The sequence below is a fragment of the Caretta caretta genome, chromosome 1 (genome assembly GCF_965140235.1).
Source record: "Caretta caretta isolate rCarCar2 chromosome 1, rCarCar1.hap1, whole genome shotgun sequence".
NCBI lineage: Eukaryota > Metazoa > Chordata > Testudines > Cheloniidae > Caretta > Caretta caretta.
Genome location: NC_134206.1, coordinates 314,056,453 through 315,085,879, shown reverse-complemented (window position 1 = coordinate 315,085,879; position 1,029,427 = coordinate 314,056,453). Strand labels below are relative to the sequence as shown.

The window sequence follows — 1,029,427 nt, the reverse complement described above, 5'->3', positions numbered from 1 at the left end:
AGGATGGGGCGGAAACTCGCCGCAGGCTACGCGTTCCCTTGGGCGATCTTCTGCTCACAGGGGCTCTCCTAGGCTAAGCACGATCTACTTGGATCAAGGCGGGGGTGGGAGATGGGCTAGGGCCCCCCGTTCTGAAAAGTGCTGAGGGAGCAGGATACAGCCCGAGAGAGCCGGTAAGGGCTTAAGAGTTTGGGCTATTTAAGATGTGTTAATTAATCATAAAAAGAAAAGGAGGACTTGTGGCACCTTAGAGAGGAACCAATTTATTTGAGCATAAGCTTTCCTGAGCTACAGCTCACTTCATCGGATGAAGTGAGCTGTAGCTAACAAAAGCTTATGCTCAAATAAATTGGTTCCTCTCTAAGGTGCCACAAGTCCTCCTTTTCTTTTTGCAAATACAGACTAACAGGGCTGCTACTCTGAAACCTGACCTTAATTAATCATGTTTATTATGGAAGTGCCTGAGGGCCCACCAAGGACAGTACATTGATACTCCACCACAGTCACTGGGTACACTCAAGGGCCCGTGTCCTAGGCATGCTACCAACAAAGTGGTGACAAAGTGGTGCCCAAAGGAGCTTACAATCTAAACAAACAAGACAAAGGCAAACAGATGGTGCGGGAAAAGCTAGAACACCCAAGCAGAGTGACCAATGTACTGGCAACAAACAGCATGTTAGTTCCACAGATCTTGGGGGGGAGGAGGAAGTTACTTTGGAGGAAATAAGCTTTATTTGAATGGATTATGAGTAACAGAGAAGAGGCTAATTACCATGAGACACGCCCAGTATAAGGACAGATGCAATAGCCACCAAGCCAGGGTCTTGCAACTCTAAGGGGAGTACGGTGGGAGTTGCCCACCTTGGCCCACTTCTCATCCTTTTCATACCATAATGTCAATAGATCATCTCTTTCTCCCAGTCCACTGGGGCCCATCTCATCGTCCAAGAGCTCCTCATGGAATTCCAACCCTCTTTTTTCCTTTTCCAGCTATGCCTTTCTTGGTGAGCCTCCAACAGGGTCTGCTCTACCTTTGTCAAAAGAAAAGGAGGACTTGTGGCACCTTAGAGACTAATTTCAGAGTTCAGAGTAACAGCCGTATTAGTCTGTATTCGCAAAAAGAAAAGGAGGACTTGTAGCACCTTAGAGACTAACCAATTTATTTGAGCATAAGCTTTCGTGAGCTACAGACTATTGGTTAGTCTCTAAGGTGCCACAAGTACTTCTTTTCTTTTTAGAGACTAACAAATTCATTTGAGCATAAGCTTTCGTGAGCTACAGCTCACTTCATTGGATGCATTCAGTGGAAAAAAAATTTTCCACTGAATGCATCCGATGAAGTGAGCTGTCCACTGAATGCATCCGATGAAGTGAGCTGTAGCTCACAAAAGTTTATGCTCAAATAAATTTGTTAGTCTCTAAGATGCCACAAGTCCTTCTTTTCTTTTTGCGGATACAGACTAACACAGCTGCTACTCTGAAATCTATCTTTGTCAGCTTTTCCTGTACCTTGGTTGTTTCTATCACTGCTTTCTCAATCACCATCCCCTTAAATACGCTTGCTGGCTGGGCCTTTGGATTGTTCAGACAACTTCTCATCCTATCCCTGGCTTGAGTGCCTCCTGTACCTCCCCCATCTGCTGGTGCTCTCCTGCCATCAAAATCCCTTCTGCTTCTGGCAGGGGGGGCTGGTTTGTATCCCCACAGTAAATTATTCCAGCCCTGGTTTTTGTGGAATTTCCTGCCACCTGAAACATAGCTAGCTGCTGTTTGAACCCTTGGCACCATTGCTTGTCATGCTCCAATTCCACCGTTGTCCAATCCAAATCCTGCTCTAGCTTTGCTGCATGCCTTGTAATTTTCTGATGGGAGGCATTTTCTTCTGCCAGCTCCTGATTAGCTTCTTGTAGATGTTCCTCCAAGCAGGGAAGACATCTCAGAGTTTCTTCTCTAGTTTCCTCAGCATTCTCCAGGCAATCGAACAAGTCCATCCAGTCCACTTCTGTGTGCCCATAACGGCTGAGCAACGCTCCAGGACCTTGAATAGATTTCTCCTCTACTGGCTCAGGTACTGCCCTCTGCTGCATCAGGGCTGGGAATCCTTGCCAGTCTCTGCCCAGAATCATGGACCAGGGAAGGCTCCTCACTACTCTGATTTTTATTCAGCCTTGTACTTCTAACTCCACCACAGCCACTGGGTACGCTCAAGTCTCTCCATACACAAAGGATATGTGGACTAACAGCTGCTAGTTTATCTGACCAGATGGAAGTTTGCCCACAACCCAAGCCCACTAACCTGTTTTCCCAGTTTGATTGTTCCACGTGTGGTGGGTTTAAGGAGCATCCCAAGCCACAAACCTGGTTATAAACAACAGCCCACATAGTCACACTCCATCAGGGGACACTCTTGTCTCATATGTCCTGATCAGTCACAGCTCCCAGCTACCTCCCAAAGTGCTTCCACTGGGCTTGGGAAAAGACTGGGGTGCCAATAGCTCTTCTGGACCTCAAAACTTAGAGCCACCCAGGAATTTCTCCCCTTGTAATCTCCTCCAGCCTCTGGAGACCAGGGTTTTATATCTTCCTGCCTTTCTGGTGGTGATCTTCTCAGTCTGGCCTGCTGGTCAGATCGCTTAGTACCATCTGCCTCTAAATAGGCCTCTGATCTTTCCACTGCAGTGCTAGTAGAAACTTTGGGCCCCAGCTGGCAGAACCTGCAAAAATTGTTCTAGGATGATTTGATCCACAGTTCTCACTACAGGTTTCAGAGTAGCACCCATGTTAGTCTGTATTCGCAAAAAGAAAAGGAGTACTTGTGGCACCTTAGAGACTAACAAATTTATTTGAGCATCTCTGGCCATAGCCCATGCAATGCCAGGCCTCGGAGTCACTGAGATACCCACCCCCCCCGGACCATACTCCTCAGCAGAATGGTTCCATTCTAAAGCAGTGTTGATAGGCTTCAGTTGTGAGCCCCAACTGATCTAAAATAGCTTCTTTGACCATCAGATATTATTTTGCCTACTCATCAGATAGGACCCCTGACAGAAACAGGGCCATCCCAGCTGCCCAGGATGCTGCACTTGCTACCGACTCAAAAACATGTAAGAAAGCCTTTAGGTCATCATCTGGCCCTAACTTTGCTTGGGGTCTTCTTCCCAGGGAGCTGCTCCATTCCCTGGGGCCCATTTTTCCATACATTACAGGAAATATTCCTGCTGCAGCTGCTGTGTTTCCTATTGCTCTTGTTGTCCTTGCAGCAGCTGCAGGGGGAGAACCTGGGTCTGGTCCCGCTGCGCTGCCATCAGGCAGACTACTTCCTCCATTTTTCTGCTTTTCCTTATCTCTGAGGGGGTCTCAGTAGATCCCGGATGACGCTCCCTGTGTGGCAAAGTGGCAGCCCCAACACATCCCCTCCTGGCTGGCTGTGGCACTGCAGCAACTTTTGCCTAAGTTTTTCCCCACTATCCTTCGGCCTACTCCAGCTGCAGGAGTCAGACTGCTTTACTGAGTCCAGCCCCTTCTGGGGCCTCAGAAGTGAGGGAGGGGTAAATAATGAAGAGGGCAGCTCACTGATTCAGAGCCATCTAGATCACTTGGTAAACTGACCACAAGCAAATTATGACGGTGCACCCCATAAAGCTCTCTGGAATTATGCTTATGAATGTATATTTGGGACATAACTGGAATATGGTTTACGCATGTAACATATCTCTGTAAAGGTTATGATCTACTGAATCTATTCCTCCTATCTGTGTGCCTGTATCATTTTTGTAGTTGAAGTTATGAATATAGCCTTAGTAAGAAGCATTTGGTCAGCTTCTTGAGAAAGGAATGTGCAAGTTAAGTGCCCAATCAAGAAGCACTTAACAGTGGAGACACCAATCCACATCTGAGCTTTCCCAGGAATGTGGCTTGACTGGTAAGGAACTCAGTCTTGCAGGGACATGTGACTTGCCCATGTGACTCCAGAACTCCATGTTGAAGTTGGACTTTGCATAGGAAAGAGGAGGGGGTCTCTACCCACAAGAGAAAGTCCATTTAAGCCCGTGAGAGACCCCTCCATTATGTCTTCAGCTGACTAAGGAGATAGCTTCTCCACCCCCAACGGTACCTGAAAGAAACTGGAACAAAAGATGGTAACTACAGAGGGTGTGAGTGATTGCTGGACCTGGACTAAAAAGAGAGTAGTCTGTAAAAGGAAGCAAAAAGAAAAGGAGTACTTGTGGCACCTTAGAGACTAACCAATTTATCTGAGCATAAGCTTTCGTGAGCTACAGCTCACTTCATCGGAAAGCTTATGCTCAAATAAATTGGTTAGTCTCTAAGGTGCCACAAGTACTCCTTTTCTTTTTGCGAATACAGACTAACACGGCTGTTACTCTGAAACCTGTAAAAGGAAGCTTACTGGAACTGGTGAGGTTTTGTCTGTATTCAGTTTTATTAGACATAGGCTTGCGGGTTTTATTTTATTTTGCTTGGTAATTCACTTTGTTCTGTCTGTTACTACTTGGAACCACTTAAATCCTGCTTTCTGTATTTAATAAAATCACTTTTTACTTATTAATTAACCCAGAGTATGTATTAATACTGGGGGGGGGGGGGGCAAACAGCTGTGCATATCTCTCTATCAGTGTTATAGAGGGCAATCAATTTATGATTTATTTGGGGTTTGGACCCCATTGGGAGTTTGGCCATCTGAGTGTTAAAGATGGGAACACTTCTGCAAGCTGCTTTCAGTTAAGCCTACAGCTGTTAGGGCACATGATTCAGACCTGGGTCTGGGTTTGCAGCAGGCTAATGGCTCCGGCTCAAACCAGGCAGGGTGCTGGAGTCCTAAGCTGGCAGGGCAGGAAAGCAGGAGCAGAAGTAGTCTTGGCACATCAGGTGGCAGCTCTCAGGGGGTTTCTGTGATCCAACCCGTCACAGTATGTATCTAGGAACAAAGAATGTAGGTCATACTTATAGGATGGGAGACTATATTCTGGGAAGAAGTGACTCTGAAAAAGATTTGGGGGTCATGGTGGATAATCAGCTGAACATGAGCTCCCAGCCTGATGCTGTGACAAAAGGAGCTAATGAGATCCTGGGATGCATGAACAAAGGAATCTTGAGTAGGAGTCAAAAGGTTATTTTATCTCTGTATTTGGCATGGATGCAACCATTGCTGGAATACTGTGTCCAGTTCTGGTGCCCACAGTTCAATAAGGATGTTAATAAATTGGAGAGGGTTCAGAGAAGAGCCAAGAGAATAATTTCAGGATTAGAAAACATGCCTTATAGTGATAGACTCAGGGAGCTCAATCTATTTAGCTTGACAAAGAGAAGGTTAAAGGGTGCCCTGACTGCAGTACCTACATGGGCAACATATTAAATAATGGGCTCTTGAGTCTAGCAGAGAAAGGTATAACACCATCCAATAGCTGGCAGTAGAAGCTAGACAAATTCAAACTGGAAATAAGGCGTACGTTGTTAACAGAGTAATTAACCATTGAAACAATTTACCAAGGGTCATGGTGGATTCTCAATCACTGAGAATTTTTAAATCAAGATTGGATGTTTTATTAAAAGATAAGCTCCAGGAATTATTTTGGAATTTCTATGGCCTGTGTTATACAGGAGGTCAGACTAGATGGTCACAATGGTCCCTCCTGGCCTTAGAATCTCTGGGCAAAAATATCAAACCTTCAGCTCATCTAGGCTCAGCAGGCCCCGCCTCTACCTTACTGGCATGCCTCAGCTGTTACAGTTTTTTCCCCATACCTCATTGCCTTTGGCACCTTGTGCTTCCAAAGACACCACTGTCCAGGGGCTGGCCCACTCCTCTCCTCACTCAGGGCTTCACGCAGGTTCCATTTTATCTTTTGATTGCTAGGAAGAGTTCCAAGATCCAATATGAGCATTGTAAATGACTAGCTGAGGTTTGTTTTATGATGGAGCCTAATCAATAAAGCATGTGTCATTTATTGTGGTTCTGCATGTCATATTGTTACATTTCAGTGTCCATATTTACAGTGTTTCAGTGTTTTTTGTTGTACCTTTCTACCTCATTAGCCTTGTGTTTTTTTGTTTGTTTGGTTGGTTGGGTTTTTTTGAGTGGTTATTCTTGGGTCACAGTAACTGGGAAAAGATCACGTCTATCTGTTTCTGCCAAAAGAAGGAAGTGGAATGAAGTAATCAATGGGAAATGTCACGTACTTAACATCGTTTGCTGCTCTTTATCGCTTTGCTAGTGAATCTTCTCCTCAGGAGCGATGCACAAAGTCAACACACTGCCTTTTTGGTAAAACATGTGGATACCTTGTTGCTCTTGAGAGATGGTAACTTGATGACTGTTTTTGAATGCCACATTTGACATCCACAAATCAAGAGCTTTGTACTGGTTTCTGGGATGTCTAAATCAGTATGAAAAGGACATTTAATGGACAAGCATCTGTAAAAGAACTACTAAAAGAATTTCCAGTCACTTGCCATTCTGTACTCCTTCCCCCAGAATTTCAAAGCAGTCTTGTTCTGCTACTAAAAAATGAGCACAAGTTGTGACCCAGAGATCCCTTGTTGCCAACTGGCAGAGGGCATAAGAGGTGCGTAGGGGTTTACAAGTATCCCCTGTGTCCAATATCTACATAGTAGTGCACCAGAGGGTGGGATGTGAGGTCTCTACCCACAGCCAGTAACATATTGGTCATACTAATGACTGTGGGATGTATACTGGATGGTATTTAAGGAGTTATGTATCTATATTGGAAATTATATTCATACAGCATTGAAATTAAAAGCAAGTCATCAGCAGGTGACAGGCCTTGGACAGATTCTGTTCAGGCAGGGGCTAGGAGATATTCACTCTCTGTTTGGTCAGGTGTGTATTGTGCCTATCTGCATGCAAAATCTGCAAGAAAGAATCCTTTAGGAAAAAACAATTGAGGGAGGGACATCCTGTTTGAGTAAAGACAGTGAATTCCTGGAATATATCTCAGGGTACCTGGGTGTACCTCGTATCCTTCACTTAGGGGACAAGCTACCAATGTGCTTTTCTTATGAATGGAGGGTCAACACTGACTGGATCTTTAATATCGGGAGAGAGACTTTGGGTGAGCCAACATTTATAAGATTGAAAAAGTTTTATTAGTTCCGTGTAGGCTCTAGAAAGCATGTTGTGGGTTTATTTTATATATAACAATTTGTTTCCATTAATTCTACTTGTTTAGTTTTGAATCTCTATTCTTTGTTAAACAAATTTATACTTCGACTATAAACATATCTAAGGGCTGTGAGTTGCGTGAAGCGGTGATGCTGAGGTGTAACCAGTAATCTGGGGCGTGCTGCTCCTTTGGGAATAGTGGGTCTGTGAATTTTGTGAGTGTCCAGTGGAGCAGAGCCTGGGCACTTCAGGGGGATACTTGGGGATTGGACTGTGCCTCTTGCTAACCTGCAGAGCGACAACAGAGACTGCATGGGATAAGAGGGCACTGCTTGTGTTGCCTGTGGCTGGTGGAGTCATGGAGCTGACCCCTGGCAGGCACAGATGAGGCTTCCTCTTGCTTAGGGCAGGTGGTAGTGAGAAGCCTTATACCTCTGGGTACCTCAGGAGGCATCACACAAGCCACTGGGTAAAATAAAAGACTAATTAAGGTTCTAGTTGGTATGATTCAGACAACAGTATTGTAGTTCCAAACTATTAACCTTGATTGTTATCTTCCACTCAGTCACTAACCACATTCTGAGTGGAATAAGAAATTCCAAGGAGAGTGGGACTGTTTGTGATATGGTCACAGCTCTGACCTGTGTAATCACTTGGGTCTTGTCTTTAGAGGGAAAATTTCTGAGCATTTTTCTCCACCAATGCAACCACTATGGAAGCGGAAGTGTAAGCAGTTTTGACACTAACCAATTTATTTGAGCATAAGCTTTCGTGAGCTACAGCTCACTTCGTCGGATACATGTAGCTCATGAAAGCTTATGCTCAAATAAATTGGTTAGTCTCTAAGGTGCCACAAGTCCTCCTTTTCTTTTTGCGAATACAGACTAACACGGCTGTTACTCTGAAACCTGTCATTTTTGACACTGTTATCTAACTCTGCATTAAACAGTATAACAGACTGTGCTGACCCCTGTAAGAGCAGGTGCTGCCAGACTGCCTGTTACTGGGACTTTTAAGGCCAAGCATTTAGGATGGTTGTGGCTGCTACAGAGATATTGAGATTAAGAGGGAACCGTGTGACTGTGGATGGAGCTATCTACATGAGAATTATATCACATTAACTAGACAGGTATAACGAAAGTGGCATGGACTTCTTCTCCCTCCCCCGCCTTGTGTGTGGAAACAGTTGTATTAGTATAAAGTTGCTTATACCACTACAGCTTATTTACGTGAATTTAGGAGTAAAAAATACAACACTCCTTACAGAAAGAATGTTTCATGTTTTTACTGTAGAGGTTAGCCAAAACTTGGGGGTCTTGTGGGCTTTTTCCATTAGGAAGAGAAATTGGTGATGGAGTCTGGTGTTTCTTTGGTGCAATCCTGTTACTTTACAAAGAATGCACAAAGTCCTGTTTCCCAGAACACAGTAGGAATCAAAGAATAGGAGATAGTTTCTTTGCTCATATTTCCAATTTCCAATTCATATTTTGAGCCACCAAGCAGCCCAAAAAGCTCTCTCTCGCCAAGCTTTTCTCAGGACCTTGTTCCGGCTGTTCCTTTAGTTTTTCTGCCCCTGCTATCTTCTCTCTCAGCTTCTCTGGTTCTTACTGCCTCTCTTTCACAGACATACAAAACAATAGCCAGCAGAAATCCTTCCGCTTACATGGGTAATGCCTGTGCCCTTGTTTTGGGTGGTGACATAGGTATAGTAGTACATACCAAGTCTCAGATTGAAAGGAGATCTGCGGGAAGTATTCTGTAGAGAGACCAGACCTCGTCTGGGGCTCTCCTCGGAGTCAGTTGGGGAAGCACTGAGACTTGGAGGAGGCTGTAGAAAATGTAGAAGGCTAGGGGAAGCACACAACTACTGAACATTGTGCAACTTTTGTGTATTATTCCTCTGCAGTGTTAGCTCTTTGCCAGTCTTTCCTGAGAGATAAGGTTTCCAAAACTCTTTCTAGCTGTTAGTATGGAAAAATCATTATTAATGAAGTACAGATTAATTGCACTAGTAGCATACAGGTTTGTCCTTTGTAGTCCTGAGTTTTCTTTTAGTATTGCTGTTACCCATCCCTTTTTCTCCTTCTGTGATTTAAGTTGATGGACAAGTTTAATAAACAATATTACAAATGACATTTTTGTTTTACTTTTTATTTTCCTCGGAGAAAAGGAATCCCATACTTTACTGTGAAGAACCATTTTTTTCTGTCCTCAATAATCTGTGCTTTTGTTGTTTGTTTATTTTATAGTCAATAATGCAGTTGAAATATTCATACAGTGAGATTTCTTCACACCAGCTACAGCAGAGTGTAAGAGCTCAGTGTACAACCACCTGCAGCCATCTGCCCCTGTTCCCATGAGTTAAAAGGGAACAGAGGCAGCAGATGGGCCAGCACAAACCGGAAAGAGTGGAACATGGGAAATAGCAAGAGAATTGTAACTGAGAAACAGAGGGCTGTGAAGAGGCAAATAAGGCCTCCTTTCAGATTGCCTTATTGGGATCCTATCATGCCTTCTACAATGACAAGCATATTATCTAAGCAATGCTATAGGACCAAGTGCAGTGTCCGGTTATACCAGATACCCGAATATCTCTAGTATGTTTGATTTCTAATAACCAAGAAGTGTAGATGTTCTGCACTTCCACAGGAAGTACAGTGATTATCATTAAGAAGTCAACATTTGCCAACCATAGCTATTTCCTATTCTAAGCATAAGGAAATTATATGATAACTATAAGCAAAGGATGCCTTTTTTAATAGCAGCCACTGTACAGCAATGTGTGTTATTAGTCATTGAGCACGTTTAGCCATGAGGTGAATCCACTTTTTTTAGACTTGTGGATTACTGAAGAGTTTGCCTTTGTTACTCAGTGAATCTCAAATACTGCAGAAGTGGAGACTAGTGGAAAGGAGTTTAGGGCTGGAGCTGGAATAGCAGGAGGGAGTATCAACGAGTTATGAGGCTTTGTTGTAGCTGGGAACTGCGTCATACTTGAAATGACTGCCAATACTTGGGGCAATGGTGTATTTTAAGTGTTGAGGATTCATATTTAGTATTTCAAAGGGTGGTTACACAGCATATTTTAAAGGGGTGTTTATATCTAGTCTTTTTTAAAAAAAATTGAAAAATAGTTTCAAGTACTACACCTGCTCCTGAATCTCCTGCCAATATTTGTAATTTACAATCACACTTTTCTATTTTTAAAAAAGTTTGTTTTTCTGTCCCCCGTTGCTTTGTGAAAAACCCATATAAATGGGGGCCATCTGCCCCCGAGCTGACCGCACAGGAAAATTTACGTTAATCGAGGTGCTGTCAAATACAGCAACAAACTGAAAAAAATAAAGAAATATTTTGTTTCTCTAATCGTTTAATGTTAGTTGCTTTGGGCATTATTTGCAACAATAGTAGATAAAATAAAATAAAACTTGACTGAAATTTTTTTTAAGTTTGTGTCCCTTTAAGTGTTTTTAATTCTCTGGCTTAGTGTATCTTCCTACTCTAGTGGCTGGTACCCAAGCAGAATAAGGCTATGATCTTGCAAACGCTTACACATGTGCTTAACTTTAAATACATTTGGAGTACAAATTGAAGTACTCTTATGTGTCTGTGGATACACACACATGTAAGGGCTTGTCTTCACTACCAGGGAGATCAACGCTAGTGAAGACCTGTTAAATCGATGGCAGGGAGCTCTCCAGTACTCCAGCTCCCAAAGAAGAATAAGGTAAGTCAACCAGAGAGCGTCTCCTGCAGACACAGCGCAGTTAAGACACCGGGGTAAATTGACCTAAGCTACATCGACTCCAGCTACGTTGTTCATATGGCTGGAGTAGTGTAACTTAGGTCGCCTGAACTCAGTAGTGAAGACAAGCCCTAAGTGTTGGCAGGGTTGGGCCCTATGAGCCTACTACTGCTACCAGCTTATGGAGTTGTCCCTTTAACTCAAGTGGTGGAGGCCTGTGCTTTTGTTACTGAAGGTAGAATCTACACTGACCACTGATGAGTGGTTGTGTAGTAAAATTTGTTTACAGACTCAGCTTCACTGAATATGAAGACCTTTAAACATGAATACTTTGCATCGGTCTTCACTGCAGAGGGTCTTTACATTGGTTTTCACTGCAGAGGATGTGAGGGAGATTCCCACACCTGAGCAATTCTTTTTAGGTGACAAATCTAAGGATCTGTCCCAGATCGAGGTGTTAATAGAGGAGGTTTTGGAACAAATTGATAACTTCAACAGTAAGAAGTCACCAGGACTGTATGGTATTCACCCAAGAGTTCTGAAGGAACTGAAATACGACATTGCAGAACTACTAACTGTGGTATGTTTCAGAGTAACAGCCGTGTTAGTCTGTATTCGCAAAAAGAAAAGGAGTACTTGTGGCACCTTAGAGACTAACCAATTTATTTGAGCATGAGCTTTCGTGAGCTACAGCTCACTTCATCGGATGCATACCGTGGAAACTGCAGCAGACTTTATATACATTTATATATATTTCTTTATATATATTTATATATATTTCTCTGTGTGTATATAAAGTCTGCTGCAGTTTCCACGGTATGCATCCGATGAAGTGAGCTGTAGCTCACGAAAGCTCATGCTCAAATAAATTGGTTAGTCTCTAAGGTGCCACAAGTACTCCTTTTCTTTTAACTGTGGTATGTGAGCAATCACTCTAAATCAGCGTCTGTACCATATGACTGCAGGATAGCTAACGTGACACCAATTTTTTTAAAAGGCTGCAGAGGTGATCCTTGCAATTACAGGCCAGTAAGCCTAACTTCAATACCTGGCAAATCAGTTGAAACTATAATAAAGAACAGAACTATCAGACACGTAGATGAACATGATTTGTTGGGGAAGAGTCAATGCAGTTTTTGTAAAAGGAAATCATGCCTCACCAATCTATAAGAATTCTTTTGGGGAGGAGCCAACAAACATGTGGACGAGGGTGATCCCTTGGATATAGTGTACCTGGACTTTCAGAAAGCCTTTGACAAAGTCCCTCACCAAAGGTTTTTAAGCAAAGTAGGCAGTCATGGGATAAGAGGGACGGTCCTCTCATGGATCAGAAATTGGTTAAAAGATGGGAAACAAAGGGTAGAAATAAATGGTCATTTCAGAATGGAGAGAAGTAAATAATGGTGTCCCGCAGGGATCTGTATTGGGACCAGAGCTGTTCAACATATTAAGAAATGATCTGGAAATAGGGATAAACAGTGAAGTGGCAACATTTGCAGACAATACAAAATTACTCAGGTTAGTTAAGTCCAAAGCGGACTGCAAGGCATTACAAAGGGATCTCACAAAACTGGGTGATTGGACAACAAAATGGCAGAAGAAATCCAATGTTGATAAATGCAAAGTAATGCACATTGGACAACATAATCCTATCTATACATACAAAATTAGCTGTTTCCTCTCAAGAAAGAGATTGTGGAATCACTGTGGATAGTTCTCTGAAAACATCCATTCAGTCTGCAGTGGCAGTAAAAAAAAGTTAACAGAATATTAGGAACCATTAGGAAAGGGATAGACAATAAGACAGTAAATATCACCATGCTACTACATAAATCGATGGTATGTCCACACCTTGAATACTACATGCAGTTCTGATCATCCTATCTCAAAACAGATATATTAGAATTGGGAAAAATACAGAGAAGGGGAACAAAAATCATTAGGCGTATGGAACAGCTTCCATCTAAGGAGAGATTAAAAAGACTGGACATGGGACAACTAAGGGGGGGGAATAATAGTGGTCTATAAAATTATGAAGAGTGTGGAAAGGGTGAAAAAAAAGTGTTATTTACTCCTCATAACACAAGAACCAGTGGTCACCCATTGAAATTAATAGGCAGCAAGTTTAAAACAAACAAAAGGAAGTACTTCTTAACACAACGCACAGTCAACCTGTGGAATTCATTACCAGGGTAACAAAACTACAACTGGGTTCAAAAAAGAATAAGATAAGTTCATGATGGTCCATCAATAGCTATTCGCCAAAATGATCAGGGATGCAACCCTATGCTCTGGGGGTCCCTCTGACTGCCTGAAGCTGTCTGTGAACAACAGGAGATGGATCACTCTATAGATGCTCTGTTCTGTTCATTCCCTCTAAAGCACTTGGCGTGGGCCAGACAGGATACTGGGCTACATGGAGCATTCGTCTGACCCAGTATGCCAGTTCTTATGTTCTTATATTCTTCAGTGTGTAGAGCAGCATGTGAATAGGACTCATTGCCGCTCTGAAATGTTTGCTATAAAGTTACATAAAGAAAAGCAAAACATCTTATAGTGAAAGATAATTTTTAAGCAAAAAAGGCATCCATTAAAAATATATTTTTCAGTGTTAACGCTAAATTTTAGCAACCTTTTGTACCCCACGCTTGCAGACAAGGAGAGAAAGTTTCTCTCTTCCCAGCAAGAAAATTGCCCACATAATGTGCCTCTGAGGCAGGGTGGGAAGACTGGAGAGGAAATGAGTGCTGCTGCTTTCACATCATTTTGTTCCTTTCTAGCCTGCGAACCAGCCAGTGAAAGCAGTTAATGCTTTTTCTGGCTAGTCTCTTTGTGCATCAGGCAGAGGGGGATAACAGCCTGCTACAAAGGAAAAGAACAGAAATCACTGAAATTCTCTTATCCTAGCCCTAGACAATCAAGCAAAGGAACAACAGCTAGACACAATGTGAAGTGTTGGCAATAGACCAGAGCAGACGTGGAACAATTGAGTGAGACAGCCTCCATCTGTAATCAATGCATAGTTAAGTATTCACACCTGAGTCAAAATAGAAAAACAAGGTCCTAGGTAAACAATTTGGGGGTGGGGGGGGGAGAAGGGAAAGTATTTTTTTCTTTTGTCACCTGGATATCTGTCCATTAGAACTAGAATTAGACAATCAATTCACATCACCAAATTGCTTTTGGATGGTACTCACTAGTAATCACTTTCAATCTCTGGTAGAATGGTCTGAAATAAAAATATTTTATCAGAATTTCCCCTCACTGCCACTAAACCTGTGAATGAAATGGAAGCTGGATCTAAAGCATACTTGCTTTTGATTCTACAATATTAAACCACAGCCTTCTCTAGTCTTTAGGGGCTGACTAGCATTGACTTCGATGAACTTTGGATCAGGCTCTCGCTTTTGGGTTGGATTCGAAGCAGAGACCTAGAAGAAAGAAACTATTTATTACCAATCCCCTGAGGCAGCCAGTTAACCAGAGTCTAATTATCTATAGAAACAAAACACGTAGTTAGACTACTCTATATTCCCTAATACATAGATTAGGAGAAAAATCAATGATGGCAAGAGAACTTAGCTCAGAGGTGAGTTCTGCTCTAATAAAAATACAGAGGCAACTCTGCTAGCATTCACCAATATTGTCATTCATTAACCAATAATCCTTCTCCTTGTCATCCTCAAAGCACATTCACTTCAGTCCGGATGTTTAAATACCAAAGCAATCATCTGTGCAGAGATATTGGCAGTCCATTTAGTTAACAGTGCTCCTTCTTAAAGGACAGCATTGTACAAAAGCTGCAAGAGAAGTCTGTTAAACTCCAGGCCAGCAAAAAGGTCTCATTCCCATATAATTGATTGGGCTCTTCTCAAACATCTAAAGACTTGGTGTGATGGGGTGTATAAAGACTGAAGGGATTAAGGAGCAATTCTGAGACCAGGGGATTCTGTGAGGCTGGCAGGCCAGATGCCAGCTCTTGCCCAGGCTGCAGGCATTAACTAAGAACAGACAATCTCATAGCTGGAGACCAGACCAGGTCACCTGAATGTAAGTTTTGTTCAAAATAGGTATTAGTCTCATAAGAATGTATGTAGTGTTTAGACTCTGTGAAATGCTTGTAAATTGCTTCATGCATTAATCTCACTTGTCCTGGCTGCATTTCATGCTATAAGAAAATATGTATTTGCTTTATAACTTTGAAAATGTTTGTTCTGAACTTGTGAACTCAGGCACAGGAATCATCCTCCCCACCCATCCAAAAGGACTATCAAAATCGGATGGGTCATCAAGGATCATTGCAATATCAAGGTTTCAGAGTAACAGCCATGTTAGACTGTATTTGCAAAAAGAAAAGGAGTACTTGTGGCACCTTAGAGACTAACCAATTTATTTGAGGATAAGCTTTTGTGAGCTGCAGCTCACTTCATCGGATGCATCCGATGAAGTGAGCTGTAGCTCACGAAAGCTTATCCTCAAATAAATTGGTTAGTCTCTAAGGTGCCACAAGTACTCCTTTTCTTTTTGCAATATCAAGGATTGGTTAATGGCCCTGTCCTGGGAAATGTTACGTGCAAGGAAGCTCATCCTGTGAGCTTGGAAATGAAGGAAATGAAACAAAGTCACAGGACAATTTTCCATCTTTTTGCCTGTTTGAACTTTGAAGGACCAGAGACTCTAAACTGAAGCCAGAGATCTCCAGGGTCTGCCTCCTAGGTCTGCCCTGAAAGACACTTTGAATTGACAGATCACTGCAGCTCTGTCACTCTTAGGATTTACATGGTAACTCATTTGTGCAATATGCTTGCTTGCTTTAACCTATACATAACTCTTATTTCTTTTTCCTAGTTAATAAATCTTTAGACAGTTTATTACAGGACTGGTTACAGGCATTGCCTTTGGTGTAAGATCTAGTATACCGACTGATCTGGGGTAAGTGACTGGTGACCTGAATGCAGTGTGATTTTTGGAGTAAGTGACCATTTATCACAATGTCCAGTTTATCTAGGTGGCAAGATAAACTGGAGAGTCTAAGGGGACCGTCTGTGACTCAATGGTAAAACTATTACAGTGATCCAACAGTTCATATTTGTTACTGACTTGGTGAAATCTAATTAGAGAACACACCACCAGTTTGGGGTGTCTGCAGAGGAGAAAGTAAGCCGGTCCAGTCCGGACCAGCTTCCCCAGCAGTGATTTAAAGGGCCGAGTGCTCCTGCCACTGCAGGGAGCCATGGGCCCTTTAAATCCCCTCCGGAGCTCGGGGAGCGGGGCTTGGGCGGCGCTTTAAATGGCCCAGGGCTCTCCACAGTGGCAGGCCCTTTAAAGCATGCCGGAGCCCAGCTGCCGGAGCGGGGCTCAGGCAGGGATTTAAAGGGCCCGGGGCTCCGGCCACTGCACGGAGCCCAAGGCCCTTTAAAGCACCACCAGAGCTCTGGCAGGGGGGCTCTGGTGGGGGCTCCCCGCAGTGTCTGGAGCACCAGGCCCTTTAAATCCCAGCCTGAGCCCGGCTACCGGAGCCCCAGGGCTCTGGCACCCAGGCTCCAGCAGGGATTTAAAATGCCCAGAGCTCTGTGACAGCCGGAGCCCTTTAATTCATCCCTGAGCCCCAGGGCTCCCAGCTGTCTCTGCAGCGGGGTGATTTAAAGGCCCCAGAGCTCCCAGCTAGAGCCCTGGGGCCTTTATATCTCCTCTTCTGGTTGAGGCCATGCCCCCACTCAGGCGTCGGTGTACTGGCAAGTCCTTTAAGTTACTTTCACCTCTGGGTGTCTGCCCTGTTTTTGACAGCCTGCTCTGAAGCAGGCACTCACCGTCATGAGACATTCCAGACAGCGTGACAGACTCCACTCCTCAACACTTGTAGAACCTGCTCCAGGTGTGGGAGGAGCTTACAAGTTTGCCAGAGAACTCAGAAGGAAGCAGACAGGAGAGGAGGACAGGCCTATCCTGAGGACAGAAGCCTTTGCTATCAGAGAGAGACTACCAGTTGAACCCAGATGGACTGAAGGTTCAGTTAGTTCAGTGGTTCCGAAACTAGGGGTGCCGCTTGTTCAGGGAAAGCCCCTGGCGGGCTGAGTCAGTTTGTTTACCTGCTGCGTCCTCAAGTTTGGCCGATCGCAGCTCCCAGTGGCGGCGGTTCGCTATTCTCGGTGAATGGCAGCTGCGGGAAGTGGCATGGGCTGAGAGATGTGCTGGCTGCCCTTCCCGCAGCTCCCATTGGCCTGGAGCAGCAAACTGCAGCCAGTGGGAGCTGCAATTGGCCGAACCTGTGGTTGCGGCAGGTAAAAAAAACAGCCCGGTCCACCAGGGGCTTTCCCTGAACAAGTGGTGCCCTTAGTTTGGAAACCACTAGTTAGTTTTCTATCTTATGTTGAACTTTGAGACTTCTGGGGGAGGCGAATGGTAGGAAGTGGCCCAGGGAGGCAGTTTACAGGCTCTCCAGGGTGCTTGATATTGTTGCTTCTCACAGGGCCTTGGGTTGGAGCCCAGTCAAGTGGGTGGATCTGGGCTTCTCAAACCACCCCTGTTGTGTGGGGGCATAAACCTTGCTTTCACACTCCCCCTCTCAGAACTAAAGAGAAGCTGAAGGCCCTGAGGTGAAGGCAAGTGACCTGCAGGGATCAGGAGATGGACTTGAGGACCTCCCTGCTGCAAGGATGTGGGACTCCATAGATTTCTTTGGACTCTGTTACCCTGGAAGGGGATGAACTAAATCGGTGACTTGGCTGGAGGGCTGAGTTGCCACCCACCCAGAAGCAGGCTGTCACAGTGTTGGAGTCATTGCTGGAAAGAGGCAGCAGAGATGGGAAGAGGGGGAGGAGAGGAAGTGGAAACCAGCAACCTAACCACTAGGCAATACCACCAGTAAGTCCAACTTCCTCTGTCACAACTTGGTGGAGAATATAGGGAGTGTCCCAGGTCTGCTGTAAGAAAAAGAAAAGAAGAAAAAAATGATCACAAGGGGAAAGGAGAGAAAGAAAAGGAGATGGATGTAGAGAAATTGTTAAAGTGGCTGATGGACAGCCAACAACAGGCAACCCTACAGCAACAGCAGCAGAACCAGATGTTACAACAAATGGCCACATAGCAGCAGCTCGCTCGGCAGTTATCATGCAGCAACAACGCCTGGTCCAACAAATGGTGACTCTTTTACAACCACCGGGGGTGAACACAAACTTGTGGCAGGGCCCCTGAACCCTACTCTAGACCCAGACATTCTGATAATTCACAAAGATGGGGCCCAGAGATGACCCAAAAGCCTTCCTTGTCACCTTCAAGTAGGTCATCACTGTGGCCACCTGAACACTGTGTTATTTTGTTGACATCCTACATGACATGGCTAGCCCAAGCTCTGTATCAGGGCTTCAACACTGTAGCCACACAAGATGATACAGAGATCAAGAGCCATCTGAGATGTCTTCAACATCACAGCTGAGACCCAGTGATAGTGTTTTTTCTGGGAAAGATCCCCACCGGGTCCTGACCTTGAGCAGTGGCCCAAAGCCTTAAAGAACATTGTTCGCAATGGCTCCAACCTGAGAAGCGAACCAAGCAGCTCAAACTAGAACAATTTACACAGACACTTCCTGTTGGGGGATGAGAGTGGGTATTCCAGCATAGGCCCAAGATATTGGCTGACGGGAAAATTGTATGCCAGTCATAGATTCAGCCATTGGAACGCCAAGATTTGAAGTTGCTTGTCCCAAGGGATCACTGCCTACAGATTTATGGTCCAGGCAAGAAGGGTGGCCTCTGGGAAACCATAATACCTAGCCCAACTCCTTGGACTATCAGAAGCTATAGCAAGGCTATGGAGCCTGTTCCCACGTGAACCAAAAGGCTGAGGAAAAGCCTGAACCCAAGAGAAAGTGTTTTTCAAGCGCTCAGCTCGCCCTGAGTTAGTCAGGGGATGGGGTGGTTTCCTTGAACAGAAGCTGTTTTTCATGTGGACAATGGGGTCATTTCCACCACAACTGCCCCCTCACTGAGTGCAAGTATAGGCAAGTATGGACAGTGGACACCAGGGCTTGGAAAAGAGGTCCAGCAAAGATGTTGGTGCCAGTGCGGGTCAATGGGGTAGAAGTGCTTGGACTAACAGACTCAGGCGGCAGCCAAATATTGATTAGGGAACAACTACCAGGCCCAGGAGGCACCATCTACCTTCAGCATGTACATGGGGGTGTACACCCATATCCCACAAAGAAAATACCATTAACTGTGGGAAATTGCACAGGTACAGGATAAGTGAGTTTGGCTGTGTCTCTAGCTTAGCCAGTGAATCAGGGCTGAGATTGAAAGTTTTTCAGAGTCATAAAATCATGGGGTGAATATCTGGAAAGGACTGACCATCCCATAGAGGCCCCTGTGTCATAAGAACCAGTAGAGTTAGCTGGGGTTGGAGAGACAGAAGACCCTTGTGGAGGGACCTCCTGGCTGGAATCAATTCCCCCCCGCCCTGGTAATCAGGAAGCTGAGGGGACCTTGCAACCCCTGGACCTAGGTCTGTTTGCAGCCTTGTAAGCTAAAAGAAGTATGATCTGACTCTGGTTGGACCCTGAATTGTACGAACAACAATTGATTACGTTGTGTGGCAAAGTAATCAAGCCACAACTGATGAAGCAGTCGTCGCCCCAGTTTGAACTGAGAGGATTGGCTGTACCAGGTGGCAAAGAGCCTCCAAAACCGAGAAGTGAGGGTACAACTCTTGGTTCCAAAGAAGTTCCTCAGGAAAGTATTACAGCTGGCCCATGCAATACCTTGTGGGGGACAATTGGGGAAAAAGAAGACCTTTTGAAAGGGTGTCCCTCAGGTTTTATGGTCTTGGGCATACATAAAGAAGTTACAGACTACTGTGTGTCATGCCCTAAATGTCAGTAGGTAGGCCCAAGAAGACTCCCAAAGGCCTCACTAGTACCTCTCCTGATGGTAGGAATATTCTTTGAGAGGATTGGTATGGATCTGGTGGGAGTGCTGGAAAAGAGTGTAGTTGGATATCAACACACATTGGTGATACGCCCACTCCCTGTGTGGCAGCTGCTGGAACCAGTGAGCTGAGCCCTGTGGGGAGAGGCAGGAACAACAGCTGGGAGCTGCTGGGAGGGGCCAGTGGTTTCCATGAGGGAAGACTGAGGGTAAGGGAGGGATTGCTTGAGGGGGCCATGACTTGAGTTGTTCCAGGGGCGGCTGAACCTTTAAATTGTGCTCCCCCCACACTATCGGCACGTACGGGTCATCTCTGATCATGCCACATGGTACTATAAGGCCATCCTTCTTCTTTCAACCACTGCAGTGACCATCGCTCCCGTACTGATACGTTGCTCGGGTGGGAATACCAAAGGAAATACTGACTGACCACTTCACTTCAGGTAACAAAAGAATTGTGCAGTCTTTTGTAAATCAAAGCTGTAAAGACATTGGTTTATCACCCTCACACAAATGGGCTGGTTGATCACTTCAGTAAGATTCTGAAAGAGATGGTAAGGAGGTTTGGTGGCCTCAGATTCCCATCCCTGAGACCAATTGCTCCTATGCCTCCTGTTTGCCTTCTGTGAAGTGCCGCAGGCATCTATGGGTTTCTCCCCATTCAAACTACTGTATGGGAGATAGCGACCCGGGATCCTCAATCTCCTCTGTGAGATGTGGCAACATCAAAGCCCCAAAACAACCAACATGTAAAATACATGATCCATTTGTGGGAAAATTTAGAGATATTGGGGGCTTTTGCAAGGAAGAAAATCTGCTGTAGTTACAAGAGAGCCAGGAATGAGCCTACAATAGAGGAGCCAGTAGGTAAAAATTTAAGCCCGGGGACAGGGTATTATTATTGCTACCACTTCCTCACCTTTAGAATGGGGGTAATAATACTGCCCCACCTATGTCTGAGAATTTTAGGCTACATGTGACCCAGTGTGCCTGGGGCAGCCCTCACTGAAAATGCCATTGGCAGGGCGGGCTGCAAAAAGAGAGCAGATTCTCCCAAAACTGGTGGTTAACCTGAAGTTAGACTCACCAACCAGTCACAAACTGTGCTCCTGATCCCCCACACTGGTTATCAAGAAGCTAAAAAAGGGATCCCACAGCCCCTTTGATTGCATTCCAGTTCTCTGGCTCCCAATCAGCACATAGGTCCAGTACAGTGAGAAGCTATTTGAAACTCTGCTCACTACACAAAATGTTCTTCTGACCCCAAAGGGCCAGCCACATTGCCAGGCTGGATCTTACCCAAAATACCACGCTGCAAGCCAATCCTTTAGTGTCTAAAACTAAAGGTTCTATTATAAAGAAAAAAGAAAGGACAAGAAGGGAGTTGTTAAATGGTAAAGCACGCAGATACACATATGGAGACTTCAGAGTCCATATATCAGGTTCTTAGCAATATTGGTGAGTTTGCTGGCTTGAAAGTCCCTCTGTAACACATCCACATCTTGGATGAGTCATTCAGTCCTTTGTTTGAAGAAAAGTTACTCCAGAGGTATGGAGCAGGAATGAAGACAAGATGGAGATGATGCAGCTGCCTTTTATATTCCTTTTGCCATGTGGCTTGTACTTCCTGTGTCCCAAACACAAGCTGCCCAGCACATGGCATGGAGAAGCCTTAGAGTTCTCTGTCCAAGGCCTACCACATGCCTTGCTGACTCGTAAGGTGTATTCCCTAATTCCTTTCAATGGGTTCACTCTACAGTTGATGGCCCTTGGTGGGCCATTGAACAGGCTAGGCAGTGCTGATGCAAATCTTTCTGGGGGTGCCACCCAGAAACACAGCACAAGTCTGGAAATACAGATATACCATATAGATCTATAACTCACAATACAAAGGTGATACAAACACAGAAATAAGATTATCATACTTGGCAAATTGTAACATTTTTGCAGACATCTTACACAGCATATCTGGTCAGATTCCTTTCAATTTTATAACATTGGTGTCAACAATATCATAAAGTGTCTCCCAGATGCCATACAGTGTCATACTACAATAATCAGGAAATGTGAAATATTCTAGTTCCCACAGCAACATTAACTGAGTCACATTGTAATATCTTCTGCCTAGGTACTTATATGGTCCCAATCAGGTGAGCACCTCAGTCTCATCATTTCATTATGAAATATATTATTTACAGAATTAAAAATAAGTACAGTTCTCAACATCTTGGTGATTCAACCTTCCCTTGGTTTTATAACTTCTGCATTTCTTCACAGAAACAACATCCTTTCTCTGTTTAGACATGAACTGTAGCCCACAGAACATCACAAACACAGTCAATTTTTCCCTCTGCAGCTCAGGAGAAATAATGCAAACAGTTGGATTTGTAGCTATTGATTCCAAATGGTGGACAACACGACCATGACATTTCTGTTTTTCAATCCTATAGCTGTCCTCTTAGGGATTAATGGCCAAATCCTGCTGTCTTTATACAGGCCAAACTCCTAAGAACAGCAATATTCACCCCTTACTTTATTGTTTAAATACAATGGAAGATCTTGGCTATTCAATACAGATTTGTGTATGCTTTGCTCCTTGCCCACAATGTCCCCTCTGACACAGGAGGGGTGTATGTGGCTCTCTCCACAGAAGATTGTTGCTCTATGAGTTTACAAGTGTTACTAGTGATTGCTTCACCTGCATAGACCCCCTCCCTCAACATCTAAAGCCCCATTCTGTAAGGTGCTGAGTGTCTCCTGTCAGTGGTAAGCCCTTTCAACTCCCATGGTTCTGAGATGTGCTATGTATACTTCACAGGAGGTACCTCACAGAATCAGTCCCTCAATGTTTTGCCTCTTCAGTGTTCCCCATTGACTCAGGACCTGAATTTGAACCTCCACATGGTGGTATTATTCCAGCCCTTCTGCCCAATAGAGTTGCTGTCCCTACAATGATATTTTGAATGATGTCAGTATATACAGCTCATGATTACATTTTGAATGTCCCTTTAAACAAGTTGCCTAGTGATCACTGATATACGCATTCCACAATTAAAGTGATTTGCCTTGCCACAGAGCTCCTCTCTAGGATGGAATGAGTCAGATGAATTTCTTGAACAGAGACTGACTCCTTAGGCTGGGCCTCAAGAGAGCAACTTCAGTAGTGATATAATTGCATTATATCAGTGGAGTTGACATGTAAAGTAAGTAATAATTCTACCACTGCAGACAACTGATATTTCAAGGATTATCTAATAGAAGCAAGAAATTCAAGGATTACCTAAAATAAACTAAAGAGTCTTGAAGTATTTTGTCAGATTAAAAAATTTAATGTACTGATGATCTACCAGGGAAATAATTTTAATTTGTTTATACAGGAACATGAAAGACTGTAAAATCCAAAATATGCAGTCAACAGTGAGTCAGAAAACTTTCACTTCCTCGAATTTCAGGTTTTCTTCATTCTATCAGGGAAAATTTATCTATAACAAGCCAGTCACACGATGGTTGGGTTAAAGCCCTATTGAGGGTGATGAGTGTGAACTCTTGCTTCAGTTAACTTAACTGTAATATAAGCCGCACCTAAAACAAAAAGTGTATGTGAACCCACCCAGGAGCTTTTGGGCTGAGTACTGTTTTGGTAGGTGTGTGTTAGGTGAGTGAGAGAACATACATAGACTGAAGCCTTGTCTACACTACAAAGTTTTGTCAACAAAAGGCAGCTTTTGTCGACAAAACAGTGGAAGCGTACACACTGCAATGCGACTTTTGGTGGAGAAAATGCCCTGTTTTGATGACAAAATAAAACCACCCCGAAGAGGGACATAAGGCTTTTTGAGCAAAATGTTTGTCGACAAAGTGCCAGTGTAGACACCACACTTGATTTTACTGCTTTAATTGGCCTCCGGGAGGTGTCCCGCAATGCCCATTGTGACTGTTCTGGTCAGCAGTTTGAACTCTACTGCCTTGCAGCTAGGTAAACAACCATCCTCCCCTCCCCCTTAAAAGCCCTGGGAATTTTTGAAATTCCATTTCCTGTTTGCTCAGCGTGGAGAGGTCTCAGCGCATCTTCCCAGGTGACCATGGCAGGTTATTGCAGCAAACGCTCTCCTGATTGGACCACTGCGGAGATGCTGGATCTGCTCAGTATATGGGGAGAGGAGGCTGTGCAGCCCCAGCTGCCCTTGAACCGTAGGAATTTTGATATCTAGGGGCAGATTTCTTGAGGCTTGTGTGAAAAAGGCTATGGTCAGGACATGCTGCAGTGCAGAGCAAAGATAAAGGAGCTGAGGCAGGCGTACCATAAAGCGAGGGAGGCAAACCGTCGCACCAGTGCTGCACCTAAGACCTGCCGGTTCTATAAAGAGCTGGATGCTATCCTCTGTGGCAACCCCACCTCCACCATCAAGAGCCTCAGGGATACTTCGGTAGCCCTGGAGGTGACAGAAAGAGGACCTAACCCAGAGGATGAAGTTATGGATGAAGAGGTGGAGTTAGACAATGATGTGGAACTCCCAGCAGGGTCACACGGTGGGGCAGGCAGCCAGGAACTGTTCACTACTCCAGAGGTGTCTAGCCCATCGCAGAAGTTGTTCTCCGGCGAGCAAGAAGCAGGAGAGGAGACGCCTGGTAAGTGGCTGTGGTTTGTGTAGTGCGGAGGTGGGTTCAGGGTATAGAAATGTGCAAGGCTGGCTGTGTTTCTGTTGAACATTGCCCTGTGTAGCTAATCAGTACTGTGGAACAAGGTGTTGATGCACACCAAGATCTCACGGGAATCCTCCAGAGAGATCTCTAGGAAAGTTTCCTGGAGGTACTCGGTAATCGTCTGCTGAAGGTTCCATGGCAGAGGAGCTTTGTTCCTTCCCCTATTGTAGGAAACTTTGCCAAATGGTGCAGGAATCACCTGTGCAGGGACCAAAGTGGCACACAGGCGAGCAGTATAGGGACCAGGACGGAAGCCACAAGCATGTAGTAGATGTACCCTCGCTTCCCTGCTTACCCTCAGCCATGAGATATCTATTATAATGACTCCCTCCTGTGGCAAATTGTAGGAGAATGTTAGAAAAATCAGGTGTTTGTTAAGGATGCTACTGAGTGGATGATTAAAGTCACGAAGGAGCAAACACAGATACTGAAGTCCTTAATAATACTGCAGACTGAGCAGATCAGTGCCCATCATCCCCTGCAGCACATTCAGATCTCTTTTCCATGCCCCCCTTCAAATTCTGCCCCCACCGTCATTTCCACTTTCCCGGACTTCTCGGTTTCCCCTTCACTCCACCCCCTCAGACAACTTTCAAAATGACAGCTGGACCTAAACACAGCTCTGAAAGTCTGCCCTTCCCTGGTTCCGCCTTTCCCACAAAGCATCTTTGTGTGTGTGTGTGTGTTGTTTCTTGTGCAATAAAAGCAAAGGTTTTGAATGGTATCTCATCTTTATTTGTATCCTACTGATTGAGATACCAGGCACTACCAATACATGCACAGGCAGTTTAATCATTAGCTTACTGGACTGTAAGGCCCCAGATGTTGTCATTGCTTCCTAGGAAATCTACATGTAATGTAACATTGCAGCACCAATCACAGAAATATATGTTACTAGTTCTCATTTCCAAAGTGTTGCTTCAAAGCCTCCCTGATTCGAATTGCCCCCCTCTGGGCTCCTCTGACAGCCCTGGTATCTGGCTGCTCAAAAATCAGCAGCCAAGGGGTCTGCCTCAACACTCCACCCCTGAGCAAACCTTTCACCCTTAGTGTCAGAAAGATTATGCAACATGCAGCTATGACCATGGGAATATTACCCTAATTGAAGTCTAACCTGCCATAAAGGCATCGCAAGCACGCCTTTAATCTGCCAAAGGCACATTCCACGGTCATCCGGCACCTACTCAGCCTGTTGTTGAACCACTCCTTACTGCTGTCCAGGTTTCCTGTGTAAGGTTTCATGAATCACGGCTGTAAGGGGTACGGTGGGTCTCCCAGGATTACTATTTCAACATCCCCCACTGTAATCTTCTGGTCCGGAAAGAAAGTCCCTGCTTGTAGCTTTCTATAGAGGCTGGTGTTCCTAAAGATGCATGCATCATGTACCTTCCCAGACCACCCCACATTGATGTCAGTAAAATGCCCATGGTGATCGACAAGTAACACCATGGAGAAGTACCCCTTCCTATTGATATAATCCATCGCAAGGTGGTCTGGTACCAAAATTGGAATATGCGTGCCATCTATCGCCCCTCCACAGTTAGGGAAACCCATTTCTACAAAGCCATTCACTATTTCACGCACATTTCCCAGAGTCACAGTCCTTCGTAGCAGGATGTGACTAATTGCCCTGCACACTTGCTTGAACGCAGCCCTAACAGTCGACTTCCTAACTCCAAATTGATTTGCGACCAACCAGTAGCAGTCTGGAGTCGCCAGCTTCCACACAGTGATTGCCACACACTTCTCTACCGATAGGGCAGCTCCCATTCTGGTGTCCTTGCACTGCAGTGCTGGGTTGAGCGCCTCACACAGTTCCAGGAAGGTGGCTTTCTGCATCCGAAAGTTCTGTAGCCACTGCTCATCCCATACCTGCATGACAATACAATCCCATCATTCAGTGCTTGTTTCCTGAGCCCAAAAGCAACGGTCCACCCTCTGCAGCTGTTCTGTGAATGCCAAAGCAATCTAAAGTTGCTCCTATCCATGTCACACAGCATGTCAGGCAATTGGAAGTCTTCTTCCATTAGGAACTTCACGATTAACTGCACTGCCATCCACGATGTCTTCATGACAGTTATTAGAGCATAGGAGAGCAGTGCGGGATCCATCCCTTCTCACAAAGATGCCGGCGTGCACAGCAAACAAGGGCCATTGAAAAATGCTGTGAAAGAAATCCGGAAGCCCGTGGAATGCTGGGACAGAAAGCAATGAATCATGCGACATTGAGCCCTGTCCCAAGATGTGCTGTGATCCGGTCCGCCTTCCCACAAGACCTAGCGGCAGAACATGTCAAGCTGGACTATAGGATAGGTACCCACATTGCACTGCTCACACTGTGGATGCTGGTACCCCAAGTGTGGATGCACTCTGCTGACAGAGGGAGTGAGTGTGAACATGCAATACCGATTTTTATGATAGTGCTTTTTGAGTGTCGATAACTTTTGTCGACAAAACTCTGTAGTGTAGACAAGGCTTGAGTGAGAGAGACAGGCTGAAGGAGCAGCTGAAAGCATGTGCCTGACCCTGGAAGAAACCTGGGGAGAGGTTTTTTGCATCGGGGTGCAGGGTGTAAAGGCTGCTCTTTGTGCAGTGAGCAAAAGAAGCTGTTTCCTGCTATTTGATTCCCTCTGTATTCAGAGACAGGATTTTACACATTCTTTATAAATAAACAAAACTCTATCAAAGAAATACCTACCACTAATTTCTACCCCCAGCTGGCACACCCCCAGGGCTCCAAACTTTGCCCAGCTGCTTGGGTTGAAAAGGGACAACAATACTGGGAGGCTCTGGGGTTCAACCCAGACCACTAAAGGGTTTTTTCACCACCTGCCCTGTAACTCTGGTGTCTTCTGTGCTGTGTAGCTTTGGCACCAACAGGGTGCTCACAGCACAATAACCTCCCCCTGGCTTCTACCAGCTGGTTACTCCTTGCAGGGTGATACTAACACCCTCCCAGTAACCCCAACACTGTTTTCCTCTGCAGTGCTCAGCCCCAGCAGCTACAAAATCTTATCAAGTTTGCTACTCCTTTAAAGAGACAATACACAGCACCAGCTTTTTAGCTGGGTTGAGGATTTTAATCTTCAGTTTGAAACACTGCACTGAGAGGGCTGTGGAGGAAAACAAGATTAATTTTATGAACAAAGAACAGACAGCTAAGCAATACCAGGTAGAAGTAATTGGGACAGAAATGGCTGCAAACCAACAAAAATAAAAATACACTTCTAAGACTAAAACTTAATTTCAGCAAGTTATAATCTTTGCTTAAGTAGTTCTCTCTCCTATTCTCAGTTCCCACAGACTTCAACCTCCTTGGCTGAAGGATCCATCATTCTGTGATTTCAAGGGCTCTGGCCTCTTTAGTTCCTCAAGTGGTGGATAACTCGAATGTCTTTTTGACCCCCTTGTATCATCCCAGAGTTCATTGTCTCTGTTTCAAGAGCCAGGAAGGCTTCTTTATTTTAATTCCACTCTTTTTAATTTACATTGGAGACAGGTATATAGCTGCCTTCCCTCCTTTCTGAAAGAAAACCTATTTGTCCCTTTCTTTGGTCACAGACTTTAAAGTATAATATCAGTAAGAATCCATAACTCCACATACACATACCTTTTCCAATTACATTAATCATCAGTGTCACCAGCTTTCATAAAACAGCTTAGTCAATACACTTTTATAGTGCTGTAATGTCATATGCAATCACTTCATTCAATTGCTTACTCTTTGGGGATCAGACCCTTTGTTTTCCCCCTGAGGTGTCTGGACCATGATTGTCACAAATATCTTTACAATCTGGCTGAATGTAAATTGGTGGAATGACTCAGCGAAAAAATCACAGTCAGCAAGGTCTGTTCCTCAAGGATTAGCACAGATAAAAATAAAATAACTAACTCCCCAGCCTGGTGTTCAGCCAAGTCATGAGACGTAGAGTATACATCCTCCCAAATGGTATTCTCTTCATTCTGTGTTCTAAACAGCAATTCTTGTAGTCTTCTCCTTGATCATGTGAACAACGGGAAGAAGTTGAGCAGGGATAATCCCTGTGTTTGCTTCATCTGTCACCCACAATGGCCATCTATTGCACAATATTCCCTTGGGGATAACTAAAGAGCCTATGTCTTGACTCTGTTTATAAAAGCAACATTCTTTTTATTACTTTGTTTTATAGAGTCCCCTAGGTTTGCACAGCATTTTACAGATACAGAAACAGGCACTTTTCCTGCCCTGAAGAGCTTGCAATGTTAAAAAACAAAAGAGAGAGAGAGAGAGAACAAAAACAAACACAATGTAAGACACAGGACAGCAGTTCAGGGGGGAAAAATGTGGGATTATTGATGAAGGGAGGAGGGACTGTTTGGAGAGGCAGGTTTCAGAGAGATTTGAAAGAAGAGAAATGGGGGTTTGATGTTTGAGGACAGGTTCAAGGTGCAGGGGCAAAAAGATGAGTGGGGAAAATGAGGTGAAAAGAACCATAACACAAAGAATTTAGAAGGGCAGGACGGGGCAGAAAAGAAAATGAAAGCAGAGATGTAGGTAGGATCAAGTTTATAGGGCTTTATTGGTGACTTTATGCATAAAGACTGGGAGCAAATAGAGAATCAGACAGGGGATGACATCAGGTTGGTACGGATGTAGAAGGAAAAGGTTAAGGAGTGAGCCAAATTCCCTAACCTCTCAGGCTCATTTGCTGGGTATAAATAGGAGAAGGAAACAAGTACTGAGGCTGGCTAGGTCATTCTGGGGAAGACTGACTCTGCAGTAACAGAAAGGAAATCTGAGTACTATAGCGATATGAGCCCTATAAGTATCTAGATAGATATGGTAGCAACTGAGGCTTAACTACTCAGGGGTATCATGAGACCCAAAGAGGTCGCATCCTGTGACATAATTCAATACAATGGAAACTCAAAGCTATGAACACCAGAGTGACTGACTGGTCAACCGGACACCATGTGAAAATGGAAGTGACCAACAAGGCAGCAGCAGAGAGCAAAAAAAAGCTAATACTGTACTCTGCCTGTATTGAATCTTAATGATAGGCACATCTGGGCTGCCTGTCCCCACCCCACCCCCCACACACAGGACAGCCACTTACAGCTAGGAGGAGAAGACACTGGGGCTACCATCCCAACACAGCCAGAGCTAACAGAGCAGGAGCAGCGCTGGGGTCAGTGCCACTTTCACCCCTCCCTACCACCAGGAGGGGAACACACTGTTTTTACCCCCCCACCTACGGCTGGAAGGGGGACAAGCTTGAAAACACAGTCTGACCTAGGGAAAGAAGCTGCCAGCGCTGAGGAGGGAGCTCAGCTGCCGCTGGAGCCTGGCCTGGAGTGTCAGCTGCTGGATCTGAAGCCCAAACGGTGCTTTTTTCAGAGTTACGAACATTTCACAGTTATGGACAACCTCCATTCCCGAGGTGAAACCATGCTGCCTCTGGTGGGACACAACTGAGAGTATCAATTCAGGACAAATTGCTTAGAGCAGGGCAGTCACAGCCCCAGGCTGGTGGTTCTCCACCTCTAAGGCACACCAAACCAGCCAAACAGAGAGGACTTCGGTCTCACCCCGCTGGCTAACCATAAATCATACAAGCAATTCCCTTAGACACTCCAGTTTTCCAGTATCACCACCAGTGCTACTCGTTATGGGGACGAATGGTTATGAAAACCAATATCCCCAGTAAAAGAAAAAAGGTTCTCCCGATCCCAAAGGACCAAACCCCATACCCAGGTTAATATACAAGTTAGATCTTATCCACAAATCACACTGTTGCCAATCCTTTAGAATCTAAAATCTAAAGGTTTATTCATAAAAAGAAATATAGATGAGAGTTAAAATTGGTTAAATGGAATCAATTACATACAGTAATGGCAAAGTTCTTGGTTCAGGCTTGTAGCAGTGATGGAATAAACTGCAGATTCAAATTAAGTCTCTGGAGTACATCCGCAGCTGGGATGGGTCATTCAGTCCTTTTTTCAGAGCTTTAGCTTGTAGCAAAGTTCCTCCAGAGGCAAAAAGCAGGATTAAAAACAAGATGGAGTGGTTTCCGGGCCTTTTATATTCTCTGCCCATGGAAGGACACCCCTTTGTTCTTACCGTGGAAAATCACAGCAGCAAGATGGAGTCTGGAGTCATATGGGCAAGTCAGATGTCCATGCAGGACTCAGTTTGCAGGCCATGCCATTGTTTACATGTTACTTTGAAGGTTCTCAGGAAAACTCAAATGTGGATTGGCGTCTCCCAAAATCCATTGTCAATTAAGTTTTTCTTGATTGGGCATTTACTGAGAATAGTCCTTTCACAAGAAGCTGACCAAATGCTTCACTGAGGCTACTTTGAATCAAATATATTTGAGATACAAGTACATAGCCCATATTCATAACTTCAAATACAAAAATGATACACACACAAAGCTTACATAATTAAAACCAGCAAATCATAACCTCTTCATAGACACCTCACATGACAATCTTTGTACAATACTTGCTGCAAATATATAACAGTGGTTGCAACAATGATCTATATGGTCACAGTTTATGTCAATAACATCACACGAGGTGTCCGTAACGCTGATCATGCTCATACACCCAGGCCTTCCCTCTCTGGAGTCTTTTCCTGAAGACTCAGGATTCCTTGCTGGAGTCCATCAGGACAAGTCTTTAATACATACTTCTTTCCTGCACCTGAAACTCCACTTAGAAGGGTTCTTCTTCCTTTCTTGTACTGGTTGGGCACACATCTTAAAGGAGTCTCCTGCTTTGGTATATTGCTCAGCTTTCTTTTCATTTACATTTTTATCATTCTTAAGGGGGCAGACCCTCTCGATGTGCCCCAGCTCTCCACATTTAAAACACTTCAATGGGCCCTTCCAGTGCCTCTTCCCCAGTGCTCATATTGCCATCTGGGACACTCAAATCACTTGTGTCCAGGCTCCCCACACTTAAAACACAACAGGACCTTCCTCACCTGCTGGCAACTGTGGTCTCCCTGCCATTGTTGCTGTGTCTTCTCAAGCTGGACCACCTCACTGTCCCACTGGGTCTGCAGGAGTTGGAGATAAACTGCCTGAGTCCACTGCATGTCTCTCATCTTGACTTCTGCTCCTTCAGCTTCTGAACCACTTCCCTTTCCCTCCTTGGGGGGAAGGGAGGCTTGAAATATTGCCAACTGTGCCACTGTCATAGGGGGTTGCCTCCCGGGGCTACCCTGAGACCAGGAGGGGGCAGGAGAGGCAGCCTCCTGATGACAAGAATACACTTGAGCCGTGTTTTCAAATATTTCTCTGAAACCAGAAAGGCTAGAAATTTACTCTTTAATGGAAACTGAGATATATTTTATCAAATAGAATAAAACACTAAATTTAAAAAATATTAAAAAGTCAAAATCAAAGCTAAATATTTTGATTTTATAAAAAGAAAAAGTTGTGATTGACCAAAATGATTTTTTGGAGGAAATTTTGTTTTGTGAGAAATTTCAAGTCTTCACTCTGATTGGGAATGAATTATTATTAAATAATTATTATTACTGATAATTAATGAATTATCAAAATGTCAGAATTTCCCTTTGAATGGAAATTCTGAGTTTTGACCTGCTCCAAAACATACCAAATATTGCAAAACTCATGATAAAACACTAAGGTGGCTGTAAGGTCTGCGGCCTTTGTCTACAGCCATATTAAGAGAGCAGCAGCCATTAGCTAAGACGCAGGAAGTCACATCATCACATTCCATCTAAATTACATTAAAACAAACAATGTAATAGACTTAAGAAGGTTTCAGAGTAGCAGCCGTGTTAGTCTGTATTCGCAAAAAGAAAAGGAGGACTTGTGGCACCTTAGAGACTAACCAATTTATTTGAGCATAAGCTTTCGTGAGCTACAACTCACTTCATCAGATGCAACGGTTAAGAAGGAGATCCTGTCCTAATGGCACCCACTATCACCAGATAAAGAAATAGATTTTAAGATGGTTAAAGAAAATTTAGTTTGATAGCATTCTGTCTGGCAAGAAACAACTGACCAATAGTTGTGGTTGTGAACTCCTCATTTCTTTATTGTTTTATCTTTATAGTCCCACTTTCCTATTGTTTGTCTGTATGAGCTCTGTCTGGTTCTTTAATTGTTTGTGTCTGTTACATAATTAATTTTGCTAGGTGTAAATTAATTAAGGTGGTGGGGTATGATTGGTTAGATAATTTTGTTACAATATGTTAGGATTGGTTAGTAAAATTTGAGTAAAATGATTGATTAAGGTACAGCTAAGCAAGACTCAAGTTTTGCTATACAAACTGGGGCCCAAAAGGAAGTTCTTTGGGAACTAACTCTAGGACACAGTTCCAGGAACAGAGCTGCCAGACCTCAGCACTCTGCCAATGACACCATGTAGAAACTGGAGTCCCCCAGATGACCTGATTCTGACTGGCCATCAAGAAAAGTTCATCTGTCTTATTGGGAGTGGTGAACATTGTATGTGTAGCGTGTGCATTCTGTTTTGGTGATTGTTAATAAATAGAGGTTAAGTAGGATATTACTGTGTAAGGCTCTTTCACTGGTAAAAGACCCTGTAAACCTGCAAAAGATTAAGCCCTGAGTCCAGAGGGAATGGGTGTTTACCCATGGCCTGGAGGAGTAGAGCCCAGAGCCAATGGAGGGGTAAAGTTAGAGTGTAAGGTTATGCGTGAGCCCTAGGAATGGGGTAAGGGTGGGTGTCTAAATTAAGAGGCTTACGCCTTGAGCCTTAGAAACTAGGTAGAGGTGGGTGCCCTAGAGTGTGCAAGTGACAGAGAATTTTGTTCAGATAACAAAGCTGGCCACCTTTCCAGCCTATGTCTAACACCAGCTTTTCTCTGTGAAAAGAAGCTATTGCAATGTTCTTCGACTGCTCCAACTGTTTGAGCTCTTTAGCACATTGAGATTAATAAATTGAGACTATTGGACACAAATAAAATTTTAGGCCTCAGTTGGGTTGATTCATTTTTGTATACTTTTGTATACTTTTGTCTTCTGCCCATTTCTCCAATTTTTTATAGTTATAATCTCTATAGATGTTATTGTAACAAAAATATGTTAAAAAATCAGATTTGAGATTATGTTGGCAGTATCCCTTTAACAGCAGAATATTTTCATCTGTCACGTTTTGAAAAATTATCACGTTCAAATATCAGTTTAATTAGGAAATGTGAAAATTAACTCTTTGGCAATATGTTTGGATTGTGCACACTTCCAGTACGCTTCCAACATTTAATACAGTCTAATAGCCACATTCTGTCCCCATTATTGCCGAGTGCAACCCCAATGAGGTAAGAAACAACAACAAGGAGTCCAGTGGCACCTTAAAGACTAACAGATTTATTTGAGCATAAGCTTCCGTGGGTAAAAAACCACTTCTTCAGATGCATGGAGTGAAAATTACAGATGCAAGCATTATATAATGATACATGAAGAGAAGGGAGCTACCTCACAAGTGCAGAACCAGTGCTGACAGGGCCAATTCGATCAGGGTGGATGTAGTCCACTCCCAATAATAGATGAGGAGGTGTCAACTCCAGGAGAGGCAAAGCTGCTTTTGTAATGAGCCAGCCACTTCCAGTCCTTATTCAAGCCCAAATTAATGTTGTTAAATTTGCAAATGAATTTTAGTTCTGCTGTTTCTCTTTGAAGTCTGTTTCTGAAGTTTTTTTGTTCAAGTATAGCTACTTATAAAGCTGTTATAGAATGTCCAGGAAGATTGAAGTGTTCTCCTCTTGGCTTTTGTATGTTACCATTCCTGATGTCCAATTTGTGTCCATTTATTCTTTTACATAGGGACTGTCCAGTTTGACCAATGTACATGGCAGAGGGGCATTGCTGGCACATGATGGCACATATAACATTAGTAGATGTGCAGGTGAAAGAGCCTCTGAAAGTGTGGCTGATGTGATTAGGCCCTATGATGGTGTCCCCTGAATAGATATGTGGACAGAGTTGGCAATGGGCTTTGTTGCAAGGATAGGTTCCTGGGTTAGTGTTTCTGTGGTGTGGTGTGTAGTTGCTGGTGAGTATTTGCTTCAAGTTGTGGGGCTGTCTGTAAGCGAGGACTGGCCTGCCTCCCAAGGTCTGTGAGAGTGAAAGATCATTTTCCAGGATAGGTTGTAGATCGCTGACAATGTGCTGGAGAGGTTTTAGCTGGGTCAAGGTTCCTCCCCCACTCTGAACTCTAGGGTACAGATGTGGGGACCTGCATGAAAAAACCTCCTAAGCTTATCTTTACCAGCTTAGGTCAAAACTTCCCCAAGGTACAAAATATTCCCCCCCGTTGTCCTTGGACTGGCCGCTACCACCACCAAACTAATACTGGTTACTGGGGAAGAGCTGTTTGGACGCGTCTTTCCCCCCCAAATACTTCCCAAAACCTTGCACCCCACTTCCTGGACAAGGTTTGGTAAAAAGCCTCACCAATTTGCCTAGGTGACTACAGACCCAGACCCTTGGATCTTAAGAACAATGAACAATCCTCCCAACACTTGCACCCCCCCTTTCCTGGGAAATGTTGGATAAAAAGCCTCACCAATTTGCATAGGTGACCACAGACCCAAACCCTTGGATCTGAGAACAATGAAAAAGCATTCAGTTTTTTACAAGAAGACTTTTAATAAAAAATAGAGGTAAATAGAAATAAAGAAATTCCCCCTGTAAAATCAGGATGGTAGATATCTTACAGGGTAATTAGATTCAAAAACATAGAGAACCCCTCTAGGCAAAACCTTAAGTTACAAAAAAGATATACAGACAGAAATAGTTATTCTATTCAGCACAATTCTTTTCTCAGCCATTTAAAGAAATCATAATCTAACACATACCTAGCTAGATTACTTACTAAAAGTTCTAAGACTCCATTCCTGGTCTATCCCCGGCCAAGACCAGCATATAGACAGACACACAGACCCTTTGTTTCTCTCCCTCCTCCCAGCTTTTGAAAGTATCTCGTCTCCTCATTGGTCATTTTGGTCAGGTGCCAGCGAGGTTACCTTTAGCTTCTTAACCCTTTACAGGTGAGAGGAGCTTTCCCCTGGCCAGGAGGGATTTCAAAGGGGTTTACCCTTCCCTTTATATTTATGACAGCTGGGGGCTGTATGTGATGGCCAGTGGTGTTCTGTTATTTTCCTTGTTGGGCCTGTCCTGTAGTAGGTGATTTCTGGGTTCCCGTCTCGCTCTGTCAATCTGTTTCCTCACTTCCCCAGGTGGGTATTGTAGTTTTAAGAATGCTTGATAAAGATCTTGTAGGTGTTTGTCTCTGTCTGAGGGATTGGAGCAAATTCGGTTGTATCTTAGGGCTTGGCTGTAGACAATGGATCGTGTGATGTGTCCTGGATGGAAGCTGGAGACATGTAGGTAAGTATAGCAGTCAGTAGGTTTCCGGTATAGGGTGGTGTTTATGTGACCATTGTTTATTAGCACTGTAGTGTCCAGGAAGTGGATCTCTTGTGTGGACTGGTCCAGGCTGAGGTTGATGGTGGGGTGGAAATTGTTGAAATCCAGGTGGAATTCTTCAAGGGCCTCCTTCCCATGGGTGCAGATGATGAAGATATCATCAATGTAGTGCAAGTAGAGGAGTGGCAGTAGGGGACGAGAGCTGAGGAAGCGTTGTTCTAAGTCAGCCCTAAAAATGTTGGCATACTGTGGGGCCATGAGGGTACCCATAGCAGTGCCGCTGACTTGAAGGTATAAGTTGTCCCCAAATCTGAAATGGTTGTGGGTGAGGACAAAGTCACAAAGCTCAGCAACCAGGTGTGCCGTGGCCTCATCAGGGATACTGTTCTTGACAGTTTGTAGTCCATCCTCATGTGGAATATTGGTGTAAAGAGCTTCTATATCCATGGTGGACAGGATGGTGTTTTCAGGAAGATCACCAATGTATTGTAGTTTCCTCAGGAAGTCAGTGGTATCTCGATGATAGCTAGGAGTGCCGGTAGCGTAGGGTCTGAGGAGAGAGTCCAAATAGCCAGATAATCCTGCTGTAAGAATGCCGATGCCTGAGATGATGGGGCGTCCAGGGTTTCCAGGTTTATGGATCTTGGGTAGCAGATAGAATACCCCTGGCTGGGGCTCTGGGGGGTGTGTCCTTGTAGATTTGTTCCCGTGCTATAGCAGGTTTTTTTTAAAAAAAATTAAATTTTTGTGGATACAGACTAACATGGCTACACCTGATACTTGACCCAATGAGGTCAATATCTGACTCTAAGAATTCCCTTTCAGATACCGGATGATGCACAGTTCTGAGTAATAACTGCAGGTCCTTTTTGAAAAAGCTGTTGTCTAAAGTCCACCACTAATGTACCTTGTCATCACTAGAATTTACTTTATTGCTGGATTTCTCTTCTTGAGTCATCTTGAGAAATGTGATGGGGATATTTATTTCCAGTTCGCTTCCTGAGTCTTAATAAGCAATACAGAAGCAGTGAGGTTCAGGCTGTTCCTTTGATAGAAGTCCCAGTGTGGTATGAAAAGAAAAACACTTGCAAAATCTCATTTTATTGCTATTTACAACACAGGCAGCTGCTTTTTAATGTGAAATATTGTGACACTTATTAACAAAGGCTAGCGCAAACTATTTCTTGGAAGAGCCTGTGACTAGTGTGAAATTTGCAGTAAACATAAGGAGGCCCCACTGGCTGCTTCACAAAATGTTATTGTGTTCAGGCATGGTTGCAAGGAACTGCATTAGTGAACACCATGCTGAATATAACTGATTGGTCAGTCTAGTCCAGGGCAGATTATATTCATTGCTATGTCGCTTACCCTGCTTAAGCTTATATGATCATTCTTAACTTCACTCTTTGCTATCATGTGAGAACATAACATTTGTAATATAGATATCATGCTTGATTCCTTCAGATCATTGGACAAATACTACCATTTCTTTTGCCTGTATCTTTCTCACTTTCAGATAACCCCAAATTTTCAAATTAATTATAACAATTTATACATAGAGTCTCATCTAATAAAAGTCTAGGGTGGATTTGGATTTATCTTGTTACAGAAAATGCATAAACCCTTGTGAAAGGTGCTCTATTGACAGTGCTTGGAAACCAAACCCGCTATTATCCACTCAACAGGCATAGTAGATAACAAATACTGCTTTGCTCTACCAATGTGCTCCAACCCTGACTTGGAGGGACCATCTGCAGAGAAGAGAGGGTAATTCACTCTCCTTCCCATAATGGTTTCATGACATAAGATTGTTTGTAATGTGGACACCACTCAGTTGCAAATGGCCTGAGGCTATACGTTTATTTTACATAAGCCACGGAGAAGCAACCCCCACCAAAAAAACAAAACAAAAACATTCAGTAACTACCAACATGGATTGGATAACAAAGTGGTGACTTGGGTGAGAAAAGCTTCATTTCACACTAAGTATTGCAAAATGATGGGAGGGGAAAGCTTGAGAAACCAGCAGGAGCAGTTACTCACAAAGCCAAAAACCAACCAAACAAAACAACAAAACAGCCACCTAAACCAGCCCATTTTTTATGTTGTGGCTTTCTTGTTGTAATATAGAATAAAAAAAATAAAGTTCCTGTCCTACACTTATTCTTGCAATAAACGGCTTGTTGGTTACAGGAGCACAGATAGAGAAGACCTGTTCGCTATATAATGCTATATAACAGGGAATGCTCAGGCAATATTCTAATGACTATATACTCCCCCTCTTCCTGCACCTCAGCTTAACTCTTTGCTGAAGCACAGGCCAGAGTTCTCTTTTCAGGACTTTTCAGAAAGCATTTCACTGAGTTAAACCTCAGGGGTGTTCTGTGTAAAACCCGATAAATAGATGTTAATAATTCCCAGTCAACTTCAAAGAAAGAGAACCATACACTTTCTTAGTCAAACAAACATTTATCGCACACAAAACACACTGTAATTAGTATAAAATATCGTAAATAGTATTGGAATACTATGAATAACATTTAAACAAAAGCTATTAGTAAATTTATTGGTGAAGTGTATACAGATTGTCTCCCCCTTTTTTACTGTTACAAAACATTCAAATATATTAAAAGTTTCAACATGACATATTCCATACTTTATCATGCACACATCAAAACACTTTTCGCTCTCATTTTCTCTCAGAGATGGTTTCTCAGTCTTTATAGTGTGTGTATGTGTGTGTGTGAGAGAGAGAGAGACAGAGACAGAGAGAGAGAGAGACCAGGACTCTTCAGAGCTTCAGAAATGGCAGCATCTCAATCCTTTCAAGCACTTCAGAACCCTGTTGGCAAACAAACAGTCTGGGGATCTCCGCACTCCTGCCCTGGGGGTAAGAGCTGATTGCTCCTCTCAGTTGCTGGTGAAACAGAACTCTGCAGCCTGTATTCAGGGTGGTACAGTCAGGGATGGGATCAGCATATAAAATATCCATTCCCTGGATCTCTATAAGGGATCTCCCACTCTACAGGGAACTATCTTCTCCACAAAAGCCCAGATAAGTCAAGCAAGAATTCAAACCCTCATCTCACTAAGTGCTGCCCCCATTCTCTCTCTTTCAAAGAGACAGAGTAGCAGTCTCTAAGGTGCCACTAGTACTCCTTTTCTTTTTTCAGAGAGACAGAACCCCAGTTTGGAGCAGTGAGCTGATGGCTAACTGTAAGTACCACAGCCTCTGTAGCATCCAGGGGTAACAAATGCTCCCCTTCCTTCCTCCCTCCCTCCCTCCCGGCCCACAAACCACACCATGGTGGACTAAACGCTATCCTAATGGAGGGCTTCCCTACTAAGTAAAGCTGGAATAGCACTGACTGTATCCAAAGTGGTAGAGGGATTGTGACCCAGCCATCACAATAGCCACATCTCTTGGTCCTGTGTTGATCAGCCGCTGAGTCTAAAGCGCTGTGTAAAACGCCTGTATTTATAACCTTCCCATTTGTACTCTGATGGGCTCAGCTCTCAGAGGGTGACTGGATGGGACCTGCCAGGTGGATTGTCCACAACGAAAATTTTTACACAGCCTCAGAAACAGCTACTGATTATGTCTAGTAACTGCCACACCCTATTTCTGGAAGTTTCTGTGTCCTTCTAAGTTGTTCTGCCCTGCTCTCTGCACATGTGCAAAGACACACAGTATCCAACTAAACTCCATGTCCCCTCCCACGGAGAAACAAAGTCAAATGCTGCAGTGGGTCACATCTTCAACTGAAGGAAATAGGATCAGGTGTGTGTATCTTACAAAATCTACCAGATGATTCCCCTTTAAACCCTACAGGGAGGGGCATCATTTGCTATGGACCAAGGGGGGACAATCGACCCCCAACCTTTTCATAGGTCCATATGCTCCATTATGTCTTCCACTTTTCCTCCCCACCTTGCCATGACCTTGCAGGATATAATATAATCACATATAATATTGTATATGCTTACACAATCCCCACGCCCCCCATCCTCTGAATTTTTCTGGAATGATGCCCCTGCCTACAGGAAGTAAAAACTCTACTAATGTTTCTGCCAGTAGGCCCCTAGGAAAACATTTATACTTGACCCCAAATTAGATTATTGATTTAACCCAGTGCATGTGAGCAAGAATTTCCATTAAAACATTTAATATGATTGGTGTTACTTCCTAGGTGAACTTTTTCATTTCTAATCCACCACCCAAAGAAGGGCTGCTATTTAATTATAAAAAGCGAAAGAAGATACTAGCTGCACGTCCATGAATTCATGATGAATCCAAGTTATGAATCCATCTTCTGGACCCCAGTGCTTGGAGTGTCTGAACTGTTGTCTATGTTTGCTTAGATTGTAATGTTGTCAGGGTTCATGCAGCTGCCATGTTCTGGACAGTGCTGAGCATGCAGCCTGTAGTCACCAAGTAATAAATAAAGGTAGTATTCAAGTATCTGGCCAGTCCTCTTTTGAATCCTAGCATGATGATTTCCCCTGCTACATCTTTCACCAGAGAAGTAATGTGCCAAAACAGCAGTCCTGGAGATCTTTGGCCATCACCCCTTGCAGGCATGCTGCTGCTTCTGGGCAGCTAGTAACATTCCAAATAAACACCTTCCTTCAACCATCACTGGTCAGCTGAATGCCTAGGATGGACTGCTCAGGTGCTCCACCCAGCTGGCTCTTGGTCAAATCTCTCTGCCTGTTTGTTTTCACATATTTCAACCATCCCATCCCTTGTAGTCACCCTGCTTCCACCTACCCGCCCCACCTCTCCCCTGCTGTTCTTTTCTCTGCCTATTTTCCACCAAAAGCTTGTAATCCCCACTTCCTTCCTGTATCTTCTCTGGTTCCTCCTCTTACCTCTGTTCCTGGTCCCTCTATTTTCAATGCATGAGTACTTCCATCCCACCTTCTTCCCACTATTCTCTCTTCCAATCTTCTCCCTGAGGTGCTCCGATTAAGAATCGGCCACCAAGTCATTACCCACCTGATCATCTAACTTGGCAAACCTACTCATTCACCTCCCAGTTTCATTCCTCTTCTCTCCAAAATTCGCAGAAAAGAGGAATGAAGGTGTTAACAATCTGTTTTTTCTCATTCATTTCCAGTTGTGCCCATATGTTCAGTTGCTTCTAATAATTGTTCTTCTAATTCTTCTTCTTACCCATCTGTCCTCCCATAAGCACTTATACACTGCTTTGTTTCAGCAGTTAATCACCTGCCAAAGACATTGATTGTCTTGTATAATCTTCAGACATTAATATAACTCCTTAAACATAACTTCCCAGTCCCTTCCACTTGTGCGGGATCCCCTGATTTACATTATTTATAGTTACCTCCTATGTGAATAAATTGCACTGCCAATGTAAGAGCATTCCAGTGGGATGGCTTATTTTTTTTTTTTTTTTGGCAAGAAATAGTAGCATGTAGTAAGACAGACACAAACTCTGGGTGATCAGTCTTCAAGAACAGGTAGTAATTAAGGGAAATAATAAAGGTAGAAAAAGAGAAAACAAAGCAATTGCTATATTTTTGTTGAGTTAAGCAAGCAGCAGGGCTGAACTGGATTTTGCAGTCAAACAAGCTCACACAAATATAACAGCTCCTCCCTCCATGTTAGGTTTCAGAGGAACATGTTAGTTACACTCCTTGGCTCTTTCCATCCTCAAGTATGTACTGCATTTAGTCTTTAACCTATTCGACTAGCATTAGAAACAAAGAGATATGTAAGAAGGCACCAGAAAAAGGCAAAAGAAAGGAACAATGTTGGTAAGAGATCTGATTCTGCAAAACATAGAACTATCTGAAAAGTTCTAAAGAACTTAAAACTTCTGAGGTTCAATTTCTGTTTGGCTCTGGCAAAAATGTGAGTTCAAGGCAGCTGTTTACTGTTTAAAATTTTATTTTCTGAGTTGTACTAGAAGTAGGAGAAGAAATTATTTCAAACCAGTTTTCATTTGCTTAGAATTGCAAGGTTTTTGTTTTTGTTTTGTTTTTTTTTAAAGTCAGTTAGGTACTCTGGTGATGGGCACTACAGAAAAACCTAAATATTTCCCCCAAGAGAAATCTGTAGTTTAAATGAAGGAGGAGATTATATATAAGGATTGGGAAACCCCAAACATAAAAATTCTAAACTTTTCACAAAATCCAAAATTCTATTAGATTCATCCATTCCTGGGCTCATGTGAATTAGCTACTAAAGTAGAGAAGAAAAAAGAAAACACTCCTAAAATACAGAACAGACTGCATTTCCCATTTTTTTAATTTACCCATTAACACATCTGACTTTCATAGCCATCAGTCGATATCCCAACCTTGGGTCAGAACCTTTCAGTCTTTACTCAGGCAAAACTTCCATTGAAGTATTAAGAATTTTGCTGGAGTAAGAACCTCAGACACTGGGGTCTTGCAAGATTTTTCACTTTTTATGTCACAATAAAGATTCTCCGTTCTGTTGTATGCTTGTGTAAATTCCATTGGAAATCAATGACACCGCTGATGCAAGGGTGAGGAGAAACAAGGCTGCTGTATCTTGGAATAGCATAATATACTGTATAATACGTCTTTGGTAGACTTGGATGAGTGAGTAGGATTCAGCAACAAATAAAATTAGATAGTTGATGATGGATTTTAGTACAAGAAAATAAAAGCTCAAATACAGTAAGAGGATTTACTTTTTTTGTTTGCTCTCCATAATCTTAGAGAGGCAATGTTTTCTGGTGTGTTGACTTACTGCCAGTTCACAAGTGTCGACATGAGGCTGAGAGATGGAATATCAGAGCCTTGCACATGAAATGTTCTTTTTAGTTGTGTTTATATCACCTAGATATTATTAGGAGCCTTGCTGCACACCACTGAAGTTGATGGCAAAACTCCCATTGAATTCAGGTGCAGGATCAGCCCTTAGAAACTGATGGAGATGGGAGGGAGATAGAGATTATATGACCAGACAGGCAATAAAAGGTGATAAAATAATTAAGCTTCTGTTGTAAATAATCTGTTCATTTGTAGAACATATACAAGCTCTGATCCTGCAGCTGGAATCATGAGGCTTTGCCTGTACAGGGCCCCACTAAAATCAATAAACACATAAGAAGGACTGCTCATGTGTGCAGTAGTCTGCTCTAGTGCTGTCATTGTAGGACGGGGGAATCAGAGAGTGAATAACAAATAAATACACATTTTAGGCCCAATTAAGACCTGGTGTAAACAGGTGCAAGCTGTTGGCTGTAGATCTTAATGTTGTTTCAACACATTAACTCTGACTGCTCTATTTGATAAAAGTGAGAGGCATTTAGTAATAATTTATATCAAAGGTTTTCATTTCTTTCACCTTACTGTGTAGGAACACTTGCCAAAAAGGTACAAAAGTGCAGAAATAACTCAGGGATTTAAACCAGGAACAGATTTTTTTTTCCCCCTGGACCACAAAACAGTGGACAAAAGTTGTTAGGAGCAAGGTATGTTTTATTTGTGTTTGTTTTTGTTTTCACAGTTTTCAAGAGGTGATCAGATTTCTACACTGAGTTTACACAATTAGGTAAGAAGTCCAGTGCTTGAATGGGGGGGAAAGAGAGAAGTTGTACACAGGGATGTCATTACAGAAAAATTAAGTAGGGACAAAGTTATGTCAGCATATAGAACATTACCTATAGTGAATAATTTATATCCTGCAAAGTCGGTGTGGGGGAGAAGGGGAAGTGAAGTATAAAGACATCAGAAAAGTATGGGGGTAGAGGCAACTGACCTCCTTGCTCATAGCAAATTATGCCCCTGGCTATATATGATGTAGTTATAACTGCATCATACTTGGTATTACTCAATCCATGCACAGGAGCATTTTGCAAGAGAGGTTCAATGTCTATTCGACATTGGTGAGGCCTCATCTGGAGTACTGTGTCCAGTTTTGGGCCCCACACTTCAAGAAGGATGTGGATAAATTGGAGAGAGTCCAGCGAAGGGCAACAAAAATGATTAGGGGTCTGGAACACATGAGTTATGAGGAGAGGCTGAGGGAGCTGGGATTGTTTAGCCTGCAGAAGAGAAGAATGAGGGGGGATTTGATAGCTGCTTTCAACTACCTGAAAGGGGGTTCCAAAGAGGATGGCTCTAGACTGTTCTCAATGGTAGCAGATGACAGAACGAGGAGTAATGGTCTCAAGTTGCAGTGGGGGAGGTTTAGATTGGATATTAGGAAAAACTTTTTCACTAAGAGGGTGGTGAAACACTGGAATGCGTTACCTAGGGAGGTGGTAGAATCTCCTTCCTTAGAGGTTTTTAAGGTCAGGCTTGACAAAGCCCTGGCTGGGATGATTTAACTGGGATTTGGTCCTGCTTCGAGCAGGGGGTTGGACTAGATGACCTTCTGGGGTCCCTTCCAACCCTTATATTCTATGATTCTATGATTCTTACATAAAATTAACTCAGGTGCTTGAAAATTCAGTCGCAATTGTGGTGTCAGGTTGTAGTCTTCCACAATCACATTCTGTGCTTTTCTTTATTATCAGCTATAATGGAAGGTCTTGAAATTAGCTTGATTTTTTTTAAATAAACTATTTTTAAAGTAATTCAGTCTTTTGATAGAGAACCCTTCAGATAGCATGTCTTGAATCTTTATTTTTACATTTTAAACATTTTTCAAGTGTTTTTTCCTTTCTCTCCTTTTGCTCTTTAGAGGGGGCTTGACGGTGGGCCCACGAGGAATGCCAAACATGCTCAGTCCTGCTCCTTGCCCCATTCCCTTTCCTCCCTATGCTCACTATCACCTCTTCAACCTTGCAGCTGCTGTTACTGCTAAAAATTCTCTTGCAGGGCCTGAGGAAGAGTGTACACTTGAGTTGCCCCAGAGCATTACATGGAAGTAATGCTATCACACTAGGGTATGAGATAGGATGTGAAACTGACTATTCACAAAGTGCTACCAAATGGACAAAGTAAACAAGCTGAAAAAATAGAGCAGAACACTCGTCTTTTCCAGCTGTTGTAATCTTACAGGTAACAGCAGTAACTACAACATTTAAAGATAGAAACGTGACTTTCAAATTGGTAGTGTTCCTTAAAATGTGTACTTTCTTCTGATGCCCTTTAACCTCTCTGAAGAGGGCTTTTAAAGAGGTACTTCCATCCTCCACCATGGTGCACATTCAGCATTTGTTTAATCTGATGAAGTAAACAAAGTAGATTCTTCACCAGACTGTAGATTCCTTACATTTTGTGTCTCTGTAAATAAATAGTAAAATGCTGCTAACAATCCTGTGAGGATCACTGAGGTTCGTATGTATCAGCTAGCCGGGGAAATCAGCCCTGGCACCCTCTGGCATCAGAGCGAGTGTTTTTAAATGTGTATGTGCTGTGCTAATTATTTGTCTATAAAGAACTGCAAATCAGTATCTAGTGTAATTGAAAGCATTTGAACTTCAACTATTAAAAACTGACTTCCTTTGCAAAGGAAAAAAAAGTGTAAGGGATGCCCCCAGAAATCTTGGACTGCATTTATTCCATTGTCAGATAAACAAACATACAGAAATGTGCTTGATTTGTTCTGATGTTTTATTAAAAAACAAAAAATTGTCCAATTTTACAATTTCACCTCACTGGCATCTTTTGCTACAGAAGCAGGGGCAGTCGCTTCCAGGAAAAGAGGCAAAGTCACAGTCAGAGAAAATATGAAGACTAAAAGCTTTGGAATGATGGTAAGTGTTAGTAAGGTCAGATGCAACTAGAAAAGACATTCTACCTTCCCCAGCCCTCTGGAGGCTCATATTGAACTGAATAATGTCCACAACACAACTGGGCCACTAACAGCTCGGCAGTGTCATGTAGCCAGCTTTTCATTATTCCTGCAAAGTTGGGCTTCATCCATAATAAAGTCATGGATGAGCAAGAATTTAAGTATCCTTATCAACTGATATCCTGGGTTGATGGGAACAGCAGCCAAGATCTGTGGGTCTGACATTAAAACCACACATCTAGCCTGTGCTTTACAAATAATTTTAGCTTTGTTTCCCTGTCATGCCCGTCCTGGCAGGGATTGAAGGACATGACTGTAAGAATAAACTAACATAGATTGTGTGTGTGAGAGAGAGATAACTTCATACTTTTGTGAAGATTTGTACAGTCTTTGAAACAAGAAATATTCAAAAAGTTTTCCTTTAAGCCATTGCAATGGTGCGATTTTAGTAATAAACTCTTAAGCTATGCATGTGATATAATCACTTAGAAAGGGAGTGTGGGAGGTACTTAGCATCTTGCAAGACTAGGTTCTGGTTCAGATGGTGTCTCAGTAATGGGCAATCTGTCTGATGTAATAAGCTGGCCATGAGAGTATCTGGCATTCCCAGCTATTTACCTTATTCTTTGCTATTCTGGAAAATAACAGTTTTGTTCAGGCTTCTTTGGCTTTTACAACTGCATTAGTAAACACATAGTGACAGCTTCAAGCTGTTTGCCCAGAATAGCCAAATGGTCAGCCTAATGGTGTCTGTCACATTAGTAAGGAAATATTGTATTACCTTATTGAGTTATCATTTCAGATAATGAAATCCTGCCCTGTTTACTGTAAACAACAGTATCACAGGAAGAGAAATTGGCACAAACACATTTAAAAGAATGTGTGCCATTAGCTAAAGACAGCTGACATCACAGAACTGTACAAAATACACAGTTAACCAGGCTCATGAGAATGTGACTAATGTTATCAAATGCAATTTAAATGTCTAGAAGCAACAACAAAAAATGAAATTATCAGAACAGCATTAGCATTTTGAAGAAAGATTTTGGTGACCTGAAGCAAAGCTGTCTCCATGAGATGAGCTGTTACAGAATGTAAATGAAAATTTGGTAAGTCAGTGCCTCATAAATCATCCTTTATTACCTGTGCAAAAGGACTCTCTCAACAAGACTGGAAATAGAAGAATCATTGTTGGCCTATATCACATTCAACAAGAGGAAAAACGGAGATTCCTTTCTAACATATGGGCAATACAGTCTTCTTGGGGAGAATGAAAAGTGTTAAAAGAAAGTGTGACAGTGATCAGAGAGATGAACATAATGAAAAAATTAAGGGAAACATTCCCATATGAATTTCATGAGTATTGGCATGAAGTGTGAATGAAAATAATTGACAGAACTTCCCTTTTTAAACACTGTGGCTGGATAACAAGACAGAAATTAAAGTGTTGTTTTTTTAAAAAAACAAGCATCTCTGGTCTACTTCAGCTCCCAATGAGTGGAGGAAAGAGGACATACAGTGTGAAATTTAGAATAGAGAGGAGAGCAGACTGCAAATGCCTGAGTAATAGAGTGTCAGGTAACAGCAGGAGGTTTAAAAACTGTGTTAATAACTGAAGATAAATGGGAAGTTATGTTAACTAAGAATACCAAAGGGTAAGATGCTTGAGGGGAAGGGGTGCTTCTTCAGGAACAAAAGTGAAAACAAGTTCTTGTCTGTAACCAAATTTAGGAAGTCTAATGAAAGTATTGCGGTTTGTGGGGCTTCTAATCTCTTTCCCATTTCTGGTTCTTTCTTTTCTCTTGTGTAAAGGACATCTCATGCTCTGATGCTTTCTTGTTTGTGTAAAGATTTTGACCATGTCCAGTGTAATGGGTGAACTGGGAGCTATCTACATTATTTCACTGAAATCACCGGTGAGTCAATTTCCCTGTTCAATTTTGTAGAGCTGCTTGCCTGTACAAATAGGGTTAAATCAAAGGAGGCTGTAAAAGGGTATTACAGAACTGAACAGGAAAGGTAAAACAATGACAGATAAGACAGCCTCAGGTAGCAACTTCCAAGGAGTTAAGATAACAGTGGCTAGGTGGCCAACAGTTAGGAGAGAGACTGTCCAAGATGTAGCAATGAAAAAGCTGACAGGCTGGGCGTGCAGGGGAAGGTTAACAGAGTCCAACAAAACATATACAAATCTAATGTCCCCTCAGAAGGAAAGAGTCTTCAGCCCACCGTGCAGGCCTCTGTAGACTGTGCACCCTTGCATCAGGGTTTACAATGTCACTATCCCCATTAGCTTCAGGGGTGAAGGGCTTTGTGCCCCATTTGTGGGAGGGGAGCCTGCACCATCCCTCTCCATCAGGCTTTGGCCCAGAGCCCTACTAGAGGCAGCAATATCAAATACCAAGGAGTGCTTCAGAGCTGCCTTCCAGGGCCACCTGCTACCCCTTACCCAACCAGTCCAGGGGTGGTGAGAAGGCATCACAAATGATCTATCAGACAATGCACTGAAGGGTTCCCTAGGGCTAGGGAAAGGCTGGTTGCTCCTCTCGGGATTGAGGTAGCTGCTGCTTGCAGACTTCTCTCCTATAGCCAGGGCTCCAGCTGAGCCTTTACTCAGCAGCTTTTTGTACTCTGATGCTGACTGCCCTTTTCTGAGCTGACTAGCTCTCTTTCAAGTTCTTCCAGCTGGAGCAGAGCCAGAACTGCTCCTTAACCCCTTCTGTCCCAGTGTGGGCTGTATACACCCCATCACAGGGAGGAAAAGTGATCACTAGAGCTAGAGAACAGTACTGACAGCACCCATCTCACTTCTAGGACTGGTCACAAAACAAAAATTCCACTCTGAGATTTCAAAGAAACTGCTTTTTTTTTTTTTCTCCAATGGCAAAACTATCCACATTTCTCTGCTGACCTCTACTCATTCCATTATGGACATATGTTATACTGAATCAGTTTCTGAGGTGTGGCATGAATAGGAAGCTATTCTGCCACGAACTTCCTTATTCATAATGGAGCTCAAAGTGTGGTTCTGCTTTGAAAAGTGACTGTAGAAAAACTAGCTTACTCAGCAGACCCACTCCCTGTTTGAACTTAGAGCTCCATCAGCTGACTTTCATGAAAAAAGCAATTATTTACTATTTCTAACTATAATCAACCCTGCAAAATCTGGGAGGGCGAATCACATTCTTTTCTGGCTCATGCATCAATAGAAGTAAATTCCATGTGCCCCCTTTTGTCTTCAAGTTATACCCTCAGCTACACCTTTACTATCTCACAGAAGGCATTTGATTACACAGGTGCATATGGGGGAAGGATTTGATCTGTAGCATCTCACCACAGATGATGATGCTTGGGCCACTAGCTATCTCGGCATTTATCACACCAGAGGAAGATTCAGCTTACCTTTCCAAGCTCAGATACAGTGATCAGAGCTGGAGATTCCCCCATGAACTCACTCATCTTTTTACTTGCAAACTGAACAAATTTGATATGAAAATATCAGTCACACAATAAATGTAGGATCCAATAACATTGTTTTTACAAAGTCACTTAAACACTCATGTAAGGATTTAAAACACATATCTAAAATGAATTTCTTTTAGCCACACAATTGTAAAGCCTTGCATATGTGCATAAGGTAAAACTAGGCTGGCAGATAAAATATTATGTCAGTGTTCAGATCTATATCAAATGGAAATTTGCAGGAATCTCTGATCTATAAAATCTCTCTGATTAAAATGTGGTTCTATGCAGAAAACTGAGTACATAAAGATGGCACCTGCTTATGCAACAAATCTGTTTGCTTCAGTGATAAAGTTTTCACAACAATCTTTCTGTACCTCAGAGCCAACTCAGCTACAGAAGAGTGACTTGGATTTTATGCTGGCACCTATATCATCAGAACTGTTAATTAAGTTCCAAATGCAGGGCAATACTTTGCCCTCAGTTGTTGCTGTTGCTATTTATTTGTATTGCAGTGGCTGCTAGAGGTCCTAAATAAGTATCAGGGCTCCATTGTGCTAGTCCGTTGCCTGAATTGCTCACAGTATAAACAGACAGTTGAGACACAGGGTGAGAGGTGAAACAGAGGCACAGGCAGATCAAATGATTTGCCTAGAGTCACGCCGCTGCTCAATTGCAGAACTAGAAATATAAATCAGATTTCCTGACTTCCAACCCAGTGACCTATCCACTGTGCAACACTGCCTTCTGCATATGTGTAATCAAATATGTGAGTATACTCCTACCCCCAAACGTCTTACAATCTAAGCATAGGACAAGAGAAAAGAGGTGGGGTAGGGGTAGACACACAGTAGTGGTACAATTGTTTGGATCTTGGCACACTCATTGCCTAGTCCCTGGCATGAAGTGAAGACCATGGGATTGCAGAGGTGAAAGACTCCCATTCAGGAAATCATTCAAGCACATGGTTAAACCCATCAATGTTCAGGACAGCACTTGTGCACATGGTTAACTTTAAGCACATGCTCAAGTCCCGTTAGACTTGAATCATAGCATCATAGACTAGAATCATAGAATCACAGAATATCAGGGTTGGAAGGGACCTCAGGAGGTCATCTAGTCCAACCCCCTGCTCAAAGCAGGACCAATCCCCAACCAAATCATCCCAGGCAATGTTTAAGCGCTCCTATGAACAAGGATGCTTTCCCTGAATCGAGGCCTAAAAAGGGCATGAATGCAACCAAGAATTATTACTACTAGTGATGATGTGTGAGAATGAAAAGAGCCAAGTTTTACTTTCAGATCCAAGATGAGGCTGCAGATACGGCAGTCTGTTATAGCTTCTTGTAAAATGTGCATATTTAATCTGGAAGTCACTAAGCTGTACTGCCATTGAACCCACCATACCGTTTTTACAGTTACTTTTTACAACATATAAGCAGTTTAAAGGTATTCTGTCCACCTCTAAAGGATTCTGATTAGTGGGGAGTTACAGCTTCTATGTTCAAGGCAAGTGGCCAGTGGCTGGTGCAGAGAAATATCTGCATTGCTCTTGTCCTCAGGTTTAACCTGATGCATACAGTGAGAGTATAAATTGGGCAGCTGAGAAAGCAACTGGGAAATTTTCTTGAACTGACAAACTATGTGGCAGCTGAGGAAATAAGCTTTTTATACAGAGGGAAGCAAGTGTCAAACAAGAAACCACACAATGCTTATTAAAATCTTATTGAGTGTTGGCAGTGACTAAGTGCAGATGGCTTTTTGAAAGCTATTTCCTGATAGTTCAAGAGAAAGGAAGGTTAAAATAAAATAAAACAACAAAAAACCAGTCAGAATACTAACATGATTGTGGAGAGATAACTGACGGGAGATGGACAAATAGAAAATTCTGAGTGTCAGGAAAAGGATGGGGGAGGCCATGCATTTCGGCAAATCTGCATCTTATAAGGTCTTTGTGGCCACCTAGTAGATGAAAATAGTGCACACCTGGCTAATAAACTGGATTTGTTCTTGTTTGCTGGATTATTAGTGGTGTTGGCTGAACATGAGCTCTGAAAACAATCTAGCAGCTTTCACAGCAAACAGCACAAGAAGCCAAATGAGGCAACTCTACTTGCTTAATGACAGGTTTCAGAGTAGCAGCCATGTTAGTCTGTATCTGCAAAAAGAAAAGGAGTACTTGTGGCACCTTAGAAACTAACAATTTTATTTGAGCATAAGCTTTCGTGAGCTACAGCTCACTTCATCAGATGCATGTAGTGGAAAATACAGTGGGGAGATTTTATATGCACAGAGAACATGAAACAATGGGTGTTACCATGCAGACTATAACAAGAGTGATCACGTAAGGTGAGCTATTACCAGCAACCTATACTGAAGGACGACCCATCACTCTCACAGATCTTGGGAGACAGGCCAGTCCTTGCTTACAGACAGCCCCCCAACCTGAAGCAAATACTCACCAGCAACCACACACCACACAACAAAAACACTAACCCAGGAACCTATCCTTGCAACAAAGCCCATTGCCAACTCTGTCCACATATCTATTAATGGGACACCATCATAAGGCCTAATCACATCAGCCACACTTTCAGAGGCTTGTTCAGCTGCACATCTACCAATGTGATATATGCCATCATGAGCCAGCAATGCCCCTCTGCCATGTACATTGGTCAAACTGGACAGTCTCCACGTAAAAGAATCAATGGACACAAATCAGACATCAAGAATTATAACATTCAAAAACCAGTCAGAGAACACTTCAATTTCTTTGGTACCTTGATTACAGACCTAAAAGTGGCAATTCTTCAACAAAAAAAACTTCAAAAACAGACTCCAACGAGAGACTGCTGAACTGGAATTAATTTGCAAACTGGATACAATTAACTTAGACTTGAATAAAGACTGGGAGTGGATGTGTCATTACACAAAGTAAAACTATTTCCCCATGTTTATTCCCCACCCCCACCCCCGCTCTCCTGCTGGTAATAGCTCACCTTACCTGATCACTCTTGTTACAGTCTGTATGGTAACACCCATTGTTTCATGTTCTCTGTGTATATACAATCTCCCCATTGTATTTTCTATTACATGCATCTGATGAAGTGAGCTGTAGCTCACAAAAGCTTTTGCTCAAATAAATTTGTTAGTCTCTAAGGTGCCACAAGTACTCCTTTTCTTTCTACTTGCTTCGGTTGTTTCTCTTTCTTCAGACTTTTGACTGGATATGTTCCTGTATATTCCTCAAGTCTTCAGGATCTATACTAGCTCAACCTTGACAGATCCAATAGATATGTGATGTTCTCATGAGCTCCCAACATCCCCAAAGACTCCCAATGATATAGGAACTCCCTATGTCGCTCAACACCTCCCTAACTCTCTTCCTCCAGAAGTGAAAAGACTCCATTTATGAATGTTCATATTCCTCAAATAAAATCCTGGTTCAGTTCGATATCCCCTCTGACAAAATCAGAGTTGACAGCTAAGAGTGGTGGAAAGCAGGTATGGTAAACCCTCGCAATATAATATCCTTCGTAATAGCAAACCTTGGGCTCTATTGAATGTGGTTCCTGGATCCCACCTTCAGTCCTGCCTGCTGTGGTGGGGTCTGAGAGCTCCTTAGGCCCCTGGGCTCCAAGGGGCAGGGGGCTGACAGCACCTCCAGCCCAGTGCTGCAACTGGGGGCAGAGTGCTCCTCCGGCTCTGGGGCCTTGGCGGGGGGCCGAGTGCTCCTCTCACTCCAGAGCCACTGCCAGGACAGTGTGACCTGTCCCAGTGGCAGCCCCGGGGCCAGAGGAGTACTTTTTCCTGGCAGTGGCCTTGAGGCTGGAGGGTGGCTCTGTCAGCTCCTGCAGCGACCCCTGGGCTGGAGGACCACTCTACCCTGGCCCCGGGGCTGGAGTATCTGTCCCCCCACCCCTCACTATAACAACCTCCTGGCTATATCGAACAAATGGCTAAGATCCTCAGGGGTTCAATATAGCAAGGGTGTACTGTATCTCAGGCCTAGAATGGTAAAGCCCCTTTCCCTACAAACTGAAGAGGTTATCTCAGGTTAACTCAAGACACCTGAGTCCAATTAAGGGCTGATGATGATTTTTAAACCCCCCGCCCTCCGCTGCCTCTTCTAGTGAGAGAGAGAGATAGATGGCGGGACAGGGACAGGAAGGATGAGAAACAAGCTGCAGCAGAGTTAATGGCAGCAGGGAGAAAAGGCTTCTAGATGGAAGGTCGCACTCCTCCCTTTAGGAGAAACAATCAGATTAACTTCTGTGTGGGGAAGGACTGGCAACCAGAAGCCACTGTCATAAGACAAAGCTCTGGGAAGGGGACAGGGAAATACATTTCTTTCATGCTGTGAGCATAGATAGTGCATGCCTTCTGATACTGGGGGGGGCCCAATATAAAGGTGGGGGGAATATGACCGCCCCACAGTGTTGCATCTGGGAGGAACTTCCAGCCCCACCTCCCTGAGCCAAGGCAGCCAATCCCTCCGGCTCTTGAGGGGCTGGGACCACAGGAGCGGGGAGTATGTGCCTCTGGGGCCAGCTCTGGCCTGGGGAGACTCATGGAACCAGTGTCTCCCTGGAGCTCATGGATACCTCAGCAGGGGAGGCGTGGGGTGTGGCCAATGTCCCTACCGCTGGCTGAGCAGAGGCCAGGAAACCTGTTCCCAGCGCTTTCCCTAGGGATCCCCCAGCTTTGGAACTGCCATGCTCTCCCTGCCTCACCAAAGTTACCTTCTGGGAGTGGGTGGGGGTGGGGGTGGTGGAGACTCTGTCCTGCTGCTGCACCTCCTCCCTGGCATGTTTGGCCCTTGTCCCTGGCAGTCGGGCTGGGTGGGGAGCAGGAGGGAACCGCTTCTCATACTGGCTGAAAGTGGCAGTTCCAGGTTGCGGCAGCTGTCATGCTGCACAGAGATCTGAGAGAGAGCCTGACTGGGGAGGCAGCGGCGGCCCACTCCCTCAGCTTCCCAACTGAACCCAGCTGCTGGGAACAGGGGCTGAGCAAACTGGAAATGTGCTAAGGGGTGGGAGGGCTCTAGCTTGCTTCGCCCCTGTTCCCAGCATCCAGGCCTGGGTGGGGAGCAGAGGGGGTGAGCATAGGTGCTGGAACTAGGGGTGCTGGGGTTGCTGCTGCACCCCCTGGCTTGAAGTGGTTTCTATCATATACAAGGTTTAGAGTTTGGTTCAATGGCTCTCAGCACCCATACTATAAAAACGGTTGCCGCACCCCTGGGAAAATCACCACCATCTTCACAGCTGGGTTCTCGCAGGCAGCTGCCGCGCTTCACAGAGCAGCAACCCAGAGTGACCATCCTCAGCTGGCGTGAGAAGCAGCTGGTCCTGCCCCTTCTGCTCCCGATTCAGGCCCGGCTGCCAGGGACAGGGGCTGAATGTGCCTGGTGGAAGGCACAGTGGGAGAAGGACAGAAACTATTTCCATCCCCGCCCCCGGCACGCCGAGCAGAAATCTTGGGAGGCACTTGACTCCGCATGCCATCCCCCCAAGCATCCTTATGGTTGTGAGTTTGTTTTTGCTTAAGAGGACTCCTTTTAAATATTGAAAAATAAACCAAAGCTAAGAATTAAAAGAACCTTCAGAGTAGGACTGATTTGCTCCTGGATCCCCACCACCAAAGGGAGAAATGCTGAGGCTGACAAGAAGAAGGAGGTGCCACACCCCCTTGACCCTCTTACACCCTCAGTAGATAGACCTTTGATACATGCTCACACCCCCTCTTTACAGATTCCAGCATGCTATTCCTATAGCTCCATTATGTTCACATCACTTGATTCACTCCCACTTCTCTGCATGGATTCTCCACTCTGCTCCTTCTCTCCCCAACCAGGCTCTTCATATTTTCATGCCAAATTGTACAATCGGACATGTGTCATACGGTGTAAATGCTGAAGTCAGCATATTGAATATCCTGTGTGTTGTCAACAAAGTCCACCACTTTTCTACCAACAAATATCTTTTTTTTTCCTTCCCAGACTCAGCATATGCTCTTTACTTTATATTTTATGAGAATACATTTTAACTAGGTGAAAGTTAAGGAGTTTTATTGCTGTTGGTGTGGTGCTTCTGTCCCAGCTGGAAAGGTAGAAGTGTAAGTATAATAAATATGTCTTTGCTGGAGTTCTGTGTGCCAATCACAGCTGCTACACTTGCAATGCAGAGGTTCTAGCATCCTGGTGAGTAACAGCCCCAGTGCCCCACTCAGTGTAGCACATGCTCCAATAGCAACATTCTCCATAGCAGCAGCAGCAGCGAAATTTAAGGAACTGTGCCTGCAACCAAGCTGTTTACTAAGTGCAGAGTTAAGGGGCATTCTTGGTGAGTGTAGTTAATTAATGAGTACACTGTGGGTCAGGAGGGTTAGAGTACAGACTGGGTTTTAATATGTCTAGACAGCACCTAGCATATAGTGGGCTCCACCAAAATACCATAATAAAAATTATAGGGCTCCATGTAAAATGTTGACCTTGCATGTGGCACTGGTGAACTACCATCTCTGTGAGGGGTTAGCTTTGTGCACATTCAACCCACTTTGAACTAATCAGTCTCAATTCAATTATGAATCGTTGATCAAGGCTGGTTCAGACAATGCTGCCAAACCTGCACCCCTAGCCCACCCAGGTCAGAAGCTTGCAAGAGATAGGCTTTATTCTGCATCTTGCTCCAACTGGCTGTACATAACAGCAACAAGAGCTTCACAGAGCCCTGCCCAGACTTTGTTGGGGAAGCTCAGCTCTTAAAGGCACAGCCCCTAATGGCACAATAAAGACCTCATGGTTCAGTGCTTATGCTAGTGTAAAAGGAAGAGAACCGAGACAGTGCAATATTCCGGCTTTATTCCTTCCTTCACACACACTATGCTCTCTCATCAAGCCCTTCCTGAAAGTGGAGGAGTTCTCTTTCCTCTACATATACTATAGCTTCCCCATTACTGGTGTGATATTTATTATTTATTATTCATGGCCCAGTACTGCGTGGCATGATATACGGGCTACTTCATGCCACTGCAGCTCTACAGTAACAACTTGAGCCCTTTGGGGAATCGGTGAGAGTCCCTTTTTATCGTGACCGTAACAGTGACACAATGGAGGTACCCATGCTTCCTGTATAATAGGAAAACTCAATGTGATGGGTTCCCCCCCGGATGCTGCCAGGACCTGGGGTACCACTAAGCCCTCTGCCCACCAGCCTAGGATCCTTCTCTCACTGTTCTGCTGTGACAAATTGCAGACCCGCTTCCGGTCCTACACTTCCACCAGCATTCACACAGGTAGGGACACACCCAGCTCTAGTTACATGCAGGCTCTTTGACTAGCCACTGCACAAACCATAGAAAGGCTAAAGCCAAGGTAACTCTCAGCTCCCCAAGCATGCTCTCCTTCTGTAGCATGAATCCATGTCATAAAAATAAAGGGAAGGGTAACCACTTTCTTGTATACAGTGCTATAAAATCCCTCCTGACCAGAGGCAAAACCCTTTCACCTGTAAAGGGTTAAGAAGCTAAGATAATCTTGCTGGCACCTGACCAAAATGACTAATGAGGAGACAAGATACTTTCAAAGCTGGAGCAGGGGAAACAAAGGGTCTGTCTGTCTGTGTGATGCTTTTGCCGGGAACAGATCAGGAATGCAGCCTTACAACTCCTGTTAAGTTAGTAAGTAGTCTAGCTAGAAATGCATAAGATTTCCTTTTGTTTAATGGCTGGTAAAATAAGCTGAGCTGGATGGAATGTATATTCCTGTTTTTGTGTCATTTTGTATCTTAAGGTTTTGCCTAGAGGGATTCTCTATGTTTTGAATCTGATTACCCTGTAAGGTATTTACCATCCTGATTTTACAGAGGTGATTCTTTTACCTTTTCTTTAATTAAAATTCTTCTTTTAAGAACCGGATTGATTTTTCATTGTTCTTAAGATCCAAGGTTTGGGTCTGTGTTCACCTGTACAAATTGGTGAGGATTCTTATCAAGCCTTCCCCAGAAAAGGGGGTGTAGGGTTTGGGGGGATATTTTGGGAGAAGACGTCTCCAATTAAGCTCTTTCCCTGTTCTTTGTTTAACACGCTTGGTGGTGGCAGCATAGGGTTCACGGACAAGGCAAAGTTTGCACTTTGAGGAAGTTTTTACCTAAGCTGGTAAGAATAAGCTCAGTGGGTCTTTCATGCCTCTCCCCACACCTGTACCCTAGAGTTCAGAGTGGGGAAGGAACCTTGACAACCCAAAATATACCATCTTGCATTGCACAGGGAACTGTACAGCATAAGCTCCTAGAGTTCGTCCCCTCTTTACCTTTTCCCCTTGAGCTACGATTTCCCATGCACTTCACTCCAACTCACTGGTTTACATAAAGCAAAAATAAGTTTATTAACTATAAAAGATAGATTTTAAGTGATTGTAAGTGATAGCAAACAGATCATCTAGCAAATAAACAAAAACACAACCTAAGTCTCATAGACAGGCTAGAAATCCCTTGAGCCTGGGTCCAGCACTTCCCCCAGTTCAGTCTTTGTTTCTTGGGTGTTTTCAGAAGTCTTGTGTGGGGAGTGAAGAACAATAGACCATTTATGTCACTCCCTGCCTTATATAGCTTTAGCATATGGCGGGAACCCTTTGTTTCAGAACTTGGTTCCCAGATTGGTTTGTGGAAAAATACTGACATCCCAAGATGGAGTCCAGAGACATGTGGTCTGGTTGTAGGTCCTTGCAGTGTTATAGCAGCCATTGCTTACAGGCTGGCCAAAACACCCACAGGAAGGTTATGTTATTCCACAGTCCATTGCCTTTGCTGATGGGCCATCAACCTCATCAGGCTTCTTCATCGTTGTACCTGAAAGGCTGGCTGTGGGTGTTTTCCAGAGTAAGCCCATTTGAAATACAGATCCTTAGTCAATATTCATAACTTCAGATATAAAAATGATACATGTATACTAATACGATAATCATATTCAGGAAATCATAATTTTTCCAATGACACTTTACGTGCTCTGTCTTGTACAAAATGCATCATAATTATATCATAATCATACAACTATGAAGAATATGGGGTGCAGTGTCGCACTCAATTTGCTATTCTTTACCAAATCTTCATCCCAAAGGGACCGAACACCTGTCCCTCCCTCTTTCTGACCATGCATGGCATAGGCATTTGGGCCAGGCAGAGGAAGTCCCACTGAATGTTAGACTTTGCAGATAGATGCCACAATCATAGACAGCTTTGCAAGAGGTCCCAGATCTGCTTGCCTCAATCCTATTAGTAAAGATTTCAACACACACTTCAAACGATTTTTATAAAGTCATAGGTCCATCAAAAATAATCTCTTCGAGCTGTGGTCTCAGGCTATTGACAAAAACTAAAAAGTTCTAAATCAGACTGTTACACCGACTTCCCACAAAGATGTTCTAACTTTCAAGCCTGATGTGATCAATTTAACTTGAAATGTTCTTGCTTAGTATAGCTGGCAGCACATATCTGCAAAGGATCAATAAGCACTAACACAGAGCAATGCCATCCTGTTGGGTGCTATGTCAGGCAGACAGGAGCCTATTGTGTTTGCAGAACAGAATCCTGGGGATAAAAAAGAAAAGAAAAAAGAATTAGGGTTATTGACTTTGCTCCTTTGACTCATTTGCTGTGCATTTATACTTCATTTTTCACTATGCAGCTAGGTAACCATGTATGCCTGTGCCACAGTCCAAATGCTGCTAAAATTTTCATACCTGTAGTGTGAACTCACCAAAATGCTGTACTCAGAGGCTAATTACCAAGTCAAATCAAACTGAATGAATAGTCCACTGGACTATTCAAGAGCACTTTTCCTCAAGGAGGACCATTCCCACGCCAAATTTAAACTTTTGAGTCTCAGCTATTGCAGGACTAGACCTGTTCAGTTATAGGTTTAAGGATTTTTTTTTAATTTGGAAATTTCCTTCTTCCTCCACTGTTCTGTTTCAAAAAGGCTAGCTGATTTTTGCTGAAACAAATACATCTGTGTATATTCAGGCAGGTCACTGTTCCAAGGCTGGAAAATTTCAGTCCCAAAGGTAAGATTTTCAGAAAGTTATAAGTACTGAATATAGCGATTTGGAATAGAAACACGTAAGCAACATCTATGACACTAGTGGCTACAGCTTGGATACAGTCAAAAGAAGGGGGAAAACATCACCCCATAAAATAATGAATTGGCAAAAGAGAGGAAAGTTGGGAGACAGTGGGAGGCAGAGAAAAAGAGCCCACAAAGAATAAAAAATGGTTGCATATTGTGATTTGTCTGACATCGCTATACAGCAGTGGATCATTAAAATATGCATGCAAAACTGAAAGGCCTTATTTTTTTCAAATTGTTCTTTCCATAAATATAAAGGGAAGGGTAACCACCTTTTCTGTATACAGTGCTATAAAATCCCTCCTGACCAGAGGCAAAACCCTTTCACCTGTAAAGGGTTAAGAAGCTAAGATAACCTCGCTGGCACCTGACCCAAAAAGACCAATGAGGGGACAAGATACTTTCAAAGCTGGAGGGGAGGAACAAAGGGTTTGTCTGTCTGTATGATGCTTTTGCTGGGAACAGATCAGGAATGCAGCCTTACAACTCCTGTTAAGTTAGTAAGTAATCTAGCTAGAAATGCATTAGATTTCCTTTTGTTTAATGGCTGGTAAAATAAGCTGTGCTGGATGGAATGTATATTACTGTTTTGTGCCCTTTTGTAACTTAAGATTTTGCCTAGAGGAATTCTCTATGTTTTGAATCTGATTACCCTGTAAGGTGTTTACCATCCTGATTTTACAGAGGTGATTCTTTTACCTTTTCTTTAATTAAAATTCTTCTTTTAAGAACCAGATTGATTTTTCATTGTTCTTAAGATCCAACGGTTTGGGTCTGTGTTCACCTGTACAAATTGGTGAGGATTCTTATCAAGTCTTCCCCAGGAAAGGGGGTATAGGGCTTGGGGGGATATTTTGGGGGAAGACGTCTCCAAGTGGGCTCTTTCCTTTGTGACAGGGTCAGGCCAGATGGCTACAGGAGAGTAAAAGAAGGCAGATATATTAGCCCCAGGTTAAGTAGGTCCCTTTTCCCTGGGTAAGGTAACAGGGAAGGTTCCAGAAGAATCAGGAATCTTCTGGAGACAATTAAGACAGACAGGCTGATTAGAACACCTGCAGTCAATCAAGAAGCTGCTAGAATCAATTAAGGCAGGCTAATCAGGGCACCTGGGTTTAAAAAGGAGCTCACTTCAGTTTGTGGTGCTGGGAGCTGGGAGCAAGAGGCACTAGGAGTGAGAATGCACTGTTGGAGGACTGAGGAGTAGAAGCATTATCAGACACCAGGAGGAAGGTCCTATGGTGAGGATAAAGAAGGTGTGGGGAGGAGGCCATGGGGAAGTATCCCAGGGAGTTGTAGCTGTCGCATAGCTGTTCCAGGAGGCACTCTAGACAGCTGCATTCCACAGGGCCCTGGGCTGGAACCCGGAGTAGAGGGCGGGCCCGGGTTCCCCCCAAACCTCCCAACTCCTGGTCAGACACAGGAGGAGTTGACCTGGACTGTGGGTTCACGAAAACGGCCAAACTAAGGGCTGCTGTGAAGCTCCAAGGCGAGCAAATCCACCAATAAGAGCAAGACCCACCAAGGTAGAGGAGGAAGTTTGTCACACCCTGTTCTTTGTTTAAAACTCTTGGTGGTGACAGCATACGGTTCAAGGAGAAGGCAAAGTTTTTAACCTAAGCTGGAAAGAATAAGTTTATGGGGTCTTTCATGCAAGTCTCCACATCTGTACCCTAGAGTTCAGAGTGGGGAAGGAACCTTGACAGTTCTGGAAAAGCTTTTAACATTATATACTGCATTAACATCTGGATGATAAACTGGAGGCTTTCCAACTTACTAGATCATGAGGAGCAATGCCGAAGGAAGGAAAAATAGAAGCCCATTTCAGATCACAGAGACACAAGTGAGCATCTTGCTAGCAGTCAGGGAAGAGATTCAAAGACTCCCAGATTCTCAGCTGCAGCTGAGGAGTGCACAGAACATTTTATGGGAGGTGGCTTCAAATGTGGAGCAAGTCTGATGGAGTCACTAGGCCCTGTCTAGATTAGGATTTCAAGTGTGATGATAGTACATGTTAGCTGACATATGCTAACATCGAACCTCTAAAGCCTGGCCTAGGCAAAAGAAGAATTTGGTACTTTTATAGGTTGATATGTTTCTGAACAAGACCATTCAAGATCTTATCAGATAAATGCAAGTGTATTCCAGTGACCTCAAGACTAGTGTAGAATATGCCCCCCAAAACAAGTAACAATGGATTGTTTTCATATGGTGCCATGGTTACCCTAGTATTCTTGCCATTCTCTGAATTAACCCAATTTTTCTGAGTCAAGTTTCTGTACAGATAGGGGTATTTGTTTATCCACCACACATCAAAGCTAAAAAAAAGTTTTATTCCATAGTTTTGTAAACCTGACTCATATCATGGTTATGATTCAAAGTCACTGTTTATTCTCTTCTCTTTTTTATCTTTTGAAGTCTAACCAAGCACCACAACAAGAAATGCTTCTTTATACTATGGTGCTGATGAATCAGCTGAAAGAAAATAGGATTTTTCCTTATCCTGTTAAAAACTAGCAGTCACCAGAAACAGTTTGATAGAAAATACAGGATTTAGTTCAAATTTAAATCCTCACTTTCCTAGGAAAAATCTTCCTGACATATTGCATGAGCACAAATTTGCAATTTAATACACTATTTTTGATTTACTAACTCTATTTCTCTTCCATCTATTATACCTACACAGGAAAGAGCAAATACATTCTCACTTTAATATACAGTGGACAGAGTAATCAGAAAAAAAAACCTATGTAAAAAAGGATTTGACAGTATAGCTGGATTTTGCTATATCTCCAGCTTGATAACAGGTGTTGGAATCCTTGAGAGAGCAGGTGAGGCTCATTAAACTCCACCCTGCATGTAAAGGAAGTGAGAATAAAGAAAAGGAGGACTTGTGGCACCTTAGAGACTAACCAATTTATTTGAGCATAAGCTTTCGTGAGCTACAGCTCACTTGAGCTGTAGCTCACGAAAGCTTATGCTCAAATAAATTGGTTAGTCTCTAAGGTGCCACAAGTCCTCCTTTTCTTTTTGCGAATACAGACTAACACGGCTGTTACTCTGAAGTGAGAATAGTTTTCTAGAGAGGAGGTTAGGGTTTGGGATACATAGATCCTAAGGGACAAATTCTAGGGCAGCCAAAACTGGGGAGATGGCTTAGGCTGGAATTTATGTTTTTGTTTAAGTTAGAATCATAGAATCATAGAATATCAGGGTTGGAAGGGACCTCAGGAGGTCATCTCAAAAGCAGGACCCATCCCCAATTAAATCATCCCAGCCAGGGCTTTGTCAAGCCTGACCTTAAAAACTTCTAAGGAAGGAGATTCCACCACCTCCCTAGGCAACGCATTCCAGTGTTTCACCACCCTCCTAGTGAAAAAGTTTTTCCTAATATCCAACCTAAACCTCCCCCACTGCAACTTGAGACCATTACTCCTTGTCCTGTCCTCTTCAACCACTGAGAATAGTCTAGAACCATCCTCTCTGGAACCACCTCTCAGGTAGTTGAAAGCAGCTATCAAATCCCCCCTCATTCTTCTCTTCCGCAGACTAAACAATCCCAGTTCCCTCAGCCTCTCCTCATAAGTCATGTGTTCCAGACCCCTAATAATTTTTGTTGCCCTTCGCTGGACTCTTTCCAATTTATCCACATCCTTCTTATAGTGTGGGGCCCAAAACTGGACACAGTACTCCAGATGAGGCCTCACCAATGTCGAATAGAGGGGGACGATCACGTCCCTTGATCTGCTCGCTATGCCCCTACTTATACATCTCAAAATGCCATTGGCCTTCTTGGCAACAAGGGCACACTGCTGACTCATATCCAGCTTCTCGTCCACTGTCACCCCTAGGTCCTTTTCCGCAGAACTGCTGCCTAGCCATTCGGTCCCTAGTCTGGAGCGGTGCATTGGGTTCTTCCGTCCTAAGTGCAGGACCCTGCACTTATACTTATTGAACCTCATCAGATTTCTTTTGGCCCAATCCTCCAATTTGTCTAGGTCCCTCTGTATCCTATCCCTGCCCTCCAGCGTATCTACCACTCCTCCCAGTTTAGTATCATCCGCAGATTTGCTGAGAGTGCAATCCACACCATCCTCCAGATCATTTATGAAGATATTGAACAAAACCGGCCCCAGGACCGACCCCTGGGGCACTCCACTTGACACCGGCTGCCAACTAGACATGGAGCCATTGATCACTACCCATTGAGCCTGACAATCTAGCCAACTTTCTACCCACCTTATAGTGCATTCATCCAGCCCGTATTTCTTTAACTTGCTGACAAGAATACTGTGGGAGACAGTGTCAAAAGCTTTGCTAAAGTCAAGATACAATACATCCACTGCTTTCCCTTCATCCACAGAACCAGTAATCTCATCATAGAAGGCAATTAGATTAGTCAGGCATGACCTTCCCTTGGTGAATCCATGCTGACTGTTCCTGATCACTTTCCTCTCATGTAAGTGCTTCAGGATTGATTCTTTGAGGACCTGCTCCATGATTTTTCCGGGGACTGATGTGAGGCTGACTGGCCTGTAGTTCCCAGGATCCTCCTTCTTCCCTTTTTTAAAGATTGGCACTACATTAGCCTTTTTCCAGTCATCCGGGACTTCCCCCGTTCGCCACGAGTTTTCAAAGATAATGGCCAATGGCTCTGCAATCACAGCCGCCAGTTCCTTTAGCTGTTAGCAGTTCCTTAAGTTGTTTTTGGTAATCAATCCAAGCCCCATGGTAACTTTTGACTCTATAAGTGTACGTATATTTTGGATGTAGCAAGTAGGGTTGCCAACTGTCTAATCACACAAACCCAAACACCCTTGTCCTGCCTCCTGCCCCGCCCCTTACCGGAGGCCTTGCCCCTGCCTGCCTCTTCTCCGAGGCCCTGTCCCACTCACTCCATCCCCCCCCCCCCATTGCTTGCTCACCCCCACCCTCACTCACTTCCACTGGGCTGGGGCAGGGGATTGGGGTGTGGGATCTGGGCTGGGGCCAAGAGGTTCAGAGTATGGGAGGGGGCTCTGAGCTGAGCCTGGGGCAGGGGGTTGTGGTGTACGAGGGGGTGAGGGGTTCAAGCTCTGGGAGGGAGTTTGGGTGCTGGAGGGGACTCAGGGCTGGGGCAGAGGGTTGGGGTGTAGGGAGGGGTACAGGCTTTGGCCAGACGGTGCTTATCTCAGGCGGCTCCTGGTTGACAGCACAGCAGGGCTAAGGCAGGCTCCCTGTCTGCCCTAGCTCAGTGCTGCTCCCGGAATTGGTTGGCACGTCCCTGCAGCTCTGGTGGGCGGGGCCAGGGGTCTCCGTGCTCTGCCTGTGCCCTGAACACCAACTCTACAGCTTCCACTGGCCGGGAACTGTGGACAATGGAAGCTGAGGGGGCAGAGCCTGCCTTAGCTCTGCTGTGCTGCTGACAGGGAGTTGCCTGAGGTAAGCGGGGCCAGGGGGCTCTGCATGCTGCCCCCTCTGCGTGCCGCTCCCAGCACATCCCTGCAGCCCCTGGGGGTGGGGGGCACGGGGTTCCGCACGCTGCCCGCACCTGCAGGCACCACCCCCACAGCTCCCATCGGCCGGGAATTGTGACAAATGGGAGCTGGGGAGTAGGCGCTTGGAGCGGGGGCAGTGTGCGGAGACCCCTGCCCCTTCCCGCAGCGGCCGCAGGGACATGCTGTCCTCTTCTAGGAGCAGTACGCAGAGGGGGCAGTGTGCTGGACTTTTAATGGCCTAAAATCTCCCGGTTTGGCTTCAGTAGCCACTGGGAGATAGAGCCCAATTCTGGAAGACTCCTGATGAAACTGAGAGGGTTGGCAACCCTAGTAACAAGGTAGGGACACTGGGATAATAAGCCTGATCTAAAACCAGTTTAAATCAATTAGCGTTTTTCCATTGACCTCAGTGGGCTTTGGATCAGGCCTATGGGGAGTTTCATATGAATTATCAGTCGCGAAAGACTTGCAAATTCTCATGTAAAACATTTGTATTAGTTATGTCAATTGTAGCAACCTGCTGCAAACCAAACTTTCAGTTCCATAGGCCCAATGGGATGAAAAAACAATTCTTCTGACTTCCCACCCTTCTTTCTACTCTTTAATCAGGGAATATATCCCACATTTACAGAGCAAGGCTTCCCTCACTGAAATCAAATACTTATATGGGAGCACAGTTAAGTCCACAATATCCTAAATGCTACTCTTGCAATCGATGCGGTGGATCTGTGATATCCCAATGCGCTATGGGCAATGTTGTAGAGGAAGGTCCATGAAGTACAGTACCTACTTTGTATATTTGGAAGAATATAAGACTAGTACACATTTCCTGGCAGCTGTGGATGCTGCTAAGAAATGTGTAATGTGCTGTGGATGAGCTGGAGAAAAGGTTTAAATTACATAGATTCTACTCTGTTTTAATACAACTTCATTTGAGAAAAAATGACTCAGTAAAACTCCCAGCTGGAGCCTTGAGAAAATGTCAAATCTTCTGCTATCATTGTGAAGTGAGGACAACAATCCTAATCCCACTCCCAGAACGCTACTCTTCAGACACAATGGATATCGACTAGCAGCCTGATAAACTATCCAAGAGGGCTACCCCACGCTGTGGGAGAGTTCTTACTTCTTGATTGTTCTTTTACTGGTTATACTGAAGCAGGAGTGCTTGTAGAGAAATTGATCAAATCCAGCCTCCCAGTTAGAACATCTTTGTGGGGTTTCTGAATGCAGTAATCTGATTTTAATTTTTTTAAGATGTTTAAGTCAAATTTCCTCAGTCCACAGCTGGAAGACATTATTTCTGAGAGATTTCTGGAAAGCCATTTTGTCCATTTGTATGTCTGAAATTGTCGCTGGCTCATAAACAACAAGAGAAGACGAGGCCTATACATAGTAATTTCCTAGGACATTCAGCTGATTGGCTGGAGATGTGGACAGTGGTACCACAGAGTGCACTCAACATAATGTTCAATATACCCACTCCTAAAATTGCTACCTCAGTACGGGTTACAGTTACCAAACCCAAAGAGGAAACTGACTCCAACTCCTCACAGTTGGAGATTTATTCTCCAATTATTTCTGCATTTTGGAGTTGCAGTGATGGCCTAGATTCCTTTGCCTCTTAAGGAAAAACACCAGGCTGTCTGTTGGCAGGAAGCATGTGGCAAGAAGAGGAGGCAACATAAAAAAGCCGACTTTGTCTCCTCTAAAACTGATGTTCTGGGATGAGGAATGATCTGTGTGACACATTTCAGAGTAACAGCCGTGTTAGTCTGTATTCGCAAAAAGAAAAGGAGGACTTGTGGCACCTTAGAGACTAACCAATTTATTTGAGCATGAGCTTTCGTGAGCTACAGCTCACTTCATCGGATGCATACCGTGGAAACTGCAGCAGACTTTATATACACACAGAGATCATAAAACAATACCTCCTCCCACCCCACTGTCCTGCTGGTAATAGCTTATCTAAAGTGATCATCAAGTTGGGCTACTGATAAAATGGGTGAGATATTGCCTTAGCCACCTTGTCTCTTTAACATCCTGGGACCGACACAGCTGCAAGCTACACTGCATACAACATATGCTAACTGTCTTCCATCAAAATCTGTTGAAGATTCAGAGAGTTATAAATAGCATCTACTACATAGGTTGAGATTGCAAAGATTTCAAGCACCAGGTGTAGGGATTTCTAAAATAATGTGAAAAGAAAGATCACTCTCAGTAGAGCTGACATGTTCTTGAGAGTCTGAGAACCACAAGGTTTCAGAGTAGCAGCCATGTTAGTCTGTATTCGCAAAAAGAAAAGGAGTACTTGTGGCACCTTAGAGACTAACCAATTTATTTGAGCATAAGCTTTCGTGAGCTACAGCTCACTTCATCAGATGCATGAAGCTGTAGCTCATGCTCAAATAAATTGGTTAGACTCTAAGGTGCCACAAGTACTCCTTTTCTTTTTGAGAACCACAAATCACTCTATTTGTCGTAGTAGACTAGACTGTAGTCCTTACTTTGACAAAAGCAAGGCAGGGAGAAAGGAAGCAGGCATCATATGTTGACTCTTGTAATGGTTCCTTAGAATCTTATTTCTGATGCTGAAATAATTCTGCATATGTGAACCCACTGTTAAATTGATATCATTGGGAAAATGTGTGCCAGGAATTGAATCTAGTGTGTAGCAATGCTGGATTCTTGATGGCTATGACACCTGATCTGAACATTAATAACTTTCTTCCCTGTAAATTAACAACCTGACAGAAGAAACAGTAAACACTATTTAAAATCAGCTTCGTCATGAACATCTGTTGCCAACCAAGCAACGTTAATGCCAGTAAGCAGATTTTTTTCACCTTGTGCTGAGCGAGATTCAGTCATAACACAGCTCAAACTTCATAGCCACAGTCATACAGAAAAGGTAAAGCCCAGAAAAGTTCTACAATAAACACTCTAAACACATTCAGGGTTGTGACTACGAGCTCTACTCCAAACATCAATCTGATCTGTAGCCTAGAGAGATGTCATGTCTGTAGCACACACAAGGAAGTCTTAGCATAGCAACAGAAATGTAACAAAGTCCTGCCTGTCTGTTGAGCAATGATTTTTTTGAGGAAGGGAAAAATAATAGGAGTTATGTTAATGGTAACCGAAGAGGAAGATAACACAGTGATGGAACTTCTAAACCTTGGCAGTTTGGATTTGGTTTGAATAAGTATTCAAACATAGCTCAGTGGTTTGAGCATTGGCCTGCTAAACCCAGGGTTGTGAGTTCAATCCTTCAGGGGTCCATTTAGGGATCTGGGGCAAAAATTGGGGATTGGTCTTGCTTTGAGCAGGGGGTTGGACTAGATGACCTTGAGGTCCCTTCCAACTCTGATATTCTATGATGATTATAGATGCTTATCTGATTCCAAACCATTGCAGGCTTTCCCTCCTCGTCCCAATCAGAATCTAAGATTCTATTTTTTAAACCGTTCTAGCCTTTATGGTTGCAAAGAAAACCTTTAAAATGTGAACCAAAAGTGACTGATGCTGTGATATTAGAGTCTGAAGACAGAAAGCTTGAAAAAATAACTGAGGAGGCATAATCTACCTAATGTAATCTAGATTTGCAGTTATACCACACTTTTCATTGTGGTATCCAAGCATCTTAAAATTTCTAAAAACAAACACAAAGTGTCCCTAACGTTCTCTTCCCCTATTCACCAGGTTGATGCAGAGTTTTTGCAGTTTTCTTCATTTTGTTCTGTTGTGGGAAGGTTTACCACAAACCTCAGCACATTTTGAGCTGAAGGTGCTGAGGTTTGTGGTAGTTCCAAGAATTGGTTGCCAAGAAAGCTTGGTATCCTAAGGACACCAGTTTTACTTCTGAGGTTGACATCCATAGTTTCAGATGAACACGGCTGTTTTAGAAGGTCAAGATCTTGATGAGTGAGGTAGCCAAGAGCCAATACAAGAGCCAGAGCACTTGGGTTAGGGTGTGTGCTCTTAGCTTTGTTCAAAGGGCAAAGCAGTGGAGAATCAGGCTCAGTGAATCTTTTTGTATAGTGTCAGTACCCAAATACTTACCAGTTTGACCTTAAATAAGTTTCTCTCAGCAGCTGAAATATTCCCTTGTACTTTCTTCTACTTTCTACTGGGAATACCTTGAATACTGCAATGATTCAGGGTAAAAAAAAAAAAATAACTAAAAGTCTTATTAACTTAAGGCAGTGGGCAAGTTTTTCTGTATCACTCTAAGTGGCCCTAGCTGGCAGCATGACTGGAAAAAAAAATGGAACCAGCAAGGCTCCTTTTTAGAATTTTCTCTGTTAAATTAAAAATAAATGTTTTCAAATACTAGAAAAAGTGGGTGGGTGGGGGGGTCACAATTCACGGTGACTGTACCTATATCCCCCCTCCCCCCCTTGTGGTCCATCAAGAGCAGCCACTGTAAGCTCCCAGCTCTGTAGCTGTCACCTCTCTTGAGCAGGGACCCACGTCACTCTCCCTCCTGACCGGGGGATCTTTAAAGCTGCACAGTTTCTTCCCTACATGGATATCCCCCACCAAGCCAGACTTCCAAAACAGGCCAGCACCTGGGCTTTGCTTTCTCTCTGAAGGCTATAAGGGCTCTTTCTAAGCAAGCACATTTATTCTTGGTGAATTACAGAGAAAACATAATAAAAGAATCTACACATATGCTAAGAAGGTCCAGCCTCAGGCTCTGGTATGACTGGGTCCCTCCTTGAACAGAAGGTCCTGTCCATTGGCTGGATCAGAAAGAAGGCCCTGATTCCGTTTAAACTCAAGCTTTTAAAACCAAAAGCCCTTTGTTTTTTTGTGTCTGGAAACTCAGTTTGACCCAATATATGTGAACCTCCCCAGGGGGTGGTACCTCTCTGGAGGTGTTTACAAGATGAGTAATTCATCTTAATTAACCCTCCCCTCCACACACACTGTTTTTAGTTCCTGGAGGAGCTGTAGTAACCCTCCCCACTGGAACTGCAACAATCCCTGGCCCACAATGATACATAAACCACTAATACACTTAATACAATATGGTCCCCAAAGATACGGCGGGCGGTTGCAATATCTGTCATATCTCTCCCATAAAGAAGTGAATGTAACTAGGATGCTTGACCAGTGAACTAGGGAACCCACAGGTTTATTCTCTGCATGGTGTGACAATCAATACCTTTTACAATTTCAGATTACAATAGTTCACATAATAAAAATTCTTCCTCATAGCCCAGTTCCTTTCTCTATCCCACACACTTAGGATCCCTGTGGCAGAACCTTGTTTTCTCTGAGGGGAAGAGGAAGAAGATAGAACATCTCCTCCTGCCCAGAGACACAGCTGGCCTGGCCTACAGCCCCCCGCTCCCTCCCCCCCCACATACTGAGTCAAGGTGAGCAGCAGTTCCTCCCTCATCCAGCTCAGTGTACTTTACTTTTTCACAGACCAGCAGGTAGTCACACTGGTGTGGAGGGAGAAGTTGCCCTTCCTTTCTGGATATCTCGGGTATTAATTTCTTTGTTACCTGCAGGGGGGCTCTATTTGTATTCTGGCTGACACCTCCCTCTGCATGTCTGGAGCCCACTGCAGGAGTCTGATTCACCCTTTCCACCTCTCTCAGAGAAAAAGCTGCATTTGGTTTTAAAGCCCCAGTTTTGTTTCCCAAAAATAACACCTCACAAGACATAGAATCCCATATTTCCACAGTCAGGCTCCCAGAGCCTTTTTGGTGTCCATATTGATTCAGGCCACAGGCAGATCGCTGGGGTTCATCACACCCCTGCATAGATGCTGACTCTGTGGGAGCTCTGGGCTCAAGCACGCACCGAAAAAAATAGGGGGTGCTCAGCACCACCCTGTCACAGTGGTTCTGCGGCCCCCGAGGCTGGCTGCCGATCAGCTAGCGGCTGACGGGAGGTGCTTGGGGGAGGGGTGGGGTGGAGAGGAGCAAGCAGCGGGCAGGGGAGCTTTGGGGGAGTGGCGGAGCTGGGGCAGGAAGAGGAGGTGCAAGGGCGGGGCCTTATGGTAGAGTGGTGGTGAAGCACCCATCAGGAAACAGAAAAGTCGGCACCTGTGCGACCCATGCCTGTTTGCCTGCCAGTTCCTGATTAGGTATACCTTCACATCGGTCCTCCAGGGTCCATGGGCATCAGTTGACCCTCTTCTCCTGTGCCAGTCCATGGGGCTTGTCTTGGCCAGAAAGCTTCTCATGCTTCAGCTATACCTCCAGTTCCATCTGTCTCTCTGCATAAGCAGCATTTCCACTCCACATCTCTGGACCTCTAGCTACTGCCTCTACCTCTGCTGGACCATCTGTGGCATTATCTCCTAAGTCCCCTGCATGCCCTGTAGGAGGAAAAGGGAGCTCTCCTGGTCCCCTATCTGGAGGGAGTGTCCCATCCCGCCTCAGACTGAGCACAGCATAGCTTACCATCTCCAATCTCTTCACCTCAGCAGCAGACAAATCTTAGCGTTCAGACAAGTTCAACAGCTGCTGTTTCTTAAGTGGTTCCTAATTCCTGCTCCTGTCTTTTTTCGCTTTTTTTTTTTTCAAAAAAGACTATGGGACACTTTTTTCTCTGTGCTTTTCCCTTCTGCTGTTGGCACTTATAGCAATTCACAACTGTCACATATCCCATTGCTGACATCATAAATGTCACAAAGTGTGTAGGGGTTATTTATTTATTTAAAAATAGCTTTCATAAATCATTGTGTAGAGATGTAATTTTTGTGGAGTTAAAATGTGTTTATTTTTTTTCTTTCTTTCTGGCAAATAACTTTCCTTTCATAAAGAAAGATTTTGCTTTCCTTTAAGATAATAAATGTGAACTCTGGTGCCCACAAGATCATTGTTTTTAGATTGGGAATACAGTGGTTTGGCAGCATGGTTTTTCAATTGGAAACTGAACCTTTGGGTTGATCTCAACGATTATAGCTTGTCAGAAGTATTAGATAGCCTGCAATTTATTCTTTTATAAAGATGCAACTAATCTACCCCAACTGCAAAATCCCAGATCCTCTATTACAGCCTACATTATCTTCAGGAGGTGGTGTGAAGACCCACCTTCTTCCTGGCATCTTCAGAGGGGAATACATTGAATCATAGAAGTATAGGACTGGGAGGGACCTCAATAGGTCATCTAGTTCAGTCCCCTGCACTCAAGACAGGATCAACTCCATCATCCTCTAATTCTCTGGAGGTCTGACTCCCCCACACCAACATCACAGGGCACCCAACATGCCACTTCTCCTTACCAGGAGGTCAACAAAGGCTTCCTTAGATTTTTCGGAGCAGACCTCATTTTCTCCCTCTTTTCAGGGGTCAGCCAGCCAGCTTCTTCCCATTCTCTCTTGCAGCTGGTCTCTTCTGCACCACCTTCAGGTAGCATGATGATGGGCCTTATCTCCCATAATCCAGTCTGGGAAGATGGCTAGAAATATTGCAAGGACAGGCTTTCTTCAAACATGCCGGGTAGAGTCTAGGTACAGTCCTGCCTGAAAATCAGAAGCAACGAGAACTTATCTGTACACTTCAGGACCTCTTAAAAAGGTTCCAGTGTATATTCAGTTCTTATACTGAGTGAAACCTTAGTGTTGAGGTGGCAGTGGGTTTCCTTATTTTAGCTGAATCAGTTTGCCCATCTCTAGCCCACACAACTGCAACAGACCCAATACAATTGACCAGTGCCATAACACTTGTTTGTCTCAGGGATAAATACATTGTGAATCATAGAATCATAGAATCATAGAATATCAGGGTTGGAAGGGACCCCAGAAGGTCATCTAGTCCAACCCCCTGCTTGAAGCAGGACCAATTCCCAGTTAAATCATCCCAGCCAGGGCTTTGTCAAGCCTGACCTTAAAAACCTCTAAGGAAGGAGATTCTACCACCTCCCTAGGTAACGCATTCCAGTGTTTCACCACCCTCTTAGTGTGTTGGATCATATTAAAGAAGTTCTGTATTAAAATCACAAATGAGTTTGATTCCCCAGAGTTTAAATTCCAGGGTATTACTAATTAAGAGGTCTCTTGGTTTTTGGTACTGTTTCTCTCCCTCTATGTGTGAAACTTGCAAGCTGCTAACTGTGTTAGTACATTCTAAGACAGAGTCTGTTCTCAAAGCAATTCACAGAGAGAGAGACTCAAAGCAATACTCTAACAACAGAAACAGCACCCAGAGACTCCCCGCCCTTTTGTTGTATTAACAATTGTGATTAAAATAGAGATAGAGGATGTATGTGGATGGATGCTTGGTGTGGATAATAACTGAATGATCAGGGAGGTGCCAGCCTAAGAATCCAGTGTCCATCGGCTGAAGAAGGCGTCAAGTGGAAATAACCAGAGGACCCCCCGGAGGGCAGACTGGAATCCACCCAACAGCCTCAAGAATGGGAGAACCAAAGAACAAGATAACATCTTGGAGCCGTCAGGAATGTGCTATCTGCTGATTGATTCAGAAACAGCATGATGAAGCAATTCCCATAGACTGGCATAGGAAGAAATTCCTATAAAAATAGACTCTAAAAAGTGAGAACTTTGGGGGTCTGATTCTGCAAACCAACTTCCAGGAGCATCAGATGAGCATCTGACAAGGCCCTGCTCCCTCCTCATGTCCAGGCCACCTGGCCAGTGGCTTGGCATGAGCAACTCTAAGGCTGGTAACTATGATAACAACCTTGCAGAACCTGTGTGTGTGTGTGTGTGTGTTTGTATGAATGAATGTATGAATAAATATGAGATTGAATGGAATGTTATAACTAGAACTAACTGCTTTCTATGATTCTTTCTGTATTCACAATAAATGTGGTATTTTGCCTTTTTCCCTTTAATAAGATCCTGCTGGTTTTTATTTTATTGGTACAACAAGTGAAAAAGTTTTTCCTAATATCCAATCTAAACCTCCCCCACTGCAACTTGAGACCATTACTCCTCGTTCTGTCATCTGCTACCATTGAGAACAGTCTAGAGCCATCCTCTCTGGAACCCCCTCTCAGGTAGTTGAAAGCAGCTATCAAATCCCCCCTCATTCTTCTCTTCCGCAGACTAAACAATCCCAGTTCCCTCAGCCTCTCCTCATAAGTCATGTGTTCCAGACCCCTAATAATTTTTGTTGCCCTTCGCTGGACTCTTTCCAATTTATCCACATCCTTCTTGTAGTGTGGGGCCCAAAACTGGACACAGTACTCCAGATGAGGCCTCACCAATGTCGAATAGAGGGGGACGATCACGTCCCTTGATCTGCTCGCTATGCCCCTACTTATACATCTCAAAATGCCATTGGCCTTCTTGGCAACAAGGGCACACTGCTGACTCATATCCAGCTTCTCGTCCACTGTCACCCCTAGGTCCTTTTCCGCAGAACTGCTGCCTAGCCATTCGGTCCCTAGTCTGGAGCGGTGCATTGGGTTCTTCCGTCCTAAGTGCAGGACCCTGCACTTATCCTTATTGAACCTCATCAGATTTCTTTTGGCCCAATCCTCCAATTTGTCTAGGTCCTTCTGTATCCTATCCCTCCCCTCCAGCGTATCTACCACTCCTACCAGTTTAGTATCATCCGCAAATTTGCTGAGAGTGCAATCCACACCATCCTCCAGATCATTTAGGAAGATATTGAACAAAACCGGCCCCAGGACCGACCCTTGGGGCACTCCACTTGATACCGGCTGCCAACTAGACATGGAGCTATTGATCACTACCCGTTGAGCCCGACAATCTAGCCAGCTTTCTACCCACCTTATAGTGCATTCATCCAGCCCATACTTCCTTAACTTGCTGACAAGAATACTGTGGTAGACCGTGTCAAAAGCTTTGCTAAAGTCAAGAAACAATACATCCACTGCTTTCCCTTCATCCACAGAACCAGTAATCTCATCATAAAAGGCGATTAGATTAGTCAGGCATGACCTTCCCTTGGTGAATCCATGCTGGCTGTTCCTGATCACTTTCCTCTCATGCAAGTGCTTCAGGATTGATTGTGAAGTTGGAATAAGGCAGACACCAACTACTTGGGTGCTCCGGAGCTCAAGCACCCACTGGAAAAAAAAAAAGGGGGGGGTGCTCAGCACCCATAGGGCTGGATTAAACTTTTGTGAGTCCTGTTGCCCGGACCGTGGCCCCACTCCTCCCGCACTTTGCCCCGAAGCCCTGCCCCTGTCCTTGCTTGGACTCTTCCCCCCAAGGCCCCGCCCACCACTCCACCCCAAGGCCCTGCCTGCTGCTCACCTGGGGGGAAAGGGTGGAGAGAAGCAGCCTCTAGCAAAAACAAAAGTCAGCACCTGCGGAATGAGGCACTCCCTGCTCCTTCCCGCCATCGCAGAGCGGGTGCTAAGCATAAGCAGACTAAGCAATTGCTTAGGGTCCCAAGCTGCTCAAGGGGGACCTCTATTAATTATTAGTATGTGTTGTGGGGGGACACCCCCCAAATATTCCTGCTTTAGGCCCCCAATGGGCTAGCACTCGCACTGCCTCCATGAGTCTGTTAGGGCCGCACATTGAGATATTTGCTCTTCCCACAGCTGCAGACAGACAAGCACACAGGTTTCTAGCAGAGCCACCTCTTTAGAGCATTGACATAATATCTGCAGCCCAGAAGAAGTGGGAGGAACATCATTAGCTCAAGTAAATGGAGTGGAGACATTAGCTAAATATTTTCGGTCTGGGCTCCAAAAGGGATGGTAGCACGCTGCATTGTGAGCAAACCCACAAGAAACCACAGTAGGCGTGGGACCATATCCTCCTCTGGTGTAACCTGGCATAGCTCCATTCACCTCAACGGAGATAGAGGAACAAGCCCATCATGTACACTCTCAAACTCGAGCTTAATGGCACTGGACTGGATTGCTGGCATTTCCGGCACAGATTGGGTGGGGAAAGGACAGAATGAATCAAAGTCAGGACAGCTGATTTTTTTAAATTACACTTGTTTGTTTGTTTGTTTGTTTGCATGTGGTGGGTGTGTATGATAATCAAGTTGGGCCATTTCCAGCACATTGTAAGGAGAGTGATCACTTTAGATAAGCTATTACCAGCAGGAGAGTGGGGTGGGAGGAGATATTTTTTCATGCTTTATGTGTATAAAAAGATCTTCTACACTTTCCACAGTATGCATCCGATGAAGTGAGCTGTAGCTCACAAAAGCTTATGCTCAAATAAATGTGTTAGTCTCTAAGGTGCCACAAGTACTCCTTTTCTTTTTGTGAATACAGACTAATACGGCTGCTACTCTGAAACCTATGGAGACTCAGCTGCAAACAAGTGTTGCCTTCCCCTGAAGGTGGTGGTAGATGGCCCCCAATAGTGAACCCCTTCTCCCAGATGTACAGCCTGTCTCACTAGTGTCAGAAGCAGCAATTTCTGACCCAGCACAAACTGGTACAAATGCACCTCGAGGAATGAGGGCCAGGCTCAATCTGAAGCACGTGGGTGCAGTTCCCGTACTTTCAGAAGAGTTATGCCCACATGCCTCTGGCTAAATATTCAGGGATGCTATTTGGTGAAGAATCTGAGAACAATACACTGGGTGCACAGGGCTCTCATGTTAGGGCATAGATTTCTTCCAGATCCTCTCTTCTACTCAGGCTCTGGACGCTGAATTTCTGGCTGTGTTAGTTATTTGGAATTGTCCCACTATGGCAGATAAGATGCAGATGGTAGCCAGATGGCTATTGTGTGAATCTGTGGAAACACTTCAGCACAGCAGAAAGGAGAATTCAAAGTGTAAGTCTGTCAGCATATTCCTTTCTTTCACATAACATCTATTAATGGCAGTGAACATAGGTTAGTGCACTGTAGCCCCTTTGCGTGGTTGCAGGTTTTGGGGATTTGCAGATTGGTTTCCCCTTAAAACAGAAATTTGTGACATGGTGTCTTGGTATTTTGTTAGTGCAACTTGTTTTCTTACTTTATATACACCAGTCTCTGAACAAAGGTGGTCACAAATAGCATGCAGGAAAACCTCTCTCTCAGGAATCTCAGCTCATACATCAATGTCTAGTTTCCAGGAAACAACTGTGCCCCGAGAATTGACTCCAGTTAGAGTGATTGAAGGAGAAAGCAAACTCTCTGTTTGCAAGAGCTCCCCTGAAGAAAGTGAATCACAATCTAACAATACAGCATTTCTTCAAAGACTGGACACCACTTACAGGCTAAGAAAAATAACTTTTAAGATGATGTTTAACATCACCAGCTGCTCATTCCTGCTATAACCGTATTTTCTGGTTGCATTTAAAGATAAGGGGCTGATTCTGTTGCTTCTTCCAGCTACCCTGGCTGGGAACTTGTGGTTTGGGAAGACTATAGATTCTTTTTTTTCAGTTATCCAACCACCAGACATTGCTCTAAATGTAAGAAAAAGACTTTTACTAGGCAGAAGTTTAGCATCGCCTACAGTGCTAGGTCTCCTCCTTCTCACACAGATTGCAGTCAGTGGAGACACGCCATGGTAAATGCAGTGAGTGTGGGAGGGGAATGGGGCCCTAGCACTGATGTATCCTTGGTCTAATATTACTACGGTGGCATTCATTAGAAGTTAAACATTTTCCAGTTCCTAGTGGTGTGGAGTTACCACATATATGCAATGAGTTCCTTTTCAATGAATTCAGGAGACCATATGTGGCTCCAGAATGGATTACACTGTCTCACTCTACAAACAATATTTCATACCCTGGGTCAGCATTTTACCACAAAACTCCTGGCTTACCTTAATTTTGAGATTCCCTATCACAGTCATCACTGCTGTAATTTAAAAGACAACAGAATGTCTTCATACTGATACGTGACGTGCAACATATCCAAGTTTAACTGCAGTGGTTCTTGGGAGTATCAGACAGTTGTTGATCTATGACTCATAAATGAAACTAGCTGAGCTTTATGCACAGGAAACAGGTGGTATTTGCTCATAGTCTTGCACATTTGATATACGTTAGGGCCAAAAAAGAGTTTACATTGGATAATGTTTGTATATATGGACTGGGGAGGCAGTGGGACAGAAGGGAGGCAATATGCAGAGAGATGTGGACTATTCAGACAGGAGAAGGAATGATTCCCATTGAGTATCAAATAATTTTTTAAAATAATCTCTGTTATTTTAAGGGAGAAGAGGTCATGCAGAATTATATTCACTGCATCCTACAGTTTTCCTAGGAGTTCACTAAGGTCTCTTTGAATACTAATATTTTTCTGATCAGATAGCTTGAAAATGTATATTCTATTAAATAACCTTTGACAAATTGTTCATTATTTAATCATTACGTTATTTTTAATATTGCATGGTTTAATGATTTTTCCTCCTTTCTGAATACTTGCCCTCTGGGGGTTTTCCTTAGAAACCCATCCTGAATATTAATTTTGTTGTGATTTTAAATGATAAAATTTATTATTAAAAATGCAATCAAATAAAGAGTAGAGAAGTTCCAATGTAGCTCTGGAAAGTCTGTCTGGAATTTTTTTCCTGTTTCCACACTGCCATCTAGTGTAACTATATTAATCTTTGATCCCAATTCTTTATTTAGTCTTGTACCCGGCACAGTTATCTTATACCTGTAAAAATAGGCGTAGCACTTTATATGCACAGGTGTAAATGATTACAAAAGATGCAGGGCAGGGGAGAATCAGGCCATTTATGATTATCTTTCAAGACTGCAGCAAAGTGATGCGGAACAGATAGAAATCTAATCTTCAAAAGGGTGAATACTCTTAATGTGTATGCAGAATGGCATTTAACAGGTGCTTTGAGAGGAGACTAGACATCATGGGCTAGATGCTCAGCTGAGGTTCAATTGGTTTTAAAGGAGTTATACTGACTTACACCAGATGATTTGGTTCTGTAAGAACTTCTTGCATTTCTTCAGAAGTATGTAATGAAAAATCTTAAACTATTTATTTGCCTAAAACAAAAAGTCCTGATTGTGACAAATAGATGTTCCCATTTTCACCAGACACCAGGAAAACATTTGAGATGAAGCCATGAAGTGTGACCCTAGGCACCCCTATGTTTACATCCTACTGAAATAATAGTTGTACAAAATATGCCATGTGAGGTATCATATGAAAGCTAATAATGTGCTGTTTATTAATATAATTGTAAAATGCATGTTAACCTTACATGTGAAGTTATGAATTCCCTCTGCATAATGTTGCTAGAACATGCTTAAAATAAAGACAGTCTAGATAAAAGTAATAAAGAAGTTTGTCCTAAACAAAGGAATGTGGGTTGACCTCAATTTACATTTGCCATAACCAAAGCTATCAAGCTAAATCAGTGGAGTTCTCTTGAGTCTGAACTTCAGAGACAGAATTAACATGGGCTCCTTCACGCCAGAGAGATACAGGAAGCTGAATTCCCAGGTGGCCTTCCTGACTTGTAAGACAAAGACAATCCCTTTGGAATGTAAGGAACAGAGAGAGACTCCATCTTTATCCTTCACATTAAGGAGACAAAAAAACCCAAGTGATCTGATGTCTATGATGGGTACTGGCCAGGTCAGCTAGTAACAAGCTGGAAAGATGACTGTGTGTGAGAGGAAAGCCATCTTGAATACAGACTATCTTGCTCGATTAAGTTTTAGGTTTTTAGATCATGTTTTCACTTTTATTTGTTTGTAACCATTCCTGACTTTATTCCTTATACTTGAACTCACTTAAAAACCTCCCTCTTTTTTATTAAAGAAACTTGTTTTACTTGTATTCTAAATCAACCTACTACTGTGTTTGAATTGATTATTAACTCTAGCTGCCATGCTTTTGTCTCTTTAAAGGAGCCTGTAGCGGGGTAGTCACCCCAATCCAGTTAGGAAGGGGTTAAAAGCAGTCAGGGGAGGCTGGTTGGGTAAACAGCCACAGGTGTGGCCACACCCAATTAGGGCACAGCTGACTCTGATAAAAAGGGCAGGCTGGGGGAGTAAGAGGAGACTCTTACTCAAGCTGAGGAGCAGAGAGGACCAGGCTGCCTGGAAGAGCAAGTGGGGTACCTGAGGCAGAGCTGGGGAGCTCTGGCCTGGTGAGCCCCCAGGCTGAAGCCTTGCTAAAGGCCAGGGGAGGTATTAGGGCTGTGGGGAGGCAGGGAGAAAGGCAGCAGGTCCAAACCCCCTTGCTGATGATGAGTGGCCACTTCAGACTGCAGTTTGCCCCAGAGGGAAGGGGCTAGATGAGGACTGGCAGTGGGTCGGTGAGATGAGGTGGGCTTAGGGGATTGGGGTTCCCTGGGGAGGACCCAAAGTGTGGGGGCACTGCTGTGGGGCAGCACCCCAAGGTAAAAGGCACCAGGGTCTGGGAGGGACATGGGGCCTGATGTGCTGCAAGTGGTGAAGAATAGGTACTGGTAGGAAGATACCAACCAGCAGGAGGCACTCTGAGGCTGCACGAGCTAATTCCTGGACTGACCAGCAGGAGGTGCTGTGGTGGTGAGTGCCCACTGTGCTGCAGAGCCTCAGAGCTCAACACTTCTCTCCTGGATGTTCAGGAGTGGGCTGGATATTTCAGGGTGGACTGTTTCGCAGAAGTTCCGGAGTAGGGGTGTGTTGGTGTCACTTGGCTAGTAGTAACCAAGACTGGTGGAGACCAGAGTGTGGCTGTGGTATAACAAGCCAGCTGCTGGAGTCAGAGTTGCTGAACCAGGGCTGCTTATTGCACAGACACCCAGGGCACGCTTGTATGCAGGGTGTTAGTGCCCAGACAGAGCTACAGCAGCAGAACATTTTAAGGCACTTGGGGTTACAGGACAAGTGGTGACACAACCTCCCAATTGGTCTGGGTTGGACCCAACCATGTGACATGGAGAGTTTATTTTCCACTGTCTTCCACAATTAAGAACAGATTCCTAAAACGATAATAATAATTTTAGCATGCAGATGTTCAACATTTTCACATCTCCCTCTTCCCACAAAATTAAATCCTACTCCTATTTTGCCATTGGTTTCAATGGACTAGGCCGGGTCAATCCCATCATCACTGGCCTACATTTTCCAACTTAGACAGTGATTTAGGGTGCCCAACTTGAGAGTGCCTTAAAAGGGTCTGATTTTCAGAAAGTGAGTACTCACTCCTCTGAAAGTCAGGTATAGTTAAGGTGCATATGAGGCTGTACAGGGGTTGGTCACAATGATAGCTCCTGAATGCCATGATGTTTCTCCTCTGCCTAGCACATCCTTGATGCATTTTGCACATATCTGGAAGGAGAAAAGCCTTTCCTACATGCACAAGGGTACTTCAAAACCCAGTGTTGGACCCTGGCTTTTTTCCTCCTGATAGGCCATAAAGTAAGGGCCTTCAACAGGGCCTTCCCAATGGGAGAACGATAAAAATGATCTATATTGTACATCCTAATAACTATGATTGCTGTAACAAAATGACCTCAATTTCTGATCCACGGAGCTGTCCAATAAATCGGATTTGCACCCTTATGCCAGAATATGTCCACTAGAAGACAAAACAAAGAAAGAGACCCAAACCTTTAACACACCATTCAGTTATCACAGTTCAAGCAAATGGCATCAGACAAAATATTTACACAGCTAAAGGCAAGAACAATTAAACCATATTCAGAGTGATAAACACTGAATGTAAGGTTAATTCATATTCCAGGTGTCTACATCTCTAGCAAACTACCAAATTTTTTAAATAAAAAAATAACTGGAAACTTCCAAAGGAAAAAATGAAAGATGTGACCTCTGATTTCCACTCACTTTGGCTTTGTGGAGCATTAAGATGTTCAGTTCCATCTCTCAATCAAAACCTTTTCTTTACCTAATCTTAAGAGATGCAAGAAACAGTTTAGCAAAACCCAAATTATTTTTCTGCCTGGCTACTTTAAGCATTTTGTTCTTGTCTGAAGCACTGTCACAAGTAATTGAACTTTACACGGACAGTTATCGGAGTAGATTACTTTGCAGGAGAGCCTGACAGGCTACATCAATATGAGGTACCATATCAAAGATCTGTCAAAGCTTTCCATTGACTGACACAATACTGGTAGCAATGGCTTCCAAGAGGAAGTTAACATGTATCATTAAAAAATCATTGGTGCCAAGATTGAGGGATGAGTGGGGAAGGGTCAAGCTATGGCACATTTCATGTATCTTGACATCCATAGCACTGCTTGAAATGAGACTGCCCATTAATAATCTCTGGTCCTACTTTCCCCTCCCCCACGAAACTGTCATCCTGTCTACTTCAACTATTGCATAAAGAGAACTTAGTCTAGAAGCAACATGCTCAGGAGAGCTCCCTCTCCCCGCTATATAATAATCAAAAAGAAAGTTCTGAATCAGATTAACAATTTATGACAACTACTCTAATGAGTATTTGTCCTAAAGGGCACTGAATCTGGAATTCATTCTTGTCGTTTGCAGATTGCGGCTGTGAAGTAGCAAAAGCTGATCTTCAGGACAGAAGTGAATTGCCACATGGCACCTGCAAGGAGCATTGTCCCAAGAATCCAATCAGCCAAGTAAGGACAGACACAGTCCTCAGAAAGCATTACAATTTTAAAATAGTCCGTGGGGAGAAGATACCTGTCTTATTCCACAATAAAACTCTTTGGGTTCTTTTTAGGCTTGCTTTTGAACTGTACAGTGTCAAATGAGATTAATGTGTATTTAATAGGTATCTAGTCACATCAGGATGGATCTGACTATGATTGCAGAATTAAGGAATGTTCCCCCCTCCAAAAAAAAAAGTCGTGTAGCACTCAAATATGAGAGCTGTGTTAGGTGGTAGAAATATGTGTGCACAAACGTGGATAGAACTCAACTTTTATTTAGGCACTTAATGAAGTGGCCAGGTTTTCAAATATGCCACACACCTTGTAACTTCCATTGCTCCTGCGGATGCTGAGCATTTATGAAAATCTGGCAGCCTTTTACAAACCCACAATGGTAGCTATTGGGGAGTGAGCTCTCTTGAAAAATCTGGTCCCAAATTTCCAGGGATAATCCTCGGTCACTGACTCTTCCTCATTTATTTACTAAAACCGCCGCCTGTCATGTTGGCCAGTATTGTTTCATCATTTACTTGTACTCACCTGTCAGTCTGTCTGGATCCATCTGTTGTCTCCTGTTTTATACTCAGATTGTTAGCTCTTTGTGTCTAGGACCATATTTTTGTTCTGTGTTTGTATAGCACCTAGCAAAATGGGGTTCTTATCTATGATTAAAGCATCTATGTGCTACCATAGTACAAATAAGAAATTATCTCACACGTACAGCTAAGAAAAACAAAAAAATGTTTAGCAAAGGAAAAACATTAAGCACCACCTCGAACATTTAAACACATGACACATGCATATTTAGGGTCTCATTCTCATCTCTTTCCATCTGGTTTTACACCAGTGCTCTCTGAAGAGTTGCTCCACATTTACATCAGTGTAAGTGAAGGTAAACTCAGGCCCTATTAGTCTTATTCCGGTTCTTATACCATACCCATCTCTATGTTATCTGAGCATTTGGTCTGCCAAGCTTTAACATTACTAGTTTTGTTGCTTCTCAGCCACACATGATTTAGCAAGCTGTCTCTGGGACACAACTGATGAGTTCATGTGCCAGACTGGTTCCACAGCAAAGATCCCCCCTGCCCCACTCTTGTACATGAGTTTATACTGGGACTTGGCTGAACTATTGTACACAATAGCCAGGCTTGCACACCGAATGAAAACAGGGTGGGGAGGGTCTCTGGTCATACACCATATGTTACAGTGTGGGAACACAATTCTTTAAAGGCCAAGTTCAGCCAGAGAGGGAGAGCAGAAATGTAGCCGGGTGAATCCTCTGGCACAGGGAAAGCAGGGCACTGCAATCTGGGGGTCATAATTGTGATGGTTCTTGGGGTACCCAAAACTGAAAGTCACCTTATCATCCCCCTGCCTCCCAGTGAGAGGGAGACTTGCTTGTGCTTAACTGGATGTCAGCTCCTTGACACCACCAGCCTGTTAGCCACCCAAACAATCTCCTGTCAGTTATGCCATCCCTCCCTTTGCCTTGGAGGTTAATAACTGGTGTATGCTAGTCCCAGAGTCCCTTTGAAGACCCTCTCCACTGAACGCTCACAGAAAAATCCCAGGGAACATCAGCTTGTACGTGTAAGGGACTGGGGCATAGGCTGTCTGGCCTAGCGGTCACAGCTGGGCTGAGGTCTGCCCACCAGGGATGAGAGTCACCAGGCAGGAGTTGGAGGAATCACAAGACCAGGTCCTGTAGACCAGAGTCAGTGTCTGGGTCACAGTCGAGCCAGGGTCAAAGACCAGAGCCAGGTAAGAATCAGGGTTGGAGTCAGAGACTAGAGAGCGTGAGACAAGGCAAAGTCTGGCATTGCAGCAGCCCAAAGTCTGTCTGATTGCCCAGACAACTTCCAGGGCTAACCCCTGAGATTAAGTGGGGGCACTTGGCCAATCAGAGGGCTGCAGGGTACTGTCACTCAGTCTCATGGGCAGCACATCCTGTGGCACCTACTCTCCACAGTGCTTCCTGGCTCTACCTCTGCATAGCCTCCTGGTGGCACTGTGAGAATATCAGCACCCCCAGCCTGTGCAGAGCTGGGTTCTTACACTATAATTCAACTCAGAATCAGCCCTTTGCTTAATATCACAGCACTGAGACATTTACAGTGAAAACAACAATACATTTATTATCAAAGATTCAAGAGAGAGTGAGTAAGGCTAAGGGAAGCAAAAGGGTTACTGTACTGGGGCAGCTGTGCCACTTCCACAGAACAGGGGTTAAAAGCAGCCCTGGGAGGGCTGTGGCTGGGAAATGAGTGAGAACAGCTGGGGGAAGCTGAGTGACTAGCTGACTACAGGTGTGGCCAGCTCAATCAGAGCCCAGCTGATCCTGATAAGAGGGCTGTAGCCCAGGAGCTGAAGGAGTCTTACTCCAGCCCTAGAGGGAGAAGGGCTGGCTGCTAGGGAGTAAGGTACCTGAAGCGGAGCAGTGTTGGGGAAGGGCGGAAGGAGCTAGGGTGCTCCAGCCTGGTAAACCCCAGGCTGCAGGCCTTGTTGAACGCCTATGAAGGTACTGGGGCTGCAGGGGAACAGCCCGGGGTTAGGCAAAGGCAGCAGGTCCTAACCCCTTGCTAATGATGAGTGGCCATTACAGACTGCAGTCTGCCCCAGTGAAAGGGGGCTAGATGATGACTGGCAGTAGCCACTGAGGTGAGGTGGGTTTAGAGGCTTGGGGGTTCCCCTGGGAGGGGAGACCCAGAGTGTGGGCGTACTGCAGGGGAAGAAACCAGAGGTAAAGGGCACTGTGATCTGGGAGGAATATGGGGCCTGAGGCACGCAAGACACTGGCCACCAGGAGGTGCTCTGAGGCTGAAGAGCTAATTCCCAAGATGACCAGCGGGAGGTGCCGCAGCAGTGAGTCCTCGCCTTGCTACAGTTACCTACACAACAAAATAACACTTTCTGGAGACTAAACTTAATATACCAGGCTAACCTCCTGTCTAAAGAGCTTTTATCTCACCCTCAATGTGCTTTGTAGCGTTGCAACCAAGGCTGGTTGGGATCCTATTTGCACGAATGTAAATGCACTGCCCATTTATTTCCTAGGTGCAGGCTAAGAGGGTACCTTCCTTGCCTTCTACTTATGCCCCCTCCCCAACTCATTGTCTGTACTCAGAGACAGTATAACCCCTGGTGGCTTGTTTTTCTGTGTGCTGCTGCTGTGTTGATTTCACATTCCTTCAATAATTTCATATGTAAATAGGCATCCATTGTGTTTGGTTTACAATGCAAATTTACAGCTGACAGAGACACATCTGACAGGAAACCTGTTTCTCCACCTCTGCTGTGATATAGATTCCAAGACCATTTTTTCAGTACACATACAGAACTCCGTAAACAGTATGTGTACATACATTTCACAGCAATTGCAATGACCAGTGTGACCCTGGCTTTTATTTAAGACCTCAAATGACATTCTTTGTAAATACCAGAATCAGGAGATTCTTGTAACTCTCTTGCCAGCTGGCACTGAGGTGCTCTTAGGATCATAATATTGCATGCCACTTTGCCTACAGACCACACTCTTTTGGCAATACAGTACTCAGGTTAGTCATCAGCTGAGCCCACCTGATAGAGAACTCAGGTGGGGAGACCCTGACCAGATGCCTTGGATGGGGGATGGAGAACAAGATCTCCTGAACCTTCTTCCCTATGTTATACACTAGCATAGAACAGGACAGGTCTGATCCTTAAGCGTGGAACATGTTGGAATCTAGAGTTGGGGGCAGGCAGAGGGAGAGCACAAACAAGTGCATACAAGCCTGGCATACTTCATAGCCCAAAGATTAGGGTACTTACCCAGGATGTAGGAGATCCAGGTTCAAAACCCTGCTCCAATTTAGGCAGACTAGTCAGATCAACCCAAATCCTACATTCCAGGTGAGTGCCCTATCCACCAGGCTATTGACTATTCCATGTTTTTCTGATAAAGGTCCCTAATGCAAATGGGAAACGAAACTGAAATCTTGAAAATTTTCATAGGATTCCTGCCTAGCTCTATTGGAATCTGCCAGAGGGTCACTGGTCCTCTGAGATCTTTTATTAAACACTCCAACCATCAAAACAACAAATCCGAAACAACATAACAAAAACAGAACAACATATAAAGGCCAAAACAGAGACCACACTGATGCAAGACAACCCAACCCTCTTCTTCCTTCCAATGTCTGATATTCCCTTTACAGGAAAACCTCAACACTAAAGACTTGCCCAGTTCTCCAAATACAGTCCAGTTGGTGTTCAAAGTCTAATCTAAGAAGAAATCAACCATGACCAGTTGTATTTACTTAATCCCAGAACAGGTGCTTCATCCCTCCATACAGACGCCATTGTGTATGCTGAAAATTCTACTTCTGGGGTCCTTCCAAAACGTGGATGTGAACACAGCTCCTTATTGCACAGAAACATGTCCCTCCATGAAACACAGAAGACAGAGAAAGACAAAGGAAAACAATCATAGCCTGGTATCGGGGTAGCTGTGTTAGTTTGTATCCACAAAAACAACAAGGAGTCCGGTGGCACCTTAAAGACTAACAGATTTATTTGGGCACACGCTTTCGTGGGGTAAAAAAAACCACTTCTTCAGATGGCACCTTAGAGACTAACCAATTTATTTCAGCATAACCTTTCGTGAGCTACAGCTCACTTCATCGGATGCATACTGTGGAATGCATCCGATGAAGTGAGCTGTAGCTCACGAAAGCTTATGCTCAAATAAATTGGTTAGTCTCTCAGGTGCCACAAGTCCTCCTGTTCTTTTTGTGAATACAGACTAACACGGCTGTTACTCTGAAACTTCTTCAGATGCAACTGAAGAAGTGGTTTTTTTACCTATGAAAGCTTATGCCTAAATAAATCTGTTAAACATAGCCTACAGCATTAGCAAAATCCTCAGTCATTGCATAAAACTGACTGAACATAATTGGTCCAACATAATTTCCCCCACCCTATACAATAATCTCTTTCCAGTTCCTACCATCTCAGGAGCAAAAAACTCCCCAAAACACTCTCCAACATCCTTATTCCTTCACACTTTTGCCCCGAACTTATGCCTAAAGGCCTCTGGACCTATACACCAGGGTCCTACCCCCCCCTCCAAGGAGAAAGGCCCACCCCAAACTCAGCCCATGTTAAATTTGGATATGCCTCCACCACTTCCCCTCCTTCTCCAGGCCTCGCTTCCCCTCCTCATGCCCGAGTACCCCCAGCAACTTCCCGATTGTGTGCACCAGCTCCTCTGAGAAAGCCACGTCAGAGGTTTCTTCTGAAACTCCATCTCGCACCTTGCCTTCCAAAGGAACATACATATGATCTCATTGATGAGATAAAGGGTTTTCCCCTCCCACTGGTGATATGCCAGCCCTGAAAAATCCCCATGTCCTCATTGGGCCCTCTTTTGTACTAAAATAACTGGCACTTTCAGCATTCTTGCTAATCCCACATGCACATTCTGAGCCCATGGGCACTCCTCCAATGGGTGCTCCAGAGTCTTCTGAAACCTGTCCCTCCCAAGCCCCGAACACAGCAATTGCTGGGGACACACCCAGTCTTGGTTTTTTTACGAGGTTTTCCATACTTCCTGCATGTCCACTTTACCATGGCAAAGCCTCCAGGCCATCTCTTCATTTATTTGAAGCACTGCACCTTTGAGCAACCTCCTACAAGGTGTTCCTCAGACCTACATCTGTAACAGGTGCGGAGCTGCCCCACATAGTTAATATAATCCCTTTGCCCTATCAGCTCCACCAAACTGGGCAAGTGTACTAAGCTATTATCTTCCAAGCTGCTCCTCAATATAACCCTAAAAATGTATTTCCCTGTCCAACTTCCCAGCCATCTGTAACTCTTGTCTCCCCTTGGCAGTATTGTTGTTTCCCACCTTAACCAATCCTCAATCAATTCATAAGGAACTATGTTGTTTCTAAAAAGAATTGTTACTTTCTTTATGTCAGGAGCTGTTAAAGAAACAGCCACCACATGCTGCCAATCTCCTTTACTTCGTACCTTCTCATAGTGCTTCCAAAAACTCTCCATCAGAGAGTTTTTATGAAAACTGAGGTCGACCTCCCTTGACCCTGGCAGCTGAATTGCCACTAGGAGGTACAAAGGCACAAACCCCACACCTTTCAATAAAATAGTCTCTATTAAGAGATCTCAGTCTGGCACTGGTGTTGTTAGGGAAACGTATCGCAAACGGACCACGTAGCTCCTTGCCTTTCTCCAATTAGTTGTCCCTGTACCCCCACTTCCCTTCCTCTCTATCCCTTGTTTCGGTCCCATCCCACCTCTCAAACTTAGCCTCCTGCCCTAACTGTTGGCCACCATCCCTTCTTCCGGATCACTTTAAGGCATGTGCATAAAATACCACTGACCTCACAGCACCCCACTCAGTAGTGGCAAACACAATGTCTGATTGCATCCCCTTAGTTGTCATCGTCCTTTTCCATGCTAGAGGTCTTAGCTCCTGAGAAGACCCAGGCAGTTCCTTACTCTGCTGCTGTTGTGTCCATTCCACACCAACCTCTGTAGCTGTCCCACTGACCAGAGAGTCCGAGAAGGAGAATTGCCTGTCTCATCCGCATCTTCTTGAGTCCTTAGCTTTTTAGTAATCCTCCACTTTCACTTGGGAAACTCTTGTTCCCCAGTGAGGAAGATTATCCTGTTTGTCCAGTTCTTCTTCAAACAATCTTCTCCAGTCGTCCTCCTTCCTCCTCCTCCACTTCTGTATCCACTCTGGTTCATCCTAACTCGCTCACTTTCCTCTGCTCCATGTCCACATCCAAATCCCACCTTGGTGCAGCCCTCAATCCAAGTGCCATATAAGTAGTGACTGTCTTCACCATCACCCCCATACGAGGCTCTCCCCTAGTCTCCGCTGACTCATTGGGCACTTGCGGTGCTGTTCGCTGCACCCCAGGCCTCTGCCTTTCCTCTGGCACCATAAACCAGTCTCATCTGCCACTTCCACGCCTGCTGATTCCTCCATCATCCACATCAGCTGCTACTACCAGACTCAATCTCCACCACCAGGGGTGAGAGAGAGAGGCCTGGTTCATGCCCCTGTCCTTCCACCCTCCCTAGCTCTACCTGGTTCTGTTGCTTTTCCTTCTCCTCTATGGAATTCACTACAGCCACCATGCTGAATAATGCCTGCCCAGTCCTGAGGCTGTTACTGCTCTGCAGTTCTTTGCCTTCTCCTGGTCTTTTCACCAACCTCTCCAAACTGCTGGCCCTCCTGAACCCCAACATCCTCCCCTGTCCTGTTCACTGCTCTCAGGAGTCTTCTAGTTTATTGGGTGCAAGAACTCCTCCTGATGTGGCAGGATCCCCAGAGAAGCCCTTCTCCCCACCCCCAGACTTGGGAGACAGGTCCCTTTTCTCCTGCTTCAGCCCTACTGGACCATCCCAACCTGCTCTCCATAACCTCCTCTTTGGACCCCTCCACTACTATAGCCCCTCCCAATGCCTCCTTTTTTCCTTTTCCCTTTTTCTTCCTTCTCTTGAATGAGAGCTTTGCAGAAGAGACTCAGACCTTCCTTGCAAATCCCCCGTGCCTCCACTCTGGAGCTGTGGAATAGCTGCCGGCTCTCCTGACTCAGCAGCTATATTGCTCCTCTCACGCAACTCCACATCTAGCTCTCTTAGGGGGCCAGAGGCCCAGCCTATCTCTGATGGGCTCCACAAGGGAGAATGAGGCAACTCAGGTTCACCTGGGACTAATTAACTCCCTCAGTAACTGGAAGGCATTTAATTAGGCAGGGAAACACCTGGGTATGATAAAAGGCAGCTACTCCCAGGGGTGCTGGGCTGCAGAATAGAGGCCTGTGAATAAGAGAAGCTCTGAAAGGCAGGAGCTATGAATGCCTAGTTTTGGTGTAACCTAACCCCAATGGAAGGACTTCCCCAGGTAGCTGCAGAAGCCCCTGACCAGAGGAATTATATGCTGTTCCGAGGAAGGGTGGTGCAGTTTGACATCAGTGGGGGCCCTTGACCCTGGAGGAGACACCCTTTCCCAGTTGATGAGTTGATGGCTCCAGAAGAGGGTCCTGGGCCTAGAAAGCCTTACTAGTAAGGAACCTGGACATAAGTTGATATACCTGGACATACGGTTAACTTATCTCCTTCCTCCAGCTAGAGATACTGGAGTGGAAGCATATTTCTATGATGTTTTACATCTGAGTTAAATAAACTAGACCCCTGAAGGGGGGTTGTTCAATATACATTGTCCTCACTGGACTTATTGAAGCCCACTGGGAAAACTGAGGCAGATATGTAATTGCAATGCTACTTCTGGCTACCGGGAGGGTACCAGGGATGCGTGCACCACCCCAGAATCCCAGTAATTTAAGAGACTTTATCACTAGATGACTAGATTGGCATTCTCCAAATGTGTACAACAGATAAAGTAGTCCCCTTACAGGAAGAAAAGCCACACCTAGAGGAAAAGGGGGTGATGGAATTGAAGAACAAGCCTTTTATGGCTAAATTGACTTTTGGGAGATGCTGGCTTCTAGCTTCCTCTGCAAGTTTAAATCACGGCACAGGGCTCCCTTTAGCAGAAAATCTGCCAAGGGGAGGCTGCACTGGTAAGAGGCCACAACAGCATAAATGGGCAGTTGAGACCTTCTACCAAGGACCTTCAGATTTGGTCCAGCCTGCAAAGAAATACCTTGGGATGCACTAGGACTGAATACACTAGGACTTGGATGCCCTTCAGGGCTAAGTAGCGGCAGATGAAAAACAAGATCCTATTTGTGATGGGTCCCCCCCTGAGGTGCAACCTGAAACTGGGGTACCGTTGAGCCCTCTTTCTCACCACCTTGGGCTCCCTCTCACACTGTGCTGCTGTGACAAGCTGCAAATGGCTCCTAGTTCTTTACTCACACCAGCATTCACACAGACAGGGACACACCCAACTACAGTTACATGAATGCTTCTCCTAAGCCACTCAAGCACGGAGTGACAACAGAGTGAGGCTCCAGCCAAAATACCCCCAGCTCTTCAACCTAGGACCCCAGAGCTGTACTGTCCTGTCCTGGTCAAAAGCCTGACCAGGATATGAGTGATTACCCAGTCCGCAAGAGGGGGGCAGACTCTTACTGGGTGGCGCTTACCTTGGGCAGCGGCGCAGCAGGGCTAAGCCAGGCTCCCTGCCTTCCCAGCCTCACACTGCTCCTGGAAGCTGCTGGCATGTCCCTGGGGCCCGTGGGGGTGGGAGTCACGTGGCTCCTTGTGTTGCCCCTCCCTGCAGGCACCGGCCCCGCAGCTCCCATTGGCTGCAGTTCCCTGTTCCCTATCATTTACAGTAAGATTTGTTGACAGCAAGAATGGCTGTATCCAAGTAAAGGAACGCTTTATCTGTTTCTGGTTTGTGGATGATTCTACTGGAAAAGGCCTAACTGGCCTGTTTAGGAACGTTTTGAATGATAATAAAATAAAACTTCAGGACTGCTGTGGCCAAGGCTATGACAACGGCGTGAACCTGAAGGGAAGAAACAGTGGTATCCAGGGAAGGATCCTTGTGCTGAATTCAAGAGCTTTCTTTGTGCCTTGTGGTTCCCATTCCCCTAACCTGGTTGTGTGAGATGTAGCATCTTCTTCTTTACACTAAGTATTTCTCTTCTGAGTACTGTAAAGGGTATACGTCCTGTTTTCAGCATCAACTATCAGGAGGAAGATCCACATGGACAATGTTATAAATCTGACCATGAAGCCACCAAGTGACACTCGCTGGGAAAGCTGCATTGACAGCGTAAGGCCAGTGAGGTGCCAAGTGACTGAGGTTTATGATGCCCTGATGGAACTGGCACAGCTGAGTAAAATTGAGGCCAGAATCTGACATGGGGCACAAAGGTGGGCAAACCAGATCACTGACTTCAAATTTCTGGTCTCAATTGTGGTTTGGTACAATATTTTGTTCCAAGTTAATGTTACAAGCAAGGCATTACAGACTCAGTTGATGGACATCACGTCCTACTTTGATAAGAAGCTTCCTTGATTTTATTGTAGGCTACAGACAATGGATTTGAAGATGCCATCACTGCTGTCAAAGAAATCATGGAACTTAGGACCTGAGCCTGCCTTCAAGGAAACTCCTATTCATCTGAAAAAGAGACAGTTTGGTTTCAAGGGCAGAGATGAGGATGGGAAGCTTGGAAGAAAAATTCAAGAGGGAGTTTTTCTGCTCGCTCATTGACATTGCTCGAGTGTCCATCAAAGAAAGTTATGGATAAATGAAACACCACGAAAAGACCTGGGTTTTTTTGTACGACCTTAGTAAGCTACTGGCGGACAGGAAAACACTCTTGAACAATTTATAGACTTCACTGGATGCTGACACATGGGGAATGTTCAGACGTCAATGATAAAAACGATAAAATGATAAATTGGACAACATCTGTTATATTTTGCCACACCGGAAGCATTCTCCACTCCACGTTCTCCAATTCATTCATGATGCACAGCTGACAGACACTTTTTTGCTTATTTGTGGATAGCTCTGAGGATCCTGCTCACACTGCCAGTCACAGTCGCGAGTAGTGAGTGCAGATATTTGACGCTCATTAAAACATATCTTCAGTCAACAATATCTGAGGAAAGACTGACATCGCTTGCTATTTTACTGCTTGAAAATGCCATTGGCCAGTCTTTGGATCTCTCTGACGCTGGGCTTCAGCTCGCGAGGGCAAAGGTGAGAAAAGTGACCTTTTGAACTACAGGACTACAGTTAACATTCTAAGGCTGTCACCTACGGTCACACTATTTAATACTGGTCCACCCAATGGTGGTGCACAGTTCAATTTCTTGATGTTAGTACATTTCAGTTATTCTTAAAATTAAAAAGTTTCTATGAGCTTAGAGGAAATGAGGTTTTCTTTGTTGGGATAGTTTAGGGTTAAGTATAACAATAAGCTGCTAATGTGCTGACATGGTATTAGGGGTCAAAGGCATATGTAGACAATATTTTTGTGTCTAATACATAAGTTGCAAATTCTTCAGTATTTCTTTGTCTAAAATATAAGTTGCCAGATTCTTCCCTTCTCTGTTGCTCATAAAGATTGATAAGGATGCGGCTGCAGAAGAAATGCCCTTTGTGTAAAAGAAGGTAAAAGGAATGTTATCTTCCTCTCCCTCCCTTTCCCAGATACATAAACCAGCCCTGGCTTAGGGCTCCTTCCCCCCTCCCCTGAGAACTGTTCACAGCCCTTCCTCCCTCCCCTGGGAACTGCTAAAGAGGAAGATTTATGGCAACAAATTGTTACAAAGAAATGTATCTTCAAGGTAAAAGTGTGTGTAATGCTATCTGCAATAGACAGAGGTGGGTTAATTAACAGTGGGTGTTTCTATTAGGGTTTTTGGGGTGTTGTAACGGATATAGGTGTGTACATACTAACCTAAACAAAAAGAGTGTGCTGTAACTAATTCAGTGCTTACTGGACAATTGGGTCCAGGGGAACAAGTATCGCAATAAAGAAGCCTGTACTCATATCTGCTTCTGGGTCAACCTGCTCCTTTTTCTTCTAAAATTCCTTATTTGCTTATATGGCACGAATAAATACAGATTTACAGATTCTAGCATGCAAATTTATCGTCTTATATGACAGGGATAAATAGTGCATGCAAATCGTGCATCAAAGTCGTGAAATGGGCTACAAATGCAATAAAAAACAAGGCATTCAAAGTTTAACAAATGGAAGGGGGGGGGTGTGCCGAAGATGCTCCTCACCTGGAGTGCCGTTTGATCTAGGTCCAGCCCTGCTAATGAGCACGCCTAGTGCCCCGCAGACCCAATTTCTGGATGATTCTGACCCAGGCAGCAGAGCCACTCTGCCTGCTCTGGCAAGTCTGGAGTCCCCCAAAACAAAACCAAGAGCTATGTATTCTCCTCACTTTCCCTTCCCTTATTTACACCACTGTGCTACAATGCATGCATGTGGGTTACGCATGCATCAGTTGTGATTATGAACCTAAAAATGTGGGTGAAAGTTCAAAAACTGTTACAATTACCTATAAGTTTTGCCTAATTGGAAATTAACTGTGAAAAATAGGTTGTTTTTAATAAGTGAATATTATAAACAAGTGCAAGAAGACCAGACAAAGAAGCTGGATTAGTCCAAACAAAAAGGACCTGTTGATATGATTCATGGACTGTTGAAATCATGCTTGGTTAAAAACAGAAGATGTGGAACCAGCAGTTAAAACATCAAAATTGGCGTGATGGATATTAGGCCTAACTGGTGGACAAAATAATGAGAGGGATAAACTATGCTGCCCATTTCCCCCCTTGTTGAGTTTCTTAAAAATAAACGGTGGGGAAAAAAATCTCTCTCTCTTCTCTCATCCCATCTTGCATCAGAGCTCCTCTCATCTTCTCCAACCCCAAGATAGAAGAAGCAGACCAGACCAAAGACTTTCTTCCAGGAGGAAGGTCAGCTGGCCTCCCTGTTGTTTAAGGAATGTCATATTCACCTACAAGTGATGAAAATCACCATGACATCCAGTCCTCCTAATTGCCAGCCCTGCAGAGACACATCAGATCCTTTTTTGCCTTCTTTCCCTGTTATGTTACTTTCTGTCCCTCTATTTTTTTCCCTCCTATCGTATCTCCCTCTCTCTCTTTTCTCTGGCTTTTCATGCAATCTGAAAATGAATTAAACACCCACCGAAGCCTGTCCCATGTAAACAGAAAGGACCCAGGCAGATTTCCCAGACTGCAAAGTGAACCAGAGTCCAAGCAACAAGAGCTGTGGTTGACCCACAAGCCAAGGCATCCATTCATGACTGACCAGTCATCCAGTAGCTAAAGACATCAACAGAAGCCTTATTTCCCTCACCTGTTCTATCCTCTCTCTCCTCCACCTTGTGTCTGTTTATTCGAAACAGGAGAGGTAAATATCTGTAACACATCAGGACTAAAAGTAAAATTAACTCTTTTTCCTTTTCATCAGAGAAAGGCTGTTTTGAAAATAAGAGACTGATATTTTGCTTCTGAAAGGAGAGAGACTTTACGGGTTTTGAGTTTGTTTTATACAATCACATCCGATGAAGTGAGCTGTAGCTTACGAAAGCTTATGGTCAAATAAATTGGTTAGTCTCTAAGGTGCCACTAGTACTCCTTTTCTTTTTACTCAATTTCAGTTGCAATGTAAATGCTTGCTTTAACTTCTTGTTTGTTCTTGTGTTTGATCAATAAACTTTCAACTTTAGAATGAGTGCTCTTGTGTTTGCCAAGCAATGGAGTAAAGCAAGGTCTCTGCAGAGGAAAATAAACAAACAAAAAATCCCTGGACCTCTTTGTATTGCTGCTCTTAGGTGGGACAATAAAATAGTTTATAATACCCTTAAATCTTTTGGCCCTTCAAATTAGTACTACACAACTCCCTGCACAAGCCAGTGATTTTGGGTTTGCAGAATTTGCTTTTCTTCCTTCTCTTGTAATCAGCACCAACAGCACAAGAAATCAGATGGCCAATTAAAAGGAGTGAAAAATCAAATACAATTATGGTAGAGCTGATTGAATAGCTATAAAAATGTAAATATTACAAAAGATTGCCAAATTCAGTACATAGTCACATTGGTTATTTAAAATGTTTTGGACAACTGGCAGCTTTTTGTTAAATTTTCTGTGACTATTTGTTTGATACTTTGAAGGAATTATCTTTAAATGTGCCCTCACCTCATTTCTTGCTTTCCGAATGTTCTGAAGAGTAAGTTTGCAGAAACAGTGTATTTTAAAGAAATATTGGAGAATATTTGTGGAATATTTTGACTCAAACACAAGAATTTGCACCAAAGACCTGATGTACCACTTATTCTCATCCAATCTGACCAGAAATATTTAATCTCTGTGCCCAAACAAAACCAGTCAACACAGACCCAATTTGAAAAATGCAATACTTGACAACACATGGTGATTCCTGACTGTACTGTGTATTAGATGCCACTAGGTGGTATTGTGGGGCTCCCTTTCAGATCCAGCCAGAGTGAAGTGGCTGCCTCTAATCCTTCACAGCCAAGGTATTCAATGTGGGTATCCTGAAGTGACCCTCCAGCTACCCCCAGGAACCAGCATACTGGGCACTTGCTTTAGGACCCAGTCTATCCCTGCTATTAGAGACTCACCTAGCCTAGCTAATATTCTGTGAGTGACAGAGCGTAAAGCCAAACATATTTTCTATATATTTCCTCATGAACCAGGAATGAATATGGGTCAGTGTTGTGGCATTTACCATTAATCCACCTCTACTGTAGTAGGTCCTTCTGTGGTTTCTCCCAGCCTCCTCTAGTCTCCACTAATCTAAATAAGTTTGTGTCATTCCCCACATTTTGCAACTGCAGCTCCATAATGTGTTAAAATAAACACTGGTTCTAAAAATATTAATCTACGTCCATGTTGATGATGGATTATATGGCCCTCCTCTCCTTGCTTTAAGTTCGTCTCTTTCTGGGTAGTATTCACTTACCCCAGCTGAGTCCAGTCTATAATGTTAGGTAAGATATGTGTGCTTAGGCAGTTTGACATAGCCATAGAGCACTCTTGTCAGAGGGCATGGCAGCAGACTGTCTCTGGATACCCCACAGCAATCCCTCTAATTTTTCCCACCCATATGCAGAATGAATTTTGTTATGTGCACCAATATGGAGGTGATGTGTCACACATCACCTCCATATTGGTGCACATAACAAAATTCATTTGATGGGGGTGGGACTGAGGGGTTCTTGTGGGAGGGGACTCAGGGCTGGGGCAGAGGGTTGCGGTGCAGGGATCTGAAGGCTTCAGCTGGGGGTGTGGGCTTTGGCATGGGGGTGGGGCCAGGCATGAGGGGCTCAGGACTGGGGCAGAGGGTTGGGGTGCAGGGGTGTGAGGGCTCTGGCTGGCGGTGCAGGCTCTTGGGTGGGGCTGGGGATGAAGGGTTTGGGGTGCAGGAGGGTGCTCTGGGGCTACTGTGGGGAGCGAGGACTCCCCATAGCGCTCTGTCCCTGCAGCAGCACCTGGACTGGGGTGGGAGAGGTGCCTGTCCCCGTTACGGGAGCCCTGGGGCTGGGGCTGGGGCTGCAGGATAGGCGCCCCACCCCTGGCCCTAGCAGGTCTGGGCCGGGGAGGGCTCCCCAGGCTGCACCTGCGGCTGGCCACAGCTGGGTCCGGGTTGCTTCAGGGTCAGGCCAGGCTGCACTGCCTTGGCTGCGCCTGAGCCTAATCCAGCCACAGCTAGGTCCATGCTGCTCCAGCTGCACAACCCCGGCCGTGCCTGGGGCCATGCCCCCAATCTGGCTGCGGCTGGGTCCTGGCCGCAGGGTGAGTTGGGGCGTCCCGTGGCAGGTTGAGGTCCAGGCTAGGCGGGGGTTGGAGGAGGGGCACCCCTCCCCCGGCTGCTGCAGGTCCCCAGGTGGGTTCCCTAAGCGCCTATGCGGCACTAAATAGGCTGTTGCACGGCTGCACAGCTTACAGGGAACTTAGAATCTAACCCAGATGTCTCCAGTCCTTAATGTGAGGTAAGTGTGTACATATATGTTGTGATGAACAGGGGGCGGTGTCTGGGCCACTGCTGAATTGTGGATGATTTTATGGAATTGTATAATGAAATTACTGTGTCATGAAAAGCCTCTATGGATGTGGATCCCCCATGAGTTAACAGGGCTTGTTCATTGTCTCTGCCAGGCCAGAGCCTAGGGTGAGTGATCAGTACTCAATCATCTGTCAATTTACCGTACCCTTTCTTCACACACACACACACACACACACACACACACACACACACACACACACACACACACACATCATTTGAAAGCTTGCTATGCCTACTTTAAGATGAGGTCTGATGTAAAGCTGTCAAGTGGTGCCATTACCATAGGAATAGGGATAAACAATGACACCATCAACATTAAAAACACCACTTTGAAATATTTGCATTCATTTCTATTAGCTTAATGACTCTATCTATTATTTCAGGACATGAAATCGGATTACTTTGTGACCTGAAAGTAACAACAGTCTAAGGGTAAAACAAAATCTAATGATACATCTGTACAGGTATCATTGAAACATAATAGCACTGGTGTCATGTCTAGTCAACATCATCTTCATCATTACGATCTCTGTCAAGAGTGCAATGGATTACGACAGCATTCGTTGGCTTAGCATGTACACAGTTCTGTGCAGGAAAGATTGTTCTGACTACAGACACATTTAAACATACAATGACCCCATAGCAGTACAGGCACAAATAAGGTCGTGTAGAAGTGCAGATGCCATTGGGCCTTTGAAGAATACAGGAACGAATTCATCATCCACACTTTCCCATCCATGTTGCAATGGTGATATACTATCTGGTTTACCTTTGTGCCAAGTTATCCAACTCTTTGTTTTCGAAGATGCTCTTTTGACATGCTCTTCAAAACTGTCCTCACATGGTGGGAGTTTGGCCAGCCATTTGTCCTTTTTGATGGCCGGACTGAGGTACATGCAATTCAGATCTCTGTGGTCCTCCTCTTCTTTCTCACTCCAGTCACACAGAACTGCTACCAGCTTCCTTACAGCAGTAATTGCGGCTTGTCCATCACTCTCTTCCAATCTGACAAGATCTCTGAAGCAGTAAGCTCTCATTGCTTTGATAACATTAAACATGTGTCTCCCCTCCCCCCCCCAGTATGAACTAAGGATGACAGAGAATCACATCCAATTAATGCGTGTACAGCAGGAAGTAGATTGCAGAAGTCAGTAGTGAGTGTGTCACAAGTTGCATGCACAGGAATAAAGTGACGCTTGTTGGGTGTGCTGGTAATGATGCCTGATTCAATCCTCGTTATGTGTGTGTTCCATTTTTGGAAAGTAGTGAACAGCAAGGACCAAAACATCTGTAATCAGGTGACTTAATTACTATGGTTCTTTGACACCAAGAGAACCAAAAGTCATATTGGCACATACAGCATGCAGAAGCATCCTTATCTCTGCTTCCTCTTGAATACTATACAAATCTTGGACTTCTTTAATCCCTCTACCGGTGATGAGTGTTGCTACTTCAACATTGGAAAAGCTTCCTGCAAGAAGGAGAGTTTGTGCTGGGTGTGCTTCAACATTCACAGGTGCGTATTGACCCATATATTCACAGAAGAAATTTACAAGTGACTGCTTATGGAATCCCAGATTTAGGACCCTTTTCCATGGAGGCACAGGGTGTCCTCCAATCATCTGGTATTTCTTGCATCCAGCCTTAGATCCTGTCTGGTTTTCTCTTCATGCAGTTGTCCTAGAATTACTGTTGTTATATTTAAGGCTGTGATTCTGTCATGGAAGTTGTGGAAAATCACGGTTTCCGGGACTTTCAGTGACCTCCGTGACTTCCCTAGCTGAAGTGGCCAGTGTGGCTTGCCCTGGGGAGTGCCCGAGCAGGAGTCCCCGGGGGAGGGAGGGAGGGGCAGGAAGTACCCGAGCAGCGTTCCCAGGGGTTGCCCTGGGGCCAGTCGCACTGGCTGCTGCTGGAGCAACCCTGGGGCCAGCTGCACTGGCCACTGCTCAGGTAGCCCTGGGGACCACCTGAGCAGCAGCTGGTGTGGCTGGCCTCAGGGAGCACCCGAGCAGTGGTGAGCACCTCTGGATGTGATTCAGGGTCAAATGGGTTTGTCGTATTGGTTGGTAAGAGCTGTAATATGCTCTTCATCCCTCCTCAGTGGAGGTGTGAGGACTTGTTTGTGCACTTTGTCTTTACTAGCTTGTTAGGCCACTTCTTTCTCTCCTAGGTTTTGCATATTCATAATGTGAAGCTGTGTATTGTCATCTCTAACACTAATACTGATCTGTGCATAAGTGTCACTGAATTAAAAAGATAGTTTCTAGAATATTTCAAAGACCAGCACCGCATGCATAGGCAATTACAAAGCAAAATCTTCTACCAGGCAGACTAGGTGCTGCATTGTGTATACAAAAGCTTACAAATAGAGAAGCATTACATTAAGAATTCACGTACATTTATATCTACCCACTATGCAGTACAAACTATGGACATCCAATTTGCTGCTACTGGTGCACAACCGTCAGCGTGAGACTGACTTGATCAGCAAATTTCAGTTGAAAATATAGAAAACTATTATCACTCGTGAGATACTTTGATCATTAAGAATAGATGATGTGAAAACATTTCATGTTAGTATATCACAAAATGTTGATATTTGGCATTTTTGCCACATGCTTTATCATTTTTTAAATAAAATATTTGTCCATGCAAAACCAATAAAAATCTTTTAATACATTGTCCCTTGGTGGCTTTGACCAATAAACACCACTTTAAGGTGTTGAAATTAACTTAGACAGTAAAAACTGTAGTCATAGTCCTGTGGCAGGGTTTCTGCAACTGTGCAAATAACGGTGCCTTCTCGTTTTGGTACCATTGTTTCTCCTGGCCCATAGGCTTATGGCACCACTTGACAGCTCCACCTCAGACCTCATCTAAATGTATATAAAATAAACTTTCAAGTGATGTGAGTGTAGGGTGGGTACATTAAACTCCAAAAATATAGCTTTTTGTGAAGTATTGCACCCTGCTGAGTCTGATCTCATTCATCCCCTGAGTCCTGCGTTTATTCTTTATTCATAGGCTAGGCAGTCCTTCCTGCCTCCTCCCTCTCTCTCTCCTCCCCCTCCCCCCTTAGCCTAATCTTCTGGCAGGAGGCAGTGGCTGGCCTGTCCTCACAGGCAGCACTCCCTCTTAGTCTCTGACCCCTTTGGCCAAGTGCCCATACTGAGGAACTCCAGATCCTTCCCCCAGCCAGGCTTCCGTGTAGAGAGTTCACTATTCTTGTAGATGGGCCAGGTGGTGAGAGACAATCAGTGCTGATGGCCCTAGATGGTTCTGTTATAGCTTGTATGTAGTGGTGTTGTAGCTGTGTTGGTACCAGGGTATTAGGGAGACAAGGTGGGAGAGGTCCAATAAAATATATTACCCACCTTGTCTCTGTGATAGCTTCTGAGACATAACCATTTGGATAGATGCCAAGCCTCCACTACAAAATGGATGCTGTAATCCATACTGGAGGTTGCGATGTGCCATGAGGATCATAATGCAAAGTGGAGACCCTGAAACAAAATGGTATTCACAAACAAAACGGGTTCACAATCTGATGCAGCTATATCTCCCTCTGTCACACTTAGCATTTACATTGAGAAGAAGTGTTCTTCCTCTTTTGGCTTTTTACTGAAAACTATGCTCTGGGTCTGGGCTGCAGCGAAGATCTCACTTGCCTTCTCTTCAAGGGACTGTGAAGTGAAGGCCGCAGAGCATCTGGTAGCCCATGCAGTGGTGACTACCTCAGGTTTGGATGGTTCAGGCAAGATAGCCTGAGCTGCTGGTGGATAATAACCTGGGAATATGGAAATGGTGTGGAAGAGTGGAGTGAGGAAGGTTTTCCCAGTGAGATGACTCCTTCTTAGAAGAAATCTTCCTAGAAGAGAATGGACTGCCAAGAGAACCTGTAGATGCATGGTGTCCCCTGACCCTCTCTTGGTTGGACTCCTCCTTGGAGTCAGGAGCCAGTGCCTGGCAGGGCAGTTACATAGTATCAGAGAAATGTAGGACTGGAAGGGCTCTTGATAGATCACCTCATCTTCTCCCCTGCACTGAGGCAGGACTATTATCTATACCATCCCTGATAGGTGTTTGTCTAACCTGTAAAAATACCTGTCTTGGTACTTGCCTGTATGAGAGACTGCCTCTCTCCCTGTTCATTATTGCTGGAATCAGAGGAGGTGTTCAGATTAGAGCCCTCTCACTTTAAAAAACAGGGAGATAATGGCAAAGCATTTTCTATGAAGGGCTCTGAACACTGGTATCTGCTTCCCCTGGTCTGAACATCAATATCACTGCAAAACTAGTTCCTTTCCCCAGGTTTTTATGGGGCAGAGATGTGCTGGGGATAGGGATGTAGGTGCTGGAGGCTTGTATTTGTGGATGGGATGGTTTGTTTATTTCTTGCTAGTTTGGAGGAGACTGCAGGTTTTTTTGTAGCAGGAGCATTACAATTTTAATGTATGGTAAAGGCTCCAACAGCTCTAGGTAAAAGCTTTTATTCAATGTCTGGTATAGCTCTAGAGCAGTGTCTCTTAACCTTTTTGTGTTGGCAAAATCTTTTTGTTTTACGTAGAAACAAACTATAATTTCACTTTTTACAAATTACGAGTCTTATGGAGCCCTTCAAAGATACATGTGCTTGTTTTGTAACAGCTAATTTTTTATGTTGGGTTGAATTGAAGAAACACTTAACAGCAGGTCATTCTCCACAGATAATTGATTTCATTGCTTTATTTTAATCACATCCATCTATAAGAATCCCAATTCACGTAAGCATGACATCGTGAACGGGATTAAAACTTTCAAAGTTTCAGTAACAAGTTCAGGTTACTCATACCTCTGCGCCATCCAAAACGTGCACATGTCTTCTGAAGGAAATGAACAACATTGAAGTGTTTTATCAGAGGAAAGCTCGATTAGTTTACCTTACAGGCTTCCTGTAAGTTTGGCAGACTCGACTACTCTTTTGTTGAATGGAATAATTATCCAGCTCTTGCCAAGTTTTTTGTTGTCAGGCAGAAAGCAATCCTGGAGCTGTTTTTTAAGTTTAAGTATATGTTCAATCATAATGTTTTTTAATTGTTTAATGTCCATACTCTTGTCATCGGCAATCAATTTCATGAACTCACAGCTCAGACGGAATGACTCAAAGTTTCCACTCTGAAGCCAAGCAGACCAGGCTCCAAGCTTCTTTCCAAAGGCTCTCACTTTGTCTCCCAACACAATTATGTTTTTGTGTCATCCTTAAAAACTCATGTTCAGGTCATTCAGATGATTGAAAACATCTGCTAAGTAAGCCAACTGAAGAAGCCATGATGGATCGCTGAATGATTTAGCAAAAGGAGTCCCTTGATCCTATAGGAACATAAGCACTTCAGCTCGTAATTAAAAAAATCTGCTTAATGCTTTTCCCTTTTCCCTCACTTCAGTGCGCAAAACTTGACTTTTCTGAAGTGCACCTATTTCATCACATAAAACTGCAAACAGACAAGCTGATAGAGGCCAACTTTTATGAAATTCACAACTTTTACAGATTCATCAAGCACCTGACACAACTCAGAAGACATTCCTTTTTCAGTGAGTGCTTGCCGATGTAAGAAGCAATGGGTCCAAATTGTATGTGGCATAATGGTTTTTAATCTTGCAACAAGCCCGCTGTTCTTTCCAATCATTGCTTTGGCACCATCACTGCATATAGCAATACCTTTTTGCCAATCAATTTCCAAATATTCGGTAGCTTCAACAAACATGTTAAATAGACATTCACCAGTCGTGTGGCTAGGCAGTGCTTTACAGAAGAGCATGTTTTCCTCAACAGAAGCATCTGAATTATATTGACCAAAAACTAAGAACTGTGCTGAGCCTGATGAGCCATCAAACTGAACAGCTAGGAATCGTTTTAACTTTTCTTTCAACTGCTCATGAATATCATCAGCCATGTCATTAATACACCTAGAAACAGTATAATTTGATAAAGGAATAGCTTTAAGCTTATTTGCCTCTCCACGGCCAAGCATGCCTATAACCATGGCTAATACCACACCAACTATGAGAGTCTCAGCTATTGTATGTACCTTACATGTTTGGGCAATAAAAAGTGACACGAGATATGAAGTTTCAAGAGCATTCTTGTATTCCACATCAGGATTTGCTGGCTATTCAAGCGGTTCAGTTTTCTCTTGAAGAACCCAAGAGGCTTGTTCTCTAATTGTGGATGTTTACTTTCCAAATGCTGAATTAATTTGGCAAATTACATGCACTTAGCACTTCACCACACAACACGATGAGGTTTATTTTCGATTCTGGTAAAACCATACATCAAATAGCTGCGATCGTATTTTTTGCACTTCACTTTCTTTACTCCTTCATTCTGTGAAGTACTTGGTTGAGCTCTCTTTAAACATTTATCCATTGCACAAGAAGACCTTGTTGAAAAGTGTGCATATAGTACGACTTGCTAACTGCGAAAAACAACCACACTGTTTGGACAGGAAGCAGCAGTAAACTGATGTGGTTCTGTGAAGTCACGTGCCGGCCTGAAGCAGGACCAGCCTTAGACTCACTGGGGCCCCACTGAAGGTGCATGCAACTGTCTTTGGAGGTGGATCCAGTGCTGGGTGCCAACGCATTTTGACCTACAGGCGGGGTGGCCTGCTGAGGTGAGTCAGAGGGTGGAGATCGTGATCCCTCCCCAAGCCCACCACCTGAAACCAAAGCCTAGCTGCTGGGGTTGTGGCCCAAGCCTGAGCCCCGCTACAGTGGGTGGGTGGGTGGGAGGGGCTCAAGCTGAAGTGATGCTGCAGGGGGCTCAAACTCGAGCCCAAGCCCTCTTGAATGCCCTGAATCCAGCCTTGGGGCTGACAGTCTAAGCCCAATCCCCACTACCCAGAGCTGACAGCCCTGTGCCTGGCCATAGTGGGGCTCAAGCCAAAGCCCAAGCCCCACCGCGGGGAGCTGACAGCCCTGAACCCAGCCATGGGATGCTCAAGCATGTAAATTAGCTTTGCGCAGGCCCCTGGGGCCTGGGACCATGCCAGCCCTGCACATGCGACCCTCCCATAAGCTATCCCATGAACCCCCTGGGGGTCCTGACCCCCAGGTTGAGAAACAGTGCTCTAGAGAAATATTACTTTGCTTGGGTATTCCTGCAGCACTCAGTCATGTGTACACCACTGCCTGAGAATACTTGTCCTAGGGCACTTAGCTCCGTGAGTGTACACACTGCCACTGTCTGGCACTATGCTTCCCCTGTGGCAGCCAGCAGAGAGAGACGTGCTGAGCTACGCTATAGAGTTGGGCAAGATATTTCAGGTGAATGGTTCATTCACCAAAAAATGCAGTAGTGGTCAACCTGAAACTATTCACAAAGTGTTTTGGCCAAGACCATTGGGGGGGCGGGGGGCTAAATTCACAAGGGGTCTTAGGTGCTATTCACAAAGCAGGGGAGGTAGTGTCCACCTTTCAACCATTAGTCCTGTGGTGAGGGCACTCACCTGGGATGTGGGAGACCTATGTTCAAATCCTTTCCCTAGTGTGAGTGCCCTAAGCACCAGCTTACAGGGTGCTCTGAGGTGAGGCTTTCCCAATCTCTTCTGCTGAGGCTGTTCCATTTTGTATAATTAAATATTCATTGGAGCAGGGACTTGAACTTGGGCATCCCACGTTAGTGACCTAACCACTGGGCTATAGAGTCAGTCTCGCTCTCTCCAAAGCAGGGATTGAAACCCAGGTCTCCCACATCTCAACTGACTGGCCAGATCACTTGGCTAAAAAGTTTTCGGGGGGAATAGCTCTCACTCCCCCTTCTCTGTATTTAGCCCTTTAAAAATGTCTGGAAACAAGAGGTTTGGGGTGAAACAAACCATTTGTTTAGCCCAAAATGGATTTGTCAACTTTTTCAATTCACCAAAAGTTCTCCAAACCTTCATATTTGTTTTGGGTGAAACCAAATTTTCCCCCCATATTTTTCCAAACTGCCAATGAACCAACTCCCCCCCCACCAATTATTTTCCCAGCTGCACTGCTGTACGGAATGGGTCTGGCCAATTTGGAGGCAGCTCTGTGCTTCTCAGGGAGCTTGTGGGTAAGAAATGATCAGATGGTTCATTCAATAAATGTCTGGACCCTTGACTTTCTTTCAGTATGTCAGCTAGGAAAAACAATTTTGCATACAGAAGCTCGGACACCACAGGGTTGGATGCAGTATAAGAACCTGTCAAGGTTCCTCCCCCACTCTGAACTCTAGGGTACAGATGTGGGGACCTGCATGAAAAAACCTCCTAAGCTTATCTTTACCAGCTTAGGTCAAAACTTCCCCAAGGTACAAAATATTCCCCCCGTTGTCCTTGGACTGGCCACTACCACCACCAAACTAATACTGGTTACTGGGGAAGAGCTGTTTGGACGCGTCTTTCCCCCCAAAATACTTCCCAAAACCCTGCACCCCACTTCCTGGACAAGGTTTGGTAAAAAGCCTCACCAATTTGCCTAGGTGACTACAGACCCAGACCCTTGGATCTTAAGAACAATGAACAATCCTCCCAACACTTGCACCCCCCCTTTCCTGGGAAATGTTGGATAAAAAGCCTCACCAATTTGCATAGGTGACCACAGACCCAAACCCTTGGATCTGAGAACAATGAAAAAGCATTCAGTTTTTTACAAGAAGACTTTTAATAAAAAATAGAAGTAAATAGAAATAAAGAAATCCCCCCTGTAAAATAAGGATGGTAGATATCTTACAGGGTAATTAGATTCAAAAACATAGAGAACCCCTCTAGGCAAAACCTTAAGTTACAAAAAAGATACACAGACAGAAATAGTTATTCTATTCAGCACAATGCTTTTCTCAGCCATTTAAAGAAATCATAATCTAACACATACCTAGCTAGATTACTTACTAAAAGTTCTAAGACTCCATTCCTGGTCTATCCCCGGCCAAGACGACTACAGACAGACACAGACCCTTTGTTTCTCTCCCTCCTCCCAGATTTTGAAAGTATCTTGTCTCCTCATTGGTCATTTTGGTCAGGTGCCAGCGAGGTTACCTTTAGCTTCTTAACCCTTTACAGGTGAGAGGAGCTTTCCCCTGGCCAGGAGGGATTTCAAAGGGGTTTACCCTTCCCTTTATATTTATGACAGAACCTAACCAGAACAAAAATCCCTACGAAGACAACTGAGATTGTTCTTGGGGACAGTCAAAGAATAAGCTAGCAGTAAGTCAAAGCAATGGATGTTGTTCAGCTGGATTGTCTTGTCTAGTTAAACTGTAAATGTATAAGGACTAGCCTGGACTGTAGTGTCAGTCTCCAAAAAATAAAGGCAAAGCACCTCAAAAAGAAAAACAGACCACTGTGTCTTTAAGCCCCAGCCTGGTACCTCTGGTCATTATATAGAAAAAGAAAACCAGGACTTTCCTCAGCTTGATTCCCCAGTGGAATTCACTGCCAGCTGTGATTGGCGCACTTCAGCCACAAACAATCAAAATCAAGGCTAATAGCTGAAGCTGTTTGGGGACAGTTAGTCTGTTCCACAATTGCTCATACCTCCTGTTCACAGCTTGGCCTCAGAGCCTCTAGTTCTGCTGCCTCCTGGATTGGGGGAGCAAAATGCAATGCGTGGGTATAAACAAAGTGGTGGGGTTCAAGTTCTCTGTCCCTTTTGTTTGGCCATGGTCTGGTAGTCTTCCTTGTCTTTCTAAGTTACATAAGGATAGGGAGAAATATTTCTCGGGGTGACTACACAGTCTGTGTCTAAGAATCTGCTGCCCCACTGGTCAGGATTGGACCTGATCATCTTCGTCCCTTTCCTCTTCTTCAATAACCTTTATCCTAACAGTTAGGGAAGTCACTTGGGATGTAGAAGACCTGGGTTTGAATCCCTGCTATGGAGAGAGTGACTCAAAAGCCTAGTGCTTATGTCAGTCATGTGGGGGACTCGTTCACAAAGACCTGCTCTGAGGAGCTCAGATGGCACCTAAAAGATGAAAATTTCAGCCACCTCTGTAGAAATTCCCTCTTGCTAGCCAGAAGGTCTTCTGTCTGAGCTCTCTTTGAAGGGAGTTAATCCCTTCCCTACCGGGATGAGTAACCCAGGCTTCCTGATTTGTCACCTCAGCTCCGCCTCTAGATGCACCTGAATGGATCAAGAAGTGGAGACTCGAAGGGAGATTCACTCATGTGACTTGCTTTGTTTTGGCTAGACGGCCCCTGGGAGGGAGGGTTAGGATCAAAGAGGGGATGGGATAGGAGGCCACTGGCATCCATTTTAGGAGACTTTCCAGAGAGGGGCTGTTAAGGGAAAGCTGGGTAGAGGAGTCACACTGTGTTTGCATCAGCACCACCAGGCATCACCAAGGTACCTATACAGTGCCAGATCCCATAGTATCTGACCACCTCACAATCTTCCATGGAATTATGCTCACTCCAGGCAGGGAGATGCTCTGATCCCTATTTCATAGGTGGAGAACCAAGAGACAAAGGCACTTTGCCAAGGGCACACATGAAGCCTATGGTGGAGAAGGAAATTGACTTTGTGTCCCCCAAATCCAGCGATCAGTCTAGCCACTGGATGATCCTTCCTCGTTCATTGTCTCTGGCTACTGCTGTATTTTGACAAGCTGCATCTGAGGGTCCTGCCTGGGGTCCTGCTGTAGTTTGTTTGCCACACTGGTTATTCATTTCATTTGCTGTACATATCCTTTAACACAACCCTATTTCCAGTTTAATATTCTCCCTCTCAGGGATTAAAATAATGGGGAAATGTTGGGATAAGGTGAAGGAGGGAGTGAAAGCATAGTGCCCTTCCCCCACCCTTTGTTAAAAACAGAGGGCAGCTCCCACTTCTCACCCTGACTTGGGCATGCAGTCTCCCCACAACTCTCTCTCCTCCTTGGCTGGTGCAGTGAGAGGTTCCCCTTCCTGTTTCAATGTACTTTAACCACTGTCTGTCCCCTGTTCCTCTCACATTTCCTACCAATGTGACACCGCAAAACTCCTGAGTTTCACTAGTTCTGCAGCAGCCCTAGATATTGTTTATTTCCTGGAGATTTCCAGGTGGAGGTAGCAGACTCCAAGTTAGATTGAACCCAGAAATCATACACCAAGACTGCCATATTAATCACCGTAACATAGTAGCGTGGGTGTAAGGGATATTCCATCACAAAATTCCTTTTGACAGAGGCCATCTGCCTGGTATATTCTGGGCAGTATAACAAATAAATAATAATAAGGAAATTGCACATGTTGTATGGTGGCTTATACCTAACAACTAGAAATTTCATATGAGAACAGAGTTAGTAGTTTCAGAAGTTTACTTAGTGAAGTATACTTCGACCCCTGATATCTCTGGCCTGAACAGATGACCACATATCTCAGGTGACTTTCTGTTCTGATTGCTGTGATTGAAGACACAAGGCTATTAAAAGTCTACAGGGTGACAAACTCAAAGAAATTGGTGCAAGTTTACCTTTTGTAAAGCAGTGGACTTTGTTGATTTTTTAGATGTTTGGGCTTTCGCAAAATACAGAAGTATATACAGAGCCAGTCAGAGGAAACTGCAAGATTTTGAGACCAGGAAATCTAATTTTCTAAAAAGAACTGCTAGAGTAACAATTGAAAAGAAATGAAATAATGAGCATCCCCAGCACAGATAATCAAAGTTCACAAGATCAGGATGAATTTAGTGCCCTGAAGTTGCTGGATCTTTGGAAAGCATGAATTAAATCAGGCTAAAATTACTAGATTTGAGAACAAAGTAGGCCTGAATCAGATCCATGTGTAGCAGTGTAATTCAACTGAGTTCAAATTCCTGATTTGCACTGGTGTAAGATCAGACTCAGGCCCAGTCACTTGCTTTTTAGCATGCACACTGTCTGGAAAATACCCAATCAAAGGAAAACCCCACACTGTCACCCATCTTTTCAATTTTCTCTCAATCTACTATCCTATTCTATCATACAATCTGAAAAATCACTCAGTTAACCTGGACAGCACAGAGCACAGGTGTTCGAGCCTCATGTGCGTGCAATTAAAGGCTAGAAAAGTCTGATGTTTCTATTACTGATCTTTTCTGAGCAAATACAGGAGAGATCATCTTCAAGCTACGGGGAAAAGAAAGTGCAGTGTCCAGCATCTTGCAGAGACCTTCTGAAGCCAGTAAGAGGTACCCTAATTAACCACTAAGACGCCAATTCTGCCAACCCTTATGCACATGCGTAACTTTACTTTTGTTAGTAGTCCCAGCAGGTTGTAATAAAGTTAAGCATGTGAGTGTTTGCAGGACGGGGGCCCAATTCTGTAGGAATTAAAAAAATCATCAAAAATGCCTCAATTTTATATTTTGCCTGGATGTAAACCACTCCTGTGGCCGTTAGTGCTCTGACTCTTGTAGTAATTCATATACCATTTGATTGAGGAACAGCCAGAAAAAAAATATGGAAATTATTGTATTTTATACTTATTTTAAAGAAAAGTGCAGCCTCTTATGTGAGGGTTTTTTTTTTTTACTGCATTTCGTAAAACTTTTTGCAGGGATCTGACAGACATAAGTAACATAAACAACTGCAGGGATACACAGCAGTTTAAATATATATATTTAAATGAGTCTTTATAGCTTTTTAAACACTCTAATTCAGCCCAACTACCTGCACAGCAACACATCCCTAACTACAAATGTGCCATTTGTTTCCCATTGTAACCACAACTATTTAAAAAATAAAACTATTTTAATGTTACATTTACTCTTCTTCTCCTCTTGTCCCCAACATCACCCACACAAGCTGATGTTGTTATAACTCAAAGAAAGAAGTCAGGGCCAGCAATTAAATAGTAGTCAGGGTGTCACAAAAACGTACGCATTAACTAACCTTAAATATATTGCAAATAATTTCAAGGCCATTTTTCATTGTATGAGCTATTTAGTAGCAATTCTCTATTGGAACATGGCATTTATGGTCTCAAAAGATTAATACAACACAAATCACTTATTTTATGAAGTGAAAAAATGTCAGATAATATCAAGTAAACTTACTCAGTAAAGCTTAAAAAGCCAAAGATTGGTTGGAAATGGCTAACTAAAACTTTAGCCACCTCCATGTGACAGCCAATAACTTTAATATTTGCTGCAGCTGCTAAGTTTCCAGCAGGTCTCTCTTGGCTCTATGTGTCCGTTAAGAGGCAATGGCACACATTGCTTCACACATTTGGTGGCTCTACCTTTGTGCAGCAGTCCTTCCCTCTGCAAAATGTTCTTCTCAGTACACAAAAGCAGCTGCTGAAGAAACAGCTTCGGAGTGAGAGTGAGAGAACCAAGGACAGCAAGCAACCTCCGATAGAGACAGAGAGAGAGAGAGACAGATAACCGTGCTCAGATATCCAAAGGAGCTTCTGTAAGAGACAAAAACACCAGCTTGGCTCACCTCAGCTTTATTCTGACCTCCAGACCCCCAGGTGAGATTATAAAACCATTAGAGCTAATTTGGCTGTAGGAATATGGGCCTACATTATGCTTAACTTGAGAGCCTTCACCTTGAACTTTGAAATAGGTTATTTTATAAAAATGATGGCAGCAGCCTTTTTTTTCCTTTGTCATGCTGAATTTTTTTTGCTGTTTAGTGACTAAAATATGCCCAGGGAGGTGTGGAGAGGGATCTGTACCTACTTGGAACTTTATTGAAAATGTTTCAGTTAATTCAGTAAAAATTCCAGTGCATAAAGACTTCAGAAACATCTACAACTGGCTAGGTAACCCATACAATGCATCAAACTGCTTCTTGTACATAGTGGCAGAAAGCCTGATGTGCACAAACTGATGCTTGCTACTTAGTTTTTGAGTCTGTCTTTAAATATATTTCATTCTAATCATTTGTAAGAGGAGCTTTATGCTGGAAGATCCCAAAAGGCTCCATATGAGCCATGCATAGTTATTTCTGTCTGTGCTCAAGCTTTATTTCAGTTGTTTTTTTGCACTGTGCTTGCCATGCAGCGATCTGTAAAGGGAACCTACTCTGATACAGTTTGAAAAGTGCATTTTGTACTTGGCTCTCCCTTTGATCGAATTAATCTGGGCTTTTTTGTAGTCCTAAATGAGGCCTATGGGCTGACAATGTAGCTGTTTAAAGGGGATTTTAGGGGATAATAGCCAATGCAAATAGTGCCATGAGAATGGCAACTTGCTTTTGCACTTTCAATCACATAATAACAGCAAAGAAAGCTTTTAAAATGAATTGAAATTTTGTGGCATGCCATCTGGGATTATTTGGGGAAACAGTTCTGAAGACTGTGGCTGTGTAAAAGAATGGTACTATGGGCCACTCTTAAGCTGACATGTTTCAGATGGCAACCTTATGCTAACTGCTGCAAAGTTGGCTAGCATTTTTTTTTATTATTTTCTTTCTCTTGGATTATCTGCAAAAAATTCTCTTTGCTGGTATTTGGGCCTGAAAAACTTTTCTATTGTTAAAGAATTCAATTCAGCCCCCTTGCAGCTGCTGATCCCTTTATTGTTCCAATCGTTATGTATACGCGTCTCAGATGAATGTATCCAAGCCTTTTAGTGCCTTAATAGGTGTCTGTATAAAGGTCATTTATTCTGTAGTACTTGTTTTAACAAAAGTTTATACACAAACAACAACTACAGCTAAAACATTCACATTAATCAACGCTCCTTGCACTGCAAAATGCACAAGGAAAAAAAGCCAGCTTAGAGGAAGTGTGTCCAAAGCATGAGAATTATTTTCTGCGCAATACTGTGAAGCAGCAAATACTTTAAGACATCATCATCAAAGGCTGTATGAAAATTATTTCATAGCTGTTGCTAGGGCAGATGATTGCAGAGATTTCTCAGCACAAGCACAGCTTTGACGTGGTTTCTGGAAGTTTTAATAGACAAGAATGGAAGGAAACTAGAAAACGATGATTTTTCTAGGTTCTTTCCCCCCTCATATTAGTTTTGGGGATGGGCTGGATGCTAGAAAACACCTTGACCTTTTGGTTGACATAGCTGCCTTCTTCTCTTTCCTTCTCCTCTTCCTCTTTGCCCCAGCTCCATCTGATTAGCTATTACAAACACTTATTGAGAAATTAGGGTGTATGTAAGTCAGATTTTTGAGTTGTGAGATCTTGGATAAACCTGTCTAGCGAGCTAGCTTGACTTTTTAAAAGAAATATTAAAATCCACCCCTGAGCCCTACAAACCTAAGTCAATTCACGAAGAATTTAAAAAAGAAGCACGTAAATCATAAGAACTATGGGCCAAATTCTAATCTTGGTTCCATCTGTGTAAACCTAAAGTGGTTCCATTAACTTTGGCAGTGTTATCCCTGTTTACACACATTACTGAGCTCTGAATTTGGCATTCTAATAATAAATACTAGCTCAGCAGAAAATAAATTCAAGAGAAGCCAGAGGGGCCAAATGCCAGTTATCAGTTACATGAGGAATGAGATTTGTCAAGAACAGGGAATATTATGTGGGAACTACGATGCAACATGGGGAGGGGGCTGGGGCGAGCATCCACTTACTCGACTTCTAACGAAGAGCAAATATATGCAGAACAGGCTGTGCTTGCTCATTTGCTGGTTAATATTTTTGCCAGCAGTAGCTCCTTCTCCCATCCCTCAATGTTATCCAGTTTAAAATAATGAAGCGATTACCACTGTTGCTAGGGGCATTACACCACATTAACTCTCACACCCTAAGTTAAGCAGTATAAATAGATCACAATTGCCCAGTATACAAAGCCCAACAATCAATTGTTGCAGCAGAGGTCTGAGAAAATTGATGTGCATTCCACTGCGCCCTAGTGATGAACAGACTTGGGCTCTGTTAGATCTAGGAGGAAGTTCCACTATGGAGGACTCCGCTGAGAACGCCCTGTCATTCAGATCTAGGGATTGTGAGCTGGAGCAATTCAGTTATCTGACAGTCAGAGAGGCAGTCTCTCTAGCAGGCAGGACTTTACAGAGCAATGACACCACCACTGAACCCATATGCAATGGAGGATCAGTGCGGTGTTGGAGTGTGCTCCCTGAAGCTGATGCTGCTAAGTTGGTGGGCAGCCACATACCGTGCTTACTGTAGCTTCCAGGTGGTCTTCACAACTAGCCACATGTGTAGTGCATTGTAGTAATCCAATTTGGAGACCACATAGGCATGGCTAACTGTGGCAAGGTCCACAGCCAAGTGAAAGGATTGCGATCTTCTTGCCAATGCAAATGAAAAAACGTGTATTTGACCATTGACGTTACTTGCAAATCTGGGAGCAAATAGGGATTTAAAAGCAGCTCCTAACTGTAAGCAAGCCTCACTAATAATAATCCATAGATATCAAAGTGCTTTACCAAAAGAGATAAAAATCCTTATCCACATTTGACAGACAGGAAAATTGAGGTGTAGACAGCACTGTGTCAACGAGAAGCTACTGCTTCTTTCAGAGGTGGATTAACTACACCCCCCCCCCCCAGTATCTTCACTGAACCGCTGCAGTATTTTATGCATAGATCTGCCACGAATAATATTCCTAGACCTGAAGAAGAGCTTTGTGTAAGCTCAAAAGCTTATCTCTGTCACCAACAGAAGTTGGTCTAATAAAAGATATTACCTCATCCACCTTGTCTCTCAATTTCAAGTCAGGAGGTTACTTAATCAGCACTGACAGTTTTAAATATCCAGTTCCTAAATTCTATCAAATCACTAGACAGCTTTTGGACATCCCCAAACAAATGGCTTTCACAATGCACCTACAGCCAATTATTTATTTTTATTAAAAATATTTTTAATATTGTTCTTTTTCATATTGTGAGTCAATGTCAGAACTACTTACAAAAATCTGTTGTCTTTTCCACCATGGCTGGTCCCTCTAAATCCATTAGTACTAATTTCTAATATTGTAATGAATGCAAATTAAGCTATTGTATCAAGTTAATTTTCCAATGCTGCACAATACAACAGGTGCAAGCATCGTATAACTCTATGATAATGCCCAGGCATCACCTGCCTGTTGCCTGTTTCACTACCCTGAAAATCAGGTTGTACTGTAGATGGTTGAATAACAGACCAAAGAATATAAAACATTAATTTTACATTTTGCAATACTGAATCAAATGGAAATCTAGGAGAACACAATAGTTCAAAACTGACTTGGGACACAAAGATGGGTCAGATGAATAAAGGTTTCAAATAAGTAAGGTTAAAAATGCAGATAAATATTCAGCAGTACAAAGGTCTACTGATCTGCGGCAACTCTTTAATTTCCTGTACTATTAATTTTTAAACATGTTGCATATTTTTGCATTGATTCATCCAATAACATTAGTTTTTGAGTACATTATCTCTTTACTAGTGTACTGAAGCTGGTAATTATAATATGTAAAAATAGCTAAATAACAAGGGTAGATGTAATAATTATGTCACTCACAATCAGTGATTTTGGTTGAGTATGATGTATGCATCTTACCCCTCACATAATATAAGTATTAAAGGAAAAATAGCAGCAGAAATGTATGTTAAAAACCATTATGTAAAAGGCTGAAATGTAATAATCTGTAGAATTTGGAGGTTTGGGGGCAGCTCAGGGGGCTGGCAATAGATTATTTAAAATTTATTACACTAATGCCCAGAGGCTTCAATCCGGATCATGGACATATTGTGCTAGATGCTTCACAAACATGTGGGAATAAGTGCTCCTGACCCTGAAGAGCTTCTGAGCCAGCTACAGATGGCAGGGTTCTTCTGTTGTCCCACCAGGTTAGCAGGCTAAGCAGGACACAGGCAGCTCTGCCAGGGAGATGCTGACTGATTTTTGCCGCTTCACTGTGACATGTGCAGATTGTGAACTCTGTTCTGAATATAAGGAATATAGGAGTGCCTCTCTGGGCAAAGGAAAGTAGGGTCTAGGACAGAGAGGTCTTTGCAGGAGATCCTTAGGCACAGCCAAGCATGAGACAAAGCTTGGGCTAAACTTTACATTTTGATATTGTTCCGAGTTATGTGTAAAGCCAGCCCCCGAAAGGGGGTAAATTTGGACTAAATATAATGGGGCTGCTTTTGGCTCCTGCTTTGGCCCCTTTATGCCATCACAGTGGTGTGCAAGGGCCATTACAAGAGCCACTAAAGGCTGAAGCGAATTCCTCTCTCACTGGAACTATGTAGGGCTGATGTAAACAGCTCTACACTGCTTCTGTTTTCAAGCCATAGCACAGGGACTGTGCCAAGGGCAAAGTGGAGCTGTAGGTTGATTGGAGGTGGGATGAGCCATGCATATTACTCTATAGGTAGCCCTGGAGAGGCTGCTATAATTTAGAACAGCTTGAGGCTGCTCCAACTTACACCAGAGTTCACTTCACCCCCACAGTATCCTAGAATTTTGCCACCTTTGCCCCCCGCCCCTTGTGCTGCCCCCTCAGATGATAGAGCACCAGATCTAGACCACTGAGTGTAATTTCAGTTCAGAGCAAGGTGGGAACTCCACCTCTTTACAGAGTTTTAGACCTCAAGATCACTGGATCTAACATGCACTAGTGATTAGGCAGAGTGCCAAATTAATTTCGCCTTGTGATTTAGACCACACTTGATGCACTTTCACAAGAAGATATGCTAGTTTATTAATCTACTGGGTCATGCAATCTAACAATATTAAATGTCAATCCATTGTGTAGTGTCAGTCACAAACACAATACTCCATGGCACTAAAATAGTCTGAATCATAGCAAAAAAATATGATTTTGGTTATTTTTCTTTCAGGTAATAAAATGTTATATATTTTATGCTTTGGATATGCTATGCACAATGACTGACATGTTTAATTTCCCCCAGATAACTCAAACACATTGGAAGTCAATGGAATTACACTATGGGTGAATTTGGCCCACTAATTTACCAGTTCATTTTTGGATGTATCCTGGACAAATTCTAGTTTGAGCACTTATATTCTACCTACCTAAACGCCTCTCTGCAGATTCAAGTACTTAGGACTTTCTTGCTGGGTCACATGCTCTCTTTTCTATATAATGTCCTGATCCATCACCCATTGAAGTCCATGGAAAGCCTCTGAATCACAAAGAAGGAACACTGACCTTTGCAGCTGCAGGGCAGCTTTTGGAGAGATGGCGTTCCAACACAACTTCCTCTTAGGGCTGGTGTTGACGAGGAAAAGGCAGAGGGTGTGTGGCCAGCATATCTTGTGTAGGCTAGAGAGGCATGGGTACTGATTGAAGATCTGTATATATCAGGCAATCTATAGAGTTCTGTTACAGGGCAAGCTGGCCTATTAAGGACCAGCCCCAGCAGACGACATTCCGGGGACTGTAGTTCCCAGGGGGTCTGATTATCATCTGTAGGCTGAAGCAAGAAATGCTGGTCACAGGCACTGACTTTTCAAACTGCCAGGGGGTGCTTGACCCCTGGCTCTGCCCCAGGCCCCACCCCTTTTCCCCAGGTCCCATCCTGCCCGCCTCTTCCCACCCAGTTATGCCCCCTCCCCCGAGCATGCGGAGTCCTCGCTTCTCCCCCTCCCTCCCAGCCTCTCTGCATGCTGTGAAACAGCTGTTCGCGGCGGGCGGGAGGCACGGGGAGGGAGGGGGAAGGCGCTGAGCCATGGGGACACTGGTGGGTGGGAGCTGATTGGGGGACTGCCGGTGGGTACTCCACACCCACTGTTTTTTCCCCAGGGGTGCTCCAGCCCCAGAGCACCCACGTAGTCAGCGCCTATGCTGCTGGGAAAGGCAGCAGGGCTTTAAATAAAGTCCCTTCCCTTACTGTCGTGGGGTAGGTACACACTGTCATGGGTGCCAGGTCACGTATGGTGAGAAGAAGGAAAAAACTGTATAGCAGCCGGTTAGGTTCCTCGTTTGTGACCCTGACTATCAAATGTTGTAGTACGGCCTAGTGGCCAGTGTCAATAAAGCGGCCCTTCTTCCCAGGGCAGTGTGGCTCAATGGCTAGAGTCAATAAAGTGGCCCTTCTACTCGGGGCAGCATGGCCTAATGGCCAGAGTCAATAATTGGCCCTTCTACTCAGGGCAGCATGGCCTAATGGCCAGAGTCAATAATTGGCCCTTCTACTCAGGGCAGCATGGCCTAATGGCCAGCGTCAATAAGCAGCCCTTCCACCAGGGCACTGTGGCCTAATGGCTGGAGTCAATAGAGTAGCCCACTTCTGTGGGATTGTGTGGCTTATTGGCCTGTTGAGGAAGTGGGGCACCACTCAGCAGGCTGTGACACCGAGGGTAGGGTGACTTGGGCCCTCCCTGCTCCTCCGAGTCCCAGCCCAGGGCTCTGGAGGTGGCGGGGATGCTCACCACTGAGTCAGCTAGGAGCCTCCTGAAACACACTGACTGGTGCTCTGGTTCACTCACTGGAAAAGAGTCTAAGTCCCCTGGGCTGCTTCCTACCCTTTCTCCCTCAGTGATGCTCCACAGTTCCCCTGGGTCTCTGGGGTCCTCAGATGGCGTAGCTCCTGCCGGCGTGGTCTCTTCTCCGGGCTCGTCAGGGCAGCCTGGAGTCCATCTGCAACTCTGTGTGCTGTGGCACTGAAGTCGGAGGCTGTAGCAGCTCCCTGGAGAGAGCCTGCAGTCTGTGTCCTCCCCCTTCAGCAGCCTGCCCAGACTGAGTTGGGCTGTGTGGCCTTTTATTTTAAGTGAATTTTGTAAAGTGGCATTATACCACCGTGGGTTCGGCACTGGTGGCTACAGTTTCAAGTTTAACAGAGTGAAAGTCACCTCTGCTACTTGCTTCAGAGTTAGAGTCTCTAGGAACATATAGAGGTAGTGACCACACAGACATTCACAAGTACAAGGTCTAGACCGGGGTGGCCAACCTGAGCCTGAGAAAGAGCCATAATTTACCAATGTACATTGCCGAAGAACCACGGTAATAGGTCAGCAGCCCCCCATCTGCTTCCCCATCCCTACTTCCAGAGCCTCCCACCCACCGGCAGACCCACCGATCAGCACTTCCCTCTCCCTCCCCACTCCTCCCAATCAGCTGTTTCATGGCCTGCAGGAGGCTTGGGGGGAAGAGCGAGGGCACGGCAGGCTATGGGTGGGGGCGGTGGGAAGGGGTGGAGCGGGGGCAGGGCCTGTGGCAGAGCCAGGGGTTGAGCAGTGAGCAGCCCCCCCCCCCCCCCGGCACACTGGAAAGTTGGTGCCTGTAGCTCCAACCCCGGAGTCGGTGCCTATACAAGGAGCTGCACATTAACTTCTGAAGAGCTGCATGTGGCTCCGGAGCCACAGGTTGGCCATTCCTTGTCTAGACTGTTTTACAAGTTTTATTAAAGTTACAATTAAAGTTATGATTACCCAAGCATACAGAAATTCTATACAGACCGAGGCACAAGTTACAAACATAGTTATACTCACATCCTTAACAACAGTGTTCGGATCTGATGGGTCTCTCGTGGCTTGATCATCACGAGAGGGATGGTTCCTGCTGGAGTCTCCCATAGGGAGCTCAATTTTCTGGGCATCCCATTTTTATAATGAGATTCTGTCTATACCTACATTCTGCGTATGTTCTTCAGAGTGTCAACCCTCCTCTCTCTTATTGGTCTGTGTCCCCTGGAAACTTTAAGGGATCCCAATTTTCTATAGGATGTTTAAGTTCCCTTTATTCTCATTAGCACTGATACACAGCCTGTATCCTGTGGCTAAGACACATGTTGGAGACAGATGCGCCTTTACAGTATTTTTATGCTCTATATTTATCTTCTGGGTAATTTTGTGCAATATGACCTCTCGGTACCTCTTTTCCCATAGTCTTAGGGCATCAGGTTATTTTCCAATCACTTATGTCATCATTTCTTGTCTCCAAGGCCTAAAATAGCTTAAGCAGAATCTTGCAGACCTCAGCCTACAAGCCTTGCATTCCAGCTTGTCTTACTCATGTCTAATACTTGGTTCTTCTCAATACTGATCAATCTTATACTTTTGTAATCCTACAAATTCATTCTAATTAACATACAATGAATATATGCAACATATTGATTAATCTTAACATCACACAATAAATGGATAATAAACTAAAATCATGGGTTACAGCAGCTTCCTTTTATACTCTGCCTCCAAGTTGAGCATGCCCAGCAGAGTCGGAGGGGTGGGGCTTCTTCAGCTTGCAAAGCACAGTTAACCCTGTCGGGGCTGGTGCGGGGTAGGTGCACCCCGTCACACTTACACTGAAGGATTCCTACAGAAAGCAGCAGCCTGCTGCTAGGATTGTGACTGAGGTCAAGGCAGGATCTGCCTGGATGCTCACAACTGAGAGGAAGCAGGGAAGGAACTTGAAAAGTACTGTGCTGAAGAAGTCTGTGGAAGGACTAGGGAGGAGCCCTAAGAGGCAGGCTGGCATAGGTGGTATCTTTGGGGGAAAGGTGTAGTGAACATCTAAGTCTGGAATGGACTTTAGGGTTTCAGAGCTGGAGTTTGGGGTAAAAGGAGGGCATTGTGGGGCCGTACATGTTGATGGCCCCCTTTCATAAAGTGTCGACCCCTGTAACCAAGGGAAGAAGTTCACACAGACCCCAAGTAGAGGGCTACGGCCTAGGTAATGCAACTGGTTGAAGACTTTTTGTCTGAACTCTTGTTTACCCAGGAAGGGGTGGAGTATTTTTAATGCAGCCAAGGGCTAAATTTACCTGTCGCATGACGGGGAGGCTAGTGATTAGCAGGGGAGCTAAGACAAGGCTGCATTGTGACAGGAAGAGGTAAGAGAACCTGCTCTAAGTTCCCTTGCAGCTCTCTTCTGTTGGTGCTCCTTCCCCTTCCCCTACAAGCTATGGCAGCATGACTGACATAATTGCAATATTGCCATTGGTTCCCCCATGCCAGCAGCTTTCTGTGACTCTGTGCAATGGGAATCATAGAGCAAAAAATAACACACTGCTGCTCCGGTCAATAGCGGTTCATATGGCAGTTGTTAATGTAACCCATTGGCTAAGAGTCTTGTTTTCCTTCTTGGAGAATCATCATGGGGAGTGATTGAACGTGGAACCATCAACTCTAAAATCATAGGTCACTACCTCCTTGAGTAATTCCGGTAGTACTAGTAGAAGGTTTTTATCTTTCATGTGGACCAGATTCAACAGGGGAACAAGAAACATTGTTATATTAGTTTACCAGAAGTACTTGCTGCATAGCATGGCATTTGACCTCTGTAGCTGGTTATATCCCTCAATTTCTTATGTTACTCTTAAAGTGTTCATGTGGAGGAACTAGCTACTTCTGTATGTGGTGGAAGGAATATCACTGCACATAGCTTTATTCTTTGTGTATCCCAGCTAACCCATTTATACTCTGCTTCTGCAAGTTTGTTCCTATGCAGGCTGGGAGGGAGAGGAGAAGTCATGGCACCAGGGCCATGCACAGGAATAAAAATGTGGCCGCTTTTGGAGGGGCACTTTCTGTGCCCCCCAAGGCTAAAGGAGCTGGCTCTCCCTGCCAGAGGAGTTCTGTGCCCCCCACTGACTGGGGGGGCCTGTTTCACTGATGATGTTCTGTTAAACAGCTATCATTGCTGTTGAGCTGAGCAGCAGTGTTGTGTTTCCACTTTCCACCATATAGTGTCGAAAGATAAAATTAAGTCATGGTAGTCACCACTATCATGGAACCGGAGAATTTTGCCATTTATTTCAGCTCTTCTGCTACAGCAGTGACCTCTCATGATTTTGTGAATTTTGCCATTTTGCCCTGCTCCTGCACATTAACAATTTGGACTAGATCAAAGCGAAACTTACAGTTTCAAAGGGGACTAGATCAAAGTAAACTAATCAACTGTTAATCCATGGCAGCAGGGTCCACACTGGTATTCTGACCATAGCATCAAATTATTGATTGATTTTTTTTTTTTTAAACTGACTGTGCCAGGAATTAGGCATAATTTTGCTGTGACAAAATTGTATCCATAGTGATGGGAGTACTTTAAGAATGTTTGTCAGTGCTTTGCTGGGTCAGGGCCCTGGTGCAATGAAATGCTATATTAAATAACTCTGAGAACAAATAATTTATATGACTGACATATACTCTGATCTGTTGTAACTGGGGATAGACCATAGTTGCAAAGCTTAGATAAGGATCTAAATCTTCCTGAAAGTTCAGGTGATTCAATGTTCTGATTTTGGTTTGTATCTAGCATTTTCTCAAAATGAGAGATGACACAGATGTGGAGATCTAGGTATTAATTTTAGGCTGAGGTAGAATGTATTTTAATGGTTAAAAGTAGAATTTTAAAGAAATTGTTACAGCTCAGCACATGCCTAACCAACAGGTGTCAGCCTTGCAGTACATTTTTAATTTTTAGGATCTGTTCCTTCTATGCCTTGCTATAAATTTTTGCTTTGAATTAGTGAATATTACAAAACACACACAAATAAATTAGAATTAAAGCATTGCACTGCCTGAAAGTAAAGAACACTTTTTCTTGTGAACTAGGAGATGAAACAAATTAGAATCATCATTCAGAACTATAACCCTGCTGCAAATTGCAAAATGAAACAAAGCTCATCTCCTACAGCAGATAATGAAAGTGTTTTGGGATGGAAATGAAGAGTATAAAATAATGATGGAAAACTCTTTAGCTACTAGCACTGATACTTTGTGTTTACATTACCTCTTTTTTTAAAAAAAACTAGTCTTCTCTTTTATAGGGTTCAGGACAGATCCTTCACAGGATAGTGGCTAAATAATTCTCACATTTTAAAACATAATGAAAAAACTGCATTTGTATCTTGTGTTTATTAGTGTTTGAATATTAACAAATATTTTTATTGATAAATACATCTTTTCAACATGTATATCAAACTAGTATGGCATATGTAACCAATTCTTTTTGAATGGGATTTTATGAATCACCCCAAAATATTAAAGTCAAAATTTACAAACCTATGTGCTTAAAATTCGGCTTTTGAGTCCATACTTTGGCACCTAAACAAAAGTGGCCTGATTTTTTTAATGCTGATGAGACCCTCCAGCTCCATTTGAACAGCAATTGTATGTGCTCAGCAAATCTGAAAGTCAGGCCACTTTAATTGAAATGCTTAAATATGGACTTAAGAGCATACTTTTAGGTATCCAGGTTTGAAAAGTTTGGCCCAGATCTCTTTTCCTATCCTAAAAATAGGCTGACTGAAAGATTGACATAAATTTTGTCAATGTAGCTCTGCCTATAGCTACAGTTGACCAACACTCCTACTCCTACACTCCCTATGGTTTTCAGTTGCTTATATATTTACCAAATTTTAACCATTGGGGCTGAAATCTTCCATGATCGGTGTCTGCGTTGGGTGGATTATTTTTTCTAAAGTTTCAGCAAAAATGGTTGATTTGTTTCCAAGAATGAGATTCATGAAAAATATATCAGGCGATGCCATGATGACAGTGATGTGCCTTTTGTTATCTCTGTGAAAAAAACACCCAAATTTAGCCAAGTTAAAAGCCTTTGAAAAATCTCAGTTTGCACATGTTCCTTTGAGACTTGTTATTATCTAGCAACTAAATTCTCTAAAGATTCTGACTGCACTGAGCATGCTTCAGCCTACAGCTGCAGAGGTAGAGCAAGAGATTCCTTGCAATTGATTCTTCCAGTAGTTGCATGCCACTGCGGTGCCAGAGACCAGAGCTGAGAGCAGCAAGGCTTCGCTCCTATGCTCTCAGTGCTCCCTATGCTGATGCCTTAACACAGTGGTTCTCAAACTGTGGGTCGGGATCCCAAAGTAGGTTGTGACCCCATTTTAAGGGGTGAATAGGGCCAGAGTTAGACTTGCTGGGACCCGGGGCTGAAGCTGAAGCCTGATCTCCACCCTCACCTGGTGCAGCAGGGCTTGGGTTCCAGCCTGATCTCCACACACCAGGGTTGGTGGGTCTGAGGCTCCGTCCCTCCCCCCAGGGTTATGTAGTAATTTTGTTGTCAGAAGGGGGTCAAGGTGCAATGAAGTTTGAGAACTGCTGCCTTAGCAGTATGGAGGACTAAGCCTCCTAACTTGACTGCAGATTGGACAAGAGCCAGATCTGGAGGGAGAGGACAGTGGAGGGAATAGATTGAGAGAAAGAGTCTGGATAAGGAGGAGACTTGGACTGGCCGGGCAGAGAGACTGGGGGAGACTTGGACTAGTTAGGTGAAGAGACTGGGATGGGGAGTGGGGACTGGGGGAAGAGACAGGATTATAATGGCAAGGTGGTAGGAGGGGGAGCTTTGGGGGGAACAGAGACAGAAGGGTCCAGTGTAGGGCCTCGCTGGCCAGTGCCCTTTTCTGGGGGCTCCACTTGGGACAGGAATTGGCCCAGCTTCTTAACTGCATCCCAGTTCTAATCTCTCCTCTCCTCAACCTTTACAACTGATTCAACAGCTCCCAGGTACAGGGGAGGCTGCTGCTGTCCCTCCTCCTGCTTCTTTGGTGGCGGCATAAGCCCAGCACTTGGGAATGTTGCTGTGCCTAGTTGTTTGGACATGCTGCTAACATTTTCCTCGGGAATGTGAGGAAAAGGGTGATTTTAAATAGTTTCTATACCAGCAATATTGAATAGAATTCCATGGGACAAGGAAAAGGACTTCCCTGGGCCAAGGGCATTCTCACTGCCAAATATCGGAGGTCTGCTACAGACATTGGAGGTATTAAATGGATGATAGGTCACAAGAATCCTTTATAATGGAAAATGTTAGTCAATCTAACTACAGGGAGAGGTGTTAGTGGCCCCTGTAATTTATATATTTCATATCTGCAACAGCAAATAATCTGCTGGATTTTTTCTCTCCTGGGGTGAAGATGATGCCCACTTCCTTTGGCAGAGTTTGGAGGATACGTCTCCATTTCCCCCCACCACCACCCTTTTACTCCCATCTTCAAAGTCCTGTGTGACAGTCAGCACACTTCTGGCAGAGGGGCACAGGACGGCATTCGTATTCCTCGTTACATCACTGACTGGAAGGGTCGCTCTGGAGTAACACAAGGCATCCTGTCCTTTTGAGGATAAGCACACAGCTTTTGCAAAACTCCTAGCCAAAGAACCAAGAGCACGACAGGGACTGAGCCTGGCTCTCCTGCATGGAGATAATGTGGGTAGTATCGCAGCACCAGACAGTGTTTTGTTTGTGTGGGTGTGACCGGTAGGTGAGAGCTGTACCTCAGAATGAGTCTGACAATCAGAGAAAGATTTAACTAGGTCGGACATAGTTGACTGGTGATCTGATCAACTTCTACAGCATGTCTTCATTGTTATAGACAGAGTTGCTATGTGAGACAGGATAGCAATACGGCCAGCCCCAGACATTCAAAGACCATGACTCAGACTCAAAATAATGAAATTGGCTTAAAAGCCATGACTTTAAGAAAAATAAAATAAAATGGGTTTCTTTTTGTCCACTCAGGTCATTTTTGCAAGCTCTTTATTGTAACCAAGAAGATATTCCAAACTATGACATTGTGCAGGGCACACAGAATCTTTCATTTCCACCTTAAAATTATTGGTCAAGTCTTAAACGCTTACACAAACTACAAAAGGTCTTTACTATTATGTTACAGTTAAGAACAAGTTGTTATCACTGCGGAGCACAGCTGCCGACTCCATGAGACTATGTAGCTCATTGATGCCACACACTGGGGACAGGAGGCCTGGTATGATGCCTTATAATACCCAGTTAATAATATAAAAGCACTATTTCTTCTTAAATCATGTCAGTTCACTACAGATTGTTCTATAGCACTGGCATAGTATTGAAAGGAAATCCTATAAAGTGTGTGTGTGGGTGGGTGAGAGAGAAATCCTGCATTCAGTACCGTAGGTTATTATGAAAAGGCTACATAGGAAAATGAAAGTTAACTGCAAATTGGAATTTTCATTGCATTGCTTGTGATAGATGTTTGAAAAGAAATATGTGGAATAAGCAGATCTATATTGCTGATGTTGGTGCAGAGCATACTTGCCCTAAACAGTTTAAGAACAGTTAACCCTCATTATGTTACCAAGGTCAGCAAGAGTTTGAATGATTGGCCATGTAAGTGCTGGTTTTATGGACTAGATATAGCTGTGGGCTGGTTTGAACATACATAAACACAACACTTTCTAAAAAGCAGAGTATTAGCTTCTTTGCTCTTGTTGGCTTCCTTTACTATTTCTATCTACTTTTGGAACTTCTCTCGACATGTAGCTGAATGTACTACTGGGTGCAAAAGCATTTTTACTGACACTCCATGTTACGTATTACTGAGGTAAACAGCTTAGTAAAGTTCAAAATGGGAAAGATACTTATAAAGCATAGCATCTACAGTTACACTAGCAAGTATAAAAAATATAAGGGTTATCAGTACTAGTTGTTTAGGGCATGAACAGACCTTCAAAGAGGGTTAGAAGAAGACTGATCCCTTTACACATAGTTGATAGAATATTGTATGTTGGTTGGGAACATTTTACATGTAAACATCTGGCACTGGTCACTGTCAGAGTGGACCCCCTGTATAGACTAAATATTGGTTTGTTCCGTAAGACGTATCTTCTGTTCTTATCTGAATTTGAATCTTTCCTGCACCATCAGCTGTCACTTGGGTTCTTATGAATAGTAGTAATTCCATAAAACATGTTGAAGTAAATGTAACTCAGTGCTATTTCACTTTTATTAAAGAAAAAAAAAGAACAGTGAAGAATGTGGAACAACACTTGCAATACGTACTATACAGTTACTGGTTTACTGGTTGCTTTTAACTGATACATAAAAGTAAATCAAATATCATATTATGACCTCAGACTTCATATCAATTCTCTTTGACATCAATAAGAGTTACATATGTACATCACAGGGACATCTAACTTAATTTAATACATTACTCTGAAAAGATGATTATGCCATCAGAAGTCTATACTTTTTACAGTTAATATTTTCTGTCCAATGTATGTATTGAATACTAATAATCATACTAATCTAAGGTGCCACAAGTACTCCTTTTCTTTTTGCTAAATACTTGTATGGCTCTTGCTACAGTAGTGTCTGAATGTTATAAATACTATTACCAAATATCATTTTCTTTGTACAAAAATATATATCTGAGCAAATAATGTGAACAAATATATGTATGTTATTGTTCTAAATACGTGACACCAAAATTTCAATGAGTTACACCAGAGATGAATCTGATCTGTCCTCTTCCTAAAAGTGATATATTCTGAGGAACACTTTCAAGGCTGTCAGGCTTAAAATGCAATCTCACCTAGCCTCCACTTCAGAAAAGCATCTTTATTAAGGAAAACACTTCCACACATGTTTAACCGTGAGATTTTACCACATGCTTTAAAGTAAAGCATGTGTTCAAGTGTTTTCCTAAATTGAGGCCCTAATGTTTTTGTAACCCCTCTCAACACTATAAAAATTATCTTTAATCATACTTAATACTGTATAGAGAAAGTGGTTCACATTTTTTACAGAACTGTCCAAATATTAACAAATGACTCTTCCTAAAACAAGGGCTATAATACTGTTAAAATCCCACCGCCACCACCACTATAGCTCTGTGGAAGTAATACAAAATGTGTTTTATTGAAATTTATTCAAAGTAATTGAAATTGAATGCCGTTGGTGTCATTTTTGTGGTCACGTTCTGTGAATATTCTAGAAAGAGTTTACTGGCACGAACCCAGAGAGAGACTTTAAAGTGAGCATTGCAGAATATTAATAGAAAGCGAATGTGAAATCTGTAGTTTCAAGCTACAGGTTGGAAACCTGGTTCTAAGAGTTATGCTCATCCAATTAGGGAACAGAAACATTGCATGAGAGTGTCCAAGTGTCCAATCAGTATATCTCAGAGTTCAAATATTAAATGGTCTCCGTGTATAAGAATTATTAGCAGAAATAATTTGGCAAATAATTTTGAACAAATGAAAGAAAATTGTGATCTGATCTCACATGGTTCATGAACCAAAACAGGAGAAATAATCAAATTATTTGTTATGAATTATTTGCCCAATTATATTTTTGACCCTGTGAAAATGGGTTTTGGAGGAAAAAAAGATACTATTCCTTTAAGGGACAGGCTGGAGCCTACAGCCTAGGATAATCAAGGAGTCCCTGCCCTGCCTTGCAGGTTGAGTTATATAAACAAACAGGAACAGAAAGCAGAGTGGAGAGAAGGTAGGCAGGCTGCAGTAGATGGAAGTTGCTCTCTCTGGCACCCAGAGATGAGCCTGACCTGATTCAGAGACTCAGGGCATGGACTCTACGTTTTGTGAGCCCTAAACCAAAGTTCTTGTGAACAGTTGTAACAACGATTTCTGTTGTGAAAGCTGACTGAAAGGGGACATAGTATTTTGCTAATAGTATGTTAGCTTATCTTAGCCCTGGATGGTTAAAGTGGTATCTGTTTGGAAATTAATGTGGGCCACACCTGCCGTGCCACACAGGTCTGCCATGGAGTGCTCAGGGGTTGGCTGCATCTTCATAGACACATTCTCACAAACAACTAGATCACTGTGTTAGTTATGACAGTGGAAGCACTGTGCCATTCCTTTGTTCATTCGGCCTGCTCCATACTTCTGACTCTCCAGGGTATTGATTGGTAGAGGAATGTGAAGCAAAGGTTTATTGCAGCTGTATGACTGTATGACATAATCGTTGTATGACTAGTAAGCTCAAAGATTAGCATGGCTTTAGCAGATTTGCTAGTCCAATATACCCCTTTGGAAATCAGTAAAAATTCTACTCACAGCGTAGTCTTACATGTAATCCATGTCTATTGATATAATATTTGCTTGTAATAGTGTTCCAGGACCTTGTACTAAGGGTTTGTTGTTGGGCCAATCTGCCTGGGAGCTGAAATTTGAACACTATGGCAGCTCTCATTTTGGAAGGCTGATTGTCCCCTTCCTATTGTAAAAACTTTTCAAAAATCGTAGGGAGATACTTTGTAGCCTTATCAGTCACAGTGTCCCTTTAACAGTATTTCCATCTTAGATGTTCATCACTGAGCCACTGAGGTGTCTTTCATTGTTTAGTCTTTAGGTATGGCACCATAACTGGCATGCTCTGTGTAGAAAAGAACATCTGTATCCCCCAAGGAAAGACTTATCTGAGAAGTAGAAGAAAACATGTTTACTTTTTTATCAATACCCAGTACTAGGGCACAATTTTTCTAATAGAGATAAAACAGAAGTCTAAACATTTTCACCAAGACTTTTGAAATTCAGTGTTCATGTAATTTAAATAGGCTAGGGGCTGTTAATTATTCTGGCAAGTTTTCAGTTGCTTTTTTATGACTTGCCCTAGAATGTAAATGCAATATGAGGAACCTAACTCATTATTTGTCAAATCTGGTTTTTATTTGATTTATTTCTTTGAGTCTTGTTTGCCTCTTAGATTAAGCATGGTTTGTACCAAGTATTTCAACTAGTTTTGCTCTGTTAATGCAACATTTCTTCATATTTTTCTAGAGCAACATTCAAAATTAAATTGTCCAAATGAAAGTGAGAAAAAATTATTCTGTAACCCAAAATGAAATATTAACAAAGCATTTCACTATAATGAATGCCTGCTCTAGGATACAACATAGTGCAGTCACTATCCCGAGATAAATTACATATTTTGTTCTTTCAGTGACTTTATTTACATTAATACAAGAAAAATGTTGCAACAAATTTTTATTTGTCAAGTTAGTAGATGTTTTTGTTCTGGGTTTCTGTTATTCCTGTGATTTTTAAAAATATATATCTTACAACTAACAGCCATCAGAAAACGTTATTTTAGCTCCTGTTATGTGTTCATCTTGATACTACTGAAATTATTTAGAAATAGAAGGAATTGAATAAACCATGATTGTTGTTAATTGAGATTTATATAACCCTCATCCAAAGATTAAAAAATATTAGACAAGTTGTGTGTATGTACACAAATATGATCACTTTATTCATCATATAAATGATTATTTCTAGGGTGAAGGCACAGAAGCACCATACACAAACACTATCTTGAATAGAAAAGAATGCTTATCCGAGTGAAACAAGTACATTTCATCAGGTGGCTAGAAATGTAGTTGTTCATTTGCAATTTAGCAAAGATACCACTATTAATATTCTTGCAAAGTAGAACTGTTCTCTTTCAAAGAGAACTGTTCTCTGACAGTTTGATATACTGGGCTTCAGCCTACTCTCCTTGAAATCAGTGGAACATTTACCACTGAATTCAATGGGACAAGAAACAGGACCCTTGCTTGACCTTAACACCATCCCATGCTAACGCACAATGACCTATAGGGATGAAAGTCACTTACTGAATCACTAAGCCCTGGTCTACACTAGGACTTTAGGTCGAATTTAGCAGCATTAAATCGATGTAAACCGGCACCCATCCACATGATGAAGCCCTTTATTTCGACTTAAAGGGCTCTTAAAATCGATTTCCTTACTCCACCCCTGACAAGTGGATTAGCGCTTAAATCGGCCTTGCCGGCTCGAATTTGGGGTACTGTGGACACAATTCGACGGTATTGGCCTCCGGGAGCTATCCCAGAGTGTTCCATTGTGACCACTCTGGACAGCACTCTCAACTCTGATGCACTGGCCAGGTAGACAGGAAAAGAACCGCGAACTTTTGAATCTCATTTCCTGTTTGGCCAGCGTGGCAAGCTGCAGGTGACCATGCAGAGCTCATCAGCAGATGTGACCATGATGGAGTCCCAGAATCACAAAAGAGCTCCAGCATGGACCGAACGGGAGGTACGGGATCTGATTGCTGTTTGGGGAGAGGAATCCGTGCTATCAGAACTCCGTTCCAGTTTTCGAAATGCCAAAACCTTTGTCAAAATCTCCCAGGGCATGAAGGACAGAGGCCATAACAGGGACCTGAAGCAGTGCCGCATGAAACTGAAGGAGCTGAGGCAAGCTTACCAGAAAACCAGAGAGGCGAACGGCCGTGATCCGGGTCAGAGCCCCAAACATGCCACTTCTATGATGAGCTGCATGCCATTTTAGGGGGTTCAGCCACCACTACCCCAGCCGTGTTGTTTGACTCCTTCAATGGAGATGGAGGCAATACGGAAGCAGGTTTTGGGGACGAAGAAGATGATGATGATGAGGTTGTAGATAGCTCACAGCAAGCAAGCGGAGAAACCCAGTTTTCCCGACAGCCAGGAACTGTTTCTCACCCTGGACCTGGAGCCAGTACCCCCCGAACCCACCCAAGGCTGCCTCCTGGACCCAGCAGGTGGAGAAGGGACCTCTGGTGAGTGTACCTTTTAAAATACTCCACCTGGTTTAAAAGCAAGCATGTGAAAGGATTACTTTGCCCTGGCATTCGCGGTTCTCCTGGATGTACTCCCAAAGCCTTTGCAAAAGGTTTCTGGGGAGGGCAACCTTATTGCATCCTTCATGGTAGGACACTTTACCACTCCAGGCCAGTAACACGTACTCGGGAATCATTGTAGAACAAAGCATTGCAGTGTATGTTTGCTGGCATTCAAACAACATCTGTTCTTTATCTCTCTGTGTTATCCTCAGGAGAGTGAGATATAATTCATGGTCACCTGGTTGAAATAGAGTGCTTTTCTTCAGGGGACACTCAGAGGAGCCCATTCCTGCTCGGCTGTTTGCCTGTGGCTAAACAGAAATGTTCCCCGCTGTTAGCCACGGGGAGGGAGGAGGGTTGAGGGGGTAGCCACGCGGTGGGGGGAGGCAAAATGCGACCTTGTAACGAAAGCACATGTGCTATGTATGTAATGTTAACAGCAAGGTTTACCCTGAAAGAGTGTAGCCACTGTTTTATAAAATGTGTCTTTTTAAATACCGCTGTCCCTTTTTTTTTCTCCACCAGCTGCATGTGTTTCAATGATTACAGGATCTTCTCCTTCCCAGAGGCTAGTGAAGCTTAGAAAGAAAAAAAAACGCACTCGCGATGAAATGTTCTCCGAGCTCATGCTGTCCTCCCACACTGACAGAGCACAGACGAATGCGTGGAGGCAAATAATGTCAGAGTGCAGGAAAGCACAAAATGACCGGGAGGAGAGGTGGTGGGCTGAAGAGAGTAAGTGGCGGGCTGAAGAGAGGGCTGAAGCTCAAATGTGTCGGCAGCGTGATGAGAGGAGGCAGGATTCAATGCTGAGGCTGCTGGAGGACCAAACCAGTATGCTCCAGTGTATGGTTGAGCTGCAGGAAAGGCAGCTGGAGCACAGACTGCCACTACAGCCCCTGTGTAACCAACCGCCCTCCTCCCCAAGTTCCATAGCCTCCACACCCAGATGCCCAAGAACGCGGTGGGGGGGCCTCCGGCTAACCAGCCACTCCACCACAGAGGATTGCCCAAAAAAAGAAGGCTGTCATTCAATAAATTTTAAAGTTGTAAACTTTTAAAGTGCTGTGCTTAAAGTGCTGTGTGGCATTTTCCTTCCCTCCTCCACCACCCCTCCTGGGCTACCTTGGTAGTCATCCCCCTATTTGTGTGATGAATGAATAAAGAATGCATGAATGTGAAGCAACAATGACTTTATTGCCTCTGCAAGCGGTGATTGAAGGGAGATGGGGCGGGTGGTTAGCTTACAGGGAAGTAGAGTGAACCAAGGGGCGGGGGGTTTCATCAAGGAGAAACAAACAGAACTTTCACACCGTAGCCTGGCCAGTCATGAAACCGGTTTTCAAAGCTTCTCTGATGCGTACCATGCCCTCCTGTGCTCTTTTAACCTCCCTGGTGTCTGGCTGCGCGTAACCAGCAGCCAGGCGATTTGCCTCAACCTCCCACCCCGCCATAAAAGTCTCCCCCTTACTCTCACAGATATTGTGGAGCACACAGCAAGCAGTAATAACAGTGGGAATATTGGTTTCGCTGAGGTCTAAGCGAGTCAGTAAACTGCGCCAGCGCACCTTTAAACGTCCAAATGCACATTCTATCACCATTCTGCACTTGCTCAGCCTGTAGTTGAACAGCTCCTGCCTACTGTCCAGGCTGCCTGTGTACGGCTTCATGAGCCATGGCATTAAGGGGTAGGCTGGGTCCCCAAGGATACATATAGGCATTTCAACATCCCCAACAGTTATTTTCTGGTCTGGGAATAAAGTCCCTTCCTGCAGCTTTTGAAACAGACCAGAGTTCCTGAAGATGCGAGCGTCATGTACCTTTCCCGACCATCCCACGTTGATGTTGGTGAAACGTCCCTTGTGATCCACCAGAGCTTGCAGCACTATCGAAAAGTACCCCTTGCGGTTTATGTACTCGGCGGCTTGGTGCTCCGGTGCCAAGATAGGGATATGGGTTCCGTCTATGGCCCCACCACAGTTAGGGAATCCCATTGCAGCAAAGCCATCCACTATGACCTGCACATTTCCCAGGGTCACTACCCTTGATATCAGCAGATCTTTGATTGCGTGGGCTACTTGCATCACAGCAGCCTCAACAGTAGATTTGCCCACTCCAAATTGATTCCCAACTGACTGGTAGCTGTCTGGCGTTGCAAGCTTCCACAGGGCTATCGCCACTCGCTTCTCAACTGTGAGGGCTGCTCTCATCTTGGTATTCATGCGCCTCAGGGCAGGGGAAAGCAAGTCACAAAGTTCCATGAAAGTGCCCTTACGCATGCGAAAGTTTCGCAGCCACTGGGAATCGTCCCAGACCTGCAACACTATGCGGTCCCACCAGTCTGTGCTTGTTTCCCGAGCCCAGAATCGGCATTCCACAGCATGAACCTGCCCCATTAGCACCATGATGCATGCATTGGCAGGGCCCATGCTTTCAGAGAAATCTGTGTCCATGTCCTGATCACTCACGTGACCGCGCTGACGTCGCCTCCTCGCCCGGTATCGCTTTGCCAGGTTCTGGTGCTGCCTATACTGCTGGATAATGCGTGTGGTGTTTAATGTGCTCCTAATTGCCAAAGTGAGCTGAGCGGCCTCCATGCTTGCCTTGGTATGGCGTCCGCACAGAAAAAAGGCGCGGAACGATTGTCTGCCGTTGCTCTGATGGAGGGAGGGGCGACTGACGACACGGCTTACAGGGTTGGCTTCAGGGAGCTAAAATCAACAAAGGGGGTATCTTTACATCAAGGAGTATTTCAGGCAGGACTTCACGGAGGGTTCCAATAAGAAATGGTGCACCTAAGTTATCGTTTTTATTGGAACGAGAAGGTTAGCCTGGCCTCTGATTGATACATGGCTAGATTTACCTCGCTGCACCTTCTCTGTGAGTGACTGCAGTGTGACCTAGAGGAATGAGTCCCCTAGACAGGGGAGGAGGCAAATGAGTACAAAACAAATCTGGTCTATTTCTTGTTTTGATCCACTCCATCTATCTTTTACATCTTTGGCTGGCAGCAGACGGTGCAGAAGGACTGCATGCCATCCACATCTCATGGCTGCTCGGCAGAAGATGGTACAGTACGACTGCTAGTCATCCTCATCTCTTGCCTGCCCAGCAGAAGATGGTACAGTACTACTGCTAGCAATCTGTATCGCCTGCCTGCTCACCATAAGACGGTTCAATAGGACTGACTGCAGGACTAAAGAGAATGACCTGGTCAAGTCACTCCAAATTTAGTCCCTGCGCCCATGTCTGCCCAGGCGCTCCCAGCCGACGTGGCCAGGAGCACCTCGGACACGACGAGGACGGCTACCAGTCGTACTGCACCGTCTGCTGCCAGAAGGCAATGGGTTGCTGCTACTGTGTAGCAAAGCCGTACCGCGTCTGCCAGGACCCAGGAGACATAGGGTGACGGTTACCTGAGCGGGCTCCATGCTTGCCGTGGTATGGCGTCTGCACAGGTAACTCAGGAAAAAAGGCGCGAAACGATTGTCTGCCCTTGCTTTCACAGAGGGAGGGAGGGAATGGGGGCCTGATGATATGTACCCAGAACCACCCGCGACAATGTTTTAGCCCCATCAGGCATTGGGATCTCAACCCAGAATTCCAATGGGCAGTGGAGACTGCGGGAACTGTGGGATAGCTATCCACAGTGCAATGCTCCGGAAGTCGACTCTAGCCTCGGTACTGTGGAAGCACTCTGCCGAGTTAATGCACTTAATGCACTTAGAGCATTTTCTGTGGGGACACACACACTCGAATATATAAAACCGATTTCTAAAAAATCGACTTCTATAAATTCGACCTTATTCCGTAGTGTAGACATACCCCAAGACAACTTTCTGTAGCACCTAGTTTTTCCTTGGTCTCCTCTCCTAGACGTGATCAACCTGATGTTGCTTTGGTTAAGAGTCCTAACAAGATCCCTGCTTGAAGGTGATGCCTGAAATACAAAGGGTGATTTACATGCTTGTCGTTTATTTCCAACCTATAACACAATACAGCTCTTTTTTTGCCTCTTGAACCAACATAGAATACAGGGATTCACATTTTGAACCAAAACACAATGGAAAACAGTTTCTTCAGTCTGTATTTATAACGTACAACAAAACTAACTGCAAACTCTATAATGTTTTTAAAAGTCAAACACTCAAAACTTTTTTCCCCAAAAAGTTGGGAAACCCCAGATTTACGGCTGCCCATAGAACCTTAATAGAAGTCATGTGTTAAAAACTAACTAGCTGACAGCAGGAGATCCAAGGAGAGAGAGGGGCTTGAACAATTTGTATAGTGGGGGTGCTGAGAGCCATTGAACCAAACTGTAAACCTTGTATATGATGGAAACCACTTCAAGCCAGGGGGTGCTGCTGCACCCTCAGTTCCAGCACCCCTTCAAGGAGAATGGGTTGCTGGTACCAGGGTCTGGGTCCAGACAGGTGGTTGGAAGTTGCTTGGCCCACCGTGGCTCTCCCTCTTTCCCCCCATCCAGGAAGGGGAGCACTCCTGCCTATGTGCTGACCTAGAGGAAGGATGGGCTCTTGGGGCCACGTGCTGGATCTGGGGCAGGATGCAGTCAGGGAGGGGTTAGACCTGGCTCTCTCTCACCTTACGCCTGCCACTAAAGCTTCCAGGCCTTTCCGGAGCAGCATGTGCTGCAGTTCTTTGGCAGTGGCTGTTGGCACAGCTTTTTAGAAAGTTCTTGTTCAGTTACTAATTTGGCATATTGCCCATTTTGCTGAGGAATGCGAGCAAAACAAGGGAAATGGCAATTTTCAATAGTTTCTACCTCAGCCAAATCTGAATAGAATTTCATGGCTTTCCCTGCTGAAATTCAAAGGCCTCCTGCAAACAAGAATATTTTATAAAGGGAAGTGTTAGGAAACTTAAAATAGGGGTTGCTATCAACTGCCCCAGTAACAACACATCAGTCACCTGGGCATCTGAGTACAACCAAAATTATCACTAGCAAATCAATCAATCCAAAGGACTACAGTCCTCCCTCTTGACTCACACTGCAGACCTGGTCCATAGCCCATCGAAATCAAAGAGAGATTTTCCATTTACTTCAGTTGATGTTGGATTGGGCTCTGAGAGTCTGTAGTAAAGGTTGTGCATGTTTGGAGAGGTGTTAAATTCCTATTCACAATCAAACCTTGTCGGAGATGTTATTGTGGGAAAGTTAATGTAAATAGGTAGCTCTTACAAAGATAAAATCTGTGGTCATTCTAATATCATGTAGAAGAGTTCTGTAGTCATGTTCCAAAGGGCCAGTTCCATGCACTTGTGAGCAGAGCTGGTTCTGACAGCGATATTTCCAGGCTGCCCAGTTCCCTGCCTTCACTGTGCATTTTCCAGCACAGACAGGTTGACCAAGGACACCTGCTTGCTTTCTCTTCAAAGGCAGTTAACAGGTGTAACTGCTACAGTTATAAATACCACACAGCTCTTTCTATACAAGCTTATGGTATTCTGAAGGTAAAAAGTATTACAGAAAAAACGTATTAAAAACAATAAATGAACCTATGTGCAGGCCAATAAGCTTACCAGAATCAACCCCAACCCTAACATGGATTCTGGCTCGTCCAGTCCTTCAGCCTCCCCACCACAGGGAAATCCTTGTGGTTACCAGTTTATCACAGCTTCAGCTCAAAACAACCACCCAGTCTTAGGGGACCTCAGTAAGGTAACCAGGTATCCAGTTTTTGACCAGAACACCTGGTCAAAAAGGGACTCTGACGGCTCTGGTCAGCACTGCTGACCGGGTGTTAAAAGCCCAGTCAGCAGTGCAGAGCTAAGGCAGGTTAGTCCCTACCTGTCCTGGAGCACTGTGCTGTACCCTGGAAGTGGCCAGTAGGTCCGGCTCCTAGGCAGCGGGGCCACGGGGCTCCACGTGCTGCCCGAGCACTGGTTCTGCACTCCAGGGGGGGTGGTGGTGCCTGTGGCTGAGAGCTGCGTGCGCTGGGGAGCCTCCCCCCCCCACCTAGGAGCTGGATCCGGGCCTGCTGGCCACTTCCGGGGCACAGCACGGTGCCCCAGAACAGGCAGGCAGCCTGCCTTAGCTCTGCTGCGCCGCTGAATGGGAGCTGCTCGAGGTAAGCCCGCGCCCCAACCTTGAGCCCCAGCCCTGAGCCCCCCCCAAAATCTGGAGCCCCCTCCCACAGCCTGAACCCCTCATCCCCAGCCCCACTCCAGAGCCCGCACGTCCTGCTGGAGCATTCACTCTGTCCCGCACCCCAACTCCCTGCCCGCATTTCTGGCCCCACCCCAGAGCCCACACCCCCATTTAGAGCTGTCACACACTCCTGCACTCCAACCCCCTGCCCCAGTGAAAGTGAGTGAGGGTGGGGGAGAGCGAGCCACTGAGGGAGGGGGAATGTAGTGAGCGGGGGGTCAGGGTTTCAGGGAAGGGGCGGGGCTAGGGTGTTCAGTTTTGTGCAATTAGAAAGTTGGCAACTCTAGGCCACAGTAGGCCCAGTCCTTCCAACCCTATACTAAGGATTGAGGTCGTCTGTGGACCCAGTGGTCCTATCCATTTGATGAATCAGGAAGAAGGCTCTGATCTAGTTTAAAATCGGGCTGTTTATCCAAAAACACTTGCTTTGTCTGTTGGCCCTGGAAAGTCCCCTTCGAACTAGTATATGCAAACCTCGTCAGGCGGTGGCTTCCTTTTACAACCTGATTGAATTTGCTTAATTGCCCTATGCTATTCTCTTATTTACCTTTCCCATGGAAATACATACAATTCCACAATAAAGGATGCACAATTATCTCAATAGAATGGAACCCAAAGATGTTTTTCAGTAAGGTTTAACTTATTTCACAATGTGCATTCAGGAAACTGTCAATCTCTCGCACCTGTAATGTTTTCTGCCTGAGAAACTGTCAGCTCTCGTGAACTTCTTTTTCCCTAGATTTTTTTCTCATGGGACCTTACCTACCTCCTCTGAGTGCAGTAAAGTCTGCTTATTTGAAGTTCATTGCCCCTTTTCTTCTGCTTTCACTCCTTCCTTTCCTTAGAATAATGAAATCTATCATGTCATCATCACTTTCACACACACTGCCTTCAGATTCGCAACCAATTCTTCCCCGTTAGTCAGAATCAAGTCTAAAATGGCAGTTGCCTAGTTACTTCCTCCACCTTCTGAAACCGGAAGTTATCCCCAATACATTAAAAAAAAACTTACTGGAGATTTTGTGTTTTGCCATATTACCTTTTCATCAATTGTCTGTGTAATTAATCTCCCATTATCACCAGGTCTTTTAAAAAGATATATATTTTTGTTATTTCTTCTAGAAATTCTCATTTACCTCCTCCTCCTGATTTAGTGGTCTTTCATTGACCCCCTACCATGATGTTGCCCCATTAGTCACCCCCTCCCTGCCTTTTTATCTTCACCCAAAGACTTTCAACTGGTCTGCCTCTTATCTCCTTCTGGACCTCACAATGCATATATATATTTTCTTGATGTATAAGACATCCTCCCTTTTTTCCTGCCTGTCCTTCCTGAATAAGCTATACCACTTGTCACGGGGTCACTCACCATACTGGAACCTCCTGCTGGGCATTTCAGGAATTAACTCAGTCCCAGTGGGTATGCCCTCACGAGGTGGTGGTTCTCCCATTCTCACCTCTGCCTGCAGACCCATTGTGGCTCCTTTCTCTCGGCGTCTGCTTCTTGGCACAGCCCTCCGGCCGTGTCACCCTCCGGTTCCCCGCCTTCCAAGGGACTCTTCCAACAAGAGTCCAGCCATTCCTCACAGCTGCTTGGCAGTCCATAGCCAGGCTGCTCCTTCAGTGGTGGGCCCAGGCCTGCCCACTACTCCAGGCCCCAGCCCAGGGACCCTGCAAACAGCAGCTTCCTGCTGCCTCTTCCTTCCAGCTCACTGTCTCTATTTCCTAGGCCACTTCCCCACAGCCTCAGTTCCCTCTGCTCCTGCACCCTCTTCCCTGGACCTCAAGCCTGTAAGTCCTGGTGTACATTGACAGACCCCAGTCGTCAGTGGGCAGGATTGAACCAGTGACCTCTGGAGCTTAGGGAATGAGCCTCTACGGCATAAGCTGAGAGCCAACTGGCTGTAGAGCAGACTCATTTTATATCTCTCTCTAAGTGGTCTTGGTGCCACTAAATGGGACAAAACAGGTGTGTGGGTTACATACTTCCCCTTGCTGAGGGGGCATGTCCTGAGCTTCGGAGACTTCCCAGTTGAAATCCCAGATGAGCCCCCACTTGTAATGCTGACAGACCCTGGGCATCGGCAGGCAGGATTGAACCAGGGACCTCCAGAGCTCAGTGCATGAGCCTCTACCACGTGAGCTAAAGGTCAACTGGCTGTTAGCTAAGGCTGTAAAGCAGACTCTTTTTAGCTCTCTCTCTAAGTGGTCTCGGTGCCACTCGATGGGACAGAACACCACACCCAGGAGGTGTGTGGGTTACACTGGCAGCCCATCAGAAACTCTCCCTAGCTCCCCTGGTCCCTGCTAGCACCTGCCCTTCCCCAGGTGCGGGTCTCTCTGTAGCCCTCTAGGAAGCCAGTCTTCTCCCTAGGGCTCATTGCATCAGACCAACCTGCTCTGGTCTGCAGCTTTCTTTTAGATGGGCGGCTGGGCCCTGATTGGCTGCAACTGCCGCCCTAATTGGCTGTTTCTCCTGCAGCCACTCCTTTGGCTGCCTGCTGCTCAGCCTCCCAAGGCTGGTTTTAACCCTCTCAGGGACAATGCAAGGCAGGCCCCCTGTCACACCAATATTCAAGTTATGAGATTTATCTCAGCAAGTCTCAGTGATGCCAGTTTAGTCATAATGAAGGCTCTGATTTAGTCACGGGTATTTTTAGTAAAAGTCATGGACGTGTCACGGGCAATAAATCTTATGTAACCCTTCTGCCCATCAGAGTTGGCAGCAACAAGGGCCGGGTTCAATATCTAGGGGATCCATTCCAATAACACAATGCAAACCAGCTCGAACCCCCACCCAGTGACCTGGGACAAATATATACCACCCCTGCTGGGTGCCTCCAAGAGGCAATACTTCCCCTCTCGCAAGCACATAGTCTGAGTGTAGCAAAAAGCCTTTTAATAACAGAGAGAAACAATGTGGCATTATGTTGGGGAAACACCACCAACAGGATTCATAACACAACCCATGAGCAAAAAACCCACCCCAAGCAAATTGGGGCATGCCCTTTCCCTTTTGTTCTTGAGTCTAGCAACCCCAAATCACCCAAAGTCCCAAAAGTCCAATGACCCAAAAGTCTCTGTCCCTGGTCAGGGCAGCCCCAGAGTTCAAAAGTTTATCTACAGAGCTTTACCTCCCAACCTGGGTGGAGATGGGGGCGGAGGTAAGAGGCACCTTACATGATCTGAAGCTGACCACCCCACAGCTCCATAGGCCTTTGCTTCGCTCCGCTCCGCCAGCCGCCCCACAAACTGCTTCACTCAGCTCCACTCTGTGGCCCACACGCAGCTCCCGCCCTCCCACAAACTGCTCCACCAGCCGATCCACGAACTGCTCCGCGTCCCACCAGCAGTTCCCGCCGTCCTATGAACTGCTCCACCAGCCTGTCCACAAGGCACTCCAACCGTCCCACAAACTGCTCCACAATATATCTTCAGGCTCCCCCCCTACTTAACACAACACTCAGTGATTTCAGCTCTTAGTCAGTTCAGCTCTTTGGTGAATTCAGCTTGTAGTAGGGGAGCCTCAGTGCTGGTGTACTATTAGCCCAAAGTGAGCTCAGCAGCCTTCAACTAGACTTCTAATGAAATCAAAATTAGCTCTAATATTCCACAGTGGACAGAGGAAGAAGTGCAATTAGCATATAAAGCCCTCACCAAGGGACCCATACCACCAAGTATCAATACTTGTCCCCAGCCTCTCTCAATTCACAGAGTTTTGGAACCTATGACCCTTGCCTAGCGAGTGCTACTTAGTTGATGGTGAGTCCCTCCATCATAACAAAAGGCCAAGTACAGTTCCAAGCACAGTTCCCATAATCAGGGTAATAACAATTTATTCTTCCTGCCCCAATAACAGAGACACTGGGGATCCCACAGCAGCCAAAGTGACCATTTGGGCAGCTATGGCCTCATTCTAGGCGGGGTGGGTGTGCCTATGCAAATGAGATCAGCCCCTAAAGTTCTTTTCCACAACTTGCCACACCTCACCACCAGATGTCAGGGTGGAGCTCATCCTGACGCTGCTTACACTTAGGTGCTTGGGGAGGAGGGGCGCTCCTGCTCTGGGGGTGGAATGCTGCTGCTCTGAGGGGGATGCTCTGGCGGTCGCTGCTGCACCTGAGGGGGGGCATCCCGGGGCCCCACCATTGCTCCTGGGAGGGTGCAGTCTGGGGCCCCACTGTCACTGCTGCTGCTCCTGGGGGTGGGTGGCCTGGGGCCCTACTGCCTCTGCTTCTCCTTCAAGGGGAGGGCATCCCAGGGCCCTGCCACTGCTGCTCCTCCTCTGGGCTGAGGGCAGCCTGGGGCCCACCACCACTGCTCCTTCTCTGTGTGGGTGGGTGGCCCAGGGCCCCGCCACCGCTGCTTCTCCTCCAGGTGGGGGGCAGACTGGGACCCCTGTGTGGAGGGGGTGGTGGCCCGGGGCGCCACTGCTGCTCCAGGGCAGTGCCTGGGACCAGCTGTCTGCTGCTGCCCATGGGCTGGCCCCAGGGCTGCCCCAGCTGCACCTGTGGAAGTCATGGAGGTCCTGGAAAGTCACCAAATCTGTGACTTCCATGACCTCTGTTAGCTTACGTACTAAGACTTCGAATTTATTCCCCATACATTTGTATGTAAACATTTAAGATGTTGAGCTGCTTCCCCCACTGTTTCCCTCTTGTTGCTCCTGTGACCTTATTTGATAGTAGCTGATGCCAAAAAAATGGGTGTGAAGGGAAATGTATTATTTTAATAGAAGTTCTGCATGGCAGTCTTAAGGGGTTAATGAGGACACAGCACTCATTGCTGAGGTATCTCTGATTCACTTTTATTCTTCATTTCATAGGAAAAAGTGGTAGCTCAACCTGGACAAGGCAAACACATCAAACTTTATCCTCAAATACTTGCTCAAATAAAAATTGATTTGTTTTACTTGTGTTTACGCTTCTTTTGTGTTTTCTTTCTGTAGGGTTCTAGCTAATGAGTTTGCAGGCAAGAATATTTGCAGAGCTGCTGAATTTGAAGCAAAAATGTTGGAGAAAATGTGTCAAAAGCTGTCTTTTTGTAAACAAAAATATTCACATTACAATCTTGATTCTAAGAGTTACTTACTCATGTAGTAAGGAATCTGAAACAATAGCATATGACAGTTCAGATTTCAGATATTAGACACTCTGTTGACAAGCAAGTAGTTCATACTATCTTCAGAGCAAGAATTGTTCTGCTGAATTCTCCAATAAGTATCTCTGAATGACAAATACACTCGAGTTAACCTCAACAATTCTTGAACAGAAAGATGGTAAATTTACCAAATTATTTACAATTTACTTGCTTGGCTATCATAGTAATGGTACCCGCAGAGGTTCCCTATGGCAAAATTGCATTACCATTATATTATGGTCCTATTCCATGAGCTTACTCATGAAAAACTTTCACTGACATCCATGGGCCTTTTGTGCAATGACTGCAGATCAGATCTTTCTGAGCTTGTGTCACAGAGATGTTAAAATTATCTGGAGTGGCAAAAAGTCTTTAGAACTTTTAGCCCTGTATTTCCCTGGGCTGTTGTGATGGTAGTTAAAAACCCAAAGAACACTGAAAGATGTTGTCTGTACAGTGACAGGCTTATGTTGTCTTGCTTTACTCCTTGCCATCCCTCACCCCCATTAGCACACAGGCTATTTTTGTGGATGTAGATGCAACTTTTAAAAGTGGTTGTGCGTCCTTAGCATAGTTTTGTCAAATTCCTGCACTTTTCAAATAAGGTATGTCTTGGAAGTTGCTAGCTCCCTTCTCGATGTATGCCATTAAGAAAGAAAACATGGTCAGGATTGCCTAGCTCCCACAAGTATATCTGCGTGGGCACATCCCTGCAGCCAGGCAGACCCACGGGTGAAGGATGTAGCACTTATGATGCCTGGGTTATGTCCCTGCTCTGCCATAGCTTTGCTGCCAATCCCTTTAAACTACAGGTTCCCCACCTGAACTGTTCAACTATTCATAGGTCAGCATTCTGACATAAGTGTATTCACTCTTCCCATGGGTGGCACGTCTAATAAGGCAGGGGAAGGTTGTGCCTCCCCAAACAGGCCTGTGTGGCCCCACCCATGCTCCATCCAGAGGCCCCCTCCTGCTGCTAGTTGGCTCCAGCCCAGGCAGGCTGCTTCTCTTCTGGGAAGGGATGCCTACTGGGTCTGGGTCTAGGGTGGCTGGGATTTGGGATAGCTGGGGCTGCCCAGTGCTGGGGGGCTCCCTGGCACTGGGACCATACTGCCCAGTGCTCCAAGGCTGGAGGTGGAGGGGGGGTCTATGCACCACCCGCCGCTCCGGGGCTGAGGGGCTGTGCGCCATCCGTTGCTCAGGGTGGGGGGCACGCTGTGCACCCACCCAATTCTACAGGGCTGAGGGGGGCCACACAGTCCTGGTGCTCTGGGGGGCTGTGTAGAGGTCACCCACCGCCCGCCCAGTGCTTTGCGGGGGCCACGCTCCCGCCCAGTTGTCTGGGAAGCCATGCGCCACCCGGTGCTCTAGGGGGCTGGGTGGGGGCCATGCATCGCCTACCCAGTGCTCTGGAGCTGTGGGGCGCGGGCATGTGTATCCCACCTGCCTGGTGCTCCGGGTTTGGGAGGGGGCGCATGCAACCCGGTGCTCTGGGCCTGGGGGGGGAGGGGTGGGCCTGAGGCGGAAGGGCTGGTCCAGGCCGGGGGCTAGTCTCCCCTAGCCAGTGGTTCACCATGACTCTTCCATCTTTTGTTCCTCTTATGGTACAGATTCTGGCCCACAGGGGGTCAAGGCCCTTAACCATTTAGTTTCTTCAGTTTTCAAGAGTTCATATGTCAGTGACTTATTTTCTCATCCATTTTCTCTGTCCTCATGATTCCAACATGGTATCCCCAAACTATATACACTTCAATCTGGACAGTGTAGTCTCTTTAATTGTTCTCACTGTATTGTGGCCTTCATAAAAGCACAATGCACTTGGTAAGATAAAGAAGCTCTTCATATTAAGAAGCCAAAAGAAGTTAACTTCATGCTGAAAATTCTGTCAAATATACCAATTAGATTTATAATTAGATATTCTGTATTGACATAAGTGATTCTTTAACTAGCAAAAGATCAATAATGTTCAAAAGAATGTAAGTAATATCATATGAAATATACTTATATATATTTATATATAAGTATATATATTATATAATAAATATATTATATAATAATAAATGTGTAAACATATAAACATATACAAAATATACTTTTATTGAGCAGGCCTTTTTCTCTAAGTAATATAAAATGGAAATATATTACAAATATGTATGAAGTATGACTACATTTGCATTGAGTGATATAGCTGGGATCCAGACTGATTTGTTTGACTATGTAAGGTAAGCATTTGAAGTACTTTTTCAGTGGAAAAAAAAATACATGAGAAATAAGGAAATGTCATTCCACAATATAATCCATATATCCTTTCCCTCTTGGAAGTCACAGAGTGGAGTTTAGTGTGTACCAATGAGGAGAAGCTTCCACGTTGAAAACATATGCGCAATGTCAACAATATCAAGGAGTGTGAAGAAATCCTTGCTTTTACGATGGACAGAAGGTAGCAAGAAACAAGAGTCCAGGTCCAAATCTTTTAACCCCTGAGTACTGATTCTAGGCTATTTTAAGACCTACTGGTATAGGGCTGAATCATGAGGTAGGTGATCCATTTTTTATCTGTATGAATTTTTATTTTTGATCTTTGTAATTCTTGATCTCTATTTCTACTTCTTTTTTAGAAACATTGTAAAATAAAGAAGACATGTGGCGTTCAAGCAACCCAGCCAGTGCCCAGCACATAGTCTGGCCAAGATGAAAACACATTAAGGAGAAGAGGAAGAGAAGACTCTGAAGAGAGAAATGTTTAACAAGGACACTCTTACACAGCAAACTCATGAAATGTCACTGTAATGAAAACTTTTAAAATAAAATGTTTCTTATATACAATATTATTTTAGAGAGAGCAGTAGAAGTCTGGTGTGTGATGGATAAATTATCTCCACCAAAACACATGTTCTTTACTATGTGATTATTCTTTAAAATAATTTATTTGTGCTATTATAGCAGTGGTGCCCAAACTTTTCCTGTTGCGCGCCAGCCCTTACCAGTAATGGAATCTGTCCATGCCCTATCCATTACTGCACAGATGGCTCCGCACAGGAGCTTGGGCTGAAGGTGGATCTGGGGGCAGAACTGGGGGTGGGAGAGGTGCTGGGGCTAGAGGCAGAGCTGGCCTGAGGGCAGAGAGGGAATGAGGGCAGAGCTGGGCTGGGGATGGAATGGAGCTAGGACTGGAGCTGGACTGGAGGCAAACTGGGGCTGGGTGGTGCTTCTTCCCCATTCCCCTGTGGGTCCTGGCCCACACCCCACCGCACCCCCTCCCAAATGTACCTCCATGCCCCTAGGGCATGTGTGCCCCACAGTTTACTATATTATAGTTAGAAATATTTGTGTTTGAAGAATCAGAGGGGCTGTTTTAAACCTCAGTTTTACACCAGTGTCTCTCTGACTTCAGTGGAATTACTATTGATCTCATTTACACCACTGTAAAATCAGGATCAGGATCAGGCCCAAAGTTCTGAGAATTGTTCAAAGTGCTGTCTTTTCTGGAGTTTGTTGGACTCGTTTCTTGCAAAACAAGGAAACCTAGTAGTATTTCTTTTATTTTGTGCCAATCTGATTGAATGCTGATAAAATCCAGACTGATGTAAGATTCTAAGTATAGTTTAGTAATTAAGGGGCTGACGATGTGACAAGATGTTTGCTTTACCAGGGAACTAATTCTTTGATACCTATGTGACTGGAACCACAAACTGCATTAAGTAACAGCCTTGCATGGATGTAGGGTGAGGCAAAACTTACTACTTGATCTGGAACATATTAGTGAATCTCTCAGCTCCTTCTGGATTTTGATCATACATTCTCAGCAGAAAATAATTGTAGACTCACAGATTACTCACATACTCCACAAAACTTTCTAGCTGCACTGACCGCACTCCACTCTGTGTTCACCTATATGGCACTTATTCATATCCTTTTGGACCCACTTGTTCCTTAGTGCTGGATTCTTTGCTGTCATCAATTGGTGTGGCTTCACTGCAGTCAATGGAGGTAGGCTGATTGTGACTAAGGGCTAGGTACTCAATCTCCCTGGGGCAGGAGATTTGTTCAGGCCAATGGTGCCCTTCTAAATAAAAAAGTACTTATGGGAGAATAGTGGCCCAGATCCTCCAAAGGGTTTAGGCTGCTAACTCCCATTGAAATTAATAAGACTTGGGGGCCTAAATACTGTGGAGGATCTGAGTCAGTGTTGTCTTGAAAACAAATGGTCTCTGCAGCAGAAGTTTTGGAAATAAGCAACTCATGCCCCAAATCACTGGGATTGGGTAGTAACACAAAGGCTCACGGGTCCTTCTTCTCTCGGCCTGGGAGAGAGTATGGATCTCTGCCTCATTCCACAGGCAGGACCTCTCTACGTTCTGCTTGAAAGAATGATTTACAGTATCCTAGTGCTTACCATCTACTCCAGCTAGGCGGGTTACTACAACTACAAAGATCTAATAGTGTACACAGTGTGATTGTGCCTGTGGCCATAGCTATGAGGAGGCTGCCTCTTTGTGCTACCAGAGTTCGCTCTCTGTGTCATGTTCTGAAAACCAATATGCAGGGTTGGCCAGTAATACTGGCAGGTGTCATTGCTGCAGTTCAGTAGTTACTGCTTCCATCTCTTTCACTCCCCCTGTGTGTTTCCCAGCAGGACAGGCTATGCCCCAGGGCACCCCTTCATCTACCCTGTGAGTACCACAGCGTAGCCTGTTCTTGGGGTCTCCTTCCATCTTAGTTTCAAAGCATATCAGAAGGAACTACAGATATATGTGTTGTCTTGTGGATTCATGTGGAGGAGGCTCAGGCTGCACTCTTACATGTAAGGATTTATTCAAACTAGAAAACTGAGTTACATAAGACAAAGGTGAGCCATGTGCTCCTAACTGTGAATCTGGTGAAGCTGGACTCTTTCCAACCAGGTTCTCTCTCACATGTGCTTGGCTCTTAAAGGAACAGAGCCAGAAGAGTTCCCAGAAGTTACCTACTACAGAACAGGCCCAACAAAGAAAATAACAGAATGCCACTAGCTATCACCTTCAGCCCCCAACGAAAACCTCTCCAATGCATCATCAAGGATCTACAACCTATCCTGAAGGATGACCCATCACTCTCACAGATCTTGGGAGACAGGCAAGTCCTTGCTTACAGACAGCCCCCCAACCTGAAGCAAATACTCACCAGCAACCACACACCACACAACAGAACCACTAACCCAGGAATCTATCCTTGCAACAAAGCCTGTTGCCAACTGTGTCCACATATCTATTTAGGGGACACCATCATAGGGCCTAATCACATCAGCCACACTATCAGAGGCTCATACACCTGCACATCTACCAATGTGATATATGCCATCATGTGCCAGCAATGCCCCTCTGCCATGTACATTGGCCAAACTGGACAGTCTCTACGTAAAAGAATAAATGGACACAAATCAGATGTCAAGAATTATAACATTCAAAAATCAGTCAGAGAACACTTCAATCTCTTTGGTCACTCGATTACAGACCTAAAAGTGACAATTCTTCAACAAAAAACTTCAAAAACAGACTCCAATGAGAGACTGCTGAATTGGAATTAATTTGCAAACTGGATACAATTAACTTAGACTTGAATAAAGACTGGGAGTGGATGTGTCATTACACAAAGTAAAACTATTTCCCCATGTTTATTCCCCTCCCCCCCCCCCACTGTTCCTCAGACGTTCTTGTCAACTGCTGTAAATGGCCCACCTTGATTATCACTACAAAAGGTTTTTCCGCCCCCCCACCCCCGCTCTCCTGCTGGTAATAGCTCACCTTACCTGATCACTCATTACAGTGTGTATGGTAACACCCATTGTTTCATGTTCTCAGTGTATATAAATCTCCCCACTATATTTTCCACTGAATGCATCCGATGAAGTGAGCTGTAGCTCACGAAAGCTTATGCTCAAATAAATGTGTTAGTCTCCAAGGTGCCACAAGTCCTCCTTTTCTTTTCGCGGATACAGATTAACACGGCTGCTACTCTGAAAACAGTACATATCCTAACAGTGTACAGCAGGAGGCCACTTCCACAGAGCTTTCTCTCCCGTTCCTGGCTCACTCTGTGAGCCTCTCCTTACTGCCAGTTCCTCCCAATTACTAAGTCAATTGCCTCATTAGCCCATCAACTGCCACCCAAGTGTCAGTAATCCCCGACAGAAACTGGTTAATTGACTTCAGTTAAGTTTGCAGTCTTCCCAGTACTGTAGCAACTTCAGTGACCAGGCTGCTACAGATACCACCCTGTCACATACCACTTCCACTTATTTCAGCTGAGACCTTTACTTGCCTCCAGAAGAGGTCTTCTTTGCTACCCACAGCCTACCCTCTTTATGGGGTTGGGGTTCTACTTGGGTTTACCGTGTCCTTTGAGACTGGCCTTCCATGGACCATCAGTAAGGGACTCCTGCCTTCTATCTGCACACCTCCACCTCGGCCCATAGATCACCACACCAATTGGGGAGCCTGAAAGCAGACCCCAGCCAATGTCCCCACTCTGCAGGCTCCGTGCCCAGGGAAGATGGAGGGTTCGGGGCTCACCATAGCTGCCTGTGCTGCTCTTACACTGCTGACCCAGCTCTGGCTGCTGGCCTGGCCTGGGGGCGGGGCCTCAGGGCCAAAAAAGCTGCTGATGAGCCATGGTAAGAGCCACCCAGGCAGCTGTGGGAAGCTGCAGACGCTCCATCTGCCCTGGGTGGGGAACCTGGGGGAGCGGGGACATGGCCTGAGGGCTGCTGTTGGGCCCCCTGACCCCAGGCAGGTGGAGGGTCGCAGCTTCCCACAGCTGCCTGGGCTGGGCTCCAGCTTCTGGCCTGGCTCAGGGCAGGGCGTCCGGGGGAAGAGGAGGGGCATGGGGCGGGCTCGTGGTGGAAAGTGGGTGGGCCAGTCCTGTTCACTTTCAAAAGCGGGAGGGCCATGGTCCCTTGGTCCCCTCTATTCTGGTGCTCCTGATCCCAGGTCCCCCTTTTATGTCTGTTCCTCCACACAATTCCACAAACCCACAGTCCATGTAGGGACATTCTGTCTTTATATGACCTTTACCCCCTCACTGGTAACAAACCACTGAGCAGGCAATTTGGGCACCCTTATTTGTTTCTTGCATCCAATTCCTGGACTTTCGTGAATGAGGTTCCTCAAGTTTTCTTCCCCATCCCTTGCTGTAGGGGGACAGAGTTTTCTCTGTGGAAAGTCTACTTCCACATCCTCTGTTAATTTTACAGCGACTTCTGACAATTCCAGCAGATTCCTCCAGACCCAGATGCCCGTAGCCTCAGGGAGTCTCTGTATAAACTGTTCAAGAAAAATTGAGTTTGTAACGGTTTTGATATTCTAACTATCTGGCCTGAACCACTGAATGGTCCAGTCTGACAATTTCTGTGCAAAAGTCCTGGGACATATCCCACCACTCCAGCTGGCTGCTCTGAACTTGTGGCAGTTTTTCTCCATCGACAGGCCCATCCTGTCCAAAATAGCAGCCTTCAGTGTCTCATAGCCTGGTGCTCACTCAGAGCTATATAAGCTGCCTGAGCCTTGCTGGTCAGGCCAGGGGCTAGCCGAAGTGTCCATACATCCTTCTCTCATACAGCACTAGTAGCCACTCTGCTCAAAGGTTAACAAAAAGGTACTGGAGTCATCCCCCAGGGCCATCTTACATAGTCCTTGCCCACCACCTGATTTCCAGTTCCCTCATTGGAACTCACCAGCCTCTTTAGGAGCTGGTGCTGTACCTGGGATTGCTTCCTTAATGAACCCTTGCCATGTCCACTGCAGCTTCGCCTGCCAACCCGGAAGTGCATGCTCCTTCACCTGCTGAGTTTTCTGCATCTCTATTTCTTGTTCCACCAGCTAGTGCAGTATCTCGTCCATTGTGCCTGGATCTCCTGCCTTGGCACAGGTCACCCCGCAAGACTCCTTACCGCAGCTGAGAGGGTTAATATCTCAGACCTTATCCCAAATATCTTGGACCTTCAGCTACCCTCTGAGTACTACTAAGTAGCCTATTCTTAGTGGTCTCCCAGCCACAAACACAGGTTCCCTTTTACCATGTGTGCTTTTAATCTTCAATTTCAAAGCATATCAGAAGGAACCATAGGTATCCAGCAGGAGACTTCTACACAGCTTTCTATCCTCTCCCCAGCTCACTCCCTTACTTCCCAGTTCATCCTAATTATATCCTCCCAGTTACTCAGCCAATTGCCTCATTAGTCCATTGATTGCCACCCATGTATTAGTAATGCCCAACAGAAACTAGTTACCGTAATTGACTTCAGTTGAGCTTGTGTGCAGTGTTGCTATCTATACCTGTGCTGGTCCCAGAATGTTAGACAGACAAGGTGGGTGTGATACTATCTCTTACTGGACCAACTTACACAGAGCTCTTCTTTAGGTCTGGGAAACTTACTCAGAGTGTCCCAGCTAAACACAAAGTGGAACAGATTGTTTAGCATAAGTAGTTAACACACATTTCCAGGGACCATTGAAGTAGCCCATTAACAGCTCTCCAGTCATAGGGGGTAAAGGAAAAAAATGTGTATCTGTCAGGAATTTAGTGGGTTATAGATTGTTCTACTAAGCCATAAATCCAGTGACCCTTTTGGGTCCATGATTTTTAGTATCTAGCAAAGTTATGAATTTTAAGCTCCCAGGCTTGTCTTTTGAAGGCGTTGTGCAGATTTCCGTTGACAATGAGGACTGCTTGCTTCTGATGATGAGGTTGGAGAGGTTGAGGGGGGTTGTCTGAAGGCCAGAAGAGAGAATTCAGGAGTTCTCTTTCAGGATGTGGTCTCTCTTGAGTATGGGCTGTAATTGTTTGATGGTACCTTATATGGGTTCCAGCGTGGGGTGGTAGGTGACAATGGGAGGGGTGCGGTCTGAGGGGGTTTTATTTCTATACTGAAGCAGGTTCTCTCAGAGTATTCGGGTGCTCGGTTCCATGATGTGATCTACTTTGGTGGAGTGCCCTTGTTTGGTGAAAATGATTTTTCAGTGTGTTAAATGTATAAGGGATGATTTAGTTGGTGTTGGTCCTGCTTTGAGCAGGGGGTTGGACTAGATGACCTCCTGAGGTCTCTTCCAACCCTAATCTTCTATGATTCTATATCCTGGACTTCCTTCTTGGAGCATATTCTGTGGTATCTAAGTGCCTGACTGTGGATAACAGATTTATTAGTGTGTTTGGGATGGTTACTGGCAGTGTTCCCTCTAATTTTTTATGTCCATGTGCGGAATGAATTTTGTTATGTGCACCAATATGGACGTGATGTGTGACATATTGAGGAGCCAGCCTAGTACCCAGGGCTGTTCCCATGGTTTGGATAAAGTGTTTATAGTTGAATGTAAAATTGCTATGAGTGAGGATGAAATGGATGAGTTTGGTGATGTATTTGGGGTGGATATCTGAGGGCTGTCCATTATCTTGTAAATATTTAAGGCAGGCTGTGATGCTGTCATTGTGATGGATGTTGGTGTATAGGGAGGTTATATACCTCGTGGCAAGAATGGTTTTCTAAGGGAGGTTGTTAATGTTGTGGAGTTTCTGGAGAAGTCGGTTGTGTCCTGGAGGAAGTTGTGTGGTGAGTGGTTTGAGGATGGTTTCTATCAACGGGGACACAGCTCCTCTGTCTGATAAACGATTGGTACACACAAGAGTGCTTTCACCCCCAAATCCTTTTAATTAGGTCTGAAGCATACATCAAGCCTATCAATAGTCTAGAAGCATCCCAGATATAATTACCCAAAGTCTGAGGTGGTATTGAGTGACAGCAGCAGGACTCCGGTAGCCAGCCTTGCTGCTGGAGAGAGAGAGATGTCAGTGTCCTCTTGCTTGTGTAACCCAAACAGCTCCTGGGTGTGGTGCTCTGTTCCCTTTAATGGCACCAAGTCCACTTAGAGATTAATGAATCTGCTACAACCTTAGCTTACAGCCATGCGTCTTTTAGCTCAAGCAGTAGAGACTCATGCACTAAGCTTCAGAGGTCCCAGGTTTGATGCCGACGACTGGGGTCTGTTGATGTTACACTTGCAGCAATCCAAACTTCTCCAAAGTGCCTTTTCTGATTAAACTTTGTATAGGTAACTTAAGACAAAGCAACGACTCCTAATAACCCCTACTGGGCTGACTACTCCCTAGCAACAGTAAAAAAAAACCCTCTTAATTTCTACTTATCAGTAAAGTAGCTGCTCAGCAAAACTTATAATCAAAGGCATGCAGATTCAAGGTCAGCTCTCCATTCTCCCTTCCATTCCAATGAATCTGTCACTTCACCTTATCTAACCTTGTTAGCAAACACTGAAGCTACAGCTGTGCAGTTGTTATGTCTGCCTAAGCAAGGCCAAATTTTTACTATGTGGCGTCCAGCTTCTGATAGTTAGCTGAGTACACAAGACGGTTGTCAGTCATGTCAAATCCAAGCTGCAGTTATGTTAAGGCCAGTTCTCTCGTCACATCAGGTCAAGACAAACTGAGAAATCAGATTCTGCTTCCTTTAGATAGTGCAGCAATAAGCGATAGCTGAACCTAGTCATATTTTCACTTCTCCACCTCTCCATTGTTTGGTTCCTCACTGGTCCAAGTGCACAAGGTGAGAGGCCTGCTGTAATTTTTCCGATTCCCTGGTACCAAATGGTCAGGATCCCCATCACAGCGCTGTTATGTATTAGGGATGAAAAGCAACCCTCGCCAATGCCCTGTGTCGAGAGGTAAAGTAGGTGGTTGTGCTAATTCTCCCCACTGTAGGACAGCTGAAGCTTTTGAAAACATTGAGACACTATAAAAGCAACCACGTGGAGGCAATATACATTTGTGTTCTGACAATATAGGTATACTTGACTCACCACCAGGTTGCTTTACTCTTTAATAACGAATAGGAAGGCACTTTGCGGGCAGGCCTATACTACGGGGTTAAGTCGACCTAAATCATGCAACTCCAGCTCTGTGACTAATGTGTCTGGAGTTGACGTACCTTAGGTCGACTTATTGCAGTGTCTACACCATGCTGGGTCGACAGGAGAAACTCTCCCGTTGACTTACCTTATGCTGCTTGTTCCGGTGGAGTCCTGGAGTCGACAGGAAAGCGATCGGCTGCCGGTGGATCGATCGCCAGTGTTGATCCACGATAAGTGGAGACAAGCCCTAAGAATTGCCAGATCAGATAGTACTTATGCTACAAAGTAACTCTATCAAGAAGCATTGACACATGCTACATTTTTTCAGTGCTTTCTTGGGAAAAATGCATTTTTAATAAACAAATCTATATATTAATTTTTTTTTGCCACTGTGGCGCTCTAGCACATCTTGTGGGCAAGTCTCACTCTTATTTTGAGGTCTCTGCTTTTTTAAAAATTATTCCTTGTAAATCAGCTGGATAGCAACCAACTATTCCTGAACAGTAAAATCTATCAAAATTACACAATTTGGAAAAGTTCAATCCTCTTTAATGTCAGTGAAACTACAGGACAGGCCTAACAAAGAAAATAACAGAACGCCACTAGCGGTCACCTTCAGCCCCCAACTAAAACCCCTCCAACGCATTATTAAGGATCTACAACCTATCCTAAAGGATGACCCAACACTCTCACAAGTCTTGGGAGACAGGCCAGTCCTTGCCTACAGACAGCCCCGCAACCTGAAGCAAATACTCACCAACAACCACATACCACACAACAGAACCACTAACCCAGGAACTTATCCTTGCAACAAAGCCCGTTGCCAATTGTGCCCACATATCTATTCAGGGGACACCATCACAGGACCTAATAACATCAGCCACACTATCAGAGGCTCGTTCACCTGCACATCCACCAATGTGATATATGCCATCATGTGCCAGCAATGCCCCTCTGCCATGTACATTGGTCAAACTGGACAGTCTCTACGTAAAAGAATAAATGGACACAAATCAGATGTCAAGAATTATAACATTCATAAACCAGTCGGAGAACACTTCAATCTCTCTGGTCACGCAATCACAGACATGAAGGTCGCTATCTTAAAACAAAAAAACTTCAAATCCAGACTCCAGCGAGAAACTGCTGAATTGGAATTCATTTGCAAATTGGATACTATTAATTTAGGCTTAAATAGAGACTGGGAGTGGCTAAGTCATTATGCAAGGTAGCCTGTTTCCTCTTGTTTTTTCCTACCCCCCCCCCCCAGATGTTCTGGTTTAACTTGGATTTAAACTTGGAGAGTGGTCAGTTTAGATGAGCTATTACCAGCAGGAGAGTGAGTTTGTGTGTGTATGGGGGTGGGGGGGATGTGAGAAAACCTGGATTTATGCAGGAAATAGCCCGACTTGATTATGTAAAGAGTTGTCACTTTGGATGGGCTAGCACCAGCAGGAGAGTGAATTTGTGTGGGGGGGTGGAGGGTGAGAAAACCTGGATTTGTGCTGGAAATGGCCCACCTGATGATCACTTTAGATAAGCTATTACCAGCAGGGCAGTGGGGTGGGAGGAGGTATTGTTTCATGATCTCTGTGTGTGTATAAAGTCTGCTGCAGTTTCCACGGTATACATCTGATGAAGTGAGCTGTAGCTCACGAAAGCTCATGCTCAAATAAATTGGTTAGTCTCTAAGGTGCTACAAGTACTCCTTTTCTTTTAGTGAAACTAGCGACTCTTATTGTCCCCAAGTTTCCACTCTCTGAAACAAAGCTCTGAAAACTACTTAAATAATTTCCAATAGAGCATGTAATTTTTGTTCCTGATATGAACTAAAGATTAGATGCCAGCTCTATTACTAGCTACTGGAATTACCATATAACAAAGGTCACATTTGAAACTACGAGCATTGTTCATTTGTTAATTTAGCTACATTGAAACATCAGTCATTTTGGTAATAGGTTTGTGGATTAATTCACTTTACAGACATTTCTTATCTATCTTTAAGTATCTACTTACTGTAATTTACTTTGTAAGTAAGGATTTTGTTGGAAGATTCACTGTTTACAACAATTTCCGGGCATATAACTGAGAAGTGATTGTTGTATTTTATATGGTTTTGATGATTACGGCTGCGATTCAAGGAAGGTACTTAAGCACATATGTAAACTTGAGCGCATGAGTAGTTTAACTCAGAGGGACTGCTCAAGTAATTAAACTAAATGCACATACTAAGTACCTTTTCCTGAACTGGGGCCTAGTTCAGCTCATTTATGCTTGACTTCTTACTTTCTGGCTGTGTAACTTATTATTATAATTGTGTTGCAGCAGCAAAGTTTTGAGTAAAATGGCACTTTCCTTCTGAACCTTTGTTTTCAGTAGTTATATCTTCTCCTAAAGGGACCAGTTAAGCTGAAACTTCTCATATTTGTTCACTCCAATGTGAACATTTTTTAAATGTTTAAAGGAAATCAATTCAGGCATTCTTGAATTACCTGAATATCATGAGAACCCTGTGGTTTTTATTCTTTCAGCGAATTGTTCAGATTTTATTTGATTTGGATGACTCAAAACTGGTTTGGATTTAACACTTCAGACTCAGCATGTATATAATTATTGAGTAGAAATATGTGTTTTATTAAGTTTAAATAAAAATGGTGAATAGCTAAAGCTGTGAACAAGTGTAAATGGTGTACTGCATATCCTCAGTATGCAATTTTCCTTGGCAATTTCAGGACCTGATCATGCATTGACTTAAGTAACTTTGCTGCTTAAGTCTTTGCAGGATTGGGTCAGAATTGTGCATGAAGAGGCATATCCTAGACCCAGGATCTAGCTTGGGCAGAAGTGCAAGAAGGAAGATCTGCTCTTCACACGCCAGTCCCACGATTACAATAGTCTCTGCAGGCTACTCATCTGGCCTCTGTATGGGTCAAAAGAAGAAAGGACCTGCACAACAGAGCCTCTCTTTGTTATGTAGAACTAGGAAGCAAGAGTTTTAGCTGATTAAAGGTGTAAGAAATCTGTCCAATATGTTTCCAAAATGAAACTCAGATTCTTTTCACAGAGTAACAGACACTGTATGTACCGAAGGTGGAGTTCTCCTCTGTATCTTCCTTCTTATTTTTATGATTTGTAGAAAAATCACAAAGCTCTCCAAATATTATTACTCAGAAAATGAAAAAGAGGTTGAATATTCCTAGATATAAATTTCCTGTGACCTACTTCAGAAGATTTTCTGGTGTGTTTAAGGGGCTGGGTGAAGGGACAAACCATCTTCTCAGAAAATTCTGAAAGTAATTCCCTTAGATGAGTCATATGTGGGATACAATCTTCTTGTAGCCAAGTTGGTCCCAGGATATTAGAGAGACAAGTTTGTCCAATAAAAGATATTACCTCACCCATCTTGTCTCTCTTATATGTGGAATCACATTTGGAATTGACATAGAGGACATGCTCCAGAGAAACTGTATCCAAAGTAGTGCTTTGTTTGGAATCTGTGGGTTGTTAGTCCAAACAGTCAGAACTATAAGCATTGTTCAGAAAGCCAGAGAGAAGTTGTAATAGTTGGCCTCATAGTCAAATGATTCATTTCAAATAATATTCACCCAGCCAGATTCTGAGACCATTACACACATTGAATGGCACTTTTAAGTAGTGTGCATCGATAGGTCCATTGATTTCAATGAAACTGCTTAGGTACTGCTCTGCCTCAGGAAGAGTGGCAAAAACTGGCACACAGTGAAAAACATGCTATAAATATAAACCTTTTTGTCTGTTGTTGAATAATTTGCCATCTGATCCTGATTTCTGCTAATGTATTTATTATTTGCCAAATGGCTTGGTTGAACAATTTTTAGCCTATGGGCTATTTATAATCTACTAACTCTGACCATTTGCTATTTACTGTCGGGTACTTGTGGTGTGTAAATGATCACTTTAGTCACATTATTGTGTCTGTGCCATGATGTCAACTTTTTCATTATTCTAGAAGAGCAAATACCGAATGCCCTTGTTTGTGTATAACTACAGTAATCTTATGAAGAATGGCCTCTCCCCAAACATTTGTGTAAATGAAAATCTATTTGTGTGAATGCTTACAAATAAGGAGCAATAAGGGGCACTAAATGGTCAAAAAACCCACGTTTGGAATTCCAATGAGGGCACATGAACTCAGTGTGGTGTCAGACATATTACTTCAGGGCAAGGAACAGCAGACAATGGGTTCATGTTCATTAGCGCTAATTACAGTTTTATAGTACTACTGGGCTCTATTCTCTTGACATGAGCATGTAATCCATTTAACAGAAATAAGAACTGCACATTTGTATGTGAAAAAATAATCTCTTCACTTAGCAAATGCAGATACAAACCTCTCTTTTGTTTTGAGAAAGTACGTTTGTGTGGTACAATGAATAGGCTCCATTGATCCCGATAGGCACTGACCCACAGTGGGAGGGATGGAGAGCTACCTGCCTCTAATGCATTCTGCCACAATGGCTGCCGGAGAACTGTGGTGTGCTGGAGATCTGTGGTGTGGCTGCTCCTATACACCTTAGTTTGCACGCCTCTCTCTGCTGGCCAACATGGAGCGGGGGCAGGATCTTCCCCCCCCCCCCCCCGCTGCTTTGCCACTTTTGATCCTAGCATCACTATCTAACTCAAAACAACCCTTCTGTTCAGGGGAGTATAGAGGCTGCTCTTGTGACTAGCCCAGTATGCAAGGGGTATGCAAGGGGGGAAAGGATCCTCCCTTGTGCTCCTACACAAGGGCTAGACAGAATCCATACCTATATTATTTTCATGCTACAATGTCCTGTCTGTGTGGGGGATAAAGATGTTCACATCTGATCTGCCCTTCACCGTGGGATGTCTGAGTAATCCCGCTGAAGAGTTCTGGGAGGGTTGGTGAATGAGGTGAGGAGCGGAATGACTTTTGGATGAATAGTTTCTCTTATCATTGCTGTTCTATGCTTGTGCACACTCCTGCCTCTGCAGAGTTTTAGAGGAGGTACACTATGGACATGCTCGCGCATTTTATGATTTGTGATCACAGTCTAACAACAGAATGAATCAAAACAAAATGCAGCTATTGAATGGCCCCTTTCCCATCCGTCTTTCTCCCATGTAATTTGGTTTTCACATCTTTCTTTTAATAAGATTGGGAAAATGTTACCTTTCTCTTTGGAATGTGCGTAGCTGACAGCCATTAGGTTTTCGGTGTTCTAGTAAAAACATATGTACCCTGTTAAATCTGACTTTTCCCAATTGTCTGAGAAGGAGTTAGATTGTGTAATTATCAAACAACATCTTCATCTACCATTAGGAAAAACAGTTACAAAATAACTGACTAAGTGTAATAATGCACTCTGGTGTGGGTGGTTACAAAGGCGTCATTTTCAGGAGCTGGAATCATCCGGCTTTCAGCTTCATGCATCACATGAATCACCTTTCAGCTCGGGTGTGCTCATTTAGGTCCTGGTCATACAAGTCAGTCTGCTAGTGCTAGTGCCTAAGACCCCATCGTAATACTGGTTTTTGAAGACGGTGAGTCAAGTGTGCCGATTTCTTTAACGACTTGTAATATTATTTATGTAGTGCATTAGACTCACTGCATAAATAATACTACAAGGACCACTTGCCACATCTTACAAAAAAGACTGTTTACAGCTTACGATCATTTCACACCTTTGTATTGTGTGTACAAACTAAACACATACTTTGACTTTTTATAACAATACTTAACATAATAAAATCTGACCTGACTTGATACTACTCACCTTATCAAAGCCAAGTTCCAGGTGAAATCTTGATACTACTCACAACTCACTTCCAGCTGAAGTCCGTGGGAAGTTTGGCCTGAGTCAGATATGTAGGATCAAGCCCGTAATGCTTGCTTGGCGGGTCACAATTGTTTTAATTATTAGGGGGAGGTTTTCCAAAGCATGTAAAGGATTTAGGAGCACAAATTTCATGGAATTTGTGCTCTTAAATTCCTTAGATGCTTTTGAAACCCAGTCCCTTTATTAGTTTTAAATAACTGTTTGCAGTACTGAAATTTTATGTAATGGGGTGCCACTCATCATTATCACTCCAATCTTACACCCATGTAACTCCACTGATACTGACTATGTTTCTCTAACATCTCCTTGTGGATGTCCAGCCATCAGTTTAAGCTTAACATGGCCAGCACAGAACTCTTAATTTTTCCTGCCAAGCCTTCCCCCCAGCCTCTTCTTTCTTAGTCACTATGGAGAACACCATCCCCTCCTTGTCCCTCAGGCCCATAACCTGGTTGTCATCTTCGACTCTGCTTTCTCTCTATATCTTTGTGTCCAGACCATGTCTAAATCTTGCTGATTTCTTCCTGCTGAACATCTCCTAGTTGTGGCCTTTCCTATCCTAGCTAAAACTCTCATCCAAGTGCTCATGATCTCATATCTCGATTACTGCAACGTCATTTTCTCTGGGCTTGACAAATCCCATCTTGTTTTACTTAGATCCATTCAGCTGCAAAGATCCTTTTCCCAATCCATTGGATTCATTTGACCCTGTCACCCCTCTCTTTGAATCACTTAACTTGCTCCCCCTTCCCTATGACATCAAAAACAAGCTATTTGTCTTCACTTTCAAGGCCCTTCCTGGCCTGTTCCCACCCTACCGACCATCTCATTCACCACTGAGATGTTGACCCCCACCTCTGATTGGCTCACAATGCCAGCCTTCATTGGCCACTTGTTGAATTCTCAAACAAGCACATTTGTGCTTTCTCCTATGCTGCTCTCATGCTTGGGAGGAATTTCCTGTTAACACCTGCAAAGCCACCACATTGGGCTCTTTCAAATCCCTTCTTAAAGGGAAAAAAAAAATACAAAAAACTTGACAACAGTTAGGTGGCTGGTGTGCTGAGACCACTGCTTGTCATGTTAATACTGTCTCATTGTTTCCTTGTGCTTCTCCATCTGTATCCACTGGTTGTCTCTTGTCTTATACTTAGATTTGAAGTATCTGTAGGGCAGGGCCTACCTTTTTCTTCTGTGTTTGTGCAGCACCTAGCACAATGGGGGCCTGGTCCATGACTGAGGCTACTAGGTGCCACTGCAATACAAATAAATAATAATGATGACTAATACTTGAACAGCTCTACTGATCTAGAGTCTCCTTCCTTGGAAGCCTCTGTCTGTAATTTCTGGTGCTATTTTTCTGTTCACAAAACAGTGGCTCGAAATTCTTCTGAAAACTTAGGCCAAAAGCAAGGCTGTGAAGAGTGCAACCTAGAAATGGAAAACATTCACCATCTGTCATTGGGAAGGCTTCCAAGAACATGCTGTAACAGAACAAAAAAAAATAAAATCTTAAGCAAAGATTTGCCCACTGATCCATTTGTAAAAATAAAACACAAATAAATCCTTTAAAAAAAAAAGAAAAAAAAGGAAATTCCATAGGACTTCTTTTGATTTAAGATGAAACTCCTAGAATAATGAGGAATTCAACTGAATACAAATGACATTAGCGGATTGCCTGGGGCATGATAGCTGCTGGAGCTGCCATCTGCCTGATTTCAAACTCAGAGATCTGAGTCCTTTTGTGATTTTTGGTCCTTCAGTTTTCACTGTGTGATCAGAACTGAATTCCTTTAGTGTCACTACTATTATTTTGCAATTCCATAGACTCCCTTCTATCCAAGGATCTCAAAGCACTCTACAAACCTTTATAAACTAACACTCCTGTATAGATGGTATTATTATCCCTCCCTATCCCTAGGGGAAGTTAACTGACTTGCCCAAGGTGATGCAGGAAGTTTGCTGCAGAAGCAAGACTCGAATCCATCTCCTGAGGCCTGTGATTTAACCAGAAGACCATTTTCCTTCTCTCTCTCTGAGAAGGCAAATTCCTTTATAAAGTGGTTTGCAAAAAGAATAAAAAAGTAAACAAGCTGGAGCAGAAAAAGAAATGAATTCAAAGGAACGCCTCCTTCTTCCCAACATGGCTAGACAGCAATTATCTCCATGTGATGAGAGAAAAATCAAACAATTTTAAACTTAAAACTGGTGTCTGCCTGACTATTCAAAGACTTGATCCACTGGTCCTAATTCAGAGAAACCTCATCCTTGAAATCAATGCTTACACCACGTCTCAATCTGGGCTATAGACTAAATGGATTAGCAGTATGAACCATATGCACAAGAGGACAATACAAATTCTAGTAAAACTATGGACATGCACAGTACAAGCAGCAGTCCCCAAATCTGAAGCTTTCATTAATAAAACATTTCCTCTCCTTTGGGTTGTTGACAATATCAAGAAAGTTTCAATTGATGCAAAAAAGAAACACATGAACTACATGAGCATTTTCCTGCACATATGTGGCAATATTCCTAAAGAAGGGTGGCTTTTAAGATCAGTTTTTATACAGATTATTAATTCACAGAGATTAATTTTAAGGCCAAGATTTTCAAGATTTTAGATGCCTAAACAAGTAATCTGGTTTCAAAAGTACTGATCAACCAATTATTTTAATCAGAGCTGATAGATCTTCAACATTTTTTTAATATCAGGCCACTCCTAAATTCGGATTTAGAGTTGGAACATTCAAAAGTACCTAAGTGACTTAGGAGCACAAGGACCATTTAAATTGAGGGGACTTGTGCTCCTAAATCAGCAGAGCAATGATGAGACTTAGAAATCTTGGATTCCATTGCACATTAAATAATGTTTGTAAAGCACTCAATACTATAGTGATGTCCTCGAAAGGAAATAAATAATTTGGGCATCGAATCAGGATTTGAATAGTGTGCAGAAAATAAGGCCTAGGGTCACACGTTGAACAATGGGGGGAAAACAAAATATTGAAGCTCTCCTCATTAAATGACCATCCTGAGTACTGAATGAGTTCTTGAATTTGAAACATGAATAATGTTCTTTTCATACAGTTTGTGTGTCATAGCATCAAATACTAGTGTTAGACAATCCCAGCAGGATGAGTTAAGGGCTAAATTTTAGTCATGACTCTGGGATAACGATATTTTTTTATACAACTTTTTTTTTAAATTGCAGGCTAAGCAAGAGGAATCTGTGGAAATTACAAGAGTTAATTCCACAAACTACACGACTGTGTAAACACTGATGACTTCTTTACTGACACTAGTGCAATGAAGTTCTTAACTACAGTTTGTGAATTTCCCACAGTCATCACCACCAATCCCTACCTTTTACTATGGCACCACTGGTTGCAACCAATTGGTAGCAACTGTATGGGACTTCTATTCCAGAGTGAATGGAACACTCAACCCCCTAAATGGCTGTTACTCCAACTCAATTGGGGAACAATGAATAATTCTGGGTAATCATAGGAATTTTTAGCATACGTAATAAACACTGGGAGAGATGGTCAGATTTCAGGTTACAGGGAGTTTTGGATAATTGAGGTTCTGATAACTGAGATTGACACATACATCATGTGTTTACCATAGTAAGTTAAAAGAATGAGGATGAGGAAATGTGTTTTATTGGACCAACTTCTGTTGTAAGAGAGCCAAGCTTTCAAGCTTGCAGGACTGAAGAAAAGCTCTGTGTAAGCTGGAAAGCTTGTCTCTCTCACCAACAGAAGTTGGTCCAATAAGATACTACCTCACCCACTTTGTCTCTCTAATTTCCTGGCTACAACAACACTGCATATAGGAAATTCAAAGTCAGAAGTGTGTGGGAATATTTCCTCTCTTTTCTGGTATGTGCCTGGAAACCGAGAACAAAAACTTCCATTGTAAATGTATTTGAATAGGATAGCATGATTCCAGGTCTTCTGGGAATGTGGACACGATTTGGCTAATATTTATATATCGTTTATAATTTTATTTGGTTGAAGCCAGCTGATAAGTTCAGAACATTCAGACTGATATCTTTAGGCTGTCTAGCCTAATTACTAGAGCTATACAGGACTCCAGAATTGCAAGTTCAAGACCACAGAATGCTCATTTTTTGGTTTTAATTGCAGGTTACCACCTCATAACCTTTATTGGAGAGGTCAGAGCTTCCACCTGAAGGCAGAAAGGTCTAATAGTTATGGCTATAGCTCTATTATGTTTAAGGTTTCAGGCCCAATACTGAAGTATGTTTATTACATTTGATAACACTATAAATGCCTCTCTAATTTGAATTAAATCCCAAACCTTGGACTCTCTGGCTCTACAAGTTTTAATCATTAAGACATGTATATATTTATCCTAACCTTGGTTTTTCTTCTACTTATCCAATGGATTTTACAAAATAGGTTAAAAAGCCCCTCAAGTGCTATTAAATAAACAAAATAAATTAGCATTCTTGGTGCCCTTTCACCCAAGCAAAGTGACACCATACCAATTCTCCTCTTGCAAAGTGAACACTCTGGCACAGTTCATGGCTACTGGTACGTGACTACAAATTTTACCCTCCTTGTGCCAGCAGGGGCAGCTTGTGCTGTAAGCCTAGGGACTCATCCCCAAGGTAGGGCAGGGAATGTTTGCACTAACTCCCTTCCCTAAAAATGACAGGTTTCAGAGTAACAGCCGTGTTAGTCTGTATTCGCAAAAAGAAAAGGAGTACTTGTGGCACCTTAGAGACTAACCAATTTATTTGAGCATGAGCTTTCGTGAGCTACAGCTCATTTCCACGGTATGCATCTGATGAAGTGAGCTGTAGCTCACGAAAGCTTATGCTCAAATAAATTGGTTAGTCTCTAAGGTGCCACAAGTACTCCTTTTGTTTTTCCCTAAAAATGTTCAGCTCGGAGAAAGCAACTTAGCCCAGGGTTCCATACAAGATTTGTTGACAGAAACTGCCTGTCAGATGCACCAAGCTGCCCATGCCACATCTCCTGCCAGATAACGCCATCCACTTTTGATGCTGCACTCTCTGTCAGCAGGTCCCCTAACAGATTGGGGGCTGTCATCACCTTGTATCACTGCAATTACCCACAGCCCACTTGCTGATGTTGGCCCTTATCCTACCATAGATTATTTGGACAGAAGCTGGCATTATCCAAGCAGAGTCAAACCCTTGCTAGCTGCCTGACTCTCTGTCCCTGATTCCACTGTCACTCCACCACGTGACCTTTCATTCACCATCCTCTTTCTGAGTCCTCCTCTCTAAAAAACTCCCATGCCCCTGATTTTAGTCATTTATTTATTTTGTTCTACTAAGAGACTTGGATGGCATATTTTCCACAATACAAGGAGTCTACCAAGCCTGCTCGTCACTTAAAAGTAAGCTAGCTGTCAGGCCCAGATCTTGTGCTGGTGATTGAGATTAAAATTTGTTTGAGTATATTTTCTACCAGTTACACATGTGAAACTCTGTTTGGCTGCATGTAAATTTGGCTAAAATGGGGTTGCATGAGCATATGCAGAGGGATTAAGGTACAAACCCTTTTCATTGTCAGATGCTAAAAGCATAACTAGAAGTTTTAAACTCAGGATTCAGAGTAAGGAAGGGATTTGCAATGGAGTCATTGCTCATAGCAATAATTCCCTGAATTTTCTTTTTTAATGACACAGAATCCAGCCCTTTATTTTGCAAAGGAGAAATGGGGTTTGGTTCCAATTTTTCTTTCCTTCTTTTTTTTTTTTTTTTTGCACTTTCATGGAGTTCAGGTTACTTTTATTTCTCAGTTCAGTATAGCAGGTTGTCTGTTTGAAGGCCCGAAGTCCAGACAAAGATGTCCTGGACACTTTCAACAAAAATGTAAAGTACCATTTAGTATAGCATAGTAGTGTCCTTGGTGGGTTACGTGGCCTAGTGGTTAGCATACCTACTCCTCACCTGGCTCCTCCCGGTGAGTATGTCTTACAGTCCTGGTCCTCCTTTACTCAGAGGTGTGGTGAGGTGGGCAGGTGGTTCGGGGTCCCTCTTGTAGTAGAGGCAGTGGTAGAGGAGCCCGGGCCCACGCTCTCATCTGGGCTCTGACCCAGGGCCCTAGGAGGGCCAAGTGTGTCTGGCATCTGAAGATGTCCTCTGAGTTACCCTCCCTGGCTCACTTCCTAACTGCTGCTGTTCTCTCCCAGCTTCCAGTACCAGATAAGGTGAAAAGAAAAAGGTAACCAAACCATCAGCCCCAACAGGGCTCAGCATATAGCCTTATTCCCTCATGGAGACTTCTCCGGCACCCTGGTCGGGACCCTTCAGGGTAGGTCTGTCCTCCTCACCAGCCTTCCTCCTTCTGAGCTAGATTGCTCCCTTTTCAATCCCCTCTCCAGCTGGAGCAGGCTCTACAAAGCTGGAAGGGCCGGGCTTCCTGGTGCAGTAATGTCCTTTAACCCGTTCCGGCCCAGTGTGCGGTTTGTATACCCCATCACAACAGCATCAGACTATGTAACAGAATGTTCACATATAAAAATGCAGATCAAGCGGTGAATACTTTGTAGGTGTGAGTTATGGTGAGATCATTTTCTTTCCTTGGATATCTCTTGTGCTAGCTATCTTCCAAAAATCAAATAGAACGCAGAGGACCACCTCTACATCAGTGGAGTGATGCTAATTTATGCCAATTGAAGAACTGGCTCAGAATAGCTGAGATAAAAGAATCCTTTACCTATTCTATACATTACTTAAATATGACCTGCAAAGGGGAAAATTGGACCTGGGCCATTTTTGCTTTTTTATGATCGCTAAAGAAAGCCTAAATGTCTTTCTCGCATTCTCTTTTAAAAAAAAAAAAGTTTTTAATTTCTGTTTACAACTTGGGTAGCTGGGAAAGCTCTATAGAGACAAGCAAAGAAACAAAGTTATATCATGGGGTTGAGACTGAAAATTGAGCAGCTGAGGGGAAAAGGATTTTTAATCAGACTATTTAAAACTCTGTTTTTATTAACCCCTAGTTACTTATCTCCACTGATGAATGATCATTTTGGATAAAGATACAGGACTGCCAACCCTTCAAGTAGGGTTTGAGAGCTTTGAAACCCCCAGGAGGCTCCTTCAGCATAACCAAGCAACATGAGATTTCTGTTATTTGCATGTTAAATCCAAGCAGGATTTAAAAACAAAACACCTTTCAGGGTTTCTTTAACACATTGTAATAAAACAATAAGGGGAACAAATACAATTAAAAAAAACCTTTTGTATGTCACCTTTGAGGTTGCAACATCAAGCTAAGAAATCATTTAAGGGGAAGCAGAGTAAATCACTTTTATTTGCTAGCTATTTGATTTATTTTTGGGTAGCTGAGTATCCTTCTAGTTTGCATGAGCGTATAATCAGGGCATTACAGACAGTTGCACGGGTCAACTCTTTAAGAAAACTATCTTCTGAAACAGTCTAGTACAGCATGACAAGAAGGGATGCCATAAAACGCTAAGAGACATCTAAAGGAAATTGAAAGAAAGCCTTTTTTTTTTTAAAGGATGAAAACAATAGCGCTAAATAAACCACATTTACCAGAATCAAAGAGAAGAGAATCAAAGACCTTGATCTTAGCTGGCTACAAGAAGGAGTGAATTACTAAAACATTAAACCTTTTTTGGCACAACAATATCACTGCCAATCATCAAAAAGGAGTAACAGCACATGTAATCAACGAACATTAAGCATAGCAAAGGATTATTCACATTGAGTGGGAGGATTAAAAAGGAGTCCTTCTGATTCTCAAGTGTATTTTTCACTGGAGTGTTAAAAGATTCAAACTTGGCCTGTTCACTCATGATCCTGATAAAGTCAGCCTTGCCTTGTCTCAGTCTATTCCATCAGCCATGAATGATTCTTCCCGTGATCTATTCTGCGCTTCTCTGACACATGTTGGCTTACTTTAAAAGGAAAGAAGAACTGACACACTCCCTTGTCCAATCCTTTTTTTATTTAAAGTACTTGCATCTCATGTCTCTACTTTCCTTCCTTTGTGAATGAAGAGCTTGCCCACAGCTCCTTTGGCTGCTGGACTGGAGCTGGGTGCAGAATGTGAAGTAAGCCAAGAGGAGTTGCATAAGGCAGGGATGGAGCACCTTGAAACCTTTCTCCAGCTAAGACAAATGGTATGTGTGACATTAGAACTAATCTGTTCATAGTGGAATCAGTACAGTAATGGTACCCACCGTTAACCCCTACACAGAAGAATGAACTTGCAACGTACATGCCAATTTGTAATGACAGCACTAATTGCTCAGTCCCCTAATTCTGCAAAGCATTCTGAGTGGGTGGTTCCCTGGGGCTGTGCTGAGCTGACTGCAGGATCAAGACCTTGTATTGCATCAATACATAAAGATTGCCCAAGGTGATTTTGGATGCCTCAATTTTTGGGGAAATACGTTACATGAGCCTGTTTTTCAGGGTGCAGAAGCTCAGCACTTTCTGCAAATCAGGCCCCACCTTTAAAAGAAAAAGAGAACAAACTACTATTGGCCCTTTAAGAGAGGAAAGGGTTTAAAATGGAGTGAGATAAAAGGCAGTGAAAAAAATCTTGCTAGAGAGTGCCAAGCAAATGGCAAAGGAATTTGACTGAGTGTGAGGAACTGTTGCTGAGAACATAAATAAAACTAGTTGGGGTGTATGGGTGGCCAGAGAAAGAGAGAGAGAAAAAACCCAAACATATGCAATACAATGTACAGAGTGTGACTGGGAATCAGCATGTAAGCAGTCAGCTCCATTGCATGTCTGAGCTCCAGGCAGTCCCTAAGATGGAACAAGAAGAAGCATTGGAAAAAAGAAGAGTTAGAAGAGCCTTGAGTAATCAAGGCTACCATCCCCCCTGCCCAGGAAACTGTTCCAAGTGATTTCTAGATTGCCCCAACTTCCACCCATGCATTGCAGCCAAAAAAAGCTCCAGTGAGCTAGCCTTTTGTGAATTTACCAGGGTGGCATGAGGCATTTTGGAAGTAGAGTTCTAGAGATGAGTACGACTCAAGGCCAGGGTGTGTGATCAAATGTGACCAGCAAAGAGGCTGTGTTAGTATACAGACCAGGTGGAATCCTGGGAGGCAGACCTAGGTGTGATGAAGATCCAAAAAGTGAGAGGACTAAGCGAGATACTGGGATTAAGTGTGAAATGCAGCCTAGAGATGCTTTGAAAGGGCCCATGAATATTGCTTTCAGCAACCATGTGGATCAAATGAGAAACAAAAGATTGAGAAGAGAGGGGAGCTTGTGGATTTGGTATTTTTATGGTTCATTAAACACATAAATCTCAGACTCCACTTGCCAGCTTCCCCTTAAATGTGATATGGACATGATCATTATGATAATTCCCGAGGTCATGGAGGGTTAAGGCACCTCACCACCACCTTCCCATAGAAAAAAGAAGTCTTGTCTATGCCTGCTGTGGATCAGCCCCCTGACTCCACCAGCTTCTGGCAACATAAGCACTGCCTTCCAGGCCTCCATAGGCCACCTTGCTCTCGCTGTTCAGGCTAGTGACAGATACACACCACCCCCTGAGTCTCAGGGCGTTCCCTGTAGCATTCAGCCCCTTTTCCACTGAATGCTCATGGAGATATCAGGCCTGCGGTTCCCAAAGAAACAGCGTACACAATAGCTCGTAAGTGTCAGCTCAGGACTTAACACCACAGCACACCACAGCACAGAGATATATTTACAGTGAAAACAAGTATTATCAAATACTTTGATAGGTATTATCAAAGAACAGAGATTCAAGTGATAGTGAGTAAGAATATTGGAAACAAATGGATACATACAAAACAGAATCATAACTGCTTTCTAGAGACTAAACTTAACTAATAAGTTATCCTCTTGGCTAAAGAAGCTTAACTCATCCAAAGTTCTCTCCAGCCTTTTCAGTCAAGCGTGGTTGAGACCCCTCTTTCATGAATCAAATTTGCTGTCCATTTGCTTCCTCAGTGAAGGGTGGCAGGGCGTCCTCTTTGTCCCTGCAATATAGTAAAGAACACCTTTGATGTGCACCTCAAGATAAGGTTCTCTTCCCCCCACCCCAGTGTTTTCCTCTTCCTGTTACTTTTCTCTCTTTGAGGCTTTACAGTCCTTCATTGATATTTAGTTCAGACTGGTGAAAGGAGACCCACTGTGAACCATCCAATACTTAATTTACATGTAAACATCCAAATAGATAAACACTTATTGTCTGAAACAAAATCTGCTTTCACCTTTGCTGGCGACCAGTCCCTAGCCACAAACGTTAAGAATATATTTTCAGTATACGCACTGCTCCTTAGGTAGTGTCTGTATATACATTCCACAATGAGAATGATGACTAATGTGACACAGGCTTTTATTAGAGACCGCACAGGACACTCTTTTGGTGAGCCAGAAAGTACATACCAGACTCAGGAGATTTCTGTAACCCCTGTGCACCCCCTCTGTACACCTTGCCAGTTGGCACTACAAGGTTCCTGGATCACAATAATAAAATCAGTCAAAATAACTATTAAGTACTTTTGATATATAACCACTGTCTTACTTTGGGATAGGATGGGGCAACCCTTTGTGAGCTACAGTTGACGAGGTGGTTCTGCTATCTGAGCGGAGAGGGGGAGCCATAGCCTGGCCCTACACACATCACCTGCCACCTTAGCAGTGTGAATCGGGGGTGGGGTGGTATTCAGGGGGCTAGTGAAAGATAAAATTCACTAATCTCTTCGTAACTATTCTCTAATAATGATCTTACTAATAATAAGTTTAGTAATGATCCTGTATTACCTGCTACTAGAATTGGCAATCACTACCATTATTATCACAATTTCTTTCAAAGATTAAAGTTAGCTTGAAAAAGAGAAAAGTAAATGAAGCATCTAATAAAAACAAAATCTTAAAATATGGTTCGACTCTGGAAAAAATTAGCCTCTAAAAAGGTCATTGTGGGGTTCCCTGTTTCTTGAGTCTCACTGATTCCATTTCAAATTTGGTTCGATTACAAATACATGTGGTTTTACTTATTGTCAGCTTGCAAATTCACCCTGGGATCTGAAAATCAACCTATGCTTTTCCGTTCTGATGCATCATCCCCAGTAATAAAGATTCTACAAGCCTAATTATCCCTCAGTTACTCTTATCCAATTCCAATGGCTTCAAATTATGCTGTCAGTAGTCATCTGTACTTTATACAACAGCTCGATGGCCCCTTAAGGTACGAGGGAGTGCACTTGCTGTTCCACGACTCTGAGGCAAGTGCTGTAGCTCTGAGGCCCTATAGTCTCCAGCCCTCATGGGTGCCATGAAGCATGCAGACATATGGCCCCAAAGAAGCCATATTTGACTAGGACTGGCAGCAAATGGAAAGGTTGAAAATACAGCTGACTGGAAAATGGAAATTGGGGAAAATGTCATGTTTTTTTGGAGGGGGGACGGTGGGGAAAGGGTCCCTAATTGAAGTGAAAGTTCAAAACTGTAAATTTTTGCAAGGGGAGGGATTTCTGGGAAAATTCTTTTTTGTGAGAACTGAAAGACTTTTCTGGTTTCTGTCTGCCTAGAACGCTCTTGTCCATTTAACTTTATTCCTACAGGCAGAAAGTAAAACTGACAAGAGCTTTCTAGGCTAGCTGCTGGAGGCCAAGCCACCTAGATTTTCCACCTCAGAAATCTCCACTGCCCTGGGCCTCCACCTCATCCTAACCCTGCCAGCAGAGAGCCAGAGTGTATAGCCTCCCAGCCTCTCTCCCCAGCCTGGCTACTGAAGAACTGGGGCACTCAGTCTTCTCACCTATCTCATGGCCCAGTTGCCAGAGAGGCAGTCATCTTTCTTACACTACCATGGCTTTTGGACATTGGAGTAGAAAGTACTGCTCTGTCTCAATCTCTTCTGACACATTGGTTGCACGATCTCTCTTCTCCAGGGTTGTGTTGTGCCTCCTGATTTGCACCTCCAGCTTATATTATGTGCCTCCTGATTTGCACCTCCAGCTTATATATGATTCTATATTTGGTGAGAGTCTGTCTTATTTTGCACACTTCATTGTGGTGAGGTAATATGCTAGTCTATATCAAACATGCCACATATTACAGTCTAATGCAGTGATGGGCAACCTGTGGCCATCAGGGTGATCTGATTGTGGGCCATGAGACATTTTGCTGACGTTGACTGTCCGCAGGCACATCCCCCTGCAGCTCCCAGTGGCCACTGTTTGCTGTTCCCAGCCAATGGAAGCTCAGGGAAACGGCGGGCCACAGGGACGTGCTGGCTGCCATTTTGCGCAGCTCCCATTGGCCTGGAATGGCGAACCGTGGCCACTGGGAGCTGCAGGAGGCTGTGCCTGCGGATGGTCAACGTCAGCAAAATGTCTCACGGCCCGCAATCAGATCACCCTGATGGGTTGCATCCAGCCCATGGGCCGCAGGATGCTCACCACTGGTGTAATGCATTCAAGAGGCAAATCTAATCACACAGTATATATGCACACTGTATTGGTTTTAACATAGTGGGAATCAACTCTCTATTTGACTAAACCTTATAGAATGTAACTTAATGTCTCCCCTTTTTTACATCTTTCATTTTCTCTCTCTGTATTCCTACTAAAGTTCTTGACAGCTCTTTTGTCTGCATTGTTCTCAGTCTGTTGTCCTTTATTCCTTCTCTCTCCCTACATCTTCTTATAGCCCTTCTTCTTTGTTTCTCTTTCCTCTCCAACTTTTCTCCCTAAATCTCTTACTTAGCTCTACCTCTCAGTCCCCCACTTACCTAATTTATCCCACCCCTACACTTCTAACCATTCATCCACCAGCTTCATCCAACTGCCTGTTCATCCCACCCCCATCCTGTACACTCACACAAACTCTTCAGTCTGCTTCTCCCTTCCTTCCATTGAAAGGAACAGTGGCTCTTTTACCTCCTCTTTTTATCCCTCCCAATCACTGAAAGGAACAACTGTTCCTCTGTCTCCTCAGCTCCCTGTAGTGAAAGATGCAGCATCAGTTTCATGCCTCCCCCGCCCTTCATTGACCTCACAGATAGGAGGCAGAGTTGTGAGTGAGCTGTGCAGGAGATGAAGTGGCCACCCAGTAGGCCAGCAGGCCAATCCAGGCTTGCATTCTGCCTTACAAAGGCACTTCCAGGCACCACTACTGAGGTGGAGCACCTCCCCCACTCCCTAACGTGACTCAGCTTCTGCGTAAGAGTAACAGAGTCCTTAATATATATGCCGTTCTCAGTAAAATTAATGTGAAACAATTCTGGAGTCATGTAACTCATTTTGACAAATCACTTACATAAGAACAGACATATTGGGTCAGACCAATGGTCCATCTTCTGGCAGTTGGAAATTTAGGGACACCCAGAACATAGGGTTGTGTCCCTGACCACCTTGGCTACTAGCCATTGATGGCCCTTCCTCCATGAACTTATCTAATTATTTTTTTAACCCAATTGTAGTTTTGGCCTTCACAACATCACCTGGCAATGTGTTCCACAGGTTGATTGTGCATTGAGTAAGAAGTACTTCCTTCTGTTTGTTTTAAACTAGCTGCCTATTAATTTCATTGGGTGACCCCTAGTTCTTGTGTTATGTGAAGGAGAAAATAATACTTCCCTATTCATTTGACCCCACCATTCATGATTTGATAGACCTCTATCATACTCCCCCGTTGTCTGTTTTCTAAGCTGAACACTCCCAGTCTTTATAATCTCTCCTTGTACAGAAGCTGTTCCATACCCAAGTCATTTTCATTGCCCTTCTCTGCACCTTTCCAATTCTAATATATCTTTTTTGAGATGGGGTGACTAGAACTGCATGCAATATTCAAGGTGTGGGCATATCATGGATTTATATAGTGATTATGATATTTTCTGTGTTACTATCTATCCCTTTCCTAAAGGTTCCGAACATTCTGTTAGCTTTTTTTATTGCCACTGCACATTGAGTGGATGTTTTCAAAGAACTATCTACAATGACTCCAAGATCTCTTTCTTGAGTGATACCAGCTAATTTAGACCCATCATTGTGTATGTCTAGTTGTCATTATTTTTTCCAATGTGCATTACTTTGCACTTATTAACACAGAATTTTATCTGCTATTTTGTCACGCAGTCACCTAGTTTAGTAAGATGCCTTTGTAACTCTACACAGTCAGCTTTGGACCTAATTATCTTGAGTAACTTTGTATTGTCTGCAAATTTTGTCACCTCACTGTTCACCCTATTTTCCAGATCATTTATGAATATGTTGAACAGCACTGGTCTTAGTACAGATCCTTGGGGAGCCTCACTATTTACCTTTCTCTATTGTGAAAACTTTTGTTTCCTGTCTTTAACCAGTTATTGATCCATGAGGGGACCTTACCTCTTATCCCATGACTGCTTACTTTGCTTAAGAGCCTTTGGTGAGGGACCTTGACAAAGGTTTTCTAAAAGTCCAAGTCCACTATATTGACTGGATCACTTGTCCACATGCTTGTTGAGTCCCTCAAATATTGGTGAGGCAATTTCCCTTTAGAACAGCTCTGTTGACTCTTCCCCAATATATTGTGTTTATCTATGTGTCTGATCATTTTGTTCTTCACTACAGTTTCAAGCATTTTGCCTGATGCTGAAGTTAGGCTTACCAGCCTGTAATTGCTAGGATTACCTCTACAGCCATTTTATTAAATAGACATTAAGTTAGCTGCCTTCCAGTTATCTCATACAGAAGCTGATTTGAGTGATAGGTTACATTCCACAGTTAGTAGTTCTGTAGTTTCATATTTGAAATCTTTTAAAACTCTTGGGTGAATACCATCTGGTCCTGGTGACTTATTACTGTTTAATTTATTAATTTGTTCCAAAACCTCCTCTATTGACACCTCAATCTGGGACGGTTCCTTTAATGTGTCACCTAAAAAGCATGGTTTGGGAGTGGAGAGCTTCCCCACATCCTCTGCAGTGAAGACTGATGCAAAGCATTCACTTGGCTTCTCTGTAACAGCCTTGTCTTCCCCAAATGCTCCTTTAGCACCTTGATCGTTCAGTGGCCCCACTGAGTGTTTGCCAGGCTTCCTGTTTCTGATTAATTTTAAAAAAATTGCTGTTAGTGTTTTTGTCCTTAGTTAATTGCTCTGCAAATTCTTTCTTGGCCTGACTTATACTTTTACACTTGACTTGCCAGAGCTTAGGCTCCTTTCTATTCTCTAACATTTGACTCCCAATTTTTAAAGTATGCCTTTTTTGCCTCTAAATACCTCCTTTACTCTGTTGTTTAGCCATGGTAACATTTTTTTTAATCCTCTTACTGTTTTTTTATTCCCATTTGGGGTGTATATTTAGTTTGAGCCTCTTTTATGGAGTTTTTAAATAGTCTCTGTGCAGTTTCTAGCTTCCTCATTTTTGTGTAGTTCTCTTTTTTGAAGTTAAATGCTGTGGTGGTGATGGATTTCTCTGGCATTTTTTCCCCTACAAGGATGTTAAATGTAATTACATTATGGTCACTATTACCGAGCGGTTCAGCTACATTCACCTCTTGGACCAGATCCTGTGCTCCACTGAGGACTAAATCAAGAAATGTTTCTCCCCTTGTGGGTTCCAGGACAAGCTGTTGCAAGAAGCAGTCCTTGAGTGTTTAGACATTTTATCTTTGCATCCCTTCCTGAGACTTAGTCAATATGGGGATTGTTGAAATACCCCAATACATTTTCTGCCTTTGTACCTTTCTGATTTCTCTGAGCATTTCACGGTGACTTGGTCAGATGGTCAGTAGTACATTCCTACTGCCATATTCTTATTGTTCAAGCATGGAATTTCTATCCACAGAGATTCTATGGTAAAATTTGATTCATTTAAGATTTTTACTTTATTTGACTCTATGCTTTCTTTTGCATCTCGCCACTCCCCCACTGGCACATCCTACTTTGTCATTCCTATATATTTTGCATACTGATATTGCCACATCCCATTGATTATCCTCATTCCACCAAGTTTCCACAATGACTATTATATCAATATCCTCATTTAATATCAGGCAGTCTAGTTTACTCAATTCCATGCCTCAGTTTCCCCATCTGTAAAATGTGGATAATGATATTGACCTCCTTTGTAAAGCATTTTGAGATCCACTGACAAAAAGTGCTATACTAGAGGTAGGTATTATTCTGGTACATATTTAGTCACTATTTTATAAGACATATATAAATCAGTTTTGAGAACATGAATTAAAGCAATATTTTTCTATATTCATTTTGTAGGTAGATTGTACAGGAGAAAAAACACTCTGTGTACTGAACTGAACATCTGACTGCTGTAAGAAGATGACAATTTAAGTTATAATTTTGTAAGTGTCTCTAATTGTTACTCAAACCATTTTGATTTTCCATAATAGATTTCACTGTAGGCCGTTTGAATGTAAAAAAACTTATCTGTAAAAATTAATCCTGATAAGTTTTTTTGTCAAACCTAGGTAGGCAACAGGGACATATAATAAAAACAGAAAAATATTTATGTGGAAGGATGCCTTTTTTAAAAGGAAATTATGTTAAATAAATTATTTTACGCTGCAAATTATGATTTGTATGTTAGAAAAACCTCAAATGTTTCACTGTGTAATCCTTGAGATAAAGATGAGAACACACTCTTCAAACTGATGCAAAAGTATGCACGGCTAAAATGAGGCAGCAGCCACTGGGACCAAGAGTCTAATAGCAAGGCTAAAATAGAGGATCATCAGCTGATGCCTAGATTCTAATTGCAGGGCAGAAATGGAGGACCAGCAGCTGAAGCTGCTGGGTTTCATCAACAATCATCCTCCCTCTCAGACTGATGAACATCAGGGGAAGCTCCACTAAATCAAAGGAACTAAACTGCTCTAAAATGGGTGTAAAACGAGAGTTGGGTACAATTATTCTAACTGCATGGATGGGGAAGTGGAAAGCAGCAGAAGGCTTTATTTCATGGAGAAACAAGAAAGTCTTGGCTCCAGTTGCATGGTTTATGTGGAGATGACAAGCAGCCAAGGTCTAGGCTATAATTATGTGGTTTATTGGGCAAGAAGAAGCTGAAGCCTTGGTTCTAATTTCAGATATTCATCTACATATTGAAGAGTATTGTGATTACTTCAAATGAACAAGCTAATGCAGTAGGAAGTTTCTCTCAGCACACAGTGCTTGCCATCATATCTGAGATTATAATCAAGCCCTTCAAATGAACCTAAAAAGCCAAAGAAATGAATATGCAGTGTTGTCGTAGCCGTGTTGGTTACAGGATATTAGAAAGATATGGTGGGTGAAGTAATATCTTTTATTGGACCAACTTCTGTTAGTGAGAGAGACAAGCTTTCAAGCTTACACAGAGCTCATCTTCAGGTCTGAAGAAGAGCTCTGTATCGCTCAAAGCGTGTCTCTGTCACCAACGAAGCTGGTCTAATAAAAGATATTATCTCACCAATCTTGTCTCTGTAAAGAAAGAAATGCCAGATAAAGAGGACTGGAATTAATGTGGACACTGTGCATAAAATTATTCTAAAATGAAGTTAGTTTATCTTAAGGTTGTGTAGAACACCAAATTCTGTAGCATCTAAGGGCTTGCCATGTTAATTATGTCAGCACAGTGAGGTCTTCGTGTTGTTTTCAGCTTTTCCCTCTTCTGTGGTTATGGAAAGCTCTGCTTAGGGTCTATTTTTTTCCACTTGCATTTGTTAATCTCATTCCAGTTATTGTGGAAAAAGAGGGAGGTCTTGCAGTGTGTCTTGAAGCCAGCCTCCATTATACCGAATTACAGTAATCCAGTCTGGAGGTGACAAATGCAAGGATCTTTACAGCCTGGTCCTTGTCCAAGAGGAAGAGGCAGAGTTTCATAGCAAACTGCAGGTGAAAGGCATTTTTTGCCACAGACATTCTGTAAACAGTATGGCACTGCCCACAGTGCTGCCCAGTGATCAGGCAGGAGTTTCTAGCTCTCCCCTCCTGCACTGAGATAGCGGGGGCTGAGACTTTGAATAATCAAGGTCTGCTCTAATAAGCCTCAGGCAAAGGCTGCTCTTGTTGTGCTATCTGCTGTGCGGGATGGGGAGCGCAGGCCCACCCTCTCCACCAACTCCTGATCCAGGGTCCAACAGTGGGCAGCTACAATTGGCCCTTTGGGGTACCAGGCCTCCATCCTCCCTGGACCACTTCCTATCCCAGCCCCTGCCAATTGCACCTGCATAAAACCCTTCTTTTGAGTCTCTGACCTGCACACTCTGTCACTGCTCTCTTTTGTAGGTTTTCGTTAGGTCCATGCAGGGAGACCTCAGGCAAGGTGCCCCTGGGGTAATACTTTGACCCACAGACTTCAGAGCCACCCTTTGCTCCCTTCCACTTCCTGCCCCTCAACTGAGCTGCTCTTCTTTTTTAAGCCCTGCCTGCAGGTGTGGCTGAGTGGGCTAAGAGCTGCTCTTTAATCTCCTACTCTCCCGTGTGTAATCTGTAAACCCATCACATATTTCCTTACTATTACAGTTCAGTGATGGAGTTAAACAGGACTGCTTAGACTCCTGCACTTTAACAAATTGGGCAGTGCGATGGGGGGAGGTTGATACCTTTGATGGACAGGGCGGACAGTGTCCCAGCTCGTTCTCCAAAGCCTTTTCTCCCTTCTGACCAGTACCACTTCAATTTTGCCTGTATTGAATTTAAGACAGCCGCTCTGCCTACAGGAGATCAGATCCCAGATGAAATCTGACATTTTAGCAGTAGCTTTGATTGCATCTGTGGACAATGAGAGATATCTTATTATAATGCTGTCTCATCATCTTTCCAAATAGACTCATATAGATAATTTGCAGAGAAGGGGATACAACATGAGTGTTGGATCTCCAGGGTCCTTGAGGAAGAGGAGCAATTACCACTCTCTGTTTCCTATTGGAAAGGAATGATAGAGCAGTTTATGTGCTATGCCATCAAATCCAGCTACCTGCATGTCCCAAAGTGGACTTACCTCCTTTTTGAGTATCATTAGTTTGTAACACCAGTATTAATTTGTTTGAAGTTATTTCATAACTTCAACAGTGGCACTAGTACAATAAGGTATTTAATAGTTTAATACTCTGCTGCGTGGACTGAAAATTGGCTGACTATACACAAAAGTTTATCTAAACAAGTTGAAGGATCATAAACCAGGGGTTATAACAAATTGGCAACTGGAATGTAAACAAAGGATTTGTTAAAAGGCAAAGTGTCAGATTGAGCGAAAGTATCTAGTGGAGGAATATCCTCATTCATGAAGTAGAAGAGGGAATAAACAGAATATTAATAAACCTCAGAGATGATATAAATTAGGAGGAGTTGCAAATATCAATGAAGACAGAGAAATAATAAAAAGAAACCTAGAGAGAAGGAGCAGAGGCCCAAAATACAAGAGCAACCACTGGATGGGTAGAAACTGGTATAGCCTGCCCTGCAGATTGTGGCTTTAAAGCACAACTGAAACCTTTATGTTTATTTATATTTCTAAAGTATTATATCCATATATGATAGCAACATCTATAGTTAACGTTGCCTAACACTTTTCATTGTAAGCCCTTTTTCAGTTGCTTATCACTTTGCCAAACTTTTACTGTTGGGGCTGAAATTTTCCCTGCTTGTTCTTTGCTTCAGGCTGAAATGATTAGGAAAGTTTCATTGATAACAATTAAGCCATTTCAGAAATGAGGGAAAGATATGTAGTTTTGAGAATCTTAAATTTTCTCCAAAACATTTCTGAGTAGAACTCTTGTGTCTCAGGGCTTTGGAGCAGGAAGTAGAGATTTATAGAGTTTAAGGGAGCATCAGATCATCTAGTTTGACCTCCTGTATGTTGCAGGCCATTATGTTTCACCCAGTAAGCCCTGTATTGAGCTTAGGGTGACCAGATAGCAAGTGTGAAAAATCAGGATGGGGGTGGAGGGCAATAGGCACCTATATAAGAAAAAGCCCCAAATATCAGGACTGTCCCTATAAAATTGGGACATCTGGTCACCCTAGTTGAGCCCGGTAACTTTGGCTCAAGCATATTTTCCAGAAAGGCATCCAATCTTGATTCAAAGACCTGAAGAGATGGGGAATCTACCACTTCCCTTGGTGTTTGTGCCAGTGGTTAATAACCCTCAGTTTTAAAAAGTTGTGCCTGATTTATAATTTGAATTGTCTGAGTTCAGCTTCCAGCCTGTCAAGTTTCCTCCCCCACTCTGAACTCTAGGGTACAGATGTGGGGACCTGCATGAAAAACCTCCTAAGCTTATCTTTACCAGCTTAGGTCAAAACTTCCCCAAGGTACAAAATATTCCACCCTTTGTCCTTGGATTGGCCGCTACCACCACCAAACTAATACTGGTTACTGGGGAAGAGCTGTTTGGACGTGTCTTTCCCCCCCAAAATATTCCCAAAACCTTGCACCCCACTTCCTGGACAAGGTTTGGTAAAAAGCCTCACCAATTTGCCTAGATGGCCACAGACCCAAACCCTTGGATCTGAGAACAATGAAAAAGCATTCAGTTTTCTTACAAGAAGACTTTTAATAAAAATAGAAGTAAAGAAATCCCCCCTGTAAAATCAGGATGGTAGATACCTTACAGGGTAATTAGATTCAAAACATAGAGAAGCCCTCTAGGCAAAACCTTAAGTTACAAAAAAGATACACAGACAGAAATAGTTATTCTATTCAGCACAGTTCTTTCCTCAGCCATTTAAAGAAATCATAATCTAACACGTACCTAGCTAGATTACTTACTAAAAGTTCTAAGACTCCATTCCTGGTCTATCCCTGGCCAAGACAGAATATAGACAGACACACAGACCCTTTGTTTCTCTCCCTCCTCCCAGCTTTTGAAAGTATCTTGTCTCCTCATTGGTCATTTTGGTCAGGTGCCAGCGAGGTTACCTTTAGCTTCTTAACCCTTTACAGGTGAGAGGAGCTTTCCCCTAGCCAGGAGGGATTTCAAAGGGGTTTACCCTTCCCTTTATATTTATGACACAGCCATTGATCCTTGTGATGCCTTTCTCTGCTAGATTAAAGAGCCCTTTAGTACCCAGTATTTTCTCCCCATAAAGATGCTTATATATTGTAACTAAGTCTCCCCTCAGTCTTCTTTTTGATAAGCTAAATAAATTGAGCTCTTTAAGTCTCCCACTGAAGATCATTTTCTCCAACCATCAAATCATTTTTGTGGCTCTTTTCTGCACCCTCTCCAATTTTTCAACATCCTTTTAAAAATGTGGTCACCAGAACTAGACATAGTATTTCAGTATTGGTCTCACAAAGGCTGTATGCAGAGGTAAAATCATCTCCACTCATGCCCGGATTAACTAATGTACACTTGGTGTATTTGCGCAGGGCCCTCATTTTACAGGGGACCCCGATCACCAGTGAGGGGAAACACACACCCCAACCCAGGACCAGGAAAGGGTAAAGGCCCCACCTGCACGCTGTGGAATGAGACAATGGGCCAGGGGGAAGTTGAGCCATCCACTTTGGGTTGAGTGTGAGGTGGTCTTGCTCTCTAATGACCCCCTGCAGACAGGGAAAGTGGGAGGGCCCCAAGTGTCATAGTGCACAATTAAAATTCTTTAATTTAGCCTTTCTCCCTACCCTTGCTCACTGCTCCCCAATTTATACATCCAAAGATTGCATTGGCCTTTTTTGCCATGGTATCACACAGTTCTTAAGACACTTACTGTGTGATTTTTAAATAATGTATAGTTGAAATTTTCAATCAGAATGTTGTGTGGTAATAAGTCAAACACTTTACAAAAGTCTAGGTGTAGTAGTACATCTATGCAGTTGTCTTTATCAGCCAAACTTGCAATATCATCAAAGAATGAAATCAGATTTGTTTGACAAGAGCAATTTTCCATAAAATCATGTTGACTCTCTTTTAATTATATTTCCATCTTTTAGTTCATTATCAATTGAATCCTATATCAGTTTTTCCATTATTTTGCTCAGGATTGATGTAAGGCTAAGTAGTCTATAGTTATTCAGGTCATCCCAGCTGCCCTTTTTGAATAGTGGCAGAAACTGCACTTTTCCAGTCTTCTTGAATTTCCCCCTATATTCCAACATTGATTAACAATTAACATGAGCGGGCCAGAGAGCTCCTACGCCAACTCTTTTAGGACTCTTGGGTGCAAGTTATCCAAGCCTGCTGATTTAAAAAGGTTTATCCCTAATAGATATTGTTTAACACTTTCCTCAGTTACTACTGGACAAGAAAGTACTTAATCTTCATGTGATATGAGTACCTCATACTGCTTCTCTCCAAAAATAGAACATAAATATATATTGACCGCCTCTGCCTTTTCTGTATTATTAACAATTTTACCATCCCCATTTAGTAGTGGGCCTATACCATTGCTAGCATTTATTTTAGTTCTAATATACTTTAAAACATCTTTGTTCTTGGTCCTGCCAGCTATGGATTTTTACCTGATGTCCTTCCCTTCCCTTATCAATTTTCTGTATTTCATGACTTCTCATTTATACTAACTGAGAGCTATTCCCCCCTTTTCCATTTGTTATATATATATAATTTCTAATTGTTGCCTTCACTTCGCCCTTGAACCAGTGTGAACTCTTAGCCAAAGTTGTCCTCTTCTTGATTGTGGAACTGTGGCTTTTTGGCTATCTAATAAATTCTTCTTAAAGAACTCTCAATTTTCATAACATTTTTCTGTCTAAATTTTTCCTTCTGATCAATGTTGCTTATATTTTTCCTCAACTTTGCAAAATTATCCCTTTGAAAGCACCAAATATATATATTATTGATTGGGACTGTCCTCTGTTTGCCCATATTGAATGGAATCATGCCATGATCACAGGTTCACAGGCAACCACCAACTTCTAGTCTTGTGATTAATTCATCGTTATCCATCAAAATGAGGTCCAAAATAGTGTTACCTCATGTTGAGTGCAATAACGTCTGTGTTAAAAATTATCATCTCTAATTCAGCAGAGGGTTGTTCTTTGGCTGTCCATATAAAAAAATCATCCAGATTTGATTAATTTGTAAGTCTTGGAAAATTGTTATTTGCCCACGTTCAGTAGAGCTTATAAAATACTTGCTGCTAAAATCTCTGGACATACTATTTGCATTAGGCATTCTTCAGCCCCATAGATCTCTCTATATGTGCAATGAAGTAAGCATGGCGTGAGCCTACTTTAGAGCTCTGGTTGGGATGTGAAAGAATGCAAACCTTCCCTGCACCTTTGGCTAAGAGAAAATGCATTGGGCCGAAAGCCAAGGGGAGACTATGAATTCTAGTCTCATCTCTTCCACTGAGTGGTGTTAAAGCTGTTCACTTCATAGCCCTTATTCAGTATTGCCAATCCCAAATGTTAAAGAACCATACAAGAGTGACTTAAAAACTTTTAAAAATAATAATTTTAGGGTTCTTTTTATTTGTGTTCTTGGTTTTAAGTCTGTACGTTCAAGTTTCCAAGCTTTTCTCCACCACCATGAGGACAAGAAACATACTTTCCTTTCTTAATGAAAGCTGAGATTCTCAGGTAATAAACTGATTCCATCAGCTGAACACCACCTCTCCCAAATCCTAAGACTTGTGATTAAAATAATGAGTGTTGGCAACACTGCTTAGTATTGAGCATGATCTCATTCACGTCTTAGTGTATTTCAGAAAGAATGTAGGAACGTACCCTATCTGAGCCACTACACAGCTGCTCAGAAAAGACACCAATCCCTTCTTCCCCCACAAAATTTCATAAAAATTAAAATACTGAAATATTTTGGCCACCATCCGAAATATTTCCATTCAGAAATGATGCCACGGTGCCTCATGGGAAATGTAGTCCTAGCTCAGGAGCCCACCTCACAGAGGAGAGTAAGGACATGAGGCAACCAAACTTTTACGCCTGTGAGGCCCCGAGGCAGCATATTCAAATAAAAATATTTGAGTTTTGGGGTGTTATTTTTTCAATGAAAAACCAAAAATTTCCACTGAAATTGAGAAATTTCAGGGGAAAAAAAAATCTGTAATCAAAAATCTTATTTTCCTTCAAAAAAGCATTCTCATGGAAAGTTTTTGGCTAGCCTTAAACCATTACATCACACTGCTCTCCACAATGAGGAATGGGACCCAATATTACTAAATCCCATCATTTCTCTGCTGTCTAGCAAATAGTTGTGCTGTCAAAATATGTGTTGCATCCCCTTCTCATCCACATAAAGTTTAACAGCCTACTACTACTACTAGTTTCTTCTTGATCTTCTGTAGTAAATGTCTCTATTGTACATCTAAAGGTTCCAGGTTCCAGCCCTATTGATGATCCATATAGGGTGGGGAGGGGTCAATATGGTTCCACCTGATTAAATTTTGGGGTTGGGGCAGTTTTATTAAAAAAAAACAACAAGCAAATTACAAGCAACTTTGTTAAAAGACTATTAAAATTGATAAGCTGTGCACTCAGAAGATAGTAAATGCTATAATTAAGGTTGTCTGTGCAGCTGTATACGTTACCTCTTCTGTATCTCTTGCTGTCTCTCAGTACAGGTTATACAAATGGCCCAGGTTAAGGTGATACAGTTAAAGGTTGGCTGCTAGAATTTTTCCCACTTAGATCCACTGTGAACCCTCTTTATTCATTTCGACAAATATGGGCTCTCTTTGTCTTGATTTTTCTTGAGAAGAAAATCCTGTAGGGATGGTTCAGCTACAGTGTTAGCTTTAGGTATGAGTTAAAGATATTATCTCTGCAGTACTAGTTATGTTACTGAGGGATGAAAGCCTTCAATCTCTAAAACACTTAGCGCTCCTGTAGTTAGCATCCAGGTTGCAGAAAAAAACAGAAACTGACTGGTAGACCTGAAAAGCGTTCTGTGCGACCAAAACATTAATGATTTTCCTACTTTTACTGACTACTGCCTTTGTTTGGCTAGTGGTTCTATAGTGTCTGAACCGGTTGAGAAAAGTTAACGTCTGGTTCCTTATGAGCAAATGTCCCACTCTGTCTCTCTCATTCTACTCTCATCACTTTATTATTGGACATTGAACATAAATGTCATCCAGCAAAATTGAGCCCAACGTTTGGGTGGCCATATCCCTTGTATGAAGGATTATTCAAAAACACACTGACCTGAATCATGGTGAGTGTCCTAGGGCTTCTCTTTCCCCTCTCACATGTTGTTCTGAATGGGGATAAAATATGGCCCAATAAGAGAAGCCACTGTCCCTCATCCCAATCTTAGTTAAAGAACTGACACACAGTCCTTTTCTTCTGTCCCTACATAGATGGAATCTCAAGTGCATTGCTTCTTCATGCATATTCCAGCAATCCATGAATCTCGAGGAGCAGCAAAAGCAGTTACATCCCATCCAATACAAGCACAGACCCTGGATTTAGCACTTACTTATCATGTGTCTGTGGCACATAATAGTTTAGTCTCCTGTGGGCTGTAATACTTTGGTCTAATTTGGGTTGTTGGGTTTGGTGTACAGGTGCTGGGTGATGTTAATGCCCTGTGATATACAGGAGGGCAGACTAGATGATCTGGTTATCTCTTCTGGCCTTGAACTCTATGACTTATACCACTAACAAATGGAGCATTGCATTATTGCTCAGCCTACGAAGCTGAAAGCAGTGCTGATAATTCCTGCACCTAGGTGTCAACATGTTTTAGCATTACATGTTAAGTCAGGTATCAGAAAGAACACTAAAACTACTGGTTTTGCAAGGCTCACTCCTATTAGAGGCTATTCAGCCTAAGTATGAAGGGAGAAAGCAACCCTCTGGAATTTTGCTTCTGAGCTATTAAGAACTGCCCCTCACCCCAAAAGCTAAATTAACTCTTTCTTTAGCTGGGAGGACCTGCTTACTAGTTTTTTTGGGGGGTTAACTTCTTATTGTAAGTCTTGTAATTCTTGTTATCCACATAAATGTCCAGTCCTTTTTGGTGATGAATGCTTGGTCTCGCTGAGCTCTTTTGGCAATCAGTTCCACAGGCTTTATTGTGCATTGTGTGAAAAATCATTTCCTTTTGTTACTTTAAAATTTGCTGCCTTTCAGTTTTTTTGAATGTCACCGTGTTTTCAAATTGAGAGGAAAGCAGAAGAGAAGTACCTTCTCTATACCATTTATTATTTTGTATGGCTTTATCGTGTCCCCTACACAGAAAACAAAAGCCAACACTGTTTATTTCAACACTATATAGTCGAGGGTAAAATCTTTTATGATTAGCACCCACCAATTTTTCAGATTGATGCAGGCAGTTGGGGTTTTTTAATATTGTGAAACTTCATCTTCTGTGTTTTGGTTTTAAAAAACAAACTCAAAAGGGTTTGATAAAAAACAAACTCAAAAATCCAGGTTCCTTTATCCAAGCTATCTCTTTTTTGGTCATTGTTGGGGTTGGCAGTAGTTAGGAGGAAATATGGGTTCAGAAGGAAAGTTTTAGTTTTCTACAGTTTCTATCATGCCTCAGCAGAAATACCAGGAAATGTGAGGATGTTCTGCTTTTTGCAAAACAACCTCAGTCAGGTTTCAGTTTTGCTTAAATAAAAATAACATTTAGGGTGGTTCAGACATAGGTTTCATTTTGTCTGAACTACCAAATATGGGCAAAGAGGAGACCAAAAGTTTTAGGTTCTGGCTTATCTCCAAAAGATTTATATTTGATTTAGGAAGTGTGATGCCATTTACATTGGCATCAGTAGCATTTATATATGGTCACTTTGCACCATGCTGTGATCCCGGCACTTAGGAGAATATTTGATTCAGTTTATAGACGACCTTGTTTTTTCTCAGACCTTTTCCCCTTCTTCCTTGTCCACATATACAGTCTGTGACAGGGTGAATCAGGCAGGAATGGGTTAAGGGCAATCTGACTGTCATGTCTCAGCAGGGTATTTAAGGAAGGGCCGGGCATGTCCTCTTTCTGGGGCTGAGAGAAAGGCCTCTGGCAACTGCAGTCTAGTTGGGACAAAGGAATAGCTTTTGATGATGTTACTGCATGAGTTTATGTGCTTGAGTAACAATAAATTGTGCTCTGAGGCAAGGGCCAAAAATGGGCTTGAGTTTGGCACTGGCTCTTTCTTGGGCTGGTGAGAGAGCCCAACACCTTACATCTGGGGGAGAATATGGTCAGTCGCCACAGCCTGAATATACGACTGGATCCAGAGGCGCTGTTCAAATGGCTGAGGGAACATCAGCAGCAGCAGCTGCAGCAACAACAGCTACAATTACAGCAACAGCCGTTCCAGCAGAAACAAGAAAACTATCAGCAGTTTCCGCTGCAACTATTGGATCAGGATGGCTGAGACTCACAAATTGATGCGGTGCCTTAGGGTATGTCTACCTTGCACTGTAAGTCCAGGGTTAGCAGGACTTGAGTCAGCTGACCCATGTTAAACAACCCTGGGTTTGAGCGTCTATACTGATTCTTAACCCTATCCTAAGACTTTTCTAAGCAAGGCCTGAATCTGGGGTTCTGGCATCCACACTGCAGCCTGCGGACCTGAGTCAATCCAACCATATCCCAGAGTCCCTAGTGCCCTCCTGCAATGTGGCCGCTGTAGCCCTTTGACCATGAAGCACAGTGGGAAAACTTTGCTGCCCACCCTGCATGTGACAGGAAATTTGAACAGCCTGCTAACACAGCCTGCTGAGCAATCATTTTGGTCTGTGTGCTCCCAGCAACCAGAGCCAGCAACATGGAGGAGGTGCGTTCTGAAGAACTTCCCTTCCTTGCGTTTTCACTCCTGTGTCAGGAAATGGGCAGAGCTTCTCTGAGGTGCTGGTGGACATTTTGGCAGTGTTTTCTGACCCACCAAAGGTACCTGATGGATTTCATGATGGAGCAGACGGAGAAGGCAGAAAAGGAAGAGTACCCTGGCATGGCAGACTCACATTGGCGACGCTGCTCAGTACAGTCAGCATAGCTCTTGATGTCCCCTATGTAGACCAGCGTTTCTGGCACAGGGCCACAAACACAGACGTGTGGGACCACATCATCACATACACCTGGGATGACCAGCAGTGAGTCCAGAACTTTTGCATGAAGCAAGCCACGTTTCTGGAGCTTTGTAAGCTGCTTACCCCACCAACTAGCATAAAGATACATGCAGGAGGTCACCCTTGCCGCTCCAGAAGCACATTGCTATAACTGCCTGGAAGCTGGCTACCTGAGACTACTACAGGTCCACTGCCAACCAGTTTGGTGTTTGGAATTCAACAGTGGGTAAAGTGGTGGCAGAGGATTCTGAGGCAACCAGGCATGTGATTTTCCCCAAGGTGGTGGGCATTAAAGATATTCCTGAAATAACTGCTGGCTTTGAGAGAATGTGATTTCCTAACTGCTCTGGAGCCATTGATGGGACCTATGTGACCATACTATGCGCTCCTCGAGGAGCGCATGAGTACATAAACCGTAAACGGTACTACTTCATTGTTATGTGGGTCCTTGTGGACCACAGAGGCTGATTTATGTATGTCAGTGTGAGCTGTATTGGAAAAGTTCCTGATGCAAGAGTTTTTCCACCGCTTGGGAGTATTCATGGACAGGCTGGGACATTATTCCCATCAAATGACATTGTCATAAATGGAGTTACTGTCCCCACCATTATTCTGGGGGACCCTGTGTACTCCCTTTTGCCTTGGCTTATAAAACTGTGTCCTGATTTCAGAGGCCCTGTCAAAAGAAGGTTGGATGCCAGTGTCATCAATGCTGTTTACATTACTGTGGCTTGCTGTGCTCTTTGCAATCTTTGTGAAACCAGAGTTGAGCCATTTCCCCCTGAAGGGCCTCTGAATCGGTACCCTCTGTCAGAAAGTGAACCTACCTCAGTTGGAGCTGGCTGCACCCATGCAACAGAAGTCAGGGATGTTTTGTGTTCTCACACTATGGACTTGCCTGGCCCAATGCAAGAGGAGGACTAGTACCTGTAAGAATGTGCTTATGGGGGAAAAGGAAGTAATGGATTTGGGGGGAGGGTCTGATGCTTGGGATGGGTGTTGGCTTGATAGCCATGCAACATACTTATGAATGACATAGTGAATAATGAATTGCAGGGTGAGGGGGAGGGCGAAGGAGGGGTGAATCACAGTATGGGTTCATATAAGGAAGTTATTGCAGTGTGAATTGCTGTACCTAACAGCTTAGAGAAATAGTGTTTGCCCAGGAATGTATAATTGCTCCTGATCATGTTTTTAACTTTATTATCTCAAGTCATGATTGTATGATGTGATGCACTGATAGCATCAAACTTTCTTGATGACATAAAAGGCTTTATTTGTAAACATGTGTTAAAACAGTACAACAGTCACCCATTGCTAGGCAGGCCTGCTGCCATTACAACACCCCAAAACAACAACAGAAGAACATTTCCAAAACAAAAACAAACAAAAAATAAATAAAGAAAAGTGCAGGAACCAGTGCAAACATGACACAACCCCCCTACCACTGCTTGTCCTCCGCCCCCACATTCTCCTTTCCCCATTTTCCATGCACTTGGTGCCGGGGTAGGGGGATAAAGGTATCCACATGAGAAGGTTTCAAGAAGAAAGGCTGCATGGGGTTTAGTTGCCCTGCCCAGCCCAGCCACTCATGGGGCTTCAATGCTGCCACGAACAATGACACTGAATTATCCAAGCTACTTCTGGACTGAGGGTATGGTGCAGAGGCATCAGGCCATGGTGTGGGAGAGGCAGCAGGAGCTGGTTCTTTACCAGCCATGATGAAGATGAGTCACTCAAACAGTTCTCCTTGTTGCGCTCTGTCACCTCCTTAGCTGCCATTCCTGTTCCAGGAACTGCATTGCAAGTGCCTGCTCCCTCTCTGAAACCCTGTCCTCCAGTTGCGCAGCAAGACTCACCCTTTTCTCACGACTCTCAGCATGCCAGTGCTTCAGTCTTAAGTCCCTCTGCTTCTGGTAATGGACCTGCATGTCAGCCCTCTCAAGAACTTAGACCAAAACTTCATCACGGAAACCCTTCCACTTGGGATAATCTGTGAAGGTACGTTGGGCCAGGGCTCAAGTTCTGGATGTACACCAGCTAGTGGAAGCCGAGGGTCCTGAAATAGGATAATAAACAGAGGGTTGTTGTCTCAAACAGCTCAGTGGAGGAGCACAGAATTAGTTCTTGTGGAATCTCAAGGACATAAAATGTTACATTTCAAAATTGAACCAAAATATATGGGGAAAGGGATGCTTCAATCCACAGAGGGATTCTCTCTGAACACGGCTTGGTTAATTGCAGTTACAAAAATGCAGAGACAATGGTAAGTTTAAAATTTGTAAGATTTTTCTGTTTTATAAACATTGCATAGGTATTTGGGTTGTTGGGGTGTGTGGCGAGTGGCCTTGCAACAAAAGGCTTTTTCTATCATTTCAGGCCTTTCACATTATGGGAGGACATAAATATTCTTGTGGTGTCTGATTGACAAAGGGAGATGTTATTCCAAGCTGCTGGTTTGGACCCCTGAAACGTATACACCTGAAGTATTCAAACTTAGTGACTGAAGAAGCACATCTGTGAATGGAGTCGGCTGATCAGCTAGTGAGGTGGCCCTAGAAAATACGATCTTCCCTGAAATGTGACTATCTGGAATTCCTGATTCAGGAAAAGTTTTCAGCTATCAGCAACCAGGATTGGGTCAGAATCCATGAGGGAACTAACAAGATGCTGAATTAGCTTCCACATGGCTTAGCCTGTTATGGCTGCATGCAAACACGCAGAACTCCACAGCCTTCCTCCTCCCTGATGATGGCACATTTCTGGAGAAAAATCAACACCCCAGTTGTACTTGGGAGAAATGATTTTGTTACCTGCCTACTACATGGACTACCTCTACCAGAAAAGGACTGGATTTGGAAATGGAACACAGTTTCCAAAACACACACTGAGTTCACTGTTTCCAGGCAGCTCCATAGACAGTTGAGCAGTTACAGAATGGCATATGTACAGGCATGGCAATGTAAGATTATTATTTTTAAACAGGAATGGCCCTAGCAAAAGTTTGGGCCTTTCAAGTAAAAATACTCTTTAAAGCTATTCTTTATTGTTTGTATTTCCTGATCGCCATTTTGAACTCCATGTGGTGGGGAGGGGAGGGGAGGAGAGGAGATGCCAAGGCCCTGGGATACAATCTACCATGAGAGGATATACACTGGTAGCAGGGCTTCTTATAACTGTTGCATTGGTTCTTAGAGCAGAAAACCCTGCTGTCATAAATATAAAGGGAAGGGTAAACCCCTTTGAAATCCTTCCTGGCCAGGGGAAAGCTCCTCTCACCTGTAAAGGGTTAAGAAGCTAAAGGTAACCTCGCTGGCACCTGACCAAAATGACCAATGAGGAGACAAGATACTTTCAAAAGCTGGGAGGAGGGAGAGAAACAAAGGGTCTGTGTGTCTGTCTATATGCTGGTCTTTGTCGGGGATAGACCAGGAATGGAGTCTTAGAACTTTTAGTAAGTAATCTAGCTAGGTATGTGTTAGATTATGATTTCTTTAAATGGCTGAGAAAAGAATTGTGCTGAATAGAATAACTATTTCTGTCTGTGTGTCTTTTTTGTAACTTAAGGTTTTGCCTAGAGGGGTTCTCTATGTTTTTCAATCTAATTACCCTGTAAGATATCTACCATCCTGATTTTACAGGGGGGATTTCTTCATTTCTATTTACTTCTATTTTTATTAAAAAAGTCTTCTTGTAAGAAACTGAATGCTTTTTCATTGTTCTCAGATCCAAGGGTTTGGGTCTGTGGTCACCTATGCAAATTGGTGAGGCTTTTTATCCAACATTTCCCAGGAAAGGGGGGGTGCAAGTGTTGGGAGGATTGTTCATTGTTCTTAAGATCCAAGGGTCTGGGTCTGTTGTCACCTAGGCAAATTGGTGAGGCTTTTTACCAAACCTTGTCCAGGAAGTGGGGTGCAAGGTTTTGGGAAGTATTTGGGGGGGAAAGACGCATCCAAACAGCTCTTCCCCAGTAACCAGTATTAGTTTGGTGGTGGTAGCGGCCAGTCCAAGGACAACGGGTGGAATATTTTGTACCTTGGGGAAGTTTTGACCTAAGCTGGTAAAGATAAGCTTAAGAGGTTTTTCATGCAGGTCCCCACATCTGTACCCTAGAGTTCAGAGTGGGGGAGGAACCTTGACACCTGCCATTACTGTCGTAATAAACTTTATATTGGAGTCAGAAAATTACCAGGTTCGGGGGCAGCTTCTGTCTCCTCTAGTTTTCTGCAGGCTCGGCAGCATGGCAGAGGACATCAAAGAGCTCTTCTGAGTATGGGATCCAGAATTTGCTGTTGATCCTGTCCCACAGCTTGCTTGGTACTGGTTTAAGAAACAGAGTCACTTTCTGCTCCTCAATTGAAGTCAGTTCCCATGATAGATTCAGGGGTCACCTTGGCACCATCTTGGCTGACCAGGTCATCATGCACCCTGGCTGGCTCGCTCTGTGCTGGGTGCAGTGCCCAGCACCTGGTCAAACTCCTCATAGGAAGGGCATGAGATTGGTGAATTGCCTGAGGTGTGGTTCTGGTCCCTGGTCCTCACTCTTGAGCTGCTTAATCCACTCCATGCACTGGTCCCCAGTCTGGAAAATTTGTAAAGCTGCCAGCTTTTTAGCTGTTAGTATGCATGGTCATTGCTGGTATTTTTTGCTAAAGTTCACAGTTTTACTGACCTCACACCGGAAATTTACCAAAATCTGGCTGTGCTCCTGTGACTATGAAGCAGCGAACTTTGCAAGAGGCTTGTTCTGTTCAATCTCCATTGCAAACACAGAACGATCTCTGATGGTATGCTTGCAGCTCAGTGACCAGAAGACAATGGAATGGTTAATGCTGAGTGACTCATTGAGCTGCTGCTGTACACCAAGAGAGTTGACTTCCATTTTCAATTGAGTTGATCAGAGATGACTAAGGAAGTTAGTCCATAGGATTGTGGGATACTTCTGCTGCACTTCCAGGATACGAGTCAAATGGGATTGTGTCTATACTGCAAAGCAGTAGGGCTCGAATCCTATGTCCTGGCTTGACTCAAGCTCGGACCCTCCATCCCCAGAGGGTCCTGGGACCCTGGGTCTGAGCCCTGGGTTAGTGTGATTTGTATATAGATGGAAGAGGGGTTAGGCTTGAGCCAAAGTTTGATCCTGGGTTTATATTGCAGTGTAGACATACTCTTAGTTACCTCTGGATGAAGGAGGATTTCTCACTAAGATGGGGACAGAGGCCTTTCTAGAGACCTTGGAACAGGTGACAACTGTTCACCAATTGCCCCAAGAAATATGGACTATCAAGATAGCTGCATGCTTGACAGCAGTGTCCCCGGCTGCCTATTGTGCTTTGGGACCTTTGCAAAGGACTAGGGTGTGCTGAAAAAGCAGATATCTGGAGCTATTTGGGGCTCATCGGGGAAGGAAAACCAGTTTAGATGGGAACAGTTTTCCCTAGATTCTTGGACTCAAGCAGTGGCGATGGTTATGGGATTTCTGCCCTTGATGGCAAAGGAGGATGTACAGTGCTCTGAGGAAATAGCGGAGGTGATGGCACTGGACTGTTTTGTCAGATCCTACCAGGAGGGCCCAAAAAGTGGATCTGCCACCACCAGGTAACACACCTGAAGGAGGCATTATGACTCATACAGAACGTCGTGGTGGCAGAACTGGACTATGGGATGATTGAGAGACCTTTGAAACAGGTCCTCCTTTTGAGAGTGAGGCCAGCAGTGGCTGAGACTGAGGCTGTGGCCAGGAGATACACAGGCTTCCACTGAGAAGGTCCCAGTGGGTCATAAGGCCAGGTTACAACCCCCAGGAAGGTAAAGACCAGGGAATGAATTCCCCTGGGTGCAATCTGGTCTGTTGAACCCATAGGTGCTGGAACTAGGGATGCTGGGGGTGTTGCTGCACCCCCTGGCTTGAAGAGGTTTCCATCATATTCAGGGTTTACAGCTTGGTTCAGTTGCTCTCAGAACCCCCACTGTACAAATTGTTCCAGCACCTCTGGTTGAACCACTGTGTCCCTTTAATTCTCCAGCCCAGCATGTCTTTTACAATGCTTTGCCAGTGAATAGCAAACCCCTCCAGGCTCTGTTCACTCACAGCCACCAGCAAGCACAGTCACACCCAGCTTAGTTACATGAATGTTCTCCCAGACACTCATGAACTACACAAAGGACAACACCCACAAATTCCCCAACCTCAGCATTGCACCCCAGAAATGTGCGCCTTACACTGCTCAGGACCCCCTGCTCCAAACAGTGTAAGCTCATTAAAAGTTTGTCATTCCATCAAAGAGTAATGAATATGCAACAGCCTTTGTTAACCTGAGTAGAGAGCCCCCAAACACATTAGTTTACATAAAAGATTGAAACAAGTTCATTAGCTAGAGAAAGATAGATTAAGTGATTATAAGGGATATAGGCATAAAAGTCAGAATTGGTTACTAAAGAAATAAAAGACAAAACTGCAATCTAATTCCTAAACTTTACCATGCTAAACAAGATTAGAAAGCAAAATGGTGTCTCTTACCCAAATACTTTCAGCAGACCATACTAACTGAAAAGCTAAAAAAGGTAAAGTAATAAAGTTTTAGAGACATTGATAAAATGGTAAATACCGTTTTTTGGCGTACAAGATGCTTTCTTATTTAAGATGCACCCCTTAAAATTTTTTTAAATTTAAAAAAAAAAAGACTTGTTATATTTTGTTGCTTCATGCTACTATGAGCCTTCTTCTTCGCCAGGACAATTATGGATTTTAACTGCAGTATTTGCAGTCTATCCACATCCTGGCTTTCTAGCCACTTAAGACCAATTTCTAACCCTACAACCACATCAGCAGCTTTGGGCGGTGGCTCTGAGGGTTCTTCGTCACTATCCTCAGGGTTAGACACATTTTCTGAGGCACCAGGTGGTTGAGGGGCAACATTATGAATTACATCTATATCTGTAAGTCGTTCATAAGTTGGACACATAGCATCCACCTCCATCCATTCTTGAACATCAGCTATCCCACTCTGAGCCATAAGTTCCCTGTAGACTCATTCTGCCTCCATGGCCTCTTCTTCTGTAAAACCTTCAAAGTTGTTTTCATCTTCGTCTTCCTCATCTTGGTTGTCATTGCTTTCAGTGACAAAAGCACTTTTGAGACCACGATGCCAACATTTCTCCATCATTGATGGAGTGATTCCTAGCCAGGCTGTCTCGCCTAAGTTAAATACATCCAGCAAATTCAATTTCTTGATTACATCTGTTATGCTACTGTTGTCCTCAACAATTTTCTTTACTAAGGCTTTAGGATAGTTCATTTTAAATGTGGCTATAATGCCTTGATCGAGGGGCTGTATTTTGGATGTTGTGTTCTTAACGAAGGTAGCTCACCTTTATCTTCCCGTCTTTGCTGGTTAAGGTCTCAGCTGGGGGGGTGGACGGGACAGTTGTCAAGTAGGAGCATTGCCTTTGGCTTCAGGTTTTGTCTGCGTAGGTGGCTCCGGACAGCTGGTACAAAATATTTATTAAACCATTCCTCGAAAATATCCAATTTCATCGAGGCATTTTTTGAATGGTGATAAATTAATGAAAGCCAATCTATGTTCTTATGGTGGAAAGCCCTAGGTGACCTGGATTTGCCTATGCACAGAGGTTTAAGTTTATGTAAACTGGTTTTATTTACGCAGAAAAGTATTCTCACTCTCTCTTTTATCACCTTAAAACCTTTGGCCTTTTGTTCTTTGGTCCTTGAAGCAAGCGTTCTATCCAGCAGCATACGGTAACATAAGTCGGTTTCATCAGCGTTAGAGATTTGTTCTGGAGCATAGCCACCCTCGATGGTGATCTCTTGTAACTTTAGCGGGTATTCGTCACAAGCTTTTATATCTGCGTAGCGAGTCTCTCCTGAAATTGTGACTTGCTGAATGCCATGACGTTTTAAAAAATGATTAAGCCATCCGCTGCTAGCTTTAAATTCATTACCTTGATGTGCAGAAGTGTCCTCGCCCGAGCGTTTAAAATCGAGATCCTTCTTCAGTTTCTCCGCTTGTTCCCTTGTTTCACTGGAAATTGGCGTGCCATCAGAGTGTTCTTGGGTAAACCACGTAAATACTGCTCTATCTAGTTGGTTATCCTGAGCAGTTTTTAGGAGCTTCCTTTCCAAGCCTTCACTTTCATCCAGTTCAACTAGCATTTTTCCTCTTCTTTGATCCACCCTCTTAATGTTGATTCCCCCGCTCCTACCTCTTTTGAGACCTTCGCTTGGCTCATTCCTGATTTCAGTCTGTCCAAAGCTTCCAATTTTTCTTTGACTATCCATGCCTTTTGTTTCCATGGCTGTGAACTACTTGCCATGACACCAATGGTATTTTAATATTAATGTGAACAATTTTTTAAAATTGTTTAGAAAATGTCAGCACAGAGTTACAATGTTTCCAAAATACAACCAGTGAAACAACTTAAGCTTAGTCTATACTGCACACAATTTAGAAACGAGATTAAAATAGGTGGGAGAGATGAGAATGCCAAATGGGACCATGGGCAGGCAACATATGTTTACCCCTGCCTTCTCATTGTTGCACATTCGTTCCACCACTTTGATACATGCACATTTGGACAGACAATGTACTGTATCTATGTAATTTGATAGAAGCCACATTTTAAGAGCCGAGGCACTGACCATGGATGGTTTTGTAACAACTTTAAACTGGCAAGGCGGCAGCAGGTTAGTCAACAACAAAGTTAGACTGAACTCTCCTTTTTGATAAATTAGTCGTGGTTATATATACCAAAGGCGATTTTTATTATAACAGCCATTGAAAATTAGCTACCACCTCACACATGGTTTTGTTGTCTGCAAAACAAATTTAAACTTTCAATGGTTTTAAACTATCAGTGGATTTAAACTGTCAACATTATAACTTTAATTAAGACTTGCAGACAAGACTGTTTTTTATGCAATGAAGATCAGAGCAAAAGTTTAAAAATGCTGTAAATGCACTCAGCTTTGTGTTTCGACTTTCGATCCAAGGCAGACTTGTAAAAACATACATACTGAATGTGTACACGGTAATCATTGTGACAAAATACCTTGTTCGCCTCAGTAGGCTCAGTCCTATTTAGCCTTGGAGACTCAGGTTTGGGGTAAGGCGAATCCTTATAGGTGGCACAGGGTCCTGCTACTCCTCTCCTCAGTCAGTCCCTTGTGTTTGTTTTCCTTCCCTTCTGGGGAGCGAGTGCAGCCTCCCTACTAGGAAGGTCTGGGGTCTTGCTGCAAACAGCCTACTAGCAACTGCCTACTCCTCTCACTCCCTGACTCTTCCCCTCCTACCACCCAGGGGAGGGTTTAAAAAGGTCCCAAGTAGTTGGACTCCGCTGAACCTAATTGGTTCCCTAGCAACCCCTTTTCCAGCTGAACCTTATTGCCCTGTGGATAGGGAGGGGCCTTTTAATCCCCTGGGACTAATTACTACCCCCCTTTTGTAGCTGTTTGTCCTGGGTTTACCACATCATTAAATGTATAAACTGGGATTAAACAGAATAAAAGTACTGTATGTTGTAGACGAGACAGAAAACCAATTTTGCTTTACTGCGTTATATCTGAATTCGTGTTATATTGGATCACGTTATATCCGGATAGAGGTGTACCACACTATCATTGTTTTTTTACCCGCAACTGAAATACCCCTAGGGTCCCAAACTTTGACTAGTCGCCTGGGTTGAAAAAAGGAACAATACATTGACTCCCAGTTTGTGCAAATGCTTTTGGGGAGTTCAAACAGCTCCTGTGCAGTGAATGATGCTGTGAAGTCCAGATTTATGAGGAGTTCATCCTGCAGACAGATGTCTCTGAGCAGGATCTTGGAGCCATTCTCTAGCAGGGGCAAGAGAATGGAGAGCAGAACGTCCTACATCAATTCTACAATGTTCCACAGAAAATTCCTGCCCTCAGAGAGAAACTGTTTGGTAACAGAGGAGGAGATCTTAGCAATAAATTAGGCAGTCAAGGCCATTAGATTTTATCTGCGTGGGGCACCTTTTGCACTGGTTACTACCCCAGGTCCCTCTGACATGGCTGCTTACACAATCAAAACACAAATTTACACTCAATCCCCCAGCGTCAGAGTAGGTGATAGATTACATGACCCATTGGTTTTATGAAAAGCATAAAATTGGGCTTCTATTATATTGACTCCCTAACCAAGAGATCCTAGGCACAATAATCCAGTCAAGATTCTAGAGTCTATGCCTTCATACCATATTCCATAAGATATTTCCCATTTTTTGCAACTTGATTAAAATACAGATATTTATGATGGAAAATAAAGAACTTCAACCACTTTTGAGACACTAATGCCTTTACCAGCAGCTTAGAAAATCTGTTTGAAGCTATGACGAAGGAACATGCTCATTAATCTGACATTAGAAAAGCACAATATTTACTGTAGATTCATCTATAAAAAATCTTGCGTACAACTGTTAAGCAGAATTTATTTGGAAATGAGGTTTAAAATTAGTGCTAAATAATTTAGAGAGGAGACAAATAATAGGGGATCTGACAAATTTATAATAAATGATATAGGAAAGGCCCTATTTGTATTTTCTCAAAATAAGAGAACAATGTAAACTGCAAGGAAATGTGAGATCTGAATGCACAACAACCAGTGGAGATTGGGAGCCTTAGTAGTGGGAATCTTGGGAATGTGGGGTCCAAGAAACTGGATGGACAAAGGAAAATGGGAGCAGGGACCTGGAATCTGAAGAGCAGGGACCTAAAGTCTTATGGAGAGGGAACTGTTGGGGACTGAGGGCTTGGTGAGGGGGGCCAGAAGCTGGGCCGGGAGCTAGAGAGCAGTAGTTTCAGTATAGGAGTTAGTGAGGTGTGAGGGCTTGGAGCTTTGGGGAATGGGAGCCTAGAGATGTGAAGAGGAGAGAGAAGCCCTAGGTGGGATGCACAGGGAGCATATACAAATCAAGGCACCTGGTCACTTTTGTAAATCCTAATAAAATTTCTTTAAATAATAATTTGGTGAAAAACTAATGTCTACATTTTTAAAAGTAGAATTTAGTTGTATAAAATATATTGGCCAGAGATAGATACAAGAGCTGTTTACTATCCCATCTGATTTGAAGAATGGCACTACTAAACAACATATAATTTTATTATTGTGTTGGCATTGAATATGACTCCAGAACTTGGTTTATGACCTTGAGCCCTACCATGAACTTCTACCCAGGAAGTGACTGAGCCACTAACCAAGCCAATTGTCTGAGAGATGGTTTCCTTTTTTAATATTGTCCCTTTTTAACCAATATTTGTCTCTTTTCTAGTGGTGTGGAGAGCAGGTTGTTTATTGTACACATTTTCTCATCAAAGCCAGAAATGGCAGCAAAGGGTGCACACAAAGAGAACTTTCTGTTGATTTGCTCATTTAATTTCCTTTTGGCAGAAACAGAGGGAATTTGATTTTCTCATTTACTGTGAGGTGAAAATAATAACCTGTAAATTGCACTAAGGAGGTTGAGAATGGTACACCTACAGAAAAACACACAAACACCTACAGTTAAACAACAAACTGAAGAGATATGACTGGATATGAATCACAAACCGGCAAAATTATTTGTTACAATCCATCAGATTGGTCCTCCCACTATTTATTTTAATACAACTGGCAGCAACGTCCAGCCCCATAAGGGCAGTCTACAATTTTCTCATCGTTGAGAGCAGTAGTATTGTCCTGCCAATGGTGCATTTACCACTGCCATTTTACCTTGCTCAGAGCAGCCCTAGATGTCACAAGGGTAGAAATACCAGCTGTCAGGCTACACTCACTCTTCCACCATTTCTTGTACAGGTGGAGCTGCCCCTGGTGTTTGCACAAGCATGGGAGAATTTCAGCAAATTGTAGATAAGGCAAGGCTCAGAACTAGAGAGAGACTTTGGATAGGGTTGAAGAAGAGCTCTTCTTGTCGCTCTCACCAACAGAAGCTGGTCCAATAAAATATATGACCTCATCCACCTTATCTCTGCCTTTAAGACATGCAGCCCACAGTGAGGCAAGTGGCAATGGGGGGAGAAGTGTTGAGGCAGCTGCTACCTCCGTTTTTGCCGAGGAGACATTCACAACTCCTCTTAGTACGAAGTGTTGCTGCTGTACGTAGTGTAGTGTATTATAGTGCAATGACGGACTGTGCCACAGAGTAATTGTACAGTCTATTGCAGCTGTGCAGGAGGCCGGGGTACAGGGGTGCGGGGTGTCACAAGCGTGCACACTAGAGTGCGTGCACAGAGTGCAAGAGGCAGCGTGCCCTGTATCGACTGTGCACTTTATGCTGCCACCAAGCATCCTGCAGCGGTGCGTCGGCGGCTTTATTCCCACTGGGCACTGCGCAGCCAGCGGGCTGCTCGGCAATGCTGCGACAGGCTGCAGCGGTGCCCAGCAGCGCGGGGGCAGGAGACAAGCAGCTCGTGACTCGCCCACGTGGGTGGCCGCCCAGCCGCGAGCCCGGCTTCCTCCTGCCAGCGACAGCGCGCCCCGCCCGCGCGCCGGACAGGCACCTGTGCGTGTGGGCGGGGCGAGGGGAAGCCGGGTGCGGCGCTTGCGCAGTGCGCCGCCCGGAGTCGCCGCAGCCGCAGTCACTTCCTGCCCCCGTGCCCATCCGGCTCCGGGGTCAGTGGTCGCCGCTCCTGCTGCGCCGGCGGGACACGGGACGGTGAAGTTGAGTTCGGAGGCGCGGGGGGGGGAAGAGTCCGCCCGGCGGAGGCTGGTGCGGCGGCTCCCTGCGCGGGCGCAGCGTCCCGCCCCGCTCCGCTCCCTGCCTCCGCGCTGCTTTGGCGCCCGCTGTCACCTGCCGGCTCCGCGCGGGACCCGCTTGACTCAGCCCCGGCCGCCGCCCGCTCCCCGCGGGGCTCGTGGGTGAGCCGCGCCGCCCGGGACGGGAGCTGGCGGCTGCCCCGCACTCCGTCCCCGGGAGCCTCCGTAAGTGCAGCCCGGGCGGCCGGGAGCCCTGGGCCCCGCGGGGCTGCGGCAGCTGCCGCCGCCGCCCAGGAAGACGGGGACGGCGCAAGCTGCCCCGTGTGCGGGGCGGGCTCTCCCAGCTCAGGCGCCCGGCGGTCCCGCTCTCCCCGCGGGCTGCGCGCTGCTCCGGTTCGGGGGGAAAGAGCAGGGCCGGGTCCCCCCAGGGGGCGGCGGGGAGGGGGTCAGGGCCGGGTTCCTGGGGGGAGCGCGGGGTATGTGTCAGGGCCAGGTTCGTGGAAGGGGTGGTGGACAGGGCTGGGTTCATGGGGTGGGGGGGCTGGACAAGGTTGGGTTGGGGGGTGGCTGGGCAGGGCTGGGTTCCTGGGGGGGCAGGGCAAGGTTGGGTTTGTGTGGGGGGCAGGGCTGAGTTCCTGGGGGGTGTGGTGGGGGGCGTCAGGGCACGGTGGTGTGGGGGGGGCTGGGCTGGGTTCCTGGGGGGAGAGGGTAGGGGGCAGGGCAGGGTTCCTGTTGGGGGCGCCGTGGGGTCGGGAGGGCAGGGCAGGGTTCCTGTTGTTGTTGGGGCAGAGGGGTGGGGCAGGTTTCTGGAGGTATTTTAGGGCAGGGTTTTCCTGTCCCTAGTCTGGAGGCGAAAAAAGTTCGGGGGGGGGGGCATTCATGAAGTAACATACAGTATATGGGGCCTCAGTCACACTTCAGTACCTGGCACAGAGCAGCTATGGAGCTGAACATTTGACAGCTGTGTGGGTCAATATTGTTAATAGGAGTTATAGTTGGGTTTTCACAACTTTATGGATGCTTGTTGTTATTGGGGGATGAGTCGTGTGAATCTCATCAACCAGTAGGGTCTTGGTGGGTTTTAACAATTGTGGGTGCTATGGTAGTACAAACAAGAATAACTGAAAGATAGGTTAAGTCCCTACAGTTAGGCAAAGTGGTGTTGACAAACATAAGGGACCCCAAAACCATGGATCTGTGTGCAGCCTTATGTTTTACACATGCCTAACATTGGTTCTTGTAGGAGCCAGGGATCCAAAATGTTGGTTATGTTGTCATTTTATTTAGGGACATGACTGGAGTTTAGGAGGAACAAGGGTTTCCTTGATTCTATAACTCTTAAAGCGTTTGCCCTTCATTGAAATGCACTGAAGTAAACAGATTTTTTAGATTTGAAAATAGTTGATAAATAATATAGACTTTCCATCTTAAAAAAGGCACAGTTGACCTCTGAGCGAGTTCAGTGCTGTTTTAGTCTTAAGGATGTGGGGGTATGATGCTAGTGTTGTTTAAGTCTTATGGTCTGGGAGGTGACAGAGAATTTGCTTATTTTAGCAGAAACAAGCTGCTGGATGTAGAAGGAAAGTAGGTCGTGCACACAGAAAATGCCTCTAAGGGATAAGTGTTGTCAGACTGACCATCATCACCATGGGTGCTGTGAACCAGGTATAGTGCTTTGTAATACTTTGTTTTTTTAATTGATTCTGTCCTCTAAGAGGCTTTCAGAAACTAGCTGTACAGAAATATGCTGTAATAATGAAGCCATTACTTCGGCAAATATGAAGTTTCCTAATTTCAGTTTTAAAATGTTTTTTAAATATCCTAAAACTGTCACAGTAAATTACTTCAGGAAGATCAATTTCTTAGTTCTTACAGGGTGCATAATAACCCCCAAGCTCACATGGGCATTGTGTGCACTGAACTGAGGGGAAGGCGAGATACCAAGAGCAGTCACCTTGTATCTGCATTTTTAAAAATTGTAGTGTTCTGATTTTTTTCTAGTCTGTATGTTCTTTTGCATTCTGTTATGCCCAAATATAAGAGGATGGATTTACTTTATATCATATCTGTTAAATATTGACAAAGTCATAGTATTTGTTTTTGAGACCTTCCCCCCCCCCCCCAGCCCCAAACTACCACTTGCTTGTTTGAAATTAGGTTTGTATAATAACATGGAAAATGTCATATATAAAGGTGGAAGTGTGCACTGTGGAGTCCAACTATCTTTTTGTTAAGAGACTTCTCATTAATGTTTATAGTTGTAAGTTTCAAACAGAAATGTTTCCTCACCAATTTCTTCTTCTTTTTGTCTATTGCTTTGTTGTGGTAATGCTGTTTATGAGGAGGTTTCCTCTTCTTTTTTAATCTCTTCCCCCCCATCCTCCTTTTTTAAAGTATGAATGGCATGAATGTTTGGGACTAATAGGAGGAAAGTGTTGTCTACCAACTCTGAAAGTGTATCTGTAGCTTGGCTAAAGGTAGTTTTGAGAAATAAATTGAATAGTCTCAACAATAAACCTTTCTATCTAAATAGAAAGTTTTGAGTTGTTCTAATTTTAAAAAAAATAGATTGAATATACAATTCTTGCCTTACAACCATACATTTTGTCCAGTTCACACATGAAGCTCCCCTTGATGTCACGTGGAAGTAGCACATGTATATCGGAGGCAGTATTTAGTCCAAAGTGTACTTTTTTTTGTTTTTATTTTTCGAAGAATGGCAAGTAGGTTAGTAGGATACAATATGTCATTGTGCTAGATATCACCAAGCAATTAGATGATTTATAATGGTTGTTACATATGTTTGTGTTTTAACAGTGTTTATGGTATGGGCATAGTTGGATAGAATAAAAAGTACACCATTCTATAGGCTGTTTTTTCCTAAAGTAATCATTGCATTTTGAATTTGTTTATATTTGCTCATATTCTAGGGCAGTATTGCCCTTTGTCTTTGAAACTTGTCTAAATTATTTTTGTTAATGTTCAAAAATGGTTTTATCTTATGCATTGACCCCTTTAATACAAATATATGTGGTTTAATTGCGATGTAGACATCTTGGGAGCCTCCTATCTCGCAGATCCTAGAGCCCAGGTGCCAGTCTAAGCCCAGACATCTACATTTCAGTTAAGCAGCCTGAGCCATGCAAGCCCAAGTCAGCTGGCATAGGTCCAGCTGCAGGTGTCTAATTGCAGTGTAGAAATACCTAAGGAGATCTGAGCCCTGACTTTGCAGACACTTACAGAAGTAACTTTGCATTTGAGTAGCCTCATTGAGTTAAATGGGGCTATTCCTGTGTGTAAAATGATTCATCTGTGTAAGTGTTTGCAGGGTAAGGGTTATGGTGTCCGTATCAATATGGATATTTTCTATACACCAGTATATCCCACTTAAAATAGGACTCTCTTGACCACTGGGGATGTCTTAGCTTTTTAGTTACATGTCACTAGAGTTTATAAATATATTTTAATATTGTTTACAAAGAATGGGAGGTGAATCTAAATCAGATTTAGAAAAAGTGTCATTTTAGGTGAGATCATTTCTGAAGTTTGCTTGATTAAAAAATGCTTGAATATAAAATGAATAAGAATTGAAATATATAATTTGCAGTAAACATTAACTAGATATGTTCATACTTATTTAGTACATTTGTTCTAAATAATAGTTCTTTTGAGGGCACAGTCAACCCTTGAATATAAATCTGTACCTTCGATTAAAGTCACTGGGATCTGCCCATATGCATGCAGATGTTGAATTTGGCATTTTCATTTTTTTCCTCACAAACTTATTTTGTTTTTGCTTGCACCAAAAAATGAGACTAGGATTTTGAGATGGCACAAGGTGTCTTGAGTAATGCCAATCTAACAGGCAATTCTATGAACTGAATAGTCTAAGCTGGCAGAGACCACTGAGTTATCTACAGTTCTCTTTTTTTTTGTGTACGTACATCCTCATATCCATGTTTATGAAACATCATACACAGGACTATATGAATATACATTTAAAAAAACTAATCAATCACAACATATTGCCTGAAATAAATAGCTTTGATAGAAAATCTGTCACTCTTCAAATTAATTTCAACAGCAAGGAGGTGAGAGTGCAAAATTCCAAATGCCATCCCTAAGCCCTTTTTATTATTACAAGGAATAGGGCTAGTCACCTTTATTAGCTCTCAACTTCAATGAAAAAGGGAACAAAATTTTTCCTGATGACTTTGTCCTGTTTTTCAACCAGCCTCAAATATTAAAATATATCTACATATATATACGTGTCTGTGTGTCCTCTCTAACTGTCATCCTTGATGTCTTGCAGTGTATTTGTTAGAACCTGGTGATCCTCCTTTGTTACAGCAACCTCTGCAGATGTCAAAATCTGGTATTCAACAAATTATTGAGTGTTTTCGATCAGGTATGAGTATTTGGTTTTTTTTTAATTATTTCCTTCTAACTGTGTGATAATACAAGTGTGTCAGTAAGGTTACTGATTCCATAAAACCAATTTTCTACACATAATTGCAAAATGTTTGGCTGAGTTTTAAGCTCTGTTCTTGTGAGATCATCAGTTCCTTTAGGAAGTATTTTTATACAAGGTGATGAAAAGATAGTCCCAATTACATTATGCTATATTCTTAAAACCACTTCATTTTTAAAGTTGCTAAGTTCAGACAGTTTCAAGGAATTTTGCTTTTGTGGCACAGTTGTCATTATCTCAGTTACAATTTCTGCTAAGGGTCCATGCCTGTGTGTCACCTTTTCTTGATGTTTTTTCCTCAAACTTTAAAAAGAGAATTAAAAAAAATTTAGTGTCTGTCTTGCACTGTTATATAGATAGTAGTATAACAGCACTGCTATTACAATACTAGGATTTTTTTGTCTTCTCCAGTGCTGTCAAGGGTTGGCTGTGTATTCTGGTTCGGTAGCATCACCTAATGGTGTTATTCCGGAGCATAGCATCTAGCAGCAAAATTCCAAGGGTCAATTTCCCTGGCAGTTACAGTTTCAGGCAGTGTCGCCCACTGACGAGAGTTCAAAGGCTGCTTTGCCTAATGCAGTGATTCTCAACCTGCGGCTCGCAGGCAGCTTGTGGCCCAGTTAGCGCATACCTATGACCCAGCTGTGTGCTAAAAAAAATTCAAAGTTTGCTGCTCCCCGGTCCTGGCAAGGGCGGGGCTGGCTGAGGAGGAGATGGTGCCATGGAGCCCTGCTGTAGTGCTCCCTGCCAGCAGGGAAGACAAAGCAGCCCTCTGTGGTAGGGGAGGAGCTCCCATGCTGTAGGGACACACTGTAGGGTTGCCAGGGTAGGGGGAGGCCCTGGGTCGTCAACTCTCACCACCCAGGTGTAGTTTGGAGGGGCATTGCTCCCTCTCCTCCCACCCCGATTTCTGCAAGCGCCGAGCAGGGCTTGCTCTGCTCAGCCTGTGTAGGGTGGGTGGGGGGGGAAGGTTCTGTCCTTCCCATGCTGCGCCAACTCGCTCAGCACCTCTCCCTGGCTGAGCTGGCAACTCCGAGACACTACCTCCTGGTTCCTAGTGCCTGTTGTCATCCTCTTCTATGTGTTCTGGGTCTTGTTTCTGTATAATGGTTAGTGCCCATGTGGGGGCAGGATGAGGTAGTGGGGAAGGAAGAGGGCTGGGATAGGGCGAAGAGAAGGGGATAGGGGAATAGTGCAGGATGGAGCGGGGCAGGGGACAGTGTGAAGAGGAAAGAGGATGTGGTGGGGAGAGGAAAAGGGAGGGGGAAGAGAGGGATGGGAGAGGGAGAAGAGAAGGGAATGACTGAGAGGGCCATTGCTGGGGTGAGAACTGCCTCCTTGCTTCTGGGCGTGCATGCCAGAGGTGTCTGGAGAAATCGGAACGGGAGTGGGGGAACACGTCCCCTCATTAGCCATAGCTGTGTGTCACCTTTGGGGAGGGGGGGGAGCATGCTCCAGGCTGCACCCTGACCTGCCTGTACCAGATAGTGCCCGCCTGCCGGTCCCCTGCTGGTCATGTCCTGACATGGAGCTCACAGTCAGAGCAGGAGGCTGCCCTGTAAGTCCCATCTCGGGGGGAGAGCTGGTGCAGGGTGGAAATGTGTCCCATGGGTAGCTTCCCAGCCAGGGTCCCCCATGGCTTGGTGGGTGGGATCAGCCCTGCCCTTGACAGTCTGGGAGCAGGCATCGAGAGACATGTGCCTGACTGGCCAGCCACAGCTGACAGGGTGATATATATATTGTGTGGATGTGGCCCACTTAACAGATAGAGAGCTGCATATGCGGTCCACAATGGTAAATAGTTTGAGAATCGCTGGCCTATTGGCTATTGTTCAGGGTAGTGTTACCCACTGATGAGTGGGTAGGGAAACTGGGCCCATCCTACTCCTCTGGAATCTGACCTTTGAAACAGTGGTCCTTACACAGGGCTCAGGGCCTGAGATCTCCAAGTGCACTCTCTGGATCACTTCCTTCACTTGTTTCAGTTCCACCGACGACATCACAGGTTGGACATGAGGTCGCTCCTGTGTTCTCTGATCTGTCTCCAGAGTCTCTTCTGTTGGCCCTAATGAGTCGCCACCCTCGGCTCCTGCGGTCAGCTAGCTTCCAGCGGCTTGGTGATGAGACTCTGTCCTGGTGGTGTAGAGCCTCGGTGGCTTTCCAGCAGGAGGCTGCTGCACCTCACTGCTCTCCTCCTTAGTCAGCCCAGACTGAGCTGAGTTGCTCCCTTTTAAATGCTCCCTCCACTGGGATCATGCCCAACAGAGGGAAGGGGGTGTAGCGTCTTAGGCCTAGATCAGCTCTTTAACCCTTTCCCTCCAGTGCGAGGTTGGTACACCCCATCACAAGTGCCAGTACATGACAATGAATATATGTATCTGACAGTAAAAACTGAGTTTTGGTTGAGCATGCTCAGTATAGGTAATGTTAGAAAGCTTTGACCAAGTACAAGGGCAGACCCATTTGAAATGTACTAAAGTACATTTTTATTTCCATAGTTCACAGCATAAAAACAGAGATTCAGTAGCAGTGTTAAAGTTTTGGGAGATTTCTTTAATGCTAAAATCTAAATTTATTTAGAGATTTTCCTTTTAGATCTGTGGCAACATAGCTATGTGTGTGATTGAAAGACTTGTGAATCATCTCTCTTACTATATAACTTCCAAGCAATATGGCTGTGCTAGCTCCTGCAGATCTTTGTGATCATCGTTGGCTATCCGCGGTATGAGGATGTTGTCGTCTGCTGGGGGGGAAAAGTCGTTGATGAGACTTCTGTATTCTCCCTTCATTTGCATTTAAGAAACATATAATACAGTGACCAGAGGGAAAATGGGATGTGAGATACGTCATCTGTGACCTTTTATAAGAAGATGGAACATTTGGATGGAATTGCCTAAGGCCTCAAATTTGTGTGTGCCTTTCTCCCACCTGAAGCAGATTATCTGGAGTCTCCTTGGGTAGCAGAGTGACCTAATTTCAAGTAATTTGTACCCAGGCCATTCCAGAATATCTTTACTGGCATGTCATATAAATTCATGGCTTACTTCGCTCTCTTTTCTCATTTGCATCAAGACAGTTGGTCAGAAAGAAAAACAACTTTTGACTAGGGTTTTACTAGTTACCACTTTTGAACAAATGACATTTCATTATGGAAGAAACCTTTGATCCTTTCAAAAAGAAAAGGAGTACTTGTGGCACCTTTGAGACTAACAGATTTATTTGAGCACAACCTTTTGTGAGCTACAGCTCACTTCATCAGAAATTGGGCAAGAGAGCAGGATGTTTTTACCCTCTAAGCAATTCCAATAGTTTTTCATAATCTAATATTACATTTAAAAATACATATGGCTTTGTCCTCATTGTTATAAGGGTATGCATGCTGAATGCTATTATACCAGGAGAACAAATTGCTGAAGTTTTGAATGATAAAATTGCATATGTGATACACAAACATTGTGATTCTTAGGACTACTGCAGTGCTTCTTGTCAGTGGGGTAGCTGCACTAGCTGAAGTCCTGCCAGTCTTCTATAAGCTTCATGATGAGTTAGTTTCGTAGTCTCAGAATGTTACTGGGACTTGATAAGCTGACAATTGCGTACTATCCAAAAATAAATATAAAAGATGGAGATGCTTCAGTGGAATTGAGAGGCTTCCTCCTCCTGAGAAGCCTAGTGGTCATTGCATCCATCTGCATTTCCCATAAAGCTGGATGAGATCTTTTCTCTTCCCCTGCAGTGTGCCCACAACAGCAAGGAAGTTGTCTCTGTTCTGTTGACAGTTTCCAAAAATGTTACAGTTAAACTCACAAGAATCTGGTTATTTTCACTCTTATATAGTACATATTTGGGCAGTAGTATCAGTGAAATTGACTATTTCCTTGTAAATTTCATTCCACTGCTGCTAGTGTGGTAGAAGCATGCTACCTTCACTGAGCAGAAAATCTTTTGTCAGGTGCCATTAACAAATTGGAAAACCCCCCCGCTCCCCACGCTAATTAGTGCACTTAGTGGAATTTTGTATGTAGGAAATCTTCAAATATGTTTAGGTATGTTTCCTCAATGGTTCTACTTTGTGCAAAAATTCAGCTGTTTCTGGATGAGATCCAGGTAAACAGCTTGCCCTCAGAAAGGATTCTTTGCACATTTCTCTCTAGTTCGAAGTTGCTATGAACTCTCTCTGAGTTGGTATTGTTTTTTAAACAAGTCTCACCAATCTTCCATACCTTTTCCCCAAAATGCTTACGTGATGGCAGAAAAAAATCATTGCTATTACAAATATATAATGGGTATATCAAAAATATTTAAGTATTTGAAGAAATTTGATTCAAGGGATTCTAACTTAGAACTGTTATTTGAAGGGAACCCATCTGTGAAGTGTTACGGTGGGCCATGGTTAATTTTTTTGGCGTTCTAGGTCAGCTTGAAGAATATCTTGATGATACAGATGTGACGATAACACCTGTCTGACTACATCAATATTTTTGACTTGGGATTCTGAAATTAACTATAGCATATATTTTTCTGAGATATTGCATTGTATGACAAATGATCCTGGAGTATGGTGCCTTACTACACCAACAGTTTAAGTAAATTCATATTTTTTTCCACTGGATGTTTTATGTGAACTGTTTACTTGTGGATAAAGTGCAGATATCTTAGGTACTCGAATGGCCCCTGTTACCATAGACTCTGAGCATCTCACACTTTTTAATATATTTATCCTCCCAACACCCCTGTGAGGTAGGGAAATATTATGGGGAACTGTGTCACAGAGAAATTAAGTGACTTGCCCAACATCACACAGGAATTCTGATGGAGCAGAGAATTGAACCCAGGTCTTCCATGCCCCAGGCTAGTACTGTCACCCAGCGATTCTCAAATTCAGCAACCTGAGGACCCCCATTTTAATTTTAATTTTTTTGGGGACCCCCAAGCTCCCTGTTCAGACCCAAGCCCTGCCCCCATGCCACCCCTTCCCCCCCAAGGCCCCACCCCACCTGTTCCCTCCCCCCTCACTCCATTCCCCCTACTTCACTCACTCTCCCCCACCCTCATTCACTTTCACCAGGCTGGGACAGGAGGTTGGGGTGCAGGAGGGGGTGCGGGCTCTGTGAGGGAGTTTGGATGCAGGAGGGGCTGTGGGCTGGGGCAGTGGGTTGGGGTGTGGGAGGGAGTTTGGGGTGTAGCGCTTACCTTGGGTGGCTCCTGAAAGTGACTGGCACATCTCTCTGGTAGTAGTTCCTAGGCGGGAGGGGCCAGGTGCGCTTCCCCTGCCTGCAGACACCACCTCTGAAGCTCCCATTGACCACAGTTCCCAGCCAATGGGAGCTGCGGAGTCAGTGCTCGGGCGCTGGCAGTTCATGGAGACCCCTCTGTCCCCACCCCAAGGGGCCTCAGGGACGTGCTGGCTGTTTCCATGAGTGGCGCGGAGCCAGGGCAGGCAGGGAGCCTGCCTTAGTCCCGCTGTACCTCTGGAGGGAGAGGAGTTTGATGAGTGGGGCCTGCGGACCATCTGGAGTACCTTCAGGGACCTCCAGGGTCTGCGGACCCCAGTTTGTGAAATGCTGCTCTAACCTATGGGCCAGTCTTCCCCGACGCCAAAGACCAAAAAAAGTCTCCAGATAGTCCCTAACTAATATACTCATCTTTAATTAAGAGTCTCTATATGTTTTATTTGGGTTTTTTTAAATTGTATTCTTTTAAAGTACCTGAGTAAATCGCCACAGTAGATTAATCTTTATAGTTTCTTTGATTTTTATAAAGTTGTTTATATTTTATAAAAATATGTAAAATCACGTGCACTTTCTTGAAAGATTATTTTCATTTTTCAGCTGTCTCTTTACAAGAAAACTCACATTATAATTAATAGGGTTTGTCTTAAACTCTCTAAAAGCTAATATACTGGGAAATAATGCTTCCATTTTTAACTCAGCCTCTTGTGCCTAGTTACTGGTGGTGGTGCTCAGAAGGCTGCAGCACAGCACCATTACCCAGTTCCTTCAAATAGTATTGCTACCTGCCTGATAAATGTTACAGAGGTGGACAGGGACAAAACATCTGAAGGGGAGGTGAAGAAGAAATGGCAATACTGCAAACAGTAGATCATGACTCCTGGGTAGATCATGCGAGTTTCAGACCAAACCACAGTACTTGTGACCAGGTTCTGACACTCACTACCTACGCTGAGAGTAGCTTCTAGGCCAGGCAGAAACAGGCACGAGTGCAGTAGAACCCTGTTTATCCAACCCGCCATTATCCAGCTCTGTATTAACTGAACAACCAGCGTACACAGGTCCAGAAGCTGATGATCACTCCTGTGGCCGCTAGATGGTGCTGCAGCCTTACACTTTCCCATTCTCTAGATTATCCAAATTTTTGATTGTCCGATCTGGCCCCGGCCCTAGTCCCAATTAGATTGGATAAACAGGGTTCTGCTGTATTCCTATTTTCAAGCTTCAAATGTAGCTAATACCTATCATGACAAATCCAACAGCCCAGCATCCTGGTTTTGATCTTTCATGCCATCTTGGGGTAAAGCTCAGCTGCTTCAGATGTAGTTATTAGCAGCACATTTGACCATTCCACAAGTGGGGACCTTTGACTCCATGCTTTGTTGTAGTAGGCAGTTTAGACCATGTACTTGTGGGTTGCGCCAATCGGCAAGAGCTATCTGGTTTCCCTCATGGATGTGCATAATGCCCTTCCCTTACCTGTTGAATGGTTAAGACAAAGATTAACCTGTGTGATTTGATTGTCTACGTAGATGCAATTGCAATGTGTATGTATGGTGTTGACTGGGGACTTCAACAATGAGTGACCCTAGTACATTTCATATGAACTGCAGTATATAGGCAGAGGTGATCTCCAGATACAATGCCAGCCTTGATATTAAGTGTTGTGGTTTAGATCAGCGTTTCCCAAACTTTTTTGGTCACGAACACTTTTTAGCCTATTACAGAACACTTATGATATTATTTTGTAGTCATTTGGTTTTCAAATTAAAAAATTGCATTTATTTATGCTCAAATATATTTTACTTTACAAAACAAAGCAAAAATACAAATTTAAAATAACTTGAACTAACAATTTCTAACTGGAAAGCGTGTATAAAGTAGTACAAAAATGAAGTGCAAGAGTCAAAATTAAATTCTAGATTCTTTCATGGAACACTTATTCACATCATGTGGAACACCAGTGTTCCACGGAACACAGTTTGGGAAACGCTGGTTTAGATAGTTTAAGGTAGAAAACAGAAGTTTTATGAGAATACTAAAATCATAATATCCTAGTGTAAAGTTAATAATTGTGTGCATAATGCCAGGTCCACAATCTCTTAGGGTCAAAGGGAGCCTTTCCTTTGACTTTGAGCTTTGAGTTACGATCACACAGTCTTTGTCTCAATTCTCAAAGCACTTAGATATTATGGTACATGTAGTACTATCTACTTTTAACTTCTGTTAAGAATATCTTTAAAATCTTATGGTCAAAACACTGTCAAGATATACTTTTCAATTCATATTAAAAAAAAAACCTTGTTTTTATCAAACACTGTAAAATTTAAAAATCAACATAACTTTAAAATCTTGCATTTCGGATGTTTTGGTTTTTTGTGTTTTACTGAAGTTGGATAATCTGGGCTCACAACTCCGCAGAAGAATCTTTGAGTCAAAAATATTTTTGGGTATTTTCAGTCAGTTAATGAAGATATTTGTATTTCTGCTAAATTGTGGGACTATAGCAAGTTTCTTTTCTAGTTCCATAATTGTCAGAAGATATGTAAACCACACAAAAACTTGTATATTATCTTATTTTCAGCTGTTCAATTTTATAGACTGTTACAAATAATTGGATTATACTAAATCTAGAGGAAATACTGTTGAGTTCTTGACTTCCAATGCAGAAAGCAAGGGTTAAATTTATCTTTTGTTTTGTTTTAAGTATGTATATCAAAGTTAGTCTTTCAGTGACTATTATAGGTTTCACTTTTTGTGTTTATGGCAGCTATTTTATTATTTTAGTTCAACTGCTCAAAGCTGCTATAGATGCTATAGATCTTTGCATCTGATCTCTGTATATTCTGTATAAATTAATACTAAGTTTTATATTTTCAGAAGAGGTAGTAATATTAATGTTTAAAGTTAAATTTTCACGAGTTAAGAGGGAAGGTACTGTACATCTGGGGTCAGCCTTGGGTTATAAGGGATTATAAGTATCGGTTACAAGGTTCACAAGATACATACATAGTACATAACCAGCATAGACCCAGACTGGGGTGTGGGAGTTTTTAAAATGTCAGTGGATAAGTGATCTTGGGTATGCCACCCATAGAATGTATTGAGAGTCCAAGTCAGTATTGCTGTAGTGAATAAGTACATGGGTGGGGTGCGTCCCTTGGTTCGTATCTACACCTCCAGTTGTTTTTAACAGGAGGATTCCCACTTAGTGAGCTAAAATCTCTTAACCCACAATCCTTGGGTCGAGTGCTGTAGCTATCTTTAGAAATCTGATATTAGAATCTTCTTTGTGTGTTGTCAGATCTGCTGTGAAAGTGTTCTTAAATCAAATAACCATATGCTGGGTCGTCATCCAAGACTACCATAACACAAAATATGTGGCAGGATGCGGGTAAAACCATGGAGCAGTAGATGTAAAATTCTCCTCCAAGGAGTTCAGTCACAAATTTAATTAACGCTTTTTTTTTTTTAAACGAGCAGCATCAGCATGTCCTCTGGAATAGTGGTCGAAGCATGAAGAGGCGTATGAATGTTTAGCATATCTGGCACGTAAATACCTTGCAATGATGGCTTCAAAAGTGCCATGTGAATGTCTGTTCTCACTTTCAGGTGACATTGTAAATAAGAAGTGGATGGCATTATGTCTTCATAAAGGGGAGAGGGAGAGATAGCTCAGTGGTTTGAGTATTGGCATGCTAAACCCAGGGTTGTGAGTTCAATACTTGAGGGGGCCATTTAGGGATCTGCGGCAAAAAAAATTGGGGATTGGTCCTGCTTTGAGCAGTGGGTTGGACTAGATGATTTCCTGAGGTCCTTCCAACTCTGATATTCTATGATTCTATGAAATGTAAACAAGCTTGTTTATCTTATCTTTATCTTGTTTATCTTGGCTGAACAAGAAGTAGGACTGAGTGGACTTGTAGACGCTAAAGTTTTACATTGTTTTGTTATGGAGTGCAGTTATGTAACAAAAAAAATCTACATTTGTAAATTACACTTTCACGATAGAGATTGCACTACTGTACTAGTATAAGGTGAATTGAAAAATACTATTTCTTTATCATTTTTACAGTGCAACTATTTGTAATAGAAAGTGAGTACTGTACATTTTGTATTCTGTGTTGTCATTGAAATCAATATATTTGAAAATGTAGAAAAACATCCAAAATATTTAATAAATGTCAATTGGTATTGTTTAATAGTGCGATTAAAACTGCAATTAATTGAGATTAATTTTTTGAGTTAATCATGTGAGTTAACTGTGATGAATCAACAGCGCAAGTAATCATGTAAAGTTTTTATCGTTTTACGTCTAATAGATTGACATTAACTGGTAATCTTGTTCCAGTTCATGGGTTTTCTTTTTGTTTATTTGTTCAGGTATTTTTTTTTAACTTCTCTCTTAATGACCTGGCATATTAAAGAAATTTGAAATAATAACTCAGTTAAGCCCCATCTTGATTTACCAGTGTCTCACTAAAATCTGTAGTGGACAAGTCTCCATATTACAAAGCCCACCATCACTATATGCACTCTTGTTAGCAGTTTCAACACAGAGGCCAGTGAAGGAATGGATTTAGAGCATGAACTATTCTCTCACCACTTTAGTTGGCTCTTCAGGAAAAGTCAGGGTTGGAGCACATTAGCAAGGCACGTCTGCACTTTATGTATGTGGTTTTTAAACTAAAGTGTAACATTTGCATGCTTATAAACACAAATTCTACGCTTGACACAATGTGCTAATTCAAAACTGATCTTAAATTTTGTATTTTTCTTCAGCGAGGAAGACAATAGGCAGACTAAAGATATGGGTCCAAATTCTGCTCTCTAATATAAGTGCAACTACATTGATCTCTGGTACCCTCATGTAAAAGTCTAGAATTTGTCTACTCTTCTCTTTTCATTTTGTTATGTTCTTTACAATTTTCTGCCCTGTTTGACAGTCTTTCTGAGTGAACGTGTTTTGTTGTACATCCTCAGAGCTGTCTGAGGAGCTTGAAAAGGTGCTAAATAATGATTTAAATGACTAGGTGGCTGTTCTTTCCTTCCACCTGATAGGCAATTATAACTCATTAACCAAAAACTCCCTTTCTGAATTTAGCTGTTGGTTTTAATCTTACAGTTTATAGTCCTTTTACTTTTCACAATATCTGTAATCTTGATTTTTTTCTTCTTCAGCCTAGTCTTTATGTAATAATCCAGAACGTGTGTAGCTGATTTACAAATGACAATGATAATGGCATTTTGTCTTGTATTATTTGCTGCTTTAGCACTGAAATTTATTTGACTTGAAAATATTTTTGCTTTAATGAGATAGTGACTTTTAAAAAAAGTACCTTATTTTAAGTGTAAAATTTCTTTTGTTCCAGGAACTAAACAACTTAAACATATCTTGTTAAAAGACGTGGACACCATTTTTGAATGTAAAATATGCCGCAGTCTCTTCAGAGGATTACCAAACTTAATTACTCATAAAAAGTTCTATTGTCCTCCAAGTCTCCAGATGGATGACAGTAAGTTTTATTCACTGAAATATTTAATCAAACAACCTAGAATTGAGGAAATTTTCCCTTCTATATTATATGTAAAAACACCATCAGAAACAAGATGTAACTAATCTACCAGGTAAATTAGAGGATCAGTGAAGCAATGAAGTACTTCACTTTTATTAGCTTGTCACTTTCAGACTCATTTTTTTCAATCTGTCTGAAAATCTCCTGTGTCAAATGGGAGTTTTTTATGCAGAGAACGAGGTCAAATGATGCTCCAAAGATATTAATTTGGGCCACATGGCAACTTAAGGCCTTGATTCTGCAAAGGATGAGTAAAGTTATGAAAGTGTTCAGTTTTTTGCAGAATCATGAGCCAAGTCATGAAATTCAATGTAGTTGAAAACTCCTGTATTTCCACAGGAAAAAAGAGTGAGAAAATATAAAAGAGGTTAGGTCTTGTATGTGATGATTTTGAAGATTTCTCCTTTAGGGATCTAGAGCCAGGGTATTGTGATGTGCCATACAGTATTAGGTAATTTTTCATGTTGGCCTTGATATATTATTGAACAAGTAGTGGTATTTTATTAATAATTTTAAAAGGACACTTTCAAGATCTAAAAGTTGGTCACCTTTATTTTTACAAATGCCTTTTGTTAGCATATTGTTGCTTGAACTCTTAAGATTTTTGTTATTTTCCTTCAACCAATCCTTTGTGCAGTGAGGAAAAACACAAGATTATTGATGGACCTGACACATAATTTGCTGTTAAAAATGATTAGTATATTATGACAAAATATACCCTAATTTAAAATAATGTATACCCAGATGACAACCTGAATTTGGTTTTGTTCTTATGGAGGTGGAGGAGACAAACTTACAAATGTGATAGACTTAGAACTTAGATTGGCATAGGCTAAGACCCTTGACACAGTACCTCTGAGTATAGGCAAGTTTTAAATCACTTTGTTTAGTGACCTGTAGGGAAAGGGAAAAGATCAACATTAAAAAAACCTTTTAGTTAGAAATAGTAGTAATGTGTATTACAGTAGCACCCAGAGGCCCGAGCTGAGATCAGGTCTTTGTTCTAGGTGCTACAAAACTCCTAAAGCTAAGAGATGTTAATCTAAATATTCCAGACAGACAAAGCATGGAAGGGGCAGTGAAGGCATAGAGGGGTAAATAGCCTTGCCTGGTGTTATGCTATAGGTTAGTGACAGCTGGGAATAGAACCCGGGTTTCCTAATGGTATGTCTACACTTAAAATGCTGCTGTGGAGCTGCTGTAACGTGTCAGTGTAGATGCTACCCGTGCTGACAAGGGCTTCTCCCCTTGGCGTAGGTCATCTGCTTCCTCGAGAGGCAGTAGCTAAGTCGACGGAAGAATTCTTCCATTGAGCTAGTGCTGATCTATGCTGAGCGTTAGGTTGGCATAGCTACCCCTCTCAGGTATGTGGATTTTTCACACTTCTGAGATGTAGCTATACCAAAGCGATAGCTATAAATTCCTAATGTAGACCAGGCTTAAGTCTTTGCCTTATGCCTTACCTATTGGCCTACAGTGCCTTTTTGACTAGCTAATGGTCTACTTCCTCATTCCCATCTTACTTTAAAGTTATATTCATGCACAGAGGTTTTATTTGTGCCTGCTGCTCCATTAAAGTAACAAGGATGGGTTGATGTTATTCTAATAAAGTTCATTTAGTAACTGAAGATATGGGTAAAGCATTTCTGTTATTACCATGCAAGTGTATGGCATTAACTTTCTCTCATACTTTCTGGACTGAACTAGAAAAAAATAGACAAAAATAAAGGGAGGAGGGTGAAAAGTTTAGGAAAGAACATATTTTGGACTCGTCCATCTAATTTTTGTATTCTGTGCAACTTCTATCCATAGGATTATATGGAATTGAGCTATTAAAATTTTGTAGCTCATGTGTCTAACAGTTTATTAAAACCTTTTGGGAAAGGACCATATCTACACTCTCTACAGCAGTGAAAACATTGGCAGTTAATCAGTTTTTAAAATATATTTTACCGAGCATGCTTTTAAACCATGTTATCAAGAGTTTCTGATCTGAAATTGAAAACGCATTGAGCAAATGCAATTGGCAGTATTCCTGGATTACATTTTTTTTCTGTTGCACTTATCCATCTTGCTGAATTAGATGTAATGGGCAAATATTTTGTAGATATTAAATTTTAGAGGAGCATAATATTAGATGTACTCAAATTTGAGCATGCTGGAGCCGTGAAATTAACAAGAAAGCCAGGCAGCTAGAGCCCAGCTGTCCCCTAAGCAGGAAGGCAAGAAGCTTAGGTGGCTGCTGCCCACTCCTGACAGGGAGATGAGAAGCCCTGGTGGCTGTCTCCAACTCTCAGAGATGAGAACCCAGGGGGCAGCTTGGCTCCTGGAGGAGAGCTGTGTGAAGAGCTCTCAGGCCCCCACACTGCCCCTCTTGAGTCAGTAGAAGCACTCCTGGTGTGGATGCGCACCACGGACAGAAGGAGGGTAGTGTGGACATCAGCCACCTCAGTAATTACTGTTGTGTAGATATGCCCTTAGGGATTGCTTTTCTGTTCCTCTAGAATATTTTTCTATGCAGGGTTGGATGCTTCAAAAACATGTAGATATTTGAAAATATTCTTCAAAGCTTAGAATCCTTTTCCAATAGCCCCTTTTATGCTAGATTGTCACAGTCCGTATTTGTTGACTCTATAAGGAAGTGAGGAATAAGGCCTCCTTTACTAGTCCCTGTTCGGATTGTGGCTGAGGAAGTTAAGAAGCTTGTGGTGACTGCTTGTCTGATACTCCTCTCCCCACAAGAAGGGGGTGAGGAGGAGCAGCCTTGGCTCCCCACTTAAATTATTGGCCAAAGTAGTTGGTCAGTCACATGGGTTGAATAAGCTTTTCCATGAAAAGGGATGAAGTAACTTACTTCCTCCTCTGAGTAAGAGACAAATGGTGACCCTAAGTCATCATTAGTTTTCTGGTCTGCTCTGAGATGCAGCTATTCACCACTCTTTATTCAGGGTAGATTATAAAGCTATAGTTGAGCCCTTGGTGTTTTGTCCTCTATTTAACTGCGGGTGGGGAGGGGGGTTAGTCTTGACATCTATTATGTTATATGAATAAAGGCATATGAAAGACCCCTATTGTGCACCAACTAAAAATAATTTTCTGTCCTAATGCAGAAACTAATTTCACGATGTTTGGACAGTGTCTACAATGTTACTTAAATTCATGTGCAGAGATCTTCATAAACTGACAAATTTCTTAATCTGAGTCCTTGCATGCAAGTGAAAAATCAGTGAGAAAGTATGAGAAGAAAAGTATACATCAGTAAGATACAGTATTTTAAATTTTCTCTTGACCTATCAATACCGAGGAAGTCAGCATGTGTAAGGTTTTTGTGATAGTGTTGATTTTAATGTTAGAAAAGTGTAAATCAGATTAACTTTAATTTTATCTCTGCCATTCTATCTACAACTGTTTGTTATCCCACTGAAACAAAACAAACTGTCCAAGCAAAAGACTACCACACTTACTGTCCAAGGAAAAGCAAGCGCTATTGACAACCTTTTTTGTGTAGTATATTTAACTCTATTAAATAGATTGAGTCCCTGTTTCGTTTTATAGGTATACATATGAACAGCCTCAATTTTTAAACAAACTTTAAAAGCTGCTGTTGTGAGTATGAAGGTATAATAAAAATGCAAAGCATCTGTGAACCTTCAACCAGCTATTTTAAAAATCTGTTCATTTACAAAGTTTTAATGAGTTTACAAATCCTTGCCATGCAAATATCAGAAACAAAACAATCATTACAACAATTAGCTTTTGTTTAATGAGGAATATAGTCATCAGATCTTTCTGTTTAACGGGGTGTTACTGCGTTACAGATTGAGCATCGTTGCAACACCTGTTTGTTGATTCTCATGGTTTGATCAAACTGAGTGAAATCTCTGTACACATATAACAGACCAGGCTTGTCTAGCAAATGTTACTATTTAAAAAAAAAAAATCGGCAGGAGTGCTGTTTTTCGTTTTTGTTTTTTTTAATGTACTTGAAATATTGAATAAAATGTAACCAGATATCTAAATATTCATCTGTCTCCCCCCCCCCTCTTCTCTTGCTGGGTACATAATGGTGTGTTAACTTTTCCATAAACACAACCTCCCTTATTTTTTTTTTTAAACCATTCCTCTATGGTTGAGCTATTTTTCTTTTTCCAGTAAGAGGCTACCAGTAGCCAAGCAGCTATTAGAAGATGAGAGATTAATTCTTCATTTTCTCTTTTGTCACCATTTTCATTAGGAAGCCCTAGGAGGATTACCAAAGGATTATTTGGTAATAAATATCCAACACTTCATGATATTTAGTTATGGATAGGGGTCTACCAAATTTTCAGCCATGAAAATCGTGTCACGGACTGTGAAATATGGTCTCCCCCGTGAAATCTGATCTCCAGCCACCCAGCTCTGAAGGCCGTGCCACTTGCCTGCAGCAGGGAGAGAAGTAAGGGTGACGATACCGTGACCCCTTAAAAGGGTCGGGGCCCCTAACTTGAGAAATGCTGAAGAGAAATGACATGTTTTTCGTGGGTTGGTCATGCATAAATAGCAAATTTTATGGATGTGTAACACACTTTCAAAATTTGCCATTTATGCCATGACCAACCTCTGAAGACTGTGATTTCTTTGCAATTTAAGTGGTCCTGCTTAGGGACTGAATCCCAGTACTTTCTAATGACTGGACATGTTGACCATATATGCATAAATATCTCCCCTTTCATCACAGTTTCTACATTAATCACCATTCAGTCAATATTCATTTTTGAACCTGAGCGGTGTGAAATAGTACCTTAAAGACATTTTCTTTTTTTGTGTTACAGACTGAGGTTGTCTTGTCCTCTTTTCCAGATCAAACACCATTTCTCTGTGGTAATTTTTTTCTAAACTGGTCCTTCTCCTAGCTGTCATATATGAACTTTTTTTTGGTTGGGAAAGATGTCTGCAAAGATTGATAGAAATTAGTTATGTGTTTTGCTTTCTATTGACCAGATGTCATTAAAGTTCACTTTCTTGAAAACCTGTTTTATACAGAAAGTTAGAATGCCTGACTTAAAAGTACTGGTACCAGGGGAGAGCAGACCAGTTAAAGTTAGTTTTGATCTCTAAATAAGTTAGTTTCTTTACTGTGTAGCTGGCCAACCGTGTGTATTCCATGGCTTCTCCAATTTTTGAAGTTCTCTGATTTGCGATGTGGATTAAGATCAGGATTATTTGCAAGGAGTGTCATTGGCAAGGGAAAATAATTTCTTACCTCTAATTCTAGTCCAAACCTGTAGAGTAACCTTTGCTAAAGAATGTGTATACATTTCTGGAAGGTGTGGTTTTTTTCATTAAGCCAGGGAGCCTAGCGATGTCTACACTGCTGCAATTTTCTTGTTCAATAAAGACCCAGTGTTGGCTGGGTTAAAGCGTCCCCAGTCCATTACTGCTTTGCGCTGGCCGGCTCGATAGTACTGTAGATTATTTGGGACAGGTAGTCCACCCTGTTTAATGTAACTGTATAAAGTATCTTACTCTTTGGTCTGTTCTTATTCCATATAAATTCTAACATCCTGTAAAAGAAAAAGAGTACTTGTGGCACCTTAGAGACTAACAAATTTATTTGAGCATAAGCTTTCGTAAGCTATAGCTCACTTCATCGGATGCATTCAGTGGAAACTACAGTGGGGAGATTTGTATACATAGAGAACATGAAACAATGGGTATTACCATACACACTGTAACGAGAGTGATCACTTAAGGTGAGCTATTACAAGCTGGGGGGGGGGGAACCTTTTGTAGTGATGATCAAGGTGGGCCGTTTCCAGCAGTTGACAAGAACGTCTGAGGAACAGTGGGGGGTAGGGGGGTGAGGGGATAAACCTGGGGAAATAGTTTTACTTTGTGTAATGACCCATCCACTCCCAGTCTCTATTCAAGCCTAAGTTAATTGTATCCAGTTTGCAAATTAATTCCAGTTCAGCATTCTCTTGTTGGAGTCTATTTTTGAAGTTTTTTTTGTTGAAGAATTGCTACTTTTAGGTCTGTAATCGAGTGACCAGAAAGATTGAAGTGTTCTCCAACTCGTTTTTGAATGTGTTAATTCTTGACGTCTGATTTGTGTCCATTTATTCTTTTACGTAGAGACTGTCCAGTTTGACCAATGTACATGGCAGAGGGGCATAGCTGGCACGTGATGGCATATATTACATTGGTAGATGTGCAGGTGAACGAGCCTCTGGTAGTGTGGCTGATGTGATTAGGCCTATGATGGTGTCCCCCTGAATAGATATGTGGACACAGCTGGCAACGGGCTTTGTTGCAAGGATAGGTTCCTGGGTTAGTGGTTGTGGTGTGTGGTTGCTGGTGAGTATTTGCTTCAGGTTGCGGGGCTGCCTGTAAGCAAGGACTGGCCTGTCTTCCAAGATCTGTGAGAGTGAGGGATCATCCTTGAGGATAGGTTGTAGATCCTTGATGATGTGTTGTAGGGGTTTTAGTTGGGGGCTGAAGGTGATGGCTAGTGGCGTTCTGTTGTTGTCTTTGTTGGGCCTGTCCTGTAGTAGGTGACTTCTGGGTACTCTTCTGGCTCTGTCAGTCTGTTTGTTCACTTCAGCAGGTGGGTATTGTAGTTGTAAGAATGCTTGATAGAGCATTTTTCCTGAGGAAACTACAGTCCATCGGTGATCTTCCTGAAAACACCATCCTGGCCGCTATGGATGTAGAAACCCTCTACACCAACGTTCCACACAAATATTTTATAGCATTTGTTGTCCATTTGTACCTACATGTTTTCTGGAGGTGTGACTTTTCAGAGTCTGGCAAATTTGTTTTAAATCCAGATGCTTTCCCAAAGTCCTGGACTTTGTTAGAGACTAATTTTAGGGAAATATTTGGTTTAAATAAAATTATTACATCTGCATAGTGTTATTTTATTATGTGCTCCTGCAGGTTTCATTCGTGCAGTGAATTCCGTGTTTCTTATCCGCTGAGCAAAAGACTCGATGGCCAGTGCAAAAATTACAGGTGGAGACTAAGCAATTTTTTAATTCAATGGGAGATTTAACCCCATTACTTGCACAGCTGCTCTTCTGCTGGTGTAAAGAGCAGTTATCCATTTAAGGAACTGGGGGTCCTTTACAGGACAGGACTTGAAACAGAAAGTTGTTCAAGGAGCGTCCCTGTGGGGCTCCACTTCAGGTGAATATGCATCCCTGCACCTTTGGGTTTGTCTACACTACTGCTTAAGTTGATGCAACTTATGTTGCTCAGGGGTGTGAAAAAACCACCCAGCACATCCCTCGGCCCATGCCGCTTCCCGAAGCCCCCATTGGCCTGGAGCAGCAAACCACTGCCAGTGGGAGCTGCGATCAGCCAAACCTGCGGATGCGGAAGGTAAAGAAACCGGCCTGTCCCGCTAGGGACTTACCCTGATGGGCTGTGTGCCAAAGGTTGCTGAACCCTGCCCTAGCCCCACCACTCCGCCACAGGGCAGAAGCCCCAAGCTTTGCTCCCAGTCTATTAGGTGGAAAATGTGGGGGTGGGGGGGACTCCACAAGCCGCACTTTTACTGTAAAAGAGCCAAATAGGGCTCACAAGCCGTGGTTTGTCCACTCCTGGTCTGTTTTAAAATGCAGAACACAGCTATTACTGATCATCCCAATTAAAGCATACTTCATACTGTTTTCTTTGTAATGTTAACATAATTACTGTTCAATTGGTCATTCCTGGTGACTCCCAGGAAATCGGGTTAGTCTTTAGGTTACTCCTCTAGTATCAGAGTTCTTTTGTTCAGTTTCACTTCTGCCATTGCCAGTATGGTCTCTAGAGTCGTATGTTTTTTCTTTTCCTAATTCCCTTTTCCTGGGTTTTACTATTTGCCAAGGGTTTTTCAGTGACTTATCTGTAGTTACAACCTCTGGAGAAAGAAAAGGAGTACTTGTGGCACCTTAGAGACTAACCAATTTATTTGAGCATAAGCTTTCGTGAGCTACAGGTGCCACAAGTCCTCCTTTTCTTTTTGCGAATACAGCCTAACACGGCTGTTACTCTGATACCTCTGGAGAGTCGTCTTGTACATTTGAGATTTGGATTTCTATCCCAAGCATCTTGAATGTACTTTCTCCTTGTTTAAAGTCTTATAATACTGATTTTTGAAAGCCAAGTGGGAATCACCTTTTGCAGTGGATATCTGCCCTGCTAAGTGCTGCTGTAATTTTTTCCAGTGCTGTTTTTTTTCTTTTTTAAAGTTAGGGCAGAGAGATCATGGCCCTTGAGTTTGAACTCTGAATGCTCTGACTTCTTTTCATAATTAAATTTTTCTGCTGATAATTGCGACATTTCAGCATTAGGTCTCTGGGTTTATTATTTATTATGAGGCCTGTGGGGGGAAGGGCAGGAAGGGAGGCATAGTGCCCTGTGTGCTTTCTCCACCTTTACCTCTTACAGACAGCTCAGCTGTAATGACTCCACAATTAACCTTTTTACATACCAGATTGGGTTTCCTCCTTCCGCATTTTCAGGCAGTTCCTTAATTCTGATGATCCTTCTCACTCTGTTTTCTGTGTAATCCACTATAAGCAGAATAACTCTCTGCTCTAGCTCTGCCCTCTGTGTATGTCTACGCTGCATTTAGACATCCGTGGCTAGCCCACACCAGCTGGCTTGGGCTTAGGGGCTCTTTAATTGCAGCTTAGACTTTTGGCCTTGGGCTGCAGCCCAAGGTCTTGGACCCTGCAACCTTGCAGGGTCCTAGAGCCCAGGATCCAGCCTGAGCCCAGAAGTCTATTCAGCACTTAAACAGCCCCTTAGTCTGAGTCAGCTGGCACAGGCCAGCCATGTGTGGGTATCTAATCGCACTATAGACCTACTCTCACTTGCTTCTCTTAGGCCAGTCTCTAGCATAGGGCTCACTATTCCAAGTCCGTAACTTCCTTCTTGACTGCAAGAAGCTTGGTTGTGATACCATCTCTGATGGAATTCTACTCTGAGGTCATCTCCAGAATGTCTGCTTCGGAAGCAATTTGATTTTTTTTCAGCCCTCGCATTTCTGCCTGATTTGGCTGCCATGTGTCCCACCACACTGCCAGAAACAGTCTTCTGAGTGAGGTATCTTTACATTTTCGGATTTTCTTAGAGAATCCATCCTCTGCAACTTTGATCTGTTTTTTGCGGGTGGAGCTTAGTAGGTTTCGGGAATTGATGGAGGCAAGCTGCTCTGCTATTACTTCAGAGAGCCATTTCATTCTGGTCTCTTTTCATAACCAGCCATTTTAGCCAATAGATTGACTGATTGTTTTTAGGAAAGGTGTTAGCTAGTCAATAGATTTGAGAGAGACCGAGAAATGTAGTATTGGTTTAATGTTCACATTTATATCAAGAACTGTAACTTGCATCTTCTCTGGATGATCTAATAGAGCTTTATCTCTAGTTAACTGTAAGGTTATTGACAACTCTTTTTAAAAACATCTTTAGAGGTAGTTTATAATATATTCTAATATACTGTCATATGCAGATATTAATATATCCTGAAAATAATAGAATTGCAGGGAAAATGTGTCCCAGTTCTTAATTTAGTTTTGGTGATTCAGTAAGACTTTCAGGATAATGGATTTTGAGGAACATACGAGGAGTATTTTGTTAATTGGTTGAGGGCTCATAAATTGAACATATAACTAATTTCACTTGGAGGGGTGGATCAATAATTATCCTTTCAGTCTGTCATAAATATCTACAAACAAAATTTCATCTGAGCTTAAAACACCTTATGCTGCCTTGACCTTTCCATTGCAAGTTATTTTAATATTAATATAGCTGTTTAAAATTGAAACATTTAAAGTAAAATTTAAAGTAGCTTATTAAAACAATTTTTGATTTGTTTACACAGATTTAAATGATCTGAACGCTAATCATATTAAGGTTATTTTGAAAAGTGCTGATCGAATTTCTGTTTTATGTATATCTATTTCAATTTACCCATCTAGCACTCTAGGCACTACCCATTTTATAAAAAGTTCTTTCTGCCAATGAAACTTCCAACCCACCACAAATGAAATTCTCCTTTCATCCTCGTACCCTATTTATGTTGTTCCCTTATGGAAAGCTTGTGGTTGTATAGGCCTTGTAGTGTGTCCTAAAAGGTCAGTACATCTGGGATCTGACGGACAAAGTTGTGGGGTGAAGGGAGGCAGGGAGAAGTAACATCCAGAGTTGCAGGTCCTTCATTGAGACTACTCTACCTCTAGCCCCAGAAAAAGTTTTCCCTAATGATATTGTACACTAGGTAACACTCATGAAGAACAAGGTCAGGTGTTGCATCTTGATAATTTTGACTTTGGCCAGTAGTTGGTTTGTTGTTTTCCTAGAAAAGAAATTCATTACAGATACAAAGGACATCTTAAACTGGGGGGCTGCCAGTTTAAGTGTAGCAGAAGGAGTTAATCTCTGAGGTAAACTAAGTTCCTTAATAATTCTAAGGACATTTATCCTGATGTAATAAAAATATTTGTTGATTATCCAGAGAAAATCCACTACTGGAAATGGTAACTGGTGGTTCAATTGGCAAATTAAGCAAGATTTCTCCCCAGTTAGGCTGGATGTAATTATAGCAATTGTTGGAAGGTAGTACAAACATGAACTTTGAGTTAAAAACAAAATTCGTGGGCACATAATTCAATGATTGGGCCAAAATTCAAACAATTTGAGATTTCTAGATGATTAAACAATAACCTTTTGTTTTTACAGACCTCCCAGATGTCAATGATAAACAAAGCCAAGCTGTAAATAATCTCCTGGAAGCCATTTATCCTAGAGTGGACAAACAAGAATATGTAATTAAGCTAGAACCTATAGAAACAAATCAGAATGCTGTGTTTCAGTATGTTTCAAGGACTGACCATCCAGAAGAGAATATTGAGATTAGCAGTAGTCCTGATCAAGATCCATTACAAATACAGGAACCTACCACTGAGCAGCCCAAAACTGTTTCAACTCCCGATACAGAAACTTTAGAGTCGCCACCTGCTGATGCTGTAATAAATGTAATGCCTGCTCCTGACGAACAACCTCCAGCATTAAATCCTGAATTGGACTCTTCTGATAATTCTGATTTTGGCCACCAGTTGATTTGTTGTCTGTGTAGAAAAGAATTTCATTCCAGACGAAGTGTACGTCGGCACATTAGAAAAGTACACAAAAAAAAGATGGAAGAACTAAAGAAGTACATAGAAACGAAAAAGAAACCAAATCAGCGCTCCACAAAAGGACGAAATAAGAATGTGCTTGTAACATTAGGTAGAAGTTGTCCTGTATGTTATAAATCATTTGCTACAAAAGCCAATGTAAGGAGGCATTTTGACGAAGTTCATAGGGGGTTAAGGAGGGATTCCATTACTCCTGATATAGCTACAAAGCCTGGGCAACCTTTGTTCTTGGATACAGTTTCTGCTAAAAAATCTTTTAAGACCCGAAAACAAAAGTCTTCGTCAAAGGCTGAATACAATTTAACTGCATGCAAATGCCTTCTGTGCAAGAGAAAATATAGTTCACAAATAATGCTTAAAAGGCACATGCAAATTGTTCACAAGATAACGCTTTCCGGAAAGAACTCTAAAAGAGAGAAAGGACCCAATAATACTGCCAACGGCACGGAAATAAAAGTAAAAGTTGAACCAGCAGATTCTGTAGAATCTTCAACCCCTTCCATAACCCTTTCTCCACAGAATGAATTAAAGGGAACAAGTCATTCAAATGAGAAAAAGAACACACCGGCAGCACAGAAAAATAAAGTTAAACGAGACCTTGAAACCCCTAAATCAACCAATCCATCTGCTGTAGGTGGCCAGCAAAAAACAAGGAAGCCAAAACTTTCAGCTGGCTTTGACTTCAAGCAGCTTTACTGTAAACTGTGTAAACGTCAATTTACTTCTAAACAGAACTTGACAAAACACATTGAGTTGCACACAGATGGAAATAACATTTATGTTAAATTCTACAGGTGTCCTCTCTGCACTTACGAAACACGTCGCAAACGTGATGTGATAAGGCATATAACTGTAGTTCATAAAAAGTCATCACGTTACCTTGGTAAAATAACTGCAAGTTTAGAAATCAGAGCAATAAAAAAGCCTATTGATTTTGTTCTAAATAAGGTGGCAAAAAGAGGCCCTCAGAGGGATGAAGCAAGACAGATTGGTTCAAAACAGGATGTCACCTGTAACTCACCGAGTAAAAAGTTTGAAGGAGCTGATGTTGGCATAGAAGTAAAAGTCACAAAAAACTTTTCTCTTCACAGATGCAATAAATGTGGAAAGGCATTTGCCAAAAAGACCTTTCTAGAACATCATAAGAAAACTCACAAGGCAAATGCATCTCATTCACCAGAAGAAAACAAAACCAAAGGCAGAAGTACAAGATCAAAAGCTCTTGTCTGGTGAGAAACAACTAGTGTTTTGCCTTTATTTAAAAACAAACAAAACAAAAACACGCCCCCCTCCCCCCCAATTTTATTATTTTGTTGCCTGAACAGATACTTTTCAATAGACTTGATGGTGTGGGAGATAGCCACATTACTTTTGTATCTCATTTGCCTCTTCAGTAAAACGTTTTCAGTGGCTTGGAGACAAGTCAATTTCTAAATTTTTTTCTTCAGGAAGTTGCAACCTAATACAGTTAGGCTGTACAGTTCTTCTAAACTGTTTTAATATTATAAAAATCAATGTATATTGGCTTATGTTTACAGTAGACATTTTACAATTAGTTTTGCACTTGTTTGGTACTTGTTCACATGGTTTGTCCTGCTAATGTACACATTTGTAGGATAGTTACAAAAATATTATGGGACATTTATAGCTGATGTAAAAGTAAATTACAGCAGAGTAAATAAATCTCTACATCTAACTTGGAATGATCAGCCAGCAGTAAACTGTATTATTTTTCTTTTAACTTACTCTATTAAGTTTCCTTCACCTTCCCAACATCTTGGTATAATCCTAAAAACATCTCTTTGCATGAGTAAGAGTTTCCAGGATAGGGCCTTAAATTTGGATGGTTTTTTTTTTTTTATCGTGATGACTTACTGTTTTTCTGAAGTCCTGCTTCAAAGAAAAAATGGTGACACAGAGGTAGTCTTCTAATAAAATATTGTATCTTAGTTAAATGGAAATAACCTATAGATGGCCATTTTAGATTTCAGAATCATTATAGTTTTTACCTGAAGGCTTTTTGGATATTGCAGAGATTTGTAATAAAAACAGGCATGCCGGGCGGGGGGGTGGAGAGGAGTAGTCTTTAAATTATTACTTTGGAACTCTCTCCTTATAACAAATACCTGTTAAGTGAAAATAAGGCTAAATACATATGCCTTGTCCTGTACCTGCTATTGACCTCAACTCAGAAGTGCTCTCTTCCCGAAGGCAACTCTGTCTTGGTTCACCTTCTGCAGTGGATTACCAGTCAGGCATACGTAGGTGGGTTTTCAGTGGTTTAGTAACCACTTTCTGCTAAAGAAAATGCAACTTAATAATGAGCTGGGTTCTCTTAAAATTACAGTAATCTTGTCTGAGGAAGAGAGCGTTTTTAAATTTTTTGTTTGTGGTAAATTTTAGGTACCACCTTGTGTTTAAAAATGATTTCACTGTTGTATAACTAGAAAACAAGTTGTATTGGTAAACTCAAAATATTAATTTATTCCCATTTCTCCTCAGATAACTTCAAGTGATGTACGGAAAGTTTGGAGTTCATTTGAGTGGAAAGACTTTAATTTGGTGTTAGAACCACTAATATCTTGAAAATGGTACCATAAGAAAAATGAGGAAATACTTTCATAAACTATTGTTTGCTTACTAAATTAATACCTATTCTCATGGCTTGTTATATGACAGTGCCTCATTCCAACACTGTCAGGTAACTGTTGACTTGCAATGCACAACATGCATCTATAGACTAGTTAACTACCCTTGTCTCTATGCAGTTCAGCAAAGTTATCAATAGAAAGTGAACTTTTTGTGCTTCAAAAATAAAAAAACTCTTTACAAAAAGCATTTTGGAGAAGAAAACTTATTTTCATTTAGGAAATCAACTTGAGAGGTCACCACAGATACTGGCCTTAGTACTGCTAATGCTGATGAACCAATTCTGTGACTTATGTGGTATTCTACTTGGCTGGCAAACCTTTGCTTTGTTATGTACTGTTTTAAATTTATTACAAATGAATGTATAAGAGCAAACACCATATTAGTGTATATTGGCTGAATTGTTCTAATTTTTAGAAATTGTCATAACTTCAGTTTGTTCAGTTTGACTAATTTCCCAACTTTGGGGTATACTGAATTTCACTGTACTAAAGTTGCTGCAGAGATATTGCCAATACTTTATTTTTCCATGCATGGTTCACAGGACAGCATTTCATTTGTAAACATTTAGGAAGTTTACAGAAACACCACATTCCCTATTCCATATTCTTTAATTTTGTGTTTAAATTTTATACACAAGCACTTTAATGATAGTTGCAGTTAATTTTTCAGTTATTGTTTTAAAAAAACACACTAATGTTAATATGAAGGTAGTGAATATTTTCTGATGTTTTATAGACACAGACAATCCATGCACAACCACTTCTTATAATGCTAGTTTTATTTCTTTAAATATTAATAAAAGGGAAGATAGTGTGAGAGAAACTCAGAATATTTTTTTCTCGCAAGATCTTAAATGACCACTTTAGGTAGCACTTGACTTTATTGTAGGATTTGCAAAATGCTTACTGATCCTTTTGTCTATTTTATTTTATAATCAAGATTTTAGCAAAACAGTAGCACACCTACCATTATGAAAATCTTGGCAGGCTTCTGTGCATCAATGTTTTTTTACTTTTTAGAAGATACTTTGTTTAGTGATTTGTGTCAAATTGCCACAATTTGAAAGGTACTGTACATCAGAAGAAATACCATGTTTTTATATAGGTTCACTCTCTTGCTTAGGGAGGTGCCTTGTCATATATACTTTTTGTATTAAAAAAAATCTAAAAATGTTGATCACAAGGTCATGAATTAAAAAAAAATGCTTTTATGGATAAAAAATGTTTGGCCTTTTTAGTGCTTTGCACTAAAAAAAAAATACACTGTGAATGGGAACTGGACTGTAACTGTTGCTGGAAATGTTCTATATTGAATGTACATGCTCTTGTTTGGATAAATGTACTGTATTTGGAAATAAATCAGACTGGAAGTTACTTTAACAAAGTGTGCTTAGACAAAAGGTGTATTCTAGTGAAACTGGAATGCTTTTCTTCAGTCAAACAAATTCAGTTACTACCAGCAGCTACGCTTCAACATCTGCATTTCTATAAACTTTATTTCTCTATCATTGGGTCTGGTTTGTTGTATTATTCCACTGGAATTAAAAATACTTTTTGCCTTATGAGAAACTTAGCAGTTGGAGTGAACCCTTTTCTTCTACACGAAAGCTCATGCTCAAATAAATTGGTTAGTCTCTAAGGTGCCACAAGTACTCCTTTTCTTTTTGCGAATACAGACTAACACGGCTGTTCCTCTGAAACTTATAATGATGTCCATTATGTAATTAAGAAATCATTGTCTAATCTTAGTTTTTACAAGTGACAAAAAACTATCCTTGTCTTGATTTTAGTTAAGCAAAATTTAATGTTATAGTCCTTGTTAATAGTGTTGTGACTCAAATACTGGTGCTCAGGAAGCTGAATATAATTTTTTTTAAGATCCTTATTTTTATATTAAAGAATGACAGAGGCTTTTGTAACCGTTATCAGAGGGGTTGCCGTGTTAGTCTGGATCTGTAGAAGAGGCGCAGAGAGTCCTGTGGCACCTTATAGACTAACGGATGTATTGGAGCATAAGCTTTCATGGGTGAATACTCACTTCGTCGGATGCATGTGGGTATTTTGTAACAGTTACCCATTTTCATTTGGTTAGAATGTGCACAGAGAACCCCTACTGTTTGCTTATGATTTTAATAAATTAAAAAGTTGGTTGCCCTTACGTGTCCAGCTCCCTAGCACCTATTCTTAGATCTCTCTGTGTTGAGATTAGGAAAATAAAATGCAGGAGTGATGGTAGGTAGGTGGGGGTTACTCAGCTAACTCTAGTATTTCTACTGACTCCATCGTGGCTAAATTTAAAGTCTGCTGCTGAGATACTTGAAAGTGGAATTACATCTTTTCTAAAGGTAAGCCACACGTAACAGATTTCCACCCTTGGTCCATATATATGGTAGGTCAAAATGGCCCTAGCTCATAGGTGATTTACTGAATTGCTCTCTACTTGGTGGTGTTTCTACTTACAGATGAGGTTTAATAGCCAGCAACTGCCTCAACAGTTGGTTCCTTTTTATCTTGTGGTGGGGTGAGGTCTATTGTTTGGCTCTTTCTGAAGCTCAAGTCTCCTTTTCCTTCTGATTACATAGAGGTGTTTTTTACCTCCTTTATTTCAAACAAAGAAAATAAACAAGTTTGTCTAGATGTATAAAAGATTTGTTGCACTTACTGAATCTTGAGTTTATATTGCCACTAAAGATTTTGGGAGAGATGGAAGGTCACAAAATTTGTCTTGTTTGTCTAGGTATTTTTTTCCTTCTCAATGTTGAAATAGCAACCCAGCGCTTTTAATAATGCTGCCTTGAATATGATCAATAGCCATTGTGGATATTTATCGCTGTCTGTGGTGTCTTGAGATAGTCATTGCCGGGTCTAGATGTGAGTTATGGATGAGGCTGTTGCCTTGTACAGGTCTAGTCCTAGGTACAGTATATCTCATTTTGGATTTTGCCTGGTCTTGATTGAAATAACCTATGAACACAAATCTAAATTTGCCTATTTTGGTTCTGGTTGGATTTTATAGATCCCATAGCAAAACTTTAGTATCTTCTAATCATTCTGCGTGCAAATTCCCTACATGTTAGAGCCAGTGCGTTGTAGTGAGGCTTTGTGGCCATCTAAATATTAATTCAGGGCCCCTGTGGGACTCAAATTTATTCTGAAGTGAAAGAAAACCATCACAAAGTGCAGACAGAAGTCTTCAGAAGTAGCAGTGTTAGACTTAATGAAGCTTCCAGTTTAAAGTGTGGAGTGGCATCACATTTTTCTAACTTCAAATTGTAGAACACTAGATAATCTTTATATAAATGGTCAATATTTTAAACTAGTGGTGTTTAAAAAAAAATAAAAAAACCAACAACCTATTTTTACCATTGCAAAATGCATATTGAATTCAGAGGGGGGATTTATCAGAGGAAGGAGTGCAGGACTGGGCCCCAAGTCTTTCAGATATTAACTGTTGTGTTCCAGGATAACCAGTTCCTCCTGGAACCTTTAATTATGTTCGTTACAGTGCAGTCTTTTTTTTTCCAATTAGTGTTTTGAAACAAACCAATAATAGTTTACTCTCTCGTTTGAGGTAGACAGCTCCTTTTTAACGTACAGCCCCTTCACTGCTTCTCACTCGTGCTCTAAACATTGTATTATTTCAGGGCTTCTGCTGTGCTTTACTGTGCTATGTACTTCATGTCTGCCTTAGGAAAAAAAAAATTGAAGTCTTCATAAAGATTTTATAGATCTTGTGTTGCTTTTTTAACATGCACTTTAATACTGGAAACTCTGTGTTAAGTGCCATTTTATTTGGTAAATAACTGGACCTTAACAAAAGGACCTTGAAATATAATAGATTTTAAATTATCCAAAGGCATAGACCTTTTTTTTTACATATTTCTTTTGCTTATATAACAGGATCTATTATCCCAGAGCCTACTTCCAGTACAGTTTCTCTCTTCTATACCATTGATATCTCAATTCTTCTCCTTGCCTTTCCTGGTATCTTGTTCTGATTCCAAGTGACTTAAAAGTATCAGTATTCTCAGAACTATTTGTACTATTCAGGAGATTACTTCGTAAATATTTTTCCAATTCACCTAACTCATTTTATAAGTTTAAACCTAATCAAATCATTAACTTCTAGAATTAGCTAGGCAGTTACTTTTTAAAAAAGGTATTAATAGTGGATCATTTATGTTGAGGGATTTAGATGGAGGAAAAGTAGTATGCTGTATATGTGGTTTTTCATTTTTTTTTGTTCCTTCCCCCCCCCCACCTCCCCCTGTTGGGTTGAGAGGCCAGCAGGATAAGAAATCATTAAGGTAAGACTCCCTTGGTGAGATACCTATGGGTCTAAACTCTGGCAGGGACGCCGGTTATAGGTGGTGATGAGATCAGAAATGTGAGTAGCCAGGAGGTGTCATAAACTTGAGTGCAGTCTGTCTTTTTGAGAATGAGTCTTGAAATTTGAGAGGATGGATGAAAGGGTTTGTACCATTGAGAACAAGTTTTTGGGGTTATGGGGTGGGGATGATCTTGAATTCTCTCAGCTAATTTCATGGAAGTGGGACTGGTTGGACTGGGATGCAGAGACAATGGGAGTGGGTGATTGTGTTGATGTTGCTTTCCATATTTGGCAATAGCAACAGAGTGACGATACACACATTCATAGACCTGCCAGGGATCAGTGCACCAGCCACAGTGACCATGGGTGATGGTATTGTAGTGAAGATCCTACAAATCCATGAATCTCTGGAGAAGACCTCCCAGGTGGCTCTGTATAGCTGCTTCAAGTCTGCCTGTAGGAGGGTCCAAGTTTCTGACCTTTCTAACAATGCAGGTAGTACACAGGTTTGATCCTGAACTTTGTCTCAGCGCAAAGACTTTTGCATCCATAGGCGAGACTTCATACAAGAGGCAGCAAGACCTATTTGCTGAAGAACATCCGGCTTGCTACTACTATTTGAACTCTCATCAGTGCTCTCCATGGTACTCGATCCCACCTGCACTGGGGTTCTGGTAGCCCAGCTCTGAGGTTCTGGACCTGATCTATTGCCATGAGATTGTCAACCCCATAGTGCAGGTGGTGTCTTGGAGGGCAGGGCTGAAATTCAGTCTGACTTTTCCACAAGCAGGGTGACATCACTGGCGTAGTCTCGGTTGGTAAACACTTCTTGACTAGCCTTGGTTCCAATGTGTGGCATGGCAAGTCCTAATATCCAGTCAATAGCTTGACAGAACAGTGCCACGGTGAGAGTGCATCCCTGCTGCATGCCTGAGATTGTGCAGTAACATGTCAAAAGCTGTGAATTGGTACTGGTGTGAAAGTTGTGCTCGAGAGTTAGCGCAACATTTTGAACACTAACTCTTTTTGGCATAAGCTAAAGTGGAGACCTGTCAACTGAACCAAAAGCTGCTTTGACGTTGATGTGTGCCACATGAAAGAGCAGTTAAATTCTCGGCGCAGCTGAGTCGGAAACCAGAGGGTAAAGTACTAGCAGAATGGAAAGATGGCATTATAGTTTCCTTGTACAAGCCAAATGATCTCACACCAAGTGTAACAGGTTTCACTGCAGGGCAGTCAACAATGGGCAGTATCCTTACTCGCTGGCTTCTGGCTGAGCTGCACTGAGTGTGACTATGGTGGGGAGAGACAACAGGTTGTAATGATGAGGGGGATTTATGTTTTGAGAGGGATGGCATTATAGGGTGTGGGGGGCCCTAAGATGTAAGAGACTGTCAGTGTGAAGTAGTGAGTTGTGGTGCAAAGTAATGATGGATTAGGAAGAGATTAAGATGTCTTTTACAGCTAGCCTTGGGGCTTGCTGTTTGGGGTACCTAGTTGCAGCGACTGAATTCCTTTAGAGGTTACTGTCAAATGGACAAAATCACAGAACAGTGCTGCTGTATGCTGGAATATGGAAGCCCAGGATGGGGTATGGTTGCAGGGCTTGATTCCTTGATCTCAGTGACAATTGGGGTGGGGGAGTAATAATTTTGTAAGGAGATGGTGTAAGACAGAAACAACATATTTAATTTCTGTTTATTTTTGGTGTCGCCTCAGGAGGCTTAATTGTCAAGAGACAAGGTTCCTGGTCTTCAGTTCCTGATGATGAAAACCCTTAGAGGGAAATAAATCATCAACAATCTGTGTTTTAATAAAAGCTTAAACTCCCAATCCTGTGTATCACTGAAATCAAGATGAATGATTCTGCTAGTCTAGGGATAGCACAGTTAACACCACCTGTGGGACATTTGGTACATTATAAACCTAGTAGGACTCGGCAGGGAGGAGGTATGGCCATGCTGATTGCATCCAGCCTAATGAGGGCATCTTCTCCAAAACTGGATCTGATAGTATGTTCACTTAGTAGGAAAGTCCCAGGTTGGGATTAAGATAGGACTGGTTTCAGTTTGTTGCTTGACCTGTTGCACTACTATGCCATTTTGAACTGACTAAACTGATTGCTACAGTGGCAAAATTTAATAGTTTTCTGATTTCAATTTGCATGTAGATGATGACTATTCTTGGGTAGCTCAGGATTTCCTGGTCACTATGACCTTGTTCCAGGTAGTTACTGACTCTGTTCATATAGCTGGCCACACTTTGGTTCCAGTTTTTGGGTTGAGATCGGAGTTTAGACAATTGGCTGTTAAGCTTGTGTCAAGGACCAACAATTAACTCTTGTGGTTTGAGGTTGGAGCTCATCTCCTGTCAAGGTGAAGGATCTGTTTCGATGATTTGTCCTCAGATTAATGGAACAAGAAAAGATCCAGATTGCTCTGAAGGAGAATCTGGTTTCACTAAAACACCCTCCCTGGGGTCTGGTAGAACAATATGCTTTTTGTCCTCCACCATTAGTGAGGTGACCCCTCGGTGTTCTCTTTGCTGACTTCATTTTCATAGGTCATCTTGTTTGTGGCTGTTCAGTGATGAATTGAGAGACAAGGTAGCTAGCGTGCTGGTGGTGGAAGTCTCATAATAAGGCTGATCAGTTGCAGCATAAAGATTTTTTTAAAACTCTTATATGGCTGTTTAGGAGGCAAATAAAAATTATTTTTTTCTCTACCACAATATCCACAAAATCTGAGTACAGATTTGTTTCAGATGGTAGATAATCTGGTGAATCCAGACAATCTCAGTTCAGTCACTAGTCTGACTGCCCCCCATTGTAAGCAAATTGCTAGTCATTTTGTAGAAAAAATTAATCAGATTATGGATGGGCTGTCTGCGTCTGTGGTGGCAGAGCAAAATCTTGAAGGAACAAGGGCAGCATCTTGCCTGCTAGAGTTTCAACTGGTGCTCCCTGAGGCACTGGAGATGTTGAGAGAACTTTGTCCCTCAGTTTTTGAAGCAATGCCTTTCCTAGCTGGTGAATTATTGGGTCCCTTGCTTGTGGAGATAATCAGCACCACCTACTGTATTGAAAGAAGCATTAAACAGTAACCTAGTCCCCTTTTTAGAAGGTTGAGACCTTTCCTTTCTGATGTGGTCATTGCCATTGTTCCAGTTTTTGTTACCTCAAGGCTGGACTATTGCAATGGGCTCTACGTGGACTATACCCTTAAGCCATTCAAAAACGGAAGCGGGTGCAGAAAACATTAGCTGGCTTACTGAGTAGGGCATCTTGCTAGGAGCATATAACACCAGTGCTCTGAGATCTGCACTGGCTGCCTGTTGATTTCTGGGTGGCGTTTAAGGTGTTATGACCTATAAATCCTTAATGCCTGTGACTGGCCTACTGGATGGACTGCCTCACCCATGGTATAATACCATAGCTGTAGTCAGCAGGGGTGCCTGAATAGGATTCTCCTTGTTACAAAAGAGAGGGTGTGACTGGCAGCATGCTCTAAGAACTCTAATCTATGTCTACACTGCACACCCCTGGCAGCTGCACACCCCTGGCAGGGCAGTGGCATGCGTAGTTACATGCTGCAGTGAAAGGCTCTGGCAGTGGGAGACAGTGGGGAAAGGCTCTGGCACTGGGACATTACTCTCCTAAAAACAGTTTAGATGGGGAGGTGCTGCTTGGGCATGTACAGAACCCTGTAGGGTACTGGGTTCAGGCATGTCTCTACTTGTTCACGCAGTGTCATCTACACTGCTACTTATGCCTGTGCCGGGGGAACGGGGCATGCAGTGTATGTACTCTCCACACCACCGTAAGTGTGTAGTGTAGATGTGCCCTGAGACTCTGGAACTTGCTTCCCCATTTGTCTGAAATAGCCCAAAAAGGCACCCTGCAAAAGACATCTGTTTGTTTAGGGATTTTGGATAGAGTTGAGGGTATGCTTTCCATAATGGTAAAGGATTTCTAAACACCCTTACTATTCTAAAAGCCCAAACAAAACAAATTGTTTGATATTGTGGATTCTTAAGTGAGAATTTTTGCATAATTGCTGTGGAGGTCAGGTAAAATATATGCTTGGAACTTGTAACAAATTGTAGCAAATGGGAAAATTACTAACTCTTCCAGTCTTCACAAGCAGTCCACTCTTTCACACTTTAAAGATTTAATGGACTGTATTGTTTTATTGCGAGAGTGCCTAGAGGTGCCAATCAAGGATTAGGGCTCCATTTTGCTAGGCTCTGTTGCATGCTGTCAAATTGCAAACACCTCATAAATTGTACTTAATGTTACTCTGTCAGTGTTCCAAGATACTCAGTTTAATTAGTAAAAAGAAAAGGAGTACTTGTGGCACCTTAGAGACTAACAAATTTATTTGAGCATAAGCTTTCGTGGGCTACAGCTCACTTCATTGGATGTATTCAGTGGAAAATACAGTGGGGAGATTTATATACATAGAGAACATGAAACAATTGGTGTAACCAGAGTGATCACTTAAGGTGAGCTATTACCAGCAGGAGAGCTGCGGGAGGTGGGGGGACCTTTTTGTAGTGATAATCAAGGTGGGCCATTTCCAGCAGTTGACAAGAACGTCTTTGGAAAGTGGGGGGTGGGGATAAACATGGGGAAATAGTTTTACTTTGTGTAATGACCCATCCACTCCCAGTCTCTATTCAAGCCTAAGTTAATTGTATCCAGTTTGCAAATTAATTCCAATTCAGCAGTCTCTCCTTGGAGTCTGTTTTTGAAGTTTTTGTTGTTGAAGTATTGCCAGTTTTAGGTCTGTAATCGAGTGACCAGAGAGATTGAAGTGTTCTCTAACTGGTTTTTGAATGTTATAATTCTTGACGTCTGATTTGTGTCCATTTATTCTTTTACGTAGAGACTGTCCAGTTTGACCAATGTACATGGCAGAGGGACATAGCTGGCACATGATGGCATATCACATTGGTAGATGTGCAGGTGAACGAGCCTCTGATATCGTGGCTTATGTGATTAGGCCCTATGATGGTGAATAGATATGTGGACACAGCTGGCAATGGGCTTTGTTGCAAGGATAGGTTCCTGAGTTAGTGGTTCTGTTGTGTGGTTGCTGGTGACTATTTGCTTCAGGTTGGGGGGCTGTCCTGTAAGCAAGGACTGGCCTGTCTCCCAAGATCTGTGAGAGAGGGATCGTCCTTCAGGATAGATTGTAGATCCTTGATGATGCGTTGGGGGCTGAAGGTTGACAGAGCCAGAAGAGTACCCAGAAGTCACCTACTACAGTACAGGCCCAACAAAGAAAATAACAGAACGCCACTAGCCACCACCTTCAGCCCCCAACTAAAACCTCTCCGACACATCATCGAGGATCTACAACCTATCCTGAAGGACGACGTTCCTCAGACGTTCTTGTCAACTGCTGGAAATGGCCCACCTTGATTATCACTACAAAAGGTCCCCCCCCCCCCTGCTCTCCTGCTGGTAATCGCTCACCTTAAGTGATCACTCTGGTTACACCCATTGTTTCATGTTCTCTATGTATATAAATCTCCCCGATGAATTCATCCGATGAAGTGAGCTGTAGCTCACGAAAGCTTATGCTCAAATAAATTGGTTAATCTCTAAGGTGCCACAAGTACTCCTTTTCTTTATACGAATACAGACTAACACGGCTGCTACTCTGAAACCAGTTTAATTAGTACTACTGTTTCAGTCCTAATTTTATAAGACTTGCTTCATCTATGCTACCTTGCTACTTGAGATTATTTTGGAGTCAAATTTCTAGTAGTTTGGCAATTTTTGTTCAAATTTTAGCTTTTGAAAAAAGTGTTCTCATGGTAGTCAGTTGCTTACCAGCTGCAATTATATTGAAGTGTGTAATTTCTCCTACACAATTCCCTTGTCCTCTGTTGTGTTTTGAATTTCAATGAGAGGCAACTGGCTGGTTGCAACAATGTGGCGTCAGGTAATCACATGGAGAGAGTTGGGTCACCTTTAAAAGAAATTCCATATTGCAAAGGGAGTTATACCCTGGAAAGTGCTGGGTTATTTCTTTTAAACTATTCCGAGTATACTTGGCTGAAGGCTATGGATTTAAATACTGCAGAAATTGGCCAGTGAACAAAGCAGCAGTTAGCATCCTTGACATTAAAATGGCTTAAAACTTGAACACAGAGAAACGAGTTTTTTTTAAATATCTTGGAACCACTTATGTAATCTCAGTGTGTTGGTAACTGAAATACGATGTTGGAGTCTAGGCCAAGTTTCAGCATTGTGTGAACAATGGATAAGTTAAACCCTGGAAACATGAGGCTATAACAGAAATGCTGACTGTCCTTTGCTGTAGTATAGCTGTATTAAAACACTTCTCTGTTCCCCACTGCAGTCGAAAATATCTTTCAAAAAGTTCTATGTAAGATTTTTTTGAAAATGCTTAGTTTGCCAAGTTTTTATGCTTTTCAATTTTAAATTAGTCATGAATTGGCATATGAGACTTTAGTACATAATAGCAAAAAGGTACAATAAACTCTAAAAGTAATAGAATCTTGTTTTGTTTTGAGATTAAACACTTATTTTTCAGCTGATGAATGAGATTTGTTTTTACAAAAATTGAAATATTTTTTCAGGTGTAATTGCCATTAAAACACTACAGTTGTACTGAGCAAATGTACTACACTTTTGTTTACAATTCCCAAGAGTTGAAGTCTCTATCAATGTTACTGTGACAGATTTATGAATACTGTGTGCTAGCCTGTTTGTTGGGGTGTTTTCTGTATGACTATATTGGGATAGCTCATCAAGACTGAGAATGCTGAGAGCTGGCTTATCTTCAGTCAATACTTACGTTGTTAAGGGACAATGCCACAACTACTAGCTTTGATTTCCCCTTCTATCAAGTCAACCTACAAATTGGTTTGGACCAGAACAGGAGAAAACTTGGAAATATAGAACAAAAGAACTCCCATGGGCTTGAAAGGGAGTAATTGTTTCCTGAACCTCACTAGTGTTTCTGGAAAAGTTAGACCTGCCTAAGTCGTCGTCAAAGGATGGGTAGGGTAAGGTAGACACGTGTGTAGACTTTTCTCAAAAGCCTTGGTTTCTACTGTTGAAATAAAGAGTATTATATTTTGTCTGATCACTCTCCATGACTGGTCACAGACACTCTAAAGAAAAACTTCTGGTGTCCAAACTCAGACCTGCAGGATAAGAACAATTAATATTCAGGGTATTGTAGTCCAGCACCTGGTAATGGAGTAGGAGAATCTCAAAGTGTGAGATAATCTGGGCTTGGACAAGAATTTTGGCTCTGTGAATACATCACATCTTGGAGCTGTTGTGCAGAAAAAGTGGCAAGATTTAGAAGTGACCTGCATGCATGATCGAAAGAGGGCTGAGTGAAAGATGAAGCCAGTATTATGGACTTGCGTGACAATGAGACAAGTGACAATTGAGAGAACCTTTGAATGCTGCTATCCTGTAAATTCCTATAGTAGTCTTCTGTACAACTAATTCACATAAAACATTTACTAATGCATGTCATGCTTTTATACATCCAAAAGGTGGCAGCACTCATTATTTTTATCAGACATGTAATTCCTATAGGTTTCAGAGTAACAGCCGTGTTAGTCTGTATTCGCAAAAAGAAAAGGAGTACTTGTAGCACCTTAGAGACTAACCAATTTATTTGAGCATGAGCTTTCGTGAGCTACAGCTCACTTCATCAGATGTATACCGTGGAAACTGCAGCAGACTTTATATACACACAGAGATCATGAAACAATACCTCCTCCCACCCCACTGTCCTGCTGGTAATAGCTTATCTAAAGTGATCATCAGGTGGGCCATTTCCAGCACAAATCCAGGTTTTCCCCTATAGATTTTTCCCCATCCGTTTATATATATATATATATATATATATATGTATGTATAAAACTTGCACTTTCTTAAAAGTAAGATTAGCAACCTAAAAGGGAAGAAAACTTACATTAGAAAGGTCAATGGTGCTTGAGTCTGACAAACAAGTTAGTCATTAATGTGTTTATGGAAAACACTTTCTAGATTGTGACATTTGAAATTCATGACTAATGTCTCTCCAAGAATCAAGATTTTTGGGATGGGATGTTTGGCAGGCCTTAACAGCATTCATTCTGTCATCAGTGCTGTAGTTCAGTTTAAGGACAGTGGTGCTGCATAATTCCTTAGTGAATAGCAACATATGAATTGCACTTTATCAATGTCTGTTACCAGCTCCAAGCGTCATTTACCTTTTATCTCTGCATTTTAAAATAGGAAAATACTTAGTGGCAGCAAAATTACATCTCTCTTTCAAAATGCAGAGGTTTTTCCTTTTTGGGGGGGGGGGGGATCTCAACTAGAAACTTCCACTTTTTTGCCCTAAAAGCCAACTAGAGGTACTCTACACATGAGTATCTCTTTCCCAGCAACACCTAGTAAAAGAGCCAGTGCTTCCTTTCAGTCCTCCTGCCTGTGACAAGCTAATGTCTATCTGCCCACAGACCTACCAGGTTGGAGCTAGAACCATCTGCTCCCCCAGTCCAGTTGCTCATTGTTTCTAATAAGATGGACGGTCCTGCTCAGTGGCAGTTAGCTGTGTCCCACAGTAAGGAGCAGTGCTTAATTTGTAATGAAAGAGGTGTCAGGGCTCAAGCAATTTTTAAATTTTTTTACACTTTCATAACGGACGAGCCCAGAGGTGTTGGGGCTAGGAACTGCCACGCGGTGCTGAGGCTCAGCCCTGGCACACGTTAAACACTGGTAAGGAGTACATAGATTGCTGCAAAGGGCAAGTTACTTCCTGAGGAGCCTAGGAGTTTTCTGGGTAACAATATTTAGCAACTTTTTTCTAAGAGCACTTGAAGTGCATGGCATTGAGAAAGCCAACTGACATTCTCCACCCTGGTAGAAGGGAGAGTAATTCTGACGCACGAATAGGAATGTAAGCAGAAATTTCACAAGAAAGGGAGATTCAGCTGCATAATTGTGGGATAGAGAGGGCCTTGAGATACTGTAACTATTGAACTGTCATTGCATCACCTGCTTATCTGTTGTACACTTGTGAGTTAATTGGTAATGTATTTACTGTGGTTGCCATTAAGAAGTTGACCCTTGCCAAGAAATACTAGGCACTTATTACCATTTGCTATTCTAAGGATGGGGAAAACCTGTGGTATCTCAGCCTATTGGCAAATGCTTGCTTTTTTTTTTATGGTGATCATTTTATCTGCAGTATAGGAAACCTGTGTTCACAGCTAGCTGTGTGATTAACTCCCACTCTCTAACCTATAAAAAATATAGTTCACCTTACATGATAGTGAAGTATAGATTTTTATATAGCCTGGGTGTAACTTTCACCAATCTTTCCATTTCATTTTGTCTCCCCTCTATATTATTTTGCACCCTCTGATTTAATTGGACTGGGAAGATGGTTTTAATAACTGAGTGAAACAATTTAAATATTACAAGTTTGTGGTATTCAGAGGGGCATTGTTGACTACCGCATGGTCTTTTCTTCTTTTGGTTTTTGATTGCCCCTGTGTCCACTCTTTTCTGTTGACTTCATACTCTTCCTACCCTATCTGAAAAGGCTCTGCCTGTACTTGCCCATGGGGTAGCTATACCAGTGCAAAGCTCAGGTGCACATGCAATATGCCAGTGTATAATGGGGACTGTACCAGTCTAACTGATTCTCTAGTGACTTACTGGGGAGTCAGACCAGTGGAAGCCGTGTTCTGTATTTGGTGTAGTGTGGTTAAATTAGGGGTTTTCACCAGTGTACATTATGCTTCCCTAGTGTAGTCAAGCTCTCGTTTTCTTGTACACTAGCTTCATGCTTTCAAATCCTTTGGGCTTGTCTACACGAAATGCTACAGTGATACAGCTGCTGTAGCATCTACAGTAAAACGCTGATGGGAGGGGTTCTCCCATAGATGTAGGTAAGGCACCTCCCCAAGTGGTGGTAGCTAGGTTGACAAAAGAATTTTAGTGCTGTCTACCTGGACTTTTTGCACCTTTGGGTGACGTAGTCAAGCTGACCTAATTTTCTAGTGCAGACAAGGCCTGAGTTTCTCTCCTTATATTGTGTACTGATATTTAATTCCTTCTATCTACACTTAGCAACAGCCTATTCTCCTTCCAATTACTACCTCTGTTTTTATTGGCCAAGTGAAGCTGGGTCTGAGTTCAACTTGATGGCATTTCTTTATTTGCTGTTTTGGTTATAACGTGACAACTTTTGTATGCTGCATCCAGTCACTTCCAAAAATTGAGGCAATGATCAACGCACCAGTCATTAATACCTACCACTGTAACAATACCCCCATCTACACTCTGCCCATCGCTCCACAGCAGTTCAACATGTTGATGCCCTGAATGATTATCTCCCAGGTAGACAAGAAATAATAATGGGGAAGAGGGAGGAGAACATACAGGACCCTGGTATCAGGGAATTGGGGGGGCAGGTAATACAGTGCCCTTGGCAGGAATGGGGAAGGGAGTGGGTTACACAGATCCTGGAAGGGGGAGAATGGGGACCCCAGTATGGGTAAAAGGTGAAATGGGGGGGATACAGCTCCTGGCATGGGGGTAATAGGAGGGAAGGGGAAAAATACTCCCTTGTATACAGGTGGAGGAGAGGATGGAGGGGGACACATGGAGCCCCGGTATATGGCAAAGCAGGCAATTGAGGGAGTGGGAGAGATCCAGAGAGTCCCTGAAATAAAGGGAAAAGGGAGTTTGACCCACATAGAGCTTGTGGGGTGGAAAGGAGGAACGTAAGAGCCTATGGCATGTGCAAAGAGCTCAGCTGACAGAAGCTACAAAATGTGAGACCCCCTAGTTTTATCATGGTGACATAACTCTAGCTGTTCATGCTTTTGTCATCATTTCTTGATTTATGCCTTACTTTAACCTTCACTTCTGTTTTCACATAGATACTTTTAAATCTTTTCCACTCCTATAGATTTTAAGGCCAGAAAGGACCATTATGATTATCCTAGTCCTGCATAACACAATTATAGAATTTCACAAAAGTGAATCCTGCATCAACTCCATAGCTTTTGGCTGAGCTAGAACATATTTTTCAGAAAAACATCCAACCTGGATTTAAAGACTAATCTTTCCATTGTTCTCATTTTCCAGCTTTCTATTATATTCTTTTTACCACCCTCCTGCACCTCTTGTCCTTTTCCATCATCCGCCATACCTTTTGGAGTTCCCTTAATCTTTAGTTACTTTGCTGTTCTCATAAGGTCTGAATTTTTTTTTTCCAGTGTGGAAATAGGATTGTGTGTGTGTTAGCCTTGGTGTGTGTGTTTAGAGAGAAAACATCCATTATTCTCTGTACTGAGACTTTAAGAATCCTACATTTAAGATATGTTATAAGTCAAACATACAGGAAGCTGTTATAAACCACAATCACATTAAAATTATTTTCCATACCAGGCACTATGCTTCCATTCGAAGCTGAAAAATGAGGGCTGGTGGCCTACTATGATGACCTTGCATTGCAAGAAACCTGGCTTTGATTTCTGGTCCTGTTTCCTGCTTCTCTAATAGTACCCATTGTCCCTGCCCACTGAAAATTTAAAATAAATAAAAGTGGAAATGTTAGTGTCTAGAATTTGCTTAAATTATTTAGCTGTATGGTATTTACATTTTGAATTATATATGTTGCTTCTAAAATATTTTAGATGGGTAAGTAATATACCATTCCACATAGGAGGAAGAGTAAGGTTACATGCTCTATGGACCAACGGCAGTTAACAAAAACCAAAAACAAACAAATCTGTAAATGATTATTGGTGACATGTCTTGTAAATAAACTCTTCTCAGATATTGAAAAGATGACATTAGTTAACATTTTTCTGATTAGCTTCTGTGATGCAGAGTAGTTCTCTTTAAGTTTATATCTTCTCTCTTGGGCAGCAGCAGGAAAAGAATGACTGTTTTGTCATCCACAAAAAGCAGCTATCATGGTAGAACCTTACTCACCACACCAGTTTCTTTGTGGCACTAGTATCTTGCAGAAGGGCCCTCCAGAAAAACAAAAGGGATGCAAACTAAGATGCTGAATGGTGTTGCTTTCCTGGGATTATGGAAGAGAAATATAATACTTAAAAAGAAAAGGAGTACTTGTGGCACCTTAGAGACTAACCAATTTATTTGAGCATGAGCTTCCGTGAGCTACAGCTCACTTCATCGGATGCATACCGTGGAAACTGCAGCAGACTTTATATACACACAGAGAATATGAAACAATACCTCCTCCTACCCCACTGTCCTGCTGGTAATAGCTTATCTAAAGTGATCATCAGGTTGGGCCATTTCCAGCACAAATCCAGGTTTTCTCACCCTCCACCCCCCCACACAAATTCACTCTCCTGCTGGTGATAGCCCGTCCAAAGTGACAACTCTTTACACAATGTGCATAATAATCAAGTTGGGCCATTTCCTGCACAAATCCAGGTTCTCTTAGGCTTAAATAGAGACTGGGAGTGGCTAAGTCATTATGCAAGGTAGCCTATTTCCCCTTGTTTTTTCCTACTCCCCCCCCCCCCCGATGTTCTGGTTTAACTTGGATTTAAACTTGGAGAGTGGTCAGTTTGGATGAGCTATTACCAGCAGGAGAGTGAGTTTGTGTGTGTGGTTTTTGGGGAGGGGGTGAGAGAACCTGGATTTGTGCAGGAAATGGCCCAACTTGATTATCATGCACACTGTGTAAAGAGTTGTCACTTTGGATGGGCTATCACCAGCAGGAGAGTGAATTTGTGTGGGGGGGTGGAGGGTGAGAAAACCTGGATTTGTGCTGGAAATGGCCCAACCTGATGATCACTTTAGATAAGCTATTACCAGCAGGACAGTGGGGTAGGAGGAGGTATTGTTTCATATTCTCTGTGTGTATATAAAGTCTGCTGCAGTTTCCACGGTATGCATCCGATGAAGTGAGCTGTAGCTCACGAAAGCTCATGCTCAAATAAATTGGTTAGTCTCTAAGGTGCCACAAGTACTCCTTTTCTTTTTGCGAATACAGACTAACACGGCTGTTACTCTGAAACCTGTCATAATACTTAAAGAACGTTATACTCTCTCTTAAACTGTCCCCAAGGACTATGGAATTATTTATTTATGGCAGTGCCCACAATCTACTGAACACTTTTCAGACATTCAGGAGGAAACTCGGGCTGTCAATTAATCGCAGTTAACTCACGCAATTAACTCAAAAAAATTAATCGCAATTAATTGCACTTATACCAATTTAAATTTATTAAATATTTTTGATTTTCTACATTTTAAATATTTATTTCAATTACAACAGAGTACAAAGTGAACAGTGCTCACTTTATATTTTTTATTACAAATATTTGCACTGTAAAAATTATAAAACGAGAAATAGTATTTTTCAATTCAATGTACTGAAGTGCAATCTCTTTATTGTAAAAATGTAACTTACAAATGCAGATTATTTTGGTTACATAACTGCACTCAAAAACAAAACTGTAAACTTCAGAGCCTACAAGTCCACTCAGTCCTACTTCTTATTCTTCCAATTGCTAAGACAAACACGTTTGTTTACATTGACGGGAGACACTGTTGCTTGCTGCTTATTTACAATGTTGCCTGAAAGTGACAACAGGTGTTCGCATGGCACTTTTGGAGCCAGGCATTGAAAGGTATTTACATGCCAGATACGCTAAACATTCGTATGCCCCTTCCATGCCTCGTCCCCCATTCCAGAGGACATGCTTCCATGCTGATGCTAGTTTAAAAAAAAAAAATCGGTCAATTAAATTTGTGACTGTACTCCTTGGGGGGAGAACTGTATGTCTCCTGCTCCGTTTTACCTGCATTCTGCATATATTTCATGTTATAGAAGTCTCGGATGATGACCCAGCACATGTACATTTTAAGAACACTTTCACAGCAGATTTGACAAAACACAAAGAAGGTTTAAGACTCTGAAGTGCCGTTCAAAATCTGAGAGGGACAAGGTGTGGAGCATGCTTTTAGAAGTCTTTAAAGAGCAACATTCTGATGTGGAAACTACAGAACCCAAACCACCAAAAAAGAAAATCAACCTTCTGCTGGTGGCATCTGACTCAGATCATGAAAATGAACATGCGTCAGTCTGCATTGCTTTGGATCGTTGTCAAACAGAACCCATCAACCGCATGGCAGCATGTCCTCTGGAATGGTGATTAAAGCATGAAAGAACACATGAATCTTTAGCGCATCTGGCACATAAATATCTTGTAACGCCAGCTACAACAGTGCCATTTGAATGCTTGTTCTCACTTTTAGGTGACGTAAACAAGAAGCAGGCAGCATTATCTCTTGCAAATTGTAACCAACCTTGTTTGTTTGAGTTATTGGCTGACCAAAAAGTAGAACTGAGTGGACTTGTAGGCGCTAAAGTTTTACATTGTTTTGTTTTTTGAATGCAGTTTTTTGTACATAAGTCTACATTTGTAAGTTCAACTTTCATGATAGAGATTGCACTACAGTACTTGTATGAGGTGAATATAAATACTTGCACTGTGAAAAACAAAATTGTATTTTTCAAAAGTGAGCACTGTACACTTTGTATTCTGTGTTGTAATTGAAATTAATGTATTTGAAAATGTAGTAAACATCAAAAAATATTTAAAATAAATGGTATTCTATTGTTGTTTAACAGTGTGATTAAGTTTTTTAATCGTTTGACAGCCCTAGAAGGAACAGTCCCTGCTGAGGAGCTCACAGACTCTGGTCAGACAAGAGAAGTAGACTGAGATTAAGTATCTTTACTGAATTTTAGCTAGGTCTAAAAGAAGGCTTGCTTACCTGGTATTTGAAATGCAAAAGTCTGTTTATGCCTAATCTGTTTAAGAACAGTTTTTGCTGGAAATTAGAGACCGTTTACTTATGATTTGCCACACAACACTTCTCAAAAGATAGATTTATTACTATCCTCTATTTCAGAACCAGAATGTACATTCTAGTGAGTAATTTGAATATATTTAAAAATCTAGGAAAACTTCACTATGAAATATATTAAAGTGGAGTTAAGATTAACACTGTAGGCTTGTTTAAGAAGATCAGAAAGCCAGAAATTTCAAGCTTACTGTTATACTTAAATAAAAAGTCTGACTTATATAGAGCAAGTGACTGTACAAAGTGGGACCTGGGAGAAAGAATGCGGATATCAGGGGGGATGTACTCTTTTGCTGGATGTTTACTGCTTGCTGTGTTTTGGTTTAAGAATGCAGTTCTTAATCTCCCTCCTCCCCAGTCGCCCAGCATACTGCTGAGATGCTGACTTGAATCTTTCCAGCCACCTGGCCCTTTTTGGAGGGCTGCTCTTAGGATTTGATGTATGAACATTTAAAAAAAGTATTGCTGACCATTTTTCATTGACTGCTGGGGTATAACCCCCCAATTTTACCTACACTACCTTCCTGTAGACCTAATGTTGCCCCTATTTCAGATTCTCCTCTCCTACACAGCTTGTCTTTAATCTCTTTTCTAGCTGACCCTTTCATTGCAAAGCCAAAGACTTCCCTATCTTATCCTTTTCATTTGAAGTGGGGGAAGAAATGGAGAGCTATTGGTTTGTTCCTTTTTGCCCCACACATACTGGGTTTCTGGGATAGTGCTATCCCCATTCCATCTCCTCTGAGCCTTCAGAAGTCTGGGTGGCAGTAGGGTCTTTAGAAACCTGCCTTCAAGATTGTTTGAGAGGCAGGATGTGTTGATTTCCTAAATCTTACATTCATTGATCCTAAGGCTGTGAAGAACTAGTATGATTATCTAGTTCAGGGGTTCTCAGAGAAAATTTTTGGTGGCCTCAGTGTGTGGCCACCAACTCTTGCTAGTGGCCGCTCTCACACTAAAATACTTTGTTAGCTTTAAGAAAAACAAATAAATATGCACATATACATGTCAAAATCATTATAATTTGTTTATTGCTAGCTAGTAAGTCTGTTGTAAAAAGTGATATTCACAAACAAAGTGTCACTTTTCACAGAAGACTTACTCAGCCCTGGCAAGCCTGGGGACAAATTAAGCCCTGGATGGGGGGTCAGTGTAGGCAGTAGGGGCCAGGGGCGGTGGAGTTGTGGGGGTGTGTGTGGGGGAGATTGGGGGTCCAGGGCTCAAAGACCCATGGCCAGGGGATGGGGATGGAGCCTGAAGTCAGAGCCTGACACTCCACCACCCCAGAGGTGAAGCCCAAAGCCTAAGCCCCACCACCCCTGCTATGATGGGGAACTCACCAGTTGTCTGCTCCTCCAGGGTTGTGCCCCAGCTGTCTCCAGAGGGGGGCAGGGCCCAACCCCTACTTGCAGCCCCAGCAGACATCACCAAGGCAGTGCATCCAGGAGCAACAGGGAGAGGGATGGGCTGCTGTTTTGCGCCACACTGCCCTTCCCCCCACGTCCTCCCAATTGTAGCCCAGGAGGCTGTGGTTGTAAGAAAAGTGGCCGTATCTGAGAAACGCTGATCTAGTTTGATCTCCTACATAGAACAAGCCATAAAATTTCACCCAGTAAAATCCTCCATCAAGCCCATGAGTTCTAGCTGAGTTGCAGCATCTCTTTTAGGAAAACATCCACTCTTAAATACTTCAAGTGATGGAGAATCCAGCATATCCCTCGGTAAGTTTTTTCCAGTGGTTAATTCCTCTCTGTGTGAAAAATCTTATTTCTAGTCTGAATTTTTCGAGCTGCAACTTCCTGGTGTGGGATTCTATTTTGCTAGATTAGAGCCATCTTCTTTCAGAAATCATGCCATGTAGAATTTTAAAGGCAAAGACCAAGTCACCTCTTAAATCTTCTCCAGGATACACCAGATCTCAGCTCTATTCTAAACCTTTCCAGTTTTTCAACATCCTCCTTGAAATGTGGACTCTCACTTCCAGTATTCCAGTAATGATCTCATTAATAGCTGGGTGGAAAACAGTTTCCCCTTCTTGTAAGAATAAGATTTTCAGGTTTTTTTTTCCCTCCATCAATCTCAAATGTTCAGGAAGTGATCACTGGGAAAATGTCTGATTTGGGTAAATGAAAATGTTTCATACCTATCGTGTTGAAATATTTAATTTAGATTTCAACCTTTAAAAAAAAAAGCTTTAGTATAATTAAAATAGTGAAATGAAAAGGAGTTTCAAACCAGAAAGTGAAACTGTTTAGAAAATATCACAACAGGATGTTTTGACAACTTACACTTTTTTTTTTCAAATTGGGAGATTGTTCCTGGGAATGGACTGGTTTTGAAGAGTTTTGATTTCAACAAGTCATTATTTTCTAATGATACTCCCCAGCCAGTACCATTCATTAATGCTGAATACAGAGGTCATATCACCTCCCTGCTTCCACACAATATTCACCTATTTACACATCCAAGGTTCTCGATCGTCCTCCTAACTACAGCATTATCCTGGGAGCTCATGTTCAGTTGGCTATCCACTGTGAACTTAAATCCTTTTCACTGGTTTATAGAAAAGGATCTGAGTGTGTGACCTACATTCTGTTTCTAGATTTGACTTGCCATTTGCCTGTATTAAAACACCTGTTCTAATGAGCCCAGCTCACCAAGCAATCGAGATAGCTGTGTTCACCTGCCTTGTCCTTATTATTTACCACTCCACCATTTTTTGTCACTGCATACTCGTGATAGTTGTGATTTTATATCCAGATCATTAATAGGGATATTGAATACCATTGGGTCAAGAACAGATTGCTGTAGGACCCCACTAAAAACACTTAAATAGACGGTGATTCCCCATTTAACAGTCACTTTCTGAGATCTGTCATTTTTTAATCCATTTCATATGTGCTACAGTGATTTTTGCATAATGTTAACTGTTTAATCAGAAAGTCATGCAGTACTAAATTAAATATCTTACCAAAGTCTAAGTAATTATATTGTCAGGTACCTTTACCCAAATTTTTAATCTCATCAAAAAATGATGTGTGTGTGTGTGACATCTGTTTTCCATAATCCTCATTGAATGGCATTAATTATGCCACAGGCCTTTAATTTTTTACTGATTTGAATCCATATCAGCCTTCCCATGCTTTTTTTCCCAGGAGCAAGGTCAAGCTCACCAGCTTATGTATCCATTTTAATTAGCAAACTTAGCTTTCCCCAGTCTATCAGTCCTTCCCTACTGTTTCAAGATTTGTTAAAAAACAGCATCATTCCTCCCCTAAAACGTTTCTGCTCCCTGAATGAGCTCAAGAAAAGACGCTTCTAAATCCATAAGGAACCTCAAGGCCTTATGAATTGTTCTCAGGTTTTATTATCAGATGCTGAGTAACCTTTTGACAGGTAGTTGCATATCAGTCAATCATACACAGTACAGAAATGTGGTCCAGGTAAAACTTTCCTATGGCTGTGGAACTAAACTCGATTGACTGTAATTTGAAGAAGTGAAGCGGGCTCTAATATCTTTAACTTCCTGAAGTGATCTTGGCAGGACTGCCCACCATCACTTCATGTTCAAACTAGTGCTTGAGAACTGACAGATATAAGAAAAATAAAAAGGGGTAACATAAGGGAGGCAGCATGGTTGAGTTCTTAGAGCAGGGCCCAAAGCCTGGCCACGTGGGCTCAAATTCCAACTCTTTCACCGGCTCAGTGTGTGACCTTGTGCAAGTCCTTTAACCTTTCTGTTTCCCTCGTGGAACAATAAAGGATAATGCTTCTCTCTTTTGAAAGATGCTGAATTCCTCAGAGGGCCCTGTAACAGGATATTATGTTAAAGGCATGCCTATTTCCTTATAGAAGCATTCTCAACCTTTACAGGTTGCTTATCCCTGATCTGAAGTAAAAGATGTTCAGCCTCCCTCCTGCCCTGCCATTTACTATAGAAGTATAAATGGTAACCATATGTAACTTGTTTCTGCTTTGAGAAGTTGACAAAGAATACTGGATCTTGAAGGGCAGGGGAGGGAGGATAATACAAAGGATTTTGAGCTGCTTTATTTTGTTTCTTAAGCACAGCACTGGAAAACATTGATCTGCCGCCATTAACTGAAAAGAGGGGTTTGACTGGGGTCCCTCAATTAGGGTGCATTGTAAAGAATGGGGCAGGCAATCCCCAAAGCTGGTGGATATTCCAATACTTAGATTTACCAAGCTAGCATAAAACAGCTTCTATAATACCTCACTGGTTACCCAGAAGCCAACAACACAGTTCCCTCAAAGTAACCCAGCATTAGGCTTCTATCCGGACACCCAAGTCAAATATGATGAGGATTACTGAAAATCTTATTCATCATATAAAAAAGTTCTACCAATCCCAAAGGATCAGACATATTACCTCCCAGGGTAATGAATATTCCAGATCTTACCCAAATACATGCTTATAGCCAATTCTTATTAACTAAACTAAAATTTATTAAAGTAAAGAGAGAGGGTATTAGTTAAAAGATCAGCATAGATACAGACACGAGTACAATTCTTTGAGATTCAGATTAATAGCAGAGATGGTGAGCTTTGTAGTTGCAAAGAGTTCTTTCAGAATTAGTTCATAGGTTATAGCCCAAATGTTTATATTCAGGGTGGTCCAGTCAGGACTGGCCTCTCAGCTTTGTGGCTTAAGCTACCCCTGCCTGAAGCATCATGCAGATCTGAGATAAAAAGAATTGGGACCCAAGGTATCTTTATACAGTTTGCTAGCAGCAACTTGACCATACACTCCTGGGTGAACAATAGGCTTTTGATGTAACCTTCAGTTTCCCAAACCTCACCGGTAATTAACTACATGCATTCATATAAGATACTTGATCCGTTAAAAGAAAAGGAGTACGTGTGGCACCTTAGAGACTAACCAATTTATTTGAGCATGAGCTTTCGTGAGCTACAGCTCACTTCATCAGATTGGTTAGTCTCTAAGGTGCCACACGTACTCCTTTTCTTTTTGCGAATACAGACTAACACGGCTGTTCCTCTGAAACGTATCCGTTAAGCAGTCTATCACAAACTTTAAAGAGACATATAGACAAAGATGTTATTTCACCCAAGATTCATCTAAATGTTAGTATTCTCTTTTGATCTCTGAATTAATAGCTATAATGACAGGAGCTGTCTGTTTACATGGTTAATCAATAAGCAAGATAAGTAAACACATACAATTAGTATTTCATACAAATATTTCTAACTATATGGGTTTGCATTTCAAAGTTCTATCCTAACATGGAATGGCCCTAATTACCATTTACATACCTTTCTAACATGTCCCTAAAGGTTGACTCTGGGTCAATTAGCCTGCAAGCTGCTTAATCCTTTCTGGCTATGTGTCACAAGGGGAAAAAATGAAGTAAAGTTAATTAAAGTGGTAGGAAATGGGGTGGCAGCAGTAGACCACAAGGTGCATAAGTTAACAATTAAGCATATACTAAAGAAATAAGATTATGGTTTGCAGTTTAAATGTTTGGTAATTTACGTGTGTGTACAATGTTGGCACACAGCTAAGGATAGTGAGATGGCAGATTAAGCAGTTTAACCTATGGCCAGTGTGTTGATAGGCAGAGTGTGGACTGAGGTTAGGAAGAGGTCACTCCAAAAACTGCAGGGATGGGTCAGTTAGGCATCCTCAGTCCAAAACTAGGTGAGGCTCAACATCCCATAATAGTAAACAGTCCATAACATTAAAACTTGTTGTGCAACAGCTTTGATTGACAGATTTAGCCCTTGTGATTGGGCTATAAATATGGACCAATCAGCGAAGGACTGAAGGTGATTGGGGGATAGGCATGCTAATACGAACAATGAAAAATAAGCCAATCAGAACAGGCCAAAAACTGTATATAAGGCAGAGAGCAAACAGACAAAAGTCAGTCCAGTTAGGAGCAAGAGAAGAAGAAGGAGAAACAGAAAAAGATCAGAAGAAACCTAAAAGAGCAGTGGAATCAGAAGCAGCAGCAGAAGAGGTGTTGCTGGGACGAGCAGAAGGACCCTGACAGAACAGAGGGAGAGGAGAGTACAGAGAGTAAGCATGCTAGTCATAGCATAGGATATAGAATAGAAATAGAGTTAATGAATGTGTATGCTTGGGATAATAAAGATGAGTGTCTGTGGTGTGTTATTATGTATAAAGTTTAGGGTTTATAAGATTGCTGTCAGTGTCCTGCATATGACTGATCACCATGTGCAGAACATAATAACTTAAGCCATTCCAACTGTATGACACCACAGTCTTGGATATTGTAACTTGTATACCTCTGGTAAGGGATTTATGTTTGTTTTTATTTAGGTTTAGACAAATTGTATCAGGAAAGGTTGGTTACACTAAATAAAGAAAATACCTTGTTTTGGAAAAGTACTGCCTGGGTGTCAATCCTTTGAGCGGAAGGCTGTACCCATATCCTCCCAGGGTGAACAGATCTAGTCTGTTCTGGTGAGTTTCTGGAAGGGCATAGGGAGATCCTTGGTAAATACTGGCAATTCTACAGGCCCCCCTCTTTGGTCTTGCAGGAACAGATTAATAGGCCAACATCTTGGGAACCCGGAAGTAAGCAATAGGTGGGCTACTCTGGGATTTCTGAGTCTGTTCTTGTGGTAACAGGGAAACAAGATTTCTTTGCTTTTGACTGTAATCAAACTTAATCCTTGCAACACCCCCTGATTGTCATTTGTGACCTCCCCAAGGGGGTCGCAACCTATTGGTTGAGAAATGCTGGAGAGGCCATATATATATTGCTATGTGTTGATGAACTTTATTGTGGATTGGAGATCCAGAAACATCTTCCACAATTTATTAATGTTCTTGTAGAAGTTATATTCTGTGATTATAAAATGACTGATTTTAAATCTGAGATGATGCTCTTTAGCTCTGCCTCCCTTACTCATGTTCTCTTCATGGAATTTGAAGTAGATACCCAAAATCATAGGGATCCTTATTCTCAGTTCTGTTAAGGCCCTTTGATACTGTTCTAGCAGTGCCTTAATGTAATTAAGAATCTGGTCCATTTTATGTAGAAATGAAAACAAAAAAGGTCCAGATGACATAATTGAAGATAATAGGCTAGATTGTCAGTAAATCTGAAGAGCTCTAGGATTGATCTGAAAATGGGGTTAAATGTTTGTGCTGATTTGAAACACTCTTCTTTGGAAGTAAATCGGTATTGACTTTGGCCTGATTTACTTCCAGCTATAAAACACACTAGGGAAGAGCTGGAGCAATGATCCACAATAAATTTTAACATGAGAGGAAGAATAAACATGATTAAAATCAAATCAACATCTGTTTAAAATCTGTCATAGTTATTTCTATTGACCATATCCAAACTGTATTTCTCTCAGATAAGAAAATATTTTAATTTACTTGAAACAAAAAGAAACCTCAAATATTTATTTAAAATATAAAAATGACAAATCTATAATAAAAATCACTACTTCCATTCAAAATGCAGCTCTTCCATGAAGCTTCCTGTGTTAAAACTGTAAGAAGGAAGGAGAGTTATGGTTCATAAAAGACAATAACAAAACTTTTGCATTACTAAGTATTTCTACCAAATGGTCATACAGTGCTGTGTCCATTTGGCCTCCTGCACAATAGATATCTCAGGGCAAGGATTATTTCCTCTGTTTCTATGCACTGGGGCAGAATTGGCATTCACTAATTATTAATATTCCAAATAAGTCCTGTTAAAAATGGACACATTGCCAAAAATCTAAAACTCTTTATCAGATCATATTTGTTCTGTCTCTTTTTCATGCTGTATAATGAACGAGACTATCTTTTGGATGACAGTTGAACAACACACTGAATTTATGTGCACATGAGGTATTTGTTTTATGAAGCGACAGGTTTAAATATTGATATATCCAATACTCCAAAAACAGGATCAAATTCTTCCTTCGGTAAACATCTGTGCAATCCCACAGAAGACCATGGGAAAAAGTAATTATAAGTGAAGTGTTAGTTGCTTCTTGTTTTCCTTTACCTAAAGATGATCTATTAGTTTAAATAAACAAAATTCCCATTGGTTTCAAGTTGAGGTGTTGAGATCATTTTTTCATAGTTCCAATGCTGGAAGGGACCACTGTGGTCATCTAATCTGACCTATTGTATAACACAGGCCATAGAACTTCCCCAAAATAATTCCTAGAGCATAGCTTTTAGAAAAACACCCAAACTTGATTTAAAAATTGTTAATTATGCACAATCCACCAAGACTCTTGGTAAATTGTTCTTATGGTTAATGATTCTCACCATTAAAATTTTACACTTTATTTCCGGTCTGAATTTGTCTAGCTTCAGCTTTCAGCCTTTGGGTCGTGTTATACCTTTCTCTGATAGACTGAAGAGTCAATTATTAAATATTTATTTCATATATATATACACACTCCTAGACCATAATCAAGTCACCTCATAACCTTCTCTTTGTTAAGCTAAATAGGTTGAGCTTCCTGAGTCTATCACTATAAGGCATGTTTTCCTTTAATCATTCTTGTGGTTCTTCTCTGAACACTCTCCAATTTATCAACATCCTTCTCAAATTATGGGCACCTGAACTGGACACAGTATTCCAGCAGAGGTCACATCAGTGCCAAATACAGAGGTAAAATAACCTCTCTGTTCCTACTCTAAATTACCTTATTTATATATCCCAGGATTGCATTAGCTCTTTTAGCCACTGCATCAGACTGGAAGCTCGTCTTCAACTAATTATCCACCATGATGTCTAAATCTTTTTCAGAGTCACTGCTTCCCAGGATAGAGTCCCCCATTCTGAAAGTATGGCCTACATTCTTTGTTCCTAGATGTGGACATTTACATTTAACCATATTAAAATGCATATTGTTTGCTTGCTCCCAGTTTACCAAATGATCCAGATCACTCTGAATCAGTGACCTGTCCTCTTCATTATTTACCACTCCCTCAATTTTTGTATCCTCTGCAAACTTTATCAGTGATGATTTTATGCCTTCTTCCAGGTCACTGATAATGTTAAATAGAGTAGGGCCAAGAAATAATCCCTGCAGGACCTCACCGTAAACACACGCACTCAATGGCCATTCCCATTTACAATTACATTTTAAGACACATCAGTTAGCCAGTTTTAATCCATGTAATGTGTGCCATGATTAATTTTATATTCTAGTTTTTTAATCACAGTGTCATGATGTACCAAGTAAAATGCCTTCAAAAAGTCTAAATATATGACATCAACGCTATTACCTTTTTCAACCAAGCTTGCCAGCTCAAAAATGATATCTGGTTAGTTGGACTGGATCTATATTCCATAAACCCATGTTGATTTGCATTAATTACATTACCATCCTTTATTAATGTAGTGCCATAACTGCCACTCCATTGTCTTGCCTGGGATCAATATCAGGCTGACAGATCTATAATTATTAGGTCATCCTGTTTACCCTTTTTAAAAAATGGGCACAAGACTAGCTTTCTTCCAGTCTCCTGGAACTTTCCCAGTGCTCCAAGATTGATTGAAAAATCAACATTAATCTTCCACTAAGGAGGTCAGCCAGCTCTTTTGAAACTCTTGGATGTAAGTTATCTGGAGCTTCTGATTTAAAAATGTCTAACTTAAGTAGCTTCTATTTAACATCCTCCAGAGATACCAATGGAATGGAAACAGAGTTATCATTACCATGTGAAATTATATCATCGTTTTCCCCCCAAACACAGAAACAGCAATATTTAAACACTTGTGCCTTTTCTGCATTATTATTGATAATTCTACCATTTCCATCTAATAAATGGACCAATACCATTGTCAAGATTTTTTTGTTGTTGTTCCTCATATACTTAAAATAACTACTTATTGCCCTTAACTCTGTTGGATTTCTCCTTCTGTCACTTTGCTTTCCTTATGAATTGTTATTCTGTTTATTCTGCCCCAGAACTAAAATTTAATGTTTACTATTCTGTTTTATGATTGGATTTCACTTCAGAGGGAGGATCACCTGTGGTAAAACTCTTAGATCAGCACACACAGAAGAAAAGAAGAAATATCAGAATTCCCAACTATACAACTTTGTATAACTTCATCTGGGACTTCACTACCAATGTAATTTATTTGTGAAAGGAGTATAAATACCACATACCTATTCTTTATGGTGATATTTCTGGCTGGATGCATTGAGGGCAATGGAATACAGAATTACAGATGACTCAGACTACTAAAATTCAATACTTTGGACTCCATACAAAATGTACAGATTAGGGCTGAACTCTGGGACATGTTAGACATGCCTTCTTGAAAATTACCTGTCACATGCTCTCTAAGCAAACCAACAATGAGCAAAGGCCTCGATCATCAGGAGTCCAACACTGCTGACCTGCTTTCAGGGTTGAGGGCACAGAAGTTTTAAACCCAATCCCAAAATGTTTTGATTTATTTGTAAATCTGGCCAGCCAGAGCCTTGTTCAGGAATTACTGTTTTCCCCCAGTATCAGAAGGGTAGCCGTGTTAGTCTGGATCTGTAAAAGCGGCAAAGAGTCCTGTGGCACCTTATAGACTAACAGACATATAGGCTTTCGTGGGTGAATACCTACTTCATCAGATGCAAGTAGTTTTTCCCCAGGAACATCCAAGAAAGGCGATTTCTCCAGCTTTATGGCTGTACAATCTTGTGTGGCCTGCATGGGCACCAAGGGGGTAAAGGAGTGGGTGGCAGATTGGCATAATTTCTCCTTCCTTCCACCGCTAACTCTATAACATGCAGCTGCAGAGCTAGAATTGTTTTCACTGTGATTTGGCATGGGCAGCTTTCCACGTCGTGTATAGCTTGGGATATCCTGGTTGTTTTCAGCTGGCTCTGGACCCTGCTTAAGTAATCTATATGTGCTATAACTTGCAATAGTTTCTTTCTTCCTGCTCCTCAGTGCACCATAGACTAAACACATGAAATATAAAATAACAATTCATCCATTTAAAGTTTCTAATTATCAAATTATCTAATTTGTAATTGGACACCATGTAAAGCTGACCAGAGGAGCAGGTAAATTGCAGTGTTAGCAATCCTCAATATTTTATTGGGAGCATCAATATATATTTGGTGCCTTTCTTAAAGCACCAGTTACTGGATTAATTTAATTATGTGAGAATCCCAGCTTTCATTTTTTTTAAAAGTAAGTTTCTAGCCTTCATGGTTGCAGAGAACAGCTTGAAAATGTGACCTGAGTATATCTAAAAGGCTCAGAAACCAGATGACAAATAAAATGAACTCCCAATTTAAAAAAAAACCCTCGTAATTTTAAAACCTCTCATGATATTTGACCGACTCTGGTTGGCAATTCTGAAACTTTACTGAGTACCGGATGTGGAAAATGATGGCTTAAACAAATCATGCCAGAATCAGCTCAGTTCTTCAGCCTCCCGAGATATTGCAGCCAACTTGAGTACTATGAAGTTCAACATTTGCTGGTGTTTCAACTAAATTGTTAGGAAAAGGTAAGATCCTTTCTTCTCTGTGGGAACATTCTGATAATTTTCAGAAGAATGAGTGTCTTCAGACCAAGTTCTCCCTTTCGCCACATTTTTGTACACTATGCTGGTGTAATGCCTCCTTACACCCAAGAAGTTATGTATACTAAGTGCTTTGACATAAAAGATAAGGTGTGGATGTATAGTAATGGTATTAGCTGCCTGGCATTTTGACAATAGCTGCTGATTGTAAATTAATTTTTTATTGCTAAAAATAGCAATAGCACCCCTGTAGCTATTATCACACCAAGTATTGCCATCAGATGAAAACATGCTATTCTAGGAAAGTAATCTCTGAAAGAAGGCATTAATAAATGTGAATATAACCCAGATCTTATTTTACATTTTTAATGAGTCACATGTAGTCTAAAGATTCATTCAAGCCATTATTATTTTATATGGGATTCTTATGAAAAGTCCTTACGCAAACAGCAGAAGTATGAGGGGGGAAAAGTCTGAATGGCGATATTAGCTGTACATTGAATCAAAAAATTAAAATGGCCTCCACGAAGTAAAGATTATCCAAATTAACCCAATTATCTTATTTTGGGGCTTTAATATGGATTATAATGGGTATATTTTAAAAAGACAATATCAGATTAATTTTCTTTCAGTAATTTTTTTTAAAAATATCAAACTTTATTTCATTTAATTAGGTTCTGTTTCATGGTCCATGTGGCATGACTTTAAGTACTACATCTTGTAAATACAAGCATTTTAGAGTCCTGATTTTAATACTCTAGTGAAATTGTTAGAATTATGAACATCAGACATGAAAACCCTACAAGAACTGATTCATGGGAAGTACTAGAGAGATCCCACGCTTTGGGAATCCTCTAGGAACCCTAGAGGAAAATTCAGCCTCTCAGATGCTTGTACTTGTACTGTCAAGCGTCTGGAGATTTAAGAGCGTGAGCCACTTATGTCAGCTTGCTTAAATTTCAATTTTGTTATTAGGTTTGAGTACAGAGAAATTTTCACAGGCCTGGTGTAAAGTATAAAAAAAAAAGGGGAGGTACAGACAAGTAGTTAATTTTTATACAAGTAGTGAGGTCTTCATAATCAAAACTTACGAGCAAAGAATACGACTTCTGTGTGGAATAAAGGTAGCAGTTTGTTCCCAGTGCAAAGCTGGATGCTGTTCCTCTTCCCTGGCCTGGTAGAAAGATCTTCCTTTCCATGGGCTATGTTGCTACTACAGCTCTGAGGCTGTAAGAATTTCTATACCCTTGCTGGATTTGTCTAGATCAAGGGCTGCTCTACACAGAAAACTTACATCAGCATAGCTATGTCTTTCAGGGATGTGAAAAATCCACCCCCTGACAGACACAGCTACGTTCCGTTGATCTAGCTACTGCCTCCTGGGCGGTGAATTACCAGCACCAGTAGTTCTCAAACTTTTGTATTGGTGGCTCCTTTCAGACAGCAAGCCTCTGAGTGAGAGCCCCCTTATAAATCAGAAAACACTTGTTTTTTTACATTTAACACTATTATAAATGCTGGAGGCCAAGCTGAGTTTGGGGTGGGGGCTGACAGCTTGTGACCCCCCCCACGTAATAACCTCACAACCCTCTGAGGAGTCACAACCCTACAGTTTGAGAACCCCTGTGCTGCACTCAGGCCCGGCTCCAGGCACCAGCTTTCCAAGCAGGTGCTTGGGGCGGCATTCAGAATGGGGCGGCTCTTCCTGCCGCCGCGGCTTTTGGGCGGCAGCTCTGCCGCTGTTGCGGTGGCGGCAATTCGGCGGCGACTGCTTGGGGTGGCAAAATGGGTAGAGCCGCCCCTGTCTACGCTTGTGGGAAAACCCCTCCTGTCGCTGTAGTGACTGTCTACACTGAAGTGCTACAGCAGTGCAGCTGTAGTGTTTTAAGTGTAAACAAAGCCTAAGGCAAGTGATTGAGGTTAGGTTGGGGCTAGTTAACATAGGTACGACCCACGCTAACATGGGGTGGCTCATTTCTTCCCTACTGGTTTGACCACATAGAAAGGTTTATGGATCTGCTACTGCCGTTGAGCTAATGCTAGTTTGGCCAGTAGAGGCTCCCTCTCTAAACCTCTACATCTGGTCTAATTAACATTTGTTGACTAACCCTGACCTCTTTTTCTAAATTAGAGAACCCCACTCTGTGTGGGGCAATGGCTGGTGGACCTTAGTTCCCACCTAAGCAGTCTTTGCTTTCGGCAATGATTCAGGCCTTCAACATTTAAAATAAATCACTGACGTGTTTGTCTGGATGCCATAACCCCTTTTTTTTTAAAAAAATAGCGTATTGTCGCGGTTACTCCTCCCTTTCCTGCTCATTCAATGGTAAATTCACACCGAGCGTATTTGTGTGTCAGTGCTGCTTGAGCTGTGAAATCAGAAATCCTCCTCCCCTGCTCTAGCTTACTCCAGCCTTCTTCCGGCTCCTCCTCAGAGACGCTCAGGAGTGACAGACATTGTGTGGTGGGACAGCATCGCCTGTTTCCCTTGACTTTCAAACTGTCATTCTTATTTGGTCACAACAGGTAAGAGGAAGGATGGTCCAGTCATTAGGGTGGTAGCCTGGGGCTAGGGCAGGGATGGGCAAACTACAGCCTGGGGGCTGCATCCAGCCCTTCAGATGTTTTCATCAGGCCCTCAAGCTCCTGCTTGAGTCAAGAAAAGAAGCCCTTGAGGAATTCCACCACGATTTCAACAATTTCCATCCCACCATCAACCTCAGCCTGGTCCAGTCCACACAAGAGGTCCACTTCCTGGAAACTACAGTGCTAATAAATGATGGTCACATAAACACCACCCTATACTGGAAACCTACTGACCACTATTCCTACCTACATGCCTCCAGCTTTCACCCTGACCACACCACATGATCCATTGTCTACAGCCAAGCTCTGCGATACAACCGCATTTGCTCCAACCCCTCAGACAGAGACAAACACCTACAAGATCTCTATCAAGCATTCTTACAACTACAGTACCCACCTGCGGAAGTGAAGAATCAGATTGATAGAGCCAGAAGAGTTCCCAGAAGTCACCTACTACAGGACAGGCCTAACAAAGAAAATAACAGAACGCCACTAGCCGTCACCTTCAGCCCCCACCTAAAACCCCTCCAATGCATTATTAAGGATCTACAACCTATCCTGAAGGATGACCCAACACTCTCACAAATCTTGGGAGACAGGCCAGTCCTTGCCTACAGACAGCCCCCCAACCTGAAGCAAATACTCACCAGCAACCACACACCACACAACAGAACCACTAACCCAGGAACCTATCCTTGCAACAAAGCCCGTTGCCAACTGCGCCCACAAATCTATTCAGGGGACACCATCACAGGGCCTAATAACATCAGCCACACTATCAGAGGCTCGTTCACCTGCACATCCACCAATGTGATATATGCCATCATGTGCCAGCAATGCCCCTCTGCCATGTACATTGGTCAAACTGGAATCACAAAGCTGTCAGCCCCCACCCCAAACTCCCAGGTGAGGCCCTGCCCAAAATGGGGTGTGTGTGTTGGGGTGTCTGTACATAAAAGAATAAATGGACACAAATCAGATGTCAAGAATTATAACATTCATAAACCAGTCAGAGAACACTTCAATCTCTCTGGTCACGTGATTACAGACATGAAAGTTGCGATATTACAACAAAAAAACTTCAAAACCAGACTTCAGAGAGAGACTGTTGAATTGGAATTCATTTGCAAATTGGATACAATTAACTTAGGCTGGAATAGCGACTGGGAGTGGCTAAGTCATTACGCAAGGTAACCTATTTCCCCTTGTTTTTTCCTCCCCCCTCCCCCCAGACGTTCTTGTTAAACCCTGGATTTGTGCTGGAAATGGCCCACCTTGATTATCATACACATTGTAAGGAGAGTGATCACTTTAGATAAGCTATTACCAGCAGGAGAGTGGGGTGGCGGGAGAGAAAACCTTTTGTAGTGGTAAACACCCATTTTTTCATGCTTTGTGTGTATAAAAAGATCTTCTATACTTTCCACAGTATGCATCCGATGAAGTGAGCTGTAGCTCATGAGAGCTTACGCTCAAATAGATTGGTTAGTCTCTAAGGTGCCACAAGTACTCCTTTTCTTTTTGCTAACCCTTGAGGTGCCTCAGTTCCATAAGTGCTTAAATTTTGGCTGATAAAGTCCCCAATGCACTTAAAAATCTGCCAGAGAACATACCTGTGGCCACCTAAATCCTGCCACTTATTGCCTATCTCACACTTAGGCTTCATCATCACACTCTACAGGCTGGGCATCCCTCCATCTATCTCCCCTGCAGAGCCCCATATGGAAGGTCCTGCTTTGAGCAGGGGGTTGGACTAGAGGATCTCCTGAGGTCTCTTCCAACCCTGATATTCTATGAAGGCATTCTCAGAGGCCACCTCCCAGGTGAGGCCCTGCCCAAAATGGGGTGTGTGTGTTGGGGTGGCGGCACCCCCTTTTAACCTTTACTCTGGCTGTTAGAGCACTAACCCAGGATGTGGGAGACCAAGCTTCAAATCCCTCCTATGCCTGATTTGGAGCACAGATTTTAACCCACCTCTCAGGAGAGTGCCCTGACCACCGGGCTTTGAGATATTCTGGGGTGTGTTTCCTATTGAAGCTGTTGCACTCTGCACAAACAATAAAACAGTCACTGGAACTGGGACATGAACTTGGGTCTCCCACAGCCTGAGTAACTGCGCTAGCCACTGGGCTAAAGGTTATAAAGGGGACAGAGGCATTTTTTGGCGAGAAAGGGCTTAGGCACCTAACTCCAAGAGAGGGTTCATGGCCGTGAAAACCAAGTTCAGATAGGTGCCTCCCTTCAATCTGGACTTAGGTGTCTTAAGTCCCTTTAAGGGCATGGCGTAGGCCACACCCCTCTCCTTGGCATCTGCTATTGGCTAGCTTAGACAGTTCCCCACTCAGCAGGTTGGCATTTGTGGATCATGTTCTTAGGTTGCTAACTCTCCTCATGCATTACGTGGGGAGTCTGCGCAGCTAACTAAGGGGCTGTGGTTTCCAGTAAGTGGCATGGAGCCTCAAGTTAGCAACACGTTGAGCCCAAGTCACCTTTATGGATCTAGTCCTGAGAGGCTAAAAATGATCATATACTAAACTTGCCAATGACTGATGTAATTTAGGCTTTAATCTTCATTGTGACTCCTAGTTAAGGCCAAATTCTTCACCAACTTGCTCTGCGTGCAATTCTATTAGCATTAATGGAACTGAACAGCGAATGAGTACAGAATATGTCCCTTAGCATATTTCAACCTCCCAGTTTCTCCATTCCTCTGTTCGTCCTCCAGGCTTATAGTTACAACAATTGTAACACTACATATCTATTTTTTAGAGAATTGCACCATTTGCAAACCTTTTCTCCTTTCTGATTCTCTTAATTGATGCAAGGTACCTTACAATATTATGGGTCTTTTAAGGGGGATAATACGTTTTCTGTCAAAACGGTAATATCAATACTTGATAAGAGATTAGTTTCTTATATAATCAAAATGCAAATAGCAATCCCTTAAAAAACCCCACAACAATAAACTACTAGGCTCTTCTAAATGTGTTAGGGGATCAAAAATTACCTTTACATGTGTCCAAGAACTACAGGAGATTCAAACACCTTCCATAAAACAAATTGTGCATTTACAAATGTTTTAAAAATGAATATATTTGTGATTTCTCCTCCGATGACTTATCATTTAATCAAACGTATTATTTTTTTCTTTACAGAAAACCTGCATTTAAGCAGCAGTACAAACTCCATTTTTATCTCATTAATAGAGTCAGAATAGCAGCTGAGTATAATAATGAATTATGGCCAGCTCCCTGACCGTATCTGGCATTTCCTCATCATTCTGGTCGAATCTCTCACGTAAACAAATACAGGTATATTGCAGGTAGGTGTGTGCACACATGCGTGAGAAAGAGATCTTAACAGCACCATTTTCTGCCACCATCCCTATCCCACACCATTCTCAAAACCTAGCAGGAGCCTTTGTGCAAGTCCAGGGCCACAACAGAGGGAAGAGATGACCAGCCAAGTCTTTGAGGTAATTGTGGTCAGGAGCAGCTGTGGCATTATGGCTCCAATGGAAGAAGTGGGGAGTGGGAAGGCTAGGGTAGAGACATAGCCCACCTGGGGGGCTGTGGCTTCCTGCATATACTTTGAGATCCACAAGTTTGTGTTATGTGGGAGCCTGGTAACTTCTTGAGTGAGGGGTCAAGCTCAGCCCCGAATGGGATATGAGGGGAATCTCTGGGAAGGGATGCAAGCTTGGGAGTTGCAATGCACTGGAGGAGCCAAGGGCAGTTACACAAGCTCTGATCAGGTCCACAGCTTTCCATTTTGGAGCTGTCTTTTCCCTTCTAATGCATGGAATGGGCTTTTCCCTTTTCCCTGGATAGTATACGTAGAAAGCAATGCAAAACTATTGTCTGGCACCTCTGCAGCTAATGAATTGCTAAAATCAGTGCATATGTATAAAAGAATCAGAACTTGGACCAAGATAGTCCATAAATCTCTATTTTCTGCATGTAGGTTGCTAGACAAAGTACTGGTAAAAATTTATTTTAAAAATCTAAATATGGTTAGTCTCTAAGGTGCCACAAGTACTCCTTTTCTTTTTATAAACTCAGAGACTTTAAGGCCAGAAGGGAACATCATGATCATCTAGTCTGCCCCCCTACTCATCTCCTGCCTCAGACCCTCACCTCCCCACTCCTGAAATAGGCCTACATAACCTCTGGCTCAGTTACTGAGACTCCAAGTAACAGAGAATCCACCATTTACTCTAGTAAACCTATGTCCTATGCTGCAGAGGAAGGTGAAACCTCCCAGGATCTCTGTCAATTTGGCCTGGGGGAAAATTCCTTTCTGACCCCAAAAATGGCGATCAGTTAGGAGACCCACCCGAGACACGCCTGGGAAAGAATTCACTATAGTAACTCAGAGCCCTCCACATGTAGTGTCCCATCTTTGGCCATTGGAGATATTTGTTAATAGCAGACACGGATGGGTCAAATGCCACTGTATGCAACCTCATCATATCATCCCCTCCATAAACGTATCAAACTCAGTCTTGAAACAAGTTGGATTTTTTTGCTCCCACTACTCCCCTGCCATCTGTACCTGGTTCCGGGTCTTCAGTGGCTCAGCCTTCAGGCCAAGTCGCATAAGGTTCACACCCTTCGGAGTAGGAAGCTTAGAGATAATGGGAGCTTTTTTAGCCCCCCCTAAAGGAGCAAAGGGGGATATTGGAAGGGCATCTAGCTTCTTGGAGGTTTAATTTGTAAAATTATGGCTTGCGTCAATACAATATCCTCATAAAGTGTTTAAAATTGTATTACTTGGAGTGTCTTTCTGTTCATAGGAATGTGTGTTAAATTGGTTATGTAACTAAACATATGGAGAACATTGGACATCCGGATTTCATAGCCCATGGACTCAGACTGGATAGCTGAACAAGTTCAACAGTTAAAAGAGAGAATGGAGACTCTCACCAAGAGTCTTGCTTTGCTGTGGACTCTCAGTCCAGCAAGAAAGGTCCAAGCCATAATCCTGCACTACACTGGGGATGAAATTCAAACATTCCACTAGTGTTGACTGTCACAGTTTCAAGGTAACAGCACTTGTAGTCTCCTGTAGTCCTTTGAGGGCAACCACTTAAAGGTTTCTGGCTTCCAGTTGTCACCTCTCCTGGGCAGAGACCTGTGCCTCACTCCCTCATGACTGGGAGTTTTAAGGCTGCACAATCCAGTGCCTTGCAGCATGATATCCCCAGCTAGCCAGTTGGCCTAAAACATCAGCACCTGTGCTTTGCTTTTCCTCCAAGGGCTATGACTAGTGTATTGCCAGCAATTACAAGTTACCATGTAGCTCTTTCTAAGCAAGCATACTTATTTGTCAGGTAAAAAGCATTACAGAAAAAACATACAGAAAACAATAAATATTCCTATGTGCATGTTAAAAGCTCAACAGAAGTTACCCATCAGCCTTATGGGGCCTGGGAGGGGGAACGTTCACCCTTGGAGCACCCCCTTTGCATCTGTGCATCAATGGTATGCTCAACTCTGGCACCTCCTGCAAGCCATCTGCAGCTGGTTCTGGGTCTTCTGTGGCTCAGCTTTCTGGCCAAGTTATGTAAGTTTCAAATCCCCTCTAGGGTATCATGAAAAATTCCAAACTAATCTGAGTAATTCTGGGGCTACTAAAGTCTTCTGTTTCTACTTCAAACCCTAACTCAGGGCCTCCCAGCATAGGAGCCTACTCTCCTCTGTAGGGGGGCCCTGGATCCCACTCACTTTCCAGGGCCCACCATGTAGGCATAGATCTTGTTGGCCATTGAGTAAACTTACCTAAAGGATGATGTGAGTGCAAAATTAAACTGTAAACAGGGGTCTGACAGGCAGCTTGATTTGAGTGCAAGGTTAAACTGTAAACAACAGTGTGAAAGGCTGTGTGCTTGAGACAGTGTTTTTGGACTCATTAAGTGGGAAAACCCTGAACGGATAAACTTGACATAAGTGATTGGTCCTTACATGATCCATATGACGTCAAAGGCAATTACATTCAAGAAGTATAGGTGTCAGTAGCTAAGAAAAATGTATACACACTGTGTAGCATGTGACGTGATGTGGAATTGCTGTATCAGCCTGTACCAAAACGCCCTGTGCTTGCGCCAGGCCAGTTTGGGCGCAGTGTTGCTGTATGCCAAATAAAGGTACCCGAGTGACAAATTCCAGAGTCAAACTGAATTTTTGGAAACCGAACGGAAGAGGGTCTCAAGGGAGCCCAACACATATAGTGATCAATTCTTTCCCACCAGCCTTCCTCAATCTCTGCCTACCCCAAAGGGGACTTTCTCTGCCTTTTCTGGCGAGGAGGCAATTAATCACTCTTTTTTCTGCTTTGGTGGTGCCCTATCTATGCAGACACTGATTAATGTGTTGGCCATGTCGTCTGGCCAAATGGACTGTGATGATGGACTGATTGTAGGAACATTAATAGAACATGAATTTCCATTTTATCAGACTCCTATCTTAGATATTTCTAGGGGTCTCATTATCATAGTATAGTGTCTCTCAACACCTCTGTAATAGGGGAAAATAGGGAACTGCTGCTAGCCCCATTTTATGTTTGACTTGCCTGAGGTCACACATGAGGTATAGGAGCAGGGTTTTTTCCAATCTGACGCTAGCATTCCTACCGCTGGACCATCCTTCAGTGTCAACTTGAAACTGCTTTGGACATTTCTGACCATTTTTGGCAACATCAATCCACTTGCTAACTCAAATAAATTATTTTTATAAGTCTTACTAAGAGGTTTATTTCTGACAAGCAATCTGATAACATTCTTGTGACTCACTCTTTCAGTATCACTATAATGTATGCTGTCATTCGTACAGGAAATAATCAGGTTAAATAATGTGTCAAGCAGAATAAAAAAATAGAACTGTTTTGTTTTAATTGTAGGGCATGTGTTCATTTCGGTGCTAGGCTGAGTGGCATGTGAGTATAGACTTGCAGCCATACCACCGTGGGTTCTGATCCTGCAGTGAGCAACGTGTGGTTGCATAGGGCTGCCTACACAAAACTCATTACTGGCTCAGGGCTGGTTATGCCCCTTTGGCTAGTTGCTGCACAGTTGGCTAGCTGCATTTTTTTCATCACCTACTTTTAAGTACAGGCTGTACAGGCCCTTTACGCCCTACTCTTACAGCATATCAGTCCCTTTAAGGTCAGGATTTCAGAGCACTTTTAGTTTTAAGAGACGGCCTCTGATTGAGTGGGAACATGTGACTGGGTGCTCTCAGTGTGTGTGAGGAGGGGATTTGGAGGGGAATAGCAGACAGCTGGAAGATATCAGAGCATGACAGGGGGCAGGGTTTGAAGAGGACCAGCTCTGGGTTTATGGCTGGGAGGGAGCTGGAGAAAGAGGCTTGTGACAGAGCTGGGGTAAGAAGCCTTCCTGAAATGAAAAGAGAAGTAGTAGATGGAAGCCAGAGCAGATGGCTGCTTCTCTACATAAAGCCTGGAGTAAAGGGAGGGTTTGGATTCCCTTATTTGCAATAATGAACCTTGTCATGGAATGGGAAGTGGAAAACTTATCTTCACACTATCTCCCATTGTCCAGGAGTCTATTGGTTGAGTGTCTGCAGTGTAAGTACTGGTCAAACCTTTAATTACAAAATATTGACCAAAAGAGGTGTGTGTGTGTGTGTGTGTGTGTGGGGGGGGGGGAATGCAGACTTCTTCCCTTCTCATCCATTCCCTGGCCTAGTTTTCAGTCAGCACTAATGGGCAGGAAGTAGGAACCTTATGAAGTGTCATTATTATGTGCTCATGCCGGCCCATTATTCAGCCATGCCTCCAGAAGTTCCATGCTTTCCTCCAGTAAGAGCACTCATAAACCAGTCAGGAAAAAGCACTAAGAGGCATCCCCATGATGATGCTTCAATCTCTTCTTCCTCTTCAGCAGGAGTCAAACAAGGCTGGCTTATGGCACTTCAGTAAATTGTTTTTTGGGGGACAATGAAGGGAGTGGGGGTGGGGAAGAGGCTATCCATTTGTGCTCCAGAGTCTAAGCTTGCATTTAAAACAAGTCTCTTGCTCTACTCTCTAGTCCTTAGTATAGCAATGATAACCTTCAGAATGTGCGCCAAGTGGAAACTGGTGCAGTGACGCCTTTCACCCATGATTTGGCGACTGAGAATATAGGCACAAATGGGGATCTTGAGGGAGGTCCTCCTGAAATTACTCCTTGTGGTGAGATGATAGCATGATGAATATTTTTTTCTGAAGCGCAAGAATAAAGGACACATACATCAATTATTTAATCAACTGATTGATTGCTGATTCCCCCTCATGGTTAAGTAGATTATTTGTAAACAGGTCTAATCCACTGCATGGCTCTCTTCTCATTTCATAAAGAGTAAAAAATAAAATGAAATATTTCAATGCAAATTTCATTTAAAATGTCAATGCAGGAAAATAGAAAGCTTTCAATAAAATACTTGTTCAAAAAATTTCATTCAGCTCTAATAATTTAGTCCAGACAATCATTGTAACCTTAACCTACAAATTTCCTTGAACAACACATTTGATTCCTGTAGTGGGGCGGTCACCCTGCTCCGGTTAGGAAGAGGCGGGCTGAGCTGGGGAGCTCAGGCCTGGTGACCTCCCAGGCTGAGGCCTGACAGAAAGGCCTAAGGAGGTAGTGGGGCTGCAGGGAAAGGCAGCAGGTCCAACCCCCTAGCCAATGATGAGTGGCCATTCCAGAATGCAGTTTGCCCCTGAGTAAAGGGGCTAGATGAGGACTGGCAGTAGGTCACTGAGGTGAAGTGGGTTTAGGGGATTGGAGTTCCCCGGGGAGGGGAGATCCAGATTGTGGGGGCATTGCTGTGGGGCAGCACCCCAAAGTAAGGGGGTCCGAGAGGGGCACGGGACCTGAAGTACTATAAGTGGTGTAGATCAGGAGGAAGCAGGCACCGGTAGGAAGACACCGGCCAGCAGGAGGTGCTCCGAGGCTGGAACTGAGCTAATTCCCGGAAAACCAGCAGGAGGCACTGAGGCGGTGAGTGCCCTCCGTGCTACAATTCCATTCACCATTCTTTTTCTTCACATACACCTATACGAATTAGAAGCCTGCATATTTTTGCGCATTTCAAAGATCTTTCAGCCATTTCAAAAGAACTCTTTGAACCCATTTAAGGGAGGAGACCTTTCAGGTGCGTACAAAATTGTCAAACTTTCTAAGGATCCCCTACCTCCCTTTTTGGGTCTGAGTGGATGGCCTACTTGGAGTTATTTCTGTTAGCATGTTGATGAACACTTTACCCAAGGGGTTCTCTTTGTTTCCTAGCTAAATACAATTTGGAATGCTAAAGTACATAGAAAAAAAACATAAATCTAACCTACTGCTATAGCAGATAGAGTTCATCTCAAACAGCAACACATCAACTGTCAGTCACAAACTGTCCCATTAGGATGACAGATGATAATAATTAATAATAGTTAATAATTGTTAATGTTTCCACCACAGAAGAGTTCCTGTTCAGTAAATAGCTGGTCTAAATGCTGTCTTTAATTATACTAATCGGTGATTACCATTTTTTAGCCCACAGTTAAGCAATGAAACACAATAAGGCAAGAATCATTAGCCTTAATACCAGCCACAAGAGTGAGTGGCTTTTAAACGTCCTTGGTGAGTTTGTTAGAAGAAAAAATGCCTGCATTGTCGCAATTTATTACAATTGACCATTGATTGGTTTGTATTTAAAGCAAAGTTTAACTACAAAACCATCAGCTTAATGAATTCACCATATCGTTCACAAATGAGAGTAATCGAAGAGTTTTGTGGATAAGAGCATAAATTGAACAGGGAACTATTTTGTGGCTCGGAGATGAGTCTTGCCTCATTATGGGCCTGCTCCTGCTCCCACCAAGTCCATGGTAAAACTTCTATTTATTTCAGTAGTGCACGATCAGACCACTGAGGAGATGGGGGCGCATGTGTGTGTGTGTATATGCATTTTCAAATCAACAGTAAATGTCAAGTGTGACAATGAATAAGTGAAATGAATGTCCCTTGTGACTGTAATAAAGAAGGATTAAGATAGATGGGATCATACTATCCCTTCAGTAGCAATAATATGTAGCTCTCTTAGAGCATTCTTCATCCATAGACCTCAAAGGGCTTTACAAAGGAGATGGGAAACTGAAGCACAGAGAGGTGAAGTGACTTGCCCAAGGTCATTCAGCAGCTAGTCAGTGGCAGAGCTGGGAATAGAAATCAGATCTTGAGTCCCAGTCCTGTGCTCCATTACGCTATGTGGCTTCTCTCTATGTAGAAATTACATGGGAAGAATGACATTATTTGTTTGAAGAAAAGAGGTTTACATTGATACATGACTCTCCCTTTCTCTTGTAGATAGAACAAGAATAATTATGGGCAAGGATGCATTGTATAGACCCTCCTATCTGGTTGGAAAAGGTTTTAAAGTGTTGTTATCCCCGAGCAAGGGAATCTCAAGGGAGAGAAAAAAGTTAGCTTAGAAATTATTTGCTTTCTCTGTAGAGACTGTGGAGACTGGGAATGGGACTGACCTCAGGTGGAGATGATTGTTCCCTTAAGTAAGAGGATTTTGAGCTTTAAAAGAGAGGCTCTGAAAGTCACTGGCTCTAGAGTTTCAAGGAACAGGGAACAAACAAGTGAGACTCACTCACTTGAAGGCAAGAAAAAGCCATTTGTTTTGCAAGAGAGACAAGTGGATGAAGTAAAATCTTTGATTGGACCAATTTCTGTTGGTGAGAGACAAGCTTTCGAGCTTCACAGAGCTCTTACTCAGGTCTGGGAAATAAACTGTCACAGCTAAATACAAGATGGAACAGATTGTTTAGCACAGTAGTTAACACATATTTCAAAGGACCATTCAAGGTGAAGTGGCCTGTTAACAATTCTCCAGTCACACGGGGAAATGAGGATGAGGAAAAGGTGTGGGTGTGTGCGTGTGCGGCAAGGGGAGGAGGGCGGTTTAGCGGGTTACAGATTGTTGTAATGAGCCATAAATCCAGTGTCTCTATTCAGTCCATGTTTTTTAGTGTCTAGAAAAGATTTTTGTTTTGCAAGTAATTTGGCCCATAGGAAGACTAGTTTTTGCTGTGGTTGCTGGTCAGTGAACTGGTCAGTTCCAGCTGGGGTCTGTCTGTAAACTTACACAAATGTTTTTTCAAAGATTTTTCTCTTTCAATATCTAACCCTATTGCTCTCAGGTATAATGGGTTTGATGTTGGCTTTATGCACAAATATTATAAAATTTTATTTGGGGTGCGAATAAGAAACAAGAGACAATATGAAAAGAGAAGAGGACATGCCAATTAGCCTGTGCCAATGTGGTGACCTCTGCTCCTAGGTGAATGTCTTAGTGGTCTCCTATGATGAGACCCAGTTGAGTAGGAAGTCTGGAGGGGAAAAGTTGTCCACAGTCTCCGAGGCCCTCCACTGCCCATCTGGAGGTAAGTCTTTCCTTTGTGGCAGGACATGTGTGGTCTGCTCTGATATTTGGCATTGTTGCAAGAAATAACTTTTCCTTCTTAAAAAAAATTCACCCCATCTTCTAGGCTGAGCACTAATACGGTTTATTCAGATCACAATAATGTCTGTTTCCCTCATTCCAGTCAGCTGTTCTTATTGAGCCTCTGCATGAAAGATGAAGAGCCAGTGACTGCAGCTTGCCTTGTGTGTGTGACACAAACGTGGTGTCCAGACACCTCTCCTACTAAGGTTTGGCTATGGAAGACCTTGTTAAGTTATGGAGGAAAGGTACTGAACTTCAAAAGAGATCTTGGAATCTAAATCGATATAGTGAGACTGTATTACTTATAGCTAGAGAAGTTTAGAAACTAGTAAAAGACGTGAGGCTGTTCTAGCTTATGCCAGGGACAAGGCCGGTCTCTGGTTAGCCTCAAGATCCTGGGATGTAAAGATGATGTAAATATTGCAACTCAGATATAGCCCAGGATCGGGGCCGATATCGTAAGTCAGCCTAAGTATTGGCACCTGCATTTGCACACATGCTCACGTAAGCAATATGTGTAGCTGAGGAAAAGCACCTAAGTTTTAAATATACCTCCCAACGAAGGGCTTGTGAACACTGTTGCAATGGTGCAGCTGCAGTGCTTCAGTGAAGACATTACCTACCCCAATGGGAGGGTTCTCCCTTCCACACAGGTACTCCACCTCCCCGAGAGGTAGCAGCTAGGCTGACAGGAGGAGTCTCCCATTGACCTAGTGCTGTCTACACTGGGGGTTAGGTTGGTTTAACTGTGTCACTCAGTGGATTTTTCACACCCCTCAGCAACGTTGTTATACTGGCCTAATTTCCTAGTGTAGGCCTAAGAAGCTAAGAGATGTTCACACCTCAATACAACTGTGATCTAAGGTGACTGGGATCTGTGCTGTTTAACTATAAATCACTTTCTCTACAGTATTTTATTACTTTAAATGGAGTCTGAATTCCTGAGTTGGAATTATACCTGAAATTACATTTCTACTGCTTGTGTGAAAATCCATGAAAACCCAGTGGTTTTGTAGCTGTGTCAGTCCCAGGATATTGAAAAGACAAGGTGCGTGAGGCAGTATCTTTTACTGAAAAAAGAAAAGGAGTACTTGTGGCACCTTAGAGACTAACCAATTTATTTGAGCATGAGCTTTCGTGAGCGACAGCTCACTTCATTGGATGCATACCGTGGAAACTGCAGAAGACATTATATACACACAGAGACCATGAAACAATACCTCCTCCCACCCCACTGTCCTGCTGGTAATAGCTTATCTAAAGTGATCATCAAGTTGGGCCATTTCCAGCACAAATCCAGGTTTTCTCACCCTCCGCCCCCACACACAAACTCACTCTCCTGCTGGTAATAGCCCATCCAAAGTGACCACTCTCTTCACAATGTGTACGATAATCAAGGTGGGCCATTTCCTGCACAAATCCAGGTTCTCTCACTCCCTCACCCCCCTCCAAAAACCACACTAACAAACTCACTCTCCTGCTGGTAATAGCTTATCCAAAGTGACCACTCTCCCTACAATGTGCATGATAATCAAGGTGGGCCATTTCCAGCACAAAACCTGGATTTGTGTTGGAAATGGCCCAACTTGATGATCACTTTAGATAAGCTATTACCAGCAGGAGAGTGAGTTTGTGTGTGTATGGGGGTGTGTGTGTGTGTGTGTGTGAGAAAACCTGGATTTGTGCTGGAAATGGCCCACCTTGATTATCATGCACATTGTAGGGAGAGTGGTCACTTTGGATAAGCTATTACCAGCAGGAGAGTGAGTTTGTGTGTGTGTGGTTTTTGGAGGGGGGTGAGGGAGTGAGAGAACCTGGATTTGTGCAGGAAATGGCCCACCTTGATTATCATACACATTGTGAAGAGAGTGGTCACTTTGGATGGGCTATTACCAGCAGGAGAGTGAGTTTGTGTGTGTCGGGGGGCAGAGGGTGAGAGAACCTGGATTTGTGCTGGAAATGGCCCAACTTGATGATCACTTTAGATAAGCTATTACCAGCAGGACAGTGGGGTGGGAGGAGGTATTGTTTCATGGTCTCTGTGTGTATATAATGTCTTCTGCAGTTTCCACGGTATGCATCCGATGAAGTGAGCTGTAGCTCACGAAAGCTCATGCTCAAATAAATTGGTTAGTCTCTAAGGTGCCACAAGTACTCCTTTTCTTTTTGCGAATACAGACTAACACGGCTGTTACTCTGAAACCTATCTTTTATTGGACCAGCTTCTGTTGGTGAAAGAGACAAACTACTGAGCTTACTGTAAGCTGGTCCAATAAAAGATATTACCTCACCCACCTAAGCCACGAAAAGTAATGTTTGGTTTTGCAGTGTAGTGCATCGCAGTGTACTTGACAGATTTATGTTAGATTTCTTGCCATTGAATAGGCAGCAATAAAAGTAGAACCTAGTTTATCTCCGGATGAGCTAAGTACACTTTCCACTCTGAAAGTACATGGCATTTTGTACAGCTAGTGTAGCAAACAATCTTCTGATAAATTCTGTTATGTACACGATTTACAAGAATGAAAGGCTTGAATATTAGGTAGTTTCATGCCCTTACAAACCAAATTCTCTTCCTAACCTCAGTGGGAATACTAGGGCACATAAGCCAATCTGAGGTCATATCCTAAGAGGCAGCTGGAACCACTGAGGGTCAGTGACTCTCTGGCAGAATTTGGTGGGAGGGAAGAGGCTCACAAGTCTTCAGCTGAAGCGCATGTTAGATGAGAAAATCAGCGAAGGGTAGCAATCTATAGTGACTTTCTTTTGGGCAGGGAATGGAGGGCTGCCCACCTGATGCCATGTACAAGTTAAGGTTAGACTTCACATGTGGGGAAAAATAATGTGGCTTTATTCTCTGAGTTATAAATTGTTGCTGAGTCTCACCTCAAGGATGGCTGCAGTTCAGTGGTGAGTGAAACTCTCTCTAGTTTTATATCATTTTGTGAAGTGCTCAGGGATGAAAATCACTATATCAACATTTCCTTTTTTCACGAATATAAAAACAAAATGGGAGACTCTTTTCAGAAGCTGGTACATACACAGAGAAGTTATTAAATATATATAGAACCACATCGGCACCATCCTAGAAGGAACTGGACTGGAGAGTCGCTGTGAAATAGGTATAATATGTACTACTTGGGTGTTGCAATGCTTAATTAATTAGGGCTGGATTCTGATCCTCTTACTGAATAGCGCCCAATTCTACAGGGGTTCTCAACCTTTTGCTTTCTGAGGCCCCCCAGTGTGCTATTAAAAACTCCATGGCCCACCTGTGCCACAACAACCGTTTTTCTGCATATCCAGTAGATTAAAAGCCAGGGCTGATATTAGGGGGTAGCAAGAAGGGCAACTGCGCGGGGCCCCACACCACAAGGAGCCATGCAAAGCTAATTTGCTCAGGCTTCGGCCTCAGCTCCAAGAGACGGGGCTCGGGCTTCGGCTTTCTGTCCTGGGTCCCAGCAACTCTAACGCCAGCCCTGCTCTCTAGTTTATTTTGACAGACCACCTGAAACCTGCTTATGGCCTCCCATAGGGCCACGGACCCCTGGTTGAGAACCTCTGCAATTCTCCATGTGTCCCCATTGATTTCAATAGGACCACTTAAGGAGTAAGGTAGTATTTAAGAGAAATAAGCGTATCAAAATCTGGCTCTCATTTCATTAGTAATTATAGGGGTTAAAATAAAAGTGCAGAGTTCTGGCTTGTGTTGGAGAGGATTTAACTAGTTCGCAACACTCCCATTTTCTGGAAGGATCAGGTTTGATCCATAAACTTCATGCATCTTTCACTTGAATTCATATGAGCCCACTGTATTCTACTTCTGGAGGGGTCACTCCTTCAGATTTAAACCATATGGAGAGGCATATGTTTCAAATCCTCACTTTTATAGCAAGAAAATGCATCGAGTTATGTCACAGTACTCAAGATGGCAAGTCTGACTCTAGTGATGTGCATTTGAAACAAACCAAAACCCAGAGATCCTTGAATGGATATATTCCAGTATACATCAGAATCTCAAAACCCGTTTACTGAATGGTGGGCTCGAGTGTATTTTTGCTTTTTCTAACAGAGGGGTAGTTTCCAATAGCTGAAACCTTTAAAAAGCTGTGGATTGTAGGCTATTTAAGTTTGAGAGTTAGGCACTAAAAATATTCTGTTTCATTAAAGTATCTTGATTCAGCTATGTGGTGCTCAGCACCTCTGCGACCTGATGACTATTTCCCTGCTTTACACTCCCAACTCTGGTATCTCAGCCATCTCTGAAAAAATTATCTGCAATAGTCCCAATCAAGGTTTTCTAGATGTATATTCTATCTTAGAAGATTGTCTGCTTCCAGATACTACACTCTGGGTATAGATCCCATTCTATTTCCTCTCTCTCTCTCTTTTTTTCCCCCCACTTTTAAATTCTTAAACATTTTTTTATTGTTATGCTTCATCTCATAGAAAACCTTAATTTGTTAGAATACATAACACACAAGTGTTGAGCCTGCAAATGTTGCGACCTCTCTACTCAAATAATGATATTTGCTTGAAAAATTAAATCTCATAAAAGATACTCAAGAGGGGGTTAATATCAGCAAGCACATCTCAATTTCTAAAAATCAGCCATAGTAATAATTACCACTGAGGTCCTTATAATAATAGTATTATTATTTTATAAGCGTAAACTGATCAGTACTAACTGTACCACTATGATGTAAGTAGGTATGATACCTATTTTATAGAACAGTAAATAGAGGCACAAAGTAATTAAGGGCCTTCTTGGAGTTAAATGTGCTCAAAAGTAATGCTTAAGTGGAATGTAGGCCTTGTGTTAGTCATCAACCCAGAAATGGATTTCACCCAGGTGTTTAGCCAATTTACCCAGGATGGGTTAGTCCCCTGCACTAATAATTAGAGCAGGGCATATAGTTGACATTTCAGTTTGGCCAGCAAACTGAAAAATCAGGGGAAATATTTGGTTCAGTTCGGAAAACATAGGTGCTGGAACTAGGAGTGCTGGGGATGCTGCAGCACCCCCTGGCCTGAAGTGGTTTCCATTATATACAGGGTTTACAATTTGGTTCAATGGCTCTCAGCACCCCCACTATAAAAATAGTTCCAGCACCTCTGCCTGAAAATGTTTGGAACGTCAGCAAATCAGAAAGTTCAATTCTTAAAAGGTTTGGAACTTGTCAGCCAATCGGAAAAGTCTGTCTTGGGCTTCAGAAAACTGTGTCCATGGTTGTGTCTATTATAACCTTTAATCATGTGGTTAGGGCACCTGCCCGGGATGGGGGAGACCCAGCTTTGAATCCCTACTGTGCAGCAGGGATACACACTCAGATGTCCCCCTTCCAGATGAGTATCCTATACACCAGACTCTCACAGGCTAGTCTGAGGTGGTTTGCTTTCAGGGTATTTCTACACTATATGTGCTTCAGTGGCAATGCTGTAGCTACGATGCCGCAGTGTAAACACTTGCTATAGCAATGGAAGGGGGTTTTCCATCAATGTAGTAAATCCAACCCCTCAAGAGTGGGTAGCTAGATAGATGGTAAAATTATTTTTCCACCTAGCAGTGTCTGTACCAGGGATTAGTTCAGTTTAACAACATTTCCCAGGGGTGTGAATTTTTCACACTCTAGAGCGATGTAGCTAGGTTGACCTACATTTTAGGTGCAGACCAGGTCTTAGTCACTCCTGTTGAAGCTGTTCTAATTTACCAATCTACTAGAATTCTTTGAGGGGGTCAACAAGCATGTGGACAAGGGGGATCCAGTGGATATAGTGTACTTAGATTTTCAGAAAGTCTTTGACAAGGTCCTTCTCCAAAGGCTCTTAAGCAAAGTAAGCTCTCATGGGATAAGAGGGAAGGTCCTCTCATGGATCAGTAACTGGTTAAAAGAAAACAAAGGGTAGGAATAAATGGTCAGTTTTCAGAGTGGAGAGAAGTAAATAGTGGTGTCCCCCAGGGGTCTGTACTGGGACCAGTACTATTCAACGTATTCATAAATGATCTGGAAAAAGGGATAAACAACGAGGTGGCAAAATTTGCCGATGATACAAAACTACTCAAGATGGTTAATTCCAAAGCAGACTGCAAATAGTTACAAAGGGATCTCACAAAATGGGGGTGACTGGACAACTGAAATGAAATGAAATTCATGAATGAAATGCAGATGAAATTCAATGCTGATAAATGCAAAGTCATGCACATTGGAAAACATAATCCCAACTATACATATACAATGATGCGGTCTAAATTAGCTGTTATCACTCAAGAAAGATTTTGGAGTCATTGTGGCTAGTTCTCTGAAAACATCCACTCAATGTGCAGAGGCAGTCAAAAAAGTGAACAGAATGTTGGGAATCATTAGGAAAGGGATAGAAAATATCATATTGCCTCTCTATAAGTCCATGGTACGCTTACATCTTGAATACTGCGTGCAGTCCTGGTCGCCCCATCGCAAAAAGATATATTGGCATTGGAATTGGAACAGGTACAGAACAGGGCAACAAAAATTATTAGGAGTATGGAACAGCTTCCGTATGAGGAGAGATTAATAAGACTTGGACTTTTCATCTTGGGAAAGAGATGACTAAGGGGGATATGACAGAGGTCTATAAAAGCATGACTGGTGTGGAAAAAGTAAATAAGGAAGTGTTATTTACTCCTTCTCATAACACAAGAACTAGGGGTCACCAAATGAAATTAACAGGCACAGGTTTAAAACAAACAAAAGGAAGTATTTCTTCACACAATGCACAATCAACTTGTGGAACTCTTTGCCAGAGAATGTTGTCATGGCCAAGACTATAACAGAATTCAAAAAAGAACTAGATAAGTTCATGGAGGATAGATCCATCATTGTCTATTAGCCAGGATGGGCAGGGATGGTGTCCCTAGAAATCTCTGTTTGCCAGAAACTGGGCATGGGTGACTGGGAATGAATGGATCACTAGGTGGTTACCTGTTCTGTTCATTCCTTCTGGGGCATCTGGCATTGGTCACTGTCAGAAGACAGGATACTGAGCTAGATGGACCGTTAGGCTGACCCAGTATGGCCATTCTTATGTTCTTGTATAAACACATTGGCCAAAAGGCGAGAGGGAGAATGACATTATAGCTGGGTGATTAAGGCACTCACCTGGGAGATAAGAGATGTGGATTCAAATCCCTCCTTTGAATCAGGCAAAGAGAAGATTTGCTCAAATGTACTAATAACAAAGGGCTTGCTCCAATTGTCATTAGCTGCAATAGAAGCGGGATGAGGGTGTCTGTGTGTGTGTGTGTGTCTAAATAGTTAGAGATACAAAAGGCAGAATTTATCATTCAACCTCACTGAACAAAACCATTGTAACTTATTTTTTTCTGAAAAATAGAAGGTAGGAAACCTTATATTCTGTGCCTCTACTTGTGAGAAATCTAGTACACAGCTCTGTACTTGCACATTTGCTTATTACAGTGGTTAGGTCAGTCATTGAGGTCTGGGAAACCTATGTTCCCTTCTCCTCACCTGGCAGAGGGGTAACTGAGCTGGAGCCTCTCACATCCTGGAGAAGTTCCTTAACAACTGGGCTAAAAGTTATAAGGGCAAGGGCACTGGAACACTTTTTATAGTGGGGATACTGAGAGCCACTGAACCAAACTGTAAACCCTGCATACGATGGAAACCACTTCAACCCCTATACCATGCCACCCTTACTTCTGTACTGCTGCTGGCGGCGGCTCTGCCTTCAGAGCTGAGCTCCCGTCCGGCAGCCGCCATTCTCCAGCCACCCAGCTCTGAGGGCAGCAGCCCAGAAGTAAGGGTGGCAATACCGCTGTTGACTGGTTTTAGGATGGCCGGAGACCAGCCAAGAGATTCGTCTCCCTACCCGCATCTATCATTGGGGTTTAAGCTTTCCCCCCCAAAAGAGTGCAGGAGTAAAACTCAGGTACATTTATTAGACTAACAACAGTTCAACAAGGTAAGTAAACTGGGTATGCTATAAAGGGCTCCCAACACAGGTAAGTAAAGTAAATTGGCAAAGGCGACACTATAACTATACTGACTGTGACCAAAAGGGTTTACTCCCTCCCCGAGACGGGTCCCAGGTAAGGGGTATGGAGGACTCAAAAGGTCTCTACCATATCTTGCAGCTTGTCTGGAGCCTCCTGACCTCATGGCACCCAGGTCCAGGACCGACCAGGTGACTTGGCAGGGTGAGAAGTGGACCTCAGGCAACAGGTACGTGGTAACTCTGCTTAGTGCTGGTGATTCTTCTTCCTTCTTCCCTGCGGCATCATACGGATGAGAGGGTGGCAGCTAGCAGCTCTCCTTTGCGTGCAAGTGTGTTAAATCCTCCCACAAACGTAAGGCGCGGTGTTCTGTCTTTCGCACCTGAGTACAGCACTCTGCCACTCAGATGGGCAGCACTCTCCCTTAGATGCGCTAACCCTTATATGCCCTGCTGTTACTGGGCAGATCGCATGTCACATGGTTGCCCGGTTTCCTGCCTTTCGGCAAAAAGGGCAGGTAACTGTCCCTAAGGAGGGGGAAGAAAGTCAGCCAAGTTGGATTCCTAGTTGTTGTTGATAGGAATTCAAGATGGCGCGTGGGTATTAACAACTAGAACAGAAATACGAAAATTCTCCCCCTACACCGTGACCCCCCTACCATAGCTTTGTTCACCCCTTTTGGGTCAGGACCCAAGTTTGAGAAATGCTACTTTAGCCCACATAAGCGTGTCCTAGATTTCTAACACACGACATCACTAACAGAAGCTAGCCCAGCACCCCGATTTTCTCATTGTTAGCGAATGGATTAACACCCTCCCCGACACCCAAATCCTCAATGCACAACATATTCACGATAACAGTGCACGAAGTCTCCAGGGAAGATATTTGTGAACCATTACAGGATAGCAACTGCAGGCTCAGAAGACCCAGCAAGGGCTGGCAGTGCCCTCCCGCTTGCCTGGGGCAGGCCATTACTGCACAAGGCCGAGCAGTAACAAACAACAAAGCCCAGGATGACAGCGCCAGCTGGCCTCATTACAGCTCATTACATTATATGTACCCCTCCTCCCCCAGCCCCGCCATGCACAGCGCGCAAGACCACCCTGGACCGGAGCCCTGCAGCTCGTTCCCAGCACGTGCACCAGCATTTCATAACGGTTTCTTGCTCCTCACTTGCGCTCAAAGGGGAGGAGGGCGGTAATTAATTCCACCGGCCCATTGCACCGCTGCCTGTCCTGTGGCCACAAGCCCCCTGAGCTGCCCCCCGGCTCAGCCCTGCTCTTTCATTTCCGTGGTGCCCTGTCCCGCTGCCTCCTTCCCCTTTGCAGCCCTGCCGCTGCCCCCTCCCGTGTGCGTGGCCGCCTCAGGCTCGGTGCAGGGAGGGACCTTCCCTGCGTCACATTCCCCCAGAAAGTCCGGCCGGCCAGCTCCCGGGCGCGCAATTCCCAGCCGCTGCCTCCAGATGGCGCCCGTTCACCAGGCCCGGCCCGGCCGGCTCAGCGGGAGCCAAGAGAAGACCCCGCAGCGCGCAGTGCGGGGAGCAACCTGGCGCGGGGCTTCCAGGGGACGCATCCCGAGCCGCCCGACGCCCACCCCCCGGGAACGCTGAAATCCGCAAAGCAAAGCTGGGGCGTCCCGCTACTGCCCGTCAGCCCCCAAACGGGCACAAGCACCAGGGGCGGGGGGCCGCGATACAAGATAGAGAACCCCGCCCCTGTGTCCCAGCCAGCACCTTCCTCCCCGTCCCGTTGGAGCCCCCTCCCCGCTAACGCTGGTGCTGGAGAAAAGCCCCCCCTGCCCTGCGGAGCCTCGGGTACAGACCAAGAGGCGGCCACTCAAGGCACCTGCAAACTTTGATGGGCAACTAAGGGGAGAGCAGCGCTGCTCTGACAGTGGCCTGCGGCCAGCTGCTTGTCAATTTCCACGCGCGGGCCACGTGTTCATCGATGGCCCGGTGAGTGTTATTTATTGATCACAGACCAGCACCACCCGCAGCCTCAGGAGTGCCCCGCCCAAAGGGTTCCCTCGCTGTGTCTGAATGACTTAACAGCTCTTCCCTGGGCTGAAGCTAGGAGGGTGACTAGACAGCAAATGTGAAAAATCAGGAGGGGGGGGGGTAATAGGAGCTTATATAGGAAAAAGACCCCCCAAATCGGGACTGTACCTATCAAATCGGGACAGCTGGTCACCCTAGCTGGAGCTAACAGCCATGTTCCTTAGGAGCCCATATGTTTCCCCCGCCTTATCTCCCTCCCTTCCCCCCCAGCCGTAATTGGCTTTCACTGCAAATCAAACCTGATAGAAACACTTGTTTACCTGAACGTTGTGGTCTCAGGCCGCTGCCCTGGGGAAGGAAGGGTGTGTGTGTGTGTGTGTGTGTGTGTGTGTGTGTGTGTTAACTGCAGTGTGTGCAAAAGGAGGCGAAAGCTTGTAAGGGAGGCCGGGTACCTCAATCTGAGCCTTCATAGCCAGATCCAGGGGGCTTCCTACCGGTGGGGTTGGTTTAGTCTGCATCCCAGATGTGATTTGCTTGGCGCTAAACGGCGGGGATTAGCCTGCGAGTTCCCGAGCAGGGAAAGCTCCCTTTGCCCCTGGCCAGGCTGAGTGCCTGATAAGCAGTGGATTAGGAGGAGAGTTAGACAGACCAATAGCGGCTGCCAGTGGGTGTATTTGTTATTCACATGGAAGAGACTTCGCGTCGTGCTCTGGAATCGCTGCCTCTTTCAGCACCAAGAACAGCTACAAGGGCAGCTCCTCTGGCGCCGGCATGCACTGACATGGGGCCGAGAGCCCCGAGCCGGCTCCTTTCCACCAGCTTCTTCCGGAGCCAGGGTAAGACCCCGGGGGGGAGCGTGTGTGCGTAGGGAGCCAAAGCCCCCGCTAGGCTAGGAGCGCGGGGGCTGCAGCTATTTGTCCAAGTGTTGGATGCATCAAGTTGGCCCGTTCTTGGAGTTTGGTGATTTGATGTACTGCGAGGGGGAGGGAATTAATTGGTGTATCCAAACACAGGCTGGAGACTGGGGAGAGTAGATCAATGGTCCTTTGCTTAGGTTTATTTCAAATGCCAAGAGGAGGCAACCCAGAGCTCAGCAAAGCAGTTGGGCTAAGAGATCGGCACTGAGGTTTACACTACAAGCGGTCCCCTAAAAGTTTTTTTCCTGGGGTGTTTTTGGGGGGCGAGGAGGCTGGTTTTGCTTGGCTGCTCGACAGTGTTCTGCAGCAGCATGGAAATCGCTCTCCGGGCTACCTGTCCCGGTCTGAGCTCCTGCCCCTTCAGCTGACGTTCCCGGGAAAGATAGCTGAGACTCGGATTGTAGAGAAACTACCGAATGCTATTTCCCAACGGTAGGTTAGGGCAGCTTTGATTAATTCCGGGGACTCCTTCCACCGTTTCTCAGCAATACGGATATGCAACTATTTTTCATCGATTGGAGGCTCAAGGTACTTGTACCGGGGTTTTTTTTGGTGGGGGCGGGGGAAGGAGAGAGGGAAGTCAACAAATAACCGTCAATGCAAGTTTTGTCCTAGTTAATATCTTCTGCTAGAAGAGACTCGTATCTGCCTGATTTGTGGGGCTTGAAATAGCCCGGACTTTTATTGTCAATTTCCTCCTAAAGCCAGCTCGAATCAAACGGCACGTTAAAAAGACAATGAGCAAAGAACCATCCTAACAAGGACATTTGTAACCCTGAATTTCAAGATTCCACCCCCCTTCCTCCTTTAAATGTAGCCTATTATAAACCACAAAGAGGGGCAATTTTCCCTTACAAGCACCTGATCTTTCCAGCTCCTTATTTGCTTCAGTTTCTGCGCGCTGGGCGGATAAAATCACATTAAGTATTTAACCTGTTTATTCAGTGCGTAGTAATAAACGTTGGGTGAGTGCAGGAAGCTTCTGCCACAAACTTCGATTCTAGCAGGGTGGGAATATGCAGGGCTGGGACGCGTAGGTGAGGGCACCAAGGATTCCCTTCTTTCTGTTATTTTCAGTAGCTTTCCCCCCCCCCCCCTTTTTTTAAAGCAGCCTGATGCTGTCCCCTTTCCCCAGCGTTAGGTAATTCGAATCCCAGGCACCACCAGAAAGGAGCGGGGCGCAATGTTTGCTAGAAGACAGAAAGCCCCCTTAGCAATACTGAACCCAAATCCATCTGCTCAGCGAAACAGTACGAAGATCCTTCGCAGCTTGTTCAAAGCTGCTGAAAATATATACTAGAGCCCCACAAGATACTGGCTGGCTGACAAGTGCCGGCTTGTGTCAATGAAACAGCCACCAAACTGCGCAAGATATGACAGAACCCCCCTGAGAGCCAGCACGAATTACTTCAATCCGGTTGCAAGCGTTTATTTGGGGGGGGGGTGGATAGATATCTGAGGGGGCACGATGGGGGGGGAATCCCTCTGCTCCCTTGATGTTTCGCACAATACTCAACCCAAAATAAGGCTGTTAATAGAGAGGAATCTGCACCTCTCCAAAGTAATCTCACCTCTGTTTCTGAAGTGTTAGCTCTCCCACTGGATGATGAGTCTTTTCACAGCATTGTGCATGTGTTTAATGTGAGAGTCATAAAGTGTTTGCAAGGGCTGCATGGATAACACATTAACCGCCTCCCCCCCCATGAAAATCGATTACCGATCCGAATTGCATGCAGACCCGACACCGCATTGACATTTGGCTTTGGAAAGCTTCTGACCTTTGGGGTTGTGGGATTCGTTAAAAGAATATTTGCTTTCCCCTCAATAATAACCTAGCCCATTAAAAGGGACCACTTAATTTAAGGAGAAAATGAAATCGTCTGTAGCTGTGCAGAGAGGCTAGTGATCATGTATAACCAAATGGCGGAAAGTTTATTTCACGTTAGATTTTTTTTTTAATTAACTGTAATGAACAACAGGAGCCTTCGGTTCTAATCTGGTCATTTGCATAACTACCTTGCACGCGATTATTTAGGTTCCAAGGAAGATTGGTGGGTAGTAAAATAGTTAAAATACTACAGCCGCTAATGATAATGAAAGACGCCGGAGTAGTGGGGATAGCTTAGTTTAGTGTGTTAATAGAATTCCTCAATAACAGAAGCCAATTGGTATGGTCGACGTGAGCGTGGGAAGATAAAAATGGCTTAGTTTAGTAAAAGTAGAGAACAATAGAGGGCTCCCTGCTAAGAAGGCTCACACCCTAGGTAGTGGTTGATGTGTGTGTCATTTAGCAGGAAAAATCGGTGAAACGCAGCTTATCCTATTCCGCGGCTGAAAGGGTTACTGGACCTTTTCACTGGGCAGTAGAGGACCCTTCCAGGTGGAACAAGTCTAAAAGACCGAGTTTATGTTTAAGCACGGTGAGGTGGAATCTCCTTCCTTAGAAGTTTTTAAGGTCAGGCTTGACAAAGCCCTGGCTGGGATGATTTAATTGGGGATCGGTCCTGCTTTGAGCAGGGGGTTGGACTAGATGACCTCCTGAGGTCCCTTCCAACCCTGATATTCTATGATTCTAGGTGCTGGGATGACAAAAGCTACAGAAGTACCCAGTATCGCTATTCATATAAAGGCAGCCAGGAAAGAAGAGGGAAAGGAAAGATCTGCCACAAAGAAAGCAAATGAGGATGCTGGATGTTTCAGCTGAGATATTGGCTGTGCAAAGTGAAGCTGCTGATAGACAGCTTTGACTGCGTCTTGGCACTTGCGCAGCCAGTAACCCAAGTTGGCAATGACCGTGGCAGTGTGAGGATGGTAATCTTTATGTTGGGATGTCATGATTCTTGAGCGATATGGGAAGTCCCTTAGGCACAAGCAGATTTTCCTTTTAATATTAACTTTCCTGTGCCACCAAATTATTTTTCGTGGACAAATATATTTCTCAGAGCTGTTGCGGGGAAAAAAAAAATCCTATTCTGCACTTACATTTGAGTTCCCCACTGTCCCTGTTAGGGTGTTCCAGATCCTCGATGAAGCACAGAATCTTGCTCTAAACTACAGCAACAGCTGGTGGCCAGAGATTTGAACTCTGGTGAAGAAACTCCTCTAGGCTGACCTGGAAAATCTCCCTGCTCTTCTTCACCTGTTAGACCAGGGGTGAAAAATCAAGTCTGAAAGGTGTGAATATTGATCGAGTTTGTTCAGTTGTAAGACCAGTCAGGGACAGAGAGACGTGCTTACTATGATTTTCCTTTGGAAGATTTATCTATTAGCTTTAAACTTATATTAGGCCCACACTTCCAGAGGATTTGTTTTGACTTTTAAAGATAGCTTGTTTAAAAGATGGAGATTCACAGGGTAGGATGTGAAGGCAGAAGCTCTGGCGGTACTTGAAGTTGCCTTGAAAAGAGTCTGAAATAGACTGATCTGAGACATTTCTCCCATGCCGTACAATGAAAAAATCCAGTCATGTGGACTGGATGCTGATGGTGACTTGCCTTGTTTTTTTTATTGTGTAAAGGGTTCCCTCAGCAGGAAGAAGTGATACATCCTTTCCCATAGGACTGAAGTAAATGGGACTACCATAAATAAGGAGTACTCCTCAGGGGTGCTGGAACAATTTGTGTAGTAGGGGTGCTGAGGGTCATGGAACCAAACTGTAAACCCTGTATATGATGGAAACCACTTTAAGCTGGGGGTGCAGCAGCACCTCTAGTTCCAGGACCTAAGGTACTCCTTTAAGTTAGCGTTTTCAGAGTCCGGGCCTAAGACTTCCACAATCCACTTACATTGATTCTTTTTGTTAACAATCTGCTTTTATATGAAATTAGAATTGTAGTGTTCAACTGGCAACACCTTTACGTGATATTCACATATTTTCTCATCACTGATTATAGTACAGTACAAAAGAAAATATTTCCCAGGAAAATGAGTGTTAGCATAAAAAGGAGGAAGATAACAGTCTGTTACTGTACAAATCTTATTTTCATATTATAAAGAGGGAAGTCAAAAATACTTGCAAGACCCTCTCCCCAAAATTTTGGAAAGGAAGGTTTTTATATTTTCATTTCATTTCAGGTTCTCATAAATCTGAACAATTTTGTGGGTTATCACTTGAAAAGAAGGTAAATTTGAGCGCAAAAAGCCTCTCCTTTTCTCAAAAAATATTCTTTTTTAAAAACAAAATTTTGATATAACAGTTTTATTCTGATGTAGATCAAATTTCCCATTAAAATATGCAAAATTCCATATGACTTAATGAAAACCTCATCAACTCTTCAAAATGCTGTGAAAAGTGAAATCAGGGAAATGTGAAATAGCCTCAAACATAATTGCCAATATTTTCTAATAGAAAAAAATTGCTCTTTTCACACAGTCCCAGTAGAGTCATGTCTGTTAAACTGTCTAACAGGTCATCGAGATAAAGATCCATGAAACTAGAGCAGTGGTTTTCAAACTGCAGGTTGTGACCCAGAACTGGGTCATGGAATGTAAGGCACTGGGTCGCGGTGGCTCTGGTCAGCACCACCGACCAGGCCGTTAAAAGTCCCATCGGCGATGCTGCCTGGATAAAGCAGGCTAGTCCCTACCTGTTCTGACACCATGCCGTGCTCCGCAAGCAGCCAGCAGCAGGTCCAACTCCTAGGCGGGGGAGCCACGGGGCTCGGCGCGCTGCCCCTGCCCCGAGCACTGGCCAGTGGGAGCTAGGGAGTGGGGTGGTGCCTGCGGCTGAGAGCCATGCAGAGCCACTTGCATACCTCCACCTAGGACCCGGACCTGGTGCTGGCTGCTTCCGGGGCGCAATGCAGTCTGTGATGCCAGGACACGCAGGAAGCCTGCCTTAGCACTCCCGCTGCCCCGCTGACCAGGAGCTGCCTGAGGTAATCCTGCGCCCCAACTCTGCCCCAGCCCTGAGCCCCCCGCCAAACTAGGAGCCCCTTCCTGCACCCCAAAGCCTTCATTCCCAGACCCATCCCACAGCCCTTACCCCAACCCTCTGCTCTGAGCCCCTCCTACACCCCAAACCCCTCATCCCCAGCTCCGTTGGGTCGTGGGCATCAACAATTTTCTTCAACTGGGTGAGCAGAAAAAAAGTTTGAAAACCACTGTACTAGAGGAAACATATTTCCCTATTTGTAATGCATAGAGTGCTACTTGAAATCACAGCATGGGCATAAATGATTTTAAGAATATTTTTTGTGGGAGGATCTCTTCATGATATTTGTATTCATTTTAGCTGACACTACTGTAAATTAAAGGTCACTCTTTCAGTAGTTTTGTTTCCAAAATATAGCCACTTCATTATTAACCCATTTCATTATTTATCATTTCAGCTCATTATTTAGAGTTCATTAATATAAAGAACTCCAGTAACGAGACTGACTAGTGTAGAAGTAATGAGTTTGTGATCAGAATAATGAACAGTCCTATTACATAATATGCATGCGCACACACTGTCATTGTAGTATTCATGAGACCTTGCTTAGAACAAGAGTGAACTCCAGTATGTACTGAGCCTAAATCTTCTTTAACCATGCTTTACCAAACAAGAAATAGTAATATTCTTAAAGATCTGGGTGATTGCTGAAGGAATTACTTTCAGAAGTTAAACATTATCCTAGTTCCATTATAAAAGCTTCCACCTCCCCCCCTTCACCCTAACCCCACCTATTTATGTATTAAAATGAATGTACATGATAATCTATAGAAATTTGTACTGTAAACTTTGCTTTAAAAAGGACTTAAATTCAGTTACTACCAGATACAATTTTAAGGGAATTAAGAGCAAGCAACCTGTGATCTTTTATGTTGACTTGAAGTGAAGTTCCATGATGCACTTCCTCTTGAATCTATATGCTCAGTGCTGAGGAGATGTGTACATTTCTTCTCTGAAGTTATTTCCCAGTGAGCACTGACTACCACTATAAAAAACCTGGTAAATTGGGAACACATTTGGATTAATCCAGATTTATGGTCATACAGAAAGGGATTATATTGTACTTTGAATGGAAACGCTGAACATGAAACACAATTGTGTGGATTTATGGCACAGAAGGTCAATATTTTTCATATAACTAAAAAGCATTGATAAAAATGACATGAATTTAGATAAAACTTTCAACTTAGCTATACAGGCTCACAAAACATAGTTGTAAAACTTTATCAATATAGCCAAAGTGATTTGATACAAATAAATTAAGCAATATAATACAAGCTTTGATTTCTTAGAAGACATACAATAAGACTAAATCTATTAAAGTTTAAAATTAATGCTTTATGAAGAATGTCCCTTCCATTTTATAGGTAAGTTATGGCATTAACATCATGAAATATACATTTCTTTTTGAAAATTAACAACATCTAGCGATAGAATGCATGATGACTAATACTCAAGTATTACATAATATTGCAAAATGCTGCTTATGAGATTTCTTTAACCTTCGAATTATTCTAAACTTACTCATCCTAGATAAGCTACTGGGCCCACTTGTACTCCCAAAAATCCTTTAGAAGTCAAGCCCACTGTGTTTGACCTACCACTGTACATGTTTATAAGGATTGATACCTATTTTCAAAGCTTCCATTTCTGAGTAGAATATTCTTCATTAGAAATGGACTTTGGTCTAACCATCCCACCAAACGGCACACGGAAAAAAAGCAGCAGTTTTCTTATCAATATTCTGAGACATTTTAAATTCTCTACTCTTGCCTCCAAAATTTCAGCATATTGTTAAATATGAGCTGTTTTAAATGTTGTTAATTCAAAGAACTGATTCTGAAATCCTTGAAAAGTGGTGCTAGTATGTCTAGTCTAAAGACTTGGCTGTTCAAAATGAACAAGGGATCAGTAAAAAAGTATCTCTGTAGATTACTTTAGATGTAGAGAAGCTCTTTTCTCTGGATGGTTAAGATGATCAGTTCCGATTGGTTAATGGTGCTCTTGTACTCATCAATATATTTTGAGCCAATTTCTGCCCTCAGTTATTCTGATGTAAATCAGGATCAACACAACTGAAGCTGATGCAGATTTGTACTTGGGTAACTGAGCGCAAATTTTGTCCTTCCATCTTTACAGCTGGAAGTAAACTCATTGGGCTAAAGCCTGCACTCATTTATACCTTGTATGTTTACAGAGAGGCCAATGAGATTATGTCAATCAGCACAGATTTTGATCCATTTAGATTCAATCCCCAACTAAACTCAAACAAACTAAATATTTAGAGGCATTGAAAGTCTTGTGCTTCATACACTTCGGCACTTTAATATTCCCAATGGCAGTGCTTTTATTCACACCAATTATACATAGTTCAATTTCAAGTCTTTGTTTTGTTACCGGATCATGGGGAGATACGTCTACGTAGGTGACACTCCACAACCAATCTTTTTCACAGGCCTTCAAACATCCATTATTTTAGAATTCTTCTGTAGCTTCTGTGATTTGAGTAAAATTTGTTTTGAGAAAATTGGGGAACAAAATAATATTTAGTGGAAGATGATCCGTTAAAGGGATTATAGAATCACATTTTGAATTATAATATATTATAGCACGTCATATTAAGACAAAGGGGGCTTAACCCCTCCCCCCCAAATATGATATCATTGGTACTTGTAACAAAATGCATTTGGAGCTAGACTTTTTAAAATACGGGTGCTAATTAGGTAATTTAAATGTCTAACTTTGTTAACTTGATTGTGTTAGTTTTTTAGTTACTGGTGCTTAATACCAAGATAATAGGTACCTTAGAAATATTTAAGATAGTGTCGCTCTGATTTTTAGATATAGGGTGAATTCCTGGCCCCATTCAAATCAGTGGGAGTTTTTCAATTAATGTTAGTGAAGGAAGGATTTCACCCCAATTTTGCACACACAAACTGCAAGCACAAAATGGAGGCCCTGATAATGTTGGGGCTCAAATTAAGTAAAATATATACCTTATCTGGTAAAATATAGTGTGAAACTTTTGCTTGGGAACTCTATTATTTTTCCATTAAATATATTCAGAGTTTGAAATTATTATTGTTTATGGAGCACTATAGATATACATGGACCTGAACAGAAAGTGAGTTGTGCCAGAGAAGTAACACAGTTACTATCAAGTGCTGCAAAAACTCAAGTGTGTGCTTAACTTTATGCACATTAGTAGGCTGCTGAATTCAATGAGACTAGTAAGTGTAAATCTTTGCAGGGGAAGAGCCTTAGACTGTAATAGAATGAATGGGTCCAATACAATATATTATTTAATATATTGCAGAATAAAACCCAAAGAGGTATATAGTCTTTGTATCTAAATGTTTCATGCAGTGCAATTGTAAATAAATATTACTGATCTGACTGAGCATCAAGCTAGGTTTTGTTACCTCAGTGTTGCTTCTGCTTTGCTGGTATCATCAATCTCTCAGCTTTTAGTACAGTACAACCAGGTGTTCAAATTCACAGTGGGCCAAGAATGAGTCCCTTACATAATGTGGAAAGTAAAACCTAGGCAATGTAACTCATATTCCAAAGTAAATACTGTTGACAAGAGCAAAACTGCTGAACTTAATAATATTTTTCACTGATTTTTCAGGAGTACCTCAGCTGCAGGGCAAAATGCAAGGACATGAGTCGTTGACTTCCTCCCAGCGTCAGAGCCATAGATATTAATCTGTATTTCAACATCAATCTACAATAGCTGAAAACACCTCACCACAAAACAAATTAACCCATGGTACTGATGGACATTTTTTGTAAAACATATTTTAAGAACTTTTGTTGAGATCTATTTTCTACTTGTGGCACAGTTCTATATTGTTACTTATTGGGCACTGATGGTAGCTTTCAGAAGGTGCTGCTTCAAATGGTCCACCTCCTCTTTTAGCAAGAAGGAACTTCGGGTCTTGGATAGCAACAACATCTTCAGGAAAAATGGTATACGAAGGAAAGCGGCTCGTCTCCTGCCATTGTTTCTTCCTAGTAACAGCCAAATTCTACTGGATACTCAGTATGATGCAAAGAACTCATGGCCAGGAATATGCCCACTCTATTCGATTGGATGGGGACATCATCTTGGGAGGACTGTTCCCTGTCCATGCAAAAGGGGATAGAGGGGTGCCTTGTGGGGAGCTGAAGAAGGAGAAGGGGATCCACAGACTAGAGGCAATGCTATATGCAATAGATCAGATCAATAAGGACCCTGATCTTCTTGCCAATATCACTTTAGGTGTCCGGATCCTAGATACTTGTTCCAGGGACACTTATGCATTGGAGCAGTCCTTAACGTTTGTGCAAGCTTTGATAGAGAAAGATGGTTCAGATGTGAAATGTGCTAATGGAGACCCACCTATTTTCACTAAGCCAGACAAGATATCAGCTGTAATAGGTGCTGCTGCAAGTTCTGTATCCATCATGGTTGCTAATATTTTAAGACTTTTTAAGGTAGGTAAAGTTTTCTACTCTTCATTTAAATACCAACCATCATGATGATAAGTAATATGACTGTGGTATTTCCATTTTCAAAAATAAAGGGCCAAAATTAGAAGTTCTTTCTTAGTTATTTCTCAGACAAAACATCGAGCAATGACAGAAGGCACATTCTTCTAGATGCAGGGTGCCTCTTGCGAAGTGCTAAGCACCCTTAACTCTCGTTGGCTACACTAGGCATTGCGAGTTCTCAGCATCTTGCACGAATCACTCAGTACATCAGCCCTGAGCAAACACAATGGAATTTCACTCAAACTGTGTACTTGTTAATATCATGACTGCCCTACTGTTTAGTCCAGGGGACAGATTACATGTATAGCACCTCTGACTGCAATAGAGCAAAAGGGGCTACTCGTGTGTAAGATGCCTAGGATTGTCAATGTTTGCTTCATAACTTAGTATTTTCAAGGGTCTAGAACTCAGTAGTTAAATTTCATCTCGGGGAAACTGTTTTCTTAGAAGGAAAAATTCTGCCAGGAGTTAAACCCATATATAGAGTCTCATCTAATCTGCTAGGAGTTAGGAACATTATTAAATATATGATCTTTCTAAAAGAAAACAGAGTTGTCCTTTTAAGAATTTCTTCTATCCTGGGGGGAGTATCTGGCAAGTAACTAGACCATAAATCAGGCTAATCATGCTGGATACTTTGAAAACAAAAATTCTAAGGGTATGAAGTTTTATAAATTGGCTATCACACCTGTATTATTTTACCATCAGATCTGAGAGCTGAAAGGCATAACAGGGAATCCCTGGGATACTCTCACAGGCCAGTGTTTTATATTGGATGTGTACCTGCTCCACACTTGGACAAATGGACCCTCATCTAGGAAGAGTTTTGAATAAAAAAGGGGACAATTGTCGCATGTTGCCCCACTAGTTGAGAACTCACTGTTCAAAGCCTGGGATAAATGTTAGGCCAGTTCACTTGAAGCATTTACTTATCGTCCTCAGCTGGAGTGTAGTTACTGTAAATGTTGCATACCTGTATCTGCAGACATGCATTTGTTAAAGTAAAGGTTTTAATTTAAACACAAGCAGTTGTCGTCAAGAATGGAAGACAGACTTGGCACATACTCTTGAGTACTTCAGTTCCATATAGTTTTTTGGGGAGCAGTTTGAGACAGATGTAGTCACATCCTCGTATGTCATGCTATTTAAAGTGGTATCATACAGTTTATTAAAATCTACTGTGCTAAAAATTCCAAATGGAAGAAGCATCTCTTGGCGTAAACATACTTTTATATAAAAATGAGGTATGCACTATGGCCTTACTCAGAAAAGCACTTAAAGTGATTAAGGTCTGAAGTTTTATTGACATTTTATTGACATTTAACATATACTTAAAGTTAATAGTGAATAGATGTCAGATTTCTTACATGTTTAAACATGTGCTGAAGTGCCTTGCTGAATTAGGAACTGTGCCTTTTTAGCTTCAATGAGATATGCCACATGCTAGTGATTAATGTGACCCCTTCTCACATGAGGCCTATTCCAAAGTCCACTGATGTCATCAACTTGTGAAGTTTCACAAATGTTGGATGAACATAATGGGTCCAATTTTTGTTTAACTAGTTACGGACTATACTTTCCAGATTCCTCCTTGGTTTAACTCCCCTGACTTAAATGGAATTACACCATGGATGAAATTGACTCAGAAAGTCTGAAAATATAACAGGCTATACAGTATTCATGCAAAATGAGCCTGCCTCCATGGCTTTCAAAGGGTTTGGGTCAGGCCCAATATGCAAAGAGGGTACATATCTTCACCTAATGGGATACAATAACCTTTCTAGAAATATTTTCAGTTTGGTCTTAGTGAAAAAAGGAGGTTAAATATAAAAATAACATGAAAATTATACTTGGGCCAGATTCACTCTTGCTTTGAACCTTGTGGCATTATTTATGTATGTGCAAAGTGGTTGTAAAATGCTACCATTCTGATGTGATACCATTTTACACTCACTCTACACATGTATAAATGACTATGCAAAGTTGCAAGACAATAGACCATCAGGCCCATTATCTCTTACTGTGACAAGCACCCCCAAAACATTACAAGTAGTTCTTTGTCAATAAGATGATTATGACTGAAAATAGTCTGTTGGAATGAGGAGAGAATGGCATGTTGGCCATACATTTTAATTCTTTATTTTTTGTCATTGCTCATCTTTTTTCTGTATTTAATTCTATGTTCTTCAGTACTAGAATTGACCCACTCTGCATATTTCCAAGACAAACAAATGAAAGGTTTAAATATAAATCCATTTGTAGGAGGACCAGATTATTACAAGTATATTTTCTCATTTAGAGAAATTAACTAGTGATTTGATTTGCATGTCTAGTCAAATGAAGTGTAGCGAAGCATCGTCTCTTCTCTTGAAATCTTAATCTTCCCGGTAAATTTCACAAGGTGATACCTTTTCCATTCAGACTAGTTACCAGTTTTGGTGGATCACTTCAATCCAAGAGTTGTGTTGACATACTATTCTTTGTCTTCATTGTGCTTCATTATGTTCTACAGTATAAACAGTTGAAAGGTGAGCCTGCCACATCTACACTTGTCAATTTGGATGGACGGATGAATGAATTCTAATCAATAAACTCAGCTGGAACTGATTGGGCAGCTAACATTTAATTTTAAAGTCTGCTTGATGGTAAATAGATAATGGTAAATTGAACGCTAAATGCTTCCAGTACACACAATGGCTGTAGTGTATGTCTGAAACTGTTACTGTCCCATTGCCTGTTAATAGTCATGCTGATTCCTTCCATTAAAACATCTTATCTCATTTCCTTAGGACTTGGTGCCCATTGAAACGCATGATAAACCCATTGAGTTCAGTGGTGCAGGAACAGGCACTTGCATGTTATCGAGACTATTGAGCTCAAATGTTTACGCCGCAGTTATATATCCCTGCAGCCAGGTGACCTGGACCAATGTGGCTGTGGTGCAGGTCTTTTATCACAACGTAGACATGCCCCAAAGCCTGTGATACTCTGGGTTATAAAATTGCAGTGTAGACATTTGGGCTCAGGCTGGAGCCTGGGGCTCTGGGGCTCTCCCCACTTTGAGTACCTTTCCCAGACCCAAAGAAGAGTTCCATGCAGCTTGAAAGCATGTCTCTCTCACCAACAGAGGTTGGTCCAATAAAAGATATGACCTCACCCACCTTGTCCCTCTAATATCCTGGGACCAACATGGCTACAACAATTTGCTTACTATAGCAATTTTGAAAATGATTATCTTCCTTGTTATTTATTAATTTTGGTGCATGTTTGATTGTTGAAAAAATCATAAGGAAGGAAAAAAGAAAAGGAGTACTTGTGGCACCTTAGAGACTAACAAATTTATTTGAGTATAAGCTTTCGTGAGCTACAGCTCACTTCATCAGATGCATTCAGGAAGGAAGGAATTTGAGTAGAACTTAGGATGACCAGCTAGCAAGTGTGAAAAATCAGGACAAGGTGTGTGTGTGTGTGAGTGGGATAAGAGGCGCCTATGTAAGACAAAGCCCCAAATATCGTGACTGTCCCTATAAATTGGTTTCAGAGTAACAGCCGTGTTAGTCTGTATTCGCAAAAAGAAAAGGAGTACTTGTGGCACCTTAGAGACTAACCAATTTATTTGAGCATGAGCTTTCGTGAGCTACAGCTCACTTCATCGGATGCATACCGTGGAAACTGCAGCAGACTTTATATATACACAGAGAATATGAAACAATACCTCCTCCCACCCCACTGTCCTGCTGGTAATAGCTTATCTAAAGTGATCATCAGGTTGGGCCATTTCCAGCACAAATCCAGGTTTTCTCACCCTCCACCCCCCCACACACAAATTCACTCTCCTGCTGGTGATAGCCCATCCAAAGTGACAACTCTTTACACAATGTGCATGATAATCAAGTTGGGCCATTTCCTGCACAAATCCAGGTTTTCTCACATCCCCCCCACCCCCATACACACACAAACCGAGTGAGTTTGTGTGTGTATGGGGGTGGGGGGGATGTGAGAAAACCTGGATTTGTGCAGGAAATAGCCCAACTTGATTATCATGCACATTGTGTAAAGAGTTGTCACTTTGGATGGGCTATCACCAGCAGGAGAGTGAATTTGTGTGTGGGGGGGTGGAGGGTGAGAAAACCTGGATTTGTGCTGGAAATGGCCCAACCTGATGATCACTTTAGATAAGCTATTACCAGCAGGACAGTGGGGTGGGAGGAGGTATTGTTTCATATTCTCTGTGTATATATAAAGTCTGCTGCAGTTTCCACGGTATGCATCCGATGAAGTGAGCTGTAGCTCACGAAAGCTCATGCTCAAATAAATTGGTTAGTCTCTAAGGTGCCACAAGTACTCCTTTTCTTTTTCCTATAAAATTGGGACATCTGGTCACCCTAGTAGAACTTGATTGTCTTTTTGAGCCACTCTGAAACCAGAGTAGAAGTATGTTTTCAATCATTTTAAGGGGGATTTCTTTCTGTCCTTTCTTCTAGCTTTACACTTCAGCTGAGAAGCAGCCTGTGCACTGGAGACTGGTTAAGTCTGTGTTGTAGGCAATTGGTTGATCGCAGGCCACGGTCACTATGAAAATTTGAGAGCGTGAGACTTAGACCCATCAAATTATTAGCTAGCTCTGAAAGTCAAGGTACACACAACACAAATGAGATTTTAAAATGTTCTATATTGATAGCAGTCTTTTGAGTTATGCCTGGTTGAATTCCTGTCTTTACTGGCAATAATCACACTGGCTGCTGAATGGACGTCTTTTTAATTGATGCCCTTTTTGAAGTTGTTAACCTATTAAATAATGCATAGCTCTGAAGTAATGGTCACTTTAATGCCTTTCTTAATGCAGAGTCACCTAGATTACCACTTCCACTCTTTGTTACTATTGAAGACAGTGTAGTAGACTAATTTAAGAAACTAAGCCTTGTAAGACATGCATTAGCTGTGAATTGAGAACAGCAAGAAGGAAAGAAGCCTATGAATTGTCTCAGATGCCACTAATTTGTCTTCTGAAGCCATGACAGCTAACTCCTGATTTCCATTATGCAATAAGATTGCAAATAACGTTCCGCTGCAGTCTTAATCAATATAGCATCACATGGCACCCCTCTGGGGAAAGCTCCTATTTACCCATTTAATTGATATAACACAGTTGCTGCTGAAAGAAGGAGACATCTCTCTTACGTTTAATTATAGACCCTGCACAAGTACCCTTAATGTACAAATTACATAGGATGATTTTTAATGTTTGCATGTTGGACTGGACTCAAAAGGTCTGATTCTGCAACCCTTACATGAGTAGGCCCATTGACATGAGTAGGACAACTTGCTTGATTAAAGGCGTCAGGATCAGACTCTATTTCAGTGCCACTTTAGGAAATATTCCCACTGATTTTATGCAAGCAGAAGAGAAAAATAATAATTATTAATATTTAACATTAATATAACACCATAGGGGTTGGTGATACTTTACAGGAAGACTTGGGGGTAGATTCTCAGTTGGTGAAAATCAACATAGCTCCAGAGCTGAGGATAAGGCCCATAGTCCTTGCCCCAAGAAGTTTGTGTTCTAGATAAGAAATTAGTGCTCAATAAATGTCACTACATATGGGGCCAGATGCTCAGCTGATGAAATCTATGTAGCTTTATTAAAGTCAGTGATCACCATCATACAAATCTGTGTTCCACACTATTTTCAAGATACATGTTATTCACCCATATTCCAACCATAACAGTTCTATTTAACAGCTTGAACCTGTAGTCTGAAGTCCAATATTACCTTAATGTGCACTCTGGAACTACTAAATGCAAGGACTGCATACTTTGCTAGATCTGCATGTGCAACTTATCAAGTGGAAATCTGTGATGAAATTATGGGTCATATATTAGATAGTTCAAGTATGAATATACGTATAAAGTGGTTACAAAAAGATTCTGAACAGTAGCTGCGTTTTTTTTATGCTGCTGTTGGTCAATTAAAAAAAAATTGATTCAACGACACAAAACACACGGGTCGATAAGCCTAGCTGATAAGCTGGTTGGCAACATAAACTGATTGATATTCATAGGATCCTTCTGTCTCAGTTTCTTTGCAAGAATTAAGCAGATTGGGGACCAAAGAGAGAGGCCCTGATCCTTGGCCAGTTTCCTGAAAAATTAGCCAAGTTACAGTTCTGGGTTTTTATGTTTATATATCTCCACCAACATCATATGGAGGTGGGTTTTTTTTCTTTTTCTTTTCTGTCAGCTGTTTGTCCAAGGGACTAGGTGTTAGATCACAGCTGTTGCAATGAGGCTGCTTGTTGTTACACTCTATACTACTCGAGGTGCTTGGTGCAAACTTTGTCTTGTCTTTATCTTTGTAGGAAGGGAAGGGAGAGGATGTGAAAGATGATGTTTAGATACATAGGGTACATCTACACTTCAAGCTGGGGATGTGATTTCCAGACCAAGGAGCCATTCTTGTGCCAGTTTGCTGAGAGCTACCAGGAATATGTCATCTCAAGCTGTGAATTATACCCCCAGCTTAAAGTGTAGACATATTCATAGATTCCAAGGCCAGAAAGGATCACTGATTGCATCTGACCTCCTATATATCACAGACCACAGAACTTCCCAAAAATAACTCCTTTTTGAACGAGAGCTTAACTTTTTAAAGAAAAATATCCATTTGGGATTTAAAAAATTGCCAGTGATGGAGAATCCATCAGGACCCTGGCAAATTGTTCCAATGGTTCACTACCCTCACTGTTAAAAATTTGTGCCTTTATTGCCAGCCCAAATTTATCAAGCTTCAACTTCCAACTGTTACATGCTTGACTTTAATAACAATGTGAGATGTCAAAAATAACAGGCTCAGATGGAATTATTAATCAAAGATTAATAGAGCACTACGCAGGACACAGAAAGAAAACATATTTCACCACCTTCTGTGAATGGTGAAAGGATGGCATTCTGTTCCTTCCCTATGTAACTGGAGGAATTCTGTCAGTGTTCATTTCCAATCTCACTCTCCAAACCTCTTTCCTTTTATAGGGTATGAGACAAAGAAATTCCTGTTGGAGAAAAAAATTACTTTCCCTTAATAGTTACTGTTTTCAATATCTCAGTTGACTTAATTATTAATGGAATTTCTTTTGTGATATCTTAGCTTATGTGATTGATAGGCTAAAGGATTTCCAGTTCCATTACTATTCAAAACACCTGTTGTGTTAAGACCTCCTACCATTTTGCAATGGGTCATTACTTCAGAAAACATCTGTGGTAACAAATAGCCCTTATCAATTACAAAGGATAATTGAGTTATAAGCACCTTCTTATTTATTACCCAGTCTAGTTTACTGTAATATAATTTTGTAGGTCCCTTCATTAGTTTTGAGGTGCTCTTTCTCTGGATGTGTGGACTCTCACAGACTTAGAGGTTTAGGAGATATTTAGGTACAACCCAGTACTTAACTACATGTATTCCTGAGCATTTTCATGTTCTAAGTTCAGTTTAAGGACAGCACTTTTTAGCGTCATAAATTCAGGGGACTAAATATATAGATACACAACATAAAAAGGATTTGGTTAACATATACAAGAATTCTGGGAGCTTAACATATAAAAATAATAAAGGTTAATATTTATTAACATAACCTTTGGATCTTATCGTGCCTTCATTTGCTAGATTAAAGCCCATTATCAAATATTTTTTCTCCACGTAGGTACTTACAGAATGTGATCAAGTCACCCCTTAATTGTCTCTTTGTTATGTAAATATAGTGATAGACCCAAGAAGCACAATCTAAGGCATGTTTTCTAATCCTTTAATCATTCTCTTAGCTCTTCTCTGAACTCCCTCCAATATATTAACATCCTTCTTAGCCCAGGGTTAATTGTTGTCTATTTTTCAGTTCCTGAAAGTGGCTGGAGATTTCACAGTACAAATAAGACATGGGGTGAGATTCTAAACTGCATCTTTGAGAACTCACAGCCCAGGGGGAGGTGGCCTAAAATGGATTTAAGTCACCTATGCACCCTCTGGATTGTAGGCTACTCTGGCTCTTTTACTTGATATAAAATGTCTGGAACAGTGGCGAAGATCTCGCCCATGATTCTTGCCCCAAAAAGCTTGCAATCTAATTCTGGACATAACAAAGAGGGATAATGAACATTAGAGAGGATTTTTTTTTTTTTGGTGGGGAAAAGAAGGGTGGATTACAAAATATGATGTCATAGCTCCTGAGTGAAGGCTAGGGCATAGTGTGCATTTATTTTTTATTTCAAGGTTTAGGGTTTCTAGTGGTAAGGGTAGATCTTATTACTGGCTACAGGTATAAGGCAGGTGCTTCTACCTTATAGCATAGCATCCCCTATTCTTCCAACAGAGAAAGTGTGGGTTCTGCATCTCTGTTGAGAATTTCTAATGTGGGGTATCTAGGTGTCAACTCAATTTTTATACTGAAAGAAAACAAATTTGCACAGAGTTTAAAAACTTTACCAGCCAAAGGTAGGGAGATGCAAATGGTGAGCTCCTACCATCCACAGCTGCTGAGTAAGGGTATTGGACTTTCTCTGTGGCTGCTGTCCAGCATCCTGCATGGAGGCTCCAGCTCCCATAGCAACCTCTGGCTGGTCAGTATTGGAAACACTTGAAGCTCCATCTCATTCTTGCTGCTGTAAAGCAGAAAGAGCTTTCTGTTCCTTCTCCCACCTCCAGACTCTTCTGGCTGTCGTGAGGACAGAGGATCTTCAATAGCCTACCCCTCTCCCCGAGCCTCCTCGCTGCTGAGAGGTACTCTATCACTCCATCTCTGGGCAAGCCATAGGGAACTTATATAACATTGTGAATCTTGAAGCGCGTCAGCATGCCTGTTTGCAATTATTACTTACACACAGGCGGCCAAATTCTGGGCCTGGTTTCCATGGTAATAAGGAGTTTGATAGCTCCATACGGCTGCGTAAACTGATGCTGGGGATGTTCTGTTTGTGAACACAGTGGGGAAAGGAGACAACCTGTAGTGGCAGACAATAGAGTAAATGAGCTGCACAGCTACCTACTCCTCTGGATTCCAGTGCAGGCGTTCCCCAGCTGAGGCTGCCACCAGAGCTCCTGCAGCTCTAGAATAACTTTTTTTGCAGCTCCCATGAGTAGTGGCTCGAGAAACTGGGGAGATGGGATGAGACCAGGGCCCTTCCATTGTTCTGGTGGGTCAAAGGTCACTCGTTCCTCTGGTTAATGGGAGGAGAGATCTCTGAGCGCATTGTTTCTTCCAGGCCAAAATCTCCATTTCTCAGCTGTCTCCCACGGAGACTTCTGTGCAGTCTGTAAAGACCATTTAGTGTCTGTGTCTCTCCTGGGCTGACTGCCAGTTGGCGGGGGGGTGGGGGGGAGACTCAGCTTTTGTTGGAACATCTAGAAGAAACCGCTCACGCTGTGCCTCCCCTGACTTTGCCTCTCTAAGAGCTTGGCTGCCATATATGGCAATCAGGCTGGGCTGAGTCATGGCCTTTGACTCCGGAAGTATCACATGAGGGCAGCTCTTATTCCTCAAGCTACGCTCACTTTCTCAGGACTGGGCGCCGAGGAAACAGTAGGTTTAATCTTTCAGCTCAGCTCACCTCCTTGTGTTTCCATGCATTTAAGACTAGTCTTAAAATGTCTGAATCTATGTTAAATGGTTAAAGTCTGCTGGAAAATAGAGACATTTGCCTACACTGGTTTCCTCCCATCTAAAAATCTCAAGCTATCCCTAATCATCTCAGCGCCATTCCATCTGTCACTTTCACACATGTCCTAGTCAATGTCACAGTGGGAGCAGCCCAGGGACAATGGTTTGCGTGTGAATCAAGACGGGTGAACAATATGCTTGGAGAACTGGGATGTTAGGCTTTCTATTTTTTTGCCAAAATATACCTTTAAAATATTTTTGTTTACACAATGGAAGCCTTATTTACCCTGTATGGCCAAATTCTCCTTGTTACACTAGTGCAACCCTACTGACTTCAGCTGCCTCTTGTATGAGAGGAATTTGGCCCATAATATTTACTTAATACTGTCATAAATATAAAAGGAAGGGTAAACACCTTTAAATCCCTCCTGGCCAGAGGCAAAACCCTTTCACCTGTGAAGGGTTAAGAAGCTAGGATAACCTCGCTGGCACCTGACCAAAATGACAAATGAGGAGACAAGATACTTTCAAAGCTGGGGGGTGGAAAACAAAGGTTCTCTCTGTCTGTGTGATGCTTTTGCCAAGAACAGAAAAGGAATGGAGTCTTAGAACTTAGTAAGTAATCTAGCTAGATATGCGTTAGATTCTGTTTTGTTTAAATGGCTGATAAAATAAGCTGTGCTGAATGGAATGTATATTCCTGTTTTTGTGTCTTTTTGTAACTTAAGGTTTTGCCTAGAGGGATTCTCTATGTTTTGAATCTGATTATCCTGTAAGGTATTTACCATCCTGATTTTACAGAGGTGATTCTTTTACTTTTTCTTCAATTAAAATTCTTCTTTTAAGAACCTGATTGCTTTTTCATTGTTCTTAAGATCCAAGGGTTTGGGTCTGTGTTCACCTATGCAAATTGGTGAGGATTTTTATCAAGTCTTCCCCAGGAAAGGGGGTATAGGGTTTGGGGAGGATTTTGGGGGGAAAGACGTTTCCAAGCGGGCTCTTTCCCTGTTATATATTTGTTAGACGCTTGGTGGTGGCAGCAATAAAGTCCAAGGGCAAAACGTAAAATAGTTTGTACCTTGGGGAAGTTTTAACCTAAACTGGTAAAAATAAGCTTAGGGGATTTTTCATGCAGGTCCCCACATCTGAACCCTAGAGTTCAGAGTGGGGAAGGAACCTTGACAAATACACGTTTACCTTATGTGGATTATATGCATACATATCGATAAAATGCAGGTGGTTTTCAGGAGCTTCTGTTTTGGTTTTACATATGATTGTCCAGAAATTCAGGGGGTATTTTTTTGCAAATAATCACAAAGCTTGAAATTGCAGTTCTCCAAGCATGTTCTGGCAATTTCTTTGCCTTGTGTTGTTTTGCATGAATACCCTCAGCTGTCAGCCTTGTGCTGCTCCTACTGTGACGTTGATTAAGACATGCATGATATGTGAGTGTGTGTGTATTTAAATGACTCGTTTGACTTTTTAACACATGCCTGCACTGGGCACATAGCTGCAGTGGGAACAATAATCAGGACAGGTTTCAGAGTAGCAGCCGTGTTAGTCTGTATTCACAAAAAGAAAAGGAGTATTTGTGGCACCTTAGAGACTAACAAATTTATTTGAGCATAAGCTTTCGAAAGCTTATGCTCAAATAAATTTGTTAGTCTCTAAGGTGCCACAAGTACTCCTTTTTCTTTTTGTGAATAATCAGGACAGTGTCTCAATCCCTACCTGATTGCCCAGGCAGGCATCCCAACAATTGATAGGAAGGAGCAGTTCCTGAACTAAATGGAACATAGGGACTGCACCTGTATAGAGACCTGCCCAATAGGGCCCCCATATCAGTACATCTGGATGTCCTGTGTGTATGTTCTCCATGATCAGAAGTTGGTGTGAAGAAAATATATGCACTTTGGTGGCAATTTGAATTGTGTGGGCCCTGATCCTGAATCCACAGGGGGGTTATTTGTGTCCTTGTGAAGTCTCATTGACTTCAGAGACTACTTGTAGGTGCCAGACCCACCCAAACCTGACTACAATATTAAGGCCATGGTTTCTGAAATTTATAAAAGGCCTACTTCTCTTGTCAATGAGAGTTTGGCCATTAACTTTGATGGGAGTAAGAGCAAGCTCTAGAAATCTACCCAAGACATTGGCATACTCATCAAAATGTGGTGATGAAACCATACCAGTGTTTAGTTTACTATATCATCCTATATTTGTCATTAATATTTTCTGCAGCAGGATAATTGAAATAATTAGCTACTTAAAATTAATTAGGATGAGATTATTTCCCCCCCCCCGTAGTTAAAACCAAGCTGGAAAAAATCTTATCTGAGGTGTGAGAAAAATGATCTTTATTCCCCCCATTTAAAAAAAAAAGGTTTTAAAATCAACTTTTTAAAATGAACAGACTTGTTTTCAGTTGTTTTCTAGATATTTTCAATTTCTGAAAATATTTAATTATAAAAGGAAGCCATAGCCAACATATCTCATTTATGTTTACAGTATTTTCTCTACCTTATTACAAGCCCATATCTATTTAGTGCCTGAACATCTTGCCTGTTATTAGTTAGAACATGCCATTGAAAACCATTTGATTTTTTCCCCCCTTGTTTTGACAGCTCTGCTGCCATTACATAAAACAGCTTTTATATCTCTTTATGTTTCTATGGTAATAGATACCTGGATCACCTTAGAAAACTCTAAGATTCAACTATGAGTATGCTGTCCGTGACAGGTTTAAGTGTCATGGGTGAGAAATAAAATGCCAGGGCAACAGTACAGATAACTGAAGTGTACAGCAAATACTTTACAACTATCAATAATGAAATAGTTTGGAAATATTTTAACTGCCACCAGAGGAAATAATGGATTTCCAGATTCCATGAAAACTGTTCAGAGTGATTAGCATCAATTTTAATTTGTGCTAAGATGCTCAAGGTGAGGGAGTGCAAAATCAACCTGATACATTGTGTTTTACAGTATATTAGTAATTTAAATATGCTTCTAAAGTAGTAATGACTAGGGGCTACAGGAAAGGCCTAGCAGTCAGGCATTTTGGATTATATTCCAGGTCTGCCACTGATTTGCTATGTGACCATGGGCAAATTACTCAGTCTCTTTGTGCCTCACTTTCCTAATCTTTATAATAGTTAATACTATAGAAAGGTCATGTGAGGCTCAATTAATTTTTATAAAATGGTTTTGTTGTTGTTGTAAATAAATCTAAGTTGGTTAGGTTTTTATATCATTCCATAACCTGTGTATCTGAACATTTTACAAAGAGGAAAGGCCAATGGTCTAATTTCCTTCCGACTCCTCCTGGGCAAATGGGACAATGTGGTTTGTTTTGTTTTTCTTTTCTCAGATGAAGGGCTCTGCATACGTGGAAAGTGCTCTTTTACCCTGTGACAGGGTAGACTAGGCCCAAAGGCCCCCTGCTGGAAGGCTCAGAGTCTTGCCACATCCATCCCAAGAAAGAAACAGTGGAGAGGTCATCCAAGCAGGCTAGAGTTGCTGCAGGGGAAGCAGCCAATCAGAGAGACTTCAGGAAGCAGCCAATGAGGGCCTAGCAGGCTCATATAAAAGGAGCTACAGGGCTAGCGTGAGTTCAGTCTGCTAGCAGCAAGAGGTGCTTCTGGCAGGCTGCATGGGTTAAGGTAGGTAGTTACTGGCATGGACCGGGGAAGCAAGGGGATAGCTTCTGGCTGACTGTCAGGACTCTATTAATCTGGGCTATGGGGAAGTGGCCCAGGGAAAAGCAGTTAGTTAAAGGGACATGGCCCATGGCTGCTACTTAGAGGGTCCCTAGGCTGGGTCCCGGAGTAGTGGGTGGGCCTGCATCCTGTCACTTCCAACAGCCGTTGGGGAAGTGGCTGTGCTTGAGAGAAGGGAGTTTAGACAGGTCCAGGGAAGTGACTGCTTGTGGACCTATTAGTCCCCTTCCAGGGGGATGAACTGAGACTTGCAGAGCTGGGATCAGAGGACTAAAGGGCAGGTGAAAAGCCTCTGGAAGGAAGCCCTGGGGGATGCTGCTCCACCCGGGAGCAGGATGCACCTAAGCTGTGAGCTAGGATACTGAGATAGGTCCTGTTGGTCAGATTGAGGATTGGAGCCTGGGGAGAGCTAAAGAGATGTTGCCAACAGAGGGGTACCATGATGGACCCAGTTGGACTGTTAAAGGACTGAGCCCAGGGAAGGCTGCAGGACATTTTAGAGAATGTACTCCAGGAGGGGTTTGTTTGCACATGGACTGTGGGTGCCTTGGCCAGAGGACTGAGTCACTGAAGACCCACCTGACAAGCGCAGTGGCTGACAAGGGGCATGGTGAGCTGAGAAATTGAGAAAACTGCAGGCATGCACACAGTCCACCAGGGAGCGCTCGTGAGAGGTCGGTGCCACCCCATTACGTACTCTTTTAAAGCTGACTTTTTTTCCCCCTGTCCATAATAATAAAAATACATAGATACAGCACAATTCACTGAATTATTTCCCCTGTCACTTATATTTTCTGTAACAGTGCAAATAAATGCTAGGTTCACAAAGAATTCCAAAAACAAGGCCCAAAGGCTAAGGTACACAGTCCACTAAGGGGAAGTTTCTGAACTGGAACATGCATCCCATGGTGGAAGCTTTTTAAGAGACACTGTATTCTATTGACAGATTTTCTCAGTATAGAGGTCTCCTGCTGCTACGTAAATGTGAGGTGAAGTCAAGACATTTATTTTTAAAGGAGACCTTGATCCTGTGACAGTGTTTTAGTGCAATGATTTTATTTTTATTAGCCCAAATGATATAGATGAAGCCTTATTTTTCTGAAGGATGTCCGCTGTAGTAGAGCGACAGTTGTGCAATATTATTACTGACCTCCTGCGTTCTGACAGTCATTGGAGAACAAGAACTACTGTGTGCTACAGCCAACTAGTAAAATAACTGAGCGTGGGTTTTTTTTTCTGAAGCACACTGTGCGTTTAGCAATAAACTGGCTTCTAACTAGCTAAATGTTTCTTCTTTTGGTAGCATTTATCAGTGAACAATAGTCAGCCATACAAGAGCCTTACTGAAAGGCACAATTTCTACTTGGGTTAATTGAACAATGAACATCAAAATGCTTCTCTGGGCTATAATCTGCATATGGACCCTGATCAGAAAAGCTTTATACTGTTTGAGAGGAGAATGGAAGTTTCTTCTACTTGCTCCCCTCCCCACACAACTTCTTCACGCATGGAGGGCTTGAACAGAGCCTGAGATTCCATACCATAAAAGGCAAAGAAGGTCTTAGATATATTTACTGGAAGGTTATGTATTGATATGGGGGGCATGTGCCTGTTTCTTAATCCAGCCTTCTTTTCCTCCCTCAGAAGATTCTTGTTGGTCCCTCTTCCATCATCTTCCTATTTTTTTAAAAGAAAATCTTACTTTATCACCACCATTCCCAGCACCTTCACAAGAGAATATTCCAGTCAACATTCTCCAATCACATTCAGGCAAATGTTCCCTGGCCCTGCTCTGATAAATAGGTGAGGCTCTACCTCAGGAGTGGGCAAACTATGGCCTGAGAGCTGCATCCGGCTCTTCAGACCTTTTAATCCGGCTCTCGAGATCCCCCTGGGAAACAGGGTCGGGGCTTGACCTGCTCCGTGGAGCTCCCGGAAGCAGCGGCATGTCCCCCCTCTGGCTCCTATGTGTAGGGGCAGCCAGGGGGCTCTGCATGCTGCCTCCACCCCAAGCGCTGGCTCTGCAGCTCCCATTGGCTGGGAATAGAGTGACCAGATGTCCCATTTTTATATGGACAGTCCCGATTTTTGGGTCTTTTTCTTGTATAGGCTCCTATTACCCCCCCACACACACCCTGTGTCCTGATTTTTCACACTTGCTGTCTGGTCACCCTATCTGGGAACCGTGGCTAATGGGAGCTGTAGGGGTGGTGCCTGCAGATGGGGCAGCGCATGGAGTTGCTTGGCTGGCGCCACGCCTCTGCATAGGAACCAGAGATGAGACAGGCCACTGCTTCTGGGAGCTACTTGAGGTAAGCGCCGCCTGGAGCCTGCACCCCGACCTCCTCCAGCGCTTCAGCCCTGATCCCCCTCCCACCTTCTGAACCCCTTGGTCCCAGCCCAGAGCACCCTCCTTCACCCCAAAGCCCCTCATCCCAGCCCCCCCCCGCACACCAACCTCTTACCCCCTCCCACAGCCCAACCCCCAATTTCGTGAGCATATATGGCCTGCCATACAATTTCCATACCCAGATGTGGCCCTCAGGCCAAAAAGTTTGCCCACCCTTGTTCTACTTCATCTCAGCTTGTGGAGGAAGCCAGGTGTTGAATCTCAGAAGGAGGAACTGGAATTTGGGTAACGAGGGGGACCACATATGTGCTGTGGTCAAGGGCTGAGAGCTGAGTATACTGGGAAGGCAACCTCATGGGGGTGATGGAAAATACTAATGCTTGTTGAGGAGATTGAACCCTCATGGAACAGAGAGGTAAAAGATTTTCACTTAGGTCTGCCATGAGGAGGTGGGTCAGAATGATACTGCTAATGGGGAGGAGGGAGAAATCTGACTTTTTCTTGTCTGCAACTTCATTTTACTCTAACACTCACCAGAAGAGAATTGCTTTTAGCTGGGGCTTCTGAGATATAGCAAAACAGTTTGGGTGAGTGTTAGGGAAATAGCACTTACTATACCTCATCTTCCATTGTCTCATGCACTGTCTCCTACTTCCTAACCCAGAATGGTGGAATAGGAGCGGAACTGACTCCTCTCTACTCCACAGGAGGAGCAGCTTGCCCCTATCCACCTGGCAATCAGTTTTCTCTTCCCTGCCTGCTGCTGTATCAGAACTTCTCTGCTGGGCTGCCAATCCAGCCTTACACTACAAAAGAGGCACCTCGCAGAGTAGCTGGCTTGTCTGCAGTAGCAGGCAGCTAGCATAAAAAATTCAGCTCCTCCTTGGCTGGATAGAACAGTAATTTCTTAAATTCCGGTTAGTCAAAACAAATATGGAGTCTGAGTCTCTTTTCAATCAGGAGTAACCTCAAGGAAGCCAATGGAATTATACTGATGTAAAATTGGATTTGAGAGAAAAATCAGGATAACAGAGTCAAGTTGTATAAGTATGAAAAATAGCACTCAACTTCTACTGCTTTCAGTGGGACTACTGGCATAGTCAGGTTCTACTCCATGTGAATAAGTGCAGCAAGAGCAGAAGTAGTCCCTTCATTATTTCATCATGCTACGATCTGATGATCCTCTTTTTATCTTAGGCTGAGAGGGATACAGATGCCTCCCTTGGGAGCAGAAGATGATGATTTATTTCTGAAGGTCAGCTGTTGGTCCTGTAAGAGTAGTATGACTAGTGTATACTTCAAGGACATATCACCTCAGAAATGGCTTTTGTACTCCTGGCAAGATAGAAGATGTGTGGGCTATATTCTGATCTCATTTATTTCATAGGGAGTTCCATCTGTGTTTCAGAGCAAAATTGAACTCACCTCAATCTAATTGTGTGTGTGTGTGTGTGTGTGCACGTACTCTCTCTCTCTAATGTGTTTGCATTGGTCCATATGAATATTTGAAGGGTATAATCCTAAAAAGGAAGAAGAATCAGTGTAGAATATATGCGGTGACTAGGAGTAAACTGTACACAAGTTAAGAAAGAATTTTGGGCTGAATATCAGGGAACATGTGCCAGGATGTTCCCTATTATGCATTGTCTAGGGCTTTCTTAATTTGCAATAGCTTGTGTGAAAGTCCTCCAGGAGAAGAGGTGGGAACCTATTTGCTTAGAATCTTTAAAATTAGACTAGGCAAAAGTACAAAAATGCCAGGTAAGGAACATTCCTGGAAAGTGGACTAGATGAGTGACTGTTCTGTTCCACTTCTAACTTGGATTCTGAATGAGAGTCTTTTCATAACAAAGCCCAGGACTTAAAAGTTACCAGCTGCAATATTTACTTGCCAAAGTCTGAAGGCAATACATATTGTCTGGAGGATTAAAGGACTGATTCTCTTTGTGCTCTGCTGAGGCAGAACTGAAATGTTTATAATGAAAGTAAAAGCTATTATAAAGCATGAAGGAAGAAACCAGTCTGTAAATCCTCTTTGCTGGCTAGAATATGATAGTACCCTTTGAACATTTAAGTGTATACATTGATCTCATTAACAATGTGTCTTTGTCTTTCTCAGTGTTACAAAAAAAGGGCTATATTCTTTTTTCAGTTACACCTCTGCAACCTCACTGAAGTTAATGGTGTTGGATCAACTTACAGGGAACAACTTGGCCAACTATATCTAGAAATTTCTGAAAAACATCATTCTTTATCATTCTGGGGAGAAGGGACGCTGTCTCTAGCACCAACTGAACAACAATATGAAAAACAGATACACAGGAGACTCAAGACAAATTGACTAGTAACCTGAGGAAAAAAATATATGGTTTGGAATGTGTGTATAATGGGAAGATTTTTCAGTGTTTTGTGGTGGAAGTTATGCCTGGGGCTGCTCTTGGAAAATGTCAAAATGTAACTAGAACTGTCATTAGAGTACAGAGGGGATGGTTAATCATAGAACTTGGGAGGGGAAGAATCACAAAAGACCTGCCCATTTGGAATGTCATAAAAATGTCCTGAAATCAAGGTATCACTGATTGGAAAGGCCAATTAATATACATATAACACTTACTGTCAATAATGAAGGACTTACACTTTGGTGATAAGCATCTGAAATTCACAGTTCAAGCTTTACTTATTTTATTTCCTCATCAATTTATAGTTGAAAACTTTTTGTATCTGGTAAAGAGGAGTGATTGGGAAGGCGCGGTGGGGGTGCCCACAAGGAAACACAGGGTCATCCTGCTGATAGCCCATGGCTCCTAAAGGACCCAGTTTCTTTGGGGGCAGGCCCTGCAGCCTTTTCTCTGGGTGGGGCAAACCACCACCTCCTTGGTGGGATGGTGTATGCATGGGTACCTGGAGAGGAAGGATGATATGGGTCTGGATGGTTAGGGTGCTAGTCTAGGACTCGGAAGACTCAGGTTCAATTCCTTCCTTCATCACACAGTCACCTAGCCTCTCTCTGTGCTTCAGTTTCCCATCTGTAAAATAGAGGTAACATTTCCCAACCTGACAGTAGTGTTATGAGCATTAATACATTAAAGAATGTTGGGTACTCTGATAACTATGGTGATGGGTGCCATATAAGTACCTAAAATAGACAGAAAGCTCTTGATAAGAGACTCCTAACTGAGATTCCTCCGCCATAGCCCTGACTGCCATGGGTTTTCCTGTGGGAAAGGATGATCTGACCCACTATAGGGTGTTAAAGTGCAAATTATCAGTTGCTGTAAGCAAATTTTGAAATCCCACATGAACTGTAATTACAGATTGTATATCCCCAAGAGAAAAGCATGACAGTCAAAGAAAAAGAGCTCAACTGACAGGAAAAAAATATTCAGATTACTGCCCCTGAAAAATTAAAACTGTTTAATATAGACATCAGCACTGAGATTTAAGTCACTGGAAGAACAAATGGCTGTCATTACTACAACAAAGCATGATATTAAATACTATGTGATAAAAGAAGATTAAGATAGGTGTAGCGGAATTTACATTAATTCTACCTAGCCAAGTGGATTCTTTTTTTCCTTAAATGCTTGAGAAAAATGACAGTCAAATAGGATTTGAAAATGACTTGCATGACAATTATTCAAGTTCACTCTTGTGCCTTCGGAAACATTTAAAAAAATATTTTGTTTTCACTAAAAGTGTTTGCTTTTCTGTATCTGGGGAATGAATCCCTATAAGGCATAGCCCCTGGAAGTCAAATGACTGACTGATCTAGTCAGAATGGAATGTATCAGTAACTAGAGCCTGGTCTACATGAGGAAATTAGGTCGATATAACGACATCACTCCGGTGTGAAAAATCCACCTCCCTCAGCAATGCAGTTTAACTGACTTAATCTTCGGCTTTGAGAACCACTGGTCTACACTGGTCTGCCACTTGTTCAAGGAAAGGTCCTGGCGGGCTGGGCTGGTTTGTTTACCTGCCGCGTCTGCAGATTCGGCTGATTGCGGCTCTCACTGGCCGTGGTTCGCTGCTCCAGGCCAGTGGGGGCTGCGGGAAGGGCGGCCAGCACATCCCTCGGCCCACACCGCTTCCTGCAGCCCCTGGAGTGGCGAACCACGGCCGGTGGGAGCTGCAATTGGCCGAACCTGTGATTGCGGCAGGTAAACAAACCAGCCCGGCCCACTAGGGGCTTTCTCTGAACAAGTGGCGGACTGGCTTTGAGAACCACTGGTGTAGACCCTGCTAGGCTGACATTTGTTGGGAAGGTGAAGTATCTATACCGATGGGAGAGTCCCTCCCATCAGCATAGGCAGCATCTTCACTGAAGTGCTACAGTGGTGTAGCTGCCCCATGACAGTGTTTTAAGCCCTAAGACTAACTCTGATACATTCTAGAAAATATAGCTTCATATATTTACTTTTCTGCTATTTCTATTGTTACCAAGAATTAAAAAGCATCACTGCAATATTATGAGCAAATATGAGGTACAGTTCTTTTTTTACTTACGCTGGTGTAACTCCTTTCCCTTTTATATAGCTCAAGCTATTCAACATAACAAATATATTTCTACTGAAACAGTCAGTGTTCAGTCTACTAAGAATAACCAATAACACTGTGTGGAAAAGGAGAGACTAATCCAGAACTACTACATGATCAATGTCAGATTCACTATATAGTTCTTTTGGCTATTAATTATACATTTGGGAAAGTATTGTACATCAACTAAGGAACAGTTCAGAGCTTGGTTCCATATTCACACCTTGAGAAAAGCCCTGTGCCTATTATTCTAGCTAAGTATTGGGTGAACTGGTAGAACTGAAGGGGCAGTTGATAACAATATGGTAGATTACAAGAGGATTCTGTTTTAGGGTCTGATTAAAAGCCCGCTGAGCTCAATGAGGCTCTTTCAGTTGATTTGGTTTGATGGCTTTGGATCAGGCCTGCAAAAATCTAGTGGGTTCAGAATAAAGCCAGCTCCTCCATCCCCGCAAAAGCCAGTGTTCACAGTTTGTTTCAGAAATTCCCTCCCTTTTTCTAATTGTTGAATGTCTATAGCTGTTGGAAAAATGGGGGGGGGGGAAATTAATGGGAAAATTGTTTGGAAAAGTTCTGAATTAAAAAACAAATTTTGGCAAAATTTCAAAATTCAAGAAATGTTGACCCGCTCTAGTCAGGCTACTAAAGGGCAATCCTTAAACATTATCTGAACCATCTGAAATTTTTGCATCTGCAAAACTAGACTGGAAGAACCCTGAGAATAACCTTTCTTGCCTTATTTTCGCACTTTTGCCTGACAGAACTGAGGACAGTGTCAATATAAAGTAATGGAGAAAACCGCTTCAAAATTTTCCACAAACCTCAAAGAAAAAAACCCCAGTTAGGAATCACATTTTGAACAAAGGTTTTGTTTGGTTGCTGAACATGAGTGTCCAACCTAACCCTTGAGTAGAGCTGTGTAAAAGCAACAGATTCAATTCAGAAGAGCCAGTGTAAATCTTTTCTTCAATTTCAGTTGGTGGAATTTGCACCTCTTGAATTTTATTTAGAGTTTGAGGTTTAAATGCAACCAGAAATTCAAAATGAAACTCTATTGAAATTGCTAAGTTTTTCTTTCAGTTTCATATGGAAAATGTAAGTTGGCCCAGGTTTGCTCAAATGATTGGAGGACCATAATAAACATTCAAAACCAAGCTCTCCATGGAAATTTCCATTGAAGTCAATGGTTCTGTGCCCATTTATACCAGCAGAAAATGTGGTTCTTAGATTAAAATAGTTGGTGGTGTGAGGTTTTTAAAGAAATCTGAAACCAGGTGAGCGTACCATGGTTTCAAGCTTCATAACAAAATTCCAGCATCTTAGTTCTTTTTGTCCTATATAGGGTCTCATTACACAAGTCTTTTGTGCACAGAATGTTTATTGAATCAGATGGGAGTTCTTCACTCAGAGCTGTTGCAAGATCAGGCCCTTAATCATATACCATTCAGAGCGAGAAAACTGGGAAATAGCTTTCAAAAGAGCAGGTGCACAACTTTAAAGCTGCTGTATATGTTGCCATTGCTAGGTGAGGGGGCCCTTTACAACGTTGGCTGCTAATTGTCAGTGTGCTTTCAGGATATGAACGTTATACTCTATCCATGCTGAAGAACAATGTGAATGCTTTCCTCAGAAAAATAAAAGCCTGACTGTTCTATTTTTTCTTGTTTCACCATTTATAACTATCTTAAGGGATCTGTCCTATGATAATTGAACTTTAATTGCAAAATCTAATAACTGACACAAGAAACCACCCTACTTTAAAAATCTGTCACCGATGTTTTAAGCAGGAATATTGGGAGGAATTGAGAGCTGGTGTAAGTGGGTTCAATTCTATAGACTTCAATTAGCCAGAATTCCTCCTGGGGGCTCCAAATGAGTGTGTAGCAGAAAAATCATTCTGCATATACCTGGATATGTCACTTCATCCATGACCCCCCCTATTCCTACTGTTGAGGAGGCTAGAGACACTGGCAGCATTATCTGAGTACGGTACCTGAATTCCCCAGGTTCACCATCATTTTGTCCATGTGTATGAATCTAAGGAGGAGGAAGATTTGTGTACCTTCATATGACCAGCTGGAATCTGTCCATAAGATCATAACCATCTGTCACAGTTTCAGCATAACTGAACCTGTATTCACCTTTTGTGTTCCCTTGAGGCACCCACTTAAAGTTCTGGCTCCAAGTTATCACCTTTCCTGGAGGGAGATCTGTGTGTGTCTCTATCTCCTGATCAGAGGTTTTTAAAGCTGCACAGCTCCCTGCCTTACGTTGTGGTATCTCCAGCAAGCCAGTCTTCCTAAAAGGAACTTTTATTGTTTTTATATGCATGCTAAAAGCTTACCAGAAGTCACCCATCGGTCTTGTGGGACCCTAGTAGGCCAAGATCTTTACAACACTTCTGCAAGTGTTGGTCCTCCTTTAGACAGAAAGTCCTGTCTGTCTGTTGAATCAGAAAAAAATGCCCTGAGTCAGTTCAGATGCCATCTTTTTATGCCAAAATGTCCTTTCTTTGTCTTTTGGCCTCTGAAAACCCAGCTCAGGCCTGTATAATCAAGCATCCCCAGAGGATGATACCCCTCTGGAGGTGTTTACAATGTGAGTGCTTCACCTTAATTCCCCGCCCGTCCCCTGTTCTTAGTTCCTGATAGAGATGTGGTGATTCTCCCTCACTGGAGTGGCATAGATTCCCTGGGTCACAGTGATACATAAGCCATTGGTACACTTAATATAATATGGTTCCCAAAGCTACTGTGTGCAGTCATCTAGAAGGCTCTGATACAGCTAAGTCATGATTTGGTAGACCGATTTTTTGAACATGAATGAGGCTGGTTTTTGAAAAGGAAACTAAAAGGCTAATTAACCTGAAAAATGCCTAATACAGTATTAATAGTCTCTGGTCAGAAAATACTCAGAACTGGAAAAGAAAGAGTGGGTGCAGACAACGAATAAGATGAGTGATAGCAAGAAAATTTTCTCATTGCTATGTGACCTAAATGGTCGTTTTCTTTAGTTCAGCTTATTATTTTTAACTATACTCCCTTGTATGCTACATCCTAAATGATTTTTCTTCATCCTTGGTGTGTACACACTTCGAGGAGTTGTAGATTATTGTCATCTCCCTATCCAGTTGCTGCTTAGCTAAGCAATCTCTCTAGATCTTTTTTGGCAAACCAACTCTCCACATTTCACCCATTCAAAAACAAGCCAGTATTTTTTAAAAAAGAAGAGACTAGTGATTTTGGGTGTCACAAGAGCTAAACAATGTGAGAATCAGGCCCTTTTAAGTGGGGAATCCAAAATCACTCATTTTTGAAAAAGTTCACCATAATATTTTATGCTCAAACAGTAACTGCACCCCCAAACTGTAAATAAATAAAAATTAACAGTTGTGGATATATTGTAAAATGTTCTTTTTTTGTTTCTTTAAAAAGGGTTTTGGAACTTGCAACATCCCTTTTTAGATCAGTTTTGGGCTTTGGCTCTGATGAAGTTCCACGTGGATGTAAAATCTGCTTGCATGGATTGTAGGATTGGGGCCCTAGTCTCCTGTGCCTCATTTCTCCTTCTGTAGCTTGTGTGTGTGCACGTGTGTTAAGATAAACTCATGAGTGCATGAGAGGTATTCAGGTACTGTAGTGACAAGAACCATTGAAAACCCTCTACATAAAAGAAATCCAACTAATTGATTGCCCGTAGGAGATTCTGGGAGTTCAACACTTCTGGAGATCAGGGCACTTGATATTCACATATTTAGATGCCTAACTATGGATTTATGAGACTATCTTTTGGTATTCAGGTGAAAATGTTGAAAAAAATGTCTGAAGACCACAGTTTATGTAAGGGGTTTGATCCTGGTTCTGAGCATTCTGGTCCCAATCAAAGAAAGCACTAAAGCACTTGCTTAACTGTAAGATTGTGTGTAGTTCCATGGCTTCAGTGGACCTATGCATGTGCTGATATGCTTTGCTGGATAATGGCCAGAGTGCTCAGCACCTTGCATTGTTGACCCATAGGTACATAACTACCCCCTCCATAAATGTAGATGCTGCTTATTCTCAGGATAAGACTCTAAAGTTTCTTGGCTTTGTTTTTTTATATACAGCTTTCTATAAGGACCATAAAGATTTCTCCATTTACAGTTTGCAATATTATAGAATAGACAGGCTATTGCTCCTCCTTTCTTTAGGATATTGTGACTTCTCTTGGTACTGAAGTCACTTAGGTGGACTAATGTAATAATGGTAATAAATAATGCTACATTTTATTTGATGATGCCTATCTGCTGCAGCACTCCAGGCACTTCCAAGTAATGTAGTTTAAACCATTAAAACGTTAAAACAGAGAGCCAGTGAACCATAAATAATAATGCCACATGGATAAATAAAATAATTGGGCTGTGCCAAAAGCTTTTTCACATAAAAGATGCTTATCTCTCTCTCTCTAAACAGCACAAGTCTGGCATTTCTTAACTTTGGGGGCAGCATGACACAGAGACATGGAGAGGCAAACATACTCCCTGTAACTAACATCTTCTTGTAAGCCCTAATGAAATACTATAGTAGTTATGAATTTAATTGGCATACTTTTTCAGGCCCAGTGACTAAAAACGTGTTACATGTCAATATTAATGAATCTCACGGATGTTACTAAAAGCTCCTATTGAAAAGATTAAGGAAAAGACTTTGCTAAGAAATGCTACATACATAGCTTTTACCAAGTAGGAATAAATAACTGCTGTCCTTGCTTGCACTGGGGCACACACTGGGAAAGAGGGAACATCATAGTGATCGTCCCAAATGAGCACCCAAGCAGTGCTGTACCCAGTTTCTGCTGCCACCCAGAATCCCTTGAGAGAGCACTAGGAGAAATAGCTGGCAAGATGGTGAGCCCATGGCCTGAGGCGTGGTGGTCATGGGGAAAACTGTGATATCCGAGGCCGTAAATCGGTCTATGCATATGCTACGTTAGCAGCAAATATTGTCTGGCAGAATATCAAATACGGACATTGCTACCATTCCGAGAAGTAGCAATATATGCCCTTTGATATGTTGCGCTGCCCATCCTAAGACAACATGTTGGAAACTGCCCATCCTACTGACAATGGCAGGCTGTCTTCTGTGCCAGCCAAGCCTCCAGCACTATACCACTGGATTTGCTCAGAGCAAGATTTTGCTCTGAGTATTTTGAGCCTAGTTCTGCTCTTGAAGGCATTTAAACAACTCCCATGGAAATCAGTGAGAACTTCTGAAGTGGGTCTGAGGGACGAATGTGGTCCATTAAGACGTACTGCCGTCCATGTGTGCAGATTGGTTCTTCATTTGGTTACTGTTAGAAAGTAATTGACAAAAGAGTTCTAGAATGATGTAAATTAAGAAATAACCTTTTGCATCTGACCTAGTACTTAAAGAAATACAGTAAAGTCTGGATGAAATTCATCCTCTGTATTAGGAGAACACAAGACCTATACACTGCTTAATTCAACATAAAACCTAAATAGGGTTGACTTTCGTTTTCCGAGAACTGAAAAATTCATTTAAAAGCAAGTGAACAGATATTGAAACTGACAGCGTCACTAAGACAAGTTCACCATACTTAGGAAAATATCCAGCTATAAACTTGGCCTAGAAAGGCTCAGGAATATTGTATTTTTTTAAGTATGGGAGTATCAAATAGACACTAGCAGTAGTTTAACATTATACTGTCATACAATTCTCTTGCTAGTAAAGAGTTGGAAAGCAGACAGTAACAATAGTTCCATACATCTCTGACCATTTTACAGAGCTACATGTGTTTGTCCCTTATCTGAAAGCATTACACTAAATGTCATTGAACTGGCTATCTATCATGGAGTTCACTCTAAAGTACTTACAAATTTAACACCCAGAATGATCAGGGTAATTACTTGTTCCTGAAACATATGCCATAATTTATGAATATTAAACAACATAAGCAAGAGATCAGATCCTGGTGTGAGCAGACATCCAAGCAATCATCTTGACATTTACTCCATTAGAACCTTTCTTTCACTAAGACAGTGAGAACATACTTATGTAACCATATAAATCAATGTAACAAGAGGCATAGGTAGATAGATATCAATTATTATACATTAGCACAGCAAAGAAATAAGTATATAAACACAATGTGTGCACTTGGATTTCAATTACATTTTGCAAATGTTATGATGCAGGGTTTTATCATGCTTTTTTATTACTCACCAGAGAGGAATACGTGGAACATAAATAATAAGGTTCTTTTTCCCGTCATTTATGCCCTACACATTTCAATGTTCAGTGTAATTTAGTTGAGAAAACTGTGTACTCTGAATTAAACTGCTAAAAACTGGTGTTCTGTCATCCTACAATATTTTGACCCAGATTCTTTCTAATACTGGGATCCAGTAGGTGCAGGAACAAAGAGGAGGGTAGCACCTGTTATGGTTCCCTGGGCTTATGGTTTGATCTGCACTAGCTCAAACTGCTCTAACGCATGCAAATTGGCTGTAGTCCCCAAATGAGCGAGCACCAGTGGGAGATTGCTGGAGCGTAGCATGCTCAGGTTGCATCACTTCCCCACCTCTCCTCATTCCACCAACATGTGGGGCATAGGAGCAGACCGTACTGGCTCTATGCTCACTTGGAAGTCCTCCATGTGGAAAGAATCTCCATTTGGGAGTTTCAGGAGCTTCCACTCCTTTTGTGATGCAGGAGTGGTGGAAAGAGGCAGAGTCAGGCACTACTCAGTAATTTTTTGTAATTTATGGATTTTTGTTTCTACTCCCCATTGTCTATTACCCGCTGAGGACCCGAATCTGCCTCCTTTACTCTGGCTGAGTATTAGCTTACTTCAGAAATGGTTCAGCTGAAGTCAGACAAGTGGAAGAAAGCCAGTAGTATATAGACATGGTAAAAGGAATGACTTAGATACAGATAAGCTGGTTAGCTTGACATCCGTCCTGGGCAAAATAATAAAACAGATGATATAAGATGCTATCCTTAAAGGATGGGAATTTAATGAATGCCGGTCAACATGGATGTTTGGAATGTAGTTCTTGTCAGATGAACTATTTATACTTCTGGTTGTAAAGGTGTTGATGTGAAACATTTAGACTTCTTTTATGGCATTGTTAGTACCACACGGCATTCTGTGAAGTGCTGAGCTAATCCTAAGCCTTGCTGCTTTAAGGGCTCTCAGAACCTTGCTGAAAACCCCTACCCCTATTTTATTCAGTTCTTAGCAATGGGGTCAATGATGGCTTTAGGGTTTAGCTGAATAAGCTTCTGCTTGGGGGGGGACACACTGAAAAATCCTCTACTCTGAATTTCTGCTGCCATTGCTCCTGTGCCAATATCTTCCTGAACTTTAACAAGAGGATGCCTCCACCTGATCTGAGAGACTCACAGGGTTCATTCTTGGGTCTTCTGGATGCCATTCCCCAATATTCATGCCAGCTGGTGTTTTGGGGTTTGAGATAGAAGCCAGGAATCCTGGCTTCTATCTATTTTATCTAGCTTAGATATTTCAAAGTTACTTATCAATTTGCTATATCAGCAAGGGAGATTATACAAAAAATTAGCAACGCAGGGGCAGACAGTGGGGTCTGCCTGTAGCTGTGTGCCAGCAGGAGCCTCTTCCCATGGATATGGGGCTGGAGTAGATGATGTACTCTACGCAGATTATCCTCTAAACCAGTGGTTTTCAAACTTTTGTATTGGTGACTCCTTTCACACAGCAAGCCTCTGAGTGTGCCCCCCCCATAAATAAAAAAGATTTTTTTAAAAAAATATTTAACACTATTAAAAATGCTGGAGGTGAAATGGGGTTTGGGGTGGAGACTGTCAGCTTGCGCCCCTCATGTAATCTTGTGACCCCCTGAGGGGTCACAACTCCCAGTCTGAGAACCCCAGCTCTAATCTTTCCCGGAATGTGTCCCTGGGGACTGGAACAGGGAGGACAACTGGCGTGGGGCTGAGTGCTGAAGGAGACTGGCATCTTGCTTGCAAATCCCTTGTGTCTGCTGAAAACATGCAGAAAGAGAGAGAATATAATCAGGAGTAGACTGAGGGAACCATGGGAGAATGGAAAAAATAAGTTTTCTTCATCGCTCAAGCTGCAAAACCCAGAAAAATAGGAGCAGTGAGTCTAACAAAGCCAATCCAGTTCTGCTGAAGATAGTGAAGAGCAAAAAGAACTTTGAAAAACATAAAAAAATAATATAAAATATTACAGTTCCCCCACTGTGAATAGGAGGAATACATTTGTGGTATCCTTTTGGTTATCTGCAGTATTATAATTTGCAGAACATGTAGCTAACCTACAAATGCTCCAGACTCATGCATTTCATTTCAAATATAAGCATAACAATTCATTAAAAAGTGCTCATTTTCTATCTCATGTAATCTATGAAACCAGCTCTGAAAAGTGCACATTAGCTAAGGGCATCATCTATCAGTGTCACTGTCTGCCCAAACTTTAATGAAGAAATTACACACATGACAAATTTGGAATGGATGGAATATTATTTTTTAACATATTATCATTGTGTTTTTCAAAAGGGTCTAACTTCAAGTTATATGTATAAAAAACCATTTTTTCCTCCTCTATCTCTGAAGTCAAAATTATCAAGTCAGGTATTCATTGTTTTTGTTATTCTAAGTCTTTCCCTTTGGTTGGTTATAAAACCCAGAAACAATATTTTCTTCCATCAGGAGCATCTGTATCCTTGGCAGAATCCTCAGGCACTTTTGTTGGCATTCTGTAGTTGCTTGATGGTGGGCTATGTGGTTAAGCTATAGATTTACTGTCTGAACTGCCTTGTCCTCTATTTGACTCACTGTTAATGCAAAAGTGCACTCTACTTCTTATTTTCCATATGATTGTAACAGATACTTGGTATCAACATAGGAAGCTATTCCCCAACATGTATTACATTGTTTGAATTTGTTGTCTCCCAGGTTTGAGTCCAGTGGGCTGAGTTTTCTGAATTGTTTCAAGAAAGAAACACCCTATCTATCTGAGGAAATGGGATTTATGAGTTGGGAGTATTTATGCAATGCCAGTGCAGGGGGTGTATGCAGCTGAACATAGTATAATGACTTAGCTATATTACTTGTATTTCAAAAAAAATTGATCAAGCAAAAGCAGGCTTTACGGGAAGGATAGTGCTCAAATTGTCCTCTAGAGAGCTCATCCAAAAAACGTGATAGTTTTATCAAGAGATTAGGAGATTATCTACTGCTTAGTTCATGCTTTGACCCTAAAGGTCAATAGGAAATACAAGGTTGGGGAAGAATAGTCAGGAGGTAGATTTGAGACTTAGTCTTTTTTCATAGAAAATATTCTTGAAAGACAGGCAGGGAAGAAGGAGCAGAGAAAGAAGGATGGTATGGTGAAAATGGCTATTAGCACTATTTGAACAGTGGGCTGTAATTACAGTTCTAAATTTCCTATTAAATATAGATGCATTTTCAGTCAAGATATATAACATGACCTCATGGTACCTCAGTATCACAATAATAGGGTCATGCAGGTTTCCAATCTGTAGCGCCTATTAAAGGATTAATTGGCCATAATGTGTCTGTTACCTGAAATCCTACCTTTGCTGTCTTGACTCTTGGACTGATAAAACCTATGTTTCTCAGCACTTGAAATGTCTCAGAAAAGGCTTTTCAGGCTGGGAACACTGTATTTCCAGAAGTGTACCAAAGCTGTGCTTATTTATTGTCAAACATAATATTATGAAGAACCACAGGGAATGGACAGACATGAACATACACACTTAATGTTTCCAGCAAACACTGTCCACGTTACATTTTTGGGCAGATGTATTACTTCACTGAAAATTAGTTGCCTTGAAAGTATCTACTGGAAGAATCAGTGGCATTCCTCTGAGGTGTTGTTTTTATTGTTATTCACTTTACTTGGGAGATTTTGGACTATGTTATGTAAAATTGGGGATTAAATCACATCTGGCCCCCATGGGACGTTTTACAAGCATTGGGATATTATTAATTGCACTGTCCTAACCCTAACCTAATTCAGTATGAGTAATTACATAGGGCCTGATGTAGCACCCAGTGGAGTCAAAGGACCCTTACAAATTTGTATCCACAGTTTTAATGGAAGGTATTTATACTTCTTAACTTTTCTAAAAGCTGTTGTGTTGTAAAGCACCATGGGCAACTCTAGAGGCAGCTGCATATCACAGGAGGATGAAGCATCCAGCTGACACATTAATTATTTTCTAAAGCACTTTGTGATCCCTCTGGAAGACCGATACAATATACGTGCAATATCTGTTATGATTATTTATTACTTTTAGCACAGGCACCAGGCAATCGCTAGGTTCATCTAACCGTACTGAAAACACCCGCGGAGAATGAGATCATGATATAGTGATCTTGTTCAGAAAGTGACCTTACAGTTCAGCAGCTCCACTGGCCCTTGTTCTTGATAAAGTCTGAAATTTCCCTTGGTTTGCTTCCCTTGTTTTATGCTGCTCTTCATTTTGAGCCCTCAATGGACTCATTGAGACTCATGATAATCAGTGAACCTGCTGGGTAAAAAGCTGATAGGTCACTGACTAAAGCTCATGAGCTCTCAGGGCTCAGTTTTGCTATAGTTCGTATCAGCTCTGGGAAAAAAGGATAAAACAAAATGAATGACCAGACAACCAAAAACCAACACACTGGACTTGTTCTGTCAGCTATGCAGCCCTTTTTACAGGAATTTGCAAAGGAAGAAAAGTTAGGGGTGAGATTTAAATGCACCTGGCACTGGCCACTGTTGGAAGACAGGATACTGGGCTAGACTGACCTTTGGTCTGACCCATTATGGCTGTTCTTATGTTCTTAAATGAAACTCCAGTTCTTTAAATTTGTCAGCCATTCAAAATAATGTTGCAGTTTGCCAGCAAAGACATATTTTCCTCTCTTATGTATTGATGCTTTGTAAATCTTTACTTGGGAGTAGAAAAAGACACTTCACAGAAATATTGTGTGCCCCAGATAGCATTTCACAATCTGGATCATTTGTATAGCTTTCTACATTGCTTTGCTTAGCATGTCCGATAATACCAGGAGCAGTGGTTAAATAATCATTGTTTTTAAGTGTGTCTTAAAATAAGCAAAACAAAACACATATTTGATCAGTTTGTTTATGGAAATTTTAACAGGGATGAAAAAGTAGAAATTTCGGTGTATGTGACACTAATAAATTTAGCAGCTCGTGTTCTAGAGAGGAATGGAAAATTGCAGCCTTAAATCAATGTTATGTGGTAACAAACCAAAACAACAGATTGTTTGGGGTTCTTGAGGAAACCACTTCTCCCTGGTAATATATGGTTGTCAGTATCACTTAGCAACACATTCTTTTTTAAGTTTATAGTGAGAATACCTGACACAGGCAGGTGAGGAATTAGTTTTAAGGCTGATGTCCTTTTGGTGGCTCATGCTGAGAATTATATTATTTATATTAACTGGCAAAATAGCCGGGAAGCACACAAGCAATTACCTCAATTTTATGTTTAGTGCTCTGCTCATAAATCTGTGTAATGATGGCATCTCTGTTATGAGACTATATTAACTTATTGGTTGTGGTAATTGTATTGAACAAGTAATTGTCCACTATGAGAGGAAGATACCAGGGTTATGATATCTGCAGTAAGTTATTGGTTAAAATATAAATAGGAAGAACAGATTAGGGCTTTTTAAGAAACACAATTAATTGAAAAATTGCCTAATTAATTACAGTTTGAACAATGATCCTTTTTATTATGTATGTTTATGTTTTCTTGGAAGATACGGTCTCAAGAAGGCTAAAGGCACAGGAAGTTGAAATTCTCCATTTATTCACATACTTTTCCCCTCGTGTGCAGTGGAATCAGTGTTTAAAGCCATTGGATGAGATGAAATTATATGTGGAGCGGTCTCCTCTTTTGTTTGGTCAGAAGAGATTTCTTTTTTCTAATACCTTACTCTGAGCTTTCCTCCTAAGTAAATCTAACTGCATGAATTTTTGCCTGGTGGCTGGGGTTTGGGACTGAGCTGGAATTCAGTATCTATATACTCAAGACTTCAGGCCATACTTAAATCACAGCCCCAGCTGCAAAAATATTGAGCTTCATCCAATAAACTAGTGTCTTCATAGAAAATCATTAAAACATGGGCTTTTGATTCCCATTTACTCAAGTCAAATAAGAAAACCTGACATCACTTCAAATATTCTTTTATCTGTTAAGAAAGATGAATTGTAGTCTGTATTGTTTTAATTTTGTCTTAATATAAGTTGCAAAAATACTTCCCCCTTTAGCAAGCCCAGAAGTTGATTTTTAATGTGCTATCCTTGGCCCAGCACATTTAAAACACATGTGCTGAAGTAAAAACAGCTTCTGAATTGGCCACTTCTTAGAAGAAATTACCCATTTTGAGAGGTTACTAGACCTGCTAAGTATCTGCAAAAAATTCTCTCTGGTGTTTTCTGTGCAAAGTGGTTTACTACCTGACAGCAACTGTGTGTTCAGGGCTGTCAGCAGGAGTTAGAACAGGGGTGGGCAAACTTTCTGGGCCGAGGGCCACATCTGGGTGAGGAAATTGTATGCAGGACTGGGGCAGGGGGTTGGAGTGTGGGGTGTGGGAGGGGGTGCGGTGTGCAGGAACAGGCTTAGGGCAAGGGATTGGGGGAGAGGAGGGGTGTGGGGTGTATGAGCGGGCTTAGGGAAGGGGGTTGGGGTGCAGGAGGAGTGCGGGTGCAGGAGGGGTGCAGAGTGCAGGAGAGGGCTCAGGGCAGGGCGTTAGGGTGAAGGAGGGGCACGGGGTGTGGCAGGGGCTCAGGGCAGAGGGTTGGGGTGCATGGGGTGCAGGGTGCAGCAGGGGGCTCAGGGCAGGGGGTTGAGGTGCAGGAGGAGTGTGGGGTGAGGCAGGGGGCTCAGGGCAGGGGTTGGGGTGCAGCAGGGGGCACAGGGTAGGGGATTGGGGTGCAGGAGGGGTGCGGCGGGGGGCTTAGGGCAGGGAGTTGGGGTGCGGGCTTCGGCCCAGCGCCGCTTACCTAAAGCAGCTCCGGGGTGGCAGTGGTGTGCACTGGGGCTAGGGCTCCGCGCGCTGCCTTTGCCACGCCTCCAGGTACCTCCTCTGAAGCTCACACTGACCGCTGTTCCCGGCCAATGGGAGCTGCAGGGGTCAGTGCCTGGAGGCAAAGGCAATGCAGGGAGCCCTCTAAGCTCTCCCCTCCCCGGGGCCCCAGGGACGTGGTGCTGGCTGCTTCTGAGAGCTGTGCTGGGCCTGCGGCACCATGGGGAGCAATCCCGCGGGCCGGATCCAAAGCCCTGAAAGGCCAGATCTGGCTCGCGGGCCATAGTTTGCCCACCCCTGAGTTAGAAGAACATATTAGGAAAATTAGAAAAGTATCCATTGCAGGGTGTTTGTCCGCTACTCATGTGTACTCAAATCACTGCAGAATGAAGCAACAGAATCAGACTTGCCAGAGAAAGGGGATGAGACAGAATGTCATAGTCCTTCCTTATTGACTTGAAAATAAGCCCCCTCCTTCTAGGCTGATTCTAAATGAAGTGATTTTGGTGTTTGGAGATGAGTCATCAGGTACACAGATCTAGGGTTAGCAGATAGCAACTGTGGAAAAAACAGGATGGGAGTGAAGGGTAATAGGTGCCTATATAAGAAAAACTCCCGCAAAACAGGACTGTCCCTTTAAAAATGGGACATCTGGTCACCCTACACAGATCGGGCATTGAGAATTACCATTGTTTATGGAGAACATCACCAGCAGCAAGGTTTTGGGGTCTCTTGCAGTTAATAAACAAACCAATTTGTAGAGATGAGTCAGAAAATAGCCACTACTTGCTGATGTCCGCAGGTACCTTTAAAATGCCACTGCTGAGGCCACTGCTCAGGGATGATGTCATAAAGTCAGCGAGCGGTTCCTGTAAGCGCCATATTATTTCCAAGTATTATTCCACGAGCACTGGCAATTTTGGAAATGAGGTGGAAATTTGGTGATTCAGCTCATGTAGGAGTTACAAAGTACTTGCTCTCAGCCACTTTCAACCTAATGTTCATAGGATGATTTAAGAAAAAGCACAAGTCAAAGACAGCTTGCCTCTTTAGAGACGTGGGAATACTTAGGGCTTTTAGCTGTTGGATGAGTACAGAGCTGAAATCCTAGCTGTTACAGATTACTTGCTGAGTAGCAACTGGCAGGAAAGGGTGAATGTCACAAGACCAGCCCTAAGGGTTTTGATGGGTATTTTCTTGGCAAGGTAGATTGAAATAAGTAGCGAGGGGAAGAGAGATGGGAATGATGAGATAGATAGTGCAGTAAAGAGAAATAGAGTGATTTCCAGTCTGCAAATGTTAAGAAAAATAAGGTTATTTTTGGTTTACTTCCTTCTGATAATAATAATAAAAATGATATTAGAATTCTGACATCAGTGGTAGGCGTGTTGCTCTGATCCTTCATATAGTCAAAGAGCACAGGTCTGAAATTAAAATGACTGACTGCTGTGACATGAGTATATTTTTCCCTTAAAAAGTATCTTTCTGAAAATAGATTTGTCTCTGCTAAGCAAAAAGCAGATGAAATGTACCAAAGCATTCAGGAGAGACTGTTATAATAATAACATGTATCATTTCATTGTGAAATGTTATTCCACTGAACTGTCTGGGTCTCTTTTTGTCAAAAGAATTTCTCTCTGAACTAGCAGCACTGTGTTACTCCACAGTCTCTACTTTACATAATGGCTGGTTCATTCCCTGGTTTGTCTCCATCTCAAATAAACCAATTATATTTATCTCCCTCATCATTTAAAAAAGGCCTTACTGAACTTTTCTCATAGATCCCTGCCCATAATAGTGCTCATGATAGCCCCAAACACCATACATTACTCAGATAGCTGGGTTTTGGGCCATGTTACTGCATACGGATCTGTCTTGAGTCTGCAGATCTGATGTACTTTCATTGTTAGTTAGGTCTCTTTGGAGTTTTTTTATTTTACAGGTATATTTAGCATTCATTTGTACTTACAAGGCCTGATCTAAAGCCAATTGAAGATAATGGAAAGACTCTCATAGATTTCAGTGGAATTTGGATCAGGCCAATATACTGTACAAATAGGAGGATTACCCACTATGCATTTAAGGGAAGTATTTTATTGGATGCTTAAAAGCCTCCATTAAACAGCTACCTACAAGCATTTGATCAGATAAAATGGATGTTGTTTTCAGCAACAGATGTGCTTTCGTACCACAACTAAAACACAGGGGAGCAAAAGAATGTTCTAACAAGACTTGAACCCATCCTCACCCTGATCACGACACTTGTATATTGCCCCACTTTCTCTGGACCCTTGTCTAGCCAGGGAAGTCCTGTAGGTGCTTCTCTTGTAGAAATAACTAATAGACCTCAGATTGTTATCTTTCTCACCTAAGGTGCACAGGATGCATGTCAGGACCGAGGGCCTGCAGCTGCACCTGTTCAGTCATCAGGCAGCCAACAAATGTAGTTGTGCCACAGGAGAACTCCCTGAATGGCTAAAGCAGTTAGGTGGCTTGCTCTTAAGCCCAGCACCTGCAGAGGGTCAGTGGCTGCTCAACGCATACACTTGTGGATTCTGTACCTCCCTGTGCTTGCTTCACTTCAGACCCTGCACCCAGCCTTGCTCCTGCCCTGCATCCAGAAAGACAGGCCATTAATAAATGAGGAGGATGTAATTAATGGTGACCCCAAAATAACCAAGATATTGAACTGTTTTTCTTATTCTGTCTTTAACAAGAAAGATTAAAAAAAGAGGTTTAGATAGCCAATTTACAAGGCATTCATGATTTCCTATTGTTAAAAAGCAGGGAAACACATACTTGGAAAATTTAAATAGATGCAAAACAATCATTCCTGGTTACACGAATGTAGCATGTTAGGGAATTAGCAAACAAACTCTCTAAACATCTCAATGTTTTGAAAAGTCACTAAGAACGTAGGTGGTATCATAGATTGAAAAAAAAATATAATCCCCTCAAGACAAAGAAAGAAGAGCGATAATGGCAATTACTACCCAATAAGGACAGCTAATTAGACATAAGATTGCGATGTGATAAAACAGCAGAAAACAGCCAGTGTGATTTTTAGTCTATATGCAAAGTCATTACACTACACAGCAAGAAGGTAACCATTCCTGTGTCTATACTTTTGTATAATTATTCATATATATTTTGTTCGGAATATCAGAAAGATATTGAAAAATTGGAGGGAAATCAAAGAACAAGAAGACTGATCAGAGGTCTAGAGGGACAGACTTATGAGGAAAGATTAAAAGAGCTAAATATGTATACCTTCGTTAAGTGAGACTAAATGGGAGGAATACAATAACAGACTTTGTTTATTTAAAAGATGTAAAAACAGAAGAGGACATGTTTAGAATGAGACACCAGCTGAGAAACCGTTTCCAAAGGGACGTGGAGAAAGTTCAGTTGCTTGGTACTCATTAGGCCAGAGAAAACACCAAACCCCCCCCCCCGCCCCACAAAAAAAACAAAAACAAAAACAAAAACAAAAAACCACCCCACCCCAACCAGACAAAAAACCACGCTGTTGTAACTTTCTGTATCGGCAGGGAGATGGACGGGATAATCCAACAGGTCTTTTCCAGCTCTAACTTCCATGGGCTTGATTCACTACTCTGTTACTCCAGTTTCACAGGCATGCGGCATCATTGATTTCAGTAGAGGCATGAATGGGTAAGAGAATGATGAATAAGACCCCTATGATTCTATCTCTTGGGAAAATATTGGAACAAATAGTAAGAGAAGAAATTTCTAAGGCCCAAATCCTATCTCCAGTTTTGGAGCATAAGAGGGTCCTAGACTAGCAGAACCATCAGAACTAGTATGATACTAACCCAAAGGAACTGTAGACAGGATTTGTACACCCCATGCCTCAGCAGGATGCACAGTCCCTATTCCATGGGGAAGGTCTGTGTCCCAGCATGAAGGACAGGAATAGGGCCGGGCAGCTGTATCTCCATCTAAACAGATCCACCATCCATTCATTCAGTTCCCATCCTCCCTGAGACAGAAGTAGCAGCCCTGTGCACGCTATGGAGGCAGATTCCTTCCACCCAGCACCCATTGAGACTCCCACTGCATAGCCTGGCTACCCCAACTGAGCAGTGGAATCTAAAGTTTAGCTCTAAATAGCTAGAAGATTATTGGTCCAGGAGCAATTTACTGCTCAGGTTAATAAAAACAACAACAACCCCCCCCCCCCAATCCCAAGAATTGCCACATAAAGCTGATTGCTGTTTTTGATAGAATTGCACAATGAGGATGAAGAGAATTTGGCACAATGTGTTTGGATGCTAGTAAACCATTTTGTCCAATGTCCCATGAAATCTTACTTTCAAAGCAAATTCAAGATGGCATGGAGTCATGAGAACTGGCATGTAGACTTATCTGCTATACCATAAACAAAAGGCAATAATAATTGGCAATGTAATGAATTGAGGAGTTGTCTAGCAGAATGCCACAAGGAATGGTATTAAACCCTATCTTATGTAACATCTCCATCAATATCTAGAAGAGGGGACAAACAGCAAACTAATAACATTTTCAGATGATGCTAATAAATGGAAGAAGAGAATGTAGAGAACAAGAAGAGAGAGATAAGAAGGAATAGTAGGAAAATGCAGAGAAGAGAGAATGTCAGCTGGGTTGTGGGCAGGCAGACCTAGTAGTCAGAGTCAGAGTCCACAGTCACAAGACAGGAGTCAGGTGGGTCAGTATACCAAGAGGTCAGAGTCAGGAGAAAAACAGGAGATCAGAACCACAAATCAGATGCCAGGAGTCATGCCAGGTCAGGTTGCCAGAAAATCAAGCTAGGGGAGCTAGAGTAGGAAGCACAAGGCACACAGTTCAGTACAGGGTGTAGCCCTATTGTTCAGACAGCTTCCTGTTCCTGTTGCTGGCTTAAGTAGGGCCAGCAGGCCAATTGGCTGCCCTGGGACTCCGCCAATAGGACTGCAGGGGTGGAGCCTCAAACTGGGGCTAGACTTCATTGATCCCAGGTGAGCAGGATGCCAGATGGAGCATTGGAGGGAGCCTGTTCCTGGAGACCCACATTTGAGACCCCTGGATCATGACAGAGGGATGGAAATAAAAACTCAAAGAAAAATAAAACAAACAAGAAATAAAATAGAAACATTTGTGGAACTAGGTAGGAGAATTGTGCTGCAGGACATTTCTAGATTTGGGAGGCACTCAGATATCACAATAATTGTCACTGTAATAAATACCAATAGCTAGACAAGAGTTAAAGATGGCTGAAAAATACATTTTTTCCCAACAAAAATGTGCACAAAACCCTGACACTTTAAAAATGAAAACAGACATTTTGTCCATGAATTTTTCTATTTAGTCAGAAAAGCCATTTTCTGTCAAAAATAATAAACAAGTTTTGATGGGAACTTCTTGACAAGCCCTAAAGGTAAGTTTTACAAACATCACTGATAGAAAAATAATGCAAGTGGACCTAGAAAGTCTTGATTTAATTGGTGAAAATGAAATGTGAGTAATTTGGTAAAAAAGCAAATTAGCTCATTTCAGGGAATATGTTCAAATGTACAAATATTCCATAGGGGGAGAGAAACCTAGAAAGGTTTCAGGTGGAAAAAGATCCAGGCTGACAGTGGACAGCAAATCTGATGTGAGTTTGCAGTGTGGTGAGGGAGCGAAAAAGGCCAGTGCAGTTTGGGACTGAATGTGCAGTGGCACCAAGTCACAGAGCAGGGAAATAATAATTCCATTTCTATATTGTGATGCTACTGCAAATGCAATATTGCCTTCAGTTCAGGGCACCTCTGACCCCCCAAAGCTATTTTCAGATAAGGAACAATTCAGAGAAGAGTAGCAGAAATTTGTATAAAAGTTATAAAAAAAGATTAAAAGTTAATGGCCCCAGTTCACTCCTGGTATCAGCCATACTGTTGCACAGAAGGAAAATGTGTTATGCCGGGGCTGAATTTAGCCCATTATCTGTAATTTGGCAAGGTGATAACATTGGGGAAGGGTGAGAGAGGATGATAGTCTAATATTTGAAAGCTGTAAACACAAAGGTGGGCAGGGGAGGAGAGAATTTTTTAAAAAAGATAATTACAAAATGAGATATTGGGTGAAATCCTGGCTCCGTTGAGGTCAATGGGAATTTCTGCATTGACTTCAGTGGAGACAGGATTCCACCCATTATGTATTTGGATATAACCTACTGTTATTTAATGTGGTAGGGGGTTTATAATGAGACAAAATTCAGAAATGGAATATTGACCTTGAATATCAAGCAAATTATCTTAATACTGTGATGTTATTAGTGGGAAATTAGTTTCCCAAACAGAGCATGGAAATCCCCTCTCTTGACATATCTACAACTATACTGAACAAAGCACTAGAGGTTGTACTGTAGGGAATAATCCTATAGTGGTAGGGGGATGGACTGGATAGTAATAATACTTATTATTATTAAAGATGGACATTTTTCATCTTTAATTTCTATGTGTCTGATTCTACAATTCAATATGATACTTCTGTTGAAGTTGGTGGGTATTGTACCTGCATATCTGAGGACAGACTCAGCTCCTACAATTCTATTCTGCTTCCCTCATTCAGTTCAGGCATGTTTCCTCAGTATTTAGGGTGTTTATACTCAATCATGCTCAAGCACATCCTTCTCATCTTTTATGTAAACAATTTCAAGTCTTAAAGGGCTAGATTCAAAAGAGGAAGGCTTGTGAATCTGCTTCCAGCAAGGACAATGTATCGAACAGGAAATGAAAATGAGCTAAGCTTTCATTCTGTGAAAATAAACCACTTCTTTAAAATGCTTTTCACTGGATGCCTCTGCATCTGAAATCAGCATGACAAGCGCTAATCTATTTGAGAGCATTTGTCCTGGGCTCTTGTTCATGTTACAGTCTCCCAGCACACCTACAGCAGTTTCTTACAGAAGGTATGTGCATGTCTGTAGTGGATTAGAGAAGAAGTCATGATGAGGGGAAAGAGACTGTTGACTCTGCACTTCTGTTTGTTTAATGACCCAGTATATAGAGCTGTGGACGAAACATAAGGTCTGGAAGACTCCTATTGTTTATCAGCTTTGCTGTGAGTTTGTTCATCTTGCTAACAAAATAGAGATTTTTATCAGAGATGAATGAAATAGTATTCTATATGTAAATTTAAAGAAAGAGACTGGAAGGTATAGCTGGAGAGTTTATTGCTTGATAATTCACATTATGAATTGTGCTGATTTTTTTTATCAGAGGGTACATTTATTTGAGTTGTTGGGGTAGTGTCAAAGCAGAGAGAGTCTAAATTTATATGGTCTTAAGAAGTTAAACCTTAAGAAGTTAATTCTTAAGAAGTTAATACCTAAGCCTTTTACATTTCCTAATCTGAGTGGCTTGAGGCTCTACATATAATAAAAAAGCTAATGAAAAAGAGAGGATGTGAATAGAAGCATATCCATCGATCACAGCAGATTCCGAAAAAGGAGGGAAGGAGCTCCAACTCTCAGTTGTTCGAGCAATCTTACCCTACAACTTCCTGAATGCTGATTTACAAGCAGGAATATCTTCTCAGAGAAGTAAGACAGGTGACACTCTAGTCCCATATACTAAAAGCAGGGTATATACTTCCTTCTAAAAGAGCCTCTTAAGCTCTTCCAAATCAAATACTGGCTTTGCTTTTTGTGTGGAGCTGAAAACTTAGGCAAAAGTTGAATTATCTTTCTGTTCAAGTCACTTAGTTCAGAGATAAAGTATTGCATTGCTCAGTGGCTATAACTGAAGGCACAGGAAACCTTCACTTAGAGATTGGAAACCCCATCTGTGGATATTCTAAAGCATGCACCTCATTTAACTTCTTTTATGCCCTAACTCAGGAGTGGGGGCATTTGGTCAGACTGCAGGGAGAATGTATTGTCCCTGGAAAGGAAGTGTGTGTGAGGGAGGAGAGCTGGTACTTGAAAAATGCCTTTCCTCTGCTACATCGGGTCAGGGGATTGCTGTGGGTTGGGCCAAGAAAGGAGATATGCTGCTCCCAGGAAGGAGAGGATAGGAAAGTAGAATAGCACATGCAGAAGTCACCCTCCCACTCAAGTATCAGTGCATCTCATTGGCCAGCCAAGGAAGAAGGATGGTCGCTGATTGGTTCCCACTCTCCTATTTCCCCCACCAATAATTTAAATCTTTCCTTGTGCTGCTCCGTCTCTTGCCTTTTTAGCTGCCTTGTCCTCTCTTCCTGTAGCTATAGGCAGTGAGCTGTAGTTTCCAGGATGTTGTGGGCCTGACAGATCATCGGTTTTGCAAGATCAGGAAGGAATTTTTCCCACTGGGTCAAATTGGCTGAAGTCTGATGGATTTTTGTGCCTTCCTCACAGCATTGGTGTAAAGAAGAATAGGATTTAGAAGCCTAATATGAGAGCATATGAGAATGTTTTTAGTTTGTCACAACTTGTGGCCAGTGTTGAATTCAATTAAAGGCTAAAAGGACCAGCCTGCAGAGATAAATGTGTACCTTGTGCACATAAGAGGAGTCCTGAAGTCTTTGCAGACTGGGATCTCCCTCAGTACACTCTATTTACATGGTGTGGGGGGCAGAGCTCGAGGACTTGGATGTGAGCTGAGTCCTGGGGCAGTAGGCCGGGGAGGGTCTATTGTGAGATATTGGTTATATGCTAGGGGCCCTGTAAACCTGCGCTGGAACCAGTGAAATGCCTAGTAAGTGAGATGGGTATGCATATACTGCCTCTGCCCAACATTCAGTTAGTAAAGTTGTGGCCTGCTGCAGTGTCTGACTTTCATTTACCTGCATGTCCTGAGCAAATATTTCTGAGAACTGTGTTCCTTCAATGACATCAGATATAGCCAGTGCATCCAGATGTCCCATAATATGAAATGCACTTTAAACCTCAGAACTGCTGCTGCAGAGACACTTGCAAATTTGGCTAGCTAAAAGGGTCTGGATTGCTTGGATTGGCTAAACTCATAGTCTGTTGTCTAAGAAACAGTCTCCCAGGGAACTCCTTGTGCGACATTTTGAACAAAACTTTATAAAGAACAGATTACATTACATTACAGATTACAACTAAAAATCTGTTCGTAATAAAGGGCAAAGAACAACTACCAATTCAGCATAACTCTTAATGACTCAGCCGGAGGGTTACCACTGTGTCATCTGTGAGTGCCACCTGCTGTGGTCCACACACATCCGAGCTGGAGTCTCAGCTACAGTAATGCACTGGACCCTTGCTTAAAGGCCTAACATTGCCCTTGTTGTTCAGGGTAAAATTTCATTTCAATGGGAGATTTGCCTGAGGAAGGAGGACAGGATTGGGGGCTTAGTGTGTTCGGACACTGAATGCTGTACTTCAAGTCCTCTCTAGCATCATCATTGTATCACTTTTAAAGAAGGATGCATTGGTATTCACAGCAGCTTAGGCTAGATAATTCCAGCAATAATTCTGAAGGAAACTCCCAGACCAAAACTTCAAGAGATTCCACAGGAGGCTGTAAGCTTTTCAGGGCAGAAATCTGCTCTTTTCTGTGTTTGTACAGTACCAAGCACAAATGGGGCCCTGACTCTGATTGGAGCTTAGGGCGGGGCTACCATAATGTATTTATTACTACTACAACCTACTCATCCAAGGGTCGGGTACAAAGCACAGTGAAGTCAGTTTGAGTCTTTTCAAAGCATTTTCAAATCTTTGCATCAGGCCAGAAACAAGGAAGGCTTTTACAGGTATTCATTGATGTAGTAAGTATTTGAAGGTGACTGTGTCCATATATCCTTCAGAAAGATAGTCTCCCAAAAGTGACCTCTGTGTATGGCTGCTGTATTTAATGAAAAATGTCATCTCCGCTCTGTCAGGAAGAATAAAGTCTTAAGTGGTTCTTTGAATTTGCATCTGCCACTCCCCCTTTTTCTGAGTTTTAGGGAAAATGATTCATTATGGGGGGGAAAATACTGATTTAAAATCTGCATCAGCCCTCAGTAAAGACACTTGTTTGGACATTTTGAGAAACATTTATATTAATATAGACATTTCAAAAAATCCCATTAATTGGGCCAAATCCTAAAGTCCTTACTCATTTTTTTTTTACCCATTGGAGTTTTGTCTGAACAGGAACTGAACAAACACTAAGGGCCTCATTGTGATACCCTTACTCCCAATGAGTAGTACCTTACATCATGTGTAGTCTTGTTGATGTCAGTGGAACTGCTTGTGGAATAGAAGCTTGTAGAGCATGCACCTTTGACAACCTCAACTTATAGAGTAGAAATGCAACTAGGGTATCTGAATCTGGCACTAAGTAACAACTTCAGGATTTATTTTAATTTTTTAAATTAATTACAGAATAATTATACTTTTTTCTGTAAAGGATATATTGAAACTAAAATGGGGACTTCTATTGCTATTGGGAAATATAAAAATAAAGAACATTTGTAAACAAAGGATGAGGATTTATTAGCATCAAATGAAACAAAACTACTTGTGAATAAATACAGAAGTCTTCTGTTTTTGCATACATAGAATAGGATAACAAATTTCTATAAATTCAAGAAATGACTGCAAGAAAGAGTAGCAAATGCTGCTGAATTCAGCAGACTCAAAGTTCTCAAAATGTTCATTGTTTCCAGGAGTCTAATCCTGATTCCACTGAAGTCAATGGAAAATGTGCCTCTGTCTTTGGGTTGATCTCAAGAAAGTATTATCAAATAGCCAAGTTTCTTAACTGGCTATGCCCTGCCTGTGGAATCATCTCTTATGCTCCAGAATAAAGAGAGAACCATCTGAAGTAAGCAGTATTGAACTGTTAAATCATCTGGGAACCAGTTTTTAGCTACAAAAATGATTTGTATGTTTTATTATATCGACTATTTTATTTAGCTTATCAATCTATATATTCCATTTGTATTAGTTCAGGGCTTCTGCTCTGATTAACAGACCAGTAGCTGCAGGATGGCAGAGTTTAGTTCCTAGAGTACTAGACTGAGTTACACACATGAATGTTTATTCTTATTGTCACAGCTCATGCTCAATCTGCTGTACAGTATTCAGTTCTTTGCAGGCACAGTTAAAGTATATCCTTTTTGCTGAAATGACAGAAGAAAATAATAAGTCATGCAGTGGTAAGATATTAAAAACTGCATTTCAAAGTAAAATAGTTCTCCTCCTCTAATGTAATGAATGGCACTGAAAGATGACAATTATAATATTTTATCCAATGCTCAGCTGAATGCAAGATCATTCATTTGTTATAGACACTGAAAGTTCACAAAACTTACCTACTTTATGCCATTCTGTTTTTACTCCTAGGCTATTCATGGCTCTTTTAAAAAGTAGTTGCATCTAGAGAGACATAACTCTGATTTAAAATATTTTTCATGCACAAAAGTCCATGAGTCAGATCTCCATCTGGTACAAATTGATGTATTAGTTGCTGATTTACACCAGCTGAGGATCTTGGACCCAAGTTAAATAAACAAGCAGTTCATCCATATAGTGACAAAAGCAGCCATATTAAAAAAAAGTTAGCTGTTTAAATGGAAAAAATTAAAAACAATAGGGATTAACATATAAACCATTCCTGCAAATCTTACTCAAAAGAGCAATCCCACTGAGTAATTAGGCTACTTTTGAGAATAAGCACGAAGCTTGGAGGATAGACATTTAGTTTCCCTTGGAAGAGGGAGATCCTATTTCAATCTATTTTAACCACTGCAGTTGGTAGCTTGGAACAGAAGAGAAAAGACTGCCTTTAGCCCTAATTGTGTCTTGTTGAATTTGACTTTTGAAATGACTAACCCTGTTCTAACACAGGTGCTTTTCTAGATTAGCCCATTTTTGTGTATCTGAATTGTTGTTTCTCTGAACTGGATTTTTTTTAAACTTACAAAATGTTTTTGTTTAACTGTCATTTCTATTCTTTGTTTAAAATAATGGCAAAGATCTGTAATTGCAATGATGGAGAAAAGGTAAGAGAATGCAATGAAATGACATCAAAAATGGCAAAGCCCATTTAGGTCTGTGAATAAAATTAATATATTTATACTGACAAAAATAAGCGCTGGCTATAGAGTTCATAGAGTTAGGGTTTAGTTGACTCCTCAAGCACAACCCTGTAATGTGGAAATACAGAGCACCACTGACCCAGCAGGAGCTTCTGGAGGCTCTGTATCTGATTTAGACCCAACGGACCTGATCCAAAGCCCAATGGAAAGACTTCCAAAGACTTCAGCTGGCTGTTGATGAAACCCCATGCCTGCCTCTATGAACTCGAGGGAACACATGATGGACAATAGCTGCCGTTTCCAAGAGTGCAGTGTCTGCTTCCCCGCCTCTCCCCCGATAAAGGGCAAGTTCCATGGTCCACTGTGTTGGATGGGAGGTGGTGGTGGGGAGCCAGAGAGTGGGGCTGGCTGCACCCCCAGCCTCTATGGAAAGACTAATACTTCTTTTCCACAGCAGACTGCACCCTCTAGTCCTCTAAGTCTAGAGTAGTTGGCACAAAGGCCAGCATACAGAACAATGCAAAACCACACGACCTGTAGGGAAGCACAAGGACACCATGTACCTCAGAAGGCACAGTCTTTCCTCAAGCTTCTAGGTAGAGCTGTGTGAATAACTTTTTTTTCCCTTTGGAACTGACAATGAACCAAAAAAATTGACGTTTCAGGTCAAATAAAACATTTAGATTTTCCAGGCTAGATTCACAAGGAGACTTAGGCACCATTCACAAAATGCTGTGTGACAAAGTTCCTCCTCTACCTTGGTGGGTCTTGCGCTTATTGGCTGATTTGCTCACCTCGGAGATTCATGGCAGCTCTCAGTTTGGCTGTTTTCGTGAACTCACAGTTCAGGTCAACTCCTCCTGTGTCTGACCAGGAGTTGGGAGGTTTGAGGGGAACCCGGGCCCACCCTCCAGGTTCCAGCCCAGGGCCCTGTGAAATGCAGCTGTCTAGAGTGCCTCCTGGAACAGCTGTGCGACAGCTATAACTCCCTAGGCTACTTCCCCATGGCCTCCTCCCAACACCTTCTTTATCCTCACCATAGGACCTTCCTCCTGGTGTCTGGTAATGCTTGTACTCCTCAGTCCTCCAACAGTATGCGTTCTCACGCTCAGCTTCTAGTGCCTCTTGCTCCCAGCTCCTCACACGCACCCCACAAACTGAAGTGAGGTCCTTTTTAAACTCAGGTGCCCTGATTAGCCAGCCTTAATTGATTCTAGCAGCTTCTTGATTGGCTGCAGTTGTTCTAATCAGCCTGTCTGTCTTAATTGTTTCCAGAAATTTCCTGATTGTTCTGGAACTTTCCCTGTTGCCTTACCCAGGGAAAAGGGACCTACTCAACCTGGGGCTAATATATCTGACTTCTGTCACTCTCCTGTGGCCATCTGGCCTGACCCTGTCACAGCTGATATGGCAGTGGATAGTGCAGAATGAACTTACTGGGGATGCGAGAGACCTACATTTCAATCTCTGCTCAGGAGATGAATGCTCTAACCACTGGGTTATGAGGAATGGGTCTCTCTCAATCCCTCCTGTGGAAGTTGTTCCACTTTGTATTAATAATTAACTATTAATTGGAGCAGGGACTAGATCCTGGGTGTTACCTTTCATTGGGGAGTGCCCTATATCCCAAACTATAGAGTCATTCTCACTCTCTTTATCTGGACCAATGGATATCTAAGTATTACTACCAAGTGGTGGTGAAGGCACTCACCCGGCACGTGAAAGACTTGGATGGCATTGATTGTTCCTCACAGTAGAGCACAGCATGTCATACTCCTGGCCCCATTTCAAGCAATTTGCTTTCTGGGGGTAGGAAGGGCTGAGCAGTATGTTACATCACAGGGACAGCTAATGTGATTGGCCCTTGTCCATGGAATATGGAGGGAGGTGCAAATACTATTTGCGTGACCATCACTGGTGGAAGAGCCATTCACAATCTGGCCATTCTTTAAATACACATTCCTAATCAATCATTTGTTTTTTTCCCTTTGGAAAATATCAACAGTCTAAGGATTAATATCAACAAATATTGCTTCTTTTAAATTAAGAGTATTTTTGATGGTAGAGATAATTAAGTACTGAAAATATGCTTTGCACTTTGTGTTGAGAGGAGATAGGTTGCAGGTGTTTTTATGTTTTGTGTGTGTGTGTGTAACATACACATTCCAGCTGGATTTGAACGGTAGAGCCCTAAATCTGCCTCAGTCACATGGGTGCCATCCCTGTATTTTACTAAATGAGAGCTGCACACATGTAATTGAGGGCAGAATTAGGTCCAATACTTGGAAATATAAGAGATTCTTCTATCATTTACATCAGCTGTTAATCCAGAATAACAACTCTGATGTCAATATAGTTACTCTACCTTTATACTGATGTAACAGGGCAGAAACTGGCCCTATATATGCTAGACCAGTGGTTTTCAACCTGTGGTCCGCAGACCCCTGGGGATTCACAGACTAGTCTAAGATTTCCAAAGGGATCTGCACCTCCATTCAAAAATTTTTATGAGTCCACAAATGAAAAAAGGCTGAAAACCACTCTGCTAGACTAACGGATTACAGTTCAAATCCACAAGAATTTAAAGGTACTATTTTGCCACCAGAGGGTGTCCATATTGTTCTAGGAATGCGTAGACATTGACTGAGAATTATAAGGAAATGTTAATAAATCCCCTGGATGTTTTAGGGCTTTGTTATGGGACATAGACACTTTCACCTCTAAATTCTAATTCAGCTCATTTCAGTTGTGAATGAAAGTTCTTAGCCTTAGGCTATTTGGTGGCATATATGAAATGAGTTTGGTAATCTCGGTCCAATTTTCAAGGGGACACATTGGCACCCTGTTGGCAGTCTCAGCAGCAGTCAAATTCACATGAAAACATTGTGGGGCAAAGGAAAATATAATTTTTTAATAAAATATATAAGGACTAGAAAATGCTCTCTAGAGTATACAAGGAGACTTAAGCATGGTTCACAAAATGCTGATATGGAGTGGAATACCCTATAGCCCAGTGGATAGTGCACTCCCCTGGGATATGGGAGACCTACATCTTATGAAAATGATATTGTAATGGATTTTGCTTTTTTATCCTGAAGCTAAGAGGAAGGTGTTACAAAACAATTTTCCTATAATTTATTTACTAATAGAGTATCTATAAAAATGATTTTCATATGTGATGTCTGAATGAATGTGTACTAAGTTCTAGGGGTTGGAATGATCAGTGTAATGGACCAGATGACCCATTACCTTATTTTTCTAACTTGAGTTTGAGGACCTATTATGTTTCAGTTGAATTTTGTCAGGACTGCAATAAGAGTTATACAAGAAAAAAAACCCAAAGATATGATTTGTCTTGTAAACAAATCTCATGCTAGCATCAAGATTTAGGAGACAAGCTGCCACAGAGAAGTATCTCACAAATGAGCTCCTAGAGATAGCAGTGAATAACTATGGTCAGCAGATTTGTAACCTTCTGGGATATTTTAAAGTATTTTTAGATGAAACCCAGATAAAAGAAAAAGAGACTCATAAAACATTTCTGACTGATGGCTTTATCCTATCTGGTTATACATCCCGGCCTGATTTTTTTTCAGAGGTACTGAGTGCACACAACTCCCACTGAAGTGGTAAGTGCTCAGTATCCATGAAAATCAGGTCCCATTTGTCTTAAATGAAATACATATACTGATGCCCTTTGCAGCAGGCCATTTTCACCATTCTAGAGGAGTAGTAATTTCTGTTGTATGGAGCAAACCCAATTCCATAGTCCATACTGGGGTGCTCAATACTAAATCAGTCCTTATGCCAACCTTATGTGCTTCCAAACTACTATAACCTACACAGACAGAAAAGATAATGTATTTGGGGTTGGGTTCAAGAGCAGATACCCAGCATTCTATGCTACCCAAAGTGGCTGGCCATCAGCCCGAGCCTGCATCATGAATAGGTTGGAATATGAAGGAGAGTCTGCTAGGCAGCTCTCTAACACCACATTCTACAGGTCATTACCTTCTGATCCCACTGAGGGTTACCAAAAGAAACTACACCATTTACTCAAGAAACTCCCTGAAAAAGCACAGGAACAAATCTGCACAGACACACCCCTAGAGCCTCGAGCAGGGGTATTCTATCTGCTACCCAAGATCCATAAACCTGGAAATCCTGGATGCCCCATCATCTCAGGTATTGGCACCCTGACAGCAGGATTGTCTGGCTATGTAGACTCCCTCCTCAGGCCCTACGCTACCAGCATTCCTAGCTATCTTCGAGACATCACTGACTTCCTGAGGAAACTACAATCTATTGGTGATCTTCCAGAAAACACCATCCTGGCCACTATGGATGTAGAAGCCCTCTACACCAACATTCCACACAAAGATGGACTCCAAGCAGTCAGGAACAGTATCCCCGATAATGTGACAGCAAACCTGGTGGCTGAACTTTGTGACTTTGTCCTCACCCACAACTATTTCACATTTGGGGACAATGTATACCTTCAAGCTATGGGTACCCACATGGCCCCACAGTATGCCAACATTTTTATGGCTGACTTAGAACAACACTTCCTCAGCTCTCATCTCCTAACACGCCTACTCTACTTGCGCTACATTGATGACATCTTCATCATCTGGACCCATGGAAAAGAAGCCCTTGAAGAATTCCATGATTTCAACAATTTCCATCCCACCATCAACCTCAGCCTGGACCAATCCACACAAGAGATCCACTTCCTGGACACTACAGTACTAATAAGCGATGGTCACATAAATACTACTCTATACTGGAAACCTACTGACTGCTATATTTACCTACATGCCTCCAGCTTTCATCCAGACCACACCACACGATCCATTGTTTACAGCCAAGCTCTAAGATACAACTGCATTTGTTCCAACTCCTCAGACAGAGACAAACACCTACAAGATCTCTATCAAGCGTTCTTACAACTACAATACCCACCTGCTGAAGTGAAGAAACGAGATTGACGGAGCCAGAAGAGTACCCAGAAGTTTCCTACTACAGGACAGGCCCAACAAAGAAAGTAACAGAACGCCACTAGCCATCACCTTCAGTCCCCAACTAAAACCTCTCCAGCGCACCATCAAGGATCTACAACTTATCCTGAAGGACGACCCCTCACTTTCACAGATCTTGGGAGACAGGCCAGTCCTTGCTCACAGACAGCCCCCCAACCTGAAGCAAATACTCACCAGCAACCAAAAGCCACACAACAAAAACACTAACCCAGGAACCTATCCTTGTGCAACAAAGCCCATTGCCAACTCTGTCCACATATCTATTCATGGGACACCATCATAAGGCCTAATCACATCAGCCACACTATCAGAGGCTCATTCAGCTGCACATCTACCAATGTGATATATGCCATCATGAGCCAGCAATGCCCCTCTGCCATGTACATTGGTCAAACTGGACAGTCTCTACGTAAAAGAATAAATGGACACAAATCAGACGTCAAGAATTATAACGTTCAAAAACCAGTCAGAGAACACTTCAACCACCCTGGTCACACAATTACAGACCTAAAAGTCACAATACTCCAACAAAAAAACTTCAAAAACAGACTCCAATGAGAAACTGCAGAATTGGAATTAATTTTCAAACTGGACACCATTAAATTAGGCTTGAATGAAGACTGGGAGTGGTGGGTCATTACACAAAGTAAAACTATTTCCTCATGCTAATTTTTCCCCTACGGTTACTCACACCTTCTTGTCAGCTGTTGGAAATGCGCCATCCTGATTATCACTACAAATTGTTTTTTTTTCTCCTGCTGATAATAGCCCACCTTAATTGATTAGTCTCATTATAGTTGGTATGGCAACACCCATTTTTTCATGTTCTCTGTTTGTGTATATATATATCTTCCTACTGTATTTTCCACTGCATGCATCCGATGAAGTGGGTTTTAGCCCACAAAAGCTTATGCCCAAATAAATTTGTTAGTCTCTAAAGTGCCACAAGTATTCCTCATTCTTTTTGCTGATACAGACTAACACGGCTACTACTCTGAAACCTTAGTCCTACTCAGTATTTGGAATGTGTCACTATGCAACAGCAGCAGGTGCTGAGACACCTGCGGAGCAGTGGCCAGAAAACAAGAGACTCATGCTGGACAATCACATGTCCCTTATTTCTTTCTGTGTATGCGTTCAAGGTTCATGTAGAACAGACTGGACATCATAGGGAGATTTTATGTATATAATACACACACACACACACACACACACTACTTCAGCTGGACCTAAGCTAAGCCTGACTCTGAAAAAGATTTTGTGGTCGTGGAGGATAATCAGTTGAACATAAGCTCCTAGTGCAACATAGGGCCAAAAAGGGTTTAATGGGATCTTTGTATGCATAAATGGGAATCTTGAGTAGAAGAAGAAAAGTTATTTACCTCATTATATGGGGCACTGGTGTGACCCCTGCTGGAATACTGTATCCAGTTTTGGTATTCACAGTTCAAGAAGGATTTTAATAAATTGGAGAGGACTCAGAGAAGAGCCATGAGAATGATTAAAGGATTAGAAAACATGCCTTATCGGTATAGACTCAAGGAGTTCAATCTGTTTGTTTTAGCAAAGAGAAGGTTAAGATATGCCAGTCACAGTTTATAAGTATCTACATGGGGAATAACTATTTGATATTGTTCTCTTCTGACATAACAGAGAAAGGTATAACAGCTGGAAGCTGAAGCTAGACAAATTCAGACTGGAAATAAGGTGTTAATTTTTAACAGTGAGAGTAATTAACCAAGGGTTGTGGTCAATTCTCCATTGATTCTCCATCACTGGCATTTCTAAACCAAGATTAGATATTTGGCTAAAATAAATGCTCTAGGAATTATTTTTGGGAGGTTCTATGGCCTGTGCTATAGAGGAGGTCAGACGAGATGATCACAGTGGTCTCTTCTGACCTTAGAATCTATGAATCTACTTGAGTGGAGTGTTCTGTTTTGAAAAATAATGGGATGGCATCAGGTTTGAAATATTTAGCCTCTTTGGTGCCCCTGGTTGAAATGTTGGCAAGTGTGGTTCATTCCTTCATCTTTGAGAAAGAGAGAGTGAATTCTGTGCAATTTACTGTGTGAGGTTTTCCAAATAAGGGGCTAGACTTTACACCACTCAAGCAGTGTAAAAGGAGTGGGACCCTGGCTGCAAGTATCCTAATGGGGATTCCCCAGGCATGGGGCAGTCCCCAGCAAGGGTAGAGCTGGCTTCTATGCCCCCTGCCTTCATCCGCTGTTAATGTCACCACAGGGCAAAAACTCAAACTCAAACGCCAAAAACTAAATTTGAAGAAAATTGGTTCAGTTGTTTTTAAATTATTAAATTAATTGGTTCAGTTGTTTTTAAATTATGGAAATTAAAGTTATCAACTTGAAATTTTTTTCATAATCCTTTTAAAATTGATTCAAAACTATTGTGAATAACAAATTCTGGCCTGTCTCAAACTCTGGATTATATCAAATTTGAGAGCCCTCCTTTGGGCCAATCTTAATCTATGACACCTCAGAAGTAGAAGTTTGTCACAAAACAGAGATCATTTTCTTATAGTTGGGAATCTCAAATTCAGGAGGGCCTTAGTCTCTGGGCCATTCAACTGCAAACATTCTTACCTTTGAAAATACAGATACTTGAAATCTGGCTTGTTCCACAGATTGCACTGTCTCTGACATAAAATCAAGGTAAAAAAATGTCACCATTAGAAGCCTAAATACACATATAGGTACCTAAATAAAACCTGTCTAATTTTCTGAGGTGCTCTGCACTCCTAACTCATAATAGCTGTGGGTCCTCAACATTTCTGCAAATCAGGGCACTTTTATATAGGTTCCTTAGCATGTATTTAGATGCCTAGTTTTGTGCACACAAGTTTGAAAATGTGGGTCCAAGCAACTACTTGAAGACTGTATGTACCATAACTTAATGATGTATTACATTATATATAGTCTTACTTAGCAAAAGGAGAGCATATTTTAAGAGATCGGCACACAGAAGGAGAGTTAAGGTTACATTTTGAACTTTAGCTGTGCATTTACATACTTTTGAGTACTTGATTTTTAAGTCTTAATAATGCATATTCCTTTACATTAGCTATTCCTTTACAAAAAATTGTTTTCGTTCCACTGAAGGATAATACCGTTTGTTTGGCCTCTTTCACATGCCAGGATAAATGGATGGACTTAACTGACAGCTGTTTGCAATACCCAGCAATTTTCAACTATCTATGGACATTCATATTATTCTTGCTGTGATTTTGGCATATCAATCACATTGTTTATAATTTTGTGCCAGTGGCTTGCATGAAAGAGGTTTGATGTCCTTGCAAACCAGCCTTGCTGTCTTTGTAAATAAAACATGAGATTAATTCTATACTTAATAAATGAATGAAATGGAAAATCTGTGAGTGATTTTTGGAATGGTGTCCTAATATTATACTAACTACACACTGTTTTCTACTAGGGTCTAATATGTTGTCTTTATATAGCACACCCTTTAATAGGTTCATTTTGATCTTGTGATTATATTGGTTTGATGTGCACAGTGGGATAAGGGTTTCTCAAGTAAACTAATCCCATGCCTTTTTTTTTTTTACAAGAATTATAAGGGGAGATCTTATTAGGTTGTGAGCTATTAAATTGACTGTCTAATTAGTTAGCTATAATGAGCGAGTACCAGAGATTGAAATCACCTGAAATTTAATTTTGATTGACAAATGATCCCTTTGCATTAACAATTTAAAAAAAAAAGAGTATTGTATCAACAGTAGGATACCAGCACCTGATGTAGAGGTATTTATATGCACAAGCCTGAAAATATTTTATTCATTGTCTCCAATGTGGGGAATTTTCCTTAAGGGTCTTTTAATTGTCTTCAACTTTCATCAGCTGTATTTCTAATTGCACAGATTTCTGTGTTTCTAATTTCTGCACCCACAACAGAAAGGAACTGCACAACAAAAACAAATGAAAATCAGACTCTCTAATTCAAATGCCATGTGTAGGAACAGTACTCTTTGTAACTGTACCAGGAAATATAGTTTTTAAAACTTGATGGGGAAAAAAATCAAAGTATCTTGCTTTACCAAAAAAATAATGTTTTCAAAGATATAAACCTTTGGAAGAAAGAGGCATCTGAATGAGAGCTGGTTGCATTTTTTCATTGGAAAAATGGTCTTTTTGCAAAACTGGAAGTTTCTGTGGGAGGAGATTTACATTTTACTGCCAGCTCTAATTTGAATATAGAGGCTGCTATTAAATATAATGTATAGGCATAGTTTATATTATTAAACTGAAATTCACTCTCCTTAGCTACATGGAATACCAGGATACTTAATTGTTACTGTCCTGCTTATTTCTCATTTCTGCAAAGCACTGAACTCTGACTGGTTGAGGAGGTTTGATTTGCCTAAGTAATAACTAAATGGTATTTTCTGGACAGTTATAGAGTGCATATACCCTGGACTCAGAACTCTTTCTTACATGCCCATGATAAACATGGCCCTCTCCAATTTCTGACTCCCTCTCCACTCTGTGTTCTTACCTAGCCCCAGATATTATGTATAATTTGAATTTTAAAAAGGAATTACTCTTCGGCTTTTTCATTGGGGCAGGAGGGAAGTGGTTAGAGAAGACGAACTGCTGAAGGCTGACAATGTTTGTTGTGGGGCATATGAATTGTAATTCTGAGGCCAGTACACCTATTAACAGGCATATTTATGAGAGCTAATGAAAGCAGAGATGAAAGGAACAAGAGTGCATATCAGTACAAGAGTAACTAGGATTTGTCCAGTCAACTCAGCTTTATACTGTAATAGTAGTGTCTCAACCAGTCAGAGCCCAAGGTTACTATACAGTTATCGATGCATAACATTTATGCAAATCCCTGCAGCCAGACTGGCTGAAGGGGGTCTGATTTGCATAATTGCTGCATGATTATTTCTCAATAACTCTACTGTATGTAAATCCCTTAATTCTGATAGTTATTTGCCATTATTAGCCAATCAGAGCCCAGGTATTTGCATAATCACGTTCGGGTTATTGCTGAATAACCCTAACGTGACTATGGAAATCACTTGCTTGATTGGCTGCTGTAATCATAGTGGCAGACTAGTCACCAATGATTACAGTAGTCAAACAGACTGAGAGAGCATCTGGGTCTATTTTTGATTTGTTGGGCCCCGCTGAGATGGCATATTACTATTAGGCAGGCTTTGTTCAGTGATGGGCTGTTGGGGATCTGCTTGCAATGATGAAAGGCTTACTCTGGGAGGTCAGAGAGCTAACACAGGTTTTGTCAAGAGAGGCATCCCTCAGAAACATTTTACCAAGAGCATTTTGCCGGAGGCATTTTACTTAGCAGGAGATTTGTTTAGGGAGGCATTCCCTAGAAGCATTTTCTCTTTCAGGGGTTTGTCTGCATTCCCCGAGGCTTTCTTCCCTAGCAGGGGACTCATTTATGGCATAATATCTTTGTTTTCAAAGCATGTTCTGTTTTTGTATGATATGTGTCATGCTTTTTCTGCAAGAAAAATGCTGCAGCACAGAATAGTTATAGCCTGAAAGTGCCTATTTACCACATGCCACACTGGGGTGCTCTGGCTTCCTTCTCTACTTAGTTGCGTGCAGTGGTGTTGTAGCCATGTTGGTCTCAGGATATTACCTTACCCACCTTGTCTCTCTAGTATCTTTTATTGGACCAACTTCTGTTGGAGAGAGAGACAGCGTCAAGCTTACAAAGAGCCTTTCTTCAGAGTCTTTTATCATTTTCTTGTGTGTGTTCATTCGAGGGTGTAGTGATTATCCTGTTTCACCCATATAGTTGTTGTTGGGGCGTATAGTGCACTGGAGGAGGTACTCCACAAGACCCATGGATCTTGAAAAGTGTGTGGTGGGGATATGTAACAGTGGAGATATGTCTGCAGGTTTTGCTTCTGTCGTTCTGGCAGGGTCTGGTGCAGCTTTGAGTTGGTCGGTCCTGGTCTGGGGGGAGCTTGCTTCTTCTGATGAGCTTGGAGAGTTTGAAGGCAAGAAGAGGGGGTTCAGGAAAGATTTATTTCAGGATATGGTCCCCATCGAGCATGGGTTTTTGTTGTTTGGCACCCTGCATGGGCTCCAGTGTGGAGTAGTAGGTGACAACTAGGGGTGTGCAGTTCAAGGAGGTTTTTATTTCTGTATTGAAGCAAGGAAAGCCCATGTGTAAGCCTGAAAGCTTGTCTCCGTCACCAAAAGAGGTTGGTCCAACAAAAGATATTACCTCACCCACCTTGTCTCCTCTACTTAGGATTTTTAACTGTGTACCAGCAACAAAAATGGTCATGTCAGTTCATCAATTCTTTCAACTGAATCAGAACCGCCCCCCTCCAAACAGCATATATTTTATGAGTGCAGTATTTAATTACTCCTCCTGCAGTGCACATGCATCACTCTCATTACCGCTAATGGGAGTTTTGCATATAATCAAGGCAGGAGCATATCACTGTATATTTGGCTCTTTTGACCAGGGGAACACAAATTAGATCAATGTTCCCACTTTTTGGCTTCCTATTTCTCTGGTGCTAGCTGGTGAAATGCTCAATTACATTTTACAGTATTACTAAATTTGTCAGTCACTTTTTAGTGAGTATGAAAATTCACTGCTTCCTTTCTAGCATTCAGTACTGTCCAGAAAAATTGCACGGTTTGTTGACAATTCTTACTAAACAAAACATGTGTGTAAGTGCATTCTTATTGATTTTCCTCTCATACTGATCTTACGTCCCCTGACTTCAATAGAGTAATTTCTGATTTAAACCAATATGAATGAAGAATCAAGCCAAGGTCTTTAGACCAGTGGTTCCCAAACTTGTTCCGCCGCTTGTGCAGGGAAAGCCCCTGGTGGGCCGGGCTGGTTTGTTTACCTGCTGCGTCCACAGGTTCGGCTGATTGCGGCTCCCAGTGGCTGTGGTTCGCTGCTCCAGGCTAATGGGAGCTGCTGGAAGCGGCGCAGGCTGAGGGATGTACTGGCCGCTGCTTCCAGGAGCTCCCATTGGCTGGGAGCAGCGAACCACGGCCACTGGGAGCTGCGATCAGCCGAACCTGCAGACGCGGCAGGTGAAGAAACCGGCCTGGCCCACCAGAGGCTTTCCCTGCACAAGCGGCAGAACAAGTTTGGGAATCACTGTTTTAGAAGTAGGAAACTAGTGCATCCACACACTTCTGCTGGCTGACTAAACTGTCTTTTAAGCTCTGATTCAAGTTAAGTATTTCAGCATGTGAAGTCAATGGGACTACTTATGTGCTCAGAGTTAAACATGTGCTTTGCTGGATTGGGGCCTTAAAGAGCAGTATTTTCACCTCTTACTGGAACAGCCACCAGGAGGTAATCCTTTTATTAACGGATAGAGTAAAGTCAAAATCAGGGAATTTAACAATATATTCTATGAGTGTTGAGTTTCAGGCAGCTGCAGGCTTCATTGCTGCTACAGCATTTACTATAGTCTCTCTCAGGATTCTCTTGTCCTATTTTCAGAACTTGGCCTTGAAGTACTCCTGCTTTTCTGAGGCTTCAAATACTATGTGATATGAATATGATTCGCCTGATGTTTGTATTGTCTTGTTATCACTGGTTAGTATGACTGTACAGCTGTTCAGCAATTATTTACTTTGGAGACAAACAGAAACTACAAAACTGAAGCTGTTCATAGAAAGTTTGGTAATTGCTCAAACCTGGCCCAAACCATGACTCAAATGCTACAAAAATGGAAACGCTTTCTGTAAATGTTGCACTGGCTTTGAATGTCATTGTTTTTGAAGTAATATCTACATGGCTAGCATTGAAATCAGCAATGTTTTCTCCAGTAGAGAAAATTAATTTAAAATGTCATCTGTTTAATTATTGTTTGTTATGCTTAATTAAGAATGGTAATTTATTAGCTTTATTTGTAGCATACTTAATATGTTGATTTGTGGAAAAAAATTACAAGAAAGTTGTTTTCTAGTGTCAAAGTTTTGGGAGCTCTTTAAACATATCTTACGAAGTGTCTTTACTATGAGTCAAATTAGGGTCATGTGGGCAACATGGGTGCGGGCAGGGCACAGTTATCATTCCTAAGGGATGTGCAAGGGGGAAGGAGGTATTATGTCTGCATAAAAAGTGCTACTGGTGGACAGAATGGTGAATGCTAGCTCTTGCGCACCTTTAAAGAGATATAGCACTCTGTGCTTCACAGTGCAGACTTGCCAGTGCCTCCTAATGTTCAGGGTGGATGGAGCCACAGCAATGCCCGTGTTCCAACAAGACACATTTTTATAGTGCTAGTAAGTGCTGGTGGCAGAGCTGTTTCATCTCCCTTTGTACTACTCAGGGCGTGCAGCCAAGTTATGGGTCCCACTCCAATGCACCTGGGCAAAATCAGCCATAATTTACTCCCTTTAGTGTCAATTAAAAGGAACACATTTCTAACTATAGAGGATTTGAAAGACTGTAGATGTCCATCTATCGATGGCATTGATATGTGGCTTGAATGTCTCGATGCATGGAACTGGATCAATACTTGTTCCGGAACAGGAACAACAAAGGCTGCTGTGAGGAAGCGGAATAAAACTGAAAAATAAATATATAGTCTTCATTAAGCGCAGAATGCTAATGAAAGTTAATCAAATGCAAAAAGTTCTCTGAAAGATGTTTAATGTAGCTTTATTCAGGAAAAGAAATTGATTAGAAGGGATGGGCTTTGTGAAAGGGAGCCATCTTCAAAAATCTGTGGGAAAGGGCAGAAATGTAGATAAGGTTTTTCATCATTCTCTGCTGAAGTGACATTGACCTTTTTAGCTGTTTAATGGAACAGATGTCCATTTTAGATATTCTGTTACAGATATGTAAGGAATATATATTGCCAAAATGTCTTGAATTCTCTGGAAGGCAAGAGCCCTAATTCTCAGGATATCCATATCTGTGCTGAGCACAGAGGGATTAGGAAAGGTGGGTTTGTGTTTCTAGAAGCCCCCAGTGTCATTTAGAGCAGTAATTCTCAAAGCCGGTCTGCCGCTTGTTCAGGGAAAGCCCCTGGCGGGCCGGGTCGGTTTGTTTACCTGTTGAGTCCACAGGTCTGGCTGATCGTGGCTCCCACTGGCCGCAGTTCGCTGCTCCAGGCCAATGGGGGCTGCGGGAAGCGGCGCGGGCTGAGGGATGTGCTGGCTGCCCTTCCTGCAGCCCCCATTGGCCTGGAGAGGCAAACCACGGCCAGTGGGAGCCATGATCAGCCGAACCTGTGGATATGGCAGGTAAACAAACTGGCCCGCCCCGCCAGGGGCTTTCCCCGAACAAGCGGCGGACCGGCTTTGAGAACCACTGATTTAGAGTAACCTCAGGGCTGTGGGCCTAAAGATGCAGAGACTAGCAGAGTGCAATGTGCCTCTGGCCTGCCCCAATATGCTCCTTGTGCTGGGAATAAGGAGTAGGGCTGGTAAAGGTCTGCCTCAATATCTGTACATTGGCGAAGAAGAGCACTTACACAGGGAACGTTCCCTGGGTATTATATTAATATTGTGTAATTCTGTCCTCTTCTATGAGCCTTTGTATCACCAGAGTATTGTAAAGGGGGCTTAGCGCAATGGAGAATTGGACCCCAGTTCTCACTGTTCCCTTTCTCTCTGTCCTGTGTCTGTGTGTGCATGCACACACCCACCTTTCAGTTCATGAACATTTTTACTTGGAGGAATGCAAAGCAGATCTACTGTGCTAATTCAGGATGAGTTTCTTACACACTCTGCTGAGTAGTTCCCAATTTTTTTTCATGGAGTACATGGCCTTTTTTGATGTGTAACTTTTTTTAGGTGTAACTGGTGCATAATGCAACTTGGCAGCATTTTGTGACTCTCTCCTCTAGAACTTCCGTGCTTTGCTGAACGAAAATGTACTTGCTCTTCTTTGTACGGAAAGACTTAAAGAAAATACCCTTATAAACCAAACGCAAGAATGAAGGATGCCACAACTGCAGCTTCCTCCGTTGGCACAGATCCTGCTGATGCACTGAATCTAGTATGTTTAACATTGACTAAGACATATTGTCTATTGTAAAGACTTAGAAAACTTCCAAAGTTAAATCGGGTGACTCCTGCTTACTTCTTAAAATTTAAACTCAAGTATGAATTCAGCCAGATATTGGCTGGCTTGTGGTATATGCCTGAATATTTGAGAGGTTCTGTGTAGAAAGTGAGTCCACCAGCTCTATATTGATACAATTACAACATATAAATAATACCCTGCAAAAGACCTACTATTGATATGCCAGTTTCTGTAATAGGATTGCATTTTCTAGGACTCTACATAGGAATGCAAGGCTTCCTGTTGATTCAGATTAATAAATTTTTAAAGCGGGATCATGGCAGGGTGAAAGTAAGCCAGTATGGGCTGGTATGGCATACTGGTAAAAAATGGCCGCCGGTACCGGCCGGTATGCAGCCAAAGTTAAAGTGCTGCTGCGGCCGCACTTTAACGTCGCTGCCACTTTTTGCCCCCCATCGCCAGTCCTGCTGGGTCTTAAAGTGCTGTCATGGCAAAGGACCCTGCTTAAAGCACAAGCCCCTCCCCCCCCCGCCCCGGCTGCCGATGTGGGGGGGAGGGGGAAATGAGCAGCTACCCTGGGGCCGGCGATTTAAAAGGGCCCAGGGCTCCGGCTGCCACTACTGCAGCAGTGGCCGGAGCCCTGGGCCCTTTAAATTGCTGCTGGAGCCCCGAGTGGCATGGGTCAGGCAGCGCAGATGGGCTGGCCGGGGGATGCTGACCCCCCCAGCCCCTCCCCTCCCGCATGAGGCCCCGCCCCTTTTCAAAAAATTGCAACTTCTATTCTGAATTTTTCTACCTTTATCTTCCAGCCATTGGATCTTTTCATGATTTTGGCTGCTAGATTAAAGAGCCCTCTACTGTCAAAAATCTTGTTCCCCTCTAAGTGCATATAAGCAGCAATCAAATCACCGCGTAACCTTCTCTTGAATTCACCCCCAGCTCAGGTGCTAGAAACCTCCATAAAAAGAGCGGGCATTAACTGGTGCAAGCAGGTGGGACTCATTAACTCAACTGGGATATAACAAATTTTGTGGACTTTCAAGGCAGAAGTAACTAGATAATGTGACAGAGGAAACCCTATGTGAGGAAACCCTATGAATAGCCAAGTTTGGGGAGAAAGCTGAAGCTTATATTTTATTCTTATTGTCTGCATTAACAATAAAGCCAAAACCTAAGGAGCAAGTAAGTTTGGACTCTAAACAATGTATGTAGACTGTTACCAAAGCAGGAATAGTCCACCTTGTAACAGTTCTTTGGATAATCAATCGAAGGGATATCAAATATTAAATCTTTGTCAGAATGTAAAAATTATGTTATTATTTCACCTGATGCTTTCTGAGTCTGGAGTAACAAGAATAGAATTACTAAATTCATGATATGTAGGCAAAACTGGTGATTGCTTGGTAGGTTTTGACATATAATTTTATTTTTTGGCTTCTTAGATTTCATTCCAGCGGTAGTATGAACAAGAAGCGAGATGAGATGGGGGAATTGATGCAATTTTGTGTTTTGATGCAGTGTGAGAAGAATCTCAAGTGGCTTTTGTTTCCTGAGAACATGGGGGAGTGTGTTTAGAAGTAAGAATAAATAAATAAAACAAAGATGATACTGTGAATTCAGCTTTTACGTCTATTATGACAGAGTCAGAAGATCAAATTTCTGATGATCTATTTGATCTATTTGGGTAACAAAATGTCAGATGAAATTTAATGTTGATAAATGCAAAGTAATACACATTGGAAAGCATAATCCCAACTATACATATAAAATGATGGGGGTCTAAATTAGCTGTTACTATTCAAGAAACAGATCTTGGAGTCATTGTGGATAGTTCTCTGAAAACATCCACTCAATGTGCAGCAGCAGTCAAAAAAGCAAACAGAATGCTGGGAATAATTAAGAAAGGGATAGATAATAGGACAGAAGATATCATGTTGCCTCTATATAAATCCATGGTACGTCCACATCTTGAATACTGTGTGCAGACTTGGTTGCCCCATCTCAAAAAGATATATTGGAATTGGCAAAGGTTCAGAAAACAGCAACAAAAATGATTAGGGGTGTGGAATGGCTTCCATATGAGGAGAGATTAATAAGACTGGGACTTTTCAACTTGGAAAAGAGACAGCTTGGCAGAGATATGATTGAGGTCTATAATATCATGACTGGTGTAGAGAAAGTAGACAAGAAAGTGTTGTTTACTACTTCTCATAACACAAGAACTAGGGGTCACCAAATGAAATTAATAGGCAGCAGGTTTAAAACAAATAAAAGGAAATATTTCTTCACACAACGCACAGTCAACCTATGGAATTGCTTGCCGGAGGATGTTGTGAAGGCTAAGACCATAACAGCGTTCAAAAAAAGAACTAGATAAATTCATGGAGGATAGGCCCATTAATGGCTATTAGCCAGAATGGGCAGGAATGATGTCCCTAGCCTCTGTTTGCCTGTAGCTGAGAATGAGCGCCAGGGGATAGATCACTTGATGATTACCTGTTCTGTTCATTCCCTCTGGGGCACATGGCATTGGCCACTGTTTGTAGACAGGATACTGGGCTAGATAAACCTTTGGTCTGACCCAGTAGGGCCATTCTTATGTTCTATTCTGAGCCTTCTAGTGTTCTATGAAGGTGGAATTCTTTGCCTGCAGGGAGCCCCATTGATTTCACTGGTGCTTTTCACTTTTGTCTGCCCACGCAGAACAACTTGCAGAATGGGGTCCTTGGACCTCATATTTTCTAAGTATTCATACTGTGTAATGTGAATTTACATGACATCAGAAATATGATGTTTAAATTCAATAAAGTGATGATGGCATGTAACCTGAATATTAGCCAAGACTTTCCTTTTTATCTGTCTCTTATAACTTCCCCAAATATTCACCTTGAGATTTTCCAGCTTTGCCCCCCTGGAAATCATTGCAAAGCTTCTGTTGGTTTCCATGTGGACAGGATTACTCACCTTAATATCTGCTCAAAGGCAGATTATTGTTTCAAAGTTTGAGCAGAATCTAGTCAAGGAGTGTAAGGTGGGGGGTGGGAAATAGTCTCACGTTATTAAAAAGACAAATTCTCGTAACCTTTTTTGAACAGTTTTAGTGCTGAAATTGCTACAGACAGAGTTAAAATCTAGCATGGAAACAGCTTTGATTGAGGGGAAATGGCCTCAAGTATTTCAGAAACACCTGCTTTATTGTGACTAGTTAAGGCCTGTGGAAGAGAATATTGTATTCTACGTATGTATCAAAGAAAAGCTACATTGTGCATGCAGTGTGGTTACTTTAGATGCACAGTGAAAAGTGTAGTGATGGAGTGCAGTGAATGAAGTGAGGGCTTCCATGAAATCTTGAAAGCCTTAACTCATTTATTGCATGTCTTGCAATTTAAAAGCTGCAGGCCTTCTAAGGCTCTCTTCTGTGAACCTCATTAGATATTTGATATAGGGTGTTCTGGTGATGGCTAGCTAAATAGTACCGCAGAGTAATTATTTTCCTCTTAAAGAAAATCTAGGAAATTCCATTTAAAATAACTGTTGGGAAAATGCATGCACAGCCTTAATTCTTCCCCCTTGCACATATGCCCTACAATTCATTTTATTACATGTTCACATACTATTTCTTAAATATTACAGTATATCATTAAAAATATCTACATTCTTAATACATATGTGAAGCTTCTTGTAATACTATTTACCACTGCATGTCTGTCAGATACATTGCATTAAAATTGTGTATGTGAAGAGTACATGGTGTACTGTTCTTACCCAATACACTGCATAGTAGGTATATAATATAGAATAATGGTGAAAACTTGCTGGCATAGGAAGATCACCAAAATTGTTGGTAAGTTATTTTTGTGGCTAATTGCCTCATCTCCTAAGGATGGCCATGCTGCTGATTGAAATGAATTTGTACAATACATGGCTCCTGTCTCAGTGGCAGATAGTGGCCAGTGTCTCTATGGGTGGACAAGAAGTATAGAGTAAAAAGCGTTTCTTCTGTTCTTTTAGCTCACCCTTTCCCCCTGGGCTACAGCTGTATTCCTTCTGCTAATCTGTATGAAAGGACTGGGCAGGGTTAGTACCACTAGGCTACCATCTAAGAAGGAGAGATGGGACCATAGCCTTGTGCCACTCAAAACATTTGCTGGCAATACTGCTGCAAGGCAAAACTGAGAGCTATGTTATTAAAATACATACCTTAGCGCAAAGAGAGAGAGAGTATCCTAATAACCCTAATGCCAACACATTCAAAACCTGGAGGATATAAAGTTAGGATCTTAAATCCATAATTATGTGCCTAAATATAAGTGATTTTATTTTCAAAGCTTCTCACCTCTTGCAGCCCTCATTGATTTCTGTGGGATTTATGGGTACTCTTCTACTTTTTAAAATGAGGCCATGTATACATTGGAACACCAGGTTTGAAAAATTGACCTAGGTCAATAAAGATACTTTGTACCATTATGGCAATAAAAATAAAGTAAATACAAAAGAATGAAAAAAATGCTAAACGTGCGAATCTAAGGTAGTAGAAAAGAATTATATGAAGCTCTATTGTAATATATGACCAATGTGATAATGTAATTAACAACTATTTCATAATACTTATATACTTCACCTATCCATAGCTCTCGAAAGAGATCTGGGCAGAATCAAGATTGCATTGGCAACTTAAACTCTGTAAATTTCTGACACTTTATGTGTGTAAACATGCAACCGTTACATTTGCTTATCATAGCTCTTTTCAGATGGAATTAAATACCAGTTTTTGGGGAATAAAGTATATATATTTTTCTTCTATTCTTAATAGATACTTATGAATACCTGTAGATGTAAATGTAAAGAACTCTTAAATTTCCACCACAGAAAAAAAACTCTGTGACAGAAACCTAGTTAAAAAGCTTTTCCATGAACTGAGGAAATTGGAATCACAATGCTATGACAATTAGGTGTAAGGAAATGTATTTTAAATATCTACATGACAGAGTAATTTATTCATCTTTCGAAGACCATTTAGTGTAGCAAGCAACTGAGTGAATGGAATGAGATTATTGCTACACAGCCCTGATTTTATTCTCATGTCTGGCACACTGTATTCATCCGTTAAACTGAATGCGAAGAGTATGTTTGAAGCCAGCCAGTCTTTTTGTTAGTATCCGACTGTTGTGACATCTGCTTCTATAAAGCCAACATTTTCATTTTTCCTCAGTAATTTTATTGTTAATAGTTGTTTCAGTATACTGCAGCCAAATGAAGCCTATTTGAAGGATATGTATTATGGAGTGTGAAAAGACTTGCATCAGCAGTAGCATACATTTATAAAGACTGAGTGACATAAAAGTCTATAGAAAACAACTTCATTCATGAATGGCTAGGCTTGCTAGTGTAGGTTGATGACTAGAGTTGATTGACTGGAGCTAGAATTTCCTTTATGCGGGAAATTCTGACATTTCGAAATTTCCTCTTGTCCTGAGTTGGAACAAAAGATCAAAATTTTGAAACTTCCTGCAAAATGAAAATTCTAAAATGTTTCGTTTCAAATATATTGAAGTGGCCTTATTGAGCCTTTCAGTTTTGATAAGGTTGAAGTGCTTCATTGAGGCTTTTCTATTATTATTTATAATATAAAAAATCAAACAAAGAAGTCAAAATGAAGCACATCAATAATTTTTTGATCTTGTCAGATCAGGATTTTCTGATGGAAAACTTTCTTCTGAAAAATTTCAACCAGTTTTATGGTGACCACTGAAAATGGATAAGTGAAACTAACATGTAAAAATGCATTTGGGACTAATTTATATTAGCAAGTGAAAATCAAATTGTATGTGCATCAACACAGGTTGTCTTGGCATTACTAATCCGACTTGTCCTCAGAAGCTACCACTTCGGTTTTTGATGTTTCCAATATTTATTCAATGCAGTTGGCACATTTCAATTTGGTTTGGTGTAATCTTGTTTATTATGAGTTCTTTTAGCATATGCAGCCACAGACTGAAGGAAGAGCATTTCAAAATAAAAGATGTTCGTTCATCAAAATCTGCTGTGATAGTCATAAATGATACAGCATAGAGTCCCTAATACAAATCAACTGTGCACTGTGTACAGAAATACTTCTTTAGAGAGAGGAAGATTGTTGGCATAGAGAGATGCAGATTGTTGGCATGGTGTATCTACTAGCAAAGTCAGACATAAGCTATTCTGTCTGAGGTCTCTTTACAGAGAGTGATGATAAAATTGTGTTTAGAAATCTGGAATTTCTTCATCCATCAAAACCTTTAGCAGGTTGTTAAAGCATGTTGTAGACTCCTGCAGGTTTAAATCATAGCAGGGTCAGAACAGCTCCTTGTTCTACAAAAGTAGAGAAAAGGAATTCCATAAAGTTTACTGTGTGGATATCCTGAAACCAATCTCAAACAATGAGGTTCTGTCTTCTCTGAGTGATCAGGAAAATGCTCATGATACTTTTTTATCGGGGTAGGGTTTGCGTGGAGGTCCCCGACCAACATTCCTTCTCACTCCTCTGATATGCTATGCTACATGTTCTGGTCATCTGCCTGGCTACAAACTTCCGTCCCAAAGGTGGTTGCATTTCAGAGATGTGATTTCCTTTATGTGTATGATTTACAGAATTCTTGGGATCCTCTGGGATGAAAGACAAAATGTGTCGTATGTTTCCATCTTGCCTAAGAGGAGTGGAGGGAGGCAAGATTTGCCAACATATACACACAAAAGCAAGACAGAGGAGATTTGACAGACTATTTCTTCAGAGCAAAGGACATTCAGGTTATCACAATGAGTAGTGCCCATGGCTACTGGAACACAAACATGCATCCCATGTGGGTGCGTCTGAGCTTCATAAGTACTGCTTTGTGCTTTCCAGCAAAGCCAGACTGGCAGGATCAGGCTAACTTGACAAAATGTTTAAAGAAGCCCTCAAAAGTGCACCTGAATCACCTGACTGGAAAGCTGTTTTTTGTGCGTGTGCTTTAACATGCATACGTATATGGGAATCACAGCTAAGGAGGAAACCTTTGGCCTACTGCTCAGGCTGAGCCTCACACTTAAGCAGAAGTCTATCTGAAGGGTGATAAATGTAGTTTGACTTTGGTTTAAACTGGTTTGGAATTCTTTGAATGAAAATAGGGGAAAGGGGAATTTTATAGAAATTCTGTGAGCTGGTCTGAACATATGGTACTACTTCCTTCCTGCACTGCATATTGTTCTCTCTGGTATCATGAAGGCACTCCCAGTACAGGCAGACAGCATGAGCATGTGTGCATGGAGAAGCTGCCTTAGCCAGTAGTCCATTGGAGAGTGGCCCTGTCCAGGCTTATCTTTCAGCAGCAGCACAGCAGAATCCCTCTGGCCTTCATGCTGGTTCCAGTGAAAACACTGAGCATCCGTGAATGGGAGATGGGAAGCAGTGAAGCACATGTCAACACCTCAGCACTAGCCACTGTTCTTTATTACTTCAACCTGTTGTCACTGAGAAAGGAGCACCGAGGGGAAAGTGATGAAGGGTGTGGGAGACCAGGAGTCAGGAATGGAGGGAGAAGTTAAAAGGAGGAGAGAACACATTATTACCTGGGGTTCTTTCAACTCAAAGCTCTTGGTAACTTTTACTCTGTGCGAGGTGGTGTCAGGAAATAAATCAAGGGAGACTGATAGATGGCTCGCACAAACAGGACAACACGAGTGCTTTCACTTAAAGCTAAACTTTACTTAGTCTCAAGCACTTGCACACATCTGCAACAGGTTAGTAAAACACCCCCAACCCCCGATAATTACCAAAGCTGAGTGTGGCTTTCGAGTGGCACCATAACAGGCTTCAGCTGGCCAGGCCTCTATCTGCCAGTGGGGACCCAGAGGGAGCGTCCCTGAAGAGCACCTCCTGAGAAGTCCAATTGCCTCAAACTTTCCCCCTAATTTATACATTAGTAATACAATGACATATCCCTTAAAGAAAACTTGTTAAGCAAGCAGTTTTTAAAGCTCAAGCAAGAGATTTTCTTATGGTAATCAATTTACCAGATATGTTTTTTTTTTTCCTCCAGAACGTCCATGCCTTAGGTCCCTGACAAACATTCCTGGGGGCACATATAGACAGACTTCCTGTTTTTCTAAAATACATAGATCAACAAGTTCCATATTCTCAGCAGGAAGGACGCGGGGTTGATCTGCCCTGCCTGTGGCACCCCAAACCCCCTCCCCTCCTGTCTTGGTTACGCTGAGGCCTTTGCATGACCAATTTACGACCTGCTGACTTGCTACTTTTAGCAAGAAGCAAGAATGGTTCAGTATGGCCTGCTAACTTGACTACAGTTAGCAACACACAATAGTGGTTCAGTACAGCCTGCTAACGTGGCTACTGTTAGCAACAAGTGATAGTGGTTTAGGCACTTTACTGGTTTGCCAAAATCTCACAGAACAAGATGGCAGGATGGAAGAAGGAGTGATGATGGAGCTACGGTTAAAGAGGGATGAAAATAGAGGCAACAGATGTGAAGAACGGCGGGTAAAATGTAGCATGTGGTTAGTCAATATATATATGGGCACACCCCACTAATATGTGTTACGGGCACAATATTAATATTGTATACATTATACCATATATGAACATAAGTTACAGTCATTGTGTTAACTGAATTCTATTATGCTTTCCCCACAATGCTGTTTATTCCCACTCACCCATGCCCAGATATGGATCCCACAACACTTTGCATAGCTGAATTCAGATCTTGGCACAGGCAAATACTAAATCTGTCAGAGACAAGATACATTCATTCTACATCCTGTACAAGCAGGGAACAAGGCTTCACAGACCCTTGGCGCCTAGAAAGTGGTATCCAAAGCAGAGATAAGAAAGGAGCAAGCTGATACAGAAAAACATGAGGCAAAGCTGATTGGTGGGTTTAGAGCCTTGAGTGACATATAGAATGTTCTTTTAACTTGTAAACACAGCCATGCTATATATGAACAGCTAGTTCTGAATACATATAGCGAGTCTCTGCTATCCAGACTGGATTGGTAAATATTAACTCTTTCCTTTCTGTACAGTTCTTGTCACAGAGTAGCTGTAATCATTTCCCCAGGGCACAGTGAGTGCAAACTGTGTGTGAAATGCTGCCATTCTTATTTGGTGGTAGGTTGTTGGTTTTTGTTTTTTTTTAAATTTGGTGTTTACTTCTCACTGGTGAGAAGCAGGGATTTTTCAAAGAGGCAAAAAACTTTGAAAAAGTCACAGAAAAGTTTTGAATTCCACAAAAGAAACCAAAATGTTTCAGTTTTTGGGTGTAATATACTAATTTTTTTGACTGTAAGTGTGCTACAGCTCCCAGTTAGCAGACTTGAAGCCAAATTTACAAAGGTATTTAGGCATCTGAAGATAGGCATGTCTGAAAATCTCCCTACTCATCTAAGTGAGTTAAGTACTTAACTCTTATTGAAGTCAATGGGAGTTAGGCACTTACCCTGCTTAGTGCCTAGTGGGATTTACTGCAGTTGCTATCTGAATCTTTAGGTGCCTAAATAGCTGTCCCTATTAGACCTGTACCTCAAACCGTAGAAGCTCAGACTTTAGCTCTTCAATCCATGGCGACAGCCAAGATGATGGTTGTTACATCTGTGTACAAGTGCTAGCTGGGGAAGCTAGGAGGCAACTACAGTGCATTGAAGGGAGTATATTGTCCCTTAAAGTTTCAAACACTTCTTTAAAAGTGAGCGATCTGACTTGATTTAATACTAACACCTCATTTATGTTTTTCACCCTCACTTGTAATTCTCTCCCACCTCCCTCAGTTATATTTTCCTCAATATTACTGTACCACAACAACTGCCACCTAGCCAATACTTCATGATCAACAGTGTGTGAAAATGATACAAAATCTGTTTTCACTTCTATAGGGTAGAAGGAGAGGTGAGGGCTGGGGAAGAGAAAGGACAATCATCCTAATGGTTATTTCCAGAAATTTTCCAGTCTCTGAAGGGGATCTGGTGGCAGCAAGAGGGTCAATACATCAACTTAAGTCACTGGCATAAGTGTGTGTGACTCCTACTGACTTCAGTGGAGATTCCCTTGCTACTGCAGAGCTGAATTTGGCCCCTAGTCAACAGAACCACCAGGGCAGCTCATTCTCCTATTGACTAAAAGAAACAGAAATGCCTATAAATCAAGGGATTTCCCACTTCTTCAGGAAGTTCTCTTAAGTCGATAAACTGCCGGCGGACAATCCGAGATCCTAAATCCCTTAAATTACTAGCTATAGACTCTATAGTACTAATTAGCAAATGAATTTCAAAAGAGAGAGCCGACTGGAGTCGAATCCAGTTTTCCAGCTACCACATTACTTTATTGTCCCTGAATTAGAAAAGCAGCAGTGCTAGCTCATCCTGAGACTGATCTCTTTTTATATATTCTCATAATTCATCACAAGCAATTATACTTCTTGAAAAAGTGGGTAGCTTGACAGACCCTAATGAAGTAAATACAGCTGAGAGGGCTTTGAAATATCAGAGCTCACACTGAGCTCAGAGTTCTGAGCAAGATGAACAAACCGATACACATAATTAAATCCCCCCCACACACACCCAATAAGTAGAAAAAGGAATTTGAATGGGTTAAGAAGTCCCTAAGGCTGTCTGGCCATTCTTAGTTTCCTGTTTGATCTACTCATTGGAGAATGTGTGAAATGGCAAAAGAAGAATTAAGTCATTCCCAAGCTCAAATCTCCTCCCCATGTGCTCTGATTTCAGCATGAATATTATCCATTTGATCTACAGTTTCTTCATTTCATCATACAGAGGCTGGGTTTAAACCTCAGTTGGATTTAAAATATTTAGAAAGTTGCTTTCAGATGGAAGGATAACTTAATGTAGCTGGTTTTCAGAGAGGCAAGAGACATGATGTAAAGTGATGTGAATATATCAGTGGAGCTCCCTTACTGGGAAAATGCCACCGTTAAACATTTATCAATAGATTTTTTTGTTGCATAGAACACTGACAGTTCCTGTCCTTAGATGGATTTTCATCCTCCTGGAGTTCCCATAGCAGTGCACAGTGTGACAATATTTGCTTCAGATGTAAAAATGTGCATAATACATAAGTACCTTTTTAATGTTTTCCCCTTAAGTACATCACAGTGCATAGAGACATGTGTGATGGGTTCAGTCACAGAGACCCCCATGGGACTGTCACCTGATGTGCTGAAACTACCTCTGAGCCCATTTTCCCTGCCAGCTTGGGACTCCAGAACCCTGCCTTGTTGAGCCAGAAATACTAGCCTGATGCATCACAGACTCAGGGTCTGGGCCATACCTCCAAAGCTGCAGTCTTTAACCCAAAACAGCTCAGCAGGTCACCTCTCCAGCACCCAGACACCCAGTTCCCAATGGGATCCAAACTCCAAATAAATCCATTTTACTCTGTATAAAGCTTATACAGGGTAAATTCATAAATTGTCCAGCCTCTATAACACTGATAGAGAGAGATGCACAGCTGTTTGCTTCCCCAGGTATTAATCACTTACTTTGGATTCATTAATAAACAAAGGTGATTTTATTAAGTATAAAAAGTAGGATTTAAGTGGTTTAAGTAATAACAGACAGAACAAAGTAAGTCCCCACGCAAAATAAAGCAAAAACATGCAAGTCTAAGCCTAATACATTAAGAAACTGATTACAGGTAATATCTCACTCTCAGAGATATTCCAATCAGCTTCTTTCACAGACTAGACTCCTTCCTTTTCTGGGCCCAATCCTTTCCCCTGGTACAGTCCTTGTTAGTTCCAGCAGACATCTTAGGTGGAAAACAGGGGTTTTCTCATGACTGGCCACCCCTTTGTCCTGCTCCACCCCCTTTTATGGCTTTGGCACAAGGCCAGAATCTTTTGTCTCTCTGGGTCTCTACCCCTCCTTCTAAATAGAAAAGTACCAGATTTAAGATGGATTTCATAATCAGGTGACATGGTCACATGCCACTGTAAGACTCCTAGTCTCCATTCCGCATCGGCTGACCCACACATACACAGGAAGGTTTTCAAGTAACTATGGCCATTTACAACTGATTGTTTCTGGAGCACCCTTAATGGTCTCCACTTAATATGTTTACATCAGTGATACAAGTTTATATTTTATTCTCTGAACTCCAGACATAGAAATAATACATGCAAACAAGTCAGGTGAACACACTCTGTAGATTATAAGCTTTGTAATGAGACCTTTTGCATAAAGCATATTCCAGTTACATCATATTCACATTCATAAGCATATTTTCATAAAGTGTATGGAGTTCAACGTCATAACATGTATGTTTCAGGATTGGTTGATTTGTTTTGTAGATGCTGCGTCTTACATAGGATTCAAGATTCTGGTATCAAATTATATTCCTTTGTGGTATTCCTTGTGAGTAATTACAAATAATGACTTCTAATGAGTCCCTGACCTACTTCAACCCATTAGAAAAAAACTACTTTCCAAATTTTTAACACTTCACATTGTACAAGATAACCCTCTTGATTATATCCTATTATACCATGTTGGCACAGCGGATGATGAAAACTAACATGCCTTGCCGTAATGTCACTTATTAAACTTTAAAAAAAAGTACTTTCTAGCTAATGGATAAAACTCAGGTGGTGCTAAGTATCTTAATTTCTGCTATCCACAGCCTGCAAAACAATTACCCATGTTAAATTCAGTAAGTTTATCTTAATTTTATTAAGAGCCTGATCTGGCAGACCATTATCTATTTGAGTAAACCTACTGATGTGAGTAAGGATGTGGATGATTGGCCTTATGCATGTAAGGTCTTTTGGGTAGGGACTATGTTTTCACTTTTGTTCTGTGATGTTCCATGGACATCTATAGAAATAATAACACTGTTATCAGCAAACAACCATTAATAGTCTTAATTCTGCTCTGTGCTCATGAATACAGCAGTGTTGCATCTAGAAACTGACACCTGCTCAGGTTCAGGGACACCTGGGTTAGCCATTAGTCAAGACAGCTGGAGGGAGGCCAGGCAAGAGAATAGATAATGAAAAGAAATGTAGTAATGATATACGCTTCCGACCTCAAAAACATATAAGATGTGACAGAGCATGATATACATCTTCATGATGCCTGCACAAGTGATGCCAACAACATGTATACACATGCACACAAATGCCCTGCCCCACCAAACTACCCACGAGCCTTTACTGAATTTTTTGCTGTCACTTATGTCCTGAAACTCATGGGACTAACAGAGCTGTAAGGTGCTATTCAACATGAATAAAGGTGCAAAAATTGGACCATAGAGGAGATGATAAAGGAGGAGGGCAACAGAACAATAAGAAGAGGCTAATGCATAATTAATGGCACTAATAGCAAGGTATGGTACATGAGTGAGGAAAGAGGGATCAGGTCCTTACATGGAAACTCTTCAGGGCAGGAACCTCATTGCCTTCTGTGTACTGTGAGGTACCTAGCACATTAAAACTGTTCTTCTCCCATGGGAGTGTCCAAGTGCAAACTGACAAATTTTATTGGAGTTTCAAAATAAACTGTTATGAATCATATCCTCATTTTTTAGAGAAAAATGTTTTTGTTCTACCGATAAGGAGCAAAGGTTTAATTGCCTGACATTCTGTATTAGCATAAACGTTATTTTTACACAGCAACACTTAAGTGCATAGGGACCTTCCAGAGGACCTGAAAGTAGCTGACCATTAACTACTGATGTAGAAGATATTACTGTTCACAGGAAACAGGGCAGTGTGTATTGCTAACCAGTGGGAATCAGAGTGATTTAGAACCAGCTAATGGCAGCATATAGATTATACTTTTGTACTTCACTTTTCAAATACTAAACTTTATTTTTTCTAACCAAAATGGGTTTTAAACTGCAGTCATTTAGATGCATAAATGGGGCATAACTTTTTTTGCTCTAGCTAATATTGGTAAAATATTTTTCATAGTAAATGTATAACGACTTCTTGAACCAGATGCATTATTGGACACCCAAATTACTTCTGTGGTTGATGGGTATCCTGCCAGTTATGTCACACACCTCAATTTAAATGAACAGCCAATATCTGTACTTCTAAAATGTACGTATAAATGCTCTACCAACAGGGAATCCATCGCTAAAAAATCTTTGGGACAGATTACCTGCTCCCGCTGTAAAACCCATAAAAGGAGACCAGAAGTGTGGACGTGTCTCTTAATGGGAGGAAGGTTTTGTGGTCCCTGGAGTTTGCAGGGGGCCATACTTCTCAACATTACAGATCATAGATGTCTATGGAGCAGGACATGCCAGGCATCCTAGAGGGAAGGCTCTATGTTGATGCTCTGGTCACACTTTTTTCCAGTGGTACTACCACTGACTGCTTCGCTGATCTACCTCAGCCCCATACCTATGGGTGTGTGGAGCCCTAAGAGAGTGGCCTTATCCTGGGCAGGGGACATTACTCCTGACAAAGCTCTCATGTGAGCAAAGAGACTCTTCAGCCCCTTTCAGAAAGATGTAAAAGGGCATCGCAAGTCAAATTTGGCTCCTCTCTAAGTTTCAGACACACTGGCATCTACAAACCCTAAAGCGCATAGAAGAGTGTGTTCTCCTTTCAGCACTGAGAAAGTCAAGGGGAAGAGCCCTGAAAACTGTAGCCCACTGTGGGCTCAGGGACTGCTTTTGTTTTAGATGTTTTGCCTAAGTTTTGTATTTGAAGAATACAACTGTGCCTGGAAAGAGACTTGGTCTGAGAAGGTTGGGGGATCCAACCTGAATGAGAGGTTAGCCTGAAGCCAGACTGGGTAGGCAGCACGGCTACAATCAATTTTTCTTTAATTTCTGTGGAAACTGATTTAAAAACCAAAGCAAACCCCCACCCTTTCAATGTTTACAATTCAAGCAATGGAGCACTGATAATGTTATATTGCGTGAGAAACAAAAGATGACTACACAGCAGTGACACTGGTAAGACTATTTTTCAGGCTGAGTGAAAGGCCCAAACACAACATGAAAAGTAAATCAGGCCAGTACAATTATTTTAGCTTTTAAAAATCAGAAGTGTCATGAGTAACACAGGTAAGGTCTTTCTAAAATACAATTTTTAACCTGACACGAGATCTTTAATGACAGAGGTGAAACGATCATGAAGCAGGTATCAATGGCTATTGGTAGGTGAGTACAGATGGTTTAAAAGCCTGTGTAGGCATTGGTTTTTCATTTTTTTTTCATTCAGTCCCTCTGAGGGTTTTTAGTCTCCTTTTTAAGGAAAGGATCTCAGGGATGTTTATTTTCCGGCCTGTGAAAGCTTTAGTCTCCCTCTAAAAACAGAAGATCCAGAAACTGCTTGTGCTATGCTTTGGGAGCTTTGCTTTACTCCAGGGTGATCCGCTTCAGGAAGAGGGAATGTGTTTGTAGGAATGACGGAATCTTTGGAATCCAGGAGAGTTTAGAGGGACAACCTAGATTATTGCTTTGCTCCAGGGCCAGAGATTGCATTACTAAAGTGTGGGATGGTGTGATGGGGTGTACAAACTTCCCACTGGACAACAAGCTGTTAAGGAACTTCTGTGGGTTCAGCCAGCCCTGCCCTGGCCCACCACACCTGCAAGCCATGCACAGGCTGGAGGAGGAGTTAAAAGGGGAGAAAAACAGCTCATTTGTGGCCAGACCAGGGAAGAGACCACACCTTCATCCCTCAGCTGCTGAGGAAAGCCAGGAGCTTCCCCAACAACTGCCTGAAGGTCTCTCCCTAAAGGAAGGGATGCCCTAATCCTGATACACCCTGAGAGGGAGGCATTCTCCTCTCTATCACTAACTCAGTTTGTTTGTGTTAATTTCCCTTGCTTTTTGTCTATGGACTACCCAGAATGGGCGTGTAGAGATATGTTTGTAGAAGATTATAATTTAGAGATGCTCCCTCATAATGGACAGTATTATGAACATAGGAATTTGGAGATGTGCCCTGGAGGCAGGATTTGGGAACACCACACGGCTGTGTGCAGCAGTTTACTACAGTCTGTTTTATTAGAGTTTTATTCCTTTCCCATTCACTGGTTTGTACTTTAATGAACATCAAGATTGTTACAAGGAGAGACTTGGCCAATGGGAGCTGCGGGGCTGGTGCCTGCAGGGGAGGCAGCATGCAGAGCTGCTTGGCCACGCCTCCAGGCTCTCAAAGCATGCCCATATCCAGCCACGAAAAAGCGAGTCTGAAGGTTTTTGCGGCTCACAGGCTGCTACTGCTGATTTGTTCCTGGGTTTCTAACAGTAGCAACCCCTCTCACAGACCTGATTAAGGACAGGTGCCCCAAGAAGGTGCACTGGTCAAGGCCTGTGAAAAGGCCTTTCAGATGTTGAAAGACCTTTTATGTAAAGAGTCTGTCCTGTTCAGTTCCGTCTCCTCGAGAGTTCATTTTACAAGCTGATGCCTCAGAAGTGGTGAGCCGACCCCTTCACAGATGGGTTAGGATTGCCTTCTTTCCCTGCTACCAAGCTATAGCAGCAAGTGAGATGACCCTGTTGCAGCTGCACAGGGAGACTGGTTTACTACTGTCTGAGTGGGAAGAATGTCCCCTACTGAATCACTAGTAAAACTTACTGCATCTCCAAAATGCTGATTTGAGATCTCTGATCAAAGTAGTAAAACAACACACAACCCTGCTGACCTTGTTTGATCACCGCATGAGATAGTATTAGCACAGATCAAACACTTGAGTCTTGATTATCCATACCAAGTGAATTTAACTCTACTTTACCATGGAAGCTTTTATTCAGTGAAGGCAGACTAAGATGATGATCTGAGGGATGGCAATTTGCAGATGTGACTAATAGCTGGAAGACAGTGACCTCGGCTCTCATCCAGCAAGTGTTCAATATCTAGGCCCTAAGGATCTATTTCACTTCACTGAGGCTTTTGTGCTCACAAAGCTCTTCTGTACAGAAGAGGTGGTAATAATTTTGAAAAGACAAGGCTTTTAATGATTAATGATAGACATAAAACATGAGAAATCACCAACATGAAAATGTTTGACGATGCAAACTTCTATCTAAGCATTTGTACTCCTTAGCAAAATTGTTTTGTTTATTAGTAGGTAGCAAAATGCCAGTTGAAATTGAACTGTTGCCAACAATGTTAGCTATAATAACTATTTTTTAATGTGTCATTGCTGAAATACTGAGGACAGGATGGAAGTCGGCTGCATCAGTGACTATTTTAGCTATGTCAGTGTAACTCCTCATCAACAACTTTTAAGATTCTTGGCTTAAGATTCTGTTTATAGGATCATTCTATCTCAACTCACTTCCCTATATCTGGTAAACTGCTCACAAGTCATCTGTCTTTGCCTGAAAGGATCTAGAGAGATTTCATATGAAAGCTTTGGCTAATACCGTATTTTAAATTGACAAATCTAGTGGGCAAGAACCCATTGAACGTTTGTCCAAGACTTGAACTGAACAGGTGCAGAGGGGAAGGACTTTTAGGAGCAACTTGGACACTTACCCTTAATTCTGTGCTTCTCCAGTGCCATGCAGTTTTCCATACTATTCTTCTCTATCCTGGGCCTCCCTTAGGTTAGTCTGGACCCTATGTTGGGAACACCAGAATAAATCCGTTAGTAACATTCGCTATTCAGTGGTCCCTGGATCAGAAAGTGGTGAATCTTCCTTCAGTGGAGGACACTAGATGTGGATCACCACTTGCCTGAAAATAAATAAAAGGCACTGGTCTTTTGCTTCTGGCACTAAGGAGAGGCTCCTTTTTTCACATGTGTCTTCTTCATCTAATGGGATAAGACCTTTCACTGGTATCTCTGATAGATGCCTGAGGCATTAATGTTGTCCTACCCATGCTGATGTGAGGGTGGCTGGTATTTCCAGGAGGAGTAGGTCAGCATTTTGCAGGATCAAGACCTAAGACCATACATACTAAAACCTGTGGATCTTTCAAAACGGTACACTATAGCTTTAAGCGACAGAGCACTAAGGAATGAACATAGAAATATATGTAGTTAAATAACTTTAAGGCTGTGGCATAAACCAGCCCAAGCTATTAAATTCAATAGGAAGGCTCCCCCATGTGTGTCTCCTTCTTTCAGAGGGCTCAGTTCTGTCACCATTATGCACATTGAATATTACCCCATTCTCCAAGTAAAAGTGGCAGAATCTGACTCACTGTAAATCGGGATGGGGCAGGCAGATGGGGGTGGCGTGCGGGAACTATCCCATCAGTTAGGATGGGAGCATGAATCCTCATGTTAAAAAGTATAGCTTTTGGCAGTTTGTAAAACAGCTGACTTCAGCGTAGTTATGCAGTCATTTATTCATTTTTTTTTCTTAAAAAGCAAAGCAAAAACAAACTATTGCCCCACAATTATTAGGACTGCATATTGTATGAATACAATGTTGATATTATTACATGTATTTGTGTTTAATTTTAAAGGACAATAAAGGATAAATATACGAAAAAATCCCCATAGGTCTCTTTCAAAACACTACTTGTAACTAGGGTAAAAATCTGTATCTATAGTGTAGATACAGACCATATTTAGGAAGTTTTGAAAATATATATTACTGAATTGATAGACCATAACAACTCCTTTGCATAGGAAGCATTGTGCTTTGTCATGTAAAAATGTTGTAGGGATATGTAAAATATGGTTTATTAAATCTACAGTCCATAACCAGAGTTGTTACAATTAAAGTATAAATTCTTAGTTCATGGTTTATTGATCCAGTGCATTCTAACAACTTGCCTGCATGCTAAACATTCTTTTGAATTTTGTTGAAAAAGAGTTAGTGTGTCTTTTTAGCTACTTTTTTTCTCTTTTAACATCCCCCAAACCTCAGACCTCTTAATTCTGTATTTGAAAGCACCTGAGCTGTCTAGCCACATTCATGGATTTCCTGCATACAAAAGTTCAGGTTATAAGAAACAAAGAGTTTGTTTCCTTCTGAAAATAAGAGTGTGAAGCTACACATTTAATTATTTCATCCTGGTAACTTCAAAATACCAAAATAGGCTTTTATTAAGGAAAATCTACAATATAGTCCTGGATAGAGATTATGAACTTTTGGGGAGAAGAAAATTGAATAATAGCTTTGTTCAGGGGCTCCGTCCTGAGAGGTCAATAGAAAAAGAAACAGGGGAGACATCTAATGATTCAGGAAAAGAGTTCTAAGAGTGTTTTATTTAAGTGTTCTTGACTTTTAGGCTGTTCTTTGTCTCATGGCTAAGTGGCTAGAGTAAGCATAGTTCTCCCTTGCCGTTGAGCTGTCATAGTTACTTACATCTGTGTAAAGTTGGCACTAAAACACTGCCAAATCAAAATGGTGGCATTTTACACCCACTTTGCACCATTGTAAATGGGTACGCACGATGTAAAACAGTGGAGAATCAAGCTCATTAAGTATATCTGTTGGTGCAACACTGCACTGTACTCTTCTGTGTCAGACAATGAGCATGGGGCCCATTTCAATGCTTATTAAAATCCATAGAAAGATTTCTGTTGACTTCAGCCAATGTTGGTTCAGGTTCTTCGTGGCCAAAGTATATTCATTTCAGTTCATTATTCATGTATGTTTTCTTTACAGTCTCATAATTTTCTTAGTCTAGCCCCCTTTTCTAAAATAAATTCTATTAGGTGTTGGAAAATGGTTGGTGGTTCTGGCTTTTCCAGTGGCTCAATCAGGGATGCACAAAGCATACCTCTGTTGTCTGGGCTGAAACCTCATGTCACTGCATGACACCATCAGCTCCCAAACAAACATGTTGTTAGGATTTGACACTTGCCTTATATCTGAAGGGAAACCAGAACTGAGGAAATTAATGGCAATAAGTGGTATGGGTCCTACTCCTAGGATTTGTAACAACAAAGTCATCGCTAGGTTAAAATTACCAGCGGTTACTAATGTTGGTGCTATGATGAATACCACTGAGTAACTGTTCACTGAAGAAGCCTCCCCTGAGGATTTGCAAGGTGGCATTCTGAGATCCAACATGAGGAAACCAATGATTAAGGCTGTATTTCCCCTTTTCCTTCCCCCCCTCCCATGGATAAATGTAACTTTTCACAGAGCAAAATGGCAAATATAACAAGCATGTTTACAAGCGGGTATCTACCTATTGCTTTTTAAAGTGCTAGAAATGTTTCAGAATATCCCATGAAGGAATTTGTATTTCCTTTCAGTTGATGGAGCTTTGCATTGTTGACAGTAGCATTTTCTTTGAGAGATCACCCGTATCTTATATTTTTGAGATTATTTTGTCCTTCTGCCCATCTTCTAAATGGCTTTGTTCCCCCTCAGTCAGCTGAAACTAGTAACCTGCCTTTCAGACTAGACCTTAAAAGCAGCAGAGGGAAGGGAAGGCTAACTTAAGTAAGAAGCGATTTAGTAACTTGCTCAAAGTTACAAAAAGCCTCTGACAGAGCTGGGATAAGAAACCAGATTTCCTAAATCCCATTCCTTTTGCCTTAATCATGAAATCATCTTTCCTTCTTGTGCTAATGACACAATATTTCATTGGGCCTCAGACAATAATTTTGGGGTAATTAGCTGGTATTCCACATTCCCCACTCAAAGTATTTTCTGGTAACTTTCATGACTAGTTGGTGAATATTTCAAGTGTATCCCATCACCACTGTTTTCAAATCATACTCATTATAAAATATCAAAAACATTAATTATCATTTTTTCATCAAAGAAATATTTATGCAACAGAATTGACAATAAACGTTACCTCTAGACAATAACTTCTTAACCTTCCCAAACTTTACTTAGTTCAGCAAGCAAAGTTATGACTGAACCCTTTCTAGATGCATAAAAGCAAGGTTTCTTTAAATATTTTAACTAGTCCTCAGAAATAGCATAACCATATTGCTTTGCACTTATTGAAAATCTCTTCTGCTCTCTGCATGCAAAATAATTCTGATAACAGGCTGTATAAAGTCACTAAGGCCCTATTTTTTCCTATATCTATTTCCTAAAAGCTAATATCTTTTTTTAAAAGATCTTCATGCATAACCCAATTACTTAGGCTTTGTATTCTTGTGTGATGCTATGAATGATGCCGTGTTAAATCATGAAAAATCAAAACAAAACGTGAACAAGACAAACCTTATGAAATAGGGAAAATAATCTAACATTTATAGTTGGAAGAAATTTAACATTTAAACATTAAGCTCCTCAAAGATGTGACCTTTTTTCTTGATTTGTGAATTGTACAAGTCCTCCTTTCTTCCTTCACTTTTGCATCAGTTCTTAATATGGCTGGAATGGGGAAAAATGTTGTTCTGGTGTGTCATCAGGAGTCATGACTCATGACATCTGGGGAACAGCAGAATTCATTATTCACTGGGGAAAAAAAACTTTAATGAAAATGAAACTTAACTGACATTTTACAATATCTGAAATGGTTTCTGATTAGTTGCTTTAATTATGACAAGATATTCAGATCTGTGCTGCTCCTGTGCATAATCTATTTTAAACTGAAAATTATTTTAGATTGGCTTGAATTACTTGTCATTTTGTTTGCAGATACCTCAAGTCAGCTATGCATCTACAGCTCCAGAATTAAGTGATAACACCAGGTATGACTTTTTCTCTCGAGTGGTTCCACCTGACTCATATCAAGCCCAAGCCATGGTCGATATTGTGACAGCACTTGGATGGAACTACGTGTCAACACTGGCTTCAGAGGGAAACTATGGAGAGAGTGGTGTAGAAGCATTTACTCAGATCTCGAGGGAAATTGGTAAGCGTACATTTATCAGATTTTGTATTTATAGCTGACAGGTTACAAAGTCTGAGCATCCTGAAACACTGTCTGGTCTATGTGGGATAATTAGAGCTCCTACAGATGCATGACCTAGACTGTATTCTTGAGAGAAGTGGAGAATATTATGAATGATTTTGCTGTTCATGGGTTTGTCAAGGTGACACTTTGGGGCTTATTTAGGAAGGAGAGCTCCTGACAAAGGCAAGAAATACAAAAAGATCACCCACTTTGAAAAGGAGACGCTCTTTGACAAATTAGAGACTCTACAGGTTTGATAAATGGCTATAATATGGTCATTTTAGATTGAAACTTATGTTAGCAAATTGTCATCCTTTTTTAAAAAATGGCAGCTGGACTCTAGCCAGAGAGGTTATGATCGAGTTGTTTTTAGAAAATCCTAATCTTGTGACCCCAAAGTCCTGGCAAATCTTTCTCACTGTTGTTCATGGAGTTTTTAATCTTGCTGCTCTAAAAATTCTATAAAGTACAAAGACATACCCTGGTTGTTTTTATTTCAGCATGAAATGTGTTATATAAACATTGGCATATGATGAGGAGTATTTTTAAGGTCTGTTTCATCTTTCCTCAGTGCAGTAGTTATTTCTGGCCTGCAAAATTGGCTGTTTTTCAGGAGCAATGGATTTTAGACTCCATGGAGGGGAGTAATAGGTGGTATGAAGGAGAGAGTAGTAGATGTCTGGTATTGATATTTCACCAACTAAACCAATGTTAACTAACACAGATAACACCCCTTCTGTACAAAAACCTCAAACAGCTTTGCTATTCCTCCCCATATGGCGTGGATTAATTTATTGGGCTTGTAGCATGCCTTGAAGCTCAACAAACTCTGACTTTGTCAGGACAAATTCGTGGTGGGACGGGGAGAAGAGAATTCTAGAGCAGGAGTTCCAGCCTGTCCCCAACTTCCACATACAGATTTAGAGACCATCAGCTTGAATTTCCCAGCTGTCTAGATAAGGCACAGAGGGAGAGGCATCTCCTAGCTACCCAGGGCTCAAACCATAGAGGGCCTTATGGATCAACAACCTGAAATGTGTTGGATCTATACAGTATATAATGATCCATGTGAGAACCATCAGTAAGTAACTACACCACTTTCATTGAGTATACTCTGAAGTTTCCAAGTGGTCTTCATATGTCAACCCAAATAAAGTACCTTCCAATTATTTGATCAGGAGGGGACCAAGGCATGGTTGACTTTGGTGACGTCGGCTTTCAAAAGACAACACTGCAATTTTCACACGAAGCACTAATATTAGAACATTCTTTGCCAGTGATGCAATGTGGATTTCCATTAGCACCTGAAAATGCGGCAGGATCCCCACATGAGAGAACCTTTGCATCTCATAATCACTTAATACATCCTATTGGAAAGAATAGTACAGAGTGACTCAGGCTGTATTGTGTATCTGCCAGGGACCACAGGCGCATTAACAGCAACTCTCTCTGTCAGTGGTTTCAAAGGGAGTTGCTAGATCTAAGTGAAACAGTATGGGTGTTTTACCTACATCCCGTGTGTGTGTATTAGATAGAAGTGCAGTCTCCCTGCCATGTACTAGTATAAAACTAGTTTGAAAGGAAATTCATTGACTCTCTGGATCGACAGAATAACTTTCTCAGTCTTCCTTTACATGACTTTATATTTGTCCATCCCAAGTATAGCTCTACCACCACAGAGGCCAACAAATCATTCCTAGTTCAGGATATCTTGTTTGCAGAGTATACAGAAATCTCTTGCTGATAAACATTTGTCTCTATAACCAAGTGAAGATTCATCAGGTTGTTTACCACCTAGTACAGTTCTGTTGATCAAGACTTCATAGATGCTGTGATGGAGAAGAAATCATTCTTGGTTTCCAACATAACCACAGCACAAGAGTTCAAAAATTCTTTGTCAAAATCTATTCAATTTGGAATATAAATACTGCCTAGAGCTAGTCAAAAAATGTCCCATGGAACATTTTTCTGTGAGAAAATGCTGATTGGACAAAATCTAAACATTTCATGAAAATGTATTGATTTTTGTCCAAATTTTCAATGGGAAATCATGGAAATGTTTTGTTTTGATAAGCTGGACACATGTTGTTATGTTATAATTTATAAAATTCAAAATGATAAAGTTGAAACATTTTGTTTTGGCTTTATGAGCCTGAAATATTTAGATAAGGTCAGTGGAATCTATCAAATATTTCATTTTATGACTAATTACATGATTTTAAAACTTTTAAATATTGGAATTCCCAGAAGATATAAATACCTCTGCCTTGACACCTCTACCTCTCCCACTGACATTGGCTTTTCTCTGTAACCATAGAATCATTTTTGTTTAAAAATGAAAACATAACTGCTCACATAATCACTGGGCTTCAGGACCTTGAGCTATAAGAAAACTACTAAATATGAGACACTCCAGATAATAGTGAAGGTTGGCAACACTATAATAATAATCCTTCTACGGTGACACTCAAAGGCCCGAATTAGAAGTGGGATCCTGCAATAGGGTGGCCTGCAACTTTAAGGGCAGGAGACATTCGACCAGCCAGCACTGTTAAATTAGCCCTGCCCCACCTGTGCAGGATGTGGAATTTAAAAGAAAGAAAGTGCATCAGCTGAGGGCTGTATACAGGTGGATAAAGGATTTCTTAAGTAAAAGAACTATGCAGGTCACAGTAGGGAAATCCAACTCTATACACATTCACAAATGGCACTCCTCTGCAGAATGCTATCAGCCCTACTTCATTCAATGTAAAGATAAATGATTTCCTAAAAAGGATGAGTGCAGAAGTAGGCTTTTCCTTGTTTGCAGATGACTGTGCCGAAGGGACTAAAAACAGAAACCAGGAAATAACTGAAAAGTGAATTAATTAAGCACTTAGGAAAAGTGTGGAATGGGGAAACAGGAGGGCATTTACATTTTCAATAAGCAAAACTAAAGGAATGATATTCAGTAAAATGAAAATTTAAAAAGATTGGAAACTGTTTCTCTATGGACAGCAAATAGGCATAGTTAAAAGCTACAAATTCCTGGGTGTGACGTTTGATAACAAACTAACATGGAAGGATCAAACTGAAAATATTGTAGATAAATGTAATCGTAAACTCGGTCTATTTAACACTGTCTCTGGAATCACCTGAGGCACTGATAAGAAAGCAATGGTAATGCTTTATAGAGCATCAATAAGACCAAACATTGAGCATGGATGCCACATGTTTAGATCAGCATCAAAAATGCACCCAGGAAGCTAGACTCACTCAAAGTCCAGGCATTGCCTCATCACAACATTTGTGTGTGTAATGAAGATAGGAGTTGGTGAAGTGCCTGTTGTGTTAAGAATGAAGTTACTGGACTTCATCTTTTACCCAAAAGGTCACAGGGAAGATGGAAACACTAGACAAATGTATGAAGAATACTGGGAATTCAGTGGACAACATTGGGTGTGGGGGGGACTCCAAAATACTTCACGTGAAGAGAATTAAAGTATAGACAAAGGAACTAAGAGAAAAGAAAGACCTAAAAGAAATGAGCAAATAATGCATTTTCCATGGCTCTCTGGATGTAAAATTGTACCCCCAATATAAATGTGGAACTATATAATGAAATTAAAAGGAGAGCTAAATGTATTAAATTTAGCAAATCTCTCTCTCTATGTAAAATGATACATGGGGCAAACATTGCTAAATATTTACAGATGGGTCTAAAGAGGGGAAAAAACAGGAGAGTGGGGCCAGCATTCTCTGTCCTAACACTTGAAATAAAGGAATCCATAAGAGTATCAAATTTTGTAACCACTAGGGTGGCCAAACTGGCAAGAATAATGCTGGCATTATACTGGATACTAGATGTGTGACCTACCTCAGTTGTCATCTTATCGGATTCACTATCAGGACTAGTGGCTGTGAAAAATTGGATTCCGATAGTAGAAATGGTATTACTAACAGAACTGGCAGAGATGGGTATAAACACTGAAATAGTATGTTGGGATATCAGAAAAAGACATGGCTGAAAAAGTAGCAAAAAATGCTGTAAAAACAAAAAAAATTGACAGAGATTCCTCTAAGTAAACAGGCAACTAAAAATCTAATTAAAATGAACTAAGAGAGGAGTTGCAGGAAGTATGGACAAAAGAAACAAGGGGGAAAAGATGTTATGAAGTATGCCCTAGAATTAAAAATGCTGACATTTTGCAAGCACCTGAGAGAAAGAATGAGACAGCTTTACTCTGAGTACAGTGACTTAAACAGTAACTTGGACTTAATTAACCGATACAATGATGGGATATGTGAGACATACAAGGTCAAAGAAATAGTTGATCACAACCTCTGGGGTTGTAATGAGTGCAATAGCAATAGGGGGATTTTGTATGAGAAACTCAAATACCTAAAAGTGACAAAGTTCACACTAAAATACCTGGTTAATAGCATTAGGAATATGGGGCACCATTCAGAAAGCAATATTACAATTTTTTAAAAATACTGTGAAAAGAGAGAGTTTGTAACAATACATAATGAAATCCCGCCCTTGGTGGTCATAGAATGTGAGTCTGCTACACCATTAAATACAAGAAGTAGTAGTAGTAGAAGAAGCAGCGGAAGGCTGGTTGACTAGAGCCTAGAGACCTATTAGTGGGTAGACAGGCCATTGCAGCTGGGGTCTGCCTGGAAAGAAGGGGGTTGGATACTGATCCCATTTGAATCCTTTGGTTTTGGAATTTTGTTGGATTTCATTTAGAGGACTCCATTGCCCCAGAAGGGATGGAACTCTCTAAAGCAGTGTGACTGGAGAGTCAAGTCATCTTTGTGACTGGAGTTGGCCAAAAAGTGTGGTGAGGAAGCTGTCAGAGCAACTGCAGTGCCACACTGTGCTGCAAGAGGGCACTCTGGGATAGTGACTCTTGTACAGACCCTTTATGCTGGGTGATGTATGAATTCAGAAAGACACAATTCCTACCTGGAATAATTTACATACTAACTTAAAACTGGTGAGTGTCACTAACAGCAGGAGGCAAAGTGGGCATATGGACACAAAAGGTGGTAATAGTAATAAGGCTATTATCAGTAGTGGAAAATTATTAATTTGTGGAAAGAACGTGAGACAAATTGTTGTCTTCATTACTGTTAGAAGTTCAGCACCAGAGGGAATGTGTGAGATTGTAGTCATCAAACTCTAAACTAGAATGAGTTCCCATCTTTTTAATAAAACTTTCTCCAGTCTGATAGGAATTACTATAATGAGAATGGAGTTAGGAAGTGCTGTGTGCTTGGTGTTTTTTTTTTTTAGTCCTCTTAAAATAGAAAATATTTTCAGTGCCTTGTATATCTGTTGGTTAGAACAGTGTTTGGTTTGTCGCTGTGTTACCTGGGGTTTTGCTGAACCCAAAGCTCTTGGTAACTTTAATCTTTTTGCAAAGTAGTGGCAGGAAATAAATCAATGGGGACATGGAACATTCAGCCAACAGATAGTTGATGCAAGCAGGCAAACAAAAGTGCTTTCACTCAAAGCTTCAACTTTATTTAGTCTCTAGCACTTACACATGTCCGCAGTAGGTTAGTAGAGCACCCCAAATTAACCCCAGATTAATATTTACCCAAGGTCTTGAGGAGGTCTTCAGTGGATATCTGTAGACTGCCAGTGGCCAGCCTTCCATCTGCAGAGGAACTCAAGAGGAGTCCAAGAAATGTCCAAAGCGTCCCAAGTGTTCCAGAGTTCAGATCCCCAACCCCCCGCTTTTTTTACCCTATTTGTTTTTATTACATAGCTTGTTCATCAAAAACAAAACAAAAACTTCTGCTCAGCAGTTGGGATAAATGTGGAATTTTCCAGCCTGTCAGGCAGGGAATTTCCCATCCATTAACCCGATATTTTACATAGCAATAGTTAGCTCTTGCCAGACTTCCCATTTACACAACTGCATGCTTCAGCAAAAAGCTCAAGTCAAGAGTGCACGGGGTCATGTTTATTCCTCATGGTCACTCACTTCCCCCTCCCAACCTGGTCTGCTAGTCATGCTAAGATCTCAGAAATGACTTTTCTAGCTGCTTTAGCAATGAGCATAACAATTGGTATTCCAGCAGCTGGCAGTGGTTTAAGCATGTTACTGGGCTTTGGGCTACCAAAAATCACCCGCTCTTACAGTTAGTTTATTTTTTTTATTTTCAAATTTGATTGGCTGTCCATTCAGTTTCTGCTCCATAGTCACTAACTTGCGCAGACAGGGAGTAATGGCCTCTCAGTTGAAATGAAGAATAATGAAAATGTCAAAGTGGTACCACACTAATATGCCACAGAATATAGTAAGTATCAAAATTGTCTCTCATTTTAAAGACAAATATAACATCTGGTACAAAACATAGATGAAAATTAAATATTTTACATGACAATGATTGGAATGGGAAATGGTCGTAATTCTAACTCTCTTTTACTGTACTTTTATCATCTGAAGGCAATGTATTAGATTTTTATTATTTGGTTCTCATATCACAAAGTTTCCCAATGATATTATTATCATTTAGGTGTTGAGTTCAGTTCATGTCAGTATATTTGCCCCAAGAATGAACTGATATAAAATATAATGCTTAAGAAATCACTGATTTGCTCAAGGCAACTTTACAAAAGCAAACATATTTTACCAAGTTCCCATTAAGCTGTGAAGCACAGTACTTCTTTTTTTGTATTTCCTTTCTCATCAGTGCTGCTTCCCAAAATGTTTGTTGGTAAATCAAGGTTTTTTTCTCTCTAATAAGCTTCATCTTTCTGCTCGATTCACTCAGGCATAGTGTATTCCTAGTCAGACCACAAATTCACCACCAGAGAGGCAACTGTGTGTGTGTGTGTGGGGCTTTTATTTTCCAGGGTATGGCAATACACTGTGGAAACTGATTAAAGAAAAGTCTCTTTTGGGGTCAGATTTCTTGCTTGGTTTAGCTAGTGCCCTGTTTATATTGCAAAACCTCCTCAGATGCCTTAATGGGATGTGGAATGCTGGAGGATATGTTTACCCCACTAGTGGCCAATGAAGCATCAGCATGCATCCTGATAGGAAGTAGCTGTTTCTTACGGCAGACTATTAAAGGAGACAATAAAAATGATAAAAGCAGAAAACTGTAGCTTATTAAGGACAGATGAAAACATTTAGCATTTTGTCCCTTTTGCTCATAAGTCTGAAAAATAGCATATATATCCTGCCAGGAAGAGAAGGCAGAGAAGCAGTGAGAGACAGAGAAGTGTAGGGCCAAACATGGGCAGTGCGTGACTCCTCTAGTTGGGAGTCCCATCCTGAGGCCCACCCCATCTCAGCCTCCTCCTGCTGAAGCCCTGCCCATGCTTCAACCTGTCCCTCTCAGCTCTCTCTCCTGAGGCCTCCCTGCCCACCTCTCACGCCTCTTCCCATGAAGGCCCCCCTGCCCATGCCTTTTCACTTCATCCCCCAGATCCCCAGCCACTCGCTGGTCAGCCAGCTGGCTGCTCACCACTTGCATTTCTTCACTTCCTCCCTCAGGCCCCCCTCACCCTTCCTGCCCGCCGGCCAGCCAGACACTCACCGCTCCCTTGCACCTCTTTGCCCCTGCTCGCCAGCTGGCTGCTCACCACTCCTATGTGCATCTTCACCCTCTCCCCCAGGCCACCCCTGCCCACACATCAGCCAGCCACTCACCATTCCCGCATGCCTCTTTGTCCCCTCCACCCTCCCGCTAGCCAGCTGGCCTCTCATCACTTGCATGCACCTCTTTGCCCCCTCCCCTGAGACTCCCATGTGGGTGGAGAGGGGACAGAAAGAGGTGGAGGGAGTGCAGGGTCTTGGGGGGAAAAGGACGAGTGGGAGCAGGGCCTCGGGCTTGAGCATGGGTGGGGCCACATCCAAGGTGCCCTTTTGGTGATGATGCTCTCCAGAGGCAGTGGGTCAGCTGTTTGGGGAGACTTAGCCTCTCCTGGACTCTTATACCTGCCACTGATGGGGTCAAATCATCGCTGGGATAAATAGATGTAACTCCACTGAACTGAATACAGCTATGTAGATTTACCCCAACTGCCCTTTGTTCTGATGGGTACCCCATTCATTTGGTTTTAAGACTGGATTCTGGTGGTGGAATTTTTATCTACTCCCGTCATCTTGATAGATTCTTGTGCTCAAATAACATTCTTCTGTGAGGGACCTCAGTGACTGGACAGTGGTCCTTCATATAATAATTTTTTACCACAAAAAATGGTGTCATGATAATCACACCGATCACTGTACATATTTAATGAATGGATGACACTACAGTTTTTGTGTATTTTAAAATTTTGATATGTACATTTTATGTAATTTCAAAGACCGACTGACATAGATGAGTTATCACATTTTCCTAATCTTAATGAATGGCCTATTGAAAAAAAAGATATGCACATAAATTGTTGGATCATCTGTCTTTTGCAAATGGTTTATATGGCCCTGTGAATACATTGTATCTTTGCTTTGTAAATATTTCTAAACCACTACATTGTCAGCTGCCTTTTAACATCTCTTGGACTCGAACAGCCCTCCTTAAAAAATGAAGGTACAAAGTTTAATGAATCTCTCTCTAGAAATACACACAAACACACACCCTGTCAAACTATTTAAATTGTCATCTGATCTGTGAAACTGTTTGGTATCCAAATAATAGGGCAAAGAAAACCAACCCTTCCCTTCCACTTAGAAGATTCTTATTGCCCTTAGCTCCAGGGCAACAGATGCCTTTGAAATAAACAAGACCGCTCACACTCACATTTCCTGCAGTTATCTTTTAATTTCAAGGTTTTTTTGGTCTTGGAAAGTATGTGGCTGACTTTATACTAAAAAAACAGTGCAAAGACAAAGAGGTTACATTTCACATTGTATTATTTCTTCTCAGAGAATTTTCCTGTTTTAAAAATGGATTCAAGCTTAACAAATTAATTTGATAAAACTAACAATATTCTAACATGCTGTCACAAAAGGGAAATATTTTAATTCAATTGTGAATTTTTTGTTTATATATATTATGCAGCTGAACTCTATTGATAATACTGCATTTGAATTTGCAAACTGTAGTACTAACACCATATAATTGTCAACAAAAACTTGTAATGTTTGGAAAATTGCAATATCAAACTGTAGGTGCATTAATATTGCAATCTTTAAAAAGATTCTAGAATTTTTAAAATAATTTTACACAACTTTTAGAGAACCTTTACAGATAAAGTACAGCATAATTTTAAGGGCTTATTATGAAGGTCCCATTTTAATTCTTTATCTTCACTGGTGCTAATAAATATGTGTTTTTTCTCTTAACTGTATTAAGTTGGGCATATTACTTCACTATTAAAACAATATCACAACATTTTTGTGTCCAACTTAATTGGATTTCTACCTACATTCTGTGAATGTTATATTATGGCTAAGATTTTAGAAGTTGACTAAGGGATTTAGAGACCCAAATACCATTAATTGTGGGAAGCATTAATTCCTGTGCTGAATGTGTATTCCTTATGTTCCAGCTCTAGAGAAAATGATGTATATTATCCATTCAAAAATATATTTTTTTGCTTGTTTGATGTGTTTTGTTTTGATAAATGTGGCACAAGATGCTATGCTGCAAGCAGTCTATATGTAGTGCTCCCATTAACTACAATCGGAGCTTGTTAGACTGTTTTTATACTCCCCCAAACAGAAAATTGTGAAGCGTACTTTACTGATAAAGGCAACATAACTAACCCTGCACCTCCCATTCCCTCTGTCCATGTAAACAAAGAAAAGACACAAAATGAACTTTCAAGCTTGTGAACATGTCCTAGAACATTATGTTCAGTTTAAAGTGCTTAATTCTTTCCAAGCAACTTAATACATTTCCAATTAAGCAGCAATATCTGGTTTCTGGAGATTACACGAGAAGATAGATGTCTCACCAATAATAAAACTCCAAAGACACTGGTTTGATGGTATGATGGAATAACATGGTTTTGGTAATTAAATATTCATGGTAAATAGGCCCAGGGGCCTGTGATGGGATATTAGATGGGGTGGGATCTGAGTTACCCAGGAAAGAATTTTCTGTAGTATCTGGCTGGTGAATCTTGCCCATATGCTCAGGGTTTAGCTGATCGCCATATTTGGGGTTGGGAAGGAATTTTCCTCCAGGGCAGATTGGAAGAGGCCCTGGAGATTTTTTGCCTTCCTCTGTAGCATGGGGCCCGGGTCACTTGCTGGAGGATTCTCTGCTCCTTGAAGTCTTTAAACCACGATCTGAGGACTTCAATCGCTCAGACATAGGTGAGAGGCTTTTCGCAGGAGTGGTGGGTGAAATTCTGTGGCCTACATTGTGCAGGAGCTCAGACTACATGATCATAATGGTCCCTTCTGACCTGAACATCTATGAATCTATGGTTTACAAGCTTATTAGGGTTTCTCATGGGCTCTTTACCTAAGGAAAACATAGTATTATGACATATTTTAAAACTGTTTATATACATTTTTTCCCATTGTCCTGTGTTATCTTCCATCTTCTGCGTGGTACGACACCATAGGGATGTCCTTCCAAGTGACGCTCTAAATATATATTAATTTTAGAGTGAATTCGGTGGTCATGAAAGCTGACAGAGTGGGTACCCTGGAGACTTAGTCCTCACAGAATATGTACAGCAGAGGAATCAGCAGTGCAAGCTCCCTTGCTTCCCCACCACTGGGTTTCGTTCCTGTTCATTTTGGGGGAGAAAAAAAGTAATTGAGACCCTGATTCAGGAAAACATCCCTATTCAAGAAAGCACTTGAATACATGCTTACAATGGGACTTCAGCATGTACTTAAGTGCTTTCCTGGATTGTGGGCCTTTGTCTTCATTTGTATTTAATCATTGGCCTGTCTTGTGAGACTGCGCACAAGGATACCAGCTGTGATGTGGACAGTGGTCAAATCTGAGACCACCAACTAATTTCACATTGGCCCCCTGAACCCCAGCGGATGCCACTGACTTCCAATTTCTCCTATACCATATTGGATTTGAACCTGGCTTCATATTTTAAGTTACTGTGAACTTCCATCAAGTGTGAAGTAGACCTGATATGAGAAATATAAGCTATTTGGAGTGAGGACTCTTACTGTGTTTGTACGGTCCTTTGCACAATGAAGTGCAACCTGGTTGTGGCCTTTTGGCGCTCTCACAATATAAATGTTAAATGATGATGATATATAGGCCCCCACTCCTGCAAAAACTTATGCATTTCTTTAACTTGACTCATGTAAGTAGACCCAGAGCTGCAGCTATTCACTTGAGTAAGTTAAGCATGTATGTGTTTGCAGGATAAAGGCAATAGTTTTTCTTTTTAATTCACTTGAACATCAGATCGTACAATGATGATAACTAATGCAAATGCAACAGAGAGGTCAAATGGAAAGAAAGCAAACATTTATTTTAGCAGTACTTTAAATGCAATATCTTGTTGGTACATCATTAAGAATTTTGAACTAGTTAACAGATAAATTATAATCTTAATTGCACTAAATTAACCATATATTAATGTTAATTTTAAGCAAATACTGCCATTAGATTAAAAGTGTGGTTTAGCTGAAATATAGTGTGTAGGTATTTAATACTGAACGTGTTCATAAAATGGTTTTGAAAACGAAGGGCTCATTAATGTAGTAGACAAAGAATTGAGAATACAAGATTCAGTGTCTGTATATTGAAGTCAGCAATTCAAACTGGAAATAAGATGTACATTTATAACATTTAGGATAACTAACCATTGGAACAAATTATTAAGAGATGTGATTTATTCATTGCTTGTGGTCTTTAAATCAAGACTGGAGATCTTTTTAAAATATATGCTCTACTTAAGTTACAAAATGTTGAGCTAGATGCAGGAATCACTGGTTAAACTTTATGGCTAGGGCCCTCCAAATTCGTGGCCATGAAAAACACGTCACCGATCATGAAATCTTGTCTCTACTGTGAAATCTGATCTTTTGTGTGCTTTTACCCCATACTATACATATTTCATAGGGGAGACTAGTGTTTCTCAAACTGGTGGTCTTGAGCCAAAGAGGGGTTCTGTGTGTATGTGTGTGGGGGGGAGTTTGCAAGGTTATTGTAGGGGGGTTGTGGTATTGCTACTCTTACTTCTGCATTGCTTTCAGAGCTGGGTGGCCAGAGAGTGGTGGCTGCCTGTCAAGGGCCCAGCTCTGAAGGCTGCAGCACAGAAGTAAGGGTAGCAATAATATACCCTGCCATCCTTACTTCTGTACTGCTGCTGGCATTGGCATGGCCTTCTGAGCTGGGCTCCTGGCAAGCAGCTGCTACTCTCCAGCCACCTAGCTCTGAGGGCAGTGCCATCACCAGCAGCAGCACAGAAGGTAGGGTGGCAATATCATGAACCCCCCCAATAATCTTGGGACCCCCCCCACTATCCCCTTTTGGGTCACGACCCCTACAGTTACAGCACTTTGAAATTTCAGATTTAAATATCTGAAATCATGAAATTCATTATTTTTTAAATCCTATGACCGTGAAATTGACCAAAATGCACCATGAATTTGGTAGGGCCCTATCTATGGCATATGTTATGCAGGAGATCAGACTAGATGATCAAAATGGTCCCTTCTAGCTTTAAAATATATTATAATAAAGTAATATTAATACCTAGGTATTTAAGTCAGGTCTTAATCATAATAGAAATTAAGTTTCTCCATTGTTATTTTCACCTAGGAGTAGAACTGGGTGAATAACTGATTTCCTTTTTTTTTTGGTTCATTGGCAGTTCCAAAAAGTTAAAGAAAAGAGCAATCGGTTTGACTTGAACCAAAACCAAAAGTGCTAAAAAAAAAATTCACCGAATCTAAAAAATCTGACAAATTTCATTTTGGGTTGAACGAAACTCTATTTTTCTGCAAATAAATTATTTGTGCAAAAGTTTTTGCCCAGCTCTCCATAGAAGCCCCCCTGAAGGGTTGAGATCTTCTTGTGCTAGGCACTGCATGCGCATGTGCACTCACACTCATTCTCACTCTGGATGGACACGCCTTGTTCCAAAGAGCTTCAGTGTCTAGAAGCAAATGTCATTCTTTTAGGTGATTATGGACAAACTGCATCTTAAAAATGAAAGCCTGTCAGGACACTGGATTACCGCCATGTTGATCTGAGTAGATGTTCCTATCACAAGTTGAGAGACTCACAGACAGAACACTGCAGGGCAAAGCATCAAGGGATAACAATATAACAGTTACAATATTAGAAATGTAAGCGGGGGAAAAGTCCCGCTCTTGTGCGGAACTTTCCTGGCTTCTGCACTACCTCGGTGAAGTGGGCTAGCAAAAGGATCTGAGTCCTCGCTTCCACTTCCTTTACCCAGTGGCCTCCCTACCCTTGAGGACTCCCCTTCCACTCTCCTGTCTGGCAGAGTCCTCGTAACCCCAACAAGGCTGGGCCCAGGATTCCTGGGGGGCTCGACCCCCAGCCCTGCTGTGGTCACCTAGGACAGGGGCCAGGGTGTCCCCACTCCGGGATACTCTCTCTGCACTGGGCACTTCTCTGACCCACTGACCATTGCATACTAGTTAAAGCAAATGCAAGTCATTTAATCAACAATTCATTTAAAAAAGAATAAGGAAAAATGGGAAAGGTTAAAGGAAACACATCAACCTTCTCTGTGGCAGGGAACATCACAAACAGTGTCTCGTGAATGTTAGGGCAGTTCACAGTCTGTTCCTTGTAAGTCTCAAACCTTCTTCTCAGGCCCTGGCTGTTCTGCAGGGATGCTGTGGGTTGGACACTTGCTCTGGTGGTGGCCAAGCTCTCAGGCTCTAAGTGGTAGGACCCTTATTCCAAGTGTCGCCCCCGCCCTGTCGGGGTTATGATCCAAGCCTGGCCTGCAGAGCCTCTTGGCTGAGGCGTCTCCCTGTGCTGGGCCCGCTGCCCAGGGCCCCCCTCGCTCTCCCGAGCTGCTCACCACACCCAGCTCCGGACTGCTCCAGCCCCAGCTCCACCACTCTGTCTCTGCACTGCTGCTGCTCTGCCTCCAGCTCCCTGGCTGCTTCTCTGGCCCCTCTGCCTCTGGTTGCTGCAGCTCTGCTCCCAGGACATGTCTGCTCTGCAGGCTGCTTCTGTGACTCTGCTCCCAGCACTGACCTGCTTCCTGGGCTGCTTTTCTGGCCCCTCTGGCTCTGGTTTCTGCAACTCTGATCCCAGGGCAAGTCTGCTCTCTCTGGGCTGTGCCTGGCTTTGGGGCTGCAGCTCTGCTCCCAGGACAGTGTCTGCCCTTTCTGGGCTGCTTTTCTGGTCCCTTTGCATCTGGCACAGCTCTGCTTCCCGGCTTAGCTTGGGCCCCTGCTTTCTCCTTAGCTCAGCCCCACTCTGTCTCACCCAGGCAAATCCAGCTCACATGGAGGACGGGACCTCCCTGGCCTCCTGACTCCCTGATTAGCCTGCTCGCCCTGTCATTCAGGCTGACCTGGAGCATTGGCCTCTCCCCATTGTTCTTGGGGGCTGTCAGTCTCAGGGTCCTGATTCCCCATCGACCCTTCCCCCTTTTTAGTACTGGGAACTAGCCAACCAAAACACCCCCACTGCCTGTTAGTAAGGGGGCAACAGTCCCCTTACAGAAAGGCTGCTTGTGTCTTGTTTTCATCATTCCACAAGGCTGGTGATGCAGGGGATACAGGACTTTGCCATATGCACCGACAGCTCAGTCTCCACAGTGGTTGTAGGTTGATCAGAGATTCCAGGAATAACTAGTCCCAACAGCTCCACAGACTTGTACTACTTCCTAAGTGAGATTTGTTTCCCTTCATCAAGGGCTTGCAAACAGCTCCTTTGTCTTTGTCCCCCAGACAAAGTTTCAATATGGCGCCTTTTGTATTGTTCAAGTATGAACGATCACTGAAGCGGTACATCTTAAATTAAGGCTCAGATACACAAGCCACTGTGGCCTTCTTCAGACTCAGTGTGACTGAACCTGTCCAATATAGCCTCTAATATTTTAGCTTTCGTAGCATGTAAGTCTTTGTCAGGTGCGTCTGTGGTTAAGTGCATTCTCAGAGCACAGACAACAGGAAGGACCATAAAGACACTGGCTTGGTTTGCATTTACATTAATTATATCTTTTGTTAACTCCTCAGAGGATTCCAAGTATTACAATCTCAGCTAGATTCCACTAACCTGGGGCCTGTGGGTAGGTGTACCAAAAAAGTCTCATCTGTGGATAAATTTATTATATGTCATGCCTCTTGCTCCTGTGCAGAACACTTTTGCTCTTGGTTTAAAAAAAAGAATAGGGCCAGTGTTGTGCTTCGTAGTTTTACAGCTTTGCTATCCAACCAATGTCATGATCAAATCAGGAAAATACCTGCTTTTATATATTATAAGCAAGACAAGATTTCTTGACTAAAGTATTAGTATGAGTAATTTGTTCTTGCTAATTGCATTTTAGTTATCAATATCTACAACTATACATTGGGATGTGGGAATTAACAAATTGAACTAGACCATCTAGATCAGTGTCTTGTCTCCAATGGTGGCCACAACTAAATGCAAGAGGACAGTGCAATCTCAATAATGGACAGTTAAAGGATCTGCCCATAGTGTTTTATTAACTTATTCCCAAATGCACAAGAGTTTATATCCCTGACATATTTTGATCCTCTCTAATAAAAGTGTGGAAGTTCATATTAACCATATACATGTCTAGCCTCTCTTTGAACCCTGCAGCAATGATTCCATAGGCAGTGGTGGATTAGCCACTGGGCCCACGGGGTCTCTGCCCAGAGGCCCCGGCCAACTGGGGTGCCCCAGCTTCCAATGCCCGGCAGGTCAGGAAGGGGAAGCCCCTGCAGCCCCAGACCCCCTCCTTGGCAGAAGCCAGGGGAAGCCCCCACAGCATCCCCCTGTCAGAAGCCGTGGGACAGGGGAAGCACCCTCAGTAGTTCCCCCCGACCCCATCCCCGGCAGAAGCCACAGAGCAGGGGAAGCCCCCCACAGCCCCTTCCCACAGAGGAAACCTCCGGTGCCCCCACCTGTCCCTGGCAGAAGCCGCAAGGTAGCAGGGGAAGCCCCTATGCCCGACCCCGCTCTCCGGCAGAAGCACTGAGCGGGTGGGGTGGGAAAAGCCCCAGCACTCCGATCCTGGTCCCCTGCAGAAGCGCCGGGGTGTTGGGAGAAGCCCCAGCACCCAGACACCTGCTGCAGCCCTGGGACTGCAGGAGCTTTTACTGCCCGCTGTTGCCCTGGGGCCATGATGTGGGGACAGAATCACAGAATCATAGAAGATCAGGGTTGGAAGGGACCTCAGGAGGACATCTAGTCTAACCCCCTGCTCAAAGCAGGACCGATCCCCGACTAAATCATCCCAGCCAGGGCTTTGTCAAGCCTGACCTTAAAAACTTCTAGGGAAGGAGATTCCACCACCTCCCTAGGTAACGCATTCCAGTGTTTCACCACCCTCATAGTGAAAAAGTTTTTTCCTAATTTCCAACCTAAATCTCCCCCACTGCAACTTGAGACCATTACTCTTGTTCTGTCATCTGCTACCACTGAGAACAGTCTAGAGCCATCATCTTTGGAACCCCCTTTCAGGTAGTTGAAAGCAGCTATCAAATCCCCCCTCATTCTTCTCTTCTGAAGACTAAACAATCCCAGCTCCCTCAGCCTCTCCTCATAAGTCATGTGTTCCAGTCCCCTAATCATTTTTGTTGCCCTCCGCTGGACTCTTTCCAATTTTTCCACATCCTTCTTGTAGTGTGGGGCCCAAAACTGGACACAGTACTCCAGATGAGGCCTCACCAATGTCGAATAGAGGAACGGTCACGTCCCTCGATCTGCTGGCAATGCCCCTACTTATACATCCCAAAATGCCATTGGCCTTCTTGGCAACAAGGGCACACTGTTGACTCATATCCAGCTTCTCATCCACTGTAACCCCTAGGTCCTTTTCTGCAGAACTGCTGCCGAGCCATTCGGTCCCTAGTCTGTAGCGGTGCATTGGATTCTTCTGTCCTAAGTGCAGGACTCTGCACTTGTCCTTGTTGAACCTCATCAGATTTCTTTTGGACCAATCCTCCAATTTGTCTAGGTCCCTCTGGATCCTATCCCTACCCTCCAGCGTATCTACCACTCCTCCCAGTTTAGTGTCATCTGCAAACTTGCTGAGAGTGCAATCCACACCATCCTCCAGATCATTTATGAAGGTATTGAACAAAACCGGCCCCAGGACCAACCCTTGGGGCACTCCACTTGATACCGGCTGCCAACTAGACATGGAGCCATTGATCACTACCCGTTGAGCCTGACAATCTAGCCAGAGTTTCTTTGGTGTTGGGGCTGCAGTCGGGGAGGGCGGGGGGGGCGCTCAGAAAGGAGCAAAAGGGTTGTGGGGTGGGTGGAATGTGGGAGGACCCTGGTTGGAACAGAGGTGGGTCCCTGGAGAAGGGGCAGAAAAGTGTGGGGCTGTGGGTAGGGCCACAGGCAGAAAGGGCAGAATGGGGGTGGGCCTGCAGGTGGAAGGGGTGGGGAGGGCCCCCCCCCCGCTCTGACCCAGGACCCCAGGAGATCTTAATCCACCTCTGTCCATAGGTTAGTTATGCATTAGCCACAGCAATATTTCATCAGTTTCAAATGTTATCACCTTTCGGTTTCATTGATTGTCCCCTTGTTCTGGTATTATGGGACAGGGTTAATTAGGAGTGCCCATTTACCTTCTCCATAACACTCCTTCCTATTTGCCTTCATTCTAAAGTAAACTGTCCCAACCTTTTCAGTCTCTCCACAGACCGTACTTTTCTCCATACCGCTAATAATTTTCATTATCTGTCTTTTGGACCCCTTCTGTTTTCCAGTTCTCTCTTTTGAGATAAAGTGACCAGAACTGAAACGAGTACTCAGTACTCAGTGACACAGTACTCAAAACGAGGCCAGACCATTGATTTATATAATGCTATTATAATCTCATATTTATTTTCCATTCCGTTTTTATACATGCTAACTCTTTGCTAGCTTTTTGATGACTACTGAGCCCTGAGCAAAGGATTTCGTTGAGCTGTTTGCAATAGCACTCATCTTTTTTGCTGAATGCCTACAGATAATTTAGAAGTTAGTGATGTGTATGAATAGTTCTGTTTTCCTTCTGATGTGTTCTGTCCAGTATTTGTCAATAGTAAATTTTATCTGCCATCATTTGCCCATTCACCTAGTTTGTGAATGTTCTTTAGAGTTTTTCACTCTTCTCTTCTTGTAAATCCTATATAATCTTGTGCAATCTGCAGATGTGGCCACCTCACTGCTCTGTTCTTGATCAACAGCACTAATCATAGCATGGATCCTCGGGGCACTGTTAACCTTTTCCCATGTTAAAATCCACCATTTCTTCCTATGCTCTGTTTTCTAAATTCTACATTGTGTTGGTGGGGCTGGGGTGGAGGGTAGTGGAGGCAAAATCCCATCACGTAAAGACAACTTCACTTATTGTATCTTCTGTTTAAATTCTGATTACGTAATTTACAATTGAATTTGATTCAGTTCTATTCTAATTCAAAACAACTTGCATTATATATCTATCTTGGGTATTTATAGGGCACCATTAGCATAGTATCTGAGCACTTCACAGTCTTAAATGCATTTGTCATCACAACACCCACATGAGGTAGCAAGTGCTGTTATCCCAAAATTTCTGACCAGCCCTAACCACTGGATCATCCTTCCTCTCCATGTCCCGGGCAAAATTATGTTCTTAGAATGATGAATAAATCTGGTGTGTGGCTCTAGCATGTCATTCCATCTTAAGTACAAAACTACTAGTTTTAAGAGCTGGGAAGCTGTTAATTCAGATAATTATTTATCCTCAAAAGGTAACTATAACAAAAAAGGAAATATACCTATAAGCTTGCTTGGCTGTCCGTCACTGTCAATCTCCAAGGGCAGCCATGCCTCTTTGCTGTCATGCACCTGGAATGGCAATCTGTACAAGGGGGAAATTAGCTGTCTCTAGGGCTCCACCCTGTAATCAGGGTAGAGCAGCAAACAGTTCAGGGGCCTAGGCCCTTAGGCAGGGTGGGGCACCAAAGTGTCTAGAGCTCCAACCCTCAGGCAGGGTAGAACAGTGCACAGTTCAGGTGCCCAGGCCATCAGACTGGGCGGGGCACCTTGCAGTCTAGTGCTCCAGCCCTTGGGCAGGGGCAAGCACCAAGCAGTCGAGGGGCCAACCCAAGACTACGTGCCAACCACAGTCTATGGGGCTCAGGCACAGGTGTCTGAGGACAGCAGGCGGGAGTACTGCCACCCTAGGGGGTGGGGTGGTAGAGGAGACGCGGGCCCACCCAGCTCCACCGTGTCCCAGCCCAGGGCCCTAACAGTGGCAGAGTGGTCTGTCACTGGGTCAGCGGGGAATCCACCCACAACATGCTGACCGTGTCTCCGGCAGCTCCACAGCCAGATGGTAGTCTGGTTTCTCTAGGCTGCTTCCTATACTCCCCCTCAGGTGTATCTGCTTCCAAGGGTTGTCCTCCGTCTTCCCAGGATACACTGCAAGCGGCAGTCCCAGCAACTCCTCAGTGTCAGGTGGGTCTGGCCATTCGGGTAGCTCGGGAGCCTCCTTGGGACAGCAGAAGTCTTGTGCGGGTTCCCGCATCAGCAGTGGGAAGAATGCATCCATTTCCTTTGGCAGCTGCTCCCCAACTGAGCTACAGGACCCCTCTTTTATACTTCCTGTTCCTGTCCCATCCCTCTGCTTCTGGCGAGGAGAGCGTGACCTTCCTGGTTCCGCCCACCAAGGAGCATCTGGCCATCTGTCACTGTCAATCTCTGGGGATGGTCACGCCTCTCTGCTACAGTACTGATGTGGGTTAGTTGCATAATATGGCATGTGACGTTACACTCGTTACAATGTGGCAAGCGCTGTGACATATGGCTATGTCCTCTTTAGCAGGATGTACCATAGCCAAACTGCTGCAGCCTGCAGTGTCTGAGTTGCTTGGCAGCTGCCTCAAGACTGAACGAATCTATTGGCACATGCCAAATTTAGCATCCCGATTAGTTCACTAGTGTTCTTTAATCTGACAGATAAGGACTGATAGTGTAAATAAAAACAAAACAATAATACCCCATGATCTAGTAAAAGGTCATAACTATCGCTGCTCTTCCTTAATGTACTGATAAAGGCCCACAGTGTTGCAAGCCTTGTCACTGGGATCCTCACTCCTAGTTTTACAGAACTGAACTTGTTTCTTTATGGCTCTCTCCACTCCTTCTGACATTTTCTCTCTCTCTTCTTTTTACAGTAGATGAGAATCTAGGGCCTGTAGGGATTAGCGGAAATTTTTCACTGATTGTTATTTTTAATATTGTATGCTAATACAAGACACTTCAGTTTTGCTCATCTGCTTGATATAGAACGGTTGAATGAGTTGAATGCTACAATGATGACAATGCTCTTGTAAAATTACAAGATTAGAGTGTTTGGTTGGAAATGTCAAAACAACATTGTTTTCCATTTCATTTCTTTTATTTTCTTATTTTCTTAAGGGCGAGGGGCCAACTTCTGCTTTGGGTCAGAGTGGGCACAAGTCTGCTATAGAAGTCTATGGGAGCTACCCCCTTCCACTAATAGAAGAATTCAGCTGTGTGTGGTTGTGACAGGATTGCCTGTTTGATCAGCACTCTTAGTGGTTGGGGCCTGCTGCCCCAGTCTTTTAGTTCTGTGTGTCTGGGTCGCCCAGAACAGGGTTCAGCTGGATCAGTTTCCTTGTTGATAACCCTCTTTTCCTGCCCATCCCAGGGCTTGGCGTAGGGGAATCTGGGGTGGGTGTGGGGACCTGGGCCCTCCGGCTCCACCAGATCCTGGCCCAGGGTCCTGAACGTGTGACTTCATGGGATGGCCTACCTCCTGCTCATCTTCCCCTGCATCACATCCTACCCCACCCATGCCTCAGTTTGGAAGTGGTTGCTGTTCAATTATAGCCCTTGGCTCCAAATGCCCAGAGTCTCGGGGCTGATGCAGGTAACCCTCTGGTGCCCTGGATGGTTCCTCCCACCCTTGGGCTGATGTCTCAAAGGTGAGAGACTCACAGCCAGGCCTTCTCCTCCTGTATGTGGCTTCTTTCCTCTGCCTCCTGGGCTGTGGAGCTGTCTTTATACAGTTCCTTTCCTCAAGAGCATGGTCATCAGTGCCAGAAGGGTGGAGCTTTCTGGGTCCAGAACTTCTCCAGCCTTTCCCCTCAGTTGGCCTTAGTGTGCGGCTTGTAAACACCATTGCACTCTCTCTCTCTCTCACACACACACACAGAAAGAGAGAGAGAGAGACTTGGTATAACCTATTTATTTACCCACATGTCCCTTAATTTTCCATTACCTAGTTAACTGTACATGGAACTTCAGAGAATTATGGCTAATTCTAAAATAATTGCATCACTTATCATTACTCACTCAGGAAAAATGGGCAGTTGTGTGTGCTTCAGTAATATTTGGAAAGACTGCTACACCTATTTTTTTAAAAAGATGCCTGATTTAAATGCAAATTACAAGCTGTGATACCATCACTATAAATTGGGATGGCAGCAGTATGCATATTTTGTAGAACTTAAAAAAAAAAAGAGAGAGAGAGAGCGAGTTTTTATCCCTTGCTAGGATACAAATGATTTTTTTAGTCAAAAAATCCTTTCTCTTTTAGTCTTTCTGCTGTGGCCATTCTGTTTGTTCTCTCTCTTTAGTGTCTCATTAATATGGAATGATTACACTTCTGATTTCTGTTTTGAAGAAATTCAACTGGAACTAATTGTTTCAACTGCTGAAATTCTACCAAAAAAATATTGGCCTGTCTCTTTTACATCCAATAACCCAAGCAGGACCTTTGGACTGGTAGAATTAATTAATCAAGAACTGGAGTTATAAAATAATATCCATGAACAGCAGTGGTTATCAATCAGATAAGTCCCCATGCATTATTGGAGACTATACGACTAGAAAGCAGCCTAATATATATTGATTATATGTAACAAGTACTGTACTTTTAAGTGATTTTGTATTGCTGCTTCTTCATGGCTCCCTTACAAAAATATGTGTCCCATGAGGCCGAGCAAATTTTAAGTACATAAGTGATGGCAACAAGGAAATCGCTTATTTCTAAAGTGAGACATTTCACTGAATTCCCCATGCGGAGGCAGACTATGGAATTACAGCAAATGGAAAAAATAGATGTCCAGTCACTTCCAGAAATAAGAATAAGGCCCTGATCCTGCAAACTCTTGTGTTTGCTTTCACATGTGTGACGTCTCATTGACGTCAATATGCTTAAAGTTAAGCATGTGCATATGTGTTTGTAGGCTCAACCTCTAAGTAAAGTAAGAACGTAAACAAAATGACCTAATTATTTTGCTAAGAAACCCATGTTATAATTAGGATTAGAAGAAGAGCCCCCAACTACCCTCTCACCAGTACAAGTCCACCATTTTAAAGAGTCCTTTTTTACCCACAGTGTTATCTGAGACACCACGTTTTAACAGATGTGTTATCTCAGCTACTTGGTACTATATTATGTTTCTGTGTTGGTATTTCTGTCTCCTTCTCTTTCCCCCCTTTTTTCACAGTCTTAATATTTCTCCTGTGCTCAGCCAGCGCTCTGCACCATTTTCTCCTTAATTTGTCACTGATTTTGTAAATCTCTCCTAAGCAATATGTGAACCCACTAACCTCTGAAATAGAGTCAAACTTTCATATCTATAATGTTTGAGAGAACTAAATTCAAACTGTGTTCAAACTGAGGGTCACCCATAACTACTTGAGATATAGAGAAACAGACAATGGTAATCTTCCTGGAAAGGTCCCTGAAGGATGAAAGAAGAGTATATTTTGTGGTCCAAAGAAATGAAAAGCCTTAGTTTTATTAAACTTAGAGCTCAGACATGGCATGGATACTGTGAACCAAGAAAACTACGTCTTGAAAAATGGAATGCGAGATAATGTAACAAATCCTCAATTTCTAGGCCTTCGTAGTTGTGGCTGTTGCAAGTAATGGCTATTTGGATCTTCCCAGGGACAGCAGGGATAGAACACAAATCCCTGTCCTTCAAAACCACAAGTGCCTAGCAATTGAGCAGTTCTGATTCTAGCCATTAAAGGAAAGTCTATCTAATAGGCAGACAATAGCTGGGTCATTGTAATACTTTTTACTTAGCATATGAGATCTCTAACTAGATGTGTTACAGCATGTGGTAAGTCCAGTAAATTGGACAAAAAAAGTGAACATCATTCTGGGATGTATTAGCAGGCGTGTTGTAAGCAAGACATGAGAAGTAATTCTTCTGCTCTACTCCATGCTGATTAGGCCACAACTGGAGTGTTGTGTCCAGTTCTGCATGCCACATTTCAGGAATTGTGTGGACAAATTGGAGAAAGTCCAGAGAACAGCAACAAAAATGATTAAAGGTCTAGAAAACATTACCTATGAGGGAAGATTGAAAAACCTGGGTTTGTTTAGTCTGGAAAAGAGAAGACAGAAAGGGGACATAACAGTTTTCAAGTACATAAAAGGTTGTTACAAGGAGGAAGGAGAGAATTTGTTGTTCTTACCCGCTGACGATAGGACAAGAAGCAATGGGCTTAAATTGCAGCAAGGGAGGTTTAGGCTGGACATTAGGAAAAACTTCCTAACTGTCAGGATAGTTAAGCACTGGAATAAATTGCCTAGAGAGGTTGTGGAATATCCATCACTGGAGATTTTTAAGAGGAGGTTAGACAAACACCTGTCAGGGATGGTTTAGATCAGTGGTTCCCAAACTTGTTCTGCTGCTAGTGCAGGGAAAGCCCCTGGCGGGCTGGGCCAGTTTGTTTACCTGCCGCATCCGCAGGTTCGGCAAATCGCGGCTCCCAGTGGCCGTGGTTCGCTGTTCCAGGCCAATGGGAGCTGCTGGAAGCAGTGGCCAGTATGTCCCTCGGCCTGCACAGCTTCTAGCAGCTCCCATTGGCCTGGAGCAGTGAACCGCAGCCACTGGGAGCCACGATCGGCCGAACCTGTGGATGCGGCAGGTAAACCGGCTCGGCCTGCCAGGGGCTTTCCCTGCACAAGTGACGGAACAAGTTTGGGAATCACTGGTCTAGATAATACTTAGTCCTGCCTCAGTGCAGTGGACTGGACTAGATGACCTCTCAAGGTCCCTTCCAGTCCTATGATTCTATGATTCCAGGAGAACTAATTAAAAGGGTAACAATTTTCTGCAAAGGGAAGCTGTTTGTCTTCAGGAAACATGTTGATGATGGAAGGGCACAAGTAGGATTTGTGAATGTATGCTTCCTGCAGGCTCAGCTAACTCTTGAAAATTCCCAATGGTTTACACGTTTTAGGTCACTCTTGGGGATATCAAAAGTAATTCAAAGACTTTGCATTTGACAGGAAGCCACTTCTATCTTCTTCTGAATTAACTTTTCTTCCATCCTTTTTATTTGGATATATTTATTGTATTGAAATAATAGACACACACAGACAGTTTCCGAAGGAAAAAAACTCACATTACATACAAATAGCTTTTCAAAATTACAGTGAATCTAGTCAAAATTACAGTGAATCTAAAAAGAAGATAAAAGAAAACAGAGGAAAGAAAGGGGAGGGAGAAAGAGGACTTAAATAAGGAGAAAATGCCAGGATCAATCTTCTTATGACCTACCGCAGCACCTAATTATAATTTGTGTTTAGCATTTTAGAAACACTTCCTGGAATGTTGGCTACATTTTCTGAGAGAATGATGTTCTAAAGATAGTTTTTCTGAGCAGTAGGTAAATTCCTTATCTCTCCCCTATATTCATTTTGACAATGTGGTTCTACTCTGGTATCATGAGGTTCACCAGTCATTGGCTCTCAATAACTCCAGATCAAGTATGCTCTCTTTTCAAGTACATATAGTTAATCTTTGGTCAACTTTGCAAACTCTGAGAAACAAGCTTGGTTCATTCATTCTTGCCTATCTCCACCACTAACCCATTATACCCTTTGTTAAACCTATGAATCGCACTCCTTTCATATTATGTCCTTGTTGATTCCAGTGGGTTATCTCAGACGTAACTGACTGGAATTTAGGAAATAGTCCTTCTGGTGATGCACAAGGAGAACCTGATTCCAGCTCACTTTCTCTTAGTTGTTGTTGGCTCTGTGGCGGCAATAGCAGTAAAACACAGAAAAAATGTGTTTTTGTCATTTCTAGCATTTGCAGTGCTTGCCAAGCCACCCAACAGCAGCTTCGTTGGCACAATGAAGGGTCCTAAGGCCACCATGAAATCTAGCCAGTTGCCACTTGTTGACATGCGGCATTGACTGACGGAAACCACAGTGACAAAGTGGATCATCACACAGACCCCATGTGTAGAGGTTGGCTGCCCATATTCCTTGGCCAGTTTGGAACCTGTTCAGCAGAGTCCAAAGATGATGTGGCAGGTGAAAATCAAGCAATTGAATGGTCAGATCAGTGACAAGGAAACAATTCCAAACTTCTTTAGCTGACTACTCACCACACCATAGGGTTGCTGCTGGCAGACTCCAGTCTGGCAGTTGAGACCACAATGGATACCTTGACATAAGCCATGCTCTGGGGTGAATGGAAATGTCCGTGTATAGTGGGAGACCTGGGTTGGCACATAGCTTTTCCACTAGTCTGGCTGTAGATTCTCTATGATGAATTTGTGGAGGGGCTATGTTGCTCAGAACTGGTAGCTATGGAATAGGAATGTGATGCAGGGTATCTATGATGATACACATTGTCGAGTTCAGTTCAACATGAACCAATTTAATCTGAGGCAAATGACATTTCAGGGGGCACAGTATTCCACTGAGGAATAACACAGCACCAAAGCCGATGTGCAAAGTGTCTCTGCTCCTGTGCCCCATGATGAACTGGGTAATTTCCTGATTAGATTATTCCTGTTCCTGACTTTGGAAGCAGTCTTTTTTAGTTAATCATGGAAAGTCGGAGTAATACCAAGCTAGACCAGTTTTGCCTCATGTTTCAGTCATTTTCCATTGAGGAAGACATCTAAGTCACATTTAGCATTTGCATTGTAGAGGTGGTAGACTTTCGAAACTGTCTTAATCATGCTTGGTTGGAATCACTAAGTGCTACAGTCAACTGCTGTCTTGACCAGGTCGGCATTCAAGATGTTCTCCAATTTGGTGAAAGAGTTTCACTGCAGCAGGTGTCATCGGGCATAGATAAACTGGCATGACTGAGTCAGGTCATTTGTGTACAGATTGAACAGGGTGGGCACAAGCACATAGCCTTGGGGTAAGCTGTTGGATTGTGTTCTTCATGAACTTGTTCTGTCTCTCATATGTACCTGAAAATGCCTGTCACAAAGTAGAATTTCAACAATTCCACCATCATGCTGGGAGAGCTCTCAACAGTTTTACCAGAAGACCAGTATGCCATACTGTATCGTAGGCTACTGTCAGGTCCAAGAAAACAGCTCCTGTCTTCAAGTTCTGTTGAAACCCATTTTCTACATATGTAGGCAAGGGCTAGGACTTGGTTGTGTGTGCTTCAACCCTTCTGAAAGCCAGCTTGGTTGATGCTGAGAGTTGTCTCCGCCTCTGGAGATACACGTTGGAGGACAAGCTGCTTATAGACTTTGAAGACCACAGATAGCAGAGAGATTGGTTGGTAGCTTGCCGCATTGTGTGGGTCCTTTCTGGATTTTAGAAAGGTGGTCCTTGACATCCTCCAGATCCTTGGCAGGTTACCCTCATTAACAACCCGCATTAGGTATTTGGATAGCCGTTGATGGGCATTGATTCCAAGGTGTTTCATGAACTCTGGTGAAATATTGTGATATGCTCCTGCCATTCTGGGTTTGATGCTGCTCAGTACAGTGTCTAATTCAGTGCTTGTGACGGGTGCTATGCACTGACAAAGCAGATTATATCATCTGAATTGCCACCACTCATTGCAAATCTGCTGTTTTATGAGATTATTCAGAGGAACCTTTGCAACCTGAAGGAAGTGACTAGCAACTTGGTTTGGAGTGACAGAAGGACAGGGCAGCACTGGTGGTTGTTGTGCCAGAAGGTTCCAGGATTTCCATCTGGAATGGGTGAAATTTGTATTCCCTGTTGTTTCCTCCCATCTTGCTCATCTCACAGCATCGAATGACTCTAAGTGGTCAGCAATATCTGGATTTCCAGACAGTTATACAGCTTCAACAGTTCTGAACATATAGCATCTAAACAAGGAATGTAGACAAGGCGATAACCTGGACACACAGGCTGCCTTGATGATGACTCAGTGGAAATGGTTGTAGGCTTCATTGATTGGGATGGAATGTGATGGGATGGTAATGGTACTTCATTCCAGAGTTTCACTGAATGTCTCCCTATTAGTTTTCCTGAAATTCCATCATCTTTTTCTAAAGTTTCTAACAATCGGCAGCTGTCAGGGATGAGTGATGGTCTATGTTGTCTATGTGAAAAGTTGTCCAGGACCACACACAATGCTGGTTGGGGGTGACCATTTAGTGATGTCACCCAGCAGAGGTCAGATGAGTAAGCATGTGACCATGTAGCTGAGTGAAATGTACCCATTGTTTTGGGTCAAGGTTGTTGTTTGATGCCCAATCCACCAGTCCTTTGCCGTCTGCATCTGGCTCTAACTAACCCCAGTCAGTGTGGTGGCTGTTGAAATCACCCACATATGCATCTGGGTGAGTGAGAGTGGTAACACTGGCGCACTGGTTGGCTGTGTCACTGAAATGAGGAGATGAGAACCGGGAATATAACCCAGGAGCAGATCTGTTGAGTTACAAGGTGCCTTTCTGATTCAGTCACTTTTTAGTGAAGAATTGATCTTTATAATACAAATAATAGCATTTTCTTATTGAGATTAATGCAGTTACATGGAATGTAGGATAAATCAAATTTTGTCCCAGAATGCTCTGTTGAATTACCTGTTAATCTCTGCTAAATTTTTTAAACCTAGAAAACAGCTCATTGGTGTTATAGAGGGTTACTTAGTACACTACTTTTTTCACCTCTGGGAGTGGGTTCAAATCCCATTTGGGTGACAAATCAAGAGGTTTTGGTGCTCTACAAGCCTTACGGGTGCATTGGATAGTTGCTCTGGTAATAAAATCACTGCACAATTCAGCATGGTTAGCAATCTGTGGTGTGCATTATTGAAGGTGTTGTGGGAAAGTTTATATGCTACCTATCCTTTCAGCATATTTAACATTGTTAATGCCCTGTTTCCATAAGCATTGATCAAACTGAGGAGAAAGCAATCAGTCCATGGTATAGCCAGCCTCAGAGGGCTGATGACAGTATAATTTTTGTACTAAATACTTATAACCCTAATATAGATGAGCCCTGCTCCTGTATTCAGGTCCCTAGATAATAAGGTGATGGGCACATTAGAAATGCTGAAATAGATTAGAGTCAATTCTAATTTTGATTGCATTTAGATTTATTATAAAATGTCAGTTTTGTCTAACTGCATTTTCAGTTGCTGGCATCTAATCATAGAAGCATAGAACTGAAAGGGACCTCGAGAGATCATCTAGTCCAGTCCCCTGCACTCGAGGTAGGACTACATAATAACTAGAACATTCCTGGCGGGTGTTTGTCTAACCTGTTCTGAAAAACCGCCAATGATGGAGATTCCACAACCTCCCTAGGCAATTTGTTCCAGGCCTTAACTATCCTGATAGTTAGTTAGCTAGTGAAATTAGATTTTATTACAGCATCCTCTGCAAGTTATTCTAAGATAGTTAGTAAGGTTTTTTTTTCATTGTAGACTACTGGCATCCTCTGTTAGTTACTCTAAGCCCTTGATTTTTTTATAAAGTAACTTTTGATTTTTTTATAGAACAAGATGCTTTCAGATAATGATTTAGATGCATTGTCACTATTGCAGAAATCATTAAAATTAATGGGGTTGGGGGTTGGGAATGGCACCTGTTGAGACTAGATGCAGAGCTCCTAATCCCATGAATGATGAAAAAAAAACCCTGGGGAAATTGCAGTACCACTGATGGTGTATAATACTATATGCCTACCATTAGGTTCTTGGGTAAATTAAAGCTTTTGTTGCTGAGAGAGCTGCTTATTGAATTATTTCAGACAAAACGAAGATGGCGGTTTGGGTCACAGGAAGGAGAGAGGAATAAGGACAAAAGAGAGAAAATAGATGATTTAGGATTAGAAACTATATGAACTCCATGCTAGAATAAGAAATTTTGATGATAGCCCTTCCTCTAGGAATTGTAGCTGAGTCCACTGAAAAAAATATCATTTAACATCATATATATGAATACAGAATACCAGAAATTATATTGTTTTAAAAGTACAGTGATGCTAAATACCTAAGCTATTTTTTCACAGGTGATTATATAACATGTTTGAAAGGGATGTGTTAAGTGAAAGATCATTTTGATAAGAAAAATCATCAGGTATTTTCACTGGCTCCTGAGACAGAGCAGATACATGGCTTGGGGTTTCCTAAACTGCTGATTTCTATTTCTGAACATGAAAATAAAACCAATTAAGGTAATCAATGTGTGCAAAGGACAATGTCAAAATCCACCTTGCAGTGCTAAATGAACAGCCCCTTTTTTATCCATTTTCTCCCCCAAGTCAGAACTGTTCAGTAGAAAATGAAAGATTGATTCAAAATGTTCACTGCTCTTTTTTCTCTTGGAAGTCAAGGTTTGTTTAGGGAAGAAAAAGAGACTAATTCCTCTTCCCAAACTTAACAGATAAAGAAAGGATAGAGGAACCTAATTTAGGATTTGACTATCATGAATTATGCACCATATATACCTTGAGCTTCGTTACAGTCATATTTGGTGCATTGCAGTATTTACCTTCCCCATAGTATTTGTGGTGTTCCTTATACTCAGAATGTGGCATACTGTAAATGCGACAGTAACTTTACCTACTGTCAGGTTTTAGAGTAGCAGCCGTGTTAGTCTGTATCCGCAAAAAGAAAAGGAGTACTTGTGGCACCTTAGAGACTAACAAATTTATTTGAGCATAAGCTTTCGTAAGCTACAGCTCACTTCATCTGATGCATTCAGTGGAAAATACAGTGGGGAGATTTATATACACAGAGAACATGAAACAGTGGGTGTTACCATACACACTGTAATGAGAGTGATCACTTAAGGTGAGCTATTACCAGCAGGAGAGCGCGGGGGGGGGGGGCGGGGGGGGGGCGGGGCGGACCTTTTGTAGTGATAATCAAGGTGGGCCATTTCCAGCAGTTGACAAGAAAGTCTGAGGAACAGTGGGGGGTGGGAATAAACATGGGGAAATAGTTTTACTTTGTGTAATGACCCATCCACTCCCAGTCTTTATTCAAGCCTAAGTTAATTGTATCCAGTTTGCAAATTAATTCCAATTCAGCAGTCTCTCATTTGCAAACTGGATACAATTAACTTAGGCTTGAATAAAGATTGGGAGTGGATGGGTCATTACACAAAGTAAAACTATTTGCCCATGTTTATTCCCCCGCCCCCACCCCCCACTGTTCCTCAGACGTTCTTGTCAACTGCTGGAAATGGCCCAACTTCATTATCACTACAAAAGGTTCCTCCCCCCCTTCCCCCCCACTCTCCTGCTGGTAATAGCTTACCTTAAGTGATCACTGTCCTTACAGTGTGTATGGTAATACCCATTGTTTCATGTACTCTATATAAATCTCCCCACTGTATTTTCTACTGAATGCATCCAATAAAGTGAGCTGTAGCTCACGAAAGCTTATGCTCAAATAAATTTGTTAGTCTCTTAGGTGCCACAAGTACTCCTTTTCTTTTTACCTACTGTATGTGGTAAATGTCAAGTTTTAATTGCACCCACAATACCATGGGTTTTCTATAGCTTGTTTGGGACAGGCATGTAATTAGCATCTCCCCAGGAAGTTATATGACGAAGGGATTTGTCAACATAGTTTACCTGATGTTGTTCAATGTATGAAGTAGTTAGTTGGTGGTAGCTTTGGGATATGCAACAAGGAATGTGGGGTAGAGAATGAGGAAAAAGAAGAGGAGAAATGGTTTTCGGTGGTAATGTCACTCCCGCAAGTGCAGAAGTATAATAACAGCACAGTTGAATAAATTGTCACTGCTGCAATGTAATTTGAAATATTATGATTTTCTTCTTATTATGCTCAAAGTCTTCAGGATACAAATATAATGTTTTTATAAATGCATTTGTCAAAGACTTCAAATGCACACAAATATTAAAGGTGCTTAAAATACTGAGAAATATATAATATATATACTGGGCACCTGCTTTGTTAATCTGTTGGCTTCAGTGGAATTGCAGAATTTTAAGAGAGAGCAGAATTTGGACCAGGACAAGTTTGACTGACTCCTCCATTATTAGTTCTAACAGATGCAGCACTGTTTATGTAGAAGCTAAGGTAACACATGTCTTGAAGAGATGGGACATATTTTTCATGAGGATAACACTGTCCTGGAAAAATTTCAGCAACGGGTTAAGTACAGCCCGGGCACCCTTTCTCACCAGTTTAGTTATGCATGTTTGATTCAGCCACTATTTTATTGAGCAAATATATTAATCAGTGAGGCCCATGCAAGAGAAACTGGGATTCACTTTTGTTTGTATTAGTGTTTACCTCCCTCCTATTGCAGCACAGATTATTGATGAAGAATCAGAATTGTCTTCCGTCCAGATCATTCTTGTAGGATACCTTTCCCACCTGCCTTTAATTCTCCAGTATTATAGAGAAAAACTGTACTTCTGCAGCACTGCTAAGTCCATTTCCAAAACTGCACTTCATATCTCCTTCATTTTCCTTCTTTGCCCTGGGTTCTGGAGGGCACAAAACACAATCTGCTCTCTCTCCTCTCTGCTTACCACCTGCCTGTTGAGTGTTAATCCCAAAGGCAAGATGTAACCAAGTGGTTTTATTTACTTCTATTTCACTACATGAAATATTGTAATGAGCGGCTACTATTTTTGCAATGGTCTGACCCTCATACTTTCACGAGATACGATGTTGCACAAACCAATAAACAGAATTGAGCTGCATTGTCTTCCGTACGTCATGAAGCCCCAATACTGGCCTTAGTGAAGTAGCAGCAATTTTCCTGGGCAAGCGTGAGAGATTTGGCCAGAAATACCGGCGTCATTGGGATTTCTCAGGAGAAATCTGTTTGTTTCAGGTGAGTCAAAGAAATATTGATGACCTCAATCAGTTTTCTCAAGTCAGCATTTTAAAGAGGTTTTTATCCCTTTTTAAGTGATGTTATTACTACTTTTGCACACCACTTAATTGTATTATATGTTACCTAGCTGCAATCAGAAAATATGCTGAGATTTTAAAATGGATGAAAATAACCAACTCTTTGCCTCTTTTCTTACTAATTTGTTCTACAGTGTCATGCAGAAGATGCAGGTTCTGTTTTCAGTTACATCAGAGGATGGCCAGATGTTCCTCATGGAAGAGGGTGTTTGTGTCTTTGGCCAACTAAATGTAAGCCTCAGAGTTAGAAGGCTTTAAAGGAAGAAGAACTTTACTCTCCATGTAGGAAGAAAGAAAGTGGCTAGGCTTCATTTATATGAACTACAATTGTGCCCTAGGGCATTTTTGAACTGTCTCTTGTTGTATAGTTAGTAGAGCTGGTTGAAACTTGGAATTTGAATTTTTTAGGAAATTCTGAAGCTTTGAAAAGGTTTTTCATTCTGATTTGGAATGAAAACTTGAACATTTGAAATATTCTGTAGGAAGGAAATGCTGGAAAAAATCATTTTGGAAAAATCAAAAGGTTTTCAATATATTTTTCAAAAATGAAAAGGAGAAGGAGGCTGTCCCCACTCCTGAGGAGTCTCCAGGAGTCAGGAGAGTCCTCCACTGCAGAACAGGGAGTGTAGAAACCCTGAGAACCCTAGGTCTGGCTGGGGCTCTGAGGGCTTTCAGTCTCCTGGGAACTGGGTACTGGTCCTAAAAGGGACTCCAGGGCAATCTGCATGCCATGGCTGCCCCAGAGCCACCGACCCTGGAAGCCTGGTTTCCTTAGCAGCCTGCCAAGTGAGCTGGCAGGGAACCCTGCCAGTGTTTCAGTGGAAGTCCCTCAAAACCAAAAGGTTTCCACAAAACATGTCAGCTTCAACGAATCAGCACTTTCTAACTAAAAATCCATTTTGTCAGAAATTTACCCACCAGTTCTAAAGGTTAGGAGTGAATTTGTCTGGTTTTGGAAATCTATGGTATATGGCAAGTGTGCAAGTGGGGAAATTAGGTCACCTTTTGCTGACAAGTAATGGACTCAAGTTGGATAGGGAATTCATATTTAACAACAAGGCATCTCTGTTGCAAAGACATGGGCTTCTCTTTGGGGTCTTGTTTTGCTCTGGGTTTTCTATCCAGAGACTGAGTTCTGTGTACAGCTGCCTCAGAAGGACCAAACTTGACCAACAGCAGAGCTGATTTTGCAAGACCAGACCAGTGGTGACAGAAATGACTTCACAAGACCAGACTAGAGCGGGCAGCAGCTGAGCTGGTGGAGCTGGACCATGTAGCCACGAGTTTGAAACAGGATCTGGTGGTATGGGCTTCCCTGGCTTGGAGCAGACAGGCAGAGGGGATCAACCCACTGATGCCCACTTGACCGCCACTGAGTCCGTTTTGGATTCTTCAGTGGGATTTTAGAGGGGTGGGGATTGTCTTGTGAATAAGAACTCCGTTGCCTCAAAAAGCCAGGCAGTTAATAATTGGGATTGGGATGTCAACCATCCACTCGAAACACTGTTTCAGTTCTGTCATCTATTTCTATGTAGAAGTGCTGCTAGTAAGTGTGCTCTGCCCAGTACATCTAGTGGCATTATGCTTGTAGAAATCAAGTGTAGGCCCTGGGCATTACCATAAAATAACCAGTGCTGCTCCTACTCTTACCCTCCAGGGCTCAAACTCGCCAGGCTTGATTATCCTCTTACTTCATAGTGTACAGGAATATGGGGTAACCCTTGAAATAATTTGTGAGCCCGGCAACGGCACTTATTGTGTCCTATGTTTTAGCAGTTGCCAAAAACCAGTTATAGCAGCAGTATGTACGTAGCTAGGCTTTGCATGATTGGGACCCAGCTCTGCCAATATGGTATCTTCATATCTGCCCCAAAACGAAGAGATCCACTGAGTTCATGAGAGGAGAGGTCTTTCTGAACCCATTAGTGAGAATAAAAAATGGAGAGGTTTTGGAGTATTTCATGACTAGTGCCATGCATACCTTTGAGATAAGACATGTCCCATAACTGCTTCTCAGATACAATGGGGAACAAGCTAGGAATGACATCACTTAACTTGGTATCAGCCAAAAAGGGGCATATGACATTAATTTTCCTTCCCATTTATGTTCATATCAAAATTCAGATGCCTATATTGCTTTGTTTTCAAATATGACATCTTGATGACAGTAAGAATGACATGAAGGACAATTCAGTAAAGGAGTTATCACATATTGAAAGTGGGCCATTTTGGAAACATTTTATCTCAAAGAACATTGAATAATCTGTCCATTCTGTCTGCCTGTTGAAACCCTGGTGTTCTGATACTTGCAGTGAACTGCTCATGAGCAAGCTGTCCATTGAGAATTATTCACAGAAAACAATTGAGTACATAATTTTGAACAATAAGTCAGAGAACTGCGATCTAATGGTGTCTGTATTCAAACATAAAAAGAGGCAAAATTCAGTGAATAAATGATTCCTTATAATTGTTTAGATTGTGGTAGCACTCAAAATGTACTAGGTGCTTTCTAAACATAGAAGAAGAAACAGTCCCTGTCCCAAAGAGAATCCAGTATAAAAAGCCAAAGTCACACAAAAGAGAAAGAGGCATAACACACAGGCAACACAATCAGGGTGATAGGCATGTACCTTATTTGCTACACATTTGCTGATAGGTTACTTTTACAAGTTGAATTTACTCAATTCTCCTCCCCACTCACTCCTGTCATAATTAATTTCTCTCCATTTGTTTCCCCACACCAATGCCCAGCATGGGGCACCTCCAGTGTTCTTACACATCTTAATCCTCCTTCCTGGATTCATAGATGTGGGCAGTTCATCTACAGGATAAATAAATGCACTTGTAAATAGATCACTGTGTAGGCTAGCTTCTTGTTGGTGTGGAAGAAGAAATCAATCTTCAAGAATTGAGTTATTCAAGAGTTATTTGTCCAGATCTACTGATGAACATAATGTTAGGATGTAGTTATCACAACATGCTGTCAGAACACTGTGATTTAATTATTTTGTGGCTTCCTGAGGATTAATTCAATGACACATATTGTGACTGTTACAGTTTCAGTTCGATTTATATAATTACTGCTGTGGGGGCACCCCAAATTAGTTAAACTATGGGTTGTGTGAGGCAATACTGCTCCAGAACAGAGAGGTGCAGAGCTGCAGAACTAAATAAATTGCAAATTCCAACCATTTCATTGCATTTAATGCTTCTGTCATTCATACAAATGGTCAATTATACAAATTGCGAATTTGTGCCATTTCTTAGCATTTATTCTTCTTGTGGGCAATTACAGTAGTCAGCATACACTTTTCCATCATGTGCAGCAGCTGTCACATGGAGTCACTGAGAACAAATTCTCTTTTGACTACAGAGCATGAACTGGGACTAAATTTCAACATAGAACTGAAACAGAATCTGGAAAAATACAAACTGTAATAAATTGACACCTCTTGGCAGTCAAACAAATAGCACACATCTTGATACCCGGTGATGAAAATGCTGGCACAAACATGAATTAAGACTGAAATGGTTTCCTAGCATGTGCTTTGTGCAGATGCAATTTTAATTTTTATTATTTTACTGTTTCTATCATAGTAGTGCCTAGAAACACGAGTCAGGGATCAGGGCCCCATTGTGCTACACACTAGACAAACAGTCCTTGCCCCACAAGCCTATAATGCTAATGCTAAGTTAAAGCAACATGGTTTAGATGCAAAGAACAAAATGGAGATGATGAATAGGAAGTCTTGATTGGGGCTAACTTATAACTGAGCCATAAAAACATCTCTGTGTAGATGATGGTATGATCAAGAACTATGCATTCTGGTGAGCTTGAAAAGATATTAAAGATTCAGTTGGACTATATCTGAACCAAGTCTGGCCTTGAGCTGTTGGGTTTTGTGGAAGTTGTTAGAACTAAAGGGATCATTAAAAAACACTGTATTATTGTAGAGGCTGGCCTGATCTGAACCTCCGCTGAGATCCAAGTTTGCTCTCCCAGAACCTATATATTGAGTAAAAACCCGCACACAGAATCTGAACACACAGAAATTTGGGAGAGTTAAGATTCAGATCTTGATTTCAAACACCCAAATTCATGTCTAGGCGCTGTGATTTTGCCCACTGTCAGCAGTTCTGAAGCATCTGTAAGCGTAATATCTAGATGTCACTACATGATAAGAATCAGAGCAAGTTCTGCCTAAAGTGAAACCAAAATTGTCCACTCACCCATTGTTCAGTTTGCTGGTTACTGTGACAAGCTCTTTATCCTCTCTGTTATTTGGGGAATGCTTTTGAAAAGTGACGAGATCAGCAATTCACACATCCAAGGTAAGTATTATGTTGCAGGTGTTAACACTCTGATGTTGGCATAACTCACCCTTGATTTTGTGGCAAGACATGTGTCAAGGTTCCTCCCCCACTCTGAACTCTAGGGTACAGATGTGGGGACCTGCATGAAAAACCTCCTAAGCTTATCTTTACCAGCTTAGGTCAAAACTTCCCCAAGGTACAAAATATTACACCCGTTATCCTTGGAATGGCCGCTACCACCACCAAACTAATACTGGTTACTGGGGAAGAGCTGTTTGGACGCGTCTTTCCCCCCAAAATACTTCCCAAAACCTTGCACCCCACTTCCTGGACAAGGTTTAGTAAAAAGCCTCACCAATTTGCCTAGGTGACTACAGACCCAGACCCTTGGATCTTAAGAACAATGAACAATCCTCCCAACACTTGCACCCCCCCTTTCCTGGGAAATGTTGGATAAAAAGCCTCACCAATTTGCATAGGTGACCACAGACCCAAACCCTTGGATCTGAGAACAATGAAAAAGCATTCAGTTTTACAAGAAGACTTTTAATAAAAAATAGAAGTAAATAGAAATAAAGAAATCCCCCCTGTAAAATCAGGATGTAGATATCTTACAGGGTAATTAGATTCAAAAACATAGAGAACCCCTCTAGGCAAAACCTTAAGTTACAAAAAAGATACACAGACAGAAATAGTTATTCTATTCAGCACAATTCTTTTCTCAGCCATTTAAAGAAATCATAATCTAACACATACCTAGCTAGATTACTTACTAAAAGTTCTAAGACTCCATTCCTGTTCTGTCCCTGGCAAGAGCAGCATACAGAGAGACACAAAACCTTTGTTTGTCTCCCTCCTCCCAGCTTTTGAAAGTATCCTGTCTCCTCATTGGTCATTTTGGTCAGGTGCCAGCGAGGTTACCTTTAGCTTCTTAACCCTTTACAGGTGAGAGGAGCTTTCCCCTGGCCAGGAGGGATTTCAAAGGGGTTTACCCTTCCCTTTATATTTATGACAACATGGCTCTTCTGTGCAGATAAGGTGAGTTGCAAGGACCCACGGGGAGTCATGGCAAGATCAGTACCCAGAAACATGTCTTTCCCGCATCCTCTCTCTTGTGTGATAGGAACTATTCTGCACTGCTGTTTGTACTGGTTGGTGGGAAGGGAAAAGTTCCTTTATGCCCCCATCTAGCACATTCAAAGGTAGGATCCTGCCCATGGCAGTTCTCTGGGTATCATATAGTTTCTGTGACCTCCTTTTTCTGTTTCTGTATTGCCCTGCATCTGATGTAGAGAAAAGTAAGAGCAGAACATTTAAAAGGTTAAGTCATCTGAATTCAACAACAAGCCAAGATGGCTAGGCCATAGACAAAGTGGAGCCACTCAATCTGGAGTCCCATTGCTATAGAAGAGGGGGACAGCTGGCAAGATGTTCTCTATGGGAGCCTTTAGACTTTGCAATTCTCTCTCTCCTTGTTTCAAAGGGATTGCTTCCAAGACTTTCTCTGGCTTTCAGAGATGTCTGTGTGGAGGATGGTAGGGAAAGAAGGTTCAAGGACTGAGTGCAGTGAATGGTGGAGCTTATTTATTTATTTATTTATTGCCTGACCATATGGGGCATCGGTGAAACAAATAATTGTAGGTGAAATCCAGGCTCCACTTAAGTTGTTGGGAGTTTTTCCTTTGTTTTCTACGGAAGCTAAGATTTCATCCTTTGGATTTAAATAATGCCCAAAGTTCCTGGAAGCATGGGTGGATGCATTGTTATTTTTTTGATGTCAAGATAAATGACAAATAATTATATTTGTTGAAAGGAGACTTCTAAGAGAAAAAATATTGGAGGCAGTTTCTTGCAATTGGAAAAAATACTTCCCTCTTTCCCTGAAAAGTCTCTGAGGGACTGACTGTGTGTTTGTTATTACTGTGTCCCACCTGTTGGTGCAACATTTATTCATCTGAAGAGACCCATACAAAAAATATATTGTCTGAAACTGCAATCTGGAGTTTTCTGAAACTTAGTGCAATTCATTATTAACTGAGATTGCCCTCCCTAAACAAAGGCTAGCCAAGGTCTTTGTTTAAACCTAACATAACTTTTGCTGTTTGCCAATCTTCACTAGCTTTATTTATGCTCTTTTTCTTAAAATATATTTGAGAACACAAACCATGTAATTCCCATTTTCATGATGTATTATTAGTTCCCTTCACTATCACCAAGACCGTTGTAAACAAGAGAGCTATTAAAGCAGACAGCTGGACAATGAATAAGGGCTACAAAGATTGGATCAGACGTGCAAAGAAAACCCTGGGTGACTATGGGATTTCTTGTTTTAGCATGTAAGTAATGTTATATTAAAGCCACATGGGTTTAAGAAGTGAATAGCGGAGTTGTACAGGTTTGGATAGTGAAATGGCATACAGCTTTAATTGAAAATGGACTTGACATGTCAAAATATTTGGGCATCTCTAAACATAACCTTGTCTGTCTAGATCAAGAGGATATCTTACTATTCCGAGTGTTTCCTACTCTGCTACTACATCTGTTGGCGTGGATTATGTGCATTAACTAGCACTAGAAGAACTTTGTACAAAAGACGCTTTGAAAAGCTCAGAAGTAAAGCTGGGTGGAAATTTTTGGCAAACTTCGGTGGGTTTTTTTGAGAAAAATGGAGATTGTGACACAAACATTTCATGAATTTCTGTTGGTTTCACTGAATTGTTCACTTTGAGGAAAATTAAAAATCAAAATATTTCATTTTAACGTTCTTGAAATAAAATATTTTGATTTCTTTCAGTTTAAAATTACTTCTTTTCTCATAATTTCCTTTAAAAAATTCAAAAATGCTCAATCAAAATGAAATGTTTTGTCTGACCTGAAACATTTTTCTTTTACTTTTTGATTTGTGAAAAGTTTTAACATTATTTTTTTTAATTGCCCATGAATTGGAAAATCAGTTATTTGCCTTGGGTTTCTACTCAGAAGTAAGAAAAACCAAATAACAAACTTTCTAAAAGGTTTCTTTTTTGTTGGATATCTATACGTGGTGGTCTTCTAGCTGCCTAAGATGAATATTATTACAAACAGCAATATATAAAATCTTACCTTTATAAAGCTCTCTTCATCCTAAAAGAGCTTCAGCACTCTTTAAAGTGCATGTCTGAGAGAGATGTATTTATATACACAAACACACACAAAGGAACCAATTCATCTATCACTAAAATGCAGCCACTTCTAGGGTGGAGCATAACAACAGTTTTATAGTTCCCACCAACACTATACAGGAGTTTAGGGGAAAAAACATACCACATTCAGCTGGAAGTGAAAAAATTTAGTTAGGCAGGGTGAAATTACGCAGAGTAAACTTTGTTCCAGACATGGCCACATCACCAGTTCAGTTGATGCCACTTAAAAGTGCAGTTACACAGCCTGGCTTCTATGCCATCAGTGTATCTCTGGACAAATATTTCTCATTTTGGTGTCTCAGTGGCTTCTTGAAGTCTAGTTATACTTTAATACAAAGTAAAGGCGAAAGAGGAATATATTATTTTTATCGAGTGTTTGTTTTTTAAAGGTCTGTGGTATATAGGCACACTGGGCAACTTGGTGCACTGGCAACTACCATTAATTTCAGTCACATATGAAGTTAGTAACAGAGAAAGCAAAGAAGAAATAAACATTTTGGCACTGTCTGAAAGTTCTTAACCATCTGTATGCTTTGTCCACGGTTGGAGATTTTATTTCCATCTCACTGCACTAACAGTACAGTAAAACCCTTCATTGTGAAGGGAGCAAAGAAAAATGTGGAATTGAAATAAGACATTGTTACCATGGGTGGCGGGAATTTAAGCACCCTGGGGACCATTGCTCCATTTCCACCCACACTGAGAGCACAGACACATCCTTAAGAAAGTGCTTAAGGCACAGAATATCCAATATGTTTTAAAATGTTCTTCTCAGTGCTCTGGCACGGCTGGCTCCTGATTCACTGCAGTGGAGCATCAAAAGCTTCACCGTCGCTGTACTCAGTTCTCCTGGAGCCAGCCCCTGGGAGCAGCAGGGAAAGACCCAGTTCGGCCTCCCTACCCCCTGAGGACATGGATATTAGAAATGGGACCCCTTGTTATGTAGGTTCCCTATGCAGGGGCTCTGTTCACAGCAACTCCCCTGCTCCCAGCCACGTGGGCTAGGGAAGCAGAGCCTTCACAGTTCGGCTGTTGTCAGTGGACTGCTTTTGTACAATTTCAATGCTAGAAATTATGCCTGCTGGTTGGTTGGTGGTTTGCCCCAGCCTGTGCCCACCTCCCTCTCCTCCACAATCCCTTTCTACGCTCCTCTCCATCCATCTCTCCCTCTTCTCTCCATTCTTTCCTCTCCCTCAGTGTCCCTCTACCCCTTTCGTCTTTTTTCCTACTCCCTTGTTCTGACTCCAATACAAACAATACATAATTAAATAAAACCAAGTTTCTTATATAAAACAAACATGAGGGCTATCCGCACACCAGTCTTTGCATGCATATTCTACCCTCGCTCCCCACCCTTTGCCTGTTGTGGTTTGTTTTTTTGTCTTAGATAATAGGGTCAGTGGGGCAGAGATCATGTTAAAATATACGTTTTGTATATATGCCATGGTACAGTGACAGCACGCCCAGGGCACTGCCAAAATGGGAATAATTCCTTGAGCACCTACTGACTTTAGAAAACTGCAGTGCAATGTGAGTTTATGATGATGATCCAGATGGCTTTCCTGATGATGATATTTTAGATGTGCAGGTTATTCCACATACCATTGAAATGGGTTAAAAAAAAAAGCAATATAATGTACCACCCTTCCATGCCTGTGGCTCCTAGGTGCTACAGTGATACACATAAATAATAATAATTCCTTTCCATACCATATACAACAACCATTCCCTTCTCTGCTTAAAGGGACACATAACCATGAGCATTTGCACAAGTAAAGCCCACATCGGTTACATATACAAATAGAGTAGTTAGACATGTAATTACCTGATTTGCTCATACATTTGGAAACATATGCAAAATCTGCAGGCCTAATTTTAGAGTTCAGCTTGAAAATTTGGCCCTGGGAGTTTGGTTACCCCCCTTCAGAGTGGCCTCATTTCACTCAAATTATTTTGCAACATGAGACTGAGCACTTTGTGGTCCGTACAGGATCATCAGTTGAAGTTGTACAGTATGACACTAAGGCTATGTGGTTCCCTGCTCGTGTACACATACTCAATGAGAACTCACCTGAGTATAGCATGACTGCAGCGGCATGGCTTAGCTGGGCCGAATGAAAACCCAGCTCAACCCTGTGGATATGCACTCGGCATGGCAAAGCTGTGCCATCGCTGCCCATGTTCCAGTGGCTACGCCACTATTTAAACGGGCACCAGCATGAGAACGTGTACGTGAGCGGGGAATCACACCTCTCGCTCGTAGTATAGAGGTAGCTTAGGGCTCTCACTGCTGAGTTAGTGTGGCCTGGGAACAGGCTCATGCTCATCATCCAGGTAAAGCTGCTTTGAGTGATGCATCCTGCAGGCAATAGACCTCTGTTACCATGTAATGAAAAACGTAATTCTTCCTCTAATGAAGTCTAGAGAGCAAAAGTGTAAGCCCATTTTAAAAAAAAAACTAGACCTTTTAAAATATACTTAGAAAAAATGAATTACAGGCGAAACAGATTTTGCCTAGGAGTCCCTGTTGTGAAGTTTTAAAAGTAATAGTTTCATCATTTGTATGGGCAGTGTTGCCTGGGGGATGGAAAAGATTGGTTGAGAGGCTACATATAACTCTGTAGTTTAAAATATATATTTTAGAAAGAGGTAGCCAGACCTGGGTCCAGCTCTATATTTTGCAAAGGGAATGTACCTTCATCTTACAGGGGTAAAACTCCAGATCTGTAACATTTTGTGACTTGAGTTATGTCAGTGGGAGTTGCAGGTGCCCAGCACGTCTGAAATTCAGGCCCTGTGTGTATCGTAATTGTCAACCATTTTTTTTATGACCACCTGCAGGGTTTCTTCTTTGAACAACGACTGTGACAGGGCTCTGTGTAAGGCATAGCAGGGGCTCTGTTGCAGAAAGAGCCAGTTATGGAAAACTCCAAGACACTGATGTGGCCTAGCATGCCTATTCTTAGAATAGTGGCTATTATTCCTAGGTTATCCTAGGCAATTGAGGCCATCTGGTAGATTTGTCCCAAGGTTACTCCTGAGAACACAGTGCTCCCATCTGTGCTGTCACATCCACACAAAGTTTCTGAATTTTACCTGTCAGGGGAGATGATATTCCTCAGGAACCTTCACATAGGTATCCAGATTATTATATTTTTATCATGAGGGTGGTGTAACATCCTAGCAGATCTCTTAGATTAGATACCAAAGTGGCATTTTTAGTTACTGATGGTCTGGTTCTCTGCTGTGTTACTCCAATTCTACACTGCTGAAATTCGATTGGTTTCAATGTCGTGGTAAATCAGGGAACATAGTGGAAAATCAGGCCCTGAGGTTAAAGATGTGTTAAAAATACTTAAAATAGCTAGCAGGACACTAGAATAGTAAATAGCAAATACTAATGCTGCTACCCTACTTGTTCTGGTTTGGGAGTTATTGAAAAACTTCTTGTGCCATCCCTGAGACTTTGGTTGGAAGTAGGGTCAGAAATCAACATTTCATGTTAATCAAAATGGAACGGTGTGAAGGAGGATGGAGAGGAAAAGACTAGTGCTGCAGTGAGAGACCAAAAGGGAATGGAACTTCTTCATAAACTCCCCTTCTGCTTCCAACCTATTCTGGGCTGTCCTCTGAACTGGCCATGACGAAGAAAGGAGTTCTGTGTCTATTGTTCCTTATCAGCCCATCTTAGAACCTTAGGGTATGTCTACACTACGAAATTAGGTCAATTTTATAGATGTCAATTTTATATAGTTGATTGCGTATGTCCACACTAAGGGCATTAAGTCGGCGGAGTGCGTCCTCACTACCATGGCTAGCATTGACTTATGGAGCGGTGCACTGTGGGTAGCTATCCCACAGTTCCTGCAGTCTCCGCCACCCACTGGAATTCTGGGTTAAGCTCCCAGTGCCTGATGGGGAAAAAACATTGTCACAGGTGGTTTTGGGTACATGTCATCAGTTGCCCCTCCCTCCGTGAAAGCAATGGCAGACAATCGTTTCACGCCTTTTTTCCTGGGTTACCCGTGCAGACGCCATACCACGGCAAGTATGGAGACTGCTCAGCTCACCGTCACAGCTGCTGTTGCAGCAGACGGTGCAGTAGGACTGGTAGCCGTCCTCGTTGGACATGTAGCATGGCCGGGGGTTCTGGGAACATCTTCCCTGCCCGGCTCCTAGCAACCTCCAGGGCATGGTGTACGGCTCCACTGCTTCCGCTGCAACTCTGCTCTCCTGCTCTTTTGCAAGCTGGAGGCTTCTGCCTCAGGCTGCTCTCCCAGCCGGCAGCACCACATGGTCGCACCTACTCCTTGCTCCCGTGGCTCATGAAGTCTGGACAGTAGTAAGAAGCACTTCAACTATAGGCTGAGCAAGTGCAGAATGGTGGTAGAACGTGCCTTTGAACATTTAAAAGCTCGCTGGCGCTTTTTGCTGACTAGGTCAGACCTCAGCGCAACCAACATTCCCATTGTTATTGCTGCTTGCTGTGTGCTCCATAATATCTGTGAGAGTAAGGGGGAGATGGTTATGGCGGGGTGGGAGGTTGAGGCAAATCACCTGGTGTCTGATTTTGAGCAGCCAGACACCAGGGTGATTAGACAAGCACAGCAAGGTGCGCTGCACATCAGAGAGGCTTTGAAAACCAGTTTCATGACTGGCCAGGCTTCGGTGTGAAAGTTGTGTGTGTTTCTCCTTGATGCAAACCAGCCCCCTTTGTTGATTTTAATTTCCTGTAAGCCAACCACCCTCCCCCCTTCAAAATAAAGTAACTATTGGTTTGAAACCATGCATTCTTTCTTTATTAATTAAAAAAAATGAGATAACGGACAAGGTAGCCTGGGTGGTATGGGGGAGGAAGGAAGGACAAGGCCACATTGCTTATTGTAGCCACACTAAAAATCATATTGTTTGAATGACAGCCTTCTGTTGCTTAAGCCATCCTCTGGAGTGGAGTGGCTGGGTGCCCGGAACCTCCCCACGCCGTGTTCTTTGGTGTCTGGGTGAGGAGGCTATGGAACATGGGGAGGAGGGTAGGTGGTTATACAGTGGATGCAGTGGGGGTCTGTGCCCTTGTTGGCTTTCCTGCAGCTCCAACAGATGCTTCATCATGTCCATTTGCTCCCCCAAAAGATGCTTCATCATGTTCATTTGCTCCCCCATTAGCCTCAGCATCACGTCCTGCCTCCTCTCTTTGTGCTCACTTAATTCTTTCCTGGCCTCTGCCACTGAATGCCTCCATGCATTAAGCTGTACCCTATCAGTGCAGGAGGACTGCATGAGCTCGGAAAACATGTCATCGTGAGTGCGGTTTTTTCGCCTTCAAATCTGCGATAACCTCAGGGATGGAGATGATAGGGGGAATCATAGAATCATAGAATATCAGGGTTGGAAGGGACCTCAGGAGGTCATCTAGTCCAACCTCCTGCTCAAAGCAGGACCAATCCCCAACTAAATCATCCCAGCCAGGGCTTCGTCAAGCCTGACTTTAACAACCTCAAAGGAAGGGGATTCCACCATCTCCCTAGGTAACCCATTCCAGTGTTTCACCACTTTTCTAGTGAAAAAGTTTTTCCTAAATTCGACCTAACCCTGTAGTGCGTCAATCAATTCAGTCCTTTTCTTAGACTGTTTTATAATAGTATAATTGTACCTTGTTGCATTTCAGTTCTGTAAAGGAGTTATAGTATTATAGTTAATAGTGCCCAAGGGGCTCAATCAAGATTGGCCTCTTCTCATACTAGTCACATTCACAGATGGAGCTCCTGCCCCAAGAGCTTCCAGTTTCTCTTGAAACAAGATAAAAGACGTGAGTATAACAAATGGGGAAGGTATAATGGCAAGGGAAGGGCAGAGGAGGAAAATGAAATGAAGGCTATGTAGCCTATCTGCATGAAACTGTAACTATATGCACAACTTGATTGTTCTAAATAATATGAATGTTTTAAAAATAACAATATAAAATCATCTGGTCCCCAACGGCTGCCCAGCCAAGACATCCCTGGCTGGCAGATTTCTCAAGTCGTAGTAGAGTGAAAATGAGTTTTGGGGAGGGACTTGAAGGAAGAGAGGAAGGAGCCACCTTACGGGGTTTTTTTTATATCAGGGATGGTGTCCCATGAGCCAGGGAGGTATGGAAGATAATAGAATAAAAAATGTCCTCTCTATTTTCTTTTTTTAATGGAAGCCACTTGAAAGCAGTCTGCAGAGACTGAGTTTCTCACAGTATTTGAGCCAATATTATTAACAAAATTTAATACCAATCTTCCATATGGAACAGACTGTGCTCCCTTTACACTGAGTCGTACCTTATTTGACATAAGTGAGTCACAATCTGGCCTAATATTATTATTAAATTATTTAAAATGATTCGAATCATAACAGAGACCCCACAATGGAAATCTGTATGAAAACTACTCACACTAGATTTTTATACTGCTTTGTAAGTCACAATCTTGGGCATTAGAAATACAATTGCCTCTGTAAGGTTCTGAAACCTTGTTACTGAAAAATAACTTCTAGGTCACAAAGGAAAATGAAAAATGGAAATAAAGGCGAAAAGATTAACCTTTTTGTTCAAGTCACACTTACGGGGATGTTAGAATAGGAAGTTTTCAAAATAAGATCGATGCACCACAGTATTGACCACAATAATACTCTGATAAAGTTCCATTGCCACAACCAGCAACAGATTAAATAAACCCCATAAAACCCATTTCTTGCACTATACAGGTACTGTGTTTTGTAAAAATGCACAGCTACAAGATGTGTAGAGTATGTAGTTCAACAGCTAAATAACATTCAAAGAATGTTCCTCAGCATCAAAAATGCAACTCTGATTTAACATTGTCATATAATATCAGGTATCCATGGAAATTTTGACAAATGAAAGACCAGATCGTGCCATCTTTACTCCCATGGAGCATGGTATTAGTTTACAGGGGTAATGGGATGGGGTATAGTAAGCTGCTGTGTACAGGATGTGAGAATAGATGATCTGATTGTCCCTTCTGCCTTTAAATTCTATCATTCTGTGCTACACCTGGAGTAATTCCCATGATTTCAGCTGAACTACTTGAAGAATAAGGATCACTTGCTTTGAGTAAGGATGGCAAAAGCTGGCACCAAATCAGTCTTTTATCCCAGTTGCTACTGTTGTAACAGCTAATCATCTTTATTTTTCATGCACAGAACTAAAAAATAAAAATTTTAAACAGCAGTGAGTTGGGTAGAGAGAATGTGGAGTGGTCATGTAGTATAATTGATACAGTGCTTCATATTATTTTATGCAGTCTTAGAGAGGCTTTGAAATATGGGCAGGAAATGAAATAAGATTGATTATGTCAAGGGAAAAATAATCCCAAACACATATATTCAACTGGAAGAAGATTAATGGAAATCAATAACATGGAAGAAAGTCCTATAGGCAATAAAAGACAATTAGATATAAGGTTGCTATGCAATATAGCAATAAAAAGCCAGTGCAGGCTAGAGATGCAGCATATTTAGAGGATTATGTTTTAGGACAGGGAGATGATCTTTCCCTTCTCTGTGTGGTCCTGGTAAAACTACACATAATAAAATGCATACAGTCCTGGGCATCTTTATATCAAAAATATGAAAACAAACTAGGTTCAAGGAAGAGAAAAAAAATGAATGAGGTGTTAAGGGAATGGCTTAGGAGGAAAGAATAAAATAACCAAACTCATCGATTGTTAGAGCTGGTCAAAGGTTTTGGGGTTTTTTTGGATGGAACAGGTTTTGATGGAACAAAATGCAGCTGTGTCGAAACTGAAATATTTTCATTGTCAATTTTGATGGAAAAGCCTCAGAACTGAAATGGAGTATCTTCTTCCTACTTTCTTGTTTCGTTTGGATTTTTTTCATTTTTGTTTTGACTTCCTCATTTAGTTTCATTTTATTTAGACTTTTATATTACCACATTAATTTTAAAATATATACATATAGTCTATTGTAATGTTTAAACATTATCTAAATGAAATGTTTTGACAAGATCATTTGCCTTTCCCACATAGATTTTTTTTTCTTTTCAGAATTTCCATTCTTTGAAACAGTTTGATTTTTTTTATCCCAATTCAGGATGAAAACAAATTTTGTAAGGTTGGAATTCCATTTTTCCAGCCATTTCTATCTGTGAGGTGAATTTAACTGAAATTGTGTATAAAACTGAGGGTGCAGAATTGATTAATATGCCCTAAAAGGGGTAAGCTAAAAAGCACTCAGGTAACAAAACATAGGAAAATCTAGGCTGATTTTTAGGGAAACATTTCCTACAGTGAGGCCTCCTATGCTAGACTGTCAAACTTACTCTTACTGGAAGTGGTAGAAGCCCCAGTCATCTGAATCTTCTAAATCTATGCACAACATACACAGATACCTATATATAGCATTTTTTACTATTTCATTCCCCCGTGTAAGCCCAACAGTCAAAACAAGTTTTTTTTATAGAAGATGAGCAGTTAATGAGGTAGGGCTTCAAATATACAAAGTAAACCATACAAGGTGTACGTTGAACAGGGCCGAACTCCCCAGGGATATTCAGAGTGCACCATACAAAAAAGTGCACTTTAAAGTTTTACCTGAGGAAATCGTTCTTTCCTACATTGTACGGTTGCCAACCTTACTATAAAAGTGCACGATCTGATACATACTTACATGGGCCAAGGGGGACTGATCCAATGCTGGTTGAAATCAATAGAATGAACAGGATCAGAACAAGGAAAGGCTCATATGGAGCCCTAGTTCATTCCATATATATATATGTACAGTATAACCTTTGTCTCTCCAAAACTGTACCACTTATTGCAAAAGCATGAGGTCTGATTTTGATTTCTGTCTAATCATATCCAATTTTTGCTGGAACAATGTAAACATAGTGCCCATCTTTAAAAAGGAGGAAAAGGAGGAGCCAGGGATCTATAGACCGGTCAGCCTGACTTTGATACCAGGAAGCTACTAGAGCAATGAATAAAACATTCAATTTGCGAATACCTGGAGGATGAAGGGGTAATCACTAGCAGCCAGCATGGATTTACCAAGAACAAACCATGACAAACCAGCTTGATTTTCTTTTTTGACAGGGTAACTGGTTTGGTGGATGGGGAAAAGCAGTGGACTTAATATACCTCTACTTTTGACACAGTCCCACCATTCTGATAAATAAACTGGAGAAATGTGGCTCGACAGAACTACCATTAAGTGGATACATAACTGGTTAAACAACCGCAAACAAAGAGTAACTATTAATGGAATGATTAGAGGTTGGAGGGAGGTCTCAAGTGGGTTCCACAGGGATCTGATCTGGGTCCAGTGTTGGTTAACATCTTTATTAATGACCTGGATGTAGGAATAGAGAGCATAATAATCAAATTTGCAGGTGAACAAAGCTGGGGTATGGGTTTGCCAACACTTTGGAAGAGAGAGGTAAGATTCAGAGGGATCTTGTAAATTGGAGAACTGGGCTATTGACAACAAAATGAAATTCAGCAAAGACAAATGTAAGGTGCTACACTTAGGGAAGAAAAATCAAATGCACAAATGCAGAATGGGGGGAAGCTGGCTTGGCGGCAGCACTACTGAGAATGATCTGGGAGTTGTAGTAGATCACAACCTCAACATGAGTCAGTAATGCAATGCTGTTGCAAAAAAAGCAAATGCAGTTTTAGGTTCCCTTAATAGTGGCATGGCATGCAAGTCACAGGCAGTGATAGTAATGCTCTACTCAGTGCTGGTTAGGTGTCAGCTGGAGTGCTGTGTCCAGTTTTGGTCACCAACGTATAGAAAGAATGTAGGAGACTGGAAATGATCCAAAGGAGAGTGACAAAGATGATCGAAAGGATGGAAGGCCAGCCATATGAGCAAAGGCTGAAGGAACTTGGTATGTTTAGTTTGGAAAAGAGGATTTGAATGGGGGACATGATACTTTTATCGTAATGCATATAAACAAGAGATCAGAGTTAAGTGCTCAACTGTGTGTAAGCAGGGGAATGATCCCGCTATTGTGGGTAACTTTCCTGGCTTATACACTACCCTGGTGAAGTGGGCTAGCGAAAGGATCTGACTCCTTGCTCCCACTTCCTTTACCCAGAGACCTGCCTGACCTCAAGGGCTCCCCTTCAACCCTCCTGTCTGGCAGAGTCCTCATAATCCCAACAAGGCTGAGCCCAGGATTCCTGGGGGGCTTGACCTCCAACCTTGTCGTGGACACTTAGGGCAGGGGCTAGGGTGTCCCCACGCCGGAGTACTCTCTCTGCACTGGATGCTTCCCTGACCCACTGATCATTACATACAGTTCAAAGCAAATGCAATTTATTAAACAGCAATCAATTAAAAATATTAGGAAAAAATCGGAAAGGTTAAAGGAAAACCTGTCACCCTGCTCTGTGGCACGGGGACATCACAACCAGCATCTCTGGAATGTAAGGGAAATTCAGTTTTTTCCTCACAAGTCCCAGACCACCTCCTCAGGCCCTGGCTGTGCCGCAGAGATGCTGCGGGTCAGATGCTTGTTCTGGCAGTGGCCACATGTCCTCAGGCTCTAGATGGATGGACCCTTCTTCCCAGTGTCACCCCTCCAAGAGTGGCCTGCACAGCTTCTTGGCTGGGGGCATCTCCCTACACTGGGCCTGCTGCCCAGGGTCCCCCTCGCTCTCCTCAGTTGCTCACCGCACCCAGCTCCAGACTGCTCCAGTCCCAGCTCCAGCTCCACTCTGCCTCAGCACAGCCGGCAGACCTGGAGCATTGGCCTCTCCCCATTGTTCCTGGGGACTGTCAGTCTCAGGGTCCTGATTTCCCATCAACCCTTCCCCCTTTCTTTTGGTACTGGGAGCTAGCCAACCAAACCCCCAATGAGTTTTAGTAAGGACAATAGTCCCCTTACATGTGCAATCTAAAGAATTTTTCATGTCACTTTTTGATGAATCAGTAATACTGCTGACTGATTCACAGTACAAAAGTTAGTATTCTGGCTAAATGGAAGTGAGTATACAAACCTCCTAGTGTTAACATATTTGTAACATCCTAACCATGCCAGAAGATTGCAACTTACTTATCAAGGTATTAGTGGAAGCCCAGGCATCAGTAAAGGGTTTCTCAGTACACTGAGGCCATATAATATATCCAGATTTGTTAAGAAAGTTGTTTGGAGTTACTGTTTTTCAGCATAACAATCAGATACTTTCTCTCCCCACTCCGAATCAGAGCTCAGAAATGTATGGAATTGCCTACAAGGCAAAGTTGTCAATTAAAAACACTAGCTTCATTGAAAAAACTGGACAGCATCAAGGGAAAACATATATTGAAAATGAAGTAAGATGTAGTGAGCCAAATTGCCTTTACATATTTGCTTAAATTTCTTGGGTTCATACATACTTAAAGACCTGGACCACTTATCTGTAGTGGGAATTAAGATTGTTATTGATTTTTTTAAAGTATAGCCAAAATTAAGGTACTAAATGAACATTAACAGAGTATAGAGTTTAATTGTCATTAAAGTACTAAAATAGCAAGATTACAAGAGTGTTTTTAGCCCACATAATGTATAATTGCTGTGTTATCTGTAGACCAAATGCCACCCACCTGCATTAATGGATGAGGGAACCTGATGGGGCTGGTGGTGAAAGTGGGACAGTCCGAGAAGCAAGGGAGGGAGATACTTGCTAAGGACAATAGGTAGCTCCTCCCCCTGGGAGTCTCTGGCACCCACTGGCCACTTGGGGGAAAGGAGTGCTGATTGGTCAGCATTCCCCAGTTCCCAGGATTTAACCCAGTGTGGGAGCCATGTGGACTCTCTTTCGTCTCCATTCCAGCAGACCACCCGAACTAGGAATGGGAACCCAGCCTGACAGATACTGCAGGTATAGCTGATTACCTGTTTACGAGGTCAGGAAGGAATTTTTTCTATCATTGGCCAATTGGCAGAGGAGTAGGGCCTTTTTTGCCTTCCTCACAACATCTTCAAGCCACTGTGGGTTAAGTAGGAACAAGCTTAGTACCTAACTGAGGTGTTGGGGTGTTGGTGTTTTGTTCATCGCAACTCGTGGGCAGTTTCCAGTGCAGTAAAATGGAAATGTCTTTACTAGCATTTCCAAAAGCAACATATTTAGTATAGGGCAAAAGTTGAAATTGATAACAGCAAGATTAGGGATGAAGCATGTCAGGAGATGCAGGAAACTCCTGTGCATTGTGCATCCTGGAATGTACTACTGTTTTTTAAAAGTGGTTATTTAGAAGTGTGCGCAAGTGAATAAAACTTAAAATTTGTTGTGTGTGTTAAAGAAAGTTAGTTTTTATACAGTCAGCAGTATTGCCCCATAAAAGGTATTATTTTTTACCTTTTCTGATTATTTTTCCCTTCTATATTTCTATTTACAGTTGTTTACGTTCAGTTTGTTAGCTCTGTATATCCACATAAGAGGCTGCAGCGGAGTCACTGGCCAATCCTACAGAGTGCTGAGCATTTCTGTCAAGGTGCTGAGCATCATCAACTCCCATTGACTTCAGTGAGAGTTGAGGATGTTCATCAGCTCACAGGAGGTGCTTGGCCCCTTGCAGGATTGAGCTTTCATACTGCAATTGCTTTCCACAATCTGAATTGCTCTGATGAGGCAAGTTGGCAGGCTGTTCAAAATCACAGGTGTTTTCAGAAGTGTCTTTATTTCAGAAAACTACATAATCGCTTAATAAGTGCTTTCAGATTTAGCTTTGAATCAACAAATGCTCTTATTTTGAAAAGCCATTTCCAGTGCTCCTGTAGGACCTACAAAAATAAAATGTTCTCCTGGGTGTGCTCTGTTGGCTGTCCAGCAATACTTAACCAATACACACAGAGCTGTGCAAACATTAATGAGATATAAACACGAGTAATAAATATGGAACCTTTGACAGCCAACCAGTTTATTTGCTCTCTCTTCCTAAATTCAGTTTAACAGTTTTTCACTTGATGAAATAATCAAAGCCGATGGCTGCTGAGCTAGAGTTGCTTTGAAATGCTAAATTAATAATTTGAAACTTAAAGGGTTCATGGACATGACTTTAGACCCCACACATGATCACTTGTTACTGTGTATCTGATGGTGAAAGTCCACAGACCCTGAATAGCTAGCGTTGTTATTTTTTAAATCTACCACTCTAGTGGTAAGGCTTTTCTTTTAAAATAGCAGCTGAATCTGCACCCATCATTCAGATGACATGCCCACTGAATTCAAAGAATGTTTTGGCTCAGGAAGGAATGCAGAAATATACCCAGTTTTACAAAAACTCTAGGGGGCACAGGTGAGATGTAGCCACCCGCCTGATTGAGCAGTGCAGAACTGCATAAAGCCATGGATACTTCAGAGAGGGCTAGTTTCTCCCAAAGCACACCAAGAGTATAGACCTTGCATTCCCTTGGAAGAGGGACTGCAGTTGTGGCAGACCTTTGTGAAAGCCCTACAAGAGGAAGCATGCTGTTTGCATGCTTCTCTCCTGTCCACCTGTGTAAGGGCCTATTGAAGTCTAGTCCTATATTGCATCTCTGGCTAGCTGTCCAGTAGCAGAAGAGCTGTGCTGGCATCACCTGATGATGCTTTGTCATAATGTATGTAAACTGAAGGACCAAATCCAAGCCGCTCGGGTGAATAGTCCCAATAAAGTCAGGAAGTTGTTGTTGCTTTTTTAAAGAGCCACTTTAATTTCATAGAATCATAGAATACCAGGGTTGGAAGGGACGTCAGGAGGTCATCTAGTCTAACCCCCTGCTCAAAGCAGGATCAAGCCCCAATTTTTGCCCCAGATCCCTAAATGGCCCCCTCAAGGAGTGAATTCACAACCCTGGGTTTAGCAGACCAATGCTCAAACCGCTGAGCTATCCCTCCCCCCGATAGTTTCAGTTGCACTGGAAAAAGAGAAGAAAAATACTTGCCAAATGTAGAAGGAAAAAATGGTTTATTTTGAAACTTCTGAGTTGGAAGGCTGATAAAATTTGAGGGTGACACAAAGATGGGTGGAGTGGTCAATATTGATTAGTACAGCTCAATTCTACAAAATTATCTGGATCACATGGTTCAGACGGGCACAATCACACAACATACATCCTTTGTTCCTAGATATGTGACCTTGCATTTGGCTAAATTAAAATGCAAGTCACATTTATGAGAAGAAGGACTGTATCAAATAAACCAGTGACTCTGAAAAGGACTTTGGGATCCTGGTAAATAACCAACTGAACACAAGCTGTGAATGAAATGCTAAGGCTAAATGGGCTAATGTGATCCTTGTATGTATAAAGGGAGTAACACTGTGTAGGAAGAGCAAGGGGGGTTTACTTCTGCATATGGCACTGATGAGACCATGACAGAAATACTGTGTTCAGTTTTTGTGTCCACGGTGAAAAACAGATGTTGAAAAATTGGAGCGAATTCAGAGGTGAGAACGATTTTAAAGTCTGGAAAATATGTGTTACAATGAGAGACTTAAGGAGCTGAATCTACTTAGCTTATTGAAGAGAAGGTTAAGAGGCAACTTGATCATTGTCTGTAAGTACCTACACAAGGAGAAGATCTCTTTTACTAGAAAAAACCCAAGGAGTCTCTAAGGTGCCACAAGGACTCCTCGTATTTTTTGCTGATACAGACTAACACAGCTACCACTCTGAAATCTTTTACTAGAGTGCTCTTTAATCTAGCAAAGCATAACAAAATCCAATGGCTGGAAGTTGGTGCTCGCCCAATTAATTATAGAGGGAAAAAGCACATTTTTTACATGTGAGGGTAGTTAACCACTGAAACAACTTACTAAGGGAAATAATATTCTCACTTGCTTGAAGTTTTTAAAGTCAAAATTGGATATCTTTCTAAAAAAAAATTCTGTGTCTGAACAAAAAGATATGGGCTTAATGCAGAAATTACTGGGTGAAATTCTTTGGTATATATTATACAGGCAGTTGAGTTTTGCTTTTACATCTCTGAATTTTAAACTATTAAGAATAAAACCCAAAATGATAAAAATATGTCTCTCGGGGATTTTTCTCCTTCTGAGACATCTGGTATTGAGCATTGCCAGAAGCAGGAGACCAGCCTTGATGGACAAATGATCTAATCTGGTTGTCCAAACCAAAAATTCCCAAAATATTAGGACCAATTCTCAGCTGCTATTAATTGTCATAGCTCCATTGAAATAAATGGAGCTATGACAATTTATATCAGCTGAGGAGCTGTTCCATACTCTGTTTAATTACGACTGTGTGGAACCATTTCATCCATGAAATGAAGGTGGAAGATTCTGGCTTCTTGCTATATTTTCAAAAAGCCAAAATAAAAGTCACTTTTCACAGGTGTAGTTTTGCTTGTCTTCACCAGCAGCTTTTGCAAGCACTGTGTCTGTAATTGCTATGTATATAATTTTCTCTAATTGGTTTAGTCTCTTCATCTTGGCCCCCTACCTGTCACTTGTTTTCTTTTTCATTATGATGAACAGGGTTGTGCTTAAATGCTTATGTGAAGACACTGACTGGTTCTTCCTTTTGCAATATTGAACGCCCAAGAGCAACATTGTTAATACGAAATTTCTGTGGGGGTGGGTAAATTTTCTATCAAGCCTTTCTCCATCCTCTGTTCACATTGTGCATGCACAAGCTTCCACTTGCTAAAAATTCTAGCTCTGTCCTTGCCCTCCTAAATAGTACCTGTGCAGGAGAATGTGTTAGAACTTTCACCTGAAAAATCATGTAGGTCCTTAATGGGTATAGAAGTAGAAATGTTACCATCTGCACAATTGCAAGGCAAGTATGATCGGAACATACAGATGTTAGTGTATGCAAGTGTTTGAAACTGCAACATGCAGGTGCATGTTTGCATATATACAATTCATGGTATGAAGAAATGATGGATGGGGGCTGAAAAATCTGGCCCTCCATGTTTCACTTTGTAAAATGAAATTGCAAAATTGAGAAATCTTTGGGTATGTCTACACAGCAAAGAAAAGCTCACTGCTGGCCTGTGCCAGCTGACTCAGGCTTGTGAGGCTTGGGCTGCAGGCCTGGTTCATTGCAGTGTAGACTTCCAGGCTCAGGCTGCAGACCGGTCTCTAGGACCCTGTGGGGTGGGAGGGTCCAGGAGCTCGGGCTCCAGCTTGAGCCTGGAAGCCTACACAGCAATGAAACAGCCCCGCAGCCCAAGCCTGAGTCAGTTGGCATGGGCTAGCCTCAGGTTTTTCTTTGCTGTGTAGATATAACCCTTATGACTAAGGAATAGTGGCCTAATGGCAATGCGGGAGGCCGTGTCACAGAAACATTTAAAGGCAGAGTGGATAAAACAGTAGGAAATATGTTACAGGGAGCAATTATACAGTGGTAAAAGGATGCAGTAGGTGACCTAATTATCTTTTCCACCTCTTTTTTTTTTCTCTGAATATATGAAATTTCAGAAATCTTAAGAAATTCCTATAATCTTCATGGAAAGAATTGTATTTTTGTAAGGTACAAGACTAAGAGCAAGGAGCCTTGGATTATAGTCACTCCCAGCTCCACACAGACTTCTTGTGTGACCACACATAAGTCATTAAAACATTCAGTGCCTTGGTTTCTGCATCAGTTAATAAGGGTCAAAAATACTCACCTCACAGTGTTGTTCTGAGTCTTAACTAATTCATGTTTCAAAGAAGGTTGAGATCCTCAGACAGATGGCATCATAGAAGTGCAAGGTATTATAAGCTCCTGTGCATCTCTTTGATGTTTCACCCAGCTCTATCCTTAAGGCTTCCTCTGTTATTCATGCTATCACTAGTCCAGCCTTCAGTGATCTAATTGTCTATGAAATTATGCACATTCAGTTAGAGAAGACAATAAATTAGCTATCTGATCCACTGAGGTGCTGAGCACTTCTTAGAATCTGCTGAGGAACTTTAACTTCCAGGGAAACTAATGAGAGCTGAGGGTATGCTTCTAGGAAGTGCTTAGTCCCTGGCAGGATCAGGCCCTTCTTCAAGAAACCTCTCTGCAATATCCCAATACAATTTGACAATAAATTAATATTATAGTTGGATTTTAGTAATTTGTTTCCTAGTCAGGAAAATCAGAACCATTAAGTGCTGTTTTAATATGCTGCCAAGTATTAATTGCTCAAACATCAGCGCATAGAGTCTGACCAGATATTGTGTCATTAGCATTCATTCCCACTGCAGTAAACTGAAGGGAAAAAACAGAAGCAAGGAAAGGAGACAAATGGAACAAGAGAACAATGAGATGAATAAATACATGCTGCAGATGCTACTGGGCCTGGTTCTATTTTCACTTATGCCTAGAGCTGGGTGAAATATTTTGCATGAATAGCTTACAGTATTTGCCAAAAAAAAAAAAAAAAAAAACAGTTTGGTCAACCCAAAACTAGTCATGAATTTGCCAGATAGTCATGGAGGAGGCTGCTTTGCTTGATGAGGAGAGAGGCTTTGAACTTGGGTTCCTCTACATTGTAAGAGAGTGTCTTAGCTACAGAGCTATAGGGAAGCCTGGGGAGGTGTTGCTAAATCTCTCTTGTTGAAGTTGTTCCACTTTGTATAAAATACTTGAATAGTCACTGAGACTGACAGAAAGAGCGTGTGGTGGGTAAGGCACACACCTGGGATGTGGCAGACCCTGGGTCCAGTCTGTGCTTCAATGAATATTTAATTACTTTCACAAAGTGAAACAGCTCTTTAACAGGAGAGAGATGCCCTGGACTATCTTACAGCCCAGGGTTTAGGGTGTACTCCTGCTATGGAGGAGACCACAGTCCAAATCCCTTGTCCATATGAGAGAGAAGAGAGAACTGAACCCAGGCTTCCCACAACCTGGGTGAGTTGCCTGCTACTGGGTTATCAGGGGAGGAGGTGTCTCTTCCTCCAAAGATTATTTGAATCTAGACCTTTGAAAATGCCGAGAATGAAATATTTCAGGTTGACTGACATGTTTTGTTTGCTCTGAACTTTTTTGATTCACTGTTGGATTTTGAAATTTTCAGTTCAACCCAAATTGACTTTTATTATTATTATTATTTATTTATTCAGAACTGCCAGTGAACCAAAAAAATCAGTTCTTCACCCAGCTCTACTTACACCTGAATTTCACTGAAGCAATTCAATTGCCTTTAGTGGCATTACTTTTTAGTTTACAAGAACGTAAGTGAAAGGAGAAACCAGGACTCTGTGAACCTCTATCCCAACATGTGCTATGGGGATCAGCAATAACACATACATGGTATCGTTGTGCATATGTGGGACATGGATGATTGGTTTTAACATTGCTATCTTGCCAGCAGTCATATGTTTAGGTGGTAGTAGCAGGTTGAGGAAAATCATCCATAGATGTTGCCTAGACGAGAGAATCTGTAACTTAACTTACAGCACAGATAATCAGTCATGTGCTCGGTGTTTTCATGTGTAACACTTGCTATAAGTTCTTCAGTGCTTTTTACCTCAACAGCACCTCTTTATCATTCACTCTTTTTTGCTTAGCTGAGGAGAGGGATTGAGGATCAATAAACTCTTGGTTATCTCAGATTGTCAAGGGGCCATGTATTTCTATGGGCTGTTATATCACTAGATGTAGTGCTGGTAGATGGCATCTGAAGATGGGTGCATAAGGATTGCAGATCTTGTTTCCTTTTTCAAAAATTGCCTGTAACGTTTCCGAAAGTCAGAGGCTGCTACGAATAATACAGGCGCTTTTACTGATGCATGTAACACAGCTGCTTGCTTCCGCCTCTACTGTGCTGATGAACATGCTATGTAATTTTCTTCAGGCACAACTCTGTGTGTTTATCTCACTTGGAAAGTCTGGTATTCAAATTGGAAGTTTCCTCTGACTAAGAGCTGACAGCAATTATTGTAATCGTTACTGTGATTGCTTAGGGTGGTCACAAAATTGGGTGACAGGAATTTCAAAAGGATTGAAAGACCAGTGATGACGAGGCCTCTAAATAACAGGACAAATTAGGTGTGAGATTGTAACTTACCCTAGGTGCCCACACAGGAGAGCAAGGGGGACGGCTCCTCAGCACCTGTCTCATGCTGCCTGCAACCCTATGCAAGTGAGACAATGGGGGTGATTCTCATTTAGACTAAGCCCTCTTACTTTGCTCTGGCAGCGGAAGGGTATGTCTTCAATGCACAGTTAAAGCAGACCCTTACCCAGGTTTTAGTCCAAGCTCACTCCCCCCACTACCCCCAAAATTCACATACAAAAAACTCTGTCTTAATCTGGGAGGTGCTGCAAACCCAGTGTATTTTACCTGGCTGGGGATATAGATTAGTACCCATGCTCCAGTTTAACTTGGGCTGCAACATGCCCACTTTTGTTGTGAAGATGCAGGCTAAATCACTCGAGTGCTGATAGTCCACCAATAGCTTTCTCACAATTCCCATTGAAGGACCAACAAGTTTTCCATAACTGTCACAGTTGACTCCAACCTCGAGTGTCTCAGCACCCAGAACCATGAGATATACACCGAGACACACGTGGTTGAGTGCAGAAACAGTGAAGAGAGAGTAAGGTGGGTAGGGCTTGGCTGTGGGATGCTCGCACCAAGCCTAGGTTTACTGGTCATCCTGGTTAACTGTGCAGTGAAGACTTAGCCTAAAGGGCTCTAAAGTGGGTGTAACTTCCTTTTATACCCACTTTAAAGACTGCTTTACTGGCCTTACTGGAAATGAAAACAAGGCCCTCTCACTATTGAACTTCAAAAAGTTCAGAGAAGGGGAAGTATGATGATGAAAGGTTAGGCCAGGTTTATATCTGAGGACAGATTAAAGAGATTTGGATCATTTAGTTTAGAGAGGACACTAAAAGGTGACATGATAGAAATAGTTTGAAACAATGAAGGGCTTAGTTAAGACTGATTACTTATTCCCCTTCATTCAGTCTCATAATATACTAGTGGACATTCATTGACATTGATTTGTAGCAAATTTAGCACAGACAAATTTAGAAAAGATACTTCTTTACACAACATAATTAATGGGTGGAATTCACTTCCATGCGGAAATAGAATCAAATAGTTTAATGGGAGCTGGATGGATGTGTGAATTACAACAGTATAAGCAGTTAAACCGAGACCCTAGGTTAGTTCAGCACGATAATGGAGCACAGCCATTCTGCTTTAGGGCTTAAGATGATTACATGAAGGAGTTGGGAAAGAATTTCTCCCTCAGATAAAATCAGTTGCTTAAATTCAGTTATGGCATTTTCTGCCTTCTTCTAAAATCAAATACAGGGCACTGTTGGAGGCAGGATATTTAGCTCGATGGACCCATACATTCCTATGTGTCAAATATACAAATATTTTATTAAATGATTATGTATGAATATATACAATGTGTTCTTGTAATTTCATAAATGTCCAGTATGGACTAAACTAAGGCTCCAATCCAGCAAAGCACATGTAGTTAATAGGACTATTCAAGTGCTTAAAATTAAGCACAGAACTATTATAAATGGTGTGCTGAATAGGATGCCAGTATTATTACATTAGTATTTTATTTTTTGTTTCACTTTCAAAATGCAAGGCTGAAATTATTTTTGGTTTGGTTTCTAAAACAGTTGATATGATATTGTTAAAACTGACAGTTACATGATTTTTAATTGCAACTAAATATACAAAAAATACCACTAAAATTGAGAACATTCCAGAAATCAAAAGAATTTGTCATTTACGATGATGTAAGGAATTTGTGTCAGGCTAGAACACTAAACAACAAGGTGCAAGTTTTTAAAAGGTCACTTATAATTTCAAATTAATATTTCATATTTTAAAAGGAAATTTTCTATACAGGTAGAAAGTAAAAGTGCCCTGTATTAGTATTTTCTGCCTTGAAGTTTGATATCTTCAAGACAGATTTAATAAAGTAAATAGATAAAATGGCAGCTCTCTAGCACTGTTCGCGGTGGCAATTATATAACTAACTCAGGAATGAGCTAGCTTTTATAGGATTTATAAATAATATGTAAGAAATCACATATCTGGTCTAAACAAAGCAATGGAATATCTACAGTAAACCTTTGAAAGTAACTATCGGAATCCTATTCACATTGTCTTGCTATTTTACGAGAAGGTTTCCCCAAACAGCAAATTCTTCAGGAAATACAATTTGTAGGAGTAATTAATAATTATAGTGTAGGATTTGTATTGTAAAAGGAAGTATTTTTGCCAAGTAAGGTCCTACTCCTGTGTGATGTTCAATAACTCTTCTGAATTCTTCAACACTCTCAAGTACCTTCGTAGATGAGAGCGCTCAGGACCTCACAGGACAGAAGCTGAAATTGACGGTCCTTCTGTCCTTGATTAGTTTGTGCAAATTCTTCTCTGGTTTCAACCACTGAAACATTATTAGCCCAGCTGCTGCTTACTTTACACTATAGCAGTCTTCTTTTGCTATCAGTTAAGTAGATATTTCTGGACCAAAGACTCTGAGGCAGGGATGTCCAATTTTTGAGCAGTATTGTACCTATTACACATTTTTAACCAGTATTGGACCTAAACCCAAACTAAACCCAAACATTCAGACATATATTGTATGGTTGGGATTTTCCAAAGCAGCTATCAGGCACCCAAGTCCCAGAAGGAGCCTTGCAAAGCATTTACAGTATGGCACATGGAGTTATATTTTTTACTGAGAAAATTACTTTCTTCTCCAGCAATGTGTATGGAATAATTTGTGTTTTCTTTGTGTTTGTTTTCCTTATTTGTAGAAAGAGGAGATTCTGAGAGAACTTTTCATGTTAACTGAGACTGCTTAATTTTTGATGCCCAAGTATTTATCCCTCTCATAAAAGATGCTTTACCTGTGGGTTTCCAGCTTCAAGCCTTTGGTTATTATTGCAAACTGTAGTAAAATGGAAACAACATAAGTTATGTTAGATGGAGGACCTGATACTATTATTATTGAGATATGATATATCATGAAGGATGAGAGTGACTATAGCTTTCTGTACAAGAGTGATTTTTGACCCTCCCCAAAGTAAAGTAATCCTCCTGAAATTTCTCCAATATAGTTATGGGACACTGGAATATTTTAATCCAGGAATTTACTGTAATCAGTCAAGGAAATATAAAAGTAATAAATCAGAAAAGTATTTCAGTTCCCTAACATTAATGAGGATAGGGTGCAAACATATTGATGAGGGCTATATTCTGAAATGCAGATCAGAGTTTAGCACAGACTAAAGAGTGGTGGCAATAGTGTTTAATATTCACGGAAGAGATTTTCATGTTCCATAATACATTTTTTGTAAGGAAGGGAAAAAACTGGAAACTGAAGTGGGTATTTATTACACAAGGATTTTGGGATGGAATACGAAGCAGCAGCAGTTTATTGCTAGCATGTTAAGGAGCTACTGCTTTGGGCTGTATAAACAATCAATGCTCTTCGAAAGGGCACTGTCAAGGGTTGCAATGGACTGGCTCACAAAGAACAAACCAAAATAAAGAAGCCAACCAACACACCAAAACAATTTGTACGCATGAACTGATGATCACTGCATTGATGTGTACACGAATCTGCAGATTGACTGAAACTGTAGCTAGGGTTGCCAGGTGTCCGGTGTCTTGACCGGAACGTCGAGTCGAAAAGGGACCCTGCAGGCTCTGGTCAGCACTGCCGACCGGGCTGTTAAAAGTGCAGTTGGCGGTGTTGTAGGTCTAAGGCAGGCTAGTCCCTACTTGTCCTGGCACCATGCTGCGCCCGGAAGTGGCAGCAGGTCTGGTTCCTAGGCAGGGGGCTATGGGGCTCTGCGCACTGCCCCTGCCCCGAACACCAGCTCCACATTCCCATTGGCCAGGAACCACGGTCAGTGGGAGCTGCGGGGGGGCAGTGCTTGTGGGCGAGAGCAGCGCGCAGAGTCTCCTGGTCCCCCCGCCTAGTAGTTGGACCTGCTGCTGGCTGCTTCCGGGGTGCAGCATGGTGCCAGGACAGGCAGGGAGCCTGCATTAGCCTGCTGCGCCACTGACTGGGAGCAGCCCGAGGTAAGTACCGTGCCCCAACCCCGAGCCCCAACCCCCTGCCCCAGCCCTGAGCCCCCCCTAAATCCGAAGCCCCCCTCCTGTACCCCCAGCCAGAGCAATCATACCCCCCCGCACCCTAACCCCCTACCTCAATCCACAGCCGCTCCTGCACTCCAAATTTCTCGGCCTCACCCCACTCCTGAACCCCAAACCCCGCATCACCAGCCCCACCCAGAGTGCTCACCCCTGCGCACACCTCAACTCCCTGCCCCAGCCTGGAGCCCCCTCTTGCACCCTGAGCCCCTCATTCCCACAGTATTCTTGTCAGCAAGTTAAGGAAGTATGGGCTGGATGAATACACTACAAGGTGGGTAGAAAGCTGGCTAGATTGTCGGGCTCAACGGGTAGTGATCAATGGCTCCATATCTAGTTGGCAGCCGGTATCAAGTGGAGTACCCCAAGGGTCGGTCCTGGAACCGGTTTTGTTCAATATCTTCATAAACGATCTGGAGGATGGTGTGGATTGCACTCTTAGCAAATTTGCGGATGATACTAAACTGGGAGGAGTGGTAGATACGCTGGAGGGGAGGGATAGGATACAGAAAGACCTAGACAAATTGGAGGATTGGTCCAAAAGAAATCTGATGAGGTTCAATAAGGATAAGTGCAGGGTCCTGCACTTAGGACGGAAGAACCCAATGCACAGCTACAGACTAGGGACCGAATGCCTAGGCAGCAGTTCTGCAGAAAAGGACCAAAGGGTGACAGTGGACGAGAAGCTGGATATGAGTCAGCAGTGTGCCCTTGTTGCCAAGAAGGCCAATGGCATTTTGGGATGTATAAGTAGGGGCATAGCGAGCAGATCGAGGGACGTGATCGTTCCCCTCTATTCGACATTGGTGAGGCCTCATCTGGAGTACTGTGTCCAGTTTTGGGCCCCACACTTCAAGAAGGATGTGGATAAATTGGAGAGAGTCCAGCGAAGGGCAACAAAAATGATTAGGGGACTGGAACACATGAGTTATGAGGAGAGGCTGAGGGAGCTGGGATTGTTTAGCCTGCAGAAGAGAAGAATGAGGGGGGATTTGATAGCTGCTTTCAACTACCTGAAAGGGGGTTCCAAAGAGGATGGCTCTAGACTGTTCTCAATTGTAGCAGATGACAGAACGAGGAGTAATGGTCTCAAGTTGCAGTGGGGGAGGTTTAGATTGGATATTAGGAAAAACTTTTTCACTAAGAGGGTGGTGAAACACTGGAATGGGTTACCTAGGGAGGTGGTAGAATCTCCTTCCTTAGAGGTTTTTAAGGTCAGGCTTGACAGAGCCCTGGCTGGGATGATTTAACTGGGAATTGGTCCTGCTTTTGAGCAGGAGGTTGGACTAGATGACCTTCTGGGGTCCCTTCCAACCCTGATATTCTATGATTCTATGATTCTATGATTTCTGGCCCCATGCTGGAGCCCACACCCCCAGTTAGAGCCCTCCCCCCTTTCTGCAGCCCAACCCCCTACCCCAGCCCAGTGAAAGTGAGTGAGGATGGGGGAGCCACCAAGGGAGAGGGAATGTAATGAGTGGGGGCGGGACCTCGGGGAACGGGTGGGGGTGGGGCCTCAGGAAAGGGGCAGAGCTGGGGTGTTTGGTTTTGTGCAACCCTACTATAGCTCTGAGAAAGGTGTCAACTGCTCTTATTCATCTTGATGGGGTGTGATCTCTGAATCCTGATGATAATGATTTAAATGTCAGCATTCTTATGTATTTCACTGCTGATCAAACACACACACACACAAATATAGGATTAAGAACTTCACGATCTACTATTTGTGCCATTTCATTTTGGAGTCCTGAGAGGGTGGAGTTTGGGAAAGTACCACCACTTATTTTGTTCCAATCTAATCCCAAAACAGTATTGAAGTCTAAATTATACAAGTGGTGAGAAATAACAAACAAAAATATCTAGATGTTTGTTTTACAGTAAGATATGTAACCAATGAGTCAAGAATGGTCTACACAGTTCACAAAAGTAAGGAGGAAGAATGGTAGTTCCAGAGAATACTGACTGGTCCCAGTAGGCTATTTGAAATAGTAGAAACTATATATAATCCCTCCTTCCAACTAATTAATTAAAGTAAAAAGTGGAATCGTTCTCAGAATATGGTCTATACAGCACAGGTCTATTCCAGGATGCCTGCAGAGTGCTCCTTTCACATATCAGTCTTCAAGCAGTGATGCTTCCCGCAAATCTAAGCGTAACTTAGGTTTTCCAGTCTTTCTTGTGATTACTTAACTCCCTCCCCCCTCAAATCAGGAACCTCTTCTTCACCCTGCATGACTGCTGCATGTCTATCTTTGTCTAGTGTTTCGGTATATGTTCAGCTGTGTTAACCCCTCCACTTTTATTTTCATCACACACGTTAGCGGCAGGAAGGAGGTAATGGTGAGGGATTTCATATGTTTTCTGTATGTATCACAACACACAAAAATAATGCAAGATTGAGATGTATGCACAGACCTCAGCAACACTAAATCGCCCAAATGCGTCCCAATTAAGCAGGGTTACTGTCCCCATTAAGAAGCAGTCATTGTCGATAAGTATCACTGGGCTTAAATGTGTCTGCTTGAGAGACATCCTGAGTTAAGCAGATTTCCTAATAAAGTGCATCTTGATTAAAGGGTGTATCTGATACTAGACAGATATTTATAACAGGTCACTGACTTAATTACAATATATTTCTATATTTCTACTGAGTTAGAACGTTGACATTTGGTATACACAGGATATGTCTACTGTACTAAGCCCAGGGGGCTGGATGCGCTCCATCCGAGAGTGCTAAAGGAGTTGGCGGATGTGATTGCAGAGCCATTGGCCGTTATCTCTGAAAACGCATGGCGATCGGGAGAGGTCCCAGACGACTGGAAAAAGGCTAATGTAGTGCCCATCTTTAAAAAAGGGAAGAAGGAGGATCCGGGGAACTACAGGCCAGTCAGCCTCACCACAGTCCCTGGAAAAATCATGGAGCAGGTCCTCAAGGAATCAATTCTGAAGCACTTAGAGGAGAGGAAAGTGATCAGGAACAGTCAGCATGGATTCACCAAGGGCAAGTCATGCCTGACTAACCTAATTGCCTTCTATGACAAGATAACTGGCTCTGTGGATGAAGGGAAAGCAGTGGACATGTTATTCCTTGACTTTAGCAAAGCTTTTGACACGGTCTTCCACAGTATTCTTGCCAGCAAGTTAAAGAAGTCTGGGCTGGATGAATGGATGATAAGGTGGATAGAAAGCTGGCTAGATTGTCGGGCTCAACGGGTAGTGATGAATGGCTCCATGTCTAGTTGGCAGCCGGTATCAAGTGGAGTGCCCCAAGGGTTGGTCCTGGGGCCGGTTTTGTTCAATATCTTCATTAATGATCTGGAGGATGGCGTGGACTGCACCCTCAGCAAGTTTGCAGATGACACTAAACTGGGAGGAGAGGTAGATATGCTGGAGGGTAGGGATAGAATCCAGAGGGACCTAGACAAATTAGAGGATTGGGCCAAAAGAAATCTGATGAGGTTCAACAAGGACAAGTGCAGAGTCCTGCACTTAGGATGGAGGAATCCCATGCACCACTACAGACTGGGGACCGAATGGCTCGGCAGCAGTTCTGCAGAAAAGGACCTAGGGATTACAGTGGACAAGAAGCTGGATATGAGTCAACAGTGTGCCCTTGTTGCCAAGAAGGCCAATGGCATTTTGGGATGTATAAGTAGGGGCATTGCCAGCAGATTGAGGGATGTGATCATTCCCCTCTATTTGACATTGGTGAGGCCTCATCTGGAGTACTGTGTCCAGTTTTGGGCCCCACACTACAAGAAGGATGTGGAAAAATTGGAAAGAGTCCAGTGGAGGGCAACAAAAATGATTAGGGGACTGGAACACATGAGTTATGAGGAGAGGCTGAGGGAGCTGGGATTGTTTAGTCTGCGGAAGAGAAGAATGAGGGGGGATTTGATAGCTGCTTTCAACTACCTGAAAGGGGGTTCCAAAGAGGATAGATCTAGACTGTTCTCAGTGGTAGCAGATGACAGAACAAGGAGTAATGGTCTCAAGTTGCAGCGGGAGAGGTTTAGGTTGGATATTAGGAAAAACTTTTTCACTAGGAGGGTGGTGAAACACTGGAATGGGTTACATAGGGAGGAGGTGGAATCTCCTTCCTTAGAGGTTTTTAAGGTCAGGCTTGAGAAAGCCCTGGCTGGGATGATTTAGCTGGGGATTGGTCCTGCTTTGAGCAGGGGGTTGGACTAGATGACCTTCAGGGGTCCCTTCCAACCCTGATATTCTATGATTCTATGATAATATATAGTTATGGCACAGTAGCTATGGTGTCATAACCCCATGGAAGAAAGTCTACACTGATGGAATGGGTTTTTCTGTCACTGTAGGAACACAATGTCCTCAAATGACTCTATCTAGGTTGACAGAAGCATTCTTCTATCAACCTAGCTGCATCTACACTGTGGGTTAGGTCACCGTAATAACGGTGCTCAGAACTGTAGTTTGTTTTTTTCATTCCAGATTTAAAATTTTGACATTTCAAGTGGATGCCTTAATGTTTTATTGGTTTTAATCCATTCAAGTATCTTTGTATGGGAACTAGGGAGCATGAGATCTCCTGTTTGAAGATGGGAAGATGACTAGAGGCCACCTATTCTGGTTTCCGGATTCTAGTCAAGTAAATTGCTGAAAGACAAGTTCGTGTGCTCCTGGTGCCATGTTTACCCAAAGGATGGAATACTCTTACTTAGTGCTTAAATATTGCTGCAGCATGTATATATTAAACATGCCAAATAAGACAATTGTTTCATTCAATTATTTAGATTATAGCAAATAGTATGACAATAAAATCCCATGAAAGAGGCAGATTCATGAGCAATAGTCTTGAAAAACTACGGGAGTGATAACTCTCCTATATTTTGCAATAATCAGTATATATCACAACTGTCTGTTTCTAGTAGCTATTTTCAACACTTTTTGGCTATCTTCTCTCTGTGACATGAAGCTGGTACTTTGAATAATTCTGGATGAGAAGAAAAGGAGAACAATGAATTATGGGAAAGATGAGCTATAGAGGGCAGCAGTTACAATTTTTTTTTTGCAACAGTGAGAAAGTCTTAGCTTCAAGCACCTCCCAACTTGAGTCTGTGGGAAGCGGGGCGGGGGGGGGGGGGGGAGGAGTAAGTTTAGCACCGAAGAGGATCGGTTAAGTAAGAAAAAGAGTTGAATTGAAATGAGAGAGAGAGAGAGAAACAGGGGGATACAATAGATGAAGTAAAAAAGAGAAAAAGGAGAGGAAGGAAAGAACAAAACAATAAAACACCTCACCCAGTCTAAGCCTTTGAACGAAGTCCAATTTATAGTTTCTTTTCTTGTGGAAATTGAGGATGCTGAAAGGGATAGAATCCTTACCTCATAACCTGTATGGTGCACCCACACAACTACCTTCTACATGGGGAAGAATAGAGGGCATGGCTGGCTGCTCTTTCCCTATGTCTATTTTGTTGTCATGGGTCTCTTCATGGATGGACCCACTTGCCATGCCCCTTTCTGCAACCTCAAAATGTCCGCATTCCTTCCTACTCCACAAAATGCTGTATAGATCTCCATCATGTACAAAAAGAATGTAGAATCCACTGCATGGGATCTTAGCTGTTCCCCCCCTTCCCTGGTCCAACAGTCCCACATTTTTTCAAGCTTCCATGAGCATGCTTGGGCCCTCAGGATTTGGTACTAGAATAGTAATAATGTGAATAAATGTTTATTTTTAATAGGTTCAACTCCGTCGGCTTCTGAGAATTGCATAAAATTTATAATGACACAGAAAATTTCTAAAAGGCAATAATGCCCAATAACCAATGACGAATTTAAAAGACAGATGGGAAGGTAAAGAGGGAAAGAAAATGCACTGTCTGATATATATGATTTCAGTGCACAACAAGCTGCTGCCACATAATGAAGCTCTTAATTTTTACCATTTGAACATCTGCCACATAGCTGCTTTTACCTCCCAAGACTCACAATTCTCATTTTTGGTAAGGATTTATTGTTTTCTATGGTTACTTTAATATTTTCCCTTGAAAGAACCATGGAGCAATGGCAAAAATTCTGGCCTCTTGAGAATTCAAGTTGTGCCATTTTGTAGAATGAAAAAGCAACATTAGCCTTGGCCAGCAGAACATTTTTCACTGCTTATCAACCAGGTGTTTAATGAAAACAGTCTTTTTGGCATTGGCATGCACACACATCCACAGATTTCTCTTTTAAGAAACACTATCTTATAAATTAGAGCTGGCAAACTTTTTTAAAAAAAGGCTTCCATAACTTCATGTTCAACTTTGTCTGCACAACACTTAAATATGCATTTTCAGCATTCTCACCATGTATATGACAGGGGGAAGTATTTGCATGTACACAAATGGAGACCAAGTCAAGGTCACTTGAAAATCTTTTTATAGGATCATATCCATTTCTCTCCCACAGCAACACTGCTTTGTTTAGTGTAATTTCAAGCAGCTCAAGACATGCTGCTTCTGCTAGTTCTCTCAGGAGACCATTCTACAATTTATTACCTCCCTGTGTTATGAAATCTTTCCTGACATTCAACCTACATTTCTTTTAATGTTACCCTATTAATCCCCATTTGGACCATCCTAAATAATATCTCTCTTCTCGCTATTTCTCCGTTAACATACTAGTAGACAGTTAGTCATATACCATCCCATTCTCTGTATCTGATTATCATTAAGGTCTGTGGGGAATTTTGCTAAATTCTCTGTAATTATACTGCACCCCAAATTCCTTGATAATGTTTGTAAATTCACTCAAAACATAAACTAAGAATGTGGGGTTGGGTTATTGATTACGTTTACCCTATGTTTTGGGGTTTGGGTTTGATGCCCTATCAGATCTAGGATTCAGATTTAAGTTTATTTTTGGATCAGATCCAGAATTCATAGGCAAGGTGGATCCAAGGATTTGATTCTGAACTTTTCCAAAACTTGATGCGACTAAGATCCAATGTTCCTATTTTAGCTCATCTCCAATTAAACTCTTAAAGGTATATTCTGCAACTCTTGCTTACATTCAATGGTATTTATTCATACAAGTAATTCCACTGAACTTCCACTAACTTCAGTAGAACCCTAAGATCAGGCCCTAAGTGAATGAAATGAACAGCTACTCCATGTCGCACCATTTCAAAAAGGGAAAAGGAAAAGTGAGGGAAACCAAAATAGGTGTGAAATGATTTCTGACAGATGCATTTGCTTGGGTGAGAACATGAGCAAGCAAATTACCTAGCTTTTGGTCAAATCTGCCATAAATGTAATGGAAAAAATTATTTTTCAAAAGCATACCAGTTACACAGTTAAGCTGAGAATGTCCATGTGGTATTTGAAACAATGGTGTATGGACTAATTGCTCATTTGTTCACTTAGGGCCAAATCTAGTTCCCACTAATTAGTTAAGATATACATAGTTAGTTCTTTTATGGGGATACAATTCTCTTACCATTTAATATGTTTTCAAATGAAGAGCATCCCTCATAGTGTACTCTGCACATTGTATTATTGTATAGATACTTAGCTAAATTGAGACAGGAATGCTGAAGTAGTCTGACCATGTCCTTTATTTAAAAAAACCCTCTGCACAGGTTAGTGTGAAGATATTGTATATGTTGAACAAGGAGTTGGTCGACACACAAAGGTGAAATTCTCCATTGTGCAGAGACCCAGCACAAGCCCAATGTACCACTTAAGCCCTATTCTGGTGACTTAAGTGGGGCTTAATTGTACCTAGACTTTGGACTGATCCTCTGCACAGGGAGAAATTTCACCCCTAAATGACTAAATATATGCATTGGTATAGGTATTGGTTAAACCATATGTGCCAGAAGCATGGATATGGGCATGTAACTTGCAATTAGACTGGCGAAAATTCAAAGGATAGGATACTATATAACTTTTTCCTGCTCTCGTAGCCTGCAGAGATCAGCAGAAATTTTTCTTATATGCATTTTTTTCAAAAGGGCAGAATTTCGCTCTCCATAAGGTAGGTAACATAAGCAGAATAGACTCTGGCTTGAAATGTGATGTGGCATTTCTTGAGCTGCCCTTAATTTTAAGTACTTGTGGTTTGATTCTGAATAGCATGTCTCCCATATTCAGCGGTAGCCCAATTAAATTTAAATTCTTCATCACCCATCTTTAATCTAATAATTTTTATAATTGAAAAGCTAACATTTAATTATGGAGGTTAACATTAAAGTATCCTATACCGGAGCATTCTACAAATCCCTTTTGTGCAGCTTTGAAGAACAGTATCTCTTGCTTCTTTTGTGATTGATATCAAAACACTCTTGCTAACTTCCTTGTAGATGTAAAGCAGATGACGTGGCCCTGGGCATTTCTCACAGAAAAAAATTAGTGGCCCCCATCTTTTATAAACTTTGTAATATTTCCCAGGTTATGCTGCAGTCTGAAAATAGAATGAAAATTCACGGGGGACAAAGCAGTGTTTTTAAGATGGCAGAAGTTGAGAGTAAGTTGGAGGAATAAAAGAATTGTAATCAAAAATAGAGGAGGAGGATGGGTAGGATGGAAAAATAAAGATGACTCATTTCAGTGGGGATAGAAATTTATATTAGCTTGTTCAGAGAAAAAAGGTTGCAAGAAACCAAGTACTAAACAGTCAAAAATATTCTGCTAAGGGATATTTCATAGAAGTGATTCCTCTAAAGGGAATGAAAGCAAGGCAGCCTTTCCATGCTTGTAGAGACAGTGTAAGCTAAAATATTCCTGGGGTAGAGAGTTACTTCAGTACTGTAGCCTCCTCATATCTAGGGGCATGAGGTATTTAGGAAGTTTCATCTTGCTTTGTTTAATTTCATATGTTTTTTGACAGCCAAGCGCTTAGCTAATGGTATGAAGAAGATCACCAGAGGAGATCAGACTGGAGGTGGAAGAAAGAAGTGAAAGATGAATTTAGTATCAGTTCTAGCACATGATTTATCTTTTTTCCTCTCCTTTTGGAAGTATTAGTTCCCTTGGTACAAGCTTTCTGTTAGCAGGCATTCAGAGAATTAAACAAGGTGCAGGCGAGAGATGGAATTCAAATAATAAATCAGATAACAGGATAAGCTGTTTTTTAGCCCAAAGGTTGAACATGACACTGACCCTGCCACCTCTATATAAATGTCACTATATCTGTAAGATTTTTTGGATAGCATTGAATTTCTATTATATTACTCATTTTTGTGAATTACCAGAGATATGTACGCTTTTTAAGAATGACTACCTAGATTCCAAGGGATTATTGATGTAAATGTAAAACAAACAAACGGAATCAGTAGGATAGGTACCTGCTAAAACCAGGCTTATATGGCCATTTCATTATAAGGAAAGCCAATGGAAATGAAAACCTCAGTTTCTGTCTTTCAGAAGTCTGGCTGATTACTGATATTATTAAAAAGACCTTACAGTGGGCCAATTTTTTCAAAATTTTGCTGGTATAAATTTGTGCAGATTCACTGAAGTCAAGAAGAAAATAGTATGGTCCATTATTTTTGATTACAACAGAGAAATAAATGGATGCTGATAAACCAGCAAAATTTATAAGATAGAAAAACAAACAAACAAAATAACATTTCAGATTCCCAGGTTAGTGAATGGATAAATACATGTCTGATGCTTTTACATTCCAGAAACTATACACTTCATCATTCTGTTCCAGCACTGGAAGAAATAATTTTATTACTTATGGGCAGAAAATTTCTGAATAAACTGCAGTCTACACTTGATCATATGTGAGTATAGGCAGATATGAAGTAGTAATCCATTTTTAAAAGTCAGTCTTAAAAATCAAACTTATGCCCTCATAGACTGAACTGCAGGGCCATGTAAATAAGCCCTGGGTATTTACACCCATTTGGCACTTATTCTATCCAGTGAGACTTCCAGCAAGGATGCTTCCTTTCCCATTTAGTCTATTCCTTCCTAACTAAACCCACCCCAACCAAAAAAATAATTATGGAACTGACAATACATTTGCCACCATCCTACTATTCATTCCACTTGTGTGATCTGCCCCACACTATGTCTGTATTTTTTATTTAGATTGTAAGCTCTTTGGGACATGGGCTGTCTCCTATCCTGTGTTTGTATGATGCCTAGCACAATGGGCCCCTGTTCTTCGTTGGCCCCAGGCACAGCTATAAAAATATGATTAATAATAGTGATGGTGGGGGTGTTGTGTGACGTGATGTGTTCATGAAGCACTAAATTGGAAATACCAACTCATTTTACACAGTCACCACATGGTAATTGCTTTCAGGCACTGCAGATCAGGGCTAGATTTAAGACAATGATTCAAAGCTGCAATAACCCATTACTATTCTTCTGAGTTATCCTCTCGCTATCTATTTCTTGATGGCAACACAGGCTACTTTCATCTAGATCAGCTTTACCTAAATCTGTCATTTCCTTACTCCCCACTCACAATAGTTGGCCTTCTTGGCAAATAGACTGTTGCTTCTGTTATCTGTAAGGAATGAAACTGACTAACCTGGTTCAACAGGAGCAAACTGGAGAAGGAAAGGTTTGTCACTTTAGCTCTGGATGCAAGACAGGATCTAAGGAAATAACATGAGCCTCACAGGAAAAAGAAGAATAGGAAAAAATCAGTGATGGAGTAATCTCATTAGCAATACCCATTGGTTGAGGGATCATAGAGATTCTCGGACCCTCTTCTATTCTGTTGAACTATTGTGTAGCTAAAGGTTGAAAGGCTGTTCATTAAATAGCACTGTTCCATTATTGCCTTGGGACTGGTAGGTTGCAAGCTGCTGTATTTGTGAGCTCTCCCATACAGTGTCACAGCGATTTTCCTGTGAAGGCTGAAAATAGTCTGTGAAAGTATTTTTCCTCCCCACTATTTCTGCATTTTCTGCTGATGTGACATATTGCGTTTGACGTCCCTTGCTACATAACATCATAATGTCATGGGCATTGACATTACATTGCAGAAAAAAATGTGGAAGTTTGCAATTGTTTACTTGCTGTGGGTGTTGGATAGAAAATCTCAGCTGGGGTAATTCACTCGGTTAGCTGTGGCTCACATTTAATCTGAAACGTTTTATGCAGGTGTGCCGGCAATACTTCAGCCAAGGGAGATTCAGACTTCCCTAGTGTGAAATGAAATAATTAATTTCTGAAAATATTCTAATATGAAGAACTGATGTAACCTTCCTTAATAGGTTTTTGGTATGCATTTTCTGGGCTGGAGGAGGGGGATCCCTGAACCAATTTGTGAAAACCTCACTTTATAAAATCCCGTGGGAGCTCACACCTTAAGAATGGTGCTGAAATCAGTAGCTATGAACAGTGTGGGAATCTTTCTGCTGTGCAGCTCTGTTCTAATACAGTGCTGACAAATGTGTTCAACATATTTCCATATTGCCCTATATTTAGTGATTCTCTGTAGTATTTGCATCCAGTCGATGTTTGCCTTTAGATTTGCTGTACAGAAAAGAAAGGAAAATATGCAAATCATAAGCCTTGAGAGAAAAAAAATCGTTATTTTAAAGCAGATTTTGTTAATGGAACAGTCAGATTTTTATATGGGCACTGGAGCAAATGATAAGGGTGTAGTACAGTAAGATACTCCTTTCCTCAGCAATTCTTCTCTCTCCCTCCCACCCCACCCCGGCCGAGATGAACCCTCCTTCTAAATATGTTTGCCATTTTAATTAATAAAGCTAGTAACTGAATACTGTTAAAGTTCTCCTACACGTCCCCCTGGGCATTCAGTTCCCTGTCATGGTGAATCAGCATGTATAGAAACATTTCTGTCTCTAACAAGCATTGTCATTGGAGATAGTGCTGATTCAGCAGGATCCGAGGTAGGAAGCCTAGCAGCCTCAGTAGGGAACCATTCACACCCAAATCCAATATTTCCAGATGCATTGAGTTACTGTAATGACTTGGGCATTTGGCAAAGCTGCTTCCCATCCAAAATGCAAAGGGTAAATCTTAACTCTGAACCCCCGTCTTCCAAACCCAGACATTGACAGGGCTTGTGGCATCCAAATGTGTGTGACGACTCTATCCTCAAAATGAAGGGCTGTGCTCTAAGAACATTAAGAATCAATATGTTTTGTTAGTGTATCAGGGAGAGAGATGGGACTGCTCTGAAAGAATCACAAGGGTGTTGCTGACATTGACCAGGCCTTTATTAATGTAGAAATCAATGGGTATAAAAGAACAGATTAATAAAAACATGAAAAATATATTGACATGTTGATAACAGTGATAATTAAGAGTATCCATCAGCACTGAAAGGACTCCTCACATTACTGTAGCTCAATGGGTACGCTCTCTAGCCTTTATGATGTATAAGTTCAAAAGAGTGCAAGCTGCTAAAAATAAGATGATTCCATTTCTTAGTATCAGAGAATCATAGAAATCTAAGTCTGGAAGGGACCTCAAGAAGTCATTTAGTCCCATCCCCCTATGGTCCTCTAATTGATAACTCTGTTATGTGGCATATATATTATAGGCTTGCATATCGTGCTCTATCAGCTCTCCTATTGAATGTGTTGGTTAGCTTACAATTATATAAGTAATCAGTGGGAGTTTGAGTGTAAGAAGTAGAGATAGACAAATACCAGAGTGAGAAAACTGTTTTATAAGTGTTTCAGAGAATTAGGAAATACATTTTGGTTTGCCAAATTTGTCCCCCCTTTGTGTTTGCTTTTGGCAAACTTTCATATGAATGGAGCTTTGCTTTTATGAATTTTTACCAAAAAATGAATTTCAGGCCCATCATCAAAATTAGTTTTGCGATGAAAGCTGAAGTAGCATGCTGGACATCTGTCATTTAATTTATTGGCCTTATTTATTGGGGGTGATTTAGTGAAAAAAATCAATACACTTAGCTCACAGGCTTGTGGCAGTCATAGTGGGTGTCCTCGGACTCTTTGGGAAGAACTAGTGGAATTGGTATAATATGGAGTGTGATTTGCTGGGATGACTAATTCTTGGTTGCAAGAAGGATGTAAACAAGGTCTGAATGAGCTCCCCCCTGATATCTAGTGATGAACTCGGGGGGAGAGATTTTAGATATGCTTACTTACTTAGGTATGCAGCAGATGGAGCTGCTTTGCCAAAATAATCAATTTTGGCTGATTTGGGGCTACACATCCCGGTAGTATTTGAATGCAGGAGTAATAGTTGCTGTTGTTATCCTTATTGTTTGGGTAAAGGGCAACAGAACTGAGCTTAGCATGCTCTGACTGAGGGGGTCACCCTAAATCAGTGGAGCCGCAGCCAGGCTGGGAGCCAGAGGTCAGCAGCTGGCGCCGGAGCAGAGCTGGGGGCAGAGTGGGGCTGGGTGGTGCTCCCTCCCTGCCCCCTGTGGGGGCTGGCCTGGCTCCCCCTGAATGTTTCTCTGTGCCCCCCTAGAAGGGCGTGCCCCACAGTTTGGGGACCACTGCCCAAACTACTGACCACTAAACTGAACCTCACTTGCTAAGCAGGGGGTAGGGGGATGCCGAAGCTCAGTGAAGATGAGACTGGGTGGGAGCAGGTGTTTCTACTCTGGGTCTTTGCTAACCAAGGACAGCCAATGGTGAGTGAGATGCAGTGGAGGGAGAGGGGAGTGATGTGTTAAAGAGACATTTGTTCATCAGAGTTTCCCACCTTGTGGTGGGAAACTGCAGGAAAGAACACTGGCCAATGCACTGTGGGAATGGGCATGCTTATGCTTTTGAATATGGTTGTGTTGTTTTTCCCAAATTAATACTTGGCTCCCTATCCCTTTCATTAAAAGTTCTCGTTATACACAGATTCAGTGCTTGCCAGTGGGGAAGTATTGCCTCTTCTAGGTGCCCAGGAGTGGTGTTAAGTTTTCCCAGGTTACGGGGTGTTGGCTTGAGTCAGTTCTATTTTGTATGATTAAGAGGAAGCCCTAGATATTGAATCTGGCCCTTGTTGCTACTGACTCCACTTGGCAGAAGGGTTACAAAATGTTTAAATGTGAATAGAAATAATCACCCATACTTGCTGTCTCTGTGGAGAGATTGTGATTTATGTGGGAACTAGAGTGGCCTCGGGCATGGGGTAGGGGCTGAAATCAGAAGAAACACACACAATTAGTTAAGCTACAACTAAACTTGTTTGTGATTCTTTTGTTTTTGTTAGTGAGCAGAATAATTTAGCAGCAAAAGCCTTTTATTTATATTTATGTGGGAGAGAGAAGGTTGAAGAGAAACTGGAGAGACAGAAATTTATTAGAAAAATATTCCAAAAGGTGTTTTTTCAGCTGAAGGAGCTGAAATTAGTGTAGATACATCCCACATTTCCATTGTTATCCTACAAATTTCCAACAATTGCAGATGCAAAGGAATCTGTCTGTGCATCAGCTCAAAGAAGAGATACAGTAGGTGCTAACCAGATGGAATTCCACCAGCTCTGCCTTGAGTGACTCTGAACAATAGACCTATGCAGGCTATTAATGACCTTTTGCACTGATACAGAATAATGAAGAGGCACTTTCACTCTGACACCCACAGTAGGGATCTTGCAGAAAACCCGGGTAGCATCCTGACACCTTATGATGAGGCCACAGAAAGCACAAAATGACAATCCTGGTTTAATACAAAATTTCTCTCATTTGCCTGAAAAGATGTGACACCATTTTGAAGCAACTATACACTGTATGCTGCATTTGGTTGGCAGTGGGTTTTTCCCATGCTAATTTAATGTAGAGTTTTAGTTTACTGATTTCTTGGCATGTGAGAGGGTGAGAAAGATGCAGTGTCTTGTATTTCTGTGTGATTTCTTTTTTATTATTTCCTTCACATCTCAAAATATTTTTACTTCCTGTTTTTTTTTAAAGCCACCCTATTGTTGGGTTTTTGCCTATTGTTGGGTGTGATTTTCCAGAGTTCTTGGGGTATGTGTGCACTGCAGTTAGGAGGTGTGATTGCAGCATGTGTAGGCTTACTTGGCCTAGCTTCAATGGAGCTAGCTCTCAAAAATAGCAGTGTAGTCACAGTGGCACAGGCGGTGGCATGAGATAGCCACCTGGACACAATCACCTCTGGGTGTGTACGTGGATGTCTAGCCACACTGCTATGGCTACATTGCTTTATTTAGTGAGCAGGTTTGATCAAAGTTAGCTTGGGTATACCTATCCATGCTGCAATTCTGATTATAGTGTAGACATATCTTCATTGTTAGCCTAACTCTGCTTCCTGTGAAGTTGATAGGAATTTTACTTTTGACTGCAGTGCGAACAGAGTTTGACCAAAGCCGGGCACTTCTGGAAATCCCACCCTAGAGCTTTATTTGTTTTTCTTTAATTTCTCTTCTATTGTTTTGACCAATCTGTTTTATCTCCTGTGTTTCTATTGCATTCACCACCATAGTACTTGGTCATCTGAAACAAATATTTGACTTGTGTATGTGTATAAAGGGATCTGCTCCCTGCTGTCAGAAACTGGGACATGGGCAGTCATGTCTAGTGATTAAAGCTGTAGGTGATCAGGCCTGAGGTCTTGAGCCAGAGTTGGTAGCTGGGGTCTAGAATCAGTAGCTAGGAACCAGAGGGCAGGGTAAGGAGGCAGGAGCAAGGGAGGGCCTATTTCAGCAACTGGTCAGGGATCTGTCTTTTTACACAGACCTGCTACACCAGTTACCTCTAGTTACCTGTAGTTACCTGCTACACCTGCTACACCAGGTCTGGGAGGGGCTGCCAGTCATCTATGGTGTGGATGGCACTTCCTACAGTGATTGGTCTCCCAGGAAGTATGGTACATTGATGGTAGCACTGCCAAGGCTGCCTTGTGACAGTGTGGATTCCCCACCCACCTGGAGTCCTGCAGCTTCAGGTCCCATGAATCCCCACATCTATCTTCAGATCAGCCATTCTTTCTTGGATTTTTTAAATTATTTTTTTCCAGCCTTTGTTCTGGCTTGTGAAAAGGCTGAGACATTGACAAAGGCCAGGTGCTTTTGGAGTTTGGTGATCAACACACTGTGAGTCTCCCTAGGAAAGAGAGATTGACGACTAAATGATCGACGATGAGATTGTTGGCATCAGGTTTCGGTTTCAGATGTACTGTTGTTTGTTGCAGGGTGGTATGTGGATTCCCTTTTGTGAAAGAAGGGACAATGATTATCTGAGGGCAGTGATGGGCCTGATTGTTATTACCTGGCTTTCACAAGCTGAAAGTGGCTGAAATCTTTCATGGCTATTGGATCAGACCTCTCTCAAAGCCTCCAGGGTCTCCGTTTTTTAAACGGGGCAACACACCTATGTTTTGATTATTTGAAGAGGTATTTCCTGTACATCGTGAGCCTGATGTTTGAGGCGTGCTGAGCACCTATAAATCCAATGTAAGTCCATGGAAGCTGCAAGTGCTCAGCATCTCTGAACAATCAGGCCCATAATAAGGAATTCCAATGGAATCTTTAAGTCTCTCAAATGGTCAGAAATATTGTAAGTGTGACTAGTGTGGTGCTAATCCTATAGATCAAAAAGCAAAACTACAGTGTAATTGCATGGCAGTTGCAGTGTAACTACATTGTAACTAACATCACTATGTCATAAAAGATTAACCCACTTCTAAGTATTATTATGAACTTTCTGTTAAGCAGTTGTCTGGCTTTTTGCTTGGCTTCCTTCAGTGTCCTGTGGAAGAGAGATTGTAGGAGCTTTCTTTTGGGCTTCCAGAAGTGTGAATAAGGAAAGGCCAATAATTTAGGCCTTTGTCCTTCAGTCAAAGTTGCTCAGGCAGATCCCTGTCAATGGGAGTTCATGCAGGCGCAGGGACCTGCCTGCTTAGATTTAACTGCAGTGTTGAGGCCATGAAATGCATGTAAGCTTTCAAATGAACCTGATGTACAAAACAGATGCTTTGAGATTGGATTAAAATATGATCTAGATCGGGGTTCCCAAACTTGGTTAGCAGCTTGTTCAGGGTAAGCCCTTGGCAGGCCGTGAGACGCTTTGTTTACCTGAGCGTCCACAGGTTCCCGCAGCTCCCACTGGCTGGGAATGGCAAACCACGGCCACTGGGAACTGCGAGCGACCGTACCTGCGGATGCTCAGGTAAACAAAGTGTCTCGTGGCCCGACAGGGGCTTACCCTGAACAAGCTGTGAACCAAGTTTGGGAACCCCTGACCTAGATGCTGTCAATTAGAGGAAGTGACCAAGAAATTTTATGAGAGTTTTGGAAGGATGTTGCTGATATTGTAGGGCAGATCTTAGGGTCCAGTCTTTCTGCACCTAGAGCAGCTCAGGATAGGGCAGATGAAAACCACCTTTGATCGGTCCTTGTCATAAATATAAAGGGAAGGGTAAACCCCTTTGAAATCCCTCCTGGCCAGGGGAAAGCTCCTCTCACCTGTAAAGGGTTAAGAAGCTAAAGGTAACCTCGCTGGCACCTGACCAAAATGACCAATGAGGAGACAAGATACTTTCAAAAGCTGGGAGGAGGGAGAGAAACAAAGGGTCTGTGTCTGTCGGTATGCTGGTTTCTGCCAGGGATAGACCAGGAATGGAGTCTTAGAACTTTTAGTAAGTAATCTAGCTAGGTATGTGTTAGATTATGATTTCTTTAAATGGCTGAGAAAAGAATTGTGCTGAATAGAATAACTATTTCTGTCTGTGCATCTTTTTTGTAACTTAAGGTTTTGCCTAGAGGGGTTCTCTATGTTTTTGAATCTAATTACCCTGTAAGATATCTACCATCCTGATTTTACAGGGGGGATTTCTTTATTTCTATTTACTTCTATTTTTTATTAAAAGTCTTCTTGTAAAAACTGAATGCTTTTTCATTGTTCTCAGATCCAAGGGTTTGGGTCTGTGGTCACCTATGCAAATTGGTGAGGCTTTTTATCCAACATTTCCCAGGAGAGGGGGGGTGCAAGTGTTGGGAGGATTGTTCATTGTTCTTAAGATCCAAGGGTCTGGGTCTGTAGTCACCTAGGCAAATTGGTGAGGCTTTTTACCAAACCTTGTCCAGGAAGTGGGGTGCAAGGTTTTGGGAAGTATTTTGGGGGGAAAGACGCGTCCAAACAGCTCTTCCCCAGTAACCAGTATTAGTTTGGTGGTGGTAGCGGCCATTCCAAGGATAACGGGTGTAATATTTTGTACCTTGGGGAAGTTTTGACCTAAGCTGGTAAAGATAAGCTTAGGAGGTTTTTTTTCATGCAGGTCCCCACATCTGTACCCTAGAGTTCAGAGTGTGGGAGGAACCTTGACAGTCCTGAAACTCAGGTCTCTGGACACTACTCCTCTAGCATAATGTAGAGCCTGAAACGGCTGTTTTGGTTGCCAGAGAGCACCAGTCACATCCCCTTTCCTCTAGCCATACTCTTTCCAGAAAGGGAGTGGGGCTGGATTCGCATAGCAGAATCCTCAGGTTTAAGGCTTCTTTATACCAATGGAGCCATGCAAAGCAGCTTTAGCAGGGTGAGGATCTGGCTTTGTGAATCTGGAGTTGGGTTGGAACTGAAATCCCAGATGCAAATACCCCTGAACTCTGAGGAAGCTCTGACACAGATCTGGAACATAACAGATTGTCTCCTATGTCTATACTGGACCAAAATTCTGAACCCAGATGCTTATATGTTGGGGAAGTTTGAATCTAAATCTGTGTGGCCTGATTCTCCACTGCCTTAACCCTTGTGTAGTCCTCCACATCTGTGCAAATTTGCAGAAGGCTACCATTCTGATTTACACTCATTTTGTACAGGCATGTCTATGAAATACACAAGGCAGTGGAGAAACCGGCCACAGTGATGCAGCTCTGTAAAGCCTTACATCTTCATAGTTAGACAGGAGTCTATTATCAGAACTCTGAACACCCAACTGACCACCTGTTTCCCTTCAAGGGGATCAACAGGGACCAATTTTTATATATGGGCGCTTTAATAGGCTATGTACATTCTGCATTTGGATGATCAGCCTGGCACTTCAGTTCTGGAATCTATACACTTAAGAATCAATTGTAGCATTGAAATGTAAGCTTTGAATGTTTTATTAAGGACCCATGTTTGAAAATTGGGCTGATTAGGACTAATGCAATAATATTCTCAGTGATTCAGGGCACTGGAAGTTACAACAGTTGGCTGAACAGAGCTTGAGAGCATTCACTATTAAAACTCCACATTCTGATCTATTCCTTTGAGCCAAAATCTGCCCTTAGATGCATGTCTGAATAATCTAGTGACTTCAGTGGCAGCCACATACACTAGCATCTGATGACAAAGATGACAAAATTTGATGATTGGAGATTACAGGAAGGCTTTGATCCTATACTGTAGGATTTTAAAAAACACTCATTTTGGCTGACCTCTGTTACCATTGAAGTCAATGGAAATTTGGTCTTTGACTGCCATGGGAGCAGAGTTAGGCCAGTGCGGAGCGTCTCTGAAAATCCCACCAGTAAGTTTCAATTTATTTTTTTCAAGCAAAAAGCTGGAAGCTCCAGCCCAGTCTCCACCATTTGCCTACCTTGTAAAAGAAGAGGTTCAGCCCATCTCAATATGTACCACCCACCATTTCAACCAGATTGAATGCACACCTCTTACACCACTTGACCATGAACATATTCCTGTTCAGAAAACATTGTGCATTATGTAAATGAAAAGAAGCTTTTAATTTATAAGGCTTGCTGTTGATGTGATACATGCGACATAGTACAATCTTTAACAAGACAGCCATAATTGTAGGTGTATTTTTTCTAATTGTATTGTAATTTCTAAGTAAACAGTACAGGGCAGTGTTCACCTTAGAGATTAAAATCTTCCCTCAGAAACACACACACACTCACAAAGGTTCCAGTGGTAGCTTTGTACCCCTCTAATGGCTGGATTTGGCCTATATCTACCACTGTGAATAAAAGACCCTAAACATGGGGGCCCAAATTTTCAAATGGATATGTGTGCAAGTGTGTGAATGTGCTTTTTACTCACAGTCATTCTAGATTCATGTATGTTGCCCAGAGTTGTGCATACACATTGTCATAGACATCCCAAACTGGTGGTATATTATGCAGTTAGTTTTCACCAAGTCAATAGCAAAGGTGAACTCCTGGATCACTGTACCAGTCTTACCATGGAATCATAGACAGTCCCTTTAGACTCTCCAGTTTATTTTGCCAGCCGGACAATCTGGACTTCGTGATAAAAAGGTTATATAAATCAAAAATGACACCACATCAGGTTACTCCCAATCCCAAAGGATCATCACTCATCCCAGGACAATTTGGTACTTTGGATCTCACACCAAAAACAACACTGGCAGCCAATTTTCTAGTAAACTAACTGTAGGTTTATTAGCTAAGAAAAGAGAATGAGAGTTATTGAGAGGTTAAAACAGGTAAAATATAAGAACAGGTGAGTCAAAGTTTGTAAGTCCAAAATAATAGCAGTTGATGTAATACACTGCTAGTTTCCCAAAAGTTTTTTCAGGGAATCCAGACGTTTCTGGGGATCTCTATTTTGCATTTGGTATCTTCCCAATCTTAAGAGTCCAAACAGTCGAAGATAAAGGATCTGTCTTTGAATCACCTTCCTCTCCAGACAACAATCTGATAAGTGTTTTTACTCACAATGACCAATTGCTTTAAACTTAGCATACTTCTTCATTTACATTTCCAAGGCTCCAATTGTGTTTGATGGGTAATTTTAATTACAGGGATATACACAGTGTAAAAGGTAATGTAATAGCAAACAACAATCCTTCATTAGTTTTCATGAAGTTTATATATCAAGTACATTCTCATCTTAACACTAACACACACTTTTGATCTAACAAGTTACTGGCATATACATAATGGAATTTGATAGCAATCAACAGGTTATAGATAAGTGAAGACAATACCATTAACATTTCCTTTAAACTAAACTAACACACAATAACTGGCCTGATTACACTACAATACCTTTTGACACAGCTTTGATTTCTATTAGCATACAAGTGAATTAGTCTGTATGGCCATTAATACACTTCAGACTTCTTTGATATTCACATACCAGTGAACTGGCCTACGTCTTTGGCTTGAGCTGATATGTCAGCATCACACCCATAACTGCACAAGTCCAGTTTGAATGTGCACTGAGGAAGATGTGCACCTACGTCAGGTTGACGTTATTGTATCATAGGCTAATGCTCACAAGAACTCTAGAATAACAAGGAAAAATACATTCTCAGAATAATAAACGTTACCTCTAAAATATGTGTGTTGGCCTGGTCAAAGATAATGGTGATAGAATCTCAAGAGGTTCAGAGTTTGGGTTGAATTTAGATAACCTCAGAAACAGTGGATGATAATCTTAGTTAACTAAACTTTTTGAGCCTCTGTGATTGAGCTGGACATCCCATGAGGAGAGACTTTCTCATGAGACTTCCAGCATGCCTGTTCCAGTCATGGGCAGAATTACAACAATAAGTCTTTCTTGTAGAATTTCATTTCTTCTGGTTCTGACCTTGACAGGGAATCGGAAGCAGGAGGAAAAATAACACAACCCTTAACTAAATATTTCAGAATCTTATAAAAAGTTTAGTTTGATTTTGCTTCTACGAATAACAAAAGTTCAGTGTGAGTTTTTATTTATTTTTATTTTCTAAATGATTCTCCTACCTGTACTTAAATGTAGCTCACTCAGGTGAAGCTTGGTGGTTACAAATGTATGAGAGAGAAGGGCAAATCTTTAATATAGTAAGGAATTGTTTGTGCTCAATTTCTCCTCAACTTTGAGCTTGTTTAGGATAGGTTTCAGTTAGAAAGTAGAGTCTTTTACAAGGTCAGACACATTTTTTCACCTTTCTTGCTTAGCCTTTTGTATATAGTGGAGGTCTGTGCTCCTCACTTTCATTCGGTATCAATAGAACAAAAAGAGATTCAAGTGAATGCTTATTTAGTCTGGTATATTAAATTGTAGTAAGGCAAAAAAGCGGTCAAAACAAAACTGTGATACATATCTCCAAAAAACAAAGAAATTCAGGGAGCAAAAAGCTGCTGTGAAGAGTTATAATGAATATCTGATGTATAATGTGCTTATTCTGCTGCTTAAATAGTTTTTTTTAAAAAACAATTGTCCGTTGGAGCTACAAAAGAAGGATTTAGATATATAGATTTAAAACACGTGCCTGGAGTTTTATGCAAAATAATGGAGGCTATTTATTTGCATAATGAACCGAGTTCTGCACAATAGCTGTCAGTGCACCTAAAAATTAGATACTCTTGACTACGTTTTTACATTTCTTTCATCAATGCATAGAACTGCTTTTGTAAACCACCTGGGCATTATATATTAAGTAATAGTTGATATGTTGTATAAATATAGAACCTATTAAGTTTATTTGATTGCTGTCTCACATGTTGTAATACTCAGATAATGCCATATTTGCTAGGTTGACTGTACTTTTGGTTGCTTAATAATGAGTACAATTGCATTTGCTCAAATGTGTTTTAATTATGGTTCCCAGTAGGCCAAACTGCAGTATCAAAATATAGCAGGCTTTCATGTTTTTTGTATAATGAGCAAAGGCAAAGTCTTTAGCACAAATGGATTACAATTCCCAAAACTGGATAAAAATGCTTTAGAACTGCAGTATGCTTTCTTCTGTTTGACAATCTCTTGACCTTAGTGTTTTTCTAATCCTATTAATTCCTTTCTTCGGAAGTATAGAGTACAGTATCTGTATCCCTAAGAGGACAGGACATACTGACAAGATCACTGGCTGCATTACTCTGTGTTGAGAGATTGTTTAAATCCTACATTTGTAATGCAGATGGTAATAAACAGTTTCTGAACAAAAGCTGATTAAAGAATTTAGTCAGAATTTTGTAGCACAAAGAAAGTGCTTACTTAAGCAGAATAAAAAAGTTGATAGCGCTCACACGATTAAGGAAAAAAGTGATGAATTCTTCAAGGTGCTGAATGCTCTGTATTCCACTTGTTAGCAGTGAGTGTTTTGCGTGCTCAGGACAAGCACCTCTCAGGAGGCAAGCAGCACTTAATAGAACTGGGCCCAAGGTAAATGACTTTCGATTCTAAAAAGGAAAAAAATCCTATTGTGAGAATTACTGTAGCAAACTACAAAGGAGGACACTTTTCCAACATAACCACTGTGCAAGTGATTGTGGAAAGGATTTGCTCCCTGCAGTTACCACCATGCACACTTTTAAACTCTGGTTTCAGAGTAGCAGCCGAGTTAGTCTATATCCGCAAAAAAACAAACAAACAAAAACAAAAGAAAACCAGGAGTACTTGTGGCACCTTAGAGACTAACAAATCTATTAGAGCATAAGCTTTTTAAATTCTGATGCTAATTGGAGATGGGCTTGAACCAAAAACACTAGATCCTTGAACTTTTGTGAAGGGGGAGGGGAGTTTGGAATTTAGACCTAGATTGATCTATGCATTTTTAGCTGACCTTAATTTCTTTGCTGGGATGTTTGAAATCCAGACCCAGCTGTGGGTCTGGACCATTTCTAGTCTGAATAATTATCTGTTATATATAACATTGTGTAAGTGCACATTGTCCCATTCTGTTCTGGAGACTATTGAATGCAGCATATTTTTCCTGCATTCCCCAAGGCTTTCCCTTGCTTGCCAGTTGCCACCCATCTATAAGCTTTCTTTAAAAACATCTTGGCCTTTCATATTGAAGTTGTCTAATTTAGAACTATCCTTTGAAACACCCCAGTGGGATTCATATTGTACTTCTGCTTCTACAATAAACCAGGTTTCAGACTGAGCCTACTGTTAAAATAAGAAGTTTAACACTAGAGCCATTCTATAAATTTTAAGCTAACAAGCTGGATGTACAATATTCTCAATGAGGTATAAAAAACAAGCTAAATGAATAAAATGCAACAAGACTGTTGACCTATAGAAAAAAAAAGAGAGGGATAGGGACTACTGAATATAGTCACAGAACTAATATTTAAACATTACTTATTGGTCGATATTTATTTTGTACCCAAGAAGTATAACAAAATCCACTGACAGTATTGAATATCAGTTTTCTTCAATAAGTCTTTTACTGATCTCAGTTTATATTTTGTTATTATTTTTGTTGTGGTGCCATTCATCCCAAATCACCCACCACTAGGTAAAACACAACTGGCATTTAACAAAATACAACAACACTAGCTAACATTTGGGAAGGAAATGAAGAAGTAGGGCACTTTTGGGAACTAATGGGATATTAGATGGGGTGGGATCTGAGTTACCCAGGAAAGAATTTACTGTAGTATCTGGCTAGTGAATCTTGCCCATATGCTCAGGGTTTAGCTGATTGCCATATTTGGGGTTGGGAAGGAATTTTCCTCCAGGGCAGATTGGAAAAGGCTCTGGAGGTTTTTTGCCTTCCTCTGTAGCATGGGGCACAGGTCACTTGCTGGAGGATTCTCTGCTCCTTGAAGTCTTTAAACCATGACTTGAGGATTTCAATAGCTCAGACATAGGTGAGAGGTTTTTTGCAGGAGTGGTGGGTGAAATTCTGTGGCCTGCGTTGTGCAGGAGGTCAGACTAGATGATCATAATGGTCCCTTCTGACCTAAATATCTATGAATCTATGAAGAAGTATACAGAACCTAACTGTGAAGATACAGGATGAATTTAGGTGGGGGTAAAGTATTAACTATCAAAATAGGAATTTGGCCAGGACAGCAAACAATTAAAAAAGTACCATAGGATCTTTAATGATTTCATATGGGCAGAACTTTAGTTTTACATCTACATGTCTGATGCAATATGGGACTTGTGTCTAAGGTACTTATATGGCCTCCATTACAACAGTATTTGAATACCTCACAATCTTCCGTACATTTATCCTCACAACACCTTATGAGGTAGGGAAGACTATTTCCTTTTTACAGCTAGGGGGACCTGAGGTTCAGAGAAACTAAGTGCCTTGCCTATGGTCACATAGCGAACATGTGGTAGAGCATGGAACCGACCCAAGTTTCTCAAATCCCAAGATAGCACCTTTTAAGCACTGGGCCAAGCGTCCTCTTCTACCTCCACTTGCAGCTTCAAACAGCCTCCTAGATCTGTGGCAGGGTATTCCTGATTTCTTAATATTACTTAGGGACAAATTCTGGTACTCCAAGCAGTTTTGGTGACCTTAATAGGATTGATTTCCTGAGGTTTAACTCGGTGAGAATTTGTGCCTGAGTATTTCTGGAGATATTTTCTCTTCAAAGCCCTTTGCAAACATTCATTAATTCTCACAACACCCCATATGCTACCCCTATGAAGCACATAGGCCCCCATGCCTTCACCACTAGGAAGTTCCAGAAGGATTCCCTCCAAATTTGACCCCAGCGATCCTGCTTATTTTCTGAGAGGTAACAAAATCACAGCAGGAGGTGGCTTGGGCGCAAGAAGTATCAGTTATTTTTCTGTTTATTATCGTGATTGTCCCAAACGAATACTGGGAAGTAATTGTAAAGCCAATGGCCAAGATTTTAAGAAGTAACCGGTGATTTTGGGTGTCTCAGTTTTCAAGCCCTTTTTAGGACGTCTCAAAATAAAGCAACACAGGTGCCCCCAAATCACTTCTGAAAATCTTGACCAATACAAGCCACTGCATAGTTTAAAAAAAATATTGGCCCAGATCCTCAACTAGTGTGAACTAATGTAGCTGTGTTAACTTCAATACAATTATGCTGATTTATACCAGTTGAGGTTTTGGCCTCTTAGTTCCTAAAAAGTCTCACCAAGGGGAGTTTGCTTGATGTTTAAATCCTTTTTTGCACATGGAGTGAGGTAATTCCAGCACAGTGCCCTTTCTGTGCAGCTGACCTGCAGAAAGCACGGGTATCGAAGGGTTAATAGGAGACACTGAACATTTTGCAGCCATCTTTTTTGGCTTTGATGACAGTGTCAAAGCTTTACATCTTTTTTAGCCTCCCATTAATAACTAGAGTGTATTTATCCTGCCCCTAAATGTTTGACTATCATAAAAAGAAAATGTGGTAGTGAAAAGGGAACATGACACACAGAACACATAAATCTCTAATCTGCTTTTGGCGATGAACATATTAAATGGCACTGAGGTCTTATACCTTGCACCGCCTGCTGCTGGCAGTGGTTATTTTAAGTTTAATCAGTATCGCTGGAAAAATAAATATGATAAAAAATGATTCGTTATAGACGTAGGTATAAGAGCTATACTGTAGAGAAGATTTATTGCAAATATGTGATACAGAACTGTAAAGCCAGAGTAATTTACAAGGTATTTTCCCTGAGAACTATGTTTGCTTGATTATGATTTCTTAGTTTAACTCTCTGGATGTTGGTATGAAGATATTTCATTCAATAGAGAGCAATACAACATGAGCAGTACTGTTAGGTCTTGATTTGGATCCCACATATGCCTTGCGGTGCATAAGAAGCTGAAGCAATTGATATGAAGAGGCAGTGTAATGACAGCCTATCTTAAATTATGCAGCACGAGTATTCTCTCTCCTAGATTTTGTGTGCATGTCAAGTAACTTGCCAACTGAGCAAAAGGAGAATGGGATGATTGAGGTGGGGTGGGTGGGAATAAAACATTAAAAAGGAATGGAAGAAAAGAATGGGGGGAGGGGAAGGGGAGAGGAAAGTGGCCCATGAAAATAAATCTGATATTTTGAGAAAAACTGATGTGCAAATTAACCATTTTAGAGACGGCTTTTACAGGTGTATGGCCACCACCAAGTGAGCCAAAGACCACAGTCCAAATCCTGACACAAAACTCCCATCTAACTACAGTGGGAATTTTGCATGGATAGGGTGAGCAATATTTAGCCCCCTAAGCCTTATCACTTGGATCTTCAGAAATCATTTTCATATGGCGGGGCTGGTTTTGAATAAGTCTCCAATTAATTAGGAAGCCAATACTTCTATTTAACACTGAGCAGACATGTCTTTTCCCCTTCTTCTTTAACACAGTCATTAATGATCATGTAAGCAAAACACTATTGCCCTTGTTGTATTTCCTTCCCTCTCAAAATATCCAAGACCTGTAATAATGGAGAACAGACTCTGACTCCTCATTTCTGTCTTCTTTTGGGATGATCTCCCTTTAGGATTACTGTAGTGGTTGTGGCTGTTGTCTAGGAAAGAAGTTCTGTTCTTTTAGTGGAAGGTGGATTGTCCTCATGGCCAGAAGACCCTATTTCCCAAGAGTTTTGACTGCCACTTGCAGCACAGCGTATGAAGGCAACGGCTTGTCGGGATCAGAAATGGCTGCCCCAGGAGCATTGGAGTCTGCAGGCTGTACTAGAACAGTTTGGCCTGCACATTTCCGGTGACTCCCATAGGTTCACGAATGCTTTTTACACGTGCCACAGATCCTAGTGAGTGCCCCTTCCTGGCCACCCACTAGGACTGCTTTGAGGGGAGCCTTTGTGCTGGGGTCCCTGGGGTTTCCAGCTCCTGGAGTCTGAATGGAGTCCAGCCACTGACCCCATCTCAGGGTCCTTAGGCACACTCTCAGGGTGCACACCATCTGTCTGCCAGTGAGTGTTGTTCAGCCATGTAGCCCCTCTGGTCACAGCACAGAGCCTTCAGATTCCCCAGTACTTAACCACACCCCTCTCCCACAGCTCCACCCAAAGCTTCTGGTTTACAGCTTAACTCTCTCAAGGATATGCAACATGTGCGGACACACACACACACACACACACTTTGCACAATCTAACAACTTTATGCTCTTTACTTAACAGATAAAGCACAGCAGAGTACCGACCATACAAAACAGTAAAGTATCCTCAAAGCAATGTCCCTCACTAATTCACTCTTCCCTTGGGCTTCTTTGGCGAACCATCTGGGTCCAGGAAAGCAGGCAGGCAAGGAATCCCCTCTTTATGCAGGCTGTTGCCTGCTAGTTGGTCTCGCTCCCTCATGCACCTTCTGACCCAGCTTTATGATATCACTCTATCCTGCCTCACATTTCCTGCCCCTGTCCCTACGTATGCCTCCTAATCACCTGATCACTCTTGTCCTGGTGGGTTTCCATTACTCCCCAAGCTCCCCTTCAGGCAAGAGGAGGGAACATCTTTTCCTAGCGAATGCAAACCTGTTGTCCCAAGAGTAGACAATCATTGAGTGCTGATCACTCACTGTTGTTTCTGACCTGGCAGAAACTTGACACAACTCTGCTAAGTCAGAGTGGATCCACATCCATATAGACTTTCCAGGAAACTGTCATTTGATTAAATCATCCACAGTTCAGAAGGGGTGCAGACAAAAAACCCAGTTCATTACAACATGATACCCTGTAAAATGTCTGTTCCTTTTTATGATATGAGCTTTATATAGTCAAAAAGGTGTCACCCATATTCCTGTACAAAGCACTCATTTGAAATAGTTTCCCCAGATCTAATATAGAACATGAGGATGCAATCCTGCTCCCTTTGAAATCACTGGCAAAGCTTGCGTTGAGTTAGTTGGGAGCAGATCAGGCCCTTATATTGTGTAGCATCTTTACAATGTGTTTTGTAGTGCAGCTTATATGAGAGTAGATGCTACAACTAAGAGAGAGAACAGTGATAGACATGGGGGGAAATGAAATTTGAGAAGAAATAGCAAGTTAATGAGGTTATGAGATAAGATATCTATTCCACATGGCAGAAATACGAGAAGGCACTTGTTCCCAAAAGTGCTAAGACAGTGTTAGAACAGCAGAGGGAACTGTCAGGGAATTAGTAATACTTTGGCCAAATTCACTCTTGGTATATGCAGGGACAACTCCATTTAAATCAAGGGACCAGGTTCACCAGTATGCTTTGCGTTGCTCAGGTGATGTAAACAGCCATCAACCAGGCTCATCTAATCAATTTCTCTAGTGATTCAAAGCAGCTGGAGCATAGTGATGACTCTGGGCAAAGATCTGCAGAGCAGATTTGAGAAAGCGTATGAAGGGTTTTAAAAACATAGCAGTCAGTTTTGTACTGAATTCTCATATTCATTATTCTTTTGTAGATCTTCATAGCTATAATGTCAGAAATTGTCACAAACTTTAAGGCATTAACCTTCATAGCACCCCTGTGAAGTCATAAATACATATTACATCCATTTTACAGATGGAAGCACTGAAGCTGATAGAAGTTGTGATGTCTGGAATAACTCAGGACGTGTATGGCAGAGCTAAAAATACAGCCCAGATCGCCTGAGTGTCAGGCCTTTGTCTTGAACACAAAACATCCATCCTCCCTCAAAAGTCATTACATCTGATAGCCCTGCCTGCCAAATGAAGAACCAGAAATGTTGTTAGAAGACAGGTTTTGCTTGTGGCTGCTCTTCCTTTTAATATGAGAGAAGGTGGGAAGCAGCACTTCACATATGCTGGAGTCTGTAAAGGTGGGACTTGCTGAAGCCATAGCAAAAGGAGTTTTAATAGTGAAGATTAGCGGAGATGAAGGCATGTTTCAGGATTTCAACGCAAATCAGGTCAAGGCAGTGTCATTCAAAGAATATGTTGCAGATTTAGGCACATGCAGCAAGGTACATGAGTATATACATAACTTTGAGCACACTAGTAGTCCCAGTGAAGTTAATGGGACTATTCACCTGCTTAGTTATATTCCATATTAATACATAGGGAGAGCTGGGAAGAGGAGCTGAGTTCAGGATCTTGGATAATGCCAACATTATGGACAACAGAGGTAAATGGGAATCTGAGCAGACAGCTGCGATAAAGTTGATTGATAATGCAGTGAATGCCTGTATTGTGTGTTTTGGACATTCTTTCTGTAGAATACTTTGTAGTCTACTGTGTAATGAACACAACTGCATTTCCTTACCTGCCGAATCCATGAAGTGGGGTAGAGATGATACACATGGTTTAAATGAGGACATTTACTGTAGGGCTGAGCTTAGCCAGTTACTGTAGATAGCATGATTTTTTCTTATGACAGGTATTCAAAAATTATTATTATGTTCTGAGCAAACACTTATTAAAGAAGACTTGGTTGCAATAGGAATTCGTGAGTTATTAAAACACAGTATGTGTAAAACAATTATTCTAAAAAACATTATGACATTACCAACAGCCTTCTAGAAGCAGACCTACTGTATTGGACTTCCTTTGTGTATTATGACAATGTAAAACTTAGCAACTTAAGTCTGGGTTATATGTGGCTCCAATAATTATTTTGTTTGCTGTGGAACAAATTCAGAGATAAATGGATTGTGAATCAATATACTTTTTGAGCTGCAGTCTGTTTATTTATTCTCAAGATCTTTCTCTCCGTGTACTGTACATTTCCCAGGATTGTGACTATTGTGGAATAAAAAGAGGTTGCAAACTTCAATTATTTTGTTCGGTGTGATTTGTAAGATGAATCCCAGTTAACTTAACAAGTGGCATGTCTGTACCTGCCTATGCATCTTTGGGAGGTAAAGAGAAATCATCTTCCTTCCAACCTGTGAAACACAACACAAGGTACCTGATTTTTGATAAAATAGTGGTGGTCATGTTGATTATATATAATGCCTGTTGTTGGGCTAGCTGTATGTTGGATTTAAGGGGTCAACACCAGTACTGTAGGAATGTCAAAGAAAAGATAGGGGGAAAGGACTTCAATGAGCCCTTCATTACATAAAATAAGAAATTATTTAATCTGCCATCATCCTGTTCCTTCACCTACCCCCAGAACCTTCTCTAGTCTTGACTACTCTAATCATTTTTATCTTCAAATTTTGCCTCAACACTATGTATCCCCATTCCCTATTATCTGTAATAATTATTGTAAACAAAACTGATCTTACTAAAGATCCTTGGGACACCTTGCTGAAAAGCCTCTAAAATACTACTCTGTGAGTAAGGACTACTCATGGACAAATGTCCCTCTCAATGCAAATAAAGGTGGAAGAATCAGGCCTTAAATAAGTAGACCTATGGCTGCAGGCTGCTTATGCTGGGACAGTGGGTAGTTACTCACAAAGACAGCTAAGGTACATATCAGGGTCACTTGGCTATTTCAGAAACAGAGCTGTTTCAAGAACTGGAACATGTTGGCCAGCCCCACAGGCAAAGATTGCTTCAGCACCCAAAGGAATTAAATCCATGTTCTATACGTTAGCAATATTTTTTTTTCTCTCTCAGCAATACAGGCAGAACTTCTGTGAACTGGCACAGAACCTCTGTATTTAAGTGCTAGCGAGGAGTTTATGCTTTGGGGCCCATTAAAATGGTGTCCTTTTCTTTTCTCCTTCCCCAGTGTGGAGAGAGCATTGATTGAAGGGACAGTAGGATGAGGCAGAGGCTGAAAAAAATTCTCTGTCAACTCTCCTCGTTCTGCTTCCAGACTGTTCGGCTGTGTTGTTCTTTTTCTTATGGCCCACTCTTCCTCCCGCAACCTCCCACTTAGCTTGCTTTTCCTGAGGGAAATGGAAGGAGCAACAGGCTCCAAGAGCAGATGGATCCACTTTCAGCTGCCACTTTCTCCTAGTACACAGGACTTCACTTCAATTCAGGATCTTTGATTTTAATGGTGCTGGGTGAGGCGCTTTCATCTTACTGTTGTGTGCAGCCTGCAGAGATTCACGCTAGTGTTTAAGACTGTTCTCCATGTAGCAATCTATTCAGTTCTTATACCATGCTCATCCCTAGAGTATCTGAATGCTAGCACCAGTCTGCAGTGTCTCACACAGGAGTGAAACACATCCAAAGGGGAGTGACTTAGGAAATTCAATGATATATTCACAAAGAAGTTGGTGTGAAGATCTAAGGGTGTTAAACAGTGATGTACATGTACTGTAAATTTCACTAAAACAAATCAAAAGAACTTTTGAATTAAAAATGACAGCCCGACTAATGAATATTTTTGAAACAATTAAACCTGGAATTCTGTAATGGCCCTTTGAGCCGCATCTACAGTGAATGACAGATTTTGCGTCTTCCAATAGTTTCTTTGCAAAGCATATTAAAAGCAAACTTGATAATCTTACATGTTTTATATGCTTAATCTTTTTACATTTAAAAAGGATTTCCCTTATCTTCATTTAATACAAGCCTTGGATAATTTAGCTCAATATAGTTTGACATTGCACATTTCCATGCTTTGGATCAATGATACAAATATCGAAGTCAACATGCAAATGAAGGAGAAAGATAATTTACAGTCTTACTTTTAGCTGGTGCAGCATGATGGTGTGTCTTGGGTTCAAAGAATAATGGAAGAATGTACCTGATTGCTTAAGAAAATGAGAACAAAACTGTCATTTTGCCTTTAAGAAATGGGAGGAGGTGTGAAATTCAATGAACTGATGTGCAGCAGTAAAACCCTGTTGGAGAGTGCGAAGTATGTGGAAAAGATTATGATTAGCTGAACTGATTGATACCTGAGCCTGCAAAGAAGCCTAGGTGGAGTCTGGATGTGGATGGAGAGAGAACACAGCATGTAGCAGAGTGCTGGGAACCATAATGTAGGCAGTCAGCTTCATGGGATGTTTGAGCTCCGGAGCAGGCATATGGGCATAGAAATTGCAATACCAAATCAGAGCAGTAGTTTTCCTGGTCCAGTATCTTGTCTCTAATAGCAGAAAATACTGCAGAGGAAGATATAGTAAAGATTTTGAAATTTAGTAGTGTTCAGTTTTGAAATACTTTGCCTGTGAGTGAAGTTTTTTCCTAAATCCATCAATCAGTGCAGAGGCCCCCAAACTGTGGGCACGCCCCCCGAGGGGAAGGCACGGAGGAATGTTTGTGGGGGTGTGGTGGGGGCCGGGTCAGCCTCCATAGGGTGCAGGGAGGGAGCACCACCAAGCCCGGCTCCCTTCCCCGGCTCCCAACCCCAGCCCCGCTCCCAGCCTCAGTCCCTGGCTGCGGCTCCTTTCCCAGCCCCAGACACAACCCCAGCTGGGGCCCCAGCCTTGCCCACCTTACCCCTGTCCATATCCCCTCTCCCAGCCCTGGCTTGGGGGGGGAGCGCAGACAGGAGTAAGGGGGAGCAACCCTGAAAAGTTTGGGGACCACTGAGTTAATGGTTGGCTTATGCCCTGAATTGTAGAATCATAGGACTGGAAGTGACCTTGAGAGGTCATCTAGTCCAATCCCCTGCACTCATGGCAGGACTAAGTATTAGCTAGACCATTCCTGACAGGTGTTTATCTAACTTGCTCCTAAAAATCTCCAGTGATGGAGATTCCATAACTTCCATAGGCTATTTATTTCAGTGCATAACCACCCTGACAGGAAGTTTTTCCTAATGTCCAACTTAAACCTCCCTTTCTGCAATTTAAGCCCATTGCTTCTTGTCCTATCCTCAGATGTTAACACTAGCATTTTTTCTCCCCTTTTATGTACTTGAAAACTGTTATGTCCCCTCTCGGTTTTCTCTTTTCCAGATTAAACAAACCCAGTTTTTTTCAATCTTCGCTCATAGATTGTGTTTTCTAGACCTTTAGTCATTTTTGTTGCTCTTCTCTAGACTTTCTCCAATTTGTCCACATCTTTCCTGAAATGTGGCATGCAGCACTAGACACAATACTCCAGCTGAGGCCTAATCAGCACAGAGTAGAGCAGAAGAATTACTTTTCGTGTGCTGCTTACAACACTCCTGCTAATACATCCCAGAATGATGTTTGCTTTTTTTGCAACAGCGTTACACTGTTCACTCATATTTAGCTTGTGCTCCACTATGACCCACAGATCCCTTTCTGCGGTACTCCTACCTAGGCAGTCATTTCCCATTTTGTATGTGTGCAACTGATTGTTCCTTCCTAAGTGGAATACTTTGCATTTGTCCTTATTGAATTTCATCCTATTTACTTCAGACCATTTCTCCAGTTTGTCCAGATCATTTTGAATTATAATCCTATCCTCCAAAGCACTTGCAACCCCTCCCAGCTTGGTATGGTCCGCAAACTTTATAAGTGTACTTTCTATGCCATTATCTAAATCATTGATGAAAATATTGAATGGAATTTTCAGAATAAACAGTTTTTTATGAGAAGGTCATGAAAGAAAGTATCAGAAGCTTTACTAAAGTCAAGATATACCATGTCTACCGCTTCCCTGCTATCCAAAAGCTATCAGATTGGTTTGACACAATTTGTTTTTGACAAATCCATGCTGACAGTTACCTTATTATCTTATTACCTTCTAGATGTTTCCAAATTGATTGCTTAATTACTTGCTCCATTATCTTTCTGGGTACAGAAATTAAGCTGTTTGGTCTGTAATTCCCCAGGTTGTTCTTATTTCCCTTTTTATAGATTGGTACTATATTTGCCCTTTTCCAGTCTTCTGGAATCTCTCCTGTCTTCCATGACTTTTCAAAGATAATCGCTAGTGGCTCAGATATCTCATCAGTCAGCTTCTTGAGTATTCTAGGATGCATTTCATCATGCCCTGGTGACTTGAAGAAATCTAACTTGTCTAAGTAATTTTTAACTTGTCCTTTCCCTATTTTAGCCTCTGATCCTACCTCATTTTCACTGGCATTCACTACGTTAGATGTTCAATCAGCACCAACCTTCTTGGTGAAAACCAAAACAAAGAAGTCATTTCCACATTTTCTGTTGTTGTCTCCTCCCACCCACCCTTGAGTAATGGGCCTCCCCTGTCCTTGATCTTCCTCTTACTTCTAATGTATTTGTAGAATGTTTTCTAGTTACCCTTTATGTCCCTAGCTAGTTTGATCTCGTTTTGTGCCTTGGCCTTTCTAATTTTGTCCCTACATAGTTGTGTTATTTGTTTGTATTCATCCTTTGCAATTTGATCTAATTTGCACTTTTTGTAGGACTTTTTTTGAAAGATCATTGAAGATTTCCCGGTTAAGCCAGGGTGGGCTCTTACTATACTTCTTATCTTTCCTACACAGTGGGATAGTTTGCTCTTGTGCCCTTAATAAAGTCTCTTTGAAAAACTGCCAATTGTCTTCAATTGTTTTTCCCCTTAGACTTGCTTCCCATGGGATCTTACCCACCAGCTCCCTGAGTTTGCTAAAGTCTGCCTTCTTGAAATCCAATGTCTTTATTTTGCTGTTCTCCTTCTTACCATTCCTTAGAATCATGATCACTTTAACCCAAGCTGCCTTCCACTTTCAAGTTCTCAACCAGTTCCTCCCTATTTGTCAAAATCAAATCTAGAACAGCCTTTCCTCTAGTAGCTGTCTCCATCTTCTGAAATGAAAAAAAGTCTCCAGTATATTCCAAGAACTTGTTGCATAACCTGTGCCCTGCTGTGTTGTTTTCCCAACAGATGTCTGAGTAGTTGAAGTCCCCCATCACCACCAAGTCCTGTTCATTGGATGATTGTTAGTTGTTTAAAAAAAGCCTCATCTACCTCTTCTTCCTGGGTCGGGGCGGTCTGTAGTATGAGATTTTAATGCCCAATAAAACTATTTTTATCCTATCTAACGTAGCAATGAATATTCTGTTTTTTCATGTAGGTGCCTAATAAGGAAAATCAAGCCTTTTAAATGATCTCAGTGGAACTACTCACATTGCATGGTGGAAAAATATGGTCCCTACTACAGATGGCTGAAAAAAAGGAACCCTTTATGGCAAAAAATTGTGCTTTTTTTTTTTTCAAATGATCCTGAACTGGGATTAATTGCCAAAACTTTCTTTCTTTCTTTATTGCAAAAAATGAATTAAAAAAAATTATTTGCAGGAGAACCTAAATAGACTTTTTTTAGTTTCCTGGCTGCCCACCAGGATTGCTGCCAACTGGAAGGCTTTAGTCACTGTCATTCGTGAAATTGACAAGAGCCTTCCAGTCCCCTGCTGTGGAAGGCCCAAGCACTCAGCCTCACCATGCAGCACTGGGAGCTAAAGAGGCAGAGAGCCTGAATGTCCAGGCTCTTTTTCTCTCCATCCCCTGGAGCTGAAATGGAGGCTGAGCACTCTGGCTGTTGGCTTTGCCATCCTGGAGCTAACCATCCAGGAAAGTTTTTGTCAGTTTTACTGGCAGAAAATGAAATTCACAAGAATATTCCAGGCAGGCAGCCAGAGAGTCACCAGTATGATTTTTCCCAATGGAAAATTGATTTTTTTTTTCAGCAAAATTTTCTCATGGAAAATTTTGGTTTTGTAAAAAGATCATTGTTGCCAGAATATCATTTTGATGAAAAAAAATTACAACCAGCCCTAGTCCCTAGTAACAAGCTTTTGATAAATTTGATAATTTGCCTATACAATTACCTGGCACGTAGACCGGAAAACTATTTCACCTTCTGCTGTTGATAGTTACAGATGTAGTCAGCTCCCATCTAGAGGGGAGAGGATACCAAACATGTATCATATGAGAACTATATAAAGAGCACAGTTGTTGTAGATAGGTACAGGAAAGTAGATTTTTGCAGGAAATAGATAAGCATTTGTAAAGTTAATAGAAATCGAAGGAAATAGAAAGAGGCTGGCCACTGTCGGAAGCAGCATTGACTCTGAGTTGGACTATCCTTAATACACTCGGTAGAATAGCTCTGAATCCATTCTAGGATTGTTATTTTCAGGCGTCTATAAAAATATGGTTCTCCCACTTCTTTAATGTTGTGCTAGAGCACCAAATTTTCTGACTACCATAGTAGATCACTCCATATATGTTGTCTACTCGACTGTAAAAGGCCAGTATTTTACAAGAACTTCCATCCAGCCTTTAAAGCTTTAAGCATACCTCTGAATTCAAATTTTTGCTCGTGCTGTTTTTCATGGCCAGTTTTTTTGTAGGGGGGAGGCATGAAAAAGCTATGCATGAACACACATCACACCACCACTGAGAATACGGTTAGACGGTGAAGGTCTGTAGTGCTGAGTGTCCATGACTACAGTTTGTGTGTCTAAGAGTTCCACAGGATTATTATTAATCTGGTGCAGCCCTGCATCTTCAGGGCTCGATGTGTGGGGATTTTGTTCCTGAGGTGGGCAACATGAACAAAAAGAGCCAGCCAGTGGTGGCCAGTGATGACTTCAGTCCGCTCAAAGCCCTTTCTCAATGATAGGTCCCCTCTCACATTACTGATAAAGTAAAACCATTTTATACCCAGTAGTTGCTGCTGGAAATCCACAGAAAATGCCTGCAGCCCCCTTATATCTTGTTTATGCAGTGTCTGTGTTTCAAATCCATATGAGGATTGGAAGTACAGAAGTTTGATAAATCTGTACTTTCGTTTATAGTTCTTTTGGCTCCAGATCCTATGCAGGTCTTTCATGGCTGAGGCTGCTAAGCCAATTCTTCTTAAGATGTCCGGCTGGCTGCTTCCATTTGTTGACCATTTACTGCCTAGTAGATGAAGTTATCCATTACTTCCACAGTTTGTCTGGAAGCACAGACATCTTGTATCACAACTTTTGAGCCGACACTATGAATTTTTGTGTTTTGCACAAGAAACCCTTAGCCTAAGGGCAGCTGCTTCATGCTGGAAGCTTTCTAATGCAGCTTTGAGATCATTTGCATCTTGCCCAAAGAGGATAACATCATAGGCATAATCCAGGTTGGTAAAAGAGGTTGAACTGGTGGTTATACCAATATTTCCAGAGATATATTCAAAGAGCCAATCCACTGTGGGGGAGAACAGGGCTGAGGCCAGGACACATTTGTGTTTCACCTCGGATCTAGCATAAAACCTGTCAGCCATATGGGTCTCCCAATGTACCCATGCCCGTGAGTCATTGTGTAGATCTTGAATTAATCTCAGGAAGATGTTGGGAACACTGATACTCCATAGAGCATTCCACAAGGCAGCTCTATCAACAGAATCAAAGACTGCTTTAAGGTCTACGTATGCTACTAGCAAAGGCTGGCTAAATTTATGATGGACTCAGATCAAAGACAGAGAGAGCAAGTATAGCGTCCATTGTGGATCACCTGGCTGTGAAGCCTGATTGCTCTGGCAGATGGTGTTTCACAAGGGGAGGCTAGAGCTGGGTGAGTAGGATATGTGTGAAGACTTTTCCAGGAACAGAAAGCAGAGTTACTGGCCTGTAGTTACTGCACTTGGTTTATGAGCCTTTCCCTTTAGAGCAGGATAATTGATTCCTTCCTTCCACGCCATTGGTATCTTCCAGTAGTCCAAGTGTGGGCAAAAAGTTGGTGTAATGCTACACTTGTGGGCTCTGTGGAGCAACTGAGAAGTTGGGATTTTATGCCGTTGGATATGGCAGTACACCCACTTTGCAGGTTCTTTATGGCAGAGTGAACCTCTTCCAACATAGCTGCATCTATACATGTTTTGGGTTCAGGTGTTGTATCTACTGCTAAAGCATCCAGAGCTGGACATAGAATCACTTCAAGATGGTTAAGTGTGGACTCATAATATTCTTTGCATCTTTTCAGGACTTCTTGGTCAAGCATGTTTTACCATCAGCCTTGTTTATCGGCACAGACCCTGTGCAAAGTCCAGTTTGGGATCAAAGCGATTAAATAGCTTTGAATCTAGGTCATAATTTATTAGATCTTATTCCCTCTTCTGCCTCATTTACCATGTTCTCACAAATGCATGCACAAAATTATGCTCCCATTTTTAGACATACGCAGATACTTTGATGAGGCAATCCACAGAAATGCTTCCAGATATATACATTTTGCAGATGTGCTCGCTAAAGGAAATATATATAATGCATATATGCGGCATGCATGGGATACCATCTTTGTTACAAGAGAGAGCTGAAAACTGTCTGCCAGAATTGACAGACCTGATCACTGACTGACTGAGCGGAGTTAAACTTTGACTGACAGCCGCTGAGTAGAAAATTATAATAATGGAGAAAGCCAGGAGAAAATATATCTTTAAAGACTGCCTGATTCAGAGTTTTGTGATATGGAATGAAAACTTGAGTGTTTTGAAACATTCAAGTCTGGAGCATCCCTGCCAGAATGGAATGGAGTTTTGTCAGGAAGATTGAACTAAACTGACATCACTCACAGAACTGTTGGGCTCAAATATGTTACAACAACCAATCTGAGTGGAAACATGTTGCCAAAATCCTATGATGAGACTCAACAAGAAAACAAGCATGGATTACACAGAAAAGCTGCCAACTCTTGAAAAATGCCTTGTGTGAAGAGAGTCACTAGTGAGGGAACAGAAATCTTCTGTCCTGTGTCCTTCTGTCCAGTGGTCTGTGTCGTGCTCTTTTAACAGAAGGGAAAAGTTTTCAATAGTCAGGCTTTTACCAAGAACGACTCTGAAGCTGTGGTTCTGTACTAGAGGAGGGTAAACAATTTGCAACAAATAATTTATTCAGTGAATTTACCCTTATTTTGGCATGCAAATTATCCACAAACAGGTTCTGATGTTTATAAATTTGTTCGGTATTCATAATCGGTCAATCAATCTTTGGTAAAAATAATTTCCAGCCAAGGGGGGGTTTCTCTCAAACTGTCTCTCAGCTGTTGTTATTTGCTATGCATCAGCTTTTACATATAATGCTTGTTTCAACTAGATCCTTCTCTCTTTCATTTAATAGTTTCTTTTCTGGGGCTTTGGCCAGCCGGTATTCTCCCTTATCAGATACAGCAACAATGCACATATTTCGGATATGGATCGAATCCACTGGCTTTGATTTAAATCACACTATTACTGCCTATTTGTCAGGGCCCAGCTCAAAATTCCAAGCAGAGACATGCAACTCAGAAAGAAGTGCAAGGGTAGCATCACAGTGGTAATTAAGACTGGGGAGGACCCTGTGTGAAAGTCTCTAGCACTTTGGCCTTGATGCTGCTGTCCTCTCTCCTGGAGGACTGAGCTGAAGCTAGAGGCTGCACAGATGGTGGATGGATATCTGTAGGACACTATTGTTATATCTTCCAATACAGATCCATTACTGTATTGGCAACTCAAGAAGGATCTATGGCTGGTTCTGTTTCACATAGTTTTGTAATGCAGGCTGTACTCCACATCTCTTTCCCCCCCCACATAAAGGTTTACTCAGACCTCAGTGGTTCAGGAGCCAAATTAGCTATCAACATTACCCAAAAGAGCCACAATAGTGTGAATTCATTGTTTTATTTACTATGATACTATATATTCATTTTAAACAGTATGACAGGAAATATTTAGGTTATATTTATATATATATATATATATATATATATATATATATACACACTTTGTCAGACAGTTTGCTGTGAGAATTTTTTATATATATATATATATAAAATTCTCACACAAACTGTCTGATCAAGTATTATTATTTTATCAACTGCAATTGGTTAATAACATAGTAAAAGCATCCTGATTGGTTAATAACTTCGATTGGTTAATAATTAAACCACAGTATTTTATTATCATGTACTTCAATGAGCCACAGGAGACACATTAAAGCTTATGCTCAAATAAATTTGTTAGTCTCTAAGGTGCCACAAGTCCTCCTTTTCTTTTTGCGGTTACAGACTAACACGGCTGCTGCTCTGAAAAGAGCCATTTGTGAGCCTCAGTCTGAGGATCACTGCGCCAAACACTTTTTTAGCGTAGCAGATATTGTAGTCTCCAACAGGCATACCTGCCAGTCCATAGGCAATGGGGAGTGGTTGGGCTTCATTAGAATGAATGAACACCTGACTCCATCAATAACTGAATGCCAAATCATATGATTAGCAGTGACAGGGAAGACCACAACAACATAGAAGATGGGTTAAAGGAGGAGGTTAACATAGAGCACTGATAACTTCGTAAGCCAAAATATGTTTCTTGGTGAAAACCTGCCAGTTTTATTTACGTTGGGTTACATTCACCCCTGTGCAGGGGGCCATCACAAGCCTGTAATCCATTATGTCTTCAAGAAGAGGGGTCACTAAAGTGGTGTGTAGACCTTATGTTGGTCCTCTGCACAGTGGTGAAATAGAGAATCCAGACTGCCTTTTTCCTGGAGACCATTTATTTGTTTGATTACACAGTAATTAGATTCCTCTGTGTCAGTGGTGGGCAACTTGCGGCCCACGGGATTGTTGCGGCCCATCAGAGAAATCCACTGGCAGGCTGCCAGACAGTTTGTTTACATTTGCAGCTCCAAGTGGCCACAGTTCGCCGTTCCCAGCCAATGGGAGCTGTGGGAAGCGGCAGCCAGTATGTCTCTGTGGTCCGTGCCGGTTCCCGCAGCTCCCATTGGCCAGGAACGGTGAACCCTGGCCAAACTGGTGGCCTGCCAGAGGATTACCTTGACAGGCCACGTGTGGCCCACGGGCTGCAGGTTGCCACCACTGCTCTGTGTATATGATCTAAAAAAAGGATGGGTGAGAATAATCTCCTCTCCTCACTGCTTTTTCTCATTTTTAATTTTGAAAAATGCTGTCTCCTGGTCCTCTGTGGTGGCCTGATTCCTCCCTTGCCCTTCCATCTTCCAACCCACAAAGAGCTCTCAAAATGTCTACACGAGCGCTTCAGATGAGAATACTCTTGAATATTATTTCACGGGCGTGTGTGTGCATGTTCCACTGTTGGAGAGTGCCCTTGCATGTTGAGCTGCTTTGAAAAATGGGGAAGGAATTTTGTGTGTGTTTTGTTTGCATCAACATTCAAAATTTGGATGGGATTTCAAGGAAAATTTTCTAAATTCAGAACATTTCCACTAACTTGACCTGAAAATAAAAGAAATTTCTAACTCAAATGTTCCTGAGTAAGGAAGCAAAAAAAAAAAAAAAAAAAAGTCACAAATATCAACAAAGTGACCAGGCAAGTTTTAGCTGTATTGGTGAATGCCCTTGTGCAGTGCTCAACTCTCTCTACTGTGCTTTGTACAAATTTGTTGGCGTTATTGTATGGAACTACTTGAACAAGCAAAGGGAGAAAGTTATGTAGAATTTTTTGAGAACAAGGTGACTCAGTCCAACTAATATTTTTTCCACTTCAAAATCTGACAGTGATTAAGGTTAAGGCATTGCAAACAAATGCATAATATTTCAAATGGTAATATTTTAGTTTGGAATGCTAAGCAATTGGTGAAGGTTTTATTTTAGGACCAGTGCTTTATTTGTGCATTATTCAGAACATTGAAAGCTCTGGCTTTTTTTATTTCTTTTGTTATCTTCATTTTTCATCTCCACCCCCTAACTTCATCTAGTAAGGTAGGATAGACTTTTATTACTGTTTGCAACAAGGAACTTCTTTCTCATGAGTCTACTGTGCTAATCATATTTCTTTATTCAAAGAATTATACCTGGCAAATTGAAGTACCTTATTATTTCTTCCATTACCTCTATGCCAAGGATGAAAGGATAATATGTTTGTAGAATTAATAATGCTGAAAACATGTACATATCTGCAGGGGGGCTGGAACAATTTGTGTAGTGTAGGGGGCGCTGAGAGCCATTGAACCAAACTGTAAACCTTGTAGATGATGGAAACCACTTCAAGCCAGGGGGTGCGGCAGCACTCCCAGTTCCAGCTCCTCTGCAGATCAGCTTTTTTTTGAGTTGATAATGATCAGAATGTACATGCTCCATGTACAATAGACCTCCGTGTAGTATTATTTTTTTCTTTAAAAATAAGAATGTTTGACAAGTGTTATGTGTAATAGAGAGGGAGAGATGTCAAATTACTGTTACCAGCTGAGCAGCCTGGTAGCATGGATGGAGAATCATCTATCCATCAGATGATGAGTATAAAAGAGGTGAGTAGTTGGTAAAAAGATCTACCTGGAGATTAGGTTCACAGTAAAATAGGCTTTTATTTCAGCATCAATTTCATGAATTCACAGGGTTCACATTCTGTTTTAAAAGTAATTGTATACCTAGTGATTGCAGGCTTTTCAGATCCTTAGCTCATCTCTGGGTGCATTGTCTGCAGAGTGTGGTGGTTCTGGTTAGCGGTTTATTAAATGCAGCAGACCAATCACTGGTCACACCAAGATTCTTTGCTGTTACACCACTGCTACTTTTCCAGCCGATAGCCTATCCCAGAGCAGCCACACAAACTGCTGCCTTGCTCTCTTCCTACTGATAGATGTGCCTTCTAGAATGGTTGTCATTTGCATGGAGGGAGCAGGGCACTTGCAACTCTCCTGCCTGTCTCTGTAAGTTTAACAAATTAAAATCCATGCAAAAATCGAGGCTGGAGACAATTTCAGAATTACACCTCTACTGTGTTAGTCAATTGTTCTTGTGCGTTTGAAAGACCTACCTATTGTATTTTCACAATAAAAATAATACCACTGAGCTAAATTCTGCTTGCAGTTCCTCACATTCACCTGAGGTCACTGAATTGGTTTGGTAGGATTCCCCTGAGATCAGGGCTAAACCAACCACTGTCAGCAGAGGTCCATAAACAGCAGTTTGGCCTAGCTGGGTTGAAACTCTTCTTCTTTCCTCCTTCCCTCTAAGTCACCTTCTAAGTCATCCCTTTTTACCTTTGCTATCTTCTTGGGGAGGTGAGCCGAGTCCTCTCCTGTAACCTCATGGGCCCAGGTTGTTACCTCCTCAATATCTTCCTGGCTGGTAAGTGGCAAGCTCTCCCCACATCTTCCTTCTTTGGGGTTGGAGTCTGTGTCATGTAGAGTCACTGCTCCCTTGAGTGTATCTTGCTTTGAGTTACTCCAGACTTACACTGCTACATTTAAGAGTAGAAACTGAATGACGCTTTGTCTGAGTAAACACTGCTACATTTGCCCCATTCTATTTTGCACTTCTACAGTTTGGCCCAGATTCACAAAAGTATTTAGGCTCCTAACTTCCACTGATTTAGAATCTGAGTGTTAGTGCTTTTCATCCAGGGATAGATGTGATTCACTGGGAAACTTGATCTAAACCCGCCTTTTTCCTAAAATGGCACTTCATGGCTTAAAGCACACTACCATGTGTTACCTCCAGTCTACAAGCTCTCTCAAAGATACCATGCTTAGAGTTCCTGAACACTTTTCTGCTAATGCATTTGCCTCCAAGTCATGGAAATCACAATAGTCTTCCAAAAACACATTTCCGCTTTCACCATATTTCAACTAGTGCCTCCAACTCTTAGGGCTTTATTAATTAAGCTAATCATTCATTGCAACAAGACACAATTCAGTCTAATTAGTGGATCCACTCAGTTCTAAACTTCTTCCCCAGGGATATTTCACCTCCTCATACTAAACATGTAAAGCTTGTCTACACTGCCCCAGCAGTTTGGATTACAAGGGTGGGAATAGCAGTGCGTAACAAAGTCTGCACTGTAACTTCCCTGTGTGAATGCTGCAGGTGGGAGCCAAAAGGTTCCCAGTTCATGTTAATGTAGTACTCTTCAAACAGGACTACATTAGTGCAAAATAGGAATCTTTTAGTTTATGCCCACAGAGTGCACACAGGGGAGTTACAGTGCTACAGTGCAGCACTCTGGTGTGCATTGCTATTTACACCCCTGTAGTCCAAACTACACGGCAGTGTAGACATAGGCCTTGTCTACACTAGGGAGGTAAGTCGACATAAATTATGCAACTCCAGATATGTGAACAATGTAGCTGGAGTCGGTGTACCTTAGGTCGACTTACTGTGGTGTCTACTCTGCATCAACAGGAGATGCTCTCCCATCGACTTACCTTACATTTCTCTATCTGGTGGAGTACCGTAGTCAATGGGAGAGTGATCTGCGATCAATTTAGTGGGTCTTCACTAGACCTGCAAAATCAACCCCCAGTGAATTGATTGCAGCAGTGTCGATCCCCGATAAGTGTAGACATGCCCATAGCCTTGGAGACACCAAACCCACTCACAAACTTTATTCTCTGAACCAAAAGTCATAACAAAGCCCTACCAGCTTCTTTTAAACCTGCAGTATGATGAAGTCTGCTCCAAGTTGATTATGTATTTAAAATTACGGTTAGGCTTCAGTAGGATTATTTAGGTGAAAGGGTACTGAATGCCTCCTTTACCCACTCAGTAACTCATTCCTCTCTTTTGCTGTTGTGTTATGGAAGAAGTATTGCTGTTTCTTAATATCATTAGATTCTCAGATAGTGCCTAGAAATATAAAGAAATGAAGCAATACACCAGATTTAGTTTTATTCTCTTCATATTTCATAACTAACAATAGGAAGAAATGGGCAAATGAAAATTCACTAACATGTTTAGATTCAAGGGGTTATTCTTACCCAAATTTTCAGCTCAGAAAGTTTTATAAACTGAAGTAAAGTATAGCCTGGTGTTCACACTTCAGAAATTTTAGAAAAGAGCTTAAAGAATGATCTGAAGGCTGGAAAACCTGCTTTCAGTTTCTTTTAGTTGCTAACTGTAATCTATTGAGTTTATCCAAGAAAAAAAATAGGTGATTTGATCACACTCTACAAGTAACTCTGCAGGGAATAGATTTCTGAGATTGCTCTTTAAACTAGAAGAAAAAAGTATAATGAGAACCAATGCTTGGAACCTGAATCTCGAAAAATTCAAACTAGAAATAAAGGACAATTTTTTAACAGTGAGGGTTAACAACCATTGGAACATCTTATATAGGAATGTGGTAGACTTTCTATCCCTTGGAGTTTTTTTTTTTTATCATGGCTGGGTATCTTTCTAAAATATATATTTAGAACTCAAATAGAAGTTATGAGTTTGATGCAGAAATTATTGGGTGAGGCTTTTTGCCTTGTGCTGTTTTATAGGACTGGTTGGAAAATAGAATTTCCATTGCACAGAAAATTCTGACCTTACAGAAAAAATTGTTCCAAATCAAAATGAAAAACTGACATTTCATAATTTTCTGTGAAATGAAAATTCCCCAAAAATGTCATTTGAGATACTTGAAATGTTTTGTTTAGATAATGTCTAATAATTTCATTCTGATCATGTCAAAGTGTTTAGTTTTGATAATTTTGAAACTTAATATGAAGTAAATATATTAATATTTTAATAGAATATAAAAGTCTAAATATGAATCAAAATGAAGACAAATTGAAACATTTTTACTTAAGTGAAACTTTTCAGCATTGTTGAAACAAAACAAGAATGGCAAAAAAATCATTTTGACATTTTCCATTGTCTTTTTTTTGAAAACACATTTTAATGAAATATTTCAGTATCAGTGAAACTGCATTTTCCAAGGAAAATTTCTCAACTCTTCAACCTATTCAGGTCAGGTTATAGGATCACACTACTCCTATCTGGTCTTAAAATCTATGAATTTATTAATCTAATAAGTGAACAGAGAACCACACTTTTGTCTTAAATGTTAGCACTGCTGGAGATAAATATGACATGCAAGAGCAATTAGGGCTTGATCCTGTCTGACAACAACATCAGTGAAAGCATATTGAATCCTTTGGGTACAAGCCTGTGAGTGAGCATACTAGGAACGCTACTCGGAGAAACCATATACTGGCAGCAGTTAGCCTCACATTAAATGTTTTACAGCAGACCTTGCAACGATGTGAAATTTGCCTTGCTGGTAACAGATTTCATTACAAATTCAAATCAAATCCAGGGTTGTGAAAGGATTTTGCAATCACTTGTGGACCTTCTTTATGATGAAGAGGTCTGATGATTTGGAGTAACTATGACACAAAGTTTTGTTTTTGTACGATTTTGACAGAAAACCAGATGAAACTGAGTGGTTTTTACTGAGTTTTACTTTGAGATTTGGAATGTCGTTTGAACTCCAATGAAACTCAGTGAAAACACAAACTTATACTTATTGAAGTGAAAGGAAATGTTTATGTGCACAAAACCAAACCATCTATTTAAACCCAATTCAAATATTGACACAAAGCATTTTAAACTGCATCAATCCTTGCTTGGACCATTTTTTATATGACTTGCTGGGATTGAATTGCTTGGATAAGAACACACAGAAAGAAAATCTTTGCCAGTTAGTAGCCTGGATGATGGTAATGGGAAGAAAAGATTTTTTAAAATTCCTATAAACCAATTATTTATTTTAATTAGGGCTGTTAATAGTGATTAAATTCACTATTAAAAAAGTTAATAGTGTTTAATTGTGCTGTTAAACAATAATAGCATACCATTTATTTAAATATTTATGGATGTTTTCTACATTTTCAAATATTGATTTCAATTACAACACACAAAGTGTACAGTGCTCACGTTATATTTATTTTTTTTTCAAATGTTTGCACTGTAAAAAATGAAATAGTATTTTTCAATTCACCTAATAAAAGTACCATAGTGCCATCTGTTTATCATGAAAACAGAATTTACAAATGTAGAATTATGTAAAAAAAACCTGCATTCAAAAATAAAACAATGTAAAACTTTAGATAATAAAAGTCCACTCAGTCCTTCTTCAGTCAATTGCTCAGACAAACAAGTTTGGTTACAATTTGCAGGAGATAATGCTACCTGCTTCTAGTTTACAATGTCACCTGAAAGTGAGAACAGGCATTCGCATGGCACTGTTGTAGCTGGTGTCGCAAGATATTTACACGCCAGATGCGCTAAAGATTCATATGTCCCCTCATGCTTCAACCACCATTCCAGAGAACATGTATCCACGCTGATGACGGGTTCTGCTTGATAACGATCCAAAGCAGAGCGGACCGATGCATGTTCATTTTCATCATCTGAATCAGATGCCACCAGCAGAAGACTGATTTTCATTTTTGGTGGTTTGGGTTCTATAGTTTCCACATCAGAGTGTTGCTCTTTTAAGACTTCTGAAAGCATGCTCCACACCTTGTCCCTCTCAGATTTTGGATGGCACTTCAGATTCATAAACCTTGGGTCAAGCGCTGTAGCTATTTTTAGAAATCTCTCATTGGTACCTTTCCTTGCATTTTGTCAAATCTGCTGTGAAAGTGTTCTTAAAAGAAAGATGTGTTGGGACATCATCTGAGACTGCTATAACATGAAATATATTGCAGAATGCCGGTAAAGCGGAACAGGAGACATAACAATTCTCTTCCAAGGAGTTCAGTCACAAATTTAATTAACACATTATTTTTTAAACGAGCATCATTAGCATGGAAGCATGTCATCTGGAATGGTGGTTGAAGCATGAAGGGACATATGAATATTTAGCGCATCTGGCATGTAAATACCTTGCAATGCCAGCTACAAAAGTGCCATGCGAATGCCTGTTCTCACTTTCAGGTGACATTGTAAATAAGAAGCCGCAGCAACATCTCCCGTAAATTTAAACAAACTTGTTTGTTTTGGTGATTGGCTGAACAAGAAGTAGGACTGAGTGGACCTGTAGGCTCTAACTTTTTAGATTGTTTTAGTTTTGAGTGCAGTTACGTAACAAAATCTGCATTTCTAAATTACACTTTCAAGATAAGGATATTGTACTACAGTACTTGTATGAGGTGAATTGAAAAATACGATTTCTTTTATCATTTTGACAGTGCAAATATTTGTAATCAAAAATATAAAGTAGCACTGTACAGGTTGTATTGTGTTGTAATAGAAATCAATATATTTGAAAATGTAGAAAAATATCCCAAATATTTAATAAACAATACAATACCAATTGAAATTTAACAGTGTGATTAATTGTGATTAATTTCTTTAATCACAATTAATTTTTTCAGTTAATCACATGAGTTAACTGCGATTAATCAACAGTCCTACTGTTAATATTTCACCACTTGTGACTCCAGCAATGCACACCCTCAAGCCAGATAGAGACAGAGGGTCTGATCTTGCATTTTTGCATGCCAGAAATGACTGATCGGGAACTGGACCAAGTGAGACAGAAGGGCCTTTTTTGCTATACTTTAAACCCACTATAAGCAATGCATCTGTTACAGTCCTGCTATTTTAGGAAGGGCAGAAGCAAGGCCATGGGGACTGAGCGCTCGGTGGTTGGAGTCCCTGGTGGTTGTTACTTAAAGGAAGCCACAGGCTGCGAAAAACAGGCCAAACAGATCCAAAACAAGAAGTTATTTTTGTTAAAAGCATCAGAAAAAACAGGTCTGGGATGACTGAAAAAAATACGAAATACAACAGGCAATTTGAGGTCAGTCTCTGATCATCACAACAGCAAGAAGCAGCATGCAGGAAAAATGGGTCGCCAGGGAGCCATTGATAACACACAGTCTAGAGACTTTAAGCAACAAAGCCCTCATGTATAACTGATTAAATATTAAAAATAAAACAAAGGGCAGGGGATGGAAATGAAACTTAAAAAATGTTAAACCAAAGCTTCCTGCCGGGGATGGATTAGCCTAGAGGAGGGAAAGGAGTACATTTTTATAACTAAAGGCTTTGGGCAAAATCCAGCCATTTCCCAAGTAGGGGCCGCTTTCCTTCCCAAACCACATACAAACAGCTCTATGAATACTAGAAGCCCCTGTGTCAGGCCTATGATACCAATTGTGCATGTTCTATCAGCCAGAGGCCTGTCAAGCCCCATCAATCAGCTTGTATGTATGCTGAGGAATGTACAGTAGCCAGTGGAGGTGATATGATACTGACCCCATGTGACAGGGATATATTCACCTAGTCCCATGTCATGTAAGTAGGACCAGATAAAAAAAAAGTGTCTGAAATAAATGAAAACTGAGAAAATGGAGCATGTGGAGTCATCTGCTCTGATTGCCTCTATACTTGGAGATGGATTTAAAACAAAAACAAACAAACAAAAAAACCAAACAAAACCAAACAAACAGACAACCACACACACACACAGGCTTGGAAATGATTTTTTTCTTCACCTGGACCATGTTCTCTGTAACAGGTTAAATCAAAATCCTGGATCTGAACTCCCTGAAACTTTGGGACAGTTTGGATCCAGATCTGATTTTTATAACTTAGACACATCTCTTGTAATAATCATAAAGGTGTGGGGAGGAGTGGAAAAGAAAGGGCCTGATCATTACACAACTGAACAATGATTTAAATTAATAAGAAGATGTTTCATACATTTCCAAAGGCCTTATTTTGAGCTGATTTGATTATACCAGGTTTGAACCCAATACATTTTGCAAACCTTTTAAATTTAGGGGGATTTGAAATCCCTACTGTCCACAACTTCCCTACCCCCTAAAAAACAAACCAACCACATTCTCCCTTCTTTACTAAAAAATGACCAGTGTCCAATAAGAAAGTGGTACCACAAATAGTGGCATTGTCCCTTTATTTACACGCTGTATTCAAATACAACATGTTCTCCAATTTCCAAATGTACTCGCAGTAGAAAGTACCACTTATCCTGAGGAGGAGACATTCAGATCAGCTATTATGTCTACAAAAAACAAAGGGACTCAAAAATTACAACAAATGAATAGCAATTGTAACTGAAAACAAATTCCAATCAGAATTTATTGGCCACAGACTGTGCCTGAGTTTGACATAGCATCCTGTGTCCACTTTCGTCCACCTATGTAGCTATTGCAGACCCTGATTCATAGTTGTAGGGAAAATTCCAAGCCCACAACCTCGCAACCCTTTGAAAAACCCATTTATTCAGTCTTTTGGCAGGTAATGAGATATTCACCCATTCATAAGTATTCTTACTGTAGATGAGCTCTTCTCTCAGCCTCTCACTTCCAGGACTATAAAAGCTGGCTTTCATTTTCACAAATAGCAGTGAAGAGTCAAAGCAAGAATGAAAAATGTGTTGCTTTTTTTGCAAACCTGCAAAAATGAGATTTTTTGTTAGTTTCACTTATGGTGCTAAAATCCCTTGAAGTTATTTCTCTTCTGGTGTCGGGGTGGATAATGGTGCTGGTCACACTTTTCAATACTGCTGCTGTAGAAACTTTTGCTATTCAAAATAAAAGTACAAAGAAAACCACTTTCCTTTTCTTCAGGTTATATTAGAGCTTGATTCTGCTCACTGAAGTCAATGGCCAGTTGTCTATGGGAGCAAGGCTGAGCCTTTTCTTCCCCCCCTCCTTTCTTTAAATATTGCTTTAAAACTGGTTTTGCCTATTATTTTATATCTAGATAAATAGATATCTACAGCTATAGATATCTGGGTTTCTGGTTTCTTATTCACACCTATCAGAAATATGGATGCTCTTTGATGACCACATGCAATTTAAGCAAATACATTTTTAAACATTTCCAATGCCACAAGTCATAAGATAGTATGGAAAAGCTGATAAGTCATCCTTAAAAGACCATCTACTGAAACAATAAGAGAGAGTAATTGACACAAGCTTTGACCTCACTGTTGTTGTTAGCCACGAGTAGGGGAGCTAATGACTTCATGTAGGTATTGAACACACTAGCATTCAGCTATTAAAGATTTCTGCAAAAGAATATGTGCATTCTCACTAAACCCCAGAAACTTGTGGGTCTAAACATGCCCCCCTTTCTGGCTTTTAATAGATCACAACCAAATTACATATCATCCATCAAAACATAATATGTTTTAGTATATTAGACACTGAGTACTGCTTGAAGCTTTCAAAGCGAAGTATTATAAATTATTAAATGTTTTTCTTTCTATTACCTACATCAAAGAACATGGCCATGTTGGACTGCAGAATCAGCTAATGTCGTAGCCATCTGCTGGGGTATTGTGCAGGAATTTGTGGGAATGATAAGCCACAAGATTTTTGGTTTTACAAGAAGATAAACACTTACTTTGAAAAACAAGCCTATAAACTTTAATCTTTAGTTTGTAAGTTTACCTACCTAAACTTGAACTGCAAATGTCAATTACAATAGCAAATGGTTGGAGTTAGTGAAGATAGATACAAGCAGCTGATTTTTAGCCAAGTGGTTGCAACTTAAATGACCATAAGACAATTCCTAAAGGTACTCTGCCCTGGTAGCAGTGCAAGCAGGAGAATAGCTGCTACCCTGAACTGTCACTTGCCTGCCCTCCTTCCAATATCAAATTCTAAGCATCCTCACTGTTCAAGATCTGAACAGCCTCCTTAAACTGAAGGCCTTCAGTGTAGGGTGACCATATTTCCTTATGCTGAATATAGGACACCTGGTAAAATTACTTGTATTCAAGTGAGTTCAACAGCAATCAGAACTATGCAGTACAAACATTCAAATTATCACATTGACTGAGCCCCTGTTAAAAAGAAATACTGTGGAGTTGGATTCTTTTTATTTACCTTATCTTTAAGGCTCATACAGGGAGGGGTTACACACACACACACGCACACACACACACACACCCCTCCCATGCTTGGGGAGAGGTGACACACATTCCCGTACACCTCTCTCACATGAGGGATGACTGACCTGACCCTCCCTGTCCAGAGCTGTCTGCCCTCCATGCCTTTTTGGGCCCCCAGGACAGACCCACCTCTCCTGGTATCTGGTGCCATGTCTTCCTGAGGCAACACGTGTGTGTGTTGGGGGGGGGGGTGACATGTAGGGTCACATGCTCCCCCTCCCCAGATTTCTGACAGGGTTCACACCAAAATGTGGCCAGCAGCAGCCTTTCCACACTGTGTGGGAGGGAAGGGATGGGAGCTGCTTCCAGCTACAGAGGAGGCAGGAGGAAGGGATGACCTGGCCCATGCTTTTGCAGGACAATTTGCCCGTTTTTAAGAAAAAGTTAGGACACCTGCAGGAGGGCTTAAATACTGGACTGTCCCTTTAAAATGGGACATCTGGTCACCCTACTTCAAGGGCCCATGCAGTTCAAGATCATTTCCTAGGGTAACACCAAGGCTTGCCATAACAGCTTCGGTGTTCCTGCAGGTCTGACCCTGTTTGACCTAAAAATAGGTACATGTGTAATCTTGCTGGGAAATGGATTTGGTCCTGTCAAGGCTGAATCCCCACTCTGGTACTTGGAGTGCAGAAGGTGGGGGCCCGCAAGGATTTTAAAAATACTGGCCACTCCAGGCTTGTATTACACTCCAGGCTTGATTTATACTCCTGGCTTGGTAAATGCTGCCACCACCCAAATGCAAAAAACCCCCTTGAACCCAGGAAGGAGCACTTGGGAATTCCTCCCTGTGGGATACCCTCAAGCCCTTTCACCCCCCTCCAGAGAAGAGCAGAGAAAAAAAACAAAGGAAATTAGCTGTTGCCACCAGCTAATTAAACATATGCACAAACCTCTTAAGACACCCAAAATCCAATTCTGTTCTTAAAAAAGGTAAATTTTATGAAAGTAAACCACCACAGCTGCTGTTAAGCACTGATCTTAGCTTGCATACCCCGCCAGCAAATCAATTCTCAATCCAGTTGTTCTTTCTATCCAGGATTCAGAACATCTGGGTTCAGTTCCTGGCTCTGCTGTGGACTTCTTGTCTGACTGTGGGAGAGTCATTTAATCTGTGTCACAATTCCTCATTCGGATAATAATCCTTCATTTCTCCCATCTTTTTTGGTCTCTGTAAATCACCATCCTGCTACCTCTCTGTGGGCATACTCTGTGCCTACATGCAATCTTATTGAGTTCATGTTGCCCCAAATCTTCACCATTCAATGAGGTCTAGTGAAAAGCCTTCAGCATAAGGGACCAGTTGTCTCCGAAAATGGTGCCTGGCTGAAGCTTATTCGGAGTCCCTGCTGCCAGTTCCCCAATTTGGAACAAGGACTTTGGAATCTGACTTTATATATTTATGAAGAGTGCACTGGAGACTATCCATACATATGTATTAAGAATTTATTAACTTCTTTTGCCTACTGCTATGCAGATTCTATGATCTGTAAATTTTAGAAACAAAAAGGAGTAATTGAGAGCAGTTGAGGGCAAAGAATGGCCATACAAAGGCAGGATTGCCCTTAATAATGCTTCTGTTATTTTCTAGTGAGTCTGTAAGAAAAAATATGGATTACTACAAAGATGTTGTGAAAAAACTATGTCATAAGTGATGATTGAGGGATGAGACAAATGCCTCTATTTCCTGAGAAACAAAGTTATGTCAAAGCAAGTACAGACCTTGATCTATGCTTTTTCATTTTTACAGTGTTACCGTTGACTGAATAAATGGGAAAATAAAATAGTTTAAAAAGCTAAGTAGTTCTGAGCTGGGTGCTTATGGTCCCAAAACTGAATAAGCTTGAACTTCAGGCCTATATTCTTCCACCCTTAACTGGAGCAATACTTTATTCCCATTGATCTCAATGCTGTTGGTCTAAAATGTGCAGTGCTTAGGTACTACTGAGAGTGGTAGAATGTGCCCCTTAGTCAGTCATTCTGCTTGTTCCCTGTGTCCTGTTCATTTTTGCAGTCACAGGTTTACAACAGTGTCTGCTATTATTTTCTAAATACCCATTTAGTATCACTTCCACCAACATCCACTTCTACTTTCTTGAATATTTGTTTACAGTGAGAATTCCACCTTGTGAATTATCCACGAGAGCTAAAAGTATTTACCATTCTAACACACAATAAGATTAACCTCCAAAATGACATAAGCATTTTATTACCATTTTATCAGAGTTTTGCCCTTGTTATTGAAGCACAAAGGAAGGCAAAAGCTATTGATCCCAAGTACTGCTGTTATCTTCCAAATCTACAATACTCAAAGTATCTCACAAACATGCATTGCCGGCTTCATATCATGTTTCCCACAGCTGTTATACATAGTACCTGTAAACTGGCCAAGTCTGACACTGAAAATTTGTTTAGGACATGATTTTTAATCACAACAAAACAAAACTAAACAATGCATTGTTTGTAAATACAGGTCTAACTGTATCCTATGTTTAAAAGCGCACAGATTATTAGCTGTTAAGTGAAAGACAAAATGAGAAAGTAATTATCACTTACATAGCACTGTTCAAACATTAACCAGCTATAATCTTCACAACTAGAGCTGGCTGGAAATTCTCCAACACAGTTTCTTCAGAAAGTGCCAATTCATTGAACCCAAAATGATTTTGAACAATATGGGCTCAACAATCCCTGAGAGGATCCCTGTCTGGTTCCCTGCCGTTTCCCCTGGCAGGCTTCTGGACAGCCCAGGCTTCTAGAGTCCTTGGCTCCAGGGCAGCCTTGTCATGTGGACTGCCCCAGGCCAGGGGAGTCAGGGACCCCTGCCTGTAGTTGAGGCTCACAGGGCTTCTGGGCTCCCTGATGCTGATTTGGGAGTCTGGTACATTCTCAGGCTTGCTGGCTCCTTAGACTGCCTGAGTCTCTAGGCTTCCAGACTTCCTAGGCTGCCAGACTGGGGAGTCAGCTGGCCCCTGTTGGTAGTGCTGGAATCCCTGGAGCTGCTGAGTGAAATTGACATGATTCTTGTCAGTTTCACTCCCGCCCACCTCTCAGGAACAGTGAGTGGTTCAGCTTCTGCCAGATATTATGGGGAGTATATTTTGTTTCAGAAACCCCATGTTTTCGTGGTTTTGAAGTGAACTTTTTTGGAATCTCCATTTTTCAGGAAATTTCAGATTTGCAAAAAAAAAAAAAAATTACTGAAACCAAAAAGTCAAAATTTCCTGTGAAACAAAACCCTGTCTGGGTAGTTAAGTATTATCCCCATTTTACAGATGGGGAAACAGAAAGAGAGAGTACGTGGAGGGATGGAGGCATCTCTTCTCTCTCTTCAAGGGAGCACAGGGACTGCTCTTTCTCATACTCCCATGGAGGCACATAATGCACCAAGGATGAGTCATGTTTTCTGCAGTACAAACTGTGTGCATCTGTATAGGTCTATCAGTGCAACCCTGTATAAAGCCTTCTTGTATAGCAACTTCATTGATCATTTTTAATAACACTGGTTTTAAAATCAGAAGATGATTAGAAGACGGGAAGAATTCATTTATTAGATGTTGGGTTTAGTGCTCTTTATTTAGAAATGAAATATTCTGAACACAGTATGTATTGTTTGATTATATATTAATATTATGAAAGGAGAGAGAGAGAGAGAGAGAGATCAGTGGTAATGTTTTAGCCAATTTTAGTCTCCAGCTGAACTGTGGTTTGTATCCAGGGCCCTGGTTCTGCAAACACTTATACAGTTGTTTAACTTCAAACACCCAAGAAGCCCTATGGACATTAATTTACTACTCATGGGAGTACAGTCAAGCACATGTGCAAATGATTGCGGGATAGGGGGACTAGATTTGAAAATACATGTGAACACATTTACCGCTAGAACTGGGTAAAATTTATTGCCTGAGATTTTTTGTTGACAAAAATATGTATCCAGTGACAACAAAATCTTTTGCACATTTGTCTTGGTTTTGCTGAATTGTTCATTTTGGGGAAAAAGACGAATTCCAAACAGCCATAATAGGTTGTTTCAGCAAATTTGAAATGAAACCTTTCAATTTTTCAGTTCAAATAGACTTTTCATTTCTAAATTTCCTACAGTGTATATAGTATACATATATTATACCCTAAAACATGTTCAAAATCCAATTAAAAAGATTCCAAACAATTTTAACATTGAGTCACAGAAAACTGATAAATTTTGTTTTTGATTTGACCTGAAACAGTTTTTTCCAGAATTGCCAGCAAACCCAAATCTGTTATTCACCCAGCCATATTTACAGCCAACTACAGTATGTCAAGAGGCATCACAGTTTTGTTCCATTACCAAGGCCAAATTGTAAATCATATTTGTCATGGTATGTTGTAAATTTAATTAAAATAGAACTCTCTCTCAAGAGAAATGAGAATTTCTGTGCAGGAGGAATTCTTGGGTAAAGAGAGTGCTTAAACATAAGGATATACAAGTAATCAGCCTGTGTCATGAAAGAAACATGATTTGTATGCCTTGTATAAAGGTCTCCTCCTGAGTATGGCAGGCAGTAATTGTAACTGTTCAGCTTTTGTGCACAAATGCTTTTAATAAATACAAGATGGGAAGATAAGTCATTGGTTTAGACATTTTAGGTAGCAGCTACATAACTCACAATAGTTAGCGAATGGGAGAGGAAGGCCCAGATCCACAAAGGTATTTAGGCTTCAGTTGAAATCAATGGAAGAGAGGCGCCTAAATAGCTTTATGGATCTGGGCTTGTAAGTGACCAAGTTGCTCACATGCCCATAAGAGCTATAATTCACTGACCATACTGAGAGTTCTCACAGATTGTAGTTTGGCATTTCTTTATTAAGTTACCAGTCCTGCACTGAGAACCTTTAGGGTCGTTCTGTTGACTTCACTGGGTCTCTGCTTGGATCCTCTTGTGCAGTTCTCATTGCAGGATTGAGGCGTAAATATGCATGCCTGAAATGACTCCTCGAGCTGGTTAGATAATTTGCTCCTTTGGCTTTTTCCTCAATAGCAGAAACCAGTTTAGAATCTGATCTTACAGGGGGTGAGCACCTGAAACTCAATTTCAGGGTCTAGTTTCTGTCTGGCGACTGTTGGTTAGGAAAAACCAAGAGACGTGTGCATTTTAATAATTGTAGTTTGAATTCTTGTCTAGGGCACATGCAGGTGAGTACGCATTCTTTTAGCTTTCTGAGCATGTGCTTATCTAAATCTAAGGAAATCAAATAAGTAAACTTCCATTTTACAGCAATAGGACTTGTGGACACTCAGTGAAGACTGCCTTACATGAAATCACCCCAGGCGTCTGGCAATTCGTCCATTACGAGATTGATATTTTCAGATTTTCATAATTAAAGGATACTAAAAAACAAAACATAAGAAACACAAAAATACTACACTGATCTAATGTTGTTTTGGACTTAAATCAATGAAGTATGGATATTTGCATTTTAGGATCAAATCTGCAATACCTATACACAATTGGGTGTCACCTTAATGTTGTTCTGTTATACTTTTTTCCACTGAATTCATCCGATGAAGTGAGCTGTAGCTCACGAAAGCTTATGCTCAAATAAATTGGTTAGTCTCTAAGGTGCCACAAGTACTCCTTTTCTTTTTGCGGATACAGACTGACACGGCTGCTACTCTGAAACCTGACTTTAGAAACTGGAGATTTGATCATTAATTGTAAATTGATATGCTGTTACTTGTTTGTCACAATAATATAAGTAATAAGTTGATATGGATATACACAAAATGTTTTATATATCAGAAGATAGCTTCCAGAAATTATAAATGTAACAATAAGGTTGAAGTGTATCTTGTTTTGTTCATAATAGATCTTCAGTGTAGAGATGTTAAGTTGCACTGTGAAGTCATGATTAAATTTAATGCTATAATGATGGAAAGGTGTTTTTGCTATACCATTTGGACTCTAGGAAAATAACTTTTCATCTCCTGTAGTTTTTCATTCCTTGATATCCATTCCATGTAGATGGCAATATGCACTATATAATATATATGCATTGTAATATTTGAGGTTGCATTTCATGTAGAGAGAATGTTTTTTTCCCCAAAGAGCCACTGCATGAGTAGAAAGGGTTCAAAATTATGCTCAAGCAATGTATGAGGTAACAAATTATTATTATGTGTCATTTTTCATTCCCATGCCTGGATGACTTTGGGTACTGTTGAGAGCTTAATGTTCTTTTTCAAGCCTTTACTTTTTTAAAACCAGAGAACGGTTATTACTTAAATGACAGAAATGTACAGTATATCTGTTAAAATTTTTTTAGCATTTGTTGTCAGGTGTGCAAAACTGTTAACTCAGAAATAGCTTAGAATGAGGGATTATTTTCTGGTTGTACGTTAGAATAGGTTAGCTTATTTTTAGAAATATGCCAAACATTTTCATAGCAACTTGTCATTTATATCACCATTGGATCATCATAAATACCTGGTAGATATTAGGATCACCTAATATTTGTTCTCACTTGTTACTGACAAAATAGCAGTCTTTTGTGGAGAACCTGGTTATTAATACAGCTATGAGAGAAAAAATTGTTGTCAGCAAAAATGGTAACATCCCACTGGAAACAAATAGAATAAATTGTAAATTACTACATCTTTACCCTCTGTGACAAAGCTCCGAGCCTATACTGGTGGGTCCCGTGCTTCCAGACAGATTCAGTGGCCTCAGAAGCTTCCTTAGGCCCTCAATATGACCTCCCTTTTCTCAGTATAGCGGCAAAGGTCACAGCTTATTGAGCTACTTTCATCACAGGCAAGTATGGGAGGTGGGAAGATGGAATACCCCCAGTCTCTGTTGCTCTTTAGAGCTCAGTAGGTGCAGTTTGGCCTCCTGCCTGGACCAAAGTCTGCTTCCCCTCTCAAGGGAATCTCTGTAAAGCATGTGGGGAAAGGGGAGAACCGAGGTCCACCCTCTACTCCAGGTTCCAGCCCAGGGACCCTAATGGTAGCAGCTGTTAGCAGTTTTCCCTTTACCACTGATGCTGCTTTGATTCCCTGGGCCAGTTCCCCATGGTCCCCTTTTCCTAGCCTCACCCTTACCTCAGGATTCAGCCATGCTTCCTCTCTTCCCACTCCTTTCACCTGGGCTTCCCCTGAGGGAACTGGAAAGGAGAGTTTTTAAGCAGTATGAGTGAGACCTTGATTGATTCCACCTGTCTCCGTTAACCTAATGGCCTTAACTGGTTAATTGATGTCAGGTGTCTTGATTAGCCTGGAGTAGCCTTTGTTTGGCTATCCAGGGAACAGGGACCTGCTCATTCTGAAGCTTCTACTACTCTCTTATATCCTTCTGGTCTAAGTCTGTTACACTTCTATACAAACATTGTTTTTGCAGTAAAATGGCAGGTGTTTTCACTTGCAAAAATGTGTTTTTGTTTTCATGTGAAATAGAGAAAAGTTGAAGGTAAAACACGGTGTTTTGCTTTCACCAAACTGGTGAAATTACGATTGTTGTCATAAAGAAGTTCATGACCAGTGGTGAAAAAGGTGACATTTTTGTCTTTGACCAAATCCAGCGATTTTCATAAGAACTTTAAAAAAAAATCATATTTATTTATGACAATTGATAGTTTCATACTGTTTCAAACTGCGTTAGCTGCTAGTGACTTGCTTAAATCCTGACCCTGCGCTGTGATCTACCTGAGTGGAGAACAATTGAGATCAATGGGATTGTGCATAGTATAATGGTATGTGGTCCAAATATAAATCTATATTTGAGCAAAAAACACCAGGTCATAACCTATTTTTAAGGTCTAAAAGTTATTCTTTTAAACTCCCTAACATGAGAAAACCTTAGCTGTCACTGTCTGGATCCTGCACCTCTTCAGATTCCATTACTCATGGACTGTACCACCTTCACAATGAAGTGCTTCAGAAGATCTAGGACTGGATTGAAGGATATTAGGGAGCTAGTTCTTAAGGAGAAAGTAATTATTGTAAATAATATTTTAACCCCCCGCAACAAAACCCTAAGGGCTGAATACCCTGAGGTACAATGATTTGGTGCTCTTCCTGACTAAGTGTGCCATAAGACAGGCTCTCAGTGAATTTCTTGCCTGGTATTCTCAAAATGTGTATAACCCTGGTGTCGCAAAATTCCACCTGTGCTGCAGAGAGTTTCCCAACCTACAGGATTTATTCCATTGGATAACACTGAGTTTAAGGATCCTTTCCTGCAGCACCGTTAAAATGTAAAGGTTCTAATTATCTCCAGTTCTGCTCCTGTCGGGGAAAAAACCCATAAATATTGCCTCTGAGTTTGTGTTTATTCAGCGATTAATAATTTAGACTTTCCATTGGCAACACAGGTGGTTAAATGATTAAGACAACTTAATTAAAAATGCTGTAATAGCAATTGGAAAAATTCAGTGTATGGTTCCCTTGAAAGGACTACAAGTTCGCTATGTCATTCCTCTAACCATAATATTTACTGTTAATCATTGCCCAGCTTACCCACCCCTGGAAAAGAAGTTCTGAATGCAGGATAACTGTCAACCCACAGGTATTTTCCTAGGCTAAATGCAATCCTGTGACAAAATGAGCCAGATTCTCAACAGGTACATATCACTGCTTTGCTGATTTACCCCAGTTGAGGATCTGGCTTGATATGTCCTTTTAAGTTTTGGATACAGTGAATGATAAACACATACGTAACTTGCACCAGGTGTCATCATGTTTAAGCTTTTCGTTGCATGTAATCGTTGCTGATTTTTGGTTAGATGAGTTAGACACTCCCTCTGGACATGATAAACATGATAAAGTTTTTTTGGCTGAACTGTCTCCTCCAATCAAACTGGTATCTTGTTTTCCTTGTCTGTTTTGCCATGGGTTTATTAAGTTAAATATTAATAAACAGTTCAGAGTTTCACCTCAATTAATTAGTTTTGCTTTTTTTGTGTGTGTGTGCATGCAGGTGGCGTTTGCATTGCTCAGTCGCTAAAAATCCCCCGTGAACCGAGACTGGGAGAATTTGACAAGATCGTCAAGCGCTTGTTGGAAACTCCTAATGCTCGAGCAGTGATTATGTTTGCAAATGAGGATGATATTAGGTGCTTGTTTTCGTAATTTTTTATGTTGAAGAAGTTACCTCTTTGCAGAAAGTCCCCTTCTGGGAGCCCGTGTCTGATTTCCTAACAGATTTCAGATTTCAGTCCAATGTAAGGTTACCATTATACCCTATGCTATGCCACTGCTCCACAGAGACCCCAAACTTCCTAAGAATGAAGATGGTGTATATTGTAACTTGAGGACGGAAAAAGATGAAGCAAATTAGAATGATAGACAGAATAATATGTTTAAGGGTAAGGATGAGGCAAATTAATATTTACCGTACTGTAGCTCGAGTGCTGAACTCTGTCTTTTGAGAAATATGCTTTAGACTGTCAGAACAATTGACCAATTGGTTAAAGACAGGCTATTTATGTATAACCAGAACCAATGCTGCAGGGGGACTCTAGTCAGTAACATTTCTTGATAAATGCATTATATCTAATTAGTCGTTTGTTTATTTGCAGGCGAATATTAGAAGCAGCCAAAAAAACTAATCAAACTGGACATTTTCTTTGGATTGGCTCAGATAGTTGGGGGTCAAAAATTTCACCCGTTTACCAACAGGAAGAGATTGCAGAAGGAGCAGTCACCATTCTGCCCAAAAGAGCTTCGATCGATGGTAAGAACTTATAGTAATGACACAAAAGATACACTTTAAGAGTTACATTTAGTTGATGAGAATCTCCTATTTACTTCATGCAGTATTGAATGCAATGCAGACCTCCATGGGAATTGAGGGCACTTGGCACCTTGCAAGATCGGGCCTTTACTGTATATTGATGTTGAATTGGCGGGTTTATTGACCACCTGCATTGAATTTTTTTCAGCTGTAGTATTTCACAGCAGCCGTATCGATTGGGTTTCATCAAATAATTGCTATAGCAGTTTCAAGAACAGCTTTCTAAAACAAATATTAATAGCAAATGTAGTTATTTTTATATTCCCAAATACCACTTTATTCTTTAAAAAAATCTGTACCTAGGTAGCTTATCATAGAATCATAGAATATAAGGGTTGGAAGGGACCCCAGAAGGTCATCTAGTCCAACCCCCTGCTCGAAGCAGGACCAATTCCCAGTTAAATCATCCCAGCCAGGGCTTTGTCAAGCCTGACCTTAAAAACCTCTAAGGAAGGAGATTCTACCACCTCCCTAGGTAACGCATTCCAGTGTTTCACCACCCTCTTAGTGAAAAAGTTTTTCCTAATATCCAATCTAAACCTCCCCCACTGCAGCTTGAGCTTATATCCCTATGCAATGGAGATATGCATTGCATTTTTGTTATGCAAACCAAACAGATCCACCAAAAACTTGTAAATGTATTCTTCTGCATCCTGTGTCATATTTGTATGCGTTTTTTTCTTTTTTGTTTAATTTTAGGATTTGATAGATATTTTCGGAGCCGCACCTTGGCTAATAATCGAAGAAATGTGTGGTTTGCAGAATTTTGGGAGGAGAATTTTGGATGCAAGTTAGGATCACATGGAAAAAGAAACAGCAATATTAAGAAATGCACAGGTAACACACTAGAATAAAATACTTTCTTCAAATTCTTTGTAATCTATTACAAGACAGACTGGTAAGGAACTTGTTTTGTCCCTTGAGAGGTTGCTTAAGACAAATTTCACTATATTCTTATACCAATCTCATTCCACCTTGAAATATAAATTCTGATACCTTCTTGTCTATACTGGAGGGTGCAAACTCTTATTAGGGTGTTGCTTTAGTCACATGTTTGTTAGACAGCCTTATAGCATGTCTCACTTTAAGAGAGTACCATATCTTTTACCCTGTGGAACTTACAAGATTTGAAGACTGCGCCAACAGCGATTGCTACACCTGCAAAGAAAATGTGATGAGTTTCAGCAAAGGCAAAAGGAGGCCTGTTGGGGAGCAAAAGGGGGTATTTAATTTATCCACATCTAAAGATGGTTCAGGTTTGGGTAAATATTTGGACTGAAGTTCAGACTGGGTCTTATTTTTCACTGAACTACTGTTTCAAACTATATGCAAATGAATACAAAACTGATGTTCTTTTCACTCTTGACACATGTAAGCTATGAGTGAGATTACTTGTCGTCTTCACTCTGGGTCAGATCCTGAAGTCCTTACTCAGTTTATATACTGTGTTTAAGGACTGAATAAGAACTGAATAAAGAGCTCCCTGTGGGAAGGAAATAGTCATTTTCTGACATACTCTTGTGAACACTGAACAAAAAGCTTGATACATCTAGTGCATGGTTCTAATTTTAACCAGGGACTATTAGCTCAGGTGTCCCAGCTCATCACATTTATGAATTTGAAGCACCACGAGTTGGTGTCTGAGATGCACACGATACAAGCTATACATGTCTTTATAAATTCAAATTAACACTTTCAATTGCAAATGGAAACAAATTGGGAGCCAGTGCAGTTTATGGAGCACACTTGTAATGTGCTCCATGTGTGAATTATTGCTACGGAACCTCACATTCTGCATTCTAACAGAAAAAGTGAGAGCCTCTTTGCTAAGCAAAAGGTGGAATGAAGTATTCTTGGACACCAATATTGTCTGCGCATCCTGAAACAGAAAAAGATCTAACCGGGCCCCTAGACTAGGGACATTTAGTTATAACTCCTGGTTATGCATATGAAGGAGCAGAAATCTCCTCTTTGGCCAGACACTGGGACTGCTGAATGACCAGTCCATCTGGATCTGATGAATCACAGAACAGCTTCCTGGTGGCACTGCAGCACACACTATTTCATTCTCTCATTATGGCCTCCCATGCACAATGCAAAAAAAGTATGATTGTCAAGGTTCCTCCCCCACTCTGAACTCTAGGGTACAGATGTGGGGACCTGCATGAAAAACCTCCTAAGCTTATCTTTACCAGCTTAGGTCAAAACTTCCCCAAGGTACAAAATATTACACCCGTTATCCTTGGAATGTCCGCTACCACCACCAAACTAATACTGGTTACTGGGGAAGAGCTGTTTGGACGCGTCTTTCCCCCCAAAATACTTCCCAAAACCTTGCACCCCACTTCCTGGACAAGGTTTGGTAAAAAGCCTCACCAATTTGCCTAGGTGACTACAGACCCAGACCCTTGGATCTCAAGAACAATGAACAATCCTCCCAACACTTGCACCCCCCCTTTCCTGGGAAATGTTGGATAAAAAGCCTCACCAATTTGCATAGGTGACCACAGACCCAAACTCTTGGATCTGAGAACAATGAAAAAGCATTCAGTTTTTACAAGAAGACTTTTAATAAAAAATAGAAGTAAATAGAAATAAAGAAATCCCCCCTGTAAAATCAGGATGGTAGATATCTTACAGGGTAATTAGATTCAAAAACATAGAGAACCCCTCTAGGCAAAACCTTAAGTTACAAAAAAGATGCACAGACAGAAATAGTTATTCTATTCAGCACAATTCTTTTCTCAGCCATTTAAAGGAATCATAATCTAACACATACCTAGCTAGATTACTTACTAAAAGTTCTAAGACTCCATTCCTGTTCTGTCTCTGGCAAGAGCAGCACACAGACAGACCCAAACCCTTTGTTTGTCTCCCTCCTCCCAGCTTTTGAAAGTATCTTGTCTCCTCATTGGTCATTTTGGTCAGGTGCCAGCGAGGTTACCTTTAGCTTCTTAACCCTTTACGGGTGAGAGGAGCTTTCCCCTGGCCAGGAGGGATTTCAAAGGGGTTTACCCTTCCCTTTATATTTATGACACGCCCCCCAAATCTCAGCTAGGGTGAAACACTGGCTGGGATTTCTTCCTGGAGCTCTAGGAAAAACAGAGTTAATAAGACACATGCATCTCTAAACATACTACCAAGTACATAAAGACTAACAATATTTTCCACATCTCAAGGACGATTTTAACCAGTTGATTCTGGGAAACTTTCACGGGAGAGTGCATCAGCCACTTTGTTAGAAGCTCCTGAGATGTGTTGGACGTCGAAATCAAAATCTTGGAGAGCTAAACTCCACCGAAGAAGTTTTTTGTTAGTTTCCTTGACGGTGTGAAGCCACTTCAGTGCAGCATGGTCGGTTTGCAGGTGGAAACGCCGTCCCCAAACATATGGGCGTAGCTTTTCCAGAGCGTAGACAATGGCATAACATTCTTTTTCAGTGACTGACCAGTTGCTTTCCCTCTCAGACAGTTTTTTGCTGAGAAACACTACAGGGTGGAATTCTTGATCAGGTCCTTTCTGCATTAAAACTGCTCCCACACCACGCTCGGATGCATCTGTGGTTACTAGGAACGGTTTGTCAAAGTCTGGGGCCCTTAGTACAGGGTCAGACATGAGTGTCGCTTTAAGCTTGTTAAAGGCCTTCTGACACTTTCCGGTCCACTGAACAGCATTTGGCTGTTTCTTTTTGGTTAGGTCTGTCAGTGGGGCAGCGATTTGGCTGTAGTGCGGTACAAATCGTCTGTAATAACCGGCCAAGCCTAAGAAGGATTGAACCTGTTTCTTTGACTTTGGGACAGGCCACTTTTGGATAGCATCCACTTTGGCCTGTAGGGGGCTGATAGTTCCTTGACCCACCTGGTGTCCAAGGTAAGTCACTCTGTTTAGGCCTATTTGACACTTCTTAGCCTTAACAGTTAGTCCTGCCTCCCTTATGCGCTCAAGGACTTTTTGTAGATGTTCCAGGTGGTCTGCCCAGGAATCCGAAAATATGGCCACGTCGTCAAGGTAGGCGACTGCATATTCTCCTAATCCCGCTAGGAGACCATCTACAAGTCTTTGGAAAGTGGCGGGTGCATTTCGCAGCCCGAAAGGGAGTACATTAAATTCATACAGCCCGAGATGTGTGATGAAGGCTGACCTTTCCTTGGCAGATTCATCTAGCGGTACCTGCCAGTACCCCTTGGTTAAGTCCAAGGTAGAGATGAACTGGGCCCGTCCCAGTTTCTCTAATAGTTCATCTGTGCGTGGCATTGGATAGTTGTCTGGGCGAGTTACAGCATTTAGCTTACGGTAGTCCACGCAAAAACGTATTTCCCCATCTGGTTTGGGAACTAGAACCACTGGAGATGCCCATGCACTTTCAGAGGGGCGGATTACCCCCATCTGTAACATATCCTGGATCTCCCGTTCTATAGCAGTTTTAGCTTGAGGAGACACCCGGTAAGGTTGGACCCTAATTGGGTGAGCATTACCTGTGTCAATGGAGTGGTATGCCCGTTCAGTCAGTCCTGGGGTGGCTGAGAACGTTGGTGCGTAGCTAGTGCACAGCTCCTGGATCTGCTGTCGCTGCATACGCCCAAGGGTCATGGAGAGGTTCACCTCTTCCACACCACCAGCACTTTTCCCTTCGTAGTAGACACCTTCAGGCCACTCAGCGTCGTCTCCTCCCTGGGCTGGAAACTGACAAACCTTTAATTCTCTGGAATAAAAGGGCTTTAGAGAATTAATATGGTACACCTTAGGCTTCCGGTTGGAGGTGGGGAATGCTATGAGATAATTAACAGCTCCCAGGCGCTCCTGGACCGTGAATGGCCCTTCCCACGATGCTTCCATTTTATGGGCCTGGAGCGCCCTTAAGACCATGACCTGGTCTCCTACTTTGAAGGAACGCTCTCTGGCATGTTTATCATACCAGGCTTTTTGCTCTTTTTGAGCATCCTGTAAGTTTTCTCTAGCAAGGGCTAAAGAGGTTCGGAGGGTGTTTTGTAGGTTGGTTACAAAGTCCAGAATGTTAGTTCCTGGAGAAGGTGTAAATCCCTCCCATTGCTGCTTCACCAACTGCAATGGCCCCTTAACCTCATGGCCATATACAAGTTCAAATGGGGAAAACCCTAAACTGGGATGTGGTACAGCTCTGTAGGCAAAGAGCAACTGCTGCAACACTAGGTCCCAATCATTGGAGTGCTCATTTACAAATTTACGTATCATGGCCCCCAAAGTTCCATTAAACTTCTCCACCATGCCATTTGTTTGATGGTGGTAAGGAGTGGCAACCAAGTGATTTACCCCATGAGCTTCCCAAAGGTTTTTCATAGTTCCTGCCAGGAAATTAGTCCCTGCATCTGTGAGGATGTCGGAGGGCCAACCTACCCTGGCAAAAATGTCTGCTAGTGCCTGGCACACACTTTTAGCCCTGGTGTTGCTTAGAGCTACTGCTTCTGGCCATCGGGTGGCAAAATCCATGAAAGTCAGTATGTACTGCTTTCCTCTGGGTGTCTTTTTCGGAAAAGGACCCAGAATATCCACAGCTACTCGCTGAAATGGAACTTCAATGATGGGGAGTGGCTGGAGAGGGGCTTTGACCTGGTCTTGGGGTTTTCCCACTCTTTGGCACACCTCACAAGACTGGACATAGGTAGAAACATCCTTGCCCATTCCCTCCCAGTGGAATGACCCCCCCAAACGGTCTTTGGTCCTGTTCACCCCAGCATGGCCACTAGGGTGATCATGGGCTAAGCTCAAGAGCTTGGCCCGGTATTTAGTTGGAACTACCAACTGTCTCTGAGGATGCCAGTCTTCCTGGTGTCCACCAGAAAGAGTTTCCTTGTATAAAAGTCCTCTTTCTATAACAAACCTGGATCGATTAGAAGAGCTGAGAGGCGGTGGGTTGCTCCGTGCCGCCGTCCAAGCTCTCTGGAGGCTTTCATCTGCTTCCTGTTCGGTCTGGAACTGTTCCCTTGATGCTGGGGACATCAGTTCCTCATTGGATTGTGGACCTAGGCTTGGTCCCTCTGGAAGCGATATAGGGGATGGAGCTGTTTCTGTTGACTGTGAACCGCTCTCCGCTGGTGCACTATGTTGGGATTCAGGCTCCGGCTGAGCCTCTTATGTAGGGTTATCGGCTGCTGCCAGTTCAGGTTCAGTGGGGCCCTCTGGTGTTGAGGTTGCAAGTACTGGATTCAGTGATGGCACGGGGTCTGGTGTTGGTTGTTTGGCTGGTTCCGGTTCTGGGACTGGTTCCGTCTGGGTCTCTGGGACTGGATCCACTACTGCTGTTGCAGACATTGGCCTGGGGTCCGGGTCCATCACCTCTGACTGGGTCCTGATAGAAGTTTCCGGAACAGAGCTAGGCCTCACGGCTTGTTTAGCTTGGCTGCGGGTGACCATTCCCACCCTCTTGGCCTGCTTCACATGATTGGCCAAGTCTTCCCCCAACAGCATGGGGATGGGATAATCATCATAGACTGCAAAAGTCCACATTCCTGACCAGCCCTTGTACTGGACAGGCAACTTGGCTGTAGGCAAATTGAAAGAGTTGGACTTGAAGGGTTGAATCGTCACTTGGATCTCTGGGTTGATTAAATTGGGGTCCACTAAGGAAGCATGGATAGCTGACACTTGTGCTCCGGTGTCCCTCCACGCGGTGACCTTCTTCCCGCCCACACTCACAGTTTCCCTCCGCTCCAAGGGTATCTGGGAGGTATCTGGGCCTGTGGACCTCTGGTGTGATTCCGGTGCAATGAACTGTAATCTGTTGGGGTTCTTGGGGCAGTTGGCCTTTACATGCCCCAGCTCGTTACACTTAAAACATCGTCCAGCTGACGGGTCACTGGGGCGAGGAGGGTTGCTGGAGAACGGGGTGGTGGGACGATAAGGGGTCTGGAGGGTTCTTTGGGAGGTAGGTGGGGCTTTGGGCGGCCCCCGGTAATAGGGTGTGGTCTGGGGTGGTCCCTTCTGGTCTCCGCTCCAACTGCGACCAGTTTTCTTCTTCTCTGCCACCTCCACCCATCTGGCTCCAATCTCTCCTGCCTCAATTACAGTTTTGGGTTTCCCATCTAGGATGTATCTTTCTATTTCCTCAGGAACACCCTCTAAGAATTGTTCCATTTGCATTAGGAAGGGCAAATTTACTGGAGATTCAACACTTGCTCCTGATATCCAGGCATCCCAATGTTTCACAATGTGGTAGGCATGTCGGGTAAATGACATGTCAGGTTTCCACCTTAGGGCTCTGAACCTCCGACGAGACTGCTCGGGTGTTATCCCCATTCTGACTCTCGCCTTGGATTTAAACAGTTCATACTTGTTCATGTGTTCTTTAGGCATTTCAGCTGCCACCTCAGCTAAGGGTCCACTGAGCTGCGGCCTCAGCTCTACCATGTATTGGTCAGTAGAGATGTTGTACCCAAGGCAGGCCCTTTCGAAGTTTTCTAGGAAGGCCTCAGTATCATCGCCTGCCTTGTAGGTGGGGAACTTTCTGGGATGGGAAGTGGTACTTGGAGAAGGATTACTAGGGTTTGTTGGGATATTCTGCTGAGCCTTTATCTTCTCCATCTCCTCCATATACTTCCTCTCTTTGTCCTTCTCCTCCAGTTCTTTGTCCCTCGCTTCCATAGCTCTCCTGTGAGCAGCCGCTTGGTGTTGTTCTGCCTCCCTTTCTTGTTCCTTCTTCAGCCGCATGAGTTCTATCTGTCTTTCATGTTCCCTCTGTCTTTCCTCAGCCTGAAATTTGGCTAATTCGAGCTGTAGTCGAGCCGCGGATTTTGCCATTCTAACGTCTCTGTTTTTAACTAACTTTACACCCGAGGTTTAGAAATAAACAAACAAACTTGGCTGTAAAATTTTGCTGTGCTGGAATAGAATACCTATTCTCTGATAGTGATTGTCAGCCTACAGAAAAAGACAATTCCCTTGTCTCTGCTCTGGGCCCAAATTAAAGCAAAAAACCTCCAACTACTTGGAAACCTGCTTACCCAGCCCAAAGAAAAAAAAATCCTTTTCAAACCTGTGCTCCTTGTAAAACAAAAAAATCAAAATCCTAAAAAAAAAACCCTGCCACTTTTGTCTCCAGGCAAATGGGTAGAGCACACCCCCCCCTATTTACTTTTAGGAAGAAAAGAAAAAAAAACCTCTGGGTTGGAAGACTGTGAATTTCCCTGCAGGAGTTAAGTACCCTGCCTCCAGGCAAAGAAAACCTGCAATTCACAAAGATAATCCCCTTTTGTCTCTGCTTGGCCACAAAGCAGTGAAAAACCAAGCTGCTTTCAGTTTCAAAGCTTTCTGGACTTCCTTTCCAAAGGAAAAAAAAATTCCTTTTTAAAATCTGTATTTCTAGTTCAATAAATCTCAACTGGATCTCAAAATAATTTCAGGTTAATCCCACCACTATGCCACCATGTCAAGGTTCCTCCCCCACTCTGAACTCTAGGGTACAGATGCGGGGACCTGCATGAAAAAACCTCCTAAGCTTATCTTTACCAGCTTAGGTCAAAACTTCCCCAAGGTACAAAATATTCCCCCCGTTGTCCTTGGACTGGCCGCTACCACCACCAAACTAATACTGGTTACTGGGGAAGAGCTGTTTGGACGCGTCTTTCCCCCCAAAATACTTCCCAAAACCCTGCACCCCACTTCCTGGACAAGGTTTGGTAAAAAGCCTCACCAATTTGCCTAGGTGACTACAGACCCAGACCCTTGGATCTTAAGAACAATGAACAATCCTCCCAACACTTGCACCCCCCCTTTCCTGGGAAATGTTGGATAAAAAGCCTCACCAATTTGCATAGGTGACCACAGACCCAAACCCTTGGATCTGAGAACAATGAAAAAGCATTCAGTTTTTTACAAGAAGACTTTTAATAAAAAATAGAAGTAAATAGAAATAAAGAAATCCCCCCTGTAAAATCAGGATGGTAGATATCTTACAGGGTAATTAGATTCCAAAACATAGAGAACCCCTCTAGGCAAAACCTTAAGTTACAAAAAAGATGCACAGACAGAAATAGTTATTCTATTCAGCACAATTCTTTTCTCAGCCATTTAAAGAAATCATAATCTAACACATACCTAGCTAGATTACTTACTAAAAGTTCTAAGACTCCATTCCTGTTCTGTCCCTGGCAAGAGCAGCATATAGACAGCCACACAGACCCTTTGTTTCTCTCCCTCCTCCCAGCTTTTGAAAGTATCTTGTCTCCTCATTGGTCATTTTGGTCAGGTGCCAGCGAGGTTACCTTTAGCTTCTTAACCCTTTACAGGTGAGAGGAGCTTTCCCCTGGCCAGGAGGGATTTCAAAGGGGTTTACCCTTCCCTTTATATTTATGACAAGCTGCTGATGTCCTAACCAAGGACATTGATTTTAGAATCAGAATATCAAAGGAAAATGTATGAATACAACTTTTGCAAAACTTCAATTTTGAAAATCTTAGGATAGCTTTCACTTAGATCCCTTGTCCCTCCCTCCCTCCCTCAGCCCCAAGTTAGGATTTCAGTTTCTTCCCTTTGGAACTATTGCGTCTGCAATTGCATGTTCACATTAGTCTTCTATAGAAACTTTTCCTCTCTTTTTTTCTGCTAGCTGTCCCTTTAAATTTGAGACAAGCAAATGCAGCTGCAGTTTGCCATATTGCAAATGTAGGCTGTCCGTATGTGATCTCTGTCTACTATCCACCAAAGGGACTAGCCCAATCTCTGTGCCATGCCAATGCCAAAGGGATGGGCCAAGTAAATCTGAGGGCTCCAGATATAGCCAGTGGTGCCTCCACACAACCCTCTCAATAATCTTCCTCGACAAAGAAATTTACTGGCAGGGTGATAATTGTCAAGTTTATCAGCCTCAGAAGATGGTTTTGTTACCAGGCCTTTGCTCATTCTCTCTTTTAAGAGATGTGGGTGCTTCGTTCTTCTGAGGGGAAGCATCTATATTCTCCACCAATAATGAAATAAATGTTCCCACACTATTTTAACGACCCACGTGGGGTGTGGCCCTGTTATCAGCTCATAGCCTGAAGTACCTAGAGACAGAGACGCGGACTTTTTAATGTGCCAGGGGGTGCTTGACCCTGCTCTGCCCCAGACCCTGCCCCCACTCCATCCCTTCCCTCAAGACCCCACCCCTGCACTGCCTCTTCCCGCCTCTGCTGCACGCCTGCCATGCCTCTTCCTGCCCCATTCTGCCCCTCACCCAAGTGTGCCCCACCCTCTCTCCTCCCCCTCTGAGCTGATCTATGTGCTGGGAGGGAGGGAGAGGCGCTGATTGCTGGGGCCAGCAGTGGGTGCTCAGCACCTGCCTTTTTTTTTTCCCCTCGGTGCTCCAGCCCCAGAGCACCCATGAAGTTGGCACCTATGCCTCTAGAGTGAGTGAAACTGGATGGAATTCAAATAAGGCTTCAGATTTTTATTACATCGGTCTGCTACCAAGGCCTCTGCCAATCTAATCCAAATAGTTTGATCCATGAAGTTAATAGAAACCACTTTAGAGTGAAAAAAGCTCAACTGTAATCCAGAAAAAGACAAACTGGGTTCACCAGGTTTCTACCATTGGAACAGTTCTCCTGATCAGGATTTGCCCTACATCACAATAGTGGTATATAGAGCTGGGCGAAGTATTTCAGACAGGGTTCAGATCCCTGCTCTAGAGTGGAGATTTGGAGCTGGGTGTCTCATTTCCTAGGTGAGCATCCTAACTACTGTGCTACAGGTTATAAGAAGGTGAAGGAGGCTCCTCCTTCACCACCTGTTCTCCTATTTTGTGAATGTAGACCTTCATTAAATGCCTGGGAACAAAATATTTTGGGTCAAATATTTTTTTCAAGTTGCTGAAAATTCAAAAAAATTGGATTCAGTTTGACTCGAAACAAATTATTGTAGATTTTTTTTAGAACTGTCAGCAAACTGAAAAATCAGATGTCCATTCAGGTCTAGAGAGAGGATATTTTAAAAGACTATATACCGCTCAGAGTGCTTCGTGCTTCCCTCAGGCCTCTAACAATATTAATTATTCTTATTAATTATAGTTATGGTTCACTAGATCATACTCTGTTTAATGAAAATTGCATTCTTAAAAAGCAGCCTTTGTTTTCAAGCCTTTGTTTTGTACTTCACTATTTAGACATGTTTGTTATTGCTTTCTTACCTTTTAAACATTTTAGGCTTCTGAGCTGAGTGAAATTAGTGGAGTTTTCCTTTCAAGTTTTCCTGATAATATACTGCCCTTTTTTGGCCAACTCACATTCAGCAATCATTCTCCGAGATCAGGGATTGGCAACCTTTCGCACGCTGCTTCCCGCAGCCCCCATTGGCCTGGAGCGGCGAACCGCAGCCAGTGGGGGCTGCGATCGGCCGAACCTGCAGACGCAGCAAGTAAACAAACCGGCCCTGCCCTCCAGGGGGCTTACCCTGGAGGGCCTCGTGCCAAAGGTTGCTGATCCCTGGCCTCGATACTGCAAAAAATATTTATTTTTTCTTGCTGTTAACTTTAGCAACAGGACTCTGAGTGTTTGTATGTATGAATCAAGTGATAGTGAATAGAATGGTATATTGAAGGATATGAGGTTGTTCTTGTGAAAACCTTCCTGGAATAAAAAGTTATCAAATCAGACCATTAACTTAGCATGGATGGAACAATAATTACAAAATTATCCGTAAATCCTTTCATTGAAAGAAGGAAAAATCATGCATAAAGATGGTTCTCTCTGTTGCTGTAATTTAATGTGCAGGAGTGGTGCAATTCACAGTTTTGACCCACACATGAAGGCTATCTGGAGACCATTTTGCATATTCATTAAGGTAGCAGAGCTTTTCCTTCCTAGCAAGTCAATATTTTGGAAGGGACGATTCTGTCAGAGAAGCTTGGCAGCTGTTTCTCCTGCACATAGGAGACTTAATTTGCGAGGGTGGAATGAGGGAAAGCTCCTCTATCATTATCAATACTAATGCACAAAAGACAGAAGTGATCAATTAATATTTCTGTTTTGTATTTGGAAAAAAAACCAGATGATATGGTCACATTATATGATAACATTATTTCCATTTCACTAGTTTCTCAAGACAATATTAAACAGCAGCCACTAAAATTAGCACTTTTAAATAAGCAAGACTGGATAACTGGCATCGAAGAGTTGTAAAAGAGCTGGCTGAGGAACTGTCTGGACCATTAATGTTGATTTTTAAGAAGTATTGGAACACTGGGGTTGTTCCAGAAGACAGGAAAAAATCAAATGTTGTGCCAATATTTAAAAACTATAAATGGGATGGCCTGGAAAATTATAGCCCTGTCTGTCTGAAACTGATCTTGGGCAAGATAATGGAGAGGCTGATATGGGAATCAATTAATAAAGAATAAAAGGAGGATAATATAATGAATACCAGTCAACATAGGTTTATGGAAAATAGATTCTGTCAAACTAACTTGACATCTTTTTTTTTGCTGAGATTACTAGTTTGGTCGATAAAGGTAATAATGTTGTTGTAATATACTTAAATTTCAGTAAGCATTTGACTTGGTACCACATTATATTTTGATTAAAAACCTGGAAAGGTATAAAGTTAACCTGGCACACGTTAAATGGAATAAAAGCTGGCTAATGGACTGGTCCTAAAATGTAACTGTAAATGGGGAATCCTCATCTAGCAAGATCCCATAGGGACTAGTTCTAGGCCCTACACTATTTAACATTTTTATCAATTACCTGGCAGAAAAATTAAATCATCACTGAAAGTTCACAGATGACATAAAAATTGGGGAGTGGTAAATAATAAAGAAGATAGGTCACTGAAACAGAGCGATCTGGATTGCTTGGTAAACTGGGTGCAAGCAAACAATATGCATTTCAATATGGCTAAATGTAAATGTATACATCTAGGAACAAATAATATAGGCTGCACTTGGTGGACTCTATCCTGGGAAGCAATCACTCTGAATGTTGTGGTATATAATCAGCTGAACGTAAACTTCCAGTGCAATGCTGAGGCCAAAAGGGCTAATGCGATCCTTGGATGCAAAAACAGGGGGATCTCAAGGAGTAGAGAGGTTATTTTACCTCTGTGTTTGGCACTGGTGTGACTGATGTTAGAATATTATGTCCAGTTCTGGTGTCCACAATTCAAGAAGGATGTTGATAAATTGGAAAGGGTTCAGAGAAGAGCCACGAGAATGATAAAAGGATTAGAGAACCTACCTTCTAGAGAGAGACCCAATGAGCTCATAGATTATATGGCCAGAAAGGACCATTGTGATCATCTAGTCTCACCTTTGGTTTAGCACACGTCACAGAACTTCCCAACGTAGGTACTTGTAGACTGCAATAAAGTTACCTCTTACCCTTTTCTTTTTTATTCTAAATAGATTGAATGCTAAATAGATGTTAATAAAATTAACAGGGGACCCATTAAATGGATTAAAAATTGGCTAACTGATAGATCTCAAAATGTAACTTTAAACAGGTTATCTTTTTTAGGGTAGAGAGGCTTTGAGACCCTCCTCTCACCCACATCCTTCAGGAGGAAAGCTTTGTGCCTCCCCACAACAGTAGCAGAAAGTGGCAGAGGTAATGGGCCTCTTGCCCCACTTTTGAATACTACAATCTGGAGCTTTTCCAACCGAAATACCTGGAAGGCGACAAGTTTATGGAGAAATTCCAGGTAACTGAAGACTTAGGATAACTTGGGAGCAATGTGTATTGTGAGGTGTCTGATGTTGGCAATTTAATGTTAAGTGTCATGAAATTTGAAATTTTGCTTAAAACCTCAGCTCCTGGAGTCATGTTATTACTTGAAAATCTCAGCTTTCATTTAAAAAAAAAGTTTCTAACTGCCATGGTGGCTGCTGAAGCTTGAAAACATGAATTTAAAGGACCCAAACCCAGAAGGCAATAAAAATATCCAAATTTTATTATTTTTAATCTTACCATTTTGAATCCAGTCTCATGATTTTGGGGGACCTGTCTCGTGATTTTTGAATGCTCAGGGTTGGTTGCCCTGGAGTCACTAATGAGGAAGATGTGAAGTGCAACAGCAGAGGATACTACCATTAAAGGTTGAAAGGGCTGAGGTAAGGGATTGGGGTTAACTGAAATTGATGTTTAGACTTGATGGAGTTCTAGGGATGGAGAGAAGTTTGTCAAGGTTATTACTTTAACTGAAACCATTAGTACATATATCCAGCAATTTAATGTAGGCTAACGTAAAGGGCAGTGTATTATGTTTCAATGGATCAAATTGTAGAGCCAAATTCATACATGACATAAGAGGTTGCAACTCCATTGAGATTCAAGGTCTGAATTTGCCTCATAATGTCCCTTCCAGGCCTGCATTTAACATAGTACTTTAAGTCTTTTTGAATAGAGAAATCTGGTTCTCTAAAACATATCTCAACAGCAATGTTAATTAAAAGGGTTCTTTCATGCATAACTTTTACTGTTAGAGAAGAAATATCTTTCTGTTTCTGGTTAGCATTTTGTTTAACTATTCTGCAAACCTAATCAGCCTTTAAATACCTATAATGACTGACTGCACTGCTAAAAATAGAGATGGGAGAAAAGATTCCAGAAGCATATAGAGACCTGTGAAAATTAGGCAAATTTGAATTTGTTCTATCAAACTGGGTTATTTGTTTCACTGAAAATTCACAGTGTAGTATAACAGATTTTAAATCTATTTATTGCATATTTGTGAACTTTAGACATGCATTAGTTAAATTCTCCTTGCTTTTAACTAAGTTCTATTTGAACGCAATTGCAAGCTGAAAATATTAAGGGAAAAGAAACAGATTTACTCATTGGTATCACAGTCCTGAACCATGATCTGAGAAATTTGTAGGACACATTAGAAAGTTCACTAACAGAATGTAAACGTTCTTAGTGCACAGTTGCTGCCTATTTAACTTGGGTAATAGTCCCAATCCTATTTAATGTACTCTTCTTAAGTATGCTTTTCAATGGAATGAAAACCACCCAGGATGTGAAAAGCACCATATAGTAGCTCAGGGAGGACTACATTGTGTGTAACTTGCACAGTGGTCTTGCCCAAGAGGCATTATAGCTCAGGAGGTTCTCCCTCTCAGCTTTCTGGCATACAGAAGGATGGTGCACAGGCTTCCCTGCTTTGCCTGACTTCACTCTGTGCCTGGCTAATATGATCATTTTTTGTATCTGCCCTTACTCCTCCTCCTCTGCTATTCTTTGTCATCCTCTTGGGTATCATGTCTGACATTCAGCTTGTAAGTTCTTTGTGGATAGGACCACTCTTTCTGTATTGCTCTGAAAAAATATCTGTTGCACCTTTGTGTGCTGTGAAGTAATACTAAATTATAGTCGTCATAGCTATCACTGTATCACAATAAGCAGGATTTGGGGGACTATTTGGCGTATTTGTTGGATTCATCTGAATTGCCCGCTACTCTAGTTTTGATATTATCTCAGACTTCTTAAAAAAAAATAGGTGTTAGAGGCACTTACAGTGCAGAGGTCCCATGCTGTCTAATGTAACACTAAATCAAATGACTAATGTAAAATATGTCCTTAAGTAATTTATAGAGCTGGAGAGCATTTAACTTTGCCTTTTCTACAACAGATCATGTCCCAGGTGGCCCTGCCAACCCTTCTGATAATCTAATTAGAGCCTAATCTGTTTACTGCATTATATTTTGGGTCATAAATTCACCAGGTTGGCAGATGTTGTCTGGCTCCCAATTTCAGAAGCCTGGGCAGTAAACTCCAGATGAAAAGTTGCTGTCCAACTGTGAAGGCTGACATTTAAGAACGTGGCATTCTGTCAAAATAAAAAAAGGATTGTAATGTGGACTCCCTGTGCCCCATTTCAGATCAGAATGTTTGTTTAGCTGGTTTTCTCTCATGATGGTGGGGAGTTAAACTGCAGAATTCAGACACATAGGTTTTCATCATCTTTCTTCTGTAAAAGCCTTAATAGAATAGAATGCATTGAAATACACCATATTAAATTAGAACATACTTGTTCCACTGTAAATGCGTATTTGACACAAAGTCAGTCACAAATAGTACACCATCAAACCTCTGCTCTGAGTGGCAAATCCTAAGCATGAATGTGCAAACCTTACCCATGTTGAGTAGTATTTAATACTGGGGACAGCTAGTGTGAGTTAAGTACAACATGATGCCCTGAGAAATGTTGAACATTTACAGCTGTCATGGACCTCACCTCTCAGTATTCAGCCCACATTTTACTGGCCTCCTTTTTGGCACTATAGTGCATGGGGCTAGTTGGAAAAAGGTTGCCTAGCTTTGGTCCAATATATATTCATTGTAAGACACAGTATTCAAGCCTCAGAAACAGTTACAAATAACATTTCAAAAAGTTGCTTATTATAATATGTTAAAACAAAACAAAGGGTTGCTGTTTGTTTCTGTGTAATTTGTATTCAGGATCAAGAATTCAAGCCTGTTTGTCAGTAAAAGTATCATTTTTAGATTTGTAATTTCCCCCTCTGTTATGAGCCATGCCCCATTACACAAGCATTTGGAAAACAGCTGATCCTACCCATTTAAAACTGATATTCTTACTGACAAATTGTGGCTTGAATACTTGGAACATGTATGTATACAGTGCTTCATAAAGACAGCTGTACTCTTCAGAGATGGTCTGCAAGACTGGTGAAAGCTGGGCCAATTGTTACTTTAAGCACAGCGCTGAGCAAAGGCTGTAAGTGTAACATCTCAGGCATAGCCCTGGGAAGTATTGTAATTCAGACACATCTCACAACGCCTCCCTTTCTCACTCCTTGTTCCTGGGGGTAAGTAGTAAATTGCTCCCTCACCTGCAGTATGCTCTCAGCTACACTGACAAGGTGCTAATAGGAGGGAAGGAGCCCCAGGCCCAGACCATTCCTAACCCATCCTCACATACTTTCTACCCACCCCTCTGGAATAACTATAATTTACTCCTTCATGCCTGGACCCAAGGTGCACATAAGGTATGTCTGTATTGCAATAAAACACCTGAGGCTGGCCTGTGTCAGATGACTCAGACTCATGAGGCTCAGGCTGTGGGGCTATTGCAGTGTAGACATTGGGGCCCGGGATCCCAGAGCCCAGGCTCCAGCCTGAGCCCTGTGAGCCTGAATCAGCTGACATGGGCCAGCCACAGGTGTGTTATTGCAGTGTAGACCTTCTGTTACCCCAGAATTTGACATTCCTGCACGTACTCCAGAATTTGACAGTACTGCAGTCAGCCATTTTGTATGTTCAGCCACTGCCAGCTGAAAAAACAAACATCACATAGCTAGGAAAATCTTAGGACTTTGTGAGGCAAGGTCTGACAGCTGCATACTTGCAGTTTATTAATCAGAATGGGAAGATGGAACAGAAAGTTAACAGTATGGAAGAGAGCGAGTGAATAGCCACCTTGGTTTTAAGTGCCCTGACACGTTGTTATGACTAGAAATATTTTGATAAGAGATGAGTAGTTTTGCTAAAATTAGGAGAATTGGTGACCCCCTAGGAGTCACTACAGGTTATGTGCTTTGTTTGAAGTTAGCTATAAAAGATTAGGTGAAATAATATGCTTTGGAGCAGCCCAAGGAAGCTTTCTTTGGGCAAGGATTTGATAGCTAAGTTCCCCAGCAGCTAAACAGAAGGCAGGGCCCTCCAGAAGCCTGGCTGCTGATCCCTTGGAACCATTTTTTAACTTTGGGTATCTATAAAAGTTTTGAAATGCTCTAACCCTACTGTGACAACATGTGTGCGTGAGATCTAATAAAAAAGTAGTTTTAGATGAAAGCACTTCTGGTTTGTATCAGTTATTTATCAGACAGCTGAGCTGTGCCCCCCATTGATTTATTCCTGATGCTGCCTAGAAAGAAACAGTTAAGTTACCACTGCTTTGCGTTCTGAGAAACCCAAGGTAACAATATCTGTAAGGTTTAAGGAAGATTCTTACTCTGTATTTCTCCTCTGGGGGGGTATGTAGTCAGGATCACAATCTAGCCACATGAGAGGAACTGGTAAACTGTTATACTATTTAATTTCATTTATTTACATGGTATTGTCCAAGAATTCCAGGTTCCAGTCTATATATAAAATATTATGTTTATTATGTATTCATGACATACCACCCACCTTCACTAGCTACACCCTTAGAATAAGGGTTAATCATACAGTCATAGGATGCCTGCCTCTTTTCATCAATAGATCTCAAAGCATTTGACAAAGGAGGTATTATTCTCCCCATTTTACAGATGGGGAAACTGAGGCCCAGATAGGTAAAGTGACTTGCAGGCCAGTAGCTGAGCTGGGACTATAAGCCAGGGCTTTTGACCCCCACTCCAGTGCTTGTTCCACTAAACCGCAGCATATAGCAACATGAAACATAGACTAAAAGGCAATGAAAGTCTCTGAAAATGATCATTATCTACGTATTTTCCAGTATCTGGCATAAAGGCCACAATTGTTCCATGTCTTAGACATGTGCACTTGGGAGTGTCTTACTGTCCTACTTCCCTAAAGGACTATGTACTTGGAAGGTTCCAGAATGGTGGGGGAGAGCAGCCTCCGGCGGCTACTACTCTCCATTCTGCACAAGTAGGCATTGGGACACAGAGACTGGGTGGAACCCTGGCTCTGGTGCCCGCCAACATGCCAGCCGTGCAACCTGAACCAGTGTGGCAGGGGAAGTAATCTACTAGGTATAGTTCAATAGCAGATTACTTCTCTTCTGGAACAAGTCAGGAGCCACAATTCTCTCCTTGATCTGCTCTTGTGATGGAACACTTGTCCTTGGTCCTTTACTCCTGGCAGATTGTCAACTAGCCCTATATTATTCCATTGACTAACTGTTCTGAGAAAAATAAGCCATTTAATATTCTGTTCAACCTCTGTAGAGTAATATTTTCTTAATATTCTGGCAGTATGAGATGATTCAAGATACATATTCAAATCTGTCAATGCAATTTTAGTAATAGATACAGGAAAAAGCAGCTTGGTCTTTCTCAGTTCCCCTTATGTAACTATAAAGAAAACCAAGGCATTTCACATATAAATTAAGTTACAGATTCAATTACACCATAAATATTTGAGGCACATCTAAGAAACTTCATATTGTACAACATTTTCTTTATTAATCATTTTTTTACTTGCAGGATGTCAACTACTCTAAAATATGATTCACTAAAGAAAAAAGATAATTCTTTAAGCTTCTTATTACCTATTTTTCTTGACATTTTGAAAACAAACATTTTTCCATATTCAGATTTATGTTTCATTTTAGACACCACTGATATCCAAAGAATATCCATATTTAAATTACACTTGTAATAATATTTAGTACAGATTTCAATGAGACTGAAATGATGAATTATTACTCACCCCTGAGGGTGAAGGTTTCACAGTGGTCCTTTGTAAACAGTAATACAAGTTTTCTAACCCTCAGCATGAGTAGCACTTTACTGCATGAGCAGTCCCATTAAAATTAGTAGGACAGTGTGCATAGAATCATAGAACTTCCTAATGTCTAACCTAAATCTCCCTAGCTGCAATTGAAGCTCATTTCTTCTTGTCCTGTCCTCAGTGGTTAAGGAGAACAATGTCTCACCCTCCTCTTTATGTACATAAAGACTATTGTCATTTCCCCAATCAGTCTTCTCTTCACCAGACTAAACAAACTCATTTTTTTAAATCTTTCCTCATAGGTTATGCTTTTAAATTCTTTAATTATTTTTGTTGCTCTCCTTTGGACTTTCTCTAATTTGTCCACCTCTGCCCTGAGGTGTGGTGCCCAGAACTGGACACAATACTCCAGCTGAGTCCTTATCTTTGCTGAGTAAAGTGGAAGAATTATTTCTCATGTCTTGCTTATAACATTCCCATTAATACATCTCAGAATTATGTTTTTTTATCATTGACTACTAATTAGTTTGTGATCCATTATAACTCCCAGATCCTTTTCTGCAGTACTCATTCCTAAGCAGTCATTTCCCATTTTGTATTTGTGCAGTTGACTATTCCTTCCTCCGTATAGTGCTTTGCATATGTCCTTATTGAGTTTCATCCTTTTTATTTTAGACCATTTCTCCAGTTTGTCCAGATCATTTTGAATTCTAATCCTGACCTCTAAAGTGCTTGCAACCCCTCCCAGCTTGGTATTGTCCGCAAACTACTCTCGATGCCATTATCCAAATCATTTATGAAATTATCAAAAAAATGGACCCAGTACATATCCCCGTGGGATCCCACTCAATACGCTTTTCCAGTGTAGATAACTACTTACTGAGTATGGTTTTCCAACCAGATGTGCACCCACCTTTAGTAGATTCATCTAGGCTAAATTTCCCTACTTTGTTTATGAGAAAGTCAAAAGCCTTTCTAAAAGTAAGGCATTCTAAAGTGCTACTCAGTATGAGAAAGGGTGTCAGAATTTTGCCCTTAATGGATCACTAATGAACTATTCTTCAATATTTCAAAAATTGTTCCAAATAATATTTGAATAAAACATTTGAAACAGGCAACTTAAGCTTTTAAACTACTTAGCAACTGAAACACGATAGTACAGTCTCAATAGAAAAGCTCAGATTGGAAGTTCCTGGGTGCCCTCAAATCAGAATCCTGGGGAAATGTCTGAGGTGTCTTCTGGGTTGATGATTACATAGATTCAAAGTACATAGATTTAGGGTGGCCAATAGTGGAACTTGCAACCCCATTTGTAGTGCTGCAACAGTAGCAGTTCAGGGCCTGTCTAACTATCTCATGCCCAGCTTATGAGTTAGGATACAGTTCATTCCCCAACCCAAGTTTTATCTGAAGAAGGGTGTATTTAGTCAAAATACTTTTTTACTTCATTAGCTATGTGGTCACTATTCTCCAGCACATTATCATCAAGATTTATAATGTTACTTATTTTGTCAAACTTTCTCATAGTGTGGGCTGCATGTTAGTAGAGAGATTGTCTTGTCAACACCAACCCCTGCCATTCATGATTAGATGGATCACCACTCTGCTAATACAGCGGGCCCTCTCCTGACCCACTTGTGATGACATAACATCCCCATGGGAACTACAGCAATTGCCTCCGTGGAAGGGTAACATCAGAAAACTATTTAATGCAATTAAATAGCTGGAAACAAGGAGAAGAGCCAACACCATATGACAGCAGAGAGTTTGAGAATGTGGGTTTAGATGACTATTTCAAAAAATAGTTCAGCATGTATCATTTTAGTGGAATACCCTAAAAGTTTCCAGTGGATGTGAATTTTCAAGTGTTAATTTGGATTGCCACATTCATTATAATATTAATAGATTCTAAGATGAAGGGTTTTGTGTTCCCAGCTGTGGTCACTTTACCCAGTGATGAGAGAAACCAAGGAGGTAAACAAAATAAGACTTTTAAGACTTTGATATGCCTGTGTAATGTATGTAGTCTGCCACTTAGATAAGAAAAGCTACTGTTCTGACCTCATATGTTTCATATCTTGCAAAGAGTAACTCACTTTCAGATTTATTAAAGTGACATTGTAATAACTTCAGCAGCACTCTAATAAACAATAGGTGGCTTATGTCACTTGGTTCTACAACTGCAACTTCTCTTAAAGTGGAGGTAGTCAAGAAAAGTGTTAGTGGTTTGTTACTTTTCCATGGATTCACCCCTTCTGTGAAGAAGGACACTGCAGAACTATGCAACACTTAAGCTCCACTTGAGCCTTCAACATAGTTTTTAAATTGGATGTAAGTAGTCCATAGGTTACAGGCCTACAAATAACTCAGTAGTGATTAGACAGCTGGTGTGCTGAGACTATTGCTTGTCATGCTGACCAATATTTGCCTCATTTTTCCCTTTGCTTCTATGTTTGTTGTCTGTATCCATCTGTTGTTCCTTGTCTGACACTTAAACTGTAAGTAATCCCATTGGGGCAGGGAAGATGTGTTTCTTCTGTGTTTGTACACCACCTAGCACATTGGGGTCTTGGTCCATGACTGGAGCTCCTAGGTGCTACCACAGTGCAAATGAATGATGTTAATAATTTGTTGACCCTCTATACAAATGCTTTTAAAATCTATTTTAGGGGTCAAATGGGACTGAAGCGATGCATAGGTCTTGTGCTGGCCATCTCCATCAGGATGTATTTCACTCTCACTGCTCAGTTTTGGCTCTTGGTAAAAAAATTTCTTGTGCCATATCCTCAACAGAGCAGTTCTTTAAGGAATACCATCTAGACAAAGAGCAAGAAGTATTCTCTTATGTTGAGGTGAGAAATTCACTTCTATCAGCAGCTGCAGCAGTGCCTCAAGGTGGCATTATTGAATTATTTGTTTATTATGTCTTCTCCCATGGCTTTTGGTTGTCTCTGATAAATTTGTTTCTAGTTCAGTAGTCTGATGTATTCCCATTAAGTCATCAAGGGGTACTGAAGAGCATAAAAACAGTAGTATTTAGGAATGTCACAATATGAGCATTGCCTTGGAGAGTATAAAATAAGCTTTGCAATTCACAGTGCTCTCTTGCAAAATATATAACCTACAACACCTGAAAATATGAAAAACAAAGAGCTTTGCAGGCTTTTGTGGAATTTTTTACACTGCAGGAAGCAAGTGGCATTGTCATAAAAGGTGATGTATCCTGCACAATTCCCCTGCATACTGGGTCATTCTCATTGTCCCCATGGTCAGTCACTCTGTCATGGGGGAACCTCTCACCACTGGGCTGACACCTCCTCCTGATCACTCTGGGGATTTGTTTGATGCCAACACCCCCATCTGCTATTTGCACACCTGGCCCATAGCCCCTCTCTCAGACACTTTCTCTTCATGACCCAGCCCTCCAGCTAGGTCACTCTGTTTTTCTCCCTTCCTGGGAGTGTGGTGGGTATTACTGTCCAATAGTCCAGCCACTTCCTCAGTGGTGAGTGGGGGGGATCCGGGCCTGCCCACTACTCTGAGTCCCAACCAAAGGACCCTATAGATAGCAGCCTCTTGCTGCAACTCTTTAACTTCTCCCAAATGCTGCGGTGTCTCCCTGGGCTACTTCCCCACAGCCCCAGCACCTTCTTCACCCTTGCCTCAGGGCATGCAACTACTCAGTCCCAACAATCACCCAGGAGCTCCCTCTTGCTCCCCCAGTTCCTACCAGCAGGTCTCTCAGATTGCTAGAGACACAGTCCTCACTCCTTAAGTTCCCAGCAGCAACTGCCTCCATTCTGCACTGCAACTCTTCTTATTTGGGTTTGCCGATCCTGGATTGGCTGCTTTCTGCAGCACTTCTCTGATTGGCTGCACTCCATGCAGTCTTTCTGTGCTGCTTGGAGGACTCACCTCCACTGCTCCTTTCTGGGGCAGGGTATGGTAGGACCGTGGGGCCTGCCTTTACCTCTTCCACTTGCGTATGGGGTAAACACCCCATCATACCCTTGTTGAGCTGTCCTTGAGGCAGTGTGGCACTGCATTCCTCTTTATTTGTGCCAATGATCACATGCCACAGTTTGAAAAAGTTTCAGTTTGAATTTTGGTTGATGGTTCAGAATGGTTTTCAGGTTACTCAATCCCTAAATGAAATCTTTATTCTTAAAATGTATTTAATGAGCACTGACGGTGTGCTCAGAGCTCTAGCCCAAGGAATTTGTAATCTAGTTCAGACATTTTAATGGACAGATCCTTAGCTGGTGTAAATTGGTGTGGCTCTATTGACATCAATGAATCTGTGATGGTTAACCACAGCTGAGGCTATGGCCCCAACAAATGATGATACTAACTTGAGTTGGTACAAAAATCATTATGAGGCCATTGCTGAAAGTCCGAATAAAAGCAGTTTGCTTAAAGGAATGATAGGAAGGAGTCCTAAGTGGTATGGCAGTTCAGCAGAGAGAGATAGTTTCTGAATTAGACAGTGCTAAGGAAGAAAGCACAATGATGAGAATGGGAGAAGGTAACTGAGGCTCACAAAAAAATAATTTTTTACATGATCATTGCATAAAATATTCCCAGAGTGTGTGACCTTGTGGGTGTTTATATATCAAATAAATACACATAGATGATGATAATACTGTAATAATATATATCTATATAAACACACACGTGTATATATATATTATACACTTTTAAATTATGATTAATCACATGCAAAAAGTTGATACACCAATTAATTTTGAAAGTCTCAAGTCCATAGATCTACATTTCAATGAATCGTTAGCCATTTTTAAAATAAGAAAATACCTAATTCATTTATTTAATCAGTTCCTATAAATAAAAAAGTGAGAGTACTGAGGAGTATCATGTCAGGGAAGGGGTAGCAATGCACATAAGTTAATACATGTATGTTTCCTTACATCCAGTTATGTCTGTAACAAAGGGAGGTTGGGACACACTGGGAACATTTTTATTTATTACCAAAAATTTCTGCATCAGTGCCTTTCCTCTTGCCTGGGTTCTATTAACCCCAGGAAAAAATAGTGCAGGAAAACTATGACAAATCATTGTAGCTAAATCACAGAGATGACTTACCATGCATTTCTGAGAGACTGTATTGTCACTTCAGCAGGTCCCTTTACACGAAAAGGGCATTTCTGATTCTACACTGGCTGTTACTGAGACATGTTCATCAGAAAAAACATGCTTTTCCTGGTTTATTTTTATTTCTTAGTGCAATCTAAGGCATTATCAATAATAATGGGGGATTTCAACTATCCTCATATTGACTGGATAAATATTACCTTAGGACGGGATGTAGAGATAAAGTTTCTTGACACCTTAAATTATTGCTTCTTGGAGTAGCTAGTCCTGGAACCCACAAGAGGAGAGGCACTTCTTGATTTAGTCCTAAGTGGAGGCCAAGATCAGGTCCAAGAGGTGATTATAGCTGGACCGCTTGGTAGTAGTGACCATAATATAATTAAATTTAACATCCCGGTGGTGGGGAAAACACCACAGTGGCCCAACTTTGTAGTGTTTACTTTCAGAAAGGGAAACTACACAAAAATGAGGAGGTTAGTGAAACAGAAATTAAAAGGTACAGTGCCAAAAGTGAAATCCCAACAAGGTGCATGGAAACTTTTTAAAGACACCATAATAGAGGCTCAACTTAAATGTATACCCCAAATTAAAAAACATAGTAAGAGAACCAAAATAGAGCCACCATGGCTAAACGACAAAGTAAAAGAAACAGTGAGAGTCAAAAAGACATCCTTAAAAAACTGGAAGTTAAATCCTAGTGAAGGTAATAGAAAAGAGCATAAACGCTGGCAAATGACATGTAAAAATATAATTAGGAAGGCCAAAAAAGAATTTGAAGAACAGCTAGCCAAAGACTCCAAAAGTACTAGCATTTTTTTTTCAAGTACATCAGATGCAGGAAGCCTGCCTAAACAATCAGTAGGGACGATCGAGATGCTGAAGGAGCACCCAAGGACAGTAAGGCCATTGCGGAAAAACTAAACAAATTCTTTGCATTGGTCTTCACGGTTGAGGATGTGAGGGAAATTCCCAAACCTGAGCCATTCTTTTTAGGTGACAAATCTGAGAAACTGTCCCAGATTGACGTGTCATTAGAGGAGGTTTTGGAACAAATTGATAAACTAAACAGTAATAAGTCACCAGGACCAGATGGTATTCACCAAAGAGTTCTGAAGGAACTCAAATGTGAAATTGCAGGGCCATTAACTGTCATCTGTAACCTATCATTTAAATCAGCTTCTGTACCAAATGACTGGAGGATAGCTAATGTGTCACCAATTTTTAAAAAGGCTCCAGAGGAGACCCCGGAAATCACAGGCCGGTAAACCTGACTTCAGTACCGGGCAAACTGGTTGAAACTATAGTAAAGAACAAAATTGTCAGACACATAGATGAACATAATTTGTTGGGGAATAATCAACATGGTTTTTGTAAAGGGAACTCATGCCTCACCAATCTACTAGAATTCTTTGAGGGGGTCAACAAGCATGTGGACAAGGGGGATCCAGTGGGTATAGTGTATTTAGATTTTCAGAAAGCCTTTGACAAGGTACCTCACCAAAGGCTCTTAAGCAAAGTAAGCAGTCATGGATAAGAAGGAAGGTTCTCTCATGGACTGGTAACTTGTTAAAAGATAGGAAACAAAGGGTAGGAATAAATGGTCGGTTTTCAGAATGGAGAGAGGTAAATAGTGGTGTCCGCCAGAGGTCTGTACTGGAACCAGTCCTATTCAACATATTCATAAATGATCTGGAAAAGGGGGTAAACAGTGAGGTGGCAAAATTTGCGGATGATACAGAACTACTCAAGATAGTTAAGTCCTAGGCAGACTGGGAAGAGCTACAAAAGGATCTTGCAAAACTGGGTGACAGGGCAACAAAATGGCAGACGAAATTCAATTTTGATAAATGCAAAGTAATGCACATTGGAAAACATAATTTCAACTATACATATAAAATTATGAGGTTTAAATGAGCTGTTACCACTCACGAAAGAGATCCTGGAGTCATTGTGGCTAGTTCTCTGAAAACATCCACTCAATGTGTGGTGGCAGTCAAAAGAGTGAAAAGAATGTGGGAATCATTAAGAAGGGGATAGATAATAAGACAGAAAATATCATATTGCCTCTATCTAAAACCATAGTGCGCCCACATCTTGAATACTGCATGCAGTGGTGGTCAGCCCATCTCAAAAATATATATTGGACTTGGAAAAGGTTCAGAAAAGGGGAACAAAAATGATTAGGGGTATGGAATGGCTTCCATATGAGGAGAGATTAAAAAGACTGGGACTTTTCAGCTTGGAAAAGAGATGACTAAGGGGGAATATGATAGAGGTCTATAAAATCATGGCTGATGTGGAGAAAGTAAATAAGGAAGTGTTATTTAGTCCTTCTCATAAAACAAGAACTAGGGGCCACCAAATGAAATTAATAGGCAGCAGGTTTAAAACAAACAAAAGGAAATATTTTTTCACGCAATGCACAGTCAACCTGTGGAACTCCTTGTAAGAGGATGTTGTGAAGGCCAAGATTGTAACAGGGTTCAAAAAAGAACTAGATAAGTTCATGGAGGATAGGTCCATCAATGGCTATTAGCCAGGATGGGCAGGGATGGTGTCCCTAGCTTCTGTTTGCCAGAAGCTGGGAATGGATGACAGGGGATGGATCACTTGATGATTACTTGTTCTGTTCATTCCCTCTGGGGCACCTGGCATTGGATATTGTTGGAAGACAGGATACTGGACTAGATGGGCCTTTGGTCTGACCCAGTATAGCCATTCTTATGTTCTTATTGTTTGGAAGATCCCTCAATCTTCTCTCTTCATTTTGTAAACACACAAAATTGCTTTGTTTTGTCAGTTAGCAAAAACCAGCCCTTCACATTTATGGAGAGCCTTTTTGTGACAGGTTACTCCAAACATTAGAATCTGCCTCTCTCTCATGCAATGGACACTGGAAAATTTTCTTTCTTCAAAAAATAAATTTTCTTTCTTCAACAGTTGTAACATACCCTGGGGAAAATAAGAGATTGGTTTTCAGTAGCTTAGTGAACAACAAAGTTCTCATGCTATGCAACAGACAAATTCACAAAATTCACATAATTCATGTGTTACCCCAAGTAATAATTTATTCAGTTTGATGGGCATAGTTTTCATCATAGCTGTGAAATTATTTCAGTTGGCAGGCTTTTCAGTGGAAGTGGAGTAACCAGTGATTGACAGAGCTGACAAGTTGGGGCAAGACCATAGTCAGGTCAGTGTGGACTTTGCTACCTTAAGAAGGGAGGTTTTGGGAGTAAGCACATATAAAATTTATGCACTGTAGTCATACATTTGTTCCAGTGTAACTTCAGTTATTTGATTATTAAGATGCAGGCATTCCCTCAAGATTACAAAGTGACAGCAGATTTATAGAGTGCTACTAAAAGAGATGCCCAAAATGGAAATATTTTAGGGCATGATATTTATTAAGGTAATTACTTGTACCAGTACAGTTCGACAGATACATCAGCCCACTCATTATAGAGTGCGGCTCATTAATAATTTTTTTGCAGATCAGAAAGAGGATATTTTACTTTCTAAATCAGGCATATCCAGTCCCTTCCAGTGGCTGTCTCCCTTATCACTTCCCCACTGAGTGTAGGGGTCGATTAAAACTATGTGTAACCCATGCCTGCTGGGCATGGTGCTCTGTCCCCCTCTAGTGGCACTAGACCACCTAGAGATTGATGAGTCTGCTACAGCCTTGGCTAAGGCTATGGCTTTTAGCTCATGCAGCAGTGGCTTGTACACAAGCTTCAGAGGTCCCAGGTTTCATCCTGACAACGATTGGGGTCTGTCGGCATTACAAATACACGGACTCAATCCCTATCTCTTATGCTTCCAGACAATGAGTAATGGACAGTTCTCGTGCTGATTGAGTCAGACTCATATAATGTCCTTTCTCTGTCTCTTCCCTTAGGCCATGTTAGTTAGATTAATTAATCTTTGTGAAGTGATTTGAAAGTACAAAGCATCATATAAACGCTAACTATGTTATTAAGTCATGAGGTGGCCTGAGAGAGCACCATGGACTCAGTGGTGAGCTGGAGCTGGTTCGCACCAGTTCACTAGAACCGGTTGTTAAATTTAGAAGCCCTTTTAGAATCGGTTGTCCCTCATGGGACAACCGGTTCTAAAAGGGCTTCTAAATTTAACAACTGGCCAAAAGTGGTGCCTTAGGCGCTGACTCCATGGGGGCTTTACAGAGTGCCCACGGGGAAAATTTGATGGGTGCAGAACATCCACTGGCAGCTCCCTGTTCCGCCCCGCCCCTGCCCAGCCCCCAGATCACCTCTGCCTCCTCCCCTGAACGCGCTGCCCCGCTCTGCTTCTCTGCCCCCTCTCCCCCGTCGGCTTCCTGCGAATCAGCTGTTTGTGCAGGAAGCTGGGGAGGGCTGAGAAGCAAGTGGCGGCTTCGCGCTCAGGCCCAGGGAGGCGGAGGCAGAGCGGAGGTGAGCTGGGACGGGGGGGGGGGGAGCGTGAGGAGGGCTGCCCACGTCGCAGCAGGTAACCCGGGGTCGGGGGGCAGGGGAACCGCTCCCCACTCCAGCTCACCTCCGCATCCCTGGGCCTGAGTGTGAAGCTGCCGCCTGCTTCTCAGCCCTCTCAGGCTTCCTGCGCGAACAGCTGATTCGCGGGAAGCCAGGGGAGGGGGCGGAGAAGAAAAGCGGGGCAGCGCGTTCAGGGGAGGAGGCGGAGCGGAGGTGATCTGGGGCCAGGCGCGGGGAACTGCCGGTGGGTGCTCTGCACCCACCAAATTTTCCCCATGGGTGCTTCAGCCCCAGAGCACCCAGGGAGTTGGCACCTAAGGCACCACTTTTGATGTGATTAGTGGAGGTAGCTACGCTTCCCCGCTCCTAGGAGCCAGAGGGACCTGCCGGATGCTTCCTGGGAGCTGCCCCAGGTAAGCTCCACTGGGACTCCCCGCCTCGCCCCCGAGCAGGTCCCTCTGGCTCTTAGGGGCAGGGTGGGCACCCACTATGGTGGCCCATGAGACCCTCCTGCCCAGTTCTGGGGGCAGTCAGGGGACAGGGGAGTGGGGTGGATGGGGCAGGGGTCCAGAGGGGGGTGTCAAGGAACACGGGAGGTTGGATGGGGCAGGAGTCCCCGGGGGGCAGGGGTGGGCCACGACCCCCTCGTGGGGTGAGGAAGGAACTGGTTGTTAAGATTTTGGCAGCTCATCACTGCATGGACTTACCAGCAGATGCCTGGCCTATAGTGTTCAGTTTTGTGCCATGTTGCCTGTTGCTCATTGCAATGACAAGTCCCTTCAACCTCAGGCACTGGGTCTTCCTTTGACTGAGAAGAGCTATATCCCTAGCCACACTGAATTGTCATTATCCTAGGATGAAGAGATGATGTTAGCAAGTGAGTTCTACAATGACAAAGCACTTTAGATAATTTAAGATGTGCCAGAAGTTAACTCAGAACCTGAATTTATCTACATGAACATATCCTTTCTGAGATATTAAAAGTTGGTTAAGTTTTGAAAAGGTTTTTCATGGTCTCACGTCTCTGAAGTTCCTACTGTTGAGCAGCACTGGATTTGGAATAGCCAAATGTTATGAGGGAAGCTCTTCTTGTAGTGTTCATAGCTCAATGAGCAGCTGGATGTGAGAGTGGAAATTTAGCCTCCTGGAGGCAGATAAAGGGAAAGGATCTTGTGAAAACAGGTTGTGGGAAGAAGAGGGACATAACCTGGGGTCAAAGATGAGAAGTGGGAAAGAAAGAACCCAGCCTCATCTTGGAGTGGAAGATTTGTGTGGAGTAGAGTGGGTTGGCCCTGACATGGATAGGGCAGAGGTTTACCATCCTATAAACTTTATGGAAAAGAAGAGAGAAAGAAAGAAGTAATAACTATAGAAGAAAGCACAATAGGTGTGAACTTTTCTATTGCTTTATTTTTTATTTTATTAAGGTAGCAAGGGAAAATGTTTCTTGGCAATCATTACTGCCATTTCTCCTATTTCTTCCCCTTTGGCATTTTTTCTTTTATTGTTCTTTCTTTTCCCCCATAACTTCCTTTTCTGCTCCTTTTCTCCATCACTGCCTTTTTCTTTAGAGCTGGTTGAGATGTGGCTCTGTCAGGAGCTTTGGCCTTGGGCTAGATCCGCTCTGTCACACACCATATAAACTGTGTACCATGGTCACAGTGTACTTCTACGTGCAATAATGCATCGTTGAAATGAATACGTTGCACCAGTTTTCTTTGTATCTATTTTCCGAGGAAACAGCCTCCTACACAGATCTAGAAGGCTGCATATTTTTGCCTGTTTCCACTTACAGATGTCACTAGCTAATGTATGGGGTATGTTTGATCAGTTGAGTCTCATTCTTCTTTGCAGCTTGACTGTGTGACTAATTCCCATTAACTCTGCCAGTGTGTTTAGAATTGCGGATTTGATTCCCTTATACAGCAACTCGATATTAAAATGTATTAATAAATACTTTTAGCAATACTAATAGTAGTTATGCAGGCTGTAACAAACATTCAGGGTGTAGGGTAATAGTACCATGGATTTGGCAAGAAATCACATAGGAATATGCTTAATTGCTATGCTGTGCTAAATTCCTTGTGGAATGCTGAGTGCATTAGAATCCATAGTAACAGTACTTGGGTATAAGCCCTTATTACTGAGATGTTGATAATAGAAGTCCATTTAACAAGAACCAAATGCCAGGGTTCTAAGAGTAGCAGGTGGCACTATTTGTGCCTGAAGTAAACACAAACACAGTGCTTTTGTTTAAAAACAGAGATAAAATAAAGGCTTTTTTGTAGTGTTTGTTGTAGTTGGTTTGTTTGTTTCTTTTTTTACTGTCTGAAGGTAGATAACTGTTTGAACTCCATGCACCAGAAATAAAATTGCTAACTTATCAATGTTAATTCCAAAGGACCTAGCTTACAATATTGAATGTTCTGTGTTTGAGTCCTGCTAGGGCAAAGACATTAAATTATATGGTCTTTGGAGTAGGGGTAGGGTGACCAGATGTCCTGATATTATTGGGACCATCCTGATATTAGGGGTTTTGTCTTATATGTGCAACTGTAATCCCCGCCCCCCCCATAAAAAAAAAGTCCTGATTTTTCACACTTTCTATCTGGTCACCCTAAGCAGTGACTATGTTTTCCCTGTGTTTGGAAGGCACCTAGTACATTTAAATAACAAGGGCCAGATTCTTTCTGCCTTTGACTTCAATAGAAGTTAGGCATCTAACTGGTTTAGGTACTTTTGAAAATCCTATTAGATACTACCTTCATCTTTATGTGCCTAAATGCCTTTGAAAATCTGGCCTTAAGTCACTTCTGAAAATGGAATTTAGGCTCTTTTGAAAATGTTACCTATTACCTGGCACTTGAACTAAAACAAAATAACAAGCTTATCACTTCCCGTGAACTGTGCAATGTACATAGTGTGTGTCTGTACATACTTTCAGTAACACCAAATCTCATATATTTAAAAAGAACCATAAATTAATAGTAAATGATAATTACACTTCCTAATCTCCCACTCACATGTCTTATTCAGACAATATTTACTATGGGTGATACGTTTGCCATAAAACAATTTTAGGGGGTGGGAGTTGATCTCTACCTCCGCAGTTGTTATTTTCCTGAAAATTTGCAGGGATGATATAAAGGGGCTGACCTCATGATTGAGCATGAGATTAAAAATAATTAATTTCTAACATGAAAGTCTGTTGTTTCCCATCAGGATTTTATAGATTTGATACCGATATTTTCTTTAGTTCAGACCATGAAAAATGTTCCGTGTCAAAGATCTTGTACACAGGAAGGTTGTACACAAACAAAGGAAGTTCCCACCTAGAAATTTTCTGTCCTTCTGGGATGAAGTTCATTTGGAAATATTTAATGTTTCTCTTGTTTTATTACACCACTGCTCATAGTCCCCCCAGAAGTATCTCAGTATCCTGTCTCTTCCATCTGCATTACATCTGGCATAGGGAAAGCAGAAGAGCTCAGTGAGAGGTTTGAGACCTAAGGAGCAGCATTAACCAGAAGAGAAATGGAAGATACTTTGACAATGTGAACATGTCTCTTAGACATGATGGACATAACTGGGAGTGGTTTTAGTTTAATGAACTTTATCTTGGGAAATCAAAGTAAAAACTGGTGTCCAGGTCATATATTATACACTCAGATTTGCTGGGTGTGGAAAAAAATGATCTAACGTCTTAGCTAGAAGGGCATATAGACAACTGCAGTAACTACGGAGCCTAGAGTTCAGTCTGAGGTCCTAAATGTAGTTATCTTCCTATATTAACTCTATTTTTAAAGGAGGGCACTACATTTAATGGGGAGTACCACTCGCTGCTGGCCACACAATGAATTTGAGAGTCTCAAGTAAGGAAAGGCCCAACACTGAACTGATGTACAAGATGAGTCGATTTTCAGTCTAGAGGGTGGTCACTAGGGTAAATGACAGAAGGCTGTAGCATACAATATGGATTACATACTCTGTGCTTCCAGTAAAGCCTGGCTAATCACACTTTATGGGGAAAACTACATCAGGGCCAGGGCATGGGGCTGCAGCTGCTTTTTCATCTCATTCCTGCAGGTGGGAAAGTAAGCACCCCGTTCACGGGCCGAGAGTGCTACGATAATTGGAACTATATAGTTGTAGATGCTATGTCGTCTCTCCTCACCTGTCTTTCAGCCTACCCTCCACATTGGCATATGTGGACTGCCATGGAGATCAGGGATTCAGAGGGCTTCCCCTCATGTGCAGCCACCCATCTGCACCTTGGAGATTAAGTGGCTTTTGGATACTGTAGTGGTAGGTCCCTTAGAAAACTGATAGGGAAATAGGTAGACAGGTAGATCAATGGTGTAAAGGACTTTGAATGGGATATCCACACCTCTGTAAATATCACCCAGTATGACTCCATAGATAATTACTGCAAACAAAAGGCTTTGTTTTCATGCATTGCAGTATTCTTAATCTTCTCACACATGAATATTCACTAAAAATGATATATACCTTATATATTAAATTTCTAAGCTCTTCCTCTGAAATTGCTTGGTTGATCTGGTGGCTAATACATAAATAAGACTTGTAATTCCATTTATAATATAAAATTAGTGTGCTTTCTTACATTATAGAAGTGTAAAGAAAAAAATTGCAAAACACTTATTAGATAGGCTGTCTTTTAGCCCCTTTCATTTATAATATGAAAATGGAAAATGTTTTTTTATGGCAATTTACTTATGGGAGAGAGTCTGCGGTGAGGAATTTTTAAAGTATTTACTAGATGAAACCCAATTTTTTCAGCAATTAATTGAAAAAAGCAGAAAAAGGCATTTTAATAGAATGACTGTCTACCAGATCTACAAGTGCAGAACATATTGTACAGAGGAAAAATACATATTGAAAATAGGATGCACCCAACCCTCCCCCCAAAAAGATGAAGGCACTAAGCTAAGTCATAAGAAAATATATTAAAAACAGCCTTTCCAAAAATAACGACTTACTCATCTCTATAGTCATAGAGAAGCACAAGGAACCAACTAGTTTAAGAAATAAATTATCAAGATAGACTAAAAAAGCAAACAAATCTATTTTTTCATAATAAAATATAACTATTCATGAGAAAGCAAATATTTAAATATGGAATAATTTAAAAATACTACTTAAAATAATATTCAAGAAAACAGCCTTCAGCACAAAATAGAAATTGATTTAATAAGGAAAAAGTCACTCATTATTGGTATTTGTTTAATATGTTGTAATAGTTGACTTGCTCATATTGAGTTAGTTCATTAGTGTGCGATATAGCCTCTAGGAAGGGGCAGCGCATTATTGTTCTGTTGTTCCATGACACGGAAAGTCACAATCTCATTCCCTGACTCCCTTTGATTTGGGGAAGGAGTAAACTGCAACAGGCATATATTTGTTACAGTGTAGGATCCCTGATGTGCTTATGTAATGCTGACACACTCCAGTTGTCGTCGGCTGGGATCAAACCTGGGACCACTGAAGCTTTATGCATGAGCCTTTACTTTATGAGCTAAAAGATACATGTCAGTAAACCACGGCTGTAGCATGCTCATCAATCTCTAGAGCAGAGGTGGGCAACCTGCAGGCCACATGCAGCCCACCAGGGTAATCTGCAGGCCGCGAGACATTTTGCTGACATTGACCATCCGCAGGCACGGCCCCCCGCAGTTCCCAGTGGCCGCGGTTTTCCGTTCCTGGCCAATGGGAGCTGCGGCCTGCCACTTCCCACAGCTCCTATTTGGCCGGGAACAGTGAACCGTGGCCACTGGGAGCTGTTGGAGGCCGTGCCTGGGGACGGTCAATGTCAGCAAAATGTCTCACGGCCCACAATCTGGATTACCCTGATGGGCTGCATGCGGCCCACAGGTTGCCCATCACTGCTCTAGAGTTTAGGTGCCACTAGAGGGGGACAGAGAGCCACACCAAGCAGGCATGAGTTACACTTACAGAACTCCTAACCCACTCTTTGCCCCCTTCTGCTCCCTTGTGCAAGGGTAGGATGCCATGGCTTTGCAGGGCCTGCTAGGCGCCAAGCCCAGGGACCAGCAGTAGGATGCACTGGCATAAGGGAATAAGGGACACCTTGTGCCCTTTTAGTCCCTTGTGGTTGCGTGAAGGATAACATAGGAACATAAGAATGTGCTTTTGCCCACTCACCATTTTAGGGCCAGATTCTGATTTCTCGCTCATATTAAATACTCTACCAACTGTCCCATTGAAGTCCATGGGATTATTATTGGAGTATGATTCTACCCTGTGTGAGTAAGGTGATCAGATCAGAGTCTGTAAGCTGGAGGTGCTGAGGAAAGCGAGCTATTAAACTTTATCAAAAGCATCTTTTTGCCTGTTCTAGGGGTAAATATCTTTTAAAATATGTATACAGAACTTTCCGTTAGTCTTAGTCCAAGAGGCTTGTGTGCACATCAAGAAGAGAAAAAAGCCTCCCTAATATAGAAATAAAAGTTTTAGAGCTTTGATGTTGTGTAGGCAGCCCACCAGAAAGCGCGAACAGTAATCATTTCCTCTGCTTATATGCTGGTAATAGTGTCTGAGAATCATGCAGGATTTTTAGGCTGATGAAGAATAATCTTTTAGATTTGTCTGTTGCAAGAAGCTGTCTGTAAATTATCATGGTATCTTTTGTATGCATATACAAATCCATGCATATACAGGATTATGCCTCCATAATAAGACATTAAAAGGCACCATAGCACAATACCAGAATACAAAAAAGATCTTTGAAGCAATTCACTGTGTTTGCATTTACTCTGTTGGTTATTTTCTGGAGTCACCTGGGCACATGTAGTATTGCAATGATCATTCTGTCATGATTTCTACCTGGTAACTGTTATCTTTTACATTCCATTAGAGATAGCCTTCACCATAGGTGCTGAAACTCAGGGTGCAGGGGCTGCTGCAGCACCCCCTAACTAGAAGTGGTTTCCATTATGTACAGGATTTACAGTTTGGTTCAATGTCTCACAGCACCCCCACTACAGAAACTGTTCCAGCGCCCCGCCCTTCACGGTTCCTTTTCTTTAAGAGAGTTGGCTCCCTTTGCAGATTTTTAAATATGGCCCTGTGGGTCTTTGATTTTCTGCAAAACTGCTTGAAAGATGGAGATGTCAAGCTGGTTGACAGCTAATGAACTGAATGTTCAATAGTTCATCACCTGCTTTTATCAGAAGCCATTCAGGATCAGGTGTGCAATAATTGTCCTCTGGCAGAATGAGATTGCTTGACTTTTTAAAGCAACATCCGGCACTAGTCAGAACATGTAGGGTATGTCTACACTGCAGTAAAAGACCCACAGAAAGGCCATGGCTGGTCTGGGTCAGCTGACCTGGGCTTGTGGGTCTGAGGCTTTAGGGCTATAAAATTACAGTGTTGACATTTGGGCTTGGGCCCGAGCCTGAATGTCTACACATTGCACGTTTTAGTCCCACCTCCAGAGCTCCACAAACCCAAATCAGCTGACCTGGTCTCTGACATTCAGTGCTGCAGGATTTTTATTGCAGTGTAGATGGACCCATGTAAGCAATGTAAGCAAAGGGGTAGTAGAACTTGAGTTAGCAGCCTTGGGTTTGTCAACCTTGGGCTTGAGAATCTACACTTATTTGTAACTCCAGTTTAGGAGCTGCTGTACACTGGATCCCAACCTGAAGCTGCAGCATCAACACTGCATTATACAGGCCTGAGTCCACCCACCCATGTTCCAAACTCCCTGGCACCCTCCCAAAATGTGACTGCTTTAGCCCTTTGTATTGCATTGTGGGAAAACTTGACTGTCCCCCAAACTTGACAGTCCAGAAGACAAATAAAGTAGGCTCATAGGATTGTGGAAATGCTGGCAGACTCCTAGAGTATGAGTGTAGTGAGGCTGCATCTACAATGCAAAGCAATAGGGCTTGAACCCTGGGTTCCAGCTTGACTCATGCTCAGCCCCTGCCCCTCCGTAGGGTCCTGGAACAGTGGGTCTAAACTATGGATTAGCATGATTTGTATGTAGATGGAAGGAGGAGTAAGGCTTGAGCCTGAGTTCCAACCCAGGATTTACCCTGCAGCATAGACATGCCCTAAATATTGAGGAAAAGGCAAATACAATCTTTGTGTCACAAAGCATTCTACCAAAAAAGTAGTTCCATTGTTAGAACAGGCATTTGTAAATAATGTGTGAAGATCTCTGCAGCTGCTGAAAATGGCTTGCCCGAGTTGAAGAAATGGGTGTATTTCAAAGAAGTTTCCTTGTCAAGTATCTTTTCAGTATGAGGGGAAGTTACACTTTTTTTTCAGGCAGCAATTGGAGAATAGACCTTTTTGTTAGATACATTTTGAAATTTCCGTTTAAATTAAATTAAAAATTTTAAGTAACTAGTGAGTTATTAGGGGTTTTCAGATAAGTGCTTTGTCCATTAACATCCCAGTTCAACAAGGTACTTAAGTAGGTGAGTGGTCCTATTGACTTCAGTGGGACTACTACTATCCTTAATGTTTGGCACATGCTTAAGCACTTTACTGAATCTATGCCTACATGAGAAACTGAACGATAATTCTGTATTGATCCATCTAAGACAGGTCGGTGGAATAACAGTTACGAAAGAATTTGACACAAAGCTCAATAATTATTGTTGGAGGGCTGCAATCTGACACTGGGCATGTGAGCAGGTGCTTTTTCCAGCTTTCTTTCTAACACTTCACACACTGTGTAGAGTCCAACTCAGCTTATTCCTAGGGAGTTCGTTTATCACAATTGGAATTAACAAATAAGATAAAATTCTGCTCAAACCTTTTATCCAGGCTTGTCTGCTCCTTGGACTGCTCAATCCACACCTTCGATCCTCTTTGTGTAGACAACTACTGCCACATCCCCTATATCTAAATGGGGTAACAATGACCTGCCTTAGTATGTGAGTAGAACCTACTTATAATTCTCCCTTGAGTCAACATCTGCTAACAGGGTAGACTCTTTCAGCCTGGACGAAGATGTAGTGCTGACATTAGAGCGCATCATAAAATGTTGTTTTTTCCCATGAAACATTTTGATTTATTGGTAAAAATTGAAAATAGAAATGTTTCACCTAAAACCAGAAATATATTGATAGAGAGATGCCACTTTGATGTCTCATGGGAATTGTCGTTTGGGTGCCTCATACTCCCATTCTCCTGTATGTGTTGAGCTCTTGGTTGGACTCTTGGCAAGGAGAGGCAGTGTAGCCTGGGATTTGCATGGCCATGGTGGTGCATCATGGGAGATGATGTATAGCTGGGTAGCTCACTCCATAGAGGAGAAGGGGAACATGAGGCAGTTGAACTACAGCTCCCAGGAGGCACCACAGCAGCACATCAACATTTGGGGCCTGTGCATTTAGATTTTCAGATATTTGTTTTTTCAGTGAAAAATGAAACTTTGCCACAAGAAGACACTTTCAACAAAAAATTTCATTCAGTGAAAACTCCAATTTCCCACCAAAAAAACAATTTTGATGGAAAATTTTTGCCTAGCCCTTTCTGATGTGGAAAACATTCCAAGAGACGATTACTATTTTAAAAAGTGTTAGTCCATAGAATTCTAATGAATTCAAGCACTGATTTGGAATGTCTGCTGCTTTTACAAATGCTATCCCCTTAGCAAAGTGATAACAGCTCCACAAGGAAACCTCTTGTTTGAAATCCACTTCTTCCATAACAAAATATGTTTAGCAACTGGAAGATCAAAAGTTATGAACTCAGTGGAATTAGATGAGAAAAAAAAATAGTCCCTTGTGCCTTTCCATTTTTGTTTGTATCCTAAGGATTTATTGTTTCCTTTCCTATGGCTATGGGACAGTATTCATATCTCATTAACAAGCAACCTAACATGGGTACCATAGTACGTATTTTCAAAATTATTTTTATATACCAAACTCTAAAATAATAGTGATATTTATTGGATAAATAGAATCCTCACTATTTCATTGTTTTAAAAGCTATTTTAATTTTAAATTCTTTTAGCCAATGTCCTATTTTCTATTACCTAACCAGTCAGACAGATAATAATTTTCTAGTACCATTATCTGATGGGCTTCCTTTTCATTTTTTGAGTGTATTGAAATAGGAACAGCTCACAGAAAACCTTTTCTATAGAACTAATCTTTGGTTCTCACACTGGCTTCCATTTTTAAGGACACCACTGAAGAACAACTAGCTTACCTCTGTATGTACTGAACAATTGTTTTTATTTAATTGATCTGCTTTCTAAAACATGGTTAAGTGCAGGGAAAGACCTAACTATTTTAATAATGAGTAGTACTACAAATAAAACTATTCACTTTGGATTTACTTTAAACAACAGCCATTTCAGCCACTCAGATTTGAAGGGCAACTTGAACTCTTCCCAGGAAAGTACACAAAGAGCTTGGAAGCTACTTCAGTTTTCTCCAGATGCACTGTGATCTCAATTGAGGTTTCAGTATTCTACCATTGTAAAATACAATATTAGATTACAGTCATTATATCTGAAGAAAACCTATCAACTTCATTTAATGTTAAGATTAGAATGGTTAGTGCTATGAAGGGACCCTGCTGCAACGAAGATGAAGAATGTATTTGTGAGCATAATGTGTTATTGGGGGATAATTCAATTACTACTTGTCCGCTGGACTGTATTCAAAGTTATATCATTCCTTTTGTTTAATGCAATATAATATGGTTGCATTCATTTGTTTGAATTGCCTGCAGACAATGTTTGGAAGAGAGACTAACCTGATAGATTAAAATGTAATTTTTTTAAGACAGCCCTGCAAAAACAAAGCAGCTATCCTTTCAAATTACAGTCCTCACAGCAAAGGTTCTGTTTGCCTGTCACTTATGACCAGTGATAGCAAAACATTCGTAATAAAATGTGGTTGATATTGTTTTGGTTGGAACATGCATATCTTCAAGTTCACAAATCTTTCATTTTCACAAAACGTCTTTAACCACTTTTGCCCAAGCTGTAATTATGATTTCTAGGGCATGACTTTTTAATGTAATGTAAAGAAAGGGAAGGATTCAGTGCTACTCAATATTTTCATTAATGGCTTGGATATTGGAGTGGAGAGTATACTATTAAATTTATGGATGATACCAAGTGGTGGGGGGTAGGGAGGGGGTTGCAAGCACTTTGGAGGATAGGATTAGAATTCAAAAAGACATTGATAAATTGGAGAATTGGTCTGAAATCAAGATAAAATTCAATAAGGACAGGTCCAAAGCCCTACACTCAGGAAGGAAAAATCAATTGCATCAATCCAAAATGGTGAATAATTGGCTAAGCAGTACTACCCTGAAAATGATCCGGGGGTTGTACTAAGAGATTTTTTGGGGGGTGATTATTAATTTCCTTTTCAGGGGGTTATTTTTAGCAATATTTGAAGTTTATGTAGATGTCCAAAAGTTGGGTTTTTGAGTCTTTCTCTTTACATACTTTTTATAATATATATTACTCGTTACTGTCCTATGCACTGTAATGAGTAATCTCTTTGTAATGGTCCCCAGTGCACTTTAACATATTTCAAATAGCACTGTGTTAAAATGCACTGGGGAATCTTTAATGCACACAAGAAGGGTCTTGTAGGGCTGTTAATGCACAACATATTAGTTCTCTTTAAAAATCACACACCTGTATATTATTGCTCTGTGTGGAAAAGCCCTTAGATACAAGTAACCATTTTCAGTGTTTTTCTGGTGTTTATTGGATAAATGCTGATTTCTTTTTTTTTTGAATTGAGGGTGTTTTATCCGAGTTTGTGGTTAAAACTGAACATGAGAAACCCTAATTATAATGGATCACATATTGAATATAAGTAAAACATGTGATACCATTTCAAAAAAAGGCAAATATCTTTCTTGGATTTACTAACAAGACCTTCACATATAAGACATAGAAGGGGTTTGTTCCGCTCTACTTGTCACCGGTAAGGCCTCAGCTTGAGTACTGTGTAGTTTTGGGTGCCACACTTAAAGATGTGGACAAATTGGAGAGAGTCTAGAGCAGCTTTTCCAATGACTGGTCCATGGACAGGCGCCAGTCTCTGAGATCTCGCTGACATAGTTTAGGAAGGCAGAAGGGACTTGACGACAGTCTTCAAATAGAGGAGGTGATCAATTGTTCTGTATGTCCATTGAGTACAGGAGAAGAAGTTATCTTCTTAGTCTGCAGCAGGGGAGATTTAGGTTAGATATTAGGAAAAACTTTCTAACTATAAGGACAGTTAAGCACTGGAATAGGTTTCCAAGGGATGTTGTGGAATCCCTGTCATTGGTGGTTTTTAAGAACAGGTTGGACAAACACCTGTCAAGGGTGGTCTAGGTATATTAGCTCCTGCCTGAGTAAAAGGGACTCTCAAGGTCCCTTTCAGCCCTACATTTCTATAGTTCTATAACATTTTGGACGGAATCCTGGTTGTACTGAAGTCAATGGTAACATTTCTATTGAACTCAATGGATTGAGCGTTACCCCCTCTGTCTCTTATTGAAAATGACTTGTAATTTATATTTGCCAGATATGCCACTTCTTTGTCCAGGTTCAGATTACATGGACAAATTTTCAGTCAATACAGCCATTAATCCCCTTGTTTGATGTTTCCTGGGTGAAATTGAGAGGTGGATCTGTTCCACTGTATATCAAAAGGGGATGTGGGTTACATTCTACATATGTTTCTGCAACCAAAAGAAGTGTAACCTCCCAACCTACTCTACTATTTTGTTGACTTGTTTCACTGAGTCAGGTCTGATTGTAAACTATTAATACAGGGACCATGTCTTTTTATATGTGGTTTCTAGCAAATGTTTGATGGCTGTAAAATAATCAATAATGATTCAGGCAAATTAAGCTTATTTTTCCTTCAAAAACCCATTAAAAATAAATACATCTACTTATATGAGCAGATAAATGAAAAATTGAATTAATGCCCCTTGTCCTGAGCAGGCAGCAACCTTAATTTGGTGTATCTCATTGCTTTACAATGAATGCTAACACAAAACTAATATTGCTTTCCTTTTGATATAATTTTGTGTTGCTTGAATAAATAGCTGCTTGGGAAAATCAGCCCTTCCAGAGGGCTTTCCTATTAGTTTATAATGAAAAGAACTCACACATCCAGACCATCAAAGAGCTCATGTGTAAACAGTTTCCTAGCTTTAGGCAAGAGGGGAAGGAAGCTTAATGGACATTGTGCATTCTTGAGGTTTCTTTGGTTTCATTCTCTTGATTTTGCTTATTATTGATTTTAAATTGTCCCAGTGATTCGGTCAGTTATAAGGAATAGCAGTTAAGTTAAATCTTCATGGATCAAATTCAGTCCACCTGCATAAATGGCAAGTATTCAGGCTCTCTGTAGTTAGAATGTGGTAGGGCTGGACAGGTGGAATCTCCCCACACAAGGGGGATTATATGAGGTGTTGGAACCTTTGGGTGCTGTAAATATGGATCTCATTGATCCTCCCTTGGTCAGTCTTTCTCTATCATGGCCTTTTGTTCTGGCTCATGTGAAGTTACCACGAAAACTCTTTCTGTGATGTAGAGGAGAGGAGCTGTTACCCCCATGTGGCTGCTTTGCTCACTTCCCTTATATAGTGCTTATTTGGGACTAAAATTGTGCAGAGTTCCCTGCATTGGAGGTGTGATCCTGCCCTCATTCATCATGTGGCATTCCCACCAATGTCAGTAATAGTTTTGGGTATCAGTGGCAAGTCAGGCTCTAATTAGTTTATCACTAATGACAGTTTGTCACTCCTTAATGAATCAAACTAACTTTGTGTTTTATGAGGTTATACATGCAGAATTGGGAGAGGCGTGTTTGTCTTTGTTTCTGTCTCTGGTTAGTACACTTTCTTCTTGGACCCAATTTCTTCTCTTTTCTATTTTTTTTTTCAAAGCACATCTAAGATCATCTGAGGTGAATGGGTGCACCTTCCAGAGGGCTCACAAAAGTTCATTAGCAATGAATGCTGAAGTTTAATGTCATACGTAATCAGGGTCCTCTGCAGAGCCGGTCTTGAAGCATGGTCTGCAGCTGGCCTGTAGTAGGCTGCCTGATTGGCTTTGCTGCCTGATTAGTTGGAAGGGTCAGCAGACCAGCTCTTAAACCCAGCAGCAGTAGCAGTCCAGTGGGTGCTCAGAACATTTTCCCATGGGTGTGATAGCGCCTATATCAACTTGTTCCCAGCTTTGCTCTCGCCTTGCACCCAGCCTTGCCCTTGTCTTGGCACACCTAGTCTTGACCCTTAGCTCTGATTTCTGACTTTGTCTCTGACCCTTCACTCTGCAATTTGGCCTCTGACTCTGGTTCTGATGCTGGACTCTGATTCCTGACTCATGACTCCTGCTCAAACCACTAGGCACAACCAGCATGTCCCAGTCACTGACATACACCAGCATCTCAAATATCATACAGCATCTCAAATATTGTGCAGGTGAGACAGGCCTGTTGACCCAATGATGCTTAGACATTTCCTCCTACACATTCCAGAGTAACAGCCGTGTTTGTCTGCATTCGCAAAAAAGAAAAGGAGTACTTGTGGCACCTTAGAGACTAACCAATTTATCTGAGCATAAGCTTTCGTGAGCTACAGCTCACTTCATCTGATGAATTGGTTAGTTTCTAAGGTGCCACAAGTACTCCTTTTCTTCTTCCTACACATTGTTTCGTTAGTGCTTTACTTTCCCTGATGCATTAGTGAACATGTATGAATTAGAACCAATCTTTGTTTCCAGGGAATTGCGTGGGGCTTAGCTACCCTGCCCTGCAAAGATCTGTGCACATGCTTAACTTCCTGCTCTGTAAATAATCCCATTGGCTTCAGTGGGTCTACTCACGGTATGGAAAATTAAGCACATGTGCAAGGCTGTTAATGGCTGAGGCCTTAGTTGCATGGTTAAATCTCATAAAATTCTGATCATCTTTGCCACCACTTAGTATCCAAGGCACTACTAAAAGTGGAAATATTCCTTGAGCTTTTTTCATTAAAAATCATTTTTACAAGTTTTGTTTAGACATTATTTTTGAAACTGGAGGAAAATTCAAGTGAAAATTGTGGAATTACAGTACCAGGTAAAACGATGATAGCCAGTCCCATTCAGTTTGCAAACATAGATAAATGTCATTATCTGGGTCAGTTTGGTGCATTTTGTCATGCTGTGATTCAGAATAAGGACAGAAGTTACTGCTGATAACACATTTTCACCTGCTGCTTGTTCTTTTTGTTAGACCTCGGGCACTTTGGGACTTGAGGAATTTATTTTATTCTCCCATTGTTGTTTCTATCTTCTTTAGTTCTTTGCCCCTGTTCACTGTGTGGGATTCTTTTCTTTTTCTCTACCATCCCACAACTTTCACTTTCCCTTCTATCCACAATACCATAACTTCCTTCTCTCCCAAAACAACAGAAAGAATATAGTGTTTTTAAAGCATACTCATTCCCCAACTCAGCTATAACATGTAGAAATCAACAGGTATGCAGCTGAGAAAGAGAGAGGAGAAGGAAGTGTGCTTGGAGAATCAGAACGCTGAAAATAGCACTTCAAGTGCAATTACTATTATAAAAGCGGAGATACAGAGATCATGAAGACGGAGGTAAGAATGGACTGAATTCAGAATAACTCATTTAGGCAGGACCAAATTAAGACAATCCAAGGCTCTAAGCACCCTTTACGGTGGGCTCCCAAAGCTCTTCCCCAGCTTTGCATGAACCGACTCTCCTGGGCATGGCCCTGTTTCTCTTTGGGGCAGGTACTGATTTCAATGTTAAAATGAATGAATTGGTTCACACACTATTCACACTATGGAGCTATTATTCCAGGCTATCTGCAGACTCAGTCACTTGAGTAATTGTTTTCAAGCTTTTCTTTGCATCCATGAAGACTAAAAACAAGGTTTTTAATGAAAGCTAGGATTCTGATCTCATTATGTGATTCCGAAGTCTGGGGCACTAGGCACAGACCTATAGTTCCTAGCCTTGATCCAAGTCTGCTCAATGAAGTTATGTTTTTGTCTTCAATGTTTATTTGTTTCTTAAAGGACCAGATTCTGTAAGATGTGCAGCACCCTGACGTCCCAATGACCTTAATTGTATTCACACCTATAACTGTCTATCTAAAACCTCTAGCTAATGTGCAATGACAGTCTCAGCTCCTCACAGGAGATGCTCCGCACCTTGCAGTCTTGGGCCTAGAAGCAGCAAAGGTAGCAAAATATACGTCAACACAAAATAAAGTTCAGAAAACAAAGTAAAATCCTCCCCTCAGATAATCTTATTTTGACATGCCAATGGTTTGTGAGCCTCAAAAAAGCTCTCATTAGTGGTTATTTTATTTGTGTAAATTGATTTTAATTATCATTCCTTCAGCTCAGAAATTTGAGGACCTTTTAAAAATAAGCTCTGCCATCAGGAGTTTTTTGATGTGGCTCAGTAATGAAAAGGGGTTTGACAAGTTTACACAGCTCTGCAGCTTTTTCATTTTAAAGCTTCCTGCTTCCGTGGCCTGATTTTTATCAGCCTGTACCACTTATTTTTTTTATATTTGAATTGAATGTTTCATCTGCTACAATGTCTATCTGGTAAAATCATAAACAATAAATCAAAGAACCTGTCTTTCCCCCTGAAATTTGGCTGTTTTCTAAAACGCTAGAAAATAATATCACTTGCCTTCTTGGCTGTGATCCTGGATCCTTGTTTAAAAATGAACACACAAACGGAATGAGAAATACTAAGACCTACTACATTTGTTCATGTCTAGGATCTGTCCTGTATACAGTGATCCAGGCGAGTAACTTGACTGGACGGTCTCCCTTGAACTCAATGGGACTAGCCAGATCGGTACAGTTCATAGAATCATAGAATATCAGGGTTGGAAGGGACCTCAGGAGGTCATCTAGTCCAACCCTCTGCTCAAAGCAGGACCAATCACCAAGTTCTTCCCATTGAGAAGCAGCAGGTCCAATGGATAGGACTCTGGGCTGGAACTCAAGATAGCTGAGTTCTTTTCTGGTTTTCACATCACTGTTTGGCCTTGGCCAAGTCACTGCCTTTCTATTTCCCCTCCAACCCTTTGTCTGCCTTGTCTATTTAACCTGTTAGCTCTGTAGCATAAGGATTGTAACTCACCAAGTGTTTGAACATTGCTTAGCACAATGGGGCCCTTGGGTAACATTTTCCAAAGGGGTCTAATGCAGGTAAGCATGTAGGGGAATTTTCAAAAGCCACCCATTGGGAGTTAGGCACCTAGGTACTTTTGAAAATCCCAGTGTGCATCTATTTGCATCATTAGGCATATAAATACTTTAAAAACTCTGGCCCTAACTGCCTAAGTCCCTTTTGAAAATGGGACTTAGGCTCCAAAGTCATTTAGGCAATTTAAGTCTTGCTCTTGTTTGGGGTCTCCCGGTATTATTGTAATACAAATAATAAATAAATAAATAATAACGACCAAGGCCTTAATCGTGAGCAACTGTTCCTAGTCAATGCCATTCTATTATTTTCCTGTTCTAGTCATTGTACAAAGCAGAATAGTAAAGTGCCATTGCTTGACGCAGTCACTCAATGCTTTACATGGAATTACAACACAGTACTAATGTTCCTCTTGTTTATTTTATATAATGCATAGATTCAAGTCAATACCTGGAACCATGCCCTTCAAAAGCTTGCAACTTTCCCCCTTTTTGCTACTTCATTTGACCTTCATCCATTCATTACTGCTGCTCCTACTCCTCTCATCCCCATGCCCATGCCCTTCCCCCATTGACCCTGCTCTTTCCCTTCTCTTCTGTCCCCTGATGCCTTGTACCCCAAAGCTGATCCTCTTCTCCTCAGATGCTGCTACCCCTAGTTAGATTTGCCCCTCTTGAACTCTGGATCAGCCCTTCCCTTCTGACAATCTCTTCCAATTTGCCTGATATTGTTTTCCTGAGTGCTTCAAAAGCCACCATTCAGTATAGGTGGAATATCACTGAAATGCTCTTGTGGTATTTATTGGTGCTATGTTGTAATTCATGGGCAAGATAAATCATGTATGGGTTATCAGGGATTAAATTTATGTGGATTGCAGTGTGGACAGAGGTAGGATGGTCAGGTGTTAGCTTAACTGAGATAGTCTAAGGTATTAATAGACTGCTCCCTTGGCCAGACAGTTTCTAACATGATGATCTCTGGTTTCATTTCTCTTTTTCTGGTAGAAGGTTTTGAAACTTTATCCTACTTCCTTTGTACCTTCTGCTTAAATCATCATATGCAGTGAAGGCAGAGAAGGTTACAACAACAATCATGCTCAGTGATGCAAAGAGACAGAGCTAGCCCAGTGGTTTTTTAAAATAAATTGTCACTTTGAATTCCTAAATGTAAAGTATTTGGGCACTAGTGCTGATAGTACCAGGTGCCAAGGGGATCAGCACTTCTTGTTTGACCTTCAGATATTGTAACAGTCAGGATTTCACCATTGCCATCTCTTTTTGCAGTATTTTATCTGCAAATTATCGTTTTCTGGACCTCATATTTTTTCCATTTTATCTTTGTTCCCTTTTTCCTTTGGTGAATCAACTTATGATCTTACATAGTAATGTAAAGGTGACACAATGAATTGTTTCAGTGCCTATCTCACTGAAATGACAGATTGAGACTGAGGCTCTGAGGAGCAGGGTAGATTCACTGTGTCTATTCCTCTTCCTTTTGTAATGTTCATTTAAAAATACACCCCTTTATTCATCTCCTTTGTTGAAATTTCAGAGTAACAGCCGTGTTAGTCTGTATTCGCAAAAAGAAAAGGAGTACTTGTAGCACCTTAGAGACTTGAGACTATGCTCAAATAAATTGGTTAGTCTCTAAGGTGCTACAAGTACTCCTTTTCTTTTTGTTGAAATTCAATCTTTTAAACATTCATTTCCATTAGTTTGTGTTGAAGCTACAGTAATGATCCATCGCAAGTACAGAATGGGCATGCTGGAAATACCATGCGCTATTACTATCTGTGGTTTATGGCTGAGATTTTAAAAGCTATTTTGGAGATTTGAATATCCAATCCCCATTAAAATGTATGGCAATAGGGCATCTATATTCCATAGATTGTTTTGCAAGTCTCAGCCTACTTCCTTTATTAGTTGAGATGCAGAGTGACATTGCAGTCAAATGCATTACTTTAACAGTGGAATATAGTGTCTGGAACTGTACAAACAATGAAAAATAGTGTTCACCCTCCAAACAGCTTACAGTCTAAGGACTTGATCTTACTCATATTAAAGTCAGTCTGAGTTTTTTCACTAGCTTTACAATGGAGCATGATCTAGTCCTGAGTTAAGAAAACATTACACTAAAAGAACTGGTTATAAACACTCAGGAGAAGGGGAAAGGGAGGACAAGGTAAGAAGATGATGTTGATTGGTTACCAATGCATGTATCCTGGGAGGTTATTTCTTTATGTATGCATGTTATGATGCTGTTTCAGGAGAATTAAGGGAACTAGGGCTTATGAGTCCTTTAGGGAGAAGCATGCTATTAGGAGGAATCACATGTGACTGGGTCTGAAAGGGAGTTCCAACCATGGTAGGGAAAGGGGATCAAATATAAGATGACAATAATAATGAGAGGGGGAGAGAGCTAAAGGGATGGTTAGGTGCCTGGCTTGGGCAGAGTGGAGGGGACGAGGAACAGATTGAAAAGAGACAAAGCCTTTATGTGCAAGTGGTGACACTTTGAGCATTCCCGCCATTTTGAAAAATTATACCAGAGATTCCGTATGCTTCAAATGCCAATACCTCTGTAACTGGGGATAATTCTCAAGGAGGAAGAGACTTTTCAGCTTGAGCACTATGTGCCTCTGTTTAAAGGACACATTTCAGCATTGTACATTCTCCATATTCTGTCGCCAAGTGACTATAATCTCCATGGAAATTCTATTTGGGGATCAAGTGCAGAATGTGCAATAAGGTCCACACTGCACATGAAAGATCCTCAGGTCAGATCCCAGGAAATAATTTTGTTCTAAATCATGGCCCAATCCACTTCCCATCTAAGTCAGAGTCAAAACTTCAATGGGAGCAGGACTGGGTCCTTAGTAAGCAGATTAACAAAACAGGAGTCTATTATATTTCATGACTAAAGGAAAAAATGCCTTATTAGGATCTAATAACTGGATTATTACACCACAAAGGTTGAAACTGGAAAACAGTGAATACACAATGACTGGATGATGAAGTTGATAGGAATTTTGCATGTGAAAGGACCTGGTCCTTCATGTACAATGCACACTGTATCAAAAGCAATTTAAACGTTTGCATAGTTTAACAGAAACTTGAGGCATTTTACAATAATAATAATAACAATAATTAATAATAAATAAATAATAAATACAGTTGAAAATGAACCCTCCCTGCAGGATGCTAATTAAATAATTTAAAAGCTGATGAGAATAAATCTGCCTTTAGTTTAAATAAGGGAAAGGTAGTTAGTTAGTAGGCAATGAGTTCTCCTTGAGAAATAACTGTAATAATCTTGCATTGGCAGGGGGGTGGGCAGGTGACCTAATGTGCCTTTTCCAAGCTATACTATCAATGGTTCTAATATCATTATGGACAGCCACCCAAAATGATACATTTCAGAAATAAAGATACAAGGAGGCTTGGATGAGTTGACAACAAGATGAGCAAGAGTCAATAATTCACAAAGCTAAACTGAATTCTGTTTTTGAAGGGCCTTATAGGTCAACACAACACTTTATAACTAATGAAAAACATGACTGAAGTTAGGGTCACATAACTGAACTTCTTAGAGTCAGAGAGATAAGGTGGGTGAGGTAATATCTTTTATTGGACCAATTTCTGTTGGTGAGAGAGACAAGCTTTTGAGTTTACACAAAGCTCTTCTTCAAGTCTGGGAAACTTACTCAGATTTTCAAAACCGTCTGTGCCACGTCTGTGTGCCTGTCACAATTTCTAGAATGTGCATTACATTATCAGAGTGAGCATACTAATTTACCATATTTTATGTGAAAAAGCCACTATGATGATTTAAGATATCGATCTGTATAATTCATGAATTCAAGACGATGTACTCAGGCTCATTGTCATTGAGCTAGTGCACTAAATATAATAGTGTAGCCAGGGAAACATGGGCAGTGGTGAGCAGTGTCATAGGCTAGTTGCCTGATGTACAAACTCACCAGGATCCTTGGGGGGGGGGGGAATTTGAGGGGAGGTATGTATTCTGGGCAGCTAGTCTGCACCACAGCTGTACACTAGAGTGAAGGGCGTTGTGTTCAGGATGTTTCTACATTATCTGTGCTCTGTTGTGCTTTATCTGTTAAGTAAAAAACAATGGTTTTAGAATTCTGTGCAGAGTGTCTTTATGAGATATGTTACACTTAACACATGGCCAACCAGATAAACCAGAAGCTTCACATGTTTAGGTAGAGTTCTGGAGAGGGTGTGTTTAAGCTACAAAGGTATCTTGGAGGTTACTGCTGGTTCTGAGGGCTAAAGGGAATAAACTGTGTGTTGGTTTGCAGAAAATGTGCCAGGGAGGAAACAGTGGTTCAGCCTGCTGAGACCCAGGGAAGCTTACCTGTGACAACCATGTTGCTTTCCCCTCATCCCCATTCCTCAAAAATATCCTTACCCTTGACATACTGGGAAGAATAGCACACTAGTTAGAGTTTTATGTTTTTCTTTTTAATGGCAATTGAAAAATTTAATTGACACCAACAGAATAAAAAGTGGTCGAGTGAAAATAAGCGAGCAAGGGTTGCCCTTTGTATGTCATTTATACTCCTTTGGTCCTGGTAAATCTTTCAAAGACCCATTGTTATCAACTTTACTAAGATAATTGAGCACTAAGCTTACATCACATAGCAAATTATATTTAGATCTAATTGATTTAATGACCTGACATTGCTCTAAGGATCTAAAATTATTCTTCCCGGGATTTAATGGAGGAAAAGGTTTACCTAGGGCAAAGCTGTGAAAATTGAGAAATCCCTGGTAATCTTAACTTTGACTAATGTTATGTGTCAAGCAGTTAATAATTGAAGTCTCTCTTTTCTGAGAGGAATCTCTCTCTCCTGCTTTTTTTCTCATTCTCTCTTATTCTTTTTGGACCAAAGAAGTCGAACTCCCCCAAGGTTTTGTCAGAAGATTTGGAGGGCTGGAAGCTGAAAATACTTGAGCAAAAATTCAGGACCATCTGAATTACCTGCTGATTAGCACGGTTATTTGCTATAAGGCATGCAAAGGACTGAATCTGATGTTTAGTGTACTGTAGACGATGGAAGGGAACTGTGTCAAAAAGAAAGTCAGGGGAAAGTGCAACTGATGAGCCAAGTAAATAATCTCAACATAGTTGCACTATATCCTTTCAAGAAGGCACTTTGCTTACCTCAGTAAAATGAAATCTTTCATTATGAGGAGAAATGCGAAGGAGCATAGTAAACAACCCCCCTGAATGCCTGTCTTTAGAAATCCAGTTCTCGTGATTGAGTTCTCAGGAGTTGGCAGACATGGAACGTATAGCAGGAAGGGACCACTAGTGTTATGCCACCTTCAGGATATATTCTGATTTACCAAGAAATAGTAAGGGACCGCTTCTGGCCACAGCTATGCCAGTAGAAATCCATTTACTTCAATAGAATTACTCTGGCTTTATATTTGTGTAACTGGAGTCAGCATCTGGCCCCTGAATTCTACACAGACAAACTACAAATCTTAATAATATGCTGTTTAGACAGGAAAAAACAGTCCTCAACTGGTAAATTCTTTCCTTCACAGGAACATTTTGGAACACAATTATTCATTGGGATACTTAAGCAAAACATTGATTAAATCTACTTTTTCATAAATAACCATTTTGAGATCTTTCAGACTATCAGTTCAGAATAATTTTTGCTACATGAAAGAAGTTTAGTGCTTTTAAATGTAACAAGATTAAATACATCTTCTGCTTTAGTACTGCAGCTAATATATTATTTGATCCTGCAACTCATAAACATGCTAACCTCCATTTACTGTAGTGGGAGTTATATACATCTAACCAAATTTGCTCACTTTGGTGTCAAGGAATTACAGTTATATGAGTTCCTGAATAAGCTCTACTTCTGTTTCTGGCTTGACCAACCTTTTGACTTAGCCTTCAGGACAAAACAAACAAACAAACAAACAAAAAGCTTAATTGAATTGGGTTCCTTCAAACTGGAAGTATTAATTTGAGTGTCATAACAAAGGTGAGAGGAAAGCTCACCATGAGTTATAATGATGAGCATTCTAAGAGGAATATAATTGGACTGGGATGCTTATTAAAGGCTAAAAATTCGTACACATCGCACCTACTGGATTAGGTGACACAGGTGGCTAGTAAAGTACGTGTTGCTGTGATTTCAACTGCTGTGTTGCCTGATCCATGACAGAAGCACTATACCAGCTTGGCTGTGAGCTTGTTAGGTTCCATACTGATGCACGGCAGAGACTAGGCAGCACTTTGATGTGATTAGGACCAGCAAGGAAAACCCCAGGTGGTGCAAGGCTTCACAATTTCTCCCTCCTAATATTTTGGAAAGCTAAGATCATGCTAGTTCCAAAACTTTACTGGCCAGATATAAACTTTCTCAGCCAGCCTAAGGAGATGATTCAGCCATGTGGGGGTGTTGGTGCCCAAATCATTTCATTAGTCTGGTTGAGAAATTTTAGGTCTCTTGCAAAATGTATCAATCTCTTTATATTCCCCAGAAATTATGTGTGTGTGTGGGGGGGGGGGAGTGTTGGGGGAGAAGGGGAATGATGGCCCATGAAGGTTGCACAGGCATCTTCTTTCACTGGGGCATTGTGTGGATTGTTAAATATATCTTTCAGTATATCATCATTTTCTCTTAAGGTCAGATGTCTTGAATAAATTGTCCCTTGACATGTTTGTAATGATGCTAGGTTTTGGCTTGGACAATATTCTGTAGACTGTGGTTTTTTAAGGAGCCTTTTAGTTCTAATATTGGCATGTTTTCAATGAGTTTCCACTCCAATACTAAGAGATTGTTCATAGGTTTCAGAAAGGTGAGAAATCTGGATTCAGCAATTCCAAATATAGCGCTTCTGCTTAAAAGGATGCTGCCAAGTTCAGACCAAAAATTGGGTTCTGTATACTTTAAAAAGTTCTGGAACATAGACCAGACATATTTAAACTTAACATCCTACTTCATATGGCCACAATGCTAATAATAGGATTTATGATTTCCTTTTCATAGCAATGCACAAATGTGTAATAAAACAACTTTGTTTTGTTTAACTGATCATCAGCATACACACTTTTAACATCCTTCATGTCAAATATGTTTGTCATTTTCTATCTGTTGTAAGCAATGGTGATATTAACTAAATAATGATAGACCAACTCATTGCGGGCTATTGGTAAATAAATCAAATGCTTTTTCCATCCATGGTCTGATTTTGCTAACAGATAATTCTCCCATTAAGATATGTGGGAGGATGCCACTTAGGTTTCATTGGGATTAATTCCTCCAGACTTTAGTCATATAATGTCTATAGACCGTAGTCCAGCAAATGGCTTTGCAAATATATTTAATTCGCCTGGTAGACCAGTTGAAAATATTATTAACCCTGTTTAAATGACATGCCTTTCTTAGAGTTATGACACTGAAGGAGTTAATATCATCGACAGAAAATGGCAGTATGTCCTTTCCATTTTAACTTGACTGAATGAGTTGCAATACCTGATTGTTGCTGTTGTTAATTTCATCTGGTGAAAAACATTTTTCATTTTATTCAGGCTTGTTAGATGTCACGTACTACATAGGAAATCTCTTTTTTCTTCATGCTTTGCTAGATATATATGTTTAAAAAAGTGTGGTGTTTGTTATATTCCATGCAGTTTTTTTTGATAAATTAGCTTCTCCAGAACATTAACCTGTACATCTGGATGCTGTTACTAATGAAGAGAGCACTAGACCCCAAACTGCAGATTTCCAGTTGCCTCTGAGGGCAATGAAGATAAAGAGTCTAAAGAGACTATACATTTATAGCATGGAAGCTGGCTGGTACTTTCTATCAGTGTCTTTGTGTTGCCTAGTTTGGAGGACTGTAATTATAAACTGATTACAACTAGGAAAAATGTCTCAGTTGTTCTTGACCCTGAATAGTAATTACTGTTTCAGAGTAACAGCCGTGTTAGTCTGTATTCGCAAAAAGAAAAGGAGTACTTGTGGCACCTTACAGACTAACCAATTTATTTGAGCATGAGCTTTCGTGAGCTACAGCTCACTTCATCGGATGCATACTGTGGAAAATACAGAAGATGTTTGTTTTTATACACAGAAATCATGAAAAAATGGGTTTTATCACTACAAAAGGTTTTCTCTCCCCCCACCCCACTCTCCTGCTGGTAATAGCTTATGTAAAGTGATCACTCTCCTTACAATTTGTATGACAATCAAGGTGGGCCATTTCCAGCACAAATCCAGGTTTTCTCCCCCCCCCCAAACAAACCCACTCTCCTGTTGGTAATAGCTGACATTTGACATTGGTCAAACTGGACAGTCTCTACATAAAAGAATAAATGGACACAAATCAGATGTCAAGAATTATAACATTCATAAACCAGTCGGAGAACACTTCAATCTCTCTGGTCACGCGATTACAGACATGAAAGTTGCGATATTAGAACAGAAAAACTTCAAATCCAGACTCCAGTGAGAGACTGCTGAATTGGAATTCATTTATAAATTGGATACAATTAACTTAGGCTTGAATAGAAACTGGGAGTGGCTAAGTCATTATGCAAGGTAACCTATTTCCCCTTAAAAAGAAAAGGAGTACTTGTGGCACCTTAGAGACTAACCAATTTATTTGAGCATGAGCTTTCGTGAGCCACAGCTCACTTCATCAGATGTGTACCGTGGAAACTGCAGCAGACTTTATATACACACAGAGAATATGAAACAATACCTCCTCCCACCCCACTGTCCTGCTGGTAATAGCTTATCTAAAGTGATCAACAGGTGGGCCATTTCCAGCACAAATCCAGGTTTTCTCACCCTCCACCCCCCCACACAAATTCACTCTCCTGCTGGTGCTAGCCCATCCAAAGTGACAACTCTTTACATAATCAAGTCGGGCTATTTCCTGCATAGATCCAGGTTTTCTCACTTCCCCCCCACCCCCATACACACACAAACTCACTCTCCTGCTGGTAATAGCTCATCTAAACTGACCACTCTCCAAGTTTAAATCCAAGTTAAACCAGAACATCTGGGGGGGGGGGGTAGGAAAAAACAAGAGGAAACAGGCTACCTTGCATAATGACTTAGCCACTCCCAGTCTCTATTTAAGCCTAAATTAATAGTATCCAATTTGCAAATGAATTCCAATTCAGCAGTTTCTCGCTGGAGTCTGGATTTGAAGTTTTTTTGTTTTAAGATAGCGACCTTCATGTCTGTGATTGCGTGACCAGAGAGATTGAAGTGTTCTCCGACTGGTTTATGAATGTTATAATTCTTGACATCTGATTTGTGTCCATTTATTCTTTTACGTAGAGACTGTCCAGTTTGACCAATGTACATGGCAGAGGGGCATTGCTGGCACATGATGGCATATATCACATTGGTGGATGTGCAGGTGAACGAGCCTCTGATAGTGTGGCTGATGTTAACATCTCTACGTAAAAGAATAAATGGACACAAATCAGATGTCAAGAATTATAACATTCATAAACCAGTCGGAGAACACTTCAATCTCTCTGGTCACGCAATCACAGACATGAAGGTCGCTATCTTAAAACAAAAAAACTTCAAATCCAGACTCCAGCGAGAAACTGCTGAATTGGAATTCATTTGCAAATTGGATACTATTAATTTAGGCTTAAATAGAGACTGGGTGTGGCTAAGTCATTATGCAAGGTAGCCTGTTTCCTCTTGTTTTTTCCTACCCCCCCCCCCCCAGATGTTCTGGTTTAACTTGGATTTAAACTTGGAGAGTGGTCAGTTTAGATGAGCTATTACCAGCAGGAGAGTGAGTTTGTGTGTGTATGGGGGTGGGGGGGGAAGTGAGAAAACCTGGATCTATGCAGGAAATAGCCCGACTTGATTATGTAAAGAGTTGTCACTTTGGATGGGCTAGCACCAGCAGGAGAGTGAATTTGTGTGGGGGGGTGGAGGGTGAGAAAACCTGGATTTGTGCTGGAAATGGCCCACCTGTTGATCACTTTAGATAAGCTATTACCAGCAGGACAGTGGGGTGGGAGGAGGTATTGTTTCATATTCTCTGTGTGTATATAAAGTCTGCTGCAGTTTCCACGGTACACATCTGATGAAGTGAGCTGTGGCTCACGAAAGCTCATGCTCAAATAAATTGGTTAGTCTCTAAGGTGCCACAAGTACTCCTTTTCTTTTTGCGAATACAGACTAACACGGCTGTTCCTCTGAAACCTATTTCCCCTTGTTTTCCTACCCCGCCCCCCCTCCTCAGACGTTCTTGTTAAACCCTGGATTTGTGCTGGAAATGGCCCACCTTGATTATCATACACATTGTAAGGAGAGTGATCACTTTACATAAGCTATTACCAGCAGGAGAGTGGGGTGGGGGGAGAGAAAACCTTTTGTAGTGATAAACACCCATTTTTTCATGATTTGTGTGTATAAAAACAAACATCTTCTGTATTTTCCACAGTATGCATCCGATGAAGTGAGCTGTAGCTCACAAAAGCATATGCTCAAATAAATTGGTTAGTCTCTAAGGTGCCACAAGTACTCCTTTTCTTTTTAGTAATTACTGTGTTATTGTGTTTCACTTCCATACCTTTCTGCTGTTCTTTCTGAACATTACTAGACCTATTTTGGCCTTTACTATAGCTTTCAGGAAACTGAAATGACAAAATAAGTATAATCTGGCTGACATGTTTACAATGATGATTGTATCGTGAATTACATATTTGTTATATATCTATATCTAAACATACATATACATTAGAATTGAGGGTGTTAAGTGAGAGAGTCACCAAAACTTCTCTGAGCTACCCTATTTCTAGGGTTTTTTTAATTGTATTTGAATTTATTTGAATTTCCATCACATCTCTGGGCCTCTGATTTAAAAACAAACACTCAAGAAAATGAAGAAATTGTTCCACTGTCTTGCATTGCAAGAGAAGGCAGTTACTTCATCTCTTCTGAAAATTAAAGTTCTCAATATAACATTCCAGGCATGGTTACAATAGTGCAATCCGAGAGGTATGAGGACAGATCCACAGCTGGCGTAAATCAGTCCAGGACTATTGACTTCAATGGAGCTGGGCTGATTTACTCCAGCTGAAGAGCTTTGCCTTGACAAATATAGATGTTCAAAGATCATGAATAAGATCCTCAAAAAAAATCCTTCTGTTTTTTAATTTCTCTCTTCTCACCGAGATGGAGTAATTATGCCAATGGGAGAGCACTCTTTTGTCGGCATAGTGCATCTTCACCAGACGCGCCATAGTGGAGCAGCATAGTGTAGACTTGCCTCTAGTTGTCTTTTTCTCTTACTTTCATTTGTCTGTCTAACTCTTGCCACCTGTATTGCTAAGCCCCAGGGCCTGTTTTCCAAAGCTGGATTAGCTATCCTGGCTGAGAATACTTTGCTTCTTTCTATCACAGCAGGTGTAGGGCTTAAAGTCAGCATGCTCCTGATGCGACAGACAGGAACAAAGAATTCTGGGGCATAGCAGTGGCAGCTGGCCAGTAGAAGAAAACAAGCTTAGGATTTCTCTGGTTGCTAGAGACAGCTGGAATAGGTGATCCCGCAGTGGGAGTTCAGGGAGCAGGACCAAACAGGATGGAAGGTTAGAATGATGGGAAGTAAAGTGACAGGTGAAAAGTGAAGGTTGGAAATGAGATAAAGTTTCACTTGCTGAATTGGAACATGAACTGTACAAGGTGACATTATTTTACTGAAGAGTTCTACAAAAGACTATTAGTAGAAGTAAAATGCATTACATGAAAGTGGCAAGAGAAATTCAAAATGAGATCGGGAACAAGCTGAAAGTTGACTTTTAACCAGCTTTTCCTTAGTGTATAGTATCAGACTGACTATAACAAGCTGTCTTTTCCTTCAAACATAAGCATCAGAAAGTCTAAAGTGACATGTCCTTTTTCATTTGATTTCTCCATGTATCAGAAAAACCCAGTAGATTGAAGCTGTCCATAAGCTAAGATTGTATGTTTGCCTCAAGTTTATTGTGATATGTACAAGCCACTAAAGATTAGCCTTTTGGGTTCATACTAGCTCTAGAAATCATTGATAAAAATACAGCTCTAATCCAATAATGCACTGCATACTGGTATAACAGTTTAAAATGGTGCAGCTGGCTAGAACTCCTTCTACAAGTATTGTTGGTATCAATATGCAAAATGTAACACTGTGGGTATATTGCATCAAGTGAATGATCATACTTCATTTAACAGTATTCTGTGTATTGCACTGATTATTATTATTTACTATTAATAATGTATTTATTTGTCAGACCCCTGTTTTGTTAGGCATTAAACAAACCCAGAACTAAAAGACCATCCCTGCTACATACATCTGGGTAATTTAGTTGGATAACTGGAATCAACACCTGTAAATAACCCAGATGTTTCCCTCTGCCAACCTTGCATTTCCCCATTTACACTTAAGGTAAGGTAAGATTAAACAGAAGCCTCTTGCATCACATTCAGATAGTCACCAAACTTAGCCTCTGGTAGACTGCTTAAAGTAGTTGATCCCAGACCACAGAGCCCTCTCTCAAGAACGCAGTACTGGCAAAGAGCATACCAGTGAGTTTCAATACTGTTTAATTTTAGTAGCAATGCATAAGAGGTGGAAATGCAGTAACAGGGTACAGTGAGGTACAGTTTTAAGTGTTCAAATCATGTGTTATTTGAAGACTTGTTGATTAGCCATGATCATCTTATTCAGCGCTGCCTAATTCAGTGTGTCTCAGACAAATCATACTAAAATTTGCTGCAAGCACTCTGCCGGCACATCATCACCAGCCCTGAGAAACACCAACTCGCTCTCTCTATCATAAACTACATTGTTTCTAGATAATGAGCCTGATTCATCCTCATGGGAACCGTGGGTGAAAACTGACCCTCTGTGCCTGAAAGGGAGAGCTGTGCCAATGAAGGGAATTCTATACAGCTTAATTTTATAGCCAAGGCTCCATAAGAGCTCTGCCAGGGGAAACTGCAGGAGATGCACTGAATCAGCGCATCTCCTGCTTGCCCTAGCCCTAAACACTTCCCAGTCAGTCCTAATCACTTTCTGAGCAGTGTTAGCTGGCTCCAGGCCCTTTGGCAGAGCAGCATTTGTGGGTGGTTTGCACCAATATGCACCCATCTGAGCAAAATTTCTTCCACCAGAGGCATGCAGTCTGTGGCATTGACTCAAGTCCATTAGATTTAAGCCAAAAGTATAACTTTAAATAGAGATGAAAAAAATAACTCTAATTAGAGCTGCAGAGAAATTACAGATTTTCACTTTGTGAATATTCACATGTGAAAAACTGCCTATTTCAAAGTTTTTTTGTGAAGATGTGTTCATTTGGATTAGAGATGAGCGACATTTCTCCATTTCCAGCAAGGCAGATGTATTTATTTTGGCTGCAATAAATGATGAAAGCATACCCTGGAATCGTTCACAGCTTTTGTTACAAAGTTTCCCATTTTGGCCTTCAAAAATTGCCTTCCTCTGTTAAACTCCCCCCCCCCCCCCCCCCCAAAAAAAAAAAGCCCTCAGGTGAAAAGGTAGAATATTTAAATTTTCACAAACCTGTATGGGCTTTTTAAATTATTTTTATTTTTTATTAGTTGCAACAGTGATGCTGATTTTTTTTCGCTAAGCTCCAGTTTTTATAAAATATTAAGGTCCTAGAATCAGGAGTGGGAAGATTCTGGTGCATAGAAAAGTTATCTTATAATTATGTTTCCAAATTATTCTACATAAATATTTGTAATATAATAATTTCCATAATTAAGATACCAGCACCAAATGCTTCTGTTTGTCTCCTGACAAGCACCCATCCTTCGTACTCCCATGTTCTCCCAGAGAAACCCTGGAGGGGAGAAGGGGGACCAAAAGGGACAGTTTGCCCAGGTTCTCCATTTGAGAAAGCCCCCAAGCATGTGGAATTTGAGTTAATGGCTTTGCGACCTGGTGCAGAATCACTCAGGTTTGGCCCTCTGTCGACCTGAGTGGCGCTGTGCTTGGTCACAATGCCACTCACTCAAATGTCAGAGGGGTGGCTGGGCCAAACCTGCGTGGCTGGAGCAGGGAGCCAGGCCCAGCCCTGTTGGACAGGAGACACTGCTGCGGGGTGAGTGTGAGACAGATTCACTTTCAAACCCACCCTATTCCTGAGTCTTTCATTGCCATGGCAACTTTTTGGGAAGGATAAGGATCCTCAGTTTCAGATTCTGCCCCAGTCCTCCAAAACCTCTTTGTGGCCCTGCTTGCAGCTGACCATTTCTTCTTCCTCCTCCCTTTGCTTCCTCCTGACAAAAGTACCTTTAATCCTCAAGTGCTTAACTCTCTCACTGCCATTTCTTTCCTGCCAAGTTGCTGAATGCAGCCATTTGACTGGTGCCTTTCTCCTGGAGACCAGGTACCTTTGTATTGACTAAGCATTTATTTTAAGACAGACAGATCAGTGACCAAATTTAGTTGTATACCCAGGGTGAGATGCTATTCTGTTCTATTTTGGCTCTTTCATGGCAATTTTTGCTGAGATCCTTTGTAACAAGTTGCATTAATCACAAGCCATTGTCTCCATAACAACAGTGTGCAGTCCTGAAAATCAATACAAACACTACGGACACTATTTTCTCATGGTAACCACACAATTAGCATGTGTAACTATACATGTGTATACCATCGTCTCCTTTTGGATTTGAATCTCTATCCTATTAAGCGAAGGAAGCAGACGCCAGTATGCAGTAGTATAGCACAGCTGAATGCAACGAAAAAAAACATAAAAACCATTGTGGCGAACAGAATAAGACAATGAAATTAGTGCTCCCTCAATCACTCCCAGTAGTTAGAGCACTCCACTGGGATGTGGGAGTCTCATGGTTGAAGTCCCCCCTCCACCTGAGGGGGAAAAGGGATTTGTACAGGGCTTTGCTATCACTCAGGTGAGTGCCCTAACCATTGGAACTATGGGGTATTCTGATGTGGGACTTCTTCAGTTTCTCCTGTTGAAGCTTTTGCACTGTGTGACTTGGTAGCTTGGGCATTAGAGCACTCACCTGGGAGGTGGGAGAAGCAGGATCCAGCCCCCTGCTCAACTGAGAGGAGGGTTTATGAATCCCTGTGGGTCTGATTCTGGGATTTAGGTGCCTAGAGTGGCAGGTAGGCACTTAAGTTCTTTTGTGAATCTAGCTCAGCAGTACCTTAGCTGGATTTCTACAAAGGGGATGATCTATGTGTAGCTTTGCCTTATCTGTTCAAGGTGAACAATATATATGTGCATTTTGTGCCTAAAATAGGGAGGAAATACAAGGAGTCTGGCATAACTTATTTCACTCACAGTGAGAAATGGACCCCAAACTACTGAGTAGTTGGTGGGAAGGCACCAGATTTATAGTGAAGTACTGTTAGTCCAGGTGGAACTTAGCATTAAAGCCCACCTGAAGCTTCTGTCCAGAGTCTCTGCAAAACATACAATTGCCTCAGCCAGGCATAGTCTACTTCTCTAGGGTTTACCAGTCAGACTAAAGAGTGTGCCTAACCCACACAATCCCCTAATTACCAACCTCTGCCATTACTGTAGCCAAATTTCTTTGGTGAAATCTCTCTACATTTTATCCTTTCTCTGGGGGTCTTTAATCAACTTCTTTTTGCTCCTGAGCAGTGTTAGTAAACGAGTTTAGTAAACCAGGTTTACTTTCTTGCTTCCTTTCTGTTGTTTGCTATAAAGTGTGTGTGTGTGTGGGGGGGGGGGGGGGATATAGCTTTGAGCTATTATTAATTAAGGCAGAATCTATTTTTAGATTGTCATGATTCAAGAGCTCCTTGGTCATTTCACTTCATCTTTGGTTAAAAAAATTGCCTCACTCCCAGGCCAAACCAACTAATTTTGAGACCAATATTCCAATTTTTTTGGTAGCTATTAGGGAAGGGAGATTCAACTTGAGGCTTATAATAGAAACTCAGTTACAGCAACCTAAGTATAGAGTGATTGCTGCTACTCCATAATATTCTTAAATATGACAGTTGTGAAACTTGATTCAGTGTTTATTTAAATTTATAACCCTGGGTTGAACTTTTATGTTCATAGAAGTTGCAGCAGTGATAACTGGAGGGCTAAAGAACTGTAGCACCATGATAATATAGATCCACATCAGTTATATTCACTCAATGTGCATTAAGCCCTGGAATAAAGAAAGAATGAAAGAGGCCATGAATCATTAACACTCTTCTAAATGTCCTGTGATATAAAATCTGCAAGACCAAGGCCCTTAATCAGAATGGAAATACAAATCTCTGGTTTAAGTGTCTTTTTTTTCGAGCTCAGGAATGGAGGAAACAAGATGCGATTCGGTGATGTTTAAGTGATTATGTAAATGGTTAAGAAAGCTGCAAAGGGCATGGACTGAATTACAAATACATTTTCACCAGATTTGATGATAGTTAGCTCTTTGGCATAATAACTGGATAAAAACTGTAAATGTCCTCTATGGTCTCAGATTTATTTTAGTGCTATGACTCCCTTCCATGTAACCCAACTTCTTCTTTACTTTATAACCCACTCCTGCAATGTCTCCTATGGCTTCTGTACAAATTTTTGGAGTGAATATGCTGTATCAGGCACAAAGTACAGTATTTCCTACCCTAGAAGTAAACAGTAGAAATATATTGATAAACTCCAGGGTCACATTATGAGGAATCTATTGAAGGTATCTTTAGCTATTGATCTACAGGCAAAGTGCTACAATTTACTGAGAACAAGTACAATTTCATTATTACCAGTTTTATGTACAGGGAAAGATTCTGCTGTTCTTACTCTCAATGGGTAAGTAGTACTCCGTGAGTAGTTTCCTTGAAGAAAACAGACTGCTGACTGCTAATCAATGTGAATAAGAGTGGCATAGTCTGACCCACTGTAATTTCAGCAACAGACAATTTATGTGTAATGCACTTCATAGATTGATTTACAATTGTTCATGCTCAAGACATTGTATCAAACAGATACTGTGATGATAGACTATTATTTGAACACATTTATTATTACTAGAAATAGCATATGCATCATAGTGAATTTCCAATTTACTGATCACTCTTCTTCACTGCATTTTCAAAAGTTGGAGGATATGATAGATGCAGGGGTTCAGAACACACCAAGGGTTATATTCTCATTTATTATGATTAAGGCTAATTTTTTTGCATGTGAACATGAACAGGTCACGGGCAATAAACAAAACTTCACGAAGCCCGTGACTTGTCCGTTACTTCACTAAAAATAACCGGGGACCAGGCTAGGTTGGGGGAAGAAATAGAGTCCCATGAAGACGGGGGGAAGGACTGACAGGCTGAGCCCCCCACCATGGCAGGGGGCACAGCACTGACTCCAGTGGCCACAGCAAGGGTTGCAGCCAAGGGGGGGGGGAGACAGCCCTTGCTCCAGAGCTGGCCCATCTATGGGACAGGGGTGCGTGGCCACAGGGATGCCATGGGACTGGAGTGCATGGCCCTGGCTGCAGCCCTGCCAAGCCCAGGACACTGCGGGGCTGGGGCATGCGGCCCCGGCTGCAGTCCCACCAAGCCCGGGACGCTGCAGGGCTAGGGCGCATGGCCCTGGCTGTAGCCCCCGCCAAGCCCAGGACAACACCGGGCAGGGGTGCACAGTCCCAGCTGCAGTCCCTGGTGGAAGCCAGGGGGATGAGGCGCTTAGCCCCAGCTGCATCCTCTGCCAAGCCTGGGAAACCGGGTGGCTCGGGCGCATGCCCTGGCTGCAGCCCCTAGCCTGGCTGCAGCCCCCAGAGGAAGCCACGGGGCTGAGGATGCAGGGTCCTGATTCCAGCCAGCCCAGTGGCAGGGCAGGGGCGCACAGTCCCATCTCCTCCTCCTGAAGCCCTAGAAGTCATGGAAGCCAGGCAAAGTCACGGAATCCATGACCACCGTGATCTCCATGACTAAATCGTAGCCTCAGTTATGATCAATCTAATCAGTGGTTTTGGGGGCTGCAATGAACAATGAAGGCAGATAACTAGAAAAGGGGAAACCTTCTGAAATCCACATTAGAAAATTCAATGTGTCTTCAGAGAGTCTTAGAAAATGAAGAGAACCTGAAAAAATAAATGATCACATGTCAGTGATGAGACTTTAATTCCTGTGGGTGTCTACATGATTACAAAATGTGAAACTGTTAATAATGTCACATACAGTATTAAAAACAATAAAAGCTATGTGTCTAGAAGTACGCTATGTTAACTAAACTTCTGTATATACTGCTAACTAGAACTGATCAAGAATTTTTCAACAGGACTTTTTTTTGGAATATGCTAATTTATCAAAATGAAAACTTTTTGAAGGAAAGGTTGGTTTTGATGAATTTTTCAGCTTGAAGTTTTAAAATGGTTGAAACATTTCATTTTGACAGTTTTTGAAATGAAAAAATCTGTTTTTCTGATTTCAAATGACATTTTGTTTTGAAATGTAAGCTAATTATAGTACCAAAATAAAAATAAAAAAATAGTCAAAATAGAAATGAAAAGTTTCAAAATTACCCAAGGGAAACATTTTGCTTGACTTGAACTGATTTTATTATTTGGTTCATACGTATTTTTGAGATTTTGACTTTTTGTCCTTATTCAGAATAGGGAAAATGTTTGAAATCTCAAAAATGTTCACAGGATGGGAAAACCATTTCCTGTCCTGCTCTGCTGTGAAGTATTCTCACAGTCCATTATTTTGTAAAGTAGCACAAGCAGGCACAATCCCTACCAAAAAAAAAAGTTACAGCAGACACAAGTTCATTAAATCAAAGAATGGCATCTATTGATTGATGGAAAATACTCAGTCCGTTCACATCCTTCTGCTTGCATTGATGTTATTTTCCCAATTTTCCCTCTCAACGAGTCAGGAAAAGACAAATTCAACCCTTAACTTCTTCTCAGAATTGCTTCTTATTTGGCATCTTTCCTGTGTGAAGCACTTTTAGAGGCTATTTGTGAACTTAGTCACCCACTCAGCCAACATACTAACTCTGTTATGATATATTTCGTTAGAAAAAAATAACAAAATTATCATCACCTTAATATCTGAACAACTTAATATGCTAGCCAACATTATATTATTTTGTCCAAGATGTATTTACATTGTTGTCTCTATGAAGATAAAATTCTGCAGTCCTCTTGAGTGCGATGGGAATTTTGCCTGAATATACAGTGCAAGATCACAAACTGTGGAGCTCGTTAATGAAATCTTTAAAAAATTCTGCTGCAAGATTTATAGTGTTGTATTCTTTCATTAAGGCTCTATTATATGTAGAAAGATGCCCTGTAGACCTTAGTTTCTAGCTATAAATGAAAATGTTGTAACTTGATACCCATGGCTTAATAAAAACAATGTTTGATAATAATGACGACTAAAGGTGTGACTTTTTTGTGAGTGGTTACCATATTTATAGCATTGACGATATGCACCATTTTACAGCTATACATTAATATTTACTTTGGGAAATACAGCGTAGTCAAATTTTACAGCCAATTTAAGTTGATGAGTCACTGTCATCTTTGTAAATTACTGTTTTAGATGTTTGAGAATGCTAGAAAGAGAAAACTGGTGAAAATCTCAAGAAGAATGACCTGCACATAAACATGATTTGCAGTTTTCCTGTTGCGCTTAATCATGGAAAGCATAGATCTTTGGTGTCAAATATTTGGTTTAAGAGCTACTTGCTAAAGGTCTTTAGCATCTTTGAAACAGAGTAATCCTGTTATGTCATTCTCCCACCTTTAATTAAGAAAATGCGTACAGTACTACTAAAATAATAAAACTGTTTCTAAATTTATGGTGGTAAAGTGATTTATGACCACATATTTTTGAGGAATAAAAATGAAAGATTATAGCAAATAGGGGCTGGGTATATAAATCCCATGTGCACGGATAAGAAACTAGATTTCTGAATAATGAGCATTCATAATCTAAGATAGGGGAATTGGACTACGTATTTTTCTTTAACTGTTTAGCAAAAAGAAAGTTTGCTGTTTGCACATTTGTGCCATTGATTTAGTTTCATAAATGTTTGTGAATTTCAATGTTTTATGCCCTAATATTTATTTCTAGAGCATAAATTTTAAATGTGCATGCTTGAGTATTTGCAAGGAAGAGCTTGTAAACTCATCCAGTCAGAGAACAGGTGCAGTACCATGTGATTTACCCCCCAATCACTAAGTAACACAGCTTGGAAAGTGTCTATCCGATTGCTTACAATCAATCCAAAACGTGCCCAAAATGTATGTTATTTCAAAGAACTAGTACCTTTGAAGAAACTGCAATGTTCTCACTAATATTCCATTAGTAGATAAAGAAGGTAGTGAGCTGGTTTTCAGAGGTACTGGGTATCCACATTTCCCACAGAAGTCTATAGGACAAGCAGGCCCTCAGCACCACTGATTGTCAAATTATAAATTTGTCCAGCTCTACAGAGTCATCTAATCTTCTCTGTGTTCTGTGTACCATAGGAAAATTGCATTGCAGGCCTGTGGGATTAATAGAATAAATGCTTGCAGGTATAATCCCTGGCTATTTTTCAGTTAATCTTTGTTTACGTGATGTATCTTTACAACTAAAAAGAAAATGATTCAACACAGAGATATGGCAGGTCTGAGAGACCTTATGCTCAATGTATTAACAGACATAAATAATATACTTGTTTTCTTTAAGATAAAATGGAACAAAATAGATATTTTCAAGAAATGTTTTTCTGTTTAGAAAATTGAATATAGTGGGCAAAATAAGTGGAAAGAAATCAATGATGCAGGAAGTAACCTTTGTTGTTTTGAAAACACTCTTGAAAGAATTTGAATGGAATGGTGGCTGACTGAATATGCTGGTAATTAACAGATCTGTGAATGAAATCTTGGCCCCATTGAAGTCAGCAGGAGTGTTGCCACTGATGTCAGTGATCCAGGATTTCACCCTGGTATTTGGAGAAATTTTAATTCCTTTGATGTCAAAGGCAAAATTTCAATAAACTTCATGATATCTTGATATCTACTTACATTAACTAATTTTCCCTTCCATATTTTGCTAATTCTTGCTTAAAATATCAATCTCTGTCTAAGACATAAAAATCATAGAAATGTAGGACTTGAAGGGACCCCAATAGATCATCTAGTTCTGTCCACTGCATTGAGTCAGGACTAAGTATTATCTAGACCATCCATGACAGGTGTTTGTCTATTCTGTTCTTAAAAACCTCCAATGACGGAGATTCCACAACTTCCCTAGGTAATTTGTTCCAATGCTTAACTACCCTTACAGTTAGAAATTTTTTCCTAATGTCTAACCTAAATCTCCCTTGCTGCAGTTTCAGCTCATTACTTCTTGTCCTGTGCTCAGTGGTTAAGGAGAACAATTTATCATGCACTTCTTTATAATAACCATTTACACATTTGAAGACTGTTATCACATCCCCCTTCAGTCTTCTCATCTCCAGACTAAACAAACCCAGGATTTTTCATTTTTTCCTCATTGGTCATATTTTTAGACCTTTAATAATTTGTGTTGCTCTCCTCTGGAATTTCTTGAATTTGTCGATATCTTTTCTGAAACGTGGTGCCCAGAACTGGACAAAATACTCCAGTTGAGACCTTATCATTGTTGAGTGGAGTGGAAGAATTCATTCTTGTGTCTTGCTTACAACATTCCTGTTAAAATATTACAGAATGTTGTCTGGTGTTTTTTTGCAACAGTATTACACTGTTGATTCATATTTAGTTTGTGATCCATTATAAACTTCAAATCTTTTTCTGCACTACTCCTGCCTAGGCAGTCATTTCCCATTTTGTATTTGTGCAATTGAGTATTCCTTCCTAACAGTAGTACTTTGCGTTGTCCTTATTGAATTTCATCGTATTTATTACAGATCATTTCTCCAGTTTGTCAAGATAATTTTGAATTCTAATCCTGCCCTCCAAAGTGCTTGCAACCCCTCCCAGCTTGGTATCACTCACAAACTTTATACGTGTACGCTCTATGCCATTATACAAATAATTTATGAAGCTATTGAATTTCGGACAGATCCCTCCAGGACCCCACTCAATATTCCCTTCCAGCTTAATTTTGAACCATTGATAACTACACTCAGTGTATGGTTTTCCAACCAGTTGCACACCTACCTCATAGTAGGTTTGTTTAGGCTATATTTCTCTCGTTTGTTGATGAGAAGGTCATGTGACACAATATCGAAAGCCTTACTAAAGTTGAGCTATATCACATCTGCTGCTTCTTCCCATCCACGAGGCTTGTTATCTTGTCAAAGAAGGATATTAGGTTGGTTTGACGTGATTTGTTCTTGAAAAACGCATGTTGACTGTTACTTATCACCTTATTTTTTCTAGGTGCTTAGAAATTGATTGTTTCCTCCGTTATCTTTCTGGGTACCAAAGTTAAGATGACTGTTCTATAATTCCCTGGATTGTCGTTATTCCCCATTTTATAGATAGGTACTATGTTTGCCCTTTTCCAGTCCTCTGGGATCTTTCTCATCCTCTGTGAGTTCTCAGAGATAATCGCTAATGGCTCAGAAATCTCTTCAGCCAGTTCCTTAGGTATTCTAGGGTGAATTTCATCAGCCCTTGCATATTTTAAGACATATAACTTGTCTAAGTAATTCTTAATTTGTTCTTTTCCTGTTTTAGCCTTGGATGCTATCCCATTTACACTGATGTTCACTATGTTAGTTGTCAGATCACTGCTAACTTTTCTGGTAAAAATTGAAACAAAAATGGCATTTAACACTTTGGCCATTGCTGCATTTTCTGTTATTGTCTTTCCCTCCTCACTGAATAATGGGCCTACCCTGTCCTTGGTCTTCCTCTTGTTTCTAATGCATTTATAGAATCTTTTCTTGTTACCCTTTATATTCCTTGCTAGTTTAATCTCATTTTGTGCCTTGGTCTTTCTAACTTTATCCCTACTTGCTTGTTTTGTTTTTTTTATATATATTCATCCTTTGTATTTTGACCTAGTTTCAGTTTTTGTATGACTCTTTTTTGAGTTTCAGGTCACTGAAGATTTTTTGGTTAAGTCAGTGTGGTCTCTGACCATACTTCCTACCTTTCCTTCTCATTGGGATAGTTTGCTCTTATGCACTTAATAATATCTCTTTAAAAACCAGCCAGTTCTCCTAAATTCTTTTTTCCCTTAGAGTTGCTTCGCATGGACTCTTACCTACTAATTCTCTGAGTTTGCTATAGTCGGTCTTCTTGAAGTCCATTCTCTTTATTTTGTTGTTTTCCCTCCTACCATTCCTTAGAGCAGGGGTGCTGGAACAGTTTGTATAGTGGGGCTTCTGAGTGCCATTGAACCAAACTGTAAACTCTGTATATGATGGAAACCACTTCAAGCCACGGGGTGCGGCAGCACCCCTTGTTCTTGCACCTATGTCTTAGAGTCGTGAACTCTATCACTTCATGATCAATTTCACCCAAGCTGCCTTCCACTTGCAAATTTTCAACCAGTTCCTCCCTGTTTGTCAGAATCAAATCTAGAAAAGCCTCTCCTCTAGTTGCTTTTTCCACCTTCTGAAATAAAAAAAATATTTCCAGTCCATTCCAAGAACTTGTTGGATGCTCTGCTGTATTATTTTCCCCACAGATGTCTCAGTCGCTGAAGTCCCCCATCACCACCAAGTCCTGTGTTTTGGATGATTTTGTTAGTTATTTAAATAAAACTTCATCCACCTCTTCTTCTTGGTTAAGTGTCCTCTGCCCATCCTAACCACCCATACCTCAAGCTACTTCATGTGACCCATGTGCGCACTCATTTGGTCTGAATTTTTTTCTATGGAAAATAAAGGCTTTATGAGAAAAAGAAGCAAATAAATTAGAATAAGATACAGGATTCTCAATTTGAGAAATAACTTAGTGTTAAATATAGGGAAAAGACTTCAAAATAGGCATTCTTAAACAGAGAAACAGATGGTAGCAGCACTTGGCAAATATTCACCTTCTTTTCAACATGGTTAAATAATGTTTATCAAACAATAGATGTAGATAAAAATCAAGGTATTCACTAAATTTCATTTAAACCAGAATGGCAGGCTGCTGTAAAAGTGTCCTATAAATAACAGTAACCAACTGTTCAATGGGAGTCAGTAAGCCAGAAAGAGAGATTTTGGAAATACAAATCTACTTTTTTTTTTCTATTTTTCTTGTAATCAAATATTTTCTCCTCTTTCCCAGCCCAGAACTCAATATACAGTTTATAAACCTGGCTTAATGTATAATGATTAGAGGTGAAACCAGATGGCCATATTTTATCTTGTTTAATTTGTTCCACTGATGGATATCTGGGCCCTAATTTGATCTATCAATTGACTCTAATTGTTTTTGATGAACTCTAGGAATGCACATAGGATTATGCACATACGCACAAAGTGATCTGACTCTTTTTTTTCTTTCTTTTCCATAGGCTTGGAAAGAATTGCTAGAGATTCAGCCTATGAGCAAGAAGGAAAGGTCCAGTTTGTAATTGATGCTGTATATTCCATGGCCTATGCACTACATAGCATGCATAAAGATCTCTGTCCTGGCTATATTGGTCTGTGTCCAAGGATGAGCACGATTGATGGTAAAGAGCTACTTAGTTATATCCGGGCTGTAAACTTTAACGGTAAGTTATAAGCATTTTTTTCTTCTTCTCTAAATGCTTCAGAAGTGACAGGATTTCTTCTATATATAGGACACTTTCAGGCACAGTGGAAAACACAGGATTAGAAGCAGTTCTCTTTTTAATCAGAAGTGTGAATTTTCCCACCTGCTTTGAAACCCCATCGTAACATTAAGCTGCCGCTAAAAGAGGCAGACGTTTAAAAATAAGAATCTGTCAATCAAACTATTCTGGTGGAAAACTGCTATTATAGAAACAACTAGAGGACTCATGCAGTCCTACTGGCAGATTAAATTCCTGTGATGGTGCTTGTCTGTGCATTTGTTAAGGAATGAATTGTGGAAAATGCCTTTTTGCAAATTATTTTATTTTAAAATCAGTTTAATGATTTTCCTACAATAGTGAATAATTTGGAGGTTGCTTTGTATTTACATATTTAAAACTTGATTAAATAATTTCTAACCCTTCTAGGTTCTGTTCTGTGTCATTGGTTTTGATTCAGTGATGTAGTCAATTTTAAGCCATGCACGGTGTTAAAAAAACAAACCAAAAAATCCCAACAAAAACCACCACCACAACAACCTACACTGCATAAGCTTCTGTTCAGCTGGGATCTGCCTGCTGGAGAAATATAGTTATGGATGCTTATGCCACTGTCAGAAGAGGCTGCTAAAGAATATACTTAATTTATAGGTATTCAATTTAAAAGAACAGAATATACTTCATGGCAAAACAAAGTTACTGGCAATGTATGTTCTTTCATGAAAGTCATAATTGTTGTAATTACATCTGTCATTATTTTTAAATGAATTGATATGGTGTTCTTCACTGGATTCCCCCCGCACACCCACATTTGGCTGTAATCCACATAACAGACATGCCTCCTAACCATACACAGAGTAGCACTGTCTATCACAATATACTCCAATGACCTCAGCTGCCAGCCTTTTATAAAACAGCACAAGGTCATTTTCAATTTAGCTTCCAAGTGGAAGCTGTTTTTGCTTCAGGTAATAAACCAGACCATTTGGTTGATATGAACATTGTCCATAGTTTGCAATATATTTATTCTTTCCTAAAAGATTTTTCTTTTTTCGTCCTCTGAAATTTCCTTGTACAGGGAATCCTTGTCTCATTCAAGTGGGTTTGAATGATTCTTTAATGATTGTAAAGAAAACCTTGAGCAAAATAGGTAACTCACAAATGGGGAGTGTTATGATGACAAAGTATGCAGGATATTGAAAGGTTTGCCATGATGTTTCCAATAAATATTCTTTTGAATCTAAGTTGCTAAGGCATAAAGAAAGTGATCCATTTTCATTTGGTTGGTGTAGAAGTTTAGCATAAAAACATAAGCTGTACAGTTTATTTCAAACCACTCTTACCCTAAAGATTGATGTATATGATTAATACCTGTTGTGATTTCTCTGGTCTGCTGTAACTGTTGCTGTAAATACAAGGAGATGAAATGTGGCGTGTTTTATAAGTATCATGATGGACACTGATGAGAACATTTTATCTTTTTTTTACATTAGTGATTTATCAGAAGTGGAAAAAAATGCAGATGAGGTCAGTTTTTCAAACCCTAAGAAATAATTGTGTTAATTAATCCCTTATATTGGTTTAGTCCACATACTCTATTAAAGGTAAACTGCGCTTTTCAGCCCTTTGGTCTGTGGAACTCATACTGAGGTCAGACAAATAGTGTGCAGGAGAATTTGAGGACCAAATTCAGCCTCTTCTCTAAGTGTAGAGGTTCCCTAGGAAGTGGAATTGATGTGGTTCTGAGGGTACTGTGCAGGGGAAAAGTGGACACAAGGCTGTCTGGGCCAGGACCAGAAGACTTATATGAATCTTTCCATCATTTAACTGTTGTGGTGGTGGTAGTAGGGGAAGCTGAATAAGGGCCTTAAGCAGCTACAGCCATTGGTCTGGAGAAGATATGGGGAAAGCAGTGGACGTGGTATACCTTGACTTTAGCAAAGCTTTTGATACGGTCTCCCACAGTATTTGTGCCAGCAAGCTAAAGAAGTATGGGCTGGATGAATGGACTATAAGGTGGATAGAAAGCTGGTTAGATCGTCGGGCTCAATGGGTGGTGATCAATGGCTCCATGTCTAGTTGGCAGCCGGTATCAAATGGAGTACCCCAGGGTCAGTCCTGGGGTCAGTTTTGTTCAACAACTTCATTAACGATCTGGAGGATGGGATGGATTTCACCCTCAGCAAGTTCGCGAATGACAGTAAGCTGTGGAGAGAGGTAGATACGCTGGAGGGTAGGGATAGGGTCCAGAGGGACCTAGACAAATTGGAGGATTGGACCAAAAGAAATCGGATGAGGTTCAACAAGGACAAGTGCAGAGTCCTGCACTTAGGATGGAAGAATCTCATGCACTGCTACAGGCTGGGGACCGACTGGCTAAGCAGCAGTTCTGCAGAAAAGGACCTGGGGATTACAGAGGATGAGAAACTGGATATGAGTCAACAGTGTGCCCTTGTTGCCAAGAAGGCTAACGGAATATTGGGCTGCATTAGTAGGAGCATTGCCGGCAGATTGAGGGAAGTGATTATTCCCCTCTATTTGGCACTGGTGAGGCTACATCTGGAGTATTGCATCCAGTTTTGGGGGCCCCACTACACAAGGGATGTGGACAAATTGGAGAGAGTCCAGCAGAGGGCAACAAAAATTATTAGGGGCTGGGGCACATGACTTCTGAAGAACGGCTGAGAGAACTGGGGTTATTTAGTGTGCAGAAGAGAAGAGTGAGGGGGGATTGATAGCAGTCTTCAACTACCTGAAGGGGGGTTCCAAGGAGGATGGAGCTAGGCTGTTCTCAGTGGTGGCAGATGACAGAACAAGGAGCAATGGTCACAAGTTGCAGTGGGGGAGGTGTAGGTTGGATATTAGGAAAAACTATTTCACTAGGAGGGTAGTGAAACACTGGAATGGGCTACTTAGGGAGGTGGTAGAATCTCCACTCTTAGAGGTTTTTAAGACCTGCCTTGACCAAGCCCTCGCTGGGATGATTTAGTTGGGGTTGGTCCTGCTTTGAGCAGGGGGTTGGTCCTGCTTTGAGCAGGGGGTTGGGCTAGATGACCTCCTGAAGTCTCTTCCAACCCTAATGTTCTATGATTCTATGAGTCTCAGTCGCTGGAAAAGCTCCAGAGACTCTGTAGAAAGTACCTGGATCTGCCCTACATGCATGTAGGATGCTGAGCTCTCACTTTGGCCAGTAACACATTTCAAAAAGAACGAGGAGTACTTGTGGCACCTTAGAGACTAACAAATTTATTTGAGCATAAGCTTTCGTGGACTAAAACCCACTTCATCGGATGCATGCAGTGGAAAATACAGTAGAAGATATATATATATATATATATATATATATATATATATATATGTGTGTGTGTGTGTGTGTGTGTATATATATATATATATATACACACACACACACAGATCATGAAAAAATGGGTGTTCCCATACCCACTATAAGAAGAGTGATCAGTTAAGGTGAGCTATTACCAGCTGGAGAAAAAAAACTTTTGTAGTGATAATCAGGATGGCCCATTTCCAACAGTTGACAAGAAGGTATGAGTTACAGTAGGGGGAAAAATAAGCATGTGGAAATAGTTTTACTTTGTGTAATGACCCATCCACTCCCAGTCTTTATTCAAGCCTAATTTAATGGTGTCCAGTTTGAAAATTAATTCCAATTCAGCAGTTTTTCATTGGAGTCTGTTTTTGAAGTTTTTTGTTGTAAGATTGCGACTTTTAGGTCTGTACTCAAGTGCCCAGGGAGATTGAAGTGTTCTCCAACTGGTTTTTGAATGTTATAATTCTTGATGTCTGATTTGTGTCCATTTATTCTTTTACGTAGAGACTGTAAAAGACCTGCACATCTACCAATGTGATATATGCCATCATGTGCCAGCATTGCCCCTCTGCCATGTACATTGGCCAAACCGGACAGTCTTTACGCAAAAGAATAAATGGACACAAATCAGACGTCAAGAATTATAACGTTCAAAAACCAGTCAGAGAACACTTCAGTCTCGCTGGGCACTCGATTACAGACCTAAAAGTCTCAATACTACAACTAAAAAACTTCAAAAACAGACTCCAACGAGAAACTGCTGTATTGGAATTAATATTCAAACTGGACACCATTAAATTAGGCTTGAATAAAGACTGGGAGTGGATGGGTCATTACACAAAGTAAAACCATTTCCCCATTTGCTCCTCCTCCCCGGCTGTTACTCACACCTTCTTGTCAACTGTTGGAAGTGGGCCATCCTGATTATCTCTACAAAAAGTTTTTTTTTCTTCTGCTGATAATAGCTCACCTTAACTGATCAGTCTCGTTATAGTGGGTATGGCAACACCCATTTTTTCATGTTCTCTGTGTATATATATATATATATATATATATATATATATATTCCTACTGTATTTTCCACTTCAGGCATCTGATGAAGTTGGTTTTAACCCACAAAAGCTTATGCTCAAATAAATTTGTTTGTCTCTAAGATGCCACAAGTACTCCTCGTTCTTTTTGCAGAAACAGACTAACACGGCTACCTCTCTGAAACCTAACACATCTCAGACACCTTCATGGACCTTCTGTTGTGGCTGAGATATGTACATGTGAAATATTATAGTCTGAACTACAAGAATTTAAATGTAACAAAGTGCCCATGCCAGTAAATGCAAAATAAATTTGCATGTGCACTTCCATTGGAACTGCTGTATTAAAGCTCTTGATTCTAGAAAGCTTAGAAACAAATGCTGGGGTTGGTCATAGGGAACGCACTCTGCCTTAAAAAGTCCTTAAATATTTTAATAAGGAAATGGGTGGAAAAGGGGAAAAAAGGGGATGGCACATATCTCCAAGGGATTTTGCTAGCCTCTTATCTGAGAGAAGGTCACTTGTGATGGTGGCTGCAGTGTGGGGAAGTACCTTTCACATTCAGACAAAATACAGTCTATAAAATACTAAGGAAATAATCTGCAGAGATGTGTTCCTGTGACCCACAAGCATAAAAGGTGGTATTTTAGTTACTTTCATAAAAATTGCCAGTATTCTTGTTGGTAAATAGTACATAAATATACTGAAAGCAACATTAGGGGGGAAAAAGGCAGAAAGTTAGAGCCTGATCTTGCAAGCTCTCCGATGTAGAGCTCACACTGATTTCAGATGGCTCTTCCTGCTGTGAAGGCTGACAGAATCAGGCCCAGTTTTGCAAGAATGTAGCAATTTTCAATATCCAGGGATGATGGGCATTTTACCATCTATGTAGATTATTTTTTGGTTTGACTTGAGAGTATCCCTGTTCTGTTATGTCCAGACTGTTTAGATGTTGGGTCACTTTCTCCTCTCTATTACTCCCATGCAACCATATTGACCTCAGTGGGATATCCTGGTGTAACTGCTATTAGTATATTGTCACACTGAGTCCTATAGATATGGGTTTGTTAAAATTGATTAAACATAATGAATTATGTGAAGAATACCTTCAAAGCACACAGAAAGCTTTGATGAACAGGGAAGAATATAACTTTCTGTTACCTGGAGATAATTATTCGGCTTTTGAATGCAGGTAATCAGTCTTAAAAGTGTTTATTTTTGACGCCTCTTTGTTTACTTATATTTATATTGCAAAGAAGATTTTATTCCCCTGAAGGATTCATCCATGTAATATTCTGTGACACTTTCATGACAGCAGGGTCATCATAATCTCCAGAGCACAGTGTATTGATGTAATTGATATGACATTAGTTTCTGCTTAGATGAACTTCCACAAGTTATATTTTAAACCCAGAATATCACATAGCAGAATGTGATCGTAACGGGGATAGCACCTTTACACTTGTAATGGGAATGAGGAAATTTGATGGATGTGTCAGCTTGGCATATGAATCCACTTTAATGAATTGTTCAACCTTTTCTGGAATGCATGAGTGGGTATTTGTTGTTCTTCTTCTTATTATTATTGTATTTGGTTCTTGGGACACCTACCAGTCAAACAAAACAAGCTATATTGAAAGAAAAATCAATTGCTTTTCATATATAGTGGAAGTTTAGTAGTTAATTTGGTTTGATAGGGAACCTTGAACAGCTATATTTTTACAGCATTTTGTAGTGTCATCGGAAAATGCAGAGTTTGAGAAAGCTGGGAAATCCTAAGAGCCTTGTTTTATCTGCAGGCCAAAACTATGGCAGTATTGCCAATTCTTGTGAATTTTTTGACTAGTGATGGATTTTGGAGGGTTCTGGAACGTGTCTCACGATAACATGAAAAGCTCTAGCCTTTTAAGAAGAAACTTGGGCCCTCAACCCCACTTGACCGCTTAGGCTGAAAAGCCCAAGCTCCAGCCTAAGCTGGAATATTCACATTGCTTTTTTTTTTGCTTTTTTTTTTTTTTTGCACACTAGTTCAAACCCTGAAGTGTGAGTCTGTCTATCTGGGCTGGAAGGCTTGCTCCCATCCCAGTGTAGACATACCCTCAGTGGCTATCTAAAAGGGTGAAAGAGGGTGGTGGCTGGGCTCTGTGGTCACTGTCCCCTTCGCAATCCTCAATTCCTATACTAGGGATCAGCAACCTTTGGCGAGAAGCGGCGCGGATCGAGGGATGTGCTGGCTGCCACTTCTCACAGCCCCCATTGGCCTAGAGTGGCAAACCGCAGCCAGTGGGAGCTGTGATCCGCTGAACCTGTGGATGTGGCAGATAAACAAACCGGCCCGGCCAGCCACTGGGCTTAACCTGTCGTGCCACGTGCCAAAGGTTGCCGATCCCTGTCCTACACATAAATTTGGGAGGGAAATAATACAACTCCAAGTTATACAATATATATCCCCTTTGTTGGCTGGTATTATACAAAATAGAGAGACAAGATGGGTGAGGTAATATCTTTTATTGTAACAACTTCTATTGGTGAGACAGAAGTTGGTCCAATAAAAGACATTACCTCACCCACCTTGTCTCCCTGGGACGAACATGGCTACAACAGCACTTCATTATACAAAATAAACAGAGGAATTTGAAGGGCACAATCCTGTGACATACTTAGTGCTTCTTGCAAGGAGCTAAACTCCCATTGAAGTCAGGAGGAGGCAATCACAACCTTGCCAGATCATACACATTTCTGAGGACATTTTGAAACATTTTTTAGAAAGTGATTAATCTGTGAACCTCCTGCCATACGTATAGGAAAAGCAGGAGGTGGATGCAATGGATATTTCCTTTGGGCAATGATAAAACATACACACATAGTATAGATCAGATTGTCCTCTTTCATTGCTGTTCCTCTGCAAAAATAAAGCTAGAATTATGTAGCTGTCACCCTAAAGGTAAAGGTCATAATTCCCAATTTTCACATAACTTCTTTAATTATCAGGTTGAAGAATAGAATAATGTTCAGTCTTCCTTTAGCTTCATAGTTAGTGTGTTGTTATTATGTGGACCACCTGAACTGTTCTTTGCTAACCACCTTAATTTAAGTGTTCACATATTCAGTGCAGAAAACTACATTTCAAGAATGTTACATTTACATGGTTAAGCACTCAGGAAATGCCAAAACTATGGCTGCACCTTAACTCAATCCATTTTCCAAACCTTACAATACAGTGTTTAATTACACAATCATTAAGGGTAAGGTCGTGACGTGACCTGCATGCTCACGCATGGGAGTTCAGGAATGCAAGGTGTCATAAATATAAAGGGAAGGGTAAACCCCTTTGAAATCCCTCCTGGCCAGGGGAAAGCTCCTCTCACCTGTAAAGGGTTAAGAAGCTAAAGGTAACCTCGCTGGCACCTGACCAAAATGACCAATGAGGAGACAAGATACTTTCAAAAGCTGGGAGGAGGGAGAGAAACAAAGGGTCTGTGTCTGTCTGTATGCTGCTCTTGCCAGAGACAGAACAGGAATGGAGTCTTAGAACTTTTAGTAAGTAATCTAGCTAGGTATGTGTTAGATTATGATTTCTTTAAATGGCTGAGAAAAGAATTGTGCTGAATAGAATAACTATTTCTGTCTGTGTATCTTTTTGTAACTTAAGGTTTTGCCTAGAGGGGTTCTCTATGTTTTTGAATCTAATTACCCTGTAAGATATCTACCATCCTGATTTTACAGGGGGGATTTCTTTATTTCTATTTACTTCTATTTTTTATTAAAAGTCTTCTTGTAAAAAACTGAATGCTTTTTCATTGTTCTCAGATCCAAGGGTTTGGGTCTGTGGTCACCTATGGAAATTGGTGAGGCTTTTTATCCAACATTTCCCAGGAGAGGGGGGGTGCAAGTGTTGGGAGGATTGTTCATTGTTCTTAAGATCCAAGGGTCTGGGTCTGTAGTCACCTAGGCAAATTGGTGAGGCTTTTTACCAAACCTTGTCCAGGAAGTGGGGTGCAGGGTTTTGGGAAGTATTTTGGGGGGAAAGACGCGTCCAAACAGCTCTTCCCCAGTAACCAGTATTAGTTTGGTGGTGGTAGCGGCCCGTCCAAGGACAACGGGGGGAATATTTTGTACCTTGGGGAAGTTTTGACCTAAGCTGGTAAAGATAAGCTTAGGAGGTTTTTTTTCATGCAGGTCCCCACATCTGTACCCTAGAGTTCAGAGTGGGGGAGGAACCTTGACACAAGGATATTCCTTACTCTCCTGCATAGGCTAATGGCCCCAGGGGTCATGGCATGGGTGGAGATCAGCCTCCAAAGAACAGCGACTTTGCCTCCTTCACAGGTGGAATAGGAATAGGTCAGAAGGAAAAGAGAATGGGAGGAGCATTGACTCTGCCAACAGAGCAAGCTGAGCCAGTTCATAAGGAAAGAGTAATTGGCTACTAGTACAGTGCAATACCATACGACAGTTTTTTATAATACAACCTTAGATAACCAATTGTAGAATCTTGTAACATTTCTTTATTCTTTTTATACTTGAACTAATTTCTTAGTTATAGTTGGCCAGCATATCTTTATTGACTTAGATTTTGTAATATGGTAAATTATTTTTTGTCTGAGGTATTTATTTAATTAATTTTGTCAGCAAATGCACAAAAGATCATCCTTTGTTAAAAAAAACAAACATGGAAAATTTCATTCTGAAACGTTAAAATGGTGAGCGACTGAAGGCAAGAATGGACATGAATATTCAAACCCACATATAATTGCAGCTGCTATCATGGAATTAATTTTTTTAAAAAGTAATTATATAAAGTATTTTTAGAAAAAATAAAGTAAATATTCATCTACAGAAGACAAATTTTAATGAATGAAGACAGAAATTTCAGAAAGGATTTTGAACCAACAAGTGAGCCATAACCATAGCATGAGCTGTTTGCATAATTCATATGCCACTCCAATTACTTCCAGTTACTATTAGATTGACCTGAATCTTGAAATTCATTCAGTGTTAATATGCAGATCACACTTCATATCAAAACTTTTCTCAGATAAATCTTCACCCTCCATTGCTCTCCTCAAGTATACTCAAAACATGATGTTTCATTTGCAAATTGTTTTCCAATATTTGTGTTTTTATTAGGCATGAAAATATACTCTTGGCTTAAAACTCAGAAACTTTGAAAATCCAAGTCAAGTTTCATTTTCTCATGCATCAAATTGTTAATACATACTGTAGGAAGATTCATTGGATTCATTAAGGATCTACAACCTATCCTGAAGGACGACCCATCACTCTCACAGATCTTGGGAGACGGGCCAGTCCTTGCTTACAGACAGCCCCCCAACCTGAAGCAAATGATCACCAGCAACCACACACCACACAACAAAAGCACTAACCCAGGAACCTATCCTTGCAACAAAGCCCATTGCCAACAGTGTCCACATATCTATTTGGGAGACACCAACATAGAGCCTAATCACATCAGCCACACTACCAGAGGCTCATTCACCTACTCATCTATGAATGTGATATATGCTATCATGTGCCAACAATGCCCCTCTGCCATGTACATTGGCCAGACTGGACAGTCTCTACGTAAAAGAATAAATGGACACAAATCAGACGTCAAGAATTATAACATTCAAAAACCAGTTGGAGAACACTTCAATCTCTTTGGTCACTCGATTACAGACCTAAAAGTGGCAATTCTTCAACAAAAAAAACTTCAAAAACAGACTCCAATGAGAGACTGCTGAATTGGAATTAATTTGCAAACTGGATACAATTAACTTAGGCTTGAATAAAAACTGGGAGTGGATGGGTCATTACACAAAGTAAAACTATTTCCCCATGCTTATTTCCCCCCCCCCCCCCGCTGTTACTCACACCTTCTTGTCAACTGCTGGAAATGGCCCACCTTGATTATCACTACAAAAGGTCTGTCCCCTGTCGTCGTCCCCCATCCACTCTCCTGTTGGTAATTGCTCACCTTACCTGATCACTCTTGTTACAGTCTATATTGTAACAGTCATTGTTTCATGTTCTCTGTGTATATAAAATCTCCCCACTGTATTTTCCACTGTATACATCCGATGAAGTGAGCTGTAGCTCACGAAAGCTTATGCTCAAATAAATTTGTTAGTCTCTAAGGTGCCACAAGTCCTCCTTTTCTTTTTTGCGGATACAGACTAACACAGCCGCTACTCTGAATTCAGTTAATACTGGAGTTTACTTTCTACATACACAGATGTTAGTTCTGGGAAAGTGCATCAACAGACATATACATACACACAAGTGAACATGAACAAGTTGAGGCTGGGACTGAAATCAGGCTCTAATGTGAAAAAGACACCACTGAAAAAAAGAAATATTGAGGAAATCATGGTTTTAAATCAACACAGTTCATACACTGATTTTTAAAGAAGAAAACCTAGCACAATGGAAGAATTAATCCACATGATGTTTGGGGCCCAGTTCTGCAGGATGCCAGGTGCCTTCTGGAGGTGCTGAGTAATCTTAGCTCCCAGTAAAATTAGTGTGAGAAGAGGATACTTAGCATTTCATACGACTGGACTCTGTGATGGGATTTTCAAAACCATGTAGGTGATTTAGGAATACAAGTTCCACTGAAAATCGCTGTGCTCCCAACTCACTTAGGCACTTTTGAAAATCCAACTCCAAAGAGTTACTACTACAGAAATAAAGGTTTGCTGTGGCAGCTCAAGACACCGAGAGTCTATATTTTCGAAAAAAAAAATATTCGTATTGCTGTTATTAAGTTGTAGTTCATTGGTTCCTACTGCCCACAGCCCTATTATGTTAGACACTGAAAAGCTTATAATCTAAGTATAAAATGAGAGACCACAGGTGGGTACAATAGGCAGATGGGAGAGCACAAGGTAACAGGGAAAAGGATCATCCATATTGTTCTTGCTGGCTTGTGCCAAACATCAGCTGAATCAATCAGTACCCTGGATATTGGACAAGCAAAGGGAAACCTGAGGACCGCAGGATGGCGAAGCAGCAGAAGAGGAAAGCCTATTAGCAGTGATACTAACACTTGTGATGTTATCACCAGTCTTGTGGTGATCTGTGTTCTTTTATAGCCCCAGCTCCGGAATCTGTTGATTACATAAGAAACTTAACTTTAGGGGTGTTTTTGTTTTTTGGTTTATTTTTAAGTTTCTAGCCATTATGGTTGCAGAGAAATGTTGGAAAGTATGACTGGTGTGTAAACGGAAAGCACAAAAACCAGAGGGCAAATAAAAAGGACCCCAAATTTATTATTTTAAATCTCATTGTTTTTTTGGGGGGAAAGGGTTGTCTGACTTTAGATTTTTGAGTGCTTGAGACAGGCAATTCTGTATCAGCCTTTCCTTTTCACTATATAAGAGCAAGGTGGTATTATTATAATTATTAGCTTGTATCACAGAAACCTGATGTCCAGTTTTTCTGTCCTTCTGTGGTAAACTGGACAAGGATTAGATCTCTTAAAACCTTATTGGGAATGTAGCAGGGGGTGACTCCAAATAAATTCAGTTCTAACATGCTAATTACTGTAATGGAATTAATCCAGCTGGATATAATATTGTTCAGTGGTCTGAATCCCTCTTGCCGCTTTTATATAACGTGTGGTTTTAAGATTTTACAGTGGACATAGTTTGGAGACACCGTGATTCTTAGATACCTAATGAACCTAGATGACTAGAATGATAGGTTGTGATAGAGTGGCACAGCATAAAACATTTTATTAACTCTTAAGGATGGATATGAAAAGCAGCATTGATTATATGCAGAATTATCTATCAATTCTAATCTAATCTAATCTAATTTACCTAATATTCCACATGATATTTCATGCCATAGAGGAACAGCATCAAACTCTCTCAGCAGCTGTTTAATACTTGATGCATAAAGGAGAGGTGATATAGGACAGTCCTTATTGTTTCCAATGTGCATGCAAAACCTGAAATGCAACCATTAGTCATCACTGGGGATGCAGCCAGGTTAAAATACATTGTCCCTATGTGATCACCAGAAGGACTAAAGCCCCGCATTTTTGAAGAGCAATGAATATTAATCCCCACCTCATATGGAGAGAAGATTTCTGAGCACCAAAGAAGTGCATCCGGAATGACATCTTTTTCTTAGGCAAATTTAAGAAGTGTCTTATTCAGGCTGGGTACAGTTCTTTTAGGTGCTAAGTGCTTTACAGATGTTGAGCACCCTGCATGCTTAGATGAGGGTCCTCAAGATGTTTCAGGACCAAACTTATTGTTAGCAAAATGCCTGAGAGATAGAGTAAGTTGGAAGAATCTTCTCAAACAATCAACTCTGATTCCATGAATCAAGCAAGCAGGGATTATGCAGTATGTTTCTCTTTTCATATATTTGTCTAAGTCCTAACATAAGAACAGCCATACTGGGTCAGACCAATGATCCATCTAGCCCAGTTTTAATTTCATTTGGTGAACCCTAGTTCTTGTGTTATGAGAAGCAGTAAATAAGACTTCCTTATTTACTTTCTCCACACCAGTCATGATTGTATAGGCCTTTGTCATATCCCCCATCTATCATATCCCCATTTGGGAAGGCAACACTTGCTCAAGTCAGGAGGGTGATCACAAGTGAAATGCACATTTTCAGTATCTATATCTCTTTATGTAGCAGAGTGGGCCTTTTTCATGGTCTAAAAATAACCCTCACTTATGAATTAAAATAGGGATATGGATCTTAGCCTTCATCTATAGGTCATTTTATGTAAAAATCTTACTGATTAACTGACAAGTGACCAGTTCAACAAAAATGAAAAGCCATCCTTTAAGGAGGTCACCAACAGTGAAATAAACTTGACACGTCTTCTCAGATTTCCTTCTGAAGAGGAAAATAGCAGCTTCTCAATCTTAAAGTGAATGACAGAGAAATCAGGTAGACTTAATTCTCTAGAGCAACAATTACAGAGGGAACTAGAAGAAATGTATGATTAATAGACATTGCCTATATTATTAGACATTGTTTAATTTTAACTTCTCTAGTGGAGTTCAGTATTTCCTAGCAGTTAATTGAGTTTCATGCTAGTAATCAAAACAATATTGGGTAAGACAGCAAGATAGAAATGGGTCAGACCTGTAGCTGGGCAAAATTTTTCAGAAAAATAATTTATTCATGCAGTTTCGGTTGACCCAAAACTAGTCATGACTTTGACACAGGTTCATCAAATAGTTTTGGCCAAATTTTTTTGTGGGAGGCTAGATTTGCCAGGGACCTTAGGATGTAGCTACACAGCAAAGAAAAACCTGTGTTTGCCCCATGCCAGCCGACTCGGGCTTGCAGGGCTGTTTCATTGCTGTGTAGACTTCTGGACTCTAGGACTCTGCGGGATGAGAGGACTCCAGAGCTTGGGCTCCAGCCCAAGCCTGGAAGTCTACATAGTAATGAAACAGCCCTACAGACCAAGCCCTGCAAGCCCAGTCACCCCAGCCATGTGGTTTTCTTTGCTGTATATACATACCCTTGGGCACTACACTCAACACAGAGAGGAGGAGGTAGTTCACCCCCTCATAACTCTTAGTCCTGTGATTGGGTCATTCATCTGGGATGCAGGAGAGCCAGTTGAATCCCCACACAGGGGCAGGATTTGAACTCAGGTTTTCCTCTCCCAGGTAAGTGTCCTAACCATTGGGCATAGGGTAGTCCAGGATGGGTCTCCTTGAATTTCTCTTGTTGAAGCTCTTCCACTTTGTGTTAAATACCTGAATAGTCACTGGCGCAGAGAGAGCAAGTGAGAGTGAGAATGACTATCTAGCCTGCTGGTTAGGGCACGGATGTGGGACACCCAAGTTCAAGTCCCTGATCCAATGTATATTAAATTATTTATATAAAGTGAAACACCTTCAACTGGAGAGAGTGACATTTTTTTCAACCTGAAACTGACTTTTTTCAATTAACTGAAAATTCTGAAAAAATGTTAGAATCAGTTCAGATTGAACTGAATTATTTGTTTCCCTTTTTTGGGACTGCCAGCAAACTGAAAAATCAGTTATTCACCCAGCTTTAGCTAACCTTGTTACCAGGTGTGATCTCAAGTGAGACCAAATGAAGAGAACTTAACCAAACAACCTGGCTCACCCAGGAAACACAGGTAACATTTTCAAAAGCTCCTAAGTGACTTAAGGGCTTTTGAAAATCCCCCCCCAAGAGTCCAGCAGTCAGATCTAGGTTTACACTGAATCTGATTATTATTTATCTGGTGTCAGAAAGGAGTCTGAAAGCTGGCGTCTGGGGCCCCTTGAGGATTCCTCTAAGATAAGAGAACTCCCCTAGTGTAAGAGACCTAGAATTCTATGCCTAGTGTCCTAAGTGGGGAGAATTAGTATAGGTGGCCTGATGCTGCTGCCACCCTCTTCACAGCACTTTCCAGTGGTGTGGCCAGAATGTTGCTTTGCTCTGGCAGTCGTACTTGTTGAAGTAGCTACATGGGGTCTGTTGTAACTGAAGGTAAGTTAGGATATCTTCGAATCTGCTCTAATTTATTTCATGGGAGAAATCATCCCTTGTTGTACCCCATGACTAGGGGCTCATAAACTTGGTATCCAGACATCTTTGCCAACCCTCCAGCTTAGGAACTGTACTGAGCATAGCTTGACTGGACCTGAAGACTGGGCACCAGAGATTTAGGCAAGCCTGATCATCTTAACATGAAATAAAAATTCTATGCTGCAGAAAGTCCTTGAAGCTTCCTATTTCAGTTAGTGAGGAGATTTCTCTCTGAGTTCTTCTATTACTGCCTTAATCAAATGTTACATGACATGATGAAAAGTGAAATCATCCTGAAGCAAGAATTTGGTTGTAATTCTATAACCTCTATGGGTAGTAGAACATGATCAGGATGATTATGCACTAGAGAGTTTCACTTCAGCATGACTCAATCTATGCTAATTTCTTAAGGTTATTAACTTTTATAATTATGTTCAAGTTTAATTAATAAATTAGTTTGAAATGTGGGAAATACAGAGGCCTCTTCACTAGCAGTTATAGTTGCAGGCCCAAAGTCTTCCAAACTCCGCCCTAGAAGCCTGCATAGCTGGGTGAATTTGAAAAGGATGCTTCTCCTTGTTAGTTACAACTCAGCTAATGAGTGGCAATATTGTCAATTTGACTGTTAGAATACTACAGCTACTTTGATTTGCTAGTAGTTGGACTTATTTGTAAAGATAAGATTATCAGAGGAATAAAACAGGTTTTATAATGCTGACTTCTGTGACTCTGCCTTACAAACCTCAAGGATACCATTCCTTGCACCAGGGTGCAAACCTTTAAACTAGTGTGTCAAACTCTAAAAACTCACAATTACCCCTCTTCTGTGTTCACCGATTACCATAGCTGCAAGTTCAGAAATGGCCGAAAGGAAAATTGCCATTTCAGAAATAATAGTGCTTCTTCAAGCGCTTGGCCCCATGTGTGGTGCTCTTCAGCTTGCACATGCACCCCAGGACCAGAGAATTCTTCCTTGTAGTGTCTGCTCAGTCCACACATGTGCCCCTGCTTTCGTTCTGCTCCACTCCAAAGTATAAAGGGGACTACCAGATCACCACCATTTCACTTCCTCCTCACTGCTCATGGTCTGGAACCAAGCCCAATCTCAAGGGCACCTATTTCCACATAGACATCCATCCAGCACACAGGAGATTCCTGATGCTTGTCACTAGCTAGAAGTACTTACCAGTGTCAGGTTCTCCCCTTCGGCCACTCTGCTGTGCTAAGGGTATTCACCAACATGCTCTTGGTGGTGACAATGCACTGTCACTGGCAGGATGCAGTAATTGACCCCAACTCGGAGGATTGGCTCCTAAAAGGATGATCTTGCCAGAAGGCACGGGGGCAACAGCCATGCTCCTAGGCTTTTCTGAGAGACTGGGTCTCGGGTGAACCTGGACAAGTCTATCCTGGAACTCACTCAACTATAGAGTTAATTGAGGTGCATCTGGATGCAATGTTAGCCAAGGAATACTTGCCAGACAACCTCTTTCTAGCCATAAGCGGACTAATAGAGCAAATGGCCCTTTTGGGTTATGTGGGCACAAGCACTTTCATGGCCCTGTTAGTGAGGCTCCACTTCAGATTCCTGCAAACATGGTTACGGGCTGTGTATGCCCTGGGCAGACAGCCTCAACTTGCTAGTTTTGCTTCCCCAAAGGGTCCTGGACTTTGGCTTGTGGGAGGACAGTTCTATTCAGTTTCTCGCTCCCGATAAGAACTATGAACATGGATGTATCCCTCGTAGGCTGGGGAGTCCACAAGTAGGGGTTAGTGGCCCAAGGGACATCGACCCATCAGGAATCAATGTTCCACATCAGCATGCTGGAATTCAGGTGATTCGGCTGGCGTGTTTCATCCTGACTCTGCTAATGCTACTTTAAACTATCCAATTTTGAACATGATGTCATCTTTCTTTCTTGCTAAAATAGAGCATAATTGGTCCATAAATTTTTCCACAAACCTAAAGTAGAAATGTTTGTGAAAATAAGATTAAATTCAGGGCCCTTAGCTGAAGTCCTTACTTTGGGAAAACTCACATATAATTTAGTGTGACCAATGATTACAAGCCTGAGCCCTTAGAACTATATCCTCAGAAGGGCTTAGTCATGTAACTGCCACTTAGACACTTCAGTTCAACATTTGGGTGGCACTGATATCCTTAAAACCTCTGCTAAGCTGCTGCCTAACTCAGCTGCTGCCTAACTCTCTAGGTGCTTAAATTCTGTAGGTGCCTACGTTTCCAGGGGATGAGACGTTCAGGAGATTTTGGGGCTGGCTGGCTGGCTGGCTGTGTGTGTTCCAGGACAGTGGCTCTCAACCTTTCCAGACTATTGTACCCCTTTCAGGCGTCTGATTTGTCGTACGTACCCCCAAGTTTCACCACACTTAAAACTACTTGCTTACAAAATCAGACATAAAAATACAAATGTGTCAAAGTACCTTATTACTGAAAAATTGCTTACTTTCTCATTTTTTCCATACAATTATAAAATAAATCAGTTGGAATATAAATATTGTATGTACATTTCATTTCAAAAGTCATTGGCTGTATGAAATTTTAGTTTGTACTGACTTTGCTAGTGCTTTTTATGTAGCCTGTTGTAAAACTAGGCAAATATCTAGATGAGTTGATGTGTCTCCTGGAAGACCTCTGCGTACCCCCTGGGGTACACGTACCCCTGGATGAGGACCACTGTTCCAGCATATCCAATAGGAAGGTGGTTATAGCACAAACCTGGGATGTGGGAGTCCTGTTTTCAAGTTCCTTTTGTCAAAGCAGAACATCTCAGAGATTGAGAGATCCTTTCCGGAAAATCCAATAGCCTGGTGGTCAGGAAAATCATTCTGGGATATGGGAGATGCAACTTCAAGTCCCTCCTCCAAATGTGGCAGAGAGAGGAGAATCAAAAAGATTCCTACCACATCCCAGCCGAGTGCCATAACTACTGGGCTATAATGAGGTAGGTATTTCTCTCTGGTTTTTCCATAAGTAAGTGACCTAGCTTCAGCACCTATCTCCAGTGGGGAGGTTCATGCCTGTGAATCGTGAGCAGAGACAGGTAACTGGCTACTGCTGTGTTTCCTACTGGCTATCTTAGGACAGCTCCCTGCTTATCTTTCTGGCTTCTGATAATCCCTTTCTTAGGCACCTAACTCTTCCCATGCATTGTATGGGAGCCGGGGTGCCTAACTCACGACTCTACACCAACATTCCACACAAAGATGGACTACAAGCTATCAGGAACAGTATCCCTGATAATGTCATGGCAAACCTGGTAGCTGAACTTTGTGACTTTGTCCTCACGCATAACTATTTCACATTTGGGGACAATGTATTACCTTCAAATCAGCGGCACTGCTATGGGTACCCGCATGGCCCCACAGTATGCCAACATTTTTATGGCTGACTTAGAACAACGCTTCCTCAGCTCTTGTCCCCTAATGCCCCACTCAACTAGCACTACATTGATGACATCTTCATCATCTGGACCAATGGAAAAGAAGCCCTTGAGGAATTCCACCATGATTTCAACAATTTCCATCCCACCATCAACCTTAGCCTGGACCAGTCCACACAATAGATCCACTTCCTGGACACAACAGTGCTAATAAGCGATGGTCACATAAACACCACCCTATACCGGAAACCTATTGACCGCTATGCCTACCTACATGCCTCCAGCTTTCATCCAGACCACACCACACGATCCATTGTCTACAGCCACGCTCTATGATAAAACCGCATTTGCTCTAACCCCTCAGACAAACACTTACAAGATCTCTATCAAGCATTCTTACAACTACAGTACCCACCTTCTGAAGTGAAGAAACAGATTGACAGAACCAGAAGAGTACCCAGAAGTTACCTACTACAGGACAGGCCCAACAAAGAAAATAACAGAACGCCACTAGCCATCACCTTCAGCCCCCAACTAAAACCTCTCCAACGCATCATCAAGGATCTACAACCTATCCTGAAGGATGGCCCATCACTCTCACAGATCTTGGGAGACAGGCCAGTCCTTGCTTACAGACAGCCCCCCAACCTGAAGCAAATACTCACCAGCAACCACACACAACACAACAGAACCACTAACCCAGGAACCTATCCTTGCAACAAAGCCTGTTGCCAACTGTGTCCACATATCTATTCAGGGGACACCATCATAAGGCCTAATCACATCAGCCACAATATCAGAGGCTCGTTCACCTGCACATCTACCAATGTGATATATGCCATCATGTGCCAGCAATGCCCCTCTGCCATGTACGTTGGCCAGACTGGACACTCTCTACGTAAAAGAATAAATGGACACAAATCAGACGTCAAGAATTATAACATTCAAAAACCAGTTGGAGAACACTTCAATCTCTTTGGTCACTCGATTACAGACCTAAAAGTGGCAATTCTTCAACAAAAAAACTTCAAAAAAAGACTCCAACGAGAGACTGCTGAATTGGAATTAATTTGCAAACTGGATACAATTAACTTAGGCTCGAATAAAGACTGGGAGTGGATGGGTCATTTCACAAAATAAAACTATTTCCCCATGTTTATTCCCCCCCACCTTACTGTTTCTCTGACATTCTTGTCAACTGCTGAAAATGGCCCACCTTGATTATCGCTACAAAAAGTCCCCTCTCCACCCCCGCTCTCCTGCTAGTAATAGCTCACCTTACCTGATCACTCTCATTACAGTGTGTATGATAACACCCATTGTTTCATGTTCTCTGTGTATATAATCTCCCCACTGTATTTTCCACTGAATGCATCCGATGAAGTGAGCTGTAGCTCACAAAAGCTTATGCTCAGATACATTTGTTAGTCTCTAAGGTGTCACAAGTCCTCCTTTTCTTTTTGCGGATACAGACTAACACGGCTGCTACTCTGAAATAACTCATGACTGAGGATTCCACTAGGTGGCAGAGCAACTAAAAGTTAGGCATTGCAACACCTAGGTCCCTTTGTGGATTTAGCCAGTTAGTGACCCTAGCCAAGACTGCCAATTGATTAACCTTATTTCAGAAACTGGGGGGAAAGAGAGGAGGCACAGAAAAATGTGACTCTGTGTTATGAAGATGTTTGGGGACTATACTGTCAACGAACGGCATTTTAAATTCTGTGAAAGCAGAATCAGAGCAAAGGTGATCAGTACAATTCCATCCCCACCTTCCCACCCCCAGCCAACATAAAAATAAAATATGTAAGTTCACAGACATCTGGTGAAAAAATATCTTTCACCTGCCTTGTGCAGAAGTAAGGGTGAACTAACTGCCATTTGTGCATGAGACTGGCTCCAGGGGTGGTTGGATTTTATTGCAATAGTTTTGATGCATGTTCACTATAAACAATGAGTGAAGTGCTCTTAAATTTCAGTATGTAAAAATAAAGAACAAAAAAAGCCAATGAAGCCTGTAATATTTTGGGTTTACAATCAAATTAAAATATGTAATTTACATTTACAGCAGTAGAATTACATCAGGACGTGCTGTAGCCTGGGAATGGGTCAGCACTATGTTTAAATGATTTGAGGATCTAATGTAGTTTATATATATGGTATTTTGCCCTGTCCCACAGGAAAATTTAATTCAGTCAAAATGAAATAAAATAAAATGACTGTGTTTCGAAGTTACTATAATACACCCTCTCAATGTGTGGAATACAGCTTGATTAGTTAGCACTGTGATCAAAAGAATGTTCACAGTTTTCTGGTGAACATATAATCAGAAATAGAAGTCATTAGTTAAGTCCATTTTTGTGAAGATCACTGGAAAAGTGAATTGTAAGGAGCTCTGTTTATTTTGCACTGTATATGAAACAGCAGTTGCAGGACTTCTTTGTTCTTGCAAGTGGAACTCACTCTATGCTTTTGTTACCTCTTCATTGTAGCTTTTCCCCAAGTGATTTAATTTATTTTAAATATTGGAGGATTTTTAATTTCTTTTTTAAAAAATTGCATTCTGCATTCCTCAGTACTATCAGATACAAACAACATAAAAGGAAAAATGATTTTACTCAGTCACAAGTATTTGTGAAAATGTTTGCAAATCTTATGAGTGTCACAGATTTTAACAAGAATGCTTATTTGTCTGAAAATCATACCCAAACTGTGTTATTTGTTGTTTGATTAACAAGCTTTCTTCATCCAGTCAGGGAAATGACACAATACCATTTAATTTACCTGACCAATAACACTCTGGGTGAAATCCTGGCAGCACTAAAGTCAGCGGAAGGTTTGCTGTTAACTTTCTTGGTTCAAGATATCACCCACTATGAATAATTTACAGACAAAGTAAATAAACCATAGTCTAAAGATAATTTGTTCCAGCTATTTGGTCAAATATTGCTAATGAATTAATTCAAAGAAAATCAAGGTCAGTTGCTAACCAAACAAGGGGAAAATTTATAATATTACTCATAATTAGTAGTTCACCTGCCTTTAGTCTTCTAGCTCTAGCTGTAATTTCACTATTGGAATTAATGCTTAGACAAATCAGTACAAGAATGTCATTCACACTGGACTGGAAATGATCAGAGAGGTGTAATAATTACCTGACCTATCTGTGGGCTTCAGAACATGCCTGTGTTCAGAGATTTGCTCTGTGTCACACATTAGTGGTATTTGTTATTTGTGATCTGGTAGTGTGTAGTGGGCACAATCTGTATTTGGGTCCCATTGTTCTTGGTGCTGTTAAAGACATAGTCTTTGCTATTCACTAGGTACATTCCTTTGGGAGCTGAATGTTTTAGCTGGAAAACCCTCCACTTTTTGAAGATCTCGGTTTGGCTTTGTATGGCATAGTGTCAGTACAGATTCAGTGGATGGAAAAATGATGCATCATTTCCTGCTGCCCTGTGGGTGTTTATTTCCTTGGAGGTCTGCCATATATTCCTGACCACACCTTTTAAATAGAAATTCTAGTCTGTCTGTGTTTGATAAAATGATAACACTAGGACTTTACTAATGCATTACTTACATTTTACAGGAAGGCTAACCAAATAGGAATAACCACTGAAGAAACACTACTGCACACCGAGCTCCATTTGGATCAGCATTTGATTCCTCTTGTTTGGCTCTGAAGCCATTTTAGGACTTCCCTGAATTGGCTTCAATGCAGCCTAATCCTGAGTCAGGAGCCAAAAGTTTATTGACACTGTTTCTATGCCATCCCTAATCAAAATTTTTGAAAAGATGCATTACACACTTTCTTGTTTCTCTTGTGGTAATGTCCCTTCAGTGGAAAATGTACAGTATATCTTGAGCCAAATATTCAGACGCTTTGTTTGGATAAACAAAAGTTTGAATACTTCTCTAAACCTTACTCAAAGTATCCGAACCCCTCTAGCCTACTAAACTAAGTAGGAGATCTCATGAGAAAAGACTCATTGGAAAGTTTGTAGAGCTTTTTTAATTGTTATCTGGAAAGTAATGTGAGAAGAATCATAGAATATAAGGGTTGGAAGGGACCCCAGAAGGTCATCTAGTCCAACCCCCTGCTCGAAGCAGGACCAATTCCCAGTTAAATCATCCCAGCCAGGGCTTTGTCAAGCCTGACCTTAAAAACCTCTAAGGAAGGAGATTCTACCACCTCCCTAGGTAACGCATTCCAGTGTTTCACCACCCTCTTAGTGAAAAAGTTTTTCCTAATATCCAATCTAAACCTCCCCCACTGCAGCTTGAGACCATTACTCCTCGTTCTGTCATCTGCTACCATTGAGAACAGTCTAGAGCCATCCTCTTTGGAACCCCCTTTCAGGTAGTTGAAAGCAGCTATCAAATCCCCCCTCATTCTTCTCTTCTGCAGGCTAAACAATCCCAGCTCCCTCAGCCTCTCCTCATAAGTCATGTGTTCCAGACCCCTAATCATTTTTGTTGCCCTTCGCTGGACTCTCTCCAATTTATCCACATCCTTCTTGAAGTGTGGGGCCCAAAACTGGACACAGTACTCCAGATGAGGCCTCACCAATGTCGAACAGAGGGGAACGATCACGTCCCTCGATCTGCTCGCTATGCCCCTACTTATACATCCCAAAATGCCATTGGCCTTCTTGGCAACAAGGGCACACTGCTGACTCATATCCAGCTTCTCGTCCACTGTCACCCCTAGGTCCTTTTCCGCAGAACTGCTGCCTAGCCATTCGGTCCCTAGTCCGTAGCTGTGCATTGGGTTCTTCCGTCCTAAGTGCAGGACCCTGCACTTATCCTTATTGAACCTCATCAGATTTCTTTTGGCCCAATCCTCCAATTTGTCTAGGTCCTTCTGTATCCTATCCCTACCCTCCAGCGTATCTACCACTCCTCCCAGTTTAGTATCATCCGCAAATTTGCTGAGAGTGCAATCCACACCATCTTCCAGATCATTTATGAAGATATTGAACAAAACCGGCCCCAGGACCGACCCTTGGGGCACTCCACTTGATACCGGCTGCCAACTAGACATGGAGCCATTGATAACTACCCGTTGAGCCCGACAATCTAGCCAGCTTTCTACCCACCTTATAGTGCATTCTTCCAGCCCATACTTCCTTAACTTGCTGACAAGAATACTGTGGGAGACTGTGTCCAAAGCTTTGCTAAAGTCAAGAAACAATACATCCACTGCTTTCCCTTCATCCACAGAACCAGTAATCTCATCATAAAAGGCGATTAGATTAGTCAGGCATGACCTTCCCTTGGTGAATCCATGCTGGCTGTTCCTGATCACTTTCCTCTCATGCAAGTGCTTCAGGATTGATTCTTTGAGGACCTGCTCCATGATTTTTCCAGGGACTGAGGTGAGGCTGACTGGCCTGTAGTTCCCAGGATCCTCCTTCTTCCCTTTTTTAAAGATTGGCACTACATTAGCCTTTTTCCAGTCATCCGGGACTTCCCTCGTTCGCCACGAGTTTTCAAAGATAATGGCCAATGGCTCTGCAATCACAGCCGCCAATTCCTTCAGCACTCTTGGATGCAACTCGTCCGGCCCCATGGACTTGTGCACGTCCAGCTTTTCTAAATAGTCCCTAACCACCTCTATCTCCACAGAGGGCTGGCCATCTCTTCCCCATTTTGCGATGCCCAGCGCAGCAGTCTGGGAGCTGACCTTGTTAGTGAAAACAGAGGCAAAAAAAGCATTGAGTACATTAGCTTTTTCCACATCCTCGGTCACTAGGTTGCCTCCCTCATTCAGTAAGGGGCCCACACTTTCCTTGGCTTTCTTCTTGTTGCCAACATACCTGAAGAAACCCTTCTTGTTACTCTTGACATCTCTGGCTAGCTGCAGCTCTAGGTGCGATTTGGCCCTCCTGATATCATTCCTACATGCCCGAGCAATATTTTTATACTCTGAAGAAGAGCCCTTGTCGGAGTATTTTCATGATTACCCTCCCAATCCAGAGGAATCAAGAAGTAGAGAGGCACCTGAAAAAAGAAAACACCACCACCACAATATTCAGGCAATTTTTCTATAACCTCTAATAAATGTGGTTCCAGTTATGGTTGCATGGGGTTCAGGTGGTTTCTTATTTTATCTGCTTTGCTCCATAGCTAATCCTGAACTTTGTGAGATTCACTATTATTTCTTTGAGGTTCAGTTGGTCTCCTGGTGATTCTGTGTCATTGGATTACTGTCACACTATCACACTACTTCATTTTAATTATATTTTGACACTCCTCAAGACAACCCCATAGCTTTTCAAGGCAGCCTCAGGTGCTGCAGGCTCTTCAGCTGATTAATCACAGGTGCCCATAAGTGCTATGGGCTCAGATCTCAGGTCTGTCTAAGCTCCACTTGGTGCAGTACATGAAGGGTTGAGGCATAGGTGGCTGTATGCCTCCTGTCCTTCCCCAGTCCTTGGGCCAGCCAGACCATTTCAAGCTATCCCCAGCTGCAACAGATGCCAATGGGTCTCTTATTATTATTTTTTATTTATATTACAGTAAAGGCGTCAATCAGAGGTGATGCTAGGTGCTGTACAAACATGTAGTAAAAAGGAAATCCCTGACATAAAGAGTTAATAGTCCAAATTCTGCTGTGCTCACCAAGAAGGAGTGGTATTGGGATGGCTATGCTTTCTCTTCAGCATTGGAGGATAACCCTACACCAGGAAAATCCTCAGGTGGCCTTTTAATCTGCTTTGCAACTCTTGAGCAGCAAAGTAGATTTAACAGGGCCAGACTAAGAACTAGTCTGCATCAGTTTAATTTGGTAATTTTGAAAATTAATGCACCACTTTAACTGAATCGATTTTAAATCAATCCCCTAATGTGGATGGATTTTAACCATTTAACCCTTCCTTAAATTGACGTAGTTAAAGCAGTGAATTGCTGAATTACATTAAACTGATTTAAAGCAGCTTAAGGGCATCTACATTGAGGGATTTACATTGGTGTAAGTAGGCTCAGTTAAAGTAGTTCAAGTTCTCTTATGTAGACCAACCCCTAACAGGAGTGGCCAGGCATTCCTTTTTAGCACATAAATATCAAACGTTTAAATCCAGTGCCAGAAGAAAAGTATGACAGGTTTCAGAGTAGCAACCATGTTAGTCTGTATTCGCAAAAAGAACAGGAGTACTTGTGGCACCTTAGAGACTATCCAATTTATTTGAGCATAAGCTTTCGTGAGCTACAGCTCACTTCAAGTAGAAGCAATGTTTCCAAATGGGCATAAAGAAAAGACTTGATGTAACAGAAATAACATTTGTATTGATATGTAAGCAGCCCATTTACCCCAGAACTGCATGACTCTTGTATCTCATGGCAAGGGTCTGAGAAATGTATGAGTGACTATAATGCCATGTGAACAGAGAATGTGCAGCCAAGAGACCACATATATGCTTCTAATGCATTTTGTTGAAGTCAGGTTTGCTAGCAGAGGATACCCAAAAAGCTGTCTTTCCTGAGCTTTCATGCCTGTGGTTTATGGGATTTTCCATTATTAACACTCTTCTGAAGTCCATTAGTTTTCAATAATAAAAATGGTTCTATTACCGTGTAAGAAATTATGATGTGATTCAAATCTAATAAAATGTTGGTCAGAGCATACAGACTCATTGTAATGAAATCTCCTCATTCATTTTATCTCTTCCAGAGCACCCCTTTTTCCTTCATAATATACAAATAAATATATACTATGTTCACAGCAGGAATGAAAATAAATTACTACAAATGTCTAAATGGTATTGCATCCATCTGTATAATATATTGATTACTAGGCTTGAGATGCCTATGACCATGTGGAAAATGCATATGCAGTTCTAAATCTGACTTGTTCGTGCATGCAAGTTGTATTTGAATTTGCAAATTGCTAGTGAAATGACTAAATGGCAATTTGTACATGCAATTATGTAATTTCACATTTAGATTAGGCATGCATCTGCGCATGTGTTTTTCCGTGTGACCCTGGGCTTCTCAGGTTTTAAAAACAAGCCCCTAAATATCTTGTACTCCATTTTTATGGTAAAGATTGCAGCTAGAAAATAAATGACCACACACAATAATCCTTTGCTATGACAAAGATTGCAATCAATTATATTGGCTGAGCTCACGACACTCAAATCTTTCGTCTACTGAAAAAAATCTCCAAGCATAGTTATTGCCTTTTTTGCTGCAGCCTAAGCCCCCTACCAGTGGAATTACATTGGCATAATGGCAATGTGTACATGCACTGATGTTTCAGCTTTAAACCAGTCTTCTTTAAACCAGACCTGATTATAATCCGTAAACTTCATTATCAGTCAGTAGCCAGTGTAATATCTACATATGCCACTTTTTAAAAAAAGAGGCTTAATTTTTATTTGCTAACTGTTTGACATAGGTTAAAACTGAGAAACCACCTCTGGTTTGTTTGGGAAACTATTCACGGTGAACTTAGTATTCATATTCAGAGAAAGAGCAGAGCCAGGGTGATCCAGTAGTTGAGGCACTAGACTAGGAGTTAGGAGACCTGTATTTGTGTCCCTGTTCTGCCACTTGATTTTGGGCAAGTCACCTGGCCTCCCTGTGCCTCAGTCCCCAATCTGTATAATGACAATAATATTACTACCCACCTCCCAGGAGTATTAGTGAGGCTCAATACATTAAAGACGGTGGACAATGTTCCCTCTAATTTTTGACAGGCTGTGTCCACAAAAAATTTCCTCTGCAAATTGTTGGGCTGTGCAAATTTTTGTGCACGCAGCGTTTCGCCATGTGCGTGGGGTTTAGGATCTGTGTGCACGCGCACACACCCACAGCTTAGAGGGAACAGTGATGGTGAGGCGCTCAGATACTCTGGATATGGGGACCATAAAAGTCTTGAAGATAAATAGATTGTGCCTAATGTAGTGGCCATGTGAGGGAATAATTATTGTGAGGTACATTGCCTGCTGGGGCTACCCTGAGGGTGATGCAGCAATGCACTATCCTTTACTGAGGGCTGTGCGGAAAAGCACATTTAGCCCTGTTTATATTAACTTCAACTTAAATATCTTCCAGACTGACTTTATACATCTGCTACTCCTCTTGTGTTGTACAGCTGTTGTAAAAATTATGTATGCTTTTTTGGTACAGCCACAATTGCTTCTTTATCATCCTGTACTTCCTTGGAGATCATTCTGGCACAACCCATAACATCTAGAGCAGTGACAGAATATTTTTGAAAATGTAAAATATATTGTGTTGGTGGCCATGACTTACTAGTGACTTGTAATGGAATGTTTAATAGAAGTGAGCACAGGCCTTGGTCTGAATTGCCAGGATGATATTTAATAATCAGGGGCCAGATCACTGAGGATGAGAGCAAATGAGCATGACTTGCATAGAGCAGGGTTAGAGGCTGGTACCTGACTTACATGATTCATTGCAGAAAAGTATAAAGTAGTAAGGCTAGGCACAAACACCAAGGGGAGGGATTATACCTTCAGCAAGTAACATACGACAAATGGTGAACACTTGATAGATCTGGGGTAAATCTTGGCTGAAACTCTAAAGCTTTATTCACAATGCTTAACAGAACAAACAATATTCAGATGCATAAACAAAGATAGAGGCTGTAAGGCTTAGTTTATTCTAGGATTGTGAAACATCTTATCTGGAGTACTCTGAGCGGTTCTGTTCACCTTGTTATAAAAAGGATATTATAAAAAGTATAAGGCACAATAGAGGGCAACCAGAAAGACACAGGGACATGAGGATCTTAGTTATTCATAAAGATTAGAGAAACTATTCTTTGGGGGTGGGAGGTGGGGAAGGAGATTAAGCAGAGATGTCATTGAGGTACACAGCACACTGAAGGGAATAGAGAGTATTGATATTCTAAGACATCTGAGTTAACTGCTACATAAAAGATAAAAGGGGCATGAACTTAAGCTAAGGAATGAACAGACACAAGAAGAATATAGAATAGGTTAATATAAGAATCAAATTATTGAGAGGAGTAACTAGCATAAATTAGTTAAACATGGAGTTAGTCTAGTATTTAACGGGAAAAATATTTGATGGTACAAATTGCTGCTTTAAAAGAAGTGAAAGAGAGATGGGTTTGCTCTCTGTATGGGTTTTCTCTCTCTTTCTCTTGCTCTTTCTCTCACACATACTCAGTTCTTTCCTAAAAATTCACATTCTTACAATGTGTTAATTTTAACTAAAATATATTTGAACAATATAGTATCATGAGAGATAGGCTGCTGACACTGCAACAACATCAATGCTGACTAAGATATAGTGTGTTGGTTAAAAATTATTTTAAATGGTAGCAGTGCGAACATGCCTTTTAGAGCCTCTAAAAAGTTAGATGGAGTTTGTAAAGGTTAAACACAAGAAAAGCACCAAGGAGGAGGTGAGAAAGGACCAATCTTAAAAGGTTAATATAAAATTATATCCTTGAAAAGAGCCCGTAAAAGGACAAAGGGTAGAGCAGGATGTGTGTGTGTGGGGGGGGGGAACCCTGTAAATGCAGTGGGTCTTTGCAGAAAAGATACAATAACTACTGGAATAAGTTAAGCAATAAATTGTAGGTATTGATGAGACTGCAGAAATAAAGGTAGGAAAAGGGGAGGTAGGTTATGGAATCTAGTGTTAGTATTTGTCAGATTATTTGTAATTCAGGAACTTCATATATTAAGGATATTATTTGAGAAACAGAATGAGAGGGTGGTAGAAATGCTCTTCATTTAATTCTGGAGGCTATTAGGAAACCAAAGGGATGATACATTAATTTTTTAGTTGTCAGCATCTTGACAGTTGTCAACATATTGCCGAGGAAGAGAGAAATCCTGAAAACTATGGCTATTGAAGTGAGATGAAAATATATAGTTCACTGTTCTGTAGTATTCACCGACTCTATCATAATAGCATCTGTCTGTCAAGTCTAAATGGTTGGGCATTTCCTAGAGAGAACAAAATATATTATGAGAAAAGTATGTAAAATCCCTTGATATAGAAAATGTGTGTAAGTCTGAAAGCTAGTTTTAGGAGAGATGAATTTACTGCTTTAGTAAGAGGTTGTCTGGCATGACTTAGTTCAGTGGCTGATTAGGAAATTGATGTACCACTACATCAAAATGCTTCCAAGACTAAGTGCTCTAGCTGAAGGAGGAGAGTTTGTAAAGTAAATTTGGATATGCTGATAAAATAAAGAAGTCCCGAGTAATTATCAAATACAGAGACAAATATAAAGGAGAAAGACTTTGACATACTTAAGGCAATAAGTAATAAGTTCTTAATGTGCCTGAATGAAAGAGGCTGTGAATGGATGTTTTTATGGATACCTTGAATATCCAAGAAGGATGGAATGAAAGAAGATAATAGTACAGTACAGTAAAGAGAGGGATAATATGGGATTTAAAAACTTCTTGAGATTATGGTGGGTTTCTTTGCTGCCAGGGTAATTTCCTTACAATCTTCATTGTAGCTTTTGTGAAGAACAAGCATGGTCTCCTGAAAAGACTGAAGGAACAGTTGCTTAATCCAGTCCAGTGTGTCAGAAAATCTGGACCTGGTGGATTTTTTTAAATAGTTGGGTGTCACATTGTGAGTGCAATCCAGATAGTAAAGGCTTATGATACTGCCTTGTAACCTTGGTTGCCTCACAATGCTTTGCTGTTGTAGCTCCCATTTTGGACCACTCAGAAAAAGTCTGCCAGCTTGCAGGTCACACTCCGGGTGTCTGTGTATATTTGCAGCCTGGTCCAGAAGTGCTGATCACAGCAGCCAGTCAGCAACACACCAGCGACACTCTGGATTCCACCAGCCCTGGTTACTATTTTCAGAGTGACTGCAACATACTTGCAAATTTCCCCAAAAGCATGTGTTACGCAATGTCCAGCCCTCTCCCGGACAGTTCAGATATTAAGGTTTGTTGCTCTGTACAGAGTCAATATTCAACAGTTTTTTACTGTATCTGGAGTTACCAAACAGTTCAGTTTAAAAACAGCACCAGAGTGGTTTAGATTAAAAATATAAAACAAGTTTATTAACAAGAGAAGACAGGATTTTAAGTGAATTCAGGTATAAGAAAGAAAGTTGGAAAAGCAAATAAAAGTGAAAACATACATCTAAAAGTCTAAAACTTAATCTAGCAACTTTTGGTTCAAGGCTTTGTTTAAAATGGCCTTTCTTAACCTCAGACTCCCAGCAAGATGGTGACTGACCTTTTCCTTGGTCAGAATCTTCCCAGAGGCACAAATGTGCTGGTACCATTGTCTTTTTAGGTGAAATAGAGATAATTTGGGATTTTCTGCCCCTCTCTTTTGTAGTACAGTGAACCTTTGAAGTGGATTCTGAGTGTTAGCCTTCAAAATAAAGTTTATTCAAGCAGTAAAGAGGGTGACATGGAGTCTGGTGGTGAGGGAGGCTCCATGTTCTTTTGCCTCACCCACGTTTGCTGAAATGCAAATTTGATTAGTCTCCTGCCATCTCCCTCCTTGCTGTCTTGAGGACCCTCCTTACTACTTCTATGTAAACTAAGGTAAACACACATTCCTTTGTTTAGGACAGACCCGTTTACCACCTTTTGCTTGGGCTGGGCTGTGGTAGTTTTGAACATGTGCTAATAGCATCGTCAGGTGGATTTCATAACTTCACATATAATATTGCTATATACATATACCCATGGCGGCTGTGATTGCAGAGCCATTGGCCATTATCTTTGAAAACTCGTGGCGAACGGGGGAAGTCCCGGATGACTGGAAAAAGGCTAATGTAGTGCCAATCTTTAAAAAAGGGAAGAAGGAGGATCCTGGGAACTACAGGCCAGTCAGCCTCACTTCAGTCCCTGGAAAAATCATGGAGCAGGTCCTCAAAGAATCAATCCTGAAGCACTTACATGAGAGGAAAGTGATCAGGAACAGACAGCATGGATTCACCAAGGGAAGGTCATGCCTGACTAATCTAATCGCCTTCTATGATGAGATTACTGGTTCTGTGGATGAAGGGAAAGCAGTGGATGTATTGTTTCTTGACTTTAGCAAAGCTTTGGACACGGTCTCCCACAGTATTCTTGTCAGCAAGTTAAAGAAGTATGGGCTGGATGAATGCACTATAAGGTGGGTAGAAAGTTGGCTAGATTGTTGGGCTCAACGGGTAGTGATCAATGGCTCCATGTCTAGTTGGCAGCCAGTGTCAAGTGGAGTGCCCCAGGGGTTGGTCCTGGGGCCGGTTTTGTTCAATATCTTCATAAATGATCTGGAGGATGGTGTGGATTGCACTCTCAGCAAATTTGCGGATGATACTAAACTGGGAGGAGTGGTAGATACACTGGAGGGTAGGGATAGGATCCAGAGGGACCTAGACAAATTGGAGGATTGGGCCAAAAGAAATCTGATGAGGTTCAATAAGGATAAGTGCAGGGTCCTGCACTTAGGACGGAAGAACCCAATGCACAGCTACGGACTAGGGACCGAATGGCTAGGCAGCAGTTCTGCGGAAAAGGACCTAGGGGTGACAGTGGACGAGAAGCTGGATATGAGTCAGCAGTGTGCCCTTGTTGCCAAGAAGGCCAATGGCATTTTGGGATGTATAAGTAGGGGCATAGCGAGCAGATCGAGGGACGTGATCGTCCCCCTCTATTCAACATTGGTGAGGCCTCATCTGGAGTACTGTGTCCAGTTTTGGGCCCCACACTACAAGAAGGATGTGGATAAATTGGAGAGAGTCCAGCGAAGGGCAACAAAAATGATTAGGGGTCTGGAACACATGACTTATGAGGAGAGGCTGAGGGAACTGGGATTGTTTAGTCTGCAGAAGAGAAGAATGAGGGGGGATTTGATAGCTGCTTTCAACTACCTGAGAGGTAGTTCCAGAGAGGATGGTTCTAGACTATTCTCAGTGGTGGAAGAGGACAGGACAAGGAGTAATGGTCTCAAGTTGCAGTGGGGGAGGTTTAGGTTGGATATTAGGAAAAACTTTTTCACTAGGAGGGTGGTGAAACACTGGAATGCGTTACCTAGGGAGGTGGTGGAATCTCCTTCCTTAGAAGTTTTTAAGGTCAGGCTTGACAAAGCCTTGGCTGGGATGATTTAATTGGGGATGGGTCCTGCTTTTGAGCAGGGGGTTGGACTAGATGACCTCCTGAGGTCCCTTCCAACCCTGATATTCTATGATTCTATGATGTACTTTTTATCACATAGGGCAGTTGCCAAGATTTGCGAAAAGCACTAATTTCAGAGCTGGCACTGGTTGTTGGCAAACTGGATTAAATTTGTGTTATCTGGAGACATTTTAATGAATTTCATATTAACACTAGAGTCACAATTAGTACGGTAAGTAAAAAATAATTCCTTGTTAAGCAGTGGCAAAACTTAATCTGAGATTTAGATTTCTGTTGCAGTAATAATATCCAGTGGGGGTTGTAATTAATTTCTAAATTAATGCTGAAAGCACCGTTTAGTACAAACAAGAGAAGGCACTATTACAGTAATACTTGATAGCCATCAGCACTCGATAGTCCCCAAAGAGGTACAATTGAACTTGCAATATAATCCTACTGTCAGTGGCATTGGAACAATTTTTATAGTGGGGATGCTGAAAGCCACTGAACAAAACTGTAAACTCTGTATATGATGGAAACCACTTCAAGCCAAGGGGTACTGCTGCACCCCTAGCTGCCGTAGTTCCAGAACCCTGCTTGTTGTACTGAACTGTGCCATTATTCCCAAATCTAAAAGGTATAATCATTTCTGACAATGTACTAATATTCCTGAAAGTACTATGTGGTATTTAGGGCCAGTGTATCAAGGAAAGGTAAGGAAGATATAGTTCTCTATTTATTTTTATAACAGATATAGTGTTGGGAGTGGCAGCAAAGATTTCTCACTCTGTGCTTATAATATGTCTCAAACCTTACTTGCAAGGATCAGCCCTATATGTGAGATGTTAGCTCAGTGTTTTTGTGTATTCATTCATTGGCCTCTGCTGAAATTGCCCATGAGCATGCCAGTTAGTTCCAGTTGTGTTAAAGTATTTCTGATGTCCACGGATGAAGACCACCAGCTAATTTCACATGGATTGGCACATTGCCATCACATGGTAAGGATGTTTGATCACTACCAGCCTGGTCTAGACTTGAAATTGTTAGAGAGGTGAAAGGACTTGTTTCTTTGTACTAGTCCTCTGAGCTATCCCGTCCTCCATACTAATTATGCTTGTTTTTAAAGCAGAAACATCACTTGTAGCCATGCCAGAAAGATCATGTATGAATATGCAAGAGTGTCCTTAAGTAGCTGTGATACATGTACTACACCCTGAGTAACTGATCCGTGTTAAGATTTTTAATAGAGAGCTGGTTAGTGCAGGGGTTCTTAAACTTTTCTACAATGTAGGCAATATCTTAACAGAGAGTGTTTTGTAGGCCACTTCCTTTCCCATTCATGATTATGTAAACCACATTGAATTGCCATTTATAATTACAAAACATCCTCATACACCAGCGATTCATATGGAAAAGTAATGGTTTGAACCCTCAGCTGCCCTGAGTTTAGGATTCAGCAGCTGAAAGGCAAGGTGGCTCTAAGCCACTTTTTTCCGCTCTACTCCTGGGGCCATATTGGCCACTGGCACATGTTTTTGTAGCCACATGTCTGCTCTTACTTATGCCAAGTGGGATGGTCATCTCAGGACTCTTCCAGCAGCTCCAGATCACTGAAGCATATACTTCTGTCCTGCCAGTCTCCTGCCCTGAATTGCCTCTTCTTAACCCCTTCCCACTCTTGATATGCCCCTTACTCTGAAGGGAGGTGGGAATCCATGCCAGGGGAATACTTATCTACCCATTTAGGGCTGGTTGAAGGATTCTTTATGTTCCTGCCACTGCTTTTAAAAATATTTGAAGTATTGAAATAATAATAATCGCAACATAATCACATCAGCATGTCACAGGAAATTGTTATATGGATTTTGTATTCACATGGGATCAGATTAGTCCACTCTTACATATGGTGAATACTACTGTGCTCACTGATTTCAATAGAACTAATTGCTAAGTAAAGTGCTACTCAGAGATCATCGGGGTGGCAGAATCTGGCCCTTATTTTTCCTCACAAAGTAATTATATTTCAATATAAAATGTGAGGGAACTGAGATTTGTTAAAATAATGCATTGATATTAAATTGGATCTATTGGTAAAATACTTTATAGGCCCAATCCTGGATTTATTCAAGCAAAACCTCATTGGTCCTGAGGTTTGTAGAGAGAATGGAGTTTGTTGCGAGTTTGTTTGTGGAGAGAATGGAGCTCCAGTTTGTTTGTGGAGAGAATGGAGGGAGGATTCTATGTGTAATATTGTTTTACCTACAATTTAAAAGAGAAAAGAAAAACCACTCACATGATATTATTACCTACCAGCACTTCCTGGGCAATCCTTGAGTCTGATACCATTGTCTCTTAAAATCATTTGTACAACAGCATTTGTGAATAGCTTAAACGTTCAATGCTGTGCAAAATGAACTGGAAGGTAATATTAAACAAGATTTAGAAGCCGAGTTTATAGACCCTGATCCAGCAAAGCACTGAAATACCTGCATACAGTGTAATCATGCAAGTAATTCCATTGACTCATTGAACATACTTAACATTACACATGTTCTCAAGTGCTTCATTGGATCCAGTCCTCAGTGCTACTGTATGTTAGCATTCAAGGGGTGAGCTTGTTAGCAACTCCTGAAAAATCCATCTTAACTAGTATTGTAATAAGTGATGACATAGGATATGTGGAAAAAGTTCTGGAAATAATTAAGGCTTCCCTATATGTTTCTAGAAGTAGTCACCTGAAGACTCACCTGAAACATTTAAATAACAAAAGATGTGTGAATCAACAGCAATAGCTAGGGTTTACAAGTGTGCATACACACACCCACAGACTGGTGGGAATAAATGGAGACTGATAATACTTTCAAATGATCTTATTTATTATTTAAACAGACTACCTAGCAAACAAAAATATATTTTGCCTTGGATTCACGCAAACATATGCACATTACTTTACTAGGAGTTCACACAAACTTAAAGGTACACCTGTAATGTTCCAGTTGCAGCATCGGGGTCTTGGAATGTAAGATCCTGATCCTTGTAAGAGAATTGCATGAGCAGGCCTCTGTGCCCCTGCAGAGTCCCACTGAAGTAGACTGGGGTCTTTGGGCGGTCCTCTAATACAAATACTTTAATATAATTATTATTAATGGAAAAGCAGTTTGAAGCCCATTACAAAATCTGGATGCATAAAGCAGGGACATGAATTTTGAAAGGCCTCAAATGCACAGATTTTAGCCTTAAATTCCACCACAAAGGAAAGGCAGTGCTCGGTCAGAGTAACATATTTTCCCTGGACTCAGCTCACACATTGAAGCATTTGGGTTTTCAATGTGATTATGATTGAAGTCTAATCCAGGATCATTTTTAAAACTTGTCAGAGAGGCTTCTGCTGGGTATGAAGTGAAAAGTGGAACATTTTAATAGCACATGTATTGCAAATCAATCTCCATTTTGGGCACATTACATTGTGAGTCTCCAAATATTTAAAACTGAAAATAGCTGATATTTTTTCATTGGATCAGAATTACAGCACATTAGGCTGTAATGTATGACTCTAACTGTAAGGGAGAATGACTTTTTTTAACTGCCATGTTATATCCTTTAGCAGAAATACCTGCTGTATATGCTCCTGGGTTCAAATGGTTACCCCAGAGTCTATTTTTTATATTAAAAATTCAGGTACTCATTTTGTATCTTTCATTTGTTCATACTATCAGCAAATACCCTTGTTGTCAAGTATCAGCAGGTAGCTGGGCATAGTTTTTAGTAAAGAGGCCAAATAGTTTTTCGAGAAAGGTCTCAAAAATAGGTTGCTTTCCTTGCTGTCCTTTGTGGTCTTCTGCTAGAGCTGTTGTTCATATAGTGATATATAGTCAATGGACAGTACTGAATGATATAGCTTCACAATGCAAGATACTGTTAGTAGCCTAATTGTGCAGCGTTATCAATATAATTTCAAAAATCTGTATGTTGGTGCCAGAGGGTTTTGCGCAGAATATATATAATTTGCATTTACTTGTTTAGAAATGCTTCAGTTCGGGTATAGTTACCTTATTTATGTACTCTTCTGAGTAATGTTTGGTTGTATATATAAATATTATATAGTTGCCAACTAATAAAAAGTTTTTTCATGTGTCTAATTCAGAAGAATTGATATACATAGTGAATGGTTTGAAAATGCTTAAGATTTGTATAGAAAATATTTATGTTTTAAACTTCTTTAAAGAATCCTAGAAGAAACAGTGGTGGGGAAGGCATAGTAGTTGTCAAGGTTCCTCCCCCACTCTGAACTCTAGGGTACAGATGTGGGGACCTGCATGAAAAACCTCCTAAGCTTATCTTTACCAGCTTAGGTCAAAACTTCCCCAAGGTACAAAATATTACACCCGTTATCCTTGGAATGGCCGCTACCACCACCAAACTAATACTGGTTACTGGGGAAGAGCTGTTTGGACGCGTCCTTCCCCCCAAAATACTTCCCAAAACCTTGCACCCCACTTCCTGGACAAGGTTTGGTAAAAAGCCTCACCAATTTGCCTAGGTGACTACAGACCCAGACCCTTGGATCTTAAGAACAATGAACAATCCTCCCAACACTTGCACCCCCCCTCTCCTGGGAAATGTTGGATAAAAAGCCTCACCAATTTGCATAGGTGACCACAGACCCAAACCCTTGGATCTGAGAACAATGAAAAAGCATTCAGTCTTTTACAAGAAGACTTTTAATAAAAAATAGAAGTAAATAGAAATAAAGAAATCCCCCCTGTAAAATCAGGATGGTAGATATCTTACAGGGTAATTAGATTCCAAAACATAGAGAACCCCTCTAGGCAAAACCTTAAGTTACAAAAAAGATGCACAGACAGAAATAGTTATTCTATTCAGCACAATGCTTTTCTCAGCCATTTAAAGAAATCATAATCTAACACATACCTAGCTAGATTACTTACTAAAAGTTCTAAGACTCCATTCCTGTTCTGTCCCTGGCAAGAAGCAGCATACAGACAGACACAGACCCTTTGTTTCTCTCCCTCCTCCCAGCTTTTGAAAGTATCTTGTCTCCTCATTGGTCATTTTGGTCAGGTGCCAGCGAGGTTACCTTTAGCTTCTTAACCCTTTACAGGTGAGAGGAGCTTTCCCCTGGCCAGGAGGGATTTCAAAGGGGTTTACCCTTCCCTTTATATTTATGACAGTAGTCATCTGCAGTGCCGAAGATTATATAGTTAGGGCCTGATTGTCTGACGTGCAGAACTCCTGTTGCTTCCACTGAATTCAGATGGAGTTGTGGTTGCTCAGGACTTCTGAAAACAGACCTTTAGAGCAAAAGTTCCCACTATAGTCTGCCCAGACTATCTTAATATTGGCATTCTGTTCCCCCTGCTTAAATAGATCTCCCAGAATATTAGAGTCAAGATCTAGAGTCAAGTGCAGAACTGAGAACAAATTTTAACCCCTGGCATGACCCACTTATTTTCAAGGACTCACATTACTGATGCCATCTAATTAAAAAGAAGTATGTATTTTTTGTACAGGTGATTTTGTACAGGTGTACATTTTATATAGGAAATGCTTTCTACAATTTGAACTACAATTTGAATCAAGTTGCAGTGGGGGAGGTTTAGATTGGATATTAGGAAAAACTTTTTCACTAAGAGGGTGGTGAAACACTGGAATGCGTTACCTAGGGAGGTGGTAGAATCTCCTTCCTTAGAGGTTTTTAAGGTCAGGCTTGACAAAGCCCTGGCTGGGATGATTTAACTGGGAATTGGTCCTGCTTCGAGCAGGGGGTTGGACTAGATGACCTTCTGGGGTCCCTTCCAACCCTTATATTCTATGATTCTATGATAACTGTTAGCAGAGTCAATAGGAAACACTTCTATGTTAAGTCACCAAGATCAAACTCTATGTCTTAAGGTTGGTTAAAATCATTCCACCACAAAGAACATAGAATGCATTGACAAATAGCCTAAAAATACTCTCAACATTCAAAGTTTATTCAGCTTAAATATGAAACCAAATCCATAGAAGCCCATACTATTATAGCTATATACAGTATCAACTGTCCTGAACTGGAATTCTCCAGCTAGAAGTTAGCAGCAAGAAAAAATGGAACCCTTATGTTTCCTAAGCCCACCGTTCGTTTTTTACTCTGGAATATAATTACAAGGCAAATATATATTGCAGCTTGATAGTGACATAAAATTGTATTTCATTACCGAGCAAGGTGGCTAACATGTATCTATTCCAGGTTTGTAAATTTCCCTGATGGTCCACCATTCAGTAATGAAAGGTCCTTCACTTGTAACTTCCTATACTTTTCATATCTCATTTAATGTATGTGGAGTAATGAAGGACCATCACTGAGTTGGGGTGGAAAAAGAAGGCTGAAATGAAAAAAAGCAAAATGATTTTAAATTTCACAGCTATCAGGGTTACCATCATTAAAGCCAATCCACCTGTCAAAACCACTTCAAGTTGAATATTGACAATCTCTGTAACAGGAGAATTTTAATGCACTCAACAAAGCTCTAAATGTGCACATGTGTGAGGGAGGGGAAGAGAAAGAGAAATGTGAAGTGACACTCATCCATCAGTTTAACAAAACTCACAATGACTAGACAGAGGTAAATGATTGTGTCCATAATAGCATTTTTATTTGTCTAGATTTTGCTTGACCAGCATTTCCTCTGAGTACATAGCACCAGAACATTTGGAGAGTTTGCAACAAGAGAAATTAAGACTGAGTTCTCTGTGAGATCACCCTTTTGAAACATTTCTTTGGACCTCATCCTGATAATGCTGATGCACTGGCAAATATAATCATGCATGGTTTCCCTTCTATACAGTACAACAGATTGTCTTTAATATACTGTATTATATAGGGTGACCAGATAGCAACTGTGAAAAAACGGGACAGGAGGTGGGGGGTGATAGGCGCCTATATAAGAAAAGGTCCCCATAGGTCTGTCCCTATAAAAACGGGACATCTGGTCACCCTAGTATTATAACATCATTAAAAGATAACTTCAGTCTTGACAGCATGTGATAAATTTTATAAACATGTTCATTCTAGGAAGGTAGCATTAAAAACAAAGAAGAAAGAAACAAAAAGTCTTAGTTAATTGCAAGAAAATTATGTCATATATCCTTGAAGCATCAGTTGTTCTTAGGTGGACAGTTTAAGAGACTTTTGCTTTTACTCTGCAGAGATAGAGACAGACTTACTTAAATAAAATAACATATTGGATTTCTGTAGGGAGTACTTTCCAACAGATGCACTTTATTGTTAGGCTGCCATCACCATTAATAATCTTCTTTATTGCCTTTCTTTTTTTTTGTGCTCTATAGTTTTTACAGGATTTATTGCATTTTTTATTACAAAAACCTAGTTTATTGAGAGTATATGTAGATAGGACTTCAAGGAGAATAAAAATTCAGGCCTAAGCATGTGTCCTTACCCTTCATGAAAATAGTTGAAGTGTATCTGAAAAATAGATCTGCATTTGCTGTAATTACATCCACATTATAATGATGGATAGTGGGCAATCATTGTTAGTGTTTTAATTTGAATGGGATTCTTTTCTATCCACCAATCTTAAATGTGGGCTCAGAAAATGTAGGAAGGTGTTTGGACTTGGAAGCACGTGGTCAGTCTCTTTGCCAGGAGTTAATATTAGATTTTAATAAAAATATATATTTAGATGCATGGAGAACAAAATTGAAGGTCCAACGTAGGTGGCACATTTAAAACACTTTTTTTAAGTTGCATAGTCACATGGGGTCATACTTCTGATGGCATCTTCTAATTCTTACAACCTCAGAAATGCATCCATCTTTTGCATGGGGAAAATCTAGACTTGAGGATTTAGAAGGGCAAGAATTTGTGTGTCCCGACTGGGAAATGTGACACACACTTACCAAATTTACATACACATCTGTTCCCACAAAATCTGTGTGCATAAACTCAAAGGCTGTTTTTGAGGATGACTGAAAATTGGGCCTTTTAAAGACATTAAGAAGAATAGGGTGACTGTATTTCCAAAGTGAAAAATCAGGAGACCTGTCATGGAGGGTAGAGACGGGTGAAAGGTGGAAAAGATGAAGTCTGACTTTATTTTGCTAACAGACTAGTGTGTGTTTCATATCAAAACATATATACTTCACACCTATTTTGCACTGAATCCACATGTATTTCACATTGATAAATTGAGGCTCAAATGGCCTTACTCAGATCTCATTTACATTGGAATAAATCTGGAGTAACTCTCCTAAATTCAGGAATGCAGTCTAGATCTCCACAGTGCCAATTGTATTTCATCTGACCATGTCTCCTCCAGAAACGCATTAAATTAGATGAATTTTTTTCTGATTTTCAGGTTGCTGTTACTCTCCCCTCCCTCTCTCTGATGGAGAAGTTATGCTCTTGGGTAAAAATCATGTGTGTTGTCAAGGCTTACGGTTAATTAATGTCATTAGTTCACTGCATTGAAAGTAAAGTCCCTCGTTCTCTGATATACAAGGTGAGGTCACTGGAGTGATTACTAAGCATTTTTAAAAGACAAAGTGAATGCTGTAATGGCTATTGATTGCACACATTGTTTATTAAATGAAGCTGTGGATATTATCACAAATTGATGCTGAGATAGCAATGAAGATAATTCTATGAATGAATCACCATCCGGACGCCTGAAGTTTAAGATTCCTAGGATTAGAGCGCTCGGGGGAGGAGGAGACATTTTTGGCAACACTGGAAGAAAAAGCATGTTTTGCCTGAATTTTTCTCAGGCATGAGATTGCCTTTTATCTTAGCAGCTGCTATTGGAAAAGCTACATCCCCTCCGTAGATATTCGCTTATCTGCTTTCAAGTTCCATACTTCCTGGTGATCTAGTAATATGTGAGGCATCCCTGCAGCACTGAGTTGGCCAGGACAGTGCTACCGTGTTACAGAGAAAATACAGATTGGCCTGCTTCTGATCTTGGACCACCGTAAACCAGGAGTAATGCTGGTGAAGTCAATGCAGTTACTCCAGTTTAAAGTATAGGTTGCTGCCTGTGGTATTATTTTGGGGACTGAACCTGTAGTACTTTCACACATGACTTTAATGGGAATTGTGTGCACATACCATAGAATCAGGTCTAATTAAGCAGCTTTCTGCCTGATTCTTGTCCTGTATTTTAGGTTGTGTTCTACCATTCAAAGAACTGCCAAGGTCTCTAAGATACAAGCATTTTCCTATGGCAGAAATGACAAACACTTTATTCACCTCATGTCAAGGTTCCTCCCCCACTCTGAACTCTAGGGTACAGATGTGGGGACCTGCATGAAAAACCTCCTAAGCTTCTCTTTACCAGCTTAGGTCAAAACTTCCCCAAGGTACAAAATATTACACCCGTTATCCTTGGAATGGCCACTACCACCACCAAACTAATACTGGTTACTGGGGAAGAGCTGTTTGGACGCGTCCTTCCCCCCAAAATACTTCCCAAAACCTTGCACCCCACTTCCTGGACAAGGTTTGGTAAAAAGCCTCACCAATTTGCCTAGGTGACTACAGACCCAGACCCTTGGATCTTAAGAACAATGAACAATCCTCCCAACACTTGCACCCCCCCTTTCCTGGGAAATGTTGGATAAAAAGCCTCACCAATTTGCATAGGTGACCACAGACCCAAACCCTTGGATCTGAGAACAATGAAAAAGCATTCAGTTTTTACAAGAAGACTTTTAATAAAAAATAGCAGTAAATAGAAATAAAGAAATCCCCCCCTGTAAAATCAGGATGGTAGATATCTTACAGGGTAATTAGATTCAAAAACATAGAGAACCCCTCTAGGCAAAACCTTAAGTTACAAAAAAGATGCACAGACAGAAATAGTTATTCTATTCAGCACAATGCTTTTCTCAGCCATTTAAAGGAATCATAATCTAACACATACCTAGCTAGATTACTTACTAAAAGTTCTAAGACTCCATTCCTGTTCTGTCTCTGGCAAGAGCAGCATACAGACAGACACAGACCCTCTGTTTCTCTCCCTCCTCCCAGCTTTTGAAAGTATCTTGTCTCCTCATTGGTCATTTTGGTCAGGTGCCAGCGAGGTTACCTTTAGCTTCTTAACCCTTTACAGGTGAGAGGAGCTTTCCCCTGGCCAGGAGGGATTTCAAAGGGGTTTACCCTTCCCTTTATATTTATGACACGCCCCCCAAATCTCAGCTAGGGTGAAACACTGGCTGGGATTTCTTCCTGGAGCTCTAGGAAAAACAGAGTTAATAAGACACATGCATCTCTAAATATACTACCAAGTACATAAAGACTAACAATATTTTCCACATCTCAAGGACGATTTTAACCAGTTGATTCTGGGAAACTTTCACGGGAGAGTGCATCAGCCACTTTGTTAGAGGCTCCTGAGATGTGTTGGACGTCGAAATCAAAATCTTGGAGAGCTAAACTCCACCGAAGAAGTTTTTTGTTAGTTTCCTTGACGGTGTGAAGCCACTTCAGTGCAACATGGTCGGTTTGCAGGTGGAAACGCCGTCCCCAAACATATGGGCGTAGCTTTTCCAGAGCGTAGACAATGGCGTAACATTCTTTTTCAGTGACTGACCAGTTGCTTTCCCTCTCAGACAGTTTTTTGCTGAGAAACACTACAGGGTGGAATTCTTGATCAGGTCCTTTCTGCATTAAAACTGCTCCCACACCACGCTCGGATGCATCTGTGGTTACTAGGAACGGTTTGTCAAAGTCTGGGGCCCTTAGTACAGGGTCAGACATGAGTGTCGCTTTAAGCTTGTTAAAGGCCTTCTGACACTTTCCGGTCCACTGAACAGCATTTGGCTGTTTCTTTTTGGTTAGGTCTGTCAGTGGGGCAGCGATTTGGCTGTAGTGCGGTACAAATCGTCTGTAATAACCGGCTAAGCCGAAGAAGGATTGAACCTGTTTCTTTGACTTTGGGACAGGCCACTTTTGGATAGCATCCACTTTGGCCTGTAGGGGGCTGATAGTTCCTTGACCCACCTGGTGTCCAAGGTAAGTCACTCTGTTTAGGCCTATTTGACACTTCTTAGCCTTAACAGTTAGTCCTGCCTCCCTTATGCGCTCAAGGACTTTTTGTAGATGTTCCAGGTGGTCTGCCCAGGAATCCGAAAATATGGCCACATCGTCAAGGTAGGCGACTGCATATTCTCCTAATCCCGCTAGGAGACCATCTACAAGTCTTTGGAAAGTGGCGGGTGCATTTCGCAGCCCGAAAGGGAGTACATTAAATTCATACAGCCAGAGATGTGTGATGAAGGCTGACCTTTCCTTGGCAGATTCATCTAGCGGTACCTGCCAGTACCCCTTGGTTAAGTCCAAGGTAGAGATGAACTGGGCCCGTCCCAGTTTCTCTAATAGTTCATCTGTGCGTGGCATGGGATAGTTGTCTGGGCGAGTTACAGCATTTAGCTTACGGTAGTCCACGCAAAAACGTATTTCCCCATCTGGTTTGGGAACTAGAACCACTGGAGATGCCCATGCACTTTCAGAGGGGCGGATTACACCCATCTGTAACATATCCTGGATCTCCCGTTCTATAGCAGTTTTAGCTTGAGGAGACACCCGGTAAGGTTGGACCCTAATTGGGTGAGCATTACCTGTGTCAATGGAGTGGTATGCCCGTTCAGTCAGTCCTGGGGTGGCTGAGAACGTTGGCGCGTAGCTAGTGCACAGCTCCTGGATCTGCTGTCGCTGCATACGCCCAAGGGTCATGGAGAGGTTCACCTCTTCCACACCACCAGCACATTTCCCTTCGTAGTAAACACCTTCAGGCCACTCAGCGTCGTCTCCTCCCTGGGCTGTAAACTGACAAACCTTTAATTCTCTGGAATAAAAGGGCTTTAGAGAATTAATATGGTACACCTTAGGCTTTCGGTTGGAGGTGGGGAATGCTATGAGATAATTAACAGCTCCCAGGCGCTCCTGGACCGTGAATGGCCCTTCCCACGATGCTTCCATTTTATGGGCCTGGAGCGCCTTTAAGACCATGACCTGGTCTCCTACTTTGAAGGAACGCTCTCTGGCATGTTTATCATACCAGGCTTTTTGCTCTTTTTGAGCATCCTGTAAGTTTTCTCTAGCAAGGGCTAAAGAGGTTCGGAGGGTGTTTTGTAGGTTGGTTACAAAGTCCAGAATGTTAGTTCCTGGAGAAGGTGTAAATCCCTCCCATTGCTGCTTCACCAACTGCAATGGCCCCTTAACCTCACGGCCATATACAAGTTCAAATGGGGAAAACCCTAAACTGGGATGTGGTACAGCTCTGTAGGCAAAGAGCAACTGCTGCAACACTAGGTCCCAATCATTGGAGTGCTCATTTACAAATTTACGTATCATGGCCCCCAAAGTTCCATTAAACTTCTCCACCATGCCATTTGTTTGATGGTGGTAAGGAGTGGCAACCAAGTGATTTACCCCATGAGCTTCCCAAAGGTTTTTCATAGTTCCTGCCAGGAAATTAGTCCCTGCATCGGTGAGGATGTCGGAGGGCCAACCTACCCTGGCAAAAATGTCCGCTAGTGCCTGGCACACACTTTTAGCCCTGGTGTTGCTTAGAGCTACTGCTTCCGGCCATCGGGTGGCAAAATCCATGAAAGTCAGTATGTACTGCTTTCCTCTGGGTGTCTTTTTCGGAAAAGGACCCAGAATATCCACAGCTACTTGCTGAAATGGAACTTCAATGATGGGGAGTGGCTGGAGAGGGGCTTTGACCTGGTCTTGGGGTTTTCCCACTCTTTGGCACACCTCACAAGACTGGACATAGGTAGAAACATCCTTGCCCATTCCCTCCCAGTGGAATGACCCCCCCAAACGGTCTTTGGTCCTGTTCACCCCAGCATGGCCACTAGGGTGATCGTGGGCTAAGCTCAAGAGCTTGGCCTGGTATTTAGTTGGAACTACCAACTGTTTCTGAGGATGCCAGTCTTCCTGGTGTCCGCCAGAAAGAGTTTCCTTGTATAAAAGTCCTCTTTCTATAACAAACCTGGATCGATTAGAAGAGCTGAGAGGCGGTGGGTTGCTCCATGCCGCCATCCAAGCTCTCTGGAGGCTTTCATCTGCTTCCTGTTCGGTCTGGAACTGTTCCCTTGATGCTGGAGACATCAGTTCCTCATGGGATTGTGGACCTAGGCTTGGTCCCTCTGGAAGCGATATAGGGGATGGAGCTGTTTCTGTTGACTGTGAACCGCTCTCCGCTGGTGCACTATGTTGGGATTCAGGCTCCGGCTGAGCCTCTTGGGTCGGGTTATCGGCTGCTGCCAGTTCAGGTTCGGTGGGGCCCTCTGGTGTTGAGGTTGCAAGTACTGGATTCAGTGCTGACACGGGGTCTGGTGTTGGTTGTTCGGCTGGTTCCGGTTCTGGGACTGGTTCCGTCTGGGTCTCTGGGACTGGATCCACTACTGCTGTTGCAGACATTGGCCTGGGGTCCGGGTCCATCACCTCTGACTGGGTCCTGATAGAAGTTTCCGGAACAGAGCTAGGCCTCACGGCTTGTTTAGCCTGGCTGCGGGTGACCATTCCCACCCTCTTGGCCTGCTTCACATGATTGGCCAAGTCTTCCCCCAACAGCATGGGGATGGGATAATCATCATAGACTGCAAAAGTCCACATTCCTGACCAGCCCTTGTACTGGACAGGCAACTTGGCTGTAGGCAAATTGAAAGAGTTGGACTTGAAGGGTTGAATCGTCACTTGGATCTCTGGGTTGATTAAATTGGGGTCCACTAAGGAAGCATGGATAGCTGACACTTGTGCTCCGGTGTCCCTCCACGCGGTGACCTTCTTCCCGCCCACACTCACAGTTTCCCTCCGCTCCAAGGGTATCTGGGAGGTATCTGGGCCTGTGGACCTCTGGTGTGATTCCGGTGCAATGAACTGTAATCTGTTGGGGTTCTTGGGGCAGTTGGCCTTTACATGCCCCAGCTCGTTACACTTAAAACATCGTCCAGCTGACGGGTCACTGGGACGAGGAGGGTTGCTGGAGAACGGGGTGGTGGGACGATAAGGGGTCTGGAGGGTTCTTTGGGAGGTAGGTGGGGCTTTGGGCGGCCCCCGGTAATAGGGTGTGGTCTGGGGTGGTCCCTTCTGGTCTCCGCTCCAACTGCGACCAGTTTTCTTCTTCTCTGCCACCTCCACCCATCTGGCTCCAATCTCTCCTGCCTCAATTACAGTTTTGGGTTTCCCATCTAGGATGTATCTTTCTATTTCCTCAGGAACACCCTCTAAGAATTGTTCCATTTGCATTAGGAAGGGCAAATTTACTGGAGATTCAACACTTGCTCCTGATATCCAGGCATCCCAATGTTTCACAATGTGGTAGGCATGTCGGGTAAATGACATGTCTGGTTTCCACCTTAGGGCTCTGAACCTCCGACGAGACTGCTCGGGTGTTATCCCCATTCTGACTCTCGCCTTGGATTTAAACAGTTCATACTTGTTCATGTGTTCTTTAGGCATTTCAGCTGCCACCTCAGCTAAGGGTCCACTGAGCTGCGGCCTCAGCTCTACCATGTATTGGTCAGTAGAGATGTTGTACCCAAGGCAGGCCCTTTCGAAGTTCTCTAAGAAGGCCTCAGTATCATCACCTGCCTTGTAGGTGGGGAACTTTCTGGGATGGGAAGTGGTACCTGGAGAAGGATTGCTAGGGTTTGTTGGTATATTCTGCTGGGCCTTTATCCTCTCCATCTCCTCCACATGCTTCCTCTCTTTTTCCCTCTCCTCCTCCACATGCTTCCTTGCCTCCATTTCTTGTTCCTTCTTCAGCTGCATGAGTTCTATCTGTCTTTCATGTTCCCTTTGTCTTTCCTCAGCCTGAAATTTGGCTAATTCCAGCTGTAGTCGAGCTGAGGATTTGGTCATTCTAACCTCTCTGTTTTTAACTAACTTTACACCCGAGATTTAGAAATAAACAAACAAAACTTGGCTGTAAAATTTTGCTGTGCTGGAATAGAATACCTATTCTCTGATAGTGATTGTCAGCCTACAGAAAAAGACAATTCCCTTGTCTCTGCTCTGGGCCCAAATTAAAGCAAAAAACCTCCAACTGCTTGGAAACCTGCTTACCCAGCCCAAAGAAAAAGCAAATGGGTAGAACACACACCCCCTATTTACTTTTAGGAAGAAAAGAAAAAAAAAAAACAATGGGTTGGAAGACTGTGAATTTCCCTGCAGGAGTTAAGTACCCTGCCTCCAGGCAAAAAAACCTGCAATTCACAAGATAATCCCCTTTTGTCTCTGCTTGGCCACAAAGCAGAGAAAAACCAAGCTGCTGTAAAGATAAGCTTAGGGGGTTTTTTCATGCAGGTCCCCACATCTGTACCCTAGTGTTCAGAGTGGGGGAGGAACCTTGACATGGTGGCACAGTGGTGGGATTAACCTGAAATCATCTGAGATCCAGTTGAGATTTTTTGAACTAGAAATACAGATTTTAAAAAGGAAATTTTTTTTTCTTTGGAAAGAAAGTCCAGAAAGCAGCTTTGAAACTGAAAGCAGCTTGGTTTCTCTCTGCTTTGTGGCCAAGCAGAGACAAAAGGGGATTATCTTGTGAATTGCAGGTTTTCTTTGCCTGGAGGCAGGGTACTTAACTCCTGCAGGGAAGTCTTCCAACCCAGAGGTTTTTTTTTTCTTTTCTTCCTAAAAGTAAATAGGGGGTGTGTGTTCTACCCATTTGCTTTTTCTTTGGGCTGGGTAAGCAGGTTTCTAAGTAGTTGGAGGTTTTTTGCTTTAATTTGGGCCCAGAGCAGAGACAAGGGAATTGTCTTTTTCTGTAGGCTGACAGTCACTATCAGAGAATAGGTATTCTATTCCAGCACAGCAAAATTTTACAGCCAAGTTGTGTTTGTTTATTTCTAAACCTCGGGTGTAAAGTTAGTAAAAACAGAGAGGTTAGAATGGCAAAATCCGCGGCTCGACTACAGCTCGAATCAGCCAAATTTCAGGCTGAGGAAAGACAAAGGGAACATGAAAGACAGATAGAACTCATGCAGCTGAAGAAGGAACAAGAAAGGGAGGCAGAACAACACCAAGAGGCTGCCCACAAGAGGGAAATGGAGGCAAGGAAGCATGTGGAGGAGGAGAGGGAAAAAGAGAGGAAGCATGTGGAGGAGATGGAGAGGATAAAGGCCCAGCAGAATATACCAACAAACCCTAGCAATCCTTCTCCAGGTACCACTTCCCATCCCAGAAAGTTCCCCACCTACAAGGCAGGTGATGATACTGAGGCCTTCTTAGAAAACTTCGAAAGGGCCTGCCTTGGGTACAACATCTCTACTGACCAATACATGGTAGAGCTGAGGCCGCAGCTCAGTGGACCCTTAGCTGAGGTGGCAGCTGAAATGCCTAAAGAACACATGAACAAGTATGAACTGTTTAAATCCAAGGCGAGAGTAAGAATGGGGATAACACCCGAGCAGTCTCGTCGGAGGTTCAGAGCCCTAAGGTGGAAACCAGACATGTCATTTACCCGACATGCCTACCACATTGTGAAACATTGGGATGCCTGGATATCAGGAGCAAGTGTTGAATCTCCAGTAAATTTGCCCTTCCTAATGCAAATGGAACAATTCTTAGAGGGTGTTCCTGAGGAAATAGAAAGATACATCCTAGATGGGAAACCCAAAACTGTAATTGAGGCAGGAGAGATTGGAGCCAGATGGGTGGAGGTGGCAGAGAAGAAGAAAACTGGTCGCAGTTGGAGCGGAGACCAGAAGGGACCACCCCAGACCACACCCTATTACCGGGGGCCGCCCAAAGCCCCACCTACCTCCCAAAGAACCCTCCAGACCCCTTATTGTCCCACCACCCCGTTCTCCAGCAACCCTCCTCGCCCCAGTGACCCGTCAGCTGGACGATGTTTTAAGTGTAACGAGCTGGGGCATGTAAAGGCCAACTGCCCCAAGAACCCCAACAGATTACAGTTCATTGCACCGGAATCACACCAGAGGTCCACAGGCCCAGATACCTCCCAGATACCCTTGGAGCGGAGGGAAACTGTGAGTGTGGGCGGGAAGAAGGTCACCGCGTGGAGGGACACCGGAGCACAAGTGTCAGCTATCCATGCTTCCTTAGTGGACCCCAATTTAATCAACCCAGAGATCCAAGTGACGATTCAACCCTTCAAGTCCAACTCTTTCAATTTGCCTACAGCCAAGTTGCCTGTCCAGTACAAGGGCTGGTCAGGAATGTGGACTTTTGCAGTCTATGATGATTATCCCATCCCCATGCTGTTGGGGGAAGACTTGGCCAATCATGTGAAGCAGGCCAAGAGGGTGGGAATGGTCACCCGCAGCCAGGCTAAACAAGCCGTGAGGCCTAGCTCTGTTCCGGAAACTTCTATCAGGACCCAGTCAGAGGTGATGGACCCGGACCCCAGGCCAATGTCTGCAACAGCAGTAGTGGATCCAGTCCCAGAGACCCAGACGGAACCAGTCCCAGAACCGGAACCAGCCGAACAACCAACACCAGACCCCGTGTCAGCACTGAATCCAGTACTTGCAACCTCAACACCAGAGGGCCCCACCGAACCTGAACTGGCAGCAGCCGATAACCCGACCCAAGAGGCTCAGCCGGAGCCTGAATCCCAACATAGTGCACCAGCGGAGAGCGGTTCACAGTCAACAGAAACAGCTCCATCCCCTATATCGCTTCCAGAGGGACCAAGCCTAGGTCCACAATCCCATGAGGAACTGATGTCTCCAGCATCAAGGGAACAGTTCCAGACCGAACAGGAAGCAGATGAAAGCCTCCAGAGAGCTTGCACGGCGGCACGGAGCAACCCACCGCCTCTCAGCTCTTCTAATCGATCCAGGTTTGTTGTAGAAAGAGGACTTTTATACAAGGAAACTCTTTCTGGTGGACACCAGGAAGACTGGCATCCTCAGAGACAGTTGGTAGTTCCAACTAAATACCGGGCCAAGCTCTTGAGCTTAGCCCATGATCACCCTAGTGGCCATGCTGGGGTGAACAGGACCAAAGACCGTTTGGGGGGGTCATTCCACTGGGAGGGAATGGGCAAGGATGTTTCTACCTATGTCCAGTCTTGTGAGGTGTGCCAAAGAGTGGGAAAACCCCAAGACCAGGTCAAAGCCCCTCTCCAGCCACTCCCCATCATTGAAGTTCCATTTCAGCGAGTAGCTGTGGATATTCTGGGTCCTTTTCCGAAAAAGACACCCAGAGGAAAGCAGTACATACTGACTTTCATGGATTTTGCCACCTGATGGCCGGAAGCAGTAGCTCTAAGCAACACCAGGGCTAAAAGTGTGTGCCAGGCACTAGCGGACATTTTTGCCAGGGTAGGTTGGCCCTCCGACATCCTCACCGATGCAGGGACTAATTTCCTGGCAGGAACTATGAAAAACCTTTGGGAAGCTCATGGGGTAAATCACTTGGTTGCCACTCCTTACCATCATCAAACAAATGGCATGGTGGAGAAGTTTAATGGAACTTTGGGGGCCATGATACGTAAATTCGTAAATGAGCACTCCAATGATTGGGACCTAGTGTTGCAGCAGTTGCTCTTTGCCGACAGAGCTGTACCACATCCCAGTTTAGGGTTTTCCCCATTTGAACTTGTATATGGCCGTGAGGTTAAGGGGCCATTGCAGTTGGTGAAGCAGCAATGGGAGGGATTTACACCTTCTCGAGGAACTAACATTCTGGACTTTGTAACCAACCTACAAAACACCCTCCGAACCTCTTTAGCCCTTGCTAGAGAAAACTTACAGGATGCTCAAAAAGAGCAAAAAGCCTGGTATGATAAACATGCCAGAGAGCGTTCCTTCAAAGTAGGAGACCAGGTCATGGTCTTAAAGGCGCTCCAGGCCCATAAAATGGAAGCATCGTGGGAAGGGCCATTCACGGTCCAGGAGCGCCTGGGAGCTGTTAATTATCTCATAGCATTCCCCACCTCCAACCGAAAGCCTAAGGTGTACCATATTAATTCTCTAAAGCCCTTTTATTCCAGAGAATTAAAGGTTTGTCAGTTTACAGCCCAGGGAGGAGACGACGCTGAGTGGCCCAAAGGTGTCTACTACGAAGGGAAATGTGGTGGTGGTGTGGAAGAGGTGAACCTCTCCATGACCCTTGGGCGTATGCAGCGACAGCAGATCCAGGAGCTGTGCACTAGCTACGCGCCAACGTTCTCATCCACCCCAGGACTGACTGAACGGGCATACCACTCCATTGACACAGGTAATGCTCACCCAATTAGGGTTCAACCTTACCGGGTGTCTCCTCAAGCTAAAACTGCTATAGAACGGGAGATCCATGATATGTTACAGATGGGGGTAATCCGCCCCTCTGAAAGTGCATGGGCATCTCCAGTGGTTCTAGTTCCCAAACCAGATGGGGAAATACGTTTTTGCGTGGACTACCGTAAGCTAAATGCTGTAACTCGCCCAGACAACTATCCCATGCCACGCACAGATGAACTATTAGAGAAACTGGGACGGGCCCAGTTCATCTCTACCTTGGACTTAACCAAGGGGTACTGGCAGGTACCGCTAGACGAATCTGCCAAGGAAAGGTCAGCCTTCATCACACATCTCGGGCTGTATGAATTTAATGTACTCCCTTTCGGGCTGCGAAATGCACCCGCCACTTTCCAAAGACTTGTAGATGGTCTCCTAGCGGGATTAGGAGAATATGCAGTCGCCTACCTTGACGATGTGGCCATATTTTCGGATTCCTGGGCAGACCACCTGGAACATCTACAAAAAGTCCTTGAGCGCATAAGGGAGGCAGGACTAACTGTTAAGGCCAAGAAGTGTCAAATAGGCCTAAACAGAGTGACTTACCTTGGACACCAGTTGGGTCAAGGAACTATCAGCCCCCTACAGGCCAAAGTGGATGCTATCCAAAAGTGGCCTGTCCCAAAGTCAAAGAAACAGGTTCAATCCTTCTTAGGCTTGGCCGGTTATTACAGACGATTTGTACCGCACTACAGCCAAATCGCTGCCCCACTGACAGACCTAACCAAAAAGAAACAGCCAAATGCTGTTCAGTGGACCGGAAAGTGTCAGAAGGCCTTTAACAAGCTTAAAGCGACACTCATGTCTGACCCTGTACTAAGGGCCCCAGACTTTGACAAACCGTTCCTAGTAACCACAGATGCATCCGAGCGTGGTGTGGGAGCAGTTTTAATGCAGAAAGGACCTGATCAAGAATTCCACCCTGTAGTGTTTCTCAGCAAAAAACTGTCTGAGAGGGAAAGCAACTGGTCAGTCACTGAAAAAGAATGTTACGCCATTGTCTACGCTCTGGAAAAGCTACGCCCATATGTTTGGGGACGGCGTTTCCACCTGCAAACCGACCATGTTGCACTGAAGTGGCTTCACACCGTCAAGGAAACTAACAAAAAACTTCTTCGGTGGAGTTTAGCTCTCCAAGATTTTGATTTCGACGTCCAACACATCTCAGGAGCTTCTAACAAAGTGGCTGATGCACTCTCCCGTGAAAGTTTCCCAGAATCAACTGGTTAAAATCGTCCTTGAGATGTGGAAAATATTGTTAGTCTTTATGTACTTGGTAGTATATTTAGAGATGCATGTGTCTTATTAACTCTGTTTTCCTAGAGCTCCAGGAAGAAATCCCAGCCAGTGTTTCACCCTAGCTGAGATTTGGGGGGCGTGTCATAAATATAAAGGGAAGGGTAAACCCCTTTGAAATCCCTCCTGGCCAGGGGAAAGCTCCTCTCACCTGTAAAGGGTTAAGAAGCTAAAGGTAACCTCGCTGGCACCTGACCAAAATGACCAATGAGGAGACAAGATACTTTCAAAAGCTGGGAGGAGGGAGAGGAACAAAGGGTCGGTCTGTGTGCTGCTCTTGCCAGAGACAGAACAGGAATGGAGTCTTAGAACTTTTAGTAAGTAATCTAGCTAGGTATGTGTTAGATTGATTTCTTTAAATGGCTGAGAAAAGCATTGTGCTGAATAGAATAACTATTTCTGTCTGTGTACTTTTTTTGTAACTTAAGGTTTTGCCTAGAGGGGTTCTCTATGTTTTGAATCTAATTACCCTGTAAGATATCTACCATCCTGATTTTACAGGGGGAATTTCTTTATTTCTATTTACTGCTATTTTTTATTAAAAGTCTTCTTTTAAAAAACTGAATGCTTTTTCATTGTTCTCAGATCCAAGGGTTTGGGTCTGTGGTCACCTATGCAAATTGGTGAGGCTTTTTATCCAACATTTCCCAAGAGAGGGGGGGGTGCAAGTGTTGGGAGGATTGTTCATTGTTCTTAAGATCCAAGGGTCTGGGTCTGTAGTCACCTAGGCAAATTGGTGAGGCTTTTTACCAAACCTTGTCCAGGAAGTGGGGTGCAAGGTTTTGGGAAGTATTTTGGGGGGAAAGACGCGTCCAAACAGCTCTTCCCCAGTAACCAGTATTAGTTTGGTGGTGGTAGCGGCCATTCCAAGGATAACGGGTGTAATATTTTGTACCTTGGGGAAGTTTTGACCTAAGCTGGTAAAGATAAGCTTAGGGGGTTTTTTCATGCAGGTCCCCACATCTGTACCCTAGAGTTCAGAGTGGGGGAGGAACCTTGACAACACCTCAGGTGTGTAAACTTAACAAGATATCATAGCACACAAAGGCAGAGCTGGGCCAGAACATTTCCTGTAATCAGCAGATTGGATATGGAAATACCTGACTTGTTGTACAAGAGCTGCAACTTGGCTATTGTCCCTGGATATTCAAATTAATAGCAAGATGCTAGATGCAGTTTTATTGATATGGATAGCTGTTTTAATGACCTCAAATCATATTTGGGATACTGAGTAGGGGAATTTAGAGTAGTTAAGATTCTGATGCTCCCTAGACAAAAAATAGCTCCTATATGATTCACTCTTCGCAATATTGTGTAGGTTCAGTAATAAAACAGCAAAGTATTTATGAGTCACATTTAGTTCTTGCTGTCTTTAAATTATGATGTTCTCTAAATATGAAGTTTAATATACTCTTCTTGGTAGCATGGTGAGTTTCAACCAAAAGGGGTTAAGAAGCCAAAATCATCAGATGTTTCCTGCAAGCTGCTGCCTCCCACAAAGAATACTTTAAATGGCATTAAAATTAGGATCAATGCTGTGTTTTCTTCCTCTATTTTAAATAATGGTCTTTTTATCTACATTTTATCTTCCAGTGATAAATTTAATGGTTACTTTGGGCTGCTCCACTTGCTTCAGATTTAAAAGCCAGACATCTTGATAAAACTTAAAGTGTTTCAGATTAATACATAGGAAATTTACACTGGTAATCGTGATTTGGTTTCTTAATACACTGACATTTCTTTTAAACTGGTATATTTAATGCAACCTCAATAGAGCAGGATTGAGCAAATGTAATACATGGCACCAGTTTTAAGATTTTTGTGCAAAAGTTCACATGGATAATTTGTGTGAGTAATGATCATGATTGTGCAGTAATTCTTTGAAAAAGGGTACACAATGACCAATTAGTTGTGGATTTAAACATCCCTTTTGTAACACTTCCTATCCCAAGAACACTCTCCCTTCCCACCACGCCCATACATTCCTGGGAGTCCCCTTTCTCTTATCCCAGAACATCTTCCCCTCCTACAATCACCTTCCCATATATAACTGCAGGACCCTTCCTCTCCTCATGCAAGACCAAATCACCCATTGCTTACCTTTGGATATCTCCTAGCCGCCCCCCACCCCGCCCAAACACACATTGGGGACATTTACTTTTACCCACTTTCCCATTCAAGCTTTGAGGGTAGCCTTCTGCTATGTGCTACTGTCCACTATAATCCTAAGAAATTCTTTTGTGTGATGTCTGTCGAAAAAAGCACCAATACTCTTTTGCTACATTGCTTGTATCTATCTAGTTAGGTTCACTATATGTGAAGTAAAACCGCTATTGTAAACCTCTGGTGTTAATATTGGTGTTCACGTGATGTCATAACACGCCTTATGTACCAGTCATTTCCCTCCCCACACAGTCTAATCTGTTTCCTCGCACTAGTCAACTCAGATGATATGATGTATGCAAAACATCTTTCTGTCTCTGGGCCGAATTAGATCAAGTGTATGTGATAAGCATATTTTCCATTACTTACTGCTGTGGCATCATATTTATTATTGCTCCTTATAATGCATAACGTAAAAACTAAAAAAGCTACAATCTCTGGTTATCAAACCCTTTGTGGACTTACTGCCATTGGCACGGCAGGATTGCTTTTCCTCTCAAGCCTGGAGAAGCATGTTAGTTAAAATCATGATGACGACAGAGCCTAAAGAGACAATGAAAATTGTGCTCTTGAGCCAGAAGCAAATTCATATTGCTCCAAGCACAGAAACCAACCAAGATGGTGAACTGTAAAAGGAATAGTCAGAGTAACATACAAGGAGCAGAAAAAGATGAAACAGGACAGAAGAGGAGGGCAAGAGCTGACCACCAAAATAGCAATTTTGATAAACTTTGGGAGATCTGTGTGTCATTTGCCTTTCATATATCTGAACCAAATGAAGGAGAAGAAAAGACAAGTGCAACATCTCTTCAAAATGCTTTAATATTTTGTTCTTAGAAATTTATTTAGATTTGTTATTTATATATAGTTAATGGAGGACACTAATGTGAGCTTCAGATAAAAACTGTGGTATTATTCATTGGATTCAGCAGGTACTGTGTAATAGTAACACAATCACAATTAATGTGGCATATGGACTACAAAATAAAAAAAAGTTAAAGCCCTGTGATTATAAATAAATACCTTCACTGAGATCAGGAGAAAGTGAGACATCCTTGTACCACAATGGGATGCCATACAAAAGTAAAGATAAAAGAAAGAGGTGAGCAAACCTGAAGATTACATCAGAAATTCTCCATCAGGTTAGTATTTATAAAGGAATTTACACAGGATCCCAGGCACTAATCAGTGAAGAGAGAGAGGAAAAAAAAACTGAGTATGCAACATTCATCTTTACAAAATTCAACGTGTGCTCTCAGGCGATAAAAAATAGATGAAAGCAAATATACTTTCTAATGGATTAACCAAGAAAGGAAGAAAAAAAACCTCATAGCATTTTTATTTCTCAAGGCTACTCTGGATTACTCCTCAACAAGTTATGACAAAGGTAAAGTAGTCATCTCTCTGGGAGGCTTCTTTGCTAATGGCCTAAATGCCTATCCTGTCTCAGTGTCGTTGTCTTCATATAACTTTTCAGGATTGGGTGAAGCACAAAAAGAAACAACAGAGAACTTTGATCATATACTAATGGAACAAAAGGTCAATAATAGTCATTTGGGTGACAGTATTTCCATGTATAATTGAGTTATCTGGACACTGTTGTTATGTCTGCAATAAAACACCCGTGGCTGGTCCATGTCAGCGGGCTCAGGCATCTAGGGTTCAGACTGCAGGGTGTAAAACTGCAGTACAGACATTCTGGCTCAGGCTAGAACCCAGAATCTGAGACCATTCCCCTTCACGGGGTCCGAGAGCCTGGGCTCCATCCTGAGCCCGGGTTCCATCCTGAGCTCAAACATCTGCACTGCAGCCTTATGAACCCAAGTCAGCTGACACAGGCCAGACACCATGTTTAATTGCAGTGTAGACATACCCTGTAAATACTCTTGTTCTTTGGATCTGTTATAAATTCAGTATACCTGGTAAATATGCCTGTTCAGGTAATATTCCTCCCCACCGCCTGTTCTGGATAGCAATCCTGCCTGCTGAATTGCTGTATCAATTTGTCATTGGAAATGTGGGTACCCCAAAAAATTGCTTTGATGCCTAATATTTCCAGAAAGAATATTGCAGTCACAGTTTAGCTATGTGATCATTTTCTTTGATCAAAAGGGACAAAGTATTACAGGCTTTGGTGTATGAATAATGTAAGGAAGACTTTTGAACAATCCTAATCCCCAGGTATAGAGTAGACCAATATCTATATTGCCTGGATGGTGTAACTTTTTTTATAGTAGACATACTGTAGTCACTGAGATGTATTTGCCATATCCGTGGTTCTCAACTTTTCCAGACTACTGTACCCCTTTCAGAAGTCTGAGTTGTCTTGCATACTCCCAAGTTGCACCTCACTTTAAAAACTACTTGCTTACAAAATCAGACATAAAAATACAATTGTGTCTCAGCCACACTATTACTGAAAAATTTGCGTACTTTCTCATTTTACCATATAATTATAAAATAAATCAATTAGAATATAAATATTGTACTTACATTTCAGTGTATGGTATAAAGAGCAGTATAAACAAGTCATTGTCTGTATGAAATTTTAGTTTGTACTGACTTTGCTAGTGCTTTTGATGTCACCTGTTGTAAAACTAGGCAAATATCTAAATGAGTTGGTGTACCCCCTGGAACACCGCTGCATCCCCCCCGCGGTATATGTACCCCTGGTTGAGAACCACTGGTCTATGTGGTCAGATGCTTTTAGTTTACCCTGTACTTCTAAGCCTAAATTTCTTCTGGTTTGGGGTTTTTCATCTATTTTTAGTGTGGGATTTTCAAAAGTATCTAGGGCAGTGGTTCTCAAAGCTGTTCTGCCGCTTGTTCAGGGAAAGCCCCTGGCGGGCTGGGCCGGTTTCTTTACCTGCCGCGTCTGCAGGTTCGGCCGACTGCGGCTCCCACTGGCTGTGGTTTGCTGCTCCAAGCCAATGGGGGCTGTGAGAAGAGCGGCCAGCACATCCCTCAGCCTGTGCCACTTCCTGCAGCCCCCATTGGCCTGGAGCAGTGAACCGCGGCCAGTGGGAGCCACGATTGGCTGAACCTGCGGACGTGGCAGGTAAACAAACCGGCCGAGCCCACCAGGGGGCTTACCCTGAACAAGCAGCGGGACCGGCTTTGAGAACCACTGATCTAGGGGATTTGGATGGCCAATTCTCATTGATTTCTAATAGGGATTGGAGAGCCAAATCCCAGAAGGTGCCTTTGAAACTCCCAACATTATATTACTTTTACCTCATTAAAAAATAAAACAAAAAGCCAAAAAACAAAACAAAACAAAAACTAACTAACCAAACAAACAAAGAAACAAAAAAATCCACAACCAAAACTTGACAATATTTAAAGTTTTTTTTTTTTTTTTTATGAATAGACAATTTGCTGACATGCAACTCCAAATGTGATTGCTGTTTGCCAGTAAAGCACATGAGAAAACATCGTGGTGGAACTCTGTGGTGAAAGATTACTTTAAAGCTGCATGAAATCTAACCTTTGCCTGGATCCTAAAAGAATTTGGATCTGGAGCCTTGATAATAAATGATTGCAGCTGTTGAAATTAATGTCTTCTTAGGGAGGAGATTTTCATCACATCTGGGAATGCTGATAAAGAGAGACCAGGCTTCCTTATTCAGTAGGTCTGACATTCATATTTATTAGTATTTCTTATTCAGAAAGCAAGGATTTAAAAATAGTATAAAGTTCATAAAGAAAGAAGATCATGATACAACGTGACATTTTAATTAATGTTGGGCTAAGAGGGGTTGAGGATTATCACTGGCTGTATCAAAGCTGAGCCTAGTTTTAGTCCACAGATGAGTGCAGTGTAGCAAAAATAATCAAAATTATCAGAAAGCAGAAAAAGCTTACTCCCACCAACCCAACAGGCAAAACAAAAACAATACGGAAGAGTGAAACTGCTGATCTTTGAAATACCTGGCTTGGCCGTTGCTATGGGCAGTAACAGCTGATTGCTAATCTACTGGCACTGCTTTACTGCTTTGACAATCCATTCAAGGGTCTTCTCATACAAAATAAAATAAACATGAGAACGGATAGAAATATAGCACTAACATCACTTGAACAGCCTTCCCTCTGTCCTTGTAAAACCTGCTATCTCCTCATATCCCAAATGAAAAAAGAAGCAGTGTTAGATGTTTGTGGTTGTTATTGGCTTCACCGTGAAGAAAGTTTGTCTTTTTCATAGAGTAATCTGTTCTTGTGAACAAAATGCACTTCTTTTTTTCACATGTGAAAAATACCATTTATTTTATACAAGGCAGTGTAAATATTTGAGGGGAAACTGCAAAATTGAAGGATAAAAACAATTTGCCGACACCATGATAATGGGATTTTCCACCAGTTTTTACAGATATTAGAATATTTTCACATAACTCTAGCTACTTATACTGTCAGAGGTGGTGAAATAGATTCTCATACTGATGAGGAAAGAGAGTGTGTCATTTCAGTTCAAAATAAATACCTAAGATGAAATCCTCTGAAAAGGAGTCCAAAGATATAAGAACAGAATTAAAGAACTCTATCCTTCCTGAGAGGGATATGCCACAATATACAGAAAAGATAATGGACAGAATAAACTAACTTCAAAATAACTGTTTGTTCCAACCAAAGGTCCATTTGTTTGTTTTTCCACCATCTAGATGAGTTTTATTTCATACAGACAAGATGATAATGACTAGATTAAGGGACACAATGGGAAATCAAAGAAACACACAAGATCTTGTAATATTTTTGCCTTTCTTCCCACAGTGTCAAGCACCAGATTTTAATACACAAGCTTTCGTAGCAATCCATTCTACACTCTCAGCAGAAAATTCCTTTTCCAATGACCCCCCAGCCCAATACACATATTCTAAAGCCAGGTTTCCTAAGAATAGTTTCCATTTGCCTTTTCTTACCTTTAACATATTCCACCCTTTTAATCAATGATCATTAACATCTGATCCTTTTGACTTCTCCTGGACAACTTTCAAATGCATTAGTAGACATTTTCCCCCATTTCTTACTACTTGAATTTTCTTCTCACTTTGAAATCCTTCATTGACTGTAATTAAACTTGCCCTAGGCTTGGAAATCTATGAAACTTTTTTAAAGAGCTGACTTCCCAACTTGCCCTGGTATAAAAATAGCATGGTTATATGAATATACTGTATATAGTACATTAAATGAATCTATAGTGGAAGGTTACATGATATAAAATGTTGAATAATCTGGTTATTTAAAATGTTTTATTACACTGAAATGATCCCAATCTGTTTCATGGTGATTATAAGCTACTGTAAAACTTTACAGAACAATTATATTACATTAGAGGTATCAATATCAGTTAAACCTATTAACATTAAACATCTGTATAATGTTGGAATTATTATTATTGCTTTTTTGAAGTAAAGCAAACAGAATTATCACTGTCAAAAATAGCAATATTCTTCTTGGTTTTTTTTTTATTTCTATAAAATACTTATTGTGCATCTTGTGGAGACACAAGTTGCCCAGGTAAGCCAGGAAACGTGATTAAACATTTTCCATACTATGATATAAAGGCTTTAAAAAGCATTTTTAAAGGGTAAGGAGCTGATCTAAAACCCATTGGGTATGACCTTTGGACTGGGCCCTAAATGAATAAATAAATTAACCACCCCCGCACTCCTGGAAAAAAAATGCATTAAGGATGTGGGACTGCATCCTGGAGAGAAGTGACTCAGAAACTGACTTAGAGGTCATGGTGGATAACTAACTGAGCACGAGCTCCCAGTGCGATGTTGTTGCTAAGAGAACAAAAGTGATCCTTTAGTGTATAAAGAGGGAAATATTGATTAAAAGTAGAAAGGTGTTAATATCACTGTATACAGCATTAGTGAGCCCATGACTGGAGTACTGCATTCAGTTCTGTTTAAAATAATGTTAACATATTGGAAAGAGTTCAGGAAAGAGCTACAACAATGATTAGCGGTCTGGAAAACTTTCCTTACAGTGAGAGACTTAAGAAACTCAATCTATGTAGTTTATTCAAGAGAAAATTAAGAGGTTACTTGATCATTGTCTGTAAATAGATACATGGGAGAAGATTTCTGAGATGGAGGGCTCCTTAATTTCATAGGCAAAGACATGACAAGATCCAATGGGTGGAAGCTAAAGCTAGACACATGCAGACTAGAAATAAGGTGTACATTTTTAAGTGAGTGTAATTATACATTAAATTACCGAGGGGTCTGGTGGATTCTCTATCACTTGAAGTCTTTAAATCAAGATTGATTTCTTTCTAAAAGTTACTCTTTAGCTCAGCCAGAAGTTATAGACTTGATAAAGGAATCACTTGATGAAAGTGTATGGCCTGTGTTATGCAGGAGATCAGACTAACCATCTATCTTCATTGCGTACCTCCATTACCATACCATCTCAGCTCCTCACAGTCTTTCAGTGTACTTATTTAGATTAGATGGTTACAGTGGTCACTTTTGCCCTTAAAATCACTGAATCTATAAAACATGCAGTGTGACATGTCTATTACTATCTGCCTATCTAGCTAGTGATGATGTACCACATGCATCACTCAAATATCTGAGTGTCGTGCCAGTTTCAGAGAACAAAATAACAATATCTTTGTCGTGGATTGGGGCAGCTTGCACCCTGTTGCCTTTTCTGTGGTCTGTCTGAGTGCCCCACCTCAGATGTTAGATGTCATGACTCCACCTGACTTGGGATGGAATTTCACAACTGTTCCACTTTTAGACCAGGATCTGGATACAATAACCCATCTACTCCAATCACTTATACCATGTAGGTCTGACTGGACACCTAAATAAAGTTATAGAGTCGTATAGTTTAAGGCCAGTAGGACCACCAGATCATCTGGTCTGACATCCTACATATTACAGGCTACCAACACCACCTAGAACCCCCACACTAAACCCAGGACTGAAATTAAACCAAAGTAGTACAGATCATAGAAGATCAGGGTTGGAAGAGACCTCAGGAGGTCATCTAGTCCAACCCCCTGCTCAAAGCATGACCAATCCCCAATTTTTGCCCCAGATCCCTAAGTGGCCCCCTCAAGGATTGAACTCACAACCCTGGGTTTAGCAGGCCAATGCTCAAACCACTGAGCTATCCCTCCCCCCCTTAGATCACAAGAGACTAAACTATTCTGTGCCTCAGGGAGAGAATCGGAGGGACTGAGGTGCAACAATGCCTGAGGCTCCTGCAATGGCAGGGAAATGATTAAGTGATATATACCCAGATAATCCTGGCAAGTGACCCCCACTCACACACTGCAGAGGAATGTGAAAACCCATCAAGGTCACTGCCAATCTTACCTGTGGGGAAATTCCTTCCTGACACTACATATGGCACTCAGTTCAAACCTGAGCATGTGAGGAAGAACCACTCAGCTGAGCACCTGAAAGAGACCATTCTTGGTGCCACTTCAGAGCCACGTCCCTTGCTGTCCAATGTCCTGTCTACAACCGTGGTTACCCCTGATGTTTCAAGGAAGGAGACAAAAAATCCCACCCTAAAATACACTGGGGAAAGAAATCCCTTCCTGTCCCCGTAGGGGCCAGCTGAAACCCTGAAGCATGAGATTCTAGGAACATAAGACATAAACTAGAAAACGAGCCCTGGGGCTGCTGAGCCTTTCCCCCTAACCATGCACAACTTCATCATACAAATGCACTCATAAATTTGTCCAGCTCTCTCTTAAAACTAATTAAGTTGTCTGCCCCCATAAATCCTACTAGGAGGCTGTTCCACAATTTCATCCCTGTGATGGTTAGAAACTTTTCAGTTAATTTCTAATTTGCTCATGGCCAGTTTATATCCATTTGTTTTTGTGCCAACATTGTCCTTTATCTTAGATAGCTCTTCACCCTCCTGCTGTTTACCCCTCTGTTTTTACAGAGACTCATATTCCCTCTGTCTTCTTTTTGCAATGCTAAAGAAGCCCACCTCTTCCAGTCTTCTCTCATAAGCTAAACGCTCCATTCCCCAATCATACTAATAGCTCATCTCTGCTCCTGTTCCAGTCTGAATTCATCTTTCTTGAACATGGGTGACCAAAATTGTACACAACATTCCAAATGAGGTGTCAAGTTTCCTTCCCCACGCTGAACTCTAGGGTACAGATGTGGGGACCTGCATGAAAAACCCCTAAGCTTATTTTTCCAGCTTAGGTTAAAAGTTCCCCAAGGTACAAACTATTTTACCTTTTACCCTTGGACTTTATTGCTGCCACCACCAAGCGTCTAACAGATATATAACAGGAAAGAGCCCGCTTGGAAATGTCTTTCCCCCCAAAAGCCTCCCCAAACCCTACACCCCCTTTCCTGGGGAAGACTTGATAAAAATCCTCACCAGTTTGCATAGGTGAACACAGACGCAAACCCTTGGATCTTAAAAACAATAAAAAAGCAATCAGGTTCTTAAAAGAAGAATTTTAATTGAAGAAAAAAAGTAAAAGAATCACCTCTGTAAAATCAGGATGGTAAATACCTTGCAGGGTAATCAGATTCAAAACAGAGAGAATCCCTCTAGGCAAAACCTTAAGTTACAAAAAGACACAAAAACAGGAATATACATTCCATTCAGCACAGCTATTTTATCAGCCATTTAAACAAAACAGACTCTAACGCATATCTAGCTAGATTACTTACTAAGTTCTTAGACTCCATTCCTTTTCTGTTCCTGGCAAAAGCATCACACAGACAGAGAGAACCTTTGTTCCCCCCCCACCTCCAGCTTTGAAAGTAACTTGTCTCCTCATTGGTCATTTTGGTCAGGTGCCAGCAAGGTTATCCTAGCTTCTTCACCCTTTACAGGTGAAAGGGTTTTGCCTCTGGTCAGGAGAGATTTTATAGTTCTGTATACAGAATGGTGGTTACCCTTCCCTGTATATTTATGACATGAGGTTTTACCAGTTCCTTGTACAATGACATTAAAACTTCCCTATTGAGAGTGGAAATGTCTCGCCTGATACATCCTAGGATTGCATTTGCCTTTGTCGCAGCCACATCACATTGGTGGCTTCTATGAACCACCCATACACCCATGTCTCTCTCCTCCTTTGTCACTTCCAAGTGATGAGCCCACAGTGCATAGCTGAAGTTCTTATTATTAGACACAGAGCGCATGACCTTTCACTTTGCACTATTGATTTTTATCCCATTTCTGTCATTCCAGTCTTCATGGTCATCCAGACTTTCCTGTGTGCTGTTCTGATCCTCCTCTGTATTGTCAATGCCTCTCAACTTTGTATCATCAGCTAATTTCATTTCAGGAAATGTATCCTACTTTTTGAGCACAGATCATTAATAAAAATAATGAATACATGTATTATTTATACATTAAACATATGAACACATATTTATTTATATAGATAATAAATGTAGGAATTGCCTTTGGAAAGCAATAATGTATTCTTCAAACATTTAGGGCAAACATTTACTGTCAATTAGAAATATTCCTCTGTTCTTGCAAGTAATAGAACCACCCATAGTGTACAAGAATTACAGACTAGCAACATTAGAAGGATTTCACTTCTCCAGTTCATGGATGACATATTGTCTACAAAACAACTTTATCTCAGAGCAGGGGATAGAGTATGTGATGTGACATCCCCTCAGAAGCCTAAGAGAACCTTTCTGTAGGTCAGAGGTTCTCCAACTGGGGGTCGGGACCCTTCAGGGGGTTGCAAGCTGTCAGCCTCCACCCCAAACCCTGCATTTCCTCCAGCATTTATAATGGTGTTAAATATATAAAAATGTGTTTTTAATGTATGGGGGGGGAGGGGATCGCACTCCTAGGCTTGCTATGTGAAAGGGGTCACCAGTACAAAAGTTTGAGAACCACTACTGTAGGTGTATCTTTTGTGTAGAAAATGTGTTTCCCTTGATGTAAATGCAAATTTAATTAGCTTGAATAGATTTACTCAATTATGGACTGATAAAGAAAAGCTCAAACCATCCATACACTAAATTACGCTCAGCAGTGGCTGGCCCAAGTTCACAGAAAGTTTGCTGTTACCACTGGAGATAAGGATTTTACTTATCTAATCTGCAGTCCCAATGTTCCTTCAAGATAGATAAGGCCAAACCAGAAGTTTGGGTTCAGAACTGTGTTAACTACAAATGCTCAGACAAAGCCTTTTTTTTATGTCTGTGTCCCAGAGTCAGGCTCCTTCAGCATGAAACTTCTTGGGTGACATCTTCTCTATGTTTGACAGCAATGACATTTCTCTTTACCAAATATGAGTTTGCAATAATCTGGGATTAGTTTGGGAGACATGAATACATGGTGTTTCAGTGGGTTCAGATTTTCATCTGAATCCCCAGTGAAATTGAGATTTCAAACTGGAGATTTCAGATTCTCAGCCTGAGATTACAAATTGTATCATCCAGTTTCACTTTATTAAGCAGACAAATATGCCCTGCAAATGCAATATGACCAGAGGAGAACATAGGGAAAAGGAAAACAGCCTATCTGGTATGATAGAATGTATGTTTAAGACATTCATAACTTGGTTTTCTGCTAATATGACTGCATTAATTAATATTGTTTTTGCTTTCAAATTAAATTTACATGATTCCAAGAAGTACTGTGAGGAATTAGCACAAGTGATTGGTGGCCACATCTCTCTGAATGGAAACAGCAACATTAGTTTTCCACATTATTTAGCACCGATAGGTTCATTTCACTTCTGCACAATGCAACTGCAAATATATTAAGTATATGTATTTCAAAATGCCTAGTGTTAAAACTGGCCATGGGAGGCAGGCTTTTGAAGGGCTGCAATCCAGAACGTTTGGTATAAACGACATATTTAAATGATAATAAGACACTGGTGTTAGCTGGTTTCTACTAAGAGCTGACCAATTTCCCCCCCAAATTTGGAGCTTTTGTAGACTCTTTTCATTGTAGATTGATTTTTGATGATTTATAGATTTCAAGGCCAGAGGGACCATTGTGATAATCTAATCTAGCCTCCTGTATAACACAGATGTTAGAACTTCCCCCAAATAATTCCTGTTTGAAATAGAGTGTATGTTTAAAAAAAATCCAATTTTAATTTAAAAGTTGCCTATAATGGAGAATCCACAACAACCTTTGGTAAATTCTTCCTCTAGTTAATTATCTTCACTGTTATAAATGTACAACTGATTTCCAATCTGAATTTGTCTAGCTTCAACTTTCAACCCCCCAGTGATGATTTCAGCCAAACATTGAGAAGCTGGGAACTGGTGTTTATGTTATTGCATGTACCTCCAACTGTATTGGAAAGTATTGGGTAGACATATTAAAGAAATTCAATATACTATTATACTGTTTTGTTATCTCATGTGTTTTCTGTAACGTTTCTGTGCATCATGTAAATGAAACACTGGCCTACGTTTTTCAGCCGTGTTGCTCAGTGTGGTCGGTGAAAGTCCAACAAACGAGACCCAGAGTTCAGAGGTACATTCATGTGAGTTCCCCTCCTATCCTAGGGGAACGGGGAATTGCTGAGCAACGCCTCAGTTGCTACCGCTGCGGTTGTTCATTCTGACAGCGCCCTCTGCTACCACTGTGTTGCTGCTGCGACATCACAGTCTGAGGGTCCACCATTTAATCCAGCTCTCAGTGATTTCAGCAGGTAGTGGGCAACCTCACTACTAGTGCAGGCTGTGCAATGTCTTTCACTACAACACTATCCCATACCAGGTCTAAGGCTCAGCACCTGGTCCCAGGTCTAGTGATCACTGAACAAAACAAGGACTCTCAGCTGAATACAATCAGCTCTGTCTTTAAACAATGGAGTGGGTCAGATTGGTGCATCTAGGACTCCTTAGGCAGAACCCTCAGCACCAGGTAGGAATGCATGGCCCCCCACCCTTTCTCTTCTCTCTTCTTTAGTGAGAGTTGGCATCGCTAGTCCCTGCTTAGTAAGTGAGGTTCCATTTAGGGGGACCCCCGCAATCAGGGCACGCGAAGTAAAGTTCTGCTGCCCTTTATTCATACAATAAGGATAACAACATTTCATTACCCTGCACTCAATTCTAAAGTTATTTGTAACCCAACACCGGCCAAAAGTGGTTATTTTGGCAAAGCAGCTCCATCATTCTGCGCACCTAGGCAGAATCAGTGTGTCTATGCAAATACAGTCCGTTCCTGAAATCTTTTCCCCCAGCTCATCACTAGATGTCACGGGAGAGCTCATTCAGACCCTGCTTAAGTGCTATTAAATAGTTTAGATCAGGGATCGGCAACCTTTGCACGCGGCCCGTCAGGGAAATCCACTGGCAGGCCGGGCCAGTTTGTTTCCCGGCAGCGTCCGCAGGTTCGGCCAATTGCAGCTCCCACTGGCCATGGTTCACTGTTCCATGCCACTGGGGGGCTGTGGGAAGCAGCGGCCAGCACATCCCTTGGCCTACACTGCTTCCTGCAGCCCCCATTGGCCTGGAATGGCAAACCGCGGCCAGTGGGAGCTGCAATTGGCCAATGGGAGCCGCGGCCAGTGGGAGCTGCAATCAGCCAAACCTGTGGTGCTTCAGGTAAACAAACCTTCCCAGTAAACAAACCTGCAGCGGATTTCCCTGATGGGCCGCATGCCGAAGGTTGCCAATCCCTGGTTTAGATAAACATTATTTTAAAACATTTATATGAGTCATCTCAAAATGGTTCCATAACAAAAAACCTTAAAATTAATTGAATATTTTGTCATGATCTTTAAAATATTACTTTTGTATTTTTGCTATGACAAAGCTAAAGGTTTTTGTATTTTCCTATTTACAAGAATGATTAAAGGATTGGAAAACATGCCTTATTGTGGTAGACTCAATCTATTTAGCTTAACATAGAGAAGGTTAAGGGGGACTTGATTGCAGTCAATAAATAACTACATGGGGAACAAATATTTAACAATGGGCTCGTCAGTCTAGTAGAGAAAAGGTATAACGTGACCAATGTGTAGCCCATAGTGCTAGCTTGCCTTTATTATATTCACTGCTTTGTGTTCATTGATTTCTGCCTTTGTTATATTCAGCAGTAATGCAAGGAACCTACAGGTTTGTATCCTGTAAGACATTAGCTTCAGCAACTTAGCATAAAGCTTGAGGCCTATGAACTTGGAACAGATATATGGCCCAATGGAAAACCCCAAGTATTAGGGAGCTGAAAATAGAGTGTTCAAGGGGAACTTTTGACCATAGGAACATGAGACCAATCACAAGAGGGCCATGGCAACAAATTAACATATATGATAATAAGTTGAGATAATTGATATACTAACCTAGAGGAGAAGGGCACTCCAACCTTGGTAAGGTGAGGAAATACAAATAAGGAAAAAGGGAAAACCCGCTACTGAATATGCATCCGACAGCATAAAAATATTATAAAAATGGCATCCCAGCCTAGGGGCAGTAGGAGAGAGAGAGATACAGTGCTGGGGAGGTGCCAGAATGATGGCCAGTGGTGATGAGGGAGAAGATGATGGTGATTAAAAAGATGGCTAATATTTCAGATTGGGATGGTGTGAGTATATGGATGTACAGATGTACATTCTGTAGTACCTCGATCTACCTTACTGAGTTGGGGTGTTTCTGACTATGATAAATATATTAATAAAATATTTGTAAGAAGAGTTCCTATAATGTGCGTGTTGCAGCTGTGTACATCGGGGTTCCGAACTATATAATAATTTGAATAATACTGGGCCTGATCTTGGGACAAGAACCTGTCAACCCTCAAAGTAATAACAGGGAATTCTTAAGTAATCAGTATAATAATTATATGTTTCAGAGTAACAGCCATGTTAGTCTGTATTTGCAAAAAGAAAAGGAGTACTTGTGGCACCTTAGAGACTAACCAATTTATTTGAGCATAAACTTTCGTGAGCTACAGCTCACTTCATCGGATGCATACTGTGGAAAATACAGAAGATGTTTGCTTTTATACACACAAATCATGAAAAAATGGGTGTTTATCACTACAAAAGGTTTTCTCTCCCCCCACCCCACTCTCCTGCTGGTAATAGCTTATCTAAAGTGATCACTCTCCTTACAATGTGTATGATAATCAAGGTGGGCCATTTCCAGCACAAATCCAGGGTTTAACAAGAATGTCCGAGGAACAGTGGGGGGGGGCAATAATAAACAAGGGGAAATAGGTTACTTTGGATGTAGAAGCCCTCTACACCAACATTCCACACAAAGATGGACTACAAGCCATCAAGAACACTATCCCCGATAATGTCACGGCTAACCTGGTGGCTGAACTTTGTGACATTGTCCTTACCCATAACTATTTTACATTTGCCCCTCTGCCATGTACATTGGTCAAACTGGACAGTCTCTACGTAAAAGAATAAATGGACACAAATCAGATGTCAAGAATTATAACATTCATAAACCAGCCGGAGAACACTTCAATCTCTCTGGTCACTCAATTTCTGATCTCAAAGTGACTATCCTTCAACAAAAAAACTTCGAAAACAGACTCCAACGAGAGACTGTTGAATTGGAATTAATTTATAAATTGGATACAATTAACTTAGGCTTGAACAGAGACTGGGAATGGTTGAGTCATTATAAAAAGTAACCTATTTCCCCTTGTTTATTATCCCCCCCCTCCCCACACTGTTCCTCAGACGTTCTTATTAAACCCTGGATTTGTGCTGGAAATGGCCCACCTTGATTATCATACACATTGTAAGGAGAGTGATCACTTTAGATAAGCTATTACCAACAGGAGAGTGGGTTTGTGTGTCGGGGGGTGGGGGGGTGGGAGGGAGAGAAAACCTGGATTTGTGCTGGAAATGGTCCACCTTGATTATCATACAATTGTAAGGAGAGTGATCATTTTAGATAAACTATTACCAGCAGGAGAGTAGGGTGGGGGGAGAGAAAACCTTTTGTAGTGATAAACACCCATTTTTTCATGGTTTGTGTGTATAAAAAGATCTTCTGTACTTTCCACAGTATGCATCCGATGAAGTGAGCTGTAGCTCACGAAAGCTTATGCTCAAATAAATTGGTTAGTCTCTGAGGTGCCACAAGTACTCCTTTTCTTTTTATAATAATTATGTAAGCTGTATATCAGGTTACAAATGGATGCAAGACAAATTCCGACTTGAAATAAGGCTTACATTTTTAGCAGTGAGAGTAATTAACCATTGGAACAATTTACCAACCATCATGGTGTATTCTCCATCTTTGACCATTTTAAAAACAAGATTTGAGGTTTTTCTAAAAGATATGCTCTAGGGATTATTTTGAGAAAGTTCTGTGGCCTGTGTTATACATGATGTCAGACTAAATAATCATATTCCTTCTGGCCTCGGAATCAATGAATCTACAACTCTGTTTTCTGACATGATAAAGATCCAGCTTAATGACATTGAAATGGTTAATAGCATGCCCCTCATCCTATAGTAACAGTTTAGATTTCAGGCAAAGATGCAAGCTGAGAAGCACAAAGAAAAGCAATAGTTCAGGAAGCTTAAAACAGTGTGGGAATAATTCCTTTGGTATAGAAAAACTTTTTCTTTGACCTCAGTTCCAAGTTTCATCATTAGTAATATAAATAATTTCACTGAAGACATTAGAGATGGAAAGACCTATTAGATCATCCTGTCCATTTCCCTGCCAATTTGCCATTATAGAACTGAGATAACAGCAGTTTGCGTGGGACAAAAGTAATTGTGGCTATAAAATGACAGATAGAAGCAGTTAGAAGCTGTTGAGACATACAGTAAACTCTGAAATATTTTTGTAAAGTTATTTTTACTCTTCAGAGCTTTAATATCACTTTAAACGCATAGTATTCTTTCCCTTCCTGTTTGTCTTTTCTTGTATAGCACCTTGAAATTGTACTGTGTAGCAAACTGTGGGTTAATATTAACTCAATAGCAAACTTTAGATTTTTCTTATGTTCCTTAAAAGCACAAACCAACATGGCTTTCTTACATTCTTTCATTTCTAAATTATAATGATTTGACTCTGTACCATTATTACAATGGTATCAACAAAGCTATCCTGCAACAGAAAGCCCAATCCTCTGGCCCAGCTAAAGTGCTCTTGGTGCAGGATTTGATATAAGAATTGGGGTGGGGGCGAGATAGGAAGATGACTGTACATCACCTTACTCCCTCTCTGAACTTGAGTCTGTCTGGAAACTGATTTGGTCTTTGGGGCTACTCAGAACAGCCTCAGGGCTACTCTATGTTACACATGGGTGTAGCAGCTGCCTGAGTGCTCTGGGTAAGCTGTTTGACTGCTCTGAGTTATACTGGTAACCATTTTGGCTCCATCAGCATCCTAACATCTGGGCAGTCCAAAAATGTCACAAAGCAACCTTTCTCCCTCTCCTCCTGGTCTGCACCTTCTGTGCAGCGTCTCTCTGAAGATGCAGCCAAAAATCAAGATCTATATGTTGATGACAAACACATTTTTTATCTATGCCATCAATAACACTTTTAATCACTATGGGTCTAATTGTGGTATTTAGCCACTGGCCTGTGCTGGGGGTGGGAGGGTTAGCGTATAGTGTGGCACCAGAGTACCCCATTTAGAGCTTGGGGCACAATTCACTCCTTCCCCTAAGCCCCTCCCCCCCCACAAGTGATGTGCGGAGTTGCACCATCCTTGCACTCCCCTTCTACCACATGCACCTGTGTAAAAGCCCATCACAATCTGACCCTAAAGGAAGATGATTTTTTAAAAAAATCCAACGTTCCTGTCTTTATTTGTTTGTATTTCTTTCAGTGCTGAACAATGAAAAACAATAGTTCCATTTTGTTTAGTTAGTTCATTTGCAAGCTTTTAATACTGAAATGTTTGGGTTTCAGACACTGCAAGGGAATGTTTATTTGTTTAAGTGTAAAAAAATATGGAAACATTTATATTGGTCTTCTTTTTTACAGTACATATTTTCAACCAAATTTAAGTTCCCAGTGACCCATGAAGTATAGATCTCCATGCACTTTTCCTATACTGAAACTGTTAATCAGTAAATGTCAATCAAAATTCCACCAACTTCCCCCCCCCCCAAGATGTTTATCTTCGGAGTAATGTGCAAATGTCATATATTCTTTCCTGAATGGGTGGGCCAGTCTCTCACACACTGGAGGCGGATAGCAAGTGTATAAATCTGAAATCTAGGCCATAGGTGGTAAATTAACCCAGTAGTACTCGAAGTCCACAAGTCTCTGTTGCAGCATTCAGTAATGAATATTGCCAGGAATTGTCCTGAGCTGTGAGTTTAATTGACAGATAGTTTTACTGATCTAAAATTTGTGATAGATCTAAAATTGAATCTGATAAGGCAACTGAATAAATATCTTGAAATGATATGGCTCTCTATCTGGTTTTGTAAAAATTTCACCTTTCTGAATACATTTAATGAGTTTAAGTTCCCACCTCCATGAGTCTAAGTATAAAGTAATAAGCATTAAGTGAGTCAATTTCTCTTTGGTTTATCTGAAGAGTCACACTTCAACTGCCCTAACTTTTTTGCTGTGTGATAATCAACTTCTTTATTATTTATAAAGGATACTCCTTGATGCTGATGGTTAGCAACCATCTTTTGTTCTATTGCAATGAAATCTACACTGGTAAATAAATAAAAATAATATAAACTGATTTATTTTATTGGTGTTTATAAAAAATCAAATCAAACCAAAACTTGAGTTTTTTTGATGATTTAGTATTTTTCTGAAACCGACTATATGTTACATCTGCTTAAGGCATGTATAGTTTGTACAGTCATATCATTACAATTTTCAACATATTCAGATCAGTTCTAGCCTCATGCAATGTGTTATGTCTCCGAAGAGCTGTGGGTCAATCACAAGGGTGTTGGTCAGCATGATGTAGACTGTGTTTAAGAACCAATAGTTTTCTCCTGGAAATTCATAATGTTTCACTGCGCTCCTCTCATTCAGACTGAACAGCATCCTAGTCTCAGTTTTTAGAGTAACAGCCGTGTTTGTCTGTATTCGCAAAAAGAAAAGGAGTACTTGTGGCACCTTAGAGACTAACCAATTTATTTGAGCATGAGCTTTCGTGAGCTGCAGCTCACTTCATTGAAAGCTTATGCTCAAATAAATTGGTTAGTCTCTAAGGTGCCACAAGTTCTCCTTTTCTTTTTGCGAATACAGACTAACATGGCTGTTACTCTGAAAACTGCATATAATGAAGGTACTAAAGATTCTTCCTTAAATTGGATTTCTCAATTAAAATTCCATATGATGGCTATTACTTCAATTTATGAATGTCCTATTTCCATATTCTGAAGCAGAGTGATTTGTTTGAGCCACTTCTAAAAACATTTCACACATTTCCTGTGCTGTTTCAATCTCCACCACACTAGGATAATACTAGAAATTTATTTTTTTGACCTCTTACAGAAGTACTGTACATATGACATCCTTGTTACTATAAAGTGAGTTAATGTAGCAAGTCATAACAAGCATACCGTAATGGTCCATTAATACCTACCTTGGAGGTATGTATGAGCCTGATAAATATGGCTTCATGCCTTCAACCATCTGAGGTATGTATTAATGGGCTGGGAAAACCATACCCTAAAGCACCTTAATGCTATTAGAATTACTAATACATAAACCTCTAAAAATGAAGGTATCATATTTGGTTCAACTAAGCTTCAAAAGGTCCTGCTGCTTCACTAGCGCTTATCCAAACCTCTATATTTTGAAAAACTGTATGGAAATCTTGAGAGAAAAGGCTTTTTTTTAAAAGGTTCCCAACAATTTCACTTCTATTTATGGCCACAAAGTGGAAGTGAAATATCCAAACATTTTTAGAATTTAAAAAGGGCTTATTTACTGTTTGTTTCTAGAAATGTACATATACTGGGGGAAACGGGGCTCTGATTTGTTTTTCTTAACCAGCCTCCCCAACCATCAATCATGAAGCTTTAATTATAATTTTAAATAGATGGATTTACTTGAACTTTTTTAAAAAAAGGTTTGTTAAAAAAATAATAGATTTTTTCTGGTTTTCATCGAAAAACCAAAAGGTAAAAATGTTCAGTTTTTTTTCCAAAAAGTGAATGTGTATTGTGAATAAAACATTGAATACCAGTAAACAATGCGGATGCAGTTGTGAAAAAAGGCTAATATCATTCTAGAGTGTATTAACAGAAGAGTCATATGTAAGATATGCAAAGTAATTGTCCTGCTCAACTGGGCATTGGTGAGGCCTCAGCAGGAGCACTAGGTCCAATTCTTGGTGCCACACGTTAAGAAAGATGTGGATAAATTGGAGAAAGTCCGGAGGGGAGAAAAAAGGATAAAAAGTTTAGAAAACTTGACCTATGAGGAAAAGTTTTTTAAAAAAACTAGTCATGTTCAGTCTTGAGAAAAGAAGACTGAGGGGGGACCTGATAAGTCTTCAAATATATTAAGGACTGTTACAAGAGGATAGTGATCAGTTGTTCTTCATTTCTACTGAAGCTAGGACAAGAAGTAATGGACTTAATCTGGAGCAAGGGAGATTGAGGTTAGATATTAGGAAAAACTTTCTAACTATAAGGGTAGTTAAGCTCTGGAATAGGCTTTGAGGGAAGGTTATGGAATCCCTATTATGGGAGGTTTTTAAGAATAGGTTGGACAAACAGCTGCTAAGGATGGTCTAGGTTTACTTGGTCCTGCCTCAGCACAGGGTGCTGGATTTGATAACCTCTCAAGATCCCTTCCAGAACTACATTTCTATGATTGTATTAATTTGATCCAATTTGTCCATCAGCATCAAGCCATCAAACATTGTTTCTCTTTGATTCAGCTCTTTTTAAGTGAATCTCATGTGCACACTGTAAATTGGAGAAAGAAGCTTAGGGAACTGAGGCATTAAAATATTTCCCTTATTTTACAATTCCTCTTTGATGAGAAAGTAAGGTTCTAGCACAGATTTGAACTAGAGCTTTCTGAGAAAATACTTCAGTGGCCTAAGTATAAACTACTACCCTGGATTTCCACCCCACATCTCTCAAGGGGATGATCATTCTTTAATAATTGTGTAAAATAACCCCATCAATAAATCCCTTCTGAAGTTTCATCTACAGTGCCTTGAAACTCCAGCATTTTCTTAAAGATGGGGTATGCCATCTTCATTTAGTTGCAATCTTCAGCTTAGCTGAGTGAAATTGACGACTATAAGTGTGACATGGTGTGACTCACCACTGTGGTGCCTCCTGCTGCCTGTCCTGGGGATTAGCTCTGCTAGCCAGGGCACCCTCCTCTGGTGGTGCCTTGCCATCATCACTTTTGTTCCAGGACCTGCACCACTCCCAAGACTGCAGCATCCTCTTCAGTGACACCACTCTCTGGCTCTGCCACACTCTGTGTTCTCCCCTTCTGGGGGACCTGCAGTCTGTGTCCAGCCACTACCTCAGTAGCAATTACAGTCCTTTGTCTCCATGTGGCTCCTGCACCCTTTTCTGCCCTTACCTCAGGGTCTCTCTCTAGCTCCCCCGGTCCCTGCTTGCAGAATTGAATTGTTCCAGGTGCTGGGGCTTCTTCCTTTTGCTAGGAGCCTGGCCTTCTCCCCTCAAGCTCCAGTCAGCTACTGACCTCTGCTCTGCCCTGCATCCCTTCTCATATGAGCCTTCCAGGCCATGATTGGCTACTCTTCTCAGCCACTTTCTAATTGGCTCCGTCTGGCTCAGCCTCCCTCGTGCTTTTAACCCCTTTTCTGACAGTCAGGGGCAGCCTCCCCATCACACAGAGCCATACTGTACTTGCAAAACCATCTTGCTATTCTTAGATATTATGGTAGCTCACGATCTGAGACAATACCCACTGAAGCCAATGCAAAAACTTTCACTGACTTCAGTGGGAGCTGAACTGGAGCCATAAGCAAATAGTTCTAAAGTTAAAAATAGGCTTTTAACTAAATTATATAGCACAATGGATCCCAAACTTTTGTACTGGTGACCCCTTTCACATAGCAAGCCTCTGAGTGTGACCCCCCCTTATAAATTAAAAACACTTTTTTTTTATTTAACACTATTATAAATGCTGAAGGTGAAGCAGGGTTTGGGGGCTGAGAGCTCATGACCCCCCCCTCCAAGTAATAACCTCACAATCCCCTGAGGGGTCATGACCCCCAGTTTGAGAACCCACTGATATAGCATATAGAGAGAATAAGTATCACACACTCCATAGAAGGAGTCTTGTAAGAAGATACACACACCAGTATGCCATTGCTTTTTCGCTCCTCAGTTTTGGTCACTGGAAATACTCAATAATTCTGGTAAGAAATGCAATCAAACATCCTACCGGACACCAAGCTTATAAATATCTGCCTTTCAGACCTTGGCCTGGTCTACACTAGGAAATTAGGCTGGTATAACAATGTCACTCAGAGATGTGACAAATCCACACCCCTGAGCTCTGCGGTTAAACTGATCTATTCCCAGTGTAGACAGTGCTAGGTAGACAGGAGAATTCTCTCATCAACCTTGATTATCACTACAAAAGGTTTCTCCCCCCTGCCCCCGCTCTCCTGCTGGTAATAGCAGGAGAATGTTAATAAATGTGTTAGTCTCTAAGGTGCCACAAGTCCTCCTACCTATAAAGGTAAGACAGAGGCAGAAAGGAGCTGAATACTTTAAAATCTGTCTAGCTACAGAGGAGGCAGAGACCTGCTTTCTAAAGGGCATAATTATTAATCAGCGGTCATAAAGAAGTCATGACAATAGCAACTCTGGGAATAAATCACAAATGCAAGTAAACCTTGAGAAGGAATATGAATGGCTTGTGCAAAGCCTACAGTATACACTGAAGACTAACAGTTGAATGTCAAAGCCAGAGTAGTGCAGAGCAGTGACCAACCAAATCAATATTATGCTTGGGAAAGTGACACTTTACTGAGGTTGTGCTGATGTACAAGTTAAGACATGTAAGTGAAAAGAGCACGGCGAATAGCCAGAAAGGACTCATATACCACCACTCTACTGAGATTAATTGCTGTCCTGAGGATGGCTGTCAAGGTCCTTACTGGTCATCATTTTCTTACAGGAGCTCAGTGTAGACATCTTTTCAAAGTCATCAGTTTCAAACATTGGCTGCTGCCAACCCTCTCTCCCTCTCCCATGCACAAATACAAATAGCTACAGTAAAGCTCTAAGAACAGGAGGACTTGTGGCACCTTAGAGACTAACAAATTTATTTGAGCATAAGCTTTTGTGAGCTACAGCTCACTTCATTGGATGCATATAGTGAAAAATACAGTAGGGGGATTTTATATACACAGAGAATATGAAACAACGGGTGTTATCATACACACTGTAATGAGAGTGATCAGGTAAGGTGAGCTATTACCAGCAGGAGAGAAAAAAAACCCTTTTGTAGCGATAATCAAGGTGGGCCATTTCCAGCAGTTGACAAGAACGTGTGAGGAACAGTAGCAGCTGGGGGGGGGGCAGGGGAGGGAATAAACATGGGGAAATAGTTTTACTTTGTGGAATGACACATCCACTCCCAGTCTTTATTCAAGCCTAAGTTAATGGTGTCCAGTTTGAAAATTAATTCCAATTCAGCAGTTTCTCATTGGAGTCTGTTTTTGAAGGGGTTTTTTTTTGTAATATTGCGACGTTTAGATCTGTAATCAAGTGACCAGAGAGATTGAAGTGTTCTCTGACTGGTTTTTGAATGTTATAATTCTTGACGTCTGATTTGTGTCCATTTATTCTTTTACGTAGAGACTGTCTGGTTTGGCCAATGTACATTGCAGAGGGGCATTGCTGGCACATGATGGCATATATCACATTGGTAGATGTGCAGATGAACGAGGCTCTGATAGTGTGGCTGATGTGATTAGGCCCTATGATGGTGTCCCCTGAATAGATATGTGGACGTTCTTGTCAACTGCTGGAAATGGCCCACCTTGATTATCACTAGAAAAGGGTTTTTTTCTCTCTCCTGCTGGTAATAGCTCACCTTACCTGATCACTCTCATTACAGTGTGTATGGTAACACCCGTTGTTTCATGTTCTCTGTATATATAAAATCTCCCCACTGTATTTTCCACTGAATGCATCCAATGAAGTGAGCTGTAGCTCACGAAAGCTTATGTTCAAATAAATTTGTTAGTCTCTAAGGTGCCACAAGTCCTCCTTTTCTTTTTGCAGATACAGACCAACACGGCTGCTTCTCTGAAACCCGTAAAGCTCGAGAAATTTGTGGATCTGGGAATTTGAAAAAGCTTTACAGTATTTTGTTGGACTGGAATTCAGCCTATCTTGCTTCCATTTATCTGAGGGTGATTGGCTATGATAGACAGTGATTGGCTATGATGGATATATTTGTGTCAGGGCTATGTGATGTGAGGGAGGAGGACAGCAACTTTTTAGACTGTTATGCTAGAAGGTGTTAATGGCTGTCATCAAGCGGGTCTTTGATCTATAGATAATCACAGGCCTGGTTTAAAGTCAATGGGTGGGCTAACCACTCTTCATTCAGTTCAAAGGAAGGAGCAATTCAGCCCCTCTATGCAGAGAGATACATGGAAACAATAGAAGCCTCTGCCCAAGACACAAGCTAAGCTAAAAGAAAAGGAGTACTTGTGGCACCTTAGAGACTAACCAATTTATTTGAGCATGAGCTTTCGTGAGCTACAGCTCACTTCATCGGATGCATACCGTGGAAACTGCAGCAGACTTTATATATACACAGAGAATATGAAACAATACCTCCTCCCACCCCACTGTCCTGCTGGTAATAGCTTATCTAAAGTGATCATCAGGTTGGGCCATTTCCAGCACAAATCCAGGTTTTCTCACCCTCCACCCCCCCACACAAATTCACTCTCCTGCTGGTGATAGCCCATCCAAAGTGACAACTCTTTACACAATGTGCATGATAATCAAGTTGGGCCATTTCCTGATTTCCTGGCCCAACTTGATTATCATGCACATTGTGTAAAGAGTTGTCACTTTGGATGGGCTATCACCAGCAGGAGAGTGAATTTGTGTGGGGGGGTGGAGGGTGAGAAAACCTGGATTTGTGCTGGAAATGGCCCAACCTGATGATCACTTTAGATAAGCTATTACCAGCAGGACAGTGGGGTGGGAGGAGGTATTGTTTCATATTCTCTGTGTATATATAAAGTCTGCTGCAGTTTCCACGGTATGCATCCGATGAAGTGAGCTGTAGCTCACGAAAGCTCATGCTCAAATAAATTGGTTAGTCTCTAAGGTGCCACAAGTACTCCTTTTCTTTTTACGAATACAGACTAACACGGCTGTTACTCTGAAAGCTAAGCTAAGTGAGTTGAGGGGTTCCCTGGTTGTAAGCGAAGGTGCTAGGGTGTTGTTTGGCAAGCTGTGTGTCTGCATTAGAGAGGGGAAAATGTGAGCACACAGTGAGAGAAGCAGTCATGAGTATGGCCCTGTGAAGGAGTAGAGTCAGAAACTTGGGGCACAGAACTGACTGGAGGGACAGACTTGGAAACTGTGAGCAGCAAGGAGACTGCCTGCTGTTGTTTGTCTATTGTGTTAAGGGAAACAGGACCTTGTGTAAATTATTTGAAATATGTGACTCATATAATCAATTTATCTTTCAAATGGAAACAAACCTGTAAGGTTGTGAATACTGGCTAACTGCTCAGGCAGTTTGAGATTTGAGGAATTTGAAAAAAGCTTTTTATATTTAATTGAACTGGAATTCGGCTTTTATTTCTTTTGTTTATTTGAGGATAAGAGATAATGATTGGCTATTACAGATATATTTGTGCTGGGGACAGGGACTAATGCAGGAGGACTGCAATGTTTTAGTAGGCTGTGGAGCTCGGATGGGGTCTTGTCAGTAACTAAAAGCAACTCTCCACAGCTGAGAAACTGAAAGAAAGGTGACAGCATCACTGTCTTCTCTTCTTAAGGGTTTGCCCCTCCTTGGGTCAGGCTCATGCAGGGAGGTGCAAATTACCTTTCTAATTGCCAGCTTCAACAAAATTGGCTCCCAGGCTTTAATCCTTTCAGGATACTATGTGGAGTTAATTACCTTGTGGCTATCATTTTATAAAGGCAGCTCAAGAATATTAGTCTTCTCAAGTGCTGATGTAATATTGCATTCATAAAGTTTCATGAAATACATACACAGCAGGATCAACAAATCGTAAATCTTGAGCTCTTTGGGCTTAATTCTGTCCCCAGAAAAAACAGTGCAATTGTGATTGAAGTCAGTGGATATCTGGGAACAGTACTGGGCCCTGCATATTGGAAAAGACCAGTCCCATTGCATTTGTCCTATTTCTTGGTCTATAGAAACACCTAATGATGATCATATTTTATTTTTTATGGTGTCTTCTAAAGTGCACCTGAAAGAGCCCAGGTTGATTTTACTTTTTATAACAGGAGTTGGTCTATTCTGAAGAAAGACATCTGCAGAGGCAAAGATCTGAGCTGTATCTGTTCTGCCCATGTGTGGGATCTACTTCCTCAAAGGTAGAGAGCAAGAGGGTTTAAGAATGTATATGGGATCCTTCCTATTTAGGACTATAAAGTTATAACCAAAATTATATGTTCAGTTTGTGACCTGAGAGAGAGCCAGCCCAGAAGGAAACAGTAGGGAAGTTGTGTGCATGCATAATCCCCTCTACATACCCCTGAGAATAATCACACTGGTGTATCCTGATATGCCTACAGGTGACAGGTCAGCTTCTTGGGTAGCCTCAAAAGAGCTTGCTGTAGTAATGAAATCTTGATATTGCATTAGAGTTACCAGGAAAGGAGGGTCTACATTCCAGTGACATTTTTAAAACACAAAATTATGTTGACCATGGCCAACACACAATGCTGAAATATTAGTCATAAGTTATGGACCTCACCACTCTTTAAACTGGCCTTCTGAAACAACACCTGATCAAAGATTGTGAAACCCAGTAAAAATATTTCTCTGTTCATGCTTCTGTTCATACTCAAACTAATCTACAAGATACCTACAAGATCTCTATCAAGCATTCTTACAACTACAATACCCACCTGCGGAAGTGAAGAAACAGATTGATAGAGCCAGAAGAGTTCCCAGAAGTCACCTACTACAGGACAGGCCTAACAAAGAAAATAAAAGAACGCCACTAGCCGTCACCTTCAGCCCCCAACTAAAACCCCTCCAATGCATTATCAAGGATCTACAACCTATCCTGAAGGATGACCCAACACTCTCACAAATCTTGGGAGACAGGCCAGTCCTTGCCTACAGACAGCTCCCCAACCTGAAGCGAATACTCACCAGCAACCACATACCACACAGCAGAACCGCTAACCTATCCTTGCAACAAAGCCTGTTGCCAACTGTGCCCACATATCTATTCAGGGGACACCATCTCAGGGCCTAATAACATCAGCCACACTATCAGAGGCTCGTTCACCTGCACATCTACCACTGTGATATATGCCATCATGTGCCAGCAGTGCCCCTCTACCATGTACATTGGTCAAACTGGACAGTCTCTACGTAAAAGAATAAATGGACACAAATCAGATGTCAAGAATTATAACATTCATAAACCAGTCGGAGAACACTTCAATCTATCTGGTCACGCGATTACAGACATGAAAGTTGCCTTCATATTACAACAGAAAAACTTCAAATCCAGACTCCAGCGAGAGACTGTTGAATTGGAATTAATTTGCAAATTGGATACAATTAACTTAGGCTTGAATAGAGACTGGGAGTGGCTAAGTCACTATGCAAGGTAACCTATTTCCCCTTGTTTTTTCCTACCCCCCCACCCCTTCCTCAGACCTTCTTGTTAAACCCTGGATTTGTGCTGGAAATGGCCCACCTTGATTATCATACACATTGTAAGGAGAGTGAGCACTTTAGATAAGCTATTACCAACAGGAGAGTGGGTTTGGGGGTGGGGGGGTCGGGAGAAAACCTGGATTTGTGCTGGAAATGGCCCACCTTGATTATCATACACATTATAAGGAGAGTGATCACTTTAGATAAGCTATTACCAGCAGGAGAGTGGGGTGGGGAGAGAGAAAACACTTTGTAGTGATAAACACCCATTTTTTCATGGTTTGTGTGTATAAAAACATCTTCTGTATTTTCCACAGTATGCATCCGATGAAGTGAGCTGTAGCTCACGAAAGCTTATGCTCAAATAAATTGGTTAGTCTCTAAGGTGCCACAAGTACTCCTTTTCTTTTTGCGAATACAGACTAACACGGCTGTTACTCTGAAACCAAACTAATCTACTTACTTTGTTTGCTAGGATTCAATCTTAGCCAGTTCCTAGACATCTCATCTCAGCGATGTAGACTTTTAGGTACAATATATTGCTCTCAGACTCTGAAGATAAAGAAATATTTGTCTGAGTATTATCTGCATACATTCCTAATAGCAGTATATTCTTGAAAAGTAGGGTATCATATCTATATCTTTAGCTTGTGATTTTGTGTGTATATAATATAATATAATATAATATAATATAATATAATATAATATAATATATAATATTTTCTGAAAAGCACCAGAACCAAAACAGACTCATATTATCAAGTATCACTGACTGGAACTCTTCTGTCAGGTATGATCGTACCCAGTTCAACACATTTGATCTGCTCCTTAGGCAATTCAACTACCTTATAATCCTATGTATTGGAAGCTTCAGATAGACCTAAAGCAACATGTATGTCAGCTGAAACATATCTATTGTGAAAAGTGGGTCATGAGGGCAGTGTCATTGCTATGTATGTGCTTAAACTCAGACAGTAATGATATATATTATCACTGTACAGATGTTCCTTCAGTTGTTGTGATAACACTTTTTTTAGGACTTGGGACAAATATGACAGAATTAAATATATATATTATTATTATCCGAGATGACTGTGCCAAATTTGGAAATTTGGAATTGTAGTAACATATGACATTCACTGTACAGTGGAAGGATGTAAGGACTTCATCTGTCTGTGAAGTTTTAGGATGCAAATCATGATGGCAAACCTGACCTATAAATACATTAAGTAGTCTCTTAATTTAGAAAATAAACATTTACCTTCAATATCCAATATTGTGCTGCAGATATTGTAAACTAGAGAATAATCATGATACTTAAAAAAACATTTTGGACTCATTTTATTTGTGTTCTATTTTTTGTCTTCAGTATACATGTGGGTCAATTTTTTAAGCTTTTCTCTGCAACGATGAAGGCTAGAAACATTTTTTTACATGAAAACTCAGATTGTCAGAAATTCACATGATTTCAGGACCTGGGACTATCAGACAAATACCAAATATTATGCAACTAGCAATAAAATTGCATGGTATGTTAACACTGTTGGCTTCTTATTCCTTCTGATAACTCCATTTGTATATGACTGTCTAAATCAAAAGGTTAAATTGGGGGTAGTGTAGAGACTAAGATTAGTAGTGTATAACTCCTGAACTCGCAGTCTCTGTCTTTAGTGCCTTAGCAATGTGACATATGTTGACGGCAAAGCAAAGTACATTCGGATATTGTAAACTGAGTTAGTGAAAGAACCTTATTCAGCTAGTTCCATTGAATGGCAATCTACAGACTGTTGTTGACAGGTATTCAGAGGCACAGTCATCCGTCTGTTTGCTGTTCAAAAACAGTTCTGTGCATTTGTCATAGATGGAAGCAGATTACCTCCCCATGTATCTCTCCTTCTGGTGTGCTGCATGCCCTTCAGTATATATACACCAACTCCAAATGGTAACACCTGTATAGGCTTCTCCAAACTTAGCTCTAAAGACTTCATTTCACAAAGGAACATGATGATCTCCAAAGCTGGAGTTCCTTCTTCCCCACTACCTCTTCGTCCCCCCATAAAGGTTGGAGGTGAGGAAGTGAGTCTGTAGCTGATAGAAGTATAAAACAATCACCATTCCAAATTTGTCAGTTCATAAATAGAGCTGTAACCAATAATATACTTCCAAATCCTTGTAAATTAAAATGCTGTCTTAATGTTTTATAGATGGGTTGAATATTGCTTGATGCCTTTGAGAATTACCAATACAGCCTGAAATAACCCGTAAATTAGCACTTGTTACACTGACCAATTATTCATGGACAGTTGCAGTAATTGCAAGGAAACAAGATTATTAAAACCAGAAATGATTTGTTATTCTTAGTCTCTAATTTATAAATTATTAGCTGTAAAGAGGGACAAACCAGCCCTACTTTAATGCAGTAACTGCTGAGAGACTATGACATTTCAGGGTTTTTATTTTTATAATTACTTTTGTTTATTACTTTTGAATGCAGTACCTCAAACGTCTCAACATCTGCTCCTGTGGTGCCTGCCCTGTCTATATGACACAAGTAATACTACTTAGAATTAATAAAAGGTATTAATTCTGAATAACTTTAGAAAACTTAACATTTCTGAAACATCTACAACAAGACATGACAAGGACATGTGGCAGTGAGAGAACATAATGCCTTGGATACTTTGAGAGAAATGAAGCACTGATTCAAACAGGGACATCTCAGCATGACACTTCTTTATATGCTTCTTGGTAACTAAGGAGTAACCTTAAAGTTAGTTTTTAAAAAAGTTCGTTTCTTTAAGGCATAGATTTTATAAAGGAAAAACAGGTTCTGATATAGAACATTATTCCAGTGCAAAATGCTTTGCTAAGATGGTGTTAAGAGTGTGGGTACATAGTTCTTCAAGGTTCTTCCTCATTCTTCCTGGACATAAGAGTTTAAATTCTCCAACTGAAAAGTTGGAGAAACAGAAAAGGTTGAGCTAATATCCTATGCAAAATCCATGCTAGAACATTAGAGACAAAATGAAATCTAAAATAATACACAGAAAACTGGAAAAGGCAGAGTTAAAAGTTACAATTCACAAAGAAGATGCAAGATTCATTCTTTGGAGAGTGACTGAACTGCACATTAAGTGGTTGAGGCCATTGTCTGGCTTGTAGGAAAAGCATTGGGTCCCTTTAAGGGCTAAGCCAGAGAGAGACTTGCAAAACATAAGAATGGCCGTACTGGGTCACATCAGTGGTCCACCTAGCCTAGTATTCTGTCTTCTGACAATGGCCAGTGCCAGATGCTTCAAAGGGAATAAACAGAACAGGGCAATTTATAGAGTGATCAATCCCTTGTTATCCAGTCCCACTTCTGGCCGCCCACCCCCACTTTTCCAGCCTGCAGTGGTAGAAGCAGGCACCTGGCAACAGAGAAGGGAGTTTCAAACTCATCTTGGGGCCATAGCAGATTGGTGAGAACAGGGAGGTGGGGAAGTCTCCCACCCACCCTTCCAGCCCACAGTGGCAGAAGCAGGTATTTTGTAGCAAAAGAGGAAAACGGGAGGCCTTTTCAAACTCATTGGTGTGGGACCATAGCAAACCAGTGAAAAAGGGTATCCCTCTCCTTCCAGCAAGCCATAGAAGGTGTGTTAGAGCAGATGGGGAGGGAGTTCCAAACCCAGCTGAGTGGGGTTCGAGGGGCCCTGGGAGACTAGAGGATAGGATCCTCGTCACATGGGCAAGGAGTTGGTCACAGGACCATGATGGGCAGATCCCAGGCTACTCTATCTGTCTGCCAAATGCTTTCCCTCAAATGGGAAGTAAGCTGGATCATGGGGAACCAAACTCTCTTGGTGGTGAGCCAGCTGCATTTGGTGGTAGGGGAGCCAGGAGAGAATTTATTCAAGTAATCTGGGAAGTTGTTTTTGTAATTGTTACTGCAGCACTACAAGGCTTACAAGGTGTAGTGTGTCAACCAGAGCCAGGACAGTTGAATGAACAGATTGCAGGATAGGAGAGTGACATGGCTAGCAGGGGGGAGTGTACCCAGCACCAGATGAAGGTTGCAGGGGCAGGGTGTGAAAGTGATTCTCTTCCATCCAGTGCTGAAATAGGTGTCTGAAGGATGACGTTGGTGGGGTTCAGGGAACTTGCCCACATTTTCTCTTGGAGGACCTAAGTGAGGGAAGGGGAGGGTGGTCACTTACCCCTCCCCACATGGAATGCAGGAGACATTGAACCTAACAGTAGCAGAACTAGCAAGTAGGCTAAGGGGTGTGGGGGTAGTTGAGTAAGAATCTGGTGTTCTAGGACCTGTGTTGGAGTTGTCTGGGCTACACACACCTTTTACAGAAGCTAATGGCATTATATGGCGTTTGCAAGCTAAGTTGTTGCAGCAGCTGGGAGCTTCAATGGGTACTGTGGTGGGGTCTGAAAGTGGTAATAATGGAAATCCAGCCTGGGCTTGAATTTAGGAAACAGACAATAGTCAAGTGGGGCAAATCTCTCACCAGGGGCGATAGCCCTTAATGTGAGCGTGGGGGTGACTTATGAGCACCCTACGACTCAGCCACTGGTAGGGAATGTGAATTTGTGGGATAGAATTGCTGCCCCAGGGATAGCTGGGGGGCAACAGAGCACAGAGGGTGCCCCAATGGTCAGTTTGATTGTGAGTATGCTGGGATGGCTGACCCAATGGGAATTCACCTTCACAGTACTACTAAGATAACATTTTGAGAGGTGAATATGTAGACATATTGTCACTGTTGCACAGGGAGCTGATGACAGAGAGTAAGTCGGGACAGAGCAAGCAGGGCAATGAAATGCCCAACTAGGCCAGGGAGGTTAGAACATCAGAAAATGTGGAAGCTGCCTTGCTGATCTAGGAAGGTGTTATTGCAGAAGCCTATCCAGACCGAAGCCCAGTGTTGTTCAAATATATGCATATAATGCATTTGGGGACCTGGCTTGGGTTAGCTATGACAAACCGTTTAAATTGAGAGTGGCATCACAAACCGGGATCCGGTGGCACAAACCACATTACACACTGTGATTAGAGTGGATGACACGATAGGAGCTTGGTATCCATACTGATAGTGTCCTGTTCATTCTGCAGGAAGCCTGCCAGAGGCCCGAGGCTCATAATGACATTTGCTGGGCATTTAATGGAAGTTGTTTTCACGGCATGTGCAAATGTAGGCCTGAGTGTGAAATGTGCTTTGGGGAGCATACAGCCAGCAATTGCCACAGCAACTTGGGAAGGCCTCAGGGGGGAAACGTAAAGAGGGATAAGTCAGGCACTTCCCACAGATCCATGGGATCAGGAGCAGGGTATGAGGGCCAAGACAAAGAAAGCGATGGAGGGTGAACTGAAACGGGGGGCTGGACAAGAGTACTATCTCCAGTTAAGGTGGAGGTGTTAAGGGTGCTATTGTGGGATTACCCTGATGAGATGAAAGGGGTATATTTGTGGGATGGGTTCACTGCAGGATTTAGGATCCTCTTTATGGGGGAAAGAAGTCATGTGATGTACAAATAATTGATATCCTTAGTGGGAATGGTTGGGGTAAAGAAAAAGATTACACAAGAAATAAAGTAGAATAGGGTAGCATGGCCATGCAGTCATCTACCTATGCAGAACTTGCAGGATTCTCCTTTGGCTTGGTCCCTAGAAAGCTCTGGGAGAAAACTGCTTAATTCACCACTTGTCACACCAACAGGGTAGATCAGTTAACGATGGAATAGACCCAGCCTTGTGTTTATCCATTGATGAGGCTGCGCGTATGGTTTAGTTTTTGTCGCCCAGGGGCGCTGATAGCCAAGTGTGATATCAAGTCTGCTTTTCCACTGCTGCCGGTGCATATTGACTTTAACCTTTTGGATTTCTCTGTTGAAGGACAATTTTATTTTGATAAAACGGTGTCCATGGAATCTGTTCAGCATCTGAGAAATTTAGTACAATGCTACACTAGGCAGTGATGCGAGAAGTTGGTTTACGGCAGGTAGTTCATTACTTAGATGATTTCTTGTTTGCGGGCAGAGTGAATTCATATAATCATAGCCTCATAGAAGATTAGGGTTGGAAGAGATCTCAGGAGGTCATCTAGTCCATCCCCCTGCTCACATCGCAACCAACCCCAACTAAATCATCCCAGCCAGGGCTTGGTCACGCCAGGCCTTAAAATCCTCTAAGGATGGAGATTCTACCACCTCCCTAGATAACCCATTCCAGTGCTTCACCACCCTCCTAGTGAAATAGTGTTTCCTAATATCCAACCTATACCGTCCCCACTGCAACTGGAGACCATTGCTCCTTGTTCTGTCATCTGCCACGACTGAGAACAGCCTAGCTCCATCCTCTTTGGACTCCCCCTACAAGTAGTTGAAGGCTGCTATCAAATCCCCCCTCACTTTTCTCTTCTGCAGACTAAATAAGCCCAGTTCCCTCAGCCTCTTCTCAGAAGTCATGTGCTCCAACCCCCTGATCATTTTTGTTGCCCTCCACTGGACTCTCTCCAATTTGTCCACATCCTTTCTGTAGTGGGGGGCCCAAAACTGGACGCAATACTCCAGATGTAGCTCACTAGTGCCAAATAGAGGAGAATAATAACTTCCCTGGATCTGCTGGCAATGCTCCTACTAATGCAGCCCAATATGCTGTTGGCCTTCTTGGAAACAAGGGACATTGTTGACTCATATCCAGCTTCTTGTCCACTGTAATCCCCAGGTCCTTTTCTGCAGAACTGCTGCTTAGCCAGTCGGTCCGCAGCCTGTAGCAGTGCATGGGGATTCTCCCATCCTAAGTACAAGACTCTGCACTTGTCTGTGTTGAACCTCATCAGATTTCTTTTGGCCCAATCCTCCAATTTGTCTAGGTCCCTCTGGATCCTATCCCTACCGTCCAGTGTATCTACCTCTCCCCCAGCTTAAGTGTCATCCGTGAACTTGCTGAGGGTGCAATCCATCCCATCATCCAGATCATTAATGAATGTTGAATGAAGCCAGCCCCAGGACCAACCCCTGGGGCACTCTGCTTGATACCGGCTGCCAACGAGACATTGAGCCATTGGTCACTACACGTTGAGCCCGATGATCTAGCCAGCTTTCTATCCACCTTATAGTCCATTCATCCAATCCATACTTTTTTAACTTGCTGGCATGAATACTGTGGGAGACCCTATCAAAAGCTCTGCTAATGTCAAGGTATATCACATCCACCACTTTCCCCATATCCACAGAGCCAGTTATCTCATCATAGAAGGCAATCAGGTTGGTCAGGCATGACTTGTCCTTGTTGAATCCATGCTGACCATTCCTGATCACTTTCCTCTCCTCTAAGTGCTTCAAAATGGATTCCTTGAGGACCTGCTCCTTGATTTTTCCAGGGACTGAGCTGAGGCTGACTGGTCTGCAGTTCCCAGGATTCTCCTTCTTCCCCTTTTTAAAGATGGACACTATATTTGCCTTTTTCCAATCGTATGTGACATCCCCCAATTGCTATGGGTTTTCAAAGATAATGGCCAATGGCTCTGCAGTCGCATTAGCCAACTGCCTCAGCAACCTTGGATGCATTGCATCTAGCCCCATGGACTTGTGCATGTCCGACTGTTCTAAATAGTCTTAACTTGTTCTTTCACCACTGTGGGCTGCTCACCTTCTCCCCAGACTGTGCTGCCCAGGGCAGCAGTCTGGGAGCTGACCTTATCTGTGAAGACCAAGGCAAAAAATGCATTGAGTACTTCAGTTTTTTCCACATCATCTGTCACTAAGTTGCCTCCCCCATTCAGTAAGGGTCCCACACTTTCCCTGACCTTGTTCTTGTTGCTAACATACCTGTAGAAACCCTTCTTGTTAACTTTCACATCCCTTGCTAGCTGCAACTCCAGTTGTGCTTTGGCCTTCCTCATTACACCCCTGCATGCTGAAGCAATATATTTATACTCCTCCCTAGTCATCTGTCCAAGTTTCCACTTCTTGTAAGCTTCCTTTTTTGTGTTTAAGCTCATTGAAGATTTCTCTGTTAAACCAAGATGGTTGCCTGCCATATTTGCTATTCTTTCTGCACATCGGGATGGTTTGTTCCTGCGCCCTCAATAAGGCTCCTTTAAAATACAGCCAGCTCTCCTGGACTCCTTTCCCCCTCATATTAGCCCCTCAGGGGGTCTGCCCATCAGTTCCCTGAGAGAGTCAAAGTCTGCTTTTCTGAAGTCTAGGGTCCATATTCTGCTGCTTTTCAGATAAGTGTGTTAGCCTGATGGATCTCTTTCTGACCCTGGGCAAAAAATTGCAGGTACGCCTAGCAAAGGAAAAACAGAGGAGCCTTCCACAACTCTTACCTACCTGGGGACTGAACTAGGCACACTAATGGGTATATCACGACTCCCTCAGGATAAGCTTCAAGAGCTCCCAGGCTTGATTAGGAGAGGCAGAGCATCTAGGAAAGTTACACTTTGGGAGCTCAATCCATTATTGGGCTTCTTAATTTTGCCTACTGGATGGTAGCCCTGGGGCAACTTGTGATGAGTTTCTAGAAGGGTGAAGGAGGATTTGGGGGTGTGGGAGCAGTCTCTGAGCCATTTTGGTGGAATGTCTATTGTGGGGAGGGAGGAATGGATACTTGAGGCTGATTTAAAGATCCACTCACATGCTTCAGGAGGTATGGGTTTGGGGGTATTTTACCAAGGGAGGTAATGTGCCCAGAGATGGCGCTCCACCTGGATACAAAAATAGTGCAGGATTTAACATTTCTGGATTTTTTTTCCCCATTTTGGTCATTTGGGAAATAGAGTTAGCTAATAAAAAGGTATGTTTCTGACGGGACAACATGGCCGTGATACATGTTATCAATAGCCAGTTGTCCAGATCAAACAGAGTTATGAGATTAGTGGTAGGGCATTTATGCTACAATGTTTAAGCTTTGACATCTTTTCTCTTCCAAACATGTGCCTGGGGTTGATAATGGCATAGCAGATGCTCACTGTCATAAATATAAAGGGAAGGGTAAACACCTTTAAATCCCTCCTGGCCAGAGGCAAAACGCTTTCACCTGTAAAGGGTTAAGAAGCAAAGACAACCTCGCTGGCACCTGACCAAAATGAGCAATGAGGAGACAAGATACTTTCAAAGCTGGAATGGGGGGAGAGAAACAAAGGCTCTCTCGGTCTGTGTGTTGCCTTTGCCGGGACCAGAGCAGGAATGCAGGTCAGAACTCCTGTGAAGGGTTAATAAGCAATCTAGCTAGATATGCGTTAGAGTCTGTTTTGTTTAAATGGCTGATAAAACAAGCTGTGCTGAATGGAATGTATATTCCTGTTTTTGGATCTTTTTGTAACTTAAGGTTTTGCTTAGAGGAATTTTCTATGTTTTGAGTCTGATTACCCTGTAAGGTATTTACCATCCTGATTTTACAGAGGTGATTCTTTTACTTTTGTGTTCTGTGTTGTGTTGTGTCTGTGTTCACCTATGCAAATTGGAGAGGATTTTTATCAAGCTTTCCCCAGGAAAGGGGGTGTAGAGTTTGGGGAGGATTTTGGGGTGGGGGGAAAGATGTTTCCAAGTGGGCTCTTTCCCTGTAATATATTTGTTAGACGCTTGGTGGTGGCAGCAATAAAGTCCAAGGGCAAAAGGTAAAATAGTTCATACCGTGGGGAAGTTTTAACCTAAGCTGGTAAAAATAAGCTTAGGGGGTTTTTCATGCACGTCGCCACATCTGAACCCTAGAGTTCAGAGTGGGGAAGGAACCTTGACAATTTGTCTCATTTTCAGATGGGCAGATTCTGGGAGCCGGAATCAGGAGCTAGCAAGGAACCTGAATGGATGCCACTAGCACTGTGGAAACTTGGAATATGATGGCTGTCAGGGTAGTGCGGAGATCAGTGGCTCCATAAACATTGTGGAGTTATGAGAGAAGTTTTAATGATTTTGTGCAATTTTGGGAGTGGGAGGGCCTGTCACCGATATAGCCCATTATGGAGGAATGGGGGCTGCAGTACATCCCTTTAGCAACCTGACAACCATCTCCACTTGCCTAGCAGCCCTTACATTTGCCAGTAGGCTGAATGATTACCCAGATCCTACTAATGGGTTTTTAGTTCAGAGATTTCTAACAGGGTGGTCTAGAGGCACCAGCCCTATAGAAGATACCCATCCCATCCCAGGTAATATGCTCAGGGATATGGTATGGATTCTAGAGCCGTGTGTTATTGTGAACAAGACGCAACCTTGTTTGGGGTGGCATTTCTGGTAGTGTTTTTTTGAGCTTTTAGGATCAGCGAACTAGTACCTGGGTCCTGTAGGGACTCTCCTGGATGGGCTTTGGAACTGAGGGATACATATTGGGAGAGGCAATCTGTGATATTAACCTCAAGAAGGTGAAATACGGGGGTGCATCCATTATTCTACAGGAGGCTTGGGTGCATCCATTATTCTACAGGAGGGTGGTGAGCTTGGGATGTGCCCTGTGGAGACTGTGAGGGCATATATGGAAATAAGTCAGGGTGTGATGGGCCCTTCTTGATTTACCAGGATGGGAGTCCCCTCACAACATACCAGTTTGTTACAGTTTTAAGACGGGGACTGATCAAGTTGGGGCTTCCAGCGCATGAATTTGGTTCCCACTCATTCAGAAGCGACTAAGCTGGTTCTGGGGGTTAGTGCAATTCAGGCAATTGGGCGTTGACATAAAGCATGCTGAATGCATGTGAGACCACAGTTGGGGAATCAGCATTCCTTTTCCTTTGTGCTTTCATTCCAGATGCTGGCACATGGGCCTGGCTGATGGTGTGGATTTGCGGTCACACTGTTGTTTACTGGGCACATAGGTAGGCTTCCAGGTTGTCGGGAGGTTCACTGCTGGGCCTCATGGTGAAGCAGTCTTGAGCTGGTGTGGGAGGAAGGGCATGTTATGAGACAAGCTCTTGCCCCTTCTGTACACCATTATGGCCCCTGAGCCTACAGCAGATATGATTGTGATTCACCTCAGGGAAAATAATTTGGGAACATTTAAAGTGGTGTACTTAATGATTAGAGCTCAGAAGGACTTGGGGCAGATCCTGGAACTTTTCCTAGGAGTAAAAATTATTTGGTTGGACATGATGGGTGTGGCAGGCAGTTGTGAAGTCCCCTCAGGTTGACAAGGCTAGGAGGTATGTAAATAGGGAGGTGGCCAAATTTACAGTTGGCAAAGTCGGGGGAGGGGCGAGCTGGTAATTTTTCATCTGGACATAGCATACAGGGCACCAGAATTATTCAGGGAGGATGGGGTCCACTTGTCAGACTTTGGAGCTGACTTCTTTTTGGTCCATATTAAAGAGGGCACTTAGTAGAAGTCTGGAAACCCAGCTAGGTATGGGGGGGGGGGGGCTGAGGGAGGATGGCAGCCAACTAATTGCTGGTGCCTCCTTGTGGTGAAGGTCCAGTTCATGTCCTTTGTAGGGAATAGATACAGTGGTCACATAACATGGATTGGTAAAGGATTTAAAGGAGGTATTCCTTAAAGGAGTAGAAACATGAGGGGTTTGGGGCTCCTCTGATTGATATGGCAGGGAGCCAAACTCTCCTTCCTTTATAGCTCCCTTAACCCTCATTTAAGAGGGTATGGTGAGGTCCCATCGGCGTGTTGACTGGAGACCAGGATGGGTAAAGAGGGAGGGCTGACAGAAGACCTCTAGGTATATTCAAATGATTATGGAATTACCTGCATAGTACACTTTTATTGGCTGGACACTTCCTGACACTTAGGCTATGTCTACACTACCGCAGGATCGATGCTGCTGCAATCAATGCACCGGGGATCAATTAAGTGGGTCTAGTGAAGACCCATTGAATCGACAGCAGAGCACTCTCCGGTTGACTCTGGTACTCCATCGAGAGCAAGAGGAGTAAGGTAAGTCCATGGGAGAGCGTTTCTTGTCAACCCAGTGTAGTACAGACACTGCAGTAAGTCAACCTAAGCTATGTCAACTCCATCTATGTTATTCACGTAGGCTATGTTTACACTACCGGAGTAAGTAGACCTAAGTTACACTACTCCAGCTATGTAAATAATGTAGCTGGAGTAGACATAGCTTGGGTCAACTTACTGCGGTGTTTACACCATGCTGGGTAGATGGGAGACACTCTCCCATCGACTCACCTTACTCCTCTCATTCCCAGTGGAATACCGGAGTCAACTGGAGAGTGCTCTGCAATCAATTTAGCGGGTCCTCACTAGAGCCACTAAATCGACCCCTGGTGTATCGATCACAGCAGCATCAGTCCTGCAGTAGTGTAGACATAGCCGTAGCTGGAGCAGCATAACTTATGTTGATTTACCCTGGAAGTGTAGACAAAGCCTTGGGAATAAAGTTGTGGCCTAATTAAACAACATCCAGTGTCTCTTTTCCTCCTTCCAGCATAGTTAGAAAATGAAGCCTTTTGTGACCTGTGTCAATTACTGGAAAATCATATGAGGAGATTTCCTAATGTATTGTTAGCCTGTTTAATTATTGCACAGCTTATTGTACAGCTAGAAACAAGAATCATAGAATCACAGAATATCAGGGTTAGAAGGGACCTCAGGAGGTCATCTAGTCCAACCCCCTGCTCAAAGCAGGACCGATCCCCGACTAAATCATCCCAGCCAGGGCTTTGTCAAGCCTGACCTTAAAAACTTCTAGGGAAGGAGATTCCACCACCTCCCTAGGTAACACATTCCAGTGTTTCACCACCCTCCTAGTGAAAAAGTTTTTCCTAATATCCAACCTAAATCTCTCCCACTGCAACTTGAGACCATTACTCCTTGTTCTGTCATCTGCTACCACTGAGAACAGTCTAGATCCATCCTCTTTGGAACCCCCTTTCAGGTAGTTGAAAGCAGCTATCAAATCCCCCCTCATGCTTCTCTTCCGCAGACTAAACAATCCCAGTTCCCTCAGCCTCTCCTCATAAGTCATGTGTTCCAGTCCCCCAATAATTTTTGTTGCCCTCCGCTGGACTCTTTCCAATTTTTCCACATCCTTCTTGTAGTGTGAGGCCCAAAACTGGACACAGTACTCCAATGTCGAATAGAGGGGAACGATCACATCCCTCGATCTGCTGGCAATGCCCCTACTTATACATCCCAAAATGCCATTGGCCTTCGTGGCAACAACGGCACACTGTTGACTCATATCCAGCTTCTTGTCCACTGTAACCCCTAGGTCCTTTTCTGCAGAACTGCTGCCTAGCCATTCGGTCCCTAGTCTGTAGCGGTGCATGGGATTCTTCCGTCCTAAGTGCAGGACTCTGCACTTGTCCTTATTGAACCTCTTCAGATTTCTTTTGGCCCAATCCTCCAATTTGTCTAGGTCCCTCTGTATCCTATCCATACCCTCCAATGTATCTACCTCTCCCCCAGCTTAAGTGTCATCCGCGAACTTGCTGAGGGTGCAATCCATCCCATCATCCAGATCATTAATGAATGTTGAATAAAGCCAGCCCCAGGACCAACCCCTGGCGCACTCCGCTTGATACCGGCTGCCAACTAGACAGGGAGCCATTGATCACTACCTGTTGAGCCTGACAATCTAGCCAGCTTTCTATCCACCTTATAGTCCATTCATCCAATCCATACTTCTTTAACTTGCTGGCAAGAATACTGTGGGAAGAAGAGAGAGCTCAGTGTGTCTAATGTGATCTTGCTGAACCATAACTAGTTGATCTATGGATTAATGGTATTACATTGTTCTTATTTGGGATCCTGTTGTATTGCATGAACAGGAGTCCTCAACTGGAATTGTGTTGGACATACAGAAAAATGATGTTTGTTACAATGGGCTAAGTTGATGTGATGTTCTGATTTCCTACTAGCATTCCTAAGGGGGAGGAATTAAGGCTACATCTGTGTCTTGTTTGAGAAGAATAAAACTTTCTCTTCATTTCTTGTTTTTCTCACATTTCTCACATTTTCAAAAAACAAAAATCTCTAAAACTTTTTGCAGGACTGGTGCAAGGGAAGATAAATATTTCCTGATTTGTCCTAACATTTCAAGGATTTAAACTAGCATTGAGGAAGGTCATGATGGCCAAAACCTCAACTTCATTGTAACATAATTTTGGAGAGTTGCAATTTCCCTAGTGATTTTTTTTTTACTCCTGACAGTGTAATTTTTGAGAGGAGTGACAGGACAGAGAGAGTAAATATGCCATCAAATATATGCTTCCTTGAACGTAAGTACTAACAAAATTATGAAATTAAAGTATTGTGTACAGACTTCAAAGGGTGTGGTCATGGTTTAGGAGAGCCTAATGGCTCTGACAGAGTTTCAGTTATTAGTTTCTCCCCTCCAACTCACTCCTCCATGCCCTTTATTTTGGTTGGAAGGGGCAGAGGAGAGGAGGAGCCTGATAGCTGAAGGTTTGTCAAAACCCCAGCTACCACCAGCTGTCCCATAGGCTGGCAGATAAAAGTAGAAATTTGCTGAAGAACTGGTTCATCAGACTGGATCATCTGGCAGGGAGGTTGAAGACCTGGACTCACAGGCAGTGGGTATCACTGGAGACTGGGTAGAAGCTCAAGTCGTGGGAATGAGGCACATTAGGGGGACATTTAAGTCCTCCCAGTAATGCTACGTTAACAGTCCGCCAGACTCCAAAGGTGCTCACTGCTCCTCACACAGGTGTTGTTCTGAACCATAGTAGCTTCTCCCTCTAACAAACCACCATGATTCACCAGAGAGCAGCTATGCTCTGGCAAGCCTCCAGGAGTCCATGAGCCTGGAAGTTCTACTCAGGAGTCTGAATCTCATCTCTGGGCAATACCACGTGGCTATAGATAGCTCTGTGGATTTCATCTCATCTACAACTTTCCCACCCAGTTCAACTCCCTGTTGAGCCCCTTGTACTGTGCTGTGACGCTATGCATGATCCAACTCCGTGCTTATGCCCTCCACTGAGCCCTTCATGTACTCCCATATCTCTGCTCCCCTCCCACTCCCTCACAACACACACTGTCATTTCCCTGGCTCCCCATGGCCATGCTTTCTGGAATCAGAAGAAGAAATCTCTTCTTCCAGTGATTGTGCAATAACTTCCTGTTTGCTGACATTTCCAAAGGTTGTTCCCCAAAATAATCTGAATGAATTCTGTGTTTTTATTGGTCTGATACTGGCACTAGTGTGTGCCCAAAGGGAGTCCTCCGATAGGTGTGTGTTATGTCTGCACCACCTCTAATATTGGAATTATGAGTGAGCAAAAAAAGAGAGAAGAATTTTCAAACTATAGGCACCCCCTGTATTTGAAGAGACAGTAATTCCAGAACCCCTCCTCCCCACTTTCAGTATCTCGGTAAATTGGTAGGAAATATTCTACCTTGGCCCAAGAAGCATTCTACCAATTTTCAGCTCAATAAGTCTTTATTTGCAAAGTTAAGGGTGTGTGCACATGTCGAAAATAGGGTGTAGTATGGAAGTGACATTGAAAGCATCCTTGTGGAATACAACCCACCGCAAGGGCTCAGTTCAGAGGAAACAATCCAGATACCAATGGGAGATGAAGAAGTCTTATAAAATCATGAGTTGCACATTTAACTTCATATAGAGCCCTTTGTAAGGTCCACGCTTATGCCCCCTCCTTTTAACTTTTTCATTTATTTATTTACTTTGCAATGAGACCACTGCTCCAGAATATCTTGGGCTATAAATTAAGTCATCAGGGTATCATGTTTACCTCCTGATTAGTACCAAGTGTTCTAGGGAGAATTCACCTGCTGTGCTGCCGAACAGGAATGTCCTAATGGAATGACAACGTAGCAAAGGGCAATGGAGGGCCAGCAGTGAAGAAGTAATTATGGTACAATAAGTATATCTTTCTAGGTAAGTGGGGTGGATCTGCATGAAAGAAAACAGTGGAAAAGTGAAGGTTGGTAATGGGACCTGGGAGGAGGAAGGTGGCTCAGGAAAAATGAGTGTGAGAGGATGGTAGAGGAGTGAGAGCTAGGGAGGATATGTGATTTCTGAGGGGAGGGAGTCAGTGACAACTATACTGTTCTCTTGAGCTTTATGTACTATTTTGCTGACACTACTGCAAATGAAGTTCAGTTATATTTGTGACAGAGGCTCCCTAGCAGTTCTCGACTCACTCAGTTCCCGGCATTCATTTAAGGCAAAAGAGCTCTCATTTTCCCTCTGCAGAACATCAGGACCATTAGCTGTTCTGAGAAGGACTGTGAAAAATACACCAGCTACTGTTGAAGGTGCAAGATATGTTAAAAAAACCCCAACTTTTAAAATCATTGTGTATTTGTTTACATTTTTAAAAAATGAATTTTATCTGCCCACTGACATTTTGATAGACTCCAGCCCATTCTTTCACACAAATGCAACATTGTGTCTCTGATGCATCCTAGTGCTGTGGTTGCTGCACAAAAACTGATTTTTTTCTGATGTCTCACTGTATCCATGTGATTTGCCAACAGTCACATGGTAGGTGAGATTACCGCTGTTTTTCTATATAAATAGAATAGGAGTTATGTGGGTAGGAAAATGTTGACTTTTTAATGGATTCTTCTGTACGTTTCCATTTTCATAGGAATACAGCGATGTACTTACTGTGTGACTCTAGTAGTTCTCCGTTAACTTACTGTGCAGTCCAGCTGTAAGCCAGATAAGCTTCTCTGATACACTTCCTGATTATGTAGAGAACTGGCAGAATGCCTCAAGGTTTGCTGGGAGAAGGAAGCACATGTGGATCAGCCCCTGCGTGCACATAGGGTGCAGAGTGCTCGTCCCAGTATTAGCTCTGATATAGCTGATAGTGCATGAGGCAGTGAAGCCGTAGCTCTAGTCTGCTCCCTTCTGGACATCTGTTATCACTCATGGCACTAACACTTCCCCTTTGTGCATAGGAATACAAGGTGTGGGATTCTGGCTGTCTCTTGTGCAGAAATGTAATGGGCAGCAGGTTTATAATGAATCCATATGCTGCAGGCAACAGACACCAGACAAATTACACCACCTCTGTGGAATCAGAACTAGAATCATCCAGCACCTCCTAAAATAGGCTTCTACAATATGAACTGTAGTACCTGGGCCCCTTATCTTCTCTGTGAGCCAGCCACTTGGCAACAGTATCATCTCACATGATAAGGGAGAATGGTTCACTGGCTTCATACAGACTAACACAGCTGCTACTTTGAAACAGCTCATGATCAAAAAGAAAAGGAGTACTTGTGGCACCTTAGAGACTAACCAATTTATTTGAGCATGAGCTTTCGTGAGCTACAGCTCACTTCATCAGATGTTTACCGAAAGCTCATGCTCAAATAAATTGGTTAGTCTCTAAGGTGCCACAAGTACTCCTTTTCTTTTTGCGAATACAGACTAACACGGCTGTTCCTCTGAAACAGCTCATGATCAGTAATTCTAGAGTGCTGTTATCAAAGATCTTTGTTTGAAAATGCAAATTTTAATAGCTGTAGAACAATAATTGTTTGCTATTTTAGAGACCATATTGTTCATTGTTTGAATATGATCTTCTGTATGGAGATTGCGTAGATAATAGCTGCATTTATAACTGAACCTTACATAACTGGATACAGTGCATATTGCTCTTTTGTCTTCCAGCCTAACATTCGCAAATTAGACTCCCTCAGTTCTACCTAATTGTTGATAATTCTTTGCCGTTTCTGTCCCTTAACCAAGTATAAAATGTTTTAACAACTCCTCTTTTTTCTCTGAGTTGATTTCATTTAACCCTTCTATTTTCTTCTGTCTTGTTGAAATGCATATCAGTGACAAATAGTTCCTTTTAAATGTTAAAGATACTTCCTTCCCTTTTGGGATTTCTAAGTATTGTCAGTTCAAATATGAGCTTTTCCTTTGCTACTCTCCCAATCACATTTTAATTAATGTACATCAGACATTCTCTTTGTTGTTTTTAACAGTTAAGTAAAAAGAGAAGCTATATAAAAATCCTTAGCACTCAAAACTGATTATATTATTAATCATAATGACTGATGATCCTATAAACTGCCACACTCTTCCAATATGTCTTAATTCTAACACATTTTTTAAGCTATAGTACATTCTGAGATTTTCTCTGTAGACCAGTCTATTGTCTATATTTGAATGCATCAGAAGGACTCAGTCCTGTACGCTGATCTACCTGGGCATACCCCCACAATGAGACTTCATTTTCAGTGGGACTTCCAGTGGAAAAAAGGATCCACCCACATGGATCAGCTTCCAGGATTAAGGTTTCAATAATGAGGCTTTTCTGTATTAACACTTACTTTAAGAAAATAAAAGGAGTGCTTGTGGCACCTTAGAGACTAACAAATTTATTTGAGCATAAGCTTTCGTGAGCTACAGCTCACTTCATTGGATGCATTCAGTTTTTCCACTGAATGCATCCGATGAAGTGAGCTGTAGCTCACGAAAGCTTATGCTCAAATAAATTTGTTAGTCTCTAAGGTGCCACAAGTACTCCTTTTCTTTTTGTGAATACAGACTAACACGGCTACTACTCTGAAACCTGTCTTTAAGAAAATAGATACAGTTTGATATGCTGGCATGATAAGAATGGCAAGGTGTTGAGATTTGATGGAATATTATGGAAATCGTTGTACTGAATCTGCTGCAGGAGAGTTTGGAATTGTTGGTATGTGGCCCTGATTCAGCCTATCATCACAGCCATTTTTTTTTTAGCATTTACACCAAGTTCCTGAAGCATTAAACATTTCTATATGAGGAATCCCAGGACTATGATAGAAATTAGCATTTTTCCTCTCTCAAAAAGCCAATTACATATCTAAAAGGCTGACCACTGCACTAATTTTAAGGTCCTTTACTGGGGAATCAATGCCTGTCTATCAGAGTCAACCACTATCTCAGTATCTGCTTTTCTTGCTGTTCAGAGTCCTCCACACACAACACCACACACATTCATTTTCATTAAGGACTCTTTAATTCCTCTCAGATTCAGTAATATTAACACCGAATGTGTTACAGGATGTGTTGTCATACATTATATTCAGCTAGCTGTATCATGCTTGTGGATCTGTGATATTTTACACTTTCACTGACTTTATGTTTCATGTCTAAGGAATCTCTTGTGAAACAATTGTTTACCATAAAGAATCCTTCTTGCCAAAAGGTTTAAAAAAATCAAACACTTCTATAATATTAGCTTCCTTTTGCTCCCCTCTCTCATACATACACCTCATTTATGGGTTTTTTGTTTTTGTTTTTGTTTTTCCTGAATCACAGTGTTGGCCTTGTTTAAACGACCTCAGTTTTGAAGGGTTCACCTATGATTGGGTCAGAAGGCCATTATTTAATACTGTTTAGCTAATACGCTAGTTGACCACAAAAAGTCATTTGCTGCTACCCAGGGTGGATGGGATTTTTCAGTACTAGATTATTACTTCAAATTATGATAAGGAAATATGACTTTAGCCTTAATAAATGGTAATCTTTCCCTTTATTTTGTGTTGAACTGTCTGATATACATTGCCTTCAGCTGGATGCAATCAGAACTACCCAGCTATGTGTCATGTTAAGAAAGAGTCTCTTCTTGTTCAGGTGGGAGGAGGTGGTTCTGAGTTCTAGCCCCACTGCGCCTGTAGAGCTCTGAGGACGTTAGGAGGCCACAGAATACTTACAATATGCATTGTCAATCACAGAAACTCCCTTTAAAAGGATGCTAAAAATTGAAAAATGCACACCTAAAAAGGACTATGTTAGTGATGTGCAAAGTTCAGGGGACTGGTTCAGATATCCAGCCCATCTGCTTGTCCTTCTGTATGACTCTTTAGGGCTATATCACGATTGAACTACAGTCCTACAGAAGGGATGGTGCACTGCTGCACCCCCAGGGGGAGTATTGGGAAGTATTGATGTTGCGCTGAGAAGAATATAATTTGCTGCACTTCTTTGAAGGTTCAGCATAGTCACCCCACTCACTTTTGGTTGGCATGTGGGGGAGACTGGTTAGAGTAATGTTTCCACATACTTCCCATTTGGGCTTTTTAAAATGGTCTGGAGACCTTATGAATAGAGATTGAAGTACTTCCTGATTCCAGGCAGGCTAGAAATACAGACTTTCTTGAAATATTTTGATACTTTTGGTTCTGAAAGTGAGTAAGAAATGGACAACAAGAAACATAAATGCATTTGAGCCTCAGAAAAAGTTTGGTTTGAGGGTCAGGTGAAGGTCCAGCTAAGCTCTAAGTTTATCCAAACCAGTTCTCTCATTCCTAAGATTTCTACCATATACCTTCTGTTGTGAAGCACTCAATATAGTTACAATGGTGACATGTTGCATATAAGTACCTGCATCAATCATAGGTTAAAATAATAGATTGCAGCATAACTACACTATAAGTGGATAAAACATGGAAAGCCTCCATTTACTTACTTTTAAAATACAGTGTTAAATGGTTGCTGACAAATGATCATAAAATGAATTTGAACTTATAACAATTGTTTGTAGTTTGAACAGAATGTCTAGAGATTTTTGGTATGAGCTTTGCGTAGACTGCATAGACTGTCGGTCCTTCATCAGTTGAGACTGAGCCGACCACAACACGTCTTCCAATCTTCTCTTATTCTGGCCATCCTTCACCATGCTTGTCCATATCTCTTTGTTAGGAAATCATCCCACCTCTTTGGAGGCCGACCACATGGCCGTTTCTGTTCTCACGGATACCACTCGGAAAAAGCTGCGGTCTATCTGTTGTCGCTGAGTCAGGCCACATGTCCCACCCACTGCTTTTTGCTGAGCCTACTTTCAACAACAACGTCTCGCACTCCAGACTGCTGCCTAATTATTTCACTGGGGATGTGATCGCGGAGCGAAATGTCCAGAAATCTTTGTTTCATTGCCCTCTGTGTGACAGACAGTTGATATTCTTCAGTCTTTGTCAGTGACCATGTTTCGCTGCCCTATAACATCGCTGGAAGCACGGTTGAGTTAAAAAGATTTGCACAAGTTGTTTTGCTGATCTTTCCTTGGAGGATGTCCTTGATGTTATTGAATGTGCACCATCCAGCTTTTTTTCTGCACGACAGTTCGCCTTTCTGATCGTGGCGCATGTTGACTTCCTGGCCCAAATAAACATATTTATCAACCTCTTGGATCTGCTCTCCTCCAAGAGTTATTTGGGTTCTTGGCAGAACATCTGATCTCATGTATTTTGTTTTTGACTAGTTCATTTTTAATCCAACTTGACTACTTTTCGCATTCAGTTCTTTAAGCATTCTCTCAAGCTGGGCTATATTTTCGGCTATCAGCACTATATCATCTGTGAACCTGAGATGATTTAGCCGCTCGCCGTTGATATTAATCCAGCCTTTCAAGTCTGCTAGTTGAAAAAACAATTCGAGACAGGCTGTGAATAATTTTGGTGAAACAGTATCTCCTTGTTTCACACCTTTCTTGATGGGGATTCGGAGGGGAGTATCGAACAGCGATATGTCCGTGCTGCAGCCAGAGTTTGCTTCCTTTAGTAATGTGATATATTTCATGCTGATGCACTGTTCTGAAAGAGCTTCAAGAATGGCGTTAGTCTCTATGCTGTCGAAAGCCTTCTTGTATTCCACGAAGGCAATGCACAAAGGGAACTTGTATTCCCTTGAATGCTCTAGTAGTTGGTTTAGAGTGAAGATGTGGTCTCTCATGCTGTAATTCCTTCAAAAGCCGGCCTGCTCTCTAGGTTGCTGTTCATCCAGGTTTCGTGACAGTCAATTTGTTATTATTTTAGTGAACAACTTATAGATATGCGAAAGCAGGCAGATTGGGTGATAGTTCTTTAGATTTTCTCGATCGCCTTTCTTATGGAACAAGACGGTATTGAACTCTTTCCAACTGGACGTTATCTTCTGGATTCCCAGGTAGCAGCTAAACCTTTGGGTGAGAGCTTTCCAAAGTTCCTGACTTCCCGCCTTATGCACTTCTGCTGTCAGACCATCCTTGCCCGGAGCCTTCCCCTCTTTATTTTGATGGACTGCATGACGGACTTTGCTGATGAGAACCGGGAGTATGTGTTCATTGGTTTGGTGAAGTGATGGCCTTGGTACATCTATATGGGATGCAAACAGCTGGGTATAGAAATTGCCTCCACCTCTGTTCAATTGGTTACTGATTCTCCGTCCCTGTTCTTCAAAGCCGATAATGATGACCTTACAACTCCAGTTCCCATTTGCATTTTTTGAGACTTTTGTGATCTTCAGCAGCCTTTAGGAGCTTTTCAGTTCAAAATTTCTCAAAGTCTTCCTTCAACTTCATTCATATGAGCTTGCAGAGAGGGGAGTACTCAAGCCTGTCACTGCCATTTCTTTTCATTTTCCTCCTCTTGTCCAATAAAGTCTTTGTATTCTCCGAGATTCTTCCGCTAGCTCTTCTTGGTCTTTCATGCTCAGCTGATTTCACACACCATTTCAGTCTCTTACTGAAGTTCTCATAATAATCGTTGCAGTCGTCCAGGAGGCTCCAATCTTCCCTAGAAATGTTTTCCTTCAAGATTGCCTCATCGAAAGCTACTGGTTGGCACCTTCTGTTTACCATACACAGCGCTCTTTTCTCCACCTTCACAGTGAACGTGAGTCTGGCTCTCAGTAGGCGATGATCGCTACCAATATTGAATGATGGCACTACTGATATATCCTGCACGATGCATCATCTATCGATCAGAAAGTAATTGATTTCATTTTTTGTCATCGCGTTTGGTGCAATCCAGGTCCATCTTCTGTTGACCTTCTTTCAGAACCAGGTGTTACCAATGAACATTTTCCTCGTCTCTGCCAATATAGCTAGTCATTCTCTTTGCATGTTTCATTCTCCGATACCATACCTTCCTATGAACTTTTCACCCTCTCTCCCTCTTCCAACCTTGGCATTAAAATCTCCCATTACAATAGTTTATGTGGAACTCTGAACGAGGGTTTCCTCCAGTTGCTGATAGAATCCTTCCACATCATCGTCTTCTCATGCACTTGTGGGACCATAGATCTGGATGATTTTGAGGGTACTATTTCGGTTCAATCGGAGGTAAAGCACCCCGATACACAATGACTTAAAATGACATGAGACAATTTTCAAAGACCATTCCTTGTTTATGATGAATCTGACTCCTCCAACTGTCCTCGTGCCTTCTCCTTTTCCTAGAATGTTATGCTTCCATCCCTCCAGCTGACCTCCATCTCCTTCTTTCCTCATGTTTCGCAAACACCCAGCACATCGCATGCTGTTTTTGCCTTTTCCTCCATGAGATGGTTTATCGATTCCTCCCTCGTCAGTGTTCTGCAGTTATAAGTGCACACTGAGAGTTGTCCAGTTTCCTTTTGGCAACCTGGCACCTGAAATTCTTTGCAGCCTCTCATCGTTTGAATGCCTCGCTGCCTCCGGAGTGGGGATAGAGGAACGTGCAGAGAACTGAGACTTGGTTTTCCATGTTGTTTTAGCCATTGTTTTCAGCCACCAGAGCTTTGCAATATTGCAAAATTTTCACAAAACCAACCCAAGTCATTTCACACAGGTAGGTCCACCAAAAGGCAACTCCCAGATGTGGATCTCCAACCTCATCCTCCGCTGAAGATATTCTAGATATTCTAGCTAAGTCATGATACAGGCCCCCAAAGTCTTTTAACATTATACCATAGCAAGTAGCTACTCACTTCCACAAGTGGAATCCCACATTGCTTTCTTCCTCCAACACTTTGACTGTTCTCTCATTTTCTAATTTTCAGGGTGGAGGGAGTTGGAATTCGCCACACCTTCAGTACACCACTCCTGACAATTGTAATTGCTGAGAAACTCTGGGCTTTATTCGTCACTGAGTTACACCTGTTCTATGCTGGTTTAACTCTATGCCAGTTGGCAATTGTCCCAAAGTGACTGTTCACTAGCTGAGACCAGCCAGAGTCCAGTAGCACTCCAGCAAAACCCTTTGCTGCTGTTAGCATGCCCCATATGATGGGCCTTGGGGTGTGTGGTGCAAGACCAGGCTATGCCAGCTTAGCTGAGAGCTCCCCTATGCCTGTGGAACTCTCAGCTGACCAGACACAGCCTGACTATTGCCTGCACTTTTGTTACACTGTACTCAGTCCTGAGGTGAAGTTTTGACCCCCATTGAAGTCAGTGTGAGTTTTGCCATTGACTTCAACAAGGCCAGGATTTTATCCCTGCTTCTTAAAATAGCCATCTAATGTTAATCAGTATTAAACATTTAACTGAACATTTACCTTTGTAATTTGGTTTGATTAATTTTACATAGGTTAGCTGGCACTGACGGACAGTTTATATTGTGATGCAAGTAATAACGTCCTTTCAATGGCCTTTCTCTACAAGTAACAATGGCCTTTCTCTACAAGTTTTTTAGGTTTATTATAATGCTGGCAACATTGCATGAAAACTTGCTTGATGTAATTATATCATATTGTCTCATTTTTTCCAGCACATGTTAAAGAAAAAAAATAGAAGCTAAAGTAGATTTATGAGAATATTTTTGGAGGAACTTTATATCAATTGTTGTTCAACTGTTTTGTAGGGAGTGCTGGAACGCCTGTTATTTTCAATGAAAATGGAGATGCACCTGGGCGCTATGATATATTTCAGTATCAAATGACCAACAAAAGTGCAGAATACAAAGTAATTGGTCACTGGACAAATCAACTTCACCTAACTGTAAGTAGCAGGCTGATTACATAGTTCTCATTAATGAGAAGTTAGAGCATTTGAGCTTTCATTTAAAAAACATATATTATTTTTTATAATTGTCAGCAGCAAGAAAATTCCCATTTTTCTCCTAAGCAAGGGAGCTAAAACAATATCTTGTATTTTAGCACAGATTTCCCCTTGTGTTCCTCTGTTCTGTTAAACTGTATTGTAGAATCTTCTCTATAGCCAGGTAGGGGTAATGGAAGTTTCTTCTTCATAAGTAGGCTATTACACAAAAAGATTGGATGTACACCACTCATGTCCTTGATGCAAATGGATGCAATGTCCTTGAAGTCAAGAGGCAGATTTGTCCAGCAATCACTCCTGACTTCAGATCACCCACATGAAAACGAAGTACAGGGCTACTGTGCCGCCAGACCAATAAAATGTTAATTTCTGAACATAAAAAAGGGAGAGGCTGGAATGAAGTTATGGCTATATATTTATACTGTTAATTTGGATAACACTTCAACAAGAACAATAAATAGCCCAGATTCATGCGTTAAGGTGCCATGAAATGAAAATATACATTTCTACTGTGGTTAGCTGTTGTACATAGTGTTCATTTGGGCTGTGGAAACATTTCACATCAAAACCTGAAAGCGAGCAGTTTTACCAGATCCTGGGTTTTAGTATGAATCCAAACCACTGTTCAGGCTTTAGGGAACATCAAAGAAGAATTGAGCTGACTGGGGATCCTCCTTCCCAAAAGAAATCTGATGAGGTTCAATAAGGATAAGTGCAGGGTCCTACACTTAGGACAGAAGAATCCAATGCACCGCTACAGACTAGGGGCCGAATGGCTAGGCAGCAGTTCTGCGGAAAAGGACCTAGGGGTGACAGTGGATGAGAAGCTGGATATGAGTCAGCAGTGTGCACTTGTTGCCAAGAAGGCCAATGGCATTTTGAGATGTATAAGTAGGGGCATAGCGAGCAGATCGAGGGACGTGATCGTTCCCCTCTATTCGACATTGGTGAGGCCTCATCTGGAGTACTGTGTCCAGTTTTGGGCCCCACACTACAAGAAGGATGTGGATAAATTGGAGAGAGTCCAGCAGAGGGCAACAAAAAGGATTAGGGGTCTGGAACACATGACTTATGAGGAGAGGCTGAGGAAGCTGGGATTGTTTAGTGTGCAGAAGAGAAGAATGAGGGGGGATTTGATAGCTGCTTTCAACTACCTGAAAGGGGGTTCCAAAGAGGATGGCTCTAGACTGTTCTCAATGGTAGTAGATGACAGAACGAGGAGTAATGGTCTCAAGTTGCAGTGGGGGAGGTTTAGATTGGATATTAGGAAAAACTTTTTCACTATGAGGGTGGTGAAACACTGGAATGCGTTACCTAGGGAGGTGGTAGAATCTCCTTCCTTAGAGGTTTTTAAAGTCAGGCTTGACAAAGCCCTGGCTGGGATGATTTAACTGGGAATTGATCCTGCTTCGAGCAGGGGGTTGGACTAGATGACCTTCTGGGGTCCCTTCCAACCCTGATATTCTATGATTCTATGATTCCCCTTCACAGAATGCTGTTCTCCTCATTATATCCACCCTCCCAATAGATACCAAATCCCTTCATACCCTTCATGCACCCTGCTTAATTCAGGTAGTCCCAAAACCGTCCCTACCTGGTGGTCTCTGCTGGTGAAGAAAAGGCCAACAATCCTTTCCCCATGCCATCAGATCTTCAGGAAATGGCTGGCTGGCTGGTCTGCTCCCCATCTAGCATGTTTTTTGTTTGGTTGGGTTTTTTTGAGTGGAAATCTAAGTCTAATCCATAAAATGCAGGTGAATTGGCAGCCAATTCTGTCACCATCAGTAGTTAAACTTGGAATTGCTCTTAAGATCCATTGCTGCCTCACTGAAGACACTTTACCTCCCTCTGGAGTATATTTTCAGCAGAAAACACCATATCAAATGGGGAATCCCTGCAACAAGGGATAGGGCCAGCTATGCACACCCCAAAGATGCAGATAGCTACAACCTAAAGGGGAGAGGCCATGGAACATCACCTTTCCTTTAGAAAATAGCACAATGTAAGGAGGAGGGGAAATTATGATCATAGGAGGAGGGTGCTGAAATTCACCAGGTTCAGTGTAAACCCCCAAAAAACTTACAGGGTTTGGTGTGAGGTTGGTTTGGAGTCTCTGTAGTGCTTAATTTGTGCCAGGGCTCGCGAGGGCTGAGCCCCAGCACCTCTAAACTTGACCGTTCATAGCCCCAGCACCCCTGGGCTTGCTGCATCAGTTATGAATGTAAAAAAAATTGCTTGAGCTCCAGTACCTCTTTCATTACAAATTAAGCTCTGGGTCTCTGCAAACCTGAAACACAAAATGAACTTAAGGAATTGTGAACCTTGATGACTGGATCCACCCATTGGATCCTGATATCATGCAAACCTCAAAGAGTTGGTTTCACACAGTTCTGGTTTTCAGTATAACAGGTACATAAATAATAACAAAAACAAAGCTATAAGTATTTACAAATTATTGTTCCTTTGAGACTACTTTGCAGTAATTATCAGAGTGCTACCAATATTATAGCTTCCCCTTTTCAGCCACAGCTCTGATAAATCACCTTACCATATCTACTATTAAGTTTCTATTGCTGCTTGGCCAGACACTATTGGTTTATTTTTGGGGCCCAAATAGAAGCCTACAAATATGCAGCCTTTGACAACAGGTTATGTGCCTGTATTATCTCCTTCCTGTAGTCTTCTATGAAAGGGAGAGTTCCTCTTTGTATCAGTCTGCTGAGCAGTGTAAGAGAAATAGGAGACGTGAAAGAGAAGTGCTCAACAACATAAGGAGAAATGTACTAGCCAGGTCCTGAACACATGAGAACAAGAACTTGAAACTAAATTTGTGTTCCTTACAGTTTTGGGATAGATTCCATATTCCATGATATGCTACAGTTTTGGTAGCATGATATAGCTTGTCGGTGAAGAGAAATATTTCTATTTAAATATTTACACTTTTCATAATTATGTGTGCTTTGTTCTGTTTGATTTAGTTGTAACTGCATTCATGTTTTCTTCCAAAAAAAGATGACTAAAGCTCCCATTCAGTCTTTTAGCTTTTCAGTCCTGTTGCTGCTGGTTGTTTGTTCTTTTCTATATTGCGCCTGTATGTCATTGTCATATGGTAATTATGATGGTGTGTGAAATATAAGGTGAGGCTGGCAAGTACCAGGGAGTACTGAAAACACTGTTACACGTGAAAACACTGAATACAAGCACACCTGTGTCTGCTACAATCTTGTCCTCCCATCTCTTTCTCTCCTACTTCCTCTCCTATTTATTTCTTATTCACCTGCCACATATTGTCTAAATTTTAGATTATAAACTCTCTGGGGCAGGGACTGTTTCCGTGTAATCGTGTTTGCAAAGTGCCTAGTGCAATGGGTCCTAATCCCTGTTTGGATCCTTAGCCACTCGCACAATAGAAATAAATTAATTATTGATGATGATGATAGATTTTGTTTAGGCCCTATTTCCTTTTTCACCAAGCTTAGTTCATGTGTGGGTGTTATTTTATCTACTGATTACCTATTGTAACAAAATAATATATTTCTTTCACTAGACAACATTTATTGGGCACTGGGTAACTTTTACTGATAATTACCAGCACTGTTAATCATCACACTGCAAACCATATTATAGTCTTTGATCCCCAGTGGAATTTCCATTGATGGCAATGGGTGTATCAAAGGCAATATACTGGTGTAAGATAATAGACCAACTTTTTACATTACTGACCTACAAAGGACAGGCCTTTTTATTTCAATATCTTTCTCACCCTCCAGAGTGGATACCTTCCTTTTAATGAAGCTACATTACATACCCAGTTGTTAAATGACTGCGATTTTTAATGAATATTAACCAAATATCATCTATAATACCTAACACTAATTTTTTTCATCAGTAGATTTCAAAGTGCTTTACAAAGGAGGTAAGTACAGTATCATCACCCCCATTTTACAGAAGGAATACTGCCCAAGGGGACCCAGCAGGCCAGAAACTAGAACTCAGGTCCCTGCTGTGCCACTCTAACGTTTGATGCATGATGCTACACTTCTGTTCATATGGTCTATTCCAGCTTCTGCCGACATTTTCATTTCAAACTGCTTTATAAGCTAACACACTTTTCTCATAAATCTACTTTATTCAGTAAATGCCATACTTCAGTGAACTATATTTTTTTGAGCAGGATAGTGAAACTTCATAAAAGTTTTGTGTCTATTCTTAGGGCTTTCTCTGTGAACAATCAATAGCCACTGTTAAGTTTAGCTAAGGATTAGTACATTTCTCTGTTGTGGAGTATTGAACTAGAAATTTTTTTCAGGATTGTCCCCGATATTTTTTCTATCAGATTTTGGCTGCAGTGCATCAGACTACCCTCTTGTCTGGTCCTGACTCTAAGCCAGACCTTCAGGATTTGTGTGCTGGGACCTTTGGTTCTTCAAAAGTTTTCACTGGTTCCTCAGGGTCTCATTGGCAACTTGTCCCTCTTTTTGTGTGATATTGGCTTTCACATGGTGCAGAAAATACTAACACTGGTATTTAGATAGAGTATTTAGATAAAGACTCTATATCGAATCCCTAAAGGTTTGTTTGTCAGCAGACTTGACCGGCTTCAGAGCTTCTTCTAGCTATGATATGGGTTTCTTCCTTTAATCTTCAGCTTTCCTTCAGGCTGACTGACCTTTCAGATTCCCTCTGCAGCAGCTATAGCTTCCAGAATCAGGGTTTATGATTACTGCTCAACACTGAACCAACAAGAATAAACACTTTAACCTGACAATGCTAATATGGAAGCAAAACATCTGGCAAACACAATATAGAAGTCAAAATATAAAAAAGCATAGTTAGCTCCTATATATACACTTGAACACAAGAACAGAATTTTCTTTGGCTTGGAGACATCAGACACTTGACCTTTAGCAGACCAATCTGAATGCAGATGCTTAAAGCTGTCAAATGAATATCACAAACCCAAAGAGCCTGATTCTCATTCACAATAAGGCCATGTTTTACCGCTGTGGCAGTGTACATTTACACCCACTTTAAAATCCCTTTACACTCCCAGACTCCTGTAAAAGGGGCTCAGTATAAATAATAACCAGACACAAAGCACTTGATTTTTATATTATGATGACAGAAATTTAGGGCTATTATAAAGTATGATCTTTGACAATAAGTTAAGTGTCTGTTTGTGATTTCCATTTCTTTATTACTAGTAGCAGGCAAGGTATTTCAGAGCAAACATTGAAAGAAGTAATATTTGCATAAAAAGGTGCTCATATTCATAACAAATAAGAAACACATAAAGGACGGGAGTTTTATTTCCACCAGAAAATCATGTTTTATTCATTTAGCTACAGTACTCTGCATACCAGGTCAGATGTAGTACTTCCCAACAAATGTGTGGGTTTAGCAAATTTGAGCCCTCAGCCATGTAATCTCCACAGGAGGAAAGCTGTTAAAAACAAGCTAGCAGTCCTTGGCATTTATGAATTGGCAAATGTACTTCCTTCTATGATTAATAATGAATCCCCTTTTAGAACTTGTGTCACTTAGTAGTATGTGTTGTAACATGAGTGCTAGCTAGAAATGCTTACTGACCGCTTCTCTCAACTGCAGTAACTAGACAAATTCCTGAGCCAGGAAGATCAGATTCAAATCTGAACTTGAAGTTGGTCATGTTGACCTGGGCTTTGGTTTGACCCAGAATTTAGAACAGCTAATATTTGGGGCTTGGTTGAGGCTATGAAAAGCTGAAGCAAAGGCACACTGGAATTATCACCGTCTTTGAGATGCAAGACAAGAAGACATCTAAACATAATAAAACTTTTCAGTGAAACACAGGGAGGTTTATGAAAAACTGTACTTAACATTAGATTTCTTTCCTCCTACACTGAATAGAAGTTGGGGAAGAAAAAGAAGCATCACAGATTTACAAGATTGTTTTAGCAGTAAGAAGAAGCCTGGTCACTCAGATTATCAGAGACTGTATACAAGAATGTTAAGTGACTTGTTTATGGCTTTTATTCTGTGGCTGCATCTTAATTTGCAGTGCTTTTCAGCTAAGAAAGGGTTAAATTAAACCTTTGTGGATATGAAGATCTAGCAGAGATAGTCGTAATCATAAGAAGACAGTGCTGACCTGAAGCACAAGCTTTGGTGAACAGTTGAACACTGGAAATCCTAGAGAGCAGACAGAACTTACCTTCTGGCAGTAGTGTCACCAGAGGAGGTGAGTCATTGCTCAGTCTCTGTCCAGTGGCTAGAGGCTTCACAAATTATAAGCCTAGCCCTGTAGGAGAGGATCAGAATTGAGATCCCTCAATTTTTATGAGTCAGAATTAAAACTATACTGACTTCTTGTCTACCTGCAGCAAAAGCAAATGATATAAGATGGTCATGATGTTTTCTCTACCTGTAGTAAACATGATTCAGGACTTGCTCTAGGCCATTACATTTCATTAAAGGACCCAAAGAATCTATTTTCCTCTGATGGCTAATATAAATTTGATTTTATAGAACATTGCTGAATCCAAACTCGAAGTATAACATTGGAAAAATTTAAAAAACAAAACAAGAATTCCTAGTAGGAGCACCTAATGGAAGATAATAAAAAGTTGGACCACTCGTCATCATCCTAATATATTTTACTATATGGTGACCAGGATAGTTGATGGGTGTGCTTTTGCATGCAAATAATCTCATAGCAATACAGTTCAGCCTTGCTTTCCAACAATGCAAATGATCATGACATTGGTCAGGATGTCTTAAGAATAATACTGAATGGATGGACGAAGAAGTGAATTTTCTCTACTGTTCCTGAAAAAGTTCCATTGACTTTCTCTGTAGTATATGGTAGCTCAAAGCCAGGCAGGAAAAGACCACTAGATAATGCTGGGGAGAGTTGCTAGGCTCCACTAAAATAGACCTGGGTGTTCAATAGAATTGACAGATGAGTATGACTCATGTTCTCCTTCACTAACAATCTGAATACATCAGGGAGCCTCTTCGCAGGAAGTGCAGATGCCAGACTTAACAGCCCAATCAATAACAGCAGACAATGAATGTAGTCTGTGGGACAGTCTGTGAAATAGGTAGGTTGGGCCAAAAAGAGATTATTTTTAAAAGTAGCACTTCTGTGAGTGCCTAATTAGGAAAAAAGCAGGAAAATGGAACATTTGTAGCATTGGGAGACTGCACATCCCAATGTTATTAAACATTTTACCTTTGAAGAAAAAAGAAAAAAGAATATAGATGTAGAAAAGACAGCAGTTGGTTTGGAGAAGTACTTCTATTAGATTAGGAAGCATATAGTACATTATTGAACACCTGAACAGACCTTTGATTCAGGGTTCAATGAATAGAAAGATACATAAAAAGAACATATCTTCTCCTCGAAAGCTTACTGTGTGACAGAATTAATAGTCTTTTTTTCCCCCAATGAAATAGAAGTCAGGCTTCCATGAAATGCTATGTACAGGGGAAACAAAGTGAGATGCAGAGGAAATGCCCTGGACTTGGATAACCATTTGTTCATCATTAGAAAGATGCCACATTGCCAATAAAACTGCCTCTGCTCCAGAGCTAAGACAAATAGAGATTTTTCCCACCTTGTCCGGGTCAGTGAAAGTCAGATTTCTCCAGTGAAGTATGGGGTTGCTTACACAGTAAAACACTGGGAAGTGTGATGAAAAACTTGACTATGAATTTGTCACAAGCCTCTTGCTTCAGCAGTAAGTATTCTATCATTTTTGTGATCCTTACATACAGGAACAAATATGCTTTGAAAGAACTACACTTTAAATAGCCATAGCATGAGGGATTGCAGATTATTTTTATGTACTTCTGATCATTTCAAGAAATATAAAGAGCCCCTATGACATATGATAAATTAAATAATCTTATTCGGTTTTTAAATAAGTAATTCCTCTTTCACACGTAAGGCCACTGTACAATGATAGAGCAACTAAGAGCCATCGAGTGTTGGGTAAGTTGCTCTATGGAACTTGTCAATGTGATTAAATTTGACACAGAGAAACATCTATTCAGGTATAACAAGTAGTTCAGTGAATGGGTTGCCAACAGTATGTATGCAGCAAATTGTGAGGCAGTGTGGAACATGGGGCAAAAAGTAGGCTAAGGCCACCAGCATTGGTTGGTTGTTTTTGTCGCTGAAAATTAAACTGTACTTTAAATCTGGAGGTATAATGTTTATTGTTAACAGCCAGGGTAGTTGATTAAATTACCTTTAATTTTTGTGCATTTGCTTTAAATAACTGAACTCTACTACTAAATGAAAAATCATTAAATTAAAGAAAACATTCTGGAATAGAATTTTCAGGGGATAGAGTCTTGTAAAAGAGAACCACCATCACGTGGCAGCTCATTTACTAATTCATATTTCTTTCTGTTTACTTTATCATACTTTCTGTCCTGGCTTGTTATGTCCCTCACAATAGTATTAACTAATTTATAGCACAAAATATTGTTAATGTTTGTATATTTATATAGCGTCTTTCATCCAGATCAATCTCAAAGCAAATTTTATTAACTGATATGGAAAGTAATCCCTTTGAGTATTTCTGGAAACCACCCAACATTGGGAAAAATAGAGTTACTAATTAACAGTTTATACACCATTACAGTTTAGAGTAGGAAGTGAAGACAGAATACCAAATTGCACTGAAACTTTAGCTGAATTTAGGAAAGTCTTTTTAGGAAGTGTTCTGAGGTCACTGGGGTGTAGGGAAATAGGGGATGGTATTGAACTATGGGGCAATTTGGGGTATGGTTGCAGCTGTACGTGGATGACACTTAGTTTTGCTGTGCTGAAGTCAACACAGGGAATTCTATATTTGACCTGGTCCTAACAGATAAACATGAACTGATCCCATGATTAAAAATTAATAGTAGCTTGTATACAAGTGCTCATGGATCAATTTATAATGTGCAAGCAAAATAAAGTCCAGACCAGTTTTATACATACTTGGTACTTTAATAGCGCCAGTTTCACAAAGTTGAAGACAATTATGAGACAAATCAGCTGTGAGGAAGAATTTAATCAGAAAAATGTGAATGATAATTGGGAATCATTTAAGAACACCTTATTAGATTCCCCAAACCCCACAATCTTACAACTGAGGAAGAGCCCTTGTGGTGGTTAAAAAAACAACAACGACAAAAGACCTGATTTAGAGGGAAGTGAAGGCAGTTTGTAAAAAATAATATATATAACAAACAGAAGAAAGGGGAAGTAATGATAGTAATGAATATAAATCAGAAGTTAGAAAATGTAGATTAGTGATAAGGAAGCCAAGGGACACAAGGAGAAATCTATGACCAGAAGACTTAAGGACAATAAGAAGTTTTTAAAAATACATTAGGAACAAAAAGAATCCTGACAATGATATCTATCTGCTACTAGATGGAAATGGTAGAATTATCAATAATAATGCAAAAAAGGCAGAACTGTTCAATACATATTTCTGTTCTGTATTTGTGGGAAAACAAATGATATAGTTTCATCATATGCTAGTGATAACACTCTTTTCATTCCACAAGGTTAAACAGGAGCTACTAAAGTTAGACATGTTTAAATCAGCAGGTCCATTTAAGTTGCATCGAAGAATTTTTTAAAAGCTGGCTGAGGAACTGGCTTGACTGTTAATGTTGCTCTTCAGTAAGTCTTGGAGCACTAGGGAAGTTCCAGAAGACTGGAATAAAGCTATTGTTGTGCCAATTTTAAAAAGGATAAATGGGATGATCGGGGTAGTTATAGGCCTGTCAGCCTGACATTAATCCCAGGCAAGAATAATGGAGCAACTGATACAGGACTTGGTTAATAAAGAGCTAAAGAAGGATAATGTAATTAATACAAATCAACCTGGGTTTATGGAAAATAGATCCACTCAAACTAACTTGGTATTTTTTTTTTATGAGATTACAAATTTGGTTGGTAAAGGTAATAGTGTTGTCATAATATATAAGGGCTTTTGGCTGGTACCACACAATAGTTCCATAAATAAACTAGAACAATAGAACATTAACATGGAATACATTAAATAGATTAAAAACTGTCTAACTGATAGGTCTTAAAATGTAACTGTGATTGAGGAATCATCATCAACCTCTCAGGGACTGGTTCTTGGGTCTACACCATTTAACACTTTTTCTATGACCTGGAAGAAAACATAAAATCATCACTGATAAAGGTTGCAGATGACATAAAAACCGGGGGAGTGATATGTAATGAAGAGGACAGGTCACTGATTCAGAGCAATCTGGATCGCTTGGAAACTGGGTGTAAGCAAACGTGCACGTTAATTTGGCCAATTGTAAATGCATACATTTTATTATTACTGTATATATCTAGGAATAAAGAACATACTTACAGATGGACAACTCTAGTCTGGGAAGCAGTGACTCTGAAAAAGATTTGAGGGTCATGGTGGATAATCAGCTGAACATGAGCTCCCAGTGTAACACGGTGGCCAAAAGAACTAATGTGATCCTGGAATGCATAAATAGGGGAATCTTGAGTAGGAGGAGAGAGATTATTTTACTCCTGTATTTGGCTCTAGTGTGACAGCTGCTGGAATACTGTGTACAGTTTTTGTGCCCACAATTCAAGAAGGATGTTGATAAACTGGAAAGGGTTCTGAGAAGAGCCATGTGAATGATTAAAGGATTGGAAAACATGCCTTATAGTGATAAACTAAAAGGGTTCAATCTATTTAACTTTACAAAGAGGTTTAAGGTATAATGTGATAGGGGCCTTTGGTGACTGGGTGGCCTAGTGGCTATACCATTGGTCAGAGGGATTGGAGGGGGACCTGGACCCTCCCCAGGGCCCTGTGTAGTTCAACCCCTTAATAGGAGAGATGGGTCTGCCTCTTGGCCGGGGTGTGTGTTCAAGACCCATTTCCTTGGGCTACATCCAATTAAAGTCTCTTTAATCTGGGTCCTGGCCCCGCTAATTCAATTACCCTGCAGTTGGGGCATACCTGCAGGCTCCCCTTGGCAGGGGAAGGCTTATTTGCCACCAGTGGCTGTGTTGGCTTCAGGCAGGCAAACAGAGAGCTCCTGCCTCCTTGCCAGTCAGCCCCCAATTGAGCCAGGCTCCCTTCTCTTCTCCCTGCTCCAGGCCTGGCATCCACTGTATGTATACTGGGGTGGGGCTAGCTGAGCACACACGTTTTCTCTAACCCCTGTTGTGCCAGGTGGCAGTTCCTCTGCTCCCTCACAGATGACTTGATTACAGTCAATAAGTACCTACATGGGGAATAAATATTTAATAATGGGCTCTTCAATCTAGCAGAGAAAAGTATAACATGATCCAATGGCTCGAAGTTCAAGCTGGATTAATTGAGACTGGAAATAAGGCATACATTTTTAATGGCGAGAGTAATTAAACATTTGAACAATTTACTAAGGGTTGTGGGTGTATTCTCAATCACTGACCATTTTTAAATCAAGACAGGATGTTCTATTAAAAAGCTCTAGGAATTATTTTGGGACAGTTCTATTGCCTGTGTCATACAAGAAGTCAGACTAGATGTCACAATGGTCCCTTCTGGCCTTAGAATCTATGAATCTCTCCAGATTAGTACTTGAATGATAGTGAAGTTGAAGCTCAGTCTGGATATGAGGGAGGTGATGTTCGTGGTGTGGAGGAAGCATTTGACAGGGCTGTTATAGTAGAGAAGATTAATGCCTTCAATATTGAGGCTGTTTTCCATTCTTTGCACTATGCATTCACTAACTTGCAGTACACCTGATGCCACTTCAGAGGGTTTCAGTAGTGAAATGTGCCTTTTAGATCTGTTCCTTGCTAGATGCATAAGATCTTTACATTCAGACACAGAATTCACCATGGTAACCCATGCCTTTATTACCTCTGGACTGGATTTTGCTCCTTCACGTGGGACAATATATGAAGCCCACTTAATTATTTTCCAAACTGAAATATGTCCATGACACACATGTTGATGCATTTCCCCTCATTTGTGGGTGGGATGTAGGTACACAGCTTACCCCAAAAACCATGCCTACAATCTGGGGCCCTTCTCATTTACTTTGAGCCCTTCCTTTGCTTTCCCTCACAGCAGCACTTTCCCTCTGGATAACTGGGATGAATCCAGCATCTCTACTTTTGATATCTCTAATGCTGTATAATCAGGTGGCTGGGAAATCATGAGGAATGGTGTGATCATCAGCAATCCCCTCTTATTTTCCCCCCTTGGAAACAAAATTTTCAATCTCTGTGATATATCTGGTCTTTAGTGTCCCAGCAGTCAGATCCTGAAACCTTTTAACTGGGGGTCTCCAATGTGACATCAAATGTTTTACTTTTACTACTGTTTCTCTTTATTTAATTTTTATTGCAGCTCAAAATGTTTTATGCTTTGAGTCTTCTCTACTTTTTTGTTCATGTTTGTCTTTTATCCCTAGCAAAAAGATATTTCTTCTAGTAAATCTTCTTGACAGTATTTTCTGTAGCTTAAATTTGTTTCTCTTGCTTGTTTTCTGTGTTCGCAGCTCACTAAGTCCAAGTGTAGAATTTTCAAATTATGTATTGACTCTTCATATAAGTGGCAAAACAGACCTGAAAACAAGCTTTTCCTTTGCAGCTTGACGTCTCAAAATACAAACAAACATTTGTCTCACAGTTCTGAACCAGTTCAGGTTTTCAGATGTTTGGATCCAGTTTATTCACCCAGCACTGGAATCATGTTTAAAACGCCGATGTGATTTTCTTTTGTCTATGTAGAACTGACATATCAGGAGCTAATTACAGTAGGAAGATCTGACTTTTCCCTAAAAAGAACTGGCATGTAGTTAAAAAAAGAAATATGACTTATTATAGTGACAGCTGATAGCACTTAAAGTAATATCAATATATAAATCTCTGGATTTAGCAAGGTGAAATGCTTCAAGTTCATAGAATCATAATCATAGAATATCAGGGTTGGAAGGGACCTCAGGAGGTCATCTAGTCCAACCCGCTGCTCAAAGCAGGACCAATCCCCAATTTTTGTCCCAGATCCCTAAATGTCCCACTCAAGGATTGAACTCACAGTCCTGGCTTTAGCAGGCCAATGCTCAAACCGCTGAGCTATCCCTCCCCCCTAAAATTTTCCCCTCTTTTCTTTTTGCCCCAGATCCCTAAATGGCCCCCTCGAGGATTGAAAATGGAAAAACATATTATATAAATAAATAGCTCAATTCCCTCCTTTGACTCCACTCCATCCTCCCCCCCCCTCCCCAAAAAAAAAAGTACAAAAAAGAAAGATGGTATAGTAGCTGGTTAGTTCAGCTGGTGGTGAAAGTTAAGTATTAATGTGTTGTAGCCTTCTCCTTTAAACATCTGAAAATGATCTGGGTCTCTCTGTTCTATTTAGGTTCTCCTACCATATCTATCACTGTGGTATATGGTGGGGATGTTATGAGCCTAAATTCACTAATGTTTGAAAAGTATCTTAAGATGGTCGCATGGAAGGTACTATAGAAATGCAAAGAATAATTAAAGTTAGCTGTGTTTCCCCGACACAAATTTGTCACCAATTTTAATATGAATTACAAGAAATGAATATGAATTCTCAAGAAAATCCGAGAAGCATCGTTGCTGGAACTAGGGGTGCTGGGGGTGCTGCCACACTCCCTGGTTTGGAGTGGTTTCCATTATATACAGGGTTTACAGTGTGGTTCAATGGCTCTCAGCACCCCCACTATGCAAATTGTTTCAGCGCCCCTGCCCACAAGTATAATAGAAAAGATGCGGTCATTCTTGCAATTACTCTCTATGATTCATTTGCTGTCATATATTTTCTTTGAGAACACTCCACGGGAAATGTGTTATGTACTAACTTAAAGTCTCTTGAGAGCAACTTGAGTAGCATACTTCTGGGGCATAAAAACTTTAAGTAGAAGAGGGTAATTTTTTTTATTTCCCTTGAAAGTGAAGAGCCTTTCTCCCGCTCTAGGTGCTTTTATGGCAATTAAAATTTACAACTTCAAAAATATAAATCATACACAAACACAGAAAAATGCATCCTGGAATGCCATAAAAATCCACAGTAATACTTATCTGCAGCAATGTCAGTAACCCCTTATCTGACAGCCCACCAGACTACACTGCACCCTCCCCTTTCCCCATAAGCCTGAGGGGGAAAGATGATCCTTGCAGCCTCCCTTGGTGGTTTACAAATCTGGCCTCTGGCTTCTGGCAGACTGAAGAAGGGAATGCATTCCAAAAGTGAGATCTGTCCCAGAAAATTATTATTATTACCAGCGCCTACCTTTTAAACCAAGAGGGTGTTAGTTCAAGAGCTTTTGTTGCTCACTTAGCTGTTTCCCTCTCACATGAGGAGAGAAGCAGGCTCTTATGTAATCAGGTCCCAAGCCATTCAGTTTAAAACCAACAATTTCTACCTGGGAGCTAATAGGCAAACAGTGCAGATTATGGTGCAGTGATATGATGCGCTCCCGTGTAAAATGTCCATGATGTGTCCCACTTTATAAGTGTGCAGCTACCATGAGTTTCATTGCTTACGATTGAAGGACTGGGCCCTGGGGGTGAAATCCTGCTCCACGGCAGTTATAAGCAAATTCCATTGACTTCAGTAGGGCCAGGATTCCATCGTAAGCGTTTAGGGGTGTGAGAGATATACATCCACCGACTCACATTAATTCCTTTCTGTTCACTACATTTTCTTCCTCCACTCTAGTCTCCCTTTTAACTCTAGTTTTCTTCTTTCATCAAAATCATTTTTTATTATGAACATAAGATAAGCAGCACTCCAATATAGCTTTATTAATCCTAGTGGATACTGAGCGCAAGGGAAGTGGAGAGGATAAGAGTCTTTCTGATCAGAACAGAAGCTAATATGCTGTGTACAGTGTTTTTTGGTTTCTGGTGTTTATTTTTTGAGAAATTGTTGCTCATGTTTTAAGAGTTTAAATAATTGGTTTCTTTGAATTATGAAAGCTGCATGTCACCAGCAATGTGTTTCCAGTGATCACAGAAAAATTTTAATGCATGGTTCTTAGGGCTTGCCAGCCTGCCACACACATAATTATCAAACCTGCAAATATTTGACATTTGCTGGGTTTCTGTGTCTATTTTATGAAGCCCCATTCTCAAATGCTTGCTTCAGTGTGAAGTTATCAGACTAATCAGGTTTCACTACAAATGTGCAAGCCATAACTCTGGAAATGTTCACTCCAAACTTGGCCAAGGTTTGCCAGAAGTTCCAATGAGAACTAGGTAATGTACTTCCCTGCTTTCTTTTCTCCAGACTCTTCCTCCCAGTTTATGCTGGAGCGGTGGGGCAATTACTTTACATTGCCAAAATCTAGCTTGAATACCAAGAAGCAGCAGAAAACAACCTTCAAAGTAATATCTCAAGGGGTCAAAATATGAATAAAATAAAATAAAAAAGTAATATAAGCCTCATTGATCTGGAGTCTTCTCCTGGTGGTTCTCTATCTAGGCATCTCACCCCTTCCCCTTAATTTCTCTGGGTGGTTACCCTCTCCTGTTTGTTCACTCTCCTTAGTAGTTACTTACCCTTCTTTGCCTTCTTGGTAGCTGTTCTCATCTTTGGCAACACCTATCTTCCTGATAGCAGTTTTGACCTCCTTTTCCCTTTCCCTGGCCACTCCTCCTCGTTCTTGACTTTCTTCTCTATGCCATTACTGCCTGATCCTAATATTTCTTCACTCCTTCTCCTACCACTTTGATGCACCTATGAGCATTGGGGAAACTGAAACCAATCCACATCCCTGTTGATCACAGGAGGAAGAGCAGGCAGTGGTTAGGGCATGTCATAAATATAAAGGGAAGGGTAAACCCCTTTAATATCCCTCCTGGCCAGGGAAAAGCTCCTTTCACCTGTAAAGGGTTAAGAAGCTAAAGGTAACCTCACTGGCACCTGACCAAAATGACCAATGAGGAGACAAGATACTTTCAAAAGCTGGGAGGAGGGAGAGAAACAAAGGGTCTGTGTCTCTGTCTATATGTTGTTTCTGCTGGGGATAGACCAGGAATGGAGTCTTAGAACTTTTAGTAAGTAATCTAGCTAGGTATGTGTTAGATTATGATTTCTTTAAATGGCTGAGAAAAGAACTGTGCTGAATAGAATAACTATTTCTGTCTGTGTATCTTTTTTGTAACTTAAGGTTTTGCCTAGAGGGCTTCTCTATGTTTTAAATCTAATTACCCTGTAAGGTATCTACCATCCTGATTTTACAGGGGGAATTTCTTTATTTCTATTTACTCCTATTTCTATTAAAAGTCTTCTTGTAAGAAACCTGAATGCTTTTTCATTGTTCTCAGATCCAAGGGTTTGGGTCTGTGATCACCTATGCAAATTCGTGAGGCTTTTTATCCAACATTTCCCTGGAAAGGGGGGGTGCAAGTGTTGGGAGGATTGTTCATTGTTCTTAAGATCCAAGGGTCTGGGTCTGTAGTCACCTAGGCAAATTGGTGAGGCTTTTTACCAAACCTTGTCCAGAAAGTGGGGTGCAAGGTTTGGTAAGTTCCCTTTTTAAGCTCTGTCCTGGAAGTCATGACTTTTTTTGGCAAAACTGGGCATTTGTTCCATTTAGTCTTGCTCTGGGGGGGCACGGAGCAATGTTCAGGCAAGAGCAAACAGGACAAATGTCCAGTTTTGCCAAAAAAGTTGTGGCATCCGTGATGTCAGCTCCAGCGAGTGGTGACACCAGCCCCAGGCAGCAGGACTCAGGCAAACTGCGATGCCAAGTATCTCAGCTCAGGCAAGCATCAACACAAGGGCTTAGGCCAGCACCTGAACATTGACCATCTTTTACCCTGTGTCTCGTTTTCAGCACAGGGAAATACGGTCAACCTAGAAATCTATAAAATCATGAATGGTATGAAAAGAGTAAGTTGGGAATTATTATTTACCCCCTTCACATAACACAAGAACTGAGGGATCAACTGCTGAAATTAACAGACAGCAGGTTTAAATAAACAAAAGCAAGTACTTCACTCAGCACACAGAGAACCTCTGAAACTCATTGCCATTGGATGTTATGAAGCCCAAAATTATAACTGGGTTGAAAAAAGAATTAAATAAGTTCATGGAGGATAGGTCCATCACCGTCGATTAGCCAAGAGATTCAGGGATGCAAGTCCATGCCCTGGGTTTCCCTAAATTTCCAACTACCAGAGGGTGGAACAAGACGACAGGGGATGGATCACGCAAAATTGTCCTGTTCTGTTCATCCTCTTTGAAACATCTGGCACTGGCTGCTGTCAGAAGACAGGATCCGGGGTAGATGGAACATTGGTGTGGCCCAATGTGGTCATTCTGATGAAGAGTCATGCCTACTTTTTCCTGTAGTCCATTATAACTTCTAGGAAAAAAGTTATCTTTCACAGGTTATTTTCAACAAAATGAGTTGCCTTTTGAGTTGCTGATTTCTAAGCAAGGGTTTCAAACACAATGGAAATACAGTGTCAAGTGGAATGCATGAGAATATATTCATTGTATACTTGCAGGCAGTTATTTTGCTGTGGGAGGAATGAATATAGAGATTTTTTCACCCACATAAATGTAACTTTAAAACAAACAGCAACAAAGGAAAAACAACTAGCAGGAGCATTTAGTACTTTAACATGATGTAAAGCATATTATTTTTTCTAACTGATGGATCTATTGAAAAGATTAAGCCACACAAATACCAACAACCAAAAACAATTTACCCCTTATATCCTCTAGTAACATGCCATATAGCTGATGAATATATGTGTCAAATGAATACACTCAATTATCATTCTGATTCGATATCATAGAATTATAGAATATCAGGGTTGGAAGGGACCTCAGGAGGTCATCTAGTCCAACCCCCTGCTCGAAGCAGGACCAATCCCCAACTAAATCATCCCAGCCAGGGCTTTGTCAAGCCTGACCTTAAAAATATCTAAGGAAGGAGATTCCACAACCTCCCTAGGTAACGCATTTCAGTTTTTCACCCCCTCCTAGTGACAAAGTTTTTCCTAATATCCAACCTAAACCTCCCCCACTGCAACTTGAGACCATTACTCCTTGTTCTGTCATCTGCTACCACTGAGAACAGTCTAGAGCCATCCTCTTTGGAACCCCCTTTCAGGTAGTTGAAAGCAGCTATCAAATCCCCCCTCATTCTTCTCTTCTGCAGACTAAACAATCCCAGTTCCCTCATCCTCTCCTCATAAGTCATGTGTTCCAGTCCCCTAATCCTTTTTGTTGCCCTCTGCTGGACTCCTTCCAATTTTTCCACATCCTTCTTGTAGTGTGGGGCCCAAAACTGGACACAGTACTCCAGATGAGGCCTCACCAATGTCGAATAGAGGGGGACAATCACGTCCCTCGATCTGCTGGCAATGCTCCTACTTATACATCCCAAAATGCCATTGGCCTTCTTGGCAACAAGGGCACACTGTTGACTCATATTCAGCTTCTCGTCCACTGTAACCCCTAGGTCCTTTTCTGCAGAACTGCTGCCTAACCATTCGGTCCCTAGTCTGTAGCAGTGCATTGGATTCTTCCGTCCTACATGCAGGACTCTGCACTTGTCCTTGTTGAACCTCTTCAGATTTCTTTTGGCCCAATCCTCTAATTTGTCTAGGGCCCTCTGTATCCTATCCCTACCCTCCAGCGTATCTACCTCTCCTTCCAGTTTAGTGTCATCTGCAAACTTGCTGAGGGTGCAATCCACACCATCCTCCAGATCATTTTTGAAGATATTGAACAAAACCGGCCCGAGGACCGACCCTTGGGGCACTCCACTTGATACCGGCTGCCAACTAGTGAGCCATTGATCACTACTCGTTGAGCCTGATAATCTAGCCAACTTTCTATCCACCTTATCTTCCATTCATCCAGCCCAGACTTCTTTAACTTGCTGGCAAGAATACTGTGGGAGACCGTGTCAAAAGCTTTGCTAAAGTCAAGGAACAACACATCCACGGCTTTCCCTTCATCCACAGAGCCAGTTATCTTGTCATAGAAGGCAATTAGATTAGTCAGGCGTGACTTGCCCTTGGTGAATCCATGCTGACTGTTCCTGATCACTTTCCTCTCCTCTAAGTGCTTCAGAATTGATTCCTTGAGGACCTCTTCCATGATTTTTCCAGGGACTGAGGTGAGGCTGACTGGCCTATAGTTCCCAGGATCCTCCTTCTTCCCTTTTTTAAAGATGGGCACTACATTAGCCTTTTTCCAGTCGTCCGGGACCTCCCCCGATCACCATGAGTTTTCAAAGATAATGGCCAATGGCTCTGCAATCACATCCGCCAACTCCTTTAGCACTCTCAGATACAGCGCATCTGGCCCCGTGGACTTGTGCTCGTCCAGCTTTTCTAAATAGTCCCTAACCACCTCTTTCTCCACAGAGGGCTGGTCACCTCCTCCCCATGCTGTGCTGCCCAGTGCAGCAGTCTGGGAGCTGACCTTGTTTGTGAAGACAGAGGCAAAAAAAGCATTGAGTACATTAGCTTTTTCCACATCCTCTGTCACTAGGTTGCCTCCCTCATTCAGTAAGGGGCCCACACTTTCCTTGACTTTCTTCTTGTTGCTAACATACCTGAAGAAACCCTTCTTGTTACTCTTAACATCTCTTGCTAGCTGCAACTCTAGGTGTGATTTGGCCTTCCTGATTTCACTCCTGCATGCCCGAGCAATATTTTTATACTCTTCCCTGGTCATTTGTCCAATCTTCCACTTTTTGTAAGCTTCTTTTTTGTGTTTAAGATCAGCAAGGATTTCACTGTTAAGCCAAGCTGGTCGCCTGCCATATTTACTGTTCTTTCTACACATCAGGATGGTTTGTCCCTGTAACCTCAGTAAGGATTCTTTAAAATACAGCCAGCTCTCCTGGACTCCTTTACCCCTCAAGTTATTCTCCCAGGGGATCCTGTCCATCAGTTCCCTGGGGGAGTCAAAGTCTGCTTTTCTGAAGTCCAGGGTCTGTATTCTGCTGCTCTCCTTTCTTCCCTGTGTCAGGATCCTGAACTCGACCATCTCATGGTCATTGCCTCCCAGGTTGCCATCCACTTTAGCTTCCCCTCCTAATTCTTCCCGGTTTGTGAGCAGCAGGTCAAGAAGAGCTCTGCCCCTAATTGGTTCCTCCAGCACTTGCACCAGGAAATTGTCCCCTACATTTTCCAAAAAACTTCCTGGATTGTCTGTGAACTGCTGTATTGCTCTCCCAACAGATATCAGGGTGATTGAAGTCTTCCATGAGAACCAGGGTCTGCAATCTAGTAACTTCTGTGAGTAGCCGGAAGAAAGCCTTGTCCACCTCATCCCCCTGGTCTGGTGGTCTATAGCAGACTCCCACCATGACATCACCCTTGTTGCTCACACTTGTAAACTTAATCCAGAGACACTCAGGTTCTTCTGCAGTTTCATCCTTGAGCTCTGCGCAGTCATACTGCTCTCTTACATACAGTGCAACTCCCCCACCTTTTCTGCCCTGCCTGTCCTTCCTGAACAGTTTATATCCCTCTATGACAGTACTGCAGTCATGTGAGTTATCCCACCAAGTATCTATTATTCCAATCACATCATAATTCCTTGACTGTGCCAGGACTTCCAGTTCCTGTCAGCAGCTTCAATACCACAACTGTCCTTATCTACCCAAGCTGCTTTTGTGGTAATATTGGGAGAAATATTTCTTACACAAACTCATGTTTGTTGTTGTTGTTACATTTTTTTTCTGTTTATCAGTAAAAAAAAAAAGTGTGTGAAATTGGAGCATTTAAAATAATCAATGTTTATTTCAAAATTTCATGCACATTATTTTTACTCTATTGGAATGCTTGAGAAAGATTGAAAATCATTTTTGTTCTGAAAATACAGAAATAGTTTTGTAAAAAGACAAGATAACATGGTGGTCTCGAGAGGCCTTGGGGTCTAATGTATTAAACACACAACTGTGAGTCACGTTGTGCAGAATTACTCTATCCCTGTCAGGCTTTAATAGTACTTTGTTCTGATATAGAACTTTACAGATATTTTTTAGTCAAGTTGGTAGATGTTGTTATTTATATGGACACAGCAACAATAAGAGACAGACATCATAATATGGTTAAATGCAGAGGCCACAACTTTATTTAAAACTATTATCTACCTGAGGTTATCACCCCAAAGTACCCAGAAGGGTTGTTCCAATGCAGATGTCAATGGGCACCAATGGCTTTGGTGGATTATAAACCTGAGGGTTGGTTTGCAGGCCATGTTCCCTTGCACCCTCAGATCTTCCCAGTGAATTACCAAGCAAAATAAGATAAAACACACAAGTCTATGCCAGTAAGAAAACTGAATACAGGTAAAACCTCACCCACAAAGGTGTTCCAGTAAGCTTCCTTTTACAGACTAGTCTCCTTCTAGTCTGGATCCAGCAATCACTCACACCCCCTGTAGTTACTGTCCTTTGTACCAGTTTCTTTAAGGTATCCTTTGGGGTGGAGCTGCTACCTCTTGAGCCAGCTGAAGACCAAATAGAGGAGTCTCCCAGGGGTTTAAATAGACTTTCTCTTGTGGGTGGACACCCCTCCCTCCCACTGTGTAGAATCCAGCTACAAAATGGAGTTTTGGAGTCACATGGGCAAGTCACATGTCCATGCATGATTCAGAACTTACAGGCAGCAGCCATGGTTCACATGCTACCTTGAATGTCCTCAAGTAGTCTTCTTATGTGGATTAGAGCCTTCCAAGATCCATTGTCCGTTAAGTGTTTCTTGACTGGGCACTTAACTTGCAAATTCCTTTCTAAAGAAGCTGCCGAAATGCCTTACTAAGGTTACTTAAAATCAAACCAGTACAGAGCCAATATTCATAACTTTGAATACAAAAATGATACATGCATACAAATAGGATGAATAGATTCAGTAAATCATAACCTTTACAGAGATAGGTTACATGGCATATGTAGCATAAAATATATTCCAGTTAGGTCACATATACATTCATAAGCATATTTCCATAAAGCCTTATAGGGTTCAACATCACACTAGTATCACACAACCAGGCCTATTGACTGTCAGTCCTATACAAATTCCTTTAGAACACATTATTGTCAGTTCATCTTTCTGTATCTTTCTTCCCAAATAATGGGGATAATTGACCTACCTACATGTAATTGGGGATATCTTAAATCTTATATATTTTCAGGGTTTCAGATATGGTAAATATCATTGCCCCATCTTACAACTAGTGAAACTGAGAGGTAGTAGCGTCTGTCTACACTTTGAGCTGGAGGTGTAGACAAACTTGAGGAGACATACCCACACTAGTGCTGATTGAGCTAGTGTGCTTAAAAATACAGTGGCACAAGCGGACAAGCCACCCTGAGTACATGCCTAGCATTCCAGACGAGACTGTACTATGGGCAGCTAGTCTCTCCTGCAGCTTGTGCTGCCATGGCTACACTCTGTTTTTAAAATGCTAGCTCAGTCAGACCTACTGCAAGTATGCCTCCTTGAGCTGGAATATACAGCTGCAGCACAAAATGTAGATGTACCCATAGAGAGGTTCAGTGGTTTGCCTAGGAAGGATTGTGGTCTAGTGGGTTAAGAGGAGTCTTAATCTCTCATCCTGATTCTAACAGAGATTCAGTATGTAATGACTTAGCTTTTCCATGCCTCTCTTTTCCCTGATTTAAAATGGAGATAATGACATTTCTCACAACATTCCAAGCTGGTGCATTAGTGATAATTATATTTGATTCTGTTATTCAGAATCTTCATCCAGTCTGCTTCATTTAGGATTGGATTATTTTATAACTGATTGTAGTAAAGTAAAAAGAAAAGGAGTACTTGTGGCACCTTAGAGACTAACCAATTTATTTGAGCATGAGCTTTCGTGAGCTACAGCTCACTTGAAGTGAGCTGTAGCTCACGAAAGCTCATGCTCAAATAAATTGGTTAGTCTCTAAGGTGCCACAAGTACTCCTTTTCTTTTTGCGAATACAGACTAACACGGCTGTTACTCTGAAACCTGTAGTAAAGTAGAAGACCTTGTCAAGCTTTAGGCAGATGTCTAAACCTGGGCATCCAGGAAATGACAATCAATATTCAATGTGCAGGAAAACATCAGGCAGTGCGGTCAGGGGCTTACATTTCACAGCAAACATGATGAAGTTAGTAATGAAACTGACTTGACACTGCCATTGGCAAACCAGATTCCTGACAGTTTTTATCTCTGACTCTGTTTGCTTTCTGATGGATTGGTTGCCCTTGACTTGTTTCCTGTCTAAACATCCATAGTTAAATATTTGTAATTTCAGCCTGTAAGTACACCAGCCTGTCTTGGGAGCTATAAAAACTGGCTAGCAGGCCAAATCCAATGATCATCATATTTAGGCTTGTAATGAATAACATTCACTTTTGGTGAGTCAGTTTCAGTTTAATTTCTGAACGTAATGGTTCAAATTACTTGGTTGGACAAGGTACATGAGAGTTTAACTTGTACTTTGGGAGTTATAGATACGTTATAGAATGCAAAAGGCTAAATATTAGACTAAATTGTATTATATCATGCTGTTGTTTTGCTTCAGTGATGAACCTTTAGTCAGAAAAGACATAATTGTAGGGATCTGTGACAGAACTAAGCAAAACTCTTGGAAAGAGCTGTGGGTAACATTTTAGTTCTTGGTCATTTTTATAAATCAGGATTAGAATATGTTTTAAAAGCCATATTAACTGATACTCAGAAGTCTTGATGCTTCTGAAGAACTGAGTTGCCTGACTCTAAATGAAAACATTAGCCTGTTTGTTCAATTAATGCCACCAGAATACACCATTTATATCCTAGAGAGATACTACTGATTGATGACTTCCTCTGTCTATAGCTAGTATTATTCAGCTCATTACAGCATTATCCTTAAAGAAATATCTTTCTGTTATTGAATTGTCATTGAGTAAATATCAGGTTCTGAACTAATGTTTTAAAAAGTTGAAATACAAGGTAATTTCCTAATGATAAGTTATAATATTATATATCTTGAAGCAATTTTATGGGCCTTGCAATAATATTTAGTTAGAGCCCTGATGAACACCTATAAAACCATGATTTATTCTTCAGATTCTGTCCTTCCCAGGAAAGTCAGTGGGGTTGCCCCAGCAATAAGATCAATCTGTTTCTCTCTCTCTCTCTCTCTCTCTCTCTCTCTCTCTCTCTCTCGTCCAGGTTCTGATATTGTCATTGGTTACTGTAATATTTGAGGGAGGGCAGAATTTGGCCCTCCCTCAAATACTATTGTCATTAATAATGGAAAGTCTGCTTCAAAAAACCTGTTATGGAACCTATTAAGAACATTAATGGTTGGTCTGCTTTAGTGTCTAAGAGCACTGCTAATTAAATTAGTTGCTGAGTAGCTAAAGGAACGTAGGTGCTGGATTGCGAATATGCCTGCTGTATGCTGTACTGCGGCATGTACAGATCATGCCTTGTATTAACCCAGCTCTCCCAGCGTTATTTTTTAGTTTTGTTATTAGAGGTTAAAGAACAAATATAGTTGTACTGTTCATAAAAGGCTGGCACTATTTACTCAGCGTTGTTATGAAACGGCATTCAGTCTATGTTATATATATCAGTTAGCTGATATAATGAGTTTTAGGGCTGTAAATCTGAACAAATTACAACTCCATCAGGCATACATCTCCTACATAGTTGATTTTTATGATGGTTATTCCGGATTAAATAGCAAGGAAGGCACATTCTCTCTGTCCGGACAAATTAGTGCTAAAACGAACAAATATTGTAATTTAAGGAAATTATTATAAACTCTGTTTTTGGTTATTATGCGGATAATCATTAAGAGAGTGGAAAATGGCAGCTCATCATCTAATGCCTTTTTTGCTAAGGGAACTTTAGACACATCTTGGTAGCACATAATTCCATCAAGGAGTTTGGTTTGAAAATTCAGAGGAGCCACTGAAATAAAATTGATAATCAGGTTTAAACTATTACCAATAATAAAATCTGAGCTAGCCTATTCTGTACTCACCTAACCTGGGCAACAGATTAGGATGGATTTAAAATAGTAATTTGCCTGGTTTTGTGCTGATGTTGTAGTTGAGAGCACAAAGAAGCTGGCACACACAAACGTAAGTAACAAAAATGAGCCTACCAGAAATAAAGTTTACCAAGGACTATCAAATAATCTGAGTGACCTCAGCCAGCTTTAGCAGAGTCTGAGCAACAGAAGGTCTGCCTCTTGTTCACCCTGGGTAAAATAGTCCCAGAAGTGATACAATAATTATTATTTTTTCTTACTGGGACTTTCTCTTCTTTCTCCTCTCTCCTATCTTATTTTTGTCTTATTTTTATTTTTATTCTTCTAAACCAAGTTTTTAAAAAATAGGTGTGTAAAGTTAAGCTCCTAAATCACTTTTTGTGAGATTTTTAAAGGCATTTAGGCATCTAAAAATGCAGATAGGACCCATGAGGGAGTTTCCAAAGCACCCAAGCATGTAAGGAGACTAACTTGCATTTAAATCAATGAATTGAATTAAATGTATTCCATTAGGCACTTTTGAAAATTCTGCCCCTAAATCCATATTTACACACCAACATAAATGACCTGATTACCAAAAGTGCTGAGCATCCAGCAGCTCCCTTTGACTTCAGTGGAAGTTATGGACATTCAACACTTCTGAAAATTAGACCATTTATTTTAGTGCCTCAGTGTGGATTTAGGAACCTAGCTTTAGGCAAACAATTGTGAAAGTCTTGTCCCATGTCTTCTTCCCTCTCCTTTTCGTATCTTACTATCCTTTCTTATAACCAGTGGGTCTCCAGTTAAATTCAGAGAAAAATGCAATCCTGTCAATTTACGGGTTGATTATGCCTTGAGATTTGGGGTGCTTAATCCATTTTTATATTGTTCACTTTATGTTAGAAAAACTGCAAGGGCTTTTGAGAGTGTTGTAAAAGACTCTGGCCATTGTGAAATGTACTGAGTTACTTCAATACATTCATATTAAGTAAAATAAAGTTTTTAAAACATATGAAGTGCATAGCATACTGGAAGTTTATAGGTACGTGGGGGTTCAGCTAGATGACCTACAGCAACATGTCTTTCCAGTCTTTAATTTATGTGAGTTGGATTGCCGCTTCCCTTTCTGCGAGTAAAGGGGACCTCTAGCAGGTCTGGGGACACCAAAGAAAAGTAACGCTTGCTCTGTGGTATCATCCTGCTCTCACTCTGCCTCCATGGGAGTGGTCTCTGAGTGATCTGCAGGGATCCCTAGCAGTGGAGGTTGGGGGAAGAGGGTGGTAGAGTGGGATGGAGCAAAGCTGGGGGAACAGTTGCTTTCTGCAGCATTGTACCCTTCCCCAGACCCAAAGGAATATCCAAGTATAGAAGAAGTGCTGAATGTGAAACTCTGTGAAGGGAAAACAACTTTGAAGATTACTGGGTGTCCTTGGATTTAGAAAGCCCAGTTGCTTACTACTTCTTCTTTCTCCTAAGGTTTAATGATGCAATGAAAATCCCATAAGCAGGGACTCACAGAATTTCCTGTCTGCTAGGGACCTTTTTTCCATGTCTGGGGCAATCTGGATCTATGAATCTAATAATCAGATTAGCCTTAAAAAAAATTGGGAGAAATAAAGTGAAATAGGGGAATAAAACATTCCAACCCACCTCAAATATTGAATATTTCCTATTTTTACATACATTTTCTGAGCCTTGAAAGATCACTCTGTTTTAGATAATTCTAGGCTTAGAAGACTAAAATGAAAAGGAGTACTTGTGGCACCTTAGAGACTAACCACTTTATTTGAGCATGAGCTTTCGTGAGCTACAGCTCAGTGAGCTGTAGCTCACGAAAGCTCATGCTCAAATAAATTGGTTAGTCTCTAAGGTGCCACAAGTACTCCTTTTCTTTTTGCGAATACAGACTAACACGGCTGTTACTCTGAAACAAGACTAAAATGATTACTTTTTTTTTTAAAAAAAATAAGAAGCAAGTTTGCTCTTCTGGGAAGTTTTTCCAATATTTGTAACGTTATATTGTCATAATATGAATTATGTGGTACATATTTTGTGTGCCAGATCTACTGGAATGAAAACTATAATGTGAATCATTACTACTGACCTTCTCAAGATGGGCATTTATTACCTCTGTTGTCACTGGATCATGTAACTTGTGAGACATTCAAGTGTTTTTACCAACCACAAGAGTTTTGAGGGACATTCAAGAACAAATACTGCATAGTAGTAGATTAAAATAAACCATGCCCATTTTGCCTAGTTGAACAAGAGAAACACTCAGAAGTACCCGAGTGATTTATATAATATGAATGATGTATTTGTATGCCCCCCCATTACCTTACTATTATGTAAGAACATTAGAATGGCCCTACTGGGTCAGACCAAAGGTCCATCTAGCCCAGTATCCTGTCTTCTGACAGTGGCCAGTGCCAGGTGCCCTAAAAGGAATGAACAGAACAGATAATCATCAAGTGATCCATCTCCTGTCACTCATTCCCAGCTTCTGGCAAACAGAGGCTAGAGACACCATTTTTGGCCCATCCTGGCTCATAGCCATTGATGGACCTATCCTCCATGAATATATCTAGTTCTTTTTTGAACCCTGTTATGGTCTTGGCCTTCAGAACATCCTCTGGCAAGGAGTTTCACAGGTTGACTGTGCATTGTGTGAAGAAAAACTTTCTTTTATTTGTTTTAAACCTGCTGCCTATTAATTTCATTTGGTGACCCCTTGTTCTTGTATTTTGAGAAGGAGTAAACAACATTTTCTTATCTACTTTCTCTACACCAGTCATGATTTTATAGACTTCAATCATATCTCCCCTTAGCCGTCTCTTTTCCAAGCTGAAAAGACCCAGTCTTATTAATCTCTCCTCATATGGAAGCCATTCCATACTCCTAATCATTTTTGTTGCCGTTTTCTGAACCTTTTCCAATTCTAATATATCTTTTTTGCGATGGGGCGCCACATCTGCACACAGTATTCAAGACGTCGGCGTACCATGGATTTATATAGAGGCAACATGATATTTTCTGTCCTATTATCTATCCCTTTCTTAATTATTCCCAGCATTCTGATCGCTTTTTTGACTGTTGTTACACATAGAGTTGATGTTTTCAGAGAGCTATCCACAATGACTCCAAGATCTCTTTCGTGAGTGGTAACAGCTAATTTGGACTCCATCATTTTATATGTATAGTTGGAATTATGCTTTCCAATGTGCATTACTTTGCATTTATCAGCATTAAATTTAATCTGCCATTTTGTTGACCAGTCACCCAGTTTTGAGAGATCCTTTTGTAGCTCTTTGCAGTCTCCCTGGGTCTTAACTACTTTTAGTAATTTTGTATCATCTACAACACCTCACTGTTTACCCCCTTTTTCAGATCATTTATGATTATGTTGAATAGTACTGGTCCCAGTACAGACACCTGGGGGACACCACTATTTACTTCCCTCCATTCTTAAAACTGACCATTTATACCTACCCTTTGTTTCCTATCTTTTAACCCGTTACCAATCCATGAAAGCACCTTCCCTTATCCCGTGGCAGCTTATTTTGCATAAGAGCCTTTGGTGAGGGACATGGTCAAAGGCTTTCTAAAAATCTAAGTACACTATATCCACTGGATCTCCTTGGTCCACATGCTTGTTGACCCCTCAAAGAATTCTACCCACAGTCTTTAATGTATTTATCTTCATAGCACCGATGTGAGGGAAAAGTGCTAATACTGTACTTATCATTCAGAATCATAGCAACACTTTTCCTTCATTCCTATTGGATGAATTAGGTTGCTCAAAATAGTATGATTGCTGGTCTTGAGAATCAAGAGGACTGTAGAATAGCTTAAGACTCCACGGTTATGTCTACTCTGTGATAAAACACCCATGGCTGGCCCATGTTGGTTGGCATATGTCAGCTGACTCAGACTCGTGTGGCTCGGGCTGTGGGGCTATAACACTGCAGTGTAGACGTTTGGGCTTGGCCTACAGCCCAGGCTCTGGGACTCTCCCCACTTTTGGGGTCCCAGAACCCGGGTTCCAACCTGAGCCCAAAGGACTACACTGCAATTTTACAGCCCTGTAGCCTAAGCCTCATTACCTAAGTTCCCTCTAAGCTGCACAGCTGCCTATTAAGCCCCACGCAAGGGCTCAGGACTGTGGTGGAGAAAGATGCCTCTCCCCCAGCACGGACCTGCCATGGTGGGGAGAGGCACCTCTTTCTGCCAGCCCCAGCAGGGACCTGCCGTGACGGGGGAGGTGCCTCTCCCCACCGTGCCCCAGCATGTACCTGCCACAGCCAGGGGAGAGGTGCCTCTCCCCTTGCCAGCCCAGGTGCTTCTGTGGGGAGAAAGAGCTGGGGGGAGTCCTCTCTCCCTGCTGTAGCCCCTGGGCAGCCTGCATCCCAAACCCCTCATCCCCAGCCCCACTCCAGAACCTGCACCCCCAGGCAGAGCCCTCACCTCCTCCCTGCACCCCAAACCTCTGCCCCAGTCCTGAGTCCCTCACCCTCCCCACCGCACCCAAATCCTCTGCTTTTGTCCTGAGCCCCCCTCCCACACTCCAAACCCCTTGGCCCCACCCCCACCACATGAATTTTGTTATGTGCACCAATATGGAGGTGATGTGTGACATAACAAAATTCATTCCATACATGTGTGGGAAAAATTAGAGGGAACACTGCTCATGACCTTGAGTAAGCTGACACTAGGGTTGCAAAGCATCCAGTTTTTGATCAGAACACCCAGTCAAAAAGGGCCACTGGTGGCTCTGGTCAGCACTGCTGACCGGGATGTTAAAAGTCCAGTCAGCAGCGCAGTGGGGCTGAGGCAGGCTGGGGCTGCAGCTCCCATTGGCCAGGATGTGGTGGGGCAGGGCCTCAGAGAAGGGGCAGGGCAGGAGGCTGGGCCAAGCGTGTTTGGTTTTGTGCAATTAGAAAGCTGGCAACCCTAGCTGACACAGTTTAGCTACAGCTGTTTTATTCCAGTGTAGACATACTCCTATAGACTTGAGTGAGCTTTGCATCAGGCCCTTAGACCCAGATCATCAAAGATATTTAAGTACCTAAACTCCCATTGATTGTAATGGGAGTTAGATGCCGAAATCCCTTTGAAGATTTAGGCCTTAGAGACTTGACTTTATGAGTGTGTTTATGTTTGACACATCATTATAATTGGGCACTTTTGCTGTGAAGAATAAAATGAACCAGAAGGTCACCTATGGCACAGAAGAAGGGAATGGAGGCTCCACTGTCACGTCAACATGGCTGTATGGTTGGTGCTTGGCTGCTTGGAGGCAGGGGAGTGGGGCTGTGAAGCAGCTGCCTTACATGGTGTGCTGCTCTCTGAAATTTGTGGTAACACTGCTGGAACTGCTAAGGCCAAAATGATCACCTTTGCCAACCTGGCCTTACTCTGTCCTCTGCCAGTGGGAGGTGAAAACACCCATGCCACACAAAGGTTTATTATTGCTGTTTTATTTATAAATCCAGAACTGTGCTAGGCACTTTACAGGCAAGGATCAAGACACAGTCCCTGCACTTAAGAGCTTACAATCTAATTAAATAATGTACACATGAAGGATGGGGCATGGATGCAGCACAAAGAAAAGGGCCAGATTCTGCCATACTTGCAATAATACCTTATTCTGTAAGTAGCTCTATTTAAAGCAGTGGGATCCCTTGTGGAACAAAATGCTACTCAACCTGCGTAAAGGTGGCAGAATCTGGGCCAAGATGCAGAAGTTAAGCAAGAATCTTGTTAGATCTGTTAGTTTTCTTTATAGATTTTATTTTATTTTTTGTGGGGGAGACTTCCTATTTTGTTATATGTCATTGTGGAGAGATCCAGGATTGATGGCCCCTTTGAAACAAGGTTGCACTGCGTGTATGAATTTTAAACTATAAAAAAAAATTGGAATTTTTAAACCAGGAGGACTGAAGTGCAGCTGTGACATCTCTTTAAATTATTAATTATATTGTGGTGTATACACATTTTTACCTACTAGAAGTGGGAAAAAAAGATATTCTTATGCATTTTGAGCAAAAGTTGAAGGATGAAAACATATGAACAGATAACAGGTTCTTCTTGGAAGAGATAGCATTATGTCTAAATGGAAGTGGATCCTTCCCTGGTCCTTTTTATTCTGTCAGAGTTGATGCATGGAGATTTTAATCTGTCCTTTTGCTGTACCAGAAATTAATTCAAAACCCACATCATCCACATTTCCTAATTAAATGTTGGAATACTACTGGTATTTATACTTGCATGTGATTAGTTTATACACTTCTTTCTGTAGGACATTTTGCCTTTAAACTAGCCTGGAGTCAATAAATCTCTTTACAGATGTCAATTTGGTCGGCAGTAAAGAGGTAAATAGAAACAAATGACACTCATCAAGCCCATGGCATGAATGATTTATTGGGCACGATCATTTAACACTTTCATAAAGTCAATATAAGGGAAAGAAACAGGTTGCTTATTATGGTAAACTGTATTTGTACTGTCAGCAAACCATGATTTATAACAAACCTGTGGCCAGGATTAGGATATTATAAATGAAGGAAAATGGAAGGCTCATTAATTTTTTATACCCATAGGTAGAAGACATGCAGTGGGCTAACAGAGATCATACACATCCAGCTTCTGTTTGCAGCCTGCCCTGTAAACCTGGGGAAAGAAAGAAAACAGTAAAAGGAGTGCCTTGCTGTTGGCACTGTGAACGCTGTGAAGGGTACCATTATCAAGTGGATGAGCTCACCTGTGAACTGTGCCCATTTAATAAGCGACCAAATGCCAACCGCACAGATTGCCAGCTTATCCCAATAATCAAACTGGAGTGGCATTCTCCCTGGGCCATCGTGCCTGTGTTCATAGCTATTCTCGGAATTATTGCAACCACCTTTGTCATCGTGACATTTGTCCGCTACAATGATACACCCATCGTCAGAGCATCGGGCCGCGAACTCAGCTATGTGCTATTGACTGGGATTTTTCTCTGTTACTCTATCACTTTTTTAATGATCGCCGCTCCGGACACAGTGATCTGCTCATTTCGACGGCTCTTTTTAGGACTCGGCATGTGCTTCAGTTACTCTGCCTTGCTCACAAAAACTAATAGAATCCACAGAATATTTGAGCAAGGTAAAAAATCTGTCACAGCTCCAAAGTTTATTAGCCCAGCTTCCCAGTTGGTGATCACTTTCAGCCTCATATCCATGCAGCTTCTTGGAGTCTTCATCTGGTTTGCTGTTGATCCACCACATATCGTAGTAGACTATGGAGAGCAGAGGACACTAGATCCTGAAAATGCCAGGGGAGTTCTCAAATGTGACATTTCTGATCTTTCTCTCATTTGTTCCCTTGGATACAGTATTCTCTTGATGGTCACATGCACTGTGTATGCTATTAAAACAAGAGGGGTTCCAGAGACCTTCAATGAAGCAAAACCCATTGGATTTACTATGTACACCACCTGCATAATTTGGTTAGCTTTTATTCCAATCTTTTTTGGTACTGCGCAGTCCACAGAGAAGGTAAGTGACAATAAAATTAAGAATCAAATGTTAACCTGCCTTTTTCCATTACAATATTTGTAACATTACATGAATTCAGTCTTATAAATTACTAATTCTGAATGTGAACACAAATTGCTAGAATATTAAGAAATGGAAGGTAATGGCATGTGTCTTTGGAGAGGTACATTTCCTGGGATTTGTAACAAGATCTGGGATCTGATTATGACATGACTGCCATAACTGCCATGATTGCCAAAATGACCAAGTTATTTTCTGGATACATCTTTTCCTTAAATGACTGCTTCCACTAATGGGTGTTGTTATTATTCATGATGCTCCAGTCTGTTATACAAAATGCTTGCTGCCTAGCACAGAACTGATGTAAATAGATATATTTCAAAACTCCACCGAGATCTACTTACACTTGTCAAAAATAATGAAGAAGAATGTTTGGGTAGAATGAAAGTCATTACCTTTACCTGTCAGCCACACATACAAATAAATAAATAAATAAATACAAATATGGAGAGAAAAATACCCAGTAAATTGAATATTTATCTCATTTAAAACTTTACATAAGGGCTCAGTTAATTAATTAATAGCGCCTTGAGGAAATTACAGGTTTCAGAGTAGCAGCTGTGTTAGTGAGCTGTAGCTCACGAAAGCTTATGCTCAAATAAATTTGTTAGTCTCTAAGGTGCCACAAGTCCTCCTTTTCTTTTTGAGGAAATTAGGCTCAGGAAAATGAGCTCTTTTGATGAGAGATTCAGTCTAACATGTTCAGAGGTCAGTTCTTCCTTGTTCAGTTGACAAGATCCTTTCGTAATATCAGTCAGCGAGAACCATATACCATATCTCAGACATTTAACTCTCTCTCTCTTGCTTCTAATGGGAAGACAGAGACACATGTCAGCTATGTGAGTTTGTCTCCAGCTGACATTGGGAAAGATGGCAAATCTGCCAGGAAAGAGCAATAAAACACAGATCAATCGCCAAGACGGTTTGGAAAATCTTGAAAAGCAGAAATGTAGGGTATGAATCTCTGAACCAGAGCCTCCCCCCACTCCCATTCCTAATGGGTGATTTTTTTAAAAAATATTTTTTAAATTATCCAAAATATTTTTTCAGAAAATGGACTACAGAATCTATCCCCATTAATGTATATGCAAAACGGCCACATGCTTTCGGCTGGCATAACCCCCTTGGCTTCAAAATTCAAAAAGTGGTAATGTGTGACTAAATAAAACACCTGCTGATTCAGTCATAAAAGTTTTCAGGGGGAGCAGAGCTCATTAGTATGATCTTTTTCATTTCCATAGATCAATGTGGTTTTCACCTAGATTTCTTAAAAAAAAAAAAAAAAAGTACTAAGCACACTCACTGCTGAATAGGTCAGGCTGCCACAAAGCCAAGATCTGTGACCTGTCATGACTTGCATAGCCTTGTTCAGAATGAAAGGCCATTAATATTTTATGGAGAATTAAACCCTAAGGTAGTGGCACAGCATAGGTGAAGTAAGTAAAGCTGAAGAATTCTGACACTTATAATTGGAACAGGGAAATACTTTTAGCTGATAATCGTATGTGTGAACAGAGTTTAAATGCTGATGCTTTTATGTATAGGTTTAAGTCAGTAAAAACTTGTGTGGCTAGGGATGCAATACTTATTATTTGAAAGAGAATGTTTTACCATTCAGGGCATGCTGAGTTTAGCAAGGCATGGTATTTGTGACTAAACACATGTATTTCTGGATAATGGAAAATGCTATTGGCCGGTGGTTCCGCAATGACTTTTAATTTACACAATAGGTTCTCATTTATTTGACGCAAGAGATAACACGCTCTCCACTTCGAAAGAAGAGAATAATAAACCCCTCTGTTTGGTTTCTTATGTGAACTCCCAAAGTGGACAAATGAACATAACTAAATCTCCTGGGTTCTGGCACTAAACTCTGTTATTTAGTTGTTGCATTTTTAAAAAAAATGATCAGTTATTCTTGTTCTTCATATAATGACTTTCAGGAGGGAAAAAACAAATTAAAATGTTAATACAGTAGTTTTGCAATTCAAATAATTCTTTCAGCCCTTCTGCTTCTTGTTGTAAATAAAAACATGTTTCCACACTGAGCCTTATGGACATCATCACAATAGCTCAAGCATGCATGCAATTAAATTATTTCTCTAAATGGGACAAAAATGTAATGATTAGTGCTCACACATATAATAAGTCTCTGAATATACTTAGGCAAAGTTACTTGTAGTTTTCTCAGTTAATATAGAACTTCTAAAGACGCATGTTCTAAGGAAAGCTAATACACTATAAAATCTGGTAATTGGAATTGCTTTTTGTACACCTATTTTTATCTGATAAGGAAATAATGGGATAAATTAAATGAAGTGGTGGTTTCTGAGATGCTCATCACCCTGGACCTTATCTGCAGTTGATTTTAGAGCCCTTATATTATTTGGCTATATGGCTTGAGCTTGTTCAAAGGGAATCTAGCTATAAATTGGGGAATTTAAAGGACAGAATAAGAGCAAGGGTTGCATTCTTGAAATGCTGAAGGGAATAAAATTGAGCAAGGCAGTCTTTACATCCCAAATCTATTCCCAACTGGTATTTTACAGCATCTGTATCTCTAGACATGTTCCTATTAATAATAATAATAATTAATAATTAATAATAAATCATAATAATAAATAGTTAAAACATCTCTGAAAGTGTTCTGGGGCACTGTCAGAACTGGGGCGTGAGCAGGAATCAGGGGCCTAGTGGCCTGAGCAGGAGTCTGAGCTGGAGTCAGAAGTCAGGAATTGGAGTCAAGGGTCAGAACCAGTTAACCTGGAGTGAGGCAAGACAGGCAAGGCTGGGTCCAAGACTGAAACAGGCCCAGAGCAGGGCTGCGGGCAAGGAGGCACAGGAGCTTTTGCAGCCATGGGATACACTTTGAGCAGTCACTGTGGTGCTATTGATGGTGGTGCTTCTACGGGGATTAAGAGCCGGTCTGCTGACTTTTCCAGCCAATCAGGCGGTGTAGCAATTCAGGCAGCCTACTACAGGCCAGCTGTACTGGGGCAGGTTGCCGAGAGACGGGCTCTGCTGCAGGCCCTGCTTCCTGATGGGCACTTCTTTGTCCCCTAAATGTTACTGATACCCACAACAAGCAGCAGAAACCAATATATTTTCTGGAAGGATCATATACACAATTGCCCATTCCAAGAACTAATGAGCACCCAATTTAGGTAGAAAATGTTTTAGTATCTCCTGTTGTTCTTCCACTCCCAAGATATTTATACTGATAAACAGAGAGACAAGGTAATTTAAACAGCTTGCTATTTGAAACTAACAGAAGGCCTGATCCAAAGTCAATTAATGTATGGAAAGATGCCCATTGACTTTCATGGTATTTGAAGAAATCCTAGAAGACATAAGAGTCCAGTGAGATTTTGGACAGGATGAAGCTGAGTTTGAATGTACAACTATTACAAAAACTTTGGACCCTGATTAATTAAGTCAACAATTAAGCACCGATGTTAATAGGACTCAAACACATGCCGAAAGTTAAGAATGTGGTTAAGTGTTTTGCTGAATTTGCTGCATCAGTGTCTTAATGAACAAGATGCTGGATTGGACTTTAGACATATGTAAGGGACACTGGAGATTGAGGAAAAGAAAAGGCTTATGTGGGTATTCAAGATTATAATTACTAGGCCAAATCCTCAGCTGGTGGAAATTAGCGTAACTTCACTGAAGTCAATAGGGCTAGGCTGATTACCCCCGCTCAGGTTCAGGCCCAACGTATGTAGTTTGTTATTAATAGTCCCATTATGATCGTTTTTCTACTCACCTTCCGGTTATCTGTAATTATGTAGGTGTAAAAATAAAACATAGTTGGGAGGATTTAGAAACATATGAGAAAAAAAAGTAAATTTAAAGTAGCAAATAAGCAAAGGCACAAAAAAACCTTCTGAACCTCCCTTCATCCTAGTCTGATGGTTTTTATAAATTTCCAGACACTTCAGTTATCTTGAATCTCAACAAGCAGAACATCAAACCAACATACATGCCTAAGAAAGCCTTTCTTCTGATTATTATTTCTGTAGCATTTCAGTTTGTGGTTGTTGCTACTCGTGGGATTCAAAAGATGTAGATGAGAACAGTATGCAGGTTTTGTTCATCAGCAGATTCCATCATCAGCCTAAGTGTAAGAGCAAAAAAGGGCAATGACTCTGCTGAGTATTTTTGGACTAATTTTCTCTTTCTTATTTTGTCACTTCATGATTATGCTGTTGTCTTCTACTATAAAAAAAAGGAAACCTACTAAAAGCATTGAAAGATATTTCGAAGCTATATGGGGATAATGGGAGAAAATTTACCTCAAGACATAAAACACTATATCCTTTGCACAGAAGTAAATGTCACTGAGGTGCTTGAAGTGGAAAGTGGCAAAACTGTACAAGATAGCATTCCAGCCTGCATATCCTTTGACCTCACATTTGCATGGCAGAGTGTTAAAGTACTGGGATTTTCTGAAATAGAGATCTCTTAAAATGTCATGATGGTTGGAATGCTGTAGAATAAAAAGTGAAGTTGGCTGAATGATTAAAACAGATGTTTTATGAACCACTGGGTAAAATTATGTTACAACGGCAGACTGCACAAGAATTGGCAGAGGATAAATGACTGTCTAAAATACATCTCTATTCAATGAAAAGATCTACTTAATTTCCTTGCATTACTTGTTTTACAAGTTTTGACAGGTGGATGAATCATGTTCATTCAGATAATGAAGATATAATTTATTATATTAGCCTAGTACTTTTCTGTTTTGAGTGAACATACGAATACTTGTTTTCCATTTTGCAAAAGAAAGGAGGCTGAACTTTTTGATAAGGAAAAAGGACCCATAGAAAACACTAAGTCATTCTCCCCCCTTCCTGTTCTTCTCCCCATTCTGGAAGCAGTGAAATAACCAAAAGGGGAAATTTAAAGAGACAGGAATATTTCAGCATATTTCCAAACTCTGCCTACAACTTTGATCTTTTCTCCAACAAGTGGAGTAAAGGCAAATTAAAAAGTATGGCATAAACAGATCATATGAGTGTTACAATACATCATTATTCTTGCGGCTTTACTAGTCTCACAGTTCTTAGGCTCTTGTACATAGACTCAAGGTGACTGAGGGAGCAATAGCTGGGAGTGGGTAGAGAACTTGCTGGTCACATAACATGGCTCTCCTATTTGTTACCAGCTGCTAAGTCACTTAAAAGAAGATACAAATACATCTGATCATTTCATAATACTAATTGTCCATGCAAACTGTTGCTGTACTTGTAATAAGGATATTATTCAATTTCCAATGGGAGGGAGAGGCGACCACAGGAGACTATCTGTTAAAATGTGGTCCAAACGATGAAAAAGCTTGAAAACTCTGGTGCAGGTAAATTCCCTCTGCTCCCCCTACATTTCTGGAGATGTTGGTCAAATTTTTTTCTTCTAATTTTTATTTCACTTACGATGAATTCAAAATGATTTGAAGGTGACATTAAGAAAACAAAATGTCTGATAATGCTTCAGACTTTGTTACTGAACCAGCCTGCACTGAGAGTTTTCTTCATCTCAAAGTATCATCCCCCTAGTTCAGATGATATTCAGAGATGTGTCTCTGAAGGTTGTCCATCATGTACACATCACAGCACCAAAGAAAGAAAGCAGATCTTGAGAAAAGGAACTCATCATGTTAACATTTATTTCATTTTGTTCATAATGTCTGTATTGAGTTTAATTGAATCCTTTGTTCCAGTGTAACAAACCACATAAGAATTCAGCTAGCGGTGATGAACACTTTTTTGGTAGACCCATCAGTGTACAGTGCTCGGGTGTGCACACTTAGCAGACTGTGGGATTGATATTCCTCTAACTTTCACTATTTTTGCTCCAGTTGAACTCAGTTGATTTCAGTGGCATTACTCTTGATTTGCACCAGTATAAGTGAGAAGAGAATCAGGCCCTAAGTTTTTTTATTGTTCCAAAAAGTGTTTTATTAATTAAATTAGTTCTTCAGTTTTAAACTTTTTCTAGTAATCTCAAATAAATCATGACATTTGATATCTTCAAAGGGCTGAGCAAGGGACCGTGTGTTTTTTACGATGCTCCAGGAGCAGAATGGGAACTACGGTCTGACTCAGAATCTAGGCTCCGTGAGGTCTGTGGGGGAAGTACCCTGCTCCAGGTCCATACCTGGAGCAGCACACTTCCCGCTATGTGTCAGACAGTGAAGTTCCCCTGTGCAGTTGTGGACCACTTCTGTCCACATGTTCAACTAGTGAATGCAGAAGTACTGCAAGGCTATTATCCCTTTCTTTCCCACCCACAATCCAGATAACCAGTGAAAGTCAGTAAGGGAGTGCTTATGCTCCATATGAACTTGGAACAGTTAAGTTTGCACCTGCAGTGTCCACAGTGGGAATTACAGAGTGGAACTTTGGTGTGCACTGCTGTTCACACGCTCTTCGTCCAAACTGTGGAGTGTAGACATATCCGTAGTGGGATGTATATGGTGCATAGGCCATGTGCTGGTCCTCTGCATAGACAAGAATTTCACCCTATCTGCATACACTCGAGGCCCTGATTCCTGTGCAGTATATATTATTCCTTTCACTGTGCTCTTTAAACGAATGGTGTGGTTTTCTTCAAGTCTTTGTTGATCAAAAGTGTGGAATTCACCTCAAATGACATCTTTTTGTCTTAGGCACCAGCTTCTCAGGTCTCTGCAGATAGCTTCTGAGAAAGCAGGGCTATTGGGGCAGCTTGAGGCTTGAGAAATTTTGTCTTTCAGAGGTGTTAAAAGCCCCCCCACCCCCAAAAGACAAAAGTTTTGCTGACGACAAGCGATGCTGTGGACATCTCCACCCTCATTTTATCTCTTCATAAGAGGGCTCCAAGGAAACTATTAAAACGTAAGCTTCATTGAGCCCAGTTACACTTTTTTTTTGTTTCTTGGAGGGTTGCCAAATATGGATTGGAACTACAGCCTCTTGGGCATTTTAAAGGCACAGACTCTTTTTTCTCTAGTAACAGAGAAAAGAGTCTGTCTATTTTGACCACAATAGTGTAATGAGAAGTGTAAAATAGAAAACAAATATATTCAGTGGTAGCAATTTAATAGTAACTATATTCCTGAAAATAATTTTGTATTTTAATAGTAAATATTAAGCCCAGACAGCGAGAGTGTAAATCAGATTTCTTTCATTATCTGACTCTCAATGTTACCATCTTTATAATGAGTGTGAGATGTCATTTTAATGCCTAATATCCTCCATAACAGACTATAATATTTGACTAGATTTGTAAAATCTGGACTAAAATACAGTATCGCCAATACCCAATGAAGCTCCAAGGATATATCTTGTATTTTAATTGGCTTCCTGCTTCCTGCTTTAGCTCTTGCGGCTTCTTGAACATATAAACAGGGATGAATAGAAAGTCTCAAATAATCAAACTGCACAATATTGACAAAATCTGGGTAGGCTAGGTCAGTGTTACAAAGCATATATAGAATTAGCGTTCTTACTAGGGGTGGATAAAAATAAAAAATAACCTGAATCTCCATGCAAAATTCAGACAAAAGCTTTCTTTAATGTGTGAACCTTTTTCTCTTTTGCATTTTTTTACATGTGCTTCTCTACTTATGACCAAAGTACAAATACTGTGATGCCACAAGAAAGGCTATTTCTGTTCTATTTCCAACTCAGCAGGAACTAAGAAGTACCAGGAATCTCACAAGAAAGGCTGTTCCAGCAAGATTTCCATCCTGATTTCTACACAATAGTTTCTTTTAGGTTTGCCAATTACTAAAGCCATATTTTCAGGACAAAAAGCTGTTAACAGGATTAAAAGTGGCGCAAAATAAACCTATTCTTATCAAGACAAAGAAGAATATGAAAGAACATAGTGCACATAGGCCAAATCTTAAATCTACCCCTAAACATGACTGGCGGGAAGAGAATCCTTCCCTCAGGCAATGAAGTAGCTTTGCAGAACACTCTGCACAGGTGTCATGAGAATCATAGAATATCAGGGTTGGAAGGGACCCCTGAAGGTCATCTAGTCCAACCCCCTGCTCGAAGCAGGACCAATTCCCAGTTAAATCATCCCAGCCAGGGCTTTGTCAAGCCTGACCTTAAAAACCTCTAAGGAGACAATGTATGAAGTGCAACATCCTGCTTTGGTCCCAACACACTTCCTCTAAGGGAGAGCTGGAGGATTTACATGAACATGAACACTGCCCAACAGGGAGCCTCTGTGGAGATGGGCTCTGTGCTATGTTGCTGGATACAAACACACCTCCACACACATCTAGTGCTTGCCTCACATAACAGAACTGCACTGCTTCTACTACCAAGAGGTGGGGCCTGGATTTGCCCTTTAATCCATTTTCTTGACCTATGATACACACTTTACCAGGATCACCTTGACATTGATCAGTGCACACATTGAGGCTAGGCTTGTAAATGAGCAAGGGAAACCCACATTTACTAAACTGTTAGAATTGCTGAAGATCCTTCTCAGATGCAGTGTGCAAGGAGGGCGTGTTTGTCATGCCAAGACCACTGGAGCACAAAGTGATTGAAGATGAAGAGTGAGGTGTACTGTCTGGACCATAGCCTGCCATTACTTTTTATGCAAAACTATCAGTGGCTTTGTTGGCCATTCTGCTCAGAATAATGATAAGAGTACAGAAACACCTATCGCAGCCAACATGGTTGTGCAGCTCGACACAATGTTATTACAACGGTTAAAGTTTTTACAAACCACTCAAGACTAAGCAGTGACCTAGTTGTTACTGTAAAAAAACCAATTCATTCACATATGTTGCCACAAAATGTTCGTCTGTACTTTCGACAGCTTTTGACTTTGTTTCGCACTTCACTCAGGCTATGTCTACACTACGCAGCTTTTAGTGACATGGCTGTGCTGCTACAGCCATGCCGCTAAAAGGTGTGCAGTGTAGCCGCTGTTTGTCGGCAAGAGAGAGCTCTCCTACAGACAAAAAACTTCCACCCCCAACGAGCAGCATTAGTGTTGTCGGCAGGAGAGCGCTCGTGCCAACAGAGTGCTGTTCACACCGTCTCTGTGAGGGACTTGTTTGTACCATATGTTTCCTTTAAAGTTGAACTGCTGAAGTGATGATGCAGAAATAGAAATCTTACACATGCAATGCTAGGTACAATATGGTCAGATAAAACTCAATATAATGGGCTTACATCCTCCAAAATGGTTTGTCTTATACCTTTTTGAATTGCTATGATAAGCTTTCACTTTGCAACAAAAGTCATCCAACTTCATAAAAGTTTCTAGATTTCCTACTTACAGATTAAGTTGCTATTTTCTCTGCATTGTCCTTGCAGTCAGGGAGACTTGTCAACTCTCTTTCTCCCAAATGCCAAAGCCCTGATCCATGCTCTCATTACCCCTCACCTCAGTTTCTCTAATATCCTCCTCTCTTGTCTCCAGTCCACTTCATTTTAGTTTATCCAAAATACCACCATTAATTAACCTTCCTCTGCTGTTGTCCTAACCATGTCAGCCAATGGCTTCCACATCTTTCCCCTTCATATCCAAAAACCTAATCCTCACCTTTAAAACTTTACATGCACTGCCTACTATCCAGCTCTTCTTTCATCCTACTCTCCCTCATGGACACTATGCTCTGCTCAATGTTCTCTCCTTAATGTTCCTTTTATTCCCAACTCCCACTCCTAACCTCATGCCTAGTCTTATGCTATTGTTAAAACAATTTCCATTCCTTCCATCAACTATCATCACCATCATCGCGTCATAGCAAATCCCATAGGCAAATCAAATGCCACCCAGATCAGTGTGTGACAAGTTGCTTAAGGTGGTTTATTTGTATATTCAGCTTGTGTTCATCGTTGGCAATCTTGTTGAACCCCTGAAGCTTTTGGCATGCCACTGATCACTTAGCACCCATCATTTCCATGGTCAAATCTATCCAAGACCCACTTCTTTTTGTTTAGCCTTTCATGGTTGACAAGACTATGAGTGAAATCCTGGCCCCAGTGAAGCCAATGGAAATTTTACCATTGACGTAGGTCACTGCCCTATCTCTTCCTACCAGTGCCCTGAATCCTTTCATTGTTTGCAAAACATCCATCCCATTTAGATTACAAGCTGTTTGAGGCAAGGATCTATCTAAATTATGTGCTAGCATTTTGCACACCAATGGCACTATACTAGAAACAATTAACAATGAAAAGTTTGAATTTGTTGTTGTATTTTTCATTGTTTATCTAGCATGAAAGTAAAAATCCAAGAGCTTGAATCTGATTTAACCAAACTTTACCAATAGCTGCTTTGCAGAATATTCTACCATACTTTTTTGCGTGTTTCCAATAAATACACTGCAACCTTCTGTAGTTCTTCTCACAATTAGTATACTATAACTAGTATACACCTTGAGAAAAGAAGAAATGAAATAAAAATTACTCTCCAGGCAGGTTTGGTCTCCTAAAGATCCCTACTAGTAAAGAGTACTAAATGTGTCCTATCCTTAAAATATAGAGTTTCCTACATCTCTCCAGTTTACAAATGGAGGGCAGCCTAAACCTCTGTTTGAGATGGGAGACACACAGAAGTAGGAAAGCGGGTTTCATGGTACGCTCCCTGTTCCTTCTCTTAGATCCTATGGCAACCCCTTCATAAGAGGTCCAAGGGAAACCATATCTGCAGGTTGGGATGAGGTGGCAAGAGGCAAGTCTTGGGGAATGGCTGTTCTTCGGGCCATGCTTTCCCTTTACACACATGCTGCCAAGAAACATTGACTCTTGTGGTGCTTGTATGGGTTTCCTCTTTGGACTCTGGAACACCTCTTCTGGGCAGTATAGTCAGGTAAGCCACTGGTGGTATGGCTCCCGATGGAGCTGACATATCTAGCTGCTGTAGGGAGCCAGAGACTCTCTATAGCAATGCAGGGTCTAAGGGGAGTGTGGATGGCCCATACCACTGGTGGATTTCCCAAGAGCACCATGGTTTAAAAGGAGCTGCATGTCTGGGGGGGCAAACTAGCCTCTCCTGTATGATGGAAGATAGAGGAGGATATTCACATAGTTTCTACTCCAGTCTGTGGGAATCACCATTACTGAAGAGCATGGGGGGATATTATTCTTAGTGCTTCAAGAGAGCTGCAGTAATTAGAGATTAGCTATGTGCAAAGATAGATCAGCTACTGCAGCATATAAGATAAAAGTTAATAAATGCAGAGTTTTATGTAGATTTTATCACACAGAATACACTAATACTATATGGAAAATGCTAATCTTACTGTTTAACTATGAGCCTAAATAATGATTTCTATCTATTGTGCATGCCTGAAATAAAAGCTTTTATAAAATTATACTAGACTTTTTATTTATACAGTGGAAATTATAAATTCAGCCTTATTAATTATGCTACCTGAATCTACCTGAATACTAAAGTGAGCTCTTTGGGGTCTCTTTGCCCATGGACGCACTCACACACACAGAGAATAGATGCCTATGACTGCAAAATGAAACACTGGGCACCTCTCCAACACATGTAATGCCTAAAAGTCGATGCCAAGACCTATTTTTACAGCAGTTAGCACTAGCATGCTGTTTAAAATGACAGTGTGTAAGCAAGTAAGTTAGATCTAGCCTGTCAGGTTAGCCAGCAGCTATGCATTTCAGTGCACCAGTGTTCTTCTTTCTCCTCGAGCCTTCCCCTCCCCCCGCTTGTCAACCCTGCTAAGCAATACTCTTTTCCCTCCTACAAAACCATCCATTTGGGTGAAGAATATTTTCATAGAAGCCCCATGGTCAATGCCTTATTGCCTTCTTGTTGAAATTGCATTTCATCCATGTTTCAATTTATATACTTTTTTTTGTTTTTCAGAGCCTTTAATTTATTTTGGAGAACGAGTGCACTTTTGTTCTTCAGAGATTTTAGATGTGACAATCTGTTTTTATATTCATGTTATAGGACTATGCATTTTGCACTCAAGCAGTTTTTGAAGAAAAATACATGAGTGATGGCTGGACTAAGTCTAAAAAAAAGATAATGTCACTTCTGAAAAGTCTAAAATACTTATTTTTATCATAGAGTATTAAAGGACCTCTACAGTGCAAGGATGTTTCTAAGCCAAATCTTGCAGTTCTTAGTTTTTTTCCTCAGGCAAAGCACCCATAATTATACTGTATTAAAATAATGCAGTTGTCTGCAGCTATCTAGTCATGTCTACTTATTTTCAGATGAAAATACTAGGGAGTGCAGTTCCTTCAGAGAGCAAGAAGAAGAGGAGATGACAGGGTTGGCTGCATCAACTGGCAGGAAGTTTTAAACCCCAAGCGCCGACTCTGCAGCTCCCACTGGCTGGGAACTGCAGACAACGGGAGCTGCGAGGGTGGTGCCTGCAGGCAGGGGCAGTGCATGGATCCCCTTGGATCCCCTCTCAGGGGCTGCAGGGACATGCTGGCTGCTTCCGGGAGCGGCACGGAGCCAAGGCTGACAGGGGGCCTGCCTTAGCTCCACTGTGCCGCCGACTGGGAGCCACCTGAGGTAAATGCTGCCCAGCTGGAGCCTGCACCCCTCACCCCCTCCTGTACCCCAAACCCCTGCCCCAGCCCAGATCCCCCTCCCACACGCTGAACCCCTTGACCCCAACCCAGAGCCTGCACTCCAACTCCCTGCCCCAGCCTGGTTAAAGTGAGTGAGGGTGGGGGACAGTGAGCGATGGAGGGAGGGGGGATTGAGTGAACAGGCTGGGGCCTTGGGGAAGGGGCGGGGCATGGGGCTGGGCAAGGGAGTTTGGGTTTGTGTGATTAGACAGTTGGCAACCCTAATGGGGCAGGTCCTGTGCGGGAGATGGTTTTGTGGGATGAGAACAGGAAGAGAAGGCATGGAAAGGAGCTAGTGGCTTCAGTTTTGTTAAGGCCAGAAGGATAGACATTCACAATGCTAATTTTCACTTTAAAAAAAAAATTGTGATTAGAGTGAAATCCGATGAACTCATTTCTCACTCTGTGGGGCCTCTGTGGAGGCACATCCTTATGGAAAACTTCTAGTCAATTGAATACAATATCTAACTAAAACAGATAATTTTTTATAGGTGATTTTGACTGTCCTGGGGAATTTAATACAGGATGCTAGCCGTGCTATAGAATTCTACAGGACAAGTTATAACACCTGTGGAAAGGATCTCATTCCCTATTAAGGTGTATAGGATTTTACAGTAATTTCTATAGAGCTCTTTTAAATGTATCTAAAATTCTAAGTTTCATCTCTATTATAGATACTTTAGGACATTTTGATAAGGGAAGAGATTTCCATCGGCAACATGCCTCCCAATGTACTTGGTTTCAGGGGCATAACAAGACCCCAGAAGACCCGGTTGCAAAAATAGGTTAGGGGCCCCCTTCTTGATTCCAAAATCTAAAATTTTGCTTCCTTTCACCATGTTGGAAATTCAGAATATATCCATCTTATCCACACCTACACAAACATGATATGCAGGTTCTGTCTATACATTTTTGCAGGCTATCTACACATGTAGTGCCAGAACCCTGCAGAATTGATCTCAAGTTGGTCATTCTGTCACGTGAGACATAGATATGTGTGATGTCATCATAAGATAAAACACCCATACTCACAACGTAACTAACGTTTGTCCAGTAAAAGTTAGCTAATTGAAAATCTGCACAACAGCAATTATGAAATTTTACATATTAGTAATAAATACACATATTGTACCAACATAAAACATGCATAACTCAGTGTTTATATGCCAAACTTTAAACCAAGTAGCAAGGCACATCCAGAGTACACGTCATTAGTCAAAAAGTCCAAGGGCTTGAGCCTTCATGATGATAGAATCATAGAATCATAGAATATCAGGGTTGGAAGGGACCTCAGAAGGTCATCTAGTCCAACCCCCTGCTCAAAAGCAGGACCAATCCCCAATTAAATCATCCCAGCCAGGGCTTTGTCAAGCCTGACCTTAAAAACTTCTAAGGAAGGAGATTCCACCACCTCCCTAGGCAACACATTCCAGTGTTTCACCACCCTCCTAGTGAAAAAGTTTTTCCTAATATCCAACCTAAACCTCCCCCACTGCAACTTGAGACCACTACTCCTTGTCCTGTCATCTTCTACCACTGAGAATAGTCTAGAACCATCCTCTCTGGAATCACCTCTCAGGTAGTTGAAAGCAGCTATCAAATCCCCCCTCATTCTTCTCTTCTGCAGACTAAACAATCCCAGTTCCCTCAGCCTCTCCTCATAAGTCATGTGTTCCAGACCCCTAATCATTTTTGTTGCCCTTCGCTGGACTCTTTCCAATTTATCCACATCCTTCTTGTAGTGTGGGGCCCAAAACTGGACCCAGTACTCCAGATGAGGCCTCACCAATGTCGAATAGAGGGGGACAATCACGTCCCTCGATCTGCTTGCTATGCCCCTACTTATACATCCCAAAATGCCATTGGCCTTCTTGGCAACAAGGGCACACTGCTGACTCATATCCAGCTTCTCGTCCACTGTCACCCCTAGGTCCTTTTCTGCAGAACTGCTGCCTAGCCATTCGGTCCCTAATCTGTAGCTGTGCATTGGGTTCTTCCTTCCTAAGTGTAGGACCCTGCACTTATCCTTATTGAACCTCATCAGATTTCTTTTGGCCCAATCCTCCAATTTGTCTAGGTCCCTCTGTATCCTATCCCTGCCCTCCAGCGTATCTACCACTCCTCCCAGTTTAGTATCATCCGCAAATTTGCTGAGAGTGCAATCCACACCATCTTCCAGATCATTTATGAAGATATTGAACAAAACCGGCCCCAGGACCAACCCCTGGGGCACTCCACTTGACACCGGCTGCCAACTAGACATGGAGCCATTGATCACTACCCGTTGAGCCCGACAATCTAGCCAACTTTCTACCCACCTTATAGTGCATTCATCCAGCCCGTACTTCTTTAACTTGCTGACAAGAATACTGTGGGAGACCGTGTCCAAAGCTTTGCTAAAGTCAAGAAACAATACATCCACTGCTTTCCCTTCATCCACAGAACCAGTAATCTCATCATAGAAGGTGATTAGATTAGTCAGGCATGACCTTCCCTTGGTGAATTCATGCTGACTGTTCCTGATCACTTTCCTCTAATGTAAGTGCTTCAGGATTGATTCTTTGAGGACCTGCTCCATGATTTTTCCAGGGACTGAAGTGAAGCTGACTGGCCTGTAGTTCCCAGGATCCTCCTTCTTCCCTTTTTTAAAGATTGGCACTACATTAGCCTTTTTCCAGTCATCCAGGACTTCCCCCGTTCGCCACGAGTTTTCAAAGATAATGGCCAATGGCTCTGCAATCACAGCCGCCAGTTCCTTTAGCACTCTCGGGTGCAACTTGTCCGGCCCCATGGACTTGTGCACGTCCAGCTTTTCTAAATAGTCCCTAACCACCTCTTTCTCCACAGAGGGCTGGCCATCTATTACCCATGTTGTGATGCCCAGTGCAGCAGTCTGGGAGCTGACCTTGTTCGTGAAAACAGAGGCAAAAAAAGCATTGAGTACATTAGCTTTTTCCACATCCTCTGTCACTAGGTTGCCTCCCTCATTCATTAAGGGGCCCACACTTTCCTTGGCTTTCTTCTTCTTGCCAACATACCTGAAGAAACCCTTCTTGTTACTCCTAACATCTCTCGCTAGCTGCAGCTCCAGGTGCGATTTGGCCCTCCTGATTTCATTCCTACATGCTCGAGCAATATTTTCATACTCTTCCCTGGTTATATGTCCAACCTTCCACTTCTTGTAAGCTTCTTTTTTTATGTTTAAGATCCGCTAGGATTTCACCGTTAAGCCAAGCTGGTCGCCTGCCATATTTACTATTCTTTCGACACATCGGGATGGTTTGTCCCTGTAACCTCAACAGGGATTCCTTGAAATACAGCCAGCTCTCCTGGACTCCTTTCCCCTTCATGTAGTCCCCCAGGGGATCCTACCCATCCGTTCCCTGAGGGAGTCAAAGTCTGCTTTCCTGAAGTCCAAGGTCCGTATCCTGCTGCTTACCTTTCTTCCCTGTGTCAGGATCCTGAACTCAACCAACTCATGGTCACTGCCTCCCAGATTCCCATCCACTTTTGCTTCCCCTACTAATTCTTCCCGGTTTGTGAGCAGCAGGTCAAGAAAAGCTCCCCCCCAGTTGGCTCCTCTAGCACTTGCACCAGGAAATTGTCCCCTACGCTTTCCAAAAACTTCCTGGATTGTCTATGCACCGCTATATTGCTCTCCCAGCACATATCAGGAAAATTAAAGTCACCCATGACAACCAGGGCATGCGGTCTAGTAGCTTCTGCGAGCTGCCGGAAGAAAGCCTCATCCACCTCATCCCCCAGTCCGGTGGTCTATAGCAGACTCCCACCACTACATCACTCTTGTCGCTCACGCTTCTAAACTTAATCCAGAGACACTCAGGTTTTTCTGCAGTTTCGTACCGGAGCTCTGAGCAGTCATACTGCTCCCTTACATACAGTGCTACTCCCCCACCTTTTCTGCCCTGCCTGTCCTTCCTGAACAGTTTATAACCATCCATGACAGTACTCCAGTCATGTGAGTTATCCCACCAAGTCTCTGTTATTCCAATCACATCATAATTCCTTGACATCACCAGGACCTCCAGTTCTCCCTGCTTGTTTCCAAGGCTTTGTGCATTCATATATAAGCACTTGAGATAACCTGCTGATCGCCCCTCATTCTCAGTATGAGGCAGGAGCCCTCCCCTCACAGACATTCCTGCCTGTGCTTCCTCCTGGTATCCCGCTTTCCCACTTACCTCAGGGCTTTGGTCTCCTTCCCCCGGTGAACTTAGTTTAAAGCCCTCCTCACTAGGTTAGCCAGTCTGCTCGCAAAGGTGCTCTTCCCTCTCTTCATAAGGTGGAGCCCATCTCTGCCTAGCACTCCTCCTTCATGGAACACCATCCCATGGTCAAAGAATCCAAAGCCTTCTTTCTGACACCACCTGCGTAGCCATTCGTTGACTTCCACAATTCGACGGTCCCTACCCAGGTCTTTTTCTTCCACGGGGAGGATGGACGAGAACACCACTTGCGCCTCAAACTCCTTTATCCTTCTTCCCAGAGCCACGTAGATACTCCAGTTTCAAGTTGGTGCATCTCTAATGGACCTACAGCTGTAAAAGGAAGTAATGCAATGGGGAATCAAGCCTCAAAACTTTATAACTGAACCCATAATTTTGCTATGGAAAAATTTGCAATTTGTTTTGCATTTGCAAAACCGCATTTGTTTTGCATTCACCAGTCATGAGCCTGGGCACCAAAAGCAAGCAAGTGTTGTCACAAATAGACAGACCATTTTTGAAAATGTGGTCTCTGTGTCTCAGAAACCAAACACAGGAATCCATGGCGCCATGAAAATAAAACAAAGCAGAACAAAAACCTCTTAAAAGAACTCTATCGTCAGCACTTTTCAAAGATCACGACACCTCGTCCATTTTATGTTACTTAGGTCTTGTCTACGTGAACAATTAGACTGTGGCAAGCTGGCATGTGAATCTACCCTGCGTTAGCCTGACGTGGGTTAACAGTTTGCTGGAGAGCTTTGATCTAGTCTTCTTAGAAACAGGACTTGATTAAAAGCACATTAGCAGACTGCTAGTGTGCACCAGCAAGGTGCACCCACCCAAACAGTTAGTCTGCAGCAGGCTAATGTGGGCTCAATTCACACTGTAGCTTACTGTGAACTAAATGCTTGGGTAGAGAAGCCCTAAATCAGGGACTTATGGTATGTCTGCTTCCATAACATAGAAATGTTACCTGAGCTGGATAAAAAGCCAGTCCTCAGCACCATCTGTTACATTTAAGTACCACTAAGACACACATGCTGTTCAGATAAGGTTTGATCCTACCCCATATGGGGCAAGATTCACTGGTATGCTCCAGCTATTTTTGAGCCACTCCATAAACTCAATTTACCTGGCTGATCAGACAATGGTTTTCTATTGTCAAAATGTTGCATAGGAACTAGAGTGCCCTAGTGAATCTAGCCTGATTAGGAGAAACATATTCTAACAAACAAAAGAGATTAATTCTGACCGGGGCCACTCCCCCGGCCTTATCCTCCACCCCCCAGGATTGGGAACCCCCCCCCATCGGCCCCTCCGAACCCTCTCCAAGCCTCCTCTACCCCCAGGGCTGGGCACTTACTCCCCATCCACAACCCCCCCACTGGAGCTGCTCAGCTCAATTGCAACAGGACCCAGGCCCCCTCACCCTGCACTCAGCATCCCCAAATGCCCCCCTCCCCCAAAGCCCCCAACAGTGGTAGAGTTAGGGGCATGCTCTCCTTGTGCACCTGGGAACTCTGGGAGGCACTGATTATGGAGAAACACTCAGAATCTAGCTAGGGTTTTCTATAGTTCTTTTCCCCACAAAAGAGATTTGCCCAGCCCTACTACTTACTGTCAGAAGTTACAACTTTGCCACAACCCCACATGCTACAAGTACAGCTACTAGCAGGGCAGTTTGCTTTGTAAAACATGACTGTAATTTAAAGCAGATGACCTTAGAATGTGAATATGATTATTTTTGATTTCCAGATTGACCCAGCCTATAATACGAGGCTGGGTGGTTTCACTTCTATAAATTCTGTGCAAGGGGAGAGTGCAGCAGTCAAGTGAGTTGGCGTTCTTACTAGGATTTCATTCAGGGCCTCTCTTTTTTCCTCTCTTACAATCCTCCTCCAAGGCCATTGTGCGTATACTATTCTCCAGATGAGCTAAAGGAGAGACAACCAGCCTCTGGCTACAGTCAGTAGTGAGTGTTGACCCATGACTAAAATGTAGCAAACACATAAGATCAGCACAGGTCCTTCGCCTAGAGAGAAAGGCTGTCAGCACTGCAATTATCCCTGCCTTTGCATCCTGGAGACACTTTAGCAAGTATTATGATACTACTGTTTATCTCATTCATTTCACACCACGTTTCACTAATCATCCTTGCAACACGCTTGTGGACACGCTGCAGGATCAGTAGTGACACATTTCTTTGTATTATGGAGAGAGAGAGAAAGAGAGAGAGAGCGCGCAGTCTCACTATGGTTAAGAATGGAGCCAGCTTACTGTTACAAGCTGGACATTGACCTTCCACTCCTCTGTCTTCACCAAAACTGACCAAGATTGTCTGAAAATTACAAGGTATACTCCTCTAGCAGAGGCAATTGTCTGAAAACCTATGGGATAATAGGACAAGCTGTTTGTGAGATAAGACCAATGAAACAGTCTGAAGAATGAATGGTTTCAGAGCAGCAGCCGTGTTAGTCTGTATCCGCAAAAAGAACAGGAGGACTTGTGGCACCTTAGAGACTAACAAATTTATTTGAGCATAAGCTTTCGTGAGCTACAGCTCACTTCATCGGTGAGCTGTAGCTCATGAAAGCTTGTGCTCAAATAAATTTGTTAGTCTCTAAGGTGCCACAAGTTCTCCTTTTCTTTTTGAAGAATGAATGTTATCTCTTCTTAAATTACACCTCTTTGCATCTAAGAAGGATCTAACCCTTCTTTAGAGTTTCTGTGAAACGGGGACAGCTCCAAAATTCATGGCTGGCTCCGTAGGAGACTTGCCACAGCAGAGGCTGGTGAGGTGATGCATAGATTAATTGCATCCTTTGACATCCAACAACACCTATTATTTGGGCTACCTGTATCCTTGTAGCGATGCAGATTGTATGCCTCTATTGCCAAGCAATTAAGGCTTTATCAGCCAGAGTCCAGGACTATAGAAAGATAAAAAATACAGGGCCAGATTCTCAGCTAGAGTAAATCATGGTAGTTCAGGAGCTGGCCTTCATTGTTGTAGAGTGAAATATGTTTTTTTGTGCACCCAGAGTCTGAGTATGCTGCTGCTGCAATAATCCTTGATCCTGACAGCTGAGGAGTGAGGGACTGAGCTCAAATTCTTAATTCTAATGCCCATCATAATAGCATTTTATACTGCTGCTAAAACACTGGGTAGGCCCCCAAAACAAAGTTATGTCATTTGAGAATTATACAAAAAATGAACTCCTGCCCCACTTGATGAGAATTCAGCATAATTCAAAGAGGGACTAAATTTAAATTAATAACAATACCAGTTCATATTTGTTAATGCTAGTGCAAATTTTGGAAGGGATATAAAACATCATGCTTCAGACCTTAATGCACTCTTTAGAATATTAGTGATTAGGATGAAAACTTCACCATCAGCCTACTGTGGGGTTTCTTGCATCTTCCTCTGAAGAGTCCAGCACTGCCCATGGTCAGAGATAGCACACGGGATTAGATGGACCATGTGTCTGATCCAATTTGACATTTCCTATGCCGATACATTCTTAAACATTTTAAGGACAAAATATTTTATGTGTTTTTTTTCCCCAGAAGAAACAGCAGCTGTTAAAAATAAATTAGTCTGGATACTGTAATATTTTTTTCTCTTATGTCTCTGGCCTCTCCCCCTTCATAGTATGGCATTCCTAGGATCTACCTCTAAGGCAGTTTTCTTTCAGTTCTTGAGCTTCTGAGACTGTCTTTTGATGTGCAACCTTGTAAATTTGTGCACCATCTGTTTTTTCCATTTATTCTGTATGTGAGAGATCTGGTCATTTATTCTGTGTGAAAGATAAAGTGCTGCAAAAATCCCTCGTTAAGTGTCTCTGGTTATAACAAGAAAGGTGTTTCTCTATGTATAGTGGTTGTCCCTGAAGGTTTTAAATACATTTGTATTCATGCAGCTAAGTAAATCTGCATCTATAATCCTGCTGTGATATTCCACTTGCATACCAACAGTGTACTTCTTAAAGAGAAATACTGCAGGTTTGTGTCTTGATTTCTCCTCATTACCAAGTTCTTTTCATCTGATAATGCAAGTCACAATGTTTAATACCTTCTAAGTGCATAATGTGTGACTTTTCATCCTAACAGAGGCTTTTGCATTTCACACAGTTAGTGAGATTCCCTAATTTGACATAATTGTTAAGGCATCAGCCGTTTACAGAATACCTCTTCACATAGATGAGGCTACCTGTGTATAGTTCTGTTCTGAGCTACTCCTTTCTCCTCTTCCTGTCATTTTAAATGAGGAGAAAGCACCGCTGTGTTTACTAATGAGCTGCCTAGTTGCAAGTTTGGAAGTAAAGACTGCAGAAGGAAAAGATTGTCCTTCCTCTTCTCTTTCTTCTGAACACTCCTGTGAAATGGCATGGCACTCAGCACATGGTTGGTCTGAATTTATATTGGATAATTTGTTATTATATTGGATAATTGGATATATTGGATAATATAAATTCAGACGATTAGTGAAAACATAATGATACTGCACCAACAATTACACTGAGTTCCATAACATAGCTCACAGGGCAACCTGGGACTTGTTTTGAAATGTAATTTATGAGCATTATTGCTGAGCCTGAATAGATTGTATCATAGTGCTGATACCTCCACTAAAACTCATTGCAATTTGCATGTGATTTTTTTTCTTTTAAAATTGAAGCACCTTTAACTTCAGTTCATGGGCCATGTTTCAATTTTGTTTTTAATAAATTGAGAATGTCCTCCAAACAAATCAGAGTAAAGAGATGGTAGTTTTCAGAAAAAACAACAAAACACTTGTAAATTACTTTCCATCTATACTTTAGTTGAAAAACGAATATAGGAATATTACAAGTGTGTGGGAGGTGGGGGACTGTGTGTTGTGTACATAATTATGAATTGCCTCATATTTCTATTATGGTAGGACTTAGAGGCTATAACCAAAGCTGGAGCCCTGTTGTGCTAGGCACTGGGCAAACACATAGTAAGAGATGGTCCTGGCTGCAAAGAGTTTCCAATCTAAATAGAAAAGACAGGCAAAGGATGGGAATGGAAGCGGAGGCAGAAAGAGTAGAAAAGACTTGTTTCTTTTGGGCTACAAAGTAGAATGGCTTCAACAGAAGAGACTGAGAATACCCTACTGCAGAATACCCAGTGGCCTAGTGGTTAAGGTAGTCCTGGGGAAAGTGGGAGATGTGAGTTCAAGTCTATGCTCCCCATTAGCAGAGGGGTGGATTGAATGGGTCTCTCACATCCTGGGCAAGTGCTCTGCTCACTGGGGTAAAGGTGATATGGGCAGCAGCAACTCCTCCCCTTGTTTTGTGTGGGGCCCAATCTGTTAGATGACATCTGAGAATTGGGCCCTGAAGGTGAGATAGGAGGAGGAATGCCTAGTCTGAGGAGCGTGCTTCATTTTAGTAATAGGATAGATAGCCTGGGTTTTCAGGAATGTGGTGGCTGTGTGTATGTCCACTAGCAGACTTTTAGGCACCTAAGGAGCTTTATCAATGGGAACTTGGGTGCCAAATGGACGTTAGGCACCTACAGGATTAGGCAGTTGCTGAGTGGCGATTTTGAAGTTCTACATTTTTGGCACTAAAATGGCAGATAGGCATCTAAATCCCTGTGGATCTAACCCTTAGAATATGTTATTATTATGATCACAAAAGCTAATGGGGAATGATGTTCTAACGTAATAGTTTGATTTTTATTGAAATTTTTGCCAGTTTAACTTGCCATGAAACATCTCTGGCCTGATGTATTTCAACATGGATGTTTCTGCATTTTACTGATGCAACTCCTAACAACACTTTTTAAGTTGGCAAATTAAAAAAAAAAATCAGTTCCAGCAGCGCAGCGAGAAACAAGAAAACAAAGTTCAATAGCATGGTAAAATGTTGATTTAAGAAAATGCTGGCAGGCCAGATTCGTCCCTGGTATAGTATCAGCATAGTAACACTAATTCCACAATCCTTCAAAATGCCACACTCATACACCAGCAATGAAAGAGGATTCATAATCAAAGGACAGAGGAAAACAGCTCCAATATGAGCATAACACCCAGGACACACATACTGTTACTTTGAGCCAAAATGCTAGCTCTAACACTTTTCTCCACTTTCATTCGCTCTTCCCTCACTCTACTTTGCACTCCACTTCTGCATAAATGCTCCTTTTCCTCACTTGTGGCCAGTGTCTGGAAGGATACAGCAGAGCAATAATGCAGCAACCTAGGTATCTGGCAAGCTACTAGTACACAAGAACTTATATATGCTGGCCACTTCTCTTCCAATATACTTCAGTGTCTTTGTCTTTGGTAGAAGGAACTGGCCCAGCAACAGTAGTAAGAACAAATTCAGGCATCTGAAACAACCCCTTTAAAATAAAATATCAACTACAACAAGCCCAATGTAAGATTCATAGATTCCAAGGCCATAAAGGACCATTGTGATCATCTAGTCTGACCTCCTGTGTAACAGAGACCATAGAACTTCCCCAAAATAATTCCTAGAAAAACATTTTTTGTAAGAACATCCAATCTTGTTTTAAAAATTGAGAGTGATGAAGAATTCACATTGGTCTAGTAGTTAATTATTTGTACTGTTAAAAATTTATGCCTTATTTCCAGTTTGAATTAGTCTAGATTCAACTTCTAGCCATTGGATAGTTTTATACCTTTTTCTGCTAGATTGAAGAGCCCATTGTTAAATATTTGTTTCCTGTGTAGATATTTATAGACTGTAATAAAATCACCCATTAACCTTTTCTCTGTTAAACTATAGTCTATCACTATAAGGCATGTTTTCTATTCCTTTAATCATTCTCATGGCTCTTCTCTGAACTCTCCCCAATTTATCAACCTCCTTCTTGAATTGTGGACACCAAAACTGGACACAGTATTTCAGCAGTGGCCACACCAATGCCAAATATAGAGGTAAATTAACCTCTCTATTCTTACTCAGGATTCCCCTATTTATGCATCCCAGGATTGCATTAGCTCTTTTAGGATCCCACTGGTAGCTCATGTTCACCTGATTATCCACTATGACCCCCAACTGTTTTTCAGTCCCTGCTTCCCATGGATGGAGTCTCCATCCTGTAAGTATGGCCTACATTCTTCATTCCAGGATGTATACATTTACATTTAGCCATATTAAAAGTGCATATTGTTTGTTTGCACCCAGTTTATCAAGCAATCCAGATTGATCAGTGACTTGTCCCCTTCATTATTTACCACTCCCCCAATTTTTGTATCACCTGCAAACTTTATCAGTGATTATTTTGTTTTCTTCTTTGATAAAAAATGTTAAATAGCATAGGGCCAAGAACCAATCCTTGTGTGGTCCCACTGGAAACACACCCACTCAATCATTCTAGTTTACAGTTACATTTTGAGACCTATCAATTTGCCAGTTTTTAATCCATTTTGTGTGTGCCATATGACTTTATGAGAAAGCCAAGGTGGGTAAGATAATGTCTTTTGTTGGACAAACTTCTGTCAGTGGAAGAGACAGAGACAAACTTTCCAGCTACATGGAGCTCTCCTTCAGGTCTGGGGAAAGTAATCAGAATGTTATAGCTAACACAGTGTGGGGCATTGGTCACTTGCAGGTTTACAGTAGTGTAAATGATTCTCTGTATCTTGATGTCTTTAAATCATGATTTGAGGACTTCCGTAACTCAGCCAGAGGTTATGAGTCTATTACAGGAGTGGGTGGGTGAGGTTCTGTGGCTTGCAATGTGCAGGAGGTCAGACTGGATGATCATGATGGTCCCTTCTGGCCTTAAAGTCTATGTCTATAAATACATGCATAGGAGTTAACACATTGTAAGGGACCATACAAATTGAAGTGGGCCATTAACACTTCTGCAGTCCTAAGACAAGGGAGGGTTAGTAGGTTACAGATTGCTGCAAGGAGATATAAAACCAGTATCTCTGCTGAGTGCATGATTTTTAGGGTCAAGCAAAGTTATGCATTTAAGCTCCCAGGCTCATCTTTTGAAGGTATTCTTCAGGTTTCCTTTGAAGGTGAAGCCTGAGAGGTCAGATATGGTGTGATTGTTTTGTTGATTGTTAGTGATAGGGTGATTTTGTCTTTTATCATTTTCCTCTGTGAGTTCATTAAAGAGCAGAGTGATTGTCTAGTTTCACCCACATAGCATTTGATGCACTGGATGAGTTACACGACATGTTGTGATAGGCCTGTGTAAGACCCACGGATTTTGAAAGTGTGTTGTTGGGATTGTTGATCATCATAGCAGCAGAGATATATCTCTTTCTCTTCCACCCACAGAAGTTGGTCTGATAAAAGATATTATCTCACCCACCTTGTCTCTCTCATATCCTGGGACCCCAACATGGCTACAACATTGAAAACAAAAATATTAATTTTATATTGTTCCAGTTTTTCAATAACATGTGTGGTACAAGTCAAATACTTTACAGAAGTCTAAGTGTACTACATCAACACTATTACCTTTATCAACCAAACTTGTAATCTCATCTAAAAATATATCAAGTTGCTTTGAAGGGACCTATTTTCCATAAACCCAGGTTGAGTTGCATTAATTACATTACCCTCTGTTTAATTCCTTATTAACTGAGTCCTGTAGCAGCTGCTCCACTTTCTTCCTGGATTGATGTCAGGCTGACAGGCCTATAAGTACCCAGGTCATCCCATTTAGCCTTTTAAAAAGTTGGCACAGCATTAGCTTTCTTCCAGTCTTTTGTTACTTCCCTAGTGCTCCAAGACTTACTGAAAATCAACATTAATGGTCCAGAAAGCCCCTCAGCGATCACTTTTAAAACTCCTGGATGCAAGTAATCTGGACCTGCTGATTTAAAATGTCTATCTTCAGTAGCTTCTGTATAACAGCCTCCAGCAATACTACCGGAATTGAAAGAGTATTATCAGCAGCATACGATAAGGCTTCGTAATTTGTTTTTTTCCCAGATACAGAACAGAAATATTTAATAAACATTCTGTCTTTCCTGCATTATTATTGATTATTTTTGTATTTCCATCTTGTAATGGACTAATACCAACACCAACCCAGCTTGTATCAGAAAGGACCCCACAAAAAACAATGTCCTGCAAGTCAGTTTACTTAATTTATGAATCATTGAAAAGGCCAACACTGGAGAAATGGTCTACAGGCTACCACAGAAACTGTTTTCTAGAAAAGCTAACAAGGGTCTGCAATGGTCAGAGAATCCCCAAAACTCATCTCTGAGAGACTTTAATAGCCATGTTGACCATGACAATACGCAGGACACTCCCCTGCCCCACATTTCCATCCAAACCCCTATGAGATTTTTTCAGATGTTTTCTGTTCCCAGCCACACAAAACACACAGTAGATTGAATCTCCACCCTAGATGTGGACACAAGGGCCACAAAAATGACACCACTTCTCTGGTCAGAAACTACCTTCTCCAAGCACAAATCAGGACTCGAAAACTACATGTTATATTGTGGAATTCCATCTTTGACCATCCCTAGAAGATGTTCACATTTACCAGTGTCATGAATGTGTATATTGCATTGACTCTTGTCTCTGTATTTGCAGCATATGGAAACTTTCAACCACAATTATTAACTTTTGTCAGCGTAGCAGCAGGAGATTTCTCTGTGATGCATGAGTAAATACATGGCAGTTCTTTGTTGCACAAGGAAAAAACAGAAAATAAAACGTGCTGTAACTGCACATATAAAGCATTTCAGTGGTGTATAAATAGAGAATACTTCAGCAAGTGAAATCTCACTGCTGCAGCACTTCAGTGTAGACACTACCTATGCTAATGGAAGGAGTTTTGCTGTTGGCGTAGGTAATCCACCTTCCTGAGAGGTGATAGCTAGGTTGATGGAAGAATTCTTCTGTTGACCTAGAGCTGTCCACACTGGGAGTTAGGTCAGTTTAACTAAGCCGCTCACATCCCTGAGCAACATAGTTAATCTGACTTAATTTTCTAGTGTAGACCAAGCAAATTACGGTACCACACAATCTTTCCCTAAACACTTCTAATGTCAAACCAATTCTGTTCACTTATGTTAGTCATAAACTTTGGGTTCTGTAGGTTTTACATTTGAAGGCAATGTTAGCATGATTTACAGTAATTTTTCTAAGAAGAAATAGAACACATTTCGTGTTAGACACTATATGTTCATTTTCTTGCTCCATTGACATAATTTCCTTGTAGGACTGTGGTCTGCTATGTTAATTTGGCATGATAAAGAAAGCTTTTTTTTTCAAATGAGTTTGTTACTGTTCCTTTTCATTAAATTAAATTACTTTACTACTACTACAACAACAAAAGAATTTGCCGCAAGACTTCGCAGAATGATTTTCTTAGGGAAAAAAATCTTCAGAAGTATTTTAACTTACAAAGTTTTGGCTGAGAAGCAAGAAGGAGACAAGTGTGAAATTAAAATATATTGCCACCCATGATTAGACTTTAAAGAGTTCTACTAAAATATAAACTAATCCTTTAATGGTTTGAAGATACATAGCTAAAATAAATGCTGCCTGTTTTTGCTCATTTTAAATTTATTTCACCATTTGGCTAACTAGTATAAATAAAAATCTATTTTACTTTTATTTTACTTTTATTTTTGTACCATCAGGTAATCAGGCAAAGATATCTGTTATTTTGGGAGATTGTGAGTCAAGAATTTCAGAAAGTTCATAGGTGATTTTATGTTATTGCAATAATAAGGGGTTTTGGGGAGGGTTGAAGAGGGTGCTGCTCTTTTGTTTGTTTTGGGGTGTATTTTTTATGATTTATTTTTTTGAATGGTGGTGGAAAAAAGAGTGGATTTAGACAGGACCATGATTTTCATGGGGCCCTGTGAACACTGAGAAACTATTAGCGGCCTTGCAATATGAGACCATGTCTGAAGTTAAACAGCTTCTGTACATATTTGATTGACCCATGATATGAAGAACATGATATAGAATCATAGAATCATAGAATATCAGAGTTGGAAGGGACCTCAGGAGGTCATCTAGTCCAACCCCCTGCTCAAAGCAGGACCAGTCCCCAATTTTTGCCCCAGATCCTTAAATGGCCCCCTCAAGGTTTGAACTCACAACCCTGGATGAATTAGTCCAGGGCCTGAATTAGATTTGTGTAGAGGGGCCTAAATCTAACAGGCAAGCTGTGAGTTACATTTAAAATCCACATTTTCTCCAGTAAAAGATTAGAACCTCAGGAATCTCCAGGCACTTTGATACAGCAGTAATGGGTGCCAATATAAGAATCTAGGTAGAAGGGCTTCCTCCCTCATTATAGACCAGTGGTGGGCAACCACACGGCCCGTCAGGGTAATCCGTTGGCAGGTCGCAAGACAGTTTGTTTACATTGACTGTCCGCAGACACAGCCACCCGCAGCTCCTAGTGGCCGCGGTTCACCGTTCCCGGCCAATGTAAACAACCTGTCTCGTGGCCCGCCAGCGGATTACCCTGATGGGCCACAGGTTGCCTACCACTGTTATAGACCATATATAGTGCCTTTAAAGTACTACCGCAAGTTGAGGGTGGTGTGGAGTTGGAATACCGTAGGAGCTATAGATGGCCTTTTAGTAGAAGGCCTCTCATAGTACCCCTGTATGCAAAGGTAGTAAATCTGCTTTAATGGGTGCAAAGGCTGCTTCTCTCTGCAGTTGGTAATCTGTGCTGGCCACAGTGGAGATAGAGAGGTGGTCCATGGCTCCAGCATCTCCCCATGCCACCCCTTTCGGTAACAGCATTCAGTGGGACATGCCCTCTTGCTCAGGAGAATACAAATGCAACACATGTTTGCATAGTTTTTAGTGGTGTAAATAAGGGACAGAACAGTAGGGAATGTTATATTTGGACCCAGCAGAGAAGGAGACAGACACAAACACAGAGGGAGGTGATAGAAACACAGCTCTCTGCTGTGATGGTTCACTATATTGTTCAGGCAGCAGAACTGAAATTAACATAAAAGGGAGGCTTTGCAGTGGGGAGGGAGAAGTGCTTAAAGGTGCAGGACATCGCAGGGAGAATACATAGTTCTTGGTTCTTTGTTTTGGGGGACTTTGTGTGCCTGCAGACTTGTTGGAGCCAGGGAGGGAATTGACTCCGCTGTATGAGCTAGAATCATCCAGAAAGTGGATAGAGAAGCTCATTAGTTGTTTAAAACTGCTTAGTTGATTTCCATTGTGGGCAAGCAGAGTGACAGAACACATCCAGAATCACTCTCTGAGAGTGGAATGAATGGGAACTCAAGGAGAGAGGGGGGAGCTTATAAATGGGAGTGGGAGCCTGACTGGAACACTCAGCAGTGGAGCAGTGCAACAAGGATCAGAAGGGTCTGTTGTCCGGATTGTGTTCCAGGGACTTTGCCAGTTTGCTGATTTAAACTGCAGATTCCCTCACCCCATGAGAGAAGATGACAACTAGAATTGCTTCAGGCTGTCACTACAGAGACTCAAAGGGAGTGTGAAGGAGTAGTGGGACTATCATTTGTTTCCAAGACTTTAAGGAGCTTGTGCATTCCACAGAGCCTTAGACAGTAAATCCTCCCAGAGAAGAGCCCTGGGAAAGTAGGCGTATGCATAATTATATTTTGCATTTGAATTCGTGATAATAACAAGTACTATAAATTGGGAGGACCCCTTCCCCAAAACATTGTCTTTCAAAGAGTTGTTATTGATGATATTCACAGATGTTTCAAGATACAAGTAAACTCTTACATATTCAAAGAGAGAGAGACAGTGAGTGAGTGATTTAGTAAACAGTTTCCTTTAGAGAGTTTGGGTCTCTCTCCTTCTAACAGAAATTTAATTCTCTATAATATAGACAGATAGATATCAAAGTCCTGAAAAGACTAAACTCTGGCCTGTACCGTAGCAGAAAGGTAAGCTGAGGTACAAGAAGGGGAAAAAGTACGATACCTGATGATAGCATATTGTCTCCCCCAAACCTAATGCACAAGGGCTGCAGTTTTAGCTGTATAGCAGATGCAATACAGAAAGTATGCTCCTTATACACTCCCACTTTCCTCCTTAGTGCACCCATGCAGAGACTGACTACAGTCCAGTCTATGAAACCTGGAACTGAACACCCATTGTTTAAACCAACAAATTTAAATGCTATTCCATTTCTGTCATATACTGTAGTAATTGTGGGTAAGGTTTTCAATATTACACTTATAAACTGGGAGGCCTGTCAGCAACAAATACATAATCTGGGGTTTGGTCTCACACTAATTCACTTTTGCATTTGTATCGAGTTGCAGTGTTTACAGTGAAAGGAAAGACACAGCAAATCATTGCAATCAATACTTAAATAGTAAATATAGATTTAAAATTGTGAAATGTGTTTTCCAGTCTTGCTGGGCCAAGACAAAGAAGCACATATGTTGAGGAAAACCACTTGCTGTTGGGAGACCCCTGCAATCCCTAAACACAGGGAGGAGCAATTTAGCATTAACTGTCACTTTCTTCTGTTGGTTCAGTGTAAGTCAAATACAAGAGACAGAGGAGGGTAGATTTAGAGAAAAGATGGGATTTCCAATCTTATGCGACAAAATGTTATTTGCTAAGAGACTTAAAGATGGGTGAATAATAGAAAAATGTATTTCTGATTGTATTCACTTAATCTGATTTTTGATTTGATTCAAACACCTTTATACTCTTTTTTTTTAAATATCACTTTTTTTCCCAAACATCTGTTTTTTTTATTTAAGTGCATTTGTGATGAAACAAATAGTCACGTAAATATGGGTTTTCAACTCAGCATCCTACCACGCCTGCTCCTGTACACATTTGCTTTACATATTTGTGAGTCAGGGCATAAGAGAAAGGGATGAGACAAGAAGGCTATTTTAAAATCACTGGTGTTCTCAACCAAATCAAGGCATCATCAGCATGAGCACTAGTAAGTAGGAGAGGGAAAAATGTGGGTGAAGGGAACGAAAATATGAGCAGCAGAAAGGTCCCTTGCCTAGAGACACTTACATGAGGTCCAGCCTCAAGACAATGTGGTCAAAAATGGATTATCCCCTGCATCTACCATGGTCCAGGGAGAAGTATATCAACTTTCAGCAAGATCGTCACCCATCACCACAATGTCAAAGGGGAGGAAAATCAATCCCACTGCCGTCGCCAGTGAGAAATGGGAAGCTGCTCCTGTTTATATAAAGCTGCTCCTGTTTATATAAATTAAGTATTCCAATCAGGGAAAGACAATACCATTCCATATAACTTAGGTGCCCAGTCTCATGCCTTGAATATCAAATTACAAATATAAAATACTCTAAAAGAATTGGGGAAACAGACAGCAAGGTGAGGAAATAAAGAGAGAAGGGGGAGCAAGAGAAGGGAAATGGTGTGGACACCAGAGGATTTAATGTAGGAAGGAAATTTAATAAAGGAGGAGTCAAGAGAATATGGCATGAGTCAGGTGAACATGTTGTCTGAGTGAGGAGAAAGGGGTGGCTGTGGGAAGCTGCTGGATGAAGGGGGTTAAACTTTTGAATTTTGCTTTGGGGCCAACCATGTATTATTATGCCTCTCAACTGAAACTCAGTAGACTGAACACAGTATGCTTATTATCTGTGTTACACCACAGATATATTTTACCTCAAGTTATCATGGTACTTCTCTCTGAAATATTGCCTCGCAGTAGTACAGCCTGTCACTCTGCGCAATTTACTCAAACCACCACTGTTTGCTATCAGTAGTGTGCTAAATTCCACAGTGGACTGTTACGACTTCAAGCCAGATTATTTATACTGTGATAAAGTTGAAGAAGAATAAAATAATAGTTTACATCTGATTGTGCCATGAATATTTCCTGCTTGCTGTTTATGCCGATTGCAGAGCATGAAACAAAACCCATCTTTTCCTCAGAAGACTAATGTTGGGGTTTTCTGCTGCACAGTCCAAATTTATTAGCCATTAATCTAAAAAATCCTTCAGGTTTAATAAGAATGAGAGGTGGAAATGTTGTAAAATTCCAACCAGAGTCAGGCAGGAATTTGATGAGATTCTGCAGGAGAGAACTCAGTGTGAGCTATCATCTGTTTTCACTACTTCAGTGGTCCCATTACCTTCATATCTGAGCACCACAGAATCTTTTAATTTATCCCTACACCCCTGCGAGATGCTATCCCATTTTACAGATGGCAAACTGAGCCACAGAGAGACTAAGAGACAGGTTTTTTAGGCAGATATTTAAGCACCAAAAAATGCAGCTAGGCATCTAACTTCCATTGGGTGTTAGGAGACTTGCTTAAGGTCACACACAGAACTGAACCCAGGTATTGGGCTAGCAACCTCATCACTGCACTATCCTTCCTCCCTGATATATGTACAGCATTTTCCAGCTGAAACAAGCTCACAGTGACCTCTACTGGCAGGGAAAGGCACCTTTATTCTCACATAATCAAGCCAAGGCCTATGGACCCTGAAAGTCCACATTTAAGCCTGGGCGACAGTAACAGGCAAATCCATCACATGGGTTTCCATTATTGTCATGTTTTGGAGGCATCGTTTTTAACATTCTCAATACTGCACTTACAAATTGTGGCCTGTCAGCTAAGAAAAATGTGTTTGGGTGAGTCCTGTGACGGGTTGGAGGAACTGGCTAATTGGTGAGATTGGCTCCATTATCTGGCCACCAGTTTGCAGTCTTGAGACTCTGCATTCCAATTCCTTGAGTGAAATGCACTCATGGGGAAGCAGCTAGATTTTCTCATTAGTTTGAAAGAAAAGGTTGGTCTTGTGTTCCTCATTTAGCTGCTTTGGAACTGTAACTAATAATTCTAGAGATGACTGTTAATAGTCTATAATGATAGAAAATAATTATTTAGTAAATAGTAATTGGGATATTGTACAACTGGTAGCATGCAACAGTTCCCTATACATTCAGTAATATAATGAGAAGTGTTCATTAAAGTTTGAAAACAATACATTTGTTCGTCTCTAAGGTGCCACACGTACTCCTTTTCTTTTTGCAAATAAATAGGGAGAAGAAATGTCAATTATTTCTAAAAATGAGTGTGTGGGGACGACGGGGGAGAAATGTACCCATTAGCCTGCTAGCACATCTGAACCGGTGTTTCCTTGAGAGGTGGAGTGTCTTCTTATTTAATCATTACAACAGATTTGTAGAGGCACTCCGAATAGTCTGAAAAATCATAATCAAGAGGTTTGTCTGTCAGGTTTAAAGCTTTGCCATCACTTTGAAAATGAGCAATCTGTTGTGTATTGGATTTAAATCCAGCATAGGAATCATAGCACCATAGAAAACGGTTTATCTAAGATTAATGATTAATATTTATAGTAGGGCTGTCAAGCGATTAAAAAACTTAGTCGTGATTAATCCCGCTGTTAAACAAGAATAGAATACCTTTTATTTAAATAATTTTGGATGTTTTCTACATTTTCAAATATATTGATTTCAATTACAACACGGAATACAAAGTGTACCATGCTCACTTCATATTCATTTTTGATTACAAATATTTGCACTGTAAAAAGCAAAACAAATAGTATTTTTAAATTCACTTAATACAAGTACTGCAGTGCAATCTCTTTATCACAGTGGTGGGAAACCTGTAACGCGCAGGCCGCACGCGGCCCATCAGGGTAATCCGCTGGCAGGCTGCGAGACATTTTGTTAACATTGACCGTCTGCAGGCACAGCCACCCGCAACTCCCAGTTGCCACGGTTCGCTGTTCCACAGCTCCCATTGGCCAGAATGGCGAACTGCGGCCACTTGGAGCTGCGGGCGGCCGTACCTGTGGATGGTCAATGTAAACAAACTGTCTCACGGCCTGCCAGAAGATTACCCTGATGGGCCACGTGCAGCCCATGGGCCGCAGGTTGCCCACCACAGCTTTATCATAAAATTTAAACTTACAAATGTAGAATTATGTACAAAAAATAACTGCATTCAAAAATAAAACAATGTAAAACTTTAGAGCGTAAAACGGAGTCCTACTTCAGCCAATCACTCAGACAAACAAGTCTGGTTACAATTTGCAGGAGATAATGCTGTCTGCTTCTTGTTTCCAATGTCACCTGAAAGTGAGAACAGGCATTCACATGACACTGGTGTAGCCAGCGTTACAAAATATTTATGTGCCAGATGTGGTAAAGATTTATATGTCCCTTCATACTTCAACAACCATTCCAGAGGACACGCATCTATGCTGATGATGGATTCTGCTCGATAACGATCCAAAGCAGAGCGGACCAGCGCATGTTCATTTTCATCATCTTAGTCAGATGCCACCAGCAGAAGGTTAATTTTATTTTTTGGTGGTTAGGGTTCCGTAGTTTCCGCATCTGGGACGTAAAGGCCCTGGAGGTTTTTCGCCTTCCTCTGTAGCATGGGGCATGGGTCACTTGCTGGAGGATTCTCTGCTCCTTGAGGTCTTCAAACTACAATTTGAGGACTTCAATAGCACAGATATAGGTGTGAGGTCTTTTTTAGGAGTGGTGGGTGAAATTCTGTGGCCTGCATTGTGCAGGAGGTCAGACTAGATGATCATAATGGTCCCTTCTGGCCTAAATATCTATGAATCTATGAATACCTTGCAACGCGGGCTACAAAAGTGCTATGCGAATGCCTGTTCTCACTTTCAGGTGACATTGTAAATAAGAAGCAGGCAGCAGTATCTCCCATAAATATAAACACACTTGTTTGTCTGAGTGGTTGGCTGAACAAGAAGTAGGACTGAGTGGACTTGAAGGCTCTAAAGTTTTACATTGTTTTGTTGTTGAGTGCAGTTCTGTAACAAACAAAAAAATCTACATTTGTAAGTTACACTTTCATGATAAAGAGATTGCTCTATAGTACTTGTATGAAGTGAATTGAAAAATACTATTTCTTTTGTTCATTTTTACAGTGCAAATATTTGTAATAAAAATAATAATATAAAGTGAGCAGTGTACACTTTGTATTCTGTGTTGTATAGAAATCAATATATTTGAAAATGTGAAAAAACATCCAAAAATATTTAATACATTTCAATTGGTATTCTATTGTTTAACAGTGGGATTAATTAAAATTAATTTTTTTACTCGCAATTACTTTTTTTAGTTAATCGCATGAGTTAACTGCGATTAATTGACAGCCCTAATTTATAGAGTACCTTCTGGGATAGGACTTTTTCATAGAATCATAGAATCATAGAATATCAGGGTTGGAAGGGACCTCAGGAGGTCATCTAGTCCAACCCCCTGCTCAAAGCAGGACCAATCCCCAATTTTTGCCCCATCCCTAAATGGCCCCCTCAAGGATTGAACTCACAACCCTGGGTTTAGCAGGCCAATGCTCAAACCACTGAGCTTAGACCTTTGTGCAAGGTCTAAAATGTGCCATATAAATACAAAATATTATATTAGGCAGGCCTAAACTGTATGTATATTATATAGGTGGAACCAAAATTTAGCACTTAAGGTTGAATACTATTTTTAAATTATTGCTACTAGTTATTGTATATTTGATTACTCAAAAATGTGCTAGGCGTCTCACAAAAACAAATGAAAATATGCTCCCTGCCCCGAAGTGCTTATATTCTCAATTCAAGAAGACACAAGGGAGGTTTAAAGACTAGACTGTCGGAAAAGGAAAAAGAAGGCCAAAGCCGACAATAGTAAGACCATGTGATAACTCAGTAACACATCTTGATAGTTCCAGTCAATGATCATGACTCATTATTATTATCATAACCTTTCCTTCCTGCTAACTTCTTGTCGGTGACATAGCATAACTGTATTTTTATGAGGGATTTACACAAGCAGAGGGAGGTGGCTCAGTGAATAGATTTGAATTGAATGTCCCCAGCAGAAGCATGGAAGAAGGCACAGAGGTATTTGTGAGAGAAGGAGATGAAAGAGAGATTGGCTAGAAGTGGTCAGAATTTTTTGACTCAATTTTCTTGTCAGAAATTGCCAGTTTTTCAAAATTGAAACTGTTCATGGAAAAAAGTCAGTTTTGATGAAGTTCCCATTTCAAACATGTTTTGAAAAAAAACTCAAAACTGTCAAAATGTCCCAGTGTGACCTCTTTGAAATGAACAGTTCCATTTTTTTGTTTGAAACAACTTTCTTTTTAGTTAATTTATAGTTAAAAAAAAAGTAAAATAAATCAAAAAGTTGAAATGGAAATGAAACATTTTGAAATTATCGAAAGGAAATGTTTTAGCTCAATTGATCCAAACTGCATTTTTTGGGTGGATTTTTGGTTTTCCAAAAATTGAGATTTCAATTATTCATGCCATTTGTGCTGAGAAACATTTTTTTAAATCTCAGAAATTCCCATGGAATGGGAAAATGCTCACTTCTTAAGACTAATGTCATTGATGGAGCAACGTGTATGGCAGGGGCTGAATGTGAAATCAGATGGGTTTTATGTAATCTTTTTGTAATAATTGAGGCCACAGAAAAGTTTGTACAATAAATGACAAGGTAATGCAGCAGAGCTACAAAGGTGGACCCTCATATAAAACTTGTTCGCTTTACCATCATACCTATGATGATTGTTTTTGAGAAATGTATAAATATTACATGCAACATATTCTAAATACTTTCATCAAGCCCTGCCAACCTGAATACATCTAATTTATCTACATATTCTCTCACTCAGGGGTCCCCAACGTGGTGCCCGTGGGCGCCATGGTGCCCACCGGGGCATTTTTGCATGCCCACAGGACACCCTGCAGCCGAAATGCTGCCAAGAAGCGTTGCCGTTTCTCGGAGGCATTTCAGCAGTGACGCTTCTTCCCACTGTCGCTTTTTGCGGCGGCATTTCGGCAGCAGGGTGTCCAGCGCCCGCCACAGTCTTCTGGGAATAGCAATATGCTATTCCCACTGCTCTAACTGTTCTTTCCCTCTTTTGGCTTGCATTCCATCCCCCTTGTTGTTGGTATTAATTGTGTTGATAATCTGGTCACTAATGTCTTTTTTAGTAAAGACTGAAGCAAACTAAGTATTAAACATCTCAGCCTTCTTGATGTCATCAGTTATTAGCTCCTCTTCCCTGCTAAGTAGAGGACCTGCACTTTCCTTCATCTTTTTCTTCTAATGTATTTAAAGAACTTCATATTGCCTTTTATGTTCCTTACTAGGTATAACTCATTTTGCACTTTAGCCTTTATGATTTTGTCCCTACATGCTTGTGCTATTCTGTTGTACTCATCCTTAGCAATTTGTCCACATTTCCAGTTTTTGTAGGATTCCTTTTTGATTTTCTGCCATAAATCCATCGTGGACATAGTTTCGTCTAATTATGACCATTTAAATTGCAGCTTGCTTATTTTCCTTCTAAAAGGTGGGAGAGGACAGTTGTGAAAAATATGCTAATTACCCCTATAATCAGTGGACCTCAATTGGTGCCGCTTTCTAATTTAATTGAAGTCTATAAACTATATCAATTTACAGCAGCTGAGGAGCGCTCTTATTGTCACTAAACTTCAGCCGACATAAGAAATTGACTCTACTAACATTTGCAAATAAGGGTAGTACTTCTGTAAGATTTTCATGTACTAATTGCAATTTAAATGCATGCTGAGGTCTAAAGGGATTTGTTTGATTGTTTGATTTTCTTTTTGCCTTTCCATTTTAGCTGTTTCCTTGCTTATTACATTGTGTCCATTAGCATAGTACATTATTTGTGTTTGCACAGATTTTCTTGCGAATGGCTGCCCTGCAGCTGTACAGCCATTGGGGTAACCAGCTGTTACTTACGTAAGCCTCAATCATTTTGTATGACACAGTATCTTAATTATGCCCTGCTTAAAGATGCTAAATAAAATTATCTTCCGAACAAATGTACTTCACTTAATATTTTTCTGTCAAGTACTTGAACTCTGTCACTTGTGCCATATGCGTTAAAATAAATAAAAACATTTTAAAGCCAAACCTACTAGCAGGTTAATTATTATAGAATCAGAGGTTGTTTTATATCAGAGTGGTAGCCGTGTTAGTCTGTATCCACAAAAACAACAAGGAGTCCGGTGACACCTTAAAGACTAACAGATTTGTTTGGGCATAAGCTTTTGTGGGTAAAAACCCACTTCTTCAAATGCATGGAGTTAAAATTACGGTACAGATACAGGCATAGATGTACTGGCACATGAAGAGGAGGGAGTTACCTTACAAGTGGAGAACCAATGATAACAAGGCCAATTCAGTCAGGGTGGATGTGGTCCACTCCCAATAACTGATGAGGAGGTGTCAATACCAAGAGAGGGAAAATTGCTTTTGTCAGCCACTCCCAGTCCCTATTCAAGCCCAAATTAATGGTGTTAAGTTTGCAAATGAATTGTAGTTCTGCAGTCTCTCTTTGAAGTCTGTTTTTGAAGACTGTTTTGTTTTCACTCCATACATCTGAAGAAGTGGGTTTTTACCCATGAAAGCTTATGCCCAAATAAATCTGTTAGTCTTTAAGGTGCCACCGGACTCCAGATTGTTTTATAGTATTTGTAGTGCTCTCCATTATTTGTTTAGTGAAGTTATATTGCAGGTTAGGTGTTTCAGAAATTAGAAAGTGAAATGTAATGAATAGCATTATGCATCAGCAGGATTAATAATTCTTTTCTGTGTCTTTCAGACATGGAAATGGAACTCCACTACTGTTGGTTAGGTCATTTAGCAAATATATGCAGAACAGGAACATTCTTTATGTTTCATAATTGAACAAGAAATTATAATCTTTGCTGTTCAGCTAGAATACTGCAGATCAAAGGTTGTGCCAGTCAATTAAAGGGTCAGTTTATGCTGTGGGAAACCACTCATTTTTAAAATCATGAAAATGGAGAAATCAATTTCAATCCACATTTCTTCACTTAGCTCATATCTCTGTAATTCTCCTTAAATCAACATTTTTTTCTTTTCCATTACAAGACAATCATGCATATGAAATTGACAACTTTGGTATTGCCAACTGGCTTCTTGAGTTTTGAATGTTCCAAAATGTCATCTCCCATATTTTCAAAGGGATTATAATTGAAGATGTGCCAATGTACATGAATTTATTTTGAATAGTTGCCCATCTGCCACTTTTGCTAGTTGGTTTAGCTTTTGGACAGCTATTACATTTTGCATTGAGAGAAGATACCTGCAAACTGAATTAACTACAGACTAGCATCTTCTCTAAAAGGATGTTTTTCTGCAAAATTCCAAAAGAGCAAATATAAAATGATTCTTTAAATCATGTTGTGTTCTGTTTAGCTTTATCTATCCACGTGGATAGTGTAAGTATGAACAAGACAGAACAGAAGATAGCGTGTTTCAAGTCTTTGAAAAGAGGTTGGAAATGTGTTGTGAACTTGAACATATCTGTACAGGAAAGTCTCTAGCATTGACTGTGAAAGGACAACTGGAAATATGAAAGGTGAAATTCACACCCATGTAGGAAGCCAGCACAAGGCTTAAAGTACTGCTTACTTCCCAGCCTCAGGAGTGAATTTCAACCACTGTGAATATCTGAAATTCACAAAAAGAAAAGGAGTACTGATGAAGTGAGCTGTAGATCACAAAAGCTTATGCTCAAATAAATTGGTTAGTCTCTAAGGTGCCACAAGTCCTCCTTTTCTTTTTGCGAATACAGACTAACACGGCTGCTACTCTGAAACCTGAAATTCACAGTGTCTTAAGACAGAGAATAACCCTCAATTGCATGTAAGAGAGTTTGTTAGTTTAAAAATGTATATCATTGTGCATTGCTGAGGCAGCAGGGCCACTATAATCTTTACATCTTTCCCCTGTATCCCTTTTCCCAAAAAGGCTTCAGTTGGAAATAATTAAGGTTGTGAATATATGTCTTTTATAGATGATGCAAATAAAATGCAATTGGGATAAAAGTAAAACTTAAATGTTCAATACCAAAGAAACTCCTCACTCTTATAGAACTCTGCCCTCTTCCCACAAAGCACCCCTCACTTAATGGTAGGATTTTCTGCCTTTTAGCACATATGTTCTTCCTTTTTTTTTAACTATATAACTTGCACCAACCGTTCTGGCCTGTAGTGCCTGCAGATCTCAATCCAATAATGCAATGGTGCGACTAGTGTTTGGAGATTTTTACCCCAGAGTGGCTTGATTTTTCAGAGGTGGTGAGCATTGCAGAGTATTTTTTGGATGGGGTGAATCACAGCTCCCACTGTGTGTAATTTAAGGTTTGGGAGCGTATTACTTCTGAGTATCAGGATCTTTGTGTAGAATGGGAATTTTAGAGATTGATCTCGAACCAGTGTGTACACAGCAGGGCCTCTTCACAATACGGATTGTGGGGTGAATGGATTACAGTAGGATGGACAACCCACAGTGGTGTAATGGATGGAAGTGGTGCGGTGCATGGAATGTAGTCTGTGAGATGCTGTTGTGTCCGATCTGTGTCAGGAGAAGGGAGAATAGTCAAACCTTCCACCTAGTAGTAATAAGTGAGTCTGGAGTTTTGCAAGCTAATCTGAAGAGTTCTCTCTGAGTGTGTGGGGTGAGCTTGCATTTGAATGTTAGAGAGGATGGACCAAGCTGCAGGGCAAGATTTAAGGTAGTTGTAGAAGGAACTTAAACTTTAAGTAGCTTTACTTTCAAACATTTGTTATTTTCTAAGTAAAACATAATAACCATTGTAAATTAAACAAATCTGAACCATAACTGTTTTAACCTAGCTTTTTTTCTGGGGATTTCCAATGATCACAGCATTTGATAGCACAACATTTGATGTCTCTTACTAATTTTCCCCACATGTTGCAATACAATATTTTAAGTACAGCTTCCTTTACCATAGGTTACCTACCAGGCCGCAGGCTCGGTCTCCAGAGGTTACAATGTCTGTAACAAAAAGAAGGGGAAAACGTCTTTTCTGGGGTTTCGTTATGAAAGCAACTCATGAAAAGTGGGCTGAGTTTCCACTGAGTTTGGGGCAATTTTCATGCTGCTGTGTACTTTGTCTCCCTGCACAGCCTTCCTCTTAGAGGCCCAGACTCCCCTTTACCTTATTTGTTTTCAGGGTTAGAGAAATCCAAGTGGCCTGCTATCCCTCCTTTCCTTTGATGCATTAGAAGGTGTCCAGATGGCCCCTTTACTGGAAATGGAGTAGAGAAAGCAAGGTACAGGTGGTAGTGTATGAAGTGAGGGAATTTGTAGGGGGCACTGGATGACCATGACTGGGCAGAGAGGAACAGGGAAAGGGGTGCTGCCGGGTAGTCATGACTGGATATTTGGGACTAGGTGAGGGAACTGGAGTTCACTTGTCCCTCATTGAGTGGGTTCCGGGAGGTATGTTTGTTTGGACTAGAGTTGTCCTACTCTGAAGTTTGGGTTCCTCTTCATTAGAAACTGTCTCCGGAAGCTACCCTGGGTATGTCTATACAGCAGCTGGAAGGTGTAATTCCCATCTTGTAGGCTCTGCTTCTGCTAGATAGCATCTTAAAAATAGCCATGTGGCTGCGGCTGTGCAGGTGGTGGCTTGGGCTAGCTGTCTGAATGAGATTCTAGGTACGCATTCAGGTGGTTAACTCAAGCTGCTGCTCATGCTGCTGCGGCCACACTTCTAGCTTTAGCCCGCAAGCTTGAGCAGAGTTGGTGCATGTACATCTACCCAAACTGGGAATTACACATCCAAGATGCAGAGTAGATGTACCCAGAGTTTGTGGCAGGCTGAAGTGGGAAAAACCCTCTGCGACTTGTTTTAGCTAGCTTGAGAGCCCCATCATATAATAGCTTCAGGCACCTGGGGGGAAAGCATTTTTGGTAACATACTGGCAATTAATAGTAGTTGTTACTTAGTATATGAATCACCTATGTAATATTTGTCATCTACAATTACTGGACATACAGCCTTCCAAGAGTGGGTTGCAAATTCGAGCCCTTGATATTGTTACGTTATTTAAAATAACAAATAAAATATGAAAAGAAAATAAAGAAGCCATTCAGAAGCTATTCCCTTGTCACAACAGAAGAATTTTTAGATAAAAATGGGATGCTTATAGACATATGACTTAAATGAAAAATATCTGGACAGTGGAGCCGTTACCATCAGTAATTTTGGGGAGCGCAGGTACACATGGGCTCCAGTGAGGCTATAGGTTTCCATAGCTCTCATGATGTCACCTCACCTTTATACCAAGTCATGCATTCATACACATTTAATTTCAAATCTACCCTCAGATCTTTCCTTCCCCTTAAAATCTGAAAGCTACTGAAATGTACAGCTAAGGAGCCAGAATTGGTTTTCCCAATCTTCTGTGCAGTACACAGAATCAAATCTGTGTTTACTGTTAATGATAATAAGCAAATGAACATGGTGGGAGAGATTTCATTTTTCTCACAGCCTGATTTTAATTGATAGGTTTGGTAAAAGATTATTAAATAAGGATCAAAAAAATATTTGATTAGTGCCCCATATTTTCTAACCCACAAAGAAGTTTGAAGCAAAATCTTGTCCACGGACACTGGCTTTGTATTTTTATGTATCTTTGGGCAAAATAATGAAAATCATGATATCTTTAAATGTAATGGGTACACTTGTAATGCCTTCTTTTAAGCAAAGCTGGATCTTGCTTTCGCAGTACCATGAACCGTGTATGTGTGGACTTTGGAAGGGGCTTTGCTGGACAAAAGGGGTGTAGTTTGGGAGGGGTCTAAAGGGCTAGGCTACACTACACGTGCTACATTGGCGCAGCTATGCTGCTGTAGTACGTCTGGTGAAGAAATTCTATGCCGATGGGAGAGAGCTCTCCCGTCGGTATAATAAATCCACCTGTGTGAGAGGCAGTAGCTATGTCGGCGGGAGAGCTTCTGTGGAGCACTGTCCACACCGGTGCTTGGGTCGGTGTAACTTATGTCGCTCAGGAGGGTGACTTATTCACACCCCTGAGTGATGTAAGTTATACTGAAGTAAGTGGTAGTGTAGACCGGCCTAAGTGTGTGTGTAGTTCTTTTAAACTTACCCCAGTGGTGGCAGCCTAGCTCCTAGACTTCTATATCTTAAGGTTAGCTACCACTGTGAGACACATGGAGGATCATTCAGTATTTGCTAGCTTATTAAACTAAACTGTCTTTGCTGCTGTTCATTTATTTTATTGATTTTTAGTGCAGCTCTTGCTGTAGCAGCCAGCCATTTATTTACACAGAAGGATAAAACTACCCACAATGCATAGCAATTAAAAAACCACTATCTTTTTGTCAGGAATAAAATCAAACAGAAGATAAGAGTCAGACAAAAGTTAAACCAAATACATAATGCTCTGCAGTTCACTAGAGCTGGGCTCTGGCAGGGTGCCAAAGGAGTGAATTCTAAAGATTGAAAAGACCATCATAAGAGAAAAGTCTGTCACTAGACATGGAGAGGCTCTTTTCCCATTGCCCTTCATCTTGTGTAGTCATTTGCACTTGCTTTGCATTAGTATAAATGATGGTACAAGGTGCAGAAGAACAGAGAATCAGGCCCGGAGTGTTTAAGCACAGGGGCTGTCAGACTTTCTCCTAGCGGAGCTGAATGCTGCAATGGGAGTATGCAGTAAAGTGATCAAGAGACTGCCTTTACAAGTCTAGCAAGTTGTTCAGTGCCCTCGGCTCCAGTTGGCTTCAGCAGGAGTTGGTGCTTATCACCTTGCAGGGTTGGACCTGCAAAGAACAGGACACCTCAGCAATGTCTTTCTTGAAGTCAGCCAGACACTAATTGGAAGCCAGCGCAATGCTCAAATCATGGGTACAACATACTTGTTCACAGGGGATTCCTCCACTCAGGGCTCCAGGCAGTTTTCTCTGTTAGTGGAATAAGTTTTAGATGCTAGAAAACACCACCTTTACCCCAACATTAGCCAAATAATCAAATGATGTCATTAAAAATCATTTGCTGTTTCCATAATCAAAACATGAAACCTTTTTATTAATGGGACATGAGAATTTGACAGATATGTTCAGCAGCACTGTATTAATCACAGCATCTCAATGTTCCTGGTAAAATAATTAGCAGTAAAATGCTTGACAATCTCAGCATTTAAGTAGCCATAATTAAGTTTCAGAGGCAATGCACCATTAAGAACAATAGGCTATGGTCACACCTATTTTAGTGCTAATGTTTCAGTATGCCTGGTGTCTGATTCAAAAACACAACAGTCATTATAAATACTTCATTGTTAAAACTTATCTTTGCAACCTGAAAGGCAAAAGCTTTTTTTTCAATTGAAGCTTAGATTAGCATAATCCAGAGAAAATTTGCAGGTAGATACAATTTTAGCAACAGATACATCTTATAAGAGGGCCTGATCCAAACCCTTTGAAGACACTGGGGTTGCATTAGGCCCAACGTTTGGGATCTGGGTTTGTTTCATCTGGAATGGAGAACAACATCAGTGACACAGTAGAGAGCAAGTGCAATCGAATCAGTGATAGCAGCTCCCAGCAGCAGCGTTCTTTATGAGACAAACAGAAAGTAGCACAATAGAAAAATTCTTTTTGTGACAAGGATGGTAATAAGAATGGGAACTGGTGCAAGCACTATCCATTCTCATTACATGCAAAAACCAGTTTTCTGATGGTCTTTGGTTGCAGTAACAGAGGGCTATTTGCAAAAAGAAAAGGAGTACTTGTGGCACCTTAGAGATAATAGCTTAATTATCTTAGAGGTAATAGCTTAGAGGTAATAGCTTAATTACCAGCAGGACAGTGGGGTGGGAGGAGGTATTGTTTTATGATCTCTGTGTGTATATAAAGTCTGCTGCAGTTTCCACGGTATGCATCCGATGAAGTGAGCTGTAGCTCACGAAAGCTCATGCTCAAATAAATTGGTTAGTCTCTAAGGTGCCACAAGTACTCCTTTTCTTTTTGCGAATACAGACTAACACGGCTGTTACTCTGAAACCTGTCAGAGGGCTATTTATTTTTCCTTCTTTCACCATATCTAAATGTTCTTTACTTATTGTAGAACTGGTTGGGCTAATTGGGTTATGAAGTACTGTAGAGATGAGTGATATAAGACAAGACGGGCCCCAGTTACAAAGTTTGGATCCACCCTTCTCCAAACCTAGGATATCTTTGTAGCCTGCATTTTGGTTTGGGCCTCTCTCTAAATGTAAGGAGAACCGTGCAAAATTAGGTGGCTCCATTTTTGTGGGTTCATGCAACATTGTCTTTGGTCCTGCTCTGTGCACATTTGCATCCCCTGAGTTTCACTTTGAGTTTCAGGCTGGAATAAACCTAGAAGTTTAAGGTAAAACTCAGTGAAAAGGTCCAAGTTTCACCTAGTTCCACAGGGAAACTGTGTGAAACTAAAACTGCCTGATTTCAATCCACAGATGAGGCCCAGTTTTGAACAAACCTTAGTCACAGTTAAGCTTTGGATGAATCAGGAGCTAATTTCAAACTATGTGAGAATGTTTAACTGGGGATTGGTCCTGCAGGGGGTTGGACTAGATGACCTCTTGAGGTCTCTTCCAACCCTGATATTCTATGATTCTGTGAATGTGAAATTAAGTTTAACATATTTTGTGTTTTACTGCAAATGTTTTCTAAAGCTGCAGTTTTAAGTAATAATATACAGGCAGGTTTTATCTGGCCCTCGCACCACCATACAAGGAAAAGAGAACTGTTCTCTCCCTGAGGATAAACACTTCCCTCCAAAAGTTGTGGAGAAACGGGAAGGTGTCAGGCATAGTTTGGATGGTGCAGCCTGAACACCCACACTGTGTACTTGGGAACTCAGGGAAGAAATTGGCTACCTGAGGCACATTTCATCCTGAGTTTCCCCTTTCTCATTGCAGGGCTGTGTCTAAGTGGCGCAATGTAATCCACAGTAATAAGATCCTTGGAGTGTAAATTATAACTCTTTGGGTTTAAATTATGCCAACAATGGGTTTAAACTTATTCCAGCAATGAATGCAATCCCCTTTCCCTCAGTCGGTAAAACACTGGGCATATTAGTTACACCAAATAAATGGAACCTGAAAGGACTAACAATTGTTAGCTGCTGAATAGTCCTACTGGTAGGAAAGGTGTCTGTAATGTGCTTTGTCTTCAGATTATATTCACTATTTATAAAAAGAAAAGGAGTACTTGTGGCACCTTAGAGACTAACCAATTTATTGATGAAATGAGCTGTAGCTTACGAAAGCTTATGCTCAAATAAATTGGTTAGTCGCTAAGGTGCCACAAGTACTCCTTTTCTTTTTGCGAATACAGACTACACGGCTGTTACTCTGAAACCATTCACTATTTAAAGCAGCCAACAGGCATTGATGCCATTTGTATGTAAAATATGCATTTCATGTATGTGCAAACATCTTTCCATATAAGGTTGGAAAAACCTTCCAGTTACTTTAAGGTTACCTTCCATATAAGGTTACCTGGACAAATCTTAAGGCATTCTGTGGGCCAGACTCTGCTCTTAGTTACACCAATGTAAATCCAGATCAACTGGATTGAAATCAGTAGCGTTATTCCAGATTTATACTGGTGTGAGTACACAATTGGGGTTTATCCACTTTTGGAGCTATTATAGTGATGTATTATTTAAATGAAGGAATTGCTGCATACCACTTTCAGTAACAAAATGTGAAATCCTTTGGACCTTATTATCCTGACAGTTGCATGCAGACAACTCCGTGGAGAGTGACAACTCTACATTTAGTATGCTTAGTGTTGTCAGGTTTAAAAGTGCCAGATCTCTACTCAAGTGGTAAATTGCACAGGGCACTCTTGGCTTTTTGGTGAGATTTTACACATTATCTATAGAATAACACAGATAGTTTGTGGAGTATCCCCATGGTGTGAGTTCACACCACTTAAGCAAATCTGTTACACTTTTCATGTAATGGTGTTTTAAGTGATAGCACTGTTTGTGATCTCTAAGGGTAAAGTAGCTAATGGAAAAACGTTGTTCATGAGTTGAAGAATACTCAAAATGTGCTTTTGTTTGGACTATTCTAGGCCAGTTTATTATATCATTAGTTTTCTGCTTAGGGCCGATTTACTGAGGGATTGGCTGTAGTGAAAACAGGTGATTTGGAGATTGACATTATTGACAGATTCTTAGTACTGTATCTCATGATGATAGTCGCTATGCCATAAAAACACACCCCACACTGAGATTAAATGTTAGTGAAGCTCTGTTAGGAGGTGGAATAGGTTTTATTCTGTCCCATAGAGTGGGCTCAGTGTTCCTTCTGATACAGTCACAGTATTGCTGAGCTAGAAGGAGAAATTGGAGTAAACCATGCAGAATTGTACGTAAAATTCTTGTTTAATAATATAAAATCCTCTATGAGAGGTAAATGTTGAACAAAGCCACAATGAGTATTTTAATGTGCTTTTTTGAATAAATATTTGCACTCGGTGTTTATTACCATGGAGCCATCATCACCTTTTCTTCCCAGGCAGCAGGAAAAGATCAGAATAGCTTGGTTTTCAAAGTAATAAGTGATAGACAGAACACTCCCTTTGAAATGGTAATTCTTTCTGTTTGTCTATAGGGGATAGAGGTCTATTTCAAACTGGTTCCCTGGAGACACTATATTCCAATTTCCTATTTACAAAGTCCATAGCATATAAGAGTATTTGTTATGTGCCACATAATAGTATGATTAGAATTCGACTGTAATGTACAAATGTTAAAGGAAATGGTATTCAGGCTTTACTGTGGAGAAACTCATTTTCTTCAAGGCACAGGAGTCAAACAGTAAATCAAATGTTTCTCATTAGATTCTGTGTTAAGCATGTTGCCAGTTGAACAGTATTGCATGCACTGGTGCATCAGGGAATGGTACATTATGTCAGAAGTTTCAGTTTATTAGAATAGATGATACAGGGCTAACCTTGTTGTCAGCTTTGTTGTATATTATGTCTGCACAGACACATTTGTTTATAATCTGAAAATGGAGGTGGTTCAGAGGCTTAATTATTTTTAGGGGAATGGAGTTTAATAAGCATTAGCTGCTTCTACCACCCACTCTTTAGTGGAAGAAAGAAGAACGCTTGACTATAATTAAAGACAATCTGAGTGAAGCTTCCTTCTAATGTATACACAGTCAAGTGACAGCATGATACCATTTCCATGTTCAGTTAGTACTTTTAAGATAATTACTGCATTTGCCTATGTATTTTCTATCAGTCTTACAAACATTGTTTTTTATGTTGTTTTCCCCCCCACAGATGTACATCCAGACAACAACACTTACTGTCTCCATGAGTTTAAGTGCTTCAGTATCTCTGGGCATGCTGTACATGCCCAAGGTTTATATTATCATTTTTCATCCAGAGCAGAATGTTCAAAAACGGAAGAGGAGCTTCAAGGCTGTTGTGACAGCTGCCACAATGCAAAGCAAACTGATCCAAAAAGGAAACGACAGACCAAATGGCGAGGTCAAAACTGAACTGTGTGAAAGTCTTGACACCAACAGTAAGTCATCTGTAGACTTTCCCATGGTCAAGAGTGGGAACACTTCCTAATAGATGTACGTTCACAAGAATGCACTCACTTTTAATTGTAAACGTTATTCTTTTCTTTGCTTGTCCTGCATGAATGCAGAGACGTGTCAGAATTCAAGTACCTTTGAGCACAGAAATGCCTACGGTTTGCCTACATGCAAATCTTTTTTAGGGGTGACAACTGGTGATTAAAAAAATGAACACATTTTGAAAAAACTACATCTTTTTAAATGATCTGGCCTAGCAAGCACTAATTTGTTGCATCGGATTTTACTATGGCAGTCTCATTATATACTGATGCTTCTTAGGATATATTTAGCTGCCTGCCTCCACCTTGTGAGGACTTTTGGGAGAAAGTACCGCATGATCCCATCACCCAAATCTTTGCTGTAGTTTTTCATTTTGTACAAACAGTACTGGATCTCTTTTTAAGTTTACAAAAATTTAACATAAGTATCTATGTTCCAAGTGTTCATGCACATATAGATTAGGCACTATATTTTTAGAGTTAACAAAGGATAGAAGTGGGAAGAGAGTATTTTCCACATCTGGAAGGTCTTTGAATCCTGGCACATCTCTTAGGAATTGATAAATTATTATAACTTCCAGACAGCAGCATGTCATAAATAGAGCTGAGTGAATGTTTTCTGTACTTGGCCTTTTTCAGTCACAATCGCAGATTCAGTGACACCAAAACATTTAGTGAATTCATATTGGCTTTGCCAAAATTGTTTTGGAAATTAAAAAAATTTCCACAAAACCCAAACTGTTTTATTTTGACATTTTCTTTTGATTTTTTAGTTTGAAATGACTTTTCATTTGAACATTTCCTTTAATTGTACGTTTAAAAAATCAAAACCATATAAAATGGTCAAAACTGAAATGAAACGTTTCAATTTGATGAAAACAAAATGTTTCATTCAGCTCCAAACAAATTTTATTTTACTCTTTGATTCACCAAAAATGTTGTTGTTGGGTCAACCTAAAATATTGTTTTAAAGATTTTTTTTTACATTTTTTGGAATTGCCAGCAAATTGAAAAATCAATGTTTTGCCCAACTCTAGTAATAAAGCCTGATTAACTGTACTTCTGAACAAAAAATAATAAAAAAGTTTTGAATAAAGCTAATGAATCCCCTTTCCCAAATCCAGTGGTAATAGAACATAAGTTTCTATTCCCTGACCTACACGAGGGGGAATCAATCAAAGTTACGCAACTTCAGCTACGTGAATAACGTAGCTGAAGTTGACGTACTTAGATCAACTTACCGTGGTGTCTTCACTGTGGTGAGTTGACTGCTGCCACTCCCCCGTTGACTCTGCCTGCACCTCTTGAGGCCCTGGAGTACAGGAGTCGATGGGAGAGTGCTCGGGGGTCGATTTATCACGTCCAGACTAGACGCGATAAATTGATCCCTGCTGGATTGATTGCTGCCCGCAGATCCGGCGGGTAGTGAAGACATACCCTATGTTATAGTTAGAGCTTCAGTGAAATGGTAGTTCCTGTTATAGTTAAGGACTAATTCCTGCCATTATGCTGCAAATGGATCCTCTAGAGTTTTCTGAATTATTACTACTCCTGAGGTTGAAGGAAAGTTGAATAATAATATTTTGCTTGTACATGCAGACAAACCACTGCACGTATGATTGTGAAAGTTACTCCTGCACGTTACCACTGCATGTATGATTGTGAAAGTTACTCCTACATGTTACCACTGCATGTATGATTGTGAAAGTTACTCCTTTCACATGGAACTCCTAATGAATTCAGTCAGAGTTCACCAGAGTGAAGTACAGTGTAAAAAGTGAGTGAGGATCTTAGATTTGTTCCATAACTCACTTGTTGGAGGATACTGGGTACAGATTATCTTTTAAAAATTCAATAATTCGCCTGCAAAACTTATGGTCATTCAAAAGTGTGTAACTACCAGATGAAGCAATGGAGCCACTGCCCTTTGGATTTCGATAGGTTCATACTACAACCTATGACAGGGGACAGAGGGAGAAATCATGATGAAATTCTCTGTAGATCAGATGTCAGCCTGTAAATACGAAAACCCCTACATCTTTTACAATTCTTCAGAAGTCACCAAAAGAAAATAGAGAGGGAGGAGGGAGAAAGAGAGTTTCCTTGCTGAGTTGGCAAAATGATCAACATCAGAGAAAAAGGTCAAATATAGTTCCACAATGGGGTACATAGGAAGATGGTAAGAAAGTCCTGTGTACCTGAGATTTATCAGCTGTACCTAATGAAGAAGAAATGCTGTGTCTGGTATTCTTTTAACTATGACTATGCATAATTCATGAAAACAGCTGCCACTAGAAGCAAATATGCTTTCTCCAGCAGTGTGACGCAGGCAGGGAAGTATCAATTTACCATATTCTAAACCTGATTTAACACTAGCACACCTATAATTTTCAAGTGCCTCAGTAGTACATCTCTTCAAGGCTTTGATCCATGTACTGTTATACTCCATAGGCAAGTGTTCAAAAAAATCAACAAATCCCTATTCTAGAGAGCTAGCCCCATGTAATTGAGCTGGCTTGGCTAAAAGAATGGGCTGTTAGGTTTTCAAAAATATACTATATCCATTAGATTTTGTTAACTTTTCTCTTTTCTGCTGAAATAATTATTGTCAACAAGTTTTTGAGGCTGTAGTGAAGGACACATTAAAATAAATCTGTTCCCCTAGATCTGCTGTAATAACCCAAAAAATACAGAAAAATGTCTCTTCGAACTGACACCTGTAACCCAGTCTCAAATTGTTATTAGGTGATCACAGTTCCAGCATGTAAGTCTTACCTAGAGAATAGCAGGGTGTCACTCACACTCCAAAAATGGAGAAAGTTACAGAATATACAAAATCAGGGTATCACTAGCACTCCAGAAATGGAGAGAGAAGTTTCCCGCCCCTTACCCCGACGATGCTGATACTGATGACAACAACCACAATTTACCACCAAAGCACAAACAGGAAGAAGTGAATTTGTTTGCTGATTTTTGGGAGGCATCAATGGTGCATTCTGGGATTTCTTATTTAAAGATATGCAGCCAAATTCTGATTCCATTTATATATACCTGTATATGCTAAAGTAAAGGGAGCTGTGTGCATGTGTCTGAGGACAAAATTTGCCACTTGAAGAGGCAGGAGGGCAAGAGAGAGTAATCAGTAGGCGTGATACATCAGGATAACTACAACAGGATTGTATACTCAACTGCTGTAAAACATGGACTTTGATGGAGCTATACCAATTTATACCAGTTCAAGATCTGGCCCAGAAGGCTTGGTTCAACAGCCTAGATGCAGAAGTAATTCCTGTTGAAATCAAAAGAAGATTTTTCTTTCAAAAGGTCTGCAAGATCAGGTCCAAAGCAGGGATCAGGTGTGCCTGATCGGTCACCAGCAGAGAGTGAGCAGACAGGGCAGAGTGAAAGTCAGCATGTGGTCAAGTGAACACTAGGCAATAAACAGAGTGACAAGGAGGTTAAAACCAGACAGTCACCAAATTTGGTTTTCTTCTCTCCTACCCATCTCATTCTGATGATTCCTCTGACATGATCTGTATTATTCTTGCTGTCTTTCTCAGGTGCCTTTTTGTTTTTTTCATTGTCATATATATTTTGATTTTTCCATAGTCCACCTTTTCATTGTTCTGTTCTCTGTCATTCCTTGCTCTCTGCCTTTTTCTTTTTCTTAGTGTCTTTGTTTCTGGTGCATTTTCTTCCCCCCGACCCCCTTTTTGGTGCTTTGCAATTCCTTACTCACTCTCCTCCACACACTTTTTCTCTCTTTAAATTATTCTTCTTCCTATGCTTTTTATATACTGAGTGTTTTATTTTTTATTTTCCCTTCCTATTCTTTGTCTTCTGTCCTGTTTGTTTATATTTTACTCACTACAGCCATTTACTCTTTTGTTATTTTTCCTTTTTGGCTGCCCTTATTCTGTGCTTTAGGTCTGTCCTTTATATCTTTTTTTTTTTTTTTTTTTTTTTTTTTTTTTTACATTTCTTGGGTCCATCTCTTTTAATCTGTTCCCCTACACTCCTGTGCTTGACCATTCACAAATCATTTTTTTTCTGTCAAAATCTTCTAGGCACATGGACTGAAATCCTGGCCCTGTTGAAGTCAATGGCAAAACTCACAGATTTCAGTGAGGCCAGGATTTCACCCATTTGCCATTTGCTTCAGACAGCAGAGAAAAAAATGCAAGATAAATTACACACAACTCTTGAGATCTGGGAGTAGAACCCTTATCCTTCAGTTCTACAAAGGAGAAACCACACTGCTTGAGCTAAATGAGATCTCTCTGTGGTCATGTACAAAATTCATATATTACAGCATCACTCACTGCAGTTTAGTTGTTACTGCCTAACAGGACGCCTCAAGTGGCTTGATTAAAGAGGAGTTCTTAGTCTTCATTCAACCTCCATTCATCGAAATTCACCAGACCTTTGCAGAGAGCAAGGGATGACCTAGGGGCTTAAACAATTTCTGTTGAAGCTTCCATGCTACTCCCACTCAGGGCAGGCCAAGCAGTCCTCTACTTTAGCGTCTTTTGGGCTGGGATCAAACACATTATACCTAACAGAGCACTCTACATGGCTCATATCAGAATCTTCTTCTCCCACAACAGGTAGTAGTGAATCTCAGTGCCCCTCACCCCTTGTCCTCTTTCCAGGCACCAAGGGACCAGGTATTCTAGCCCTTTCCGATGCTGATTGTTTCCATTAGCTTCTCTGTTCCCAGTCACATGCGTCAACTGATTCACTGTCATGTTCTCTGTTAGTTTTCCCCCCATTCTTTTGTGTTTCCTTTCTTTGTTTCTTTCTTCATGTTTGTTTACTTCTCTGCCCTCTCTGTTTGATGTTTGTGATTTCACTCTCTGTTTTTATTTTGTGTTGGATTATGACCCAAAACTCTATCTTCTGTTTTGTTTGTGTTTGCAACAAGCTCTTTCTGTCCTTCTAGAAGTTGCAGTGAGCTGAAGCAAGCTATGGGAATCAATATGGGCCCATCAATAACTTGGTATTCAGTAGAGAACTATTGAGACAAAGCCACTAATATATTCCCAGTCTATTTTCACAAAGCTAATCCTGAATATTCAATGCTAATTTCCATAATTGGCATTGCCTGGTAAAACTGGAAGAAAAAAATACTCAAACAAGTATGAAGGAGTTTCCTGTGCCTTTTTTTTTATCCTAATGATGCCACTGATAAACATCTAGTAAGAAGAAGAAATGTGGAGGTTTTGTAATACAGTATGAAAATAAAATAAATGATAGCACCATATCTCTATGTAGTAACTTTCATCCAAGACAACTTAATCACAGATGCTTTATATGCTAAATCATAGGTAGAGACGGTTAAAAAAACCCGACTTTCACTGAATTATTGTACAAAAATTGCATAACAAACTCAATATTTGGAGAATCTTGGCCAGCTGTAATAAATGGACTAAACACAATCTTCCTTTGGTTTTAATAAAATATAGGTTTTAAATTGCTTTCCAAATAATATTGTGGTTCTCATAGGTAACCACAACTGTACATTTATTCCTCTCTACTATGAAACTCTTATGCAAATATATGTTCCGACAGATATCTTTTATCTTTTTTTATTTTTTTAAGTTGTCATTAAGGTTCAAGCACATATCAATGGTTTGACTACATTTTACTTTTCGAAAGAGTTAAAACATTCAAAACCTGGGAAATGCAGAAGTGAAATTGCATTTCTCAAACAGGGCACTTAGACTTCCAAATCTCTGAACTCATGCTAATATTAGCCTACCATTGTTCCTTATTTGCATGTAGGGGAAGGAAAATGTGCACCACAGGATGCTGGTTTTATACTTTGTTTCACTAATAGATGTCTCTACACCAAGGCACTGATCCTGCAAGCTATTTCATGTGGGCACATCTCCACACCCGGGGGGTTCCACAGGAGTGCAGGGACTGAACCACATTGGGACGCATGCAACTTTAGGGCCTCGATGTGCTGCTTTGTCATTACTAAGGCTACGATTTAATCATTGGTATTTTTAGTAAAAGTCATGGACAGGTCATGGACAAGAAATAAAAAAAATCACAGCCTGTGACCTGTCCATGACTTACACCATAAATACCCCTGATTGAATCCTGGGGTAGTTTTATCCTTCTGTGTAAATAAATGTCTGGCTGCTACAGCAAGAGCTGCTCTAAAAATCAATAAAATAAATGAATAACAGCAAATGTAACTCCTGCCACTTGTGCCACCATGTCTACACAATATTTTTAGCATGCTAGCTCCACCAAAGCTAGTATGTCTCCTCCAGATGGGAATCACGCCCTCAGCTCAAAGTGAGGACATACCATTGGACTCTGCAAACTGGTTTTGTAGACTCCTAAGGACCAGATTGGCTCCTGAGCCCCAAATGAACCTCAATCAGTTTATAATTCCTCTGCTAGGGATTGATCCAAAACAGGCTTGGCAGGGGACAAGATAAGGCTTTTGGGGGTTTGGGTGTGGTCCTAATGAGGCATTTAAAGTTCGGTGGTGGTGGGTTAAATCTTCGTGCTTAGGCAGGTCTTATCAAACATCCTGCTGCTCGTAAGGAAGGGGCAAGAGACACTGGGAATCTCCTCCCAGCATACCTCAGTAAATTTACAGAAAGTAGGAGACAGGGGTCAGAAGTCCTTTAATCTCCCATGCAAGGCCCCTGTTCTCTACATCCCCTCCATCCCAGCTCCATTTCACCCTCATTGAAACACAGGTCCTTGTTGAGTGGAGTATGGTGCACATTTACCAGTGTCAAACAAATTAGACAGCTGTCTAGGACAGGAAGTGAAGAAAAAAAGATGTGCAGATGGGTCAACCGAAGAAACAACTATGTCACCTATTTTAAATATGTACAGGACATTTCATGATAGTGTTTCTATACAACTCTAAATCCTTTTGTTTTGGTTTACTTCTGTTGTCTCATTCCAAGAGCAGAGTAATAAATGGGCCTTGAAAAGGCTATTTTCAGGAGCATGAAAAGTCAAATTTGTTGCCCTCCCTGGCCAGATAAGCTTGCTGAGTGTGGTCTATGCAACAACTCTGAAATGTTCACAGTCTTAAAGACCAAGAAACTAGATGTTGAGGCTCTTAAATTCCAAACAGGAGCTGCAGGCTCATTAGCATAAACTGTGTAGATATGTAAGGTATTAATCAAATAAAAAGAGAAAAGCTGAATATGCCGGGGGTCTGATTTTTCCAGTCTGGCAGTATGAACTACTATATAAACCCCCCATGGGAATACTTTGGAATAAATCTGATTTTATTTTCAAAGTCATACTGTAAGGAATACACTTATTTATTGATTTTTACTTTCTTCTTCTTGACTCATCCAACACTAGATGCATCAAAGCTATGTATTCAGACTGGCAGATAATTCAACATTACTTCCTTCCCCACACACAAAAAAGAAACCTGTCCAATTTGAGTACGTGTGCTTTATTTACTCATGTTTTACTGCGAAAAAAATCACTTTATGTTCTAAAGAAATTGGTCCAGTTTCAGCAATCCTATTATATTCCCAGATGGGAGAATGCAGGGCAGAGTGAGAACAGTCTCCTCACCAATCCAGCTGTGGGAGCGTGAGAGCGAGCTCACAAAGGAGTCTCGTGTCCCATGCGAAAGTTCTGAAAAAACATGAATTTGCCTATACTTGCTTAAAGAGTCCTGGTACTCCAAAAGCAGGGCTATTTCCTCTCAGGAATGCGGTACTCTGATGCTTAGGCAGAGTCATATGAAGGCCTTGCCCAGCACCTGCTCAGAGTAGTCTTCTCTTGAACTTGGATGGCCACTGGTCTCTTATTTTTGTAAGCAACACAATTTGCTTGACAGTTTCCACTGAGCTGAGTTTTAGAATTCACATTCATTTTCTCAGATCCAAACCTTCCCAGGGGTCATACTTCTGAAACTCCAAAACTGGAGGTACCTGTATGTGTGGTGATAAACAACAAGCTCTTTGACAGTTTCTTTGATGTGTGTGTTCTCATGATTATGCATTCCAATATCCTAATGAAAAAAGTCAAATCCGATTTGAATTTCAGTGGGCTGGTTCCCTGGTATCTTCCAAAGCTGCAACTGCAGGATTAGAGTCACATTCCCTAGAAATCTTACAATAACACGGTTCTGTACATAATGTAGTGGAACTGGGGATTGGGCCAGAGAAGATTCAGGGGGTAGCAGTGTTAGTCTGTATCTGCAAAAACAAGGAGTCTGGTGGTACCTTAAAGACTAACAGATTTATTTGGGCATAAGCTTTTATGGGTAAAACTCCACTTCCTCATCTGAAGAAGTGATGTTTTACCCATGAAAGTTTATACCCAGGGAAGATTTTATTTCCCTGCTTCTGTATTTCTGTTCTTCCACCATCACCCTCAGATTCCCAGGTCAGGTTTAGACAGTGTGAGGATTTCTTTTACTATTTCAGTTATGTAAAAACATCAGTGGATTCCTATCCAATAAAACATAGCAAAGGACTGTCTTGAGAGAGAGAGAGAGCGAGAGCGAGAGCAAAAAAGCTTGATTGATACTGTGTTAGCCTTGATTCTGAGCTCACACCAGTTTACACTGGTGTAACTTCATTGACCTCAATGGAGTTATAGATTTAGGCCTGATCCTGCGCTACTTAACTTTAAGCATATGAGCCATCCAAATGAAGACAATGTGACTACTCGTGGCCTAAGTCTTTGGAGAATTGCAGTCTTATGGAGAAGTGACGTCAGTGCAGTTACTCATGATTTAAATTGGCGTGCGTATAGAATTATATGGGCCAGATTCCCTAGACCACTACGTTCATTTTGTGCTGCCAGCTGCCTCCACCCACTGGGGTAAATGGAGTATGTCAGAGGCAGGCTAGAGGCAGAAAGGGGTGTGCTGAAGCCGAGTCCCTCTGCACCTGATGCCGTACAGACTTTATAACAGTGGTGGAAGATACAGTCAGCACCCTACTGCTCTAAGTTCTGCTGGGTCCATGCAGCTGGGGATCAGAGAGCTCCCGGTGGCTCTCTGAAGCCACCACTGCCCACTCTATCTGAACACGTAATGGAGAACTGGCTACATCTCTAACAACAATAAGGGACAGTGGCTGCCATGTAGAAATGCCCAGTACTATATTTAGGTTCAGAGACTTGTCACCATTTTACCTTAATAGTAGTCCAGGAGTTGACTCATCCTCACATATTGCACCTTTCTGAACAAGCAGGAGAATATCTGCCCGAAGGGGAAATTCACTTGTAAGAAAGGGTGGTGCTGTTGATGCTGTTAATCTGCCTGAGGAATATCACCACAGGAGGGCAGTTTTAAAGTACAGTCTGAGCTTTCTAGTAAACATGCCTGTGGACACTTCCTGGAAGAGAGATGTTCTATGTCAGAGCATCTCCTGAAGATGCTGGTCACATACCTTCATCAGCCAGCATTGCCACTTTCGGGGCTGCATCAGCCACCTTTGGCCTCTTTCCCCTCATATAACAGGTGTTGTGGATGTCTTGTATGCCTGTAACTCCCTCCTAGGTCTCCGTTCCACCAGTGGATGCCTAGCCGGCCTCAGTCAGTGGAAATTGGAGCTTGACTCAAGCCCCAGATGTGCCAGCAATTGTTTTGCTAATTTGTTTTTTTTTTAAATTAGCCAAATAAAATGTTGAAACTAAGGTACAGCACACTATATTTAAAAAAAAACACAACTAGCCAGCAAGAGATATGAAATATGCCGAATAGCTTGTAGAATAAAGAGCTGTGTGTCTTTTTCTCACCCAGCAGCCATCATATTACCCCTAAAGCACACACAAATAAAATGTCATCAAAAGCACAGTATTTGGGCCCTGTTTCCAGCAAGCTATTTAGAAAAGCACTTAAACATATGGTTCAAGTCAAGAATATGCTCATGTGATTTCTTGAATTGGAACCTTGGTGAAGTTGATTATACAGCTGAATGCTGACTAAATACTAAATTAATTTCATTGCAACACAGGTTTCAGAGTAGCAGCTGTGTTAGTCTGTATCCACAAAAAGAACAGGAGTACTTGTGGCACCTTAGAGACTAACAAATTTATTAGCGCATAAGCTTTTGTGGGCTACAGCCCACTTCATTGGATGCATAGAATGGAACATATAGTAAGATATAGATATATATATATATAGAGAGAGAGACAGATAAGTTGGAAGTTACCATACAAACTGTGAGAGACTAATTAGTTAAGATGAGCTATTATCAGCAGAAGAAAAAAACTTTTATAGTGATAATCAAGATGGCCCATTTAGACAGTTGACAAGAAGGTGTGAGGATACTTAACTTGTGAGGATACTTAACTTAGGGAAATAGATTCAATATGTGTAATGACCCAGCCACTCCCAGTCTCTATTCAAACCCAAGTTAATGGTATCTAGTTTGCATATCAATTCAAGCTCAGCAGTTTCTAGTTGGAGTCTATTTTTGAAGCTTTTCTGTTGCAAAATTGCCACCCTTAAATTTTTTACTGAGTGGCCAGCGAGGTTGAGGTGTTCTCCTACTGGTTTTTGCATGTTATGATTCCTGATGTCAGATTTGTGTCCATTTATTACTTTGCATAGAGACTGTCCGGTTTGGCCAATGTACATGGCAGAGGGACATTGCTGGCATATGATGGCATCTATCACATTGGTAGATGTGGAGGTGAATGAGCCCCTGATGGCATGGCTAATGTGATTAAGTCCTATGATGGTGTCACTTGAATAAATATGTGGACACAGTTGGCATCGGGCTTTGTTGCAAGGATAGGTTCTTGGGTTAGTGTTTTTGTTGTGTGGTGAGTGGTTGCTGGTGAGTATTTGCTTCAGGTTGGGGGGCTGTCTGAAAGCAAGGACTGGTCTGTCTGATCCCTCACTCTCACAGATCTTGGGAGACAGATCAGTCCTTGCTTACAGACAGCCCCCCAACCTGAAGCAAATACTCACCAGCAACCACACACCACACAACATTTATTATGCTCTAATAAATTTGTTAGTCTCTAAGGTGCCACAAGTACAACTGTTCTTATTGCTACACAAAGTGCTTTATGTTGATTCCAAAACCTGAAATGTAACTTTGTTCTTTTCTTTTCTTCTTCTTCTTTTTTGCTTTGCAGCTTCCTCTACCAAGACAACGTATGTCAGCTACAGCAATCATGCAAACTGAGCAGGGAAATGAAATGCACCTGAAGTATGTGAAAATAAAAAAAAAATAAACAATGAATTTACTACCACCAAAACCTCGGTCTTGGAAAGAGCTGTAGACTACAATTGAATCAATAGTCAGTCTCTTAATGGACAAAGATTAACCACGAGCCAAAAGCAGGAAGGGTGGGGAAGGAAAAAGCTCAGTTTTATACACTTCAGACCGAATGTCAAACTTCTGAACTGTTTACTCACAAAAGGAAGTAAATGTTAGCTTGTGAAAAAAAATGCTGTTGAAATAAACCATGTCTGATGTTATACTTGTAAGTACTTTTTTGTGATTGTGAGAATTTCCATTCCTGTCCCACATTGTTGAACTTGTATAAGAAGATGAGTTTGTTTCTTGTGATGACTGACTGAATTGAAGCCCTGGGTTGTGCTAAAATAAGTGCAATGATTGACGCATGCAAATTTTTATACAAAATAATTTATTTCTAATAATAAAGGAATGTTTTGCAAATGTTCAGACTTGTTTCGTTGCAGTTTTAAGGAAGGAAAAACAAATAATATTTTAAGTCCGGACAGTATTGTCTATTGTTTGTTTAGAATGTGCAGTAAAGGGGGGAGCAGATATAAATAAAACAATAATAACGGTGTCAGAAGAATGCAGTGTAAAGTCGAAGCATGTTGACGGGGGTGTCCGTGTGTGTGTGTGTGTGTGTGTGTGTGTGTGTACTCTCCGAGGTGGGTGACTTTATTTGTTTTAAAAATTGTGATTATTTTAAAATTGCTGATGGGAGTTTTTCCCAAAGTAAATACATTTTATAAGATTTTGTGAAATGAAGGATTTCTGATGTTGTGCTCACCATTTATGATTCAGCAACTGGTTTTTTTCTTTTGAAAAAATTATCAGACAATTATAGCAAAGATGATAAAAATGAAAAACTCAGATTTCTTATAGTAATCAGAACCAGCAAACTGAAATAAAAGGTTAATCTTATTATCCTGTACAATGGTATTATGTTGCTGATACTCCCCCATCAGCTATGATGACGTGCCATTGCTGGCAATCACATCTTATTGATGAATGCCTTAGAAATAACATGGAAAGGAATCAGTAGAATATTTGGAAAGCAGTAAAGTGGATATATGAACTAACTTATCAAACCTTTCAAAATCAAAGGAAATGGCTATTCGAGTACAATTCTGATGTCTTCTAATTTTCAGAATTAAATTATTCAGTAGTTAATGGTGCCATGCCATTAGAAATGGTTGTACCAAAGACAGAGAGAAAACAAGAGAGATTGGAACCAGTGTAGAGATCTATCATGTTAATAAGCCACTCTAGACAAGTTAAAAGCAGACTGCTAGAGGCTTTCAGCTCTGTCACCAATGTCTATGATGCGCTTTGAGACTTTTTCTACTCTATACAATATCTGCCATTCATCAAGTCAATGGGTCTTCGCAATCAGTTTGTTATTAAATGTTCTTTCTGCTGATTTAGCCTGGACGGCTCATTGTTCTTCTTTCCAATAGGCGCTATCTCTTTGTAACATACCTTCTCCAAGGAGGCTGCAGTGGACCCTGGATTACATTATTGAATAAGGGAAGGCTAATTTATTTGAAACTGAATCTCCTACATGTTACAGTTCTGTACTTTACCCTCTTGTGCAGCCAGCAAACTGTTTTCAGTCAACTATCGCCTCAGTGAATGTCCATGTTCCAAAGCACTTTGACAAAGTACAGTTAGGAAGGATCTATCCCAATATTTGGACGCCTGAGTTACTGATGATGTATCATTCACTATAGTGTAATTGAAATGTTTATGACTGACCACTCACCAAACTACAAAATAATTATAAATGAAAAAATAAAGAACCAGGGATTAATTACTTTTTCTATTGACTATGCTTGAAAGCCATTAAGCATACTATGGTCCCTACCCTACAGACATACATACACTTAGTATTATGGACGACTAGTGCCGTTGCTGTCAATGGGCAGTATTCACACGTTTAAAGTTCAGTAGAGCTGCTTGGAAACTTTTTGATGAAATGTTTAGTTGCAGAGAATGCCACTGTGTCCAAACCAAAATTTATCAGTTTTGATTAAGGTTTCAATGGGACAGTTTCTCAAGTTCAGGGGGATGTGAGAGAGAAAGTCAGAGAGACCTGACGTTTTCTAACTGTAAACAGGCATTTCAACACAATTGCAGTTTGCAAAAACCTTTAAAAGGTTTTGATTTCATTCCAGTGCAGAATGAAAACAAATGCTGAAAGTTGTCATGAAATGGAATTGTTGTCTTCCGGCCTGTTCAAAAGATCTGCATGAGTGTTTGCTGGGTGAAGCCCTTAATCAGTAATGGGCCTGATCCTGAAGTTGTTCTCTGCATGTGACGCTGATTGAAGCTAGTGAATTTTCAGGTAAAGTAAGAAATAGCCCATTAATCTGTTGTGAAGAAGAACACTAAGAGGCAATGTTGTTATGATGAATGAGCCTACAATCCATTACCCACAGTGGAATTACTCTTGTGAGTAGGGATTTGCAGGATCAGGCCAAATATGTTAACGTCAGAGATGTGAAAAAAGCCAATCTTATGGCTGGGATGCGCACCGCAGGTGGGGTGGGGGAGTGAAGGCAGCCCCTTTATAACTTTTAGCCCAGTGGTCAGGGCATACTCCGGCAATGCGGAAGACCCAAATTCAAATCACTCCTCCACATCAGGGAGAAGCAGGGAATTGAACTAGCATCACCCACATACTAGGTGAGTGTCCTGTCCCCCGGACTAAAAGTTATAAAAATGGGGGGGGGGGGAAGCATCAACATCATTCTTGCAAAAAATGGCTTAGGTGCCTGACTCCAGGAGTGGATTCATGGCTGCAAATCCCAAGTGGAAATAGGCACCTCCTTCCAGCCCTTTGAGGGGCGGGACGTAGATCACACCCCTCTCCTTGCCATTTCCTATTGGCTACCTTAGGCACCTCTCTGCTCATCATGCTGGCTTTTGTGAATCCCATTCTTAGGTGCCTAGCTGTCCCCATGCAATGTATAGGGAGCCTGAGCACCTCACTCAGGGTTGTGAAGTCCACTAGTCATCAGTGTACCTAAAAATAAGTCCCTTTGTGAATCTAGCCTGCAATGTCTAACTTACACTACTGATGTATTGGTTTCACTTCAACAGGCTATTTACACACATGCCTAACTTTCAGAATGTGAGGAGTCCCGTTGACTTCACGAACTTTTAAGTTATGCTTTTGTTTATGTACCTTGTTGAATGGGGGGGGGGGGTGTCACAGTAGTTAGGAAGGAACTTCTTTGTTCGCTCATATTAGCACTGTGTCAGTCAAAAACACAGGGTACCATACATTATTAAGATATATTGGTCCAGATCCTGCTTACCTCAGCATGCAGAACACACAGTGATGTTACTGGAATTTTTGTACTGCAGCAAGAGCACCACAACTTTCTCAGAGATATGCCAGCGTTACTAGTAAACTAACTCAAAACAGAAGAAAGGTTTTTTGGGTTTTTTTGCAATGGCCATGGTGTAACACCTATTTTGTTTCAGAGTAACAGCCGTGTTAGTCTGTCTTTGCAAAAAGAAAAGGAGTACTTGTGGCACCTTAGAGACTAACCAATTTATTTGAGCATAAGCTTTCATGAGCTACAGCTCACTTGCATCCGATGAAGTGAGCTGTAGCTCACGAAAGCTCATGCTCAAATAAATTGGTTAGTCTCTAAGGTGCCACAAGTCCTCCTTTTCTTTTTACCTATTTTGTTCTTACCTTATTTGGTTCTTTCTCCCCAATTTAACCACTATAAAAATTCTGCTCCTAAAAAGAGAGGTGTCAGAGTAGCAGCCGTGTTAATCTGTATCCACAAAAAGAACAGGAGGACTTGTGGCACCTTAGAGACTAACCAATAAAAATAAAACAATAAAAAGAGCAATGTCATGACAGGGTTGGAGAAAAAATTTCTACAATTGGAGCATGGGAATATAATGGAATGAGCTTTGGAAAAATGACTTCTGCTATACTTTTTACTTTACATTACCAGGTCCCTTTTTATCAGGAGGTTGGACAGCAATAAGAGAAAATCCCGTAGTATCTGTGCTTATTGTGTCTGTGAATACTCAGGAAGCTTCTTAATTTCTCCCACACATTCTCCCTCTCTCTTGGAATTAACCATCACTCGTTCCTTTTTTACAGGAAACACATTGCTTTTTTCACAACCTTCTTCTCTCGATCTAGCCCATTCTACTCTTTCGTTTATAGCCTTGCCAGTCATTAAGCTGTAGTTAAACCTGTCAGCATTTTTCATTATAAATTCTACTTTTTAACACAGCCTTACAAAGACGCTGCAGGATGAAACTTGCCATGTATAGTCTAAGAATGGGTCTGAAATACTCTCTTCAAAAACATCATCATCGTTTTTTCCATTGAAGTTTTATGTAGGTTAAAAATGAAAAGCTTATACATTGAACGTATCTCCCAAACACATATAACTGAAGGGCGGTAGCAATTTAAAACCTGAATGTTGGCCAATGATTATCGCATAAAGTCTTCCAATTGCTTGTGCTACAGTTTGAAGAATTAGGTTTACACAGTATGTAAAAGACACATACTAAGCTATAATCCTCCACCCATCTTCAGTGTATGTTTTTTTCTTTGTTTAAGGGTCCATAAAAGCTTCCCCATTGATTTCAATAGGGTTTGGATTTGGCTCCATGTGATTTAATCAATAATGTAGGTCACTGCTTTCTCACCTAGTAACACTGTGTAAACCGATGTGAGCAGAGTTATGCTGAGAGCTACATTAAATATTATGTGTGCATTCTTAGGAGCTGATCCCACCATCACTAATGCACATGAGCAATTCAGGTGCATAAATTGTGTGTGTTTACAAGGCATTTGCTTACATGTGAATTAGTGTTTAATGGGTACTAAGCATCTTATATGGGCCAGATTTTCAGAGGCATAGCACCCTTTCAGATCCCATTGGCTTCACTAGGCTCTGCAGGTGCTTCGTCTTGAAAATCAGGCTGCTAGGGAATTGGTTTAGCTGACCCAATGGCGGGGGAGGGGGGAGCAGAGACAAAAGCTCAGTCCTCAAAGGTACTTCGGCCTTGCTCCACAGCAGCACTGCAATGCCTAACCCACAGTCAGCTGATGCCTAGTGGAATCCCCAGCCCTAAGCTAAGTGCCCAGGTTCCCATACAATGTATGGGGAGCATAAGGCACCTAAGAAAGGCATCCTTAGAAGCCAGCAAGCCAAACAGGAAGCTGCCTAATTAGCCAGGATTGAAATGTCGAGACGTGCAAGGACAGGAGAGAGAAGAGGAGCAAGCAGCATGGGCACCTAAGTCTCTGACCAGTGGTGCTGGGATGATGGGCTGGAAATCAGTACCTGCCTCCATTCAAGATCCTCATCCTTGAACCCTCTCCTGGAGTTAGGCACTCTGGTTAGGTACCGCTGCTCTAGCAGTCAAACCACCCCACCTCTCTCTCTCTCCTGCTTATACTCAATATCTGTCTCTTGCTCACCCTATATTTCACTGTGCCCTTGGCTATCTTTTGCATGGATGCTGTGTTGACCTCCATGCCATCTATGGGCTGCATCCAGCCCTCCTGTTGCAGGGTCTGATAGGTATCAGCTCTCAGTTGTGCTCACAGCATGTCTACAGGATTGGGCTCCACTGCTGAGATAGGCGTTCCCCTGCCTAGTTTGAGACAGTAGTGGAGTAAATGCGGGGCAGGGTGATGTTTAGTATGTGTAGTGCCTTTTCACATGGGGCTGGAGAGTGAGCCCACCCTGCACTGACCCAGAAAAACCACACATGCATATACAAGTCAATCTCCTCTCCTGCGGGGCTGGACCTGGCTCCCTGCTCTGGGCGGTGTGCCATGGTGCATGGGGCCACGTGACACTGAGACCCTTTGCAACTTGTCACAGCACCACTCGCTCACTTTTGGATGGTTGCTCCTTTATTATGATGGAGGGGTGGCCATGCCAAACCTGAGCGATGCTGCAAATCTGTGCACCAGATTGCAATGCCCAGAGTGGGGAGCCAGGCTCAGCCTCACGGTACAGGAGCCACCACTGCCTGTTGAATGCAGGGCCATCTTGCTTTTCAAACTGATGCTCCCATCCCAGTCTGGGGCCTCACCTCTGCACCAGTCCAAGATGAGGGTTGCAGTGACAGGGCAGACGGTGCTGCTGGTGCCCCTTTGTCAGGGAAGGAGGAATGCTCCCATTGAATAGGGAGGCACTACTAATGACCCATCACCCTCCCCACCCCACCCCACCTTGTTACAAAACCTGACTGCCACTGGTTTGAGAATGCTGCTTTGGGACCTCCAGGGCTTAAACTGAGGTTCTGAGCTGCTTGTTAGCTATGGGATGGTGTCAGGGGTCACCCAGCTTTGTGAATGCTGACTAGTGGAAACGTGGGCACCTAGGGGATGTAGGATCCTAAATAATTAGGTAGCAGCTGGGCATCAGTTCTGAAAATGTCAGTGGTGCCTAAGGGGTGGATTAGGCACCTAAAGAGGCAGATAGGTGCCTAAATGCCTTTGAGGAGCTGGGTCAGAGAGCCTGCCATGTCAGTCAAAATATGGGGAGGGTGTGCCTACGCTGAACCAGGGCCCACTTCTGCAAACGCCTCACTCTCAGCCCAGGCCCTGGGCTTAATGCCACAATATGGCCTTTATGAATCACACATGCCTTATACGTCAGTCTACAGTCCATTCCTAATTTTTAACCTCAGAAGCCACCACAGTCCCTTAGCCTGAGCACAGGCCTGCCACATGTGTCTAAGTGGAGTATAGCCATACCATCTGCTCCAATGACAGCTTCAACTTAATGCTAATTTATTTATTTTCACTGAGAAGGCAAAGGTTACATGGAGAGGTGCTCTTGGGGAGGTGGAAGAGGGCAGGAGAGGATTGCTTCCTGGTTTCCATTGCAATTGGATCTTTCTTCCTCTTTTATATTCAGGTGAGCTTCAGAAGGGAGCCAAACTCATGTAATTGGCAGAAGTCTAGCTGGGCCCCTGGCAGGCTGTCTCAGCAAAGAGGCGGAAGGCTGTATCTGCACAGCCTCTCACACCACAGCTCAGGCACGTCAGCAAGGCAGTGTGTGAACTGTGGCTGCCCATGCTTCCCGTTGGCTTTTGTTACACAAAGTGCTTCAGTCTTGAGTGATTTCAATCCAGTCAATTCCCAGAGTACTAAAAATTTAACCGCCTCATCTGAGTTCTTAATGTGTAAAAGATAAATGGCTACATAGACACAGTAACGTTTTCAGCCAAAAAAAAAAAAAAAATCCATAAGGGTTCTTTATCACACAGACTTTTAGGGCTCAATTCTGATCACAGAAGAAAAGCGAGAGACCATAGCTTAAAAACTCAATTACTGTGCATGCATGTGTGCACAGAGAAGCTAATTCATCAGGACAGATGACTTATACTATTATACTTTGAAAATCAGATACCGGTCCTTAATGTGGTTTTGTGACTGCAGGATAGATACAATGGACTCTAATGGTGCTATGTATCAGACCAATGAACCAGAAATTGAACAGGATTTATAAGAGAGAGACGTTAAACATTCTGTAGAAACGATAATGGACCACTGTGTCAAAAATCCACTTTTCAAGAAATGCCTAAATAGCAATTTACACAGTAGGGTTTTTAATGAATAGCATCAATTCTCTCCCAATGAATAGATAATTTTTATCACTAACCAAGGGAAGAAATGCTAGAAGACATTTTAACATCTCACATTTGTAAATATGTTGTATTAAAATACAATTACCTTCTTTATGTATCTCAAGCAGAACATGAAAGTGGCGGACATAATATGATGTATAAAGAGAAAATGTCTCTTTTATAGTGTTCCTTTATTGTGCTCTAATTTTAAAATTCACCTGTATGATGCAGCTTATTGCAACATCGTGTCAGCCACTAATTTAGAAAGATGGTTTAATATGGTAACACATTTGCAGATAGGCTGCTTATCATAGGGTGAGCTTAAGACAAACAACTATGTCTCTGCAAACTAGTGCCTGTTAAAAATTGCACTGGGCAAAGCTTGAGCATGGAATGGAAAAGCACAGTCTCATCCAGCTTGATTTTGATTTCTCTTATACCCGTTTTCCACTGATTTCGCTTACACAAGTGTTTAACGTTATTCATTTTAATGGAGTTATAATGGTATTACGTTGGTGTAAAGGATATCAGAATCAGGACCAAAAATTCAGTCATTGTGGACATGATCACAACTTTTGGGGGTATGTCTATGCTGCAATTAAAGAGCTGCGGCTGGCTTGTGCCAGCTAACTCCAGCTTGTAGGGCTCAGGCTAAAGAGCTGTTTAATTGCGGTGTAGATGTTTGGGCTCAGGCTGGAGCCTGGCATCTAGGACTCTGTGAAGTGGGAGGGTCCCAGAGCTGGGGCTGCAGCCCGATCCTGAACATCGACCTCACCATTAAACAGTCCCTTAGCCTGAGCACAGGCCCGCCACATGTGTCTAAGTGGAGTATAGCCATACCATCTGCTCCAATGACAGCTTCAACTTAATGCTAATTTATTTATTTTCACTGAGAAGGCAAAGGTTACATGGAGAGGTGCTCTTGGGGAGGTGGAAGAGGGCAGGAGAGGATTGCTTCCTGGTTTCCATTGCAATTGGATCTTTCTTCCTCTTTTATATTCAGGTGAGCTTCAGAAGGGAGCCAAACTCATGTAATTGGCAGAAGTCTAATGCATGACTTCACTATATACTTTCATGATTGCTAAGAATAGAAAGTGAAATGCACTGTGCGCTAATTGCCCTTGTGACTAATGGGATCCAGTTAATACTGCATATTTAAGAAGAAAAGTCTTCATTTGTGAACTGTTTTCTGTAGTTTGGCCCATTTCACCTATTTCCTTGGCCCAAATGTCTGAGTCATGTCATGGATTTTAGAAAGTATATTGCTGGTAGAATTGAATTGCTACACTTATGCTGTGAAAGCAAAGGGCATGTGTTTGATGTGAAAGAACACATTCACTGGGCAATATTTCTGGTTAATAATGTAAAGGAAGTAAAAGCTGTATCTAATCAGACACAGTTGTGGGCTAGATATAATGGTAAAAGAATTCTGCAAAGTTGGGTGTGTGCTACACTGGCTTTAGAAATAGTCTGAAGAAATCTGCAGAAGGGTCACCTACAAAATTTCCGTGTAAAATTCCTGACACATTCCATGAATATTGATACTTGCCCCATCATATTGCAATACTGAATGGAATCATTTTCTTGCTTGGCATGATAGTGTGTAGTAAGCAGTAAGCTCCAGGAACTTTCGTTTTCAGTAGTGAGGCAGTAGGAAGAGAAGGGCAAGCAGCATTTCTCCCAAAGCTAAACCAAACAACGGTGAGAAGCACAGTAGGATCCACAACATCCTGGAAGGCAAGTCAGCCTTATGTGTATGTTACAGAAATGACAAGTACCACTGAGGAAGTAGCACACATGGCATACTCAGGGGTGTATGAAGAGAAGAGGAAAAGGACTGGTGACGCCGTTGTGGTAATCAAAGTCCAAATGAAAAGAGAACAAAATATTGGGAACCACCTCCTTTAAAAGCATCCTGTTAACCTGAAAAGGTCCATAACAACTTCCATCAAGGGCACAGAAACCTCCCTGGAGCATGAGTGTTCATCCATATACACTACCTAGAACTTAAAGGGGAAGCAGGAGAGAACCATTGATTGGAGATAATTAATGCTAATAGTTGATGGGGTAGTAGGATGAACATGCACTCTGATTGTCCTGGGGAGAGAGCAAATAAGGAAAAGTTACTGGGAGCATCCAACCAGCATGCACAGGATCCACAGTGTTGTCCAGCCCCCAGTCACTATTGTAACCCCTTACCCTCAACACTTAACCTTTAGATCAAATGTTGCAACATGATGATAAGGATGCCACTCTTTCTTTTCCAAGGGCCACCTCTGCAGTTCATTCCCCTAGCCTGTCTGTCATCCTCCCACCTATGTATCAGCTGGCATGTAGCTACAATTTTAATGTTAGAATGGCCTACTCTACTGCAGTGCTACATATATTCTGCTTGGAAAGTGTTTCAGGCTCTTTGTGTCTGTTTTCCCATGATGGTGCTGCATCACAAAAACAGTGTCTCCAAAATCTCTGTGCTCAGGCCCCACAGGTCTATTAAATAATACGGTCCTGTATACCAGACATCAGGAGTTTGGGCCCCATAAACATCAGGTGAAGCAGCGCCACTTGTAGACCTCTTTACTAAAGGAACACTCCTGTGTTACACACAGGAGAACACCTCCTGGAGATGTGTTGCAATCTACAGCTTCGGCTTCCAGACACAGTACTCGGGAAATGGTGAAAGGAGTGCTGTTGTCTGGATCTTCAAGAAGATGCTTGCAGGCTCCCCAAAGACAAAAAAGAAAAGGGACTGCGACTTCAATTGGGGCTTTAACTCTGCCGATCAGGGACCGTATAAAATTGATCGCAGAGAAACCATTAGGAAATGTGCATCTGGGACGTAAGGGCCCTCTCATCAGCTGTTTTAAATTAGGGTAGCTCCATTGACTCAGTGGAACTATGCCAATTTATACGAGCTGAGGACGTAGCCTGCAGAGAGTTCTGGAAACACAATGGGTGAAATCTGGGCCCTATTGAAGTCAATGTCAAATCTCCCGTGACTTCAAAGGGGTCAATATTTCACCCATGTTTAGCAGCATTACATAATTGTGTGGGAGGGAGAAGGGGAGGGACAGTAACACTCTAAACTCTGGTGCTATAGCAATAGTGCTTGTCTACCAAATGCCATGCCTTTAAGTAAGGGAAAGAAAAAAGTGTATTTTGTCTCCCAGAGCAGTAGAGACACATGACAGTGTCTGGGATGCACAGGAAAGCATCAAATAGCACAACATGCCACAATATTTTCACACAATGTACTGACTATCGGTGAAGTGAATGAGGAGAGAGCTACTGGATTTGAAAACAAAAGCCAAACCTTGGCATCAAACCTCTGATCTAAGTTCATGGACATTTGTGTTGAGAACTGGTCCTAATTCTACAGCTCTGCCCTGTCTAGAGCTGATGAAAAGATAGATTTTATGTCCCATGAAAAATTCTGAGATTTCTGAATTTGGTTTCATCCCCTATTGTGACATTGCGGCATTATTTGCAAAATGAAATATTCCAAAAAGTGTCCTTTTGACCTTATTGAAATGTTTCATTTTGATAAAGACAAGGATATAATATAATATACTGGTAATTATAATTAATATTAATTAATATTAATTATAATTAATATAAAGTTAAAACAGTAAACAAAAATGTTGATAGTATCAAAACAACCTTATCAAAATGAAACATTTCTATAATTTTCCATAAAAATGAAATCAATACATTCCTGCAAACTATTTTGATTTAGCTGATGCAGCACTTTCAAACAAAAAATGATTCTGTTGGGTATTTTTCAATCAGTTCTCTCCGTGTCTCTCACTAATAGTGAGGTACCTGAGTATAACCGCCTGTCTTTTTGTTCTTTGTTTGTATGATACCTAGCACAAGACTGCCGTAATCCATGACTGGGTCTTCTTAGGTACTACTTCAATCAGATAATATATATTTTTAAAAATGTGATTTGAAAATTATGCTTTTCAAAAGTTGGGCAACTTCAAAATTAAACCGCCCTTTTTGTTCTCAACTCTCTTTTCAACGCTCACATAATATTTTCTGTTATTGTGTTGTCTTTTTGAAAAACAAGTATTCCACTCTTGGTGGTGGTGTTTTTTTAAGTAAGTATGACCAACTCTACAAAAAGTAACTGTATATTAAATGGAGGAAGGCTGTGTCTGGTAAAGAAGGAGATTCACCATCAAGTTTATACGGAAGGACGTAAGCAACCAAGGGAAGGCTATATCTGTATAGTAGTTAGCAAAATTATACCACAAATGTCAACTTAATAATCAAACAGAAGTTGTACCTACGACATATTCGTTATTCTGTTGTGCAACAGCAATCAAAACTCTATCAGGTGAAATTCCTGGGCTATTAGCACACCTTGAGATTAAAAACAAATTTTAAAAAAACCCATAATCTATTAAGATATTAATATATGTAAATAATGTCCATTTTAAACAAGAGTGAAAACTCTTTAATTACATGAGATGATATACTTTTAAGTCATTAAAAGTACAGTAGTCAGCCATCAATATATAATAAGCATTTACCCACAACTAGTCACAAAGAGAGAGAAATTCTGTGGAGGAGCTATTTTTCAACAGTGACCACTGTACTATGTAATTTTAATGGTGAATCTGAAGTGGTTTTGTTTGACACAGGCTCAAGGGCATCCAACCAAGTGTTTAAGTGACCTGAGTATTGAAGGTTACCACAGAGCCTAAAGTATGCCCCAACTAGAAGACTTCAGACTTGGTATTCACCTTTGGCAGATTACTAAGGTATCAGCCTATAATAATAATTGAACAAGGGACCCCCTGAAACCAGTAGTGTAGGCTACTACTTAACAGCTAACATTTATATAGTATTTTATCCAGAAAAATAGATTAGTAAACCACCCCCTCTAGAACTGAAGGGGTTAAGTAGCAGTTCTGGGCCTAAGTGCATTCATCGCCCTGAACCTGTAGAGCATACTACATCTTAAAAGGGCGCCAGATGCCTCAGATGTGGGAAAAGGGCAGATCTACCCTGAGACCTCCTGACCAAACCTGCCACAGAAGCTGCCGCTGGTGACTACATCTGAGCTCAGCCATGCTAAAAGTTCAGTTACTCTTTTTTTCCCCTTTGCTAGCTTAAGTTGGACTTTGAGGCTGCAGAGGGTGGTAGATAGTAGGAAGTGACCAGGGAGGCAGTCTTGAGACATACTCTGGTGCCTGATATTAGCCTCTCATATGGCCAGAGCCTTATGGAGTGGGAGGGTCCAGGATCCCGTACCAAACAACCTGCCATATAAGGACATAAACCTCATTTCCTCTCCTCTCATGAGTAGCAAGAGACCCTGAAAGCTTCATGGCAAGGACAAGCCACTTCCAGGGGCCAGGAGACAGAATGAGGGCCCATCCCTGTTTCAAGGGATGAGTTCAGACCTAATGCATCCAAGGGTGCTGACGGACTTGGGTGATGTGATTGCAGAGCCACTGGCCATTATCTTTGAAAATTCGTGGTGATCAGGGGAGGTCCCAGACGACTGGAAAAAGGCAAATATAGTGCCCATATTTTAAAAAGGGAAGAAAGAGAACCTGGAGAACTACAGAACTACAGCCTCACTTCAGTCACTGGCAAAATCATGGAGCAGGTCCTCAAGGAATCCATTTTGAAGCAGTTGGAGGAGAGGAAGGTGGTCAGGAACAGTCAACATGGATTCACCCAGGACAAGTCATGCCTGACCAACCTGATTGCCTTCTATGATGAGATAACTGGCTCTGTGGATATGGGGAAAGCGGTGGATGTGATATATCTTGACATTAGCAAAGCTTTTGATACTGTCTCCCACAGTATTCTTGCCAGCAATTTAAAGAAGTATGGATTGAATGAATGGACTATAAGGTGGATAGAAAGCTGGCTAGATTATCAGGCTCAACAGGTAGTGATCAATGGCTCGATGTCTAGGTGGCAGCCAGCATCAAGTGGAGTACCCCAGGGGTCGGTCCGGGGGCCGATTTTGTTCAACATCTTTACTAATGATCTGGATGATGGGATGAATTGCACCCTCAGCAAGTTCGCAGATGACACTAAGATGGGGGGGAGAAGCAGATGTGCTGGAGGGTAGGGATAAGGTCCAAAGTGACCTAGACAAATTGGAGGATTGGGCCAAAAGAAATCTGATGAGGTTCAACAAGGACAATTGCAGAGTCCTGCACTTAGGAAGGAAGAATCTCATGCACCGCTACAGGCTGGGGACAGACTGGCTAAGCAGCAGTTCTGCAGAAAAGGACCTGGGGATTACAGTGGACGAGAAGCTGGCTATGAGTCAACAGTGTGCCCTTGTTGCCAAGAAGGCCAACAGCATATTGGGCTGTATTAGTAGGAGGATTGCCAGCAGATCAAGGAATGAGATTATTCTCCTCTATTTGGCACTGGTGAGGCCACACTTGGAGTATTGCATCCAGTTTTGGTCCCCCCACTACAGAAGGGATGTGGACAAAGTCCAGCGGAGAAAGTCCAGCGGAGGGCAACAAAAATTATTAGGGGGCTGGGACACATGACTTATGAGGAGACGCTGAGGGAACTGGGCTTATTTAGTCTGCAGAAGAGAAGAGTGAGGTGGGATTTGATAGCAGCCTTCAACTACCTGAAGGCGGGTTCCAAAGAGGATGCAACTAGGCTGTTCTCAGTGGTGGCAGATTACAGAACAAGAAGCAATGGTCTCAAGTTGCAGTGGGGGAGGTTTAGATTGGATATTAGGAAACACTATTTCACTAGGAGGGTGGTGAAGTACTGGAATGGGTTACCTAGGAAGGTGGTGGAATCTCCACCCTTAGAGGTTTTTAAAGCCCGGCTTGACAAAGCCCTGGCTGGGATGATTTAGTTGGGGTTGGTCCTGCTTTGAGCAGGGGATTGGACTAGATGATCTCCTGAGTCTCTTGCAACCCTAATATTCTACTGAACCCCCTACTTCATTGCACACCACTACCCTGAAAAGGGGGGTTGACCTGAATTGGTGACCTGGCTGGAGAGCCAAGTCTTCACCCACCTAACGGTAGGCTAGCCCAGTACTGGAGGAGTTGCTGATGGGAGGCACCAGATATTGAGAGAGGGAAATTGAGGGCCCAATGATCTAAGCACTAGGTGACGCCACTGGTAAGCATGCCCTCCCAACACACAAGTGTTTTAGAATCTATCTCATCTCTATTGGTTTGATATTTCTGCCTGCCACGGTAGTATCTGAACACCCTCCGGATTACAGAGATTCACAATTCTGAAGTCCCTACAGAACTTCATGATGTCTCTGTCTCGTCTTCTTTTTTCAGGCTATAAAAAGTCTGCTTTCAGTAGGTTTCTATTTTTGTTTGTTTGTTGCATGCCCTATTTAGGAGCTACATCACCATCTACTGAAATATAGTCATTTCTGAGGTGAAAATTTGCAGCTTTTTAACAGCCTTAAGTGTTGCACAACAGTTGAGGAGGGGAAGCAAATTCTTAGAGCTGGCCAGAAAGTACACTATTTTGTTACCCTCTAGGATGTTGGGGCATTTTGTATTCCAATATACTCGTAGCAATATATCAATTGCTCACCTACTTAATCACAACATCACTTTTTTAGCACCTATGTGTTTCTTCTCCACATCTCCCATCCAAATACAGACCTATTCTGACCCCAGTGGGAAGTCAGCAGTATGGAAGAGAACATATTTTTGGAAATGCTAGCCAAATAGGACCAAGAAGTGGAGTAGGCCCTGGAAACTCTTAAAAAAAACAAAACACACTACACTCCAGGACAAGACAAATAGGACAAGAAGTGAGAAATTGCCTGATTGTTGAGAGAGAGATTGCAGCTAACATGAAAGGCAAACATTGTTATCAAACAAACTTAAGAATAGCATCCACAAACTGCTGAAACAATAAATCTCTGTGACAGATGGGTCTTCTTCAGTGCCTTCCGGTTTTCCCAATGAGTCTTAACAGCTGCTGAGTTAACCCTTGAACCCTAGCCTAGATGATATATATTTAGTTTTAAAGGAAACATACCATCAAAAGGAAGAGGAGAGAGAGTGGGAGACTGTGAGAGATAAAATAAGTTTTGGAGCTGAATAAAAATGTTTGCTTACAATGAGCTACATTGCATTTGCAAGCTTTGGGTGTCTCAACAGTGATATATATGTATTCCCACAAAGACCAACTATCATTAACAACCAGTGATATTGCTTCAGGGGAACACTTATACAAATTCTTAAAAGCGAGGAAACTTGCAGTTAAGGTATCGTTCTTTAACATGCTTTAAGCACATCATATTCACCACATTTATTGTCAGACTCTTCCCATTTCTAAATGAGTCCCATATGCTTCCAATGTGTACAGCAATAAAATATACATACCATACACTACAATGTAAAACCTTATTCCCAGCCTTAACAGCATCAGTATACATCTCTTAGATATCCATACAGCAGGGAACAGTATGATGTATTTTCCAGTAGGTAAGTATGAGGTTAGAATTCAGATTCATATTGTGTACACCTTTTCTGTATATGTATATAATACATAAAATCATTACTGTATGTATAATGTACATATTATATACATACAAACAGAAATGTATGTGTATTTCTCCCACACTCCTGTTTACTCCTCACTAGTGAATATCAAGTGATGGACTTTTCTCACGATGCCCCAATGCTGATTTCTTCATTTCTACAGTTGATGCTGTTATCTGACAATACAAAATAAGTTGCTATCGCTTTTCTATGCAGAGGTTATCAATCCTTGTGAGACTTTTCATCTGTCACCATCATCTCCACAGTGACGCTGAACATGGAATGACAGAATGATTAGTTTTATCTGGAATTTGGGGTATTTTTCTCTGAATGACAGCTATGAAATGCACAATTTGCAAGGTAAAATAACAAAAATGTGATTATTTCAAATGCCAGACTGATGGTAGGTTATAAGTTATTGCCTAAAGCATTGAATGTTTTGGACAGCTGCCTTGAAAGTGTGTTCTGGAGATAGTTTAGAAAGATGGTGTTTCAGAACCTATTTCTTCACTTAGGAAAATGAACTGTGATTCCTTGAAACAGGCAGAATGTAAAAGCAGAAAGGAGAAAAAAACGCAGCTTCGGCAATGACAGCACAAATATTATGGGGAAAAAAAGGAGCCATTTATTTACTCAGCAAGTAAGATTAATTTGATTCATTTACTACTTATGTTTATTGCTTTGCCAAGGAAATATAAATGAGATGATGCAAATAACACACTTAAAAACAACAACAAAAACAATGTTTTCTGAATGGTCTGCATGCAAAATGTATACCATGCACTTCTTCTCATTCTAAAATGCTGTTATGTGCTTACTTCTGACTTATGGCTTGTATTTTAAATTCATTTAAAGGTCATGCTAAAATCTTCCCTAATAATGCCTAATTAAAACACAACTTTCAAGAACAGAAAGGGGAATTTATATATATTTTATTATATAATTAATCTTGTTTCCCCACTTAAGCAAAGTGATGCTGTCCTAGATAGAAATCTGTAAGTATTTTGTTACTGAATCCTCTTGAGTGCCTGCAGGTACTCCTCTTAATAGCAAGGTGCCTGCCAAAGCTCCTGATCTACTGTCTGACGTTATTCTCAAAGGCCAGCAAAGTGGTGTGGCAACATCATTCTTGAAACTATTTTCATCTGGGTATATTGCTCTCAGATATGGTGTCAAGATCTGGTTATTGCCTTTGCTGGTAAATGTAAGTGTGATAGCCATCCCCTTGGCTATATGAACTCACACCCTCTGTGGATTGGCACAGGGGTGTCGGGGAAGAAATCTGCAACACATGCTCAACAGTGAGATATATAACATGGATATTAAACTATTTGTCTTGCACATTGTTTGGTGACCAATTGGTACTCTTTATTTATTTTTTTGTTTGTTTGGTAGAATAATTGTGGATTTCTGCTCTGCCAAAGTCTTTCCAGCACCTGAACTTACTAAGCTAACTTTATTGTGACTTGATACCAATCAAGATTCCTCTGAGGTTACAGATTCAGAAGACTGAAGCCAGGTCACTTTCAACCTTCTAAAGTTTCTTTACCCAAGGGAAGGATAACCACCTTTCTGTATACAGTGCTATAAAATCCCTCCTGGCCAGAGGCAACATCCTGTTACCTGTAAAGGGTTAAGAAGTTCATCTAAGCTGGCTGGAGCCTGACCCAAAGGACCAATAAGGGAACAAGATACTTTCAAATCTTGTGGGGGGAAAGGCTTTTGTTTGTGCTCTTTGTTTACATGATTGTTCTCTCTTGGGACTGAGGGAGGCCAGAAAGAAATCCATCTTCTCCAACCCATCCTAATCCAAGTCTCCAGTATTGCAACCAGTATAGGTAAGCCAGGCAGGGCGGATTAGTTTATCTTTTGTTTTATGTGAATTTTCCCTGTGTTAAGAGGGAGGTTTATTCCTGTTTTCTGTAACTTTAAGGTTTTGCCTAGAGGGATTCTCTGTGTTTTGAATCTGAATACCCTATAAAGTATTTTTCATCCTGATTTTACAGAGGTGATTCTTTTACCTTTTCTTTAATTAAAATTCTTTTTTTAAGAACCTGATTGATTTTTTCATTGTTCTTAAGATCCAAGGGTTTAGGTCTGTGTTTACCTGTACCAATTGGTGAGGATATTATTATCAAGCCTTCTCTAGGAAAGGGGGTGTAGGACTTGGGGGGATATTTTTGGGAAAGACGTCTCCAAGTGGTCTCTTTCCCTGTTCTTTGTTTAAAACGCTTGGTGGTAGCAGCATACTGTTCAAGGACAAGGCAAAGTTTGTACCTTGGGGAAGTTTTTAACCTAAACTGTTAAGAATAAGCTTAGGGGGTCTTTCATGTGGGTCCCCACATCTGTACCCTAGAGTTCAGAGTAAGGAAGGAACCCTGACAATGGTGTTGTCCATTGCCCCCTGATCTGAGCTCTGGTGACCAGGTAAATAATAATATATATCTTAGAAAGAGTTAAGATGCTTTCTAAATTATTGTAAATGAAACTAAAATTATGATGCAAGTAGGAATAAGGAAAAAAAACACAGTTTATTTTAAAATGGGCTTTGGAGTAAGCCTGAAACCTAGTATTTACCTTGAGGCCTAGTGGTAGTAACAGTTATGCCACATTAGGACTAATAAAAGTCCTAATAAAAATTAGGGCACATTAGGACTAATAAAAGTTAGCATTAGTAAGTAACTTTGGGTCAGAAGAATTAACAATACATATCTTGTGATAATCTGTGTAGACTGTATGGTTTTATTTAGCCAGACTTTCTTAACTTCATTGCATAGAGAACATTCTATCTACACAAGTACTTATGACAGTTGTTGGAACCCCCACAAATGGATAGAAGGAATGGCAAATATGGACAAGAGGCCAAGACTTAATGAAATAAGGTCTCAGAAATAGGTATGAACTTGAGTGCCTGGTATTAAATGAGGATATTGGCATAACAGGCATCACAGAAACTTGGTGGAATGATGGCAGTTAATGAGACACTATAATACCAGGTACAAAATATATAGGAATGACAGAATAGTGTACCTGCTAACTGGAGGATAGCTAATGAGATGCTAATTTTAAAAAAGGCTCCTGAGACGATCCTAGTAATTACAGGCTTGTAAGCCTAATTTCAGTAGCAAGAAAATTGGTTGAAACTATGATAAAGGACAGAATTATCAAACACATAGATGAACATGATCTGTTGGGGAAGAGTCAGCATAGCATTTGTAAAGATACCAATGTATTAGAATTCTTTGAGGGAGTCAATAAACATGTGGACAAGAGTTATCCAGTGGATATAGTGTGCCTGAATTTTCAGAAAGCCTTTGACAAGGTCCTTCACTGAAGGATCTTAAGCAAATTAAGCCGTCAGGGGATAAGAGGGAAGTTCCTCTCTGGTTAAAAGTCAGGAAACAAAGAGAGGAATAAATGGTCAGTTTTCAGAATGGAGAGAGGTAAATAGCCATCTCCCCAAGGGGTCTGTACTGGTATCAACATATTCATAAATGATCTGAAGAAAGGGATAAATAGTCAGATGGAAAACTTTGGAGAAGATACAGAATTACTCAAGATAGTTAAGTCCAAAGCTGACTGCAAAGAGTTACAAAGGGACCTCACCGGGCAACAAAATGGCAAATGAAATTCAATGTTGATAAATGCAAAGTAATGCACATGAGAAAATATAATCCCAACTATACATACAAAGTGAGGGGTCTAAATTAGCTGATACCACTCAAGAAAGAGATCTTGGAGTCATTGTGGATAGTACTCTGAAAACATCCACTCAATGTACAGCAGGAGTCAAAAAAACTAGCAATGTTAGAAACTATTAGGAAATGGGTAAATAGCATGATGCTACCATATAATTCATGGTACACCCATACCTTGAATATTGCATGGAGTTCTGGTCACCCCATCTCAAAAAAGGTGTATTAGGAATGGAAAAGGTACAGAGAAGGGCAACAAAAATTGTAAAGGTTATGGAACAGTTTCCGTATGAGGAGAGATTAAAAAGACTGGAACTGTCCATCTTAGAAAAGAAATGACTAAGGGAGGATATAATAGAGGTCTAAAAATTCATGAATGGTTTGGAGAAAGTGAATAAGGAAGTGTTATTTACCTCTTCATATAAAAAGGGAACCAGGGGTCACCCAATGAAATTAAGAGTCAGCAGGTTTAAAACAGACAAAATGACGTACTTCTTCACACAATGCACAGTCAACCTGTGGAACTCATTGCCAGAGGATGTTATGAAGGCTGAAACTATAACTGGTTTTAAAAAAAGAATTATATAAGTTCATGGAGGATGGGTCCATCAATGGCTATTCACCAATATGGTCAGAAATGCAACTCCATGCTCTGGGTGTTCCGAAGCATCTGACTGCCAGATACTGGAACCAGATGACAGGGGTGGATCACTTGATGATTGCTCTGTTCTGTTCATTCCCTTTGAAGCATCTGGCATTGCTCAATGTTGGAAGACAGGATACTTGGCTAGGTGGACCATTGGTTTGATCCAGTATGGCTGTTCTTATGTTGGTGTAAGGAATAGGTGCATATAAAGGGAATCAAACCAACTGTCAGCAGGACTTCAGCATAACAGGTCTATGCTTAATGTCACCTTAAGGGGAACCCACAATCCCACAGAGTTGTGAGTATATGTGGTGCGGATTCTGTTGTTATTCTTATCTTGTTTTTCTAGTTCTGTGAATTTGCTTATATAGATCATGGTATTAATAAAACATAAATCCCCTCTGCGTGTCTGGCCAATCATCTTCTTAATTTAGCCCTAAGAAGTCACCAAAAATGATCGTCTTATTAGTGACAAGTGAGCTTTGCACCCCAAATTAATTTTAAAGCTACAATGATGAAGGTTGACTTTGACATAAGTAATATGCCTGATGCACGTGAATAGGGAAACTACAATTTAGACATCCACTGCACGTGCACATTTTACATCACCTTTTGTGTAATGAAAGTCAGAGTTTCCCTATTTAGAAAGAAAGGCCTGCTTGATATGCTATTGCTGTTTTCTGCTTAGATGTACTATGTAAATAACTATGTGCTGACATATATAAAGAGATCAAAGAACTCCTACAGTCAGCCACATTCTCACTGAACAATTAGATGAGTCTAAAAAGGCACAATTTTTCCTACACTACAAGAAAGCTAAAAGTCTCTTATATTAAGATAAAGCAAAATATCCAGCATTCTCTGAAAATAAATAATTAGCATTTCCCACAAAGAATTGCCTGTATGTAGCAGTTGATGTTTTGTGTTTGATGATTTCTGTATTTTGCAAAAAATATTGCTGAACATCATAAGTAGTCTAGAAACATCACAAGTTTATTTATGAAAGTTCTAGCCATAACTTATTAACTTTTTCAGTGCATGATAAGCAAATGATGTAGCTGATCAACATGAAGGACCTAATGTTAAGTCCTCCCACCTCGTGAGTTAAAGAGCAAGAGCTACTGTAGACATAAGAAGGATTAAAGTCGGTGATACTAGCTGTGTCATCAAAACAGATTCCTTCGCAGAGTGTTATGAAGGTGCCCTGGAAACATGGAACAAAACAATTAGATCATACAGTGCTACAAAGTCCTTCAGCAGCCTCAGAAGTTGGGCAGCTTTGTCTGGACCAGGAAAGGAAAGAAAAGCTTTAATGATTGCATCCCCCCTCCCCTCCTTGTGGACACTCAGCTCCTTGTGGGCTGAAGGATGGGGACTCTGTGCCTGATTGGCTGGACAAAACAGTGCTACATAAACCTATTGGTTCCTGCATACCAAAGGAGAGGATTTCTAAACCCGTCCTCCTGCTTGGGGGCTGCTATTCTGTGCTGGGAGAAAAGCTCCCACCTCCATCCTGTTATCATTAGTGTAGGACTGGATTTTGTGGCCTTGCTTTGTCATCATGTTAGTTGCCTTTTTGGGGCTGGGAAGGAATTATTCTGTCCCTGCCAGATAAGCCTGGGCTTTGTAAGATTTATTCACCTTCCTCTTAGCATCCCAGGGATCCAGTGGGTAGGTCAGGTTGGATTGGGAGAAGGCATCTCCTAAAGAAATTGGATAATAGATATGAGACTCCTAATGTCTCGTACATCATGTGGTCAGTCTCCTCTTCCCCATTCCCTTGACCTTTGTATGAGGGCAGAGTAATTAGGTCCCAGTAATGGTGCTGGGGCCAGGTGGAATGCGGTGGGGGGCTGATGGCAGTCTGTACACCAGCTGATGTGGATTACCAAGGAAGGATGGCTGCACTGGATGAGTTACTGCTGGATAGTTCCAAGATGTGTTATCTAATAAAGCTGCAGCACAGTAAAATCACATTTCTGGTGTCTTATATGTTTTCCTGCAGAACAATGTAAAATTAACCTTGTGTAGCAGGGGATGCAGAACTGGAGGTTAGGTGCCGGGACCTAGCAACCCCAAAACATAAATATTGTGGGGAAAGGGGTGATGTATGTTTCTTCCCCTCAATGATTTCTGCCCCTCCCTCCCAATATCTCGTGGATGCAAGAGCAGTACCAGGCCATGTTCCACCCCCAAGTGCATGCATGGTGGGGCTAGGGTGGGAAAGGCGGAGGTGAGAATGGGACTTAGAGGCTGGACTGGAGTGGCTGCCATGGTGCATGAAATCAGTCTGGCCAATAGAAAGCAGATAGGAATAACTTTCCTCTTCCTGTTTTCCAGTCACCACTTGTCCAGGCAGAGATACCTGAGCTGGAGGTGGGGGTGGGGTGGGGAATGGGACATGGCACTGCACGAGGGTGGGGGAAGAAGGGTGTCAACACACAGGGCACCAAGCTTTGAAGGGGGGGAGCACTGGGCACCAGCTACCAAGAAATTGCCTGGATGCCCATTCCCAGCCAGGAGCTGGCTCTCCTACATGGCCCATTTTCAGTATTTCCCCTCACTCCCCTTCCATATCTCCATCCCCCAAATTCACAGTGGCCTCCCCTCCCCCCACCCCCTGCAATGTGTAGCAACTACTCACCAGAAGAGCTGTGGCTTTCAGCAATAGCATGAGTATGTAGGTAAATAACAATCTTAGGATAGTTCCTTGAATGGTGCAGTGGGGTGTCCAGTCCCCACATCCAGGTAGCCCACAATGAAAGGGGTTTCGTGTTACCCTGTACAGGCATGTCATAGTGTAGCCCTTACTTTGTCAATATTAATGCCAGTTCACTTGCCTGAGTAATTAGGAATTTTACAGTGTCCTTGAATTATGTACAATGTTTTTATTTCACAAAATCCCATTATTACAAATCTTTTGACTTCATAATTTAAAGTCAGTATTTAGATTGGAAGCAATATAGTTTTATGGGAATAATGCCATTTACAAAAGCGTCCGCAGTTCAGATGGTGCATCGGCATGACAGCCTTTATTACGAACGGCGTTGCTTAGACCGTTCGATGGCGTCACTGATCTTTCTGACCACGCTATTTGCAGAGGAGTGTTGAAGCATGTATATTTTGATCCTTGGTATTTCAGAGTTTGTAAGAGTGTATAAACCTGCATTCTTCCAGCTTTCACCCTGACCACACCACACGATCCATCGCCTACCGCCAAGCTCTGCGATACAACCGCATTTGCTCCAACCCCTCAGACAGAGACAGACACCTACAAGATCTCTCTCAAGCTTTCTATCTATCAACTGCATTTCAGTGTGGCCTTTGAAGAAAATTGTGCATTAGTAGCACTTGAACAGCACGAGCAATTAGAGGCACCTAGGCTCATGGAGACCCAGTGCCTCTCCCAGTACAGCTGCTGTGCCACCTTTCAGTAGGTCTATTGTGTCTGGAGTTGGCTGGAACATTTGGTGTTTGGGCCAAGTGTTTTGCAGAGATGTCTGGCTTGCATTAAGTTTTTTCAGGCCCAGGGCTCTCTGGTCACTTCTAGTGGGAGGAAAAAAAAAACCCTAAGTCTCTCACTCCATAGGCTGGTGGAGAGGGAATGGGGCTAAGATATAGGCAGCTCAGATTCAAGTTCCTCCTTTGCTTTATTCACAGTGATCTGGGATAAAAAATTCTGTTCTGCATCAAGAAGCCCGGAGGTTCCTGGCCCTGAGGCAGTCTGCATAATTGAGCTGCAGGCCCTGGCTGCTGCTGAGTGAAAACGACATTCTAGGCTTAAGATACATGCACGTTTTGAACTTTTATAACTATTTTGGTGAGGGATGTAATTTTTTTAAAACAAAATAATAATAATTATTAATAATAGCTCCAGTCCAGTACTGTACCAACTAGGCCACACTGCTTCCAGGATAAAGGCACCTTAGATTGGTGTAGCTTGTTTCCCTTCCTTTATGGGATTAGCTATAATATTTTAAGCTCCTTGGTGCCAATATAACTGTGTCTACACTAGGTTTTTCTTTTTTTCCAGCTTCAATTATATTAGTATAGTTAAAATAGTACAACATTTGTGTGTAGATAAGCCTCCAAGTGATTTCAGAAATGTTACCCTACATCTTATTTATGTACCCAGAAGACACAGTTTTATTCCATTTCATATCCCAGGGAGTGACTACAACTAATCCAAGCTAGCTCAGGAATAAGCCTAATAAGGATCTTGACTTCTGATTGTGGCAGAACTTCAGTATAAATACTTTCCATACACTTTATGGTTTGTGCCTCTTTAATTAAAGCATTATAAAACAAACAAAACACCATCCTCTTGCTCCCCAAACGACCCATATTTAATTTCTATTCAGGTTGCGGAATTTAATGGAGTGTAAGACAGCTGTTATTTCAAGGGAACAACTGTATTCTGAAGAATGTTGTCAATTTTCCAAAGATGGGATAATTTTGGAGAGGGGAGTTCCTTGATGAAAGTTAGTTCCTTTCATGATGGAGATGTAAATTTATCTCAAGAAATTGAACTTCCTTTCAGCAGACCCATGAAGGAAAGTGTGCTACTAAAAAAATTGTATCTCCTTCCCTTGTGTGGCTTCTGCCTCTAAAAAACTGCCATGCATTTCATTACTTATTTACAGGGTATCAGATGGGCCTGGCAATTTACAGGTGAATAAAAGGAGAAATTTACATTCTACGTTACCTTGAGAACAAAACAAAATGATTAAAGTCCATTGAGGGGAAGGAAGTGGAGTTGCGGAGACACAGCAAACAAGAAGGCAAATGCCGGTCTGACGGGGCATAGTTTTGTATATTTTATTCTGTTTTTTTCCTATTCATGAATAAAATTCCTGTCACCGATGCATTACTGTTTTTGCCCCATGCATTCCAGAAAGATCTCTCTGGTGATCTCTCTTTCATCAATCACCAATCAGCAGCAGGATTTGAAGTAGGAAAGGAAATGGGAGGCGGGAGGGGGTAATTAGCACATTTTTATTAAGGTATTAAATTGGATAGATAGTCCTATACCAGGCTCACCATGTGGGCCTTTTAGTCTCCACTTGTTAAGAGGAACCCAAGTTTATCCAGGCCAGGTGAATCCATCGAGCACTGGCACTTATTGATAGACTGTGCTATAGTAGCCAATGACTCTATTGTTGAAAATGATCTTTATGTTAACTTGGTATGCATCTCAGACCTTCATATCAATTTAGCACAATCCAAGTTTTATTGGAATGAAGCTTAGGACTTGTAGCCTCTTCAGCCTGTGAGAACTTATTTCTCCTTTAGAGTTCCACTCCCCTCAGGAGGCCATCGAATGTAATTGTCTTCTTTATGGCTCCAGGGGTTTTGCTTTAATAACATTGCCTGGTAGGCTATTCCACAGATTTCTGATCTTTTTTATGAAAAAGTGCTTCTTGACATCTGCTTGGAGTTACTTTTCCTTTAATTTCTGATGATGTCCTTGTTCTATTATTTCTGGGAGGCTAAAAATGAAAAGTTTTGTTGCGATATATGCCATTAGAGATTTTGTGTGTTTCATTTAAACCTATCTTAACCATTTTGTCCAAAGCTACAGTATATTCTGGCTTAGTGTCTGTCAGCCTGTGCTCATATTTCTTTAGTCCAGGAACCAGCTTGGCATTGTTTGCTAAGAGCTATAATGTTTGTTTTTTATTACGTTTGGCTGATGAGTTATGTTGATTTTTACTTCATATAGTAGCCCTGAATAGACCACAAAGCAATTTCCACTGTGCCTTTAAATTGTGAACCCGCAGTAGCTGTGACATAGTTAGGGATGAAACTAGCTTGTCACTGTGAGCTCACTTCAGTAACCTGCTAGCAGTCCTCTAAGGTGCTAGGTACCCTAAAATCTCAATTAGGAGTAGAGTGCACCAAGCAGCTCACAGAAGTGCCTAGCATGTTACAGAATGGGCTCGTTTTCAGACATACCCTGCTATGATTGCCTGAAAAAGAAACGAGTCCCTTGGAATTTTTATAGGCCACATCTCAGTCCCCAGGGTAGAATTTTTCTGGGAAGTCTGGAAAAGCTCAGAGGATGAGTAGCACAGTTCAGTGGATGAGGTTCTAGACTGCAAGTCAGCAAACCTACTTTTCAGTCTTGCCTCTGTGTGAGCAAGTCATTTCCTGTCTGTTTCCCCTCCCATCATTTGATTTCTTGTCTATTTAGATTGTAAGTGCTTGGGGGAAGGGACTGTCTCTCACTATATGTTGATATAGAGCCTACCGTAGAGGCACATCTAGGTGTTACTGTAATACAAATTCCATCTTTTGTTCTGTGTTTGTACAGCACCTCTCACAATGGGGTCCTGGTCCATGACTAAGGCTCCTTATAATAATAAACTTTAAAGTTACAGAGTGGGACACTTTTTTGGGGTGCCCAGAAAAGTGAGTCACCATGTTATCACCCTGCCTCAGTGAAAGAGACGTGTTAGTGCTAAACTTGGTGTCAGATCCCTGACACCCCAACCTGTTAGCCTCTCAAGCAATCTACACAGGGCTTTACTAGCCCTCATTTTGCCTTGCAGGTTAACATTTAGGGCATGCAGGTCCCCAGGTTCCTCTGAAGCATCCCTGTGTAGTGTCCAGCCCCTGTCACTGAACACACAGTGATTACCATGTTTGCTATTCCCAAAGGACAATATATACACAGCTTGACTGGTAAAACTCAGGATCAGGTACTTTACAACACCACAGCACTGAAATATATTTAGAGTAAATCAAGCATACGTTTATTATTAAAAGTTAAGTTTGAAGAGATAGTGAGTAAAGATAAATGAAAACAGAATGGTTACACATATAAAACAAAATATAAAATGCAATCCTAGGTCTATACTTATTAATGGTTACCTTGCCTATTTAATAAATTAGATTTTCTCCCAAGGATGCAGGCTTCAACCGAGGTGCTGGTTTCCAGTAAAAGCCAGAATCCAAAATTTCATGAGTACCCCAGACCCTTCAAGAGGTTTCCTCAGTAAATGGATACCAAAATGGCTTTTTGCTTCTCCTTATATTTCTCAAAACCCATTGTTTGGTCTGCAGATGATCCTGTAAGGTCCCCTTCATCACTCACTGTCACCACCTCCAGTTTATCCAACCAACCCAGCCTTAACTTTGTTCCATGTTTTGTTTTGAAATGTGCTGTTAATTTTATACACTGTTTATTAAAATGTTAAAAGATTTCAGAAAAGAATCTAACTCCAAGACACATTATGTCAGATCTCTATGACTGCACTGTCATCTTGCACTGTGATGATTTTGTAGACCTCACAAATATTTTTAGAATAGAATTGGAATGATTGATCTGTTTTGTTTTGTGAAGTATATTGAATATACTGTTCATGTTCTGTGGACTAAAGTATATGTGGACCCTGTATTTCAACTCTACTGCATACCAAGTAACATAATTTTTAGTTTTGGTTTATTTTATTTTTTTTTTGTAGAAGGTAATGCTGTAGTATATGTTAGTCTGATAATACAGTGTATTGGAAACATAATCCCTTGAATAAAACATGAGATTTTAGTGACCTAAATTCTGCACTACGATACTTCACATTGCTAGCACAAAATTGTGCAGTGTAGCTGGCCATGTGTGGGGAGGAGAATAGAGATGTTGTATCCATTACTATATCATCACCTTCTCACCTGTGGCATAGGAGGCATACTTGGGGAATAGGAGGTAGGCAGGGATTATCTGTGCCCAGGCAATATCAGCTATTTGAGGATATTGTCAGCTGGAGCAAGTCAGGGCAATCTTCAGGCTGCTGTATTGTATTCTGAGGAACAGATCAACATACAGCTGGTGTAGTGTAGGATTCGAGACTGAGCCTTCTCCTCAGATGGGCATCAAATAGGGACTTCTCAAGTCTCAGTGCTGCTTTTGCTCATTAATTCCCTACTTAATGCAGCAAAATAGGGATCCAGAAAAGGGAGATGAGAAGGTAGAACAAAGAAGGGGGACGCGGGTGAAGTGGATTCTATTATTACAAATCCTTCGGCCTGGGGAAGATGGAAAAGCAGATCTGTTGCTGCACCTCATCTCCCCAGGCCTGAATGAGTGTGTGAGATCCACTGTAAACTCCTTCCCCTTTGTTCAGATACTATGTGATCACATTCTGGTGATGGGCATGGTATAAAGGTTTAGATAAGGGTGAGAAGAGTCTACACTACAGTCCTTGTACCCCCAAACTAGGAAAGGACACAAAAGACAATTCTGTAGATCTGCGTTAAGCATTGCCTTAGAGCATTGGGAAGACTACTGTTGGGGTTGTGGAGAGGGCTGGATATGAAGCAGCAGAAGAGATGGAAATCCAGCAGACGGGTGCGATAGTGGAGGGTGCCACATTGAAGGATAGATTTAGGATGACAGTTATCATTATACCTGCCTTCCACACTGCCAGGCTACCGCTAAAATACAAGGGAAAATGGGTAGTGACTTAGGTCAGCAAAAAAATGCAGGCTCTGTTTGGTGTGGTTGATGGTTGGCTTGGGGAGAGGAAGTTTGCCTGGAGGAGAAAAACCCCTCAGAACTGGTCCTTCCCCTTTTCCTCCATCTAATCCCTCCACCCCCCTGCACACACACTATGGAGATTCACTGCCTAAATTAATACTGACTGAGACATCATTTCTTTGGATATGCTTTCCCTCTGTGATGCCATTAAATGGCCACTGGCTGCCTGGGAAGGTTCTGATAGTCTGACATTAAGTGAACTGCACTAGCAGGGAACTGGAAGAGATAGGTTGAGCTTGGAAGTATTTGGCCACCAGGTTGATGGCCTGTCTCCTAAGACTTGTAGTAGCCACACAGATGCACAGGATGCTAAGGCCAACACCCCAGCCACTCCTAGAGGAGCAGATTCTCCCTTCTTTCACTAAGCCAGGAAATTGCACAGAGGCTCCTCTATCCTTCATAGGCTTTCTCCATATTGCAAATGCTCTGACCCTATGCTGACAATTCTGATGGTGAGGTGTGATCAGAAGTGTGAGATTTTTGTTCCTACATAGAGGGATGCTTGTAAATCTTTCAAGCATGAGTTTGAAATTATGACTTTTATTTTCAAATTACAATCTAAACCTCAACATTTTTTCGGAATAGGTGTAGACATACAGCATGAAATCCTGGCCCCACTGAAGCCCTTGACTTTAATAGGGCTGGGATTCAATCCATAAAGTTTATTAAAAAAATGTTGTCATAAAAATGTGGAGGACAGAACAGTGAGTTTTATAAGAAACATTAGCTCCTAAGAAGACTGTGAATTGTTTCTTGTACGTATTTCAGGCTGTGGATAAACATAAAAGGACATGATTAGATAGACCAAATATTAGTAATAGACAAATGTCAAAAGTTTCAGTTAAGCATCTAGAAGTTCAGAATGTAATGGCCCTTGAGCCCTTGGGATTTGATAAGAAATTGGATGAACTGGTGTAATTTGCTTTAGATTCCCCTGCAGGAGCCAGCTGGATTTTTTAAGTGACTAAAGCATATTCTGACAACCTCTAAGACCATCACCTGTATGCAAGAGGTTAATTCCACCCGTTGACTTCAAATAACTCTGCATCAGACCTTTGGAATTTTGAATTACACTTGAGGCTCTTTACTTCCAATCCTATTTAGTCACAGAGGTAGCTGAACTATCAAACTGGTGAAGTCAACACTGTTAATAGACTCTGGATAACAAACTGAATTTTGTATAAAAATAAATACACTTTCAAAACTGAAATCAACTAGTTGAGTTCAATGTGGAACAAGTGCTCCTAGAAGATGCTGAGTAATTTGCGCTCGATTCAGAGAGGGACTTAGGCACCTAAGGCCAACATATATGTACCACTGACATTCTCAAAACCAGTGCTCAGCTGCTGTCTAACCCTCTTTCCTAAGTTTCCACCACTAGGCATGAACAAAAGCCCCTATATCCTCATGCCTCCCAGTAGCTAATGAGCTGCTTGAAGCCTTTTGCTCATACCAGAGCTCTGGCAGGAGTCTCAAACTATTCCCCTATCTATCTCACCTGCAGGACCCAATTCAATAAGTAAACTCACAGCCATTGAGGAGAGGATCAGGAATTGCTTGCTTGCTTGTTGTGTATCCCAGTTTACCCCATAGTCCAGTGGTCAGGGCACTCAGCTGGGATATGGGAGACTATTTTCTAGTCCATACTCTATCTGATTTGGGGAAGGGACTTAAACCTAAGTGTATGCCTAAACTATTGGGGTGGGTATCTCTTAATCATTTCTGTTGGAGCTGCTCCACTTTGTATACATAATTAAATGCCTATTGGAGCAGGGATTTGAACCTGAGGCTTTCACATCACCACATGTGAGTGGTCTAACCACCATGCTATAGAGTCAACCAATCACACCCTCTCTCTGGCCTAGTGAATAATTAATTTTTAATACACAGTGGACCAGCTCTAACAGGAGAGATTGAAAGAACCCCACACTATAATAATACCCAATATCCCTGTGTTTAGAAAGCTCACCTAAAACATGGGAGCCCTGTTCCAAATCAGGCAAACTGGTATTTGAAAACAGATCTCTAGTATTCCAAATGAGTGCCCTGACTACAGGGCTAATTGTGGTAATTAGTTGAAGTCCTCTCCAGTGTTTTTTCTTGAGAAAGGGCTGACCTGGTTTAAGCACCTAACTCCATGAGAGGGGTCACAGCTGAGAAGCCTGAACAGTGGGAGGCACCTCCTTCCTGCCTGTCAGTCAGGCACCAAGGCCCAAATCAATGGGAATTATGTGTCTAAGCACCTTAGAGGAATTGGGCCTTAAGCTCCTTTACCTTATATTTTACTCCTGGCTGACTTAGCCAGCCTCCTGCTCAGCTAGCTAGCTTCTGAGACTCTCATTCCTACTCCCTCCATGCATTGTACAGGGAGTCCGGGCACCTTGCTTGCGGCTTTAAATTCCACAGGGCAGCAGGGTATCTAAGAGTTAGGCCCTGCAATTCTGACTGTTGCAACACCTATGTCCTCTTTGTGAGAGTATGTAGCCCAAGTCACAAGGTAGCCCCAAAAGTAAAAAATTACATTCTTCTCTCTCTTTCACAGTACTATCACAGAGCTGATGAGGCACTCTATCTTTGTGCTGCTGAAATTTAATTGGGAAGGTCTATTTTGTACCTGGAATATTTTAACTAATAAAAATTGATGTGATTATACAAAAAGTTAATTGCTTGCCTAACTGAGCAGAAATCGCATTTACACACACTTTAATGTTTTGAACAGGTGGTACTTAAAAGTATTAAAACTATTGGAAGTCTAAATGAGAAACAACAGTAAATGTGCCTGGGGACATGACCATCTTTTTAAGTTTGTAAGTTCAAAACTTGCCTGACTAAATGATTGTAGATCCTTATTATTTTCCTGGACACCAGATTCCCAAATCAATCCATGTTAGGCACCTAAATACCTTTGGGGATCTGGGCCCATTCTTATTTTCTTGCTCTAACATTTAATGGCTGGCTTTTACCGTGTTCTGTATCATGTAGACTTCTAGTCATTCAGTGCTTGAGAATGAACTCATTCTGGCAGGTGAATTGAACACCTGGGAATTCAGACCAATTTTACATTGTAAATTTAACAGATTGTCATTTAGAACATAACAAGACTATAAAGAGTAGTAGTCCAGATATCATATAAGCAACAATAGACTAGAAATTCATGGCAAATTTAATTTCATGGATAAAATACTGTGTATGGGGACTGGTAATGTTGATCGCTGTCATAAATACCAAAGGAAAGAGAAAAGAAAAGGTTATAATTGTGCACCAGATCAGTATTCATTCAACCGCATTACCATTAACTACATTTAAAAGTGTAATAGAATAAGATTTAGGATACTTTTTATATAAAAAGATATGTGAAATTTAAAGTCTAGTGGAATATAAAACTAGATTCTAACAGCAAAACCAATGGGACTACTCAAAAATATGGGACTGTTCGCTTAAGTAAGGATGGCAGAATTTGGTCCCAAGTTAGGAACTTGCAGGAACAAAAAGACTGTAAGTGAATATCATGGCCATTTTATGTTCAATAGAATAGCTAACACAAAGCCTTGAACATTTAAAGTTTATTTTCCTGAGAATGGACATGTTAGTCAAGGCAACATATGACATATTCTTTTGAAAAAAAATGCCATATCTTAAACCTTGGCCTGTCAGAAGTAATTTCAATGTAATGTCTCATTCAAGTAACGGAACCTCTAAAAATGAAATCTCTTCTCCCCTCAAAAGAAATGCACTGATGTATGCACTTGTTGTCTTCTGTCTTATACCTAGATTGCAAGCTTTTTTGTATATGGCCTATCTTTTTATTCTGTATTTGTACAGCTCCTCGCACGATGGAGTCCTGGCTTATAACCAGGGGCAACAGCATTACAAACAATAAATAATATGTGATTGTATTAGGCATGAGCCCACCGGTTCATGAGATTTAAACCCAACAGTTTTCCTGACCTATTAATATACTTCCACAAGAGAAAGGTTAGACCAGAAAAATTTGAATCAACTGGTCAAGCCAACAGAATATAGGAAGTAAAGCAACATGATACTGACTCAACAATCATCCATCAACAAGTACACTTCAAAAGAAAGAAAGATTGTAATCTATAATATTGACTGTCTTGCTCTTCAGTGAAATGCATTACAAAATGGCTGCACATCAGCTTCGCAAAGGGAATCTAGTCAAGACTCCCATTAGAGGGAACACGGGCCATAGAACTTCTCTGGATATATTCCTGCTCTAACTAGAGCACATCTTTTTGAAAAAGCATCCAACCTTCATTTTAAAATGGCTAGTGATGGAGAATCCATCGTAAAGCTTGGTGAATTGTTCCAATAGTTTATTACCCTTCACATTGGAAAATTGCCCTTTCTTTCTAATGTGAATTTGTTTAGCTTCAACTTTTAGCTATTGGACCTCATCTCTTTGTCTGCTAGACTGAAGAGTCCTCTGTTATCAAATTTCTGTTCCCCAGATAGGTACTTATAGATTGGGATAAAGTGACCATTTTAATCTTCTCTTTAAATTAATCAGATTGAGCTCCTTGAGCTTGAGCTCTCATTATAAGGCATCATTAATCATTTGTGAGGCTCTCCACTGAACCCTCTTCAATGTATCAATATCCTTTACGAATTACAGACACCAGATCCGTCTTGAATTGCAGTATTCCAGTAGAGGTTGAACCAGTGCCAAATATAGAGGCAACATAACCTTCCTACTCCTACTTGATATTCCCCCATTCATACATCCACAGAAGGCATTATCCCTTTTGGCTACAGTGTTACACTGGGAGCTCATGTTCAGCTGATTGTTCACCATGACCCCCCAGTATTTTTCAGAAGCACAGCACTGCTTCCCTGGATAGAGTCCCCCATTTTGTAAGTATAACCTATAGGATTGTTTAAAATTTGTATTAAAAGATTATAATTCTCTATTGAATTCTACAAATCTTTCCTTAAGGGAAAAACTACATGAAAAATGTAGCCAACTCTCCTCAATGAGACCTGACCAAAAGCTAGGGGTTGGTCTTCCTTTGTGTCAAAGTAAAGTAAAAGCAGGAGAGTAGCTCCCTATATCTTGACAATCCTTCCCATCTATTAGCCCAGCAAGTGTGGTTTTTGGGCTCCAAGCCAGCTACTTCATACAGATTTAATGCAGTAGGTCTTTCCTAGGTACAAGATACATAAAGTTGGGGGAAGTCCTTGGGTCAGATTTAACACTGATATAAATCCAGAGTAATTACATTAAAGTCACCAGAGTGACAGAGCAGAATTTAACCAGTTATATTTATTACTCAAGGTCTACATCTACTTGGATTGTCATTCAGCAGCCAAAGTACTTTCAGCCTCTTAAATAGTTTAGGTAAATTATTAGACCTCTAGGTAACTTTTCAAGAGTTGTGGTTCTGAATGCCTATTGGATCATATCAGTAATACGGGAATCAATGGTTAGGTTTAAAAATTATATATAGCAATAGGATTTAGAATGATGTTTACCCATTCAGTAAGGAAATTTACCAGACTGAATCAGTCATCTCCTTGGATATGCTAGTGATACATATATAACTGCTTCAACTTTTGCCTTTAAGAAGGATTATGGAAAGCACAGAAGCAGTTGTAGTTCAGCTGAGCAACATTGTGGCTTTTACTTAATCAGAAAATCTGAGCTTTATCTAGTCATATCAGAAAGGGCAAGTAGAAAAGAAAGACGTATGCACAGAGGATTTGATTGGAGACATGCAGCCAGATTCTATCCCCGGGTTCCAACTACTTTTGCCACTCAGACAGTGCAAAAGGCAGACTCTGACCCTCACTGGCCATCTGAGAATACCTCTAGTGTCAGGAAGTTCCCAGCATCCATAAAGCAGCATAGGCGTCTTCTATAGCAACTCCTCCCCAGCACTGCAGTGTAGAGACGCAAGGGTGGAGCACATCCATTCTCTACTACTTCTCATCTCGCCTACGGTCTCACAGGGACAATAGATAGAAAGGGTAAATAAGGGCAATCCCTTAGATGCTCTAATTTACACTGATGAGCTGGGTTAGCACATCTGCACCATGATAATCCCTGCTCTCCCTCTCCCCTAGATCTTAACTGGCTATTGATACAGGAGAGAATTTGGGTCATAGTCTCGATCATTATTGCAAATTTCAAGATATTGTCTTCTGAAATAGTTGAAAGACTTTTCTAAGAGGGAAATGCACCTCATTCATGGGATGGAGCTTTTCTGCTTATAGTTTTGAGTGCGTGCATTTATACATGTACAAGAGAAGTGCTTTCGAATGGAGTAAAATGGCTGCATGTTCGCAGCTCTATTGTAAAGTACATTTTAGCTGATTCAGTTTCTCTCTGGGATCAAAAAGTAGGTGACTTGCAACACAGAGAGTGATTTCTGGAAAGTCAGAGTGCTGGGTACGTGGTAGGAATGTGCTCTCTGGAGAATATTATGTCATGGTGAGAGATTTAGCAGCAGCTTTCACTTTGTACAGCTGAGCACTATATTACAATACCTCTAACTTCAGCACACTAGAAACTCTTTCATTTATAAAATATTTTTATCCCAAAAGACACCATCTTATAGCATTGTTTAGTTCCCACATGCAGAGCCCAAATCCAGCATGCACACACCTCCTGGGTAAAGCTCTTCCTTTCTTTCCCATTTTCTGGTCGACAGTCTGACTGCATGGGTCAGAGAGTGAGTTCTGCAGATTCTTGGGCTTCCTAAGAGGAGATACAGGCAACTCTATTGCAGAGTGATAATGATGACTGAGGTGAAAACTGGCATGCATAACTGAAGAGGGATCTACTCTGCCAGAGCACCTCCTTTGTTTCCCTTCCCCTATGTAGGTATTCTTAAAGGGCAAATCCATTGTCACCCTAAGGCTGCTTTTTAAACCTTCCAAAACTTTCTGCTCCAGTTGAATTTGAGTAAGGTGATGTGACTGATGCAACCTGATGTGACACATCACAGAGTGACTCGATACTCAGAAAATTTAAAATGACAAGGATTCTGAGAAATGAGTGAAAGAAAATGCATTTTTAAATGCAAATGAAAGGCTTTTACCAGTCTTTTCTCCTTCCTCCTCCTCCCGCCCCAAATAAATAAATAAACAAGCTAACCATGGAAGATTGGGTACCAGTTTACTATTTTTATGATGGCAAAATGCTTCAGTCTGTTCTCCTTCAACTCACATGATTCCAACCACTGTGTACACCAAGGAGGCTATCCCCTTCCCACTGGCAATGAATTGGAAGGCTTCTTTTCCCCAGACTCTTAAAGAATGACATTGCTAATTGCATGATGAATCTTCCACCTCACCAAACCATCCCAGAACCAAAGAGTTCTGATGACTCCTGAGAATCAGAAACCCTGTCTCCCAGGCAGGAGACTTGTTCAGCGGTCACCAAGCTCTCCCTACTGGCCCTGTCTTTTGCATCTGTAATTAAAAATAAGATCCAGTTAGAAATTAACTTCATCCATGGAGAAATCCATAGCTCTAATTGTAACAAAATGGCATCATGTTTTTAAGGGAGCAGAGTGCAGTTACCTCTTGAATCCAGCTAGCGATTCCAGCCAGGACCAGAAGCAGCCAGGTAGGGACTGCTGCACTGGGGGGTAAAGTGGGGCCCAACTGAGGCCACCTCTCTACCTGTCATCCTTTGGATCCAGAACAATGCAGGGAAGACCCCCCCCCATATTCTGAGGCCACTGGGACTCAGGTAGTGCCTCCTCTGCCCCACTACAACTGCAGAGAGCAGCCACCCAGATACCCCTGCCAGTAGGAACAGGAACAGTCAAAGCAGAGACTTTTGGACCTCTGGACATTCCAGGAAAAACTATAGAATTTTCTAACTTTCTCTTCCCTGTGCTAATTGGCTGTTTGTGCCAGCTCTCCCCCTCCCTCACCATCTCTTCACCTCAAATTCACTTCACACCTTCCCCTTCCCTGCCCTGTCCCCTCACTCTCCTTCCTTCACCTTCCCTTTTCTTCACATTTAGCTGATCCCCTCCTAGATTACCACCCCTGCAAAACCCAAAACAAAATCACAGAACTAACATGCCGTTTTCTGTCATCACATTGTTCACCCTGCTGGTGTCTGTTAGCTTGTCCCTCTCCCTGAGTCTGTCTTGTCTATTTAGACAACATTGTCCCATTGTTTAAATGCACTCCCCCATTTGTCAGTATCCGTCTGTTGTCTCTTAAATTCATAGATTTTAAGGCCAGAAGGGACCATTTTGATCATCTAGTCTGACCTCCTGTATAAGACAAGCTAGAGAACCTTACCCAATAATTTCTGCATCAAGCTCATTCTTCTGGTTCAGCTAAAGCGTCTCTTTTAGAGAGACATCCAATCTTGATGTAAAGACTTCAGGTGATGAACAATCCACCATATCCCCAGGCAAGTTGTTCTAATGATTGAATACCCTCACTTTTAAAACTTTGTGCCTTATTTCAATTGTGAATCTGTCTAGCTTCCACTTCCAATTTAAAGATTAACTCACACCTTCTTCCCAGGTTAGCAGCTCCTAGAGTTCCTCCTTCAGGATTGTTCAGCTTGTACACTGGATCATCTTTCCAGCCCTTGTGAGGAAGCTTTTCTTCTTTTGCTCTGGGTGCTGCTGTTTATTCCTTCCCTTGCCCAATCCAATGCCTAGAGATGTTCAAGAGTTTGTTTAGGTTTGGGACACATTACGGTCTGTTTGCTACTTCTGCCTGTTTATTTTTAAGACCAGTATTCATTACTGTATATTTGTCAGCATTTAGTATGATTTGCCACATCAGCCTGTTTACAAACCCTTTTGAATTTGACTCACTGCAATTTCCATGCTCTCTCAGTTCCCCTCACTTTTGCATGATTAGCAAATTTGATTTGTCTCCCGGTGCAAGTCTGTAGCTCATTTATATTGTTTGAAAGCAGCAGAGGACTAAGCAGTGACCCTGTGCAAGTTCAAATACTATTAAACCAAGTTACCCAAAGTTTTCATGTGGGACATTGTGTGCATTCTCTAGCTTGTCTTTTGAAGCCCACTTTTCATTTACAATTTATCTGTGGCATGCCATAGATAAGCGGTGGAATGATGATGTTACTGACCTCTCATACAATGAGCTGTCAGAAAAAATTAACCTAGTGGAGAGGGGACACAAGTATTTCCAAAGAGTATATTACGCTAAAGTGAAGAGATCTAACTATTATTTTTCTCTGCTGTGATATCTATAGAACTTTGTCATCTCAAACATGTATTATTAACCTTTACTTGAGATGTACTAAAATAAATGTTTAGAAGCACTGGCAACATTTCATTCTTTCTCTTGCCTCTCTGTTTGGTTTAAACATGTTCTGTGTATCCCACTAGCATTTGATTTAAGTACTTAAATGGTCTTCTTTTGGTTTTGAAGCCCTTTTATTAGAAGGGCCCAGTTATCAGAGTATTAGCTTTCTGCTCCTCTTTTCTATGTCAGAAGACAGCTCCAGTCCTTCTAAGGCGGTGACTGAATATTTCCATCTATTCTTTTATTTTTCTGTTTCTCTTTTCTGTATAACTTTGCTGTACATATGGTAGCTGACGCACATGCTGTGCACAAATGCTCCACCTGGGACTGTGAAGTCAAGAAAACCTTCCCCAGAGCCAGTTGCGGGATTATGATATGCTGAACCCACTCTGCCTACTAAAATACCACCTATTCTCTCAGGGCACACATTCCTTACTGTTCAGAAAATTGGAACCCCAGATTATCTATACAGTATTGCACTGCTTACCAGCCAAGCTATCATGAAGCCCCTTCTTGACTGATCTGCTCATGCAAAATTACCACGATATTTATCTTTTCTGGTTTAGGCCAATTTAGAACCAAATACTATAACTGCAAAATGTTCTGTCACAGGGTTTTATGCTGCTGCCTATCCCTATACTAGCTGAGTGCCTTTCATGTACTGTTACTACTGTAGTGCCTCGAAGCCCTAGTCATGGACCAGTACACCAGTGCTAGGTGCTGTACAAACAGAGAACAAAAATAGATTAGCAGTAGCAAAACTAAAAAGTTTATGAGTGAGTTGTAATTGCCTTGGTGTACTGAAGTTATCTAGAACTACCTGTCATATTCATTCAGTGAATTTGTGCTTAATATACTGTACATTCTCATTCAAGAGAAATAGCGGAACATATTCATTTGACAGAATGGAATGTATATTTTCATCCTTGCTGTCTAGCAATATTCTTGTATGGTATGATAAATAAATATCCTCTCTTTGGCAATCTTTTCCATTTTATGTACTAAAGTAAAAGTGTACTTGAGAAAAGATATTTTATTTCCTAGCATCTTAGTTTGGTAATATCTCTGTAGAGAATTAGCCACTTAAATGACCAAACCCTCTGGCATATGATAGAGCTGAGACTGGTAATTAACCCTAATTGGATTTTAATGATACAAGCATGGAGGGAGAGCTCATAGATGCTGATATATCTGGTAGCCTGGGGACAGGTGCTTAACATTGCAGGTTCTTTCCTTGTGGAGGATTTCTGTTGCACTTGAATGCTACCAATCGCTTCTGCATTCTGTTAGGAAGGGCCACCTGAAGAAGACTCCATTTTAAAGCCCTTATAGTTAGAGGATCAGGCTAAAGAACTGATTCCAACTATGAGGCACTCATAGTCCTGCCCCAAATTAGGGAAATGTTGGCTCGTAAGTACCCCCTCTCTGAAACAGAGAGACTACTTTCAGGAAAAGTGACTCATTAGTTACAGTGGGGCTTGAAGTTTTTGCAGATAGAGCACTGGCAAGAACCTATGAGGTAAATGTGAGGGGGGAAACCCTGTAATGGCAACTAAATCACCATCTTCCACAGAACAGTGACCTTCAGGGAGTACACAGATACTCTCTGCACGTGTCTTAAAGTATAAACAACAAATTTCAGAAGCACAGTATACCTACAATGTGGATCACTCCCTGCATCTAGGCAATCCCCATCTGAGGGGCACAGAGATATCATAGACCTGGGACACACCAACGTCACAATTCAGAATCAAATAGAATGTGCACTTTATAACCCATTCCCCCTGCTGACAGGATTTGTCTGCTTGGGTAACTTAAAGCAGACCTGTGGCCGGCCTTTCTGTTTCTCCCAAAAACTGAGCTAAGCAGCTGGCCTGGTCTAGTCTGGCTCCTGTTATCAAGGTAGATCTGACATGAGTTCCTCCTGTAGGCAAATTTAGCTGAACACCTCTCCAGCATGTCTGGTCTGCACCTTCCTAGAACAATGTCAGATCTAGTTTGGCTTAGCTTCCCTGTTACAACAAGTTCCCTCTGAGCGTGTTATGCAATAGGACATCAATCCTTGTATGTCAGCTTTACTTGGTGCCCCTCACTCGAAAGTCTCCATCCCCCTGCAGTCCTTCAAAAGCTAGGGTAACCAGTACAGGTAACATCCCCATTTCCCCAACATGCATAAGCCTATCCTGATAGGATCCTGACACAGGGAAGAAAGGTAAGCAGCAGGATACGGACCCTGGACTTCAGGAAAGCAGACTTCGACTCCCTCAGGGAACGGATGGCCAGGATCCCCTGGGGGACTAACTTGAAGGGGAAAGGAGTCCAGGAGAGCTGGCTGTATTTCAAGGAATCCCTGTTGAGGTTACAGGGACAAACCATCCCGATGTGTCGAAAGAATAGTAAATATGGCAGGCGACCAGCTTGGCTTAATGGTGAAATCTTAGCGGATCTTAAACATAAAAAAGAAGCTTACAAGAAGTGGAAGGTTGGACATATGACCAGGGAAGAGTATAAAAATATTGCTCGGGCATGTAGGAATGTTATCAGGAGGGCCAAATCGCACCTGGAGCTGCAGCTAGCCAGAGATGTCAAGAGTAACAAGAAGGATTTCTTCAGGTATGTTGGCAACAAGAAGAAAGCCAAGGAATGTGTGGGCCCCTTACTGAATGAGGGAGGCAAACTAGTGACAGAGGATGTGGAAAAAGCTAATGTACTCAATGCTTTTTTTGCCTCTGTTTTCACTAACAAGGTTAGCTCCCAGACTGCTATGCTGGGCATCACAAAATGGGGAAGAGATGGACAGCCCTCTGTGGAGATAGAGGTGGTTAGGGACTATTTAGAAAAGCTGGACGTGCACAAGTCTATGGGGCCGGACGAGTTGCATCCGAGAGTGCTGAAGGAACTGGCGGCTGTGATTGCAGAGCCATTGGCCATTATCTTTGAAAACTCGTGGCGAACCGGGGAAGTCCCGGATGACTGGAAAAAGGCTAATGTAGTGCCAATCTTTAAAAAAGGGAAGAAGGAGGATCCTGGGAACTACAGGCCAGTCAGCCTCACTTCAGTCCCTGGAAAAATCATGGAGCAGGTCCTCAAAGAATCAATCCTGAAGCACTTGCATGAGAGGAAAGTGATCAGGAACAGCCAGCATGGATTCACCAAGGGAAGGTCATGCCTGACTAATCTAATCGCCTTCTATGATGAGATTACTGGTTCTGTGGATGAAGGGAAAGCAGTGGATGTATTGTTTCTTGACTTTAGCAAAGCTTTTGACACGGTCTCCCACAGTATTCTTGTCAGCAAGTTAAGGAAGTATGGGCTGGATGAATGCACTACAAGGTGGGTAGAAAGCTGGCTAGATTGTCGGGCTCAACGGGTAGTTATCAATGGCTCCATGTCTAGTTGGCAGCCGGTATCAAGTGGAGTGCCCCAAGGGTCGGTCCTGGGGCCGGTTTTGTTCAATATCTTCATAAATGATCTGGAGGACGGTGTGGATTGCACTCTCAGCAAATTTGCGGATGATACTAAACTGGGAGGAGTGGTAGATACGCTGGAGGGGAGGGATAGGATACAGAAGGACCTAGACAAATTGGAGGATTGGGCCAAAAGAAATCTGATGAGGTTCAATAAGGATAAGTGCAGGGTCCTGCACTTAGGACGGAAGAACCCAATGCACAGCTACAGACTAGGGACCGAATGGCTAGGCAGCAGTTCTGTGGAAAAGGACCTAGGGGTGACAGTGGACGAGAAGCTGGATATGAGTCAGCAGTGTGCCCTTGTTGCCAAGAAGGCCAATGGCATTTTGGGATGTATAAGTAGGGGCATAGCGAGCAGATCGAGGGACGTGATCGTTCCCCTCTATTCGACATTGGTGAGGCCTCATCTGGAGTACTGTGTCCAGTTTTGGGCCCCACACTACAAGAAGGATGTGGATAAATTGGAGAGAGTCCAGCAGAGGGCAACAAAAAGGATTAGGGGTCTGGAACACATGAGTTATGAGGAGAGGCTGAGGGAGCTGGGATTGTTTAGCCTGCAGAAGAGAAGAATGAGGGGGGATTTGATAGCTGCTTTCAACTACCTGAAAGGGGGTTCCAAAGAGGATGGCTCTAGACTGTTCTCAATGGTATCAGATGACAGAACGAGGAGTAATGGTCTCAAGCTGCAGTGGGGGAGGTTTAGATTAGATATTAGGAAAAACTTTTTCACTAAGAGGGTGGTGAAACACTGGAATGCGTTACCTAGGGAGGTGGTAGAATCTCCTTCCTTAGAGGTTTTTAAGGTCAGGCTTGACAAAGCCCTGGCTGGGATGATTTAACTGGGAATTGGTCCTGCTTCGAGCAGGGGGTTGGACTAGATGACCTTCTGGGGTCCCTTCCAACCCTTATATTCTATGATTCTATGATTCTATCCAAACAGCCCAACAATGAAATAAACCATGCCTATCACAAAACAAACTAAAAAATTATGTTACAGCTACCAAAAATATCAGCTTCTTGAGAGCTCTAACAGTTCACTTTGTTGTTCTTTTTCTCCAATTAGAATGTATATATTTAGAATATGCAATCTCTATCTCTTCCGAATATTAAAACTTTCAGTAACTGGTCTGACATTCCTTTATTAGACTGGAAACTCTAAGAGGCAGTAGACATCTTTTACTTTGTTTGTACAACATCTATACAGCTCTGATTGGGACACATAGACACACTGTATTACAAATGATAAGTAATGTTGATATTAACCCATCCCCTCTCTAATCATGTGTTGCATAGATGACCTGTGCCTGCTGACAGTGTGGGGGCAGGGCACAACCTCAGAACAGTTCTAGTCATGCCCCCCTTGGCAGCCCCTCCCCTCTGTGATGGGTTCCCCCTGGGGTGCCACCTGGAACTGGAGTATCACTAAGCCTGCCTGGCTCCCTTTATACTGTACTGCTGTGACAGGCCCTCAAGTCCCCACCAGCACACATACGGGTAGGGACACACCCAGCTGCAGCCACACACACATATGCTGAGATCAGCTGTGCATGGGAAAGCTCATGGGAAAGCTGAAGTTCCTATAGCACACATCCCTATCTGAAGTTTAAACCCAAAATTATACCGCCTTGCGCTGCACAGGGAACTGTACAGCATAAGCTCATAAAATTCACCCCTTCCCTCAATGTGGAGAGAGATATGCAACAGCTTTCTGTCCAAAATTATAATTTCCATGCACAAGTTTTAGACAAAACAAAAACAAGTTTATTAACGACAAAAGATAGATTTTAAATGATTGTAAGTGATAGCAAACATATCAAAGCAGATTACCTAGCAAATAAACAAAACCACAAACTGAGCATAACACACTAGATAGGTAGGATATGAATGAGCAAATTCTCATCCTGAATGATAAACAGGCTGGCAGATTCTTAAGACACAAGCTGCCATGGTTTTTCAGCTTGGATTTCCCAGGTTTTCATACACAGGCTAGAAATCCCTGTAGCCTGGAACCATCACTTCCACAGTTCCGTCTTTATTCCTCAGGTGTTTCCAGGTGTGTTGTAGGAGGAGAGCGGTACCCAATGACCCATGATGTCATTATCCCCCTTTTATATCTTCTTCCCACTTGTTGGAAAGTGCTTTTTCTGTTACCTGGGTCAAACAATTTCCATTGCGTAGTGCTATCTCTGAGAGCTTTCTATGGCACACAGTTCCTGGGGTAATCCTTGTGCTTGTGTGCATTTCCTCAATAAGCCATTAACATTGTTTGGCCCTTTTACTCTTGTACCTGAAAGGCTGCTTGTGGGTGTTTTCAACCTCACAACTTGTTTCAGTAACACATACATAGCCAAACTTCATAACTTCACATACAACGATAGCACCTACAATTCAACGAGGTATGAATGTCTAGCAGATCAAGACTTTTAGAATGATACCTTACAAGGCACACTCTGTACAAAACATATCCTAATTACATGATAGTGATAAATATTAGGGTGTCACACCCTCCCCTTCCAGAAAGCAGCAGCCCCTCCGTGCAGCTCTGCCTTTCCGTGCCTAGTGGAGCTCACTGGCTCAGCTGCTCTGCAGGGAGGGGGCATGGCCACACCATATGACTGAGCAATCTGGGAGGAGGGAATGTGACCCCCGCATGTTCCCCCACACGTCACCTTTGATGTGTCGGCTAGGCAAGTAAACAGGAGGAAGAATTAAAAGCTTTTCCTTTATTTTTTCTGACTAATCTAATCAATATCTGTCTCAATAAAGTTTACTTCAAGAAAAAACATCAGACTAGATGATCACAATGGTCCCATCCGGCCTTATAAGCTATGATCCATAGCTGCGTATGCATTTTTAAAATTTTGAGTAACAGCTTGTTATGTCTATTTCATAGGGCAACAAAATGTTGACAATGTGAAGGATGTGCTGATTCCAGAAGGTGCAGAACACAACACATTCTTAAACTTTTTCATAGGTCATAATTTGAATGATGGTCTTACAAGTACTTTTGTTTTGAAAATGAAAAATGAAGTCCTTAAAACCAACTTCACACAAGCAATAAATAGCATACAATGGATGGACTGTGTCAACATTTCAAGACACCTATAAAAAAGCTTATGGTGATTTCAAAAAAAAGTACTAAATATTTAACACCATGAAATGACACAGGATTCCCCATTGCCTAAAAATAAGTGTGATATAACTTTTGTAGTTTTGTTTATTGTTGACATCATAGCAGTTATGAATAATGTCATGTACAACTTTCCATGAATAATAACCTTATAGTAAATCATAGATTTATAGATTCGTAGATATTAAGCTCAGAAGGGACCATTATGATCATCTAATGGTATCTAAAATATCTTTAATTGGATAAGGTAAACATCTGATTGCCAAAGTAGATATTTTTCAATCTGGTCCAGCCAGATTTTGCATTTTGTATCTGCTGGCTCAGGGAAGCTCCATGAGTTCTTAGCTATATAATCAAAAGAAACTAATTATGATTCCATAGTTAGGGTCCTACCAAATTCGCAGTCCATTTTGGTCAATTTCATGATCATAGGATTTAAAAAATCATCAATTTCATGGTTTCAGCTATTTACATCTGAAATTTCCTGGTGTTATACCCATGGGGGTCCTGACCCAAAAGATGGTTGTGGGGGGATCACAAGGCTATTGTAGGGGGGTTGGGGTATTGCCACCCTTACTTCTGCACTGCTGCTGACGGAGGCGTTGCCTTCCGAACTGGGCAGCCAGAGAGAAGTGGGCAGCACAGATGTGAAGTTAGCATGGTATGGGGCGGGGGGGGGGGGGAGCATCACTTTTTGGGGGGTCAGGGCTGGACTTATGAGTGGGTGACCACCCAGGGCCCAATGGTCAGGGGGGCACTGTGGTCCCACCCCACGCAGTCAGCCGAAGGCCCCTTAAGCCCCCAGGCACTGGGCCTGGAGCCGTGAGGGGCAGGGCTGGGGAGTAAGGGCACTGGAACCTTTGTAGAAGTGGAAGGGCACCAGCCCCAGAACCGGGAGTCATACCCCCCACTTTTTAACATGAATGTAGTTTGCGGGGCAAGGGATGCCATTGCCCCCCATAAACTGCAAGCCTTGGGCAGACACAGAGTGGCGCCAGCAAGGGCTGTGCTTTGTGGTGGGGGAACGTATAACAGTGATCAGCTCCTCTCCCACGACGCACAGCCCCTGCCAGTGCCACTCCATGACTTCCCAAGGCTTGCATTTGGGGGGGGGCGGGGGCAATGCTGCCCCCTGCCACCGCAAATACACCCATGTTAAAAAGTGGGGATATGGCCCCCTGCCCTCCACCCCCCCATTGCCGGCACTGTTGGCTGGGGGCACCCCAGCTAGAGGCTCCTACCTTTTGCCGGGCTCCAGCTGCTAGTCGGGAGGGACGGGACTTCCTCTTTCTCTGCAGGGGCCTCTCCCAGGCCAGGTCAGACCCACCTCCAGAAACCTCTCCTGGCTGCAAGAAGCTCCATGGCTGCTCCCTGTACAGTGACCCCTCCTTCTGTGGCTAGGGAGCAATGGGGCAGGAAGTGGGGTGGGGATGCAGTGCTTCCTGCAGTTGGGGGAGGTTCCCAGAAGTGGGTCTGACCTGGATCTGGGAGAAGCCCCTGCAGGAGAAGAGGAAGTTCCACCCCATTGCAGCCCCACCAGGACTAGCAGCTGGAGCCCGGCGCATGGTAGGAACCCTGGCTGGGGCATCCGCAGTCCTGCCCCTCCCTGGCAGGTTTCACAGTCTGTAACACATTTTTCATGGCTGTGAATTTGGTAGGGCCTTATCCATAGCGAAAAATCCCCCCTGGTAACTGTGAAATGCGCAATGAGCTGAATTGATGACTGGATGCCACATAATTGACGAAAACAATGGAAAGGGCCCACAGCCTGAAAGTATTTCACTCTTCAGTGATCAGTTCTTGTCTGGGGGCTAACAACAAAGAGGGAATATGGTATGAAGGTTAAAAAAAAAAAAAAGATGAAGACAAACAACTATGGAAAGGTGCACATTGCACAGAGAACTCCTAACCACAAAACCAACACATCTGGACAAGAGGGGGCCTGTAGCAGCTATTTCCCCATCTATCTCACTGCAGGAGAATTAGTCTTGCCTCAAACTGGATGAACTCCTGCTGCTGCATTGCTGTGGTACGAGGTTGAAGTTTCTGTGAGTCAGAAATACCACAGCACACTAGGTGGAGGGAACTCATCAAGCTCGCTCTCAGTTCTTGGGCAGCTCCACAGCTTTGCAGGAAGCTGGGCTCCTTTGACAGACTGACATTTCTGTTTAATTAGGTTGGCCTGTCATGGAGACAAGATTCACAGTCTTTGGGGCTTGTAAGGCCACTTTATTTTGTGTTGAGTTAGGCACTTTAAGTTATAACCTCTATTTGACCTTATCTGGCTCATTTTGAGCTGTCTTTCATGTCTCCTGGACACTTTCTTTGTTTACCTAGCCACTCTTATCCCTTTCTTGATTTCTTATCCATTCCCTGGCCAATTTACAGAAAAGAGCCTGGCTCTGCCATCGAAGAGTGCAATACCTTCAGGAACTAGCTCCTTTATACTTTTTTTCCAAGTTAACTGACAACCAGCCAAGATTCGAAAGCTCACCCCCACATTGGGATATTTAATAGAGACCCTAGTTTAATTCCCAAGAGGTTAATTTACCCATCCAAATTTTAGCGCAAGAGCTTATATACTGAAGAATTATAGTGTTGTTTTCCATTAGCTTTACTGTATAATTTATCTTCAGTTACTTAAAAGAAAAACAAATTTTTTTTAACGCGCTGTCGAATGGTTAAAGTATAGATTTTGGAGCTGGGAAATCTTGTTTCTCTATAGGTCAGCCACAAACTAAAGCATATTACTTACAGTGTGGTGTTGGGCAAAAATGGCGCTTTTCTACTCATAAGGACTACATTCTGAGTGTATGCTTAGTCATAGCTTCTCTTTGCTTTAGTGGAAATACTAGGTTTTTACCCTCCTTAGTACTGTGGAGCAATTCAGCTCAGAGGTTGTAAACTGGATTATTCTGTTCCTTCTTATGAAATCAGCAACAGAATCACTTAATAAATTCTAGTTACTGAGCTACTCAGCGTTGTGTGCAATCTCATTTAAGTTAATCAAGTTGTGCAGGTATCATAGGGCTCAATGTGAGGATAATGAATAGGTGTAATTGAGGGCTTAATTTGGCCAATATAACTTTTAATCCTGGTGATTAGACCTGATTAGAATTAAGAAGCATTTTTCCAAAGTCACTGGGATAAATTCTGCTCTCAGATACACATGGGTAAATCTGAAGTAATTCCGTCAATTGCCCTTACATATTTTTCTGCTAATTTTTACACGGGAGTATTTTAATCCTTGGAACATAGATATTTCCCAGTAGCCCAGAGGTAGTGAATAAGTGGACCACAGGCCAAATCTGGACCCCCAGATGCTTTTGAACGGACCCCAATATCTTCTTCTTCTTCTCTGAAGTCTGGACTTTGACAAAAAATAATTGTCAACCCCTGCAGTAGCAGTTGTACTCTGCACATTCTAAATCCCATTAATTAGCAGAGCATATAATTTGTGGACCGTTAGGGGGCAGTAGGAAATACTGCACAATTAGGGCTGGGTCAAGTTTGTTTCTGGCTTGGCCAGAAAGGGGTGAGAAAGAACCATTCTCCAACTATCTCCCCTGGTTCAGCTACTGAAGGGCTACACACACCTGCAAGATAGAAGATTTAGGCCCGGATTCATCAAGGCACTCAGCATGTGATTAAGTATCCTCTGGATTTGCTAAATACAAAGTTTATATTTTATTTTTCTCATAATCTTGGAAATGTCTCTGTTCTAAGGATTAAAATATTTCTTTACAACAAGCAACAGCTCACTTCATTAAAAAATATATGACCACATTCCAAAAAATGCAATATATAACAGTTTAATTAAAACATGGATCACAGCATTTCCAGCTATATCCAGTATTGGAACTATCAAGTACTCTGATCACATTTATTAATAATTAATGTTAATACTGTAGTAAATTAACATAATAAATACAGTTCTAATTACAGGAACTATACATACAATTACAGAAGGAACAATCATCATTAGCACAAGAGCTTTGTTATTATTGCGTTTGAAGGGGCATAATTTGCAGTTTTATTTCTCACTGAAAGTTCTTCCAAGCCAAATAGCAACTGTTTAGGATTAGAAATTAGCAAATCAGATTTGCCTGAATACTGGGTACTCGAGGCACTGAAGGTCACATAAAAGTAAACATTAGGTCCACCTTAGATTCCTTACTCAGGTTAACCTCTCGTTGGCTGCCAAGAGACTCTGCTCAGGCCTAGCCTCTGCTAGACGATCTAGATGCAAAACTGGGGAACTGTATTTTTTTAATCAAAATGTTGTTAACATTTTCTGTTTTTTGGCCTTGTGGAAGAAGCAGATCTCTAAGTGGAATTTTAATGACCACTTATATTAGAAACAAAAAGGGAAGTTGTATTCTGTGCTTATCTGAAATGTGCCTATTTGATCAACTCTGCTATTTTTTGTTGATAAATTTCATAGACGCCCACCATATAAAACCTAATGTAGTTGAATAAGGACCTTGCACATTTAAAAATGGGCTCCCCAGTTCTATAATAAAACAAATATTCTTGCAGAAAGATTAATGGGTAATGTAAGGTTGGTGTTATATGTCAACTGATCTATGTATAATAGAAATCACCCTGCTATACTGCAATAATTCTTGTTAACTGGAATTGTAGAAATGGTTTCCACTGTTAAATTAAATCTTGAGAATATTCTTTGAGAATATTCAAAGGTGAATAATAAATGTTGATCCTCAACATAAATAAATATGCCTGTTCTGAATAATTTTATACATGAAAGCTTGCGTTAGTGCAGGGGACTGGACTAGATGACCTCTTGAGGTCCCTTCCAGTCCTATAATTCTACAATTCTGTGATTTGCAAGACCTAGATTTCCTGGTGCATACTATTTCCTTCATTTTCCACTTCCTTTCTTTGTCAATTTGCTAGAGGTATAGGGCCATATTTGCAAGGGTATTTAGATGCCCACAGATGCAGATAGGAACCTAGTGGGATTTTCAGAAGTGCCTAGATGCCTAAATCCTTTTGAAAATTAGGCACTAGGTGCTTTTGAAAATCCCACTAGACACCTATCTGCATCTTTAGGCACCTAAATACCTCAAAAAAATCTGGCCCATTGTTCTCCAAAAGGATTCTCATTTGTGTTGCTGTGCACATACCAGTTTGCATACTTTCTATACATCTATCTAGCTAGACAAGATGATTTTTAAGTTTAGAGATGCATTTTTATATTATTGCTAAGGCAGCCTGGTGTGTTTCATTTTATTTTTGATCAGCAGGAGTAGCAAGAGACAAAAAGAGGTCATCAGAAGAGGACAAAGGGGGGTTATTTCCTTAGCATGTTAATGCAGCTGACCTGTGTACACATCTGATAGCTTAGAAGCAGATCAAAAGTTCTACCTTGAATGCATACTGAAAATAAAATATAAAGTTAGATATTTGACTTTTTTAAAGACTTTGACTTTTTTAAAGACTTTCCTTTAAAGAAAAGTAAGTGCTGCCAGTTGTGATGGAGGACATAATATAGATCACAGAGGAGAGAAATAGGTGCAAATTACGAGGAACAAGTACTAAAAGGAAAGAAAAAGAGAGGAGGAAAAGGAAATCAGGTAAGAAGCTAAAGTAGAATAGATATGGTTATAACTGATCAACAGAAGGCAAGGTCCTGCAAGAGGGCTGAAAGGGTGACTGCAACATCTGCTCTGTAGGTTTCTTCCCAGATGATTTTCATCTTAAGGAAAACAGGAAGTTCTGATCTCATCTTCATGAGGCAGCTTCTTCCATCTCTTTGCCTTTCATGAACTGCTAGGTGTGCTCCTTTCCTGTATCACTTTTCTCTCCTGGGTGTGGGGTTGAAGCGAGGGAAGGGAGAGATGTCTCTCTCTTTCGTCTCTCTGTTTTAGTATATATTCTGTCTGTTATTTGTCTTGTGATATACTCTCTTTCCTTTCTTAAAGCCTGCTGGTACTCTAAAGAGTGTATGTGTTTGTATGCATGTGGTTATGGAAAAGAAATAACTAGTGAATGCCAAATAGGCATCAAAATGTCTATGCTTTGCTATTTGACCTTTCTAATGTTTATGGGTAAGCCTACATGAGGTTAATTAGCCAATTATTTTTAGATAATATATGGCACCATGCACATAAACTATGCTGGTTCTTATCTATTGTGGCATTTGCACAGCAACTCCAAATCTATGTACTGCTGTCTACTTATACAGACAGTGCTACTTCCAATGAAAATGTACTGAATGCTCTTCTAACTCTCAGTGTAACAACTGCACGGTTAATATCCCTGATATTTGTAATGCTACTAATATTAGTGATATTTCCTATTTACATAATTTAACAGTACACCTTCATGGGTTTTTTGGGCACCTGTTTACATCATTTTGTCTAAATTCAGATATGTTCTGCATCCCTAACCCCTTAGCTATTTCCTCTATATATCTGCCTGTAACTTGCAATGATAATGAATGATGAATGTATGTTTGAAATTACTTCTCCGTGACTGCTAAGACCATATGTCCTACCTCACAGCATTAACTGATACAAATAAGAAGTCCAGTTTATTAAATGCTGTCATGCTCTGACACTGCTTTATTCACATTCACATAGTCTTGAAGTTCTTAAGTGAAATTTGGGTTTCTTTCCAAAAGATATGGCTTGGTTCAACCATACATGACTCTTCATGTGTCAGTATATAATGCCTGCATCTGTAATTTTCACTCCATGCATCTGAAGAAGTGGTTTTTTACCCACGAAAACTTATGCCCAAATAAATCCGTTAGTCTTTAAGGTGCCACCGGACTCCTTGTTGTTTTCATACATTACTGTGATCCATGTGTAAAGTATTAGATGAAGGTCTATGGCCTGTATTATTCAGTAGCTTGGACTCAAAAAACACAATGGTACCTTTTATACTTAAAATCTATGAATCTCTAAGTCACCATCTTGACAAATGACCAAATGCACATAGCAACTAATTCAATTAACTGGCAAAGAAGTCAGAGTGAGAACTCAAAACTTGTATATTTGGGGAATGATCTGTACCTAAGCTAGAGATGCAGTTCCGCTAAGTCTTAGCAGGAGAGAGATTTTTATATTTTAGCCCTAACTCTTTACAGCCTGCTCAAAATAAATAAATAAATAAATAAATAAAAAATGGCAGCATATAATGCAAAATCCTAGCTACGATTTACTATGTCAGAAGAATAAGAACTAGAGATGCCAAAGGTCAGAGATGTACACAAGTTGGATGAAGTGAGGTGAGGAGGAAATAAGGAACTGTATATCTATGTGTTTTTATTCTCCTTCTGAGTAAAGGAAAAATGGGACACTGAAGGAATGAGATTCATCCTCAACGAATAGTTCAACAGAAATATGGACAACTTCAAAGTACATGAGACAGAACATGTCAAGTCAACATAAAAATCAACTGGCAGTAACAAGCTGAGCATGATTCAACTTTCTGCATCAACAGACATGAACTGGAATAAAGAGGGAGAACTGAATGAACAGTTAGTGCTGGAAGAAGCAAAAAAGAACCAAACAAAATGCATTTTGAGGACGAAAAAATGAAAGAGGAGACCAACTGTTGGAATGGATTCTTTTGGTTTCCTTGAGTCTTAATTGTTGTTCCAGAAAAGGGAATTAGAGGGTCTAAAATCAAAGTGAAGCAAATAAAATCTGATATTCATTGTAAGCACTCAGGTATTTGATTGCTTTACAAATGCCTGAGATAGATATATAGATCCCTAAATAACAGATGTTAGTTGTTCTTGCCAATAATACAGTAGCCCTGGCCCTAATATGGGTTGCATTAGAGTGACCAGGTTTTCAGGTCACAAGAGTTCAGGACTAGGTCACCATCATAGTTAACATATACTTCCATGGAAAAGGACCCCTTTTATCTATTTTTTAGAGGAAAATCCCTTCAAACTATCAAATAATAGATCTCTAAAAACTTCCAGGAGAGCCTTCCAAAGAGAACATGGATTATGGATAGGGTTCTTGAATAATACTTCTAAATATTTCTATGGACTAGGACTGCTAAAAGACTTGCAGAATGGTGTCTTAAGCAATACATTTCTCAAAGCGTGCAACCATTATGCATACCACAGTTACCCTGGAATGGTGGCATTAACCTGATCCAAATATTAGATACTCGAACATTTTTTCTTCTCTCTGGCTAAACAACAGTAGAAAAAATGGGACATAATGATTCACAGAGAGATAGCTTAGGCACATGTAGCTGTATAATGCTCTGTGTTGCCAGAACCTTATACCTACTACCTGGCATCCCCCTGTCCTGCTCTGTACCATCATCAGTAGGCCATGCTATTTCATGATCTAACTCTCTTCCCTTGCAAATCCCACCTGTAAAGCTGCATTGTGTCTCTACCATGTGTCAACAGAGGCTGCAGGCCTCACAAAAAGACAGGGAAATGGGTCTAGGGAAAGGTCACCACCACCAGCCTATAGCTGGCTACCACAGTTCTTGTAAGTGTATGCAAAGTACAAAAGCTATTGTGGGGAGGGAGCTGGCTGGGGCTTCTGTGTTGTACTTTATAAAAGGACATACAAAACCTAATTTTGGTTCTGTTTGCAAAGCAGGACTGTGAAGAGTTGGGGCAAGAATGTCTTTTGTATTTGTAGGATATTTCACCCACATGGCTTACTCAGTTTCTGGTGCTGCTAATATTGTTGCTATAGCTATGTAGAATTTCTACAAATAACTTTTTAAAGAATAATGCATCATCTCTTGTATGAATACAGTTTTTAAAGCTGTGGACTTAGTAGATGCCTGACAACATTAATCACTATGGGCAAAATCCCTAGATATGGAATGACCTTACTGAGGGTGAGCCCTCATCACCTCTAAAGATTTGTCTTTAAACAATTTCTGCCAGCTACTGTTTTCTAGCTAAGTTGCTCTCTATTGAGTATGTGTTCAGCATGCATGTTTACTGCTGCGAACAGTTTCTGGCAGGCAAATCTATTTTGTTTCAATTTTGGAGGGGCAGAAGAACCATTTTTAGGAGGCCCAGTTAAAGAAAAGATTTTTGTGAGCATTTATTCCCAGTAAAGAAGAAAAGGACAGTGCATTTTAATAAGGGATAGGATACATTAATTGTAACAGAAGACTATTGTCTCATCCAGACTTCTGTGCACAACATGCCATAGTTGGCTTTTTGAGTTTAGTTAGCCCTCTGACAAGAAGAAAGGATCCCACACAGGTCAGAGGGAGATACACAGGCAGCCCGCAGAGGAGATGGAGCAGGTGTTACAGACAGTATGAAAAAGAGTATCAAGAGACAGAGCAGATGTTAGATTTAGCTCTTTGAAGATGAATTTAAAATGGAGTGGAGCTGTTTAAATGTGGTAGGAGATAACAACGAAACTTTTAGATCTTCAACACATCCCTTTAATGCTTCCTCTGGCCATATAACACAAAAGTGGAAGAAGTGGAACATGTATGAGGATTACAATAGTCTTACTCTCTCAGCAGTTGTTAGTGTTTTAACACTGTACTGTATCAGGGGGTAGCCGTGTTAGTCTGTTCCACAAAAACAACAAGGAGTCCGGTGGCACCTTTAAAGACTAAGAGCTTTATTTGAGCATAAGCTTTCGTGGGTAAAAACCTCACTTCTTCAGATGCATGTAGTGAAAATTACAGATGCAGACATAAATATACTGACACATGAAGAGAAGGGAGTTACCTCACAAGTGGAGAACCAGTGTTGACAGCTTTGCCTCTCCTGGAATTGACACCTCCCCATCTATTGTTGGGAGTGGACTACATCCACCCTGATTGAATTGGCCCTGTCAGCCACTTGTGAGGTAACTCCCTTCTCCACTTGTGAGGTAACTCCCTTCTCTTCATGTGTCAGTATATTTATATCTGCATCTGCAACTTTCACTCCATGCATCTGAAGAAGTGGGGTTTTTACCCACAAAAGCTTCTGCTCAAATAAAGCTGTTTGTCTTTAAGGTGCCACTGGACTCCTTGTTGTTTTTGTGAGCACTGTACTGTGTTTGCTAGAGAGTACTCTTTCGTCTGATAAATCAAATGACTAAATAAATGCTTTATGGACTGGTGTAAGAGCTGTTAAAGTTACTTTTTAACTTAGCCTTTTTAATAGCCTGTTATAGGGTCTGAACTGGTGAAGCACTTACGCACATGCATAGCTCTAAGTTTGTGTGTACTTCCACTGATTTCAAGCGAGAGAGTGGGAGAGACAAATTTGGACAAGTTGGAAAAAATTGGCTCTTACTGCTACTAACCACTTGCCCTTCTTCCCTCTCCATGTTTCTTTGCCTTAAACTGACCTACTGGGCACTCAGACACACCACTGGTCCTCATCTTTCATGAGGCAAAGCGTCCAACTCACCTGCGGTAAATTGACTGTTGGCTTTTCATGAGTGTGTTGTTGCTGGAGCCCACAGGAACACTGGAATTTAGGATCTAAGGCAGAGCTATATCTCATTTATCCTTGCTAGTGGTTACCAGAGAAACCACAGGTCTGGAAAAATAAGACACAGTAATATTTCCTCTACTAACTTTCACAGAGAACATATATAGAATGCATATATTGTCCCTCTTAGAAAATGATTCAAAATAGCTTATGCTGATGCATGGGGTGAGGTCAACAGAACATAGTCGGTTAAAAAAAAATGTGATGTAAACTGTCAGTTTCCACCATGTAATTGTCCTACACTGAGTCTCAAAATTCATGGTGAAAAGCAGTTTCTACATTATTCTGAAGATGCAGGAAGTAAAAAAATAAAATCAGATTTTCAAAGGCGCTCAGCTCCCATATTGGCACCTAAATAAAGAGCTGAGCATTTAAAAGAAAATCTGGCCCTATTAGTGCACAGTTTAGACTAACATTTCACTTTTATGACAACTCTCATATGAAAATCTCAAGTCCTGTGGCTTGCACATAACACCATTCTTTCTTTCCTAACAATTCTCATTGTCTTCCTATCAAGGGAAGGGGGGAAGGATAATCTTATGGCTCAATCATAGATCTGTGTCAGATGGACAAGGTTGTATTCCTGGATTTTATACTGGCTTGAGCAAGTCACTTCAGTCTCCCCATCTACAAAATGTGGCTACTAAAACCTACCTCATAGGATATGCTGAAGCTAAATTCATTAATCCTCAAAGGTGCTGTAAAAGTGCAAATTATTATTACTGTATTGCATATCTTCTCTTTTTCTAGGTAAGATACCTCTGTGCACAGAGCGAATAATCCAGAATTGTACTGGCCCTTTAAAATACAGAAATATACCTATGAAAAGCAGCTGACCTACATCTGAATATCAGCTGTCCATTGGCAGCTGCAGCGTCAGACTTTACATCCCTCTACATGATAAAAAATGGTGGGAGCAACCACCAAAATCTGATGTATCCCAGGCTGTTGACAGTATAGGTCAGTTTGTACCTGACACTAGCATGGAAAAAAACGGGAGGGCTCAAGGAGTCTTTCACCATCCTCTCCCGCAATTATAGCCTCTGTGCTCTCCTGAGCACAGGTCCTACCTCCCTGTCAGTGTCACCAGGGAATAGTAGCTAAGTCAGATGAGGTGGGAAAGAGCAGGGAGGTGGGAGGCCTTGACCCCACCCACCTTCCTTATTGATCACTGTAGTTGGTTGGATGCACAGGAAAGATCATGCTACCCCCTCTTAAAGGGTGGTGCAGCCAGCATGTTCCCTCTGAACGCTGGGAAGTTCCAGGAGGCACCAGAGGTGCTGGAACTAGGGGTGCCAGGCTGCTGCTGCACCCCCTGGCTTGAAGTGGCTTCCGTCCTAGACAGGGTTTACAGTTTGGTATTGAATTAGTTCAAATAAATTCTTATTTGATATTACTTCTGTGTGAAAACCCACATCCATTTTAACAGTCACTTTCCCCGCACCCTCTCGCCCTGCTTAATTGTGTATTTAGCACTGTGAAGAATTATTTAGACTGATCGCTGCAAATCATATCTCACCATATAATTACAGTAAACAAATGAGTCTGTTTAATCATTTCTGTCAGAGCTTTCTCTCAGAGTGGAAAAATAGTATCAGGCACAGGCCTTTTATTAACGGTCGTCTTCTGTTTCACTGACTCTGGTAATAGGTTTGTTAATTAAATTATTTGCATTCATATGTTCGTAAGTTCCTCCTGAGCTCAAAACAACCTAGTTATTTGTGTGCTCATAGCAGGTTTGTGGATTTCTTTAGGCTTCTACTATGCTAATTTTATTGAGCACTCTATTTGTGATTCATTTACAGAAAAAGAAAACAGCATAAGAAATGATGAGTGTAATGTAACTCTAAGGACTTGCCTCCACTAGAAATTTACTGAATAGCTATTCCTAGATTACTTGATATAAGCCACTGTATGAATATTCCTCTTCTGCAAGAGGGATTTATACCAAAATAATTATTCTGGAAAAGCTATTTCAGTAAATTTTCAAGTGTAGACAAACCCTATATTAAGGCCAATCAATTGTATTTTAGCTGCATTGTATCAGTTCTCAGCCTGACAATAGTAAAGGAGATCTAGACCAGATATGTGCTTTCATCTTATGCATTATGCGCTACAAGAATTATGCTACAACATGTCCAAAAGTAGTGCTACATTTGCCTGGTTCAATAACTGCATCCACAGTCTGAGGGAGAGCGCAAACCATTTAAAAAGTGAAACTAAAGGTGTGTTGGGTTTGAAATACAGAAGTCGACAGGTCTTATGAAAGATGAATTGATTTGATTGTACTGAATGTTATTTGCAGTTAATATAGGGCTCTTTAAGAACTTATTTTTAAATTCTAAACAAACTAAAAACACTTCCTTTGTTAATAAGGTATCATTCTTTTCAAGACTTTAGCCCAAAATATGGCCGATCCTGTATGCCGGAAAGAGGAGAAAGGGAGTGTTTCCTGATACAGGAGTAAAGGAGCCCTATGCCCCTGTGCCAGCAACCTGCATCATGGATGTGTATAGGGAAGCTGAACCTACACAGCTGCTATTCTTCCTCCTGTGATGGTGAGTAAGGAGTGGATGGGCAGAGAAAAGCCATGGGACTTGTTTTGTTCCAATTATAGGGCTAGTACAGGACATACTGGAGGAGGGAACCAGGAAGCAGATTTTCGTCCTAAATTCCAGGCTGCTCCTAGAGTGGCAAAACAATGCATTGCACGGGGCTGCGGAAAAGCTGCAGTTTCGCCCCTCATAAAGCCAATAGAAATACTCTTCTGCTCTGTGGTGTATGACGTACCCAGCAAACTGTGATTTTGCATAAGGTTACTGCTGCCACTGACTGCTAGCTCCTGAGCCACACCCTTCCATTCTGATCAACTGGTGAGCATAAACCATGAGTTTGTAATTTTTTCTCTTTATGTGCCAGCCCGCTGAGTGGAATTTCTGTAGAACTGGACAGAATGACATTCCCTCTTCTCCCTGAGCTTGCTCACATAGTTTCAACTGAGCTCAGTTCCAGTCAATTTTTAATTCTTAATTAAATCAGTTGGCTTTCTAATTTTCCTGTAGATTCCTCATGAATTATCAATTTGAGCACAGCATTCCCTCCCCACACACCTGTTTTTTTCTCCATGAATAAATGTTGGTGTTCGAGAAATGGAGTTTGGTGTCATAGGCTGTGATAACCCACTGGTTGGTGGTACCAATAGAAAGGATGGTCCTTTAGCTAGGGCACTAGCCTGAGACTTAAGACATGTGATTGTGAGTCTCTGTTCTGCCAATGACTTTCTGTGTGAGTCTCTGTGCCTCAGTTCCCCTTCTGTAAATTGGGGATAATAGTACTCTCATACCTAACAGGGATGTTGTGAGGGTAAATACATTAATGATTGGGACGTTCTCAGATAGTATTGTAACTCAGCCCCCTTACCATAACGGGGGCTACGAAACTTGCCAGAGCTGAAGATTGCATCCCATAAGCAATGCTGTCCTGTTGCCAGGTGACCCTCCCTTGAGCAGAGAGAAGGTTGAAGGGAGGGAGTTAAGGCAGCAGCCCCAGATGGCCCAAAAGAGGAGACCTCAGAATGGTTCAGTACCCCAGAGACAAGAAGCCTGGGAAAGAGGAGCTAACCTCTCCCTCTGGGGTGGCAAATTAAAGGGAAGAGAGAGGGAGAGTAGCGGAGAGAGCCAGAGACAGGTGAGCATCCAGCTCCCCTTACAGAGTGACTGTTTTGTCAACTTTCCCAATCCTTAGTTGGGAAACTCTGTCGAGTTAGGTTCCCACAGTACCAGCCACACCACTGTGAAGGGAGTGACTGCCCGACGGACAGTTAAGCTGGCTACCTCAGCTGTCTCCACCTGCAGCCTGATCACTGATAGTTACCTCAGCCAGGAGGAAAAGTGGAAAGCTTATAGCTAAGCTTGTTACCCCAGTGTAAGGAGGCTTCAGACCATCCCCTGGAGTTAAAAAGCTATTTCTGAGAGACAGGCTGCTCTACAAATCATTGGACCCTCAAGCAAGACACACACACCAGACAACAGTGCCTGAAACATCTACAAATGCACCACTGACAGGGATCTGCAGCTGGGACTGGCTTATTAAAGGGTTGACTTAACAACTAGCATCAGGGAGACTTTGAGTGGTTGTGTTGTGTCCCAAAATGAAAAAAAAAAAGGTTTATGGAATCCTCTATGGATGGCTGTGCTTAAGGGGTTTTAAAATCTAGCCATATTTATATGTATTTATTTAGCATGACTTGTTCTTAGCATTTTTTGTGTTTATAATTTCTATTGTTTATATATAGTTTATTCGAGTTGTTTGGTAATTTGAGAATTGTGTACATGTTTATGACAGTATCCACTGTTAGGTGGATTAACCACAGTTTCCCAGGAGGCACCACCATTAGAGTAGCAGATCAAATAATCCAGATCACCACTGGGCGAAGTCATGAGTAATACACTAGAGTGGATATAGCCTCAGAGTCTGATACTGCAGTCATTTCACATTAGTCATGGAAATCAATGGAAGTGTTGCACGCGGAAAGTCTACAGGTCTTGGTGAGTCTTAGCATGCAAAATCAGTGCAATTTCTACATTGATCTCTCCTGAAACAGTCACTGTAACGTGTAATTTTCTCCTCCAGTAATCAAATTCATTTCATATATTATAATAAAGGATTGCAGTGCACTCACTTTAAACCCAAAGTAAATGTTCTGTTTGATACTTTGAAATATTATTTTATGTGCGAACCACTAGAATATAGCATGGATAAACACAAGGCTGTCTGTGACAGAAGATAATTGCAAGCTTCAAAACAGCAAGCCAATTACCCTTTCCAAGATGTTGTATTTGTGATTACAGACCTCCTAAGTACTCACATAAACAAAGACAAGGGACTGGAGTCTAGGTGGTAAATAACAACTAGTTCAGACTACTTCTGCTGAAAAGAAATTGCCCTTTTTATTCCCAGGTATATATTTTAATAATATTATGGAACTGGTCTTTCTTCATTTTCACGTAATCAGTCACCTACTGCTTCTGCAGTTCTCTTATAACTAAAAATGTGCCTGCAATAAAAGACACGTTGTATACTTTTACCTGTGAGTAGCAGAAAAATATTTAGGGCTAGATCATGCCAGAAAGCAATGAGCCCACAGGGGGAGTGCATGCACTTCTCTGTTTAACCACTGTGGTTTTTTCACGGGTGTATTGGACCAGGTGTGTGGGCTGAGGGGGTCTTTTCCCAGCTCTTTTCTATTGCTACTTTCCCCCTTCTGGGCTGATTTGTGCTCCCAGGAGTGTCTGTCATTGACCTGGCGTAAACCTGAAGGATGGGTGCTGGGTGGAAAACTCTGCAAGGTCCTTTCATACAATTTCCCCCAAATCATTGCAATGTTCGTGTTTTTTGTGGCATCTTTAAGATTTCTTGGGGAGCAGATGCAGTGTGAGACAGACAGACAGACAGCTTTGAACTAACTTTACTAACAGCAAACAAGAAGAATAGTTCACATGAATATCCAGTCACTTGTGATATCATTAGAACCACAATTAGGAAAGCATCTGTTACTGACTCCAGTACTTTAATACATTTAGGCCTTGGTCCTGCACACAATTATGCCTGTCTAACTTTGCCAAAAAAAGTCCTATTAAAAGTTAAACATATGCACGTGATGGCAGGATTGGGGCATGACTGTGGGATCTAGTTGTCTCATCTGTCCTGTGGGTAGCAGCAAGCATTGTGGAGGAAACTGAACTTGTGCTTTCATTCCTACAGAAAACAAATTTTATTCTATTCATTCTGCTTACTGTCTTGCAGTTGGCTGGAGGGTGAGCTTAGCAACTTCTGTCTCTACCGTACTTGGAAATGATCTAGTCAGAGTGAATCTGTGATACCAGTATGAACCATTGAGATCCCTAGTAGTACCATCTCTAAACAGTCAAGTGCTCGTGTCAAGCCTTCAAGATCCTGTGACAGAGGATCAGTACAGATCCTTGTTTCCCTCTCTTTTTCTTTCATATGTCAAGAGAGGTGATTAATAACACTCAAATAACCAAGACCAGATTAGTGAGCCAGTGTGTAGCTTGATGTAAGTCTGAGACAAGTTTTCTGTGACAATAAATCCTACAGAAACATCAGGTTATGGGGGTCCATTTTGGCCAGGACATCCCAGCTGGATTAGATAAATCTGATTTGTGTCTGTTGATTCTTCAGTTAAAGGTGTAGCCATTTTCACTCTATATCATGTACCTGCCTTTTCATGTAACCTGGAGATCAACAAACAATTTATTAAAAAGAACTTGTGGCACCTTAGAGACTAACAAATTTATCTGAGCATAAGCTTTCGTGGGCTAAAACCCACTTCATCGGATGCATGCAGTGGAAAATACAGTAGGAAGATATGTATAAATATATACACAGAGAGAACATGAAAAAATGCGTGTTGCCATACCCACTAAAATGAGAGTGATCAGTGAAGGTGAGCTATAATCAGCAGGAGAAAAAAACCCTTTTGTAGTGATAATCAGGATGGCCCATTTCCAACAGTTGACAAGAAGGTGTGAGTAACAGTAGGAGGAAAAAATAAGCATGGGGAAATAGTTTTACTTTGTGTAATGACCCATCCACTCCCAGTCTTTATTCAAGCCTAATTTAATGGTGTCCACTTTGAAAATTAATTCCAATTCAGCAGTTTCTCATTGGAGTCTGTTTTTGAAGTTTTTTAGTTGTAGTATTGAGACTTTTAGGTCTGTAATCAAGTGCCCAGGGAGACTGAAGTGTTCTCTGACTGGTTTTTGAATGTTATAATTCTTGACGTCTGATTTGTGTCCATTTATTCTTTTATGTAAAGACTGTCCGGTTTGGCCAATGTACATGGCAGAGGGGCATTGCTGGCACATGATGGCATATTTCACATTGGTAGATGTGCAGGTGAACAAGCCTCTGATAATGTGGCTAATGTGATTAGGTCCTATGATGGTGTCCCCTGAATAGATATGTGGACACAGTTGGCAACAGGCTTTGTTGCAAGGATAGGTTCCTGGGTTAGTGTTTTTGTTGTGTTATGTGTGGTTGCTGGTGAGTAATTGCTTCAGGTTGGGGGGCTGTCTGTAAGCAAGGACTGGCCTGTCTCCCAAGATCTGTGAGAGTGATGGGTCATCCTTCAGGATAGGTTGTAGATCCTTAATGATGCGCTGGAGAAGTTTTAATTGGGGGCTGAAGGTGATGGCTAGTGGCGTTTTGTTACTTTCTTTGTTGGACCTTTCCTGTAGTAGGTGACTTCTGGGTACTCTTCTGGCTCTGTCAATCTGTTTCTTCAGCAGGTGGGTATTGTAGTTGTAAGAATGCTTGATAGAGATCTTGTAGGTGTTTGTCTCTGTCTGAGGGGTTGGAGCAAATGCGGTTGTATGCAATCTTAGAGCTTGCAAATGCAAATCTTAGAGCTTGGCTGTAGACAATGGATCGTGTGGTGTGGTCTGGATGAAAGCTGGAGGCATGTAAGTAGGAATAGCAGTCAGTAGGTTTCTGGTATAGGGTGGTGTTTATGTGACCATCGTTTATTAGCACTGTAGTGTCCAGGAAGTGGATCTCTTGTGTGGACTGGTCCAGGCTGAGGTTGATGGTGGGATGGAAATTGTTGAAATCATGGTGGAATTCCTCAAGGGCTTCCTTTTCATGGGTCCAGATGATGAAAATGTCATCAGTGTAGCACAAGTAGACTAGGGGCATTAGGGGACGAGAGCTGAGGAAGCGTTGTTCTAAGTCAGCCATAAAAATGTTGGCATACTGTGGGACCTACTGTTACTCACACCTTCTTGTCAACTGTTGGAAATGGGACATCGTGATTACCACTACAAAAGGTTTTTTTTCTCCTGCTGATAATAGCTCACCTTAACTGATCACTCTTGTTATAGTTGGTATGGCAAGACCCATTTTTTCATGTTCTCTGTGTATATAGATACCTTCCTACTGTATTTTCCACTGCAAGCATCCGATGAAGTGAGCTGTAGCTCACGAAAGCTTATGCTCAAATAAATTTGTTAGTCTCTAAGGTGCCACAAGTATTCCTCGTTCTTTTTGCTGATACAGACTAACACGCCTACCAATTTATTGTCACTTGTGTTGTACATATACATACTGTGTCACTCTTAAAGTTATTGTAAGAAGCACAACATCCATAAAAGCATGCTTTGGGTTGAGCCTCCAACTCCAGCCTGGAATGCTCTTTCTTAAGGAGTCAAAAATCTGTGTGAAAAGGTAAACAATGTAAGTGCTTTTACAGCAATAATGAATGTTAAATTGTGTGTTGGAATCTCTTTATGCCCCAAACCTTGCTGGTTTATGAGACAAGTTCTGCATATCAAAAATAATTTATTTTATATGTATTAGTCTTTTAGATGGAGAGAGTGCATCATACTGACAGTAGTCAGAGTTAATTATTGAAGGCTTGTTAAATAACCCTCTCCTTTGATGGTAACGAAGAAGTGGCATCATAGAGATTTGATCTGTTTTGGTCCCATTGTGTGTGTGTCTGCTAAGGGGATATCATTTCACTTCATGAACACCTAAGGGTAGCCCTGGAAGTGTAAATGAATGAATCTCTCCCAGGAAGACGCGGAAAATCTTTAATGCCCATGGGAGCACAGTAGTTCTCTTGATTGCAAAACAGGCACTTTGTGATCTAAGTATCTGGTTTATCAATTCTATAGGCTATTCCACTGCAGGAAACAAAGAAAATAAGTAACATTACCAACGTTTCCATGAGAATTTCTATAGAGCAAATATCACTGCAGGTATATGAGCTGGAATTTTACAACCTGTGGGAGCACATAGATAACCCCAGATATTTAAAATGACCCTTGTTTACTATGAATGCCATATTTATAGCTCACTATATTTTGATAGGTATCAGGTACCCAGGGAAGTTTCTATGTATGTGTCCAATTTGCCATCAAAAAGATAATGTGGAAAGGATTATATGATCTAGTTTCTTTCAGCGTTGGGGAATCTATTCCAGCTGCTTTGTGGTGGGAAGCCAATTATGAACTATGTATTACAGAGAGGAAGTAATTGCATTTATTTTCCTGGGTGCTGAGAAATTTGACAAGATTGATATTTGCCATATTGATCTGGATAACAGTTAATGCTTAAAAATGCAGAGAATATAGAACAACCAAGTTGGAGCCATTTGTGTTCAAAGGATAAAAAATGGTATTATCTCTTGTATTTTCCAATTACAGTAATGGATGGGGAAAAGAGCTCACAAATCTATTGTAAATGCAATACTTTATTCTTCTGATTTGAAACGAAGAATTTGTTTCTAAAGTAAACACACACACACACACAGAATACAATAGGTAGTGATGGTTATGTGTAATCTCATGTCACAAAGCAATTTTACTGCAGCTTGCTTTATGAAAAGCAAGGAGACTGATTATTTGATGTATTATTAATCCTGAACATATTACATTATTGAGATTCTGATTAGGTAAAGAAAAAATGCTAATTTACAACTCTCTGGTCTACAGTGTTATGACCAGTATCAAAATGTTGATATGCCAATAAATAGTTTAAATAATCTGAGAGGCAGATTTTCTGTGGCTACTGTCCTTCGGCATGAGGTTCATACTGTCACAGAAATAAGTGTAAAAACAACAAGGAGTCCTTGTGGCACCTTAGGGACTAACAAATTTATTTGGGCATAAGCTTTTGTGGGCTAAAACCTACTTAGCCCATGAAAGCTTATGCCCAAATACATTTGTTAGTCTCTAAGGTGCCACAAGGACTCCTCATTGTTTTTGCTGATACTGACTAACATGGCTACCACTCTGAAAGAAATAAGTGTGCAGATTTCATTTGAGATGCGAAAAGAACATCCCACAACATCATTCCACACTCTGTAACCGTTATTAAAAAGTTAGCAATAGCCAGCAGTCACACACAATGAGACACCACAATTTCCGTCTATATTTGGAATAGGGAAATTGGTAACACTGGTATATGAAGGTAAAGGTAGATTTATAAAGTGTCAACCACTTTGCTTCTACTTTTATCCAGAAAAGACAACCAAACAGCAAAGTATTGGAGCTATTGGACTACATAGCAGAGCTCAGATTTAAAAAATTAGGCATTGTGAATCTGTTCTGCTTTTCTTCCTTTCATTTAGGGTCTCATTTGAGTAAAAAACATCACATCTTTGTAGTGATTGAAAAAGACTCAAATTCAGACCTATAAAAAAGAAATAGGATAAACAGTGTTAAACTATAATGATGGGCACAATTATAAGATCCTATTTAGACAAGTAGAAAGTTATAAAATAATGTACTGTAACAGCACATGCCACAAGCTAAGTATCCAAAACCACTCGTGCCTGCCATGCATCTTCATTTCATTTTAGATAAGTTAACAAAAACTGTTGCACACAGAAGTATTTCAGTGGGGAAATGATACCTCATAGATAGAGGACACAGATGGAACTGAGCTGTGCATCTCGTTCACTGTTTGATATAACTATTTCCATGTTTGTTTTCCAGTTGTGAGATCTGTTTTCTCCAGACATATATAATTTCCTCCAGATACTGATTTTTTTAAAAAATATTTATGATGCAATGAATATACATGGATTGCACCAGTATTTTCAGATGCTGTAAGGTTATTGAAAACAGTGTTTGCTGTGTCAGAGAGATCGCTGATACAGACAAATAGGGGGCGAAAAACAAAACAAAAAATTGGATACGACAAATCAATACTTGATTTGCAGTGCTGGCAATTGTTAGGTGACTCAGTAGGATCAGGCTGAAAAAATCTTCAACATCACTTCAGGCATTCTGGTTTCTAATCTCTTGATGACATATTCTTTGTAAAAAAAAAGCTGTTCTTTTATCTAAACTGTAGTGAGGGCGTGGTTACTTGCCACCACATGGTCTATTATTTCTGACAATTAGAATAGCAATTATAAGAATAAAAGAAAGCTCAATGTACCACAATTTGAGGTCAATTGTATGAGATCAGCAATTTGCTGATTACTTGAAAAATTTAGACAATTTGCTTTAATTCATGGCAATTAAGTGGATATTCTATGTTACAAACTTTAATTAAGGCTTCTTATCTCAAGAAATGTGGAGAAAATATATTTAAATACTGTCTAAAATACTGACAAACTCATTTCTGCCTAATTTTGAAGATTTTTTTAAGGGTGAGATTTAATGGATGATTATCGAGGTTTAATGACTCTCCACTGTTAATCCTATGTCACTATCCCTTGGAGTTTCAGTCCAAAATGGAAGCAAAAACATAGGCGAGAAAGCAGACCAGCACTGCAATAGAAGTATAGTTTGTAATTTGAGATAGATACATATGTAGAGTCCATAAGCTCAAACAGTGATTCATAAATTATACATAAATCCCCTAAATTGTACACAGGCCCACTGGGAGTTTTCTGGCCATTTTGAATGTGGTCTGGTAACTTAATGGGCTGTGTGATAATTAACTGATTTACCCACATATCTATGAAGAAAATGCCTCCTGCATTTCACAAATGTATAAAGTAATTACAGACCTACTATGACCCGTGGTGCCTGGGGCAGCCCTAAAGGAAAATGCCAAAGTCAGAGCAGGCTGCAAAAAGGAGAGCAGACTCTCCCCAAACGGGTGGTTAACACTTCAGTTAAAAGAAAAGGAGTACTTGTGGCACCTTAGCGACTAACAAATTTGTTTGAGCATAAGCTTTCGTGAGCTATAGCTCACTTCATTGGATGCAGTTAAACTCACCAACCAGTCACAAACTGTGCTCCTGATTCCCCACACTGGTTATCAAGAAGCTGAAAAAAGGAATCACACAGCCCCCTTGATTGCATTCCAGTTCTCTGGCTCCCAAACAGCACATAGGTCCAGTTCAGTTAGAAGTTATTTAAAAACTCTGCTGACTATACAAAATGTTCTTCTAAGCCCAAAGGGTCAGTCACGTTACCAGGTCAATATTAGTTTGGTTATTACCCAAAATACCACACTGCCAGCCAATCCTTGAGTGTCTAAAATGAAAGGTTTATTACAAAGAAAAAAGAAAGAACAAGAAGAGAGTTGTTAAATGATAAAGCACTTCAAATTCCATATACCAGGTTCTTAGCAGTATTGGTGAGTTTGCCGGCCAGAAATCCCTCTGGAACACATCCACAGCTTTGGATGGGTCATTCAATCCTTTGTTCAGAGCTTCAGTTTGTAGAAAAGTTACTCCAGAGGTAAGAAGCAGGATTGAATACAGAATGGAGAAGATTCAGCTGCTTTTTATAGTCTTTTGCCATGTGGCTTGTACTTTCTGTGTCCCAAACACAAGCTTGACAGCACATGGTACGGAAAAATCTTGTAGTCCCCTGTCCATAGGCATGTCCCTACAAGTCCTGCTGATTCATAAGGTGTATCCCCTGGCTCCTTTCAATGCGTTCATTGCACAGCTGATGACCCTTGATGAGCTATCAGACAGTGCTGATGGCAATCTGTCTGGGAATGTCACCCAGAAACACAGCACAAGTTTTGAAATACAGATATGCTATACATAACTCACAATGCAAATATGATACAAACATAGAAACAAGATTATTATACTTGGCAAATCATAACTTTTTCACAGATACCTTACATGGCATATCTGTCTTGCAATTTTATAATATTGGTATCAACAATATCATAAAGTATCTCCCATATTCCATACAGTATCACACTTAGTAATATGCACATTTTTGGCTAGAACATAATTCTTTTACAATTTTATAAACATGTCTAAAATTATTTTTAAAACTACTTTCCAGCTTCAGAGTGGGGAAAAAAAGAACATTCAAATTATCCAGGTTTTCCAGGGCTGTTTTGTCCAGTTCTAGCTAAAAACAGAGTATAATTGCTTAACATTAAAACAGAAGGGGGTCTGATTCTCCTCTTACTTACATGGATAGGTCAGGAATAGCTCCAATGAACTCAATGGTGTAACAATATTAACACATAAATAGCATAAAGGAGAGGAGATACAGGTCCCAGTATTTTGTAAGCATTTAGTCACCCATGTGAAGTCATGTTCTCTTGATAATTTGAAAAACGCCCCCCACCAAAACATCTATTAGTAGTTACTCTCCCTAATGCTGAATTACTCTGATACTGAGTAATCATATGTAATCATATGTGATTTGGCTAGACATGTAAAGATGATGTTTCCATCACAAATATCATGTATTCTATAATTTATGTGGACATTAGTATGCGAGACTTTTAAGGGATGACTTACTAGAGATTATTGACTGTTATTTTACATTTTTAAATATTAGATATACTGAAGAAAGGAGACTAAAGCATGAAGAGATGGAGGTCACAACAGTGCAGGTGAGAAGGCTCAGCCATGTTGTGAACCAGTGTTTTGTGGTAGGTCCTATGGCAGAGTAGAGAGAAAAGGACATTGGGCAAAATTCTGTTTTCCTCTTCCATTTGGCAAGCAAATTGAACCTACTACTCACAAAGACTTGGGAGTACCCTTCCCAGACCTGAAGAAGAGCTCTGTGTAGCTCAAAAGCTTGTCTGACTCACCAACAGAAGTTAGTCCAATAGAAGATACTACCTTAACCACTTGTCTCTCTTACATTGCTACACACAGGGAAACTGAGGCTTGATGTCTTGCCTACGGTCAAACAGCAAGTCTGTGGCCAAGTGAGGAATAAAATATTTCTTGACTCCCTGTCCCTTATTCTAACAGCTAGGCAACTGAGCCAGCCTACACATTGCATATATTTTGTAGGTATTAAGGGGACTGTTTTATAACAATTTAGGTTGCAGTACACACGACATTTGAGTAATTATGTAGAGTACTAATTACTGATTTGTGCATGTAAGTTATTGGTTTCCAAGTGTAGAGTTTTCCCTGAGACAAACATTGGTTGTGATAATCATGTTTTCAATGTAGGCCAATGTATAGTGTAGTGAATGAGCATTGATTTTTAAATGAAACATAGATACACAGATTGTTCATTTGCAAAAGTACACAGCTACTTAAAAACTCAATACCTGACCGTGGACATGTGGTCCATTCAGTTTTTCAGCATAGCCACTACACTAAGGACCCAGTCCTCCTGTACATGTACAATACAGGCTAAATTTCCATCCACATTAAAGGGGATTTTGCCTGTGAATGGACTTGGGGCCAAATTTTTAAAGGTAGTTAGGTGCCTAATTCCCATTGAAATCAATGGAACAAAGCTCCTAAATATCTTGTCCTTGACTGTGAAATCTTTGTGTTAGGTTGCACACAAGCCTGCCTGCATATATAGGACCAGTAGAGGGCCAAAGGGGTTTTCACTCCTTGCACAGGTACCAAACACACAGGAATCCTTGCATGCAGAGAACCATGACTCCCATTCTTATCCCATAAAGCCACCCTGGGCAGTCAGGCTTGGAAGCTGCACTCTTGGTTAGCATAGCAGCTGTCTGCCTTGGATCTGAGTAAGGCATTGTGGCTGATAAGGCACAATTCCTTCTGAAGCGCTTATGGGGTGGTGGTATGCCTCTGCACCTTCTCCAGGGTGGGACTGTGGCTCTGATCCACGTGAGTGCTGTTAATTTTGACATGTGTTTTATGTATGTCAAATTCCACTTTCAGAATGAGTTCAGTATGTTATGTTCAAACTTCTTTGCTTTGGCCTCTTTCGACCTAATTCTAGTGCTAACCCTGAAGACTTACTGATTTGCTAGTGGGTATGAACATTTTAAATCCTATGTATTTTCAGCTTTCATGAACGATGAAGAGGAGAGAGGCTCAGAAAAGTTAAAGCGCTTGCCTATGGGGCAATCTCGTTGACTGGATTAGGCATCATTAGCCAGGAAACCTGCATTTGCATCCTGATTCTGATATGAACTTGTGGCATGACCTTGGATATGTTGCTAGCATACACTTTTTTTAAGTTTAATTCCCATATCTACAAAATGTGGGCAATGATGTCTACCACCAGGAATCTCTAATTCAGGATTTAAAGTTTGTACAGGGACAGGTGTTATTATTATCCTCATTTGCTTATATGAAAACTAATGCTCAGAGGGCTAGATTCACAAGCAGGCAATGCCTCACTTTTAAGCACTCTCCCAACTAGTGGAATTCACAACCCCACGTTAGGCACCCAGGCTCCCCATACAGTTCTTGTGGAGAGTTAGGCGCCACAAAAAGGGGATTCATAGAAGCCAGCATGCTGAGCAGGAAGCCACTTAAGATAGCCAGTAGGAAATGCTGAAGAGAGGGGTGTGACATATGTCCCGCTCCTCAAAGGAAGTCAGGCACCTATCTCAGGGGCAGAGTAAGGCACCTATCTCCACTCAGAATTTACCCTGAATTTAGCCCTGAACCCTCTCCTAGAGTTAGCTGCCTAAGACACATCAGCCCTAACTTATACCCAATAACCCACAGGTTAGAGCACTCACCCAGGCTGTGGGAAAACAGGACTCAAATCCCACTCCATCTGATTTAGGGCAGGTACTTGAACTGGCATCACCTACCTCACAGCTACATGCCTTAACCACTTGGCTATTGGGTAGTTTGTAATAGGTCCCTCTCAATCACTCCTCTTGAAGCTGTTGTACTCTCTGATATACTTAAATTGTCATTAAAACCTGAAACCTGGGTCTCCTAGGAAGTGTGCTACTCACTGTAAAGCCATTCTCAGTCTCTCTTTCTCTCTCTCCCTGGCCCAATGAATGTTTTAAAAATGTAACTGTGGGTCATGGTCATAGTCTTTCAAATTTTCCCTCGAGTAACTAAGTAATTTTATCTCAGTATTGGTAGTAATCCACTGAGGTAAAGTTAATTAACTAAGGTAAAACTAGACATTTTTCTAGGTAAGGATAGAATTCAAAAGGTCAGAACAGTTATAACTGTGAATAATTTCCAGTATCCTGAAACTGTGTGTGTGTGCACATATAATGTTGGAACTGCAACATCGTGTTAATCAAATTGGCAAAAGAAATCAGAAAATGAATGTGGCTGGTTTCACTAAACTCTATCAATGGGCCTTAAGATTTGCAGCAATAAAGATTCTCATTCAATCAGCCATCTACATACGTTTTGTCACAGTTCAGGGCAACTCTCCTGTATTCCCCTCTGTGCTACAGCAAAGGCAACCACTCTTAAGCTTCCAGCTTCCCAGCCGTTGCCTTTCTTGGGTGGAGAGATGCATCTGTGTCCCTTCTGACCAGAATATGTCCAGGCTGAACAGTTCCTTGACTTCCCGGTTATTATCAGCAAAAGACTTTGCCCAAGCAGGCCTGCTAAGTATCCCCTCAGAGACTAATAATGGAATAATCACTCATTCACCATTACAAGGTACCACACAGCACTTTTTGTGCAAGCCTATTTTATTCTTATGGTAAAAGCACTACAGAGAAAACATATCAAAACAGTAAAAGAGCCTACATGCCTGCTAATAAGCTTACAAGAGATCATCCCAAACCTAACATGAGTTTTGGCAAGATCACTCCTCAAAACCCCATCCAAGAGAGTTCCTTCTGGTTTCAAGTTCAGCACAGCTTCAGTTCAAAACAAGCCCACTTATGAGGTGTTTAGTCCACCATTTGTACAGTTCAGGAGTCTTTGATCTGATGTTTCCAGAAAAAGGTAATTAGCAGACAATTGCTTTCTCTCCCCAGGGCTTAACTTCAAAAGGATCGATTTGAAGTAGGTCATTTGGATTCCTCCCCTCCACCCCAGGTATTTCCTAGGAAATGCACCTTAGATGCATTGTCCCAAAAAGTCCATTGAAGTTCCTAACACTTTACATTAGTCAAGCCCCAGAAAAGTTATATACAATCCTACAATAACATATAAACAATTGCATTTTTAATATAATGGCCCCAAAGGCATTAAACCTAATTCAGTACAATTTAACTTAATTCAATAAAGTTCATCTTAATTCCATAAGGTTTTTCCAGGATATTGCAGGTTATTGTCAGTCTGTCACAAGTATTTTTATAACATAATTTTCTGTTTCTACAAGACTTATGTCTTTCCCACATATTTTATGCCATCTGTTGTACACAATATGATGTTCCTGCATGAATCCTCTTCTGTATTTATTATTTGCAATTACCATTTATGAATGTGTAAAATTTATTAACTGAAACCAGGAACACTGCACAAAATGTGTGTGGAATAGTAAATTGGAGTGCATTGGTAAATAGTACATTATTTTTGTTGGGTGACAATCAGAGCAGAAGATGAAAATGAAAACTAAATCTGGACAAAAAAGTCGTGCATATGCTTTCATTTGGCAATGTATAAAGGAATGCCAGACTTAGCAGCTCATTGCTATGATCACTGCCTTCATTACTATGCAGAGATAATGATACAGGAAAAGACTTATTTAACTTGATTGTGACCTCTTTGGGGCAGGGATCATGTCTGCTTGTACATTTGTATGTCACTCAATGAACACTACATAATAATTATTCTGATGTCACTGAACCTCAACTGGTTTTGCTCTACTTCCAGACAGGAATACTGTCGGCTCTTATGTGTAGGATTTATTGTTCTCTCAGTTCTTGTTACTTCTACCTAGTTTTTCTAATAATAAAACAAACATAATAAACTAGATGTAAACTTCTCATAATACATTAACTTCTCATAATATTTTAACCACTTGCTCCTTTACTTAGCTATACTTGAAACATTTAATTATATATGTATACATATATAACATGAAAAGTTAAAAGCTAAACCAATTATATGTATTATTCAATTTACAAACACGCAAAATTTGTTTATAAAAATCCAACTAGTTAAAGAAAAAAATCAAGTTTAGATAAAGAACAGATGCAACGTTCAGAGGAGGGGGATAGAGATGTGGAGGCAAAAAAGTGGGTAGAGAGGAGGGGGAAGTGAGGGAAGGCACCTTGCTTTTGATAGGATAATTTAGATACTTCCAGGAAAACATCCCATCTCTCAGAGAATTTTTCCTGGGTATTTCTGTTATGGTATACAATTCTTTCCGTGGTGGCCATGCTTATTATATCTATGCTTCAGTTTCCAGTTGTTGGTCACTTTTGGGATTTCCATTTTTGTTGTACTAGTCTTTCATCAATTCTTAGTTCAGTGCTTCACCAAAGTTTTTCAGATTTATTCATTTCCAATTACATCCAGTAGGTTTAGCTTGCAATACAATTTTATTTGATAGGAAAAAAATAGTTTTCAGTTAAGTTCTGCCCAAAACATACAGGTGGAGGGGCATTCCCCGAGCATCTGGGTTAAGTTAGTACTTGCTGAATCACACTGGCCGCATTGGTCTGATTTAGTAGCACCTGTTTTGAACAGTTGGAGAGGGGTCCAATACATCCTCCAGAGGACTTTCTGCTGGATCAATCATGAACGGAGGTCCAAAGGACACTTCAGAGGACTGGCTAAAATTTATTTTAATTGGTTAGCAGAGAATAATTGGCCCAGGTCCTCCTCCCATTCTAGGGAATTTGCTGAGTATTATCTGAACCTTGTCTTTTTTTTAAATAAATCGCATTTGACTGGGCTGAACCATATCACTCATTGCTTTTTCAAGCCTCTTAGCCAATATTTTTGAAAGTATTTTTATATCCATATTGACTAAAGAGATGGGCCTATAGTTATTATACTTTTGTACATTATTGTTCAGCTCAACTAGAACAGTAATTAGGGTTTTTCTCATAGTAGGAAGCAACATACCTTTCTTTAAGGCACCTTCATAAATTATAATGGCTTAGAAGCCAGAATTTCTTTGAAACTTTGATAAAATTCTATTGATAAGCCACCAGGGCCAGGGGGTCTTGCCCAGACTCATTTCTTTCAGGGCCTTGATTATTTCCCCTGATTGCAAGGGTGAGGCTAACCTGGCCGGCTGCTCTTCTGAGATTTATGGTATACTGGGAGTCAGAAGAGAAAGTAGGGAAAATTCTGACATACAGAATTAAAGTCAGAGGTCAAAAGTTCCAAATAGTATCATTCAAATCAGAATGAGGGCAGGTTATTACTTTTTTGAAATTTTACCAGGCTCTTTATAATAATGATTCACCACCACCTGTAAAAGGGCTGTCAACAGCTTCTGCTTTTTAGGATTTTGTAGAAAGTCTCGAGATGAAGCAGCATCCATAATGATATTATATTAAAAGAAAGGAGTTGTAGAATAATATTTGATGAAAATTAGATGGAAAAAAAGTGATTCAACGGTGGATGGTTGTGGATTTTAGGTGATGGGGAAGGGAGCTGTAAAACTATGCAGTCACCATCTCAACTAGTGGCTCCCAGAAGTCCCACTTCTGCCTAGTTTTTAAGCAATTAAGAGTTTGTCCAGACTGGATATGCTACTCTAAGTGGAGCCACCTTTCTTCCATACTATAGAATAATTCTCTCCAACAGACAACAGCACAATGAGCAAAAGATCATGAGGTGTATCAACAGTGGCACAATGACATAGCTGTCACTGCAGCTAACCCAGCATTGTACTCTGAAATCAGCCTTATTTACTGTAGGTGTTCTTGCAGTCTGATGTTAAAAAACACAATTGATGGGAAATGACAGTCTTCCCACGTAGGACGTGACTGTAGGGGAAGCATTACAAAGGTTTGCAGTGTTCTACTGGGGCATAAAGGAGTCATAGGGAATAAAAATTCTAACCTAATCTTCAAAATAAATTGTGCTGGTAGGTCTGAAAAGCTCTGGGGACAGGTATTAGCACACAGAGAACTTTATCTCTTGGCTTCCAGATTACGTATGGGCCAGGGCTGTAGTGACTGAAAGGTTCATTAGTTGCATGTTTGTGACTATCCTTCCACTGCAAAATATGAGTGTATGTTAAAAAAGTCAAAGTAGGGTCTAGGAGCCTTGGGTTCTATTTCCAGTAATAATTTAATATATAACATGAATGCCCTAAACATTCATACCAATATAACTGTTGTCCCTACAAAAGATTCTTTACACATTTTATATTCAGTACATGGCTTTTACTCTGTGCCAGCAATTCTACACTGCACACTCAGAGACACTAATCCAGCTAATGTTTGTAATTCCCAGTAGCTAACAGCTGATATGTGAAAGGTGTCCGAGGTTCCCTGATGGAGATATCTATTGCAGGAAGAGATCCTCTTTTAGTTTTAGAAAGTGGTCTTCATTGATCTTCTTTCTTTCCAGTCTTAATTTCAGTTTATATTTGGCCATTTCTGTAAATATCCAGCGTTAGAAGGCTGCTGATCATCTTTATGCTTTATGCTGCAATCAGCAGATATATCTACGGCTTTTTAGTCTTAAGAGTTATTCACTAAATTATAGGTCCTCAAATGTATTTAGGCACCTAATTCCCATTGAAATCAATCAAAGCACCTAAATACCTTTAAGGCTCTGAGCTGCAGTTAAGATTCTAAAACCCTTTGAAACCCTTTGAATAAGACTTTAGGGGAAGTAAAGTACTGACCAACTTGAATAAAAATATCAGAGTTATCTCCAATTCTTACTATTAGAAAAATGTCCTAAAACTAAAGATGAGAACAAAGCTGCAGAAAAATACATACTTTTATAATCTCCAATATGATAGATAGATAGATAGATAGATAGATAGATAGATAGATACAATACTTATAGGTAACTGATAATGCTAAGATTATAATCATGACTAGTCTTATTATTATGTTTATTATTGATTTATGTTTCAATAGATTGTAGGGATCCCAATCATAAACCGAAACCTCATTATGCCAGTCACTGCACAAACATGTAACAAAAAGATAGTCCTTGACCCAAGGAGTTACAATCTAAGTATAGGACAAGAGACAATAGATGGGTACAGGAGGTCCCCAGTATACGTCTCCCCCTCATCCATTGTTTCGCACATCCGTCGCTCATCAATATGGGAACGTGTTCCGATTCATGTCAGTCCCAATCCGCATATCCTTCGGGGGGGGGGGGGGTGAGGGTAGGGTGGCGGAGCTGGCCCCCGTACTGGTAAAAGCTCAATTTTACTTTCGCCCCGATATTAGGCTAAATTTAGCCCTTGCATTACTCCCCTGAAGCCAGTGAAATTGTATCCATTTACTCCAGGGCTTAATCTGGCTCAGAATTAAGTGTTTCCCTATGACAATATAGTACTAAAAATGTATTATTAGTGTAATAGTCACATATAACTGTACGAGCGAGTGACAAAATACTGTGCCTGCTATTTTCTGTTAATTATTCCCTCTCGTTTGTTAGGTGTGTTCTGAATGGCAATAGGTTATAGCAAGTTATCATGGCACTTGAGTCATCATACAGTATACTGCTCGCTGCAGAGCAATTTCACTCTTCGCTCAATACAAATTGAAATGGACCTGCTGCCTTCCAATGCCATGCCCCTACATAGCTTGGAAACGTGATTAAATGTGATGGAAGCAAAGCACTTTAATCCAGATATAAAAATGAGAACCTGTTAAGATCTTTAACAATAACTGTGTAACAGTATTTTGTCCAACAAACAACATTTAAAGGGGGATAGGTGTACAAAATGTTTTTCCAGAGCTTTCATTTAATGCTAGTTAGTTACATAACTGTAATTAGAAGTTGTTAGATCATTAATACATTATTCCTAATTTAACATATCTGGCACAGACAATTATGTGCCATAATTCTTAATTAGGAAGCATAAAAATCACTAATTGCCTTCATCTGAACCATTTGATTAAGAAGGAGACTAGTGGACAGATTTCTTGCTTCCCCAGTGATGGAAGGTGAAGTGGAGATGCGAAGAGGGGGTGTCAGGGTATCAGTTGTGACTTCCTAATTCTCCATCCAGTTCAAGGGTTCCCAGTGCAGGTTAAACACCCTTGGCGCTGACTTAGTTGTACCAGCCAGTTATAGTCCCTCAGGGACCATCCACCAGTTGTGGATGCCTCTTCCCAACAAAGACATCCCTCTCCGCAGCACTGGAGACTGCAAGGTGGGTGGCGTACAACAATTACATTCGCTGTATGCCTGTTGGGAACATCCTCCATACCATAGGAATCCCCAGTGTGAGAAACAGGGACAGCTGGTGTCTCACCAGCTTGGGGCAAAGCGAGCAGAGAGGGTCAGCAAATCGGCTCCTCAGAGTTTAAGAATGAGAGCCTTTCACACAAGTAGGGTGTGTCTACCCTTGCAACTGTGCATAGGTACATGTGTAGTGTTATCCCCCCCACCCGTCCAGATATGAAGTCTAGTTCAGGAAAGCATGAGGGGTCAGAATATGTACACCCTTCTGGTGTGGAATGCCCCTTACCTGTTCTTTAACACAGTGTGGACTGGAGCAAGGGGCCGTTACCGAGTCACAAGTATTGATAGTCCTCTAAGGCAGTATTTCTCAAACTGGGGTTCTACTCCAGAGCGTCCGTGGGCCCACTGATCAACTCCTCCTCCTCCCTCCCAGCGCCTCCTGCATGCCGCCGGGTGGGCGGTGGCCCAGGGCGGCCCGCCAAAGGGGGCACTGTGCGCAGGGTTCGCCTGATTCCTATGTGGCCTGCCGAGAGCCAGCTGGGCTGGCGGAGGCAGCAGGCAGGCAGGCGGGGCAGCAGCGTCTGGAAACAGGGAGGAGGGATCCAAGCTGCTGTGGACATTTGGATGAAAAGCCGACTTCTTGACAGGTGACTTCTCCAGAGCAGGGTTGCTCCTCCTCCCCACTGCTCCACTGCGGTGTGCAGCCGCTACTGCTCCTGTCTCCCAGCCCCTTCCTCCCCGGAGCCTCTGGCCACTCTGGACTGGGAGCATCGTCCTATCTGCTGTGCCTGGAGCGCGAGGGGAGGCTGATGTCAGGGTGTCCCCTTCCCCCAGCCTGTGCACCCAGTCTCCCCTGAGCTGGGGTAACGGGGCAGCAGGAATCTGTGTGTGCTGCTGCCTCTCTGGGTCTGGCAGAAGCCGATGCTTGTGTCTGAACAAGCCTTCAGGTGCCTGACCCTGAGTGCTTTCTTAAAGAGAGCATGTGCTCAACGCTCACTCAGGCACACACACACACACGCCCCTCAACACACAACACACACTGTCTCACACACTCCCCTCAACACACACGCTCCCTCTCTCTCACACACACTAGTCTCCCTCACACAGTCCCCCTAACACACACACGAGGGCTCCCTGCATCCAAGTCACTTTCCCCACCTAGGCTGGGCTGTGCTGAGGCATCAGGAGCTGCTGCTCTCCTGCCCTCTCCTTACAGAGCCCAGGTTGGGAAAGTGCCCTGGATGCAGGGAGCCCTGACGTTGCTCCTTGCTCCCCCCACCCACAGCCCCCTAGGGGTGCATGGGGCAGAGGAGCAGAAGTCCAGAATGCCAGCTGCTCCATCACTGCATCTAGGTCAGTTTTCCCATGTAGGTGCAGGAGGGGGATGCAGAGGTTAGGGGCACAGGACTGGGGCAGAGATAGGGGTGAAGAGGGCACAGTGCAGGGGTTGAGGCACAGGAGGGAGCTGCAGACATTAGGAGTGCAGGGGTTAGGATGAAGGAGGGGTCAGGGGTTGGAGTGAAGAAGGCACAGTACAGGGGTTAGGGGCGCAGGGGGCAGAAGTCAAGGGCATGCAGGGATTAGGAGCACAGGAGCGGTGTGTGCAGGGGTTGGGGTGAAGGGAGGGTGGGGAACCCATGGGGGCCAGAGGCAATGGGGGTGTGTGTGCCATGCCCATGGGGGCCAAAATGCAAGTTCTCCCAAGGTGTCATTTTCCCAAAGGCCAGCCCTGTAGTTGCCACAGAACAGCTGTTTCCTGGTGTGCAGGAGGCACTTGGAGGGAGGAGGAGGAGCGGGGATGGGGCACGCTTGTGGGAGGGGGCAGAAAGTGATGGGGAAGAGGAGGGCAGGGGTGGATCGGGGCGGGAAGAGGTGGGGCGGGATGGGGCTTTGGGGAAAGGAGTGGAGTGGGGGCTTGGGGATCTGTGAAAATTTTAAAATCAAAATGGGGGTCCTCAGCTTACTAAAGTTTTAGAACCGCTGCTCTAGGGCCATTCCTTTTGCTGCCTGACCCTTACTCAATGTTGTAAAGGTCCCTGACCCACCATTGTCCATGGTAGCAGTGAGCTGTGCTGAGCACTTCAGAGCAAGTTGATCAGTACAGGTGGGCATGGCTCATGGTTGGAAAGCAGCCATCTGGTCTCTGGAACAGGGAGGAGGAGTTAATAGTTTGAACCAAACTCTGTGCTTGTTTGAGACTGTCAACTCTGTATTCTTTTTTTAAATGACTAATGGGTGCTGATCAATGTGTGGTCAGAGTACACTTTTCTCCATGATTTTGCCTTGGTTGGCAGGAACATTCACCTGTCCCAGAAGATTTCACAGCAGCTGGAGCCTCCTGTATTGGAGGCTGAATTACTCCATCCATCACTCTGGGAGGGGATCTAGCACATGAGCATGATATCATGAGATGGACGAGGTGCTTTCCAAGGCTGCAAGTATGGAGCTGGAAGTGACTCACAATCCTCTCCTCAACCCTGTCAGTCTCATCATATGACAGGAAGCTGATGAGGGTCAGAGCAAGGAGGAAGAGAGGGCATCAGAGGAAGTCCTGGAGGAAGCCCCAGGAAACAAGAAGGAAGAGAAGCACGCGATTCAGTGCATCTGGTTGAGGAATCCCCATTGAGGAGCCTGCGGACCCAGAGCCACTGCAAGAACCAGATTTGATGCTGGTAAGTTTTACAATGAACCCCCACCCTCCTTGACAATATCTCCTCTTGCTCCAGTGCTATATGCCTCAGCCAAGCCTTCCCCCCACACCTGACCCCCTCTCCACCCTGACATGTTGCCAGAGCTACATGGCTGTAGACCAATGATTTTACTGAAATCACATGAATTGCCATACAGTATTCAGCAGAAACTGTTACAAGTTGTTAACGGCAATAACTGTGTCCCTGCATTTCTCAGCCAGCCCTGACAGTGGTAGCCCCTTGGCCGCATGAAATGTGGGGTGAGGGAGTAGGAAGGAGCGAGTGGGCAGGTTGTAAATGGGCGTGGGTGGGGAAAAGAACAGTTGCATGACGCTCATGATTGTGCACAGACCCAACTCCCACTCTACCCCCCCTGCTGTCCTTCCCTTTACAAACAGGAACCTGGTGAGCTGCAAAAGTCGTCTAGAAGAAGGAAACTAACAGTTGCATTCCTAGGATTCTAAAAAGTATCAATATTGCGGCCCTCAGCAGCACAGCTGTGTTCTGTAGTGGGATTTAGGTGTCTTCCAAAGAAAAAATGAAATATAAAGCTAGCTTTGTCTTTGACTTGGCAGGATGGTCTCGTGTCAACAGGGAAACCATTCCACTAATAGGGTAGAAGCTGCACCACAGAGATAGCAGAGGAAGATGCAGAAGGACCCTGGCCTGGAAGACCCACTTCTTGGCATAGATAGAAGAAATCAAGAGCGGTTTGACTTTCCTAGGGAGGAACAGGCTGGAGAGATAGCACAGGCAATGGAAGCATGCATACACGAAACGGAATCGTGAACTCATGCAGTCCCTAATCCAACTGGTGGCGGAATGCTTTTGGGGCCCACACACCACCGTGGCTGCTGCCCCACTTCTTCCCCCAGCTGTGGCCCAGGTGGCTATTGAGGTGGTGAATCCCACCACCACCATGCCAGATGGAGAGAAACATGGATGGTTGGCACACCTAGAACCCCTCACAGGGAAAACCCCCTGTGAGCATTTAGGAGGGGAACGATGAGCCTGATCCACTCTCTGTAGCCCAGCCTGTCTTCAGCCCCTAAATTCCATGCAGGAGATGTCCCTGTTTGACTGCCCCCTCCATACAATATTCCACAGCGGTCCCCCAATTCTCATGATGAGAGAGAGAACAAGGGCAAGGAGACATGTCCACAGACATTATATGTGCCCATTTCTCAGGGAATTTGTCCTATTTATTTTTGGTTGGTTTGTTCCTGTTACTAACTGTTTTAACTCTGCTTGATCTATAGGTGTAAATAAAAGTTACCATTAATTTCACTGGTGTGTTCACCTTGTGTTCTGGGGCAGCAGAATGCACAGGGCCTGAGTGTGAAATCTCAAAAGTCTGATGCCATGGAAATGAGAACAATTTCTTCTCTTCCAAAAGCCTTCTCCCCACCACCATGAATTTGCTATTTTTAAAAGGGTTCTTGACAAGGCAGTATGCTGTGAAATAATTATTTCTATGAGAAACATAAGACAAGTTAACTGAACATATTTATGGCTTTGGTAATGATTTAAGTGATAATACAGACAAAGGAAACAAAACTACATTAACATTCAAGAGATCTGAGTGGTGCTTTTATACCACCTCTTCCCCACCCTCCTGCCCCCTCCCTCCCAAAAAAACCCAGTCACCAAGGGAGTACTCATGTATAGCACTCAATAAGTTCTCTGAGCGGATGCCAGAAAACATTGTGAGGAAGAAATGTGTGAAGTCCCTCCCAAAACTTTACAGAACTTTTTTTTAAAATTACTGTAACAATGCTTCAGTTTTCCCTGTAAAGGAACTCAAAACTGAGCAGTTAACATAAAACAAAAACATTCAGCAAAGATGCCCTTAAAATGCATTATAACTGTCCTCAGCACAAAACTACAGTCAAAGGTATTAATCCTGAAGGCCCTCCCACAATTGTCGTCTTTCATTAACATCAGCTGCAGGGGATCAAAACCCACTAAGGTGTCTCACAACAGATGTATGTGACAATAATCTATTAAGCTTTTTTCAGCAGCATAACAGTTTCTCGGCACAGTCCCAAATCATCTTCTGGCTCCCCGCTGATCCATGATGCACAACATAGGTGAGGCTAAAGGGGAATGCATTCACAGCAAGGGCAGATCTATTGTTTTTCATAGCCTATACAGACAGATTTCACCCATGAGCACACAGCTCCTGGAGGGCCAGGGAAATTTATGATGTTGTATGCACATGGGTGAGATCTGGCTTCCTGTACAGGCTTTGAAAACAGATCTGCTTTGTGCCCACTTGCTGTGGAAGTATTCCCCTTTAGCCTCACATACATAGTGCAAGGTACAGCACTCCATGATAATCTGAACTACATTGGCCATGAGGGGATCCAAAAGGGTCTGGAGGCATCACCAACAGGTTTTCAGCCACCCAAGGGCTTACTTCACCCTCCTTTTCTCGCTACTCAGTCTGTAGTTGAATTCCCTTTTTCCTAGGTCAGCAATGTCAGGGTATGGTTTCATGAACCACAGTAGGAGTGGGGTATGCAGGGTCCCCCCCCAAATAAGTGTTGCACAGAAACACCATAATCTATCATGTCTTTTCTGGGGAATAAAGTCCTTTCTTCCTCCCTGTGGTACAACTCCAATCTCCTGAGCATCCTGGTGTCACAGATCTTACCTATGTGTCTAACATTCATTAACCGATCCCTGTGATCCACTAAGCCTTGGAGAACCAGTGAATAGTAACCTTTTTGGTTCTGTATTTACTGGGCCCTTGAAGTTCTGAAACCTCATCCTTTGAATTCCGGTAATAATTTCAGGGACTTCGGTTATGGCAACCACCCTTGGGTACATCAGTGTTGATCGCCTGGCAAATCTGTACAACCATTGTTTCAAGATTTAACTTCCCCACCCTGAACTGGTTTGCAACTGACCTGTAGCTGTCATGTGTTGCCAACTTCTAAAAGGCAATAGCCACCTGCTTCTGCACTGGTATGGGTTTCCAAAAGCGAGTGGTCTTGGGCTGGAGGGTTGGTGTAAGCTACTCACACAACTCCATGAAGGTCTGCTTCCTCATGCTATAGGGCTGCATTTATTGTCACCCCAGGTTTCAAGACGATGTGGTCCCATCACACTGTGCTGATTTTCCAGAACCAATTGGCATACTGTTGCAATCCCAGTATTCAATACACCTTTCCTTGAGACCATAGTGGATTTTCATTCCCCCTCTGGGTCAACCATGTTGGCATTTCAAATGTTTCTGGGTTCAATTCTGTCCAGTATCCAGTGCTGCACAACCTGAACATTTGTCCATTGAGTATCAGCAGGAGCAGAACCACCTCACTGCATATTTGCTCCAGGTCTCCAAAATCGTTTGGCAGAAGGGAGAGATGAGCAGGAGCTGCTGTCACAGATAGTGTGAAGGCAGCATATGGTACCAGAAACATATAGCAAATCAGTTCCCAGAGTGTCTCCAGTGACACACACAGGACTCTGGGATGCTGCCCCTGAAATGGTAGCACTACTGTTACTAAATACAGCTACTGGAAGCGTAACCCCTCTTCTAAACAAGAACTGCCTTGTTAAGTATTTCCCAGTTACTGTTTCATATCTCACTTGCCATTTCTTGATCAACTGCTTAAAATGGTTTGCACCAATCATCTCACCTTACTGGTTGTACCTACACTCAAATGTTCAGCTGTGTTGACAATTGGTGTCACTCAACTTTATCCCCTCTCAGTATTTCTGGTGGTATGGACACAGTCAGCCAAATACAATGCAGCCTTAACAAAGTGTGGGCCACCCTATCGGAAAGAGAGGTGCTCACCCAGTGAAGTGTTGAGTGTGGTTTCTTGTTCCAATATGAATGGACTGGCTTTTTGCAACACCTGGTTGGGCAGAAATAAGGAGCTGCTAATTTTTCTCAAAGTAGACATGATCACATTGTTGGGATTTCTTTTACAGAGAGAGACAGCTATGATTAAGATTGTGAATTATTTATTTTTCCGTACTTTATTCTTAATTATCTCATGGATTAATGGATGTTGCTGCTGCACGTGATATTACTGACCACATCAGTCATGCTGAATCCTTTGGAATCTTACCATGGTTTGACATAAGCAGCACTTCCTTATTTGAGGTTATATTTGTCTGGTCATATGCAATGTGTGTCACTTTGCTGGATTTTTTTTGGTTCCCCTCCCGGTTTTTTTTCTGATGTCCTCCATGAACTTTATGTAAATTGTTTGAACTTTCAAAGGTCTGTTGTTGTTAAGTGCTATGGATTGTTGTTGTTGCTTCAGTCTTGGAGCTCTGAATGTCAGTTGTGGTAGCAGACAATGTAGCATGTTAATTCAGTAGCTCTCAGTGTTGTTCATAAGCAAGACCAAAGGCTTGGTTCAGTGGTGAAGGTGCTCGGCTAGGTTTATTGTTGACAAAGCATGGTATTAGTGCCCCATAGGAGCTAAAGGTACACTAACACATGTATGCCTGTGACAGCGATACCAGCTCAGCACACCAAGATGCTATCCCCCTGGCAGGCCAAAGATGCTCCTCCTAGGACTTCTCCCTTTATACATGTATATGCACAAGTTATGTATTACACTCCAGACGTTGCTAGTTACCACCCTTCTTAGGGTTGCCAACTTTCTAATCGCACAAAACCGAACACCCTTGCCTCACCCCTGCCCTTCCCATGAGGCTCCGCCCACCCCACCCCTTCTCTGAGGCCACGCCCCCACTCATTCCAGCCCCCCCGCCACTCGCTCTCCCCCATCCTCACTCACTTTCACTGGGCTGCGGCAGGGGTTTGGGGTGCAGGAGGAGGTGAGGGTTCCAGCTGCGGGTATGGGTGCTGAAGTAAGGGCTGGGGATGAGGGGTTTGGACTGCAAGAGGGGGCTCTGGGCTGGGGCCAAGGGGTTTGGAGTGCAGGATAGGGCTCAGGACTGGGGTAGGGGGTTGGAGTGCTGGAGGGGGTGCGGGCTCTAGGAGGGAGTTTGGTTGCAGGAGTGGGTTCCGAACGGGGGCAGTGGGTTGGGGTGCAGGTGGGGTGTGGGGTATGGGAGGAAGTTAGGGTGCTTGAGGGGGTTCTGACCTGGCTCAGTGGGTTCAGGGTGCAGTCTCCAGCTGGGCGGTGCTTACATCAGGCAGCTCCCAGTTGCTGGTGCACATATCCGGCCCAAGGTGGAGGCACGGCCAGGTGGCTCTGCACTGTGAACGCTGCCTGTGCCCGCATGTGCCTCCCCCACAGTTCCCATTGGCCGCAGTTCCTGGCCAATGGGAACTGCGGAACCGGCGCTGGGAGCAGCATGCAGAGCTTCCCTGATCGGCCCTGCACCTAGCAGCTGGACATGCCGGCCGCGTCTGGGGAGCTGTGCAGAGCCAGGGCAGGCAGGAAGCCTGGCTTAGCTGCACTGCACCGCTGACCAGACTTTAATGGCCTGGTCAGCGATGCTGACTGGAGCTGCCAGAGTCCCTTTTCGACTGGGCGTTCCGGTCAAACACCGGAAGCCTGGCAACACTAACCTTTCTCTTTGTACCTGCTAGTTTGAAGAAAATATCCTTATCCATTATCCTGTCATCCCTTCTGTCTTCTACAAGGGGTCAATGTCTTCCTGTACTATCTCATAAGAATGTATTTATGTAGTTACTTGAGAGATCTGTGTGTTTTTGTACCATCCTCTCCAGTCAGGAATGTGCTGACTGGGTGTTAGCTAATACCTAGTGTGTTATTTTCCCAAGGCTAGGCCTTCTCTGATTCACAGCCTTTGGTTCACACTGTTAGTTATGCCTAGGGCTCCAGCAAGGCCTACATTTGTTACTATCAAATGTTTACACTCCTTCCTTGAGTGAATTGATTGTATTTTTGTTTTTATACAGTTTGCCGCAAACCGATCTGTTTATCTGAAGATTTTTCATAAATGCTCCTCCACTTACCATTTGATGAAGTTTTCATGAGGACATAGAAGGTTGCCCAATAAATATAAAAATGGCTTTCCCCTACACCAGTTTCAACTTGCATGCTCTTTCTACTTTGATAGCAATAATATACATTCATCACCTATAGTCAAGCATGTTGGTGTTCTGATTGATTCAGGCTTTACCTTTTGACTGCAATGGTGAAATCAGCTTTCTAACAGCTAGAGAAACATTTCCTGAATTCAGCCTCCCCTGCCCCCCCCACCCTTTTCAAATGCAGAGACTTTGATCTATGGTTCTAAAGTTCTCCAGAATAAATTATTATAATACTTGATTTCCTTGATTTATCGGCATTCCAACACATTTGATTAAGAAGCAGCAAGCAGCGCAAAACACAGCTGCCAGAATTTTGCCTGGTGCTAAGTTACTTCATCTTGTGACTTTAATTTTCTCCCAGTTGCTCTGGTTGCCAACTAAGCTTAAAATTAGTCCAAAAATGGATATGGGGATCTTAAAAAAATATTTTGTGAACACCATACTTATGTAAATTGTTCTGACCCTTGAGGACTCATAGTCACCTGGGAAGAAGACTGACAGAAGGGCTGACACTAAACGTTATCAGCATGAGGAGCTCCCATTGAGAATAATGAGTTTCACAGCCAGTGGGCTATCAGTTGTAGGCCCTAAATTCATGCACGCTTCCTTCAAACAGTACTGTATATTGACTGATCCTGTCCTAAACTCCTCTGGGTTTCTCTTCATCGGAACAGATGTTGATCTCTGTTATACAAGTATCAATCTGGACACATTCTGGATTTTCAAAGAAAATAGGAGTTAGTCTTGATTTACCCAGAAATAAATATAATCAGTGGTAGCCAGAAAAGCTCCTGTATTGCTTTAATATAGAGTACAGCTGGGTACAAAATGGTAAATATCTTGAAAGAAACACAAAATGTTTAATTTAAAATGTGTTTGCAGAAAAATTCTCTCTTTTTATAATAAAAACCAGACATGTTTTGTGTGGATTTCCTTACTCTTCTAGTAGTGTATTTTTCCAGTAATTATATTACATTAGGGTAGCTGTGGCATTCTATTCCTTCCTCCGCGCCTCTCTCCCCCTGCCACCCCGAATGGTACTCCTAATGTATAAAGGTATTATTTATTGTGCATTTCAAAGGAAAAGCAGAATTAAGATGATTGTCACATAGAGAAGGAGGGAGATGTATACCTTCAAATAATGTAGCAGAGTTCATCCACATGACCCTTACGGAGTCCATAGAGAGTTGCATAACTAAAACCCTGTGTACTGCTCGGAGGCCTAAAACTGCCCAGGGTGTCTTCTCCCTTCTGTACACACCAAGTGCACCTGTTATTCACCATAAGAGAGCATGGGTCTTTGTTTTCCTTAGAAGTGGTTAACAAGTTCACTACAGCTGCCACCTAATAGACTTAGTTTTCTAGCTCAAGCAACCCAGGCTCACACACTGAAGATCGCAGGTTCAAACCTCACTCTCAGCACAAAGCAGAGCTGGTTACACACCCTCAGCAGCAGCAGGGTAGGATTCTAAGCTAGTGTGCAAGTGCATCACTGTCTTAAGGGACTGACCACAAAGCGAGCTCCTGTCCTCCCCTTGTCCCTCTCAGGCTAGTAAATGGAAGGCTAATTTAATTAAGGTTCTATAAATCAGGAAAGCTCAGTAAAAATAATGGAATTAGATTCACCTTGGGCAAGTGCAGTCAATGAAATAGAATGGGAAATATACTTGAAGTATTCAGAGTAACAGCCATGTTAATCTGTATTTGCAAAAAGAAAAGGAGGACTTGTGGCACCTTAGAGACTAACCAATTTATTTGAGCATAAGCTTTCGTGAGCTACAGCTCACTTGAAGTAATGTCTTGGGTTGGTCTCCATCGCTTCCTGGGCAAGCAAAAAAACCCCAAAACTACTGGCATGGAAATCAGTAATCCCACTGTGAAAGGGTCAATAAAATCAGAAAGGACTTACTACAAAGTGGTTTCTTTATATAAAAGTTAATCCTAAAACTACTCAAAAAGCATAGTTTCTACTGAGACGAAAAGTGTCTTTAGAGTATATTTGTCTTGCTCTGACACTGTGGTGAATTCACTAAAGTATAACACTGAATATTGCAGCTTGCAGGATGCAGTTTAAGCTGGGGTAGGATCCAGGAGAGGATAGCATAAGAAGGGAATATGCAGGCTAACTGTCTTCTCAGGTTAATGCCAGGGCAGAAAATCCCACAAAGCAGCTCAGCGGATGTTTATCATCCCAGAACTGCTCCTCCTGATGCTGACAGAAACCGTGTCTATAACTGTGTAGAAATGATGTTGCCCTGTTATGATTTCACAGGTGGGAATTATTCCAGTGAGTAAGGCTGGCATAAACTAAACCAAAGCAAAACCTTTGAAATATATATTAACTCCCATTCTCTCTAGGTGCTTTTGAAATATACAAGAAGCACTCTCTTCCCAGTTGGAGTCCATATGGGGTCTTCATAAGGTCATTTCTTATATGTTCAGGATGTAAAAGGCTTTCTTCAGTTCTCAATTTGTGATGTGCAGAACATCCTCTCTCACGCCTCAAATTGGTCTGAAAGTTATTTCATCCACAGCCCACAGATTGCTACCTAATCTACCCACAGCCCCTCTCATTCACCTGTCCACAGGGGCGGCTCTACCAATTTTGCCGCCCAAAGCAGTTGCCGCCGAATTGCTGCCGAGGCAGGAGGAGCGGGACACGGACTGCCACCCCATTCTAAATGCCGCCCCAAGCACCTGCTTGGAAAGCTGGTGCCTGGAGCCAGCCCTGCTTCTCTGTCAGTGACACTGATATATTATACTCTTGAACCTCAAATAAAAACTGAAAAAAAGAGAGATTCTTTTCAGACTACAGCACAGAATGCTTTAGAGGAGACACTGGTAGGAGACAGACATATAGCTATGCAGCCAAGAGATCTGGATAAAGGAGGTGAGTCTAGTTTTCTTTTAAATGAAACAATCCACATCAAAGCCCTCATGATAGGTGTTCTGGACATGGCAGATATTTCTGACTCTGACCCTCAGAAATGTCACTGCTTCATTCTTTATAAAACCTATGTAGCTACATCCACATCCAATCATATTACAATATGAATTTAAATAGTTTAATTAATCTGTGTATTCGGAAACTGGAGTAAGTCTTCTCCTGAGCTTGTTCAGTATAAAAGTTAAACATGTAGCTGAAGGAGACTAGGGACTAGGAGAGTGGGAAAGGCAATTGGCATAGGACAGGATAGGCATATACGAGGCAACCGGTTTCACTTTCTCTCTGCAGACCAGGAAACTCAAGGAGGGATTATGCCATATCCAAAGAGAACAATGCCAGCTTGTCTTGACCAAAATTTATAGCCCTTGCTGACTGTGTAGAGTACAGCACATTAGTTAAAAATACTATTTGAAATGTGCTACATCATATTTAAAATAAAGTCATATAAGGCAAGTGCTTTTAATAAACCATAGCTAACAGCTGGGGTGTACTAATAGGATGCAGCTCCTCATTTCCAAAAGTGAGGCAGATAATGGAGAATTAATCTGTTTAAGATTAAACAAGCAACTAAATCTAAAGATACTAAATAAAATGTCTTTACAAGTTATATAGAGTTCCTTCAGAAGAGCTCTTAAGAATCCCTTTTCATCATAGTTGTGATTTTAATCACTTAAAAATGAATGATGTGGAGTTGCAAAATGAACTGTGCTGAGCTCAAAGGCATTTCAAGTATATTTTATGTTATAGTTATCAAGTCTATCTTTGTTGTTTATGTAGTCATCACATAACTGAAATCCCACTCCATGAAATTTCACAAGTCTGAAAAATCCATTCACACTTTGGCCACATCTACTCTTGCGTGCTTCCCTGGGTACTTGTCCATATACTGTTTGCACATGTACCCCATGCCTGCTCCAAGTGTCCACAGAATCATAGAATCATAGAATCATAGAATCATAGAATATAAGGGTTGGAAGGGACCCCAGAAGGTCATCTAGTCCAACCCCCTGCTCGAAGCAGGACCAATTCCCAGTTAAATCATCCCAGCCAGGGCTTTGTCAAGCCTGACCTTAAAAACCTCTAAGGAAGGAGATTCTACCACTTCCCTAGGTAACGCATTCCAGTGTTTCACCACCCTCTTAGTGAAAAAGTTTTTCCTAATATCCAATCTAAACCTCCCCCACTGCAGCTTGAGACCATTACTCCTCGTTCTGTCATCTGATACCATTGAGAACAGTCTAGAGCCATCCTCTTTGGAACCCCCTTTCAGGTAGTTGAAAGCAGCTATCAAATCCCCCCTCATTCTTCTCTTCTGCAGGCTAAACAATCCCAGCTCCCTCAGCCTCTCCTCATAAGTCATGTGTTCCAGACCCCTAATAATTTTTGTTGCCCTTCGCTGGACTCTCTCCAATTTATCCACATCCTTCTTGAAGTGTGGGGCCCAAAACTGGACACAGTACTCCAGATGAGGCCTCACCAATGTTGAATAGAGGGGAACGATCACGTCCCTCGATCTGCTCGCTATGCCCCTACTTATACATCCCAAAATGCCATTGGCCTTCTTGGCAACAAGGGCACACTGCTGACTCATATCCAGCTTCTCGTCCACTGTCACCCCTAGGTCCTTTTCCGCAGAACTGCTGCCTAGCCATTCGGTCCCTAGTCTGTAGCTGTGCATTGGGTTCTTCCGTCCTAAGTGCAGGACCCTGCACTTATCCTTATTGAACCTCATCAGATTTCTTTTGGCCCAATCCTCCAATTTGTCTAGGTCCTTCTGTATCCTATCCCCCCCCTCCAGTGTATCTACCACTCCTCCCAGTTTAGTATCATCCGCAAATTTGCTGAGAGTGCAATCCACACCATCCTCCAGATCATTTATGAAGATATTGAACAAAACCGGCCCCAGGACTGACCCTTGGGGCACTCCACTTGATACCGGCTGCCAACTAGACATGGAGCCATTGATCACTACCCGTTGAGCCCGACAATCTAGCCAGCTTTCTACCCACCTTGTAGTGCATTCATCCAGCCCATACTTCCTTAACTTGCTGACAAGAATACTGTGGGAGACCGTGTCAAAAGCTTTGCTAAAATCAAGAAACAATACATCCACTGCTTTCCCTTCATCTACAGAACCAGTAATCTCATCATAGAAGGCGATTAGATTAGTCAGGCATGACCTTCCCTTGGTGAATCCATGCTGGCTGTTCCTGATCACTTTCCTCTCATGCAAGTGCTTCAGGATTGATTCTTTGAGGACCTGCTCCATGATTTTTCCAGGGACTGAAGTGAGGCTGACTGGCCTGTAGTTCCCAGGATCCTCCTTCTTCCCTTTTTTAAAGATTGGCACTACATTAGCCTTTTTCCAGTCATCCGGGACTTCCCCGGTTCGCCACGAGTTTTCAAAGATAATGGCCAATGGCTCTGCAATCACAGCCGCCAGTTCCTTCAGCACTCTCGGATGCAACTCGTCCGGCCCCATGGACTTGTGCACGTCCAACTTTTCTAAATAGTCCCTAACCACCTCTATCTCCACAGAGGGCTGTCCATCTCTTCCCCATTTTGTGATGCCCAGCGTAGCAGTCTGGGAGCTGACCTTGTTAGTGAAAACAGAGGCAAAAAAAGCATTGAGTACATTAGCTTTTTCCACATCCTCTGTCACTAGGTTGCCTCCCTCATTCAGTAAGGGGCCCACACATTCCTTGGCTTTCTTCTTGTTGCCAACATACCTGAAGAAACCCTTCTTGTTACTCTTGACATCTCTGGCTAGCTGCAGCTCCAGGTGCGATTTGGCCCTCCTGATAACATTCCTACATGCCCGAGCAATATTTTTAAACTCTTCCCTGGTCATATGTCCAACCTTCCACTTCTTGTAAGCTTCTTTTTTATGTTTAAGATCCGCTAAGATTTCACCATTAAGCCAAGCTGGTCGCCTGCCATATTTACTATTCTTTCGACTCATCGGGATGGTTTGTCCCTGTAACCTCAACAGGGATTCCTTGAAATACAGCCAGCTCTCCTGGACTCCTTTCCCCTTCAAGTTAGTCCCCCAGGGGATCCTGGCCATCCGTTCCCTGAGGGAGTCGAAGTCTGCTTTCCTGAAGTCCAGGGTCCGTATCGTGCTGCTTACCTTTCTTCCCTGTGTCAGGATCCTGAACTCAACCAACTCATGGTCACTGCCTCCCAGATTCCCATCCACTTTTGCTTCCCCCACTAATTCTACCCGGTTTGTGAGCAGCAGGTCAAGAAAAGCGCCCCCCCTAGTTGGCTCCTCTAGCACTTGCGCCAGGAAATTGTCCCCTACGCTTTCCAAAAACGTACTGGATTGTCTATGCACCGCTGTATTGCTCTCCTAGCACATATCAGGAAAATTAAAGTCACCCATGAGAATCAGGGCATGCGATCCAGTAGCTTCCGTGAGCTGCCGGAAGAAAGCCTCATCTACCTCATCCCCCTGGTCCGGTGGTCTATAGCAGACTCCCACCACTACATCACTCTTGTTGCACACACTTCTAAACTTAATCCAGAGACACTCAGGTTTTTCTGCAGTTTCGTACCGCAGCTCTGAGCAGTCATACTGCTCCCTTACATACAGTGCTACTCCCCCACCTTTTCTGCCCTGCCTGTCCTTCCTGAACAGTTTATAACCATCCATGACAGTACTCCAGTCATGTGAGTTATCCCACCAAGTCTCTGTTATTCCGATCACGTCATAGTTCTTTGACATCACCAGGACCTCCAGTTCTCCCTGCTTGTTTCCAAGGCTTTGTGCATTTGTATATAAGCACTTGAGATAACCTGTTGATCGCCCCTCATTCCCAGTATGAGGCAGGAGCCCTCCCCTCACAGACATTCCTGCCTGTGCTTCCTCCCGGTATCCCGCTTTCCCACTTACCTCAGGGCTTTGGTCTCCTTCCCCCGGTGAACCTAGTTTAAAGCCCTCCTCACTAGGTTAGCCAGCCTGCTCGCGAAGATGCTCTTCCCTCTCTTCGTTAAGTGGAGCCCGTCTCTGCCTAGCACTCCTTCTTGGAACACCATCCCATGGTCGAAGAATCCAAAGCCTTCTCTCCGACACCACCTGCGTAGCCATTCGTTGACTTCCACGATACGACGCTCCCTACCTAGGCCTTTTCCTTCCACGGGGAGGATGGACGAGAACACCACTTGCGCCTCCAACTCCTTTATCCTTCTTCCTAGAGCCACATAGTCCGCAGTGATCCGCTCAAGGTCATTCTTGGCAGTATCATTGGTGCCCACGTGGAGAAGCAGGAAGGGGTAGCGATCCGAGGGCTTGATGAGTCTCGGCAGTCTCTCCGTCACATCGCGAATCTTAGCCCCCGGCAAGCAGCAGACTTCTCGGTTTTCCCGGTCAGGGCGGCAGATAGATGACTCAGTCCCCCGGAGGAGAGAGTCCCCGACCACCACCACCCGCCTTCTCCTCTTGGGAGTGGTGGTCGTGGAACTCCCAACCTCAGGACAGCGCATCTCATGCCTTCCAACCAGCGGAGTCTCCTTCTGCTTTCTCGCCCCAAGAAACCAAGTGGAGCATGGGTACATCCATACTTCCTCTTTCCAGTATATATTTAGTAAAAGCTGGAACTGTACAAGAATAAAAAGAGGAATTAACAGTGTAGTTTGCACTATAAAGATGGAGTTAGTTCACTGACACATTGCTGGAGAATCTCAGAGGGCAAAGATCAAAAGACTAGAAATTAGGCCTAGATTTCTGAAGCTCTCCACAACTGGGTATGCAGCCAGAGTGTCTTTGTGAGTGAATTATGGGGAGCAGAGCTAAAACATGTATCCATGCCACCTCATCTCCCCTTCCTGTCCCCAACTCCACAAACTAGGGCTAAGGTCAAGTGCAGTCTCTACATTTGTTGTAACAGAGGGCCTACTCTTTCACTCTCGGATGCACAGTGCTGGGCACCAATACTGAATCTATCTGGACAGATATGCACCCCGGGGGGAACAATCCAATTGGAAAGTGGTGGGGAAAGGTAGTGCCATGGGAATGGTTCCTGCACACATCTGTGGAGCTAGCTGACTGTTGAGTGGGGAGTTGGCTGCACTACCTGTCCTTCAGGTTAAACAATTGAGGGAGGAACACATAAGTAACAGACCTGCCGGGTGTTGTTAACACCAAGAAGCGCTGGATTAATTTTTTAGGCATTTCTCCTGAAAGTGTAAATGATGTTGACTCCAGCTCCAATTCAGAAACATGGGAAACATGTATAATATAATGTGGGCACCCTAGGTAGGCAATACTTTGTCACTGAATCCAGATGTGTAAAACAAAGAACACTTTATTAAGGGGAAGAAGTGGAGGCCAATAGAATAAACTTGGGAAACTCATCAATTAACAATATCTATGAGGTAAGACCTCTACCTGTCCCCGTCCCCTGCGCCTGCTGTTTAACAATAGTCCCAACCTTAGTCCTCCTCCTGCAGCTGTGAATGGCTAAAATGGGTTCTAGCAACTTCCCTATGCCCAAGCTCCCCACTCAGAGTTTGTTGTCCTGGGCTCGAGAATTCTAGCAGGTCAGTCTCCAGCTGCTAATGGAAGTACTGCTTGGGTTACTCTAGGGGCTCTGTGTTAATTTAGATGGAATATATGGGCCCTGTGACAGAGTGCACGTACCTCTCATGAACATCTCCTGGGTGCGATCCTACACTCTTTTTCTCTGGTCCCAGTGCCCCCTGTTATCTGTTGTCTTTGTCGTGTGTGTCTTCAGTGGCTCAGCCTTCCACCTAAGTTACACACAGTTAAAACTCATGAAGGAACCCCTTCTGGGGTAACAAAAGTTTGACACATGATCTGCCCTTACTAGGGTCTTCACCTTATCTCTGGACCTGTTTAAATTCTAGCCCCTTACTCAGACTTTTTACTACTAAATTTTATCCCCTTCTTGGGGCTTAGGTCACTTCCCTAGTGGCCATGGGGGGGGGGGGGGAGACCCAGGCTCACCCACTACTCCAGGTTCCAACCCAGGGCCCCTATAAACAGCAGACACATTCTGCTTCTCTTTAATAGCTGCTGCTGGATTCCCTGGTAGCTTCCCACTTGGTCCCATCACCTTCTTGGGTTTTCTGTCTGTTCCTTGTTTGAACAGGGTCTCTCCCAGGCCTCTCTGCCTGAAGAACTTCACAGCCCTATCTCTGCTTGAATAGGATCTCTCCCAAGCCTCTTTACTGTGGAGTTTCACAGCTTTCCAGTTCTTCTTCACCCTTCTAGTCCCAGCCAGCAACTGACTTGCTCAGACTCTGTAGCACCTTTTAACTAAGGCTGCTGAGCTCCAATTGGCTGCTTATCTGTATCCTTTCTAGGCAGTCTGAAAGACCCACCTTCACTGTTCTTTTTCCTGGGGTGGGGAGTAGTAGGACAGCAAGGCCTCCAGTGGGGCCTGATACGCCCTGTCACAGGCCCAAAGAGTCAAAGGTGTTAACATGACCCTGTTATTGTCCAGCACTAAAGAATGTTAAAAAAAGTTTGGTGTACAGAGACCTCAGGCTGCTTAGTACCATGGCAAACACATCATAAAAATCTGTTAAACCTTTTATTAAAGATACAGAAGAGAAGGAAAAACAGTTAAAGGATTTGAAATATAAAATATTAAATACAGTTTCCATTTTTACAACATCCTTTGTTCCTTTTCCCTTTAGCTGGAGGGAGAAGCTTTACTTCTATTTGACAGTCTTTTAGATGGTATGAAAGATTATAATAACTGTCCTTTTTGGCGAAAAGAGAAGTTAGTTGAGATGGGCTGGAACTATTGTTGTTGAAGACTGGTCCCACTTCCTGAAAACAAGAGAAGGCAAATAGACATAAAAGGGGAGAGAAAAGAACAGAAAAGAAAGAAAATGCAGCTTCTGTCTCTGGCGTTAACTCTCACTCGCAAACTTACAGGTGGAAAAACACAGGCACAGCACACGGTTTTATCAGTTACTCCAACACCTGCTTTCGGGTGCCTCTTTCTGGTCACAGGCCCATAGCAGTGTTGCAAAATATATAGTCCTGGCTGGCTAATCCAGACTCTTATGAAACAGAAGGCAAAAGGAGACTGAGACAGAGAGAGGGGGAGAAAGACAGAAAAGAAGAAATATGGTGGCAAAGGAAAAGAACACACACGCTGTGTGTGTGTTACAAAGTCTCACATTCCAGGTTGTGGTTGGGATTTAGGCAAAGCTGGTAGAGGTGCTGAAGTCATTTTGGTTCCTCTTTCTAGTCTGGGGAGGACATCTCTCTCAGGATCAGGACAACAAAGGCAAAGTATTGTAACACTGCATCCTGAGGTACCAACCATGATCGAGCTCATTCCTTCCTCTCTTTCAGGCAGTTAATGTCGTAGTAGCCAGCTTCCCCCCTCCCTTCCAAATCTCTGTGAGAGGACTGCAAAGGGGGAATGGTGGGCCTAATTTCTGACAAATCGGTTTGGGTTCATTGATTTCTAGACCCATACTTCTCTTTTTTACCTTGCATAATCTTAACACTGTCCTTGAGTTATATCAGTTGGACTTCTTGAACTAATTCAGTCTGTCTCCTTTTTTCACCTTTTCCCACCAACATTATTATAGGTTCCTGTGACATTTCATAAACTTTCACTCACTTTTTACAGGTAAGCTTACCATTAGGATAAATGTATAGACTCCTAGACAAACTGGAGGATTAGGCCAAAAGAAATCTGATGAGGTTCAACAAGGACAAGTGCAGAGTCCTGCACTTAGGATGGAAGAATCTCATGCACTGCTACAGGCTGGGGACCGACTGGCTAAGCAGCAGTTCTGCAGAAAAGGACCTGGGGATTACAGTGGATGAGAAACTGGATATGAGTCAACAGTGTGCCCTTGTTGCCAAGAAGGCTAACGGAATATTGGGCTGCATTAGTAGGAGCATTGCCGGCAGATTGAGGGAAGTGATTATTCCCCTCTATTTGGCACTGGTGAGGCCACATCTGGAGTATTGCATCCAGTTTTTGGCCCCCCACTACAGAAAGGATGTGGACAAATTGGAGAGAGTCCAGCGGAGGGCAATGAAAATGATTATGGGGCTGGAGCACATGGTTTATGAGGAGAGGCTGAGGGAACTGGGATTATTTAGTCTGCAGAAGAGAAGAGAAGAGAAGAGAAGAGAAGAGAAGAGAAGAGAAGAGAGAGGGGGGATTTGATAGTAGCCTTCACTACCTGAAGGGAGGTTCCAACAAATATGGAGCTAGGCTGTTCTCAGTGGTGGCAGATGACAGAACAAGGAACAATGGTCTCAAGTTGCAGTGGGGGAGGTTTAGGTTGGATATTAGGACAAACTTTTTCACTGGGTGGGTGATGAAGCAGGTTTTTAAGGCCCTGCTTTACAAAGCCCTGATTTAGTTGGGGTTGGTCCTGCTTTGAGCAGGGGGTTGGACTAGATGAACTCCTAAGATCTCTTCCAACCCTAATCTTCTATGATTCTATGATGCAATTATTGTAACTAAGGCTGCGATTCTTTCACAGAGGTAGTGGAAGTCACAGATTCCATTACTTTCTGCAAACTCTGTGACTTCTGCAGTGGCTGGTGCGTCTGACTTCAGGGCCACCCAAGCCACTGGCCCCAAGGCCAGCTGCTGGAGAGACCTGGGGCCAGCTGCTCTGGCAGCCCCAGGGGCCAGCTGCAATGGCTGCTGCTCGGGAGGCTCGAGGCCATCTGGCTCTGGAGACCACCCAAGCAGTGGCCGGTGTGGCTGGTCCCACAGACAGCCATCTGCTGTCTTGAAGCTGGTTCCGTGCTAAGTCTTAGGAGAGGAATTGCTAGTTTATATAGGATACCAAGAGAAAACAGAACCCTTAACAGAATCCTCAGCACCAGACAAGCTATTGTAGCGGAAGATAGATTCCCCTTCTCTCTCTCCTCCTTTGACCCAGTCTAGATCCCTTTTCCAGCTATGCCTGACTGCAGTCATGGTGATGGTACCTCTCACCTCAGAAACATTAGGTGAAGTTCTCTTGTCCTTTTACTACCCATCAGGGATAATAACATTTATTGCCCTCATATTTGAAACTTAACTGTATTTTAACCAATATGCCCAAACTGCCACATAACTGAATTGTAAATAAGGCCTGGCCCATTCAATCATTTCCCCTTGCTCTCCAACAGATGCCAACAGAGAGCTCCCTCCCCTATGGAACCCTTTCCCATCCGGAGTTCTCAAGTGACTTTGGGCTGCTCTTCTCCTTGTTCACCAACAGATGTCAACAGCGAGTTCCCTACTCTCTAAGGGTATGTCTACACCAGTGGTTCACAACCAGGGGTACACGTACCCAGAGGTCTTCAAGGGGGTACATCAACTCATCTAGATATTCACCTGGTTTTACAACTTGCTACATAAAAAGCACTAGCAAAGTCAGTACACACTACAATTCTGTATAGACAATGACTTATTTATATTGCTCTATATACTATACACTGAAATGTAGGTGAAATATTTATATTCTAATTGATTTATTTTATAATTACATGGTAAAAATGAGAAAGTACGCATTTTTTTCAGTAATAGTGTGCTCTGACATGTTTGTATTTTTATGTCTGATTTTGTAAGCAAGCAGTTTTTAAATGAGGTGAAACTTGGGGCTATGCAAGACAAATCGGATTTCTGACAGGGTTGGTCTGGAAAGGTTGAGAGCCACTGGTCTACACAGCATAGACAAACCTGCGGCTGGCCCTTCCAGCCGACTTGGGCTCATGGGATTCGGGCTGCGCGGCTGTTTTGCTGCCATGTAGATGTCTGAGCTTGGGCTGGAGCCCAAACTCTGGGACCTTCCCACCTCACAGGCTCCTAGAGCCTGGGCTCCAGCTGAAGCCTGGAAGTCTACATAGCAGTGAAACAGCCCCACAGCCTGAGCCCTGCAAGCCCGAGTTGGCTGGCATGGGCCAGCCGTGGGTTTGTCTTTGCTGCATAGACATACTCTCAAGGTAAAATAAAGGCAAAGATATATTAATACTAGTAATAAAATCATGATCTGAGATGGTAATGTCCTTAATATTTAAATTTAAGAGCTTTAATCCACATGGGATTAAGAACTCCAGAGTGTGTCCCCGGCTCATGATGAGGAGAAATACGTTAATTGCTTGAAAAAAATATCAAACAATCTAAAAGGGTTTGAAAAGAACTCAGCAGCCCTGAAAAAAAAATAGAGAGAAATTAAAATCCACAGTGAAAATGATTTTATCTGTGCCAAAGTAAACAGTAGACAGATAATCAGAAAATTCATTAGAAAAAGCTAAATTATTTTTAGGAGGCAAATAAGAGAAAAGATAAAACAGTTATAAATGTTATGGCACAGGGTGGTGTTGAAAAGGAAAAATAAATCTCCTTGATTATAATTTGTTTTTGTTTGTCAAGTGTTTTTAATATATATATATATATATATATATATATATATATATATATATATATATATATATATTCCTACAATCCCTGACCTTTTCTTGTGGGAAAGAAGTGCCCTTTTTTGTTTTGTTTGCAGGATCTCAGCATTGCTTGAAAGAATTTGCTTCACAGGCAGGAAATCCACTGCAGCACAGATGGAACTTTAAGATTCCATAATTTTATACCATGAGTGAAATTGACTTCAGTGAGGCCAGGACTTTATCCCGTCGGTGCAAACATCTGTTCTGTGTCCTCTTCTTCTGTTATCCGTAAAAAAAAAATCCAGCGTAACTATAGCAGTAACATAAAACTGATGGCAGACCTGAACAAGGCTGGTATGAAAACTAATCATGCTAGGAACAGTCTTGGAAGGTACCCTGCCACTGAAACACTGTTCTGAGCAAAATTCTTCCTTTGTTCCTCTCCTGCTTCATGGGAAATATAAATTACTGATGTCGTTGTAAAAGTGATGGTCACCCTTCTCACTTTCCAAGTGGGTCTGAGAGAGGAAACAGATCCAAAGCTCCTCCTTCTCCCCCCTGCCCCATACCCATTTCCCATTCACTTGCTCACAAGGAGAAATATTTGAAGATCAGGGGACATGCTCAGCAGCAGACCCTTACCCAAGATCCAGAAGGACTGGGGTGTCATTCTCCTGCATGACCAACTAAGACAAAAGTATAGTCTATCCCTGGAAACATTATCAAATGTTATAACATTCAGTGTCACTTGGATAGTTTCTCTTCTAACAAAGAAATTGACATTATACCCATTAACCTTTAGGCGAAAAAGAGTGTGAACTGAATAGTTTTACAGTATGATCTATGTAAGAATTACTTGCGTGCTTTACCATTTATCATGAAAGAAAATGTTCCCAGAATTGGGACCTAATTTTGCCCACTAATGGGAATCCTGTGATAAACACCTATATGTCACAGATGCAGAGGTTTTTCATCTGATCTCCTCCTGTAGCCTCTCCACTTGCCCTAGTAACCCCATCCTGTCTCCTGATCTGCCTCATGTCCACTCTCATCCTCTCTCTTATTCATTTTAACCTCTCACTCTCATTTGGCTCTTTTACTTGCCTCTCTCAATACTGGCCCATCTTCCCTCTCCCTTTAATCTCTAAGATCATGGGAAGTATTGTTTACAATAATCTCCAGAGTTTCTCTCCTCCAATTCCATCCTACACTCTCTCAAATCTTGCTTCTGCACCTTGCATTCAACTGAAAACACTCTCACCAAAATCTCTAATAAACACTTTTTTATCAAAATCTCAGAATCAGTACTCCATTATCATCATTCTTCACCTGTCAGTTGTGTTCAATATTATTCTTCTTGAAATCTTGCCCTCCCTCAGCTTCTGTGACTCTGTCCTCTTCTGGGTCTCCTCCCTCCTCTCTAATTGTTTCTTCAGCATGTCCTTCAGAGGATCCTCCTCATTCCCTCTCCAACTTTCTCTACAGGTTCTACACAGTTCTGCCCTTAGTCTCCCTCTTTTATCCCTCTGCTCCTTGTCTCTGGGTAATATCGGCCACAAACACAAATTCAACTACCATCTTTATGTGGACCCCTCTGCTCTAGGACTGTCTTGTTCTGTCCAGACTAGAATCTCAGCCTGTCTCTGTGACATCACCTCATGGATGTCTAGCTGCTGCATGGATGTCAAGCTCCACATGGCTAAAACAGAGCTCTCAAACTTCCCCCCAAAACCCTCCCTGTTACCTCCTGTTTCAATCACTGTGGCAACACCACCGTTCTGCCTCTCACTCAGACCTCTCTCTAGGTCCTCACACTCAGGCTATGTCTAAGTCTTGCAGATTCTTTTTGAATAACATCCTTAAGATACAGCCTTTCCTGTTCATTCATGCAGCTAAGAATCTCCTCTGGGCTCTGATCACCTCATGTCTCAATTATTGAAACATCCTCTATTCTGGCCTTGACAAATGTAGTCTTGCCCTGCTTATATCCATTCAGAATGCTGCTGCAAATATCATTTTCCTGGCCCTTCACTTTGACCACATCACCCTTCTCTTTGCATCCCTCCATTAGCTCCCTTTTCTGTATTGTATCAAACATACTGTATTGTTTTCACTTTCAAGGCGTTTCACAGATTATTCCCTCCCTACCTGTCATCTCTCATTCACTGTTGGAAGGTCAACTCCCACTTCTGGTAGACTTACAATGCCAGCCTCCTTGCCCACTTGTTAAATTTGCAAACAAGCACCTTTGTGTTTTCTCCCCTGCTGCCCTACACTCTTGAGAGGTATTCCCAAGGTCATTCACAAAGCCACTTCATTATCTACCTTCAAATCCCTCTTTAAAACCCTCCTGTGCCATGACGCCTACAAAAACTTGACAATGGTTAGGCTTTTGGTGTGCAGTGACTACTGACAAGTGTACTGATCAACACTGTCTCACTGTTTCCTTGTACTCCCCCATCTGTCTGTCTGTATCCATCTGTTGTCTCTTGTCTTATACTTAGACTGTAAGCTATTAGGGACAGGGACTGTCTTTTTGTTCTGTGTTTGTATGGTTAATGACTGGAGCTCCTAGGCACTATGATAATACCAATTAATACTATTACCACTCCTCCTACTACTAACAGTACTAATAAAGTTACCTACTGCATCATAACAACAGCCTTATTATTAGTACCAGTATTACTTTAGTGCCTAATAATGGACGAGGAGCCTATTGTGATAGACACTGTACAAATACAAAAGCCTTCGTGAATTTCTTTGATTTTGTGGCTCTTTGTCTCACCCTTAATGCTATTAACTAAGTTTTATAAGTTCTATAGTCAAGTCTTTGCTTTGTGATGGAAGTTAGTAATACTTCATCTTCATTATACAGGTGCCCTTAAGAGCTAAACATTTTGAATGTTATAAATAGGTTTGGTTATAATAAGGATAATTATCTAGAGAATTTATGAGTGGAAGCCAGTAAAGATACAAAACCTTTATATATCGTCAGATGAATGTATTGTAAATGTTCTAATAATTATTTTGATTACTTATAAAGTGGGAGAAACCTTAATGTGTCCTTTGTGGTTATTTCTCTATTCCTTCTGCAATCCTAAATAATATCATAAAACTTTAGAATTATAGCAATGAGTTCCATGACCTGTTTTTTTATGGTCTGAGTTTTCATTTGTAGTTGTCAATTTACATGGCAACTACAACATACTAATTTCTGTTCTCCCCCCTCCCAGTTTTACAAGGCATAAAATATGGATTTAATTTATGTATGAAAAATGGATTTTTGTAGTCCACAGCCCTCACCCATGCTTAAAGACATTACACAGCTAAATATGTAGTTCTAATGTTTTACTTCATTGGTGTTTATGATTTGCCAAGCTGCAGCAAGTGATTGCTCCTAATTAATCTTCTTTATAGTTACCTAACTGCTAAATTGATCATTATCCCACAACGATATTTGAGCTATCAAAGGTGCTGTGGTACAGAATTAAACACTGGAGTTGCAAATATGCAAGTCATTCACATTAGCAATCACTGCAATCTAGCAGTCATCATACTGTTGCTATTTTGGGTTCTTTTCAAGTGGGCCAGACTTCATTTAGCATCTGCTGGGAACCATTCAGACATTTACTTTTACTTCAGAGTTACCTCATGGTAAGATTTACCCAATGAATGGTCTTTGCATTTTGATTACAATACTGCATCTGGTATGCATGACTCAGGTTGTTGGTATTCTGCAATTTTCTTTTCAACAAAAAGAAAAGGAGTACTTGTGGCACCTTAGAGACTAACCAATTTATTTGAGCTCACGAAAGTTTATGCTCAAATAAATTGGTTAGTCTCTAAGGTGCCACAAGTCCTCCTTTTCTTTTTGCGAATACAGACTAACACGGCTGTTACTCTGAAACCTTTCTTTTCAACATAATAGGGCATTGTTACAGAAATCTAACAACTCCTTGGTGTGGCCCCCTTCCCCCCATACACATACACACTTTCTGCATTTTTATAGTATACCTTCTCTCTGATATTGTCTCTTTTTACGTTCTTTATAGCTGTTCTGCCAGGAATCCTGGGGGCACATAGAAGTCTTCCAGGGGGTACATCAACTGATCTAAATATTTACCTAGTTTTACAACATAAAAAGCACCAGCGAAGTCAGTTCATACCAAAATTTTGTACCAACAATGACTTGTTTATACTGCTCTATATATTATATACTGAATTATAAATACAATATTTATTTTCCAATTAATATATTATATAATTATATGTTAAAAATGAGAGACTAAACAATTTTTCAGTAATAGTGTGGCTGTGACACTTTTGTATTTTTATGTCTGATTTTGTAAGCAGATAGTTTTTAAGTGAAGTGAAACTTGGGGTACACAAGACAATTCAGACTCCTGAAAGGGGTACTGTAATCTGGAAAGATTGAGAGCCAATGTGCTATGTTGACTCCTAGGCTTGGTTGAAACCCCCCATCAAAATTTGTTCACCAAGCCACCTTTCTCTCCTCATTTAAATGCATCCTAAAAACTCGTTTCTTCCCTGTTGCCTGAGGGAAAGAAGCTAATAATTACTTTTATTATACTTAGATTTTAAGTTATTTAGAGAAGGAGATGTCTCCCCCAATCCATCCCCCCCCCCCCTGGTGTTTTTACGGCACTTAGCACAATGGTGTCCTGGTTCATGACTGGGGTTCCTAGGTGCTACCATAATACAAATAATGGTAATACTGTTTTGAAAATAATAATAATTCAGTGTAAACAGTAAGATTTGCATATGAGTTATTGAGTAACAATGGCCAAGATACACAAATATATTGAGGATCCTAACTTCTACTGTAGAAGTTAGCAGCCTTAATACCTGTGTGGATCTGGGCCCATGAGCTCACATTCTTATAACCCTTTACCCACCTCTTTCCTTTCTCCTTTTGTTTATCGCTCTCCTCACTTGTAGGGCCAGATATTCAGCTGGTCAACTGAAGTCCATGGAGCTATGTCAATATACACCAGCAGAGTATTTGGCTGTGTGTATGAAACTTCCCATTGCACAAAACATCTGCACAGCAGTGGTAATTAGTCATGCATCTGACAGTGCAAGCATCTTGCTATTGCTGGGCATGATGTTTCATGCTGAGCTGGTACAAAGTGTGGTGGGTCATTTATATGTTGGAGAAAGAAGCAGTGCTATTTTTCTCTGCTGAGTATGCATGTTGACTTTTAGGAACAGAAGGTCAGAGTAGGTGCCAGAGTGAAAAAGTTCATGCATACCTCCTGTACAGAAGGCTAATTGTCATTTTCTATTGAACTTTTACCTGACATCCTAATGGCTGGATGAATAGGGACTTGCTCCTCCTTCCTGCACCATTTTTGTAGCATCTTTGTCCCCATATCCTGCCAGGCTGATTTCTTGAATGCGTGGAGGAGGAACTGGCTCGCTTCCCTGGATGTGGCACTAGCTACATCAGGGGATCTAGAGGAGTGTGGATTTTACCTTTGCTCTCACTCCCATTGACTATTCCAGTAATTGAATAGGGCCATTCTCCCTGGACTTCAGCTAGCCAGCCTTCACCCTGAAGACACCAGATCCCTGCCTGCATTGACACTTGCTCTTGATCACGTTCCCAGATTTTTGTGCCTGTCTGATTCGGATATTTATTTTGTTTTGTTTTCCTTATTAATTAAATCCACCCATCTGTGATTTCTTAGCCATTCTATTAACTGCTTTTATTTTAACCAACCGTCCACAACTTCCTAGCCATTCAAGTGACTGTTTCTAATTGATCTACCTAAATGCAAGTTCCTGGACATTGAGTTAATTTCTTCTAATTAATGAAGCCATCTGTGACTCCCTGCCATTTTACTGATTGCTTCCTAGTCTAGGCATCTGTTCTTTGTAGCCATTTTAATGGTCATTTCCAGTTGCCCCAGCCATCTCAGCATATAATCATTTCACTACCTTGTTGTTGCATAATTGACTTACTAATCATGGTCATTTGTCACTCCCCTTTGAGTCTCACTCCACCTGTCAGTGCACTTGCTTTCATACTTCCCCTGATATATGGAATGCTATCCCTGAACTAGCACATAAGGACACTGCACTCTCCTTCAAATCCCTTTTCAAAATCCATTTCTACCATGGTGCCTAGAAGAAATTGTTGACTGTTAATGATAGGGAGCCAGTGAGTGTTGTTAATGCTACTTTTTTCACATTTTACACAATTAATGTTTCTTCACTTTCCCTCACCCCTCATAGGGTATGTCTACACTACGAAATTAGGTCGAATTTATAGAAGTCGGTTTTTTAGAAATCAGTTTTATATATTCGAGTGTGTGTGTCCCCACAGAAAATGCTCTAAGTTCATTAAGTGCATTAACTCGGCGGAGTGCTTCCACAGTACCGAGGCAAGCGTTGACTTCCGGAGCGTTGCACTGTGGGTAGCTATCCCACAGTTCCCGCAGTCTCCGCTGCCCATTGCAATTCTGGGTTGAGATCCCAATGCCTGATGGGGCTAAAACATAGTTGTGGGTGGTTCTGGGTACATATTGTCAGGCCCCCGTTCCCTCCCTCCCTCCGTGAAAGCAGCAGCAGACAATCGTTTCGTGCCTTTTTTCTTGAGTTACCTGTGCAGACACCATACCACGGCAAGCACGGAGCCCGCTCAGCTCACTGTCACCGTATGTCTTCTGGGTGCTGGCAGACGCGGTACTGCATTGCTACACAGCAGCAGCAACCCATTGCCTTGTGGCAGCAGACGGTACAATAGGACTGGTAGCCGTCATTGTCATGTCTGAGGTGCTCCTGGCCACGTCGGCCAGGAGCGCCTGGGCAGACATGGGTGCAGGGACTACATTAGAAGTGACTTGACCAGGTCATTCTCTTTAGTCCTGCAGTCAGTCCTATTGAACCATCTTATGGTGAGCAGGCAGGCAATACGGGTTGCTAGCAGTCCTATTGTACCATCTTCTGCCGGGCAGGCAAGAGATGAGGGTGGCTAGCAGTCCTATTGTACCATCTTCTTCCGAGCAGCCGTGAGATGTGGATGGCTTGCAGTTCTTCTGCACCGTCTGCTGCCAGCCAAAGATGTAAAAGATAGATGGAGTGGATCAGAACAAGAAATAGACCAGATTTGTTTTGTATTCATTTGCTTCCCACTCCTCCCCCGTCGAGGGGACTTATTCCTTTAGGTCACACTGCAGTCACTCACAGAGAAGGTGCAGTGAGGTAAATCTAGCCATGTATCAATCAGAGGCCAGACCAACCTGCTTGTTCCAATAAGAACAATTACTTAGGTGCACCATTTCTTATTGGAACCCTCCATGAAGTCCTGCCTGAAATACTCATTGATGTAAAGCCACCCCCTTTGTTGATTTTAATTCCCTGTAAGCCAACCCTGTAAGCCATGTCGTCAGTCGCCCCTCCCTCCGTCAGAGCAATGGCAGACAATCGTTCCGCGCCTTTTTTCTGTGCGGACGCCATACCAAGGCAAGCATGGAGGCCGCTCAGATCACTTTGGCAATTAGGAGCACATTAAACACCACACGCATTATCCAGCAGTATATGCAGCACCAGAACCTGGCAGAGCGATGCCGGGCGAGGAGGCGACGTCAGCGCAGTCATGTGAGCGATCAGAACATGGACACAGATTTCTCTGAAAGCATGGGACAATTTCCTGGTGCAAGTGCTAGAGGAGCCAACTAGGAGGGGAGCTTTTCTTGACCTGCTGCTCACAAACCGGGAAGAATTAGTGGGGGAAGCAAAAGTGGATGGGAATCTGGGAGGCAGTGACCATGAGTTGGTTGAGTTCAGGATCCTGACACAGGGAAGAAAGGTAAGCAGCACGATACGGACCCTGGACTTCAGGAAAGCAGACTTCGACTCCCTCAGGGAATGGATGGGTAGGATCCCCTGGGGGACTAAAATGAAGGGGAAAGGAGTCCAGGAGAGCTGGCTGTATTTCAAGGAATCCCTCTTGAGGTTACAGGGACAAACCATCCCGATGTGTCGAAAGAATAGCAAATATGGCAGGCGACCAGCTTCGCTTAACGGTGAAATCCTAGCGGATCTTAAACATAAAAAAGAAGCTTACAAGAAGTGGAAGGTTGGACATATGACCAGGGAAGAGTATAAAAATATTGCTCGGGCATGTAGGAATGATATCAGGAGGGCCAAATCGCACCTGGAGCTGCAGCTAGCCAGAGATGTCAAGAGTAACAAGAAGGGTTTCTTCAGGTATGTTGGCAACAAGAAGAAAGCCAAGGAAAGTGTGGGCCCCTTAATGAATGAGGGAGGCAACCTAGTGACAGAGGATGTGGAAAAAGCTAATGTACTCAATGCTTTTTTTGCCTCTGTCTTCACAAACAAGGTCAGCTCCCAGACTGCTGCGCTGGGCATCACAACATGGGGACTAGATGGCCAGCCCTCTGTGGAGAAAGAGGTGGTTAGGGACTATTTAGAAAAGCTGGACGTGCACAAGTCCATGGGGCCGGACGAGTTGCATCCGAGAGTGTTAAAGGAATTGGCGGCTGTGATTGCAGAGCCATTGGCCATTATCTTTGAAAACTCGTGGCTAACGGGGGAAGTCCCGGAGGACTGGAAAAAAGCTAATGTAGTGCCAATCTTTAAAAAAGGGAAGAAGGAGGATCCTGGGAACTACAGGCCAGTCAGCCTCATCTCAGTCCCCGGAAAAATCATGGAGCAGGTCCTCAAAGAATCAATCCTGAAGCACTTACATGAGAGGAAAGTGATCAGGAACAGTCAGCATGGATTCACCAAGGGAAGGTCATGCCTGACTAATCTAATCACCTTCTATGATGAGATTACTGGTTCTGTGGATGAAGGGAAAGCAGTGGATGTATTGTTTTTTGACTTTAGCAAAGCTTTTGACACGGTCTCCCACAGTATTCCTGTCAGCAAATTAAAGAAGTACGGGCTGGATGAATGCACTATAAGGTGGGTAGAAAGTTGGCTAGATTGTCGGGCTCAACGGGTAGTGATCAATGGCTCCATGTCTAGTTGGCAGCCGGTGTCAAGTGGAGTGCCCCAGGGGTCGGTCCTGGGGCCGGTTTTGTTCAATATCTTCATAAATGATCTGGAGGATGGTGTGGATTGCACTCTCAGCAAATTTGCGGATGATACTAAACTGGGAGGAGTGGTAGATACGCTGGAGGGCAGGGATAGGATACAGAGCGCCCTAGACAAATTACAGAGGATTGGGCCAAAAGAAATCTGATGAGATTCAATAAGGATAAGTGCAGGGTCCTGCACTTAGGACGGAAGAACGCAATGCACAGCTACAGACTAGGGACTGAATGGCTAGGCAGCAGTTCTGCGGAAAAGGACCTAGGGGTGACAGTGGATGAGAAGCTGGATATGAGTCAGCAGTGTGCCCTTGTTGCCAAGAAGGCCAATGGCATTTTGGGATGTATAAGTAGGGGCATAGCGAGCAGATCGAGGGACGTGATCGTTCCCCTCTATTCAACATTGGTGAGGCCTCATCTGGAGTACTGTGTCCAGTTTTGGGCCCCACACTTCAAGAAGGATGTGGATAAATTGGAGAGAGTCCAGCGAAGGGCAACAAAAATGATTAGGGGTCTGGAACACATGAGTTATGAGGAGAGGCTGAGGGAGCTGGGATTGTTTAGCCTGCAGAAGAGAAGAATGAGGGGGGATTTGATAGCTGTTTTCAACTACCTGAAAGGGGGTTCCAAAGAGGATGGCTCTAGACTGTTCTCAATGGTAGCAGATGACAGAACGAGGAGTAATGGTCTCAAGCTGCAGTGGGGGAGGTTTAGATTGGATATTAGGAAAAACTTTTTCACTATGAGGGTGGTGAAACACTGGAATGCGTTACCTAGGGAGGTGGTAGAATCTCCTTCCTTAGAGGTTTTTAAGGTCAGGCTTGACAAAGCCCTGGCTGGGATGATTTAACTGGGAATTGGTCCTGCTTTGAGCAGGGGGTTGGACTAGATGACCTTCTGGGGTCCCTTCCAACCCTTATATTCTATGATTCTATGATTCTATGATTCTAAGGATGTGGATAAATTGGAGACAGTACAGCGAAGGGCAACAAAAATGATTAGGGGTCTGGAACACATGACTTATGAGGAGAGGCTGAGGGAACTGGGATTGTTTAGTCTGCAGAAGAGAAGAATGAGGGGGGATTTGATAGCTGCTTTCAACTACCTGAGAGGTGGTTCCAGAGAGGATGGTTCTAGACTATTCTCAGTGGTAGAAGAGGACAGGACAAGGAGTAATGGTCTCAAGTTGCAGTGGGGGAGGTTTAGGTTGGATATTAGGAAAAACTTTTTCACTAGGAGGGTGGTGAAACACTGGAATGCGTTACTTAGGGAGGTGGTGGAATCTCCTTCCTTGGAAGTTTTCAAGGTCAGGCTTGACAAAGCCACGGCTGGGATGATTTAATCGGGTATTGGTCCTGCTTTGAGCAGGGGGTTGGACTAGATGACCTCCTGAGGTCCCTTCCAACCCTGATATTCTATGATTCTTTGATTCTATGGGCCCTGCCAATGCATGCATCATGGTGCTAAATGGGCAGGTTCATGCTGTGGAACGCCGATTCTGGGCTCGGGAAACAAGCACAGACTGGTGGGACCGCATAGTGTTGCAGTTCTGGGATGATTCCCAGTGGCTGCGAAACTTTCGCATGCGTAAGGGAACTTTCATGGAACTTTGTGACTTGCTTTCCCCTGCCCTGAAGCGCATGAATACCAAGATGAGAGCAGCCATCACAGTTGAGAAGTGAGTGGCGATAGCTCTGTGGAATCTTGCAACGCCAGACAGCTACCGGTCAGTTGGGAATCAATTTGGAGTGGGCAAATCTACTGTTGGGGCTGCTGTGATGCAAGTAGCCCACACAATCAAAGATCTGCTGATATCAAGGGTAGTGACCCTGGGAAATGAGCAGGTCATAGTGGATGGCTTTGCTGCAATGGGATTCCCTAACTGTGGTGGGGCCATAGACGGAACCCATATCCTTATCTTGGTACCGGAGCAGCAAGCCAGCGAGTACATAAACCGCAAGGGGTACTTTTCGATAGTGCTGCAAGCTCTGGTGGATCACAAGGGACGTTTCACCAACATTAACGTGGGATGGTCGGGAAAGGTACATGACGCTCGCATCTTCAGGAACTCTGGTCTGTTTCAAAAGCTGCAGGAAGGGACTTTATTCCCAGACCAGAAAATAACTGTTGGGGATGTTGAAATGCCTATAGTTATCCTTGGGGACCCAGCCTACCCCTTAATGCCATGGCTCATGAAGCCGTACACAGGCAGCCTGGACAGTAGTCAGGAGCTGTTCAACTACAGGCTGAGCAAGTGCAGAATATTGGTAGAATGTGCATTTGGATGTTTAAAGGTGCGCTGGCGCAGTTTACTGACTCGCTTAGACCTCAGCGAAACCAATATTCCCACTGTTATTACTGCTTGCTGCGTGCTCCACAATATCTGTGAGAGTAAGGGGGAGAGGTTTATGGCGGGGTGGAAGGTTGAGGCAAATCGCCTGGCTGCTGGTTACGTGCAGCCAGACACCAGGGCGGTTAGCAGAGCACAGGAGGGTGCGGTACGCATCAGAGAAGCTTTGAAAACCAGTTTCATGACCGGCCAGGCTATGGTGTGAAAGTTCTGTTTGTTTCTCCTTGATGAAACTCCCCGCCCCTTGGTTCACTCTACTTCCCTGTAAGCTAACCACCCTCCCCTCCTCCCTTCAATAACCGCTTGCAGAGGCAATAAAGTCATTGTTGCTTCACATTCATGCATTCTTTATTCATTCATCACACAAATAGGGGGATGACTACCAAGATAGCCCAGGAGGGGTGGTGGAGGAGGGAAGGAAAATGCCACACAGCACTTTAAAAGTTTACAACTTTAAAATTTATTGAATGCCAGCCTTCTTTTTTTTAGGCAATCCTCTGTGGTGGAGTGGCTGGTTGGCCGGAGGGCCCCCCACCGCGTTCTTGGGCGTCTGCGTGTGGAGGCTATGGAACTTGGGGAGGAGGGCGGTTGGTTACAGAGGGGCTGCAGTGGCAGTCTGTGCTCCAGCTGCCTTTGCTGCAGCTCAACCATACACTGGAGCATACTGGTTTGATCCTCCAGCAGCCTCAGCATTGAATCCTGCCTCCTCTCATCACGCTACCGCCACATTTGAGCTTCAGCCCTGTCTTCAGCCAGCTACTTACTCTCTTCAGCCCGCAACTTACTCTCTTCAGCCCGCCACCTCTCCTCCCAAGCATTTTGTGCTTTTCTGCACTCTGACATTATTTGCCTCCACGCATTCGTCTGTGCTCTGTCAGTGTGGGAGGACAGCATGAGCTCAGAGAACATTTCATCATGAGTGTGATTTTTTTTCTTTCTAATCTTCACTAGCCTCTGGGAAGGAGAAGATCCTGTGATCATTGAAACACATGCAGCTGGTGGAGAAAAAAAAAGGGACAGCGGTATTTAAAAAGACACATTTTATAAAACAGTGGCTACACTCTTTCAGGGTAAACCTTGCTGTTAACATTACATACATAGCACATGTGCTTTCGTTACAAGGTCGCATTTTGCCTCCCCCCACCGCCTGGCTACCCCCTCAACCCTCCCCCCTCCCCGTGGCTAACAGCGGGGAACATTTCTGTTCAGCCACAGGCAAACAGCCCAGCAGGAATGGGCACCTCTGAGTGTCCCCTGAAGAAAAGCACCCTATTTCAACCAGGTGACCATGAATGATATCTCACTCTCCAGAAGATAACACAGAGAGATAAAGAACGGATGTTGTTTGAATGCCAGCAAACATACACTGCAATGCTTTGTTGTACAATGATTCCCGAGTACGTGTTACTGGCCTGGAGTGGTAAAGTGTCCTACCATGAAGGACGCAATAAGTCTGCCCTCCCCAGAAACCTTTTGCAAAGGCTTTGGGAGTATATCCAGGAGAGCCGCAAATGCCAGGGCAAATTAATCCTTTCACATGCTTGCTTTCAAACCATGTATAGTATTTTAAAAGGTACACTCACCGGAGGTCCCTTCTCTGCCTGCCGGGTCCAGGAGGCAGCCTTGGGTGGGTTCGGGGGGTACTGGCTCCAGGTCCAGGGTGAGAAACAGTTCCTGGCTGTTGGGAAAACCGGTTTCTCTGATTGCTTGCTGTGAGCTATCTACAACCTCATCATCATCATCTTCTTCTTCGTCCCCAAAACCTGCTTCCGTGTTGCCTCCATCTCCATTGAAGGAGTCAAACAACACGGCTGGGGTAGTGGTGGCTGAACCCCCTAAAATGGCATGCAGCTCATCATAGAAGCGGCATGTTTGGGGCTCTGACCCAGAGCGGCCATTCGCCTCTCTGGTTTTCTGGTAGGCTTGCCTCAGCTCCTTAAGTTTCACGTGGCACTGCTTCGGGTCCCTGTTATGGCCTCTGTCCTTCATGCCCTGGGAGATTTTGACAAAGGTTTTGGCATTTTGAAAACTGGAACGGAGTTCTGATAGCATGGATTCCTCTCCCCATACAGCAATCAGATCCCGCACCTCCTGTTCAGTCCATGCTGGAGCTCTTTTGCGAATCTGGGACTCCATCATGGTCACCTCTGCTGATGAGCTCTGCATGGTCACCTGCAGCTTGCCATGCTGGTCAAACAGGAAATGAGATTCTAAAGTTCACGGTTCTTTTCCTGTCTACCTGGCCAGTGCATCTGAATTGAGAGTGCTGTCCAGAGCGGTCACAATGGAGCACTCTGGGATAGCTCCTGGAGGCCAATACCATCGAATTGTGTCCACAGTACCCCAAATTCGACCCGGCAAGGCCAATTTAAGCGCTAATCCACTTGTCAGGGGTGGAGTAAGGAAATCGATTTTAAGAGCCCTTTAAGTCGAAATAAAGGGCTTCATCGTGTGGACGGGTGCAGGTTTACATCGATTTAATGCTGCTAAATTCGACCTAAAGTCCTAGTGTAGACCAGGGCATATAGAGCTTGGCATCTTACCATATGAGTGGTTTGAGGCAAGGACTGCATCTGGTTATATATTTGGAAAGTAAAGAGCATATGGTGATTACTACCAAAATAATCATAAACCAGAGAGAAGAGATGATCTAGGGGTGAGAGCACTGGCCTGGGATTTGGGAGACTGGGGTTCAGTTACTTGCTTCTCCTTGCAGCCTGCGTGACCTTGGGTAAGGTGCTTGGCCTCTCTGGGCTAGATTCACAAAAAGATTTAGGTGCCTAAATCCCAGAATCCAGCCCCACTGGGATTCACAAAACCCCTGCTCAGCTGCTACCAAGCCCTGTTGGTGCCTAAATTTTCCAGTAAAATTTTCCTAGGCAGCAGTCTTTCTGCCTCTGAGCGTGTGCACTGCTCCTTTCTCTAGGCGTCCAGACATGTAAACCCCAGAGAACCTCACAAAAAGATGTTCTTCCACCTAACTAACCTATGGAGCTCCATCTGATTGGCAAACTCAGAGGCTGCTTACCATGTTAGGCCTGAGATGCAAGCTCAGAAAGGATGGGTAGGGGACATCCCTCTAAGTTGTAGCCCACTAGCTAGGGTGCTGTCCTGGGATGTGGGAACCTGGCCCTCCACTTAAGGGGGAGAAGGAATTTGAACAGAGCTCTGCCACATCTCAGGCAGTTGCGCTAACCCCTGGGCTATAGAATATTCTGAAATGGGACTCCCTCAGTCTCTCCTGTTGGAGTGTTTTCAAATCTGGATTAAATAATGAAAGAGTCATTGCGTCAGACAGGGAGAAAGTACAAACATGAGAATGACTCTACAGCTTGTTGGTTAGAGCATTCACCTGGAAGATGAGAGACCCAGATTCTAGTTCTGCTCCTATGTCTCTTTAATTAATTATCCACAGTGGAACTGCTTCAACGGGAGAGACTAAAGAAGCCCACATTGAAATATTCTGTGGCCAGCTAGTTGGGGCACTCATAGGAGAGGTGATAGATCCCTGTTTAAATTTGTTTTCCCATGCAAACAGAAGAGACTTAACTTTTGTAAATGACTGGAAGGTAAAACTTAAAGGGGGAGATGTAATAACATGCTACACTATTTTATACCATTCAGCCATTAGGTGGTGCATTCTATAACTTCTCTCATTTTAGCTCACAACAGCCATTCCTGGCAGTGCATTAATGGATCTTACAGTAAACACAACTGATGTATCTCTCTGGGAAGTAAGCTCTGTATCCAGTCCATATCTGGTACAGAAGCCTGACCTGCTAGTAGCAGCCATGCAACCTACCATGTGTTGACAACAGGGGGCGCTACTATCCCTAAAATGGATTTTTACTGGTTCCCGGTGGAGCAGATTGCTGTCATACTAGTGAAAATGGTCCACAGTAATTATCTTCAATACACAGCAGTTTATTGAGAAGGAATAACACAAGCAATAGAGGGTTATATTAAGCACATAACTCCTATATTAGACATTAAGAGCTAGACATTCCCCTTAATGAGTATCTCTTTCACAAACATACACAAACAGGCCCTGCACTAGCCTCACGCAATTCCTGCTTGGCAAACAGAGAAGGTGGTTACCAATGTTATAGATGGCTTCTTCTCTCCTTGTTTGCTCTTCTCAGCCCTCTGGCCAGGCTTGGATTCCCCTGAGGCAAGGCTTTGGTTACCTGGAGACAGCTGTGGTTCACAGTCCTACAGTAATTTAATTTGCTTGATTTTTATACTCTTTTTCCTCAAAGGAGTCACATGTCTTAAAAGCATGCCCAGTGGGCATGTGGTTACTAATTTTTACCTAATTAGTATTTTTAGAAGGAGCCTGCAGAGTGGTGCCAACTGAAAAGTACCCCACACTCACTCCCTTATCAATCATTCCTTCGGCCTCTTGCGTGATGTCCTTCAACAGGGTCGAGATGCCCTGGTCAGCCCATGGTCCACTCAGGATGTTCTACACATGTTGTTTGCTTTCAACTGGACATATTTGCTGATTGAAAGATCAGTATTGATCATACACGCAGTATGGAGCCAGTCAGTTTCACCTCTGGCATCTGTCTAATGCTAAGAGAAGGATTCTGCTCCCAGAATCCTCTTTCGTAGTTCAGTCATGTCAAGCCATGTTTTCCCACCATTCATACAGTATGGCCACTGATTTGGCACCATCCTAACATTATGTACAAGAGGTACTTGACACTGGAGGTCTCCCACATCCCAGGTGAGCTAAAACTGGGCTAAAACTTATGAGGGAGGTCCTCCTCCTGCTGCTGCCTTGCACCAAGAGAAGGTTTGCTGCCGAGAATCCCACGTAGAGAGAGGGACCTCCCTTTAGCCTGGCCACAGGTGCCAAATTCTGTGAAGGGGTGGAGCTTAGAACACACCCCTCTCCTCAGCATCATCCATTAGCTACCTTAGGTGAGGAGCTGCCCATCAATTTTGTGAATCCCATTCTGAGATACCCATCTCCCTCCATTCATTGTATAGGGAGCCCCAGCATCTTAACTCAAGCTTTGTGAATCCCAGTGATTTTCTAGGCATCTAAAAGTTAGGCATCTCTAAGGTCCTTTGGGACTCTAACCCTCTGTCCCTTAGCCCCACATCTGTAAAATGGGGTTAATAGTACTTCTCTACCTCAGAGGGATGTTGTGAGGATAAATACATTAAAGATTGTGTGGTGCTCAGATACTATGGTGATCGGGCCATACAAAAGTGCAGGGGACTGGACTAGATGACCTCTTGAGGTCCCTTCCAGTTCTATGATTCTATGTTTCTATGAAAAGTACCTTAGACAGAACTTGATGACTAATTTATCTTGCTCTATACCAAGCCTGCCTCTGTCACCACCTAGACCAGGCAATCCTCCACCCTCCAAAATGTGATAAAAACCCCCAGCAGACAGTGCAAAAGAAAAGAAAATTACCATGAATGACCCCCCCAATGTGAGCCAGGAAAAAGAAGTGAGGCATGCGGGTGAAGTTGAGTCCCACAAAAATTTATACATTTATTTTGTCAAGCTGGTGCATATTAAAATTTAAGCCAAGTGCCTAAATTTAAGCACATGAGTAGTCCCATTGACTACAGTGAAACTAGTCACATGCTTAAATTTACACACAGTCTTAATTACCTTGCTGAACTGGGGCCCAAAAGAAGTCTTAAATATGCTAAGAAATTATTCCAATTAGCTAAATCTCAGTTATCTGGAATTCTTTGTAATCCAAAACAGAGTCATCATTAAAAGTGGTATAAGTGAGAAAAAAAGTGGGCCTGATATGTCTTTATTCCAGTCAATGAAATATCTATGGTAGCCCCAGGGCCCAGAATCAAAGGTATTCTGTATTTAATGCTCTGAGCTTAGAGCAACATGCTCTATTTATAACTCCTGGCTGGCTCTTCACGCTGCAGGCAGTGTATGTTCTGGATGAATTGTTGTCCTTTTTCTGGATCCTGCAAGGCAATGAGCACCTTTTGAGAGGTGCAAAGTGCCCCCCCTCCAATTCGTATCTCTCAGGATGGAATCTTCAATGGGACGAAAAGACACTCATCAGCATCTTCCAGGTTTTTTCTTCTTTGCACTCCTGTGCTACTCAGGGAAGGATTCTGTTTCATTAGATCACTGATGTCTTTCCCTTCTTTTCAATGGCTAACATAGTCACTGTCAGACATTCTCTCCTGGGATATATTGGAATGACCCCGGATTTCATGACTTTGGAAACAAACCACAAACCCCATCTATTTACATTTTCTTTCCCACACAGACAAGGAAGAAATGGCAAAGACAGTTACCACACTCACTAAGTAAAAGATGAAAAAAGAAAAAAATCATTTTGTTTAGTCGTAAATCCCAAATTTTTGCTTCAGTTTTTAGATTTCAGGTTTTGGGTCCCTCCTCCTCGCTTTTTTTACTTTTCCTGATCCTCCCAGTGGTGGTTGGGGACAGAAGGGAGGTGAAGAGGAGATTTTCAAACCTTACCTGTGAAATAGGGGAACCCAGAAAAAAAAAAGTTATTTTTTTGAAAACTTAAATAAAATAAAAATGTTATATTAATCAAAAAATCCACAACAAATTGATAGGAAACAAAAAGTATTTCCTTTGACATTTGTCTTGGAAATTATTTTTTAATTTTCAACCAGCTGTAGCAATAAATGATGTCTTCATCTTTTTTGTTTATTAACCAGGGAATAAGGCCACATTATGTTTCACGGGTGTATATTAATCTTCCACTTTAAAAAGGACTGATCCAGCTCCCATTAAAGTCTATGAAAAGACTCATTGTGCATTCAGCCCTTAAATTACTTCAAGTGAGTGGAACTACAGTTCATGCCTAGAAGAAATTTGTATGAGTCCATAATAAATATGGTTTACTTTCTCCCCTTCAGCGATACTTTCACCTGATGCTCACAATGCATGTCTGCATGGAGTAGTTCTTTGCATGTATTATTATTATTAATAATAATAATAATAATAATAATAATAAAATAATATTTTCCTTATGCTGTGATACAAGGATGTAGAAGTGCAACAGCCAGGTAATAGATAAGGGTAGCCTGTCTTGGGAAATCCAGAAGGGTTGCATCAAATATTATGGAATATTATGGAATAAGGTGCTGTAAACCAGTGGTTCTCAACCAGGGGTACATCTACCCTTGAGAGTACGCAGAGGTCTTCCAAGGAGTACATCAACTCATCTAGATATTTGCCTAGTTTTACAACAGGCTACAAAAAAAAAGCACTAGCGAAGTCAGTACAAACTAAAATTTTGTACAGCCAATGATTTGTTTATACTACTCTATATACTGTACACTGAAATGTAAGTACAATATTTATATTCCAATTGATTTTTTAGTAATTATATGGTAAAATGAGAAAGTAAGCAAATTTGAAGTAATAGTGTGGCTGTGACACTTTTGTATTTTTATGTCTGATTTTGTAATTTTATGTCTGATTTTGTAAGCAACTAGTTTTTAAGTGAGGTGAAATTTGGGGGTATGCAACACAAACCAGACTCCTGAAAGGGGTATAGTAGTCTGAAAAGGTTGAGAGCCACTGCTGTAGACCAACAGTATCTAGGATAAGGAAAATTCTGATTCCAAACAGCAGAAAAAGCACACTTGTCCTCTTCAGGCAAGTTTGTATAGGAGAACTCTGATTTCTCTAACCAGAGGAATAAAGACAACCCAGGGAATTACAGACCAGACAGTTTAACATCAGTACCAAGAAAGACAATGGAACAAATAAATGGAAGTGTTCATGGATTTGGGATAATAACTGAACATATTACATACAATGTGAGCTGTAAAGTTAGAACCCTGTTCTCTCTAGGCCAGAATGAGCTAAAAGCAGAGTTGTTTGGGAAGCTACAAGTTTCCCTTACTGACATGCAGGAGATACGTTGGCTAGGTTTAGAAATTTGACAGTTGAAAATTACACGTTTCTTTATTTCAGACATTCAAGCAGACAAGTGAAGCATAGAGATGGGTTGCTAAAGAGGTGGACAAGAGAAGAGTTATTTTAATGAACAATGGGAAACCACTGTCTAAGCAGATTGCCATACCAAGGTTTACTACTACTTACACTATGCATAACTGTGATTTGCTGTTATGCATCAGTGGAAGCAGTAGAAGAGGAAGAGAAGGAAAGATTTTATCAACAGCTGGATAGCATCATAGATGAGATTTCTGAACCTGGTCCTGATAATAGGAGATATGAATGCAAAGGTTGGTAATGGACATGGTAAGCAAATGAATAATGTTGGACTCCTTAGCATTGGGACTGCAAACAATAATAGGGAAAGAATTTGCTGTGAGAGGCACAATCTGGTTATTGGTAGTACTTGGTTTCATTACAAAGACATGCATAAAGTTGCAAGGAATTCACCAGGCAGTCAAACTAAACCCCTTATTGAGCACATTGTTATAATTAAAAGGCATAGATAGTTACTGTTGCATGTCCGAATCTATAGAAGTGCCAAGTGTGGCAGTGATCATGAATTACTAATGGAAAAGATTAAATTTAAGGTCAAGAAAAAGGTGGGTGTAACTAGAGTCAAAAGTGATATTGATAGGTTAAAATATAGCTCTGTGAGGAAAACATACAAGGTGGCATTTGGAGGAAGGTTCAGGCCTTTAATTTGTGATTATGAAGAAATCTCATTACAGACCGATGGAGAATATTCAAGAAAGCAAAACACAATGGACAAAGTTATTTGAAGGTGTAAGCAAACAGACAAAAGCTGGACAAGCAACTAAACAAGACTATTACAGGAAAAGTGTAAACAAGCTAAGACTGGGGGGAAAGTTGAAGAATCATAGAAATGTAGGGCTAGAAGGCAACTTGAGATGTCATCAAGTCCAGCCCTTTGCACTGAGGCAGGACCAAGTAAACCTAGACCATCAGTGGCAGGTATTTGTCCATCCTGTTCTTAAAAACCTCCCCTGATGGGGATTCCACAACCTCCTTGGACACCTGTTCCAGGGAATACCTACCCTTATAGCTGGAGTTTGACCTAATATCTAACCTAAATCTCCCTTGCTGCAGATTGTGCCAATTCCTTCTTGTCCTACCTTAAGTGCACATGGAGAACAATTCATCATCATCCTCTTTATAACAGCCCCTATTATATTTGAAGACTGTTATCTGGTCCCCACTCAGTCTTCTTTTCTTAAGACTAAACATGCCTCATTTTTTTAACCTTTCCTTATAGGTCAGATTTTCTAAACCTGTTATAATTTTTGTTGCTGTCCTCTGGACTCTCTCCAATTTATCCACATCTTTCCTAAAGTGTGACACCCAGAACTGGACTGCTGAATACAGAAGGATAATTACCTCCTGTATCTTACATATGACACTCCTTCAACTCTACCCATGAATGATATTAGCCTTTTTTCACAATTGCATCACATTGTTAACTCCCAGTTTAACTCCCATTGTTAAGTTCCAGTCAACCATTGATAAGTAGTCTCTGAGTACTGTCTTTCAAACAGTTGTGCATGCACCTGATAGTAATTTCATGTTGTCCACATTTTCCTAGTTTGCTTATGAGACTGTCATGAGGAACTGTGTGAAAAGCCTTACTAAAATCAAGGTATATCATGTCAACTTCTTCCCCACATCCATTAGGCCAATAACCATTTCAAAGAAGTAAAAGCATTGCAAAAAGCAGTGAAGAAATCACAAAGAGTAGACAAACAAAAGTTTTGGAAAGGAAATGCTCAGCGACTAGAAGAGGTGTCAATCAAACAAGATATGAAAACAATATGCAAAAAGGTTAAGTCATATGAAACCACAATCAGGCCAATAAAGGAAGCAGTGAGAAAGGCTACTGGTGAACTGAAAACAAAAGCTGAAGACATGTTGAAAGTACGGAAAGAGCATTTTAACAAAATGATTAACCCTGTAGTTCGTCCAGACACAAGCATTCTAGACATGCTAGATTAACAGAGCAGCTTGCAAGGCAGAATGTATATCAGCACTGAAGCACCATCAGAATAACATATAGAAAGAGCAATGAAGCAGTTAAAAAAGGGAAAGCTGTAAAAATAGGCAATATAACAGCTGAGCTGCTAAAAACTGGAAGGATTCATGCTCTCAAAGCATTAGAAAAATACACAAGAAGGTATGGGAGCAGATTTCTAGCTAAAGGCTATAGCTATACCAATCTTGACAAAAGGAGATCCTGCTGATCAGAATAATGATAGAGGTATAAGCTTATTGTCAGTACTTGGAAAAAACCACTATGAAAGTAATTGTTAACAGATTAAGGCCAATTTTTGAGTAAGTAGCAGGTGAAGACCAGTGTGGCTTTAAACCAGGCCAAAGTTGCATTGGTCAGATATTCATGTTCCAACAACTGATGGAAAAAAGTAAAAATTGTGTTTAAAGATGTTTGCTGTTTTCAGCGACTTCAAAGAGGCATTTGATTCAAGTTGAAGTCTGGTGTAAGACGAGGAGTGTCGGACTCACCATCATTTTTCATCATAGTTTTAAACTGGACATTAAGAATTGTAGACAAATTGGAGGGTGTAACATTGGTTGATCTAGAGTTAAGCTCCTTAGTTAATGCAGATGACATTGTACAATTGGCAAGCACATTTTAATTAATTATGATATTTTTCACTACCATAGAAAATTTGTGTAGTTGACTTTGATTTACAGAAAATGCCAAGAATATGAAGGCACAGGAATGGCGCTGGAAGGGGGGAGCCCTGCTGAGGGAGCCCAGGTTGTGGTGTATGGCACCGACACTAAGTTTGAAGTGCACATCTAGGGATGGGGAGTAAAGGGAACATACTGTTGGCAGTATTAACTTTTCATTTCCTTGCTTTTTAGGAGTTGTGTTAGGTATGAGAGAGAGCAACAGGATCTGACATAGCTCCATGTTTGTATGTTCGTTTGCTGGGGAACTAAGGTTGTTGCGTTTTTAAATTGACTAAAATACTAAGTAACGATTTACACCCAGACCAAGATCCCACAGAACGCAGCTGGCTTGGAAGAAGATGAACAAAGCTGGTGTCAAAAATTGTTTTCTAAACATGAACTTCTTTCTGAACAAGTTCTCAACAGGATTTTTTGGAAGGAGAGAGTATTTCCACACATGAAAAATGTTTTTTCAAAAACACCTGCCTTTCAGCTGATTCGAGAATAGAACTCTTAGGCCATTCAATGGCTTGATGAGAGCACAGAAAATTAGATAAATAAAAAAAGCATTCTTCGGTGTAACAAAATTACGTAATCCAGGCAAGCACTGAACTTGCACTGGCCAGTCCCTTTATTTTCTATAGTGTGTAGTTTAGCCAAAGGAGCTTGGGAAAAAATGAAAACTAAGCTGTGAGGTTAATTTTTATTCAATGGAACTGAGAAGCCAATAGGCTTCTTGAAACTCTTCAGAAAATTCAAGAGTTAGCCCCAAGTATTGGTGCACTTGCAGTGAGTTTTTCTACTAAAAACTACACACTCACAGTGGAGCAACTCCCCTTGAGTGTGCAAAACAGTATGGAGCTTTAACGACACCATCCCACTGGCTCTACCAGAATTTCTGTCACTTAAAGAGACTCTTGACTTTTTCATCCTCTTCACACAGATGTGTTTCTGTTCCTCCAATCACTTGTCAACTCTGGACCCCTTTTATTTTTTATCCTTTAGATAATGGCATAGAGAATATACTTATAAAGTTTGCAGATGATACCAAGCTGGGAGGGGTTGCAAGTGCTTTGGACGATAGGATTAAAATTCAAAATGATCTGGACGAACTGGAGAAATGGTCTGAAGTCAATAGATTGAAATTCAATACGGACAAATGCAAGATTTTGTACTTAGGAAGTAACAATCAGTTGCAGACATACAAAATGGGAAATGACTGCCTCACAAAAAGTACTGGGGAAATGGATCTGGGGGTCACAGAGGACCACAAGCTAAATATGAGTCAGCAGTGTAACACTGTTGCAAAAAAGCGAACATAATTCTGGGATGTATTAGCAGGAACGTTGTAAGCAAGACATGAGAAGTAATTCTTCCACTCTACTCCACGATAATTAGGTCTCAACTGGAGTATTGTAACCAGTTCTGGGTGCCACATTTCAGGAAAGATGTGGACAAATTGGAGAAAGTCCATACAAGAGCAACAAAAATTATACAAGGTCTAGAAAACATGAGCTATGAGGGAATATTGAAAAAATTGGGTTTGTTTAGTCTGGAGAAGAGAAGACTGAGAGAGGACATGGTAACAGTTTTGAAGTACATATAAGGTTGTTACAAGGAGGAGGGAGAAAAGTTGTTCTTAACCTCTGAGGGTAGGACAAGAAGCAATGGGTTTAAATTGCTTCAAGGGAGGTTTAGGTTGGCATTAGAAAAAACCACCCTGACGGGGAGGAAGTTAAGCACTGTAATAAATTGCCTAGGGAGGTTGTGGAATCTCCATCATTGGAGGTTTTTAAGAGCAGGTTAGACAAACACCCGTCAGAGATGGTCTAGCTCAGGGGTTCTCAAACTGGGGGTTGGGGGATCAAGGGGGTCACAAGGTTATTACATGGGGGATCGTGAGCTGTCAACCTCCACCCCAAGCCCCGCTTAGCCTCCAGCAGTTACAATTGTGTTAAATATATTAAAAAGTGTTTTTAATTTATAGGGGGGGGGTTGCACTATGTGAAATGGGTCACCAGTACAAAAGTTTGAGAACCACTGGTCTAGCTAATACTTAGTCCTGCCATGCATGCAGAGGATGGGACTAGATGACCTCTCGAGGTCTCTTCCAGTCTTATGAGTTGATGGGGTGACTAGATTTGAATACTGTAACCCAGATGAGGGCAGACCATGGATTTTATAACACCTCAGTATTTCCTATTCCATTCTTTACACATCTGAATGTCGTTTTTGATTGCTGCTGCACACTGAGCAGAGGTGCTGATAGAACAATGAGTAATGATCTCAAGTTGCAGTGGGGGAGGTTTAGGTTGGATATTAGCAAAAACTTTTTCACTAGGAGGGTGGTGAAGCACTGGAATGGGTTACCTAGGGAGGTGGTGGAATCTCTTTCCTTAAAGGTTTTTAAGGTCAGGCTTGACAAAGCCCTGGCTGGGATGATTTAGTTGGGGATTAGGTCCTGCTTTGAGCAGGGGGTTGGACAAAATGACCTCCTGAGGTCCCTTCCAATCTTATATTCTATGATCCTATGATCTATAAGTTGTTGCTTCTTGAAAAAGGGCCAATAGATAAAGAGTTGAAATGCAGCAGTGGTGAAGTCATAGAACAAGTAGCATCTTTTGTGACCCCAGGAAGCTTGATCAGTGCAGATGGCTCTGTCAAGGATGAGATGAAAAGGAGATGTGCCTTAGCTACTAGTATTTCACAAAAAGAAAAGGAGTACTTGTGGCACCTTAGAGACTAACAAATGTATCTGAGCATAAGCTTTCGTGAGTTACAGCTCACTTCATCGGGTGCATTCAGTGGAAAATACAGTGGGGAGAGTTATATACACAGAGAACATGAAACAATGGGTGTTACCATACACACTGTAACGAGAGTGATCAGGTAAGGTGAGCTATTACCAGCAGGAGAGCAGGGGAGAAAAACCTTTTGTAGTGATAATCAAGGTGGGCCATTTCCGGCAGTTGACAAGAACGTCTGAGGAACAGTGGAGGGGAGGGGAATAAACATGGAGAAATAGTTTTACTTTGTGTAATGACCCATCCACTCCCAGTCTTTATTCAAACCTAAGCCACTGTATTTTCAAGCCACGGTATTTTCCACTGAATGTATCCGATGAAGTGAGCTGTAGCTCACGAAAGCTTATGCTCAAATAAATTTGTTAGTCTTTAAGGTGCCACAAGTATTCCTCATTCTTTTTAATAAATTGTTTGTTGATCTCCAGGTTACATGAAAAGGGAGGTAAATGGTATAGAGTGAAAGTGGCTACACCTTTAACTGAAGAACCAACAGACACAAATCAGATTAATCTAATCCAGCTGGGACGTCCGCCAAAATGGACCCTCATAACCTGATGTTTCTGTAGGCTTTACTGTCAGAGTAAACTTGTCTCAGACTTGCATCAAGCTCCTCACTGGCTCACTAATCTGGACTTGGTTATTTGAGTGTTATTAATCACCTCTCTTGACATATGAAAGAAAAAGAGAGGTAAACAGGGGGGATTTCCAGCACTTTACAAGAACAGTAGGAGGGGAAATAAACAAGGGGAAATAGTTTTACTTTGTGTAATGACACATTCACTCCCAGTCTTTATTCAAGCCTAAGTTAATTGTATACAGTTTGCAAATTAATTCCAGTTCAGCAGTCTCTCGTTGCAGTCTGTTTTTGAAGTTTTTTTGTTGAAGAATTGCCACTTTTAGGTCTGTAATCGAGTGACCAAAAAGACTGAAGTGTTCTCCAACTGGTTTTTGAATGTTACAATTCTTGACATCTGATTTTTGTCCATTTAGTAAAATGCTGGAAATGGTCCACCTTGATTATCACGACAAAAGGTTCGTCCCCCCCACACCCCGCTCTCCTTCTGGTAATAGCTCACCTTTCCTGATCACTCTTGTTACAGTCTGTATAACCCATTGTTTCATGTTCTCTGTGTATATAAAATCTCCCCACTATATTTTCCACTGTATGCATCCGATGAAGTGAGCTGTAGCTCACGAAAGCTTATGCTCAAATAAATTTGTTAGTCTCTAAGGTGCCCCAAGTACTCCTTTTCTTTTTACGGATACAGACTAACACGACTGCTACTCTGAAACCTAATTTAAACAAACTACTCATTATCTCAAAATATTTCTAGTATTCCTAGTCATAACAAGAAAATGTCAGGGGAACTTAAAACCCAGGTTGCTATTCACTCACTCTCTTCCACAACTCCTGGGGCCGGTTTTGTTCAATATCTTCATAAATGATCTGGAGGATGGTGTGGATTGCACTCTCAGCAAATTTGCGGATGATACTAAACTGGGAGGAGTGGTAGATACGCTGGAGGGGAGGGATAGGATACAGAAGGACCTAGACAAATTGGAGGATTGGGCCAAAAGAAATCTGATGAGGTTCAATAAGGATAAGTGCAGGGTCCTGCACTTAGGACGGAAGAACCCAATGCACAGCTACAGACTAGGGACCGAATGGCTAGGCAGCAGTTCTGCGGAAAAGGACCTAGGGGTGACAGTGGACGAGAAGCTGGATATGAGTCAGCAGTGTGCCCTTGTTGCCAAGAAGGCCAATGGCATTTTGGGATGTATAAGTAGGGGCATAGCGAGCAGATCGAGGGACGTGATCGTTCCCCTCTATTCGACATTGGTGAGGCCTCATCTGGAGTACTGTGTCCAGTTTTGGGCCCCACACTTCAAGAAGGATGTGGATAAATTGGAGAGAGTCCAGCGAAGGGCAACAAAAATGATTAGGGGTCTGGAACACATGAGTTATGAGGAGAGGCTGAGGGAGCTGGGATTGTTTAGCCTGCAGAAGAGAAGAATGAGGGGGGATTTGATAGCTGCTTTCAACTACCTGAAAGGGGGTTCCGAAGAGGATGGCTCTAGACTGTTCTCAATGGTAGCAGATGACAGAACGAGGAGTAATGGTCTCAAGCTGCAGTGGGGGAGGTTTAGATTGGATATTAGGAAAAACTTTTTCACTAAGAGGGTGGTGAAACACTGGAATGCATTACCTAGGGAGGTGGTAGAATCTCCTTCCTTAGAGGTTTTTAAGGTCAGGCTTGACAAAGCCCTGGCTGGGATGATTTAACTGGGAATTGGTCCTGCTTTGAGCAGGGGGTTGGACTAGATGACCTTCTGGGGTCCCTTCCAACCCTTATATTCTATGATTCTATGAACTGTCTATCCCATCCTCCCTTCAGATTAACAAACTGCAAGTATGCAGCTGTCTGACCTTGCCTCACAAAGGCCTAAGATTTTCCTAGCTAGCTAGTTATGTCAGCTGACAGTGGTTGAACATACAAAATGGCTGTCTGCAGCACTGTCAAGTTCTGAGGCACATGCAGGAATGTCAAATTCTGTGGTAACAGTACTGCTTCCTGTGCTTACAAAGATGCTCTGTAATGAATGAGAGATTATTTTATTTGTATTATCGCAGCATATTGTGGTAGGTGCTGTACAAATGAAGAACAAAAAGTAATTCTTGGTCAGTTCTGGTCACTCCATCTCAAGAAAAATATATTAGAATTGGAAAATGTACACAGAAGGGCAACAAAATGATTAAGGGTATGGAACAGCTTCCATGTGAGGAGAGATTAAAAATACTGTGACTTTTCAGCTTGGAAAATAAATGACTAAGAGATTATATGATAGAGGTCGATAAAATCATGACTGGTGGGGAGAAAGTGAATAGGGAAGTGTTATTTATTCCTTCAGATAACACAAGAACCAGGGGTCACTGAAATTGATAGGCAACAGGTTTAAAACAAAAAAAGGAAGTACTTCTTCACACAGTGCACAATCAAGCTGTGGAATTTGTTGTCGGGGATATTGTGAAGGCCAAAACTATAACAGGGTTCAAAAAAGAATGAGAGAAATTCATAAGTTGGTCAGTAATGCAAGCCCATGCTCTGAGTGTCTCTAGCCTCTGATTCCCAGAAGCTGGGATGGATGACAGCAGATGGATCACTGAATAGTTACCTGTCTGTTCATTCCCTCTGAAACACCTGGCATTTGGTCACTGTCAGAAGACAGGATAGACCACTAGATGGACCACTGGTCTGAGCCAGTATGGCCATTCGTATGTTCTTATAATCCCTTCCCCCAAACCGTTTACAATTTAATATCATAATCATGGCATCCACCACATTTTTGACACTATTGGGCCCTGCCTCATCTCAATTACAAGTACACAGTAAAAGAAACACTATATATATAGTATGTGGGTGGATGTAGTTTGATTGCACTTTTTTCCAGGACATCACTTAATCAAAGGAACTACTTTAAGTGAAAAACTGTTTCTTTAACTGTATAATGCTACCTTCATAAACCATAAATTGAACTGACAATCTCTAAAGTCTGAAACCTTAATGTAATGATTTATCAGAAACCCATTATACAATATAAATGTGATCACTGCAAGCAAAACCATTGTGAGGAGTGTTCAATCATTCCTGTGAAGACCTGATGCTTATACTTTAATAATTGGTTGAGGGCAACATAACATCCTTGAGATATAACTTAACACATTACTTCCAGTGTTGTAGTTGCATTTGACCCTATACAAATACTGATAATGGTTCTGTTTACTCGGATTTATTGCTTCCAGAGACAGAGTGCAAGAAGTAGGTAAAATACATAACCTCAAGTCACATAAGAAGATGACACATTGAAATCATTAAAATGCAGATGAGGATTAAACTGAAGATTGATTTCATGAATTGATTGTTATAAGGGTACACAATAGCTCTTAAAATAACCTCAATATTATTTAATATTTATGTAGTGTGTTTCATAGATGCATTCAACAAGGCAAAGAGACAAATGAATATTTTTCTAGTTATTCAGAGTTGTAGACCAGTGTTGTTATAAAATATATAAAATGATCCCTCTTCTAATAATTTTCACTGTTATCATTTAGAGCCAATGTTATAAATCAGCCTCAGCCTGGGTGTGGCTATAGTCTCTTTGAGTCTCTTGCCCCTGGGTTCGCTATGGGACCTCCCACTCTTGGGAAATCTCTCTGTTCTCAGTGGAGTTCAGCTCAATCTTGGGGTCCTTTCTGAGTCCAATTACTTCTAGTCCGTGGTCCCACCACAGGTTGGTCCCACCACAGGTTGCTGGCTGGAAGCAACCCTGCAGGGTCCCTCACCTAAATAAGCTTGTAGTGTCAGTCTGTCCCCAAACAAGTGGGGGAAAGGAAGGGCTCATCACTGCCTCAGGCTGGGCTCCCCTTGTTACTGGAACTCACTGGCAGTCCGTAGAAGTCTCTCCTCCTGAGTAAACTTCTCCCATTCTCTGGGGCATGTTTCACCTCTTTAAGCTCCTCTTCTCTAGATGGTGCATGTTCTGCAGGGGCATCTAATTGGCACTGCCTGAGTGCAGGAATGTTTGTTAGCCCATCAGTGGGATGGGGGCATGTCCCATCACAGTCACTCGTGCTGACATGTTAGATAACAACATTGTGGTTAACCTTTCCTGTTAAGAACAAGACTGTAAAGCTTCTGTGGCCACTGGAACTTTGCTGGCACTAAAACAGATCTTGGTTATTGCTAAAGGCAGTTAACTTAACAAAGTTTAATTGGAAATATGTGGAAGAATAACAAGATTCCAAAAAGGAAGACATCTTTTAAAGATGCTTTACAGTAAGTATTGTGCTCTAAAGAGTTTTGCATCTTATGGGATTCTGCACCAACACTCCCATATTTTTCTTTCATTTCGCAGTGTTATTAAATAAAAAGTGAGGCTCAACAATTTATCTTTGCAGAGGATTTTTTTCTGCACAGCAACCTGTTAAATTGAATTTAAATTTAAAAAGCACAATAAACGTAAAGCTTTTTATCAAATCAGCCAGTAAGATTAAAACTCCTATGTTTTGCAGTGGCCTACAGTATATTTGGCTGTTTTTCTAAGAAGGACATTTTTTCCCTGCATTGTTTACTGTTGCATAACTTTTCTTAACATAAAAGTGAGAACTGAATATACCAAAATATAAAAACAACAACAAATAATCTATACACTTTGTTCACAAGACAGCCAATACGCTCAATATATTCTCAGCACATTGAATTGAATAACATTTCTTCAATTAATGACATAAAGTCATATGGTACTGTTTTTTCCTCCTTACTCTTTAGTCTTCTGTAAGGCCAGATATATAAAAGGGTAAGTATGTATGACTAAAGTGTTTAGAAACCCACCAACAGCCATGATCTCATTTAGTACTGGGTTGGTTAAAGAGACACTGAATATCACTATTTCAGATTCACATAACTGAATGTAAAATGTCTTTTGTAAAACAAGAATAGGTTGATACATATCAGATAACTCTCTGAACAACAAAAGCAAAAACATTGTCATTCAATGTGCACAATTATCAACACAATAAATATAAAAGTAATAATCATGGAAAAATAAGCAAAGGATTTTCTGCGACTATTTCTTTGACTTTTTAAATGAATTTTGTTCTGCCACATATGCATTCTTTTTGTGTTCCGTGTCACATACATTAAAGTGATGTGCTCTGCTGAATATGTTTATTTTTTAAAGCAAATTTCAAAAAGTTGTGAACATTTGTAGAAACTGAATTTCAAATGTAAAAGTGCAAACATTTTGCCCCAGAAATGCTTGCACACTCATCCATCCAATCAGGAAAAGGAATAAGGCACTTTAGTTATATGACCTATCACAGCTAAGCCACAAAGCTTTACAATCATCACACATTAAAACATTTAAAATATTTAATATATTCACAGAATAAATGCAAGGAAATTATGTTCTGCTCACTGATATCCATGAAGACAAAGAAAGAGGCTAAAGTTATTGAAAAAGTGATTAACCAGGAATAATTTATCTCTTTTTTTAAAGGCCAAACTATAGGTTGTTAGATTTAACAACTATTACTTTTAGCATATTTATCTGATTGTATAGATAATAGTTCTTCATGAAAAAATAGAAAGCATTCTCTTAAATGGACACAGAGAAAAAGAAAATTTCTCAGGCTTCTTTTCTTTTGCTTTGCTTTCTTTTGCTGCTTCTTGCTTTTAATGTTTTTCCAGAAGTCAATAAATCATGTTGTCCTAGAAAATATATGATTTGTCTTTATACCTCACCTGTTGTTTGGCTGAGAACAATATTATCAAGGTAACAGTTTCTTCTCAAAAAGCTTTTATAAACACCACAAGATCTCTTTTTTGTTGTTATTTTTTATTTTGGTACAATAAGACTGAAATTTGTATGAAAACAACATCAGTTGAGAGCTTTTAAACATTTCTTTCTTTTTTCTTTCTTATTTTATTGAGAATTTTCTCTCAGTCCTGAAGATCATAAAGAACTGAAATGGTGGGAAGGTATGTCACAGTTTCAAGGAAAGTCTGTACAACAGTATTCACTTCCTTATATTGAAAAGTTCCAGGGGAAGTTCCAAAAGACTGGAAGAAAGCGGATGTGACACTATTTAGAAAGGGTATATGGGATGACCTATGTAATTATAGGCCTATGCGTCTGACATTGATCCCAGGCAAGATAATGGAATGGCTGATACGGGACTCAATTAACAAAGAATAAAAGGAGGGAAATAGAATTGGTATCAATCAACATTGGTCTATTGCAGTGGTTCTCAAACTTTTGTACCGGTGACCCCTTTCACATAACAAGACTCTGAGTGTGACCCCCCTTATAAATTAAAAACACTTTTAAATATATTTAACACCAATATAAATGTTGGAGGCAAAGCGGGGTTTGGGGTGGAGGCTGACAGCTGTAAACCTCTCATGTATTAACCTCGCAACCCCCTGAGGGGTCCCGACCCCCAGTTTGAGAACCCCTGGTCTATTGAAAATAGATCCTGTCAAATTAGATTTCTATTTTTTTGTTTATGAGACTACAGGTTTCATTGATAAAGGTAATAGCATTGATGTAATATACTTAGACCTCTGTAAAGCATTTGCTTTAGTACCACATGACATTTTCATTTAAAAAATTGGAACATTATAAAATTAACATGGCACACATTACATGGATTAAAAGCCATCTAACTGATAGGTCTCCAAATGTAATTGTAAACAGGGAATCATCAACAAATAGGTGTATTTCTAGTAGGGTCTTGAAGGGATTGGTTCTTAGCCCCAGTCTACTTAATATTTGTATTAATGACCTGGAAGAAAACAAAATCATAAGAAATAAAGATTGCAGATAACACAAAAATTGTAGGAATGGTTGTTAGTAACCAGGACATGTGTGGTTGTACCAGGTGGTTGGATCTGGAGAAAGGTATAGTGGTCAGAGCAGAAGTCGAGAGTCAGGTGTCAGAACCAAGGGTCACAGCCAGAATCAGGTACCGGAAGTCGGAGCCCAGAGTAAGAACTGAAGTCAGACGTCATTGCCAAGGGTCAGTGCCAAAGTCAGAACTGGGTTACCTGGAGTGAGGAAAGATGGAAGCAGGTCAGGGCCTAAGGCAGGAGCAGGACAAAAGCAAGTCTGGAAACAAGGACTTACAGGAGTTATTGCTGACATGGATAAATACTTTGAGCAACCAGTGCCCTACTTCTGATCTTCAGAGCAGGTCTGCTAACCGCCTCAGCCAATAGGTTGGTTTGGCCAATTAGGCATCTCAAATGGGGCCCAGCTGCACTTATAAGACTTCCTGGGGTTAAGTCAGCAGGTAAGCAGATTGATGCAGGTCCTTAAATCTGATAGTGGTAAATAATAAAGGGAACAAACATCACTGATACAGAGTGATCTGAATCACTTGGTAAACAATATGTGTTTTAATATGGCTAAATGTAAATATATAGATATAGAAACAAAGAATGTAGGCCATACTTACAGTTTGAGGGACTCTATCCTGGGAAGCACTGTCCTGAAAAAGATTTTAGGTCATGATGGATAATCAGCATCACATGAGCTCCCTGTGCAATGCTGTGGCCACAAGGACTAATGTGATCCTTGGACTATTAAACAGAGGAATATCAAGTAGGAGTAAGTTAGTTGACGTCTATATGTGGCACTGGTGTGATTGCTGCTGGAATACTGAATCTAGTTCTGGTGTCCATCATTAAAGAAGGATGTTGAGAAATTAGAGAGGTTCAGAGAAGAGCTAAGAGAATGATTAGAAAACATGCCTTATGGTGAAAAATGTAAGGAGCTCAATCTATTTAGCTGAACAAAGGGAAAGTTGTAAGGGGTGACTTGATTATAGTCTATAAGTACCATATGGAGAACAAATATGTAATAAAAAAAATCAATGTAGTTGAGAAAGGTATACCACAATCCAATGTCTGGAAATTGAAGCTAAACAAATTCAGACTGTAAATAAAGCATAACATTTTTAAGAGAGAATAATTAACTGTTGGAACAACTTACCAAGGTTTATGGTGGATTCTTCATCAATGACAATTTTAATTAATGTTTGGATGTTTTCCTAAAATATATGCATTAGGAATTATTTTGGGGAAGTTCTATGGCCTGTTTTATGCAGAGGTCAGTCTAGATCAGGGGTCAGCAACCTTTGGCATGCGGCCCATCAGGGTAATCTGCTGGTGGGCTGTGAGACATTTTGTTTACATTGACGTGCCTATGGATGGTAAATGTAAACAAAATGTCTCGCGGCCTGCCAGCTGATTTCCCTGATGGACTGCATGCCGAAAGTTGCAGACCCCTGGTCTAGATGATCACAATGGTCCCTTCTGGCCTTGGAATCTACTAATCTATAAAAATCAACAGAAAGGATTACTTTCTTTTACTTACTTTTAATAGTTACTTCAGAATATTTCAAAGCAGTTATTTCTCCACTGAAACAGATCATTACTTGGGATATACACTCATGGAAAGATTTATAAAAAGAGGTTATTTACTTAAGTGTCTTAATTATGTGTCTCATAGAGAGGCAATGACTTGCTACTTTGAACTCTGAATTCCTAAAACTAAGACCAATACTAATGACATACTTATTTTTAGGCCACTTCAGCTGAAAGAATTAATTACTCTAGTAATACTTAGAAGTGTCATTTTCTTGCTTCCACAGAAGCAAATTTGCCCTGAATCCCTTTAATCTCTCTTCCAGATGTTACAACTGGATACATTTCTCCAAATTTATCTCTCCCATCTGTGCATTCCCACTGACTTGAAATTCTTTGGGCCTCATCCAAAGCCCCTTGAAATGAATGAGAAACTTCCATTAACTCCAATGCAATAGGATCAGGTCTACTTCAAATTTTTAGGACTGAATGCAACTGGGACTTGAATTCACTCATATAAAGTATATTGTTAATTATTATATTGATGTTTATTTTATTGAGGAGACTATATACTATTCCATATGCATTCATGATATTGGAGTCAAGTGGTTTTTTTTTCAACTTTCATAAATATGCATGGTAAGTTAATGGCTTTATATGGTGTTTGCTTTGGTGTCTATACCCACATCCCAGAGAGATTTTATCTTTTTGTCCTTAAATTACATGAAAAATTACTTGAAGTCTTTAAGTCATGATATGAGGACTTCAAAAATTCAGCCACAGGTTATGGGTCTATCACAGGAGGGGATGAATGAGATTTTGTGGCCCGGGATATGCAGGAGGTCAGGCTAGATGATTGTGATGTTCCCTTCTGGCCTTAAAGTCCATGAGTCTGAGACTAAAGTAGTTGCCCTTCATAGTTTTGGTAGCCAAAGCACCCATTTCCATTACTCCATTACCACTCAATTTGTGTAATCATTAGGTTCACATAATCTGATTTCACAAAGGCTTCATCTCTGTATCTCTGACACTTTCAGTCTACTGGTATAAAAGAAAATCAATCATCCCAAATAACAGTATATTTCTCTTTTATATAGAGATGGGACAAAAGAAAAGCCCTGGATCCCAACATCCTGAAAATGTATGGCTGTTCAAAATTCAGTCTCCTCTCTTGAATATTGTGGCTGATGCTCACCCTTTATTTTCACTGGTAATTACCAGTGTTTACCTGACTTCTCTGGGGGTCAGCGCTTACCTCCCAAAAGTGACTGGCACATCCCTCTGGCAGTGGCTTTTAGGTGAGGGACCCAGGGGTTCTCCATGCGCTGCTGCCCACAGCCCCTCGCCCCCCCCCCCCCCGCAGCTCCCATTGGCTGCAGTTCCCAGTGAATGGGAACTGCAGAGTTGTCACTGGGGGTGGGGTCAATGAGTGCAGACCCCCTGCCCTGGGACATAGGGCCGTTCCAGCCGCTTCTGGGAGTGGTGCGGAGTGAGGGCGGGCAGGAAACCTGCCTTAGCTCTGCTGCACTGCTGGCGATGGTGGGTGGGGGCCCCCGAGACCTTTTAAATCACCTGGGCAATTGCCCCTTTTACCCAGCCCCCATTGGCTGGCATGGCTCAAAGGATATAGATTTTTACATGGATCCTCCACATGGTCATTCAAATCAGGGGAATGGGGGTTTCAAGGGGGAAACCAACTGATGTGTTTGTGTTTTATAATAAAAAAGGTAGACAACTCCAGCAGCTGAAGATCACCCCAGTTCATCACACTGCCTTTTTGCAGGTTCTTAGAAGGAATAAGGAGCAAACAAGATTTCAGAAATAGAAGTATGGCATTTTTAGCTGCCAGTAGGTTTGCTTTTCTGACTTTTACTAACTCCATGACTGTATCAAACACACACACACACACATATATATTTCATCGTCAGATCTGATACATTCTTTACAGTTTTATCTAGTTAAGCCAGATCTGCCAAATTGTGAAAGACCATTCCCTACGAAACCATTAATGTTAAGCACAAGTAAATGCCATTGCATTTTATACTGAACCGCAGGCATACTAACTACTGTTAACTACAGTTTTTTAATGTTACATCATTTTTTCCTATTGTTAAATTACCAAATCTTCATTCTACATTTCTTCTCAAATTACAGACACTGCACCATCTATTTACATTATTTATATTTATGTTAGCCCAATATGGAGAAGGTGTGTCAAAGTTATCCTGAAGTAGAAACCATTCTGAGAAGTTTCAGAGTAGCAGCTGTGTTAGTCTGTATCCGCAAAAAGAAAAGGAAGACTTGTGGCACCTTAGAGACTAACACATTTATTAGAGCATAAGCTTTCGTGGGCTACAGCTCACTTCATCGGATGCATTGAATGTTCCATTACTATATGTTCCATTCCAATGAAGTGAGCTGTAGCCCACAAAAGCTTATGCTCTAATAAATTTGTTAGTCTCTAAAGTGCCACGAGTACTCCTTTTCTTTTTATTGAAATAAGGTGCTCTGGTTGATATGATCCCCTCTAGCTTGCTGGTGTCTTTGTGGCCACAGAGATTCTTGTCATTGTTCTTGCCTTCATGTGACAGGTAGGCAGAGAAACTCCTCAAAGTGTAGGTTGTGTCTATTGGTATAGTCAAATATCAGTGTGATTTCCACCTCTTCTTCCAGGTATAAGTTTTAGCATGAGGTACAAGTATGCTACACTATAAAACAGTATCTCACTGTATGTTCCCAATGTTTTAAAATCAAGGTCCCAGTGACATAATGATCATAGGAATTGCCACAGAATTGGCCCCTTGCCAAATATCTAACATTACAAGGCAGAAGCAGTGGAATCAAGCTGTTTAGTGCTGCAGATATTGGACCACAACATCTCCTGATGGAGACTGAATTAGGAATTCAAAGGAGGAGCCAGTAGTGTAGGAGTAGCTGGGACAAATGTATCCCTCGTGTGAATTAAGTTCAATTGAACTGATGTCAGAGATCAATCTAGCCTACCAAATAAGTGAAGTGATTTAGTAATCTGTCCCATCCCGAATCAGGAGACCTCCATGAAGTTGCAGGGAAGGAGAAGATGAGGGAGGAGAAAGTGAGGAAATTACATGTACTTTTCTCACACTATGGGATGTGAGAGGAAATGAATATATATTTTAATCTCTCATTAAAGGTATTGTATTAGATCACAAAAATATTAGGGCTGTCAAGTGATTAAAAAACTAATCATGATTAATCATGTGATTAATCGCAATGTTAACAATAGAATACCATTTAAATATTTTTTGATGTTTTCTACATTTTCAAATATATTTATCTCAATTACAACATAGAATACAAAGTGTACAGTGCTCACTTTTTATTTATTTTTGATTACAGATATTTGCACTGTAAAAAACAAAAGAAATCGTATTTTTCAATTTACCTAATACAAGTACTGTAGTGCTATCTCTTTGTCATAAAAGCTGAACTTACAAATGTAGAATTATGTACAAAAAACCCCTGCATTCAAAAATAAAACAATGTAAAACTTTAGAGCCTACTGTCCTATTTCTTGTTCAGCCAATTGCTCAGACAAACAAGTTTGTTTACATTTTCAGGAGATAATGCTACCCCCATCTTGTTCACAATGTGACCTGAAAGTGAGAACAGGCATTCACATGGCATTGTTATAGCTGGCATCGCAAGATATTTACATGCCAGATGTGCTAAACATTCATACGTCCCTTCATGCTTCAACCATCATTCCAGAGGACATACATCCATGCTGCTGACAGGTCCTGCTTGATAATGATCCAAAGCAGTGCAGACTGATGCATGTCATTTTCATCATCTGAGTCAGATACCACCAGCAGAAGGTTGATTTTCTTTTTTTGGTGATTCGGTTTCAGTAGTTTCCGCATCAGAGTGTTGCTCTTTTAAGACTTCTGAAAGCATGCTCAACACCTAGTCCCTCACAGATTTTGGAAGGTACTTCAGATTCTTAAACCTTGGGTCAAGTGCTGTAACTATCTTTAGAAATCTCACATTGGTACCTTCTTTGCATTTTGTCAAATCTGCAGCGAAAGTGTTCTTAAAATGAACAACATTTGCTGAGTCATCATCCGAGACTACTATAATATGATATATGGCAGAAAGAGGGTAAAACAGAGCTGGAGACATACAATTCTCCCCCAAGGAGTTCAGTCACAAATTTAATTAATGCATTATTTTTTTAACGAGCGTCATTAGCATGGAAGCATGTCCTCTGGAATAGTGGCCAAAGCATGAAGGGACATACAAATGTTTAGCATATCTGGCACATAAATACCTTACAATGCCAGCTACAAAAGTGCCATGTGAATGCCTGTTCTCACTTTCTGGTGACATAGTAAATAAGAAGTGGGCAAAATTATCTCCCATAAATGTAAACAAACTTGTTTGTCTTAGCAATTTGCTGAACAAGAAGTAGGACTGAGTGGACTTGTAGGCTCTAAAGTTTTACATTGTTTTGTTTTTGAGTGCAGCTATGTAACATGAGTTAATTGTGATTAACCAACAGCCCTAAAAATATTATAGAGTACAAATTGTGAAAAAGTAAAAAATGCCAACCTTTACCTCAATAGCTCCTATTTTAGGTGTTGAGAAAAACTATTATAATTTCAGATACCATTGTACAGTAACAGATGAAAACGCTTTAATGGCAACCACTGTGGTTGGGCATTTACCAGACATCTTGCCTGTAGCCCTGTGACTTTGATATGTACACAATACAATTTTCATAGCATTATAGCCAAGGAAAGATAGACGGGTCATAGGCATTTACACCCTTTCAAAAGGAAATCCAACAAACATGAATACTCAGGTAGATTTTCCACATCCAGTGCATAAATAGTGAAAATAGATCTCACATTCTGGCTTCTTTTCATTGGCCAGTAGTCACAAGATGATTCACAATAACTGCTTTCAGATACTACAAGTATTAATTTAATTTTTTCATTCATATTCTGGATCAGAATGTTCATATACTCAGAGGTTTCTTTTTGTAAGCTAATAGACTTCTTGTGATTTGAACTCTGATAAAAAGCAAGATTTCTTTCTTTCTTCTCTCTTGTAATTTTTTTATATAAATGTTTTTCCATATGTCCTGGTACTCTGTGATTGAATGTTTGACTTTTGCAAAGAAGTGATATAGAATTTCTTGCTATCAAGGTAACACTTGTACACTTGGTGAAGGCTATGTCAAAAATGTTTATATTGGCAGCCAGTATAAGAGAAACAATGTTTTGTAACTGGTGTGAATACTGTAGGCTAATATTATTTTATTTTGAGTAGCAAGTATTTTAAGAAAAATCTCTTTTGCAATCTTCAAAGGAAGTAGACTTTATGGAAATTTAAAAAATAGAACTGAATCCATATTCTATAATTATTCATTATGTGCTCCACCAGAACAATATTTAACAGAACAAAGAACAGAACAATCGCTCATGAAAATGAGTAGTTGCTTATGATCCCTGCACTGATCTCTCCCTTTTCATTTAATTTATTAGACAATAGAGGACAATGGCCTAGGCCTGGGGCCTAATTCTTCATTTCCCTGGACTATGTGCTATAATTTACATCAGTACAATGTGGGTGTAAAGCGCCACTGATGCAGTGGTTTTCAGCCACTTTTTACCAGTGTAAATAACTATACAAAGTACAGGGCAATAGAGATTCTGACCCCTAGATTGTTCATGAGGAAGATTCCCATGAGTCATGCTCCACTTACACATACAAAGTGGGCCATTTCCAGCACAAATCCAGGTTTTCTCCCCCCCCCCCCCGACCTCAAACCACTCTCCTGTTGGTAATAGCTTATCTAAAGTGATCACTCTCCTTACAATGTGACTCCAACGAGAGACTGCTGAATTGGAATTAATTTGCAAATTGGATACAATTAACTTAGGCTTGAATAGAGACTGGGAATGGTTGATTCATTATAAAAAAGTAACCTATTTCCCCTTGTTTATTCCTCCTCCCCCCCCCCCCACTGTTCCTCAGACGTTCTTGTTAAACCCTGGATTTGTGCTGGAAATGGCCCACCTTGATTATCATACACATTATAAGGAGAGTGATCACTTTAGATAAGCTATTACCAGCAGGAGAGTGGGGTGGAGGGAGAGAAAACCTTTTGTAGTGATAAACACCCATTTTTTCATGGTCTGTGTGTATAAAAACATCTTCTGTATTTTCCACAGTATGCATCCAATGAAGTGAGCTGAAGCTCATGAAAGCTTATGCTCAAATAAATTGGTTGGTCCCTAAGGTGCCACAAGTACTCCTTTTCTTTTTGCGAATACAGATTAACACGGCTGTTACTCTGAAACCTGTCATATATGTTAGACTGTACATAATAATCTTGGGTGCCTCTATGTCCATAGAATTCCAGATAGTCTGGGAAACCATTCCCTTAACATATATAATGCCTACATAAGCATATATAAACCTCGGAAACTGATAAGGGATAATTGTCATAGTAGCTAGAGAAGAATAATTAGGGGTAAGAAAGACCCATTTAAATATATTATCTTGTGAGTCCTCTCAGATGTAAATAATCATACCTTCACACATAAATCAGGTAAACTGAGAATGTATAGAAATAATGTCAGAACACATGTTTCTTTTGACAAAAGACATTTTCTTTGTTTGCAAACCCTATCTAATGACATTGGTGTGGGAAATTAGTTGGGAATAAATCTGCCCCATCCCTCCAGATGCAGTAAAGAAGAGGCACAGAGCTAAGTCTTGCTCTGATAACAGAGGGTGGTAATGTCTCTATTCTCTTTCAAAAGAAAAGGAGTACTTGTGGCACCTTATAGACTAACAAATTTATTTGAGCATAAGCTTTCGTGAGTTACAGCTCACTACATCGGATGCATGCAGTGGAAAATACAGTGGGGAGATTTTATATACATAGAGAACATGAAACAATGGGTGTTACCATGCACACTGTAATGAGAGTGATCAGGTAAGGTGAGCTATTACCAGCAGGAAAGAAAAAAACTTTTGTAGTGATAATCAAGGTGGGCCATTTCCAGCAGTTGACAAAAACATCAGAGGAACAGTAGGGCTGGGGGGGCGGGAAAAAACATGGGGAAATAGTTTTACTTTGTGTAATGGCACATCCACTCTCAGTCTTTATTCAAGCCTAATGTATTGGTGTCCAGTTTGCAAATTAATTCCAATTCAACAGTCTCTTGTTGGAGTCTGTTTTTGAAGGTTTTTTTTAAGAATTGCCACTTTTAGGTTTGTAATCGAGTGACCAAAGAGATTGAAGTGTTCTCTGACTGGTTGTTGAATGTTATAATTCTTGATGTCTGATTTGTGTCCATTTACTCTTTTACGTAGAGACTGTCCAGTCTGGCCAATGTACATGGCAGAGGGGCATTGCTGGCACATGATGGCATATATCACATTGGTAGATGTGCAGGTGAACGAGCCTCTGATAGTGTGGCTGATGTGATTAGGCCCTATGATGGTGTCCCCTGAATAGATATGTGGACACAGTTGGCAACGGGTTTTGTTGCAAGAATAGGTTCCTGGGTTAGTGTTTTTGTTGTGTGGTCCAGGTCATTTTGAATTCTAATCCTATCCTCCAAAGTGCTTGCAACCACTCCCAATTTAGTATCATCTGCAAATTTTATAAGCATATTCTACACTCTATTTTCCAAGTCATCAATGAAAATATTGAAGTACTGGATCCAGGATAGACCTCTGCAGGACCCCATTAGGTAAATCCTTCCAGTTTGACAGTGAACCATTGAAAACTACTCTTTGTGTATGGTTTGTCAGCCGGTTATACACTTATTTTATAGTTATTTCTTCTAGACCACAATTTCCTATTTTGCCTATGAGAATATCATGTGGAACTGTGTTAAAAGCCTTACAAAACTTAAGCTATATCACATCTTCAGCTTCCTCCCAACCCTAGGCCAGTAATCATATAAAAGAAGGAAATTAGGTTAGTTTGCCATGATTTGGTCTTGACAAATCCATGTTGGCTGTTATTTATTATCATCTTATGCTCTAAATGCTTAAAAATTGATTGTTTATAATTTGTTCCAGTATTTCTCCAGGTTCTGAAGTTAGGCAGACTGGTCTATAATTCTCTGTGTCCACTTTGTTTCACCTTTTAAAGATAGGTATTATGTTCACCATGCTACAGTCCTCTTGGACCTCACCTGTCCATGAGTTTTCAGAAATAATTGCTAATGGTTCTGAGATTGCTTCAGCTAATTCCATAAATACCCTAAGATTAATTTCATTAGGCCCTGCTGACTTGAATACATCTAATTTAGTTAAATATTATTTAACCTGTTCTTTCCCTATTTTGGCTTATGTTCCTTCTTCCTTCTTGTTAATATTATCTGTGTTAAGTGTCTGGTCACAATTAACATTTTTAGTGAAGAGTGAAGCAAAACACCTCAGCTTTCTTGATGTCATCTGTTATCAGCTCCTCTACCCCGTCAAGTAGCAGACATACATTGGTCTTTCTCTCCCTCCTAATATATTTATAGAATCTTTTCTTACTGCCTTTTCTGTCCCTTTCTAGGTCTAACCATTTTGTGCCTTAGCCTTTCTGATTTTGTCCCTGTGTGCTTATAATGTCACCATCCGCATAGTACACTTTCCTCTAACCTGGAGAACAGTTACTCCAGCTGTGCTCCCACTCACTGTACAGACAGGTGACAAGGCCAGATGGCACCCTCAGCAAATGGTCCTAAATCTCTTATCTCCCATTTAGTGCACAGCCCTAAAGTGAACCATACAAGAATAGGGATATTCACAAAAAAGTTCAGCAGAATCTGGCCTTGTGTTGGTAAATTGGAAGTTTAAGGACAGGTACAATATTTGTCATACATGAAAATAGCTTTTAATAATTTTATGTTTTATTTTACCATCTTATAGAAATACGGAACAAATCTTGTTCTCCTTACTCTCAGAGTAACTACACACCTGAGTAAGGTAACAAGGACATAGTCCTATTCAGTCTATCTATAAGCCCCCTTTTCAAAATGTTTTCAGAATCTACAAGTTTAAAAAACGTTCAGTTGCCTACTCATCAGTGTAATGATTTCCAATATTTGATCCTAAAGTCCTGGTTCATTTCATGCGTTATAGCCCATGGGAACTGTTAATATGAGTTGACGGGGTGATCCTGTGGTGAGGATCATCTAAGTTTGTAAGGACACTGAAAGTGTTAAGTTCAGCTTAGAATGATTTTTGCTTTTATTTCGTCTGACCAAGTCTGACTTGTTATGCTTTGACTTATAATCACTTAAATCTACCTTTATAGTTAATAAATCTGTTTGTTTATTCTACCTGAAGCAGTGCATTTGATTTACAGTGTGTCAGAGACTCCCCTTGGGAGAACAAGCCTGGTACATATCAATTTCTTTGTTAAATTGACGAACTTATATAAGCGTGTAGTGCGCAGCGGGCATAACTGGACACTGCAAGATGGAGGTTCCGAGGCTTGCGTCTAGGACTGGAGATATTGGCTAGTGTAATTTGCTTGCAAGTAGCTGGGAGCAGCTTACATGCCAGAGGCTGTGCGTGAACAGCCCAGGATTGGGGGTTCTCACAGCTGAACAGGGTAAGGCTGGTTCCCAGAGTCAGGGATTGCAGTGGTCTAGCAGATCACCAATCCAGATACCACCAGAGGGGAACATCACAGGGGATGTATCTGGTTTTCATATTACCATAGACGTTTCCTGATTCATGATGAAACTCTAATGACAATAAAATGGACAGACAGATTCAAGGCAATATGTAGAGTTAGACTGGATAACCCTTGTGTTCCTGTCTAACCCTACGGTTCTGTGATGCCATGTTACAAAATTAATTTTAATTACTATATTAGAAACTAATATCTATCCCACTTAGACTGGCAGCTCACAAGTGCTCCTAAAATATGTCAATGAAGTTTGTTAACTTTGTTACAATGGCTGTTACTATTTGCTACTGTTTTGGTCTTTTGACAGTTAATTTTTCTGAGTTTAATAAAGCATAAAACTACATCTGCAAGGATGGCAAACAAATCCAATTTAATTTCGGTTAGAGGTAAATAATAATCTAAAATTTATTAAAATATTATTGAATAATAATTTAACAGATGTATGGAAGAGCTTTCTTATTTAGTATAATTATAAGATATATTAGCATATCTGAAGTTTCTTGGCTATCTGCAAATCTGGGCGAAATTTTGGTTTCATTTACTACTGCTACAGCAATTTAGCTTGCGTTTGCTTTCCATATTCTTATATTCTAAGATCTGCCCTTAGATTTGTGAGATTCTGAACATGTAAACCTATAAATCTTCCGGGGTTCTAGAATTCCCAACTTTGTACAACTTTCTGGGTTGGGCTCCTTTTAGACGTTTTAGTCTCCTTGTAAATATTGGCTTTCAAAAACATTCTTGTGGTTTTGTGGAACCGCAAAAATTCTCTGGATTTCCCCTTCAGTAATCCACACTTGTGAGTAGTTCCGCTCTCAGTGTTGTGCAAAAGAGGAAACACTGAACTTACTAAGTCCCCAAAAGTGGTTATCTGAAGAACATTATAGTTTAGTGGTAAATGTCTTCCTGTTTCTAAAAATATATATATAAAAGTATAATCCTATTTCATTAAGAAATAACTTTTTAAAAAGAACTGTGAGCATGTTTATATGAGCCATCAAATCCCATGATCTCTCCCCCTTTTTGGCATGCCCTTCATTAACATTCACTAACATTCATCTCAAAGCTGTGTGCATTCCTTTGAGTATTTTTGATATTGCTAATGTATAGGCAAAAGTGTAAACAAAAGGAAGCTGGGTTGGTTTCTGCTTCATTAGAAATACAGGGGGAAAAGAAATCAATGTTAGCTAAATGGAGGACAAAACCACTAAGGGAAAATGCATCCGGAAGTTTCTCAGTGGGTGTTACTAAAAGAAAAACTATGCACAAATGGTTGCCAATTAAAGTGAAGCCTACCCCATAACTTAAACAGTATGGTATAACTGCACATAAAACTTATTGAAAATCACTGTTTTCCTACAGACAATATAAAAAAGGATATTTTAGTGCTGATGTGACATACATCAATGTTAATAAGTGTGCCACTCAGATTTACCAGGGTGAGGCTTTAGCAGGACCAGCCGTGGAAGAGAAGACCTGCTTCATGCCCTGATCCCACTCTGTCCCTGTGGTACCCTGCCATGGGAATTGGCCATTTCAAAGGCCAGCAGGTGCTTCCATTGAGACTTTCCCCTCCTTATTCTGATAGTTGATGATGAGTATAATTGTTCAATGGGACCAGAAGCACCATTATGTCTAGATGATTATAAGATATCTTAGTATGTCTGAAGAAGGAAAAGGGGTAACCCCTGAGGATCAGAAAGAAAATTTATCCCCACTGACAAATGACATAGATAGCTGGGTTTTTTAGAGCTGGCCAGAAAATGGAATTCAAGTTCCATGAGAAATTTTGGGTCAAAAAGCCAAAAACTTGAATTTTCTGGCATAAGTTGAAAGCTGCAATATTTTGTTCGAGGCATTAGGAATGGTTTGGTGGTCCACAAGAAAATATGCTCCCTGGGATCCCCGTCTGTCCACTCAGTAGTGCTGTGGGGAGCCTGAAAACCCTTTTTCTCCCAAGCTCCTCAGCAGCTCACCTGTTGGGGAGCTAGAGAAACGGCCAACCTGGCAGGTTTCCATCATAAAGCTGCCTTGTTTCTGTCCTGAAGAATAGATCAATTTTCATGAACCAGCATTTTCCAAATGTCCTTCTGGAAAATTTCTGACCAGCTCTAGGTTTTTTGTTTGTTTGTTTTAGTTTCTCTGAAGAATTTGTTAGGCTTGCCTAGAAATAACACTAGTGAGGAAAGTATGGGAATCACTATACGTGGTAACTGCTAGAAAGTTCAGACTTTTTAATATTGACTTTAAAGAAGATTTGCCAGCCCATAGCAAAATATCTCCAAAATAGTTCTCCCCATTTTCTGCATTGCAGTGCAAATTAGATCCACAGAAGATGTTTTCAAGACAGCCTCTCTGTTCAAAAAAGCATATTTTTGAAATGGTGTGTTTTCCTTAGACAATAAGTAGGATCTTCCTCAAATTCATGACCAAGTTTGTATTCCCTCAGAGTCCAGATACTGAGCTTGTGTGAATCAGTGAATCTACAGCATCTCTGGAACTGGCTCATGTTGTCTAGGTGGGTGCTTAATAAAGCTGAGCTAGAGATATTTTCTCCACACTGGAAGCTCTACAGGGTATCATTAAAAAATTACAACCCATACGTGACGGGTGATATTCTGAAAGAAATTTTTCCTGACCCGCCCTCTTCTGGCCTTCAAATACTCTCCCCCTTCCCTCTAAGCTCATAATCAGAAGCAAACTCCCCACAGGCCAGAACAGACCAACTCAAAGCTGCATCAGACACTGCCAGAACAACAGATGCAAAATCTGCAGGCATTTCTCCATTGCCGAGATAATCAATACTCTCCTCAACACACCTCACACATGCCTATCACAACATGTGGTGCCTGCCATCCAGTGCACTAAATGCTTCTATAACAACTATGTGAATTAAACAAAACAATCATATTCTGTTGAATTAACTTGCACACAAAAAAGACAAAAACACCGTTTCACCCATAGGTGAACACTTTTCACAAACCAATCACTCCATAGCTGATCTCTCAGTCCTCATCCTCAAAAGAAACCTGCACACCTTCCAAAGATGAGCCTGGAAGTTTAAATTCATAATTTTGCTAGGCACTAAAAGTGATGGATTTAACAAAGACACTGTATTTATAGCTTATTGCAAAAATCAGTAACCCTTTTTTTTGTCCATGACTGCAAAGGCGTTAACTGGCTTTTTTGCCTTGAATAGTCTCTTATAGTATCTGCTAATTACTTATGCTAAACAATCTGCTCCACCTTATATTTAGCTGTGACACTCTGAGTATCTTTCCAGACCTGAAGAAGAGCTTGAAACCTTGTATTTTTCACCAACAGACATTGGTCCAATAAAAGATATTACCTCACAGCTTGTCTTTCTAACATTTTAAGAGTAATTTTAGAAAGGTACTCTCTCCCTACAATTAGTTGATAATGCATCTATATTCTCCTCCTAATTATCAGAGTGGCATGGTTCTGTATTGGCTAGGGCAGAAATTCCAACCACACACTGTCATTTGAAGGGTGAAAAGATTGAGCACCAGAGAGCAGCTATAGCAGAGTATTTCTATAATACCTAGCAGACTATTGGAGTGAATTATTTTATTATTTCTCTTTCCCTCTAGTTTCCAGCAGCAATAAAATAATAAGCCAAGGGGCAAACCAAGGTACACATTTCTCTTCAGGATACTGAAGACTTGATAAATAAGGTGACATTATATGCTCAGTATGCTGAGAGAAAGAAAACCTGTTTTCCCTTTACTATGCTGAAGAAACAGGAAGTTCACATGAAACAGGAGTCATTAGAGCTAAATGGATTTCAGTTTTAATGCCCGCTACCGCTGAGAATTTTACTTTTAAATAGCTATACTTAAAACAAAACTAGCTGTTTCTGGATAACTATAACACACTTCTAAATAATGTCTTTTTTCAAGTAATTTATTGTAATTACATTCATAACAAGTTTGGAGAGACACATGAGGTGACAAGCTCGAACAATTAAAAAAAGGATTGGAATAGCTAAAAAGAAATTTATGAAACAGATTCTCAATTTGAATTACTATTAAAAAAACCTTAATAGCTCTTGCTCCGTACATTTTTAGGGCAAATCCACAGTAGTTGATAGATACAGGGAGGAAATAAGTATTTAATGTGATGAAAGGGAGGAATATTCCTAACAGAAGACTCTAGAACAGAAGTCAGTGTTATATATAGGATAACTTAAAAATGAAATATATTTTCCCTTTGTTTACAGTATTAGTGTGTGTGAAGTTTATCATCTATTTTACAGTAGGTTGCCAAATTAAGAAAATAAACAATTCTATTTCATTTTTGAGCCTCTGTCTGAGCAGGCTTCCTTGTGTTATTTCTTTCTCTGTTGTTCATTTCTTTTACATCCATTTTCATTAACTACTGGACAGTTGTTATCAGTTTGCTTTACTCTCAACAGTGCGTCTTCTGTTTCATGCTGATTCTGATTTGCTTTTAACATTGGTAGATCACATTCATTCTCAAGACGTGAAACAGATGTAAGCAGTGTCAGGATGAGCTCCACCCTGACCTCTGGTGGTGAGGTGTGGCAAGTTGTGGAAAAGAACTTCAGGGGCCGATCTCATTTGCATAGGCACACCCACCCCGCCTAGAATGAGACCATAGCTGCCCAAATGGTCACTTTGGCTGCTGTGGGATCCCCAGTGTCTCTGTTATTGGGGCAGGAAGAATAAATTGTTATTACCCTGATTATGGGAACTGTGCTTGGAACTGTACGTGGCCTTTTGTTATGATGGAGGGATTCACCATCAACTAAGTAGCACTCGCTAGGCAAGGGTCATGGGTTCCAAAACTGTGTGAATGGAGAGAGGCTGGGGACAAGTACTAATACTTGGTGGCATGGGCCCCTTGGTGAGGGCCTTACATGCTAATTGCACTTCCTCCTCTCTCCACTGTGGAATATCAGAGCTAATTTTGATTTCATTAGAAGTCTAGTTATAGGCTGCTGAGCTCATTTTGGGCTGACAGTGCACCAGCACTGGGGCTCCCCTACTACAAGCTGAATTCACCTAAGAGCTGAAATCACTGAGTGTTGTGTTAAGTAGTGGGGGAGCCGGAAGATATATTGTGGAGCAGTTGGCGGGCCGGCTGGTGGAGCAGTTTGTGGATGGCAGGAGCTGCTTGTGGGCCGTGGAGCTGAGCGAAGGAGTTTGTGGGGCGGCTGGTGGAGCGGAGCGCAGCGCAGCTGAGCGAAGGAGTTCGTGGGGCGGCTGGCGGAGCGGAGCGCAGCTGAGCGAAGGAGTTCGTGGGGCGGCTGGCGGAGCGGAGCGCAGCTGAGTGAAGGAGTTCGTGGGGCGGTCAGCTTCAGATCATGTAAGGTGCCTCTTACCCCCGTCCCATTTCCACCCAGGTTGGGAGGTAAAGCTCCGCAGATAAACTTTCGAACTCTGGGGCGGCCCTGACCAGGGACAGAGACTTTTGGGGCATTGGACTTTTGGGACTTTGAGTGATTTGGGGTTGCTGGACTCAAGAACCAAAGGGAAAAGGGCATGCCCCAATTTGCTTGGGGTGGGTTTTTGCTCATGGGTTTTGTTATGAATCCTGTTGGTGGTGTTTCCCAAACATAATGCCACATTGTTTCTCTCTGTTATTAAAAGGCTTTTGCTACACTCAGACTATGTGCTTGCGAGAGGGGAAGTATTGCCTCTTGGAGGCGCCCAGCGGGGGTGGTATATATTTGTCCCAGGTCACTGGGTGGGGGCTCGAGCCGGTTTGCATTGTGTTATTGGAATGGATCCCCTAGATATTGAACCCGGCCCTTGTTGCTGCCAACTCTGATGGGCAGAAGGGTTACACATATGCCAGAGCCTCTACTGCACATACAAAACAAAACAAAACAAAACAAAACAAAACACCACCCCTATTTTTCCAACTTTCTATCTGTTGCAGTCACTCCTTGTATCCCTATTCAATCAAGCTGAGAAAATATGCCATAAAATACTGTGGATTTAGAATTGTGCGTAAAATTAAAAGCAAAAATATTTGACAGACAGTATGAATTGTCAAATAAAATACATGTGTGTTTTCTAAATTTTCAAAATTGTCAGCAGTAGCACTTTGAACCTTTTAATAACGTCCTGATTGAAATATTAGGACAATCTATACAATATTTATAAAGCAATCACTGACCAATAGTGTGTATTTATGGAGGATAGTGTGCATACAGCACTGGAGTGGGACTCAGGAGACCTGGGTTCTATTTCTGGCTCTGCCATTATCCTGCTGCATGACTCTGGACAAACCACATTGCCACTCTTGTCTCAATTTCTCCATCTGTAAAATGGGGATAGTGATACTAGCCTCTCTTGTAAAACACTTTCAGATCTATGGATAAAAGGTGCTGGATAAGCGCTAAATATAAGATCTTATGTAGATACAAAAAGAAAAGGAGTTCTTGTGGCACCTTAGAGACTAACCAATTTATTTGAGCATGAGCTTGCCTTATACTCACAAATAGTCCTATCGACTTCATGGAAACTACTCATGAAACTAAGATTTGGCCTTTTCAGTGTGAATGCTGTTCTTATGACAAGAATAATTGTTAGAGCTCTTATGTATTAAGTGACTGTTTGGTACTTTCTCTGAGTATGCAGTATTTTCATCATGATAACATATGGCCTCTTGATGCATAATGAAATAAGTCTGAGGAATGAGTTCCAGCCAAGATTACCATGCTAACATGAATGATTGTGGCAGCTGCATCTCTTGTACTCCTCTCCAGATACCAGAAAGGACACTCAGTATGCAGATCTGTATTTTAGTGGGTGAACAATTGAAACATTTAGAAAGTTACAAGAAAATTCTGAAATCAACATTTAAATTAGAGTCCTAACTAACTCCACGTATCAGTTTTCAGTGGTAGCCGTGTAAGTCTGTATCAGCAAAAAAAACGAGGAGTCCTTGTGGCACGTTAGGGTATTGTGTGTGTGTGTGTGTGTGAGCACGCACACATGTGTTAAACAATTGCTCTTTCCTCAGTTTTGAGATCAATAATCAATATGTAAATCTTTAAAGTGAACAAAAAAATCACTTCATTATCCTTTTACAGCATTTGTACTAACTGTATCTGTTTAGGAATCCAGTGCCCAAGGCAACATTTTGGTAGATAAAGACGCCCACTAATAGCTCCAATCTATAAATATTAATTGCTGGAAATGACTGGCTCAATCAGTACCATTGTAGATGATCACTGTCATTGCCAGAAGCCTTATTTGTTTTCTCAATGCAATAGGTTGGCATGACATGAACTTCAGGCATTGCCATGATCTTTAAGAGTGCCTCCACATCCTACGTGTGTAACAAGGGTATCTATAAAGCATATACTTCCTGTTTTTTTTAAATTATAAATGTGATGATATAATTATGACCCAACAGTTACCTTTTGTTTAATCATTAGTTTTTATTCCTATGTTCCCCAAGAATAAAGTAACTTCATGAAACTTTTCATAGTCCTTGACATTCAGATTTGGGAAACATTTCTGTAATCATATATTTGGCAACATTAATTGACATATATTGTTATACCCCCAAATGTCCCTTCTTTCAAGGGACATTAACCATTTTAAACCCAAGGTAACTACGTTCCACACACATTTGTGATCCCACTCATGCCCCCAAGTCTCATTGCTGAAAATAATGTACATCAGAAATTCAAAATCATTAAACTGGGATTATAGAAAGAAACAAGGTGGGTGAGGTAATTTTTTTTATTGGATCAACTTCTGTTGGTATTATAAGAAGAGTCATTTACACTAACGGAGTGAATCCCACAACACTTTAAGTTTCCTATATGAATGGCATTTTTGTGCCCTTCTTTTTGGTTCTTTATCATGCTGTGTTTTCCCACATTTAGGCCCTGTAGGTTGAGAGAGATTATTATAATAATAATTAATAAAAATAAATGAATGTGAGAATGATGAAAACACTATACTATAAAGAAGAACCACTTTTTTTTGTTTTTAGATTAAATGAAGTGAAATATCTGCTCTTCATTTGGACTGCAGGCATATTAAATGAGCTGAATTGATTGCTCCAGATGGTAACGGTCGAAATGCATTGCAGTGCTCACAAGCTACAAAGTATGTTTTCCTTTCTGAAGCTATGATTCTAACTGATTTTTGAGTAGTTAAAAAAATCCATCTCTCAATTATTGTTGTACTGGAAATGATCATACAGCAAATTATTCTTTTGTAAATGTTCCACAAAAGATAAATAGGTTACTTATCCCTCCTGGATGCAGCAAACAACCTGAAGATTTGGCTTGAATGAAACCTAAATGTTCAAAAAACAAATAAAACTCCCACACATATTTTTTTTCTCAAATTCTCATGATTTTTAAGCAAATCTCATGATTTTTTGGGTCTGACTCATGGCAATACTGCTCATCTCTAACTGCTACATCCGCCTGGAGGTAATCAGTGTGTACAATGCACTTCTCCACTCCAAGGTCATGGAGTCAGGCCCATCATAAAAAGCCTGCACAACTTACCACTTTCACTCTGCACAATTCGTTCATTGCAAAATTATTTATTTTTCATGTAATTTCCTACATATTTTAACTGGTGGAATTTTTCAACATTTACTGTATGATGAGGATTTGCAGAATTATGAAGAAATGTTGAGCTGATAAATGTTTATTCAACTGATCCTTAACTCTTGGATGACAGCATCTGGGCGGGATGAATCAGACTTTGAGATAGGTGCTTTAGACCAAATTCCAATCTCTGTCAGATACACTACAGTGTGTATGGTAACACCCATTGTTTCATGTTCTCGATGTATATAAATTTCCCCACTGTATTTTCTACTGAATGCATCTGATGAAGAGAGCTGTAGCTCATGAAAGCTTATGCTCAAATAAATGTGTTAGTCTCTAAGGTGCCACTAGTACTCCTTTTCATTTTGCGAATACAGATTAACACGGCTGCTACTCTGAAACCATACATGAGATTGTGACCATATTGAAGTCAATGGGAGTTCTGCCATTGGGGCAAAGATTCATGCACAAGGGCAGTTTGTGTACAATCACAGAAGACCTCTTTAATGATGTGAAGTGCTTACCTCTATGGTGATAGGTTCAATATAAAAATCTCTTATAGATAAACACAATGACAGTAAAACTTACACCTATTTCTCCTGCATCAGAGATTCATCCATGTAATGGAATCATACCTTTCCAGCTCAGATCACATGTCTCTGCCTCAGTTTTCATATGCTCCACAGTCTCTCCCTGATGAGAAGGGAGTTCATCACTCCTGTTGACAAAGAGTTGCTTAATAATAGAAATAGTTTTCACTCTCCAGGCCGCACAGTTCAGGAATTCTTTCTCCACTAGGGTCAGCGCTGGCCTTTCCTGTACTGACGCAGGAGTGAAAAGGGGGCTCTCTTTCACACTGACCATGGGTGCTGGAACAACTTTTGTGTGTGTGGGGGGGGTGCTGAGAACCATTGAATCAAACTGTAAACCCTGTTTTTAATGGAAACCACTTTATGCCAGGGGGTGCAGCAGCACCCTCCACACCCCTAGTTCCAGCACCTATGACACTGATGTGAGATCCAGCCGTGAGCCCCAAACTTGAAGTGTGTGCCTGGTTCCCATCACAAACTCTTTATTCTTTTTGCCCACAGCCTCCTCCTTCACTCATTTCCCTGGGCCTTTTAAGAAGTGCATGGAGAATCCACTTGCAGTATTCAGCACAAACTGTTTTATTGGTCCTTCAAAATCTAGTTGAAATGCTGCATATTCTCGAACTCCAGCTAGTGGCACCTCACTTATTAACGCTTAACTTTTACATCCATAATTCACAGCCCTTCCCCAGGCTATTTACTCAGCTCTCTTGCCTGATTACTTCATTGTAGGTATTGTCTTACCACTCTTTTCTCCAGACTAACCCAGAAGCCTCCCTTATAGTCTGAGCTCACAGTCATATGGTTCCTGGATGACATGTCCCAGAATATCCATATTCAAGTTGAGCAAAGACAGGATCCCCACCTGGCCTGTTGCCTCCCTGCAAGCATCAGTGTGTGCAACATAAGAATCCTGATCATGTCTTCAGTTATCCTTATGATACGTCAGTCGTAATTTTTTGCCCTATCAGAATTTAAGTCTATGACATGCATGAAATTTGAAAATGATGTGCTACCATGTTATATTTTCAATGGAAGAAGTTATACATATCTTTCATGATATATATCCCAGAGAACACATGCACAGAAGAGGAAATAAAAGACTGGGTTTTGCCCTGTGAACAAATGCTATGGTTTTGTTTATGGTTGTTAAGGGAGAAAAATATGTTTTATGGCTAAGATGGTACTATATTTTTTCTGGCACAATCTAAGAAAAATGAAGATGTGAATAAAGATGTGAATAAAAATGAAGATGTGATTTGTTTGATGATAAATTAGAAAACTACTGTCCCTGATTTTGAATAATGTTTGAATTTTCATGAGATGATATAAACTTTGATAGCTGTATCTATTTGACTTTTCTTTCATTTGTAAGTTTCATCTATTATATGTCAGTGAGTAGTATTTAATGTAATTATGATGAAGGCCTTTTAACTTTTTGTTCATTCAATTCTATTATGACTATATTAATTATTAGTATTATTATATTATTGTAAAATTGCTCTTGTCTATCTCTAGAACTACTTCTCAGTAGTACCTTTGGGTCTCTCTCTCTTCTGAATCTCGCTTTTGGATTAAAAACGGAGCTGGCCAAATAGTGGGATACATTATTCACACCTTAGCCATTGTTTGGTCTGATCATGTTCATTCTGTTTTAGTCACTTTTTCTAGAATGTTAGTATAAATGGGTTTTGTTCACACAACTGTTTGGGGAATTTTGTTTATGCCTAAATAGATAGGTGTGTGTGAATTTCTGCATTCATGTACAGATAGGCATGTTTGAGTTATGTGCTGTCAACTGACCCTCTCTGTAGATGATTACTTGACAGTAGAAAAGGAAATGTATGCTAATCAGCCGGATAGTCTTTATTTTTCTGTCTCCATCAGTCAGGATGAAATGCAGGTCTTTTAAAATATGGGATGGGATCCACCTATGCCATGCAGCTAAATATATACTCTTCACTGAGCTAAAGGTGACAGGTAAATATTTAAAATGTCCTTACATTTCAGAGGCTTGCTTAACTCTGGCTCTATTTCACATACCAAAGTTCTCCCTGCTCTCTCCCAGAGAGAGTCAATGCCCAGACGATTCCTTCAGGCATACTTCCTGTTTATAAAGGGTTAAATAAGCCAAGAACTGAGCAGAAATCATACCGTGTGACTTTGGTGACTAATCATACAGCTTGAAGATCACATTCTTAATATAGACTTTTTGATAGATTCTTTGGTTGGTGAGTGTATGAAAAATCGATTCCTCAACCATATTCATTAAAAGAATTATCAACAAAAACATGTTTATAAAAGTTGTGAGATGTTCTTGAGCAATTAGCGCACGGGGGGGGGGGGGCAAATCCAAGTAATAAATTGTTTGCCGCAAGAAAGTAATTAGCTAAGGTTAATAATTGATTTATGGGAGGCAGGTAAGTTTTCTAAGTTTTCATTTTTCCTTTCTCTTGTTTTGTTGCTCTTTACTTGTTAGTTGCTATATCCAGTTTACTTTACACTAGCAGACAGACACCGTGTCTAATCTACTTTACAGTCTGATTTAAACACCAGCTAATTATGAGCCATGGGAATCGGAGTGTCTTTTCCATCCCCTTGGTTATCACTTTCCACAACATCTTGGAAAAGCACTTATTATTAAGTATTTTAATGAGTCTTGACATAAAAAAGAATTAAAGAAAATGTCTTTCCCTGATGGGTACAACTACAATCTACTTTGGATTGCAACTCACTTTGAGCAGTATTATTTCTGCAATGCCATAGCTGTACATTGTGTTTATGGATAAATAAGAGATTGTGCTGCTATGTGGTGCTTACAAACTAAGGGTCTGCACGTTTATCCACAACTTCAAAATCTTGCAAGTTGTTCCACTTGTGCCTGCCCAGAGCCTTATTAAAATCAGTGGAAGTCTGTCTGCCTGGGACAACTCAAAGGACCAGAGCCGAAGATAGATAAGGTGCAGTAACAAAAGTCAGCCAAAAGGAAGGGCACACAGGTAGGATGGATGCGTAAGAACAAAGCAATAGGAAGTATGAACTGCTGAACCAATGGGAAAGAAGAACAGTAATAAAGTATCAATATTTAAATAACCATAGAGATTATGAAGGTGACCCACAAAATTGTTCAGGCATCAACCTTGTGTTCTTATTAATATCATAAGATGATATGAAAAAAAACAATATGAATGAATGGTACTTTTACAGTGTTCACAAAAGTAGAAATGAACAGCAAAAAAGAAGTGAGGAAAGAGGAAGCAGCAGCTGCTGCTGCTGTTAAAAAGGCACAGCTGTTTAGGACAAGGAGGTGAACAACTGCACCTAAAGGGGTACATTGGGTAGTCTCATATCATCAACCATATTTCTACACAGAAAGTGCATGGCAGTAAATGGTTTCAATAGTGAGGTTATAAAAGAAACTAACCAATAATGGAAATCAACTTGATTTCAAAAGAGAGAAACCCAGACTTTCCAAAGGGGGAGTGGACTACTGGGCTTCTTTCATCCAGTGCCAGCAATTTGAAAAATCAAATTAGAGCTTGAAAATTAATAATATTAAATAATTAACAATACTTACATCTTGCAGCTAATCTTGCATCTTGCAGCTAATGTTCTCTAAATTCTCACACGAGACCCATATCAACACAAATGGAAATGATTCCAATTGCGATATGTTAGTCATCAAATACAGAATAATCCGTTAGTTTTTTCATGCAGAGATGGGCTCTTGCCGAGTAATTTTCTCTGTCTCCCTTTTCCAAGTACTTAACTTACATCAGACCACAGCTGAGATGTCCTGGGGAATGGCTCTGTCCAAGAAAATAATTATTTTGTCCTACTGAAGATCTGTGGGTGAAATCCTAGTTCCATTCCCATCAATGATAAAATTCCTATCGACTCCAGTGGAGCTAGGATTACACTCCATGCCATCCATATCATAAAGAAATAAACCAGCTTGTTTTCATTTCCACAGATCCTTCAGAATATCTTGTTTACAAACACAATATTATTATTCTCTAGGACGTCCCTAGTAAAATTAAAAGGAGGACTTGTGGCACTTTAGAGACTAACAAATTTATTTGCGCATAAGCTTTCATGAGCTACAGCTCACTTCATCGGATGCATTCAGTGGAAAATACAGTGGGGAGATTTTATATACACAGAGAACATGAAACAATGGGTGTTACCATATGTACTGTAAAGAGAGTGATCGCTTAAGGTGAGCTATTACCAGCAGGAGAGCGGGGATAGGGGGGAAACCTTTTGTAGTGATAATCAAGGTGGGCCATTTCCAGCAGTTGACAAGAAAGTCTGAGGAACAGTGGGGGCGGGAATAAACATGGGAAAATAATTTTACTTTGTGTAATGACCCATCCACTCCCAGTCTCTATTCAAGCCTAAGTTAATTGCATCCAGTTTGCAAATTAATTCCAATTCAGCAGTCTCTCGCTGGAGTCTGTTTTTGCAGTTTTTTTGTTAAAGAATTGCAACTTTTAGGTCGGTAATCGAGTGACCAAAGAGACTGAAGTGTTCTCCAACTGGTTTTTGAATGTTATAATTCTTGACGTCTGATTTGTGTCCATTTATTCTTTTACGTAGAGACTGTCCAGTTTGACCAATGTACATGGCAGAGGGGCATTGCTGGCACATATCACATTGGTAGATGTGCAGGTGAACGAGCCTCTGACAGTGTGGCTGATGTGATTAGGCCCTATGATGGTGTCCCCTGAATAGATATGTGGACACAGTTAGCAACGGGCTTTGTTGCAAGGATAGGTTCCTGGGTTAGTGGTTGTGGTGTGTGGTTGCTGGTGAGTATTTGCTTCAGGTTACTGGGCTGTCTGTAAGCAAGGACTGGCCTGTCTCCCAAGATCTGTGAGTGTGATGGGTTGTCCTTCAGGATAGGTTGTAGATCCTTGATGATGCATTGGAGAGGTTTTAGTTGGGGGCTGAAGGTGATGGCTAGTGGGGTTCTGTTATTTTCTTTGTTGGGCCTATCCTGTAGTAGGTGACTTCTGGGTACTCTTCTGGCTCTGTCAATCACCTGCACATCTACCAATGTGATATATGCCATCATGTGCCAGCATGAGTTGTGTGCATGTATCTACAGACAGAAATGATGCATCATTTATCAATAAGCTTCAGGCAATTAAAAATAAACATCCTTCCTGCGTCAATGTTGGTGCACATGGCAGAACACAGTCTCTTCCATTCCATTTTGTCATTTGCTGCTGCTTCTATTTTCTCTATGGTAATGAGATCAACTATTGTGCCCTTCTTGCTAAGGGTTCTTCTTGTTTACTCAGACCAGTTGGTTTCCACTTCACAGCTTCATGTGGGAGTCTGTGTGTTGGTATCTGAGCACATGCGCCAAATACGTCCAATGCTTCCTTCTGATTTTGGTGCTGGTTGGTGACCTTAAATCTCTTCATTTGTGATGAAGTCTTTTCCAAATAAATACTGTATCAAAAGAGATCTTGTAAGAAAAAACTTTAATTTCTTACACAATCAGATATTATGGACATATTCCTACATTCAGTTATCTCAAATAGTCTAGATACAGGAGTTTTCCCAGTAATATCTGTGAAACATGTTACATGATAATGATTGGACAACAATGTACTCAAGCCTCCATTGACTGGTAGAAAATTTAAAATAATTCAAAAATAATTTACGATGGTATTGATTACATTATAGTGTATGTCTACTGGAATGCCCTTGTTTTATGTTTTATGTCAGGGAGCTGACCGAGTCTCTTAAGATAAGAATTGGGGATATAAAAACTGTTTTAAGAGAAAAGTAATAGCAAAACATTTTGACCAGTGGACATTCAATACTCTCATAAAAGGTTAGATTGTGATACCCTTTCTCACATTAAGTAGTATCTTATTTCTTGAGTAGGCCAAATGAAAATACAGCAACTGCAATTTTAAGAGAAATCCAAAAGATCATGTTATGTTTAAGTCATTTTGAAATATCGTGGTTAACATAAGTGTTTTATTTTTAATTTTCTTGCACTGTTTTATTTCAGAAATAAATATGCATTAGATTGAAACATGAATGCATGGAACTGTTGGGAGAAGTCTAGAGGAATTAATTGCCAGTTGAAATTAGATAAACAAGAAATGTCTGAAGCAACATCTGGTAGAAGCAGAGATCACATCAGTTAGTGCTAACTAGGGTCAACATTATCTTACATGATAGGGATGTTGTTGCTGTATTCTAACTGTTTGCAAGATTTGCTCTGTTTAAGAGGCTCTTTTGGTTTATTTGTTCAATTTTTTGCTAGTCTATGGTTTTGTTGGATCAGAAAAATGCTTTTTCAATTGCTGAGGTTTCCAAAATACATCTATGATAAACTAATTACTTTAAAAAGAACTGTGAGACCCCCCAAGTTCACCCACTGTTCATCTACAACTCAGTCTTTCAGTAGGATTGGAATTAATCCCCTTGGTTGTTGGGGTTTTTTTCAGTTAAAAGGAATACTAATTTCAGGGAGCTATAGTTGAAATATAACATGAAACAGAACTTTACATTCATACCTAACATTTTAATGCAGTTTGAGAACATACAACTATTAGCATCACCTTCAGAAGATCCCATTGTAAGTTAAAATGGTGATTCTCTAGCAGGCTGCTATACAATGAATGATAGAAATTCTATGTGTTAGATTTCAGAAGGAGTTCTAGAATCACAACCTCTGCAGCAAGCAAAAAGGATTCTTCACCATTGCCACAAACTTATATTACTTTGGGCCCAATTCTCGAACCAATTCTAGATGGTTCATGCCATTTCACCAGCTCCCTGAAGACTTCCTTGTGTAATGGAAATCTCCAGGGGATATAAGGAACAGTGCCTCTGTGCAGGCCCCTCATTGGCCGCTGGCACAGGGAACATTACAGGGAGAATGACCCGGGCATCAATCCTTACCAAACCCCCTTGGGACTGTGGGAAGCTGAGCATAATTTAGTGTACTTCTGAGGCTGATTTAAAGTACCTCGGGGAGGTCCAGGACTGGAGTAATGAAAAGATAGATGATAATAATCTGTGTTGTCTTCTCACACTTTATCTGTGTTAAGCATATCTCAGCTGAAGCTAAAGATCCAGCCCTTTGACATGAACTTCTGTGTGGCCCTGATCACCTTATAAAGTAATTGAAATAGTTGTACATAACTTCCTGTTTGCACACATTTTCCATGCAATGGGATAAGTATGATGTCTACACAGCAATGTTCAAAGCAATGCGTCACTTTAGCTGACTTTAAGTTTCCTCATAATGATGAATTAGCTAAGTAGAGTGATTTGACTGAATCTACTTACATGATAATTAGCAATGTAAGAAGCAAGCTTTCTTTGAGTGTAGATTGCACTGACTGGTTGTTGTCTTCATATCAGGAAGGGAGCGTTGTCTCAGCACAGTCTGACTACCTCCTTTAAACTGATTTCCTATATCCTGTTGTGCTGACATCCTTTACTGTTAGCACCAGTGCCCACCTTTAGGGGTTGGCTCAAAAGGCACCATTTGCATCTTCATATGTCAAGATGCGGCAAATCATGTTTCGTCCACAAAGAGGGAACTGCTTTTGCATAAGATCTTTTAACCTGAGATGTCAAAACGCAATGTGATATGTTGTGATCACATTTGATAAATGTGGGACACAAGAGTCTTAAAAACATTCTTGTAAGCTCAAAAGCTTTTCTCTATCACCAACAGAAGTTGGTCCAATAAAAGATATTACCTCACCCACCTTCTCTCTCTCTCTTTCAAAAAAAAAAAAAAGAAAAAGAAAAAGAAAAATTGTTTCTAATCCTTTCTCCTAAAATACAGTATGAAGGACAGGTGAAAAGTAAAATACAAATGGAGATGTGGATTTTAATTGCCCTGATCACATAATGCAAATATTTGTTCAAGATTTTTAAAAGTATGTATGTCTAATGTTAATTAAACTTATTGTGGGGTGTGATCTTCTGACTATACTATGTAGGAATATAAAAAGTCATTGTCAAATTTAAAGATGGGAAAACTGGTTTAGCCAAAATTGAACATTTTAGGGTCGGGATTAGAACAGAACTCAAAACATATTAGTAGTGATAGGCCTGAACTAAAACTCTGACCCCAAACATCTGCAAACACTGGGATGTTCAAAATCTGGATCCAGGCCAAGGTTTGAATTTTTTTACTTGAACCATCTACTCTTCTGAGGTTTCAGTGTCATTTGGCTTTGGCAAAATATGAGCATTTTATATATTTATTTCATGGATAGTCTTACAAGAATAAATGTAAGTGGAGAATCTTTATAATATGCATAGGACAGGCAACTGTTTACTTAGAAACATAGTCATCCCTTAAAAATCAGTGTTTAAAATTATGAGAAAAAAAGGTTTATGAATCTTGAAAAATTGCGCAAACTCCCAAATTCCATCAGGTTCTCTCATGCCTATAAATATTATTATTAAGATAGGAATGATTAGATTTTTATTTGTACATGTTGATAAACGTCGATTTCACTGCACACACACTATCAAAAAATATTCCCATCAATAATAATTGAAACTTACAGGTAGGTAAAGTAAATAAAATGCTGCTTGAAAACTTAGAGTTTGATTTAAGGATATTTACTTTGTGCATTTTGACATGATGTTGACAATTTGTGTTTCAACAGTTATAGAGCTTTAATCTCATGAATCTCAATGTCTACTATTAAATGTTGTCTGACTGCCCCCATAATTTCCCACAACTGTGAAAATTTAAATCAATACAAATCTAAAAAATGCTTTAAATAAATATGGATATTATCTGTCAAAATTATAAAAAAATAAAAATCAAATTCTTCCAAGCCTAATTAGTACTTGTATAAAGCCTTATCAAAAGCCTCATTCACTTCAGTGGGACTCTTTTCTTTGAGCTCAGTGGGCTTTGCTTAGGTTTCATAATGCTGCTTCCATCAATGAAGCACATCTTGGATTAATTTTGATGGCAAAAGCTGAACTGCCTACATCTGACTTTTTAAAAATTAGAGGTGGTCAAACAGCATTCTTTGAACCTACAAGTCGAGAAATATTTATTCTTTCCCCACAACTCATTTGTGATTCAGTCCTGTTCAGTAAAAACAACGAGGAGTCCTTGTGGCAATTTAGAGACTAACAAATTTATTTGGGCATAAGCTTTCGTGGGCTAGAACACTTCATCAGATGCATGTTCAGTGTGAATGCATTCATTAGAGGTAAGTAGTGGGTGAATAGTTTGGTTGAATAATTTTCAGACTATGGATTGTTTGAAAATAGGCCACTATTCATTATTTGTTATATTGTTCCTGCTTTTGAGGTATTGTTCTTGCTCCCTAGCTGCACAGATGAACTTTTTAAATTGGATAATAATGAATAGCAAATGATGAAAAAAAGAGAGAAAAAAATAATTCGCTTCTTGTATAAAGTTGCATAACTTCCAACAATCATAATTAGTTTCATGTGTACCAGCACAACCCTGAATATTCAATAATAATGAACAGTGTGAATCTCCTGAATAGCAACAAATATAATTTGAGTTGTTTTTTCTGGAACGTATATTTTCATTGTTTGACCTATTATTTCATATTTTTCATTAAATTTTTAAAAATTTATTCTTAGAAATTAAGCATTTTTTCACATTCATCATGAATGGATCCTCCATTTCCCCCATCTCTCTCTCTTTTGGTTACGCTTATCTTCTCACTTACCGACTCCATACTTCACTGTTTTATCTCATTGTGGCAGTGATGACAAATACATATCAATGGGCTCTGACTGAAGGCATATTACATGCAACAGTCATGTTGTGTGAGTTTGTTGGGTGCAGTTTTGCCTTCAGTTAAACCCAGGCATCGCCTGTAGCAATCAGGCTGTAATTGGGCTTTTTTGCATACTCAAAAATCAGCCTCAGTCTTTGGAGGAGATTAATGCCCTGATTGTCTACAAGGGGAAGAAACCATAACAGAAAATTTCCTATTTGATTAATGCATCCTTACTCTCTCTCACAAAGATCTCTCAAGACAGCAGCAAATGTTGTTGATGCTATAACTCCTGGTTTATTCAATTGAGCAAACAATAAAATATGTGTGTGGTTCCTAGCCACCAGTATAAAAGCAAGGCTGCTGAGAAAAATGTCCTTCAGTGACCTGCATGTCCGAGCAAAAATTGAAATAGACAGACAGCATTAGGGATCAGAACAGTCTGAACGAATAAATGTTATTCTTCACAATCAAGGTCTGAAAAGGCAGGTGATCTTCCAAAAATTTATTTGTGCCAAAACACTTTGGAAATAACACAGAAAAGCTAAATAAATACCTTCTCCTGGCACCAAGGGGAGCTTCAAAGCTTTGATTGCAAGGTTCATTTTTCTGTGTATCGGCCCATATGTCAGCGCCTTATATTCAACATGAGCTCTATGAACTCATCCAATCCATTCTGATAAATGGCTGTGCACTGAAGACACTCACTATGTATAGGTGTCATCATATAATTCATCTGTGTCATCTCACCCAGCATTTCACTTCCATTTTATTTCCTATCAGCTAGTTTGTTGTTTGCGCTCCTTGGTGAAGTGTGATGCCTGAGTGTCAGAATGTCTTTTCCCTCCTTTTGCAGTTTAGTACTTAGGTTGCTTATATCTTTACAAAGTATGGCTGTAGCTGCAATGAGAAATTTTGGCATGATTCATTAATAGAAGACAAAGGTAAAGTTGTATTTGAAAATCAAGAAGTTTTCTAATGTAATATATAACAATATTCTCAACTAATTAGAATGAACTGAACTTATTAATAAAGAATGATCTTGCCAAAAGCGGGATATTCATGAAAATGTGACTAGAAGCCAGGGCCGGCTCTAGGTTTTTTGCTGCCCTGAGCAAAAAAAAAAAGAGTGGCCCGGAATGCCACCCCTGTGCCGTCCCCAGCACGTGCTTGCTTTGCTGGTGCATAGAGCCAGTCCTGCTAGCAGCATTACTGTATTACTGACATCCACTGGTGAGCTACCTTTTTTGCTACTAAATAAGCAAAATCTAAATACTTACTGGGCCAAATTTTACAAGCAGCCTCTAAACTTGTGATTGTAATATTTCATGCCTGTAGCAGTTCACACCAACCTTTTTGCCTGTCCAAAACCTTTTGTGCACAGTCTACATTTGTTTACTCAAACCGTGCTGTTGGATTTTGTGTGGGCAAATGCAGTGTACATAGTTAAATCAATGGTTTTTGCACACGCAAACACTTGACTGTGAAAAGTTATGCATACCTCTTGGCAATGCTGGGTACATTTTCATGACTTGGTACTTAACAGATACAAATACACCAGTGCAACTTTAAAAGTAATTTCAATATGTGTCCTCCAATAACAATTCCTTTTAAGTTGCAGGATACACTTTTATCTGTTTTTGAGATTCTCTAATTTGGATGATTGCATTTTGGAAACCAGAATAACTCATGCTGAAATAAATGACCTATACTAATTGGCAGAAAATGGGTTAATTAATATAAGGTGTTGAGAGGGAAAGTCATATAGTAGGATAAAATGTATCTATTGGTTAGAACATCATACTGGAATCTAGACTTCTCCTACATTCTATTTCTGGCTCTGCCATTAACTCAGTGGTAAACACTGGGGAAGTAATTTACCATTTCTGTACCTCAGTGTACCCATCAATAAAATGGGTATAATAGTATCTACATCAAAGGCGAAGTAGGATTTAATGTTTGTAAAATCCCTTTGAGATGAAAGGTTATATATGAGTACAAAGTATTATTAGTATCTATTAGTAATAATAATAAATGATAATGTCCAAGAGATCAAGTGGTGGCAACCCACGACAACTTTCAAAGAATATAAATTAAATATGCCACTTCCCATCTGGAAATCAAGGAAGTTCGGTTACAATATTATTGTAAAACAGATTATTTGATCTTTCATGTGTATATAATTAATGTCTAGCCTCTTTGCATATTCTATTATCTAAGTTCAGTGTTTGCTCTGTAATTAATTAGAAGTTCATCCAAAATGGCAATGAGGGTCTGAACCAAGTGATTAAATTAACTTTCTATTAACAAGAAAGGAAATTAAGAAAAACTAATTGTTTTAATCCAAATGGTGTCATATTTTGATGAAAGCGAGGTTATGTTATGGTATCTGAACATCAGGTCAGGCAGTTACTAAAGAATGTGCCTCCAGGGGAACGGAAAGTAACAAATAATTAATCATCCCACCCTTATCCATATTTCAAGGCTTTGTTACTGGTGATATCTATCTTTAGTTGGAAAATAAGCTGCCTCGGCTAATGTCTACTGAAGTCAATAGAAAGACTCCAATTGACTATAATGCATTTTGGATTAGGCCTTAAATGTGTAAGCAACTCGGACCAGAACATACCTGGTCCTTATGCAGGCGTGCAAGGGAGCAGGTGAAAGTAACATTTCTCCCTGCCTTACATAGTCTGCAAAAGGGCTTGTCCCAATTGTACCCCTGCACTGAAGGAAATACATAGATTGCATCCTTCCTGCTTCCCTGAGGGTGTGAGATGTCTCAAAGTATGTGCGGGGAGGTGAGGATAATGTGAGGCCTTGGTTCTACCCACCCATGTAATGACCAATGGAGCTGGTCAGCCATGTGGAGTGGAGTATTCTGCTTCTTATAAATGGGCACAAGGACGAGTGTCTTGCTTTTGCAGGTCCAGGAGCACTGGGATGAATTCTAGAAAATGGGTCCTAATGCTTCCCCTGTAACACTGTACTTCTGTACCATCCCTAATGCAAAGTTCTGTCTCATAGACACTGTGGAGCACTTTGTTTAAAAGCTGTTTATTTTCTTTGGGACAAATTCTGAGGCCCTTACCGAAGTTTTACTCATTCTTACTCAATCAAACTCTCACTGAAGTCAGTGCCAGCTTGACTGAGTAAAGACTGAGTAAGTACTTGGCACATAAGATACGGGCCTGTGTGTTTTCCTGTGTTCAATATTGAGCACGGTCTGTACATCCACTAAAGAGCATTGTCCTAAATAAACCTTTACTGATGCCGATCAAAGAATGAGAACTGTGTATGTTTCATTGCTATGAGTTTGATAAGAGATTGGAATTGTCAAATACAATTTCTGTGCATCTGGGGATAGCAAGATTATACAAGTATGTGAGTGCAAATACTGGCAGGCGAGCATGTTATACACAGAATGGAAAATGCCTTACCCAATAGTTTCCATTCTGCTAGCAGGCTCTCTCACAATTATTTGGTGCTTGGGTTGTTCCCCCCCTTTCTGCAGTTTCTGGAAATGGTTTGCCATTGTGGTGTAGACCCTGCTGGCCACATTCCCTTCTCCAGCTGCCCACCAGAAGAGTCATTCTATAGCTGTGCAGAAACTTTTTGAATATGATTGGGATTGAAGTTATTGTTACCAATCAGTGAATTATGTAGTATAGGCTTTCTGGTCCATAAACTTATAAACACATACAAAAATAAATGTTGTCCCCTACAGAGGAAACTAGGATTGTGGGAGATGCTGCTAGCACAAAGGAAAGAAATCTGACATTCTACAGCCCAGCATTTCCTACAATTCTGTGATTTGCGGGACACAGCAAGTAGTGAACTTTAGGAAAGGAGAGTTAAAGAATTCCACCTGAAATGAAAGTACATGTCTGAATGGCAAGTTTGGATCACCACATACAGCATCTTCCTTCTGAACCCTCAGCAGATGATAGAAAGTCTATTTTACAGTGCTTGAGAAAGGTACTGATAGAAGACCATGTTGCTGGGCTGCAAATTTCCGCAGTTGAATCACGAGCTTTTCCTGCCTCTGATGCTGCTAAAGCTCTTGTGAGTGGGCTTTGACTCCTTCAGAAATAGATTCACCTGCTGCCTTGTATGTCTCTGCAATACATAATTTAATCCATTTTGTCAGTGATAGTTTGGATGCCTGAAGACCGTGACACTTTGGAGAAAATGATATAGATAAGGATCCTGATCTTCTTGTCAATTCAGAGTGCCTGAGGTAGGTATTTAATGCACTGCATACATCCAGATTATACTACAACTTTTCTGTAAAATGCTGAGTTTTTCAGACGAAGAGCCTGAACACACTGCATACAACACATGCATGCAACACACTACTTATGGCTGAAACTTGATGATGTATGGTTCTGGGCTGAAGTACCTTGTCCCATATGGGTCCTGAAAAAAAATCCAGAATAACTAGCATTCCAGGGCCTTGGGGTTTCTATTGTTTTCTTGACACCATGAGATAAACCATAACCAGATGGAGGAGTAGGCCTTTAGCACTGAAATCTGTCTGGAGAACAATCAAGTCCCAATCACTTTGGAGGATGTTACAAGTGCAATTAATGCTTCCTTCTCAATGGCCATGCTATCAATTAGACATATCCTGGGTCTGGATGGTGGATGCCTCCTCTTGTCTTATCGTCGGAATCACCTTCCCTAAAAGTGGAGGTGGTGGGAATGCTAAACCAAATCCTTTGGCAACCTGCATGCTAGTACATCCATCCTTAGTGACCTGGAATCTACTTCCATGGTAAAGTATTATGCCAGTTTTCTCTTCTTGTGACCGACAAATAGATTTACTTCCAGGAGGATGAATTTCTGTGATATCCGTTTGAAGGCTTCCTGATTTAGACAATATTCTGAGTGTCCACTGAGCCAATCTGTCTCCTGGTTTGGTGTTCCCTTTATAAGTATGACGCTCATGAAAGCCAGATTCTCCTCTGCCAATTCTATTATTTCCATTGTTTCAAAATATAGCATCAAGCTTCGAGTTCTCCATTGCTTCGTGAGGTATGCCAGTGTGGCAAGTGGTCTGACTAGACCAGGATATGGTTGCTCTTGTGGTAGCTCAGGGGACTAGATTCACCAAGCTCTAAATGTCCTGTGCTGTTCTGTGCTCCAGATTTTCTCCCCACCCTAATACTCTGACATCTGTCATGAGTACCTGAAGGGCTGGATGGCAGATAGGAAGACCCCTGTAGATGTTCCCTAGAACTGTCCACCACCTGAGGGACTCCAGAACGTGGTTTGGTTTGGAATCAGCATTCTATCTTATATGTGTTCCATATCTTCAGTAGAAACTTCTGGTGACACCCAATGTGGAATCTCTTCCATGGTGTAATTCCTATATATGACACCATAAGTTCTATATATGACACTCTGAGCTAGGGACTGTCTTCTTTTCCTTGTGACTATGGATATCGGGTTCTGGATTTGCTTGAATCTGGCTAGGGAGGGGTAGACCTTGGCCACAAATGTGTCTATATCCACTCCAAGATGAACTATCTCTGTGGAAGGATCAGGGAGCATTTCCTGGTGTTTATCACAAATCCATGGGCTTGAAGCAAGGACAGTGTCTGAGTTGTAGTACTGTAAGCTCCTCCTCTGGGCCCCAGGCCAACTGCCTGAAGAATAAGGTCATTTTTCAAGAACCCCCTAATTTATCATGGGGAGCTGGTTCTTTCCCCAGGGAACTGAAACCCTCACTTTAGTATATGGGGGGGACTCTGAACCCCTTAAGGGGCTTTACGTTCCATCCCAGGTCTTTTGCAGAATTTACCCTGTGAACTGGCCTCATGGTATCCTTTTCCTTAAATTACCTTTCTGAAATGCTCATGAAAGCCATGTTGCTCAGATTCTTTACCTAATTTGCAATATGCAAAGACAAGATATTCTTACCTGTTTTGTTTTATTATTCATTTATCATTCATAATGTTCACTGGAAATAATTATGCTTCAAATGTAACATTATAGATAGTGCAGATGATAGTTACTATTCCATCTCCTTTCAAATTACTTCATTTTTGTCATTTTTCTAATTTTTCATAGCATCATATAATCAATTGGTAGCAATAAAACAACCAGCTCTTTAAATAAGGAAAATAATCCAGTAAAGTTGGGTTAGTAATCAGTTGTAGATTTTAGTCCAAACCCAGGAGATTGCAACAGATTATATGGACCAAATAGAAGGGGATATCTGGAAAAATCCATCCTAAAGGAAAGGAGCAGATGGTTTTAGGAAGCCAATTAATTGTAACCTGAATGTATTAAAGTGTAATGAAGTTAAATAAAAAGTCCCTTTTTCCTTTGGGCTGATAGTCTGTGATTTACAAGATATATGCAGAGGAAGAACAATTTGTCAAATTGTCATTGAGGAATCTATACTTTCCATATGTGAACACAACACTAAAATCTGCCTTTCACTATATGATGATGGAACTTGAAGATACTGATTGATGCAGCACTCTTTGCCCTGGTATGTTTCGGCATTTAATCAGTTACTCCTAGCTAATTACAGGTTTCAGAGTAACAGCCGTGTTAGTCTGTATTCGCAAAAAGAAAAGGAGTACTTGTGGCACCTTAGAGACTAACCAATTAGTCTCTAAGGTGCCACAAGTACTCCTTCTCCTAGCTAATTAGTGTTTCACTCATGGCATTTTAGAGCATTTCTGATTCACAATGTTATGAGCCAAATTTTCCAAAGCATTAAACACTTTCCTTTTCCCATGACTTCTCTAGGAGATACTAGTGCTCAGAACGATTTAGAAGCCAGACAAATAGAGATGGGCTGACTGCTTCCTGTTTCCAAAGGAGCTCTAACAGTGGGATTGGCATGAGGTTCACTGTGCCCACAAGGGAGGGAGTGGGGTGGGGAGATACCAGCAAAAGGAGGACACTGAGGCCTAAGAATAGTAAACTACACTTTATTGAAGGAAGGAAGGAAGGAAGAAGGAAGAACTTACATTTCAATCTGTGCGGGGAGCCCCTAGGACGCGCAGAGGGGTTGCAGGGGACTCTGGCCATTTGGGACAGCTGACCAGGCAGGACTTCATCCGGGGAGGTGGAGGGGCGGGGAAGTCTTCTGCGGAGCTATATTCTTCGTGCTTATCTCGGGGTTACATGGGGTCAACAGCTGGTTACATTCTTATATGTATGATTTATGATTATTACATAAACTAAGTTGTTTACAGGCAAAAATATGCTGAGCTATGCTACAATATCTTTTGGCAGGGTCTGTTGGACAAAGTTCATTGAAACTGCCTGCATCCTCTGCTTACATCTAGTCATGTACTCAGTCCACCACTTAGCTCCTTGCCAATCTTCTGCAACCTTGCCCCTACATACACTCAGCCAGCACATGGATTCCTCTCACAAGAGCCTGTTAAAGTAACTCATTTTGATAAAATTTCCCAGCTGAAAAGTGATGTGTGTTGCTTTAGATTAACTGGTAGTTGGCATTTCATTACTTAGGAGTTACCAAGTGTGATGGATATGGCAGAATGACCAAGAAATGGTTCTCAATTAAGGATTATTTTAAGATAGGCCTGCCATAATTTTTCTCTGGCAATTGTTGTGAATGTTTAAGTCCTCTGACTGGCAGTGAGAAAAACAACATTTAGCTGATTCCGTGTGCTGTATATTTGCAACATGCTCCTAACAATGTGAGAAATATATGGCCCTTTGCATGTACAACATACCATATGCCCTGACACTGCTTTTAATTGTATTTTTTTTCTTATAAAAATGGGGACTTTGATGTGGTGTATAGACCCCACGCTGATGAGAAAGGTACCAGAGAGGCCCTGAGGACAGGGCTAGCTGCACCCCTACAGCCCTGTCAATCATGTATTGTAGGGAGGAGCACTTTAAAAGGGAGGAAACCACAGTCATATGGGCAGGGTTGCAGGATCAATATTGCCCTCAGCAGGAGACCGCTAGAATGATCCCTGAAGCCACAGAGAGACCTCCCAGCCAGATGTTCACCCAGACCCTATGGGGAGTTCAGTGAACGGCCAAGGTAAGTCAGACAGAGTAAGTGTGATTCAGCATCCCAGAGAGATTTCTCAAAACACTACATGGTGCTGCATCATTGGCAGCACTGTGAACCTTTCCCCACCTGACTTTGAGGGATCTGGGGAAGGGGGGACCCTTGAATTCATTGGGGCATTTAACTTTCCTTTCCATCCCCAATCGGAAGAGACTTAAGAAGGCCTGCAAAGGGCAGGGCTTCCTTGCAAGTAGTAAAGAACTGGGGTCCATGCTGGAGCTACCCCCTGTAAATAACTGACCATGCCCAGGTTCTCCCACCCCCTGGGAGAAAAACCTCAGGATGCTCCTTTACCGGGACACGAAGATGTCATCAAATCTCAGCTCTTAAGTGAGAATTTAAAACTCACCATGAAAAAACTGGAAACTGTATTCTTACCTGACCATTTCCTTTGTCCTAATACTCAGATCCATGAAGTGTGTTTGTCCTCTTCCATCTCCTGTACACGGGGACAGCAATCAGATTTCCTCATTGGGTGGTGCAGGATCCAAGTCCCACCTCCAGTCAGGCAACTGGTAGAAGAATGGTTACAAAACTTCTGACGGAACATTTCCTCCTCCCTCCCTCCTATGGAGCAGAGTGAAATTGCTTGCTTGCTAAGGACAGACAGGGAGAGTGAAAGTGGCCAGGCAGGAAGCATACTACCTTATGAACTATAAAAGGAGAGACTCCCTTAAGACATGTGAATTACTTTGGAGGGACTTTTTAGAGGCTTGTGTTTTGACTCCCTCACTCCATATTTATTGTGTGAGGGGATACAGCAGGGCATAGGACACATCTCTGTGGGGGATGGAATGGGTTGGAAAGGCGTGTCTTCACAGCAGCTTAGTGAAGGAGAATTAGGAGGTCAGGCGGGGTATCAGACATATTTAAAAAAATGTAATCATGGAACTAAGACGTATAACTAATATCACCTCACTTGCTTTGCTTACTTGCACCTTACCCTTTTCCTACACATCCTCTTTGTGTTGTGTCTATGGATTCTAAGCTTACTGCAGCAGGGACTGCTTCTTCTCGCCATTCTGTGGAGCACTCACCACACTTTTGGGTTCTGGGTAAAAGAGTGCTTACATAAAAATAATAGTGTAAAACATCCTAAGCCAAATTCATCCCTATTGTAATTCCACTGAAGTTAGCAGAGTGACACCAGGGATTGATTAAACTGAATGCATCAGTGAATCAACATGAGAAGATGATTGTATGTAATGCAACCCTTTATTTCCTCAAAGCAGGATAAATTTAATTTTCTTGATTAAAAGAATTTCAGGAAAGGATCAAAACTTACTGAAATTCACCTTTGCTTGCACAAATATTCTCAGAAAGTGAACCAAAAAAAAAAAAAGGGGGGACAAATATGGCTGAATCCGCTTAGAAATTTGTACAGGAACAAAAAGCCTTATTGATTATGGAAATGGCTTAAAGGACAACTGTGAGAAATTAGCCTCTCAATCTCAGAAATGTATAGGAAAGAACTGCAAAAAGAGTCTCCAGTGCATCTCCCAGCCCTGCTAGGATTGCTCCTTTCAGTAAGCTCTTTGGGAACGAGGACCATTTCTTTGTTATTAGCTTGTGTAGTGCCCACCTAATGTAATAGTGTCCTGATCTATGACCAGGCACTGCTACGATACAAATAAATAAAGATGATTATTATTAATGCTTGGTGAGAGGTTTCCCATGCCACTTTTTCCTTAATAAAATAAGGTGCTGCTCCCAGATGCATTATTTTGCTCCTTTTGAAGGCAGACATCGCTTTGGTTTTCCAGACAGAAGTTATTCTGGGTGCCAGTCACTAACAGGGTTGATTTCTTTCCTTTACATATCTAGGAGATAAAAATAAGTCCCTTAATGATGCCTAGAAGACATGACTATGACAGAAACAGGCAATTACTTTTGTGCATCTATTATTACTCTGATGCAAAATTGACCTATAAAACATATACAAAGTAAGACAAAGAAGTTTCTCAAAATTTTGTATAAATGCAGAAGTGAAGTAGAAACTTTATTGCACTATTAGTTTCTATTCACACCTCATTCAATGGCTACCAATATATTTCAGGCCTCAGCCTGTATTGTCTATCTTTTTGGTCATTCTTCTAATAGTCAGATGCATCCACTGGTAATGACAGTAAGTCACAATTGGAGTCAGTATAATGCAGAGGCAAGATACAGTATCTTAATGCCACAGCTATCTTTGTACAGAAATCCCCTGAATTAAAATTCTAGTGCAAAAATGTATTACTGGAGAAGCAAGTTCCAAGAAAATAAAATTCCTCAGCTTTTCTTCAAGAAAGCATTTCTGTTACTACCTGATAAAAGACACTCTTACAGGGAACATTCAGGTATTTCTGTGATGCATATCCTACCATATGCTAGGTTTCAGAGTAGAAACCGTGTTAGTCTGTATCCGTAAAAAGAAAAGGAGTACTTGTGGCACCTTAGAGACCAACAAATTTATTAGAGCATAAGCTTTCGTGAGCCACAGCTCACTTCATCGGATGCTGTCATAAATATAAAGGGAAGGGTAAACACCTTTAAATCCCTCCTGGCCAGAGGAAAAAAGCTTTCACCTGTAGAGGGTTAAGAAGCTAAGACAACCTCGCTGGCACCTGACCAAAATGACCAATGAGGAGACAAGATACTTTCAAAGCTGGAGGGGGAGAACAAAGGCTTCTCTCAGTCTGTGTTGTTTTTACCAGGACCAGAGCAGGAATGCAGGTCAGAATTCCTGTAAAAAGTCAGTAAGCAGTTAGATGTGTTAGATTTGGTTTTGTTTAAATGGCTGATAAAATAAGTTGTGCTGAATGGAATGTATATTCCTGTTTGTGTCTTTTTGTAACTTAAGGTTTTGCCTAGGGGGATTATCTATGTTTTGAATCTGATTACCCTGTAAGGTATTTACCATCCTGATTTTACAGAGGTGATTCTTTTACTTTTTCTTTAATTAAAATTCTTTTTAAGATTGCTTTTTTCTTGTTCTTAAGATCCAAGGGTTTGGGTCTGTGTTCACCTATGCAAATTGGTGAGGATTTTTATCAAGCCTTCCCCAGGAAAGGGGGTGTAGGGCTTGGGGGGATTTTGGGGGGAAAGACGTTTCCAAGTGGGCTTTTTCCCCAGTTATATTTGTTAGACACTTGGTGGCAGCGATAAAGTCCAGGGACAAAAAGGTAAAATAGTTTGTACCTTGGGGAAGTTTTAACCTAAGCTGGTAAAAATAAGCTTAGGGTTTTTTCCATGCAGGTTCCCATATCTGTACCCTAGAGTTCAGAGTGGGAAAGGAACCTTGACAGATGCACACAGTGAAAAATATGGTGGGGAGATTTTATATACACAGAACAAGAAACAATATGTGTTACCATACGCACCATAAGGAGAGTAATCAGGAAAGGTGAGCTATTACCAGCAGGAGAGTTGAGGTTGGGGACGGGGGGAGAAGACCTTTTGTAGTGATAATCAAGGTGGGCCATTTCTAGCACTTTACAAAAACAGTGGGAGGGGGAAATAAACAAGGGGAAATAGTTTTACTTTGTGTAATGACACATTCACTCCCAGTCTCCACCTATCTATTCAGGGGACAGCATCATAGGGCCTAATCACATCAGCCACACTATCAGAGGCTCGTTCACCTGCACATCTACCAATGTGATATATGCCATCATGTGCCAGCAATGCCCCTCTGCCATGTACATTGGCCAAACTGGACAGTCTCTACGCAAAAGAATAAATGGACACAAATCAGACGTCAAGAATTATAACAGTCAAAAACCAGTCGGAGAACACTTCAATCTCTTTGGTCACTCGATTACAGACCTAAAAGTGGCAATTCTTCAACAAAAAAACTTCAAAAACAGACTCCAACGAGAGACTGCTGAATTGGAATTAATTTGCAAACTGGATACAATTAACTTAGGCTTGAATAAAGACTGGGAGTGGATGGGTCATTACACAAAGTAAAACTATTTCCCCTCCTACTATTCTTGTAAAGTGCTGGAAATGGCCCACCTTGATCATCACTGCAAAAGGTCCCCCCCTAGCCCCTTGCTGGTAATAGCTCACCTTTCCTGATCACTCTTGTTACAGTGTGTATGGTAACACCCATTGCTTCATGTTCTCTGTGTATATAAAATCTCCCCACTATATTTTCCACTGTATGCATCCGATGAAGTGAGCTGTAGCTCACGAAAGCTTATGCTCAAATAAATTTGTTAGTCTCTAAGGTGGCACAAGTCCTCCTTTTCTTTCTACCATATGCTAGTTGACAATTCAAGAAGGATGAGCAGGTAACACCTGATCAGAATGTGTTATTTCAGGGCAGCTTAGCTGGAACAGAAGTTAGAATGTGCTATTAGCGGTACAATTAATCGTTCTCTGACTTCAGTGGGGAAAACACACCTCACTGGTTGAAGTAACAATAGGATTTTTCTCAATACTATTTAGACGACTGGTCTCAAGATGGTTGATCTATAGAATTAAGTAAAATAAAATGGAAATATAAGGTAGGGTTGTAGGAACATTTTGATTTTAAAAAACCTCTTTAAAATTACAAATAAGTACAAAATGATTGTCAGTTTTACAAAAGACAATTCATTATGGAAATTAATCTTTTGTGTTTGATATGTGAGACGTAGAGCATTGTATTATTGCAAGAAGAGAGCAATGTTTTTGTTTAACTGACTGTTTGATAACAGCTTTGTCCAAACCTGCCTTTGGTAATCTAGAATTCAAAGTTTCTCTCTCCTAGCAAAGCACAGAAAAAAAGCACCATTATTACGAAGAGCCCATGCCTTTGTGTGTGACTACTATACAGCATATTTTGAAGATGAACAACAAGAAAGAAAGAATTTAGGTACCTGAAAAAGAAATTGAAAGTTGTACTATGTGGTTTGTGTCTATCTTCTCTTTTTATAGATCACCACAAGTACTCATTTAAACTATTGTACAAATGGCTTATTTCTTATTACCTCAAAAATATGAGCGTGTTATTAGTTATTTTTAAATGCATTCTAGTCACTCAGCCAAGTAGACTTTTTTTAGTGTTACAACTTTCAGTGAATGTAGTTCGTATAAATCTAATCAACATTTTATTCACTTATATTTTAGTGAATTGAGTCATGAATAAGCAGCACTTGCATTTCCCTCAGCAAGTTTGCAGATGACACTAAACTGGGAGGAGTGGTAGATACGCTGGAGGGGAGGGATAGGATACAGAGCACCCTCGACAAATTACAGAGGATTGGGCCAAAAGAAATCCGATGAGGTTCAACAAGGACAAGTGCAGAGTGCTGCACTTAGGATGGAAGAATCCCATGCACTGCTACAGACTAGGGACTGAATGGCTAGGCAGTAATTCTGCAGAAAAGGACCTAGGCGTTACAGTGGACGAGAAGCTGGATATGAGTCAGCAGTGTGCCCTTTTTGCCAAGAAGACCAATGGCATTTTGGGATGGTATAAGTAGGGTCATTGCCAGCAGATCGAGGGACGTGATCGTTCCCCTCTATTCGACATTGGTGAGGCCTCATCTGGAGTACTGTGTCCAGTTTTGGGTCCCATACAACAAGAAGGATGTGGAAAAATTGGAAGATGTCCAGCAGAGGGCAACGAAAATGATTAGGGGACTGGAACACATGAGTTATGAGGAGAGGCTGAGGGAACTGGGATTGTTTAGTCTACAGAAGAAAAGAATGAGGGGGGATTTGATAGCTGCTTTCAACTACCTGAAAGGGGGTTCCAAAGAGGATGGATCTAGACTGTTCTCAGTGGTAGCAGATGACAGAACAAGAGTAATGGTCTCAAGTTGCAGTGGGGGAGGTTTAGGTTGGATATTAGGAAAAAAACTTTTTCACTAGGAGAGTGGTGAAACACTGGAATGTGTTACCTAGGGAGGTGGTGGAATCTCCTTCCTTAGAAGTTTTTAAGGTCAGGCTTGACAAAGCCCTGGCTGGGATGATTTAGTTGGGGATTGGTCCTGCTTTGAGCAGGCGGTTGGACTAGATGACCTCCTGAGGTCCCTTCCAACCCTGATATTTTTCCAGGATAGGTTGTAGATCGTTGATTATGTGCTGGAGAGGTTTTACCTGGGAGCTGTATGTGATGGCCAGTGGTGTTCTGTTATTTTCTTTGTTAGGCCTGTCCTGTAGTAGGTGATTTCTGTGTACCTGTCTCGCTCTGACAATCTGTTTCCTCACTTCCCCAGCTGGGTATGGTAGTTTTAAGAATGCTTGATAAAGATCTTGTAGGTGTTTGTCTCTGCAAGATCTTTATCAATCATTCTTAAAACTACAATACTCACCTGAGAGAGACAGGGTACCCTGAGTGAGATGGGTACCCAGTAGGAGAACACTTCAATCTTCCTGGACATTCTGTAACAGATTTGAAAGTAGCTATACTTGAACAAAAAAAACTTCAGAAACAGACTTCAAAGAGAAACAGCAGAACTAAAATTCATTTGCAAATTTAACTCCATTAATTTGGGCTTGAATAGGGACTGGGAGTGGCTGGCTCATTACAAAAGCAGCTTTGCCTCTCCTGGACTTGACACCTCCTCATCTATTATTGGGAGTGGACTACATCCACCCTGATCAAATTGGCCCTGTCAACACTGGTTCTCCACTTGTGAGGTAACTCTCTTCTCTTCATGTGTCAGTATATTTATGTCTGCATCTGTAATTTTCACTCCATGCATCTGAAGAAGTGGGGGTTTTACCCACAAAAGCTTATGCTCAAATAAATCTGTTAGTCTTTAAGGTGCCACTGGACTCCTTGTTGTAATTATGGTAGTGCAGATGGCACCCACTATCACATTCACTTTCTGCTGTACTCCTAAAATATACCTGCACCTGTGGAATTTCTGGAAGACTGTGCCATCAAGTGGTTCTGGAAGGTGGTGTTTTGGGAAATCATGACCCATGCAGCACTGGTGATGTGGTTTCAAAGGACAGAAAGTAAAATTTGCTGCAGTGAAGAGATCAAGCAGCGCTGTGCTCACAGTTCCCCAAAAAATTGGAATACATTATGCTCATCTCCAGTCTAGGTTCATTTTGCTGCTCATGATAAAGGTTCTTTCCCTCCTATCATCTAAAGGAATCATAATTTTCCAGTTAGATCATTGTTAGCCTTCCAGTTGGTGTATATATACACCCTAGATTTGGTGTTATTTTTGTGCCATATTTCTTCCAAAGTCTGTGAAGGGTTAGCACCTGCAAAGAAAAACATTTTTTAAGATTGGATGAGACAATTTTATACAAATTTCCAGACTATAAAAAATGTAAGCTTTCAATTCCTGAATGTTTTAAAAACTATGGATCTTAAGAACAAAATGATTGATGTCTGCAGAAATTAATCTTAGCAAGAGATGATGAATGTTTCCTGACTGAGGCTTTGCTGTTTCTTTCTAACTTTGTCTAAGCTCCATGACATACACACAAGGTATGGCACCAATGTGCCTGTATCAGCACACTTGGGGAGAAGAGTGTAAGTAATGTTAGCTACTAAAACAGCTCATTTAAAAAAAGAAAGACATTGAGAAGAAAATAAAGGAAAGTAAAGGCACACGTTGCAATTTCTGATTTTGGTCCAATTTTTACTACTAAACTGCTAGCTGCGTAGGGGTACAAAGAGCAGGAACCTCTGGAATAAGTCTGATCAGTTTATTCAGGGGGCTCAGGAGAAGTTCAAGCTGGAGTGGCGTGGGTGTGGTGTGTGCTCTGCACTAAGGGTACGAGTCACAGGAGAGCTGACAGGAAACTAATTTTTTTTGTCTGGACATAGTTCATATGAATTAAATAATGTCAGTGATACTGTTACACTTTTCCTTAATCTCCTACCTGCCCAACACAATGTCAGATAAAAGCAACCACCACAAACTACAACAGCCAAAAGATAAAATGCACAAACAGTGACTTCCCTGGTGGAGGTCAGGAGAGATGAACTGAAGGCCTCAAACAATGAGAGAATTATTCTGCCTCTTTGTGGACATTTGTGAGGTACTTTCTCTGAGCCTCAAGGGATTTCTGATCACATGTCCACTTCTTGTCTTCAAAACTGGTCCTTCTGCAGTGGCCTGGTAAGCCATTGAAGGGTCCAGTGTATGGCTATTATTTTGACAGATTGTCATTCACTTTTTGTTTGGGACCTGCTATACTTACTTCATAGACATGACATAGCATCTTACAGTAGTTTGTTAGGTTCACCAGTTCACATACTTTGGGCAGAGGGACTAAACCTTATTGCCAGTGTAGCAATGCAATGACTCACCGGTGTGGCACCTCCTGCTGGTTGTCTCAGGAATTAGCTCTTCCAGCCCAGAGCACCCTCTGCAGGCCAGTGTCTCACCTGCCACTGGCCCTTGTGTCCCTCCCAGACCCCAGTGCCTCTCTACATCAGGGTTCTACCCCCAGCAGTAACCCACAATCTGGGTCTCCCCACCCAGGAGAACCCTCACCGCTCTATCCCCACCTTGCCTCAGTGGCTACTGCCACTCACCATCTAGTCCCCACTCACTGGGGCAGACTGCAATCTGTAAACCATTCATCATCAGCAAGGAGGGTTTGGACCTGCTGCCTTTGCCTAACATTGGGCTGCCCCTCTGCAACCCCAGTACCTGTTTTGGGCATTCAGCAAGGCCTGCAGCCTGGGTGTTCTCCAGGCTAGAGCTCCCCAGCTCCTCTGGCCTTCCCCCAGCTCTACTCTAGGTACCCTGCTCAACTCCCATGCACCCAGGTCCATCTCTCTCCACAGCTACAGAGCTCTCCTTTTACAGGGCCAGCTGTGGCCCGATTGGGGCGTGACCCCAGCTGCGGCTGCTTCCCAATCAGCCTAGCCTATTGGCTCCCAGGGGCAGACCTTTCCTAGGACTGTTTTAACCCCTTCAGGGCCAGAGAAGGGTGACCGCCCTGCTACAGCCAGCATCTAGTAAACTGTCCCAAAGTCATTCATCCCAGAAGTTGTTCTGAAAAACCTATAATATCAGAAAACTAGAACAGAAGAAAAACTATTGAAAGAATATGAGCTTGAGGAGCCAGAGCAGAGAGCAAAGATTTGACCTTGACATTTATTCCCTGGCCTCAGCCACCTGACACAGGTGAGAGTTTCAAAAGGTTGATCACTTTTTAACATGACAGGGTCAACATCCATTTACTGCTGTTGCTACAGTTATAACCTCCAGTCCTGACCCATCACCACCTTATGGGAAAGCCCTATAGTGTCAGAGCAGCCAAACAACTGCGTATGGCTGGAGCAGGAGCAGGCACAGGCTGGGGTGGGGCAGGGGAAGTCAGTAGCAGTCTGTCAGAACCACCAGGTAGTAGGGAGCATCCCAAACAAGTTAGTGATGATGAACAGACTGGAGTGGCTCTTTACATTAGAACCTATACACCTTCCTGGGGATCACTTGGTTATACCTGTGCTTGTGGATTGATTGTATCCTTAGAACTTACAGGTAATTTCTTTTAAATGACTCATCAGGCTGAAGGGCCGAAATCCATATGCTGTTTATGTAACAACCTGATATATAGACTGTGTCAGCTCTTTTTACAGGCCCAAAATTTCAGAGTTTGGTCAAAAGGCCAGAGCCTAGCAAATAGTGAACAATATTAGCTAAGAAGCAGAACAAACAAAAGACAACATTGCTTATTGCTGAGATAAGCTTGGTGAGCAAGATGCCAGGTGGAGAATTATAATTGGTGGCTTTATCTAAAAGTTGTAAACAGACCTAAGGAATGAAAGGGGCCCTGTTTCTTCTGTAGAAGAGGTGCCTTCCTACACACTAACCTTGAGTTTATGGAAGAGGTTCAAACGTGTCAGTATGAGATACGATATCCTCCCTCTCATAGAAGTACACCTCTCCTCCAAGCCATTACCAGTGCCTGCCTTAGAAACACAAATGAGCAACTAAAAAGCAATCTTTATTGCCATGTACTTTTTATTTGTCTCTTTACTTTAACCCCAGGTATGTACCTGTGGACAATCAGAGGAGCTACTTCATTCCTATGGATCCCAAATCAGAATTCAACATAGATATTTTATACTAACACAGTTTATTTATTGTTTAAAGGAAAACACCTGTGTACTAATTGTATGTTACTTGTTAACCTGAAACCATGGGTGGAGACATTATGTAATCTTTCACTATTGGCTACTGTGCTTATCTTGTCTTGCTGCTAGACCTATCCAGGGGTCTGGGACTGCCTACCCTGTCATTTCCCTCCGCCCATGGAAAATCCATATAATGCACTGTAATCAATTGTTTGGCAGTGTCTCTGAACCTAATAAGCAAGGTGACACTCCGCCAGCACTGTGCATAATAAACCCACATGCTTGATTCTACATGGTGTCCATTTTGGTCCTTCAAGGCTCAGAACACTCAGGGTCAGGGATGACTCATCAGGCTCAGGTTCATCACATATAGGATGTAATAGAGATGAAATCAGTAGGCTTCTGAATACATTTATTAAGGCCCTATAGAAATTACTCTAAAATATGTAGAATTTAAATATTGCCTTTCAATTTTTTTTTAAACATCCCATGGAATTCTATAATAGGAGTGTAAAACGAATGGCTTAAAAAAGGGTATTAAAGATTTCCCACATTTTCCATAATCTTCTCCACTTTTGGCAAATCTAAATAATTTTTGTCATCTACAGATATTGCCATCTCACTATTCTTCCCCTTTCCAGACCATTTATAAATATATTTAAACACCAGTGGCACATCTGTTAACCTTTTGTCACTTTTGAAAGTATAGGGATGAGGGAAGAGGGATGGCAAAATGGCTATCAGTTTTGCAGACTGACAGATTTGCATTAAACCTGAAATAGTTCTACATTCTAAAAGCCACTCTGTTCCATTATGGTAGCTTATAAGATCATAAGAACAGCCATACTGGGTCAGATCACAGGTCCATTTAGCCCAGTATCCGGTGTTCTGACAGTGGCCAATGCCAGATGCCCCAGAGGGAATGAACAGAATAGGTAATTATCAAGTGATCATCCCCTGTCGCCCATTCCAAGCTAGTAGCAAACACCATCCCTGCCTCTTCTAGCTAATAGCCATTGACTGATCTATCCTCCATGAATTTATCTCAATCTCTTTTGAACCCTGTTATAGTCTTGGCCTTCACAACATCTTCTAGCAAAGAGTTCCACAGGCTGACTGTGTGTTGTGTGAAGAAATACTTCCTTTTGCTTGTTTAAAACCTCTTGCCTATTAATTTCATTTGATGACCCCTAGTTCTTGTGTTATGAGAAAAAGTAAATAACACTTCCTTATTTAGTTTCTCCACATCAGTCACGATTTTATAGACCTCTATCATAGCCTCCTTTAATCATCTCTTTTCCAAGCTGAAAAGTCCCAGTCTTATTATTCTCTCCTCATTCAGAAGCCATTCCATACCCCTAATCATTTTTTTGCCTTTTCTGAACTTTTTCATATATATATTAGATAGGGTGACCAGATCTGCATGCAGTATTCACGATGAGTGCATACCATGGATTTATATAGAGGCAATATGATATTTATGTTTTATTATCTATCCGTTTCTTAATGATTCCCAGCATTCTGTTTGCTTTTTCAGACTGCGGCTGCACATTGCATGGATGTTTTCAGAAAGCTATCCACAATGACTCCAATTTGTCTTTCTTGAGTGGTAACAACTAATTTAGACCCCATCATTTTATATGTATAGCTGTGATTATGTTTTCCAATGTGCATTACTTTGTATTTATCAACATTGAATTTCATCTGCCATTTTGTTGCCCAGTCACCCAGTTTTGTGAGATCCCTTTGAAGTCTGTTTTGGACTTAATCTCTCCTCTAGTATTTAGCTCATAATTGGTCCATTCCTGGTCAATTCAAAAAAGATTTAGATCTTAGTTTCACATAGTAAATAAATAGTAATAGCTGTACATTACAAAAATATCCAATATCTCTAATCCCAAATATATACAATACAGCATTGGGAGAGTTTATGCTAATGTGCTTGTGCGGTTATGTGAGATTTTTGCACCATAATGAATTATAACAAGGTTTGACTGTTGGCTGTAGTAATGACCTATTCTCCAGCATTCAGTCCACAGGGAAGGTGTGTGAAGATGTAATTGTTTGAATTAGTGATAACTAAACTTTCTCCATAAAGGCCTGTATGAACAGTGGATATAGGGTTGATTTGCTTATGCAAAATATGCAATTACAATATCAAATGCAAACTGAACTATTGGATTCAGTGAAGCTGCTCATTCAAACTGGTGTTTAAATATATAATATTTATATTAAAATAATGCACAAAAATAGCTGTGTAAAAGAGTTTATTCAATGTTATTAGCACTAAAGATGCGTGAAATTGTTCAACCAAAACTATCTTCACCAAAAAAATGCAAATTCAGCAACACCAAAACATTTTATGAATTCATGTTGCTTTCACCAAATTGTTTTGGCCAGAAGGGGGTAGGGACCCTAAAAGACAAAACCTTAAAAAAAAATACCCTGAAAAAATCAAAATGACATTTTGAAACAGTTTTTCAAATATCTTTCATCCATGCATATCCAAGATTTGACACTTTCTCTGAGAAGTTAGAGAGGGGCTGGAAAATAAAAGGCTTTGCCTACAATATTGGAGGATGTATTAACTCATTTTCCCCACTGTGACTATGTTTCTGACTCTCCCCAGACTAACTGTGGCTAGCTACTGCACTGAGGCAAAAAGAGAAGGAAAGGCTGCTGGCCCTTTCTCCATCAGTTGTGTACCCATACAGAGACAGTCACAATCTGGCTATTTGTGTTTAGTTATAAAGACACACACTGAATCTATATTTAAGATTGAAACAGAGAATCATAGACTATTAATTGATCTTCCCTCAGATTTACACATTTAGGTAGATTTCAGAGTAGCAGCCATGTTAGTCTGTATCCACGAAGAGAAAAGGAGTACTTGTGGCAGTTTAGAGACTAACAAATTTATTTGAGCATAAGCTTTCATGAGCTACAGCTCACTTCATCAGATGCATTCAGTGGAAAATACAGTGGGGAGATTTTATATACACAGAGAACATGAAACAACGGGTGTTACCATACACACTGTAACGAGAGTGATCAGGTAAGGTGAGCTATTACCATCAGGAGAGAAAAAAAACCTTTTCTAGTGATAATCAAGGTTGGCCATTTCCAGCAGTGGACAAGAACGTCTGAGGAACAGTGTGTGTGTGTGTGTGGGGAATAAACATGGGGAAGTAATTTTACGTTGTGTAATGACACGTCCACTCCCAGTCTTTAGTCAAGAATAGGGGTCCTGGGTTAGTGGTTTTGTAGTAGTGCTAAAGGGTGTGATGGGTTTTTTGTATTTGCTTTTGTTTTGTGGAAGGTAATTCAAAGAGCTCTAGACAAAAAACTTGTATTCTCAGAGTAGTATTATGCTTGACGGAAAACACTTTGTAATCTAGGGAAGAAAAGCATGGAATCTATGTAAGAGATTATTATTAGTGGTATTATTATTTTATTCCTACCTTTTGCCCACTGGAACTTTTAACCCTTCTGGCCCAATATGCAAGACTATTCAGCATCTGAACTCGATTTTGGTCCTAATGAATGATTTCCTATTGAATAAGACTCAGACTGGATAGTTATAGTATATAATGTAAAATGATAAACAATACAGTTCTTAGTTAGTTTTTTGTTTTTTCCAATAAGTAACTCTCACTGGGCATGAGGGCCCTGAGTCAGCAAATCTTTTAACTATGTGCTTAATGGTAAGCATGTGAGTAATCCCATTGCTATTCAGTAAAGCACAGGTTTAACTCCATTCAAGTTGAGATTTAAGTGTAGAGTTAAGTGCATGCTTAAATGATTTGCTGAATTGGGGCCTAGAAGAGTATGATATGAATAGAATCATAACTCTGGTATTAGTTGTATGGACGTATGCACTGGCAACATTCAATAAATCCACTAATATTATGCCAGGAAAATCATATTTAGTAGACCAAAAAGGGGAATTGGGGTAACAGAAGTAAAAACTGCTTGAATAATGAGAAAATATATTTGAAGATAGATGAGAAGTTTTTTGAGTCAATTCTCGCCAAATATTTTTCAAGCATGTATATGGCAGGTTGATTTTTTTAAAAGAATAATTTGCAATTAATTTACATGACACAAAAGAATACTAGCTTTTGTCAGCTAAATTATTCTCAGATAATAATTCAACCAGATTTAGCAGGAAAAAAAAACTGTTTCCCATTACTATTATAATGATTGTCAAAAGACTAAGACATCCGAATTGTGGTGCCCTGTAATAGCATTGACAAATGTATATATATTGAATAGACTTATGAACTGGGATGTCAAACTTTTCAATATTCTCTCATCTGATCACTAGCCCATTTTACCCCTTCCATGCCGGTTATTTTTGCTGTAAAGCAGGGAGACAGGAAATGCCCAGTGAATGAAATTATTCAGCATCAAAACAATCAGAGCAGTGTAGTTTAGAATAGCTGATGTGAGGCATTGACATTCTGATACTGTACCTCTCTGACAAATTGTCTTGAGAACATGAAACAGAACATGAGTTTATTGCCATGATAATTAGTGTAATGAAAATGGAAAATACTACAAATGTAACTGACTCCCATTATAATTTTAAGGTTGAATTTATAATTTGTAATCTTGTTGTCCTCATTGAACATCGTAAGGTCTCTAGGGAGAGAAAAAAATAACCCACTGCTATATTTGCTAGTGGTTGGGTGGATTGGCATGAAATACAGAAACTCTTTATTATCTCAGTTTGGCTCCAAGAAATTACATTTACCAAGCTTGTTGTTAATGCTAAACACTGGTGTGAAATGGTGTGTAACTAAATTAATCTACAATTATAGGGAGTGTCCTTGGTAAAGTTGCTGTAGCCTTAATAATTAAAGGTTTCAGAGTAGCAGCCGTGTTAGTCTGTGATCCGCAAAAAGAAAAGGAGTACTTGTGGCACCTTAATAATTAAGTAGAGTAATAATTCTGAAGATAATATTTCAATACCAGAAAGTCAGCCAGTTTGAAGCTGAGATATTACTTACATAGTTCTGCAAATACTGCCTGTAGAATTGATAGGATAAAAGGATAAAAGTGTTGTGAAATCTCTCATGACTTCCACCATTCTGAGCCAAAATTTTGTCTGCATTTTAACGAGAGCTAGAAAATAGGCTTCTTCTGATATGGATTTGACTCATGGCAAGTTTAGGGGGTTAAGTCCCTACCTCTCAAAACTCAAAGCCATATTTTTGCATCCAATTTTGGCCCATTTCTCAATGCAACACTCATAAGAATCATAGATAAAAGCATCACATTTTTACAGTATTAATAGATCCAAATTAATTCAAACCGTAGTTGGTAAAAATATTTTTAAAAATTACTTGAGGAAAGATTCCAAGTTTCTGTTCAGAGTTGGGCTGCTTGGGTAAGTTATAAAGCCCTGGATAAAGAGGTTTTGAATGAAAACACTGAGCGAATTAAGGAATAGCAGGGCACCACAATGTTACCAAAATCCCAAAGCTCGTTAGAGCTAAAATAGTTGGTATTATGTAAAATGAGAACCTCTGCAACTCTAGATTTAAGGTTACTAAAGCATGAGCCTGCTGTTTCTGTTCTCTTTTGCTAAGTCCCGACTCATCTGCTCTGGTTCTCTGTAACTAAACCATACTCAAAGATCCATGGGACAGTGGATCTCATCTGTGAAACAAAAACATAGTGACAGAATAAGTAACCCCAAGTAGCCACTATAAACCCAGCAAACAATGCCCATCACTGTAACCAATGTCACAATTAAGCTCTTCAAACCAGTGTAAAGAGCTCTACACAGCAGATCTAGTAGCTCATTCCTCTGGGATTGCATCTGATTGTCACCTGACTAATTGAGATTCCCCTGCATTGCTGGCTGCTGTTAGGCAACAGTGGAGCCTGCCATCATGTATTTCTATCAGTCTCGCAGACACTGTATAGGTCAGTCAAAATGCGACTGAAATAAGTTACCATAAGACACATCCCAATAATACCTGAAGGGTGCAGTGCACTGAAGTCACAAAGGATAGCAATCTTTTTTTCATTAGGGATTGCCTGTTTCACAGAGTGCTGTCTGTCTCCTGTGAGATTCAGAGGTTTAGCTGTCATTGTGTTGCCTTTTTCTTAGCAGAAAATGCGTTACCTTGTTTATCCAAAGATGAATACTGCCAGCAATAATGTTTTATTTCAAAGGGCCCTGCATGTTTAGTTATAACTATTGCACAGTCCAGAATGCTTGAGAAGACCACCATGGAGTATAAAGTAAAAACTTGAAACAGGTTTTGAAAAATGAGGCACCATCAGAGACTAGGCATTTGCCTTGTGTTTGTTTTGATTTGGATTTTTTTTATTTCTAATGCCTGCACTCTGCAATTTGATATGCTGTAAGGAAAGCAGTCATGCATTTCACCTGTTGCAGGCTTTTGTACAATTGAACAGTCACTAGATATTACAGCTCAGTGCTTTCCAAATATTAACTCTTCCTGTCAGTGGTGGGAGATAGGCAATACTGTTACCCCATTTTACAGATAAGAAAACGTAGAGAGAAGTTAAGACCCAAATTCTACCATACCTACTCATGCTGAGTTGCATCCTTGAAACATATAAAGGTTGAAAAACAAACACAGCTTGTTTGGTAGTATGCTTTCCTCTCATGGTTCAAAATGGATTTACAGATCTCTTGAGTTCCACAAGAGCAACCTTCTTACTATAAGAACTACCATATTCTGCCCTCCATACAGCCCCCAAAGTAGACCAACATCTTTCCTGGCACAATCCAGCCCTTTGTGAATACATGTGCATATTGGCTGTAATGGATAGATTAGGAGATGATGGTGATCACAGACGGTCACATCCTGATCCCTCAAAATCAAATGTTTACACATTTACCCAACATCCCTTCACAAAGGATGTGAGAGATTTGCGTTAGGAAAGGACATGATGTTGCAGGAGGATGGCAGAGTAAACCCCAAGGGGGAGCTGAGTGAAGATTTTCATTATTACCATAGAAACAGATTGGGGGGAAAGTATTTTCTTCTGCATTAGTGAAAGCCAAATAACGCAGGATTTTTTTATTCCTTACCATTAAAAGAATAACATTTTGCCACAGAACAAATTTGCTGACCTCACACTTTGTAAAGCAACCCCCATCCTTTCATGTATTTATACCTGCTCCTGTATTTTTACTCCATGCATCTGATGAAGTGGGTTCTAACCCATGAAAGCTTATGCCCAAATAAATTGGTTAGTCTCTAAGGTGCCACAAGGACTCATCGTTATTTTTTCAAAATCATCCATTTGCACATGTGACTGTGAACCAAGTTGATGGTAGAGGTGGTTAAATAGTACTAGTCAAGATTAGCTGAATAGTTGTTTTGCAGTGTATTTATCAGTGGAGAATGTATTTGGAATTTGTTATATTTGTTGAATAGCTTAGACTAAGTTTTCAAAGTATATATTTTTGATTAACTTTTACCTATTAACTATTGTGTTTTTTTTTAAATCATGTGACTAGATACAGGTTATTGTGTCTCTTCCCTTATTGGATAGCTGAAACTTTTGGATGGATAGACTCCCATTGATGTCAATGGGCTATGGATCAGAACTCATGCGTGTAGTTAAGTCAGTCTCAAATGAGAAGAATACATATCATAAACTATAGGAAATGAAAGAAATTCAAAGGCATTTGGAATTTAAAAAAAAATATTCAGGGATTTTAATGACACAATCAATGTGTATCAACAGGAAATGAACAGAAGATACAATCTCATATTCAGCATTAAACAAATATTTAGTTCCTCAGAAGAATACACCTTCCTTTTGGTTTGTAAATGAACAAAAACTAGCTTGTGATATAAAAATCTTTAACAGAGTGATAGTTCAAAATCGTAAAGACATTTACAGAAATACATGTGCTCTGAGGAATGAGACATTGGTTTTGTTGAATGAGTATTAATTTTAGATAGATAGATATGATTTTATCAGAAAATTTCAATAAAGAATGGTGATAAAACCTGAAACTAACTTCATGAAACTTCTTTTTTAAATTACTAGAGAGAATTATGAAATACTTGTGCCAGATTTTGCTACGTTTAAAGAGGATTAATGTTCAATCTCAGTGAAAACCAGTTTGGCATCTGAGAAATACACCACTCATCTGTCTTGAGAGACCCACTGAAATCCTTAAGATAATATTTTGATAAAGAAGGTGCTGCTTCTTCTGTGAAATGGGGGGTATCTTATTACAATGACATAAGAAATTCCAGCATGAAATAAAATTATCATTTGCTTTCCTTTGCAAGTGGACTGCATTGTTTTGTATACAATATGGGTATGAGACAGAGATTGTTCATTATGGCTGGTCAGTCTTCTTGTACCTCCTTTTTATACACTATACTATGTTTCTGATAAAACTGCCTATTAGATGGAATGTGCTAAGCGTTTAAAACAAGCAGACAGGATGCAATATTTCTTATCAAAATTGCAGGGAGAAAAATATAAACAAAATCTACCTTCCAATAATATAAAATAAATAAAAATAAATCATATTGCAAAATATTCACTGGAAACAAAGTTGCAGAAAGAATATTTCAAGCTTTTAAAGAAGAGAGTGAGTTCTATTTTCTGGAGGCATACATTTTATCAGAGGGGAGTGAAAGGAATCAGAAGCTATCACAAGGTATCTTCCACAGAGGTGTATCATTCCCAAAGGAGCAGTAAGACTGCTCTATTCATGCACAAATTGTGTGAGCCACAAGCTTTGTAGATGAGGAATCAGCTTCAGCCCATCACTATTCAGCCCATGAAACATCCAAATGAAAGCAGCCACCTCAGACACAATGCTGCACTGGATTGGAGACCAGATAACCCACTGTAGAAGGCATTTTCATCTTTGACACTTGTAATTCTATTATCTCTCTTGGCTTATTTGAGAGAATTAGAATCACCCATAAAGCACATCCTAAGTAATAATAATAATGTTCATAAAGAATGCATTTTTAAAATTAGCCTAATCATCAAGAATCAATCCGACATGTAAAGAAAAATACAAAATAACATGTGCAGCTGGACTTTCAGTGCCAAGCATTCTGGGACAAACTCATGGATACATTCAAACTCCATTCAGCACAGCACGCAACTTGGGGGCAAAGATGGCTTTAAGGTTTGAGCCAATGTAGAAAATGTTTTTCACAGTTAAGGAAGATCACTTGTTGAAAATGCACTACTGTTACCCCTTGCCTGAGGTTGGTTAATACAGTGGACTGTGATGGTCAATCCAGCTGCCAATAGACAGATGGACAACACCCATCTGATCTCGTCCCCATGTGACCTCATTGCAGTTTCCACATCATTTTACCTATACTTGATATTTTCCATCTATCACATAGATGGTGCCAATCATCAGGCCCTTTGGCTTCACTTGTCCAACTCTCAGAAGTCTAGTATTTTTATTGGGCTACTTTGCTCACTTTTAAAATTCCTATTTAAAGTAGCTCGACCGCACAAGGTAGGAAAACATTTCCTTGTTGAGCTGTTAGGTTTTTCAAACCTGTCCCGTGTTTACACTTCTCCCCTTGCTTTTCCTTTTGGAATCAAGCTAATGTTTGATTGCTTACATAAACATACCACTGTATAAGAGCTATTGACATGTTGGTTATTAACTTTACATATCTTTATAATTTGCAAATTTTATCATATAATGAATGTCTTCAGATTTACTTAAGAGACTGGCAAAGCACAGGCTAAAGGGAATAGTATGGAGGATCCTATAATAACAGTGAAAAGTGTGATATTTTGCCCAAGTTTAGGGTCAAACTCTGAGGACCTTCTCAGTTTTCACTCAAGCAAACTTAAATTGCCCTTATTACCTGAGTGAAGACTAAATAAATTGTTAAGGTATTCAGGATATGGCCCATATGCAGTTCAGAATTGTTTTGCAACTTGTCATATTATGAGTCTATCTATTCTCCTGACTTGGATTCCGTGACTTCAAAAGAGTTGAATGTGCTTTCCTACCTCCCAAAACCCCACAATCTTATCTTCCACCTCAGGTTCCCTTGACTTTAACTTCATTGTGGGGTATAACAGAGAAGCTGGGCCCTGCTCCATTATTAAACCTTTTTGACTCCAGGAGAGCTTGACTGTAAGAAAACATGGGGGCTGTGGAGGAAGAGAAGGGTAAGAAGATTCCCAAAATATAAAATTCATCTCATCCTCATGTGTGTATCTAGGTAAGACCAAAACAAAATCTCGCAAACTATACTGGAGAGTCAGAATAAACTTTGTGTGTCTACAAAGCTGACTTATCTTCCAGAATGTGGAAATCTGATTAGCTTTACTACTAAAGACAACCTTAAAATCCAAACTATGCATTTTGATTAGACCATATGTTTCACTTAAGGACCGAACCATGTGAAGGAGATCACTGACCCCACCCCACAAAGTTACCAACCCTTTTCTTCGCTCTGCTGTATTACTCACTCTGGGGGGAAAGGCAGATGGCAAATCAGAAGACAGAGCTCCAGGTCTTTCCCTGCAAATCTTGACATGTTCAGGGCCCTCCTCCCTGGTCCAGAGCACTAACAGCAAGTCTCTTGTCTTTGCTGTGCCATTGTTTGGACTCCTGCTCTCTGCCTGTCAGATTAAATCTGAAGTTTTGGAAAGCCACAGAAGGAGATTTATAGCTGATCTTGGCAACAGAAACTTACAGTACTTTTACAATAATAATTTTCACTGACTTGAGGAAGGCATATGCTGCATAGAGCAATTGTTCCTTTCTCCTATTGTCTTTTACTCCTTGCTCCTATTGTCTTTTGCCATGCCATGCCAAGTATGCAGAATTGATCTCCTGCATCATAGCCGAGATAAAGATGTTTTTATGAGGCAGCCGGTCCACTTGCAGCCATTTTCCCCCCACTACTGCATCACACTCCCCTTTTGCTACTCATGTTGAATCCCCTTCGCACTTTACACAAAATTGAATATGAGACCTTGCTACCTAAGCTCATAGAGGCACCTCATAAAATATGAATTAGCCATCTATCAGCACCCACCAATGGACACAAAAACTTCATTAAAACTTCATTTGCTATAAAAAGAAAAGGAGTATTTGTGGCACCTTAGAGACTAACCAATTTATTTGAGCATAAGCTTTCGTGAGCTACAGCTGAGCTGAGCTGTAGCTCACGAAAGCTTATGCTCAAATAAATTGGTTAGTCTCTAAGGTGCTACAAGTACTCCTTTTCTTTTTGCGAATACAGGCTAACACGGCTGTTATTCTGAAACCTTTCATTGGCTATGACCATCTTCATGATTTTACTTACATTGGTGTAAATCAGGATTCATTCTAGTCAAGTCAATGGTGTAAAACTTGAGTAATGGAGATCAAAATCAGGCCCCACGAAAAGGTCAGATAATTGGAATGTAATTTCCCAAACTGCCTACAGGGTATTAATAAACATATGGCTCAGTACAATTTTATTCACGGTCAGCTCACTCCAACATAACAGAGATTCTTTATAACCAGATAATAACTACATTGCATTGTTTATGATAATATCAACAAAAAGAACAAGGTGGATTTTACAATCTTACATTTACAAGGGTAGCAAACCAACAATGCTTGTATGCATATCAAAGAAAAGAGAATCTTTGCATATTTCTTTCAGCTAGGTTTAAAATGTAAGAAAACTAGATAAACTAACAGATTGATTTATCTTGTGGTCCTAATTACTACATGTACAATGCAATGTATAGTGCACTTACATCTGTATACATATGTATGAAGATGTACCACAGTTCATCTTGTATTGTGTATATATAGTGCTTAACAGACATGTGCGTACACACACACACACACACACACAATATAAGGCTAGATCCTCTAGCTGGGTTATGATCCCTTTGCACCACTGAGATACCACAAAGCGATCATAATCAGCTGCAAATGCCCAGCCGAGAATTCCCCTGGCATATGGGAACTGCTGCTGGTGCATCTGCACCACATCCAAGCCCTGCCTGTCTGCCCCGTTATTGGTGCAGGGGATGGCTTTGGGGGCATGGTGGATTTCTGCACCCCCAAAAAATCCTCCACTGGCATAGGATCCATTATGGTCCTTAAACCAGTGATAGAACTTTAGAGCCACTGCGATGCAGCTTTATTTACTTGGGCCAGCCCCAAGATTCAGACAGCTGGAATGGCCTCCCTGACATTTCCCCTCTCCCCAGTTACATTCTTTCCAGCTTTGCACAGTTATTTTAGTACAATATTTTAGAGAAAAGATTATTAATAAACCACGTCAAAGAGTCTCTATCACACTGTGTGACTGCTAATTTACGGATGACAATTTTGCTTTACTTCTTCTTTCATTTTCCTTCTTGCTTCCATTTCTCCCTTCATCTCTGTCAAGAACTGTATTTTCTGTCAGACTATTTTTTCTATAATGTTCTGTGCCTTTTAAATCAATTGTTTATTTTTTCTCTCCGAGGAGACACTCAATTTTGTCAAACTCTCCTGTTTCTTCAGGATAACTTATTCATTTTTGGTTCTGCTTATTTCCTCAGCTTTTCATTTTTCCTCCATCCTACTTGCTCCTCTTCTATTTTTGCCTTCTTAGGTTTTTTTTCCTCTCTCTCTCTCTCTCTCTCTCCTTCTTCCTCTGCAGCATGGTACTTCAGATTAATTAGCACTATCTGTACCGTGCTTTCATACGCTACCACTTCCTCATGGGGTTCAAGCTGCATAGCGATAGCATTATCCTACCTGTTTTCATTCTGCTGCTTGTAATGCCATGCAGAAGGGCTGCTTTGTAAGAGCTCTGTCCAGATGGTGTTAAATTGTATTTTGTACGATTCCTTCTCTTTGGGTGAAAAAATCCTGCTCAGTCATGCTGAGTGTCTCCTGGGAGATGTCAAGCTCCTTCAACTCCTGCTGACTCCAATGGAATTTGAAACTATTCAGCACCTGACAGGATGGGGTCTTGGACACCTACGTATTCACATCTCAATAAGTTTCGTATTCTGACTATGCATTTTCAAAAGTACCTTTGCACAACGAACCAAAGATAGTAGGTCAGATAGTAAAAGGTAAAGTACCTTTCCACAATGAGCCAAAGTATCTTTCCATAATGAACCAAAGATAGTAGGTAAAGGTGCATCATACTCCTGCAGGGGTCACTAGTATTCATATTTATATTTGTAAGACAGTACAATAAGATAAAATGGCATCAGGTCAGAAAATTCATTTATGATGCTATAATAATGCAAAGATCAAAACTTACTTCTTTAAATGAGGAGCTTTCAGTGGTGATATTTAGCTGTACAAAAATGCAAAGTGTTTTTTCCTCCATAAGCATGAACTAAAAAAGACAGTATATTCCAAAGCTATAAGCAAACAATGTAATGTGATTTGCAAAATCTATTTCTCTATTTAAAGTTAAAAAGAACAAATTTCATGCCTCAAAGGAATGCAGCTGCAGATAAACGATATATAGTAAAATCCCCATTTCAGAGATACTAACTACCAATCATGAAGAGACACAAACCTCACATACCTATCACATCAGAATTGTTTTCCTTTCTCTTCCTTCCTTCTTTTGTTAATTAGAAGCATTTAAGCCCATGGTGAATTATATACATTATGCATCTGCCCCCCAGGAAGCATCATCTAGAGCTGGGAAAGAGCTTTGTAATGTGGAGCCCCCTGAAGAGTAGGGCTTGATGAAATTTTTCAAATTTCAAATGATTTTTTCATCCAAAAAATCAGTTTTTTATTAAAAAGAAAAACCTGAACATTTGTGGGGGGTTTCCAATCACCTCTGTTGGATACTTTGTGTCGAATACTGACTTATTGGACAAATTACACTCTTTTTTCTATTCAGGAATTATACCAGAACAGACCATGATTTTATCATATATATTCATATTTCAAAATTATTTCATGAACAATTTCTGTGAATAATTCTTAATTTGTAGGTTTTTCACAAACCGTTAGTTATTAGTATTTAAAACCTGAGCTGTTTTGATTGGATAGCTATGCCACAGAGAATGTTTCTTCTCTGATTGGGTGGCTGTAACTCTTGCAATCAAGTTTCCAAGGCAAACATTTATGTTTACAAAATTGAAATTTGTGTTCTGCAAATATTATGCACTATGCCCTTAAAATTCACTGACTGTTTCACATTTTTTAAAGTAATTTAATATGCTAAAATATTATTGGACTGCAAACACAAAAGAGAAGTGAAAATACTTCATACCTTAATCATTGTTATTGTTATTTTTTTCAAGCACCCAGAAATGTTCTAGAAACCTCACAAAAACAAGTGAAGTAATGGAGCCATATTCTGCTTTCACTTACATCAGTCAATGAAATTACTTACTATAAACTATATTGTGTTTTAGCTTTTTCACAACAAGAACATGAAGAAACCACAGAGGCACAGCTGGGTCCCAAATAACTGTGTGTACTAACTATAGACAAACATGCAAGGCCTCGCTACATACGTACTGCTGCTCTGGCTGAATTCTGACAGTTTCTGAAACACAGAACACTGTGAATACCACTGAAGGACTCACAACAATTTAAAGGGATAGCATGCTGTTCCTATAGGCCACACTCTGGGTTTCCAATGTTGTAACTGAAATAATATACGCCACAGTCCCCGAGCAAAAAAGCGTGCAATCTGAGGCCCCGATTCTGCAAACACACAATGATATAACTTTACAAATGTGAGCATTTCTATTGAATTGAAAAGGACTACTCAGGTATGTATAGTTAAGCTCATGAGTAAATGGCCAGGATCTGAGGCCTACATTTATGTGAAGGTCATGAACAGAAAAAGAAAGAACTAGAAAGAGAAGAGAAAGGTCATACTCAAAATAATAAGAACAGGCAGTCACTCAGCTCAGTAAATCATATACAAATTTTGGCGATCCAGTTAATTGCATGTGTGTACGTGTGTCATTGTGACTGTCTTTGAAAATTCACGTGAATATCCTCAGCACATTTTTGCAACATTCAACCAGCTCTGTTCTTATGTGATATGAAAGATTTTAAAAAACCCCAATCAATTATATTCCTCTGATACTGATGTTTTACCTTTGGCAAATCACTTGGGCTAAGGCTCAGCAATATGAATCAGTCATGAAAAGTTCCAGGTGACTTTCAGCCTTATACATATGGCTAATGAAATACTGTATACTATTTAAACCATGTGTCATCATCCATCATCTTAACCTTCTTACAGCAGGTTCAAAAGAACATCTTCCTGGAGAAAGGAAATGTTCTTATGTCAGGTCAAATGATGTTTTTATCTGGTAAATAAATAAAATCCCCAAAGATTTTGTCAAACCAGCTTTGCATTCTGTGTAAGAAGCTCAAGAAGGTCGAGAAATGTTATAGTTCATGTCCTCGACCTAATTCCACTTTTTGTGTTTGTTTTAGTACAAATGTAAGGATATTTTTGTGCTTAAACTGGGGACATACTAGGACTCTTCTTGGACTAACGTATTGAAGTACACACTATATGGGAAGAATAAAGAATATAATGGTGCAGCTCATTCTCATTAAAAACACAATAAGTTATTGATTTCAGATTTAGAGGAAATCTCACAGGAAATAATTGTAATATATAAGAAAAAACAATAATGATTCATGAGCCCTTCGGTATCTTCTCAGTATGTACCCTTTTACTAACACTGGACAGGTATTCCAGGTGTATTAGGACTTGGATACTTGCAGTGTTATTAAACATTGAATTTTCTCATGGAATCACGATTACAGAATCACCTGTGCTAAACTACATTTATGTACTACTAACTACTAAATAAACTTTGAAAATTGGATGTTCATTGGCCTTGTACACTTCTCCATTGGTTTCACTTGTGAAATGATCTAATAGTTGTATACTAGTCTGCAGTATAAAACTTTAGTCCAAAACTTCATAAAGTCACATTTACATTGCTGGTGTACTATATTTGTATTTCTTTACATATTAATATGCATATCACATTTGGCATAAAGAGATCTGTTACTTTGCAGTTCTGCAAGCCTGCTACCCTGGGAAGAATATCTAGGGGATAGTTAAGCAGGCTTTGCAATGGTTCAGGATCTGTTCCCAGATATATATCTCTGGCAATAAACTATATCATTGACATTTTAATAATTAGACTTGTAGACAGATTTTGATTTATAGAAAAAGAGCGGGGGGGGCTGGAAATAATATGAGAATCAGTAAAACGTGTTTAAATACTTTAAGTATCCTGAGGAATGAGTAGCAGAGCATGCTGCGTAACAGTGAATTACCCATCTAACAATTCTTCAATCTCTCCTGTTCAGGTAGCATTAAGGTCTTTCATCCTTTCTAAGAATCCACTAGCATTATTTAATACATATTTAGAAGGTCTCCCAGGTCTATAATTTTTTAGTATTATATACTAACCTCATGACTAAACTGTTTGAGCGATACCTAAGTCCCAGAAACTGAAGCTGAACACTTGGAATTGGCCAAATAATAAACAACCTGCCGGGATCAAAATGTGGGGCATAATCTGGGAGAAAAAGGAAACCTTGAAGGAGGAACTAAAAAAAACATTCTATAGAAAATGTCAAATGCTGAAGATTTCATTCTTTTGAAGTAAACACGTCTATTCTTTCACTTACATTTCTGATGTAAATAACTTTCAATGGCAGGAGTGCAAGGATACCAAATTTGTGTGAATGTAGGCAACTTTAGAACTGATGAATGTATGGCATGTATGTGAATGTAGGCAACTTTAGAAATGGGACTAAAATCAGGGACACTGGAGAGTATAAACAGGAGCTCTTCATAATACCAAAAGGAAACAGGCAAGTATCTTTCATAAACGTGTTATTTAAAAGTCTCATTTGGAAGAATCCTTGCATAAAAATTCACAAGAAAGGTTTGTTGGTAAAGATAAAGGGTCAGCTCCTCCGTTACTGCTAAGCTTCCCTTATATTACTGGAGCTACGCCAAGGAACCTGGAAACAGCTCTAAAGGGCTTAATGAGGGTTTGTCCTATGTAAGACTTGAAAGGGGGCCCCTCTCCAAACTACTCATCTGTTGAGCTGTTTGCAGAACCAACCCTTACATGGTATAATGTGTCTGTGGGTACACATATTACAGGTGGGGCTGGTAGGTTAGCCTATTATTAAGATTGCCCAGAACTTTCCATTAGAATACCCGGTTGTCAGTTGCTTCTAACTTTACCAAACTTAGATCATTCAGGTTGAAATTTTCCATGCTGGATGCCTGCCTCAAGCTGAATTGTTTTAAATTTTTTCAGCTAAAACAGTTCAGCCATGTCTGAGAATGAAGTTAACAAAAAATATGTTATTCTGGCCATATCAAAAAATTCTGACAACCATTTGAGAATCCCTAGCATCCTTGTTTGGAGCAGTGAATTGAAATTTGGCAGGACAGTGGACTTTGTGACAGGGATGTGTCCCATGAAAATCTGACCAAATTTGGCCAATTATAAGACTTTTCAAATTGCAGCTCAGACATGCTGAGTAGACTCACTAGACTTCCACCGCTAAATTCCCTGATGATTCTTGTCAAGGTTCCTTCCCTACTCTGAACTCTAGAGTACAGATGTGGGGACCTGCATGAAAGATCCCCTAAGCTTATTCTTACCAGCTTAGGTTAAAACTTCCCCAAGGTACAAACTTTGCCTTGTTCTTGAACAGTATGCTGCCAAAAAAAAAAGCGTTTTAAACAAAGAACAGGGAAAGAGACCACTTAGAGACGTCTGCCTCCAAAATATCCCCCCAAGTCCTACACCCCATTTCCTGGGGAAGGCTTGATAACAATATCCTCACCAATTGGTACAGGTGAACACAGACCCAAACCCTTGGAGCTTAAGAACAATGAAAAATCAATCAGGTTCTTAAAAGAAGAATTTTATTTAAAGAAAAGGTAAAAGAATCACCTCTGTAAATACTTTACAGGGTAATCTGATTCAAAACATAGATAATCCCTCTAGGCAAAACCTTAAGTTACAAAAAGACACAAAACCAGGAATACACATTCCCTCCAGCACAGTGAATTTTACAAGCCATTAAACAAAGAAAACCTAACACATTTTCTAGCTAGATTACTTACTAATTTTACAGGAGTTAGAGAACTTGCATCCTTGATCTCTTTTCGGCAAAGGCATCGCACAGACAGACAAAACTCTTTGTCTCCCCCCCCCCCCCCCCCCCAGATTTGAAAGTATCTTGTCCCCTCATTGGTCATTTTGGGTCAGGTGCCAGTGAGGTTACCGTAGTTTCTTAACCCTTTACAGGTGAAAGGGTTTTGCCTCTGGCCAGGAGGGATTTCATAGCACTGTATACAGAAAGGTGGTTACCCTTCCCTTTATATTTATGACAATTCTATATGCAATGAGCATGCTCAAGCCCAAGGGCTGAGCAGGAATTTCCCTCCAACTGCAGTTCTGAACAGCTCTGGGCTGCGGCCGGACACTGCGATTGAGAGGAGGGAGACAGTTTCTCCTGTGCTCTCAGTGACCTCTGCTGCTGGCATCATAAGAACATAAGAACATAAGAGCAGCCATACTGGGTCAGACCAAAGGTCCATCTAGCCCAGTATCCTGTATTCAGACAGTGACCAATGCCAGGTGCCCCAGAGGGGATGAACAGAAAATCATCAAGTGATCCATCCCCTGTCACACATTCCCAGCTTCTGGCAAACAGAGGTTAGGGACACCATCCCTGCCCATCCTGGCTAATATCCATTGATGGACCTATCCTCCATGAACTTATCTAGTTCTTTTTGAATGCTGTTATAGGCTTGGAGTTCACAACATCCTCTGACAAGGAGTTCCACAGATTGACTGTGCATTGTGTGAAAAAAATATTTCCTTTTGTTTGTTTTAAACCTGCTGCCTATTAATTTCATTTGGTAACCCCTAGTTCTTGTGTTATGAGGAATAAATAACACTATTTACTTTTTTATTACTTTTTTACTACTTAAATAACAGTATTTCTTCACATAATGCACAGTCATCCTGTGGAACTCCTTGTCAGAGGATGTTGTGAACTCCAAGCCTATAACAGCATTCAAAAAGAACTAGATAAGTTCATGGAGGATAGGTCCATCAATGGATATTAGCCAGGATGGGCAGGGATGGTGTCCCTAGCCTCTGTTTGCCAGAAGCTGGGAATGAGCAACAGGGGATGGATCACTTGATGATTACCTGTTCCCTTCTGTTCATTCCCTCTGAGGCACCTGGCACTGGCCACTGTCGGAAGACAGGATACTGGGCTAGATTAACCTTTGATCTGACCCAGTAGGGCCATTCTTATGTTCCTTATTTCTGTTCTCCACACAGTCATGATTTTATAGACCTCTATCATATACCCCCTTAGTCGTCTCTTTTCCAAGCTGAAGAGTCCCAGTCTTGTTAATCTCTCCTCATATGGGAGCCAGTCCATACCCCAAATCATTTTTCTTGCCCTTTTCTGAACCTTTTCCAATTCCAATATATCTTTTTTGAGATGGGGCAACCACATCTGCACGCAGTATTCAAGATGTGGGCGTACCATGGATTTATATAAGAGCAATATGATATTTTCTGTCTTACTATCTATCACTTTTTAAATTATTTCCAACATACTGCTCACTTTTTTGATTGTTGCTGCACATTTAGTGGATGTTTTCAGAGAACTATCCACGACTCCAAGATCTCGTTCTTGAGTGGTAACAGCTAATTTAGACCCCATTATTTTATATGTTTAGTTGGGATTATGTTTTCCAATGTGCATTACTTTTCATTTATCAGCACTGAATTTCATCTGCCATTTTGTTGCCCAGTCACCCAGTTTTGAGAGATCCTTTTGTAGCTTTTTGCAGTATGCCTGGGACTTAACTATCTTGAGTAGTTTTGTATCATCTGCAAATTTTGCCACCTCACTGTTTACCCCTTTTTCCATATAATTTCTGAATAGGTTAAATAGGACTGGTCCCAGTACAGACCCCTGAGGGACACCGCTATTTACCTCTCTCTGTTCTGAAAACTGACCATTTATTCCTACCCTTTGCCCTGGTCTACCCAAGGACTTTAGGTTGAATTTAGCAGCATTAAATCGATGTAAACCTGCACCCGTCCACACGATGAAGCCCTTTATTTTGACTTAAAGGGCTCTTAAAATCGATTTCCTTACTCCACCCCTGACAAGTGGATTAGCGCTTAAATCGGCCTTGCCGGGTTGAATTTGGGGTACTGTGGACACAATTCGATGGTATTGGCCTCCGGGAGCTATCCCAGAGTGCTCCATTGTGACTGCTCTGGACAGCACTCTCAACTCAGATGCACGATTGTTTGCCGTTGCTCTGACGCAGGGAGGGGCGACTGATGACACGGCTTACAGGGTTGGCTTACAGGGAGTTAAAATCAACAAAGGGGGTGGCTTTACATCAAGGAGTATTTCAGGCAGGACTTCACGGAGGGTTCCAATAAGAAATGGTGCACCTAAGTTATTGTTCTTATTGGAACAAGGAGGTTAGTCTGGCCTCTGATTGATACATGGCTAGATTTACCTCACTGCACCTTCTCTGTGAGTGACTGCAGTGTGACCTAGAGGAATGATTCCCCTAGACGGGGGGTGGGGGGTGTTGCAAATGAGTACAAAACAAATCTGGTCTATTTCTTGTTTTGATAGACTCCATCTATCGTTTACATCTTTGGCTGGCAGCAGACGGTGCAGAAGGACTGAATGCCATCCACATCTCATGGCTGCTCGGCAGAAGATGGTACAATAGGACTGCTAGCCATCCTCAACTCTTGCCTGCCCGGCAGAAGATGATGCAATAGGACTGCTAGCAATCCATATCACCTGCCTGCTCACCATAAGATGGTTCAATAGGACTGACTGCAGGACTAAAGAGAATGACCTGATCAAGTCACTCCAAATTTAGTCCCTGCGTCCATGTCTGCCCAGGCGTTCCTGATCGACCTCACACAGGCGACCAGGAGCACCTCGGACATGACGATGATGGCTACCAGTCCTATTGCACTGTCTGCTGCCACAAGGGAAAGGGTTGCTGCTGCTGAGTAGCAATGCAGTACCGCGTCTGCCAGCACCCAGGAGACATATGGTGACAGTGAGCTGAGCGGGCTCCATGCTTGCCGTGGTATGGCGTCTGCACAGGTAACTCAGGAAAAAAGGCGCGAAACGATTGTCTGCCCTTGCTTTCACGGAGGGAGGGAGGGAACGGGGGCCTGACAATATGTACCCAGAACCACCCGTGACAATGTTTTAGTCCCATCAGGAATTGGGATCTCAACCCAGAATTCCAATGGGCAGCGGAGACTGCGGGAACTGTGGGATAGCTACCCACAGTGCAACTCTCTGGAAGTAGACTCTAGCCTCGGTACTGTGGAAGCACTCCACTGAGTTACTGCACTTAATGCACTTAGAGCATTTTCTGTGGGGACACACACACTCGAATATATAAAACCGATTTCTAAAAAAACGACTTCTATAAATTCGACCTAATTTCGTAGTGTAGACATACCCTTTGTTTCCTATCTTTTAACCAGTTACTGATCCATGAGAGGACCTTTCCTCGTATTCCCTGACAACTTACTTTGCTTAAGAGCCTTTGGTGAGGGACTTTGTCAAAGGCTTTCTGAAAATCTAAGTACATTATATCCACTGGATCCCCCTTGTCCACATGCTTGTTGACTCCCTCAAAGAATTCCAGTGAATTGATGAGGCATGATTTCCCTTTAAAAAACCCATGTTGACTCTTCACCAACAAATTATGTTCATCTCTGTGTCTGACAATTTTGTTCTTTACTATAGTTTCAACCAGTTTGTCCATACTGAAGTCAGGCTTATTGGCCTGTAATTGCCAGGATCACCTCTGGAGCCCTTTTAAAAAATTGGTGTCACATTAGCTATCCTCTAGTCATTGGTATAGAAGCTGATCCAGGCAGCCTGGAGGAGGAAACTGCCTAACTCAGATGCAGCAGGGACAAGAGTCAGACCTGGGGAGTGAGGTGGGGACAGTTGATTGGAACATAGAGCCTGGGAGAGGTGGGGAGTTTGGGACTGGAAGCTGGTGAGGGGAATAGGGAGAGTGAAACTCATACTGGGAGTTGGGGTGAGGAAAACCTGGAATGTCTGGGCAAGGAGATTGGGACTGGAGCCTGGGACAGAAATGCAGGGAGGAGAGACTTGGAGCTAGTGGTTGGAGAGGGGGAGACAGACTGGGGAAGACAGGTTGAGATTGGCTGGGAAAGGAGGCTGGGACTGGAAACTATTGGAGTGTGAGGAAGGAAGACAGATCTGATGATTAACCATGTTGCAATGGGAAAACTGGGACTAGCTGGGCAAAGAGACTAGGACAAGGATTTGAGTGGGGGAGGGAAAACACTGTGATTGGATGAGAATCTAAGGGAAGGACACTGGAACTCGGTGCAAGTGGGGACAGAAAATGTGGGCAGGGAACAGTAACTGCAGGTTGGAGGGAGACACAGATGGGATGAGGAGCCAAAATGGGTGGGAACTGGCAATGATTGGGCAAGGAGATTGGGACTAGGACTGGGAGCAGGGCATGGCAGGGAATAGGGAATGGCTGGACAGAGAAACTGAGAAAGAGAAGAATGGAACTGGCAGTGGAGGGAACAGTGGGATGGGGTGTCTGGGGGAGGAAATTAGGTTTCATTGGGCCAGGAGACTGGGCCTGTGATGAAGAATCTGATGTTTGGAGACTAGGACTGACTAGGTGAGGAGAAAGGGACTGGGGCAAGGAGACAGGGGTGAGGAAGAGACAGGACTGGGATAAGTTGAAGTAGACAGGGCAGAACCTATCAAGTTTGGACAAAAGAGACTAGAGAACATTTCCCTTCAGTGTCCGGAATGGAACCCAAGATTCCTGAATCTCACTATTCCTCTGCTGCCAGCAAATAGGTGTGAAACCCACTGGCCAACTATTTCATCCCCCTTTAATGATGGTCCACATAGAGAATGACAATTTACTGTTGCTGTCAGTTACTCCATTAGCACAAGTGGCAGGGGTCTATGTGATAGATCTAAAGGTTCCAACCCTCTTGATGACCCTTGTGCATGAGAATATGATGCCAAATGCTGGAATTTCTGAGGACGGGTCATTTTGCTTTTCTAAAAAAACTAGAAAACTACACATAAAACCTATATTAAAAGAATGTTATTAAGGTTTCAAAGTCAAGTATTGACTAGTTAGGAAATGCCAGAGTTAAGGTAATATGTGCAACCTTAACTTGGCCCTCTTGCGCGTATGCATTCTTTAATTATTGATCACATCCTATTTTTCCAAATGTATCCTGCCTCATTCAGTGTACATAATGGCCCTAATTCTGAGGATGTATCAGGGTTATGCAGTGAATGAGAGTGTTGTCTTATTTGTTGCAGAAAATTGTATTTATGTAGTGAATGAGGCAGGAAATTGCAGGGATATATAGGAGAGTGTCATGGTTAGGACAGTCTAATGCTGCCCTGGAGAATTAGATTCTATTCTTATCACTGCCACAAAGTTCATACTAAGTGGCAGGCAAGTCACTTAAATTAAACTTTTCACAGGTTGATTGTGTGCTTCTGATTTTCTGCACGCTGAACTTGAGACACTGAAATCAGGTTGGCAGCAGTGCTGAGCACTCATAGTCATAATAGAATCACAGAATTGTAGGACTGGAAGGGACCTTGAGAGGTCTTCCAGGCCAGACCCCTGCACTCAAGGCAGGATTAATTATTATCTAGAGAATCTCTGACAGGTGTTTGTCTAACCTGCTCTTAAAAATCTTCAATGATGGAGTTTCCACAACCTCCCTAGGCGATTTATTCCAATGCTTAACCATCCTGACAGTTAGGAAGTTTTTCCTAATGTCCAACCTAAACCGCCCTTGCTGCAATTTAAGCCCATGCTTTGTGTCCTAACCTCAGAGATTAAAGAGGCAATTGTTATCCCTCCTCCTTATAACAAACTTTTATATACTTGAAAACTGCTATCATGTCCCCTGTCAGTCTTCTCTTCTCCAGATTAAATAAACCCAATTTTTTTTCAATCTTTCCTCATAGGTCATGTTTTCCAGACCTTTAATCATTTTTGTTGCTTTTCTCTGGACTCTCTCTAATTTGTCGATATCTTTCCTGAAATATGGCACCCAGAAATGGACACAAAACTCCAGTTGAGACCTAATCAGCATGGGGTAGAGCAGAGGAATTATTTCTTGTGTCTTGCTTATAACACTCTTGCTAATACATCCCAGAATGATATTTGTTTGGGGTTTTTTTGCAACAGTGTTACATTGTTGACTCATGCAGGATCCCACTTGATATGCCCTTCCAGCTTGATTGTGAACCACTGATAAGTACTCTTTGGGAACAGTTTTCCAAGCAGTTATGCTGCCACTTTATAGTATTTCCCTTTAGGCTGTATTTCCCTAGTTTGTTTATCAAAAAGTCATGTGAGACAAAAGCTTTACTAAAGTCAGATCTACCACATCTACCACTTATCCCCATCCATAAGGCTTCTTACCCTGTCAAATAAAGATATTATATTGGTTTGACATAATTTGTTCTTGACAAATACAAACTGACTGTTACTTATAACGTTATTATCTTCTAGGTGTCTGAAAATTGACAGCTTAATTATTTGCTCCATTATCTTTCTGGGTACTGAACTTAAGCTGATTGGTCTGTAATTCCATGGGATGTCCTTGTTCCCCTTTTGATAGATTGGCACTATATATTTGCCTTTTCCAGTTCTCTGGAATCTCACCCATCTTCCAAGCCTTTTAAAAGATAATTGCTAATGGCTTAGATATCTCCACAGTCAGCTCTTTGAGTATTCTAGGATGTATTTCATCAGGTCCTACTTCTTGTTCAGCCAATCATTACGACAACCAGGTTTATTTAAATTTGTGGGAGATACTGCTGCCTTCTTCTTATTTACAATCTCACCTGGAAGTGAGTACAGGCGTTCAAGTGGCACTTTTGTAGCCGGTGATGCAAGGCAGTTACGTGCCAGAAATGCTAAACATTCGTATGCCCCTTCATGGTCCGGCGATCCTTCTAGAGGATATGCTTCGATGCTGTCAGAGTTCCTCCCCCACTCTGAACGCTAGGGTACAGATGTGGGGACCTGCATGAAAGCCTTCTAAGCTTATCTTTACCAGCTTAGGTCAAAAACTTCCCCAAGGTACAAAATATTCCACCCTTTGTCCTTGGATTGGCCGCTACCACCACCAAACTAATATTGGTTACTGGGGAAGAGCTGTTTGGAAACGTCTTTCCCCCCAAAATACTTCCCAAAACCTTGCACCCCACTTCCTGGACAAGGTTTGGTAAAAAGCCTCACCAATTTGCCTAGGTGACTACAGACCCAGACCCTTGGATCTTAAGAACAATGAACAATCCTCCCAACACTTGCACCCCCCCCTTTCCTGGGAAATGTTGGATAAAAAGCCTCACCAATTTGCATAGGTGACCACAGACCCAAACCCTTGGATCTGAGAACAATGAAAAAGCATTCAGTTTTCTTACAAGAAGACTTTTAATAGAAATAGGAGTAAATAGAAGTAAAGAAATCCCCTCTGTAAAATCAGGATAGTAGATACCTTACAGGGTAATTAGATTCAAAACATAGAGAATCCCTCTAGGCAAAAACTTAAGTTACAAAAAAGATACACAGACAGAAATAATTATTCTATTCAGCACAATCCTTTTCTCAGCCATTTAAAGAAATCATAATCTAACACGTACCTAGCTAGATTACTTACTAAAAGTTCTAAGACTCCATTCCTGGTCTAACCCCGGCAAAGGCAGCATAAAGACAGACCCACAGACCCTTTGTTTCTCTCCCTCCTCCCAGCTTTTGAAAGTATCTTGTCTCCCCATTGGTCATTTTGGTCAGGTGCCAGCGAGGTTACCTTTAACTTCTTACCCCTTTACAGGTGAGAGGAGTTTTCCTCTAGCCAGGAGGGATTTTAAAGGGGTTTACCCTTCCCTTTATATTTATGACAGATGCTGATGATGCTCATTAAAAAAATAATGTATTAATTAAATTTGTGACTGAATGCCTTGGGGGAGAATTGTATTGTCTCCTGTTCTATTTTACCTGCATTCTGCCATATAGTTCATATTATAGCAGTCATGGATGATGACCCAGCACATGTTCGTTTTAAGAACATTTTCACTGCAGATTTGTCAAAACGCAAAGAAGATACACAAAGAAGTTGTGGAGCAAAGAACAAAGACAAACGTAAAGAACACAAAGAAGTTGTGGAGCATGCTTTCAGAACTCTTAAAAGAGGAACATTCAGATCTGGAAACTACAGAACCCGAACCACTAAAAAAGAAAATCAACCTTCTGCTGGTGGCATCTGACTCAAGATGATTAAAATGAACATGCATCGGTCCGCTCTGCTTTGGATTGTTATTGAGCAGAACCCGTCATCAGCATGGATGCATGTCCTCTGGAATGGTGGTTGAAACATGAAGGGGCATATGAATCTTTAGCGCATCTGTTATGCAAATATCTTGGAATGCCAGCTACAACAGTGCCATGTGAATGCCTGTTCTCACTTTCAGGTGACATTGTAAGCAAGAAGCAATTAGCATTATCTCCTTCAAATTGTAACCAAACTTGATTGGCTGAAGTAGAACTGACTGGACTTGTAGACTCTAAAGTTTTACATTGTTTTATTTTTGAATGCAGTTATTTTTTTGTACATAATTCTACATTTGTAAGTTCAACTTTCATGATAAAGAGATTGCACTACAGTACTTGTTTTAGGTGAATTGAAAAATACAATTTCTTTAGTTTTTTAGAGTGCAAAGATTTGTAATAAAAATTAAATATAAAGTGAGTACTTTTTTCAGAGTAGCAGCTGTGTTAATCTGTATCCACAAAAAAAAAGGAGGACTTGTGGCACCTTAGAGACTAACAAATTTATTTGAGCATGAGCCTTCGCGAGCCACAGCACACCCCATCGGACACATGCAGTGGAAAACACAGTGGGGAGATTCCATACACACAGAGAACATGAAACAGCGGGTGCCACCACATACGCTGCAATGAGAGTGACCAGGCAAGGCGAGCCACCACCAGCAGGAGAGAAAAAACAACAACCCTGCAGTGACAATCAAGGTGGGCCATTTCCAGCAGTTGACAAGAACGTCTGAGGAATAGTAGGGGCGGAAATAAACATGGGGAAACAGTTTTACTTTGTGTAATGACCCATCCACTCCCAGTCTTTATTCAAGCCTAAGTTAATGGTGTCCAGTTTGCAAATTAATTCCAGTTCAGCAGTCTCTCGTTGGAGCCTGTTTCTGAAGTTTTTTTTGTTGAAGAATTGCGACCTTTAGGTCTGTAATCAAGTGACCAGAGAGACCGAAGTGCCCTCCGACTGGTCCCCAAATGTCATAATTCTTGATGTCTGATCTTGACTTTGCATTCTGTGTTGTAATTAAAATCAATATATTTGAAAATGTAGAAAACATCCAAAAATATTTAAATATATGGTGTTCTATTATTGTTTAACAGCGTGATTAATTACATGATTAATCACGATTAATTTTTTTAATCGCTTGACAGAGCTAGTAATTTTTAACTTGTTCTTTCCCTATTTTAGCCTCTGATCCTACCTCATTTTCACTGACATTCATTAAGTTAGATGCCCAGTTGCTGCTTAATTTTTGATGAAAACTGAAACAAAAAGTCCTGTAACACTTCTGCCATGTTCACATTTTCTGTTATTGTATTTCCCCCTCATTGACGGGTCTACCATGTCCTTGGTCTTCCTCTTGCTTCTAATGTAATTTAGAATATTTTCTTGTTACCCATTATGTCTCTAGCTAATTTAACCTCATTTAATGTCTTGGCTTTTCTAATTTTGTCCTTACATACTTGTGATATTTGTTTATATTCATCCTTTGTAATTTGACCTATTTTCCACTTTTTTGGAGGACTCTTTTTAAATTTCAGATAATTGAAGGTCTCGTGGTTAACCCAGGGTGGCCTCTTGGTGTACTTTTTATTTTTCTTATGCAGTCGGATAGTTTGTTCTTGTGCCCTTAATAGTGTCTCTTTGAAAAACTGCCAACTCTCTTGAACTGTTTTCTCTTTAGACTTGCTTTCTAAGGAATCTTACTTCCCAACTTCCTGAGTTTGCTAAAGTCTGACTTCTTTAAATCCACTATCTTTATTGTGCTGTTTTCTCTCCTATCATTCCTTAGTATCATGAATTCTATCATTTCATGATCACTTTCACCCAAACTGCCTTCCACTTTCAAATTCTCAACTAGTTTCTCCCTATTTGTCAAAATCAAATCTAGAACAGCCTTTCTCCTAGTGGCTTTCTCCACTTTCTGAAATAAAATATTGCCTCCAATATATTCCAAGATTTAAGAACCAAAAAGTATGACATGTCCGGGAAAATACGGATGTATGTTAACCCTACATAAAGTTATTTTTTAAAATGATGGGCCTGAACTAGAAATGAGCTCCATTTCACATGTGTGGGTCCCTGCCACTCCCTGGGGGTGTGCTAGGGTGACCAGATGTCCCAATTTTATAGGGACAGTCCCGATTTTGGAGTCTTTTTCTTATATAGGCTCCTATTACCCCCCACCCCCGTCCTGATTTTTCACACTTGCTGTCTGGTCACCCTAGGGTGTGCACATGTGTGGGTCCCAGCTGCTCCATGCCCCCCTCATTGAAGCAGGTGTGCAGGGTTACTGACCTGGGAACTGCAGGGCACCAGTGGACATGGGGCCAGCTGCAAACAGGGGCGTGGGGCAGGGCTAGCTGGAGGCAGGGGGTGCGGGGCTGGCTGCGGGCAGGGCGGGGGTGTGGAGCTAGCTGGAGACAGGAGGGTGTGGGGTTGGCTGGAGGCAAAGGGGTGTGGGACTGGCTGGCTTTGGGCAGGGCTGCAGGGGGGTCTGGCAGGGGTTGGCTGGAGACGGGGGGTGTGGGGCTGGCTAGCTTTGGGCAGAGGGTGCGTGCAGCAGGGGTTGGCTGGATACAGAGCAGGGGGTGCAGCAGGGGCTGGCTGCGGGCAGGGAGTGCGGGGGTGGCTGGAGGCGGGGCTGGCTGCGGGCAGGGGGTGCAGGGGTGGCTGGAGGCAGGGGCTGGCTGCGGGCAGGGAGCGCGGGGGTGGCTGGAGGCGGGGCTGGCTGCGGGCAGGGGGTGCAGGGGTGGCTGGAGGCAGGGGCTGGCTGCGGGCAGGGTGGTGGATGCTCACGGGGAGAGCGGCTCGGAGCAGCCCGAGCAGCAGGACGCAGCCCAGGCCCAGCAGAGCAGCCGGGGAGCCACCAGGCAGCAGCGGGAGCCCCAGGGCCAGGGGTCGGGGGAGCAGCAGCAGCAACAGGGCTGGTGTCCAGGGCCAGGCGGCAGCCCACATGGCTCCCACAGCGCAGCGCCCCCGGCAGCCGGAGGAGGAATTACATCACTTCCCGGCCGGAGCCCATCAAAGCCTCCGCGCCCCCTGCAGGGAAGCGGGTTAACAACCGGTTCTAAAACCGCTTCAAAATTTAACAACCGGTTCGTGTGAACCGGTGCGAACTGGTTCCAGTTCACCACTGGTTATAGGTACATAAACTTGAGCACCGAAAATTAATAGATAGTTCCCTCTATGTACAGTAGGAATAATACCATCCCCCTCCTCTCACAGAGGTGTTGTGAAAATAAATTCATTAATGTTTGTGAAGCACTCAGATATTATAGTGATGACAATCGCTGAAAAGCCCATGAGGAAATTAATAATTCTGTATTCAGAACTGGGTTTGCATAGTGTGCAGTAAATAAGGCCTGGGGCCACACATTGAAAAATGAGGAGTAAACAAAATATTAAATAGCTGCTCTAGCATTCCATAACATTTTAGTGCTTGATTTTGTAACCTTAATAATGTTATTTTAACATAGTTCTTTTGAGTATACAGATGCACACACACAGACTCAGACTTGCATTTTTATAGCAGCACTTGAGCAGTTAAGCTTTTATAACTTTTAAGGAGGGTAGGCTCAGTGGTAATTCACACTCATCATGAATTAAAGTAGTGGCTATTTGAAGAAGGTACATATGCATACAGATTGACATGTTCTCTGAAGATATATTTCTCAATTTCTTATTCCTCACTGAAATCGGTATTGTGTTGCTGGTACACAACCTCATGCTTATTAACTGTAATCATCATTCCTAAGCAGCTTCATTTTCAGTGTCTTAATCTATCTAGATAACATTCAGCATTCTATGTAGAGTTCACATACTCAATTTACATACTGTGCATTCAGGGATTTTTGATAAACACAGCAAACCACAGACTTTCTAAAAGTCTCTTGGTTTATTAGATTGGAAATTCTCCCATGAAAGATTTAACTTTGGTCTGTCTATACATAACAGAAAAACAAAGTCTGTTCTATTGACTCTTCCTCATGCTTTTCCAGTTTGATATTTTCTATTCCAGAAACATTTAAGAGATTCTTTCAAGCCTTAAGAGGAATAGAATAATGTCTCAGTTAAGTAGGTCATAATTCTCTGCCCTTTCTCTTCTTATTTTGGGTTATTTTGTTGCTGAGGGAACAGTATTCCTTCCTTTTTACTTAGCACAATAAGAGGGGTCTGAATGAAAAGCCCCTTAAAATATTTCTGATTGAGAACTCTCTGGGGATCTGCACTATAACTGCCATTTGGATTTTCCGAGGATTAATATTCTTCCACAGCCTTTAAAGGGCAAAGCCACTTTGGCTCACTGAACAGCTGAAGAGTACATCAGGAAAACACAAAACAACTGTTAAAGGGAACAATGCCTCAGTATTAATCTGAGGGAAAATACTGAGTCCATATGCAATAAACTTATTCAAGAAGTCTAATAGTCACTATTATAAAGTTAACAATTAGCAGCAGTTGTGACACAGTGGAATCTGAGATACCTCAAGTAATATTTCAAATATGGCTTGTAATAGTGACCACTGGACGGTAACAGCTGTCATTTGGTACATAGATTGCCAACTACTTACTGCTGCAATATCTCTTGAAATGGCAGCATGCTATGCTCAGTGTGCACAGCAAAGCATATAAAATAAGGCAATACAAATGTAAGGGACTCAATTCTGATCTTATTCATACTCTTTTTTACTAGTGTAAACTTCATTTATTGCCTTCAACTTATTTACACTGGTGTAAGTGAAGTCAGAATCAGGCACAAGGGTTGTGGCATTTGAAGTTGGGCTCAAAATGAGTCTGTATATCTTTCCTAAGAAGGAAGGAAATATGTGTTTGTTTCCATTTTTAGTGGCCAGTTTTGCTCTAAATTATAAGACATGCTTGTCCTAAAATTCTGGTGAAGGGAAAAATGTGGTGTTCAAAGCTTCCTAAACTGAGGCCGTAAACACAGCTTTAGTGAATTACTCTCAGCTGAGTATCTGGGGGGGTTTCAAAGCATTAAAGAAACGTGCCCTGCTACTACTGCGCTTCCTCCTCCCACTGAAAATGCTTCACCAATTTGGTTGCTATCCCTTGCCATTTCATTTTTAAGTTTGCTGTGCAGCAAATCAGTCAAATAGTTTTTCTCCGATGCCCAAAAGAAACAGATGAAATGGAGAACACATCACACTCAATGTCCTTGGACATTTTTTGTTGACTTTAAATCATATCTAGCTCTTTGTGACAGAAAAATAATTCCTATTTCAGAGCTTTAAGCACCAAAATAATACAATGATAGGTAGCCTACCACTAGTTCATTAAATACAGAGTTAGAAACACTTCAGAATGTGTCTTTGGCCAAAGACTTGCCAACTGCATTTAATAAAAGGTCAGAGAATCCATTCCAGAGTAACAGTCTGAAGATCATGCTGTGTTGGTGAGTATCTGAGTGTCTGTTGTGGGGACAGTTTGACAGTTTGACCGAGTGCTTGATTGGTTATTTGAAAAGAGTGAATTGGGAGTGCTTTGTTCCTGGTGAGCCTTGAGTGGGCCTGACTGTTATAAAAAGCCAGTCAGCTGCGAACCAGCTGAGAGGCGAACAGCAGAGAGGCTAACAGAGGGAGTTTGACTGGGGAGAGCCCACTGAGACTTACATTTTGCCGGCTTCTCTGAGTAGTTACTACAACTCTTGAGGAAGCTCGTAGAAGGAAGGTAATATGGATGGGGAGTGTTCAGCTGTTGTGACCGACACTGGATGTGCCATGTTTGTCTTTCTTCCACAGGACAGAAGCGACTTTGTCTGTACAAAGTGCAAGCTGGTCTCCATATTGGAAGAGAAGGTTCAAGGTCTGGAGAAACAAGTATCGACCCTGCGTTGCATAAGAGAAACTGAAGATTTCCTGGACAGACGTCAGGATATGCTTCTACAGACACAATTTTCTGAAGATTCAGAGCAGGCCACACAGTGGGGACAGGAGGACGGTGAAGAAATTTGGCAGCATGTGACCTCCAGAAGAAGAAACGGGAGCGTCCATGTACCAGCAACGCAGATACAGGTAAGCAACTGTTTTCATGTTCTCTCCCAGGTACTAATGCAGAGAGTAGACTAGATGATACATCTGAGGGAAGGGAACAGAAGGAGACTCCACCAATTTCAAGGCATGAGATGCACTGTCCTGGGGATGGGGGTTCCATGACCACTGCTCCCAAGAGAAGGAGGCGGGTGGTGGTGGTTGGGGAATCTCTTCTCAGGGGGACTGAATCATCTATCTGCCACCCCGACAGGGAAAACCGAGAAGTCTGCTGCTTGCCAGGAGCTAGGATTCACGATGTGACAGAGAGACTGCCGAGACTCATCAAGCCCTCGGATCACTACCCCTTCCTGCTTCTCCACATGGACACCAATGATACTGCCAAGAATGACCTTGAGCGGATCACTGCAGACTACATGGCTCTGGGAAGAAGGATAAAGGAGTTTGAGGCGCAAGTGGTGTTTTCGTCCATCCTCCCCGTAGAAGGAAAAGGCTTGGGTAGAGACCATCGAATTGTGGAAGTCAACAAATGGCTACACAGGTGGTGTTGGAGAGAAGGCTTTGGATTCTTTGACCATGGGATGGTGTTCCAAGAAGGAAGAGTGCTAGGCAGAGATGGGCTCCACCTAACAAAGAGAGGGAAGAGCATCTTCGCAAGCAGGCTGGCTAACCTAGTGGGGAGGGCTTTAAACTAGGTTCACCGGGGGAAGGAGACCAAAGCCCTGAGGTAAGTGGGGAAGTGAGATATCGGGAGGAAGCACGAGCAGGAGAACGCAAAAGGGGAGGGCTCCTGCCTCATACTGAGAAAGAGGGACGATCAGCGAGTTATCTCAAGTGCCTATACGCAAATGCAAGAAGCCTGGGAAACAAGCAGGGAGAACTGGAAGTCCTGGCACAGTCAAGGAATTATGATGTGATTGGAATAACAGAGACTTGGTGGGATAACTCACACGACTGAAGTACTGTCATGGATGGATATAAACTGTTCAGGAAGGACAGGCAGGACAGAAAAGGTCGGGGAGTTGCATTGTATGTAAGAGAGCAGTATGACTGCTCAGAGCTCCGGTATGAAACTGCAGAAAAACCTGAGAGTCTCTGGATTAAGTTAAGAAGCATGAGCAACAAGCGTGATGTTGTGGTGGGAGTCTGCTATAGACCACTGGACCAGGGGGATGAGGTGGACGAGGCTTTCTTCCTGCAACTAACGGAAGTTACTAGATCACAGGCCCTGGTTCTCATGGGAGAAGCAAAAGTGGATGGGAACCTGGGAGACAGTGACCATGAGATGGTCGAGTTCAGGATCCTGACACAAGGAAGAAAGGAGAACAGCAGAATACGGACCCTGGACTTCAGAAAAGCAGACTTTGAAAACCTCAGGGAACTGATGGGCAGGATCCCCTGGGAGAATAACATGAGGGGGAAAGCAGTCCAGGAGAGCTGGCTGTATTTTAAAGAATCCTTATTGAGGTTACAGGGCCAAACCATCCCGATGTGTAGAAAGAATAGTAAATATGGCAGGCGACCAGCTTGGCTTTACAGTGAAATCCTTGCTGATCTTAAACACAAACAAGAAGCTTACAAGAAGTGGAAGTTTGGACAAATGACTAGGGAAGAGTATAAAAATATTGCTCGGGCATGCAGGACTGAAATCAGGAAGGCCAAATCACACCTGGAGTTGCAGCTAGCAAGAGATGTTAAGAGTAACAAGAATGGTTTCTTCAGGTATGTTAGCAACAAGAAGAAAGTCAAGGAAAGTGTGGGCCCCTTAGTGAATGAGGGAGGCAACCTAGTGACAGAGGATGTGGAAAAAGCTAATGCACTCAATGCTTTTTTTGCCTCTGTCTTCACGAACAAGGTCAGCTCCCAGACTACTGCACTGGGCAGCACAGCATGGGGAGGAGGTGACCAGCCCTCTGTGGAGAAAGAAGTGGTTCGGGACTATTTAGAAAAGCTGGATGAGCACAAGTCCATGGGGCCGGATGCACTGCATCCGAGAGTGCTAAAGGAGTTGGCGGATGTGATTGCAGAGCCATTGGCCATTATCTTTGAAAACTTATGGCGATTGGGGGAGGTCCCAGATGACTGGAAAAAGGCAAATGTAGTGCCCATCTTTAAAAAAGGGAAGAAGGAGGATCCGGGGAACTACAGGCCAGTCAGCCTCACCTCAGTCCCTGGAAAAATCATGGAGCAGGTCCTCAAGGAATCAATTCTGAAGCACTTAGAGGAGAGGAAAGTGATCAGGAACAGTTAGCATGGATTCACCAAGGGTAAGTCATGCCTGACTAATCTAATTGCCTTCTATGACGAGATAACTGGCTCTGTGGATGACAGTGGGAAAGCAGTGGACGTGTTGTTCCTTGACTTCAGCAAAGCTTTTGACACAGTCTCCCACAGTATTCATTCTTAAAGAAGTATGGACTGGATGAATGGACTATAAGGTGGATAGAAAGCTGGCTAGATTGTCAGGCTTAACGGGTAGCGATCAATGGCTCCTTGTCTAGTTGGCAGCCGGTATCAAGTGGAGTGCCCCAAGGGTCAGTCCTGGGGCCATTTTTGTTCAATATCTTCATTAATGATCTGGAGGATGGCGTGGACTCCACCCTCAGCAAGTTTGCAGATGACACTAAGCTGGGAGGAGAGGTAGATATGCTGGAGGGTAGGGATAGGATAAGAGGGACCTAGACAAGTTAGAGGATTGGGCCAAGAGAAATCTGATGAGGTTCAACAAGGAGAAGTGCAGAGTCCTGCACTTGGGATGGAAGAATCCCATGCACCGCTACAGACTAGGGACCAAATGGCTCGGCAGCAGTTCTACAGAAAAGGACCTAGGGATTACAGTGGACAAGAAGCTGGATATGAGTCAACAGTGTGCCGTTGTTGCCAAGAAGGCCAATGGCATTTTGGGATGTATATGTAGGGGCATTACCAACAGATCGAGATCGAGGGACGTGATCGTTCCCCTCTATTCATAGAATCATAGAATATCAGGGTTGGAAGGGACCTCAGGAGGTCATCTAGTCCAATCCCCTGCTCAAAGCAGGACCAATCCCCAATTAAATCATCCCAGCCAGGTCTTTGTCAAGCCTGACCTTAAAAACTTCTAAGGAAGGAGATTCCACCACCTTCCTAGGTAACGCATTCCAGTGTTTCACCACCCTCCTAGTGAAAAAGTTTTTCCTAATATCCAAGCTAAACTGCCCCCACTGCAACTTGAGACCATTACTCCTTGTCCTGTCATCCGCTACCACTGAGCATATTCTAGATCCATCCTCTTTGGAACTGCCTTTCAGGTAGTTGAAAGCAGCTATCAAATCTCCCCTCTTTTTTCGACACATAGACTAAACAATCCCAGTTCCCTCAGCCTCTCCTCGTAATTCATGTGTTCCAGTCCCCTTAATCATTTTTGTTGCCCTTTTGTTAGACACCCGCTCCTGCCCTGAGGGGCTTAGAACAGCCCAGGAGAGGGCTGTACCAGGGGCAAGCAGCCCAGGCTGAGTAGGGAAGTAGGCTCAGCTGGGGCCACACCTCAATTAGGGCTCAGCTGGCCTTATAAGTAGGCAGTGAGCCAAGAGCTGGCTCATTCTCTCTCTTGCCTTTGGAGAGGGAAGGACCTGGCTGCAGGGAGCAGAGAGTACCTAGATTGGAGCAGGGCTGGGGAAAGGCCAAGGGAGCTGGAGAGCTCTGGTTGGGAAAATCCCAGGCTGCGGCCTGGTAGAAGGCCAGGCAGGTACTGGGGTTGCAAAGGGGGCAACCCATGGGTAGGCTGAGGCAGCAGGTCCAAACCCCTCCTTGCCAGTGATGAGTGGCTTTTACACTGTAGTCTACCCCCGATACAAGGGGCCAGTTGGTGACCAGCAGTAGCCTTACACTGAGGCAAGGTGAGGATAGCAGGTGGGGGTTCCCCTGGCGGGGAGGAACCCTGAGAGACAGTGAGTATACTGCCAGGGGGCAGGCATCTGGGAGACATGGGGCACTGGGTCTGGGAGGGATGCGGGGCCAGCGGTAAGGTGGATCACCAGCCTGAAGAGGGTGCTCCAGAGCCTGGTGAGCTAATTCCTGACCAAGACCAGAAGGAGGTGCCACAGGGGTGAGTCTGCTCCCTTACAATGTCATTAAGTCATTTGATGTCTCTGTGCTATATATCATTCCAGACATGGTGGAGCCTCTAGGAAATAAGAGAGACAAAGCTGGAACTCAATGTGTGTGGAAGCCTGCCTGTAGCTTGTAGTTTTCTTTAATAAGGGTCTACTGTTTTTGGAGTATCTGTTATTCCATACATCAGAATATGGTAAACATCCATATGATTGAGTTTTAATACTATGAATGCTCCAGGCAGAACATTTTAAGCATGCAGTCTTGAAGAGTGAATTTTCAACTTGCTTTCCATGATAAGAGTAGTGTTCAACCCATCATGGAACAGAAAAAAATACCATATAACCCAGTTTAAATAGCAAGCCATAGATTAATCAAAACTTCTGAATTTTGTCAGATGCTATTTGACAAAATGTTGAGAAAAATAACTGTTTGCAGACATTCCATAAATACAGAAAGAGAAAATTAATCAAACTATTTATTTATTGAACTCAGTTCTCTCTGGACTGAATTCAGCAAAACATGTATGCACTTAAATTAAGCAAAGCACTTAAATACATTCTTAGCTTTAGTCCTGTGTTTAATTCTCATTGAAGTTAATGGGATATAATCATGAGCCTAAAGTCAACCAAATGTGAATGTGCTGTCTTGAATAGGGATGATTCCCTAAATCAAATGGTCACATTTTTATATAGGGCCATAGTAAATCTACACTGTAACTAAGAGTTCATTTTAAGGTAATAGAAGTTTCTGCTTTCAGAAATACTTTTGCAAATCTGAAAAGCAAGACTTCTAACACTGAATCTGGTAGAAGCAACACCCGTAGAAATGGTGAGAATCCTGGAAAAGGACATAGAAAAGTTTGTGTTGCAAAATCTCTATTTGATACATTTCATAGTCATTTTTACATTAGATGGTGTTACTTCATCACAAAACATTTCAAAACGTGTCACAGTTGTATAAGTTATTTGCCACTGAAATGAAGCCATCTTCTGGTGAAAGACAACAGACAGGAGGCAGCTAGTGCACTGAACATAATATAACTGGGAATGGGAAAGGTTGCCCAAATACACAGGGATAATTTTCTACTCATACAAAATATGCCATAAGAGCTTCAATATCTAAATATCCTGTATGTTTGAAGGTCTCATGCAAAAGATCCTCAGATACTACATTTTGCATGGCACTGGCACCCATGTCTTTGTGGAACAGCCTTGATCTCTCTATTTTGAGTGTTTTGGGTGTGATAGACACGTGGTGTACCGTCCTGTGGGGATATATTATTTCAATTTTCTTACATGCAGAAAAAACAAAATTCTTTCACTAAAAAAAACTGAAGGAACTTCCAGCATGTTCTGATTTCAGTAATTTGAACTCGTTTCCCCTAACATTTGCCAGGAAAAGATATCAGAAAAAGAAGTCTGCAGCGCCTTTGTGATGGTATCACAATGACTGCTCAAATAATTAATGTGCGCTTTCACAGTGGGCGCTGTAGAAAGAAATTCATTAATGTCAGAATGATTCGGATTTGATCAGATAAAAGATGAACTCTTACATTTTAGCTATTTTTCATTACTTCCAGACAAATATAAAAAGTGTATTTGTTTTGGTGATGAATTCGACCTATTAAATGCATGTATATTTCCATAGTATATGCTATTTCTGAGAGATAGTATAAAATTGTTTTTGGTTGCATCTAATTGTTCTACTGTTTCCAACAGTGCTCAGAAAGAGAAATGAATATCTCGGGTATTCACTAGGAATAGCAAAGCCAGTTCATATGAAATAAGCACACCCCAAATTTTTGACTATAATTAGAGATGAGACCAAACCAAACCACAGGTCTGAACAACCTGTAACTTTAGAAACCAGGCCCAGATTTGGACTTTGAAGGTTGAGCACATCTCTATCCAAAATTCAAACCAGAATCAAATCCTTTTAGAATCTTTTAAATGCTCAGATAACCTTTGTCTGAGATCCCCTAATGGCCTTTACGTAATCCCATCATTTTATCTGGTTGCAGTTTGTAAAGTTTGGGAGTAAGTCTATGTACATCTTTCCACTGTCCAGTTGCCCCTTAATGGAAAAATGAAGGTGGGAGTGCTAGGAACAACCACTGGGATACCCTTCTTTCTGCCTCCACAAGAATCATAGGATCACAGAAATGTAAGTCTGGAAGTGACCTTGATGGGTCATCTAGTCCAGCTCCCTGTGCTGAGGCATGACCAAGTACACCTAGACCATCCCTGACAAGTATTTTTCTAACATGCTCTTAAAAGCCTCCAATGATGGAGATTGCACAACCTCCCTTGTAAGTCTATTCCAGTGCTTAACTATCCTTATTTTTAGGAAGTTTTTCCTAATATCTAACCTAAATCTTCCATGCTGCAGATTAAGCCTGTTACTCCTTGTCCTGTCTACAATGGATATGGAGAACAATTGATCACTGTCCAAGAAAACCTGCAATAAGGCAAAGGGAGAACAATAATTGTCAGTTTACACTTGTGACTGTACACGGACATGTCATAGGATTCACTCACCACAGGTGGTGGCTCATCCTGGCCACTCTGGGGAATCTGCTCTTTCCAGGTGAGAGGTCCCCTTCTGATGTTTGCTGCACACTCTGTTGCTGCTTTTCTCTCTCATTTTCTGCAACTCCAGGTGCTCCTTCTTTGTGACCTTCCAGCCAGGTCACAATACATGTTTTTCCCCCTTCCAGGGTATCAAGGTCTTTTGGGGCAAACCGTCCCAGGAAGTCCACTCCCCATTGCCTGGTCTGTGCCATTTCCCCACTGGCTGGTGGGGGAACTCAGGCCTGCTCTCTATTCAGGAACTCTAGTTAGCAGTGAAGGCCTGGTCCCTCCTGGACATTACTGACTTTCCCTACCTTTCTGGCTCTTCCCCCCTCTCTGGGTTTGCCAATCTCACAACTCCCTCCTTCCAGGGAATAACTGTGCACTACTTGGCTTTATAGTCCCCAAACTCACCTTCCTTCTCCCAGGGAGTAATTGCAGACTACTTCCTGCAGCCCCTTTCTGCTATCAGCTTCCTGGCTTCATAAAAGCCGTTCCCCCCACCCCACACACACACACACCCCTGTTCACAAACAGGTGAGCTTCCCCTAATTAAAGCTTTCCTCTGAGCCTTAATTTTCGCAGCTTGTAGCCTCATAGGTTAAATGGCCCACCTGGCCAACATTAACCCCTTCAGGGCAAGTGTGAGGTGGACACCCCATCACAGCATTGTTGTGCCATAATACCACTATTGTCCACATCTGAAACCCTGATGCATGGTCCTGAACGACAGTCTAGTACACGAAAGCTAGCACACATGAAGGGTATGGATATGTACATGTCTCTACTGTGGCATCAATACATACTCATTCTACAGTGCAGTGTGGACAGGGGCAATGGGTGTGTTCCCCTGTCACAGGTATTGATAAGCCATTCCCACAATGCATTGATCCCTTTGCTAAAGATATAAAGGTCCCCACCCCTCACCTCGCCAACAGTAGTGGTGACCTTCCCTGAGCACTTCAGAACAGTTTTTTTGCTGAAATCTATTTATCAGTACAGGTGATCATGGTCTTAGAGTACAGTGACTTGGTCTCTGGAGTGCACATAGGTGCTGATCAATGTGTTGTCAGAATACACCATCCTCCACAACTTTGCCTGCACTGGCAGGAACATTCACCTCTGCCTGGAGATTTCAGACTCTGTCCCAGTGCCAGGAGAAGATGAAGCACCTTAGGCTCCTGTACTGGAGGGTGAAGAACTCCAGGAGGGGACCTAACACATGTCCATGCTATGATGAACTGGACTGTGTGCTCTCTAGGGCTGAAAATAGGGACCCTGGAGTGACTCATAACCTCCTCTTCAACTCTGCTAGTCTCATCATATGACAGGATGCTGATGAGGGACAGAGTGGGGGTAGTGGGGACCACAGAGGAAATCCTGGAGTAATCCCTAGGAAACAGAGGGAGAGGAGCATGTGATTCTGGACCTCTACCCAGTGAACCCAGTTGAAGAAGCCCTTCCTAGGAAGCCTCAGGAACTAGAGCTGCTGCAGGAACCAGAATCCAGTGCCCGTAAGTTTTTTACAATGGATCCCCACCCACCCTGACAATACCCCTTCTTGCACCAGTGCTACATGTTTCAGCCCAACCTCTTGCACCCCCTTTCATTCCCCCACACACACACCCTACTTCTCCTTGACATGGTCCCGAAGCAACACCTGGCTGTAAATTAATGATTTTCTTGAAATTCCATGAACTACTGTAAAGCATTCATGGAAGCTATAACAGATTATTAATGAGTAGTAACAGTGCTCCAGTGTCTGTGAATTTATCTGCCAGCCCTGACAGTAATAGTCCCTGGGCCAAGCAAAATGTGGGTTCGGGGAGGAAGTGGCCCGGTTTAAAAAGGACCGGGATGGAGAAAGAACAAGAAAGACATTTATGGTTGTGCAAAAACCCAACAGCCCCATTCTCCCATTCCATACCTCTCTTTCCTTTTCCTTCTGAATAGGAACCATCCAAAGGGGAATGGGTGGTGAGGAGGGGTTGATGGCTTGTGTGCAGGCTTGACTAGGTCCTGAAAAGGAAAGAGAATTGTTTGGATGTCCAAGGAAGGTCAAAGTGGTCCATTCTCCCTGTGACAATTTCAAATGTTTTGTACCATTCCCAGTGTCTGTCCTCTCCCTGTGCTGAGCCACTCTGCAGAAGCTGGTAGAAGTAGAGGTTGATGAAGCATCTGCTCTAGGGGGTTACACAAATGCATGTCATATCTCTTAGCAGTGGAGAGGTGACAGACATGAAGTGTCAATCCAAAAGTTCATGAATTTTTTTGGCTTGCAGGGAACCAGGAGCTGTGTACACATGGATGGGATCTGGCTGCCTGTACAGGCTTTGAAAACCTGTTCTGTGCCCAGTCACTGTGGAACTACTCCCCTTTAGGCTTACATATGTTGTTTAAGGCACAGTGTGCCATAATAATCTGAACTGTATTGACCAAACTGGCATCCAGATGGGTCTGAAGGTATGAGCAACATGCTTTCAGCCACCCAAAGGCATTACCATTTTGCAGCTACTCAGTGTGTAGATGAATTCTGTTGTGGGGTTGGCAATTTTGGAACATGACTTCATGAGCCAGGTATATAGGGTTGTCAAAAAAAGTCAGCAGAAACACTGTACACAGTCATGTTACTTTGGGGGAGTAAAGTCCATTCTTCCCACCTGGGGAATACCATCTCCCTGAGTACCCGGGTTTCATGGACTTTTCTTCTGTGTCCAACATTCATATCCATGAACTGACCCCTGTGGTCCACTAAGCCCTGGAGACCCAGTGAATACTGTTACTGGCCCCTTTAGGAGGGCAAAGTATAGGGATATGCATACCATCAGTGGACCCCGCACAGTTTGGAAACTGCATCCTCTGAAATTCCACAATAATTTCAGGACTTAGGTTATGGAAACCACCCTTGGGTACATCACATTGTTTGCCTGGCAAACCTGTACAACTATCCCCCTACAAGTTGACTTCCCAAACCCTAACTGATTTGCAACTGACCAGTAGATGGCAGGTTCTGCCAGCTTCCAAAAAAACAATAGCCACCACTTCTGTACTTGTATGGGTTTCCAAAATTGAGTAGTCTGGTTCTGGAGGTTGCTCCTCATTTTGAAGTTCTGAAGCCACTGGTCATCCTCCCAAGATGTTGTAACACCACAGTGTGTTGGTTCTCAAGGACCAGATCTGGCAGTCCACCATGGGCATACCTTTGCAATCCTGGCACTCACCATGTCTCTTTCTTTGGATCACAGTGGATTTTCATTCCCCTCCTCCCTCTCCCCCCCCCCCCCCCCGAGTCAGCCATCTTCACTGTCTCAATTTTTTCTGGACTGATTCCATTCAGTATCCAGTACTGCATGGTATGAGCATTTGTTCTGTGAGCAATAGTGGGAGCAGAACCATATCATCATACATTTGCTCCATGTTTCCAACACAGTTTGACAGAAGGGAGAGATGATTAGGAGCAGCCATTGCCAAATGTTTGAAGACCACATATTGTTCAGCAACATGCAGCAAGATTGTTCCCAGAGTGTCTCCTATGATATATAGGACTCTGCAGCACAAGTATAGGATACATGTGCTAGCAGTACACAGACATGTACCAAGGGAAATGCATAAGTATAGACAGCTATAGGTAAGATGTTTAACTTTTTAAAGACCTCTCCTGACATTCAATAACCACCCCTTAATCTTTGCACTTATATATTGTGGTGACAGATGCTATAGAAAACCCTGCTGAAGGGGAAGTTGTTGTGTGGAGATTGTGGAAATTTGGGGGCATGGCTTTAAACAATTAATTATCTGAATTTTGGGATGCTTATCATACTGAATTCAGATTAGAACTTTTTCAGATTCCTCCATTCCTAGTGCTCACCATCCGCTAATTGTGCAAAATAGATATTAGGTGATCGCAATCCATGAAAACTTTAGATAGGATGGTATGTTGCTCCTAGAAATGGCTTGCACTTTCTGGATAACGGTTTATTTCCAGAAAACTTTGCCTCAGTAAAAAAAAAAATCACTAAAAGGTTTGGATTAAGTATGTCTCATTCTCTATTTTGGTTTGTTTTTTGTTTTGCCTCTTTATCCTCTAGAAGAGAGAGAGAGAGAGGAAGAAGCAGAACAGGGAAGGACCGAAAATATTCAGCACACATTTATTCAAGGTATCAAGGACCATTTCAAATGAATAAATCAATGTCAATAAGCAGTCCAAAATAAAGACCGGATTGTCTCAAATTATCTGGATTATTTGAATATTTTCTTGTGTTTTTACGTATGACTTTTCCCAGGGCTATGATCCTCCCCATCTTACTGTGGTGTTCTCTCTGTGAAACTAAGTTTTCCTCTGAAGGACTTGCTCCTAGGGCACCCAAAAAAGGCTCTCCCCAAAGCCCTCTTCTGGAGAAAAGCAGTTAGGGTTGGGGTCTCCTTAGACCTGCCCCAAATACCTCTAACAAAATATGCTAAAATTGGTGGCTTTGCCAAAACTGAGGTTTGATGAAGCTCACACAATATGCAGAGATCCATGAAGGAGATAAGGGAATAGTTAGTGCTCACCTGGGGCACTCTGTATAAATCTCTTTTCATCTGCATTCATAACATCAGGGGTTCCCCGCTATCAGAAGACAGAATGTCTCCATATTATCAATATAGCAGGATGGAAATGGTAACATAATTTACCAGATTCTCTGGTGCAGTACAGCTGCTTTGCCTCACATCTCCAGCATAAAATGGAATTACCTAATTGGCCTGGGAAGGATCATCACAAAGCAAGGGTCACCCCCTGCCTCTATGGCATGGCTCAGCAGATGAGACAAGGGGTGTGGCTAGGGCAAAAGATCATGAATGGGATGCCTCTTTAAAATTTCAATCCCCTGCTGCACTTATGATTTTGTGCAGCCAGTGGTATTCCTGCCCTCAGGTTACTGTACCCAATCACAAGGGGACTGACACTTCACAGAGCTGCAGGAGGCTCATGGCAGTGCAAGGTGAAACTTTAAGCCACTTTTCCACTTACATCTCTGACCTGTGTATATCTGTTGGACCCCAGGCTCTTGCCAAAATATTTTCAGATTAGAAAACCCAAAACCTCTTTTAAAAGTGGACTTGGACATTTGGCAAAACGCCATATCATTTGGTGCCCCCATTGATATTAACACCTTGGAAAAGTGTTTAGGAGACTAGTAGGCAGTTTAGCATGTAAACTAATCTGGGTAATATACTAATCTTAAAAATGTTTATGGAGCTTCATACTTGCTTTACTTATAAAATGTTCATATGAAAAGGTGGGAAATATTGTTGTCCCCAGCTGCACTGTATTCCCCCAAAGTTGTCCATTGAGGGCACCCACTGTAGGCTTCCAGCTCCTCGGACATCATCCTCTTTTGGGTGGAGGGAGACCTACATTTTTCTCCCGTCTGACTGTTTTTTGGTTTTTTCAGACTGGACAGTTCCCTGATTAAACAACTATGGTATTCCTAGCAATGCAGGTGACTTAGGTGAGAATCTGTGCTTTGCTTTCTCTCCAAAGATTATGAACAGCTGTAATTGCCAGCAATTATAAGTTATTACACAGCTCTTTAATCAAGCACATATTTTTAAGATAAAAATATAATAAAAACAATAAAAGGAACTACACTAAGCTAATAAGCTTACCAGAAATCATTCCCAGCTCCAAAAAGGACTCTGGTAGGAATCAGTCCATCCAACCCCACCAAGGGGTTTGTTCTGTAGTTACAAGTTCATAACAGCCTTAGTTCAGAACTAACACACCCATGACTATTTTAGGGCTTTTCTACACCTAAAACTCTTTAGTGGCACAACAGCACCAATGGGACGGATTCTTTCTCTGGCGTAGGTATTCTACCTCCCTATTGTTAGCTAGGTTGATGGGGACTTAGGTTGGCTTAATTACACCACTCAGGAATGTGGATTTTTCACACCCCTGACCAATGGAGTTATGCCTACCTGATTTTCTAGTGTAGACCACGCCTTAGTCTTTCCTTCATAAAGCTTGGCCTTTGATCTCTAGACTCCAGAAGCAGGTGATCAGTAAACAATGGTCCTCTCCTCAGGGTGTAGCTTCAAAAGTCAGGGGTTTTGCATATATCCTGGGGCCGGTTTTGTTCAATATCTTCATAAATGATCTGGAGGATGGTGTGGATTGCACTCTCAGCAAATTTGCGGATGATACTAAACTGGGAGGAGTGGTAGATACGCTGGAGGGGAGGGATAGGATACAGAAGGACCTAGACAAATTGGAGGATTGGGCCAAAAGAAATCTGATGAGGTTCAATAAGGATAAGTGCAGGGTCCTGCACTTAGGACGGAAGAACCCAATGCACAGCTACAGACTAGGGACCGAATGGCTAGGCAGCAGTTCTGCGGAAAAGGACCTAGGGGTGACAGTGGACGAGAAGCTGGATATGAGTCAGCAGTGTGCCCTTGTTGCCAAGAAGGCCAATGGCATTTTGGGATGTATAAGTAGGGGCATAGCGAGCAGATCGAGGGACGTGATCGTTCCCCTCTATTCGACATTGGTGAGGCCTCATCTGGAGTACTGTGTCCAGTTTTGGGCCCCACACTTCAAGAAGGATGTGGATAAATTGGAGAGAGTCCAGCGAAGGGCAACAAAAATGATTAGGGGTCTGGAACACATGAGTTATGAGGAGAGGCTGAGGGAGCTGGGATTGTTTAGCCTGCAGAAGAGAAGAATGAGGGGGGATTTGATAGCTGCTGTCAACTACCTGAAAGGGGGTTCCAAAGAGGATGGCTCTAGACTGTTCTCAATGGTATCAGATGACAGAACGAGGAGTAATGGTCTCAAGCTGCAGTGGGGGAGGTTTAGATTGGATATTAGGAAAAACTTTTTCACTAAGAGGGTGGTGAAACACTGGAATGCGTTACCTAGGGAGGTGGTAGAATCTCCTTCCTTAGAGGTTTTTAAGGTCAGGCTTGACAAAGCCCTGGCTGGGATGATTTAACTGGGAATTGGTCCTGCTTCGAGCAGGGGGTTGGACTAGATGACCTTCTGGGGTCCCTTCCAACCCTTATATTCTATGATTCTATACGGAGGTGGGAGGTTTGCACTCACCTGCCCCTAAAGATTCCCCAGGAAAACACTTGACACTGTTTGTCCCAAAATTCCATTCCTGTATGGCACATTGTTCAGTACAGTACTCTAAAGTTGATAATACTTCCCAGGAGTCACATCACATCTCCCTACCTGGAGGGATTACCTACAACCCCAGCCCACAATAATTAATAACTTTGGCATTTTGTACAATTGACTCCAAAGATACAATAAAGTTTTTCAAGGCTATCATAGGAAATTGCTGTACCTGTCACAGGAGCATTGGAATTTTGTGATAGTCATTAAACTGATATAATGCTGTAGGAATGATATAAATAATTAGCATGCTCTCTAGTTTTTTAACAAGTGCTTCTAAAAAAAATCTTGCATTTTGTGTTTATTAAGGATATGGGATAACTTACATGTTAAACTGGAGGCTTATCCAATTTAAATAATACTGAGCTCAAGGTAATACATTAAGCATGACTAAAAGAGAAAAGGAGAGACTGAATCAAAGGGAGTAGTGTAAACGTTGCCATTTTTACTGAAATCAAAACCAAGTTATAGAAGCTCTTCCCGTTTTTTTATACCCGGGCCTCTTTTTTCATCTTGATCACATGACGTGTGAAATCGCTGAATGAAATAAGATGTAGCCACTGAAAAAAAATGAGGGCCTGTAGAATGATGGATACATGTAATATCCCCAAATACTTAAAGGTATGGAGAGGATGGCCATCGATGCTGTGTAGTAACATTCTTTGTACAATTACACTGTATCTACACTCCACAGCTAGCTGTCTCAAGTATCAAAGTTCCTGTTTACATGCTGGAAGGACTTAATTTTGAACCAAATTTCTTGGATTAAAGGCAGAAGTCCTTTTTTAAAGAGACATTTTCTGTCTACATTCACATCATATGCAGCTGAGTAAGGCTTGGAACAATGGAGGTACATGAGAGAAAAATGTTAATGCCTCAGTCTTTATACATGTCCTTTTTTTTTTTTTTGCATCTGTTATGTCTTCCTACGTCTAAGCTCATTCAAAGTTCAGTTTGTAGTTTGCTCAGTTTTAATTCAAAAGCTGGATCAGAAAGCTATAGAAGTTCAACCGAAACTCAACCTTAAATTAAAGCAGAAGCCTGACTCTTATAAGAAAATAATTAACTTCCTGGGGAAATATTCTCAAAAACCTGACCACGATTTTAGAAAAACCAAAGAAGAGACTGCTCCAAGAATCCTTCCCAAGATATAAACTGAGCCCAGTGCATCCTGGAATAGGATTTTGGGTGTTCTGTGCACATCTGACAAACAAAGATTCTAATTATGTATACCAGTCAATATTAAATCCTTGAGCCTTAGTTTAAATTCACAGTAACCAGAGCCACAAGCAACTTTTTAAAGTTCTTAAATGCCTCTCAAGCTACATGTAGAAAATTACCTAAATCAATAACCACACAATTCATTAACTTTATATTAGCCATATTACATCAAAAGCTCTTTGAAAGAGAGAAGATTCAAGGTCACAGCCTATGACAGACTGACAATATCCTGCAAGAAAGCTTACGGAATTAAGATAAACGTCATTGAATTAAGTTAAGCTTATTGAATTAGGTTTAATATGTTTGGGGTTCATTGTATTAAAAATGCAATAGTGTATGTGTTATTGTGGAACTGTATGTAACTCCCCTGGGGATGGGGACAGGATGCTAATGTAATTCTTCTGGTTATCAACCCTGTGAAGCCAGAGGTTCACATATGCTAGTTCAAACTATGTTCTCCAAGGATTAAGCAACAAAGAAAGGATTGTTGGGTAAATGGCCTGGTTTTAAACAGGCTTGGGGCCTTCTTCCTGATCCAGCAAATGGACAGGACCTCTGATCCATGAAGGGCCCCAGTTCTTAGGGAATGGTTGGAAACAGTGATGAGCTGCCAACAGCTGAAGAACCGGTTCCTTCACTCGCTCCAGGTCTTCGGCAGCACTGAAGGACCCGCCGCTGAAGTGCTGCCGAAGACCCGGAGCGAGTGAACGACCCGCTGCCGAAGTGCCGCCAAAGACCCGGAGCGCCACTGGGTGAGTAAAAATTAAAAAGGGATTCGCAGGGGAGCCTCCCCAGCCAAGAGCTCAGGTGAGCCGGACGGGACGGACAACCGGTTCTAAACCAGCTTCAAAATTTAACAACTGGTTTGCGCAAATTGGTGTGAACCGGCTCCAGCTCACCACTGGTTGGAAGGACTGGGTCTACTGAGACCCCATAAGACTATGGGCTTGTTCTGAGTTGAAGCTTTGATGAACTTGAAACCACAAGGAAATCCCTTCAATGAGGTGTTGAAAGATTGATTCTATCAGAGCCCATCTTAAAATTGGGGTGATCTCTAGTAAGCTTAGTAGGATGTGTGTAGGTTCTTTTATTATTTTTAATATATTTTCTTTGTAATGCTTTTCCCTTAGGAATAAAATAGACTGGCACAGGAAGTGCTGTGTGTTACATTATAATGGTGGGCGATTACTCTGTTATTAGTCTCAGAAGAGAAAGTAATAAGCGGGTCTGCTTAGGCAGAATCTCTTGCTGTGATATCACAGTATAGTCAGGGGATTGTGCAGCCTGGAAATATCCTGGTCAGAAGGAGTGAGACATGTGTCTCCACTCAAGAGAGATGACAGGCAGGTGAGACTGAAGCTTAAAGTAGATAACCTTGCTGGACTACAGAGGAGGAGTACAGGTGTAGTTGCCCTGAACTGTGATATAGCCTGCCTGGCTTTTCCTAATCATAATAAAAATGGGAACACTGTCAACATACCTATGCCTACGAGATTGCCTACGAGATTGCCTACGAGATTTACTCACACAAAACTAAATGGCAGAACATACAATACAGATATGTGTGTGAGCAGCTTTAAACTAGTATTTCAGCAACAAATCCTGATTAGGTTTTGAAATATGACACTTACGACCATGATACATGGAATTTGTTTCTAGACTGAAATCCACGTATGTACTGAAATTGAATAGGAACTGTCAGAAGCTCAAAGCACTTCAGAATTCTTCATACTCAGACAGCAAAAAGACTAGAAATAGAAGAGAAAACAAGCTTTAAGAATGATTCTGTTATGCCTTATCAACATAAGAGACTCCACATCCACCATCCTGTAACTTGAATACTAAATTAAAAATGCACAGCAGAATTGCCTCTTTTCTTTATTCTGCTGTACTTGATATGGCACAGAATTGTCTACTTATGTCTGCTTAGAAGTTGGAATTTTAATAACCGACCTCTGGCAAAAATCAAAATTAAATTCTATCCCATACATGCAGGTATTCTGACTTGCTTCCAATTGACACCATACCTAAAAACTTTATGTCCACATGGGAATGTTACTATGAAGATCGTACCCATTGTGATAGGGGCTGTACAAAACCACAGGTAGATATGATTCCTGCACATAATTGCTTACAATGTGGTTTTGAAACAAAACACAACAGTAAGTAATGGAGGAAAGAGGAGGAAAAAGGGCAAAGCGAAGAGGATGAGGGAAATGAGGATGAACTCACACATACATAGGTTAATTATTGCTAACCGGTTCCAAATCATCTGCAAGCTTTTTTAAAAATCAGTCAATCAATCAATCATCCCCCCACTTTCAGCACAAGTACCAAAAAGGACAAAAAGGGTGGGTTACAGTTTAGGGCAACTGTGGTCTAGAAAAGAACTCCCACTTTAGGTTTTTAACTCCCAGCTGTCACCTCTCCAGCTCTTCGTAAGCTAGCACATTTATTCTTCAGGTGAAAGTACTACAAAGAAAACATTAAAAACAATAAAAGAATTCACACACACACTAATAAGCTTACCAAGGGCCACCCACAGTCTTCTGAGGCCTTTGTAGGCCAAAGTCCTTCCAACCCTTGCCAGGAAACACGAAGGGGTGACCCTCAGACAGAAGGCCCTGTCTATTTGCTGAAGGCCCTGTGTCAGGTTAAACTCAGGAAATTTATCCAAAAGTTCTCTATTTGTCTGTTGGTCTCTGGAAAATCCAATTTGAACCAGTTTATACGAGCCTCTCCAGATGGCAATACCTATCCATAGGTGCTACAACCTGAGTGAATTTGCCTAATCAGTCCCACTGATCTGAAGGCTATGTGGTCACCCTCCCCTTTGAATTACATACAATCCCTGGCTCTCAATGATACATAAACTTAATACAGTAAGATCTCCCCAAGATATTGCAAGAAATTGTTCTAGCTGTCACAGGGTGAGCTGTGGTTAAGGATAGGACTGGTAGTCTGGTTTGTGTTCTTCAGTGATACAGAAGGTATTTACTATATAGTTATATGTAATGTGATAAGGATATTTAATAGACATTTTTGCAATTTCTGTCCTTTTAAGTACCTTGATGAAGATTTTTGTTGTAATGTGGCAGAAATCTTTTACTTCCTGGTAAAAGAAAGAGGCAAGTCTACAGATATACAATTTTGAAACCTTTTTTACTTTATATGAAAAAAAACACACAATGAATGCCATCTCTGTTTAAAAAATTGCTATTGGAATATGAGGGACACATTTTTTATAAATAAAAAATTAATAAATAAAAATGACACTATACTGATACTAACTTTCACACCTAAAAATATATAGTTCCCTCTATTATTAAATAAAAATAACACAATTTACTGGTGTCAACTTTCACACCTCAAAATGCATAGGAGATGCTCACCAATCTCAAGATGAATGTGTTGAAGAATTTTTTTTTATTATTATTATTTGTATTACAACAGCACCCAGAGGCCCTAGTAGGGCTTGGTGTACTATCCAGTCTAGCACACTGATGAATCTAAAGAGTAAAAGTGGTATGAAACTATTTTCTTCTCGAAATGTTGCTATCAGTTCAGACAATGATTTTCCCTGTTGAAATAACATAGTAGACTGTAGCTCCAGCAAATAATGTACAGTTAGGAATTTCCATAATAATATCTGTAGACTAGGAAACAGGACACGTACTCTCTCTGAATTACTGGTGAAGCAAAAGAACCATTTTTATATAAGCTAGAAAATGAGATGTCCACGATATCAGTTTCAGTCCATTTAGTCTCCCTCGTTATTGTCGTCCATCATCTCTTTCTTCAAGCAGCAACTTGTTAAAGGGAACTCATTCAAACTGATAACGAAAGAAAACCCACTCAGCTTGTTAATATTTCTGGGTTTTTAGACTAGGTCTCGCTAGATACTATCAACAGCCACTCAGGGCACAGAATATGTGCTGTAGGATCTGTGCTACTGAGCCGTTGGTAAAGATGACCAGAAAGGGCTGCCAATGGTCCATTGACTTTAATTGGCTTTAGATCATAAAAGATTGCTAATGAATTGTTTCATGTGATATTACTACTTTATCTACAAGTAATTTGAGAACTTTTCCATACAGGTGTGCAGATGACATGGACACTGAACTTTGTTATCGATTTAAAGGCTTCATCATCTAGTAGGGATCAAGTAGTCATCAACAGGTGTGTTTCTGCGTAAAAAAGGTACATAGCATGTGGCTCAAATCTGTGAGGTTTTTACAGTGCATAAGGCACTGGTTATAATAGTTCCCCCCTGGAAATCTCAGGTGCAGTTTCCTCACTTTTGAAAAAAGAGGAATTAAAGCAGGGCAAAATTTTTCATATTTTGAAACCAGCTCTAGTATAAATATTTTTTGCTCTGAGAGCATATAGAACTATGGGTTTAAGAATTTTTAATATGTAGAAAGGCTATGGTGCTCAAGTGTATTTTCAACAGACAAGAAGTTCCTGGCTGTGGCAGGAACAAGGCTTTGGGAGATGAAGAGAAATTTCTCAGGAGTCTGAGGTTATCAGAGACTGTGGTATGAAGTGTAATTGTAGCCATGTTGCTCCTAGCATATTAGAGAGACAAGGTGGTAACAAGGTGGTAATATTGGCTGAGGTAATATCTTTTATGGGACCAACTTCTGTTGGTGAGAGAGACAAGCTTACGAGCCACACAGAGCTCTTCTTCAGGTCAGACTTTGGTATTAGTATAAGAACTAGCATAGGTGAATAAATAGATAAGTAGATAAGAGTATAAACTAGAGATGTCAAGCAATTAAAAAAAATAATCGCAATTAATCACACAATTTAAAAAATTAATCGTGATTAATCATGTGATTAATTGCACTGTTAAACAATAATAGAACACCATTTATTTAAATTTTTTGGATGTTTTCTACATTTTCAAATATATTGATTTCAGTTACAACACAGAATACAAAGTGTACAGTGCTCCCTTTATATTTATTTTTATCTCATATATTTGCATGATAAAAAACAAAAGAAATAGTATTTTTCAATTCACCTAATACAAGTCCTGTAGTACAATCTCTTTTCCATGAAAGTTGAACTTATAAATGTAGAATTATGTAATAAAAAAACTGCATTCAAAAATAAAACAATGTAAAACTTTAGAAACTACAAGTCCAATCATCCCTACTTCTTGTTCAGCCAATCACTCAAACAAGTTACTTTACATTTGCGGAAGATAATGCTGCCTCCTTCTTGTCTTCTCTGGAATGGTTCCCAAAGCATGAAGAGGCATATGAATCTTTAGCACATCTGGCATGTAAATATCTTGTGACACCAGCTAAAACAGTGCCATGCAAATGCCTGCTTCACTTTCAGGTGACATTGTAAATAAGAAGCGGGCAGCATTATCTCTTGTCAATGTAAACAAACTCGTTTCTGTTAGCGATTGGCTGAACAAGAAATAGGACTGAGAGGACTTGTAGGAGCTAAAGTTTTACATTATTTTGTTTTTGAGTGCAGTTATGTAACAAAAAAGATCTACATTTGTAAGTTGTCCTTTCATGATAGAGCTCACTACAGTACTTGTATGAGGTGAATTGAAAAATACTATTTATTTTGTTTATCCTTTTAACAGTGCAAATATTTGTGACCAAATATAACAATATAAAGTGAGCACTGTACACTTTGTGTTCTGTGTTGTAATTGAAATCAATATATTTGAAAATGTGGAAAAACATCCAAAATATTCAATAAATATCAATTGGTATTCTATAGTTTAACAGTGTGATTAAAACTGAGATTAATAGCGATTAATTTTTTAAAGTCACGATAATTTTTTTTAGTTAATTGTGTGAGCTAACTGCGCTTGATCAACAGACTTAGTATAAACCTCTAGGGATTTGAAGTTATAGTTACAGGGTTGTTGTGGAACCAAAACAACATTCCACTCCATTCCATTCCCCCACCCAGGCTCCAACTAAATTCCTTTTACTTGCCTCAGATCCTTGAACTCTGACTAAAAGTAGCACAAAACAATATAAACAGAGCAGCCCTTCTCCTCCTTCCTATTCTAGCCTCCAAACAACCAGCCCTTTCTCACCTGAATGCAGCCCAGCTTCTTTTTAAACAGATAGTCTCAGTAGGCTCAGTTGCATCTATTTACCTTCCACTTGGCAGTGCACCTCCCTGAGCTGACCTTGAGAAATCCTCCTGGCATGTAACTCAAAAAGTCCCTTCCTTTGTCATACTCATCACCAGTGTGGCAATTGCATGGTGGCCCCACTGCAGGTAATCTTATTGCCCTATCAAATGTTTGAAAATCAGAAGGGGGTTCAATGAAAACCTGATAGATAACCGTACTTTCAGGTACTTTTCCCCTTCTCCCACCTCTTTTTCATGTACTTGTCCATCAATTCTTGTCATTTCCTTCAAACTCTAGCTAATTTTCCTAAATTGTGTATGCCTCATCACTTTGTATATCAATAGGAGTGCCCCTCAGTTACCTCACTGTTCCTTGTGAAAGCTTTATCCAAATTTACTATTTAAGGTGAGTGAACAGTTCAGGCAGAAATGTAAATCCACAGAACATGGTGAATCTGAGTTCAGAAGATGTATGTAACCCTTCTGCCATTGTCACTAGCAGCAGTAAGGGCCACATTCAGATGTTGTCTAGGAGTTTCCTATAAATTAAATACAAATGATTGGCTTGATCCCCCACCTATTGCTGTACTCTAACTTCTGGAAATTAAAATGTAAGCCCCGAGTCCCATTATATGATCTTGTGGTCTCCTTATTGATGGGTGAGCACAGCTACATGCAGTCCCCAGAATACTGACTTTGGCATGAACTTAGTTTAAGAACAGAACATCATCTATTTATTATTGGAAAAGGTGACAGACACAGCTCCCTTCCTGCTGCTGGTACAAATTCCCTCCAACTGAGGCAGTTAATTAGGCAGTACATTGGAATCAAACAATATAGCAATTATTAAATCTTGTGGACTAGAGGTTAGCACACTGGACTGAGACAATAGAGACCTGAGGTGCTGTTGGTTTATTTGGCGACCTTGGGCAAATCAACCATGTGACTTAATTTCCCCCTCCGTAAAATAAGGATAATGATATGACCTCCTTTGTTCCTCGTTGAGGAATACTATAGTACTATATAAGAGCTAGGTGTGACGGTTTGGATCACAGAAACCCCTGGGGGTTCTCAACTGATGGGCCAGTACTACTTCTGCTCCTGCTCTCCTGCCCTGTCAGCTTAGAACTTCAGTGCCCTGCCTGGTTTGAGCCAGACCTGCTAGCCTGCTGCAACCCCAGACCCATGTCTGAACCACGTCCCCTAACAGCAGTAGGCTTAATTGAAAGCAACTTAGGAAGTGTTCCTCTCCTTGACACTCAGATGCCCAACTCCCAATGGGATCCAAAACCTAAATAAATCCGTTCTACCCTGTATAAAGCTTATACAGGGTAAACTCATAAATTGTTCGCCCTCTATAATACTGAGAGGTATGCACAGCTGTCCCCACCTCCCAGCTATTAATACTTACTCAGAGTTAATTAATAAGTAAAAAGTGATTTTATTAAATACAGAAAGTAGGATTTAAGTGGTTCCAAGTAGTAACAGACAGAACAAAGTGAATTACCAAGCAAAATAAAATAAAACACGCAAATCTAAGCCTAATACAGTAATACAATTGAATACAAATAAAATCTGACCCTCAGAGATGTTTCAATAAGTTTCTTTCACAGACTGGATGCCTTCCTAGTCTGGGCACAGCCCTTTCCCTGGGAAAGTCTTTGTTCCAACTCAGGTGGTAGCTAGGGGATTTCTCATGATAGCGCCCCTTGTTCTGTTCCACCCAGTTACATACCTTTTGCATAAGACAGGAATCCTTTGTCCCTCTGAGTTCCGACCCCTCCTTCTCAGTGGAAAAGCACCAGGTTAAAGATGGATTCCAGGTCAGGTGACATGATCGCATGTCCTGTGAGACCCCAAACCTTCATTCCTCCCAGCCTGACTCACAGGAAGGCCTGCCTGCAAGCAGTGCCACCCACAGTCAATTGTCCCGGTTGATGGGAGCCATCAAGATTCCAAACCACCATTAATGGCCCATACTTTGCATAACTACAATAAGCCCTCAGAGTTATATTTCATATTTCTAGTTCCAGATACAAGAGTGATACATTTATACAAATGGGATGAGCACACTCAGTGGATTATAAGCTTTGTAATGATATCTTACAAGAGACCTTTTGCATGAAGCATATTTTAGTTACATCATATTCACACTCTATATATAGAGTGCTTCACACTAGGTATTGTTATTTTTCATTTCTCCAATTGGCAAATGATGAAAAATATGATTCTTGCCATGTAATGGCAAAATATGATCCTCTGCTCAATTTTCTCATTAGCTAAATGTCCAGTCACAACCAGTACCTTCTTCTATTTGCAGGTGAATCTGAGACAGCAGCTCCTTACTCTAATAGGGGAACTGTGTTAGATCTTATTATAGTTGCCCTTTTGACCTGAAGGTTAGCTGATATTTGAGGGGTTGTTTCCTTTAGAATGAGAAATTGATAATACTAGTCAGGAATATTCTTGTAATCTTGTTCATTTAGCGAAAATACACACAAAGTCCTGTTTCCCTGAACACAGTAGAAACAAACAACAGAAGGCAAGTTCATTGGTCAGAAATCTCCAAGACTGTCACTCCATCAAGCTCTGTGCCTAAGAAGCTCTGTTTCTCTGCTTCTTCTTAGGATGACACAATTCTTCTTCAGGCTTTTTGCCTCTAAGGGTATGTCTGCAGTTCCATCTGGGTGAATAATTCCCAGATTGAGGAGACACACCCGCAATAGCTCTCCTCAAACTTGCACACTAAAAATAGAATGCAGCCATGGTGCCATGAGGGAATAGCTGCCCTGAGTGCATCCCAAATGTCTTGGACAGGTATGAGCTTGGGGCACCTAGCACCTTCTGTTACTAGTGCTGCCATGACTACACTCCAGTTTTAGTGTGCAAATTAGGTCAGAGCAAGGCATGAGTAATCTCCTCCTCAAGATGGGAATCACACCAACAGCTCAAAGCGTAGACACACCTATTATACACAATCTGCCAAACCAATATTCTAGCCCCTATATCTGCAATCAGAGAAACCCCTCAGATCACAAGGCTTAGTTCATAGACTCATAGATATTAAGGTCAGAAGGGACAATTATGATCATCTAGTCTGACCTCCTGCACAATGCAGGCCACAGAATCTCACTCACCCACTCCTGAAATAAACCTCTCACATATGTCTGAGCTATTGAAGTCCTCAAATCATGGTTTAAAGACTTCAAGGTGCAGAGAATCCTGCAGCAAGTGACCCATGCCCTATGTTACAGAGGAAGGCAAAAAAAAAACCCAGGGCCTCTTTCAATCTGCCTTGGAGGAAAACTCCTTCCTGCCCCAAAAATGCAATCAGCTGAACCCTGAGCATGTGGGCAAGATTCTGACCTGATGCCCTGTGCCTTGCACAGTTTTCCTTGCTTGTAGCTATCTTCACTATGCAGTTCCTCCTTCCATTGAGGATGAAAGAATGCATGGCACATCCATTGACTTCCCAAGGTCTGTGATTGTCTTTGGATCAAAGACTTATCTGATAGCTGTCATTAGCACCTTCCAGCAAAAGAGTAAATTAGGTCAAATGAATCCCTGATGTAATTTCATTGATGTCAGTGGAGTTACACCAGGAATACAACTTCTCATTATGGTAGCTCACGAAAGCTCATGCTCAAATAAATTGGTTAGTCTCTAAGGTGCCACAAGTACTCCTTTTCTTTTTGCGAATACAGACTAACACGGCTGTTCCTCTGAAGCTTGAAATTTGACAGTTCACAAACCTCTCAAAATGTTTTGGGTTTGCAAGATTTGCAAAACTAATCCTTCCCCCCAACACTCTTAATTCAATCCCACATGTTTTTCCACCCCCAAGAAAGAGGCAATTTTACAATCAATACAACACTCACTGGGGAAAGTCAAAGTCAATTTTATACTTTTCTATTTAAAGGGAAACCTATTTTATGTTGTATGGGTATGGGTGATACCAATCCCCAAAATCTAAACTGAGACAAATGGGTGCATTGTATACTATAGTTATTTTTTCATTAGCTTGTTTTATTCCTCATCTCTAGTCCCTTTTCACAGTCTCTCTCTGTATTTATTTTTCACTCTTTACTGTCTCATCTCCATTTATTTTTTCCATTTGATTTTTTTTTCTTTATTCCTTTTTTCCTGCAGTCTATCTAAAATGAATGCAATAACACTTCAGGTTGAACCAATGAAGTTCAAGAGGGTTTGAAATCAGACAAAACAATTTCCCCAGTCCCATGTTATTTTCCAAGTTGACTTTTGTCCTTTTTTATATGAAATTGACGCTGTGTTCTCTCTGTCAACACACCTTGCTAAAAGAAAACTCTTTTTAGCTTGAGATCCATGTCTTATGTTAACACTGCTTCAGCAATTCTTTACTTTCAAACTGATTAAAATTAGATGGAACAGTTTTTTGTTAATTCAAACAAAACTAAACCTGATCTGCCTGCCTGCCTATAAATAATGTGAATAATCATAGTCCTTTAAACTTCTTCACAGCGTCTTTATTTCACTTGAGAAAGAACACTAGTTATTATATCACAATGAATTTATAGTAGTTGTTTCCAGCTACAAATAGGTATATATCAGAGTTTTGTTTTCCATCAGGGAGCTATTTGCTTTGTCTCTTCAGTTCATGATATTTTACATACAACCCTTCTGACAGGCCGAGTTGATAGCAACAAGGGCCAGGTTTCGTACATAGGGGTTCTCTCTCAACAACACAATGCAAAACTGGCTCGAGCTCCCACCCAGTGACCTAGGAAAATCTTACACACACACACTCCTGGGAGCCTCAAAGAGGCAATACTTCCCCTGTCACAAGCACAGAGTCTCGGTGTAGCAGAAAATCTTTAATAACATGAGGTAAACAACATCAGCATTAAATTGGGAAAACACCAATCAACCAAACCATGAGCAAAAACCCATCCCAGCAATTTGGGCTGTGTCCTTTCCCCTTGGTTCTTGAGTCCAGAAACCCAAAAATTACCCAAAGTCCCAAAAGTCCAACAGCTCAAAAGTCTCTGTCCCTGATCAGTGCAGCCCCAGAGTTCAGAGTTTCTGCAGAGTTTTACCTCCCAGCCTGGGTGGAAATGGGGGAGGGGGGGGAGTTAAGGGGCACCTTACATAGTCCGAGGCCAACTGCCCCACGTTTCTGTGGGGTTCTACTGCAATCTTCAACACAAGCCACTCCACTCCACTAGCTACTTAGCAATATATCTTCAGGCCCCTGCACAACTTAATATAGCACTCAGTGATTTCAGCTCTTAGTAATTTTAGCTCTTCAGTGATTTCAGCTTGTAGCAGAGAGCCTCAGTGCTGGTACACCATTGGTCCAAGGTGAATTCGCTCAGCAGTCTGTTACTAGACTCCTAATGGAATCAACACTAGCTCTGATATTCCACAGTGGCAGGGACAGGAGGAGAAGACAGTTCAATTGGTGCTTCACACCCTCAAATACCTATCCCCCAGTCTCTCTTCATTCACTGGGTTTAGGAACCCATGTCCCTTGTCTAGCAAGTGCTACTTAATTGATGGTGAGTCCCTCAGTCATAAAACAATTCCACTGTCCTTGATTCACATAATCAGGATAACAACACTTTATTCTTCTTGCCCCAATAACAGAGAAACTGGGGATCCCACAGCAGCCAAAGTGACCATTTGGGCTGCTGTGGGCTCATGCGAGGTGGGGTAGGTGTGCCTATGCAAACAAGATCAGCCCCTGAAGTTCTTTTTCCACAACTCACCACAATTCACCACCAGATGTCACAGTCATCTTGACTCTGCTTACATCCGAGAGAAGATCCTGGTTTGAAATGTATCTCCTAATTATTGGACTGATCCTGCCATAGCTTACAGTATGAAATCTTGGGTGGAAGGTGAAGCAGAAGGTGATGTGTCTTGCAATTTCACTGATCTGTCAGCCAATGAAATACAATAAAATCTCTTTTCATAAATAAAAATAATTTTACCTGAGTTGAGACAAAAGTAAGTTTTTTAAAAAAAAAAACATGGATCATAAATCTTTGTATGCTAGGAAGGATCAAATGGAAATTTTAGCAACTAAGACATATTTTTAAGCAGAAACAAACAAAAAAGTTGTACTATTGAGTAAGTAAAACCAGAAATCCCAACTGCACCGGGATTTTTATTGAGTTTTTCAGCATTCATGTGTTCTTGTATAAAAATTATTTTATTTATCATTTCACATGTATTGTATATGTCTTGATGAATTAGACAAACAGTTATCATGTTCTACACCTTGTCCCTCTCAGATTTCAGAAAGCACTTCAGATTCTTAAACCTTGGGTCAAGTGCTGCAGCTAATTTTAAAAATCTCACATTGGTACCTTCTTTGTGTTTTGTCAAATCTGCAGTGAAAGTGTTCTTAAAATGAACAACATGTGCTGGGTTGTCATGCAAGACTGCCATAATATGAACTATATGGCAGAATGCAGGTAAAACAGAACAGGAGACATACAATTCTCCCCCAAGGAGTTCAGTCACAAATTCAGTTAATGCATTATTTTTTTAACGAGCATCATCAGCATGGAAGCATGTCCTCTGGAATGGTGGCCAAAGCATGAAGGGGCATATGAATGTTTAGCACATCTGGCACGTAAATACCTAGCAGTGCTGTGGTGTTATGCAAACACACTTGTTCTCATTTTCAGGTGCTATTGTAAATAAGAAATGGGCAGCATTATCTCCTGTAGATGTAAACAAACTTGTTTGTCTTAGTGATTCGCTGAACAAGAAGTAGAACTGTGGGCTTTGAAGTTTTACATTTTGTTCTTGAGTGCAGTTTTGTAACAAAAAATCTACATTTGTAAGTTCCACTTTCATGATAAAGCGATTGCACTACAGTATTTGTATGAGGTGAATTGAAAACCATTATTTCTTTTGTTTATCACTTTTACAGTGCAAATGTTTGTAATGAAAATAACATAAAGTGAGCACTGTATGCTTTGTATTCTGTGTTGTAAATTGAAATAAAATATTTGAAAATTTAGAAAAAACATCAAAAATATTTAATAAATTTCAATTGGTATTCTATTGTTTACAGTGTGATTAAAACGGCAACTAATTGCAATTCATTTTTTTAATCACAATTAATTATTTTTAGTTAATCACATGAGTTAACTGCAATTAATTAATAGCCCTATAAAATAATTTTTCTGAGTTTGGAGGATTGGGATCTGGGGCATTCAGTGAGATTCTGTAGGTTGAGGAGTCTCTGGAGACAGGGGATTGAGGGTGCAGTGAAATTCGGGAGGGTTGGAAGTCTCTTGTGGGGTTGCAGTGAGACCCTAGGGCCAAAGCCTATGACAGGGGAGTTGGGTGCTGCCCTCCTGTCCCTGCTTCTCTCCACGCCAGTCCCTGTCAGCTTGTTAGCCTGTCCCTAAACGAAACTCATTGACCAGCAGTGAGAGGGTCTGTGGCCTTTACACCTCCTCCTGTTTCCTCCTCAGCTTTTAAGCAGCAGTGCTGAAGCCAGGAGCAGTGCTTGATTTGTGCCGGGGCTGAGCCCCAACATCTCGGCACCTCTGGGCTTGCTGCATCAATTATGAATGCAAAATAGTTGTTGAGCCCTGGCATCTTTTTCATTACAAATTACGCACTGGACAGGACCCAACCAACGTTGTTGCATCTATTGTTCCTGGGCTTGGCTCCACTCATTGGCCCAGCTGCCCATCAGTCATGCAGGGGAGGAGCTCCACTGCCATGCCACCCAACTCATTTACTACCTCCCTATTGGAAGAGGTGCACCCTGTCCCCACCCATAGCTTGGGTTGGCGGCAGGGGAAGTGCTGATGTGTCTGCTGGCCTGATTGGTTGTTTGTTTAGGAGCTGGGAGCCAATGGGGAGGCAGAAAATGAGTTGTGTGGTGGTAGAGCCTTCTCCTGCATGCATGGTGGATGGGTTACCTGGCCAATGAGTGGGCAATGCCTATATCATAGAGGAAGAGAGCTGGAAGGGAGGAGGTATGAGTCTGCAGCTTTGGTAAAAGATCTGCATCTCTTAGAAACCTGGCTTGATCTTTAACATTTTCTTTTCCAGGTCTGCAACCCCTGACAAAAATCCCACACCACACTGAGAGCTTGTCTACACTTACAGAACTGCCAATGGGTGAAGCCCTTCTGTCAACATAGCACTGTCTACACCAGGGGTTATGTCGGTATAATTGCATCACTCAGGGGGTTGGATTTTCCGCATCACTGAGCAACATAGTTATACTGACGTAAGTTTGTAGTGTAAACCAGGGCTTAAACACTTCGTGTATGTGTGTGTGTGTGTGTGTGTGTGTGTGTGTGTGTGAATGTTTGTGTAAAGTGAGGGGGGAGAGAGAGAGAGAGAGAGAAAGAAGGAATGAAACAGGAAGATAGTGAGAAAAAGAATTAAAATTAGAATGCACTGAAAGATCATAAAAATAATAGATTGACTGTCAAAACTCGGAAGATATTTGGAAAATAAACAAGCTGACAAGCGTTCAAATAATCATACTATCTGGATAAAAGGAAGATATTTTTGAATGAATATTTCATACCATTCTAAAGTCTCAAGTTTATCTAGTACAGGGAGTGAACATGGTGGATGATATTTCAAGATGTAGTTATCTCAAAGGAGTATAGGATGTCATGTGATCTTGATCTTTGGTTGGTGCTGATTTATGCAAGGTCAACCACCTATAATTCAGTTAAGGCTCCCAATTTTGCATGTTTCACTGAAACTGAGCGGCTTATACTTCTAGCATGCTTGTGGTACAGTTGTCTCCTGGTGAGTATTTGGTACAGCATGAACGAAACAGGGCTTGACAAGATGATGATTTAGCTGCATTAGTTGCATCCAAGCAGAAATACTGGGGGTCCTCTACCCCCAAAACTGAATTTGATCATTATGTCCATTTTGCAGGATTGGTGTTGGTTTATAGATCATCCCACTACAGCATGAAGTCTCTGCATGATCTGATGAAGCCTGGTGGCTTCAGCAGCTCAGAGGCTTATAGTGCTTAGTGACTTTAATGTCCATGGTGATGATGAGTCTTCTGAGTCAGTCCCATGGATGACATAAAATTCTGAGCTATCAGAAGTAGATGCAGACTCAAGTTACACAGCTGACCACTCTCTACTGCTATGCTATTTGGGCTGGGAATAGAGGTTGAGTAACTGGAATTTTGACCCATGTAATGGACTGATCATTACTTCCTGTAGTTTCAAGTTGGAGTGCACCTCTCCTATCAGAGCTGAAGGCCTGTTTGGATGGTTGTGCCTATAGCTAATATAATCACAGCATTTCCTGAGGGTTGTGAAAGAGAATCCAGTTTTCCAGTTGATTGCCCTATCAATAGTTTGGAAGGACTTTATAAATGATCTTCTGATCTTACCTATGATCTCACCTACTGTGTCTGCCTCCATTGCTTTGACCTCATGTGTCACCTTGAATTATAAATCACCTGTGAGAGTTTGTGTAGGGGAGCTAGAGTACTAATGGCAGAAGTCTGGTTGATCTATCTTGTCAAAAAATATTTGTGCCATTTGTGGACGGGACAGGCACTCTCTGGCTCCATGTGCTAACCAGGGGATTTGTTTCTGGTAGTTACAAAATAGAAATGTGGGAGTATTTTTATCCAATATCCAGGCTAAAAGACAGACTGTGTGTTTATAAGCTATACCCTGAGAATAAACACATCACTTGAAGAATCCTTCTCAGATGGCAAGTTTTCCTTATTTTCCCTAGAGGGTGTTAAATTATACACAAAATACACAAAATATTCATCAAAGCCTACCGTACTTCATTGGACAAAGCAAAAAGGAGACAGAAAGAGAAAGAGAGAGAGAGAGAGAGAGAGAGAGAGAAATTCTGTCAATGAAAAGACAAGAAGAGAGACCAAAGAGCTTCAGGAAAGTTAAAAAAGGGGCAGATGTCTTGTTATGCTAGTTTTATTGTCACTCTCAAGCTGGCATTGTGGGCTTTTCTTCAGTAAAGTCACAGATGTACCTAAGCATGGAAAGATTAGGAGAGACAGATGTGACCTGATTTATATTTCAGTTCTGATAACTTTTCTTCTCCTTGTTTTCTCTTTTTGTCCCACTTCAAGATAATCGCAGGAATGTCAAGTAGATGAGGAGAAAGAGTGGCTCTAGCTGTGGCAGTCCCTTATGTTAGCCAAATCCAGTTTGCTTTTTATTTTTCTCCCTCCAGAGACAGCATACGAGAGAAATAAAACTAGTTGCCTCTGATGTTAGTGTCCTCTGATCATACAAGTTACAAAGATATTTTATGGAATAAAAAATAACCTTTTAATTATGGTTGTTTCATTTCCCCAAGGAACAGCAGAGAAGGTGGGCACTAAATTTTGTACCCTTCCTTGTCTGAAAAGAATAAACTGTGAATTATTAAGGAACTGTCCCTCCTACAACAACTAGACAATGTAAAAATAATATTTGACAGATATTATTATATTTTTTTAAATTTAAAAAAAAATTAAAAAGTTGTCTTTGCCCCTGTAATGTACCACTCTATAACACTCCCTTGTTCTCCTCCTCAGGTCTGAAGCACAGACCAGAATTCTGTCTTTTCAGGACTTTTCAGAAAGCATTACACAGAGTTCAACTTCAGGGCTCTTGTGTATAAAAGCTTGACTAGTAGGTGGTAATAGCTCCCAGTCAGTTTCAAAGAGAAAGTGTACCTTACAATTTCTTATTAAACAAACATTTAATTCACACAGAAAATATTTTAAATCGTATGAATTGCTGCACACAGTATTTGGAATACTATGAATGACTTTTAAACAAGAGATATTAGGCAGTAAGTCTACTAGTGGTGATTTTACGGACTGCCCCACTTTGTTGCTGATACATATATTGAAATGGAAGCTTCCAACATTACATTTACCCTTCCATATTTCAGCACACACATATAAACACATTCATCTCTGATCTTTTTTTAGAGATGATTTCTCACGCTTTATAGTGTGGCCATAACTTGTAAAGTTTGTCACCTGATTTCTTCAGAACTTGAACAGAAAGGCAGCGTCTCAGTTTTTTTCCAAACACTTCAGAACACTATCAAAAAACAATCTGTGGAGCTCCAGAGCTAGCAACGTTAAAACTCTAGGGTTAATATCAGACCTCAGTTGCTGGCATATTTATAACTCCCCCTCCTCCATAGCTCTCTGATTACCTCAGCTCTTGAAGGATGAATATGCGTGGGACCTGCCAAGCTGTTCACTCACAATGAATTTTTTCTATACAGTTTCAGAAACAGTTACTGAGCATGTCTAGCAATTGCCACCCTACTTCTGGATGTTTCTAGGCCCTTCCAGCTGAGCTGACTTGTCCTACTCTCTGCACATATGCAGAGACAGAATATTCAAACAAAAATCCATATCTCATCCCCAGTGCTTCTCTCCCTTTCTTTGGGCCACAAAGCATGGAATGAATGGCTGCAAAATGGTGAGCTGTGTTTTTGTGGTGGACAACCTGATATGTTGGGCATCATAATGCATCATCACAAAGACATGGTAAAAAGGTACCACAGTATGATGGTAACCTGCTGTTGGCCAAACCAAAAATTATAAGGCCAAGATCAGCAAAGGCAGAACTGAATTTGGGCCTCAGTGTTGGAGGTTGGTATGGCATATTGAAGTGCCTCATAAAAAGCCCATTGAAGTCAATAGGAAGATTCCCATAAACTTTAATAGGCTTTCCTTTGTGCACACGTTCACCTAACCCAATCATTCTGGTATTGCTGGTGTTCACATTTTATTCCTCTGTTCCAACAGAATGCAGTCTATTCAGTTTCTGAGCCTGGTGCAGCCGTTCAGAACACATGCAATACATGAAGCTCCCCAGAAACTATTTGCCGATTTCCCTACTCTGAGCAACTTCCCCAGAAGCTATGTTTTCTCTAGGTTAGAACTTAATGAACAGGCTTATGGGCTTCTAATACCCATTTCAAATTTTACAGTGAACAGATTCTACCCAGCATTCCTAAATCACCATGGATTGTTTTATTTTTACCATATTCAGTCATGTGGCTTTTCATTATCATATTCAATAAACATTTTCAGAGTACACAATGAGGCTGAACTATAGGTGAGAGGAAAAACACTGGCTAATGTATTTATACAAAGCAAAATACCCAATGGTCTTATGTGATCTACTATGTATTAATGGTGGATGGTGAAGCATTAGGATTGCTGCATAGTACATTTTTCAGCATCACAAGAATTCAATCACTATGAAGGGGACTGCACTCAGTAAATGGCTCTTGGTTTTATTGTCCATTCATTTTAAGAGTCATATTTATATACTAAATACAGTAACGTATACAGTACCTGTAGGTTTACATTAATGAAATGTTTAAACGTTACTGACATGGAAGATGACTCCTCCTGAAGCAAATAAACTCTTTACTTTAAACCATTACATTTTATAACAAAAAAAACGGCTTAATGCATCTATGGATATTTACATCTTCTATAGTGTCTGATACTATTATAATACTGACATCCTACAGGATTTGGCATACAATCCAAGACATAGCTGCTGAAACATGCTATTGTCACTTTCATAGATTTTACTTTTATTTTCATAGCCAAGGGGGGGAAATCTGTGTATGCTAAGGACAAATGTCAGATTTTACAAATTACTCTACTTTGAGGTCAATTGTTTGCTCTGTAAATTCCTGGGGGTACACGTTTCTGTGGACTTGAAAGATCTAGTAGGACTCCACTGTAGTACTTACGCATTTGCTGCATCCAGACAATGCTCCCTGAAGAATAAGTTTGTCCCATACGCAATCTCTGAGGGACTTTTCCTACTACAAATCTACTGGAATTAAGAAATAGGTTATTTTTTCATCTGTAATGGTGAGAAACTCACCATACAAGGTCTTGAGCCAATGGAAAACCCAATATGTGGGAAAATTTGCAATAAAAATATGTGGTCTCTGGACTGTAAGCCTTTGTAGATTTTTTCTTGGTCTAGAATTACTATAATACAGAGGTGGTTGACATTTTGTTCATTAAAATATGTAGTTTTGTCAAAATGGAAAAGTTTTATGGGAACATGTCAATTTTGATGAAATTGTCAGTAGAAGAAAATCAAAAAGATTTGTATTGCTTTTCTCATTTTGTTTCAATAATATCAAAATGTTTCATTTTGTTTTGACTATTTATTTGGTGTTTACATTATACTATAACATGAATTTTAATATTATGTCATGTAATATATAGCATTATACATATTATATGGTATTGTATTATAACCTTTTTACATTACTGGAATTATCAAAATGAAACTATTTAATATTATCAAAACAAACTTTTGCAGAATTTCCATTCCAAAGGATTTTTTTTTTTCCAATTCAGAATGAAAATGAATTTTGAAATGTTAGAATTTCTCCTGGAACAGAAACTCTAATTTATGACCAGCTCAGACTGTCCAATAAACTATGTAATTTTCTGCATCAAATTCAGAACAAATGTTAGCAAACTTAGTGACACAGATCTTGAATTTGTATCACACCTGTCAGACAATGGATCTCAAAGTTCTGTTCAAATGTTACTATGTTAGAATTAGATTATTGTATCCTCTGTACAATGTGGCAGAATAAAATACAAGTCATTTTTAGGGGAAAGAGTGAACAAATGCCATGGTTTGTATGTTTGAGTGCTATCAAAGGTCTGACATCAAGGAGAACCTTAAGACCACCTTTCCTGAGACACTTCCTACCACCCCACTGTAGTCCAAAGTTCACATTCTGTGGCAAGGAGGTGTGAAGGGGGTGGGGTGGGGGGGGTCAACTCACCCCCTGGGCAGCTCCTCATGGCCAAGCCTGGTGTTGCAGTTCTATATCTCTCAGGCCAGTGGCTGCCTCCTCCTGTGACTTGGCCCTTTGGCCAGGTCAGTTCCAAGTCTCTCCCCTGTCAGGGTAACCCATAAACAACACAAGAGGAATTAATACAGAGTTAATATGAGAGAGAGAAGGAAATGCCTGCCTCAGGTTGTATCTGAAGCAGGTCATTCCTTCCCTCAGGGAAAGACCTTTGGGCAATTGTGGGAGAGATTCTTCCTTTCAGCCCTTTCCTCAGGTGCTGTAAGTTGTAGGTCTGCTCTCTTCTCTGTTCTGCTCCCTTTTAACTCCTCCTCTAGTCTGGAAATCTCTTGCAGGTGTGGTCAGGCAGGGCTGGCTGAGACCAGAATATCTCCTTAACTCTTTGTTGCCCAGTGTGGAGTTTGTATGCCCCACCACATCAGTGAGAAATACACATAACTATAGCCAAGTCAAAAGAGACAAAGACCATACGGTTCCTCAAAAGGCAGAGAGTACATTTCCTAAAGGCAGCCTTACATTTTTTACCATTATTCCATGCTGAGTTGCTGAGCTCACATTAATTTAATAGTCATTTTCGAGAAACATGCCACGTGCCAAGAAGATACCATAAAGATAACAATGGGATGTTTTAGCAGGCAGCAAATATGAGGAGATTCAAACAGATGCAGACAGTGATGAATTTTTATGAGGCAAAAATTCCATCAGCTGCTACGAGAGTGGAGTGGGAAATTGATGCTATCTCCACAATCCCCAGGTGATGATATGATGATTTGAAATTTCTATTTTAGTAGCACCTGTAAACCACAAATAAGATTGGGGTCCCATTGTGTTGGGTATTGTACATACATACAGTGACAGATAGCTTGTGCCATGATGAGCTTTCATTATAAATAGACAAGACAGACAAAGGGATCGGGGGAAACAGAGGCACAGATTGATTAAATGACTTGTGTCACCCAGCAGTTAGTGCCAGAACTAGAAATAGAATCCAGGTCTCCTGACTCCCTGTTGGGATTCCCTCCAAAACCTGAACCTCTCAGTTCCCAAGAACTCAGCTGAACTACAAACTCATCACTCAGGTTCCTTTATTCGATATATCATGGAGCTGATCAGATTCACATGTAGAGAGTGGCTACAGGTATACCCACAGCCAAATACAAAATTATTAATAAGCTTCTATTTGCCTTCTAAAACAGACTGCAGCATATGCCTTTTATTCTACATCATATCACACACTTTATGGCTGATTCATTAATTTCTCAGAACTTGTCTCATGAGCTGTTCACACACTACACTTATGCTGTCTGTTGGACACTGCCTACTTCCCTACTATCTCTTTTTCTACTAGGTACATATTTTACATATTTACAAGGCTACTGTGAATTCATGCTTTGTTCACGGTTTCATGTCCTTGCTCAGAATAGACCTATACACACTGGACTATTCACAAGACTGTGATTCTTCTTATCTTACATACAGATGAGGTCATTTGCCTATATATATGCACAATGGGAATGAGTTAATATTGTTGTGAGAATCATACATTTGAATCTCTGATATCTGTGAAATTAAAATCTAAAGGCCAGCTCCTCAGCTGGTGTAAACTGATGTAGCTCAATGGTTTTATGCCATTTTATACCTGTTGAATAGATGGCCTTAAACATTCATATTGAAGGGTTTTTTTTTTTCATTTAATTTATACAGAAAAAAATGCTAGTGCATGGGTATAGTAATTGCTTACTTTTTCAAAGAAATAAACTGTCACTTCAAAGATGTTTGTCAAAGCCCCAGTGCCTTCCAAGGCAGTCAGACAGATAGCTGAGTAAAAGAGTACCTTAAGGATCAAGACCCTCTTCAGTGCATCTTATGTCAAATAAGTCTACAAGAATTTATTGCAGTTTGTCCATAGGGTAGCTAGATAATTACTGCAAGTAATTATTTCTGATGGTTTAGGAAAGGATTTTCCCTCCCATTATTATCTCTAACATGGTATTGTGAGCAAGACAAATTTGTGTTTAGGCTAATAAATTTTAATCAAAACTTTGTAAGACTAAAGTAACTGTAGTATAATTACCAATAGTCTTGTTATATCATCAAATAAAGGGGAGTTTTCTGGGTTTCTGGGACTTTGCTATCATATATATGTTCCTGAAAGCTAGGTCAAAAGGTCTCTTAGGCATGAGGTCATGAGAGAGAGTGAGATATGAGGCAGTTAGGGAAATTGAGGAAGGTGGGAATGGTAATTGAGGGTAGCAGAGAAGAGGAGACTATTACTGAACCATAAGGATGAAGTAATGTTGATGGATCTAAATATTTTTGAAACAGATTCTGAAACATATTTCCCCAAAGAGTAGAGCCTCTTTAATTCACATGTAACCATAATTTACACATTAAACATGTTGATCCCGACAGCCTGCTCGGCAAAGGTTTATTAATGAGTGCTGTAGTATTCTTTCATGTTACTGAAATTTCATTTGACAAACTGCATTACAGAACATCTATTAAGAAATATTAACATACATACATAAAATTCTGTGACACATCATTGTTTTTTTTATTTTTGTTCATTTACTTACTAATTTGCAATAGGTCTCCCGGTCAATGGTGTGAATTAGTGAGGCTGCAGTGTGATATTTGTGCTAGTTGATATTCACGTACATGCACATTAATAGTTTGCAACGTAGTTTAAATTCAACATACGTTAAAATGTACAGATTTCTGTGTTAAAATGTGAGTGAGCTAATTTACTCTATTTTTTTTAAAAATAGAACATTTAGCAAGATTTTCACATAAGGGATTTGAATTCCCAATTTCCATACATTTCTCCTGGAAATTGAACATCAAATTTGCATACGTGGCTTTGAAAAACTCATCCTTTGGGTTTTCAATCCATCCTTTAGTCATCATTTGTACAGAGGAGCGGCAAACAAAACCCAATGTACTTTCTGAACATATAAAGGGGGAAAATACCAACAATTTTCATCCATGGGCATATTTGAAGCTTAAAATATAGTGAGACCTGAACCAAAATCTTCCTACATAGACGTAAGTAGAGAAGTATTTTTCTAGTCCAAAAGATATATTGGTCACTCTAGTCCTCTGAGAAACACTTAGTGTCAGGAACCAGGGACTGCTGCAGATACACTCTTCAGGTAACCTAATAAGTCCAGCTGGCATGATGTAGGCTGCCTGATTGGCGACCGGGCCTGGTTGCCCCGAGGACTTAGCAGACCAGCTCTTAAGCATTTGCTCAAGGCTGAGATAGCTCCCAGTTCTGCTTCTTCCTTGTTCCCAGTCCAGCTTCCACCTTGTTCCCAGTTCTGCTCCTGTGTTGTGCCTGACTTTGACCCAGCACTGTTCTTGCCATGGACTCATTCCTCCCTTGCCTTGCCTCACTCCTGCTAGCCTGACCATGACCCACAGTTGCAATTCCTGACTTCTGACTCCAGCTCTGACATTCGGCTCTAGCATCTGGTCTCTGACTCCAGCTCTGACCCTAGGCTTCTGACTCCTGCACTAAGCGCTAGGCATGGCCACCCAAGTCCCAATCTCTGACCCAAGTGATAGAATGTATCAGAACTAACTCATAGTCTAGTTCTTCCAGATTTATTTTCTTTATTTCCAACATCTACTGGGTCTACCAATGAAAGAAAGAAAAGAAAAGAAAAAAGACAAGAATCTCCATCTGGTTTTTATTTTGTGTGCTCATCATACGTAGGCCTCAAATATATTTCTTTGGCTGTTATTGTAGCTCTATGGGATTCTTCTGTGAAGTTTCCTTTTCAATTCATGCTGAGCATAAGAATCACATAGGCTTATGTTGAGAATCCAGGTATCTCTCTGGATGCAGCAGTGACAAAGCAGGTGGCTGTCCTTAGGGAGACTAGAGAAGGAAACTCTCTGTCTGAATTTCATTCATGCTGCTGGCTCAACAGCTGGCACTACCCAGTAGTGACTGTTGTGGGAGTTAAAATATAAATGCAGGATCAAATACCAGAATAGTATAATAATATCAAATTAAGAACTGTGAGAGCATAATTTCACAGTGTAAAAAATGTCAGTTAACTTTAAAATTGTGATAACTGTAAAGCCTGTATGCTCTACTCAAATGTATACACTACACAACTTTAATTAGGACTGGACTCTCAGACCCCAGATCCCCGCAAATCCTCTTCTTTACAAAGGTAAGATATTTCCCTTAAGTGATTAGTATGATTCTTCACAATCGAGGCCAGTCAGTGAGATTCATTTTTGTCTGTAGTACCACCTGCATTCTTCGATGCTCTGAATACGACTCATGTAGAGTCCAAAAGTGTAACTGAAGTGCCTCTCACACTGCCTGCTACCAGAAAGAGTGAGGAGGGCATTGATCACAGGCGTGCTCCCCAGGCTGCCTGACACATGTGACTGTATGGGGAGAGCCATGAACAAATGGGTCCAAGTCACTGGATTCCCTCCCTGACTCATGAAACGGGAGAAAAGTTAAGAAATGAAATGCCTGTGGGCAATTCCTTTAAGTAGCCAGATGAAAAAGGAAGTGGAGGAGACATTAGAGATACAGTGTCATATAGGTATGGAGAGCCACACTATAATCCCAGCTTGATGCCTTGATGTTGCTTTGCAATGTTTTCACTGTTATATTGCGTCAATACATGAACACATTGGGTCATGTCGGGATGACATGCTGCAATTATTTTGTAGTTCTGTGTGACTTTGTTCATTTACTTCACCTTCTCTTCAACTCTTCAAGTTTGAAAAAAGCTGGGTCAGATGTTCAAAGCACTGAATGCCTATTACTATGCCCTAAAATCCAGCACTTTTGTGTGCAAGTTGATTTTTAGACTCCCTAGGGAGCTTGATGTCAAATGAATCGCCATTAAGCTTGAGAATTAATGCATGCTGCACTGGTGCAGATAGTCTGACACATCACAAAATAGGTGGGGATCAGGCAAAGCTAAAAACATAGATGTTGGAATGGAATTTTAAAAATACTATGTGCACACGGGCCACTCTAGATGAACAAAATTCTTTAATAAGAAAAACTGAATCTGGCCATGTTTAGTATAATACAGCTGGAATGATTTAATTCCCCTATATTAGCTTTAAATGTAGCCCATGGCGATTTAACTTGCAGAAAGAAAACTATTGCAATGCACATGAAGCAAGATCCCATTGAGTCACATTGACCCATAGGAACATTATAGATCTAGCACAGTTAGAAACTGAGAGGCATCTACAGAACTACAAAAATAAGTAGTGAAAGTTACTGGAGCCATATTTTAAATATGATGAAAACAGCTTGTGCATAATTTTTCAGGCCACAGATTTAGGATTCAGTTTTATCTCTTGTGATGTTGAGCCATGCTAGGGAAGGGACAACTAAGTAGCATGTCCGAAAGAGCAGAAGTGCTCCCAGAAGTGCCCCTTGCTACTCATAGTTCACATAGCACAGCCATCCCCCCCGCACAGCATGCAAAAATTTGATACCCCCTTCGCCATTTCTCACACACAGCCCATTATGCCCTGCCCAGACACATTCTGCCTTTTGCCCACCAGAGGCTGTTGTGACACCAGAATAGCCAGCTGCATTCATATTGCTAGCTGTTCTGACACCAAGGTGGCCTCTGTTGGGTGAAAGGTGGAACTGCAGCACTTCTGGGGCAGAATGTATTTTCCGTAAGCGGAAAAAAATTCTGCAGGACACATGAATTCTGCGCATGTGCAGTGGTGCAGAAATCCCCCAGGAGTACTTTGTTGATATTTAGGCACCGAAATAAGCAGCCTGACTTTCCAAGATGCTAATTGCCCAGAAGCAGCTTCTGAAGTCATTGGGAACCTTCAGGGGCAATGGGGAACCCCTTGGATCAGACTGCAGGATGTAAATATACATTCTGGTGAAAGCAGATATTGGGGCTTGCTGCCAAGATTCTTATAAAGGAGAAGAAAATGTCTTTAGTGAAGAAGTGCAATTTTTTTTTAGTGACAAAACATATTACAATTCGGGTAGAAGTGGAAGCGTTTTATAAAGGTTAGGGCATCCATTTAGGAAATGGAAACAATCTCTGGTGATTGGTCCCACATCTAGAATTCTGAATTCTGCATATGGAATACATGAATGAATAAACTTGCTATGAACAATTCCCATAAACTGTGTAGCTGAAATTTGTTCACATAACTTATTTTTGAACAATTTCCAATTACAAACAAATCTGTAATAATTGTGATTTGGTCACAGACAATTTAGGCACAGAAAAAGGGCTACATTCTTAGAATAAATTGTTCACAACAAGAAATTTAACCAACTCTAGTCTCAATGAATGCACATAATTCCTATTAGTGTTAATGAGAGTAGTGCACACACATAGCAGGGATAATATGCAAGTACTATAACTGCCTAAAGAATTTTTTGTTTTTCTTTTTTTTCAAAGCTTTTAGAAATTTTAATGGGAATGCATAATTACAAAGGTAATTCCCTTGAATTGTGAACACCCTCATGTAGTGATAACCTTTTATTACGTTGTATTAATATTAGAACAGAAACACGGCATATCCAGGTCCATAACCTGCTAAAGTAGGCTTTAAATACCTTTCAAACTGCCAAGATATATTTTGTCAAACAACATGGAATTATTGTATTACTTTTCCTCCATTGTTAGATTTTTATTTACTTATCTGGGAAATAGGATTTCTTCTTGTTTTATAAACCACAAGCTGGGACAAATCATTATCAAATTTCCTCTATTCTGGTTCTGGTTATATTCACCCATGATACACTATCAAACCTGATTTTTGCAATCTTCTATATTTTGTGTGTAACATCAACCATCACTTTATTTCATGTGGTAATTAATTGGAGCCCCTGTTAGACACAGAACAGATTCTGAGTGTACAAAGAGCAGAACCGTAAATTAGCTTGTCAAGGCTCATAAATCATCTGCTGTCCAAAGAGTACAGATCCTGCATGCCGTTTTCTGTTTCAGATTTGTGCTATTGAATTTATCTGATGCTTCCTCAAATGGGGAGTGGTTTTGACATGGAGTCCATTGCTACAGAAGATAAGGATGATTTTAAGAGACCTGAAAAAGGAGATTCCAAATTCACTTCTGTAGGGATAACCAGGTATAATCACTCACCAAAGTGAGGAATCACGGTCTAATGGTTAAGCACATGAGTGAGATTCACTGGAACTGGGTTTTGTTTCTAGCCCTGCTACTGGGCTGGGCAGGCAAACCCACAGCAGAGGCTCTTAAACAGGCTGCTGCTCTCTCTGCAGCTTCAGCCCAACATAGCTCAACCCTGCTCCCACCATTGCTGCTCCATTCTGTCCCTCACCTCAAAGCTGCGGCCGCTGCTCTGCATCATCTGTTTCTTCAAAGCTGTCTTCAGCTCTGCACAATCTACTGTTCTGCTGCAATCTCTGCGTAGGTGTTTAGACATAGACCAGTAGTATCTATGACTCTTTACAGAGTCCAAATCACCAGAGAGCTACTCCCAGCAAATGCAGAAATCTTTTCCCTCCAAACTCTGTCCAGGATCTATGCCTGACATTCTCAGGGAGGCTGGCCACAGGCACTGTCATTGTATTTCCCAACTAGATCAATATGTATTTTATTATTCCCAGACTCAAGATTTATCTGTTCTTTAACCAAAATGCCTCAAACTGTCACATAACTAAAATGCAAATGAGAGCTGGCCTATTCAGTCAATTCCCTTTGCTCTCCAACAGGTGCTGACAGATAGCTCCCTCCTCAGCATAACCTCTGCATATCTGCAGTCCTTAAGATGTTCTGGGCCATTCTTCTCCCTTTCCATCAACAGATGACAGTAGAAAGCTTTTTACTCTCTTATTTCATGCCACAGGGATAGATAGATAGATAGATAGATAGATAGATAGATAGATAGATAGATAGATAGATAGATTCTATGGCCTGATTATTTTCTCACTCATACCACTGTTATAGCAGAATTATATAGTTATTGCATGGTGTCAACTACCATGCAAACATGACTTGCAACAACCATACAAAAAGAAAAGGAGAACTTGTGGCACCTTAGAGACTAACCAATTTATTTGAGCATGAGCTGAAGTGAGCTGTGGCTCACGAAAGCTCATGCTCAAATAAATTGGTTAGTCTCTAAGGTGCCACAAGTTCTCCTTTTCTTTTTGCGAATACAGACTAACACGGCTGTTCCTCTAAAACAACCATACAGTTAGGATTAATGCATAATAGTGTTTACGGTTTCAGATTTGATTAAACTAACTTTTAGATAGTTAACCAGACACTTTGGGTTTTGTTTTATTATTCTTCCTCTTCAGAGGGTCATAACAGGGCACAGCTGAGGTTGTTTGGGGGCCTAAAGTTCATGCTTCCATATATTAATAGCATGTATTTCTTTTAAGTGACAATTGCTAGTTAAAAAGTATAGGGAATATAAGCAAACAATCACAAAACAAATGAATACTATAAAAGTAAGTAGGATGTGCATGATATAGTGTACTTCCAGGGTGACTAAAGGGATGTAATTACATGTGAATGGATAATAGAGAAAACACAACAACAAGCATGTATAATATCCTCTTGCATGAGCAAAATTGGGGTTGGTAAATACAAAAATGTCAATTACGTTTCCCCTTAAAGAGTTACTATATTTTTAGCATGTTTAGAAAACATTTTTTCAAAGTGATTAAATATCTTAGACTCCTTCTTTTCAAGCTGGAAAATAACTTCAGATCAGTGCTGTACACAATGCAAAGAAGATTACTTACTGTTTTATTTAGGACCACCACCCTTCTTCATGTAGAGTAGTATTTTATTCCACAAATAATTGCATTTTCTGCAACTGGACTATTTATGGAGTGAAATATGCGTAAAATAGGTAGGTTCTGCCACTATGTTTATATTTCAATACTAGTCAAAGGCCCCAGTCATGAATATGACAGATGCTGTACAAACACATAAGAAGACGTGGTTCATGCCTTGAACAACCTAAGACCCCAGTCCTGAAACTTGTGGGCATCCAATTAGAGAATCGAGGCCTAAAATAAAATGAGCAATCAAAACTAAATTTTCCAACTGAAACTCTAAGCCTTAGAGTCTAAGGGATTGAGGCATAATGTAATTATACTAGACTGTTATTTCCCCAGGACACTGGGATGAAGGCTCCTACTCTTCAGAACAGTGATATGATCGCTTTAAAAAATATAAGAGGTCAAGGTGTCAGTTCTATGCTCATGCAAAGAATGATACATTTAGCTACACACCAGGCTGGAATGCTTCACTATTTACACAAACGGAAGAATACTGTCCAAGGAATCACCAGTACTATTTCATCAAGCACCTGGATTTAATGTAGACTTTCCCACCCGTATACTGAATAAGTCCAGCACTTTTTATCTGATGATACAAAATGAGATCAAAGCACAGTCTATACATGCAACTATGTCCACCAGGTTTTCTGCCCCAAAGCCTTCCCAGGAAAGTAGTAAGGTAATGTTTGTAGAATAATTCAGTTAGAGACGTTATATATCTAATTCTATGTTATAACTCCTGGATTAACATAAAAGTTTAGCCCTATGTATTCACCTGATTCAGGGCCTAGTTTCAGGATGTTATGAGTGGCTTCAGCTCTTCAAAGAATGCTGAGGATGGTTAGCGCTGGCACCAGGGGGCGCTACTACCCCGAATGGATCTTTAATGGCTCCCAGGGGAGCAGATTACTGTCATACCAGTGAAAACGGTCCACAGTAATTATCTTGCATACACCACAGTTTATTTGAGAAGGAATTACACAAGTGGTAAAGGGTTACATTAAGCACATAATTCCTATGTTAGACATTAAAGAACTATACATTAAGAGCTATACATTCCTCTTAGCAAGCCTCTCTTTCAGAAACATACACAAACAGACACAGTGCTAGCCTCACACAGTTCCTGCTTGGCAAACACAGAAGGTGGTTACCAATTCTATGGACACTTCTTCTCTCCAGGTCTGGTCTCCTCAGCTATCTGGTCTGTCTCGGATTCCCTCGAGGCAAGGCCTTGGTTGCCTGGAAACCCCTCTGGTTCACAGTCCTACTCGAGCCCACGGAGCAGAGTTTTGGCTACTGTGTCTAGCAACGTTGCTTCTTTAAGTGTTAATTAAGGAATCTCTCAACAGTAATTTAATTTGCTTGATTTTTATACTCTTTTTCCTCAAAGGAGTCACATGTCTTAAAAGCATGCCCAGTGAGTGTGTGGCTACTAATTTTTACATAATTAATACTTTAGGAGGAGACTTCAGGAGTGGTCCCCACTGAACATTACCCCACATACACTCCCTTATCAATCATTCACTTCAGCCCCCTGCATGATGTCCTTCAACGGGATCGAGATGCCCCGGTCAGCCCATACTCCACTCAGGATGTTCTACACCTGTTGTTTGCTTTCAAGTGGACATATTTGCTGACTCAAAGATCAGTATTGATCATACATGCAGCATGGAGCCAGTCAGTTTCACCTCTGGCATCTGCCTAATGCTAAGAGAAGCATTCTGCTCCCAGAATCCTCTTTCACAGTTCAGTCATGTCAAGCCATGTTCTCCCACCATTCATTCAGTATGGCCTCACCAATTTGGCACCATCCCAACACTTAGCACTTAACATGATTTGTCCTCAAGTCAGGTGAACTGCTGAACTCAGAGATCCAAATAAATTCACTGGAGTTACTCAAGAGGCAAATGTGCCAATTAAAGTGAGATTGGGTCTTGACAGGTTTCAGAGTAACAGCCGTGTTAGTCTGTATTCGCAAAAAGAAAAGGAGTACTTGTGGCACCTTAGAGACTAACCAATTTATTTGAGCATGAGCTTTCGTGAGCTACAGCTCACTTCATCGGTATTCATCATATTTCAGTAAGCACTCTGCACCTTTCAGGAATGAGGCACACTAATGATACAGCTGTAGAACTAAATGGCCCAGTGTCTGCCCTTCCCATTCTCTAGATGACTAGATGATTTTGAATTATTTGATAATCATGTTAAAGGAAAAGCATATTTTGATAAGCCATGATTTGTGGAACTTAACACATTTTCATATTACTCTCTGTTGATGTAAAATGGGGCAACTCCATTATTGTTAATGATTGATACCAACATAGCTCATTTACTTCAGTGGACGTATGCCAATTTACATCTGCTGAAGATCTGGATCATTAGTTGTTATGAGCAGAATTGGGATTGAACATTTCTCCTATGGAATAGTTTTCCATTGAAAAACGCTGATTTGATAAAAGCAAAAAATATTTTGTGAGAAAGAATCAATTTTATTAGAATTTAAAACAGGAAATTATTTTGTTTTTGTAAGGTAAAATTTATCATTTTGATGTTATCAGCTTGATTAATTATGATTATATTATATTATACTAAGGTTTTGATACTATACTATACTGATTTAACAGAAAAGTAGAGATTTTTCTTTTTATCTCAATTTGGGATGAATTAAAATTTCAAAAGTGGGACTGAAATTTTATTTTTTGATGAGCTCTAATTATGAGCTAGATCCTTCATCCTTTACTTACATTGAGGTGTATCTTTACTTTGCAAGCAGACACAATGATTTATACAGGACTATGTATGAATTAAGGTACAACTGAACAAAACTAAAGTTTTGGAGTACTTTAATTATACTATAAAAATCAAAGAAAGAACCATCTAGTTATCGATTATTTTGATTATATAGTCAGTGATTACTTTAATTTACAGAAATTTTATTTGTTGGCACTGGATGGGTGTAAAATGCCACATCAGTACCTATTTCATTGTATAGTATTGAGAATCTGAAGTAAAAGATATAATGAGGGGCCTGTGTCAACAAATGCTTCGAAGCCTGGTATGAATTTGGGCAAATATGTTAATGCCATTAGCTATTTTTGGATTGTCCATATCAGAGGCTCATTTACTGGAAGTGACCACA

The 1,029,427-nt window shown here is 41.6% G+C and overlaps 2 protein-coding genes and 2 long non-coding RNA genes across 10 annotated transcripts; 3 read left to right on the top strand and 1 right to left on the bottom strand.

Moving 5' to 3' along the window:
- The first annotated feature begins 130,845 nt into the window (after positions 1-130,845).
- On the top strand, positions 130,846-132,072 carry LOC142070923 (uncharacterized). The gene is made up of 2 exons (XR_012666851.1): positions 130,846-130,947; positions 131,536-132,072. It is a non-coding gene; the product is annotated as an uncharacterized LOC142070923 (long non-coding RNA).
- A 67,561-nt stretch (positions 132,073-199,633) lies between these two features.
- Positions 199,634-230,354, top strand: ZNF800 (zinc finger protein 800). 4 transcript variants are annotated; one of them, XM_048836893.2, is made up of 6 exons: positions 199,635-199,977; positions 201,307-201,417; positions 204,065-204,160; positions 214,827-214,970; positions 225,741-227,427; positions 228,701-230,354. In XM_048836893.2, coding segments are annotated over exons 2-6 (1,989 nt in total). In that variant the 5' UTR covers positions 199,635-199,977; positions 201,307-201,356; the 3' UTR covers positions 228,702-230,354. The 4 variants fall into 4 exon arrangements, with proteins under 4 accessions (XP_048692848.2, XP_048692846.2, XP_048692850.2 ...); XM_048836891.2 differs by having other exon boundaries at positions 199,634-199,977; positions 201,310-201,417; positions 225,741-230,354; XM_048836889.2 differs by having other exon boundaries at positions 199,634-199,977; positions 225,741-230,354.
- LOC125630663 (uncharacterized) lies at positions 207,419-284,065 on the bottom strand. Its single transcript, XR_007354737.2, has 2 exons — positions 283,997-284,065; positions 207,419-207,992 (listed from the first exon to the last, which is right to left on the bottom strand). It is a non-coding gene; the product is annotated as an uncharacterized LOC125630663 (long non-coding RNA).
- GRM8 (glutamate metabotropic receptor 8) lies at positions 284,036-771,073 on the top strand. Of its 4 annotated transcripts, none has more exons than XM_048836886.2 (11): positions 284,038-284,512; positions 293,158-294,005; positions 375,985-376,201; positions 499,872-500,007; positions 500,473-500,627; positions 501,387-501,524; positions 571,311-571,511; positions 677,910-678,046; positions 709,702-710,637; positions 758,642-758,888; positions 770,046-771,073. In XM_048836886.2, exons 2-11 carry the CDS (start codon positions 293,496-293,498, stop codon positions 770,093-770,095), a joined length of 2,727 nt encoding a protein of 908 aa, XP_048692843.1. In that variant the 5' UTR covers positions 284,038-284,512; positions 293,158-293,495; the 3' UTR covers positions 770,096-771,073. The 4 variants fall into 4 exon arrangements, with proteins under 4 accessions (XP_048692845.1, XP_048692843.1, XP_048692842.1 ...); XM_048836885.2 differs by having other exon boundaries at positions 758,642-758,943; XM_048836887.2 differs by lacking the exon at positions 284,038-284,512 and adding an exon at positions 284,682-285,121 and having other exon boundaries at positions 758,642-758,943.
- Positions 771,074-1,029,427: the final 258,354 nt, after the last annotated feature.

What these genes read in the sequence shown, in the direction of transcription:
- ZNF800 (XM_048836891.2), top strand. Translation starts at nt 201,357, where the DNA reads ATGCCTCTAAGGGATAAGTGTTGTCAGACTGACCATCATCACCATGGG. An exon ending in CCATGGGTGCTGTGAACCAG is followed by an intron (nt 201,418 to 204,064) that starts GTATAGTGCTTT and finishes GATGTCTTGCAG; the next exon opens with TGTATTTGTTAGAACCTGGT. An exon ending in TATTGAGTGTTTTCGATCAG is followed by an intron (nt 204,161 to 214,826) that starts GTATGAGTATTT and finishes CTTTTGTTCCAG; the next exon opens with GAACTAAACAACTTAAACAT.
- GRM8 (XM_048836886.2), top strand. Translation starts at nt 293,496, where the DNA reads ATGGTATACGAAGGAAAGCGGCTCGTCTCCTGCCATTGTTTCTTCCTA. An exon ending in CAAAAGAGCTTCGATCGATG is followed by an intron (nt 500,628 to 501,386) that starts GTAAGAACTTAT and finishes GTTTAATTTTAG; the next exon opens with GATTTGATAGATATTTTCGG. An exon ending in CAAATCAACTTCACCTAACT is followed by an intron (nt 678,047 to 709,701) that starts GTAAGTAGCAGG and finishes TTATACCCATAG; the next exon opens with GTAGAAGACATGCAGTGGGC.